Below are 1,153,433 nucleotides of genomic sequence, written 5' to 3'. Positions count from 1 at the left end.
CCGCTGCAGTCCGTGTGGTGACGGTTCTCCCACAGTGCTGTTAGGAAGGGAGTTCCAGGATTTTGACCCAGCGACAATGAAGGAACGGCGATATATTTCCAAGTCGGGCTGGTGTGTGACTTGGAGGGGAACATGCAGGTGGTGTTGTTCCCATGCGCCTGCTGCCCTTGTCCTTCTAGGTGGTAGAGGTCGCGGGTTTGGGAGGTGCTGTCGAAGAAGCCTTGGCGAGTTGCTGCAGTGCATCCTGTGGATGGTGCACACTGCAGCCACAGTGCGCCGGTGGTGAAGGGAGTGAATGTTTAGGGTGGTGGATGGGGTGCCAATCAAGCGGGCTGCTTTATCTTGGATGGTGTCGAGCTTCTTGAGTGTTGTTGGAGCTGCACTCATCCAGGCAAGTGGAGAGTATTCCATCACACTCCTGACTTGTGCCTTGTAGATGGTGGAAAGGCTTTGGGGAGTCAGGAGGTGAGTCACTCGCCGCAGAATACCCAGCCTCTGACCTGCTCTCGTAGCCACAGTATTTATATGGCTGGTCCAGTTAAGTTTCTGGTCAATGGTGACCCCCAGGATGTTGATGGTGGGGGATTCGGCGATGGTAATGCCGTTGAATGTCAAGGGGAGGTGGTTAGACTCTCTCTTGTTGGAGATGGTCATTGCCTGGCACTTATCTGGCGCGAATGTTACTTGCCACTTATCAGCCCAAGCCTGGATGTTGTCCAGGTCTTGCTGCATGCAGGCTCGGACTGCTTCATTATCTGAGGGGTTGCGAATGGAACTGAACACTGTGCAGTCATCAGCGAACATCCCCATTTCTGACCTTATGATGGAGGGAAGGTCATTGATGAAGCAGCTGAAGATGGTTGGGCCTAGGACACTGCCCTGAGGAACTCCTGCAGCAATGCCCTGGGGCTGAGATGATTGGCCTCCAACAACCACTACCATCTTCCTTTGTGCTAGGTATGACTCCAGCCACTGGAGAGTTTTCCCCCTGATTCAATTTTACTAGGGCTCCTTGGTGCCACACTCGGTCAAATGCTGCCTTGATGTCAAGGGCAGTCACTCTCACCTCACCTCTGGAATTCAGCTCTTTTGTCCATGTTTGGACCAAGGCTGTAATGAGGTCTGGAGCCGAGTGGTCCTGGCGGAACCCAAACTGAGCATCGGTGAGCAGGTTATTGGTGAGTAAGTGCCGCTTGATAGCACTGTCGACGACACCTTCCATCACTTTGCTGATGATTGAGAGTAGGCTGATGGGGCGGTAATTGGCCGGATTGGATTTGTCCTGCTTTTTGTGGACAGGACATAACTGGGCAATTTTCCACATTGTCGGGTGGATGCCAAATTTGTAGCTGTACTGGAACAGCTTGGCTGGAGGCGCAGCTAGTTCTGGAGCACAAGTCTTCAGCACTACAGCTGGGATGTTGTCGGGGCCCATAGCCTTTGCTGTATCCAGTGCACTCAGCCGTTTCTTGATATCACGTGGAGTGAATCGAATTGGCCGAAGACTGGCTTCCGTGATGGTGGGGATATCGGGAGGAGGCTGAGATGGATTATCCACTCGGCACTTCTGGCTGAAGATGGTTGCAAACGCTTCAGCCTTGTCTTTTGCACTCACGTGCTGGACTCCGCCATCATTGAGGATGGGGATGTTTGCAGAGCCTCCTCCTCCCGTTAGTTGTTTAATTGTCCACCACCATTCACGACTGGATGTGGCAGGACTGCAGAGCTTTGATCTGATCCGTTGGTTGTGGAATCGCTTACCTCTGTCTACAGCATGTTGCTTCTGCTGTTTAGCATGCATGTAGTCCTGAGTTGTAGCTTCAGCAGGTTGACATCTCATTTTTAGGTATGCCTGGTGCTGCTCTTGGCATGCTCTTCTACACTCCTCATTGAACCAGGGTTGATCCCCTGGCTTGTTGGTAATGGTAGAGTGAGGAATATGCCGGGCCATGAGGTTACAGATTGTGCTGGAATACAATTCTGCTGCTGCTGATGGCCCACAGCGCCTCATGGATGCCCAGTTTTGAGCTGCTAGATCTGTTCTGAATCTATCCCATTTAGCACAGTGGTAGTGCCACACAACACGTTGGATGGTGTCCTCAGTGCCAAGACGGGATTTCATCTCCACGAGGACTGTGCGGTGGTCACTCCTACCAATACTGTCATGGACAGATGCATTTGCGACAGGTAGATTGGTGAGGACGAGGTCAAGTAAGTTTTTCCCTCGTGTTGGTTCGCTCACCACCTGCCGCAGGCCCAGTCTGGCAGCTATGTCCTTCAGGACTCGGCCAGCTCGGTCAGTAGTGGTGCTACCGAGCCACTCTTGGTGATGGACATTGAAGTCCCCCACCCAGAGTACATTTTGTGCCCTTGCTACCCTCAGTGCTTCCTCCAAGTGGTGTTCAACATGGAGGAGGACTGATTCATCAGCTGAGGGAGGACGGTAGGTGGTAATCAGCAGGAGGTTTCCTTGCCCATGTTTGACCTGATGCCATGAGATTTCATGGGGTCCAGAGTCAATGTTGAGGACTCCCAGGGCCACTCCCTCCTGACTGTATATCACTGTACCGCCACCTCTGGTGGGTCTGTCCTGCCGGTGGGACAGGACATACCCAGGGATGGTGATGGAAGAGTCTGGGACGTTGGCTGAAAGATATGATTCTGTGAGTATGGCTATGTCAGGCTGTTGCTTGACTAGTCTGTGGGACAGCTCTCCCAATTTTGGCACAAGTCCCCAGATGTTAGTAAGGAGGACCTTGCAGGGTCGACTGGGCTTGGTGTTTTGCCGTTGTCGTGTCCGGTGCCTAGTGGTCCGATGCCGGGTGGTCCGTCCGGTTTTATTCTTATTATGACTTTTCGTAGCGAGATTTTACAACTGAGTGGCTTGCTAGGCCATTTCAGAGGGCAATTAAGAATCAACCACATTGCTGTGGGTCTGGAGTCACATATAGGCCAGACCGGGTAAGGGCGGCAGGCTTCCTTCCCTAAAGGACATTAGTGAACCAGATGGGTTTTTACGACAATACTGATACTAGTATTTTAATTCCAGATTTTTATTTAATTAATTGAATTTTTAATTAATTAATTGAATTTAAATTCGCCAGCTGCCGTGGCGGGATTTGAACTCATGACTCTGGATTTTAGTCCAGGCCTCTGGATTACTAGCCCAGTAACATAACCACTATGCTACCGTACCCACGGTCCCCTTCCCTCCCCCCCGCGATCGGCGCTCCCCTTCCCTCCCCCCCCCGCGATCGGCGCTCCCCTTCCCTCCCCCCCCGCGATCGGCGCTCCCCTTCCCTCCCCCCCCGCGATCGGCGCTCCCCTTCCCTCCCCCCCCGCGATCGGCGCTCCCCTTCCCTCCCCCACCGCGATCGGCGCTCCCCTTCCCTCCCCCCCCGCGCTCCCCTTCCCTCCCCCCCGCGATCGGCGCTCCCCTTCCCTCCCCCCCCGCGATCGGCGCTCCCCTTCCCTCCCCCCCGCGATCGGCGCTCCCCTTCCCTCCCCCCCGCGATCGGCGCTCCCCTTCCCTCCCCCCACCCCTCCCCCCGCGATCGGCGCTCCCCTTCCCTCCCCCCACGCGATCGGCGCTCCGCTTCCCTCCCCCCACCCCCCCCCGCGATCGGCGCTCCCCTTCCCTCCCCCCCGCGATCGGCGCTTCCCTTCCCTCCCCCCCGCGATCGGCGCTTCCCTTCCCTCCCCCCCGCGATCGGCGCTTCCCTTCCCTCCCCCCCACGATCGGCGCTCCCCTTCCCTCCCCCCACCCCTCCCCCCGCGATCGGCGCTCCCCTTCCCTCCCCCCACGCGATCGGCGCTCCGCTTCCCTCCCCCCACCCCCCCCCCGCGATCGGCGCTCCCCTTACCTCCCCCCACCCCCCCCCCGCGATCGGCGCTCCCCTTCCCTCCCCCCACGCGATCGGCGCTCCGCTTCCCTCCCCCCACCCCCCCCCCCCCGCGATCGGCGCTCCCCTTCCCTCCCCCCACCCCCCCCCCGCGATCGGCGCTCCCCTTCCCTCCCTCCACCCCCCCCCCCCCGCGATCTGCGCTCCCCTTCCCACCCCCCCACCGTGATCGGCGCTCCCCTTCCCCCCCCTCCTCCCCGCGATCGGCGCTCCCCTTCCCCTTCACCCCCCCCCCCCCCCCCACCGCGATCGGCGCTCACCTTCCCCTTCCCCCCCCCCCCCCCCCCCCCGCGATCGGCGCTCCCCCTCCCCTTCCCCGCCCCCCCACCGCGATCGGCGCTCTCCCCTTCCCCCCCCCCCCCCCGCGATCGGCGCTCTTACCCCCCCTCCCCCCACGATCGGCTCTCCCCTCCCCCCCCCCCCCCGACTCCCCACGATCGCCCCACCCCCGCGCGATCGGCTCTCCTCTCCCCCGATCCAATCTCTTCCTCTTCCCCTCCCCCGTGATCTGCTCTCTTACCCTCAATTCCCGTGACCAGATCTCTCCCCTCCCTCCAGTCCCTGGCTGTGGTCCCTACAGCAGACTTTCTCACCCAGCAGTGACGTGACCAGCCTCTCAATCTGGACAGCTGCTCCTCCCTGCCCCCCCCCCACCATAAATATTGACTGAAGTGCCAAACTAGATCATGGCGGAGAATCTCCATAGGGTCTCCTGATCTCTCGCTGTAGCATCAGTGGAAGATCAGTGAACTCCCAGAGAAGCAGCGCAATTGACTGTTTACACTATTTCTGCGGGTTCTGCCCAAGTTATAGCAGGAGATTGGGAGACCTCTGTATAATTCCTAGCTTATGTGTTTAAAACTTGGAATGGGGCTTGAACCCACAGCCTTCTGACTCAGAGGTGAGAGTGTTAGCAGCAGAGCCAGCTAATTCTAGAAGACTAATATTACCAATGTGTGCTTCTGGAAAATAGTGAGGAACATTCTCGTAATTTCTTGATATGGGCTTCTGGTGGGCGAGGTTTGTTTTTGGTTTTGTATAGTTGTGTAAATGGCTCTCAGGAGCTATCAATAACCGATAAATCCATTGGCATTATGCAAACTGCGTTTGTAAATAGTCATAGTTTCAATGCCTGGACATGCCTAATGGTTGAATGTGGTTGAGTTTTGTCCATACTTAGTCATGGCTCTGAATAGAGCATCTACTCATAGTGATGGAGAAACTGGAGCAAATTTAGCCAGAGGAGTGGGAGGGAAAGGATGGAAACATCCTACTGTCAACTGGTTGAGGAATTACATTAGCAGCAGTCTTGCTAAAATTTATTGTCTGAACAGCACCACCTCAACCCTCCCCTTCCAGCTTAAGAAATTACTGTAAGAGGGAATAATGTGGAATTTGAAATAAATGAACTTAATTTTTTTCACTTTAAATTGAAGATGATGTGTGGCTAGAAGATAAATGAATAGGTGAAACCTGTGTAGTGATCTTCAGCAGTTGTGGAAACAGAATGTCTTAGCAGCTGGGTGTCAGATAAGAGAAATAACTGTTGGCATTCTGTGCCTTGAGCTCATCCACAGCGGCAGTTTTAAACATCAATCGCAGCTGTGTTTAAGGGCAACTGTTCATTCTGCATCTTCAGATTCAACTATTCCTTTTTTCTTGTTTTATTTTGAAGTGCCGTTATATAGATCACCTCGTGTAAAATAAGGAACGTCAATTCCCTCAGTCTACCCTTCCTCCGACAACCTACAACCTTTTAAAAACCAAGTATCGTATCAACCAAGTACTGTGTCGTCTCCTGTGCTATATTTTTCAAACTTGCTGGTGCCCTTGGCTCAGTGATAGCACACTGAGTCTCTTGGGCGGATTTTAACAGGAGGTGGGATCGGTGCGTGGCAGCGCACCGGGAAGTCAGAAATGAAACGTAGTCCGGCTGATTTTAACTGCCAGGCCTCATTATAATAAGATTGGTGGGCTGGTCGGCCAATGGCGTCAGCAACAGGCCACACGCTTACCTAGACCGTGCAATTTCCGGCGGAAGCCTGAGCCACTATTTAAAGGGTGAATGGACCTCTTCTAGTTTCAGTTTGCTTTATTACTGTGCTGCAGTTAAGAGATGGCTAGAAGGAGGGGTAAGGTTGACCCCAGGTTTTTAGAGCCTTCCTAGAGGTGTTGCTGGCAGCAGTCTGGGTCAGGAGTGAAGTGCTTTTCCCACAAAATGGCCAGGGGATTCCCAACAGCTTGGCCAAAAAAGCCTGGTTGGAAGTGGCAGAGGAAGTTGGTAGCAGGAGCATCACCCCGAGGACTTGGATCCAGTGTTGCGAGAGATTCAATAACATCACTAGATCAGGAAAGGTGATTACATCTCCTCCTTTCCCCATCTCTTGCATTGCACCTGCTCACAGTCCTTCTCCTCCCTCCTCCATTATGCAAACCAATCTCTACCCTAGCATTTCTTTCACCACTGTACACAAGAGCACACTGTACCACCTCTCATGCTCACTCCTAACAGACACTCACTTGCTGCTAGTTTCCTTCACTGATTCCACTAAATGCATGCTCTTCTCACCTTCTCTAATGACTCCTTCCTCAACACCCACTCAAGAAAAACCATTCTCCTAACATCTTGCTTCTTTTCCCTCTCAGTTTATGCTACATGCACAAGGACCACTCATCTCCATTTGCCTTCTCAGGAGCTACTCTTAATTCTCTGCTCCCCTTCTGCAGGAGAAGAGGGCTCACAACACAAGGGAGAGAACTAAGACCGGCAGACATACCCCTAACCCAGGTGGAGCAGGAAGCAGTGGAAATAAGTGGGGCTTCGAGAGTTTTGAGCATTAGAGATGGTGAGGTTTGCGTCTCTGCCATCAAATTATCAATTGTACCCCTTCATGTACCACAGCAATTGTGCCTTCAGCTAACTTGAAGACTTCAACCAGCATAATGAAGCCTTTCATGTGCAAATGTCCAGCCTCTCATTGCCATTCTAATTCTTAACACTTTTCTCCATGTTCTTCTCAGCAACAAGAAGCCCCCGAGAAACCTCCTGAAGACACCTCAGAGGAGGGCATCCCTCTTGAGAACCCACCGTCACATGCTCCATCCCTCCCAAGCACTAGTGCAGATTGGCACCCTGGGTGGGATAGATAGTGAGTTAGAGGGACCTGCAAATGGTGAAATACAAAGCACAAGTGAGCAGGAGTAGATACTGGTGGCAGTGACAGCCCAGGAGATGGCTCACCGGAGGGCGACGTCTTCCCCTAGCTCTGCTGAACTGGACAGAGATCCGGATTTCCAGTGTCCGGCCATGAAAAAAAAATACTCGAGGCACACGAGCAATTATATGAGGTATTGGAAAGCCTGCTAAAGACTTTGACTGCCATGTCTGTAGGTATGGAGGAGTCCATTTCCAGCACTTGTGGAATTCTCTCGTATGGCATTTCCAATCTGAATTCTTCCTTGCAGCATGTGACTACTTCCACGGACACTGCAGTCAGGCCGTCACAGCAGTTTTGATGGAAGCTCAGACGGCTGCCATTCGGGCACTGGTCACCAACGTCTGCCCCACCTTAGAAGCATGTTGAAAGGAGTTTTCAAGGTATTACTCATCTGCTGCAATTTGCACTTCCTCAGATCAATTAAAGTGTTGAGCCGCATCCCCCTAGGATTGATAGTGGCGCTATGGGACAGGCAAGTGCTGCAGAATGGAAGCACGTCAGCTCCCTTGCCACCCCCTCAACCAGTACCTCCCATAGTGCCTGAAAGCCGATTGGGCCAGACAGCCCCTGCAGCAACTGAGGAGATGCAGTCTGCAGTCGTGGCACCCAGAGGTCAGTTTTAAGACAATTGTTCAATGTGACCTTGGGGAGGAGAGGGTAATGAGTTAATATAGGATATGCTATTCTGGGGATACTAAGCAAATACTTTGCATCAGTATTTACCAAAGAGAAGGATATTGAGGTGGAGGTAAATCCTGAATTGATTAAAAGCGAGTTGAGAGATAATTTAATAAATAAAAGGAAGGTATTAGAGAAGTTTGTTGAACTAAATGAGGGCAGAGTGGCAGGATCTGATAGGATATATTTGAGGATCCTGAAAAAAATGGAGGAAGAAATAGTGCAAGCTCTGGAAATTGTTTTTCAGGGTTCTATTGAGAGTGGTTGTGTGCTGGAGGACTGGAGAGTAGCCAATGTAAAACCCATTTTCAAAAAAGGAAAAATTATAGAATCCTTAATTAAAGATGAAATTACTAAATATTGAGGTGAAGAAAAAATAATTTGAAGCAGCCAAAACTGATTTTAGAAAAGAATATTGTGCTTGACGAACTTGATAAGTAATCTTTGAGGAGGCAACAGATATGGTGGATGGAGGATATGGATATTTAGAAAGTCTTTGACAAGGTAGCACACAGAAGACTATTGTTGAAGATTCAGAGTTATGAAATTAGGGGAAGGGTAACAAATTGGATTAAAAACAGGTTAGAAAGGAGGAAATAGAGAGTGTGAGGTGATTTGATAGAGGTGATTAAAATTATGAAGGGATGGGATAGAGTAAGTAGAAACTGTTTCCAGCCACCCTGAAACCTGCTGGAATTTATGACCTGGTATTTTTGAGGCGGAAATTGGCAGACCTTGGATCTGTCCCAAATTGCTGTACCAGCAAAGGTGGAAATCCTGCCGTACATCCTCCCTGAATACAGGAATTTCAGGACCTTTTTTTCAGTTGTCTTTGCTTTTCTCCCCGTACCTTTTAAAGTTTCTGACTATATGCTATATGTTGAGGTAGGGTTCCACAGGAACTCCACACCCTCATCGAAGTGGCCATTATTTATGTGTGAGCTTACACAGTGAGATTCTTTTTTTTTATTCGTTCATGGGATGTGGGTGCCACTGACAAGGCCAGCATTTATTGCCCATCCCTAATTGCCCTTGAGAAGGTGGTGATGAGTCATCTTCTTGAACCGTTGCAGTCTGTTTGGTGAAGGTTGTCCCACAGTGCTGTTAGGTAGGGAGTTCCAGGATTTTGACCCAGCGATGAAGGAACGGCAATATATTTCCAAGTCGGGATGGTGTGTGACTTGGAGGGGAACGTGCAGGTGGTGTTCATGAGCCTGCTACCTTGTCCTTCTAAGTGGTAGAGGTCGCGGGTTTGGGAGGTGCTGTCAAAGAATGTGTCCATGGGAGCATGACAACCAAGCCCAATTCTGTTGTCACCTGATGTCCACACACAGTAGGAGTCACTGAATTGTAATCAGAAGGAAAAAGAAAGATGTGCTCCTATAAACTGTACCATATCCTCAAAGCATTTCACATACAATGAATTACTGTGACGAGTAACATGCTATGTAGCCAAGCTGTGCTTGGCAAATCTCATAAACAACACCCTAGCTGATTCTTCCCCTCCCTGGTCAAACAGGGCAGCAGTAGGCCTACTGTAATTGGCACTATGACCAATAATAGTAGGTGTACTGCTGCCGCAGCTGAAACCAGCTAGCTTAACACAGACTGGAGATCAAACTGCAACCTTCTTAATCTTTGTGGTTCAGTGTCCTTTGTGTACAATAAACATTATTGCCATTTCACCAGCAGAAATTGTCATGTAAAAGGAACCATTTATAAACAGCAATTTACTGAAAATATTATTAAAAATGCTAAATATCACCATAAGATTTTCCTTGTCACTCATCCAATAAACATTTTCTTTAAAAAAAAATCTCATCGTGGTTTTCAACCAAGGGAGTTACAGCAGGAGTCCAGCCAAAGAGCTGAGGGGTTTTGGTCCACAGAACTTCAGTGAGTGACTGAAAATGTTAAAATTATTGAAAATAATTCCAACCGTCAGCAAATAAGTTAAATACATCAGTTAAGTTTTGGAGTTAAGAGAGCATTTACAAACTGCTCAAGCTTTCCCCTTATGACATGTATGGGCACCTTACCTGCCGCATTACTCAATAACTGGTATCTGTTATTTTCTCACAGTGTGGAACAATTTTTTATCTTGACATTGTTAGGTCTAGTTCACACAGCTCCAAAGCTGAAAGTTGTGCCTTATCCTGCACTGCTGAACACTTGAACAAGGAGTCCAAATAGTTGAAAATAGGTTTCCCTTTCTGACATTCTGGGATTCCCAAACACGGTGCACCAATAGCATAAAAGAGCTTTGCATTCTTGTTCAACAACAGCTGTGAGTCTGCAATGACTAATTGTGCACACAAAAGTCATCCATTAGACAGGCAGCCATTGATGCATGTCATTTCATTTTCTTTGGCAAATTAATTGTGAAACAAATGTCTATTATTAGAATATTATCCTATGGTTCAGCTGTCGTCATTCTCATGTATGCATGACACAAAGGTGGGTGGAATAGCCTACGGGATTACTAGATTACATTTGCATTGTAACCCTGTTAACCCAAAAATGTATTAAATGTGTCTGTTATAATGGTAATTATAATGATATAAATGCAAAATCTTGTTTGTTAGAAGCACATTTTATCATGTAGTTAAACTGAGGCATATGCATAAACTAGTTTGCAATGAAATAATATTGTGTTTGTGAGGTACCCCTACATCTGTTGAATGTAAATTAAAAACACATTTAATTTTTGCCAAGTTATATGTCCCTTAAAATTCTTAATCTGTTGGTTTTAAACATTGTTAGACCTGTGGTCATTTTGTAATTTTGAAAAATGTTACATTATTCTTTAAGCTTTGTATGCTATTAAGTGACCATCCAGCTTCTGCGGTCATTCAGAGTCAGCTATCAAGGACAGATGTGATAGACTGATTTATTTGGCTCTTTACCACATGCCATTGCTGTGTAAACAGGCAGGGTGATAAATTTTGCTTCATGTTCTTTTTATCCAAGAGGATTTACTGAAAGCTGCCTTTTGGTTAAAAAATTAATTTCTTTAATAGATAAAAACACTGCCTGATGTGATACTGAGCCAAACAAGCCAAGCATGTCTTAGTTTTGATTAGGTTCCAGGTCTGTGCTGAGCTAGGTGATCTCAGTTGGAGGACAGCTGAGGCATCAGAATTGGCCTCAGTTCCCTAGTCTATGAATAGTCTCTTTTCCTAATCGGCAGCCTGGTAACTTTGCTGGAAAGCACAAGTTCAAACATTGAATGAAGACAGGATCAAGCTCGGCTCCGATGGCTCCTACCCCATGTTCTAAAAGCTACCAACACTCTCTGTCAAGGTTCACGAAGAATGGCCTCTTGGGCAAGTTTATGACGTCTGTTTGTGGAGAGTTACTGACGTTTGTAGATTTATACCCCCACAACAGTGGAGAAGATTGAAAAATAAACAAATTGCATTTACAGTTGGCTGCCTTTACAAATCTCTCCGATTTACCACAGCCTTTCAATCATACACTTTTTACTTATAGCCTCCTTCCCACTAATCAACAGAAGGCCCCCACTTTATAACTTGGCTTTTAAGCAGCTTCCAAAGAGAGTCTGTTTCTATCTTGATAGGAAATACTAACAATTTACATATATGTAGCAATTCCCATGTAAAAGAAAACATCTCTTGAGTGCTTAGCAAAGCAGAACATGCTGGATATCGAGCAGAAGAAGGAGAAAAAGTGTTGGTGGGGGGTTGGTGACAAACGGCCTGGTCAAAAAGAGGGGTTTTTAGAAGTCTCTTGAAGGAATGTAGGTAGGGAATTTTGAAGTGGCTTTAGGAGAGAATTCCAGAGGGCAAGGACATAGTAATTGTAAGAACAGCATTCATTAGTAAAGTGGAGGAAGCAAGAAATAAACGGTAATCCGGAGGCAGAGGTTGGGAGGATGTATGCCTGAGACATATGGCTAAAAAAGGATCATTCCAAAAATTGGAGTAAGGTTCGGGAGGGATTTGAAAATGAGGAAGAGGATCTTAATGTTCGGGGAACAGGGACCCAGTGGAGTTTAGCAGAATACTGCATGTTTGGGATCTTGTGTAGGAGAACATGAGCCACAGAGTTCTGAATAACTGAAAAAGCTTCTTTGAGTACATATTTTTTAGATTCTGTCATATGGTATACATAAATTCCCCAAATTCCTATAAATCTTTCAGTGACCCAAATGAGTTGGGTTTATTCATATTACTGCTGCCGTATAATCAGTTCAGGCTAAGTGCTGGTAACATTCAGCAGGGAATGGAAATTGCTTCACGAGTGCCAATTGCCAAAAATAGGTTTATAAATATGAAAATGGTATAATGGCCCAACAGGCCCTTTTTTTGTGATTGATCTGAATCTCAGGTACCTGCCTTCTCACCATATTCCTTAATATCTCCTGTCTCCAAAAAACAATAGATTGATATAACAATTGGATTATTTTGTCCTAATATTTTCATTAGGACTTTAGAAAGATAGTAGCACTGTATCACGTGTTGCGAGTGGCATCAGTGCTCATCTTGTGGCAGATTGATGTGCAGAAGCCCATCTTAGCATATATATTCTTGTTGGAAACCATCATGGCTATGAGCTTTTCCATTTAGAGCTGATGGCTTACTGGACCTCTTCCAGGAAGATTGCGAAGCCCAGTTTCAGCTTGTCACCCTCTACTGTTAGTTATAGACAATTAAGATATTCCATTATAAGGGACACTTGATTTGGATTGGTATAAGATAAAGTAGAATGTAGAAATGTGTGATTGAAAGAGTCTATGGTCAGAATACTCTTGACCCCTCCACTGCCTCTGATGTCCAGTATTGGATGAGCAGAAATTTCCTCCAATTAAATATTGGGAAGACTGAAGTTATTGTTTTCGGTCCCCACTACAAACTCCGTTCCCTAGCCACCGACTCCATCCCTCTCACGAGCCACTGTCTGGGGCTGAACCAGACTGTTAGCAACCTTGGCGTTCTATTTGACCCTGAGCTGAGCTTCCGACCCCATATCGTCTCCATCACCAAGACCGCCTACTTTCACCTCCGTAACATCGCCCATCCCCGCCCCTGCCTCAGCTCTTCTGCTGCTGAAACTCACATTCGTGCCTTTGTTACCTCTAAACTCGACTATTCCACTGTTCTTCTGGCTCGCCTCCCACTTCGCATCCTCCATAAACTTGAGCTCATCCAAAACCTTGCTGCCCGTATCCTAACTTGCACCAAGTCCCGTTCACCCATCAGCCCTATGCTTACTGACCTACATTGGCTCCTGGTCCAGCAACGCCTCGATTTTAAAATTCTCATCCTTGTTTTCAAATCCCTCCATGGCCTCTCGCCTCCCTATTTCTGTAACCTCCAACAATCCTACAACCCGCCAAAACCTCTGCGCTCCTCCAATTCTGGCCTCTTGCGCATCCCTGACTTTCTTCACTCCACCATTGGCGGCTGTGCCTTCAGCTGCCTAGAACCTAAGCTCTGGAATTACCTCCCTAAATCTCTCCACCTCTCTACCTCTCTCCTCCTTTAAGACGCTCCTTAAAACCTACCTCTCACCTGTCCTGATTTCTCCTTATGAGGGTCTGTGTCAAATTTTGTTTGATAATCGCTCCAGTGAAGCACCTTGGGATGTTTTTCTATGTTAAAGGTGCTATATAAATGCAAGTTGTTGTTGGTGCAACCATGGGATAGTATCTACTGACTTGTTGCTTGCATAAATTATAGTTTGTCCCTTTGCTTATAGATTTGCGTATTTGCTGGTCCGAAATTCCTCACTATGGGCCATTAGGATGAAATGAGCTCCCTTTTAGATTGATATGTGTATTACACCTTTGTCGACTTAATTTTAGAGTCATAGGCTCTGATTTCTCCCCTTGAGAATGCTTCAGCACTCTCCCACAGCAGGATTGAGGAAGCCTCAAGAGTGCAGGTATGGAGTGAGGAGTAAATTTGAATCACCCAAGTGACAGAGATTGAGCTGTCAACTCATCCGCCTTTAAGGGAAGGCCAGGAGGAGAAGGGGGAGCCAAGTGGATCATCAGATACTGTGATTCAACCTATTCAGGAGCATCAAATTACTGGAACAAAGTGCTAATTGTATGATTTATATCAATTAGTGTTAATTGCATTCAGGTAGTGGGTATCAATTGGGGACTCTCGTGTCCTTATTGGCGAGCTTAGCAAGGGTGTGGTGTGTGTGTAGGGGGAATCTCTGTGAATAAAGGCTTGGAAACAACAAAAGACCAGGCTCTAGGATTCTATCCTTCACCACATGGCGATCCAATTTTAACACAAAGGTTTGTTACCACAATTCATTCTTTTCAGCAGCATCAAACTACAGTGATAAAATTCAATGAAGTGAAGAAGTTATCGATTCTCTTGTTGAAGGTATGGGGACTGAAGCAGAAGGTGAAGTCTGTCAACCTTAGGTTACAGTGCCTCTAGATACCTACTAGGCCTGGTTCATTGTTTTGTTGGGAGGGTGTTTTGAGCATTCCCCATGGGGAAGTGTGGGGCTTGGGGATATCTGGCCTTGCTGAAAATATATCCACCTGCGATAAGTTCTCTCAATCATGTTGTGAAACATGAATGAGATGAACTCTTTAAACACATTGGTTATGAAGTTAAGGGAATCTGCATTTTGGGACTCTGTGTTGAATTGCGCGGTGTGAGTATGTAGGACTACTGATCACTTGCTATAATACAGCAGACTTGGAGAAGATCCTTGTATATGAGAATGGCTGTTCTGCATTTAGAAGGGATGGAAAGCAGAGATGAAGAGATCTATCCAGTCCTTGTACATATTTGTGTTCAAATGCGCTTGGGTTGGTTTCCTGAGGGGGACGATGTCTTCCTGCTTTGGTCAAAGAAAGGTGAGCACTTTCTTCCACTTACTGGATCAGTTAATTGCCTTATCACTATGAGAGATAATCTCAATCTGGGCAATGGACAGTCTTGAACGAGATAAATAATAAAACAGTCTTTACATAGAATGTACAGCACAGAAACAGGCCATTTGGCCCAACAGGTCCATGCCGGTGTTTATGCTTCACAAGAGCCCCTCCCTCCCTCCCTACTTCTTCTAACCCTATCAGCATATCCAATGTTAAAACACTGAGAATCTTGCACTTTTAACTAATGAAATAAATTTGTGACTGAATACAGGAATGATGGACTGCACATGCGCTGTACTGGGAAATAAAAAACTTGACCTGCGGTTTCATCTACCCGTCCTCAATTGTGCAGTCCAAGTGGCTGTACATTATTATTTGATAATATGTGAATTAATTAAAAGAATCCATCTGATTGGCAAGGAGTGGATGTATTTAGTTCCACATTCTTGCAAGCTTTGAAGATCATAAGTAGTACCATATGTTTTTTTTAGAAAGACCTGGGCATTGCTATGTTTTTAGATCAAATTTGAAAGAAATTGCCTATTTACTAATGGCCATAAGGAATGTTCCAGCTTATTTCAAGGAGTAGGGAACTTATCAACTTAATAATCAGCTCTACATCCCCTATTCTAGCATAAAGCACATCAGGGCATTAATTATAGCCATAGGAGTAGTACCATATGGAGCTCCAAATTTAATTTAAAGAGATGCTTAAGGCCCTAACTGAAGTCACATGGCCATAGAACATAAAGAATATCTAATACCCAGTTCTCAGGCTCAAACAAAATACCAACATTCAAGCATCTAGCCATTCCAGTTGGTTAAGAAGACACTCTTTTAATTTTCTGCAGTGTGAGCAGGGAGATTAAATTTGGAGTTATTCATGGATAAGTCAGAAAATGCTAAGGCACCCAATTCATAGATTTACATTCTCCCTGAAGGTATTTGGCTGAGGTGATCTCACCAAGACCTCCCAATAGATGGGACGTTCAGAGGTGTGCAGAGTAAAGGGGCCCTGCACGACAGAAACATGCATTATGGTAACAAGCCTGAGAGGGATAGTTAACATGGCAGATAATATTTCCGGGCTGTTCACAGGTGAACAACTGTTTCATGATTATCAAATTTAATGAGTTTTAGCGCAGCAGCCTGATAGGAACAATACAAAAGTAAAAGTAAGCTTAGTTTGGAGTGGTTCCCAGCAAAAGGGAATCAATGTTTCAAGAGCAAGATTTTAAACCCACAGGAAAGCACACTGAGGTAATTTACTATGTGCACAGGATAACCTTGCCGTATCATTCTAGTTCCCCGCCTTCTCTGCAGCTTCCTGAGGTTTTGCACTTGCTTGCAGGAAAATGTACTTTACGTCATTGTCAGCCTTTCAGGTACCACTTATGAGCAGATTCAAGGAAGTAACAAATGTTAATTGTTTTTGCGTGAGCCAATGTCACAAGCAAGTCACTTTGTAGAAGAGTTAAAATCTAAAAATAGCGTTCAGAGGAATAATTGTGAGAAATTTTCAGCGAATTACCTCCTGGCTTGCAGGAAAGGGAAAGAAAATTCCAGACTGTTTCCTCGAACAACAAAATTTCAAACAATCCCTACTGGAAATTGCATGCAGACAAAAAGCTCTACAGGGAGAATTATGAAAAAAAATCCATTAAAATTTCAGGATATTGCTCATTAAATAAGAAATGACAGTCAAATATTCCTTAGGATCATCAAATACGATATTGTAAGAGAAAGAAATAAAACATGGAAAAATATTCTAGATCAGAATGTGATTTTCTTGAGATTTTTTTTGTGTACAAACTCCCAAAGAATTTTCAAAGGGGTGAAACTTTAAAGCATAGTGGAAGCTGGTGTTTACTGCACTCTCCCACCTTTCGTTTCATGTGAACACATTTGTTATGCCCTAGAAATTGTTCCTTATTTTTCTCTACCCCTCTCACTTGCCCACAATTTTCTCTCTCCATGCATTCACATTTCTCTCATGACATGGTAGACAATCACATGTTTATTCCATTTAAATTCCTTGTAGAAACATAGCTTCAATCTGTAATTCCCATCTGCAGTGTCACAGTCTCTGTGTTTTTTCCCATCTGTGCCTAGTCCTAGTCTTCGACTCTTATCTGTGGTCTTTACTAGACTGAGTTAACTTTGCTAGTTCTCGAGATGCCATTAGCAGTTTTCTTCAGTCCTCAACTCTTTATTCCCAATTTGGCCCCACTTGTTTAAGACTCTGCTTGAACCGGTTTAGATTCTTGCTTAGAGATCCATTAGTCCATCACTAGTCCATCACTAATGTACATAACATACTTTGTTCTAATTTAATTATTTATATTTAACATGATATTATTGTACAAGCACTTAAAGTGTCCACGAGATTCCTCTGTCTGCTATTTTAATGGAGCCATAAACTCTCCTTTAAAGTGACAGATAAAGGAATTTTATACAAATATGTTGATCATTCATTTGCTAACTTTTTAAAGCATAATTCTAAGGCTTATACTTGGAGGGCAGTCATTGCATTTTTTTAAACTTGAAATGACCTTTGATTGCCATTTCAGTGTATTCTGTGTCTTTGGTTTTTCTGTTACAAAATTTTCCATTGTTAGGTACATACAAACTCTATGGGCTCGATTTTCGCACCCCTGAGCGGGTGCGTTCGTGGCGGAGGGGCTGCGAAAATCGGGGAATCCTGGGGCGGGTCCGGAGCCCGGCTCCAACCCGCCCACTTCTGGGTTCCCCAGTGACACGCTGACATGCGCGCGCAGCCCCCGCATGTGGGACTCCCGCCGGCAATTAAAGCCGACGGGGTGCCACTTAAGGTAATCATTTACAGACCTGATTAACATGCCAGTTTAGGAGGAGTGGGATTTTCCAAACAACTGGGACTGTTTCCCGTACTGGGGAAACACTCCCAGTTGAAATGGACGTGTTGCAGCCATCAGCCTGTGGCAGCTGCAAAGATCCATTTGACAGGTGTGGGGGGGAGACCCTCAGTCATTGCAGGAGGCCACTCTGTCACTTCGGACAAAGTTTGGCCTCCACCACCCTCCTCCTAACCATAAAATTCACCAACTTGCACACTTACCCCGGTGTCCAGACACATTTACCTACCTTGCGGACCCCCTCGAGTGTACATCTTCCGGATGGGGGCCGCCGTAGCTGCAGTCATGACCTCCTCGGAGGACGAACAGCATCACCGGCCACGCCGTCCACCTCTGACACATGGAGCCCCACACCACAGTGCTATGACACATCCACCTGCACAGAGGAGGGAGGGCAACGGCAGAGAGAGACGCGTCGCAGAAGGCACTACCCTTGCCACAGGGTCTCCAGACCGAGGCTCAGCTTCCTGGACCTCTCTGAGCAGCAGTGCACACGGAGGCTCAGAGTCTCTCGACATGTAGTCGTGGACATCTGCAGCCTCCTTCATGCCGAGCTGCTCCCGGCTGGCCTGAGCACCATCTTCTTACATGTCGCTGTCAAAGTCACCACTGCCCTCAACAACTTCTCCTCCGCATCCTTCCAGGGTGCCACCGGGGACATCGCCAACGTCTCTGTCGTCTGCACAAAACATCCCTGCATATACACCAACACCCACTCTGCAGTGACACAATGGGTGGTATCAGTTATACAGCACGGTTAGAGGCCCTTCGGCCCATCGTGTCCGCGCCGGCCATCAGCCCTGTCTACTCTAATCCCATATTCCAGCATTTGGTCCGTAGCCTTGTATGCTATGGCATTTCAAGTGCTCATCCAAATGCTTCTTGAATGTTGTGAGGGTTCCTGCCTCCACAACCCTTTCAGGCAGTGAGTTCCAGACTCCAACCACCCTCTGGGTGAAAAAGTTCTTTCTCAAATCCCCTCTAAACCTCCCGCCTTTTACCTTGAATCTATGTCCCCTTGTTATAGAACCCTCAACGAAGGGAAAAAGCTCCTTAGTATCCATCCTATCTGTGCCCCTCATAATTTTGTACACCTCAATCATGTCCCCCCTCAGCCTCCTCTGCTCCAAGGAAAACAAACCCAATCTTCCCAGTCTCTCTTCATAGCTGTGGGTCTTCATTGTGATCCTCAGGAAAGGGCATTATTGCACAAACCAGACAAGATTCGCAAAGACGTGGCAGTAGTGGTGACAATATAATATGTTATGTGAGTTGATCAGAAATCAAATATAAGTAAAAACCATGACAAATCCTCAAACACCCTTGTGCATCCCCTTCATGCTCACGACACATTTGCCTTACGCTTCCTACTGCACATATGTGATGCATGCCCTGTGGCTGCAGCACAGGTAGTGGCAGGTTGAGTGAGGCTGACCGTGAAAGAGATGCATGAGAGGGTGAGTATGAGATAGAGCCATGAGATTGTATGATGATTGGGTTGAGTGGTAGTGGCAGGATGAGTACTGGCGAGGTGAGTAAGTGCAGGTAAGGTGAGGATGAGGTTTGAGTGGGTGTGAGGGGTGATGTGACAGAGTAGTGTTGGCAGTGCAGAAGGAGATGTGGGGTGGGGGCGGTGATGTGGCAGACGGAGAGTAGGGGAATGAGTAACTGTACTCACTTCGGCTGACCGACTTAGGTCATTGCAGCGCCTCCTGCACTGTATGCAGGTGGGCGATATGTTGGTGGTGCAGGTGACCTCCTCTGCCACCTCGAGCCAGGCCTTCTTGGTGGCAGAGGCAGGCCGCTTCCTCCTGCCCGCCGGGGGGAAGATCTCTGTCCTCCCCCTCCTCCTCACTCCATCCAATAATACCTGGAGTGAGGCATTATTAAACCGAGGAGCAGCCTTTCCCCTGGGCTGCTCCATGCTGTAGTTTTTCCTATTTTCTGCAGAATCAGTCAGTGGAGGACTGCCCCTTTAAATTGGGCTCCTCCAGCTGACAGCCTATGCTGCGCATGCGCAGTCCGCACGCAATCGCAGCCTAATTGCAGCCACTTACCTGTGCTTCCGGGTTTCATGCTGGAAAGCTGCGCAGCGGGCGGAGCACCCCGATTTCACTGGGCGCGTTACCCACACGCCAAGTCGACCCCCGCTGCGAACCCGCCGCCCTCCTAATATCGGGCCATATGTGAATGAGAAATCTGTTTAAACAGGTTTCAGTTTTGGTACTGTGGCACTCTAATACATCATCAGGTTATACTGCAGACCTTTTTTAGCAGATCTGACTTTCTCAGAACTCTGTTGAGGAGCCGCTCAATTTGTTATTTATTTCATTAAGAAACCTGGATGAAGAGCCGGCGCAAGCCACTACCAAGGTTAAAAGGGAGAAGGTAAATCAAGAAGTAGTGATTAGGTGATGCCTAGCTTGAGTTTTAAAGATTTTTTAAAAAAAATTAAAACATAAACATTTGAAGATTTTCAAATTGATCTTAGTACAGATATAAACTTTGGAGTTTTTGTCAGTAATATCTAAAAAGAAGTTATTTTGAATGTTGTAACTTTTCAGCTAGCAATGTCGTCTTAAAGAAAAAAAACTGCTCAAACTCATTCCATTTAGGACACTTGCAACCAGCAGAGAGGAAATATTTTCATCCTATCAGTTTGTGCTGTATCTGAACACAGGAACCCAAAGTTGAAAAGGTAATCTGTTACCCACTACACCACACTGCGGATGTTGCTTTTTTTCCCCCACTCAATTTATTATTTTTTTCTTTATGTGGCTTGTATATCGCATGGTTTTACCGGAGCCAAACGTTTCATCACCAGTTTCCAACATTTAGTAAATCTGTATTGCAGTTCTTATAATGATTGTGGAATTGGTGATGTGACCAGAACTGCTGCATTTTGCAAGTTATAAATTGGACGGGGTGTGGAGGGGGTGCAGGATTGGGGCAAGGCAGGAGATTGGATAATGGCTTGAATTCTGATGTTTTCTTAGCTTCTGAAGAAAGTTCATTGGAAACCTGAAATACTAATGCCTCCATATCATAAAGACACAGAAATAAATTGGAGAAAAATCACAGGAGCTGGGATTACCCATGTTTGTGGAATTCTGGTGTATGTTTGGGGTTCTGTCTGCCAAAAGGAAGCACCCTGACCCAGGTCGATTTTTCAAGGTCATTTGCATTTTTTAGGTGGGCAGCCCGCCTGGAGGGAAGGGCAGAGATTGACTGTTGCAGGACTCGGTGTTAGCCTATGAACATTTAATTTTTATTTTAACAAAGTGATGTAGTCTGTGCAATCGATCACCTCACCATTATTCGTAATGAGAGTTGTGTTGTGCTGCACATGTGGTCGTGCCTACCTTGTTCACAAGTGTCCAGACCTAACAGGTATGGATCAGGGTCTGTAAGGTATTACCGGAGTCTTCATGGAGTCTTCTTTTCCGATGGGAAAATTCCAAACAACTTTCTTTGAAAGTAACCTGAAGAGAGCCCTATTATCACCGCGACACCCTGGTCCACTCTTCCATCACCCCCAACACCTGCTCCCCATTCCCACGGCATCTTCCTGTGCAAGCGCTGCCTTTTTACCTTCTCCCTTTCCACCATCCAGGGCCGCAAACACTCCTTCCAGGTGAAACATTGATTTACTTGTACTTCTTTCAATTTGATATACTGTATTCGCTGCTCACAATGCGGTCTTCTCTACATTGGGAAGACCAAACGCAGATTGGGTGATCGCTTTGCTGAACACCTCCGCTCAGTCCGCAAGCATGACCCTGAGCTTCCGGTCGCTTGCCATTTTAATTCTCCATCCCACTCCCACTCTGAGCTTTCTATCCTTGGTCTCCTACACCGTTGCAGTTAAGCTCGAGGAACAGCATCTCATCTTTCGATGAGGCATTTTACAACCTTCTGGACTAAACAGTGATTTGAATAACTTCAGATCATAACCACTGCTCTCATTTTTTCGGACAGCAAGTGCTGGTATTGGTTCTGCTATTGCCATTTACAGCTCCTCTAGACCCATCTTTTGTTTCTTTGTGTCCCATTACCACCCCTTTTCCCTTTTGTCATTTAATCACTCCTGCCCCTCCACCCTATCACAGACCTTCCCTTTTGTTCTTTCCTCCCCTCCCCCCCCTTCCCCTTGCTCTATACTTGTTTAAAAACTGTTAAATCTCTAACCTCTTTCACTTCCGATGAGAGGTCTCTCCACAGATGCTGCCTGACCTGCTGAATACTTCTAACATTTTTATGTTTTTATTTCAGATTTTTAGCATCCGCAGTATTTTACTTTTGATCAATTGTATAGGCTTTCTAGCCCATTGAAATGTAAATGCCTCCTCCTTTCTGTAGCAACGCAAGACGTCTGAAACAAACTGGCATGTCTTGCACCTAACATTGCTACGGTGCAAATGATGGGAAGTACGTACATACGAACAATTAAGAGCAGGAGTAGGCCATTCGGCCCCTCGAGCCTAATCTGCCATTTGACAAGATAATGGCTGATCTGTTGTGACCTCAACACTACTTTCACGTCTACCTACTATAACCTTTGACTCCCTTGTTAATCAGGAATCTATCTAACTCAGCCTTAAAAATATTCAATGACCCTGCCTCCATCGCTGTCTGGGGAAGGGAGTTCCACAGACTCATGACCCTCTGAGAGAAAAAATTTCTCCTCATCTCTGTCTTAAATGGGAGACCCCTTATTTTTAAACAGTGGCCCCTAGCTCTAGTCTGTCTCACAAGGGGAAACATCCTCTCAGCATCTACCCCTTCAAGTCCCCTCAGGATCTTATATCACCTCTCATTCTTCTAAACTCCAATGTATACAGGCCCAACTTGTCCAACCTTTCCTCATAAGATAACCCCCTCATCCCAGGAATCAGTCGAGTGAACCTTCTCTGAACCGCCTCTAAAGCAATTATGTCCTTTCTTAAATAAGGAGACCAAAACTGCACACAGTATTCTAGATGTGGTCTCACCAATGCCCTGTACAACTATAGCAAAACATCTCTACTTTTATGTTCCATTTCCCTTGCAATAAATGACAACATTCCATTTGCCTTCCTAATCACTTGCTGTACCTGCATACTAACTTTTTGTAATTTGTGTACTAGGACACCCAGATCTCTCTGTACCTCAGAGTTCTGCAATCTCTCTCCATTTAAATAATATACTGCTTTTCTATTCCTCCTGCCAAAGTGGACAAATTCACATTTTCCCACATTATACTCCATCTGCCAAATTTTTGCCCACTCACTTAACCATTCTGTATCCCTTTGCAGACTCCTTATGTCCTCTTCACAACTTACTTTCCTACCTACCTTTGTGTCATCAGCAAATTTAGCAACCATACATTCAGTCCTATCATCCACGTCATTGATATAGATTGTAAATAGTTGAGGCCCGAGCACTGATCCCTGTGGCACTCCACTTGTTACATCTTGCCAACCTGAAAATGGCCCATTTATGCCCACTCTCTGTTTCCTGTTAGCTAACCAATCCTTTATCCATGCTAATATGTTACCCCCCTACACCATGAGCTCTTATTTTGTGTAGTAGCCTTTGATGTGGCACCTTGTCAAAAGCCTTCTGGAAATCCAAGTACACCACATACACAGGATCCTCTTTATCCACGTTGCTTGTTACTTCCTCAAAGAACTCTAATAAATTAGTCAAACACGATTTCCCTTTCACAAAGCCGTGTTGACTCTGCCTGATTGCATTAAAATTTTCTAATTGCCCTGCTATAAACTCCTTAATAAAAGATTCTAGAATTTTCCCTATGACTGATGTTAAGCTAACCGGCCTGTAGTTTCCTGCTTTCTATCTTCCTCCTTTCTTGAATAGAGGAGTTACATTCACTATTTTCCAATCCGATGGGACCCTTCCAGAATCTAGGGAATTTTGGAAAATTAATACCAATGCTTCTACCATCTCTGCAGCCACTTCTTTTAAGACCCTAGGATGAAGTCCGTCAGAACCTGGGCACTTATCAGCTTTTAGTTTGAATATTTTTTTCAGAACTCTTTCCCTGGTGATTGTAAATGTTTTAAGTTCCTCCCTCCCTTTCACCTCTTGATTCACAATTATTTCTAGTATGTTATTTGTATCCTCTACAATGAAGACAGACACAAAATATCTATTCAATTCATCCGCCATTTCCTTATTCTCCATTATTATTTCCCCATACTCATCAACGCTCACTTTACTTGCTCTTTTCCTTGCTCTTACTATCTGTTTTTATATTTCTAGCTAGCTTTCTCTCGCACTCTAATTTCTCCATCCTTATTATTCTTTTAGTCATTCTTTGCTGTTTTTTACATTCTGTCCAATCTTCTGACCTGCCACTAATCTTCGCAGAATTGTATGTTTTTTCTTCCAATCTGATACTATCTTTAACTTCGTTAGTTAGCCATGGATGGTACTACCTTCCCCTAGAGTCTTTCTCACTGGAATGTATCTTTGCTGAGTGATATGAAATATCTCATGAAAGAGTTCTGAATACTAGTGGGGGAGAGGGTTTACCTGGGGAGTGCAGCCAGAGCCAAGACCAGAGCACCACGGGTGGCTCAGCTGTACAGGGTGGGAGGAGACAGGTCGGGAGAGCAATACTGGTAGGAGATTTCATAGTTAGGGGAGCAGACGGGTGTTTCTGCGGCCGCAGGTGTGATTCCAGGATGGTATGTTGCTTCCCTGGTGCCAGGGCCATGGATGTCACCGAGCGGCTGCAGAACATTCTGGGGGGGGGAGGGTGAACAGCCAGAGGTCGTGGTCCATATCGGGACCAACGACATAGGTAGAAAGAGGGATGAGGTCCTGCAGGCAGAGTTTAAGGAGTTAGGAAAAAGATTAAAAAGCAGGACCTCAAAGGTAGTAATCTCCGGATTGCTCCCAGTGCCATGCGTTAGTGAGAATAGAAATAGGAGGATGCAGCAGATGAACGCGTGGCTGCAAAGGTGGTGCAAGGGGGAGAGCTTTAGATTCCTGGGGCATTGGGACCGGGTCTGGGGGAGGTGGGATCTGTACAAGCCGGACGGGCTGCAACTCAACAGGGCCGGGATCAATATCCTTGCCGGGAGGTTTGCTAGTGCTGTCGGGGAGGGTTTAAACTAGCTTGGCAGGGGGATGGGAACCTGAGTGTGGATTCAGATGGGGTAAAGTCAGAATTGGAAATGGAAGGCAGAAAATTAGTGAATGAGTCTGGAAGGCAGAGGGATCGAAGGTTAGAAAATAAACAGAGGAGTTTGGCAGTCCTTAAATGTATTTACCTCAATGCAAGTAGCATAGGAAATAAGGCGGATGAGCTGAGGGCACAGATAGACACGTGGCAATATGATATCTTAACTATTAGAGAAACATGGCTTAAAGAGAGGCAGGACTGGCAGCTCAACTTCCCTGGTTACAGGGTTTTCAGACGCGATAGAGAGGGGGATAAAAAAGGAGGGGGATGGCAATTTTGGTTCAGGAAACAATTACACTTGTGAGGAGGGATGATATTTTAGAAGGAGCATCAAATGAGGCCTTATGGGTTGAGCTAAAGAACAAAAAAGGGGCAGTCACACTACTGGGAGTGTACTATAGCCCCCCAAACAGTCAGAGGGAGATAGAGGAGCAAATATGTAGGCAAATTTCTGAGAAGTGTAAAAACAATAGGGCAGTAATAGTAGGGGATTTCAACTACCCTAATATTAACTGGGATACAAACAGTGTGAATGGTATAGAGGGCTCAGAATTCTTAAATTGCATACAGGGGAATTGTTTTAGCCAGTATATAGCAAGCCCAATGAGGGGGGGGGGCAGTTCTGGATTTAGTTCTAGGAAATGAAGAGGGGCAGGTGGAAGAAGTAGCAGTGGGAGAGCATTTTGGTGGTAGTGATCATAATACAGTTTTAGCATAGTTATGGAAAAGGACAAATACAGAGCAGGAGTTAAAGTTTTCAATTGGGGAAAGGCCAATTTTACTAAACTGAGAAATGATTTAGCAGAAGTAAACTGGAAACAGCTACTTGAAGGTAAATCAGTGTCAGAGCAGTGGGAGACATTCAAAGGGGTGATTCAAGGGGTTCAGGGTAAACATGTCCCCACAAAGAAAAAGGGAGTGGTTGCCAAATCTAGAGCCCCCGGATGTCAAAAAGCATTCAGGGTAAGATATGGCAGAAAAAGAAAGCCTATAATAGACACTGGGAACTCAATACTAGGGAAAGCTTAGAGGAGTATACAAAGTGCAGGGGTGAAGTTAAAAAGGAAATTAGGAAAGCAAAGAGAGGGCATGAAAAAATATTTGCAGGTAAAATCAAAGAAAACCCTAAGATGTTTTATAAATACATTAAGAGCAAGAGGATAACTAAGGAAAGAGCCTATTAGAGACCTAAAAGGTAAACTATGGGCTCGATTTTCGGACGTCCGAGCCGGCGGGTGCATGGCGGAGGGGCTCCGAAAATCGGGGATTCCTGGGGCGGGTCCAGATCCCGGCTCCAACCCGCCCACTTCCGGGTTCCCCAGTGACGCGCTTAGATGCACGCGCAGCCCCCGCATCCGGAACTCCCGCCGGCAATTAAAGCTGGTGGGATCCCACTTAAACCAATTAAGTAGATACTTCAGGTCGTTTACAGACCTGATTGACATGATATTTTAGGAGGGGTGGGATTTTCAACTCAACTGAGACTGTTTCCCGTACTGAGGAAAACACTCCCAGTTGAAACGGACGTGTTGCAGCCACAAGCCTGTCCATTTGACAGGTGGGGGGGGAGACCCTCAGTCATTGCAAGAGGCCACTCTGTCACTTTGGACAAAGTTTGGCCCACACCACCCTCCTCCTAACACTAAAATTCACCAACTTGGAACCTCAACCCCGGTGTGCAGACACATTTACCTACATTGCGGGCCCCCTCAAACGTACATCTTCCGGATGGGGGCCGCCGTAGCTGCAGTCATGACCTCCCCGGAGGACAAATAGCATCGCCAGCCACGCCGTCCACCTCTGACACATGGAGCTCCACAACACGGTGCTGTGACACATCCACCTACACAGCGGGAGGGAGGGCAACGGCAGAGAGAGATGTGTCGCAGAAGGCATTACCCTCACCACAGGGTCTACAGACCGAGGCTCAGCTTCCTGGACCTCTCTGAGGAGCAGTGCATACCAGTGGTCCAGTGAAACTTAACTGGACCAGCCATATAAATACAGTGGCCACAAGAGCAGGCCAGAGGCTGGGTATTCTGCGGCGAGTGACTCACCTCCTGACTCCCCAAAGCCTTTCCACCATCTACAAGGCACAAGTCAGGAGTGTGATGGAATACTCTCCACTTGCCTGGATGAGTGCAGCTCCAACAATACTCAAGAAGCTCGACACCATCCAGGACAAAGCAGCCCGCTTGATTGGCACCCCATCCACCACCCTAAACATTCACTCCCTTCATCACCGGTGCACAGTGGCTGCAGTGTGTACCATCCACAGGATGCACTGCAGCAACTCGCCAAGGCTTCTTCGACAGCACCTCCCAAACCTGTGACCTCTACCACCTAGAAGGACAAGAGCAGCAGGCACATGGGAACAACACCACCTGCACGTTCCCCTCCAAGTCACACACCATCCCGAATTGGAAATATATCGCTGTTCCTTCATTGTCGCTGGGTCAAAATCCTGGAACTCCCTTCCTAACTGCACTGTGGGAGAACCTTCACCTCACGGACTGCAGCGGTTCAAGGTGGCGGCTCCCCACCACCTTCTCAACGGCAATTCGGGATGGGTAATAAATGCCGGTCTCGCCAGCGACACCCACATCCCATGAATGAATAAAAAAAATACGGAGGCGCAGTCAGTCGCCAGGTAGTCGCGGACATCTGCAGCCTCCTTAATGACGAGCTGCACCCGGATGGACCGAGCACCATCTTCTTACCTGTCGCTGTCACCACTGCCCTCAACTTCTTCGCCTCCGGATCCTTCCAGGGTGCTACCGGGGACATCACTGGGTCTCTCAGTCGTCTGCACACAAGTGCATAAGGCAGGTCACCGACTGCTTGTTCTGCAGGGCCTCGCACTATATCAACTTCCCCTTGGATGACCTCAGCCAGATGGAGAGGGCAGTGGGATTCCACGCTGTGGCTGGCTTCCCACGGGTGCAGGGTGTAATCGTTTGCACCCATGTAGCAATATGAGCACCTCCACACGAGCCAGGACTGTTCATCAACAGGAAGGGCTATCACTCCATCAACACTCAGCTCATCTGCGACCACCGCAAGAGATTCCTTCACGTGTGCGCCAGATACCCTGGCAGCTGCCATGATTCCTTCATCCTCAGGGAGTCCAACGTCCCGCCCCTCTTCCACTCACCCAACATCCGCAAGGGTTGGCTCCTCGGAGACAAGGGAATACCCCCTGCACACGTGGCTTATGACACCTCTGAGGAACCCCACCATCGAGCCACAGCGTCGATATAACAACAGCCACATTGCTACCATCGCTGCTGACCTCCTCTGCCACCTCGAACCAGACCTTCTTGGTGGCAGAGGCAGGCCACTTCCTCTCGTCCGCTGGGAAAAACGTTTCCCTTCTCCTCCTCACCCCATCGAGCAGCACCTGGAGTGAGGAGTCAGAGAACGTTGGAGCAGCCTTGCCTCTGGCCTGCTCCATGATCCAAAATTGGTTGTTTGCTGCAGGAGGAGCATTGGAGGACTGCCCCTTTAAATAGGGCTCCTCCTGCTGACAGCCTGTGATGCGGCTGCGCAGTGCGCTTGCTGCGCAGGTCTAGAACGGGAAACCCGGAAGCCAAGGTAAGTGCCTTCAATTAGTCTGCGATCGCATGCGGAGCACCCCGAATTCTCTGGGTGCGTTAATGAATATTTTGCATCTGTCTTCACAAAGGAGAGGGATGATGCAGGGAATAAAATTAAGGAGGAGGATTGTGAAATATTGGATGGGATAAACATAGTGAGAGGAAGTATTAAGGGGATTAGCATCTTTGAAAGTGGATAAATCACCAGGGCCGGATGAAATGTATCACAGGCTGTTAAAAGAAGCCAGGGAGAAAATAGCGGAGGCTTTAACAATCATTTTCCAAACTTCACTGGATACAGGTGTAGTGCCGGAGGATTGGAGGACACATAACGTTGTACCATTGTTTAAAAAGGAAGCGAAGGTTAGACTGAGTAATTACAGGCCAGTCAGCTTAACCTCGGTAGTGGGAAAATTATTGGAATCAATTCTGAGGGACAGGATAAACTGTCACTTAGAAAGGCATGGACTAATCAAGGACAGTCAGCACAAATTTGTTAAGGGGAGGTTGTGTCTGACCAACTTGATTGAATTTTTCGAGGTGGTGACAAGGAGGATCAATGAGGGTAGGGCAATTGATGTCGTCTACATGGATTTTAGCACGGCATTTGACAAAGTCCCACATGACAGATTGGTCAAAAAAGTAAAGGCCCATGGGATCCAAGGGAATGCGGCAAATTGGATCCAAAATTGGCTCAGTGGCAGGAAGCAAAGGGTAATGGTCGATGGGTTTTTTGCAACTGGAAGGCTGTTTCCAGTGAGGTGCCGCAGGGATCAGTACCAGGTCCTTTGCTTTTTGTGGTATACATTAATGATTTGGACTTAATCATGCCCCCTACGTTTAAGAAATTTGCGGATGACAGAAAGATAGGCCGTGTGGTTGATAGTGAGGAGGAAAGCTGTAGACTGCAGGAAGATATCAATGGACTGGTCAGATGGGCAGAAAAGTGGCAAATGGAGTTCAATCCAGAGAAGTGTGAGGTAATGCATTTGGGGAGAGCAAAGAAGGCAAGGGAATACACAATAAATGGAAGGATACTGAGAGTTGTAGAGGAAGTGAGCGATCTTGGAGTGTATGTCCACAGATCCCTGAAGGTAGCAGAACAGGTAGAAAAGGTGGTCAAGAAGGCATATGGAATGCTTTCCTTTATTAGCCGAGGCATATAATATAAAAGCAGGGATGTTATGCTGGAACTGTATAAAACACTAGTTAGGCCACAGCTTGAGTACTGCGTACAGTCCTGGTCACCACATTACAGGAAGGATGTAATTGCACTAGAGAGGGTACAGAGGAGATTTACAAGAATGTTGCCAGGACTGGAGAATTTTAGCTATGATGACAGATTGGATAGGCTGGGGTTGTTTTCCTTGGAACAGAGGAGGCTGAGAGGTGATTTGATTGAGGTGTACAAAATTATGAGGGGCCTAGATAGAGTGGTTGGAAGGACTTATTTCCCTTAGCGGAGGGGTCACTAACCAGGGGACATAGATTTAAAGTGATTGGTAGAAGGATTAGAGCGGAAATGAGGAAAATATTTTTCACACAGAGGGTGGGTGGGGGTCTGGAACTCACTGCCTGAGAGGGTGGTAGAGGCAAAAACCGTCAACTCATTTAAAAAATACCTGGATGTACTCCTGAAGAGCCGTGATCTGCAGGGCTACGGACCAAGTGCGGGAAAGTGGGATTAGATTGCGTGGCTCGTTTCTCAGCCAGCGCGGACATGATGGGCGGAATGGCCTCCTTCTGTTCCGTAAATTTTGTATGATTCTATGATTCTAAATGTCTGCCACTGCATCTCTTCTGACCTATCCCTTAACCTAATTTCCCTGTTCACTTTAGCCAGCTCTGTCTTCACGCCCTCATAATTGCCCTTAATTACGTTTAAAACACTAGACTTAGACTTACTCTTCTCTCCCTCAACTGAATGTGAAATTCAATCATATTGTGATCACTGCTACCTAGGGGCTCCTTTACAATGAGGTCATTAATTAATCCTGTCTCATAACACATCACCAGATCTAGAATAGCCTGCTCTCTGGTTGGTTCTAGAACATGCTGCTCTAAGAAACTGTCCCGAAAGCACTCTATGAACTCATCTTCCAGGCTACCTTTGCCAATCAGATTCTTCCAGTCGATATGTAGATTAAAATCACCCATGATTATCGCTGTTCCTTTCTCACAAGCCCTCATTATTTCTTCCTATATATCTTTTCCTACAATGTGGTTACTGTTTGGGGGCCTGTAAACTACTCCCACGAGTGACTTCTTGCCGTTACTATTTCTGATCTCTACCCAAACTGATTCTACATCTTGGTCTTCAGAACTAAGGTCATTTCTTTCTATTATACTCATGTCATCCTTAATTAACAGAGCTACTCCTCCACCTTTTCCTAGCTTCCTATCCTTCCGAAATGTCAAGTACCTTTGAATATTCAGGCTCTAGCTTTTGTCATCTTGCAGCCATGTCTCTGTAATGGCTATCAGATCGTACAAATTTGTTTCTGTTTGTGCTGTCAGTTCATCCATTTTGTTACGAATGCTACGCACATTCAGATACAAAGCCTTTAGTGCTGTCTTTTTACTATTTTTGCAACCTCTAGCCTTATCTGCAGGCACACTCTTAAGTTTGCATGCTCTGTTCCTTCCTGCCACTCTCTGATTATCATTCCCCTTATTGCTACCTTGCTGTCTTGCCTTGTCTTCTTTCTTTAATTTATCACATTTTCCCTTACTTGATCCCTCGCCCCCACTATTTAGTTTAAGCCCTCTCTACCTCCCTAGTTATACGATTCACCAGAACACCGGCCCCAGCACAGTTCAGATGAAGCCCTTCGTAACGGTACAGCTCCCACTTTCCCCAGTACTGGTGTCAGTGCCCCGTGAATCAAAACCTATTTCTCCCACACTAATCTTTAAGCCACGACTTTAACTCTCTAATGTTATTTACCCTATGCCAATTTGCTCGTGGCTCAGGTAATAATCCAGAGATTATTACCTTTTGAGTTGAATTTAGCCTCTAGCTGCTCATACTCCCTAAGCAGCACCTCTTCCCTCGTCCTAAGTCATTGGTACCTACATGGACCACAACAACTGTATCCTCCCTCTTCCACTGCAAGTTCTTCTCCAGCCAGAGCAGATGTCCCGAGCCCTGGCGCCGGGCAGGCAACACAGCCTTCTGGATTCTTGCTCTTGGCTGCAGAGAACTGTGTCTATCCCCCTGACTATACTGTCCCCTATTCCCACTACATTCCTACTAACTCCCCCTGTTTGAATGGCTTCCTGTACCATGGTTCCACTGTCAGTTTGCTCATCCACCCTGCAGATCAATACAGGCTACAAACAGCTCGAACCTGTTGGAGAATTGCAAAGGCTGAGGCTCCTCCACTTCTACCTTCTCGATCCCCTTACCTGTCTCGTTTGCAGTCACACCCTCCTGTCCCTGACCACTGACCAATTCTGACCTATCCTAAGGGATGTGACCGTCTCCTGGAACCGAATGTCCAGGTATTTTCCCCCCTCCCTGATTTGTCGCAGTGTCTGCAATGACTCTGAGCCGAAGCTCCTCAAGCCGCAGACACTTACTGCCCTGGATCACACTGGCATCCAGGTGCTCCCACATTCTGGAGTTGCTACACATCACCTGCCCTGCCATCTTTATTATGTGTTAATTAATTTATTATTATTATTAATTAAATTTATAATTTATTAACCCTACTACTCCCAATAGCTTTACAACTGCTGGTAAACCTTCGACTACTACTAAATCCTTACAATTACTAAGTTACACTTGTTTTGAAAGTTAAACGAGTCAATTACTCACCAACCAATCACTTACGTGTTTCCCTCTGACGTCACACTTGGATTTTTCTCAGAACGTGGTGGGTGGGTGGGTTCTGACTGGCAGCGACTGAACTCCCGCTTTCTCCATACTGTTTATATCCCTGCTCTGGTCTCACTTTTTCCCGCTGCTCGCTGACTGAACTCCCGCTTTCTCCGTACTGTTTATATCCCTGCTCTGGTCTCACTTTTTCCCGCTGCTCGCTGACTGAACTCCCGCTTTCTCCATACTGTTTATATCCCTGCTCTGGTCTCACTTTTTCCTGCCGCTCGCTGACTGAACTCCCGCTTTCTCCATATTGTTTATATCCCTGCTCTGGTCTCACTTTTTCCCGCTGCTCGCTGACTGAACTCCCGCTTTCTCCGTACTGTTTATATCCCTGCTCTGGTCTCACTTTTTCCCGCTGCTCGCTGACTGAACTCCCGCTTTCTCCATACTGTTTATATCCCTGCTCTGGTCTCACTTTTTCCTGCCGCTCGCTGACTGAACTCCCGCTTTCTCCGTACTGTTTATATCCCTGCTCTGGCCTCGCTTTTTCCCGCCGCTCGCTGACTGAACTCCCGCTTTCTCCGTACTGTTTATATCCCTGATCTGGTCTCGCTTTTTCCCGCCGCTTGCCAACTGAACTCTCGCTTTCCCTGCGCTGTTTACATCCCCACTCTGATCTCGCTCTTTCCTGCCGCTCGCCAACTGAACTCTTGCTTTCTCTGCGCTGTTTATATGCCAACTCTGGTCTTGCTCTGTTGTAAAAACAGAAAGATTGGTTGTAAAAGCAGAAAGACAGATTGTTATCTGAATGGTGATAGATTGGGAAAAGGGGAGGTGCAACGAGACCTGGGTGTCCTTGTACACCAGTCGCTGAAAGCGAGCATTCAGGTGAGGAAGGCGAATGGTATGTTGGCCTTCATTGCAAGAGGATTTGAGTACAGTAATAGGGATGTCTTACTTCAGTTGTACAGGGCCTTGGTGAGACCACATCTGGAGTATTGAGTGCAGTTTTGGTCTCCTTATTTGAGGAAGGATGTCCTTGCCATGGAGGGAGTGCAACGAAGGTTTACCAGACTGATTCCTGGGATGGCAGGACTGGTGTATGAGGAGAGATTGGGTCGACTAGGCCTGTATTCACTAGAGTTTAGAAGAATGAGAGGTGATCTCATTGGAACATATAAAATTCTAACAGGACTATACAGACTAGATGCAGGGAGGATGTTCCCAATGGATGGGGAATCCATAACCAGGGGTCACAGTATCAGGATACGGGGTATGCCATTTAGAACTGAGATGAGGAGAAATTTCTTCACTCAGAGGATGGTGAACCTGTGGAATTCTCTACCACAGAAGGCGGTGGAGGCCAGGTCATTAAATATATTCAAGAAGGAGATAGATATATTTCTTAATGCTAAAGGGATCAAGGGATATGGGGAAAAAGCGGGAACAGGGTACTGAGTTAGACGATCAGCCATGATCATTTTGAATGGCAGAGCAGGCCCGAAAGGCCGAATTGCCTACTCTTGCTCCTATTTTCTATGATTCTATGATAATATAACGTTCTTACAAAATACTAACAAATTTCTCCCCCACTCTCACTTTCATCAATGACATGTGCAGGCACCTCAATGCCCCATACCGTGCACACAATTTACACTAAACCTAACATACAATGACGAAGAAGTATTTTGATGGGTTTTAGCTAAGAATTAAAAATATCAAGAAAGAGCAGAGATGCTATTTTACTTTAATCAATTATTTTGAACTCATGAATTTAGATACATTCACCTGCGCCGTTATTGTTCAGTCTAAGTGAAAAAACTGGCGTAAATCCAGGAAAGTTGCGATCACCATTGACTTAACATAACCAATTTTGCACGGTTTCGGCCAAGATATTGAGGGAGCGGCGCAGAAGTACCGGGGATTTATGGCACGACAGAAATAATTACGTAACTCACATGCCATAAATTCCTAGGACATTTACAGTGTAAAATGAACCCAATGCGGCACATGCACCATTACAATGGTGCAAGTCTTTAGGAAATTCTGGGCACTTATTAAAAAAAAATGCTGACAAAAAAGGAAAATTACTGAACCAAACTACGGTGAGCAGCTAGTCTGGCAGTAAATCACTTAAGGGCATGGTTTTAGCTGGGAGCTGGGAACCCTGCCCATCATCAGATACTTGCGTGGGGAACCTGGAAGCCAAATGAGTGGATCGCAATCTGCGATCGCAACTCAATTGAAAGTAAGTACTTGTGTTTCCAGGTTTCCCACGTGCTAGGCAGCCAGATTGACAGGCCGGCTGCCTGTCGGGAGGGAAAGGAGCTGCAAATCGGAGAGGAGGGAGAGAGAGAGATCGTGGGCTATGGAAGAAATCAGAGGGGTGGGGGGAGGGGGGAAACGAGGACGACATCGAGTGGGCCTTGGATAAGATCGGGGGTGGGGGGGGGGCGGTGGTGTTCAGCATCGGGGGGGGTCCAGCATCCGGGGGGAGGGAGGGGTTGAATCAGCCGATCGTGGGGGTCATGTCACACCAGGTGAGCTTGTTGGGCCTGAAAGAAGCACTCCTGCTCCTCTGGGCCCACAAGCAGTGCAATAAAGGTACTCACCTCATGGATCTGGACCTTCCCGCCTGCTTTTACCTGATGTGAATCGGAAGTGATGGGAAACCCAAACTGGTAAGGCTAAATTTGTTTTACTTTTGTAATACACAAAAAATTAAGTATCTAAACTATCGCAATGAGGTACATGGCCCCTTTAAGTATTGGCTCGCCAGCTTTAAGTGGGGACAGGACTTCCGGATATCTAATGCACGCGCACACCCAAACACGCCTGGGTCAAACCTGGAAGTTGGCACGTTGGAACTGGGATGTGGTCCCACTCCAAAAATCCACTATTTTTACTGGCCACCAGCCCCCTTCCCACCCATTCTTGGGGGTTAAAATTACCCACTAAAAGTCCACTGAGTAGAGAATCCACTTGTCAGGAAGGAACCACCCCTTCCAAAGGAGAGAGAAAATTAGATATTGACTATAAAATGTAATGAGAGAAAACAAAGAAAACAAAATATAAAAATAAAAAGGAGATACAAATAATGGATTAGAGAGAATATTCATAATGTTTCATTGTTGTTTAATTGCTTCTTGGCAATCCGTGATAGGCAGTGAGTAGGTTCGCAGATTTTATCTCAGAAATGTTGCATTGTTCCGCTGCTTCGCCCTTGGGCAAAGCAGTTGGTTTTGTACTTTGTGACTTGGGAGAACATATGCATGTGTTTGAAATTTAAAAAAAATATGGGGAGGAGAGAACGAGGCATTATATCAAAAGCTATGCACACTTATTTGGTAAAAGTAAATTATATAATTAGGCTTGCAAACAATTTGTAGAGGCTTCTATTGTGGGTAGCATGACTGCTTACTTATGTAATAAACATTATAGTGGAAAAAGATGACCTTTGTACATAGTTATCTGGCACTCCAGCTGCCTGAGATTGAGTTGGTTCATTTTTCTTTTTACCAAAAAAAAATAAGTGGAAGTGGTTTTTGTTGATTCGTATGCTTCTAAAACATATATATGTATTTAGTATACTGCTGTGTCATGTTACAAGCCTGTCATAATGTTTCAGTTGTCTTGTGGCTGATACTCAGTTCCAGCATCATGTGAACTCTTGGCCTGATCAGATGTCCACAAGTGAACATTATCAGCAAGAGTCACTGGACAGTAATCAGAAGTAAGGGCTCTGGTTGATTTATTTCCTGTTTCTCAGCCCAGACAGCAACAAAGTATGAAGCCTGGGACATTCCAAGTCTTCAAGGCTTAGTATTCCACCACACAATCCATTACCCCACTAATCCTGTTTAAAGAGAAGAATGATAGCAGCGTGTGAAGCTGTGTGACAGAGGGAAATGAACAGAAAGGGGAAATGGGAAAAATTCTAACCACTTTAAAGGGGAACCACAGAATGGCTACAGGAGTCAAGACAGGGAGATAGTTGGATCGTGCTGTCCTATCTTTTCCAACAGGTGGGTTTGCTGGGGAGGTCTTGTTCCTCATGTTGTTGGGAGCAGTTGGCAGTGTGATTCGTGGGGGCAGATGGCATTGTGCTCACTTTTTCGCTCTTGCACCAGACTCTTCCTTGCTTTGTAAAGTAAAACGAACTTCCATTTATATGTTGTCTTTCACTTCCTCAGGACATCCCAAATCATTTCACGGTGAATTAATTACTTTTGAAGTATAGTCAAGTTGTTTTATGGGCACACATGGCAACCAATTTCTATTTGTGCACATCAGGATTGTACAAACAGCAATGAGATAAATCCCTTTTGGTGGTGTTCAGAGAGTCGAATGTTCTCCCGGATACCAGAAGAACTTCCCGTTCTTCTTCAGAAAAGTGCCATTGAATCTTTTATATCCACCTGAACAAGCAGGAGGGTCCTCAGCTTAACAACTGAAAGACCTGCACCAGAGTGCCAGACTATGCTATGTGTTTAAGTCCTGGAGTTGGGCTCGAATTCACAACTTTTGGAATCAGAAGGAAGAGTGCTACCACTGACATTTAATGTGGATATGTCAGGATATATTATAGATAGAAAGAACTTGCATTTATATAGCGCCTTTCACAACCTCAGGACGTCCTGAAGGGCTTTACAGCCAATGCAGTACTTTTGAAGTGCAGTCACTGTTGCAATGTAAGGAAACTCGGCAGCAGGTTTGCACACAACAAGGTCCCACAAACAGCGATGACATAAATGATCAGATGATCTGTTTTAATGGTATTGGTTGAGGGATAAATGTTGGCCAGGACCCCTGGGGAACTCATCTGCTCTTCTTTGAATAGTATCATGGGATCTTTTACATCCAACTGAGGGGGCAGACTTTAATATCTCACCATGATGTCAGATCTACCTTCATCCTGAAATGTGTAAAGCTCTTGTACTGATATACACAACTAAGCTACCAGACTAACTGTACCAAGTGTGTCTTTCTTTAAATGTTATGGTAAGAAATTTTACAATTGCACCAATAAGTAAACCTGTGTACATTTTTTTCAATAATAAGAGAGAAATGCACCACCTTTCCCCACTCTACCTTGCTACCAAAAAGAAAAATTAGCAGACATAAAGTATACTGCAGCAGAGGAACTTTTGGAAACCTATGGTTTTGCATTTAAAGAAAAGGCACTGCTTTGCCCATAGTAAAGAGCTGGAACTGTGATGTTTATATTGTCTAGACTCAGCAGACGGATGGTTAACAGATTGGCATTTACAATGGACATGCAGATTTGGAAAAACACTTAACAGCGAACCCACGTTATCAGTACACACTGAAGAGCAATAGTCTTTTATATAAACAAATAGGGGTAAATTTTGGCAGTTGAAAAAGCTGGAAAAATCAGCCAGCCTTCCTGTTTCTGATTGCTACTAGTGATCCCCAGCTGGAAACTGCATGTGTGTTGAGATTTGCCAAGGACAGGGTCAGGCTCGGTTGCGCTAATTCCGATGGTTGAATGGCCTGTGAACACTCACAGACTAGGCTCGCACATGATGAGTGGTCAATCAGGCGTAGTACCGGATGGCTGCTAGCACCAGTGGAGACCCACCCCAGCAAGAATCAGTGCCTTCAGGAAAGGTGGAGAGGAGAAACTGAAAAAAACTGTAACAGTGAAATAGATTGCACTTAAATAATTTAACAGTTCACCCAAAAAAATTAATCTGATTTAGTTGTGCTGGCGGATTAGATTGGCAGCCTTACAGTCATCAACAAATTCTCCCACTGTTTTGATGTTTGTGTGTGTGCGTGTGTGTAATACAGCATATTCTTCCCTCCGCAGCATAAATAAATCATCTGTGTGCTGCATGAACTACATGTTTTTATGCTTGAGGAGGTTATAAGAGCACTGAAGAGGAGTAGCTGTTTTGAAAAAAGCAGAATGTTTAAACTGCTGATGTGGCAGATTTTTGTTCTGAAGTCAAGTTGTATGCAGTGTTTTAGTTTAGTTTTGTAGTCGGGAATATTCTCCAGTCGTTTACATGACATTCCAGGAGTGCCCGGTCATTGCAGATGTGAGCAGATGTTGCCGAACTACTCACATCTGTGAATCAGCTTCCAACGAGTTGAGCTCATGGAAGTACTGCTTGCCCGGAGACAGTGATTGTGATTTTTTTTAACCAGTTCAAATTTGGAGCGTTTCAGTGCTCGAAAAAGGGAATTTAAAGCAGAATACTGTTGTTAAGTTTTCACTGTAAGACAGAGTGTTGTCCACTTATGTTGGATGAAAAAGATCACTCCTTTTTGGGATGTACATTTATTTGCCTATGAGAGTGCAGCTGACATCAAGCCAAAGAAGAAAAAAATGAAGCGCTGATGGAATCTGTGGGCTGGTTCTCATCTATGGAAGGAAGGTTTTCAGCCAGTGTGGAAATGGAACAATGTGGGAGGCATGGCTCCATAAAACCTTAAGTATGGTTGAGAAAAAAAGTATTATAGCAACTGTTGTTTATATGTTTGACTTAATGTGTTCAATTTGCTCGTCGTTCTAATTCCAGCAGATTTGGAATCATGTATATAATTTTTTTTAAGTTGCAACGTAGTTTGGGCTGTGGCACTTTCACTAACCATGATGAAGTACACAGGCAAAGTCTTTTAGCCAGGATCGTAAATGTTAGACAGTGTTAAAATGTACTTATAACTGTCTTCATACTTGCACCTATCATTACAGCACTAACAGCATTTTGGCCTCAGCACAAGTAGGAAGCTGCTTTGACTGCTCATTCGCTGTGTAGCAGGCGAAAGGCAGAGTTTCACGTGTACACATTCATCCATATCCACAGAGCACTGCTTGCTGACTTTCCTGTTGATAGAAATCAAAATGCTAGCAGAGATTTTGTGAGTGGGAGTGGAAATACTCCTTTTTGAAACAGGAAAGCTAAGTTAAAACATGGGCTTTGCACTAACTGCACACTACTACAAGGCAAAATGAAGTGAAACCACCACTTGCCGGTGATCTGGGGTGTGCCGATATCAGTCTGCACCGGCAGCTTTATACTTTGTCGGTGGCATGCTGAAAAACACCAGTGACAAAAGCGCAGTGTAAAGGCTGTGCAGTGTAACCTTTTTATCGGCCGACATGGAGAGGATTGTCCCAGTAGGTAATGGGAACTGGCCGCCAATCAAGAATCCCCAAATGTTTGTCTTATACATATGGTATGGCAGTGCCCGAGGCGCAGGAATGAAGACAAGCACCATGTAAATAACAAAAGAAACATTACCTAGTTCTACTCGCCCGGTTGAAATACAAATAACAAAAGAACTGTGCAAGGATTTGTCCTGCGAAAATTCTGGTGGATAATCGGGATGCTAGATAAAAGGATTGCTGAAAATGGATGCTCCACTGTATTACTAAATGTGTGTGAGAGTAGTTTCACTGGTATTTCTTGTTCAGAATTTCAATTTTCCCTAGATATTGATTTAATTATGATAATACTAACGCTATTGAAAAAAAAGATCAGAAACAGTATACATTAAGACATGAATAATTAAGAAATTATAATTGTCTTAACTGATCTCTTGTGATGCTAATGCCTTCTGTTATTCACCTAGTATTCGTATAAATATCAAGTAATGTTCCACAGAGATGATTTTAATGGGACATACTTTCTAAAAGAAAAGTTCAATTTAAGGAAAGGTGCTAACATAAAAGTATCTACATTCCAAGTTTTTGTTTATATTTATATCTAATTTTGCTGATCTTCCTTGATTTTTAAAAATTAATTCTCTGGATGTGGTGTAGCTGGCAAGGCAGGCATTTATTGTCCATCCAGAGTTGCCTAGAGAAGGTGGTGGTGGGCCTTCTTCTTTAACCGCTGCAGTCCACATGGTGAAGGTGCTCCCACAATGCTGTTAGGCAGGGAGTTATTCTTTGTAGCAGTTTGATACAACTGAGTGGATCGCTAGGCCACTGCAGAGGGCAGTTCAGAATCAACTACGTTGATGTGGGACTGGAGTTAGGACGGCAGATTTCTTTCCCTAAAGAGCATTAGTGAACAGTTGGGTTTTTACAACAAGCTGACAGCTTCATGGTCGCTTACTGATACCAGTTTTTTAGTTCCAGATTTTTAAAAAACTGAATTCGAATTCTCAAACTGCCATGGTGGGATTTGAGATCTCGTTCTCTGGACTATAAGTCCAAGCTGCTAGATTACTAGTCAAGTAACATAAACACTAACCTTTAACTTTGTTAAGCCAGCCAAACTCGAATCAAAGAATGGTTACAGCACAGAAGGAGAAATTTCGGCCCGTCAAGTCCGTACTTTTTTTTTTATTCGTTCATGGGATGTGGGCATCACTGGCGAGGCCGGCATTTATTGCCCATCCCTAATTGCCCTTGAGAAAGTGGTGGTGAGCCGCCTTCTTGAACCACTGCAGTCCATGTGGTGAAGGTTCTCCCACAGTGCTGTTAGGAAGGGAGTTCCAGGATTTTGACCCAGCGACGATGAAGGAACGGCGATATATTTCCAAGTCGGGATGGTGTGTGACTTGCAGGGGAACGTGCAGGTGGTGTTGTTCCCATGTACCTGCTGCTCTTGTCCTTCTAGGTGGTAGAGGTCGCGGGTTTGGGAGGTGCTGTCGAAGAAGCCTTGGCGAGTTGCTGCAGTGCATCCTGTGGATGGTACATACTGCAGCCACAGTGTGCCGGTGGTGAAGGGAGTGAATGTTTAGGGTGGTGGATGGGGTGCCAATCAAGCGGGCTGCTTTGTCCTGGATGGTGTGGAGCTTCTTGAGTGTTGTTGGAGCTGCACTCATCCAGGCAAGTGGAGAGTATTCCATCACACTCCTGACTTGTGCCTTGTAGATGGTGGAAAGGCTTTGGGGAGTCAGGAGGTGAGTCACTCGCCGCAGAATACCCATCCCCTGACCTGCTCTGGTAGTCAGTATTTATGTGGCTGGTCCAGTTAAGTTTCTGGTCAATGGTGACCCCCAGGATGTTGATGGTGGGGGATTCGGCGATGGTAATGCCATTGAATGTCATGGGGAGGTGGTTAGACTCTCTCTTGTTGGAGATGGTCATTGTCTGGCACATATCTGGTGCGAATGTTACTTGCCACTTATCAGCCCAAGCCTGGATGTTGTTCAGGTCTTGCTGCATGCGGGCTCGGACTGCTTCATTATCTGAGGGGTTGCGAATGGAACTGAACACTGTGCAATCATCAGCGAACATCCCCATTTCTGACCTTATAATGGAGGGAATGTCATAGGAACAGGAGTAGACCATTCAGCCCCTCGTGCCTGCTCCGCCATTTGATAAGATCATGGCTGATCTGTGATCTAGCTCCATATACCTGCCTTTGGCCCATATCCCTTAATACCTTTTGTTGCCAAAAAGCTATCCATCTCACATTTAAATTTTAGCAATTGAGCTAGTATCAATTGCCATTTGCGGAAGAGAGTTCCAAACTTCTACCACCCTTTGTGTGTAGAAATGTTTTCTAATCTCACTCCTGAAAGGTCTGGCTCTAAATTTTAGACTGTGCCCCCTACTCCGAGAATCCCCAACCAGCGGAAATAGTTTCTCTCTATCCACCCTATCCGTTCCCCTTAATATCTTATAAACTTCGATCAGATCACCCCGTAACCTTCTAAACTCTAGAGAATACAACCCCAATTTGTGTAATCTCTCCTCGTAACTTAACCCTTGAAGTCCGGGTATCATTCTAGTAAACCTACGCTGCACTCCCTCCAAGGCCAATATGTCCTTCCAAAGGTGTGGTGCCCAGAACTGCTCACAGTACTCCAGGTGCGGTCTAACCAGGGTTTTGTATAGCTGCAGCATAACGTCTGCCCCCTTGCACACTCGTCCTCTAGACATAAAGGCCAGCATTCCATTAGCCTTATTGATTATTTTCTGCACCTGTTCATGACACTCCAATGATCTATGTACCTGAACCCCTAGGTGCCTTTGGACATCCACTGTTTTTAACTTTTTACCATTTAGAAAGTACCCTGTTCTATCCTTTTTTGATCCAAAGTGGATGACCTCACATTTGTCGACATTGAATTCCATCTGCCACAGTTTTGCCCATTCACCTAATCTATCAATATCGCTTTGTAATTTTATATTTTCATCTACACTGCTTACAATGCCACCAATCTTTGTGACATCGGCAAACTTAGATATGAGACTTTCTATGCCTTCATCTAAGTCGTTAATAAATATTGTGAATAATTGAGGCCCCAAGGCAGATCCCTGCGGGACTCCACTAGTCACATCCTGCCAATGTGAGTACCTTCCCATTATCCCTACTCTCTGTCGCCTTTCGCTCAGCCAACTTCCTAACCAAGTCCGTACTTTTCCCTCGATCCATGGGCTTCTAACTTAGCTAACAGTCTCTTATGTGTGATTTTATCAAATGCCTTCTGGAAGTCCATATAAATAACATCCATTCTGTAGGGGGTGGTGGTGTGTGTCAGCTTCACCTCTGACTTCTGAGCGGTTTGAATCGCTCCCGCTCCCACTCCCTGGGTTCTAGACCTTGGACTTATTTGGGGGCTGTGACAAAGTGCAGCAGACAACTGGTTTTGGTGTAAGAAAAAGTGGGTTTATTGAAGTCACAAATGAACTTATAACATTAGGATTACACTGAGGTTATACAGACCTACAAAAGTACACTTTGTTAAGAACGGGGAACACACGGCACAACGAGGGAAATTCACGCTACTAATCCCCTTACCCTTGTCCCACCCCCAAAACCTAACTAAATTGAACTAGGAGAGGTCAGGGATCATGCTCACCAACCAGGGTTCCTTGACAGTTCGAAATCCAGCCAGGTCAGCTGGTTGCAGTTTTGGGGTACGCTCTTTGTGTCCTTTGGGGCCTGCCGTCCCCACGTGGTCCTGGTCTGTGGAATCTCATTAAATGGCGGAGCAGGCTCGAAGGGCCAAATGGCCTACTCCTAATCCTATCTCTTATGGTCTATATTCAGCGTGGTTCTCACTTGCATTATCAACCTGACATCTGTCATACGCCCCTTTTTTTTGCTTCATCTTACTCTCTATCTCTTTCATCGTCCAGGGAGCTTTGGTTTTATTTGCCCTACCTTACCTAGACTGTACCTGAACCATCACTTCTTTAAAAGCTGCCCATTGTTCAATTATAGTTGTGCCTGCCAGTCTTTGATTCCAATTTACCTGGGCCAGATCCGTTCTCATCCCATTGAAATTGGCCCTCCTCCAATTGAGTATTTTTACTTTAGATTGCTTTTTGTCATTTTCCATTTCTAAACCTTATGATATGATCGCTGTTCCCTAAATGTTCCCCCACTGACACTTACTCCACTTGACCCCCCTCATTCCCCAGAACCAGATCCAGTAATGTCTCTTCCTCATTGGGCCAGAAACGTACTGGTCAAGAGAGTTCTCCTGCACACACTTCAAAAATTCCTCCCCCTCTTTGCCCTTTACAATATTACTATCCCAGTCTATATTGGGATAAAGTCCCCCATTATCACCACTCTATGGCTCTTGCCCTTCCTTGCAATTTCCCTGCAAATGTGTTCCTCTATATCCTTCCCACTAGTTGGTGGCCTATAGAGTACCCCCAGTAGTGTAATGGTACCTCTATTGTTTCTTAACTCTAACCAACTAAATTCTGTCCTTGACCCCTCCAGGACATCCTCTCTCTCCAGCACTGCAATATTCTCCTTAATCAATACTGCCACCACCACCCCACCCCCCCAACTCCTTTCTTTCCTTCCCTATCTTTCCTGAACATTTTGTATCCAGGAATATTTACTACCCAATCCAGCCCTTTTTTGAGCCAGGCCTCTGTTATCGCCATAACATCATATTCCCATGTGGATAATTGCGCCTGCAGCTCACCAACCTTGTTTACCAGGCTTCGTGTGTTTACACACATGCACTGTAAACCTATCTTAGACCTTCTTGTATTCTCTCTTGGTCTGATCCCACCTAATACCGTACTATTTCTTACTCTAGTGCTATCTGTCTCTCTCAATCCTTTGTGCACCTTGTTTCTCCTTTCCAATGTTACATCCTGGTGCCCATCTCTCTGCCAAATCAGTTTAAACCCTCCCCCACAGCACTTGTGGGGGAGGACGTTGGTCCCAGCTCCGTTGAGGTGTAACCCATCCGGCCTGTACAGGTCCCACCTCTTTTAGGGATCTTTCCTAGATCCCAAAAATCTGTCTGCAGGACCTCATCCCTTTTTCTGCCTATGTCATTGGTACCGATATGGACCACGACCTCTGACTGTTCACTCTCCCTCCTCTGAACATGCTGCAGCCGCTCAGTGACATCTTTGACCCTGGCACCAGTGAGGCAACATACCATCTTGGAATCATGTCTGCGGCCATAGAAATGCTTGTCTGTTCCCCTAACTATTGAATCCCCTATCAGTATTGCTCTCCTGACCTTTCTCCTCCCCCACTGTATAGCTGAGCCACCCATGGTGATGTGGACTTGGCTCTGGCTGCACTCCCCAGAGGCACCCTCTCCCTCACCGGTATTCAGAACTCAATACTGGTTAGAGAACGAGATGCCTTCAGGGGTCTCCTGCACTACTTGCCTGGGCTTCCTTGTCTGTCTGGTGGTCACCCAGCCCCTCTCTGCCTGCACTCTCTTAAGCTGCCGAAACTAAGGCTGGGTTTAATTCTTCAAATTAGTTCATTTTTGTTCCATGATTTTGACGCAACGATGATTAAGGAACAGCGATTTATGTCAAAATCAGGATGTTGTGTGACTTGGAGGGGTTCTTGGAGGTGATGGTGTTCCCATTCACCTGCTGCCCTTGTCCTTCTACGTGGTGGAGGTCGCGGGCTTGGGAGGTGCTGTTGAAGAAGCCTTGGCGAGTTGCTGCAGTACATCCAGTGGATAGGATAGTCCACACTGCAGCCACGGTATGCCAGTGGAGATGGGCAATAAATGAATTTTAAGAAAAACTTTAGTTCTCCATTCTTAGTCATGGAACAAATATAGATTTCAAGCTGGATAAGGCTGGAACGTGAAAATCGTAAATAATAAAAAGCTGGAGAAGTTATGCAGTGCAGGGAGACTGAAGAAAGGGAAAGAGAAGAGAAAAATCTGTGGTAGTTTTAAAGTCAATGCAAAGAAGGTGGAAATATAAGATTTTTGAATGGCATGAATGATATAGATAGAAGATGTCATACCAGCCATGGGTGTGTTACACTGCAGCTCTGGCCATTCGAGAAACAAACATTAGTTGTGTCCCATCACTTCCAATATCCCAGCTTGTTTATTTTTGTTTTTTCACATTGTATTTGAACATTTGTCACCTGTTTCAGTCCTCCCTTACCTCACTAGCTAGCTCCTCATCCATACTAAAAAGAGCACCATTCTGATGAAAAAGTATTTGGCAAATCTTTATTCATTTGTTTACAAACGTATGACATGATGTAAATCAGGTCCAGATAGCGATAAATATACTGTACAGTTCTTCTGGTTCTGTTTGCTGAGTAAAGAATAAACTTAGGAGGTCAGTTATACTGTTAGTTCTTGTGTCACTCTTTTCCTGGGGACAAAGGAGCTCACCAAGTTCAGAATAAAGGTTAATTTTTTAGTATAGGCAGCCAACAATTCTGCATCTCTACTAAAAGCTTTGAAAATTAAGTTGTTGAAGTTCTCAAGTTTTCCAGTGGAGCCAATTGTGAATTTCTAAAAACTTGGCTTCATACCAGATGGCCAATATCCTGCATAAGGTATGGTCAAAGGAGTGTGAGACTGTGTTGGAGATAGTCTCCTCTCCTCTCACATCTCTTGCCTTTAGTACGGTCCATAACCTGCTCACTGGCCTTCCCAAATCACACTATCAGTTTTGCATCGATGCACATCAGAATCACTTGTTGTCAACAGAATTAGCCCACCTGTAAGAGAATTCAGGAGAAAATAAATCCTGTTTATAAACAACTTTGAAATAGCATCCACTGCTGGTGTAGATAATGCACAGGGCTAGATATACTTCTACAGCATAAAGATTGGGCCTGTAGTTTCAGTGCTGTGGGCTCCACCACTTGAAAGCATATTTTAAAGTTTAATATTCTCATTGACAGTTTGCTGCTGAAAGTTCACAGATTGTTATGACTACAAGTTATAAATATTCTAAGGTGTAAGCATTAGGCATATGGGAGTTAGAATGTGATATCCTGTCTGTATGAAGGCATGACTCAACATTACTTGATGAAGCAACGGAGAGTGTTGATGAGGGTAGTGCGGTTGATGTGTATATGGACTTTCAAAAGGCATTTGATAAAGTACCACATAATAGACTTGTTAGCAAAATTAAAGCCTAATGGGATTTAAGGGACAGAGGTGGCGTGGATACAAAATTGGCTATGGGACAGAAAGCAGAGAATAGTGGTGAATGGCTGTTTTTCAGAGTGGAGGGTCGTGTACACTGCTCTTTTTGATATATATTAATGACCTGAACTTGGGTATAGAGGGTATAATTTCAAAATTTTTCTGATGACATGAAAATTGGAAATGTAGTAAACATGTGGAGGATAGTAACAGACTTTGGGAGGACATAGATAGATTGGTGAAATGGACAGACATACAGCAGATGAAATTTATCGCAGAGAAGTGTGAAGTGATGCATTTTGGCAGGAAGAATGAGGAGAGGCAATATGAACTAAATGGTACAATTTTAAAGGGGGTGCATTACCAGAGAGATCCGAGGGTGCACGTACACAAATCTTTGAAGGTGGCAGGACAAGTTGAGAAAGCTGCTAAAAAAGCATATGGAATCCTGGGCTTTATTAATAAAGGCACAGAGGCAAGGAAGTTATGTTGAACCTTTAAAAAACACTGGTTCGACCCACAACTGGAGCAGTGTGTCCAATTCTGGGCAGCGCACTTTAGAAAGGAAAGGCCTTGGAGAGGATGCAGAAGAGATTTACGAGAATGATTCCACGGATAAGGGACTTCAGTTACGTGGATAGATTGGAGAAGCTGGGGTTGTTCTCCTTAGAGCAGAGAAGGTTAAGAGGAGATTTGATAGAAGTGTTCAAAATCATGAAGGGATTAGATAAAGTAAATAAAGAGAAAATGTTCCCATTGGCAGAAGGGTCGAGAACCAGAGGACACAGATTTAAGGTGATTGGCAAAAGAACCAAAGGTGTCATGAGGAAAAACTTTTTTACGCAGCGAGTAGTTATGATCTGGAATGCGCTGCCTGAAAGGATGGTGGAAGCAGATTCAATCATGGCTTTCAAAAAGGAATTGGATAAATACTTGAAGTGAAAAAAATTTGCAGGGTTATGTGGAAAGAGCAGGGGAATGGGACTAACTGGATTGCTCTTACAAAGAGCCGACACGGGCTTGGTGGGCCGAATGGCCTACTTCTGTGCTGTAACCATTCTATGATTCTAAGTAATTATGAATAGTTTGTGACAGAGAATTCCACATACTAACCAGAATATTTTTTTTTCACTTGCAACTTATTTCCTTTTATGATTTTCTTAAATGTGTGTGTTCTTGTAACCGCTTTGAAGATCTTTCTGATCACTCCTCAACCTTCTTAGCTCCAGTGAAAAATGTCCTGGGGGGCAATTAAAAACCTACCAGCCTGGCGGTAACCAGACGTGGGCAGTTAAAGTTGCCCAGACTTACTTGCCGGAAAGCTGCCAGCATCCCGCAGTCCACGATTTTAACCTGAGCAGGCAACAAGGACGCCCACCCAAAGCTGGCAGGATGCTTCTTTATATATGTATGTCGGAACCCGATAATGTCAAGTCTTTCTCATGTCTTTCTTCATAGTTGTAGCTCCTCATCCTTGATAACTTCCTGGTGAACCTATGCTGCACCTTTTAGCATTGCTTTTTAAATCCTATAAGAGGTGTCCAAAACTGTACACAATATTCCAACTGCAGCCTGAATAACTGCAGCCTAACTGAAGTCTTTCACAAGATCAGTGTTATCTTATTGTTTTTGTATTCTACGGGGTCGATTTTAACTTAGGCAAAAACCAGGCGGGAAGGCAGTTAAAAGGGAGCAGGCCGCTTACACATTCCTTTCCTACCCCGATCTGGTCGACTGCAGTTTTAAATTGCAGGCGGCAAGGGTACCTTCCCCAAGCCGGCGGGGTTCTCTTTAAATATGCAGAACGGGCTCCAGTGGTCATCAGTCAAGGGTTACTGTTGAATCTGCTTCCACCACCCTTTCAGACAGTGCATTCCAGATCATAATAACTCGCTGCGTAAAAATATTATCCCACCCTTATCTTTTGGCACTCCAACCATCTCTCTATTCATGTGTCCACACTCTGCTTAATTCCATGTGCCATTATCTTTGCCATGTCTCTTATGTGGTACCATTTTTGAAAATCTATAAATCACTTCCATTGCATTTCCTTTATTTAGTCTCTCCGTTATATTTTTTACATAGAATTTACAGTCTCACCTCAGCCTTCGCTTTCCTAGAGAAAGAGCCCCAGCCTCATTCAAAGAATTCTATATGGTTAGTCAAACATGACCATGCAGTAAGTTAAATTATTTTCTTTTTTGATAAACCATCTGAAATTCTTCATTCCCCCACCCCCCCCCCCCCCACCCCCATTTCCAGAGACCCCAATTGATTGACAAGCAGGCGACCAATGTTACTTTTTAACTACTGAGTAGCCAACAGTGAGAATAAACAGTTGGACTGCACTCTGTGCTCCACACAATGACACGGCTGAGATGGGGAAGGCTCTGTGTCGAGAGCTCCAATGGGCTGTTCCAACGTCCCTTCCCAGTGATGAATTTGATTTAACTCCTTTAGTGGCAGCAGGATCTTTTGTGTCCACTGTCAGTTCAAATAAAGTCAGGGCAGTGAATTGTGTTCAAGGCTGTATTAATCAATACTCAAATTTGCACTCCCTGGTAGAGTAATCAATATATGCGTACTCATCTGTGTGATGTTTTACATCAAAAGGGCATGTGGTAAAGATGTGATTCAGTAAAGGAGTTAACAGCATAATTGTCTGAAAGAGGCATTGCATTCCTCAATTTCTACCCTGCAACAGAGAAACTGATGGTTTTAAGAACAAATCTGAATCAATTCGTATCCACTATGATTGGCAGTAATCAAGATGACACTATTTTTCATAATGTCATGGCAATCGGCGGTGACGTAGGTGGGAGGACTTCAGGGTATTCAAACACCTCCCAAAATTTTTATGATTTTTTTCTATCAGACCACTCCTTTTGAAAGAACGTGCTTTGGATCACTTGATAGAACACCGAAACAATGGACGTTCTTCTAGAGGTAGTCAGTTCCGTAATCCAAACAGTGAAAACCATTTAGTTGGGTTTGCACTTCTAAATGTTTACTGCGATATTGCAATGAATATTAGCAACGTTATCAATAGACTAGCAACACATAATTGGTGTTTGGACTCCATTACATTAAATAATATTTTGGGATACGGTATATGAGTAATTTGAGAAATAACGTGATAAGTGTAGCATGCTTGGGAGGAAAAAGGTGACTTTGGACCTATGGTTCCCAAAGCTCTCCACCACTGGGATTTTCCTTGTGTAATTTCTGGGTCTGTTGTAGACTAATTGATAGATATCGATTGCTATGATTAATCAACAACTCCATTATCACTGGAAAGCAGCAGGGAAGTGAAGACACAACAAAAGGCATCTCTGAGCTCTCCACCCAGATCTTTGAAAAATTAGCAGAGGGAGGTGGGAAGCTCAGACTATTATGTATATTGGCCTGGATAGGGCAGGCTGGGTTCAGTTTTCTGCACTGTCTTCAAGATGGAGAGAAAGGTACTATATTCATAACCCATCTGTCTATCAACAGAATCAGTCTAAATATAAAACAGGGACTTTAACTCCTCCAATGAGAGTTCGAGTCAGTCATCACTAGGCAGTAGCTTTCCTCCATATCCCTCCACTTGATGCTGCACTTCAGTTCCTGCTGTAATCAGTGTTCATAACTGCCACAGGAGTGTCTAGGCAGACCCTCTAGATAAATGGAGTGTGACACATCTTCCTATGTGCAATAACAAGGAACACCACCCATCAAGCACTTGTTTCCTCCTAATTGCATACTATGACCATCAGGTGGAAGGATACAGGAACAGAATATACTCATGTTAACTGTTCACTTTTGGCTGCTAATGTCTATAAGGTAGTGCAAAGAGATCAGCGTCAACTGTCCAGTAAACATTCCATCACCCAGCGTATGAGAAAGAGCTGAGGTATTCACCAGTCCTGATCTTCACCATCTCCTGTTGATGTTGTGCCTTCAATTCTTTCCCTATTTTGAACACAACGTGCTATCAGTACATGTTTATTTGAAAAAGATTGAACTGGCAACAGCTGATTAACTACCCACACTTCTCCGTCGCAAATTTATCCTAGGAAAATTATTCTACCATGTCGAATCATCTCTTTTGTATGGCTGTTTTAGGTCTTTCTGTACTTTCGGAAAAATATGTCCAATAGCTAGGGGGCAGACAAGTGTAAAGGAAACTCATATTTTGTCTCAGCCACACTTGCTTGATGCATGACTAGGCCATATAGTTGGGACCTTAACTATTCGATATGAAACAAAACAGTGACTAACTTTACCCTTCCTTAATCTTTCACTGTACTTTACACCTAGTAAATCTCACCATCAGCCCTGGACCAATCCTAAAGAATAAATTCTTTTTGAGGTGAATACAGACGACAGTGTATATATAATATGTTCTGCACAGAAAGAAAGTGGCAGTGTAAAAAAAATTACTAAAACAAAATTAGCAATGCAAATCTGGAAGTCAGAAACACACAAAGGGAATGAAATTCTTCATTTAATGAAACAGGAGAATGCCTGTTCTTCTTTGTTATTAACAACATACTAACAAAATTATGGGAATGCTTTAAAATGTGCACTTTTTGTGTCCTAGAGAAAAACAAGCATTCTCCCATTTTTCAATCAAAAAGGAATTCTCCCCCCCACCCCCCAAGTGCACTATTAGTGCATAGGTCTTAATGCGGGGATCTGTGAGTTCATCAGATTATTGTTTCCCTCTCATCAGACTTCTACATTTTTCTTTGTTTGTTGAGTTATCTAGCTTCCACTTTATTTGCATTTAAGAGGAAGCTAGATAAACACACAAGGGAGAAGGGAATACAAGGATATGCTGATAGGGTTCGTTGAAGAAGGGTGGGAGGAGGCTCACGTGGAGCATAAACACCAGCATGGACCTGTTGGGCCGAATGGCCTGTTTCTGTGCTGTACATTCTTTGTAATTCTTTGCAGTTGAGTTACTAGCACATTATTTCTCTTACTTTATGCCAGTAAAAAAAAGTCTCTCAAAATGATATCACTTTTCAATGGGTAGCTGAGTGTGTCCTTCGGAAGTTAAAATATGGGTTGGGAATGTATCAATATTTGCAGGGGTTCGCCACAAGAGTGCCAATTTTTGCATTGGGATCCCTCATAATCCATACCTCAATCACTTTGAGGCTCAATTTCTCCAATGCTGTCCTTGCCGATCTCTACTCTCCATAAACTATAACTCACTCCGAACACCGCAGCCCATATCCACACAAATGCACCAAATCCCACTATCCTAACACCCTTGTCCTTGTCCACTGATTTCTCCATGCTCCAATGAATTCGTTTTAAAATTATTTCCCTCACTTTCAAATCGCTCTATCACCTTGTCCCATCATCTGTCTCTTCCAGCCATCTCCGCCTTACCACCGAACCATTCACAAAAGCCTCCTAAAAATCTTTCCCTTTAACCGTGCTTCCCCACCCAACCGTGTTTCCCCCTTCCCTTTTACTTGCTTTCCATCGTTGTCCCCGTTGTGAGATGTCACTCTGTCTGTGAGGAGCACTATGGAAATATTAGTTGTTGGTATTACAAACCACTGTATTAGTAGAGTGCAGTAACAGGAACGCCCTCTGGTGTTCTGCACGAGAGCAGACAGATGCTCTTGCAATATGCACAGCAACTGATGGCACTGGTATCAAATGTCCAACTCAGTCTTGATTATTAAGTGCACCAGTATAAATTTAATATTACCAACAAAATTAACAACAGATAAAAAACACAAATAAAAAGCACAAAATTGAAAATCCAAAACAGAAACAATGTTATTTATTTAATAGAATCATAGAAGGAGGCCGTTCATCCCATTGTACTTGTGCTGGTTCTCTGAAAGAGCTTTGCACTCAGTCTCATTCCCCTACCCATTTAATTTTTTTTCAAATCTTTATCCGCTTTTTAAAAGCTATTATGGATTCTGCTTTCACCGTTGTTTCTGGTAGGACATCCAATGCCCTAGCATCCTTCTGTGTAAGAAAATTTCCCTTAGTTCTTTTGCTGATGAACTTAAATTGATACTCTCTAGATACCGCTTCACTGACCTGTGGAAATAGCTTTTTCCTGATTTACCTTATCAAAATCCCTCATAATTTTGAACATTTCTGTCAGGCCTCCTATTATCCTTCTTTGTTCTAATGAGAAGAGCCCCAGTTTCTCTAAAGTCTCCTCATAACTAAAGCCTCTCATAACTGATATAATCTTAAATTCTCACAATGGTCTTGACATCCTTCCTAAAGTAAAGTACCCAAGACGGGACACAATATTCTAACTCTGGCCTAACCAATAATTTGTAGAGCTTTTAACATTATGGGGGTGATTTTAGGAGGCGGGGGGGGGGGCTCCGAAAATTGCGCAAATCCTGTTCGGATTCGGAAGCCGGCTCCAACCCGCCGACTTCCGAGTTTCCCAGGGACCCATGTGTGTGTCGGGGCGACCTGAAAACGGAAGTCCTGCTGGCAGTTAAAGCCGACGGGATGACAGTTAAAGAGCCAAATGTACCTCATTGAGGTACTTAAGGCACTTTACCTGTGACAGATGAAGGGATTAGAAAGATTTTTAACTTACTTGGGCGGTTTGCCCACCGCTTCTGATTCACTCCTGGTGAACCAGGCGTGAAGGGCCGGATCAGGGAAAAAGAAACAAAATAAATTAAATAAAAAAACTATGCAAGGAAGTGAAAATACTAAATGTACCAACCTTTGAAACCTGCTCCGATATCTCCGGCTCTGATGTCTCTCTCTTCACCTTCCTGATGTCCCCCTCTTCACCTGCCCGATCTTCCCCCGATGTCCTCCTGATCTTCCCTGATGTCCCCTTGATCTTCCCCTCTCCCCCGCACCCCCCCAGGTCTTCCAGTCCAGCGTGGATCTTCCATTCTCCCCCCACACCGGTCTTCCGTTTCAGCGCCAGATGACGTCTGGCTCTCTCTCTTTCTCATCCCCCCACCTTGCGTTGCAGCTCCTAATGGCAGCCAGCCTGTCAATCAGGCTAGCTGCTGGGCGCGAAACCTGGATAGGACATTAACCACTATCAATCGACGTGTGATCATGTCAGAAACGGTAAGTTTGGTTCATGCGGGTTTGCCACGCACCCAATTGACCCCCCGCTGCCAGCCCGCCTCCCCACTAGTATCATGGCCTATACCTTTGCTTTAATACATATAAAACCGATCACTTTTTTTTTGCAGGTTTATCAATTTGTTCCCCACTTTTAAAGATTTATATATCTGAGCTCCTCAGTGTTTCTGCTTCTCTACTCATTTTAAAGATTTGCTTTATAGTGTATATGGCTTCTTCTTTTCTCCCAAAAGGTATCAACTCTCATTTCTCTGCATTACATTTTATCTGACGTCTACCTGCCCAATCTATTAACCTGTCTATGTGCTCCTGAATTGTTTACAGGTCTTTTTTTTTATACATTCACTGGATGTGGACATTGTTGGCAAGGCCAGCATTTATTGCCCATCCCTAATTGCCCTTGAGAAGGTGGTGATGAGCCGTCTTCTTGAACTGCTGCAGTACGTGTGGTGAAAGTTCTCTCACAGTGCTGTTAGGTAGGGTGTTCCAGGATTTTGACCCAGCGACGATGAAGGAATGGCGATATATTTCCAAGTCGGGATGGTGTGTGACTTGGAGGGGAACGTGCAGGTGGTGTTGTTCCCATGTGCCGCTGCCCCTGTCCTTCTAGGTGGTAGAGGTTGCAGGTTTGGGAGGTGCTGTTGAAGAAGTCCTGGCGAGTTGCTGCATTGCATCCTGTAGACGGTACACACTGTGGCCACGATGCACCGGTGGTGAAGGGAGTGAATGTTTAGGGTGGTGGATGGGGTGCCAATCAAGTGGGCTGCTTTGTCCTGGATGGTGTCAAGCTTCTTGAGTGTTGTTGGAGTTGCACTCATCCAGGCAAGTGGAGAGTATTCCATCAGACTCCTGACTTTTGCCTTGTTGATGGTGGGCAGGCTTTGGGGAGTCAGGAGGTGAGTCACTCGCTGCAGAATACCTAGCCTCTGACCTGCTCTTGTAGCCACAGTATTTATATGGCTGGTCCAGTTAAGTTTCTGGTCATGGTGACCCCCAGGGTGTTGATGGTGGGTGATTTGGTAATGGTAATGCCGTTGAATGTCAAGGGGAGGTGGTTGGACTCTCTCTTGTTGGAGATGGTCATTGCCTGGCACTTGTCTGGCGCGAATGTTACTTGCCACTTATGAGCCCAAGCCTGGATGTTGTCCATCAATGACCTTCCCTCCATCATCAGCGAACATCCCCATTTTTGACCTTATGATGCAGGGAAGGTCATTGATGAAGCAGCTGAAAATGGTTGGGCCTAGGACTCTGCCCTGAGGAACTCCTGCAGCAATTTCCTGGGGCTGAGATAATTGGCCTCCAACAACCACTACCATCTTCCTTTATGATAGGTATGACTCCAGCCACTGGAGAGTTTTTCTCCTGAATCCCATTGATTTCAATTTTACTAGGGCTCCTTGGTGCCACACTCGGTCAAATGCTGCCTTGATGTCAAGGGCAGTCACTCTCACCTCACCTCTGGAATTCAGCTCTTTTGTCCATGTTTGGACCAAGGCTGTAATGAGGTCTGGAGCAGAGTGGTCCTGGCAGAACCCAAACTGAACATTGGTGAGCAGGTTATTGGTGAGTAAGTGCCGCTTGATAGCACTGTCGATAACACCTCCCATCACTTTGGTGATGATTCAGTGTAGACTGATGGGGCGATAATTGGCCGGATTGGATTTGTCCTGCATTTTGTTGGACAGGACATATCTGGGCAATTTTCCACATTGTTGGGTAGATGCCAGTGTTGTAGCTGTACTGGAACAGGTTGGCTAGAGTTGCAGCTAGTTCTGGAGCACAAGTCTTCAACACTACAGCCGGGATGTTGTTGGGCGCATAGTCTTTGCTGTATCCAGTGCACTCAGCCGTTTCTTGATATCACGTGGAGTGAATCGAATTGGCTGAAGACTGGCTTCTGTGATGGTGGGGATATTGGGAGGAGGCCGAGATGAATCATCCACTTGGCACTTCCGGCTGAAGATGGTTGCAAAAGCTTCAGCCTCGTCTTTTGCACTCACCTGCTGGGCTCTGCCATCATTGAGGATGGGGATGTTCATGGAATCTCCTCCTCCCGTTAGTTGTTTAATTGTTCACCACCATTCACGACTGGATATGGCAGGACTGCAGAGCTTTGATCTGATCTGTTGGTTGTGGAATCGCTTAGCTCTCTCTCGTTAGTAATGTTCCCTATTTTTGTGTAATTTGCAAATATTGATATTACTTTCCCCATAACCAAGTCCAGATCATTTATATGTATTGAGAAGAGCAGTGGTTCTAACACTGACCCCTGGGGGGGCACCACTGTATACATCCCTCCAATCCATTAAATATCTATTAATCATTACTATTTTCTGTCCTTTATCCAACTTCTTATCCATGCTGCCATACTCAGTTTATTACCTTGTGCCTTAATTTGATCAACAAGCTCCTTACGCATCACTTTATCATCCATATACACAACATCCTCTGCACTTCCTTTATCAATGCACTCAGTTTATTTCCTCCAAGCACTCTATTAAATTTGTCAGACATGACTTGGCATTTACAGATTCATGCTGGCTGTCTATAATGAACCCATGTCTTTTTAGGTGAGTATTAATTTATTATATTAGAGCCTTGAGAAGCTTACCCACGACTTATGTTAGGTTGACTAGTTTATCCAGCAGCACCATATTGGAAACAGATCAGTAAACCAGAAAAAAATTATATTGGAGAGAAAATGTACACCGATAGCCTATAGGTTTGTGGAACAATTATGAAATTGAATTTCTTTAAATGTTGTCAAAATTAATATTTTTTTAGTCGTGCGCCATCTGAAAATTAATTTTATACAGATTGTGTGAGAATACAGACTATTGAATATTATTTTTATTGTTATTATTATTAAGAACCCTAGGTTGACGGCCAAAGTGCAGTACACCACCAAGATTGAAAAGAGTAGGAGAGAAAAAAAGATGAAATAACTGAGGAAACAGTGATTAAGTGACGGCTTTTAAAAGCCTGAAGATAGGTGGAAAGCAAGACTGAAGGTGAGAAGGAGTTCCGCAGTTGTGACATTCTGGAAAAGAATGAGCCAGAGCATGAGACAAACATTTATTGTTTCAGATGAGACGTTAAACTGAGGCCCCCTCTGCCCTTCCAGATGGACAGAAAAGACCCGATGGCACTATTCATAGAAGAGCAGGGGAGTTGTCCCCAGTGTTCTGGCCAATATTTATTCCTCAACCAACATCACTAAAACAGATGATCTGGTCATTTACTTCATTGCTGTTTGTTGCACCTTGCTGTACGCAAATTGGCTGCCATGTTTCCTACATTACAACAGTGACTACACTTCAAAAGTATTTAATTGGCTGTTAAGCTCTTTGGGATGTCCTGAGGTCGTGAAAGGCGCTATATAAATGCAACTCTTTCTTTCATAGGTCTCTTATTTGTGCATTTTATTCAGGCATACGGACTGGGACTACATTTATCTTGACTTCAGAAGTGTCTCAGCAAATGCTTTAAAATAGATGGCAGCAGAATCTGTAAATAGCTTTTCAAAGGAAAGTGGGTGAATATTTGAAATAAAGTTTTAAATGGGACAGGAGACTGGGTCAAAGTATATGGCTTTCAGAGAGCTGCAACATGCATTATGGGCTGAAAAATTCTATGATTCCATAGTTTTTATATATCATTTGTCACAGTGCTATTCTGAATTTCGATCTCCATGACTCATTGATACTGTAACTATAAACTTTTAAAATTGGCAATTAAGACAGCAAGCAGGAAATGTGGGTCTGTGGCCATGAGTGAGCAGTAAGGCCGAATGCTGCCATTGATAATATTTATTTTGTCATTATTAAGAGTGCTAAGTAGTCAGGCAGCTGGAGATAAAACAAGCAACAAAAAAATTGATATTAAAATAAAAACCACAAAATGCTCAAAATGTATAGCAGGCCAGTCAGCTTCTGAAAGAGAAAGGTGAAAGTTGGATCCCCCCCCAAAGCATTAACCTTTCTTTTTCTTTCATGCTGACTACCATTCTTGCATTATTTCTTTTCATTTCTACAATTATTTATCAAATCATTTAGGAGATCTTCCACAGTTTTGCTTATAAGTAACCCAGGAGGCTGGACGAGAAGATTCTCATGCTTACCACAGTCCCACTGTAGCCCAAGAGTTAAAATGGTTCACTCTTCGCTTTAGTACATTGATACATCACATGGCTGACACGCCTTACTGATGCTGAAAAAATAGGCCTCACAGATGTAATGTTTGTAATTTGTTTCACTTACCTGTTTAAGATGCAAGTGCTTCGTTTATTTGTTTATTCCCTCATGGCTCCCCAACCCTTTCAACTTTTTGTTTGTTATTTATATGATTATACAAGATTTTTCCCCTTCCCTCTTGCTTCCCACATTGGATTTGTAGTTCATGCTGAAGCAGACATTGGTGTAGAGTTGCCTGGAGAGGTTTATCCTGTGGTCGAGTCTCCAATGTCTAGCATGGTCCAGCCCTAGTTGACCGACTGACCCTGAATCATATAACTTATAGCACAGAAGGAGGCCATTCAGCCCATCGAGTCTGTGCCGGCTGTCTGAAAGAGCTATCCATTTAGTCCCATTCCACTGCCTTATCATAAGAATGTACAGACTGGAAAATACCATTTTGGTCCTTCTAGCTGGCCTCAGAGTTCAAAAATACAATACACAGTTCACTACCAGTTATGCTAAGCCTTTATAAAATACTGGTTAGGTCCCAGCTGGAGTATTGTGGCCAATTCTGGGCACCACACTTTAGGAAGGATGCCAAGGTCTTGGAAAGGGTGCAGAGGAGATTTATTGGAATGGTACCAGAGATGAGGGACTTCAGTTATGTGGTAAGACTAGAGAAGCTGGGTTTGTTCTTCTTAAAGTAGAGAGGGTTAAGGGGAGATTTGGTAGAGGTGTTCAAAATCATGAAGAATAAATAAGGAGAAACTGTTTCCAGTAGCCGAAGGGTCGGTAACCAGAGGCACAGATTTAAGATAATTGATAAAAGAACAGAAGTGACATGAGGAAAAATATTTTTATGCAGCGAGTTGTTATGATGTGGAATGCCGTGCCTGAAAGGGTGGTGAAAGCAGATTCAATAGTAACTTTCGAAAGGGAATTAGGTAAATACTTGAAGGAGAAAAATTTGCATGGCTATGGGGAAAGAGCAGGGGAGTGGAACTAATTAGATACCTCTTTCAAGGAGCCAGCACAGGCATGATGGGCCAAATGGTCGTCTTCTATGCCGTATCATTCTATGATTCTATGATACCAATAGCCCTCAGTTGATTCTCTTGTCAAACTGCCTCCTAAAATGACTGACGTTATCAGCCTCGATCACTTTCCTGGGCAGTCCAAAATATGCCTATAAGAAGAAAATGATGTGCATCAAGGGATACAGTGCAATGGATAAATCGGGAGATTAAAACTAAACTGAAACATAAACCGTATGATTAAAAGCGTTAACTATACGAAAGAAAATAACAAGGAATATAGAAAGTGTAGTTGTAGAAAAGTTAAAGGGGAAGAAGGAAAAATGGGTTGTCAGATAATACAAAAGGAAATAATAAGGACTATGTCATGTCTCGGGATTTCCGACTATTTGGCCACAATAGGATTTTGGTGCAATTTATATTAAAATTATATTAAGTTAAAATCTTATAAGAAGTTAAATCCGCTACACGCAGCTTCTGGGAAATATGGATTTGATCTAGACGAACCAGCTACAGAAGTGGTATGAGCCACATACCACTTCAATTTGAGACGCTGGAAACACATTTTGGCATTTCAGTGAACATTCACACATGTTGGGCTCAGTTTTCAAATTAAAAAACAGGTGGGTTGGAGGCAACAGGGCAATGAAAATTGCCACCATTTCAGACCTGCCTCCAAACCGCCCATTTCCGGTTTTCACTGGGATGGGACAAGGGGCAGGTGACCAACCTGTTCCCAGTAGGCTTCAGGCCTCCATTTTTCATCAATTCCCGATTTCAACCACGGGAGGCCGGGATTCCCAGGCCTTCTGTTTTATGCCTCGTTAAAGGAGGCGAGACGGCCCGAGACTAACAGGTAGGTGCCTAAAAAGGCACAGCTTGTGGGCCCGGAGGAGCAGGAGTGCTTCCCCCAGGCCAAACAAGGCTACCTACACTGACCCCCCAACGATCACGGTCCCTAACCCCCAATCGTGGACCACCACCCTCCCATCCGATCGTGGACCCAACCCCGATCCTCCCCCTCCGACCCCCGACCTCGATCCTCCCCCCACTCCGATTCCGATCCTCCCCCCCCAACTCCGATCCTCCCCCCCAACTCCGATCCTCCCCCCCAACTCCGATCCTCCCCCCCAACTCCGATCCTCCCCCCCAATTCCGATCCTCCCCCCCAACCCCGATCCTCCCCCCACTCCGATCCTCCCATCCCCGACCCCAATCCTGTCCTCACTCTGATTGTCCGACCCTGATCCTCCCCCCAACTACGATCCTCTCATCCCCGACCCCAATCCGCCCCCCACTCCGATCTTCTGACCCCGATCCTCCCCCCCACTCCGATCCTCCCATCCCCGACCCCGATCCTCCCCCCACTCTGATCCTCTGACCCCCGACCCACCCCCTCAATGATCAATGACCCCCGATCCCAATAACCCCGTGACTGACCCCCGATCCCATCCCCCATGACTCGCGACCCCCGTGCCAACCTATGCTCACCCATTCCCCATATCCCCGTGCCCACCTATGCACCCCTGTGCTCACCCGTGCCCCCCCCCCCATCCTTACAAACAAAGACTTACCTGCAAACTTACCTGAAGATGTCCTCTCCCTGGCTGGTCTCTTGTCCAACTGAGATCAACGTGTCAATCAGCCGGTCAGTCGGACCCGAAACCGACAAAGAAAAAGAGGTCCTTACGTCAAAATCGTACAGTCGTCCGGGAAACCGTACTAATGGGTTTCCCGACCTCAATTTAATCCCCCCACCCCCTTCCCAGCTCCGTTTTAAAATCACCCCCATTGTGTTAGGTTGGCCTATTTGAAAACAGAGGGATTGTTGCAGGAAACCCTTGCCATGAGGGTGGTAAATGGATTAATGTGGCTCTTAATCTCTGAGAAACTGGGAGAGACTCAGAGATCAAGCCCTTGGCATCTTGCCCATCTAGATGCCGAGCACTTGACTTCCTACTCATCTAGGAAAGAAAGAATTTGCATTTATATAGCACCTTTCACGACCTCAGGACGTCCCAAAGCGCTTTACAGCCAATGAAGTATTTTTGAAGTGTAATCACTGTTGTAATGAAGGAAACACGGCAGCCAATTTGTGCACAGCAAGATCCCACAAACAGCAATGAGATAATGACAAGATGATCTGTTTTAGTGAAGTTGGTTGAGGGATAAATATTGGCCAGGACACCGACGAGAACTCCCCTGCTCTTCTTCGAAATAGTGCCGTGTGATGTTTTACGTCCACCTGAGAGAGCAGACAGGACCTCAGTTTAAAGTCTCATCCGAAAGGTGGCACCTCCGACAGTGCGGCAGCCCCACAGGAAACAAAAAGACAAAGAAACACGTGGGCCAGGGATTTCCTTGGAGCTGCTCCCACTGCACCACTGGAACTTTGCTGTGACTACGCATGTAAATGGGGTTTCTGCCACACTTCTGTTGAAGTTATGGCGGCGGAGTGGGAGTAGCTCCAAGGAAATTCCTGGCCGTGGTCTTGTCAGTATGGGAGAACTGGTAAGGAATCCATACCTAGAGAGAGAAAGGTCTCTTATTTAAGTTCAGAGCCAACCAGTTTCAGAAAATTCTCTGGTTAGAAGAGTGCAGTTAGCTGTTAACAGGGACAGTGGAATATTTGTTATTTTTGTTTTATAAGGAGTGTATGGAATTAAGTCAAAGTAATGTGAGATTTACTAGAAATGTTATTCTGTTCATCCACTTATTTATAAAAAATTAAGGTGGCCATTTCCAGCGGTATTTAAGACATTACTCAAAGCAAAGTTTTAGAAGACAGTTTGCTTGTATTACATTGCATTTTTTTTTGCTATTTAGGCTATTTCAAAGTGCCTGTCGTGGCTGGACAACATTCTGAACCTTTAAGGGGCTTCTGGCTATGTACTTTTCTCTTTGCGGGGGTCCTGGCAATTCTACTGACTAGAGAATGAGGAGGAGGAGGAGCAGTGACAGGGAGAAGCAGCAAACAGCTGCAGCTGCAGGAAGAGCGGATAGAAGGTGGCTGTTTACAGGAATCCTTACCCTCCCAAGAGAGTGTATGGGCCAAGGACAACATACCTGCACTTCTCTGAACCTATGGAGGCTGTGTATCCCTAGGGAGGCTATTACAGGAGTTGTGATACCTCCTGTAACAAGACCTATAACCAACTAGAATAGAATTGACTGCAGCAGTCAAGGTCACTGCAGCCCTCAACTTTTTTGCCTCAGGCTTCCACAAGGGATATTAACATCAGTCAGTCTGCATTTCATGCTTGCATTAAGCAGATGACTGATACCATGTCTGCTAGAGCAAACGCTTTCATCACTTTCCGCATGGACATTCGGAAGCAGTAGAATAGGGTTCTGGTATTCCCTCGTATTGCAAGCCCGGGGCCTTATTGACTGCTCCCCATGTCGCCCTGCAGGTACCCTAAGACAACCCCACTGCATTCATGAATTGCAAGGGCTTCCACTCCGTTAATGTGCAACTGGTGTATGATCACCAGCAGCATATCATGCAAGTCTGTGCCCTCTTTCTTGCTGCCATGACCCTTTTATATTGTGGCAATCCTCCACTCCCCCTCTTTGCCACTGTACAGTGAGAGGCTGGCTATTTGGGGACAAAGTAGCTCCTGCATACTTGGGCTGTGACTTCTCTCAGGAAGCCATGCTCGTTGGTCCAACCGCACAACAATCAGATCCATGGCTCGACTAGAATCCTTATCAAGCACTTGTGCTCGGAATCACTAAGTGCAGATCCTTCTAACTTCGTATCTATACCATTAAAGATGCTTATTTCTGTGCTGGGCCTTGGAAGGTAAGAGCAAGTGATGGTGCAACTTTGATAAGGTTCTCCCTATCAATCTGCGGCTGCAGAACCTGAGTTGTCTGAAGGCTGTGGAAATGGTAGTGGGATAAGGGTTAACGTGTAATGGCATGGGTAAGCAGTGGCAGATGAGTGGCATCACAATGCAGGACCAGGTTGTAATGTTGAATGTGGGTACTTGTAGTCTCTCTTCGGTTGTGAGCTAGCTTCTCCTGGAAGAAGAGTGGTAGAGGGTTAGCGTTTGCTCCGTTGAAGGGTTTTGAAGATGTGTGATGCAGTATAGCATAGTGTGCATGGTGAGGAAGAAACAGCAAGTGTGGCCAAGAGGGAGAAGTACTTGTGAGAGCAGTAGCAGGTGCTCCTTCAACCTTCGGCATCTCAAGATGACTTTTCCGTTTATATAACAAGATCACACGTCAATAGTACAATCTCAACCAGGATAAAGCTCTCCCTAGTGAAGCATGGCTTCATATACTTGTGTAACGGCAGGTCTGTGGAACTCATTTGAGGTTCAAGCAGACTGTCTTTTTGCAATTCCTCCTCATCCTCAAGCTCTCTGAGAGTAAGAAGAATGGCCATTTTTACATGTTTACAGTGCTTAAAACAAATTACAAGCTCTCTCAAATGTTACAATATGAAAAATCAACCAAATGCAAAAAATGTGGAAACTAAGTCAAAAACAAAAGAATCAACTAGTGCACCAAATCGCCGAAGCCCCCACCATCAACATCCTGGGGGTCACCATTGACCAGAAACTTAACTGGACCAGCCATATAAATAGTGTGGCTACAAGAGCAGGTCAGAGGCTGGATATTCTGCAGCGAGTGACTCACCTCCTGACTCCCCAGAGCCTCTCCACCATCTACAAGGCACAGGTCAGGAGTGTGATGGAATACTCTCCACTTGCCTGGATGAGTGCAGCTCCAACAACACTCAAGAAGCTCAACACCATCCAGGACAAAGCAGCCCATTTGATTGGCACCCCATCCACCACCCTAAACATTCACTTGCTTCACCACCGACGCACCGTGGCTGCAGTGTGTACCATCCACAGGATGCACTGCAGCAACTCGCCAAGGCTTCTTCGACAGCACCTCCCAAACCCACGACCTCTACCATCTAGAAGGACAAGGGCAGCAGGCAAATGGGAACAACACCACCTGCACGTTGCCCTCCAAGTCACACACCATCCCAACTTGGAAATATATCGCCGTTCCTTCATCGTCGCTGGGTCAAAATCCTGGAACTCCCTGCCTAACAGCACCATGAAAGAACCTTCACCTCACGGACTGCAGCGGTTCAAGAAGGCGGCTCACCACCACCTTCTCAACATCAATTAGGGATGGGCAATAAATGCTGGATTTGCCAGCGAAGCCCACATCCCATGAACGAATAAAACAAAACAAAATGCAAATAGGGCCAAAAAAGCAAAATGCAATTATCCACAAAACAAAACTAAACCAGCACAGTTCAACTTTGAAAAAAACCTCTAAGGACAGGTTGGGCCTTTGACTGACTGCGTTTTGGGGCCTAGAGTTCTGCCTGCACAATTCCAGAGCAAACCTCAAGAAATCACAGGCTGGGTAAAATTAACAGGTGAATTGAAATAATTTTTTTAGTGCTTAAATTAACCTTCGATGCACTGTCTGCAAAAGCAGTGCAGCCAGCCATAAGAAACAATCCGCACGATCCCAGTAGGCACAGGTCTGCTGCCAGCAACTTCTGCACATCTGCGCAGGTCACCAACATCCATTGCTGTTGCATCCAATGCAAAATTACCCCAAATATTCACTGAACTGGTTAACAATATGCTGATAAAACTGGAAATAACACACATCAGCAAATATTCTACAGTTTAGTACAACTTAGATCAGCTGTTCTCACTTGGCTTGTCAAGATATTTTATTCTTGTAAGAATCGCTCTCTCCAAAGTGCATGATTCAGCTTGTTCATTCAGCAACATGTCATATTTCTTTTTGTTTTAAATGCACATGCAGCCAAATGTGATTGCTAACTTCTGATAAGTTGTACCACCTGTGCTTTTTAGTGCAAACGTAGTATTAAACTTTGAAAACTGGCAGCATTTCTGCAAGAAAATCAAAACGATCGAGGAAATAATAGGCACCTGGGAGAAATTACATGGCGTTACTCAGATTGAGGATTCAGATAGCTTAAACATAGGATAATTGGCACCTGGAAGTGATTATAATGCACGAAGATCCGATGATGTCAGAAACTGGAGAACAAAGTTGTAACCTTCAACTGAACTCCTTCAACAGATCAAGAGATGTTATACTCATGGTGTATAAGGCATTGGTCAGACCCTTCCTGAGTACTGTTTACAGTTCTGGTCACCTAAATAAATGAAGAATATTATTGGATATCGACCAACCAGATATCTTAAAACTATGATTATCTCCAACTACATTACCTGCACTTCTGATTATCCACAAGTATTTTTCAGTCAGACTTATTTTTGCATAAATCAACTAAAATGCAATTAAGTAACAAGCACCTTCATGTTGTCTCAAAGGAAGGATGTAAAAGCAATGGGAAAGATGCATTGTAGGTTTACGAGGATGTTACCAGGAATGAGGATTTCCAGTTATGAAGAGAGACTAGAGAAGTCAGGCTTGAAGAAAAGAATATTAAAGGGTGTGGGGAGCAAGCAGGACAGTGACATTAGACAATTGGCTAATGTGGAGAAAACATGTCTGAGCGCCCTGTTTCTGTGCTGTGACATTCTTTGATTCTATTAAAGTTATCTCTATTCCTGCATGGCCACAGAGCTAACTGGTTGCATGTGGAAAGCTCATGTGGAACCTTCATTGTGCACATACAGTAATTTCACGAGGTTATAGCAGTTAGATAGTAAGGAATGACCTTCCTCATCTGTAATTACAGTATCTTGTGATTATATAAAATATGCTCAGTTTATGCATTGAAAGGTTTAGTCACATCCTTTGTGAGCACTAAACATAAGAGGTAATACTCATTAATAATTTGCGTAGTATGGTTTCAACCGGGTTCTGTTCATCTTTGTCACAAGTGACAAAAGACCCTGGTCCTGATATTTATGGGGAGGCAGGGAGGGAATGCGGGGCGGTGCCAGTGGCCGGGAATCCCGGAAATACCGCAAAGGCAGAGGTGCTGCCGAATTTAACGGCAAGACTTCATTAGAATTTTTTTTACTCCATTTCCCGCCTGGCGGGCCGTCTGCCGGGTGGGAAAGCCTGCTGTAGAACGCAGCAGCCGGGGACTGCTGGGGACGGGAGGAAGAGATCGTGGCAAAAGCTTGTTTGAGGGGCCGGAGGAAGCACCCCTGCTCCTCCTGGCCCACAAGCAGTGCTGTAAAAGCGCTTACCTGCTGGATCTGGCAGCTCCTGCCTCCCTTTCCCGAGCCCTGGGAAACCTGGCCCGCAGCTATTAAATTCAAATGGCTGCCAAAACCTGAGGAACACAGCCTCTTTTAAATATTAAAATCACTGACCAGCCTCTCCAGAGCGGGTTACTCAGACGTCCCCAAACCTGCCGCGGTAAAACCGAAAGTAAGCGCATTTGCGGCGGGTTATGGTCAGGTTTCACATTTTTAACAATTTAACCTCCCCACCCCGATCCTCTCCCGCCCATCATGGGGAGATTAAAATTCCCTCTGTGATTCTGATGGTTATTGTTAAGTGTCTTAAATTCACGCATTTTGGAAGATTTCTAATCAACAACATTTCAAATTGGAAGCAAAATACCACGGATGCTGGAAATCTAAAATAAAAACAGAAAATGCTGGAAATACTCAGCAAGTCAGGCAGCATTTGGGAGAAAGAAACAGAGTTAACGTTTCAAATTGAAATGCTTGTAATTTTTAGTACACAATCAAACTCGCTTAAATTCAAAAACTGATATTAACAAATCATTTGCAAGTCCAATTTAGGAGCTCTTGCAATGGATCATTACTATATATATATATCTCATATATTACAAGTACACCATGTGGTGTGGTACTGTGCCATATATTACAAATGCACCATGTGATGTGGTGCTGTGCTTTACATTACAAGATATGGGAACGGTGCCAGAGGACTGGAGAAGTGCAAATGTTACACACCTGTTCAAAAAAGGGGAGAGGGATAAATCTGGCAATTACAGGCCAGTCAGCCAACGTTGGTGGTGGGGAAACTTTGAGGCAATAATCCGGGACAAAATTAATTGGCACTTGGGAAAGTACGGGCTAATAAATGAAAGTCAGCACAGATTTTCTGAAGGAAAATCATGTTTGATTAACTTGATTGAGTTCTTTGATGAAGTAATGAAGAGGGTTGATGAGGGTAGTGTGGTTGATGTATATATGGACTTTCAAAAGTAACACATAATAGACTTGTTAGCAAAATTAAAGTCCATGGAGTTAAAGGGACAGTGGCAGCGTGGATACAAAATTGGCTAGGGGACAGAAAGCAGAGAGTAGTGGTGAACGGTTGTTTTTCAGACTGGAGGGAAGTATACAGTGGTGTTCCCAGAGGTCAGTATTAGGACCACTGCTCTTTTTGATATATATTAATGACCTCGACTTGGGTATAGAGGGTATAATTTCAAAGTTTGCAGATGACACAAAACTTGGAAATGTAGTAAACAATGTGAAGGATAGTAACAGACTTCAGGAGGACATAGACTGGTGAAATGGGCAGACACATGGCAGATTAAATTTAACGCAGAGAAGTGTGAAGTGATGCATTTTGGTAGGAAGAATGAGGAGAGGCAATATAAACTAAATGGTACAATGTTAAAAGGGATGCAGAAACAAAGGGACCTGAGGGTGCACATACACAAATCTTTGAAGGTGGCACGACAAACTGAGAAGGCTGTTAAAAAAAGCATATGGGATCCTGGGCTTTGTAAGAGAGGCATCGAGTACAAATGCAAGGAAGTTATGCTAAACCTTTATAAAACACTGGGTAGGCCTCAGCTGAAGTATTGTGTTCAATTCTGGGCACCACACTTTAGGAAAGATGTGAAGGCCTTAGAGAGGGTGCAGAAGAGATTTACAAGAATGGTACCAGGGATGAGGGACTTCAGTTATGTGGAGAGACTGGAGAAGCCGGAACAGAGAAGGAGAACAGAAGATTTGATAGGGGTGTTCACGATCATGAACAGTTTTGATAGAGTAAATAAGGAGAAACTGTTTCCAATGGCAGAAGGGTCAGTAACCAGAGAACACAGATTTAAAGTGATCGACAAAAGAGCCAGAGATGACATGAGGAAACATTTTTTTACGCAGCAAGTTGTGATAATCTGGAATGCACTGCCTGAAAGGGCAGTGGAAGCAGATTCAATTGTAACTTTCAAAAGGGAATTAGGTAAACACTTGAAGGAAAAGAATGACACGGCTATTGGGGAAAGAGCAGGGGAACAGGACTAATTGGATAGCTCAAAGGGTCGGTGCAGGCACGATGGGCCGAATGGCCTCCTCCTGTGCTGTACTTGCTCGGATACTGTGATAAGTGCACTATGTGGTGTGGTATTGTGCTTTACATTACAAGTGCATCATGTGGTGTGGTACTGTGGCATACAAAAATAAACACAAAACATTCTTTTTTATATTAATTCTCAGGATGTGGGCGTCGTTGCAAATCCATGATAAGGCCAATTGTACATGGGTTCTCAAGGGAACCGGCTTAATGACTCAAATTTTTTTTTTCTTGTTTCTTTCTGTCTCAAACTAGATAGAGCTTAGACTGCTGATTGGAAGAAAGGCATTTCACATATTAATATAGTTCAGTGCATTTTATGTATTTTAGCTCTCATCAATTGCTATCACTAGAAGTTGGGAGCCACAGTTGACTTGAAACTAAATCTTTGAATAATACCGCAAAGAAGCACATAATCCACAGATTGGATATCACAAATTTTGGCTTCATTTTTAGCAAATCTCTCCCACTTTCCCAAACTCAGCCCGATGATGGTTTGTGCAACACATTATTGCTGCTTGCTATCACAAATACTAGAATTTAGTTGATTCCTTGTGTTACTAGCATGCTTTTGAATTTGTGACCTAAGGGTATGGGTATCATATAATCATTCCTAGGACAAATAAAGAATCATAAATGAACCGTTGTCCACAGAACATACTTTTTGTATTAAAAGAGGGGGGGATTTACTTACTGAGAGGCCAGCCAGAAGTCACCATTATACCCTGCCATTTACTTCCCAGAGCTATAGTTTGATCAGAGAAATGGCAATGAAAGTTCAAGAAACCTAATTTGGACCATTTCCTGATGAAGTTTCAGTGCTAGACAACTGTGGGTGCAGCAAGGTTTAATGAACTCTCAGTTCTAAGCATGAGGTTTTCCCACTTTCTATGTAAGACATCTAAGCCCCAAAATTCCTCTTGTATTTTGGCATAAAGATTGTGCAATCTGGGCAGGGGGAGTGCAGTCTGGATGGAATCTGGCTCTGTTCTGTATCCACCACTTTCTGGCCTGTTGCAGAATTCCGATAGAACGTGTCTGCTGCTTCTTCTGCCCGCCTCCTCCATCCTGACATACTATAAGAGGTGGAACCATAGGGATGATGTTCCCTACTGTAAATCCCATCCATTCCGCCTATTACATCGAGTTACATGGCATCTATAGCACAGAAACAGTGCATTCGGCCCAACTGGTCTACACCGGCGTGAAAGCTCCACATGAGCCTCCTCCCACCCCTCTTCATCTAACCCTATCAGCATACCCTTCTGTTCCTCTCTCCCTTGTGTGCTTATCTAGCTTCCTTTTAAATGCATCTATACAATTTGCCTCAACTACTCCTTGTGGTAGCGCTTTCCATATTCTTACCACTCATTGGGTAAAGAAGCTTCTTCTAAATTCCCTATTGGATTTATTAGTGACTATCTTATATTTATGACAGTTTTGGACTCCCCGACAAGTGGAAACATTTTCTCTACGTCTACCCTGTCAAACCCTTTCATTATCTTAAAGACCTCTATCGGGTCACCCTTCAGCCTTCTCTTTTCTAGAGAAAAGTGCCCCAGCCTGTTCAGCCTTTCCTGATAAGTATATCCTCTCAGTTCTATCATCCTTGTGAATCTTTTTTGCACCTTCTCCAGTGCCTCTATATCTTTTTTATAATAGGGAGACCAGAACTGTGCACAGTACTCCAAGTGTGGTCTAACCAAGGTTCTATACAAGTTTAACATCTCTGCTTTTCAATGCTATCCCTCGAGGAATAAATCCCATTGCTTGGTTTGCCCTTTTTATGGCCTATCACTACTTTTAGTGATTTGTGTATTTGTACCCCTGCGTCCCTTTGCTCCACTATCCCATTTAGACTTTTATTATCCAAGCAGTATGTGGCCGCCTTATTCTTCCTACTGAAATGCACCACCTCACACTTATCTATTTTGAAATTAATTTGCCAATTACACCGCCCGTTCTGCAAGTTTATTAATGTCCTCTTGCATTTTGACACATTCTTCTTTTGTATTAACTACACCCCCCAATTTGGTGTCATCCGCACATTTTGAAATTGTACTCCGAATACTGAGTCCAAATCGTTAATGTAAATTGTGAGCAACAGCGGTCGCAGCACCGGTCCCTGTGGAACACCACTTCCCACCTATTGCCATGATGTGGAGATGCTGGTGATGGACTGGGGCGGACAAATGTAAGGAATCTTACAACACCAGGTTATAGTCCAACAATTTTATTTTAAAATCACAAGCTTTTGGAGATTATCTCCTTCGTCAGGTGAGTGAGTGAGTGAAAGGTTCTCAAATCGCATTTCTTATATTAGGCTGGGACACGCTCACACCAATCAAAGGTGTCGTTGGTGTTCAGACAGGTTAGCCACGGAAAACAGTTCTGAATACACAATGGGTCAGATTACAAAGCCAGAGAGAGAAAAAGAGACCCGAAAGGCAGAGAGAGAGAGAATGTCCAGTTGTATTAAAAACAGATAACTTTTTTGTTTCCCTGCTGGTGGGGTTACGTGTAGCGTGACATGAACCCAAGATCCCGGTTGAGGCCGTCCTCATGGGTGCGGAACTTGGCTATCAATTTCTGCGCGACGATTTTGCGTTGTCATGTGTCTCGAAGGCCGCCTTGGGGAACGCTTACCCGAAGATCAGTGGCTGAATATCCTTGACTGCTAAAGTGTTCCCCGTCTGGGAGGGAACCCTCCTGTCTGGCGATACCGCAAGCCCACGGACAACCTCACGATGCTCCACTTTTCCAGCTTCCACCCTAACCACGTCAAAGAGGCCATCCCCTATGGACAGGCCCTACGAATACACAGGATCTGCTCAGACGAGGAGGAATGCGATGGACACCTACAGATGCTGAAAGACGCCCTCGTAAGAACGGGATATGACGCTCGACTTGTCGATCGACAGTTCTGACGGGCCACAGCGAAGAATCGCATAGACCTCCTCAGAAGACAAACACGGGACGCAACCAACAGAGTACCCTTCGTCGTCCAGTACTTCCCCGGAGCGGAGAAACTACGCCATGTTCTCCGCAGCCTTCAACATGTCATCGATGACGACGAACACCTCACTAAGGCCATCCCCACGCCTCCACTACTCGCCTTCAAACAGCCACCCAACCTCAAACAGACCATTCGTTCACAGCAAATTACCCAGCTTTCAGGAGAACAGCGTCCACGCCACCACACAACCCTGCCACGGCAACCCCTGCAAGACATGCCAGATCATCGACACAGATACCACCATCACACGAGAGGACACCACCCACCAGATACATGGTTCATACTCCTGTGACTCAGCCAACGTTGTCTACCTCATACGTTGCAGAAAGGATGCCCCGGAGCATGGTACATTGGCGAGACCATGCAGACACTGCGACAATGGATGAACGGACACCGCACCACAATCGCCAGACAGGAGGGTTCCCTCCCAGTCGGGGAACACTTCAGCAGTCAAGGACATTCAGCCACCGATCTTCGGGTAAGCGTTCTCCAAGGCGGCCTTCGAGTCACACGACAACGCAAAATCGTCGAGCAGAAATTGACAGCCAAGTTCCGCACCCATGAGGACGGCCTCAACCGGGATCTTGGGTTCATGTCACGCTACACGTAACCCCACCAGCAGGGAAAGAAAAAGTTATCTGTTTTTAATACAACTGGACATTCTCTCTCTCTCTCTCTCTCTCTGCCTTTCGGGTCTCTTTTTCTCTCTCTGGCTTTGTAATCTGACCCATTGTGTATTCAGAACTGTTTTCTGTGACTAACCTGTTTGAACACCAACGACACCTTTGATTGGTGTGACCGTGTCCCAGCCTAATATGAGATATGCGATTTGAGAACCTTTCACTCACTCACTCACCTGACGAAGGAGATAATCTCCGAAAGCTTGTGATTTTAAAATAAAATTGTTGGACTATAACCTGGTGTTGTAAGATTCCTTACATTTGTCCACCTATTGCCAGTCTGAGTAGCTATCCTTAACTCCTACTCCCTCTTTTGTAGCCGGCATTCTGCGACTTGTCCCCTGACTCCACATGCTCTGACCTTAGCCCTGAGTCTACAGTGTGGTACCATATCGAAGGCCTTTTGAAAATCCAAATATATTACATCTATTGCATTACCCTTGTCTACCCTTTCTGTAACTTCTTGTACGATCAACATACAGTGCACCTGCATGATGAACATATATTTGCTATATAGCAGTGTAGGTGGGGCCAAAGATACTGTTTCCCAATGACAGTTGATCTCAGATAGATTGATTGCTGTTAGGAAAGTGGCAACTAAAGGAAGGAGCATGTCTGCTCCAGAAATTTGCTCTTCTACCAGTTCAACCAAATCTATCCTCTCCCCACACCCGAAAGAGCAGCAAGGCACCTCCCAAAATTCCAGACCCCCCCCCCTCCCCATTTCTGCTGGCGCACTGGCCCACCAGGAATTTCTAGGCTGTAATTTATTTGCTTGTGATTCCAGATGTAAGTTTTGCCAGATTTGCAAAACAATAGAATTTCAATACTATAAAGAGGTATTGTGTTAATCTTGAGGTGTCTAGAGAAAATGAAACCACTCTTGTTGGCTAAATATACAAGAGAAACCACAAGCTAAGTTGATGATTGCCATAGGATCTATTTAGTGCTGATAAACTCCATAGTTATTGTTGTAGTAGGACAGGACTCCAACCACGTTCAGTGAGAGTGCAATAAAAAATACATTATTTGTTGCAGCTGTCCCAACTAGCTACTCAGGTAGACTTTTCATTGTCCCGTTTGTGCCAGCAGGGGTTATAAAAAACTGTCCGAACAGTGTCTGTGAAAACAGTCCTGGATGAACATTTAAAAAGTTATATGTATGGTTACCACATATAACAGGATGGCAGATTTCTCATGACCTATAATTTTCCAAAAGTAGAATCTAGGCTTTTTAAAAAAGGTGTGTGTTGAGATTGCAGATGTGAGCCAAGGCAGATGTATGGGATGCTACACTTGGCTTCAGCATCTGTTTCCAAGCTTGAAAGGGGGAAAAAAATCAGCCAGGGTCCATGTTCTGGATCATTATCCAGTAACCCCTGCTGGAAAGTTCTATACATCAGCATCCTGTGAGGACAAAATTGGTGCATGGAAGTTGTACTTATCTCCTTGTTCTGCTGGCTCCACCCTTATAGTCACATAGCCTACTAAAATTTGTTGGTTATATTTACACATGAAGAATGACAACTTAGGCAAGTTATTAATAAGTTGCTAGTGTCCTTGGAACCATACCAAGCATGCCTCAGTGCCTTCAAGGGAGAAGAGAAGAAAAAGCAATTTAAAGAATATTGTCAAAAGACATGGTGAAGTTGATCTGTCAAAAAGAATGGGCTTGTTGGGCCTGTTGTCCCCCAGGCCCAACAAGCCTACCTGCAGCGCCTCCCCACCCTCCCAACAACGATCGCAGATCCTCGATCCTCCCTCCAATGATCGTGGACCCCTAATTTCCCCCCCCCCAACGATTGCAGACCCATGCGATGACTCCCGATCTCGAACCCCCGCCCGTGACTGACCCCCAATCTCTGCCCCCGAAACGATCGCGAACCCCCTGATCCTCCCTCCAATGATCGTAGACCCCCTCCCCTGAGCCCCTCCCCCCAACAATCGCGGACCCCCGCGATGACACCCCCCCCCCCACCGGTGACTGACTCCTCCGTCCCAACCCATGACCATGTGCCAACCCATGCCTCCATGCCAACCCATGCCCTTATGCCCCCTGTGCCCACCCATGTTTCCCCCCCCCCCCCCCCATCCATACAAACAAAGACTTACCTGAAGACGTCCTCTCCCTGGCTGGTCTCCCATCCAACTGAGACCAGCCTGTCAATCAGGCCGGTCAGTCGGATGACAAACCGACAAAAAAAATAAAAGACGTCCTTACATCAAAATCGTAAAGAAGTCCAAGAAACCCGTACTTCCGGATTTCCCGTCCGTAATTTGACCCCCGCCCCCTTCCCGGCTCAGGGTCAAAATTATGCCCCAGGGTCAAAAGCAATAAAGTCACAAGTGTGGAATAAATTACAATATCTTCTATATGTTAAAATTCTTGAGACTTTCCGTTGCGCCTATTTGCTGTGTATTGATTTTGGCATACTTGATGATAGTTGATAACAACTGTTTTGTAATACCTAAAATATCAATAACGCCTGAAGTAATGTTTGCTTCGATTACTTTTAATAGGCAATGTGCTAACATCTGTTATTCAGTACTCCCACCACTGGTGTTGCAGCAGTGTGAGTCACCCAAATCATCCCGTCATTGTCTTTTTTCACTCCATTTTCTCCTTCTCTACCGGTAGGTTTTGTTTTAAATTTCATATTTATTTTTATTTATTTTTGACTTTTATGTAACCAGGCCATGCTCAGCAGCCCATTGGTATTGCTTCCTGCATCCTGCTGGTCTCTGCAGCCTCTTCCCCACCTTCGTTGCCATCGCTCTTGGTCCTAGCACACTTCCATTTGACACTCTATGGCCTCTCCCAGCCTTCCCCTGGCGCCTCTGGCCCTGTTCTGCTGCCCTTTCTTCGGCCAAACCAGCCATTTAATATTTTTTTCTCAGGCAGTGACCTCTCCTACCCTTCCCCACCGCTCCTGACCTTCCGCTCTACTCCTGGCCTTCCTCAGTTCAGCTAGCTTTTCTCTGCCATTCTCATCACAGATGCCACCACAGGAAATCCAGGCCTACCCACTTCATCTCTGTTTTCAAATCTCTCCATGGCCTCACCCCTCCCTATCTCTGCAACCTCCTCCAGCCCGACAATCCTCCAAGATCTTTGCGCTTCTCCAATTCTGGCCTTTTATGCAGCCCCGATTTTAATTACTCCACCATTGGCACCCGTGCCTTCAGCTGCCTAGGCCCCAAGCTCTGGAATTCCCTTCCTAAACCTCTCCGCCTCTCTACCTCTCTCTCCTCCTTTAAGACACTCCTTAAAACCAACTTATTTGACCAAGCTTTTGGTCACCTCTCCTAATATCTCCTTATATGGCTCGGAATCAGATTTTGTTTGATAACACTCCTGTGAAGCGCCTTGGGACGTTTGACTACGTTAAAGGCGCTGTATAAATGCAATTTGTTGTTGTAATATTCCTAAAATACTTGGGAAATACTTTAAAAAGGCTCCATGGTTCTCCTATGAGCTGAATTCTGTTTTGTGTTGGAAGAGCATTCTTCTTGAGTTCAGTATGTTAAGTGATAGATTAAACCACTGGATCATGTTCCTTTTACTTTAAGTTAAAAATTCAATTCAATTCACATTCATCAATTGTAGCACATATAAATATCAGTAGGAGAAAACCAATGACACAGATATAAATTAACCATTGTTCTTTTAGGTGAAGTTAAAAATGCCATCAAATTTATATGTATGAATTGAAGCACACACAGACACATCACTACAAAAAAGCCAATTGCACAGACATAGACATACAGCTCAAAAACACAGCCACAAACACATTTCTATCATAACAAACATCACCAAACAGAGACCCATCACAAACACAAACATCCTGTCAACAGGAGACTCAGGGTTAGATTTTGACTTTGTGCGATAGTATAAAACGGGTGATAGCAAGTCGGCAGTCCGTTATACATCTCTCCCGTTTTTTATTTCCATTGAAGTCAAATACATTTTATTTATGTTAATGACATCCTTAACTTTTTAGTTAGCTGTATTCCCTCCTAATGTAACCAACTAAGAAGTTAAGTATATCAGTGATTGCTGGTGAGAGTGAGTTCAAAATGGTACTTGGATACGCACTTTAAGTGCCATAACCTACAAAGCTACGGACCAAATGTTGGAAAGTGGGATTAGGCTGAGTAGCTCTATTTTGACTGGCACAGACACGATGGGCCGAATGGCCTCCTTCTGTGCCATAAATTTTCTATGTTTCTAAAATTGATTTGTAGTGAAATTATACGGTGTGATATAGTGGTAATGAAAATGTAATGTTTTTGTGCTAAATTCTTTTGTCCACTACTTAGTTGAAGGCATTTACCTGTTTCCTTATAAAATAAAATATGAAAAACGTGAATTATTAAAATAGCAAGCAGAGCAATTTCATATGAACTCTTTGTACATATGAGACTTTTCACAATTTTTTCCCGAATGCTTATCACAACCTGAAATATGCGCAGATCCATTAAAAAGCAAGGAAGACTTGCATTTATCTAGTGTCTTTGACCTCCCAAAGAGTTTAATAGCCAATGAAGTACTTTTAAAGTGTAGTCACTGTTGTTATGTAGGCAAATGCAGCAGCCAGTTGATGCACAGCAAGATCCCACAACCAAGAACTAAATGACTAATTATTTTGTTCTTGGTGGTGTTGCTCGAGGGATAAACGTTGGGCAGCTTACCAGGAGAACACCCTTCTCTTGGAATAATTCCATAGGATCTTACGCATTTTAATGTCTCATCTGAAAGACAGCACTGCCAGCAATGAACCACTCTATCAGCACTGCACTGAATTATCCGTCTAGATTATGTGCTCAAGTCAGTAGTGCACTTGATTCCACAACTATATGACCTAGAGACGATAGTGCTACCGTTGACCCAAGCTAACACTTCCAATATCATTTAAGCAGAGCAATTAACATTAGGGAATGTTAAGATTGAGATTTATGATCAAAAATAGTGAGATAGGCTACAAATTAATTCCAACAAATGGCACTGTAGAGTTGTATTTTATTTTTTAGGAGTGAGTTACATTAAAATAAGCTACATTTTAAACCAAAGTGACTGCGACTGACTCCAAATGAATGAGAGGTGATCGGCCTGATTTTATTGGCTTGGGAGAACAGGACCCAGTGGTAATTATTGTTAATTTTACAAAAGTACAAAGAGTACTATGAAGCAATAGGTTAATGCTTAATGCACACAACGTGTGTTTCATGGTATGCTTTTGGTATGGGGGCAAGCAAAAAGAGCTCTTGTGAAAATGCAACAGCTGTTGAGTCTTTAACTCCAAAAATATTAATGGTGGATAGCTATTTCCAGTTTTGGATTGTCATGAAATCTGTGTCTAGTACGCTATTTTCTGAAACTGGTCTACCACAGTGATGGCTTACTGCTCCGATGGTTGATTTCTGTAAGTCTTCAGAAGAAAAACTGGGAATTGTCACTCGCTCCCAATGTTGGACACTGAAAAGAGTTGATCCTAGCACCAATTCTGCTATTCAACACATAACTATCTTAGATTTGCTACAATCTAATTTTAGACAGTCTTTTACTGCCTGCGCTCACACCCACTACAATTTTAGAGGGGACTTTGTCATAGGTTGCCCGTAACAGGCAGGAACCTTTACATGCAGAGAATGTTCTTGGAGTATCCAGTGACACCTCAGTGTTAATTAACACGAATACCAAAGTTGGCCTTTGAGTGGATGCAGTTTGATGGGTGGAAGGACTAGGAGATATGCTCAACATGACTGCAGCTCATCTGATAGGGTAGATAGAGAGAAACTATTTCCGCTGGTTGGGGAGTCTAGGACTAGGGGACATAGCATAAAAATTAGAGCTAGGACTTTCAGAAGTGAAGTTAGGAAACACTTCTACATGCGAAATGTGGTAGAAGTTTGGAACTCTCTTCCGCAAATGGCAGTTGATGCTAGCTCAGTTGTTATTTTTTAAATCTGAGATTGATAAATTTTTGTTGATCAAAGATATTAAGCGATATGTGGCTAAGGCAGGTATATGGAGTTAGGTTACAGATCAGCCGTGATCTCAATGAATGGCGGAATAGGCTTGAGGGGCTAATTGGCCTATTCCTGTCCTATGTTCCTATGTGAAACTCACATCCATGCCTTTGTTACCTCTAGTCTTAACTATTTCATTGCTACCCTGGCTGGCCTCCCATCTTTCACCCTCCATAAACTTGAGCTCATCCAAAACTCGCACCAAGTCCTGTTCTCTCATCACCCCTGTGCTCGCTGACCTACATTGGCTCTTGGTTCAGTAACGCCTCGATTTTAAAATTCTCATCCTTGTTTGCAAATCCCTTCATGGCCTCGCCCCGTCCTATCTCTGTAACCTCTTCCAGCCCTAACCCTCCGAGATCTCTGCGCTGCTCCAATTCCGGCCCCTTGTGCATCCCTGATTTTAATCGCTCCACCATTGGCAGCCTTGCCTTCAGCTGCCTAGGCCCTAAGCTCTGGAATTCCCTCCCTAAACCTCTCCGCCTCTCTACCTCTCTCTCCTCCTTTACAACGCTCCTTAAAACCTACCTCTTTGACCAAGCTTTTGGTCACCTGTCCTAATATCTCCTTAAATAAAAACAGAAAATGTTGGAACTACTCAGCAAGTCAGGCAGCATCTGTGGAGAAAGAAACAGAGTTAATGTTTCAGGTCGAAGACCTTTCGTCAGAACTGGTTGTCCAGTTGATGTTTGAGGGATAAATGTCGTGGAATCTTTTACATCCACCTGAGACAGTAGACTGGGCCTTGATTTATCATATTATCCGTAAGACCGCACCTCCAACAGTGCAGCACTCCCTCAGCGCTGCACTGTAGTGTCAGCCTAGATTATGCGCTCAAGTCTCTGGAGTGGGGCTTGACCCCACAACCTTCTGATTAGAGGTGAGAGTGCTACCACTAAGCCACGGCTGAAACCTAAAGACTTCAGTGGAATTGTGTGGGTGTATTTGATGGCTGATTTGTTACCACCCATTTAGTACCCCCACCGGAGTTGAATTTTACCCCCATTGTGCTAACAGATTATATAAGTAGAGACACTTCTCTGATCAAATCAGCTAAATGATTTGCAAAAAAAACCTTGCATTTGCTTGCTGTTATAATTTATTGTGGCTGGACGTATTAAATCTTTCCATTGCGAACAAACAAGAGTTGACATGGCCTGGTCAATTCAAGGGCTCTTAGATGTGTGGGCACTGCACCACACATTGCACATTCTTCAATCTTTTCCATGTGGTTTCAGTCTAAGTTAAATTGATATTCTAGTCTCAGTAATGTTGATGACTGGTCTTAGGTTAGCATTAATGATGTAGAACAAATTAAATAGCATTCAAACAAACAACAATGGGCCTTTATCTTTGATAGCATAATGTACAGTTTGTTTTCACTGAGAAACCTAGGTCAAGGGCTGTTGCCCACAGTTCATGACTTAACAAGGCTATATTAGTAGCACAAAGGTAAACCTACAAAACATAAAACGAGCAACGTCAAGCCTCCTAATTGAGAATCTCATAAAGAGCACAACCATTGCTCTGGCACTCACTTAGAATCATAGAAAGGTTACAGCATTGAAGGAGGCCATTCGGCCCATCGAGTCTGTGCCGGTTCTATGCAAGAGCAGTCCAGCTAGTCCCACTCCCCCACCCTATCCCCGTAGCCCTGCACATTTTTTACTTTCAAGTTCTTATCCAATTCCCTTTTGAATATTAAATCTGCCTCCACCACCCCCTCAAGCAGTGCATTCGAGATCCTAACCACTCGCTGCGTAAAAAGTTTTTCTCATGTCACCTTTGGTTCTTTTACCAATCACCTTAAATCTACGTCCTCTGGTTCTTGACTCTTCCACCAGTGGGAACAGTTTCTCTTTATCTACTCTGTCTAGACCCTTCATGGTTTTGAATATCTCTATCAAATCTCCTCGCAACGGTCTCTGTTCCAAGGAGAACAATCCCAGCTTCTCCAGTCTATCCACGTAACTAAAGTCCCTCATCCCTGGAATCATTCTAGTAAATCTCTTCTGTACCCTCTCTAAGGCCTTCATATCTTTCCTAAAGTACGGTGCCCAGAACTGAACACAATGCTCCAGTTGTGGCCGAACCAGCGTTTTATAAAGGTTCATCATGACTTCCTTACTTTTGTACTCAATGCCTCTATTTTTAAAGCCCAGGATCCCGTATGCTTTTTTAACCGCTTTCTCAACCTGCCCTGCCACTTTCAATGATTTGTGCACATATGCCCCCATATCTCTCTTACTGGACCCCTTTTAGAATTGTGCCCTCTAGTTTATATTGCCACTCCTTGTTCTTCCTACGGAAATGTATCACTTCGCATTTTTCTGCGTTAAATTTCACCTGTCACATGTCTGCCCATGCTACCAGCCTGTCTATATCCTCTAGAAGTCTATCACTATCCTCCTCACTGTTCACTACCCTTCCAAGTTTCGTGTCATCTACAAATTTTGAAATTGTGCCCTGTACACCCAAGTCCAAGTCATTAATATATATCAAGAAAAGTAGTGGTCCCAGCACCGATCCCTAGGGAACACCACTGTACACCTCCCTCCAGTCCAAAAAACAACTGTTCACCACTACTCTCTGTTTCCTCTCACTTAGCCAATTCTGTGTCCATTTTGCGACTGCCCCCTTTATCCCATGGGCCGCAATCTTGATGACAAGCCTATCATGCGGTACTTTATCAAACGTCTTTTAAAAGTCCATATACACCACATCAACTGCATTGCCCTCATCTACCCTCTCTGTTACCTCATCAAAAAACTCTATCAGGTTAGTTAAACACGATTTGCCTTTAACAAATCCGTGCTGGCTTTCTCTAATCAATCCACACTTGTCCAAGTGACTGTTAATTCTGTCCCGGATTATCGTTTCTAAAAGTTTCCCCACCACCGAGGTTAAACTGACTGGGCTATAGTTGCTGAGTTTATCCGTACACCCTTTTTTGAACAATGGTGTAACATTTGCAATTCTCCAGTCCTCTGGCACCACCCCCCGTATCTTGATCTTCCTTTTCATACCAATCTTCTAGATACTTTTTGATATCAGCAGTCTGTCCATTATTTTCCTCAGGGTATATAAGTGTAAATTTTTCCAGTTGTGTACTATGGTCTAGGAGTATTGCCCACCTGGAGTGCATATTGGGAAATTGCATACAGAGCCCATGATTTCCTGGGGTCCTTGCTAGGAGTGTACATTCCTGTAAAGGCACACACACCCACTTTTGTCCCCCATTTTCTCCCCTCACAGGTTTCCTATAGCAGCCTCCACCCCAGGTGTCGAGTTGATGATTTAGAGAATTGTTCAGTGTTGATTGCAAATGATTAAGCTATTGGAGTAAAATTATAAAACTTATGCAGTTTTAAAAAAATGAAAACTTTCCATAAAAAAACAAACCATGGAAGACTTTGTATTAACATGTAATTTTGAAATATCTCATTAGTTCATTTGTCTGAGCGACTTACAGAATTTGCAAATGTCTGGGAAAAAAACTAGGCACTCCGTTTAAATAGGCTCAGGCAGGATTAGTGGAATCGTCTGACGCTAAATTTATGGCTGTGTGGATTGTAATTTAACAGGTGATCACGTGCTCTGCACTGTGGAAAGTTGCTGAACAGCTTGCATTTCAGTTCTCCTTGTTTTTAACTCCATCCTGGTGGGCCATAATTAATTCAGACCATAATATAAAATTAAACATTTTCCAAGGGGGGATACACCTTCTTTTATGAATACACATGTTGGTACACACTGGCATGAAACCAATTGGAAAGAGTATGTACAATTTTAAGTTTGATGCTGATGACTCATGAGTGCTACTAGAACTTACCTGGTTTTTATTGAATAAAAAACCTTTTTCTCCCCTCCTTTCAAGGAAGAATTGGAGCCAATTTTTGTTTTGCTACTGACCTATTTTGGGGGAGCAAGACTAAAATCATAAAAGAAAACTTGACGCCAACTTCCCACCTTGTTTGCACCTATTGCAATTTTAGAGGGGGCTTCGAAATAGGCCACCCACAACAGGCAGGAACCTCATCAACATATCTTAATAGGGTCCTATGACATATTTAGGACCTCGATGTAATTTTTGTCTGTACGTAGAATGGAAAGGGTAAGTTTTGTTGAATGATTTTTGTCGGGCCAAAAGAAGCATTGAAAATTGTCCTGTCCACTGCATGTCCCTCCGTGGCCCTCCCCCAGTATCGCCTGCCCCCACCCAAGGTATCCCTGTGGCCTCAGTCCTGCGGAAGAGCCGCCAAATTTCCTGCCCCACTGTCCCCCGTCCCCGATAAGTGAGCTATCTGTTAGTGCCTATTTAGAGCTGGCATCCTGTTGATTTTATTCTAATGAGGCCCAAATCAGTTGGGCCTCCTGCCAGCAACATTGGGCGGGTGGTGAGATTGCCCCGTCCACTGAGTGCCCAACATCATTCCGAATCGAAAATCGCACCCATTGACCCTTGCAAGATACAACAACAACTTGCATTTATATAGTGCCTTTAATGTAGTAAACACCCAGGCCGCTTCACAGGAGCGTTATCAAACAAAGTTTGACACCGAGCCACATAAGGAGATATTAGGATACTCGACCAAAAGTTAGGTCACATAGGTTGGTTTTAAGGAGTGTCTTAAAAGAAGGAGAGAGAGGTTTAGGGAGGGAATTCCAGAGCTTAGAGCCTAGGCAGCTGAAGGCACAGCCGCCAAGGGTGGAGTGATGAAAATCGGGGATGCGCAAGGGGCCAGAATTGGAGGAGCGCAGAGATCTCAGAGGGTTGTAGGGCTGGAGCAGGTTACAGAGGTAGGGAGGGGTGAGGCCATGGAGGAATTTGAAAACAAGGATGAGAATTTTAAAATTGAGGCGTTGCCAGACCGGGAGCCAATGTAAGTCAGCGAGCACAGGGGTGATGAGTGAACGGGACTTGGTGAGAGTTAGGACACGGGCAATTTAGGATGATCTCAAGTTTGCAGAGGGTGCAAGGTGGGAGGCCAGCCAAGTGGGCATTGGAATAGTCAATATTCTAATGTATTTACAATATGAATATACAGTTCCTCAGGCACCAGTCAGCCTCCGGTACCTCACCCATTATTCAATTGTGGGCCTTGATAGTGAGTGTTGACAGGCTATTCCACTACAGATGGCATCAAAGTCCACCCGATCTTGTCCTCACCCAATGCATTCTTGCGCACTTTCATCAGGGGGTGATCAGGAGCACCAACCTGGGTGATTTTTCGCTTCCCTAACCCTGAATGCGGAGGCTAATTGTAGCACTCCTGCTGTCTCTGCAGCTGAGACTAACTAAGTCAGCACATTTCACTCTGCACCACAGAATGCAGATAGGCTGAGTTCTGTCCAATTTTTTTTCAGGCCCCTAGTTAAAAGACATGAAAAAACTCTCAAAATTCTACTCTGATTGGTCACTAAAGGACTAGCGATGGTGATCCTCATTCCCTGGCATGCATATAGTGAAGGGTTCCCCTGCCAGTTGGCATGTCAGCATGTTTCTTCTACAACAACAGCTTATGTTTCTATACTGCTCATATTATATTCCAAACAGACATCTGAATGCTGTTCAGGGCAACGGCTATTGATTGGGCACTAAGCGGTGGACTGGAGGGGGGAGCAATAGATCTGGAATGACAAAAGCTTGGTTGAAGAAGAGGGTGATAAAGCTTTTGAAGGCAGGGAGGGAAATGGTAAGGTGGAGACGCGAAGGAAGGGAGATCTAGAGGGAACAGGGACAATGTCGCTGAAGGAGTGAGTACTGATGATGAAAAAGGAGGGGAAAAGGAGAAATAAGGTGGTGCTGAAGGACCAGAGAATGTGTGCAGGAAGATAGGGCTGGAGAAGATCATTAAAGTTGTTGAGTGATGAGGGCTGGAAACGATTTAGAGGTGAGCACAAGATTCTTAATCAATCCTCTTGCATGTCAGAAGCCAGTCGAGCGTGGGGAGGACAGGGGTGTGGTGATGTGACCTGTATTTAGAGGCAAATACACACACACACGCACACACACACAAAACCTTAATGACTTTGTTAATGAGCTTCTGTTACAGTTGACTCAATAAAACTCAACAAAGGAAATGCATTTCATGTAATTCAGTATCTTGTAGAGCTGAGTACGGTGTCAATGTAAGGAAACAGCTTATCCAAATTTGGACAGTTTCATTAATATTTGCATTTATATGGTACCATGGGATGTTTTACTACGTTTAAGACGCTTTATAAATGCAAGTTGTTGTAAATTGGATAAACAGTTTTTCATGATTGAGTCTCAAATAAGATCATGTCTGTCAATATTATTAAAAGTTTTTTGTCTATAAGAACAAATAAGTGTGGAGTTCCAACTAGCTTTCTGTTTGATTGGTGTTAACCTTGTTATATTATTGATCATATGCTTAGCAGTAACTAATCTGATTACAAGAACAAAAATCAGCCATTACACTGACAGCCGCTGACACTGCCGCCCGATTAAAGGTGTAAAGGTAAAATATTTTACTTGGACATCAGATCCTTACTAACATATACAGCTACTGAGAGCAGGGCATATGTTTCTGTTGAGGCAGGTGGTGGTTTCTATAATTTATTCCATGTTGGTAGATCAGCTATTTCCGCTGGCTAGCTTTCCAGAGCTGGTTACTGAATGTGACTGAGTCTTTTCATTGTTACTTGCACCTGTGTTCCAAATCAGTTTATCGCTTGACTGATAAATTAGTTGCATTGTTGATAAATTAGCTGTACTTAAAGTAGATAAGTCACCTGGGTCTGGATGGGATGCACCCTAGGATGCTGAGGGAAGTAATGGGGGAAATTGCAGAGGTACTGGCCACAATCTTCCAGACATCCTTAGATACGGGGGTGGTGCCAGAGGACTGGAGAATTGTAAATGTTACACCCTTGTTCAAAAAAGGGTGTAAGGATAACCCCAGCAACTATAGGCCAGTCAGTTTAACGTTGGTGGTGGGGAAACTTTTGGAAACGATAATCCGGGATAGAATTAACAATCACTTGGACGAGTGTGGATTGATTAGGGAAAGCCAGCACGGATTTGTCAAAGGCAAATCGTGTTTAACCAATTTGATAGAGTTTTTTGATGAGGTAACAAAGAGGGTAGATGAGGGTAATGCAGTTGATGTGGTGTATATGGATTTTCAAAAAGCGTTTGATAAAGTGCCACATGGTAGGCTTGCTATTAAGATTGAGGCCCATGGAATAAAGGGGACAGTAGCAACATGGATACAGAATTGGCTAAAAGACAGGAAACAGAGAATAGTGGTGAGCAGTTGTTTTTCGGACTGGAGGGAGGTGTGCAGTGGTGTTCCCCAGGGGTCAGTGCTGGTACCACTGCTTTTCTTGATATATATATCAATGACTTGGACTTGGGAGTACAGGGCACAATTTCAGATTTCAAAATTTGTGGATGACACAAAACTTGGAAGGGTAGTGAACAGTGAGGAGGATAGCGATAGGATATAGACACTCTGGTGGCATGGGCAGACACGTGGCAGATGAAGTTTAACGTGGAAAAATGCGAAGTGATGCATTTCGGTAGGAAAAATGAGGAGAGGCAATATAAACTAGAGGGAACAATTCTGAAAGGGGTGGAGGAACAGAGGAATCTGGGGGTGTACGTGCATAAATTGTTGAAGGTGGCAGGGCAGGTTGAGAAAGCAGTCAAAAAAGCATGCGGGGTCCTGGGCTTCATAAATAGAGACACAGAGTACAAAAGCAAGGAAGTCATGATGAACCTTTATAAAACACTGGTTCGGCCACAACTGGAATATTGTGTCCAGTTCTGGGCACCGCACTTTAGGAAGGATGTGAAGACTTTAGAGAGCGTGCAGAGGAGATTTACTAGAATAATTCCAGGGATGAGGGACTTAAATTACGTGGATAGACTGGAGAGGCTGGGATTGTTCTCCTTGGAACAGAGAAAGTTGAGAGGAGATTTGATAGAGGTGTTCAAAATCATGAAGGGTCTAGACAGAGTGGATAGAGAGAAACTGTTCCCATTGGCGGAAGGGTCAAGAACCAGAGGGCATAGATTTAAGGTGATTGGCAAAAGGACCAAAGGTGATATGAGGAAAAACTTTTTTACACAGCGAGTGGCTAGGATCTAGAATGCACTGCCCAAGGGAGTGGTGGATTCAATCATGGCCTTCAAAAGGGAACTGGATAAGTACTTGAAACAAAAAAATGTGCAGGGCAGTGGGACTAGCTGGATTGTCATGCATAGAGCTGGTGCGGGCTCAATGGGCCGAATGGCCTTCTTCCATGCTGTAACCTTCTATGATTCTATGACCGTCCATGATTTAAAATCAGATTGGAAGAAGTGGATTAGAAACTGACTTTTCACCTCTGTGACTTGGTTTCAATTCTAGCCCAGACTGATGTGATGAAAGTCTCTTTATCTCTCTGTTGGGTGTAAGATTTTGGACAATTTCAATTCATTTCTTAACATGTCTTCATCTAAGACTTCCCAAATTGTGCATTCATTGGCAGTAAAGTCTCAATCTCACTCCTAGACCACAGGAATGTTGCTGTGAGAATAGGAGAATGTAACATTGTTGCAATGGGAGGTGCTATCCTGATGTTGGAGTTGAGGACATTGTTATGGCAGACGCAAGTAGTTTTACTCTATCACTAACCCGACCCAGGGAGTGCTTCCTCTGGGGACACTTGAGTGCCCAAAATGGGAAGTGTTTAATTCCCCGTCACTAACATTCTTCACCTTGATGAGCACAAAATTTGCACTAGAGAAGAAAAATTATAGATTAATTTTAATCTTTTTGGAACAGAAATTTGAATTAAAATGAATCTTTGTTTCTGCATGCTTTGATTCTTTGTCCACTCACATGCAGCAGTCCTGGTTTGGTTCTTGAGCACTTTGCACTGTAACTCAACACCCAGCTCATCCAAGGCTGTTTATTTTATAAATATTTCTCCGGGAATAAAATCCTGAGAACAAATGGGTTCAGATCAACATCTGAGAGCACCATCTGGTCCTATTGATAAATTACAACAAAATGTAAACAATTTATTTTGTCCATCCAGTTTTTCCCACTTGCCTCTCCTGAAGGTGCTGAATCATGGTGTGGTAGGGTGCAATGGGTGTTGGCAGTTTCTCAATCAAGTGGCCGCTCTTCATGTTTGTGTGTAGCCAGTGAGCGTTAGCAGGCTACACAATCTGGGGAGCATCACAGACTACCCTCACCTGACATTCACATGGTGGGGGGACGGTCACTGGATAGCTATCAGGGGTAAGTTTTTCCCCTCTTCAGCCCAGTGCTGAGGCTAATTGTAGCATCCTATCACGACCATTCTTCAGGACTTTTCAAACACATTTTGCAGAGTCCAGCTAAACATGGTACTGTGGTGCTGTTTCCTACTTTGTACATTTTGTTTTTCTTTTACAGATCCTGAGTAAGATATTCGCTACTGCAAATGCCTATTCTGTCAGTGGTAGTACTTCCACATTTCAGAGACCGAGCACGTGTGTGAACAAAAGTTAGCATGTTTTTTCCTTAAATTTTTTTCATGCAATTTTTTTTCCTCCTGAATATGTTTACTTATTGATGAAATATGGTTCCACATTTGCCAGCAATTTCTGGTGCTTACCCCAAGTAACCATTCTTCATGTGTTAGCCTAGACAGTGAAAGTTGTTAGGTTATTCAACAGTGGAGGGCATCAAAGACAAGCCCAGTCCCGTTCATGTCTGATGCCCACAGACGTCCACTTTTCAGCACAGATCACTGCACAGCAATTAGGCATGGAAACTCTGGTTGATTTTTTCCCCTCTCTAGCCAGGGAAAGAGATCGATTTAAAAGAACTGTATTAACTCCTTCATTACATTCAGACCCCCCGCCCCAACCTGGGTAAATCACCATAATCAGAATGGTGGACACTTGTATTTCACAGGGAGCGATTTCTTCTGTGTGCTGTGCATAGCAAAATTGTAAATGAGCTCTTTCTAAACATGCTTATAGGGCCCGATATTAGGAGGGCGGCGGGTTCGCAGCGGGGGTTGACTTGGCGCGTGGATAACGCGCCCAGTTAAATCGGGGTGCTCCGCACGCAATTGCAGCCTAATTGCAGCCACTTACCTGTGCTTCTGGGTTTCGCACAGGAAAGCTGCGCAGCGGGCGGACTGCTGGAGGAGCCCTATTTAAAGGTGCATTCCTCCACTGACTGATGCTGCAGAAAATAGGAAAAATTACTGCATGGAGCAACCCAGGGGGAAGGCTGCTCCCAGGTTTAATGATGCCTCACTCCAGGTATTATTGGATGGAGTGAGGAGGAGGAGGGGAAGGACAGGGATCTTCCCCCCGGCGGGTGGGAGGAAGCGGCCTGCTTCTGCCACCAAGAAGGCCTGGCTCGAGGTGGCAGAGGAGGTCACCTGCACCACCAACATATCGCGCACCTGCATACAGTGCAGGAGGCGCTTCAATGACCTAAGTAGGTCAGCCGAAGTGAGTACAGTTACTCATTCCCCTACTCTCCGTCTGCCACATCACCGCCCCACCCCACATCTCCTTCTGCACTGCTAATACTACTCTATCACATCATTCCTCACACCCACTCAAACCTCATCCTCATCTTACCTGCACTTACTCACCTCGCCAGTACTCATCCCGCCACTACCACTCAACCCAATCCTCATACAATCTCATGGCTCTATCTCATACTCATCCTCTCATGCATCTCTTTCACGGTCAGCCTCACTCAACCTGCCACCACCTGTGCTGCAGCCACAGGGCATGCATCACATATGTGCAGTAGGAAGCGTAAGGCAAACATGTCGTGAGCATGAAGGGGATGCACAAGGGTGTTTGAGGGTTTGTCATGGTTTTTACTTATATTTAATTTCTGATCAACTCGCATAACATATTATATTGTCACCACTACTGCCACGTCTTTGCGAATCTTGTCTGGTTTGTGCAATAATGCCCTTTACTGAGGATCACTATGAAGACCCACAACTGATGCCACCCATTGTGTCACTGCAGAGTGGGTGTAGGTATATTTGCAGGGCTCTTTTGTGCAGACAACTGAGAGACGTTGGCGATGTCCCCGGTGGCACCCTGGAAGGATGCGGAGGAGAAGTTGTTGAGGGCAGTGGTGACTTTGACAGCGACAGATAAGAAGATGGTGCTTGGGTCAGCCGGGAGCAGCTCGGCGTGAAGGAGGCTGCAGTTGTCCATGACTACATGTCGAGTGACTCTGAGCCTCCGTGTGCACTGCTGCTCAGAGAGGTCCAGGAAGCTGAGCCTCGGTCTGTAGACCCTGTGGCGAGGGTAGGGCCTTCTGCGACGCATCTCTCTGCGGTTGCCCGCCCTCCTGCTGTGCAGGTGGATGTGTCACAGCACTGTGTTGTGGGGCTCCATGTGTCAGAGGTGGATGGCTTGGCCGGCGAGACTGGTGATGCTGTTCGTCCTCCGAGGAGGTCATGACTGCAGCTACGGCGGCCCCCATCCGGAGGATGTACATTTGAGAGGGTCTGCAAGGTAGGTAAATGTGTCTGGACACCGGGGTAAGTGTGCAAGTTGGTGAATTTTATTGTTAGGAGGAGGGTGGTGGAGGCCGAACTTTGTCCAAAGTGACAGTGGCCTCCTGCAATGACTGAGGGTCCTCCCCCCCGCACCCCCCCCACACCTGTCAAATGGACCTTTGCAGCTGCCACAGGCTGATAGCTGCAACATGTCCATTTCAACTGGGAGTGTTTCCCCCAGTACGGGAAACAGTCCCGGTTGTTTGCAAAATCCCACCCCTCCTAAAATATCATGTTAATCAGGTCTGTAAACGACCTGAAGTGCCTAAATAATTACCTTAAGTGGCATCCCGCTGGCTTTAATTGCCAGCGGGAGTCCCACATGTGGGGGCTGCGCGCGCATGTCAGCGCGTCTGTGGGAAACCCGGAAGTGGGCGGGTTTGAGCCGGGCTCCAGACCCGCCCCGTTAATCCCCGATTTTCGCAGCCCCCCCGCCATGAACGCACCCGCTCGGGGGTGCAAAAATCAAGCCCATAATGTTGCTACACTTAGCAAATGAAGAAAATCTTCCCCCCTATCTGCCTGCACAACCAAAACCACCCCAGCGTGAGTGAGACAACCCCAAACGATCTCAGGTCTAAGATAAGTTTGTGCAGGTTCATTGGTCCCAGATCCTTTTCAACAAATACTCTTTATAAATTGAACTTGATAAAATTTGAAAAATTACAATCCCTGTCTCTCCTCCCAACTCATGTCGAACTACAAGTCCCATGGAAGCCAGCAACTCTCTAATGTTTCGCCCAAATGTCTATTTGTGTGATTCTACCAACATGCACACATACATACACGATAGAATCTGGAGTCAAAGGATAGAGATCAGAAGCGGAAATACTCATTCTCCGCCCCCCCCCCCCCCCCTCCCTAGCCCAAGAATACTGAGGCCAGTTGTAGCACTCCCTCCAACTATCCAGTGACCCCCATGTGAATGTCAGGTGAGGGCAGGCCATGATGCTTCCCAGATTGACACTCACTGGCTAGGCACAAACATGAAGAGCGGCCAGTTGAGTGAGGTACCGGAGCACCGCCATCACCCATTGCACCCTACCACACCCTGCTTCAACACCTGCAGGAGAGACAAGTGGAAAATAATGGATGGAAAAAATAAATGGTTTACATTTTGTAATTTATCAATAGAAGCAGCCTGGGATAATGTGTGTTTACAAAGATGGTGCTTTCAGATGTTCATCCAACTCAGCAGAGCCAGGGATTGAGCCTGGGCACTCTCTAATCTATAAGAGTCAATATTACATCATGCTTTGGATTAAACCACTGAGCTATCGGAAGGGTATGCATACATATTACGCAGCATTTTCTTGTTACATTTCTAGTGCAGTTTGTTAGAAATTAGATGGGAAACCTGCCCTGCTTTACCTGTTTCTGTTTTTTTTCCTAAATTATATAATTTTTAAAAATTCATTCTCGTGATTGAGGACATCACTGGCAAGGCCAACATTCATTGCCTAATCCTAGGTGCCCTGGGAAGGGCAGTTAAGAGTGAACCATGTTAGTGTGGAACTGGAGTCACATAGAAGCCAGGCTGGGTAAGGACAGCAGGTTTCTTTCCATAAAGGACATTAGTGAACCAGTTGGGTTTTTACTACAATCCGACAGCTTCATGGTCACTTCTGCCAATGTCAGCTTTTTATTTCCAGATGTTTTAAACTGAATTCAAATTCTCAAACTGACATTGTGGGATTTGAATTTATATTCTCTGGATTATTAGTCCAGGCCTGTGGATTACTACTCTAGTAACATAACCACTTCACTACTTTGCATTAAATAGAAATCGATTGCAATTTGTACAAAGGTAATAATAGTTCTGCCAATGTAACTAACTCATTATTCTTTCAATGTTTTTTGTGAATCAATCTTTTAGTCCCTCTGTAAATTAATATAAATCTTGGTGATATTATGATTACGTCATCACCAACATTATGAAGTCATTTCCCCACCCCCTCCTCCCACCACTGGCTCAGAGCTAGTAGCTAAGCCATTCAAACCAGGGAAGATCCCATGTTTAATTCACGATCAGCGCTGAGCTGGCTGTTACAAATGTCCTTAGTGTCCCTGGGTTGGGTAGGAAAATATTGGTTAGCCAGGGTTCTCACTCCTGACCATTATCCAGTACCTCCTCCACATTGGATAATCAATTGTAAACAATTTTACAACACCAAGTTATAGTCCAGCAATTTTATTTTAAATTCACAAGCTTTCGGAGGCTTCCTCCTTCGTCAGGTGAATGATGATGTGAAAAGATTTTCACATCGTTCACCTGACGAAGGAGGAAGCCTCCGAAAGCTTGTGAATTTAAAATAAAATTGCTGGACTATAACTTGGTGTTGTAAAATTGTTTACAATTGTCAACCCCAGTCCATCACCGGCATCTCCACGTCTTGGATAATCAAGTGAGGACAGGGTGGGGTCCGCTGTGATGGCTCCATGCCCAAATTCCTGCTAACCTCACTGTCAGTGCTCATACACGTATTTAATACCAATTGGGCGAGGTACTGAAGAGTGACTGGCACCCGTAGAACTGCACCCCAACAACAATTTGCATTTCTTTAGTGCTTGTCACATGCTAGTTGTCTTAAAGCACTTTACATTAAGGAGGGAAAAGCAGAGGACACCAGGAAAAAGGGGGAAAATGGAGAGGTTTGGGGGAGGGAAAGGCATGTAAAAAAGAAGGGTTTTGAGGAGGTTTTTTGTCAACAGAGAAGTTGAAGGAAAATCAGAGGGAACTGGGCAAGGAGTTCCAGATGGCAAGAGCATATTGTTTGACTGGGCAGACATAAATGGTAGATCAAAAGGAGCAGGAGTGAGAATTTCAGCGTCAAGAGGTACAGAGGGTGCATGCAAGGATGAATGGCAGAAGGAGATCATGAGAATCTCTGCAAAGAGAGATGGGGAGGAGCAAAAGTTGGTGGAGAAAAACTAGCGGAAAAAAAATTGTAAAGTTATTTACGGTGTAACTGACAGCTGAGAAATACTGGAGTGCAGACAAATACAATCAGGTATCCCTGCAGCACAAGGCTTGCACTCAGCCTATCGAGTGACTTTGCAAAAGCTCCTTTGTGTGCTCGATTGCTAGGATTGCCACCTTCTTCCGAGACCGGGGCATGATTTTAGCTTGGCGGCGGGAAGTTAGCGGGCAGGTGGATCTGCACGTGGGGAACCCGGAGGCAAAGTGAACGTGTTTAAATCTGCGATCCTATCACGTTTGCAGTAAATTACCTTTGCTTCCATGTTTCACGATTCCAAGCTGCGCAGCGGGCCTACTATGCACCGAATGACGCGATTTAAAGCCCACTATTTAAAGGGCCAGTCCAAGAATGGCTTTTGAAGGAGAAATGGAGTCAAGGAAAGCAAAGGCGGCTCCTAGATTTAATGATGCCTCACTGGATGTACTGCTGGCGGCAGTGAGAGCCAGGTTGGAGATAATGTTTCAATGGATGGCAGGAGGAAACCTGGCTCTGTAACCAAAAATGCTTGGCTGGAGGTGGCAGAAGCAGGAGCACGGTGCCCATGTCTTGGGTTCAGTGCAGGAAGCGTTTTAATGACCGAACCGGGTCAGAAAAAGTGAGTACAGTTGCTGATTCACCCACATCCTGCGTTGTTCAACAACCGCCCCCCTCCCCCCGTCACTCTGTGTTGGCTCGCCTCCCCATCACATAACTCCTCACATCCACTTAAGTGTCAGCAGCAGCAACCATCTTTCACTTTCTATGCATTTCCTCAACTGCCCATTTATTCACCACCACTGCCACTCACCCCAATACTGATGCAATATGATGTATCTGGGTGATAGTCACCCTCTGATGTATCTCTTTCATGGTCAGCCCTCACCCAAAGGAATGCATCCATTGGGTGAATACGTCACCTTCAGTCACTCACAAGTCTGCTCTTCCTACCCTTGCAGGTAGTCATGATGTGGAGATGCCGGTGATGGACTGGGGTTGACAATTGTAAACAATTTTACAACACCAAGTTATAGTCCAGCAATTTTATTTTAAATTCACAAGCTTTCGGAGGCTACCTCCTTCGTCAGGTGAACGATGTGAAAATGTGAAAATTCACATCGTTCACCTGACGAAGGAGGTAGCCTCCGAAAGCTTGTGAATTTAAAATAAAATTGCTGGACTATAACTTGGTGTTGTAAAATTGTTTACCCTTGCAGGAAAAGAGAGCGTAAAATGCAAGGGAGAGGAGCAGAACTGGAGGTGGCCCACCACATATAGTTGACTTGACACATTTGGAGGAGCAGGCCATGGAAATAAGTCAGACCGTCGCATGCCTATCAATCAGAGATGGAGAGACTGGCAACCCGCAGATGGCTGGTAACTGAACTTTAACATCTTTCACATACATGATGAATTTATTTCATCAATGATGTAACTGTGCCAGACCTTAGTATGGTCATCAGAAAGATTGGCACTTTTACGATGAATCATTAATATCGCTTTCTGTTGCCTTCCAGAGCCTTCACACCTTCACGAGGAATCAGCAGAAATGGAAGAAAGCGATTCCTCCGAGGATCTCATTCCTTCTGAGGGTGCACCATCACAGGACATACAGCCAGGCACCAGTGCTGATACTCGCATTTCGGTGGGTCCTGTTAGACAGTTAGTTGGCTTGTCACCTGGTGATTCACCACTCACAAGTGAGCACGAGTAGACACTGGTGGTAGGGGCAGCTGTGGAGAGTCTGCCTCGGGGGGGCGGGCACACTCCTCTCCAAGCTCTGCTCAGCTGGCCATAGATACTGAACACCGGGGGCCATCGTTAAGAAGGAGAATGATAGCCGTGCAGCTACACCTTTGCGAGATAATGGAAAAAGTACCACATTCCCCAAAATAGCGGAGAGGATGGAGGAGTCTAAGCCCATCGCTAGTGGCTTGACGACACAGGCAAGTGCGAGAATGTCTGCGATGGAGAGAATAGTCGACTCCGTTGAGCTTCAAGCATGGCTCTCAAATGAGTCCATGCAGGCCATGACAATGGCCGTGCAGACTCTGGATGCCAACATGTCTGCTGCCTTAAACAGGCAGACAGATACGTTAGCTGTGGCCTTACAACACGACACATCTGCTCACCAACCTGCTGGCCAGCGTGGTGGGAGTGATGTTACACTGGCCCAGGAGAGAGATGATAGAGAAAAGGGGACATGGAAGTGGGGACTCCACTCAAAGCGCTCCTGCGTCTCACCTGATGCCCCCCCCCCCCCCCAACCAGTACCTGCAATGCTGCCTCCTCTCCCATTGGCCGAGTCTGACCCTACACAGGTGCAGGTGGAGCAGTCTTTGGCGGTGCCCTCACGGGCTTCAAAACCCAGAGGTCGTAGGTCGAGAGCATCTCAGCAGTCAGGGCAGGAATCTGAACAACCTGTCACTATCTTTGCCGAAGTCACAGGGGATGCACCACATAGAAGCAGTAGAAAGAGAAAGACTAAGCAATTGTATGCACAAGGGTGTTTGATGAGCTGTCATGTTGTTTATATATTTTTTTGTTATTACACATTAAATTTAATAATTATCACCACCACTGCCACATCCTGGCCATTATTGAGTCCCTTTTGTGAATTCGCCTTTTCATGTGCTTCATCATGAATGCCAAGACATGCTATTACCCATTGGGCGCGTGTGCAGTGGGTGTATGTATGGTTGAAGGACTGTTTTGTTCAAAGGGAGGAGGGGGCGGGATTGGTGGGGGGTGTTGGTGGTGGTGGTTGTTCCAGGCGGCCTAAGTATTTCAAAGTCTTCAATTTGCAGATCTCATTCTTTTTTATCATTCGTTCATGGGATGTGGGCGTCGCTGGCGAGGCCAGCCTTTATTGCCCATCCCTAATTGCCCTTGAGAAGGTGTTGGGAGCTGCCTTCTTGAAACGCTGCAGTCCGTGTGGTGAAGGTTCTCCCACAGTGCTGTTAGGAAAGGAGTTCCAGGATTTTGACCCAGCGACGATGAAGGAACGGCGATATATTTCCAAGTCAGGATGGTGTGTGACTTGGAGGGGAACGTGCTGGTGGTGTTGTTCCCATGTGCCTGCTGCTCTTGTCCTTCTAGGTGGTGGAGGTCATGGGTTTGGGAGGTGCTGTCGAAGAAGCCTTGGCGAGTAGCTGCAGTGCATCCTGTGGATGGTACACACTGCAGCCACAGTCCACCGGTGGTGAAGGGAGTGAATGTTTAGGGTGGTGGATGGGGTGCCAGTCAAGCGGGCTGCTTTGTCCTGGATGTTGTTGAGCTTCTTGAGTATTGTTGGAGCTGCACTCATCCAGGCAAGTGAAGAGTATTCCATTACACTCCTGACGTGCGCCTTGTAGATGATGGTAAGGATTTGGGGAGTCAGGAGGTGAGTCACTCGCCGCAGAATACCCAGCCTCTGACCTGCCCTTATAGCCACGGTATTTATATGGCTGGTCCAGTTAAGTTTCTGGTCAATGGTAACCCCCCCGGATGTTGATGGTGGGGGATTCGGCAATGATAATGCCGTTGAATGTCATGGGGAGGTGGTTAGACTCTCTCTTGTTGGAGATGGTCATTACCTGGCACTTGTCTGGCGCGAATGTTACTTGCCATTTATCAGCCCAAGCCTGGATGTTGTCCAGGTCTTGCTGCATGCAGGCTCGGACTGCTTCATTATCTGAAGGGTTGCGAATGGAACTGAACACTGTGCAGTCATCAGCGAACATCCCCATTTCTGACCTTATGATGGAGGGAAGGTCATTGATGAAGCAGCTGAAGATGGTTGGGCCTATGACACTGCCTTGAGGAACTCCTGCAGCAATGTCCTGGGGCTGAGATGATTGGCCTCCAACAACCACTACCATCTTCCATTGTGCTGGGTATGAATCCAGCCACTGGAGGACAGTCCTTATGAGAACCTGTAGAGATGAGGGCATCCCTGGCATCATGGGCAGCAATGTGCACGGCTGCTCTGGCAATGGGTTCCCCATCTTCATTTTCCTGTTCCTCAGATGTACTGTGGAATAGATCGATTGTGCTCCCATCCTGACCTTGTCAGTTTGTGGTGCTCCAAAATGTAGGTAAATTTGTCTGAACACAAGAATTCTCAGTCTCAACAAATAAATCTCAGTCTAAACACAAAGAGCTCCCAGCCAAACGTTTGTCTGAGAGAACTGAGTGCCCTCTATGTAAAAAAGTTTTTCCCGCTTTCTGAGATAAATCTCTTACATTTAATCTTATATCTACAACCCCCCGTTCTAGACCTTTCAACCAATGGAAAAAGCCTGATTCTATCTACTCTGTCCTATCCCTTCATAATTTTAAACGTCTCTATGAAATCACCCCGTAACTTCCTTTGTTTTAATGAAAACAGTCCCAATTTTTCAGATCTTTCTTTGTATTTGTATTTCCTCATACCAGACAGCATTGTAGTGAATTTGTGCTGTCTTGCCTCAAAACTGTGTGCAGTACTCCAACTATGGTCTTACTAAGGTTTTATATCGATTCACCATTACTTTTATGTTCTATACTTCTTGCCATAAAATGCAGTATTTCATTTGCCCCCAAATCCCTCTGCTTCTGCATTATTCAACTTTCCACTTTCATAATATAATTATTTAATTTTAAATGTACCACCTCATACCTACTGACAATAAATTCCATCTGCCAGTTCGTGAATGTCCGATACCCTGGCAATTGCCATGATTCACTCGTTTTGTGTCAATCCGTAGTGTCACCATTGTTCCAAGGCCAAGAAGCTTCCAGCACAAAGGCTATCCACTAAGACTATGGCTGCTTACCCCATCAAGGCATTCCAAAACAAGGCCGGAAGAGTGATATAACGAGGCACAAACTGCCACCAGGGTCTTGGTGAAGCAAACCATTGATATCCTGAAGCAAGGGTTCAAATGGATGCCTCTATCGATCAAGGGAGTGCTACCAGAAACAGGCATCTCACACGAGGCAGCCTGGGGTTGAGTATTTGGTGCAAGATTGTCACCAGAAAGCCTCATCAGCTTAGAGGAATGTTGGTTGTTTAAATCTTGTTTGGTTCAGTCATATTTCTAACAAAACTTTCAGGATTGAATTGCCCCTTTGATCTTGTCACCTAATATTTTAATTTAACCACAAGTATAGCAGTATTTTTTTTTAAGAGGACTACCAGCTGGGACTGGTGAACTGGGCTGTTCGGGTTTTCAGTTTCACATAAACCACTTAAAATTGTCCTCCAACTTTTAATTTGTTGGCAAGAAAATAAATGGATTCTTGTAAGAAATATAAAGAATAAAAACCAGGCCATTGGCATCCTGGGCAAAAGATTCTCTCTGTAAACTATTTGTAACAAAATCATAAACATGTTCTTTGCACTTGCCTTTATGATTTGTCAATAGATAGCAGAGGAAGTCTTCACACTTGGTTCCAGCAAGTCGAATGCTGGGGAGGGGAGGAGAGATGATTGATGATGTTTTTGGAGTGATATCAGAGGTTCCCTTACTCTGCGGTTTCAGTTTCTCTATTTCCAGCCAATTATTCTTTGCACCACATCAAGATTACTTTAGGACTAGAAAAGCCCACTTGCCAACTAACCAGGCACAAATTTACTTTTCAGCTCTGACAACTTATATATAAAGAAAAAGAGTTTGCAAGCTTACAAGCAGCACCGATGTATTTCGCCATCCATCTCCAGTCCTTCATTTGTTTCTTTCTGCTTCTGATTGTTTGTAGCCTATAACAACTCTTATCCAAAAGCAAAATACTGCAGATACTGGAAATCTGAAATAAAAACAGAAAGTGCTGGAAATATTCGGCAGGTCAGACAGCACCTGTAGAGAGAGAAACAGTTAACGTTTCAGATTGATGACCTTTCTTCAGAACTGGAAGATGTCAGAGAACTCTTCTCCCACTGACGTAGAATTTTTGAGCACAAAAACAGGCCATTTGGCCCAACAGGTCTATGCCAGTGTTTATGCTCTACACGAGCCTTCTCCCACCTTATTTCATCTCATCTTATCAACATATCCTTCAATTCCTTTCCCCTACATGCATTTACCTAGTTTCCCCTTAAATGCGTCTATGCTATTCACCTTAACTCCTCCATGTGGTAGCGAATACTACATTCTCACCACTGAGTAAAGAAATATCTTCTGAATTCCTTATTGGATTTATTAGTGACTATCTTATATTTATAGCCCCAACTTTTGGACTCCCCCACAAGTGTAAACATCTTCTCTACATCTACCCTATCGAACCCTTCATAATTTTAAAGACCTCTATCAGGTCACCTCTCAGTTTTCTCTTTAAGAAGCAGCAACTATCCTAGAAATTACTGTTAGGAATTCATCTGCTTATCTCACTAACAGGTTCATTAGATATTCCTTTGCCTGCTACTTTAAAATAAATGGATAATCACTTGCATCAAGATAGTGTACAGGGGGTTGTCAGCAGAATGGGGTAAGTGTTCATTCATTAATATTGCCAACAGTAATTTTCAGGCTATAGTTTTCTGAACTAAAAATACAACAAAGCTGTTCCAAAACAAATTTAATCATCTAGCACTTGGTCACTTCCAAAATAAATCTAATAACACCATGTGATTGTACTGTTTTCAATGAAAATAACCCTACTTCCCTTGTGCTCACTGGGTTGAAATTGGGAATCATTGCACTTCCTACTCTCATTCATTCTTTTTTAGGAACTTAAAATTCTTTACCTCCCTCAGTCTTCTCCTCCCCCTCCAATCTTTTAAAAGTTAAACTTGACGTCCTCTAATCACTACTTTTTCATTTATCTAATTTTCAGCCTTGGTGTACAGAGCGCCTTGGCCCTTCACCTAGGTTTCTCAATCAAACAAAGGCAGATGAAAGGATTTGACTCTTAAAAGGCCAGTCTACTCCAAATGGTTCAGACACATTTCAGTCATACTTAGTCATTTATAGTATCAAACTACTTGCAAGTTGACAATGTTCCATTGAAATTCCTAACTTGGCCAAAAGTTATTAAAAATGTAAAACTTAAAAAGGATCAAATCCTGCCTTTGTGATAAATGAGGCTCTGTTTTCTCCAGCTGCACAAACCAGCTTCATACCTTTAATGCAATTAGGTCCTGAGCTGAGGTTTAGGGCTATTGTGGCAAAGGATCAAAAGTCCTTGAATAAAGGCAGTAGTAATAAAGTTTGACAGAATCTTTCTTCACATCAGAATACTATGAATTAGAAACATGTTGTGGTGCTTAAAGGTTACCCGTCGAGGATGCAACGATTAAGGAAAAATAAAGAACACATTTGGTTCTGCTGTCATCCGTACAGGAGTCAACATATCTTACGAAGTTAAATGTTGGGATCAATTTGTCCCAAATCACTGTGGTTAAGCAACATCCATGAGTTAGTGTTAATGAAGCTGAACAAATTAATTGCTAAATTCTACAAAAATCATCCAAAGAGAATAGAGAAGCTGGAATTGTTCTCCTTAGAGCAGAGAAAATTAAGGGGAGATTTAATAAAGGTGTTCAAAATTATGAGAAATTTTGATAGAGTAAATAACAGTAAGGATATTGTATTTGATTATATCATGCATGTTGTAGTTGGTGTCATGTGTGCTACCTGATGTTGTATTTGATTATATTATGTGTCATGTGTGCTACCACATTAGGAACATACAAGCAGGAGTGGCCATTCAGCCCCTCAAGCCTGTTCCACCATTCAATTTGATTATGACTGATCTTTGATGAAATAAAGAGAGAGTTGATGAAGGTAGTGTGGGGAAAGACCGGGGGAATGGGACTAACTGGATTGCTCTTACAAAGAGCAGGCATGGGCTCGAAGGGCCATTCCCTCCTGTGCTGTAACCATTCTATGATTCCAAGATTGAGACCATCCGTTCAGCTGCCTCTGCCTTCTCCAAGCCCACCAAGCCAAACTTCCCCTGAGGTTCCCCCTGCCCGGAACTTGCATCTTTCCCTAGTTTCTCTCCTATCTCACCTCATGCCCTCTCTGAGCTCATCTTGTCCATGTGACCCAAGGGCATGTAGATGATAAGTAGGAGGGGGCCAAGGATAGATCTTTGGGGGACTCCAGAGGTAAGAATGTGGGAGCGGGAAGAAAAGCCATTGTAAGAGATCCCTTTTCTAATTAGGCCCTACACTGCTCAGAGGATGCTACATTGCAGTGGTATTATAAGAAATACTAGTGATAATTGATTTTAAATCTGAGGGCTTATTTGTTAGCTGTATTTAAGCTGAAATCATACCTCAACAACGATTTGCATTTATATAGTGCCTTTAACATAGTTAAACATCCCCAGGTGTTTCACAGGAGCGTTAGCAAACAAAATTTGACACCGAGCCATAAGAAGATATTTGGACAGGTATCCAAAAGCTTGGTCAAAGACGTAGGTTTTAAGAAGCATCTTAAAAGGAGGAGAGAGAGGTGGAGAGGTTTAGGGAGGGAATTGCAGAGCTTAGGGCCTAGACAGCTGAAGGCACGGCCGCCGATGTAAATTGATGATGCACAAGAACCCAGAATTGGAGGAGCACAGAGATCTCGGAGGGTTGCAAGGCTGGAGGAGGTTACAGAGATAGAGAGGGGCGAGGCCGTGGAGGGGTTTGAAAACAACCCTCAGGTTGCAATTAAAAAATGCACGTGATGGCGTGACCATAGTGAGCACGCATCACTAATGTACATTATCATGTTGCTTGGTTTTACCACCGTGCTTATATCCACTTAGAATCATTAAATCATACAGCACTGAAGGATGCCATTCGGCCCATCGTGCTTGTGCCAGCCTTTTGAAAGAGCTATCCACTTAGGCTCACTCCCCTGCTTTTTCCCCATAGCCCTGCAAATTTCTCCTTTTCAAGTATATATCCAATTCACTTTTGAAAATTACTATTGAATCTGCTTCCACCACATTTCCAGATCGTAACATCTCGCTGCATAAAAAAAATTCTCCTAATTTCCGCCGTGAATTTTTTCCCAATTACCTTAAATTTGTGTCTGGTTACTGACCCTCCTGCCAGTGGAAACAGTTTTTCTCTATCTACTCTATCAAAACTCTATATCATTTTGAACACCTCCATTAAATCTTCCCTTAACCTTCTCTGCTCTAAGGAGAACAATCCCAGCTTCTTTAGTCTCTCCACATAACTGCAGTCCCTCATCCCTGGTACCTTTCCACTAAATCTTCTCTGCACCCTCTCCAAGGCCATGACATCCTTCCAAAGGTTTGGTGCCCAGAATTGGACACAATACTCCAGCTGAGGCCTAACCAGTGATTTATAAAGCATAACTTCCTTGCTTTTGTACTCTATGCCCCATTTATAAAGCCAAGGATCCCGTGTGGTTTTTAACAGCTATATCAACTTGTCTTGCCACCATCAAAGATTTGTGTATGTGAACCCCCAGGTTTCTCTGTTCCTGCACCCCCTTTAAAATTGTACCATTTGGTTTATATTGCCTCTCCTCATTCTTCCTCCCAAATGCATCACTTCACATTTCTCAGCATTAAATTTCATCTGCCATGTGTCTGTCCATTTCAGCAGTCAGTCTATTCTGATTTCTGTAACTATCCTCCTCGCTGTTTACTACATTTCCAAGCTTTATGTCATCTGCAAACTTTGGAATTATGCCCCCTGTACCCAAGTCCAGGTCATTAATATATATCAAAAAGAGCAGTGGTCCTAATACCAACCACTGCACACTTCTCTCCAGTCTGAAAACCAACCATTCACCACTACTCTTAGCTTTCTGTCTCTTAGCCAGTTTCTTGTCTATGCTGCCACTGCCTCTTTAATCTCATGGGCTTCAATATTGCTAACAAGTCTGATATGTGGCACTTTATCAAACACCTTCTGAAATTCCATATACACATCAAATGCACTACTTTCATCAACCCTCTTCATTATTTCATTGAAGAACTCAATCAAGTTTGTCATTCACAATTTGCTTTTAACAAATCCATGTTGGCTCTCATTTGTTAACCCTTGTTCTTCCAAGTGACAATTAATTTTGTCCCGGATTATGATCTCTAGAATTTTCCCCACCTCCGACATTAGGCTGACTGTCCTGTAGTTACCTGTTTGTCTCTCTCCCCTTTTTTGAACAGAGGTGTAACATTTGCAACCCTAGTCCTCTGGCACCACTCCCATATCCAAGCAGGATTGGAAGATTGTAGCCAAAGCATCTGCTATTTTCACCCTTACTTCCCTCAGCAACTTAGGATTCATCCCATCTGGACTAGGTGACTTTTCTACTTTGAGCGCTGCCAATCTTTAAAGTACCTCCTCTTTATTTCTATCCCATCTAATTTCTCTACCCCATCTCCTTTACTGTGACATTGGCAGCATCCTCTTCTTTAGTTACTCATTTAGTACTTCAACCATGCCCTCTCCGTCCACAAGAAGATTTCCTTTTTGGTCCCCAATTCCCACCCTTCCTTTGAATATCCTTTTACTCTTTGTATGTTTATAAAATACTTTAGTGTTGCCTTTTGTTACCCGCTAATCTTTTCTCATACATTCTCTTTGCCCCTCTTATTTCCTTTTTTAGTTCATCCTCTACACTTTCTGTACTCTGCTTGATTCTCTACTGTATTATGAACCTGACATTTATCATAAGCCTCCTTTTTCTGTTTCATTTTAATCCCAATTTTTTTAGTCATCCAGGGAACTCTAGCTTTGGATGCCCTTCCATTTCTCATCATAGGAATGTGTCCAGTCTGTATCCGCACTATCTCCTCCTTTAAAGGTCTCCCATTGCTCATTTACTGTTTTACCTGATAATCTTTGTCTCCATTCCACCTGGGCCAGACCTCTTTTCAAATCACTGAAATTAACCTTCTTCCAGTTTGATAACTTTCCTGTAAAGTGCCTTAGGACGTTTAAGTATGTTAAAGTATTGTTGTCCTTGTCCATAATTACTCTAAACCTAATGATATTGTGATCACTGTTTTCCAAATTGTCTCCCACTTGCCCCACTTCATTTGCCAGAACTAGAGTCAGCACTGCTTCCTTCATCGGACTGGAAACACACTGATCAAGAAAGTTCTCCTGTACACATTTCAGGAATTGCTCACCCTCCTTGCCTTTTACACTTTTCCCCCCAATCTATATTAGGATAATTGAAGTCCCCCATTATAACTACTCTGTTGTTTTTACATCTTTCTGAAATTTGCTTGCAGATTTGCTCCTCCATCTGCTTCTCACTATTTGGTGGACCATAACATACAGCCAATAGCATAGCAGCTCCTGCTCTGCTCCTTAACTCTAACCAAAGAGATTCTGTCTTTGTACCCTCAGGCACATAATCTCTTTCCAGGGCTTAAACCTTCTGTGCACTCTTATAATGGATATCAGCCAGTGCCTGTATAATATCATTGGCAACTCCGCACATCTGTTAAATGCCATTTGAGTTTGATGATTCTAGACTGAAGTTTCTGCTCTGCGCCGGTCCCAGAAAAGTATTTCTTTCACCAAGAATTCTTTGGTTCTCAGTTTTTCCAGTTTCTTGACGTATTTGTTTTGGGCACTTGGATTTGATGGCGATTGGGTTGGATGTAGCATGTCTTTTTTGTTTCCTGTCTAACTATGTATAGATTGTGTTTGGAATATTTTGTGCAATTCTGTGTGCACTACCTTCAAAAAGATATCAATGCTTTGGAGGGAATTCAGAGAAGCGCAACACGAACAAGGCCTCTAGCTCACAGATACAGCAGGAAATGTATTTTAATTAGAAAAAGTAAGATATATAGTGGACATGATTCAGGTCTTTAAAATACTGAGCGTCTGGGTAATGTAGATGCAAGCAGATTATTTATTATTTTGACTAAAATTACAATTATTTCCCCCATAGTGTGTCATCAAAAGCACTTAGTGTAGCATTGATTAACTCCTTTAAAAAGAGCTGGACAAATATCTAATTAGGAACAGGACTTAAGTTAATTGGTAAGAATAGGCTTGTGGTTTCAGTTCCACTGCAGGTTGGAAAAATTAATCTATGCAATGCAATTAGTCAGGAGTGAATGTTGTTAGATCGAGAAACTGCAGTTTTGCTTGGAGATGGGAGAGAATGAGAATTTTCAACGTTTTATCTTTTTGAGGTTTCACCTGTGTTTATTTGCTTCAATTAATAGATTAAATAAATTGGGGAGAGTCCCATGATAGTGCAAGTTGTACATCGTCTGTTGGTAGGGGCGGGCTTGAAGATCTTTTCTTATTCCGTACTTTGTTAATGTTTTTATCAACTTTTTATCAGCAGTGGTGTACCCTATTGTTAGTCAGGTTAGCTGATTATTTCCGCCTTGATGCATCTCACATCTGCATAATCCTTTTCAGCAAAGAGGATGGACCAGACAGAGAAATAAGACTTCTTTACAATCTTATGGCCAATTTAGCACCCTGTTTGTTATGCTTTTACAGAGACAGTCCCATTTTCCACCTTGCTGTCCCAAAACCCCTTTGCAGCACAATGGGGGTGGGGGGGGAAATTGGATAGGGCCTATTATTGGGCATAGGTAGCGCCTTCCGCTATTACCCCATGCCCAATGGCCCCTGCGCAGGCAGGATGAGACTTTTGTGAGGCCGGAGGACTTACCATGAAGCAGTTTTCCGAATGAGCGTTGACACAAGGATTCAATGCAATTCGCACTTTCCACCAGCAGGGGGATCCCCAATCTCTTAAAGGCAGGCTGTCTCTTAAAAATCTCTTAAAGGTAGCTGGTACCTGTTATTTGCTGAAAATAACAGTTTGCTGTCTACACGGATCAGACATCGCACATGCAAAACACAGATTCAACTCCCATCCCTATGTTTGCAAACTGATGAGTTATGTTAAAACATTGAATAAAGGTTGCGCACTACTAAATCCCACATCCTCCAATCTGCATGCCAGATCTCACCAATCTGCTGATCTGAGTTTGTACCTGGCCTGCAAGAGTGCATGCACCAAGGTTCTCTGCTGATGCACTAGAAGCCTTGGTGCAAGAGGTGGACAGAAGGAGGGTCATCCTATATCCGCAGGGGGGCAAGAGGCCCTCCAAACATATACCCAAAAGTCAGTGAGAGGCAGTGGGGGACAAAGTCAATGCCAGACACTCAGCATCATAAACATGGATGCAGTGCAGGAAGAAGTTCAGTGCTTTGACATGAGTGGTCAGGTGAGTGAGGTCAACTGTCAAGTGGCGTCTCCTACGAACTACACCACTAATCGCATCCACTGCTCCATGCACTGCATCCCCCATCCCCCACATACCAACAAACTGTTTACATAAGTACTCAACTCTTCCAATCAGATGTTTCCTCTCACCGTTACACATTACCACAGTTGCAAGCTGCCCACCCACACTGGCAGCTATTCAACCATGATAGGCACATCACCCAGACACATGTCCCGCTTTCTTGCAGGAGAAGGTGGCGCATATCAGGAGGCAGCAAGTGGCAGTGGCATTTAACCCCTCAAACCTGTTCTGCCATTCAGTGAGATCATGGTGGACATGTGGCCTCACTCCATATACCTGCTTTAGCCCCATATCCCTTAATACCATTGGTTCACAGAAATCTATCAATCTCAGATTTAAAATTCACAATTGAGCTCGCATCAACTGCCATTTTCAGAAGAGCGTTCCAAACTTCCCTACCCTTTGCGTGTAGAAGCATTTCCTAACTTCACTCCTGCACGTCCTGGCTCTAAATGTTAGCTATGTCCCCTAGTCCTAGTATTCAAGTATAGGAGACCTCCAAAAACAGTTACAAATATCTCGGCAGCCAGAAGCAATAATCCAGCCACTAACCTGTAAATCCTGCATGGTCCCTTTAAATAGCGCTAGTGGGGGTCCTCCAGACACTCTAAGACACATTCAGATAGTCGTGGTTAAGACTGTGCGTTGAGTTGAGCGTTAAGTCCCAAAATGGTGTCTATCACTTTAAATCAGCGTTGCACACTGATTGCATCCGTTGTCTCCTTACTTTACATGCTTCCGGCGTTCAGTATTTGCGCATGCGCTAACTCCTATACCAAGATGGTGTCCAGCGCACATCATGCTGGAAATGTGCATGTGCAGCCAAGACACCATCTTGGATGTTGGAGAGGCCATGTGGCGCCGAAACAACAGCCCGGTTTAGCGCCCAGTGAGTCCTAATTTTCTCTTGAACCCATCACAGAAAACAACTTGAACATTTTCTGCTCAGATATTTGCTAAATTAATGTTATTCAACATCTGGCTGGATGAGGGCTAGATCATCTTTGTAGGAATCTGGTGAACGTATTGTTCATTCTTTCCCAGAACATCAAAACTATGCCTCCTTTCCTCCCTTGTTTTTTTCATTTCTCCTACATATAACCGACTGGCTTTTAAAATGAATTGTGGCATCCACCTAAGTTACTACTTCTTAATTTACCACAATTACTGTGCTGCTCTTTTGTACCTTGGTATCCTGCACTATGGCCCATCACTGATATTCCAATTTTTAAAAATTCTGCTGTTGACATCTAATTGCATTTGAATTGTTCTTGTAGTTGTGCAACATTGGAGCCTTAAGTGATTCTCATGCAATTCACACTGATTCCCTAGAGCTCAGGCACCAGCTACATCACAAGCTGTAAATAAAGTATACACCGGGAAAAAACCCAAAAATTACAGCACTGCACCAAGTAGAGAATGGGACCCCTTCTCTTAAAATGCATATACTTCCATTGACTGCAGGACAACACTTTTTTTCTTATGTTGATAATCAGTTTGGCGCAACTTAAGGTCAAAAATTTAGTGGCGCCAGTTGATGTAACTTTCATGTAAATCAACTAAAGATTTTTTTTTAAAAGCCTTGGAACTTTGATAAGGTTGAAATAGAGTAAAATAAATTGCTTTTGTGACCTAACCAAATAATTTCAGTACATTTGTTAACAGCAGATAACTTCACTTTGAAATGAAATGTCGCACAGCTCAGTGGCAGTTGCTTAAATGATAGCCCTGATTTTAACCTCTCCTGCGCCCGAAGAGAATGGGGATGGAGCACTTAAAAGTCAGGGTCCGATGACATCATTTAGACCCCGATGCGATGTTAACTCCGGGCTGCGTTAGTTGCACACAATGCCACTCGTGCCAGGGAAAGCTAGCAGCAGATGGATCCAGGGCCAGAAGAGGCCGAGTGAGGTACATTTTTCTACAGTTTTAATGATATCCTCACGGGCCAGGGGGAGTAGAAGTGCTGGCCAACATTCCTCCCTCAACCAAGCAGCCCAAAATAGATTATCTGTTCACTCTTTAATGGGACTTTGCTGTGCACTGATTTACTGCTGTGTTTGTCTGCATAAGATCAGCAACTGCACTATAGGATCATACAGCACAGAAGGAAGCCATTCAACCCATCGTGCCTGTGCCGGCTCTTTGAAAGAGCTATCCAATTAGTCCCACTCCCCCTGCTTTTTCCCCATAGTCCTGTAAATTTTTCCCCTTCAATTATTTATCCAATTCCCTTTTGAAAGTTACTATTGAATCTGCTTCCACCACCCTCTCAGGCAGTGCAATCCAGCTCATTACAACTTGTTGCTTAAAAAAAAATTCCTCTTCATCTCGCCTCTGCTTCTTTTGCCAATTACCTTAAATCTGTGTCCTCTGGTTACCGACCTCCTATCAATGAAAATAGTTTCTCCTTATTTACTCTATCAAATCCCTTTACAAGCAACGTATTACCTTTGAAACACTTTGGGATATCTGAGGACATGCTAAGGCACTATATAAATGCAAGTTCTTTTTTTCTTACTTATAACTTGCAAGTTACCTCCCAAGCACATGAACACTTCCTCTGCAGGAAGCCATCTCACACCAGTCTGAGTTTGCAGGCTGGTAGGGTGAGGACGTAGTATGAACTCCAGTCTAGTGTAGGTCCTGCATTTAAAAAGAGTTATATTTGCACCGTAATAAACTATTTGTGTCGATCAATTTTGTTCACTCTCTACATTATTTTGAAACTTCAATTATCTTTAACCTTTCCTCACAACCTAAATTCCTGGTACCAGGTTTCATTTTACTGGAGTTGTTCACCTTCTGCCCCATTTCAAAGGACCAATACAGTAATAATTTACATGACTAAGATTGTTACAGTGACCAATAATCCCAGAGAAAGGGAAGAGCTAAATCAGATTATGTCAACCTGATGGTGATTGGAGTGACAAATTTTATTCACACTGAAAAAAGCACGATTTTGAAAAATGAACTGAAGATCCTTAGTTTTATATTTAACTTAGCAAAAATAAAAGTAACAAGAAAGTTCTTATTGCGTTTGACTCCAAGTCAGATATGTGGATTGGGTTCAGACCATGTACCTTAATATTGGAGTGAGATGACTGGCTGAATGGCTTTTTCTTCTTCCTATTTTTTAAAGTGTGCATGTCTTTTTATGCTGTGTAAAGCACAGAGACTTAGAGCTGGCAAGTCTGGTAGCTTTGAAATTCCAGATCTGGAACAGATCATTTGGCAAAAATTCCAAAGTGCGTTAGTGTGTGGAATTCTTTAGAACGTTGTGTTTTGCATGTTAGAGCAAGGTTATTACTTTGGGCCACCTTCATCTGTGCTTCAGACTGTAAGGAGATTGTCAACAAGCCACAAATTGCTCAAGCAGTTCAAGCAGCTCAATAAGAATTTTATCAAGCTTTCATTGCTCAGCATTTTGAGCAGTTTCTATTTTCCGATGCCTCCCAAATGCACTATTTCCTGGGGTCTGGTTTCACAAATGCTAGAGCACTCTGGGACCTCACATTCTTCATGTGTGAGCTTAGACAAGTATTGGCAGCCTCTTTCAAAATGGAAGCATCATAGCAAAGCAATTTCCTACCCTCACAGATGGGTATTTTCCAGCAAATATCACTAGATAACAGGCACGAGCAGGAACTTTGGCTTATGTCTTCGCTGAAGGCAGTTGAAACCAATTGTAGCATTCCTACTGCTGTCCCACCTGGGCTAAACTAATTTGGCAAAAATCAGAACCTGAGTCCTTCCTGATCTGTATAGCTCAGTCCCACACTAGCCAGTAACACAGTAGAGTAACAGAAAGAATCATTGACTAACACAAAAACACATAGAAACCAGAGAGTAGCATAAAAAAATGAATGTAACATAAAACTTGAAATAGGGTAACATAAGGAAATTGGCCTAGAAATTCAGCCACACAGCGCCTATTTTCTGGGCGCTAACCAGCCTACTAAGCTCCCAATATTGCGGGCAGGAAGCATGCGTACATTTGTGGCTAGATGTGCGCCACCCGTCATATTGGACCAGGTAGATGTGCTGATGGCAGGAGCGTACGTTGGGAACATAAAAAATAGGAGCAGGAGTAGGCCATACGGCCCCTCGAGCCTGCTCCACCATTCATAAGATTATGGCTGATCTTCTACCTCAACTCCACTTTCCCGCCCTAATGTCGTATCCCTTGATTCCCTTAGAATCATAGAAAGGTTAGAGCGTGGAAGGAGGCCATTCGGCTCATCAAGTCCGTGCCTGCTCTATGCAAGAGCAATTCAGTCAGTCCCATTCCCCCGCCATAGCCCTGCAAATTTTTTACTTTCAAGTACTTATCCAGTTCCCTTTTGAAGGCCAGGATTGAATCTGCCTCCAGGCAGTGCATTCCAGATCCTAACCACTCGCTGTGTAAAAAAGTTTTCCCTCATGTCACCTTTGATTCTTTTGTCAATCACCCTAAATCTATGTCCTCTGGTTCTTGACCCTTCTGCCAGTGGGAACAGTTTCTCTTTATCTACTCTGTCTAGACCCTTCATGATTTTGAATACCTCTATCAAATCTCTTCACAACCGTCTCTGTTCCAAGGAGAACAATCCCAGCTTCTCCAGTCTATCCACATAACTAAAGCCCCTCGTCCCTGGAATCATCCTAGTAAATCTCTTCTGCGCCCTCTCTAAGACCTTCGCATCTTTCCTAAAGTGCAGTGCCCAGAACTGGACACAATACTCCAGTTGTGGATGAACCAGTGTTTTATAAAGTTTCATCATGACTTCCATACTTTTGTACTTTATGCCTCTATTTATAAAGCCCAGGATCCCTTATGCTTTTTTAACTGCTTTCTCAGCTTACCCTGCCACCTTCAACGATTTGTGCACATATACCCCCAGATCTCTCAGTTCCTGTACCACCTTTAGAGTTATGCCCTCTAGTTTATATTGTCTCGCCTCATTCTTCCTACCGAAATGTATCACTTCGCATTTTTCTGCGTTAAATTTCACCTGTCACGTGTCTGCCCATGCCACACCAGCCTGTCTATATCCTCTTGAAGTCTATCACTATCCTCCTCATTGTTTACTACCCTTCCAAGTTTTGTGTCATCTTCAAATTTTGAAATTGTGCCCTGTACACCCAAGTCCAAGTCATTATTTTATATCAAGAAAAGAAGTGGTCCCAGCACCGACCCCTTGGGAACACCACGGTACACCTCCCTCCAGTCCGATAAACAACCATTCACCACTACTCTCTGTTTCCTGTCACATAGCCAATTCTGTATCCATGTTGCTACTATCCCCTTTATTCCATGGGCCGCAATCTTGATGATAAGCCTACCATGCGGCACTTTATCAAACACCTTTTGAAAGTCCATATACACCACATCAACTGCATTGCCCTCATCTACCTTCTCTGTTACCTCATCAAAAAACTCTATCAGGTTAGTTAAACATGATTTGCCTTTAACAAATCCGTGCTGGCTTTCCCTAATCAATCCACACTCGTCCAAGTGACTATTAATTCTGTCCCGGATTATTGTTTCTAAAAGTTTCCCCACCTCTGAGGTTAAACTGACTGGCCTATAGTTGCTGAGTTTATCCTTACACCCTTTTTTGAACAAGGGTGTAACATTTCCAATTCTCCAATCCTCTGACACCACTCCCATACCTTAGAATGTTTGGAAGATTATGGCCAGTACCTCCGCAATTTCCATCCTTACTTCCCTGAGCAACCTAAGATGCATCCCATCTGGACAGGGTGACTTATCTACTTTAAGTACAGCTAGCCTTTCTAGTACCTCTTGTTTATCAATTTTTAGCCTATCCAGTATCTCAACTATATCTTCCTTTACTGAGACTCTGGCAGCATCTTCTCGTTGGTAAAGACAGATGCAAAAATCTATCTCAATCTTGAATATACTCAACGACTAAGCATCCACAGTCCTCTGAGGTAGAGAATTCTAAAGATTCACAACCCTTTGAGTGAAGAAATTTTCTCTTATCTCGGTCCTAAATGGCCGACCTCTTATCTTGAGACTGTGACCCCTAATTTAAACATTTGAAGCCCAGAATAATTTATTCAAATTAGGCTCCTTCTGGACTTGTTTTCGATTTTCGAATGTCCCAGTGCTTCACTCGCCACATGCTGAACTCACACAGCACAACGTGGCCCTAACCGGCAGGAAGACTCCCTCACCAGCGCTATTTAAAGGGATAATGCAGTACTCACGGGTTAGTTGCTGGTTTCTCATTTCAGGCTGCTAGATGACTTCTGGCTGATTTTACTGTGTTTTATCACTCTGGAAAATTCACTTTGTCTACATTAAGAAAGATTTTGCACTGTTGTTTTTGCCTCATAAATAGTCGGGCTACAGACATGGGTGATCTCATATGGCTGCCTTCGATGAGGGGGAGCAATAAGAATGACACCACAGTGCAAGACCAGCTGCCAGAAGAGGGAGCAGGAGGAGAGCATTACGCAGGGGCCATATCCGCAAAGGGTATTCAGGGAGCACTTCTCCTACATTAACTTTACTCAGGAACAATGTCTCATGCACCTTCATTTCACCAAGGAGACCGTCTCCGAGCTATATCACCAGTTGCAACCACAACTCGAGCTTTGAACCAAGGCATGGACAGCACTGCCTGTGGCTGTCACTACTATCGTGGCCCTCAACTTGTATGCCATGGGTTCCTTTCAGGCTCTACCAGGTAACAACAGCCACATCTCAAGGTTCACAGTACACAGATTTATCAGGGAGGCACACCTACATCTCCTTCTCTCAGGACAGAACGAAGCAGGATGAGAGAGCACTAGGTTTTGCCCGTATGGCAGGCTTCCCAGGGTGCAAGGTGCCATAGACTGCACACACATTGCCTTCCATGCTCCCTATTACCAGCCTAGCATCTTTATCAATTAAAAGGGTTCCACTTTCTCAACACACAACTGGTTTGCGACCACAGGCAGTGCATCGTGCATGTCTGTGCCCGTTATCCTGGCAGCAGTCACGACTCATTCATTCGACGCCAGTCCTCTGTGCTGCCTTTATTCCAACCAGACTGCCAAATTACAGGCTGGCTATTGGGCAACAAGCTCGTGACTCCTGTCAGGAACCCACGCACAACTGCACAACAGCGAGAGCCATGTTGCCACAAGGAACATAATCGAGCGTATAATCGACGTGCTCAAGCAACACTTCCTCTGCCTGGACTGTTCCGGAGGAACTTTACAATACACCCCTGAGCTGGTATCCAGATTTGTTGTCGTCTGCTGCATACGGCATTACTTTGCCATCATGAGGGATCAAATAGTAGAGGAAGAGGAGGAGAGGCAGCGACTACCATTGCCCCTACCTACCAGAGCTCTTATCGAGGAGCGCTTCACTTAGATCAGCCCTCCCATTCCCAGTACACCAACGGTGCCACAATCCTTACCACTTTTCTTACAACCACCATCTGATTGCCTTCCTTTACTCCAGACTTATGGGTCTGACCCTTACTTCACTACAAAGATAAACAACACCAAATCCAGAACAAAAAACAAACAAATATTCTGACAGCATGTCAGCATTCACAAAAAAAATCACAACTCACCCTTGTGCAAGCCCTTAGTGCCTATCTTGTGTGCTCGTTTTCCTATCCTTGTGCTTCTACAAAGTAGTTCCCCAATGGCTACAGCTTGAGAGGTGGAAGGCTGCTGAGCTTCCATTGAGGACACTTCAGATGGTCTTGGAGGATGACTTCGAGCTGCTCTGGACCTAGAGGGCCCAGTTGCAGACTGCAGCACCTCCATGTGGGCTGCAGCAGTCTTGGCCGGCTGGCTGTGTGGCACTACTAAGTGGCTGGCGGGTTGCAGGCATGCAGAGTTTCTGAGAGAGGACAGCAGGTGCCTCTTCCATGGAGCCACAGCCACTCTCTTGGGACAGTGCCTCAGCAATCCTACAGCTCTGCAGAGTGCACGGGTAATTTGATGCTCTGCAAGTGGCCACCACAGCCAATATGGCAGCCATTTGAATTTCCATGCCAGCAGTGTGAGCTGCCAAAGTAGCCCTATGAGTTTCCATGACAGGAGTCTGTGCTGCCATATTACCCAGCTGAGCTTCCAAGGCAGCAGTTTGTACTGCCTTGGAAGCCAGCAGCGCTATCACAACAGGCTCCATCATGGTGGGTTCCACTGTGGTGTGGATGGATCTGACCATGTTGGACAGAATGGTCTCTACACTCTGCACAAAGCTTTGAGACATGTTTGAGTTGGACTCCTCCATGTTCCACAGCATTGTGCGCAAGCTCTCTGACAGGCTGCCCCATGCACCTAACATTTCCTCGTAGATACCCATCAGCCTTCTCCGGTAGCTTGGGCCCTCGATGTCAGCATCTAAGTCCTCTGTAGAAAAACTAGAATGCGACCTCGCCCTCCGGCAAGCTGGCATCTGTGGTGTCATATCCCCCTGCCCTAGCTTCTGCGCCCTTGTGCCCAGTGAGTCACCACATGTAGATACCTCCTCTAATCTAACCTCTAAAGTCCGCATGGTGCCATTGTCTGAGCTGGTGCTTGCGAGAGTCAGATCGAGTGACGGTGCATCTTCCTGGAGGCTGGGCTCCTCTTCCTCCACTGGTTGAGGGGCATCCACATTCTTAGCAGCTGAAGTGAAAAAGAGGGACAAGAGTTAGCTTGTGGTGTGAAGGGAGAACAGAGAGAAAGAAGTGGGTGTTCAAAGCATTTGCAGCTTTTCATGTAGAGTGTGGGGTTAGAGAGAAGTCCGAAGGAACAAAGAGGATTAGATATGAAGAAACGCTGGACGACATCTCCTCCAGCATTGCCAGTCACGACTCTGCCCCTGTCCACGATACCAACACATTTTCTTTGAGGGGGGAGAGAGTGTGCAGGCCGGCTCTTCTCTGTTGCCAGCCTGCTGTCCGGTGTTGTGTGCAACCTTCTCCTGCAAGAAAGAAGGGACAGTGTTAGGAGGATGTTTTGTGAGGTGTTTGTGGCTGTCATGGGAATAGCTGATTATGTCAGTTGAGGGTAAGTGAGAATCGTAATAGTGGCGAGTGTGATATGAGGAGGAGGAGGTGTAGTGAAGTGTGGTACAGTGATTGTAGGGGAGAGAGTGGGGGAGGGGAGTCTTGTGAGTGTTGTTATTAATGAAGCTGTAAGCGCTATACCTGTGAGCAGAGAGTATGAGAGCAGTCTTCCTACCTTAACAACTCTGGTTAGATGATTAAATTTCTTACGGCATTGCAGCCATTGTCCTTGATGCAATGCTCCTGGCATTGACACTCTTAGTGATTTCTTCCCATTGTCAGCAAAGTAGATGCCAGGAGGCTTCCTGCCCCTTGGGGGAAGAGGATGTTCCTCCTCCTCTCCACTGCCTGCAAAAGGGCCTCCAAGGCAGCATTGGAGAATCTTGATGTCCGCAGCCAGAATGCATCTTCCCTTTAAGTGATGTGACAGACACCCGCTATCCACTCCCCTCCCGATAGGCGTGCAGCTAATGAGGCTGCCTCAGTCAATACTAACAGACACCTGCAGTACACGCCGTGCCCCCTGCATGCCCGTTTCTGGGCACGATCAAATATCTAGGCCACATTAAGTGGGGAAAGGAAAAAAGGGGTGTAAATTCATCTTGGGCAGTAGAGCTAAACGGACGATGGCGAATTGGCAGCCTGTTTTACACTTCGTCCAATATTCGTTTCCATTGAAGTCAGGGAAAGAGGAAATCGGTGGGGAGTGCAAATCGGGTTGCCTATTCGCTATCACCCACTTTGCGCTACCCACCCAAGATGGATTTATACCCCAAGGAAACCAAAATGTACCTTTTGGGACAATATTGAAAAGAAAGCAAATGAGCATATTGAATTAAACCTAAATGGGATAAGTATAAGTAGAGGAGCAAGGAACAAAATAAGCAGGCATTTAGAATAGGAATAAGCAAACTTATTGGGGTTGAATTCATATGAGGTTCTCCAGATCATTTGCTCTTACTTCAGCAGAAGAGTCACGGTAACCCCGGATATATGATGTAAACAGCGTTTGCGCCATTTCTGTGGGTTACATAGGAACAGGAGTAGGCCATTCAGCCCCTCGAGCCTGTTCCGCCATTCATTTAGATTATTGTTGATCTGTATCCTAATTCCATCCATCCGCCTTGGCTCCATATCCCTTAATACCCTTGGCTAGCAAAAATCTATCAATCTCAGATTTAAAATTATTAATTGAGCTAGCATCTACTGCTTTGTGTGGGAGAGAGTTCCACACTTCTACCATCCTTTGCGTGAAGAAGTGTTTTCTAACTTCTCTCCTGAATGGCCTGGCTCTGATTTAAGGTTATGTCCCCTTGTCCTAGACTCCCACACCAGCAGAAAAAGTTTCTCTCTATCCACCCTATCAATTCCTTTCAAAATCCTAAAAACATCAATCAGATCACCCCTTAACCTTTTATATTCCAGGGAGTAGAAGTCTAGTTTATGTAATCTATCCTCATAATCTAACCCTTGGAGCCCTGGTAACATTCTGGTGAATCTGCGCTGCACTCCTTCAATGGACAGTATATCCTTTCTAATGTCCGGTGCCCAGAACTGTACACAGTACTCCAGATGTGGTCTAACCAGGGCTCCCATTAGCCTTTTTGATTATTTTTTTGTACCCGACCATTACATTTTAGTGATCTGTGTACATGGACCCCTAAATCTCTTTGGACCTCCACTGTTTTGAGCTTTTCACCATTTAAAAAATACTCGGATCGATCCTTTTTTGGTCCAAAATGGATGACCTCACACTCTGCTTTGAAATCCATCTGCCGCAGTTTTGCCCACTCACTTAATCAATCAATGTCAGCTTGTAATTTTATGCTCCCGTCTGCACTATTTACTATGTCACCAATCTTTGTGTCATCAGCAAACTTGGATGTATGGTCCTCTATTGTGTTATCTAAATTATTGATAAATATAGTGAATAGTTGAGGCCCCAGCACAGATCCTTGTGGCACCATTAGTCACTTAATTCCAATTCGAATACAAATCCATTATCCCTACTCTCCATCTTCTACCACCTAACCAGGTCAATAATTTGCCTTCAATTCCATGACCTTTAATTTTAGCTCACAGTTCCCACAGATCTTCCACAGAAGTTATGGCAGATGATCAAGAGAACTCCTAGCATAAATTAATGGTGATTAAGTTTTAGGATAATACTTAAACAGAAGCTAGATAAAAGGAAACAAAGTGAGAGGAAAAAGTAATAATTCTAGAGTAAGAAAGATAATGGAAAAGATAACATATGGACAATGCTTTGGTTGAGAGAGTCGCATGACAGAAATGATCATGGCTTGATTCCAAAGTATTAATATCCTCTATCATGTTGCCAAAACCACTACATTCACAAAATTGAAAATGTCAATTTTGATTGTCAGGATTGCAAGAGAGGTTACTTGTGAAAGACCTCAGAAAATATCCCTAAATTATTAAACTAGGCACTGAGCCCCATTACTAAAAGTATGAAATGGAGCCCATAAAATTATAACTTAATGGGACTCCTGGTCAAAACCCAGAGGCTTCTCATGAAGTTTAATAAGCTGCTTCAACTTTAACAAGGCTATTATCATGACTATTGAGAACATCTGAGGTTGACAAAAAAGATTGTGCTTTAGAGGCAATCAGGCAGATCCCTTTGGCGGCATTAATTCCATTTGGAGCCAAATGATATACTGTTTGATCCAAGGTTTTATTTTGTGGTAAGTCTGCTCCAATCACCATGACATTCAAGCTGGAATCTTGTTGGATGTCTCAGTAGTACATGTGTTTGAGCATGTCTACAATCATATATCATAGTAGGTACAGCACAGGAGGAGGCCATTCAGCCTATCATGCCTGTGCTGGCTCTTTGAAAGAGCTATCCAATTAGTCCCATTCCCCATCTCTTTCCCCATAGCCTGTAAATTTTTTCCCTTCAAATATTTATCCAATTCCCTTTTGAAAGTTACTATTGAATCTGCTTCCACCACCCTTTCAGACAGTGCATTTTAGATCATTACAACTCGCTGCGTAAAAGACCTTGACATCTTTCCTAATGTGTGGTGCCCAGAATTGATCACCATACACCAGCTGCAGCCTAACCAGTGTTTTATAAAGGTTTAGCATAACTTCCTTGCTTTTGTACTCTGTGCCTCTATTAATAAAGCCCAGGATCCCATATGCTTTTTACAAAGAATGAGCAACATAGAAACAGGCCATTTGGTCCAACCTCCTCCCACCCTTCTTCATCTAACCCTTTCAGTATATCTTCTCCCTCGTGTTTATTTAGCTTCCCCTTAAATGCATCTATGCTAGTCACCTCAACTACTCCTTGTGGCAGCGAGTTCCACATTCTTACTTCTCTCTGGATGAAAAAGTTTCTCCTGAATTTTGTTAGTGACTATCTTATATTTATGGCCCCTAGTTCTGGTCTTCCCTACAAGCGGAAACATTTTCTCTTCGTCAACCCTATCAAATCCTTCCATAATCTTAAAAAGACCTCTATCAGGTCACCACTCAGTCTTTTCTAAAGAAAACAGCCCCAGCCCATTCAGTCTTGCCTGATAGATATAACCTCTTATTTCTGGTATTATCCTAGTAAATCTTTTTTCTACCTTCTCCAGTGCCTCTATATCCTTTTTATAATATGGAGACCAGAACTGTTCACAGTACTCCCAAGTGTGGTCTAACCAAGGTTCTATACGAGTTTAGCATAACTTCTCTGCTTTTCAATTCTATCCCTCTGGAAATGAACCCCAGTGCTTGGTTTGTTTCTTTTATGGTCTTATTAACCTGTGTTGCTACTTTTAGTGATTTCTGTATCTACCCCTAAATCCCTCTGCTCCTCTACCTCGTTTAGACTCTTATTATCTAAGGAGTACGTGGCCCCCTTATTATTCCTACCAAAATGTACCACCTCACACTTATCTATATTGAAATTCATTTGCCAATTACACGTCCATTCTGCAAGTTTATTAATGTCTTCCTGACTGTTTTTTAACAGTCTTCTCAACTTGTCCTGCCACCTTCAAAGATTTGTGTACATACACCAGCAGGTCTTTCTGTTCCTGCAGTCCCTTTAAATTTGTAGCATTTACTTTATATTGCCTCTCCTCATTCTTCTTACCAAAATGTATCATTTCACACTTCTCTGCATTAAATTTCATCTGCCCTGTGCCTGCTCATTTCACCAGTCTGTATATGTCCTCCTGAAGTCTGTTACTATCCTCCACATTGTTTATTACATTTCCAAGTTTCACGTCATCTGCAAACTTTGAAATTATACCCTCTATACCCAAGTCCAGGTCATTACTATATATCTAAAAGAGCAGTGGTCCTAATACTGACCCCCTGGGGAACACCACTGTATACTTCCCTCCAGTCTGAAAAACAATCGTTCACCACTACTCTCTGCTTTCTGTCCCTTAGCCATTATGTATCCACGCTGCCACTATCCCTTTAACCCCATGGGCTTTAATTTTGCTAATGAGTCTATTAAGTGCTACTTTATCATATGCCTTTTGAAAGTCCATATACACAACATCAACTACACTACCCTCATCAGCCCTCTCTGTTGTTTCATCAAAGAACTCAATTAAGTTAGTCAAACATGATTTTCCTTTAACAAATCCGTGCTTACTTTCATTTATTAGCCCATACTTTTCCATGTGCCAATTAATTTTGTCCCAAATTATTGTCTTTAAAAGTTTCCCCACCACCAATGTTAGGCTGACTGGCCTGTAATTGCCTGGTTTATCACTCCCCTTTTTTGAACAGGGCGTAATATTTGCAATCCTCCAATCCTCTGGCATCGTCCCCATATCTAAGGAGGATTGGAAGATTGTGACCAGAGCCTCCACAGTTTCCACCCATATTTCCCTCAGTAACTAGGATGTATGCCATCTGGAGCAGTTGACTTTTCTACTTTGAGTACTGCCAATTTTTTAAGTACCTCCTCTTTATCTATTTTTGTCCGATCCAATATCGCTACTACCTCCTCCTTTACTGCTACAATGGCAGCATCCTCTTCTCTGGTGAAAACCAAAGCAAAGTTTTCATTTAGTTCCTCAACCAGGCCCCCTGCCTCCACAAGAAGATCTAATTTTTTGTCCCAATAGAATGTAATTTTCAAGAGAAGGTTAGAGGAAGTCATGCATCATGTAAGGCCAGAACCAGCTTGAAATCTATAGATTGTAGAGGGCTCACATCACACCTAAAAAGTTTTCAAAGGATGGAAAGGGAGGATAGGGGATTGAGCATCATAGAGCTATAAAGGTTAACTTTACAAGATACTGCTCCCAGCACTGAGTCTCACCAGCACCGAGTGTGCTTATCAGAAACTTGGGTATGCACTCCCACAATTTTCAGTCAAAATCATAAACACTTTCTGCCTGGCGAGGCTCTGCAGCGTGACAGGAAGAGACTGTCTTCATGTGCTAAGTGATGTCCTAGATACAAAATCTTTTTTGGAAACAGGTCTATTCATAGCTAAAGCTCTAATATTATGGAATCATGTAGTAGAAAAGATGTTAAACCTGAGCTTTATTTCAAGTAAGTAAATGATTCATAATCACAGAATGTTACAGCACAGAAGGAGGCCATTCGGCCCATCGTGCGTGTTCCACCTTTTTAAAAGAACTATCCAATTAGTCACACGCCTCAGCTCTTTCCCTATTGCCCTGCAAATATTTCCTTTTCAAGTATATATCCAATTCCCCTTTGAAAGTTACTATTGAATCTGCTTCCACCACCCTTTCAGGTAGTGCAGTGTGCCCTTTGGTTACTGACCCTCTTGCCAGTGGAAACAGCTTCTCCCTATCTACACTTTCAAAACCCATAAACAGAAACAAAAGAAAACCATTTATACTCATACTGATAATTTCCTCTGTGTGTTGCAATCAAGATCCACTGCATCATCTCTACTCTAACTCATTATTCCTCAGCACTTAAACTCACATCTGTGGAACTCCTAACCTCCTTCAGTGTAGAGCCTGGCAAGGAGTGCATATGATTTTCCACCCATTATGGACTGAAAACTGTGGGAGCACATGACCCAATTCCCTTCCTCCGACAACCTACAGGCTTTTATACCCAACCTTGCTATCCTGTAACCACTACTTTTTGATTTTGTCTCATCTTCTCTCCTTCTTATTTTTAACCTTAGTGGTGTCCTGCACAATGGGCCTTGCTCTTTCACTTGATATTCCCAATATTAACAAATTTGCTGAAAACATGGTAGACAACTTACATTAAAAACCACTATTCAGATTTAAAAACCTGGCTCACCACCACCTTCTCAAGGGCATTTAGGGATGGGCAATAAATGCCGGCCTTGCCAGCTACACCCATCTCCCATGAACGAATAAAAAAAAAATGGGGGAGTCCACTACCTGCATCTGCAGCACCTCTGTACATTTGCAGCTGTGGCAACTCCAGAATCATCTCCAGAAGGGGTCTACATGACTGAGGCCCTAAAGGCAAAACTGCATTTTCGCCATGAAATGCTCAGATTGCTGCCATAGAGATCTAGGTTGCAAATTGGAGAGAGCTGTCTCTTCCAGCCTCTGAACGAGGGCTTGGATACAGACAGATATCTCATGAAGCTTTACTGATCTCATTGGTATCATTAGTTCTGCTTTCACATAGATCAGTGACTATGCTGGGCCATTGCACTGTGCCAGAGGAATGTTAGGGTTGTGTCCTCTGGGCAGCCCCTCAGATGCCTGCACAAATGGCAGAAAGGAGGAAGTTGCCCATGCAGCAGTACAAGAGGTGAAACTTGTAGCAGGTCCATCTATGGGTGTAGCTGCCATGAGACAGGGGCTACTGTCCCAAGAGGCTCATACTAAAACGCAGCAGCCAGCCATCTTACACCATCCTGCCACTCAGAAGAAGCATTAAATTAGGGTAGAGAGTTCATACTTCAGACGCTAGCATCAAGAGAAAGCGTGGTGGTAAAAAGCACTCGCCGCATACACACTATTGTTTTTTGTTAAAATTATGGTTTAATTAAAGCTGTTGTGCATGCAGACGCTGTTGTTGGCAAAATTACATTAGGTGGTGTGAACGGGAGCTGTGTGAGTTGACACATGTAGAGAAGAATCTTTGTGGAGGGAAGGGGACGGGCATGGAGTGGCCAGATGTGGAATTCAAGAGAAGGCCCCTTCTATGAGAGTACCTTGAATGTTTCTTGCAGCTGGCAAACAGTTCTGCTTCATATCTTCCACATGCTGCTCCTCTGGCTGATTCCCCCATGCTGCCCTTGGGAGTCTTTCTCCTCTGACACCTCTCTAATGAGGCATCTTTGTAGTACAAAATTGTGACGCATGCAGCACTCAATCATGCTCCTATAGTTCTGAGCCAGACTGTACTACAGAGAAACCCTGGACCGATCAACGTTCCAATTGTATGTTCTTTGATGACTTCTGGGATTGAATGGACCTCATTACAACAGCTGGCATCCTGGGAAAGAAAACGATTATCTCTCGCTGGACTCGAGTTCCATAGGCATTGCAGCCCTCCAGTTCTTTTCCTAAGAGACCATTTGTCATCTGTGAGCTTAGGAAATGAGTATCTGCATGTTAATTGACTGTAAAGAACATTACACTCAAGTTCAATCCTGTTCTCACCCAATATCCACACATGCAATGATGAATTAGGAGCAAGAACTCTTGCCAGTTTTTCCATTCCCTAGCCCATGACCGTTAAGTCTAATTGCATGGCTCCAACTGCTACCCTGGCTAAGTTCCCCTAACTCAGCTTAGGTCAGTATGGCTTCATACTACAAAAGGTAGAGCTTTTAGCCACAAAGCCAACAGCGATGTCCCTACACAGTCTTACATTTAAAAGGAAATGTATCTGAGTATATGAGTGATTGAAAATCTGCCAGAAGTTTCAAAAATGTATATAGTTTCTAATTGTTATTTTGGGGTTTAATTTCACCGATTAATTGTTTGCATTAATTCCTGTTGTTGCTATTTTAAAGCGGTCTTTAACCCATTTCACACAAAAAGATTTAACAACTGCACCAAAATAATGCAAACAAGAATTTAACATGAGTGAGTTAACCAGAGTGCTTAAAATAGTGCTGAGTATTTAGAATTATGTATTTGAAACAATTCCTGTTAACAACCCTGGTATAATAACACAGATGCCTTTTCACCAGAATGATGGTGCCTCTTTAATAAAACTGCATTTTTTTTCTTTAACGGTTGTTTTTGCCTGAGTAGTTTTGTGCTAAACCACTGACCATGAGATAGTAAAACAAGAATTCCTATCAAAAAAATTGAAGGACAGTAATGAATTTTATAGTTGTTCAAGAGGTTGTAACTGTTGTTAAGCAGCTGGACTGAAAAATGTGAGCTGCAGACCTGTCCTTCAATCAAGCCGCGTTTTCCTCGATTAGAACTGCCTGTGTATTCAACCATCTGTGTCTGTTATTGTTTAATTATTGGTGATAGGGAGCACAGCCTAAGTTCAGTATTATTAAAGTTTTTTGCCTTGGAGTTTGCACTTTCAGTAACTTGCTCACTGTGACCAGTGGGCGAAGAAAATAACACATGCTATCTCTGCTTTTTTTAAAAAGAAATTGCAGTGGTGGTCTTTTAAACTGGAGTTGGTGGAAGAAAAAGTTAGTGTAGATGCCATTGCACACACCGGTGAGTTAAAGTGATCCCTGTCTAGACATGATGAAGCACAAAGGTGGAGCCTGTTGAAGTTGCTTAAAGCCTGTCACTGTGGGCTGAAGCAGGTTATTTTCTTAGACAGAGCTCCTCAGAGAGTTAAAACTCCTTTCTTAAAATCAACTTTAACAAGTAACCTTTGCACTTCTCTTAAAAAAAGGGAAGAAACATGTTTACGTAAGTACTCAATTGTATTTTAAGTTAATTGCACTTGTTTTACCATTGTATAATTTTTTTGTAAAGTGAACCAGATAGAATGAATGGACAATTGAGCAAGAGTTTCAGTCTGTGAGTGGAAGCAGTTACTTTGTGATTGATTTCTGTTTTCAAGAGTTTGAATAATACATTTGAGCAAAGGTTGTGGATTCAAGCCCCACTATGGATTTGAGCACATAACCTAGACTAATACTTTTGTGCATAACTGACGGAGTGTTGTCTTTTGGATGAGTTATTAAACCAAGACCCGTATTCCTGTTCAGGTGAATATAAAAGATCCAATGGCACTATTTGAAGAGGAGCAGGGAGCTTTTTCCCAGCGTCCTGGCCAACATTCCCACCTCAAGCAACAGAAACATATTTGGCCAGAATTTACTGTAGCCGGCGAACGAACGACGCCTGCTGTTCGTTAGACTTGCCCTTGCCCGTTTAATTTCCATGAGCTTTTGCACTGCAAGTTGCTCGGATTGGGAGATGGAAACAGTGCGGCGCCCTGTACAGGGCATCTGGGAGCTGTGCGAACAGGGCAAGCAACTGTGTATCTCCTTAACCGATCAGATTGAAGGATTGAGGATTGCCCAGCACAGAGTCTGAACCAGGATGTGTAAGTTAGAATAGTGAATTCAATGTCAAATCAGGTACAGAAAGTGAAATAAAGAGAGGAAAAGAAATATTGGATTAAGGGAGAGAAAAAAGAGTCAGAAAGAAAAAGTAAACAAAAAATTAAAACTTTTTAAAAAATCTCCAACAACATTTAAAAGCTGAAGGAATGAGACTCCACACTTGCAAAAGTTAATTTCCAGTGCCAGAGAGGTTGTTTGGCAGTAATTAACACTTATCATGTTGTTAAAAAAGGGTACTTAGACCAAAATGGACAAGCCCTAACTTTCTGTGGCGAGTTTAGTTCATATCTATCATGCAAGTACAGGAACTTCATGCCATTCAATGCATTTCAATGGTGAGGCAGACAACGAGATGCCATTTTCACGAAGCTAACAGTGGAGCAGCGCAACTCGGACAGCAACTTCCGGATTTTCGCCTATAATCACACATCTGCCCTCACCTGAAGTTGCTGTACGATTTGTGCATAAATAACGGTGAGTGCCATTAGCCTCACTGTTATTTTGACAGTAAATTCTGGCCCATTACATGGCCATTCATCTCATTTGCTGTTCACAGGACATCGCTGTATGCAAATTCGCTGCCTTGTTTGCCTGTGTGATAAAACGCTATATAAATCCAAGTTCTTTCTTACCTAGCAATGTAATAATTCAGTACAGCAAGACATTTTAAGTCAATAATTTGCTGTCATCCCAACGGTCAGGTCTGCAAGATATCTTCAACAAACCCATTGTAAAGTCTCCAAGGGATCACACATGGAACAAATAGAACGTCATCACAGCTAACGGTGGTGCATTTGGGTCTTTTTTTTCTCCTGAACAAAAAGACTACAATAACCCACAAGACAATGAGTTACGGTCCTTTAAGGGGTCCGATTGAGTTTTAGTGTCACTGCAAAGTGTTTCGCAGCAAGGTAAAGGTAACAGTAGAAATCCACAGTCAGGTTCTGACCTGACTCGAGAGGCGAGTGGTGCAAAACCCAAAAGGAGGCATTTTCACATTTAAAATTTAACAAATGGGAGTTTAACTCTGTACATATGTATAAGCATGCATACATGGACCTCTTTCCTGGCCAGTCAAATTCGAATTGGAATTAGGCAGGAGCCAGGCGATAGAAACCTGGCTGAACCCTATACAGCAGTTACCAGTCTCATCAGCTGTTTGAAAGCTGATGTGAGCATAACACACTGACTACATTAATGCTGTTTGATGAAACTATTATCATTTCATAGTAAATTATTTTACAGCTGCATGGCAGCTCCAAGAATCAGGTGAGACCAAATATCTTTATGCATTGGTGTCAGTTGTGGTGTTACTGATTTTTATATCAAATGTACAAATATCTCTTTTTTGTATAACTTTTTTTATTTATATTATTTTTTTGTAAATGGATAGACAGCTTTGTGTTATGGGCAGCACTTTCTATAATAATTGCCAGAAATGTACATAATTGAACATTTTGATAGCTACCGAACCATGTAACGGGTGATTTTAGGATTTAACATATCTCCAAAAAATTGATTGTGGAGTGAGGATAAGATCATTTTAGACAGTGTGAGCCCATCTCTTTGAGGTGCTGTTGTACTCATTGCGGGAAATCCAATATCTGGACCAGATGTTTTGATGCCCCATACCAGCCCAGACCTATATTTCTCTCGTAAACAATTTTACAACACCAAGTTATAGTCCAGCAATTTTATTTTAAATTCACAAGCTTTCGGAGGCTACCTCCTTCCTCAGGTGAACGATGTGGAAGGAGGTAGCCTGAGGAAGGAGGTAGCCTCCGAAAGCTTGTGAATTTAAAATAAAATTGCTGGACTATAACTTGGTGTTGTAAAATTGTTTACAATTGTCAACCCCAGTCCATCACCGGCATCTCCACATCATATATTTCTCTCAATAGCACACTTCATCAAACTGTACAACCACATGCAATTTTACATATTGTAAGGCTCTCAATCAGAGAGTAGTGAAGACAGGAGGCCGTTGGCACCTAAATGCAGATTAATGCCTATCGTAGAAATCTCCTAAAAAGGATCATATTTCCAATGCCATATATGGTAATTAACAAGTTTTAATAGTTGAGTTCTGCAGTTCTGTAAAACATGGCTCAAAATGCAATATTTGGCTATTTGCCATATTCATCATAAACAGCATTTTTTTTTATTCGTTCATGGGATGTGGGCGTCGCTGGCGAGGCCAGCATTTATTGCCCATCCCTAATTGCCCTTGAGAAGGTGGTGGTGAGCCGCCTTCTTGAACCGCTGCAGTCCGTGTGGTGACGGTTCTCCCACAGTGCTGTTAGGAAGGGAGTTCCAGGATTTTGACCCAGCGACAATGAAGGAACGGCGATATATTTCCAAGTCGGAATGGTGTGTGACTTGGAGGGGAACGTGCAGGTGGTGTTGTTCCCATGCGCCTGCTGCCCTTGTCCTTCTAGGTGGTAGAGGTCGCGGGTTTGGGAGGTGCTGTCGAAGAAGCCTTGGCGAGTTGCTGCAGTGCATCCTGTGGATGGTGCACACTGCAGCCACAGTGCGCCGGTGGTGAAGGGAGTGAATGTTTAGGGTGGTGGATGGGGTGCCAATCAAGCGGGCTGCTTTATCTTGGATGGTGTCGAGCTTCTTGAGTGTTGTTGGAGCTGCACTCATCCAGGCAAGTGGAGAGTATTCCATCACACTCCTGACTTGTGCCTTGTAGATGGTGGAAAGGCTTTGGGGAGTCAGGAGGTGAGTCACTCGCCGCAGAATACCCAGCCTCTGACCTGCTCTAGTAGCCACAGTATTTATGTGGCTGGTCCAGTTAAGTTTCTGGTCAATGGTGATATTGTGTAATCTGGCCAAAAAGTACTTGCTTAGCAAAAATACGCAGTAGCAGAACTCATTTATCAGAAATTAATCTATGCATGGAAAATTTCTTTTCCTGCTTGTCACTGCATTGCGGTAATATCGTTGTATCAGCTGCTCAGACATCTCTGAGTGGCTGTTCTTTCTCCCTAAATGTAAATGGTCTTTTTTTTAATACAGTGAGTGTTGGTCAGGCTCCTTTGATGGCTTAGTGAATAAATGGTGGTTTGGTACTAAAGCAGGGTTTGTGCTCGGGCTCTATTGAAGAAAGTCCAGTTGGCCCCAGTGCCTTCAGGCTAAAGGGAACCATTTGGCTAGAGTTCCAGCTCCTGATCACTACTTAGAAACATATGAACAGGAATAGGCCATTTAGCCCCTCGAGCCTGTTCTGCCATTCAATAAGATCATGGCTGATCTGTGACCTAATTCCATATACCTGCCTTAGCCCCATATCCCTTAATACCTTTGGTTAACAAAAATCTATCAATCTCAGATTTAAAATTGACAATTGAGCTAGCATCAACTGCCGTTTGTGGAAGAGAGTTCCAAACTTCTACCACCCTTTGCGTGTAGAAGTATTTCCTAACTTCATCCCTGAAAGTCCTGGCTCTAATTTTTAGGCTATGTCCCCTAGTCCTAGACTCCCCAACCAACAGAAATAGTTTCTCTCTATCTACCCTATCAGTTCCCCTTACTATCTTGAAAACTTCAAGCAAATCACCTCTTAATCTTCTAAATTCCAGGGAATATAACTCTAGTTTGTGTAATTTCTCCTCGTAATTTAACCCTTAGAGTCCAGGTATCATTCTAGTAAATCTGTGCTGCACTCCCTCCAAGGCCAAGATATCCTTCCTAAGGTGCAGTGCCTAGAACTGAACACAGTACCCTAGGTGTGGTCTAACCAGGGCTTTGTATAGCTGTAATATAACTTCATCCCCCTTGTATTTGTGACGCCTCTTGAAAGTGCGTGTGTGTATGGATGTCAAGTGAGGATATGATTTGTCTTGGCTGGATTGGCCCCTGCAGCTTTGCAACATTCACTGGAGAGGCTCACGGTGAAGGATGGCAAGTTGGCCAAGGTACATTAGAGCTTTCAGTGCCATTGGAACTTTAGCCGAGCATGATTCACTGCCTTGAGGAAGGGAGAAATAGAATCATAGAAAGGTTACAGCACAGAAGGAGGCCATTCGGCCCATCGAGTCTGCGCTGGCTCTATGCAAGAGCAATCCAGCTAGTCGCACTCCCCTGCCCTATCCCCGTCGCCCTGAAAACTTTTTACTTTCAAGTATATATCCAGTTCCCTTTTGAAGGCCAGGATTGAATCTGCCTCCACCACCCCCTCAGGCAGTGCATTCCAGATCCTAACCAATCACTGTGTAAAAAAGTTTTTCCTCATGTCACCTTTGGTTCTTTCGTCAATCACCTTAAATCTATACCCTCTGGTTCTTGACCCTTCCGCCAATGGGAACAGTTTCTCTCTATCTATTCTGTCTAGACCCGTCATGATTTTGAATACCTCTATCAAATCTCCTCACAACCTTCTCTGTTCCAAGGAGAACAACCCCAGCTTCTCCAGACTATTCACGTAACTAAAGTCCCTCATCCCTGGAATCATTCTAGTAACTAGGAGCAGAAAAACATAGAGTCATAGAGTCATAGAGTTATACAGCACGGATAGAGGCCCTTCGGCCCATCGTGTCCGCGCCGGCCATCAGCCCTGTCTACTCTAATCCCATATTCCAGCATTTGGTCCGTAGCCTTGTATGCTATGGCATTTCAAGTGCTCATCCAAATGCTTCTTGAATGTTGTGAGGGTTCCTGCCTCCACAACCCTTTCAGGCAGTGAGTTCCAGACTCCAACCACCCTCTGGGTGAAAAAGTTCTTTCTCAAATCCCCTCTAAACCTCCCGCCTTTTACCTTGAATCTATGTCCCCTTGTTATAGTACCCTCAACGAAGGGAAAAAGCTCCTTAGTATCCATCCTATCTGTGCCCCTCATAATTTTGTACACCTCAATCATGTCCCCCCTCAGCCTCCTCTGCTCCAAGGAAAACAAACCCAATCTTCCCAGTCTCTCTTCATAGCTGAAGCGCTCCAGCCCTGGTAACATCCTGGTGAATCTCCTCTGCACCCTCTCCAAAGCGATCACATCCTTCCTGTAGTGTGGCGACCAGAACTGCACACAGTACTCCAGCTGTGGCCCAACCAGTGTTTTATACAGCTCCATCATAACCTCCTTGCTCTTATATTCTATGCCTCGGCTAATAAAGGCAAGTATCCCATATGCCTTCTTTACCACCTTATCTACCTGTTCCGCCGCCTTCAGGGATCTGTGAACTTGCACACCAAGATCCCTCTGACCCTCTGTCTTGCCTAGGGTCCTCCCATTCATTGTGTATTCCCTTGCCTTGTTAGTCCCTCCAAAGTGCAGCACCTCGCACTTTTCCGGGTTAAATTCCATTTGCCACTGTTCCGCCCATCTGACCAACCCATCTATATCGTCCTGCAGACTGAGGCTATCCTCCTCGCTATTTACCACCCTACCAATTTTTGTATCATCAGCGAACTTACTGATCATACCTTTTACATTCATATCCAAGTCATTAATGTAGACCACAAACAGCAAGGGACCCAGCACCGATCCCTGTGGTACCCCACTGGCCACAGGCTTCCAGTCACAAAAACAACCTTCGACCATCACCCTCTGCCTTCTGCCACTAAGCCAGTTTTATATCCAAAGTGCCAAGGCACCCTGGATTCCATGGGCTCGTACCTTCTTGACCAGTCTCCTGTGGGGGACTTTATCGAAGGCCTTACTGAAATCCATGTATACCACATCCACTGCGTTACCCTCATCCACACGCCTAGTCACCCCCTCAAAAAATTCAATCAAATTAGTCAGACATGATCTTCCCTTGACAAAGCCATGTTGACTATCCCTGATTAATCCTTGCTTCTCCAAGTGGAGACTAATTTTGTCCTTCAGAATTTTTTCCAATAATTTTCCTACCACTGATGTTAGGCTCACTGGCCTGTAGTTCCCCGGTTTTTCCCTACTCCCCTTCTTGAATAATGGTATTACATTAGCGGTTCTCCAGTCCTCTGGCACATCCCCTGTGGCCAGAGAGGTTCTGAATATATGTGTCAGAGCCCCCGCAATCTCCTCCTTTGCCTCACACAGTAGCCTGGGATACATTTCGTCCGGGCCTGGGGATTTATCCATTTTTAGGCCTGCTAAAACCGCCAATACCTCCTCCCGCTCGATGTTAATATGTTCGAGTATATCACAGTCCCCCTGCCGTATTTCTATGTCTACATCGTCCTTCTCCATAGTGAAAACAGATGCAAAAAATTCATTTAGAACCCCTCCTACATCTGCCGGCTCCACACACAGATTGCCATTTTTGTCCCTAATGGGCCCTATTTTTTCCCTAGTTATCCTCTTACCCTTAATATACTTATAAAACATCTTAGGATTTTCCTTTATTTTGCTCGCCAGTGTTATTTCATGGCCCCTCCTTGATCTCCTAATTTCTTTTTTAAGTATCCCCCTGCACTTTTTGTACTCCTCTAGGGCTTCCTCCGTCTTTAGCCTTTTGTATCTGCCAAAAGCCCTCCTTTTTTTCCTAATCCATTCTCATATATCCCCTGACATCCAAGGTTCCCTGGAGTTCTTGGAACCACCCTTGACCTTTACGGGAACATGTTGCCATTGTATGGTCTCAATCTCCCTTCTGAAAGACTCCCATTGCTCCGATGCGGATTTTCCTACAAGCAGCTGATCCCAGTCCATTTTGGCCAGATCCTGCCTTATCCTATTAAAATTGGCCTTCCCCCAATTTAGAACCTTTATTTCCGGCCCCTCCCTGTCCTTTTCCATGACCACCTTAAATCTCACCAAATTATGGTCACTGTCACCAAAGTGCTCACCTACTAGCACTTCTTCCACTTGGCCGGCCACATTCCCTAGAATTAGGTCCAGTACCGCCCCCTCTCTTGTAGGACTTTCTACATGCTGGCTCAAAAAGCTCTCCTGGATGCACGTTAAGAATTTTGTACCCTCTAAGCCTTTTACACTCTGAGTATCCCAGTTAATATTGGGGAAGTTGAAATCCCCCACTATTATTACCCTATTATTTGCACAATTTTCTGAGATTTGCCTACATATCTGTTCCTCTATCTCCCCCTGACTGTTTGGGGGCCTATAGTACACTCCCATCAAAGTGCTTGCCCCCTTTTTGTTTTTAAGCTCCACCCATATGGCCTCATTAGAGGAACCTGCTAATATATCATCCCTCCTTATGGCAGTAATTGATTCTTTAATTAATATTGCGACCCCCCCTCCTCTTATACCTCCCCCTCTGTCTCGCCTGAAGATTCTGTACCCCGGAATATTGAGCTGCCAGTCTTGCCCCTCCCTCAACCATGTCTCTGTGACAGCAACAATATCATACTCCCATGTGTTTATCAACACCTTCAGTTCATCCACCTTATTCGCAAGACTCCTTGCATTAAAATAGATGCCATCCAGCCTTGCCCTCACATATTTGCCCTGTCTTCCAAGCTGACTTGTTTTTTTCTCTATATTTGGCTGCACATCACCCCCTATTGTAGCTCCACTCTGTATCCCATCCCCCTGCCAAGTTAGTTTAAACCCCCCCCAACATAGTTGAAAGTAGTTAAAAATATCGCCAAGAAATGAGCACAGGCAAATAATTTTAAATTATTTGCCTGTGCCTGTGCTCAAATAATTTTAAATTATTTAATTATCATTTTCCTTGCCTATCCATTTAAGTGCCTTGAAGGTTAACAAGGGCAAAGCTGTTTAATTTAAACCACCACACCTTTATTAAGATGTATATAAAATACCAGAGATGTTGGCTAGACTTATGTGTGCTGTAGATAACTATAACTTCCCAGTTCTGTGCAGATTACAATTATCAGTAAGGTTTCTGAAAATTCATATGGAAGATCTAAATCATTTTAACAACCCTATTTTGTAAAACACTATTCTGTTGAAATTATAGCTTACTGAATAACTGAGGAAGATTAATATCCCACAAATAGGCTAATTCTTTGAGCCACACAGCTGTTTCACAGCATATTCAGTTTGCATTATGTAAACTAAAAATTACTATTTTTTTTACCCTCTCTCCAATTTTCTTCCTTTCTTGAAGGCACTGACCCTGACTGGTCAATTCCATGGATGCTCGATACCCTCTGGTATCTCACCCAAGTGCCTTTTCCTCAGGTAATCCTAGGCAATGGATGTTGGCAGCTCTTTGACTGGCTGAGTCAGTTCCTGTCTTTTCATGACATCGAATATAAGAACATAAGAAATAGGAGCAGGAGTAGGCCAATCGGCCCCTCGAGCCTGCTCCGCCATTCAATAAGATCATGGCTGATCTGATCCTAACCTCAAATCTAAAGAACACAAGAAGTAGGAGCAGGACCCGGCTACTCAGCCCCTGGGCCCGCTCCGCCACCCACAGGGCCTTGACCGATCCGAACTCAGCTTCATGTCGAATTTCCTGCCCGCTTCCCATAACCCCTAATTCCCTTTACTTCTAGGAAACTATCGATTTCTGTTTTAAATTTATTTAATGATGTAGCTTTCACAGCTTCCTGGGGCAGCAAATTCCACAGACCGACTACCCTCTGAGTGAAGAAGTTTCTCCTCATCTCAGTTTTGAAAGAGCAGCCCCTTATTCTAAGATTATGCCCCCTGGTTCTAGTTTCACCCATCCTTGGGAACATCCTTACTGCATCCACCCGATCAAGCCCCTTCACAATCTTACATGTTTCAATAAGATCGCATCTCATTCTTCTGAACTCCAATGAGTAGAGTTGCATGTGTACTTTGCAGCAGAAGTCAATGGATAGAAGTAGGGCCCCTACCTAATTTTTCCCCTCACCAGATCTATGTGTCAGTTGTACATAGATCTGGTAGATATGAATCTGAAAGGGCAAAAGAGTAACTAGGGAGAGAGTAGGGCCTCTTAAGGATCAACAAGGTCATCTATATGCGGAACCACAAGAGATGGGTGAGATCCTAAATGAATATTTCACATCGGTATTTACGGTTGAGAAAGGCATGGATGTTAGGGAACTTGGGGAAATAAATAGTGATGTCTTGAGGAGTGTACATATTACAGAGAGGGAGATGCTGGAAGTCTTAACGCGCATCAAGGTAGATAAATCTCCGGGACCTGATGAAATGTATCCCAGGACGTTATGGGAGGTTAGGGAGGAAATTGCGGGTCCCCTAGCAGAGATATTTGAATCATCGACAGCTACAGGTGAGGTGCCTGAAGATTGGAGGGTAGCAAATGTTGTGTCTTTGTTTAAGAAGGGCGGCAGGGAAAAGCCTGGGAACTACAGACCGGTGAGCCTGACATCTGTAGTTGGTAAGTTGTTAGAGGGTATTCTGAGAGACAGGATCTACAGGCATTTGGAGAGGCATGGACTGATTAGGAACAGTCAGCATGGTTTTGTGAGAGGAATATCATGTCTCACGAATTTGATTGAGTTTTTTGAAGGGGTAACCAAGAAGATAGATGAGGGCTGTGCAGTAGACATGGTCTACATGGACTTTAGCAAAGCCTTTGACAAGGTACCGCATGGTTGGTTGTTACATAAGGTTAAATCTCACGGGATCCAAGGTGAGGTAGCCAATTGGATACAAAATTGGATTGACGGCAGAAGACAGAGGGTGGTTGTAGAGGGTTGTTTTTCAAACTGGAGGCCTGTGACCAGCGGTGTGCCTCAGGGATCGGTGCTGGGTCCGCTGTTATTTGTTATATATATTAATGATTTGGATGAGAATTTAGGAGGCATGGTTAGTAAGTTTGCAGATGACACCAAGATTGGTGGCATTGTGGACAATGAAGAAGGTTATCTAGGATTGCAACGGGATCTTGATAAATTGGGCCAGTGGGCCGATGAATGGCAGATGGAGTTTAATTTAGATAAATATGAGGTGATGCATTTTGGTAGATCGAATCGGGCCAGGACCTACTCCGTTAATGGTAGGGCGTTGGGGAGAGTTATAGAACAAAGAGATCTAGGAGTACAGGTTCATAGCTCCTTGAAAGTGGAGTCACAGGTGGATAGGGTGGTGAAGAAGGCATTCAGCATGCTTGGTTTCATTGGTCAGAACATTGAATACAGGAGTTGGGATGTCTTGTTGAAGTTGTACAAGACATTAGTAAGGCCACACTTGGAATACTGTGTACAGTTCTGGTCACCCTATTATAGAAAGGATATTATTAAACTAGAAAGAGTGCAGAAAAGATTTACTAGGATACTACCGGGACTTGATGGTTTGACTTATAGGGAGAGGTTGGATAGACTGAGACTTTTTTCCCTGGAGAGTAGGAGGTTAAGGGGTGATCTTATAGAAGTCTATAAAATAATGAAGGGCATAGATAAGGTAAATAGTCAAAATCTTTTCCCAAAGGTAGGGGAGTCTATAATGAGGGGGCATAGATTTAAGGTGAGAGGGGAGAGATACAAAAGGGTCCAGAGGGGTAATTTTTTCACTCAAAGGGTGGTGAGTGTCTGGAACGAGCTGCCAGAGGCAGTAGTAGAGGCGGGTACAATTTTGTCTTTTAAAAAGCATTTGGACAGTTACATGGGTAAGATGGGTATAGAGGGATATGGGCCAAGTGCAGGCAATTGGGACTAGCTTAGTGGTATAAACTGGGCGACATGGACATGTTGGGCCGAAGGGCCTGTTTCCATGTTGTAAACTTCTATGATTCTATGAACCAAAACTAACACTAAACTATTGTGTTGCTGCAAAAAAATGACACAGAAAGCACTTATGCCGACAAAAACAAGACAACTCTTTAGAAAATCTGGCCGTGTGTGTTATCAGTTTTTTGCTATGCAACAGATCGTCTCCATGCAAAAAGCATGATTCGGTAAGAAGCCTAATGCAGAGAAAGGTTTTGAAGTAGTTTCACTATCTACGTAGCTGTACAGGATAGAGTAGGAGTTAGGTAGGAGTACAGGAGGTTAGAACTCAGGAGAGGCAGCTTGATCAAAAGACAGGACTGCTGTCAGGAATTTCCTCGGGAGTTCTCCCGATCAGCCACCGTAACTTTTGCGGAAGATCACAGAAACCCTGGATACCGCGTAAACGGGATTTCCACTGAAGTTACGGCAGCTAATCGGGAAGATCCACGAGGAAATTCCCAGCACACGTTGAATGTGTTAATCAGCTGAATATAACTTGCTATACAGTCACGATTTTGATTGAACAATTACATTTAAATAGCACCTCTAACATAGAAAAATGTCCCAAGGTGCTTGACAGAGGAACATCAAGCCAAACTGGAGATATTCGAAGAGATGACTCACTCAGAGGGTTGTGAATCTTTGGAATTCCCTGCACCAGAGGGCTGTGATGCTGAGTCATTGAGTATATTCAAGGCTGAGATAGATAGATTTTTGGACTCTAGGGGAATCAAGGGATATGGGGATCGGGCAAGAAAGCGGAGTTGAGGTTGAAGATCAGCCATGATCTGATTGAATGGTGGAGCAGGCTTGAGGGACCTTATGACGTACTTCTGATCTTATTTCTTATGTTCTTATGACCTAAAGCTGGGTTAAAGAGGTGGGTTTAAAGGAGGGGATTAAAGGGTGGTGGAGAGGTGGAGGCGTTTCGGGAGGGAATTCCAGAGCGTGAGACTTAAGAACGTATAACTGGCGGCAGATGTGATACTGCCCATTTTGCGTCCACGCCCAAGTCGAATTTTACCCCCAATGAGTTTGGAAAGTATCTTGACAAAGTTCCTGGAAAACGTAAGCCTGCAATAAAAGAAACTACTCATAATTTGGCACAAATTCAGTCTCACACAGAAAGGCAACAGCAAAAGCTTGCGTGCAAAATGGGTAGATTGCACACTGGTACAGCATGGGAGAATCTTTTGAGATTTGGGGTTTTGCACATTATTGTAATACAGGCATATTTTTGAGGTACTTCACCTCAGAATGCTTGATGCTCTCTCTCTTTGAGTGCAGAAAGTGGAAAAATACTTCATACCCTAACACTAACATCCTTCAGCTTAACAAGCACAAATTCACCCTCAACACAGTACCAGATGTTACATTTAAGGCACTTTTTTTGCTGAATAGTCCAAAAAGGCAAAACCTTCCTGTCCTTATATTGCTTTTAAATATACATTATTCGCATTTTACGTACAAAACCACATGATACCTGTGTTTGCATGTACAAAGAAAAGAGTTAAATAAATTATTCCTGTGGAGCTGCCCTGCCAACAGCCAGCAACATTGAGGGAAAGTCCACTCAGGCATACACACAGATTTGTACACTGAGCTTGGATTATTACAAAGATTAAAAACAGATGAGGGAGGCCATTCTTCAGGGTTTCTGCAGTTCTTCTTCCAAAGTTACGGTGAACGAGCTGGAGAACCCCTGTGGAAATTCACCCCATCGTATTTTTATGGTTTCCCTGCCTGCATTGTGCACACGACTGACACGATTTTGTGTTGGCTTAGTTTTAAGGGTCAGTTAGGCTCAGTGATAGCATTCTTTCCTATGAATCAGAAGGTTGTGCGTTGAAGCCCTACTCCAGGACTTGAGCACATAATCTAGGCTTATGTTTGAGTGCGATATTGAGGGAGTGCTACATTTTCTTTCAGATGAGGCACCATCTCCTAGTTTAGGTGGACATAAAAGATCCCTTAGCAATAGTGGAAGAAGAGCAGGGAGTTCTGGTGTCCTGGCTAACATTCCTCCCTTTACCAACATCACCATAAACAGGCTAGCTGCTCATTTATCTCATTTGCTGTTTGTGGACCTTGCTGCGGGCAAATTGTCAGCCACATTTTCCTACATAAAAATAATGTCCACTTTGAAAGTAATTAATTTGCTGTGAAGTGCTTTCGGGCATCATAAGGATGTGAAAGATGTTATATTCTTACTTTTTATCATAATGTTTAGTCTATGTCGTTTTACCACATCCTTGCACTTTGGGCTTTAAATTTACAAGTCCCGTGTGTTCAATCGTCTCTTGTGTCCGGTATAAAATGTTTTTGTAGCGTGTAGTTATGGTCAATATATTAAGTCTGTTTTATTTTTGTTCTGTTGCAGATATTAGATGAGGAGCCCTTATGACAAATATGAGCTGGGCCTTTTTAACTCGTCTTCTTGAAGAAATTCACAATCATTCCACCTTTGTTGGCAAAGTATGGCTGACGGTGCTGATTATATTCCGCATCGTGCTGACTGCGGTCGGAGGGGAGTCCATATATTCTGATGAGCAGAGCAAATTTGTCTGTAACACCAAACAGCCTGGGTGCGAGAATGTCTGCTATGATGCATTTGCACCTCTCTCCCACGTGAGGTTCTGGGTTTTTCAGATCATCATGATATCAACCCCATCTGTGATGTACCTTGGCTATGCCATCCATAGGATTGCCAGAACCACTGAAGAAGAAAAGAAGCACAAGTTCTTCAAGAAGAAGAAACCACCAACCATACGATGGCAAGTCCACCGTAATTCAGAACAAACAGAGGACGAAGATGAGGAAGAACCAATGATCTACGAAGAAACGGCAAGTGAGAAAAAAGAGGCCGATGACCATCAAAAGCATGATGGGCGACGACGCATCTTGCAAGAAGGACTGATGAAAATGTACGTTTTCCAATTGATTTTCAGGGCTCTGTTTGAGGTAGGTTTCCTTCTGGGACAATATTTTCTGTATGGATTTAAAGTTTACCCATCCTATGTCTGTACTAGAAACCCCTGTCCTCACACCGTGGACTGCTTTGTCTCAAGACCTACAGAGAAGACAGTCTTCCTCATTGTAATGTACGTAGTCAGCTGCCTTTGCCTGGTTCTTAATATCTGTGAGATGTTTCATTTGGGTTTTGGAACCATCAGAGATATTATCCGTAGCAAACGGCATAACCAGAGCAACATTCGACCGTTCCCATACCATTATCCACGGAACATTCCGGCATCACCACCAGGATACAATCTGGTGATCAAATCGGACAAGTCCACCAAGGTCCCTAATGGCCTTGTGGCTCATGAGCAAAACTTAGCTAATGTAGCCCAAGAGCAACAGTCCACTAGTCCAGATGACAACATCCCACCTGACTTGGCCAGGCTCCACAAGCACTTGAAAGTTGCCCAGGAACAGTTGGACATTGCCTTTCAGGGTTATAACAGCCAAGAGAATGCACAGAAATCCAGGACCAGCAGCCCAGCATCGGGAGGTACTGTAGCGGAGCAAAACCGTGTCAACACTGCTCATGAGAAACAGGGAGCTAAGCCCAAACCTGGTTCAGACAAAGGCAGCTCCAGTAGCAAATCTGGAGATGGAAAAACATCTGTTTGGATTTAACTTGTGTTTATATTCAATTAAGTTTACAATGGTCCTTAAAAAAAAAGGTGATAGCAGCTTTCTGCACATTTTACTACAATCTGTTTTCTTTTAGATAACCAGTGTGATAACAATTTGGCTCTTTGAGTTATAAGAGTAGATTTTGCAAAACAAGGCTCCCAGCGTGAAACCTCGTTCGATGGTGGTACAAATCAGAGAATTTGACACGGAGGACAGTGTGCCCGATTCGCAGATTTCCAATTTCCTAGCCGTCGAAATCAATGACTGGAAAATTGAGAGTCCCATGAATCAGGCACACTGCTCTCTGTACCAGTTCTCTGATCTGTAGTCCCATTGAACGAGATGCTTTGCCGGTCTCATAGTGCCATCCCTCGCAACTCTTCCTAAACCAATAGGAGTCTGTTTGTACTCAGCATCAAAATGTAACATCTATAGTTTACTGAACTAAGGACACAAGTTTTTGTAGTGACACAGGTTACAGCTGTCTTCATTTAGATAGTTGCTATGTTGGGTGGGTTTACCTGACTCGCCATACGCCTACTTCACAGGAAACAGGCCATTGACTCCATTATGGCTGCGAATGATTAAGTTGGGACAGTCATTTTACTTCCGAGTTCTATTTTATTTTTTAGTAGCTATTTCACGTTATGGTAATGGGTGGGTTCAAAACGTCAGGACTTTAACTGGCAAACTGTAAAAGTGGAATATAAATACTGATATTCTTTACAAAAAACATGCTTCCTGTTCAGCCACATTGTTCTGTTTTCCCCTTGCTACAGAGAATCTCTCCTCAATCTCATATTCTGTGGCCCTCTTTCAAATCCAAAATCTCAGACATATTCACGCTTGTGACTCAATTTCCGTTGGATTTGTATACTATTTACCATTGTCTAAATTACCTCATTTTTAATGTGAGGAGTTTTGTAGGTTTAATAATTTCTTTTTAAAATAAGAAACATTTCAATGCAGCTTAACTAATTTTACAAAAGCTATACATTCTCATTTTAAAAGGGCAGATGATCTGTGGGAAAGAGGGAAAGTTGGCATGTTGTCCAAGGAATGTCAGGAAACGTGTGTGTGTAGAGACGTTTGTAGACTGGATCTTTTCACCTTTCTGATTAAGGAGGACAAGTCTGAAGAAAATTACATCAAAAGGTATTGGGGAGGGGTGGGAGGAAGTGTTGTCATTGTTTTAAAAAGGCGGATTCTAGTTGAAAATCCAAGGAAGATTGCCATTGCCTTAAAATGCTGTTCCAGAATTTTGGTTCTGCATCATGTTTTTTCATAAAACAGTGTTGGTAAACATTGACCCTAATTCCAGTGCATCGAACAATGACTGATTTGTAAGGCTGCATTTGAAAATTAAAGCTTATGTTACACTGCACTTTAACTTCAAATGACAGTACAAACTATGTACAGAACAAGTGTCACTGCTTTCCCTGCCAACCCCTCCAACAAAGAGAAAAAAATGTGAATCATTTAGAAATTAACCTGGAAGATTCGCAGCTCTGTCTTGCAGAAATCTTTAATTATAAACAGAAAATGATTGAAATGCACAGCGGGTCAATCACAGAATTTTATAGCACGGAAAGAGGCCAATTGGCTCAATGCACTTGTACTGGCTCTATAAAAGAGCTATCCACAATTCTACCCCCAATACCTGATGTTTGAAGTATGATCCTTCATCAGAACTTCTATCGTTTGCATTCTTTTTCTCTGAAGAAATCTTTATGACTTGTAATAGCAGAGAGGGGTCCTAATGGGATCCAGTACTTCACAGCAGTGTGTCATTTAGGGAGACCTCGGCGAGATTGTGAAAGTAAATTAGAAATGAAATTGTATATAAACATGGCAAAAATTGCTGTACATTTAATTCATGGCAATATACTTACTAATAGTAAGTTTAAGGTTCAGAAATCTGGTAAATTACCACGGGGTTTGGGCACAAGACTGAAGTAGTCGGCTTTTGAAAGTTGCTGGCAGAATTGATCAGGATAATTTACACCTCTCTCATAACTGAACCCCATGAGGTCTCCCGCACTCTGTTACCAAATAAGGCAGGGTCATGTGTGTTTCATTCCAGTTCATGCAAATTTTATTTTTTAAGGGCTTAGTTTATTTCACGTGTCATCTTAAATGATATAAACCACATAAGCAGGCTGTGCCGAAGTGATTTTGCCAGTATGTCATCAGCATTTTAAAACTGAACTCAATCCCCTTCAAGCTCTATTCTGAGGGACTTGGCAGTAGAAACCATTGTCAGTGTCAGAATGAACAAGCTCAATCATGTATAATCCACACAGTGGCATTTTATTAGCAATGAACCATAATGGACACACAGTTTCACTGTAAACAAAATGTATTTGTTTACCAGATTATAATTTTCCTCCCCTGTTCTCCTTAGACCGCTCACCAGCTATGGCAGAGAGGACGGTGCATTGTCATGTGACTTGCTCCTAAACCTCGCACACTCCTCTGAGCTGATTAGTAAATTTACAGGAATAGCCTGAGGGTAGCTCTATCTCACGGGGAAGTACCTGACTTCTACTCCTCCATTCCGTGGAAGCATCTAGCCTTCACTTGACATCTCGGCTGAGATCAGAAACTCAGTAGACTGCAGGATTGAACTTGCAGCCACCATTGTATTATTGGGCAGCTGAATGCAACTACTTTGCCTGCAAAAAAAAAGGTTAATCAAACATTGGCATTTTCAAGCTTTCCATTTAAAAAAAATGATTTTGGTGCATTTGTAAAAAATACAAATCGATTGTTTTTGCAGAAAAAAATCCATTTGCTGCCCCAGTCTGTTCTCAGTTTACCACAGTGCAACACACAATGTACATTATTGCTTTTCAATCCCAATTCAAAGATTTTTACATTCCAGTTATTAATCAGTAAATGCTGCATTGTTTCTTCACTCCACTTGATTGCCTGTAGCTGATATCACAACAGCATCATGACGTCAAAGTATTCCCAATCAGACAGTCATGCTTGCGAAACTTAGCTAACATGTCCTTTTAGATGCGGATTGACCTGCTGTGCTTTTCCAACACTTTCTTTTTTATTTCCAATTTCCAGCGTTGTTTATTTTTAAATCTATGCCAACATTTATTGATTAAAAGTGAAGTGCAGCCCTTTAAATGTCAGCTTAGGATACTGAAACAGTGTCTAGGCTGGATGGAAATACATGCTCAGAACAACTAGGTTATGGCCCCTGAACAGTGGTCATCACATCACAAATGTGTATCGGCAATAAATCGCCCAGTTGATGTTATCATGCACTGTGAACTTTATTTTCCAATGCAGTGAAAATCAGGATCAATCTGTTTGCTTGATTGGCACTTGTGATATATAGCTAGTATCACTGCTTTTTTTTTGCACTCAAATTCTTTCTACTAAGTGCCTTAGCTGATGAAAATAGAACCAAGTTCCTTAGATGTAAATTTATATGATGAAAAATGACAGTACATAGCAGTAACTGCATTCTTAGATCTAGAGTAATTGCATTTATACTATGAAAAGAATTGTTTGTAGGTCTGATGAGATTTTTAAAAGGAATCTGAACTCAATGACTTAGTTAACTATTTCTAGTTCAATTTTTTTTCCCCGTCTGCGGTTACCCTTTCTAATATTACAGACAGAAAATGCTAGAAATGCACAGCAGGTTGATCAGGATCTGGAAGAGAGAGGTTAATGTTTCAGGTAAGACCTTTCATCAACCTGCACTGTGTTTACAGCATTTCATGTTTCAGATTTCCAACATTTGTTTCTTTTTTTTTAAAATGTTACCTATGCGATGTATTTGTACAGTATCTGCACAGGTTGAATTCTAGGTTACCTGAAAGTATAAACGAGCAACCCACAATCTATGCTAGCTCAAACCAAGCTGAGCCAGTCTGAGGTAAGATGGTCTATGGATACCTGTAGGAGATATAAACCCAGAAACTATTCTTTGTAATATTAGCACACGAACACTTCACACATTTGTATGACATTCCTCTGTCTGCTCTTTTTAATGGGTTACTGCCTCTGATTAGACGGCAGATAGAGGAATCGCATTAAACATCCATACGCTGACATCGCAAATAATAATTTCTAGGCTACAGAGGATAGGATCTATATCCCTTGAGTGTTCAAAATTGATAACTGAATGAATAGTGTCACGAGTTATAAATTTTGTAAAGACAAAGCTCCTTGTCCTCTACTCTCCTGTTCACAGTGGCTGAGGTTTTCCACTTCTGAACTCGCTAGATCGTGAACATTAATGGTCGGAAAAATGACAGGGTGGTGAGTTGTCCAGCGGCAAAACTCAGCCACCATGTCCTGGAGAATTAAAATTAAAATTGGGGGACCAGAAGGAGCCAAAGTGAAACCTCAGTCTGCGCTGAGCTAGTGAGATGGTGACAGAGGTACAATAATTGGCCTCAGTGTCCCAGGGCTAGGGAAGGAGAAAAATCAAGTCGGATTCTCTTAGCTGATCACTATTGATCCCGACTGCAAGGCACGTGTTCAGTGGGTGAGGACAGGATTGGGCTCAACTCCAATGCCCTCCATGAATGAATAATTCACTGACACTCACTGCCCAAGTATATGCATCAGTAATGACTACATGAGTGAGGTATTGGAGGACAGTTAGCACCCATGGAACCATATTTGAGCACGATTAGAAGAGATGGGGAGAAAATTGAGGGGGGGAGGATTTAAAATGGTGAAGATTAATGTAACTGATTTGAAATGGGAACTAAACCGATGTGTGGATTGCAGAGAGGTTACAGCTACATCACTGTAAAAATCTCTTTTTTTCTCACAATGTTGTCTTTCCCCACTGGAAAAAATTCCAAGAAATATGGAAAATATTTAATGCATTGACATCATCACGTGGTTTAAGTCAATTTCCCAGTTTCATGAAACATTTTCAAACAGTAAAGGAATGAAAGTTTCTTGAGAAACCCATTTTTAACAACCCACTTATTTACATAAGGAGTTGGCATGGTTATATTTTTGTTCCTTCAAAAATAAAAGTAAATATTAACATATTATGACCATCCTATTGTCCGTTCATTGGAAGAAGGATTAATGTGGACAAATTTGCTACTAAAACAGAATGATTCATTGTTACTTTGGACTGATAATAGTTAAGCAGTTGGCCTATTCACGCAGACATTTATGTCAGTGACACAGTGTTAACCAGATTGTATTGGTAATTAAATAGTGGCTGGTACAAAATAATAGAGCACGGAATCAAACTACAGCAGAAAGCCCTTTATGCAGTAGCAGTTGGGATTGAAAAGAGGTGTTTGGCACTTAAGAGCTAATATAATTAATAGGAGGAGTTATGTGTAATAACATACTATTTATTTAAGATTGTTGCGCTTTTGATAAACTGAGATTGGGAACAGCCGTCGAGACTTTTGCTGTTTTTCCAACATTCAGGTTGTGATCTCAAGACACTCAGCTCAGCTGTTGTCGCAATGAACGGGGCAGTCAGATAGCACAGACATTAAGCTTAGGCTGGAGTTCAGCCGCGCTATCTTGAATGAGCGCAGGCACGGAGGCCATCATTGATTGGTATCAGTACCAATTTGGTTGGCAGGCACCGTGGAGACGAACAAAAGTGCCTGCCATAGCAAACGTTGGAACAATCGATGTGCTGATAAGGAGGACTACGTAACTAAGCCTGGGGCTGTCTCACAAAGAATGGGACTGATGTCAACCGTATATATTTATTTTAAAGTTAGGCATTTCAATGTATTCCACAATACTTTAATTCCATATTACACTATTGCTGTCAGCAGCATTGCCATTTTAAATAACACACAATAAATTGTCAACTTTTGACAAAGAAAATGTAGTGTAAATGCAAAGTCAGTTTAAAAAAAATAAAGATCAAATGATGTGCAACCTCAGGGAAATGAGACAAGTAATCAGTGTAACATGGTCAATGGATTTGTGGTGCGCTATTGACCCTATGCTATTAAGTAAGCTATTAGCACTGCCACAGACAAAAGAAAAGGTATTGCACTGATGTTACTGGTAAATGTTCATTAACAATAGAGCTTCTGGTTGAACTTTACCTCTCTGGAGGCGGCTGTGTGAACTACACAGAGGTCAGGTATTATCAAGAAACCTTTGAAAGACCGCACTGATTCAGGTAGGTAAAACATTGAGGATATGGACTTACACTGAATCACCAGAGGCATGGTACAAAATTTCACCAATGTCTGGTTCAAACGATCGAGCCATCATCCAGTTTGGCAGCTGATCAGTGTTCAGCGTTTCATGTTTATATTACTGTACATCTTATTTTTGAACAATTTATGAGGGATCCCTACAGTTCTAAGTGTCCATTGATTAGCTTTATCTTTCAGCCTGCAAGAGACAACCTCCTTGTATCGCGTAACCTTGAAATTAGTGTGTGCATTATCGTACTATTAGCACTTAACACATTCTTCTCAAATGTCTGTGTCCATTATTTTAAAATAACAGGTTGATGACTTCATTAAAATAGCAGACAGAGGAATTTGATATGAACATGTTAAGCACCTGTACAATAATAACATACACAGTTGGGGTAATTTTCACCTTCACTGCTTGGGTGATAGAATGGTAGGGAGTTAATTGGCCTTGGGCAGTCGGGCAAAATTGGTGATAGCGAATCGGACGCCCGTTTTACACTTGCCCCCCCATTTTATTTTCCGAGTCAATGGAAAAGAAAACCAGGCAGGGTATAAATCAGGCAGGGTATAAATCGGGCAGGGTGTAAATCAGGCAGGGTGTAAAACAGGCGGGGTGTAAATCAAGCAGGGTGTAAATCAGGCAGAGTGTAAATCAGGCAGGGTGTAAAACGGGCAGGGTGTAAATCAGGCAGGGTGTAAAACGGGCAGGGTGTAAATCAGGCAGGGTGTAAAACGGGCAGGGTGTAAATCAGGCAGGGTGTAAAACGGGCGGCCGAATTCGCAATTCCCCAATTTTGTGCCACCCCCCATGACCAGTTTCACCCCCGTGGAGCGGATCGCCCATCCATTATAGAACCTGCCCAATTTTCATAACTATTGAAATCAGTGGAATAACAGGCGGGCGATCCGCTCCGACACTTCACCACCCCAGCAGTTACCCCCAGTAATTCCTAGGCCTATATCTTTAACATCTCTACAAACTCCATGCGCTATTGAGAATTTGGGTTTGAAATGTAATGAATTTTATTGGGTTTTTTTTGGTGTGGCATCTTATTTACTATTGTATGAATGTTGCTAGTGCATCTCAATAAGGCCATTGAAGTATCCAAAAATTGCCATAAATATGTAGGGCCTGGAATTCTGCGAGGTTCTCCCGATCTATTGCCATAACTTTGGCAGAAGATGGATGGAACACCCGGAGAAGTGGCTGTTTTTAGTCATTCATGCCATTTCTCCGGGGGTTCTGCAGATCTTCTGCCATTATGGCAGTAGATTGGGAGAACCCCTGTGAAAATTCCAGGCTTAGTCTGTAAGGCTAAATTTATTTTATTATGTATTCGGTGACTGGAAAAAAAACTTTGCCCTGAAATTCCACTTCTGCTGGGATCATGCCCAACAGACCTCCAGCGCTGAACCTACAGAGGAAGTGGGATCAGTAGGAGGTCCCTGTAAGTTAAGTATCCATAGTGGGTGTCCACGCCGCTAAAGGTGCACCTCGGGCGCTAGCCACCCCACACAGGCCAGAAAGGCTAGTGCCTGCTGCTGTCCGTAGAGCGGAGGGGTTGCTAGGTCACTACCCCTTCCCCCCTCCTTCTTTGTAAGGGGAACAAGAATAGCAATGTTATAATTAAAAATATTACCTTTCTTCAGGGGTCCAGGCTTGGACCCCCAAGGTGAGCTCCACTCCGACCGACCCTGAGGCCAGTACACCTCTTCCTTTTCGTTGTACCAGCCTCCTAACTTGCATCAGGCCTCTGACGGGCTGATGGCATGTGAATTCCTAGTGTGGGGAGCCCCCCCTTCTCAGCTCCACTCTTCATCATCGGCCCCCTTTGGGACAGGCGGATGCTGCACTCCAAAACAAGAGCACAGGAAATTCCTATGCAAGTTTGGGTCCCGGCGTATCCAGGTACGGGCCAACTCTGCGGCCCTTTGGTGGACTCCCACTGAACTTAAAGCGGGAGTCTGCCAAAACGGTCAAGCAATTTCAACCCCCTTGTGTCCAACTTTGCAATAGGTTCACACTTTGTTTAATTGTAAGTGCCAGGAGAAGTGGAATTGGTTTTAAATAAAGTACATCTCAGACAAACTGAAAGACTAAGTTAGCACCACTAAACAATAAATCAAAATCATTGGCTTGTACAGGAGTAACTCAATGCATTGTAATCTTAGTACTGGGATTCAGCCACTATAGTAATGGAGTTAACAAGAAGTGCAGATACCCTTAACATGAACTCTGTTATGTAGGTGGGAAAAGAGGTCAAGTTGAAGCTACTGACATAAAATCCAGTGCTTCAGAAACCTTTTATGCAATTTAATATTTTTTTAAATGCAAAATTTATTTGAATAGCACCTGTATTTTGTTCTGTTTTATACATAAGTTTAGGGTAAAATTATTGTGATTGACTGATCAGCCTCATGGCAACTACTCAAGGGTACAATAAACTCTAAAAGCTAGGATTGCGCCATGTCTAATACCTTCCAGAAACTATCAAGTACTTTGAACTCTGCAGTTTACACAATGCAGCCTTTTGCAAACTGCTGTGTTAAAATACGATTCGCTGCGTTTTGATTGGTTGCTGGGAGCTAATTCACAAGATAACGAACTTGCTGCTCACTTGCAGGTGATGGGCCACAACTGTGCAAAAAGGGTGGACCTTCACAGCTACAGCCGAGAACGCACGAGGGGCAGGTGTTAACTAATGGAAAAAGTTTATTTCTTCCCTTAATTTTGTGTAAGATAGGTCATTAAATGTAAATACTACATTCTATGCCATAACTGTAACATATTTCAGGATAAAGTAGGTGCCTTTCTGTCGCCCTCTGGCTAAGTAGTATACGTGCTAAGTTTTTTTTTAAAAACTATCTGCATTCCTCCAACCTGGAAGATACTTGAATTCATCAAGAAGAAAATAACATGCGTCTTTTAGCCTCTGATTTTCTTCAGAGACGTTTTAATAAAGTAATCCCCTGCGTACTATACCATTTAAAAAAATGTCTTCTGTTACAAATGCTGACTTAAACTGTTGCTGAAAGGAGGATAAAATACAACAAGCAATAACATGCACAAAATGCTCTTTTACTGTGTCCTGATGCAAATTTTGAAATTTATTTTCTCTGTTAAACTTTCATGTGGTCATCAAAGGTAACAAACACTGAAGCCTCTAAAATAAATGAATGAACAGAGCCAGTGTTAGGAAAAGTACTGTCAGTCAAGTCTTCGTCGAAGCAAAAAACACCGCCTAACTTTTTTATGTTTTTGAAACATTTGTGTTTCTGCTGAAAGAAAATAATATCAGTTTCAATAGAGTTCTCATTTTTCTGCCTGTCATTGTATGTTTTGAATACCTTTTAATAAACTCACTATAAAACCACTTTTGTATTATGGGATATATTTTGGGGGGGAGTTGATAGGGTAATAGTTTTTGCCTTATCTGTCACCATGTACATATTAACATGTTTCATGTAAATATTAATTTCATAGATCTAAAAGTGAAGACCTGCTCAGTGTTAGTGTATAGATTTTATATTCATCCCAATGGAGAAAAGCAGAAAATCATTTACACATGCTTTCTATTACATCAGTGCTATCTATCACAACCAAATTGGTTAACTCCCGAAAACAGGCGCTGGGATCGCGGTGCACGATTAACCCGCAACCGGCCGCTGAGATGCAGGCAGCACGTAACTGCTGCCTGGTGATTTCAGTGATTGCTGCGTGCAGCCAGCCCGACCTGCGGTGTAGAGTGCATGCCCACCAGCAAGGGGCCCAAATAGCGGGAGTGGCTAGCACCACTTAAAGGCAGCCTGCACCTTTTAAAGAGGAGGTGCACTGTGGCTGCAGGAAGTGGTGGAAGTCAATGGTGAAGGGAATCTGTGCTGAAAAATAGTGAAGCATGGAGATGATGGGAACTCTGGAATTTTTATTGAGCAACAACTTGGCTGCTCAAAGTTTGCAGGACTCTTTCGGTATAAGGTCTGAACAGTGATCAGAAATCGCACATGTATAACACAGATGCAGGTCCCGTCTTTATGTTTAAAAACTGTTGTTTATTTTAAAACATTGAATAAAGGTTGCTCACAACTACATCCCACAACCTCCAGTCTGCACACCAGACACCGCCAATCTGCCGATCTGAGTTTGTACTGGGCCTGCGAGAGAGCGTGCACCAAGGTTCTCTGATGATGCAGTAGAGGCCTTGGTTCAAGAGGTGGACAGAAGGAGGGGCATCCTATATCTGCAGGAGAGCAAGAGGCCCTCCAGACATATGCTTCCGAGGCAGTAGGGGATGAGGTAAATGCCAGGCGCATAGCACCACGAACATGGATGCAGTGCAGGAAGAAGTTCATTACTTTGAAATGAGTGGTCAAGGTGAGTGAGGTCAACTGTCAAGTGGCGTCTCCTACTGACTGTACCACTAGCTGCATCCACTGCTCCACGCACTACACCTCCCCCCACCAATCACCCACCTACAATAAGCTCTTTCAATCAGTACTCAACTCTTTCAATCAGATGTTTCATCTCAACCCTCACACATTACCACTGTTACAAGCTGCAAACTCACAGGTCACACACACTGGCAGCTATTCAACCATGACAACCACATCACCCAAACATCTTGTAGGACACTCACTGGCACACTTCCTGCTTTCTTGCAAGAGAAGGTGGCGCATAGCAGGAGGCAACAAGTGGTAGTGGCTCCATGGAACGTGAACCTGCTGTCGTCTCTCAGGATGACAGCATTCCTGTCTCACCTCTGCCACTCCGCCAGTACTCCCCTTGCTGTTGCCTGTCAGCTAGCCAGCTCACAACCTGTACAATGTTGAAACTTTTATTATAAGAAGATAGGAACAGGAGTAGGCCATTTAGCCCCTCGAGCCTGTTCCGCCATTCAATGAGATCATGGCTGATCTGTGACCTAAGTTCACATACCCACCTTAGCCCCATATCACTTAATATCTTTGGTTACCAAAAATCTATCAATCTTAGACTTAAAGTTAACAATTGAGCTCGCATCAACTGTCATTTGCAGAAGAGAGTTCCAAACTTCTACCATCCTTTGCGTGTAGAGTGTTTCCTAACTTCACTCCTGAAAGTCCTGGCTCTAATTTTTACGTTATGTCCCCTAGTCCTAGTATTCAAGTATAGGAGTCTGTCAAAAACAGGTACAAATGCATCAGCAGCCAGAAGCAATAATCCTGCATGATCCCTCTAAATAGTGCTGATAAGGGGTCTTCCATGCCGTTTAAGACCTGTTCAGCTATGCGAGGTTAAGACCGTGTGTTGGCTGGAATGTGGCGTTCCAATATAGCAGCAGCCCCTTTAAATCAGCGTTGCACACTGATTTAGGTCATAATCTCCTTACATTACATGCTGCCGGCGTTCATTAGGTGCACGTGCGCTAACGCCTTGACCAATATGGCGTCCTGCTCACGTCACGCTGGAAGTGTCCGCGCACATCTCAGAAGCCATTTTTGAGGCTTAGGAGTCCGCGTAGCGCCTACACAACGGGCACGATGCGACCCAATTTAGCCCCCCATATGTTTGTTTCCACAGAATAACAGATAATCATTAGAAGCAGTGATTGACTCCTTTAAAAAGATTTAGAAACATAGGAATTGCTGGACGAGAAAAGTCCAAGGTCCATCTTTTCTCGCCTTCTACCAACCTGGTATTTGCACAATACAAAGAGAATGAAGTTGTTGACTAATCATAGAAATCAATCCCTATCAGTTAGTCTGCAACATTGAATGAATCAATACGAACTGTTTCTATCACAGAGAGCCTGTTCCATAGATTGACCACTCACTAAAATAATGCTTCCGCAGATTAATTTTGAATTTACCTCCCTTCAAGCGCAGGCCCTGTCCTCTGTTTCTACTGTTCTGGACAAGGTGAAATAGCTTGTCATGGTCTACATTATCTATTCCCTATAGAATCCTAAAAACTGTAATCATATCACCTCTCAACCTTCTCTTTTCCAGTGAGAACATGCCCAATTTACATAACCGTTCCTCATAATCCAGTGCCCCCCCCAGCCGTCCCTTCAATCATTCTGGTTGCTCTCTTCTGTATCCTTTCAAAAGCTGCGATATCCTTTTGTACTGCGGCGACCAGAACATTCTAAGTGTGGTTGCACCAATGATTTATAAAGTGGCAGGACTATCTCACTATTTCGGCTCAATATTGACCTTTTAATAAATCAACATCAGATTTGCCTTAGTCACTGCCACCGAACATTGTCACGATAGCTTCAATTTATTGTCAAACAGGACCCCCAGATCTCTTTAGTTTTCCATACATATTGGCCCCGATATTTGCGGGGAGGGAGCGGGGGCACGTGTCAGTGGCCAGGAAACCCTGAAATACCGGAAGACAGAGGTCCTGCTGAATTTAACGGCAGGACCTTATTAGAATTTTTAAATTCTGTTTCCTGCCCAGCACCTGGCCAGTTTGAAGGTTGTCGGGCTTGAAAGCCTGCTGCAGAAGGCAGCAGCCATAGACCCGCTGGGGATGGTCTCCAGCAATCATGAAGATGGGGGGTTGGCAGGGAGTGGGGCTCAGAGCTTGGCAGCGAGGGGGGAGGGAGAGATCGCGTGAGGGAGAGATAGAGATCCCGAGGGGGTCAGCAGATCCCAGGAGTCGTCCGGTCGCAGTGGGGGAAGAGATCGCGGCATAAGATGTGCTTGAGGGGCCAGGGGAAAGCACTCCAGCTCCTCGTGGCCCACGAGCAGTGTTAGAAAAGCCCTGGGAAACCCAGCCCGCTGTCGTTAAATTCAAATGGCTGCCAAAATCTGAGGCACGCAGCCCCATTAACATATTACTGAGGTCAAAGCCAAGAAACAGAAAAATAACAAGAAACTGAGGTGTTAATTGACAATTTTGATGAAGTCTCTAACAAGACTCAAGTTAAAAAGTTACTCGGCCGTCCTCCAACCAAACACGGTAAAACCGGAAGTAGGCATGTTCGTGGTGGGGTGCGGGGTGGGGGTAAAATTCCCCCCATTATTTTCTTTCCATTTAAATAATAGTCCTTTTCTGGATTTTTTTTATCTCCATGTGAAGCACTTTGCATTTCTCTACATTGAATTTCATCTGCTACCTGTCTGCCCAATTCCCAAGTATATTCAAATCTCCTCCAGCTTATCCTGTTCATCTTTGGAGTCTGCCACCTTCATTAGCTTTGTATCATCTGCAAATTTAGCCATTGTGTTTGTGACTCCTAGCTCCAGATCATTTATGAAGATATTAAACAAAAGAGGTCCCAAAACAGACTCCTGTGGGATCCCACTGGTAAAATTCTTCCAGGCGGATGACAATCCCTGTATCGGTCAACCAATTACGTATCCATTGTAAAATATTTCTACTGATTCCCGCTTTCTTTACGTATAGGGAATTCAGGAGAAATTTCTTTACCCAAAGAGTGGTAAGAATGTGGAACTCACTACCACGAGGAGTAGTTGAGGCAAATAGCATAGATGCATTTAGGGGAAGCTAGATAAACACATGAGGGAAAAAGGAATAGGAGGATGTGCTGATAGGAGTAGATGAAGTAGGGAGGGAGGAAGCTCGTGTGGAGCATAAATGCCAGCATAGACCAGTTGGACCGAATGGCCTGATTCTATGCTGTAGACTCGATGTAACTCAATGTAACAATGTAATTTGCTGCAGGCAGGCATCTAACGACATCTGCCCTTAGTTAGACTTGCCCTTGCACGTTTAGGATTTAAATATTTTGCGTAGCAAGTTGCTGAAAGTCGCAGCGAGGAAAACGGCATTCTGGGACCTGAGTGAACAGGGCAACCAACTGTGTATCTCCTTAACCAATCAGATTGAAGGGTTGTGAAATTAACAGCGCAAGGACTGAGAAGAAAGTGTAAATTAGAGCGAGTGAATTCAACGTTAAATCAGGTGCAGAAAGAGAAATGAAGATTGGGAAAGAAAAATTCGATTAAGAGAGAGAAAAAGAGACAGAAAAGTAAAACATTTTTTTTTGAAATTTTACATTTTGGCAGTAATCATGTTGTTAAAAGGGTACTTCGACTGGAACGGACAAGACTTAACTTCCTGTGGCGACTTTAATTCGTATCTACCGCGCAAATACAGCAACTTCACGCCGTTCCATGCATTTGAATGGTGAGGCAGACAGCGAGATGCCGTTTACGCAAAGCTAACAATGGAAAGCGCATCTTGGACAGCAACTTTTTGATATTCGTGTTTAGCCACGCAACTGCCCCTTGCCTGAAGCTGCTGCACCATTTGAGCATAAATAACACCGAGCACATTAACCTCACCGTTATTTTGACAGCAAAATCTGGGCCATTATGTTTCTAGTCCAACAGGGAAAGAAGCATTGCTTCTTGATTTAGTTCTGGGAAATGAAGTAGGATAAATAACTGATTTCACAGAAGAATAATTGGGAAACAGTGATTACAACATAGTTAGGTCCAATGTAGAGATAGAAAAGGATAATGAATCAAAAATAAATATGCTGGACTGAAAAAAGGGCAAAGTTCATACGAGATAAGAAAGGACGTGACCAGAAAAGTTAGCAAACAGGTCAACCAACCAGCAGTGGGAAACATTGAGAGATTAGAAGGGCTAAAAGGGAATATAAAAATAGCTAGCGTATAATATAAAAGGAAATAATAATCACTTTTATAAGCATATTAAAAGTAAAAGAATAGTTAAAGAGAGGGTAGGACCACTCAGGGATATGAGGGAGTCTAAAAATGGAGGAGGATGATGTGGTGGAGATATGAAATAAATATTTTGCATCAGTTTTTATAAATGGTGGCGGAATTGAGAATGTAGGTATATTAAAGGAGAATATTGAACAATTATTAGGGCTAGCTCTAAAAAAGGAACTGATTCTAAAAAAAAAAGTCAAGATGAATACCAGGCCCTGACAGCATTCACCTAAGAAGCTGGAGGGGAGATAGCAGAGGTTCTGATCATAATATTTCAATCTTTCATAAATATGCAAATTGTGCAACAGGACTAGAGAATGACCAATTATTCATTCTTGGGATGTGGGCGTCGCTGGCAAGGCCAGCTTTTATTGCCCATCCCTAATTGCCATTGAGAAGGTGGTGGTGATCCGCCTTCTTGAACCGCTGCCGCCATGTGGTGAAGGTGCTCCCACAGTGCTGTTAGGAAGGGAGTTCCAGGATTTTGAAGGAACAGCGATATATTTCCAAGTCAGGATGGTGTGTGACTTGGAGGGGAACTTGGAGGTGATGTTGTTCCCATGCATCTACTGCCCTTGACTTTCTAGGTGGTAGAGGTCGCAGGTTTGAGAGATGGTGTCAAAGAAGCCTTGGTGACTTGCTGCAGTGCATCCTGTAGATGATCCACACTGCAGCCACGGTGCACATGGTGAAGGGAGTGAATGTTTATGGTGGTGGATGCGGTGCCAATCAAGCGGGCTGCTTTGTCCTGGATGGTGTCAAGCTTCTTGTGTGTTGTTGCAGCTGCATTCTTCCTGGCAAGTGGAGAGTATTCCATCACACTCCTGACTCGTGCCTTGTAGGTGGTAGAGAGGCTTTGGGGAATCAGGAGGTGAGCCTCTTGCCACAGAATACCCAGCCTCTGACCAGCTCTAGGAGCCACAGCATTTATGTGGCTGGTCCAGTTGAGTTTCTGGTCAATAGCGACCCCCAGGATGTTGATGGTGGGGGATTCGGCGATGATAATGCCATTGAATGCCAAGGGGAGATAGTTAGATTCTCTCTTGTTGGAGATGGTCATTGTCTGGCACTTGTGTGGCACGAATATTACTTGCCATTTATCAGCCCAAGCCTGGATGTTGTCCAGGTTGTGCTGTGTGCGGACACAGACTACTTCATTATCTGAAGAATTGCAAATGGAGCTGAAAACTGTGCAATCATCAGCGAACAGCCCTACCTCTGACCTTATGATGGAGGGAAGGTCATTGATGAAGCAGCTGAAGATGGTTAGGCTAAGTATTCCCTCTTTAAAAAGGGAGAGAAGGATAAAGCAGGCAACTAGAGACCAGTTAGACCAACATCAGTTGTTGGAAAACTGATAGGATCTATAATTCCAAATAAAATTAGTGAATATTTCGGAATGAATTGAGTTAATCATGGATAGCCAGCATGGATTTGCTAAAGGCAAGTTATGTTTGATAAATTTAACAGGAGTTTTTTGAAGAAGTGCCCAATTGGGTAGACAAAGGGAATGCAATAGATGTAGTCTTCCTTTGGCCCTTGCTGCCTGCCTGCTTGCCCAGATATGCTGCTCCCTCTAGTGATGCCATTACCCATTTACAACACCAAGTTATAGTCCAACAAATTTATTTTAAATTGCACAAGCTTTCGGAGGCTTCCTCTTTCCTCAGGTGAACGGTGTGGAAATGAAATTTTCGAATCCTTCGCATTTGAAAATCACAGAACAATGCCTGGTGATTACTGCCCGTTGCCAAGGCAATCACAGTGAGCAGACAGAAAGGTGTCACCTAAAAGGCCACCGAATATACAAACCCCCAAAAAAAAGAGAGAGAAGGAAGACAGTCAATGACCCGTTATATTAAAAACAGATAACATTTGTTCGCTGGTGGGGTTACGTGTAGTGTGACATGAACCCAAGATCCCGGTTGAGGCCGTCCTCATGGGTGCGGAACTTGGCTATCAATTTCTGCTCGACGATTTTGCGTTGTCGTGTGTCTCGAAGGCCGCCTTGGAGTATGCTTACCCGAAGGTCGGTGGCTGAATGTCCATGACTGCTGAAGTGTTCCCCGACAGGGAGAGAACCCTCCTGTTTGGCGATTGTTGCGCGGTGTCCGTTCATCCGTTGTCGCAGCATCTGCATGGTCTCGCCAATGTACCATGCTCTGGGGCATCCTTTCCTGCAACGTATGAGGTAGACAACGTTGGCCGAGTCACAGGAGTATGAACCGTGCACCTGGTGGGTGGTGTCCTCTCGTGTGATGGTGGTATCTGTGTCGATGATCTGGCATGTCTTGCAGAGGTTACCGTGGCAGGGTTGTGTGGTGTCGTGGACGCTGTTCTCCTGAAAGCTGGGTAATTTGCTGCGAACGATGGTTTGTTGGCTGCGAATACACAGGGTCTGCTCAGACAAGGAGGAACGCGATGGACACCTACAGACGCCCTAGTAAGAACGGGATATGATGCTCGACTCATCGATCGACAGTTCCGACGGGCCACAGCGAAAAATCACGTAGACCTCCTCAGAAGACTAACACGGGACGCAACCAACAGAGTACCCTTCGTCGTCCAGTACTTCCCCGGAGCGGGGAAACTACGCCATGTTCTCCGCAGCCTTCAACATGTCATCAATGATGACGACGAACACCTCGCTATGGCCATCCTCACACCTCCACTACTCGCCTTTAACAGCCACCCAACCTCAAACAAACCATCGTCCACGACACCACACAACCCTGCCACGGACACCGCGCAACAATCGCCAAACAGGAGGGTTCTCTCCCTGTCGGGGAACACTTCAGCAGTCATGGACATTCAGCCACCGACCTTCAGGTAAGCATACTCCAAGGCGGCCTTCGAGACACACGACAACGCAAAATCGTCGAGCAGAAATTGATAGCCAAGTTCCGCACCCATGAGGACGGCCTCAACCGGGATCTTGGGTTCATGTCACACTACACGTAACCCCACCAGCGAACAAATGTTATCTGTTTTTAATATAACGGGTCATTGACTGTCTTCCTTCTCTCTCTCTCTTTTTTTTGGGGGGTTTGTATATTCGGTGGCCTTTTAGGTGACACCTTTCTATCTGCTCACTGTGATTGCCTTGGCAATGGGCAGTAATCACCAGGCATTGTTCTATGATTTTCAAATTCGAAGGATTCGAAAATTTCATTTCCACACCGTTCACCTGAGGAAGGAGGAAGCCTCCGAAAGCTTGTGCAATTTAAAATAAATTTGTTGGACTATAACTTGGTGTTGTACCCATTTAGGCAACATAGATTATATCCTAATTCTGCACCAGGTCTTTGCCTCTCTTCTAGCTATTTCCACCCTCTCTGCCTGATCTGGCAATCAATGAAAGTATTTTGGAGCCTAACTCCTGCCCCTTCACTAGTTTTAGTTCAGTTCCCAGGAAGGGCAGACAATGATTGGACTACTTAAGTAGAGATCAGTGGGGGAGGGGTAGCACTGCAGAACTGGAAATGCAATAAACAGGCCTTAACAAGCTTGATAACGGCAAAAGAATTCCACAAAAGATCTTAGCTCCCCTTTGCTGCCGACATGGACCCCACCTTCTGCAGCGGTGGTTGCTGTTGCTAGCTCAATTTTCACTGGTCTCTGCTGGGTTTCCTGCCCACAGTTGTGGACATGAGCCTGAAATCGCAGCGGAGACGTTTGTGGCAATCTTAACCCCTAAGAATGGGTAGGTTGGGGGCGGGTGGGAAGTTAAAATAATAGAATTTTCCAGCGGGACCGCAACCTGGCTCCACTTCTGGGTGTAACGGAGGCACGTTCGGCTGCATGTGAGTAACCTACATGCCGGAGCCGGGTCCATAATTAGTGCAGGTGGCCAGGTACTTATCGGAGCAATTTACCTGATTATGAGACATTAATTAGGTGATTTTAAATTGAATTTATCGGACCTTCGAATTTAACACCTCCAGCACGGGTTTCCCAGGGCTCGTGAAACTCGCCAGTGAAACGGAGGCAAGATTGAGCCACAGTTCATGAAGGTCTTTAAAGTCCTGATTGCCCGATATGAATAAAAGCTCAGTGCCTAAAGCTGGTGCCTCAGTCCCCTCTGGTAAATGTTTAGTAGAGAGTTCTTGTGTTCATACAGCTTTTTTCAGAAGTTGGGAGCTTTCAAAAGGACAAGATCAGGATGGGCTGGGGGGGGGGGGGGGGTGCGCTACGGACGTATTTGGTAGGAGGAAGACAATGATCATCCGTGGCAGCGACATCGTGCCCTGGTGGGATCTGCAGGTGCACAATACAGAGGTGCACAACTCAGACCTGGAGAACAGCAGAGAGGAGAGCAACAGAGAGGGGCTGAGGTCAAAGGAGGCAATACCCATATTAGAGGATCTACAGAGAGAGGCTGACCTTCCTGCTCCTATCTGAAGAACAGTGCCTACACAGGCTCAGATTGAGCCGGCAGGCAGTTGCAGACATCTGGAGCCTCCTTCAAGAAGAGCTGCTCCTTCCCAGTCCTGGTGGCCACACATTGCCTGTCGCTGTAAAAGTCACCGCTGCCCTCTATTTCTTTGCCTCTGGTTCCTTCCAGGGCGTCACCAGAGACATCTCGAGGGTCTCTCAGTCGGCTGCACATAAACGCATAAGGCATGTAATGGATGGGTTGTTTGCCAGGGTGTCCACTTATGTGAACTTCCCCCACGACGACCATAGCCAGACTGAGCAGGCAGTCAGTTTCGTCTCTCTGATTGGCTTCCCACAGGTGCAGGGTGCAATCGAATGCACACACGTGGCATTCCGAGGATCACCACACATGAGCCAGGAGTTTTCATCAGCCGAAAGGGATTTCACTCCATCGAAGCAGAGCAGGTGTGCAACCACAAGAAGAGATTATTCAGGTGCGTGCCAGGTATTCCCTAGCAGCAGTCATGATGCTTTTATACTGCGGCAGTCCAACATTCCAGACCTCTTCCCACCGGGAGACAGACATAAGGGCTGGCTTGTTGGAGACAAGGGACTCCACCTTCAAACTTGGCTCATGACACCTGAGAGGAACCCCACCAATGAGGTGCAAGAGCGCTACAACGAGAGCCACATGACCACCAGGTGCGTCATCGAGCAAACCATCGGCTTGTTGAAGATGCGCTTCAGGTGCCTAGATAGGTCTGGAGGTGCCCTTCAGTACTCGCCAGTGAGGGTGTTGAGAATCATTGTGCTGTGCTGCGTGCTGCTCAATATTGAGCAGCAGAGAGGATTAGAGACGGAGGATGATGAAGGCGCTCATCAATCATCCTCTGATGGCGACAACATTGAAAAAGTGGAGGAGGATGAGGAGGATGACAACGAGCGATATGAAGATCGGGCACCCATCGCCAGACCAGCTGCGTACATTGCTACCCGGGCGATGCCCTCATATCTCAAATGTTCACTAAGTCAGAGTGGAAAAAGAAACATTGAAATACTCCAGCCCGCTCCCACCACCCCCGGCCCAACCCTTTGTTCGAAACAGTCCTTAAACCACGCACACACCCATTGCACATCCGCCCAATGGGTCCCGTCAGGTATTGACATTCATCACAAAGCAAATGAAAGGGTGAATTGGCACTCGGGACGCAATAATAGACAAGACGGGGAGGTGGTGCTGATCAATAAATTTTATGTGCCGAAATAAAAAAAGGAAACTTCACAACATAACATTTCTTCAAACACCCGTGTGCGTACCCTTGGTGAATTACAATTGCTTGAACTTACTATTCCTACCGATTCTATTTGGTGCATCCCCTCAGCAGAGGTAGAGGCAGGCTGCTCAGATCCCTGCCCCGACAGCTGAGATGCTTTTGGCCTACGACCTCTGGGATTTGGAGCCCGTGAAGGCCCCGTCAAAGACTGCTCCGCCTGCACCTGTGCAGGGGCAGGCTCGCCCATCGGGAGAGGAGGCAGCATGTCGGGTACTGGTTATGGGGGGAACAGTTGAGACGTGGGAGGGCTTTGAGTGGAGTCCCCACTTCCATGTCCCCTTTCGCCGTCATCCCTCTCCTGGGCCAGCGCCACATCACTCCCACCGCTCTGCTGGAGAGCAGCTGGTGCATATCAGTGACGTATTGTATGCCCACTGATAAGGCTGGTTAGGTCGTTAAAGCACTTCCTGCACTGAATCCAAGAACGGGCCACAATGCTCCTGCTGCTCACCTCCTCAGCCACCTCCAGCCACACCTTCTTAGTAACAGAAGCAGGTTTCTTCCTCCCATTGCTGAGATAAATTATGTCGCTCCTGCTCCTCACTGCACCCAGCAACACTTCACGGGAAGCATTGGTGAATCTGGATGCTGGCCTCGCTCTTTGTGAATCCATGGTTAAATTCCTCCTGACTCCACCAAATTTGATTGTTGCATTGGCCCTTTAAACAGTGGATTTCAGATCGCGTCATGTGGGTGCGCATTATGCCCGCTGCACAGCTCGGAGACACGAAACCCGGGAAAAAAAATGTAAACGTTCAACGAAGTTGAGATCGCAGAGTCTGACCTACTAACTTCACTTCCAGGTTTCGTCTCCATAAATCTTCCGCCCCACCCCATTCCAGCTCTCTTCCCGGCTCCAAGTAAATATCAGGGCCCTTATCCGTAGATGGCAAATTGCATCTGAACCAAAGTCAGCAACATTTATGAGCCCCATATTGTTCTGTTACAGTAAACAATACGCCCTTTATTAATATAGTAATTCATCTTAGTTATATGTTCCAGCTGACAAACAAAATGCTGGTAATTATAATGTGTGCCATGATTTGTGCTGTGTTCAGATATACATTTAGATTACAAAACAGTCAAGCAAGTGTTCTGTTAAATACCTCCAAACCAATAATAATAAGTACATGGACTAATAGGTGGGTGCGAGGTTGCTGCACACCTCCCGAGTTGGAAAAGTGAAATTATGTACATGCAACTGTATAAACAACAAACTGAAGAGGAGATTAATCAGAAAAAAAGTTACTGAAATAAAGGTCCCCTCAGCAGAGCGGTCTATAATTTAATTATAACTGCAAAATACTGCGGATGCTGGAAATCTCCCTTCCCCCATCCAATAGGATAGATTTTCCAATAAAGAGGGAAGATTTCCTCCGCGAGCTTTGTGCAATGGAAGCGGAAGCCCATTTATACGGAAAGAGTTTACTTTCTTGTTACACACTTAGGGAACGGCATGAGACGGAGAGCATTAATTATACAAAGCTTTGCTCAGGTGTCAGTCAACCATGATTTGCCTCTGTTTAAATGTCTTAGGAGAGAATCATGTTAAATTGCCGCTGGACTCACATAGTACTTTCCACCCTCCTGCAAAACCTTGAGAGGATTCCCAGAAGCGTAGAAAATATTAAAAATCCAATGCAGTCGAATGGCAACACATCAACAAACTGAATTTGATTAGCAAGTGTGGTGTAATGTGAACTTCATTAATCTGCAGCTTGGGTACTGCAGTGCAGTGATAATAGCAACCCAGAGGCTGTGATTTCAAATCCCATAAAATTGTGAAAATGTATTCAATAAATACTTGAAGGGAAAAAAATTACAGGGCTATGGGGAAAGAGCTGGGGAATGGGACTAATTGGCAGTTTATACAATTGCATGTACTTAATTCTGCTTTTCCAACTCAGGAGATGTGTAGCTAGCTCTTTCAAAGAGCCGACACAGGCACGATGAGGCGAACGGCCTCCTCCTGTGCTGTACCTACTGTGATACTATGATACTATGAATAACACTGGCAAGTTGTGGCCCAGTTAGGAAAATGAGATGAAATGCGCTCAAGTGTTGCAAAAAACCCAACTGGTGCTTAAATCTCCCCTTGGCCTCACCCCTGCCTATCTCTGTTACCTTCTACAACCCTCGGAGAACTCTGCGTTCCTCCAACTCTGGCCTCTTGTACATCCCTTACTTCTTTTGCCCCACCATTGGCGGCCATGCCTTCAGTCGCCTTGATCCTAAGCTCTGGAATTCCCTTCCCAAACCTCTTGGCCTCTCCTCCTGATAGGGTTCGATGAAGTAGGGAGAGAGGAAGCTTGTGTGGAGCATAAACCTGTTGGGTGGAATGGCCTGTTTCTGTGCTGCACATTCTATGTAATTCTATGTAATCCTTTAAGACACTCCTTAAAGCCTACCTCTTTAACTAAGTTTATGGACACCTCTCCTATTGTCTCCTTTTTTTGCTCCGTGTCAATTTTTGTCTGATTACGCGCCTATGAAGAGCCCTGGGATGTTTTACCACATTAAAGACGCTATATAAATGCAAGTATTTGTTGGTTCACTAAGGGAAGGGAACTTACTACCTTAAAATGTCTCTAGTCCCACTCTATGTGGTTGACTCTTAAATGCCCTCTGAAACAACTCAGTTATTTAACAATTGCTAACAAAGCCCCCACTTTGGCATGGCAGCTAGGAATGGGCCATGAATATGGCCATGCTAGTGTTACCAACATCTTGAGAACAAATTTTAAAAAGTGAAGGAGGATGTAGATAATATCTGCTTTTAGCTTCACTGATACAATCCCCACTTTACTACAACATAGAGCGGTATACTTCCCCTATGGCTCAGTTGGTAGAGGCACTGTCCAGTGTGGAGCTGAGTCAGACAGACCAGGAAGATAAAAGCAGTTTGATCCTTGCCTGTGCTGAGTTAGTCCATCTCAGCCTTGACGATGGTAGCGGAGTTGCAGTTGATCTTGGTTCCCAGAGTTGGGAGAGGGGAAAATCAACCAACGTTCCCTCTCCTGATTTGTTCTCCCAGGCGCCCCTGCTGCAAGAAATGTACGTGTGTGATATCGGCTGTGGATTGGGCTTGTCTGTGGCAGCTCTCAACAGTCCAACATCCCGCGATTGATGACTATCTGGGCTCACACATGAAGAATAGCCACTCATTTACAATAGCTGGAGCTTCTGGAACCAAACCTCAGCAGGAGTCAACACCTTCACTATCTGTGCTATAGTTCAGGATCTCCAACCTTTTGGAGCAGTGAAACGGATCTGAGTGTTGCAACTAGTATGTGGGCCACCTATGACCCAATTTTCGGTCAGGAAGAATTGAGATTAAACACGAAAACTTTGTGTTTCTTGGAGTTGTTAGATCACGCCATTTCATCTCATACACTTCTGCCTCTCTCTCTTCCTGCACTTCCCTCTCTTTCTTCCCTCACTTCTCTCTCTCTCTTACTCTTGCTATCCTCCTTCATCTATACCTCTTTACTCCATTTCTGCTTTTCTCCGTCTATTATTACTTCTTTTCTCTGCCACTTTATTATTCTTCTGTTTTTAACTCTCTCTCTCTCTGCCTTGTCTCTGCAGTCACAGTTAGGTTAAAGAAAGAACTTGCATTTATATGGCGCCTTTCATGGCCTCAGGATGTCCCAAGGTGCTTTACAGCCAATGAAGTACTTTTGAAGTAAAAACAGAAAATGCAGGAAATACTCAGCAAGTGAGGCAGCATTCGTGGAGAAAGAAAAAGAATCAACGTTTCAGGTCGAAGACCTTTCGTCAGAACTGGAAGAAGTTAAAGAGTTAACAGTTTTTAATCAAGTAAACAGAAAGCAATGAAGGTAAACAAGATAAAAGAGACAAACGGAAATCCAGTCGGAGAGAAAAGCAGAACTCCTTCAAGGTTGACATTCCTGGAAGAGAAGTGGCAGAGCAGAACTTTCAGATTTCCAGCATCCGCAGTATTTTGCTTTTGATTAAATACTTTTGAAGTGTAGTTGCTGTTGTAATGTAGGGTTGGAAGTAGCAGCACTGGTGACCACTGCGTCCATGTTTTGGTGGAAAGGGGAGCTGCCTGATGGTGGGAGTGTGATCTGTTGAGCTGCTAATATATTGAGAAATTTTATTGAAACAAGTAGCCAGCACTGCCAGTCTCATGAAACATATCTGCTCCCCGTAACAGATAAGCTCCCTGGCAAACCCATCTCAATATAGAGTCTCTCCCCTCAAAATAAACTCAATCCCCTCAACAAAATAGCGTTCTGCCCCAAATAAGTCACCCTCATCTCAACCTTAAACTTGGGAGGTTTTATTTTGAAATAAGATTTCTGGGGGCAGTTCTATGGGGGTGTGGGGGAGGGAGTGGATTTATTTCAGGGCACCAGCTCTCCTGGTGGGACCGCAGTGGAACTATTTTGAAGAAGAGCATGGAAGTTCTCCCCAATTTTCTGGCCAATATTTATTCCCCAGCCAACATCACTAAAAACAGATTATCTGGTCATTATCTCATTGCTGCTTGTGGGACCTGGTTGTGAGCAAATTGGCTGCCATGTTTCCTACATTACAACACTTGACTACACTTCAGAAGTACTTAATTGGTTGTAAAGTGCTTTGGGACGTCCTGAGGTCGTGAAAAACGCTAAATAAATATGTCTTTCTTTTATTGATCATCTTGTGATGTGAACAACACTCAGATGAAAACTGATATCTATAACCGGGATCTTGGGTTCATGTCACGCTACACGTTACCCCACCAGCGAACAAATGTTATCTGTTTTTAATATAATGGGTCATTTGCTGGCTCTCTCTGCCTTCCGGATGTTTCTGCCTCTCTCTGTGTTTTTTTTCTCTGTTTTTTTTCCCTGTTTGTTTTTTTGTTGAATGTGTATTCGGGGGTTCTGCAGGTGACACCTCTCTGTCTGAACACGGTGATTGCCTTGGCAACGGGCAGTTGCAGGGGCAGTCTGTAAACACCATGTATTGTTCAATATGTATAAATGCGTAGGCTTCAAGGAGCTCTTGAAACATTTGCCTGAGGAAGGAGAAAATCTCCGAAAGCTTGTGAATTTAAAATAAAATTGCTGGACTATAACTTGGTGTTGTAAAATTGTTTACAATTGATATCTATAAGGACATGTCTGCCCTCTTATGGCAACTCAAAATATAACAACACCAGACAAGCCACGTGCTGCCTTCATAAACAGAGGTGGGATACTTGCCGAATACAGGTTAACCGTTATGTGGGGAGCAAGAGATTATATGTGAGTAAAGAGGCAGATATTTGTAAATCACAGATTATCACAAACCATGATGTCACCACCAGATTGATTGAAACACACTGTCTGCTGATCAGACAAAACATTTTTTTCTTTGAAATAAATGCTGATCCCACTTGAGATGCTTAATATATGTTCAGAATTGTGCTCAGAGCTTGAACTTCCAAATGAAAAATTGCAACTGCTCCCGTTCAGTAAAAGATACTGGGGCTGATTTTTCTCTGTTCAATGCCCTGTGAGTTACTGCTTTAAAAATTCATTTTCTGGATATGGGCATCGCTAGCAAAGCCGGAATTTATTGCCCATCCCTAGTTACCCTGAGAAGGTGGTGGGTGGCCACATTCTTGAAACTGCTGCATTTTGTAGCAATTTGCTACAACTGATTGATTTGCAAGGCAACTTTAGAGGGCAGTTAAGAGGCAACCCTGTCGGCGTGGTCACATACAGACCGAGTTTCCTTCCCTAAAGGACATTAGTGAACCTGTAGGTTTTTAACGACAGTCTGACAGCTTCATGGTGACTTTCACTGATACCGGCTTATTATATGTATTATATTTATTTCCAGATTTTTTAAAAATTGAATTCAAATGCTCAAATTGCCACAGTGGGATGTGACCTCACAAACTCTGAATTATTAGTTTATGCCTCTGGATTTCTAGTCCAGTAACATAATCACTACACTGCTGAAATCTGGAGTCTTTTTCCACCCCCCCACAAAAGGGTGCGGGCTCTGGGACGATCGGAGCTTTCAAGACTGAGATCACTAGGGATGAGTAGCTGAGGTGATTTCCCCTTGCCTCCCTCACGGTTTTTATCTTCAGAGTACCTTCCCCTAGATGGGTTATAACTAAGGCTAAAAAGCCCCACCCTACCCTTTACGATGGGGGTTGGGAGGGATAGGTGTGGCTGCTCAAGGTAATCCAGTATTCACAGCCGGCGTTCCGTATCCGCTTGCATAGAAAGTGAAGGATGGGTGCTGGTGAAACTTAAGTGGGCGTGAGGAGTGATGTGATGGTGTACGCTTGGTAAGACAGAGTGAGAGGGGGGATGTTGTACACCACAGGATGTAGATGAATCAGCAACTGTTCTCACTTTTCCTGACCTGGTTAGGTCATTAAAGCACTTCCTGCACTGCATCCAAGAACAGGCCACAATGCTCCTGCTGCTCACCTCCTCAGCCACCTCCAGTCACATCTTCTTGGTAACAGAAGCAGGTTTCTTCCTCCTGTCCCTCCTGTTCCTCACTGCACCCAGCAGTAGTTCAAGGGAAGCATCGATGAGTCTGGGTGCTGGCCTCGCTCTTTGTGAATCCATGGTTAAATTCCTCCTGACTCCTCCAAATTTGCTTGTTGCATTGGCCCTTTTAATAGTGGATTTCAGATCGCGTCATGTGGGCGCGCATTACGCCCACTGTGCAGCTCGGAGACACGAAACCCGGGAAAAAAATGTAATCGTTCAACGAAGTTGAGATCACAGAGTCTGACCCGCTAACTTCACTAATGGGTTTCGTTGTTATAAATTGGATAGCCGGGTGAAGGATAGAATACTGGAGCCTAGTCTTCTCTTGCTTCCAAACCTTTATTCACAGAACTCCACATTTCACCCAACACCACACCCTAGATCAGCTCTCTTATAAATGGATACAAGAGAGTTCCCAACTGATACGCACCACCTGAATACAATTAACACTAATTGATATAAATCACAATTAATATTCGTGTCTGTAAATCTTCCCCCCACCACCCGCCCCGGCTCTCTTCCCGACTCCGAGTAAATATCGGAGCCCTGATCCGTAGACGGCAAATTGCATGTCAACCAAAGTCAGCAACGTTTATGAGCCCCATCTTGTTCAGTTATAGTAAACAATACGCCCTTTATTAATATAGTAATTCATCTTAGTTATATGTTCCAGCTGACAAACAAAATGTTGGTAATTATAACGTGTGCCATGATTTGTGCTGTGTTCAGATATAACATTTAGATTACAAAACAGTCAAGCAAGTGTTCTGTTAAATACCTCCAACCCAATAATAATAAGTACATGGACTAATAGGTGGGTGCGAGGTAGCTGCACACCTCCCGAGTTGGAAAAGTGAAATTAAATACATCTGTATAAACAACAAACTGAAGAGGAGATTAATCAGCAAAAAAGTTACTGAAATAAAGGTCCCCTCAGCAGAGCGGTCTATAATTTAATTATAACTGCAAAATACTGCGGATGCTGGAAATCTCCCTTCCCCCATCCAATAGGATAGATTTTCCAATAAAGGGGGAAGATTTCCTCCGTGAGCTTTGTGCAATGGAAGCGGAAGCCCATTTATACGAAAAGAGTTTACTTTCTTATTACACACTGTGCACAGACGAAATCTCCTCCGTTGTATTTTAACAAAAAATTATCAAAGATTTTACTCAGAATGGTGTGTGGATGTGATTTTTTTTTAATGCACATCTGTTTTTAAAATAAGAAAATGAGTTTTTGCGGAAGTCATCTACAGAGTCCTTAGGGAACAACATGAGTGGGACAGCATTAATTATACAAAGCTTTGCTCGGATGTCAGTCAACCATGATTTGCCTCTGTATAAATGTCTTAGGAGAATCATGTTAAATTGCCGTTGGATTCACTTAGTACCTTCCTCCCTCCTGCAAAATCTTGAGAGGATTCCCAGAGGTGTAGAATATATTAAAAATCCAATGCAATCCAATCCAATGCTCATGGGGTTGGGGGTAATATATCAGCATGGATGGAGGGTTGGTTAATGGACAGAAAACAGAGAGTAGGGACAAATGGGTCATTTTCAGGTTGGCAGGCTGTAACTAGTGGGGTGCCGCAAAGATCGGTGCTTGGGCCTCAGCTATTTACAATCTATATTAATGACTTAGATGAAGGGACCGAGTGTAATGTATCCAAGTTTGCTGACGATACAAAGTTAGGTGGGAAAGTAAGCTGTGGAGGAGGACACAAAGAGTCTGCAAAGGGATATAGCCAGGTCAAGTGAGTGGGTAAGAAGGTGGCAGATGAAGTATAATGTAGGGAAATGTGAGGTTATTCACTTTGGTAGGAAGAATAGAAAAGCAGAATATTTTTCAAATGGTGAGAAATAATTAAATGTTGGTGTTCAGAGAAATCTGGGTGTCCTTGTACAAGAAACACAGGAAGTTAGCATGCAGCTACAGCAGGCAATTAGGAAGGCAAATGGAATGTTGGCCTTTATTGCAAGGGGGTTGGAGTACAGGAGAAAGGAAGTCTTACTACAATTGTACAGGGCTTTGGTGAGACCTCACCTGGTCCACAGTACTGTGCACAGTTTTGGTTTCCTTATCTAGGTAGGATATGCCTTAGAGGCGGTCCAACAACTAGATTGATTCCTGGGATGAGAGGGTTGTCCTATGAGGAGGGATTGAGTAAAATGGGCCTATATTCTCTGGAGTTTTGAAGAATAAGGGGCGAAATCATAGAAACATATAAGATTCTGAGGGGGCTTGACAGGGTAGATGCTGGAGAGTCAGAACTAGGGAGCATAGTCGCAGGATAAGGGGTCAGCCATTTAGGACTGAGATGAGGAAGAATTTTTTCATTCAGATGGTTGTGAATCTTTGGAATTCTCTACCCCAAAGGGCTATGAATGTTGAGTCATTGAGTATATTCAAGGCTGAGATAGGCAGATTTCTGGACTCTATGGGAATCAAAGGATATGGGGATTGGGCGGGAAAATGGAGTTGAGGTCAAAGATCAGCTCTTATTTAATGGCAGAGCAGGCTCGAGGGGCCATGTGGCCTCTTCCTACTCCTATTTCTTATGTTCAGAATGGCAACACACAAACGAACTGAATTTGATTAGCAAGTGCGGTGCAATGTGAACTTCATTAATCTGCAGCTTGGGCACTGTAGTGTAGCGATTATGGCAAACCAAATCTGTGCGTTCAAATCCCATAAAGTTGTGAAAATGAATTCAATAAATACTTCAAGGGAAAAATTTATAGGGTTATGGGGAAAGAGCAGGGGAATGGGGCTAATCTGTAGTTTATTCAGTTGCATGTACTTAATTTCACTTTATTATGGCTACTAATGGTCTCCTCCTGTGCTGTACCTCCTATATTACTATGATTAACTCTGGCAAGTTGTGGCCCAGTGGGAAAATGAGATGAAATGCACTAGAGTGTTGCAAAAGACCCAACTGGTGTTTAAATCTCCCCGTGGCCTTGTCCCTGCCTATCTCTGTAACCTTCTACAACCCTCCGAGAACCCTGCGTTCCTCCAACTGAGGCCTCACTTCTTTTGCCCCACCATTGGCGGCTGTGCCTTCAGCTGCCTTGGTCCTAAGCTCAGGAATTCCCTTCCCAAACCTCTTCGCCACTCCTCCTGATAGGGTTAGATGAAGTAAGGAGAGAGGAGGTACGTGTGGAGCATAAACACTGGCACGGACCTGTTGGGTGGAATGGCCTGACCTGTGCTGTACATTCTATGTAATTTTTTAAGACATTCCTGAAAACTTAACTCTTTAACCAAACATTTGGTCACCTCTCCTAGCGTCTCGTTCTTTGGCTCGGTGTCAATTTTTGTCTGATTACGCTCCTACGAAGAGCCTTGGGATGTTTTACGACATTAAAGGCGCTATATAAAGCAGGACAAATCCAATCCGGCCAATTACCGCCCCATTAGTCTACTCTCAATCATTAGCAAAGTGATGGAAGGTGTCGTCGACAGTGCTATCAAGTGGCACTTACTCACCAATAACCTGCTCACTGATGCTCAGTTTGGGTTCCGCCAGGACCACTCGGCTCCAGACCTCATTACAGCCTTGGTCCAAACATGGACAAAAGAGCTGAATTCCAGAGTTGAGGTGAGAGTGACTGCCCTTGACATCAAGCCAGCATTTGACTGAGTGTGGCATCAAGGAGCCCTCGTAAAATTGAAGTCAATGGGAATCAGGGGGAAAACTCTCCAGTGGCTGGAGTCATACCGAGCACAAAGGAAGATGGTAGTGGTTGTTGGAGGCCAATCTCAGCCCCAGGACATTGCTACAGGAGTTCCTTAGGGCAGTGTCCCAAGCCCAACTATCTTCAGCTGTTTCATCAATGACCTTCCCTCCATCATAAGGTCAGAAATGGGGATGTTCGCTGATGATTGAACAGTGTTCAGTTCCATTCGCAACCCCTCAGTTAATGAAGCAGTCCGTGCCCGCATGCAGCAAGACCTGGACAACATCTAGGCTTGGGCTGATAAGCGGCAAGTAACATTCGCGCCAGACAAGTGCCAGGCAATGACCACCTCCAACGAGAGACTAACCACCTCTCCTTGACATTCAATGGCATTACCATCGCTGAATCCCTCACTATCAACATCCTGGGGGTCACCATTGGCCAGAAATTTAACTGGACCAGCCACATAAATACTGTAGCTATGAGAGCAGGTCAGAGGCTGGGTATTCTGCGGCGAGTGACTCACCTCCTGATTCCCCAAAGCCTTCCCACCATCTACAAGGCACAAGTCAGGAGTGTGATAGAATACTCTCCACTTGCCTGGATGAGTGCAGCTCCAACAACACTCAAGAAGCTCGACACCATCCAGGACAAAGCAGCCCGCTTGATTGGCACCCCATCCACCACGCTAAACACTCACTCCCTTCACCACCGGCGCACAGTGGCTGCAGTGTGCACCATCCACAGGATGCACTGCAGCGCCCCTGCTGCAAGAAATGCACATGTGTGATATCGGCTGTGGATTGGGCTTGTCTGTGGCAACTCTCAACAGTCCAACATCCCGCTATTGATGACTATCTGGGCTCACACATGAAGAATAGCCACTCATTTACAATAGCTGGAGCTTCTGGAACCAAACCTCAGCAGGAGTCAACACCTTCACTATCTGTGCTATAGTTCAGGATCTCCAACCTTTTGGAGCTGTAAAACGGATCTGAGTGTCGCTACTAGTGTGTGGGCCACCTATGACCCAATTTTCAGTCAGGAAAAATTGTGATTAAACATGAAAACTTTGTGTTTCTTGGAGTTGTTAGATCATGCCATTTCATCTCATACACTTCTGCCTCTCTCTCTCTTACTGCACTTCCCTCTCTTCCCTCACTTCTCTATCCCACTTTTGCTATCCTCTTTCACCTCCACCTCTTTACTACATATCTGCTTCTCCCCATCCATTATTACTTCTTTTCTCTGCCTCTTTATTACTCTTCTGTTTTTAACTCTCTCTCTCTCTCTCTCACTTTCTCTCTGTGTCTCTGCAGTCACAGTTAGGTTAAACAAAGAACTTACATTTATGACCTCAGGATGTCCCAAATTGCTTTACAGCCAATGAAGTACTTCTGAATAAAAACAGAAAATGCAGGAAATATTCAGCAAGTCAGGCAGCATTCGTGGAGAAAGAAATAGAGTTAATGTTTCAGGTCGATGACGTTTTGTCAGAACTGGAAGATAAAGATTTAACAGTTTTTAAGCAAGTAAGCAGAAAGCAATGAAGGTGAACAAGATAAAAGAGACAAACAGAAATCCCGTCAGAGAGAAGGGAAGAACTTCTTGCCTGAGAAACGGTGCAACGAAGGTTCACGAGATTGATTCCTGGGATGAGAGGATTGTCCTATGAGGAGAGATTGAGTAGAATGGGCCTATACTTTCTGGAATGAGAGGTGATCTCATTGAAGCATATAAGATTCTGAGGGGGCTTGACAGGCTAGATGCTGAGAGGTTGCTCCCCCTGGCTGGAGAGTCTAGAACTAGAGGGCATAGTTGCAGGATAAGGGGTTGGCCATTTATGACTGAGATGAGGAGAAATTTCTTCACTCAGGGGGTTGTGAATCTTTGAAATTCTCTAACCCAGAGGGCAGTGGATGCTCAGTCGTTGAATATATTCAATTGTAAACAATTTTACAACACCAAGTTATAGTCCAGCAATTTTATTTTAAATTCACAAGCTTTCGGAGATTTTCTCCTTCCTCAGGCAAATGTTTCAAGATCTGAAACATTTTCCTGAGGAAGGAGAAAATCTCCGAAAGCTTGTGAATTTAAAATAAAATTGCTGGACTATAACTTGGTGTTGTAAAATTGTTTACAATTGTCAACCCCAGTCCATCACCGGCATCTCCACATCATGAATATATTCAAGAGTGAGATCACTAGATTTTTGGATTCTAAGGAAATCAAGAGATATGGGGATTGGGCGGAAAGTGGAGTTGAGGTCTAAGATCAACCATGATGTTATTGAATGGCGGAGCAGGCTCGAGGGGCCGAATGGCCAACTCCTGCTCCTATTTCTTAGAACTTTTTCAAGGTGACCATTCCTGGAAGCAAAGTGGCAGAGCAGAACTTTCAGATTTCCAGCACCCGCAGTGTTTTGCTTTTGATTTGGTGTTTAATTCACGGCCACTTCTCTTCCAGGGATGCCCCACCTAGGAGAAGTTCTGTTCTTCTCTCCGGCGGGATTTCCGTTTGTCTCTTTTATCTTGTTCACCTTCATTGCTTTCTGGTGCCATGGACGGACATGTGGCAGATGAAGTTTAATGCGAGGAAAAATGCGAGGTGATGCATTTCGGTAGGAAAAATTAGGAGAGGTGAGAAAACTAGAGGGCACAATTCTGAAAGGGGTAGAGGAACAGAGGGATCTAGGGATATATGCACACAAATTGTTGAAGGTGGCAGGGCAGGTTAAGAAAACGGTTAAAAAAGCATATGAGACCTGAGCTTTATAGATAGAGGCATAGAGTACAAAAGTATGGCAGTAATGATGAACCTTTATAAAACACTGGTTCAGCCACAACTGGAGTATTGTGTCCAATTCTGGGCACCGCACTTTAGGAAGGATGTGAAGGCCTTAGAGAGGGTGCAGAGGAGATTTACTAGAATGATTCCAGAGATGAGGGACTTTAGTTACGTGGATAGACTGGAGAGGCTGGGATTGTTCTCCTTGGAACAGAGACGGTTGCGAGGAGATTTGATAGAGGTATTCAAAATCATGAAGGGTCTAGACAGAATAGATAGAGAGAAACTGTTCCCATTGGCGGAAGGGTCAAGGAACTGAGGGCATAGATTTAAGGTGATTGGCAAAAGAACCAAAGGTGATATGAGGAAAAACTTTTTTACACAGCGAGTGGTTAGGATCTGGAATGCACTGCCTGAGGGGGTGATGGAGGCAGATTCAATCATGGCCTTCAAAAGGGAACTGGATCAGTACTTGAAGCGAAAAAATGTGCAGGCGTGCGGGGATTGGGCGGGGCAGTGGGACTAGCTGGATTGCTCGTGCATAGAGGCGGCGCAGACTCGATGGACTGAATGGCCTCCTTCCATGCTGTAACCCTCTATGATTCTGTTTACTTGCTTAAAAACTGTTAAATCTTTAATTTCTTCCAGTTCTGACGAAAGGTCATCGACCTGAAACGTTAATTCTGTTTCTTTTTCCACAGGTGTTGCCTGACTTTGAGTATTTCCAGCATTTTCTGATTTTATTTCAGATTTCCAGCATCCGCAGTATTTTGCTTTTGATTAAATACTTTTGAAGTGTAGTTGCTGTTGTAATGTAGGGTTGGAAGTAGCAGCACTGGTGACCACTGCGTCCATGTTTTGGTGGGAAGTGTGATCTGTTGGGCTGCTAATATATTGAGAAATTTTATTGAAACAAGTAGCCAGCACTGCCAGTCTCATGAAACATATCTGCTCCCCGTAACAGATAAGCTCCCTGGCAAACCCATCTCAGTATAGAGTCTCTCCCCTCAAAATAAACTCAATCCCCTCAACAAAATAAGTCACCCTCACCTCAACCTTAATCTTGGGAGGTTTCATTTTGAAATAAGATTGCTAGGGGCAGTTCTATGGGGGTGTGGGGGAGGGGGGAGCGGATTTATTTCAGGGCTCCAGCTCTCTTGGTGGGACCGCAGTGGAACTATTTCGAAGAAGAGCATGGATGTTCTCCCCAATTTTCTGGCCAATATTTATTCCCCAGCCAACATCACTAAAAACAGATTATCTGGTCATTATCTCATTGCTGTTTGTGGGACCTTGTTGTGCGCAAATTGGCTGCCACGTTTCCTACATTACAACACTGACTACACTTCAAAAGCACTTCATTGGTTGTAAAGTGCTTTGGGACGTCCTGAGGTTGTGAAAAGCGCTAAATAATTTTGTCTTTCTTTTTTTGATGTTCTTGTAATGTGAACCTCACTCGGATAAAAACTGCTATCTATAAGGACATGTCTGCCCTCTTATGGCAACACAAAATATAACAACACCAGACAGGCCATGTGCTGCCTTCGTAAACAGAGGTGGGATACTTGCCGAATATGGATACAACAAAGACTATGGGCCCCGACAACATCCCGGCTGTAGTGCTGAAGACTTGTGCTCCAGAACTAGCTGCGCCTTAGCCAAGCTGTTCCAGTACAGCTACAACACTGGCATCGACCAATGTGGAAAATTGCCCAGGTATGCCCTGTCCACAAAAAGCAGGACAAATCCAATCCAGCTAATTACCGCCCCATCAGTCTACTCTCAATCATCAGCAAAGTGATGGAAGGTGTCGTCAACAGTGCTATCAAGTGACGCTTACTCACCAATAACCTGCTCACCGATGCTCAGTTTGGGTTCCGCCAGGACCACTCAGCTCCAGACCTCATTACAGCCTTGGTCCAAACATGGACAAAAGAACTGAATTCCAGAGGTGAGGTGAGAGTGACTGCCCTTGACATCAAATCATCATTTGACCGAGTGTGGCACCAAGGAGCCCTCGTAAAATTGAAGTCAATGGGAATCAGGGGGAAACTCTCCAGTCATACCTAGTACAAAGGAAGATGGTAGTGGTTGTTGGAGGCCAATCATCTCAGCCCCAGGGCATTGCTGCAGGAGTTCCTCAGGGCAGTGTCCTAGGCCCAACCATCTTCAGCTGTTTCATCAATGATCTTCCCTCCATCATAAGGTCAGAAATGGGGATGTTCGCTGATGATTGCATAGTGTTCAGTTCCATTCGCATCCTCTCAGATAATGAAGCAGTCCGTGCCCGCATGCAGCAAGCCGTGGACAACATCGAGGCTTGGGCTGATAAGTGGCAAGAAATATTCGTGCCAGGCAAGTGCCAGGCAATGACCGTCTCCAACAAGAGAGAATCCAACCACCTCCCCTTGACATTCAACGGCATTATCTTCACCAAATCCCCCACCATCAACATCCTGGGGGTCACCATTGACCAGAAACTTAACTGGACCAGCCACATAAATACTGTGGCTACAAGAGCAGGTTGGAGGCTGGGTATTCTGCGGTGAGTGACTCACCTCCTGACTCCCCAAAGTCTTTCCACCATCTACAAGGCACAAGTCAGGAGTGTGATAGAATACTCTCCACTTGTCTGGTTGAGTGCAGCTCCAACAACACTCAAGAAGCTCGACACCATCCAGGACAAAGCAGCCCGCTTGATTGGCACTCCATCCACCACCCTAAACATTCACTCCCTTCACCACCGGCGCACAGTGGCTGCAGTGTGTACCATCCACAGGATGCAGTGCAGCAACTCGCCAAGGCTTCTTCGACCTCCCAAACCCGCGACCTCTACCACCTAGAAGGACAAGGGCAGCAGGCACATTGGAACAACACCACCTGCACGTTCCCCTCCAAGTCACACACTATCCTGGTTTGTTTGTAAATATATCTCTGTTCCTTCGTTGTCAAAATCCTGGAACTCCCTTCCTAACAGCACTGTGGGAGAACCTTCACCACACGGACTGCAGCGGTTCAAAAAGGCGGCTCACCACCACCTTCTCAAGGGCAATTAGGGATGGGCAATAAATGCTGGCCTTGCCAGCAACGCCCACATCCCATGAATGAATAAAAAAAAATACAGATTAACCGTTATGTGAGGAGCAAGAGACTATATGTGAGTAAAGAGGCAGATATTTGTAAATCACAGATCATCACAAGCCATGATGTTACCACCAGATTGATTGAAATATACTGTATGATGATCAGAAGGCAAACTTTTTTATCTTTGAAATAAATGCTGATCCCATTTGAGGTGCTTGATGTATGTTCAGAACTGTGTTCAGAACTTGAACTTCCAAATGAAAAATTACAACTGCCCCCGTTCAGTAAAAGATACTGGGGCTGATTTTTCTCTGTTCAATGCCCTGTGAGTTACTGCTTTAAAAATTCATTCTCAGGATATGGGCATCGCTAGCAAGGCCGTAATTTATTGCCCATCCCTAGTTACCCCTGGGAAGGTGGTGGGCGGCCACATTCTTGAACTGCTGCATTTTGTAGCAATTTGCTACAACTGATTGATTTGCAAGGCAACTTTAGAGGGCAGTTAAGAGGCAACCCTGTCGGCGTGGTCACATACAGACCGAGTTTCCTTCCCTAAAGGACATTAGTGAACCAGTTGATTTTTACGACAGTCCGACAGCTTCGTGGTGACTTTTACTGATACCGGCTTATTATATTCATCATTTTTATTTCCAAATTGTTTTTAAACTGAATTCAAATTCTCAAACTGCCACAGTGGGATGTGACCTCACAAACTCTGAATTATTAGTTATTGCCTCTGGATTTCTAGTCCAGTAACATAATCACTACACTGCTGAAATCTGGAGTCTTTTTCCACCCCCGCCCCCCCCCCCCCCCCCCCAACAAAAGGGTGCGGACTCTGGGACAATCGGAGCTTTCAAGACTGAGATCACTAGGGATGAGTAGCTGAGGTAGTTTCCCGTTGCCTTCCTCAAGGTTTTTATCTTCAGAGCACTTTCCCCTAGATGGGTTATAACTAAGGCTAAAAAGCCCCACCCTATTCTTTACGGTGGGGAGAGGGATGGGGATGGGGGTGGTTACTCAAGTCTATCCCAAGTCAGTTCAGTATTCAGAGCTGGCCTTCCGGTCTCTGTTGCCAGGGTTGTCTGGATTGGGGCCCAAACCCAACACTTCTGACTCGGAGGCAGAAACGTCCACTTTGGTGGAGCTGGCCGGCCCCAGAGTTTATGAACAGACTGCACCCCTCAATTTATTGTCTCATAAAATTTCTGTCCAACTCCCTCTCAAAACTACTTATATTATCAGCTTTGATGGCTCCTCAGGAAATCCATTACAAACATCCACCACCCTCGGTGTGAAATAGTTATATCTGATCTGTATTCATCTCTAGAGCACACAGAGTAGAATCCAATATGACACACAGTATGGGGGCAATTTTAACTCCGAAGAAAGGATAGGTTTGAAACAGGTGGGAAGTAAAATATAACATTTTTTGGAAGCGGGACCGCAACCCGGCTCCAACGCGCCCACTTGTAGGTTTAACTCAGGCGCGTGTGGATTTGTGCATCCGAAACCCGGAAGTCCTGTCCCCACTTAATGCCGGCGGGCCAATTGTTAAAAGGGCACTGTAGCTCATTGAAATAGTTGAGGTAGTTAATTTTTTGTGGATTCTAAAGCTGAAATGAATTTAACCTTACCTGACCAGGTTTCTCAATTTGCCAAGGCTTCTTCGACAGCACCTCCCAAACCTGTGACCTCTACCACCTAGAAGGACAAGAGCAGCAGGCACATGGGAACAACACCACCTGCAACATCCTCGTAAATCTTCTCTGCACCCTCTCTAATGCAATTACAACCTTCCTGTAATGTGGCGACCAGAACTGTGGCAGTACTCAAGCTGTGGCCGAACTACTGTTTTATACAGTTCCAGCATAACATCCCTGCTTTTATATTCTATGCCTCGGCTAATAAAGGAAAGTATTCCTTATGCCTTCTTAACCACCTTATCTGCCTGTCCTGCTACCTTCAGGGATCTGTGGACATGCACTCCAAGGTCCCTCACTTCCTCTACACCTCTCAGTATCCTCCCATTTATTGTGTACTCCCTTGTCTTGTTTGCTCTCCCCAAATGCATTACCTCACACGTCTCCGGATTGAACTCCATTTACCACTTTTCCGCCCATCTGAACAGTCCATTGATATCTTCCTGCAGTCTACAGCTTTCCTCCTCACTATCAACCACACGGCCTATCTTTGTGTCATCCGCAATTTTCTTACTCATGCCCCCTACGTTTAAGTCCAAATCATTAATATATACCACAAAAAGCAAAGGACCTGGTACCGAGCCCTGCGGACAAGAGCAGCAGGTAGATGGGAACAACACCACCTGCATGTTCCTCTCGAAGTCACACACCATCCCAACTTGGAAATATATCGCCGTTCCTTCATCGTCGCTGGGTCAAAATCCTGGAACTCCCTTCCTAACAGCACTGTGGGAGAACCTTCACCACACGGACTGCAGCGGTTCAAGAAGGCTGCTCACCACCACCTTCTAGGAACATAGGAACATAGGAACAGGAGTAGGACATTCAGCCCCTCGTGCCTGCTCCGCCATTTGATAAGATCATGGCTGATCTGTGATCTAACTCCATATACCTGCCTTTGGCCCATATCCCTTAATACCTTTGGTTGCCAAAAAGCTATCTATCTCACATTTAAATTTAGCAATTGAGCTAGTATCAATTGCCATTTGCGGAAGAGAGTTCCAAACTTCTACCACCCTTTGTGTGTAGAAATGTTTTCTAATCTCGCTCCTGAAAGGTCTGGCTCTAATTTTTAGACTGTGCCCCCTACTCCTAAAATCCCCAACCAGCGGAAATAGTTTCTCTCTATCCACCCTATCCGTTCCCCTTAATATCTGAAAAACTTCGATCAGATCACCCCTTAACCTTCAAAACTCTAGAGAATACATCCCCAATTTGTGTAATCTCTCCTCGTAACTTAATCCTTGAAGTCCGGGTATCATTCTAGTAAACCTACGCTGCACTCCCTCCAAGGCCAATATGTCCTTCCGAAGGTGCGGTGCCCAGAACTGCTCACAGTACTCCAGGTGCGGTCGAACCAGGGTTTTGTATAGCTGCAGCATAACTTCTGCCCCCTTGTACTCCAGTCCTCTAGATATAAAGGCCAACATTCCATTAGCCTTATTGATTATTTTCTGCACCTGTTCATGACACCTCAATGATCTATGTACCTGAACCCCTTGGTGCCTTTGGACATCCACTGTTATTAACTTTTTACCATTTAGAAAGTACCCTGTTCTATCCTTTTTGATCCAAAGTGGATGACCTCACATTTGTCTACATTGAATTCCATTTGCCACAATTTTGCCCATTCACCTAATCTATCAATATCCCTTTGTAATTTTATGTTTTCATCTACACTGCTTACAATGCCACCAATCTTTGTGTCATCGGCAAACTTAGATATGAGACTTTCTATGCCTTCATCTAAGTTGTTAATAAATATTGTGAATAATTGAGGCCCCAAGACAGATCCCTGTGGGACTCCACTAGTCACATTCTGCCAATGTAAATTTGATAAGGTCCCACATATCCCTACTCTATGTCGCCTTTCGCTCAGCTAATTTCCTAACCAAGTACTTTCCCCTCGATTCCATGGGCTTCTATCTTAGCTAACAGTCTCTTATGTGGGACCTTATCAAATGCCTTCCGGAAGTCCATATAAATAACATTCATTGACATTCCCCTGTTCACTACTTTAGTCATAGAGTCATAGAGTTATACAGCACGGATAGAGGCCCTTCGGCCCATTGTGTCCGCGCCGGCCATCAAGCCCTGTCTAATCTAATCCCATATTCCAGCATTTGGTCCGTAGCCTTGTATGCTATGGCATTTCAAGTGCTCATCCAAATGCTTCTTGAATGTTGTGAGGGTTCCTGCCTCCACAACCCTTTCAGGCAGTGAGTTCCAGACTCCAACCACCCTCTGGGTGAAAAAGTTCTTTCTCAAATCCCCTCTAAACCTCCCGCCTTTTACCTTGAATCTATGTCCCCTTGTTATAGAACCCTCAACGAAGGGAAAAAGCTCCTTAGTATCCATCCTATCTGTGCCCCTCATAATTTTGTACACCTCAATCATGTCCCCTCTCAGCCTCCTCTGCTCCAAGCAAAAGAAACCCAATCTTCCCAGTCTCTCATCATAGCTGAAGCGCTCCAGCCCTGGTAACATCCTGGTGAATCTCCTCTGCACCCTCTCCAAAGCGATCACATCCTTCCTGTAGTGTGGCGACCAGAACTGCACACAGTACTCCAGCTGTGGCCTAACCAGTGTTTTATACAGCTCCATCATAACCTCCTTGCTCTTATATTCTATGCCTCGGCTAATAAAGGCAAGTATCCCATATGCCTTCTTTACCACCTTATCTACCTGTTCCGCCGCCTTCAGGGATCTGTGAACTTGCACACCAAGATCCCTCTGACCCTCTGTCTTGCCTAGGGTCCTCCCATTCATTGTGTATTCCACCTCTTCAAAAAATTCAATCAGGTTTGTCAGGCACGACCTACGTTTCACAAATCCATGCTGGCTCTCCCTGATTAACTGAAAATTCTCGAGGTGTTCAGTCACCCTATCCTTAATTATAGACTCCAGCAATTTCCCCACAACAGATGTTAGGCTAACTGGTCTATAATTCCCGGGTTTCCCTCTCTCTCCTTTCTTAAAAAGCGGAGTGACATGTGCAATTTTCCAATCTAGAGGGACAGTTCCTGAATCTAGAGAACTTTGAAAGATTATAGTTAGGGCATCTGCAATCTGCTCACCTACTTCCTTTAAAACCCTGAAGGGCAATTGGGGATGGGTAATAAATGCTGGCCTTGCCAGCGAAGCCCACATCCCATGAACGAACAAAAAAAAAACACTGACCTCCATGACCAGTGGACCTTATGATACACACTGACCTCTGTGACACACAGTTGGACCCTATGATACACACTGACCCTCCTGCAGGTGGCGGTGTCTCGGGAGTTCGCACTGCGCCGCTGGGTGTTAAAATGGCGGCGAGTTGATCCGAAAGCCGGTGTCGAGTTGCTGTCCGCACCATGTTACTGCCCCACTTTCAGACCGGCTGTTGCCGGGCATTGGGTGTTTTACTGCGGATACAAACCGCCTGTCGACGGGTCCCTGCGGCGGAGAAATGGCAACGCCGCGTCTGCACTGAGGCCGGTTCGTCAACCGGCCGCTACCGCTGTTACGGCCTGACTCACCGGCAGCTGCTGCGGCTGCAGGGCAGGGACGCGGGCGCCTTTCTTCAGGGGCTGGTCACTAACGACGTGGAGGCTCTGGTGAGCGGGCCCCGGGACGCGCTTTACTGTCACTTGCTGAACTTGCAAGGGAGGACCATGTTCGATGTCATCCTCTATAGGTAGGTAGGTGGGGGGGAGTAACCGTCCGGCCTTGGGTTCGGCTGTCATAGAATCCTCGCACAGAAGGAGGCTGTTCGGCCCGTCGAGTCCGTGCCGGCTCTTTGAAAGAGCTGTCCAATTAGAATCATAGAATGGCTACAGCAAAGAGGAGGTCATTTGGCCCGTCGAGCCCATGCTGGCTCTCTGCAAGAGCAATCCAGCTCATCCCATTCCCGAGCCCTTTCCTTGTGGCCCTGCAAATGTTTATCCTTCATGTACTTATCCAATTCCCTTTTGAAAGCCATCGCTGAATCCACCTTCACCACCCCTTCAGGGAGTGCATTCCAGACCATAACTACTCGCTGTGCAAAAAAAGTTTTTCCTCATATTGCCTTTGGTTCTCCTGCCAATTACATTAAATCTATGACCTCTGGTTCTTGACCCTTTTGCCAGTGGGAACAGTTTCTCTCTGTCCACACTGTCTCGACCCCTCATGATTTTGAACACCTCCATCAAATCTCCTCTCAACCCATCTCTGCTCTAAGAACAACCCCAGCTTCTCCAGTCTGTCCACATAACCGAAGTCCCTTGCCCCTGGAACCATTCTAGTAAATCTTTTCTGCACCCTGTCTAAGGCCTTCACATCCTACCTAAAGTGCGATGCTCAGAATTGGAAACAATACTCCAGTTATGGCTGAAACAGTGTTTTATAAAGGTTCAACATAGCTTCCCTGCTTTTGTACTCTGTGCCTCTATTTATAAAGCCCAGGATCCCGTATGCTTTGTTAACTGCTTTCTCAACATGTCTTGCCACCATCAGTGATTTGTGCATATATATCCCCAGATCTCTCTGTTCTGCACCCCCTTTAGATTTGTACCCTTTAGTTTATATTGCCTCTCCTTGTTCTTCCTCTATCAAGAAAAGCAGCAGTCCTACTACCGACCCGTGGGGTAACCACTGTACACCTCCCTCCAGTCCGAGAAACAACTGTTCATCACTACTCTCTGTTTCCTGTCACTTAGCCAATTTTGAATCCATGCTGCCACTGCCCCTTTTATTCCATGGGCTTCAACTTTGATGACAAGCCTATTATGCGGACCTTTATCAAACGCCTTTTGGAAGTCCATATACACCCCGTCAACCGCATTGCCCTTATCGACCCTCTCTGTTACCTCATCAAAAAACTCAATCAAGTTAGTTGCTTGTTAACAATGTTAACTGTTAGATGCATAAAACGTTGTCTGATCAGTGAGTTTTCCTAATGTTTCATGACTTTGAGCTTTTTCAAGAATAGTACCCACATATTATTTGATACATAGAAACACAGAAAATAGGAGCAGGAGTAGGCCATTTGGCCCTTCGAGCCTACTCCGCCATTCAATATGATCGTGACTGATCCTCTATCTCAATACCATATTCCCGCTCTCTCCCCATACCCCTTGATGCCTTTTGTGTCTAGAAATCTATCTAGCTCCTTCTTAAATATATTCAGTGACTTGGCCTCCACAGCCTTCTGTGGTAGAGAATTCCACAAGTTCACCACCCTCTGAGTGAAGAAATTTCTCCTCATCTCAGTCCTAAATATCCTACCCCATATCTTGAGACTGTGACCCCTCGTTCTGGACCCCCCAGCCAGGGGAAACATCCTCCCTGTATCATAGAATCATAGAATCATAGAAGTTACAACATGGAAACAGGCCCTTCGGCCCAACATGTCCATGTCGCCCAGTTTATACCACTAAGCTAGTCCCAATTGCCTGCACTTGGCCCATATCCCTCGATACCCATCTTCCCCATGTAACTGTCCAAATGCTTTTTAAAAGACAAAATTGTACCCGCCTCTACTACTGCCTCTGGCAGCTCGTTCCAGACACTCGCCACCCTTTGAGTGAAAAAATTGCCCCTCTGGATCCTTTTGTATCTCTCCCCTCTCACCTTAAATCTGTGCCCCCTCGTTATAGACTCCCCTACCTTTGGGAAAAGATTTTGACTATCGACCTTATCTATGCCCCTCATTATTTTATAGACTTCTATAAGATCACCCCTGTCAGAATTTTATATGTTTCAATGAGATCCCCTCTCATTCTTCTAAACTCGAGTGAATACAGGCTGAGTCCACCCAATCTTTCCTCATACAACAGTCCTGCCATCCCAGGAATCAGTCTGGTGAACCTTCGCTGCACTCCCTCGATGGCAAGTTAATTTCTTAGATAAGGAGACCAAAACTGCACACAATAATCCAGGTGTGGTTTCGGCCCCGTATAACTGCAGTAAGACATCCTTGCTCCTATACTCAAATCCTCTTGCAGTGAAGGCCAACATACCACTTGCCTTCCGAACTGCTTGCTGCACCTGCGTGTTTGCTTTCATTGACTGGTGTACAAGGACACCCAGGTCCCTTTGTACATCAACATTTCCCAATCTATCACCATTTTAATAATACTCTGCCTTTCTGTTTTTCCTTCCCAAAAGGGTTTAACTTCACAATTATCCACATTATACTGCATCTGCCATGTATTTGCCCACTTACTCAACTTGTCTAAATCGCCTTGACGCCTCTTTGCATCCTCCTCACGTCTCACGATCCCACCTAGTTTTGTGTCGTCAGAAAACTTGGAAATATTACATTTGGTTCCCTCATTCAAATCATTGATAGATATTGCGAATAGCTGGGGCCCAAGCACTGATCCCTGCGGTTCACCACTAGTCACCCCGAGAAAGACCCATTTATTCCTACTCTCTGTTTCCTGTCTGTTAACCAATTTTCAATCCCATGTGCTTTAATTTTGCACACTAACCTCTTAAGTGGGACTTTAATAAAGGCCTTCTGAAAATCCAAATAAACCACATCCACTGGTTCTCCCTTATCTATTCTACCAGTTACATCCTCAAAAATACTCCAGTAGGTTTGTCAAACATGATTTCCTTTTCATAAATCCATGTTGACTTTGTCTAATCCCGCTGATATTTTCTAAGTGTCCTGTTATCACATCCTTTATAATAGACTGTAGCATTTTCCCTACTACTGATGTTAGGCTAACCGGACTGTAGTTCCCTGTTTTCTCTCCCTCCTTTTTTAAATAGTGGGGTTGCATTTGTCACCCTCCAATCTGTGGGAACTGTTCCATAATCTATAGAATTTTGGAAGATGCCAACTAATGCATCCACTATTTGCATGGCTACCTCTTTTAGTATTCTGGAATGCAAATTATCAGGCCCTGGGGATTTATTGGCTTTCAGTCCCATTAATTTCTCCAGCGCTATTTTCTTACTAATACTAATTTCCTATAATTCCTCCTTCTCGCTAGTCCCTTGGTTCCCTCGCATTTCTGGGAAGTTATTTGTAGCCTCTTCCGTGAAGACAGAACCAAAGTATTTGTTTAATTGCCCTGCCATTTCCTTGTTCCCCATTATAAATTATCCCGTTTCTGACTGTAAGGGACCTACATTTGTCTTCACTAATCTTTTTCTTTTTACATACTTGTAGAAACTTTTACAGTCCACTTTTATGTTCCTTGCAAGTTTACTCTCATTCTCTATTTTTCCCCTCTTAATCAATCTCTTGGTCCTTTTTTGCTGAATTCTAAACTGCTCCCAATCCTCAGGCTTGCTACTTTTTCTGGCAACTTTATATGACTCCTCTTTGGATCTAATACTATCCTTAATTTCTTTTGTTAGCCATGGTTGGGCCGCTTTTCCTTTTGTGTTTTTGCGCCAGATAGGAATGTATAATTGTTGCAATTCATGCATTCGTTCCTTAAATGTTAGCCATTGCCTATCCACCATCATGCCTTTTAATGAAGCTTCCCAATCTATCATAGCCAACTCACTCCTCATACCTTCGTAATTTCCTTTGTTTAGATTTTGGACCCTAGTTTCGGATTGGACTATTTCACTTTCCATCTTAATGAAGAATTCTATCATGATATGGTTACTCTTCCCTAAAGGACCCCGCAAATAAGATTATTAATTCCCCTTTCTCATTGCACAATACCCAATCTAGGATAGCCTGTTCCCTGGTTGGCTTGTCAACGTACTGGTCTAAAAAACCATCTCGTACACACTCCAGGAATTCGTCCTCCACAGTGTTATTGCTAATTTGGTTTGGCCAGTCTATATGTAGATTAAAGCCACCCATGATTACTGTAGTACCCTTGTTACATGCATTTCTAATTTCCTGTTTGATGCTGTCCCCTATATTACCACTACTGTTTGGAGGCCTATAGACAACTCCCACCAGTGTTTTCTGCCCTTTGGTGCTTCTTAACACCACCCAGACTGATCCTACATCTTTATTTTCTGAGCCAATATCCTTTCTCACTATTGCTCTGATTTCATCCTTTACTCACAACGCCACCCCACCTCCTTTTTCCTTTTTGCCTATCCTTCCTAAATATCGAATACCCTTGGATATTCAGCTCCCAGCCTTGGTCACCCTGCAGCCATGTCTCCGTAATCGCAATTATATCGTATCCGTTTATATGTATTTGCGCTGTTAATTTGTCTACCTTATTACGAATGCTTCGTGCATTCACATATAGTGCCTTTAGATCTGTCTTTTTAACATTTTTAGACATCTTAACATTTTTTTGTACAATGGCCCTATTTGTCTTATTACCATTTTTTTCTTACCCGGACCCTATTCGTTCGTGCACTCTTTTGTTTGTACTCTCGCGTCCCTTCCTGACACAATCTGGTTATCCTTACCCCAGTCACTTTCCTGCACTGCTTCCTTGTCTTTTCTCTTTAGCGTTCTAGATTTCTCTCCACCGGTACCCTCCCCCCACCCCCCCCCCCCCCCCCCCCCCACCTTATTTAGTATAAAGCCCTATCTACCTCCCTAGTTATTCAATTCGCTAGAACTCTGGTCCCAGCATGGTTCTGGTGTAGTCTGTCCCAACGAAACAGCTCTCTTTCCCCAGTACTGGTGCCAGTGCCCCATGAATCGAAACCCACTACTCCCACACCAATCTTTGAGCCACGCATTCATCTCTCTGATCTTATTTTACCCTATGCCAATCCAGAGATTATTACCTTTGTGGTTCTGCTTTTTAATTTAGTCCCTAGCTGCTCAAACTCTCTCAGCAGAACCTTTTTCTTAGTCCTACCTATATACTTAAGGAAATTTTTGATCAAGCCTGTAATTTGAGAGATTGTATACAGGAACCTACATTCTACCACTCACTGACACAGCAGGTTAGTAATGCAGACCACGAGTGAACCTCTGCTTTAGAAGGCAAGCATGGTTGGCCATTAGCCTTGGTTTGTTTAGCGCGAACTTTTGTGACTTTCGGTTTACAGATGTAATAACACGATCATAAAAGTTATTAGTCCAAATTAGATTAACGTTGTTTTGTACAGGGAATTGCATCTTCTGCATCAGAATACGTGCATAAATTTAAAATGTCCTGGAAATTATTATGCATGTTAACAATGAGTCTGGGATCCACTAAGCACCCTGTGCTACACATTATTTTGCTTTCTACAAGAGTTAAGAGCAGTTGTAAATTCATTTTAAAATTTAGTACTTAATGTCTTATGAAGTTTGGAACGCTAACAGTGAATTATTTTAGTGCATCTGTGTTGCTGGAGGTCGCCATTGCAAAATGGCTCTATCGGTTCTTACAAAATGGAATGTTCTGTTCCTTTAAATGCCAGGTTGCACAAAAGCCAAGATGAAGAGCCAACCATTCTGTTAGAATGTGATGCCACATTGCTTGATGATATTCAGAAGCACTTAAAAGTTTATAAGATTAGAAGGAAAGTGGACATATCCCCTTGTCCAGATCTTTGCCTGTGGACAATTCTCCCATTTGAACAGTCAACGGAAACTAGCAGTGCTTTAGAAGCAAACGCAAAGAAGGTAGTGGTGTGCACACGTGACCCTAGAACTGATGCCATGGGATGGCGGTTGGTGTTGGACAAGTTTGACAATCCATTAGACGTTGTCCCAGAAAGTCATCTAGGAGATATCCAGGACTACCATAGACATCGGTATAAGATAGGTAAGGAATGATCATACCTTGCAAACTGAAACATTGTAATCCAATGAAACCTGGTCTGACCCTCTTCAGGGGTCTTGTCTTTTAAAGGGGATACCGTGAAAAAATGTTTTGCAAACTTTTCTGTTTATTTGAAGAGGGAGAGAAGCTGTTGTTATTTTCACCATAGTGAGGAACACAAGCGAAGCAATGTGCTCCTTGACGCAACTTTCTAATGTGCTGTGTATTTGCTAATAAGCAAAATAACATTTTCCATACACTACTTTTTTATGAAGAGGGTTACCTTTTAAGTAGTCATATTCTCTTAGAATGAACAACTGAGAGGGTAGTAGCATCATAGATGGGATGATTATCTGGACTAATGGTTGTAATCAGTTATATTGGTTTTAAATGAATATTTTGTCTCCGTATTCACAAAGGAAAGGGATGATCCGGGCGTAGTAATTAAAGAGGAGAGGTGTGAAATATTGGATAAGGTGAACATAATGAGAGAGGAAGTACTAGAGGGACTGGAATCCTTGAAAGTTGATGGTCACCAGGGCCGGATGGATTGTTTCCTTGGCTATTGAAGGAAGCCAGGGAGGAAATAGCGGATGCTCTGAGGATCATTTTCCAATCCTCACTGGATACAGTGGAGGTACCGGAGGACTGGAAGGCTGCAAACATAGTACCATGGTTTAAAAAGGGTACCAGGGAAAGGCCGAACAATTATAGGCCGGTCAGTCTTACCTCGGTGGTGGGCAAACTGTTAGTTTATCCTATCTCTCAGTATTGATTCTGTCACTTGGAAAGGCATAGTTTAATCAGGGATAGTCAGCATGGATTTGTTCAGGGAAGATCATGCCTTACAAACCTGATTGAATTTTTTGAGTAAGTGACAAGGAGGATTGATGAGGGTAGTGCAGTGGATGTTGTCTACATGGATTTTAGTAAGGCATTTGACAAGGTCTCACATGGCAGACAAGTCAGAAAGATAAAAGCCCCATGGGATACAGGGAAATGTGGCGAATTGGATCCAAAATTGGCTCAGTAACAGGAAACAAAGGGTAAAAGTCGATGGATGTCTTTGCAATGGAAATCCGTTTCCAGTGGTGTGCCACAGGGCTCAGTGTTGGGTCCCTTGCTGTTTGTGGTATATATTAATGATTTGGACTTGAATGTAGAGGGCATGATTGGCAAGTTTGCAGACGACACAAAAATTGGCTGTGTAGCTGATAGTGAAGAGGATAGCTGTAGACTCCAAGAAGATATCAATGGGTTGGTGGAGTGGACAGGAAAGTGGCAAATGGAGTTCAACCCAGAGAAGTGTGAGGTAATGCACTTAGGGAGGGCAAACACTAAAAGGGAATATGCAGTGAACGGGAATATATTGAGGGGTAGAGGAAGTGAGAGACCTTGGAGTGCATGTGCACAGGTCCCTGAAGGTGGCAGTACAGGTATATAAGGTTGTGAAGAAGGCATACGGAATGCTCTCCGTTATTAGCCGAGGTATAGAATACAAAAGCAGGGATGTAATGATGGAACTGTATAAAACGCTGGTAAGGCCACAGCTGGAGTATTGTGCGCAGTTCTGTTCACCACATTACAAGAAGGACGTAATTGCTCGAGAGAATGCAGAGAAGATTTACAAGAATGTTGCCAGGGCTTGAAAATTGCAGCTACGAGGAGAGATTGGATAGGCTGGGGTTGTTTTCCTTGGAGCAGAGGAGGCTGAGGGGTGACTTGATTGAGGTGTACAAAATGCTATGGGGTCCAGATAGAGTAGACAGGAAGTACCTGTTTCCCCTCAAGGAGAGTTCAAGAACTAGAGGACATAGATTTAAGCTGATTGGCGGAAGGATTAGAGGGGACATGAGGAAAAACTTTTTTACCCAGAGGGTGGTGGGTGTATGGAATTCGCTGCCCGAATTGGTGGTAGAGGCAGGGACCCTCAACTCTTTTTAAAAAGTACCTGGACCTGCACCTAAAGTGCTGTAAGCTGCAGGGCTACGGACTGGGTGCTGGAAGGTGGGATTAAAATGGGCACCTGGTTGTTCTTCGAGCTGGCGCGGACACGATGGGCCGAATGGCCCTCTTCTGTGCTGTATCTTTTCTATGGTTCTGTGGTTCTATATTGTCAAAGCCCCAAATTTTCTTATTTTCTCCAGTGCTGAAAATTTAATCTTGTCTGAAATTTTTGTGCACTTTTTTGTCACACATCTCTATGTATAATCCAGCAGTATTCTGCTTCTAAATCTGGCTCCGAGAGACTGGCTAACCCAACACGTAATGGAGTGCATTAGAGTAGAGAGAAAGACTTCAAACTTCTCCTGCTGTGGTACTGAGTTATACAGATCATGAAGGGCTTCCTCTGGCCCAAATGTGACATCCAAGACCAAGTTAAGAGGTGGATTTACAACAAAAAGGGAAAACGGCTTTGTGGAGAGAAGGCTCTGCTATACACTGGCCTATCACTGAATGCCCTGGGGAGGGGGCAGCTTATCCTCATGCCTCTTTACCAAAGCCCCTTACACGAGGACCTGGATTAAGCAGTTGTTGATGAGCCATCCTGGTACATGGCAGTGGACATCTTCAACGTAGGGTATGGCACAATGGCGTAGGTCCTTCTGCTTCGCTGAGGGCAGATATTCATCTTAAACTGATAAGGAAATTCTGAGACTTGGGGCTACAGCTGCTGGAAGACCTACTGTGAAGCCTGGATATGAGAGCACGTGTTCTTATATTCAGGGCTCAAAGCCTACTGATTTTGATAGGCATGCAGCTGCTGTTGAAGCTCTACACATCCAATTGGTTCAATGTGATAAGATATGTTGCTATGCTGTGTTCAGGTGGCAATGCACTCATGTTTTATAGTGAGTTGTGCTGCTCATCAGTGCCGCTTGTGAGGAGCTTCTGGGACCTGTTCTCCACCTAGCGAGAGCTGAAGCCCACACTGATCAGTTGTCTAATGACCAGCTAGTGATTATCCTCCTTTGGGGGAGTAAGCAGGGTCTCTGGGGTCAGGGATGCTCCAAGATGACATGCCTGGTGATAATGTTTGGAGCCAAGTCTGTTCTCGGGCAGACTTGGTAATCAATACCAGAACCAGTCAGTTCTGCAGTACTTCAGGGCACCCTTGGTGATTGTCTAGCCAGCCTTGCTCACTAATGAAAGTTGGAGGAATAGAGCTGTCACTGGGGGCAGGGATTCTTCCCGCTCAGCTTCAGATAATTCTGCAAGCCGGTGCCCTAATGGTTACGATAGACATAGAAAATAGGAGCAAGAGTAGGCCCTTCGGGGCTGCTCCGCCATTCAAAATGATCATGGCTGATCGTCTAACTCAGTACAATGTTCCTGCTTTTCCCCATATCCCTTAATCCCTTCAGCATTAAGAAATATATCTATCTCCTAGCCAGCAAGCAGTGAGAAGCTGCGGCGTTTTAGCTAGTTATACTCCAGCAGTAATCCTGCACATGCTTGGGTTTCCTTGGTTATTCCAATTTGTGCCTAATGTCTCTGGAAGGGTCAGTAGGCAGTGTCTTTATGGGGATGAGAGTATGTACTCTGTATCGGGCAAACAAATTTGTAGGTTTCTTGTCTTGTTTTGTACACATAAACATGGTAATGGATTCCATGCATATCAGATACCGGCTGATTAAAAAGAAAATCTGGTTGCATCATCAGAGTGACCGCGTCAAAGTCCGGACATTTTTTTTAACCTTAAGAGGTCCAAGTGCTTCAAAGAGCTGGGCACACTGTTAACAAGTCATCTCGCCAAAGAGGTCCAAGGGTTGAGTGTTATTTTGAAATGTTTCTTCAGTGAGAACATTGAGTAGCTGAGTGCTAACGCACTGAAGATTATTGAGAAGAAATGTCAGTTATTAGAATGTATAAGAACAAATGGGTTAAACTGTACGGATCAGTAGGATAGATGGTGATATTGCTAAGCTGCCTTTGTCTTAATTTATTTAAGGAATTCCTGAAGGTGTGAAAGACCTTCCATCTGGAGTAGCAATACCTCTGGAATCAAACCTAGCTTATATGAATGGGATCAGCTTCACCAAGGGTTGTTACATTGGGCAAGAGTTGACTGCTCGAACTCACTACACAGGCGTAATAAGGAAAAGGCTGATGCCAATCCAACTGGACAACCCTTTGCCGCCTGGCAGTATTCCCGAAAAGGTGCAGATTGTAACTGAATCTGGGAAATCGGCTGGAAGGGTCAAGAACTACGAGGGTGACGTTGGTTTAGCCTTGATTCGACTGGCCTTCGTACATGAACCTCTTTGTGTGCGCACAGCAGGCGATGTTTGCGTGCAGTTGAGGGCAACCGTTCCAGATTGGTGGCCAAATGATAAGAATAAATAAATGAATATATGTTTTGTAACGAGCACCTATTTTTTTTGTGGAAAATATATTTTCCTAAATAGAGAAATAGATTTACGAAAGTGTTTTGTGTGCGGTTTTTTTTAAACCCAGTATTGCAATTTCATCATTTGACTTTATCCTCAGGTGAGATTTTCCATCTGTATCACATTGCAGTTAGTTGCATTTGCTAACGTGGTTAGGATGAGTGTTTAATAAGATTGTGATTTGGTTGTCTACAGGAGTCCTATTCATTCCCCTCTCAGAATTAGTTTTAACCTTGTGAGGAAACTGTTTCTTCAGTGAGAACTTGAAGCAACTAAGTGCTGACCCATTGAAGTACATTAAGAAGAAATGTCAATGTTATTGGAATGTATGATTGAATAGGTTAAACTGGGCATGTAACTAGGATGTTACTAAGCTGTCACTTTTGAGATGCATGCATTAATTTATTTATCGCTTTTTTTTGTTTCTCATTATTTTGTCCTCTTACCCTCCCCTCCCTCCCCCCCCCCCCCCCCACCCAAAACCACACAGCCCAATTAAGAGTTTTTGTGGGTATGTATGTGCCCATTGGACAACCTGTCTACAATTTGGCACTAAATTAACAATCTCTCTCCAGCCATGGGATGACGTCGGAACTGAAAAAATATTACACGTGCAATTGACGGGTTTGGGTTTGGATCTGAGTTTGGATCTGAGTGTACTATTGGAATAAAGTGAAGGGAAATTGATTGTGCACCTAACTCTGCTGAACCTGAAAGTTCTTGGTGTTAGTACTGGTTGTCTAAAATACAAAGTGGTCTATAAGCACAAAAAAATAATTGGAAAACGTAAAGGTTTTTTTAAAAGTATTGCTGGCTCAGGCAATAGCTCAATAGATGTCTGGTGTCCAAAGTTGCTGGATTACTTTTCCCAGTCATGAAAAGTAATAGGCTTTAGGCCTGTTTGGATTCCAGAAAAAAAAAATTACCTGAATTGCATTACAACTACTATCCAGCCCTTCCAAGTTTTCTCCCCTTGTCCCTCTAAAGGTTCCAGATTGCATCATGTCCCAGAGGCAGTAGTAGAGGCGGGTACAATTTTGTCTTTTAAAAAGCATTTAGACAGTTACATGGGTAAGATGGGTATCGAGGGATATGGGCCAAGTGCAGGCAATTGGGACTAGCTTAGTGGTATAAACTGGGCGACATGGACATGTTGGGCCGAAGGGCCTGTTTCCATGTTGTAACTTCTATGATTCTATAACAGTGCCATGGGTACTAACGGCTCTATGCTACAGCTCCAAGAAGGGACGTATTGCTTTTTATACTGAGAAAAGGAATCCTAGGAATTGCTGGAGGAAAAAGACAGCCCCATCTAGTTCACCTTTTACCATCCTGGTGGTCGCATGATACAATGATAATGGAGTTGTTGACGAATCATAGCAATCAGTCTCTATCAATTAGTCTACAACAGACTCAGGGAAAACCCCAGAGCTTTGGGAACCATAAAATCCAAAGTCACCTGTTCCTCCCAGGCGTGCTGCACTTATCACATGTCCTGTCTCAAATTACTCTTATACTGTATCCTAAAATGTTATTTCTGAAAAAAATCCATTTAACTTGACTGAATCAATATTAACTGCTTCCACCGTCTCTCTAGGGAGCATGTTCCATAGATGAAATTGTTTCAGCAGATTAGTTTTGAATTTACCTCCCCTTCAAGCACAGGCCATGTCCACTGTTCTGGACAAGGTGAAATAGCTTGTCATGGTCTACAGTAACTAGTCCTTTTAGAATCCTAAAAACAGCAAATCATATCACCTCTCAACCTACTCTTTTTTTCTAGTGAGAACATGCCAAATTTACACAATCGTTCCTCATAAACCAATCCCTCTATTATTAAGAAATGAATTTCTGTGGAGGTTCTCCTGCTCGATCGCTGTAATTTCAGTAAAAGAACAAAAACCCCAGAAAATTGGGTTAAACACTAGCACAGCAGACGAATGGGAGAACATCCATGGACATTCACCATCCCCTTAAATTCTTTCTTGATCTTAACTCTATATGTTTTAACATATAGAGTTAAAACCAGGTTCAGTTTAAGACATGATGCAATCTGACTGACATACATCAGACAAAGTGTCAGTTGATATCATTTAGGCAGGCCTTGAAGTGCAATTTGTAAACGTACATTTATATTGCACTGTTGATGCACAAAGTGCTTCAGAGAAGCATAATTGGATAAATATTGACACTGAGCAAAAGGAGATATTAGGAAGAGTGACTAATAGCTTGATCGAAGAGTTGGGTTATAAGGGGGGTTTTAAAGGATGGAGAGGCTGAGAAGTTTAGGGATACAATTCCAGAATGTAGGACCTAGACAGGTTAAAGCACAGCCGTCAATGATGGGGCGAATGAGTGAGGGATGCAGCAAAGGCCAAAGATCTCAGAGGGTTGTAGAGTTGGAGAAGGTTACAGAGATAGGGAGGGGCGAAGCCATAAAGGGATTTAATTTTAAAGGATGAGAATTTTAAATTTGAGGCTTTGGGGGACCAGTAGGTCAGCAAGCACACTTTCCTACTTTCTTTAACCTTATTGTCCTGCACTATGGGTTGTGGAGCAACTGGGGAGGACTGGTGATAAAGGAAACACCCAAAAGGGTTGGAAGGTTTTCAATGAAAAATTTCAAAAAAAAACATTTAAGCATTTGTTTCAGCAACTTTGATTAATAATGGCTGGGTTAGAAGAAAAACACAGAGTATGACAAATAATTTTAAAGAAATTATAGGGTAAATTTTATGGTCCTAGTTCCCGGCCTGTAGAGCTGGTGTGTTGCACGCTTTTTGCTTGCCTGAAATAAGAATGGCTGATCCCACCAAATCTTTCAGGGTTAGACCCAATTAAATATTCCTTGTGTAGGGTATTTGTTTTTACTCTCTTAACTCTTTAGGGTAATCAGTGGTGAGATCAAGCAAGACTTTAAACTTTTCTAACTAATTTTATTAACATTAAAACAGTACAGGTTTGCAGATAGAGATTCATACAACCTTTAAATCAGTTATACAATTCGAAACTTAAAATGACCAATTCTTTTGCTTCGTGAACAATGAAAGGTTAATTCTCCGCCGACATTCTGCTTGGTAAGAGGTGAATAATCCACTGACTTGTTGCGTCGCGTTCTTATGGTCTAACTCATGCGCTGAGCACTGGTCGGTCGTGGACTGTCTCTTATACCATTCTTGCTGGCGATCATAACCTCTCAGTAATTTTCCATTGTCTCTTTCCCATGGTTACACAGACTGGTGCTACCAAACGGCACCTGGTGTTTATGATGTTTTCCCACAGTCTCTCAAGGCCTTCTTATCTGTAGCCTTCCGACAGTCTGCATAACACTTTTCGAGTTTAGTCAAGCTTCCCAGCATGCCCTCTTGAATAGTCAGTTTAACAGTTCTTTTAACCAAACTCCGCCCCTTTAACAGGTAATAGGTAAAGTCCCAAAATCCTACAATTGCAAGCTATCAGCTTAGATTGAATCTCCTGCTGGGTGCTCAACAAAGGGGACGAGGAATATCCGGTATAGCTGCAGCTACCATTTAACGGATAGGTGATTTTCTTTTCTACGACAAGATGATCAGGCACATAAAATTGTTGTAAACAATGGCGCAGAGCTCACTAAGAACTTGTTACAGCTATGGAGCTCTTCCTTCATGAAGTGGGCCAAAGGAGGATTGCCCTGATTGATCCTGAAGGCCCACAAGAGAATGTCCAGACTACGTGGCAAAGGAGAAAGCAAAAGGGGTGAACGTTCAGAGGACCTGGGAGCAGATGGGGGCGATGTTTGCTACCACCAAAATCTGTCAAGGTAAGACTACCCAGCATTTCCCTATATAAAGTAGTTGGGTAAGGTATATATGCCACAAAGAGTTTAATCTCGACCTGTCACACCTTGATTAAGGCCATGGACAAACCTTACAGTTCTTTCAGCGGTTCATATTCATGGCCTTACTGTAGCAGGGCAAACTTTCTAGATGCAAATTAGAATTGGAACTATTGTCATCAGCAAAGGTGTGCCCAGAAAGCAAGCTTCCAGTAAAACCCATTAGCATGATGTGTATACATTTACTCATGCAAAGTGGGCATTTGGATGTCTCTGTAAGTGCACTTTAAACTTCTAGTATCTCAAGAATCTCTTTTTCATGAATGCCATGGTATTGTGTGTAGGAGCCTGGAGGGCCACATGGCTGCCATCAATAATACAACAACTTGCATTTCTATAGCGCCTTTAACGTAGTAAAACGTCTCGAGGCACTTCACAGGAGCAATTATCAAACAAAATTTGTCACTGAGCACATAAGGAGTTATTAGGACAGGTGACCAAAAGCTTGGTCAAAGAGGTAGGTTTCAAGGAGTGTTCTAAAGGAGGAGGCGAAAGAGGTACAGAGGTTTAGGGAGGGAATTCCAGAGCTTAGAGCCTAGGCAGCTGAAGGCACGGCCACCAATGGTGGTGCGATTAAAATCGGGGATGCGCAAGAGGCAAGAATTGGAGGAGTGCAGAGATCTCAGAGGGTTCTAGGGCTGGAGGAGGTTACAGAGATAGGGAGGGGCGAGGCCATGGAGGGATTTGAAAAACAAGGATGAGAATTTTAAAATTGAGGTGTTCTCTGACCAGTAGCCAATGTCGGTCAGCAAGAGCAGGGCTTGGACTTAGTAGAATTCTGTGAAGCATATGATTGTGCTGGCTTTTTCTCCTGGGAAGATGTTTGTCCTCGTGAGCAGCACATGAGTGAGCTGCTTGATGCACCTGTGCGCTGCAAATTGATTGATGTTCCATCTGTTCCCTAAGGTAGCTTTATATGAACCAGAGGCCTAAAAGTTCAGTACCATGGTCACCATCACAGCAACTGGCCTTGTTCTTGTTGAAGTTGTCTGATGGTCAGATTCCAGTGGATCGCATTGCGATAAGTGGGGAATATGTAACAATTCAAATCACAAATCACTTGCATTTATGCAGCACTTTGAGACATCTCTGTATGTGCACTGCAAACTTCTAGTATCTCAAAGAACCTCTTTTTCATGAATGCCGTGGTATTGTGTGTAGGAGCCTGGAGGGCCACATGGCTGCCATCAATAATACAACAACTTGCATTTATATAGCGCCTTTAACGTAGTAAAACGTCTCAAGGCGCTTCACAGGAGCATTATCAAACAAAATTTGTAACTGAGCACATAAGATATTAGGACAGGTGACCGAAAGCTTGGTCAAAGAGGTAGGTTTCAAGGAGTGTCCTAAAGGAAGAGAGAGAGGTGCAGAAGTTTAGGGAGGGAATTCCAGAGCTTAGGGCCTAGGCAGCTGAAGGCACGGCCACCAATGATGGTGCGATTAAAATCGGTGATGCGCAAGAGGCAAGAATTGGACATGCTAGGATGTCTCAAAGTGCTCTTCAGCCAATTAAGTACTTTTTGAAGTGTAGTCACTGTTGTAATGTAAGAAATGGGGCAGCCAATTTGCACTCAGCAAGCTCCCACAAATAGTAATATGATAATGACCAGATAATCTGTTTTTAGTGGTGTTAGTTGAGGGATAAATGTTGGCCAGGTCACCGGGGAAATAGCGCCATGGGATCTTTTATGTCCAGCTGAGTGGGCAGTTCAACGACTCAAACAAAAGACGGCATCTCAAAGTGCAGCACTCCCTCGGTACTGTGCTGGAGTGCCAACCTGGATTATGTGCTTAAGTCTCTTGAGTGGGACTTGAAAGCACAACCTCATGACTCAGAGGCAAGACTGCTACCCACTGAGCCACGGCTGACACCGAAGAGAGATTATATATATTTTTAGTATCTATTAGATGTGTATGCTCACAGATGGGCAATATAAATCCCCACATTTAAGAGTTACTGTCTGGATGCTAATTAAGGTGTAGTATTAGAATTGGAAAAGTGTTACATATTTTGTTATTTTCATAGCCAAGGAGGGACTGAGATAAATGTTCTGTAAAAATAGTGCATGCTGCATAACTATCTTTTGCTATTGCTTATCTGTTACTTCTAATAAACGTACATTCTGGTTTACACCATGGTCTGAGTATTTAGTCTTCTGCTTAGTGGCTTGGCATAGTTGGTAACAGTCTCACACTCGTGAGTCAAACAGTCATGGGTTCAAGTACCAGTACGGATTTGAGCACATAATCTAGGCTGACACTTCAATGCAGTCTTGATTGAATGCTACATTGTCAGATTAGACTTTAAACCAAAGCCCTGTCTACCTGCTCAGGTGGATGTATTTGAAGAGCAGGAAGATGTCCTGGCCAACATTCTTCCCTTAATTGACATTACCAAAACATATTACCTGATCATTCATTCATTTGCTGGGACCTTGCTGTGTGCAAATTGGACATGAAAGATGCTATATAAATGCAAGTCCTTTCTTTCAGTCATATCTCCTGTGTCCTGAACCACTACATTCAAGAGAAGCCATGAATATTGCAGGAGGAAGACCAACTGGCTTTTGTGAATTCATGAAAAAAAATAGCAAAATTGACACAGATCTACCCTAAAGGACATCACCACATTAGCCAGTCATTCTGTTAAAAGATTTTAAATGACAAATCATGTTATCAACAAGCCAGTTGGAATGGAGACAGTACAATACAGAACAAATGATTCTTCTAGTTGTTCAGACCCTGGCGTACAACAAACTTCTGACATTGATTTAGTGAAAAAGCTGGAACCGTTTGAATAAAGTTCCCAGATCGTCATGCCTCTGTGCTCTACACCACATTAAGTATATTAGCACATAATACTAAGTGGGTTGCTATGTAAATATTTCTGGTTGATTTAAAAAAAAAGTATTTAATTTAATGCAGGAGTGTCCAAGCGTTTTTCCATTGTGAATTACTCAGGTGCATACTATGGAGTCTTGCAGGCTGCATATAAACTTTAAATCAATGTTCCCATTAACTTGCATGTATCTCAAGCTGTGGATAACAACAGATCTTGACAGTTTGATTGAGGAATTATCCACTAGTGAGGCAGCAGGGCTAACAGCCCTTTCCAAATGACAGGCCCATGAAATTCAAATAGAACAGGCCAGTGACAAAGAAATATAAATACAAACAAAATGGAACTGCCTGGGCTTTAGGAGACAAATTGTCAGGGCTTGTGGACCTCATTTAGCCCACAGGCTGTAGTTTGGATACTTCTGTTTTAAAATATGTGATGATAAAGTGGAATGTTGGTGAGTTGCAGGCGCAAATAGCCACATGGCAATATGATGTAGTGGCGATAACGGTGACCTGACTCAAAAAAAGGCAGAATTGGGTACTACATATTCCTGGATTCAGGAAAGTTAGGGAAGGAAAAAAAGTAGCGAGAGGTGGCAGTATTGATTAAGGAGAATATTGCAGTGCTGGAGAGAGAGAGAATGTCCTGGAGGGGTCAAGGACACAATCTATTTGGTTAGAGTTAAGAAACTATAGAGGTGCCATTACACTACTGGGTGTATTCTATAGGCCACCAACTAGTGGGAAGAATATAGAGGAGCAAATTTGCAGGGAAATTAGAGAGGTGCAAGAACTATAGAGTAGTGATAATGGGGGACTTCAACTATTCTCATATAGATTGGGATACTAATAGTGTAAATGGCAAAGAGGGGGAGGAATTTCTGAAGTGTGTTCAGGAGAACTTTCTTGAACAGTATGTTTCCGGCCCAACGAGAAAGGAGGTATTGCTGGATCTAGTTCTGGAGAATGAGGTGGGTCAAGTGGAGCAAGTGTCAGTGGGGGAACATTTAGCGAACAGTGATCATGCTATCATAAGGTTTAGATTAGTTATGGAAAAGGAGAAGGAGCAATCTAGAGTAAAAATACTTAATTGGAGGAGGGCCAATTTCAGTGGGTTGAGAGCGGATCTGGCCCGGGTAAATTGGAACCAAAAATTGGCAGGCAAAACTGTAATCGAACAATGGGTAGCCTTTAAAGAGGAGATAGTTTGGGTGCAGAGTAGGTACATTCCCACGAGGGGGAAAGGTAGGGCAACCAAAGCCAGAGCTCCCTGGATGACAAAAGAGAGAGAGAGAGAGTAAGATGAAGTAGAAAAAGGGGGCGTACAATAGATATCGGGTTGATGATATAAGTGAGAACCAGGCTGAATATAGAAAGTACAGAGGAGAAGTGAAAAAGGAAATAAGAGGGGCAAAGAGGGAGTATGAGAATAGACTAGTGGCTAACATAAAAAGGAATCCAAAAGTCTTCTGTAAAATAGTAAACGGATAGTAAGAGGAGGGGTGGAGCCAATTAGAGACCAAAAAGGAGATCTACGCATGGAGGCAGAGGGCATAGCTGAGGTACTAAATGAGTACTATGCATCTGGCTTTGCCAAGGAAGAAGATGCTGCCAAAGTCACAGTAAAAGGGGATGTGGTTGATACTGGATGGGGTAAAAATTGATAGAGGAGGTACTAGAAATGCTTGTTATGCTTAAAGTAGATAAGTCACCCGGTCCAGATGGAATGAATCCTAGGTTGCTGAGGGAAGTAAGGGTGGAAATTGCAGAGGTGCTGGCCATAATCTTCCAATCCTCCTTAGATGCGGGGGTGGTGCCAGAGGACTGGAGAATTGCAAATTACAGCCTTGTTCAAAAAAGGGTGTAAGGATAAACCCGGCAATTACATGCCAATCAGTTTAACCTCGGTGGTGGGGAAGCTTTTAGAAACGATAATCCGGGACAAAGTTAATAGTCACTTGGACAAGTGTGGATTAATAAAGGAAAGCCAGCATGGATTTGTTAAAGGAAAATCGTGTTTAACTAACTTGATTAAGTTTTTTGATGAGGTATCAGAGAGGGTTGATGTTGTGTATATGGACTTTCATAAAGTGCCACATAATAGGCTTGTCTGCAAAATTGAAGCCCATGGAATAAAAGGGGTAGTGGCAGCACGGATACAAAATTGGTTAAGTGACAGGAAACAGCAAGTAGTGGTGCATGGTTTTTTTTCGGACTGGAGGGAGGTATATAGTGGTGTTCCCCAGGGGCTGGTACTAAGACTGCTGCTATTTTTGACATTTTAATGACTTGGGTGCCCAGGGCACAATTTCAAAATTTGCAGATGACACAAAACTTGGGAGTGTAGTAAACAGTGAGGAGGATAGTAATTGACTGCAGGAGGACATAGACAGGCTGGTGGAGTGGGCGGACACATGGCAGATGAAATTTAATTCAGAGAAGTGCAAATGATACATTTTGGCAGAAAGAACGAAAGAGGCCTTTATTTGCGGTTGTTTTTCAGTTATATGGTGTTTTTTGAGTTGTGTTTTTTCAGTACATTGTGAAGTTTTACTTGGAGCTGGTGTAATTGGCCACTGCCTTTGTCCCTTTCGACACGGCGTGCTTGGCCAACTCCCCAGGCAGCAGCAGGCGCACGGCGATCTGGATCTCCCGGGAGATGATGGTGTGGCGCTGGTTGTAATGCGCCAAGCGGGAAGCCTCACCTACAATACGCTCGAAAACATCGTTCACAAAGTTCATGATGCTCGTGGCCACTGCTCCCATTTTTTCAGACAGCAGGTGCTGGTAATGGTTGTGTTGCTCCTCTAGACCCATCTTTTGTTTCTTTACATGTGTCAGCTGTGGCTCAGTGGGCAGCACTCTCGCCTCTGAGTCAGAAGGTTGTGGGTTCAAGTCCCACACAGTGACTTGAGCACAAAATCCAGGCTGATACTCTAGTGCAGTACTGAGGGAGTGATGAACTGTTCGAGGTCCCTTCTTTTGGATGAGACATTAAAACTGAGACCCCATCTGCTTTCTTAGGTGGACGTAAAAGATCCCATGGCACTATTTCGAAGAAGAGCTGGAGAACTCTCCCTGGTGTCCTGGCCAACCTTTATCCCTCAACCAACACCACAAAAAAACAGATTATCTGGTCATTATCAGATTGCTGTTTGTGGGAGCTTGCTGTGCGCAAATTGGTTGCTGCATTTCCTCATTAGAACAGTGACTACACTGCAAAAAAAGAACTTCATTAGTTGTGAAGCGCTTTGGAATGTCCTGAGGTTGTGAAAGGTGCTATATAAATGCAAGTCTTTCTTTATTTGTCCCATTACCACCCTCCTTACCTGGCACCATCATCCCCTTTGTCATTTAATCACTCCTGCCCTCCCCCCTATCACTGACCTCCCCCTTTCATCCCCTCCCCTTTCTCCCCCTTTCCCCCACTCTGTACTTGCTTAAAAACTATTAAATCTTTAACTTCTTCCAGTTTTGACGAAAGGTCAGGCTTGATGCTGAGAGGTTGTTTCCCCTGGCTAGAGCGTCTAGAATTAGGGGGCACAATCGCAGGATAAAGGGTTGGCCATTCAAGACTGAGATGAGGAGGAATTTCTTCACTCAGAGGGTTGTGAATCTATGGAATTCTCTACCCCATCGGGCTATGGATGCTGAGTCATTGAATATATTCGAGGCTGAGATAGACAGATTTCTGGACTCTAGGGGAACCAAGGATATGGGGATCGGGCAGGAAAGTGGAGTTGAGGTCGAAGATCAGCCATGATCTGATTGAATGGCGGAGCAGGCTCGAGGGACCGTATGGCTCCTATTTCTTATGACCTGAAACGTTAACTCTGTTTGTTTCTTTCTCCACAGGTACTGCCTGACTTGTTGAGTATTTCCAGCAATCTTTTGTAAGTAACTCAACTCAATCCAAACACTGTACGAACTATCCTCCCTTCCATTCTAGGGGGGCGGTAGGGGAAAGCCATTGGCCAATTCGATTGTCAATCATCCAGCCCCGCCCACCACCTGCTCTCTGTCACGTGCGGAAACTGGCATTCTAATTAGTAAAGCAGGGGGCGGGGCGGCATGTGTGTGGGGTGAGGGGGAAGGTTTGTGGGCGGGCGCGCGAGCGGGACTCGCTTGGCGGCAAAAATATTTGCACAGAGAGAGACAGACGTGCGCGCACTCGCTACACAGCCGTTGGCGGCGCGGCGCGGCATATTTCTAAAGCGGCGCCCAGTGAGCGCGGGAAGGCGCGTGGTGTTGTCCGTTGGTGACAGTTGAGCGAGCGAGCACAGAACAGACCAGACATGGAATGAGGGAGAGGGAGAGATGGTGGCAAGCACAGGTCGTCTGGACAGTGGCGAAACAAAACAGTTTAGGCCACCGTTGATGGTGAGTGACTTTTTTTTGGGTGGGGAAATATATATATATTTTTTTTAAAGAAAAGGTGTTCTGTTGCTCCGTTTCACAGCACTCTGTGATGTTAGCAGCATTGAATGGTATGGGACACGCATAAACAATGTTGATCATTTGAAGTGATTCAAATAATATTCCTTGTCCAAGCAACTTTTAATTAATTTAAAAGGGGTGAAGAGTTAAATTATGAGGACAGGTTCCAAAGACTCGGCTTGTATTCCCTCGAGTATAAAAGATTAAAGGGTGTTTAAGATGATTAAAGGATTTGATAGGGTAGAGAGAAAGAGAAATTATTTCCTCTGGTGGGAGAGTCCAGAACCTTAAAATTAGATATAATTTCAGGGTAGATATAAGGAAGCACTTTTTCACACAAAAGGGTAGTGCAAATCTGGAACTCTTTCACCACCTCAGGATTTCCTAAACTGCTTTACAGCCGGTGAAGTACTTTTGAAATGTAGGGAAACACAGTAATCAATTTACACACAATGAGATCTCACAAACAGCAATGAGATAATACAGTACTAAATCAGTCTTACTGGTTTCTTAGGGGATAAATATTGGCCAGGACACTGGGAGAATTCACCACCTTTTTTTCAAATAATGATATGGGATCTTTTATGTCTACCTGAGAGAGAAGATGTGGGCCTCTGTTTAAATGTCTCTAAAAGACAGCACCTCTGACAGTACAGCACTGCACTGCACTGAAGTGTCAGTCTAGCTTATGTGCTCAAGTCATTGGCCTTCTGACTTGGGTGAGTGCTACCACTCAGCAAACATCTTTGACCTAGCAACTGAAGCTGTATTGTAAAGTATCAATTGTTGTCTACTTGCTCCTCCAGTAGCCTTTCCATCTGATCCTTTGCTGTCTCTTGTAACTTCTAGAAATATATATTTCCACTGTTTTTCTTTCTGATGGTACAGTTCTTAGATCTTCTAAAGATCAGCCTTTTTGGCTCACGTTTCTTCTTCCAACTCTAATCTTAATGATCTTGGTAAAGAACCTCACTCCACTCTTTTTCATTCTGTTTGACCATTACAACCGACAGAGGGCTGGCACTCCTCCACTCTTCCCATTAATTTAACCTGACATTCATCTTCCCCATGTCTTTTTAACCATTTTCCCCCTTTCAGCCCTTTCAGTGCAAGCTGGCATTCTCCTTTTCCCTTTCTTGGAAGCATCCAACAACACATTCATATGTCACTTCATTGGAAGCATGCCAATCACAGTGTCAAACTTTCACCATGCAGCATAGGATAGTATATGCAGTGACAGTGACAGCTATAGACTGCAGCTTGGCTGTATTTCCTTGCAGGTATGCTGCAATGCTGGCCTGTGTGGATGGTACTGTGGAGTGGCACAGAGGGCAACTATTCTTGTAGTAATCTGATGAAAGGCTGTGGATGCTAGGATAATTGGAGCTGTTCATGGTCCAATTGAATGATGGAGCAGGCTTAAAATGCTGAATGGCCTGCTAATGTTCCTATGCAGCTCTGTCATTTATCTATATTCCCATGACTGCACCTTAGTTTCCCTTTCCTTTTGGTTTCATCTGTCTGTTCTCAGTCCCCTGCCTCCTAAGACTTGGCAAAAATTGATAATGGGTTGACCCGCCTCTTAAGTGCAAAAACAATAGTGCAGTAATAGTAGGGGATTTCAACTACCCTAATATTAACTGAGATACAATCAGTGTAAAAGGTATAGAGGGCGCAGAATTCTTAAATTGCATTCAGGAGAATTTTTTTTAGCCAGTACGTTGCAAGCCCAACAAGAGGGGGGGGTGGGAGTGTAGTTCTGGATTTAGTTTCAGGGGATGAAGCCGGGCGGGTGGAAGGAGTATCTGTGGGAGATGCAAAGTATTCAATAAGAACCATACCAACATGTTGACATGGTTGTTTAAAAAGGGAGATGAGGATAGACCTAGTAATTACAGGCCAGTCGGTCCAACCTCGGTGGTGGGCAAATTATTGGAATCAATTCTGAGGGACAGTATAAACCGTCATTTAGAAAGGCATGGATTAATCAAGGACAGTCAACATGGATTTATCAAGGGACGTTCGTGTCTGACTAATTTGATTGAATTTTTTGAGGAGGTAACATGGAGGGTCGATGAGGGTAGTGCGTTTGATGTAGTCCACGTGGATTTCAGCAAGGCTTTTGACAAGGTCCCACGTTGGCAGACTGGTCAAAAAAGTAAAAGCCCATGGGATCCAAGGGAAAATGGCAAGTTGGATCCAAAATTGGCTCAATGGCAGGAAGCAAAGGGTAATGGTCGATGGTTGTTTTTGTGACCGGAAGGCTGTTTCCAGTGGGGTTCCACAGGGGTCAGTACGATTTAGACTTAAATGTAGACGGCATGATACAAAAATTGGCTGTATGGTTATAGTGAGGAGGAAAGCTGTAGACTGCCAGAAGATATCAATGGACTGATCAGGTGGGCAGAAAAGTGGCAAATGGATTTCAATCTGGAGAAGTGTGAGGTAATGCATTTGGGGAGGTCAAACAAAGCAAGTGAATACACAATAAATGGGAGGATACTGAGAGGTGTAGAGGAAGTGAGGGACCTTGGAGTGAATGTCCATAGATCCCTGAAGGTAGCAGGACAGATAGATAAGGTGGTTAAGAAGGCATATGGGATACTTTCCTTTCTATGCCTCGGCTAATGATATAAGAGTGGGGAGGTTATGTTAAAACTGTATAAAACATTGGTTAGGCCACTGCTTGAGTACTGCGTACAGTTCTGGTCACCACATTACAGGAAAGATGTGATTGCACTAGGGATGGTACATAGGAGATTTACGAGGATGTTGCCAGGACTGGAGAATTTTAGCTATGAGGGAAGATTGGATAGGCTGAGGTTGTTTACTTTGCAACAGAGGAGGCTGAGGGGTGATTTAATTAAGGTGTATAAAATTATGAGGGGCCTAGATAGAGTGGACTGGAAGGACCTATTTCCCATAGCAGAGAGGTCAATAACCAGGGGCATAGATTTTAAGTAATTGGTAGAAGGATTAGAGGGGAGCTGAGGAAAAACTTTTTCATCCAGAGGGTGGTAGGGGTCTGGAACTCACTGCCTTGAAAGGGTGGTAGAGGCAGAAACCCTCATCACGTTTAAAAAGTACTTTGATATGCAAGTGCCATGACCTACAATGCTACGGACCAAGTGCTGGAAAGTGGGATTAGGCTGGTTACCTCTTTTTCGACTGGCACAGACACGATGGTCTGAATGGCCTCATTCTGTGCTGTAAATTCTCTGTTTCCGTGGGCTTTCAGAATTTTTATCCCCCTAGTGTAACTCTTATCTTTATTTGTCTCCACACTTTAAATTTGATTTGTATGCAATTTTCCTCTCCTACCACTAGTCTGGTTTTAGATCTATTCAAATCTGCGCCAGAAATTATGCTAGGAAAATTGGGTGTAAACAGCATGCTTCTCTTTGATTCTATCTATAACCTGTCAATAGCCATTTTGATGGTAATTATGCCACGAAAATCCAGGTTTCGGGCTCTTGTTTGTTTGCTGGAGGTGTTTACATTAAACAGACATTGAAACATCCAACATTGCGTTATTTAATCTGGCATGTCTGGGTTTTGTTTCTTTTTTGGGTTTCTAGGTGACTTCCAGAAAATATAATAAGCTGTCATTGAGGGAAAGCATAATTAAGAGATAATTAATCTCTTTAGGTTGTTTGGTAACACCAGCAATGGATTCTATACTAGGTGGCAGAATAGAAATAAATAACATGGGCAGAAACATACAAAAGGCTCAGGCATGCAAGGGGTTAAAGCACAAACAGGAATTTTATATTGTGTAAACTGTGCCCCAGATTAGCTATGTTTGTATAATGTATCCTTTGGCACAGACCCATGCAGTACATTTCTTGCATCAAAACAACAGCAACTTGGATTTCAATTGTGCCTTTAACTTTTTTTTAAAAAGTCAGATGCTGTTTTACAAATGGGTGTAATGAAAACTGACACTGAGCCAGAAGGAAGAGGTTAGGAGAGGTGACCAAAGGCTAGACCGAGGAGGTAGGTTTTTAGGAAGTTTATAGAAGTGGAAATGTTTTGGGAGGGAGTTTCAAACAGCCGGATCAAGGTGGGCAAAGACGGCCACCAATGTTAGTTTGAAGTGAATGGAGAGTGGGTTGCACAAAAGGCTGCAGTCAGAAGAATGGAGCTTTTAGCAGGAAACACAGGGCTGGAGAAGTTTGCAGAGATAGGGTAGGGCAAGGCAATGGAGCGATTTATAGACTTGAACAAGGATCTTGAATTTAGGGCAGGATTGGGTACTAAATATTCCTGGATACACAAGGTGTTCAGGAAAGATAGGGATGGAAAGAAAGGAGGAGGGGTTGGGGGGTGGCAGCATTGATTAAGGAGAACATTGCAGTGCTAGAGAGAGAGGATGTCCTGGAGGGGTCAAGGACAGAATCTATTTGGTTAGAGTTAAGAAACAATAGAGGTGCCATTACGACTGGGTGTAATCTATAGGCGACCAACTAGTGGGAAGGATATAGAGGAACAAATTTGCAGGGAAATTACAGAGAGGTGCAAAAGCTATAGAATCTTAGAAAGAATCATAGAAAATTTATGGCACAGAAGGAGGCCATTCGGCCCATTGCATCCGCACTGGCTGGGAAACGAGCCACCCAGCCTAATCCCACTTTCCCGCATTTGGTCCGTAGCCCTGCAGGTCATGGCTCTTCAGGTGCACATCCAGGTATTTTTTTAAGGTTTCTGTCTCTACCACCCTCTCAGACAGTGAGTTCCAGATCGCCGCCGCCACCACCCTCTGGGTGAAAAAATCTTTCCTCATTTCCGCTCTAATCCTTCTACCAATCACTTTAAATCTATGCCCCCTGGTTATTGACCCCTCTGCTAAGGGAAATAGGTCCTTCTAACCACTCTATCTAGGCCCCTCATAATTTTGTCCACCTCAATCAAACCACCCCTCAACCTCTTCTGTTCCAAGGAAAACAACCTCAGCCTATCCAATCTGTCATCATAGCTAAAATTCTCCAGTCCTGGCAACATCCTCATAAATCTCTTCTGCGCACTCTCTAATGCAATTACATCCTTCCTGTAATGTGGCGACCAGAACTGTGCGCAGTACTCAAGCTGTGGCCTAACTAGTGTTTTATACAGTTGCAGCATAACATCCCTGCTTTTATATTCTATGCCTCGGCTAATAAAGGAAAGCATTCCATATGCCTTCTTAACCACCTTATCTATCTGTCCTGCAACCTTCAGGGATCTGTGCACATGCACTCCAAGGTCCCTGACTTCCTCTACACCTCTCAGTATCCTCCCATTTATTGTGTATTCCCTTGCCTTGTTTGCTCTCCCCAAATGCATTACCTCACACTTCTCCGGATTGAACTCCGTTTGCCACTTTTCTGCCCATCTGACCAGTCCATTGGTATCTTTCTTTCTGCAGTCTACAGCTTTCTCCTCACTATCAACCACTCGGCCTATCTGTCATCCACAAATTTCTTAATCATGCGCCCTATATCTTTGGGTTTTCTTTGATTTTACCTGCTAATATTTTTTCATGCCCTCTCTTTGCTTTCCTAATTTCCTTTTTAACTTCACCCCTGCACTTTGCATACTCCTCTAAGCTTTCCCTAGAATTGAGTTCCCGGTATTTATCTTAGGCTTTCTTTTTCTACCTCATCTTACCCTGAATGCTTCTTGACATCCACGGGGCTCTAGATTTGGCAGCCCTTCCCCTTTTCTTTGTGGGAACATGTTTACCCTGAACCCCTTGAATCACCCCTTTGAATGTCTCCCACTGCTCTGACACTGATTTACCTTCAAGTAGCTGTTTCCAATTTACTTTTGCTAAATCACTTCTCAGTTTAGCAAAATTGGCCTTTCCCCAATTGAAAACTTTAACTCCTGCTCTGTTTTTGTCCTTTTCCATAACTATGCTAAAACTAACTGTATTATGATCACTACCACCAAAATGCTCTCCCACTGCTACTTCTTCCACCTGCCCCTCTTCATTTCCTAGAACTAAATCCAGAACTGCCCCCCTCTTGTTGGGCTTGCTATATACTGGCTAAAAAAGTTCTCCTATATGCAATTTAAGAATTGTGCACCCTCTATACCGTTCACACTGTTTGTATCCCAGTTAACATTAGGGTAGTTGAAATCCCCTACTATTACTGCCCTATTGTTTTTGAACGTCTCAGAAATTTGCCGACATAATTGCTCCTCTATCTCCCTCTGACTGTTTGGGGGTCTATAGTACACTCCCAGTAGTGTGACTGTCCCTTTTTTGTTCTTTAGTTCAACCCATAATGCCTCATTTGATGCTCCTTCTAAAATACCATCCCTGCTCACAACTGTAATTGTTTATATAGAGTAGTGATAATGGGGGACTTCAACTATCCTAATATTGACTGGGATAATAATATCAGGGGTAAAGAGGGAGAGGAATTTTTGAAATGTGTTCGGGATAACTTGACCAGTACATTTCTGGCTCAACGAGGAAGGAGGCATTGCTGGTCTTGGTTCTAGGGAATGAAGCGGGCCAAGTGGAGCAAGTGTCAGTGGGGGAACATTTAGGGAACAGCGATCATAGTATCATAAGGTTTAGTTTAACTATGGAAAAGGACAAGGAGCAATCTAGAGTAAAAATACTCAATTGGAGGAGGGCCAGTTTCAGTGGGATGAGAACGGATCTGGCCCGGGTAAATTGGACAATGGGTGGCCTTTAAAGAGGAGATGGTTCAGGTACAATCTAGGTACATTCCCATAAGGGGGAAAGGTAGGGTAACTAAAGCCACAGCTCCCTGGATGACAAAAGAGGTAGAGTAAGATGAAACAGAAAAAAGTTATCAGGTTTATAACACAAGCGAGAATATGGCCAAATATAGAAAGTTCAGAGGGGAAGTGTGAAAGGAAAAGAGAGGGGCAAAGAGAGAGTATGAGAATAGACTGGTGGCCAACATAAAAGGGAATCAAAAAATCTTCAGTAGGCATGTAAACAGTAAAAGGGTAGTAAGAGGAGGGGTGGGGCCTATTGAGAACCATAAAGGAGATCTACTCATAAAGGCAGAGGGCATGGCCGAGGTACTAAATGAGTACTTTGCATCTGTCTTTACCAAGGAAGATGATGTTGCCAGAGTCTCAGTAAAGGAAGATGCAGTTGAGATACTGGATGGGCTAAAAATTGATAAAGAGTACTAGAAAGACTAGCCGTACTTAAAGTAGATAAGTCACCTGGTCCAGATGGGATTCATCCTCAGTTGCTGAGGGAAGTAAGGGTGGAAATTGCGGAGATACTGGCCATAATCTTCCAAACATCCTTAGATATGGGGGGGTGGTGCCAGAGGACTGGAGAATTGCATATGTTACATCTTTGTTCCAAAAAAGGTGCAAGGATAAACCCAGCAAATATAGGCCAGTCAGTTTAACCTCGGTGGTGGGGTAACTTTTAGAAACGATAATCTGGGACAGAATTAATAGCCCCTTGGACGAGTGTGGATGGATTAGGGAAAGCCAGCACGGATTTGTTAAAGGCAAATCGTGTTTGACTAACCTGATAGTTTTTTGATGAGGTAACAGAAAGGGTAAATGAGAGCAATGCAGTTGATGTGTATATGGACTTTCAAAAGGCGTTTGATAAAGTAGGCTTGCCATCAAGATGGCGGCCCATGGAATAAAGGGGGCAGTAGCAACATGGATACAAAATTGGCTATGTGACAGGAAACAGAGTGTAGTGGTGAACGGTTGTTTTTCAGACTGGAGGGAGGTGTACAGTGGTGTTCTCCAGGGGTTGGTGCTAGGACCACTGCTTTTCTTGATATAAAATAATGACTTGGACTTGGGTGTACAGGGCACAATTTCAAAATTTGCAGATGACACGAAACTTGGAAGGGTAGTGAACAGTGAGGAGGATAGTGATAGACTTCAAGAGGATATAGACAGGCTGGTGGCATGGGCAGACACGTGGCAGATGAAATTTAACGCAGAAAAATGCGAAGTGATGCATTTTGGTAGGTAGAACGAAGGGAGGCAATATAAACTAGAGGGCACAATTCTAAAAGGGGTACAGGAACAGAGATCGGTGGGTAAATGTACACAAATTGTTGAAGGTGGCAGGGCAGGTTGAGAAAGCGGTTAAAAAGGCCTATGGGATCCTGGGCTTTATAAATAGAGGCATAGAGTACAGAAACAAGGAAGTCATGATGAGCCTTTTATAAAACACTGGTTCGGCCACAACTGGAGTACTGTCCAGTTCTGGGCACCGCACTTTAGCAAAGATGTCAAGGCCTTCGGGTGCAGAAGAGATTTACTAGAATGATTCCAGGGATGAGGGACTTTAGTTACGTGGATAGACTGGAAAGGCTGGCGTTGTTCTTCTTGGAACAGAGACGGTTGCAAGGAGATTTGATAGAGGTATTCAAAATCATGAAGGGTCTAGAGAGAATAGATGGAGAGAAACTGTTCCCATTAGAAACATAGAAAATAGGAGCAAGAGTAGGCCCTTCGGGCCTGCTCCGCCATTCAAAATGATCATGACTGGTCGTCTAACTCAGTACCCTGTTCCCACTTTTTCCCCATATCCCTTGATCCCTTTAGCATTAAGAAATATATCCCTCTCCTTGAATACATCTAATGACTTGGCCTCCACTGCCTTCTGTGGTAGAGAATTCCACAGGTTCACCACCCTCTTGAGTGAAGAAATTTCTCCTCATCTCGGTTCTAAAAGGCACACCCTGTATCCTGAGACTGTGACCCCTGGTTCTGGACTCCCCAGCCATCGGGAATGCAACTAGTCTGTCTAGCCCTGTTAGAATTTTATATGTTTCGATGAGATCGCTTCTCATTCTTCTAAACTCTAGTGAATATAGGCCTAGTCGACCCAATCTCTCCTCATACGTCAGTCCTGCCATCCCAGGAATCAGCCAGGTAAATCTTCATTGCACTCCTTCCATGGCAAGGGCATCCTTCCTCAGATAAGGAGACCAAAACTGCACACAATACTCCAGATGTGGTCTCACCAAGGCCCTGTATAACTGCAGTAAGACATCCCTGTTCCTGTACTCAAATCCTCTTGCAATGAGAGCCAACATACCATTCGCCTTCCTAACTGCTTGCTGCACCTGAATGCTCGCTTTCAGCGACTGGTGTACAAGGACACCTTGGTCTCGTTGCACCTCCCCTTTTCCCAATCTCTATCACCATTCAGATAACCTGCCTTTCTGTCTTTACAACCAAAGTGAATAACCTTACATTTATCAATGTCATACTGCATCTGCCATGTTCTTGCCCACTCACTCAACTTGTCTAAATCACATTGGAGCCTCTTTGCATCCTCCTCACAGCTCACATTCCACCCCAGCTTTGTGTTATCTGCAAACTTGGAAATGTTACATTTAGTTCCCTCGTCCAGATCATTGATATATATTGTGAATACCTGGGGCCCAAGCACTGATCCTTGCGGTACCCCACTAGTCACTGCCTACCACCCGGACAAAGACCCGTTTATTCCTACTCTCTCTTTCCTGTCTGTCAACCAATTCTCAATCCCATGCCAGTATATTCCCCCCAATCCCATGTGCTTTAATTTTGCACACTAACCTCTTGTGTGGGACCTTATCAAAAGTCTTCTGAAAATCCAAATACACCCACATCCACTGGTTCTCCCCTATCTATTCTATTCGTTACATCCTCAAAAAAACTCCAGTAGATTTGTTAAGCATAATTTCCCTTTCATAAACCCATGCTGACTTTGTCCAATCCTGTTAATGCTTTCCAAGCGTTCTGTTATCACATCTTTTATAATAGACTCTAGCATTTACCCCACTACTGATGTTAGGCTAACTGGTCTGTAATTCCCTGTTTTTTTTCTCCCTCCTTTTTTAAATAGTAGGGTTACATTTGCTGCCCTCCAATCTGTAGGAACTGTTCCAGAATCTATAAAATTTTGGAAGATGATCACCAATGCATCCACCATTTCCAGGGCCATTTCCTTTAGTACTCTGGGATGTAGATTATCAGGCCCTGGGGATTTGTCAGCCTTTAGCCCCATTAATTTCCCTAGCATTATTTTTTTTACTAATACTGGTTCCCTTCAGTTCCTCCCTCTCACTAGACCCTTGGTTCCCTAACATTCCTGGGAGGTTATTTGTCCTCCTTTGTGAAGACAGAACCAAAGTATGTGTTTAATTGTTCTGCCATTTCTTTGTTCCCCATTTCTGACTGTAAGGGACCTACATTTGTCTTCACTAATCTTTTTCTCTTGACTTATTTATAGAAGCTTTTACAGTCAGTTTTTATGTTCCCTGCTAGTTTACTCTCATACTCTATTTTTCCCTTCTTAATCAATCTCTTTGTCCTTCTTTCCTGAATTCTGAACTGTTCCCAGTCCTCAGGCATGCTGCTTTTTCTGGCAATTTTGTATGTCTCGTCTTTGGATCTAATACTATCCCTAATTTCTTTTGTAAGCCATGGTTGAGCCACCTTTCCTGTTTTATTTTTGCGCCAGACAGGAATGAATAATTGTTGTAATTCCTGCACACATTCTTTCAATATTAGCCACCGCCTATCCACTGTCATCATTTTACACAGCCAGAGGCAGTAGTAGAGGCGGGTACAATTTTGTCTTTTAAAAAGCATTTGGACAGTTACATGGGTAAGATGGGAATCGAGGGATATGGGCCAAGTGCAGGCAATTGGGACTAGCTTAGTGGTATAAACTGGGCGACATGGACATGTTGGGCCGAAGGGCCTGTTTCCATGTTGTAAACTTCTATGATTCTGTCCCTTTTAGTAAAGTTCCCCAATCATAGCCAACTCACACCTCATACTTTCGTAATTTCCTTTATTTAGATTCAGGACCCTAGTTTTGGATTCAACTATTTCACTCTCCATCTTAATGAGGAATTCTATTCTTCCCTAAGGGACCCTGCACAACAAGATTGTTAATTAGTCCTTTCTCATTGCACAATACCCAGTCTAGGGTCGCCTGTTCTCTAGTTGATTCCTCAACGTATTGATCTAGAAAACCATCACATACTCACTCCAGGAATTCCTCCCCCACAGGATTATTGCTGATTTGGTTCAACCAATCCATATGTAGATTAAAGTCACCCATGATTATAGTTGTACCCTTCTTGCGTGCGTCTCTAATTTCCTGTTTAATGTGCTCCCATTGGCAGAAGGGTCAAGAACCAGAGGGCATAGATTTAAAGTGATTGACAAAAGGTGACATGAGGAAAAACTTTTTTACACAGCAAGTGGTTAGGATCTGGAATGCATTGCCTGAGGGGGTGGTCGAGGCAGATTCAATCATGGCCTTCAAAAGGGAACTGGATAAGTACTTGAAAGTAAAAAAAATTTGCAGGGCTACGGGGATAGGGCGGGGGAAAGCGACTCCCATGCTGGATTGCTCTTGCGTAGACCCTGCGCGGACGCGGTAGACCGAATGGTCTCCTTCCCTGCTGTAACCTTTCTATGATTCTAATGTTTAGGAGTACAGGAAGTCAATGTAGGTCAGTGAGGACAGGAGTGATGGGTGAGGTAGATAGTGTGGAATAGAATACATGTTGCAGAATTCTTGATGAATGGGAGTTGATGGAGGGTGGAAGAGGGATGCCAGAAAAGAAAACATAAGAGAAGTCAAGTCTGGGGCTGACAAAGGTAAGTAAAATGGATTCTGCAGCACGGGTGGGGGGTGGGTGGGGTGGGGGGGTGCTGAGATAGGAATAGAGGCAGGAAATATTAGCGGTGGAAGTCAGCAGTCTTGGTAATACGATGTGGGGTTTAAAGCATAGCTTGGGATTGAACAAAACGTCAAGGTTGTGAATGGTTTAATTTAATCTTAGAGTGGACAATGAAGGGGATGGAGTCAGTTGCAAGGGAATGGTGGGACTGAAGACTATGGGTTCGGTTTTTCCGATTTCTGAGTTGGAGGAAGTTGTGATGGCAAACCAAATGAGCTTATTGTTGGGGCAGTATGTATGTGCCAATTTATGCCCGTGGTTTTAAATACTGCAAAGTACAATAGTCCATTCATAATTCCTCATGTTCACTATTGTATAAAATGCTCATCTCCTGAAGAAGATGATACTGTTTCTTTACATATTTTCCATGAGTTTGTGAGATGTACCTGTAGCTGCACCACATTTCTAGCATTATTTCTAACAGTAAGTCTAAAAAATACAGTGATGCCTAATTGGGCTGTTGCTGTACACACATCAGGTGCAATTGTTGCCAAGACATCAACGACACTGACCATGACACAGGATCCTTTTATGTCATTGATGCCGGGGATCACTAGCATTGAAAGAACATTGGTATGAATTTATGTATATCAAGGGTGGATTATCTTCAAAGAGGTATCTGGCATTCCAGTTACTGTATTCTATTTCTCACGCTCTACCTCACCCATCACTCCTGTCCTCACTGACCTACATTGACTCCCTGTACTCCTAAACATTAGAATCATAGAAAGGTTACAGCAGGGAAGGAGACCATTCGGTCCACCACGTCCGCGCAGGGTCTATGCAAGAGCAATCCAACGTGGGAGTCACTTTCCCCCGCCCTAACTTGATCTCTTCAAAGAGGTAACTGGCATTCCAGTAACACTGGTCTCCTTAGGGAGGGAGGCCCAAGTTCACAGGTCCTAGCAATATTGCTGAAGCAAGCCCAGTTTCAGTCAGTACTGTGTACGCTCTGGCTCAGACAAGTGACCGAGTTCGACTTGCACGAGCATGGTTTTCCATCTGGACCGTTTTCATTGGGAACACTTCCCTGAGCTATCCAGTCTATAGGGAGGAGGATTTGAGGAAGCAGAGTCAATTAAGCACCTTTCCCTGGACTATATGTGGAGAATCGCAGGGCACACAGCATGACCAACTCCCTGAAATAACTGTCAGTGACAATTGGGAATCAATATGAGCCATGCTCCCATTCAAAACAAGGAAGACTAGATCCCCACAGGTACGAATTGGGAACGGGAGTGCTGCAGGGTAGTGATGAATTGCCTGAGAGAATATTGTGAGACCAGAGCTCCAAATAGAGACATTTAATATGAAAGGCACCTAAAAGCCTTGGTGTGACTCATGCCGGAATGACAACCTACATGAAGATCTCCTAAATCGCATAGGTGATTTTCGTCAGATAATTGCATCTCAATGGTCATGAGGATTAGTAGAGTAAAATTACTGTAAAATATACTGTTTTATTAAGTACTGTTCATCTACCCTTTCTAATGCCAATAAAGTTTATAGCTTAAGCCAAAGACTGGTATTTATTCTTCCACCTATTCAAAGAAAAGAAGGTAATGTTGCACCTAATGTATATTGGTACGCAACAGTGCCTTACAGTAATATGGATTCTCTTTTCGCCCCCACAATCTTATTACATTTACGTTCTGGTTTGCAGGGATGTGAGGTCCGCTTGCTGGAGTGGTCAGTAACGCGAAGGAAAATATCGAGGTTAAAAACCCAAAAATGTAAATGCTGACATATGCAAAGTATCAGCATCTGATTGTAAAAATAAACTGAGCCTATTGGGTCTCACTGAGATTCACTGGAACCCTTGTATAATGTAGCGGTCACATTTGACGTTAGCTCTGCAATTCTGCCACATCCAATCGTGAATGGTGGTGGACAATTAAACAACTAACTGGAGGAGGAGGCTCTGTAAACCTCCCCATCCTCAATGATGGTGGAGTCCAGCACGTGAGTGCAAAAGACAAGGCTGAAGTGTTTGTAACCATCTTCTGCCAGAAGTGCCGAGTGAATGATCCATCTCTGCCTCCTCCCGATAACCCCACCATCACAGAAGCCAGTCTTCAGTCAATTCGATTCACTCCACGTGATATCAAGAAACAGCTGAGTACACTAGATACAGCAAAGGCTATGGGCCCGGACAACATCCCGGCTGTAGTGCTGAAGACTTGTGCTCCAGAACTAGCTGCGCCTTAGCCAAGCTGTTCCAATACAGCTACAACACTGGCATCTACCCGACAATGTGGAAAATTGCCCAGGTATGTCCTGTCCACAAAAAGCAGGACAAATCCAATCCGGCCAATTACCGCCCCATCAGTCTACTCTCAATCATCAGCAAAGTGATGGAAGGTGTCGTCGACAGTGCTATCAAGCGGCACTTACTCACCAATAACTTGCTCACCGATGCTCAGTTTGGGTTCCGCCAGGACTACTTGGCTCCAGACCTCATTACAGCCTTGGTCCAAACATAGACAAAAGAGCTGAATTCCAGAGGTGAGGTGAGAGTGACTGCCCTTGACATCAAGGCAGCATTTGACCGAGTGTGGCACCAAGGAGCCCTCGTAAAATTGAAGTCAATGGGAATTGGGGAAAACTCTCTAGAGGCTGGAGTCATACCTAGCACAAAGGAAGATGGTAGTGGTTGTTGGAGGCCAATCATCTCAGCCCCAAGACATTGCTGCAGGAGTTCCTCAGGGCAGTGTCCTCGGCCCAACCATCTTCAGCTGCTTCATCAATGTCCTTCCCTCCATCATAAGGTCAGAAATGGGGATGTTCGCTGATGACTGCACAGTGTTCAGTTCCATTCGCAACCCCTCAAATAATGAAGCAGTCTGAGCCTGCATGCAGCAAGACCTGGACAACATCCAGCCTTGGACTGATAAGTGGCAAGTAACATTTGCGCCAGGCAATGACCATCTCCAACAAGAGAGAGTCTAACCACCTTCCCATGACATTCAACTGCATTACCATCGCCGAATCCCCCACCATCAACATCCTGGGGGTCACCATTGACCAGAAACTTAACTGAACCAGCCATGTAAATACTGTGGCTACAAGAGCAGGTCAAAGGCTGGGTATTCTGTGGCGAGTGACTCACCTCCTGATTCCCCAAAGCCTTTCCACCATCTACAAGGTACAAGTCAGGAGTGTGATGGGATACTCTCCACTTGCCTGGATGAGTGCAGCTCCAACAACACTCAAGAAGCTCGACACCATCCAGGACAAAGCAGCCCACTTGATTGGCACCCCATCCACCACCCTAAACAGTCATTCCCTTCACCGCCGGCGCACTGTGGCTGCAGTGCGTACCATCCACAGGATGCACTGCAGCAACTCGTCAAGGCTTCTTCGACAGCACCTCCTAAACCCGCGACCTCTACCACCTAGAAGGACAAGAGCAGCAGGCACGTGGGAACAACACCACCTGCGCGTTCCTCCTCCAAGTTACACACCAGCCCGACTTGGAAATATATCGCTGTTCCTTCATCGTCGCTCGGTCAAAATCCTGGAACTCCCTTCCTAACAGCACTGTGGGAGAACCTTCACCACATGGACTGCAGCGGTTCACGAAGGCGGCTCACCACCACCTTCTCGAGGGCAATTAAGGAAGGGCAATAAACGCTGGCCTCTCCAGCGACACCCACATCCCATGAATGAATTAAAAAAAAGAATTTAAAAAAACTTCAGGTCTTCTCTCAGTATGGGAAATCGATCACGGTTAACTGGCCAATTCAGCCAGAGGTATTTCATAGCACTATCTGGAGTCTACAGTGACTCCTCATTTTCAAGAAAATCCACACCCAGCAGCTTTCACTGAATTATTCCATGGATTAAAAAAAAATCTGCAAGTCAGTGGCAGTTAATAGTTAACAACTGTAAGTAGGTTCCTGACTAGGTATTAATTACTGTGGCTGGAAGTTGACTAACCAGTTGTAACTAGGGTGTGTCAGAAAGGTATATAGTACAAAGAATCAAAAGCAAAATACTGCAGATGCTGGAAATCTGAAATAAAAACAGAAATTGCTGGAAATACTCAGCAAGTCAGGCAGCACCTGTGGAAAAAGAAACAGAGTTAATGGGCGTCATTTTAGCACCCGCTATTGGGTGCGTTCCTGGCGGGGAGGCTCCGAAAATCAGAGAATCCCGGCGCGGTACCGGAGCCCGCCCCGAACCCGCGCGCTTCCGGGTTCCCCGCTGACGCGCCGGCGTGCGCGCGCAGCCCCCGCTGGTGGGAATCCCGCAGGCAATTAAAGCCAGCGGGGTTCCACTTGAAGGTATTTATTTAGGTATTTGAGGTCATTAACTGACCTGATTAAAGGATTATGTGGGATTTTGGAGCAAACTGGGACTGTTTCCCACACTGGGGGAAACACTCCCAGGTCAAATGGACGTGTTGCAGCTGTCAGCCTGTGGCAGCTGCAAAGGTCCGTTTGACAGGTGGGGGTGGGGGAGACCCTCACCCATTGCAGGAGGCCACTCTGTCACTTGGGACAAAGTTTGGCCTCCACCACCCTCCTCCTGACAGTCAAAGTCACCAACCTGCACACTTACCCCGGGGTCCAGAGACATGTACCTACCTTGCGGACCCCTCAGATGTACATCTTGCGGATGGGGGCCGCCATAGCTGCAGTCATGACCTCCTCGGAGGGCGAACAGCCTCGCCATCCACGCCGTCCACCTCTGACACGTGGAGCTCCACAACAGAGCGCTGTGACACATCCATCTGTACAGCAGGAGAGAGGGCTACCGCAGAGAGAGATGCGTCGCAGAGGGTACTACCCTTGCCACAGGGTCCATAGACCGAGGCTCAGCTTCCTGGACCTCTCTGAGCAGCAGTGCACACGGAGGCTCAGAGTCACTCGACATGTAGTCGTGGACATCTGCAGCCTCTTTCATGCCGAGCTGCTCCTGGCTGGCCTGAGCACCATCTTCTTACCTGTCGCTGTCAAAGTCACCACTGCCCTCAACAACTTCTCCGCATCCTTCCAGGGTGCAACCGGGGACATCGCCGATGTCTCTCAGTCGTCTGCGCAAAAGAGCCCTGCAAATACACCTACACCCACTTTGCAGTGACACAATGGGTGGCATCAGTTGTGGGTCCTCATTGTGATCCTCAGGAAAGGGCATTATTGCACAAACCAGACAGGATTCGCGAAGACATGGCAGTAGTGGTGCTAATATAATATGTAATGTGAGTTGGTCAGAAATTCAATATAAGCAAAAACCATGACAAACCCTCAGACACCCTTGTGCATCCCCTTCATGCTCACGACACGTTTGCCTTACGCTGCCTACTGCACATATGTGATGCATGCCCTGTGGCTGCAGCACAGGTAGAGGCAGGTTGAGTGAGGCTGGCCGTGAAAGAGATGCACGAGAGGGTTAGTATGAGAGAGAGCCATGAGATTGTATGAGGATTGGGTTGAGTGGTAGTGGCGGGATGAGTACTGGCGAGGTGAGTAGGTGCAGGTAAGATGAGGATGAGATTTGAGTGGGTATGAGGGATGATGTGACAGAGTTGTGTTGGCAGTGCTGAAGGAGATGTGGGGTGGGGGCAGTGATGTGGTAGACGGAGTGTAGGGGAAAGACTACGTCTACTCACTTTGGCTGACCTACTGAGGTCATTGGAGCGGCTCCTGCACTGTATGCAGGTGGGCGATATGTTGGTTGCGCTGGTGACCTCCTCAGCCACCTCAAGCCAGGCCTTCCTGGTGGCAGAGGCGGGCCGCTTCCTCCCGCACGCCGGGAGGAAGATCTCTGTCTCCCCCTCCTCCTCACCCCATGTATTGATACCTGGAGTGATGCATCATTAAAGTGAGAGCAGCCTTCCCCCTGGGCTGCTCCATGCTGTAATTTTTCTTATTTGTTGCAGCATCTGTCAGTGGAGGACTGCCCCTTTAAATAGAGCACCTCCAGCTGACAGATCTTACTGCGCATGCGCAGCCCGCCCGACGCGCAGATCAGCAGTGGGGAACCCAGAGGAGCAGGTAAGTGGATCCAATTAGTGGATTGGATCCTACAATCGCGCGGGAAACTGACTAATTTCACCGGGCGCGTTACCCACGCGCCCGATAGCCCCCCCGCCGAGAACCCGCAGCCCTGCTAACATCGGGCCCAATATTTCAGGTTGATGACCGTTGATCAGAACTGGGTTCTGTTCCCAGTTGTATTTCCAGCAATTTCTATTTTCATATAGTGCAAGGATCTTTGCAAAAGCAGAGCTTGAGCACTGAGGTTAGTAAAGGCAGAAAGTGAACCGCTTGGAGTGAATTGCTAACAGAGTGAGGACATTCAACCGGGAATTTGGTGAGTGTGGAAATTAGGTGCAGAGGGGAAGGAGGTGTTAAGCAATTTAAATGAAGGGACTATAAACTAATCTATCAACTTTTAAATCTTAAATAAAAAAAACATAAAATTCAAGAAAGTGTAAATAATTACTTGAAATCAAACTTAATCCATTTACTAAATATAATCTAGATTTCAAGTGATTCTATTAGTCCTAGAAGTAAACTACTGATTACATAAATAAAAACTAGAAATGGTAGTTCAGGCTCTGTGTTGGGACTGTAATATATGGGAGTTTGTGGACAGCGAGACTGTTCCGGATTGCCACATCTGCAGTAAATGTCTCTAGCTTGAGACACTCCGGCTCAGTCTTTGAGCTGGAGTGCAAGTTAGAGACATTCCAACACACAAGGGAGGGGGAGGTAGAGAAGGAGGTCCCGCAGTCGCTGGTCCTATCTGACAGGTCCGAGGTCCTTGATACCTGTGAGAATAAGGTTGAGGGCTGCAGGGAGGAAGCGCAGAATGCTAACCATGGCACCGTGGAGCATAAGGCAGTCCAAGGTGGGGAGGATCAGAATAAAGTTCGGATTCTATAATCGGGGATAGATAGTGTTCTCTGCAGCCACGACTGAGAGCCCAGAAGGGTATGTTGCCTACCTGATGCAAGGGTAAAGGACATCTCGGAGCAACTGGAGAGGAACTTGGATAGGGAGGGGAAGGATCCACTTGTTGTGGTCCATGTCGGCACCAATGCATAAGGAGGAGGTCCTGCCAAGGGAATTTTAGAAGCTAGGAACTAAATTTAAAAAGCAGGACCACACGGGTGATAATCTCAGGTTTACTACCCGGGCCATGTGCTAATTGGCGTATGGATTGGCAGATCAGAAAGGTGAATGTGTGGATGAAAGAGTGGTGTGGAAAGGAGGGGTTCCATTTCATGGGACACTAGCACCAGTACATGGACAGGAAGGAGCTGTACCACTGGTATGGGCTCCACCTGAACTGGAATGGGATCAGAGTCCTAGTGGAAAGGACATATAGGGTGGTGCAGAAGGCTTTAAACTAGCAAGATGGGGGGAGGGAACTGGTAGCAATAGCAAAAGCTTAAAGATAAAAGAAACAGGAGTTGAGTGTAAAGGTCAGACCAGAGTAAGGAATAAAGATAACATAAATGGTCAAGGAATAAATATAGTTACAAAACAGAAGTATAAAAGGACTGTTACAAATAAAGTAAAAGGAACAACTAGCAAAGGTGAATTAAACTGCCTGTACAGCAATGCACACAGCGTGCAAAATAAAACTGGGGAACTGGAGGCAATAATCCGTAATAAGGAAACAGATGTAGTAGGAATAACTGAAACATGACTACATAAAGAACAGGACTGGCTACTAAATATTGTAGGCTATAACATAATCAGAAAGGATAGGGAAGAAGGGGGGATGGAGTAGCTGTACTAATTAGAGATAACATAATAGCAGTTTAAATAAAAAAGGGACATAACTAAGAAGGATAGAAACAGAATCCATGTGGATTGAAATAAAAGATAAGGGATCAATCAGGCTAATAGGGGAATACTACAGACCACCTAATAGTGGAAGGGAGATAGAGGAAGAAATTTATTGAACGGAGTAAAGGACATAGAATAATGATCATGGGAGATTTTAACTATCCCCAAATAAACTGGCAAGAAGAGGTAGGTAAAGGGGTACAGAGAATGGAGTTTTCACAATATGTGCAGGACTCATTTCTTACTCAGTGTGTATAAAGTCCAACAAGAGAGGAAGCAATGCTGGATCTAATAATGGGAAATGAACCAGAATAGAAGTAACTGTAGAGGACCATCTAGGCAAAAGAGATCACGACATAATAAGGTTTAAGTTAAAGATAATTTGGAAAAAAGTTGGTTTTCAGGGGATGAGAATGGAACTGGGGAAAATAAACAAGAAAAATTTACTGAAAGACAAAGGAATAGAACAGCAATGGGAAACATTTAAAACGGTGATCAATAGAGCCCAGGAGAAATATATCCCACTAAAAAGCAAGAACAAACCAGCTAGTAATGATAAGCATAGAATCATAGAAAGGTTACAGCACGGAAGGAGGCCATTCGGCCCATCGAGTCCGCGCCGGCTCTGTACAAGAGCAATCCAGCTAGTCCCACTCCCCTGCCCTATCCCTGTAGCCCTGCAAATTTTTTACTTTCAGGTACTTATCCAGTAACCATTTGAAGGCCATGATTGAATCTGCCTCCACCACCCCCTCGGGGAGGGCGTTCCAGATCCTAACCACTTGCTGTGTAAAAGTTTTTCCTCAAGTCACCTTTGCTTCTTTTGCCAATCACCTTAAATCTATGCCCTCTGATTCTTGACCCTTCCGCCAATGGGAACAGTTTCTCTCTATCTACTCTGTCTAGTCCCTTCATGATTTTGAATACCTCTATCAAATCTCCTCGCAACTGTCTCTGTTCCGAGGAGAACAACCCCAGCTTCTCCAGTCTATCCATGTAACTAAAGCCCCTCATCCCTGGAATCATTCCAGTAAATCTCTTCTCACCCACTCTAAGGCCTTCACAACTTTCCTAAAGTGCGGTGCCCAGACTGGACACAATACTCCAGTTGTGGCCGAACCAGTGTTTTATAAAGGTTCATCATGACTTCCATACTTTTGTACTTTATGCCTCTATTCATAAAGCCGAGGATTCCGTATGCTTTTTTAGCCGCTTTCTCAATCTGCCCTGCCACCTTCAATGATTTGTGCGCATATACCCCTAGATTCTCTGTTCCTGTACCCCTTTTATAGTGGCGCCCTCTTGTTTATATTGCCTCTCCTTCCTACCGAAATGTATCACTTCGCATTTTTCTGCTTTAAATTTCATCTGCCATGTGTCCATCCATGCCACCAGCCTGTCAATATCCTCTTGAAGTCTATCACTGTCCTCCTCACTGTTTACTACCCTTCCAAGTTTTGTATCATCTGCAAATTTTGAAATTGTGCCCTGTACAGCCAAGTCCAAGTCATTAATATATATCAAGAAAAGCAGTGGTCCCAGCACCGACCCCTGGGGAACATGGGTGGAGGTGGAAGATGTTAGAATGGCTCTTAATGAATACTTTGCGTATGTCTTCACAAAAGAGAGGGACGATGCTGATATTGTAGTTAAGGAGGAGAATTGTGAAATATTATATGGGATAAACTTAGTGCAAGAGGAAGTATTAAGAGGATTAGCATCTTTGAAAGTAGATAAATCACCAGGACCAGATGAAATGTATCCCAGGCTGTTAAAAGAAGCAAGGGTGGAAACAGCGGAGTCTCTGACCATCATTTTCCAATCCTCACTGGATACAGGCGTGGTGCCGGAGGATTGGAGGACTGCTAACGTTGTGCCATTGTTTAAAAAGGGAGCAAGGGATAGACCGAATAATTACAGGCCAGTCAGTCTAACCTCGGTGGTGGGCAAATTATTCGAATCAATTCTGAGGGACAGGATAAACAGTCACTTTAGAAAGGCACAGAGTCATCAAGGCAGCATTTGACCGAGTGTGGCACCAAGGAGCCCTAGTAAAATTGAAGTCAATGGGAATCGGGGAAAACTCTTCAGTGGCTGGAGTCATACCGAGCACAAAGGAAGATGGTACTGGTTGTTGAAGGCCAATCATCTCAGCCCCAGGACATTGCTGCAAGCATTCCTCAGGGCAGTGTCCTAGGCCCAACCATCTTCAGTTACTTCATCAATGACCTTCCCTCCATCATAAGGTCAGAAGTGAGGATGTTCGCTGATGATTGCACAATGTTCAGTTCCATTCGCAACCCCTCAGTTAATGAAGCAGTCTGTGCCCGCATGCAGCAAGACCTGGACAACATCCAGGCTTGGGCTGATAAGTGGCAAGTAACATTCGCGCCAGACAAGTGCCAGGCAATGACTGTGTCCAACAAGAGAGTGTCTAACCACCTCCCCTTCACATTCAACAGCATTACCATTGCTGAATCCCCCACCATCAACATCCTGGGGTCACCATTGACCAGAAACTTAACTGGACCGGCCATATAAATACTGTGGCTACAAGAGCAGGTCAGAGGCTGGGTATTCTGTGGCGAGTGACTCACCTCCTGATTCCCCAAAGCCTTTCCACCATCTACAAGGCACAAGTCAGGAGTGTGATGGAATACTCTCCACTTGCCTGGATGAGTGCAGCTCCAACAACACTCAAGAAGCTCGACACCATCCAGGACAAAGCAGCCCGCTTGATTGGCACCCCTTCCACCACCCTAAACATTCACTCCCTTCACCACCAGCGTACTGTGGCTGCAGTGTGTACCATCCACAGGATGCACTGCAGCAACTCGCCAAGGCTTCTTCGACAGCACCTCCCAAACCCGCGACCTCTACCACCTGGAAGAACAAGAGCAGCAGGCACATGGGAACAACACCACCTGCACGTTCCCCTCCAAGTCATACACCATCCAGACTTGGAAATATATCGCCGTTCCTTCATCGTCGCTGGGTCAAAATCCTGGAACTCCCTTCCTAACAGCACTGTGGGAGAACCTTCACCACGCAGACTGCAGTGGTTCACGAAGGCGGCTCACCACCACCTTCTCAAGGGCAATTAAGGAAGGGCAATAAATGCTGGCCTTGCCAGCGACGCCCACATCCCATGAACGAATTTTAAAAAAAAGTAATCAAGGTCAGTCAGCATGGATTTGTTAAGGCAAGGTAGTGTCTGATTAACTTGATTCAATTTTTTGAGGAAGTAACAAGGAGGGTCGATGAGGGTAGTGCATTTGATGTAGTGTACATGGATTTTAGCAAGGCTTTTGACAAGGTCCCACATGGCAGACTGGTCAATAAAGTACAAGCCCATGGAATCCAAGGGAGAGTTGCAAGTTGGATCCAAAACTGGCTCAGTGGCAGGAAGCAAAGGGTAATGGTTGATGAGTTTTTGTGACTGGAAGGCTGTTTCCAGTGGGGTTCTGCAGGGCTCAGTACTAGGTTCCTTGCTTTCTGTGATATATATTAATGATTTGGACTTAGATGTAGGGGGCATGATTCGGAAGTTTGCAGATGACACAAAAATTGGCCATGTGGTTGATAGTGAGGCGGAAAGCTGTAGTCTGCAGGAAGATATCAATGGACTAGCCAGGTGAGCAGAAAGGTGGCAAATGGAATTCAATCCCGAGTAGTGTGAGATTTAATGCATTTGGGGAGGGCAAACAAGGCAAGGGAGTACACAAAATAATTGGAAGGATAGACACAGTTCTCTGCAGCCAAGAACGATAGTCCAGAAGGCTGTGTTGCTTGCCCAATGCCAGGGTTTGGCACATCTGCTCTGGGCTGGAGAGGAACTTGCAGTGGGAGGGGGAGGATCCAGTTGTCGTGGTCCATGTAGGTACCAACAACATAGGTAGGAAGAGAGAAGAGGTTCTGCTTAAGGTGTATGAGCAGCTAGGGGCTAAATTAAAAAGCAGAACTTCAAATGTAATAATCTCTGGATTATTACCTGAGCCACGAGCAAATTGGCATAGGGTAAATAAGATTAGAGAGTTAAATTCGGGGCTCAAAGATTGATGTGGGAGAAATGGGTTTTGATTCATGGGGCACTTGCACCAATACTGGGGAAAGTGGGAGCTGTACCATTAGGACGGCCTTCATCTGAACCGTGCTGGGGCCACTGTTCTGGTGAATCGTATAATTAGGGCGTTAGAGAGGGCTTTAAACTAAATAGTGGGGCCGAAGGATCAAGTAAGGGAAGATGTGATAAATTAAAGAAAGAAATCAAGGTAGCAATAAGGGGAATGATAATCAGAGAGTGGCAGGAAGGGACAGAGCATGTAAACTTAAGAGTGCGCCAGCAGATAAGGTTAGAGGTTGCAAAAATAGTAAAAAGACAGCATTAAAGGCTTTGTATCTCAATGTGCATAGCATTCGTAACAAAATGGATGAATTGACAGCTCAAACAGAAATAAATATATATGATCTGATAGCCATTACAGAGACATGGCTGCCAGATGACTAAGTCTGGAACCTGAATATTCAAGGGTACTTGACATTTTGGAAGGATAGGAAGCTAGGAAAAGGTAGAAGCGTAGCTCTGTCAATTATGGACCTCTGTTAATTAAGGATGACATGAGTATAATAGAGAGAAATGACCTTAGTTCTAAAAATCAAGATGTAGAATCAGTTTGCGTAGAGATAAGAAATAGTAAAGGCAAGAAGTCACTTATGGGAGTAGTTTATAGGCCCCCTAACAGTAACCACACTGTAGGACAGGGTATACAGGAAGAAATAATGAGGGCTTGTGAGAAAGGAACAGCGATAGCGTGTGATTTTAATCTATATACAGATTGGAAGAATCAGATTGGTAAAGGTAGCCTGGAAGATGAGTTCATAGAGTGCTTTCGGGATAGTTTCTTAGAGCAGCACGTTCGAGAGCCAACCAGAGAGCAGGCTATTATAGATCCAGTAACTAAATCATGATTAATTAATGACCTCATTGTAAAGGAGCCTCTAGGTAGCAGTGATCACAATATGATTGAATTTCACATTCAGTTTGAGGGAGAGAAGAGTAAATCTAAGACTAGTGTTTTAAACTTAAACAAGGGTAATTATGAGGGCATGAAGACAGAGCTGGCTAAAGCGAACTGGGAAATTAGGTTAAGGGATAGGTCATTAGAGATGCAGTGGCAGACATTTAATGAGATATTTCATAACACTCAGCAAAGATACATTCCAGTGAGAAAGAAAGACACTAGGGGAAGGTTGTACCATCCGTGGCTAACTAAGGAAGTTAAAGATAGTATCAAATGGAAAGAAAAAGCATACAGTTCCGCGAAGATTAGTGGCAGGTCAGAAGATTGGACAGAATATAAAAAACAGCAAAGAATGACTAAAAGAATATTAAGGAGGGAGAAATTAGAGTGTGAGAGAAAGCTAGCTAGAAATATAAAAACAGATAGTAAGAGTTTCTACAGGTATTTAAAAAGGAAAAGTGTAAGTAAAGTGAGCGTTGGTCCTCTAGAGAGTGAGTCTGGGGAATTAATAATGGAGAACAAGGAAATGGCAGATGAATTGAACAGATATTTTGCGTCTGTTTTCACTGTAGAGGATACAAATAACATGCCAGAAATAATTGTGAATCAAGAGGTGAAAAGGAGCGAGGAACTTCAAACATTTACAATCACTGGGGAAAGGGTTCTGAAAAAATTATTAGAACTAAAAGTTGACAAGTCCCTAGGTCCTGACGGACTTCATCCTAAGGTCTTAAAAGAAGTGGCTGCAGAGATAGTAGATTCATTGGTATTAATTTTCCAAAATTCCCTAGATTCTGAAGGATCCCATCAGATTGGGAAATAGCGAATGTAGCTCCTCTATTCAAGAAAGGAGGGAGACAGAAAGCAGGAAACTACAGGCCAGTTAGCTTAACATCTGTCATAGGGAAAATGCTAGAATCTATAATTAAGGAGGTTGTAGCAGGGCACTCTCAATGCAATCAGGCAGAGTTAACTTGGCTTTGTGAAAGGGAAATCGTGTTTGACTAATTTATTAGAGTTCTTTGAGGAAGTAACAAGCAACGTGGATAAAGGGGATCCTGTGGCCTACTCCTGCTCCTACCTCTTATGGTCTTATGTGGTGTACTTGGATTTCCAGAAAGCATTTGGCAAAGTGCCACATCAAAGGCTACTACACAAAATAAGAGCTCATGGTTTAGGGGCAACATATTGGCATGGATAGAGGATTGGTTAGCTAACAGGTAACAGAGAGTATGCATAAATGGGTCATTTTTAGTTTGGCAAGATGTAACGAGTGGAGTGCCACAGGGATCAGTGCTTGGGCCTCAACTATTTACAATCTATATCAATGACTTGGATGACGGGACTGAATGTATGGTTGCTAAATTTGCAGAAGACACAAAGGCAGGTAGGAAAGTAAGTCGTGATGAGGACATAAGGAGTCTGCAAAGGGATATAGATAGGTTAAATGAGTGGGCAAAAATTTGGCAGATGGAGTATAATGTGGGAAAATGTGAACTTGTCCACTTTGGCAGGAGGAATAGAAAAGCAGAATGTTATTTAAATGGAGAGAGATTGCAGAACTCAGGTACAGAAGGATCTGGGTGTCCTAGTACATGAATCATAAAAAGTTAGTGTGCAGGTACAGCAAGTGATTCAGAAGGCAAATGGAATGTTGTCATTTATTGCAAGGGGAATGGAATATAAAAATAGAGATGTTTTGCTGCAGTTATACAGGGCATTGGTGAGACCACACCTAGTTTTGGTCTCCTTATTTAAGAAAGGATATAGTTGCTTTAGAGGTGGTTCAGAGAAGGTTGCTCGACTGGTTCCTGGGATGAGGGAGTTATCTTATGAGGAAAGGTTGGACAAGTTGGGCCTGTATACATTGGAGTTTAGAAGAATGAGAGGTGACCTTATTGAAACATATAAGATCCTGAGGGGACTAGAAGGGGTAGATGTTGAGAGGATGTTTCCCCTTGTAGGACAGATTAGAATTAGGGGACACAGTTTAAAAATAAGGGGTCTCCTATTTAAAATGGAGATGAGAAATTTTTTCTCTTATAGGGTCGCGAGTCTGTGGAACTCCCTTCCCCAGAGATCGGTGGAGGCAGGGTCATTGAATATTTTTAAGGCTGACTTAGATAGATTCCTGATTAACAAGGGAGTCAAAGTTATTGGAGGTAGACGGGAAAGTAGGGTTGAGGTCACAATCAGATCAGCCATGATCTTATCAAATGGCAGAGCAGGCTCAAGGGGCCAAATGGCCGACTCCTGCTCTTAATTCGTATGTTTGTATGACCTATTTCCCTTAGCAGAGGTCAATAACCAGGGAGCATAGTATTAAATTGATTGGTAGAAGGATTATAGGGGAGCTGAGGAAATATTTTTCCACCCAGAGGGTGGTCGGGATCTGGAACCCACTGCCTGAAAGGGTGGTAGAGGCAGAAACCCTCAACCCATTTTTAAAAGTACTTGGATGTGCACCTGAAGTGCCGTGACCTACAAGGCTAGTGACCAAGTGCTGGAAAGTGGGATTAGGCTGGGTGGCTCATTTTCGGCTGATGAGGACACGATGTGCCGAATGGCCTCCTTCTGTGCCGTAAATTTGCTATGATTCTATGCTATGATTCTAACACCACTGTACACATCCCTCCAGTCCAAAAAACAACCATTCACTCCTACTCTCTGTTTCCTGTCACGTAGCCAATTCTGTATCCATGTTGCTACTGCCCCCTTTATTCCATGGGCCACAATTTATAAGAACATAAGAAATAGGAGCAGGAGTAGGCCAATCGGCCCCTCGGGCCTGCTCCGCCATTCAATAAGATCATGGCTGATCTGATCCTAACCTCAAATCTAAATTCATGTCCAATTTCCCCTAATTCCCTTTACTTCCAGGAAACTGTCGATTTCCGTTTTAAATTTATTTAATGATGTAGCTTCCACAGCTTCCTGGGGCAGCAAATTCCACAGACCTACCACCCTCTGAGTGAAGAAGTTTCTCCTCATCTCAGTTTTGAAAGAGCAGCCCCTTATTCTAAGATTATGCCCCCTAGTTCTAGTTTCACCCATCCTTGGGAACATCCTTACCGCATCCACCCGATCAAGCCCCTTCACAATCTTATATGTTTCAATAAGATTGCCTCTCATTCTTCTGAACTCCAATGAGTAGAGTCCCAATCTACTCAACCTCTCCTCATATGTCCGCCCCCTCATCCCCGGGATTAACCGAGTGAACCTTCTTTGTACTGCCTCGAGAGCAAGTATGTCTTTTCTTAAGTATGGAGACCAAAACTGTATGCAGTATTCCAGGTGCGGTCTCACCAATACCTTATATAACTGCAGCAACACCTCCCTGTTTTTATATTCTATCCCCCTAGCAATAAAAGCCAACATTCCGTTGGCCTTCTTGATCACCTGCTGCACCTGCATACTAACTTTTTGATCTTCTTGCACTAGGACCCCCAGATCCCTTTGTACTGCAGTACTTTCCAGTTTCTCGCCTTTAAGATAATAACTTGCTCTCCGATTTTTCCTGCCAAAGTGCATAACCTCACATTTTCCAATATTGTATTGCATCTGCCAAATCTCCGCCCACTCACCCAGCCTGTCTATATCCCCCTGTAGGTTTTTTATGCCCTCCTCACGCTCCACTTTCCCTCCCATCTTTGTATCATCTGCAAACTTTGATATGTTACACTTGGTCCCCTCCTCCAAATCGTTAATATAGATTGTAAAGAGTTGGGGACCCAGCACCGACCCCTGCGGAACACCACTGGCTACTGGTTGCCAGTCCGAGAATGAACCATTTATCCCAACTCTCTGCTTCCTGTTAGATAACCAATCCTCCACCCATGCCAGAATATTACCCCCAATCCAGTGATTCTTTATCTTGAGCAATAATCTTTTATGTGGCACCTTGTCGAATGCCTTCTGGAAGTCTAAATACACTATGTCCACTGGTTTCCCTTTATCCACCCTGCACGTTATGTCCTCAAAGAACTCAAGCAAATTTGTCAGACATGACTTCCCCTTCGTAAAGCCATGCTGACTTTGTCCTATTAAATTATGTTTATCCAAATGTTCTGCTACTGTCTCCTTGATAATAGATTCCAAAATTTTACCCACCACAGATGTTAGGCTAACTGATCTATAATTTCCAGCCTTCTGCCTACTACCCTTTTTAAATAAGGGTGTTACATTAGCAATTTTCCAATCTGCCGGGACCTTTGCCGAGTCCAGAGAATTTTGGAAAATTATTACCAAAGCATCCACAATCCCTACTGCCACTTCCCTCAAGACCCTCGGATGTAAGCCATCAGGTCCAGGGGATTTATCCGCCTTGAGTCCCATTATTCTACTGAGTACCAATTCCTTAGTGATTTTAATCGTATTTAGCTCCTCCCCCCCCCCCTCGAGCCCCCTGTTTGTCCAGTGTTGGGATATTCTTAGTGTCCTCTACCGTAAAGACTGAAACAAAATATTTGTTCAGCATTTTTGCCATTTCCATGTTTCCCACCATTAATTTCCCGGTCTCATCCTCTAAGGGACCTACGTTTGCCTTAGCCACCCTTTTTCTTTTTATATAACTATAGAAACTCTTGCTATCTGTTTTTATATTTTTTGCTAATTTATTTTCATAATCTATCTTCCCTTTCTTAATCAATCCTTTCGTTACTTTTTGCTGTCTTTTGAAGACTTCCCAATCTTCTATCCTCCCACTAAGTTTGGCTACCTTATATGTCCTTGTTTTTAGTCGGATACTATCCTTAATTTCTTTACTTAGCCACGGATGGCTGTCATTTCTTTTACACCCTTTTTTTTCCAGTGGAATATATATTTTTTGAAAGTTGTAAAATAACTCCTTGAATGAACACCACTGCTCATGTACCGTCTTACCCGTTAATCTATTTTCCCAGTCCACTTTAATCAATTCCGCTCTCATAACATCATAGTCTCCTTTATTCAAGCTCAGTACGCTTGTTTAAGAACCAACCTTCTCACCCTCTAATTGGATATGGAATGTAACCATGTTATGGTCACTCATTCCAAGGGGATCCTTAACTAGGACATTATTAATTAATCCTGGCTCATTACACAGGACCAGGTCCAAGGTTGCTTTCCCCCTTGTAGGATCAGTTACATACTGCTCAAGAAATCCATCCCGAATACACCAAATAAACTCTTCCTCAAGGCTGCCCTGCCCAATTTGATTTGTCCAGTTATTATGATAGTTAAAATCCCCCATAATTATAGCTGTTCCCTTATTACATGCCCTGACTATTTCCTGATTAATACTTCTTCCAGCAGAGTTGCAACTATTAGGAGGCCTATATACTACGCCCACTAGTGTTTTTTTCCCCTTATTATTCCTTATCTCTACCCAAACTGTTTCATTATCCTGATCCTTTGTCCCAATATCATTTATCTGTATTACAGTGATTCCTTCCTTTACTAACATAGCCACCCTTCCTTCCTGCCTGTCCTTCCTGATTGTTAAATACCCTGGCATATTTAATTCCCAGTCGTTGTCACCCTGCAGCCATGTTTCTGTAATGGCCACAAGATCATACCCATACGTAGTTATTTGTGCCGTTAACTCGTCCATTTTGTTACGAATGCTACGTGCATTCAGATAAAGAACTTTCAAATTTGTTTTGTGACACTTAGTTCCTGCTTTTTCCTTTTTTAACACTTTACCTTTTACACCATACCTTCTGTCCCTTCCTGACAGGCTTTCCTCTGTCTCCCTGCTCAGGTTCCCAACCCCCTGCCACAGCTTTGATGCTGGGTTAATCGCCTTACGCCTTCTAGTTTTTATTTTTTCTGTCGTGCCTAAAGTACACTTTCTTTCCGCTGCTCTACGCTTTTCCCTTTCACTTGTTCTTGAACAACAGTTTGTACTATTTGTATTGTAGATTTCCCCTGGGTCTTCCCCTCTCTTGCTGCTCTCAATTTTATTCCCTTCTGACTCCCCGCTCAGGTTCCCATCCCCCTGCCACTAGCAAACACCCCCGCGAGGATATTGGTCCCGGTCCTGCTCGGGTGTAACCCGTCACGCTTATACAGGTCCCACCTTCCCCAGAACCGGTCCCAATGTCCCAGGGATCTAAATCCCTCCCTCCTACACCATCCCGGCAGCCACGCATTCATCCTGTCTATTCTCCTGTTCCTATACTCACTAGCACGTGGCACCGGTAGTAATCCTGAGATCACTACCTTTGAAGTCCTGCTTTTTAATTTATCTCCTAACTCCTTAAATTCACCTTGCAGGACTTCATCCCTTTTTTTACCTATGTCGTTGGTACCAATATGGACCACGACTACTGGCTGTACACCCTCCCCCTCCAGAATGCCCTGCAGCCGCCCCGTGACATCCTTGACCCTAGCACCAGGGAGGCAACATACCATCCTGGAGTCACGTTTGCGGCCGCAGAAACGCCTGTCTGTTCCCCTTACAATTGAATCCCCTATCACTATAGCCCTGCCACTCTTCTTCCTCCCCTCCTGTGCAGCAGAGCCACCCGTGGTGCCCCGAACCTGGCTCTTGCTGCATTCCCCTCATAAGCCATCTCCCCCAACAGTATCTAAAGCAGAATATCTGTTTGAGAGGGAGATGGCCCCAGGGGACTCCTGCTCTACCTGCCTAGTCCTTTTACTCTGCCTGGTGGTCACCCATTTCCTTTCTGCCTGCGTACTCTTTACCTGCGACATGACCACCTCACTGAACGTGCTATCCATGATAGTCTCAGCATCGCGGATGCTCTACAGTGAGTCCACCCGCAGCTCCAGCTCCGAAAGACGGTTAGCTAGTAGCTGCAGCTGGACACACTTCCTGCACACATGGTTGCCAGGGACACTGGTAGTGTCCATGACTTCCCACATAGTGCAGGAGGAGCATATCACGGGTGCGAGGTCTGCTGCCATGACTTGCCCTTAGAGTCTCCGACTCTCCTCCCGCTCTCGGTGTCTCCTTTTATACTGTGCTCACCTCTCGGACTCTCCTGACTCACCTGTGACGTCGCACAGTAGTTGTCTCTTGTTGCAGGTCTGCTGCTGCTTTTTATTCCCCAATCTCAGACTTCTACTCTCAGGTCCACTGCCACTCTGGGAAAAAGTTAGGAAAAGCAAGGCAAAGCAGCACCTCCTTCCCCCACTTCACCGAACTCCCACACTCACCAAACTCAGTTCACACTGTGTATCCGCACACCTTATCATGCGTCACTTTATCAAATGCTTTTTGAAAATCCAAATACACCACATCAACTGCATTGCCCTCATCTACCTCTCTGCTACCTCATCAAAAACTTTCGGATTACTTAAACACGAGTTGCTTTTAACAAATCTGTGCTGGCTTTCACGAATCAAGCCACACTTGTCCAAGTGACTGTTAATTCTGGCCTGGGTTATCGTTTCTGAAAGTTTCCCCACCACTGAGGTTAAACTAACTGGCCTATAGTTGCTGCGTTTTTCCTTGCACCCTTTTTTGAACGAGGTTGTAATATTTGAAATTCTCCAGTCCTCTGGCACCACCCCTGTATCTACGAATGTTTGGAAGATTATGGCCAGTACCTCCGCAATTTCCATCCTTTTTATTCATTCATGGGATGTGGGCGTCGCTGGCAACGCCAGCATTTATTGCCCATCCCTAATTGCCCTTGAGAAGGTGGTGGTGAGCCGCCTTCTTGAACCGCTGCAGTCTGTGTGGTGACAGTTCTCCCACAGTGCTGTTAGGTAGGGAGTTCCAGGGTTTTGACCCAGCGACGATGAAGGAACGGCGATATATTTCCAAGTAGGGATGGTGTGTGACTTGGAGGGGAATGTGCAGGTGGTGTTGTTCCCATGTGCCTGCTGCCCTTGTCCTTTTAGGTGGTAGAGGTCGCGGGTTTGGGAGGTGTTGCCGAAGAAGCCTTGGCAAGTTGCTGCAGTGCAATCTGTGGATGGTGCACACTGCAGCCACTGTGTGCCGGTGGGCTAGTATCAATTGCCGTTTGCGGAAGAGAGTTCCAAACTTCTACCACCTTTTGTGTGTAAAATGTTTTCTAATCTTGCTGCTGAAAGGTCTGGCTCTAATTTTTAGACTGTGCCCCCTACTCCTCGAATCCCCAACCAGCAGAAATAGTTTCTCTCTATCCACCCTATCCGTTCCCCTTAATATCTTATAAACTTCGATCAGATCACCCCATCACCTTCTAAACTCTAGAGAATGCAACCCCAATTTGTGTAATCTCTCCTCGTAACTTAACCCTTGAAGTCTGGGTATCATTCTAGTAAACGTATGCTGCACTCCCTCCAAGGCCAATATGTCCTTCCAAAGGTGCGGTGCCAGAACTGCTCACAGTACTCCAGGTGCGGTCTAACCAGGGTTTTGTATAGCTGCAGCATAACATCTGCCCCCTTGTCCTCGAGTCCTCTGGACATAAAGGCCAGCATTCCATTAGCCTTATTGATTATTTTCTGCACCTGTTCATGACACTTCAATGATCCATGTACCTTTACCCCTAAGTCCCTTTGGACATCCACTGTTTTTAACTTTTTACCATTTAGAAAATACACTGTTCTATCCTTTTTGATCCAAAGTGGATGACCTCACATTTGTCTACATTGAATTCCATTTGCCACAGTTTTGCCCATTCACCAAATCTATCAATATCCCTTTGTAATTTTATGTTTTCATCTACACTGCTTACAATGCCACGAATCTTTATGTCATCGGCAAACTTAGATATTAGACTTTCTATGCCTTCATCTAAGTCGTTAATAAATATTGTGAATAATTGAGGCGCCAAGACAGATCCCTGCGGGACTCCACTAGTCACATTCTGCCAATGTGAGTACCCACCCATTATCCCTACTCTCTGTCACCTTTCGCTCAGCCAACTTCCTAACCAAGTCCGTACTTCTCCCTCGATTCCATGGGCTTCTATCTTAGCTAACAGTCTCTTATGTGGTACCTTATTAAATGGCTTCTGGAAGTCCATATAAATAACATTCATTGACATTCCCCTGTCCACTACTTTAGTCACCTCTTCAAAAAATTCAATCAGGTTTGTCAGGCACGACCTACCTTTCAAAAATCCATGCTGGCTTTCTCTGATTAACTTAAAATTCTCGAGGTGTTCAGTCACCCTATCCTTAATTATAGACTCCAGCAATTTCCCCATAACGGATGTTAGGCTAACTGGTCTATAATTCCCCATTTTCCCTCTCTCTCCTTTCTTAAAAAGCGGAGTGACATGTGCAATTTTCCAATCCAGAGGGACAGTTCCTGAATCTAGAGAACTTTGAAAGATTATAGTTAGGGCATCTGCAATGTGCTCACCTATTTCCTTTAAAACCCTGGGATGGAAACCATCTGGTCCTGGGGATTTGTCACTCTTTCGTGCTATTATTTTCTTCATTACTGCTGCTTTACTTATGTTAGTTTTATCGAGTCTCTGTTCCCGATTCAATATTAGTTTTCTTGGGATTTCCGGCGTGCTATCCTCTTTTTCTACTGTAAATACTGACGCAAAGTAATTATTCAACATGTCCGCCATTTCCCCATTGTCAATGACAATATCCCCACTTTCAGTGTTTAAGGGGCCAACACTGCTCCTGACCACCCTCTTTTTCCTAATATAACTATAAAAGTTCTTTGTATTGGTTTTGATATCCCTTGCAAGTTTCTTTTCATACTCTCTTTTTGTAGCTCTTACTATCTGTTTTGTGACCCTTTGTTGATCTTTGTATCTTTCCCATTTGCCAGGATCTGTGCCTTTTTTTGCCTTTTTGTATGCCCTTTCCTTATGTCCTATACTGTCCTTTACCTCTTTAGTTGTCCGTGGCTGTTTTTTTTGGCAAGTAGAGTTCTTGCCCCTCCGGGGTATAAACCGATTCTGTATCATGTTAAATGTTTCTTTAAACATTTCCCACTGATCATCAGTCGTTTTGGGTGACCGCCAGGTAGAGTAAAAAGACCAGGCAGGTAGAGCAGGAGTCCCCTGGGGCCATCTCCCTCTCAAACAGATATTCTGCTTTGGATACTGTTGGGGGAGATGGCTTATCAGGGGAAAGCAGCAAGACCCAAGTTCGTGGCACCACGGGTGGCTCTGCTGCACAGGAGGGGAGGAAGAAGAGTGGCAGGGCTATAGTGATAGGGGATTCAATTGTAAGGGGAACAGATAGGCGTTTCTGCGGCTGTAATCGTGACTCCAGGATGGTATGTTGCCTCCCTGGTGCTAGGGTCAAGGATGTCACGGGGCGGCTGCAGGGCATTCTGGAGGGGGAGGGTGAACAGCCAGTAGTCGTGGTCCATATCGGTACCAACAACATAGGTAAAAAAAGGGATGAGGTCCTGCAAGGTGAATTCAAGGAGTTAGGAGATAAATTAAAAAGCAGGACCTCAAAGGTAGTGATCTCAGGATTACTACCAGTGCCACATGCTAGTGAGTATAGGGACAGGAGAATAGACAGGATGAATGCGTGGCTGCCGGGATGGTGTAGGAGGGAGGGATTTAGATTCCTGCAACATTGGGACCGGTTCTGGGGAAGGTGGAACCTGTACAACCGAGACGGGTTACACATGAGCAGGACCGGGACCAATGTCCTCGCGGGGGTGTTTGCTAGTGCTGTTGGGGAAGGTTTAAACTAGAGTGGCAGGGGGATGGGAACCTTAGTGGGGAGTCAGAAGGGAATAACGTTAAGAGCAGCAAGAGAGGGGAAAACCCAGGGGTCATTTAACATTCAAATAGTACAAACAGTTGTTCAAGAACAAGTGAAAGGGAAAAGCGTAAAGCAGCGGAAAGAAAGTGTACTTTGGACACTACAGATAAAGTGAAAACTAGAAGGCGTAAGGCGATTATCACAGCATCAAAGCTGAAGGTCAGGCTAGGGTGTGTGGCCCAACTAAAAGTTCTATATACAAATGCACGGAGTATCAGGAATAAATTAAATGAACTACGGGTTCAAATTCAAATTGGAGGGTATGACATGATAGCTATTACTGAGACATGGCTGCAGGATGGTCAGGATTGGGAACTAAATATACCGGGTTATAAGGTCTACAGGAGAGATAAGGAAAATGGAAGAGGGGGAGGAGTAGCCTTAATGATAAGAGATGAAATCAATTCAATGATAAAGGAGGATATAACGAGAGGTAAGCAGGCAACAGAGACCTTATGGGTTGAATTGAGAAATAGGAAAGGATCTAAGACTATAGTGGGAGTTGTGTATAGGACCCCTGGCAGCAGCTCTGAAGTGCTAGATTGTATAAATGCTGAGATTAGACTAGTGTGTAAGAAAGGCATAGTGGTCTTAATGGGGGATTTTAACCTTCACATAGATTGGGGAAAGCAGACTAGCAACTGTCAGAAAGGTAGTGAATTTCTTGAGTGTGTCCGGGATAGTTTTCTACAGTAATATGTCTTAGAGGCAACAAGGGGGCAAGCCATACAAGATTTATTAATGAGTAATGAACCAGATTTAGTTAACAGCTTAACTGTGCGTGAACATCTATCCAATAGCGATCATAACATGATCGAGTTCAATGTAGTGTTTGAAAAGGAAAAAAGTGAGTCAGCTGCTAAGATTCTAGACTTGGGTAAGGCCGACTTCAATGGGATGAGACAGAGACTGTCCACAGTAAACTGGGCAAATCTGTTAATGGGTAAAACGACTGATGATCAGTGGGAAATGTTTAAAGAAACATTTAACGAGATACAGAACTGGTTTATACCCCTGAGGGGCAAGAACCCTACTTGCCAAAAAAAACAGCCATGGACAACTAAAGAGGTAAGGGACAGAATAAGACATAAGGAAAGGGCATACAAAAAGGCAAAAAATAGCACAGATCCAGGCGAATGGGAAAGATACAAAGATCAACAAAGGGTCACAAAACAGATAGTAAGAGCTACAAAAAGAGAGTATGAAAAGAAACTTGCAAGGGATATCAAAACCAATACGAAGAACTTTTATAGTTATATTAGGAAAAAGAGGGTGGTCAGGAGCAGTGTTGGCCCCTTAAACACTGAAAGTGGGGATATTGTCATTGACAATGGGGAAATGGCGGACATGTTGAATAATTACTTTGCGTCAGTATTTACAGTAGAAAAAGAGGATAGCACGCCGGAAATCCCAAGAAAACTAATATTGAATCGGGGACAGGGACTCGATAAAACTAACATAAGTAAAGCAACAGTAATGAAGAAAATAATAGCACTAAAGAGTGACAAATCCCCAGGACCAGATGGTTTCCATCCCAGGGTTTTAAAGGAAGTAGGTGAGCACATTGCAGATGCCCTAACTATAATCTTTCAAAGTTCTCTAGATTCAGGAACTGTCCCTCTAGATTGGAAAATTGTACATGTCACTCTGCTTTTTAAGAAAGGAGAGAGAGGGAAACCGAGGAATTATAGACCAGTTAGCCTAACATCTGTTGTGGGGAAATTGCTGGAGTCTATAATTAAGGATAGGGTGACTGAACACCTCGAATTTTCAGTTAATCAGGGAGAGCCAGCATGGATTTGTGAAAGGTAGGTCGTGCCTGACAAACCTGATTGAATTTTTTGAAGAGGTGACTAAAGTAGTGGACAGGGGAATGTCAATGGATGTTATTTATATGGACTTCCAGAAGCCATTTGATAAGGTCCCACATAAGAGACTGTTAGCTAAGATAGAAGCCCATGGAATCGAGGGAAAAGTACGGACTTGGTTAGGAAGTTGGCTGAGCGAAAGGAGACAGAGAGTAGGGATAATGGGTAAGTATTCACATTGGCAGAATGTGACTAGTGGAGTCCCGCAGGGATCTGTCTTGGGGCCTCAATTATTCACAATATTTATTAATGACTTAGATGAAGGCATAGAAAGTCTCATATCTAAGTTTGCCGATGACACAAAGATTGGTGGCATTGTAAGCAGTGTGGATGAAAACATAAAATTACAAAGGGATATTGATAGATTTGGTGAATGGGCAAAACTGTGGCAAATGGAATTCAATGTAGACAAATGTGAGGTCATCCACTTTGGATCAAAAAAGGATTGAACAGGGTACTTTCTAAATGGTAAAAAGTTAAAAACTGTGGCTGTCCAAAGGGACTTAGGGGTTCAGGTACATAGATCATTGAAGTGTCATGAACAGGTGCAGAAAATAATCAATAAGGCTAATGGAATGCTGGCCTTTATGTCTAGAGGACTAGAGTACAAGGTGGCAGTAGTTATGCTGCTGCTATACAAAACCCTGGTTAGACCGCACCTGGAGTACTATGAGCAGTTCTGGGTACCGCACCTTCGGAAGGATATATTGGCCTTGGAGGGAGTGCAGCGTAGGTTTACTAGAATGATACCCAGACTTCAAGGGTTAAGTTACGAGGAGAGATTACACAAATTGGGGTTGTATTATCTGGAGTTTTGAAGGTTAAGGGGTGATCTGATCGAAGTTTATAAGCTATTAAGGGGAACGGATAGGGTGGATAGAGAGAAACTATTTTCACTGGTTGGGGATTCTAGGGGTAGGGGGCACAGTCTAAAAATTAGAGCCAGACCTTTCAGGAGCGAGATTAGAAAACATTTCTACACACAAAGGATGGTAGAAGTTTGGAACTCTCTTCTGCAAACGGCAATTGATACTAGCTCAATTGCTAAATTTAAATCTGAGATAGATAGCTTTTTGCCAACCAAAGGTATTAAGGGATATGGGCCAAAGGCAGGTATATGGAGCTCGATGACAGATCAGCCATGATCTTATCAAATGGTGGAGCAGGCACGAGGGGCTGAATGGCCTACTCCTGTTCCTATGTTCCTATGTTTTACCCATTAACAGATTTGCCCAGTTTACTGCGGACAGTCTCTGTCTCATCCCATTGAAGTCGGCCTTACCCAAGTCTAGAATCTTAGCAGCTGACTCACTTTTTTCCCTTTCAAACACTACATTGAACTCGATCATGTTATGATCGCTATTGGATAGATGTTCACGTACAGTTAAGCCGTTAACTAAATCTGGTTCGTTACTCATTATATACTGTGGGTGAATATTTAAACTAATATAATGGTGGGAGGAGCGAATGGAAAGAAGGTAAGGAAGCGGGGAGAGCAAGGCAAAAGGGGGATGACATGAAGATAAGAGGGAAAAATAGGAAAATGATAAAGAACACAAGGAGGTGGGTGGGAAAAAAAGAGTACGGTTGCCAAACAGAGGCAGGTTTCAGTAAATCCACAAAGTATACCGAATAAAATTTGTGAGCTAGAGGTACAAATTGCCATGAGAGACATGGCTTCGGCTCAGCTCAGGCAGCACTGAGACCTAAACATTCCGAGTTACAAAGTATTCGAGGAAATAGTACCAAAAAGAGGGTGGCAGAGATTCCATTATATCATTAGAACATAAGGATGACATAGGGGATGTGCAAAAGCTGAATCTAGTTAGTTACATTGAAGGAATAACAAGAGAATATTCAATGTATTGGGTGTTTATTATAAACAATTTTACAAAACCAAGTTATAGTCCAACAATTTTATTTTAAAATTCACAAGCTTTCGGAGGCTTCCTCCTTCCTCAGGTGAATGTCAAGAAATCCTCGAACCTCTCGCATTTATAAATCACAGAACAATACCTGGTGATTACAGACAGTCTTTTCAACTGCCCGTTGCCAAGGCAACAAAAGTGTTCAGACAGATAGGTGTTACCTACAGGGCCACCGAAAGGATGCCCCAAAGCATGGTACATTGGCGAGACCATGCAGACGCTGCGACAACGGATGAACGGACACCGCACAACAACCGCCAAACAGGAGGGTTCCCTCCCAGTCGGGGAACACTTCAGCAGTCAAGGACATTCAGCCACCGACCTTCGGTAACCGTACTCCAAGGCGGCCTTCGAGACACACGACAACGCAAAATCGTCGAGCAGAAATTGATAGCCAAGTTCCGCACCCATGAGGACGGCCTCAACCGGGATCTTGGGTTCATGTCACACTACACGTAACCCCACCAGCGAACAAATGTTAACTGTTTTTAATATAACGGGTCAATTGCTGTCTTTTCCTTCCGGATGTTTCTATGTTTCTGCCTCTCTCTCTGTTTTTTTTTTGTTCTGGCCGTTTGTATATTCGGTGGCCCTGTAGGTAACACCTATCTGTCTGAACACTTTGGTTGCCTTGGCAACGGGCAGTTGAAAGGACTATCTGTAATCACCAGGTATTGTTCTGTGATTTATAAATGCGAGAGGTTCGAGGATTTCTTGACATTCACCTGAGGAAGGAGGAAGCCTCCGAAAGCTTGTGAATTTTAAAATAAAATTGTTGGACTATAACTTGGTGTTGTAAAATTGTTTACAATTGTCAACCCCAGTCCATCACCGGCATCTCCACATCGTGTTTATTATAGGCAACTGAACAGTATGTGGAAACCGGAAACGATATGTGGACAAATTAGAGCAAAATGCAGAAATAACAGGACTATAAAGGGAGTGAATTTAATTATCTGAAGATAAACTACAGTAAAAACATTGAAAGTGACAATGAAGTGAAGGGTTTTCTAGATCAGTATGTTTTTAGTCCAACAAGGGAGGAGGCTGTGTTGGATCTAGTTCTAGCAGATTAAGTGGGACAAGGAATTCCTTTTCTAAGCCGCTTTGCTTCTGTCTCCTTTTTAAATCCTTCTCAAAACCTGTTTCTTTGATCAAGTTTTGGTTACCCCATCTAATTTCTCATTTCCTTTTTTGACTTGATGTTTGTTTCCTATTCACCTTTCTGTGAAGTGCCGTCGGACATTTTTTTCACGTTAAAGCTACTATATAAAAATTGTTTGTTGCATCAGCTGTTTTTATAGAATCATAGAAGTTACAACATGGAAACAGGCCCTTCGGCCCAACATGTCCATGTCGCCCAGTTTATACCACTAAGCTAGTCCCAATTGCCTGCACTTGGCCCATATCCCTCGATACCCATCTTCCCCATGTAACTGTCCAAATGCTTTTTAAAAGACAAAATTGTACCCGCCTCTACTACTGCCTCTGGCAGCTCGTTCCAGACACTCACCACCCTTTGAGTGAAAAAATTGCCCCTCTGGATCCTTTTGTATCTCTCCCCTCTCACCTTAAATCTGTGCCCCCTCGTTATAGACTCCCCTACCTTTGGGAAAAGATTTTGACTATCGACCTTATCTATGCCCCTCATTATTTTATAGACTTCTATAAGATCACCCCTTAACCTCCTACTCTCCAGGGAATAAAGTCCCAGTCTGTCTAACCTCTCCCTGTAAGTCAAACCATCAAGTCCCGGTAGCATCCTAGTAAATCTTTTCTGCACTCTTTCTAGTTTAATAATATCCTTTCTATAATAGGGTGACCAGAACTGTACACAGTACTCCAAGTGTGGCCTCACCAATGCCCTGTACAACTTCAACAAGACATCCCAACTCCTGCATTCAATGTTCTGACCAATGAAACCAAGCATGCTGAATGCCTTCTTCACCACCCTATCCACCTGTGACTCCACTTTCAAGGAGCTATGAATCTGTACTCCTAGATCTCTTTGTTCTATAACTCTCCCCAACGCCCTTCCATTAACGGAGTAGGTCCTGGCCCGATTCGATCTACCAAAATGCATCACCTCACATTTATCTAAATTAAACTCCATCTGCCATTCATCGGCCCACTGGCCCAATTTATCAAGATCCCGTTGCAATCCTAGATAACCTTCTTCACTGTCCACAATGCCACCAATCTTGGTGTCATCTGCAAACTTACTAACCATGCCTCCTAAATTCTCATCCAAATCATTAATATAAATAACAAATAACAGCGGACCCAGCACCGATCCCTGAGGCACACCGCTGGACACAGGCATCCAGTTTGAAAAACAACCCTCGACAACCACCCTCTGTCTTCTGTCGTCAAGCCAATTTTGTATCCAATTGGCGACCTCACCTTGGATCCCATGAGATTTAACCTTATGTAACAACCTACCATGCGGTACCTTGTCAAATGCTTTGCTGAAGTCCATGTAGACCACGTCTACTGCACAGCCCTCATCTATCTTCTTGGTTACCCCTTCAAAAAACTCAATCAAATTCGTGAGACATGATTTTCCTCTCACAAAACCATGCTGACTGTTCCTAATTAGTCCCTGCCTCTCCAAATGCCTGTAGATTCTGTCCCTCAGAATACCCTCTAACAACTTACCCACTACAGATGTCAGGCTCACTGGTCTGTAGTTCCCAGGCTTTTCCCTGCCGCCCTTCTTAAACAAAGGCACAACATTTGCTACCCTCCAATCTTCAGGCACCTCACCTGTAGCGGTGGATGATTCAAATATCTCTGCTAGGGGACCCGCAATTTCCTCCCTAACCTCCCATAACGTCCTGGGATACATTTCATCAGGTCCCGGAGATTTATCTACCTTGATGTGCGTTAAGACTTCCAGCACCTCCCTCTCTGTAATATGTACACTCCTCAAGACATCACTATTTATTTCCCCAAGTTCCCTAACATCCATGCCTTTCTCAACCGTAAATACCGATGTGAAATATTCATTCAGGATCTCACCCATCTCTTGTGGTTCCGCACATAGATGACCTTGTTGATCCTTAAGAGGCCCTACTCTCTCCCTTGTTACCCTTTTGCCCTTTATGTATTTGTAGAAGCTCTTTGGATTCACCTTTGCCTGATCTGCCAAAGCAATCTCATATCCCCTTTTTGCCCTCCTGATTTCTCTCTTAACTCTACTCCGGCAATCTCTATACTCTTCAAGGGATCCACTTGATCCCAGCTGCCTATGCATGTCATATGCCTCCTTCTTATTTTTGACTAGTGCCTCAATCTCCCGAGTCATCCAAGGTTCCCTACTTCTACCAGCCTTGCCCTTCACTTTATAAGGAATGTGCTTACACTGAACCCTGGTTAACACACTTTTGAAAGCCTCCCACTTACCAGACGTCCCTTTGCCTGCCAACAGACTCTCCCAATCAACTTCTGAAAGTTCCTGTCTAATACCATCAAAATTGGCCTTTCCCCAATTTAGAATTTTAACTTTTGGGCCAGACCTATCCTTCTCCATAGCTATCTTAAAACTAATGGAATTATGATCACTGGTCCCAAAGTGATCCCTCACTAACACTTCTGTCACCTGCCCTTCCTTATTTCCCAAGAGGAGGTCAAGTTTTGCCCCCTCTCTAGTCGGGCCATCCACATACTGAATGAGAAATTCCTCCTGAATACACTCAACAAATTTCTCTCCATCCAAGCCCCTAATGCTATGGCTGTCCCAGTCAATGTTGGGAAAGTTAAAGTCCCCTACTATTACCACCCTATTTTTCTTGCAGCTGTCTGTAATCTCCTTACATATTTGCTCCTCAATTTCCCGTTGACTATTTGGGGGTCTGTAGTACAATCCTATCAAAGTGATCTCTCCCTTCTTATTTTTCAGTTCTACCCATATGGACTCAGTGGGCGAACCCTCGGATATATCCCCTCTCACTACTGCCGTGATGTTCTCCCTAATCAAGAACGCAACTCCCCCTCCTCTCTTACCTCCTGCTCTATCTTTCCTATAGCATCTGTACCCTGGAACATTGAGCTGCCAGTCCTGCCCCTCCCTTAGCCATGTTTCAGTAATAGCTATAACATCCCAGTCCCATGTACCCATCCATGCCCTGAGTTCATCTGCCTTGCCCATCAGACTTCTTGCATTGAAATAAATGCAGTTTAATCTAGTCTTCCCTTGGTCTTTGCCCTGCTTTCTCAGACCATCTGTCCGGTCATGTTCTGTACACTCTCCCTTACTGCCTTTTGTTTCTGTCACCACTTTATTTCCCACTGACTTCCTGCATCGGTTCCCATCCCCCTGCCACATTAGTTTAAACCCTCCCCAACAGCACTGGCAAACACTCCCCCTAGGACATTGGTTCCAGTCCTGCCCAGATGCAGACCGTCCAATTTGTACTGGTCCCACCTCCCCCAGAACCGGTTCCAATGGCCCAGGAATTTGAATCCCTCCCTCTTGCACCATCTCTCAAGCCACGTATTCATCTTAGCTATCCTGTCATTCCTACTCTGACTAGCCCGTGGCACTGGTAGCAATCCTGAGATTACTACCTTTGAGGTCCTACTCTTTAGTTTAACTCCTAACTCCCTAAATTCAGCTTGTAGGACCTCATCCTGTTTTTTACCTATATCGTTGGTGCCTATATGCACCACGACAACTGGCTGTTCACCCTCCCCCTCCAGAATGTCCTGCAGCCGCTCCGAGACATCCTTGACCCTTGCACCAGGGAGGCAACATACCATCCTGGAGTCTCGGTTGCGTCCGCAGAAACGCCTGTCTATTCCCCTTACAATCGAGTCCCCTATCACTATAGCTCTGCCACTCTTTTTCCTGCCCTCCTGTGCAGCAGAGCCAGCCACGGTGCCATGAACCTGGCCACTGCCACCTTCCCCTGGTGAGCCATCTCCGCCAACAGTATCCAAAACGGTATACCTGTTTTGGAGGGAGATGACCGCAGGGGACCCCTGCACTGCCTTCCTACTCTTCCTCTGTCTGTTGGTCACCCATTCACTATCTCCCTCAGTAATTTTTATCTGCGGTGTGACCAACTCACTGAACGTGCTATCCACGACTTTCTCAGCATCGCGGATGCTCCAAAGTGAGTCCATCCGCAGCTCCAGAGCCGTCAAGCGGTCAAACAATAGCTGCAGCTGGACACACTTCCCGCAGGTGAAGGAATCAGGGATACAGGAAGGAGCCCTGAATTCCCACATCCCACAAGAGGAACATGACACGGCCCTGGGATCTCCTGCCATGACTTAACCCTTAAATTAGCTTAAGAACAACTCCAAAGTCAAGAGGAAAAAAAAGGAAAGAAAAACTACTTACCACTAACTTTAAGGAGTTTACTCCTTTAAATTGTTCTCAATTTAGAGAATGTTAACTACACGAGGGACCTTGATTGACTAAAAAATAAACGCTACTTCCTATAAGACCTGCAGACCTTCCCTTTCCTTTTACTTCAGTTACTGTCGATAAGTAGAAATACTCACCTGAACCTACTCACCAATCAGGTGCCTCCCCTGTGTCGCGTCCCGATCTGATTCCTGACGTCACTTCGAACTCGGTCGCAGCTCCGCTCGGCTCCTCTCAGCGCTCTGAAATCCCGCCTTTTCTCGGACGCTCCCTCCGCTCGGCTCGGCTCCTCTCAGCTGTTCTCAGCGCTCTGAAATCCCGCCTTTTCTCGGACGCTCCCTCCGCTCGGCTCGGCTCCTCTCAGCTGTTCTCAGCGCTCTGAAATCCCGCCTTTTATCGGACGCTCCCTCCGCTCGGCTCCTCTCAGCGCTCTGAAATCCCGCCTTTTATCGGACGCTCCCTCCGCTCGGCTCGGCTCCTCTCAGCTGTTCTCAGCGCTCTGAAATCCCGCCTTTTATCGGACGCTCCCTCCGCTCGGCTCGGCTCCTCTCAGCTGTTCTCAGCGCTCTGAAATCCCGCCTTTTATCGGACGCTCCCTCCGCTCGGCTCGGCTCCTCTCAGCTGTACTCAGCGCTCTGAAATCCCGCCTTTTATCGGACGCTCCCTCCGCTCGGCTCGGCTCCTCTCAGCTGTTCTCAGCGCTCTGAAATCCCGCCTTTTATCGGACGCTCCCTCCGCTCTGCTCGGCTCCTCTCAGCTGTTCTCAGCGCTCTGAAATCCCGCCTTTTATCGGACGCTCCCTCCGCTCGGCTCGGCTCCTCTCAGCTGTTCTCAGCGCTCTGAAATCCCGCCTTTTATCGGACGCTCCCTCCGCTCCGCTCGGCTCCTCTCAGCTGTTCTCAGCGCTCTGAAATCCCGCCTTTTATCGGACGCTCCCTCCGCTCGGCTCGGCTCCTCTCAGCTGTTCTCAGCGCTCTGAAATCCCGCCTTTTCTCGGACGCTCCCTCCGCTCGGCTCGGCTCCTCTCAGCTTGGCTATCTGACACAGTGGTCCTTTAGATGTGACTAACTTCCCAATTCTGTTTGGGTTTAGAAATTGTCCCATTGTTTTACCTGCTACCACAAGTTCAGAACTAGAACGTATTTTTCATTATATAGAATCTTGGAACCTGAAGTTATTAAGTGTCTCACACAGTGTGATTCAGGAAGTCTTGGGTGACGATCCAAGGCAAAATGGTGATTGAAGCAGCAGATTGTCAAATACATGGTTGAGGCCATCTTATGGTGTTGCCATCTTGAAAAGCAGCCCTGGAGGCATTGTTTAAGGCATTTGTTTAAGGCATTACACCTGTCCCATAGCTGGGTATCTCTCAATTTACAGCATATACAGGGCTACTACAAGGAGCAATGCACACTTAAAACATTTACTAATATTGCTTCTAAGATTTAGCTGCAACACCTAACAATGCTTGTGGCAGATTAGTTCTGAGAACTGTGGTTATGGTTCATCTAAAATCTGGACTACTTTTGGTTTCCTCCTATAGAGGATGGTAGATGTGGAATGAAGAAAGATAGGTCTAGTTCATTCTTTGAATTATATGCACCCACCATTATCACACCCGTTCATCCTTGCAGGTTGGGCAGGAGTATAATTTTGAGGGATGAGTTAGTATTGGTGTTTTGTTAGTTTGTTTATGCTTCATGTGAAAATCAACTGGCGCTTTATATGTTATGAGAGTAGGAGACCATGAGCATAATCACCTATCTGCAGCAGCATTTTATGTGCACACTCATCACAATGTTTCTCCAGAACTAATATTCTGGGCAATACTTCTAAAATGTGTGGAGGATGCATCTTGTTCGAAGAATGAAGAAGACATTACCAGGTGGTTAAGCTAGCTTTTCAGTTTTTAAAAGACATTGTTTCTTTGTTTCTCAGGTCTAAGCAGCTCTTTTGGCTGCACTTAGTTAACATTGTTAACCTCTCTATTTCCAATATCTCAAATTGAATTTGCATGTTGATTGCTAAACATGCCTACAAGAAGCGTGGTTTCCTCTTCCACGACAGCTGTTTCTTTGCCTCTTTCTGTAAAGCTGTAGTCTGTCTAAGACATGGAAATTTGCTTCGTATCTCTTTTTATACCATTTTAAAAAACAAACATTCATTGTCTAATTCTTGCTTTGGTTAATCTTGTTGAGTGTTTTGTTACCCTTAGGTCATCGAATATACAATGATAGAGGCCTCATGTCCTAGTTAATATCCTGGTCATTATCCTGCTATATTGTCTTCGCAGCAACTTTTGCTTCCTATGTTTGCTGTTCCTGAACTATAGCTTTTCGTCCAAAAGATAAGATCTACCAGTATACAGGTCAAACCAATTTTGATTTCTACATTAGCTGTTCTGTCTTTTAAAAAAACAATGTAAAACCATCTATATTGTTACACCTTAGGTGCCTTCTTGGGGGGAAAAAAATGCCCAAAGAATGCTTCCTTGTTCCTATAATATGCCATAAAACTCAAGTGGTGTTTTGCAACCCATAATAAATGTGATGACCGGTGTTTGCAACAAGTAATTACATTCCATGTGAGGCTGTGTGCATTTAAGAATGTAAGTGAAAGAACACTTCCAGGTGAAGGCTGGGGATGTCAAAGGCACAATGTACTCTCATGGGCATTGATGGTAAGCTATTAACACAGTTTAACGGGGATGGCATGCAAGTGTCAGATATGCTTAAAGGTATTGTGGCTTTTGTACCTTAACTAACCTGGTAAGGTCATTAAACTTCTAGCATTGCCTGACTAAGCAGCGGGTGGTAGAACTATTACCCTTAGGTCATCGAATAGAATAGTTCTAGAATTTAAGTTGCACAGAAATCTACACTTAGCTGTTGGGTTTCTATTTGCACAATATGGAGTTATCACACTCTCCTTATAGAGTCACATCCCACTTACCTAAGTCCATAGCACTTAGACTAAAGGTTGGCAGGGTCGAGGCTTAGGGACCCCAATTCTATGCAAGGGCACTGTTGGAGTTTAACTAGTTAAATCTGCGCAGCCCATCACTGATAAATGTCTTGCTACTGATCCATGGAATTTTGGCTTGCAGGATTATCTGGAGCAGGGTGGGACGAATCCTAGCTCCCAGTGACATTATTGAGGGAGGCTGGCTGATTAGTTATCAACTGTGTCCTAGTGTACGGTGAGCCTGTCTGGCTCGCCCCTCTCAATTTCCGTAACCTCCTCCAGCCCTACAACCCTCCGAGATCCCTGCGCTCCTCTAATTCTTGCCTCTTGCGCATCTCCGATTATAATCGCTCTATCATTGGTGGCCATGCCTTCAGCTGCCTAGGCCCTAAGCTCTGGAATTCCCTCCCTAAACCCCTCCACCTCTCTCTTCTCCTTTTAAGACACTCATTAAAACCTCCCTCATTGACCAAGCTTTTGGTCACCTGTCCTAATATCTCGTTATGTAGCTCGGTGTCAAATTTTGTTTGAAAATTGCTCCTGTGAAGTGCCTTGGAATGTTTTACTATGTTAAAGGCACTATGTTATGAATGCAAGTTGTTGTTGATTACCACATCTGCTACAGAATGTTGACTTGGTTCTAAAATTCTATTGCCAGGCTCCTTGTCTTAAAGACACTGTGACCTCAGAGACCTCACCTACTTCCCTGGCCTAGTTGGTTATTAGACAACTGACAAGTGTAGGTTTGAGTTCTCGCTAGGTGGATAACAGATACTAGGAAGTCCTCACGTGGCATGGTGATCAGCAGTCACCATAAATGTGAAAGTGTATTTTTTATTCGTTCATGGGATGTGGGCGCGCTGGCAAGGCCAGCATTTATTGCCCATCCCTAGTTGCCCTTGAGAAGGTGGGGATGAGCCGCCTTCTTGAACCGCTGCAGTCCGTGTGGTGAAGGTTCTCCCACAGTGCTGTTAGGTAGGGAGTTCCAGAATTTTGACCCAGCGACGATGAAGGAATGGCGCTATATTTCCAAGTCCGGATGGTGTATGACTTGGAGGGGAACGTGCAGGTGGTGTTGTTCTCATGTGCCTGCTGCCCGTTTCCTTTTAGGCGGTAGAGGTCGCGGGTTTGGGAGGTCTTGTCGAAGAAGCCTTGGCGCAGGTAGTTCTGGAGCACAAGTCTTCAGCACTACAGCCGGGATGTTGTCGGGGCCCATAGCTTTTGTTGTATCCAATGCACTCAACTGTGGGTATTGCTCACAGGATGAACACACACCAGATCCCATTAAATGATGGTTACATCAGTTGGAGTTATGGATCCTCAGCAGTAGCTGCTTGACTGGAATCCAATCATGGTGGGCAACAAGCCCCGGATAAACGAGCACATGTGCTCATACACGGACTTAAGTCAGAATTTCCTCATTACCTGTAGCATAGTAGAAGAACTATACAGTTGCGTTGTGCCAGATACCATGTTGTTCTAGACATCCAAGTCCAATGGCATGTGGCAGGTTTGCTCATCACTAGCTGTTTAGTCCAGGCCCTTACCTGAGGGGTTTTGGCTAAGAGGTGTGCCCACAATAAGAAAGAGAGACTTGCATTTATATAGCGCCTTTCACAACCTCAGGACGCCCAAAGCACTTTACAGCCAATGAAGTACTTCCAAAGTGTAGTCACTGTTGTAATGTAGGAAATGCGGAAGCCAATTTTGTGTACAGCAAGGCCCCACAAACAGAAATGAGGTAATGACCAGACCATCTGTGTGTAATGTCAGTTGAGGATAAATATTGACCAGGACACTGGGAAAAACTTCCTTGTGCTTCTTCAAATTAGTGCCATGGGATCTTTTACGTCCATCTGAGCAGGCAGTTTAATGCCCTTAGGGCAATGTGACCGTACTAGCATTGCATACAAGGACAATTTAAACAAAAAAAAACTTTTTACAGCTTATAATTAATTATTTCATTTTAAAAAATATTTTGAGATTTTGGCGCGGCACTGTTATGGTTCCCTTCTGTTTGGAACAACTATTGAAACGATTTGGTCCTGGGTAATCATGTGACCAGTACTGCCACATGATTACACAGACCAATCAAAAAATGAAGAGGGACCATATGGCAACAAAATGGAGATATTTCTGTATTTTGTTCCGTAGTGTTCTAAGGTGGCTAGAGGTAGAATGATAAGCGGTCTCTCCTTCCTAGATTTCAAAATGGAGACTGAAGTCCAGTTGTCTGAGATGCTGGCCAGTTAGCTTCGGATACAGGGTTTTGTGGTAGGTGCTAATGAAACTAAGCATGGTCAAACGATTAACAGAAGTGAAACCTGAATGAGACGTGCATACTTGGACATTATTGTGTCCCCGATTTTAATCGCTCCACCATTGGCGGCCATGCCTTCAGCTGCCTAGGCCCTAAGCTCTGGAATTTCCACCCTAAACCTCTCCGCTTTTCTATCTCTCTCTCTCCTTCTTTAAGACGCTCCTTTAAAACCTACCTCTTTGACCTGTCCTAAAATGTCCTTATGTGGCTCGATGTCAAATTTTGTTTGATAATGCCCCTGTGAAGCGCCTTGGGATGTTTTACTATGTTAAAGGTGCTATATAAATGCATGATGTTGTTGTTATATAATATGTAATACCATTGTATTGTTAATCAACCATGTTTAACAGGTGTGGCTTCAGAGGCTTTTATACTGTTTAAGTCACCTAAACTATGTTCTGACTGGAGATCTGAATTCCTTGGGTTGATTGAGTATTTCATCAGCCAAGTAAATTGCATCATGAAGGTCTACGGAAGACTGCTCCATTCAAAGTCTTACTGATTTGATCAAGTTTATTTTAAAAAGGTATTATAACTGTTTGCAGATTAATTTTATTTTTTTCTACATACTTACTCCGTACTTTGCTTCTGTGTAGTCTACGTGTAAATCAGTCTCTTGAATGATACTTAAACCGAAATCCTACTTAGGAACATAGGAACAGGAGTAGGCCATTCAGCCCCTCGAGCCCGCTCTGCCATTTGATAAGATCATGGCTGATCTGTGATCTAACTCCATTTACCTGCCTTTGGCCCATATCCCTTAATACCTTTGGTTGCCAAAAAGCTATCCATCTCAGATTCAAAATTAGCAATTGAGCTAGCATCAATTGCCGTTTGCGGAAGAGAGTTCCAAACTTCTACCACCCTTTGTGTGTAGAAGCGTTTTCTAATCTCACTCCTGAAAGGTCTGGCTCTAATTTTTAGACTGTACCCCTTAGTCCTAGAATCCCCAACCAGCGGAAATAGTTTCTCTCTATCCACCCTATCCGTTCCCCTTAATATCTTATAAACTTCGATCAGATTACCCCTTAACCTTCTAAACTCTAGAGAATACAACCCCAATTTGTGTAATCTCTCCTCGTAACTTAATCCTTGAAGTCCGGGTATCATTCTAGTAAACCTACGCTGCACTCCCTCCAAGGCCAATATGTCCTTCCGAAGGTGCGGTGCCCAGAACTGCTGACAGTACTCCAGGTGCGGTCTAACCAGGGTTTTGTATAGCTGCAGCATAACTTCTGCCCCCTTGTACTCCAGTCCTTGAGATATAAAGGCCAGCATTCCATTAGCCTTATTGATTATTTTTTGCACCTGTTCATGATACTTCAATGATCTATGTACCTGAACCCCTAAGTCCCTTTGGACATCCACTGTTTTTAACTTTTTACCATTTAGAAAGTACCCTGTTCTATCCTTTTTTGGTCCAAAGTGGATGACCTCACATTTGTCGACATTGAATTCCATTTGCCACAGTTTTGCCCATTCACCTAATCTATCAATATCCCTTTGTGATTTTGTTTTCATCTACACTACTTACAATGCCACCAATCTTTGTGTTATCGGCAAACTTAGATATGAGACTTTCTATGCCTTCATCTAGGTCGTTAATAAATATTGTGAATAATTAAGGCCCCAAGACAGATCCCTGCGGGACTCCACTAGACACATCCTGCCAATGTGAGTACCTACCCATTATCCCTACTCTCTGTTGCCTTTCGCTCAGCCAACTTCCTAACCAAGCCCGTACTTTTCCCTCGATTCCACGGGCTTCTATCTTAGCTAACAGTCTCTTATGTGGGATTTTATCAAATGCCTTCTGGAAGTCCATATAAATAACATCCATTGACATTCCCCTGTCCACTACTTTAGTCACCTCTTCACTTGCATGTGCAAGTGATGTAAAAGGTCATGGCACTATTTGAAGAAGAGCAGGGACCTCTTCTCATGTCCTGACTAACATTCTTCCCTCCAGCAACATCACCAAAAACAGATCAAGTAGTCATTCATCTCATTTGTTGTTTTTGAGACCTTGCTATTGTAAATTGGCTACTGCACTTCAAAAGTAATTTCTTTGTTGAAAAGTGCTTTGGGATATCCTGAGGACAAATAAGGCTCTAGATAAATGCAAGTTTTTTTTCTTAAAGAAATTTGAGTTAGTTTTGTTCTGTATGCAGTGATTGGATGGTGTGGCACTTTCCACCTTTCAAAGTAAATAAGAGCACATTGGTGGGCATCCAATATGATTCCTATTGGTTAATACCATGAGTGGGGGTAATTGTTAATCATATGGCATGCTACACTACTCCTGGTAGGTAAAAGGGCATGGGTTTTAAATTCATAGGAGATTTGGCCTGTTATGGGATATGCCTTTTGCTATCAACATAAAACTTTTTAAACAGTTAAGACAAATTGAGTAGAAGCCTGGCCCTGGACTTGAATGGATAGAAGTGAGCCAATAAATAAACTGTTAATTTCTCTCAAAATCATAATTGCTATATACTGGACAGCATTTTTTAAAAAAGGACCTAGGTTAGATTCAGCATTTACATTCTTATACTTTTCCCACAAAACTTTATCAGTCATGTATTTTCTACAGCGCTTCCCAGTTTGACAATAAAGAATTCATACATGTTTAAAAACCATTTGTTCCACTTTGGTGCAATAATTTTTTTAAAGCAATTTAAAATAGAATCCTTGTGTGCCTGAGAGAAAACAACTAAACATGTCACACAATACATACAGTACATAACATTTTAAGCTGATAAGTGTTGGAAGTCAGGATAAAATTTAGATTTTGCAAATGTCAGTTTTTATATTAAAAATTATGAAATGCATCTTTAAATCAGTATTGTGTTTTTAAAATTTTGTTTTTGGGATTTGGACGATACTAGCGAGACAGTATTTATTGCCCGTCCCTGGTTGCTGAGGGCGTAAAGAGTCAACCACATAGCGTGGGACTGGAATCTTGTGTAGGCCAGACAAGCTAGAGGTGGCAGGTGCCATTCCCTGAAGGGCATTAATGAACCAGTTGGGTTTTTACTACGATCAGACAATAACAACTTGCATTTATATAGCGCCTTTTAAGTAGTATAAACATCTCAAAGCGCTTGAACGGAACGTTATCAGACAAAATTTGATACCGAGCCACATTATGAGATATTAGGACGGATGACCAAAAGCTTGGTCAAAGAGGTAGATTTTAAGGAGTGACTTAAAGGAGGAGAGAGAGGTAGATTGGTGGAGAGGTTTAGGGAGGGAATTCCAGAGCTTAGTGCCTAGACAGCTGAAGACATGGCGGCCAATTGTGGAATGTTGAAAATCGGAGATGCACGAGGCCAGATTTGGAGGAGTGCAGAGATCTCTGAGGGTCGTAGGGCTGGAGGTTACAGAGATAGGATGGGGCAAGGCCATAGAGAGATTTGAACACAAGGATGACAATTTTAAAATTGTGGTGTTGCTGGACTGGGAGCCATTGAAGCTTAACGAGTACAGGGGTGATGGGTGTAGGTTAGGCTTTCATGGTCATTATTTGGTGCTAGCCCATAAAGTACCAGATTTATTGAATTTATTTTCACATCTTGCCATGGATTTGAGTTCACAGCCAATCCAATATCATAACCACTAGGATACCATGCAGAAATATATTGGTATATTTTTTACAGTGTTACTTTTACTTTCCACAATAAAAGCACAAATACAGAATATTAAAATAGATATTTACACATTAAATTAACTGCACTGATAAGAGTATGTGATCTCTCGATCTCCATTTACCAAGTGCTATATACTGGGCAGCAACTTTTGCGCTGATTGCTGCGTGCGAATTTAATGTAAAGAGTTTAATGTACTGCTTCATTCATAACTCCGTCCTCCGGTGCCTCCAGCACGTAGCTTGTTCCGTTCTAGTAGCGCTTCACCTGCTCTTACTATTCTATATAATGATTTGTAAAGCAATTCAGAGATTGGTACTTTTATATTGTTGGAATCCTCGCTTGACAGTACAGCTCGGTTGCTCCTTTTTCCGCTCTCGCGCATACTCGGGATTCTTTGAACATCTTCATTAATGGGAGGGAAGTCAAAATTTCTGAATACCCTCCAAAAATTATAACACCGAATTGCACCAAAGTTACAGTTCAGATAAGCTGTATCAACTGTAGCGCGAATAATAGGGACTGCAGCATACAATTAGGAACTACATTTAAGCTTTTCGGGGATTTAGATATTAATGCCGATTATATCAGTACAGATCCTTCAAATAAAGTTCAAGACTCACGCAATTCACTAGTGCGCCGCATCATCTATGATTAGAGACTGCGGATAGAATACAGAGGCTGTTTGGTAGGGTTCCGCATATATATTTATATTACAATTTTTTTTAATTGGCGAGGTTATTAGATACAATGGACCAATTCAGATCTCATTCGTTCTACTACTTCTTGAGGAGTTAGATGTCTTAATATCGAAACATGAAAATAGTAAATTGACAAATTAGTAAGATTGGGCGATCAGTGCGAAAACAGAGACTTGAAATATCTGAAATTTAAATCAGAATAGGCTGGAAACATTGAGCAGGTCAGTTTGGATCTGTGAAAGGTCATCGAACTGAAACGTTAAAACCTACCTTCCTTTCTCTACAGACGCCACCTGACCCGCTGAGTGCAGTATTTTCTGTTTTAATTTCAGATTTCCAGCGTCTGCAATATTTTGCTGCTTGAAATTTTTGTTTTGGCAGGGCGTGCTTGAGCTGTAATGGTGTAGTATTGTTTGCCTGTACTTCGCTCAGTGTTTTGATGCAATACGGGCGATCTGCACTCCTGGATATGTTTCTTAGAAAACTTAAACGCACTGGTTGGTGAACAAAGACGTCATTGTACAGGAAAGAAAATGTGAAGAATTGATCCATTTCCTGTTATTTGCACGGTTGAAAGTGCGTTTCCTGTTAGCAACCCAGAAGGTGTAGAACTAATGGCGACGCGACCCTTTTCCTTGACAGGGTACGCAAATGGATTTCGCGATTGTGGAAAAAATGTGACGACCTATATACGACTGATCGCAACTCGTGAGTATAAATTATTTCGAGAGATAGTGTTTAGGTTTTCTCTTGCTCCTCAGCCAACAAGAGATTGGCCTGCATAGTAACGATTACGTAAACGTCGACTGATTAAGAAACACCGCCACAAATATAAGGTCCGATCTTTACAGAGTTCGTGGGCGCTATTAACAGTTTGGGTATAGGACTATTTTTTTTGAATGCATATGCATATTTGTGCAACACTTTTATGGACTCGGTTTGCAAGATATTTGCCAGCAAGTGGCGAATGACAAAACGACAAAAAAAATCTTTCGCATTCGAGTTGGCCTAACTACTTGCATATGCTGAGAAACTTGCTGCAAATAAAAAGCTGTCTTCATAACCCATTTTGTAAATAATGAATAACTGCAGATTTAAATTTAATAACATATATACGCACAGAAGTATTCGTATTGAATATATATGGCGAACAAGTGGGGGAAAAAAAGTTGTGCACCTGTTAACATGTTCAACTTGGAGGGAGGGGAACAGATTGGCGGAATACAGCTTGTACTAAAGTATTTTGTCACGGTTAATAGAGTGGGCCCAATGCGACCAGAACAAATACAAGTGCTTTCCTTAAAGAGGGTGCCGATAATAGCGGATGAGCTGCTGGTTCAAACTAAAAGAGGGTGCAGGTAATGTGTTTGTCTCTGTTCCTTTGTAACTTCCTCCTCCCTTCCATATAATTTACTGTACCTCTTTGTCATCTGCAAACTTGAAATATACAACTCTCTATTCCTTCATCAGTCATTAATATATATGGTGAAAAGCTGGGGCTCCAGTGCAGTTCTCTGGGCAACACCGCTTGTCACATCCCACCAATCAGAGAATGAACCCTTTATCCCTACTCTGACTCCTACCTCCCAACCAATTACTGACCTATGTCTCAAGACTACCCCCAATTCTGTGTACTTTCATTTCTTTTTTTTTATTCGTTCACGGGATGTGGCCGTCGCTGGCAAGGCCGGCATTTATTGCCCATCCCTAAGAGGGCAATTAAGAATCAACCACATTGCTGTGGGTCTGGAGTCACATATAGGCCAGACCGGGTAAGGACGGCAGGTTTCCTTCCCTAAAGGACATTAGTGAACCAGATGGGTTTTTACGACAATCCGGTAGTTTCATGGCTATCATTACTGATACTAGTATTTTAATTCCAGATTTTTATTTAATTAATTGAATTTTAAATTCGCCAGCCGCCGTGGCGGGATTTGAACTCGTGACTCTGGATTTTTTTTTTAGTCCAGGCCTCTGGATTACTAGCCCAGTAACATAACCACTACGTTACCGTACCCTGCTGATAGTCTTGTGTGGAACCTTATCAGATGCCTTCTGGAAGTCCACATGGACAACATCCATAGAGACACTATGCTAGTGACCTCTTCAAAAAATTCAACGAGATTAGCTGCATATGACCTAAACTTCACATCCATGCTGACTCTCTTTGATCTGCGGGTATTGTCCATATGCTCAGTCACTCTGTCTTTGATAGTTCCCAGTAACCTCCCCACAATGTTAAACTGATGGGTCTGTAGTCACCTGGTTTTCCCCTCCCTCCCATTCTTAAATAATGGAGTGCCACTTGCAATTTTCCAACCAGTGGCACAATTCTTGAATCTAGAGAGAAACATAGAAAATAGAAGCAGGAGTAGGCCATTTGGCCCTTCAAGTCTGCTCCGCCATTCAATATGATCATGGCTGATCCTCTATCTCAATACCATATTCCCGCTCTCTACCCATACCCCTTGATGTCTTTTGTGTCTACAAATCTATCTAGCTCCTTAAATATATTCAGTGACTTGGCCTCCACAGCCTTCTGTGGTAGAGAATTCCACAGGTTCACCACCCTCTGAGTGAAGAAATTTCTCCTCATCTCAGTCCTAAATGTCCTCCCTCGTATCCTGAGACTGTGACCCCTCGTTCTGGACCCCCCAGCCAGGGGAAACATCCTCCCTGCATCCAGTCTGTCTAGCCCTGTCAGAATTTTATATGTTTCAATGAGATCCCCTCTCATTCTTCTAAACTCGAGTGAATACAGGCCGAGTCGATCCAATCTCTCCTCATATGACAGTCCTGCCATCCCAGGAATCAGTCTGGTGAACCTTCGCTGCACTCCCTCTATGGCAAGTATATCCTTTCTTAGATAAGGAGACCAAAACTGCACACAATACTCCAGGTGTGGCCTCACCAGGGCCCTGGTATAACTGCAGTAAGATATTCTTGCTTCTGTACTCAAATCCTCTTTCAATGAAGGCCAACATACCATTTGCCTTCCAAACTGCTTGCTGCACCTGCGTGTTTGCTTTCAGTGACTGGTGTACAAGGACACCCAGGTCCCTTTGTACATCAACATTTCCCAAACTATCACCATTTAAATAATACTCTGCCTTTCTGTTTTTCCTTCCGAAGTGGATAACTTCACATTTATCCACATTATACTGCTTTTGCCATGTATTTGCCCACTCACTCAACTTGTCTAAATCGCCTTGAAGCCTCTTTGCATCCTTCTCACAACTCATGATCCCACCTAGTTTTGTCAGCAAACTTGAAATATTACATTTGGTTCCCTCATCCATATCATTGATATATATTGTGACTAGCTGGGGCCCAAGCACTGATCCCTGCAGTACCCCACTAGTCACTGCCTGCCACCCTGAAAAAGACCCATTTATTCCTACTCTCTGTTTCCTGTCTGTTAACCAATTTTCCATCCATGCCAGTATATTACCCCCAATCCCATGTGCTTTAATTTTGCACACTAACCTCTTATGTGGGACTTTATCAAAAGCCTTCTGAAAATCCAAATAAACCACATCCACTGGTTTGCCCTTATCTATTCTACCAGTTACATCCTCAAAAAAACTCTGGTATGTTTGTCAAACATGATTTCCCTTTCATAAATCCATGTTGACTTTGTCTAATCCCGTTATCACATCTAGACTCTAGCATTTTCCCTACTACTGATGTTAGGCTAACTAGTCTGTAATTCCCTGTTTGCTCTTTCCCTCCTTTTTTAAATAGTGGGGTTACATTTGCCACCCTCCAATCTGCAGGAACTGTTCCATAATCTATTGAATTTTGGAAGATGGCAACTAATGCATCCACTATTTCCATGGCTACCTCTTTTTGTACTCTGGGATGCAGATTATCAGGCCCTGGGGATTTATCGGCTTTCAGTCCCATTAATTTCTCCAGCATTTTTTTCTACTAATACTAATTTCCTATAATTCCTCCTTCTCACTAGTCCCTTGGTTCCCTCGCATTTCTGGGAAGTTATTCGTGTCCTCTTCCGTGAAGACAGAGCCAAAGTATTTGTCTAATTGCTCTGCCATTTCCTTGTTCCCTATTATAAATTCTCCCGTTTCTGACTGTAAGGGAACTACATTTGTCTTCACTAATCTCTTACTTTTTACATACTTGTAGAAGCTTTTACAGTCCACTTTTATGTTCCTTGCAAGTTTACTCTCATACTCTATTTTTCCCCTCTTAATCAATCTCTTGGTCCTTTTTTGCTGAATTCTAAACTGCTCCCAATCCTCAAGTTTGCTACTTTTTCTGCAACTTTATATGACTCCTCTTTGGATCTAATACTATCCTTAATTTCTTTTGTTAGCCATGGTTGTGCCACTTTTTCTTTTGTGTTTTTGCGCCATTTAGGAATGTATAATTGTTGCAATTCATGCATTCGTTCCTTAAATGTTAGCCATTGCCTATCCACCGTCATGCTTCCCAATCTATCATAGCCAACTCACTCCTCATACCTTCGTGGTTTCCTTTGTTTAGATTTAGGACCCTAGTTTTGGATTGGACTACTTCACTTTCCATCTTAAATGAAGAATTCTATCATGTTATGATCACTCTTCCCTAAAGGACCCCGCACAACAAGATTATTAATTAACCCCTTCTGATTGCACAATAGCCAATCTGTGATAGCCTGTTTCCTGGTTGGCTCCTCAACGTACTGGTCTAAAAAAACCATCTCGTACACACTCCAGAAATTCATCCCCCACACTATTATTGCTAATTTGGTTTGGCCAGTCTATATGTAGATTAAAGTCACCCATGATTACTGTAGTACCCTTGTTACATGCATCTCTAACTTCCCGTTTGATGCTGTCCCCCACATTACCACGACTGTTTGGAGGCCTATAGACAACTCCCACCAGTGTTTTCTGCCCCCTGGTGCTTCTTAACTCCACCCAGATTGATTCTACATCTTTATTTTCTGAGCCAGTATCCTTTCTCACTATTGCATGGAAAATTATGACTAACTCATCTGCAATTTCCTCATCTATTTTGTTTAATACCCTGAGGTAGAAACCATGAATATTTGTCTATCTTAAATACCATTATTTTCTCCATTACCATTTTTTTAAGTCTTCTACTTACTTTTAGCTTCCCATTTTCCCACATATTTAAATTTATTTTTTTCTACATTCCCATAGAGGGGGTTAAATCTGAAGGAGTACTGTCTTATGCAGATTATATATCGATTACAAAACTAGGTGTTTAGGTGTCATTTATGAACTGTCCAGTGTTTGTTCTCATTGGATTGTATTATCTCTAACTGATTGATATCGACATATCTAATGAAAGCGATATATATAGTTTATTGAAACTTTTCTATTGTAATTAATACCATTAATAAAATATTTACTAACATGTTCTTTACTGGATTATAATTACTATAAGTATATTTACGATAGAATTCTGACATAGGCTCGAGTTGTCATAAGGATTTTGTTAAAGCATAATGGTGGACGTTACTTCATAGCAGTGAACCATTCACTGTGTATGAATTCACATGATAGATGGGCTGAGCACAGCCATTTGCCTAATCCATCCAGAAAGAAACTAAAGTACCTTCATCATAACATCAACTGTTTCTTAAATGAATCTAGGGTTTTTGCCTTCACTACCCTACCTTGAAGTCCATTCCATTTGTCGATCACTCTTTTTGTGAAGTTTTTGTTTATATTAGTCTTAAATTTCCATTTCACTAGTTTTCTGCCATTTGTCCCACTGTCCAGGTTTAATTACAGATCGACCCTTTCTGTATTATATTATATCTTATCTTATAGAGGAGCTATTATGCTACCGGGTATAAACTGTAGGCCACCAAATAGCAGGAATGAGATAGAGGAGAACATTTGCAGGCAAATTACAGAAACATGCAAGAACTGGATGACAAGGAGCATACAGAGTATGATAAGGCAAAAAAAGGGAAGCTTATGTCAAACACCAAGAGCTCAATACTGCAGAAAGCCTAGAGGAGTATAGAAAGTGCAGGGGTGAAATTAAAAAGGAAATTAGGAAAGCAAAGAGAGGGCATGAAAAAATACTGGCAAGTAAAATTAAGGAAAACCCAAAAATGTTTTACAAATACATTAAGAGCAAGAGGATAACTAAGGAAAGAGTAGGGCCTATTAGAGACAAAAAAGGTAACTTAAATGTGGAAGTGGACGATGTGGGTATGGTTCTTAATGAATACTTTGCGTCTGTCTTCAAAAAAGAGGTTGGACGATGCAGAGATTGTAGTTAAGGAGGAGTGTGAAATATTGGGTGGGATATGCATAGTGAGAGAGGAAGTATTAAGGAGTTTAGCATATTTGAAAGTAGATAAATCACCAGGCCCTGCTGAAATGTATCCCAGGCCAATCCGTGCCTTTCTAAATGACGATTTATACTGTCCCTCAGAATTGATTCCAATAATTTGCCCACCACCAATGTTAGACTGACTGGTTTATAATTACTAGGTTTATCCTTTTCTCCCTTTTCAAACAATGGTACAACGTTAGCAGTCCTCCTGTCCTCCAACACCATGCCTGTAGCCAGGGAGGATTGGAAAATGATAATCAGAGCCTCCACTATTTGCTCCCTTGCTTCTCTTAACAGCCTGGGCTACATTTCACCTGGACCTGGCGATTTATCTACTTTCAAATATGCTAAGCCCCTTAATACTTCCTCTCTCACTATGCATATCCCAGCCAATATTTCACACTCCTCCTTAACTACAATCTCTGCATCGTCCCCCTCTTTTTTGAAGACAGACGCAAAGTATTCATTAAGAACCATACCCACATCGTCCACTTCCACATATAAGTTACCTTTCTTGTCTCTAATAGGCCCTACTCTTTCCTTAGTTATCCTCTTGCTCTTAATGTATTTGTAAAACATTTTAGGGTTTTCCTTAATTTTACTTGCCAGTATTTTTTCATGCCTTCTCTTTGCTTTCCTAATTTCCTTTTTAATTTCACCCCTGCACTTTCTATACTCCTCTAGGCTTTCTGCAGTATTGAGCTCTTGGTGTTTGACATAAGCTTCCCTTTTTTTGCCTTATCATACTCTGTATGCTCCTTGTCATCCAGTTCTTGCATCTTTCTGTAATTTGCCTGCAAATGTTCTCCTCTATCTCATTCCTGCTATTTGGTGGCCTATAGTATATACCCGGTAGCATAATAGCTCCTCTATAAGATAAGATATAATATAATACAGAAAGGGTCGATCTGTAATTAAACCTGGACAGTGGGACAAATGGCAGAAATCTAGTGAAATGGAAATTTAAGACTAATATAAACAAAAACTTCACAAAAAGAGTGATCGACAAATGGAATGGACTCCAAGGTATGGTAGTGAAGGCAAAAACCCTAGATTCATTTAAGAAACAGTTGATGTTGTGATGAAGGTACTTTAGTTTCTTTCTGGATGGATTAGGCAAATGGCTGTGCTCATCCCATCTATCATGTGAATTCATACACACTGCTATGAAGTAACGTCCACCATTATGCTTTAACAAAATCCTCATGACAACACGAGCCTATGTCAGAATTCTATCAGTAAATATACTTACAGTAATTATAATCCAGTAAAGAACGTGTTAGTAAATATTTTATTAATGGTATTAATTACAATAGAAAAGTTTCAATAAACTATATATATCGCTTTCATTAGATATGTCGATATCAATCAGTTAGAGATAACACAATCCAATGAGAACAAACACTGGACAGTTCATAAATGACACCTAAACACCTAGTTTTGTAATCGATATATAATCTGCATAAGACAGTACTCCTTCAGATTTAACCCCCTCTATGGGAATGTAGAAAAAAATAAATTTAAATATGTGGGAAAATGGGAAGCTAAAAGTAAGTAGAAGACTTAAAAAAATGGTAATGGAGAAAATAATGGTAGGAAAAACAGTGAGCAATGGGAGGCCTTCAAGGAGGAGTTTGTTTGGGTACAGAGTAGACACATCCCGACGAGGGGGAAAGGAAGGGCATCCAAAGTCACAGCTCCATGAATGACTAAAGATATTGACATTAAAATGAAACTGAAAAAGGAGACATGATGAATGTAAGATTCATAATACAGTAGAGAACCAGGCTGAATACAGAAAGTGCAGAGGAGATCTAAAAAAGGGAATAAGAGGGGCAAAGAGAGAGAATGAAAATAGATTAGCGGCTAACATAAAAGTGAACCAAAAAACCTTTTTAAAAACATATAAATAGTAAAAGGGTAGTCAAAGGAAGCGTGGGACCAATTAGGGACAAAAAAGGAGAGCTGCTTGTGGAGGCAGAGGGCAAGGCTGAGTTCTTAAATGAATACTTTGCATCTGTCTTCACTAGAGAAGTGGATGCTGCTATTGTAGAAGTAAAGGAGGAGGTAGTAGCGATATTGGATAGGATAAAAATAGATAAAGAGGAGGTACTTAAAATATTGATAGTACTCAAAGTAGAAAAGTCACCTGCTCCAGATGGGATGCATCCTAGTAAGGGTCGAATTGCGGAGGCTCTGGCCACCATCTTCCAATCCCCCTTAGATATGGGGATGGTGCCGGAGGACTGGAGGATTGCAAATGTTACACCCCTGTTCAGAAAAGGGGAGAGGGCTGAACCTGGCAATAACAGGCCAGTCACCTTAACGTCGGTGGTGGAGTGTTGTGGGAAAATCACCACTCGGAGTCAGACTTAAAGACTCAACATGCAGTTTATTGGACAAAGCTTTGGGAGAAGCGCTTGACACTCCGCAGTGTACGCAGTCACATTGTCAACTTTAAAATGGCCGTCGCGCTTCTTTTATACTTTACAAGTACAGACATTCAGCAGCTATTACATTATTAGCCTTTGGTTAGTAACACGTTAGCCAGTTAGGCCCCGACAGCAACAATTGACCTCCAATCACATTAAAACAACTGTTATCAACTTAAGACAGTCTGGTCTTTGTCCTGTATCAGTTTGTTATGTTAAGTCAGCGTTTTTAATGCCTTTTCACAGAGTCCATTTTGTTTAGCAGAGTCCATTTTGTTTAGCAATACACGAATTTTGTTAATCATCATGTGTTATGTTTAAGCTTTTAATTATGGTTAGTCTGGTCCGTGCAAGGCGCATTTTAGCGTGGTCTCGGGGCAGTGACCGCAGCCACGCACACACTAGTCACCTAAGGTCATCTTTGCCTTTAACCCAACAGCTTAAATTTTACCTCAACAGTCCCCCCTTTTGGTCATGATTATGGCTTAATAATCATTTAGACCAATAATAATAGAGTCCATGCAACATTGGTCCGGCACTTAATACACAGCCTTTTCGGGTATTTATCTTCCGTGATGTTCCGTGCGTATGCCTGACCTGTAACTCACAGGTTACAGATAGTCCTCTCCCTCGTTGCCGCCGTCTTGGCGTCTTCGGGTGTCCCCATTAGATGTTCTTTGTCAGTGACCACGCTGGCCCCCGGCATAATCCGAGCCATCATGACTATACAGCAGACATTAAAACATCCGATAACCAAGCAACAAGCAATTATTATTATGACGAGAATAATTAGTCCGTGCATTAAATAAGACCCCCAGGATCCCCCCAATAACCATTCGAGCCAGCTATTCCCCTTCTTGGGGCCTTGTCTAAATCCATCGAGCTGTTCTCTTATGTCGTCAATGGCTTGGATGATGTTGTAGGATTCATCTGTAACATGTGTTATACATACGTCTCCTATTATGGTGCATACTCCTCCCTGCTGGGCTAATATATAATCTACGGCATAGCGGGTTTGCTGCGAGTATAAACTTAATTCAGCCAGTTCTCGATTAATGGCACTCAGTCCCTTTGCTGTGCTGTTTCCCAAAATGGTTAGTCCACAGATCAAATAGTTTCTATTCTTTGCGCTAATTACTCCTGTTGATCCCCCCCCTCCCCCAGAGACAGGGCTCCAAGAAACCCGTAGCCGAGCGAAGGTCCCAGTGTGACCAGGTCCCTCCAGTTGGCACAGAACTCCTGGCTGATGGCCCGTGTTACTATCTTTCTGAGGGCATGGAACCGTGAGTGGTCCTATTGGCCCTACTGCAAAGAGGATCGGGAGGGTTGGCGTTGCCGTCGTGAAGGTGCCGTCAAGGAGGAACACAAATCCCTTCTTGGCTCAGTAACATTTATCATCCTGGTTATTGGCCTGTACGAACTGTATATACCGCCAATTGCTCGGTTCACTTGACTTTCCACCCGATCCTACCAATTGGTAAGTATCAAACGGGTATGTCCGTGTGGCTGAGCTGACATGAGTCCCATTACACTGACCACAAATGAATTGCCTCCCCACGGTCACGTTCCGGCATCTTTGCTCGTTACAGGTGCAAACAAACTGGCCCCCGTCTACTTGACAGTGCTGACGGGCACACTGCGTCTGCACACAGGAAGCATTCTCGGGGACCAAGGCATATGCACACCCCCATCCTTGTCCCGAGAAGCAAAGCGGGTAGCTTGTGTCGTCTGAGCATACCCTCCCTTTCACTCCCTGGACCCCCCTGCACACAGGATCTGTGGAGTTTATTAGTTCCACGCATCTCCCCTGTATACTCCTCCTATATTGGCCTGTACGTCCCTCACAGGGTGCGTCTGAAGTACCTACTGTATATAAGTCATGGGGGGTCCACCCAGGGGTGGCCACGAACAGGGCCTCTACGGATCGGGCTAACGGGTAACACACGGTTCGATTTCCGTGTAGATGTACATGGGTCTTGAAAAATAAGTTATCTTTCAATCCCGTTAATTTTACAACCGCGACCACATAGAGTGACACAATTATATACATATGGTTAGACATGTTTGTTATGTTCTGCTTATTACTCTATATTAACAACGTCCCAAAGGCTATACCGCCAACCCGAACGCTTTAGTTAGTCTTGCTTGTAGTTATCACCTGTTGTAAAATAAAAGTACATTTGTTCAATGTTTATTCATTGGTTTCTTTGTATAATTTCAATTGCGTCCAATGTTTCCATACACCCTTCTCTCTTATGTCCAGACAGGCACAGGTGTCTCCACTGATTATGACCTCATATGGGCCATTCCATTTTGGTGCAAACCCCGGTTTTTCAGGTAATGTTTTTACCATGACGCGACGTCCCGCCGTTGAGACGTTAGGGAGCGTTTCAAGCTCTCTCTGTGCGTCTCTTTCTTCCTGATTGTCTCTTACTAATTTACGCATCCCTTTTAGCTGGGCGCTTAGTTCCAAAACATACCGTTTAATTTTGTCTTTTAGTGGGCCTACATCGGCCCCACCTGTTATGATGTTTTCTGGTAATTGCATCGCCCTTCCTGTCATTAGCTCATAAGGGGTCAATCCGGTTGTCCGGTTTGTCGTGGCTCTTAACTTCATTAATATAATAGGTAATACTTCTGTCCACGTTTTCCCTGACGTTTGCATGGCCTTGGCCAGGGTATTCTTAAGGGTTCGGTTCATGCGTTCTACCATTCCAGAACTCTGCGGATGGTAAGGGATGTGGAATTTTTGTTTTATTCCCATCAGCTGGCACACTGTTTTTACCACCTTTCCGGTGAAGTGTGTCCCTTGATCCGAATCAATTTGTATGGGTATTCCCCATCTAGGGATTACCTCTTCCGCCAATATTCTAGCCACTGTGGTAGCAGTACAATTTCTGGTAGGGAATGCTTCTACCCACCTGGTAAACTGGTCCATGATAACCAAACAATAGGTTTTACCGTGGGATTGTGGTAGTGGCCCTGTGAAATCTATTTGTAGATGTTCCCAGGGTCCCTTTGGTCGGGGCTGGTGTCCCATCTTAATTTTTATGGGTCGACCAGGGTTGTGTTGCGCGCATGTCACACAGTGGTGACAATGTCGGGCTATGTCCCTCCCCATTCCTTTCCACCACCATTCCTTTCCTATACTAGTTGCCATGGCCTCTCTTTCCGCATGTTAGAGTCCATGGTGTAGTTCCAAGAGGGTGTTTTGTATGCATTCCGGCGCCATTACCTTGTCATTACGTCTCCAAAGGTTATCAGTCCCTCTGCTTGCTCCCTGTGCTTCCCACCTACCCTTTTCCTCTTCCGAGGTATCCTCATGTAGGTCCCGAATATTTATTTCGTCTTCTGTCTGGCCCGTTACTGCTATTGGCAGCTCGCCAACTGCCTCCTGCTCTAACGCTAGCTGCGCTGCTCTGTCTGCAGTTTGATTCCCTTTGTATTTTAACCAGTCGGGGCTCCCCCTTCCTGGTTCTTTCTGATGTGCTTTGACTTTTATTACTGCTGCTTCTCGGGGTTTTTCGCTGGCTTTTAGCAATGCCTCGATTCTTTGTTGGTGTTTAATAGGGGTTCCCCCCGTTGTTAAAAACCCCCTCCTACCCCATGCTGTCATATAATCATGTACTACTCCGAACGCGTACCTACTATCGGTATATATATTTACCGCCTTTCCTTCAGACAATTCCAGTGCCTCTGTGAGTGCCACTAGTTCCGCCACCTGTGAGGACAAGCCCCCGTCAATTCTTCCCGCCCTTACCGTTTCCAATCTATCATTTACTACCGCCCACCCTGTCCGGGGTGATCCTTCCATGTATTTACGTGAGCCATCTACAAAAAGGGTCTCTTCAGCCGTTGCTAAAGGTACATCCTTTATCTTACCCTCTTCTGTATTCATATCTACATCTCCACAGTTATGTGGTTCGCCTGTTTCCAAAATTCCTTCTGCTGGGTTATCTCCTGTATCTCTTACTATTATAACTGATTTACTGGGAGGTAGGAGGACGGCTTCCCATTTGGCCCTTCTCATGTTCGAGACGGACCTTAATTTCCCTGTATTTAGCATTTCCACCAAGGTATGTTTGGTGTGGAGGATTATATTTCCTGTCATTACTATCGGTTCGCTAACCTTTACTGCCCATGCGGCGCAATCTAAGGCAGCTATACACCTTGGCAGTCCGGTTACTACCGGCCCTTCTGCTGTCGAATAGTAACCTATGGGTCTCCGTTTATCGCCATGATCTTGCGTTACTACTGCAGAGTAGAACCCCCCTTCATTGTTACAGTGTATATGGAAATCTTTATTGGAATCTGGTAGCCCCAGTCCGGGGGCTGTTACCAGTTCTGCTTTTAACTTATTATAGGCCTCGTCTTGTTCAGGTCCCCATTCTATGGAGTTTAGAGCTGGCTTTCCCCCTTTAACTAGCCTCTGTATAGGCTCTGCCAATTTTGCGAATTCTGGGATAAAGCTTCGGCTATAATTAAACAGTCCCAGTACCTTCCTGACTCCTCTTACGGTGACTGGCTGCAGCATTTGTTGCACTGCCTTCTTTCGATCTGTGGGCATTTCTTTAAGCCCTTGTGAGATTAAGTGTCCTAGGTACAGGACTTGTGCTTTCCCGATTTCTGCCTTTTTGGGGCTCACCTTTAACCCTGCGGCTTTCAGTTCATTCAACACTGGATATAGTGCTCCCTGATGTCCCGGTTTGGATTCTGAGGCTATTAATATATCACCCTCGTATTGTAGAATCGTGCTACCCTTTTCTAGTTCTACCCTTTTCAGAATGTCACTCATTACTCGATGGAAGATAGCGGGGCTATTGTGGAATCCCTGCGGTAGGCGGGTCCAAGTATATTGTTTGTCTCCCACTGTAAATGCGAATTTTTCCTGGAACAAGGGTAGGGACCAGAATCCATTGGCTATATCTAATACGGTAAAGATTTTATGCTTCGGCGACAATCCATTCAGGATTGTCGAGGGGCTTGCTACAATGGGGTGCAATTTGGGCGTGACTTTATTGAGGGCAGTGTAGTCTATTGTGAGCCTATAACTTCCGTCGGGTTTGCTCACTGGCCAGGTAGGGCAGTTAGTGGTACTCGTAGTTTCCCTCAGGATTCCTTTCTCCACTAACCCTTTAACTATTTCTACTACCGTTGCCTTTGCTTCCGGTTTTATCGGGTACTGTCGGTGGGGCTTATGTTCCGGTCCGGGCACCTTTATCGGGTCAGTTTTGGTTGGCCGGTGCCTAATTTTGTTTCGGCCCATATTCCGGGGACGGAGGCACAGATGGCCCCAAACCCTTCTGTTTCTAGTCGCCAATGGTCTCGAGGTGACTCGTGAGTCTTCCCATTCCGGTTTTCTGGCCGTCCCGTTTTGGCCAGATTAGCTCTCCCTTCCCGCAGTCGATCAAAATTTCGTACTCTTTCATTAAATCATTCCCCATTATCGTACCTTCGTTATTTTTACATACATAGAATCTCATAGGTATATACAAATTATTTATTTCTACTAACGTTGTCTCGCTCAGGTAGGCGGATGTTTTGTTCCCTCCTATCCCTGTTAGATAAATCATCCTACTTGTAGTGGGTAAGGGAAGGTCGGTGACAGATATGGATGCTCCTCTGTCCACCAGCATCTCACATTGCCTGCCCCCTACCAGTGCAGACACATAGATCCTTCCCTCCTTCTTACCCTTATTAATGGGGGCTGCCGGCCGTCAGTCTTGCTGACCTTGGAGGTTCCTTGGTCCCTCCGGTTCTGTTGTGGACACGGGTCGGGGCGGGGGTCTCCCATGTTTGTCCCAACATATTGCTTCCGTGTGTCCATCTTTGTTACAATAAATACAATGTCTCCTGTTTCCAAATCTATTTCCCTTCTTCGGGACCCGGCATTCCCTTACAACGTGCTCTGGTTGGCCACAATTGTAACAGATCGGGTTGGGCCTGGTTCCGCTCCTGCTACTGTAGGCGGCTACTCTCTCCTGCTTTATCTTTGTCTGAGATTTCTCCTCTCTCCCTCCTTGTACGCCGCTAGCCCATTCTACCAGTTCGTCATAATCCTGGGACAGGATCACTCCCATTTTTAAGATGGTTTGGTGGGCGCTAGAGAGCCCATCCTTGAAAGCCTGGATGAAGGCTCGATCCCCACGGCCTAGGTTTTCTTGCCCTGAACATTCCTTGTATATTTGGAACAAGCGTTCCCCATATTCAGAGGCCCCTTCCCCCCTCTGTTGTTTGGTCGTTGTGATTTTACTCCAATTGGTAGGAGCATTCCCCAAAACCCTCTGTACTTCTGTTTTAAACAAGACGAAGGGTGCCTGTTGGGCGTCCAATTCTGCCGTTAGAGCTACCGCATGCGTCCAGTGCCCCCCATTATAGTCTACTGCGGCGAGGGCGGCGGTCCCTCCGGCCACCTGCCTCCATTTGTCCGCTGGACATGCGGCCCTGACTAAATTGGTGTATATCCCTTAAGTGCAGTTGGTGTCCTACCCAGGCCGTATCTAGTTCTGCCCAAAATTTTGTATTCGTGCTTCTGGGTTGTAGTTTACCCAGGGAGGCCATTATCTGTTGCCTCTCGCCCGGGGTGACTGGTTTGTAATGTGCTGTTGGCCGCGCGTTCGTTCCCCCTCGTGTTGTTGGCGCCAAGTTATGTTCTGGCGTTATCTCTTCTTCTGGAGGGGCTGTCGCTTCCTCGTAAGGGGGCAAAGGGACATTTTCCCCTTCCCATTGAGTCCCTTCTAATAATTGATTCCTTTTTTCTAATTCCCTTACCCTAGATTCTAATGCCCTAATTTTATCCTTGTCTTCGCTCCACTTTCTAGTGGAAGCGCCTACTTGTCCTATTAGTCCAGCTAATTGGTGGACTAGTAATACCCCTGCCTTTTTTGTTCTGTCTTTCTTTTCCCCATCCACCCACTTTCTCTGTTGTTCTAAGGTCTGAGAAACGATGATGCTGCCAGTATAGAGAGTGGTACATATACAGAGAGGCCAGACACCCCTACAAACACACCAAACGTCCCTGGACGGAAGAGCTGGGGAAAGGGAAAGTGGAAATCCAAGAAATGCAAATATTCCTTTAAATGTGTCAATAGTCTTAAGGTTTGTGTCTGGAAGAATACACCAGTGGCTGACGTAACTAGAAGCATACAGCACAGAAGGAGGCCATTCGGTCCATCGTACCTTTGACTGCTCTTGGAGAGAGCTATCCCCAGCTCTTTCCCTATACCCCTGCAAATTTTTCCATTTCAAGTATAGATCCAATTACCTTTTGGAAGTTACTATTGAATCTGCTTCCACCACCTTTTCAGGCAGTGCATTCCAGATCATAACTCGTTGCTTAAAAAAATTCTCATCTCCCCTCTGTTTCTTTTGCCAATTAGCTTAAATCCGTGTCCCCTGGTTAGTGACCCTCCTGCCAGTGGAAACAGTTTCTCCTTATTTACTCTATCAAAACCGTTCATGATTTTGAACCCCTCTTGAATCTTGCTTTAATCTTCTCTACTCTAAGGAGAAAATTCCCAGCTTCTCCAATCTCTCCAAATAACTGAAGTCCTTCATCCCTAGCACCATTCTAGTAAATCTCTTCTGCACCCTCTCTAAGGCCTTGACATATTTCCTAGAGTGTGATGCCCAGAATTAAACACACTGTTCCAGCTGAGGCCTAACCAGTGTTCTATAAAAGTTTAGCAAAACTTCCTTGTTTTTGTACTCTTATGTCCATAATAATAAAGCCCGGGACCCCATATGCCTTTTTAATAGTCTTCTCAACTTGTCCTGCCACCTTCAAAGATTAATGTATGTCAACCCCCAGGTGTCTCTGTTCCTGCAGTAGATGTAGAGATATTTCCACCTGTGGGAGAGTCGAAAAGCAGGGGCCATAAATACAAGATACTCACTAATAAATCCAATAAGGCATTCAGGGGTGGAAGCTGCAACATTTTCTAGCAGGCATTGGGGGAAATTGGAAGATAGAGAGTTCCACCTGGATGGCCATATGGACCACCTGTACTAGCTACAGGGACATTAATGATGCCATCTACCTGGCCTCTTGGGAGCAGTGTTTGATATTCTGGTGTTTTGTGATGCTCTAAACTAACTTTTGTACGAGAAAACCTACCGCATGGTAGGTTGGTACATAAGGTTAAATCTCACGGGATCCAAGGTGAGGTAGCCAATTGGATACAAAATTGGATTGACGACAGAAGACAGAGGGTGGTTGTAGAGGGTTGTTTTTCAAACTGGAGGCCTGTGACCAGCGGTGTGCCTCAGGGATTGGTGCTGGGTCCGCTGCTATTTGTTATTTATATTAATGATTTGGATGAGAATTTAGGAGGCATGGTTAGTAAGTTTGCAGATGACACCAAGATTGGTGGCATTGTGGACAGTGAAGAAGGTTATCTAGGATTGCAACGGGATCTTGATAAATTGGGCCAGTGGGCCGATGAATGGCAGATGGAGTTTAATTTAGATAAATGTGAGGTGATGCATTTTGGTAGATCGAATCGGACCAGGACCTACTCCGTTAATGGTAGGGCGTTGGGGAGAGTTACAGAACAAAGAGATCTGGGAGTACAGGTTCATAGCTCCTTGAAAGTGGAGTCACAGGTGGATAGGTTGGTGAAGAAGGCATTCAGCATGCTTGGTTTCATTGGTCAGAACATTGAATACAGGAGTTGGGATATCTTGTTGAAGCTGTACAAGACATTAGTAAGGCCACACTTGGAATACTGTGTACAGTTCTGGTCACCCTATTATAGAAAGGTTATTATTAAACTAGAAAGAGTGCAGAAAAGATTTACTAGGATGCTGCCGGGACTTGATGGTTTGACTTATAGGGAGAGGTTGGATAGACTGAGACTTTTTTCCCTGGAGAGTAGGAGGTTAAGGGGTGATCTTATAGAAGTCTATAAAATAATGAGGGGCATAGATAAGGTAGATAGTCAAAATCTTTTCCCAAAGGTAGGGGAGTCTATAACGAGGGGGCATAGATTTAAGGTGAGAGGGGAGAGATACAAAAGGGTCCAGAGGGGCAATTTTTTCACTCAAAGGGTGGTGAGTGTCTGGAACGAGCTGCCAGAGGCAGTAGTAGAGGCGGGTACAATTTTGTCTTTTAAAAAGCATTTGGACAGTTACATGGGTAAGATGGGTATAGAGGGATATGGGCCAAGTGCAGGCAATTGGGACTAGCTTAGTGGTATAAACTGGGCGACATGGACATGTTGGGCCGAAGGCCTTGTTTCCATGTTGTAAACTTCTATGATTCTATGATTCTGAACATCCCAGCCATCCTTTTGCATCTGCTTAATCAACGAGTGTCTGTCTGTCATATATTTATCAATAAGGGAACCCGCAGGTCCCCACTTAGTTTCCCCACTTGTCATCTTTACTTGCTCCCGGCCACTCACCGGATAACTCAACTTAACTCCCGGCCACTCACCGGATAACTCAACTTAACTCCCGGCCACTCACCGGATAACTCAACTTAACTCCCGGCCACTCACCGGATAACTCAACTTAACTCCCGGCCACTCACCGGATAACTCAACTTAACTCCCGGCCACTCACCGGATAACTCAACTTAACTCCCGGCCACTCACCGGATAACTCAACTTAACTCCCGGCCACTCACCGGATAACTCAACTTAACTCCCGGCCACTCACCGGATAACTCAACTTAACTCCCGGCCACTCACCGGATAACTCAACTTAACTCCTGGCCACTCACCGGATAACTCAACTTAACTCCCGGCCACTCACCGGATAACTCAACTTAACTCCCGGCCACTCACCGGATAACTCAACTTAACTTAACTTACTCCTGGCCACGACTACCGACTCAGCAACGTGTTTTCCCCACCGCATCAACTTATACTCTACTTATACTCACGGCCACGATTACCGTTTTGGTAACGTGTTTCCTCCACCGGAGTCCGGCTCTTGGTCGGGGTGATCAGCTCCTTAACGCATTCTTACCGCACCGCTTAAAACTTCGGACATTAAAACTTCAGACAGTACACATCGTGAATTCTTATGCTCTAATTATCTCTGCGTTTGTTCGCCACTACAGAGTTTGATGCCGGATGGTCCTGACTACTTGTGCTTCACGATCCTAAGTGCCCTTGTGCCTCTACGCCCACTTCATGGTCCTGACCTTCGCGTGGGGGATCTCCCCTCTTAACAACCGGTCTAAGGCTGCGCGTTTGAGACAGGCACTTCCTTGTCCTTAGTCGATCAGCACAAGCAATCAGTTCCTGTTTCTGTCCCATAGCTTCCCCTAACTTTCCCCTGTTTTTAACTGCATTGTTGGTTCAGTCTGACTTCCACAGTTCAATAATCTCTACTCCAGCTCGCCGATCGAGGCCAACCGATCAACTCACCAGCAGTGAGATCCTGCCGACTACGCCAATTTGTTGTGGGAAAATCACCGCTCGGAGTCAGACTTAAAGATTCAACATGCAGTTTATTGGACAAAGCTTTGGGAGAAGCGCTTGACACTCCGCAGTGTACGCAGTCACCTTCTCAACTTTAAAATGGTCGTCACGCTTCTTTTATACTTTACAAGTACAGACATTCAGCAGCTATTACATTATTAGCCTTTGGTTAGTAACACGTTAGCCAATTAGGCCCCGACAGCAACAATTGACCTCCAATCACATTAAAACAACTGTTATCAACTTAAGACAGTCTGGTCTTTGTCTGTCCTGTATCAGTTCGTTGTGTTAAGTCAGCATTTTTAATGTCTTTTCAGAGTCCATTTTGTTTAGCAGTGTCCATTTTGTTTAGCAATACACTAATTTTGTTAATCATCATGTGTTATGTTTAAGCTTTTAATTATGGTTAGTCTGGTCCGCGCAAGGCGCATTTCAGCGTGGTCTCGGGGCAGTGACCGCAGTCACGGACACACTAGTCACCTAAGGTCATCTTTGCCTTTAACCCAACAGCTTAAATTTTACCTCAACAGGAGAAACTTTGAGACAATAATCCGGGACAAAATAAATTGTCACTTGGAAAAGTATGGGCAACTAAATGAAAGTTTAGTATGGATTTGTTAAAGGAAAATAGTGTTTGACTATCTTGATTGAGTTCTTTGATGAAGTAATGGAGAAGGTTGATGAGGATAGTGCAGTTGATGTGTATATGGACTTTCAAAAGGCATAAGAAATAGGAGCAGGAGTAGGCCACATGGCCCCTCGAACCTGCTCCACCGTTCAATCAGATCATGGCTGATCTTTGACCTCAACTCTGCTTTCCTGCCCCATCCCCATGTAACTTAATTCCCCTAGAGTCCAGAAATCTGTCTATCTCAGCCTTGAATATATTCAATGACTCAGCATCCACAGCCCTCTGGGGTAGAGAATTCCAAAGATTCACAACCATCTGAGTGAAAAAATTCTTCCTCATCTCAGTCTTAAATGGCCGACCCCATATCCTGCGACTATGCTCCCTAGTTCTAGACTCTCCAGCCTTGGGAAACAGCCTCTCAGCACCTACCCTGTCAAGCCCCCCCAGCACAAAGCAGCCCGCTTGGCACCCCATCCACCACCCTAAACATTCACTGCCTCCACCACCGGCGCACATTGGCTGCAGTGTGTACCATCCACAGGATGCACTGCAGCAACTCGCCAAGGCTTCTTCAACAGCACCTCCCAAACCCACGACCTCTACCACCTAGAAGGACAAGGGCAGCAGGCACATGGGAACAACACCACCTGCACGTTCCCCTCCAAATCTCATACCATCCCGACTTGGAAATATATTGCCGTTCCTTCATCGTCGCTGGGTCAAAATCCTGGAACTCCCTACCTAACAGTACTGTGGGAGAACCTTCACCACATGGACTGCAGCGGTTCAAAAAGGCGGCTCACCACCACCTTCTCAAGGGCAATTAGGGATGGGCAATAAATGCTGACCTTGCCAGCGACACCCACATCCCATGAACGAATAAAAAAAAAATGAGATCCCCTCTCATTCTTCTAAACTCCAGAGAGTATATACAACTTGTCTTCATAGGTCAACCCTCGCATCCCAGGAATTAATCTAGTGAACCTTTGCTGCACTGCCTCGAAGGTAAGTAAATCCTTCCTTAGATAAGGAGTCCAAAACTGTACACAGTACTCCAGGTGAGGTCTCACCAAAGCCCTGTACAATTGTAGTAAGACTTCCTTAGTTTTGTACTCCAACCCCCTTGCAATAAAGGCCAACATTCCATTTGCTTTCCTAATTGCTTGCTGTACCTGGATGCTAACTTTTTGTATTTCTTGTACAAGGACACCCAAGTCTCTCTGCGCACCAACATTTAATAGTTTCTCACCATTTAAAAAATATTATGTTTTTCTATTCTTCCCACCAAAGTGAATAACCTCTCATTATACTCCATCTGCCACCTTCTTGTCCACTCACTTAACCTATCTATAACTCTGTGCAGACTCTTTGTGTTCTCCTCACAGCTTACTTTTCTACCTAGCTTTGTATCATCAGCAAATTTGGATTCAATGCACTCGATCCTTTCATTTAAGCCATTAATGTAGATTGTAAGTAGTTGAGGCCCAAGCACCGATCCTTGCGGCACCCCACTAGTTGCAGCCTGCCAGCCTGAAAATGACCCATTTATCCCTACTCTTTGTTAACCAATCCTCTATCCATGCTAATATGTTACCCCCTCATGAGCCCTTATCTTGTGTAACAACCTTTTATGTGGCACCTTACTGAATGCCTTTTGAAAATCCAAATTTTCAGTATCCACTGGTTCCCCTTTATCTACCCTGCTAGTTACATCCTCAAAAAACTCTTAATAGATTTGTCAAACAAGATTTCCCTTTCATAAAACCATGTTATCTCTGCCTAATCATATTATGATTTTCTAAGTGCCCTGATACCACTTCCTTAACAATGGATTCCAGCATTTTCCCGAGGAGTGATGTCAGGCTAACTGGCCTGTAGTTAGTTCCCTGTTTTCTCTCTCCCTCCTTGAATAGCGGGGCCATATTTGCTACCTTCCTATCCGCTGGGACTGTTCTAGAATCTAGGGAATTTTGGGAGATCATAACCAATGCATCCACAATGTCTGCAGCCACCTCTTTTAGAACCCTCGGATGTAGGCCATCAGGCCCAGGGAATTTATCAGCTTTTAGTCCCATTAGTTTCTCAAGTACTTTTTCTCTACTGATATTATTTACTTTAAGTTCCTCACTCTCATTAGACGCTTGGTTCCCCACTATTTCTAGTATGTTTTTTGAGCCTTCTACTGTGAAATCAGATACAAAATATTTGTTTAATGCATCTGTCATTTCCTGATTTCCCCATTATAATTTCTCCTGTCTCAGCCTCTAAAAGACCAACGTTTACTTATGCTACTCTCTTCCTTTTTACCTTTTTTTTTTATTCGTTCACGGGATGTGGGCGTCGCTGGCAAGGCCGGCATTTATTGCCCATCCCTAATTGCCCTCGAGAAGGTGGTGGTGAGCCGCCTTCTTGAACCGCTGCAGTCCGTGTGGTGAAGGTTCTCCCACAGTGCTGTTAGGAAGGGAGTTCCAGGATTTTGACCCAGCGACAATGAAGGAACGGCGATATATTTCCAAGTCGGGATGGTGTGTGACTTGGAGGGGAACGTGCAGGTGGTGTTGTTCCCATGTGCCTGCTGCCCTTCTTCTTGGTGGTAGAGGTCGCGAGTTTGGGAGGTGCTGTCGAAGAAGCCTTGGCGAGTTGCTGCAGTGCATCCTGTGGATGGTGCACACTGCAGCCACAGTGCGCCGGTGGTGAAGGGAGTGAATGTTTAGGGTGGTGGATGGGGTGCCAATCAAGCGGGCTGCTTTATCTTGGATGGTGTCGAGCTTCTTGAGTGTTGTTGGAGCTGCACTCATCCAGGCAAGTGCAGAGTATTCCATCACACTCCTGACTTGTGCCTTGTAGATGATGGAAAGGCTTTGGGGAGTCAGGAGGTGAGTCACTCGCCGCAGAATACCCAGCCTCTGACCTGCTCTCGTAGCCACGGTATTTATATGGCTGGTCCAGTTAAGTTTCTGGTCAATGGTGACCCCCAGGATGTTGATGGTGGGGGATTCGGCGATGGTAATGCCGTTGAATGTCAAGGGCAGAAGCTCTTAGAAGCTTGTGGAAGCTCTTACAATCTGTTTTTATATTTCTTGCTCGTTTATTCTATTTTCTCTCATCAATATTTTGGTCATCCTTTGCTGGTTTTTAAAACTCTCCCAATCCTCAGGCTTACTACTCTTCTTGGCAACATTATAGGCCTCTTCTTTTAATCTAATACTATCCTTAACTTCTTTAGTTAGCCATGGGTGGATCACTTTTCCCGTGGAGTTTATATTTCTCAATGGAATGTATTTTTGTTGAGAATATTGAAATATTTCTTTAAATGTTTACCATTGCTTTTCAACCGTCATACCTTTTAATTTGGTTTCCGAATCTACCTTAGCCAACTCGTCCCTCATACCTATGTAATTGGCTTTATTTAAGTTTCTGACTTAAGTATGTCACTCTCAAACTCAATGTGAAATTCTATCATATTTTGATCACACTTCCCCAGAGGATCTCTTACTGTGAGATTACTAATTAACCCTGCCTCATTACATAATACAAGATCTAAAATAGCCCGTTCCCTGGTTGGTTCCATGACGTATTGCTCTAAGAAACCGTCTTAAATGCATTCCATGAACTCGTCCTCGCATTTGATAAAGTACCACATAATAGGCTTGTAATAAAATTAAAGCCCATGGGATTAAAGGGACAGTGGCAGTGGGGATACAAACTTGGCTAGGGTATAGAAAGCAGAGAGAAGTGGTTAACGGTTGTTTTTCAGACTGGAGGGAAGTATGCAGTGGTGTTCCCTAGGGGTCAGTATTAGGACCAGTGCTCTTTTTGATATATTAATGACCTGGACTTGGGTATAGGGGGTCTAATTTCAAAGTTTGCAGATGACACGAAACTCGAAAATGTAGTAAACAATGTGGAGGATTGTAACAGACTTCAGGGGCTCTATTTTAGCACCCGCTATCGGGTGCGTTTCCCGCGGGGGGCTCCGAAAATCGGAGAATCCCGGCGCGGTACCGGAGCCCGCCCCGAACCCGCGCACATCCGGGTTCCCCGCTGACGCGCCGGCGTGCGCGCACAGCCCCCCCCACCGAGAACCCGCAGCCCTGCTAACATCGGGCCCCAGGAGGTCATAGACAGACTGGTGAAATGTGCAGACACATGGCGGATGAAATTTAATGCAGAGAAGTGTGAAGTGATGCATTTGGGTAGGAAGAATGAGGAGAGGCAGTATAAACTAATTTTAATGGGAATGCAGGAACAGAGAGACCTGGGGTGCACATGCACAAATCTTTGAAGGTGGCAGGACAAGTTGGGAAGCCCAGGATCCCATATACTTTTTTAACAGCCTTATCAACTTGTCCTGTCACCTTCAAAGATTTGTGTACATACACTCCCAGGTCTCTCTGTTCCTACACTCGCTTTAAAATTGTATTGGCAGGCAGTATTTTCTCCTCCTTAATGCCTGTTGGCTGCTAGGTTGTTATTTCACAAGTAATTTTCCAGTTTATCCTTCTCAATATTTGGAAAATAATAGAATTATATGAACTAATTGGTCTGTCTTTGCCTTTGTCTGGCACTTTTGAGAATAACCATTAGCTTTGCTTGTTTCCAATGTAGCAAGATGATCTCAATGTTTATTGACTTCTTGGTAATGACTATTATCGGCTCAAAAATCTCAGCCTTTGTGATTCTTAGTCCCCTGAGATAAGTAGCTTCCATTCCAGGAGATTTATTTGTTTTGAGCCCATTAGGACTTCCATGATATTTATGACAGTCGTTAATTCTACTTGGATTATCGCTAATTATGAAGGGATATGTTTACCCTGGTGACTATTTGGAGGAAAAATAATTTAGTAAATTAATTGTCTTATGCTCATCCTCAGCTTTACTGAAGTATTGTACTGAAATAATTTCTTGATGTTACTCCTGGATCTCCTATGGTGTTGCTGATTCTAAATCAGAGGATTTTCTGTTTTTTGATGACGGGAGAATTATATCGTGTGGTGCATAATGCTTTACAAAAGTAGAGGAGTGTTAATATCTTGATAACCCGTTTCTATCTAGGAGGAAAAACTGCTGCTATGGTGAATCTGTGTTTAAGGTGGTTTATCCTTTTAAAGTCCAAAGTCAAACTCACCAGAGATTTGACCTTGTCCTTGTTCAACTACTTCCTTTGGGGAAGTAATATAAATAGTAATGTAATGTAAATAGGCACATCTTGAGATCAATTAGAGGCTGATTGCTGTTGCTCCTGAAAGTTTGTCTTAAGAATGTTTTTTTTAAAGGTGCTATTTGTTCATCGGTAGGTTCCTGACTCATTCAGTTGTGATTTTTTTGCCGTTTTTTGAATTTGAGACAATTGGGTGCAAGTATGGGCAGGGGATTGGTTTTGATGTTGTGAAATAGTGAGCACAACTGCATAGTTAAATCTTTTGTTTTGGAATTCTCACCATAAAGAAGAGAACACAGTTAATGAATTGGTCTTGGTACTGGACCAGCAATTTATATTGTGAATTCAAAGCCCACTCTGACAGATTGTGAAATTCACATCAATAATTCTAGTAATTTGTGGGCTAGCCTCAGAAAAACCCAACCAGTTCATTAATGTTCTTCAGGGAAACTTCCATCCCTATCCAGATGCACCTGGACTGTTTGGGACAAGCTTGATGGATCAGCTGGTCTTTTCCTGTCCAGTATTACAACCACTAGTCTACCATACCTGTGCTACACTGACTTCTTGAATGAGGCAAGTTGGCTGCCATGATCAACAGTGAGTGTCAACTATTCAACTACAGAGGCATCGCGACTGAGCCCAATCCTGTTCTCACTCCATGCTCTTATATGCACACTTCAGTATTGTTCACTGGACAGCAATCAAGGGTGGGAAGCCTGGGCATTAAGAAACTCCTACCATTGCACTGACTGAGTTAGCTAACTCAGCACTGTCCATGGATTGAAACTGGGATATTTCTACCCTGCATTGTTCAGCTATTCTCTGGATAAACTCACCAAGTAATTTGGAATTGGTATTGCCTTTTCAAATGGTTGGAGCAGATGTTAGATGTTTGCTGGTTGGTACAAGCATAGCAACAGTCCTCTGTGTTGACATTCAACAGGTAACCCAGGACATCAAACTACATCATTGTCACACTATAGATGTAGTTTACCACCTATAGTGTAACAAGACACTTAAACTGCTTATTGCCTACTCAAAGTAAATGAAGAAAATACAATGTAAAAGACTGTAAGCAAGATAAAGATAGGTTACAAATTGACAAACTGCGACTGTAAAGGAGCACATTAGTTTCATTTTGATCATTATTAGTTGTGTTCAGCTCTTGTTTTAGTTGAACAATCTAGTTTGTGACTGTTTCTGAGCCTTTATAACTTATTTTGCATATTTACATGTTGGAATTACTTTATTCAGTGACTTGAACAATATTTTAAAATTTGAATGCTCCACACCTGACTTCCTCTAAAATAGTTATGCATTTATTGAAATTAATGAAAGCAAGATGTTAAAAGGGGAGAGTTGCTGTCTCTGAACTTTTTATAGTTTTAGTTTATAATATAGTAAAATAAATAGGAATAACTGCAAATGATGGAAATCTGAAATAAAAACAAAATTACTGAAATACACAGAGCATCAATCAGTATCTGTAAAGAGGAAAGACAGGTTATTATCACAAGATAGTTAAGAATAAGGAAGGCCATTCAGCCCATCTTACTACATCCACCCACAAAGATCCTAAAGTCGCCCCATTTCAGCATCCATTTATTTCTTAAAAGATTCCAGTGTTTTTGCTTTCGGCTCTTGCTGGATATCTATTACACACGTTGATCATGTAAAGCAGAATTTTCTGACGAGTCCCAAAGTTATCTTACTAGTTGTCAGATGAGATGTTAAACTGAGGCCCTGTCTGCTCTCTAGATAGACGTAAAAGATCCCATGGCACTATTCGAAGAAGAGCAGGGAAGTTCTTCTGGTGTCCTGGCAATATTTATACCTCAATGAACTTCACTAAAACAGTTTAATTGGTTATTTATTGCTGTTTCTGGGGCCTTGCTGTGTGCAAATTGGCTGCCATATTTCCCTACATTATAACAGTGACTACACTTCAAAAATACTTCATTGGCTTTAAATTGCTTTGGGACATCCTGAGGTTGTGAAAGGTGCTATATAAATATGAGTTCTTTCCTTTTTACTAGTTTGTATCTATATCTCAGTATCCCCCTCACAAATTAACAAAGCAATTTTCTTGGTTTACCTTTTCCATTTCCTTAACTATCTTATAAAACTCTATAAGATCACCTCTCAGATGCCTCCTTATCAGACTGAAATGCCGAAGGTAGTCCGGTCTTTCCTCATAACTCAGACCTTTAACATTAGGGCTCAGCCTTGGAGCTCTTCTGTGCACTACTTTCAGCTTGAATGTCTCCTTTCTGTCTGTGACCAGAACTGGACGCAGCACACGAGGAGCAGTCTGACCAAAGCCACATACAGTTTGGTCACAACGTCTGCTGACTTGTATTCTTGTGCTTTGGCTACGTAGTTTAACATTGTATGAAGGTTCGGATGAAGATTACACACCTGAATTGTCGTAACCTGTCTTTTCTTTGCGCGGTCGCTGAGTAACTTGTTTTTCAGCATTTTTTTATTTTCATTTAAGATATATTTTCTTTTTCTGAAGAAGCTGTTAAATATTTTAGGATACTGGTGAAAACTTTTTTAAACCTGATTAGATTACACTTTAAAAAAAAAATGTGCCAGTAATTCTCCTAAACTAGTGTAAATAACTAATATTTTTCACATTGTTCTAACACTGCACCATAGAGTGGTGGGATTCAGGTTTGTGCCTGCAGGGCCATGGTATTGTGGGAAGTTGCTGTCTTTCCTACAGAGGGACAAAAATAAGAATGGTCCTGTGGTTCCAATATAGCACTTTCATTTTTGCTCTATATTGGGATAACACTGCCTCCAAATAGGATTCTCTTGCTTTTCTCACTGGAGAGAAAGAAGAAAAAAATACCGTGCTGGTTCTGGCATTTTCTACTAATGGTCAAGCCATGTACAGATGCAGAGGGACATAGAGAGCAATATGTCTGAAGAAATCTGTAGGGACGGGGAGGCAGTCTGTTAGAGGCTTTTATATTACGTCCTGGAAAAACTCTAATTAAATGTTTTCTTTTAAAGAGATGTTATTAAGTTTTTCTACCTTTTATTATTCTGATTGACAAGCCAGTCAAGTATGCCATGCAGTCGATGCCAGCACTGAACAAAGAAGCACATTTAGCTTGCTTTCAGTGGATAAGAACGTGCCAAAGTTGTAAAATCTGTTATGTTGAAATGTGCAGCTGCAGTTGTAGTTGCTTTCTGTCACTAGTGGGACACCATCATTCATAGTTCTTAGAGTCTCTAACGGAAGAAACCCGATAATGCAATATTACGGAACTAGACTGAGGCTTTTAAACAGCTGACGTGAGGTTTTGAAGTTTGTTATTAGAAGTATAACCATGAACAATTTCCTGGTATAATGTCTTTCAGTATTCACATCATTGACCTGGATTATTTTTGTAAGGTCTCTCCTGTATTCAGGGAAATCTTAAGCAATATTCTCTCTCCAAAGTTATCCCAAGTATAATCAATGAAATCATCATATATGAGATGGAAATTCTACATAGTTTCCATGGGCTCAAAACATGTAAATCCCTAGGGATAGATAGTATTTATCTCAGATGAGTGAGAGAGACTAGGGAGGAGATTTGTTGGGCAGAGACCATCATTATGGGGGAGTCAGTGGATGTTGGGGAGGTACCAGCAGATTGGACACAGGCAAATGTGGTGGCCATATTCAAACAGGGTGACAAAACAGACACAAGCAACTACGGATCCATTAGTTTTACTTCCATTCTATGTAAAATAATGGAATGGAGTATCAAGAGTAAGCCTGAGTATCCTATGTGCAACATACCCTAGTTAATTGCAGTCAGCATGGATTCAAAAGGAGAAGAAACACAAAGCGTGGGAGAAGCGGCTGAGCAGAGCACTGTAAAACAAACGCAGGGACAAACCTGGGAAAAAAATCTGAACCTGAAAAAGTGATGTCAGAGCAGAGGAATTACAGCTAAGTGTTTAATTTATTATATAATTGAGCTAAGTGTTTAATTAATCAATCAGATCAAAGGGGATAAAATTATATTGAACTAAATAGAGGATACTAACATTAAAGGGATCTGAATTTCATTAAATTAAAATCTGGTATACATAAATAATAAACAGGAATTGAGGAGATAGTATGGTACAGCACAGAAGGAGGCCATTTGGCTCATTGTGCCTGTGCCGGCTCTTTGAAAGAGCTTTCCAATTAGCCCAACTCCCCTGCTCTTTCCCCATAGCTCTGTAAATTTTTTCCCTTCAAGTATTTATCTAATTCCCTTTTGAAAGTTACTATTGAATCTGTTTTCACCACCCTTTCAGGCGGTGCATTCCAGATCATAACAACTCACTACGTTAAAAAAAATGCTTCCTCATGTCGCCTCTGGTTCTTTCGCCAATCACCTTAAATCTGTGTCCCCTGGTTACCAACCCTTCTGCTATTAGAGTAAACAAGGAAAAAACGTTTCTATCAAAAACATTCATGATTTTGAACACCTCTATCAAATCTCCCCTTAACCTTCTCTGTTCTAAGGAGAACAACCCTGGCTTCTCCAGTCTCTCCACATAACTGAAGTCCCTCATCCCTGGTATCATTCTAATAAATCCCTTCTGCACCCTCTCTAAGGCCTTGACATCCTTCCTAAAGTATGGTGCACAGAATTGAACACAATACTCCAGCTGAGGCCTGACCAGTGTTTTATAAAAGTTTAGCATAACTTCCTTGATTTTGTACTCTATGCCTCTATTAATAACGCCAAGGATGCCATATGCTTTTTTAACAGCCTTCTCAATGTGTCCCACCACCGTCAAAGATTTGTGTACATACACCCCCAGGTGTCTCTGTCCCTGCACTCCCTTTAAAATTGTACCATGTAGCTTATATTGCCTCTCCTTCTTCTTCCTACCAAAATATACCACTTCACACTTCTCTGTATCAAATTTCATTTGCCATGTGACTGTCTATTTCATCGTCTGTCTTATGTCCTCCTGAAATCTGTTACTATCCTCCAAGTTGTTTACTACCTTTCCGAGTTTGGTGTCATCTGCAAACTTTGAAATTATACCCTCTATCCCAAGTCCAGGTCATTAATATATATATCATAAAGAGCAGTGGTCCTAATATCAACCCCTGGGGAACACCACCGTATACTTCCCTCCAGTCTAGAAAAACAACCATTCACCACTACTCTCTGCTGTCTGTCCCTTAATTTTGTATCCACGTTGCCACAGACACTTTAATCCCACAGGCTTTAATTTTGCTAACAAGTCTGTTATGTACTTTATCAAATGCCTTTTGAAAGTCCATAAACACATCAACCGCATGACCCTCATCAGCCCTCTCTGTTACTTCATTAAAGAACTCAATCAAGTAAGCGAAACATGATTTTCTTTGAACAAATTCATGCTGACTTTCATTTATTAACCTATACTTTTCCGAGTGCCAATTAATTTTGTCCGGGATTATTGTCTCAAAGTTTCCCCACCACCGACATTAGGCTGACTTGCTTGTAATTGCTGGGTTTATCCGAGATAATAAAATAAGAAGTTAATAAACAAAAAACAAGGCTAATTAGTGACAAATTAATCTGTAATCAAGCTAAATCCATCTACTAAATATAATCCAGATCTGAAGTAATTGTATTATATCTAGAATTAAGTTATTACTAATAAATAAAAACTAGAAATGGCAGTGCAGGCTATGTGTCAGGACTGTGATATGTGGGAGTTTATGGACAGCGAGACTGTCCCGGGTGCCACATTTGCAGGAAATGTCTCTACCTTGATACACTCCAGCTCAGAGATCTTGAACTGAAGTGTGAGTTAGAGACACTATGACACATAAGGGAGGGAGAGGAATTTTTGGATAATTTTCTCCAGAGTAGTCACACCTCAGGAAAGCACAGGTACAGGAAGGGGGGGATTGTGAGTGTTAGTCAGCAGGGTAAGGGGAACCAGGGGACAATAGAGGAGGTGGCCCCGCCGACACAGGGCCTATCCAACAGGTACAACGTACTTGTTATCTGTGAGGATAAGGACGCAGGCTGCTGTGTGGACAGTCAGAATGCTAACCCTGACGCCTTGGAGCTGGAGGCAGTCTGAGTGTGGGGGTGGGGGAGTTGGGTGAGGAAGTTGGGTGGGGAAGAGCAGAATAGAAAGGTTATAGTCATAGTGGATTTGATAATTAGGGGATAGATATCGCCCTCTTCAGTCGCGACTGAGTCCAGAAGGATGCATTGCCTGCCTGGTACAAAGGTAAAGGATGTTTCAGAGCAACTGGAGAAGAACTTGGAAAGGGAGGGGGAAGATCCAGTTGTCATGGTCCATGTTGGGACCACTAACATAGGGAAGAGGTCCTGCTAAGGCAATATCAGAAGTTAGGAACTAAATTTTTTAAAAAACTGAACCTCACGGGTGGTAATCTTAAGATTACTACCCGAGCCACGTGCTAGTTGGCATAGGGATAGGCAGGATTTCATGGGACACTGGCACCAGAACTGGGACAGAATGAAGCTGTATCGCTGGAGCGGGCGCCACCTGAACTGGAATGGGACCAGAGTCCTAGCGGAAAGGATAAATAGAACTGTCGATAGGACTTTGAACTGGTAAGATGGAAGGAGGGATCTGTTGAAAATAACATAAGTCTGAAGATAAAAGAAATAGGAGATACGAGTAGTAAAGGTCCGACCAAGGTAAGGAACAAGGGTAACATAAACGGTCAGGGAACAAATACAGTTATAGAACACACGTACAAAATGAAGTGAGGGAACAATTATTAAAAACAAATTAAATTGCCTGTGCAGCAATGTGCACAGCATCTAAAACAAAGCAGGGGAACTGGAGGCAATAATTTGAAGTGAGGAGCTACATGTAGTAGGGATAACTGAAACATGGCTACATAAAGAACAGGAGTGTGAGGAGGACACAAAGAGTCTGCATAGGGATATAGACAGGTTAAGTGTGTAGGCAAGAAGGTGGCAGATGGAGTATAATGTGGAGAAATGTGAGGTTATTCATTTTGGTAGGAAGAATAGAAAAACAGAATATTTTTTATATGGTGAGAAACTATTAAATGTTGGTGTTCAGAGAGACTTGGGTGTCCTTGTACAAGAAACACAAAAAAGTTAGCATGCAGGTACAGCAAGCAATTAAGAAAGCAAATGGCATGTTGGCCTTTATTGCAAGAGGGTTGGAGTACAAGAGTAAAGAAGTCTTACTACAATTGTACAGGGCGTTGGTGAGACTTCACCTGGAGTACTGTGTACAGTTTTGGTCTCCTTATCTGAGGAAAGATATACTTGCCTTAGAGGTGGTGCAACGAAGGTTCACTAGATTAATTCCTGGGATGAGAGGGTTGTCCTATGAGGAGAGGTTGAGTAAATGGGCCTACACTCTCTGAAATTTAGAAGAATGAGAGGTGATCTCATTAAAACATAAGATTCTTAGGGGGCTTGACAGGTTAGATGCTGAGAGGCTGTTTCCCATGGCTGGCGAGTCTAGAACTAGGGGACATAGTCGCAGGATAAGGGGTAGGCCATCTAAGACTGAGATGAGGAGGAATTTCTTTGCTCAGAGGGTTGTGAATCTTTGTAATTTTCTACCCCAGAGGGCTGTGGATGCTGAGTCATTGAATATATTCAAGGCTGAGATAGATAGATTTTTGGACTCTAGGGGAATCAACGGATATGGGGATCAGGCAGGAAAGTGGAGTTGAGTTCGAAGATCAGCCATGATCTTATTGAATGACGGAGCAGGCTCGAGGAGCCATATGGCCTATTCCTGCTCCTATTTCTTAGGTTCTTATGTAGGATTGGCAGTTAAATATTGCAGGATATAACGTATTTAGAAAGGATAGAGGAGGAAAAGGGGGAGGGATGAGGTAGCTGTACTGATTAGAGAGAACATAATGGCAATAGAAAAAAGGGACATAAGTAATATTAAGATAGAAACAGATTCCATATGGATTGAGACAGGATAAGAAGGGAACAATCACATTAATAGCCACATTTTACAGACCACCTAATAGTGGAAGGGAAGTGAAGGAAGAAATATGTAGGCAAATCTATGAAATAAATAAAAAAAACATTGAATAATCATGAGAGATTTCAGCTACCCCCAAATAAACTGGCAAGAAGAGGTTGGGAAAGGAGTTTTTACAGTGTGTACATGACTCCTTTCTTACCCAGTATGTGAGAAGCCCAACAAGAGAGGAGTCACTGCTGGATCTAGTAATGGGAAATGAACCGGAGCAGATAAAAGAAGTAATTGTGGGGCAACATCTAGGCACTAGTGATAATAACATAGTACGGTTTAAAATAATGATTGAGAAAGACATAAGTAAGACTAAGACCAAAGTAATCAATTGGAAAAAAGCTAATTTTGAGGGAGTGAGAATGGAACTAGGGAAGGTAAACTGGAAAAAAAATTGACAGAGATAGAACAGCAGAGGGAAATATTTAAAATGGTGATCAATAAAGTTCAGGAGAAATATATTCCTCTTTTCAAAAAAAAAACAAGGACAAACCAGCCAATAATGAAATACCATGGATGAATAAAGAGATAAGGGTAAAATTGAAACTAAAGAAAAAGGCATACCCTTAAGTACATAGACAACAAAGGAGAGGATGACAAAAGGGAATACGAAGAGGATAGGAAAGAAGTAAAAAAAAATTAGGAAAGCAAAGAGGAACTACGAAATTAAATTATCAAGCAATATAAAAAGAAATGGTAAAGTATTCCACAGAAGCATAAATAACAAAAGAAAGATAGGGATAGGGCCACAAAGGGATGCACAAGATGAACTGTCAGGCAATGATAGCGAAATGGCAGAAATATTGAATAGCTACTTTGCCTCTATTTACCAAGGAGACTTAATAAGGTGGGTATGATATCAGAAGATGAGATCAAAAAAGGTATAATGACATATAGGACAGGAAGGAAGGAGATAATTGAAAAACTAATCAAACTTAGAAAGGATAAAACTCCTGGCCCGGATGGATTGCATCCGCGCATATTAAAAGAAGAGCTGAGATAGCAGAGGTACTATTTTATATAAGATTAATTAGAAAAGGGAATAGTACCAGAGGACTGGCAGACAGTTAATGTTATTCCTATATTTAAAAAGGGAGATAGAACCAGGGAACTATAGACATAAGCTGAATGTCGGTGGTAGGAAAGATAATGGAATCTTTACACAAAGATGTAATAGAAAAACATCTAGAAAACAAAAATATAATAAGCATAGAAACATAGAAAATAGGAGCAAGAGTAGGCCATTCGGCCCTGCTCCGCCATTCAAAATTATCATGGCTGATCGTCTAACTCAGTACCCTGTTCCCGCTTTTTCCCCATATCCCTTGATCCCTTTAGCATTAAGAAATATATCTATCTCCTTCTTGACTACATCTAATGACTTGGCCTCCACTGCCTTCTGGGGTCGAGAATTCCACAGGTTCACCACCCTCTGAGTGAAGAAATTTCTCCTCATCTCGGTTCTAAATGGCATACCCCGTATCCTGAGACTGTGACCCCTGGTTCTGGACTCCCCAGCCATCGGGAACATCCTCCCTGCACCTAGTCTGTCTAGTCCTGTTAGAATTTTATATGTTTTGATGAGATCACCTCTCATTCTTCTAAACTCTAGTGAATATAGGCCTAGTCGACCCAATCTCTCCTCATACGTCAGTCCTGCCATCCCAGGAATCAGTCTGGTAAACCTTTGTTGCACTCCCTCCATGGCAAGGACATCCTCCGATAAGGAGACCAAAACTGCACACAATACTCCAGATGTGGCCTCATCAAGGCCCTGTACAACTGCAGTAAGACATCCCTGTTCCTGTACTCAAATCCTCTTGCAATGAAGGCCAACATATCATTCGCCTTCCGAACTGCTTGCTGCACCTGAATGCTGGTGTACAAGGACACCCAGGTCTCGTTGCACCTCTCCTTTTCCCAATCTGTTACCATTCAGATAATAATCTGTCTTTCTGTTTTTACAACCAAAGTGGATAACCTCACATTTATCCACATTATACTGCATCTGCCATGTTCTTGCCCACTCACCCAACTTGTCTAAATCACATTGGAGCCTCTTTGCATCCTCCTCACAGCTCACATTCCACCCCAGCTTTGTGTCGTCTGCAAACTTGGAAATGTTACATTCCATTCCCTCATCCAAATCATTGAGATATATTGTGAATAGCTGGGGCCCAAGCACTGATCCCTGCGGTACCGCACTAGTCACTGCCTGCCACCTGGAAAAAGACCCGTTTATTCCTACTCTCTGTTTCTTGTCTGTCAACCAATTCTCAATCCATGCCAGTATATTCCCCCCAATCCCCATGTGCTTTAATTTTGCACACTAACCTCTTGTGTGGGACCTTATCAAAAGCCTTCTGAAAATCCAAATACACCACATCCACTGGTTCTCCCCTATCTATTCTACTAGTTACCTCCTCAAAAAACTCCAGTAGATTTGTTAAGCATGATTTCCCTTTCATAAACCCATGCTGACTTTGTCCAATCCCGTTAATGCCTTCCAAGTGTTCTGTTATCACATCCTTTATAATAGACTAGCATTTTCCCTACTACTGATGTTAGGCTAACTGGTCTGTAATTCCGTGTTTTTTCTCTCCCTCCTTTTTTAAAAAGCCACCAATGCATCCACTATTTCCAGGGCCACTTCCTTTAGTACTCTGGGATGTAGATTATCAGACCCTGGGGATTTGTCAGCCTTTAGCCCCATTAACTCCCCGAGCACTTTTTTTACTAATACTGATTTCCTTCAGTTCCTCCCTCTCACTAGACCCTTGGTTCCCTAACATTTCCAGGAGCTTATTTGTGTCCTCCTTTGTGAAGACAGAACCAAAGTATGTGTTTAATTGTTCTGCCATTCCTTTGTTCCCCATTTCTGACTGTAAGGGACCTACATTTGTCTTCACTAATCTTTTTCTCTTGACATATTTATAGAAGCTTTTACAGTCAGTTTTTATGTTCCCTGCTAGTTTACTCTCATAATCTATTTTTCCCCTCTTAATCAATCTCTATGTTCTCCTGTGCTGAATTCTAAACTGCTCCCAATCCTCAGGCTTGCCGCTTTTTCTGGCAATTTTATATGTCTCCTCTTTGGATCGAATACAATCCCTAATTTCTTTTGTAAGCCACGGTTGAGCCACCTTTCCTGTTTTATTTTTGCGCCAGAGAGGAATGAATAATTGTTGTAATTCCTGCACATGTTCTTTAAATATTAGCCATTGCCTAGCCGCCATCATCCCTTTTAGTAAAGTTCCCCAATCTATCCTAGCCAACTCACACCTCATACTTTCGTAATTTCCTTTATTTAGATTCAGGATCCTAGTTTCAGATTCGACTACTTCATTCTCCATCTTAATGAGGAATTCTTTCATGTTATGGTCGCTCTTCCCTAAGGGACCCCGCACAACAAGATTGTTAATCCTTTCTCATTGCACAATATCCAGTCTTGGATCGCCTGTTTGCTAGTTGGTTCCTCAACGTATTGGTCTAGAAAACCATCACGTACACTCTCCAGGAATTCCTCCCCCACAGTATTATTGCTAATTTGGTTTGACCAACCTATATGTAAATTAAAGTCTCCCATGATTATAGTTGTACCCTTCTTGCATGCGTCTCTAATTTCCCGTTTAATGCCCTCCCCTACATCTCTGCTACTGTTTGGGGGCCTATAGACAACCCCCACCAACGTTTTCTGCCCCTTGGTGTTTCTTAGCTCTACCCATACAGATCTCACATAGTGATTTTCCGAACCAATATCCTTCCTCACTATTGCATTGATTTCCTCCTTTACTAGCAACGCTACCCCACCTCCTTTCCCTTTTTGCCTGTGCATCCTAAATATTAAATACCCCTGGATGTTCAGTTCCCATCCTCCGCAGCCATGTCTCCGTTATCGCAACTATATCATACCCGTTAATATCTATCTGCGCTGTTAATTCATCTACCTTATTGCAAATGCTACGTGCTAAGACACAATGCCTTTAGACTTGTCTTTTTAAGATTGCTAGTCATCTTAGTAGCATTTTGCACTATGGCCCTATTTGTTTCTCGCCCTTGTTTTCTCTGCCTTCCACTATTGCTTCTTCCCTTTCTGTCTTTTGTTTCTACCCTTGTTTCCGCCTCCTCTGTCTCCCTGCTCAGGTTCCTATCCCCCTGCCATTCTAGTTTAAACCTTCCCCAACAGCACTAGCAAACACTCCCGCGGGGACATTGGTCCCGCTCCTGCTCGGGTGTAACCCGTCCCGCTTGTACAGGTCCCACCTTCCCCAGAACCGGTCCCAATGTCCCAGGAATCTAAATCCCTCCCTCCTACACCATCCGTGCAGCCACGCATTCATCTGGTCTATTCTCCTGTTCCTATATTCACTAGCATGTGGCACTGGTAGTAATCCTGAGATCACTACCTTTGAGGTCCTGCTTTTTAATTTATCTTCTAACTCCTTAAATTCACCTTGCAGGACCTCATTCCTTTTTTTACCTATGTCGTCGGTACCGATATGGACCACGACTACTGGCTGTTCACCCTCCCCCTCCAGAATGCCCTGCAGCCGCTCCGTGACATCCTTGACCCGAGCACCAGGGAGGCAACATACCATCCTGGAGTCACGTTTGCGGCCGCAGAAACGCCTATCTGTTCCCCTTACAATTGAATCCCCTATCAATATAGCCCTGCCACTCTTATTTCTCCACTCTTGTTTAGCAGAGCCACCCGTGGTTAACAATAGTCAGCACGGATTTCAAAAGGGAAAGTCATGCTTGATCAACCTTATTGAATTCTTTGAAAAAGTAACAGTGGACATGGGTAATGCAGTAGATGGAATATATTTTTATTTTCAAAAGGCCTTTGATAAGGAACCACAATGTAAACTCATGACTAAGTTCAGACATTTGGAATCAGGGGACAGGGTAGCAGAATGGATAGCAAGCGGGCTACAAAACAGAAAACGGAGTAGGGGTTAATGGTAGCTCCTGAGACTGGCAAAAGGTGGGAAGTGATGTTTCACAGGGATCGGTGCTGAGACCACTGTTGTTCACAATTTACGTAAACGATTTGGACTCGGGAATCAGAAGTACAATTTCAAAATTTACGGACGACATGAAATTTGGGGGTGCAGTTAATACAAAAGAAGAATGCATCAAAATGCAAGAAGACATTAATTAACTTGCAGAATGGGCGTGTGATTGGCATATGAATTTCAATATAGCTAAGGGCGAGGTGGTGCATTTTGGTAGGAAGAATAAGGAGGCCACATATTGCTTGGACAATAAAAGTCTAAAGGAGCAAAGGGATCTTGGGGTACAAATACACAAATCACTAAAAATAGCGACACAGGTTAATAAGGCCATAAAAAAGCCAAACCAAGCACTGGGGTTGATTTCTCGAGGGATAGAATTGAAAAGCAGAGAAGTTATGTTAAACTTGTATAGAACCTTGGTTAGACTACACTTGGAATACTGTGCACAGTTCTACAGTTCTGGCCTCTATATTGTAAAATGATATAGGGGCTTTGGGGAAGGTGCAGAAAAGATTCACAAAGATGATTCCAGAACTAAGAGGATGTACTTATTAGGAAAGACTAAACAGGCTGGGGGTCTTTTCTCTGGAAAAGAGAAGACTGAGGGGTGAGCTGATAGACATCTTTAAGATAATGAAAGGGTTTGATGGGTAGCCGTAAAGAAAATGTTTCCCCTTGTTGGGGAGTCCCAAACTAGAGGTCATCAATATAAGATAGTCACTAATAAATTCAATATGGAATTCAGGAGAAATGTCTCTACCTAAAGAATGGTAAGAATGTGGAACGCGCTACCACAAGGAGTGGTTGAGGCAAATAGCATAGATGCATTTAACAACAACAACAACAATTTACATTTATATAGCACCTTTAACGTAGTAAAGTGTCCCAAGGCTCTTCACAGGGGCGATTATCAAACAAAATTTGACACCGAGCCATCTAAGGAGATATTAGGACAGGTGACCAAAAGCTTGGTCTTGGTTTTAAGGAGTGCCTTAAAGGAGGAGGAGAGGTTTAGAGAGGGAATTCCAGAGCTTATGGCCCAGGCAGCTGAAGACACGGCTGCCAATAGTGGAGCGATTAAAATCGGGGATGCGCAAGAGGCGAGAATTGGAGGAGCGCAGAGATCGCGGAGGGTTATAGCGCTGGAGGAGGTTACAGAGATAGGGAAGGGCAAGGAAATGGAGGGATTTGAAAACAAGGATGAGAATTTTAAAATATAGACGTTTCCGGATCGGGAGCCAGTGTAAGTCATCGAGCACTGGGTTGATGGGTGAACAGGACTTGGTGCAAATTAGATACGGGCAGCAGAGTTTTGGATGTGCTCAAGTTTATGGAGGGTGGAAGACGGGAGGCCGGCCAGGAGAGCATTGGAATAGTCAAGTCTAGAGGTAACAAAGGCATGGAAGAGGATTTCAGCAGCAAATGAGCTGAGGCAGGGGTGGAGATGGGTGATGTTACAGAGGTGGAAGTAGGCGGTCTTGGTGATGGAGCGGATATGTGGTTGGGTGCTCATCTTGGGGTCAAATAGAACACCAAGGTTACGAACGGTCTGGGGAAGCTGGATGAGCACACGAAGGAGAAAGGAATAGAAGGGTGTGCTTATGGGGTTAGATGAAGTACGGAGGGAGGAGGCTCGTGTGGAGTATAAGAGCCGGCATAGACCAGTTGGGCCGAATGGCCTGTTTCTCTGCTGTAGACTCGATGTAAGATCCTGCCTTCCAATCTGCTTGACTTATTTGAGGAAGTAACAACCCAGCTAGACTGTGATAAGCTGTATGACGTGGTGTACTTCAGCTTTCAAGAGGCTTTTGATAAAATTCTACACAAGACTATTAATTAAACTCAAAGCTGTGGGGATTTAAGGTAAACCCTGGGAATAGATAACAAACTGGCTGAAGGGTTGGAAACCGTGAATAGTCATTGGAGGAGTTATGTCAGAATGGCGGAAAGTACTAAGCGGGTTGCCTCAGGGCTCAGTGCTTGGACCAGTACTGTTTCTAAGTTACATAGATGTCCTGGATTCAGAAACTTGATGCAAAGTGGTCAAATATGCAGATGATGCCAAACTAGGAGGGGTAGCGGAATTGGAGAAGCACTTCAGAAATTACAAAAAGAGTTGGACAAAATATGTAAGGGGGCAGAACAATGACAGATTAAATTAAATGCAGACAAGTGCAAAGTGCTGCACATTGGAAGGAAAAATAGACAACACACATACTCCATGATTGATGTTGCTATAGCTAAGGATGAAGTTGAAAGAGACTTAGGAGTCTTAGTAGACTCAACACGAAAGACTGAACCAATGCAGAATAACAATCAACAAAGGTAGTAGGATGTTGAACGACATAGCCAGAACAGTAGAATATAAGTCAGTGAAGATAATCAAACTGTACACTGCTCTAATCGGACCGCACCTTGAATACTGCATGCAGTTCTAATTGCCAAGAAACAAAAGGCGCATTCAGTTGATGGAGGCAGCGCAGAGAAAAGCCACTAGGCTGATTTCCAGTGAGTTTTGAGGAAAGACTGGATAGACTTGGGCTTTTCAGCTTGCAAAGGAGCTGTCAGAAAGGTGATCTTAGAGAGGTTATATTAGGTAGTTAAGGATATGAAAAACGTTAATCTAGAATATTACCTTAAATTAAACTAAAATGCTACATTTGCCTATGTAACAACATACACTGCATTTCAAGCTAATTAATTGAATGTGAAGCTTTTGGAGATGTTTGATAATAGGATGCCATATAAATGCAAAAAAAAATCTTTAAAAGTTATCAGTTTTAGTAGAAAAATGACTAGTAATTAGAACTTAAGATACTAAAATTGATGGTACTTAACATTAATATCTAGCCATCAATGTACTTTCATTAGCTTGTTTGGTGAAGTTTAATGTGGTATCCAAAACTCACCAGAACATTTTAACATTGTTTAAAAATTGCTGTACAGTAATAAGTAAGCCAACAGGTGGCTGAAAGTCAATTCTACGAAGTTTTATTTTCTCTATTTAAAAATCCCAGGGATATTTGAAAAATCTGCCTAATCTGAAGATTTTCTGCAAGTAAGAGTTTAACTGAGCCGTTGTATTAAATGTCTGTAAAATTAGACCTGAATTTATAAGAGCATTGAAGGATTAAAGATTGTTCATCTGTAACAGTCATCTGAACTTCTGAAGTAAAAAGTTAGTGTTACATCTTTAGGACATCTCTTACAATTAATGAGTACTTCTGTGTTTTCAAAAACAAATCCAATTTGTTTTATATTTTTAGCCTGAGCCCATTTCAAAGTCTGTTATTCCTTATGTCTACTGCAATGATACTGATGTGGAAAAGGGATCTGAATTCCTCAGCAAGAAGTTGGTCAGCTCAGCTTCCCCCTTCAGTTATTATAAATCACAGGTAAGGTAAAACACTATTTAGCACCATAATTTGAAAAGTCATTTTGAAGTTTACATTGGCTGTTTTGGGGTGTATCTTGGTATGTTGGATGACAAGAGAATGACTAATATAATTACTGATTTTGGCCTTTCAAGCCTCGTTGAAGCAAAAAAAAAATTATTGTAACTTAGTTGTGTAGTAGATATATGGAAAATTGTTTATACAAATCAAATACTCACTTTTGCTAACTGATTTTTGCCTCTTTTTTTTCTTCTCTAATAATTAATAACAAAAACTTAGATTGGCGTAGCGCTCATTAGATTCTGAGATGTCTCGGCACACTTTGCGAGATGGCGGATGGTGAGTGCTGATTACCACCTACCGCTCTCCCTCAGCTGAACACCATTTGGAGGAAACTCTGAGGGTAGCTAGGGCATAGATGCTTATGCATGCATCTTGGCTGCCAGTTAAACTGACGTGGGCAGAATTCTACAGAATGTCAAGCTTGGCTGGAATCAATGTAATGTCCCCAAAATATTCTTATAAACGTACAAAAAGATGAGAAAAGACCATCAGAACAAGGTGGTGAGTATGTGGACAGCCTTACTAGAGAGACAATGGAACCAAAGTATGTTATGAATTTCAAGAGGATGGTGGATACATTTTTGGCAGAGCTAGTGAAATAGGAGAAATAAAGTGGGTATATTGTCTGTGACCTTTGGGACCAGCCCAATGGATAGTAACATATTTTGCAGTCATGTGAAGTTCTATATTTCTAAGGACATTGAGCTGTATTGGAAGTGTGGGGGCAGGTGTAAAGTATATCTAATGATCTATCATGTTACCATGGTTTCCTGGAACTTTCTTAATTGCCTTAAGGAGCTGCGGAGGAATTTCCTCAGTTTTTCCTGCAATTTGCCTTTTTTTTGCCTCCCCAAGGAGTTAACATTATTAATAATTGGGATGGGTAAGGCATGTGGTTGCAATATTCAAGATGTGGAGATGCCGATGATAGACTGGGGTGGACAAATGTAAGGAATCTTACAACACCAGGTTATAGTCCAACAAATTTATTTTAAAATCACAAGCTTTCGGAGATTATCCCCTTCGTCAGATGAATGAGTGAATATGGAAAGTGTGAATATTGATTATTCTTGCATTTCTTTTTCATATGTTTATAAGAATATTTTGGGAATGTTGGTTCCAGCCAGGCTTAGTATTATGTAGAGTCCTGTCCATGTCAGTTTAACTGGCTGCCAGAAGGCATGCAAGAGCAGACGAATAGAAGAAAATCCCTATAATGTTTTAGGCACCTGAGTTCAGAAACAGATTGGTAAATCAAATCTGCCTCTTGCCACTCTGAAGTTTTGCTTTGCCATCCCAACTATAAACTTTGCTTAAAAAACAATTTATTCCTTTGTAGTCTGTTTCAGAATGGTTCTGCATTTAAATTGTTAACAATTCTGATATAGTGCTGAACATCATATCAGATTTATCTTGTCTTGGATACAATCGCTAGATGACAAATTGCTGCACTCTTTAGTATTTGTACCAGTGTAAGCATAAGGTTCACAGTTTTATGTACGATGCAAACAATTGATGATGTGGCAGCAACTTTAGAAATAGTTCATTTGCATCATAAGAAAATTCCTGTGTAACTTGGTGGCCTGCAATGCATTGGTTTAATGTCGCAACATAATGCCATGCCATAGTACGATGAGAATTTGCGCTTTTGATTTTTTTTCCCTTTTTCAATTAAATTTAGTTTGTCTGAGTAGGAAAATTGGAGGTTGAATCAATTCATAACATTCTAGTGCACCTCCCAGCAGGTTGATGCAACTGGCAGAGCCTGATCTGGGAATAAAGTATTTTAGACTGGAAAATTGTGTATAAGATTACAAAAAAGGGAGAGGGGAGCTGTAGTGCCCTAACATTTTTTTACCTTTTGAGGTTGCATGATTGTGCATGTCAGACCCATAGCACTTTTTAAGTTTGGAAATGTAATTCCTGGCCCAAGCACACTAAGATGAGGATGATTAACTTGCAAATCCCAATGTTATGTTGCCCATTGTTGATGTAGGAAATATAGAGGAATTCACCTCCGTGTATCTAGCGTTTAATAAATGAAGTATCTTGTGTTAAGCCATCCTACATTAACAAATCCAAATAGTATTAATTAAGAAAATATTCTGCCAACAACCTAAGTATAGCATTGGTTAAAAACAATTTAATTCTTGGCTAAACAATTTAATTCTTGGCTTAACAATATGAAGAAACAAATGGAAACAGAAAGTTGTATTTCTAATCACTACTTTATTTTCCTAATGCGAAAATATCAAAGTAATCATCACAACAGTTACAATAACTTGGGTTCAGAATCACAGTAACAGAGGACTGGCAGTTTTCAAGTTAATATGAGGTAACAAAGTTCACATTACAACTTCACAGCTTTAGGTGGGTTAAATACAATATTTCTCACAATGACAGTCTCCAAAATTACACTGCGCGTAATCTTTTGTAGTTGTACAGTAGTATTAAGCAACCATAAGTTTTCTATTTAAAACTATGGTTTTAATAAAAAGGCTTATGACTTTGGTTTGGGAATGATTGGATTGTCGGTTAAGAACTGAATTACTTCCGGCAGTAATCTGGTTTTGTCTATCTTTGAGATGGACTGGTTTCATCAACGTTGTACCTTCTGTGAGTCTTTTGCGATCATCTGTTGTTGTGGTTTGCCAGGTATCTTCTCTGTTCAGATTATCTTGCACTTACAAAGTTACACCACATTTGTTAGACATCAAGAACTTATGTTAGTGGATTATCTGGTCAGAACATGGAGACCGTTCTCTAAATAGAACTGGAAAGTTTGTTAAAGTGCAGAAAACGAAGAGCAGTGGTTACTGAATAAGACCATAAGAAATAGGAGCAGGAGTAGGCCATGTGGCCCTTTGAGCCTGCTCCGCCATTTAATGAGATCATGGTTGATCTGATTTTTACCTCAACTCCACTTTCCCGCCTTTTCCCCATATTCTTTGACTCCCTTGCTGATCAAAAATTAGTCTAACTCAGCCTTGAATGTATTCAATGACTCAGCCTCCACAGCTTTTTGGGATAAAGAATTCCAAAGATTCACGACCCTCTGGGAGAAAAAATCGGCAGTAATCTGGTTTTGTCTATCTTTGAGATGGACTGGTTTCATCAACGTTGTACCTTCTGTGAGTCTTTTGCGATCATCTGTTGTTGTGGTTTGCCAGGTATCTTCTCTGTTCAGATTATCTTGCACTTACAAAGTTACACCACATTTGTTAGACATCAAGAACTTATGTTAGTGGATTATCTGGTCAGAACATGGAGACCGTTCTCTAAATAGAACTGGAAAGTTTGTTAAAGTGCAGAAAACGAAGAGCAGTGGTTACTGAATAAGACCATAAGAAATAGGAGCAGGAGTAGGCCATGTGGCCCTTTGAGCCTGCTCCGCCATTTAATGAGATCATGGTTGATCTGATTTTTACCTCAACTCCACTTTCCCGCCTTTTCCCCATATTCTTTGACTCCCTTGCTGATCAAAAATTAGTCTAACTCAGCCTTGAATGTATTCAATGACTCAGCCTCCACAGCTTTTTGGGATAAAGAATTCCAAAGATTCACGACCCTCTGGGAGAAAAAATTCCTCCTCATTTCCATCTTAAATGGCCGACCCCCTTATTCTGAGACTATGCCCCCAAGTTTTATATTCCCCCATGAGGGGTAACATCCTCTCAGCATCTACCCTATCGAGTCCCCTCAGAATCTTATATGTTTCAATAAGATCTCCTCTCATTCTTCTAAACTCCAATGAGTATAGCCCTAACCTGTTCAATCCTTCCTCATAAGACATTCCTTCCATACCCGGAATCAACCTAGTGAACCTTCCCCGAATGGCCTCCAATGCAAGTATACCCTTCCTTAAATAAGGGCACCAGAACTGTGCACAATACTCCAGGTGTGGTCTCACCAGCACCCTGTACAGTTGTAGCATGACTTCCCTGCTTTTATACACCATCCCCCCCCAGAAATAAAGGCCAATATTCCATTTGCCTTCCGGATTACTTACACCTGTATATTGACCTTTTGTGTTTCATGTATGAGGACACCCAGATCCATCTACCGCAGCATTTTGTAGCATTTCTCTGTTCAAATAATATTTACCTGCTTTCTGTCTCACTCCCTTCTTGGAGCTGTTCTCGCTCTGCTGCTGTAACTTTTTTGGAAGTGCAGCGGAAATCCCGATAACACAAGTATGTTTACACTGTATTTTACAATAATTTGTAAATAGCAAACAAAATGAGTTTTAACTGTACCCTGTTGCGTTGGATTTGCTCGAATTTCCCTATGTTATAGAGGTGAACTGTTTGAAGATTGTGCTGTTATCTGTGCTTGTTCCATTTTCAGATGAGTGTATGTATATGTGTGCAATTTACACGAAGATATATTTGATGTTGATTACATATATTAAGATAGAATATGCAGTGATTTGGTATTGTTTTTGGAGAACAGTCAGGAGAGCAATAGGGCTGGGGATTCAATCGTTAGGGGAACAGAAAGACGTTTTTGTGGCCGCAGACCTGATTCCAGGATGGTATGTTGCCTCCCTGGTGCCAGAGTCAATGATGTCACTGAGCGGCTACAAAACATTTGGAAGGGGGAGGGTGAACAACCAGAGGTCGTGGTCAATATCGGTACCAATGACGTGGGTAGAAAGAGGGATGAGGCCTTCAGGCAGATTTTATGGAGCTAGGAAAGAAATTAAAAAGCAGGACCTCAAAGGTAGTAATCTCAAGATTATTCCTGGCGCCACGCACTAGTGAGTATAGAAACAGGAGGATAGAACAGATTAATGCATGGCTGGAGAATGGTGTATGAGGGAGGGCTTTAGATTTCTGTGCATTGGAACCAGTTCTGGGGGAGATGTGACCTGTACAGGCTAGACGGGTTGCACCTCAATGGGGTTGGGACCAACGACCTCATGGGGAGGTTCGCTAGTGCTGTGGGAGAGGGTTTAATTTGCAGGGAAATTTGGCAGGGGAGTGGGCACCAGGATGTAGCATTGGAAAGGAGAAACAAGGCGCACAAAGGATTGGGAGAGACAGATAACACTAGAGTAAGAAATAATACACTATTGGATGGGAACAGACTAAGAGAGAATACAAGAAGGTCTAACATAGGTTTACGTTGCATGCATGTTAACGCACACAGCGTAGTAAACAAGGTTGGTGAGCTGCAGGCACTATTAGCCACATGGGAATATGATGTTATGGCGATAACTGAGACCTGGCTCAAAAAAGGGCAGGATTGGGTACTAAATATTCCTGGATACAAGGTGTTCAGGAAAGATAGGGAAGGAAAGAAAGGAGGGTGGTGGGGGTGGCAGTATTGATTAAGGAGAATATTGCAGTGCTGGAGAGAGAGGATGTCCTGGAGGGGTCAAGACAGAATTTACTTGGCTAGAGTTAAGAAACAATAGAGGTACCATTACACTACTGGGTGTGTTCTATAGGCGACCAACTAGTGGGAAGGATATAGAGGAACAAATTTGCAGGGAAATCAGAAAGGTGCAAGTGCCATAGAGTAGTGATAATGGGGGACTTCAACTATCCTAATATAGATTGGGATAGTAATAGTGTAAAGGGCAAAGATGGGGAGGAATTTCTCAAGTGTGTTCAGGATAACTTTCTTGACCAATACGTTTCCGGCCCAACAAGGAAGGAGGCATTGCTGGATCTGGTTCTGGGGAATGAGATGGGTCAAGTAGAGCAAGTGTCAGTGAGGGAGCATTTAGGGAACAGCAATCGTACTATCATAAGGCTTAGTTTAGCTATGGAAAAAGACAAGGAGCAATCTAGAGTAAAAATACTCAATCGGAGGAGGGTCAGTTTCAGTGGGATGAGAATGGATCTGGCCCGGGTAAATTGGAATCAAAGATTGGCAGGCAAAACTGTAATTGAACAATGGGCGGCCTTTAAAGAGGAGATGGTTCAGGTACAGTCCAAGTACATTCCCACGAGGGGGAAAGGTAGGGCAACTAAAGCCAGAGCTCCCTGGATGACGAAAGAGTAAGATGAAACAGAAAAAAGGGGTGCATGACAGATATCAGGTTGATAATACAAGTGAGAATCAGGCCGAATATAGAAAGTTCAGAGGGGAAGTGTTGAAGGAAATAAGTGGAGCAAGGAGAGACTATGAGAATAGACTAGCGGCTAACATAAAAGGGAATCCAAAAGACTTCTGTAGGCATATAAGCAGTAAACGGGTAGTAAGAGGAGGAGTGGGACCGATTAGGGACCAAAAAGGAGATCTACGTGTGGAAGCAGAGAGCATGGCTGAGATACTAAATGAGTACTTTGCATCTGTCATTACCAAGGAGGAAGATGCTGCCAAAGTCACAGTAACAGAAGAGGTAGTTGAGATACTGGATGGACATAAAATTGAAAAAGAGGAGGTACTAGAAAGGCTAACTGTACTTTAAGAAAGATAGGTCACCCGATCTGAATGGGATTCATCCTGGGTTGCTGACGGAAGTAAGGGTGGAAATTGTGGAGGTAGTAGCCATATTCTTCCAAACATCCTTTGATACGGGGGTGGTGCCAGAGGACTGGAGAACTGCAAATATTACACCGTTGTTCAAAAAAGGGTGTAAGGATAAACCCAGCATCCACAGGCCAGTCAGTTTAACCTCAGTAGTGGAGAAACTTTTAGAAACAATAATCGGGGGCAAAATTAACAGTCACTTGGACAAGTGTGGAAGCCAAGGTTTCTTAGACAGCATCTCACAAACCCGCGACCTCTACCACCTAGAAGGACAAGGACAGCAGGCACATGGGAAAAATACCACCTGCATGTTCCCCTCCAAGTCACACACCATCCCGACTTGGAAATATATCGCCGTTCCTTCTTCGTCGCTGGGTCAAAATCCTGGAACTCCCTATCTAAATGCACTGTGGGAGTACCTTCACCATTGGACTGCAGCGGTTCAAGAAGGTGATGCACCACCGCCTTCTCAAGGGCAGTTAGGGATAGGCAATAAATGCTGGCCTTGCCAGCGATGCCCACATTTCATGAACGAATAAAAAAAAAATAAGGAAAGCCAGCATGGATTTGTTACAGGTTCAATTACCCTGGTTCAATGAGGACTGTAGAAGAGCATGCCAGGAGCAGCACCAGGCGTACCTAAAAATGAGGTGCCAACCTGGTGAAGCTACAACTCAGGACTACATGCATGCTAAACATCTGAAGGAACATACTATAGACAGAGCTAAGCGATTCCACAACCAACGGATTAGATCAAAGCTCTGCAGTCCAGCCAATTCGATTCACTCCACGTGATATCAAGAAACAGCTGAGTGCACTGGATACAGCAAAGGCTATGGGCCCTGACAACATCCCGGCTGTAGTGTTGAAGACTTGTCCTCCAGAACTAGCCGCGCCTCTAGCCAAACTCTTCCATTACAGCGACAACACTGGCATCTACCTGACAATGTGGAAAATTGCCAGATATGTCCTGTCCACAAAAAGCAGGACAAATCCAATCCGGCCAATTACCGCCCCATCATCTACTCTCAATCATCAGCAAAGTGATGGAAGGTGTCGTCGACAGTGCTATCAAGCGGCACTTACTCACCAATAACCTGCTCACCGATGCTCAGTTTGGGTTCCGCCAGGACCACTCGGCTCCAGACCTGATTACAGCCTTGGTCCAAACATGGACAAAAGAGCTGAATTCCAGAGGTGAGGTGAGAGTGACTGTCCTTGACATCAAGGCAGCATTTGACCGAGTGGCACCAAGGAACCCTAGTAAAATTGAAGTCAATGGGAATCTGGGAAAACTCTCCATTGGCTGGAGTCATACCTAGCATAAAGATATATGGTAGTGGTTGTTGGAGGCCAACATCTCAGCCCCAGGGCATTGCTGCAGGAGTTCCTCAGGGCAGTGTCCTTGGCCCCACTATCTTCAGCTGCTTCATCAATGACCTTCCCTCCATCATAAGGTCAGAAATGGGGATGTTCACTGATGATTGCACTGTGTTCAGTTCCATTCGCAACCCCTCAGATAATGAAGCAGTCCGTGCCCGCATGCAGCAAGACTTGGACAACATCCAGGCTTGGGCTGATAAGTGGCAACTAACATTCCTGCCAGGCAATGACCATCTCTAACAAGAGAGAGTCTAACCACCTCCGCTTGACATTCAACGGCATTACCATTGCCGAATCCCCCACCATCAACATCCAGGGGGTCACCATTGACTAGAAACTTAACTGGACCAGCCATATAAATACTGTGGCTACAAGGGAAGGTCTGAGGCTGGGTACTCTGCGACGAGTTACTCACCTCCTGACTCCCCAAAGCCTTTCCACCATCTACAAGGCACAAGTCAGGAGTGTGATGAAATACTCTCCACTTGCTTGGATGAGTGGAGCTCCAACAACACTCAAGAAGCTCGACACCATCCAGGACAAAGCAGCCCGCTTGATTGGCACCCCATCCACCACCCTAAACATTCACTCCCTTCACCACCGGTGCACAGTGGCTGCAGTGCGTACCATCCACAGGATGCACTGCAGCAATTCGCCAAGGCTTCTTCGACAGCACCTCCCAAACTCGCGACCTCTACCACCTAGAAGGACAAGAGCAGCAGGTACATGGTAACAACACCACCTTGCACATTCCCCTCCAAGTCACACACCATCCCGACTTGGAAATGTATCGCCATTCCTTCATCGTCGCTGGGTCAAAATCCTGGAACTCCCTTCCTAACAGCACTGTGGAAGAACCTTCACCACACGGACTGCAGTGGTTCAAGAAGGTGGCTCACCACCAGCTTCTCAAGGGCAATTCGGGATGGGCAATAAATGCTGTCCTAGCCAGCAACGCCCACATCCCATGAATGAATAAAAAGAAAAAGGTAAATCGTGTCTAACTAACTTGATTGAGTTTTTTGATGAGGTAACAGAGTGGGTCGATAAAGGCAATGCGGTTGATGTGGTGTAAATGGACTTCCAAAAGGCATTTGATAAAGTGCCACATAATATGTTTGTCATTAAAATTGAAGCCCTTTGAATTAAAGGGGCAGTGGCAGCGTGGATATGAAATTGGCTAAGTGACAGGAAACAGAGAGTAGCGGTGAATGGTTGTTTTTCAGACTGGAGGGAGGTATACTGTGGTGTTCCCCAGGGATCGGTACTAGGACCACTGCTTTTTTTTTTATATATATTAATAACTTGGACTTGGGTGCACAGGGCACAATTTCAAAGTTTGCAGATGACCCAAAACTTGGAAGTGTAGTGAACAGTGAGGAGGATGGTGATAGATTTCAAGAGGGCATAGACTGGCTGATGGAATGGCCGGATACCTGGCAGATAAAATTTAACACAGAAAAGTGCGAAGTGATACATTTTGGTAGAAAGAACGAGGAGAGGCGATACAATTCTAAAAGGGGTTCAGGAACAGAGAGATCTGGCGCTATATGTGCACAAATCGTTGAAGGTGGCAGGGCAGGTTGAGAAAGCGTTTAAAAAAGCATAGGGGATCCTGGGCTTTATAAGTGGAGACATAGAGTACAAAAGGAAGGAAGTCGTGATGAACCTTTATAAAACATTGGTTTGGCCACAACTGGAATATTGTGTCCAAGTTCCTTGCATTTTAGGAAGGACGTGAAGTCCTTAGAGAGGGTTCAGAAAAGATTTACTAGAATGATTCCAGGGATGAGGGACTTTCGTTTTATGGGTAGACTGGAGAAGCTGGGTTGATCTCCTTGGAACAGAGACGGTTGAGAGGAGATAGAGAGAAACTGTTCCCATTGGCAGAAGGATCAAGAACTAGAGGACATTGGTTTAAGGTGATTGGCAAAAGAACCAAAGGTGACATGAGGAAAAACTTTTTTACACAGCGAGTGGTTATGATCTAGAATGCACTGCCTGAGGGGATGGCGGAGGCAGATTCAATCATGGCTTTCAAAAGGGAATTGGATAAGTACTTGAAGGGAAAAAAATTGCAGGGCTATGGGGAAAGGGCGGGGTAGTGGGACCAGCTGGATTGCTCGTGCAGAGAGCCGGCAAGGACTTGATGGGCTGAATGGTTTCCTTCCGTGTTGCAACCATTCTATGATTCTTTGATTTCGTGTATGTTGTGACAGGTGAAAAAATGAACAGTTTCTGTAATAACAGTTCTGATTATCCAACAGGTAAATTGGTAAGGAGATAACATGGAACAGCAGCTTTTCTCAACTTCTCTGTTGAGTGGCCTCAGCAGTTCTACACCTTCCGTGGATCCGGCGATTTTGTACAGTCATTGGTCTGTGTTTGCTGACGATGGCGTACCTCCAGTTGCTTTTCATGATGGCCCTAAACAAAGGTAAAGCCATTTTACTGAAGTTTTAAGGAACTGTTGAGTACTTAAGACAGTTTCGATAGTATTGTGGTGGTAAGTTCATTCTAGCTGGGATCAATGCACTTCTGATGTACAGTATCTTAATTTACTATCTTTGAGTTTAGGTGGAATGTGTCATTGTATTATTCAGATAATACAATGTGATGGGGACTAGATATTGTAATATGCTACACTGCTGTAGTAGGGTAACCCTTCTGAGTTGGGGTCTCAGGCATATTGTTGCATGGAATAGAGAGGGTTTAACTGTACATTTAACTGTGATATACCAGACCTGGGAATGCTAGATGTGGACAACATCCTTAATATTGATGAGCACAAATGAGGAAATCAGGTGGGAACTGGAAGGTGCAATGAGTTAGACACTGGCCTTGTACTTTTGAAACCTGAGTTTAAATCCAGCCTACCAAAAACAGATAGCTGGTAGTTCATCTCATTGCTGTTGGTATGATTTTACTATATGTAAAATGGCTTCCACATTGCTTGCATAACAGGCACTGCACTTCAAAGTAGCTATTTATTCGCGAAGTGCTTTGAGAAATTTTGAGTTGTGGTAATGTACTTTTTAAATGCAAGTCCTTTTTTATCATGTTGTTTTTCAATAAAGAGAAAATCACTGTTAAAAATCCTTGTATTATACTTTTGCTTTTTGCACACTCCGATAATACACTGAAAATGGATACTGGTGACATATTGCACGTAACTTTTCTCAAATGCCTAAATAATTTTTCCTCTGCTTTCCAGTGAACTTTTGACTTTTTTTTCCTGATTTTTATCTGTTCTTGAAAATCCCAAAATAAACCCCAAAAGATAGCCAGTACTAGAGGATAATCATGAACTTGTATACTTGCTGGTTTGGCCCTACAAGGAGTACAATGTACAGATATGATACTACAGTTGGGACATCCTTGATGTGATGTGGGTACATAGGAAGCCAACTGGACTGATACTGGGATTGGACACCTGAGTTACAAGGAGAAACCATAGAAGCTGGGATTCTTTATGCCTGAAGTTTAGGAGACATTATTGAAGTTTTCAAATTCAGAGTTATAGCTAAACTGAACCCATCCAAATCATTTGACATAATGACAAACTCTAATCATGAGCAGATACTTGATCTTAGAAGATGAACAGTTTAGATTTAACTACTTCACAAACAGGGTGGTGAAGGCACGAAACAACCTGCCCAGGGAGACAGTGGAGATGTGTAATGTCGACAAATTCAAGAGGTAGCTAGATTTTTTTTTGGTAAATGAAAATATTCAGTCCTTGTGTTTTTTTTAAAAAATGGCAATACTATCAAACTATTAAAGAGATGGACAGTAGCGGTCTTTTCTGATCCTGTACATTTCTCTGTTGCAACAATTTCTGGATATTCACAATATTTGTTAAATTCACAATATTTATTAATGACTTAGATGAAGGCATAGAAAGTCTCATATCTAAGTTTGCTGAAGACACAAAGATTGGTGGCATTGTAAGCAGTGTAGATGAAAACATAAAATTACAAAGGGATATTGATAGATTAGGTGAATGGGCAAAACTGTGGCAAATGGAATTCAATGTAGACAAATGTGAGGTCATCCACTTTGGATCAAAAAAGGATAGAACAGGGTACTTTCTAAATGGTAAAAAGTTAAAAACAGTGGATGTCCAAAGGGACTTAGGGGTTCAGGTACATCGATCATTGAAGTGTCGTGAACAGGTGCAGAAAATCATCAATAAGGCTAATGGAATGCTGGCCTTTATGTCCAGAGGACTAGAGTACAAGGGGGCAGAAGTTATGCTGCAGCTATACAAAACCCTGGTTAGACCGCACCTGGAGTACTGTGAGCAGTTCTGGGCACCGCACCTTTGGAAGGACATATTGGCCTTGGAGGGAGTGCAGCGTAGGTTTACTAGAACGATACCCGGACTTCAAGGATTAAGTTACGAGGAGAGATTACACAAATTGGGGTTGTATTCTCTCGAGTTTAGAAGGTTAAGGGGTGATCTGATCGAAGTTTATAAGATATTAAGGGTAACAGATAGGGTAGATAGAGAGAAACTATTTGCACTGGTTGGGGATTCTAGTAGTAGGGGGCACAGTCTAAAAATTAGAGCCAGACCTTTCAGGAGTGAGATTAGAAAATACTTCTACACACAAGGTGGTAGAAGTTTCTCTTCCACAAACAGCAATTGATGCTAGCTCAATTGCTAATTTTAAATCTGAGATAGATAGCTTTTTGCCAACCAAAGGTATTAAGGGATAAGGACAAAGGCAGGTATATGGAGTTAGATCACAGATCAGCCATGCTCTTATCAAATGGCCTACTCCTGTTCCTATGTTCCTACGATTTTTTTCAAAAATGAAAACTGATAATGTGAAGTCCTAATATCCCAGTAGAGTTTGTTTTCAATGATATATAAAATAAATGTTCTTATTTCAGAGCCCAGATTAATTTATCAGATTCTGGAAATACACCTGATTTATTTGGACTGGTCTCCAGCATACTGGACGAGCCTGATAAACCAGAATCCTTTTCTGATTGGTAAGTCAGGTTTTACTGATTTATAGGTGCACTTTAAATTTAGGCTGGTTCTGATACATTTCACTGCTGTTTCATTTTAGGTTTTGAAGTTGTTATAAATTTGAAAATGGCAGTTGACATTTAGTATTTGTAGGCTGGAGTTATACTGCACATTGTGATGGCCTCCTAGAGGGGGTGTTATGGGTGCAGCTTTAGTGTATTCAATAGGCTCCTAAGTTATCCTGATACTTTTTTGTTGACATTCACCAAAACTTCCTTGCATCAATGTGAAAGTGGTAGCATATCTGCATCCTCAATGACCTGTTCCTAAAACTGTTCTGCAGTGGTGGTACAGGCTATGTTGCTGCAGAACCTGCCCTATTGATATAATGGAGTGGTTTTCATAACGGCTGAAATCACTTAAAAATATCTTTCATCCATGCAAGGTACTATTGCACTATTTATGTGCTTATTGGAATTTATACAGTCCTTTTCTTTCAGCAGCTGCTATCATGAGAAATTAAGAGAACTGTTTATTCTTTATGTATGTGCTTCCTCAGCAATAGCTTAACTTTGTTATATTGCTGAAAGACAGAAGTAAAATGAAGGAAGTACTATCTGACACAATCTGTCTGCACTATATGCTCCAACTAAGAAAACTGACAATGTATTGTAAAATTCATGCTGATGCATCATAAAGTTAGTGTCTTTCAGTTGTAATTGTTTTGTTTTCCTGCAGGAGTACATCCTCTAGGTTGTTTCAGTCGATTTGGTCGTCTGCAAATGGGGATGGTGCTGGAACAGCTTTGAAAAATAACATGGAAAACAGTAGAATTTCAAATAGTATGGGCATTTCTGAATACTATGAAGAAAACTCTCAGACATTAGCTGAAAAAGGAAAATTTGATGAACTTTATCAGGGGTTTCAAGGTTTTAATCTTTCAGAACCATGGATGTCCATGATTAATAAGGATACCAATCAGTGTGATTCTCGACCCAGTGATGTCTCATCTGCTGTGAGAAACAATACTATGCCTCATAAAGAAGGATTCTCCTTACAGACCAAGGAATTTGATCGCTGCTTACGAAATTATGAGGAAGCAGAGAGGGGAGTTTCTGATTTTACTACACATAGCTTCCATAATAATTACAGTAGTAATAACACAAACACACACAAAGAGCACTACAAAACTGACCGATTCAGAGAGAATAAATTTGCAACATTTGGGATTAAAGATCGCAGCCGGAATTCTGAAAATAGTTACAGCTCACATGTTGGTGAAATGTGGGGCAAGGTGTTGCAGGAAAAACAACCAATTCAAAAAGGATATGAAGACTTCAGTGCCAGTTCTCTTAAAAATAGCTCTTCTGTTTCACAAATGGACTTCCATGGGCAGCAGTTTTCTAAGGAGAATGGCTTTGTTGCTGACATGATCCGAAAACCTGCTTCAGAATTTCCAAAACAGGAAAACCGTACTCGTATTTTACGAGGCAATTTTGAGAATCAGTGTGAAAAGCTGTATCAGAATTGTTTAGATGGTCTTCCTAGGTCATCTGAGTATGTTCATTTGACAAAGATTATGCCACAGTGTAGCGAATATAGTCCTCATTCTTCCCAAAGCAGCCTGTTGTGGTCTGATAGCAACACGTTGAGCCCCACCGGTGAGCCTAATCTAGTGTTTAGAAAAGATGGGAACATAATTTCAACAAGCACACAGACGTCAACTATTTCCGCTGTAAGTACCGGGTCTCCAACACAGTTGCCAATTTCTAGTGTCCTTCAACCTACCTATTATCCTCCAGCAGCTCCATTGGAATCCTTAAGGCAAGATGGGTGTCTAAAGTTTCCTAGCAATACCATTAATGATTGGGGTTCATCCAGTGCTGGTGTTCAGATACAAGAACAAAACAAGACTAGTACACCATTGCAAATTGAATCTTCTGCCGCCAGAGATGATCAATATCGAAAGCAGTCTACTGGCTTTGGTACCAACTGGACACCACATCACAATCTTGGTAATGATGAGCCAGCCAAATATTTCAGATATCCTAACAAACACGGACACAATGGTGGTAACAACAGGGATGATAAAAGAGGACGAAAAAATGGGTATCCACATCCTTTGCAGTCTGGACCCTTTGGTCAAAATCACCAACAATATAATAGTTACCGTAGAAAACAAGAACAGGATGGTAGCAATTTGTCTGATTTCATTAATCATTCTTTTGTACCCCCGTTCCCATTCATGATGCCCGATTTTAAGCAAAGTCAAAACTTTTCCCAATTTGGCCCACATGGATTTTCTTCAGCCAGTTTTCCTTTTCCTCCTTCAGCATTTCCATTCCCTGAACTAATTGACTTTTTTCATTATGACGACTTTAATCAGCTGCATCCTTTTATGAATGAGCTTTTTGGTGGTGATATGACCGCACCCTGCTTTGGATTTCCACCACCTTTTTCCAAATACAGACCTATGAAGAATCGTAGTGGCCCAGCAAATGAACTTCATGTTCGACTGGAGGAGTGTTATGAGCAGTGGCGAGCTTTGGAAAAAGAGAGGAAAAAGGTAAAGACTTGCAGGAATTAATGTCCACTTATGTTTGTGTTGTTTAAGTTTATTTCTTGGTTTTGCACATTCCAGAATGAACCACTAAATGATATCCAGAAAAGACTCTGCAAGGTAGTCAAACAGAGGATGCTGGAAAGGGGATGTAAAGGTAGAGTGTAAGACAATTTAAATAAAAGAATATTTATTTTATTTTACCAAGCTACATACAGCAGTTTAAAATAAAATACCATTTAACTGCAATAGTTTGATTTTGCGAGACTTACAAAGATTACTTTAGTATCACTGTTTGTAATTTAGCTGAATAACTGGCAAATATTATTAATAAGAGTATTGCATTAACAAAATATTTTAAAAGTGCATCGCCTTTGAGAACATTATGAAATGGTTCCAGAGCTGCTTAAAACATTTTGAGTGTCGAGATTAGGCACACAGAGTTAGTTCTCACCATAATACTGAGCTAATGAAAGTCATAGTAACATTAACAGGCACTAATTTCTTTTCATTACAGTGAAAGTTAACTTGAGATACTTCAAGAACTTTTATTCATACCCTCTAGTAGGTTTAAACTCCTTCACTGTCCTGTTAGATTTATTAAATATACTATAGTGATGTGTTAAGGCTCCTCTTATGTCCAAATATTTTAAGTCCTTTTTAATTGCTGTATGACTATTTATAATAAATTTGGTAAGTTTTGTTGAATTGTATTTAATTAATGTGTTAATCTACAGAATGCCACGTAAGTGAAATATTTTATTTTACAGGCACTGGATGGCATTGAATTGACTTTCACCATTGTCAGCACATTAATCTACCAATATAATTGCTCCCTTTAATCATGTTTTCAGCACGGAAATTCTAGACTATGCTTAATATTGTGAAGGAGTGAACAAATGGTATTCAGTGAACTTTGTTGACCACGTGGCATTTCTTATTGTGGTGGAAAATTGCTTCTACAGTCCTCATACTGTCCTTTAGGATAGCTGTTAAAAGGAGTTAAGTTTAGCATGAGAAATCCTGGGGGTGCTGGCTAGGCAAGGCACTGAGTTAGAACATTGCTCTTTTCCTTCTGGGATTTAGATCTGAATCCAGCCCAGAGAGAATCAAAATCCCAGTCTTCTGGCCTTTAACTAAAATGAATCTGTACTGTTCATAATATCATAGGAATTACAGCACAGAAGGAAGCTAGTTGACCCATCGCCTGTGCAATCCCAACATTGGAACAATCTATACTAATCCTATTTCTGCTTTTTCCCAGTTCCCATTAATATTTTTCTTGCAATGATGATCGAATTCCCTCTTTAATGCTTGATTGATATGGCTTCAATAGTCACTTGTCGTAATGTTTTACTTAGCCTAATAACACTTTGCATGAATTTCTTTTTCTAACCTTCCCTTTCTGTTTCTAGTATTAATGATAAATTTATATCCTATGTTACTGATTTATTTACAATAGCAACTTCCATTTTATATAGTGCCTTTAACGTTAAAAAAACATGGAATAAGCATTTGGAAAACACATGCCAAGCCAGAAACGAAGACATTAGGAACAGTGACCAAAAGCATGGTTGAAGTGATGGAGAGGGTTACGTAGGGAATTCTAGAGAGTAGGCTGCAGGGTTGAAAGCCTTGCCATCGTTGAGGTGAAAGGGGGGATGCATAGGAGGTGAGAATGATAGAGACGGAGTGATTGAGAGAAATATAGTGCTAGAGATTAGATGTCAGACAAACATTTGAGAAAGGTGGTGCAGAACTGGTGTCTGAGGGTGATGTCTTCGATGGGCAGCGAGAAGAGGAGAGCAAAGATAGATGGAGATTACAGTGTGGGGGAGGGAAGATAAACTATTGCTATATTCAAAAAGGTGGTAATAGAACTATGCGAGGGTGTTCCCTGGAACTGGACAACAGAGAAAAGCCATTGGAGGAGGATGGCGTGGTCAACTGTGTCAAATGCTGTGGAGAGGTTGAGAAGGATACTGCATCTTTTATCACAGTCAAAGGGAATATTGTTTACGGCTTCGGAAAAGACTGTTTTTGGTACAGTGAGATTGGCAGAATCCAGACAGGAAAAATTTGAGTAAGAAGTTATGGGAGAGTTGGGCACAGAGTTTTGAAGCAATGCGATGTTTAGGGATCTTGAGATAGTAGAGAAATTAGAGATGGAGTGGCAGTTGGTGAGATCAGAAGGGTCAAGGTTGGGTTTTGAGCGGGGATGCTAATGGCCATTTTGAAAGGAAGAGAGAATGTTCCTTGGGCAATGAAATAGTACTCCAACTGTGGCCCAGCCAATGTTCTGTGTAGATTCACTGTTGCCTCCTTGTATTTATAATTAGTGCCCCTGTATTTAAGACTCAGGATGCCGTTTACCTTTACTACCTGAAACCTTTTTAGAGATCTGTATCTGGAGTTCCAGATCTTTCTGTTCCTCTGTATATTGAGAATTTTGTCTTATTAGGTTATGTTTCCATTCTCTTTTCCCCAAAATGTACTAACTGAATTTCCCACATATCTGCAGTTCACTGCAGTGTTCCTCATAGTTTGCCAATTCTCTAATTCGGTATCATTAGCAAATTTTGATATTCCTCTGTTCTCATGTCAAGATCATTAATGTTCACAGATGATGTGAACCTATTCATCAAAACTTCTCCACAAAATTATAATGGGCACACCAGGAAGACAAATTTAAAACATTGATCTCATTCTTCACTTTTATTTTATTTTTTTTATTACAGACTGAAGCTGAGCTTGCAAGAAATTTTCCTGGAAAGCGAGTGTCCAGTTCAAACAATACTCCTATTCCTCGCCTGCCTTCCAATCCCTCAAGAGTAGATCGTTTAATTGTTGATCAGTTACGTGAACAAGCTAGGGTAGGTTTGGTATTAGGAGTGTTTGTTTTGTGTTTATTTTCTTTCCCACAATTTGTTTTAATTGTTTTGCCCATTCTCTTAGGTCTTAATTAATAAAACAGTGGAATATTAACATACAAATTTAAATTTCTTTGTCTTAAAAAAAACTGTTTATTTTAAACCACTCAGTTAAAATAGGCACAAAGGGATATCAGACATGTGCTAAGTATTTGTTAACTAATATTGCATAATTTGAAGTGCTTAAATTCTACCCAATCACACACTATTATGCAGTAGAAAGGATAGGGAAGCAACCTGATTATAGGCCACTATTATTGCTTCTTAGAACTGGGTATGAAAGAGCAACCCGAGCTGATACACTCTCAAGTATTTTTTTCATTCATTTTTCCTTTCCTTTCTATGGCCATAAAATTACAGAATTATGGGCACAAATCTATAAATTGTTCCAGTAGTACAACAACTTGTAAATACTAAGTACCCTTTTTAATATTGAATTTACTTTTGGAGTTAGTTTCTCTCTTTTCCCTTATCTCCCTGGGCCATGCAGGAGAGAAGCCAGGGAATCTGCTCTGAGGTTTCTGCCAAAACAACTGAGATAGATACTAGGAGGTGTGACAGGTTGTCTTTGTGATGGCTTTCCTGTTGTTTTTTTCCCCCAACATGCTGCGCTGCCTTCGTTTTTGTAATTTTGAAAATATGCACCTCTGTTACTCTGTCACTTATAAATGGTTATCTAAGAATCCCACATTGAACTGTATAATAGTATAGCAGTGTGTCTGTAGAACCTTTCCATTAGTGTTTTTTTTCAGGAGATTAATATCTCCAATCTTGCTGTTTAGTTTGACTGGAAAATTATACTAAGATACTCAAGAGTACTGCAAACATTATCTTTATCACTAGCAAATAGTGACAAACGTGAATAATTCACATCAGGAGTTGAGGCAAACTCATCTAATTCTGATGCAATTTTTAAATTTAACTCCACATCAGATACTTAGTGTTTTGTTAAGAAACGCAACATTTTATTTATCAAAATATATGTAAATGTTTTTACGCTACATGTTGATTTTATTGCAATTTACACTCGATTGTTTATGCCTTTACTGAGCTACCAACAGAGCTTCCTCGCTCCTATATGCTAACATCCATTGCGTTGCATTTGAAGAAAAGCTACAAATGTCAACTCTTCTGAATAATGTTTATTATAATTTATTGTGTCATTGGATTTATATACTTCACTCCCCTCCCCTACAAAAATGATTAAGTAAAATTATTATTGGGAGTTTTAGATTTTTCATCTCGACATGGAGTTTCACTTCTTAAGCTTTATGCTGAGAATGAAGTATCTGCAAAAACATGTAGGTCTCGCATCCTACATGTTTTTGGATGAACTTTATTCTCCGTCACATGTGTCGTGCCATAGCCTTCAACTACAAGCACTTAAGTCTCATCATAAGTAAAAAGGGAAGGATAAATATGTTGTATTTCTAATTCTTTTAAAGGGAGCTATCAGTACTTAAGATTACCTCTGAGTCACTGATTTTATGATTTAGAACCATTGGTTAGAGGGAGGTTGGGAGAAGACAATTTTGTAGAGCTGTTCCGTCCTATGACATTATAGAATCATAGAATGATACAGCACAGAAGGAGGCCATTTGCCCATTGTACTTGTGCTGGTTCTTTGAAAGAGCTATCTGATTAGTCCCACACCCCTACTCTTTCCCCAAAGCCTTGCAAATTTTCCCTCTTCAAGTATTTAACCAGTTCCCTTTTGAAAGTTTATTATTGAATCAGCTTCTACCACCCTTTCATGCAGTGCATTCCAGATCATAACAATTCACTGCGAAAAATTCTTTTTCATCATGTCGCCACTGGTTCTTTTGCTAGTTACCTTAAATCTGTGTCCTCTAGTTAACGACCCTTCTACCACTGGAAACAGTTTCTTCTTATTTACTCACTCAAAATCCTTCATGATTTTGAACACCTCTATCAAATCTCCCCATAACCTTCTCTGCTATAAGGAGAACAACCCGGGTTTCTCTAGTCTCTGCACATAGTATCATAGTAGGAATTTCAAACTTCAAACGCCGTATCTTGAAAGTCAACAATTTAACCCTAGAAGATGTTGGGATTTACAAATGTGTTTGTGTTTGTGATAAAATGTCATTTCAGCTCTATGTTAAGGGTGTGTATGATGCTAAGCATTTCAGTAATTGTGCATGTTCATCTGAAAGTTGTAGTTTCAGTTCCAGTTTTTTTTTTTATTCGTTCATGGGATGTGGGCGTCGCTGGTGAGGCCGGCATTTATTGCCCATCCCTAATTGCCCTTGAGAAGGTGGTGGTGAGCTGCCTTCTTGAACCGCTGCAGTCCGTGTGGTGAAGGTTCCCCCACAGTGCTGTTCGGGAGGGAGGTCCAGGATTTTGACCCAGCGACGATGAAGGAACGGCGATATATTTCCAAGTCGGGATGGCGTGTGATTTGTTGTTCCCATGTGCCTGCTGCTCTTGTCCTTCTAGGTGGTAGAGGTTGTGGGTTTGAGAGGTGCTGTCGAAGAAGCCTTGGTGAGTTGCTGCAGTGCATCCTGTGGATGGTACACACTGCAGCCACGATGCACCGGTGGTGAAGGGAGTGAATGCTTAGGGTGCTGGAAGGGGTGCCAATCAAGTGGGCTGCTTTGTCCTGGATGGTGTCGAGCTTCTTGAGTGTTGTTGGAGCTGCACTCATCCAGGCAAGTGGAGAGTATTCCATCACACGCCTGACTTGTGCCTTGTAGATGGTGGAAAGGCTTTGGGGAGTCAGGAGGTGAGTCATTCACCGCAGAATACCCAGCCTCTGACCTGCTCTTGTAGCCACAGTATTTATATGGCTGGTCCAGTTAAGTTTCTGGTCAATGGTGACCCCCAGGATGTTGATAGTGGGGGATTTGGCAATGGTAATGCCGTTGAATGTCATGGGGAGGTGGTTAGACTCTCTCTTGTTGGAGATGGTCATTGCCTGGCACTTGTCTGGCACGAATGTTACTTGCCACTTAAGAGCCCAAGCCTGGATGTTGTCCAGGTCTTGCTGCATGCGGGCTCGGACTGCTTCATTATTTGAGGGGTTGTGAATGGAACTGAGCACTGTGCAATCATCAGAGAACATCCCCATTTCTGACCTTATGATGGAGGGAAGGTCATTGATGAAGCAGCTGCAGATGGTTGGGCCAAGGACACTGCCCTGAGGAACTCCTGTGGCAATGTCCTGGGGCTGAGATGTTGGCCTCCAACAACCACTACCATATATCTTTATGCTAGGTAGGAATTCAGCTCTTTTGTCCATGTTTGGACCAAGGCTATATTGAGGTCTGGAGCTGAGTGATCCTGGCGGAACCCAAACTGAGCATCGGTGAGCAGGTTATTAGTGAGTAAGTGCCACTTGATAGCACTGTCGACGACACCTTCTATCACTTTGCTGATGATTGAGAGTAGACTGATGGGGCAGTAATTGGCCAGATTGGATTTGTCCTGCTTTTTGTGGACAGGACATACCTGGGCAATTTTCCACATTGTCGGGTAGATGCCAGTGTTGTAGCTGTACTGGAACAACTTGGCTAGAGGCGCAGCTAGTTCTGGAGCACAAGTCTTCAGTATTACAGCCGGGATGTTGTCCGGGCCCATAGCCTTTGCTGTATCCAGTGCACTCAGCCCTTTCTTGATATCACGTGGAGTGAATCGAATTGGCTGAAGACTGGCTTCTGTGATGGTGGGGCTATCGGGAGGAGGCAGAGATGGATCATCCATTCGGCACTTCTGGCTGAAGATGGTTGCAAACGCTTCAGCCTTGTCTTTTGCACTCACGTGCTGGACTCCGCCATCATTGAGGATGGGGATGTTTGCAGAGCCTCCTCCTCCCGTTAGTTATTTAATTGTCCACCACCATTCACGACCGGATGTGGCAGGACTGCAGAGCTTTGATCTGATCCGTTGGTTGTGGAATTGCTTAGCTCTGTCTATAGCATGTTGCTTCTGCTGTTTAGCATGCATGTAGTCCTGAGTTGTAGCTTCACCAGGTTGGCACCTCATTTTTAGGTACGCCTGGTGCTGCTTCTAGCATGCTCTTTTACACTCCTCATTGAACCAGGGTTGATCCCGTGGCTTCTTGGTAATGGTAGAGTGAGGAATATGCCGGGCCATGAGGTTACAGATTGTGCTGGAATACAATTCTGCTGCTGCTGATGGCCCACAGCGCCTCATGGATGCCCAGTTTTGAGCTGCTGGATCTATTCTGAATCTATCCCATTTAGCATGGTGGTCGTGCCACACAACACGTTGGCTGGTGTCCTCAATGCGAAGACGAGACTTCGTCTCCACGAGGACTGTGCGGTGGTCACTCCTACCAATACTGTCATGGACAGATGCATTTGCGACAGGTAGATTGGTGAGGACGAGGTCAAGTAAGTTTTCCCCTTGTGTTGGTTCGCTCACCACCTGCCGCAGGCCCAGTCTGGCAGCTATGTCCTTCAGGACTCGGCCAGCTCGGTCAGAAGTGGTGCTACCGAGCCACTGTTGGTGATGGACATTGAAGCCCCCCACCCAGAGTACATTCTGTGCCCTTGCTACCCTCAGTGCTTCCTCCAAGTTGTGCTCAACATGGAGGAGGACTATTCATCAGCTGAGGGAGGACGGTAGGTGGTAATCAGCAGGAGGTTTCCTTGCCCATGTTTGACCTGATACCATGAGATATCATGGGGTCCAGAGTCAATGTTGAGGACTCCCAGGGCCACTCCCTCCTGACTGTATACCACTGTACCGCCACCTCTGGTGAGTCTGTCCTGCCGGTGGGACAGGACATACTCAGGGATGGTGATGGAAGAGTCTGGGATGTTGGCTGAAAGGTATGATTCTGTGAGTATGGCTATGTCAGGCTGTTGCTTGACTAGTCTGTGGGACAGCTCTCCCAATTTTGGCACAAGTCCCCAGATGTTAGTGAGAGAACTTTGCAGGGTCGACTGGGCTTGGTTTGCCTTTGTCGTGTCCGGTGCCTCGTGGTCTGATGCCGGGTGGTCCATCCGGTTTTATTTTATTGTGACTTTTTTTAGCGAGATTTTACAACTGAGTGGCTTGCTAGGCCATTTCAGAGGGCAGTTAAGAGTCAACCACATTGCTGTAGGTCTGGAGTTACATATAGGCCAGACCGGGTAAGGACGGCAGGTTTCCTTCCCTAAAGGACATTAGTGAACCAGATGGGTTTTTACGACAATCCGGTAGTTTCACGGGCACCATTACTGATACTAGTATTTTAATTCCAGATTTTATTTAATTAATTGAATTTAAATTCCCCAGCTGCCGTGGTGGGATTTGAACTCATGACTCCGGATTATTAGTCCAGGCCTCTGGATTACTAGTCCAGTAACATAACCACTATGCTACTAAGGCTTAGGTAGTTAAAATATTGAGCAATGTAAAATTTAATTATGTTCACTTAAAAGTATCAACATTAGTGTAAGGGTGCAGGAGGAGGCCATTCGGCCCACTGTGCCGGCTCTTTGAAAGAGCTCTCCAATAGTCCCATTCCCCTGCTGTTTCCCCATAGCCCTGTAAATTTTTTCCCTTCAAATATTTATCCAATTCAAATAACTGAAGTCTTTCATCCCTGATACCATTCTAGTAAATCTTCTCTGCACCCTCTCTAAGGCCTTGATATCATTCCTAAAGTGTGGTGCCCAGAATTAGACACAATATTCCAGCTGGGGCTTAAGCAATGTTTTATAAAGGTTTAGCATAACTTCCTTGCTTTTGTACTCCATGCCTCTATTTATAAAGCCCACGATCCCATATGCCTTTTTAGCAGCCTTCTCAACTTGTCCTGTCACCTTCAAAGACTTGTGCACGTACATCCCCAGGTCTCTTTTGTACCATTTAGTATGCATGAGATAAACTGTGACTGCCAAAAATGTGAAATAAAAACAGAGAATGCTGTAAATATATAGCATGTCCATCTGCGTTTGAAAAGAGACTTTACTTTAAGTGAGACCCGTTGTCAGAATTGCCATCCTTATCAGTCTGACAAAGAGCCCTACCTGGAACATTAACTCGTCTTTCCTCTTTTTAGATCCTCAAGCACCTGCAGTATATTTCTGCCATTATTATGAATAGCGCAGTGAATTGTGGGGGGAGTGGGCAGAAGTCCTTCATAATAAGATCAAAAGATTCATGACAAGATAGGTTTCATGTTTTGGGATTTTTTTTGACCATGTATCCACAAGGAGGATTTGAAAAAGAGTTACTTTTAAATGTTGGGTTTTTAAATCAAAGTGGTTGAAATGCTAATGAGCAAAGTTTTCATGTAGGTTCCTCATAATGTGAAGTTTGTTAGCATGTCCTAGCAATCGATAAACACCTCACATCCATTGTGTTGGGGGTGACTCTGGTGGGCGACTGGCGGAGTGCGCTGGTCGATAGTCCAATAGTGCCATCAGGAGGACGGTCTGTGTTGAAGGCCCCTCATTACCAAGTGGACTGCAGGCACCAAACAGTTTTTGCCCTGTGATTTTCGGGGTGCTACAGCTCTGTTTCCGCCCAGTGGAGCCAGTGAAAACTTTGCTGTTCTGTTTAAATCAAGACAACCTACTGATGTGAGGAAGGGTTGCCTATTGATTATTTTGTATTACAACGCAAAGACAAGCCACACTGAGCTAAGTGAATCTGATCATAATTGTTACTCTATATTTTCTGTGAAGTAAAGCTTGAGAAATGGGTACAATAACCTAATGATTATGGTATTGGACTAGCAACCCAGCAGTCGTGAGTTCAAAACCCACCATGGCAAATTGTGAAATTTTACTAAATCTGGTAATCTGTGGGCTGGCACCAGAAAGTAACAATGATTGTCATGAAAACCCAACTGGTTCACTAATGTCATTCAGGGATGGGAACTTGCCACCCCTACCTGGTCTGGCCTGAACATGACTCCAGTCTCACAATATGTGGTTAACTTTTAATGCCACTTTGAAGTGGTCCCACAACACTTTCTAAGGGTAACTAGGGATTGTCAATAAATAGAGCTTTGCCAGTAATATCCATTTCCTTAGAACACATAAATAAAAAAAATGATTGTACCTGGCCTTGACTCACTAAGTGTTTTCTTGGTCCATTTTTAAAGACACCAAAGAAGCATACGTGCAAAAGACATGAATATCCAGTTTAGGTCACAAGGGGGTAATATTGTTGCACCTCTGGGTTACACTTGTATAGTTAGATATTGGGCAACATGGACACAGCCCTAAGATACTCAGAACGCTTATGGGAATGACTAACAGAACTGTGACTGAGAATGTCTAAGGCAAGACCCAATAATTTATATTAGGTTAGATGAAGAAGGCCTTTCTGCCAATTTGGTCTCAATCTTCCAACGAGTTAACCAAATTCTCCTCCTTCACCTGTTCATTTCTCCCCACTCTGTAATCTTTTCCATGTATTACTTGACCGCGATTTGGATGAAATTCCACAGAAGTCTGCTGAATTGGTCTTTGAGACTGGTAAGCAGAGATCAGTGGCAAAGATTATTTTTTTCCAAGTGTTACTTTTTGAGTAATTGGAGACCAAAGAGGAACTGCATGGGGAAGTACCTATCGTTACGGTACTTAGCATAGAGTTACATTCTCCTCTAAGAAAATTTAACATGTTCACTGAGAATTGTCTGGAAGTCTTTCAAGGTGATATTTGAATTGCATGGCAGGTCTTGACTTTGCTTGGCAAAATGGAACGACTCCGAAGTTCTCCTGTTCATGCTAATATATCTACAACTCTCGATTGCCATTTGGAAGCTGTCCATATCACGCAAGCACGTCGTAAAGATGAAATAATTAATGCTGCAAATCGTCAGAGACAAGGAGCACCTCGCTACAATGATGATAAGGGTAAGCAGTTCTTCACAATAAATTAACTTCTGACGTATGTGGTGATGACTAGAACTGAGACAAGAGAATTGAATGTTCCATTGTTAAAATATTTCTTATTTGTTCAATTTCCCATACATTTAGGACATCACTGTCATTCTTAGATGATTTTGCCACATGGGATCCTAACCCTTTAAGAAGCATTGGCCCTGATAGTCCTTCCCTCACGACATTTGGGGATATCAGAGGCCAAGGTATTCTAATAGTTGGCTCATAAAACACTATAGAATCATAGAAAGGTTACAGCATGGAAGGAGGCCATTCCCATTCGGCCCATCAGGTCCATACTGGCTCTATGCAAGAGCAATCCAGCTAGTCCCACTCCCTCGCCCTATCCCTGGAGCCTGGCAAATTTTTTCCTTTCAAGTACTTATCCAATTCCCTTTTGAAAGCCACGATTGAATCTGCCTCAACCAGCCCCTCTGGCATTGCATTCCAGATCCTAACCACTTGCTGTGTAAAAAAATTGTAAACAATTTTACAACACCAAGTTATAGTCCAGCAATTTTATTTTAAATTCACAAGCTTTCGGAGGCTTCCTCCTTCGTCAGGTGAACGATGTTCACCTGACGAAGGAGGAAGCCTCCGAAAGCTTGTGAATTTAAAATAAAATTGCTGGACTATAACTTGGTGTTGTAAAATTGTTTACAATTGTCAACCCCAGTCCATCACCGGCATCTCCACATCATGTGTAAAAAAAGTTTTTCCTCATGTCACCTTTTGATTCTTTTGCCAATCAACTTAAATCTATATCCTCTGGTTCTTGACCCTTCCACCAATGGGAACAGTTTCTCTCTACCTATTCTGTCTAGACCCTTCATGATATTAAATACCTCTATCAGATCTCCTCTCAATCTTCTCTGTTCCGAGGAGAACAACCCCAGCTTCTCCAGTCTATCCACGTAACTAAAGTCCCTCATCCCAGGAATCATTCCAGTAAATCTTTTCTGCACCCTCTCTAAGGCCTTCACATCTTTCCTAAAGCGCGGTACCCAGAATTGGACACAATACTCCAGTTGTGGTCGAACCATTGTTTTATAAAGGTTCATCATTGGTCAGAACATTGAATGCAGGAGTTGGGATGTCTTGTTGAAGTTGTACAGGGCATTGGTGAGGCCACACTTGGAGTACTGTGTACAGTTCTGGTCACCCTATTATAGAAAGGATATTATTAAACTAGAAAGAGTGCAGAAAAGATTTACTAGGATGCTACCGGGACTTGATGGTTTGACTTACAGGGAGAGGTTAGACATACTGGGACTTTTTTCCCTGGAGAGCAGGAGGTTAAGGGGTGATCTTATCGAAGTCTATAAAATAATGAGGGGCATAGATAAGGTCGATAGTCAAAATCTTTTCCCAAAGGTAGGGGAGTCTATAACGAGGGGGCATAGATTTAAGGTGAGAGGGGAGAGATACAAAAGGGTCCAGAGGGGCAATTTTTTCACTCAAAGGGTGGTGAGTGTCTGGAACGAGCTGCCAGAGGCAGTAGTAGAGGCGGGTACAATTTTGTCTTTTAAAAAGCATTTGGACAGTTACATGGGTAAGATGGGTATAGAGGGATATGGGCCAAGTGCAGGCAATTGGGACTAGCTTAGTGGTATAAACTGGGCGACATGGACATGTTGGGCCGAAGGGCCTGTTTCCATGTTGTAACTTCTATGCTTGCTTTTGTATTCTAAGTCTCTACTTATAAAGCCCAGGGTCCCCGCTGCTTTTTTAACCGCTTTCCCAACCTCCCCTGCCACCTTCAACGATTTTTGCATATATATCTCCAGATCTCTCTGTTCCTGTACCCCTTTTAGAATTGTGCCCTCTAGTTTTTCTTGCCTCTTCTCGTTCTTTCTACCAAAATGTATTACTTCGCATTTTTCTGCATTAAATTTCATCTGCCACGTGTCTGCCCATTTCACCAGACTGTCTATGTCCTCTTGAAGGCTGTCAATATCCTCCTCACTATTCACTACCCTTTCAAGTTTGTGTCATCTGCAAATTTTGAAATTGTGCCCTGTACATCCAAGTCCAAGTCATTAATATATATCAAGAAAAGCAGTGGTCCTAGTACCGACCCCTGGGGAACACAAGTGTACACCTCCCTACAGTCTGAAAAACAACCGTTCACCACTACTGTCTGCTTCCTGTTACTTAGCCACTTTTGTATCCATGCTGCTACTGCCCCCTTTATTCCACGGGCTTCAATCTTGATGACAAGCCTATTATGCGGCACTTTATCAAACGTCTTTTGAAAGTCCATATACACCACACCAACCGCGTTGCTCTCATCAACTCTATCAAGTTAGCTAAATATGATTTGCCTTTAACAAATCCATGCTGGCTTTCCCTAATCAATCCACACTTGCCAAAATGACTACTAATTCTGTCCCAGATTATCATTTCTAAAAGTTTCCCCACCGTCGGGGTTAAGCTGACTGACTCGCCTATAATTGATGGGTTTATCCTGACACCCTTTTTTGAACAAGGGTGTAACATTTGCAATTCTCCAGTCCTCTGGCACCACCCCCATATCTAAGGATGTTTGGAAGATTATGGCCAGTACCTCTGTAATTTCCACCCTTACTTCCCTCAGCAACCTGGGATGCATCCCATCCGGACCGGGTGACTTATCTACTTGAAGTACAGCTAGTCTTTCTAGTATCTCATCTTCATCAATTTTTAGCCCATCCAGTATTTCAACTACATCTTCCTTTACTGAGACTCTGGCAACATCTTCTTCCTTGGTAAAGACAGATGCAAAGTACTCATTTAGTACCTTGGCCATCCCTTCTGCCTCCATGAGTGGATCTCCTTTTTGGTCCCTGATCGGTCCCGCCCGTCCTCTTACTACCCGTTTACTGTTTACATGCTTATAGGAGACTTTTGGATTCCCTTTTATGTTTGCCACCAGTTTATTCTCACACTTTCTCTTTGCCTGTCTTATTTCCTTTTTCACTTCTCCTCTGAACTTTCTATATTCAGCCTGGTTCTCACTTCTGTTATCAACCTGACATCTGTCATACACCCCTTTTTTTTTCTGCTTCATCTTACTCTCTATCTCTTTTATCATCCAGGGAGCTCTGGCTTTAGTAGCCCAACCTTTCTTCCGCGTGGGAATGTACCTCGACTGTACCTGAACCATTGTTCAATTACAGTTTTGCCTGCCATCTGTAATTTCAATTTATCCGGGCCAGATCTGTTCTCATCCCATTGAAATTGGCCTTCCTCCAGTTGAGTATTTTTACTTTAGAGTGGTCCATGTCCTTTTCCATAGCTGTTCTAAACCTTATGATACTATGATTGCTGTTCCCTAAATGTTCCCCCACTGACACTTGTTCCACTTGGCCTGCCTCATTCCCTAGAACCAAGTCCAGCAATGCCTCCTTCCTCGTTGGGCCAGAAACGTACTGGTCAGTAAATTTTTCCTGAACGCACTTCAAAAATTCCTCCTCTTTGCCCCTTATTATTACTATCCCAGCCTATATTATGTTGTCTTTGGTTCTTTCTCTGCTCTAAGGAGAACAACTCCAGCTTCTCCAGTCCATCCATGTAACTGAAGTACCTTATCCCTGGAACCATTCTAGTAACATTTTTTTCTGCACCGTCTCTAAGGCCTACACATCCTTCCTGATGTGTGGTGCCCAGAACTGGACACAATACTCCCAATTGTGGCGAACCAGTGTTTTATAAAGGTTCAACATAACATCCTTGCTTTTGTACTCTATGGGCTCGATATTGCCAGGGCTGCGGGTTCGCGGCGGGGGGGGCTATTGGGCGCGTGGGTAACGCGCCCGGCGAAATCAGTCTGCCCCGCACGCGATCGCAGCCTAATTGAATTCACTTACCTGTTCTTCCGGGTTCCCCACTGCTGAGCTGCGCGTCGGGCGGGCTGCGCGTGCGCAGTAAGGTCTGTCAGCTGGAGGAGCTCTATTTAAAAGGGGCAGACCTCCACTGACTGATGCTGCAACAAATAGGAAAAAATACAGCATGGAGCAGCCCAGGGGGAAGGCTGCTCCCACTTTAATGATGCCTCACTCCAGGTATCATTAGATGGAGTGAGGAGGAGGGGGAGTACAGAGATCTTCCCCCCGGCGGGCGGGAGGAAGCGGCCTGCCTCTGCCACCAGGAAGGCCTGGCTCGAGGTGGCAGAGGAGGTTACCTGCACCACCAACATATCGCCCACCTGCATACAGTGCAGGAGGCGCTGCAATGACCTAAGTAGGTCAGCCAAAGTGAGTACACTTACTCATTCCCCTACACTCCGTCTGCCACATCACCGCCCCCACCCCACATCTCCTTCTGCACTGCCAACACTACTCTATCACATCACCCCTCACACCCACTGAACCCTCATCCTCATCTTACCTGCACTTACTCACCTCGCCAGTACTCATCCCGCCACTACCACTCTACCCAATCCTCATACAATCTCATGGCTCTATTTCATACTCACCCTCTCATGCATCTCTTTCACGGTCAGCCTCACTCAACCTGCCACTACCTGTGCTGCAGCTACAGGGCATGCATCACATATGTGCAGTAGGAAGGGTAAGGCAAACGTGTTGTGAGCATGAAGGGGATGCACAAGGGTGTTTGAGGGTTTGTCATGGTTTTTACTTCTATTTAATTTCTGACACTCACATCACATATTATATTGGCACCACTACTACCACGTCTTTGCGAATCTTGTCTGGTTTGTGCAATAATGCCCTTTCCTGAGGATCACAATGAAGACCCATACCTGATGCCACCCATTGTGTCACTGCAAAGTGGGTGTAGGTGTATTTGCAGGGCTCTTTTGTGCAGACGACTGAGAGACGTTGGCGATGTCCCGGGTGGCACCCTGGAAGGATGCGGAGGAGAAGGTGTTGAGGGCAGTGGTGACTTTGACAGTGACAGATAAGAAGATGGTGCTCAGGCCAGCTGGGAGCAGCTCGGCATGAAGGAGGCTGCAGATGTCCACGACTACATGTCGAGTGACTCTGAGCCTCCGTGTGCACTGCTGCTCAGAGAGGTCCAGGAAGCTGAGCCTCGGTCTGTGGACCCTGTGGCGAGGGTAGTGCCCCCTGCGACGCATCTCTCTCTGCGGTTGCCCTCCCTTCTGCTGTGCAGGTGGATGTGTCACAGCACTGTGTTGTGGAGCTCCACGTGTCAGAGGTGGACGGCTTGGCTGGCGAGGCTGTTGATGCTGTTCGCCCTCCGAGGAGGTCATGACTGCAGCTACGGCGGCCCCCATCTGGAAGATGTACATCTGAGGGGGTCCGCAAGGTAGGTAAATGTCTCTGGACCCCGGGGTAAGTGTGCAAGTTGGTGAATTTTCTTGTCAGGAGGAGGATGGTGGAGGCCAAACTTTGTCCCAAGTGACAGAGTGGCCTCCTGCAATGAGTGAGGGTCTCCCTGCCCCCCCCCCCACCTGTCAAATGGACCTTTGCAGCCGCCACAGGCTGATAGCTGCAACACGTCCATTTCAACTGGGAGTGTTTCCCCCAGTACGGGGAACAGTCCCAGTTGTATGTAAAATCCCACCCCTCCTGACATATTCCCTTAATCAGGTCTGTTAATGACCTGAAATGACAAGATAAATACTCTCAAGTGGCACCTTGCTGGCTTTAATTGCCTGCGGGAGTCCCACATGCGGGGGCTGCGCGCGCACGTCGGCGCGTCTGTGGGGAATCCGGAAGTGGGCGGGTTGGAGCCGGGCTCCCGACCCGCTCCGGGATTCCCCGATTTTCGGAGCCCCCCCGCCAAGAACGCACCCGATAGGGGGTGCTAAAATGGAGCTCTGTGCCTCTATTTATAAAGCCTAGGATGCTATATGCTTTTTTTTTTAAACTGCTTTCTCAACCTGTCCTGCCAGCTTCAAAGGTTTGCCCACATATACTCCCAGGTCTCTCTGTTCCTGTACCCCCTTTAGAATTGTACCCTTTAGCTTATATTGCCTCTTCTTTGGTTTTTCCTACCAAAATGTATCACGCACTTCATTACGTTAAATATCATCTAACATGTCCGCCCATTCCACCAGCCTGTCTATGCCCTCTTGAAGTCTATTGCTAACATTCTCACTGTTCACTACACTTCCAAGTTTTGTGTCATCTGCAGATTTTGAAATTGTGCCCTGTACACCTAAGTCCAACTCATTAATATATATAAAGAACAGCAGTGGTCCTAGTACTGACCACTGGGGAACACCACTGTATACCTTCCTCCAGTCTGAAAAACAGCTGTTCACCACTACTGTCTGTTCCCTGTCATTTAGCCAATTTTGTATCCATGCTGCCACTGTTCCTTTTATTCCATGGGCTTCAACTTTTTTGACAAGCCTATTATGTGGCACTTTATCAGACACCTTTTGAAAGTCTATATACACATCAACCCCATTGCCCTCATCAAAAAACTCAATCAAGGTAGTTAGACACGATTTGCCTTTAACAAATCCGTGCTGACTTTCCTTAATTAATCCACACTTGTCCAAGCGACTATTAACTTTGTACGGATTATCGTTTCTAAAAGCTTCCCCACCACTGAGGTTAAACTGACTGGCCTGTAGTTGCTGTGTTTATCCTTATGCCCTTTTTTGAACAAGCGTGTAACATTTGCAATTCTCCAGTCCTCTGGCATCACCCCCGTATCTAAGGATGATTGGAAGATTTTGGCCAGTACCTCTGCAATTTCCACCCTTACTTCCCTTAGCAACCTAGGATGCATCCCATCCAGATTTGGTGACTTATCTACTTTAAGTGCATCCAGCCTTTCCAGTACCTCTTCTTTATCAATTCTTAGCCCATCCAGTATCTCAACTACCTCTTTTACTGCGACTTTGGAAAGAATAATAGCTGTCAACTTTCTAGTCTATAATAAAAACACAATATAAAATAAAATGTATTTACTGTTCCTTGTACACAGGTGTCTGTTGAACAGTTTGTAAATCTTGGAGCAAGAAGTTTTCTACATGTGGCAGTGCACTAAATGTGTGTTGACATTTGAATGTATTGATTGATCCTTAAAGAAATGTCTTGCTCTCCGTCATTTGGCCATTGCTACATATACAATCTTGTCCAAAGTTAACTTTGATCCTCTCGCTATCTGTGACTGTATGCTCATTGCCTGTTTCTCTGTTTCTGCAGATGTTTTGGCCCTAGCAGCTGCCATAAAGGAACTAACTATTTCAACACGCAAGGCTCGCACTGCCCTCTGGTGTGCACTGCAGATGACCTTGCCAAAAAGTTCTCTGGGGACTCTACTCAAGCAAGTTGAAATTGAAAAAGCACTAAAGGAGTTGTGCCAAGGGGGTGCTATCAAAAATGAAGACAAAGGGTTCATTGAAGAGAAAATGCTAGCGAAGCCTGAATCTGACCATGCTGGATGTGCAGCAATAAAGAGAGAAAGTGATTGTAGGAGAGAAGTGTTCTGAAAAGATGACCGCTTAAAATGCAACTCTTGTACTGTTTTGTGAGTTGTGCTATGGAATATTTCGAACTGTGGGTGAAGTGTTTAAAGCAGTATTGCAGTATCTGTTTGCATTGTGTGAAAATCTGGGATTAATGATAAGCCACACATGTTTAAAAAAAGTTTCCCTAAATTTGAAATTAGCCTGGTAATCTGAATGGTAAGGGCAAGTCGTATTTCTGAGAAGAGATAGGAGGAGTGATATGGAAAGTAGTTACCTAGTTATCAGTTTCTGAGAACACCTGAAAAGTGAAATTTGATCTCAGTACAGTGTGAAAATGTCATTTTTTGATAACCACTTCTGTAAAATCCTGGTGCTACATCAGTTTTTGCTGCAATGAGCAATTTCTGCTGCATCAGGATATTGGCAAACTTATTTCTACTTGAAGCAGAGACTTTGGTATATGTTAGATGTCACCAGATAGTAACCATGCTGTTCAGGAGATTATACCAAATCTTGTGTTGAAGAGGAGAGAAACCAAATAATTGCTGTTTTTTCCTTACTGCTGAAACAAGAATTTGAATTTTAGTGAGAGAGAAGATAAATATTGAGCTGCTGTGACAATGCTAAGGGAATACAGTACTGTTTGCAGTTTTACCTAGCGTCTGTTTTGGCCTGATTTTGTTACATTTAAGACCAGTAAAGAATTCCTGTCATTAACCTTTTTTCTTTTCTAAACTGCAGTATAATTTCTACTACAAGAGTTGAATTTATTCAAAAACCCAATCAGTGAAGAATGCTCTTTTATGCTTTGCAATTATGCAGAATATTCTTAATTACTACTTTAGATTATGAAAAAGTATTGGGAACTGAAAAAAAATTCAGTCCTGATGAGGTTTAATAACTGTCAATTAAACCTATCTAACTGAGGCTTAAAACACAAAAAGACCGATTTGTATCATTGAGCTTTGTAAAAATAGTAATGTGCTAAAATCCACTGGAAATGCACCTTTTATATATTCAATGGGCTATTTATTTTCCCATTCTAACTGAAATTCTGTGCATTGTAATAGAATTTGTTACAGCCTTCTCATTTTTACTTGTTATGTACTCTGGCCAAATCCTAAATTTAGATTGGGCCCTGGAACACTCGAGCAGTACAGCCCACTTTCCATGGTATTGTGTTATTGATCTTTGGAAAGGAGGTTTGTGTCAGTTTAGAAAAATTACAAAATTGGAATCCCTATATTTTTTAAAAAACTGTTTAGATAATTGAGTACTTTCAACTAAAATTTTATCTTTAACTCTACTTTGTAGTCACCTGAATAGATCAGATTGTAATGATAAATGAAATCCTCAGAACCAAAAACAGGGCTATTTGGAAAAAGAGGTCTTACCTATCCAACCAGTTAACAAGATTTTCATACTCACTGGTTGGTTATGGTGTTGCAGAGTATAACAAGATATTATTTAACAATTCTGTTTGAAATTGTTTGCTAAAGGATACACTGTTACGTGCCTATGCATTTAAGAACAATTTAATTAATTATGTCAACTACTTAAAATTAGTCATCCAGTTTTTAACTTGATGAGTGAGTTACTTGGTCATAGGGTTCTTTCACAGATGAGCAAACTGAAAGAACTGTACATGCATCCATATGTTTGGGCTTAACACCTCAGACAGTTAAAAGTGCATCAGTAACTTCTATTAGCCTTTGAGCTCACTTCACAAACAGGTACATTCTTGTGTTTGGACTTGGAAAAAGGTAGGGATATCGTAAGGAACGATATTTTCACGTAATATGTCTGATTGTGGTTAACAGCACATGAAACCGGTGCAGCATTTACAGCTTTCTCATGATAAAATTCTGCTAGAATCCATATAGTCTCAAAAAGAAAATATAGTTTTCATTTTTAAACTTTTTCTCTTTTTTTAATCCTTACCCTTCTTCTCGAGGTGATGATTCATCATAACTCATGGTACCATGGGCATTGGTGGTCCATAGTACCTCGTCCATGTGTGAGCACCAACAGTGAGTGCTGGCTACTTCACTGACTGTAGGACCATTACAGTCAAGTCTGATCCTATACTTAACCAGCATTTACACATGCACCTCCAGTAGCAGTCAACTGTGGCCTATATATTTATTTTTATTGTTCCTCACTATATTGGAGGTACTTGGGTTGATTTTCAACTTGCCACCCGGGTGTAAAACTGTCCCATTATAGAAACTACCCAATTTTAATTTTCATTGAAATCAGCACCAGTTTTACGCCATGGCAAGTTGAAAATCGACCTGACTGAAGCCAATTGTAATGTAACCACCAAGCATCAAGCCTGAAATGTTTCTAATCCATTTGGCTCATGACTACACAATGAGGTGCATTTGCCGACTAATAAAACATTTTAAGTACATTGTAGTATTTAACTGCACTGTCAAAAAATGTGATTGAGCCAGTACTTTAGTTGTTGGGGGTGGGGGAGGAAGGAAGGAAGAGGAGGAGGAGGAGAAGAACTCGCTTTCTTTTCTTTCTACGAAGAAAGTTTTCAGCTTCAATTTAAACTAATATTTTCCATGTCTGAGTGTTTTTCATTACATTTGAATTTGATTTCTACTATTTGGGGGTGAAGGGGGAGAAAGTAATTTGACTGTCATTGACTTTCCTAATTTCACAAGTACCACTAATGTGCCAAATGGATTCAGAAGAGAGAATTTAAAAATTCACTGTACAAATGAAATTTTCAGCAAAAAAAAAGTTTATCGAGATCATGAACATGAATCTTCACTAGGGAAAATAACAGCACATTAACCACAAGTAAAAGTGGTTCAAGAAGGCGGCTCATCACCACCTTCTCAAGGGCAATTAGGGATGGGCAATAAACGCTGGCCTCGCCAGCAACGCCCACATCCCATGAACAAATTTTTTTTTAAAATTCAGTACCACCTTAACTGACAATCTTTCCCTCATTGACCATATATTTTCACATGTTGCAGCATTTCTGCCGGCTTCTGTAGAGTGCAGTTCTCAGCAATGGAGTATGTAGACCAGTTTTTCCAATTACTTTTTTTAAAAAAAAGTAAACTGGCTGGCGTACTGTCCCACTGAGAAAAGGGCTCCATGAATGTGTAAGATCTGAATCTGCATTGTGTTAAACCACCGTGTTAGGGGGGAAAAAGAACAACAATCTTTCTAACTGTACCGCCTGTCTTTTTCTGCAACATCCTTCCCCCTACCCATATCCCTACATCGGTGAGAACGGGCACTGAATTGAAATCCTAGCAGTTACACCCATCTCCTTTTCATCAATGGGAAAACCTTTTTCAATATGTCTTAAAGATTTTACCGGAGAATTCCTTGAAAATTGCTGTTGAAAATCAAACAAAAGAAAATTGCTAATTAAGTAAACTGACATTTTTGCTATCGTATTGTAATGTATACTGTAAATCAGCAGAAATGGTCATTTCAAACTTTACTGATGTGATAAAATTGATTTTAAAAACATAATTACAAGGCATAGAAACTATTGTTAAATATACTTTTTGTTAAAGGATCTTCTTCTTTGTGCATGTGGGGAGAGGATTTTCTATTTGGTCTTTTAGCAAAATTGTAAGGGTGTTCTTTATAAATTTGTTTAATGCTGTTACAAATAGAGTACAGAGGAAATCTCCCCTCCTCCACCAATCTTTTTTTTTAAAAAAAGCTTTTTTTCTAGTGTCCTGATATATAATTGTAATTAGTAGAATTTAGAAACAGAAACAATTTAATGATTGCCTTGTTTGCAAGTTTTGCTAGATAGGGCCAGAAAAAAAAAATCACAGCTAAACCAGTCCATACCAAAAAGTGTAAGGCATTTGATTCAAACTTTAAGCCACACTTTGTAGTATCATGCAAATTAGGCCAATATTAAATGAATCTCTTGAATAGGATGTTGGTCAGAAGTGACCAATGGCACGTTTTTATTGCACTGTACTATCGACCCGAATCATTTGAACGGCCCTAATTTGGAACCCATGCTCCCAATCTAAACAGCTGATTTTTTTTCCTGAATTGATGTATATCTCTACTCAAAACATAATTTTTATCATGCTTTGTAATACCTAGGTTGCTGAGGCTGTTGAATTAGAAAATTGGGTGACAACTTTCATTATCTATATTTTAAAGTCTCTTTAAATGGGACCATAATACGGATCTAGGAACAAAAGTTTTACTTGCTCATTTGAAAAATTTATCCACCATAATCCTTTAGATGGGTACTGTTGGATGCTCAATTAGAAAGTTGCCTTGGTCAGATGAGAGATTTGTGATAATTATAAACTGTGCTCTATCGAGGAGGAATAATCCAACCTGCTTAGCCTGAAATTTCCCATAGTGCAATGTTTGTAAAGTAGTCATCATCACTGCATTTCAGAACTAAAAGACTCAGTGAGTATGAGTGCTACATAACTTGGAGTAATTTCATTTTAAGTCTGTAATTTGTATAAAAAATAACCATTTTAAGAAAGAAAAAGAATTGTTACTCAGGATTAGTTCTTAGATTTACTAACCCTCTGTGGTGGGAAAATAAAAGTAGTACCTATATTTGATCTAGCATGCACTTAATGAAGACAAAATTGATTTTTTTTTTGTAATATCAGTTTATGGGATTATAATTTTTAAAGCATTCCATATATTTATTTTAATATTGATTCAATCTTAATTTAAATTCAGATTTAGTATCTAATGTACTGTATTAATGGGATTATGCTTGCCAAACCTTCCTAATAATCAAATTAACTGTTTACTCAGGAAATATATATTTAATATTTAGTTTTTTGGGTTGTATGTGCAAAGTATTTTTCACAGATCTAACTATGTACAGTACTAGGTTACCAAAGCTATTTTTGTTTAACTGATTTATTTCTAGAATTCTGGAAACCATTTTGTGACTGTAGAGACAGTTATAGAGCTAGTCATATGCTAGTCTTCATTCTTGGGCTTAGACAATCAGAAGTCTTGCGTCTTATAGCTTTGTGAATGTAGAGAAGGGTTAAGATATTTATAGGACTATTAACATAGGTCAAAAATTCTGTTTTTTTTCCATATTACACTACTTACACTGTTGTCAATTTAATGCTTTTAACAAAATTTACCACGTGATCTTGTTGGAATCTTGTTTTGAAAAATGGTATTATAAACCAGGTAGTATTCATAGTTGTTTGTATTTAGAAAGATTGGCTCAGGGAGGAATCTCTTTGGGAATATGCTAACTATGAGAAATTATATTTGAAGGCAACATAGTAGCGCCTATGAAAATTATATTAGTTCTGCATAAGCATAAAATTATTGAAAAGGCAGCATTGACAGTCTTTGGGTTTAATTGTGTTGAGGTCTACAGTTACAAACAACCAACAACCATTTGAAATGTGCAAGAAACATTAGTCTGAATTGCTTCCCAAATGCTTTTCACTTCACATATTTTTAAAAGGTTCGTGTATGGAATGATAGAGTTAGATGAAGTAGGAGTGAGGAGGCTCGTGCGTGGCATAAACACCGGCATGGACATGTTGGACTGAATGGCCTGTTTCTGTGCTGGTCATTCTGTGTAATTCTTTCTAGAACTTTAAACTTCATTTCACAGGCAGCAAGCATATGCAAATTGTTGAGTTTTGATTTAAATATGTTTACACTAATTACATGTAGGTGTAGCCTAATTAAACCAACCAGAAGGAATGATTTCTAAACAGTACTGCATTTCATACAGGTTTATATAAAAGTGTAAAACATAGTTTTCACTAATCTTTCACAACACAGTGCAGTGTAGAAACTGTTTAGATATGTTTAGAGTGTGACAGTTCATAAAGACCACATTAATCTTAACTATTTGTAGACAATTTTATATCAACACATTAATTAATGAATAGTAAACATATAAGTTAGGATTTGCCTACAAAACAGTAGTGACTGCACCCCAAAAGTAGTTCATTGAATGTAAAGAGTTTTGGGATGACCTGAGATTGTGAAAGGTTCTATATCAATACAAGTTTGTTCTTGTACGACCCAGGGATGTGTAACACTCCACCGTAAGGAGAAGTTGAGGTGCATTGCCATTAATTTTATTTTTGAAAAATGAAAACAGAGGTTAATACTTTTTTACCTTGAAAAATTGAGGTAAAGGGTGAATGCTCTGTAGCTTCCCTTCTACAAAATGTACTTAATCCAGGTAATTTGTTCATCTGTATCATTGAGAACAACTTTATCTTCTAACTAAAAGGTGATGCGAAGTGGGTTTGAGCATTTAGGCTTTAGTTAAGCTTACACAACTTAATATTTGTTAATGTAGTCAACCTTAGTCTAACAGTGCTGCTGTAGAGCATGTGCTTTCGTTCAGCATGTTGAAAAGAATTACTGTTGTAATTCAGTTTCTGAAATGTGATATTTTTCCATTAATTTATTTTGATAATATAAATAAAATCTAACCCATGATTTGAGTGAAAAAACAGTATTAATTGCCAAAGTTGTGAAGCTTCAAAGGCATTTAGCAGCTCTTTTTTTAAGGTTGCCAGTAGATGCTAATAAAATTCACAGCTGTCAGCATTTGGCTTACACTATATAAATATGGTATGAGACCAGAACCATCCATATTCTAGGATTTTTTTAAACTGCCTTCCATAATGTCCCCAAAACACACATACTATATTCAGCCTGCAAAATACTGATAAATTACTTTCGTAACTCACCTTGATCCTCCGCACCCCCCCCCCCACCACCTAAATAACAAACAAAATCCAAACTATGAAATGTCCAACTTACATTCTGTGTGGATTTTTCATTTTGTTAATAAAACAAAATACTGTTACAAAACTTTAAATAAGTAAATGCTACATTTTTTACAACTGTTTCGCAGCTGATAGCTTGAACTCAAAGTCTCGTATAAATTGTGTTGGGAAGCATTCCATGTTAGGGACTTTATTAAGTATTGAAGGAATAGCATGTGCATTTATTTGATGTACAGAGAACACCGCTTTTATCCCCCCTGGGTCAGTAATTAGTAAGAATTGGGCTAATAATTTTTTTAAGTTTCCAGAATTGCAGGATTTTTTTCCTTTTTATGACATTCATGGTATCCAATTATAGCAATTCAACAATGAAAATAACCAAATAATATCTCTAAAATTATATGCAGTTTGAGATACCTCAAGAGTAAAAATTCTACTTGTTCTCTTGCCAGCCCATTCACTTTGATTGACAGAAATTCATGGGCTGACAAGCGCAAAAGTAGAAACTTTACCTCCTAATCTTTGGGAAAGTTTTTAGTCACAATAATATAGAGTAAAGATTACATACGTCCATAGTGTAGTTATATTTATCAGTTTATTCACAAAAAAATCAGTACTGTAAAGAACTTTTTCCATTCTGAGTTGCCTAATTTATTTTTCTTAATTCACCCAATTTTACTTGTGACCAAGACTAATTTGGGATTATTCAGGGAGAGAAACAGTTTCCTGTTTAAAAAGTGGATTTTAGAAATCACAAATTGAATTCGTTGAAACATTCCAGGAATATATTCATCACTTGCAAAAGAATGAATACATTTCACCTTTCTGGTTAGTATGGTCCACACATGTAACTTTACAACCGTTCTGAATTTATAAAGGAAACAGTTTGCAATCAAAATCCACAGAGATCAGTGCTGCCTTTTGTAATATAGATTGCAACATGCCTTTGTATAATAGGTTTACAGTTCTCATTTTTGGTATAAATTTTATGGAAATAGTTTGCTACAGATTTTAATAAAGCATTAAAACCGTACACAAATATTCAAATGTACGGCAATGTGACCTACATAACAAAGGGAATAAAAGATGATTTGCTCGTGCATTTTTGAAAATCTTAGATTTTGTTTACACAAATTTATTTTTGTAGCCATACTGGATTGTGCTCTAGTAATGAATGTATTGGGCATTGTAGATCATTTTTGGGTTATATATGTCTGTTAATTTGTATTTGTGGTGTGTATAATCTTTCTAAATCATTTTGATGTGTATTTTAAATATGGTAATGTGCCTTTTACTGATTATATTTTCTTTCAAACTGTAAAAAGCTGTATGCATGTTGCATTCAGCAGCTTTATAGTTACTCTTGTTATTACTAATAGTTAAAATATTGTTAGTTTCTGCTAGCAGTTCACAGAAAATCACAGTTATATAATGTATGACAATGCATAGCCAACAGTGTAGCATGTTAATTTTCCGAAATGTGTTTGTATTAGTCTGGTTCAGTAAAAGGCATGAGGCACTGTTGCCTAATGGTACTGTTGTGAAATCAATCAACATTCACTGATTGGTATATAATGGCATGGAATGTAATTTATGCAATAATATACAAATGAAGAGTATGTTATCCATAATATCAGTATGTTCTATCTTGGATCAGTGTGAAATTTGCTAACAACTTAATAGTTTTTAGGTGCTAGAATGTCATGAAGCGCTTATATACTTTTGCCTTTCTTAGTTCTGACTGTGAATTTGTTCATTTAGTAATGGGTTAGCCTTTAACACTTGTCTGCCCCCAGTTGAAAACTTAAAGCATTTGTGGTACTTCAACATTTCCAAGTTTTTTTTAATGTAATCTGTTTAATCATGTCTTTTGCCTTGATCACCAACATTCAATATACAAGAAATTTAGTTTGCCTGAGGAAAGATGTTGATATGTTTGCCCCACAAATAAGAGCATACAATTTAAAAATAGAGGGGAACTTAATTATCATAATTTGTTAGCTTTGCATCAACAAAGGGGAACAATTTTCAAAAGCAAAATAGTTTGAGCTTTGAATAGTTAATCTTTTTCACTGCACTTTCCTTGGGTGATGTGGTCTTTAGCCAATGCAACTAATTTTTTTTTAAAAACGTATTTTTATTTAAATTGTGTGTTTTAGCCAGAGACAAACTGGAAATGAGCATGTTTCTAAATCACTGTGGATTTCTGGAATACCGTTATGGTTTGTGTATAATAGTAATTCCGTTTTATTAAGGGAGCAGGGTACAGAGACTTTTTAAGACCAATGTGCAATTGCAGACTTCTCCTGTGAGAGTGAAGTGTTAGAAAAGCAGGTCATGATATTATCTGCTTTTATGGGATAACAGTGTTCACTAGAAGGTGCTGTCATCATATACTGCACATAATGGGAAGAAAATAACCTATATTGCTACTGTATAAATGTTAGGCAAAAGTTTAATATTTAAGCCCCTGTTGGTAGAATCATGTGGTTGGGTTGATGTGCTCTGGATCTGAGATATTTCACAGATGTACAAGTTGTTGTGGTCTGATCTTAAGTTCAGTCATTACTTATCTCAGATGAAAGGACAAAGATTAAAAATCTTGATCACAAACTTTCAGAGGAGAAGTCAGCAGTACACATTGTGTAGACCAGTCATAAAGTTCTGTTAATGAATGCCGTTTAATTATAATTGTACTGTCTTTGTGAATCACTTAAAACAATGTTCTTTTGTTACAAATGTTGCTGAATTCAGTCTCGCTAACGGTCAAATTATTGTTTATTGCAGTCAGCCGTGGCTTTCAAGTGCTGAATTATTTTAAAGTTACAGTTTATATTTAACCGAGACGTGTAGCAGCTTTGGAGCTCTGTTTAAAAACAAGTTTGAAAATTAGCACATTTACTGCAAAGAAATAAAAGTTTAAATTAGTTTGATGTTAACCTTTTTGATTGATTGATTTATGTTTTTATTCTTGGGTATGAAACTGGTGTTTCCTGCAAACACCAAGCAGAAACCTATGTGCTTTAACAAAATGTAACATTTTAAAAAATTGGATGTTTTCACCTCAGGACCTGTGTTCACTTCGTTCTCATAATATATTTTGACTTGTAAGATTTACAGTCTGTTCATCAGTGGTTTTTACCAGGGGATTGTAAGCGTTGCTTAGGTTTCCAGTTCCTTTTTATAAAACAAAGATGGACTAATTGAAGGCAAATTCATATATATGTATTCACTCCTGTCAATTAAAAAGTCAGTTTTCACTGACTGTTGGTTCGGAAAGAATCAAACTAAACGCTCTTGAGAGTGGAGGGAGCACTATACTAAGTTGACCGAAAAGGTTGTAGCAAAGGACCCATCTGCATGGAGTTGGCAAACTGGTGGAGTGTACTGAACTGATAGAAAATCTTAATGAACCAGTTTGATAGGAGGAAGTGAACTCCGTCTCTTATTGATGATGGGACAGTTGGTGTGAATGATATTCTGACTTAAAGCTGATATTGGGGGAGGTCTGCAATGGCTTTTGTGAACAGTGACTTGCCTTGGAGTTGCCCTTCTGAGGCTGAATAGGATTCTGTTTGAGATTATGCATAACCTCAATATTAGAGAGTGCACTTGTGGTTTATATCCACAAGAAAGGAGACCTGAGTGAGTCTGAGAACTACCAAGGAATTTTGGAATATCAGGATCTTCAGGTGGTTCTTTAGGTTGTTGCTGCATCTATAAAGTGTGTTCTGGACACCTACAGAATATTGAGAATGGAACAGACTAGATTTTGCTGTTAGCTGAAGGACAGATTGTAGCTTTTTTGAGATCACAGTGATTTAAGGCTCAGAAAACCCACTGACATTGCTTTCATTAATTTTTGAAAGGCTTTCGACCTAGTGCCTTACGCAACCCTCATGAACCTGGAAACTATGGGAGTTGATTTTATCTGATTGTGTACTCTAGCTCCAAGATTGTATAGTAGATACTGACTGAATCTATCCCTCGTGAAAGAGGTAAGGTTTTCCACTGTCACTGATCGTATTCAATGTTTTCATCGATATGTTGGATGAAATTTGTAAAAAATAGACTTGGAATATCCATTCAAGGCACTTCTGATGGTAGTTTGGTACTCCTTTTCATAAATGGTGTTGCCGTTGGCAAACTCACCTGGGGATTTAGTGTGCTCTACCTACCATTTTATATGCATAGTTGCATTTTAGGGAAAGCTAGATAAACATGAGGGAGAAGGGAATAGAGAAGGGTATGTTGAGAGTTAGGTGAAGAATGATAGGAGGAGGCTCACATGGAACATAAACACCGGTATGGACCTGTTGTGCCAAATGGCCTGTTTCTATGCTGTAAATTCTTTATAATCTTGAATAATGGGGTGGGTGTCCCTATGGGGGAAAAGAGTGTGCACTCCATATCAGGCAAAAAGAAATGTTACCAGTGTAAATTTTTCAGTAGCTTGGTTTGGAGACTCTTGGGTGACACCAGTTGACCAAAAGCAGAAGTCAGTCATTGTAAAAGCTAGTGTTTGCCTTTGACCACTGCACTTAAAATTCCTACTTGGGATATAATTATATAAAAATTTAGTTTTATTTAAATGTTTTCCCTCTCTTTTTGAGAGTGGGCTGAGAAAAGTGACTATAGTAAGAGGATTCCCCTTTTAGTATGTAATCCCATACTTTTGTGCTGACAGAAATTACTGAGGTGTGTTTAACCAATTTTAAATAAGGCAGCTTAATGGACCAGAGCTGTTAATTTTTTTTTCCAAATGAAAATTCTGTACTGGGAATGAGGAACTGTGATGCTACTGACATAAGGTGGCCTCGAATGCTTATGGCACATGAGGCACAGAGCTGACTGAAGAGAAAAGCTGGCATTAGCAGCTATTAGGGGAAAAAAGGAAAATATCCACATCTGCCAGAAGGGACAAAGACAATTAGAGGAAAGAAAGGAAAGGAGAAATGGATAATATAGAGAAGCAGAAAGGGAAATGAAAATAAAGAATTGGAAATAGCAGTGGAGAGATGGATGGATGGACTAAGATAATGTCCCAGTCACTAGGATGATCTTCCATGTCACAGAGAACAGGTGATGGAAGCCATTCAGTCTATCTAGCCCATCCTTCCTATTTCCTCCTAACAGATTTGACTGTCTGCAAAGATTCTTTTATCTTCATTACCCTACTCCGAAGGCCATTCCAGGTATTGATCGGATTTAGGGTGCAAAAGTACAACCCGACACTAGTGCTGAACTTGTTGTTTACCATTTTATACCTTTGTCCCCCAGTTATGGCTTAGCTTGAAATAATTCTCAAGATTAACCTTTTCTGTTTCCTTTTAGTTTGTTTCATATAGCTCTATAGGGTGCCTTTTTATTTGCCTTTTAAAAACTTGAAAAATCCAAGTCTTTCTAATCTTCCCTCTAACTCACTCAGATCCTAAGATCCACCTCAATGTCCTTCTGTGCACTGTTTCCAGGGCTTGAATGTTTTCTTCGTGTCTCGGTGATTAGAACCACAAGCAGTATTCAAGGTGTACCTTGACTGGAGCACAATACAGCTTTTATGAGTTAATTCTTTCTTTGACCCATGATCCTGAGCAGAGAATCAGGGTTACAATGTTGTAGCCCTATCTTTGACCTGCATTCCCTTTGTGTATGGCTTCCCCACTGGGAACATGGAACTAATTCAATGCCTGTGCATTCTAATAGAAACCGTTTAAGCCATATGCACTAATTTTAGTAGAAAACTCCTCGCACACAATACAAGTAAATGTACTTTACGTGTATATTTCCTTAATCATACCTACCGCCATTTAGTGTGAAAATTTGCAGTTTCCAGCTCTTTTGAAAGAGCTATCCAATTAATCCCATTCCCTTGCCCTTTCCCCATAGCCCTGCAATTTTTTCCCCTTCAAGTATTTAACCAATTCCCTTTTGAAAGTTATTATTGAATTTGCTTGCACCACCCTTTCAGGCAGCGCATTCCTGATCGTGACAACTCGCTGCGTTTTAAAAAAAAATTCTTCTCATCTCCCCTCTGGTTCTTTTGCCAATTACCTTAAATCTGTGTCCTCTGGTTATCGACCCTTCTGCCACTAGAAACAGTTTCTCCTTATTTACTCTTATCAAAACCCTTCAATGTTTTGAACACCTCTATCAAATCTCCCCTTAACCTTCTCTGCTCTAAGGAGAACAATCCCAGAAAAGATTTACTAGGATGCTACCGGGACTTGATGGTTTGACTTATAGGGAGAGGTTAGATAGACTGGGACTTTTTTCCCTGGAGAGTAGGAGGTTAAGGGGTGATCTTATAGAAGTCTATAAAATAATGAGGGGCATAGATAAGGTCGATAGTCAAAATCTTTTCCCAAAGGTAGGGGAGTCTATAACGAGGGGGCATAGATTTAAGGTGAGAGGGGAGAGATACAAAAGGGTCCAGAGGGGCAATTTTTTCACTCAAAGTGTGGTGAGTGTCTGGAACGAGCTGCCAGAGGCAGTAGTAGAGGCGGGTACAATTTTGTCTTTTAAAAAGCATTTGGACAGTTACATGGGTAAGATGGGTATAGAGGGATATGGGCCAAGTGCAGGCAATTGGGACTGGCTTAGTGGTATAAACTGCGCGACATGGACATGTTGGGCCAAAGGGCCTGTTTCCATGTTGTAAACTATGATTCTATTCTTGAGTCTCTCCACGTAACTCAAGTCTTTCATCCCTGGTACCATTCTAGTAAATCTCCTCTGCACCCTCTCCAAAGGCCATGACATGCTTCCTAAAGTGTGGAGCCCAGAATTGGACACAATACTCCAGCTGGGGCCTAACCAGTGATTTATAAAGGTTTAGCATGTCTTCCTTGCTTTTGTACTCTCTGCCTCTATTAATAAAGCCAAGGATCCCATTTGCTTTTATAATAGCCTTCTCAACTTGTCCTGCCACCTTCAAAGATTTGTGCACGTACATCCCCAGGTCTCTCTGTTCCTGTACCCCCTTTAAAATTGTACCATTTAGTTTATATTGCCTCTCCTCATTCTTCCTACCAAAATGCACCACTTCACACTACTCTGCATTAAATTGCATCTGCCATGTGTCTGCCCATTTCACCAGTCTGTCTGTCCTGAAGTCTGTTACTATCTTCCTCACTACTACATTTTGACTTTCGTGTAATCTACAAACTTTGAAATTATGCCCTATATACCCAAGTCCAGGTCATTAATATATATCAAGTGTAGTGGTCCTAATACCAACCCCTGGGGGACACCACTGTATACTTACCTCCAATCAGAAAAATGGGTGTAACTAGTGGGGTGCCGCAAGGAACGGTGCTTGGACCTCAGCTATTTACAATCTATATTAATAACTTAGATGAAGGGACCGACTATAATGTATCCAAGTTTGCTGACAATACAGTAAGCTGTGAGGAGTTCAGAGTCTGCAAAGGGATATAGGTAGGCTAAGTGAGTGAGCGAGAAGGTGGCAGATGGAGTATAATGTGAGGTTATTCACTTTGGAAGGAAGAATAGAAAAACAATCATAGAAAATTTACGGCACAGAAGGAGGCTATTTGGCCCATCGTGTCCGCGCTGACCGAAAATGAGCTACCTAGCCTAATCCCGCTTTCCAGCACTTGGTCAGTAGCCTTGTAGGTTACGGCACTTCAAGGTACTTTTTCAAAGAGTTTCTGCCTCCACCACCCTTTCACACGATGAGTTCCAGACCCCCGCCACCCTTTGGGTGAAAACATTTTTCCTCAGCTCCCCCTAATCCTTCTACCAATCACTTTAAATCTATGCCCCCTGGTTATTGACCTCTCTACTAAGGGAAATAGGTCCTTCCTATCCACTCTATCGGGGCCCCTCATAATTTTGTACACCTCAATTAAATCACCCCTCAGCTTCCTCTGTTCCAAAGAAAACAACCTCAGTCTATCCAATCTTTCCTCTTAGCTAAAATTCTCCAGTCCTGGCAACATCCTCTTAAATCCCCTCTGTACCCTCTCTAGTGCAATTACATCCTTCCTGTAATGTGACCAGAACTGTATACAATATTCAAGCTGTTGCCTAACCAGTGTTTTATACAATTCCAGCATAACCTCCCTACTCTTATATTCTGTGCCTCGGCTAATAAAGGAAAATATTCCATATGCCTTCTTAACTACCTTATCTACCTGTCCTGCTACCTTCAGGGATCTGTGGACATGCACTTCAAGGTCCCTCACTTCTTCTACACCTTTCAATATCCTCCCATTTATTGTGTTCTCCCTCCCCAAATGCATTACCTCACACTTCTCCAGATTGAATTCCATTTGCCACTTTTCTGCCCACCTGACCAGTCCATTGATATCTTCCTGCAGTCTACAGCGTTCCTCCTCACTATCAACCACACGGCCAATTCTTTTATCAGCTGCAAACTTCTTAAACATGCCCCCTACATTTAAGTCCAAATCATTAATATATATCGCAAAAAGCAAGAGACCTAGTACTGAGCCCTAAGGAACCCCATTGGAAACAGCCTTCCAGTCACAAAAACACCCGTTGACCATTACCCTTTGCTTCCTGCCACTGAGCCAATTTTGGATCCAACTTGCCACTCTCCCTTGGATCCCATGGGCTTGTACTTTTTTGACTAGTCTGCCATGTGGGACCTTGTCAAAAGCCTTGCTAAAATCTATGTAGACGACATCAAACGCACTAACGCACTACCCTCATCGACCCTCCTTGCTACCGCCTCAAAAAATTCAATCAAGTTAGTCAGACACGACCCTCCCTTAACAAATCTATGCTGACTGTCCTTGATTACTCTGTGCCTTTCTAAGTGACTGTTTATCCTGTCCCTCAGAATTGATTCCAATAATTTGCCCACCACCGAGGTTAGACTGACTGGCCTGTAATTACTCGGTCTACCCCTCGCTCCCTTTTTAAGCAATGGCACAACATTAGCAGTCCTCCAATTATCTGGCACCACACCTGTATCTAGTGAGGATTGTAAAATGATGGTCAGAGCCTCCGCTATTTCCTCCCTGGCTTCTTTCAACAGCCTGGGATACATTTCATCCGGCCCTGGTGATTTATCTACTTTCAAAGATGCTAATCCCCTTAATACTTCCTCTCTTTTGTCCCATTCAATATTTCACACTCCTCCTTAACTACAATGTCTGCATCGTCCCTCTCTTTTGTGAAGACAGACGCAAGGTGTTCATTAAGAACCATACCAACAATCTTCCGCCTCCATACATAGGTTACCTTTTTGATCTCTAATAAGCCCTACTCTTTCCTTAGCTATCCTCCTGCTCTTAATGTATTCATAAAACATCTTTGGGTTTTCCTTAATTTTACTTGCCAATATTTTTTCATGCCCTCTCTTTGCTTTCCTAATTTCCTTTTTAATTTCACCCCTGCACTTTTTATACTTCTAGGCTTTCTATAGTATTTAGTTCTCTGTGTCTGACATAAGCTTTCCTTTTCTGCCTTATCTTACCCTGTATGCGCCTCTAGATTTGGCAGCCCCACCCTTTTTCTTTGTGGGAACATGTTTACCCTGAACCCCTTGAATCTTCCCCTTGAATGCCTCCCACTGCTGTGACATTGATTTATCTTCAAGTAGCTGTTTCCAGTCCACTTTTGCTAAAGGAAACTGCGAAGGTATGAGGAGTGAGTTGGCTATGATAGATTGGGAAGCTTCATTAAAAGGCATGATGGTGGATAGGCAATGGCTAACATTTAAGGAACGAATGCATGAATTGTAACAATTATACATTCCTTTCTGGCACAAAAGGAAATGCGGTCCAACCATGGCTAACAAAAGAAATTAAGGATAGTATTAGATCCAAAGAGGAGTCATATAAAGTTGTCAAAAAAAAGCAGCAAGCCTGAGGATTGGGAGCAGTTTAGAATTCAGCAAAAGAGGACCAAGAGATTGATTAAGAGGGGGAAAATAGAGTATGAGAGTAAACTTGCAAGGAACATAAAAGTGGACTGTAAAAGCTTCTACAAGTATGTAAAAAGAAAAAGATTAGTGAAGACAAATGTAGGTCCCTTACAGTCAGAAACGGGAGAATTTATAATGGGGAACAGGGAAATGGCAGAGCAGTTAAACAAATACTTTGGTTCTGCCTTCACGGAAGAGGACACAAATAACTTCCCAGAAATGCTAGGGAACCAAGGGTCCAGTGAGAAGGAAGAATTAAAGGAAATTAGTATTAGTTTAAAAAAAAGTGCTGGAGAAATTAATGGGACTGAAAGCCAATAAATCCCCAGGACCTGATAATCTGCATCCCAGAGTACTAAAAGAGGTAGCCATGCAAATAGTGGATGCATTAGTTGTCATCTTCCAAAATTCTATAGATTATGGAATAGTTCCTGCAGATTGGAGGGTGGCAAATATAAACCCACTATTTAAAAAAGTAGGGAGAGAGAAAGAAGGGAAAATGCTAGAGTCCATTCTAAAGGATGTGATAACAGGACACTTAGAAAATATCAATGGGATTAGACAAAGTCAACATGGATTTATGAAAGGGAAATCATGTTTGACAAACCTACTGCAGTTTTTTGAGGATGTAACTGGTAGAATAGACAAGGGAGAACCAGTGGATGTGGTGTATTTGGATTTTCATAAGGCCTTTGATAAAGTCCCACATAAGAGGTTAGTATGCAAAATTAAAGAACATGGGATTGGTGGTAATATACTGGCATGGATTGAAAATTGGTTAACAGACAGGAAACAGAGAGTAGGAATAAATGGGTCTTTTTCGGGGTGGCAGGCAGTGACTAGTGGGGTACCGCAGGGATCAGTGCTCGGGCCCCAGCTATTCACAATATATATCAATGATTTGGATGAGGGAACCAAATGTAATATTTCCAAGTTTGCCGACGACACAAAACTAGGTGGGATTGTGAGTTGTGTGGAGGATGCAAAGATGTTTCAAGGCGATTTAGACAAGTTGAGTGAGTGGGCAAATACATGGCAGATGCAGTATAATGTGGATAATTGTGAAGTTATCCACTTTGGAAGGAAAAACAAAGGCAGAGTATTATTAAAATGGTGATAGATTGGGGAATGTTGATGTACAAAGGGACCTGGGTGTCCTTGTACACCAGTCACTGAAAGCAAACATGTCGGTGCAGCAAGCAGTTAGGAAGGCAAATGGTATGTTGGCCTTTATTGCAAGAGGGTTTGAGTATAGGAGTAAGGATGTCTTACTGCAGTTATACAGGGCCTTGGTGAGACCACACCTGGAGTATTGTGTGCAGTTTTGGTCTCCTTACCTAAGAAAGGATATACTTGCCATAGAGGGAGTGCAGTGAATGTTCACCAGACTGATTCCTGGGATGGCAGGACTGTCATATGAGGAGAGATTGGGTCGACTAGGCCTGTATTCACTCGAGTTTAGAAGAATGAGAGGGGATCTCATTGAAACATATAAAATTCTGACAGGGCTAGACAGACTGGATGCAGAGAGGATGTTTCCCCTGGCTGGGGGGGTCCAGAATGAGGGGTCACAATCTCAGGTTATGGGGTAGGACGTTTATGACTGAGATGAGAAATTTCTTCACTCAGAAGCTGGTGACCCTGTGGAATTCTCTACCACAGAAGGCTGTGGAGGCCAAGTCACTGAATATATTTAAGATGAAGCTAGATAGATTGCTAGACACAAAAGGCATCAAGGGGTATGGGAAGAGAGCGGGAATTTGGTATTGAGATAGAGGATCAGCCATGATCATATTGAATGGCAGAGCAGGCTCGAAGGGTCGAATGGTACACTCCTGCTTCTATTTTCTATGTTTCTAAATCACTTCTTAGCTTTGTAAAATTGGCCTTTCCCCAATTGAGAAGTTTAACTCCTGTTCTATCTTTGTCCTTTTCCATAACTATGCTAAAACTAACTGAATTATGATCACGACCACCAAAATGCTCTCCCGCTGATACTCCTTCCACCTGCTCAGCCTCATTTCCTAAAACTAAATCCAGAACTGCCCCCTCTCTTGTTGGGCTTGCAATGTACTGGCTAAAAAAAATTCTCCTGAATGCAATTTAAGAATTTTGTGGGCTCTATACGCTTCACACTGTTTGTGTCCCGGTTAATATTAGGGTAATTGAAATCCCCTACTATTACTGCCCTACTGTTTTGGCACTTCTCAGAAATTTGCCTACATATTTGCTCTTCTATCTCCCTCTGACTGATTGGGGTCTATAGTACAGTGTGACGGCCCCTTATTTGTTCCTTACCTCAACCAATATGGCCTCATTTGATGATCCTTTTAACATATCATCCCTCTTCACAGCTGTAATTGTTTCTTTAACCAAAATTGCCACCCCCCCCTCTTTTTATCTCCTTCTCTATCTCGTCTGAAAACCCTGTAACCAGGAATGCTGAGCTGCCATTCCTCCCCCTCTTTAAGCCATGTTTCTGTAATAAATAAAAATAGAATATTTTATAAATGGTGAGAAACTATTAAATGTTGGTATTCAGAGGGATTTGGGTGTCCTTGTACACAGAAAGTTACCATGCAGGTACAGAAAGCAATTAGGAAAGCAAATGGTACGTTGGTCTTTATTGCTAGGAGGTTGGAGTACAAGAGTAAGGAAGTCTTGCTGCAATTGTAGAGGGCTTTGGTGAGACCTCATCTGGAGTACTGTGTGCAGTTTTGGTCTTCTTAACTAAGAAAGGATATACTTGCCTTAGAGGTGGTGCAACAAAGGTTCACTAGATTGATTCCTGGGATGAGAGGGTTGTCCTGAGGAGAAATTGAGTAGAATGAACCTATAGTCACTGGAGTTTAGAAGAATGAGAGGTGATCTCGTTGAAACATATAAGATTCTGAGAGGGTTTGATAGGTTAGATGCTGAGATGCTGTTTCCCCTGGCTGGAGAGTCTAGAACTATGGGGCATAGTCTCAGGATAAGGGGTCGGCCATTCAAGACTGAAATGAGGAGGAATTTCTTCACGCAGAGGGTTGTGAATCTTTGGAATTCTCTACCCCAGAGGGCTGTGAATGCTCAGACATTGAGTATATTAAAGACTGAGATCGATAGATTTTGGACTCTAAGGGAATCAAGGGACATGGGGATCGGGCGGGAAAGTGCAGTTGACGTAGAAGATCAGCCATGACCTTACTGAATGGCGGAGCAGGCTCGAGGGGCTGTATGGCCTACTCCTGCTCCTATTTCTTAGGTTTTTATGTTCAACCATTCACCACTACTCTCTGCTTTGTGTCTCTTAGCCAATTTCATATCCACGCTGCTACCGTCCCTTTAATCTCATGAGCTTCAATTTTGCTAACAAGTCTATTATGTGGTACTTCATCAAACGCCTTTTGAAAGTCCATATACCCATCAACCGCTCTACCTTCATCAACCCTCTCTGTTACTTCATCAAAGAACTCAATCAAGTTGGTCTAACACGATTTGCCTTTAACGAATCTGTGCTGGCTGTCATTTATTAACCCATAGTTTCCCAAGTGACAATTTTGTCTTGGACTATTGTCTCTTAAAATTTCCCCACCACAGACGTTAGTCTGACTGGCCTGTAGTTGTCTAGTTTATCCCTCTCCCCTTTTATGAACAGGGTGTAACATTTGCAATTCTCCAGTCCCCTGGCACCGCTCCCAGATCTAAGGAGGATTGGAAGATTGTGGCCAGAGCCTCTGCAATTTCCACCCTTACATCCCTCAGCAACCTAGGATGCATCCCATCCAGACCGGATGACTTTTCCACTTTGAGCGCTGCCAATTTTTTAAGTACCTTCTCCTCATCTATTTTTATCCTATCCAATTTCTCGACTACCTCCTCCTTTACTGTGACATTGGTAGCATCATCTTTAGTGAAGATAGTTGCAAAGTATTCATAAGAACCTAAGAAATAGGAGCAGGAGTAGGTTATACGTTCCCTTGAGCCTGCTCTGCCATTCAATAAGATCACAGCTGACCTTCTACCTCAACTCCACTTTCCCGCCCAATCACCATATCCCTTGATCCCCTTAGTATCCAAAAATCTATCTATCTCAGTCTTGAATATACTCAACGACTGAGCATCTGCAGCCCTGTGGGGTAGAGAATTCCAAAGATTCACAACCATCTGAGTGAAGAAATTCCTCCTCATCTCAGTCTTAAATAGCCAAACCTTTATCCTGAGACTATGCTCCCTAGTTCTAGACTCTCCAGCCAGTGGAAACAGCCTCTCAGCATCTACCCTGTCAAGCCCCCTCAGAATTTTGTAAGTTTCAATGAGATCACCTCTCATTCTTCTAAACTCCAGTGACTATAGGCCCATTCTACTCAATCTCTCCTCAGGACAATCCTCTCATCCCAGGAATCAATCCAATGAACCTTCATTGCACCGCTTCTAAGGCAAGTATATCCTTCCTTAGATAAGGAGACCAAAACTGTACACAGTGATGTCTCACCAAAGCCCTGTACAATGCTAGTAAGACATCCTTACTCTTGTACTCCAACCCCCTTGCAATAAAAGCCAACATGCCATTTGCCTTCCTAATTGTTTGCTGTACCTGCATGCTAACTTTTTGTGTTTCTTGTACGAGGACACCCAAATCTCTCTGGATACCAACATTTAATAGTTTCTCACTATTTAAAAAATATTCTGTTTTCCTATTCTTCCTACCAAAGTGAATAACCTCACATTTCCCCACATTATACTCCCTCTGCCACCTCCTTGCCCAATCACTTAACCTGTCTATATCCCTTGCAGACTCGTTGCGTTCTCCTCACAGCTTACTTTCCCACCTGGCTTTGTATCATCAGCAAACTTGGATACATTACACTCGGTCCTTTCATCTGGAATCATGGAAGGTTACAGAACGGAATAAGGCCATTCGGCCCATCGTGTCAATGCCATCTCTATGCACCAAGCAACCAGCTAGTCCCACTGCTCTACCCTATCCCCGTAGCCCTGCACATTTTTTTGTTTCAAGTACTTACCCAGTTCCCTTTTGAAGGCCATGATTGAATCTGCCTCCACCACCCCCTCAGGCAGTGCATTCCAGATCCTAACCACTTGCTGTGTAAAAAAGTTTTTCCTCTTTTCACCTTTGGTTCTTTTGCCAATCACCTTAAATCTATGTCCTCTGGTTCTTGACCCTTCCACCAATGGGAACAGTTTCTCTCTATCTACTCTGTCTAGACCCTTTGTGATTTTGAATACCTCTATCAAATATCCTCTCAACCTTCTCTGTTCCAAGGAGAACAATCCCAGCCTCTCCAGTCTATCCACGTAATTTAAGTCCCTCATCCCTGGAATCATTCTAGTAAATCTCCTCTGCACCCTAAGGCCTTCATATCCTTCCTAAAGGGCGGTGCCCAGAACTGGTTACAATTCTCCAGTTGTGGCTGAACCAGCGTTTTATAAAGGTTCATCATGACTTCCTTGCTTTTGTACTCTATGCCTCTATTTATAAAGCCCAGTACCCCGTATGCTTTTTTAACTGCTTTCTCAACCTGCCCTGCCAACTTCAATGATTTATGCACATACACCCCCAGATCCCTGTTTCTCCACCCCTTTTAGAATTGTGCCCTCTAGTTTATATTGCCTCTCCTCATTCTTCCTACCGAAATGCACCACTTTGCATTTTTCCGCGTTAAACTTCATCTGCTACGTGTCTGCCCATGCCACCAGACTATCTATATCCTCTTGAAGTCTATCGCTATCCTCCTCACTGTTCACTACGCTTTCAAGTTTTGTGTAATCTGCAAATCTCCCAAGTCCAAGTCATTAATATATATCAAGAAAAGCAGTGGACCCAGCAGCGACCCCTGGGGAACACCACTGCACACCTCCCTCCAGTCCGAAAAACAACCACTACTCTGTTTCCTGTCATTTAGCCAGTTCTGTATCCATGTTGCTATTGCTGCCTTTATTCCATGGGCCGCAATCCTAATAGCAAGCCTACCATGTGGCACTTTATCAAACGCTTTTTGAAAATCCATATACACCACATCAACTGCATTACCCTCATCTACCCTCTCTGTTACCTCATCAAAAAACTCTATCAAGTTGGTTAAACACGATTTGCCATTAACAAATCTGTGCTGGCTTTCCCTAATCAATCCACATTCCTCCAAGTGACTGTTAATTCTGTCCCGGATTATCGTTTCCAAAAGTTTCTCCACCACCGAGGTTAAACTGACTGGCCTATAGTTGCTGGGTTTATCTTTACACCCTTTTTTGAACAAGGGTGTAACATTTGCAATTCCCCAGTCCTCAGGCAGCACCCCCGTATCTAAGGACGTCTGGAAGATTATGACCAGTACCTCCGCAATTTCCCCCCTTCTCTTAGCATTCTCGGGTGCATCCCATCTGGGCAAGGTGACTTATCCAGTTTAAGTACAGCTAGCGTTTCTAGTACCTCTTCTTTCTCAATTTTTAGCCCATCCAGTATCTTAACTAGATCTTCCTTTACCGAGACTCTGGCAGCATCTTTTTCCTTGGTAAAGACAGATGCAAAGTACTGATTTAATACTTCAGCCATGCCCACTGCCTCCATGAGTAGCTCTCCTTTATGGTCCCTAATCAGACCAACCCCTCATCTTACTACCCGTTTACTAGTAACGTGTCTGTAGAAGACTTTTGGATTCCCTTTTATATTGGTTGCTAATCTATTCTCATACTCTCTCTTTGCCCCTCTTATTTCCTTTTTCACTTCCCCTCTGAACTTTCTATATTCTGTCTGGTTCTCAATTGTCATTAATATAGATTGTAAATAGCTGAGGCCCAAGCACCGATCCTTGTGGCACTCCTAGTTTTGGCCTGCCAACCTGAACATGACCTGTTCATCCCTACTCTCCGCTTTCTGTCTGTTAACCAATCCTCTATCCCCAACCCCATGAGCTCTTATCTTGTGTAACAACCTTTTATGTAGCACCTTATCGAATGCCTTTTGAATATCCAAATATTCTACATCCACTGTTTTCCCTTTTATATCCCTTTGCAGCCTCCTTAAAGCTTACTTTCCCACTTAGCTTTGTATCGTTAGCGAACTTGGATACATTACGCTCGGTCCCCTCATCCAAGTCATTGATATATATTGTAAACAGCTGAGGCCCAAGCACTGATTCTTGAGGTATCCACTAGCTACAACCTGCCAACCCGAAAATGACCCGTTCATTCCTACTCTCTATCCATTTAGTACCTCTGCCTGCACAAAATCGTCTCCTTTTTGGTCCCTAATCGGCCCCACCTTTCCTTTGACTACCCTTTTATATGTTTATAAAAGACTTTTGGGTTCCCTTTTATGTTACCCATTAATCTATTTTCCTACACTCTCTTTATCCCTCTTCTTTCCTTTTTCAGTTCTCCTCTCAGTTGGTAACACTCTCGCCTCTGAGCCAGCAGGATGTGGGTTCAACTCCCACTCCAGAATCATGAGCATATAATTGAGGCTGACACACCAGTGCAGTACTGAGGGAGTGCTGCACTGTCAGAGGTGCTGTCTTTCAGATGAGACGTTAAACCGAGGACCCGTCTGCCCTCTTACGTGCACATAAAAGATGCTATTCGAAGACGAGCATGGGAGTTCTCCCCGGTGTCCTGGCCAATATTTATCCTTCAACCAACATAATTAAACAGATTATCTGCTCATTACCACATTGCTGTTTGTGGGCCCTTGCTGTGCGCAAATTGGCTGCTGCATTTCCTACATTAAAACAGTGACTACACTTCAAAAGTACTTCATTGGTTGTAAAGCGCTTTGGGATGTCCTGAGGTCGTGAAAGGTGCTATATCAATGCAAGTCTTATCTTTTCTTTCTGTACTTTTTGTATTCAGCTTGGTTCTCTACTGTATTCTGGGCCTGACATTTATCATAAGCCTCCTTTTTCAATCTCTGTATATTTAGTCATCCAGGTTGCTCTAGCTTTGGATGCCCTTCCTTTCCCTCTCCAAACCCATCCTCGTATGCCTTTCATTTCCTCCATCTGATGACTCCTATTTCTGAACTACTCTTTATTCTAATGCATTTTGTTTGTCTCTCCTAGTTCTCTGTGCACCTTATTTCACCCCTCTCATGCTTCATCCTGGTGCCCCTCCCCCTGCTAAATTAGTTTAAACCCTGCCCCACAGCACTGGTGAACCTCCCTGCAAGGACATGTGAGCAGCCCAAGAGAGGAATCACTGCTGGATCTAGTAATGGGAATGAACCAGAACAGATAAGAGAAGTAAACGTAGGGAAACATCTAGGCAATAGCAATCATAACATAATAAGGTTTAAAATAATGATTGAGAAAGACCAAAGTAATAGACTGGAAGAAAAGCTAATTTTGAGGGGATGAGAATGGAACTAGGGAAGGTAAACTGGAAAAAAATGTTGACAAAGAAATAGAACAGCAGTGGGTAATGTTTAAAAGGGTGATCAATAGAGTTCAGGAGAAATGTATTCCTCTAAAAAGCAAGAACAAATTAGCCAATAATGAAACACCATGGATGAATAAAGAGATAAGGGTAAAATTGAAACTAAAGAAAAAGGCATACATAGATAATAAGGGAGTGGATGACAAAAGGAAATGCGAAGAGGTTAGGAAAGAAGTAAAACAAAACAATTAGAAAAGCAAAGAGGAACTACGAGATTAAATAACAAAAGAAAAATCAGAATAGGGATAGGGCCACTAAGTGATGCACAAGATAAACTCACAGGTAACGACAGTGAAATGGCAGAAATATTGAATAGTTACTTTGCCTCTGTATTTACCAAGAAGACTAACAAGGTGGGCAGGACATCAGAAGAAGAGGTCGAATCGAAAAAGATATAAAAACATTTAAGATAGAAAAGGGGGAGATAATTGATAAACTAATCAAACTTAGGGTTGGATAAGACCGTGGTCTGGGTGGATTGCATCTGCGAATATTAAATGAAGTTAGGGAGGAGATAGCAGAGGCACTATTACATATATAAAAATTACCTAGAAAAGGGAATAATCCAGAGGACTGGCGGACAGATAATGTTATTCCTATATTTAAAAAGGAAGATAGAACAAGTCCAGGGACCTTTGGACCAGTTAGCTTAATGTTGGTGGTAGGAAAGATAATGGAAACTTTACTAAAAGATGTAATAGAAAGGCATCTAGAGGATGAAAATATTATAAAGAACAGTCAGCATGGATTTCAAAAGGGAAGGTCATGCTTGACCAACTTTTGTGAATTCTTTGAAGAAGCAACAGAAAGAGTAGACAAGGGTAATGTTGTAGATGTAATATATTCGGATTTTCAAAAGGCATTCGATAAGATACCGCATTGTAGATTAATGGCTAAGGTCAGAGCATGTGGAGTCAGGAGACAGGTAGCAGAATGGATAGAAAATTGGGTACAAAACAGAAAACAGAGAGTAAGGGTGAAGGGTAGGCACTCAAAAAGGTGGGAAGTGGTGCTCCACAGGGATCGGTGCTGGGACTACTGTTGTTCACAATTTACATTAATGCTTTGGATTTGGGAATTGAAAGTACAGTTTCAAAATTTGTGGACGACACCAAATTGGGAGGCGTAGTTAATACCAAGTAAAAATGTGACAAAATACAGGAAGTCATTAATAATTTGGATTCGAGAATCGGAAGTACAATTTCAAAATTTCCAGACACCAAATTGGGCAATACAAAGGAAGACTGCATCAAAATGTAAGGGGACATTAATAAACTTGCAGAATGGGCATTTAATTGGCAAATGAATTTCAATATAGATAAGTGTGAGGTGGTGCATTTTGGTAGGAAGAATAAGGAGGCCACATAATGCTTGGTTAATGAGCCTAAACGAGATAGATGAGCAAAGGGATCTCGGTAAAGATCACACAAATCACAAAAAGTAGCGATGCAGGTTAATAAGGCTATAAAAACAAATCAAGCACGAGGGTTCATTTCAAGAGAGATGGAATTGCAAAGCAAAGAAGTTATTTTAAACTTGGATAGAACCTTGGTTAGACCACACTTGGCATATTGTGCATAGTTCTGGTCTCCATATTATAGAAAAGATGTAGAGGCATTGGAGAGGGTGCAAGAAAGAGTCACAAGGATGATACCAAAACTGAGAGGATTTAAGAACTTAAGAAATAGGAGCAGGCCATACAGCCCCTCAAGCCTGCTCCGCCATTCAATAAGATCATGGCTGATCTTCTACCTCAACTCCACTTTGCTACCCTATCCCCATATCCCTTGATCCCCTTAGTGTCAAAAAATCTATTGATCTCTGACTTGAATATACTCAACGACTCAGCATCCACAGCCTCTGGGGGAGAGAATTCAAAAGATTCACAATCCGCTGAGTGAAAATTTTTTCCTCATCTCAGTCCTAAATGGCCGACCCCTTATTTTGAGACTATGACCTGCTCCAGTTCTAGACGCTCCAGCCAGGGGAAACAGCCTCTCAGAATCTACCCTTTCAAGACCTTTAAGATTTTATATGAGATCACCTCTTCAGCCAGAAGTGCTGAGCAGATGATCCATCTCGGCCTCCTCCCGATATCCCATCACAGAAGCCAGTCTTCAGCCAATTCGATTCACTGCACGTGATATCAAGAAACGGCTGAGTGCACTGGATACAGCAAAGGCTATGGGCCCTGACAACATCCCGGCTGTAGTGTTGAAGACTTGTGCTCCAGAACTAGCTGCGCTTCTAGCCAAGCTATTCCAGTACTGCTACAACACTGGCATCTACCCAACAATGTGGAAAATTGCCCAGGAATGCCCTGTCCACAAAAAGCAGGACAAATACAATTCGGCCAATTACCGCCCCATCAGTCTGCTCTCAATCATCAGTAAGGTGATGGAAGGTGTCGTCGATAGTGCTATCAAGCGGCACTTACTCACCAATAACCTGCTCACTGATGCTCAGTTTAGGTTCCGCCAGAACCACTCGGCTCCAGACCTCATTACAGCCTTGGTCCAAACATGGACAAAAGAGCTGAATTCCAGAGGTGAGGTGAGAGTGACTGCTCTCAACATCAAGGCAGCATTTGGCCGGTTGTAGCACCAAGGAGCCCTACTAAAATTGAAGTCAATGGGAATTAGGGGAAAACTCTCCAGTGGCTGGAGTCACACCGAGCACAAAGATGGTAGTGGTTGTTGGAGGCCAATCATTTCAGTCCCAGGACATTACTACAGGAGTTCCTCAGGGCAGTGTCCTAGGCCGAACCATCTTCAGCTGCTTCATCAATGACCTTCCCTCTGTCGTAAAGTCAGAAATGGGGATGTTCGCTGATGATTGCCACAGTATCCAGTTCCATTTGCAACCCCTCAGATAATGAAGAAGTCTGTGCCCGCATGCAGCAAGACCTGGACAACATCCAGCCTTGGACTGATAAGTGCCAAATAACATTTGCGCCAGACAAGTGCCAGGCAATGACCATCTCCAACAATGTGGAGATGCCGGTGATGAACTGGGGTGGACAAATGTAAGGAGTCTTACAACACCAGGTAAGAGTCCAACAGCTTTATTTGGAATCACAAGCTTTCTGAGCTTTCCTCCTTCATCAGGTGAGAAGGAGGAAAGCTCACCTGACAAAGGTGGAAAGCTCCGAAAGCTTGTGATTCTAAATAAAGCTGTTGGACTATAACCTGGTGTTGTAAGACTCCTTAACCATCTCCAACAAGAGAGAGTCTAACCACCTCCCCTTGATATTCAACAGCATTACCATCACTGAATCCCCAACCATCAATGTCCTGGGGGTCAGCATTGACCAGAAACTTAACTGGACCAGCCACATAAATATTGTGGCTACAAGAGCAGGTCAGAGGCTGGGTATTCTAAGGCGAGTGACTCACCTCCTGACTTCCCAAAGCCTTTCCACCATCTACAAGGCACAAGTCATAGAATCATAGAAGTTTACAACATGGAAACAGGCCCTTCGGCCCAACATGTCCATGTCGCCCAGTTTATACCACTAAGCTAGTCCCAATTGCCTGTACTTGGCCCATATCCCTCTATACCCATCTTACCCATGTAACTGTCCAAATGCTTTTTAAAAGACAAAATTGTACCCGCCTCTACGACTGCCTCTGGCAGCTCGTTCCAGACACTCACCACCCTTTGAGTGAAAAAATTGCCCCTCTGGATGCTTTTGTATCTCTCCCCTCTCACCTTAAATCGATGTCCCCTCGTCATAGACTCCCCTACCTTTGGGAAAAGATTTTGACTATCTACCTTATCTATGCCCCTCGTTATTTTATAGACTTCTATAAGATCACCCCTTAACCTCCTACTCTCCAGGGAAAAAAGTCCCAGTCTATCTAACCTCTCCCTATAAGTCAAACCATCAAGTCCCGGTAGCATCCGATTAATCTTTTCTGCACTCTTTCTAGTTGCATAATATCCTTTCTATAATAGGGTGACCAGAACTGTAAACAGTATTCCAAGTGTGGCCTTACTAATGTCTTGTACAACTTCAACAAGACAGCCCAACTCCTGTATTCAATGTTCTGACCAATGAAACCAAGCATGCCGAATGCCTTCTTCACCACCCTATCCACCTGTGACTCCACTTTCAAGGAGCTATGAACCTGTACTCCCAGATCTCTTTGTTCTATAACTCTCCCCAACGCCCTACCATTAACGGAGTAGGTCCTGGTCCGATTCGATCTACCCAAATGCATCACCTCACATTTATCTAAATTAAACTCCATCTGCCATTCATCGGCCCACTGGCCCAATTTATCAAGATCCCGTTGCAATCCTAGATAACCTTCTTCACTGTCCACAATGCCACCAATCTTGGTGTCATCTGCAAACTTACTAACCATGCCTCCTAAATTCTCAACCAAATCATTAATATAAATAACAAATAACAGCGGACCCAGCACCGATCCCTGAGGCACACCGCTGGTCACAGGCCTCCAGTCTGAAAAACAACCCTCTACAACCACCCTCTGTCTTCTGTCGTCAATCCAATTTTGTATCCAATTGGCTACCTCACCTTGGATCCCATGAGATTTAACCTTATGTAACAACCTACCATGCGGTACCTTGTCAAAGGCTTTGCTAAAGTCCATGTAGACCACGTCTACTGCACAGCCCTCATCTATCTTCTTGACCCCATTTACCCCTTCAAAAAACTCAATCAAATTCGTGAGACATGATTTTCCTCTCACAAAACCATGCTGACTGTTCCTAATCAGTCCCTGCCTCTCCAAATGCCTGTAGATCCTGTCTCTCAGAATACCCTCTAACAACTTACCCACTACAGAGGTCAGGCTCACCGGTCTGTAGTTCCCAGGCTTTTCCCTGCTGCCCTTCTTAAACAAAGGCACAACATTTGCTACCCTCCAATCTTCAGGCACCTCACCTGTAGCTGTCGATGATTCAAATATCTCTGCTAGGGGACCCGCAATTTCCTCCCTAACCTCCCATAACGTCCTGGGATACATTTCATCAGGTCCCGGAGATTTATCTACCTTGATGCGCGTTAAGACTTCCAGCACCTCCCTCTCTGTAATATGTACACTCCTCAAGACATCACTATTTATTTCCCCAAGTTTCCTAACATCCATGCCTTTCTCAACCGTAAATACCGATGTGAAATATTCATTCAGGATCTCACCCATCTCTAGTGGTTCCGCACATAGATGACCTTGTTGATCCTTAAGAGGCCCTACTCTCTCCCTAGTTACTCTTTTGCCCTTTATGTACTTGTAGAAGCTCTTTGGATTCTCCTTTGCCTTATCTGCCAAAGCAATCTCATGTCCCCTTTTTGCCCTCCTGATTTCTCTCTTAACTCTACTCCGGCAATCTCTATACTCTTCAAGGGATCCACTTGATCCCAGCTGCCTATGCATGTCATATGCCTCCTTCTTCTTTTTGACGAGGGCCTCAATCTCCTGAGTCATCCAAGGTTCCCTACTTCTACCAGCCTTGCCCTTCACTTTATAAGGAATGTGCTTACCCTGAACCCTGGTTAACACACTTTTGAAAGCCTCCCACTTACCAGACGTCCCTTTGCCTGCCAACAGACTCTCCCAATCAACTTCTGAAAGTTCCTGTCTAATACCATCAAAATTGGCCTTTCCCCAATTTAGAATTTTAACTTTTGGGCCAGATCTATTATTCTCCATAGCTATTTTAAAACTAATGGAATTATGATCACTGGTCCCAAAGTGATCCCTCACTAACACTTCTGTCACCTGCCCTTCCTTATTTCCCAAGAGGAGGTCAAGTTTTGCCCCCTCTCTCGTCGGGCCATCCACATACTGAATGAGAAATTCCTCCTGAATACACTCAACAAATTTCTCTCCATCCAAGCCCCTAATGCTATGGCTGTCCCAGTCAATGTTGGGAAAGTTAAAGTCCCCCACTATTACCACCCTATTTTTCTTGCAGCTGTCTGTAATCTCTTTACATATTTGCTCCTCAATTTCCCGTTGACTATTTGGGGGTCTGTAGTACAATCCTATCAAAGTGATCTCTCCCTTCTTATTTTTCAGTTCTACCCATATAGACTCAGTGGGCAAACCCTCGGATATATCCCCTCTCACTACTGCCGTGATGTTCTCCCTAATCAAGAACGCAACTCCCCCTCCTCTCTTACCTCCTGCTCTATCTTTCCTATAGCATCTGTACCCTGGAACATTGAGCTGCCAGTCCTGCCCCTCCCTTAGCCATGTTTCAGTAATAGCTATAACATCCCAGTCCCATGTACCCATCCATGCCCTGAGTTCATCTGCCTTGCCCATCAGACTTCTTGCATTGAAATAAATACAGTTTAATCTAGACTTCCCTTGGTCTTTGCCCTGCTTTCTCAGACCATCTGTCCGGTCATGTTCTGTACACTCTCCCTTATTGCCTTTTGTTTCTGTCACCACTTTACTTCCCACTGACTTCCTGCATCGGTTCCCATCCCCCTGCCACATTAGTTTAAACCCTCCCCAACAGCACGAGCAAACACTCCCCCTAGGACATTGGTTCCAGTCCTGCCCAGATGCAGACCGTCCAATTTGTACTGGTCCCACCTCCCCCAGAACCGGTTCCAATGGCCCAGGAATTTGAATCCCTCCCTCTTGCACCATCTCTCAAGCCACGTATTCATCCTAGCTATCCTGTCATTCCTACTCTGACTAGCCCGTGGCACTGGTAGCAATCCTGAGATTACTACCTTTGAGGTCCTACTTTTTAGTTTAACTCCTAACTCCCTAAATTCAGCTTGTAGGACCTCATCCCGTTTTTTACCTATATCGTTGGTACCTATATGCACCACGACAACTGGCTGTTCACCCTCCCCCTCCAGAATGTCCTGCAGCCGCTCCGAGACATCCCTGACCCTTGCGCCAGGGAGGCAACATACCATCCTGGAGTCTCGGTTGTGTCCGCAGAAACGCCTGTCTATTCCCCTTACAATCGAGTCCCCTATCACTATAGCTCTGCCACTCATTTTCCTGCCCTCCTGTGCAGCAGAGCCAGCCACGGTGCCATGAACCTGGCCGCTGTCACCTTCCCCTGGTGAGCCATCTCCCCCAACAGTATCCAAAACGGTATACCTGTTTTGGAGGGAGATGACCGCAGGGGACCCCTGCACTGCCTTCCTACTCTTCCTCTGTCTGTTGATCACCCATTCACTATCTCCCTCAGTAATTTTTATCTGTGGTGTGACCAACTCACTGAACGTGCTATCCACGACTTCCTCAGCATCGTGGAAGTGTGATGGAATACTCTCCACTTGCCTGGAAGATTGCAGCTCCAACAACACTCAAGAAACTCGACACCATCCAGGATAAAGCAGCCCACTTCATTGGCACCCCATCCACCACACTAAACATTCACTCCCTTCACCACTGGTGCATCGTGGCTGCAGTGTGTACCATCTACAGGATGCACTGCAGCAACTCGCCAAGGCTTCTTCGACAGCACCTCCCAAACCTGTGACCTCTTCCACCTACAAGGACAAGGGCAGCAGGCACACGGGAACAACACCACCTGCACATTCCCGAAATATATCGCCGTTCCTTCATCGTCAAAATCCTGGAACTCCCTACCTAACAGCACTGTGGGAGAACCTTCACCACACGGACTACAGCGGTTCAAGAAGGCGGCTCACCACCACCTTCTCAAGGGCAATTAGGGATGGGCAATAAATGCTAGCCTTGCCAAATCCCATGAACGAATAAAAAAAATTCTTCTAAACTCCAGAGAAGATAGGCACATTCCACACAATCTCCACTCATCGGATAACCCTCTCATAAGAACATAAGTAGCAGGAGTAGGCCATCCGGCCCCTCGAGCCTGCTCCGCCATTCAACAAGATCATGGCTGATTTTCTACCTCAATGCCATTTTCCTGCACCATCCCCATATCTCTTGATGCATTTAATATCTAGAAATTTATCGATCTCTGTTTTGAATGTACTGAATGACTAAGCCTCCACAGCCCTCTAGGGTAGAGAATTCCAAAGATTCACCACCCTCTGAGTGAAGAAATTTCTCCTCATCTCAGTCCTAAATGGCCTACCCCTTATTCTGAGACTGTGACCCGTGGTTCTAGACTCCCCAGCCAGGGGAAACATCCTCATTGCATCTATCCTGGTGAGCCCTGTAAGAATTTTGTATGTTTCAATGAGATCACATCTCATTCTTCTAAACTCTGGAGAATACAGGCCTAGTCTACTCAATCTTTCCTCATACGACAATCCCGCCATCCCAGGAATCATTCTGGTGAACCTTCGTTGCACTCCCTCTATGGCAAGTATATCCTTTCTTTGGTATGGAGACCAAAATTGTACACAATATTCCAGGTGCGGTCTCACCAAGGCCCTACGTAATAGCAGTAAGACTCCTTTACTCCTATACTCAAATCCTCCGGTAATAAAGGCCAACATACCATTTGCCTTCCTAATTGCTTGCTGCCCCTGCATGTACAAGGACACCCAGGTCCCTTTGAACATCAACATTTCCTAATCTCTCACCATTTAAAAAATACTCTACATTTCTGTTTTTCCTACCAAAGTGGATAACTGCACATTTTACCACATTATATTCTATTTGCCATGTTCTTGCCCACTGAGCCTGTCTATATCCCCTTGAAGCCTCTTTGTATCCTCCTCACAACTCACATTCCCACCTAGTTTTGTGTCATCAGCAAACTTGGAAATATTACATTTGGTTCCCTCATCCAAATCATTGATACTAATTGTGAATAGCTGGGGCCCAAGCACCGATCCCTGCGGTACCCCACTGGTCATAGACTGCCAACCTGAAAAAGACACGTTTATTCCTGCTCTCTGTTTTCTGTCTGTTAACCAATTCTCAATCCATGCCAGTATATTACCCCCAATTCCATGTGCTGTAACTTTGTTCATCAACCTCCTGTGTGGGACCTTATCGAAAGCCTTCGGAAAATCCAAATACACCAAATCCACTGGTTCCCCCTTATTTATTCTACTAGTTACATCCTCAAAGAACTCCAATAGGTTTGTCAAACATGATTTCCCTTTCATAAATCCATGTTGACTCTGCCAAATCCTATTATTATTTTCTAAGTGTCCTGTTATCACATCCTTTATAATAGATTCTAGCATTTTCCCTACTACTGATGTCAGGCTAACAGGTCTGTAGTTCCCTGTTTTCTCTCTCCCTCCATTCTTAAATAGTGGGGTTACATTTGCCATCCTCCAATCTGCAGGAACCATTCCAGAATCTATAGAATTTTGGAAGATGACAACCAATGCATCCACTGTCTCCATAGCCACCTCTTTCAAAACCCTGGGATGTAGATCATCAGGTCCTTAGGATTTATCGACTTTCAGTCCCATTCATTTCTCTAGTACTATTTTTTTTACGAATACTAATTTCTTTCACTCGTCCCAGGAATCAATCCAGTGAACCTTCTTTGCACCACCTCTAAGGCAAGTGTATCCTTCCTTGGATAACGACACCAAAACTGTACACAGTACTCCAGGTGTGGTCTCACCAGAGCCCTATATAATTGCAGCAAGACCTCCTTACTCTTAGCCTTTATTGCAAGGGGGTTGGGGTATAACATACCATAGAAACATAGAAAATAGGAGCAGTGGGCCATTCGGCCCTTCGAGCCTGCTCCGCCATTTAATATGATCATGGCTGATCCTCTATCTCAATACCATATTCCCGCTCTCTACCCATACCCCTTGATGTCTTTTGTGTCTACAAATCTATCTAGCTCCTTCTTAAATATATTCAGTGACTTGGCCTCCACAGCCTTCTGTGGTAGAGAATTCCACAGGTTCACCACCCTCTGAGTGAAGAAATTTCTCCTCATCTCAGTCCTAAATGTCCTCCCTCGTATCCTGAGACTGTGACCCCTCGTTCTGGACCCCCCAGCCAGGGGAAACATCCTCCCTGCATCCAGTCTGTCTAGTCAGAATTTTATATGTTTCAATGAGATCCCCTCTCATTCCAGGTGTAGTCTCACCAAGGCCCTGTTTAACTGCCGTAAGACATCCTTGCTCCTGTACTTAAATCCTCTTGCAATGAAGGCCAACATACCATTTGCCTTCCAAACTGCTTGCTGCACCTGTATGCTTACTTTCAGTGTCTGGTGTACAAGGACACCCAGGTCCCTTTGTACATCAACATTTCCCAATCTATCATGATTTAAATAATACTCTGCCTTTCTGTTTTTCCTTCCGAAGTCGATAACTTCACATTTATCCACGTTATACTGCATCTGCCATGTATTTGCCCACTCACTCAACTTGTCTAAATCGCCTTGAAGCATCTTTGCATCCTCCTCACAACTCACGATCCCACCTAGTTTTGTGTCATCAGCAAACTTGGAAATATTACGTTTGGTTCCCTCATCCAAATCATTGATATATATTGTGAATAGCTGGGGCCCAAGTACTGATCCCTGTGGCACCCCACTAATCACTGCCTGCCACCCCAAAAAAGACCCATTTATTCCTACTCCCTGTTTCCGGTCTGTTGACCAATTTTCAATCCATGCCAGTATATTACCCCCAATCCCATGTGCTTTAATTTTGCACACTAACCTCTTTTGTGGGAATTTATCAAAGGCCTTCTGAAAATCCAAATAAACCACATCCACTGGTTCTCCCTTATCTATTCTACCAGTTACATCCTTATTCTACCAGTTACATACCATTGGCCTTCCTTATTGCTTGCTGTACCTGCATGTTTACATTCTATGATTCGTGTACAAGGACACCCAAATCCCTCTGACTACCAACATTTATTAGTCTCTCACCTTTTAAAAAATATTCTGCTTTTCTACTCTTCCGACCAAAGTGGATAATTTGATATTTCCCCACATTATACTGCATCTGCCACCTTCTTGCCTGCTCACTTAACCTGTCCATATCCCTTTGCAACCACCTCAAAGCTTACTTTCCCACCTAGCTTTGTATCGTCAGCAAACTTGGTCCCTTCATCTAAGTCATTGATATATATTGTAAATAGCTGAGGCCCAAGCACTGATCCTTGCGGCACCGACTTCGTTACAACCTGCCAACCCGAAAATTACCCATTTATTCCTACTTTCTGTTTTCTGTCCATTAACCAATCCTCAATCCAAGATAATATATTACTCCAATCCCATGAGCCCTAATCCTGTGTATCAACCTCTTGTGTAGAAACTTATCAGGAAAGGCTGAACAGGCAGGGACTCTTTTCTATAGAAAAAAGACTGAGGGGTGACCTGATAGAGATTTTTAAGATAAAGATAGGGTTTCCACTTGTGGGGGAGTCCAAAACTGGAGATCATAAATATAAAATAATCACTAATAAATCCAGTTGGGAATTCAGGAGAAACTTCTTTACCCAAAGAGTGAAAAGAATGTGGTATGCACTACCACTAGGTGTAGTCGAAGCAAATAGCATAGATGCATTTACAGGGAAGCTAGATAAGCACATGAGGGAGAAAGGCTTAGAGGGGGATACTGATATGGTTAGTTGAAAGTAGGGAGGGAGGAGGCTCGTGTGGAGCATAAAGGCCAGCACATAACAGTTGGGCCGAATGGCCTGTTTCTGTGCTGTAGTTTCAATGTAATTCGATGTAACATTGGTCCCAGCCCTGTTGTGGTGCAACCTGTCCACCTTGTACAGGTCCCTCTTGCCCCAGAATTGGTCCCAATGCCCCAGGAATCTGACGCCCTTCCTCCTGCACCATTTCTCCAGCCACGCATTAATCGGCCTTATCTTACTGCTCCTTTACTCACTAGCATGTGGCACTGGGAGTAATCCAGAGTTACCACCTTTGAGATCCTGCTCTTTAGCTTCCTTCCTAGCTCCTGATATTCTGCCTGGAGGACCTCAACCCTTTTCCTTCCTAAGTCTTTAGTTCCAACATGGACCATGACTTCTGGCTGTTCCCCTTCCTCCCGCGGAATGTTCTGCACCCATTCCACGATATCCTTTATCCTGGCACCAGGGAGACAACACACCATGCGAGACTCACATCGGTGGTTGCAGAAATGCCTATCGAATCTCCTATGACCACTGCATTTCTACGCTTTGCTGTACCCCCCTGTGCAATGCTTTGCCCGACAGTGCCGCGGATTTGCTCTGGACTGCACTGTCGTCACCTTCACTGGTATTCAGCACTGAAAACCGGTTTGTGAGCCCCACACTCACGGAGGATTCCTATACTGTCTGCCTCTTCTTCCTACTTATTATCCTCCTGAGCTCTCTGTGGCTGCGGGGTGACCACCTCCTGGAACATGTGATCCAGGAAATTCTCAGCCTCCTGTATGCCCTGCAGTGACACCAGATGGTCCTCAAGCTCAGAAACTCTGAGCTTGAGCTCAAGCAGCCAGAGGCACTTTCTGCACACATGGTTATCCAGGATGCATCGACCCCTATGGCACAAGAATTGCAGGCAACGGGTCTCAGCTGTCCCATCATTTACTTAAAAGTCTATCTACTGATGTTTTACATATATATATATGCTTTAGTTTAGTATCCCCTTAACTCCGATTTATTTTTTCTGTATACCAGGTGACTTAATGCATTTCGGATCCCTTTAATGTTGGTATCCTCTTGGTTAATTTTATCCCCTTAGATTTAATTAATCACTCTGATTATTCATTTATATATTTACTGTTGTCTCCTGCTTTAAATTACTTAGGACCTCCTCCCCCCTCTGCACCTAATTCCCACTCTCACCAAATTCCCGTTTTTAAAGTTTTCACTCTGTTTTACAATTCACTCCATTTTTAGCAGTTCACTCTCTGTGCTTCGGGCTCCCTGTTACATGTTAATATTTCATTCTTTCCTTAAGCAGCTTCTCTAGGGATTGATTCCTGCCTTCAAAACACACTCTCAGGTTGACCACTGCCACCCTTCTTTATAGAAAGCTACATTATGGAAACCCAATGAACCTGATGTTATGTACATCTCTAGCTCAAGGGATCCTTTCCATCCATAAGCCTTGTAAATCAGTTTTTCAAGAATTTTGCCATGCTGCTTTATTCTGCCATCCTGAATGAACAGGTAACCTACCTGAGGTGTGTAATATCAGCATAGAAATTTGATGGTGTCACACCCGTTTTTCAAAATGGGTGCTGGAAGCATCCAAAATGGTGGGCAGGTCGCTTGCACTCATTACGCGCTGTCAGCCATATTGGTGAAGGCAGAAAGACATCTGGGGCCTGCGCCTGCAACAGGCGTTGGTCCCATCGTATATGCTAAGTCTGTTTGAAGCTCGCTACGTAAAGTTGGACTATCCTGAACACAGCCAGTGCTGGGCCGGCTGCTTTCAGGGAAAATGGCTACATGCAGCCTCACCAGTGGTGCTTTATTAGGAATCTAAAAAAATACTTACCTGAATATGGAATCGGGAGGAGTAGGACTGCTCGACTCAACTCCATTGCTGTGCTGAAGACTATTGCTGGCCTCTGTTTCGCCTCTTCTACCCTCCCAATCTCCCCCTCTCCTGGTCGCTCGCCTCTCTCCCAATCACTTACCCCATCTCCCAGGACCTACCTGAGGGCCGTCGTCGGAGAGCAGCAGGCCAAAATTAAAATATTACATTAAATTTAACTCACTCGAGGTCAAATCAACACACAGCTTCTGGGAAATGCAGATTAGTACCATTCTTCTTGATTGTTTGAGACATTGGAGGGCTCCTAGAATCTAATTCCTGTTGAGCTCAAATGGTGAGGGCTTTCCGACATCTCGTGTGAATATTTACTCAGATGCTTTTAACAAACCTTCATTGTCTCAAACAATCAGGAAGAATGTTTCTAATCTGCATGTCCCAGAAGCTAAGTGCTGATGTGGCCTTTTGTGGGTTGAATTTAATGTAATATTGTAATTTTACCATAAAATATATCAACACCTTCCACATCCACATAGTTAAATCCCAAAATGTGACACTCTCAAAGATGGAGTCAAGTAGAACATATGTTGTTTATAATGAAATATTTACACTGGTATTATTTAACAATGGTGGCAAGAATGAGAGCTAAATTGGCTCACCAATAAGACAGATAGGAATGAGTGATCACTTTTGTAAGCTGAATGCTAAAACCACCCAAGATAATTATGAGAGGTTTTGATAGAGTAAATAGGGAGAAACTATTTCCACTGGCAGGAAGGTCAATAACCACGGAACATAAATTCAAGGTAATTGGCAAAAGAACCAGAGGGGAGATGAGGAGAATTTTTTTTTTAAACACAGCAAGTTGTTATGATCTGGAATGCTCTGCCTGAAAGGGAGGTGGAAGCAGATTCAATAATAACTTTCAAAAGGGAATTGTATATTTGAAAAGGAAAAATTTGCAGGGCTATGGGGAAACAGGAGGGTAGTGGGACTAATTGGATAGCTCTTTCAAAGAGCTGGCACAAGCACGATGGGCCGAATGGCTTCCTGTGCTGTATGATTCCATGAAACCATACTATGTAATTGTTTAAGTTGGAATTCCAAACATTGAAACAGACAATAACAAAAAGTAGTCCTAAGTATCTGGCAGCCTCAAAGTTCATAGTATTTATTAACAATCTTTATAAAACACTGGTTTGGCCACAGCTGGAGTGTTGTGTCCAGTTCTGGGCGCTGCACTTTAGGAAAGATGTGAAGGCCTTAGAGGGTGTGCAGAAGAGATTTACGAGAATGATTCCAGGGATGTAGAAGGGTGTACATCTACTGGGTGTATTCTATAGGCTACCAACTAGTGGGAAGGATATAGAGGAGCAAATTTGCAGGGAAATTACAGAGAGGTGCAAAAGCCATAGAGTAGTGATAACGAGGGATTTCAACTATCCTAATATAGACTGGGATAACAATAACATAAGGGGCAAAGAAGGAGAGGAATTTTTGAAATGTGTTCAGGATAACTTTCTCGACCAGTACGTTTCCGGCCCAACGAAGAAGGACGCATTGCTGGACTTGGTTCGAGGGAATGAGATGGGCCAAGTGGAGCAAGTGTCAGTGGGAGAGCTTTTAGGGAGCAGCAATCATAGTATCATAAGGTTTAGAATAGCTATGGAAAAGGACTCTGACCACTCAAAAGTAAAAATACTCAATTGGAGGAGGGCCAATTTCAGTGGGCTGAGAACAGATCTGGCCTGGGTAAATTGGCATCATAGATTGGCAGGCAAAACTGTAATTGAACAGTGGGCACCTTTAAAGAGGAGATGATTCGTGTACAGACAAAGTACATTCCAACGAGGGAGAAAGGTAGGGCAACTAAAGCCAGAGCTCCCTGGATGACAACGGAGATAGAGAATAAGATGAAGTGAAAAAAAGCGGCATATGACAGGTGTCAGGTTGATAACACAAGTGAGAACCGGGCAGAATATAAAAAGTTCAGAGGGGAAGTGAAAAAGGAAATAAGAGGGGCAAAGAGAGAGTATGAGAATAGACTAGTGACTAACATAAAAGGGAACCCAAAAGTCTTCTATAGACATGTTAACAGTAAATGGGTAGTAAAAGGAGGGGTGAGGCCGATTAGGGGCCATAAAGAAGGGTGGGGAAGTGGGACTAGCTGGATTGCTCATGCATAGAGCTGGTGCGGACTCGATGGGCCGAATGGCCTCCTTCCGTGCTCTAACCTTCTATGATTCTATGACGGACAGGAAACAGAGAGTAGTGGTGAACTATTGTTTTTCGGACTGGAGGGAGGTGTACAGTGGTGTTCCCTCGGGGTCAGTGCTGGGACCACTGCTTTTCTTGATATATATTAATGACTCGGACTTGGGTGTACAGGGCAACAATTTCAAAAATTGCAGATGACACAAAACTTGGAAGGGTAGTGAACAGTGAGGAGGATAGCGATAGACTTCAAGAGGATATAGACAGGCTGATGGCATGGGCAGACACGTGGCAGATGAAATTTAACGCAGAAAAATGTGAAGTGATACATTTCCGTAGGAAGAACGAGGAGAGGCAATATAAACTAGAGGGCACAACTCTAAAAGGGGTACAGGAACAGAGAGATCTGGGGGTTTATGTGCACAAATGATTGAAGGTGGCAGGGCAGGTTGAGAAAGTGGTTAAAAAAGCATATGGGATCCTGGACTTTATAAATAGAGGCAGAGAGTACAAAAGTATGGAAGTCATGATGGATCTTTAGAAAACATTGGTTTGGCCACAACTAGAGTATTGTGTCTAGTTCTGGGCACCACACTTTAGGAAGATGTGAAGCCTTAGAGAGGGTGCAGGAGAGATTTACTAGAATGATTCCAGGGATGAGGGACTTTAGTTATGTGGATAGACTGGAGAAGCTGGGGTTGTTCTCCTTGGAACGGAGACGATTGCGAGGAGATTTGATAGAGATATGCAAAATCATGAAGGGTCTAGACAGAGTAGATAGAGAGAAACTGTTCCCATTGGCGGAAGGGTGAAGAACTGGAGGACACAGATTTAAGGTGATTGACAAAAGAACCAAAGGTGACATGAGGAAAAACTTTTTTACACAGCAAGTGGTTAGGATCTGGATTGCACTGCCTGAGAGGCTGGTGGAGGCAGATTCAATCATGGCCTTCAAAAGGGAACTGGATAACTACTTGAAAGTAAAAAATTTGCAGGGGAGTGGGACTAGCGGGATTGCTCTTGCATCGAGCCAGCATGGACTCAATGGGCCGAATGGCCTCCACCTCTGTGCTGTAACCTTTCAATGATTTTATGATCTATTGCCTTAATCAGAAGTAGTAAATGTGGGAACAGTATCTGATGCAAAGCTGCCTATGGATTTTGTGTTCAGAGCAAAAGTCTTGAAGCCGAATTGTATCACTGACCAGTAGATCAATTCCATAAGGACTTGACCTATTCCTTTCACAATGTGCTAAAGCAAGTAAAAACAATGGACAGACAAAATAATTTGTTTATCTTGGTTTGAGAGAAGATACTTTGTTGGTAGGAAAATTGTTTCTGGTAAGAAACAAGAGAACCTGGATAAATGAAGTGCAACCATCCAAGTTGTGGTTGTTCAAACTACTGCTAGAATACTATTGCACTTCTGCCATCACCCCTTCCTCTCCCTCCCAGAACCACAATAGGGTCCCCTTTTCCTCACCTTCCAACCCACAAGCCTCCACATTCAACAGATCATCCTCCACCATTTCCACCACCTCCAGCGCGATGCTACCAGCAAACATATCTTCCCCTGCCTTTTCAGCATTCCGAAGGGACTGTTCCCTCCACGACACCGTGGTCCACTCTTCCATCATCCCCAACACCTGCTCCCCTTCTCGCGGCACTTTCCTGTGCAAGCGCTAGGGAAGAACACCTGGTGTTTCACCTCCTCCCTTGCCATCATCTAGGGCCCCAAACACTCCTTCCAGGTGAAACAGCGATTTACTTGTACTTCTTTCAATATAGTACGCTGTATTTGCTGCTCACAATGCGGTCTCCTCTACATTGGGGAGACTAAAAGCAGATTGGGTGATCACTTTGCTGAACACTTGCATTCAGGCTGCAAGCGTCTCTCTGAGCTTCTGGTCGTTTGCCATTTTAATTCTCCATTCCACTCCCACTCTGACCTCTGTCCTCAGACTTCCACACTGTTCCAATGAAGCTCAACAGAAGGTCGAGGAACAGCGCCTCATCCTACGATTAGGCACTTTACAACCTTCCAGACTCAACACTGATTGCTTCCTGTTAGATAACCAGAGAGTTGGGATAAATGGTACATTCTCGGACTGGCAACCTGTAGCCAGTGGTGTTCCGCAGGGGTCAGTGCTGGGTCCCCAACTCTTTACAATCTATATTAACGATTTGGAGGAGGGGACCGAGTGTAACATATCAAAGTTTGCAGATGATACAAAGATGGGAGGGAAAGTAGAGAGTGAGGAGGACATAAAAAACCTACAAGGGGATATAGACAGGCTGGGTGAGTGGGCGGAGATTTGGCAGATGCAATACAATATTGGAAAATGTGAGGTTATGCACTTTGGCAGGAAAAATCAGACAGCAAGTTATTATCTTAATGGCGAGAAACTGGAAAGTACTGCAATACAAAGGGATCTGGGGGTCCTAGTGCAAGAAAATCAAAAGGTTAGTTTGCAGGTGCAGCAGGTGATCAAGAAGGCCAACGGAATGTTGGCTTTTATTGCGAGGGGGATAGAATATAAAAACAGGGAGGTATTGCTGCAGTTATATAAGGTATTGGTGAGACTGCACCTGGAATACTGCATACAGTTTTGGTGTCCATACTTAAGAAAAGACATACTTGCTCTCGAGGCAGTACAAAGAAGGTTCACTCGGTTAATCCCGGGGATGAGGGGGTGGACATATGAGGAGAGGTTGAGTAGATTGGGACTCTACTCATTGGAGTTCAGAAGAATGAGAGGCGATCTTATTGAAACATAAGATTGTGAAGGGGCTTGATCGGGTGGATGCGGTAAGGATGTTCCCAAGGATGGGTGAAACTAGAACTAGGGGGCATAATCTTAGAATAAGGGGCTGCTCTTTCAAAACTGAGATGAGGAGAAACTTCTTCACTCAGAGGGTAGTAGGTCTGTGGAATTTGCTGCCCCAGGAAGCTGTGGAAGCTACATCATTAAATAAATTTAAAACAGAAATCGACAGTTTCCTAGAAGTAAAGGGAATTAGGGGTTACGGGGAGTGGGCAGGAAATTGGACATGAATTTAGATTTGAGGTTAGGATCAGATCAGCCATGATCTTATTGAATGGCGGAGCAGGCTCGAGGGGCCGATTGGCCTACTCCTGCTCCTATTTCTTATGTTCTTATTTCAATAACTTCAGATCATAACCACTGCTCCCATTTTTTCAGACAGCAGGTGATGGTAATGGTTCTCCTGTTGCCATTTATAGCTCCTCTAGACTCATCTTGTGTTTCTTTACTTGTCCCAATACCACCCCCTTTTGCCTTGCACCATCATCCCATTTTTTCACGTAATCACTCCTGCCCTCCGCCCTATCACAGACGTTCTTTCCTCCCCTCCCCCTCCTTTCCCTCGCTCTGTACTTGCTTAAAAACTGTTAAATCTCTAACTTATTTCAGTTCTGTCGAAAGGTCAATGATGCTGCCCGGTATTTTCTGTTTTTATACTAATTAATATATACACCTGTGCATCTTCCAGCAAGTGGCTCATGTGCTCTTCATCCAGAGAACAGCATATTGTTCAGGGAGGCATCTTTGTAAGGCGAAGTTGTGCTTCACACAGTGCACCATGATCTTTGAGACCGTGGCCAGATTATATTGCAGAGCACTCCAAGACTGATCCAGGCACCGTAAGTGTCCCGTCAAAATTGCTAGTGTGTTCTATGATTACTTTTTTTTGTTCTCGGGATGTTGGTGACATTGCCCTGAGAAGTGGGAGTGGGCCTTCTCCTTGAATCGTTGCAGTCGTTGTGGTGATTCGGGTTGCAAATTCTACAAATCAGGGATTTTTATTCATTCACATTTCAGGTAGGGTCCTACACTAATTTAAAAGACAAATGCCCTCTAATGAATACCAATATAATACCCAATTGTAGAAGTCAAAATAATGCTATGATCATCCAGCCTATATTTCTGTCTGTTTCCTCCTAATTCACAGATAACATTCCTTGACTTGATGAATTGGGCCACAAGGGGTAGAAGGCTAGTGAGCACTTTGTCTGATTTGAGAATAATGAGAGCGAGCAGGATAACTCCACACTTCACTTGAGTTGCAGCAAAAACGCTATCACTCAAACCAGTACCTGCAGTATAACTTCACAATTATATATATTAACAATACTTCTCCATATTCCTGTGTTTCAAGCATTTGCAATGTAACCCAGCAGTGATTGTCTAACAGTAAAATCTTGTTGGTCTGAATTGAGTAATCACTGGCCAGTCCAATTTTGATATTGGAAACTAAAAACAAAAGTAGATGTCAAAACACTAAAGTATCACAGAAGTAATACATTGTGTTAGGCATGTAATAGTTTATAAATATTTTTATTCATCTTGTTTTGGAACTTCAACGGATCCCAGGAATCCAAATTACTGTACCTTTAATATTGTGAAACAAAATCATCTTTCCATTGCAACTTTTCTAACACGCTGCAAATGTTTATTGAAAATGCATTAGATCATGGAATATAATACCCCAATATCCTACATCAAAACAGAATATTAAAGATGGATTCTGGCGAAAGCCAAATTGGTATAAAATTTCAGACAGTTTATTACAAAGCTGCAAACGTTTGTTGTTGTCAATCTCACCATGAGTCCCCATGGGATTACATTGTAGAGCAAACCATTCTCGAATCGAGGGGACGATAAGAAGCGCAATACTGGGAAGTCTCTCAAAAGGACTAGGAGTTTCTTTGTAAATTAGCAAACAGATACCAGAAATTCTATAAGGCCCCCAACTCGTGCAAATAGTGTAGAACGCTGTCCACAAAAGTAGGGTAAACGAAGTCCAAAATGCTTCCCCCAAAGTTAGTGGTATTTTCGACAGGGTGCTTTCGAGATGCTGTCCCTTTCATCGCGGTCTGTAACGCTATCTCTTGCGCAAATGTCACCAATCTATTTTAGATTTTCGGCTGAGTAAAGCAAAGTACGTCAACGATTTAGCATTCAGGACAGACCGGGGTATAAGGCAAAATCGAAAACTACTGCAGGGAACTGGGGGATACAGTCCCAGCCACTGACTTTCACAAACTTTCATCCGATCTTTTAAATTCGTTTTTGGAGTAAGTATCTGGATGCGTGATTTAGAGCTCCTTGGAATCCACACTCTTACATACCCCGATGCGTGGCTTTTATATTTGAAATCGCATTTTATGTTCTTCGTGAGTTCCACTCTTTTGAAAACAGGTAAGTTTTCTTTTTCACAGAACTACAGATCTTTTAACAATTCAGTAATAAATGCGTGCTATATTGGAGCAGAAAAAAATATATAAGCTAGTTTAAAAAACTCAAATTAAGACGTAATATCTCCAGTTTTACTGCAGATTGCAATTATAAAAACAAACTCTAAACTTGTTACCAACACTTTTTAATCAACATAGATAGTTGTGCATGTTGTTGCTAATAGTATTATGTATGTACTGTCAAGGAGAGGTTCTACAAATGGACATGTATGAGAGATAAGCGGGGACAGCTGATTCTATTTTGGGATATTGCTGTAACCCGGGCGGGCGGGATGTGATGATTGACGACTTTTCTACGACCTCAAACGAAATAGCATTCTGAATTATACTAGAAAGAACGGTTCTCATGACCTTCAAAGTATAAGACTTTTTCCGTTTCTTCTCCATTCAAGATCAAGGATGGATTTCGGCGGAGCCCCGAGGTTTTTAACTCGACCAAAGGCGTTTGCAGTCTCCGCCGGCAAGGATGCGACGCTCACTTGTCAGATTATCGGCAATCCAATACCGTTGGTGGTGTGGGAAAGGGACAATGTGCCGATTAAATCGGGAGGAAGATTCAAAACGGTGGAGGACGACGATCTGTACAAGTTGACCATTTACGACCTGTCCATGGGAGACAGCGGCCAGTACATCTGCAGGGCCAACAACACCATCGGGGAAGCGTACGCAGCGGTCACCCTCAAGGTTGGCATCGACCAGGAGACCACCAGCGTCGAGACCCCACCATACTTCCTGCTCAAGCCATCCTCCCTCAGGGTTTGCCTGGGCGACGACGCCGGCTTCTCCTGCAAAGTGCAAGGAAACCCGACGCCGTCCGTCCGCTGGGAGAAAGACGGCAAGAACATGGGCGGCGGCGGCGGCGACGACTGTGTGAGCGACAACAACCGGTACTCGGTGGAGTCGGCAGGCGACACCAGCGCCCTCAAGATCTACTGCGTCAGGTTTTCCGACGGCGGCACTTTCCTGTGCAGGGCCCGCAACCAGTTGGGCGAGAGCCAGGCGGTGGCCGCCCTCGTCGTCCTCTCCCCAGGCGACGTCGGTTCGGGATTTACCAGCCAGGCTTCGTCTTACTCGACGAAGGTGGAGTCCGCCTTCGCCAAGTCGTCCCTGCTGTCCCACTTGCAGCAAAGACGCGAGCAGATTCGAGGTTCGGACATGCCTACCTTGGGCGCGCCCGACGCCTCCATCCTCGCTCCCACGGCCGGCAGCGCGAGCCTCGGCTGGCACTTCTCGCGAGATTACGAAAAGGCGGGACGCTACGGCCTGGCGAGGTCGCCGTACGCGCCGATCTCCGGCTCCGGCGCATGCGCGGGCGCGGGCGCGCCGGCCGCTTGGGCCCGCACGTGCACCGTGACGGAAGGCAAGCACGCGAAGCTGAGCTGCCAGGTGACGGGCAAACCCAAGCCTGAAATCCTGTGGAAAAAAGACGGCCAGGTCATCTGCCCGGGCCGCAGGCACGTCCTCTTCGACGACGACGAGGACAACTTCGTGCTGAGGATCCTCTACTGCAAGCAGAGCGACAACGGGCGCTACACCTGCACCGCTTCCAATTTGGCCGGGCAGACTTACAGCTCGGTGCTGGTCATCGTCAAAGGTAAATAAACATTTCATTATAAATTCTACTTTCTGATGACGATGATTGTTCATGCTTTTAATTCAGGGCGTGATACAAACCAGAACTAAAACAAGTCAACAGTAAGGTGCCACCTGTTTCTCAGGTTATGAAAGGTGTTTGATAGGGTAGACGTAGAGAAGATGTTGTGGGGGAGACCAAAACTAGGGGCCATAAACATAAGATAGTCACTAACAAATCCAATAGGGAATTCAGGAGAATAGTTTTTACCCAGAGAGTGGTGAGGTATAAACACTATAAATACCGACATGAACCAATTCAGCCGAATGGCCTGTTTCTGTGCTGTACGCTCTATGTAATTCCATGTAAAACTTGGCTTGAACATATGGATATACCAAAAAGAAGAATGGGAGAGGACCATTTGGCCTATCAAACTCGACCCATCCAGACATAGTGCACGAAGCTGCTTCATCAAGTTCTCTACCTCCCAGTGACCTGGTAGAGGCAAAAAAAAGGGGGAAATTGTGGCCAATTTAGGGGAGCAACCTGAGAAAATCCCTCTCTGACTATCTAAAGCAATCAAGTAAATCTCCAGGAGATTGCAGCAACTCATGAATTAAAATTAATTGAAAACTGGAAAAACTTCAATAACATTGCCTCCACATTATGAAACGCAGAAGTGAGTTGAAAAATGGGATTTATATTTTCAAAATCAACTTATGGCTTACATCTTAGAAATTTTGGATACTCTAATCAAAACCTGGCAGTCCATTCCAATTAGATGCATGACAACCCTATGCATATCTGGCATCCCATCTGTGAGATTTACCCCTGCTCCTTCATCCCCCATTCCCACTAAACTCCTGACCACCCAACTTCACTTACTGGCCCCCATGCCATTTAACTCTAAAATGGATCCCTCTCATGATGTACTGTTGCTCTCCCTTTCAAAACCTTTGTCATTGCTCTAGTTTCACAAAAAAAATCCACCTTTGACCCCACTGACATTGGAAACTAATAACCCATGTCCAACCTCCCTTTCCATTTGAAGTCCTTGAATGTGTTGCCTCTCAGATCCGTGCCCATTTCTGATGTAACTCCCTGTTTGAATCTGTTCCAAAACATACCTAATCAAAGCCATAAACAACCTTCAGAAGTGTGACTAACCTCTGTAGCCTTTGACATGGTTGACCACATCATAGTCCTCCAGTGCCTCTCATGCTTTGTCCAGCTCAGTAGGACTGCTCTTGCTATGTTCCACTCTTATTTACTCAATTGTAGCCAGACACTCTCTAGCAATGGCTTCTCTTCTCACCCTTACACTGCTGTAACAGGAGTCTCCACAGGGATCCATCCTTGGCCTTCTCTTCCTCATCTGCATTCTGTCCTTTGGTGACATCATCTGCACACACGTGCAGATGACACCCAGCTCTACCTCCTTACCGCTTCTCTCATCCCAGCCGCTGTTTCTGTGCTTGTCTGACATCCAGTCTTTGATGAGTTGCAATTTCCTCCAGCTAAATATTAGAAAGACCAAAGTCTGAGCCTTTGGCCCATACCACAAACACGAAACTTTTGCCACTGACTCCATCTCACTCTCTAACCAATGTTTAAGATTCAACCAAATTGTTTGCAACCTTGGTTACCTGTTGGACCTAAACTGAGTTCCAACCCCATATGCTTTCCATCACAAATGCTGTCTACTTGTATCTACATAACAGTGCCCGCCTCCGCCCATACATCCGATCATTTCCTGCTGAAACCCTGAACTATGCTTCTTTCACCTCTGGACTTTATTACTCCGATGTTCTCCTGGCTAGTCTCCCATCCTTCACCCTCTATAAACTTCAGCTCATCCAAAACTCTGCTGCTCGTATCTTACTCTGCACCAAGTCCCACTTTCCTATCATCCCTGTCCTTGCTGACCAACGTTGGCTGTCGGTGCCCCAATGCCTCATGTTTAAATTCCTTTGTGGTCTCGACCCTCCCTAGCTCTGTGACTTCCTGCAACACTACAAACCCAACAACTCTTGTTGTTATTGCCTAATAGATCAACATTGTACAAGTCTGCTGATCTAAGACTATTGTGGGCTGTGTTGACTCCTGACTCCTAATATTGCAGGAAAATTTCCTAATTCGACTGCTCCATGGTTTTGTCTGGAGCAATGCATTTGGGAGGTTTGCACAAAACACTGGAGTCGGAAACCAGTCCAGGTGATCAGGGTACTTCCAGATGCTTGTAAAGTGTATAGAATGTCTAACTTTAGCATCACAAAATGGCGGTATAGATTTTTCAATACAATTCTGCCTAAAGCCAGTATTCTCCTTCCATGTAACCGAATAAGCGAAAAAGGGTTTTAAAAAAAGGAAATAATTAAAAAGTGCTGTGCTTTGATTCCCTTTGTTCCCTGACCACAAAATGAGAATTGTATCCTGAACTAATATGCGAGAGGAAGTGTCCTCCCACAAAGGAAGATTTCCAATGCTTAGCCCTGTACTCCAAATGTCCTCCTTATCCTTCCCAAAAAACATTATATGGAGAAAAAAAAAGTGTTTTAGGAGTAATTTATAAAACAAGATGCACTTTTGATCCAGAAGGATTTGGATGTCATAAACCCACGAAATGAAGCAGGATTATTTTCATGACCACAAACTGCCCATTTTTAAAAAATGACAGTGTTTATTTAAAACCATTATTTACAAAATAGTCAGTGAAGAATTTAATTTGTAATGCCAGCATTGAATAATTACAGGGATATAATTAGTGCTTTAATAGAAAGTAATTACTGTAATGCTTGTATGTATCAGATTTTAAGATTAGTAAGTTTGTAATTTTTTGCTGAAAACGCTCATGGGAATATAAGGGTAAATTTTCTGCATTTGCACTGCTGATGCAGAGTATTACATGCTAGAAGCACATTTTGCAATATTGGGCACAGAGGATAATGAACCCATTGCTCAGCCATCCCGATTTTTCCATCCATTCATTTAAAATGGACAGAAAATTGGGTAGATTGCAGAGTGCGTGCCTAATATTCTGGTATGCGATGATCCGTAGCAGGAGCTCAAAAATGGAACATTACTCCTCTAATTGCTTTGAAGCAGTAAATCTTCAGGTCTTCAAGAAAGGAGAATTTAGTAATACAATAGGGCCATTTATTCTCATTTATTGAAATGAATCAGTTCAGTTCACTACCTGCCTACTGTTAGAGACTATTTCCCCCCAAGTATTAATATCTGCATCAAAAGCAAAATATCGTGGCTGCTGGAAATCTGAAATAAAAACCGAAAATGCTGGAAATACTCAGCAGGTCAGGCAGCATCTGTGGAGAAAGAAACAGAGTTAACATTTCAGGTCGATGATCTTTTGTCAGAACTGGAAGAAGTAAAGGATCATAGAATGGTTACAGCGCGGAAGGAGGCCATTCGCCCATTGAGTCTGGTCGGCTCTCTGCAAGAGCAAGATTTAACAGTTTTTAAGCAAGTATCGAGCCAGGGAAAGAAGGGGAGGGGAGGAAAGAACAAAAGGGAAGGTCTGTGTTTAGGGTGGAGGGCAGGAGTGATTAAATGATAAAAGGGATGATGGTGCAAGGCAAAGGGGATGGTAGTGGGACAAGTAAAGAAACAAAAAATAGGTCCAGAGGAGCTATAAATGGCAACAGCAGAGCCATTACCATTACCTGCTGTCTGAAAAAATGGGAGCAGTGGTTATGACCTGAAGTTATTGAAATCAGTGTTGAATCCGGATGGTTGTAAAATGTCTAATCGAGAGATGAGGTGCTGTTCTTTGAGCTTCCGTTGAACTTCATTGGAACAGTGTAGGAGGCCAAGCACAAGGTCAGTGTGGGAGTGGGATGGAGAATTAAAATGGCAAATGACCGAAAGCTCAGGGTCACACTTGTGGACTGAACGGAGGTGTTCAGCAAAGCAATCACCCAATCTGTGTTTGGTCTCCCCAGTGTAGAGGAGACTGCATCGTGAGCAGTGAATACAGTGTACTAAATTGAAAGAAGTACAAGTAAATCGCTGTTTCACTTGGAAGGAGTGTTTGGGACCCTGAATGGTGGGAAGGGAGGAGGTGAAAGAGCAGGTGTTGCATTTCCAGCGCTTGAATGGGAAGGTACCGTGGGAAGGAGAGCGGGTGTTAGGTATGATGGAAGAGTGGACCAGGGTGTCGTGGAGGGGAAAGATGTGTTTGGTGGTGGCATGGTGCTGGAGGTGGCGGAAATGGTGGAGGATGACCCGTTGAATGTGGAGACTGGTAGAGTGGAAAGTGAGGACAAGGCGGACAAGGAATATTATTAATATCTGTATGAAGTTTTCTCATTTTAATTGTATTTGTATTTTAGTCTGTGATAACACTTTGCTTCTGTGAATGTCTGAGATGTTTGGCATGCTTTTGGAGTCTGTGTCACAATAATATTTGGTATCAGTAGTCATAATGGATTTTTAAAATTGTTTCCAATAGAAATGTGTTATACATTGAATCCCAGATCGATTAAAAAAAAACTAAATGTGATAATGCATTTTTTTTTATTTGTTCATGGGATGTGGGCGTCGCTGGCAAGGTCAGCATTTATTGCCCATCCCTAATTGCCCTTGAGAAGGTGATGGTGCGTCGCCTTCTTGAACTGCTGCAGTCCGTGTGGTGAAGGCTCTCCCCCAGTGCTGTTAGGTAGGGAGTTCCAGGATTTTGACACTTCTTGTCTATAGAGTTATTCTCTTCCTAATTGGAGTAAGTGAAAGTATTTCCAATGATTTGCTACGCACAGCAGGTGCACAATATTAGAACTACCATGCACAGTGAAATTATTTTTACTGTATGACTTCTAATTTGAGCAATAGGAAAAATAGAACTGGTTTGTTTCATATTAGTGCTTCAAATGTTTAGCTGTTTGAATTATTAATAATTATTTTCCATTGGATGAATGGGTATAGGAGTTTATGGCTACGGTATTAGACATGGGGCCAGGAGTTTATATGATGAGCTTGGCAAATATATCTTAAATAACAAATTTCACAAAATACCTATATTTTTGTCTACAGAGTTGGTGATTACATTTTAAGAATTGGTGGTAGATTAATGGTTGAACATTTTGGCTGAGTTTGTAAACAGAAGGCTACTTATTAAAACTTTTTTACTTGTCATTGAAAAGTACTTATAATGATTGGGTCATGAATCTATTTTGTTTTATTTAAAAACACAGGTTTGATTTCCTCTGGTAGTGCCTTAATTACACAAAATAAAGGGGTTAACTCATCTACAACAGTCGTGCTAGGAATAATGGCTATATCAGCTAGCCCATTATTTGGTAGAACCCATGGGTGTGATTTTCATCTCGCTATCTTTACACCTAAAAATAGGGCAATAGTGGGACCAAAATTTTGTGGGCCAAAGAACTTATCGCTGGTTGTCCGCCAGTTCCGATTTTCAGGTTGAGCCAAGAGCCTGCAGAGCCCCAGTATGAGTAACCATGAGAGATGCGATTACTGGTGCCACAGAACTCTGTAGGGAGAGCCCAGCTACAGCATCCAATGAGGTGACCGTGGTTGACTGCACTCTCCAATATGTAGTGGAGGCTCCCTGGCAGACAGTCCAGTGCATTGAGTAATTGCTGATGTATTGAGGGCATTGTAGATTTGTAAAGCTTAGCTCCTAAAGTCTGCATCTTCGTTCTCTTCAGCAGAGCTAAGACGAGAGCTGGCCCTCTGGTGTGCTGTTTTCTGGGCCAGCCTTTCCATCTGCACCAGTTTCTGTTCACTTGTGCTCAGTAAATCATCAAGTGCTCTCCTATAAACTCACGATACTTTGTGGGATGCTGATTTCTGTACTGGTGCTTGGAAGGGCAAGATCAAATGACGATGCATGTTTGGGAGGGTTCTCCCCCTTGGTCTGTGCGTCTGCAAGGTCGCGATGTGTGATTGCTCTAGATAAAGGGGAGAAGGACTAGAATTAGTCTATCGTGGCAAGGGTAAGCAATAGTAGATGAGTGGCATTGCAATGCACCAACAGATTGTCATGCTGTGCATGTGAGAAAGAGAAAAGGAATGGTAGATGCCCAAACACTCTGCTGTGCATGGTGTCCAACCTCGCTATCTGCAATGCTATGTATTCTGTCTCTGCCAATGATGTTAACGGCAACCTCTTCTATTGGTGTCAGGATCTGTATAGAGGCAGGACCTCCTCCTATTCTTGAAGTCTCCTTTCTGTTGTATGCCAGCTTCTGCAAGAAAGTGGAAGTGGGTTAGTGTGTGCTTTGTTGAAGTGTTTTGAGGAAGTATTAGGCTGCTTAGCATAGTCTGTGTCATGAGGGGAAGAAGCAGCAAGTGTGGTCAAGAGGGAGAAGTTGTAAGGGCAGTAGCAGCTTTTGAGGGTATGAGTACAAGCAAAAGGAGATACATTGAAGTGTCCCATTGTGATTGGAAGAGAGACATGAGAAGCAGAGGAGGGTATAAATTTGTCTTGGGTAGCAGTGCAAAATGATCAATAGCGAATCTGCAGCCCGTTTTGCATTGACTCCAATGGAAAAGGAAATCGGAAGGCGTGTAAATGAAAAAGAAAATCGTGTGGAGTGCAAAACACCGATTCGGTCCAAAACCAATATATACCCCGTGAAGTTTGAACCGATCTGTTTGCAGACTATAATAACTATGAAATGAAATGTAAACCCATTTATAAAGAATATATGTACAATTTCGCTAAATGTAGTGCACAGAGAAATCCCTCATCCTGGTTAAGAATACCTTTTAGATTTTACCGGTGCGTCTTAGGCAAATTTCCCCGCTTGTGATTTTACAATAAGTAATCGCTGATACATTTGCTGATCTGATTGTCAATATTTGACATCAGAATATTGTTTTTGACTATTCAGCATTATATCCTCCATTATTTCATTATTCTGAGAATAGGGACACTAAGGGCCTTTTAATGTGGACTTATACCACATAGATGCATGTAATGACCAATAAAGATTCACACACGCTTCTTACTCTATACACATTTACCTCCATTGACAAAGAGTGCATTATGTGTGACAGCGTCTTGATGTCTAGTGAAAGCATTTTCTATTTTTAACTCACGAGCTGAAGTTATTTCTGAGACCAGCTAACAAGTTGATTGACATTCCAGTAATTTGAGGTCTGGCAATTATTGTCCTCCATGTGTTTTTGAATCATGGGGGTTAATTTTCACCTTTTTACTGCTTGGGCAGTAAACCGGCATTGTGGATAGCCCGCCCATTATGTAACCTACCTGATTCTCATTTTCATTGAGTGCATAAAATGGGAGATACATCTTTCAATGAGATGTTAATTTGAGGCCCCATCAGCCTTATCAGGTGGAGATAAAAGATCCTATGACACTATTCAAAGAACAGAAGGGCATTCTCCCAGTGTTGTAGCCAACCGTCCTTCTTCAATTGACACCATCAAAAGTAGGTTAGCTGGTCATACATTAATAGATGTTTGTTGGAACTTGCTGCGTATATGTTAGCTGCTGAGCATTCACTGGGCCTGCTCCGTTCAGTTTTTTAAGCCAAACTTCCCCTAAGGTTCCCCCCTACTCCAGCCCTGAACTCGCATCTTTCCCTAGCTTCTCTCCTATCTCCCCTCATGCCCTCTCCGAGCTCATCTTGACCATGAGAGCCACCTCCTGCTCCTTCAACCGTATTCCCATCAAACTGCTGACCACCCAACTTCCCTTCCTGGCCCCCATATTAGCTGATATTGTTAATGGTTCCCTCTCCTCAGGTGCTGTCCCCCTCCCCTTCAAATCTGCCGCCATCACCCCCTCCTCAAAAAAGAAACAACCTTGATCCCTCTGTCCTTTCAAACTACCGCCCCATCTCCAAACTCCCTTTTCTCTCCCAAATCCATGAACGTGTTGTCGCCTCCCAAATCCGAGCCCAATCTTTCCAGTAAATCCATGTTTGAATCCCTCCAATCAGGTTTCCGCCCCGCCATAGTACTGAAACAGCCCTTATCAAAGTCACAAATGACATCCTATGTGGCTGTGACCTTGGTAAACTATCCTTCTTAACCAGTCTGCAGCCTTTGACATGGTTGACCACACCATCCTCCTCGAACGCCTCTCCTCCGTCGTCCAGCTGGGTGGGACTGCCCTCGTCTGGTTCCATTCTTATCTAGCCATTCGTAGCCAGAGAATCACTTCCGACGGCTTCTCTCCAGCTCCCGCACCGTTACCTCTGGAGTTCTCCAAGGATCTATCCTTGGCCCCCTCCTATTTCTCATTTACTTGCTGCCCCTTGGCGACATCATCCGAAAACACAAGGTTCCTCATGTACGTTGACGACACCCAGCTCTACCTCACCACCACCTCTCTCGACCCCTCCACTGTCTCTCATTTGTCACACTGCTTGTCTGACCTGGTTAAGCAAAAATTTCCTCCAACTAAATATTGGGAAGACTGAGGCCATTGTCTTTGATCCCCGCCGCAAACTCCGTTCCATAGCCACTGACTCCATCCCTCTCCCTGGCCACTGTCTGAGGCTGAACCAGACTGTTTGCAACCTTAGCATCCTATTTGACCCTGAGATGAGCTTCCGACCACATATCCGCTCAATCACCAAGACCGCCTATTTCCACCTCTGTAACATCACCCGTCTCTGCCCTGCCTCAGCTCATCTGCTGCTGAAACCCTCATCCATGCCTTTGTTACCTCTAGACTGGACTATTCCAACGCTCTCCTGGCTGGCTTCCCATCTTCCACCCTCTATAAACTTGAACTCATCTAAAACTCTGCTGCCCGTATCCTAACTCACACCAAGTCCCATTCTCCCATCATCCTGAAGGCGCTGACCCACATTGGCTCCCGGTCTGGGACGCCTTGATATTAAAATTCTCATCCTTGTTTTCAAATTTCTCGCTCCTCCCTATCTCTGTGACCTCCTCCAGCCCTACAACCCTCCGCGATCTCTGCGCTCCTCCAATTCTTGCCTCTTGAACATCCTCGATTTTAATTGGCGGCTGTGTCTTCAGCTGCCTAGGCCCTAAGCTTTGGAATTCCCTCCCTAAACCTCTCTGCTTCTCTACCTCTCTCTCCTCCTCTAAATCATGAGGAGGAGAGAGACGCTCCTTAAAATCTACCTCACCTGTCCTAATATCATTTTATGCAGCTCGGTGCCAAATTTTGTTTGATAACACTCCTGTGAAGCGCCTTGGGATGTTTTACTACATTAAAGACTCTATATAAATGTAAGTTGTTGTTGTTGTTAGGTGCTTCAGCAGCCTAAGCAGTTGTCCGCTGGAGGCCTCCACCAAAAAGTTAGGTTTTCTCTTCCTTGTGACCGGAGGGGATCAGATGTCCTTGTCCTGGGTCCACAACACTACTGTGGATCGCTGCCGGTTCGCACTACCACGCCTCCCGTTCTCCTATCCCCTGCCATGATTTATCTGAGGGCCTCTGCCACTGAGGCAGCAAGCCCAAATTGGTCAATCTCAAACCAGCGAGCTGCCTGATTGTCGTCCACAGCTCACCGGAAATATACTGATGACTCCCGAGGCCCGATTAGAGCCGAGCTTTGGGCCTCTGACTTTTGGCGCATACTCCGAGAGCGTTGCTTATTTCGCCAAAATCAAATTCTACCCCTGATTTCCCTCCCTCCCAGCCGGAACAGGGAGGTAAGGCTGAACGCAGTGAGATAGGTTAAAATTCCCTCCAAATGTATCTAAGCCAGGATTGTGAGGGTACTCTGGAAGAGGTTACTCTGGGAGAGTAACAATCAGACATTTATAGCAGTGATGCAATATTTAGTATGGATTTCAACCAACTACTGCACAACAACTTTAGATCTGCATGTTATAATGTACCTTTTTTTCCTTTATGGATGTCCTGAATGAATCATGTACTGTTATGGTTGTCCAGGATGTCTTGAAGTGGGGAATTGTATCTGAATTCAAATAGTCAGGCTTCCTTCAAGGAAAAAAGATGAATATAGCAGGCTGCAGCTGTTAGGTTTAAGAGACTGACAGCTATCAGCAATGGCATTTTAGTGGAATCCAGCCTGTGAGGAAGCTGTTCCAGTCACTAAAGAAAATTTTAACCTCAGCACCTGTGCTGATCTGTCTGGCCCAAGAGGATACTTTTGTTCAAGACATGGAAAGAACCACTAAAGGGATAGATGTAGTACTTTAACAAATATAGGCTGAGAGTGAGAAAGACAGACTTTAATTAAGGTAGATGGAAAATATTGTGTCACCAGAAAAGAACCCTTTGCTGTTGTTTAGTTTTTCTGTCACTTTTGTTTAAACCACCATGGCCACAATGATTGACGAGTTTAAAAAATCTGTTTCTGAAATTTGAGGAAAAAAAAGCTTTGACATCCAGCAACAGTTGAAGTCAGATTGAGTACTTGTTTGCTGTCACGGGTACCTAGCAGTCTTTCCATAAGACCATAAGAGATAGGAGCAGGAGTAGGCCATTCGGCCCCTCGAGCCTGCTCCGCTATTTAATGAGATCATGGCTGATCTGATTTTTACCTCAACTCCACTTTCCCGCCCTTTCCCCATATCCTTTGACTCCCTTGCTGATCAAAAATTTGTCTAACTCAGCCTTGAATGTATTCAATGACTCAGCCTCCACAGCTTTTTCGGGTAAAGAATTCCAAAGATTCATGACCCTCTAGGAGAAGAAATTCCTCCTCATTTCCGTCTTAAACGGGCGACCCCTTATTCTATGACTACGCCCCCTCTCCTTTGCTGTATCTCATTCAAGAGCAGGAGCATGAAGGCCAGTTCATTGAAATTGTGTGCTCTTCTTTTCAGCCTCCTTCCAATGCCCTGCTTCCTTTTCTTGGGTGCCTGTGCCAGGCTCTCTACTTGAAGACATGCTATACAAGTGGTACACATTACACATGAACCATCCATCATAGTTAACTGACAGTCAGCTCACTGCACCAAACACTCTGCTACTTACCTACTGCTCCTCAATCTGCTGCTGCAATCTTCAGCTATTCTTGACTTTTTAAAGTCTGCAGTCTTAATTGTCATTCCCCATCCTGAGCACTATTCCTGTGTAAAACAGGAGTTCCTCTACTGAACCGCCAGTGGATATTTAAATGACCACTGACTGCAATATATGGTGGAGTCAGTGTTGGACAGCAGTATTGAGCGCAAGTCCTGGCTCAGGGGTTCAACACAGGTGTAAATGGCCTTGTTTAAATTGTGGGGCTATAATGTTTTCCTCAGTTAGTCCTGTGGGATCTTGTATGTCCATTTGAATAAGCAGGTGCAACCTCAGTTTAATGTTCATCTGAAAGACAGTATCTCTCTGCACTACAATACAGTGCACCCAGTGAGCCAAGCTGATACGTTGCATTGTTATAAGGTGTATTTGTCTCCTCTTACCTTGGATAACCTGGGGAGCTATTGAACTTTTTCTAGCACTGAGTTTTTTTTTAATTCGTTCATGGGATGTGGATGTTGCTGGCAAGGCCAGCATTTATTGCCCATCCCTGATTGCCCTTGAGAAGGTGGTGGTGAGCTGCCGCCTTAACCGCTGCAGTCCGTGTGGTGAAGGTTCTCCCACAGTGCTGTTAGGAAGGGAGTTCCAGGATTTTGACCCAGCGATGATGAAGGAACGGTGATATATTTCCAAGTCGGGATGGTGTGTGACTTGGAGGGGAACGTGCAGGTGGTGTTGTTCTCATGTGCCTGCTGCCCTTGTCCTTTTAGGTGGTAGAGGTCGCGGGTTTGGGAGGTGCTGTCGAAGAAGCCTTGGCGAGTTGCTGCAGTGCATCCTGTGGATGGTACACACTGCAGCCACTGTGCACTGGCGGTGAAGGGAGTGAATGTTTAGGGTGGTGGATGGGGTGCCAATCAAGCGGGCTGCATTGTCCTGGGTGGTGTTGAGCTTCTTGAGTGTTGTTGGAGCTGCACTCATCCAAGCAAGTGGAGAGTATTCCATCACACTCTTGACTTGTGCCTTGTAGGTGGTGGAAAGGCTTTGAGGAGTCAGGAGGTGAGTCACTCGCCGCAGAATACCCAGCCTCTGACGTGCTCTTGTAGCCACAGTATTTATGCAGGAGTTGATGTTGGTAGCACTGACTGGCAAGTGACGTTTTTCCACTGTGCCTGGACCATTCCTTTGTTTGGCCTCCTTTCCTTGGCATGAAATAACTACTCCCTCCTTTCCATTATTTGGGTCAAAAATCTTCCACAGAGTAGTTAAAAACTTGAAGCTCTGTGACCAGCTGCAGCGCCCTCTCAGTCTTCTTTTGGTCTCATTATTCCAAGTCACTGCTCCTGAGGAGACGCAAAGGTGGAGAGGGAGTTGGCAGCAGAAGGGTTTAAGGAGGAAATTGCGGAGCGTGGGGCCTTAGCAGCTAAAGGCATGGCCGCCAATGATGGGCGAAGAGAGGAAGGATGCACAGAGGCCAGTCAGAGGAATGGAGAGTTTATGGGGGAGTGGGGTTGCAGGGCTGCAGGACTGGAGAGGTTATAGAGATAATGAGGGATGAGGCCATGAAGGGATTTAAACACGAGGATGAGAATTTTAAATTTGAGGCGTTGGGGGTCCGGGTGCCAATATAGGTAAGCAGGGAGAGGGGACTTGGTGCGGGATAGGAGGGTGGAGGATAATTGATGTTATGGAGGTAGACGTAGGTGGTCTTTGTGATGGAGATGATATGGGCTCGGAAGCCCAGCTCAGGTTCGATTAGCATGCTGAGATTGCGAACAGTCTCATTCAGCCTGAGAACGTGGTCGGGAAGGGAACTCCAGCATGGGCATTACAGGGCAAAAAACCTAGTGGAAACAGGTTCTGCCTTAGAATTCACACAGAAAATTGCCAGTTTGCTGTTTTTAAGCCCTAAACTCACCAAAGTAAATTCTGGCCATGATATCTAATGTAGAATGGTCTTGTGTGGTGCAGTTATTCTTCACTGTTTCTGCCTTTAATTTTGATATGGCCCTAACTAAATTCACAAATGACATTATCTGTGACTGTGACCTTGGTGCATTATCCCTCCTCGTCCTCCTCCTCAACTTCTTTGCAGCCTTTGATATAGTCGACCACACCATTGTCCTCCAAAGCCTTTCCTCCAGTGTCCTGCTCAGTGGGACTGCACTCACTTGGTTTCACTCTTACCTCCCTGATTATGGCCAGAGCATTTCCAGCAATGGCTTCTCCTCTCCCCTTTGAAACAATAGCTCTGAAGCCCCCCAAGGATCTATCCTTGGTCCTCTCCTCTTCCTCATCTACATTCTGCTCTTTGGTGACATCATTCGCAGACGTGGATTTAGCTTCCACATGTACGCTGACGACACCCAGCTCTACATCTCCACCCTCTGTTGTCAAATTGTTTGTGGATGAGCCGCAGTTAAACATTGGTAAGACTGAAGCCATTATCTTTGTCTGCAGCCACAAACTCCATACTCATGTCACCTATTTCAATCAAGAAAAGAGAAGGCTGAGGGGTGACCTAATAGGGGTCTTTAAAATTATGAAGGGGTTTGATAAGGTAGACATAGAGAAGATGTTTCCACTCGTGGGGGAGACCAAAACTATTAGGGATGGGCAATAAATGCTGGCCTCGCCAGCGATGCCCACATCCCATGAACGAATAAAAAAAAAACTAGGGGCCATAAATATACGATAGTCACCAATAAATCCAATAGGGAATTCAGGAGAAACCAAAGAGTGGTAAGAATGTGGAACTCACTACCACAAGGAGTAGTTGAAGCAAAAAGCATAGATGCATTTAAGGGGAAGCTACATAAGCACATGTGGGAGGAAGAATTAGAAGGATATGCTGATAGCGTTAGATGAAGAGGGGTGAGAGGAGGCTCATGGAGCATAAACGCCAGCATAGACCAGTTGGGTCAAATGGCCTGTTTCTGTGCTGTAGGCTCTATGTAACCCTCTGTAATCCCCTCCCCGGCCACTGTCTCACGCTGAACCAGACTGTTCTCAACTTAGACACACTATTCGACCCCGATCAGAGCTTCTGAACCCATATTCTAATGTCACAGACACCATCTAATTCCACCTCTAACATCATCCGTCTGCGCCCTTGCAGTAGCCCATCTGTGCTGAAACCCTCATCTGTGTTTTTGTCACCTGTAGCCGTGACCATTCCAATGCTATTCTGGCTACCCTCCCATCCTCCACTCTGCTTAAACTTCAGCTCATTCAAAACTCTGCTGCCCGTGTCCTTTCCAGTCGCATTCCCCCATCACTTCTTTCATTGCTGACCTTTATTGATTCCCAACCCCAACCCCAACCCCCCACCCCATGCCGTGCTTCAAGTTTAAAATCCTCATCCTCTTATTTAAATCCCTTCTTATGTTTCCCTATTTCTGCATCCTCCTCCAACCCTACAACTCCCGCCCTAACCCTCCGTTTCTTAGATCCTGGCATCTTGTGCATTGCCGTTCCCATTGCCGTTCCCTTTGCCCCTCCAGAGCGCACACTCTGCAATTCCCTCCCTAAACGCCTTCATCACTCCACCGTCCTCTCCTGTAAGAGCCTCCTTGAAACCCATCTCTTTGACCAAGCTTTTGGTCACTCCTCCTAAAGTCTCCTTCTTTACCTTGGCATCCATTTCTTTCCTTATGCCGGCGTGAAGCATTTTGGGAATTTTTTTTATTTTAAAAATGCTACATAAATGTAAGTTGTTGTTCGATTTAGTTGTTTTATTCATCCAGTAAAGATGATGTAGTTGCAGTTGGCAAGCGTTGTTTGATCCAGTCTGATGAAGGGTACTCACCCAAAACATCGTAACCTGTCTTTAGTCTTTACAGATACTGACTGACCTGTGTGTTTCCAGCATTTTCTCTTTTCTTTGTTTAATCCAAGTTTTTATAAACTATAATAGCACTTTAGTAACTAAAAAGAAAAGCATAATGAATAATAACAACTATGATAAAATACTCAAGTTTATGACAATCTTCTATTTCAGAACCGAGAATACCCTTTAAGACCAAACTGAAGGATATTGAAGTTGTGGAGAAGGAAACAGCAACCCTCCAGTGTGAAGTTCCTATTCCTGCCGTACAGGCCAGTTGGTTCTTGGAGGAAACCGAGATAGCTGAGAGCACTAAATATAAAATAGAAGAGGAAGGCACCTTTAGAAAACTTACTATCAAAAATGTTACTACTGATGACGATGCTGTCTATGTCTGTGAAATGAAAGAAGGCAGCAGAACAGTTGGAGAGTTGACAGTAAAAGGTAGGATTCATATGGTACCTTAATTGCATTGACGTGTTTGAATGCTAAATACTGTAAATCTCTCAGTTTAAATTACTGGCCAAATGTTTTCAACTTTTGAAGTAATTAATACATTAATTTAGTCATGGTGTTCAAAGAATCATATTCCTAAATCTGTTAGAGGATTGGTGTTCTTACTTATGAATTACTCCTCAAAATAATAGGGTTCATAGCATTACAGGTAGACAGTCACAGATTTAGTAAGCATATGATAACTATTATTGACAATAATTAAACATACACTAAACAGCAGGATTAATGGCAAAACATTACGAGTTTGCTGGAGAATGCAATCAATATTGATAACTTTAGTTATACAACTCCCTGACTTTGGTATAGTTTTCACCCTGGTTGTTCTGTCAATCAAATCATTAGGCTCTAGACAGTTGCAGAAATTCATGAATTAACAAAGGACTTCTAACAAACTGTGAGGGTGTAACTTTCTTATTACCTAGGCGTATCCCTTTGACAGAGGCTATTTGTGTTAATTGGAACAATCACTTCTTAACTTGATAGTTAAAACATATGGCTTTGCCATTGACTAGGTAGCAGAATGATGTTGTTTATGTCTCCTGCTTGCTTATATCTAACCAGCATAAAGATGTCATAAGCAAAATACTGCAAATGCTGGAAATCTGAAATAAAAACAGAAAATGCTGGAAATACTCAACAAGTCAGGCAGCATCTGTGGAGAAAGAAACCGAGTTAACATTTCAGTTTGAAGCGTTAACTCTTTCATTCTCTACAGATGCTGCCTGAGTTGCTGACTATTTCCAGCCTTCTCTGTTTTTATTGTACATAAAGATGTCATACCTCTCCTGCTTCCCTGTGAAGTTGAAAAAATGAATAGCCTACAAGATGCTGTGCTGTCTACACACCCACTTAGGCCTCTAACCTATCAAAGTCTTTATAAGTTAGCTACAGGATCTGTTTATATCAAAGGGATAATTAGACTGCTGGTGAGATCAGCTTCAATTGAAAAGTTACTGGACACAGTTAATATAAAGAAATCAATATAAACAGAAATCAATAGCAGTACCATCTGATTAACCTTTTCCTTACAAATTGATAGCTTTAGTTTTATTGCCAAATATATGTAGTCCTTTTTGTAGAAACAGAAGGTTGCAGCACAGAAGGAGGTCATTTGGCTCATTGCATCTGTGCTGACCTTTTTCTAGAGCAATTCAAAACTAGTTCCGCTGGCCTGCTATCTCCCTATAGCCCAATATTAACTTCTTTAGTTTAACTTTATTGGTTGCGCTTATGACTCTGAATCAGATGGATGTTGGTTCAAAGCCTGCTCCAGGACTGGAGTACATAGGCTAGGCTACGAATTCAAAGCAGAACTGCATTGTTGCAGAACTCTGTTCTTTGGATGAGAGATTAAGCCGAGGCCCCATCTCTTGTTTCAGTGGTTCACTTGAATGTTAAAGATCTCATGGCACTATTCAAAGAAAAGTAACATTTTACCTTTAACCAACACCACCAATAAAAGAGATTATAAAAATAGATCATCTCATTGCTGTTTGTGGAATTTCCCACACAAAATGGCTGCTGTGTTTGTCTAAATGATAACAGTTATTGCCCTTCCAACTAATTCATTGTGAAATGCTTTGAGGCTTATTGAGAGATGTGATAAGGAGTTATAATAATGCAAATCTTTCTTTATTACTTTTGTTGCTCGTCATATAAGCCCCAATATTCTTCTTCTTGTCTGCGCCTAAAGGCTAGTCCACCTGGATGTAAAGAAGGATGCTGGATGAGTATCATACTCACCCCTCCAGGTAATTTCCCCCCCCCCACCCCCCACCCTGGCATGGCCCAAATGGGGCCTAAGTCCCACCCCAGTGCTATTTTCCACTCTCACCCAGTATACCTGAGGCACTTTTTACACAGCTTTGATGGTTCTGCCTATGTAACTTGGCTGACCCCGCAAATTACAGTGGGATCAGTGTCACTAACTTAAGGTGGGTGGAAGTCCTGTTCTGCTTCAGTTTCGACGACCCAAAGGTGCCGTCTGAATTTCAGGCCCACGTGACATTGTCCATTTTCTTTTTCAGCAGTGATGATCAAGTTCATAGAATCATAGAAAGTTACGGCACAGAAGGAGGCCATTCAGCCCATTGTGTCCGTGCCGGCCGAAAAAGAGCTTAATCCCACTTTCCAGCACTTGGTCCGTAGCCCTGTAGGTTACGGCACTTCAAGTGCACATCCAAGTACTTTTTAACTGAGTTGAGGTTTTCTGCCTCTACCACCCTTTCAGGCAGAGTTCCAGACGCCCACCACCCTCTGGGTGAAAAAAATTTTCTCCTCAGCTCCCGTCTAATCCTTCTACCAATTACTTTAAATCTATGCCCCCTCGTCACTGACCCCTCTGCTAAAGGAAATAGGTCCTCCCTATCCACTCTATCTAGTACCATCATAATTTTATATACCTCAATTAAATCTCCCTTGAGCCTCCATTGTTCCAAAGATAACAACCCCAGCCTATCCAATCTTTTCTCATAGCTAAAATTCCCCAGCCCTGGCAACATCCTCATAAATTTCCTCTGTACCCTCTCTAGTGCAGTCACATTTAAAAAAAAAATTTTTATTCGTTCACGGGATGTGGGCGTCGCTGGCAAGGCCGGCATTTATTGCCCATCCCTAATTGCCCTTGAGAAGGTGGTGGTGAGCCGCCTTCTTGAACCGCTGCAGTCCGTGTGGTGACGGTTCTCCCACAGTGCTGTTAGGAAGGGAGTTCCAGGATTTTGACCCAGCGACAATGAAGGAACGGCGATATATTTCCAAGTCGGGATGGTGTGTGACTTGGAGGGGAATGTGCAGGTGGTGTTGTTCCCATGCGCCTGCTGCTCTTGTCCTTCTAGGTGGTAGAGGTCGCGGGTTTGGGAGGTGCTGTCGAAGAAGCCTTGGCGAGTTACATCTTTCCTGTAATGTGGTGACCAGAACTGTACGCAGTAGCTGTGACCTAACCAGTGTTTTATACAGTCCTAGCATAACCTCCCTGCTCTTATATTCTATGCCTAGGCTAATAAAGGAAAGCATCCCGAATGCCTTTTTAACCAGCTTATCTGCTTGTCCTGCTACCTTCAGGGATCTATGGACATTCACTCCAAGATCCTTTTGTTCCTCTACACCTCTCAGTATCCTCCCATTTATTGTGTACTCCCTTGCCTTGTTTGCCCTCCCCAAATGCATTAACTCACACTTCTCTGGATTGAATTCCATTTTCCACTTTTCTGTCCACCTGACCAGTCCATTGATATCTTCCTGCAGTCTACAGCTTTCCTCCTCACTATCAACCATACGGCCAATTTTTGTATAATCTGCAAACTTCTTGATCAAGCTCCCCACATTCAAGTCCAAGTTGTTCTAGTTAAGGACATTATATAATTTCCTGTGGCTGATGGGAAGTTCTGACATCAATTACTATCTTCTATATAACAGCCAGGAAATTCCTCGGACGTGCTCCCATTCCTCCACTTTGCTGGAAGTCAGGCAGAAACCCATTTACGCATGTAAATTCAGCGTCTGCAGCACTTCAGGCGAAATTACGGCGGCAGAGTGGGAGCAGCTCCAAGGAATTTACCAGCTGTAGTATGTTAATTATATAGCAAGGGGAATATAACCATATTAGAAAAGATTTTAAAAAAATCATAGTCCATTCTTTAGTATAAAGAATGTAAAACAGCAAGTTTTATTTTACTGTCCTGCGGAAAGAAAGAACTTGTGATTATACTGAAGTCATAGAATAATAACTTCATCTTAAATTTTTAAGAAATCTGAGTGACCTTCTTATAGACTACATCTGTTTTGGTCAGATGCATGGAGAAGTTGCAGCATATGTATAGGTATAAGTAAACCATTTTTCCTTTTCTGGTTCATTTTTCCTTGCAGGTAACATTGTTAAGAAACTTCCAAGGAAAACTGCAGTACCAGAAAATGACACTGCCATTTTCTGTGTGGAATTGGACAGTGGCTGTAAGAATATCAGGTGGACAAAGGATGGAGAAGAGCTAAAACCAAATGATAGAACAACCATCGCTGTTTCTGGCAAGCGGCACACTCTTACTATTCGTGAATGCAAATCGGAAGATATTGGAGAAATAGCACTTTTGGCAGATGAATCTAGAACATCAACTCAATTCACATTAACTTGTGAGTTTTAATACAGGCAGTTATTTTTATTTTCTTGTTCTGTCACAAGTGTTTTGTCTCTATGCGACGGCTTCGGGCTACAGAATTGGGGTGGTACAGGTCTTGAACTTCTCAGTGACACCAGAACAGTGTGTTCAAATTCAGGTGTTAATCACGCGAGGGATAATGTCATTTTAGGTTCACTGGGATACGGTGGATAGAAAGGGCAGGGTGAAAAGACACCTTGGTTCCAGAAAGAAATGTTCATTACTGTCCAATCTGAAAGAAAGGCATTTGAATTGGAACTCAGTCTCCCATATCATAGAATCATAGAATGATACAGCACAGAGGAGGCCATTTGGCCCATTGTGTCTGCGCCGGTTCTTTGAAAGAGCTATCTGATTAGATCCACCGCCTCTGCTCTTTCCCCATAGCCCTGTAAAATTTTCCCCTTCGAGTATTTATTCAGTTCCCTTTTGAAAGTTATTATTGAATCTGCTTCCACCACCCATTCAGGCAGTGCATTCCAGATCATCATAACGTGCTGGATTAAAAACATTCTACTCATCTCGCCTCTGGTTCTTTTGCCACTTATCTTAAATCTGTGTCCTTTGGTTACTGACCCTCCTACCAGTGAAAACAGATTCTCTGTATTTACTCTTATCAAAACCCTTCATGATTTTGAAAACCTCTATTAAATCTCCCCTTATCCTTCTCTGCTCTATGGAGAACAATCCCAGATTCTCTATCTCTCCACATAACTGAAGTCACTCATCCCTGGTACCATTCAGATAATTAGGTGTCAGTTTGGCTTCCTTAAGACATCAGCATAATTCTCTCCTCCCAATTTTGCTGCATTTTTCCTTTCTAATGGCAACATGCCACACACCATTCCCTCATTAAGGTGTTGGCAGATGATCAACCCCAGGCCTTTTCTAATACAGGTCTGTAACTTTCCAGTTAGAAGTGAAAACTGAGCTAATTCAGGTATGTTTTCCTACCTTATGGGAGCATTGTAATGTGGAACTCATGCAGCATCTTGGATGTCAACCCATGGTTTACCACCAAGGGGTAGAAAGATTTTGTTTATTCAATGTAATATACTTAAGTGGTTATTTGTGTACCTTTCTATGTGATATTTGGAAGATATCTTGATTTATAAACAATAACTGACTTATTATGAACAGCTATCAATTTCAGACAGCTTCACTTGGTTCTGCAATGTTTCAGTAAGTAGCCAAGATATACAGACCAGTAACATTTCAGATTTGATCCCTAGCACTACAACTGGCGATCCTAAGCTTAAGGAGGGAAAATTGGCTAGGGTTCCTAGTCCTGTTTGTGGATGTCAATGACTACTGTTAGAAGTGAGTTTGTGTGGGCATTGGGCAATGACAAGATTAGGATTGGCTGTGCTGTTCCCTCATGCCTGAAAAGGCAATTGCCACTCAATGTCATGGCGCATGCATAAATAATGAACACTTGAGTAAAGTACTAGAAGGCGTCAGTTGCATGGAAAACTGTATCCCAGTAAGTAGTCAATGGCCTAGAAATTCGGCCATGCAGCGCTTATTTTTCGGATGCTAAATGGCCTCCTAAACCTCCAACATGGCGGGCAGGAACGATTTTAAAATCAAATTGTGGTGCGGGGGGATGTTGTAAAGTGCAGTTAAAGAACCAAATGTACCTCATTGAGGTACTTAGGGTACTTTATTTCTGACGTAGTAGATAGTTAAAACAATTTTAAACTAACCTGGGCGGCTTTCCCACAGCTTCCAAAGCATGCCTGGTAAAATCAGGCGTGAAGGGCCGGATCAGGCAAAAATAAACTAAATAAATTAAATTAAAAAACCATTGCACAAAGTTTAAAAAAAACAAAATAAACCTACCTTTCCACCCTGCTCTGATGTCCGATGTCTCCCTTTCCGATGTCCCTCTCAGCCCCCATTGTCTTCCTCTCTGATGTCCCTCTCCGATCTTCCCCTCTCTCCCCCGACGTTCTTCCCCTCTCCCCACTTCCCTGCTCTCTGTTCGAGCACCGGTTGACGTCTTGTTCTCTGTCTTCCTCTCCCGATGTTCCCACCCCACCCACCCCGTGTTGCAGCTCCTGTCGGCAGCCAGCCTGTCTATCAGGCTGGCTGCCGGGTGCAAAACCCAGAAACAACTTTAATCACCATCATTTACATCGCAATCGCATTTGAAAAGGTAATTTTTTTTAAAAATCCGGGTTTGCCACGTACACCCACACCTACATCCACCCCCCAGCTGCCAACCCGCCACCATTTCAAAATTGAGCCCATTGTCATTATGAGACAGAAGTAAACTACCCACCAAATCAGTATAGGCAAAAAAAAATCGCGCCCAGGGCCCGCACCTGAAACAGGTGCTCGGCCCTACGCATGTGCAAAGGAGCCTAATGTCTGTTTAAAGCCCCCTCTGAAATAATGTTTTGCACTGAGGCAGCCAGCACCAGATGCATTGAGGAAAACCAGGTCTACATGCGGCCGCAACCAACAAGGTAAGATTTTAAAATATACTTGCCTTAATATGGAGCCAGGAGGAGCACATATTCAAAGCGTGCAGGCCGCCTCTCCCTGACCCTGCCCTCTGCCCTCCTCGATTGCTGCCAACAGCTATCCCTCCAGACCAGACCGCTTTCCCTTCCCAATTATTTTCCGTTCCCGGTTGCCTGCACTTCCTGATCGCCACCTCCCCCCCATTGACTTTAAACATTGACTTGATGACCCCTTCTGGCGTTGCAGTGGCCTGATCTTCTATTCCTCTTTGTCGGCGAGCTGCCTGGGGACATCTATCAGCTACAGCTCACCGGCTGGATGATAATGTGGCCCGAGGCCCAATATCGTGTGTGCCCCGGGCCAAACCATTCAGGCGCGGGGATTGATCCCTGCGCCCTCCACTCCTTATGTCTAGACCAATGTGTTCAAGAGAATAGGGGAGTGGAGAAGTTAGATAACAACAGCAAAAAATAAACATTTTTTTTTAAAGAGTACGCTACTAATTCGTTCTTACATCTTTGGTGGTAGCATTTCCCAGAGAGATTGCTGACGTACAAAATTCATTTTGCAAAATTTACAGTTTGCTTTAATATCAACGAATCTAGAAAGAAGAAATGATACTAATCATCGGATTCAATTGATTACACTTGTTGAAATCTCTTTGAATTAGTTGAAAGAATAATGTGCTTTTTTAATTAATTCTTGGGCTGTGGGAGTCACTGGCAAGGCCGGCATTAATTGACCACCTCTTGTTGCCCTGAGAATGTGGTGGTGGACCTTCATAACTGAGTGGCTTGCTAGACCATTTCGGAGGACTGTAAAGAGTTAATCAAGTTAGTGTGGGACTGGTGTCTCATTTAGGCCAGACCAGCAAGTTTCTTCCCCTAAACCTTCACGGTCAGTTTTATTGAAATCTGCGTTATATTTTCAAATTTTAAAAAACTGATTGCAAATTCTCAAACTGCCATGGAGGGATCTAAACTCACATTCCCTGAATTATTAGTCCAGGCCTCTGGATTTCCAGCCCAGTAAAATAACCACTACACTCCGTACCCCCGGTTCTCCTCTCTCATAAATCTCCCTATGTCACACTGGCTGAGAAATTCCTGTTAGTTACTGTTCCACTCTTTTTATACTCTGCAGTCCTTGCTTTACTCTCCTTCGTAAATACAGAAGGAAAATACTTGTAAAACATCTATGCATTCTTTTATTTTATACTATTCTTCATTGTCTCTTATGGTTCAACTCCTCTTTGATTATTCTGTTGTTTCATAGACTCATAGAAATTTACGACACAGAAGGGGGCCATTCGGCCCATCGTGTCTGTGCCGGACAAGAAAGAGTTATCCAGCCTAATTCCACTTTCCAGCTCTTGGTCCGTAGCCATGGAGGTTGCAGCACTTCAAGTGCACATCCAAGCACCTTTTAAATGCGATGAGGGTTTCTGCCTCTACCAACCTTCCAGGCAGTGAGTTCCAGCCCCCTACCACCCTCTGGGTGAAAAAAAATTTCCTCAGCTCCCCTCTAATTCTTCTACCAATTACTTTAAATCTTTGCCCCCTGATTATTGACTGCTCTGCTAAGGGAAATAGAAGCTTCCTATCCACTCTATCTAGGCCCCTCATAATTTTATACACCTTAATTAAATCTCCCCTCAGCCTCCTCTGTTCCAAAGAAAACAACCACAGCCAATCCAATCTTTCCTCATAGCTAAAATTCTCCAGTCCTGGCAACATCCTCATAAATCTCCTCTGCACCCTCTCCAGTGCAATCACATCTTTCCTGTAATGTGGTGACTGGAACTGTACGCAGTACTCAAGCTGTGGCCTAACTAGTATTTTATACAGTTCTAGCATAACCTCCCTGCTCTTATATTCTATGCCTCGGCTAATAAAGGAAAGTATTCCTTATGCCTTCTTAACCACCTTATCTACCTGTCCTGCTACCTTCAGGGATCTTTGGATATGCACTCCAAGGTCCCTCTGTTCCTCCCATTTATTGTGTATTCCCTTGCTTTGTTTGCCCTCCCCAAATGCATTACCTCACACTTCTCCGGATTGAATTCCATTTGCCACTTTTCTGCACACCTGACCAGTCCATTGATATCTTCCTGCAGTCTACAGCATTCCTCCTCACTATCAACCACACAGCCAATTTTTGTATCATCTGCAAACTTCTTGATCATGCCCCCTACATTGAAGTCTAAATCATTGATATATACCACAAAAAGCAAGGGATCTAGTACTGAGCCCTGTGACCCACTGGAAACAGCCTTCCAGTCACAAAAACACCCATCGACCATTACCCTTTGCTTCCTGCCACTGAGCCAATTTTGGGTCCAACTTGCCACTTTCCGTTGAATTCCATGGGCTTTTACTTTTCCGAGCAGTCTGCCATGTGGGACCTTGTCAAAAGCCTTTCTAAGATCCAGGTAGAGTACATCAAATACGCTACCCTCATCGACCCTCCTTGTTGCCAACTCAAAAAATTCAATCAAGCTAGTCCGACACGACCGTCCCTTAACAAATCCATGCTGACTGTCCTTGATTAATCCGTGCCTTTCTAAATTACTATTAATACTGTCCCTCAGAATTGTTTCCAATAATTTGCCTACCACCGAGGTTAGACTGACTTGCCTGTAATTACTTGGTCTATCCCTTTCTCCCTTTTTAAACAATAGTGCAACGTTAGCAGTCCTCCAGTCCTCCGGCATCACACCTGTAGTCAGAGAGGATTGGAAAATGATGGTCAGAGCCTCCATTATTTCCTCCCTTGCTTCTCTTAACAGCCTGGGATACATTTCATCTGGGCCTGGCGATTTATCTACTTTCAAAGATGCTAATCCCCTTAATATTTTCTACCTCACTATGTTTATCCCATCCAACATTTCATACTCCTCCTCCTTAACTACAATGTCTGCATCGTCCCCCTCTTGTGAAGACAGACGCAAAGTATTCACTAAGCACCATACCCCCACATCTTCTGCCTCCAGGCATAGGTTACCTTTTTGGTCTCTAATAGGCCCCAATCTTTCCTTAGTTATCCTTTTGCTCTTAATGTATTTATAAAACATCTTTGGGTTTTCCTTGATTTTACTTGCCAATATTCTTTCCTGCCCTCTCTTTGCTTTCTTAATATCCTTTTTAATTTCACCCCTGCATTTTCTACACTCCTGTAGACTTTCTGTAGTATTGAGCTCTGGGTATATGATTTAAGCTTCCCTTTTTTGCCATATGTGCCTTGACATCCAGGGGGCTCTAGGTTTGGGAGTACCACCCTTTTTCTTTGTGGGAACATATTTGCTCTGAACACTCACTATCTCCTCCTTGAATGTCTCCTACTGTTCCAACACTGATTTACTTTCAAGTAGCTGTTTCTAGTTTACTTTTGCTAAATCACTTCTCAGCTTAGTAAAATTGGCCTTTTCCCCAATTGAAAACTTTTACTCCTGTTCAATCTTTGTCCTTCCGATATGCTTATAAAAGCCTTTGCTATTACTCTTTATATTCACCGCCAGTCTTTTTTCATACCCTCTCTTAACCCTCATAATTTCCACTTTTGCTTTATTTTGTATGATCTTAACATTACCAGTGGGTTTCTTCTGCATTACTAGCCTAAACCTTATTGTATGTTCTCTCCTTATTCATCCATGGAATTATAACTTTTGATGCAACTCCTTTATTCTTAGTCAGAACATTTTTAGTCTGTACCCTATCCATTTTGTGCTTAAATATTTCACATTCCTACTCTGTTGAACTCTTCCTAATCTGCTAATTTTTGCTCTCAAATTATCTGAGCAAACTTCTGTTTCATCTCTTGGAAATGTTCTCTTTTCTGGTTCAATATCTTTGTTTTTGATTCTGTTTTTTCTGTATCTGAATTATGCTGTGAACATTGGATCTTTAAATATTCTCCTACCTTCAAGAACTGTAGCTTATTGGCTGCTCCTGATTGCATGGCTGAGACACAGCTGAATTGGCTTAAAGTGTACAATTTATACCAATGAAGTCAATGGGAATCAGGGGGAAAACTCTCCAGTGGCTGGAGTCATACCTAGCACAAAGGAAGATGGTAGTGGATGTTGAAGGGCAATCATCTCAGCCCCAGGGCATTGCTGCAGGAGTTCCTCAGGGCAGTGTCTTGGCCCAACCATCTTCAGCTGCTTCATCAATGACCTTCCCACCATCATAAGGTCAGAAATGGGGATGTTTGCTGATGATTGCACAATGTTCAGTTCCATTCGCAACCCCTCAAATAATGAAGCAGTCCGAGCCCGCATGCAGCAAGACCTGGACAGATAAGTGGCAAGTAACATTCGTGCCAGACAAGTGCCAGGCAATGACCATTTCAACAAGAGTGAGAGTCGAACCACCTCCCCATGACATTCAACGCCATTACCATCGCCGAATCCCCCACCATCAAAATCCTGGGGGTCACCATTGACCAGAAACTTAACTGGACCAGCCACATAAATACTGTGGCTACAAGAGCAGGTCAGAGGCTGGGTATTCTGCGGCGAGTGACTCACCTCCAGACTCCCCGAAGCCTTTCCACCATCTACAAGGCACAAGTCTGGAGTGTGATGGAATACTCTCCACTTGCCTGGATGAGTGCAGCTCCAACAACACTCAAGAAGCTCAACACCATCCAGGACAAAGCAGCCCGCTTGATTGGCACCCCATCCACCACCCTAAACATTCACTCCCTTCACCACCGGCGCACAGTGGCTGCAGTGTGTACCATCCACAGGATGCACTGCAGCAACTCGCCAAGGCTTCTTCGACAGCACCTCCCAAACCCGCGACCTCTACCACCTAGAAGGACAAGAGCAGCAGGTACATGGGAACAACACCACCTGCACGTTCCCCTCCAAGTCACACACCATCCCGACTTGGAAATATATCGCCGTTCCTTTATCGTTGCTGGGTCAAAATCCTGGAATTCCCTTCCTAACAGCACTGTGGGAGAACCTTCACCACATGGACAGCAGTGGTTCAAGAAGGCGGCTCACCACCACCACCTTCTCAAGGGCAATTAGGGATGGGCAATAAATGCCGGCCTCGCCAGCGACGCCCACATCCCATGAACGAATAATAAAAAAAAATCAAGTGGATATTTAAAAGAGAGAGAGAGAGAGAGACAAAAATGCAGGGGTAAATGAAAGTGTGTGAGAAGCATATGGAGTGTTAGACATAGAATCATAGAAGGTTACAGGACGGAAAGAGGCCATTTAGCCCATCGAGTCTGTGCCGGCTCTATGCATGAGCAATCCAGCTGGTCCCACTGCCCTGCCCTATCCCTGTCGCCCTTCACATTTTTTTGTTTCAAGTACTTATCCAGTTCCCATACAGAGAAGAAGAAAAGGATAAAAGGACATAAAGAAAATGAAAGCGTGGGAGGCATACAAAGAAAGGGACATACAGAAGGGAGTCATAGGTGGAGACATTTACATGGAAGGAAAATTATTCAAAATAATAAGTTATAAACAAATTGAGAACCATAGAAATTTACAGCATAGAAAGGTTGTCTGTGCTGACTATTTGCTAGATCAATCGAAAGGTAATCCCACTGTTCTGCTCTTTCCCTCTAGTCCTATATTTTCCTGTGTTCAAAATGTTTATCCAATTTTTCCTTAAAAGATGTGATGAGTATGAGTAATTTGAGACATGACCTGTGGTAAGTGTAGCATGCTTGAAGGAACAGCTGACATTCCCAAAGCTCTCCATCACTGGGGTTTTCCTTGCTTCATGACTGGTCTGTTGTAGTCTAATTAATAGAGATTGATTGTTATGATTAGTCAACAACTCCATTATTGTTGTATCACGTGATTACCAGGATGGTCCTTTTTCGTCTAGCAATTCTGTTCCTATCTCTGCCTCAACTACTCCCTCTGACAAAATGTTTCATGTTCTAAGAACTCTGCAAAAAGAAATTTCTCCTAATCTTTCTCCTCATTCTCTTTGTGACAGTTTTAAATTGAAGCCCTCTTGTCACTGACTCCCCAAACAGAGGAATTATCTTTCCATATTCACCCTATCTAAAAACTTCTATTAAATCACATGAGCCTTCTCTGCTACAGAGGAAATAGTTCCAGTAACTCAACTCTCTCCATAGAACTATAGTTTCTCATCCTTGGTATCCTCCTGGTGAATCTACGATGTATGGTTTTTATGGCTTCAATGACCTTTCAAAAGTGGACCCCTGGGGTAGACCACTTCTGACCCTTTTCGAATGCTAGCAACGTTCAAATCCATTGTTTTGTTTCCTTCAGCCATCCTTCCATGTATTCGCTTACATTTCCTCTGATACCATATGCTTAAAATTTTTTAACAAGCCTCCTGTGAGATGCCTTATCAAATATCTTCTGAAAATCCACTGCATTTATTCCATTCCTTTTATCTGTACAATCAGTCACTTTTTTTTACAAAACTCTGCTAAATGTGTTTGTGAAGTATACAAGGAGAGAAATTAAATGAGTGAGATAGGAAAAGTGGCAGATAGACAGAAAGACAGAGATAGACTGAAATCATTATGAAGTGGAGACACTTGCATGAAGAGAGAGACCATTTAAAATAAACTGGCGGTGAGTAAGAGAATGGGAGATAAACTGGTTAATCTTCCACGTTGTTCTATGAAATGTGACTTGGGAAAAGTCATGAACTAAAATTGAGTATCTCCTTAAAACAGAGCTAGTGATATGTGAGAACCTCAGAACTATTAGGAGGTGTAAGCAGATAAATATTATTTTTGAACATTTCTACATTGTTGAAAAATCACTGTTGTCTCGTTTGTTTCATAAATTATGCACTGATTACAAGAATTGCGTTGGTGGTGTAAATGTAAAGAGTATTTTAGTAGCAATAGTGTTGGACTGTCATCAGACTCTTAGGCAGCAAAATTAGTTGTTAAGTGAGTACAGCCCAGTACATCTGGAAGCAAAATCTGAAATCTTATCACAATATCATTACACTTGTTAAACTGCTAATGAGCATGTTACTATTTACAGACAGTCTTTTTGCTGGTGATAGGACTCAGTGTAATCAAGACACTTGACTTTGTCAACAACTATGAAAAAGGAGCTACCAAAGGACACGACCAGAGAACTTCACTGATTAAAACACCATATGCATTGCTTGGATTTATTCTCTCTGGAATTTGGTTCACACATATTTAGTAGTTTTCTGAGAGATGTTATACATATCATCAGCTGAGAACAAGTGATTGATGTGCACATATACCCAGCAAGAGAATTAAATAGATCATTGTGAATGGTGTGCACATAGTCATGAAGCAAAGAGTTGTAGAAAATTATTTTTTCCTCAGTTTAGTTTATTAAGGAAATTGGAAAGATTTTACACTCAATGTTTCTGAAATTGGTGGTTATAGAATGATCTTTAGCGTACTTTTACAAGCCATTTTATCATTTGGATTTAACTGGTGGAAGACTTATTAGTAATGTAGTAGCAGGCAATTGATGTGAAAAATTTAAATGACAAATTGTGTTCCTATAAGCAGGTAAGAATTGCCTGCTTATAGGAACACAATTTCACATCGTTCACCTGACGAAGGGGGAAGCCTCCGAAAGCTTGTGAATTTAAAATAAAATTGCTGGACTATAACTTGGTGTTGTAAAATTGTTTACAATTGTCAACCCCAGTCCATCACCGGCATCTCCACATCAAACCTAGTTCCAGTTAATTGAATACAAGGGTTGTTTTTATTTTTCTGGGTTCACAAAATTGACTTTATGAAAGTAAATGGTTAAAAAAAAATGTTAGCTGTAGCATGATCATTTACTGCTGTTTGTTATCAAAAAACTTTAGGGGTGCAACTTGGTGGCCGTTGATAGCGCTGTGAGGTCCAAGCCATTTTGAGGCTCAGGCCTCAGTTATATGCAACTGTGAGCTGTGGGTGCCAAATGGTTACCTTGCTGCAAGTCGCCTGTTGTGGGAGGCCCTGAGCTGGCAGCGGGCTGAAGTTATTTAGTGGGCTTCTGGCCCCAAGAAAATAAAAGTTTAAAAAGAACCTTCAGACTTTTTCTGAGTGGCCTCCATCAGTCCCTTTAAGGACTGCTGGCTAGGTTGCTCAATGTCAGTATAAATGGGCAGAATCTTTGCAGCACATGCTCCACTTATTTGTGTATCAAAATTGCAAATGGGCGGATATTTTTATTATGCTTATTACAAATAGCCTTAAATGGGATTACTCCGGACGTCCATCTCAGGACCCACCCAAGAGGCACTTGGAGCGCCAGCATAAATGGGACAGTAAGTGACGCAACCCATGTCACCACTGCCCTTTTTAATTCTAGGTGGGGGCCTTTAGAATTGGCTCTTACGAATTATGCTTTGCTCTGGATGCTAATGGTAATAGAAAAATAGTTCGACTGTGAGAATTGCAGGAGTGACCATTAGCAATCCAACACACCGAATGACCATGCTGTTCTATAAATTGAGATTTTTAAAAAAGAATTTCTATATAAAGATAAATTCAAACCACTTGTCATGTTGGAATGTCCATTATTAGTGTGCATATTTATATAGAAAACCATAATAAACTACTTCAAAAAAACAATCTGTAACTTTCCAAGGTAGGAATTTATTGCAATTGTTTTGATTTGAGGACTTCTAGAAATTAAAACATTTCAACAGTGACGGCCTATATTCAAACTTTATCTGAACTCCTGGGTTTCTGGAGTCCTGACAGATGATATCCTTTATACTTTTCTCTAGCTCCTCGGAAAGTTCCGCCACATCCCCCAGTCAACCCTGTGGTCAAAGAGAAAACCGAAACATCCGTCACATTGGCTTGGTCTCTGCCTCAAGATGTGCCACCAGCCCCTGTGACAGGGTACTTGGTAGAGAAAAAGAAAATAGGAAGCAATACTTGGACAAGGTGCCACACTACAGAAAAGGTAGTGGCACAAGAATTCACAGTGAGTGGCTTGCCAGAAGGAGCTAATTATCAGTTCAGAATTAGTTCTGTAAACAACTTTACCCAGAGCACGTACTTAGAAGTCCCAGGAACATTTCGAATTGGTGAGTAAAACTGTTTTTTGACAAAAGTTTTGAAATATCTCTCTCTCTTTCTGTGTCCATCTTTTATTTGTCTTCTCAGTTGCTTAGCGGTCATTTATTTCTGCTCTTATCTCTGTCCTTCAATTCATTCATTACCTGTGGTTAAACAAATAGCCAAAAATGGACTTCAGTTTTCTCCTACCGGTTGGCATATTTTACACTAGATAATTGTTAAATTTTCCCTTTGCCTGTGAAAAATCTACAGTTCTCAGAAGTTAAAATGATCCTGGGCCTCACGTGGCCGTGGTCAGGACAGTTTGCTGCCGGCTTCGGCCCCACCCATCTTGATTTCCGCCCTGAGTTAAAGTCAGGACGCAATGCTTCCATCACAGAATCCAACTGTGTTTTGAACAATTCTAATGTTTTAGCCTCTTCTACTCTATATGGAAAACCATTCTGAAAGTTATCATATTGTGAGTAAAGAAGTTCTTCCTAATAACTGTTCTAATCCTTCATTTCATTAATTTCCATGATTTTCCTTTGTTCCTACTTTTCTGCTTTACTTTGAAGCAATAGTCTGAGCTACCTTTATCTATATTATTTCAATATACCAAGTTCCTTTTTAGATTGTAAAACTAAAGTTTCTTTAATAGTTCCTCAAAGTTTATCTCTCTTTCATGTGGGATCAGTATAGATGCTCTATCTTTCTCATGCATGTTTATAATTTTTATGGTGTAGTCTGAGAAATACATTGTACAGCCTTATTTTGTTTAAACTTGTGTATTGCTCTTGCTACCTTTCCTAGCATGCCATTAGATTTTTAAATTGCTTTGTCATATTGTTTATACACAAAGCTCTCAGTCCAGTTTTCTGAGTCTTCCTGTTAATTCCATTCCACTTAGCCTATGTTTATAGCCACAAATTTCAATGTGTACAATACCATATGTATTTAGTTTACCATTTGTCTGTCCAATATATGACGAATTTAAATTCTTTTGGAAACTTAGTTTCACCTTTATTATTGTTCCCATTTTAGTGTTGGCAAATCTAGCAAGCTTATCATGAGTTTTGGAATCCAAACTAATTTTTGCAGTTTGGAAATAACAGGGATGGAGCACCTACCACTGTGGGCCTCTACTTAACACCTCCCCTTACTCTGACATTGTGGGGTCAATTTTAGATGGCCGAGTGGGTGCGTTCGTAGCAGGGGGGGGGGGTTTCCTAAAATTGGGGAATCCCGGAGCGGGTCCGGAGCCTGGCTCCAACCCGCCCACTTCTGGGTTCCCCAATGACGCGAATCGGTGTGCGCGCAGCCCCTGCATGCGGGACTCCCACTAGCAATTAAAGCCGGAGGGCTGACAGTTTAGATAGATAGGGAGGTATTTGAGGTCGTTGACAGACCTCATTGGGAAGAGATTTTAGCAGGGATGTGATTTTGGACTCTCCTCAGCATGTTTCCCATGCTGTGGGAAAAACTCCCTATTGTTGCAGACGTGTTTCAGACAGCAGCCATTGGGAGATGCAGAGGATTCCTTGACAGTTGGGGGGAATACCTCATTCATTGCAGCAGGGCACTCTGTCAGCTCAGACAAAGTTTTGTCTGCCACACCGTTGTCTCCACACTCAAAATTATTACATCATACCCTAAACTCTGCTGTCCCAACATATTTAACTACTTTGCGGAGTAGTTTCATCACTCCATTGGAGGACGAGCAACATCACCAGGTACGCCATCCACCTACGCCATGTGGAGCTACACGACACAGTGCTGCGCAACAGGCACCTGCACAAAGTAGTTGTGCAACTACACATAGGGTGTTCATGGAGAACCTCATGAAAGGGCTTTATTCCACAAGCCAGTCAAGAATGGCCAAGATGTGGCTGTAGTGGTGACAATATAATATGTAATGTGAGCTGATCAGAAATCAAATACAAGTAAAAACCATGACAAACCTTCAAACACTCTTGTGCATCCCCTTCATGCTCACGACACGTTTGCCTTATGCTTCCTACTACTTCCTACTACGCATGCCCTGTGGCTGCAGCACAGGGTAGTGGTAGGTTGGGTGAGGCCGACTGTGAAAGAGATGCATGAGAGGGTGAGTATGAGACAGAGCCATGAGATTGTATGAGGATTGGGTTGAGTGGTAGTGGTGGGATGAGTACTGGGGAGGTGAGTAAGTGCAGGTAAGATGAGGATGAGGGTTCAGTGGGTGTGAGGAGTGATGTGATTGAGTAGTGTTGGCAGTGCAGAAGGAGATGTGGGGTGGGGGCGGTGATGTGGCAGACGGAGTGTAGGGGAATGAGTAAGAGTACTCACTTCGGCTGACCTGGTTAGGTCATTGAAGCGCCTCCTGCACTATATGCAGGTGCATGACATGTTGGTGCTGGTGACCTCATCTGTCACCTTGAGACAGGCCTTCGTGGTGGCAGAGGCAGGCCACTTCCTCCTGTCCACTGGGTGGAAAATCTCCCTCCTCCTTCTCCTCACCCCATCCAGTAAGACCTGGAGTGAGGCATCATTAAACCTGGGAGCAGCCTTCCCCCTGGGATGCTCCATGCTGTAATTTTGCCTATTTTCTGCAGCATCAGTCAATGGAGGACTGCCCCTTTAAATAGGGTTCCTTCAGCTGACAGTCTATGATGCAGCTTTCCAGCGCGAAACCTGGAAGCCAAGGTAAGTGGCTTCAATTTACTTACGATCGTGTAGGGAACCCACCGATTTTTACTGGGTGCGTTACCCACGTGCCCAGTCGACCCCTTGCTGCCAACCCGCCTCCCTCCTAATATCTGGCCCAGTGTCTCATGAAAGGGTGGTGGAGGCAGATTCAATCGTGGCTTTCAAAAGGGAATTGGATAAGCACTTGAAAGAAAAAAATTTGCAGGGCTATGGGGAAGTGGGACTAGCTGGACTGCTCTTGCAAAGAGCTGGCATGGATCCGATGGCCGAATGGCCTCCTTCTGTGCTGTAACCATTCTATGAGATTACTTGATTTCCTGTATTTTAACTAGTCACATATTCTACCCTGGATTCTCTGTTGCATTTCATTTAGAAGTCTTTCTGATTGCCCACCGGCCTCCCTGCCTTGACTTTCACAAATTAGAGCTCATTCAGAACTCTGCCAACCGAGTCCTCGCCTGCACAAATACTCCTTTTGACTCTTATCCTGTTCCAGCTCCATTGGCTTCCTCTACCCCAGCAAATGGATTTCAAAATATTTATCCTCATTTTTAAATCTCTCCATGCCCTCGATCTCACCCTATTTTGGGATATCTTCTCCTGCCATTTGTCCTGGCTAACACCTTCGTTCCTCTGATTTCAGATTGCTCCTTGTGCTCCTTACTCCATCATCAGAGCCCAGTCTTCCAGCCGTCATTGCCCTACTCTATGGCATTCTCTTCCAGAACAACTTTGCCTTCCTGCCCTCTCTTCAACAGCCTCCTGAGAGCTATTTGTCTCCTCCCAAATTCCTTTAATTATGTACAGCATCACCTCGCTGCCTCTTAAACTGGCTCTGAGATAGTTTTCAGTGTGAGGAACAAGTTGTTGTCTGTTGTTGCGCATCTCCAGAACACTATAATAAATCATCTGTCATTGCGTTGAAAATTTTTAAAGCTTCTGACTTAGACTTCTAAATAAGTTACTATCATATGGTCTCGCACCAAAGCTATGTTTGTGATTAACTGATTGCCCCCTAATCATTCTATGTATGTTGTAGTTGGTGACTCACTCTTTGATTTTTCTCCATTAACTCAGATATTAAAGAGGACTCTGCCCTCTCTCCCAGTCTATTCCTTCATCATGAGCTCTATCCATTCACCATTGAGCTCTATCGATTCTTTGTTGTTGATTGTATTATTCATTCATCAATTTTCTTCAGATCGGTGCTTTTAATCTCCACTCCGTGGAAAATTGACTCAGACACTGGAATCAGGAAAATTTCCGAGTCATGATACAGTATAGGATTTGGAAATGTATCATATAGGTTATCTATAACATCAATAGTTTATTATTCTTTGGTCCTTCAGCTAGGGTTCTCAATAAAACAAACTAAACCTGTTTGAAAGTCATAGCTAACAGTGAATTGCTTGTTATATTCTGATAGAACCTAGAGCTTCCATTGAAAAACCGTTGCAAGATGTTGAAACTTCAGCAGGTGAAGATGCTGCTTTCATTATTGAACTATCTACAATTGCTCCTGGGCTGTGGTTCATGAATGGAAAAGCTGTACAAAACAGTGAGAATTACATAATACAGAGAACTAAAAATACACACACATTAATCATTAAACAAGTGAGGTCATTGGACAATGAAGCTGAAGTGAAATTTGTGGCTTGCACTGCTGAAAGCACTGCTAAATTAAGAGTGAAAGGTGAGCATTGTTTTAAATGGTTGCGGTTGATTTTTGGGTTGCTTATTAAATTCCGCTATTGTTTGCTCAAGAAATATAATGTTCCCATAGACAATTTCCATCCTAATATAAAGGTGTAGAGTTTTTTTGTGCTGACATATACAGATCCTGACCGTATCATTGTATAAGCCTGTGCTCTACCGCTATTATACATGGAGGCTACTTGGGAGCTATATAAATGCTCTAGTGTTATGGAGTGATAACAGTAAGATATGGTGTTACATTAGTACGTTGTAGAAGTGCACAATTGGCAAACCAGTATCCATATGAAGAGTTGTATCAATAGGATGCTGTTGATATTACTGCTTAACTAAACAAGCAAGTGGATGCTTGTGCAGTTTGAAATAGGTTTCTCTGCCTCCCTCAGACAACTGAACAAACATTAGTGAAGGTAGCACTCCACAAAAAGTGAGGGTGCGATTGCTACATTTTTGGACTTTTGCCTCAGATATTTTCCTGATGTTCAGTGCCAAGGACCACTCTCAGAAGTGAACCTTAGTCCCTGTGAACCGAACTGTGCTTTTACCTGCCCATTTTTCTAGCTAATTGTAGTGAGCCCAGTGGTTGAACAAAAACTTTTGTCATGTACTTGGCTTACATCACGTTTTTAAAAATTAATTCTCAGGATGTGGGCGTCAATGGCAAGACCGGCATTTATTGCCAATCCTTTGTGGCCCTGAGAAGTTGGTGGTTGGCCTTCTTCTTGAACGACTAATCCTTTGTCCTCACATGATTTTCTTGACTTAAGAACTCTGTGGAATAAACCATAGAACTATGGAACCATAAAAGTTTACAGTACAAAAGGCTGTTTGGCCCATGTGTCTGTGCCAGCTCTTTGCTAGAGCAATCCAAAACTGATTCCACTGCCCTGCTCTCGCTTTGTCCTCATAGCCTTCTAACTTTCTCTGTGTTAAATATTTATCCAATTTTCCCTTAAAGGAAGTAATGGTCTCTGCCTCAACTGCCTGTGGCAAAGCACTCCATGGTCCAGCAAGCCCCTTTGTAAAGAAATATCTCCAAATCTTTCTCCCCTCTTTCTTATTGATAATTTTAAATTGATGACCTCTTATCATTGACCCCCCAACCAGAGGAAATAGACTTTCACTGTTCTCTCTTTTAAAACTCTAAATAATTTTAGAAACCTCAATTAAATTTATTCTTAGTCTTCTCTGCTCCAGTGGAAATAGTCCCAGTATCTGAAGTCCCTCCTCACAACTACAGTTCCCATCCCTGGCATTATCCTGGTGAAACTACATTGAATGTTGTTTATGGCTGTAATCTTTCTATAATGGAGTGCCCAAAACTGCACACTTAATTGTGACCTAACCACTGTTTTGTATATATTTGTAATTACTTTTTTTTACTCTTGTACTCTAATCCCCTATTTGTAATTCCTAAAATTCTATTGGCTTTTTTCTTTTGGCTTGATTTACCCAATTAGCTTTGAACTGGGAATTAAATTAATTCTTAGACTTCTTTAAAGACTTGAGTTAACTCTGTTTGTAGTTGCTTATAGAACAGCATTGGCAGTGTGGAAAGAGGTTGTCTTTTCGCATTGTCAGTCAGGGAGTGGAATGGGTCATGAAGAAGTCTAAAAGAGAACAGAAAATAACTTTTTAAAAATATAAAAAGAAAAGGACTAAAGCCTGTGCTTTTTTAACAGCGTTGCTAGTGGCGCCAGTGAATTTCAGAAACAAGTCAGCGGAAAAGGAGATTGTTTCTGTTTCACAACAAGGTACAGCTCAGTTTCTGGCTGAGATTTCCGATAGAGCTGCAAAAGTAACCTGGACTAAAGATGGCAAGGAGATCAAGTCTGGCAAAAAGTATGAATTTCAAACTTTGGATCAACGCCGTATCTTGAAGGTCAACAGTGTAACCCTAGAAGATGCTGGGATTTACGAATGCGTTTGTGTTGGTGATAAAATGTCATTTCAGCTCTATGTTAAGGGTGTGTATGATGCAACGCATTTATCAGTAAATGTACACGTTCATCTAAAAGTTGCAGTTTCAGTTCCAGTTAAACTAAGGTGTGGGTAGTTAAAATATTGAGCAATGTAAAATTAATTATGTTCACTTAAAAGCTATCAACATTAGTGTAAGGGTAAGTCTACCTAAACTGTTAAAATTCCAGCAAGCCAAAAAGGCCCTTACCATAGAATCATAGAATGATACAACACAGAAGGAGGCCATTTGGCCCATCGTGCCTGTGCTAGCTCTTTGAAAGATCTATCCAATTAGTCCCACTCTCTTGTTCTTTCCCCATAGCCCTGCAAATTTTTCCCCTTCAAGTATTTATCCAATTCCCTTTTGAAAATTATTATTGAATCTGCTTCCACCACTCTTTCAGGCAGTGCATTCCAGATCATAACTCGCTGCATAAAAATGTTTTTCCTTACCTAAAATCTGTGCCTTCTGGTTACCAACCCTACTGCCACTGGAAACAATTTCTCCTTATTTACTCTATCAAAACGTATCATGATTTTGAACACCTCTATCAAATCTCCCCTTATCCTTCTCTGCTCTAAGGAGAACAACCCCAGTTTCTCTAGACTCTCCACGTAACTGAAGTCTTTTATCACTGGTACCATTTTAGTAAATCTGTTCTGCACTCTCTCTAAGGCCGTGACAGCCTTCCTAAAGTGTGATGCACAGAATTGGGCAAAATAGTCCAGCTGGGGCCTAACCAGTGATTTATACAGGTTTAGCATAATTTCCTTGCTTTTGTGCTCCATGCCTCTGTTTTTAAAGCCAAGGAACCAGTATGCCTTTTTAACAGCCTTCTCAACTTGTCCTGCCACCTTCAAAGACTTGTGTACGTACACTCCCAGGCCTCTCTGTTCCTGCACCCCCTTTAAATTATACCATTTAGTTTATATTGCCTCTTCCTCATTCTTCTTACCAAAATGAATCACTTCACAATTCTCTGTGTTAAATTTCATCTGCCTTTTGTCTGCCCATTTCACCAGTCTGTCTTATGTCCTCCTGAAGTCTGTTACTGTCCTCCTTACTGTTTACTACATTTCCGAGTTTTTTTTTCACCTGCAAACTTTGAAATTATGCCCTTTATATCCAAGGCCAGGTCATTAATATATATCAAAAAGAGCAGTGGTCCCAACACCGACCATTGCACACTTCCCTCCAGCCTGAAATCCCCTGGGCTTCAATTTTGCTAACATGTGTATATGTGTACTTTATCAAACGCCTTTTGAAAGTCCATACACACAACATCAACCCCACTACCCTCATCAACCCTCTCTGTTACTTCATCAACGAATTTAAGAAAGGAGAGAGAGGGAAACTGAGGAATTACAGACCAGTTAGCCTAACATCTGTTGTGGGGAAAATGCTGGAGTCTATAATTAAGGATAGGGTCACTGAACACCTCGAGAATTTTCAGTTAATCAGAGAGAGCCAGCATGGACTTGTGAAAGGTAGGTCGTGCCTGACAAACCTGATTGAATTTTTTGAAGAGGTGACTAAAGTAGTGGACAAGGGAATGTCAATGGATGTTATTTATATGGACTTCCAGAAGGCATTTGATAAGGTCCCACATAAGAGACTGTTAGCTAAGATAGAAGCCCATGGAATCGAGGGAAAAGTACGGACTTGGTTAGGAAGTTGGCTGAGCGAAAGGCGACAGAGAGTGGGGATAATGGGTAGGTACTCACATTGGCAGGATGTGACTAGTGAAGTCCCGCAGGGATCTGTCTTGGGGCCTCAATTATTCACAATATTTATTAACGACTTAGATGAAGGCATAGAAAGTCTCATATCTAAGTTTGCCGATGACACAAAGATTGGTGGCATTGTAAGCAGTGTAGATGAAAACATAAAATTACAAAACGATATTGATAGATTAGGTGAATGGGCAAAACTGTGGCAAATGGAATTCAATGCAGACAAATGTGAGGTCATCCACTTTGGATTAAAAAAGGATAGAACGAGGTACTTTCTAAATGGTAAAAAGTTAAAAACAGTGGATGTCCAAAGGGACTTAGGGGTTCAGGTACATGGATCATTGAAGTGTCATGAACAGATGCAGAAAATAATCAAGAAGGTGAATGGAATGCTGGCCTTTATATCTAGAGGACAAGAGTACAAAGGGGGCAGAAGTTATGCTGCAGCTATACAAAACCCTGGTTCGACCGCACCTGGAGTACTGTGAGCAGTTCTGGGCACCGCACCTTCGGAAGGACATATTGGCCTTGGAGGGAGTGCAGCGTTGGTTTACTAGAATGATACCCGGACTTCAAGGGTTAAGTTACGAGGAGAGATTACACAAATTGGGGTTGTATTCTCTAGAGTTTAGAAGGTTAAGGGGTGATCTGATCGAAGTTTATAAGATATTAAGGGGAACAGATAGGGTGGATAGAGAGAAACTATTTCCACTGGTTGGGGATTTTAGGGGTAGGGGGCACAGTCTAAAAATTAGAGCCAGACCTTTCAGGAGCGAGATTAGAAAACATTTCTACACACAAAGGGTTGTAGAAGTTTGGAACTCTCTTCCGCAAACGGCAATTGATACTAGCTCAATTGCTAAATTTAAATCTGAGATGGATAGCTTTTTGGCAACCAAAGGTATTAAGGGATATGGGCCAAAGGCCACAGATCAGCCATGATCTTATCAAATGGCAGAGCAGGCACGAGGGGTTGAATGGCCTACTCCTGTTCCTATGTTCCTATGTAACTCAATCAAGATAGTCAAACATGATTTGCCTTTAACAAATCCGTGCTGGCTCTCATTTATTAACTCAGATTTTTCCAAGTTCCAATTTATTTTGTCCCGGATTATTGTGTCTAAGAGTTTCTCCACCACCGACATTAGGCTGACTGGCCTATAGTTGCTGGGTTTATCCCTCTCCCCTTTTCTGAACGGAGGTTTAACATTTGCAATCCTCTAGTCCTCTAGCACCACTCCCATATCCAAGGAGGATTGGAAGATTGTGGCCAGAGCCTCCGCAATTTCCACCCGTACTTCTCTCAGCAACCTAGCATGCATCCCATCTGGACTGGGTGACTTTTCTACTTTGAGTGTTGCCACCCTCCTCTTTATCTATTCTTATCCTATCCAATTTCTCTACTACCCCCTTTACTGTGACATTAGCAGCATCCTCTTCTTAAGTGAAGACAGATACAAAGTACACATTTAGTATCTCGGCTGTGCCCTCTGCCTTCACAAGAAGATCTTTTTGGTCCCTAAACGTCCCCACCCTTCCTTTGACTACCCGTTTCCCTTTGATGTCATCCGCTAATCTATTCTCATGCACTCTCTTCGCTCCTCTTATTTCCTTTTTGGAGTTCTCCCCTGTACCTTTTGCATTCATCTTGGTACTCTACTGAATTGTGAACCTGACATTTATCATAAGCTTCCTTTTTCTGTTACATTTTAATCTCTATATCTTTAATCATCCAGGGAGCTCTAGCTTTGGCTACCCTTCCATTCCCCCTCGTGCGAGCTGTAAAAAATCAGCAAAATGTTAGGAGTGGCATTTAGGATTAGGAAATTAAACAGATTATTAACTCATTTAAACATAAAGAGCTGTGTTTATTTTTAAGTGACTTGCATTAAATTGGATTATATTTTTAAACCAAAGTGAGTGATTGTCAGTGTCAATGAGTGACACTGAGCAGGCTTGCACTTACCGTTATAAATAGTCATCTTAATTTATTTAACTGAATTAAGCTATGGGGCTCGATTTTGTAATGGTGCCGGATTGGCAGCAGTGGGGGTTGAAGGTGCGCGTGGCAAACCCGCATGAACAAAACTTACCGTTTCCGACGCCATCGCATGTTGATTGCTGATGATTAACGTCCTCTCTGGGTTTCGTGCCCCGAACTACAACGCGAGGGCGGGGGCCAGAAAGAGAGAGAGCGAGACAACGTCTGGCGCTGGATTGGAAGACTGGGGGGGTGTGGAGAGTGGAAGATCTGGTGCTAGACTGGAAGACTGGGGGAGTGTGGAGAGTGGAAGATCCGGTGCTAGACTGGAAGACTGGGGTGGGTGTGGAGAGTGGAAGATCTGGTGCTAGACTGGAAGACTGGGGGAGTGTGGAGAGTAGAAGATCCGGTGCTAGACTGGAAGACTGGGGGTCTGTGGAGAGTGGAAGATCCGGTGCTAGACTGGAAGACTGGGGGAGTGTGGAGAGTGGAAGATCCGGTGCTAGACTGGAAGACTGGGGCGGGTGTGGAGAGTGGAAGATCTGGTGCTAGACTGGAAGACTGGGGGGGGTGTGGAGAGTGGAAGATCTGGTGCTAGACTGGAAGACTGGGGGGGGTGTGGAGAGTGGAAGATCCGGTGCTAGACTGGAAGACCGGCGGATTGGTTGGGGGGTGGTGAAGAAGGGGACATCCGGGGGGTGGTGAAGAGGGGGACATCGAAGAGGGAGACATCGGAGCAGGGTGCAAAGGTAGGTTCATTTTGTGTTTTCACTTCCGTCTATGGTTTTTTATTTAATTTATTTAGTTTCTTGTTCCCTGATCCGGAGTGAATCAGAAGCGGTGGGCAAGCCGCCCAGGTAAGCTAAAAATCGTTCTAATCACTTACTCTGTCACAGGTAAAGTGCCTTAAGTACCTCAATGAGGTACATTTGGCTCTCTAACTGTCATCCCGCCGGCTTTAATTGCTGGCGGGACTTCCGTTTTCGGGTCGCCCGCGCGCACACAGGTGGGTCCCTGGGAAACTTGGAAGTCGGCGGGTTGGAGCCGGCTTCCGAACCCAAACGGGATTTCCGCGATTTTCGGAGCCCCAACGCACCCACAATTGCCCCCTAAAATCACCCCCATGGTGCCTGAAACTGGATTGGCTAGACTGTCTAATACTTGGACGCAAATATACCTAGAATTTCTTAGAGCCACATCAAAGATTTTATTGTTTTTTTTTTGTATTGGCACCCAATGTAGAAATAAAGTTTCTTTCCCCGCCCCCCCCCCCCCCCCTGCCTTTTTTCCTTTTTTTATCCTCTCCTCTCCCTTAAAGAAATGATCCTTGCTAGGCTAGGCTATGGTTTCACAAGCACCTTCAACCTTCCAATACCTTGCTCAAGTTGCCATTTTTTGTGTGACATGGTGCGTGTCAGTGGGCTACTCAAATGTGGGAAACGCCAAGGTCAAGACCAGTTCTATTCCTATTCGACATATCCATACACAACATCCAACAATAGTCACTGGATAGCAATCAGGAGGAAGGACCCTGGCTAATTGTTTTACCCTCCTTAATCCAGAGGCATCCTTTCCACTGTTTTGGCTAAGATTACCTTATTTACCATAAATCAAACCTGCAAGCTTCTAGTTTTATAGCTTAATACCACACCATTTACCTAGTGAGCCATTGAGGGAGTTCACCATTTTCTTTTTCAATACATTTCCAATGGTGTGCCACAGGGCTCAGTGTTGGGTCCCTTGCTGATTGTGGTATACATTAATGACTTGGACTTGAATGTAGGGGGCGTGATTGGCAAATTTTCAGACGACACAAAAATTGGCCGTATAGTTGATAGTGAAGAGGATAGCTTTAGACTCCAAGAAGATATCAATGGGTTGGTGGAGTGGGCGGAAAAGTGGCAAATGGAGTTCAGCCCGGAGAAGTGTGAGATAATGCACTTAGGGAGGGCAAACAGTAAAAGGGAATATGCAGTAAACGGGAATATATTGAGAGGGGTAGAGGAAGTGAGAGACCTTGGAGTGCATGTGCACAGGTCCCTGAAGGTGGCAGTACAGGTAGATAAGGTTGTGAAGAAGGCATACGGAATGCTCTCCATTATTAGCCGAGATATAGAATACAAAAACAGGGATGTAACGATAGAACTGTATAAAACGCTGGTAAGGCCACAGCTGGAGTATTGTGCGCAGTTCTGTTCACTACGTTACAGGAAGGACGTAATTGCTGTGGAGAGAGTGCAGAGAAGATTTACAAGAATTTTTTTTTATATTCGTTCATGGGATGTGGGCATCGCTGGCGAGGCCGGCATTTATTGCCCATCCCTAATTGCCCTTGAGAAGGTCGTTGTGAGCCGCCTTCTTGAACCATTGCAATCCGTGTGGTGAAGGTTCTCCCACAGTGCTGTTTAGGAAGGGAGTTCCAGGATTTTGACCCAGCGACGATGAAGGAACGGCGATATATTTCCAAGTCGGACTGGTGTGTGACTTGGAGGGGAACGTGCAGGTGGTGTTGTTCCCATGTGCCTGCTGCTCTAGGTGCTGGAGGTCGCGGGTTTGGGAGGTGCTGTCGAAGAAGTCTTGGCGAGTTGCTGCAGTGCATCCTGTGGATGGTACACACTGCAGCCACTGTGCCGGTGGTGAAGGGAGTGAATGTTAAGGGTGGTGGATGGGTTGCCAATCAAGCGGGCTGCTTTGTCCTGGATGGTGTCAAGCTTCTTGAGTGTAGTTGGAGCTGTACTCATCCAGACAAGTGGAGAGTATTCCATCACACTCCTGACTTGTGCCTTGTAGATGGTGGAAAGGCTTTGGGGAGTCAGGAGGTGAGTCACTCGCCGCAGAATACCCAGCCTCTGACCTGCTCTTGTAGCCACAATATTTATATGGCTGGTCCAGTTAAGTTTCTGGTCAATGGTGACGCCCAGGATGTTGATGGTGGGGGATTCAGCGATGGTAATGCCGTTGGTAATGTTTGTAAACAATTTTACAACACCAAGTTATAGTCCAACGATTTTATTTGAAATTTACAAGCTTTCGGAGGCTTCCTCCTTCCTCAGGTAAATTTCAAATAAAATCGTTGGACTATAACTTGGTGTTGTAAAATTGTTTACAATTGTCAACCCCAGTCCATCACCGGCATCTCCACATCGTTGGCAATGTTGCCAGGGCTTGAAAATTGTAGCTACGAGGAGAGATTGGATAGGCTGGGGTTGTTTTCTTTGGAGCAGAGGAGGCTGAGGGGAGACTTGATTGAGGTGTACAAAATTATGAGGGGCCCAGATAGAGTAGACAGGAAGTACCTGTTTCCCCTAGCGGAGAGTTCAAGAACTAGAGGACATAGATTTAAGCTGATTGGCGGAAGGATTAGAGGGGACATGAGGAAAAACTTTTTTACCCAACTACGAGCAGGGGTAGCAAATGACCTTTGGTAATAAAGTTGAAGGCATTAGACTTTAAACCAGTAAACCAGAATTTCCGTGGGGGAGGGGGAAGGGGAAAGTGGGGTGGGGGAAGAGTATGCTGTAATTTCAGCGGAAGACAAGTGGAAACCCTGAAGAAACGACATAAACATCAATTCCGTGATCTGCTACCTTAGTGACGTGGGTGAGGGTGGTGGATGTATGGAATTCGCTGCCCAAATTGGTGGTAGAGGCTGGGACCCTCAACTCTTTTTAAAAAGTACCTGGACCTGCACCTAAAGTGCTGTAAGCTGCAGGGCTACGGGCTGGGTGCTGGAAGGTGGGATTAGAATGGGCAGCTGGTTGTTCTTCGAGCCGGTGCAGACACGATGGGCCGAATGGCCCCCTTCTGTGCTGTATCTTTTCTATGGTTCTATACCAAACAATGTTTAAACCTTGTCACTGGAAGTACCTTCTCTAGGGGATATATATATTCTTCCAAGAATGTCTTGATCTGGCATTAGTTCTTTGATTGCATGTTGAAAACAAAATAAAAATACATATTTTAAAATACATTTATTTGCTAAATGTTCTTTTTTATTTCCCCACATTAGAGACTTCTCGATTTTTAAACAAGGAGAAAGTAGAAAGCGTTGTCACCACTGTGTTTGGAGAGCAGACAGAGTTCCTTGTTGAGACTGTTGATATCTATGCCAAAGTACAGTGGTACAAGGATGGTAAAGAAATCAAGCAGTCAAAAAAGTTTACAATGGAGAGCAAGGGAAAGCAACACAAGCTTCGTATTTCAACTGTAAAGAAAGAAGATGAAGGCACTTATACATGCAAGTGTGGAGAAGACATTATGAGCTTTGATTTGAAAATCAGAGGTAAATGTAACTTGTATGTCAGTACCAGTGTGCATCCATTCAAAATATATTCCAATCTGATAGCACACTTTTTAAACAGTTCCAACAGCAAATGATTCCCTTATTTAGCTAGTTCAGAGATTCATAACCATAAATTTTAGATTCCTTAATTTTTATTCTTGCCAAAATTATGTTGCTTATTTTTTATCTGAGCTGTTCATGGAGTGATCTCCTGAACAATGCAGGTAACGTGAAGATTTAGCCCTTGTCTTCATGAGTATATCAGCTACGAGCAGGGGTAGCAAATGACCTTTGGTAATAAAGTTGAAGGCATTAGACTTTAAACCAGTAAACCAGAATTTCCGTGGGGGAGGGAGAAGGGGAAAGTGGGGTGGGGGAAGAGTATGCTGTAATTTCGGCGGAAGACAAGTGGAAACCCTGGAGAAACGACATAAACATCAATTCCGTGATCTGCTACCTTAGTGACAGCAAACGATTGGGAGAACCCCCATGGAAATTAGTAATGTAGAAGGCAGCCATCATGTAAAGAATTATTAACTGCATAGGGTAGCTGCCCTGATGGCTCTGTAGGTAAATGCACTACCTGGTATGATACTATGATATATAAAGCTGGAAGGACTTATGCTTGACCCAGGGGTCCTGAGCGAATGGATGTCATCCAGTTCATGAATTAGCTGCTATAGAATGCTTCTGGGCAAGTAAGGGAAAAATCAGCTAGGGTTCTCAGTCCTATTTGCTGTTCAAAGACTCTTGCTGGAAAGTATATGTGCATGGATATTAGATAAAGGCAGGTTTGAAGTCAGCTATGATGTCTTCCACAGTCAGATAGATTGTCAACACTCATTGTCTGGGCTCAACAGGTTCAGAGTGGCCAATTTGCTGAAGTATCAGGGGCAGTTGGTACGTAGAACCACGCCTCAAAACAAGTCAATACGTTTTGGAGCAGGGAATATAGTAAGGAGTAATGTTACGTTAATTATCAAGTATTCTTTTGATTCAATATAGGATAACAAAAAAATCTTTGTTTCTCATTACTCTTAAAATTAATTTTAAGGTATTTTTAATTTATTGAAAATATTCCTGTTTACTTTTGCAAACTATATGCTGTTTTGAGCTTTTAGTTTTTTTATTTTTGGAAATGTGGGTCTCTATATAGCATGACATATAACCTTTGACACAATGCCTAAAACCAAGAGATAGGTTTCTATCCATTTGTTAGGTGTCACAATTCTGTCACATTGTAGGTCAAACATTTTGACATAAAGTAACAGGTGTCCCTTCACATGCAGTGCTCTATGATCTTTAGCAGACTGTGAGACATTGAAGAAATTACAAAATGCACTGGAGAATTATTGAGTGATGCAGAATTTTCCTCTGGATGGAACTGATTGTCCTAATCAACTACATGGTTATCACCAAATGAGGACATTTGGTACAAATGCATTAAGCAGAAGAATCCAGGTTAATCATGTTTATTTGAATTGATAGGCTGTAGATTGACAACTAATGGAGCGAGTCTGATTTTATTTTTTTGTTCCAGTCCATGAGCCTCTTGGCAACCTTGACCTGATAATCTGAGTGTAGCCACTTGAATTTAGCTTTAGATATAATTACAGAACCCAGTGTGTTTTATCACCTCTTTCCTCTTGCCTTGTAATCTCATGGCAATATCTGCACAGGCGTTAATGGAAATGTGGTGCTATTTTAAGTGTTGTCTGTCATGGCAGTGGAATCCTAGATGTTAGTGCAGATTAGTTTTGTAACTGCTGTTTCAAATATAAAGTTTGTTCCTGCACCGCTTTTAGTAGAGACACGTAGTACAGATATCTAGTATTGTATTACTTTTGCCAGTGTTTGTGTCAGGAACTTAATTTCACTTGAGCCACAACACAGGTTTGGGGGTGCTACAATGTAGGAATGTCAGAGCTAATGCCGGCACAGTCCAACATTAATGCTGGCATCTCAAAGCTAAAATCAGCACATTTCCAACACCAAATCTGGGATCTCAAAGTTAATACACACTCCCAAGAGCAATGCTGAGTTGTCAAAGCTAATACCAGCATACTCCAACACTAATGGATCTTTTTCCATCCTAGATTATATTAACTCCAGTACATCAAAGATGAAGTTGATGTTAACTTGCATATGAGTTTGTCTGCAGTAAAATAATACATTAGCACCTTTTGCGATTTCCAGTCAGTTTGACTTAATGTGCTAATTGTAATGAAAATATATTTCTTTGCAGATGCAGCTGCCAAATTCATAAACAAGCCAAAAACTCCTCCAGAAGTGATAGCAGTAGCCTCAGAAAGTCTGGAACTGCCTTGTGAGGTGTCACCAGCTAATGCTGTGGTCACATGGAGAAAGGATCAAAAAGAGGTTAAGCAGGACCAGAGGATAACCATCATCTCTCAGGGAACACAACGCAAACTTGTCATCAAAAAAGTGCAGCAGAGCGACCAAGGAACCTACACCTGCATGTCGAATGATGACAGCCTAACATTCCAAGTTAAGATCAAAGGTAAAAATAACCTTGATTGTTGCTTTAGTGATAGTGGGGTTCTAAAAATAGGTAAGAAAACTGATCACAATTCAAAGCTGTTAAGTTTGAATCTCAGAAATACCTGCCACTTGAATCCATCACTTTCGATTGTGAGGAGAAAAAGGTTACATTTCACATTTTGCCCTCCCCTATTCTTTCTTATCTCTTACAATCTTCAGGCTTTTAAAACCCAACTTTGTGTTGCCTAATCACTACTTCCTGATTTGCCTCACTTGCTCTTTTACTCTTTTCAACCTTGGTGGTGCTATGTCCGATAGACCTTAATCTTGGTTTCCTCTCTCAAAAATACAAACGTGCCACATGGCAAACAGCCACACAGTTAATACCAATCTCTCTATATACATTTGTATAAGGCACTGAGTTTGTAGATTACAGTTAGATATTGCAGAATTTAAACAACTGTATATCATTTATAGTTGGCTACAAAGGCTAAATTTGCCCAGATATATTGCAGCATAAAATCCTTACGGTATCCGTTTTCTTTTTTCTTATTCACGTAACTGTGAAATGCGATCATGGTGATGTTAAAAAGGGATGGAGTCTCACTAGAGCATGGGCACGATACACCAATTCTTCAACTTTTAGAGTCATAGAGTTATACAGCACGGATAGAGGCCCTTCGGCCCATCGTGTCCGCGCCGGCCATCAAGCCCTGTCTACTCTAATCCCATATTCCAGCATTTGGTCCGTAGCCTTGTATGCTATGGCATTTCAAGTGCTCACCCAAATGCTTCTTGAATGTTGTGAGGGTTCCTGCCTCCACAACCCTTTCAGGCAGTGAGTTCCAGACTCCAACCACCCTCTGGGTGAAAAAGTTCTTTCTCAAATCCCCTCTAAACCTCCCGCCTTTTACCTTGAATCTATGTCCCCTTGTTATAGAACCCTCAACGAAGGGAAAAAGCTCCTTAGTATCCATCCTATCTGTGCCCCTCATAATTTTGTACACCTCAATCATGTCCCCCCTCAGCCTCCTCTGCTCCAAGGAAAACAAACCCAATCTTCCCAGTCTCTCTTCATAGCTGAAGCGCTCCAGCCCTGGTAACATCCTGGTGAATCTCCTCTGCACCCTCTCCAAAGCGATCACATCCTTCCTGTGGGGTGGCGACCAGAACTGCACACAGTGCTCCAGCTGTGGCCTAACCAGTGTTTTATACAGCTCCATCATAACCTCCTTGCTCTTATATTCTATGCCTCGGCTAATAAAGGCAAGTATCCCATATGCCTTCTTTACCACCTTATCTACCTGTTCCGCCGCCTTCAGGGATCTGTGAACTTGCACACCAAGATCCCTCTGACCCTCTGTCTTGCCTAGGGTCCTCCCATTCATTGTGTATTCCCTTGCCTTGTTAGTCCCTCCAAAGTGCATCACCTCGCACTTTTCCGGGTTAAATTCCATTTGCCACTGTTCCGCCCATCTGACCAACCCATCTATATCGTCCTGCAGACTGAGGCTATCCTCCTCGCTATTTACCACCCTACCAATTTTAGTATCATCAGCGAACTTGCTGATCATACCTTTTACATTCATATCCAAGTCGTTAATGCAGACCACAAACAGCAAGGGACCCAGCACCGATCCCTGTGGTACCCCACTGGCCACAGGCTTCCAGTCACAAAAACAACCTTCGACCATCACCCTCTGCCTTCTGCCACTAAGCCAGTTTTGTATCCAAAGTGCCAAGGCACCCTGGATTCCATGGGCTCGTACCTTCTTGACCAGTCTCCTGTGGGGGACTTTATCGAAGGCCTTACTGAAATCCATGTATACCACATCCACTGCGTTACCCTCATCCACACGCCTAGTCACCCCCTCAAAAAATTCAATCAAATTAGTCAGACATGATCTTCCCTTGACAAAGCCATGTTGACTATTCCTGATTAATCCTTGCTTCTCCAAGTGGAGACTAATTTTGTCCTTCAGAATTTTTTCCAATAATTTTCCTACCACTGATGTTAGGCTCACTGGCCTGTAGTTCCCCGGTTTTTCCCTACTCCCCTTCTTGAATAATGGTACTACATTAGCGGTTCTCCAGTCCTCTGGCACATCCCCTGTGGCCAGAGAGGTTCTGAATATATGTGTCAGAGCCCCCGCAATCTCCTCCTTTGCCTCACACAGTAGCCTGGGATACATTTCGTCCGGGCCTGGGGATTTATCCATTTTTAGGCCTGCTAAAACCGCCAATACCTCCTCCCGCTCGATGTTAATATGTTCGAGTATATCACAGTCCCCCTGCCGTATTTCTATGTCTACATCGTCCTTCTCCATAGTGAAAACAGATGCAAAAAATTCATTTAGAACCCCTCCTACATCTGCCGGCTTCACACACAGATTGCCATTTTTGTCCCTAATGGGCCCTATTTTTTCCCTAGTTATCCTCTTACCCTTAATATACTTATCAAACATCTTAGGATTTTCCTTTATTTTGCTCGCCAGTGTTATTTCATGGCCCCTCCTTGATCTCCTAATTTCTTTTTTAAGTATCCCCCTGCACTTTTTGTACTCCTCTAGGGCTTCCTCCGTCTTTAGCCTTTTGTATCTGCCAAAAGCCCTCCTTTTTTTCCTAATCCATTCTCGTATATCCCCTGACATCCAAGGTTCCCTGGAGTTCTTGGAACCACCCTTGACCTTTACGGGAACATGTTGCCATTGTATGGTCTCAATCTCCCTTCTGAAAGACTCCCATTGCTCCGATGCGGATTTTCCTACAAGCAGCTGATCCCAGTCCATTTTGGCCAGATCCTGCCTTATCCTATTAAAATCGGCCTTCCCCCAATTTAGAACCTTTATTTCCGGCCCCTCCCTGTCCTTTTCCATGACCACCTTAAATCTCACCGAATTATGGTCACTGTCACCAAAGTGCTCACCTACTAGCACTTCTTCCACTTGGCCAGCCACATTCCCTCGAATTAGGTCCAGTACCGCCCCCTCTCTTGTAGGACTTTCTACATGCTGGCTCAAAAAGCTCTCCTGGATGCACGTTAAGAATTTTGTACCCTCTAAGCCTTTTACACTCTGAGTATCTCCTGTTCCTGTTGGAGAAGGACGATGTAGACATAGAAATACGGCAGGGGGACTGTGATATACTCGAACATATTAACATCTAGCGGGAGGAGGTATTTTGTTCCTGTTGAAGAGTTTCCTCCTCGCAAAGTTTACCCTTGATAGTAAATCAAAGTTAAGAGATCTCTGGAGGAAGGTTATTGCAAGAATATTTTGTTGAATGTCAGTTCAGAGGAATGGAAATTTTTCTATTTTTGGCATCTGTTGCCAGCATTAGGGCCCGCAGGTCAGGTGTAGCACAGGTTAAATGCAGGTCAAGTACCCTCTACACGTCCCCATCAATATTCCTTAACTCCAACATCAAAAGAACACACTTGCCTACACCGCTCATCCTTGCAGTTCTCTGAGCATAGTAGTATCACTTAGTACAGAGTTATGGGAAGCTTTGCGGGGTGCAGTTCCTTATAATAAGAACTAAGTTCATACTGGCAAAGCACATTTCATATAGGATGTTTGCAGTCTTAGAAAGAGAATTCTTTAATCCCATCAATCATTTCTTGGTTTTGAGCCCAAACTTTAGAGATAAAAGGATAGATTTCTAACAGAATGCAACTGAGAGTCTCTGGTCCAGGGGTGTCAAACAATTGGGAGGGGTGGGGGGGTTGGGGGTCAGGAGATTGAGGCTTGGGAGGGGCGCGGGTGGGGGGAACGGGACCGGGGAATGTAGTGGGGTTGTGTGGGCATGGTGCCCAACATTTCCTGCAGAGCTGGGAGCAACAGCAACATGATGAGTGGGAGCGACGCCGAAAGAGGAGCAGCCAGTAAAGGGGTGTGAAACCTGGGGAATTTACTATGGGTCAATAGTGAAAAATTGTTTCCACTGGTGTGCGAATGGTGAACAAAGGGACAGAGACCGAGGATTCTCACTGCGCTCGAGGAATTGCACGCCTTGATTTTACATCACAAACTCCAACCGCCACCGTTCACGTCGGGCTGGAAAAGGAGGGGAGCAGTACGTGGCACAGCCACAAGCTGCAGGCCCGCTCCCTTGGCTCCTCTCTCAGGGCAACAAACAACCCCGGGCTTGACGTCCCCGTCTCAACTGTCGGCTCCTTGCTCGGGATCTTGCAGAATTTGTAGCTGGGGCCCGAGGCTCATCCGAAATTTTAATAATAGAGGCGAGCTACTGGCACCTGTGGTGCTGGGCGGTAGCAAATGCAGGAACAGGGGAGTTCTACCGGTGTTCTGGCCAATATTTATCCCTCAACCAACATCACTAAAACAGATTATCTGGTCATTATCTCATTGCTGTTTGTGGGCCCTTGCTGTGTGCAAATAGACTGCCACGTTTCCTACATTACAACAGTGACTGCACGTTAAAGATTATTTCATTGGCTGTAAACCCCTTTGGGATGTCCTGAGGTCGTGAAAGGCGCTATATAAATGCTAGCTCTTTCTTTCTAATGTATTACTCGTAGTTCTCACACACTGCTGACGTATCAAACACAAGACTTTTAATTATGTAGATGGATATGAAATAATGGGAATACTTAAAAATGAAAATAGGAAAAGCTTGACTAATAGATTTGTTTACTTGACTGATTTGTTCCTGTTGTTAGAGGATGGGTGTTCTTACAAGTTAATAAGTTACTTCTCAAAATAATAGGGTTCAAAGCATTTATTGTTGATTTTCACAGGAATTAAGCATATAGTAAATATTGACAACTATTAAACATACACTTAGCACACTTAGAGCGATACCATGCGAGTTCACTGGGAAATTCAGAAGACGTTACAGTTCCGATCTCGTTGTATTTAGTTGGCCAAACCTTAAACGAATTCCAAAGTATCTGTTTAACACCCACTTTTTAAACCTTTTTGCCACCCTGCTACGTGAGAATTCACATGTTTCTTTATTAACTCATTCAACTAGCTGCTTTCCCTTATTAATAATTGTCGTTTTAACAAGACTAACTCCCCAAACTTTGTTAGAGCTTCACCTTGACTGAACTGTCAATCAAATCATTCAACTGGGGACAGTTGGAGAGATTAATGAACAAAGGCCCCCTACAGGCGATGTTATCACTTGACGACATTCCTAGGGCAGATGTGTCCTTGGAGGAGTTAATATCCCTAGCTATTGAAATGATAACTTCTCAAATTGATGGTCATAAGATGTCCTGAGAGAACTTTTAACTGTCATAAAGATGTCACCTATCTCATGTTTCCCTGCCCAACTGAGAGATCTATGGGGCTAGAAGCAGCCATCCTGTAACAAAGTAAGACTGTATGCATCTGCTGAATCTCTCATCAGCTAAATGCTGCCTCTCCCTGTTCTGTGTAATTTTTAATTCCCACCGACTAACTGAACATTGCTAATCGAAACTCTGACTAACCCGTACACTGTGATTATGTCATTCTATCCTAATTATCTTTCAGTTCTGTTCTCACTATTCCTGGCTGCATCTTCATAATTTCCTGGCACTATCCTCCTCAATCACAAAGCTCTATTGGCACATAAGAATGTGTGAACTTTGCTGCTACTGTTGTGACAACAGTTGGTGTTGTTACTGTTGCTAGAATATTATTTGGCAGAAATTTTAAAGGAGGCAAATAGTGTGGGGGCATTGTGAGAAAACATTCAATATAATGTATTTCTGATCTATAATATATTCCCAATAGTCTTATTCCTAAACTCTAGCCAAATAGATTCAGTTTTGGTATCATCTCAGTGTCCTGGTGCTGTAACGGAATCCTTGATTAACACAGCTCTTTTTTTCCTTCTTTTAAATTTGTTCTTGGGATGTGGGTGATGCTGACAAGGCTGCATTTATTGCTCATCCCTTGTTGCCCTATGAAGGTAGTGGTGGGCCGCCTTCTTGAATTGCTGCAGTCCTAGTTGTGATGTTGCTGATAGTGTTTCTCCTATAATACAGGATAAAATTAGGGAGAGGCGGCCTGGACTTGTAAAAGATGAATCATTATTTGACAAATTAAGTAGATTTCTTTAAGGAAATAATGGAATATGTTAATAAAGGAAATACAGTAAATATTGTGTATATGGATTTTCAAAAGGGTATAGGTAGGGTACAGTAGCGTAGTGGTTAAGTTACTGAATGAGTAATCCAGAGGCCTGGTCTAATAATCCAGTGTTCAAATCCCATCAAAGCAGTTTGAGAAATTCAGTTTTTAAAAAAATCTGGAAATTAAAAAAAAAAGCTGGTGTCAGTAAAAATGACCATGAGGCTGTCGGGTTGTTGTAAAAACCCAACTGGTTCACTAATGTACTTTAGGGAATTAAACCTGTAGTCCTTATCCAGTCTGGCCTATATGTCATTCCAGTCCCACACTAACGTGGTTGACTCTTAACTGTCCTCTGAAGTGACCTAGCATGTGATTCAGTTGTATTTCTTTCTAGGGATGGACAATAAATATTGGCCTTGCTAGCGACGCACACATCCCGATAATGAAAAAAAAGGCGTTTGATAAGGTGCTGCGTAGGTGGCTTGTTGATAAAATGAAGGCATGTGGTATTCAAGGAAATATGGCATGGATAGGAAGTTGGCTAAAGTAATGGCAATGTATGTTTTTTGGACTGGAGATGTAAGCAGTGGTGTCCCTCTAGAGGCCAGCGTTGGGATCATTGCTTTTCTCTGTATATAAATGATCTAGGTATACGAGGCACAATATCAAAATTTGCAGATGGAACAAAAGTAGAGAACGTGAAGAGGACTATAGGTCACTTAAGATAGGTTAGTAGATTGGAAGATAGATGTTAGATTTTAAAAAATTGATGCAGAGAACTGTGAGGTGATGCATTTTGGGAGATGAATAAGGAGAGGAGATATACGTTAAAGGATATCGAGGAGCAGAGAGAGACAGGGATTCAGATGCACTAATCATTAAAAGTGGGAGGACAAGTTGATAAAGTTTTTTAAAAAAGGAATATGACATCCTAAGTTCTATAAATATGAGCATAAGGTACAAAATGAAAGAGGTAATATTAAACGAACATTAGAAGTAACGGAGAGGGTTGATGAGGGTAGTGTGGTTGATGTGTATATGGACTATCAAAAGGTGTTTGATAAAGAACCACATAATAGACTTGTTAGCAAAATTAAAGGGACAGTGGCAGCGTGGATACAAAATTAGCTAAGGGACAGAATTCAAGAGAGTAGTGGTGAATGGTTGTTTTTCAAACTGGAGGGAAGTATACATTGGTGTTCCCCAGGGGTCGGTATTAGGACCACTGCTCTTTTTGATATATATTAATGACCTGGACTTAGATATACAGAGTATAATTTCAAAGTTTGCAGATAACACAAAACTCGGTAATGTGGTAAACAATGTGGAGGATAGTAATAGATTTCAGGAGGACATAGACAGACTGGTGAAATGGGCAGACACATGACAGATGAAATTTAATGCAGAGAAGTGTGAAGTGATATATTTTGATAGAAAGAATGAGGAGAGGCAATATAAAGTAAATGGTACAATTTTAAAGTGGGTGCAAGAACAGAGAGACCTGGGGGTGTACGTACACCAGTCTTTGAAGGTGGCAGGACAAGTTAAGAAGGCTGTTAAAAAGGCATACGGGATCCTTAGCTTATAAATAGAGACATAGAGTACAAAAGCAAGGAAGTTAAACTAAACCTTTATAAAACACTCGTTAGGCCTAGGAAGTATTGTGTCCGATTCTGGGGACCACACTTTAGGAAGGATATCAAGGTCTTAGAGAGGGTGTAGAAGAGATTTATTGGAATGGTGCCAGGGATGAGGGACTTCAGCTATGTGGGAGACTGGAGAAGCTAGGGTTGTGGGGTTGTTCTTATTAGAGCAGAGAAGGATAAGAGGCGTTCAAAATCATGAACGGTTTTGATAGAGCAAATAAGGAGAAACTATTTCCAGTGGCATAAGGGTTGATAACCAGAGGACACAGATTTAAGGTGATTGGTAAAAGAATCAGAGGCGACATGAGGGAAAAAAATTTAGGCACCAAGTTGTTGTGATCTGGAATGCACTTCCTGAAAGGGTGATGGTTGCAGATTCATTAGTAACTTCCAAAAGGGATTTGGATTTATACTTGAAGGGAAAAAAGTTACGGGGCTATAGGGAAAGAGCAGGGGAGTGGGACTAATTGGATAGCTCTACCAAAGAGCCGGCACAGGCACGATGGGCCTAATGGCCTCCTGTGTTGTATCATTCTATCATTCTATGATTCTATGATAAACCTGTACAAATCATTGGTTAAGCTGTAGTTAGAATATTGTGTCCAGTTTTGGGTGCCTACTTTAGGAAGGATGTCAAGGGCATGGAAAGGGTGCAGAAGAGATTCATCAAGATGATAACTAGGATGAAAGACGTTAGTTATGAAGAAAGACTAGAGAAACTGGGGCTCTTTTCATTAGACCAGATGAGGTTAAGACAATATCTAATACATGTATCATAGTAGATACAGCACAGGAGGGGGCCATTCGGCCCATCGTGCCTGTGCCAGCTCTTTGAACGAGCTATCCAATGAGTCCCATTCCCCTGCTCTTTCCCCATCGCCCTATAAATTTTTCCCCTTCCAGAATTTATCCAATTCCCTTTTGAAAGTTACTATTGAATCTGCTTCCGCCGCCCTTTCAGGCAATGCATTCCAGATCGTTAGAACTCGCTGCATAAAAAATGTTTCCTCATGTCGCCTCTAACTCTTCTGCTGATCACCTTAAATCTGTGTCCTCTGGTTACCAACGCTTCTGCCACTGGAAACAGTTTCTCCTTATTTGCTCTGTCAAAACCATTCATGATTTTGAACACTTCTATCAAATTTCCCCTTATCCTTCTCTGTTCTAAGGAGATCAACTCCAGATTCTCCAGTCTCTCCACATAACTGAAGTCCCTCATCCCTGGCACCATTCTAGTAAATCTCTTCTGTACCCTCTTAGGCCTTGACATCCATCCTAAGGTTTGGCGCCCAGAATTGAACACTGTACTCCAGCTGAGGCCGAACCAGTTTTTTTATAAAGCATAACTTCCTTGCTTTTGTACTCTATGCCTCTATTAATAAAGCCCAGGACCCCATGTGCTTTTTAACAGCCTTCTCAACTTGCCCTGCCACCTTCAAAGATTTGAGTGTGTGAACCCCCAGGCCTCTCTGTTCCTGCACCCCCTTTAAAATCGTGCCATTTAGTTTATATTGCCTCTCTTCATTCTTCCTACCAAAATGCATCACTTCACACTTCTCTGCATTAAATTTCATCTGCCATGTGTCTGCCCATTTCACTAGTCTGTTTATGTCTTCCTGAAATCTGTTAACATCCTCCACATTGTTTACTACATTTCTGAGTTTGGTGTCATCTGCAAACTTTGAAATTATAACCTCTATCCCAAGTCCAGGTCATTAATATATATCAAAAAGAGCAGTGGTCCTAATACTGGCCCCTGGGAAACACCAATGTACATGTGTTGAAAGTTGTGAATAATTTTGACTAGGTAAATAGGAAAAATCAATTTCTATTGGGATTGGGTACCTGGATTGGGTACTAAATATTCCTGGATACAAGGTGTTCAGGAAAGATAGGAAAGGAAAGATAGGACGAGGGGGAGTGGCAGTATTGATTAAGGAGAATATTGCAGTACCGGAGAGAGAGAGGATGTCCTGGAGGGGTCAAGGACAGAATCTATTTGGTTAGAGTTAAGAAATAAAAGAGGTGCCATTACACTACTAGGTGTATTCTATAGGCCGCCAACTAAAGGGAAGGATATAGAGGAGCAAATTTGCAGGGAAATTACAGAGAGGTGCAAAGCTAAAGAGTAGTGATAACTGGGGACTTCAACAATCCTAATATAGACTGGGAGAACAATAATAATATAAGGGGCAAAGAGGGGGAGGAATTTTTGAAATGTGTTCAGGATAACTTTCTTAACCAGTACTTTTCTGGCCCAACGAGGAAGGAGGCTTTGCTGGACTTGGCTCTAGGGAATGAGGCGGGCCAAGTGGAGCAAGTGTCACTGGGGGAGCATTTAGGAAGCAGCAATCATAGTATCATAAGATTTAGAATAGCTATGGAAAGGGACACTGACCGCTCTAAAGTAAAAATACTCAATTAGAGGAGGGCCAATTTCAATGGAATGAGAACAGATCTGGCCCGGGTAAATTGGAATCAAAGACTGGCAGGCAAAACTATAATTGAACAGTGGGCGGCCTTTAAAGAGGAGATGGTTCGGGTACAGTCTAGGCACATTCCCACGAGGCAGAAAGGTAGGGCAACTAAAGCCAGAGCTCCCTGGATGAAAAAAGAGATAGTGAGTAAGATGAAACAGAAAAAAGGGGCGTATAACAGATGTCAGGTTGATAACACAAGTGAGAACCAGGCAGAGTATAGAAAGTTCAGAGGGGAAGTGAAAAAGGAAATAAGAGGGGCAAAAAGAGAGTATGAGAATAGACTGGCAGCCAATATAAAAGAATCCAAAAGTCTTCTACAGGCATGTAAACAGTAAATGGATAGTAAGAGGAGGGGTGGGCCGATTAGGGACCATAAAGGAGATCTACTTATGGAGGCAGAGGGCATGGCCGAGGTACTAAATGAGTACTTTGCATCAGTCTTTACCAAGGAAGAAGATACTTCCAGAGTAAAGGAAGATATAGTTGAGATACTGAATGGGCTAAAAATTGATAAAGAAGAGGCATTTGAAAGGCTAGTTGTACTTAAAGTAGATAAGTCACCCCGTCCGGATGTGATGCATCCTAGGTTGCTGAGGGAAGTAAGGGTGGAAATTGCGGAGGTACTGGCCATAATCTTCCAAACACCTTTAGATATGGGGGTGGTGTCAGAGGATTGGAGAATTGCAAATGTTACACCCTTGTTCATAAAAGGGTGTAAGGATAAACCCAGTAACTATAGGCCAGCCAGTTTAACCTCGGTGGGGAAACTTTTAGAAATGATAATCCGGGACAGAATTAACAGTCACTTGGACGAGTGTGGATCGATTAGGGAAAGCCAGCACGGATTTGTTAAAGGCAAATCGTGTTTAACTAACCTGATAGAGAGTTTTGATGAGGTAACAAAGAGGGTAGATGAGGGCATTGTAGTTGATGTGGTGTACATGGACTTTCAAAAGGCGTTTGATAAAGTGCCGCACGGTAGGTTTATCATCAAGATTGCGGCCCATGGAATAAAGCGGACAGTAGCATCATGGATACAGAATTGGCTAAGTGACAGGAAACAGAGAGTAGTGGTGAACGGTTGTGAATGGAGGGAGGTGTACAGTGGTGTTCCCCAGGGGTCGGTGCTGGGACCACTGCTTTTCTTGATATATATTAATGACTTGGACGTGGGTGTACAGGACACAATTTCAAAATTTACAGATGACACAAAACTTGGAAGGGTAATGATAGACTTCAAGAGTACATAGACAGGCTGGTGGCATGGGCGGACACGTGGCAGATGAAATTTAAAGCAGAAAAATGCGAAATGATACATTTCGGTAGGAAGAGCGAGAAGAGGCGATATAAACTAGAGGGCACAACTCTAAAGAGTACAGGAACAGAGAGATCTGGGGGTATATGTGCACAAATTGTTGAAAGTGGCAGGGCAGGTTGAGAAAATGGTTAAAAATGCATACAGGTTCCTGGGCTTTATAAATAGAGGCATAGCCTACAAAAGTAAGGAAGTCATAATGAACCTTTATAGAACATTGGTTCGACCACAATTGGAGTAATGTGTCCAGTTCTGGGCACCGCATTTTCGGAAAGATGTGAAGGCCATAGAGAGGGTGTAGAAGAGATTTACTAGGATGATTCCAGGGATGAGGGACTTTAGTTACGTGGATAGACTGGAGAAGCTGGGGTTGTTCTCCTTGAAACAAAGAAGGTTGTGAGGAGATTTGATAGAGGTATTCAAAATCATGAAGGGTCTAGCCAGAGTAGATAGAGAGAAACTGTTCCCATTGGCGGAAGGGTCAAGACCCAGAGGACATAGATTTAAGGTGATTGGCAAAAGAACCAAAGGTGAGAAGAGGAAAACTTCTTTTACACAGCGAGTGGTTAGGATCTGGAATGCACTGCCCGAGGAGATGGTGGAGGCAGATTCAATCATGGCCTTCAAAAGGGAACTGGATAAGTATTTGAAAAGAAAAATGTGCAGGGCTACGGGGATAGGGCAGGGGAATAGGACTAGCTGGATTGCTCTTGCATAGAGCCGGCGTGGACTCGATGGGCCGAATGGCCTCCTTCCTTGCTGCAACCTTTCTATGATTCTATTGTTTTATCGGTCGGCAACAGTGTGCATAAATTTAAGATCATTACCAAAGGTACAAAGCGAGAGGTTAGCAGAATTTTTTATGTAGAGTGTTGTTATGACTTGGAATGTCCTATCAGAAACAGTGGTGGAATACAAATTGATAATAGCTTTTAAAAGCGAATTGGATATATATTTGAAAAAAAGTGTGACAGGCTGAATGGCCTCCTGCTGTGCTGTAAAATTATGAACATACGGATGGACGTACGAAAACGACAAACAGGATAAAAACAGCTGGTCCATTGAGCCTGACCCTTAGCCACGTTGCAACTGAGCATCATGATTTCCAGTGCCTTACCAGCCGTCACGTCATCTCCTGGGAGGGGCAAAAAAAACAGATTAAAAGAAAACCCTACGCCAACTCGGGAACAAAATTTGGAAAATTCTATTTGATACCTTGGACCAGACCAAAAGCCTTTCTGGAGCTACCTGACTGTGGAAAGCTCTCTACCAACTAAATATGCAATACTACCCAGCCTATAGTACTTTTCTGGGGTTTGATGGCTTCATTCATCTTTCAGGTAAATATGTTTAAGTGAGTAGAGTTGCTCTGGGGTGCAGGCTGTCCTTTAGGACAGAATGGCTCTGGTGGAAAGGATACTATCTTTACTGTAAAAAGTTCTGTCTTCAAAACAAATAGGGCTCAATTTTGAAATGGTGGCAGGTTGGCAGCGGGAGGGTGAAGGTGCGCGTGGCAAACCCGAATAAACAAAACTTACTGTTTCCGATGCGATTGCATCGTAATTGATGGTGATTAACCTGCTGTCTGGTTTTCGGACCCGGCAGCCAGCCTGATTGACAGGTTGGCTGCCATCAGGAGCTGCAACGCGAGGTGGGATGGGGGGAGGTGAAGAGAAAGAGAGCGAGCGAGACATCATCTGGTGCTGGAACAGAAGATCAGTGGGGGGTGGGGTGGGGGGTGGGGGGAAGAGAGTGGAAGATTGGGGGGGGAGAGGGGAACATCGAGGAGGGGGTGAAGAGAGGGAGATCAGAGAGGGAGAAATCGGACATTGGAGCAGGGTGGAAAGGTAGGTTGATTTTGTGTTTTAACTTCGTGCAATGGTTTTTTATTTAATTTATTTTGTTTCTTTTTGCCTGATCCGGCCCTTCACACCTGGTTTCACCAGGCGTGAATCAGAAGCCATGGGAAAGCCGCCCAGGTAAGTTAAAAATCATTCTAACTACCTAATATGTCACAAGTAAAATGCCTTAAGTACCTCAATGAGGTGCATTTGGCTCTTTATCATCCCGCTGGCTTTAATTGCCAGCGGGACTTCCGGAATCGAGATCCCTGCGAGGAACTCAGAAGTCGGCGGGTTGGAGCCGGCTTCCAAACCTGAACGGGATTTCCCCGATTTTTGGAGCCCCCCCTCGCTTAATGCACCCTCAATTTCCTGGGAAAATCGAGCCCATGGTGTGGGGAACAATTTTTAATTTTTATGGATAGACCTCTGTGTGCCTTTATGTATACATGGGAAATTGAAAATTTGAAGTATTAGTCAAAGATTTTGTGGTATCGGCATATAAATTTCCAGTTTATTCATTAGGACAAGGATTAAAAAAGACACATTAACTGGTAACGTGGCACAGCTATTTTTCTAGTTAATCCAGTTGTGATTATTTGTGCATTAGAACATTTCCTAAAGGTTATGGTATTATCCAACAGTTATATTATAACATTTCTATTTCTTTTTACTTTTGCAGAACCAGTTGCAACTATCTTGAAGAAGTCAACAACACAGACAGAGTACACAGCAAGTGTGGGGGAGAAGATAGTCGTTGTTTGTGACGTGTCTAAGTCTACTGTAGAAGGGAAATGGTATAGAAAAGGACAAGAAGTAAAGCTGAGCAAAGCAGTAAGTGTTGAATCAGAAGGCACAGCACGAAGACTGATCCTTCACAATGCCAGATCTGGAGATTCTGGGGCATATGTATTTAAAACCGAAGAGGAAGAGATCACCACCAATGTTACTGTCAAAGGTAAGACAAGTAAAATAAAATGACATCGTGGAATTATAGATGATGCATTCGAAATACAATTTTCAGTCACTTCCTTTTATCTGTGAAGACCCAACTTCAACTTCAGCCCAGGGTGTGAAGTGTATGTTCTAGTTATTGGCTTATCACATCATGCCTTAATTGTAATTTTTCTATTAAACTGCTTGGCAATTGCTAGGGGCTACAAAGGCAGCAGCGTCTCTTTTTCACTGTTAATGGTCACTGTAACAAGACCTGCAGGAATGGCCCTGCTGCTTCACTCAGGATCATCTTACCCTTAGGGCTTTTCTGTTATGATTAATTATCCACTCATATTAAATGAAGTTAGGGAAGAGATAGCAGAGGCACTATTACATATATATAAAAATGCATTAGAAAAGGGAATAGTGCCAGAGAACTGGTGGACAGCTAACGTTGTTTCTATATTTAAGAAGGGAGATAGGAAAAGTCCAGGGAACTATAGACCAGTTAGCTTAATGTCGGTGGTAGGAAAGATAATGGAATCTTTACTCAAAAATGTAATAGAAAAACATCTAGAAACCGAAAATATAATAAACAATAGTCAGCACGGACTTCAAAAGGGAAAGTCATGCTTGACCAACCTTATTGAATTCTCTGAAGAAGTAACAAAGAGTGGACAAGGGTAATGTAGTAGATGTAATATATTTGGATTTTCAAAAAGCCTTCGATAAGATACCACATAGTAAACTCATGACTAAGGTCAGAGCATATAGAGACGGGGGACAGGTAGCAGAATGGATAGCAAACTGGCTACAAAACAGAAAACAGAGGATAGGGGTTAAGGGTAGCTACTCAGACTGGCAAAAGGTGGGAAATGGTGTTCCACGGGGATCGGTGCTGGGACCACTGTTGTTCACAATTTACATTCATGATTTGGACTCGGGAATTGGAAATACAATTTCAAAATTTGCGGACAGCACCAAATTGGGAGGTGTAGTTAATAAAAAGGAAGAATGGGACAAAATACAGGAAGACATTAATAAACTTGCAGAATAGGTATGTAAATGGCAAATGAATTTCAATATAGATAAGTGTGAGGTGGTGCATTTTGGTAGGAAGAATAAGAAGGCCACATACTGCTTGGATAATAAGTCTAAATGGGGTAGAGGAGCAGAGGGATCTAGGGGTACAGCTACACAAATCACTAAAAGTAGTGATGCAGGTTAATAAAGCCGTATAAAAAGCTAACCAAGCACAGGGGTTCATTGCTAGAGGGATAGAATTAAAGAGCAGAGAAGTTATGTTAAACTTGTATAGAACTTTGGTCAGACCACACTTGGAGTACTGCACAGTTCTGGTCTCCATATTATAAAAAGGATATATAGGCATTGGAGAAGGTGCAAAACAGATTCACAAGGATGATACCAGAACTGAGAGGATGTACTTATCAGGAAAGGCTGAACAGACTGGCGCTCTTCTCTCTAGAAAAGAGAAGGCTGAGGGGTGACCCTTAAGATAATGAAAGGGCTTGATAGGATAGACGTAGAGAAAATGTTTCCACTTGTGGGGTGTCCAAAACTTGAGGTCATAAATATATCTAGCCACTAATAAATCCAATAGGGAATTCAGGAGAAGCTTGTTTACCCAAAGAGTGGTAAGGATGTGGAATGCACTACCAAAAGGTGTAGTTGAAGCAAATAGCATCGATGCATTTAAGGGGATGCTAGATAAGCACAGAGGGAGAAAGGACTAGGAGGATATGCTGATAGGATTAGATGAAGAGGGGTGAGAGGAGGCTCATGTGCCGGCACAGACAAATTGGGCCGAATGGCCTGTTTCTCTGCTGCAGACTCAATGTAATTCTATGTAATGAGTGTAAAGGGACCAGGTATTTCAATTATTTACTTTTGCTGGCAAGACATCATGGTGTACTTTGATTTTTTTGAAGTGGTTTAATTTCCAATGTGGCCTGTTACCTTCAGACACAATTTTTTAATTTGTTCTTGGGATGTGGGCATTGCTGACAAGGCCACATTTACTGCCCATCCCTAGTTGCCTCGAGAAGGTGGTAGTGGGCCTTCTTGAACTGTTGCAGTCCTTATGATGGTGCTCCCACAATAGTTTAAGGTAGGGAATTCCAGGAATTTGACCCAGCAACCATGAGGGAATGGAGGTATATATCCAATTCATGGTGGTGTAAACTTGGAGGGGAACATGGAGGTGATGTTCCAGTGTCCTTCTTGGTGGTAGAGATCACAGGGCTGGAGATTCTGTTGAAGTAAGCTTGGTGATTTGCTGCAGTGCATCCAATAGAGAGTACATATTGCAGCAACAATGCACTAGTGGTGGAGGTGATGATATTAAGTCCAGTGGCAGGGTCGCCAGTCAAGTGGACAATTCTATTCTGGAAGGTGTCAAACTTTTGAGTGTTGCAGCTGCACCCATGCAGATAAGTGGTGAATACTCCTAATTTGAGACTTCTACATGGTGGGGAGGGAGGCTTTGAGGGGTCAGGAAGTGAACCACTTGTCAGAGTACCCAGCCTCAGCTCTGCTGTTGTAGCCATGTTGTTGATGCGGCTGGTTCATTTAAGCTTCTGGTCAGTGGTGACCCTCGATGTTGATTGTGGGGTACTTGACGAGGGCGGTGCTGTTGAAAGTCATGGTGTTTGGACCTTTTTTCTTGTTGGTAACAAGCATTGTCTGACACTTAAGTGGCATGCATTTTACTTGCTATTTGTCAATCCAAGCATAGATGTTGTCCAGGTTCAGCTGTAGTTTGGCATGGGTTGCTTGATTGAGATATTGATGCCGTGGAGCTGGAAGAATCATTTTGGATGCTATGAATATTGGAGTTCCACATCTGTTCCAGTCCTTTGCCAAGAGAAAATGTTTTAAATATTCATTTTTATGTTTGCTAATATATCCTTACCTAAAAAAGGATATACTTGCCATAGAGGGAGTGCAGTGAAGGTTTACCAGACTGATTCCTGGGATGGTGGGATTGTCATATGAGGAGAGATTGAATAGACTAGGCCTGTACTCTCTAGAGTTTACAAGAATGAGAGGTGATCTCATTGAAACGTACAAAATTCTTACAGGGCTCGACAGGGTAGATGCAGGGAGGATGTTTCCCCTGGCTGGGGAGTCTAGAACTCGGGGTCACAGTCTCAAAATAAGGGGTAGGTCATTTAGGACTGAGATGAGGAGAAATTTCTTCACTCAGAAGGTGGTGAATCTTTGGAATTCTCTACCCCAGAGGGCTGTGGAGGCTCAGTCATTGAGTACATTCAAAACAGAAATTGATAGATTTCGAGGTATTAAAGGCATCAAGGGATATGGGGATAGTGCAGGAAAATGGCGTTGAGGTAGAAGATCAGCCATGATCTTGTTGAATGGCGGAGCAGGCTCGAGGAGCTGGATAGCTTACTCCTGCTCCTATTTCTTATGATCTTATGATCATAGAATCTTACAGCATACAAGGAGGCCATTCAGCCCATTGTGCATGTGCCAGCTCTTTGAAAGACTATCCAATTATTACCATTCCTCAGCTCTTTCCCCACAGCCCTGTAAATTTTTCCTTTTCAAGTATATATCAAATTCCCTTTTGAAACTTACTATTGAATCTGCTTCCACCACCCTTTCAAGCAGTGCATTCCAGATCATCACAACTCGCTGCATAAAAACATTTCTCCTCATCTTCCCTCTTTTTTTGCCAGTTATCTTAAATATTGTCAGTTTCTTTTCTTAACTATCGTGTCCAGCAATTACAATTTTCAGAGTTTAATATGTAAACATATACGTTGTGCATATATGAGTATATTATACAGTTCAAAGGTCAAGAGTGTAATTATCACATAATGATCCATAGCTGAGTACAGTTTGTTTATACCAGTGTCTCATTCAGAACAGCTGAGCCATTAAATTCTTTGAGCTTTTCACAATAAAAATCTCCATACTTTTTTCATCTAGTTGACCAATGCAGGATGTCTGCAAAAGAAAAGTTCTTTATTGCCAATAACATGTATATGTGTTGAATTGAGTAATTATGGTTCATTGCTTATATGAGAAGTAATGGTCTTTCACAGTGTACTGAGAACAGTACAAAGTGAGTTCCAATAGAATATGCATCGATACACATCTTCAATCCCTACCGTCTGTAGCTTCCCCCTTTTTTTACAACTGCCTGAATTCATGATGTTTCTAAACACAGCTCAATCCCAAAATTCTTTCTGTGAAGAAAAAATGATCGGATATCCCCACAATGTGATAACCCACATTGCTGCACCTAATTGTCTCTTAAGGGGAAGCTTGATAAGTACATGAGGGGGAAAGGAATAGAAGGATATGTTAATGGTGTTAGATGAAGTGTGGAGCATAAACACCGGCATAGACCTGCTGGGTCGAATGGCCTGTTTCTGTGCTGTACATTCTATGCAACTGATTCCAGGGTTTTTGACTACATTACTCTATCTTTGTGTGGAAAACTTCCTGCTATCTGTCCTAAATATACCTTTTATTAGTTTAAACCAATTGCCCTATTATTAACAATTTAAATTAAAATGGTATTCTGGATTTACTTTTTCCGTTCCCTTAACCGTCTTCTCGAATGTCTCCTTTCTAGGCTAAAAATGCTCAAGTCCCCAAACCTTTTCTTATAACTTGGTCCCCTGATACTAGGGATCAGCCCTATTTCCAGCGCTTGAATGTCTCCCATGTTTCTCAGTGACCAAAACTGGCCACATTATTCAAGGTGTAGACTGACCAGAGCACTGTACACTTTGATCACAAGTTCCCCTGCCTTATATTTTACTTTTCTGACAATGTAGTTTAATTAGCTCTTGGCTTTATTGATTGATGTCCAGCATTGGGAAGCCTCTTTCAACTTCATCCTTAGATATTTTTGCACCATTCACAAAATAAGCATGTGCAGTATTTTACACTTGTCTGCATTAAATTTCATCGGCCATTTTTTTGCCATCTACACATATTTTGTCTAAGTCTCTTAATTTCTGAGCTGCCCCCTTTGATTTTACTGCCAATCCTAGTTTGGTGTCATCTGCAATTCTGACCAGTTTCTGAATCCAGGTTGATGTAGATTAGAAATATAGTGGTCTGTACATTGATCCCTCTCAGTACACTTAGTACTCCCACCCCACTCTGAAATAACTCCTTTTAACAAGTACCTGTTGTTTTCTACCCTTCTTCCAATGTCTTATCCATTTCCAAGTTTTATACTGAATCTCCAAAACTTTGAGCTTAACTAATAGCCTTTCAGTGGAATGTTATTAAATGCCTTTTGGAAGTCAAAGTACATAATACCTTTGAGCTTACCACAGTCCACTTGGATTGTACCTTCCTCAAAGCCATTTTCTAAAGCCATGTTGACTGCTATTTTCCAGGTTGTGGTTGTATAGATAATCATCAAATTTACTCCTGATCGATTGCATTACTTTACACCGAATTTAAGTAATTGATCTGTAATGCACGTTTTTCTTCCCAATATCTAGTTAAATAATTGCATGACCCAGGGATTGTAACAGTCAACCCTTAGATGATACATTGGCTACTGAAGTATGACACTTGCCACCTCGGAATTCTCTCTTTACGGAAAGTGGATTTAATAAGCACTAAACCAAGATAAATTAAAGGGTTTGGAACAAAGCTGGTTAATTTCCATAAAATATGAATGACTAGAACAATTTTCGCAGTGTGAACAATGTATTTCCCTGCATTCGTCACTTTAATAAAAACAGATTTCAGACTTTAAAATGCAGATGTTCTTTTTCTGCTACCTGTTAAAATCATAACAATCATGGCCGGGAATTTCCTTTGACCTGCTCCTGTTCTGCCACTGCAATTTCACCAGAGGTGCGGCGGAAACCCTGCTTACGTGTGTTAGTGGGATTTCTGCAGCATTTCCGGCAAAATTATGGCAGTGGGGTAGGAGAAGCTTTGAGGAAATTCCTGGCCTAGGTAACTGAGGGGGAGAGTGAACGAGAGACTTGTATTTATATAGCACATGTAAATAGTAAATGGGTAGTAAGAGGAAGGGTGCGGCCGATTAGAGACCAAAAAGGAAATATACGCATGGAGGCAGTGGGCACGGTAGAGGTACTAAATGAGTACTTTGCATCTGTCTTTACCAAGGAAGAAGATATGGCCAAAGCCACAGTAAAAGAGGAGGTAGTTGAGATACTGTAGGTGATTTTAAACCCCAAGAACAGGTGGGTTGGGGGTGGGTGGGAGTTGAAAATATTTTTTTTGGGTAGCAACCGCAAAATGTTTGGACTTTGCGTTCCTAGTGGGAAGCCTGTACTACGCGCCGATGTTAAAGCCGGAAATAAAGCCAGGTTGTGGTCGCGACCCAAAAAACAACTATTTTCAACTCCCACCCGTTCTTGGGGTTTAAAATCACCCCCCAGTATGGGATAAAAATTGATAAAGAGGAGTTAGTAGAAAAGGCTGGCTGTACTTAAAATAGGTAAATCACCAGGTCCAGATGGGATGCGTCCTAGGTTGCTGAGGGAAGTAAGCGTGAAAATTGCGGAAGTACTGGCCACAATCTTCCAATTTTCCTTAGATACGGGGGCATTGCCGGAGGACTGGAGAATTGCAAATGTTACACCCTTGTTCAAAAAAGGGTGTAAGGATAAACCCAACAATTACAGGCCAGTCAGTTTAACCTCGGTGGTGGTGAAGCTTTTAGAAACAATAATCGGGACAAAATTAATGGTCACCCTGCAGCCATGGGCTCGAATTTAGCAGGCCTGCGGGTTCCCAGCGGGTGGTCCTCCGGGAGCGTGGTCAACACGCTCGGCGAAATTAGTGGGTTGCCCGCGCGATCGTAGCAGGCAACACACTAATAGGAATCAATTACCTGCTCCTCCGGGGTCCACGCTGCTGGTCTGCGCGTCGGGCGGGCTGCGCATGCGCAGTACGATCTGTCAGCTGGAGGCTCTCTAGTTAAAGGGGCAGTCCTCCACTGACAGATGCTGCAACCAATGGAACAAATTGCAGCATGGAGCAGCCCAGGGGGAAGGCTGCTCCCAGTTTAATGATGCCTCACCCCAGGTATCATCAGATGGGGTGAGGAGGAGGGGGAGGACACAGATCTTCCCCCCGGCGGGCGGGAGGAAGCGGCCTGCCTCTGCCACCAAGAAGGCCTGGCTCGAGGTGGCAGAGGGGGTCACCTGCGCCACCAACATATGGCCCACCTGCATACAGTGCAGGAGGCGCTGCAATGACCGCAGTAGGTCAGCCACAGTGAGAACACGAAGTCTTTCCCCTACACTCCGTCTGCCACAACACTGCCCCCACCCCACATCTCCTTCGGCACCGCCAACACTACTCTGTCACATCACCCTTCATACCCACTCAAACCCCATCCTCATCTTACCTCCACCTACTCACCTCGCCAGTACTCATCCTGCCACTAACACGCAACCCAATCCTCATACAATCTCATTGCTCCATCTCATACTCACCCTCTCGTGCATCTCCCTCACGGCCAGCCTCACTCAACCTGCCACCACCTGTGCTGCAGCCACAGGGCATGCATCACATATGTGCAGTAGGCAGCGTAAGGCAAACGTGTCGTGAGCATGAAGGGGGTGCACAAGGGTGTCTGAGGGTTTGTCCTGGGTGTTACCTATATTGAATTTCAGAGCAACAAACAGCACACATTATATTGACACCACCACTGCCATGTCTCCGCGAATCCTGTCCGTTGTGTCCAATAATGCCCGCTCCTGGGTATCACTATGAGGACCCACCACTGATGCCACCCATCGTGTTACTGCAGAGTAGGTGCAGGTGTATTTGCAGGGCTCTTCCGTGCAGACGACTGAGAGACATCGGCGGTGTAGCCGGCTGCACCCTGGAAGGATGCGGAGGAGAAGTTGTGGAGGGCAGTGGTGACTTTGACAGCGACAGGTAAGCAGATGGTGCTGGGGCCAGCCAGGAGCAGCTCGGCATGAAAGAGCCTGCAGATGTCCACGACTACATGTCGAGCGAATCTGCGCCTCCCTGTGCACTGCTGCTCGGAGAGGTCTGGGGAGCTGCGCCTCGGTCTGTGGACCCTGTGGCGAGGGTAGTGCCCTCTGCGATGCGTCTCTCTCTGCGGTAGCCCTCCCTCCTGCTGTGCAGGTGGGCGTGCAACAACACCGTGTTGGGGGGCTCCACGTCTCTGCGGCGGACGGCGTGGACTGCGAGGCTGCTGGGGCTGGTCATGCTGTTCGTCCTCCGAGGGTGTCCACGCACCACCCAACTGGCAGGTGTTGGTCTGAGGGGTTGTGCAGGGTAGGTGGGTGGTTCCTCGGACTGGGGCTGCGGTTTCATGTTGGTCTATCCTCTGGCTTGGCGGGGGGTGGTGGAGGGCAGGGGTTGCCCTATGTGACGCGGTGGCCTCCTGCGTGGGTGAGGGCTCTCCCCCGTGGAGTGCACCTTGGCACCTGCCACAGGCTGCTGGCTGCAACACGCCTGGTTGGAGAGAGACTGTTTCCCCCAGTGTGTCAAACTCACTGCCTTGAACCTAAAATCCCACACTTCCTCTTTTGACAGCTGCTTCAGCTCATTAACTGACCTCAACAAGCAAGGTAAGTACACTCAAGTGGAACCCCGCTGGCTTTAATTGCCTGCAGGATTCCCACCAGCGGGGCTTGCGCGCGCAGCCCCGCACGTCAGCGCGGTACCCGGAAGTGGCCGGGATTTCGGCGCGATCCGGTCACGTGACCGGATATCGGGATTTTCGGGGCCCCCCCGCTGGAAACCCGCAGGTAACCCGACTCGAAAATCGAGCCCCATGTCTCTGTAATCGCAATTATATCGTATCCGTTTACATCTATTTGCGCTATTAATTCGTCTACCTTATTACGAATGCTTCGTGCATTCAGATACAGTGCCTTTAGATTTGCCTTTTTAACATTTTTAGACATCTTATCATTTTTTTGTACTATGGCCCTACTTGTCTTATTACCATTTTTTCTTACCCGGACCCTATTTGTTCGTGCACTCTTTTGTTTGTATGTCCTGTCCCTTCCTGACACAATCTGGTTATCCCTACTCCAAACACTTTCCAGCACTGCTTTCTTGTCTTTTCTCTAGCATTTTAGATTTCTCTCCACCGGGACCCTTTCCCTCCCCGCCCCCCCCCCCGATTTAGTTTAAAGCCCTATCTACCTCCCCAGTTATTCGATTCGCTAGAACTCTGGTCCCAGCATGGTTCAGGTGGAGTCTGTCCCAACGGAACAGCTCTCTCTTTCCCCAGTACTGGTGCCAGTGCCCCACGAATCGAAACCCACTTCTCCCACACCAATCTTTGAGCCACGCATTCATCTCCCTGATTCTATTGACCCAATGTCAATTTGCTCGTGGCTTAGGTAATAATCCAGAGATTATTACCTTTGTGGTTTTGCTTTTTAATTTAGTCCCTAGCTGCTCAAACTCTCTCAGCAGAACCTTTTTCTTACCTACGTGGACCACGACAACTCGATTCTCCCCCTCCCACTGCAAGTTCTTCTCCAGCCCGGAGGAGATGTCCTTAATCCTGGCACTGGGTAGGCAACATAGCCTTCGGGACTCATGCTTCTGGCTGCAGAGAACAGTGTCTATCACCCTAACTAAACTGTCGCCAGCTACAACCACATTCTCTTTTACTCCCCCCACTTGAACGGCTTCCTTATAAATAGAGGCCTAAGTACAAAAGCGAGGATGTTATGTTGAACCTTTATAAAACACTGGTTCGGCCACAATTGGAGTATTGTGTCCAGTTCTGGGCACCGCACTTTAGGAAAGATGTGAAGGCCTTAGAGAGGGTGCAGAAGAGGATTACTAGAATGTTTCTAGGGATGAGGGACCTCAGTTGCGTGGATAGACTGGAAAAGCTGGGATTGTTCTCCTTCGAGCAGAGAAGGTTGAGAGAGGTGTTCAAAATCATGAGAGGTTTAGACAAAGTAAATAAAGAAAAACAGTTCCCACTGGCAGAAGGGTCGCGAACCAGAGGACACGAGTTTAAGGTGATTGGCAAAAGAACCAAAGGCGACATGAGGAAAAACTTTTTTACGCAGTGAGTGGTTAGGATCTGGAATGCACTGCCTGAGGGGGTGATGGAAGCAGATTCAATTGGAAAAAAAAGGAATTAGATGGGCACCTGAAGGAGAAAAATTTGCAGGGCTATGGGGAAAGAGCAGGGGAGTGGGACTAGCTGGATTGGTTTTGCAGAGAGCTGGCACAGGCTCGATGGGCTGAATGGCCTCCTGTGCCGTTACCATTCTATGATTTCACGACCTCAGGATGTCCCAAAGCACTTTACAGACAATGATATACTTTGTGAAGTGTAGTCACTGTTGTAATGTAGAAAGAGAGATGGAGACAGAGGCCTCGATATTAACCCCCCCCCCCCACACACGACTGGCGAGAGGAGATTGGGGGGGGTGGGGGGTAAACTCTTTAAAAAAAAATAGGGAACGCTTATGCACCTTTGCCGCTTCCATGGCAGCGGGTTTCAAGCCATGCGAGTGTCCCATCTTGGAGAGGTGGGACTCTTCATTAACATATTTAAATCAGGCTCCCATAGTGCAATTGGGAGCCTGATTTAAATTTAACTGCTACTGGCTGGGTTTCTCATGGCTCGGGAAACCTGACAGTGAAATGGAGACGAGAGCTGCTGGCTCCCGAAGGTAAGTGCTGTTTTATAGCACTCCTTGTGGGTCAGGAGGAGGAGGAGTGCTCCCCCCGGCCACTCAAGCAAACCTTCGGCCTTCCTTCTCCTTCTAGCCCTTATGATCGGACAACCCTTCCCCAGCCCCCGATCTCTAGTCTGCCCCGCGATCGCGATTGCTGGGGACCGTTCCCAAGGGTCCCCGGCTGCGGTCTCCTGCCGCCGGTTTTCCCAGCAGCTGGTCTCTCTGTCAATTTGGATGGCTACCGGGCAGTTGAGTCTGATGGTCACAAAGGCATGGATGAAGGTTTCAGCAGCAGATGTGCTGAGGCAAGCAATATTACAGAAGTGGAAGTAGGTGGTCTTTGTGATGGAGAGCACATAGGTCGAATAGGGTGCTGAGACTGCGAACAGTCTGGCTTAGCCTGAGACTGGCTGGATTGGGGGATGGAATTTCTGACGAGGGCACAGAGTTTGTGGCAGTGGCCGAACATTCATTCATCTTAGTGTTTAACGGGAGGAAGTTGTGGCTCATTCAAGACTAGATATCAGACAAACAGTCTGATAACACAGGCAATGGAGGCATTGAGATCAGGAATACACTGCCTGAAGGGGTGGCGGAGGCAGATTCAATCGTGGCTTTCAAAAGGGAATTGGATAAGTACTTGAAGGGAAAAAATTTGCACGTGCAGTGGGGCTAGGACGGGGGAGTGGGACTAACTGGATTGTTCTTGCAGAGAGCCGGCACAGACTCGATGGGCCAAATGGCCTCCTTCTGTGCTGTAACAATTCTATAATTCTAGGTCGTAGAGAGGTAGAGCTGGGTGTCATCAACATATATGTAGATAGCTAGCCCCATGTCTGTGGATGATGTTACTAAGGGGCAGCATGTAGATGAGGAAGAGAATGGAACCAAGGACGGATCCTTGAAGGACTTGGGAGGTAATGGTGCAGGAGTGGGAAGGGAAGCCATTGCTGGAAACGCTGTGGCTTCAATTGTTTAGTTAAGAATGGGACCAAGTGAGAGCAATCCCACTGAACTGGAAAATGGAGAGAAGACGTTGGAGGAGCAGTGTTGAAGGCTGCAGAGTGGTAGAGGAGGATAATACAGCATGGTTACAACAGAAGGCTGTCATTTGTGACCTTGGTAGGGCAATTTCATTGCTGTGACAGGGATGGAAACCTGATTGGAGAGATTCAAATATGCAGTTGCAGAAAAGATGGGCAAGGATTTGGGAGGTGACAACTCATTCAAGAACATTGGAGAGGAAAGAAATATTGGAGCTGCAATGGTAGTTTGCAAGGACAGAGGGGTTGAGGCTGGGATTTTTGAGGAGGAGGTGATGACGGTGGTTTTGAAAGTGAGACGGACAGAACGTGAGAGGGAACCATTTACAACCTCAGCTAGCATAGGGGCCAGGAAGGGACATTGGGTGGTCAGCAGTTTAGTGAGAATGGTGCCGGAGCAGGAGATGAATCTCAAGGGCGAAATGAGCTTGGCAAGGGCATGAAAGGAGATAGGAGAGAAAGTGGAGAAAGGTGTGTTCTGGACTAGGGTGGGGGAAGCTTGGGGAAGATTTGGTTTGATGGGCAAGGGGAAAGGAGGGAAACAGTAGAGGCAGCTAAATGGATGGTCTCAATCTTAGTGACAAAGAGGTCCTTGAGCTCCTTGTAATTAGGTGAGGTGAGGGGAAAGGGGTAGGGGAGAGGGATTTAGGAGACGATTGGTAGTGGAGAACAAAAAGGGCATTATATTTTCTGGCCAGGATGATCATAGAATAGTGTGTGCTTTTGGCAGAGGAGAGTGTGCGCCATAGCACTTGATGCGGCCCAGCTAGATGTAGGGATGGATGGCTAAACCAGTTGTGCGCCAGTTTCCGCCCCTGCCACAGTACTGAAACGGCCCTTATCAAAGTCACAAATGACATCCTATGTGACTGTGATGATGGTGAACTATCCCTCCTCATCCTTCTCGACCTATCTGCAGCCTTTGACACGGTTGACTACACCATTCTCCTCCTTCGCCTTTCCTCTATCGTCCAGCTGGGTGGGACTGCGCTCGCCTGGTTCTGTTCTTATCTATCCATTCGTAGGATCACCTGCAATGGCTTCTCTTCCTGCTCCTGCACCATTACCTCTGGAGTCCCCCAAGGATCTATCCTTGGCCCCCTCCTATTTCTCATCTACATGCTGCCTCTCGGTGACATAATCCTAAAACACGATGTCAGATTCCACATGTACGCTGACGACACCCAGCTCTACCTCACAGCTGCCTCCCTCAACCCCTCCACTGTCTCTGATTTGTCACATTGCTTGTCTGACGATGAGCAAAAATTTCGTCCCACTAAATATTGGGAAGAGCGAAGCCATTGTCTTTGGTCTCCACTGCAAACTCCGTTCCATAGCCACCGACTCCATCCCTCTCCCCGGCCACTGTTTGAGGCTGAACCAAACCGTTGGCAACCATGGCGTCTGATTTGACCCTGAGATGAGCTTCCGACCACATATCTGCTCCATCACCAAGACCGCCTACTTCCACCTCCGTAACATCACCCTTCTCCGTTCCTGCCTCATTTCATCTGCTGCTGAAACCTTCATCCATACCTTTGTTACCATTCCAATGGTCTTCCAGCTGGCCTCCCATCTACCACCCTCCTTAACCTTGAGCTCATCCAAAACCGTGCTGCCCATATCCTAACTTGCACCAAGTCCCGCGCTCCCATCACCCCTGTGTTCGCTGACCTACGTTGGCTCCCGTTGCGGGAATGCTTTGATTTTAAAATTCGCATCCTTGTTTTCAAATACCTGCATGGCCTCGCCCCTCCCTATCTGTGCTACAACCCTCTGAGATCTCTGCGCTCCTCCAATTCTTGCCTCTTGTGCATCCCCGATTTTAAATGCGCCACCATTGGCAGCCATGCCTTCAGCTGCCTAGGCCCTAAGCTCGGGAATTCCCTTCCTAAACCTCCGCCTCTCTACCTCTCTCTCCTTTTAAATGAGTTGAGGGTTTCTGTCTCTACCACCCTTTCACGCAGTGAGTTCCAGACCCCCACCACCTGGATGGAAAAATTTCTCCTCAGCTGCCCTCTAGTCCTTCTACCAATTACTTTAAATCTGCCCCCTGGCCATTGACCCCTCTGCTAAGGGAAATAGGTCCTCCCTATCCACTCTATCTAGTCACGTCATAATTTTATATATCTCAATTAAATCTCCCCTCAGCCTCCATTGTTCCAAAGAAAACAATCCTAGGCTATCCAATCTTTTCTCATAGCTAAAATTCTCCAGTCCTGGCAACATCCTCGTAAATCTCCTCTGTACCCTCTCTTGTGCAATCAAATACTTCCTGTACGCAGTACTCAAGCTGTGGCCTAACCAATGTTTTAAACAGTTCTAGCATAACCTCCCTGCTCTTATATTCTATGCCTTGGCTAATAAAGAAAAGTATCCTGTATGCCTTTTTAGCCACCTTATCTACCTTCAAGGATCTTTGGACATAAGAACATAAGAACATAAGAAATTGGAGCAGGAGTAGGCCAATCGGCCCCTCGAGCCTGCTCCGCCATTCAATAAGATCATGGCTGATCTGATCCCAACCACAAATCTAAAGAACACAAGAAGTCGGAGCAGGACCCGGCCACATAGCCCCTGGGCCCTCTCCGCCACCCACAGGGCATTGACCGATCCGAACTCAGCTTCATGTCCAATTTCCTGCCCGCTCCCCATAACCCCTAATTCCCTTTACTTCTAGGAAACTGTCTATTTCTGTTTTAAATTTATCTAATGATGTAGCTTCCACAGCTTCCTGGGGCAGCAAATTCCACAGACCTACCACCCTCTGAGTGAAGAAGTTTCTCCTCATCTCAGTTTTGAAAGAGCAGCCCCTTATTCTAAGATTATGCCCCCTAGTTCTAGTTTCACCCATCTTTGGGAACATCCTTACTGCATCCACCCGATCAAGACCCTTCACAATCTTATATGTTTCAATAAGATCGCCTCTCATTCTTCTGAACTCCAATGAGTAGAGTCCCAATCTACTCAACCTCTCCTCATATGTCCGCCCCCTCATCCCCGGGATTAACCGAGTGAACCTTCTTTGTACTGCCTCGAGAGCAAGTATGTCTTTTCTTAAGTATGGAGACCAAAACTGTATGCAGTATTCCAGGTGCGGTCTCACCAATACCTTATATAACTGCAGCAATACCTCCTTGTTTTTATATTCTATCCCCCTAGCAATAAAAGCCAACATTCCGTTGGCTTTCTTGATCACCTGCTGCACCTGCATACCAACTTTTTGATTTTCTTGCACTAGGACCCCCAGATCCCTTTGTACTGCAGTACTTTCCAGTCTCTCGCCATTAAGAAAATAACTTGCTCTCTGATTTTTCCTGCCAAAGTGCATAACCTCACATTTTCCAATATTATATTGCATCTGCCAAATCTCCGCCCACTCACCCAGCCTGTCTATATCCCCTTGCAGGTTTTTTATGTCCTCCTCACTCTCTACTTTCCCTCCCATCTTTGTATCATCTGCAAATTTTGATATGTTGCACTCGGTCCCCTCCTCCAAATCGTTAATATAGATTGTAAAGAGTTGGGGACCCAGCACCGACCCCTGTGGAACACCACTGGTTACTGGTTGCCAGTCCGAAAATGAACCATTTATCCCAACTCTCTGCTTCCTGTTCGATAACCAATCCTCCACCCATGCCAGAATATTACCCCCAATCCCGTGATTTTTTATCTTAAGTAATAATCTTTTATGTGGCACCTTGTCGAATGCCTTCTGGAAGTCTAAATACACTATGTCCACTGGTTCCCCTTTATCCACCCTATACGTTATATCCTCGAAGAACTCAAGCAAATTTGTCAGACATGACTTCCCCTTCATAAAGCCATGCTGACTTTGTCCTATTAAATTATGCTTATCTAAATGTTCCGTTACTGTCTCCTTAATAATAGACTCCAAAATTTTACCCGCCACAGATGTTAAGCTAACTGGCCTATAATTTCCAGCCTTCTGCCTACTACCCTTTTTAAATAACGGTGTTACATTAGCAGTTTTCCAATCTGCCGGGACCTCTCCTGAGTCCAGGGAATTTTGGAAAACTATCACCAAAGCATCCACAATCCCTACTGCCACTTCCCTCAAGACCCTAGGATGGAAGCCATCAGGTCCAGGGGATTTATCCGCCTTGAGTCCCATTATTTTACTGAGTACCATCTCCTGAGTGATTTTAATCGTATTTAGCTCCTCCCCCCCGAGAGTCCCCTGTTTGTCCAGTGTTGGGATATTCTTAGTGTCCTCTACTGTAAAGACTGAAACAAAATATTTGTTCAGCATTTTTGCCATCTCCATGTTTCCCACCATTAATTTCCCGGTCTCATCCTCTAAGGGACCTATGTTTGCCTTAGCCACCCTTTTTCTTTTTATATAACTATAGAAACTCCAAGGTCCGTTTGTTGCTCTACACCTCTCCGTATCCTCCCATTTATTATGTACTCGCTTGCCTTGTTTGCCCTCCCCAAATGCATTACCACACACTTCTCCAGATTGAATTCCATTTGCCACATTTCTGCCCTCCTGACCAGTCCATTGATATCTTCCTGCAGTCTACAGCTTTCCTCTTCACTATCAACCACACGGCCAATTTTTGTATCATCTGCAAACTGCTTGATCAAGTCCCTCACATTCAAGTCCAAATCATTAATATGTACCACAAAAAGCAAGGGACTTAGTTGTTCTGACAATGTGGTGGTCGTGGGCGACTTCTTGAACCACTGATTGTTTATTGGTGCAATGGGTATTTTGTCATTCTACTCTTTATTATGTTCTTAAACTCTATGCTCAGCAGCTCAGTTGACATCAGCTATGGTCGTTATCAGTGAGCAGTGCTGATGGGCAACTTTTTTGATTTATGATCGTGAATAGGAGATGGCTGAAACTAGAAAATTCAGCATTCAGCAGCCCCTGTCTGGTGCTGAATTTTCCAACATTGGATACTTTCTGAATGACATTCAGAACTGAAAATGGTATCAGTCATTGCCAGACCCCTGTGGAGCCCATAGTTGACATCAGTTGAATACCTTTGTAGCAGGTTTTGAGTCCAAATGGCATGTCTCCAGGAGGCTGTAGGAAGAACCTTAAAATCAATTTCTCCAAAAGGACACTGTCTTTCTGCTGTTTCTCCCCTCTCTATCCCTCTGCTCTGACCAAACTTATTTTGTCCAGTTGAGACCCAACTCCCGACCACTCAACTCCCTCCTTGGTGCCATGCTAGCTGACATGATCAGTGGTTCTCTTCCACAGGCACTCTTCCCTTCCAAACTGCCGTCGTCAGCTCCTCCTCAAAAGCCTCTCCCTTGACCCATCCATATTCTCCAACTAATACCTCATCCCCAACCACCCTTTCCTCTTTAGTGTCTTTGATTGCATCATTGCCTCCAATCTCTGTGCCCATCACACCGAAAGCTCCCTGCTCACATCTCGGCTAATCTGGCGTCCAATCTTCTCACGACATCAAAATGACCGTACTCGCAGTCATGAATGACATTCTTTGTGGCTGTGGCTGTGGTGCAATGTCCTTCATCACCCACCTCAACTTTTCTGCAGTGTTCGATTTGGTAACCACACTATCCTTCTCCAGTGCCTCTTCCCTGGTGTCCAGTTCTTTGGCACTGCCCTTACTTAGTTCAGTTACTGCCTATCCAAATGGACCCGTGCATCCGGAGCAATGGCTTCTCTTCCCCATTAGCATCAACTCCAGTGACCGTCAAGGATCTGTCCTTGCTCCCCCCTCCCCTTTCTTATCACCTACTACCCACTGATAAGATTGCCTGCAGGCACAGGGTATGCTTTCACATTACACTCAGTCAAGCCCCACGAGAGGAATTTGGGAGCCAGGTATATCACCTTCGTTAATGCTGAACTCCATTTGGCGAGCTTTATTACCAAGTACTTCAATTTCAAAGTCTGCTATAAATTATAATCAAATGGAATTTAGGAAATGAGTATTTTAATTTTTATCATTTAATAAATTAATATTATAAGAATTTTTAAAGTTTATTTAACAGAAAACAACACATTGATTCAAGGGATGCCTAGATATGTTGTTAGAAGAGAGAGAGTGCTAAGGGTTTGATGAGAAGGTGGCTAGATGAGGATAACAGCATCAAAAAAGGATGGGCTTATTGGGTCTAATAGTCTTTTCCTATTAATAAAAATGCTTGATCGATCTTACTAGTCAAAACTCTTTCATTTGCAGAGCCGGAACCAGTATTTGCCAATAAAGAATCAGTTCAGAAGGAGGTAAAGGTTCGAGCATCAGAGAATGCTGTTCTCAGCTGTGAAGTGTCACAACTCAAAACTGAGGTCAAATGGTCCAAAAGTGGAAAAATTCTCAGTCCCAGTCAGAAAGTTAAACTTGAATCTGATGGTAGAATTCGAAAACTTAACATTCAGAATGCAGAATCAAAGGACGAAGGCAATTATATCTGTGAAGCAGCTGGAGAGAAATTGATTTTCCATATTCAGGTCATAGGTTAGTAATCATTGTTGATGGTTTATTGTCTGGTTTTCATTTTATGTTTGCTGAAGATATTTTCAGAGTTTAATCGTCTCTCGTATAGTAGTTTTCTAATGTATGTCAGGAATTCCTCGGAACTGCTCCCGTTCTATTGCTGTGACTTCGCTGGTTACGATCTCGAACTCTCTCCCTAGTTCCCTTTGTCTTTCCATTCTCGCCTTGCTTCGAAAACAACAACTTGCGTTTATACAGTGCCTTTAATGCAAAGAAATGTCCCAAATGGTTACATAGAGGTGCAGTAAGATACAAACTCCAAGCCAAACAGAAGGAGATAATGAAGAGTGACCAAAGACTTGGGCAAAGAGTTGGGTTTCAAAGAATGTCTTCAAGGAAGCAAGAGAGGTGGAGGAGTTTGAAGAGGTAATCCTGGAGAGTGGGACCAAGGTAATTGAAGGCATGGCTGCCAATTGTGGGTTGGAGGGAGGGAGGGAGGGATGCATAAGAGGCTGGAGTCAGAGGAACAGAGTTTGGGAAGGGTTGTAGGGCTGGAGGAGGTTACAGAGTAGGGAGGGAAAGGTCATGGAGCGATTTAAACACAAGGACAAAAGTTTTAAATTTGAGGCATTGGTGGATTAGGGGGCAATTTGAGCAGCAGAGTTATGGACGAGCTGTAGTTTGTGGAGGAAAGAGGTTGGGAGACTGGTAAGGAGAACATTGGAGTAATCAGGTTTGTATTTTATGGCATGAATGAGGGTTTCCGCAGCAGATGGAATGAGCTGGAGTGGGAGTAGAAGATATGAAGGTGGTAGCAGTCTTTCTGATGGAGAAGGTACAGGGATAGAAATTCATCTTGGGGTCAAATGAGTTTCCAAGTAGTGTCGTTAAGGCAGGTGGGTTGATAGATTCGGTGGTGAGGGAGAGGAATCTGTGGTGGGGGCCCAAGACAATGGCTTCAGTCTTCCCAATATTTTGCTCGAGGAAGTTATGGCTCATCCAAAACCTCCTCAATTCCTTTCTCCGGATCTGTTTCCCCATTACCCCTTCCTTGGTGTTCAGTGTGTTTCTTCGTCCTTGTAAAGAGCTTTACGACATCCTTCTTTATCTGAAGAGCATGGTGGTGGTTTGGTTCTTCTAAAAAGAGTTAAGATGAATTCTGAGCCAATTCAGAGATTGGAAATTTACAGAATTTATTTTACAAAATTCGGACTGAAGTTTTAAAAAATTAAATGCATTATTAAATTGGTGTCCGTCGTCAAACCTTTGCTAACTTAGAGTTCAAATCACTGGTTAGATTTATCTCCAACGTACCAATTGAACTTTTCTTGATTGCCGAACTAGAAACAGGATTTGCCAATAAAGATTCAGTTCAGAAGGAGGTGAAGGTTCGACAATCAGAGAATGCTACCGTCAGCTGTGAAGTGTCACATTCTAAAACTGAGGTTAAATGGTTCAAAGATGGAAAACTGCTCAGTCGGAGTAAAAACATTAAACTTGAATCTGATGGTAAAAATCGAAAGCTTATCATTCAGAATGTGGAGTCAAAAGATGGAGGTGAATACATATGTGAAGCAGCTGGAGAGAAACTGACCTTCAACATTGAGGTTACAGGTTAGTAACAGTCTGAGATTTTCCCCAGCATTTGTTCCCCTTTTAATAATTCCATTATTCATCAGTAACATTTTAATGGATTTTGTCCACATGAAGAACCAATCTTTTTGTTTCCTTTTTTCCCTATTTTTCACTCTTATTCTATTTTGAAGACTGAGATCAATAGATTTTTGTTAGATAAGGGTATCAAGGGATATGGAATAAAGGCAGACAAACATAGAAACATAGAAAATAGGAGCAGGAGTAGGCCATTCGGCCCTTTGAGCCTGCTCCGCCATTCAATATGATCATGGCTGATCCTCTATCTCAATACTATATTCCTGCTGTATAGAGTTGAGGTATAGATCAGCCATGATCTAATTGAATGGAGGTACAGGCTCGAGAGGCCGAATGGTTTACTCCTGTTCCTATGAAGATACTGGTCATTTTTCATCTCTGAGCCTAGTTAATGAATATCAGCAACGTACTTAACTTAGAACATCAAAGCCAAATTGGGTCTTGTACTTACATAACATTAGTATACGTGGATTTCCAGCAGCGATCACTGGTAGCATCAGGAAACGTTAATGATTTACTATTTCTCCCTTCCAGTGCGGAGGCACTGGCCTCGATATTTACGGGGAGATGGGGAGGGTGTGGAGGTGGCCTTGTTATCATTTTTTTGATCTGTTTCCCGTCCGCCCGTCGGCCAAATTCACAGTCTGGCCGGCAGCTGGGAGGGAAAGCCAGCGGCAGGAGGCTGCAGTCTGTGACCCTTGGGGATGGTTCCCGGCAATTGGGAGAGGGGGAAGGTCGGTCATTGCGGCTTGGGGAGGGGGGAGTGAGATAGAGAACGGCCATCGCAGCTAGTGTTGGGGGGTGTGTGGGGGAGGGGGAGTTCTTCCATCGTGGCAGAGAGGAGAGAGAGGTCGCAATTGGCAGGGGGGAGGCTGATGGGATGGGGAAGCACTCCTGCTCCTCCTAGCCTGCAAGGAGTGCTGTGAAAGGCACTTACCTTGTGGAGCCAGCAGCTCCCACCTTCCTTTCACTGCCGGGTTTCCCGACTCCTGGGAAACCTGTGCAGCAGTGAATTTTAAATCTGGCTCCCAATTGCCTGATTTTAAAAATATTAATTAAATGTCCCTCCTCTCTACAGCAGGACACTCGGACACCACGATATCCGCTGCTGTAAAAAATGTGGTGGGGACGTGTTGGGGAGGTGTTCCTCATGTTTAAGTCTTTAACCCCCGCCCCATCAGGGAGAGGTGGGGTCTTAATATCAGTCCAATTATAGTGTACCAACTATTGCCTTAGCTGAGATCAGATAACACAGTACAGACTAGGGATGGAACCTGGTGCCATCCAGATCAGTATGGCTCAGTATCACATCAGAGGTGGATTAACTCATTAAGTCAATGGGGAATTTGACAGATCTTTTCATATGTTCAATCCTCTGGTGAAAAGAAATTTATTTTATTAGGCTGTGACTGTTTTATTTGGTGACTTGTTAGTTACGTCTAATTACTAAACAAAATATTCTAAATAAACTATTAGTCAAAAAAATCCTTTAGTGTCCTAAGCATATTCTCATGTGCTTTTCAAACAAGTCCTCAAGATTCTGAGAAATGTTATAGATTAAATAATTCCAGAGGAAAAATCAGAAATACTCTAGGTTTTTGCTTTCACTTTGAAAGCTTCAAGCCTTATCTAAATATTCAGGAATAATTAACTGAAAGATATTTGTGTCAAGTATTTCACTGTATTAGGCATAAGGGAGTTGAATTAATGTGTTTAAGATATCGTGGGGTGATACTCCTGTTACTGCACTTTGTAGTGTCTCACTTGTACATTGCAGTAAGATTTGTTCCTTGTTCTTCTGAAACCCTTATGCATACTGTTGCTACTTCCAGACTTGCCTACTTCAATATTCTCCCTGCTGACTTCCCATCCTCCATCCTACATAAACTTTTTTTTATTCGTTCGTGGGATGTGGGTGTCGCTGGTGAGGCCAGCATTTATTGCCCATCCCTAATTGCCCTTGAGAAGGTGGTGGTGAGCCGCCTTCTTGAACCGCTGCAGTCCATGCGGTGAAGGTTCTCCCACAGTGCTGTTAGGAAGGGAGTTCCAGGATTTTGACCCAGCAACGATGAAGGAACGGCGATATATTTCCAAGTCGGGATGGTGTGTAACTTGGAGGCGAACGTGCAGGTGGTGGTGTTCCCATGTGCCTGCTGCTCTTGTCCTTCTGGGTGGTAGAGGTCGTGGGTTTGGGAGGTGCAGTCGAAGAAGCCTTTGCGAGTTGCTGCAGTGCATCCTGTGGATGGTACACACTGCAGCCACAGTGTGCCGGTGGTGAAGGGAGTGAATGTTTAGGGTGGTGGATGGGGTGCCAATCAAGCAGGCTGCTTTGTCCTGGATGGTGTCGAGCTTCTTGAGTGTTGTTGGAGCTGCACTCATCCAGGCAAGTGGAGAGTATTCCATCACACGCCTGACTTGTGCCTTGTAGATGGTGGAAAGGCTTTGGGGAGTCAGGAGGTGAGTCACTTGCCACAGAATATCCAGCCTCTGACCTGCTCTTGTCGCCACAGTATTTATGTGGCTGGTCCAGCTAAGTTTTTGGTCAATGGTGACCCCCAGGATGTTGATGGTGGGGATTCGGCGATGGTAATGCCGTTGAGTGTCATGGGGAGGTGATTAGACTCTGTCTTGTTGGAGATGGTCATTGCCTGGCACTTGTCTGGCACAAATGTTACTTGCCACTTATGAGCCCAAGCCTGGATGTTGTCCAGATCTTGCTGCATGCGGGCACGGACTGCTTCATTATCTGAGGGGTTGCGAATGGAACTAAACACTGTGCAATCATCAGCGAACATCCCCATTTCTGACCTTATGATGGAGGGAAGGACATTGATGAAGCAGCTGAAGATGGTTGGGCCGAGGACATTGCCCTGAGGAACTCCTGCAGCAATGTCCTGGGGCTGAGATGATTGGCCTCCAACAACCACTACCATCTTCCTTTGTGCTACGTATGACGCCAGCCACTGGAGAGTTTTCCCCGATTCCCATTGACTTCAATTTTACAAGGGTTCCTTGGTGCCACACTCGGTCAAATGCTGCCTTGATGTCAAGGGCAGTCACTCTCACCTCACCTCTGGAATTCAGCTCTTTTGTCCATGTTTGGACCAAGGCTGTAATGAGGTCTGGAGTCGAGTGGTCCTGGTGGAACCCAAACTGAGCATCGGTGAGCAGGTTATTGGTCAGTAAGTGCCTCTTGATAGCACTGCCGACAATACCTTCCATCACTTTGCTGATGATTGAGAGTAGGCTGATGGGGCGGTAATTGGCCGGATTGGATTTGTCCTGCTTTTTGTGGACAGGACATACCTGGGAAATTTTCTACATTGGTAGATACCAGTGTCGTAGCTGTACTGGAAGAGTTTGGCTAGAGGCGCGGCTAGTTCTGGAGCACAAGTCTTCAGCTCTACAGCCGGGATGTTGTTGGGGCCCGTAGCCTTTGCTGTATCCAGTGCACTCAGCCGTTTTTTGATATCACGTGGAGTGAATCGAATTGGCTGAAGACTGGCTTCTGTGATGTTGGGGATATCGGGAGGAGGTCGAGAAGGATCATCCACTCACCACTTCTGGCTGAAGATGGTTGCAAAAGCTTCAGCCTTGTCTTTTGCACTCACGTGCTGGACTCCGCCATCATTGAGGATGGGGATGTTTACAGAGCCTCCTCCTCCCATTAGTTGTTTAATTGTCCACCTCCATTCACGACTGGATGTGGCAGGACTGCAGAGCTTTGATCTGATCCGCTGATTGTGGAATCGCTTAGCTCTGTCTATAGCATGTTGCTTCTGCTGTTTAGCATGCATGTAGTCCTGAGTTGTAGCTTCAGCAGGTTGACATCTCATTTTTAGGTACGCCTGGTGCTGCTCCTGGCATGCTCTTCTACACTCCTCATTGAACCAGGGTTGATCCCCTGGCTTGATGGTAATGGTAGAGTGAGGAATATGCCGGGCCTTGAGGTTACAGATTGTGCTGGAATACAATTCTGCTGCTGCTGATGGCCCACAACGCCTCATGAATGCCCAGTTTTGAGCTGCTAGATCTGTTCTGAATCTATCCCATTTAGCACGGTGATAGTGCCACACAACACGTTGGATGGTGTCCTTGGTGCGAAGACGGGACTTCATCTCCATGAGGACTGTGCGGTGGTCACTCCTACCAATACTGTCATGGACAGATACATTTGCGACAGGTAGATTGGTGAGGACAAGGTCAAGTAAGTTTTTCCCTCATGTTGGTTCGCTCACCACCTGCCGCAGGCCCAGTCTGGCAGCTATGTCCTTCAGGACCCGGCCAGCTCGGTCAGTGGAGGTGCTACCGAGCCACTCTTGGTGATGGACATTGAAGTCCCCCACCCAGAGTACATTCTGTGCCCCTGCTACCCTCAGTGCTTCCTCCAAGTGGTGTTCAACATGGAGGAGGACTGATTCATCAGCTGAGGGAGGATGGTAGGTGGTAATCAGCAGGAGGTTTCCTTGCCCATGTTTGACCTGATGCCATGAGATTTCATGGGGTCAGGAGTCAATGTTGAGGACTCCCAGGGCCACTCCCTCCTGACTGTATGTCACTGTACCGCCACCTCTGGTGAGTCTGTCCTGCCGGTGGGACAGGACATACCCACTTGTGTGTCAACTTCCAACTTTGCTGACTTATACTGGTTCCCTGACCCCCCAGTGCATTACATTCAGTCCTTGTCCTTGTCTATAAATCCCTCTCTCTCTTGCCTCGTAATTGACAACAAACCCTTCAGTCGCTTCAGTACTAACCTCTGAAACTCCATCCCAACATCTTTCTGCCTCTTTACCTCTCTGTGCACCTTTAAAGATCTCCTCAAAACCTATCTTTTTTTACGAAGCTTTTAGTTGTCCCTCCTACTTTCTCCCTTTCAGGCTGGTGCTCATTTTTCTCGTGCCTAGTTGTGAAACACCTTTGGAAATTTCTTTGTTGAAGATCATGGCCTAGAAATTCAGGAGCGGAATTTCTAGGCCATGATCTTTAACATGAAGAAATTTCCCAAGGTGCTTCACCACTAGGCATCGGGAGCAGTGGCGATGGAAGAGGGCGGGGTCAGTATCAGCGATTGGGTCCTGTACAGAGTGGTCGGGAGGAGCACTGCTGCTCCTCCCATATCCACATGCAGGTGAGTTAGTTACCTCCTTGGCTGGCAGGCGTTCAGTAGGGCAGGTTTCCCTGAATGCAGCCTGTGATGGCGCTGGCTGCCATAGGACAAACCAATGTTGGAGCGGGGACATCGTGCAGACGTTAGGCCCTTTATTTGCATATGCAAAGGGGCAAATGTCTGCTTCAGGTGTGGGTAATGGACCCTTCTTGTTCTTCTTTACCCAATATGGCGGTTGGTGCACTTCCAGCTGAAAGTTTGGGCCCATATGTAAATGCAAGTTGTGCGACAGTGAAAAGATAACAATATTTTTTCATTTATTTGTAAACTCTTCAGATTTTCTTTAACAAGGTTTTTTTTATGAAAAGAATTTGGCAATTTTTTTTGTTTTAAGAACACGTTGGAGGAGAAGTGTCAAACTTGGCTCAGTAGTGTCGCACTCCCCTGAGTCAGGCAGTCATAGGTTCACGCCGCACTCCAGAGAGTTGAGGACATAATCTAGGATGACACTTCAGTGCAGTACTGAAGGAGTGCTGCACATTTGGAAGTGCCATCTTTTGGATGAGATATTAAAATGAGGCCCCGTCCGCCCTCTCAGATGGATGTAAAAGATCCCATGGTGCTATTCAAAGAGAAGCAGGGGAGTTCTCCTGGTATTTTGGTCAACAATATTTATATTTCACCCAGCATCACTAAAAGAGATTAGCTGTTCATTTATCTCACTGCTGTTTATGGAACCTTGCGTGTGCAAATTGGCTGTGCATTTTCTTAAATTGCAAGTGGCTATACTTCAGAATTATTTCATTGGTTGTGAAGAGCATTGCCAAATAGTCGGCAGTGTTGAAGTCAAATACCAGGGGACAAAATTTAAACAGTAGGGGCTCATATTCTGTTGCACCACTGTGGCGATGTGGGATTTCTGCTGCCGATCCGTACCAAATTACGGGATCGTTTGCTATATCCCATTGCAATTCCAGATCCACTTTAGGCCCACAATGGAACCTTAGCAGACAAAGGTCCTGCTGGGCCTGTCTGGGCAATTCAGGTGAAATTTCTGGGGTAACATGGAAATGCCCGAAGAAATGCCCCAAAGTACTGGTTCAGTGTAACGGGAACGGGCAGGAGGAAAGCCCTTCCCTGGAGGACAATTGGTTGGACTTCCTAAGAGATGTGGAAACCTGGAAGATCATTCGATTCACACGGGAAGTTTGGAGTAAAAAGACAAGCCTGCCATAACTTTTCAAACAATAGATATTAGATGAGTGGAATAAATTACCAGCGAAGGTTACCGAACAAAACAGTACAAATTGATTCAAGAGACACCTAAATATGTTGTTAGAAGAGAGAAAGGGTTAAGGGTTTGATGAGAAGGTGGCTAGGTGGGGATAACATGATCAAAAAGGGATGGGCTTGCTGGGCCTAATGGCATTTTCCTATTCTTAAAAATGTTTGATCTTACTTACTAGTCAAAACTCTTTCATTTGCAGAGCCGGAACCAGTATTTGCCAATAAAGAATCAGTTCAGAAGGAGGTAAAGGTTCGAGCATCAGAGAATGCTGTTCTCAGCTGTGAAGTGTCACAACTCAAAACTGAGGTCAAATGGTCCAAAAGTGGAAAAATTCTCAGTCCCAGTCAGAAAGTTAAACTTGAATCTGATGGTAGAATTCGAAAACTTAACATTCAGAATGCAGAATCAAAGGACGAAGGCAATTATATCTGTGAAGCAGCTGGAGAGAAATTGATTTTCCATATTCAGGTCACAGGTTAGTAATCATTGTTGATGGTTTATTGTCTGGTTTTCATTTTATGTTTGCTGAAGATATTTTCAGAGTTCAATTATCTCTCACATAGCGGTTTTCTAACATATTTCGGGAATTCCTCGGAGTTGCTTCCGTTCCACTGCCATAATTTTGCTGGAAGTATGACGGAAACCCCGTTTAAGTGCGTAAATGGTATCCGCCACATTTCCGGCAAAGTTATGACGGAGTGGGAGCATCTCCGAGACAATTCACGGCTATAGCTTTCCTTTATTTCCAAGATATATATGAGCTTAATGCAGCGCATAAATTGTTGCCAACATGAAAATAGAAATTCTGTAAAAAATCTGATTATAATAACTAGGCTAATGCTGTACTCATGGAGCAACAACGGTAGCTAAAGGGAATCTGTTACATCGGAGACCAACCTATCCATGGGAGGATTGTAAGGTGATATTTGGAAATTGAGTCTGCTTTCTCTACTCATTTTCAATTGGTCTAATGCTCACTGGCATCAACCCATTTCAATCATTTAGCACTGTCCCTACCTCGTTCAAAATGAGCATCATCACCACCTCCTTCTCAGAAAGAGCACCTTCAACTCACCCATTCTCTCCAGTTCGCACCCTGCATCGAACCTGTGCTTTACAACTAGTCTCCCACCACTCTGTTCAAAACCTTCCAATTTGGCTGCCCAGGTTTTGTCTCGCTTTCTGTCTTCATCTTTATTAAGCTCTTCACTGCCTTTGATGCATAAATGATGGTGAGAAAGGGGCCAAAGATGGTTCCCTGGTTTACTCCAGAGGTGACTGTGTAGGTAATTGAACCAGGAGAGAACAGGGCCACAGAGATGGACAGGTAGGAATGGTACAAGAGGGATGGAGCAGGTGGGTCAGAAGCAATCATTCAGAATGCAACAGCTCACATTCTCTCATATAAAAGTCTATACATCATCATTCTCGTCCTTTCCAAGGCTCTCTGTTACCCACTGAATAGTAGTAAATAGTAGTAAAACGTCCCAAGGCGCTTCACAGGAGTGATTATTAAACAATATTTGACACCAAGCCACATAAGGAGATATTATGACAGGTGAGCAAAAGCTTGGTCAAAGAGGTAGGTTTTAAGGAGCGTCTTAAAGGAGGAGAGAGAGCAGGAGAGGTATAAGGAGGGAATTCCACAGCTTAGGGCCCAGACAGCTGAAGGCACGGCCACCAATGATGGAGCAATTATACTCGGAGATGCGCGAGAGGCAAGAATTGGAGGATCGCAGAGCTCTCAGAGGGTAGTGGGGCTGGAGGAGGTAACAGAGATGGGGAGGGGCGAGGCCACTGAGGGATTTGAAAACAAGGATGTTGCTGGACCGGGAGCCAGTGTAGGTCAGCGTGCACAGGGGTAATGGGTGAACGGGACTTGATGCGAGTCAGGATACGGGCAGCAAAGTTTTGGATGAGCTCAAGTTTACGGAGGGTGGAAGATGGGAGGCCGGCCAGGAGAGCATTGGAATAGTCAAGTCTAGAGGTAACAAAGGTACAGGTGAGGGTTTCATCAGCAGGTGAGCTGCAGCAGGGGCGGAGATGGGCGATGTTATGGAGGTGGAAGTAGGCGGTCTTGGTGATGGAGCGGATATGTGGTCGGAAGCTCATCTCCGGGTCAAATAGGATGACAAGGTTCCAAACCGAAGACAATGGCTTCGGTCTTTCCAATATTTAGTTGGAGGAAATGTTTGTTAATCCAGTACTGGATGTGGGACAAGCAGTGTGACAAATCAGAGACAGTGGACGGGTCGAGGTAGGTAGTGGTGAGGTAGATCTGGGTGCCGTCAACGTACATGTGGAACCTGATGTTGTGTTTTCGTATGATGTTGCTGAGGGGCAGCATGTAGATGAGAAATAGGAGGGGGCCAAGGAAAGATGCTTGGGGGACTCCAGAGGTAACGGTGTGGGAGCGGGAAGAGATGCCATTGCAAGTGATTCTCTGGCTACAACTGAATATATCAGAATGGAACTAGGTGAGCGCCACCCAGCCGGATGACGGAGGAGAGGCATTGGAGGAGGATGATGTGGTCAACTGTGCCAAAGGCTGCAGACAGGTCAAGAAGGATGAGGAGGGATAGTTTACCACGGTCACAGTCACATAGGATGTCATTTGTGACTTTGATAAGGGTTGTTCCACTACTGTGGAAGGAGCAGAAATCTTTTTTTTATTCGTTCATGGGATGTGGGCGTCGCTGGCAAGGCCAGCATTTATTGCTTATCCCTAATTGCCCTTGAGAAGGTGGTGGTGAGCCGCCTTCTTGAACCGCTGCAGTCTGTGTGGTGAATGTTCTCCCACAGTGCTTTAGGTAGGGAGTTCCAGGATTTTGACCCAGTGATGATGAAGGAACGGCAATATATTTCCAAGTCGGGATGGTGTGTGACTTGGAGGGGAACGTGCAGGTGGTGGCGTTCCATATGCCTGCTGCCCATGTCCTTCGAGGTGGTAAAGGTTGTGGGTTTGGGAGGTGCTGTCGAAGAAGCCTTGGCGAGTTGCTGCAGTGCATCCTGTGGATGGTACACACTGCAGCCACAGTGTGCCGGTGGTGAAGGGAGTGAATGTTTAGGGTGGTGGATGGGATGCCAATCAAGCGGGCTGCTTTGTACTGCATGGTGTCGAGCTTCTTGAGTGTTGTTGGAGCTGCACTCATCCAGGCAAGTGGAGAGTATTCCATCATACTCCTGACTTGTACCTTGTAGATGGTGGAAAGGCTTTGAGGAGTCAGGAGGTGAGTCACTCGCCGCAGAATACCCAGCCTCTGACCTGCTCTTGTCGCCACAGTATTTATGTGGCTGGTCCAGCTAAGTTTCTGGTCAATGGTGACCCCTAGGATGTTGATGGTGGGGGATTCGATGATGGTAATGCCGTTGAATGTCAAGGGGAGGTGGTTAGACTCTCTCTTGTTGGAGATGGTCATTGACTGGCACTAGTCTGGCACGAATGTTACTTGCCACTTATGAGCCCAAGCCTGGATGTTGTCCAGGTCTTGCTGCATGCGGGCACGGGCTGCTTCATTATCTGAGGGGTTGCGAATGAACACTGTGAAATCATCAGCGAACATCCCCATTTCCGAACAGATGATGGAGGGAAGGTTATTGATGAAGCAGCTGAAGATGGTTGGGCCGAGGATACTGCCCTGAGGAACTCCTGCAGCAGTGTCCTGGGGCTGAGATGATTGGCCTCCAACAACCACTACCATCTTCCTTTGTGCTCGGTTTGACTCCAGCCACTGGAGAGTTTTCCCCCTGATTCCCATTGACTTCAATTTTACTAGGGCTCCTTGGTGCCACACTCGGTCAAATGCTTCCTTGATGTCCAGGGCAGTCTCTCTCACCTCACCTCTGGAATTCAGCTCTTTTGCCCATGTTTGGACCAAGGCTGTAATGAGGTCTGGAGTTGAGTGGTCTTGGCAGAACCCAAACTGAGCATCGGTGAGCAAGTTATTGGTGAGTAAGTGCCGCTTGCAAGCACTGTCGACGACACCTTCCATCACTTTGCTGATGATTGAGAGTAGACTGATGGGGCGGTAATTGGCCGGATTGGATTTGTCCTGCCTTTTGTGGACAGGACATACCTGGGCAATTTTCCACATTGTCAGATAGATGCCAGTGTTGTAGCTGTACTGGAACAGTTTGGCTAGAGGCGTGGCTAATTCTGGAGTACAAGTCTTCAGCTCTACAGCTGGGATGTTGTCGGGGCCCATAGCCTTTGTTGTATCCAGTGCACCCAGCCGTTTCTTGATATCATGTGCAATGAATCGAATTGGCTGAAGACTGGCTTCTGTGATCGGGATATCGGGAGGAGGCTGAGATGGATCATCTACTCGGCACTTCTGGCTGAAGATGGTTGCAAATGCTTCAGCCTTGTCTTCTGCACTCACGTGCTGGACTCCGCCATCATTGAGGATTGGGAGTTTACAGAGCCTCCTCCTGTTAGTTCTTTAATTGCCCACCACCATTCACGACTGGATGTGGCAGGACTGCAGAGCTTTGATCTGATCCGTTGGTTGTGGAATCGCTTAGCTCTGCCTATCGCATGTTGCTTCTGCTGTTCAGCATGCTTCACCAGGTTGGCACCTCATTTTTAGGTACGCCTGGTGCTGCTCCTGGCATGTTCTTCTACACTCCTCTTTGAACCAGGGTTGATCCCCTGGCTTGTTGGTCCAGCATATTCCTCACTCTGCCATTACCATGAGGTTACAGATTGTGCTGGAATACAATTCTGCTGCTGATGATGGCCCACAATGCCTCATGGTTGCCCAGTTTTGAGCTGCTAGATCTGTTCTGACTCTATCCCATTTAGCACGGTGATAGTGCCACACAACACGTTGGATGGTGTCCTCAGTGTGAAGACGGTACTTCGTCTCCACAAGGACTGTGCGGTGGTCCGCAGTCAATGTTGAGGACGCCCAGTGCCACTCCCTCCTTACTGTATATCACTGTACCACCACCTCTGGTGGGCCTGTCCTGCCGCTGGGACAGGACATACCCAGGGATGGTGATGGAAGAGTCTGGGACGTTGGCTGAAAGGTATGATTCTGTGAGTATCGCTATTTCAGGCTGTTGCTTGACTAGTCTGTGGGACAGCTTTCCCAATTTTGGCACAAGTCCTCAGATGTTCGTGAGGAGGACTTTGCAGGGTCTACTGGGCTTGGTTTGCCTTTGTCGTGTCCGGTGCCTCATGGTCCAATGCCGAATGTTCCGTCTGGTTTTATTCCTATTATGACGAGATTGTCCAACTAAGTGGCTTGCTAGGCCATTTCAGAGGGCAATTAAGAATCAACCACATTGCTGTGGCTCACATATAGGCCAGACCAGGTAAGGACAGCAGGTTTCCTTCTCTAAAGGGCATTAGTGAACCAGATGAGTTTTTACGACAATCCGGTAGTTTTATGGCCACCTTTATTGATACTAGTTTTTTATTCCAGATTTTTATTTATTTAATTGAATTTAAATTCCCCAGCTGCCGTGGCGGGATTTGAATTTATGATTCTGGATTATTAGTCTCGGCCTCTGGATTACTTGTCCAGTAACATAGCCACTACGCTACCGTACCTGGTAATCTGATTGGAAGGTTTCAAACATGGAGTTGTGGGAAAGATGAGCACGGATTTGGGAGGCTACATGTTCAAGGACTTTGGAATGGAAAGGGAGGCTGGAGATGGGGTGATTGTTTGCCAGGATAGTGGGGTCAAAGGTGGGTTGATCAAGGCTAAAAGCTTGGGTAAAGAGATGGGTTTTATAGAAAGTCTTAAAGGAAGCAAGGGAGGTGGAAAGGTGGAGGAGTTTGGAGAGGAAATTCTGGAGAGTGCATCGAGGTGACTGAAGGCATGGCCACCAGTTGTGGGTTGAAGGGAGGGTGGGGTGCACGAGAGGCTGGAGTCAGAGGAACAGAGTTTGGGAAGGGCTGGAGGAGGTTACTGAAGTAGAGGGTGAGGCCATGGAGGGATTTAAACACAAGGACAAGAGTTTTAAATTTGAGCTAATGGTGGACTGGGGGCTAGTGTAGGCCTTCGAGGACAGGGGTGATGGATGAGCAGGATTTGGGGTGCGTTAGGAGATGAGCAGCAGAGTTATGGATGAGCTGCAGTTTGTGGAGGAAAGAGGATGGGAGGCTGGTAAGGAGAGCATTGGAATAATCAGGTTTGTATTTTATGAAGGCATGAATGTGGGTTTCAGCAGCAGATGGAATGAGGTAGAAATGGAGGTGGGAGATGTTATGAAAGTGGTAGCAGTATTTCTGATGGAGAAAGTATGGGGATGGAAAATCATCTTGGGGTCAAATAGTTTTTCTGAGTTTGCAAATAGTCTCGTTAAGACTGAAACAGTGGCGGATCAGTTTATGGAATCTGTGGCGAGGGCCTAAGACAATGGCTTGTCTTCCCAATATTTAGCTAGGGGAAGTTATGACTCATCTAAAACCTCCTCAAAATCTTTCTCTTTGGACATGTTTTCCCTTTTCCCCCTTCTTTCTTAGTGTTCAGTGTGTTTCTTGCCCCTTGTAAAGAGCTTGTCGACATCCTTCTGTACCTGAAGAGCATGGTGGTGGTTTGGGACTCCTAATAAGCGTTGAGATGAATTCGTGGCCAATTTGGAGATTCGAAATGTACAAACTTTATTCTACAAAATTTACAATTAATTTGTTGTATATTAAATGCATTATTAAATTGGTGTCCCTCATCAAACCTTCGCTAACTTTGAGTTCAAATCACTGGTTAGATTCATCTCTGCCATTTTCCTCTTCAATCAATTGAACTTTTCTTGATTGCAGAACTGGAAACAGGATTTGCCAATAAAGATTCAGTTCAGAAGGAGGTGAAGGTTCGACAATCAGAGAATGCTACTGTCAGCTGCGAAGTGTCACAGTCCAAAACTGAGGTCAAATGGTTCAGAGATGGAAAACTGCTCAGTCGGAGTAAAAAAATTAAACTTGAATCTGATGGTAAAACTCGAAAGCTTATCATTCAAAATGTGGAGTCAAAAGATGGAGGAGAATACGTATGTGAAGCAGCTGGAGAGAAACTGACCTTCAACATTGAGGTTACAGGTTAGTAATTGACTGAGAAGATGCCCAGCATTTGTTCCCTCTTTAATAATTCCACTGTTCGTCTGCAACATTTTAATGGATTTTGTCCACATGAAGAACCAATCTTTTTCTTTTTCCCCCCTCATTTTCACCCCTCTTATTTGATTTTTCAGACTATCAGTCGATTTTTGTTGGTAAGGGTATCAAGGGATAGGGAATAAAGATGGAGTTGATGTTCAGATCTGTCATGATCTAATTGAATGGAGGAACAGGCTTCAGGGGCTGAATAAGAACATAAGAAATAGGAGCAGGAGTAGGCCATCCGGCTCCTTGAGCCTGCTCCGCCATTCAACAAGATCATGGCTGATCTTCTACCTCAACACCATTTTCCTGCACCATCCCCCATATCCCTTGATGCCATTAATATCTATAAATCTATCAATTTCTGTTTTGAATGTACTCAATGACCAAGTCTCCACAGCCCTCTGAGGTAGGGAATTCCAAAGATTTATAACCCTCCTGAGTGAAGAAATTTCTCCTCATCTCAGTCCTAAGTGGCCTACCTCTTACTCTGAGACTGTGACCCTTGGTTCTAGACACCCCAGCCAGGGGAAACATCCTCCTTGCATCTACCCTGTCAAGCCCTGTAAGAATTTTCTATGTTTCAATGAGATCCCCTCTCATTGTTCTAAAGTCGAGTGAATACAGGCCTAGTCTACTCAATTTCTCCTCATACGACAATCCCGCCATCCCAGGAATCAGTCTGGTGAACCTTCGTTGCACTCCCTCTATGGCAAGTATATCCTTTCTTAGGTAAGGAGACCAAAATTGTACACAATACTCCAGGTGTGGTCTCACCAAGGTCCTATGTAATTGCAGTAAGACATCTTTACTCCTGTGTTCAAATCCTCTTGTAATAAAGGCCAACAAACCATTTGCCTTCCTAATTGCTTGCTGCACCTCCATGTTAGCTTTCAGTGACTCATGTACAAGGACACCTAGGTCCCTTTGAACATCAACATTTCCCAATCTCTCACCATTTAAAAAATACTCTGCATTTCTGTTTTTCCTACCAAAGTCGATAACTTCACATTTTTCCACATTATATTCCATCTGCCATGTTCTTGCCCACTCACTTAGCCTGTCTATATCCCCTTGAAGCCTCTTTGCATCCTCCTCACAACTCACATTCTCACCTAGTTTTGTGTCATCAGCAAACTTGGAAATATTACATTTGGACCCCTCCTCCAAATCATTAATATATATTGTGAATAGCTGGGGCCCAAGCACTGATCCCTGCGGTGCCCCACTGGTCACAGACTGCCAACCTGAAAAAGACCCGTTTATTCCTACTCTTTATTTTTTGTCTGTTAACCAGTTCTCAATCCATGCCAGTATATTACCCCCAATTCCATGTGCTCTAACTTTGTTCACCAACCTCTTGTATGGGACCTTATTGAAAGCCTTCTGAAAATCCAAATACACCACATCCACTGGTTCCCCCTTATCTATTCTACTAGTTACATCCTTAAAGAACTCCAATAGGTTTGTCAAACATGATATTCCTTTCATAAATCCATGTTGACTCTGCCAAATCCTATTATTTTCTAAATGTCCTGTTATCACATCCTTTATAATAGACTCTAGCATTTTCCCTACTACTGATGTCAGGCTAACATGTCTGTTTTCTCTCTCCCTCCTTTCTTAAATAGTGGGGTTATATTTGCTACCCTCCAATCTGCAGGAACCGTTCCAGAATCTATAGAATTTTGGAAGATGACAACCAATGCATCCACTATCTCTATAGCCACCTCTTTCAAAATCCTGGGATGTAGATCATCAGGTCCTTAGGATTTTTTGACTTTCAGTCCCATTAATTTCTCTAGTACTATTTTTTTTTTACTAAAACTGATTTCTTTCAGTTCTTCGTTCTCGCCAAACCCTTGGTTCTCTAGTATTTCTGGAAGGTTTTTTGTTTCTTCTTCTGTGAAGACAGATACAAAGTATTTGTTTAATTTCTCTGCCATTTCCTTATTCCCTATTATAAATTCTCCCGTCTCTGTCTGTAAGGGTCCCACATTCGCCTTTGCCAATCTTTTCCTTTTTACATACCTATAGAAGCTTTTACAGTCCTTTTTTTCTCGCTAGTTTACTCTCATATTCTATTTTCCCTTTCTTTATCAATTTCTTGGTCCTCCTTTGCTGAATTCTAAAATGCTCCCTATCCTCAGGCTTACTGCTTTTTCTGGCAACTTTATCTGCCTCTTTGATTTAATACTATCTTTAATTTCTCTTGTTAGCCACAGTTAGACCACTTTTCCTGTTGGGTTTTTGTGCCTTAAAGGAATATATATTTTTTGCACTATTGCAATCCTTTTCCTATGTTCCTATGAAGATGCTGGTCATTCTTCATCTGTGAGCCTAGTTAATGAATATCAGCAACTTATTTAACTTAGAGCATCAAAGCCAAACCAGATCTTGTGCTTACACAACTTTAGCACAGGTACACTTCTAGCAAGGGTCACTGGTAGCATTGGGAAAATTGATGATTTACCGTTTCCCTTTCCAGTCTAGAGGCACTGAGGCCAATGGTGGTGTACCAACTGTTGCCTTAGCTGAGATCAGATCACTCAGTACAGACCTCTATGGCTCAGTATCACATCAGAAGTGCATTAATTCCTTAAGTCATTGGGGAATTTGACAGATCTTTTCATATGTTCAATGCTCTGGTGAAAAGTAGTTTATTTTATCAGGCTGTGAATGTTTGTTTTATTTGGTGACTTGTATAATAATATAAAGTTAGTTACTTCTAATTACTAACCAAAGTATTTTAATGAAAACATTAGATGAATAAAATCCTATAGGGTTCTATTTTCGTATACTTCTTGAACAAGTCCTCAAGACCCTTTTGAGAAATGTTATAGATTAAATAATTCCAGAGGAAAAATCGGAAATACTCTAGGTTTTTGTTTTCACTTTGACAGTTTCATGCTTTATCTGAATATTTAGGAATAATTAATGAAAACATTTTATCTGTCAAGTGTTTCACTGCATTATGTATAAGGGAGTTGAATTAACATAAGCGTTTTAAGATATCTTGGGGTGAAATTCTTGTCATTGCTAATTTTAGAAAAAAAGTAGACGCAAGTGTTAATGTGGTGGAATACACAGTGGAACAATACTTTATAATCATGTCTACATTTTTGCTAACTTTAGCCAAGACAAGAATTTCACCCCCAAGGTTGTGTTCACAATGCATCTCCTCCCAGCAAGTTTTTCTGCTATGTTATGTATGCTCATCACTGATTCTTAAATAATTTTTAAAAATCAAGTGCGATGGATTAGTAAAAGTTAAATCATATTTTTGATTGTGAGGCTCGTTAGATCACATCCATTATTATTGCATTTTATAGTGGCTCAATTGTACATTGCAGTAAGACTTGTCCCTCCTTTTGTATTGCTAAACTGAGGTTCATCTTGCAAAAGTCTACCCATAATTTCAATTAGTTGTTTTGTTAAAAAAAACTTTTTACCTTTACCTAAAATAACCTTTCCAAAATGCTGATTCCTAGCTTCAAGATACATACAACATAGTATTATAAAAGTTCTTCAGTAAAAGTCAATGTACTGCTGTACCAATATGCTGTCACAAAGTGAGATAGCCCAATATTCCAAACATGGCAAGTTCCTAATCTCATGTCCGACCATCTATGAGTACATATCTAAGGAAGGTGAGGTGTTTCCTCACAAAGCTGGAAGGAAAGAATGGAGGTCAGTGAACTTGGATACTCTCAGATAAGTCCAAGCCACAGATCACAGAGTGAAATACTTGGGATCAGGTGAAATGTCAGGTGTTTCATCCATTGAATGTGGGATAAAATAAGTGGAACATTATACATAAAGAAGTACACTTTAAAGCTTAGCCATGATATTAACATGAATATAGCTTAATCATTTTGATATCACACAAATTGTTGAATTACATTTTTACTTCCTATTCATCTGCCACAGACTCCACAGTCTCTCCATCTATTCTGTATTAGTAGAACAAAAGAAAGTAAAGGTGCATCAATCAGAGAAAGTCTGTGAATTGTCCCAATCCAAAAATAACGTCCTAAGGTGCAAAGATGACAAACTCCTTAGTCTGAGCAAGAAAATTAAAATTGCTTCAGATGGCATTAAGAGTTTGGAATTTAAGGATAGAGTGTTATATCTGTGAAGTAGATGGGGTGTAATTGTCTTTTCAAATTTAGGATTCGTGTTAGCAACTGTTTTGGTCTGCAGTGAATCAGATTTGGTTATACAGGAAAGAGTAATGATAGTTAATATCTATAAAATTCCTCAAGATTATAGACATTTACTATATATTGGGAGTGAATCTCATTTTGGTATTGCTTAACACTCCAAGCAGTGGAAGAGAGCAAGAGTATCTAATTATAGTGTTAAAAATCACAATGCTTGTAATGTGAGTTGAGGTAAATGACCTGTCTCATTGCTAAATCCACAGTAATCCATTTATAGACCTCCTACAGCCACTTATTTGAATAAGAAGGGAGGCAAAAACAAAAGCCATGATTTACTAATCAGCATTATTTTAACACGTGGAAATCCATTCAAAATAAATGGTTGCCATTCACTTTGAAATAACACCGATCATAAAATGTAGACTCAGATGTCATTGGAACTGTGACTACTCTGGAAATTAGGGTCCCAGTTACATAGGTGGTTGGGAGTGAAATAAGTCCCATGCTCCATGTGTATTGTGGTACATTTAGTGTAAGTGGGGCTGGAATGATTTAAATATATCAAAGAAAAATATACTGTTAAGAATAATCACCAAGATCCCTTTGAATAAAGTCAGTTAAGAGCCCACAAGAGTCTTCCAGGCTGCCTTCATGGCCTGGAACACTTAAAAGTGGACATTTCAGAAATCGGCCTTCCTGCAAAGGGGCTGATATCAATATTTTTCCAATTTTTTTCAGCCAGAGCTGCTGGCACTGCAGAACAGCGGCTGGCTATCACTGTACTTCCCTTGCTCCCACCATCTAGTGGATGTCTGAAAAAAATACATATTCCCTGACCTCGGGAAAGCTGATGGGGTCAGGCTTGAAGGTCCCCATCCTCCTCTTCTCTCCTCCTCATCCATTTCCCTCCCACGCTTCCCTCCTTCCCACCCCCTCCCCTTCCTTCCTCCTTCGCTCTTCCTCCCCCCTTCCCACTTGTCTCTTTCTCCTTCCTTGTACCCCCCACCATGGCCCAATTATCCCCCTGCTCTCTGACCTTGCTTGACCTGAATACTGCACTTCGTCTTAAGTCCCTGTGTGCAGTCCTAAAAACGCACCAAGAATTTCTTCTGGGGTTCTCCCAATCGGTGGCTGTAATTTTGGAGAAAACCCTGTTTAAGTGTGTAGCTGAGGCTTCTGCTAATCTTCCGTTGAAGTTGCGACAGCCGATTGGGGAAACACTGGAAGAAATTCCCAACACCTGTTAAAAATATATTTTCTGAATTTTTCACCTGAAATTGAGTTTCATAGAATCATAGAATCATAGAAGTTACAACATGGAAACAGGCCCTTCGGCCCAACATGTCCATGTCGCCCAATTTATACCACTAAGCTAGTCCCAATTGCCTGCACTTGGCCCATATCCCTCTATACCCATCTTACCCATGTAACTGTCCAAATGCTTTTTAAAAGACAAAATTGTACCCGCCTCTACTACTGCCTCTGGCAGCTCGTTCCAGACACTCATCACCCTTTGAGTGAAAAAACTGCCCCCTCTGGACCCTTTTGTATCTCTCCCCTCTCACCTTAAATCTATGTCCCCTCGTTATAGACTCCCCTACCTTTGGGAAAAGATTTTGACTATCTACCTTATCTATGCCCCTCATTATTTTATAGACTTCTATAAGATCACCCCTTAACCTCCTACTCTCCAGGGAAAAAAGTCCTAGCCTATCTAACCTCTCCCTATAAGTCAAACCATCAAGTCCCGGTAGCATCCTAGTAAATCTTTTCTGCACTCTTTCTAGTTTAATAATATCCTTTCTATAATAGGGTGACCAGAACTGTACACAGTATTCCAAGTGTGGCCTTACTAATGTCTTGTACAACTTCAACAAGACATCCCAACTCCTGTATTCAATGTTCTGACCAATGAAACCAAGCATGCCGAATGCCTTCTTCACCACCCTATCCACCTGTGACTCCACTTTCAAGGAGCTATGAACCTGTACTCCTAGGTCTCTTTGCTCTATAACTCTCCCCAACGCCCTACCATTAACGGAGTAGGTCCTGGCCCGATTCGATCTACCAAAATGCATCACCTCACATTTATCTAAATTAAACTCCATCTGCCATTCATCGGCCCACTGGCCCAATTTATCAAGATCCCGTTGCAATCCTAGATAACCTTCTTCACTGTCCACAATGCCACCAATCTTGCTGTCATCTGCAAACTTACTAACCATGCCTCCTAAATTCTCATCCAAATCATTAATATAAATAACAAATAACAGCGGACCCAGCACCGATCCCTGAGGCACACCGCTGGTCACAGGCCTCCAGTTTGAACCACCCTCTGTCTTCTGTCGTCAATCCAATTTTGTATCCAATTGGCTACCTCACCTTGGATCCTGTGAGATATAACCTTATGTAACAACCTACCATGCGGTACCTTGTCAAAGGCTTTGCTGAAGTCCATGTAGACCATGTAGAGTTTCTTGTTTTTATTTTCTGACTGAGCTATTCATTGTAATATTGTAAGTGGTAATAATACCCTTGGAAAGAAAACAAAAGTCAGTACTTATATAAGTGAATAATCTTTGGAAGAGAATGGAAAAAACAGAAAGCAATTTGTTTTGTGAAAATGTTGATTGGTTTTAAGACTGTTGTAGGAAAAACATAAATTGGTGCTTACTGTACTTATATTTTTCTCACAGAATTACCAGTCTTGTTCACAAAGAAGCTGGAAAATGTAAATGCACTGACCGATGATACAGTTGTGCTTACGTGTGAATTAAATCAAGCAAAGGGTGACGTCTTGTGGCGACGAAATGGAACAGAAATCAAACCAAGCCGCAGGCTAAAAATACGGGCAGACGGTCAGAAGCGAACTTTGACTATTTCTGAAGTAACTATTGAGGATGAGGGGGAGTATCTGTGTGAATCAAAGGATGACGTTACCACTGCTAAATTGACCACCAAGGGTAATAGTTTGTTCAATTTTCAATCTACTTTATTAACCACATTTTGTCAAAGTTGAACATTTTACTAACAAAAGAGTGAGCTGCATTAGCCCTCCTCCTGAACTTAAGCAGTTACGGCTACGATTTCGTAGGTAATCAATCGATGTCAATATTCATAACAATCTTGCCATATTCATAGTAATCTTATGACTGAAAATATGCATTTTCCATATGAAACAAAGTTTAATTTTTTTGTGCTTTTTAGAAAGAATTTTTCCTTTTTTAAAAAAAGAGAAAGCAGATTCACTTTATGATGCTTAAGAAAGCATCTGCAAAATACTGTAGATGCTGGAAATCTGAAATAAAAACAGAAAATGCTGGAAACACTCAGCAGGTCAGGCAACACCTGTGGAGAGAGAAACAGAGTTAATGCTGAGTGTTTCCAGCATTTTCTATTTTTACCTGCAAAATATAGCTTTTTAAAAGAAATCCCCACAGAGAATACAAATTGGAATGAACAGTAGGTTCAGATCCATCGCATCCCGTGAAGTATGTTTCACTCTTTGTACTGAGTTCTCGGTAGCCAAGAAACAAAACTATTATTGCTAATGTAGTTAAATCACTTTTTTAAGATGAAGACTGTTATATAAATGAAAGATGCTACTAGCAATAGTGTAAGATAGTAACATTTAAAGGGGAATGAAATTCAAGGGGAAGTACTTTCTGTTGAGTTTACTCCCCCTGACCCCATTCCCCCCCCCCCCCCCCCAGTTCTTTTGGAAAAATACAGCTAGAAAAATATGTCTTGCCATTTGTAAAATGTCAATTTTCTGGTGTCACAGAAACATGTCAGCTTGGGTCTTCTCACTAGCGCTGCTCTGATGGTATCACTGATGGGAAGGAACTGCCTTTCTCCTCTAAGAACTATATTCCTTTCAGTGGGGTTGGAAGTTCAGATCAAATTGCAGATATTAGGAAACTCTCTCTTGCCTGAATATTTTTATTATTACATATTTTGTTTAGTGTGCGATTGGAGGAGTATTTTGATCAGAAAGTACCTCCTTTAGATAATGCTTTTGTCAGTATAGGTGCTCAATTGACAGCATAAGTATTTCTTTGGGCAATAACAAAAAAAAAATCAAGACATCAGTGACCCAGAGATCCTGGGCTAGATTTTCCTCTGTGACAGCTATGCTGCTGTAAGTGTGGCAGGGGGTTTTCTGCCTGCTCACCAGATGCTCTACTGACGCTGGCAAACTTTCCAGCGTTAGCCTCATTTAAATATTTTTGCGAGCTCCGAGGGGGAATTTGTGCCAGCGCGGGGCACCTACCTGGTGCAGGAAAATCCCCACTTGCCGTAAGGCTCTGGCACCTGCAGCAGCTTAAAGGGGACTGAACTCCAGACCAGGGGAAAGCATCTGGCCATTTATAGAACCGAAGCAAAACACCGGGGATGGGATACCAATTGATTGCAGTCCCTCTGGTGACCTTTTTAATTTTTGAAAGGTTTCTACTGGCCCTAGCAATGTCGATGTCTGTTGTATACAAGATTTCCTTTGGTCCAGTGTTTCTGTGGCAATAATGATGAAAAATTTGATATATAATGTCACTTCATCATTGTCTACTTATTTGGTCATGTCTGGCTGATGTGGCAACAGAAGAGACAGAACAAGCGGAGCCATGGTGGGTTGGTTCCCCAACCAATTATCCTGTCCCCACCCGCCTAAATAATGCTGGAAAACCAGCATAGCGTCAGAGGATAATGCTCCCTCCTTTCTGTAGATAAATGAACCTGGATCCAAACTGGCTTCAACAACAACAACTTGCATTTATATAGCACCTTTAATGTAGTAAAACCTCCCAAGGCGCTTCACAGGAGCGATTAACAAACAAAATTTGACACCGAGCCACATTAGGAGCTATTAGGACAGGTGACCAAAAGCTTGGTCAAAGAGGTAAGTTTTAAGGAGTGTCTTAAAGGAAGAGAGAGAGGTAGTGAGGCGGGGAGGTAATTCCATAGCTTAGGGCCTAGGCAGCTGAAGGCATGGCTGCCAGTGGTAGAGCGATTAAGATTGGGGATGCGCAAGAGGCAAGAATTGGAGGAGCACAGAGATCACGGAGGGTTGTAGGGCTGGAGGAGGTTACAGAGATAGGGAGGGGCGAGGTCATGGAGGGATTTGAAAACAAGGATGAGAATTTTAAAATCGAGGTGTTCTTGATCGGGAGCCAATGTAGGTCAGCGAGCACAGGTGAACGGGACTTGGTGTGAGTTAGGATACGGGCAGCAGCGTCTTGGATGAACTCTAGTTTATGGAGGGTGGAAGATTGGAGGCCGGCCAGCAGAGCATTGGAATAGTCAAGTCTAGAGGTAACTAAGGCATGGTTGAGGGTTTCAATAGCAGGGGCGGAGACGGGCGATGTTATGGAAGTGGAAGTAGGTGGTCTTGGTGATAGAGCGGATATGTGGTTGGAAGCTCATTTCAGGGTTAAATAGGACGGCAAGGTTGCAAATGGTCTGGTTCAGCCTCAGGCTGTGGTCAGCTAGAGGGATGGAGCTAGTGGCTACGGAATGGAGTTGGCAGGGGCGGAAACCTGATTGGAGGGATTCAAACATGGAGTTACGGGAAAGATGAAGATGGATTTGGGAGGCGACAGCATGTTCAAGGGCTTTGGAGAGGAAAGGGAGGTTGAAGATGGGACAGTAGTTTGCAAGGACAGAGGGGTCAAGGGTGGGTTTTTTGAGGAGGGGGGTGTTGTCGGCAGATTTGAAGGGGAGGTGGACAGTGCCTGAGGCGAGGGAACTGTTTACAATATTAACTAACATGGGGGCCAGGAAGGGAAGTTGGGTGGGTCGGCAGTTTGGTGGGAATAGGGTTGAGGGAGTAGGAGGAGGGTCTCATGGTCAAGATGAGTTCGAAGAGGGCATGAGGGGAGATAGACGAGAAAGTAGAGACAGATGCAAGTTCAGGGCTAGGGCAGGGGGGAACCTTAGGGGAAGTTTGGCTTGGTGAGCTAGGGGAAGGGAGGGAAGCGGCAGAGGCATCTGAATGGGCGGTCTCAATCTTAGTGACTGAGGAGTCCCTGAGTTCCTCGGAGATGAGGGTGGAGGAGGCAGGGGAGAGGGGGTTAAGAAGACGGTTTGTGGTGGAGAAGAGAAGCTGGGGGTTATCTTTGCATTCCAGGATGATCCCGGAATAGTGAACCGTTTTGGCAGAGGAGAGCAGGATTCGATAATGCTTTATGTGGTCCAGCCAGATCTAGCGATGAATGGCTAAACCAGTTGGCCACCATAAATGTTCAAGTGTGCGTCCCTTGATCTTGAGGGAGCGGAGATGAGGGCCGTACCAGTGGGAACGACCAGTGTGAGAGAGAGTAATGATTTTAATGGGGACAAGGGCATCAAAGGTGGAGGTGAGGGTGTGATTGAGCAGATTGGTAGCTGCAGAAATGGAGGGCCAAATGTTAGACAGTTGGGAATTTGAAAGTGCAGTTGTAAGTGACTTGGGGAAGAGTTTTTTCTGGGGCGAATACAGGAAGAAGTGGGGTTGGGAGGGGGATGGGGTACCTGTGAAGGTTAAATTGTTCAGTTTCAGTATTTTTGGTTGGGATAAAATAAATTCTAACTGAAACATGCCAACCTAAAGTGGATTGGGATAAAATTATAATGTGGGTACCAATTCGGTTCATGAATTTTTAATACCTGCAATCAGTTGATACTTATTCCACTGTTCAATATAAGATTGAATGGTTTAGCCTGGTTTGTTTCAGTTTTCTGCATTCTGTCAAAAAAATCGCTGTAAGCAATAGTATCAGATTCTGTGACTAGTTCAGCTCAGGTCATGTGTTGGTGTTTTTATCCCTCATCTTGTCATTTGCTCCTTTCACAATCTTACTGTAGTACCATCCTGATAAATTGATAGTATTGATAAAATATCTACATTCACTGGCACTTAAAATGTTCCCAGCACTTTATTAAAGCAGACTTATTCATTGATTTTTGTGCTGTTGATGTGTGTTGTGAGTGTGTAACACTAGCTGAAAAGAGAAGACTGATCAATCCTCAATGTCCAAACTTTTGTTTCATTCTGAGCAGTTCGAAAGGTTATTAAGTTTGGCAGTGAGCTTCACAGTGTAGTGGCTGTGGAAGGAGAGGGCGCCATCTTTAAATGCAGTGTCTCTCATGAGGATGCTGCAATTACTTGGTATAAGAATGGAGTCAAAATTGAACCAAGTGAGAAGTATGTCATATCATGCGAAGGACCCAACCACAGCCTGACCATTACAAACCTGATACTAAAGGATGCATGTGAAATTTCTGCACAAGTTGAAAATGTAAAAACAACAGCTAATCTTCAGGTTCAAGGTGAGAAATCAAACTTACTTTGTTAGCAGGTATCCTCAGAATGATGTACACTGTCGAGTGAAACAATAATGTATTCTCAAAAGATCAATCCCCTAAAAAAATTGGTTGAATTTTTGTGAAGGCGTATTCAGGTGTTAGGTATTTTGTTTTCAGTCATTTTATAGCTATTTTAAAGAAAAGATAATGGCTGCTACTGTACAGACACTGGAAACCTAAGTTGGATTTGGAAGTAAAGAGATTTGATCCCCAAAATTCTAACTCTGTTCTGGCGGACTCTCACCGCAGTTTTCACTGGGAGTCTGCTGGAATGGCCAGAAACTCAGCCAGGACCCAGATGTGTTGGGTCCCAATTTTGTAAAAGATTCTGCGATGTGCAAGCAGGGATGTACCCTCCACCTGCCCCTACAAGACCATTGATATCCGGGGGAGGGGGCAAGGAGTCTGGAAGCACGTAGTTCCTGTGCCCTGACCCTTAGTAGAAGGGTCACGGCGTAGTGACGGTCACACCAGCTCCACTTCCTTGACTCCCAGTGGAAGCGGGGCCCAGGTCGGTGTCAAAGCTTGGACTCCCAAAGAGGAGGACATAATTTAATAAAAAGTAAGTTTTTAAAAGCAACTCCCTGTAGTCTGTGCAAAGGGAACTGTGGGAGGCAGGATGTATTTGTTTGAGAGGGAGTTAGGAGGCAACTACACCACCCCCCGCCCCCCACAGTCATTTACACTGCTATATGTATATATGCAGCTTCCACTGGGGAATGTGCCAACGGCCTGCTTCTCCTGGTCTCACCTCTTGGTTCTGCGAACTTTGCCGGGATTGGCAGCTGCGGTGGACGCATCCCGACAATTACATCAGGAAGTGGTCCCTGGTGGATTTTCAGGGTCTTGATCTTCATGTTTGATCTTCAATCAACTTGTGATTATCATGTGCCATCTGTCATTATGTTGGGGGTAATTTGACTTCAACGGAAAGGAAAATTGATTTGGGTGTATAACGGGCAGCTGATCCGCTTAACCTGTTTTGTCAGAAGTCTGTCTTTTGGATAAGACATTAAACCAAGGCCATGTCCACTTATTCCCATGGTGCAGGTGGACATAAAAGAGCAGGGAGTTCTCCTAGTGTCCTGGCCAACATTTCTCCCTCAACCAACACCAACAAAAACAAATGAATTGTGGAATCTTGTGTACAAATTGGCTGCTATGTTGTCTATGTAACAACAATGGCTGCAGTGATAAATGCAAATTCTTCTTTCCTTCCTTTCTTTATCCTTTCAGCCTTGTAGTATGAGTCTTGATCCTTCACCTTGGTTTCTGAATCAAATAAAAATATCTCCAAAAATGTTTTTACACAGTTATGGTTAGAAAATCAGCACATTTTCCCTTCAGTAGTAAAGTCAAGGTGAACTTTCAAAATAGTTAATAAGGCCAGCAAGAAGATGGAGATTGAAGGAGACAGTTAAGCATAAAATCAATGATAGTTTTTCAGGCACTACTCTGACTACTAAAGCCCCAATATGGCATGCAGGAGGCATACGCACATTTCCGGCCGGAAGTGTGCCGCCTGCCATATTGGGTAAGGATAAACCGGAGGCGTCTTTTATCCACACCTCAATTAGGTGTTAGACCCTTTGCATATGCAAATAAGGGACCTAATGCCTGTTTGAGCCCACTTCTCTAAGATCAGTATGCCCTAAAACCGCCAGCGCCATTGCTGGCTACATTCAGGGAAATCAAGCCTAGAGATTGCCTGCCTGCCAACCAATAAAGTAAGTAACTTACCTGAATGTGGAACTGGGAGGAGGACTAATTAAAGAAAGTTTTCATTAAAGAAACTGATTGCCACTTCACCGCCCCCCCCCAACCCCTCACCATTGCTGCCATTCTTGGCCCTGACCCCCGATCTCGACCCCCCCCCCCCAATCTCCCAGCCCCGAGCCCTGATCTTACTCTTAGCAGCGGCCAGACTTTCCATTAGTCTTCGCCGGCAGCCTCTGAGGCCGCACCAGCTTCATCACACTGAGGTCTGAGGCCCACTGTCTGGGGGAGCCTCGGGCCTCACCATTCAGGTGCAGGGAATGAACCCTGTTCCCCCGCGTGTCCCAAAATTTCTCGGCTGGTATAACTTGAATAAGAAGCAGTTAATTAAAAATTAATTGTTTTTAAAAAAAAAATTTTGGTAGTAATGTTAATTTCGATTGAAATTTTGTTACAGATGCTCCAGCCTTGTTTAAAAAGAAATTGGAGAACGTGACTGTTGAAGAAAAAGAGACAGCCATTTTGGAAGTAGAACTCTCAAAACCTTGTGGTGAAGTTAAATGGATGAAAAATAATGTCGTCATTCAGCCGGCTGGAAATATAGACATTAAAGTAGATGGAAACCAGCAGATCCTTTCCATTAAAAATGTGAGCTTTGCTGACCGTGGAAATTACTCCTGTGAAACACTTCATGAAAAGACCAAAGCAAAGTTAAATGTTGAAAGTAAGTGTAACACTTTGCACAAACTGTGATATGTGTTTCACATTCTAGAGTCAGTCAACTGGATTTTCCTTCAGGGATCCTCTCACTTTTGGACAACCCTGGAGTGTTTATGGGAGGAAAATGGGCAGGGAGGCCTACCGTTGAATCCTCACCCCAAAAGTATGCCTTAGAGATAATTGTACCTCTCTGCTGGAGGTTGACTTTTCCAGCTGCCATGTCCTTGTCCCATCACATAAAAATAATGGCGGGGAGAAGGCCTGTGGTTGGCTGCAGGGCACCAATTCCTTCTACTGCCAATACTGAGGGAAACAACGCCTCATTAGAAGAGGTGTTGAGATCTGATTGGAGGTACTACAGACCAGAAGACCGCAAGATATATAGATAGTATAAGATTTTAAGTCTTAAATTACAATTTAAGTTGTAAATAGTCTATCTGAGATTTTTTTTAAAGTATATTAATATATTTTAAAGTATATTTAAGTTTTTTTTTTAAGATTCCTTCATTTTTTTTTAAGCTTTCAATATATTTAAGTATTTCATAGAATCGTACAATCACACAGCACAGAAGGAGGCTATTCGGCCCGCAGTGCCTGTGCCAGATCTTTGAAAGAGCCGTCCAATTTAATCCCACACCCCAGCTTTTTCCCCATAACCCTGCAAATTATTCCTCTTTAAATGCATGTCCAATTGCCTTTTGAATGTTCCTGTGGAATGTGCTTCCACTACCCTTTCAGGTAGGGCATTCCAGATCTTAACAATCCTCTGTTTGAAAAAATTTCTCTTCATTTCCCCTCCAGTTCTTTTTGCCAATTAGTTTAAAGCTGTGACCTCCGGTTACCAACCCACTTGCCAGAGGAAACCATTTCTCCCTACTTGCTCTATCAAAACCCCATATAATTTTGAATACCTCTATAAGGCGCCCCTTAATCTACTCTGCTGTAAAGGGACCAATCCCAGCTTAACATAAGAACATAAGAAATTGGAGCAGGAGTAGGCCAATCGGCCCCTCGAGCCTGCTCCGCCATTCAATAAGATCATGGCTGATCTGATCCCAACCACAAATCTAAAGAACACAAGAAGTCGGAGCAGGACCCGGCCACATAGCCCCTGGGCCCTCTCCGCCACCCACAGGGCATTGACCGATCCGAACTCAGCTTCATGTCCAATTTCCTGCCCGCTCCCCATAACCCCTAATTCCCTTTACTTCTAGGAAACTGTCTATTTCTGTTTTAAATTTATCTAATGATGTAGCTTCCACAGCTTCCTGGGGCAGCAAATTCCACAGACCTACCACCCTCTGAGATGAGGAGAAACTTCTTCACTCAGTTTTGAAAGAGCAGCCCCTTATTCTAAGATTATGCCCCCTAGTTCTAGTTTCACCCATCTTTGGGAACATCCTTACTGCATCCACCCGATCAAGACCCTTCACAATCTTATATGTTTCAATAAGATCGCCTCTCATTCTTCTGAACTCCAATGAGTAGAGTCCCAATCTACTCAACCTCTCCTCATATGTCCGCCCCCTCATCCCCGGGATTAACCGAGTGAACCTTCTTTGTACTGCCTCGAGAGCAAGTATGTCTTTTCTTAAGTATGGAGACCAAAACTGTATGCAGTATTCCAGGTGCGGTCTCACCAATACCTTATATAACTGCAGCAATACCTCCTTGTTTTTATATTCTATCCCCCTAGCAATAAAAGCCAACATTCCGTTGGCTTTCTTGATCACCTGCTGCACCTGCATACCAACTTTTTGATTTTCTTGCACTAGGACCCCCAGATCCCTTTGTACTGCAGTACTTTCCAGTCTCTCGCCATTAAGAAAATAACTTGCTCTCTGATTTTTCCTGCCAAAGTGCATAACCTCACATTTTCCAATATTATATTGCATCTGCCAAATCTCCGCCCACTCACCCAGCCTGTCTATATCCCCTTGCAGGTTTTTTATGTCCTCCTCACTCTCTACTTTCCCTCCCATCTTTGTATCATCTGCAAATTTTGATATGTTGCACTCGGTCCCCTCCTCCAAATCGTTAATATAGATTGTAAAGAGTTGGGGACCCAGCACCGACCCCTGCGGAACACCACTGGTTACTGGTTGCCAGTCCGAAAATGAACCATTTATCCCAACTCTCTGCTTCCTGTTCGATAACCAATCCTCCACCCATGCCAGAATATTACCCCCAATCCCGTGATTTTTTATCTTAAGTAATAATCTTTTATGTGGCACCTTGTCGAATGCCTTCTGGAAGTCTAAATACACTATGTCCACTGGTTCCCCTTTATCCACCCTATACGTTATATCCTCAAAGAACTCAAGCAAATTTGTCAGACATGACTTCCCCTTCATAAAGCCATGCTGACTTTGTCCTATTAAATTATGCTTATCTAAATGTTCCGTTACTGTCTCCTTAATAATAGACTCCAAAATTTTACCCGCCACAGATGTTAAGCTAACTGGCCTATAATTTCCAGCCTTCTGCCTACTACCCTTTTTAAATAACGGTGTTACATTAGCAGTTTTCCAATCTGCCGGGACCTCTCCTGAGTCCAGGGAATTTTGGAAAACTATCACCAAAGCATCCACAATCCCTACTGCCACTTCCCTCAAGACCCTAGGATGGAAGCCATCAGGTCCAGGGGATTTATCCGCCTTGAGTCCCATTATTTTACTGAGTACCATCTCCTGAGTGATTTTAATCGTATTTAGCTCCTCCCCCCCGAGAGTCCCCTGTTTGTCCAGTGTTGGGATATTCTTAGTGTCCTCTACTGTAAAGACTGAAACAAAATATTTGTTCAGCATTTTTGCCATCTCCATGTTTCCCACCATTAATTTCCCGGTCTCATCCTCTAAGGGACCTATGTTTGCCTTAGCCACCCTTTTTCTTTTTATATAACTATAGAAACTCTTGCTATCTGTTTTTATATTTTTTGCTAATTTCTTTTCATAATCTAACTTCCCTTTCTTAATCAATCCTTTAGTTACTTTTTGCTGTCTTTTGAAGAATTCCCAATCTTCTATCCTCCCACTAAGTTTGGCTACCTTATATGTCCTTGTTTTTAGTCGGATACTATCCTTGATTTCTTTACTTAGCCACGGATGGCTGTCATTTCTTTTACACCCTTTTTTCCTCAGTGGAATATATTTATTTTGAAAGTTGTAAAATAACTCCCTAAATGAACACCACTGCTCATGTACCGTCTTACCCCTTAATCTATTTTCCCAGTCCACTTTAATCAATTCCGCTCTCATACCATCATAGTCTCCTTTATTCAAGCTCAGTACGCTTGTTTGAGAATCAACCTTCTCACCCTCTAATTGGATATGGAATTCAACCATGTTGTGGTCGCTCGTTCCAAGGGGATCCTTAACTAGGACATTATTAATTAATCCTGACTCATTACACAGGACCAGGTCCAAGGTTGCCTGCCCCCTTGTAGGATCAGTTACATACTGCTCAAGAAATCCATCCCTGAGCTTCTCCAATCTCTCCACATAACTGAAGTCCCTCATCCCTGGTATCATCCTGGTACATCTCCTCTGTACCCTCTCCAAAACCTTGACATCCTTCCTAAAGTGTGGTGCCCAGAACTGTACACAATGCTCCAGCTGAGGCCTAACCAGTGATTTGTAAAGGTTTAGCAAGACTTCCATGTTTTTGTATTCAATGCCCCTATTTACAAAGCCAAATATCGCATAAGCTTAGATTATACTGCCTCTCCATGTTGTTCCTCCCAAAGTGCATCACCTCATACTTATCCGCATCTGCCATGTGTCTGCCCATGTCACCAGTCTGTCCATGTCCTCCTGAAGTCGTCTGCTATCCTCCTCACTATTTACAACGTTGTCAAGTTTTGTATTATCCGCAAACTTCGAAATTGTACTCCCTATACCCAAGTCCAGGTCATTTATATACAAGAAGAAAAGCAATGGTCCTAATACCGATCCCTGGGGGACCCCACTGCATACTTCTCTCCAGTCAGAAAAACATCTGTTCACCACTACTCTCTGCCTCCTATCCCTTAACCAATTATGTACCCAAGTTACCACTGTCCCTTTAATCCCACGTGCTTCTATTTTCTGAATAAGTCTGTTATGTGATACTTTATCAAATGCCTTTTGAAAGTCCATACATACAACAACTACTGCACTACCTTCATCAACCCTCTCTGATGCTTCATCAAAGAACTCAATCGGGTTAGTCAGACACGATTTGCCTTTAACACATCCGTGCTGGCTGTCCCTTTATTAACCCTTGCTTCTCCAAGTGTAAATTAACTTTGTCCTTGACAATGGTCTCTCGTAGTTTTCCGACCACTGACATTAGACTGATTGGCCTGTGGTTACTGAATTTATCCCTTTTTTTTTGAATAGGGGTGTAACATTTACAATCCTCCAGTCTTCTGGCACCACTCCCATATCCAAGGAGGATTGAAAGATTGTGGTCAGAGTTTTTGCTATCTCTACCCTTGCTTCCCTCAGCAACCTAGGATGCATCCCATCTGAACTGGGTGACTTGTTAACTTTGAGTTGTGCCAACCTATTTAGCATCTCCTTTCTATTTATTTATTTTTATCCTAATCCGATATCTCTACTCCCTTCTCCCCTACTGCGACATAACTTCATCCTCCTCTTCTGTGAAGACAGATGTAAAGTTCTCATTCAGTACCTCAGTCATGCCCTCTGCCTCCACAAGAAGATTTCCTTCTTTGTCCCTAATTGGCTCCGCCATTCCTTTAATAATCCCTTTACTTTTTATAAAAGATTTTTGGGTTTCCTTTTATGTTACCCGCTCATCTTTTCTCATATTCTCTCTTTGCCCTTCTTATATCCATTTTCAATTTCCCCCTGCACTCTCCGTATTTTGCCTGGTTTTCTACTGTATTCTGTACCTGACATATGCCATAAACTTTTTTCTGTTTTATTTTAACATTTCCTTTGTCATCCAGGGAGCTCTATCTTTGGATGCCCCATCTTTCCTCCTTATGGGAATATGCTTGGTTTGTACCTGAACTATCTTCGCCTTGAAGGCCTGCCGTTCTAAAGTTGTTTTTTTAACGTTTTACCATGCAGACTGGGCTTTGTTTCCTTCAGTTTCCTTTACCATCTCCAACTTCCCCTTTCAATCCATTGTTCCTTCTTTGGATCATCTTTGGGAACCAGTGGGGTCTCCCTTAGGCCTTCCCATTTTTCTTCTCTGCTCTGAAGAGGAGGAAAAGCAGGATTAGGATGACCACTGCAGAAATTCCAGACTGAATAGGTACTGAATAGGCAGCCTCCGCTGCCTGTTGGTATTGATGGCTTCCTTTCTGTGAATCCAGGCTACTTCACCATGAACTCTTGGCGGTACTTGAGAAGGCTGTGCTCCCGTCCAAAGCAATAATTGAGTTGTGCCAACTGCCAGAAAGCTGCGGGCACAGCTTCTAAGGGACACTTTCAGCTGGCTAGATACAGCTGCTGGATCAGTCCTGCATCACGAACTTCCTTTGGCAACAAAAACTACTCAGGTGCGTATCAACATGTAGCGCTCCTCCACAACTACCATTTGGAGATCACTCTGCTACTGTTTCGCACAGGAATTCCTCCACCTTGCCCCAAGCCTGGAGCTGGAGCTGCGGGTGGATTCACTGTGGAGCATCCGCGATGCAGAGAAACTCGTGGATAGCACGTTTAGCGAGTTGGTCACACCGCAGGTAAAGGGTGTACAGGCAGGAAGTGAATGGGTGACCACCAAGCAGAGTAAGAGGTGCAGGCAGGTAGTGCAGGGGTCCCCTGTGGCCATCCCCCTCTCAAACAGGTATACCGTTTTGGATGCTGTTGGGGGAGATGGCTCACCAGGGGAAGGTGACAGCGGCCAGATTCATGGCACCGTGGCTGGCTCTGCTGCACAGGAGGGCAGGAAAAAGAGTGGCAGAGCTATAGTGATAGGGGACTCGATTGTAAGGGGAACAGACAGGCGTTTCTGCCATCGCAACCGAGACTCCAGGATGGTATGTTGCCTCCCTGGTGTAAGGGTCGGGGATGTCTCGGAGCGGCTGCAGGACATTCTGGAGGGGGAGGGTGAACAGCCAGTTGTCGTGGTGCATATAGGTACCAACAATATAGGTAAAAAACAGGATGAGGTCCTACAAGCTGAATTTAGGGAGTTAGGAGTTAAACTAAAAAGTAGGACCTCAAAGGTAGTAATCTCAGGATTGCTACCAGTGCCACGGGCTAGTCAGAGTAGGAATGACAGGATAGCTAGGATGAATACGTGGCTTGAGAGATGGTGCAAGAGGGAGGGATTCAAATTCCTGGGCCATTGGAACCGGTTCTGGGGGAGGTGGGACCAGTACAAATTGGACGGTCTGCATCTGGGCAGGACTGGAACCAATGTCCTAGGGAGAGTATTTGCTAGTGCTGTTGGGGAGGGTTTAAACTAATGTGGCAGGGGGATGGGAACTGATGCAGGAAGTCAGTGGGAAGTGAAGTGGTGACAGAAACAAAAGGCAGTAAGGGAGAGTGTACAAAACATGACCGGACAGATGGTCTGAGAAAGCAGGGCAAAGACCAAGGGAAGTCTAGATTAAACTGCATTTATTTCAATGCAAGAAGTCTGATGGGCAAGGCAGATGAACTCAGGGCATGGATGGGTACATGGGACTGGGATGTTATAGCTATTACTGAAACATGGCTAAGGGAGGGGTAGGACTGGCAGCTCAATGTTCCAGGGTACAGATGCTATAGGAAAGATAGAGCAGGAGGTAAGAGAGGAGGGGGAGTTGCATTCTTGATTAGGGAGAACATCACGGCAGTAGTGAGAGGGGATATATCCGAGGGTTCGCCCACTGAGTCTATATGGGTAGAACTGAAAAATAAGAAGGGAGAGATCACTTTGATAGGATTGTACTACAGACCCCCAAATAGTCAACGGGAAATTGAGGAGCAAATATGTAAGGAGATTACAGACAGCTGCAAGAAAAATAGGGTGGTAATAGTGGGGGACTTTAACTTTCCCAACATTGACTGGGACAATCATAGCATTAGGGGCTTGGATGGAGAGAAATTTGTTGAGTGTATTCAGGAGGAATTTCTCATTCAGTATGTGGATGGCCCGACGAGAGAGGGGGCAAAACTTGACGACCTCTTGGGAAATAAGGAAGGGCAGGTGACAGAAGTGTTAGTGAGGGATCACTTTGGGACCAGTGATCATAATTCCATTAGTTTTAAGATAGCTATGGAGAATGATAGATCTGGCCCAAAAGTTAAAATTCTAAATTGGGGAAAGGCCAATTTTGATGGTATTAGACAGGAACATTCAGAAGTTGATTGGGAGAATCTGTTGGCAGGCAAAGGGACGTCTGGTAAGTGGGAGGCTTTCAAAAGTGTGTTAACCAGGGTTCAGGGTAAGCCCATTCCTTATAAAGTGAAGGGCAAGGCTGGTAGAAGTAGGGAACCTTGGATGACTCGGGAGATTGAGGCCCTCGTCAAAAAGAAGAAGGAGGCATATGACATGCATAGGCAGCTGGGATCAAGTGGATCCCTTGAAGAGTATAGAGATTGCCGGAGTAGAGTTAAGAGAGAAATCAGGAGGGCAAAAAGGGGACATGAGATTGCTTTGGCAGATAAGGCAAAGGAGAATCCAAAGAGCTTCTACAAGTACATAAAGGGCAAAAGAGTAACTAGGGAGAGAGTAGGGCCTCTTAAGGATCAACAAGGTCACCTATGTGCGGAACCACAAGAGATGGGTGAGATCCTGAATGAATATTTCACATCGGTATTTACGGTTGAGAAAGGCATGGATGTTAGGGAACTTGGGGAAATAAATAGTGATATCTTGAGGAGTGTACATATTACAGAGAGGGAGGTGCTGGAAGTCTTAACGCGCATCAAGGTAGATAAATCTCCGGGACCTGATAAAATGTATCCCAGGACGTTATGGGAGGTTAGGGAGGAAATTGCGGGTCCCCTAGCAGAGATATTTGAATCATCGACAGCTACAGGTGAGGTGCCTGAAGATTGGAGGGTAGCAAATGTTGTGCCTTTGTTTAAGAAGGGCGGCAGGGAAAAGCCTGGGAACTACAGACCGGTGAGCCTGACATCTGTAGTGGGTAAGTTGTTAGAGGGTATTCTGAGAGACAGGATCTACGGGCATTTGGAGAGGCAGGGACTGATTAGGAACAGTCAGCATGGTTTTGTGAGAGGAAAATCATGTCTCACGAATTTGATTGAGTTTTTTGAAGGGGTAACCAAGAAGATAGATGAGGGCTGTGCAGTAGACGTGGTCTACATGGACTTTAGCAAAGCCTTTGACAAGGTACCGCATGGTAGGTTGTTACATAAGGTTAAATCTCACAGGATCCAAGGTGAGGTAGCCAATTGGATACAAAATTGGCTTGACGACAGAAGACAGAGGGTGGTTCAAACTGGAGGCCTGTGACCAGCGGTGTGCCTCAGGGATCGGTGCTGGGTCCGCTGTTATTTGTTATTTATATTAATGATTTGGATGAGAATTTAGGAGGCATGGTTAGTAAGTTTGCAGATGACACCAAGATTGGTGGCATTGTGGACAGTGAAGAAGGTTATCTAGGATTGCAACGGGATCTTGATAAATTGGGCCAGTGGGCCGATGAATGGCAGATGGAGTTTAATTTAGATAAATGTGAGGTGATGCATTTTGGTAGATCAAATCGGACCAGGACCTACTCCGTTAATGGTAGGGCATTGGGGAGAGTTATAGAACAACGAGATCTCGGAGTACAGGTTCATAGCTCCTTGAAAGTGGAGTCACAGGTGGATAGGGTGGTGAAGAAGGCATTCGGCATGCTTGGTTTCATTGGTCAGAACATTGAATACAGGAGTTGGGCTGTCTTGTTGAAGTTGTACAAGACATTAGTTAGGCCACACTTGGAATACTGTGTACAGTTCTGGTCACCCTATTATAGAAAGGATATTATTAAACTAGAAAGAGTGCAGAAAAGATTTACTAGGATGCTACCGGGACTTGATGGTTTGACTTATAGGGAGAGGTTGGATAGACTGAGACTTTTTTCCCTGGAGAGTAGGAGGTTTCGGGGTGATCTTATCGAAGTCTATAAAATAATGAGGGGCATAGATAAGGTAGATAGTCAAAATCTTTTCCCAAAGGTCGGGGAGTCTATAACGAGGGGACATAGATTTAAGGTGAGAGGGGAGAGATACAAAAGGGTCCAGAGGGGCAATTTTTTCACTCAAAGGGTGGTGAGTGTCTGGAACGAGCTGCCAGAGGCAGTAGTAGAGGCGGGTACAATTTTGTCTTTTAAAAAGCATTTGGACAGTTACATGGGTAAGATGGGTATAGAGGGATATGGGCCAAGTGCAGGCAATTGGGACTAGCTTAGTGGTATAAACTGGGCGACATGGACATGTTGGGCCGAAGGGCCTGTTTCCATGTTGTAAACTTCTATGATTCTATGATTCTAAGTCATTCTGTACAAATCCCATCAGTGGCAACAACATCTCAAATGGAAACAAGTTTGACAACTGTTTTTAAGACCACTGTGCATCTCCTTAGAATCATCGATTCATCGAAATGTTACAGCATGGAAGGGGGCCATTTGGCCCATCGAGTCTGCGCCGGCTCTATGCAAGAGCAATCCAGCTAGTCCCACTTCCTGGCCCTATCCTCATAGCCCTGCAACTTTTTTACTTTCAAGTACTTATCCAGTTCCCTTTTGAAGGCCATGATTGAATCTGCCTCCGCCACCCCCTCAGGCAGTGGATTCCAGATCCTAACCACTCGCTGTGTAAAAAAGTTTTTCCTCATGTCACCTTTGGTTCTTTTGCCAATCACCGTAATTCTGTGTCCTCTGGTTCTTGACCCTTCCGCCAATGGGAACAGTTTGGGGGAAAAATTGGATAGGGGCCGTTTTTGGGCGTAGGTAGCGTGATGTGCTATTACCCCGCGTCCAATGGCCCCTGCGCAGGCAGGACGCAAGTTTTGACCCACCCGAGAACTTACCTGTAATCCTTTCCAGGCCTTGCACGTGGAATCAATGCAATTTGCACTTTCCACCACCAGAGGGAGCGCAATCTCTTAAAGACAGCATGTTTCTTCGAAATCTCTTAAAGGTAGCTGGTACCTGTTATTTGCTGAAAATAACAATCTACTGTCTGAACGGTGATCAGACATTGCACACGTAAAACACAGATGTAATTCCCATCCCTATGTTTACACACTGCTGAGTTTTGTTAAAACATTGAATAAAGGTTGCGCACTACTAAATCCCACATCCTCCAATCTACACGCCAGACCTCACCAATCTACTGATCTGAGTTGGTACCAGGCCTGCGAGAGTGCATGCACCAAGGTTCTCTGCCAACGCACTAGAGGCCTTGGTGCAAGAGGTGGACAGAAGGAGGGACATCCTATATCTGCAGGGGTGGGTGGGCAAGAGGCCCTCCAGACATATACTCAAAGGGCACTGGGAGGCAGCAGGGGATGAAGTCAATGTCAGGCGCACAGCATCATGAACATGGATGCAGTGCAGGAAGAAGTTCGATGCTTTGACATGAGTGGTCAAGGTGAGTGAGGTCAATTGTCAAGTGGCGTCTCCTACCAACTGCACCATGCACTACACTCCCCATCCCCCACATACCAACAAACTCTTTCCGTCAATACTCAATTCTGCCAATCAAATGCTTCCTCTCACCCTTGCACATTACCACTGTTTCAAGCTGCCCACCCGCAACTCACAGGCTGCACACATTGGCAGCTATTCAACCATGACAGGCACATCACCTAGACATATGTCCCGCTTTCTTGCAGGAGAAGGTGGCGCATATCAAGAGGCAGCAAGTGGCAGTGGCATTTAGCCTCTCGAGCCTGTTCTGCCATTCAGTGAGATCATGGTGGACCTGTGACCTAACTCCATATACCCGCCTTAGCCCCATATCCCTTAATACCCTTAGTTCACAGAAATCTATCTATTTTTTTCTTCGTTCATGGGATGTGGGCGTCGCTAGCAAGGCCAGCATTTATTGCCCATCCCTAATTGCCCTTGAGAAGGTGGTGGTGAGCCACCTGCTTGAACCGCTGCAGTCCGTGTGGTGAAGGTTCTCCCACAGTGCTGTTTGGAAGGGAGTTCCAGGATTTTGACCCAGCGACGATGAAGGAACGGTGATGTATTTCCAAATCGGGATGGTGTGTGACTTGGAGGGGAACGTGCAGGTGGTGTTGTTCCCATGTGCCTGCTGCCCTTGTCCTTCTAGGTGGTAGAGGTCGCGGGTTTGGGAGGTGTTGTCGAAGAAGCCTCAGCTTTAACTTTCACAAGTGAGCAAGCATCAACTGCCGTCTGCAGAAGAGCGTTCCAAACGTCTCCCACCTTTTGCGTGTAGAAGCATTTCCTAACTTCATCCCTGCACGTGACATCCTGGCTCTAAATGTTAGGCTATGTCCCCGTGTCCTCGTATTGAAGTCTGGGAGACCTCCAAAAACAGTTACAAATATCTCGGCAGCCAGAAGCAATAATCCAACAACTAACGTGTAAATCCTGCATTACCCCTTTAAATAATGCTGGTGGGGGGTCCAGGCACTCTAAGACACGTTCAGATGGTCGGGGTTAAGACTGTGTATTGAGTTAAATGTTAATTGCCAAAATTGTGTCTATCACTTTAAATCAGTGTTGCACACTGAAGTCATTTTCGCCCTACTTTACACGATCCCAGTGTTCTTTATCTGCACCTGCGCTAACTCCTATACCAAGATGGCGTCTGGCGCACGCCACGCTGGAAACGTGCATGCGTGCACATCCAAGACGCCATCTTGGATGTCGGAGAGGCTGCGTAGCACTGAAACAACGGCTGCTACACGGCCCAATTTAGTGCCCAATCTCTCTATCTACTCTGTCTAGACCCTTCGTGATTTTGAATACCTCTATCAAATCTCCTCTCAACCTTGTCTGTTCCAAGGAGAACAACCCCAGCTTCTTCAGTCTATCCATGTCACTAAAGTCCCTCATCCCTGGAATGATTCTAGTAAATCTCGTCTGCACCCTCTCCAAGGCCTTCACATCTTTCCTAAAGTGCGGTGCCCAGAACTGGACACATTACTCCAATTGTGGCCGAACCAATGTTTTATAAAGGTTCGTTATGACGTCCTTACTTTTGTACTCTATGCCTCTGTTTATTAAAGCCCAAGATCCTGTATGCTTTCTTAACCGCTTTCTCAACCTGCCCTGCCACCTTCAACGATTTGTGCACATATACCCCCAGATCTCTCTGTTCCTGTACCCCTTTTAGAATTGTGCCCTCTAGCTTATATTGCTTCTCCTCGTTCTTCCTACCGAAATGTCTCGGTGCCCATTCTTGTGTGTCCTTTCAATCCTAGCCTCCTACTTGTTCTATATGTGGCAGGAGGTCCTGAGATGGCTTGCTGATAATTTGACCCTGGATTTAGGTGATTTGTCCTTGTCTTTGGTTGTGGGTAGTTTCTCTTTTAAGAAGAAAGCAGAGAATGAAGGCACTCTACATGCCATCATTTGAAACGCAACCCAGGTTTCAAAAGGCATCCCTTAACGGGGTGGGAACAGGTGCTGGCAATGTCAGTCCTCCACTGCTTCTGTGTGAGTAAAGGAACACTTGTGGCAGAAGGAAGGGGTGCGAAGATTACTGTGATAACTCCTTCCTGTAGGTGTTAAGTTGCAGATAGTTCAGCACAGTGAGGGCAAGGTGGCTGCAGCTGGGAAACATGCTTATTGTGGTGCACTGTTGCAAGGCATGACTGCCTTCTGTTACCTTAATGCCTTATAGAAGTTAGTGAATTTTATCCAGTATGGAATAACTGTGCGGGGTTTCTGATGATGGCACTCACTGTCAAGACTATCTCCTTCTACTAGGCCTGGATCTCAATCCATGAAAGTTCCTGGTGCAAATCATCAGAAGTATGAGGACACACAAGAGTAGGCACCAAGGGGAGAAACAGCGGTCTTTAGTCTGCCTGTTCTCGATGTCACAAAATGTAATTCTTCTTTCTGGCTTATAAACAGGAACACCTCAACTGAAGAGCCTTTAAATTTATGGGCTTAGTGCCCTGAAAAAGCACCAGCCTCAGACATTCCAGTTTTGTTATTCAAAACATGAAGATCTATTACTATCTACAACTTGAATGTATGAAAATTAACATTGATTTAAACTTTGAGACCTGCCACGATCCATAATATGCATGCAAGTTTACCTCGAAGATTAAAAGCTTGGGCACTCCTGATATACACTGTGATCAGGGTGAACATGCCAATACAGTTGATAGATAAACCGAATTAAAAGTATGCAAATAAAAATAAAACGAGCATATTCTGGAAGACTGGTCTCATAAATCCCATTTTGCCTGAGGTTTCAGTGATATCCTGAACATCAGATACAGTCTCACGAAGGTATCAAACTAATGATAGCCATGAATTTGAGGTCCAAAATATCTAATTTCAACATCCAGAAATTAAGCCTTCTGCCCTTATCAACTCCTAATTTTTACCACTTTTGTCACCTCTTGCTTATAATGTTTTGAAGATCACCAATTTACTACTAAGCATGTTAACAATTCTTTGTTTAAATAGTGAGAAAGATCAAACTGATCAAAGGATTGGAGGAGGTGAAGGTGCACGAGAAAGAAACTCACACTTTTGAAGTTGAGCTGTCCCACGAAGATGTGGAAGTAACCTGGTTGAAGGATAATATCAGACTGAAAGCAGGAGCCAACTGCAGGATTACCAGACTGGGCAAAAAGCATGCCCTGACGTTGTCCACTTTGAAGACTGAGGATTCAGGGCTGATTAGTTTCAAAGCTGAAGACATACATACATCTGGAAGACTCATTGTAACAGGTAAACCTTGTATTAAAGGGCAAGGAAAGTTTTGGGGGTTTACTATTTGATCAAAATACACTGCTTTTTATAGAAGAAAATGATAGTCTCATTAAATTTCATAGATTTTTAAAAATTGTTAATTTTAGTACTGGCAGGGAGGCCCTCAGGTAGGGTCTCCTCCTTACTAGGATGCCAATATACGCAGCCTGTAGTGTGGTTTTTCAGCCAGTTGCAGAATGGTTCTTGGGCTGTTTTGAAGTTGCATCCCTGTATGTAGTGGAGCTGCTACAGAACGCATGGGATGTTTCCCGTAATTGACAACACAGGAGTAGCCTAGCAGGAGAGAAACCATCCTTGAGAGTATCCTTTCTAACGATAAAAGTGATGTTTTAAAAACAAAGAAATTTAAAGTAAGCTTATCATTTTGTTCCAGAAAAAGAGCCAGCAGTTTGAGTAAAAAGGAATTCCCTTACACTTTTCTTCCCCATTAATGCCCAGCTTAATTAATTAGATTAGCTCCTTGGTATCTGCTGGTATTATGTTCTTGCACTCTCAGTTACTGTTCAGTGTAAGCTGTAAGGAGACCTAAAGAAGATATAAAAATAAAATTTACAACACCTCCAAACATTCATTTGCATTTTTAAAAAAGACAATTGATAGTTGTTCAATTCACATTGTAAATAGTATAAATTCGAAGATGTAGATAACAAAAATAATATTCCCATTTTGGCTACCACTAACAATCAGCTTGTTTAAATGGTATTGCTAGTTATTGATGTATTTTAAAATTAGATATTTCAGAATTATCCAACCTAGAATTTAAACTTTAAAATTCCTATTTTCAGATGCATAAATCCATTTATTTTCAATGGGTTAATCCATTTGCTAAAAAAGTGGACAAATTTCAGATATGTGCTGTAAAGATTTGTAGATTATTATTTCAAGGCCAATGGGATAAATCATTAAACAGCATCATGAACACACAAATAATATTTCCCTCCTTCCCAGATGTTTGTTGCTATATCACTGAAGTCTTGCTGCGGTAAATAATTGAGCAATGCTCCCTGTATATTTTTTTAAAAATAATACCTTGATCCTTTGATGGCTGTAGCTAATTAATCAACAATAACTTTGTCACGATTGAGTGAACCATGTTTAAATTCATCAAATTGTGAAGCAAGGAGTGATTCCTAGTAAAAATGTAGCTTTCTGTAAAACTACAGCTGCAGACTAAAACAGTAAGCATTACGGACTGGCAGATAGCTGGTATCTTGACATGTTGGTAAATTTTGGATGCGGTGCCATCTCCTGGTAGACCAGAAACCTATTGCCAAATAGGCATTTAATTAATACTGGAGACAGTGCTACTATGGTTGGAACAGACTGCTGTCACTGAAAATTTGCCAATTAATTTACAGAAAAATCGTCTTCTGTGCAACTCCCTCCATCACACATAGATCTATTATTAAATTAAATTATTGTGGAAGATTTCCAAACTCGATGGGCTGAATGGCCTCCTTCCATGCTGTAACCTTTCTATAAAGGATGTTCAAATCAAAGTACTAAACCACGAGCTTCAAGGACAGATTTTGTGAGATGTTACACTAGTAGCGAAGAGTCTGGCTGGTGACAGGCACAGGTGTAAAATTTAGCATTTTGTGATGTGCAATTTTGAGGGCAAAAATAAGGCTGCATAAGCCTCATTTAAGTTCTTTAATTATTCAAATGATGTCTCACACTAAATTTCATGACTCTGGGAGGGATTCCGTGCCCATTGTGCACCTCGCCCACATGACTGCTCAACAGACCTGACCTGCTTCTTGAAAATAATTGACCTAGAAGTGCAGCAGAACTGAACTGTTGCCCACTTCTTTGTTAGCAGCGGACACCATGGGCATGATTTTGACCCCGAGCCAGGAAGGGGGCGGGGGGAGTCAAATTATGGACGGGAAACCTGGAAGTACGAGTTTCCTGGACGTCCTTACAATTTTGATGTTTTTTTTGTTGGTTTACCGTCTGACTGGCCTGCCTGATTGATAGCCTGGCCTCAGTTGGAAGGGAGAGCAGCCAGGAAGAGGACGTGTTCAGGTAAGTCAGGTAAGGATGGGGGTAATGGGTGGAGATGGGTTGGCATGGGGCACCGGTGGGCATGGGGGTCATGGAGGGGGGGCTTTCAGTCATGCGGGTAGGGATTAGGGGTCAGTCACTTTGGGGGGGGGGGGGGGGTGTCGGGATCGGGGGTCCGTGATCATTTGGAGGGAGAATCGGGAGTCACGCGGGGTTCCGCGATCATTGGGGGGGCTGATCAGGGGTCTGCGATCGTTGGGTGGAGGTTGGTCGGAGATCTTTGGGTGTTCGCTGCAGGTAGGCATGTTAAGCCCGGGGGAAGCACTCCTGCAGCTCTATGGTGTGAAAGAAAAGGCCCGGGAATCCCGGCCCCCAGGGGTTGAAATTGGAAACTCTGGAAAAATGGAGGCCCCCATCTCCTTGAAAGGTTGTAATCACCAACCCGCCACCTGGGAGCAGGTTGGTCGCCCGCCCCTCGTCCTGCCCCGGTGAAAACAGGAAGTGAGGGATTGGGGGCTGGTCCGAAATGGTTGCGATTTTGAATGCCAACCCAGCAGTTTTTCCCTTTTAAAATTGTGCCCCATGTGTCAGTAGTAGCGCCACAGAGGTGCCCATCCAGCGGAATAGGTGGACATGCCCCATCCATTTTGACGTTAGTTTTGGGGCACAAGTAGAAGAGGTATCCACCCTCCTCTGTTGGAATTTGCTAGTGTAACTTTCAAGGGTTCACATCTGGAGTAGACAGGTTCTGCTTTCCCTTCTGGTCCCTCTGTTGACCTTATGGCCAAATTCTGCCATATGAAAGAATGGAGTTTATGAGCTATTGTTTCAGTTGTTGTTGAAGTATACATTTTGACTGGAACTTTTTCTGTGTTTTTGCACTGAACCTCTTGCATTCTTTTATTTCCATCTATCTTTCTATTGTGGCCTTGAGTTTGTGAAACCAGACTCAACTGAAGTGTTCCCAATTGCTACTGCAGTTCCAAGTGGCATGGGGGAGAAAGGGGAAATAAGAATGACAATGTGACATAGAAAGAAAGAAAGACAGACTTGCATTTATGTAGCGCTTTTCATGACCTTGGGATGTCCCAAAGCGCTTTACAGCCAATGAAGTACTTTGAAGTGTAGTCACTGATGTAGGAAATGGGGCAGCCAATTTGTGCACAGCACAGTCCCACAAACAGCAATGTGATAATGACCAGATAATCTGCTATTTAGGTGTTGGTTGAGGGATAAATATTGGCCAGGACACCGGGGAGAACTCCACTGCTCTTCTTCAAAATAATGCCATGGGATCTTTTACGTCCACCTGAGAGGGCAGACGGGACCTCAGTTTAACATCTCATCCGAAAGACAGCACCTCCGACAGTGCGGCATTCCCTCAGTACTGCACTAAAGTGTCGGCCTTGATTTTGTGCTCAAGTCTCTGGAGTGGGACTTGAACCCCACAACCTCCTGACTCAGAGGTGTAAGTGCTACCCACTGAGCCACGGCTGACACCGTGGAAGTGATGTGCTAACTTGCCTAACAGGACAGACCCTGATTCCGCTGTGAAGTTTGCTCTTGCGTTCTTTTTAATCAGCGCCAGATGGAGAGCCTGGGAGCAATTTGACAAGTCCTCAACTGGCATCTGCTCTCCCACTTTAGCATCTCCTACACTTTCAGCGTTGTTGTGTTCCTGTGATTTTAGCCTCCCCTAATGTCTGTGCTCAATCACGGATGGATCTCCATCAGCAGTCTGCTCTTGCTCATGCAAATTAGCTGACCCTGCAAAATGCAGTGGGCGGAATTGCCCGCTCTCACTGAATTTTTGCCAGTACATCAGCCTAGCAAGGTGTGGGCCAGTGTCTCTAAGATTATCACTCTTTTCTGCATGCTGATCAATTCTAAATCTAAAGAGCTTGAGCATGCAGCAGGACAAGGTGGGTGGGGGCTGGTGGGGGGACATGGAGCTGCAGGCCCACAGAAAGAGGAGTGTGACATGGAGGGACTTGATGTTCAAGCAGGGAGATTTGAGTGGAACTCTGTGATTGATAACTGCTTCCAGTAATGGACACCTCCCTCTGATCAACTTTGACCTCTTAGATCCCACACTTTACAGCCCCCAAGAACAACACGTTCACTCTACTCAAGCTGAATTACTATTTCCCAGCTCTCTCCCATGCCCTCTCCAAAAATTCTACACATACAAAGATATAAAAAGATCAATATTTGTTTAGTGCTGTTAATAGTGATGAAGTGATGTAAGCTGCCATGCTTTCCCATGATTCTCCTACAAGGACTGTGTCTTAATTCTTAGCCTAATGCTGTGTCTAAGTGCTCCCTGTGAAGGAAGCACAATTCTGGTGGCAGGTAGAGGTTGGTGGTGTGATAGTTGTGGGCCTTGAGCCTCTGCTTGCAGAGTCAAGCGATGTCCCTGCAATAACGGCATGCACATTTAATGACATAGTGCCCGCTAAACATCCAAATGCTGGTTTAAAATTTAACCAATGGAAATGTTGTCTCTCTGCTAACATTAAAAAGGTTAAAAAATGAAGTTTTACAAGTACTTAGAAGTTCAACTTTTTAAACTTTGCCTTCCACCAGTTGCAGTTATTCTGTTATTCTCATTCTTTTTAACAGAGCCTCCGGTGACTTTTACCAAAGCTTTAGAAGATATCAAAGCTCCAGAGAAAGATAAAGTTGTTTTTGAATGTGAACTCTCAAGAGCCAATGCAGAAGTTAAATGGTTTAAGGTATGATTACACCAAAAAATTTCCTTCCACTATCAGAGAAAGTTGGGTAAATAGAAAAAGAAGGAATGAGTGATAGCTAAAACCTAAGTGTTACGAAGGAAAATAGACTGACTTAAAGGCATCAATGGCAGCCCAATGGCACAGCTGATTGGTGTGTCAATTATGCAATATTAGGGCATTGCTCTTCCCCAGTGATTCCCAAAAAAGACTTTGAAATTATTTTCTGTGCATATTGATATATGAATGTTTAACAAAATTTCTTTGTCAACTATTTTAATGGAGGAATTTACATATCTATTTCTTACGCAATTTTAAGGGTACAATGAAGTTCTGACCGTAGCCAGGTTGTCTTAGGAATATACGGATTGGAAATAAGATACTTTCCAACGTGAAGGAAATCTGATGGACAGATCAGCCCAGTTTTTACTTTGGCACCTCATAGTAGTTTCCAAGCCGGAGTTAATGGAGGACTGAGGGGAGAAGATAGGGGCTGGCAAGGAGAGCATTGGAATAGTCTAGTCTAGAGGTGACAAACTAAAGGATGAGGTTTTCAGCAGTAGATGTGCTGAGGCGGGGCAGAGTTGAACAGTGTTGCCCAAGTGGAAGCGGGCAGTCCTTGCAATGGAGAGGATATGGGCTGGATGTTCAGTTTGGGGCCGAATAGGATGCTGAGGTTGTAAGCAGTCTGAAATAAAAATGGAAACTCTCTGCAGATCAGACAGCATCTCTGGAGAGAGGAAAATAGGTTAACATTTCAGGGAGATGACCTTTTGCCAGAACTGCAGAGACTCACACATGAACTTGTGGGAAAGATGGTCATGTATTTGGGAAGCAGCAACATGTTTAACAACTTTGAAGAGGGAAGCAAGGATGGAGATGGAGGTATTGATTTGCAAGAACACAGGTGTCGAGAATATTTTTTTTGTAGTAGTAATAGTAGCAGTAGTTCTATCCCATGTGCCCACTCTGTTTCCATGCCCTTTAATTGCCCTTTCCTTCAATCACTATCTAACCTATTCTTAAATGCTGACATGGTCTCTGCTTCAATCACTAACTCTGGTAGCATATTTCTAAGCCTCAGAGACCTCTGTGTAAAGAACATTTCTCCTGCTTTCTGTCCTAAATCTCCTGCATTTAATTTTATATCCATGTCCCCTTATTTCAGACCCCTCAATGGTCTACTTCTATTTACTCGGTCTCATCCATTCATAATTTTAAACACCTCTATCAAATCACCCCTTGGTCTCCTCTGTTTCAATGAAAACAGTCCCAATTTTCCAAGTCAGTCTTCATATTTTGTATTTCCTCATACCCGGCAGCATGCTAGTGAATCTTCCTGTGATGCAGATCTGCTTCCTAAACAACCCCATGTGTTCCTGGGTGGCTAAATACATCCTGTCACGATATGGTGCCTTTTTAAATTCAGTTTGTTTGAGGGATGGAATTTTCATCTACCTGCCTGTCCCTGAGCCCTCAGGCATGATTTGCAAGCTGCACCTCCTCCATCCCTCCTCGTTTTCTACTATCCAGGCCTCCCTAGACTGTGAAACCTCTAGAATCATGTGGCGTGCCCCTTGTTGCTGCTATGCTTGCCTCTGTGGTGCTAGGAACGCATCCAAAAAGCCATCCGCAATTGCCTCAGCCCTCTGAGTTCCTTCATGTGGGGGAAGTGCTTTACTTCATGCTACTTGGTCAGCAACTTCAGTGCCTGTGCTGGGCTAATAAGGCCAGTTCTATGCTGCATCACCCTCATCTCTTCTTTTCCAAGCTGCTTTCTCTATTTCTACCTCATTCCCTATTAAAGTAATGAGTGCCATGAATGAGTAAAGTCCCCTACATAATTGTCCCATTTGGAGTGACCAGATAACAATTTAAAACTATCAATGTCATCCCCCTCTTCAAAATTTGGAATATGAATTGATTTAATAAAATGATGGAACTTGAGTGCCATGACTGGGGACTCACTGCTGGTGAACATTTCTTTGCCAGCTCAAGAGCACAGTGATGCTTTTTCTCCTTCTCACTGGCCTTCATGCTGGCCCCGAATTCGCGATATTCCCGCTGTTCTCGTAATCTTCATTGCTCTTGTTCTTGCTCTTTTTTGCTGTTTCCATTGCTCTTCTTCCTTTCCATATTGTACTCATTGTTTTTATTGTTCTATAGAGCAGGGGAATAGGACTAATTGGATAGCTCATTCAAAGAAATGGCAGAGGCATAGTGGGCTGAATGGCCTCCTTCTGTGCTGTAAGATTTTATGATTCTAGTTGATGCTTTTTCTCTCTCTCTGTCTCGCTCTCTCTCTCAACTAAAACTATTATTTATTTATCTGAAATTCTTTTCCTCACTTTTTCTTTGATAACTGTGCCATTTCAATTTCTGCCTCTCTTAGTCGTTTCTGTTAGATATTACTGAGTCTGTTCTGTTCACTTTTAAATTTGAAATATTTTAAATAACCACAGTCACCAGTGTAACTGCCAGCAGTTACTAGGAAATTGGGTCTTCTGTAGACAATCTATTAGGTTTGGTGGTTTCAGTAGCTCCTGCAAATGGTCTGAGCATCTTTCTTTTATTAGAGTTAACTTGGACTGCCCGATATATACTTGTATGATCCAGGGGTGTAACAGTGAAACCCCTTATGACCTAAACTGGATATCCCACAGGGTTCTCTTCTGTTTACATAAAAATATGTAATTCTTCTCCCATAGCTGTGAAGCCTCTCCGACACCTCTCTCACAGTCCTGGTCTGGATACAAGAAGCTTCTTGCCTGTTAGTTACAACTGTCCTTATTTTCACAGGCTGCGAAGGTTGCCAGGATTCAGTGCAATCAGGAAGGCAATGTGAAAATCATGTTCTATCAACGCGTACCCCTTCTGCACCATTTGGCAGGTTTAGAACAGCGTCTCAGTCACATGGGACCGATAAACGTATCCCAGCATTCATTGCTTGCTTTGCCTGTCTTTAGATTGCTGAAAAAAGTGGAAACTCCTACAGGTCTGAGCTTCACTAGTGACTGCAACAAAATTACCAGCGGCAAAAACAGCAGAAACTATTGCCAAAACCAACTCAACATTAACCCAACCCGCCTGGCGGGAAACGGACAAAATTGGATCAGTCACCCGTGTTGCAGCTTGCCCCATTTTACCTTCCATTGAAGTCACACTGTTGGTGGGAACGGGGCAGTACATCAAAGCCCACTATTTTCGGCTCGATCGCCCTGTTTACAGCAGGCGGGAGGCCTCAAAATCTTTTTCTTTACATAGCCTAACTTTTTTTTTATTCGTTCATGGGATGTGGGCGTCTCTGGCGAGGCCGGCATTTATTGCCCATCCCTAATTGCCCTTGAGAAGGTGGTGGTGAGCCGCCTTCTTGAACCGCTGCAGTCCGTGTGGTGAAGGTTCTCCCACAGTGCTGTTAGGAAGGGAGTTCCAGGATTTTGACCCAGTGACGACGAAGGAACGGCGATATATTTCCAAGTCGGGATGGTGTGTGACTTGGAGGGGAACGTGCAGGTGGTGTTGTTCCCATGTGCCTGCTGCTCTTGTCCTTCTAGGTGGTAGAGGTCGCAGGTTTGGGAGGTGCTGTCGAAGAAGCCTTGGCGAGTTGCTGCAGTGCATCCTGTGGATAGTGCACACTGCAGCCACTGTACGCCGGTGGTGACTGGAGTGAATATTTAGGGTGGTGGATGGGGTGCCAATCAAGCGGGCTGTTTTGTCCTGAATGGTGTCGAGCTTCTTGACTGTTGTTGGAGCTGCACTCATCCAGGCAAGTGGAGAGTATTCCATCACACTCCTGACTTGTGCCTTGTAGATGGTGGAAAGGCTTTGGGGAGTCAGGAGGTGAGTCACTCGCCGCAGAATACCCAGCCTCTGACCTGCTTTTGTAGCCACAGTATTTATATGGCTGGTCCAGTTAAGTTTCTGGTCAATGGTGACCCCCAGGATGTTGATGGTGAGGGATTCGGCGATGGTAATGCCGTTGAATGTCAAGGGGAGGTGGTTAGACTCTGTCTTGTTGGAGATGGTCATTGCCTGGCACTTGTCTGGCACGAATGTTACTTGCCACTTATGAGCCCAACCTGGATGTTGTCCAGGTCTTGCTGCATGCGGGCTCGGACTGCTTCATTATTTGAGGGGTTGCGAATGGAACTGAACACTGTGCAATCATCAGCAAACATCCCCATTTCTGACCTTATGATAGAAGGAAGGTCATTGATGAAGCAGCTGAAGATGGTTGGGCCTAGGCCACTGCCATGAGGAACTCCTGCAGCAATGCCCTGGGGCTGAGATGATTGGCTTCCAACACCCACTACCAATCTTCCTTTGTGCTAGATTATGACTCCAGCCACTGGAGAGTTTTCCCCCTGATTCCCATTGACTTCAGTTTTACGAGGGCTCCTTGGTGCCACACTCGGTCAACAGCTGCTTTGATGTCAAAGGTAGTCACTCTCACCTCACCTCTGGAATTCTGCTCTTTTGTCCATGTTTGGACCAAGGCTGTAATGAGGTCTGGTGCCGAGTGGTCCTGGCGGAACCCAAACTGAGCATCGGTGAGCAGGTTATTGGTGAGTAAGTGCCGCTTGATAGCACTGTCGACGACACCTTCCATCACTTTGCTGATGATTGAGAGTAGACTGATGGGGCGGTAATTGGCCGGATTGGATTTGTCCTGCTTTTTGTGGACAGGACATACCTGGGCACTTTTCCACATTGTCGGGTAGATGCCAGTGTTGTAGCTGTACTGGAACAGCTTGGCTGGAGGCGCAGCTAGTTCTGGAGCACAAGTCTTCAGCACTATAGCCGGGATGTTGTCGGGGCCCATAGCCTTTGCTGTATCGTGTGCACTCAGCCGTTTCTTGATATCACTGATCTGTATTTACAGCATTGTGTGTTTTATTTCAGATTTCCAACATTTTCAGGTTTTTTCTTTTTTTTTTCTATTTTTTTCAAAAAGAAATTGAAGCTGTCCAAGTGTGGCAGGTAACTTGTGGAGTCTAGAATCCTTGGAATTTATCTTCTAGTTGGGAATGAAGTTCTTAGCCTTCTCCATCTCACTATGCATCTTAATGGCTAATTTTTAATGGTTTCCGGCTGTAATTCATAACTCACCATTACGATTTAATTTTATGCAGGGTGATGTGGAGATTAAACCCGGAAAAGGATATAGCATTATATCTAAAGGAAGGAGAAGGAGCCTTATCATTCAAAGGTGTGGCAATGAAGAACAAGGTCAATACACTTGTGATGCAGTGGATAGCAAGTCCTCAGCCATGCTTACTGTCCATGGTATGTTGTTAGTGATTATCGGACCACGATTTATATTTTTTGTTAACAATGAGTCAATGGATGTTTATTAGTTATGCCGAGTCCACCATTGATTTATCCGTCATGTGAGCTAAGAAATGGTTAATGTTACTAGAAAGGAGGGATTACAGTTATAAATACATCCTTGAGAAGTTAAGGTTTTTTTCACTGGAGCTGAGCAGGTTAAGTGGTGACCTGACAGAGGTCTTCAGGATTATGTAGGGTTATGATAAGTTATAGTCCAGCAATTTTATTTTAAATTCACAAGCTTTCGGAGGCTTCCTCCTTCGTCAGGTGAACGATGTTCACCTCGTTTCGATGTTTCACATCGTTCACCTGACGAAGGAGGAAGCCTCCGAAAGCTTGTGAATTTAAAATAAAATTGCTGGACTATAACTTGGTGTTGTAAAATTGTTTACAATTGTCAACCCCAGTCCATCACCGGCATCTCCACATTATGATAAGGTAAATAGTGAGAGACCGTTCAGCAAGGTGATAATAATGAGGCAAAAATTTAAGGGAGTCACTAAAAGGGAAGATTAGAAAAAAAAATCTTTACTTGGAGGATTGATGGAATATGGAATTTTCTGTCAGACACCATTATTAAAGCAGATCCCATAATTCTTTTATAAAGAATTTAGATATTTGTTTGAAAAAGGGAACTATTAAATGGTATGGGGAGTGAGTAAAGAAGTAGGATTCGACTAGGTTGCTGATATGGAGAAAAATGCTGTCGCAGATGTGGTGGGTCAAATGGCCTGTTTCTGTGCTGTAAAATTCTATGATTCTATAATTACATTTTTACTATATAATCTCTCAACTGAATGGCCCATTTATATGTTAGTATGCTGTGATGCACGCTAGTTGTGAATTTACACTAATTCCATAGATGACACTTCCTGATATTAACTGTAATTAAATGGGATGGGGTGTCAGATGTGTGATATTTCCATGTAAAGAGTGAAAGATTGTTGGAGGATAAACAAACCCAGACACAATCTTGTATTTCTTATCTGCTGAATGAAGAACACATTTGACAGATTCAAAGCAACAGGTTGCTTACAGGCACTATCGGGGCCCTGAGAGCAGCCGGAGAAGGAGGACAGCTGAGAAAAAAGGGCAAAAGCAATTTAGAGTAAGCCAGGGAGGGAGGAAAAACTAAGGAAGCTAGCTTGAGTAGCCTGGAAAGATTAGAAGACCCTAACAGCTGAACTGGTCATGATGTCATTAGTCAGACAGCATGGTCCATGCACTCAAGACCTGCAGTAACAAAATTAGGTTAACCTGGTCCTATAACTAAGGGACTAGAAGGCACTGAATTATATTAACTAGTGAAGTATAAGAATGTATGATGTTCTGCAGAAGTAACTTGCACTGTAATAGGTGGAGAGCTGTACCCTCTCTTGCAGTAAAACAATCCAGCCCCGCTTGCACAATATTTGAGTTAGCCTGTTCATAAAGCTATTGCCCTTCATCACTGCATGGTTCTTGACTAGTTAAGTATTTAAAAGTAATAATAGCTGATGAGACAGGTAAGTGCATCACCATCACAACCTGCTGTTACAGAGTGCCTTCTGCTCCCTGTTAAATCAAGGTGCAAAAAAACAAAAAAAAAAGGAAGGAACTTGCACCGTTCGTGACTCCAGGATGTTTCAGAGTGCTTCACAGTTAATAATTTCTTCTGAGGTGTAATCACTGTTGTTCTGTAGGCAAATGCATACGTTCAGCAGAAATAACTCTTTAAAACAGATGTAGTTTTGACATTTTGATTTCTTTTGTGTTGTTTGTTAGCTCGTGACATCAAAGTAATCAGACCCTTGGAAGACATTGAAGTGATTGAACAGGAGAGTGCTGCCTTCTTATGTGAAATCTCACATGATGAAGTTGATTTTCAGTGGTTTAAGAATGACGCAAAAATCAGGGCTAGTGAAAACGTAAAAATTCGTCAGGAAGGTAGAGTCTTTTTTGTTGCATTTTGATTTGATTTGATAAATTATTTTGATTGTGAATTTTGTTAGAATCGGGATATGCTATTCAAATAAATGCTTCCAATACTATATATTGTTTCTGGTTTAGAACATATGGATGAGAAAAAAGTTGTTAAAAAATGTAAGTCAATCTGACGTATAGATCCGAGGCCTAGAAAAGTATGATTTTTATTTCCGAAGCAGAAGGAAATATAACTTTTAAGGTCCTGGAGGCCAGAAAAACAATTACATAAACTGTTGCAGTACTCTTCTTCTGCTACTAGATACTTGTAATGGTGGGAGCCAAGTACTGCAATAATGTGGTACTGAGAATTGTATGATCAAAGGAAACGGGGAACTACTTTTAAAGGGTAAAGTACCTCCCCCCCCCCCCCCTCCCTTGGCCATCCTGATGAGCTTGTTTAAACTTACTTATAAGGACTATTACCTGATGAATGGTGGTGGACAATTAAACAACTAACGGGAGGAGGAGGCTCTGCGAATATCCCTGTCCTCAAGGATGGCGGAGCCCAGCACATGAGTGCAAAAGACAAGGCTGAAGCATTTGCAACCATCTTCAGCCAGAAGTGCCGAGTGGATAATCCATCTCGGCCTCCTCCTGAAATCCCCACCATAACAGAAGCCAATCTTCAGCCAATTCGATTCACTACACGTGATATCAAAAAACAGCTGAGTGCACTGGATACAGCAAAAGTTATGGGCCCCGACAACATCCCAGCTATAGTGCTGAAGATTTGTGCTCCAGAACTAGCTGCGCCTCTAGCCAAGCTGTTTCAGTACAGCTACAACACTGGCATCTACCCGACAAAGTGGAAAATTGCCCAGTTATGTCCACAAAAAGCAGGACAAATCCAACCCGGCAATTACCGCCCCATCAGTCGACACTCAATCATCAGCAAAGTGATGGAAGGTGTCGTCGACAGTGCTATCAAGTGGCACTATCAAGCAGCATTTGACCAAGTGTGGCATCAAGGAGCCCTAGTAAAATTGAAGTCAATTGGAATCGGGGAAAACTCTCCAGTGGCTGGAGTCATACTTAGCACAAAGGAAGATGTTAGTGGTTGTTGGAGGCCAATTATCTCAGCCCCAGGTCATCACTGCAGGAGCGTCCTAGGCCCAACTATCTTCAGCTGCTTCATCAATAACCTTCCCTCCATCATAAGGTCAGAAATGGGGATGATCGCTGATGATTGCACAGTGTTCAGTTCCATTCGCAACCCCTCAGATAATGAAGCAGTCCGAGCCCATATGCAGCAAGACCTGGACAACATCCAGGCTTAGGCTGATAAGTGGCAAGTAACATTCGCGCCTAACAAGTGCCAGGCAATGACCATCTCCAACAAGAGAGAGTCTAACCACCTCCCCTTGACATTCAACGCCAGCCGAATCCCTCACCATCAACATCCTGGGGGTCACCATTGGCCAGAAACTTAACTGGACAAGCCACATAAATACTGTGGCTACAAGAGCAGGTCAGAGGCTGGGTATTCTGTGGCGAGTGACTCACCTCCTGACTCCCCAAAGTCTTTCCACCATTTACAAGGCACAAGTCAGGAGTGTGATGGAATACTCTCTACTTGCCTGGATGAGTGCAGCTCCAACAACACTCAAGGAAGCTTGACGCCATCCAGGACAAAACAGCCCACTTGATTGGCACCCCTCCACCACCTTAAACATTCACTCACTTCACCACCAGCGCATCGTGGCTGCAGTGTGTACCATCCACAGGATGCACTGCAGCAACTTGCCAAGGCTTCTTCGATAGCACCTCCCAAACCCGCGACGGCTACCACCTAGAAGGACAAGAGCAGAAGGCGCATGGGAACACCACCACCTGCACGTCCCCCTCATTGTCATATGCTATATATCGCCGTTCCTTCATTGGCACTGGGTCAAAATCCTGGAACTCCCTTCCTAACAGCACTGTGGGAGTACCTTCACCATACAGACTGTAGCAGTTCAAGAAGGTGGCTCACCACCACCTTTTTGAGGGTAATTAGGGATGGGCAATAAATGCTGGCCTTGCCAGTGATACCTACATCCCATGAATGAATTTTTAAAAATTACCTGATAGGAAATATTTATAATTGAAGGTTATTTTTATTGCCTTGTGGAGATCTGGGAGTGTTTCCAGACTTTGGCTGCAATTAATGTCATTTTTGTGACACTGTGAAGCAAGGAGGTCATCTCATGGCTTGGGTTTGACACCACGTTGAATGTAACTCCAGTGCAATGTCAGACCAGGTTTAAAAAGTGCTCAGGTGGTTCATTGGATTGCCTGGCACTTTATAAACTTCAATTAAGTTTTATTTTAATATTTTGAGTCGGCGGATGTTCCTGTCCATGCTTTCAAAACATTAAAATGTTACTGACCAGGAGTGAACAATGTGCAGAGCTCTTTCCTGGCTGTTGAGACTAAGATTTCCAGCCTGTAATATAACTTGGGTCATGGCAGCTACGACCTGCACTGTGCAGCTACTGATCTGAGTCTATGACTGTGACATCAGTTACTAAGCCAGGCAGTGTGACAGAGTTGAACAAACAGTAGAAGTACAGTTTTTAACTCCAAATGTCTCATTCCAAATTAATATCTGTCGTTTCAACTGCACTGTTCATTTGAAATCCAGCATTGTTGAATTTTTACAAATGCGCTGCAGGTGTTGATAAACTTAGCATTGCACACTACAGCTTCCAGTCCTACAAGTGGGGTTGTTTGTTTACTGTGAGGATCTTGCAATTTGCTGTAAGTTCCCATATTATGCTATCAGACTAATAGGGTGTATATGGAGAAGATGTAAATACTGATTTTTATTTACATAATTTAACAAGTGCAGATGGAAGTGAATAATGTGGTGCATTATTTGTTAAATTGTTTCACTTGTATGTTATCTGTTATCTACTGCACGTCATCTCTATATGCTGTCCTTTGTATCCTTGAATGTGACTGATCCATTTCCTTGGATGTTGACTCGATGCAGTCACTGACGTGACGTAAACCAACTCATCCTCCAATATGTTTTAGTTGGGAGCAATAGCAAGTAGTAGATTATCCCACAGCAAGTGTATGCTCCCTGTTGGTGGAACATAGAACTGAAGGTAGCAGATAAAAGTTATAGCATAAAAAAATTAGTGCAAAATCCAATTCAACAGTGTACACTTTACATATTTTCATGTTGCTGAAAAAGAGCATAACTAATGTTTTACACACAGGAAGGACCTATATTCTTCTCTTTAAATCAGTTAAAACTGAAGATGCTGCAGAGATCAAGTTTGTTGCTGAAAGCGCTACTTCCAGAGCTTTCCTTCGAATTAAAGGTGAAACTTTTAGGAAACACTTTATAGATTTGGAGAATGGAGGCTGCAAACATTGTAGTTCTATCATGCATGGGATTCTCACTAGGAGAATGGGATTATGGAATTAACCATAAAAAGAAACGCAAAGGTAATAAAAAGTAATCAGTGTTCTAGAGCATCTTTTACATTGTTTAACCCAAGGAACCATAAATTTGTTGGCTTATTTGAAGATCTCTTTGATGTACATAGAACTGCTATAACAAATGTATGACTAATATTGGGGAAAAAAAAGTCAGTTAATGATTATTCTAACTGTGATTTTTATATTTTACTTGGGACGGTATCGAAACACAAGGGAGGTGAAATTCGACTTCATAGGTAGCGCAAAATGGGCAATAGCAAATCGTAAGTCACTGGAAAAGAAAATCATGTGGACTGTAAAACCGGCTGCTGATTCTCTGTTGCCGGCTTTGCACTACCAGTGAAGTCAAATTTCACTTCAAGTAATCCATTTTATTGAAGAAGCCTTTCAGACTTTCTCTTATGTTTAAATGGGCACTGTCTTCAATGAAAAGAGCATGATAAACATTGTTCTTATTTGCCAAACATTATGACGTGATGAAGCAGTTCTCATCAAAATATTACTGTGTTGTATCACTGTAATAAAAATGACGGATAGTTGTTTCATCCAGTTGTTCTCCTTCTCCTTCATAGTGACTGTGCCTCTTTATTACTGAGATTAACAATATCTGGCTATGACCATTAACATACTAATGCTCAGCGCTACTGTTCCATAGTTTTAATGTGGCTATCAAACCATTGTTCTCATATCTGTTTCAGAATTGCCAGTTAAAATTGTGAAACCCTTAAGAGAGAAGATTGGCATGGAGAAACATCGGGTCATTTTTGAATGCAAGGTTTCCAGGCCAAATGCTGTTGTCAAGTGGTATTTCAAAGGCAAAGAGATTCTTCCGAGTAAAAATTATGAGATTGTGAGTGAAGATGTGTACAGGAAGCTTGTAATTAATCATGTCGCTTTTGAAGATGAAGGCAGCTACACATGTGATGCCATAGACGACAAAAGCACAGCAATGTTATATGTAGAAGGTAATGACAATCTTTGAAATAAAAATTTAAAAATGTAAATTTTGAAATGTTTCATCAACACTAAGTGGAGTTTAAAAACAAATTTTAAATAATACAGTTTTTAAGATTTTCTTCAAGTAGTTAGCAACATACTAATATATTGGAACTTGGCCTTTTAACCCCCTTACTACAAGTAGCTATGATGCGGAGATGCCGGTGATGGACTGGGGTGGACAAATGTAAGGAATCTTACAACACCAGGTTATAGTCCAACAAATTTATTTTAAAATCACAAGCTTTCGGAGATTATCTCCTTCGTCAGATGAATGAGTGAAAAGGTTCTCAAATCGCATGTCTTATACTATGTTGGGACAGCATCACACCAATCAAAAGGTGTCGTTGTTATTCAAACAGGCCAGTCACTGAGAACAGCACGTCCCAGTACACTGGATATACATTGTGTCGATTACACAGGCAGGCAGAAAGAAACTCAAAATGGCAGAGAGAGAGAGAGAGAGAGAATTTTAAAAAACATATAATTTTTTTCCCAATTATATGTTTTTAATTTGATAGAGACACTGCATTAAAAATGTTCTTCCCCCTCGTGGAAAGATGTGTGACTTTTGCTCAGTGCCTTCCCACAGTGACGTGGGTTATATCAGATGCTTAGGCGAGCTGGGGATGAAGTCTGTATCCCTCTGCCTCACTGTGTTGTGTGTAGGTTTTAGGTTAGAAAATACTGCAGCAGCACTGGCATCCTGACTGCGGTATTTGCAAGAAGATAAATAAACCTATTAGATAGAGGTGACAAGTGATTCATCTAAAAATGTGGGAGGTATTAGGCACTTTCCCAATTTATAATCTAGACTAAATTACAATCAATTTAATACTAAAAATAAAATGTCATAGTGTTATATATAACACTGAACTTGTGATTGGTGTCAAGGAGCATATGAAGTGTTTCAGGTATAATCCTTTATGAGAACTTATTACAGATCAATGGCTTATAAGAAGGAACAGAGTAAGAGAAGGGGGATGGGGCGGTTGGGAAGAAACGACATAGAATAGAATAGAATCATAGAAAGGTTACAGCATGGAAGGAGGCCATTTGGCCCATCGAGTCCATGCCAGCTCTATGCAAAGCAATCCAGCTAGTCCCACTCCCCCGCCCTTTCCCCATAGCCTTGCAATTTTATTTCTTTCAAGTACTTATCCAGTTCCCTTTTGAATGCCATGATTGAATCTGCCTCCACCACCTCCTCGGGCAGTGCATTCCTGATCCTAACCACTCGCTGTGTAAAAATGTTTTTCCTCATGTCGCCTTTGGTTCTTTTGCCAATCACCTTAAATCTATGCCCTCTGGTCCTTGACCCTTCCGCCAACGGAAACAGTTTCTCTCTACCTACACTGACTAGACCCTTCATGGTTTTGAATACCTCTGTCAAATCTTCTCGCAACCGTCTCTGCTCCAAGATAAACAACCTCAGCTTCTCCAGTCTATCCACATAACTAAAGTATGTGAATATACAAGAAAGAAAAACCTGTAAAATGATTAGTGGAGAACAGGAGGTGGCTAAATGAAAGAAGTGATATTAGCATAAGACAAGAGAAGGTATTATGAGAAAAATTAGAGAAATAAAAGACATATATGAGATCGAGAGAATATGTGAATAGTTAAAGCAGGCTAGTTCAGTGGAGAATGAAGCATGATAAACTGGCAAAGCAGAGCAGGCTTTGGTGGCCCAGGAATCTGATGGAAGAAGACTGAGCACATCTAGTGCATAAATTAGAATTTTCTCTGCTGCTGTTCACTAATTTCTACCGAATGCGTGCACTCCAAAGCTGAATGAATGATCTTTTTGAATGTAAACCAGTTATGTGGCATACTAGCTGCTTGAGAAACACTAAAACCATTTAGTCCGTTTTCACCTATATAAAGCTACTTGGGTTGTTTTATTGTGTTAAAGCCAAAATATTGAGCAAGTTGTTGTAAAAAAAAATTACCCTGATCATGTCATGATTGACTAATTTTTTTTTGTTGCCAAAATCTTTTTCTCAATAATTGTACCTTCCAGTTCCTGCGATTTTGTTACAGTCTTGTTAATTTCAACAAATGCAACCATTTATCCCATCTGTCAGGAATAATTTTGTCTCCCTTGTGACATATTGAGGAATGTATTAGGTTGCAGTTATAATTTAATATTCAAAAGGAATTGATTAACTTTATCAATTTTTAAAAAATATATTTTATTTTTACAGAGCAATCGATTTCCATCATTAAACAGATATGTGATGTGGAAGTGACAGAGCCAAATGAAGCCAGTCTTGAGTGTGAGCTTTCAATTGCTGATGTAAAGCCTCCAAAATGGATACTAAATGGTGAAGTTCTTCATGCTTGTGAAGATGTGGAAATTGAGCATTGTGGCACTATTCATCGTCTCACTCTGAAAAAAACAAATTGTAAGATGACCGGTCTGCTGCAGTTTATTGCAGGGAAATCAAAATCTGAGGCGAGGCTGACCATTAAAGGTATGCAGACTCTTCTTCCTCATCCTCACAATTTTCTCCTTCCCTTTCTTCTAGACAATGACTCATGTTGTCATATGGTTCCACAGACACCTACAGCATTTAGTACCTCCCCGCCATAACCATTTTTCCCATGACCCTCACCAGTAAGTATTGGCAGGCTATTCACCATGCAGGACGTTACTCCTAAAACAAAAGCCCCAATATTTCTACATCCTACCCACTTAGGTGCTGGAGAGGTGGAACACACCCAAATTGTGTTCTACCTGTCCAGGCTTCAGAGAACCTGAATTTGGTGGGCCTCGTCATTAGCATAGCCCAGTTGCAACCCCAATGCAGACTGCCCTCACAGGGCTCTGGTCAGGAAATGAGGGCAGAAACAGAACAGGAGGCTGCAAGAGAAAAGGAATGCTTACCTTTGCAGCCTTCCTTGCCTTGCTGCTTAGTCTCCTCAACCCTCAGATTTGAGGAGGTCCCAGATCTAATGCCCATTGCCAGCTTCTTTGGATGCCCTGAAAATGGATGGCCATCGGACAAAAGCACAGGAAAGTGAGGTAGAAGAGATTTGAATGTTCCTTTGTAACTCATTGCCATGGCTGTCCTGGCTCTGTGCTTGTTCTTGATGCAGACCCAAAACTGCTTGTCTGGGGAAGCCCTGGAAATCCTGTGGCAACGTAAAGGGGGCGGAGCCCCATTGCAACAAGATGAGTGTTCTCCAGACGCCAGGAAGAGCAACATTGGGGCCAAGCTGCTTTTTAACAAACAGTGTGTTCACTGTCATTTTTTAAAAATAAGTTACTGGCAAAATAAATATCAGAACCTCAAAGTGAGCTGTAATGTACTTATCCCTTTTTCTATTCTCTTAGCTGCAGATCAGTTGCAGGGGAATTCCAAATTTAAAAAAGTAAATAATAGTAATAACACAAAGATCGCAAGCACTGAGCTAGGTTGCAGTTAGAATATTGTGTGCAGCATTGGGGACATTATTATAGGAAGAATATAAAAACAAAGTGAAAGGTGCAGCACTAGGATGTTGCGAGGGATGAGCATCCTATTTGACCCTGAGCTGAGCTTCTGACGCCAAATCCTCTTATTGAATTCTTTGAAGAAGTAACAGAAAGAGTAGACAAGGGTAATGTAGTAGATGTAATATATATGGACTTTCAAAAGGCCTTCGATGTACCACGTTGTAGACTCATGACTATGGTTTGAGTATGTAGAGTCAGGGGACAAGTCGCAGAATGGATAGCAAGCTGGCTACAAAACAGAAAACAGAGGGTAGTGGTTAAAGGTATCTACTCAGACTGGCGCAAGGTGGGAAGTGGTGTTCCACAGGGATTGGTGCAGGGACCACTGTTGTTTGCAGTTTACATTACCGAATTGGACTCTGGAATCGGAAGTACAATTTCAAAATTTGCGGACCGCACCAAATTGGGGGGTATAGTTAATACCAAGGAGAACTGTGTCAAAATACAGGAAGACATTAATGAACATGCAGAATGGGCGTGTAATTGGTAAATTAATTTTGATATAGATAAGTGTGAGGTGGTGCATTTTGGTAGGAAGAATAAGGAGGCCACATACTGCATGGATAATAAGACACATAAATCACTGAAAGTAGCGACGCAGGTTAATAAGACCATAAAAAAGACAAACCAAGCACTGGGGTTCATTTCTAGAGGAATAGAATTGAAAAACAGAGAAGTTATGTTCAACTTGTATAGAGCCGTGGTTGGACCATGCCTCCATATTATAAAAAGGATGTAGAGAAATTGGAGCAGGTGCAAAATAGATTTACAAGGATGATACCAGAATTGAGAGGATATACTTATCAGGAAAGGCTGAGGGGTGACCTGATAGAGGTCTTTTAAGATAATGAAAGGGTTTGTTAGGGTAGATGCAGAGAAAGTGTTTCCACTTGTGGGGAGTCCCAAACTAGAGGTCGTAAATATAAGATAGTCACTAATAAATCAAATAGGGAATTCAGGAGAAACTTCTTTACCCAAAGAGTGGTGAGAATGTGGAACACGCTACCACAAGGAGATGTTGAGGCAAATAGCATAGTTGCGTTTAAAGGGAAGCTAATAAGCATACGAGGGAGAAAGGAATAGAAGGATATGCTGATAGGGTTAGATAAAGTAGGGAGGAAGGAGGCTCGTGTGGAGCATAAACGCTGGCATAGACCAGTTGGGCCGAATAGCCTGACACGATGCAGACATGATGTAACTCGATCATGTACTTCCACCTCCGTAATATCGCTCATCTCCACCCCTGCTTCAGCCCATCTGCTGCTGAAACCCTCATCCATGCCTTTGTTACCTCCAGACCCGACCATTCCAATGCTCTCCTGGCCGGCTTCTCGCTTTCCACACTCCGTAAACTTGCGCTCATCCAAAACTCTGCTGCACATATCCTAACCCTCACCAAGTCCTGTTCACCCATCACCCCTCTGCTCTCCTGGTCCGGCAACATCTCGATTTTAAAATTCTCATCCTTGTTTTCAAATCACTCCATGGCCTCGCCCCTCCCTATCTCTGTGACCTCCTCCGGCCCTACAACCCTCTGAGAGCTCTGCGCTCCTCCAGTTCTGGCCTCTTGCACATCCCCGATTTCCTTCGCCCCATCATTACCGGCCGTACCTTTAGCTGTCCAGAATTCCCTTCCGAAACCTCTCCACTCCACGTCCCTCTCCTCTAAGACACTCCTTAAAACCTACCTCTAACCAAGCTTTAGGTCACCTGCCCTAATATCTCCATACGTGGTTCAGTGTCAATTTTTGTCTGAGAACGCTCATGCGAAGCGCCTTGTGATATTTTATTACTTTAATAAATTACGTTAATTATTACGTTTACAGTATATAAATACAAGTTGTTGTTGTTCGGTAGCCTTAATTATAAATCCACACGTGATTATTTTTCAGAGCCTCCATCAAAGGTAGTCAAAGAACTTCTGAACATGACAGTGGAAGAGAAGAACTTTGCTACTTTGAGCTGTGAGTTTACACCTACTCCCAAGGTGGTCAGATGGTACAAAGACCAGAGCTTAATTGAATCTTCTGACCGATATAAATTCAAACAAAATAAAAATGTGATAGAACTCACCATTTCAAATCTCACACCCGAAGACTCTGGTGAATATAGCTGCAAATCAAGTAATGCACAGACCACAGCCACACTCACAGTTGAAGGTAAGAATTGACGCCTTGCAAAAAAAATGACTTTGTGTTAAGTTATAAGAGCAGGATGGGTAATTAATATTAACACCAGTGGTAGCGATACGAGTGAATGATTTTGTCAACTGAAGCCCAAAATGTATTTTTAAATACAGTACTCGGTTTTTAGATCACTAGGATAAATACGTATAAGCGATGCCATTCAGCCCACCCTTCCAAAGAAATCTAAGGTCCTCCAATGCAGCATTTAATTGCCTCTTGAATTATTCCAGAACTTTTGCCTCCTCTGCTCACACAAGTATTAATCACTTTGCCTTTTGCTAGTTTATGCCTGTCACCATTTTGTGCTTTAACTTGGAATAATGATCCAAATCAACATTTTCTATTCACTGTAGTATCTTATATAGCTTATCTGGGGCCCTCTCTCTCATCTCCTTTCAAAGATGAAGAGTTATAAACCAAGAAATATGGCATGTGTCGTGTGCATGCCCATTCCACACTGGGCACACGACACATACCATGTTGATTAGGACATGAAATGGGCGTTAGGCATATTGCACATCCAAATCGGGGGCCAAACACCTATTTCAGGCCCCTTTCCGACATGCATGAGACAAAACAAATCAGCCATGAGTATATATGCCTGTGTTGCATATATTTCATATTATACTCAAAAGCGAAGTTTATTGGAAGTGGGATTTTTGTGTCTTGTGATTTGATAGTGGGATTTACTTTACTTCATATTAGGGGGAATAGAATACATTAGGATAAATGTTCAAACATTGCTTCTACTGTGGAGTTTCACTTGACTGGAGCACGGATCACAGAATCATGCCTGTAGCTCAGTGCATACAATTCACGATGTGGAGATGCAGGTGATGGACTGGGGTGGACAAATGTAAGGAATCTTATAACACCAGGTTAAAGTTCAACAGTTTTATTTGAAAATCACAAGCTTTCGGAGGTTTTCTCCTTCGTCAGGTGAGTGTGGGATTCCATGAAGGTTACCACATATATAGTCAGAGAACAATGTCTGGTGATTACAGATAATCTTTCCAACTGCCCGTTGTCAAGGCAATCAAAGTGTTCAGACAGAGAGACATTACATACAGGACTACTGAATATACAAACGATCATGACCCAAAGACAGAGAGAGAGAGAGAGAAACATCCAAAAGGAAGAGAAAGAGAGAGAATGACCAGTTGTATTAAAAACAGATAACTCTTTTTTCGCTGGTGGGGTTACGTGTAGCGTGACATGAACCCAAGATCCCAGTTGAGGCCGTCCTCATGGGTGCGGAACTTGGCTATCAATTTCTGCTCGACGATTTTGCATTGTCGTGTGTCATGAAGGCCGCCTTGGAGAGCGCTTACCCGAAGATCGGTGGCTGAATGTCCTTGACTGCTGAAGTGTTCCCCGACTGGGAGGGAACCCTACTGTCTGGCGATTGTTGCGCGGTGTCCGTTCATCCGTTGTCGCAGTGTCTGCATGGTCTCGCCAATGTACCATGCTCTGGGGCATCCTTTCCTGCAACGTATGAGGTAGACAATGTTGGCCGAATCACAGGATTATGAACCATGTACCTGGTGGGTGGTGTCCTCTCGTGTGATTCATAGAATCATAGAAGTTTACAACACGGAAACAGGCCCTTCGGCCCAACATGTCCATGTCGCCCAGTTTATACCACTAAGCTAGTCCCAATTGCCTGCACTTGGCCCATATCCCTCTATACCCATCTTACCCATGTAACTGTCCAAATGCTTTTTAAAAGACAAAATTGTACCCACCTCCACTACTGCCTCTGGCAGCTCGTTCCAGACACTCACCACCCTTTGAGTGAAAAAATTGCCCCACTGGACCCTTTTGTATCTCTCCCCTCACCTTAAATCTATGCCCCCTCGTTATAGACTCCCCTACCTTTGGGAAAAGATTTCGACTATCTACCTTATCTATGCCCCTCATTATTTTATAGACTTCTATAAGATCACCCCTAAACCTCCTACCCTCCAGGGAAAAAAGTCTCAGTCTATCCAACCTCTCCCTATAAGTCAAACCATCAAGTCCTGGTTGTGGTATCTGTGTCGATGATCTGGCATGTCTTGCAGAGGTTGCTGTGGCAGGGTTGTGAGGTGTCGTGGACGCTGTTCTCCTGAAAGCTGGGTAATTTGCTGCGAACGATGGTCTGTTTGAGGTTGGGTGGCTGTTTGAAGGTGAGTAGTGGAGGCGTGGGGTTGGCCTTAGCGAGGTGTTCGTCGTCTTCGATGACATGTTGAAGGCTGCAGAGAACATGGCGTAGTTTCTCTGCTCTGGGGAAGTACTGGACGATGAAGGGTACTCTGTTGGTTGCGTCCCGTGTTAGTCTTCTGAGGAGGTCGATGCGATTTTTCGCTGTGGCCCGTCGGAACTGTCGATCGACGAGTCGAGCGTCATAACCCGTTCTTACAAGGGCGTCTTTCAGCATCTGCAGGTATCCATCGCGTTCCGCCTCGTCTGAGCAGATCCTGTGTATTCGCAGGGCCTGTCCATAGGGGATGGGCTCTTTGACGTGGTTAGGGTGGAAGCTGGAAAAGTGGAGCATCGTGAGGTTGTCCGTGGGCTTGCGGTAGAGTGAGGTGCTGAGGTGCCCGTCTTTGATGGAGATTCGTGTGACCAAGAAAGAAACCAATTCTGAGGAGTAGTCCATGGTGAGTTTGATGGTGGGATGGAACTTGTTGGTGTTATCGTGTAGTCTCTTCAGTGATTCTTCACCGTGGGTCCATAGGAAGAAAATGTCATCGATGTATCTGGTGTATAGCATTGGTTGGAGGTCCTGTGCAGTGAAGAAGTCGTGCTCGAACTTGTGCATGAAAATGTTGGCGTATTGGGGTGCGAATTTGGTCCCCATGGCTGTTCCGTGTGTTTGGGTAAAGAACTGGTTATCGAAGGTGAAGACATTGTGATCCAGGATGAAGTGGATGAGTTGTAGGATGGCGTCTGGAGATTGGCTGTTGTTGGTGTTGAGTACTGATGCTGTTGCAGCGATGCCGTCATCGTGGGGGATACTGGTGTAGAGTGCCGAGACGTCCATCGTCATGAGAAGTGTTCCTGGTTCAACTGGTCCGTGGGTGCTGAGTTTTTGTAGGAAGTCTGTAGTGTCGCAACAGAAGCTGGGGGTTCCCTGTACGATGGGTTTCAGGATGCCCTCGTACAGGAACCCCCAGCTTCTGTTGCGACACTACAGACTTCCTACAAAAACTCAGCACCCACAGACCAGTTGAACCAGGAACACTTGTCACCACGATGGACGTCTCGGCACTCTACACCAGTATCCCCCACGCTGACGGCATCGCTGCAACAGCATCAGTACTCAACACCAACAACAGCCAATCTCCAGACGCCATCCTACAACTCATCCGCTTCATCCTGGATCACAATGTCTTCACCTTCGATAACCAGTTCTTTACCCAAACACACGGAACAGCCATGGGGACCAAATTCGCACCCCAATACGCCAACATTTTCATGCACAAGTTCGAGCACGACTTCTTCACTGCACAGGACCTCCAACCAACGCTATACACCAGATACATCGACGACATTTTCTTCCTATGGACCCATGGCGAAGAATCACTGAAGAGACTACACGATAACATCAACAAGTTCCCTCCCACCATCAAACTCACCATGGACTACTCCTCAGAATTGGTTTCTTTCTTGGTCACACGAATCTCCATCAAAGACGGGCACCTCAGCACCTCACTCTACCGCAAGCCCACGGACAACCTCACGATGCTCCACTTTTCCAGCTTCCACCCCAACCACGTCAAAGAGGCCATCCCCTATGGACAGGCCCTGCGAATACACAGGATCTGCTCAGACGAGGAGGAACGCGATGGATACCTACAGACGCTGAAAGACGCCCTCGTAAGAACAGGATATGACGCTCGACTCGTCGATCGACAGTTCCGACGGGCCACAGCGAAAAATCGCATCGACCTCCTCAGACGACTAACAGGGGACGCAACCAACAGAGTACCCTTCGTCGTCCAGTACTTCCCCGGAGCGGAGAAACTACGCCATGTTCTCCGCAGCCTTCAACATGTCATCGATGACGACAAACACCTCGCTAAGGCCATCCCCACACCTCCACTACTTGCCTTCAAACGGCCACCCAACCTCAAACAGACCATCGTTCGCAGCAAATTACCCAGCTTTCAGGAGAACAGCGTCCACGACACCACACAACCCTGCCACAGCAACCTCTGCAAGACATGCCAGATCATCGACACAGATACCACCATCACACGAGAGGACACCACCCACCAGGTACTTGGTTCATACTCCTGTGATTCGGCCAACGTTGTCTACCTCATGCGTTGCAGGAAAGGATTCCCCGGAGCATGGTACATTGGCGAGACCATGCAGACACTGCGACAACGGATGAACGGACACCGTGCAACAATCGCCAGACAGTAGGGTTCCCTCCCAGTCGGGGAACACTTCAGCAGTCAAGGACATTCAGCCACCGATCTTCGGGTAAGCGTTCTCCAAGGCGGCCTTCGAGACACACGACAACGAAAAATCGTCGAGCAGAAATTGATAGCCAAGTTCCGCACCCAGGAGGACGGCCTCAACCGGGATCTTGGGTTCATGTCACGCTACACATAACCCCACCAGCGAAAAAAGAGTTATCTGTTTTTAATACAACTGGTCATTCTCTTGTTCTCTTCCTTTTGGATGTTTCTCTCTCTCTCTCTCTCTCTCTCTCTCTCTCTCTCTCTCTCTCTCTGTCTTTGGGTCCTGATCGTTTGTATATTCAGTAGTCCTGTATGTCTCTCTGTCTGAACACTTTGATTGCCTTGACAACGGGCAGTTGGAAAGATTATCTGTAATCACCAGGCATTGTTCTCTGACTATAAATGCGGTAACCTTCATGGAATCCCACACTCACCTGACGAAGGACAAAGCCTCCGAAAGCTTGTGATTTTCAAATAAAACTGTTGGACTATAACCTGGTGTTGTAAGATTCCTTACATACAATTCACGGCATTCCCAATTTTCCCATGATTTGATTTTAGGGTCGTTAATTCTAGAGTGCTGTGAATCGGGATTGCTGCGAACCAGGCAAAGATTGTCCAAATCATTTTCCTGTTGAGCGAGACCTGTGCCTGGAATGGAATCACTGACAATTTACTTAATTGTATGTAAATTATGTATATATTCAAGGTAGAAACATTAAGTAACTATGTTTGTGTTTGTATTTGCAGCTCTAAAAATGGAAATAAGAAAACATTTGGAGGATATAGATACTGAGGAGGACAGCAATCTGGTATTTTCATGTGAGTTGTCCCATGATGTTGAAGATGTTCAGTGGTATCTAAATGATACTCCCTTATACTCAAGTAACTTCAATGAGATAAAGAAAAAAGGAAAGAGTCACACATTAATTCTGAAAGGTGTCACACCTGATGACACAGGAATAGTTATGCTGAAAGTGAGAGATGTGACGGAAACAGCACAGCTGAATGTTCGAGGTAAGCACCCTGTTATTGTTTGTTCGGAATGAAAGAATACTTGCGTGACCCATTAAAGGCTGAACTTGATTAGATTTTTGGGAACTAGCATTGACTCATATGTATACTTTCAGATTTACTGTATGCAGATGTGCTAGGGATTTTTGTCAAAAGTGCTTTTATTGTGCGGAACAATGTTGTTTCACCTCTAGAATCACCATTCAAATCCAATCAAGACTGATGAGATAAAAATTTCTCTTTGCTGGCAAGCGTAAGAGTCCTAGGTGAAATTATTGTGGATAATCTGAATCAAGTTATTGGCAGACTTGAGTTCACTGCACAAACCTGCCCATATTTCATTCCTATTTTGTAATTTTATTCAAATGAAAAATAAAACTACAGTGAAGTAGTGGGTGATACTCATCTGAACTCAACGTCAAAGGATGCTATTGAAGTAGAATAAAGGGTGATTCGCTTTAGATCCAACATATAATGCTAAGAATACTTGATGGTGTGTCTGGCTAACAAAAGTGGAGAAGAGGTCCTAGTATTTCTTAAACAGCATTAGCTTCTTATACTTGTGAGGCTTTGCGACATTTTACTACGTTAAAGGTTGTTGTTGTCATCAAAAAATTCATATGTGGAAAATCTTAAAAAGAAAGAACTTGCGTTTATAAAGTGCCTTTCATTACCTCTGATGTCCCAAAGCACTTTTACAGCCAATTAAGTACTTTTGAAGTATAGGGCCCGATTTTAGCACCCGCTACCGGGTGCGTTCTCGGCGGGGGGGCCCCGAAAATCCCAAAATCCCGGAGCGGGACCGGATCGCGCCTCGATCCCGCCCACTTCCGGGTTCCGCGCTGACGTGCGGGGGTGCGTGCGCAGCCCGCGCTGGTGGGAATCCCGCAGGCAATTAAAGCCAGCGGGATGCCACTTGAGTGTATTTACTTTGTTTGTTCAGGTCATTAACTGACCTGATTAAGGGACTGTGTGTGATTTTGGATAAACATGGGACTGTTTCACACACTGGGGGAAACAGTCCCAGTTGAAATGGACGTGTTGCAGCCGTCAGCCTGTGGCAGCTGCAAAGGTCCATTTGACAGGTGGTGGGGGGGTGGGGGACCCTCAGCCATTGCAGGAGGCCGCTCTGTCACTTGAGACAAAGTTTGGCCTCCACCACCCTCCTCCTGATGGTCGAAGTCACCAACCTGCACACTTACCCCGGGGTCCGGAGACATGTACCTACCTTGCGGACCCCCTCAGATGTACATCTTGCGGATGGGGGCCGCCGTAGCTGCAGTCATGACCTCCTCGGAGGGCGAACGGCATCACCAGCCTCACCAGCCTCGCCATCCACGCCGTCCACCTCTGACATGTGGAGCTCCACAACAGAGTGCTGTGACACATCCACCTGTACAGCAGGAGGGAGGGCTACCGCAGAGAGAGATGCGTCGCAGAGGACACTACCCTCGCCACACGTTCCACAGACCGAGGCTCAGCCTCCTGGACCTCACTGAGCAGCAGTGCACACGGAGGCTCAGAGTCACTCGACATGTAGCCGTGGACATCTGCAGCCTCTTTCATGCCGAGCTGCTCCTGGCTGGCCCGTGCACCATCTTCCTACCTGTCGCTGTCAAAGTCACCACTGCCCTCCCGAACTTCTGCTCCACAGCCTTCCAGGCTGCAACCGGGGACATCCCCGATGTCTCTCAGTTGTCTGCGCAGAAGAGCCCTGCAAATACACCTACACCCACTCTGCAGTGACACACTGGGTGGCATCAGTGGTGGGTCCTCATAGGGATACCCATGAGCGGGCATTATTACACAAACCGGACAGGATTCGCGAAGACATGGCAGTAGTGGTGCCAATATAATGTGTGATGTGAGTTGTTCTTTAATTCAATAGAAGTAAGAACCATGACAATCCCACAAACACCCTTGTGCATCCCCTTCATGCTCACGACATGTTTGCCTTACGCTGCCTACTGCACATATGTGATACATGCCCTGTGGCTGCAGCACAGGTGGTGGCAGGTTGAGTGAGGCTGGCCGTGAGAGAGATGCACGAGAGGGTGAGTATGGGATAGAGCCATGAGATTGTATGAGGATTGGGTTGCGTGGTAGTGGCGGGGTGAGTACTCGCGAGGTGAGTAGGTGCAGGTAAGTTGAGGATGAGGTTTGAGTGGGTATGAGGGGTCATGTGACAGAGTAGTGTTGGCAGTGCCGAAGGAGATGTGGGGTGGGGGCAGTGTTGTGGCAGGCGGAGTGTAGGGGAAAGACTACGTGTTCTCACTGTGGCTGACCTACTGAGGTCATTGGAGCGCCTCCTGCACTGTATGCAGGTGGGCGATATGTTGGTGGCGCAGGTGACCCCCTCTGCCACCTCGAGCCAGGCCTTCTTGGTGGCAGAGGTGGGCCGCTTCCTCCCGCCCGCCGGGGGGAAGATCTCTGTCCTCCCCCTCCTCCTCACCCCATCTAATGATACCTGGGGTGAGGCATCATTAAACTGGGAGCAGCCTTCCCCCTGGGCTGCTCCATGCTGTAATTTTTGCTGTTTGTGGCAGCATCTGTCAGTGGAGGACTGCCCCTTTAAATAGAGCGCCTCCAGCTGACAGATCTTACTGCGCATGCGCAGCCCGCCCGACGCGCAGATCAGCATCGGGGAACCCGGAGGAGCAGGTAAGTGGCTCCAATTAGTTTGTTGCCTGTTACGATCGCGCGGGCAACCCACTAATTTCACTGGGCGCGTTGAAAACGCGCCCGCTGGCCTCCCCGCCGAGAACCCGCACCCCTGGTAAAATCGGGCCCATAGTCACTGTTGTAGTGTAAGGAAATGTGGCATCCAATTTGTGCACTGCAAAGCCCCACAAACAGCAATGAGATAAATGACCAGTTAATCTGATTTTTAATGATGTTGATTAAGAAATAAATGTTGGACAGGACATCCAGTGAACTCCCCAGCTCTTCTTTAAATAGTGCCATGGGATCTTTTTCATCCAGCTGAGAGGGCAGATGGGATCTCGGTTTAACATCACTTACTTTTGAAATGCAGTAACTATTATAAAAGTAAACGTGACAGCTGCTTCATGTCTGCAGCATCTCCCAAACAGCAATGAAGTGAATAACTAATTGATCTTTTTCATGGTGATATTGGTTAAGGGAGGAATGTTGTGCAGGATACAGAGATCTCCATGCTCTTCTTTGAATAGTGCAGTGGGTTCTTTAGCATCTTTAACACCCATACAAGTAAACCGGTCGACCTTGGTTTACTAAAGGACGATGCAGCATTCTCTCAGCACTAACAGCAGAGTCAGTTGTGCTAGAACAATCCACCTAAAGGTGGAATTTTAGCTACTGAGGAAATTTTGAAAATAAGACTGACTGTATTTGTCTTCTATCTGTCATATTGCAGAAAAACCAGTGGTCTTCATGAAATCATTGGATGACATTGTTGGGGAAGAGAGAGGAATGGTCACACTGGAGTGTGAAGTATCTAAGCTCAAAGTCAATCCCACCTGGAAAAAAGATGATGTGGTTCTTGGTTCAAGTGACAAATATGAACTGCTGCATGCTGGAAAAACACTTTGTCTTATAGTACATGACCTGAATAAAAATGACGCTGGAGTGTATACTTGTGACATAGGCAGTGACAAAGCAAGTGCTAAGGTCACCATCCAAGGTATGCAACATTATTGGATGTCCATTGTAGACTGATTTTTTTTTAAAAAGAGGAAGAGATTTGTGGACCATTCAGAGAGGTTTGAAGAAGTTATAAGTAGTATTGGGAGACTTTAAGGGGCTGATTTTCCTGAGGTCAGCATCCAGGCAACACCTATTCCCCACGTACTAAGGTCACAAAAAAGAGATGAAGGCCCATGACGCTGAGTCTTTGCCCTCTTTATCTTGCCCTGCATTTTATGGCTGATTTATGGCTTGAGTCTGCAATTGGATAGCCCAGATTCTCGCATGTAAATGAGGAACAGTTGCGGGTTCCCTGTTCTGCTTAATTGCTTCTGGTTTCATATGAAGGGCGCCCATTTTCAAGGGCGCTTAAAGGAGTTGGTGGTGCACCTGAGATTCCCTTGGAAGCAAAATACTGCGGATGCTGGAAATCTGAAATAAAAACAGAAAATGCTGGAAATGCTCAGCAAGTTAGGCAGCATCTGTGGGGAAAGAATCAGTGTTAAAGTTTCAGGTCGAAGTTCTGACGAAAGGTCTTCGACCTGAAACGTTCATTCTGTTGCTGAGTATTTCCAGCATTTTCTGTTCTTATTTGAGATTCCCTTGGTTTGGAAAGCCTGAGATGGCCAGGCAGCAAGGGAATAACACCACCTGCACGTTCCCCTCCAAGTCACACACCATCCCGACTTGGAAATATATCGCCGTTCCTTCGTCGTCGCTGGGTCAAAATCCTGGAACTCCCTTCCTAACAGCAATGTGGGAGAACCTTCACCACACGGACTGCAGCGGTTCAAGAAGGCGGCTCACCACCACCTTCTCAAGGGCAATTAGGGATGGGCAATAAATGCTGGCCTCACCAGCGACGCCCACATCCCATGAACGAATAAAAAGAAAGAGAGGCTGTAAAGGTAATGGCATCTTTCTCTTGCAGCCTTCTAACAGTTTCTTGGGCCTGAAGGCCTTTTGGCCACTCTTGTTCAACAGGAACCAGACGACCCTGAAGCCAGCAGTCATTCCCGCATCTACAAGTGCTTCCGTTTTCAGCCTTGCTGGTGGGGGAGGAGAGAGTGACAGGCCATGTTAATGACCCGCCCATACAAATTCAGATCCTCTGAAAGATGGACAGGTGCTTGGAACAGGGGATCCAAGAAAGTCAGCTATCTTAAGTATTCAAAATTAGCCTTGTGTAACATTAACATTGTTGGTCAAGGTGGAGAAGGCCTATTTTCTTCCTTTCCCAATATGGCGGGCAGTGCACTTCTGGCCGGAAATGTGTGTGTGCTTTCTGCCTGTCATGTTGGGAGCTTAGTAGGCCAGTTAGCACCCGAACAATGGGCGCTGTGCAACCAAATCGATAGGCCCATGAGCTACCAGAGTTCCACCCGAAAGTTCATTTTAATTTAACTTGATGTAAAGCTCATCAAACCCAAGCCTATAACTAGGCCAGGAAAATGGAAGTAAATCTGACTCAAACAAACTATGTGGCCAAAAAAAATTCCAAAACACATACTTTTTTTTGTGTATGTTTGGCAGGAAAGGCAAACACATTCTTATTGATTTGCTATACTCAAATTACCATGGCACAGTAATTAATACAACCATCACAGAAATGGCTGTTCATTTGAAAACTGCCCACCATCTTTATTCTTTTTCCCTATTTCATCCCATAAGAACACCTCACACATATTCAATTATTTTTCTTCTGCTATTTCATGCCTAATAAACTATGGGAGTGAAGTAAGCTCTTTTGCATTGTCATGTGCCTCCAATTGTAGTAATGGCCCCATCGTGCACCTTTTAGAGTCCTGCGATGCCAGCTGTCAGGTATACTAAGAAACATTTTGGCTACCAACAATCCCAAACATCACGCTGCTGCCATATCTCTGTTTGAGAACATCTTTCAAGCAATCCCATCTGTATGTGCAATGCACAAGACTTGGGTAAGAGTGTTCCCCCAATGCATTCAAGTAGGATCACTGTAACTGGTTCAAAGAATTGTTGATGCCCAATGTCCAGCAGAGCCAACAATCAAGTATGTCTGTGAGCCTCTTACTTTAAATATCTACTTTGTTGCAGATCTGAATATTGGAATCACAAAGCGGCTAAAGAGCACAGAGATTAAAGAAGGAGAAAATGGATCTTTTGAATGTATACTTTCTCATGAAAGCATCGATGAGTATTACTGGACCGTAAATGGGCAGTTAGTGGAAGGCAACGAACGATTTGAGGCATTTAATATTGGCCGAAAATATATGCTGAATATCAAAGGGACAGCTCAATCAGATGCAGGAGAAGTTGTTTTCCATGTGCGAAATCTCAGCTCAAAGGCCTCATTGATTGTGAAAGGTATGATTTGTTTACATCATCATTTGCATGAATATTCAGAGACACTTTATACACATTTATCAATATGAAGGGGTTCAGCATTTTACTGTTTGCCTAAGCAGATGTCAATAATTTCCCTGAATAAACTCAATAAACGATTGCTAACACTTATAGAAGCACTTATCTATACCAGCTGTATCAATACAAGAGCATTATCACTGCTCAAGTGGGCACCAAACTACAATATAATGTGTCCTAGTCCTAGACCGCTGAAGAGCTTTTGCACGTTAGAAAACTGTTTTCACAGTTGCTCACGTAATATCAACTGGGAATAGTTTTCATTTAGCGATCAGTTGGAGAGAGAAATTAATTGTTGATCTCTAAATAAAGTAAACAAGACTAGTTCCATTCATACTGTTCTTATGGAGCAGAAGTGTTGCAAGGGGTTTACTTTACCCCAAATAAAAACAGAAAATGCTGGAGTTTCTTTCCCCAGATGCTGCCTGACTTGCTGAGCTTCTCCAGCATTTTCTGTTTTTATTTCAGATTTCCAACATCCGCAGTATTTTGCTTTTTACTTTACCCCATGTCATCTCAGCACGTCAGCTCCTTTAAAAAAAAAGAGAAAGACTTGTACTTTCACGACCTCACAACCTCAGGACATCCCAAAGCTCTTTACAGCCAATTAAGTACTTCTGAAGTGTAGTTACTGTTGTAATGTAGGAAATGCGGAAGCCAATTTACGCACAACAAGTCCACAAACCGCAATAAGGTACTGACCAGATAGTCTGTTTTAGTGATGCTGGTTGAGGGATAAATATTGGTCAGGACACCGGATAAACTCCCCTGATCATCTTCAGAATAGTGCCATGAGATCATTTATTTCCACCAGAGAGAGCAGACGGGGCCTCGGTTAAACGTTTCATCCGAAAGATGAGAATGAAGGATCAGTGGTCTACTATGGGCCATTTAAACCAGGATTACTTTAAGTGTTCCTGATCTCTCTACTGTTAAAATTATTATGCATTCCCTTTCTAGTCTCCTTAAACCATACAAGACCGGGTTGGGGGGAGGGGGGGGACTTTTTCCTGAGTGGAATCAAGAGCCAGCTACTAAGAGGTGTGGAAAAGAACCCAGTGCCAACTCTGCATTTAATTTCCACTCCCCCATTCTACCTTTAAGAGGAATAAACTGACTTCCTGAGCCGGTGTTGTTCATACAAAGCATCATTACATTTAATAAAAGCCCTATACTGTAAGGAATGAAAGTGTAAGAATATTAATAATTTTTGTATTTCAGAAAAACCTGCAGAAATCACAAAGCAACTTGAAAACTTGGTGGCAATAGCAAGTGAAGAGATTGTACTGAGCTGTGAAACATCCAAGCCTGATTCTTCAGTGAAGTGGTTTAAGGATGACAAAAGAATTAGAAAGAGTCATAAATATGAAATATCTCAGCAAGGAACTGTAAACAAATTGATCATTCATCAAGCCACTACGAAAGACTCTGGAGAGTATTCATGTGGAACTGAGACTTCCAAAACCAAAGCTACTGTCACTGTAAATGGTAAAAACATACACTTTAGTATCTCTTTCTCCCCATCACCATTACCAATAGCTGAAACGAAAGCTGCCTGTTAATTACACCAAATGATCTGCTTTGGCCAAGGGACCTGCTGATCACAGTCTTCGTACACACAACTCAAACTTTAGTGAGACAAATGTAAACCACTGAAGTTCCCCGATACCCAGCTCAACCACAATACAGTATACTACAATAACTATTTACTTAAAGTGCATACAAAAATTTGAAATCAGTTAGCATCAGAATGCCCTACAGGATTAAAATTTAAAATAAAATTATTTTGGAAAAAAAACTGGATATTTGTTAGGCACCCTTACGTATTGACACTGATGAAATGTATTTCAGTAGGAAACCTAAAATCATTCACATTCATGTGTAAATTACAAAATTTACTATTTGTTGCATTCTTTCATTGTATATAAGATTAATAACTGTATGCTGAAATTACACAATGTAAGCTTAATTATGAACCAGTTATTTAGAAATAACACATTGCTGTGGGTAAGTAGAATATTCACTGACAGTTCCTACTGAGCGTGCCCCTGGTATCTGAAATTATTTTAAAGACTAAGATGATCACATTTTATTTTGCTTCTTCGGGGTAATACCTTGAAATTTTCTTGCATTATTACCATCACTGAATAAAAGTTCTGTTCGAACCACAGTATTTGGATTTTTTTTTTAAATTGCTTCACTAAATTTAAAATTTCACACAATTCTTAAAACTGAAAATAATGTAAAATAACTTTGTGGAAACAGCTGTGCAACCAAGGTAATAAACTGTTGCATTAATCATTAAAAACTTGACTAACAAGTCTCTGAATGGCATGATTGGCAAGTGCACTACACAGTGTATGGGAAATATCTATTAAATCTCTGTTAAGATAATTTCTCAATGTTTAAAGTTTCTTGTTTCCATTAGCAACATCTGCATTTACTTTACGTTAAATTAGTTGAACTATTGCCTGTGCGCGCTTAGGATGTCGCAAGTAATTATTCAACATCTGAATCACCATCAACTGCTGATGTACTGTTTAATGATTAATGTACTATATTTAAATCTAGAGTTAAAAGGTTGGGTTATAGCTAACTCAAAAATTAATAGTGTATTAATTTAAGTAGAACGCTTGAGCTTCAAAGTATTATAATTGTGTTTTTGAACTGTACTTTGTGGTATAAATTTATGCCTGTTTTTGATATCTGGAAGGTATGCATAGATAATAAGTGGTTCATGTTTAAATCACCCTTCTTATAAATTGAAGTCATGTGGTGATATAGCAGCCCAGCATTAACTGTACTCATAGAACCATAGAAAATTTATGGCGCAGAAGGAGGCCATTCGGTCCATTGTGTCTCCCCCGGCCGAAAATGAGCCACCCAGCTTAATCCCACTTTCCAGCACTTGGTCCGTAGCCTTGTAGGTTACAGCACTTCAGGTGCATATCCAGGTACTTTTTAAATGAGTTGAGGGTTTCTGCCTCTACCACCCTTTCAGGCAGTAAGTTCCAGTACCCTACCACCCTCTGGGTGAAAAGATTTTCCTCAGCTCCCCTCTAATCCTTCTACCAGTCACTTTAAATCTATGCCCCCTGGTTATTGACCTCTCTGCTAAGGGAAATAGGTTCTTCCTATCTACTCTATCTAGGCCCCTCATAATTTTGTACAGCTCAATTAAATCACCCCTCAGCCTCCTCTGTCCGGCAATGAATGCTGGCCTCGCCAGCGACGCCCACATCCCATGAATGAATAAAAAAAAACAATCCCAGCCTATCCAATCTTTCCTCATAGCTAAAATTCTCCAGTCCTGGCAACATCCTCGTAAATTTCCTCTGTTACCCTCTCTAGTGCAATTACGTCCTTCCTGTAATGTGACCAGAACGGTATGCAGTACTCAAGCTGTGGCCTAACCAGTGTTTTATACAGTTCCAGCATACCCTCCCTGCTCTTATATTCTATGCCTCAATAAAGGAAAGCAAAAGCACCATATAATGTACTGGGATGGTCATTTGCATCTCTAAATTTCTAGGTAGAGAAGGCAGAATTTGAACTGGATCATTGAGTTAAGGTTTAAAACAGCTACTATCCGAGAGAGAAAATTGGAAGAAAAATAAACTCCCATTGCTCTCGCCCATTTTCTATTGACTGGTTATAGAGCAGCTTTGGCTGAGGACTGGGCTAGTACATGGAGAACCTAAAGTAGGCAGAAGAAAAACAAAAACATCCTGGAGTTTAAAGAAAGGTTTAGGATACTTTTAAACATTATTGAAGAGTCAGGAACCTACACTGTGGGGAGTGCGTCTCAAAAAATCACAGGCTGTGCTCCTGCAGTTTCCTGAAATGCGCTCCCTGTCATCGCTGCTCCCTGCTGGGAGTGCTGTATCACTGAATCACCGTTTATATATACCAGTTAAGACTACAGCATATGGTTATTTGAGTTTGCAACATAAAGTTAATTTATTTTTAAATATTGTCTGCATTTTTTTACATTTTTTCCAGAAGTAGTAAACCGATTTACTAAGGAATTACAGGACATGAAAACTGAAGAGAAAGGAACTGCAGTTTTTGAATGTGAGACGGAACAGCCAGCAGGCAAGGCTGTCTGGAGAAAAGGGATGGCAGGAATCAAGTCAAGCAAGAAATATGAAATGAACCAGGGTGGCACTTTACTGAGCCTTACAATTAATAATCTCGAGAAGAGCGATAGTGACCACTACACGTGTGACATTGGTAATGCACAATCAAGAGCTCGCCTGACAGTCACAGGTCTGGATCATTTCTATCGTAAATTGTTTTATTATGTTTACAGTTACTACTTATAGTGCAACCTTGTTAACTCTGATTTTACGATTTTTTTTGTTGTAATAACAGCCGTTTGTCTTGGTTCAGCAAAAGCACCATATAATGAACACAGGAGCTCAAATCTTTATAAAAGAATTTTTACCATGAGGAACTGCTTTAGTGGCCCCTATACATTATTCAGTTTTAACTATTATTTTGAAATTCTCTATAACATAAACATGTAAGAGAGGGAAAGATGTATTTCTATTAATTGATGTTTAAAGATATGCATTGATCACCTTCCAATTTTGGTGGTTAGTAGCTGATATTTGCTATTGGTCTATGTGCATGATCTGAATTTCTTTTGACCGGTATAGTTAAATTTATAACCTAGACTAACTTTGGTGCAGGGGAAATTAATTATCCATGTTTTTGGGATCGAATTCTGTTCAGCTGACTCTAGAAAAGAAGAACATTGTTTTTGCCTTGCTATGTAAGTGACACAAAGATTTCTCAACGCAGATGAAGCCATTATATTGTGTGTTTATAAACAGAAGGAAGATCGTTCCTAAAAAGTTTACAGGAGCAAAGTATTAAACTTGATAAATTCTGAAACTAATGGATCCATTATGCAAATTCAGTCATCTAAAGTTTTGATTATATGCCTTTAGTTTTATTGTCTAATATATATATTGCTTCTCTTTCCCTGAATGAATTGATTCACTTATACGGCCACGAGACTAGTCTTCACTATAGTGCTTAAAGTTATGGTTATATTCAGTGGAACATTTTTATATCTAGAGGAGAGAACAGTAAAGAGGTACAGTATAAAATGAGGAGTGTGAACTCTTCAACACTAGGTATGACAAGGAAATATCAGATTATAAAATTTTAAAGATTTGACATTAGGTCATGAATTTACCTTAAACTAAATAACGTTTACATAATTCTTAATACATGTCATATTAACATTTAATGACAATTCCTGAGTAAATGGGCCAAAAAAAAATCCACTTTTGGGTTCAGCAAGTAATCTAATTCTTTACTTTCTCTCTCCTCTATGACAATTTGTTTACTTGTATCTAACTTTAATTCTCATCTCTTTTGGTCTAATCAAGCCGTACTTGTCTTTGTGAAATGGCTGTGTGTGGTTTAAGATAACAAAGGACATAGTACTAATTTAGGAACTTTGGACTAATTTTTCTCTCTCTGCTTCCCTGCTTTTTGTCGGGAACGGGATGGTGGCGAGTCCAAAATCACAAGAGGAAAACTTACCACCTTCTTGGAACTCACTCCCATTTTGGCCTGGGCTTTGGAATAGACGACCGAGGCTCCCGCTACAAATAGGCGGAAGCCTCATTACTATATGCAAATCAGGATCTTATGACCTACATTAGACCCCAATACAATTTTGATGGGTAAACACACGGCGCCCTTGCTGCACAAGCCTCACCCACTATGTCGTAGCCAAACACAACCAAACCATCGTCCTAGCTGAAGGCCACTGAAAAAATGGCTATTACATATCTTTTGGAGCATATTTTGGGGCCAGGCTGAGCATAATTAGTCTTCCTGTGCCATCAAAAGAATTCTCCTGCTTGCTTACTCACTTTCTGCCGCCACCTCCTGTCAGGTCGACCTGGCTTTCTCTTTTAAGTTGGCTCCATGGATGAGCCACTGGATTTCCAGCGAGCTGCCTATGAGCTCTGGAAATGGCAGCTGGCCTGTCAAATTTAAATGAGGCTTGATCATCAAAATATTTCGGGATCCCACCGATGACATTGGATGGGGCCTCCCAATCACTCTGCCCACCACCCAACCAATGTACACTATGCATCAAATTGCCTCCTCTTTCAGAATTTTGGCTGCTTAACGTGTCTTTCACTGATGCAAATTTTATTCATACAATAAGCGTGAGAGAGGCGCAAGGGATAATTTTAACTCCCCGGCGTGAATGGGGTGGGAGTGGAGAGAATATCACATTGGGACACGTACCGCTTCATCCCTCTTGATTCCCATCTGCCGCCAGCTTAACTGGGCAGTTTTTTTTTAGGCGTCCAAGACGCCCGTCGGAAGCTGGCTTGAGCCTCATGAGTACGTGCAAATTAGGGTCCTATGATATTATTAGAACCCTGATGTGATTTTAACACGCAAAAACAGAAGTCCTGAACCAGCTGAGTGAAACCTAGCAGGATTGGTTTCCAAATGGTCATTGTTAAAAGGACACTGACCTGCAAGCACTCAGATCATAGGTATCTGTTTGCTATTGTGCTTTTGGGATTTCCACAGGAGAGTATGCCTTGATTTTTTTTCTACATTTGTTCTGCTTACACACTCTCAATAAATACATAGATTATGATAGGTGTCATTCTTGCTACTTTGATTTGGTTGCATGAAGAGGAGGAAGAGCAGCAGGCTGCCCAGTGACGAGGAGCAGCAATTAGGCATCTTAGGAAACAAGAGGTGAGGAGTGCTGCTTGAATAATGCCTTACCATAGGGTGTACAGGCCCAGTGAGTTTCATGGATCTGTTTGAGGAGCAGTGCATGAGGAGGCTCCTCTTCTCCAGACAGGCTGTCGCAACCTTCTGCAACGAGACCTACTGACTGTTGGTCCAGTTCGCCACTTTGCCTGTGGCAGTGAAAGTCACTACTGCCCTTAACCTATTTGCCTCAGGCTGTTTCCAGGGTACTACAGGGAATATTTAACACGTCTCTCAGTCTGCTGTTCATAGATGCTTCAAACAAGTAACCAATGCCATCATAACAACGTCCATGTAAACTTCCCAATGAATGCCAGCAGTCAGTATGAAAAGGCTCTGGGATTTTCTGTAGTGGCTGGCTTCTGTTGTGTGCAGAGGTTCATAGCCTGCACACGTGTAGCCATCAAGACACCACAAAACCAGCCAGGAGCATTTGTTAACAGGAAAGAATTACATTCCATCATTGTGTTGCTGGTTAGTGATCACCACCGCAGATTTCTTCATCCTGTGCCAATCAACCATCCCCCCACTATTCCACCCATTAAGCAACATGAGTATGGCTGCTAGCGAACAAGGCTAACCCTTCCTTACATGGCTTATGTTAGCTTCCGTAACCCCAGTGTGCCCGCATTGATGAGATACAACCAGAGCCATGGTACCAAAAGGTTGATCATCAAGCTCTTGAAGCAACGGTTTAGATGCCTGGATAGTCTAGGGGCTCACTTCAGTACAACCGACAGTCTCACTCATTGTGGTAGTAATCGAGATCTCAGTAATTGTTTTATATCTAGAATTAAATTACTACTAATCAATCAATAAATAAATAAAATGAAAAACTAGAAATGGCGGTACAGGCTATATGTAAGGATTGTAATATGTGGGAGTTTGTGGACAGTGAGACTGTCCCAGATTGCTACATCTGCAGGAAATGTCTCTGCCTTGAAACACTCCAGCTCAGAGTGCTTGAGCTGGAGTGCGAGTTAGAGACACACCTGACACATAAGGAAGGGGGAGGAATTTTTGGATAGTTTTCTCCAGAGTATAGTCACACCTTAGAGGAAAGCTCAGGTAGGAAGGGAAGGTCATGCCTTACAAATCTGATTGAATTCTTTGAGGAAGTGATGAGGAGGATTGATGAGGGTAGTGCAGTGGATGTTGTCTACATGGATTTTAGTAAGGCATTTGACAAGGTCCCATATGGCAGACTGGTCAGAAAGGTAAAAGCCCATGGGATACAGGGAAATGTGGCGAGTTGGATCCAAAATTGGCTCAGTAACAGGAAACAAAGGGTAAAAGCCGATGGATGTCTTTGTGAATGGAAATCAGTTTCCAGTGGTGTGCCACAGGGCTCAGTGTTGGGTCCCTTGCTGTTTGTGGTATATATTAATGATTTGGACTTGAATGTAGGGGGCATGATTGGCAAATTTGCAGACGACACAAAAATTGGCTGTGTAGTTGATAGTGAAGATAGCTGTAGACTCCAAGAAGATGTCAATGGGTTTGTGGAGTGGGCGGAAAAGTGGCAAATAGAGTTCAACCCAGAGAAGTGTGAGGTAATGCACCTAGGGAGGGCAAACAGTAAAAGGGAATACACAGTAAACGGGAATATATTGAGAGGGGTAGAGGAAGTGAGAGACCTTGGAGTGCATGTGCATAGGTCCCTGAAGGTGGCAGTACATAGATAAGGTTGTGAAGAAGGAATAAGGAATGCTCTCTGTTATTAGCTGAGGTATAGAATACAAAAGCAAGGATGTAATGATGGAACTGTATAAAATGCTGGTAAGGCCACAGCTGGAGTATTGTGCGCAGTTCTGTTCACCATGTTACAGGAAGGATGCAATTGCTCTGGATAGAGTGCAGAGAAGATGTACAAGAATGTTGTCAGGGCTTGAAAATTGCAGCTACGAGGAGAGATTGGATAGGCTGCGATTGTTTTCCATGGAGCAGAGGAAGCTGAGGGGAGACTTGATTGAGGTGTACAAAATTATGAGGGGCCTAGATAGAGTAGACAGGAAGTATCTGTTTCCCCTAGCGGAGAGTTCATGAGGAAAAACTTGTTAACCCAGAGGGTGGTGGGTGTATGGAATTCGCTGGCCGAATTGGTGGTAGAGGAAGGGACCCTCAACTCTTTTAAAAAGTACCTGGACCTGCAGCTAAAGTGCTGTAAGCTGCAGAGCTACGGACCAGGTGCTGGAAGGTGGGATTAGAATGGGCACCAGGTTGATCTTCGAGATGGCGGGGACACGATGGGCCAAATGGCCCCCTTCTGTGCTGTATCTTTTCTATGGTTCTAGGTACAGGAAGGGGAGAGTGTGACTTAGTCAGCAGGGTAAGGGGAACCAAGGGGAGGTAGAGAAGAAGGTCCTGCAGACACTAGTCCTGTCCAACAGGTACAATGTACTTGCTATCTGTGAGGATAAGAATGCAGGCTGTGAGGTGTTCCACAGGGATTGGTGCTGGGACCACTGTTGTTCACAATTTACATTAATGCTTTGAACTCGGGAATCGAAAGTACAATTTCAAAATTTGTGGACGACACCAAATGTGAGGTGTAATTAATACAAAGAATGAATGTGACAAAATACAGGACGGCATTAATGAACTTGCAGAATGGCAAATGAATTTCAGTATAGATAAGTGAGGTGGTGCATTTTGGTAGGAAGATTAAGGAGGCTACATACTGCTTGGATAATAAGAGTATAAATGGGGTAGAGGAGCAAAGGGACCGAGGGGTACAGATACACAAATCACTGAAAGTAGTGACACAGGTTATTAAGGCCATAAAAAAGCAAACCAAGCACTGGGGTTCATTGCTAGAGGGATAGAATTAAAAACCAGAGACATTATGTTAAACTTGTATAGAAGCTTGGTTTGACCACACTTGGAGTACTGCACACAGTTCTGGTCTCCATATTGTAAAAAGGATATTGAGACATTGAAGAAGGTGCAAAAAAGATTCACAAAGATGATACCAGAACTATGGGGATATCCTTATCAGGAAAGACTGAACAGGCTGGGGCTCTTTTCTCTAGAAAAGAGAAGGCTGACCTGATAGAGGTCTTTAAGATAATGAAAGAATTTGATAGGGTAGATGTAAAGAAAATGTTTCCACTTGTGGGGGGTGTCTGAAACTACAGATCATAACTATAAGATAGTCTCCAATAAATCCAATAGGGAATTCAGGAGAAACCTCTTTACCCAAAGAGTGGTAAGGAATAGTTGAGGCAAATAGCATTGATGCATTTAAAGGGAAGTTAGATAAGCACACAAGGGAGAAAGAAATAGAAACGTACGCTGATAGGGTTAGATGAAGGAGGGGGGACGTTCGTGTGGAGCATAAATGCCGGCATAGACCAGTGGGGTCGAATGGCCTATTTCTGTGCTGTAGACTTGATGTAGCACGTGGAGGAGCAACATCTAAAGAGGAAAACTTGGGCGAAAGCGAGGAAGGAACAGGAGGGCCACAACAACATCTTGCAGCCAGAGATTCCAGGGAGGAGTTGATTGTGCAGCGTTTCGGTTAGAACAAAAGAAATAGGAGCAGGAGTAGGCCAATCGGCCCCTCGAGCCTGCTCCGCCATTCAATAAGATCATGGCTGATCTGATCCTAACCACAAATCTAAATTCATGTCCAATTTCCTGCGCGCTCCCCGTAACCCCTAATTCCCTTTACTTCTAGGAAACTGTCTATTTCTGTTTTAAATTTATTTAATGATGTAGCTTCCACAGCTTCCTGGGGCAGCAAATTCCACAGACCTACCACCCTCTGAGTGAAGAAGTTTCTCCTCATCTCAGTTTTGAAAGAGCAGCCCCTTATTCTAAGATTATGCCCCCTAGTTCTAGTTTCACCCATCCTTGGGAACATCCTTACCGCATCCACCCGATCAAGCCCCTTCACAATCTTATGTGTTTCAATAAGACCACCTCTCATTCTTCTGAACTCCAATGAGTAGAGTCCCAATCTACTCAACCTCTCCTCATATGTCCACCCCGTCATCCCCGGGATTAACCGAGTGAACCTTCTTTGTACTGCCTCGAGAGCAAGTATGTCTTTTCTTAAGTATGGACACCAAAACTGTATGCAGTATTCCAGGTGCGGTCTCACCAATACCTTATATAACTGCAGCAATACCTCTCTGTTTTTATATTCTATCCCCCTAGCAATAAAAGCCAACATTCCGTTGGCCTTCTTGATCACCTGCTGCACCTGCATACTAACTTTTTGATTTTCTTGCACTAGGACCCCCAGATCCCTTTGTACTGCAGTACTTTCCAGTTTCTCGCCATTAAGATAATAACTTGCTCTCTGATTTTTCCTGCCAAAGTGCATAACCTCACATTTTCCAATATTGTATTGCATCTGCCAAATCTCCGCCCACTCACCCAGCGTGTCTATATCCCCTTGTAGGTTTTTTATGTCCTCCTCACTCTCTACTTTCCCTCCCATCTTTGTATCATCTGCAAACTTTGATATGTTACACTTGGTCCCCTCCTCCAAATCGTTAATATAGATTGTAAAGAGTTGGGGACCCAGCACCGACCCCTGCGGAACACCACTGGTTACTGGTTGCCAGTCCGAGAATGTACCATTTATCCCAACTCTCTGCTTCCTGTTAGATAACCAATCCTCCACCCATGCCAGAATATGGTGGTAATAGTAGGGGACTTTAACTTTCCCAACATTGACTGGGACAGCCATAGCATTAGGGGCTTGGATGGAGAGAAATTTGTTGAGTGTATTCAGGAGGAATTTCTCATTCAGTATGTGGATGGCCCGACTAGAGAGGGGGCAAAACTTGACCTCCTCTTGGGAAATAAGGAAGGGCAGGTGACAGAAGTGTTAGTGAGGGATCACTTTGGGACCAGTGATCATAATTCCATTAGTTTTAAGATAGCTATGGAGAATGATAGGTCTGGCCCAAAAGTTAAAATTCTAAATTGGGGAAAGGCCAATTTTGATGGTATTAGACAGGAACTTTCAGAAGTTGATTGGGAGAGTCTGTTGGCAGGCAAAGGGACGTCTGGTAAGTGGGAGGCTTTCAAAAGTGTGTTAACCAGGGTTCAGGGTAAGCCCATTCCTTATAAAGTGAAGGGCAAGGCTGGTAGAAGTAGGGAACCTTGGATGACTCGGGAGATTGAGGCCCTCGTCAAAAAGAAGAAGGAGGCATATGACATGCATAGGCAGCTGGGATCAAGTGGATCCCTTGAAGAGTATAGAGATTGCCGGAGTAGAGTTAAGAGAGAAATCAGGAGGGCAAAAAGGGGACATGAGATTGCTTTGGCAGATAAGGCAAAGGAGAATCCAAAGAGCTTCTACAAATACATAAAGGGCAAAAGAGTAACTAGGGAGAGAGTAGGGCCTCTTAAGGATCAACAAGGTCATCTATGTGCGGAACCACAAGAGATGGGTGAGATCCTGAATGAATATTTCACATCGGTATTTACGGTTGAGAAAGGCATGGATGTTAGGGAACTTGGGGAAATAAATAGTGATGTCTTGAGGAGTGTACATATTACAGAGAGGGAGGTGCTGGAAGTCTTAACGCGCATCAAGGTAGATAAATCTCCGGGACCTGATGAAATGTATCCCAGGACGTTATGGGAGGTTAGGGAGGAAATTGCGGGTCCCCTAGCAGAGATATTTGAATCATCGACAGCTACAGGTGAGGTGCCTGAAGATTGGAGGGTAGCAAATGTTGTGCCTTTGTTTAAGAAGGGCGGCAGGGAAAAGCCTGGGAACTACAGACCGGTGAGACTGACATCTGTAGTGGGTAAGTTGTTAGAGGGTATTCTGAGGGACAGGATCGACAGGCATTTGGAGAGGCAGGGACTGATTAGGAACAGTCAGCATGGTTTTGTGAGTGGAAAATCATGTCTCACGAATTTGATTGAGTTTTTTGAAGGGGTAACCAAGAAGATAGATGAGGGCTGTGCAGTAGACGTGGTCTACATGGACTTCAGCAAAGCCTTTGACAAGGTACCGCATGGTAGGTTGTTACATAAGGTTAAATCTCACGGGATCCAAGGTGAGGTAGCCAATTGGATACAAAATTGGCTTGACGACAGAAGACACAGGGTGGTTGTCGAGGGTTGTTTTTCAAACTGGAGGCCTGTGACCAGCGGTGTGCCTCAGGGATCGGTGCTGGGTCCGCTGTTATTTGTTATTTATATTAATGATTTGGATGAGAATTTAGGAGGCATGGTTAGTAAGTTTGCAGATGACACCAAGATTGGTGGCATTGTGGACAGTGAAGAAGGTTATCTAGGATTGCAACGGGATCTTGATAAATTGGGCCAGTGGGCCGATGAATGGCAGATGGAGTTTAATTTAGATAAATGTGAGGTGATGCATTTTGGTAGATCGAATCGGGCCAGGACCTACTCCGTTAATGGTAGGGCGTTGGGGAGAGTTATAGAACAAAGAGATCTAGGAGTACAGGTTCATAGCTCCTTGAAAGTGGAGTCACAGGTGGATAGGGTGGTGAAGAAGGCATTCGGCATGCTTGGTTTCATTGGTCAGAACATTGAATGCAGGAGTTGGGATGTCTTGTTGAAGTTGTACAGGGCATTGATGAGGCCACACTTGGAATACTGTGTACAGTTCTGGTCACCCTATTATAGAAAGGATATTATTAAACTAGAAAGAGTGCAGAAAAGATTTACTAGGATGCTACCGGGACTTGATGGTTTGACTTATAGGGAGAGGTTAGATAGACTGGGACTTTTTTCCCTGAAGAGTAGGAGGTTAAGGGGTGATCTTATAGAAGTCTATAAAATAATGAGGGGCATAGATAAGATAGATGGTCAAAATCTTTTCCCAAAGGTAGGGGAGTCTATAACGAGGGGGCATAGATTTAAGGTGAGAGGGGAGAGATACAAAAGGGTCCAGAGGGGCAATTTTTTCACTCAAAGGGTGGTGAGTGTCTGGAACGAGCTGCCAGAGGCAGTAGTAGAGGCGGGTACAATTTTGTCTTTTAAAAAGCATTTGGACAGTTACGTGGGTAAGATGGGTATAGAGGGATATGGGCCAAGTGCAGGCAATTGGGACTAGCTTAGTGGTATAAACTGGGCGACATGGACATGTTGGGCCGAAGGGCCTGTTTCCATGTTGTAACTTCTATGATTCTATGATTACCCCCAATCCAGTGATTCTTTATCTTGAGCAATAATTTTTTATGTGGCACCTTGTCGAATGCCTTCTGGAAGTCTAAATACACTACGTCCACTGGTTCCCCTTTATCCACTCTGTACGTTATATCCTCAAAGAACTCAAGCAAATTTGTCCGACATGACTTCCCCTTCCTAAAGCCATGCTGATTTTGTCCTATTCAATTATGTTTATCCAAATGTTCCGCTACTGTCTCCTTAATAATAGACTCCAAAATTTTACCCACCACAGATGTTAGGCTAACTGATCTATAATTTCCAGCCTTCTGCCTACTACCCTTTTTAAATATGTGTGTTACATTAGCAGTTTTCCAATCTGCCGGGACCTTTGCCGAGTCCAGAGAATTTTGGAAAATTATTACCAAAGCATCCACAATCCCTACTGCCACTTCCCTCAAGACCCTAGGATGGAAGCCATCAGGTCCAGGGGATTTATCCACCTTGAGTCCCATTAATTTACTGAGTACCAATTCCTTAGTTGACCTGCTAATTCCCTGCACCCTGTGGCATTCGTTCCCTTTCCCTTGCCCTCTGCAACAGTTCCGGCACACTCTCTGTCTATGATATCCATAGCAGCCTTTTCAGCTGTTGAGAGCATGTGAAAGGATGGTGTCCCTCCTCCTCCTCTGCGGGTCCCCTCCCTGACATTGTGCACTAGTTTGTCTTGCAAGATGAAAGGGAGTCTGTTAGTGGGTGGCATGTTGAAGAGTTCTGAGCATCTGCGCCTGAGGGTAGAATAGTTTGTCTGGTACTATGAAGAAGCATCCGGTATGTGTATGAGCAGTGACGGTGGCAGAGCTTGGAAATAGCAGGAGGAGGAGGGCTGTTGGAATGATTGGATGAGAGGAAACTGAAGCAGGGAAGTCAAGATTTTCATTGGTGCTGTTACAGTAAAGTGGTGCAGGGCTGTGCTGATAATGACAACAGTAGTGTGAATGGGAGGCTAACCGTAGCGACCCGGATCAAGTCGTTGAACTTCTTTCTGCACTGCATCAAGGTCCGAGGGGCTAAACTGCGGGTATTGACGTGCTCATCCGCCTCGAACCATTTTTTCCTGGCACTATGGCAGAGCACCCTTCTCTCGTTTGCTGGATATAAGACATTCCTCCTCCTTACTTCCTCCACTAAAGCTGCCAGGGCATTGTCTGATAATGTGGGCGCTCTCCCAATGGACAGTTTCTGCTTTCCAGTACACAGAAACTGGCTTCAGCTCAGCTCCACAATGATCACTGCACCTCACCTTTTTAAGAGGTGTAGGCCACCAGGAACTGATGGTGTGCTGGCCCAAAATCCCTCCCCCCGCCCCCAAAAGGGGCGAGCTGTCCAACATCCAGCTTGCCGAAGAAAAGGGTTTGTACCTCGCACGCAAGTCATTGGGCGAGCGATGCGAGCCTGTTTTGGCCGCCAGTTGATTAGTCCCCCAATAATGCCCCATAGGTTTATGTAATGAGGTACTATCTCTTCCAAATAACAAACGGCATGCACATATAAAATTGCAGCTAACTCCATTTGTGATGATTGTGTTGTGCTGTGTCCTCGTGTTGGTTGAAAACTGTCTTGAGACTCATTTTACTAATAGTGTCAAAGAGAGAAGACCTTTATCTCATCAATCTGGGCTAGGCCTTAAAAAGAAAAAGAGTTTTAACTTGCTCCTCCACCTTGTGTCCCTGCAAAGGAACAAAGTATGCAATTCATATGTACTAATTACAGGTCAGAAAGTTCGCATGGTTGAAGACCTTGAAGATGTTGAAGTCCTTGAAGGCGAATCAGCAACATTTAAGTGCAAGATATCACCAGCAGATTATAACAACGTTCAGTGGTTCCTTGATAAAACACCTCTCCACACCAATGATGTGAATGAAATTAAATCATTAGAGGATGGCTATCACACTTTAACAGTTAAAAAACTTTCAGTGAAAGATTCTGGTAATATAACATTTGAAGCTGGAGATAAGAAAACCTCTGCTGCCCTGACAGTGAAAGGTAAAGTTTTATTTGAAAATATATTAATATAACACCAGTGAAAGTTACCTGTAGATATGAGAAATCCTGTCTTAAAGCATATTCATCATATTCAGCAGTCTGAACCAAGGTCCAAATTCTTTCTTACAGTGACAGAGAAAGTGATTGCAATTACAGCAGTGGAGGTTTTCCCGGAGAAATTTGCCAGTAGCTGCTTCTCCCATAGAACGTAAGATTAAGGTTAAGATAAGATAAGATTAAGGCACTGGTACGGCCACACCTGGACTACTGTGTACAGTTCAGCTCGACAGTGATATCCAAGCATTGGAGGCAGAAAAGGGCAACTTGACTGACAACTATCTTAAAGCGTCTGAGCTTGAAGAGAAGTTAAACAATCAGGGATTGTTAAGGGAATAGATAAATTGAACCCTGATAATATATTCAAGATTGCCATTAACTCTAGAACCAAGGAACATAGATTCAGGCTCAGAAGAGGGAATGTCCACCAGCAGTTTAGATTTAACTACTTGACGCAGAGGGTGGTGAACATGGGGAATGGGCTGCCCAGTGAAGCAGTGGAGGTAGATTAGTGTGGTAAAATTTAATGTATAATTGGATAGACATTTAAGGAAGTGGGTAATTAAGGTATTAGTTTTAGGGGCTAGCCAGATGGACTGCAGAGTCTTTTTCCATTGTGTCCTTCCTGTGGCCCCGATATTTACAGGGAGGAAGTGGGTGAGTGGGGGGGGATACCCGGAAATCCTGAGGATGCGGAGGTCCTGCCGAATTTAAAGGCAGGAACTCATCATTTTTTTCTTCTGTTTCGCATATGGCTGCCTGGCAGGAAAGATCGAGGCTTCGTGGGTGGTGATGGGGGGGTGGGGTGGGGGTCAGAGGCCGGTGATGGGAGGGAGGGACGGAAAGATTGAGTGGAGGGGAGGGGTGGACGATGGTGGGACAGGATGCCGGAGAAGTGGGGTGGGGGGGGCGGTGGGGTTTGGTGGATCATGGCAGCGAGGAGAGGCCATAATCAGCAGTAGGGAAGCCGAAGGTTTTGTTTGAGGGGCCGGGGATTGCACTCCTGCTTCTCCTGGCCCACAAGGAGTGCTCTAAAAAGCACTTGAATTCTGCGGCAGGCTGCTCCTGTCTCCATTTCGCTGCCTGGTTTCCCGAGCCCTGGGAAACCTGGCCTGCACCAACTGCATTGTGGGAACCTGATTTAAATATTATAATCAAGTGTTCCACCTCTCCAAGACAGGATACTTGTATGGCACTCTAACCTCCGTCATAAAAATGGCGGCAGGTGCGTACACCGCGGTTTGGGAATGCGTTCCCCAATTTAAAAATGTTATCCCCCAACCCCCTCCCATCCGTTGTGCCGGGGGGAGGGGTGGTTAATATCGACCCCCATGTTTCTAAGATCATAAGAATTTTTAGGAAAATGAAATGATTGAACTCAACAAGCCCATTCCTTTTTGCTAGATCAACCCCATTTCCTCACAATATCCCTCAATCTTTCTCTCTAAAATATATATCTAATTGTTTCTTGAACCCATTTATACTGTATTTCATTGGCCTTCCTTGGTAACCTGCTCAACAAGTCTATTGCCCACTGGATGAAAATGTTTCATCTGATTACTCTTAATATCCTATTTTTAATGTGTGTTGTCTGGTACTTAATCCCTTCACTGTAATGAACAATTTGCTGTCATCAACTTTGTTCCCTTCAAAGGCTTGAAAACTTCAAATGGGTCATCTCAAAGTTTTTCTTTGGCAAAGTAAACAACCCCAACTTCCTTAAAATTTCCTCATAACTTAAATTCCTAATACCAAAAATCATCTGTAAACTTTCTATGGTCTATCCTTCCTTTCACTACATGGTGGGGGGGGACGACTGATTAGTACCTTACATAACAATACTAAAATCACTTTTGATCTGCAACCTACACAAACGGTAATGCAACCATTTTTAACTATAGCCAAGTTAGGCTAAATTCATACTTACACAGGGACATACATACTTTAGCTCCTACTTTATTTATGGGTCTCTTTTTTTCGTCAGCCAGCTCTAGGACTGTTCAATTTAACACATATTTCTCTTTTGGTTCTTTTGTTCCATGATAATTATTTTATACTTATCCACATTGAACTCCATCTGCCACCTATTGGTCAAGCTACCTAAAAAAAACTAGATCCTAAATTCCTTAGCGCCTCAAACCAGGCCCAATTTCGGCGGTGCGCAGCGGTGATGTGCTGGAACAGAGAGGGCCGAGAGGTAAATACACCCTTGAGCCTCATCAGAATAAATCAGGCAAGCTGTGGGCGCCAATTCGATGCTCTGACTGAGATTGCTTGTTGGGACTGTACCAATTTCACCCCATGCCGGGGCCCAGTAGTAAGTCCTGGGGTTGGGGGGGGGGTGGGTGCAAGATCAGGCGAGAGTGGCCTGCAGTTGTTTTATGGAGCAAGAGGAGGAGCACTCCTCCTTCTGACTCCACAAAATACTGAAAATTTCAACGTTTTTGAGTGTTTTTTGGGCATCCTCCAGGACCGCTGGTTAGGACTGCTCAAGTGCTGGAAATACCAGTTGTACATTGCAAGCTCCGACTTGGGCAAACAAATTTTTGAGTTTGAAAATGAGTGCAGCAGCCTCATTTCAATATTGAAATGAGGCCTGCACTCATTTCAAGCAGCTGACTGGGCCACCTATAAAAAGGCTCAGACCAATTTATTAGTGTCCCGAGCTCCTGTGCAGATCGGTTATCGTTGTACCCGTTTTAGGCCCATAAAATAGGCGGAATGATAAATTTAAACCCCCGAGGAACTAAGTGCTAGAGTTTAATATCGGGCAGTTGACTGGTGGATTGTGTTGTGTGGCTGCCCCATAGTGCCAACTGGATGTCTGATTAATTTTGAAGGCCGGCCCTCGTTATCGTACCCGCGGCGGGCTGCGGGCGGTAAATGAGCTCCCTGGGGCAGTCTGCTGGTTCCAGGCCAGCACAAAATTGTGTGGCCTGGAGATTGGCCCGACCAAAAAAAAAAGGCAGGTTGTGGGTGAGGGGACGCAATGCGGCATCAACCTAGGTTGTTTTTGTGCAGCCTGAAGGAACACTGCTGCTCTAAATGGCTTCATCCAGCTCTGTTAAAATGGCAGTCGGAGCCCAATGTATACCATAAGATCCTATTTGCATATTAAAAGGGGCTATCGTCTGAAACAAGTGAGCACTCAGTTGCTTAATGGTAGGCCCCCTTGATGGTGGTGCCCGGAGCGCTTGTGTAAACGGGGGCGGTAAGCTATTTTTGAGATGCTGCGGTCCCTGTTTATGCTGGGTGGCTCAAGTTAAAATGTAACTCCAGATTTCGCCCATTCATAATCAGTGGGTAGAAAATATAGTCCCTAAATCCTGAACCTGGTTGCATTGTTTCACACAATTTGCTTATGTCTACTATTTTGTCATTTGCAAATTTGTACGTTTTACTTGCAATATACTCATCCAATTCATCAATATATATAGTGTTAAAAATAGCACGGTTCCAAGAATGACACTTGGGCTATCCTTTTTCCAACCTAAAAAGCTTCAGTTTGAGACTACTCTGTTCCTTGTTTTTAAGCTAGTTAGGGTAGATGCTGAGAGGATGTTACCCCTCATGGGGGAATCTAAAACTAGGGGGCATAGTCTCAGAATAAGGGGTCGCCCGTTTAAGATGGAAATGAGGAGAAATTTCTTCTCCCAGAGTGTCGTGAATCTTTGGAATTCTTTACCCCAAAAAGCGGTGGAGGCTGAGTCATTTGAATACATTCAAGGCTGAGTTAGACAAATTTTTGATCAGCAAGGGAGTCAAAGGATATGGGGAAAGGGCGGGAAAGTGGAGTTGAGGTAAAAATCAGATCAGCCATGATCTCATTAAATGGCGGAGCAGGCTTGAGAGGCTGAATGGCCTCCTCCTGCTCCTAACTCTTATGCTCTTATTATGGTCGTATTTATCCAGTGCCATACTTTATCTCCTATTCTGTTTACTTCTTTCTGCAGAATATCTCTGGAGGGAATAACCTTAAGTCTTCCTGTTAGAGCTAACGAATAAACTTCCATAATTTCTAGGTTGTTTATAATTTCAATGTCATCTGTCAATGCTTTCAGGCAAAAGCTTCATTTGCAATATAAAGCGGTGCCTTTACTACGTTCTTGTGTACATCATATATATGAACTTAGGACAAACCAAATCTTTAAAACGCAACGGCTATTTCCCCATCCTTGATTGTAGAAATATTTAGCCTATTAAAGTTGATACAGTCAAGTACGATTATTTCTTCTGTTTATCCAATGCATTCTTCAGAAGGACGAAATATTGTTTACCTTATTGAATGGCTGACTCATGCTTCATGGGTAAACTAAAAATAGTACCTAATCCCAACTGGTTGCAGGAAAGCTGTTGGAGACATTATAAAGTTAACCTATGTTCATATTGTTTTAGAAAAAACACCTATCATAACAAAAGAGTTGGCAGCTTCAGCTGCTGTCACTGAAGGAGAGGATATCATCTTATTCTGTGAAATGTCCAAACCGGACTGCCCAGTTAAATGGTTTAAGGATGAAAAGCTTTTGAAAAATACATCCAAGCACAAAATCAGTCGTTCTGGGAATGAAGCCAGGCTGATTGTTTGTAAAAGTGTTGAGGAGGATGCTGGAACATATGAATGCCACACTGTGGCATCATGTACTAAAATCATTGTAAAAGTGAATGGTAAGGAAAAATAGTTTGCTCATAAGCTGTGTTTACCCTACCAATATTAATGATCACAGTAACTGTATAATTTACTAATAACCCAAAGTTAGACTATATTAACATTATGTTTTTTATTAATTTGCAATATATGTTATGAATCCAACTCTAGCCCTTTGATTATTTTCATTGGTCATTACAGATTTTGATCCTGAAAATCCTCGGAACTATTGCGCCAGTTTGAGTGTGGTGGAGCAGGAATCCTGACTCTGCCGGAGTATCTGGGGATAACTTAGTTGATTATTTTGGCTGCGCTTGTGCCTGTATGGATGCAGCTTTGGCGACTGCTGGGGAGAGGGTACAAGGTGCGCTGCTGGCTAGCCACTTGAGTGGCCAGCCAGCACTATCAGCTCAACAGTTTTTTTCTAAAGTTGCCAAAAAGCTCCGTTTATTAGGAGCCAAATATCCCTGAGCACCGTGGCATTTTTCAAGGGTGTCCAGATCCAGGTGAGCCCCAGTTCAGTCCTTAAAATGACCTGGACACTTATCACTGGGGACAGAAAGGGGGCAGGGGTTGTGGGAATTCTGGGAGGAGGAGCCAACCTGCCTTCTTGTAACGTCAGGAGTAATGTTTAGGGTGCACATGATTTTGCTACTGTAACAGGTCACGGGCCCACTGTTTTTACATAGAAGTGGCTATCTCAAAGCAGATTTTGTAAATTTTTTTCTAAACAGGCAAAAAAATTTTTTTTTAAATTACATAAGTACTATGTTATCGTCACTGTACGTGGGTATTTTTTCCTGTTCTCTTTTTTAACAATCTACTTTGGTTAGCAGGCCATAAAAATGGTTATAAAAAGGTTTGTCATCTGCAAGATCAGCCCTGCCCCATTATTTAGCTCACAAAAGGAACTCTTATGTCAAGATGACCTGGAAAGATCACACATTTCCCTCTAATGGCATGAGCCATCTTATTGAGCCAGAGTATTCAACTTTTTGGCCTGTCAAAGAACAAATAAAAGTCAGCAGAAGATGGACTGAGTACGGCTACAAGCAAAGAGGCGGTGGGGTCAAAAATGCAATGCTGTTTTTCATTGCGTGCCCACTCCCTGTATTACTCGACACAGAAATCTGAGCCCTTCAATGCATCCAATTTGTTCAGCACAGCCCATTGCAGCTGATCAGCATGAAGGTCGTTGGGAGACTGTACACGAGGTTCATTAGGGCCATAAAATATTTAAATTATGGAACTTTCCCATAATGTAACCAGAGTGCCTGAGCAACTCTTCAGTCATACAAAGCCTGTTTGGAACATAAGAACATAAGAAATAGGAGCAGGAGTAGGCCACATGGCCCATCGATCCTGCTCCACCATTCACTAAGACCATGGCTGATCTTTGACCTCAACTCCGCTTTTCTGCCCGATCCCCACATCCCTTGAACAGGTGCTGAAGGGATGCCCTATTAAAAAACCATTTTAAAAAATTCTCTGCCTGCCAATTCTGTTCACTATCCTACTTCTCCCGCTCAGAAAACCTGCTGGTGCATTGTGGGCAGCCAGCAGCCCTTCATTGGCTGCTGTCACTGAGAATTTTGCTCCCCGTACCCATGGCACGTTCAGGGTGCAACGAACAATGTGTGGTGAGTGCCAGAACGCTATTTAAATTAGCTGATATGCTGTGGATGTGGTCAGCTCGATTGTGTGCACGCAGGACAAGATTATTGTCTCCCATAAGTCACTGCTCGAACCAAAATGCTACTTGGTCACTGTATTGCTCTGCATTATATTGCTTTTACCATAGATTTTGTTTTATTGGGAAGCCAATGATTTAATGTTGTCTAGTCTACTGACTAAACATGTCCTACTTATTAACTTTGAATCCAAACTTTATTAGCATAATTCAAATTTTACTTGACCATCCTTCATCTATCAGTTTTTATATCAATGATGTAGACAATTTTAGAAATGTTGTACATCTCATTTGTTGTAATTAAGTCACTTTTTTTTACTAAACAGCATAAGAAATTACTGGCTAGTGAATTAAAAACTTAGTTTTAAAGTAAATGTAATCAGAATAGACCTTGAATTGATTTTATTATATTACAGCCAAATTCTTAAATGTATTGATTTAAAAAGCAACACATCTTATGAGCTAATGTTATTAATTTTACCATTTATCAGGTAAGTGTTGCTGAATTTACTTAAAACTAGTTCATTGGTTAAGTGGATAGAATAGCTTTACACATACCTACATAAATAAAAAGTCCAGCAGAATTAGACATGACAAGCTGTCTGCTGTGTATGTGATGAGCTTGAACATTCAACAATCCAGCTCATCATATCAACAACAGCTGACTTTTCACAAAAGCAGAAGCCAGCTTCTCTCACCAGATGGATCATGGTGTAAAGAAATTCTCAGTTCTTTTCACTGCATGTGACCATTATGTATGTATTATGAGCTATGTAGCTTGAAATAAATCACCAGTCCAACAGCTCGACTGCTATTTTTTATGGTAATAGGGGTACGGTAACATAGTGGTTATGTTACTGGACCAGTAATCCAGAGGCTTGGACTATCAATCCGGAGACATGAGTTCAGATCCTGCCACGTCTGTTGGGGAATTTAAATTCAGTTAATTAAAAATATTTTTAAAAATCTGGAATACAAAGTTAGTAAAAAACCCATCTGGTTCACTAATGTCATTTAGTCCTTACTGGTACGTTCCTACGCTGTGGGTCTGGAAACACAGACTCAGCAATGTGTTCGATTCTTAACTGCTCTCTGAAATGGCCTAGCAAGCTACTCAGTTGTACAATCCCACTTCAAAAAGACATAATAAGAATAAAACCGGACGGATCACCCGGCATTGGATCACTAGTCACCGGACACGACAAAGGCAAACCAAGCCCAGTCGACCCTCCAAAGTCCTCCTCACTAATATCTGTGCCAAAATTGGGAGAGTTGTCCCACAGACTAGTCGAGTAACAGCCTGACATGGGGAGACTCTCAGAATCATACCTTTCAGCCAACGTCCCAGACTCTTCCATCACGATCCCTGGGTAGGACACACCCACCAGAGGTGGCGGTACAGTGATATATAGTCAGGAGGGAGTGGCCCTGGGAGTCCTCAACAATGACTCCGGCCCCCATGAAGTCTTATGACATGGCAAGGAAACCTCCTGCTGATTACCATTTACCGCCCTCCCTCAGCTGATGAACCAGTACTGCTCCATGTTGAGCACCACTTAGAGGAAGCACTGAGGGTAGCAAAGGCACTTAATGTACTCTAGGTGGGGAACTTCAATGTCCATCACCAAGAGTGGCCCGGTAGCACCATTACTGACTGAGCTGGCCGAGTCCTGAAGGACATAGCTGCCAGACTGGGCCAGTGGTGAGAGATCCAACTCGATGGAAAAACCTACTTGACCTCGACCTCACCAATCTACCCGTCGCAGATGCATCTGTCCATGACAGCATTGGTAGGAGTGACTACTGCACTGTCTTTGTAGAGACAAAGTCCTGTCTTCACACTGAGGACACAGTCCATCGTGTTGTGCGGCACTATCACCGTGCTAAATGGGATAGATTCAGAACAGATCTAGCAGCTTAAAACTGGGCATCCATGACGCTGTGGGACATCAGCAGCAGAATTGCATTCCACCACAATCTGTAACCTCATGGCCATATCCCTCACTCCACCATTACTATCAAGCCAGGGGATCAACTCTGGTTCTATGAGGAGTGTAGAAGAGCATGCCAGGAGCAGCACCAGGCATACCTAACCTGGTGAAGCTACAACACAGGACTACATGCATGCTAACAGCGCAAGCAGCATGCTATAGACAGAGCTGAGTGATCCCATAACCAACGGATCAGATCAAAGCTCTGCAGTCCTGCCATATCCAGTCGTGAATGATGGTGGGCAGTTAAACAATGAACGGGAGGAGGAGGCTTTGTAAACACCCCCGTCCTCAATGATGGAAGAGCTCAGCACATGGGTGCAAAAGGCAAGGCTGAACTGTTGGCACTTCTGGCTGAAGATTGTTGCAGAGTGGGTGATCCATCTCAGCCTCCTCCCAAGATCCCCACCATCACAGAAGCCGGTCTTCAGCCAATTTGATTCACTCCACGTGATATCAAGAAACGGCTGAGTGCAGTAGACACAACAAAGGCTATGGGCCCCAACAATATCCTGGCTGTAGTGTTGAAGACTTGGGCTCCAGAACTAGTCGCACCTCTAGCCAAACTGTTCCAGTATAGCTACAACACTGGCATCTACCTGACAAAGTGGAAAATTGCCCAGGTATGCCCTGTGCACAAAAAGCAGGACAAATCCAATCCGGCCAATTACCACCCTATCAGTCTACTCTCAATCATCAGCAGAGTGATGTAAGCTGTCGTCGACAGTGCTATCAAGTGGCACTTACTCACCAATAACCTGCTTACCGAGGCTCAGTTTGGGTTCTGCCAGGACCACTCAGCTCCAGACCTCATTGCAGCCTTGGTCCAAACAGGGACAAAAGAGCTGAATTCCAGAGGTGAGGTGAGAGTGATTGCCCTTGACATCAAGGCAGCATTTGACCGAGTGTGGCATCGAGGAGTCCTAGTAAAATTGAAGTCAATGGGAATCAGGGAGAAAACTCTCCAGTGGCTGGAGTCATACCTAGCACGAAGGAAGATGGCAGTGGTGTTGGAGGCCAATCATCTCAGCCCCAGGACATTGCTTCAGGAGTTCCTCAGGGCAGTATCCTAGGCCCAACCCTCTTCGGCTGCTTCATCAATGACCTTCCCTCCATCATAAGGTCAGAAGTGGGGATGTTCGCTGGTGATTGCACAGTGTTCAGTTCCATTCGCAACCCCTCAGGTAATGAAGCAGTCCATGCCCGCATGCAGCAAGACCTGGACAATATCCAGGCTTGGGCTGATAAGTGCAAGTAACATTTGCGCCAGACAAGTGCCAGGCAATAATCATCTCCAACAAGAGAGAGTATAACCACCTCCCCATGACATTTAACGGTATCACCATCGCCGAATCCCCCACCATCAACATCCTGGGGGACACCATTGACTAGAAATTTAACTGGTCCTGTCAGGGGTGTGATGGAATACTCTCCACTTGCTTGGATGAGTGCAGCTCCAATAACACTCAAGAAGCTTGACACCATCCAAGACAAAGGCAGCCCGCTTGATTGGCACCCCATTCACCACCCAAAACATTCACTCCCTTCACCACCGGCGCACAGTGGCTGCAGTGTGTACCATCTACAAGATGCACTGCAGCAATTCGCCAAAGCTTCTACGACAGCACCTCCCAAACCCGCGACCTCTACTACCTAGAAGGACAGGGGCAGCAGGCACATGGGAACAACACCACCTGCACGTTCCCCTCCAAGTCACACACCATCCCGACTTGGAAATATATCGCCGTTCCTTCATCGTTGCTGGGTCAAAAATCCTGGAACTCCCTTCCTAACAGCACTGTGGGAGAACCTTCACCACATGGGTTGCAGCAGTTCAAGAAGGTGGCTCACCACCACCTTCTCAAGGGCAATTAGGGATGGGCAAAAAATGCTGGCCTTGCCAGCCACGCCCACATCCCATGAACGAATTAAAAAAGAAAGAGGAGGATGGAATGGCTGAATGGGTGATTGATTATCCCTTTGGGTACCATCAGTGTGACATCTTGAAAACTCAATCATCAGATTTTTCACCTGGCTGAATTTATTTTAATCTTGAGTATGAACATTAGTGGAGGCAGGGATTTCAACTTTGGTTTTATAGTTAACCCCAATAATTTCTTCCTGTTTGGAGCCAATGGGGCAGATTTTCCTGTTCCTGCGCCTGGGCATTTTGGATGCATTAATTTAATTGGACGGAAAATCAGGCAGCTCTCTTATGGGCGTGTGGCCCTTCCTGCTCAAATTTCTTCTACTTGCTGTGCCTAGGCAATACAATATGCCGTAAACAGTAAAATCTGTCCACTGACATGAATAGACTAATACCTATACAGTAAACAGTGATTTACTTAAAGCATTCAGAGGGATTAAGCAAAGAATTTAACCATATGTAAATCATGTGTAGTTAAAGATGAAAGTTAGCCAGATTTGTTCCAAATAACACAGGGAGCTGAATGGTTTGTTCTAGTTATTATATAGCGTAGTATGGTTAAACAAAATTGTGTTGCCCAAGGATATGGATCTTGTTTAATCATCACTCTAATATTAAATGATTCACGTTAATGCATCCCTCAGCCTTGCCTGTGCTTTTCAAACAAGAGCTTCAGAATGAAGAAGCTGAAGAGAATGGTACTGCCACACTGTGCTGTGAAATTACCAAACCTGGTGCTCCAGTAGAATGGAAAAAGGGATCTGTGGTAATTCACCCAAGTGAGAAGCATGAAATGAAGCAGAAAGGTGCCATCACTGAATTGGTAATCCACAATCTGAAAATAGAAGATACTGGAACATATACCTGTGATTCTGGAGATCAACAAAGCAGTGCTTGCCTAAAAGTGAAGGGTAGGACTACAATCATTATTCACCATTATTCAATCTCTGTTGATTTTCATCACATTGACTCTTTCATCCTCTCCCCTAATATTTTTAATGCTTAGTGGCCCCTTCTTCTCGGCTATCAAATCCTCACGCTGCTCTAGAATCATCTTGGAGGTCAAGGACAAATCTTCTCTCTTGCAGGCCTCCTGCTTTGGTATTCCACTTTGCCATTTTCGCCCTCACCACTGATGCGAGAAGCTCCAAAATTGAGACTATCTGTTCAGCTGCTTCATCCTCCTTATTCCACTACTTTCCCTGCTTCTATCCCCAACTGACCCATTCCGCCCTACCCCAACACCACAATATTTTGTACATTCTCCCTGTCACCTTTTCAGCGCTTATCAGACATGTTCTCCATGAGCCCCACCACCTGCTCTATTGACTCACTCATGACTCAGCTGCTAATTACTGAACTGTCTCTTTTTGGCTCGATGCTTGCTGACATCATTGACAGCTCTTTCTCCTCTGACATTGTCCCTCTGCCCTTCAAAATTGCTGTCATCGTCCTTTCCTTAAAAGGCCACCCTGCATCCTTTCGCCTTTCCAACTTTTTCAACCTCTCATTCCTCTCTAAGGTTCTCAAATGCATCCAGGTTCACTCCTACCTCTCCCATCCCTCCTGCCTCTTAAAGCAGATTCATTTGTGTTATTGTAGCTGGTAACTGTTGTGTTTGTTTGTACCAATTTCAGTGTGCCTTTGCTGTGCTTCCAAAACTGAATTTGTTTAGACATTCTCTTTTTTATTTTAATTTAATTCTCAAAAATGTACATCAAAATATATATTTTATGAAAATATTGTACAAGTTAGTTGCAAAGTGATTGCAGGAGTCTTGGCAAGACCGCTTGTGTTGGGTGCAGCGTGTGCCGGGGTTGGGGGAACTTGTTTGATCTTGGTTTTGGGGACTAATTGGTTCTGGTGGGGGTTGGGGTGGAACCTCTGCCTACTAGTAGTTTTGTAGATTAGGATTCTTGCCCTTGTGGCTAATGGGTGGGATCCCAAGCTTCTCTCAGGTTTTCTGTCTTGTCTTTGGTCATTGTCATGAGCATCATGCACAGGGTGGAGCTGCAGGAGACCATTGGGGAGTAGAGGAAGAACCCCAGGAGAACTTGCTCATGCTGAAGTCTGCAGAGTATTGCAGGGTTGGCCAATTGACTAGTTTCACAAGGCTATGCCCTGTGCCCCAAGGACTTAAAAAAGGTTCAGTGTCATATTGGATATGGTAATGAGGGGCCTAACATCTATTTCAGATCCCCTCTGAGAAAGGGTGTGGATGTGGCCTAGGAAGGTAATTTCGCATTTTGTTTTTCATGAAAATTCATGCAGAGCCAGGAGGAACAAGAGTGCTTCTCCCAACTCCAAAGCACTCCTGATGGTTGCTGCCATTTGCGATCGGCCCCCCTCCTGTCGTCTCCCCACCATTTACCCGATGGCCACTGCTGGCGATGCAAGTGGTCCAAAATTCTTGTGCTGCAGTGCCCATGGAGGTGCGATAAGCGCCGGCAGCTCAATTACTGAAGTGAGGCAGGAGGCTGAAATTTCGAGCTGGCCTCCAGTCTCCCCGTTGGGGTGTGCACCACTGGCGCAGCGCAATTCTGAGTCCACAAATGGGCCCAGATGAATTTCTACCCCCAAGTCTCTCCCCTTTTATATTGGATGCTGAAGGTACTCGAGACCTATTTGTGGCCTCTTGCCTGCTTAGAGGAACTTGGAGATGCTATTGTCCAGGCCACAGAATTGTCGGGATGGTACATTGAGAGTCAGCATCTGAAGTAGATAGAAAGGGCAGAGAAAATTTTCATCTTAATTGTTTATACCGTATCAGGAATGATAAGGCAGATTATCCCATTTATTTAGGCTGCCCTATATGCGGGGGAAGTTCCTTTTGTCATAGAGTCATAGAGTTATACAGCACGGATAGAGGCCCTTCAGCCCATCGTGTCCGCGCCGGCCATCAGCCCTGTCTACTCTAATCCCATATTCCAGCATTTGGTCCGTAGCCTTGTATGCTATGGCATTTCAAGTGCTCATCCAAATGCTTCTTGAATGTTGTGAGGGTTCCTGCCTCCACAACCCTTTCAGGCAGTGAGTTCCAGACTCCAACCACCCTCTGGGTGAAAAAGTTCTTTCTCAAATCCCCTCTAAACCTCCCGCCTTTTACCTTGAATCTATGTCCCCTTGTTATAGAACCCTCAACGAAGGGAAAAAGCTCCTTAGTATCCATCCTATCTGTGCCCCTCATAATTTTGTACACCTCAATCATGTCCCCCCTCAGCCTCCTCTGCTCCAAGGAAAACAAACCCAATCTTCCCAGTCTCTCTTCATAGCTGAAGCGCTCCAGCCCTGGTAACATCCTGGTGAATCTCCTCTGCACCCTCTCCAAAGCGATCACATCCTTCCTGTAGTGTGGCGACCAGAACTGCACACAGTACTCCAGCTGTGGCCTAACCAGTGTTTTATACAGCTCCATCATAACCTCCTTGCTCTTATATTCTATGCCTCGGCTAATAAAGGCAAGTATCCCATATGCCTTCTTTACCACCTTATCTACCTGTTCCGCCACCTTCAGGGATCTGTGAACTTGCACACCAAGATCCCTCTGACCCTCTGTCTTGCCTAGGGTCCTCCCATTCATTGTGTATTCCCTTGCCTTGTTAGTCCCTCCAAAGTGCATCACCTCGCACTTTTCCGGGTTAAATTCCATTTGCCACTGTTCCGCCCATCTGACCAACCCATCTATATCGTCCTGCAGACTGAGGCTATCCTCCTCGCTATTTACCACCCTACCAATTTTTGTATCATCAGCGAACTTACTGATCATACCTTTTACATTCATATCCAAGTCATTAATGTAGACCACAAACAGCAAGGGACCCAGCACCGATCCCTGTGGTACCCCACTGGCCACAGGCTTCCAGTCACAAAAACAACCTTCGACCATCACCCTCTGCCTTCTGCCACTAAGCCAGTTTTGTATCCAAAGTGCCAAGGCACCCTGGATTCCATGGGCTCGTACCTTCTTGACCAGTCTCCTGTGGGGGACTTTATCGAAGGCCTTACTGAAATCCATGTATACCACATCCACTGCGTTACCCTCATCCACACGCCTAGTCACCCCCTCAAAAAATTCAATCAAATTAGTCAGACATGATCTTCCCTTGACAAAGCCATGTTGACTATCCCTGATTAATCCTTGCTTCTCCAAGTGGAGACTAATTTTGTCCTTCAGAATTTTTTCCAATAATTTTCCTACCACTGATGTTAGGCTCACTGGCCTGTAGTTCCCCGGTTTTTCCCTCCTCCCCTTCTTGAATAATGGTATTACATTAGCGGTTCTCCAGTCCTCTGGCACATCCCCTGTGGCCAGAGAGGTTCTGAATATATGTGTCAGAGCCCCCGCAATCTCCTCCTTTGCCTCACACAGTAGCCTGGGATACATTTCGTCCGGGCCTGGGGATTTATCCATTTTTAGGCCTGCTAAAACCGCCAATACCTCCTCCCGCTCGATGTTAATATGTTCGAGTATATCACAGTCCCCCTGCCGTATTTCTATGTCTACATCGTCCTTCTCCATAGTGAAAACAGATGCAAAAAATTCATTTAGAACCCCTCCTACATCTGCCGGCTCCACACACAGATTGCCATTTTTGTCCCTAATGGGCCCTATTTTTTCCCTAGTTATCCTCTTACCCTTAATATACTTATAAAACATCTTAGGATTTTCCTTTATTTTGCTCGCCAGTGTTATTTCATGGCCCCTCCTTGATCTCCTAATTTCTTTTTTTAAGTATCCCTTTTGTGTTGGGTGGTAAGTTTCAGTGTGGCATGTTCACCAAAGTATCTAAAGCTGGATCATGACCTTGCAAAGGGGTAGGATTCCCATTTTTGTGTGTGGACATCCTGTGTGAGAAGATGTATCTGTCTGCTATATGTGACTGTCTTCCCAAGGAACTGTCATTGTATGCTGCCTGTATAGGAGCTTTGGCCATCCCTCTCTATTTGCAGGTTCTGAAGAATGAGAAGGAACAAAGAAATAGTACATGAACAGCTTTCAAAGTGCTGTGTATTTTCTTGACTAAACTTAAACGGCAATACTATTAAGATCCTTTGTAAGACCACATTATAAAATTAAGCAATAGACCAGCAAATGTCTTCCTCACCAGGTTCGACGCACTGGTGAGACAGCATTGATTCCTTCCACCACCGCCATCCAGGCTGCATTGGTGCTGCTTTTCATTCTCAATTCCAAAAAGGTTAATTGTTTTTTGCAGGACTTTCAGAAGCACCTCCAAAGCTGTCTCACTACATGAAGCTGCATGTGCGCTTGTTGGAGAGCTCCTTTGGGCTCCACGAGGAAAGTCTGGGCCTCTACTGCCCCGGGCTCACCCCTACCCCCAGTCACGAGCCCCTCTCGAGATTCCTCCTTCTGGACTAACCTTGCTGCCGGCAGCACCCTCCTTCACCAGCCATCTGCCATTTTCCACCAGAAATGTCCAAGCAGCTGACAGGCCGCATTCGAATGAGGCTTCCAGTTAAAATCTGTCGGGCCTCCGACTCACTTTTCCACACAGGAGGCCAATTGTAGCAACCTCTACTACCTCCTTGGCTGATCAGGACCGTGATTGAAACTTGTTCCTTCTTGTTCCGATGACTGAATTATTCATTGGAGAAACTAGAAATTAAGATTGTAGGAACAGCAGGTCTTTGTCTACTGGAGGGACTACACAGTTCATTTGAACACAGATTTGGAGGTCCCTGATGGCCTTTTGGGTAACAGTGTCCTGGTTCAATTCATGGTCTGTGATGAACGAGCTGATCTCAGCCTGGGCAGCAGTTTCGGTAGTAAAGCTTGCTTTAGTGGAGCAGAAAATCAGCTAGGATTCGCACTCCTGATCACTATTCAGTGACTTGCTGAAAAGTGTATGCACGTGATTGCTGGAGGAGGACAAGCTTGGGCTTGTTTGTGATGTGCTCCATTATTGAATAGTTTGCCGACACTCCACATCAGGACTCATTTATTAAAAAAAAAGAAGCACTTTTGAACTTTGGTACCAGCCACATATACCACAGTAGATCTTTCCGATCCCGTACATATCTATGGCTATATAAGAATGGACACTTAGCTCCAACGATGAGTCAGTGAATTTACCCAATGAATGGCTGAGCTGTACAGATCAGGAAGGATGTCGGTTCTATCCCTGGACCCAGCTTGTGCTGAATTGATTGATCTCAGATAGGGTGGCAGTAAAGGCACAGCAATCAGCTTTAGATCCTGGGTCAGGGAGGGCAAGATTGAGTAGGATTCGCTGATATGTGTGCAGCGGACTTTCCTGAAATGTGAACTCTGCTGGAAGTGTTTGTGTGTTACCTTTGGGTGAGAAGAGGACCAGGCTTGGCTTTAATTATCCATGCGGTCAAATGGCCTGCTCATACATAAATAAATCCCCCTTAGTCAAGATACTAGAATGGCTGCAGTACCTGTGGAGCCATACCCAGCAAGAAGTCAATTCCTTCAAGAGAGGAGGGGAGAAAATTGGCAAGAAAAGTCATTTTGTTTTTAACAAAAAAAAGGAGAATGACCATTTGGGTGAGGTGGAGGGTGACTTTAACTTTGATTTGTATTCCACCAAGAGTCAGTACCATGGATTTTTCAATCAAGTTCACCTGGCTTACAGATGTAAATCAGGCAAACCCAGTCAGAAAAGTGGGCGGAGATCCATTATACTGTTCTTGGTGCATAAAGCATTGGGGGCCGGAAGTGCCCCTCTGAAATAGGAAGAAGCCGCTTTTAAAATTAAAATGTAGGCGAGTACATCCTGCAGCCATATCTCGATGATTAAGCGTGCAGGACATCCATTCTTAACTACAACTGCTCATAATTTCATCCATGTGAAATGGATGTCCAGGGTTGCTGAGTAATGGTAAGTGTGCAGCAGTAAATCGAAAGTATAAGGCAAAAATAAGGTATGTGTATTTCCGTCATTGATCTTTCTGGAGGAAGAAGCAGAGGGCAAAGGGAGGGATGCTAGGCAGATCAGACAGTACCATTTGCTATTTCCTGCAAACTTTGAGAGGATTAATGCATGTGGAGGCTCTTATTCCCAGAGGAAGCTGGGATAACAGACTGGATGACATACATAGGATACTTGAATGTCTGACTAACTATAATGCTGGATGCTTCCTCAGCAGCACTCCAACCACAGTATTTCATACTTTCAGTGGTACTGCATGAGAAAAGACATGTGGGGGTGATAAACAGCCAGAATAACATGATTAGCTGTACCCACCAAGAAAGATGCCTCCAAACATATGTGCAGGTATTGTCCGCCCACCTGGCAACCACCATGGGGAACTTCCTTCATAGGGTCTGGATATAATCAGAGAGCCAGATGCAGAATTGTGCCATCTGCTGCTAGGACAGCCGCAGCTGCCATGCACCATAGGGCTGGTACAACTCATGGTATTAGTGGTAAACTGCCTCCACCTCCTTGGCGGCATGCTGCAATATTGACCTCCGGGGAGTGGCAAACAGGACCACCCTTTTCACAACCACCGTATCCAGAACCACTTCCACTTTCGCACCCCTCAAACAAGGTGTCGAGTGCTGGGCTGCACCGTCACTTGCCTGCAGCCTCATGATTGCACTTCGGGTTTCCTTTCACTTCATTTTTACTTGTCACTTCTTTGCCCTCTCCCCCTTCAGCCATGGGTTGAAAAGCCTTTTGAGTTGTCCGAAGGTTATAAGGATTTTTGGTCTCTATTTCCTTTAGTTATCTGTACTTTTACTAGCATGCACTTTTCTGTTCCCACCACTGGTGCACTCCTTCAAAATACCCAAATCTATGGGGTAGATGTTCAACTTGTCGGCCGGACGTAAAACTGACGTTGCGGACATAATAGAAACTGCTCAATTTTCATTTCCATTGTAAATTGTAACGGGGTGGCCAAATCGCAACACCAGCTTTACGCCCAGACAGCAAGTTGAAAATCTACCCCTACATGTGAAGCTATTTATAATTATGATAATAAGCTTACCGTGGAAAATTAGGTACAAACAGCATTCTTTACTTCAGGTCAGCAATCACACCTGTTTCAAACCATTAAGGTGTAAATTGAATTTAGGCAAGTTGTTTAGGAGAAGAGTAGAGAAAATGAAGGGAAAAATAATCTCAAGTTTGGATGAAACATTCTCATTTAAGAATTGATCCGTAGGTTTGAAGAAAGTTGGAAGGACACAAAAATATACAATTCCTTTAAAAAAAATTTGATCTCTTAATCCTTGACCATGTTTGAGGAATTAATTATGACCATGCATGTATTTTTCTTTCAAGAGACCTTTAATAATATTCATTTGTTGTAGGATTAACCACACAATAATAGAGGAAATCCTGATATTGTTGCGGACTCTAGTCGTTCACATGTTCTGATGAAGGGTGACACACCTGTCATGACCTCTTTACTAATGCTGCTTTACAAACAATTGTATGTTGTTATTCCTAGTTGATTCACAGTTGTGCTTAATGTAACAGCATGTTTGAATTTTTTTCAGGGGAAGTAGGGAAAGGAATTTAATGTGGTTAAAACATGGGATCAACATGTGGGGTTGTGAGAAGTCTGATAAAACAATCAAAATGGACTCTGGATGGAACATGGCCTGATGGGCTGAATGGCCTTTTCTTGCCTTGGATTTTCTTTTGTCCTTGTAACAGCTGTGATATCCTCAAACTAAAATGTATTTCATCATCCTTGGTTTTGTTCATCCGCTGCTATGTGCTGTAAGGGGGAGAGCAGAGTGGAGTGAGAAACACTGCCTCATTTTCCATATATAAGTAAAAAGATGAGACATTGCAAGTTGTGATAATATTCAGTTTTAATGTTGCCCAAATAGCCTTGCCTACGATCTTCAAACAAGAACTTAAGGATGAAGAAGCTCAAGAGAACGATACTGCCATGCTGCGTTGTGAAATTAGCAGACCAGATGCAGCGGTGCAATGGAAAAAAGGATCCACTTTACTTCATCCCAGTGCCAAATATGAAATAAAGCAAAAAGGTTCGGTTGTTGAGCTGGCTATTCACAACCTTAAACCAGAAGATTGTGGAAAATACACTTGCGACACTGGAGATCAACAGACCAGTGCTTCCTTGAAAATTAATGGTAGGAACAAAATGTATAAAAGAACGATAACCATTTTTTAACATTTCATTTTGATTCTTACTCATCTCAGACTAACATGGCTAGTTTATACAGTGGTTCCTCTCTATAATGCTGTCATCTGGTGCTGTGGAAAATATGTGACTGAGCAAGAGACGCATTGCAGATATGTGGTTTTACACAGTTACTGTGTTAATGATAGAACTTTAAACAAATAGTGTTGCAGTGAAGGCTATTCTATAGCAACGGTAGTTTTTTTGCTCCTTTGACAAATTTTCTCTATTTCCTCCTCTCTTGAAACCATCGACCTTTGCTGAGGGAAGGTTCCACAGATACTCTCAGGTACTTTGCCCAAGAGGCCATTTTTTGGGGCAGGTGGGTGTCTGATAACATGTCTGGTGTCTGGGAATCCATTACCATATTTGATGGTCCTCAGATTAAGCTGCTGAGAAATTCTCACAGGTAGAGCTTCTGTTTGGCCAAAATGGATGCACACTCTTTCCCCACAGGGACACATCCCACTTACCTAAGTCCAAACAGTTTAGATGCACATTAAGAAGAATCAAGGCTTAGGGACCCCAAAGGAGCACAGCAGTACTGCTGGAGTTTAATGAAGTAAAACCACGCAGTTCACAAGCAAAGAGTACTGGTAAAGTTCCTTTTTTTATTATTCGTTCACGGGATGTGGGCGTCGCTGGCGAGGCCAGCATTTATTGCCCATCCCTAATTGCCCTCGAGAAGGTGGTGGTAAGCCGCCTTCTTGAACCGCTGCAGTCCATGTGGTGACGGTTCTCCCACAGTGCTGTTAGGAAGGGAGTTCCAGGATTTTGACCCAGCGACAATGAAGGAACGGCGATATATTTCCAAGTCGGGATGGTGTGTGACTTGGAGGGGAACGTGCAGGTGGTGGTGTTCCCATGCGCCTGCTGCTCTTGTCCTTCTAGGTGGTAGAGGTCGCGGGTTTGGGAGGTGCTGTCGAAGAAGCCTTGGCGAGTTGCTGCAGTTCAGTTAAGACCTCTGTTCCTGTTAGGTCATTGAGTTGCAGGGTTATCATGGAACTGAGTGGCAAGAATTTCAGCCTCAGTAACAGGTCCATCTCTCCAGGACCCAATCATGAGCCAGGCTGACTGGCCAATCATCAATGGTGTCCTGGAGCACTCCAAATCTGCTTGGGTGGATATCGGATTACCTAGTCTCTCATTATGTTTCATTGGCAGACATGTCAACATGGAACCAACTTGACCCCATAGAAATCCTGCTTACCTTTCCTTTACCATAAAGAACATAAACCACTGACAAGTGTGGATGTGAGCCCTTGCTAGGCAGACATTAGGGGGTTGAATTTTTGCGGGGGTTCTCCTGCTTGTCGGCCATAATTTTGGCAGAACGTTTTTCTGGTATTTCCACAGCTCTTCCACCAAAGTGGGATGAGTGGGAGAACACCCGTGGAAATTCACCCTCTAGATACCGAGGACCTCCTCAAAAGCAGCGTGGTGAATAGCGCAACTCTCTATAAAATGAGTGAGTGCATCCTCCTGGACACACATCATATGCTATTGAATGGTAGTTCCACCAGGCGGAGGTACAGATGTTCAACAGAAACACACCTCTCTGCAACCCAATTTTGATAGCACCGAATCTCGGATAAATGCAGGCGCAAATAGCCACATGGGAATACGATGTTGTGGCGATAACGGAGACCTGGCTCAAAAAATGGCAGGATTGGGTACTAAATATTCCTGGATACAAGGTGTTCAGGAAAGATAGGGAAGGAAAGAAGGGGGGAGGGTGGCAGTATTGATATATTACAATATTCAAGAGAGAGGATGTCCTGGAGGGGTCAAGGACAGAATCTGTTTGGTTAGAGTTAAGAAATATGAGGTGCCGTTATATTACTGTGTGTATTCTATAGGCCACCAACTATTGGGAAAGGATATAGAGGAGCAAATTTGCAGGGAAATTACAGAGAGGTGCAAAGCTATATAGTGATAACGGGGACTTCAACTATCCTAATATAGACTGGGATAACAATAATATAAGGGGCAAAGAGGGGGAGGAATTTTTGAAATGTGTTCAGGATAACTTTCTTGACCAGTACGTTTCCAGCCCAATGAGGAAGGAGGCTTTGCTGGATTTGGTTCTCGGGAATGAGGCCGACCAAGTGGAGCAAATGTCAGTGGGGGAGCATTTAGGGAGCAGCAATCATAGTATCATAAGGTTTAGAATAGCTATGGAAAAGGTCTTGAACCACTCTAAAGTAAAAATACTCATTTGGAGGAGGGCCAATTTCAATGGGATGAGAACAGATCTGGCCCGGGTAAATTGGAATCAAAGGTTGGCAGGCAAAACTGTAATTGAACAGTGGGCGACCTTTAAAGAGGAGATGGTTCGGGTACAGTCTAGGCACATTCTCATGAGGCAGAAAAGTAAGGCAACTGAAGCCAGAGCTCCCTGGATGACAAAAGAGATAGTAAGTAAGATGAAACGGAAAAAAGGGGTGTATGACAGATGTCAGGTTGATAGCACAAATGAGAACCAGGCATAAAATAGAAAGTTCAGAGGGGAAGTGAAAAAGGAAATAAGAGGGGCAAAGAGAGAGTATGAGAATAGACTGGCAGCCAACATGAAAGGGAATCTAAAAGTCTTCTACAGGCATGTAAACAGTAAACGGGTAGTAAGGAGGGGTGGGGCCAATTAGGGACCATAAAGGAGATCTGCTCATGGAGGTAGAGGGGATGGCCGAGGTACTAAATGAGTACTTTGCACCTGTCTTTACCAAGGAAGAGTCTCAGTAAAGGAAGATATAGTTGAGATACTGAATGGGCTAAAAATTGGTAAAGAAGAGGTACTTGAAAGGCCAGCTGTACTTAAAGTAGATAAATCAGCTGGTCCGGATGGGATACATCCTAGGTTGCTGAAGGAAGTAAGGGTGGAAATTGCAGAGGTACTGGCCATAATCTTCCAAACATCCTTTGATATGGGGGTGGTGCCAGAGGACTGGAGAATTGCAAATGTTACACCCTTGTTCAAAAACGGATAAACCCAGCAACTATAGACCATTCAGTTTAACCTCATTGATGGGGAAACTTGTAGAAATGATAATCCGGGACAGAATTAACAGTCACTTGGACAAGGGTGGATTGATTAGGGAAAGCCAGCATGGGTTTGTTAAAGGCAAATCGTATTTAACCATCCTGATTCAGTTTTTTGACGAGGTAACAGAGAAGGTAGGTGAGGGCAATGCTGTTGATGTGGTGTATATGGACTTTCAAAATATGGATAAAGTGCCGCACGGGAGGCTTATCATGAAAATTGCGGCCCATGGAATAAAAGGGGCAGTAGCAACATGGATACAGAATTGGCTAAGGGACAGGAAACAGAGAGTAGTGGTGAAGGATTGTTTTTCGGACTGGAGGGAGGTGTACAGTAGTGTTCCCTTGGGGTCGGTGCTGGGACCACTGCTTTTCTTGATATATATTAATGACTTGGACGTGTGTGTACAGAGCACAATTTCAAAATTTGCAGATGACACTAAACTTGGAAGGGTAGTAAATAGAGAGGAGGATAGTGATAGACTTCAAGAGGATATAGACAGGCTGGTGGCATGGGCAGACACGTGGCGGATGAAATTTAACGCAGAAAAATGAGGAGTGGTACACTTCGGTAGGAAGAACGAGGAGAGGCAATATAAACTAGGCGGCACAGCTCTAAAAGGGGTAAAGGAACAGAGAGATCTGGGGGTATATGTGCACAAATCGTTGAAGGTGGCAGGGCAGGTTGAGAAAGTGGTTAAAAAAGCATACGAGATCCTGGGCTTTATAAGTAGAGGCAGAGAGTACAAAAGTATGGAAGTCATGATGAACCTTTATGAAACACTGGTTCGACCACAACTGGAGTATTGTGTCCAGTTCTGGGCACCGCACTTTAGGAAAGATGTGAAGGCCTTAGTGAGGATGCAGAAGAGATTTACTAGAATAATTCCAGGGATGAGGGACTTTAGTTACGTGGATAGACTGGAAAAGCTGGGGTTATTCTCCTTGGAACAGAGATGGTTGCAAGGAGATTTGATAGAGATATTCAAAATCATGAAGGGCCTAGACAGAGTGGATAGAGAGAAACTGTTCCCATTGGTGGAAGGGTCAAGAACCAGAGGGCATAGATTTAAGGTGATTGGCAAAAGAACCAAAGGTGACATGAGGAAAAACTTTTTTACACAGCGAGCGGTTAGGATCTGGAATGCACTGCTTGAGGGGGTGATGGAGGCAGATTCAATCATGGCCTTCAAAAGGGAACTGGATAAGTACTTGAAAGTGAAAAATGTGCAGGGCTACGGGGATAGGGCGGGGGAGTGGGACTAGCTGGATGGCTCTTGCATAGAGCCGGCACGGACTTGATGGGCCGAATAGCCTCCTTCCGTGCTGTAACCTTTCTATGATTCTAATGAGTGCATGTTCTCGTATCTAGTCTCCAGGCAATGCCTTCAAGCATTGTCATCTTAAGCCTTAATGTTTTCACTTCAGCTATGCAATGGACATATGCATTCAACCTATGCAGGGCAGCTTGTGATGTACCAGCCATCTTGATGTTCTTGATATCCAAGTCTAATGCTTTGTACCAGGCGTACTCATTACCAACTGTGGGACTGAAGTCACATCTCGGCCAAAAAGCATGCGTGGCAGGTTACCCTTCTCTGAAGGACATTAGCAAACCAGTTGAGTTTTTATGACAATTACACAGCTGTCATGGTCATTTGGTTTTCCTAATGCCAGCCTACAAAATTTTCAACTTGGCATCGCGGGATATGAACTCACAACCTCGGGGTTCCTAATCCAGTACCATAACAAATACACTATTTCATCTATCAAATCCATTCCCTTTACAAACCCTGTAAAATTTGCCATGTCATGGATTCCATACAATTTATTTAACATTCTTTGAGAAGGTTCTGTAAAGTTTGTCAAAGTCCAGAATATCTACTTAATCATATAGCTTATTAGTCAGTCATGGTATATTTCCATCTTCCCCACAGTACAGATGCCACGATGTTTCATGGAGGATTTGATTATCTTTGTCCATACTTATCCTTAAAACCTTCAATCCCATTTCTAAACAAGTAATTAACCAGTTCCTTTTAAAATATTTAGTCAACATAGTTTGGTCAAAACCAAATGACCATGAACGCTGGTTTGCTAATGTCCTTCAGAGAAGGGTAACCTGCCACGCATGCTTGTTAACTGCTGGGAGTCTGTTTCACATATCTACAAAAATGTGGGGAAACACTCTTCTGGTTTCTAGTCTCATTTGAGGTTTTTTAATTTTGTGCTTACCTACTCTGGTACTGCACCCACCAACCAGATATAATAACCTGCTCACATTACATCACGATGCATTTCAATATTTTTAAAGACAACTCAGGACGCTAAGCCTAGAATCGTACGAACATAGGAAAAGACAGACCGAGAAAGACCAGCAGGTCCAAGTCTGTCCCATTCAGCTATGTTGCAACTAAGCACCTCAACCTCCAATAATCCCTACCCACCAGCAGCCATATAATCTCCTGGGAGATGCAAGAAAAAAGATATAAGAAAGCACTTTTCAATGCATCAGTGTGATGTAGAGTTGCTGAAAAATGCTGGCAGTGTTCTCAACTTGTTTTCACTTAACTATCTTTACTTATAACAGCTTCACATGGACTATATAATTTCAGTGAATGGTCCTGTCAATTAGAAACCATACAAGAGTGTGGGGTATCAAAATGTTTTATAGAGAGGAATATGTGATAGTGAGTGTATTTTATATGAATCCTGAGTTAATAGAGATATGTGAGCTAAATGTGTCAATGTAGTAGTGAGCTGTATGTTACAGATAAGATATTCTGTAATGAGGAAATTCTGAACGATGTGTCACATCAGAGGTTGAGATGCATTGAAAGTGAGGAGAATGTAACAAAGAATGCATTTCACATGGGCAGTAATCAACAATATGAGTTGCATCAAATGTTATAGTGTGCCAGGGAGTGCAATAATGAGGGGTATGTTAAAAAGAAATACCTGCATTTTCCTCAGAGTGGGCAATCGAAGTTACTGCCAGCAAGAAATTTGCCTGGATACTGCAGTTATTTTTTTCCACTGGAGGCAGCAAGTACCAGAGTAGATGTTTAAATGAGCTGGATGTAGTTCTGCTGCTGTTTAGGGTTGTTAGGGTTGCTGGGTGAGCAGCTGAGTAAACATATCGGTACAAGAGAAATTTCTATATTGTGCACTCCTTTCTGAATTCCCTTTGAACATGTGGCTGGAACCATATCTCACTGAAGGCAGTAGTCTAGCTGTTGTAATTCCCTGTGTAGTCTTGGTCTTCTCTGCTCGCATTTTAATAACAACTTGCATTTATATCGCACCTTTAATGTAGTAAAATGTCCCAAGGCGCTTCACAGCAGCGATTATTGAACAAAATTTGATACCGAGCCACATGAGATATTAGGACAGATGATCAAAAGCTTGGTCAAAGGTTTTAAGGAGCGTCTTAAAGGAGGAGAGAGGGGTAGAGAGGCGGAGAGGTTTAAGGAGGGAATTCCAGAGCTTAGGGCCTAGGCAGCTGAAGACACAGCCACCAAGGGTGGAAAGATTAAAATCGGGGATGCACAGGAGAAACATAGAAAATTTACGGCACAGAAGGAAGCCATTCGGCCCATCGTGTCTGTGCTGATCGAAATAGAGCTACCCAGCCTAATCCCATTCTCCAGCACATGGTCCATAGCCTTGTAGGTTACGGCACTTCAAGTACATATCCAAGTATTTTTTAAATGTGATAAGGGCTTCTGCCTCTACCACCCTTTCAGGCAGGGAGTTCCAGACTCCTATCACCCACTGGGTGAACAAAGTTTTCCTCAGCTCCCCTCTAATCCTTCTACCAATTACTTTACTTCTATGCCCCCTGGTTATTGACCTCTCTGCTAAGGGAAATAGGTCCTTCCTGTCCACTCTATCTAGGCCCCTCATAATTTTATACATCTCAATTAAATCACCCCTTAGCCTCCTCTGTTCCAAAGAAAACAACCCCAGTCTATCCAATCTTTCCTCATAGCTTAAATTCTCCAGTCATTGCAATATCCTCGTAAATCTCCTCTGTACCCTCTCTAGTGCAATCACATCTTTTCTGTAATGTGGTGACCAGAACTGTATGCAGTACTCAAGCTGTGGCCTAACTAGTGTTTTATACAGGTCTAGCATAACCTCCCTGCTGTAATATTCTATGCCTTGGCTAATAATGGAAAGAATCCTGTATGCCTTCTTAACCACCTTATCTATCTATCCTGCTACCTTCAGAGATCTGTGGACATGCACTCCAAGGTCCCTCTCTTCCTCTACACCTCTCAGTATCCTCCCATTTATTGTGTATTTCCTTGCCTTGTTTGCCCTCCCCAAATGCATTACCTCACACTTCTCCAGATTGAATTCCATTTGCCACTTTTCTGCCCATGTGACGAGTCCATTGATATCTTCCTGCAGTCTACAGCTTTCCTCCTCACTATCAACCACACGGCCAATTTTTGTATCAGCTGCAAACTTCTTAATCATGTCCCCTACATTTAAGTCTAAATCATTAATATATACCATAAAAAGCAAAGGACCTAGTACTGAGCCCTGCAGAACCCCACTGGAAACAGCCTTCCAGTCACAAAATCACTCATTGACCATTACCCTTTGCTTCCTGCCACTGAGCCAGTTTTGGATCCAATTTGCCACTTTCCCTTGGATCCCATGGGCTTTTACTTTTTTGACCAGTCTGCCATGTGGGACCTTGTCAAAAGCCTTGCTAAAATCCATGGTAGACTACATCAAACCCACTACCCTCATCGACCCTCCTTGTTATCTCCTCAAAAGATTGAATCAAGTTAGTCAGACATGACCTTCCCTTGACAAATCCATGTTGACTGTCCTTGATTAATCCGTGCCTTTCTAAATGATGGATTATATTGTCCCTCAGAATTGATATCAATAATTTGCCCACCACTGAAGTTAGACTGACTGGCCTATAATTAGTAGGTCTATCCTTTTCTCCCTTTTTAAACAACGGTACAACGTTAGCAGTTCTCCAATCTTACAGCACCACTCCTGTATCCAGGGAGGATTGGAAAATGATGGTCAGAGCCTCTGCTATTTCCTCCCTTGCTTCTTTTAACAGTCTGGGATACATTTCATCCGGGCCTGGCGATTTATTTACTTTCAACGATGCTAAACCCCTTAATACTTCCTCTATCACTATGTTTATCCCACCCCTCCTCCTTAACTACATTGTCTGCATCATCCCCCTCTTTTGTGAAGACAGACACAAAGTATTCATTAAGAACCATACCCACATCTTCCGCCTCCACACGTAGGTTACCTTTTTGGTCTCTAATAGACCCTACCCTTTCCTTAGTTATCCTCTTGCTCTTTATGTATTTATAAAACATTATTGGGTTTTCCTTAATTTTACTTGCCAGTATTTTTTCATGCCCTCTCTTTGCTTTCCTAATTTCCTTTTTAATTTCACCCCTGCATTTTCTATACTCCTCTAGGCTTTCTGCAGTATTGTGCTCTCGGTGTCTGTCATAAGCTGCCCTTTTTTGCCTTATCTTACCCTGTATGCTTCTTGTCATCCAGGGGGCTCTAGATTTGGCAGTCCCACCCTTTTTCTTTGTGGGAACATGTTTACTCGGAACCTGTTGAATCTCCCCCTTGAATGTCTCCCACTGTTCTGACCTTCAAGTAGCTGTTTCCCAGTCCACTTTTGCTAAATCACTTCTCAGCTTAGTAAAATTAGCCTTTCCCCAATTGAGGACATTTACTCCTGTTCTATCTTTGACCTTTTCCATAACTATGCTAAATCTAACTGAATTATGACCACCAAAATGCTCTCCCACTGATACTCCTTCCACCTGCCCGGCTTCATTCACTACAACTAAATTCAGAACTGCCCCCTCACTTGTTGGGCTTGCTACACACTGGCTTAAAAAGTTCTCCTGAATGCAGTTTAAGAATTCTGCGCTCTCTATACCTTTTACACTGATTTTATCCCAGTTAATATTAGGGTAGTTGAAATCCCCTTTTGTTTTTGTACTTCTCAGAAATTTGCCTACATATACTCTTCAATCTCCCTCTGACTGTTTGGGGGTCTATAATATACTCCCAGCAGTATGACTGCCCCTTATTTTGTTCTTTCGCTCAACTCATATGGCCTCATTTGATGATCCTTCTAACATATCATCCCTCCTCACAATCGCAATTGTTTCTTTAACCAATATTGCCACTCCCCCCTCTTTTATCCAAGGAGGCAAGAATTGGAGGAGCGCAGAGATCTCGGAGGGTTATAGGGCTACAGGAGGTTACAGAGATAGGGAGGGGCGAGGCCATGGAGGGATTTGAAAACAAGGATGACAAGGAGCCGATGTAGGTCAGCGAGCACAGGGGTGATGAGAAAACGGGACTCGGTGTGAGTTGGGATATGGGCAGCAAAGTTTTGGATGATCTCAAAATATTGGCAGGTGAAAAAAGAAATCTCAGATTTTATTGCTAAGAGAACATGCAGGCCAGGGTGTTTACTGGGATCTTTGTTGTTGAAACAGTTTGATATGTATGAGATAACAGTATATTGGAGAGTGTTATAATGAGGGGCTACTGTATATTTTCTGCTCATCTTATCCATGTTAAACTCATCATTTTTTATTTACATTATTGTATTGTTCCCAATTAACAGTTCTGTGTCTTTATTTGGCTATAAAATAAATCATTTATGTTTCTTTCCCTTAATTGCTGACTTCAGTCTACTTGTCTTGCCTTTTTTTGTGTACTTGATAATATTTGTACCAGTGCTATCATCTAACACCTTACCCATTTTCATGCCTTTTGTGATTTGAAATATCTACCATTCTTATGTGTATGTGAAAGCATATCAATCGGTGAATTTAAAGCCTTTCTTCAAGAATGAGTTGCACGACAAGTATCCTTTTCAAAAACTGAAACAGTTGTGAGATATGGTTTCCTTTAAGACCCAACAGAAACATAAAAAGATTTAAAAAATAAAGACCATAGTGAGCTTTATTCAAAAAATGATTTTTAAAAATCAGTGCTAATTTGAATAGAAAAGAACAATAACTACATTTAATATTCCATTTTCCACTTTTATAATATTTTTGTTTAAACAGTGCATGCTGTTGACACAATTGGGAGTGAGGCATTACTGAGCTCAACAGTATGAAACAGTTGCGTAAAGAGCAGGCTTGAGGGGCCGTATGGCCTACTCCTGCTCCTATTTCTTATGTTCTTGTAATAGCTATAGTTTAATGTTTGTGACATTGTGCAAGTAGTTATTGCATTCCTGTGATATTCCTCACTTTAACGGAGGTACTAACCGATCTAAAATAAATGGGTCAAAATCCCTTAAAATAGCGGATAGAAGAGTGTTATAAAAAATGATAGTTTGTATGGCAATATCACAAACAGTAATTTCTAGGCTGAACAATTACCCAGCAGTGCTTTAATGATTGTTATTTTAATTGTACATGCTAATTTGTGTGTCTCACACTTTTGAACTTAGTAACACTACTTAGCCAATTTCCCCATCAAAGAAAGAACTTGCATTTATATATTGCCTTTCATGTCCTTAAGATGTCCCCAAGTGCTTCACAGCTAATGAATTATTTTAAGTTCTAGTCACTGATTTTAAGTAGGTAAAGATGGCAGCTAGTTTGCACAAGCAAGATCCCAAAACCGCAAGGAGATACACAAACAGTTAATCTACTTTGGTGGTGTTGATTGAGGGAAACTCCCCTGCTTTTCTTCAAATAGTGCTATGGGATCCCATACAATTACCTGAATAGGCAAATGGAACCTCAGTTTAACATCTTACCAGAAAGGCAGCACCTCCGACTATACAGCACTTCCTCAGTGCTGCACTGAAATGTCAGTCTAGATTATGTGCTGAAGCCTCAGAGTGGAGCTTGAACCCACAACTTTCTGACTCAAAGGCCAGACTATTACCACTGAATCAAGCTAACATTTCAATATCATCAGCACTCATTATTTAAATATATTAAACAAATTAACAGAAATTGACGGAAAAAACAAATGGGTGTTAAAGGAAATTTCCTCTGGGTATTGTGTGCGGTGAAGTTGGAAATGCACTTTTGATACTGGTAACCCCTTTTTACCTCTGCAAACCATGGTTTTCAAGCATCACGGCAATGATCAGAGGCATCTTATTACCTTTCAATAGCGATCTACTCTCAGTTAGGCTAGGTAAATATTGTATCCAAATGTAAAGACTTTTTCTGTTAGATCAGTGTCTGCCGGTGATCATAGAATCATAGAAGGTTACAGCAAGGAAGGAGGCCATTCGGCCCATCGAGTCTGTGCCGGCCCTTTTGCATGAGCAATCCAGCTAGTCCCACTGCCCTGCGCTATCCCAGTAGCCCTGCACGTTTTTTTGTTTCAAATAACTTAATTAGTTTCCATTGGCATCAAAACAAAATGGTAAAAGTTTGTGCAGTGGTTTTTTATTAAGTTAGTTAGTCCCATTTTATGTGCTATTCTGCATAATCTTGAGTTTTTTTCATTCGTTCATGGGATCTGGGCTGTTTGACACTGGTTTAAAATTTTGTTCTGTGAGATTCATGTTGCAGCAATTTTAGTTTTTCATGTCCCATTTGAGTTTGGATCATTAGGGAATCACCAGTTAGTATCCCAGGGATATGATTCCATCAGGTAACCGCCAATTCTGTGCTTTTCCGGTCGGCAGATCCACTCCGTAGAAGACTGTTGATGTCAGGGCAGCCCTTGGGCTGAGCTAGAGGAAGGGACTCCATGTGCTCCGGATTCTCACTTCTTTGACTAAGTCTGGACCCAGCATGAGTCAAATGAGACATACCGATCTGTAGATGGGGGCCAATAGGTAAATATTGTATCTGAGGGAAATAAGGGGAGTGGACTGAACCCCCTGCAAAAAGGATAATTTTTTTAAACCAAAAATCTGTTAAGGGGGCGAAAGGGAAGATTGCTTAGGTCTTGTAGGAGAGAGGGCCTGGTCACCCCACACCCCCCAATGGTGGGCAGGCAGGGTTTTTTCTGGCTAAATGAACAGGCAGGTGCCAAAGATGTGCCAGTAGTGGCATGGTTTCTCAATGGCTGCAAGCCCATTAGGTGCCATCTTGCTGACCCCAGGCACTCTGGTAGGGTATGTGCTGGAGGGCACCTTTGGGCATAATTCCAATGTAACCGCTGTACTCGCAGCTCACAGATTTTCTGGGCGTATGTTTCTTGCAGACTGATTTAGGCAGTCTTGGCATTTATTTGTTTCCTATGTTGCACAGACACAAAGCAATAATTCACTGAGTAGTGCATAACCAAGTGAATTGTTGCGTATATCACAGTGTTACAGGGAAGAAGCACGGGGAAGGTTAAAGGTTATTCCAATTGTTCCAGAATTGTTTCCTGGTCAGCTCTCAGACTCCAATTAATGATATTTACAAGGCTGCTATATATAGCATTGCACACATTTACTATTGCTACTATCAGGGATACACTGCAGCACATAATAACTTTGACAGAATGGTCCTGACAGCTGGTGTTTCCAGCGGCTTCCATCCCTACAGTTGTACTTCTTCGATATGTTCCTATTGCATGTGGGGATGTCTGGTGAAGCCTTTACTTATCCTTACGCCATAATCCTACTTATCCATTCCAAGTAACCTAACCCTAACCGTCTCACCAAAACCTGTTCACTGATGCTCAGTTTGAGTCCCACAAGAACCACTCAGCTCCAGACCTTGTCTGAGCCATGATCCAGATATGGATGCAAGGGCCAAATGCCAGAGGAGAGGATGGAGAAGTGAGAGTAGCTACCCTCGACGTGAAAGGCTACATTTGACTAAGTATGGCACCAAAGACATCTAGCAAAACTGTGGTCAGTGAGAATCAAGGGTAAAACACTGCAGTAGCTGGTGTCATACATGACACAAAGGAAGATGGTTGTGGTTGTTGGGGGCCAGTCATCTGAGCCTCAGGACATTGCTGCTTTATTTCTTCAGGGAAGTGTACTTGACCCAGCAATCTTCAGCTGCTTCACCCTTCCATTATCTGGTCAGGAGCGGGGCTGGTAACTTTTTTTATTCGTTCATGGAATGTGGGCGTCGCTGGCGAGGCCAGCATTTATTGCCCATCCCTAATTGCCCTTGATAAGGTGGTGGTGAGCCGCCTTCTTGAACCGCTGCAGTCCGTGTGATGGTTCTACAGTGTGTAGCTCCATTCGCAACTCCTCCAATAATGAAGTAACCCATGCCAGCCTAAACCATAACTTGGACAGCGTCCAGGCTTTGGCTGACAAGTGGCAGGTAATATCACACCACAAAAATGCCAAGTAACGACAATCTCCAACAAGAAAAGGAACAACCATTTACCCCCTGACCTTTAAGTGGTACCAGCATTAAATGAGCCACCCACCATCTATATATCTATCAGCATTGATTAGAAGCTTAACTGGACTAGCCATATGAACATTGTGACTTCAAAAGCAGAGCAGATACTAGTGGCAGGATTTTAAATGGATAAAACGGGTGGGTTGGGGTGGGCATTGAAAATTGCAAAAATTTCAGACCCGCCTCCAACCCACCCATTTCCGGTTTTCACCGGGGCGGGATGAGGGCCAGGCAACTAACCCGCTCTCAGGAGGTGGGTTGGTCGCTAAGACCTTTCAAGGAGGCTGCAGGCCTCCATTTTGAAAGGTTTTGCGATTTCAACCTGTGGGGGCCGGGATTCCCAGGCTTTCTCCTTCACGCCGTATGAGAGGAGGCGATAGGGCCTGAAACTGCAGGTAAGTGCCTTTTATAGCACTGCTTGTGGAGCAGGAGTGCTTCCCCCCCCCCCCAGGCCCAACAAGCCTATCTGCAGCGACCCCCTGCCCCTCCACAACAATTGCAATGACCCCTGATCCCAACCTCCCCGCGCTGACTGACCCCTGATGACTTAACTGCCCCCCCCAAGACTGCCGCTATGCCCCCATGCCCCCCCCCCCAAGCCTGCCGCTATGCCCCCATGCACCCCCCGCCCCCCACCAATCCTCAATCGATACAATCTAAGACTTACCTGTTCACTTACCTCTTCCTTGCTCTTCTCCCATCCGACTGCAACCAGCCTGCCAACCAGGCTGGCCTGTCGGACGGGAAACCGACAGATAAAAAATAAAAGATGTCCTTACAAGGGTGTGGATCTACTTGCCAGATGAGGCACTGTAGCATAGTGGTTATGTTACTGGACACAGATCCTTTCAGAAATGAGCATGGTAGAAATTGCACTTTGTGCCTAATTGTTTCCATAACTATCATTTAATAATTTGAAGAAGTAGTTATAAACCTAATTTCAAAAGTGATTTCATACAAGCAAGCAATGAGATTCCTTTCTCAGTTGGAGATACTGGAATGGTTCGCATGCTATTTCCAAAAAAATTCAAATAAAGACTTTTAAGCTATCTGCTTCTGATTTACAGCCATATAAAACTACTGAACTTACTGCTTTGTTGTGTTCTGCAGAGATATTTTTTCTTAATCCCACAGGTAACTTAATGTCAGGAAACAATTATATAAACATAACAAGGATAAAAGGAAAGAAAGAAGGGAAATAAAAGTTTTTTGTAAGTGAAGATTTTGTGCTTGCACGGATAGTCAGCAAACAGCGTTAAAATTGTTTTCCTTTTGTTCTCCTTATCGAGACATTATACAATCACAATTATAAACTCACATCTAAATACTCTGGGAAAGAATGTATAGATATTGGGTAGACTAATTCAAAATAAGTTTTACTTTTCATTATGAATACTTCAGGTCATGTTTTTCTATTTTTTTAAAACTTGCAGAAGAATTTCAACCAAGTATATAAGGAAGAAGTACAATAATTGTATAATGGTTTAAGATTTTGTTTCGTTTGTATTGTAAATGCACTATAATCTTGCCCTGCCAGCCCTTCCGGTACTTTTCAAACGAGAGCTTCAGAACGAGGAAGCTGAAGAAGACAGCACCACCACTCTACACTGTGAGCTTACTAAGCCTGATGCTCCCGTAGAGTGGAGAAAGGGAACTGTGGTGCTTCATCCCAGTGACAAGTATAAAATAAAGCAAAAGGGTCCTGTTGTTGAACTGTTAATCTGCAATCTGAAACTAGAAGATACAGGAGAATATACCTGTGATTCAGGAGATCAACAGACCACAGGTTCCCTTAAAGTGAAAGGTATGGAAAAACAATTTTTTGTAATGCTAACATTAGAACATAAGAAATAGGAGCAGGAGTAGGCCAATCCGCCCCTCGAGCCTGCTCCGCCATTCAATAAGATCATGGCTGATCTGATCCTAACCTCAAATCTAAATTCATGTCCAATTTCCTGCCCGCTCCCCGTAACCCCTAATTCCCTTTACTTCTAGGAAACTGTCTATTTCTGTTTTAAATTTATTTAATGATGTAGCTTCCACAGCTTCCTGGGGCAGCAAATTCCACAGACCTACCACCCTCTGAGTGAAGAAGTTTCTCCTCATCTCAGTTTTGAAAGAGCAGCCCCTTATTCTAAGATTATGCCCCTAGTTCTAGTTTCACCCATCCTTGGGAACATCCTTACCGCATCCACCCGATCAAGCCCCTTCACAATCTTATATGTTTCAATAAGATCGCCTCTCATTCTTCTGAACTCCAATGAGTAGAGTCCCAATCTACTCAACCTCTCCTCATATGTCCACCCCCTCATCCCCGGGATTAACCGAGTGAACCTTCTTTGTACTGCCTCGAGAGCAAGTATGTCTTTTCTTAAGTATGGACACCAAAACTGTATGCAGTATTAATTTATTCAGACTACACGAATATAGCTCTATACCATTTGTCTACCTACCTTCAATTTTAAAGAACAGTTGTATGAACTTATGCAAATCGGGGACCTAATGGCTGTTTCAGGCTCCTTTTGTAAAACGTGTTTATGACTGATCACAGCATGCACTGTACATGCTCCGGTCAATTTTCTCAGGCGCACAGCAGCCAAACCAGCGATCCTTAAAGGGACTACTGGAGGCTGCCACCCAAAGGGTGTGTTTAAAGTTTTTTTATTTACCTTAATGTGAAGCTAGGAGGAGTAGGAATGTTCTTCCCGGATCCACATTAAAACCGTGGGCCGCTGCCGGCCAATGCTGACTCCCCTTACGATGGCCTCCTCCCAGACTCACCTGAGAACCTCCTAACTCGCTCCAAGTCCCGTTTTACCCATCACCCTTGTGCTTGCTGACGTATATTGGCTCCCGGTCCGTCAGTGTCTACATTTTAAAATTCTCATCTTTGTGTCCAAATCCCTCCCTGGCCTCGCCCCTCCCTATCTCTGTAACCTCCACCAGCCCTACAACCCGCTAAGATCTCTGTGCTCCTCCAATTCTTACCTCTTGCGCATCCCTGATTTCCATTGCTCCACCATTGGTGGCCATGCCTTCATCTGCCTGGGCCCTAAGCTTTGGAACTCCTTCCCTAAACCTCTCCGCCTCTCTACCTCTCTCTCCTCCTTTAAGTCGCTCCTTAAAACCTACCTCTTTGACCAAGTTTTTCAACACCTGCCCTAATGCCTCTTTACGTGGCTCGGTGTCAAATTTTGTCTGATAATGCTCCTGTGAAGCACCTTGAGATGTTTTACTCCGGTGGTTGGAGTCTGGAACTCACTGCCTGAGAGGGTTGTGGAGGCAGGAACCCTCACAACATTCAAGAAGCATTTGGATGAGCACTTGAAATGCCATAGCATACAAGGCTACGGACCAAATGCTGGAATATGGGATTAGATTAGACTGGGCTTGATGGCCGGCGCGGACACGATGGGCCGAAGGGCCTCTATCCGTGCTGTATAACTCTATGACTCTAAATGCAAGTTGTTGTTGTTGACATAGATCTTGTGACGGTTTAAGAATAATTCCAGTGTCTTAAAAATAAATATACTAGGATTTCTGTGTCTTGGTGTGTTACTGAATATTTTACCTAGATAGTAAGGCTAGTGAAGACACTGAGATTAAGGAGTTGGGACTTCCAACTTTCAAACTGGAATTGGATATTACTTGAAAAGGAAAAATTTGAAGGGCTATGGGGAAAGAGTGGGGAGTGGACCTAATTGGATAGCTCTTTCAAAGAGCCAGAACGGGCACAATGGGCCGAATGGCCTCCTTCTGTGCTGTAAGATTCTACGATTCAATGGAAAGAGTAGTTCTGTCTTGCTGTGAAGCATTGAGGTTTTTCTGGAAGAATGAGCTAATATAGGCTGAATGATATTACTCATCATAATTATCTTGTGGATTACTGCCATAAAAAAGTCATCATGTAACATTTGTTATTTTTACAACATTTCCATCTGTTATGCTGCTATTGCCAGACTCTTTAGCTGAAGAGAATTGAGATGTGACCTCGGAGCTAAGCTAATAGGCTGCATGAAAAGGGAAACCAACAGGTTGACAATGATACCATAAGTTCTTAAGGAAATAATGTCCATCTGATTTCTCCAGTTGGATGACCAGGCTAATCCAATGTAGAGAATTGCTTTATTAGAAGAAAGAGTAAGAATTCTCTATTGCTTCATCACTTGTTGCTCAAATATGGACGGCAACATGTTTATGACCAAATATGTGCAAGGAAATCTTATATTAATGATGTACATCTATTTATAATAATTGTGTACGAAAATATCTAAGTTGTTATTCATGTAAACAGTTATTTCATGTTGTCTTGTGAGCATACTCATTTGCTAATTGGTAAAATGTAGCTATGAAGAAAGTCTTTTTGAGGCATTTATTCAAGAAGATACTTAAATATACTGTTCTAGCGCTTCCAGTGCTTTTCAAGAAGAAGCTTCAGAATAAAGAATATAAAGAAGGGAGTGTTGCCACATTGCGGTGCGAGCTGACAAAACCTGATGTTCCTGTAAAATGGAGAAAGGGATCTGTGGAACTTGATCCCACCGACAAATGTGAAATGAAGCAAAAGGGTTCTAGCGTTGAGCTGATTATTCATGACTTAAAACTTGAAGATGCTGGAGAATATACCTGTGACTCTGGGGATGAACAGACAACTGCCTCTTTAAAAATAAATGGTACGGCAGCATCATTTATCATTATTATTAAATCTTTGTCGGTTTTATTGTACCACTTGGTCAAAAGCAAGATAAAACCTTCCTGTGTATATATAATTGGGGAATAGACCGATTCTCATTGAGATTTGGTTGGATCTGAGTAGTCATTTTCTGTAAGGATAAATGAAGCCACTGTGATGAGTGATTAGTATGCCTGTGTGAGTGTTCCAACAACACACATTAGAAGGACTGAAACAGTTTTAAAAGGGAACGCAATTAGCTTTAATGCGCTGTTACTGGAGAAGGCAAACGCAAAAAGTAAAAATGTGAAGGACTGTTATAGCAAGTTAAAGAGAAATTGCAAAATCATTTGTATATATTCAGTTCTGTACCTTATTTTTAGCCTGGTGATATATAAAATTGTTACATACAATCTTTTTATGCGTGCACTGAGATGGTTTCAGAAAGTTAAAATTAATATCTTTTTTTAAAAAAAAGTCAAGCTTGCCATTGCTCCAAAGTGCTGCTCGATCGAATACAGTTTCCTTATTTACCAAGCTGACAATTTTATTTGTGCCACTGGGGGAGTTGCTGGAACATGTGAATGGGATTTGGCCATTCAGCCCCTCAAGCCCGTTCTGCCATTCAGTTAGATCGTGGCTGATCTGTACCTCAAATCCATTTACTCACTTTTGATCCATATCCCTTGATACCCTTATCTAATAAAAATCTGTCAATCTCAGTTTTGAAAATTTCAATTGTCCCAACATTCACAACCTTTTTGGGGGAGGGAATTACAGATTACTACTGACCTGAGCAGAATCAGATGCTTGTCTATATGTTTTGAAGAGAAAACAGAGAATTTGTCCTGACCACTAGTCTCCCCCGGTAGTTGGCTAAACATCAACACTGCCGTAGACGCAGGTGTAGATTAGTTCTCAGACATGGAACAGTATATAACAGCGAGATAGTTGACAAAATAAAGGAATGAGAAAAATATTAAAAATATAAAGCAATTACATTTATGAAGCAAGAACGATTTTAAAATAATTATTACAATACCATGATCCTGTTCGATAGAACATTCTATTTGGATTGTGGCAAATTTGTCAGGTGGAAGGGACCCGTGTTACCCGTTGATGGTCAGCTGTTGTGTAGTTCAGGCCTTGCATTGGGAATAATTTGTGCTGACGCTTCACCCACTGGTACTTTAATCTCCACTTCAATCTATTGGTGTGTGTTATTTGGCAATTTTATTGTATCTTCAAATGCCGTTAGATCAGGGATTACATGAGTTTGCCTTGAGTCCATAGTTATGCTATTTCTGCTTTCTATCTACTTCTGATTGGAATAGTTTTATGAAAGTCACCTGGAAACTATATCCTTTCATGAAGTTGTTCCTACATGGCAGTTGAATGCGTGAGTTATTATCAGACCGTTTCTAACCTTTCGATTCTTTCACTCAAGAAAATCACATTAGCCCTCACCTTTTAGCATGCTCTTAAATTTTTCTTTTTAAAATGTTTACACACTTCCCTTTTACTGTTGTTTCTGGTTGGGCATTCCGTGCCCTACCAATCCACTGAATTAAAAACAAATCTGCTAACATCTCACTTTATTCTTTTGGTGATGATCTTAAATTCAAGTCCTCAATTTACTGATCAATGGAGATAATGTTTTCATTTGACATCTATGCTCAATTCACTAACCTATATAAGCCCTCCTGTAGTCACTTACAGTCATCTTGACAGTTAACAACACTCCCTATATTTGTATCTTCAAATTTTGATTTTGTACCTACTATACCCAAATCCAGATCATTTGTGTATATTGAGAAGAGCAACAATCTGAATTCTGACCCTGGGGGACACCACTGTTTATATTCCTCTAGTGCAAAAAAACATCTGTTAACCATTACACTCTGTTTTCTGTTCTTTAACTAACTTCCTGTCCATGCTACCACACTCTCTTTAATACCGTGTGCTTCCTATGCAGCACATTCATAAAAGAAATGCAGTGGATGGTACGTTTATCAATACAATAATGTCAGGCTGTTCTGATTAAAATGGGATCGTTCAGAGGTTTGGGTATTGGAAAACTGTGTGAAGTAATGTCTGTGTCATCTATGATCTTGCGTCTGCTTCTCCTTCTTGAACTAAGTAGTGGAATTGTTGTCTCTCTTAGCTCTGCCCGTGCACTTCAAAAAGGAACTTAAAAATGCGGAAGCTCAGGAGGGAGATACTGCCACACTTTGCTGTGAGCTTACTAAGTCAGATGCCCTAGTGGAGTGGAGAAAGGGATCTGTTCTACTTCACCCAAGTGACAAACATGAAATGAAGCAAAAAGGTTCCACTGTTGAATTGCTTATTCATAATCTAAAGCTAGACGACTCTGGAGAATATACCTGTGATTCTGGCGATAAAAAGACGAAGGGCTCCTTAAAAGTGAAGGGTAGGACAATCAATTTTACTCGTAGTAGTTGAATCTTATGTTTTTTTTTGTAATATATAAGCATTCTCATGGAGCATCAAGACTAACTATATATAATTTAATTGCCTACCTGAAACAAAACAAAATAACATTCACATGTTTTTGCCAGGACAAAATTTTAATCAGAACACATTATGTTGATTTTACATAAAATTGTTGGTCTATATGGAATTAGAACTATCACTTTTGAATGTAATATTTCTCTTACTTTTTATTCTTGTCCTTTTTAGTTTTTCTTTTTACAGTATCTTATTTTCTTACCGTTCCTTTCTCTCCCATCCTTCTGTCATTTACTTTTACTTGTATTAATCATTCTTCCCCCCCCCCCCAACCTTATTTTATATAGGGCTCTTTCATTCTTCTTAGTTCTTATGACATTGCACCTCTTGTAATCTTTTATATCTTCCTCTCTTTCTTTCTGCCTTCTTTATGGTTCTCTCCCTGGCGAAATGAATGATTTAAAATGCTAAACGGAATTCCATTGCTGTTACTTTCCTCTTATACTACCTTATATCTTACATAAAGTTTAATAATGGAAGTCAATCTTCACTTGATCAATGAACTGTTAGGCAGAGGTGAATTTCATACAAAATTATTTTAGGTCATATATTCGTGGCCATTTTGATCTGATTTAGAGATTGGCCTTGAAACAATTATTACTTGTAGAAAAAAGACAATTCAGTTTCTGAAATTAAGGATTAATTTGGTACGCACAATTTTATTTTAAACTTTATTTTTGACTATTTTGTTATAAAAAGTGCAGCGAATAGATGAAAACTACTGTGCAATAACTGTATGTAAAATGACAGATATAATCAAGCTGACTTAGAAACCGCCTGTAGATGCTATATTGATTAGCGATAACAATCGCAAACATTAACCAAAATTGTTTTGGGTTGGAGGGCATTAACCTTCTGAGTGGACAGTAACCACTGTTATACCTATAAGCACGACAATCAAATATAGATAATATGGAGAACTGACCGTTATTTTGCGGTTGTGTTTTGGAAGCCAAATTACTAAGAAATCACATCAAGAATAGAGGCCATAGAAGAAATGAATTTCTCCCGTGTAAAGACAGTTTTGTAAATTTGTGATACTTATTACAATAATTGCATGAATTAGCACTAAAATATATGTATTTTTCTTAGTTGAACTGAATGGAATTATTTTTGGCTATTGAGATTCTTAAAGAAATGCAAGGTTTGGTATTGGCCTGAATTTTTATCTTGTATTAAATGAATAAAATCACTGTGATCCTTAGCCCTGCCTGTACTTTTCAAACACGAGCTTCAGAGTAAGGAAGCTGAAGAAGGCAGCACCGTCTCACTGTGTTGTGAGGTTACTAAACATGATGCTCCAGTTCAGTGGAAAAAGGGATCTTCGATACTTCAGTCAAGTAACAAGTATGAGATGAAGCAAAAAGGTTCAAGTATTGAGTTACTTATTCACAGCCTAAAAGTAGAAGATGCTGGAGAATATACCTGTGATTCAGGAGATCAACAGACCACAGCCTCCGTAAAAGTAAAGGGTAGGACAATGATCATTACATGATATAATTAAATCTTAATAGATTTTTATTCTGTAAGGTTTCTTGTGAGCTCACCATCTTATCCTGCTCATTGAGGGACGATCATGGCCTGGAAATTTGAATGTTCCCATTTTTGGGCCCGCGGGATGACGCAGGGTACAATCCCTGCGCCAGAATAGTGAGGCCCGACACACCCCCAATATTGAGCCTCGGTCCTCGTTTCCATGAAGCAGGCGAGCTGCGGAGAATATGAGGTAGCTTGCTTGGTGAAGCCTGTCGTTGCCAGATCCGCCAAAAAATGGCCCAAACGCCGGTACAGATTGGTCGTGGCCTCTACTACTAAGTTGGTGATCGTTGTGCATGTTTTACACCTGTAAAACGAGTGCAACAATGTTGAATTTAGGCCCCAAGGTCCATTGTTACGGGGGTGCCAAGGTTAAAAAGAATGACTTGATCTTCTCTTCTAATCAAGAGGTAGTGGTTAGGTGACAGCAAGCTTGTAAATTGGAAGAGAGGAAAGGCTGTCGGAGGTAAGGAATTTTACAGTTTGGAGAAAAAATGAAATATAATGGCAATTTCTAAAGGGCATGTGCTGCTGAACAGAAACAAAGATTTGTATTGTGTCTTAACAAATCACTTACAATGAATGACTTTGAAATGAACGTTCTTATGTAGGCAAGCAGTATCATGATGCCATGATAATCTAATTGTGCAACTTGATATGTAAGGTGTTTGGAATTAAGAATTTGTCTGACTATATGACGCAGCTATTTTCAATGTTGAAATGTGTTCCATGGAGGAAACTGAGGCCTGGTAGTGGTAGATGTGGTGGACAACTGTTTTAGCCGTCCATCACCAGATATGCTCAAATCTGCGCCCATTGGACTTGAGGGAGCAAAGATGGGGGGCATACCAGGGGGAACAACATACCCAGGGGAGTGACTGAGATGGGGGAGAGTGAAGGTCTTTGCTGGAGGCAAGGGCATCAAAGAGGAGAAAGGGAGACATAGAATCAGAAGAGGATATAAAGAAAAAGAAACAACACGAAGACAGTGCGACACCGTGGGAGATCCTGTAGTTGAAATTTGGAGAATTCATATAATGCACATCTCCAATGTGCATTATATCCTGGTGCTCAAGTGCAAAGCGTAGGAAAGACCCCATTTATCTGACCACTAGTTTCCGGCTTTTATACTAATAGGAAGCAAACAAAAAAAAATTAATATTTCAGCAAAAACAAAACACTGCAGATGCTGGAAATCTGTAATAAAAACAGAAAATGCTGGAAATACTCGGCAAGTCAGGCAGCATCTGTGGAGAAAGAAACATAGTTAATGGGCTCGATATTACCAGGGCGGCGGGGGGTACGCGCCCGGTGAAATCAGTCTGCCCTGCGCGCAATCGCAGGCTAATTGGATCCACTTACCTGGTCTTCCGGGTTCCCCGCTGCTGAGCTGCGCGTCGGGCGGACTGCGGATGCGCAGTAAGGTCTGTCAGCTGGAGGAGCTCTATTTAAAGGAGCAGTCCTCCACTAACTGATGCTGCAAGAAATAGGAAAAATTACAGCATGGAGCAGCCCAGGGGGAAGGCTGCTCCCAGGTTTAATGATGCCTCACTCCAGGTATCGTTGGATGGGGTGAGGAGGAGGGGGAGGACAGAGATCTTCCCCCCCGGCGGGCGGGAGGAAGCGGCCTGCCTCTGCCACCAAGAGGGCCTGGCTCAAGGTGGCAGAGGAGGTCACCTGCACCACCAACATATCACCCACCTGCATACAGTGCAGGAGGCGCTGCAATGACCTAAGTAGGTCAGCCAAAGTGAGTACACTTACTCATTCCCCTACACTCCGTCTGCCACATCACCGCCCCCACCCCACATCTCCTTCTGCACTGCCAACACTACTCTATCACATCACCCTCACACCCACTCAAACCTCATCCTCATCTTACCTGCACTTACCCACCTCGCCAGTACTCATCCCGCTGTAGGGGGTGGTGCTGTGTGTCAGCTTCACCTCTGACTTCTGAGCGGTCCGAATCGCTCCCACTCCCTGGGTTCTAGACGTTGGACTTATTTGGGGGTTGTGACAAATTCAGCAGACAACTGGTTTGGTGCAAGAAACTTTGACCTTTATTCAAGAGAGGAAATACAACACAACAATCTTAACACTCTAATAAAATGGGGAACACTTCGGTACACACGCGGGAAATCACAGTAGAAAGATACCTCACCCCTCCCAATCCCACTGTACTAGTTAAGTTGGACTCTAAAGGGCCAGAGATAATGCTCACCAAACAAAACCTTGACAGTAATTCACCCAGAGGTAAGTCAGAAATAGATTGTAGAGTGGAAACTTTGCGGATCTTCGGTTTTCTCCCGAGTTGGTTTTCTTTGGTCGTGGTGGCTCAATATTACCCGGTTGGTTGGTGGCAATATTCGGTTGGTTGTTTCGTAAGGCCCTTGTTGCCGCGAGGTGTCTGACGGTCACTGGGGCTGTTGCTCTGGTTTCTTCTTGTGTGTCAGCCTGCTTCTAGAGCTGCTGACCTTCCCTGTCGAACTGCTCTCCTTGTTGTTCGCTGGAAGCTGCTTTCCTTCCAGAGACAGGCAGAACCAACACAAGCAGCCAGCAAGAACCAGAGAGAGAGCGAGCGTGAGAGAGGGGTTTCGAGTTTCCACTTGTGTATCCCCTCCCTTACAATGGTCTTCCTCACTTAAAAAAACACTTCATGTCTGTTTAAACAGTTCTTACAAAGTCCTTAAGAATCTTTGATGGCTTTTTGATGGTCCCTCATCATGTTGCAATTGCTTCTCCCGATGGGTCATTGTTTATTCCGATTTTTAGAGCTTGTCACACAAGGCTTCCTTTTGTATCCAATGTCCTAGGTGTTGATGTTTTGCTTTAAAACAAAGACATGGCCCCACCATGTCTGGAGCAGTTGCCTCTTTCAATGGCTGACTGCCTTTCGAACTCGTGCTGAGTGTCGACCACCTGCTGTCGGTTTTGCATTAAAATAGAGACATGTCTGAAGCAGTAAATTCTCCCACATTCCGCGTGTGGGTTGTGGATTCGCCTGGTGACCTCTCACCTATCCTTCCATCTTAGGATCTCAGTCAATGGCCAAAGTTTTCCATACTCAGGGAAAAGGTGAACTTCTTTAGGGTTTTTCTCCGAGTTTTGGGGGATCTGTGAATTTTGAGAATCTTACACCTGTCAAATGGACCTTTGCAGCTGCCACAGGCTGATGGCTGCAACACGTCCATTTGAAGTGGGAGTGTTTCCCCCAGTACGGGAAACAGTCCCACTTGTTTGTAAAATCCCACCCCTCCTGAAATATCTCCTTAATCAGGTCTGTTAATGACCTGAAATACCTAAAAAAAAAATACTTTAAGGGGCACCCCGCCGGCTTTAATTGCCTGCGGGAGTCCCACATGCGGGGGCTGCGCGCACATGTCAGCGTGTCTGTGGGAAACCCGGAAGTGGGCGGGTCGGAGCCCTCCCCCACCAGGAACGCACCCGATAGCGGGTACTAATGTCAAGCCCAATGTTTCAGGTCGATGACCTTTTGTCAGACAAGTTCTGATGAAAGTTCATCGACCTGAAATGTTAACTCTTTCTTTCTCCACAGATGCTGCCTGACTTGCTGAGTATTTCTAGCATTTTCTGACTAATATTTCAGTGCAGTTTAATAGGGTTATTTTACAAAGTACATACATTTATATTCCAAATTATGATAGAATAAATAGAAATCATTAAAATATGAAACTTACTTGAAAATCTACCATTTTACCATCAAAACAAACCTAGCTTTCCAATGGATATTTGATAAAGATTATTTGTGTAATTAATTTAGGATTAACAGTAGAGTTTTGCCATATTTAATATTTAACACAGAAATAGGGAGTGGATTTGGAGTGGGTAGAATACTTTCTGTTCCTGGATCCAAAGTTTGAATCTGGTTTTCAGGCTTTAAAATTTCTGGGGTCGATTTTAACTTGGGGGGTGGTCAGTGTTGGGGGTGGAATGAGGCGGGTGACGGACCCAAACACGACATCGGTAAGAGGCCCGGCTCCACCTGGCCCCACAAGGATACCTTGGGCCACCTCTGCCCTGGGTTTCCCACGCCCTCCGCCAACTATGGTCATTCGTGACCGCCCTCTTCCTGAGTTAACTTGACGGGGATTTTTGTTGGGGCACCCCGGAGGTGACCTGATTCTCTCTGCCCCCACTCTTCCCCCCCTGCCCCCGATGATTTCCCACTCCCACCCGCTGGCCTCCATGTCAGTAAAATCTTCCGGGCCTCACGCTCCAGGGGCCCGGATGGTTCGTTGTCCGCTTTGTCCCCGCACCCCCCATTCCCGCCGCTTGGTAAAATCGACTCCTTAAAACCTGAAGGACGATATGTACTATCTGTGGCACTATGAGGGTTTTTTAGGAAAAGACTATCAAGAAATAAACAAAGTACCATGGATTAGAATGAATTATTTTCTCTGGAAAGTAAATAGAATTATGTTCTGGATATTCAGAACTTCACGATTTCAGTTTCTAGACTAAACCATGAATTGAATCACTGTCTTCCTTTAGTCCTACCTATACATTTCAAATGTAAAGAATCTTACAACACCAGGTTATAGTCCAACAATTTTATTTGAAAATCACAAGCTTTCGGAGGCTTTCTCCTTCGTCAGGTGAATGTGGAAATCCTTGAACGTTTCGCATTTATATTCAGAGAACAATACCTGGTGATTACAGATAATCTTTCCAACTGCCCGTTGTCAAGGCAATCAAAGTGTTCAGACAGAGAGGTGTTACCTACAAGGTAACATAATATATGAATATAAATGCGAAACGTTCAAGGATTTCCACATTCACCTGACGAAGGAGAAAGCCTCCGAAAGCTTGTGATTTTCAAATAAAATTGTTGGACTATAACCTGGTGTTGTAAGATTCTTTACATTTGTCAACCCCAGTCCATCACCGGCATCTCCACATCGTGTATACATTTCAAACAAGAGCTTCAGAATGAGGAAGCTGAAGAGGCTAGTACTGCCACTTTGCACTGTGAGATTACTAAAGCTGATGCCCGAGTGGAATGGAGGATGGGATCTTTGGTGCTACAGCCAAGTGACAAGCATGAAATGAAGCAAAAAGGTTCCAGCATTCAATTGCTTATTCACAACCTAAAACCAGAAGATGCTGGAGTCTATACCTGTGATTCTGGGGACCAGCAAACCACTGCCTCCTTAAAAGTGAAGGGTAGGACAACCATCACTATTCATTGTAATGAAATCTTTGAATAATCATTATCTAGGGTTATTGTGGTGCTTGCTGTATTTTTCCACTCATCCTATAAAGATTTCCAGTTTCTGTAAACACAGTTGTACAAATTGGTTCTTTAGTACTGAATGCTAATTGATTATTATTTTTATGTTTTTACATGAGACAGTGGGGGTGAAATTGCACCTTGTTTTGTCTGTTACTTTGGTACGAAACAGCGGCAAAAAGGTCCAATATCGCAGGGCTATGTCCTGCACCCCAAGGGTGCCCTCAGTACGCCCAACGCCGTATTGGCTCGGGTGATATTCAGGTGTCCCTGGCGGTTGCTTTAAACAGGCGTTAAGCCGCTTGCATATGCTAATAAGGGGACTAACGCCTGCTTAAGGACCCTTCTTCGAAATTGGTTAGAAACTGAACGGAGAATGCGCCAAATCCGTCTGCAGCAAACTGCTGAGCTGTTCTTGGACGCACGATTGGTGTCTGCGGCTCGAGGGATTTATTCAGATGAGGGCTGAGGCCCACTTTGGACAAGCCTCGGGTTTTTGGCATCCAGCTCGCACTGTGAACACGCCGTCTATCTTGCGCCCGAAAAGGGGCAATTTCTCCTCCTATTTCCTCCTAGCAAGCAGCTCTGTAAGTCTAACATAATGTAACAAACTGGGGTAAGGACTTGAAAACAGTTGGGATTCATTTGAACTAGAGTTGACGGGCAGAGAGACCAAAAAGGGACTTTTATTCCACCCTGCCCGGCAGGAACGGGTCAGGTGCTCAGTAACAATAGCTTTGCAAAGACTTATTTGCCTCTTCACTGCTCTATTCCCGCCTGCCGCCGTCTTTATTTAGGCGGCTGAGGTGCCTGCCTTGTTCAGATGGGAGCCTCATTAATATATGTGACATCCCGATGGCATTTTAACAACTTAGAGTGTGGAGCGAGCCACAGGAGCTCAATTAAGTAAAACCTGGTGGGGAGGAAGAGGAGGCCCATTAAGGTAAGTCAAAAACTTTCCTTAGTGGGGCCAGGAGGAGCAGGAGGGCCTTGAATGCCCACCACCACTACGACTTAACCTTGGTGCTGGCGGGCAGCCGCTGGGCCCCACAATTTTGACCTGCCCAGAGCTGGTCAGTTACCTTTTTCCGCGCATTTCAGGCTGGCAGTTCTAAATGAGGCCTGGTCATTAAAATCGGCTGAAGCCTCCCACAAAGATTCTCGGATGGGAAGGCCGTTGGCTCCCCCTGGCCTCCTGTCCAGGAGTCGAAATCCACCCTAAAAATCAGTAAATGTAGATTAAAAACCATCAGTCATAAGGGAGACGAGAGACTAGAGGATAGATTTTAACTCTTGGGCAGCGGTCAGAGGACTGGGTCAATCCAGGTGGCAGGAGGCACGGTCCATTATTATTGAATATACCTATCAGGAAGGGCTGAACAGGCTCTCTAGAAGAGAGAAGGCTGAGGGGTGACCTAAATATCGTCTTTAAAATTATGAAGGGAATTGATAAGGTGGACGTAGAGAAGATGTTTCCAATTGTGGGGAAGACCAAACTAGGGGCCATAAATATAAGACAGTCACTAATAAATCCAATAGGGATTATGGAGAAACTTCTTCACTGAAAGAGTGGTTAGAATGTGAAACAGTCCACCACAAGGAGTTGAGGCGAAAAGCATAGATAAATTTAAGGTGAAGCTAGATAAGCACATCAGGGAGAAATGAATAGAAGGATATGCTGTTAAGGTGAGATGAAAAGGGGTGGAAGGAGGCTCGTGTGGAGCATAAATGCTGGCATAGACCAGTTGGGCCGAATGGCTTGTTTCTGTGCTGTAGACTCTCTGGGGTTCATTTTAACTGCCCGACAACGGGTGGGAGAGGGGTGGGGGTAAATCGGTAAATATGTGAAACCCAACCCCAACCCGCTGCGAACACACCTACTTCCGGTTTAACCGCATCCGAGCAGCCCACTCTGGAGAGGCTGATCCGTGATTATAATATTTAATTGAGGCGCCGCTCCTCAGATTTTGGGAGCCATTTGAATGTAACGGCTGTGGGCCAGGTTTCCCGGGGCTCTGGAAACCTGGCTCCTAAAGGGAGGCGGGAGATGCCAGATCCAGCACGTAAGTGCTTTTCCAGCACTCCTTGTGGGCCAGGAGGAGCAGGAGTGCTTCCCTCCGGCTCCCCAAGCAAATCAATGAATTATCAGCACCTCGATATGCCAGGTGATTCGTTCACTCCCAAGCTTCAGGTGTTTGCTAATAAAGGGTGGGATATACTCTTGCCCCATTACCGAGCCATCTCCTAGTCTGTGCTCTTGAAGTCTTTTCTCCTGTCCCTGGCAAGGAATGGTTTTGTTTGCAGAAGCCTTCGTGGTTAAATGATCATTTGTCATTTCTTTCCTTGCATTCAATCTGACTACCGGACTACATTTTGAGGACACATATTTAAGGCAATTCTTACAGAATTTCTCTTACAGTGACTCATCAGGGAATGCTGGTTGTTGATCACTATAGCATACCTTCTTACATGCATTACCACCCAAAGCATGACATAGTAATTAGGGGAAGCATCTAACATCAGAGTTAATCAGACATATCTTAATGGTCTCATTGTGTCTGCAGCCCAGTTTCCTTTGGAAAATTAGCCATTGAGTGCATTCAAAGTTTACAAAAGTGAGCTAAATTCACCTCTGCCTGCAATTACGGGTATGTAGGTAGATGGGAATGGGACACCTTTCATGCAGTCTGACCTGCATATCTTGCTATGAAAATATATTTACTCAATAACAACTTGCATTTATATAGCGCCTTTAACGTAGTAAAATGTCCCAAGGTGCTTCACAGGAGCGATTATCAAACAAAAGTTGACACCGAACCACATAAGGCAACATTAGGACAGGTGACCAAAAGCTTGGTCAAAGAGGTAGGTTTTAAGGAGCATTTTAAATGAGGAGAGAGAGGCAGAGAGGTTTAGGGACGGAATTCCTGAGCTTAGGGCCTAGGCAGCTGAAGGTACGGCCGCCAACGGTGGAGCAATTAAAATCGAGGATGCGCCAGAGGCAAGAAGATGTCGGAGCGTTGTAGGGCTAGAGGAGGTTACAGAGTTAGGGAGCGATGAGGCCATGGAAGGATTTGAAAACAAGGATGAGAATTTTAAAATCGAGGCGTTCCCGGACCAGGAGCCAATGGAGGTCAGCGAGCACAGGATGATGGGAGAACGGGACTTGGTGTGAGTTCGGATACGGGCAGCAGAGTTTTGGATGAGCTCAAGTTTATGGAGGATGAGAGGCCAGCCAGGAGAGCATTGGAATAGTCGAGTCTAGAGGTAACAAAGGCATGGATGAGGGTTTCAGCAGCAGATAAGCTGAGGCAGGGCGGAGATGGGCAATGTTACGGAGGTGGAAGTAGGCAGTCTTGGTAATGGAGCTGATATATGGTCGGAAGCTCATCTTAGGGTCAAATAGGATGCCAAGGTTGCAAACAGTCTGGTTCAGTCTCAGAGGGATGAAGAGGGAGAGGGATGGAATCAGTCGCTAGGGAATGGAATTTGCGGCAGAGACCAAAGATTATGGTTTCGGGCTTCCCAGTATTTAGTTGGAGGAAATTTTTGCTCATCCAGTACTGGATGTCGGACCAGCAATGTGACAAATGAGAGACAGTAGAGCGGTCGAGAGAGTGGTAGTGAAGTGGAGCTTGGTGTCGTCAGCGTACATGTGGAATCTGACATGTTTTCGGATGATGTCGCCAAGGGGCAACATGTAGCTGAGAAATAGGAGGGGGCCGAGGATAGATCCTTGTGGACTCTCGAGGTAACTGTGCGGGAGCGGGAAAAGAAGCAGATATTTTACTTTCAAGTACTTGACCAGTTCCCTTTTGAAAGCCATGATCTGCCTCCGCCACCTCCTCGGGCATTGCATTCCAGATCCTAACCACTCGCTGTGTAAAAAAGATTTTCCTCTTGTCACCTTTGGTTCTTTTGCCAATTACCTTAAATCAATGTCCTCTGGTACTTGACCCTTCCGCCAATGGAAACAGGTTCTCTCTATCCATTCTTCTAGACCTTTCATGATTTTGAATACCTCTATCAAATCTCCTCGCAACTGTCTCTGTTCCATGGAGAACAACCCCAGCTTCTCCAGGTGATCCACGTAACTAAAGCCCCTCATCCCTGGAATCATTCTAGTAAATCTCTTCTGCACCCTCTCTTAAGGCCTTCACATCTTTCCTAAAGTGCGGTGCCCAACCAGTGTTTTATAAAGGTTCATCATGACTTCCATACTTGTCTACTCTGTGCCTCTATTTATAAAGCCCAGGAGCCCTTGTGCTTTTTTAACCGCTTTCTCAACCTGCCCTGCCACCTTCAACAGTTTGTGCACATATACCCCCAGATCTCTTTGTTCCTGCACCCCTTTTAGAGATATGCCCTCCAGTTTATATTGCCGCTCCTCGTTCTTCCTTGACAAAAGAGATAGTGAGTAAGATGAAATGGAAAAAAGGGGTGTATGAAAGATGTCGGGTTGATGACACAAGTGAGACCCAGGCAGAATATGGAAAGTTCAGAGAGGAAGTGAAAAAGGAAATAAGAGGGGCAAAGAGAGAGTATGAGAATAGAATGGCGGCCAACACAAAAGGTATCACTGTATCGTCCAAGTCATTAATATATATCAAGAAAAGTAGTGGTCCCAGCATTGACCCCTGGGAAACACCACTGTACACCTCCCTCCAGTCTGAAAAACAACCGTTCACCACTACTCCCTGTTCCTGTCCCTTCGCCAATTCTTTGTCCACATTGCTACTGCCCCCTTTATTCCATGGGCCATAATCTTGATGATAAGCCTACCGTGCGGCACTTTATCAAACGCCTTTTCAAAGTCTACACACACGACATCAACTGCATTGCCCTCATCTACCCTCTCTGTTACCTCATCAAAAAACTCTATCAAGTTAGTTAAACACGATTTGCCTTTAACAAATCCATCCTGGCTTTCCCTAATCAATCCGTACTCGTCCAAGTGACTCTTAATTCTGTCCCGGATTATCGTTTCTAAAAGCTTCCCCATCACTGAGGTTAAAGTGACTGGCCTATAGTTGCTGGGTTTATACTTACACCCTTTTTTGAACAAGGGTGTAACGTTTGCAATTCTCCAGTCCTCTGGCACCACCCCCATATCTAAGGATATTTGGAAGATAGTACCTCCGCGATTTCCACCCTTACTTTCCTTAGCAATCTAGGATGCATCCCATCCTGACTGGGTGACTTATCTACTTTAAATACAGCTAGCCTTTCAAGTACCTCCTCTTTATCAATTTTTAGCTGATCCAGTATCTCAACTGTGTCTTCCTTTACCGAGACTCTGGCAGCATCTTCTTTGGTAAAGACAGATGCAGAGTATTCATTTAGTACCTCAGACATGCCCTCTGCCTCCATGAGTAGATCTCCTTTATGGTCCCTAATCGGCCCCACCCCTCCTCTTACTCCCCTTTTACTGTTTACATGCCTGTCGAAGACTTTTAGATTCCCTTTCATGTTGGCTGCCAGTCTATTCTCATACTCTCTCTTTGCCCCTCTTATTTCCTTTTTCACTTCCCCTCTGTACTTTCTATATTCTGCCTGGTTCTCACTTGTGCTATCAACCTGACATCTGTCATACCTTTTTTCCATTTCATCTTACCCACTATCTCTTTTGTCAATCAGGGAGCTCTGGCTTTAGTTGCCCTACCTTTCTGTCTTGTGCGAATGTGCCTAGACTGTACCCGAACCATCTCCTCTTTAAAGGTCGCCCACTGTTCAATTACAGTTTTGCCAGCCAGTCTTTGATTCCAATTTACCCGGGCCAGATCTGTTCTCATCGCATTGAAATTGGCCCTCCTCCAATTGAGTATTTTTACTTTAGAGTGGACAATGTCCTTTTCCATAGCTATTCTAAACCTCATGATACTATGAGCGCTGCTTCCTAAATGCTCCCCCACTGACACTTGCTCCACTTGGCCAGCCTCATTTCCTAGAACCAAATCCAGCAAAGCTTCCTTCCTCGTTGGGCTGGAAACGCACTGGTTAAGAAAGTTATCCTGAACACATTTCAAAAACTCCTCCCCCCTCTTTGCCCCTTATTATTATTGTTATCCCAGTCTATATTAGGAAAGTTGAAGTCCCCAGTTATCACTACTCTATAGATTTTGCACCTTTCTGTGGTTTCCCTGCAAATTCGCTCCTCTGTATTCTCTTTTCCTGGCTCACAATATTGAATACTCTATTATATTCAGTAGAATTGTTTTGAATTTTATCAGGATATTAAGAGACACACACTAACTGTTGGTTTCAATGTTAATTAAACTAAATCATTTTAAAATTACTGTCTCTCTCAGCCTTGCGTGTACTTTTCAAAAAAGAGCTTCACAATCAGGAAGTTCAAGAGGATGGTACTGCCAGTCTGCGCTGCGAGGTCACCAAACCCGATGCCCCAGTCAAATGGAGAAAGGGATCTGAGCTGCTTCACCCAAGTGACAAGCATGAAATGAAGCAAAAAGGTCCCTGTGTTCAGTTGCTTATTCACAGCCTAAAATTAGAAGATGCTGGAGAATATACCTGTGATTCCGGAGATCAACAGACCACTGCCTCCTTAAAAGTGATGGGTAGGACAACACTCTAGTCATTGTAATTCAAACTGAATGAATTATCATCATTTGAGGTTTTTCATGTTGCTGACTACTTTCGCCAACCTTTTGTTTGCAAGACCACATCATTTACTTTTATTATCCATAATCAATGGCTTTTGTGAATTGTCCTGGGAGATGGTTCAACTTTGGCCTGGTGCAAAACGGATGGTAGTGAATCGGCCGCTCGTTATGCACCCTACCTAATTTTACATTCCATTGACTTCAATGGAAAGGAAAGGAAAGTCAATGGAATTGAAGTCAAGGGAAAGTAAAGATGGGTGGGTTGTAAAATGATCCAATCTGATCCGGCAAGTTTCCCGCCAAGTGGGTTAGGTTAAAATTGCTCCGGCGGGAGTGGTGTGGGCAGAGGGTTACGGTGGCGGAGGTGTTTCCAATGCGTTCCCACCCCCACCATCTTACCTCAGATCCAGCATGGGACCAACATTACTTGGAAAATCCATGACCCTCTTTTAACTTGATATCGCAGGAGGCCTGCGTGACACCAAGCCCCCCCAGCGAAAACAGGTGGGAGATAGCTGAGTGGCCAGAACAAGCCAAGGTAAGTTTTATTTTTTAAACTTTTTTTGAGGATTACTTGTGGGCCAGAAGGAGCAGGAATCCTTGGGCCTCTCCAGCCCCGGCCTTCCCTCTCCCTCCCACCACCGCCAGCTCTTTGGACATCCCCCCTCCAGCACTAACCTTATGCAGGGCACAGTTCCCTTGGGTCCCGGTGGCACCGGCCTTCTGCCTGATTTCCCGCTCAAGCCTGCTGGCTGTTATGGCGTTGAATGGGAGACAGTGCAGAGAAATAAAAAATTTAAATGAGGCCTGGAAGTTAAAATGATTCGGGCCTCATGCTGAAGAGTTCGTGGAGGACTTCCGCCAGCCCTGCCAAGCCTGTCCTGAATGCCGAGATAGAATCGACCCTCTGGTGTTATTATGGACTCTGGTTGTCGTTATAAAATAAAATTATATGGTATATAATTCTAATGTCGTATTTGGATTGTCCTATTTAAAATTTGAGATTCTGGCCCCAAATTTGCGGGGAGTAAGTGGTCAGCGGCCGGAAAACCCAGAAATACCGGGAAGGCCGAGGTCCTGCTGAATTTAATTCTCAGAGATCACAACAGAGTACCCATGCTGATTAAGGCACATCAGGAATTAAATACTCCCTCAGCCCTGGCTCTGCTTTTCAAACAACAGCTTCAAAATAGAGATGCTAGCACCATTACTCTGCCCTGTGAGGTTACCAAACCGAATGCAGTTTGTCAGGTAACAGGAAGTAGTAATCCAAAACAGCAGTTCTAGGGACATCAGCGACTTTGAGAGTAATGTTCAGGCTGTTGATGAATGCAAGCAGAACCACGAAATTAAATATCTTCCTCAAACATTTTTAATTAGCTTGATTGAAGTTGTGTAGGTGTTCCGAAATCAGATTTGAATCTTAACTAAAGTACATCATCGTGAGACTAAATTACTGTCTCTCTTAGCCCTTCCTGTGCTTTTCAAACAAGAACTTCAGAACAAAGAAGCTGAAGAGGATAGTACTGCCATTCTGCACTGTGAGATCACTAAACCAGATGCCCCAGTGGAATGGAGGATGGGATCTGTGGTACTTCACCCAAGTGAGAAGCATGAAATGAAGCAAAAGGGTTCCAGTGTTGAGTTGCTTATTCACAGTCTAAAAGTGGAAGATGCTGGAGAATATACCTGCGATTCAGGGGATCAGCAGACAATGGCCTTGCTAAAAGTGAAGGGTAGGACAACAATCATTACTCTTAATGATTAATTGATTATCCATCTTCTCATAAGATTTCATCCATTACTTTATCCAAAGTTGTTGGCGCTGTGGATTCAAATTATGTATAACTTTTTGTTTCATGCCAAAATACTTCCACATATAATGAAAGTCAGCACTTTTTGGGAGATGGAAATTGCAACGTAGTTTTATAGTTAGTGTTCTAGATATTCTTTACACATTGGTGTGACATTACTTTGAAATATATTAGTATATAAATTAGAAAAAATATTCTGTGATGCCTTGAACTTTTTGTGAAGTTATGCAGAGAAGTCTGGAACTAAACAGAAATGGAGTATCTACTTGTGGTGCACTAGATAAGGACCAAATTAAGAATGGGTAGGAGACCATTTGTCAACTTCGATATATTTAGAATTATTTCGTTCACCTGAGGAAGGAGGAAGCCTCCGAAAGCTTGTGAATTTAAAATAAAATTGCTGGACTATAACTTGGTGTTGTAAAATTGTTTACAATTGTCAACCCCAGTCCATCACCAGCATCTCCACAACTTAGATATAGTTATGTTGTATGATCCTGTGACATACATAAACTGTTGCAGCAAAATTTGTCATTCTTCAGTTCAGGTAGACAGAAATTATCAACACACAGGAAAGTAGCAATTGATCAGTTAACAACAAGGAGTAATCCAGTCCAGCAATTCCAGGGAAAACAACAACCAAGAGAGCAAGTTCAGGCTTCTGAGGAATACTAGCAGAACCATGAAATTGAATAGCTTCCTCAAACGTTGTTATTTTTTAGTGAGCTTGATTGAAATTGTATAGATGTTCAGAAATCAGATTTGAATCTTAACTAAAGTCGATCATCATGAACTAAATTACTGTCTCTCTTAGCCCTTCCTGTGCTTTTCAAACAAGAGCTTCAGAACAAGGAAGCTGAAGAGGATAGTACTGCCATCCTGCACTGTGAGATCACAAAACCAGATGCCCCAGTGGAATGGAGGATGGGATCTGTGGTACTTCACCCAAGTGAGAAGCATGAAATGAAGCAAAAGGGTTCCTGTGTTGAGTTGCTTATTCACAGTCTAAAAGTGGAAGATGCTGGAGAATATACCTGCGATTCAGGGGATCAGCAGACAATGGCCTTGCTAAAAGTGAAGGGTAGGGCAACAATCATTACTCTTAATGATTAATTGATTGTCCATCGTCTCATAAGATTTCATCCATACTTTATCCATAATTATTGGCGCTATGCATTCCTTGTTCAAATTATATATTTTTTTTGTTTCTCGCCAAAGTACTTCCACATATTATTATGAAAGTCAGCACTTTTTGGGAGGTGGAAATTGCAACATAGTTTTATAATCGGTGTTCTAGATTTTTTTACACATTAGTGTGACATGAGTTTGAAATATACCAGTATATAAATTGGCAAATAATATTCTGCATTGCATTGAACTTTTTGTGAAGTTATGCAGAGAAGTATGGAATTGCATAGAAATGGAGTATCTGCTTGTGATGCAATCGATAAAGATCAAATTAAGAATTGGAGGCGGTACAACGATGGTTCAGATGCTGAGAGATTGTTTCCCCTGGCTAGAGAGACTGGAACTAGGGGGCATAGTCGCAGCATAAGGGGTCTGCCATTCAAGACTGAAATGAGGAGGAATTTCTTCACGCAAAGAGTTGTGAATCTTTGGAATTCACTACTCCAGAGGGGTGTGGATGCTGAGTCATTGAATATATTCAAGGCTGAGATGGATAGATTTTCAGACTCTAGGGGAATCAAGGGATATGGAGGTAGGGCAGGAAAGTGGAGTTGAGGTCCAAGATCAGCCATGACCTTATTGAATGGCAGAGCACGCTCGAAGGGCCGTATGGCTAATCCTGCTCCCATTTATTATGTTTTTATTTAGGAGACCAGATGTTGTCCTAGACATAGTTATGTTGTATGATCTTGTGACGTACATGAACTGTTGTAGCAAAATTTGACAATCTTCATTTCAGGGAGACATAAATTATCAACCACAAGAAAGTAGCATTTGATCAGTTAACAACAGGGAGTAATCCAATCCAGCAATTCCAGGGACAACAAGCACCAAGAGAGCAAGTTCAGGCTTCTGAGGAATACTAGCAGAACCATGAAATTGAATAGCTTCCTTAAATATTATTATTTTTTAGTGAGCTTGATTGAAATTGTGTAGGTGTTTAGAAATCAGATTTGAATCTTACCTAAAGTCAATCATCATGAACTAAATTACTGTCTCTCTTAGCCCTTCCTGTGCTTTTCAAACAAGAGCTTCAGAACAAGGAAGCTGAAGAGGATAGTACTGCCATTCTGCACTGTGAGATCACTAAACCAGATGCCCCAGTGGAATGGAGGATGGGATCTGTGGTACTTCACCCAAGTGAGAAGCATGAAATGAAGCAAAAGGGTTCCAGTGTTGAGTTGCTTATTCACAGTCTAAAAGTGGAAGATGCTGGAGAATATACCTGTGATTCAGGGGATCAGCAGACAATGGCCTTGCTGAAAGTGAAGGGTAGGCGAACAGTCATCACTCATAATGATTAATTGATTATCCTTCTTCACATACTTTATTCATAGTTGTTGGCGATACTGATTCCTTGTTCAGATTCATAGCATCAAAGATACAGCACAGGAGGAGGCCATTTGGCCCATCGTGCCTTTGCTGGCTCTTTGAAAGAGCTATCTAATTAGTCCCATTCCCCTGCTCTTTCCCCATAGCCCTGTAAATTTTTTCCCATCAAGTATTTATCTTTTGAAAGTTACTATTGAATCTGCTTCCGCCTACCTTCCGCCATGCAACTGGCTGCGTTAAAAAAAATGTTTCCTCACGTCGCCTCTGGCTCTTTTGCCGATCAACTTAAATTTGTGTACTCTGGTTACCGACCCTTCTGCCACTGGAAACAATTTCTCCCTATTTTCTCTTTGAAAAACGTTCATGATTTTGAACACCTCTATCAAATCTCCCCTTAACCTTCCCTGTTCTAAGGTGAATAATCTCAGTTTCTCTAATCTTTCCACATAACTGAAGTCCCCCATCCCAGGTACCATTCTAGTAAATCTCTTCTGCTCCCTCTACATGGCCCTCTCTTTCCTAAATTGTGGTGCCCAGAATTGGATACAATACTCCAGCTGATGCCTAACCAATGTTTTATAAAGGTTTAGCATAACTTCCTTGCTTTTGTACTCTATGACTGTAGTAATAAAGCCCAGGGTCCCATCTGCTATTTAACAGCCTTCTCAACTTGTCCTGCCACCTTCAAAGATTTATGTATGTGCACCCCCAGGGGGTTCCTGTACCCCCTTTAAAATTGTACCATTTAGTTTATATTGCTTCTCCTCATTCTTCCTACCAAAATGTATCATTTCACACTTATCTGCGTTAAATTTCATCTGCCATGTGTCTGTCCATTTCACCAGTCTATCTATGTCCCCCGAGGTCTGTTACTGTCCTCCACATTGATTACTACATTTCCGAGTTTCGTGTCATCTGCAAACTTATACCCAAGTCCAGGTTGTTAAGATTTATATCTTAATGTTTCACGTCATAATACCTCCATATAATTGTGAAAGTCATCACTTTTTGGGAGGTGGAAATTGCAACATAGTCAATGTTCTAGGTTTTTATATCGATTAGTGCAACATTAGTTTAAAATACATTGTATAAAATTTGGAAAAAATTATTCAGCACTGCATTGAACTTTTTGTGAAGGTTTGCAGAGAAATCTGGAAGTACATTGAAATGGAGGCACTGATAGTTATGGGGAGGGAGCGGGGATTGTTTTTGTTGGGGGGTTGGGGGGGAGACCTGGAAATGCCAGGAATGCGGAGGACCTGCCGAATTTAGCGGCAGCACCTCATTATCATTTTTTTACACCGTTTGCCGCCTGGCAGCCAGCCAGATTGACAGGCTGGTGGGTTGCCGGATGGGAAAGCCAGAGGTAGAAGACCGCAGTCACGGACCATTGGGGACAGTCCCCAGGAGATATCGGGAAGGGGTACCGGGAAACATCATTTGGGTTGGAGGGTATGGTGGGGTGGCAGTGGTTGGACTGGAAATTAGGAGAGACAGGGGACGGGGGGAGATTGCGGGTTAGGGGGGGGTTTCGCCCGATCGCGGCAGAAGATTTGCTTTAGAGCCGTGGGGTGCACTGCTGCTCCTCCTGGCCCACAAGCAGTGCTCTAAAATGCACTGACCTGGATCCGGCTGCACCTGCCTCCATTTATCTGGGTTACATCCGAGCCCCGGGAAACAGGCCTGCTGCTGTTAAATTTAAATTACTGCCAAAATATCAGTAGCGGAGCCTCGTTGACCTATTGTAATTATGGACCCGCCTCTCCGGAGCTGGTTACTGTGACGCCCCGAAACGCACCGCGGTTAAAACAAAAGGATGCGCATTTGCAACGGGGTGGGTCAGGTTGGGGGTCAGGTTTCGTAAATTTGCCGACTTTAGCCTCCCCCCAACCGTCTCCCGCCCATCGATTAAAATCCTCCCCCCCGGGAGTGTCCGCTTGTGATACACTCGATAGGGACTAAATTAAGAATGGGTAAGAGACCAGTTGTCGTCTTAGACATAATAATGGTGTGTGATCTTGTGACGACCATAAATAGTTGCAGTTGTGATGTTCTTCAGTTCAGGCTGGCCGATACTAACAACACATAGGAAAGTAGCAATTTGTCAGTTAACCGCAAGGAATAATCCAGTCTAGCAATTCTAAGGTCAACAACAATCGTAAGAGCAAGTTCAGGATGCTGAGGAATGCTAACAGAACCATGAAATTCATAGAATCATAGAAAGGTTACAGCAATGAAGGAGGCCACGCCGGCTCTATGCAAGGGCAATCCAGCTAGTCCCACTCCCTGCCCGAAGTCCATCGCCCTGCAAATTTTTTCATTTCAAGTTCCCATTTGAAGGCCATGATTGAATCTGCCTCCACACCCCTCCCCCCCGCCCCCAGGGCAATGCATTCCACATTCGCTGTGTAAAAAAAAGTTTTTCCTTATGTCACCTTTGGTTCTTTTGCCAATTATGGTAAATCTATGTCCTCTGGTTCTTGACCCTTCTGCCAGTGATGACAGTTTCTCTCTATCCACTCTGTCAAGATCCTTCATGATTATGAATACCTCCATCAAATCTCCTCACAACTTTCTCTGTTCCAAGGAGAACATCCCCAGTTTCTCCAGTCTATCCATGTAACTAAAGTCCCTCATCGCTGGAATCATTCCAGTAATCTCTCCTGTACTCTCTCTAAGGCCTTCACATCTTTGCTAAAGTGCGGTGCCTAGAACTGGACACAATACTCCAGTTGTGGCCGAACCAGTGTTTTATAAAGGTTCACCATGACTTCCTTACTTTTGTACTCTATGCCTCTATTTAAAAAGCCTAGGAGTCTGTGTGCTTTTTTAACCGCTTTCTCAACCTGCCCTGCCACCTTCAATGATTTGTGCACGCATATCCCCCGATCTCTCTGTTCCTTTACCCCTTCAGTTGTGCCCTTCAGTTTATGTTGCCTCTCTTCATTTATTCTACCGAAATGCAATCCCTCACATTTTTCTGCGTTAAATTTCATCCGCCACGTGTCCGCCCATGCCACCACATCCTCTTGAAGTCTATCGCTATCCTCCTCACTGTTCACTACCCTTCCAAGTTTTGTGTCATCTTCAGATTTTGAAAGTGTGCCCTGTACACCCAAGTCCAAGTCATTAATATATATCAAGAAAAGCAATGGTCCCAGCATCGACCCCTGGGGAACACCACCTCCCTCCAGTCTGAAAAACAACCGTTCACCACTACTCTCTGTTTCCTTTCACTTCGCGTTTCTAAAAGTTTCCCCACCACCGAGGTTAAACTGACTGGCCTATAGTTGCTGGGTTTATCCTTGCATCCTTTTTTGAACAAGAGTTTAACATCTGCAATTCTCCAGTCTTCTGACACCATCCCCGTTTCTAAGGATGTTTGGAAGATTATGGCCAGTACCTCCGCAATTTCCACCCTTCCTTTCCTTAGCAGCCTGGGATGCATCCCATCTGGTCCGGGTGACTTATCTGCTTTAAGTACAGCTTGCCTTACTAGTACCTCTTCTTTATCAATTGAACTAAATTACTGTCACTCTTAGCCCTTCCTGTGCTTTTCAAACAAGAGCTTCAGAACAAGGAAGCTGAAGAGGATAGTACTGCCATTCTGCACTGTGAGATCACTAAACCAGATGCCCCAGTGGAATGGAGGATGGGATCTGTGGTACTTCACCCAAGTGAGAAGCATGAAATGAAGCAAAAGGGTTCCAGTGTTGAGTTGCTTATTCACAGTCTAAAAGTGGAAGATACTGGAGAATATATCTGCGATTCAGGGGATCAGCAGACAATGGCCGTGCTAAAAGTGAAGGGTAGGACAACAGTCATTGCTCTTAATGATTAATTTATTGTCCATCTTCTCATATGATTTTATCAATCACTTTATCCCTAATTGTTGTCGCTATGGATTTCTTATTCAAATTGTATATTATTTTTTGTTTCTCGCCAAAATACTTCCACATATTATGAAAGTCAGCACTTCTTGGGAGGTGGAAATTGCATCCTAGTTTTATAATTAGTGTTCGAGATATTTTTTACACATTAGTGTGTCATTAGTTTGAAATATATTAGTATATAAATCAGAAAAAAATATTCTGAGATGCCTTGAACTTTTTATGAAGTTATGCAGAGAAGTCTGGAATTAAACAGAAATGGAGTATCTACTTGTGGTGCACTCGATAAGGACCAAATTAAGAATGGGTAGGAGACCATTTGTCAGCTTAGATACAGTTATGTTGTATGATCTTGTGACGTACATAAACTGTTGTAGCAAAATTTGACAATCTTCAGTTCAGGTAGACAGAAATTATCAACACAAGAAAGTAGCAATTGATCAGTTAACAACAAGGAGTAATCCAATCCAGCAATTCCAGGGAAAACAACAACCAAGAGAGCAAGTTCAGGCTTCTGAGGAATACTAGCAGAGCCATAAAATTGAATAGCTTCCTCAAACATTGTTATTGTTTAGTGTGCTTGATTGAAATTGTGTAGTTGTTCAGAAATCAGATTTGAATCTTAACTAAAGTTCATCATCATGAACTAAATTACTGTCTCTCTTAGCCCTTCCTGTGCTTTTCAAACAAGAGCTTCAGAACAAGGAAGCTGAAGAGGCTGGTACTGCCATTCTGCACTGTGAGATCACTAAACCAGATGCCCCAGTGGAATGGAGGATGGGATCTGTGGTACTTCACCCAAGTGAGAAGCATGAAATGAAACAAAAGGGTTCCAGTGTTGAGTTGCTTATTCACAGTCTAAAAGTGGAAGATGCTGGAGAATATACCTGCGATTCAGGGGATCAGCAGACAATGGCCTTGCTAAAAGTGAAGGGTAGGACAACAATCATTACTCTTAATGATTAATTGATTGTCCATCGTCTCATAAGATTTCATCCATACTTTATCCATAATTGTTGGCGCTATGTATTCCTTGTTGAAATTATATATTTTTTTTGTTTCTCGCCAAAATACTTCCACATATTATTATGAAAGTCAGCACTTTTTGGGAGGTGGAAATTGCAACCTAGTTTTAGAATAAGTGTTCTAGATTTTTTTACACGTTAGTGTGACATTAGTTTGAAATATACCAGTATATAAATTGGCAAAAAATATTCTGCATTGCATTGAACTTTTTGTGAAGTTATGCAGAGAAGTATGGAATTGCATAGAAATGGAGTATCTGCTTGTGATGCAATAGATAAAGATCAAATTAAGAATTGGAGGCGGTACAACGATGGTTCAGATGCTGAGAGATTGTTTCCCCTGGCTAGAGAGACTAGAACTAGGGGGCATAGTCGCAGCATAAGGGGTCTGCCATTCAAGACTGAAATGAGGAGGAATTTCTTCATGCTGAGAGTTGTGAATCTTTGGAATTCTCTACTCCAGAGGGTTGTGGATGCTGAATCATTGAATATATTCAAGGCTGAGACGGATAGATTTTCAGACTCTAGGGGAATCAAGGGATATGGAGGTAGGGCAGGAAAGTGGAGTTGAGGTCCGAGATCAGCCATGACCTTATTGAATGGCAGAGCACGCTCGAAGGGCCGCATGGCCAATCCTGCTCCCATTTATTATGTTTTTATTTAGGAGACCAGATGTTGTCCTAGACATAGTTATGTTGTATGATCTTGTGACGTACATGAACTGTTCTAGCAAAATTTAACATTCTTCAGTTCAGGGAGACATAAATTATCAACGCACAGGAAAGTAGCAATTGATCAGTTAACAACAAGGAGTAATCCAATCCAGCAATTCCAGGGACAACAACCACCAAGAGAGCAAGTTCAGGCTTCTGTGGAATACTAGCAGAACAATGAAATTGAATAGCTTCCTTAAATATTGTTATTTTTTAGTGAGCTTGATTGAAATTGTGTATGTGTTTAGAAATCAGATTTGAATCTTAACTAAAATCGATCATCATGAACTAAATTACTGTCTCTCTTAGCCCTCCCTGTGCTTTTCAAACAAGAGCTTCAGAACAAGGAAGCTGAAGAGGATAGTACTGCCATCCTGCACTGTGAGATCACTAAACCAGATGCCCCAGTGGAATGGAGGATGGGATCTGTGGTACTTCACCCAAGTGAGAAGCATGAAATGAAGCAAAAGGGTTCCTGTGTTGAGTTGCTTATTCACAACCTAAAAGGCGAAGATGCTGGAGAATATACCTGTGATTCAGGGGATCAGCAGACAATGGCCTTGCTGAAAGTGAAGGGTAGGCCAACAGTCATCACTCATAATGATTAATTGATTATCCTTCTTCACATACTTTATTCATAGTTGTTGGCGATACCGATTCCTTGTTCCGATTCATAGCATCAAAGATACAGCACAGGAGGAGGCCATTTGGCCCATCGTGCCTTTGCCGGCTCTTTGAAAGAGCTATCTAATTAGTCCCATTCCCTTGCCCTTTCCCCATAGCCCTGTAAATTTTTTCCCATCAAGTATTTATCTTTTGAAAGTTACTATTGAATCTGCTTCCGCCTACCTTCCGCCATGCATTCCGGATCATTACAACTGGCTGCGTTGAAAAAAATGTTTCCTCACGTCGCCTCTGGCTCTTTTGCCGATCAACTTAAATCTGTGTACTCTGGTTACCGACCCTTCTGCCACTGGAAACAATTTCTCCCTATTTTCTCTTTGAAAAACGTTCATGATTTTGAACACCTCTATCAAATCTCCACTGTTCTAAGGTGAATAATCTCAGTTTCTCTAATCTTTCCACATAACTGAAGTCCCCCATCCCAGGTACCATTCTAGTAAATCTCTTCTGCTCCCTCTACATGGCCCTCTCTTTCCTAAATTGTGGTGCCCAGAATTGGATACAATACTCCAGCTGATGCCTAACCAATGTTTTATAAAGGTTTAGCATAACTTCGTTGCTTTTGTACTCTATGACTGTAGTAATAAAGCCCAGGGTCCCATCTGCTATTTAACAGCCTTCTCAACTTGTCCTGCCACCTTCAAAGATTTGTGTATGTGCACCCCCAGGGGGTTCCTGTACCCCCTTTAAATTTGTACCATTTAGTTTATATTGCTTCTCCTCATTCTACCTACCAAAATGTATCATTTCACACTTATCTGGGTTAAATTTCATCTGCCATGTGTCTGTCCATTTCACCAGTCTATCTATGTCCCCCGAGGGCTGTTACTGTCCTCCACATTGATTACTGCATTTCTGAGTTTCGTGTCATCTGCAAACTTATACCCAAGTCCGGGTTGTTAAGATTTATATCTTAATGTTTCACGTCATAATACCTCCATATAATTGTGAAAGTCATCACTTTTTGGGAGGTGGAAATTGCAACATAGTCAATGTTCTAGGTTTTTATATCGATTAGTGCAACATTAGTTTAAAATACATTATATACAATTTGGGAAAAATTATTCAGCACTGCATTGAACTTTTTGTGAAGGTTTGCAGAGAAATCTGGAAGTAGATAGAAATGGAGGCACCGATATTTACGGGGAGGGAGCGGGGATTGTTTTTGTGGGGGTTGCGGGGGAGACCTGGAAATGCCAGGAATGCGGAGGACCTGCCGAATTTAGCGGCAGCACCTCATTATCATTTTTTTACACCGTTTGCCGCCTGGCAGCCAGCCAGATTGACAGGCTGGTGGGTTGCCGGGTGGGAAAGCCAGAGGTAGAAGGCCGCAGCCAGAGACCATTGGGGACAGTCCCCGGGGGATATCGGGAAGGGGTACCGGGAAACATCTTTGTGGTGGGGTAGCAGTGGTTGTATTGGCAATCGGGAGGGAGAGGGGCCTGGGGGAGATTGCGGGTTTTGGGGGGGTGGGTTTCGCCCGATCGCGGCAGAAGATTTGCTTTAGAGCCGTGGGGTGCACTGCTGCTCCTGGCCCACAAGCAGTGCTCTAAAATGCACTGACCTGGATCCAGCTGCACCTGCCTCCATTTATCTGGGTTACATCAGAGCCCTGGGAAACAGGCCTGCTGCTGTTAAATTTAAATTGCTGCCAAAATATCAGGAGCGGAGCATCGTTGACCTATTGTAATTACGGACCCGCCTCTCCAGAGCTGGTTACTCTGACGCCCCGAAACCCACCGCGGTTAAAACAAAAGGATGCGCATTCGCAATGGGTTGGGGTCATGTTTCGTAAATTTGCCGATTTTAGACTCTCCCGCAACTGTCTCCCGCCCATCGATTAAAATCCCGCCCCCCCCCCCCCCCCCCCCCCCGCCCCACCAACCCCCGGAGTGTCCACTTGTGATACACTCGTTAGGGACTAAATTAAGAATGGGTAAGAGACCAGTTGTCGTCTTAGACATAATAATGGTGTGTGATCTTGTGACGACCATAAACAGTTGCAATTTTGACATTCGTCAGTTCAGGCTGGCCGATATTATCAACACATAAGAAAGTAGCAATTTGTCAGTTAACCACAAGGAATAATCCAATCCAGCAATTCTAAGGTCAACAACGATCGTAAGAGCAAGTTCAGGATGCTGAGGAATGCTAACAGAACCATGAAATTCATAGAATCATAGAAAGGTTACAGCAATGAAGGAGGCCACGCCGGCTCTATGCAAGGGCAATCCAGCTAGTCCCACTCCCCCGCCCTATCTCCATAGCCCTGCAAATGTTTTCGTTTCAAGTACTTGTCCATTCCCATTTGAAGGCCATGATTGAATCTGCCTCCACACCCCTCCCCCCCAGCCCCCCCCCCCCCCCCAGGGCAGTGCATTCCACATTCTAACCACTTGCTGTGTAAAAAAAAGTTTTTCCTCATGTCACCTTTGGTTCTTTTGCCAATTATGGTAAATCTATGTCCTCTGGTTCCTGACCCTTCTGCCAGTGGTGACAGTTTCTCTCTATCCACTCTGTCAAGATCCTTCATGATTTTGAATACCTTTATCAAATCTCCTCGCAACTTTCTCTGTTCCAAGGAGAACAACCCCAGTTTCTCCAGTCTACCCATGTAACTAAAGTCCCTCATCCCTGGAATCATTCTAGTAAATCTCTCCTGTACTCTCTCTAAGGCCTTCACATCTTTCCTACAGTGCGGTGCCCAGAACTGGACACAATACTCCAGTTGTGGCCGAACCAGTGTTTTATAAAGGTTCACTATGACGTCCTTACTTTTGTACTCTATGCCTCTATTTAAAAAGCCTAGGAGTCTGTGTGCTTTTTTAAGCGCTTTCTCAACCTGCCCTGCCACCTTCAACGATTTGCGCACGCATATCCCCCGATCTCTCTGTTCCTTTACCCCTTCAGTTGTGGCCTTCAGTTTATATTGCCGCTCTTCATTTATTCTACCGAAATGCAATCCCTCACATTTTTCTGCGTTAAATTTCATCTGCCACGTGTCCGCCCATGCCACCACATCCTCTTGAAGTCTATCACTATCCTGCTCACTGTTCACTACCCTTCCAAGTTTTGTGTCATCTTCAGATTTTGAAAGTGTGCCCTGTACACCCAAGTCCAAGTCATTAATATATATCAAGAAAAGCAATGGTCCCAGCATCGACCCCTGGGGAACACCACCTCCCTCCAGTCTGAAAAACAACCGTTCACCACTACTCTCTGTTTCCTTTCACTTAGCGTTTCTCAAAGTTTCCCCACCACCGAGGTTAAACTGACTGGCCTATAGTTGCTGGGTTTATCCTTGCATCCTTTTTTGAACAAGAGTTTAACATCTGCAATTCTCCAGTCTTCCTTTCCTCAGCAGCCTGGGATGCATCCCATCTGGTCCGGGTGACTTATCTGCTTTAAGTACAGCTTGCCTTACTAGTACCTCTTCTTTATCAATTGAACTAAATTACTGTCTCTCTTAGCCCTTCCTGTGCTTTTCAAACAAGAGCTTCAGAACAAGGAAGCTGAAGAGGATAGTACTGCCATTCTGCACTGTGAGATCACTAAACCAGATGCCCCAGTGGAATGGAGGATGGGATCTGTGGTACTTCACCCAAGTGAGAAGCATGAAATGAAGCAAAAAGGTTCCTGTGTTGAGTTGCTTATTCACAGTCTAAAAGTGGAAGATGCTGGAGAATATACCTGTGATTCAGGGGATCAGCAGACAATGGCCTTGCTAAAAGTGAAGGGTAGGGCAACAATCATTACTCTTGATGATTAATTTATTGTCCATCTTCTCATATGATTTTATCAATCACTTTATCCCTAATTGTTGTCGCTATGGATTTCTTATTCAAATTGTATATTATTTTTTGTTTCTCGCCAAAATACTTCCACATATTATGAAAGTCAGCACTTTTTTGGAGGTGGTAATTGCAACATACTTTTATAATTAGTGTTCGAGATTTTTTTACACATTAGTGTGTCACTAGTTTGAAATATATTAGTATATAAATCAGAAAAAAATATTCTGCGATGCCTTGAACTTTTTATGAAGTTATGCAGTGAAGTCTGGAATTAAACAGAAATGGAGTATCTACTTGTGGTGCACTAGATAAGGACCAAATTAAGAATGAGTAGGAGACCAGTTGTCAGCTTAGATACAGTTATGTTGTATGATCTTGTGATGTACATAAACTGTTGTAGCAAAATTTGACATTCTTCAGTTCAGGTAGACAGAAATTATCAACACACAAGAAAGTAGCAATTGATCAGTTAACAACAAGGAGTTATCCAATCCAGCAATTCCAGGGAAAACAACAACCAAGAGAGCAAGTTCAGGCTTCTGAGGAATACTAGCAGAGCCATAAAATTGAATAGCTTCCTCAAACATTGTTATTTTTTAGTGAGCTTGATTGAAATTGTGTAGTTGTTCAGAAATCAGATTTGAATCTTAACTAAAGTCGATCATCATGAACTAAATTACTGTCTCTCTTAGCCCTTCCTGTGCTTTTCAAACAAGAGCTTCAGAACAAGGAAGCTGAAGAGGCTGGTACTGCCATTCTGCACTGTGAGATCACTAAACCAGATGCCCCAGTAGAATGGAGGATGGGATCTGTGGTACTTCACCCAAGTGAGAAGCATGAAATGAAGCAAAAGGGTTCCAGTGTTGAGTTGCTTATTCACAACCTAAAAGTGGAAGATGCTGGAGAATATACCTGCGATTCAGGGGATCAGCAGACAATGGCCTTGCTAAAAGTGAAGGGTAGGACAACAATCATTACTCTTGATGATTAATTTATTGTCCATCGTCTCAAAGATTTTATCGACCACTTTATCCATAATTCGGGATGGGCAATAAATGCTGGCCTTGCCAGCGACGCCCACATCCCATGAACGAATTTTTAAAAATTGTTGACGATATGGTTTTCTTGTTGAAATTACATCTTAATTTTGCCAAAGTTCTCCACATATTATGAAAGAAAGCAATTTTTGGAGGTGGAAATTGCAACATAGTTTTCTAGTCAGTGTTTTAAATTTTTATTTTACTTAGTGTGACATTAGTTTTAAATACATTTGTATATAAATTCCTGCCCATTGTTGGAGGTGGGGGGGTTAAAATCCTCCTAGAATGTCTGCTCGCCATGCACTCGATAGCAACTAAATTAAGAATGGGTAGGAGACCAATTGTCATCTTAGACTTGGTTATAGTGTATGAGCTTGTGACGACCATAAACTGATGTTGCAAATTTTGACATTCTTCATTTCGGGCTGGCAGCTATTATCAACACACAAGAAAATAGCAATTTGTCAGTTAACAGCAAGGAATAATCCAATCCTGCAGTTCTTAGGTAACAACCATAAGAGCAAGTTCAGGCTGCTGAGGAATGCTAATAGAATCATGAAATTGAATAGCTTCCTCAAACATTATTACTTTCAGCGAGCTTGTTTCAAATTTTGTTCAGAAATCAGATTTGAATCTTAACTAAAGTCCATCATCATGAACTAAATTACTGTCTCTCTTAGCCCTTCCTGTGCTTTTCAAACAAGAGCTTCAGAACAAGGAGGCTGAAGAGGATAGTACTGCCATTCTGCACTGTGAGATCACTAAACCAGATGCCCCAGTGGAATGGAGGATGGGATCTGTGGTACTTCACCCAAGTGAGAAGCATGAAATGAAACAAAAGGGTTCCAGTGTTGAGTTGCTTATTCACAGTCTAAAAGTGGAAGATGCTGGAGAATATACCTGCGATTCAGGGGATCAGCAGACAATGGCCTTGCTAAAAGTGAAGGGTAGGACAACAATCATCACTCTTAATGATTAGTTGAATGTCCATCTTCTCATAAGATTTTGTCAACCACTTTATCCATAGTTGTTGGCGATATAGATTCCTTGTTCAGATTCATAGCATCAAAGGTACAGCACAGGTGGAGGCCATTTGGCCCATCGTGCCTTTGCCGGTTTTTTGAAAGAGCTATCTAATTAGTCCCATTCCTGTGCTCTTTCCCCACAGCCTTGTAAATTTTTTCCCATCAAGTATTCATCCAATTCCCTTTTGAAAGTTACTATTGAATCTGATCCATAAGAGCAAGTTCAGGATGCTCAGGAATGCTAACAGAACCATGAAATTCATAGAATCATAGAAAGGTTACAGCAATGAAGGAGGCTAGTCGGCCCATCGAGTCCGCGCCGGCTCTATGCAAGGGCAATCCAGCTAGTCCCACTCCCCGCCCTATCTCCATCGCCCTGCAAATGTTTTCGTTTCAAGTACTTGTCCAGTTCCCATTTGAAGGCCATGATTGAATCTGCCTCCACACCCCTCCCCCCGCCTCCCGGGCAGTGCATTCCACATTCTAACCACTCGCAGTGTAAAAAAAGTTTTTCCTCATGTCACCTTTGGTTCTTTTGCCAATTATCGTAAATCAATGTCCTCTGGTTCTTGACCCTTCCGCCAGTGGTGACAGTTTCTCTCTATCCACTCTGTCAAGACTCTCCATGATTTTGAATACCTCTATCAAATCTCCTCTCAACTTTCTCTGTTCCAAGGAGAACAACCCCAGTTTCTCCAGTCTATCGATGCAACTGAAGTCCCTCATCCCTGGAATCATTCTAGTAAATCTCTCCTGAACTCTCTCTAAGGCCTTCACATCTTTCCTACAGTGCGGTGCCCAGAACTGGACACAATACTCCAGTTGTGGCCGAACCAGTGTTTTATAAAGGTTCACCATGACTTCCTTACTTTTGTACTCTATGCCTCTATTTATAAAGTCCAGGAGCCTGTGTGCTTTTTTAACAGCTTTCTCAACCTGCCCTGCCACCTTCAACGATTTGTGCACACGTATCCCCCGATCTCTCTGTTCCTTTACCCCTTCAGTTTATATTGCCGCTCTTCATTTATTCTACCGAAATGCATCACCTCACATTTTTCTGCGTTAAATTTCATCTGCCACGTGTCCGCCCATGCCACCACTGTGTCTATATCCTCTTCAAGTCTATCACTATCCTCCTCACTGTTCACTACCCTTCCAAGTTTTGTGTCATCTTCAGATTTTGAAAGTGTGCCCTGTACACCCAAGTCCAAGTCATTAATATATATCAAGAAAAGCAATGGTCCCAGCATCGACCCCTGGGGAACACCACCTCCCTCCAGTCTGAAAAACAACCGTTCACCACTACTCTCTGTTTCCTTTCACTTCGCGTTTCTAAAAGTTTCCCCACCACCGAGGTTAAACTGACTGGCCTATAGTTGCTGGGTTTATCCTTGCATCCTTTTTTGAACAAGAGTTTAACATCTGCAATTCTCCAGTCTTCTGACACCATCCCCATTTCTAAGGATGTTTGGAAGATTATGGCCAGTACCTCCGCAATTTCCACCCTTCCTTTCCTCAGCAGCCTGGGATGCATCCCATCTGTTCCGGGTGACTTATCTGCTTTAAGTACAGCTTGCCTTACTAGTACCTCTTCTTTATCAATTGAACTAAATTACTGTCACTCTTAGCCCTTCCTGTGCTTTTCAATTGTAAACAATTTTACAACACCAAGTTATAGTCCAGCAATTTTATTTTAAATTCACAAGCTTTCGGAGGCTACCTCCTTCCTCAGGTGAACGATGTTTTCCACATCGTTCACCTGAGGAAGGAGGTAGCCTCCGAAAGCTTGTGAATTTAAAATAAAATTGCTGGACTATAACTTGGTGTTGTAAAATTGTTTACAATTGTCAACCCCAGTCCATCACCGGCATCTCCACATCATGTGCTTTTCAAACAAGAGCTTCAGAACAAGGAAGCTGAAGAGGATAGTACTGCCATTCTGCACTGTGAGATCACTAAACCAGATGCCCCAGTGGAATGGAGGATGGGATCTGTGGTACTTCACCCAAGTGAGAAGCATGAAATGAAGCAAAAGGGTTCCTGTGTTGAGTTGCTTATTCACAACCTAAAAGGCGAAGATGCTGGAGAATATACCTGTGATTCAGGGGATCAGCAGACAATGGCCTTGCTGAAAGTGAAGGGTAGGCGAACAGTCATCACTCATAATGATTAATTGATTATCCTTCTTCACATACTTTATTCATAGTTGTTGGCGATACTGATTCCTTCTTCCGATTGATAGCATCAAAGATACAGGAGGAGGCCATTTGGCCCATCGTGCCTTTGCCGGCTCTTTGAAAGAGCTATCTAATTAGTCCCATTCCCCTGCTCTTTCCCCACAGCCCTGTAAATTTTTTTCCCATCAAGTATTTATCTTTTGAAAGTTACGATTGAATCTACTTTCACCAACCTTTCAGGCGATGCATTCCGAATCATTACAACTTGCTGCGTTGAAAGAAATGTTTCCTCATGTCACCTCTGGCTCTTTTGCCTATCAGCTTAAATCTGTGGTCTCTGGTTACCGACCCTTCTGCCACTGGAAACAATTTCTCCCTATTTACTCTGTGAAAAACGTTCAAATCTCCCCTTAACCTTCCCTGTTCTAAGGTGAATAATCTCTGTTTCTCCAATCTTTCCACAGAACTGACGTCCCTCATCCCTGGTACCATTCTAGTAAATCTCTTCTGCACCCTCTCCATGGCCCTCTCTTTCCTAAATTGTGGTGCTCAGAATTGGATACAATACTCCAGCTGATGCCTAACCAATGTTTTATAAAGGTTTAGCATAACTTCCTTGCTTTTGTACTCTACGCCTCTATTAATAAAGCCCAGGGTCCCATATGCTATTTAACGGCCTTCTCAACTCGTCCTGCCACCTTCAAAGATTTGTGTATGTTCACCCCCAGAGGGTTCCTGTACCCCCTTTAAAGTTGTACCATTTAGTTTATATTGCTTCTCCTCACTCTTCCTACCAAAATGTATCATTTCACACTTGTCTGCGTTAAATTTCATCTGCCATGTGTCTGTCCATTTCACCAGTCTATCTATGTCCCCCGAGGCCTCCACATTGGTTACTACATTTCCGAGTTTCGTGTCATCTGCATACTTTGCGATTATACTCTCTGTACCCAAGTCCAGGTCATTAAGATTTATATCTTAATTTTGTTTCACGCCAAAATACCTCCATATTTTTTTTTTTTTTTTATTCGTTCACGGGATGTGGGCGTCGCTGGCAAGGCCGGAATTTATTGCCCATCCCTAATTGCCCTCGAGAAGGTGGTGGTGAGCCGCCTTCTTGAACCGCTGCAGTCCGTGTGGTGACGGTTCTCCCACAGTGCTGTTAGGAAGGGAGTTCCAGGATTTTGACCCAGCGACAATGAAGGAACGGCGATATATTTCCAAGTCGGGATGGTGTGTGACTTGGAGGGGAATGTGCAGGTGGTGTTGTTCCCATGCGCCTGCTGCTCTTGTCCTTCTAGGTGGTAGAGGTCGCGGGTTTGGGAGGTGCTGTCGAAGAAGCCTTGGCGAGTTGCTGCAGTGCATCCTGTGGATGGTGCACACTGCAGCCACAGTGCGCCGGTGGTGAAGGGAGTGAATGTTTAGGGTGGTGGATGGGGTGCCAATCAAGCGGGCTGCTTTATCTTGGATGGTGTCGAGCTTCTTGAGTGTTGTTGGAGCTGCACTCATCCAGGCAAGTGGAGAGTATTCCATCACACTCCTGACTTGTGCCTTGTAGATGGTGGAAAGGCTTTGGGGAGTCAGGAGGTGAGTCACTCGCCGCAGAATACCCAGCCTCTGACCTGCTCTCGTAGCCACAGTATTTATATGGCTGGTCCAGTTAAGTTTCTGGTCAATGGTGACCCCCAGGATGTTGATGGTGGGGGATTCGGCGATGGTAATGTCGTTGAATGTCAAGGGGAGGTGGTTAGACTCTCTCTTGTTGGAGATGGTCATTGCCTGGCACTTATCTGGCGCGAATGTTACTTGCCACTTAAGAGTCCAAGCCTGGATGTTGTCCAGGTCTTGCTGCATGCAGGCTCGGACTGCTTCATTATCTGAGGGGTTGCGAATGGAACTGAACACTGTGCAGTCATCAGCGAACATCCCCATTTCTGACCTTATGATGGAGGGAAGGTCATTGATGAAGCAGCTGAAGATGGTTGGGCCGAGGACACTGCCCTGAGGAACTCCTGCAGCAGTGTCCTGGGGCTGAGATGATTGGCCTCCAACAACCACTACCATCTTCCTTTGTGCTAGGTATGAGTCCAGCCACTGGAGAGTTTTCCCCCTGATTCCCATTGACATCAATTTTTCTAGTGCTCCTTGGTGCCACACTCGGTCAAATGCTGCCTTGATGTCAAGGGCAGTCACTCTCACCTCACCTCTGGAATTCAGCTCTTTTGTCCATGTTTGGACCAAGGCTGTAATGAGGTCTGGAGCCGAGTGGTCCTGGCGGAACCCAAACTGAGCATCGGTGAGCAGGTTATTGGTGAGTAAGTGCCGCTTGATAGCGCTGTCGACGACACCTTCCATCACTTTGCTGATGATTGAGAGTAGACTGATGGGGCGGTAATTGGCCGGATTGGATTTGTCCTGCTTTTTGTGGACAGGACATACCTGGGCAATTTTCCACATTGTCGGGTAGATGCCAGTGTTGTAGCTGTACTGGAACAGTTTGGCTAGAGGCGTGTCTAGTTCTGGAGCACAAGTCTTCAGCACTGCAGCTGGGATGTTGTCGGGGCCCATAGCCTTTGCTGTATCCAGTGCACTCAGCCGTTTCTTGATATCACGTGGAGTGAATCGAATTGGCCGAAGACTGGCTTCTGTGATGCTGGGGATATCGGGAGGAGGCTGAGATGGATCATCCACTCGGCACTTCTGGCTGAAGATGGTTGCAAACGCTTCAGCCTTGTCTTTTGCACTCACGTGCTGGACTCCGCCATCATTGAGAATGGGGATGTTTGCAGAGCCTCCTCCTCCCGTTAGTTGTTTAATTGTCCACCACCATTCACGACTGGATGTGGTAGGACTGCAGAGCTTTGATCTGATCCGTTGGTTGTGGAATCGCTTAGCTCTGTCTATAGCATGTTGCTTCCGCTGTTTAGCATGCATGTAGTCCTGAGTTGTAGCTTCACCAGGTTGGCACCTCATTTTTAGGTACGCCTGGTGCTGCTCCTGGCATGCTCTTCTACACTCCTCATTGAACCATGGTTGATCCCCTGGCTTGTTGGTAATGGTAGAGTGAGGAATATGCCGGGCCATGAGGTTACAGATTGTGCTGGAATACAATTCTGCTGCTGATGGCCCACAGCGCCTCATGGATGCCCAGTTTTGAGCTGCTAGATCTGTTCTGAATCTATCCCATTTAGCACGGTGGTAGTGCCACACAACACGTTGGATGGTGTCCTCAGTGCGAAGACGGGACTTCATCTCCACGAGGACTGTGCGGTGGTCACTCCTACCAATACTGTCATGGACAGATGCATTTGCGACAGGTAGATTGGTGAGGACGAGGTCAAGTGAGTTTTTCCCTCGTGTTGGTTCGCTCACCACCTGCCGCAGGCCCAGTCTAGCAGCTATGTCCTTCAGGACTCGGCCAGCTCGGTCAGTAGTGGTGCTACCGAGCCACTCTTGGTGATGGACATTGAAGTCCCCCACCCAGAGTACATTTTGTGCCCTTGCTACCCTCAGTGCTTCCTCCAAGTGGTGCTCAACATGGAGGAGGACTGATTCATCAGCTGAGGGAGGACGGTAGGTGGTAATCAGCAGGAGGTTGCCTTGCCCATGTTTGACCTGATGCCATGAGATTTCATGGGGTCCAGAGTCAATGTTGAGGACTCCCAGGGCCACTCCCTCCTGACTGTATATCACTGTACCGCCACCTCTGGTGGGTCTGTCCTGCCGGTTGGACAGGACATACCCAGGGATGGTGATGGAAGAGTCTGGGACGTTGGCTGACAGATATGATTCTGTGAGTATGGCTATGTCAGGCTGTTGCTTGACTAGTCTGTGGGACAGCTCTCCCAATTTTGGCACAAGTCCCCAGATGTTAGTAAGGAGGACCTTGCAGGGTCGACTGGGCTTGGTGTTTTGCCGTTGTCGTGTCCGGTGGTCCGTCCGGTTTTATTCTTATTATGACTTTTCGTGGCGAGATTTTACAACTGAGTGGCTTGCTAGGCCATTTCAGAGGGCAATTAAGAATCAACCACATTGCTGTGGGTCTGGAGTCACATATAGGCCAGACCAGGTAAGGGCGGCAGCCTTCCTTCCCTAAAGGACATTAGTGAACCAGATGGGTTTTTACGATAATCCGGTAGTTTCATGGCCATCATTACTGATACTAGTATTTTAATTCCAGATTTTTATTTAATTAATTGAATTTTTAATTAATTAATTGAATTTAAATTCGCCAGCTGCCGTGGCGGGATTTGAACTCATGACTCTGGATTTTTAGTCCAGGCCTCTGGATTATTAGCCCAGTAACATAACCACTATGCTACCGTACCCTATATTATGAAAGTCAGTACTTCTTGGGAGATGGAAATTGCATCATAGTCAATGTTCTCGGTTTTTAAATCGATTGGTGCATCATTAGTTTAAAATACATTGGTATACAGTTTGGAAAAAATTATTCAGCACTGCATGGAATTTTTTGTGAAGCTTTGCAAAGAAACCTGGAAGTACATAAAAATGGAGGCACTGATGTTTACGAGGAGGCGGGGAAGGAGCGGGGATCGTATTTGTGGGGGGATAACCTGGCAATGCCAGGAATGCGGAGGACCTGCCGAATTTGATGGCAGCATCTCATTATCATTTTTTTACTCCGTTTCCCGCCCAGCAACCAGCCAGATTGGCAGGCTGGTGAGTTGCCGGGCGGTAAAGCCAGAGGTAGAAGGCCGCAGCCGGGGGCCATTGGAGACAGCCCCTGGGAGATATCCGGAAGGGTTACCTAGAAATATCGTGGGCTGGTTGGGGGGTGGGGTGTGTTGTGGTTGCAGTGTTCGGACTGGCAATCGGGAGGCGGGGGACTGGGAGAGATCGCGGGTTGGAAGGCGGGGTGTTGCCCAATCGCGGCAGAACATTTGCTTCAGAGGAGTGGCCCACAAGCAGTGCTCTAAAATGCACTGACCTGGATCCGGCTGTACCCGCCACCCTTTATCTGCCGGATTTCCCGAATCCTGGGAATCCGGCCTGCAGCTGTTAAATTTAAATCGCTACCAAAATATCAGGAATGGAGCCTAATTTACATATTAGAATCATAGAAGTTTACAACATGGAAACAGGCCCTTCGGCCCAACATGTCCATGTCGCCCAGTTTATACCACTAAGCTAGTCCCAATTGCCTGCACTTGGCCCATATCCCTCTATACCCATCTTACCCATGTAACTGTCCAAATGCTTTTTAAAAGACAAAATTGTACCCGCCTCTACTACTGCCTCTGGCAGCTCGTTCCAGACACTCACCACCCTTTGAGTGAAAAAATTGCCCCTCTGGACCCTTTTGTATCTCTCCCCTCTCACCTTAAATCTATGCCCCCTCGTTATAGACTCCCCTACCTTTGGGAAAAGATTTTGACTATCTACCTTATCTATGCCCCTCATTATTTTATAGACTTCTATAAGATCACCCCTAAACCTCCTACTCTCCAGGGAAAAAAGTCTCAGTCTATCCAACATATTATAATTATGGACCCGCCTCTCCAGCGCGGGTTACTCTGATGTTCTGAGACACGTCACAGTTAAAACAGAAAGAGGCGCATTTGCGGTGTGTTGGGGTCGGGTTTCGTAAATTTGCCGATTTTAGTGTCCCCCCAACACCCCCCACCCTCTCCCGCCCGTCGTAGGGGGGTTAAAATCCCCCCTGGAGTGTCTGCTTGTGATGCATTCGATAGGGACTAAATTAAGAATGGGTAGGAGACCAGTTGTTTTCTTAGTCATAGTTATTGTGTATGATCTTGTAACGACCATAAACTGTTGCAAATTTTGATATTCTTCAGTTCAGGCTGGCCGATATTATGAACACATAAGAAAGTAGCAATTTGTCTGTTAACAACAAGGAATAATCCAATCCAGCAGTTCTAAGGTCAACAACACCCATAAGAGCAAGTTCAGGCTGCTGAGGAATGCTAACAGAACCATGAAATTGAATAGCTTCCTCAAACATTGTTATTTTCAGTGAGCTTGTTTCAAATTTTGTTCAGAAATCAGATTTGAATCTTAACTAAAGTCCATCATCATGAACTCAATTACTGTCTCTCTTAGCCCTCCCTGTGCTTTTCAAACAAGAGCTTCAGAACGAGGAAGCTGAAGAGGATAGTACTGCCATTCTGCACTGTGAGATCACTAAACCAGATGCCCCACTGGAATGGAGGATGGGATCTGTGGTACTTCACCCAAGTGAGAAGCATGAAATGAAGCAAAAGGGTTCCTGTGTTGAGTTGCTTATTCACAGCTTAAAAGCCGAAGATGCTGGAGAATATACCTGCGATTCAGGGGATCAGCAGACAATGGCCTTGCTAAAAGTGAAGGGTAGGACAGCAATCATTACTCTTAATGATTAATTTATTGTTCATCGTCTTATAGGGAGAGGTTGGATAGACTGAGACTTTTTTCCCTGGAGAGTAGGAGGTTTTAGGGGTGATCTTATAGAAGTCTATAAAATAATGAGGGGCATAGATAAGGTAGATAGTCAAAATCTTTTCCCAAAGGTAGGGGAGTCTATAATGAGGGGACATAGATTTAAGGTGAGAGGGGAGAGATACAAAAGGGTCCAGAGGGGCAATTTTTTCACTCAAAGGGTGGTGAGTGTCTGGAACGAGCTGCCAGAGGCAGTAGTAGAGGCGGGTACAATTTTGTCTTTTAAAAAGCATTTGGACAGTTACATGGGTAAGATGGGTATAGAGGGATATGGGCCAAGTGCAGGCAATTGGGACTAGCTTAGTGGTATAAACTGGGCAACATGGACATGTTGGGCCGATGGGCCTGTTTCCATGTTGTAAACTTCTATGATTCTATTTTATCTACCACTTTACCCATAATTGTTGGCGATATGGATTCCTTATTCAAATTATATCTTAATTTTGCCAAAATACCTCCACATATTATGAAAGAAATCATTTTTGGGAGGTGGAAACTGCAAGATAAGTTTTATAGTCAGTGTTCTAAGTTTTTATTTCGATTAGTGCATCATTAGTTTTAAATTCATTTGTATATAAATTGAAAAGAATTATTCAGCACTGCTTTGAACTTTTTGTGAAACTTTGTAGAGAAGTCTGGAATTACATAGAAATGGAGGCCCCGATGTTTACAGGGAGGGAGGGGGTCTGCGTGTTTCTGGACGGGCAACCCGGAAATCCTGAGAATGCGGAGGTCCTGACGAATTTAACGGCAGCACCTCATTATCATATTTTTACTCTGTTCCCCGCCCGGCAACCGGCCAGGTTGGCGGGTTGCAGGGCGGGAAAGCCAGCAGTAGAAGGCCGCAGTGGGGGCACCATTGGGACAGTCTCCAGGAGATATCAGGAAGGGGACTGGGTACAACGCGGGTTAGTGTGGGGAGGTGCGTGGGGCGTTGGTCGGACCAGCAATCGGGAGGGAGGGGGGACTGGGACATATCGCGGGTTGTGGGTGTTGGCCGATCACAGTAAAAGATTTGCTTGAGACCCAGAGGTGCGCTCCTGCTCCTCCTGGCCCACAGGCAGTGCTCCAAAATGCACTTAGGTACTGAATCCGGCTGCTCACGGGTCTGCTGGGTTTCCCAAGCCCTTGGAAACCGGCTTGCAGCCGTTAAATTTAAATATCTGCCAAAATATCAGGAACGGAGCCTTATTTACTTATTATAATTATGGACCCACCTCTTCAGGACAGGTTACTCTGACGCCCCTAAACGCACAACGGTTAAAGCGGAAGGAGGCATGTTCGCGGCGGGTTGGGGTCGGGTTTTGCAAATTTGCCCATTTTGAACCCCCCCCCCCCCCCGACTTTCTCCCGCCCATTGTGGGGAGGCGGGTAGAATTCCCCCGGAATGTCTGCTTGCGATGCACTCGATAGAGACTAAATTAAGAATGGGTAGGAGACCAGTTGTCTTCTTAGATTTAGTTATGGTGTATGAGCTTGTGATGACCATAAACTGATGTTGCAAATTTCAATTCAGGCTGGCAGCTATTATCAACACACAAGAAAGTAGCAATTTGTCTGTTAACAGCAAGGAATAATCCAATCCAGCAGTTCTAAGGTCAACAACAACCATAAGAGCAAGTTCAAGCAGCTGAGGAATGCTAACAGAACCATGAAATTGAATAGCTTCCTCAAACATTGTTATTTTTAGTGAGCTGGTTTCAAATTTTGTTCAGAAATCAGATTTGAATCTTAACTGAAGTACATCTTCATGACCTAAATTACTGTCTCTCTTAGCCCTTCCTGTGCTTTTCAAACAAGAGCTTCAGAACAAGGAAGCTGAAGAGGATAGTACTGCCATTCTGCACTGTGAGATCACTAAACCAGATGCCCCAGTGGAATGGAGGATGGGATCTGTGGTACTTCACCCAAGTGAGAAGCATGAAATGAAGCAAAAGGGTTCCTGTGTTGAGTTGTTTATTCACAGTTTAAAAGTGGAAGATACTGGAGAATATATCTGCGATTCAGGGGATCAAGAGACAGCTGCATCTTTAAAAGTGAAGGGTAGGACAACAATCATTACTCACCGTAATTAAATAATGACAACATAGGAACAAGTATTTTTGGCATTGCAGGGTAGTCCAGGGTGGCGAACTGTCATCTCTCAAGCCGCGTGCAGCTGGGGTGGTTCTGAAGTAGAACCTTTTGCTTAGCCTCAGCTGCCCACTCTCATCCCCACTAAAAAGCAAACGGGAAGCTTCACAAGCACAAGCCTTCAGCACAGTAGAATATGTGAATCTGTAGCAGAAAACAAGGCCGACAGAGTGGATGAATCACTACAATTTTTGCACAAGATCACCCAGGATAACATAGACGTCATATACGGGTATGGTCTTGTAGTGGTTATGTTACTGTACTAATAATCCCAGAGGCCTGGACTAATAATCCAGAGAATGTGAGTTGAAATCCCACTATACAAGTTTGAGAATTTTTTAAATCTGGAAATAAAAAGCTGTTATCAGTAAAAGTGATCATGAAGCTGTCGGATTGTTGTAAAAATCCTAATGTCCTTTAGGGGAGGAAACCCGCCATCCTGATCTGGTCTGTCCTATATGTGACTCCAGTCCCACAACAACGTGGTTGACTCTTAAACCTCCCCCCTCTTCCCTGAAGTCACTTAGCAATCACTCATTTGTATTAAACCTTCAAGAAAAAGGCCCACCACCACTTTCTCGGGCAGTAGGGGATGGGCAATAAATGCTGGCCTTGCCAGCAACGCCCACATCCTGAGAATGAATTTTTAACAAGATATTGTGTTGTTTTTTAAAATGAAATACTGAAGCATTATGCTGCCCAGCATATCTTGAGGATCACATGCAAGCTGATATACAAAGTGCAGAAAATGAAGTGGGAAATTATAATACTGAGGAAGAAATGAAAACATCTGCTCAATAAGGGATAGGCTGATCAGAAAGGTTAATGCGTAGCTGAAAGAGTTGTGTGGGAAGGACAGGTTCCATTTCATGGGACACTGGCACCAGTACTGGGACAGGAAGGATACATGGGGCGGTGCATAAGGCTTTAAACTAGCAAGATAGGGGGATGGAACTGGTAGCAATAACAAACCAACAAACCTTAAAGATAAAAGAAACAGGAGATGAGTGTAAAGGTCAGACCAGAGTAAGGAATAAAGACAACATAAATGGTCAAGGAACAAATACAGTTGTAAAGCAAGTATAAAAGGGACTGTTAAAAATAAAGTAGGAGGAACAACTATTAAAGATTAATTAAACTTCCTGTACTGCAGTGTACACATCGTCCAAAATAAAATGGAGGAACTGAAGGCAATAATCCGTAGTGAGGAACCAGATGTAGTAGGAATAACTGAAACATGACTACATAAAGAATAGGACTGGCAATAATCAGAAAGGATAGGGAAGGAAGAAGGGGGGGTGGAGTAGCTGTACTAATTAGAGATAACATAATGGCAGTAGAGAAAAGGGACATCATTAACAGAAGGATAGAAACAGAATCCATATGGATTGAAATAAAAGATAACAAGGGATCGATCATGCTAATAGGGGTATACTACAGACCACCTAATAGTGGAAAGGAGGTGGAAGAAGAAATATGTAAGCAGATATGTGAAATGAGTAAAGGACATAGAATAATAATCGTGGGAGATTTTAACAACCCCCAAATAAACTGACAAGAAGAGGTAGGTAAAGGGGTACAGGGAATGGAGTTTTTACAATGTGTGCAGGACTCCTTTCTTACCCCAGTATGTGAGAAGCCCAACAAGAGAGGAAGCACTGCTGGATCTAGTAAGGGGAAATGAACCAGAACAGATAAGAGAAGTAACTGTAGGGGAATATCTAGGCAATAGCGATCACAACTTAATAAGGTTTAAGATAAAGATTGAGAAGGACATAAGTAAGACAAAGACTAAAGTAATAAATTGGAAAAAAGCTGATTTTCAGGGGATGAAAATGGAACTAGGGAAAATAAACTAGAACAATTTACTGATAAACAAAGGAATAGATCAGCAGTGGGAAACATTTAAAACTGTGATCAATAGAGTCCAGGAGAAATATATCCTATTAAAAAGCAAGAACAAACTAGCTAGTAATGATGCACCATGGAAGAATAAAGAAATAAGGGCAAAATTGAAACTAAAGAAAAAGGCATCCACTAAGTACATAGACAACAAAGGAGAGGATGTCAAAAGGGAATACGAAAAGGTTAGGAAAGAAAAACAAATAGGATGGCAAAGAGAAAGTACAACATTAAATTATCAAGGAATATAAAATAAAATAGTATTCTATAGATACAAATAACAAAAGAAAAATCAGGATAGGGATAGGGCCACTAAGGGGTGCACGCAATAATCTCACAGGTAATGACAGTGAAATGGCAGAAATATTAAATAATTACTTTGCCTCAGTGTTTATCAGGGAGACTAACATGGTGCGCATGACATTGGGAGATAATTGATAGACTAATCAAACTTAGAGAGGATAATACCCCTGGGCTGGATGTTTTGCATCCATGCATATTAACATAAGTTAGGGAAAAGATAGCAGAGGCACTATTACATACATATATATAAAAATTCATTAGGAAAGGGAATAATGCCAGAGGACTGTCGGACAACTAATGTGATTCCTATATTTAAAAAGGGAAATAGAACCAGTCCAGGGAACTATAGATCAATTAGCTTAACATCAGTGGTAAGAAAGATAATGGAATCCTTACTCAAAGATGTAATCGAAAAACATCTAGAAACCGAAAATATAATATAGTCAGTATGGATTTCAAAAGGGAAGGTCATGCTTGACCAACCTTTGAAGAAGTAACAGAAAGGGTAGACGAGGGTAATGGCAGTAGATGTAATATATTTGGATTTTCAAAAGGCCTTTGATAAGGTACCGTATAGTAGACTCATGACTAAGGTAGAGCATGTGGAATCAGGGGTCAAGGATCAGAATGGATAGCAAGCTGGCTACAAAACAGAAAACAGAGTAGGGGTTAAAGGTAATTACTCTGACTGGCAAAAGGTGGGAAGTGGTGTTCCACAAGGATTGGTGCTGGGACCACTGTTGTGCACCATTTACATAAATGATTTGGACTCGGGAATCGGAAGTACAGTTTCACAATTTGTAGGAGCAAGAGGAGCAGAGGGATCTGGGGGTACAGATACTCAAATCACTAAAATTAGTGATGCAGGTTAATAAGGCCATTAAATAAAGCAAACTAAGCACTGGGGTTCATTTCCAGAGGGATAGAATTGAAAAGCAAAGAAGTTATGTTAAATTTGTATAGAACCTTGGTTAGACCACACTCGGAGTACTGTGAACAGTTCTGGTCTCCATATTATAAAAAGGATATAGAGGCACTGGAGAAGGTGGAAAAAAGATTTACTAGGATGGTACCAGAACTGAGAGGTTATACCTATCAAGAAAGATTGAGCAGGCTGGTGCATCTTTGTAAATCCCAGTGAGAACATAAGAAATAGGAGCAGGAGTAAGCCATACGGCCCCTCGAGCCTGCTCCCCCATTCTGATCTGCGACCTCAACTCCACTTTCCCGCCCAATCCCCGTATCCCTTGATTCCCCCACAGTCCAAAAATCTATCCATCTCAGCCTTGAATATATTCAATGACTCAGCATCCACAGCCCTCTGAATATACTCATTAGAAACTGAGAGAGATAGAATGCTAGGCAAGAAGAAAGAAATGACTGCTGGGGGCATTGCAGCCAAGTTTGATCCTATCCACCTGCCCACACTTTCTAACATAGGTCACAGATTAACAGTCAGGAATGGGAACACACTGACCAAGATTACCTGTACTAAACCAGGAAGTGCTGAGGTCACTTGTGGCAATCTACTACTGTCCCAGTTGAAATTTAGTAACTCCACACAGATTAGGGATTGACCCTGATGCCTTTGTGGTCTGGCATAGCTGTTCAATGACTTAGCTTTCTAAGACAGTAGTGGAAATAAATGCATTATTTTCAGTGGAACAGAATGGAATTATGTTTGGGCATCCTTGGGTTCATTGGAATCATTGTTTGCTTTGGTTGTTGATTGAACTATATCATTATGAATTGAATTACCTTCTCTCTCAGTCCTGCCTGTGCTTTTCAAAGAAGAGCTTCAGAATGAGGAAGCTGAAGAGGATAGTACTGCTACTCTTCACTGTCTGATTAGCAAACCTGATGCTCCAGTGAAATGGAGGAAAGGATCTCTGCTGCTTCACCCAAGTGAAAAGCATGAAATGAAGCAAAAAGGTCTCTGTGTTGAGCTGCTTATTCACAGCCTAAAAGTAGAAGATGCTGGAGAATATACTTGCGATTCAGGGGATCAGCAGACCACAGCCGCCTTAAAAGTGAAGGGTAGGACAACAATCATTGCTTATAATTAAATAATTATTTCTTTTTGTCATGCAATGTTCCACATGAGCTGATCATCTCCAAAATTCTCCTGAAAAAATCTGATCTACCATTTGTTTGAGCTTTCGTTCCTGCTGGTGCAGATTTCTTGTTCAAGTTGAAGCTCAGTTCTTGTTCTCTTGCAGTAAACACATGCATGTTATAAAAATATATATATTTTTGCTGTAAATTAGAACCCAGTTACATTTCTTATAGTCAGTACTCTGGATTTCATTCACATTCACAACTTGAGATTTGCCATGTTTGAGATGAGCATTGTTGTTCTATGTCATGTTTCTTTATCCTTTCTAACCAGATTTTATTCATCATTCAGACCAGTCTACTTTGTTGATGATTGCATTTTACAATCTCCTTCGAATTTCACACTCTTAAAGCATATTCTTAGTGCAGTCAACTTCTATTTTTATCAGTGCGACATCAGTACATCTTGATCCCCTTTTCAGCCTTCATTAAAGCTAAAAATTATTTTTTTTAGTTCTTTAAAGGCACTTTTTCATGTCTCTTGCAAGTGTAATCAGTTATTTGCTCTTACTTTTACTAGATCTACCCTTAACCCTTTCTTGCCGATTGACATTCTTCGCCTCACTTTCTGTTGATCTCAAATGATGTTCCCACATCTGCTCCAGTTTTAAACGTTCCTCCATAAAGCTCAGATTTCCCTTTCATACCAAATATTTATTTTCCCCTTAACAGTCTTAACTGTATAAATGTCAAATTGTGACCAAGACTTGGATACTCCCATTTTTAGAGAGGCTGTTCTAATATTTCTCTTGCAATCCTGCACAGGAGACAAGAAAAAGTTTTTTGTTCAAAGACAACAACTAGCCTTTCGTTCCATCGCAACCTTTCTTCTCTCTTTTATTGATATACTGTTCCTCTGAATGTTCCTCTAAACTTTCCTCTCTTGTTCCTCCTACATGCAAATGTGCCATCCTACACACTGTTGCTCCCCACTGCACCCACGCTGTGTTGAAATCAAGACTCATCGCAGTCTCCAACTCTTGTTTTCCAGGACTTCATAACTGTGGAAAGTCATACCTCCCTCATTCTATTCTCCCATCTATTTCATAAGATCTTTAAACCCAAGATTGCCATCACCTAAACACTATTTCCTGATTTATCTGGACTTTTACTATTCTCACCCATAATCTTTGGCACTAAGGGCCTTGACCCTTCAGTATGGTTTCTCAGTTCAAATACAAGAACTTGTGTCTGTTAATGAGTTATGAGGCAGCAATTGAATTGAATATATATGAAAACATCTGACTGCTATGGAGTGAGCAGTGAGCATAATGGAAGGTGCATAACATTGATGAAAGGGAAATAAAAATGATGGTGGCATTATCTGGCTGGTACTATACTATCAAAAATATTTTAGGTCACTGATAATGGAGCATTGAATAATATACCAACTACTACAACACATTACTTTCAGTGCACCCGAATGAGCTTATATTTGGGTATGCAGATTCACGGGAGTCCCTTGTTAATCTCGTGTCTTAACTAACCCACACTAGCATGAATTAAGTTATGTTTCTTTTAACTTTGAATAAGTTTGGACAGAATTTATCTAGGCAGTCATTAATTTAAATTTTGACAAAACTAAATCATCATGAACAAAATTGCTGTCTCCCTTAGCTCTTCCTGTACTTTTCAAACAAGAGCTTCAGAATAAAGAAGCTGAGGAGGATGGTACTGCGATACTATGCTGTGAGGTTACTAAACCTAATGCCTCAGTGGAATGGAGGAAGGGATCTGTGGTACTTCATCCAAATGAGAAGCATGAAATGAAACAAAAGGGTTCTTGCGTTGAGTTGCTTGTTCATAGCCTAAAACTAGAAGATGCTGGAGAATATACCTGTGATTCTGGGGATCAACTGACCACAGCCTCCTTAAAAGTAAATGGTAGGATAACAATCATTATTTATTATAATTAAATCAATGTTCATTTTCATTGGAAAAAGATTCTCAAGTTGCTGATGATTTTCTCCAAATTTCTAATATCAATTTGTGAGAAATTAGTTGAATATCCTAATATGAGGTAGCAATCCATAGTGGTTTGAGGACATCAGAAACATATGAACATATTAAAAAAAACAGGGTGGAAAAAGACTATCAAACTTTCTCCATCCATCAACCTACCTGTCTCCAGGGGAGGCAAAAAAAATGGTGGCCAATTGAAAAAAAAACTTTGGGAAATTCCTTTCCGACTCCCTAACATGGGAGTGGTTAGAGATAGGAGACAAGGAGGTGGTGGAGACATCGGCATGGATGGTCTTGACTTTTGCTTTAAAGAAATCCATGAGCTCCTCTCGATTTGCTTTTGAAGTGAGAGTAGGGGTTGGGGCAAAGGGGCTTATGGAGGAGAGGAGCCGAGCATTATGTTTGTTTTAATTGTTTCTCAGGATGTGGGCATCACTGGTAGCGGCTGACATTTATTACCCTTGCCTATTTGTCCTGAGAAGTTGGTGGTGGGACTTTGTCTTTACCTTGCAGGATAATCCTGAGAAGTAGGTGGTTTTGATTGTGGAAAACGGGGCACTGTAATACTTGACATAATCAAGCCTGATCCGGCGATTGGTAATTAGGCATCTAAATGTCCACGTTTGTGGCTCTCAGGGTTGAGGAAGCGGAGGTGGAGGCTGTACCAGGAGGTTCTAGCAATTGCAACTTTGACCCTCTTTACTCATTTGGGGTGATTCATAAATACTGAAGTGGTAGCTGTGGATTGATTGGAGGAAGTAATGTCTACCCACGATATCACTATCAGGAGGTCTGTAGACAACTCCTACAGACCTTTGCTGTTCCTTAAGTGTGCTCACTGCCTGATCACCCTTACTGAAATCCCATCTTTCTTCTGCTGTAATTGTGTCTTTTATCAATATTGCTACTCCCCTCCTTTCCCAATTTCCTTGTCTTTACTAAAGATCCTATAGCCTAGAATATTTAGCTCCCCATCATGCCCAGCTTGTAGCCAGTTCTCTGTAATAGCTAATGCTAATCCCTTTAAGCTGAATTTGTGCTTCTGACTCGCTGTTTTATTTCTTATGCTTCGTACATTTGTGTACAGAATTCTTATCTGGGTAACTGTCCCCATATGTCCTGCTGGTCGTCTTCTCACATTTTTTGACTTACTGTATGGATTTTCTCCTTCCCATCCCCTAACTAGTTTAAATGTTTCCCCACTGCCCTATTTACCCTTTCCGCAAGGACATGGGTACGTCTCCGGTTTAGGTGAAGGCCCTCCCATTTGTACAGCTTTCCCTGGCCCCAGAAGTAGCCACAGTGTCCCAATAATCTGAAACCCTTTTATACAATCCTTCCAGCCACGATTTAACAATCCTTATCTTTCTCTCCCTGTCTGGTTCATCACGAGACACTAGTAGTAATCCAGAGATTACTAGCCTGGAAGATCTCCATTATCTAGAATTTAACGTCTTTAAATCCCTTTGCAGAACCTTAAACCCACTCCCATCTATGTCATTAATTCCTACATGAACCGTGATCTAGCTGCTCGCCCTCCCATTGCAGAACATTTCGTATTCACTCTCTGATGTCCCAAACCCCCTGGCACCTGGGAAGCAACATACCATTCGGGACCCTGCATCATGTCTACAAAAAAATCTATCTAATCCTCTGACTATAGATTCCTCCACAATCACCACTCTCCTTTTCTTACTTATGGGGCAAACAGTACAGGTAGTAACATAAGAACATAAGAAACAGGAGCAGGAGGAGGCCAAACGGCCCCTCGAGCCTGCTCCGTCATTCGCTAAGATCGTGGCTGATCTTCGACCTCAACACCACTTTCCCGCCTGATCCCCATATCCCTTGATTCCCATAGTGTCCAAATATCCATCGATCTCAGTCTTGAATATACTCAACGAATGAGCATCCACAGCCCCCTTGGGTAGAGAATGCCAAAGATTCACACCTCTCTGAGTGAAGAAATTTCTCCTTATCTCGGTCCTAAATGGTCGACCCCTTATCTTGAGACTATGACCTCTAGTTCTAGATTCTCCAGCCAGGGGAAATAGCCTCCCAACATCTACCCACTCAAGCCCTCTAAGAATTTTGTAAGTTTCAATGAGATCACCTCTCATTCTTCTAAACTCCAGAGAATATAGGCCCATTCTATTCAATCTCTCCTCATAGCACAACCCCCTCATCCCAGGAATCGATCTAGTGAACCTATGTTGCACCCCCTCTAAGGCATGTATATCCCTCCTTAGGTAAGGAGACCAAAACTGTACACAGTACTCCAGGTACGGTCTCACCAGAGGCCTATATAATTGCAGCAAGACCTCCTTACTCTTATACTCCAACCCCCTTGCAATAAAGGCTACCATACCATTTGCCTTCCTCATTGCTTGTTGTACCTGCATGTTGACTTTCTGCAGTTCATGCACAAGGACACTCAAATCCCTCTGACTACCAATATTTCTTAGTCTCTCATCTTTTAAAAAATATTCTGCTTTTCTATTCTTCCTACCAAAGTCGATAATTTCACATTTACTCACGTTACTCCATCTGCCACCTTCTTGCCTACTCACTTAACTTGTCTATTTCCCTTTGCAGCTTCTTTGCGTCCTTCTCACAGCTTTCTTTCCCACGTAGCTTTGGATCGTCAGCAAACTTGGATACATTACACTTGGTCCCCTCATCTAAGTCATTCATATAGATTGTAAACAGCTGAGGACCAAGCACTAATCCTTGCGGCACCCCACTAGTTACAACCTGCCAACCCGAAAATGACTTGTTTATTCCTATTTGGTTTTCTGTCCATTAAGTAATCCTCAAACCACTCACTCCTCAATGCCTGTCGTTGCTCATGGATCCCCTCCTCTTGTGTGTCACTCTTTTTGTCTACATCACTGGTACTTTAGCAGGTATACCTATTAGACAAATCTAGCCTCACAGATCATCTGTTGCTTCCTATCCGGGGCAACAGATGTTTACAGATGATTACTCAATCTCCCATACCAGTTTCTCTACTCCTAGCAACCTGTGGGGTGGAACATCTATCTAAATAACTTTCTCTCTTCCAAATATTGTGGGGTGTGTCCAGATTTCTCTCAAGCTGTGCAACTTTCTGCTGGAGGAGTGCAACCTTCGTACATTTCATACATATGTGTTCACCCTGCATGGTATGTGAGTCCAGGCAGGCCCACATCATGCATGCTGTACACATCACTCCAGACTCCGATCCTGACACTATTTATATATTTAACCCAAAAGATGTTCTTTTTCAGTTATTGTTCATTATTTCTATTTACTCACTTTAATTGATTATTTTTACTTAATATATCTTGAAAATCACTTTCTGTCCTACCCCTGAAGCTATTATGTAGTAAAAACTGCAAATAAGAGTTCAGAAAAATAATTACTTAAATAAATACTTAGCTCTTTCTGGCTGCCACTGCTCCTCGCTTGTAGGTTATTGTTTTTTTGGATGGGGAGAAGGTCGGGGGGGGGGGGTTGGGGGTGGATGTAAATGAGAAATATAATCTAGTATTGGATTGTTGGGGCTTTTACTATGAAAATGGTTTTCAGTGGGTGAAATGAGAATTGTGTGTGGAAGCTGAGAAATAAGATTTGGATGTTGACTAATCAATATCATTATAAATCAAATTTAATGTGTTCCTTAGCGCTGCCTGTGCTTTTCAAACAAGAACTTCAGAACGAGGAAGCTGAAGAGGGTGGCACCGCCACTCTGCACTGTGAGGTTAATAAACCTGATGCCCCGGTAAAATGGAGGAAGGGATCTCTGGTACTTCACCCAAATGACAAGTATGAAATGAAACAAGAAGGTTCCAGTGTTGATTTGCTCATTCACAGCCTAAAACCTGAAGATGGTGGAGACTATACCTGTTATTCTGGGGATCAACACACTACAGCCTCTTTAAGAGTGAAGGGTAGGACAACAGAGCATTACTCATTTTTCATTGTAATTAAATCCTATCACATTTCTATCCTCAAACATGTTCATCTTTGCCAGCTTCCTCTTAATAACAGCATGTCACTCACTCAGTAATGTATTAATTGATGCTGCATTGCTGAATTAAATGCTCATCTTCACCACAGTTTACACATAGCTCGCTGTGAAAATAAAGCACTTTTTCATCAGGCACTCAATGTAAGTTTTACGATTAAATAATAATTTTTTCAATCTAGGATTAACACTAGTATTTCATGCTACAATTTCAGGGTCTAAATTACAGTATATGAACACTAGTATTTGTAAATTGATTATACTATTTATGATCTTCATGTCATATGAAGATTCTGCAACCTTAGTTGATAAAACATTTGGAGGCAATTTTTAAGTAGTGTCCAAAACTGGCATGAAGTCAGTGGAGTGGCCTTTGCATCCGGCCGCTGGTGCTGACCTGAGGCAATTTGTAGCCTGAGCTTCATAGACATGCCACCGGCGAGCTGCAGGTGCCCCACCATCTCCCGCGCAAAGCTGGCCATGTGGCGGAGCCTGGTATTGGCCGAAAGCAGGCTGGAGTTTTTTTTGGAGAGCCCAGGGGAAGTAATCCTGTTCCTCCTGGGCCCACAAAACAATGAATTAAAAGCTTCACCTGCTGCTTTTTGAGCAGCCGTCAGTGGTCCGCTAGTTAGGCAGCTCAGCACCTGGTACAGATGGGCAGAGCGTGCACGTCGCATGCTCCACCCATTTATACAACAGAAAAGAAGAGAATGAAAAATGAAGAGAAAGGGAGAGATAAAGAGAGAGACAAGCAGAAGAGGAAAGAATGAGAGAAGCTGAAGCAGATAAGAGAGCTATCCTCTGACTTACAAGAACTGCAACAACATCTTACATTTATATAGCGCTTTTAATGTAGAAAAATGTCCAATAGGTGTGAACATTATATTATTAAAAATCTTACTTATGGTGTGTAATTCTTATTCACAACCCATATTTCCTGCTTTCATGCTTTTTGTCAACATTTCCCAGTCAATTTAGCTCGGTCAGCAGGCACACTGTAGTTATAGGCTTTGCGCACTAGATGGCTATGTGTAGCTTGTTTCCAACCACGTGGCCATCGAGTATATTTTTTTTTAAAACTTACATTCATCAACTAACAAAGAGTGATATCAAAGGGCAATTTACTAGTATTGTACGACATAATCTTGGTGTCATGTTTGGTGTCCTTTGAGATTCTATTATCTTGATTGATTAAATATTAGTTGTCTGAATGTAAGGACATACACATCTATTGATGAATTAGAAGGCAGTAACTAACCGCATCAAATATGAAGACACCATACCACTATGTGGTGAGCAGGATAAGCGTAATTGAAACTACACATGACTGGTATAGTATTATCAAGTGTTTTGGGTAGCTGATATGGAGCACTGAATGATTCATCAACTGTCAGAATATATTTTTTCAGAGGAAATAAATTAAATTCTATGTGAATATCCAGAATTGCAGTGATCATAATTTGACTAGACTGTATTATCAGGAATTAATTTACTATCTTCCTTTAGCGATGCCTGTGCTTTTCAAACAAGAACTTCAGAACAAGGAAGCTGAAGAGGATAGTACTGTTACTCTACATTGTGAGGTTACTAAACTTAATGCCTCAGTGGAATGGAGGAAGGGATCAGTATTACTTCACCCAAGTGACAAGTACAAACTGAAGCAAGAAGGTTCAAGTATTAAGTTGCTCATTCACAACCTGAAGGTAGAAGATGCTGGAGACTATACCTGTGATTCTGGAGATCAGCAGACCACTGCATCATTAAAAGTAAAGGGTACGGTTAGAAAAATTAAATCATTGTTGATTTACATCAAAAATGTGACTCTTGGAGCTCCATTTCCTCTTCAAAATACAGCATCTACGATTTCCTTTATTCTTTGTATATGTAGTGATATTAATATGAAAAATGTATCTGTATTGTTAAAAATGTTGTGTCTGTGAGCATGTGTGTCTGTGTGATATTGTTGCAGAGTCCCCTTCAACTAATCAAATTGTAAAACCAGAGACCATTGTCCCTTCAATCAATCACTTGTTTATGACCTGCTGGACACAACATGGCAGCAAATCAGCTGTTTTTGCCAGCAGGTTTTCCAGAGTGGAAGGATAGCATGCACTGAGGCTTCCCATTTTTACATCGTTCACCCTTATTTCAAAACAAAGCATACCCCAATTCAGCATGAATAATGCTACAGAGGATCCACTAGTTAAGAATTGCAAAAGTGATGCAATGTTTCTTCAAACTTTTTGTGCAACTTTTCAGAAAAATACAAAATTACATAGAAATAACATACCTGTGCCTATGTTGTGCGATACTGTATAGGGACTAAATTGAAAATGCTTAAAAGACCATGGGGTAAATTTTTGCCTTCACCACCAGGGCGGTAAGCTGGCAGAGCAAATTGCCTGCCTGTTGTAGAATCCACTTGATTTTTATTCCATTGATTTTAGTGAAGGCGAAAACATACCTCCATGAATTTCATAACTTTCTGGCTAAAATAGCAAGAAGAGCTTTTGTTTGCAAAAAAACCTTTGACTGGAATATTGCCTTTCTAAAGCAAAATTATGATCTGTGATAAAGATTAGTTATCAACACATAAGGATATCACTGAACGAGTGCAAAACATTCAGCGAGGAGAAGGGAAATGGCCAGAAGTCATGGTCAATGTTGGAATCATTGACGTAGGTAGGAAAAGGGTTGAGGGCCTACTGGCAGAGCTTCAGGAGCTAGGAAAAAGATTAAAGAACAGGACCTCAAAGGTAGTAATCTCTGGATTACTCCCAGTGCCACACGTTAGTGAGTACAGAAACAGGAAAATGGTGCAGGAGGAAGGGCTTCAGATTCCTGTGGCATTCGGAGGGACCTGTATAAGTCGGACAGGTTGCAGCTGAACAGGGCTGGGACCAATGCCCTCGCAGGGAGGTTAACTAGTGCTGTGGGGGAGGGCTTAAACTAATTTGGCAGGGGGAGAGAGGAGAGACAAGGTGCATATGAGGGACAAATAGCAACAGAACAAAGAATAGTGTAGAAACAGCAGGAATTTGATGGAGGAAGAAAGCAAAGTCAATTAGCATGGTGTTGGAATGCATGTGTGTTAATGCGAGGAGTGTTACAAATAAGGTTGACAAGCTACAGGTGCAAATTGCCACATGAGGTTAGGATAAAGTGGCTATAACAGAGACCTGGCTTAAACATCGGCAGGAATGGGAACTAAACATTCCTGGCTACAATGTATTCAGGAGGGATAGGGAAGGAAAAAAGACAGGGGATTGGGGGGCAGTATTAATCTAGGATAATATTACAATTCTACAGAGAGACGATATACTGAGGGTTCAAAGGTTGAATCTGTTTGGTTAGAGTTAAGGAACAAAAAATGAGCTGTTAACTGTTGCATTGCTGGGTGTTTACTATAGACCCTCGAATAGTGAGAAGGAGATGGAGGAGTAAATTTCAGAGAAATGTAAAAATAATAGAACAGCAATAGTAGGGAACTTCAATTACCCTAACATAGACTGGAGGAAGAAAAAGAGTAAAGGGCAAGGAGGATGAAGAATTCCTAAAATGTGAACAAGAGAACTTTCTTAATCAGTATGTTTCTTCCCCAATGAGGAAGGAAGCAGTTCTGGGAAATGAAGTAGGGCAAGTGGAGTGTGTTTCAGTGGGAGAACATCTGGGTAATAGTGATCATAATATAATTAGGTTTAAAGTGGATACGGAAAGGAACAAAGAAAAATCAATGGTGAAAATACCCAACTGGAAGAGAGCAGATGTCAATGATTTGAGAAGGGATCTAGCACAGGTGGACTGGAAACAAAGATTGGCCAGGAAAACAGTAGATGAGCAATGGCAGGCCTTCAAGGCAGAGATAGTTCAGGTACAAACCAAGCATATTCCCATAACGAGGAAAAATGGGGCATCCAAAGCTAGAACTCCTTGGATGACAAAGGAAATAGAGGTTAAAATAAAACAGAAAAAGTAGCTTCATGACAAATGTCAGGTACAGATTACAGGGAAAAAAAAAGTCCGAATACAGAGAGTGCAGGGGGAAATTGAAAAAGGGTATAAGGAGGGCAAAGAGAGTTTGAGAAAAGATTACCGGGTAACATAAAAGGGAATCCAAAAGACTTTTATAAACATAAAAAGTAAAATGATGGTTAAAGGATTGATGGCATCGATTAGGGGCAAAAAGGAAAATCTTGTGGAGGCAGAGGGCATGACTGAGGTACTGAATGAGGACTTTGTATCTGTCTTCACAAAAGAAGAGGATGAAGTGAATGTCGCAGTAGAGGAGGGAATAGAGATATTGGATAGGATGAAAATAGAAGAAAGGAGGTGATAAATACATTGGCATCACTCAAAGTTAACAAGTCACCTAGTCCAGATGGGATGCATCCTAGGTTGCTGAGGGAAGCTAGGATGGAGATAGCAGAAGCTCTGACCACAATCTTACAATCCTCCTTGGATATGGGAGCGGCGTCAGAGGGCTACACCCCTATTCAAAAAAGGGGAGAGGGATCAACCTGGTAACTACAGGCCAACCCAGTCTAATGTCAGTGGTGGGAAAACTACTACTTTACAGCAAATGAGTTACTTTTGAAGTTTAGTCACTGTTGTTTTGTTGGCAAATGTGGCAGGTAATTTGCACACATGAAGATCCCACAAATAACGCTGAGATAAATGACCAGTTAATCTGTTTTGGAAGTGTTAGTTGAAAGATGAATAGTGGCCAGGCCACCAGAAAAATTCCTTACTCTTCTTCAGATAGTGCCATGGGATCTTTTAGATCGACGCAAACAGGTAGACAGGTCTGAGTTTAACCTCTCATCCGAAAGGTCCCTCAGGATTGCAGTAAAGTGTCAACCTAGGTTATATGCCTAACCCCTGGTGTGCGTCTTGAACATACAACCTTCTGACTCAGAGGCAAGAGTGCTACCATTAAACCTAACTGACATTATGTAATGATGCAGCATATGCTTTTCTCACTTATCTCTGTGCCGTGGGTGTGACTATGATAGAATTGGCATCACACTAGTAATAAGAATGATAGCACTGCCGAAGCTCAACCTTGCATGATTGGTGGATAAGATTAGAAGTTGGCTTGATCAGACTTGTATGAGGTCATTCAGAAATCAGTATTCCTTTTGAGTAAACTATGTGTTCACAAATTGAATTATTGTTTCCCTTAGCTCTGCCTGCGCTTTTCAAACAAGAGCTTCAAAATACAGAAGCTGAAGAGAATGGTTCTGCCATTCTGCGCTGTGAGGTTACTAAACCTGATGTCCCAGTGGAATGGAGGAAGGGATCTGTGCTACTTCACCCAAGTGACAAGTATGACATGATGCAAAAGGGTTCCTGCATTGAATTGCTTATTCGCAAATTAAAACCTGAAGATGGAGGGGAGTATACCTGTGATTCTGGAGATCAGCAGACCACTGCCTCTTTGAAAGTGAAGGGTAGGGCAACAATCATAACTGATCATAATTGAACCCTTGTGAATTTTTATCATATAAGATGTCTTGTGGCTCTCACTTTGCCACCCTGATATTCACTATTTTGTTAACCATATAGACAGATAGCAGCTGGCTATGTAAGGGGTTTCTTTTTTTTACTGTTTCTCGGGCTTATAATAGGTCAGCCAGTTATGTTTTCCTGAGCTGCCCTGCCCGCAGTGCGGTTGCGAATCGCTTACCCCTTCCTGATTCTGAGCTGAGGACTTATCGAGTGGTACAAAGACAGACAAACAGACCAGTGGATTGGTACAAGGAAAACCAATGTTTATTAATAAGAAAACTAAAACTACAAGGTAAACAGTATAATACAGAAGATAAAGAAATCGCTATGGATGTAATACAGTCTTACACTTATCGGGTTGAAAGAAACGGACACATCGAGGGAAAATTCTAAAATCACAAGTTTAGCAATAACCCTTAACCCCCAACCTTACACTTATGCTAGGTTGTCTTGTGGCGGCCAGAAAATTAATGCTCACCGGTGAAAACAGATGAAAAGGCCTGGCCCCTGTGCCTGCTGTTGCCGTCGACATGTGGTTGCGAGGTTTACTGAATGGCCTTCCTTCTTAGGTGCTAGCAGACAGACAGGACAGGGCCAAGAGGCGAAGAGAGAGAGCTACTCGCCAGAAATATACTGGGCAGCTTCAGTTATACCCTCTTGGTAACAGGTTTTTTCATACCTTATCAGCTTGCTTCATTGTTTGATTTAAGCACGAAACGTAAGACAAAGGACCCCATCTCTGGCCCATTTACATTAATGGCCATTTCCTGTATCGATCTGTTTGCTAACTGCTTTACCATTGTTCCGAATGTACCTTGATGGTTCACCTTTTGTCCTGCGATCACTTCCTGCTCGAATTTTGATGTGTTGGCCGGCCATGTTGATAGCTTGCCTCAGGGCTAGAATGCAGCTGCATTGTTTAAAGAAACCTGTCTGAGACACGAAGCCTGCCAAGTTGTTAAGAATGCAATTTCAAATCTGCCGGTCCTCGGCCATGTGTCTGACTGCAGCCATTTTGAGAGACCTTGGATTTTTTAAAACAGTCACACCAGGGTTTCTTTAATAACTCCAATAAATCTTCGGGGTGGGGGGAACATGTGAAATTTTGCGAATCCCTTCAGCTAGAAGGGAGGGAGAGAGAAAACAAGGAACGACAGGCCAGTTAGCCTGACATTGGTCGTCGGGAAAATGCTCGACTCCATTATTAAGGAAGTGGTAACAGGGCACTTAGAAAATTATAATATGATTAGGCAGAGTCAACATGGTTTTATGAAAGGGAAATCGTGTTTGACAAACTTATTAGAGTTTTTTGAGGATGTAACTAGCAGGGTAAATACGAACATACAAATTAATAGCAGGAGTAAGCCATTCAGTCCCTAGAGCCTGCTCTGCCATTTGATAAGATCATAGCTGATCTCATTGTGACCTCAACCCTACTTTCCCATCTACCTACTATAACCTTTGACTGCCTTGTTAATCAGAAATCTATCTAACTCAGACTTAAAAATATTCAACTACCCTGCCTCCACTGCTCTCTGGGGAAGGGAGTTCCACAGACCCTCGACCTTCTGAGAGAAAAAAATTCTCCTCATCTCTGTCTTAAATGGGAGACCCCTTATTTTTAAACTGTGTCCCCTAGTTCTAGTCCCTCCCACAATGGGAAACATCCTCTCAGCATCTACCCCTTCTAGTCCCCTCAGGATTTTATATGTTTCAATAAGATCACCTCTCATGTAAACTCCAAAGTATACAGGCCCAACTTGTCCAACCTTTCCTCATAAGATAACGCCCTCATCCCAGGAATCAGTCGAGTGAATCTTCTCTAAACCGCCTCTAAAGCAATTATGTCCTTTCTTAAATAAGGAGAGCAAAACTGCATACAGTATTCTAGATGTGGTCTCACCAATGCCTTGTACAACTGTAGCAAAACATCTCTACTTTTATATTCCATTCCTCTTGCAATAAATGACAACATTCCATTTGCCTTCCTAATCACTTGCTGTACCTGCATGCTAACTTTTTGTGATTCATGTACTAGGACACCCAGATCCCTCTGCACTCAGAGTTCTGCAATCTCTCTCCATTTAAATAACATACTGCTTTACTATTCCTCCTGCCAAAGTGGACAAGTTCACATTTTCCCACATTATACTCCATCGGCCAAATTTTTGCCCACTCACTTAACCTATCTATATCACTTTGCAGGCACCTTATGCCGTCTTCACAACTTACTTTCCTACCTACCTTTGTGTCATCAGCAAATTTAGCAACCATTGGTCCCTTCATCCAAGTCATTGATATAGATTGTAAATAGTTGAGGCCCTAGCACTGATTCCTGTGGCACTCCACTCGTTACATCTTGCCAACCTGAAAATGATCTATTTATGCCTACTCTCTGTTTCCTGTTAGCTAACCAATCTTTTATCCATGCTGATATGTTACCCCCTACACCATGAGCCCTTATTTTGTGTAGTAGCCTTTGATGTGGCACCTTGTCAAAAGCCTTCTGGAAATCCAAGTACACCACATCCACAGGATCCCCTTTATCCACATTGCTTGTTATTTCCTCAAAGAACTCTAATAAATTAGTCAAACACGATTTCCCTTTCACAAAGCCGTGTTGACTCTGCCTGATTGCATTGAGATTTTCTAAGTGCCCTGCTATAACCTACTTAAGAGATTCTAGCATTTTCCCAATGACAGATGTTAAGCTAACTGGCCTGTAATTTCCTGCTTTCTGTCTTCCCTCATTTCTTGAATAGAGATGTTACATTTGCTATTTTCCAATCCGATGGGACCCTTCTGGAATCGAGGGAATTCCAAAATTCATTCTTTGCTGTTTTTTATATTCTGTCCAATCTTCTGACCTGCCACTAATCTTCACGGAATTACATGCTTTTTCTTTCACTTTGATACCTCCACCACCCCCTTGGCCAGTGCATTCCAGATCCTAACCACTTGCTGTGTAAAAAAGTTTTTCCTCATGTCACCTTTGGTTCTTTTGCCAATCACCTTAAATCTATGTCCTCTGATCCTTGACCCTTTTGCCAATGGGAGCAGTTTCTCTCTACCTACTCTGTCTAGACCCTCCATGATTTTGAATACCTCTATCAAATCTTCTCGCAACTGTCTCTGTTCCAAGGAGAACAGCCCCAGCCTTTCCTGCCTATCCACGTAACTAAAGTCCCTCATTCCTGGGATCATTCTAGTAAATCTCTTCTGTACCCTTTCCAAGGCCTTCACATCTTTCCTGAAGGGCGATGCCCAGAACTGGACACAGTACTCCAATTGTGGCCGAACCAGTGTTTTATAAAGGTTCATCATGACGTCCGTACTTTTGTACTCTATGCCTCTATTTATAAAGCCCAGGATCCCGTATTTTTGTTTAACTGCTTTCTCAACCCGCCCTGCCACCTTCAACGATTTGTGCACATCTACCTCCAGATCGCTCTGTTCCTGTACCCCTTTTAGAGTTGTACCCTCTAGTTTACATAGAAACATAGAAAATAGGAGAAGGAGTAGGCCATTCAGCCCTTCGAGCTTGCTCCACCATTCAGTATGATCATGGTTGATCCTCTATCGCAATACCATGTTCCCGCTCTCTCCCCATACCCTTTGATGCGTTCTGTGTCTACAAATCTATCTATCTCCTTCATAAATATGTTCAGTGACTCTTCCTCCACAGCCCTCTGTGGTAGAGAATTCCATAGGTTCACCACTCTCTGAGTGAAGAAATTTCTCCTCATCTTAGTCCTAAATGTCCTACCCCATATCCTGAGACTGTGACCCCTCGTTCGAGACCACCCCAGCCAGGGGAAACATCCTCCCTGTATCCAGTCTGTCCAGCCCTGTTAGAATTTTATATGTTTCAATGAGATCCCCTCTCACTGTTCTAAACTCGAGTGAATACAGGCCTAGTCGACCCAATGTCTCTTCATACGACAGTCCTGCCATCCCACGAATCAGTCTGGTGAACCTTCGCTGCACTCCCTCAATAGCAAGTATATCCTTTCTTAGGTAAGGAGACCAAAACTGCACACAATACTCCAGGTGTGGTCTCACCAAGGCCCTGTATAACTGCAATAAGACATCCTTGCTCCTGTACTCAAATCCTCTTGCAATGAAGGCCAACATACCATTTGCCTTCCTAACTGCTTGCTGCACCTGCATGTTTGCTTTCATTGACTCGTGTACAAGGACACCCAGGTCCCTTTGTACATCAACATTTCCCAATCTATCACCATTAAAATAATATCCTGCCTTTCTGTTTTTCCTTCCGAAGTGGATAACTTCACATTTATCCACGTTATACTGCATCTGCCGTGTATTTGCCCACTCACTCAACTTGTCTAAATCACCTCTAAGCCTCTTTGCATCCTCCTCACAACTAACGATCCCACCTAGTTTTGTGTTATCAGCAAACTTGGAAATATTACATTTGGTTCCCTCATCCAAATCATTGATATATATTGTGAATAGCTGGGGCCCAAGCACTGATCCCTGTGGTACCCCACTAGTCACTGCCTGCCACCCCGAAAAAGACCCATTTATTCCTACTCTCTGTTTCCTGTCTGTTAAACAATTTTTAATCCATGCCAGTATATTACCCCCAATCCCATGTGCTTTAATTTTGCACACTAACCTCTTATGTAGGACTTTATCAAAGGCCTTCTGAAAATCCAAATAAACCACATCCACTGGTTCTCCCTTATCTATTCTACCAGTTACATCCTCAGAAAACTCCAGTAGGTTTGTCAAACATGATTTCCCTTTCATAAATCCATGTTGACTTTGTCTAATCCCGCTGATATTTTCCAAGTGTCCTGTTATCACATCCTTTATAATAGACTCTAACAATCAATCTCTTGGACCTTTTTTGCTGAATTCTAAACTGCTCCCAATCCTCAGGCTTGCTACTTTTTCTGGCAGCTTTATATGACTCCTCTTTGGATCTAATACTATCCTTAATTTCTTTCGTTAGCCATGGTTGGGCCACTTTTCCTTTTGTGTTTTTGCATTTATATTGACTCCCCTCGTCCTTCCTACTGAAATGTATCATTTCGCATTTTTTTCCATTAAATTTCATCTGCCACTTGTCTGCCCATGCCACCAGCCTGTCTATATCCTCTTGTAGTCTATCACTATCCTCCTCACTGTTTACTACCTTTCGAAATTTTGTGTCATCTGCTAATATTGAAATTGTGCCCAGTGCAGCCAGTCCAAGTCATTAATATATATCAAGAAAAGCAGTGGTCCCAGCACTGACCCCTGGGGAACACCACTGTATACCTCCCTCCAGTCCGAAAAACAACCGTTCACCACTACTCTCTGTTTCGTGTCCCTTAGCGAATTCTGTATCCATGTTGCTACTGCCCCTTTTATTCCATGGGCCGCAATCTTAATGATAAGTCTACCGTGCGGCACTTTATCAAACGCCTTTTGAAATTCCACATACACCACATCAACTACGTTACCCTCATCTATCCTCTCTGTTACCTCATCAAAAAGCTCTATCAGGTTAGTTAAACACGATTGGCCTTTAACAAATCTGTGCAGGCTTTCCCTAATCAATCCACCCTCATCCAAGTGACTGTTTATTCTGTCCCGGGTTATCGTTCCTAAAAGTTTCCCCACCACTTAGGTTAAACTGACTAGCCTATAATTGTTGTATGCAAGTTGATGTATATTCTCGAGTAGTGGCTGGACTAGACATAATTGATTTATATATAAGAAAATCTGGGTAGTCAGCAATTCATTTGATATGTTTTGAGGATGCCAGAAGCCACAAGACAAACTTCGACAGGGTAGATGCAAGGAGGATGTTTCCCCTGACTGGGGAGTCCAGAACCAAGGGTCACATCTCAGAATATGGGATTGGCCATTTAGGACTGAGATGAGGAGAAATTTCTTCACTCAGAGGGTGGTGAATCTTTGGAATTCTCTCCCCCAGAGGGCTGTGGAGGCTCAGTCATTGAGTACATTCAAAACAGAGATCGATAGATTTCTAGATATTAATGGCATCAAGGGATATGGGGATAGTGCAGGAAAATGGTGTTGAGGTAGAAGATCAGCCATGATCTTGTTGAATGGCGGAGCAGGCTCGAGGGGCTGGCTGCTCCTAGTCCTTATATTCTTGTGGTACTGCCTATGTTCATAAATCATAAGATTGAATTGTTACTTTGATTACACTATCAGCTATTTGTTCCCATATTTATAGGAACACAGGAACAGGAGCAGGCCATTCAGCCCCTCGAGCCCGTTCCGCCATTTCATTAGATAATGGCTGATCTGTATCCTAACTCCATTTACGCACCTTGACCCCATATCCCTTAATACCCTTGCCTAGCAAAAATCTATCGATCTTAGATTTAAAGTTATTAATTGATCTAGCATGTACTGCTTTTTGTGAATCTTTGGAATTCTCTCCCCCAGAGGGCTGTGGAGGCTCAGTCATGAAGAAGTGTTTCCTAACTTCTCTCCTGAATGGCCTGGCTCTGATTTTAAGGTTATGTCCCTTTGTCCTCAACAACCCCACCAGCGGAAAAAGTTTCTCTCTATCTACCCTATCAATTCCTTTCAAAATCATAAACACCTCAATCAAATCGCCCCTTAGCCTTCCATATTCCAGAGAATACAAGCCTAGTTTATGTAATCTCTCCTCATAATTTAACCCTTGGAGCCCTGGTAACATTCTGGTGAATCTGCGCTGCACTGCACTCCTTCCAAGGCCAATATATCCTTTCTAAGGTGCGGTGCCCAGAACTGCACACAATATTCTTAATGTGGTCTAAGCAGGGCTTTGTATAGTTGTGGCAAGACTTCCACGCATTTATATTCTAGCCTTTAGATATAAAGGCTAACATTCCATTAGCCTTTTTGATTTTTTTTATATCTGACCACTACATTTTAGTGATCTGTGTACATGGACCCCTAAATCTCTTTGGATCTCCACTGTTCCTAGCTTTTCACCATTTAAAAAAGTACTCAGATCTATCCTTTTTTGATCCAACATGGATGATCTCTCACTTACCTGCATTGAAATCCATCTGCCACAGTTTTACCCACTCACTTAATCGAATATAGTTGAATAAGAAACTAATTACCTTTACAAGACAGTCCTTTATATCTTAATTGTTGTATGTAGCTATTAATTTTCTCCAGTCTAGGTTGATATTAATATTAGTGATCTACAAAATATTATGTTCAGTGGAAATGAATGGAATTGCATTTTGTTATTCAGCGGCTCCAGAGCTCTTTATCAAGTTTGGATCTTGACTGAACAACATCATCAGCTGATTTAATTCCTATCTCCCTTAGCCCTGCCTGTGCTTTTCAAACAAGAACTTGAGAACACTGAAGCTGAAGAGGATGATATGGCCACTCTGTGCTGTGAGGTTACTAAACCTGATGCCCCAGTGGAATGGAGGAAGGGCATTGTGGTACTTCAGTCAAGTGATAAGTATGAAATGAAGCATGAAGGTTCCCGCATTCAGTTGTTTATTCACAACCTAAAACCGGAAGATCAAGGAGAATATACCTGTGATTCCGGGGACCAGCAGACTATTGCTTTTCTAAAAGTGAATGGTAGGAACCACTTTCTTGCATTGTTTTATTTAAATCTAGGAGAAAATGTATGTCATAGTTCTTTGTCTTGAATAATTTAATTTTGTGTGGACTAGTTTGAGATATGTTACTTGTGAGTCTTATTTCATTTCGTAGTCAGTCATGTCACACTCTGTACAGCTTTTCATCTGTTGTCTTTATGTAATCTGTTACTTATGATGATTCAGCAAAACAAATCACATTGCTGGTGAGTTTACTGTTGTTTGCAAGATTGGCAATAATCTGACACCTGGAAATAACTGTGGTACATGATTCAATGCTATTGTCTGTTGTGGATGGAGGTTATCAGCTTCTGATAGGTTAGTTAACCTGTTGGGGAAACACCAAATAATCCCATTAACTGGGGAAAGGATCCAATTAAAGCAGATTATACTGGAATTTCAAAGTACCTAAAGGGCCTGAAAATCTGTTGCCAATAACTACAGTTCAGAACTGGTGCTGATGGGATGACGTCATTGTCAAATGCAGCAACTGCGAACCAACCAAGCATTTTGCACTGCCAGTGAATGCCATTATCCTTTTGGACAAGGAATGGTACAAATGGGAAGTGATGCTAATGCAAAGACAGTATCCCAGGTAGAAGCTCTACCGGTACAAAGTCTTACCTTGGACTAACATAGGATCAGTATTAGAGGATCCACTAAAGCAATTGTTGAACTTTGTCAAACGCCAGCAGAAGAATTATGAATTTCCTCCATGACTAGAAATGCTCTGCCCGTGGTTGTAAAGGCCGCACCTGCCCTGGATGTTTTTGCAACAAATTCATTCCAATCACATAGGGGGGATATCTGGAGTATTAACTAGTGAATTTTGTCTGGCTGAATTCAAAACAGGAGAGGTGCACTCTTCCAGAGGAGTTGCAAGCTCATCCATTTCCACAGAGGTATGAATCAACAATTACAACGGCAGCAACAGTTTAATGCCATCGGTAGTTTTTACATTTGTTTTGGATGTTATTGAGTCCACTCACTTGGAGATAAGGATATCCACAGTCAATCCAATGGCCTACATCAACTACTAAGAAGACTTCCATTCAGTCAATGTCCAGGTGGTCTGCGATACACAATGGAGGAATTTATATGTTCCTGGAATCATCATGATGTTTTGGTTCTCACCCAGTCGTTTGGCTGTAACATTTCACTGATAATCAGCTGCAAGTTCCTCTGTCATTGAGTAAGCAAAAGGTAACAGCACAGTATGACTCCCTGAACAATCACTGCAATTTTGGTGCTGAAAGTATATGTCTCTAAGTCAAGGGGACATGCCTGGATTTCCCTAGAAAATTCCTCCCTTTACCCCCTTGAAAGGCCTCACCAACCACTGACGAGCTGCAGCAGAGTGCCCATTTGGTGCACAAGGCTCACCAGCTGCTTTCAAATGAGGCCCTAACCTGAAAACGGTTGCGGCTTCTTGATGCCGGCTTCAGGCAGGCTGGATGCCTGGTACATTCTGCCTGTTTTGAGCAGTAGTTGAAAATCCACCCCCATACGGTGATAACGCTCAGATTCATTTCTTCACTGCCTCTTTTAATTTCAAAGCAATTGCCCACCTTTTCCATTGCCTGTCCAGCACTAAATCTTGTTGAAGCAAAATGTGTCCAGCTTGATGTTGGGAAAAACCGAAGCCATACTTTTGACTACTGTAAAGTTCTATGTGCTCTGCCTCTAACTCTGTCATCCTCCCTCACTGTCACCACAGTAAGCCCAGTGTCACAAAACCTTTCCATATCTACTGCATCACCAAGACTGTCTTCTTACACCTTCATGACATTGTCTGTTTCTGTCCTTACTTCTCTCCTACTCATGCCTTTATTACTTCAAGGCTTTTTAAATGCTTTCCTGCCTGGCCTCCCTGCTTCCATTCTTTGCAACCTGCAACTCACTCAGAATGCTACTGCTGGGCATCTTATTCTCCCAAAGCATTTCCACTACCCCAGTTCTCACCGGTTTTGATTGAGTCAATTTCAGGATCCTTATCCTCACCTTTAAATGCTTCTACAACCTTTCCCCAGTTGTCTCAGTGACTTCCTTTAACTTCATGTCCATGTTCACACCCTTTGCTCTCCTGACACTGGGCTACTACATGTTCCTCATTCTCTTTGCTCCACCATTACTTGCTGCCTTTTTAGACATCTTGCCCCTGCCCTTTGAACCTCTGAATCCAGATCCCTTTGTGTTTCCTCCTTGCTTTCAGCGGTCTTCTAAAGACTTTCCTTTTCAACTCTTTCTTGGTTCTGCCCCTTAAATCCATTGTACACAATCGTTTCCTTTCCATTTAGTGTCTATTCTTCATTTACCTCATCTGTAAAGTGCTTTGGAACATTTTTATGATGCTAAGAGAGCTATGTAAGTGCAAATTATTATAATATTCATGGTTATCTGTATCTTTGTGCTTGGCTACTATCCTTGTGTGGAGGATAAATGCCAACACAAACTGTTGGCATGAATGGCCTGTTGCCATGTTGCAATTTCTTTGTATTTCTATGTCCTTTGAGTGGGAGGTAAATAAATTTCTATGGGCTAAGTTGGCTCCAAGGTGACAGGCCTGGTGATGGGAGATTGGAACCAATTTGATCCTCTTTGGCAGACTTGATAATTCAATATCTGAACCGTGCAGGTCTGCAATGCTCCAGAGCGCTGGTGCTAATTGATCAGCAGCTTGGTATATTGAGGGGACCTGAAGCAATAGACCTGTTACTGAAGGTTAGGATTGTTTTCACTCAGCTCGAGATAACCCTGCAAGTTAATACTGTAAGAGGCAAGAGGATCCTAGCGAGATAGCAACAGCCATTTCTCTGAGCTGGTAAGCTGCACAGTTTTAGATAGTTAAACTCCAGCCATGCTCTTACATTGGAGGTCGCTAAGCCTTGGCTTTTAGTAATCTGAGCCCAGGTTCTCCAACCTTGAAGTAAAGTGACGTGTGCCCCTATGTAGAGAGAATGTGCACTCCATATCAGGCACGTGGAAAGTCTATTAAAGCAATGCTGTAACTGATGAAGTCATCACGCGGCATGGGGTGATGCATGTATGGTGTGATGCCATCCATATCATCTGTTAATCCAGTATAATCATAACTTTTTTGTTAAATATCCAGATTATACGAGGCGAGCAACTGTTAAATAGCAACGGTACCTTAACATTCAACTATCATGTTGAAACTTGTGGATAGACATTCTACTGATTGTACACTGTAATTTCCGTGGAAGATACGTGGATACCTCAGAGAAATGACATTTATACCATTTCTCCGGGGTTTCCGTGGAACTTCCGCAAAAATTAGATTGGATGAGCGGGAGAACCCCCATGGAAATTCAACCCCTAGCTATTTTACACACACAATATTTGATGTAATGTAATTGCTGGTACACAAGTATACTAAACTATTGGTGCATAGTATGATGCTCAAGGATTATTTTCTTCTTCTTCTCTCCTTTTTCCACCAATTTTTCATCCTTTCTCTGTTGCATTCTAAATGCGTTGACTCTTTGGAGCTGTAGTTATAGTGTCTTTCCCAAGTAGTCATTTGTGATATCAACAGTTAGGCCCTGAAATTCCTGGGGTCTACTTGTGGCAGGTTTGGTAGAGTGGAGCCCCCATTCGTTCTAACCTCAAGCTGGAGATCCTGTCCCGAATACTGGGAATGGGTTAATTTGCATAACTAGCATGGGCACTTGAGTGGTGCTCACCCCGATAATGTTTACCAGGAGGCGGAGCTGCCCAAGGCAAGAAGATCCTCCCATAACTCCCCCCACCAGATTTAAAGGGCTAAAAATGGGACAGAATCCTGGCAGAACCGGGGTCTGCTCCAAATTCCAGTCCCCTGGCAGAAATCAGGCTTTCCACCTTCTACAGTCCCAGAATTTTGGGGCTTTAATATCGGGCTTTATTTCACCCAGTATCCACATACACGACCCAAATGCACGCGCACTGCCTCTGGGGGCACGACTGGCGACCCCAGCATTCCGGTCATGTCCTGATGATGCAAGGGGACCAATTTCACGTGATCTTCTTTCTCATCAGTTTGGGTGTGGCAGTTCGTGTTTCCCATTGGGTTCATGCCTGAAGTCTGGCGCAAGCCACTTTCTAGGCCAAGGTCTCTAAAACAGAATATTTGTGGCACTCAGAATTTCCATGGGCTCAGAGTTTCGGGTCAGGAGATCAGAATTTACTTTTAAGAAGACTGGTTAAAATAAACTTATGAAGTTCATTTAAAATAGATGCTGGGAGGGAGAAGAATAAAGGTAAGTGAAATATCTTAAATTTGTAAAATGAATACGATATTAATACTGTATACCAATCAGAAAAAGAACAAAAAAAAATAAATTTTAAAAAGACAGGAAGGCAAAGAGAGTACAAGTTTTTAAAAAAAGGCAATAAGGTGAGTCCAGGTAAATGTTTTAATTTTATTTGTTATGTAAAATTTTGTTCTAAGTATTTAAATTTATTAGTTTAGGGTTAATATTTCAATAATAAAAATATTCCTGATCCTTCGATAGCTTATTACTGTAATGTTAGTGGTGGTCATTGTGTCAGTGTTGCAATGTGTAAGCTGCAGGAATTTTAAAGCAGGGAGAGGAGCTAGCTAAATTTACTGGCATTCTAAGCATCAGTTTTTAGCTCTGGACCTGTAAACGGCATATATCTTCTATTCAATTTACATTCATATTTTGTTACTGTATTTTTCTACTGATCTAGATTATTCCTTGCTAAAGGAAAGATTTATCTGTATCCCTTATCTACTTTCCATCTCTGTGGGTCAATCTGCGTACAATCCTATTGCATGTGGAACATGGGCTACGTGGAAGTTTTAAATGTAAACTCCCAACCTCCCGAACTCGCGACCTCTACCACCTAGGGCAGCAGGCACATGGGAACAACACCACCTGCACGTTTCCCTCCAAGTCTCACATCATCCCGACTTGGAAATATATCGTCGTTCCTTCATCGTCGCTGGGTCAAAATCCTGGAACTCCCTACCTAACAGCTCTGTGGGAGAACCTTCACCACACGGACTGCAGTGGTTCAAGAAGGCGGCTCACCACCACCTTCTCAAGGGCAATTAGGGATGGGCAATAAATGCTGGCCTTGCCAGCGACGCCCACATCCCATGAACGAATTTAAAAAAAAACCTTCTGTTTCAAATGTGTTGAAATGCTGGTTACTGCATGAATCCCAATCTTTAATTATAAAGTTCTGAGGCCAGCATATGAGCATTCTCCTGCCTGATTACTTTTGTTTTGGGCTGCTCCTTATTCTGTCCAGAAAGTACCACACGTGTTTCTAACTGGAAATAACCATTAACTAGGTTATTTTCATGCAAGTCAGCAGAATATTTTTCTTTTTTGTTGGCCAAGAATGATACTTTAAAGCAGTCGTGGAGACAACAACCATGGAATTATTCTATAGGCAGTTGAATGCTGTGATGGTGGAACCATAGGTTGCTATTGAAGGATGAACCAACTGGGCTGAATGGCTTCCCATATCTCTAATTATCTTTGTGATTTTTATGATACTGTATTTTCTGATATATATTTCTGATTCCTGTTTTTTTTTCTGTCCTAATGTGGCTATGCATTTGTCGTCTTAAATCATCCAGTTTTACCAGTGCTCTTCAAACAAGAGCTTCAGAGTAAAGAAGCTGAAGCAAATGGTACTGTCACACTTGGCTGCGAGCTTACTAAGACTGATGTTCCAGTGGAATGGAGACAGGGATCTGCAGTCCTTAATCCTGGAGACAAGTATGAAATGGTGCAGAAAGGTTCTACGGTTGAGTTATTAATCCACAGTCTGAAGGTTGAAGACTCCGGAGATTACACTTGTTTTTATGGTGATCAGCAGACCTCTGCCTTTCTGAGAGTTAATGGTAGGCAGGATGTACTTCACAGGTTTAGCTTCAACCATCAGCATATTATCATTGCCTTATCTTTTGATCTGTGACTCATCATTCATTAATATCTTCCTTCTTGGCTACATGACTTTTTTTAAATTTTCTTTTACTTCCTGCTTGTGTATTGGAGAACAGTTTTTCAACTGTTTTGGAATGAATTCTGTTTGGTTCATATATCTTCTATCCAAAGCCACAAATGTCTTTTAAAAATATATATGTATATATTTTTTAATTCTTAATTTGTTGAGTTTTCATATTTGTGAGTCCTTTTATGTATCTTTTCACCAGAAAGACAACAGCTTAAATGGAGATGTGGAATTCATTCTTGCTTGTTTTGCTTTCCATTCAGTTTCTCTCTCTCCTGCTTCAATTAGTTGCAAACTACTCATATTCATTCTTGAGGCGTGTGTATTTTAGTGTTCATGTGCCTTGATTTGTGGATTTTCTTGTATGGCTGCAATAGAATGGAACAGATACTGGGACTTCCACACAGGTGTGATGAGAAGTTAGTGTTTAATTATTTAGGATGATTATAGAGATTGAAAACTTGTGCCTTAAAGAGAGAGGGGTTGACCCCCATAAACGGGCGGGGGATCACGGTTTGCGATTAACCCGCGCCCGGTCATGAGTTGCAGGCAGCACGTGACAGTCGGCGTTCGTTAAGTGCGTGAGCACAAACACCCTTGCCAATATGGCGTCCTGCGCACGTCACACTGGAAGTGTGCGTACGCATCACGGACGCCCCTTTGGGTCCTTAGGCTTCCGCATAGCACCTACACAACGGGTGCTACGTGGCCCAATTTAGCCCCCAGAGTTTCACCACTAGAACCTGTTTTAAAGTAAAACAACTAGAAACATTTATGATTAATTTTTAATTTTATCTTATAAAGTAATTATAAATGCTTGTGGGTGCACATTGATGCAAAAGTAGCAGTATAGCTCAGGAGTAAGACTTGCGATCTGACTCGAGTGCACTGAAACTGGGTTTTGTAAGACCACCTCCAAAGGGTAGTTTCATATCAGTTTGATTTTGCATTAGCTGTAAAGTAACTTCTGGCCAGTATTATATAAGTGCCCAAGCAGTTCTGCACTCTTACGGAGTGCAGGATGAAGAATTGGAGCTACAATGTTGCTCCCTGTGACTAAGACTCCTTGCTGGGAGTGCAGGATCACAAAGTTATCATTGGGAATGCGGGATTCACTCTTGAGTTCATTCTTCTAGTGGAACAGAAGGGTATTCCAAAAGAATAATAATATAACCAGAATGTATTTTGTGTCCAATGAAAAAAAATTGTAAATAAGGGAACTGTGAAGAGGAGATTAATCAATTGTCTGAAAAATTCGTAAATTAATATTCCTCAGCTTTACCAGTGCTTTTCAAACAAGAGCTTCAGAATGCAGAAGCAGAAGAGGGGGGCATCGCCAAACTGTGCTGCGAGCTTACAAAACCTGATACTACAGTGGAATGGCGAAAGGGATCAGTGATACTTCTGCCATGTGGAAAATATGAAATGAAGCAACAGGGTCCCATCGTGGAATTGTTCGTCTGTGATGTGGAACCAGAAGATGCTGGTGAATACACTTGTGATTCTGGGGATAAACAAACCACTGCTTGTCTAAAAGTGAAAGGTAAAATGGAAAGTTTTCATATTGGAATTCATCGCCTTCCATGTTTTGATTCTGCTTTAGGAACCTATCATCATCATTAATTGCATAAATCATTTTTGTACCTCACATCTCCCATTTTCTTCTATTTCTACATCAATGGACTTTATCTCCTTCCTGATGAATTATATTTTCAGATTTTTTTTTAACTATTATGTTGATTGGAAATGACTATGTTTTTGTTTGGGGGTGGGAAAATGGGAATGGTCGTGGGCATTGGACCATAGCCAAGTGCGCCATTGGAGTTTGGTTGGTGATGTGACCTGGTTTGACCAAGATAAATACATGGAACGAGGCGCAGAGGCAGAGCAATGGAGAAATGATAACTGGAAGCATATGTAAGGGAAATAAATTGTGATATGATTGGGATTATGGAAACATGACTCAACCCACAAGATGGGAATGATTTTAATATGCAGAGATAAAGTTTGTTGATAGAACTGAAAGGGAGGTGATAGAAGTTTATATGTTCAAGATTACTTGAAAGCTAACAAAGTTGATGTGATATCGCAAGAAGGCAAATCACAAAAGAGCCTGTCTGAAGTTACAACCAGTTGGGGTTAGGGTTAACAACAGGAGTCCGTTACAGTCCCAGACCAGAAACAAGAAGATGACAGCTTTATTATGTACAACCAGCGGCACAAAGTTTACTTTTAATATTTTAGCAGTTTGTCAAAACAGCAGTTCCTTAAAGAAAATGATTCAGCTGTGAATAACCTGAAGAACCTGTAAGAAGTTGTTGGCCATATTATTTTCTGTAATAGTTCAAAAAATGGATGTGTTAGTCAATTTCTTTAGAATTGATATTCTGATACTGCCTATGAATTTGTCTTTCTAAATTATGCAGCCTTACCTGTGTTGTTCAAACAAGAGCTGCGAAATGAGGAAGCTGAAGAGGGTAATGTGGTCACACTGCACTGTGAACTTACTAAGCCTGGTGCTCCAGTAGAATGGAGAAAGGGATCTGTAATACTTCGTCCCAGTGAGAAGTATGAAATAAAACAAGCTGGTGCCATTGTTGAGTTATCAATCCACAATTCGAATGTGGAAGATACTGGTGAATACACCTGTGATTCTGGGGACCAACGGACTGATGCCTACTTGAAAGTTAATGGTAGGAGCAAAGTTATTATTCAGTAGAAATTTGATATAAATTGTGATCCTTGCTAATTGAAAACTAATATGCCTCAACATTCGTCTACTGTTGCTCTTGTCTTCACTCTTCAACGACTGGATTCTTTTCATCTCATGTTTTTCGTGCTTAAATGATTTTAGTTCATCTGTTTCTGCTAATTTCATGTGATTGTATTGAGGCATGGCCATTAGAAATAGAAAATAAAGCTGTTATTTGAGTGTGATCCAGTGCTGCTATACTGTTGTAAAGAAAATTACTTGTATTCTTCAGTCTTACCCATATATTTAAATGTTGCTTCACTTTATAACATTTTATATATCATGCTGCCCTAGACTGTCTTCCTTCTGTCATTATAGTTTATGTTTTCTATATAATCCAATAACAAACAACTCCTACATGCCACTTGCAGTAGTTAGATTTCATCTTTGCACTGTTGCAGTTTCATGAAATTTGCATCAGCCATGAATATGTTAGCACATTTGTATAAAATTGCTCTATACTATTTTAATGCGTTTTAACTCATTTTTAAAGTAAATCAGTTAAAGAATGTATTAAAATAGTACATAGAGGAATTTAACATAAATTTTGGTGCCTGTATAGGACTGGCATTGCTGAGACGTTAGTTCGCTAAGGTGAATCTTGGAAATGAAATATAAAATCTCCTGGCATCTTTCTTGAATTATGAGAACTAGATATCATTATACTAGAAGGACTGAAGAATGTGACTGTATTTGAAGATGCTTTTTAAGTGTAAAGTTTCACATGCAATGGAAACTAGAATATGCTACTCTTCAGAACAGCTCACTTAATCAAATTTCAGTTAAACGAGGAAGATTCATTTGCTATTCAGGAAAGTGGCACAGGAAGACTCTGGTACAGTGACCTTCAGATTTGGACCATATGTTTCATCGGAAGAACTGACTAAAGCGTGACGTACTTACTAAACCATTTGAAGACACAGAAGGGTGGATATTGATTATGGCACGTTTTTGGTAACAGCGTGCGCCCCAACCGGCTGGCCCGAGGCCGGCCCGAAATTGTTCCTCAGGCCTCGTTGACATCTTTCACTTGAACTGCCAGTGCCTGACTCCACAAGCAGCTCGCCCATTTCAAGAGGACATGGGATGGAGCAACTGGCCGGTGTTGGGGGGGGAGGGGGGGTGGAGGCGATCGCGAGGACTGTGGAGCCAGGGCAGCATTCCTGCACCATCTGATTCCAGAGGAACACTTTAAAAACCATTTTAAATCTTATCTTTTGTTGGCGGCCGCTGCTTAGGTCACATCGGCCACTTAAGACTCCTGAGGGGAACAGGCCCAGCGCCTGCTCTGCTCATCGGGAACAAATTTCCCAGAGGGGTCCTTAAAGAGGCGTTAGACCCCTCATTAACATATGCAAGGTGCCGAATGGCCGTTTTAGTAGTCATCCAGGATGCCTAAAAAATGGGCCCGATGAATTTAGCGTGGCCTGAACGCACGTGCAGATTGAGCACAGGCCATCCCACTGCCAAATTTTCATTCTTTGTGACTGGCTTGAGTAATGCACACACTTGTCTGCAGTTGTGTCATTATTATTTGAAAGTGAGAACAACTTTTTCTTCTGTCCTATTGACATTCCTTGTAAATTAAGGGTTGAAATTTCCAAAAATCCGATAAAATTAATTTATTTGGCTATATTTCAGCTGCACCAGTAATCTTGAAAAAAGAACTGCAGAGCATAGAAGTGGAGGAGTACGCCTCAGCAACCCTACATTGTGAACTGTCAAAACCTAATGTGCCAGTTACGTGGAGCAAAGGATCACTGTTGATCTCTCCGAATGAGAAGTACGAAATGAAACAGGAAGGTCCCGTACAAATATTGCAGATTCATGACTTGGAATCAGTAGACACAGGAGAGTATACCTGTTCTTTTGGGGATCATCAAACTACAGCTTCCGTAACTGTGAAAGGTAGGTTAATAAGAGTAATAAAGTAAACAATTGGGCGCATGTATGTATACCTCATTCAACAAAAGTCTCTTAAAATTCATTGTTTATAGGTTCACTAATTTCAATAAATCAGTAAGTAGTGAACAAAAGAGATCATTGTTCGTGAAGTAAATTGCAGTAAGAAAACAGGCACTAAAGGAGACCACTTACACGCTACAGTTGTTACTAAAGCATATTCTGAACAAGGTTTCAGTGAAGACACCGAAAATTCTGGAAGGGTCTTTTTTTTCGTTCATGGGATGTGGGCGTCACTGACAAGACCAGCATTTATTTGCTGCAGATGGGTTAAGTAACTCTCGCACAGTAATCTTTCTTGGTTTGTTGTACAAAAAGCCCATTAAGGTTGACCTGGTTGAGGTGAACGTGTCAATATTTTGATGTCTGGTACTTAATTAGATAGAATAACAACCCGTGGAGCTGGTTTTCGGGCAGTAAGGGGCTAGATTTTCTGGTGTGGATCCCACTTCTAAAATGGATAGTGAGAACTAGGAGGAAACAATAAAGTAAGCAAAGTATTTTTAATTTTTAAAAAAAGAGAAAGAGGGTATAGAATAGTTACAACAGGTTATATTATTTAGAGTGCTGTTATAATATAGGTCCCAGTCTTAGACCACAGATCTGACTTACATTGCCAGCAACAGCTTGCATTCTGTCAACAGAGAGGGCTTTGTTTGTAGATATTTATATGCATGTGCAGAGTTTCGATCACTGGACAATCAATGTCTTAATGTTGAAATTATTTCAAAGTAATTTGATAAAAGTGGCCAGGAGATCCAAATGTTGTTTCACTCAAGTATGAAGCTTATGCAGTGCGAGACTGCCAAGCAGTGTCTCGTACCTTCTGCCATTGCTATCCTCAGGAGTTAGAGCACTGCTGCTTTTGTGTCAGCGTCTTCCAAAATTGTTTGGCTGTGACATGAAAGGATAGAGCAATGACACTGTTCGAAATTATGTTAAAATAATATAAATAAGAGAAAAGGTGAATGGGAAAGAATATTGGGAGAAATGAAGAGACAAGTGAGAAGTAAAATGTTTTTTTTTAATTATATTTTGTTGATCCTGTTATTAATTATTAATTGGGACTGCTGTACACCAACCTGCTATCCAAATTTATGATATCACTGGAGCAAGAACTTCATAGTAACATAGTAGGTACAGCACAGGAGGAGGCCATTCGGATCATCGAGCCTGTGCCGACTTTTTGAAGGAGTTATCCAATTAGTTTCTTTCCCCATAGCCCTGTGAATTTTTTCCCTTCAAGTATTTATCCGATTCCCTTTTGAAAGTTACTATTGAATCTGCTTCCACCACCCTTTCAGACAGTGCATTCCCGATCATTACAGCTGTGTTTAAAAAAAAAAATCTGTTTCCTCATGTTGCCTCTGGCTCTTTTGCCTATCACCTTAAATCTGTGTCCTCTGGTTACTGATCCTTCTGCCACTGGAGACAGTTTCTCCTTATTTACTCTATCAAAACCATTCATGATTTTGAACACGTCTATCAAATCTCCCCTTACCTTTTCTGTTCTAAGGAGAACAACCCCAGCATCTCCAATCTCTCCATGTATCTGAAGTCCTCATCCCAGTACCATTCTAGTAAATCTCTTCTGCACCATCTCAAAGGCCTTGACATCCTTCCTAAAATGTGGTGTCCAGTATTGAACACAATATTCCAGCTAAGGCCTAACCAGTGTTTTAGAAAGGTTTAGCAAAACCTCCTTGCTTTTGTACTCTTTGCCTCTATTAATAAAGCCCAGGACCCCATATAGTCTTTTAACAACCGTCTCAGCTTGTCCTTCCACCTTCAAAGATTTGTGCATATGCACCCTCAGGTCTCTTTGTTCCTGCACTTCTTTAAAATTGCATCATTTAGTTTATATTTGCCATGTGTCTGCCCATTTTACCAATCTTACTATGTCCTGAAGTCTGTTACTATTTGCTTGAGTTCTTTGAGGACATGACGTACAGGGTGGATAAAGGGGAACCAATGGACGTGGTGTATTTAGACTTCCAGAAGGCATTCGACAAGGTGCCACATAAAAGATTATTGCTCAAGATGAAGAATCACTGGATTGGGGGTAATATTCTGGCATGGGTGGAGGATTGGTTATCTAACAGGAAGCAGAGAGTTGGGATAAATGGTTCATTCTCGGACTGGCAACCAGTAGCCAGTGGTGTTCCGCAGGGGTCGGTGCTGGGTCCCCAACTCTTTACAATCTATATTAACGATTTGGAGGAGGGGACCGAGTGTAACATATCAAAGTTTGCAGATGATACAAAGATGGGAGGGAAAGTAGAGAGTGAGGAGGACATAAAAAACCTACAAGGGGATATGGACAGGCTGGGTGAGTGGGCGGAGATTTGACAGATGCAATGCAATATTGGAAAATGTGAGGTTATGCACTTTGGCAGGAAAAATCAGAGAGCAAGTTATTATCTTAATGGCGAGAAACTGGAAAGTACTGCAGTACAAAGGGATCTGGGGGTCCTAGTGCAAGAAAATCAAAAAGTTAGTATGCAGGTGCAGCAGGTGATCAAGAAGGCCAACGGAATGTTGGCTTTTATTGCTAGGGGGATAGAATATAAAAACAGGGAGGTATTGCTGCAGTTATATAAGGTATTGGTGAGACCGCACCTAGAATACTGCATACAGTTTTGGTCTCCATACTTAAGAAAAGACATACTTGCTCTCGAGGCAGTACAAAGAAGGTTCACTCGGTTAATCCCAGGGATGAGGGGGCGGACATATGAGGAGAGGTTGAGTAGATTGGGACTCTCTACTCATTGGAGTTCAGAAGAATGAGAGGCGATCTTATTGAAACATATAAGATTGTAAAGGGGCTTGATCGGGTGGATGCGGTGAGGATGTTCCCAAGGATGGGTGAAACTAGAACTAGGAGGCATAATCTTAGAATAAGGGGCTGCTCCTTCAAAACTGAGATGAGGGGAAACTTCTTCACTCAGAGGGTGGTAGGTCTGTGGAATTTGCTGCCCCAGGAAGCTGTGGAAGCTACATCATTAAATAAGTTTAAAACAGAAATAGACAGTTTCCTAGAAGTAAAGGGAATTAGGGGTTACGGGAAGCGGGCAGGAAATTGGACATGAATTTAGATTTGAGGTTAGGATCAGATCAGCCATGATCTTATTAAATGGCGGAGCAGGCTCGAAGGGCCGATTGGCCTACTCCTGCTCCTATTTCTTATGTTCTTATGTACTATCCTCCACATTGTTTACTACATTTCTGAGTTTTGTGTCATCTGCAAACTTTGAAATTATACCCTCTACACTCAAGTCCAGGACATTAATATATATCAAAAAGAGCAGTGGTCCTAATACTGACCTCAGGAAACACCACTGTATACTTCTCTCCAGTCTGAAAAACAACCATTCACCACTACTCTCTGCTTTCTGTCCCTTACCAATTTTGTATCAATGTTGCCACTGTCCCTTTAATCCCACAGGCTTTAATTTTGCCAACAAGTCTATTATGTGGTACTTTATCAAATGCCTTTTCAAAGTCCATATGCACAACATCAACCGCGTTACCCTCATCAAAGAACTCAATTAAGTTAGTCAAACACAATTTTCCTTTAACAGATCCATACTGACTTTCATCTATTAGCCCATGCTTTTCCAAGTGCCAATTAATTTTTTCCCGGATTATTGTCTCTAAAAGTTTCCCCACCACCGACATTAGGCTGACTGGCCTGTAATAGTCGAGTTTACCCCATCCTCTTTTTTGAACAGGGGTACAATATTTGCAATCTTCCGGTCCTCCAGCACCATCACCAAGACTGTGGCCAGAGCCTCTGCAATTTTCACCCGTACTTCCTTCAGTAACCTAGGATGCATCTTTTCTGGACCAGGTGACTTATCTACTTTTGAGTACTGCCAATCTTTTAAGTACCTCCTTTATTTTTATCCTATCCAATATCGCTACTTTACCACTACAATAGCAGCATCCTCTTCTCTAGTGAAGACGGATGCGAAGTATTCATTTATTGCCTTAGCTATGCTGTTTGCCGCCACAAGAAGATTTTTTTGTCCCTAATCGGTCCCACGCTTCCTTTGACTACCCTTTTACTATTTATATGTTTTTGAAAGACTTTTGGGTTCCTTTTTATGTTAGCTGCTAATCTATTCTCATACTCTCTCTCTGCCCCTCATTCCCTTTTTTAGATCTCCTCTGTACTTTCTGTATTCAGCCTGGTTCTCTACTGTATTACAAACCTTACATTTGTCATAAGCCTCCTTTTTCTGTTTCATTTTAATCTCTGTATCTTTAGTCATCCAGGCAACTCTAGCTATGGATGCCCTTCCTTTCCCCCCTGCAGGGATGTGTCTACTCTGTACACAAACCAACTCCTCCATGAAGGCCTCCCATTGTTCATTTACTGTTTTGCCGACCAATTTTTGATTCCAATCCATCTTTTTAACTCACTGAAATTAGCCCCCCTCTATTTAAGTATTTCACATTTGATTGTTTATTCTAAACCTAATGATATTTTGATCGCTGTTCCCCAAATGCTCCCTCACTGAAAGATGCTCCACCTACCCCACTTCAAGAAACTTGTGACGCCGTTGAAAGGGAATTCAGCACAGATATCTTCTCACAGGTTGCTCTGCATAAAGCAAAATAAGATGGGAACAAAGGAAGACTAGTCAATGTGCACAGAACTGTGCAATATTTAAAATGATATAGCCATCGAGATATGTGCAATTCCATTTACTGCTGCCTGTGTAGGCACTCCTGTGTGTCCAGTGTTTTAAAGTACTCTACTTTCTGTGCTTTGACAAATAAACATTTCTTTCTGTTTTAGTATTGTCACAATATTTATATATTTTTTCACGCTGCAGTCTTGCCTGCACTTTTCAAACGATGGCTTCAGAATGAGGAAGCAGAAGAAGGCCACACTGCCACGCTACACTGTGAACTAACTAAATCTGATGCCTCATTGGAATGGAGAAAGGAATCTGTGGTACTTCAACCAAATGATAAGTACGAAATGAAGCAAAAAGGCCCCACTGCTGAGTTGTTAATTCACAATCTGAAGCCAGAAGATGCTGGAGAATATACCTGCGATTCTGGGGATCAAGAGACCACTGCCTCCTTAACTGTCACAGGTAAACAAAAAACTGTAGCTTCCTTAATTGCCATACATCAGAAACAGATCACTGCTTCCTTAACTGTCACGCAGAATGGACAGACCGTTGTTTCTTTAGCTGTTCTAGGTAAGAAACATGAAGTAAATATGATTACACTTTCTAAGCTAAGGATCAACCAAAAGGACACAATGCATTGGGAATTTCCTTTCCTGTTCTCCCACTCAGTCGCCGTAACTTCGGAGGAAGATCGGCGGAAACCCCGGCTAAACATGGAAACTGGCTTCCACCGAAGTTACGATGGCCAATTGGGGGAACCCTCGAAGAAATTCCCTTTGATGATCTTGGCCACTTTTTGCTGGTGATCTTGGAGTGTGTAAATAGACCATAGGGCTGAAACTCTGGAGGTGGGGAGGGACCATCCTGGTGTAAGTGCTATGAAACGCCTGCCCAGGACCTCGCTGCTGACTCTGCCAAATTTGGCAGGTTATGGGGAAGGTCTCTAAATTTAAGTGCCATTAATGGGTGCCCACATCATTAGGGGCACATTTGTGGCACCCAAATGCCCCGACGTGTTGCAAATTATGAGGCAGCTTGCTAGTTCGGAGAGGGGTTCTGCTCCACGGAAAGAACTTTGAAGTGCCCCCCAGAGGCCCTCTTTGTAAAAAAAAATGGCATTTTTCTTTGGGGACCAGGCCACGATCCTAGCCTGGAACTTCACATATGTCATTTGGCAGCCTGGTATCATCTGGGTTCTATCCCAAGTTCCAGGCTCTCTCCGCCCTCCCTAAACCCTTGAATTTTGGGGCCTAAGTGTTTATAATAGAGAATACTTTTCATTTTCTGGCATTTGGCATGCTTTATTTCTCTAAATGTTTTTTCAGAGCCAGATGTAACAATTGTTGATGGTTTGAAAAACGTGGAAGTAGTCGAAGGTGGGGATGCTTTGTTTGAATGCAAAGTATCCCATGAGAACGCACGAGGTGTTCAGTGGGTTCTGGGAGGAATTGAACTGCAGAATAATGAAATGAATGAAATTTCAGTGAAGAATAGCAATATTCATACCATGGCATTGAGGAAAGTCACACAGGGTGACACAGGTACTGTGATCGTGAAGGTTGGAAAGTACACGTCTTCAGCACAGCTCAACGTCAAAGGTAATAGTTAATCTTTAATGGGAAATGACTAGACTTCAAAGAAAATAAAAGATGTATTTCGCAGATTTTTTTTAGACTTTCGAAAAACTTTTAAAATTGAATATTTCGCAAATCATACAGGTGGCATTTTATTATTTTATTCTTTAAATCAATGGAGATCATTTTAGGGTTCTTTCACCCCTAGCACCCTATTAGTGTACGTTGATTATATTTTTTGGTCGTCATTTTTTTTTTGCTGCCTATTTGCCATTGCAAGATAATCAATCACACTTTTGGACCAAGTGCAAATGCCAGGTGTTATTGTGAACTTTTAATGCAGACTAAAGTTTAATTTATGCTATAGCACAGTCAATTACAATGGAAAGTTTAGAAAGGGTCTTGCTGATTTCTTGTAGTTATTTTATTTTTCAGCTACTCCATCAACTTTCACTCACCTGCTTGAAAATATGGTAGTGGACGAGGTTGAAACAGCAACTTTGCTCTGTGAACTCTCACAATCCAATGTTCCAGTTATATGGAAGAAAGGATTAACAACAATATCTCAAAGTGAGAAGCATGAAATTAAACAGGAAGGTTGTGTACAAATGTTATGCATACATGATCTAAAATCCGAGGACTCGGGTGAATACACCTGTGTTTCTGGGGATCAGCAAACCACAGCTTCCTTAACTGTAAATGGTGAGTTAAAATTAGTAATATTTTTTATCTTAATTCTTATCACGTTTCCACTAATATGATAACCTATGTTTTCTCTTTCAGCTGCTGACTGATATTCTGTTCATATTGATTTGGTTAGAATTAAGGAACAATAGAGGAGCAATTAGGCTTACTGGGTGTATATTATAGACCGCCAAATAGTGGGAATTAGATAGAGGAGCAAATTTGCAGGCAAATTACAAGAAGATGTAATAACTATAAAATAATTATGGAAAAGGACAAGGAACAATCAAATGTGAAAATACTTAACTGTGGAGGGCTAATTTCAGTGAGTTAAAACAGGATCTTGCCCAGGTGGATTGGAATCAAAAATTGGCAGGCAAAACAGTAATTGAACAATGGGAGGCTTTCAAGGAGGAGATGGTTTGGGTACAGAGTAGACACATTCCCATGTGGGGGAAAGGAAGAGCATCCAAAGCTTAGAGCTCCCTGGATGACTAAAGGTATAGAGATTAAAATGAAACAGAAGAAGAAGGCTTATGACAAATGTAAGAGTATAGAGATTGCCGGAGTAGAGTTAAGAGAGAAATCAGGAGGGCAAAAAGGGGATATGAGATTGCTTTGGCAGATCAGGCAAAGGTGAATCCAAAGAGCTTCTACAAATACATAAAGGGCAAAAGGGTAACTAGGGAGAGAGTAGGGCCTCTTAAGGATCAACAAGGTCATCTATGTGCGGAACCACAAGAGATGGGTGAGATCCTGAATGAATATTTCACATCGGTATTTACGGTTGAGAAAGGCATGGATGTTAGGGAACTTGGGGAAATAAATAGTGATGTCTTGAGGAGTGTACATATTACAGAGAGGGAGGTGCTGGAAGTCTTAACGCGCATCAAGGTAGATAAATCTCCGGGACCTGATGAAATGTATCCCAGGACGTTATGGGAGGTTAGGGAGGAAATTGCGGGTCCCCTAGCAGAGATATTTGAATCATCCACCGCTACAGGTGAGGTGCCTGAAGATTGGAGGGTAGCAAATGTTGTGCCTTTGTTTAAGAAGGGCGGCAGGGAAAAGCCTGGGAACTACAGACCAGTGAGCCTGACATCTGTAGTGGGTAAGTCGTTAGAGGGTATTCTGAGGGACAGAATCTACAGGCATTTGGAGAGGCAGGGACTAATTAGGAACAGTCAGCATGGTTTTGTGAGAGGAAAATCATGTCTCACGAATTTGATTGAGTTTTTTGAAGGGGTAACCAAGAAGATAGATGAGGGCTGTGCAGTAGACGTGGTCTACATGGACTTCAGCAAAGCATTTGACAAGGTACCGCATGGTAGGTTGTTACATAAGGTTAAATCTCATGGGATCCAAGGTGAGGTAGCCAATTGGATACAAAATTGGCTTGACGACAGAAGACAGAGGGTGGTTGTCGAGGGTTGTTTTTCAAACTGGATGCCTGTGTCCAGCGGTGTGCCTCAGGGATCGGTGCTGGGTCCGCTGTTATTTGTTATTTATATTAATGATTTGGATGAGAATTTAGGAGGCATGGTTAGTAAGTTTGCAGATGACACCAAGATTGGTGGCATTGTGGACAGTGAAGAAGGTTATCTAGGATTGCAACGGGATCTTGATAAATTGGGCCAGTGGGCCGATGAATGGCAGATGGAGTTTAATTTAGATAAATGTGAGGTGATGCATTTTGGTAGATCGAATCGGGCCAGGACCTACTCCGTTAATGGTAGGGCGTTGGGGAGAGTTATAGAACAAAGAGATCTAGGAGTACAGATTCATAGCTCCTTGAAAGTGGAGTCACAGGTGGATAGGGTGGTGAAGAAGGCATTCAGCATGCTTGGTTTCATTGGTCAGAACATTGAATGCAGGAGTTGGGATGTCTTGTTGAAGTTGTACAGGGCATTGGTGAGGCCACACTTGGAGTACTGTGTACAGTTCTGGTCACCCTATTATAGAAAGGATATTATTAAACTAGAAAGAGTGCAGAAAAGATTTACTAGGATGCTACCGGGACTTGATGGTTTGACTTACAGGGAGAGGTTAGACAGACTGGGACTTTATTCCCTGGAGAGTAGGAGGTTAAGGGGTGATCGTATAGAAGTCTATAAAATAATGAGGGGCATAGATAAGGTCGATAGTCAAAATCTTTTCCCAAAGGTAGGGGAGTCTATAACGAGGGGGCACAGATTTAAGGTGAGAGGGGAGAGATACAAAAGGATCCAGAGGGGCAATTTTTTCACTCAAAGGGTGGTGAGTGTCTGGAACGAGCTGCCAGAGGCAGTAGTAGAGGCGGGTACAATTTTGTCTTTTAAAAAGCATTTGGACAGTTACATGGGGAAGATGGGTATCGAGGGATATGGGCCAAGTGCAGGCAGTTGGGACTAGCTTAGTGGTATAAACTGGGCGACATGGACATGTTGGGCCGAAGGGCCTGTTTCCATGTTGTAACTTCTATGATTCTATGATTCTATAATACAGTAGAGAACCAGGCTGAATACAGAAAGTACAGAGGAACTTTTTTTGAAGACGTGACTAAAGTAGTGGACAGGGGACTGTCAATGGATGTTATTTATATGGACTTCCAGAAGGCATTTGAAAAGGTCCCACATAAGAGACTGTTAGCTAAGATAGAAGCCCATGGAATCGAGGGAAAAGTACGGATTTGGTTAGGAACTTGGCTGAGCGAAAGGCGACAGAGAGTAGGGATAATGGTAGGTACTCACATTGGCAGGATGTGACTAGTGGAGTCCTGCAGGGATCTGTCTTGGGGCCTCAATTATTCACAATATTTATTAACGACTTAGATGAAGGCATAGAAAGTCTCATATCTAAGTTTGCCGATGACACAAAGATTGGTGGCATTGTAAGCAGTGTCGATAAAAACATAAAATTACAAAACGATATTGATAGATTTGGTGAATCGGCAAAACTGTGGCAAATGGAATTCAATGTAGACAAATGTGAGGTCATTCACTTTGGACCAAAAAAGGATAGAACAGGGTACTTTCTAAATGGTAAAAAGTTAAAAACAGTGGATGTCCAAAGGGACTTAGGGGTTTCAGGTACATAGATCATTGAAGTGTCATGAACAGGTGCAGAAAATAATAAGGCTAATGGAATGCTGGCCTTTATATCTAGAGGACTGGAGTACAAGGGGGCAGAAGTTATGCTGCATCTATACAAACCCTGGTTAGACCGCACCTGGAGTACTGTGAGCAGTTCTGGGCACCGCACTTTTGGAAGGACATATTGGCCTTGGAGGGAGTGCAGCATAGGTTTACTAAAATGATACCCAGACTTCAAGGGTTAAGTTACGAGGAGAGATTACACAAATTGGGGTTGTATTCTTTGGAGTTTCGAAGGTTAAGGGGTGATCTGATCGAAGTTTATAAGATATTAAGGGGAACAGATAGGGTGGATAGAGAGAAACTATTTCCGCTGGTTGGGGATTCTAGGAGCAGGGGGCACAGTCTAAAAATTAGAGCCAGACCTTTCAGGAGTGAGATTAGAAAAGATTTCTATACACGAAGGGTGGTAGAAGTTTGGAACTCTCTTCCGCAAACGGCAATTGATACCAGCTCAATTGCTAAATTTAAATGTGAGATAGATAGCTTTTTGGCAACCAAAGGTATTAAGGGATATGGGCCAAAGGCAGGTATATGGAGTTAGATCACGGATCAGCCATGATCTTATCAAATGTCGGAGCAGGAACGAGGGGCTGAATGGCCTACTTCATAGAATCATAGAAGTTACAACATGGAAACAGGCCCTTCGGCCCAACATGTCCATGTCGCCCAGTTTATACCACTAAGCTAGTCCCAATTGCCTGCACTTGGCCCATATCCCTCTATACCCATCTTACCCATGTAACTGTCCAAATGCTTTTTAAAAGACAAAATTGTACCTGCCTCTGGCAGCTCGTTCCAGACACTCACCACCCTTTGAGTGAAAAAATTGCCCCTCTGGACCCTTTTGTATCTCTCCCCTCTCACCTTAAATCTATGTCCCCTCGTTATAGACTCCCCTACCTTTGGGAAAAGATTTTGACTATCTACCTTATCTATGCCCCTCATTATTTTATACACTTCTATAAGATCACCCCTTAACCTCCTACTCTCCAGGGAAAAAAGTCCTAGTCTATCTAACCTCTCCCTATAAGTCAAACCATCAAGTCCCGGTAGCATCCTAGTAAATCTTTTCTGCACTCTTTCTAGTTTAATAATATCCTTTCTATAATTGGGTGACCAGAACTGTACACAGTATTCCAAGTGTGGCCTTACTAATGTCCTGTACAACTTCAACAAGACATCCCAACTCCTGTATTCAATGTTCTTCTGTTCCTATGAGATCTAAAAAAAGGAATAAGAGGGGCAAAGAGAGAGTATGAGAATATATTAGTGGCTAACATGAAACGGAACCCAAAGTCTTTCATAAACATAAAATTAGTAAAAGGTTGTCGAAGGAAGGCTCAAAAAAGGAGATCTTGTGGAGGCAGGGGGCATGGCTGAGATACTAAATGAATACTTCGCATCTGTCTTCACTAGAGAAGAGGATGCTGCCATTGTAGCAGTAGAGGAGGTAATAGCGATATTGGACAGGATAAAAATAGATAAAGATGAGGTATTTAAAAGATTGGCAGTACTTAAAGTAGAAAAGCCACTGGGGCCTGATGGGATGCATCCTAGGTTACTGAGGGAAGTAAGGGTGGAAATTGCGGAGGTTCTGGCCATAATCTTCCAATCCTCCTTAGATATGGGCACTGTGCCAGAGGACTGGAGGATTGCAAATGTTACACTCTCCCTTTTTGAACAGGGGTATGATAAACCCAGCAAATACAGGCCAGTCAGCATAACGTTGGTGGTGGAGAAACTTTTAGAGACAATAATCCGGGACAAAGTTAATTGGCACTTGGAAAAGTATGGACTAATAAATGAAGGTCAGCATGGATTTGTTTAAAGGAAAATTGTGTTTGACTAACTTAATTGAGTTCTTTGATGAAGTAATGGAGAGGGTTGATGAGTGTAGTGCGGTTGATGTTGTGTATCTGGACTGTCAAAAGGCATTTGATGAAGTACCACATAACAGACTTGTTAGCAAAATTAAAGCCCATGGAGTCAAAGGGACATTGACATTGTGAATACAAAATTGGCTAATGGACAGAAAGCAGAGAGTATTGGTGAATGGTTGTTTTTCAGACTGGAGACAAGTATGCAGTGGTGTTCTCCAAGAGTCAGTATTAGGACCACTGCTCTTTTTGATATATATTAATGACCTGGACTTGGGTATAGAGGATATAATTTCAAAGTTTTCAGATGACACAAAACTCAGAAATGTAGTAAACAATGAGGAGGATGGTAACAGACTTCAGGAGGACATAGACAGACTGGTGAAATGGGCAGACACATGGCAGATGAAATTTAACACAGAAAAGTATGAAGTGATTCATTTTGGTAGGAAGAAAGAGGAGAGGCAATGTTAATTAGGACAATTAATGGCACAATTTTAAAGGGAGTGCAGGAACCGAGAGACCTGGGGATGTATGTACACAAATCTTTGAAGGTGGCAGGACAAGTTGAGAAGGCTGTTAAAAAAGCATATGGGATCCTGGGCTTTATTAATAGAGGCATAGAATAGAAAAGCAAGGAAGTTGTGCTAAACCTTTATAAAACACTGGTTAGGCCTCAGCTGGAGTATTGTGTTCAATTCTGGGCACCACACTTTAGGAAGGATGTCAAGGCCCTAGAGGGTGCAGAAGAGATTTACTAGAATGGTGCCAGGGATGAGGGACTTCAGTTATGTGGAGATACTGGAGAAACTGGGGTTGTTCTCCTTAGAACAAAGAAGGTTAAGAAGAAATTTGATAGAGGTGTTCAAAATCATGAACGGTTTTGACAGAGTGAATAAGGAGAAACTGTTTCCAGTGGCAGAAGGGTGGGTAACCAGAGGACACAGATTTAAGGTGATCGGCAAAAGAGTCTGAGGTGACATGAGGTAAGATTTTTTTTACGCGGAGCATTGTAATGATCTAAAATGCACTGCCTGAAAGGGTGATGGAAGCAGATTCAATAGTAACTTTCAAAAGGGAATTGGATAAGTATTGGAAGGGAAAAAATTTACAGAGCTATGGGGAAAGAGCGGGGGAATGGGACTAATTAGCTCTTTAAAGAGCCAGCACAGGCACAATAGGCTGAATGGTCTCCTCCTGTACTGTACCATACTGTGTTACTATGATATTTCCAAGTTTGAGCATTCACAGATTTGTTTTTTAATTGATACATTTTATTGTGGTAATCCTTTGGTTGTTGCTGCAGGCATGTTATTCAACTCCAGTATTCTTATTGGCCACTAATTATTATACCATGAATAAATTATTTAACAGACAAATTAATATGGACATTTTATAAACCTGTTTTTGGGGTCTGAGCCTGCATAAGCAGATTCCTTATCATTTCTAAGATGGTTTTCACAGATAGTTGATAGCTAATGAGAAACTATAATTTTGTGTCTTTTATATAGTATCGGGAGTAAAAATTATTGAATGCCTAAAGAATGTGACAGTTTTTGCCAATGAAAACGCCGTGTTTGAGTGCGAGGTTCATCCTGAAAATTTTGGCGATGTGCAGTGGTGGCTGGGAGACATTCCTTTACAGCGCAATGAAATGAATGAAATGACTGTTGAACATGGAAGGATTCACACTCTGAAATTAAAGAATGTCACTCAGGAAGACTGTGGCACTGTAACCATTAAAGTTGGAAAACACACTTCCTCTGCAAAGCTTCTAGTAAAAGGTAAAAAAAAATGAAAGTCTTTGTGTTTTGATTCTTCTGTACAGGAACTGTGTTGGAGTAGTATTGTGCTGAAATATCTAACGTGTAATTGTTATTCCAGTTAGGCAGAATGAAACATTCACAAGATAGCTTTGGACAAAGAAAGTCCTTGAGGCCTTTCATCCTTCTGGAATATAAATCATACCAACTTCCCATTACAGCTTCTAGCTGTTTCTTGAATGAAACCAGTATCCTGGCTTTGACCACCTTTTTGCCAACCTGTTCCTGTTCTTGATAAACATCTATGAAGAAATAGGTGCATAACTGGGTTTTTGCCACACTTCCAGCAACGTTATGGCAGAAAGTTTGAGGAAATTCAGGCCCTTTGCTTTTGACATTTTTTAAATGCAGACATGCTATTTTCTAACCCAGTTTATTTTTTGCTCTATACTGCATTTGTTTGGTTTTATGTTCTATAGAATGAAAGAGTGACAAGCTACAAAGAATAGTAACAGTGAGCATGATTTTAACTAGGAGCGGGTTCTCGGGGAGTGGGGGGTGGTCAGTATTCGGGTGAGAAACCCGGAGGAAAAGATCGTGCTGTTTCCCGCGCGATCGCAACTCAATTGGAGCCGCTTAACTCAGCTTCTGGGTTTCGTGTCCTCAAGCCGCACAGTTGGCGGACTGCGCACCTGCATGATGCGTTTAAAGCCCGCTATTTAATGAGCCACCCCAGCAATGCATTTTGAAGGAGAAAGGAGGAAAAAATGAATGCGGAACGTTGTAGAGCGAAGCCAGCACCGAGATTCTCCGCCACCGCCCTGGAGACATTGCTGGGCGCAGTAAGAAGCAGGAGGGAGGTGCTGTACTCAGCTGACCGCAGCAAGAAACCTGGTCGTGTCACCAAGAAGGCATGGCTGGAGGTGGCGGACGAATGAGCAGCAGAATCACGGTGCCCCAGTCGTGGCTTCAATGCAGAACGAGATTTAATGACCTAATCAGGTCAGGAAAAGTGACTACAGTTACTGATTGACCTGCATTCCGTGGTGAACATTGCCCCCCCTCACACTGCCCTGCGAAGCCTACTCCATCACATCACTCCTCACACCACTTAAGGCTCGAATTGTAAACAATTTTACAACACCAAGTTATAGTCCAACGATTTTATTTTTAATCCCACAAGCTTTCGGGGGCTTTCCCCTTCCTCAGGCGCCTGAGGAAGGGGAAAGCCCCCGAAAGCTTGTGGGATTAAAAATAGAATCGTTGGACTATAACTTGGTGTTGTAAAATTGTTTACAATTGTTAACCCCAGTCCATCACCGGCATCTCCACATCACACTTAAGGCTCAGTTTCGACTCGCCTTCACTGTCTTTACACTTCTCTGCTCCCTCCCTCCCCCCCCCCCCCCCCCCCCCAGAATTTGTGCACCCACCTCTCCCACTCACCCCAATCCTGATGCAGTGTGAGCAATCTGTCTGATAGTTACCCTCTGATGTATCTGCTTCATTGTCATCCTGACCCAAAGCAGTGCATCCGTCGGGTGACCACATCACCCTCACTCACTCACACGTCTGTACTTTCTTCCCTTGTAGAAGAGAGCGCAAAATGCAAGGGAGAGGGCAAGAACTGAAGTGGGGGGCATCCACAAATCATGGCCTTCACAGAGGCGGAGGAGGTGGCCTTGGATATAAGCCAGATGGTGGAGTGCCTGGCCACCGGGGGGTGCCGAGACTGACTCCCCTCCCAAACAACTGGTGTCTGAACTTTAACATCCTTCACACACAACATAGATTGATATTACCAGTGATTGATCTGTTGTACACCTCAGTATAATCATTGCAGAAGTAATGCAACGGGCAGCGTGTGGCCACCAGGCCGAGTCAGGAGCAGGTCCGCGTGAAGGAGCCTGCAGATGTCTGCGACCCACCTGGCGACTCAATCTGAGCCTTTATAGGCACGGCTCCTCAGAGAGGTCCAGGAAACTCCGCCTCTGCCTCACGAGGGTAGTGCCTCCTTTGACATCAGTTCCTCCATTGTTCCCCTCTCTGCTCGTCTGCAGGTCCCTGTGGCGAACCTCTGTCTGGTGGAGCTGCAACTCCCAGAACTTCATGTCGGCCTGGCGTAGATAGTGATGTGCCTCCTCCTCAGATGTAGTGCTGAATACATCCATTCCGCCCCCCCCCCCCAATCCTGATGGTGTCGGTTTGACGAGGCCCAAAATGCAGGCAAATATGTCTGAACAGAAGAATTCTGAGTGAGAACAAAGAAATCTGAGTCTAAACACTAAGAACTCCCAGCCATAGGTTTGTCTGAGGGAACTGTTTGCCCTGCTGCAAAAACTGACCTTTTATTCCCATTTGTCAATCACCGTCCAAATGGCTGCTGGCTGCAACTCGCCTCCGTCTCCGTGGCGTATTTCAGAGGCCACGGGAGACACGTTCAGGCAGAGTTAAAATTGTTTGTCTACCTCAATCCCCACAAATTTAAGTGATTTATATAATCCAACGGTCTTAACCCCCCCCCCCCCCCCCACCCTTAAATGTCATCCCGACGGTTTTAATTGCCGGCAGGTCTTCCAGATTTTCGAAGCACGAACGCACCCCTAAACTCATTTTTTGGCACATTGGAGCCGGAACTTGTTCCCACTCCCAACTTTTAAAATTTTTATTGCCCCCCCCCACCCCCAACCTACCCGTTTTTAGGGGTTAAAATCATGCCCAGTGAGTTAATTTTAATATATTGTGTACTGTTCATGTTTTTGCGTGTTTTGCAGCTATTTTTGCGTTGAGGATGTGATCTAGTGCTGAGTACTCGTCGAGTTGAAGGAGCCGTGGATAGTTGTGGGATCAGTGTTTCTGAGCCAGTGCCTACTTCATGGGGGTGATCTTAAACCCCAAGAACGGGTGGGTTGGGGCGGATGGGAGTTGAAAAAAGTTGGTTTTTGGGTCGCGACCGCAACCCAACTTTATTTCCAGGTTTAACGTCGGCTTGGAAAAGTACAGGCTCCCCACTGGGAATGCACAGTCCAAACATTTTGCGGCTGCGACCCAAAAAAACAACTATTTTCATCTCCCACCCGCCCGTTCTTGGGGTTTTAAATCACCCCCCATGTGTGCAGAGTTTGGTAATGGCACTGAACTGCTGCTGATATGAGTGCGTACTGACTGCACATACTACCCCATGCATGGCAGTTGTGGTGGGCATCAGGCTACCTCCTCAACTCTGTGAGAGCACAGATTAGTGTGCATTGAGGATCTTTTGGAATCCCTCCTCTGTCATGGTTGCCTATAATCATTTTCCAAGTGAGTTGAAGCTATCCATGACTGCACTATATACAAAAGATGGTAGAATTTGCCAATCGTGACTATTTTATTCAATCACTTTAGGTGCCCCGCCTACTTTCACACAAGAGCTTCAAAATGTAGAAGCAGTGGAAAATAACACAGCAACCTTGCATTGTGAACTGTCACAGCCCAATGTTCCAGTCACATGGAAGGTGGGCTCACTGGCAATTTCTCCAAGTGGGAAATATGAAATCAAACAAGAAGGTTATGTACACATGTTACTGATTCATAACTTGAACCTAGAGGACTCCGAAGAATATACATGTGATTCAGGAATCAGACAGAGCACTGCCATACTGCAGGTGAAAGGTAACCGATTACCTTTGGAAAAATAATTGGTTTGCTATCTTAAAGGACATTGTAATTCAAGTGCAGTGTCTCCTTTCAAATATCTTAAAACTGGCATCATTGGTAGATCCAAGTTAAAGTGGAGTAGCATGAGTAAGCAATAACTTTGGGAATTCAGGTTTAAACCTAACCCTTGGGAAAGAGGTAAAGATCCCTACTATATGTAGATTAGATTGTAAAATCTAATGTTGTGGATTGTGTCTCTGATTTAAATTTATAAAAATATTGCTGGCTTACATGCTACTTTTAATTTATATCCCCCTTTGTTTGCAGTTGGACCATCATTTGAATTAGTATTTTTTTTGCTTGATTAGCTTTGCATTTTTCTAAAGTTCCGTTATTCTTTTTGTACTGTAGCTGCTCATGTGTACTTTATCAAGAAACTGCAAAGCCAGGAGGCTGAAGAAGGTAGTGTATTAACGCTGCACTGTGAACTCACTAAGGCTGATGCACCAGTCACGTGGAAAAGAGGATCGCAAGTACTTAGTCACGATGACAAGCATGAACTGATACAAAATGGCCCTGTGGTTGAATTATTGATCCATAATCTGAAGCCAGAGGATGCTGGAGAATACACTTGTGATTGTGGTGATGACCAGACGACAGCTAACTTGACTGTCAAAGGTATATGTACATTGTTTAACAGTTATGATGCCTATGTCATTAACGGATTTGGCTGGCATAATTCCACATATTTATATTTTTAAAATTTTATTCTTCCTGTTCTCTCATTTTAGTTCTTCCTTTAGCAGGTAAGTACGGGTTTCTACACTATTTGTAGGAAAATATTGATTGGCTCACTTGATATTTAACTTTAGATCAGAAGGGTGTGGAGTTAAATCCTTTCTTGAGCTTCTGTTTATAGCTGGCCTCTAGTGCACCCTCCCTTCACCTCACCATTGGCGACCATGCCTTTAGCCGCCTGGACCTCGTCCTCTGGGATTCCATCCCTGATTCTTCCAGCTACCAACCTCCCCACCTCCTTTAACCCACCACTTTGATCAAGCTTTTGTCCACCTCTTTTAATATCTCCTCCTTTGGCTCGGTGACCATTTTTTGTCTGTTATGCCTTTCTGAAGCACCTTGGGATGTTTTCTGAATTAAAGGCACTATATAAATGCAAGTTGTTGTTGTTTTAGCTATTTGTAATGTAAGGAAACATGACAGCTAATTTGTGACAGCAAAGTTCCACAAACAACAATGAGATAAATGTACAGATAATCTATTTTAGTGATGTTGGTTGAGGGATAAATGTTCGTCAGGACACTGGGAGAGCTTCATCTGGTTTTCTTTGAATAGTGCAGTCCCATACAAAAATTAATTTTTGCAAAAGTTGCAGGAGATTTTAGAAGATACCAACAGCTGTCCTGTTTCTTCAATAGTACTTGGAGGAACTGAAGAAGGAGACTTCCATGCTTTATAATTTATATGTTTGTCTTAACTCAAAGGTACTCTCATCTCAACATTGTTTTACAGAACACATAAAAATTATTCGTGGTCTTGAAGACACTAGTGTACTTGCACAAAACAGTGCAAGATTTGTTTGTGAGGTTTCTCATGAAGATGCTAAAAATGCTCAGTGGTGGTTGGATGGAACACTACTTCAAAGTAATGAACTCAATGAAGTTAAAGCTACTGATAAGATACACACCTTGACGCTGAAAAACCTCGCACCAGAAGATTCAAGAACAGTTGTCTTCAAAATCGGCTCTGAAAGTTCAGCAGCTAAGTTGGTAGTGCAAGAAAAACCTAAAGGTATCTTCCTGGCATTTTTGTACCTCAGAAGAGGTGTCATTCCATGGAGTGTTCCCAACAAACATTTCAGTACACGTATAACATCACTTAGGTTGTTTTATCTGGATTTCCAACAATTTTGCACAAATACCTCTATCAAATCTCCTCGCAACCGTCTCTGTTCCAAGGAGAACAACCCCAGCTTCTCCAGTCTATCCCCGTAACTAAAGTCCCACATCCCTGGAACGATTATAGTAAATCTCTTCTGCACCCTCTCTAAGGCCTTCACATCTTTCCTAAAGTGCGATGCCCAGAACTGGACACAATACTCCAGTTGTGGACGAACCAGTGTTTTATAAAGTTTCATCATGACTTCCATACGTTTGTATTCTATGCCTCTATTTATAAAGCCCAGGACCCCGTATGCTTTTTTAACTGCTTTCTCAACCTGCCCTGCCACCTTCAATGATTTGTGCACATATACCCCCAGATCTCTCTGTTCCTGTACCCCTTTTAGAGTTGTGCCCTCTGGTTTATATTGCCTCTCCTCGTTCTTCCTACTGAAATGTATCACTTTGCATTTTCCTGCATTAAATTTCATCTGCCACGTGTCCGCCCATGCCACCACCAGCCTGTCTATATCCTCTTGAAGTCTATCACTATCCTCCTTTTTGTTTACTACCCTTCCAAGTTTTGTGTCATCTACAAATTTTGAAATTGTGCCCTGTACTGATATCCAGCTCTGATGGTCATTTGAATATTTTCTAAATTGCCGTATAGAACTAGGTACCTTATAACTTTAATCAGGGCTAGGATGGTCTCCTGGACTAGCTTTGATGACCTAAGGGGGTCAGAGAGGAATTTTCCAGATTTGTTTTTCCCTAATTGGCCTGGGTTTTTATCTGGAGTTTCGCCCCTCCCAGGAGATTACTTGGCTCCAGGTGGGGTGGGGAGCGTATGTGTTGTGATGCATAAGGCATCACAGCTGTATGGGACAGGCTGGAATGAGCTGTAGGTCTTTTCCAGTCTCATTTTTTGTATGTTCATATATGTATAACTCACTGTAGCCCTTATTATTTGCATTTCTAGTTCTTTTCAAACAAAATCTCCAGGATATGCAAGCACAGGAAGAAGGTACAGCTATTCTTCATTGTGAACTTTCTGAATATGAAGTGCCTGTAACATGGAAGAAAGGCTCAGAAACAATCAAATCTAGCGGCAAATATGAAGTGAGGCAAAAGGGTCCAGTGGCTGAGTTGGTAATTTCTGACTTAACACTAGAAGATGCTGGAGAATATACCTGTGATTCTGGAGATCAGCAGACCACTGCTTCGCTAAAAGTGGAGGGTAGGAAGAGGACAAACTTATTGAATTAAGTATCTTCATGGCCATCTAAGAATAACAAAATCATTCCATCTTTCTTACCTATCTTCTGTTGATTAACTTCTTTATCTTGCCTTTGTTCCCATCTTCATGCAGTTGTCAGTTTTCTTTTTTTGGGCTTGATCTGCTGTTTTTTCATTATTTGTAGAGGTAGTCTTTCATATACCTGGTAGCTGATACCAGTTGTAGTTTGTCAGTACCTGGTGTCACACTTTAAACTTTAAGATACCATGGCTGAGATTTACTAACATTTTCAGCATTTTACAATCACTTTTACATTTTTTTAACTACCCACTCTGAAGGCATAAATTCTTTGGTTTGATAACTTTAGCTCTTGCGGTCTTATGTTAAGGAATGCACTTTAAAAGGAGGTCTCTTCTTTGTCAGGTGTGAGTACCCATGGTTTTGATCTTTTCACTTCTATCTGCCCATTAAAATGGCTTGATTTCCTTCTGTTCAAACCAGGCTGTTTGCTAGGTTAAAGCCTTATAATGTTTTCGGTACATTGACTGGATTCTCCTCTGAAATGGGGCAGGATAGTGGTGGAGAATGAGGCAAAATGGGGCCGTGATGCCGACCGCCTCCTCACCGCCTCCTCAATTTCCTTTCCCCTACCCCTTCCGTGATCACAGCTGGCCATCCCTTTCCCACCCAGCCCATTCTCCTTCCGTCCATTCCAGCTACCGTTGTTTCCCGAACTGCCTGTGGAAAGTGGTGGTAGGCCTAAGGTATTGGCAGTAGTAACCCAAAATCAGCGAATGAAGGGAGAGGGCTTCCTCACCCTCCATAAAGGCCCTCACTTACTTACCTGTGTAGGTCTTGATCTCTGCCTAGGTGGCCAACAAGGCTTAGAGTTCCCTTAATCTTCGAGGCTCTTCAGCCCCTTTAAGTGCACAGGCGTCCTGTTCTGGTGCTGCAGCAGTGCTTCCATTACATTGCCACCAGGGTTTGCGGCAGGCACTGGCCCCCCTCCTGGTGGAAGTCCTGTCTTCCCGGTACTCTGCCCCAAAGAGGAGAATCCAGCCCTAAACCTCTAGTAAAGAGAACAACAACTTGCTTTTTGATAGTACTTCTCACAAAGAAAATGTTGCAAAGTGCTTAAAAGGCAGAAAGCTGGAAACTGAGCAAGAAAATTAGGAAAACTTAGAGAGGGGAGAGATCAAAGTACAATCACAGAGAAGGTTTTATGCAGCGTTTGAAGGTAGAGAGGGGGATAGCACGATAAAGTGGTTTGGTGAGAGATTTATAGAGGGCAGGAACATAGTGATTGAAGTATCATTTTCCCAATGGTGGAATGGGGGATTTGGGGAATGAACAGTAATTAGGTGTCAGAGGAACGGAGAATGCAGGCAGGGACCTATGGTAGAAAGGTATTTCAACTAGGTTGGAGAGATTTGAAGATGAGGGCAAGGATCTTGAAGTCAATTTGCTGGGGTACGGGTAAGTCATAGGGAGAAGGTTTCAGGAGGTGTTGTAGGAGGGCGGAAGTCTGGGGCAGGAGAGCCCCATTTGCCTTGTGGGGCCCGCAGGAGTTCTCCTGCTCCTCCTGGCCTCACAATGGAAAGTTTCAATTTACCTTGGAGGGCCTCGTCATCCTTCACGACAGCTGTTGACCTGCCTTCGCCTGGCAGGAAAGCCACAACAGCTTCCCCACTCAGGTCCGAGTTAAAATGCAACCGGGGTCCCATTGATGTAATAGGACTCCGATGTGCATTAGTTTATGAAGCTCCCACTTGCCTCCAGCGGGTGCCTCAGTCATCTAACTGCAGTGAGCAGTTGAAATGGTGACCTGTGAGATTCCAGCACGATCGGGACAGTAAAACATAATACTCTATTTTAAAGGCCTCCTTGCCCCCTTCCTGCTAGGTGGGGTGGGTTACAATCGACTCCAGTGTTTCAGCAGCATTGGGAAAGAATAAGAACATAAATGGGCACTGTTTCAGAGGTAGGTGATGCAATCTTGGCAACAGACCACACGTGGGACAAAAGGCTCAGCTTAGAATTGAACAGTCCCGTAGTTGCGCATCACTTGATTTGGCCTGAGGCCAGCCAGAAAGATACTTGGAATGTGGGTGGAGGCATCTATGTCCTGGCAGGTGCCAAAAAGGATAGCTTTAAATTTGTCAACGTTGAGCTGAAGGAATTTTGACTTGTGCGGGACTTGATGTCACACTGGCAGTCAGAAAATATAGCAACAGCTTTGGGAGAAGTGGAAAGTTAGGGTTAGGTGTTATCGGGGAAACTGATCTGGTGCAGGGGATGTGTGAAAAAAGTAATGAAAATAATAGCTGAATGGTTGAAGCTGGCCAGATCTGAATTAACTATAACAAGAGCACTTATAAGTCATTAAGGTTATTAAGTTGATTTAAAAAATACTTAACTTTTTTATATTTATGTGAACCTCAGCTTTACCTGCCTGTTTCAAACAAGAGCTTCAGAACGAGGAGGCTGAAGAAGGTCACACAGTCACACTACGTTGTGAACTTTCTAAACCCGATGCTCCTGTGGAATGGAGAAAGAGACTTGCAGTGCTTCAACCAAGCGACAAGTATGAAATGAAGCAAAATGGTGCCGTTGTTGAGTTGTTAATCCACAATGTGAAACCAGGAGATGCCGGCAAATATACTTGTTATTCTGGGAGTTTACAGACAGCAGCTTCCTTAACTGTTAGAGGTGATAATTCAGCAATTTTTAAAAAAAATTACTGCAAGGGTCTTTTTCCATGGGAAAGCATTTTAGATGATAAATTTGAGCAGCGTAACAGTTGTTTACTAATCAGCAGCTTAAATCCTTGATGTCCTACTGAAACTACTGCTTCAACAGCCAAAAAGATGCCCATGGAAAAGATCTTCTTTATTCAATTAAAGGCCACTGAAGGAATATTAAATGAATACCGAAAAGTTTGTTGCGAATGTAACAGGATTGTATGTCTCAGCGCTGCTCAGCTACTTAAAGTGTTAGTGAGTAAGGATGAGCGTAGGCAATACCATTACATTTGAATTTAACTTCTGGGCATGCTTGTTTATACCCAGCACAAATTGTTTCGTACAAATATTCTTTATTGATTAATAGACCGAATTGGGGAAGAAAGGTGTGCTAAATGGAATAGCTAATAGGATTTGATCCGTATATTCGACTGATTACATTATGATAATATATTAGTGGTGATGGTTAAAAGCAAATTCCACTCTACATATTTAATAAAACAGCTTTGATAATTAATGGAGGAACAGTTGATTTTGTATGCTGGGCACATAAGATGATTATACAGCCAGCCTATTCAGAAAATTTGTGAAACCAGTTCACAGCCATAACTTTCAACAGCTTTATCAAATCTAAATTTAGCAGTTTTTTGTAAATGGCTTAAAGAGGAGCAGGAATATCAGCTCAACGTTCCTAGTTACAGGGTTTTCAGACAAGATGGAGAAGGGGATTAAAAAAGGAGGGGGGTGGCAATTTTTGTTAAAGAAACAATTATAGCTGTGAGGAGGGATGATATGTTAGAAGGATCATCAAGTGAGGCCATATGGGTTGAGCTAAGGAACAAAAATGGGGCAGTCACACGACTGGGAGTGTACTATAGATCCCCAAACAGTCAGAGGGAGATAGAAGAGCAAATATGTAGGCAAATTTCTGAGAAGTGCAAAAACAGTAGGGTAGTAATAGTAGGGGATTCCAGCCACTCTAATATTAACTGGGATGCAAAAAGTGTGAAGGGTATAGAGAGCGCAAAATTCTTAAATTGCATTCAGGAGAACGTTTTTAGCCAGTACGTAGCAAGCCCAACAAGAGAGGGAGGAGTTCTGGATTTAGTTTTAGGAAATGAGGCTGGCAGGTGGGATGAAGTATTAGTGGGAGAGCATTTTGGTGGTAGTGATCATAATTCAGTTAGTTTTAGCATAGTTATGGAAAAGGACAAAGATAGAACAGGAGTTAAAGTTCTCAATTGGGGAAAGGCCAATTTTACTAAGCTAAGAAGGGATTTAGCAAAAGTAGACTGGAAACAACTGCTTGAATCATAGAATCATAAAAGGTTACAACACGGAAGGAGGCCATTCGTCCCATCGAGTCCATGCCAGCTCTATGCAAGAGCAATCCAGCTAGTCCCACTACCCCATCCTTTCCCTGTAGCCCTGATAAATCAATGTCAGAGCATTGGGAGGCATTCAAGGGGAAGATTCAAGGAGTGCTGAGTAAACATGGTCCCACAAAGAAAAAGAGTGGGGCTGCCAAATCTAGAGCCCCCTGGATGTCAAGCAGCATACAGGGTAAGATAAGGCAGAAAAGGAAAGCCTATGTCAGATACCGAGAACTAAATACTACAGAAAGTCTAGAGGAGTATAAAAAGTGCAGGGGTGAAATTAAAAAGGAAATTAGGAAAGCAAAGATAGGGAATGAAAAAATATTGGAAAGTAAAATCAAGGAAAACTCAAAAGATGTTTTATAAATACATAAAGAGCAAGAGGATAACTAAGGAAAGAGTAGGGCCTGTTAGAGATCAAAAAGGTAACCTATGCGTGGAGGCGGAAGATGTTGGTATGGTTCTTAATGAATATTTTGTGTGTGTCTTCACAAAAGAAAGGTACGATGCAGACATTGTAGTTAAGGAGGAGGAGTTTGAAATATTGGATGGGATAAAGTTAGTGAGAGAGGAAATATTAAGAGGATTAGCATCTTAGAAATAGATAAATCACCAGGGCCAGATGAAATGTATCCCAGGCTGTTTTTTTAAAAAAAGCAAGGGAGGAAATAGCAGAGGCTTCAAAAATCATTTTCCAATCCTCACTGGATACAGGTGTAATGCAGGAGGATTGGAGGACTGCTAACTTTGTACCATTGTTTAAAAAGGGAGCGAGGGATAGACCGTGTAAATTACAGGCCAGTCAGGTGATGGGCAAATTATTGGAATCAATTCTGAGGGACAGGATAAACCGTCACTTAGAAAGGCAGGAATAATCAAGGTCAGTCAGCATGGATTTGTTACGGGAAGGTCATATTTGACTAACTTGATTGAATTTTTTGATGAGGTGACAAGGAGGGTTGATGAGGGTAGTGCATTTGAGGTAGTCTACATGAATTTTAGCAAGGCTTTTGACAAGGTCCCACATGCCGACTGGTCAAAAAAGTACAAGCCCATGGGATGCAAGGAAGAATGGCAAGTTGGCTGCAAGGGAGAATGGCAAGTTGGATCCAAAATTGGCTCAATAGCAGGAAGCAAAGGGTAATGGTCAACGGGTGACTGGAAGGCGGTTTCCAGTGGGGTTCTGCATGGCTCAGTTCTAGGTCCCTTGCTTTTTGCGATATATATTAATGATTTGGACTTAAATGTAGGGGGCATGATTAAGTAGTTTGTAGATGATACAAAAATTGGCCATGTGGTTGATAGTGAGGGGGAAAGCTGTAGACTGCAGGAAGATATCAGTGGACTGGTGAGGTGGACAGAAAAGTGGCAAATGGAATTCAAACCGGAGAAGTGTGAGGTAATGCATTTGTGGCGGGCAAACAGGGCAAGGGAGAACACAATAAATGGGAGGATACTGAAAGGTGTAGAGGAAGTGAGGGACCTTGGAGTGCATGTCCACAGATCCCTGAAGATAGGAAGATAGGTAGATAAGATGGTTAAGAAGCCATATGGAATACTTTCCTTTATTAGCCAAGGCATAGAATATAAGAGCAGGGAGGTTTTGTGTACAGTTCTGGTCACCACACCAGAGGAAAGATGTGATTACACTAGAGAGGGTACAGAGGAGATTTACGAGGATGTTGCCAGGACTGGAGAATTTTAGCTATGAGGAAAGATAGGATAGGCTGGGGTTGTTCTCTTTGGAACAGAGGAGGCTATGGGGTGATTTAAGTGAGGTATATAAAATTATGAGGGGCCTAGATAGAGTGGATGGGAAGGATCTATTTCCCTTAGCAGAGGGGTCAATAACCAGGGGGCATAGATTTAAAGTGATTGTTAGAAGGGAGCTGAGGAAAAATGTTCACCCAGAGGGTGGTGGGGGTCTGGAACTCACTGCCTGAAAGGTTGGTTGAGGCAGAAACCCTCAACTCATTTAAAAAGTACCTGGATGTGCACCTGAAGTGCCGTAACCTACAAGCCTACAGACCAAGTGCTGGAAAGTGGGATTAGGCTGGGTGGCTCAATTTCGGCCAGCGTGGACACAATGGGCCGAATGGTCTCCTTCTGTGCCCTAAATTTTCTATGATTTGTCTTCTGGAAATATTACCAGAGGCTTATAGCAATTTATATCGATCCATGGATCATATTAAATCTTACATTTTATTCATCGGATTTTATGTAACATTTCTCCCCTTTATCATCTTGTGAAACTACTGAGTGATTTATATACATATTTTAACTCTTTATTAGGGGCAGTTGAAAGGAAAATTGTTCAGATAAAACTTTAATTTTAAGACTTTTTTGTTTCATTCTACAGAATGTGAAATAAAAATAGTTTCTGGTTTAAAGAACACTGATGTCTTTGCTGGTGAGTCAGCCACGTTTGGTTGTGAGCTCTCACACAAGGACGTGGAGAATGTGCAGTGGTGGTTGGATGGTACACCTCTTCAGAACAATGATCTGAACGAGATATCCGTTCAAGATGGAAATATTCACACGTTGACGTTACAGAGCCTGGGAACTGATGACTCGGGAACAGTGACATTTAAGGCTGGGACGCTTATTTCTTCAGCAAAGTTATTAGTTAAAGGTATTTCTTGAGATGAGAGCTGTTTTAACCATTTTTCTGTAAGTGCTGTTGGTACTCACTGAGCTTCTTTGCAACTTTGGATTGTGAGAGGTGGAATGGACCTTGATTTGGAATTAAAAAGCTGATGGGCTGGTGAATCATACTGATGTGTGACTGCAGAGTGGTAGCCTACATATTAGTGCCTAATGATTCCTCATGTGTTGATCTGAGCCAAGAAAGCTCAGGTTTTTACAGCTTGTAGATTGTTGGAGGAAGAAAAATGTCAGAGCAATGAGATGCTCCAAAGCTTTGATGTCTTGGGAAAGAATGAGTGAACAGAAATTGCTAAAAGCAAAGAAAAATGTTCCAGCAGTTCAACTGTTGGATGACATTGATGCATCCAAGGAAATTGGGAACACTGCACATACAAGTAAAAACTTTAATGAAGTCATTAAAGGAAACAAAAGACAATTCAGTGAATAAATGTAATATTATTGTGAAATATGTATTTTTAGAGTTTTTAATTTTATTTAATCTCTTGAGGTTGATATTAACTCCAGGCAGGTTTAGACCAGTTGTCAGGATACGGACGGTTTTCCGGCAGGTAAGTAACCCGCCAACCCGTCCAGTTTCTACTCTACCGAGCAGGTTTAAAATTGCCCCCCTTATATAGACATTTGAAATTTCAGCCACTGAGAAAAAAAATTGCTGATAATGTTTCAGAAAGCATTTTGAGCGATTTGTAGAAAAAAGATTATACATTGCTATCTAGTGACAAAAGTCTGTAATTACAACATAGTCACTTGAGCCAGTTGGGCGTTTCCATTTTAAATGTGGGCATAGGAATTTATAATGGAAAAAGATTGTATAAATTGTGCCAACAGAAACTAAGGTTTTATAGAAACAAAGTATGTTCAGAAGTTTTTTTTTTAATAAGATTGCTAAACAGCATGTAAATAAACCTTTTGTATTATTTTAAGTGGAGGGGGAATTGAAAAAATTATAAATCTAATTTAGTGTTAGATACATTTCGAGTAGTTTTACGATGCAGGAGGACAAGTTATTACCTGTTACATTAGTGAGCACAGATAATGATAAATTGGGAAGTGATGTCTTGCTGTGGTGATTCAAAAATAATCCTCTAATATGTTAAGACGTTAAAGATGTCATAAAATAAACAAAATGGATTTTGTTGCATTGTACACTGTTTAAACTGCAACTTAACAAGTCACTGTAAAAGAATGTTATACATCTGGTGCAGATCATAGATCTTTAATTTGTTTTTTTTTAAATACATCTGCATACTTGCATCAAATTAACCAGCTCAGCTTGCTTGGTCTTAGCCATTATTCAGGCTTAAATGTCAAGTCATTTCACTTTCCTTGCTTGCGCTAGATTCAGCAGTATTGAAATGAATATTGTTAGGTGCCCCTATTGATGATAGTGCCACTATGTTCAAAGTGCTCTTTTATTTTGCAATATCTAATTAGACATGGTTGCAGAGGTGAGATGTAACTATAGGGTTGAATTTCTGCAGAGGCCCATCTGGAGTATTGCGTTCAGTTTTGGGTACCAAGCCTCAGGAAAGATATATTCGTCCTGGAAGAGGTTTAGTGCAGATTCACCAGAATGATACCAGGGCTTAAAAGGATTAAATTATGAAGATAACTTGTCTTGTATTTCCTTGAGTTTAGACAGTCGAGGGGTGATCGAATCGAGGTGTTTACAATGATAAATGGATTTGATAAGCTAGACACAGAGAAACTATTTCCTCCATTGGGGGAATCCAGTGCAAGGGGACATAATTTTAAAATTAGAACTAGGCCATTCAGGAGTGAAATCAGGAAGCGCTTTTTCCACACAAAGGGTAGTGGAAATTTGGAACTCCCAAAAGGCTGTGGATGCTGAATCAATTGAAATTTTCAAGACTGAGATGGATAAATATTTGTTAGGCAAGGGTATCAAGAAATATGGATCAAAGGCGGGTAAATGGAGTTGAAGTGCAGATCAGCCATGATCTAATTGAATGGCGGAGCAGGCTCGAGGGCCTTCTATTTCTATGTTCCTATGTACTTATGTTCAGCTCTTTTAATGTTGTAAAAATTACATCATGAACATTAACTAAAGGACACTTATCTTAAAAAGGAGTTAAATGAATCCTTGGTATAAATGAAAGGTACGGGCTGAGGGTTTGCACCACGTTCCTGACGCATTCCCACCCACCACCACTTTAACTTAACTGAAATCAGGCATGGGAAGGCCGCCCGCCCCAGAGGAGCGGGGACCTAATTTAAATAGCTAAGTTGCGCTCCAGTGATGTCTTCGGGACGCACATGCCATTTTAACTGCGAGCAGACTAAGGGCCGCACAGTCTCGGACCTTCCAGCGAAAACTGGTGGCCCGGCGGGCTGCATCATGACCACAGGAGGACCAGGTAAGTTTATTTTTTGCATTAACGGTTAGCCCACTGAAAAATTTAGTCCATAGCTGAAAAGCAGTGCAGTATTAAGTGTGTATTGTACTGTTAAAGATGCTGTCATTCAGATCAGATATTAAACCAAAGCTTCATCTGCTTAGTCAGGTGAACATGAAAGAGCCTATGCAATATTCAGAGTAGAGTTCTCCCAGCAACATTGCCAACATTCCTCTCATGCCACCATCGAAAAAATAGACTAACTCGTCAATCATCTCATTTGCTGTCTGTGGTATCTTACTGTGTGCAGATTGGTTGCCACATTTTCCTACATGAATTGCTTTTCAAGTTTAGTTAATCAGATCTGATGTGTTTTGGGAAGTACTGAGGACACAATGATGTGCTATGTAAATTTTTGTTTGTTAGTTCTTTCATTCTTTCTTTTCCACAGGCTTCCAAGGAAGATTTGCCCATGGAAATTTCTTTCTACAATACATTCTTTTCCCTCATGGCATAAACCTGCTATTGTCACTTCTTTCTTAATTGCTGCATCCTTGCTAACATTTTGCAGTATATAGAACATTTGTTTCCATAAATCTCTAACTTTCCTTCACATCCATTAAATGACCAACGTAGCTACTTTTATAGTAATGTTCATGCCCTAACTTTGTGACCTTTTTAAATTGTATAACTTCTTTTGGATCTTCTGCCAGATCTTGAAAATGGCTGACACTACATTAGCTATATTCGTGACTTCCAGTCACACTTATTGCCTCCTTTGCATTGTTGGAGGCTGCCCTCTTCATCAGAAGTCTAGTCACATCAGTCCATTATGGTGGTTACCAGTGTGTTCAGGACCTGGTCTGATAAATTAGCTTTTTTATTTTGCTGTTGACCAATTTGACAACAGTTGTGCTCTCCAGAGTTGGATGAGTAAACATTTGACTTGTACAGCTCAAGTGGCTAATTAGCTGCTTTAAAGTTGATCACAGTGGAATTGAGTGGGTACAAATGTTAACTTCACAATTATTGAAGAAAGTAGGTTTTAATCTGTCTAAATTCGGCTTTACTCAAAGGTTTACAGAGCAGAATTAATCTGGAAGTCAAATGGGTTTTACATACTTTAATGACTTCATTAAAATAAAAGCCAGAGGAATTTCATATGGACATGTTAATATCTTTGTATGCTAAAATTACAAAGTGCTATTTTCCCCAATAAGTGTGTTCTGTACAATAGAGGATTCATAAAAGTGCAAAGAAGTTAAAAATTAGGAAGTTTGGAGCAAAAAGAAAAGTCAGGAGAAACCCTTTTAACAAAGAGTAATAAGATTTGAGAAATAAGTTACCAAAGAATGCCATTAAAGCAGGGGGTAGAAATTGCTTCATGAGACAATTAGACATATTTCTAGAAAGAGAAGGATTGAGGGATATGACACGACACTGTTGAGATCAGTCAAAAAGGAGGGGTATGGCTTGTTGGATGTCATGGTCTTTTCCTATTCCTAACAATTCTTGTGTTCTCGTGAAGTAGGTAATTCTGATGGACTAAGCAATTGTTTAATCTGAGAGGCTGATTTTAAATTGTTAAATGAGAGGTGATCTAATTGAAACATATAAGATTATGAGGGAGCTTGACAAGGTAGATGTTGAGAGGTTGACTCCCATGGCTGGAGAGTCTAGAACTAGGGGGCATAGTCGCAGGATAAGGGGTCGGCCATTTAAGACTGAGTTGAGGAGGAATTTCTCCCTCAGAGGGTTGTGAATCTTTGTAATTTTCTACCCCAGAGGGCTGTGGATGCTGAGTCGTTGAATATATTCAAGGCTGAGATAGACAGATTTCTGGACTCTAGGGGAATCAAGGGAAATGGGGATCGTGCAGGAAAGTGGAGTTGAGATCAAAGATCAGCCATGATCTGATTGAATGGCGGAGCAGGCTCGAGGGGCCATGTGGCCTACTCCTGCTCCTATTTCTTATGTTCTTATGTTCCAGCTTTAAATAATATTGAAAGTCTCATCAGATGAATTCTGCTGGTTTTCAATTAAGATTCCAGGTAGCCTTTTGTTACTATATATAAGACATAACATACAGTACAACAGATATATTCTCTGAAGGTTTGGGATTAAAGCTGTCTCATCAATGTTAATTGTGACCTTATTGGTTAACTTTAAAAAAAATATTAAATGCTACAAATGACACTTTCCACTCCAGCACTGTGATGTGAATCCTCATCATTTGACCAGGAAATAATCAAAAACATTAATATCGGTTGTGACACCTATTTGATCCCATGTTACAATCTGCTAAAATAAGGATCAATGAGCTTTCAAATATTGGGCTTTCTTTCAGTGCTACTAATAAATCACCTGTGGCATATTGATTGACAGATCCAACGGTTGAGGTAGTGAGCGAAATGGAAGATATTACTATAGAGGAACATGGCACAGCAGAGTTTATCTGTCAGTACTCCAGACCAGTCAAGGCTCTGTGGAGAAGAAATGACAAAGAGGTTCAGCCCGATGGTCATCATGTGATTATTGACCAGGACTGGAATGTAGCAAAACTGAAAATCTGTGATGTCACCCCTGAGGACAGTGGGACGTATACTTGTGAAGCATCTGGAACAAAGGTTGCTGCAGTGCTCCGTGTTCCAGGTGAGCCCTGGAGAAATATAATGCTGCCCCAAAACATAGTGCATATTGTGCTAAATCTTAAAATGGCAATTTAACATTACAAGAAGATGAAAAAAATACAGAAGGATATGTTCATAAATGGTGTATTTACAATAACAGGCTTTTAAAACCTAGGCTTGGAATCATTAAACCACCATTTATTAATTAATCTCATCCTCTCACTAACTATTTTCAACCATTGTGGTGATTTGCATCCTTGGTTCTAACCCCTCACCTAGGTTTCTTAATATATTAAAATACTGATGATCACAATCTAGTCAAGGCGCACTTTTATTATTTGTTCCCTTTCCAAAGCTTTCTGCTGCATCTGCTAAAAACCACTCTTGACACTGGGCTATGCAAATTTATCTGTCAATTATCAGATAATCAACCTTTATATTTTTAGTTTCAACCATCGAAGAAATTTCAAAATGACTTTCCTAAATTGTATTCACATAGCAATCAAAAATGCAAGGTAAATAATGCAGCCGTGAGTCAGGTTAGCCCTGACACAATTTACAAGGCAAGTGACAGATGAATTCCTGAAGCAGATATATTCTGAAGGAGAGATCAGAAGTGGGTGTTGACTTCCATTAGTTATACGTACCTACTACAGGTGGTTTTAGCATTGGCTCAGAGCAGATTGTTGCCTAGCTGTAAGAATTGGATACACAACAGAGTGTTTCAATAGAGGGAAAAAAATGTTTGAAAAAATGATTAGCAATTACAAGCTCTGAGTTAAAAGAAACTTTTCAGGGCCTTTCTGCAATTAAAAAAATCAAATCCCAAAGAACCTTTTGCAATCCCAAAAGTCTTGTTCACAGCTAAACTCCGACAGATAGTAGATCAGCCCGGTCAGTTTTGTGACAAAATTAGTCACATATAGATTCCTATCTTTGTGAATTTCTTTCTGTGCCACTCACTTTGTTCATATTTTCATTAATGGGATGAAGTTCTTCATGCCAGTAACCTTAGAGAAAGTTGCCCAAAGCCTCAGTGTACTAGCTGCAAGGTCTCTGATTCAGAATGGAACCATACCTCCAGTTCTCATATAGATCACATCAGGTAGTATGGGAATAAAGACAGAAAATGCTTGTAACACATACTATCTTTGACAGCTTCTGAAAATAAGGATTATCGTTACAAGTCTACATCCTTCATTTCCATAGGTCTCCTCATGACTGCATCTTTCCTGATTATGGTAACAAAAGATTGAGGCAATACATGCTCATTGTCAACATCTAACCCTAAAATACTGAGACTCAACGAGCACTTTCAATTGCAGACTCAGACTGTTTGTACTTTAGGTTCCATCTAGGAATGGAAACCCACCACGTAGAAGATGAACCCTAAGAGTTCCGACTGAGAATCCCAAATGCTTTGATACATTCAACTGCCGATTTTACCAATAAGTCAGATAGAGTCTACAGCACAGAAACAGGCCATTCGGCCCAACTGGTCTATGCTGGCGTTTATGCTCCACAAGAGCCTCTTCCCACCCCTCTCCGTCTAACCCTATCAGCATATCCTTCTATTCCTTTCTCCCTCATGTGCTTATCCAGCTTCCCTTTAAATGCATCAAATTAGGTTAATTAGTCCAATTAGGTTAGGGTGGCCTGCCTGGAGCTGCATGGCGTGTTGAATAGGATCCGTTTACCAAAGCGCCGTGCAGCTCCAGGTAGCTATGACAGATGGGGGCCTTTTCCAAAGTCCCCCTATTTGAAAACCAAATGCAGGATGCTATACTGCGGCAGGAAACAATTGCCTGTTCTCTTGCCTCAGTGAGGTCTGTGACATTTGGTATATTGTTTCAGAAACTGACATGGCTATGTTTAGCATTTCTCCCATGGAAAATCCAGTCACAGCTATTACAAATAACTTTTGCCTGGAAAGGATTATTTTTGGAGGACAGGTTTATGAGCTTTGAATATTTTAAGGTCAGCAGAACAATATGACAGGCTGCCTATGTAAAGTAGGATCTCTTCTAAGTGCCTTCCTTGCTCAACCAGTAGGCTCAGGCAAATCCCAGATCACCTGCAATATTTTTGTGGGACCATCCATTTCCTCAGGCATCATACACTGGAACATCCTCTCATTTGGACCTCCCATGGTGGTCATAGGTAGACAATGTACAAGAGGAGATTATTTTGCAACAATCACGCCCATAGTTGATGATGTGAACTTGACATGATGGAAGACCACTCCACAATGGAACTGGTGCATTAATAAGTTGGAATTAGGGCAGTAAAGTTTGCTCTAGAACACTTCCTGACCATAATACAGGATAAGCAAGTATATATATGGTCGGATAATACCAGAGCAATCCACTACATCAAGAATGGAGAACTCACACTCATACTTCTTGTTGCACTTTCTTTGTTTTACTCCTTCTTGTTGCACTTTCTTTGTTGATTTAAGACCTATTTGGGTTGATGTTGTGGTTATTTCAGTCTTTCACCACTTGCATTTGGATTGTGAGGGAGCACCTTTTGGTGTCCTAATTTAAAACAAGCTATTTGGAAATTGTGCCTAGTTAGATCTCCACTGGTTCCCAGCAGGAAATTTAGTTCTATATGTCCATTGTTTGAACATCTTCAAATGAATGAGTTTGAGATTCTTGCGTAGAGACCTGCACTTTTGTTAGCATTAGTTGTTTTTTAATTCATTCTTGGGATGTGGGTGTCGCAGTAAGTGGGGCAGAGATCTATTGAGGACTCCTCCCGGTCCCCCACCAACATTTGCATGAGGGGGGTCGGGAAGGAGCGGCCAACAACAGTCCTGGCGGAGGCAGAAGGAGGCAGTTGGGGTGTTGAGGCATAAGAAGCCTCTCTGCCCATCATTTTTTTGCCACAATCCCACCTACAATTGGGTGGGCTGGCCGAGGAGAATTTTCCCCTCTCCTAACTTACAGCACCAGATGTCCTGCAGTGTCATGACAGCATTTTCTTGTGCATGCTCACCATATGAATATTCATAACCAATCAAGCTGCCGATGGTTGTCGGGTATATTTTGGATGCACACTATTCTAAGGCCCTATAAGCTGGTAATCTATCATTGCTTGGCTTTCTTGCAGAGCAAGGAAAGGAAAACATGAAAATGTTTTAATTTCAATTAACTTATAAATTGCTTGTTTGAGTTAATGTGTGTTTACCGATAGGAGCTCATTAGCATGCATTGTTGCAGTAAATTTTAATAAAAATATAACGAATACTTTTATATAACTGTACTGAAGCCCTGTTCTCTGAATTGAATTTTGAACACAATTTCAATGTAAAAGAATACTGCAGGGTGAAGTGCTATATTAGTTTTATTCTTGAGTATTGCTGGGAAGAAGATTTCTTCCCTCCACCGTTATAATCTTTTTTTCTTTAGCATCAAATGTGGTTGAGTTGCCCTCCATGTTTCTGAAGATCAGGTGCTGAAAAAAGATTTTTCTAACTTAGTGCGCCTTCCTGTTACAGATAGCTTTAAGTTCTGGGAGCCGAGGCTTGGTGAAGGGAACTGGATAAATACTTGAAACGAGAAAGTGTGTAGGGCTACGGGAATAGGGCGAGGCAGTGGGTCTAGCTGGATTGCTCATGCATAGAGCCGGTGCGGACTCGATGGGCCAAATTGCCTCCTTCCGTGCTGTAACCTTCTATGATTCTAAGCATGTTTTAGTGCCCTCAGTCTCAGACCATCACAGAGTGACTTTTGAAAAAAAAATTTAAACTTTCAAATTATTGTGTTTTTAAAATAGAAAGATGGAAGCGGGCTATGTTTCAAATATTACTCAAGTATAGATCTGTTGTATGGCCTTAGCCTGCAGAATTCCTTTAAACCTCACGTTCTTTATGTCCATAACTTATTCTCTGTAACTGATTATTTTGATCCAGGTAGTGAAAGCTTTTTAATCTGTTATTCTCAATTGGTTAATACAGCCTGATTTCCTACCACCTGCTGCTATACTGCAAATGTTCACATATGTATATATTTGCCAACATAACAGTTTAGATGATGTCCTGCTGATTTTCAAGAAACTCTTCCTGCTTTCTACTGCAATGGTTTTCTGACAGCAGCCAATGTTGGGGATTTGAGTACAAGAGTGGTTGTGTTACTGGGTGACTCATTGAATTAATTGCACCCTAATTTAGTGGATACATCAGGAAGTCGTAAGCAGTTACTTCAGAATAGGAATCAGAAGAAAGCACACCTGTTGGCTTTTTTCCCCAGACATACTGATTTTTCCTTGCTGTACTTCATTATTTTTGGCAAAGATATTTGAACTGAACATTTGGAACAGTTATTCCGTTAAATTGTTTGAGGATCTAAAATTTGCATTTATGAATTTATAACGATCCAGATCTTTGCATACCCATGCAGTGTCCATTAATCTGCATAACATCTGTATTTTTTTTCCTTTTTTGCTGCTTTTATAATTTAGCAAGTGTCTGATAATTAGCAAGGTAATACTCATTCCCAGATTTACAATTAATGCACTCTGATCCAATGCAAAGTAAGAGTGTCTCTTGTTTAAAAAAAATTGAAAACTGCAGTCTTCCTATTGGGTTTGAGTCACAGCACAAAGGTGCCCCTATTGCAACACAAATTGGAAATCTCAGTCACAGAAATCACAAGGTGGCATTTATGAGAAGTAGAAAATGTCATACTTGTGTAGTAAGAACATTTCTCTGAGGCTGAGGCACATTGTTGGGCAGAGTAGAAGTAGTTTTATTCTGCATCTAATCATGCTATACCTAACCTGGGAGTGCTTCATTGTGGCACTGGGTGTCTAAAATGGGATGTGTTTTATTTCTAAGCATGCATATCCCTTATTTTGAGGAGCACAAGCTTGACCTAAAAAGTATAGTATTAAAATATGCACCGATCATAATTGTTAAAAGGGCCAGGCCTTTGCCGTGTTAACATGTTACTTCAAAATATTGGCGTGAGTCACTGTGGTATCTGTATTTTCTTTCATCAGCGAAGCTACCTGATATTGTTGAAGGGCTGGAGAATGTAGATACGTCGGAAGGTGGTGAAGCTATGTTTGAATGCCGCTTGTCCCGACCAGAATTACATGATTACAAGTGGCTGATGGATGACATTGCCATTACACAGTCTGAAAACGTAGAAGCGGCAGTCCTCGAAGCTGGAGGTCGACATCTGTTGCTCTTAAAGAATCTAATTCCCTCGGACAGCTGTCGAGTGAGCTTTGTAGCTAGAAATGCCATGTCATCAGCGTATCTAACTGTTAAAGGTAAAAAGAATTAGTGACATCCACGTTGTAAAATTTTTTGTTGCAAAGCAAGAGGAAACTACTCTTTTCCAATTAATATTCAATTATTACAGCATACAGAGGGGGTTAAAATTTGGTTCCTTCTAAATGCAGCTATCAAGGCATTGAACTGGGGAATTTTTATTAACCCCAAGAATCCCTTTTTTATGATTGGTTAAACTAAAATAGCTTATTAATTATACTTCAGTTCATATACTAATTTAACATTTGTCACAATGATAGTAAAGGACACTACTTTATTTGGTGTGTGTATATATTTATATATTTCTTCTGTGTAGGATGGCATGTTAACATTTTGAAGCCTATGAGCGATACTGAAGTGGTCCAAGGCAATCATGCTGAATTTGAATGTGTATTGAGTGAAGTGGTCCCTATTACTGAAGTAAGCTGGTATCTGAATGAAACTGATATCCAACCAGATGAACATTGGGAAACAAAGGCAGAGAAAAACATTTACAAACTCATATTGAAAAATGCCCAATTTAATCATTCTGGAGAAATAACTTTTGCTTCAAGGGATGCCATTACGTCAGCAAAATTATCTGTTATTGGTAAGATATTAGAGTTTGACATCAGTGAAATCATGCAAGATTGATTTATTGCACTCTTTATAAGTTTTTAAAAGATTGCGTGAACAGCCTGATAATGGAGAGTTGGAGATCCTTATGTTACAATCCAGAGGTGGCTGGTTTGCGTTTTTGGACTGCTTGACACTCTAATCTATCAGCCTCAGATCATGAGTTGTTCAGTGGAGCGTCCTATGATACTATACTTTTGTATCATCAAATGAAAGTGGAATTGAATCTATTCTCTTGCACACTCTCTACTGATCACACTTAAAAGTGCACTTAAAGGGAAAAGACTCTGACCTGATCTTTCCTTGTTGCATAGAGTCAAGTGTCTGAGAAAAAATGAAAAATCAAAACCTAAATTTGAGTAAAAGTGATACTGATTTTAAAAAGTTGAATAGTATTAAAATAATGGCAATGTATTACAGTTCCACCTTTAATTGTATAAAAAAATATAAGGAGTTGCCAAAATTAGATCATTAAACTCAGGTTTAATAAGCCTGTGTGATGATCATTGACCCTGATATAATATCAACAGTGTAATGGAATCGTGGAGAGGAGGAATATTACTGTTTGTTAATGATAGAGTACCCTCCCTCTACTTACGTAACTCAATCGAACAAGGAAAGGAAAGAATTGAAATCACACTGCCCAGTGTTAGTAACAAATGCATGAACCCCCAGTTCCTATTAAATTCTTTTGTCCACTGTTTCATTGAAAGTGTTAACCCATTTATTTTGTTAAAATTCCAGACACAGGAGTTTCATAACTAGCACCGCACACCGTGATTTCAGCTCTGAAGTTAAACTTTAGGTTTGAGCAGCATACAGTGGAAAGATAGATCAGTGATTTTTGTTTTAACGTTAAGATAAGTCAGTTGAAAACAACCTATTGAGGTAACTATAAAAATGCAACTCTTTGTATGAGGTGTAGGTTACATTTTTAAGTAAGACATACTTTTTTGCAGAGGATTTACTAATTCTGGTTTATTTGCAATTCATAAGTCTTGAAATCATATCTGTATTTATGTTAAAATATTTTGATATAGTTATATGCATGATAAAATAATTATAAATATTATAAATTATTATAAAATAATATTTTTCTATGTCTTTGTCTAGCGATCTGTAAATTAACAAATAATGTAGGTGGATTTACAATTACTGGATAAGAACATAAGAAATAGGAGCAGGAGTAGGCCCCTCGAGCCTGGTCCGCCATTCAATAAGATCATGGCTGATCTTCTAACTCAAGTCCACTTTCCCGCCCCATCCCCATATCCCTTGATTACCTTAGTGTCCAAAAATCTGTCGATCTCAGTCTTGCATATACTCAATGACTGAGCATCCACAGCCCTCTGGGGTAGAGAATTCCAAAGATTCACAGCATGCTGAAGAAATTTTTCATCATCTTGGTCCTAAATGGTCGACCCCTTTTCTTGAGACTATGCCCCGTAGTTCTAGACTCTCCAGCCAGGGGAAACAGCCTCTCAGCATCTACCCTGTCAAGCCCTCTAAGAATTTTATATGTTTCATTGAGATCACCTCTCATTCTTCTAAACTCCAGAGAATATAGGCCCATTCTACTCAATCTCTCCTCATAGGACAACCCTCTCATCTCAGGAATCAACCTAGTGAACCTTCATTGCATCCCCTCTAAGGCGAGTATATCCTTCCTTAGGTAAGGAGACCGAAACTGTACACAGTACTCCAGGTGTGGTCTCACCAGAGCCCTATATAATTGCAGCAAGACTTTCATACTCTTATACTCCAACCCCCTTGCAGTATAGGCTAACATACCATTTGCCTTCCTAATTGCTTGCTGTACTTACATGTTAACTTTCTGTGATTCGTGTACAAGGACACCCAAATCTCTCTGACTACCAACATTTCTTAGTCTCTCACCTTTTAAAAAATATTCTGCTTTTCTATTCTTCCTACCAAAGTGGATAATTTCATATTTCCCCACATTGTACTCCATCTGCCACCTTCTCGCCCACTCACTTAACCTGTCCATATCCCTTTGCAACTTCTTTGCGTCCTCCTCACAGCTTACTTTCCCACCTATCTTTGTACCATCAGCAAACTTGGATACATTACACTCGGTCCCCTCATCTAAGTAGTCGATATATATTGTAAACAGCTGAGTGCCAAGCATTGAGTGACACCCCACTAGTTACAACCTGCCAACCCGAAAATGATCCGTTTATTCCTACTCTCTCTTTTCTGTCCGTTAACCAATCCTCAATTCATGGTAATATATTACCCCCAATCCCATGAGCCCTAATCTTGTGTAACAACCTCTTGTGTGGCACCTTATCGAATGCCTTTTGAAAATCCAAATATACTGCATCCACTGGTTCCCCCTTATCTACCCTGCTATTTACACTCTCAAAAAACTCTTAACAGATTTGTCAAACACGATTTCCCTTTCATAAAACCGTGTTGATTCTGCCTAATCATATTATGGTTTTCTAAGTGCCCTGTTACTACGTCCTTAATAATAGATTCTAGCATTTTCCCTACTACTGATGTCACGCTAATTGGCCTATAGTGCTCTGTTTTCTCTCTCTCCTTTCTTGAATAGCGGGATTACAATTGGTACCTTCCAATCCACTGGGACCGTTCTAGAATCTAGGCAATTCTGGAAGATCAAAATCCACCAACTCTGTAGCCTCCTTTTAAAACCGTAGGATGTAGGGCCATCAGGTCCAGGGGATTTGTGGGCTTTTAGTCCCATTAATTTCTCCAGTATTTTTCTTTACTCATCTTAATTACTTTAAGTTCCTCACTCTCATTAGATCCTTGGTTCCCCTCTATTTCCAGTATGTGTTTTGTATCTTCTACTGTGAAGACAGATACAAAATATTTGTTTAACATCTCTGCCATTTCCTTATTCCCCATTATGACTTCTTCTGGGACAAACTGGATTGCTCTTACAAAGCAGGCTCGATGGGCCTAATGGCCTCCTCCTGTGCTGTAACCATTCTATGATCCTGTCTCTGTCACTAAGGGACCCACATTTATATTCGCTAATCTCTTCCTTTTTAAATACTGCAATTTATGCTAAATGTAATTTATCCATATAGGTGGTGGGATATATTTATAATTCAATTTACAAAAATTAATGGTATGTTTGTATTTTATTTGTGCGATCATCATGTCAGGCACTTAAGATAATAACGATTCTAACTCTGCACCTCTAGGCCTTCCTGACCCCCCTGAAGATCCAGAGGTTGTTAGAAAGAACCACCAGTCTGTCACCCTGTCTTGGTTCACGCCTCTGAGCGATGGTGGTAGTGTTATACTAGGCTACCATATTGAGATGAAACCTGCTGACAGCGACCACTGGTTGCCATGTAACACAAAAGTGATTGAAGAGACGGAGTTCACTATTGATAATCTCATACCGGGCCCTGGTTACAGATTCCGTGTTTCAGCTCTGAACCAGGCTGGTGCCGGTGAACCTGTTCATTTACCGCAGACGGTTCTGCTGGGTGAGAATTGTGAATGCAGACCCACTTTAAGCACTGCACGCAGTTGCATGTATTTCATGCTTTTACAACTAAACAGGGCTGCAACAGGACCGTGGTTGTTTTGCAAATCAAAATTAGGCAATTCACTCGCTTAAATGAGAAGTTTAATATTTTCAAGTGCATGTTAGCTTCCCTTGTCACACTTTCTTTCCCATTGCACTATTATACAAGGCATGTGTACCCCTGGCACTTCAAAATCCAAGCACTTGAGTCTTAAAAGTTGTTATTAATGATTAGTAGGTTTAGGTTTGTAAAGAAAATTATGGGATATTACATTTGTAAATGTTTCTACTTTTTTCAACAAACTGGAAGTATTTCTGCCAAACCATCACTATATTCTAAGAATTTTTGTTCTACAAATATTTTAATCTGAAGCAGGTAACAGTGTGAGCGAGCGCACTCACACACATCTTACAATGGCTTGTTGAGTTGAAAAACCTGCTTAGTTTTACCTCTACCATTTCATCTCTTAAAAATATCTTGAGTTATACTTTCTGCTTCTTGCTAAAATAGGAGAAAAACATAAATAAATTTTCCAATTTTGCTAGATTTTGCTACATTTTATAGTTTGGCTGCTTTATTTTAAACTGCAGTATCCCTATTCCTAGCCCTGTTTATGGCATTTTATACTTTATAAAGAATTAGCCTAATGACTCATCCCTGAATATATGGCATATTTTCCATTAATCATTCAGGATCTTTCATTGTTGTTACTTTTACGATATCATTGTCTTTTGATTTTTAAATGCCATAATTTTTATAGAGATTGTGAAAAACGCTCATCTTTTCATTACTTTTTCACACCAATATTTTCTCTACCCCCATCTTGAAGAATGTTGACTTGTTTCACGGATACTGAGCTCATATTAGCCATTTATGCATCAGCCTGGGTAATAAGAGCTAGTAGGCTACTCGATTTCAGAGGGCACCAAAACTGAGCCCAATCCTGTGCAGACATGCATATTTCAAGCATGAGTTGCTGGCTAGCAATCATAAATGGAACCCTTAGCTACTTCTCTCCTCCCTAACCTAGTGAGCTAAAGCTAATTGTAGTACCCTTTCACTGCCTCCTGGCTGATATCAGCTAACTTAGTACAGGAGCTTCCTGTCTCTACAACTCATATACTCCAAAAAGCTGCCGAGCTGTCAGAGGAGCAAAAGTTACTCATCTTTAATAGCGGTCATTTTGTTTATAAAGTTGTTAGGGCTGCTTTTAACTACTGGCGGAGAACAGACAGTTGGTGGGTGGAACGTTCTTGCTGGCGGGAGGCCTGAGCCCACTAGAGGTCCAGGCCTCATTTCCATTTCACCAGCGAGCTAAATAGGCACCCCGCTGCAGCTCGCCAGTTATGGGAGGGCAGTAAATCAACCAACCCCCATGCTGAGCTGGCCGACAATTGGAGCCTGTTGGGTGGGAGGTAATCCTGGACGGGCGAGCAGTGGCCTGGATTTTGTTGTGGGCCCACCAAAAGAAAAATTCGATATATCCGGGGCCATTTTGTGACCAGCCACCAGTGGTCCCTTTAAGGACAGCTAGTTAGGCCACTCACTGCCCTGGTACAAATGGGTGGAGCTTTTGCAGCGTATGCTTTGCCCATTTGTACCTCAAAATTGCAATCGGGGTCCTATGTGTGCCATGCGATTTGCATAATTTAATGAAGCTCCCGCCTGATTTAGGTGGGCACCTGGGACACCCTTGTAAAGACCTTGGGCATGATTGGAGCGGGAATGAGGCGGTAAGTGCGGCACTCTAATTAAAATCTGTCTGTAAAAGCCTTTTTGAGTTGTGCAATCTATAATGTTTTGAGAAGCTAAGAGGGATGATTGATTTCAGAATCATACAGAATTCTTTGTTAACAAATTTCCCTTACTAAGAATGTAAAAAGAAGACAACATTTTCTAGAAGTTTCAGTAGGGACATTAATCTGAAAATGGGATGTTGCATCTTATTAAGGCTGTTCAGCTTTGCTTTTCACGTGCAAGGAATGAGACGTTCAAATGTTTTCCCAAAAAAAGTAAAGGTTACAATAAATTGTCATTAATTTTAATGCCATTTTGCTTAAATACTGAGGACATCACATGGGGCATTGGCTAGGAGTAGTGGCTAAATATGTGCAGCATGTGAAAGTTGCATTAGCATGCACAGTTGAATGTGACCATGTCATCAGCATTCATTATTTGAGTAGAATTATAGAATAATACAGCACAGAAGGATGCCATTCACCCCATTGCCCCTGTGCTGGCTCTTTGAAAGAGCTATCCAATTAGTCCCACTCCCCTGCTCTTTCACCATAGCCCTGTAAATTTAACCTGTAAGCCCTGTAATATGCCAATCAAAAAAAAATCAAACAGAAATAGAAATTAAATATGGTGATAATAATTCTGTGTAACCTTTTGATTTTTTATAGTGACCTTATGATGAAACTTTCTTTCAAATGTTAACTGTCATTTTGGGAAAATAAAAACATTTACAATGTAACCTGACACTTAATAGAATGTTTCTGTATTTCCTCTGATCTATAGAGTACAGATATAATTGCATATTTGCAATCCATTTACAATGGTATTTTTCTACTTGGGCGACCATGGTAATTCAGAGAAGATTTTTCTATTGGAGTAAATGGAAATAGTATCTTTGCAAAATTTTTCAATTTTCACTTCTTTCCTGAACACAGTGGTGTTCATTTTGACTTTGGATGATAGTGTAAAACGGGCGATATCGATTCAGCCACCTGTTATGCATCTCTTCCAATTTTCACTTCCATTGTGGAAATGGAGATTGGGAGAGATGTATAACGGGAGGCTGAATCGATATCAACCGTTTTACACTATCACTCAAAGTCAAAATTAACCTCAGTGACTCTGAGGCACAGTTCCACTAGTGCTCGTGCCTCATCTAAATGAGCCTCCTTCCTGTGTGAGCCCAGGCTGTGAGTGTTAGTGTGTTACACACATGTACCTAGGATTTCCACAGGGGTCCTGATCTTCATCAGAAAGTTGGTGGCATCCCTGGAGAAGTGGCATGAATTGCTAAAAGCTACCACTTATGCCGTTTCTGCAGGGTTTTCACCAAAGACAGGAGATGTACTTTCCAGCAGGTGTGGTAAATAAAGTTGATGAGCTGCAGGCACAAGTAGCTATGTGGGGCTATGATATAGTGGCAATAACAGAAACCTGGCTCAAAGAAGGGGAGGATTGGGAACTTAATATTTCTGGCTACAAGGTATTCAGGAAAGATAGTGAAGGAAAAAAAGGAGGGGTTGGGGGGGTGGGTGTTAGTATTGATCATAGAGACTATTACAGCACTGGAAAGGGATAATGTAGTTGAGGGGTCAAAGACAGAATCTATTTGGTTAGAATTAAGTAACAGTACAGGAGCTATTATGCTTCTGGGTGTATACTATAGACCACCAAATAGTGGGATGGAAATAGAGGAGCAGATTTGCAGAAAGATGCAAGAACACTAGAGTAGTGCTAATGGGGGACTTCAGTTGAGACTGGGATAGTAACAGTGTAAAGAGCAATTAGGGGGAAGAATTCCTGAAAAGTGTACAAGAGAACTTTCTTGATCAATATGTTTCCAATTGTAAACAATTTTACAACACCAAGTTATAGTCCAGCAATTTTATTTTAAATTCACAAGCTTTCGGAGGCTTCCTCCTTCCTCAGGTGAACGTTGTTGGAAATGAAATCCTCAAAATGAAATCGCATTTATAAATCACAGAACAATGCTTGGTGATTACAGACAGTTTTTTCAACTGCCCGTTGCCAAGGCAATCAGTGTGCAGACAGACAGGTGTTACCTACAAGGCCTCCGAATATACAAATCACCAAAAAAAAAACAGAGATAGAGAGGTAGAAACATAGAAAAGACAGCAACTGACCCGTTATATTAAAAACAGATAACATTTGTTCGCTGGTGGGGTAACGTGTAGCGTGACATGAACCCAAGATCCCGGTTGAGGCTGTCCTCATGGGTGCGGAACTTGGCTATCAATTTCTGCTCGACGAGTTCCGCACCCATGAGTTCTTTGATGAAGTAACGGAGAGGGTTGATGAGGGTAGTGTGGTTGATGTTGTGTATATGGACTTTCAAAAGGCGTTTGATAAAGTACCACATAATAGACTTGTTAGCAACATTGAAGTCCATGGGATTAAAGGGACAGTGGCAGTGTGGTACAAAATTGGCTAAGGGACAGAAAGCAGAGAATAGTGGTGAATGGTTGTTTTTCAAACTGGAGGAAAGTATACAGTGGTGTTCCCCGGGGGTCGGTATTAGAAACACTGCTCCTTTTGATATATATTAATGACCTGGACTTGGGTATACAGGGCATAATTTCAAAGTTTGTAGATGACACAAAACTCAGAAATAATGTAAACAATGGAGGAGGATAGGAAAAGACTTCAGGAGGTCATAGACAGATTGGTGAAATGGGCAGGCATATGGCAGATGAAATTTAATGCAGAGAAGTGTGAAGTAATACATTTTGGTAGAAAGAATGAGGAGAGGCTATATAAGCTAAATGGTACAATTTTAAAGGGGGCGCAGGAACAGAAAGACTTGGGGGCGTATATGCACAAATCTTTGAAGGTGGCAGGACAAGTTGAGAAGGCTGTTCAAAAAAGCATATGGGATCCTGGGCTTTGTTAATAGAGGCATAGAGTACAAAAGCAAGGAAATTATGCTAAACCTTTATAAAACACTGGTTAGGTCCCAGCTGCAGTATTGTGTCCAATTCTGGCACCACACTTTAGATAGGATGTCGAGGGTGCAGAAGAGATTTACTAGTATGGTACAGGGATGAAGGACTTCAGTTACATGGAGAGACTGGAGAAGCTGGGCTTGTTCTCCTTAGAGCGGAGAAGGTTAAGAGGAGATTTAAAATCATGAAGGGTTTTGATCGAGAAAATAAGGAGAAGCTGTTTCTAGTGGCAGAAGGGTCGGTAACCAGAGGACACAGATTTAAGGTAATTGGCAAAAGAACTAGAGGTGACATAAGGGGAAAATATTTTATGCAGTGAGTTGTAATGATCTGGAAAGCACTGTCTGAAAGGGTGGTTGACGCAGATTCACTAGCAACTTTCAAAAGGGAATTGGATAAATACTTGAAGGGGACAAATTTGCAAGGCTATGGAGAAAGAGCAGGGATGTGGGACTAATTGGATAACTCTTACAAAGAGCCAGCACAGGCACGATGTGCTGAATGGCCTTCTTTGCTGTATCATCCTATGATTCTATGTGTCACTAGATAGTAATCATGAGCAGAAATCCTGACTTTTTTTCCCTACCTCGCTAAGAGCAAGGAGGCTAATTATAGAACCCCAAATGCTTCCTCAGTTGAGATCAGCTAACTCATCGTGGAATAGCAATTATACTTGAAACCTTCTGTTCGAGGTGGCTCTAATACCACAGTATGTGGTACATTGATCCACTTAAGTCATCGGGAGAGTTTCTGATAATTCTGCTTAAATCAGTTAAAGTGTACTTCCTTTGCTTAGATCAGTTACAGTGTACTTCCTTCCTATGGAGCATATAAATAATGTTCCACATCTGCTTAAGTGGAAATGTAAAACTGGTTGTAATATAAAAGGCTAGTTTCTTTAGAAAAGTACCCGGGTAAATGTGGCCAGGTGGATGAGCAATTTGGTCCGAGACCTTCACCAGTGTGTCTGAATTGGCCAATAGTAGCTGTGAGAAAGTAGTCTGAGGAGAACTCTACCTCTGATTTTCCCCCCTTCCATTGGCTGAGATCAGGGTGATACCAGAGATGAGGGACTTCAGTTATCTGGAGAGATTGGAGAAGCTGGGATTGTTCTCCTTAGAGCAGAGAAGGTTATGGGGAGACCTAATAGAGGTATTCAAAATAATGAGGGGTTTTGATAGAGCAAATAGGGAGAAACTGTTTCCACTGGCAAGTGGGTCGGTAACCAGAGGTCATAGATTTAAAATGGCAAAAGAACTAGAGTGGAAATGAGGAGAAATTTTCACGTAAATCTGTAACTACAGATTGCTAAGATCCATAGGAACTTTCAAAAAGCAATTGGACATCTACTTGAAGAGGACTAATTTGCAGGGTTATGGGGAAAAAGCTGGGGGATGGGATTAAATTGGACAGCTTTTTTGAAGAGCTGGCAGGGACACAATGGACTGAATGGCCTCCTTCTGTGCTGTAAGATTCTATGATTCTATCAGGAACTTGGCATTGCCAGGATTTATATTATTAAAACATTTGAAGTCAAAAATATGTTAAAGTTAAAAATTCTGGAGTATTTCTTTAAATTTCTACCTTAAATTTTCTTTAAAATTTGTAACTGTGTAGTAAATAAAACTATAAATTTAAAGGAAAATAGACATTTTTGTTTGACATAACAGATGAAGCTACATAAAAAATGAATTGGGTTGGAGGTTTCTAGATTTTTTTAAAATGCCCTTTCATATTTCCCTAAGAAAGCTGACTCTGCATCGCTGTAAAGCAATCAAGATGAAGCAAAGCCTTCATACCAGAGAAATTTGCTTAGGTCAAGGTTGTGCTTCAGTGGCCTGGCTCTGATTTTAAAGTTACGTCTCCTTGTCCTAGACAACCCCACCACTGGAATAAGTTTCTCTCTATCTACCCTATCAATTCCTTTCAAAATCATAAAAACCTCAATCAAATGACCCCTTACCCTTCTATATTTCAGGGAATACAAGCCCAGTTTGATCCCTCTTCATAATCTAACCCTTAGAGCCCTAGTAACATTCTGGTGAATCTGCGCTGCACTCCTTCCAAGGCCAATATATCCTTTCTAAGGTGCGGTGTCCAGAACTGTGCACAGTACTCCTGATGTGGTCTAACCAGGACTTTGAATCGCTGTAGCAAAACTTCCTCCCCTTTATATTGTAGTCCTCTAGTTATAAAGTCTAACATTCCTTTAGCCTTTTTGATTATTTTTTGTACCTGACTACTACATTTTAGTGATCTGTGTACACGGACCCCTAAATCTCTTTGTACCACCACTGTTCCTAGCTTTTCACCATTTAAAAAATATTCGGATCCTTTTTTGGTCCAAAATGGATGACCTCACACTTACCTATGTTGAAAACCATCTGTCACCGTTGTGCCCATATCCATTCCTTTTTAAAAGCTATTACGGATTCTGCTTCCACCACTGTTCCTGGTAGGACATTCCATGGTCCTAATAACCCTCTGCATAAAATAATTATGATCATTCTTGTGGTGACGATCTTAAATTTATGCCCTCTAGTTACTGACTCACTGACCAGTGGAAGTAGGACTTCCCAAATTTACCATATCAAAGTCTCTCAATTTTGAACACCTCTATCTTAAACTTCTTTGCTCTTAGGAAAAGAGCGCCAGTTTCTTTAGTTTCTCATCATAACTAAAGCTTCTGATCCGTGGTGTTATCTTCGTGAGTCTCTTCTGCATCCTCTCCATGGCCTTGACATCCTTCCTAAAGTAGGGCGCCCAAAACTGAACACAATATCCTAACTGCAGCTTAACACTAATATATGACTACAATAGCACGCACAAATCTTCAAAAGCATAGAAGCTGCTTTCTTCAAATTCTCGTAGATTTTCCTGCGTATTAGAGTCTAGTAAATATACCTCTTGTTAATGCCGTGTTCAGTATTCTGACCCAAACTACACTATCATAGTGGCACTTAATTATGAGTCTATCTTTTATTCGGATTGCATATTTACATGGTACAAGAGATTATTTACATATTGTATACTATGTTCTTCTGTAATTCTTTACTTTAATCTATTTTGCAGAGGTTCCGGTGACTGTCACCATTCCTCTGTCTAACGTTACCGTAACTAAAGGGGAATCTGGCAAACTGGATTGTGAATTTTCTACTGAATGCGTTAATGCAATATGGCTAAAGAATGATCAGCACATTGAGACAAGCAACAAGTATGAGATCATTTCTGACAGCAAGAAACACTCTCTGATTATTCACAATTGCAGTTCTGAGGATGAAGGGAGAATCACCTGTATGGTGTCCTCGGACATAAAAACATCTGCTGAAGTCAGTTTGGATGGTAAATCACAATTTTGCTCTGTTCAACTTTTTTGCCACATACTAACATTTTTCATTAATTTGCACAATAAAGCAATTCAGAATCTTACCTGGGAGGGAAACTTTTATGAACGTAAACCTTCATATATTTTGGTATGGTAGTGCAGTGTTTATAGTGCTGGACTTACCAACTCTTGAAGTTGAGAGGTCAAATGTCACCATGGCAAAGTTGTGAAATTTAATTCAATAAATCTGATCATTTGCACCAGAAAAAAAAATGACAATCAAAGCAGCTGGATTGTTGTAAAACCCCAACTGGTTCACTAATGTCCTTCAGGTAAGAGAACTGACCAACCTTACGTGGTGGGCCTACATGTGACTGTAGTGTGACCTAGCACAGACATCTCTCAGTTGATGAATACAAAATTCGCCAAAAGCAAATCAAACAAAAAAAAAATGAGCGCCTTCTACATAAACCAGTTAGCTCCCTGAAAAAATTCAGTGTTGCCCTTATCTTCAGAAAATGTTAGAGGTAATTTATGTCAATCTTTTAAAAGAAAACAAGAACCTTTATAGAAGGCTATTGTTTTGGTATCTTCATACTCATCCCTTGAAGAAGTAATGGAGGGACTCACGACCTGGCAGGTCGCGACATGAACGCTCCTTCCATGGCCGTAACTATCTTTATATCAGCCAATAGGGTGGTTAAGCCTATAAGGGAGGAGGGTTTTATGGGCTCCCACAAGCCAAATGATAAAGGAGAACCACCCACACCACCAGATGCATATATCCCACTGAATGCCAACCCAAAATTCAGAGCTGGAGCTCTGGTCTCTATTCATTGGGTCTGGATTAAGGTTTGAACCCTGCACCTTCTGACTGAGGTGGGAATGATACTACTAAGCCAAAAGTTTGCTCTGTTGCAAAAAGTGTTGGCCAGGGGCTGCAGAAAGTAACCTGAGACATCAGCTGCTGACACACAGGCAAGAACAACTTTTGAACTGAAGTAACCTGAGTTCAGTCGCTGGCCTGAGCTGGCTGGAACCGGTTTGAATTAGCTAAGTTTTGTGAACGACAAAGGAGATGTGATAAGACGCAAGTCCTTATTTAGAAAAGGAGTAATGAGGTAATGCTACCTAAGTCCTTGGGACAGAGCCAATGAGGAGAAGACATAGGCTAAGGCGAGCAAGCCTAAACCAAAGGGAGAGAGACAGCACAGCTTGAAGAGATAAGATTCGGAATAAGAATGAAGAATCTGGGGCGTGGAGCCAGAGCAAAGACTCCGGAGACCAACCATCGTGGAAGTGGAAGAACCTACGTCAGGGATGTAGAGACAACGTATATTCTGTGACCACTCAGGGAGTGTCAGAGAAACCTCGAAAGAGAGAGATCGAAGGCTCCGGAGACCAATCATCGCAGAAGCGGAAGAACGTACGTCAGGGACGTAGAGACGACGTTGAAAGAGAGAGAGAACAGAATGCCTGGCCAGCGTCAGCTCTCCTTTTTGGGTATTATCCTTTATATTCTGTGACCACTCGGAGTGTCAGAAAAACCTAGTGGGTGTGCGTTTAGATCCTAGTTTGGGTATAGAACTGTATAACCTGGTGCAAACTGCATGTCTATATCTAACCAGACATATAAGCTATATGTATATGATCTAACGGCATGAATAAAGCGAATTGAGAGTTAAGAGAGAATTGACTCTTCTCCTCTTTGTACTAAGCCAATAACCGTAACCGGTGACCACCGGTCAACAAAAGTTAGAACATACAGAAGTGGTATTCACTACCTAATGGTGCAGCGAATATTTTTTTAGTTCGTACTCAGGATGAGCAACATTGAAAAGGCCACATCCCGAGAAGGTGGTGGTGGGCTGCCATCTTGCTTAGCAATTGTTTTACAAGTGAGTGGCTTGCTAGCACTTTGATGGCATTAAGAGTCTGTCACATAGCCAAAGGTGGTAGACTCACTTTCCATAAGGACATTAGTGAACCAGCTCAGTTTTTCTAACAGTCCAGCAATATTTACGTTTTTCTCCTTGTAGCCAACCGACAAACTCAACTATAATAGGATTTGAACTCATAACCTCTGGGATGCTAGTCTTGTACCATAACCATTGTTGTATCATACCCATCTGTCATCATCTTAAGTCCCAGCTATACCATTTGGGTGCTCATAGCAAAGTTACTATAGTTCTGAAAATTCTACTTTTTTATTATTTATGGTGAATTTAATTTTACCGTAAGTTGTTGGGATGCTATTGTAAAGCACTGTTGCAGTTGCTGTTATTTCAATGTGGCTGTACAATTAATGAGTGCTTGTTTTAAATAATTGGATGTCTTACTATCTGCAGTTGCAATACAACCTATTCCAGCCCAAGATTGGGAAATTGTACAGGAGCCAGATAACGTTGAACTAATAGATGGGGAAGAGGTCCCTCCCAAACCAAGCTTGCCACCTGAGGCAGCACAAGAAGGTGACTTGCATCTTCTGTGGGAAGCCTTGGCCAAGAAGCGAAGAATGAGTCGAGAGCCAACACTTGATTCCATCAGTGAAGTACCAGAAGAAGATGACAAAGCTCAAAAACGACGGCTACAGAGAGCTTTGGAGATGGAAGATTTATCTACAGATGAAATGTCTAGAGCAATGGATTCTTGTACAAGTTCTGATGATGAGTCAAGATCTGGTACTCCGTCCCTTGTTCAATATCTGAAAAAGGCAGGACAGTCGACCATAACCGTAGCTGGAAAAGCGCAAACTATTTCCACAAGCAAGTTCTGGAAACACTGGGAGACTTCAACCACTGAACCTGAGCAACAGCAAGATACACCTACTACAGAAGACGACCCATCTCTCGTTGATGCTGCTACAAAAATCCAGGCTGCATTTAAGGGTTATATAACCAGGAAGGAACTTAAACAACAAGTCACACCTATATTTGGCGAAGTTTTTAAATCTCAGACAAGTAAACCAGGCCAGACTGTCCATCTTGAATGTGTGGTCCTGAGTAAATCTGAAATCAAGGTTCGGTGGCTCAAAGATGGAGAAGAAATTGTTGATGGAAGGCATTACCACATTGATAATTACAGTGATGGAACTTGCTCCGTAATTATTACAGGCGTGGAAGAAAAAGACACTGGAACATATACTTGTGAGGCTTCTAACAAACATGGCACAACTTCCCACAGTGGAAAGGTTACTGTTGCTAGTGGTGCAGAGGAAACAGTGAAGAAGCCTTATCAAGACATTGGTATAAAGTACAGCACTGACAGTGAACCAGAAAGTTCTTCAGGAAGTGAAGTTGACGATGCTTTCCGCAGAGCAGGCAAACGACTTCACAGACTTTTGCGTTCAAAATTGGCTTTTGAGATTTCTGATGTGGAAGAAGAATTTTTTGTCAGTGCTGATGAAGGAGATGAAGAGATCTTGGACAAGCAGACTTACCATGAGGATGAAAATTACATTTATATTAAGTTTGATACTTTGGCTGAGGCTGAAATGGCAGCAGCCAGATTTAAGGAAATATTTATTGTTCAGGGAATTCCTGTTCACATTGATATCTGCGAGGCAGGTAGCAGAAGCGAGATTCGGATTAAGAAAGTTTCCCGGCCCCCTGTTGCATCTGAAGAAGACCGTACCCCTACACAAGAGGGACTACATGCTGTTACATCTGGTAAGTTTGCCACTTTTTTTTGTTCTTTGCTTAAATCATACAGACTTTGTTTTCGGGTTCTTTTTATATTCAGCAGACACAACAGCTAATTCAGCATTTTTTAAATGAAATTGTCTTAGATTATGATGCCCTTGGAAATAATAGATACAGAAAATATTGTACTTTTTTATTCTCTGCCTATATAGCTTAATTATATATTTATTGATGACAATAGCATAATCCTTGCTATCAGCATATTCATAACTATGATATGCAAGTAATATACAGTTAATACATTTATTAGACTAACATATTAAGAGTGAGTAAAAATAGGTGCGCATGAGAGCTATTCTTCAATTAACACAGTTAACAAGGTTAGCATTTGACAGAAGTATCTTTAATGTACAAAAAAAGGTCTGCTGGAGGGAATAGAGCAATAAAAGTAGGAACAAATAAAACTATACAAAGTCTAAAAGGGAAAGGAGTGAAAAACTGGGGGAGAAATCGGTAACTATTGTGTCCAATTTCTGGGCGACAAATAAGAGTCGGTGAGACCGATCCCCCACATCTGATCTCCCTGGAATTGCGCGGTTGCCAATTTCCGAATTCCGAAAAACAAATTAAAACTTACCTTGCGGACTCCTCTCCTGCTGGACCACCAGCTGAAACTGGATGGAGTCATACCCTACCATTTTTGGGGCATTACCCCGCCCCGTTTCCGACTGGTGGATGGTTTAAAAATCTTCCTCGAGATGTCCTACCAGAAATAGTGGTGAAAGGAGGATCCACAATAGCCTTTAAAAGGGAAGTTGGTAAATCTTTTGGTAAAAGAAAAATTTTAAAAGGTCTGGAAAAAGAGCAGGGGAATGGGTTTAAGTGAATACCTCTTTCAGAGAGCAGGCTTAGGCACAGTGGGCCGAGGCCGCCTCCTGTGCTGGAAAATTCTGTGATTACAAACCTTTTCTCTCACTTGCACTTCTCAAAAGATACTAAAAGCATACTTCATACCTCTGGAATTCAGCTAACGAGTCCATGTTTGGACCAAGGCTGTAATGATACACAGCCTTTATCATAGCATTGCCTCAAGTGTAAACTATTTTGACATTTAGAAAATGTTACTCTGTGTAAGTCATATCACAATAACCATTATAAGCTTACATAGAATGTCCAGCACAGAAACCGGTCATTCGGCCCAACAGGTCTGCTAAATTGAAGTATGCTTTTAGTATCTTTCCAGCAGAGAACATTTTCTAACATTAATGCATTATTTCTTTTGATGTCTCCTTTTGTCACGTAAAGCACCCCATTTTGTATCTGAGCTCCAGAACCAGGAAGTTCAAGAAGGCTACCCTGTCAGTTTTGATTGTATGGTAGCTGGATATCCACCACCAGCAGTTCGATGGTTTAAGGATGGAAAGCTGATTGAGGAGAATGACCACTACATGATCAACGAAGATCAAGATGGGTGCCACCAACTTATTTTAACATCTGTGATACTGAGTGATATGGGAGTGTACAGATGTGTGGCAGAAAACTACATTGGTGTTGCTTCAACAAAGGCTGAGCTAAGAGTAGATGGTAAGTGTGATGGAACTCCAACAGAAAAAATAAATTTGGCAAAAATTATGTAAGCCAGATACATACTTGTATCATTCTATTCAAAAACTTGCCAAAATATAAATTTTTTAAACTTGCCAACATTTTAATTTTGTAGAAATTATTTGTCTTAATTATTTAGAATGATCCAAACTGTATAACTAAGACATGACTCATATTAGCATGAAAATTAATATAACTTGTGCAGTATTCTTGAAACCATTTCAATTATGCTGTACAAGTTCTGGGGATTTTTTCTTTATTCGTTCATGGGATGTGGGCGTCGCTGGCGAGGCCGGCATTTGTTGCCCATCCCTAATTGCCCTTGAGAAGGTGGTGGTGAGCCGCCTTCTTAAACCGCTGTAGTCCGTGTGGTGAAGGTTCTCCCACAGTGCTGTTAGGCTCATTTCTCTAGAAAAGGGAAGACTGAGGGGTGACCTGATAGAGGTCTTTAAGGTTATGAAAGGGTTTGATGGGGTAGAAGATGTTTCCAATTGCGGAGAAGACCAGAACTAGAAGCCATAAATATAAGATAGTCACTAATAAATCAAATAGGGAATTCAGGAGAAACTTCTTTACCCAGAGAGTGGTTAGAATGTGGAACTCACTACCACAAGGAGTAGTTGAGGCAAATAGCATAGATGCATTTAAGGGGAAGTTAGATAAACACGAGGCAGAAAGGAATGGAAGGATGTGCTGATAGGGTTAGATGAAGTAGGGAGGGAGGAAGGAGGCTCATATTGAGCATAAACACCGACATGGACCTGTTGGGCCAAATGACCTGTTTCCCTGCTGTACATTCTATCTAATTCTATGTAAGTTTATAATGGTTATTGTGATATGACTTTCACAGAGTAACATTTTTTAAATGTCAAAATAGTTTACACTTAACAAGGCAATACTATCATAAAGGCTGTGTATCATTACAGCCTTGGTCCAAACATGAACATATTAGCTGTATTCTAGAGATGAGACGAGACTGACTGCCTTTGACATCAAGGCAACAATTGACCGAGTGTGGCACCTAGGAGCCCTAGCAAAATTGAAGTCAATGGGGATCAGGGGGAATCTCGTGGCTGGAGTCATACCTGGCACAAAGGAAGATGGTTGCATTCAACGCCAATCATCTCAGCCCCAGGATATCACTGCAGGAGCTCCTCAGGGCAGTGTCCTAGTCCTAGGCTGCTTCATCAATTACCTTCCCTCCGTATAAGGTCAGAAGTGAGGCTGTTTGTTGATGATTGCACAGTGTTCAGCTCCATTTGCAGTTCCTCAGATAATGAAGCAGTCCAGGCCTGTATGCAGCAAGACCTGGACAACATCCAGGTTTGGGCTGATAAATAGCAAGTAACATTCACATCACTCAAGTGCTAGGCAATGACCATCTCCAACAACAGAGAGCCTAATCCCCTCCCCTTGACATTCAATGGCATTATCATTGCCAAATGCCCCACCATCAACATCCAGGGTCACCATTGACCAGAAACTAAACGAATGAGACACATAAATGCTTTGGCTACTAGAGCAAGCCTTTCAACCATATACAAGGCACAAGTCAGGAGTGTGACGGAATACTCTCCACTTGCCTGGATGAGTGGAGCTCCAACAACACTCAAGAAACTCGACACCATCCAGGACAAAGCAGCCCGCTTGATTGGCACCCCATCCACCACCCTAAACGTTCACTCCCTCCACCACTTGCGACCCGTGGCTGCAGTGTGTACCATCCACAGGATGCACTGCAGCAACTTGACACGGCTTCTTCAACAGCACCTCCTAAACCCACAACCTCTACCACTTAAAAGGACAAGAGCAGCAGGCACATGGGAACAACACCACCTGCACGTTCCCCCTCCAAGTCACACACCATCCCGACTTGGAAATATATCGCCGTTCCTTCATCGTCGCTGGGTCAAAATCCTGGAACTCCCTGCCTAACAGCACTGTGGGAGAACTTTCACCACACGGACTGCTGCGTTTCAAGAAGGCGGCTCACCACCACCTTCTGAAGGGCAATTAGGGATGGGCAATAAATGCTGGCCTTTCCAACGATGCCCACAGACCATGAACAAATTTTTAAAATGTCCGAGTCTGGCAATTTTTTGTTATTTGTCTGGTGATCCAAATTCCTCTGGTTTCCAGATAATGTTGGGAATGGAGTGTTTTGCATACTTTACTGCAATTACAATTGCCAAGTCTGATCCATGCCGCATCCAGCCACAGCTGGCCTTTCAGGGATGCCTTTCAGCTTATTTCTTAAGTAACCTTTTCATTGACTTTCCAGGTCCAAACATCTTGCTGCTTTTTTAAGGTGCGCTGTGATTTTTTTTTAAAGAAGCTTTTTAAAGATTTTTTTCCCCTCTTGCATGGTTTCAAAGATGGATTAGTTATTTTTGCTTTATGTGGTCCTGTCACATAACTTTGTTATATAACATTATTGTCACAGCCACCTTAGGACTGTTGTGACCATGCGCCAGATGGAGAAAATATCCAAATTTCTGACTGCAGATGAGGGACCGCCCATAGCATGCTCCTTGGCTAATTTACCTGGGCATATCCAGAATCCTTGCACCAAGTCTGCTCAAACTCCTTTCACTTTCTCAGGTTTTTAAAAAAAAACAGCAGTATTACAATCAAAGATAAGGATTTGTTTTTAGCTTATCCAAGGTACTTCTTATTTTGGTCAGACAACATAACCCTCTATTCAACCTCGACAAGCCTAGGTGTGCCTACCTTTGACCATTACTTGGAACCAGCTGTGAGAAAGTATTTTGTTCTAAGACTACTGTTTGAGGTGTCCAAAGTTTTTAGCATTAACACTTTCTGTTTTCCTAGGGTTCAGCGGGATTGTCACAAACCCCATTTTCGAGCCTCTTCCTTACATTGTTGTCCATCTGATGTCTCCTTCCTACCGATGAACATGTTTCTGTTTCCTAACACTTAATACATCTATGGACAGCTGACTCATGCCGGTGGCATAAATGTTTAGTGCAGAAACACAGCTACAAATGCTACACAGCAGTAATGTTTTCTGAAATAAATAGTGAAAACTTTAAATGGCCAATGTTTTTTTTTGGATAAACCAACTTGAAATAAATAATAGCTAGTCTTTTGTTCACCAGTTGTTTTTTTTTAAAATCTTGTTTACAGTTATCAGCTCCGACTATGATACAGCAGAAGCCACTGAGACATCTTCCTATGTCAGTGCCCAAGCTTCTCTCACACGGTTAGTATTGAAGCACACTGCATAGCTAATTAGTACACCGCATAGTATAGCTGTTAAGTCTTGACGCATAAAGACTGTCATCACAGATGGTTTTAATAAAAGTTGTGAACTTCAGTAGTTTTCAAAATCATTTGTCAAGTATTCTGAAGCATCTGAAGAAAACCTATTGTGCAAAGTTGCAGTTTTTTTCACCACCAGATGGTGCCATATCTTCTCTTTCGTTCTGTGATATAGTCAAATACAGTAACATTTCAGTTTTCTTGAACAGGGATTGTATTAATTTATAAAAACATTTTTTTTTATAACAGGGAGCAGAATTTGGAAGGTGTAGAGTCGCAGGCTGAAGAAGAGCAGCTGCCTCAGATCGTAGAGGAGCTTCATGATGCCTTTGTTACTGTCGGGGCTCCGATAGTAAAGCTACAAATTGAAGTTAAAGGTATGAATAGTTGTCAATGCATTTTCTGAGATTTTCAGTATATAACTTTACAAATTTCAATAAGTATTCTCTCAGCATATGATCAACTTGTGGGATCAATAAGTATTCTCTCAGCATATGATCAACTTGTGGGATCAACAAAGGCAGAAAATGTCACCTCCTTTAACATGTATCTCTGTTATTTTCTTTTCTGTCTTTCTCTCAGTCACTCTTTCCCTGTGACTCCGTTACTCTTCCTATTTTTGTACTATTCTTCGATATTCTTTATTTTCTGTTATTCCAGCAATCTCTCACATCTGCTGTCTTTTTCAGCATGCTCTGTCCACTGGTACCTGAAAATTGCATAATGGTCCTACAATGGGCGTAGGACCCCAGTTTAAATATTTAAATAAGAAATCTGCCTATTTTGGATGGGAGTGCTGGCTGCCACTTTCAAGGCCCACTTGAAATTTCATCCCACTAAATTCATGTCGAAATTTGGGTCAATAGCGAAACAAAGATCGCCCCCATATCTCTCACCCAGATCTGCAGTACCACAGGGCATTGTTGATGATTGACCAAACCTACTTGCTCATAAATAGAACATGGAGTGGTAGTCTTGCTACTGAGGCTGGATTTCTTTCCACTCGCCTCCAGATTACGGGTGAGGTGCCTGAGGATTGGAGGGTAGCAAATGTTGTGCCTTTGTTTAAGAAGGGCGGCAGGGAAAAGCCTGGGAACTACAGACCGGTGAGCCTGACATCTGTAGTGGGTAAGTTGTTAGAGGGTATTCTGAGAGACAGGATCTACGGGCATTTGGAGAGGCAGGGACTGATTAGGAACAGTCAGCATGGTTTTGTGAGAGGAAAATCATGTCTCACAAATTTGATTGAGTTTTTTGAAGGGGTAACCAAGAAGATAGATGAGGGCTGTGCAGTAGACGTGGTCTACATGGACTTTAGCAAAGCCTTTGACAAGGTACCGCATGGTAGGTTGTTACATAAGGTTAAATCTCACAGGATCCAAGGTGAGGTAGCCAATTGGATACAAAATTGGATTGACGACAGAAGACAGAGGGTGGTTGTAGAGGGTTGTTTTTCAGACTGGAGGCCTGTGACCAGCGGTGTGCCTCAGGGATCGGTGCTGGGTCCGCTGTTATTTGTTATTTATATTAATGATTTGGATGAGAATTTAGGAGGCATGGTTAGTAAGTTTGCAGATGACACCAAGATTGGTGGCATTGTGGACAGTGAAGAAGGTTATCTAGGATTGCAACGGGATCTTGATAAATTGGGCCAGTGGGCCGATGAATGGCAGATGGAGTTTAATTTAGATAAATGTGAGGTGATGCATTTTGGTAGATCGAATCGGGCCAGGACCTACTCCGTTAATGGTAGGGCGTTGGGGAGAGTTATAGAACAAAGAGATCTAGGAGTACAGGTTCATAGCTCCTTGAAAGTGGAGTCACAGGTGGATAGGGTGGTGAAGAAGGCATTCGGCATGCTTGGTTTCATTGGTCAGAACATTGAATACAGGAGTTGGGATGTCTTGTTGAAGTTGTACAAGACATTAGTAAGGCCACACTTGGAATACTGTGTACAGTTCTGGTCACCCTATTATAGAAAGGATATTATTAAACTAGAAAGAGTGCAGAAAAGATTTACTATGATGCTACCGGGACTTGATGATTTGACTTATAGGGAGAGGTTGGATAGACTGAGACTTTTTTCCCTGGAGAGTAGGAGGTTTAGGGCTGATCTTATAGAAGTCTATAAAATAATGAGGGGCATAGATAAGGTAGATAGTCAAAATCTTTTCCCAAAGGTAGGGGAGTCTATAACGAGGGGACATAGATTTAAGGTGAGAGGGGAGAGATACAAAAGGGTCCAGAGGGGCAATTTTTTCACTCAAAGGGTGGTGAGTGTCTGGAACGAGCTGCCAGAGGCAGTAGTAGAGGCAGGTACAATTTTGTCTTTTAAAAAGCATTTGGACAGTAACATGGGTAAGATGGGTATAGAGGGATATGGGCCAAGTGCAGGCAATTGGGACTAGCTTAGTGGTATAAACTGGGCGACATGGACATATTGGGCCGAAGGGCCTGATTCCATGTTGTAAACTTCTATGATTCTATGATTCTAACCCTGTTAGCAATTCCCCTAATAGGTAGAGTAGGGCTGGCTAGACAAGTAATGGGAAGCTTGTGAGTGCCCTCTATTGGCAGGGTACATGTTTTTATCTGGTTAGAGTCCAGCAGTGCTCCTATGCACACCTTGGTGTTCGTAAACCTTGGCTCAGCTAACCTGTGCCAAAGTTTTCGGGACATACAGCGAACAAAAACCTATCTATGTGGATTTCTCAGTAACTTAGTTTGAAAATTTTTAAGTATGGTGATAAGTTTTGGCACACGTCAGACATCTGGCTGATCGATAAAATGTCTCTCAGAAGCATGTCTAAACAATTCATGCATAGTGAATTGTATTTTTAGTGTAGTGACTGTTACGTAGGCATTTTGCACACGGCAAGATCCAATAAGCATCAGTGAGATGAATGAGCACTCAGGTAGAAATTGGAATATGTTGTGCCTGTTTATTGGGTGTAAAGTGGGCGAGAAGCATACCAATTTAATAGTAGGATGGCTTGCGTCCAATCTGTGCAGGTGTTGGTCCCACTGCTAAATTTGTGGAGCCCATTTTTTAGGTGTCTCAGGCAGCGATCTCTACCCCCTTACCTTACAAAGAATGTACAGCACAGAAACAGGCCATTCGGCCCATCAGGTCCATGCCGGTGCTTATGCTCCTTCCACCCTTTGTCATCTAACCCGATCAACATATCCTTCTATTCCCTTCTCCCTCATGTGTTTATCTAGCTTCCCTTTAAATGCATCTATGCTAGTCACCTCAGCTACTCCTTGTAAATGGTGAGTTCCACATTCTTTCCACTCTCTGGGTGAAGAACTTTCTTCCCTATTGGATTTGTTAGTAACTTTCTTATATTTATGGCCCCTAGTCCTGGTCTCCCCAGCAAATGGAAACATCTTCTCTAAGTCTACCCTATCAAACCCTTTCATAATCTGAAAGGCCACTGTCAGATCACCCTTCAGTCTTCTCTTTTCTATATAAAGGAGCCCCAGCCTAATCAATCTTTCCTGATCGGTATAACCCCTCATTTCTGGTATCATCCTTGTAAATCTTTTTTGCACTTTCTCCAGTGCCTCTATATCCTTTTTATAGTGTGGAGACCAGAACTGTTCGCATTACTCCAAGAGTGGTCTGACCAAGGTTCTGTACCTTCTCTGCTTTTCAATTCTATCCCTCCAGAAATGAACCCCAATGCTTGGTTTGGTATTTCTATGGTCTTATTAACCTGCGTCATTACTTTTAGTGATTTGTGCATCTATATCCCGTCTAGACTCTTATTTTCGAAGGAGCATGTAACCTCCTTATTATTCCTACCAAATTGTACCACCTCACTTATCTATATTGAAATTAATTTGCCAATTACACGCCCATTCTACAAATTTATTAATGTCTTCCTGTATTTTGTCGCAGTCCTCCTCAGTATTAACAATACACCCTAATTTGGTGTCGTCCACAAATTTTGAAATTGTACCCCCGATTCCCGAATCCAAATTGCTTATGTATATGGTGAACAACAGTGGTCCCAGGACAGATCCTTGTGGAACACCACTTCCTACCTTTTGCCAATCTGAGTAACTACCTTTAACCCTTACTGTTTTTTCTGTTTTCTAGCCAGCTTGCTATCCATTCTGCTACTTGCCTCCTGACTCCACATGCTCCGACCTTAGTCATGAATCTACTATGCGGTACCTTATCGAAGGCCTTTTTAAAAATCCAAATATATTACATCCACTGCATTACCCTTATCTACACTTTCTGTTACTTCAAAGAATTCAATAAGGTTGGAAAAGCATGACCTTCCCTTTTGAAATCCGTGCTGACTATTCTTTTTTGGATTTTCAGTTTCTAGATGTTTCTCTATTGCATCTTTGAGTAAGGATTCCATTATCTTTCCTACCACCAACCTTAAGCTAATTGGTCCATAGTTCCCTGGGCTGGTTCTATCTCCCTTTTTAAATATGGGAATAACATGAGCTGTCTGTTAGTCCTCTGGCACTATTCCCTTTTCTAATGAATTTTTATATATATGTAATAGTGCCTCTGCTATCTCTTCCCTAACTTCTTTTAATATACGTGGATGCAAACCATCCGGACCAGGGGTTTTATCCTCCTCTAAGTTTGATTAGTTTATCAGTTATCTCCCCCCTTCCTATCTTAAATGTCTTTACGTCTTTTTTGATCTCTTCTTCCAATGTCATACCCCCCATATTTGTCTCCCTGGTAAATTCTGAAGCAAAGTAATTATTTAATATTTCTGCCCTACCCCTCAGTCTGTTTTGGCTGGCATTGATTAAGGGAGGAACATTGGCCAGGACACTGAGAATTTTCTGCTCTTCTTCAAGAGTTCAGTGGAATCATGTCCACCTGAACCACTGGAACAGGCTGACAGGGTCTCAGTTTAATGTCTCATTAGAAGTAGGACATCTCCAACAATGCAGCACTTCCTCATCACTGGAGTCACAGCCTGGAATTTGTGCTGGAGTGTCGCCCGAAGCAACAACCTTCCATCTCAGAGATGAGAGTCTACCAAATGAGACAAGTTCTTATATGAGCAGGAAGTACAGTGGTACATGTCTTAGTAAGGTTGTAGGAGGGAGATAAAGTGGTTTGCTTAGATCCAAAAGTGGACCAGAAAACTGCACAGCTTGAATAGCCTGATTGGTCCTTTGTTTGCTCCTATTTTCTTCTTTTTAAATGATTTTAAATAAGTTGTTTCATTCCTCTTCACTCTTTTTAGGTTACCCAATTCCTCGTGTTTATTGGTTTAAAAATGGTAAACCTCTGCGTGCCACAGATGAAATTCTGATGACTGACCAGAAAGGAGCTCATTCACTGGAAATTCTCAATGTTACCAAAGAAACTGGTGGTGAATATGCAGCGTACGTCAGCAATTCATCAGGCTCTGCCTACACGTCTGCTGTCATATATGTTCAAAGTAAGCAGAATAATTTTGATTCCAATTTTTCTCCACTGGTGATATATATGGGTGCACAGTTTTGTAGGTGCTTCTGCTTGCCACCAGCTTTCACTGGCTTCTCCTGCACTGGGCGCCACTGCCGCTAACAGCGGTTAAAACCTTGTCGGGTTCTGAATGACACCATCGATATTTAAATATTAATGAGGCCCCTGCCTGCAGCGGGCAGCCCTGACGTTGCTAAAAACCCGGGAGATAAAGTGACGGCAGACATAAATGCATCAGGAATACATGCGGATAGTGCCCGACTACCATTTTATTACCCCCCCCCCACAACCAGCTCCGTTCCTACTCAGCGGGCCGCATTCAAAAATCGGGCCTTCATTGTTGAAATCCTCTGAACCTGATCAGTCAGATAAAAGATTACGTGATTAGTTTACTGGAAAGCTGTCTGAAGACAAATCTACCAGACAGCATTTCTGCTTGCAGGACTGTTATCAACAGTTTAATTATATCCTCTTCAATTCTATTTCAGGCCCAGGGGAAGATATTGGGAAGCGAGTGTCTGAAGAAAAATTAACAGGTAAAGTTAAGACTGCCTTACAAGACATTACGACAACAATTTTCATTTATATAGCACCTTTAAAGTATAAAAATGTCTCAAGGTGCTTATCTTCAAAGTGGTAGACACATATTTTAAAACCAGTAGTTCGAAGACACAATAATTGAAAGCTTATTTTTAAAAAAAATTCATTCATGGGATGTGGGCATCGTTGGCAAAGCCAACATTTATTTCCCATCCCTAATTGCCCTTGAGAAGGTGGTGGTGAGCCGCTGCCTTGCACCGCTGCAGTCCATGTGGTGAAGGTTCTTCCGCTGTGCTGTGAGGTAGGGAGTTCCAGGATTTTAACCCAGCGACGATGAAGGAACGGCGATATATTTCCAAGTCGGGATGATGTGTGACTTGGAGGGGAACGTGCAGGTGGTGTTGTTCCCATCGCAACCTGCTCTTGTCCTTCTAGGTGATAGAGGTCGCGGGTTTAGGAGGTGCTATCGAAGAAGCCTTGGCAAGTTGCTGCAGTGCATTCTGTGGATGGTACACACTGCAGCCTCGATGCGCCGGTGGTGGAGGGAGTGAATGTTTAAGGTGGTGGATGGGCTGCCAATCTAGCGGGCTGCTTTGTCCTGGATGGTGTCGAACTTCTTGAGTGTTGTTGGAACTGCACTCATCCAGGCAAATGAAGAGTATTCCATCACACTCCTGACTTGTGCCTTGTAGATGGTGGAAAGGCTTTGGGAAGTCAGGAGGTGAGTCACTCGCCGCAGAATACCCAGCCACTGACCTGCTCTTATAGCCACAGTGTTTATGTGGCTGGTCCAGTTTAGTTTCTGGTCAATGGTCACCCCCAGGATGTTGATGGTGGGGGATTCGGCGATGTTAATGCCGTTGAATGTCAAGGGGAGGTGGTAAAACTCTCTCTTGTTGAAGATGGTCATTGCCTAGCACTTGTGCAGCGCGAATGTTACTTGCCACTTATCATCACAAGCCTGGATATTGTCCAGGTCTTGCTACATGCGGGCACGGACTGCTTCGTTATCTGAGAGGTTGCGAATGGAACTGAACACTGTGCAATCATCAGCGAACATCCCCACTTCTGACCTTATGTTGAAGGGAAGGTCATTGATGAAGCAGCTGAAGATGGTTGGGCCCAGGACACTGCCCTGAGAAACTCCTGCAGCAATGTCCTGGGGCAGAGATGATTGGCCTTCAACAACCACTACCATCTTCCTTTGTGCTAGGTATGACTCCAGCCACTGGAGAGTTTTCCTCCTGATTCCCATTGACTTCAATTTTACTAGGGCTCCTTGGTGCCACACGCGGTCAAATGCTACCTTGATGCCAAGGGCAGTCACTCTCACCTCACCTCTGGAATTCAGCTCTTTTGTCCATGTTTGGACCAAGGCTGTAATGAGGTCTGGAGCCAAGTGATCCTGGCAGAACCCAAACTGAGCATTGGTGAGCAGGTTATTGGTGAGTAAGTGCCACTTGATAGCACTGTCGATGACACCTTCCATCACTTTGCTGATGATTGAGAATAGACTGATGGGGTGGTAATTGGCCAGATTGGATTTGTCCTGCTTTTTGTGGACAGGACATACCTGGGCAATTTTCCACTTTGTCAGGTAGATGCCAGTGCTGTAGCTGTACTGGAACAGCTTAGCTGGGGGCGCGGCTTGGCCTGGAGCACAAGTCTTCAGCCCTGTAGCCGGGATGTTGTCGGGGCCCATAGCCTTTGCTGTATTCAGTGCAGTCAGCCAATTCTTGACATCACGTGGAGTGATTTGAATTGGCTGAAGACTGGCTTCTGTGATGGTGGGGATATCGGGAGGAGGCCGAGATGAATCATCCACTCGGCACTTCTGGCTGAAGCTAGTTGCAAACGCTTCAGCCTTGTCTTTTGCACTCACGTGCTGGACTCTGTCATCATTGAGGATGGGGATGTTCACGGAGCCTCCTCCTCCCGTTAGTTGTTTAATTGTCCACCACCATTCACGACTGGATGTGGCAGGACTGCAGAGCTTAGATCTGATCAGTTGATTGTGGGACCGCTTTGCTCTGTCTATAGCATGCTGCTTCCGCTGGTAAGCATGTATGTAGTCCTGTGTTATAACTTCACCAGATTGGCACCTCATTTTTAGGAATGCCTGATGCTGCTCCTAGCATGCTCTTCTACACTCCTCATTGAACCAGGGTTGACCCCCTGGTTTGTTGGTAATGGTAGAGTGAGGGATATGCCAGGCATATCTGCTGCTGCTGATGGCCCACAGCACCTCATGGATGCCCAGTTTTGAGCTGCTAGATCTGTTCTGAATCTATCCCATTTAGCACGGTGGTTGTGCCACACAACTCATTCAGTGTGAAGACGGGACTTTGTCTCCACAAGAACTGTGCAGTGGTCACTCCTACCAATACTGTCATGGACAGATGCATCTGCGACAGGTAGATTGGTGAGGATAAGGTCAAGAAGGTTTTTCCCTCGAGTTGGTTCTCTCACCACCTGCCGCAGGCCCAGTCTGGCAGCTATGTCCTTCAGGACTCGGCCAGCTCGGTCAGTAGTGGTGCTACCGAGCCACTCTTGGTGATGGACATTGAAGTCCCCCACCAGAGTACATTCTGTGCCCTTGCTACCCTCAGTACTTCCTCCAAGTGGTGCTCAACATGGAGGAGGACTGATTCATCAGCTGAGGGAGGGCGGTAGATGGTAATCAGCAGGAGGTTTTCTTGCCTATGATTGACCTGATGCTTTGAGATTTCATGGGGTCCGGAGTCAATGTTGAGGACTCCCAGGGCCACTCCCTCTTGACTGTATATCACTGTACCACCACCTCTGGTGAGTCTGTCCTGCCGGTGGGACAGGACATACCCAGGGATGGTGATGGAAGAGTCTGGGACGTTGGCTGAAATGTATGATTCTGTGAGTATGGCTATGTCAGGCTGTTGCTTGACTAGTATGTGGGATAGCTCTACCAATTTTGGCACAAGTCCCCAGATGTTATTCAGAATTATGTAACATGAGTGAAAAGTTTTAAAACAATAGCATGTAATGAAGTATGCAGCTACATATATACAGAAATAATAAGGTAAAGGAACTGGTGAGGGCTTCCTCACAAGTATATCTTTTCCTTTCAGGTGGTGATAGACCTGCTATACATTTCCTATTTTTATTTTAAATTTAACGTATCCTCATTTACAAGTAGAATGATTTCTATCCCTACAGAGCTCTGCATATGTAGAATAGACCCCCCCAGCTAAAGTAATTAATGCTATGTTAAGGAGTACCTCTGAAAAAGATCTTCATGAATACCTACTTGAAAAAAGCACTGAGGGTTTTAAGCATAGGTAAGATATAGATAATTGAAAGTGAGGTCCCTGGAACTACGAAATGTCATGTCATGGAAGAGCACTGGTCAGGAATAAAAATGGGGTAAATCCGCACTCAAGGAATGTGGAATTACAGAATGATCCTGTAGAGTAGGATGTAAGACTAAATTGACATTCTGGAGTCTTTCTTGATTTATCTTTGAAGAGCAGGGAGAAATTGCTCTTGGGAGGTTAAATGGGATGGGTAAAGTTTATGGTAAAACAGATTATATATGGTGAATGGTCAGTAAAATGAATGCCTGATAGGCCAAATGTTTTTTTTCAAATTCCACACTTTTATGCTCGTAATAACAGAAGTTGCAGTGAATGTATTGCCTTGTTGGTTAGAGAAAGAGTTGGTACAGAATGTCACATACAGTAGCACTGCATTTGGTGAAACATTGGCCCAGTCATACCATAGTCAAGGAATTCATTTGAGTTAGAAACATTCTGGGAGCATTTAAAATAAGCACACATGTCATTTCTTTAATTGCCTGATTTAATTGTGATTTATTTTTAATAGAAAACAATTGCCTTGAAATTACTAGACGAACATTTAATGCATTTGTGTGACATCCCTCTTGTACACTATTTTAATGCAGGTGTAACCTGCTTATTTTAAATAAGAGAAATGCCTCAGCTGAAACAGTGAGATGAATACATTTACCCACGAATATTGCCAACAATAATTTCCAGGCTGTTATTTTTAGCTTAAGTATATTTTATAAGTCTGCAATCTAAAAGAAAAATAAAATAGTGTATATCAAATCTTATGGGCATTCATATTTGATCACGAGCAGCTTGGCTCAATGGAGCGGTGTAGAGAGGTACTCATTGTAAATAGCTTACAATGGCCCAGAGTTTCCTTAGCCGGTCAACGAACGGTGCCTGCCTTTAATTAGACTTGCCCTTGCCTGTTTAATTTCCATGAGATTTTGCACTGCAAGTTGCTGGAAGTGCAAGATGGAAATGGCACGGCGTCCTCTACAGGGCATCTGGTATCTGTGTTGAACTGGGCAAGCAACTGTATATCTCCTTAACCAATCAGATTGAAGGATTGTTAAATGAACAGCGCAGAGTCTGAACCAGGAAGTGTAAGTTGGAATAGTGAATTCAATGTCAGATCAGGTTGGGAAAGAAAGATGGGATCAAGAGAGAGAGACAAGAAGAAAAAGTTTTTAAAAAAAATTAAATTTACATTTTTAAAAAATCTCCAACAACAATTAAAACCTGAAGGAATGAGACTCCACACTTGTAATAGTTAATTTTCAGTGCCAGGGAGGTTCATTGGCAGTAATTAACACTTATCACGCCGTTAAAATGTATACTTAGACTGAAAGGGACAAGCCCTAACTTTATGCGGCGAGTTTAGTTTGTATCTACCATGCAAGTACAGGAACATAACACCATTCTATACATTTGAATGGTGAGTCGGACAGCAAGATGCCATTTTCACTAAACTAATGGCAGAGCAGCACATCTCGGACAGCAACTTTCGGATTTCCACATTTAACCACGCATCTGCCCTCGCCTGAAGTTGCTGTGCGATTTGCGAATAAATAACGGTGAGCGCCATTAACCTCACCATTATTTTGACAGCAAATTCTGTGCCTTTAGATATGAAATGATGGCTTTGTGGCTTCAGTACTCTGATATAGCTTACCCCCAGCACTGGACACCTGCTGGTGCCTTTGTAAGGAGCGAAGATTAGAATTAATATCAACCTTTAAACGTGGATTGCTCCTAGTTGATGACAGCTACACCTTCCAGGCATAATGGCCCTAAATTTCCACAGGGTTTCTACTGCTCTCCTACTGTAACTGCGACAAAAGACCAGCAGAACTCCCACAGGATTTCAGAGCCAGTGTGATCTCTGACAGGCAATCAAAAGCTGGGGTTGTTCTCCTTGGAACGGAGAAGGTTGCAAGGAGATTTGATAGAGGTATTCAAAATCATGAAGGGTCGAGACAGAGTAGATAGAGAGAAACTGATCCCATTGGCGGAAGGGTCAAGAACGAGAGGGCATAGATTTAAGGTGATTGGCAAAAGAACCAAAGGTGACATGAGGAAAAACTTTTTTACACAGCGAGCGGTTAGGATCTGAATTGCTCTTGCTTAGAGCCGGCGCGGACTCGATGGGCTGAATGGCCCCTTCCTTCCTGTAACCTTTCTATGATTCTATAATTCTATAAATTGTATAAAGGCTTACAAAGTATGTATCTGTATTTAAAATCTTATGAATTTAATTCTTGTAAAAGTTTAGAATTTATCATAATTTATTGAGACAATGCAAGTCAGCCAAGAAGTAAAAAGAGCCATGTAAAAGGAATACCATACAAAAGCAAATTTAGCACAGTTCTTTACAGCAGTTGGCTTCAGGTGTCTCAAACTAAAGAAATAAAAAATCAGGCAGGATTACTGCTTTGCATTGTTATCCAGTGACTCTTGCTGGAATGTGCTTAGGTGTGTAGACATTTGAGGACAGGATCGGTCTGAGCTGTTATATCCTCCACAATAGCATAACCTGCTGACACTCACTGTGTAGGTTCGCACATGAAAAATGACTGTCAGGAGGTACATAAGAACATAAGAAATAGGAGCAGGAGTAGCCCAATCGGCCCCTCGAGCCTGCTCCGCCATTCAATAAGATCATGGCTGATCTGATCCTAACCTCAAATCTAAATTCATGTCCAATTTCCTGCCCGCTCCCCGTAACCCCTAATTCCCTTTACTTCTAGGAAACTGTCGATTTCTGTTTTAAATTTATTTAATGATGTAGCTTCCACAGCTTCCTGGGGCAGCAAATTCCACAGACCTACTACCCTCTGAGTGAAGAAGTTTCTCCTCATCTCAGTTTTGAAAGAGCAGCCCCTTATTCTAAGATTATGCCCCCTAGTTCTAGTTTCACCCATCCTTGGGAACATCCTTACCGCATCCACCCGATCAAGCCCCTTCACAATCTTATATGTTTCAATAAGATCGCCTCTCATTCTTCTGAACTCCAATGTGTAGAGTCCCAATCTACTCAACCTCTCCTCATACGTCCGCCCCCTCATCCCCGGGATTAACCGAGTGAACCTTCTTTGTACTGCCTCGAGAGCAAGTATGTCTTTTCTTAAGTATGGAGACCAAAACTGTATGCAGTATTCCAGGTGCGGTCTCACCAATACCTTATATAACTGCAGCAATACCTCCCTGTTTTTATATTCTATCCCCCTAGCAATAAAAGCCAACATTCCGTTTGCCTTCTTGATCACCTGCTGCACCTGCATACTAACTTTTTGATTTTCTTGCACTAGGAGCCCCAGATCCCTTTGTACTGCAGTACTTTCCAGTTTCTTGCCATTAAGATAATAACTTGCTCTCTGATTTTTCCTGCCAAAGTGCATAACCTCACATTTTCCAATATTATATTGCATCTGCCAAATCTCCGCCCACTCACCCAGCCTGTCTATATCCCCTTGTAGGTTTTTTCTGTCCTCCTCAATCTCTACTTTCCCTCCCATCTTTGTATCATCTGCAAACTTTGATATGTTACACTCGGTCCCCTCCTCCAAATCGTTAATATAGATTGTAAAGAGTTGGGGACCCAGCACCGACCCCTGCGGAACACCACTGGCTACTGGTTGCCAGTCCGAGAATGAACCATTTATCCCAAATCTCTGCTTCCTGTTAGATAACCAATCCTCCACCCATGCCAGAATATTACCCCCAATCCAGTGATTCTTTATCTTGAGCAATAATCTTTTATGTGGCACCTTGTCGAATGCCTTCTGGAAGTCTAAATACACTACGTCCACTGGTTCCCCTTTATCCACCCTGCACGTTATGTCCTCAAAGAACTCAAGCAAATTTGTCAGACATGACTTCCCCTTCGTAAAGCCATGCTGACTTTGTCCTATTAAATTATGTTTAATCAAATGTTCCACTACTGTCTCCTTAATAATAGACTCCAAAATTTTACCCACCACAGGTACTGGATGGCTGCATTAGGGTTCCAGCACCCCTGGAAATGTGACACAAGAAAGGTCACTACCTTCAGTAATGGAAGTGAAAAATAAACTTCAATTATTTATAAATGTAAAATCAAATTTTAAAAGATAATTTTATGTAAACTGAGCCATTTATGTAATTCAATTGGGTTTTAATGGGAAGTGGTATTTTGTTGATAAAACAAAGCATGAGTGATGAAGTCATTACTTTTTACTCTGCTAACTGTTTTGTTTTTCATTTTAACATCAAACTGCTAGTCAAGTCATTTTCCTCTGATCTGAACTCTCTGCACTCTTTAGGCCGCTCGGATTGCCATGATTTCTCTTTTAAGATTGTGGGTAGATGCTGGCATTGTTCACTGTTCCAATTTAAAGCCACTTTTTAAAAACTGCATTTTCATTTCTGATTGTTCCTCTTTACTTCTAGGGAAGCCGGAGAAGCTGGTTCCGCCAAGGTTTCTGGAACGGTTCACAAGCAGGAGTGTAAAGAAAGGAGCGAGCATTACCTTAACTGTCAGGGTGGAAGGTAAGATGGGCCTCCACCAGCAACTGTAAAATCTCATCTCTAACGTAAGGGTATGTCTGTGATGTGTTTTTAAAAATCCACATAATGGCAGGAGCATTGCTATAACACGTATTGTCAATGATTCACATCCAGAAGCTTGTAATTGCAAATGTGCTGCCATAACGAGGCGCAAGCAGAGTCTGGGCTCTTTTTCACAGCAGAGAGGGAGGTTCTCCAGTCACCCGAGATCACCCTCATGCACCTCCTAATGATTGGTTAACGAACAGCACCATGAAGGCCTGAGAGTAATTTTACACAGGCTCTGCTGTTGACAGAGTATATTGAAAATCTTCAGTAGTACTTTGAATACTCAGTTTGTCAATAACACAATTTTGCAGGATCGCCGATACCTGATATAACGTGGCTTAAAGAGGAATCAGTGGAAGATGTCATCTGGATTAAACAAGATACACCAGGTTATAAATTGGCCAGCTCAAACATGCAGCACAGTCTGATCCTGCTGGATGTTGGGAAGGAGTACACTGGAGCCTACACCTGTATTGCTACAAACAAGGCTGGCCAGTCCATCTGCTCTGCCCAATTGGAAGTTGTAGATGGTAAGCAAATGTTGCTGATAGATTTCTCATAAACGGTGGTGATAGCATTTTAAATTGGAATATATGACTTAAGCAGAAGTTACAGTATATTTTTCCAATTAATATTTATTGTGTTCTAATTCTAATTCATCTCTGACAGATCTGATGAGACATTTTATAAATGCAAGTCTTTCAGATTATCCTGGCCAGCAAGTTACCAGTTGCATATATGACCTGTCGAATCAAACTGCTTTTGATGAATTTATTGCAGTACAATTTGCACAATTTAATATGTGACAAGAAAAAGTTGATGATTTTATATAAGGGTTCTTTTTACATTTGTAGAATTACCAGATTATTTATATTTAAAACAGAAGTTTTTATTGCATCAATTTCTAAACTACAGAGAAAAATTAGTAGAAAAATTAATTTCAGTGAACTACATGCATTACCAATTTACAATGTTTGTGTGCCTTTCTGTTTTCATGCAAGAAGTTGAAGTTTCAACAGAAGAAACCGCAGCTGTGAAAGAAGCTATTATGCAAACATTCTTACACGGGTAAATTCATCAAATTCGATATTTATCTGGAAAATACTGTGGCGGCCACTTTAACTGTTTAAATTGAAATGATAGCTCTTTTGATAGTTTGGTATGGTACTGAGCTGTACAGATTAGGTAGGTCCCAGCTTAGATCCCCATTCTTTGCTGAGTTAACTAATCTCAGCAAGGGCAGCAGTAAAGGTGCTACAATAGATCTTGACGCCCTTACTACACGAGGAAAAGTCAGCCAAGGTTTCCACTGCTGATTGCTATCCATTGAACTCTGCTGAAAACTGCACATGCAGATGGTTGATGAGACAAAGAGCTGGCTAGGCTCTGAAACTCTCCATGATTGAATGTACTTTTGACATTCACTCTGAAGACATACAGATGAAGAATGGCCATTTGGGCAAGATACTGGAGGGCAAGACGTATCAGTAGAATTATACATCATCACTAGTCAGCAGCTTCAGGAAAGGAGGGGGAACAGTTTGAGGGGGAGAAAGCACAAATGATACTCGTGCATGAAGCTTACTTTGCTCAAATCAAATCTTTTACTTTGAATTTGCTTTCCTCCTGCTTTACTCCCCCTCCTCTGATCTCTTACCTTTGCATGTCTACCTTCACTTGAATAAATAGGACTGGCATACAGGCAACCCCAAAAAATGAACTTTTCTGGTTGGCCAAATGGGACATGGTTTGAGTTGCACGGATGTCTGCATTTTCTTCTTCCAAAGTGCTTGGAGTGCTCCTCTTGAGAAGATTGACTGAAAATTGGCACGGTTATATAATCCAATTTCTAGATTACTCATTAATAATCACATAAATGTTTCATTCACTTAAATTTTCAAAAAATGACTCTCTCTCCTTCCCTGTGCACCAGGGATGCTCCCAGGACTCCACTAATGGTATTCTGTAACTGACTTCTGGGGTTGCATAAGATTAGCGCGCATTATTTGCAAAAGGAAGGGCCAAGGATTATAGCGCGGGACACCATCAAGACTAAAAGAAGTAAAGGAGAAGATCGGCTAATTCAGAAAGAAGAGATTAGTTGAAGTCTGAAAATTGTAGGAGAAATTTGGTAATAAGTTCCAGAGTTCTGGGGGGAAAAAATGAGTTAGTGTAGGACACAGTGCAGTGCATTTTGACATCAGAATAGTTGGGGTATACGGAAGAGGAAGAGCAATTTGTCCCCTGATTTTGTGTGTGTCTTTCAGGGAGACATATTATACACACTATGTAGCCAGGGCGCCACAGAAAGGTGGGGCCCAAAATTGACCTGCGAAAATTGACTCTGATCATTTTCAAATAATGGGGATGGGTTTTGAATTGAGATTGCACCCGCCCAATAGAAGTGGTAGGAGGCTCAAATTATCTTCATGGTCAGGCTCCATTTGAATTCTGTTGACTAGTTGATCACGCTTTTGGAGCACCTTGCTGATTGGAGGAGGCAGGAAATCCAACTGCTCCATTCACGGAGCCCAACCAATCAAAGTAGGTTGGGGTGGCGGGGGGGAGGCGACCCGGAGGAGGGTCGAGTTTTGTGGGGCTAGGAGGAGCTTTAATGCTCCTTCTAGCCCCGTAAATTCATTTAAAAATCTTTTTTATAACTCTTCATTTTTGAATGGCTTGGAATGGTCCCTTTAAGGAGCACGCACATCACATGCTACGCCCAATGGTACTTCAAAATTGTATCGGACTCTTATTAATGTCATGGGACCTCAATTTGCATGAGATAATGAGGCATCCATCTGTTTCAGCGGGCACCTGTGTTGCCCACTTCACGGCCCCCACTAAAATGGCGGTGACCTGGATGTCAACAGGATCGGGGCAGTAAGAGCTGTGCAACCATTTTCAGCAAGCTCGCGTCCTGTCCCTGTCCAAATGAGGGGGGATGAAACTCATCCCCAAAGCTTCTTGCTCTGACACATTCAGAGGTTTGTTGATGCACACAAAAGGACTTTTATTCGTAAACTGGCTCAACACAATTGCATTCCAACACCAAGAATTCTGGGTAAATCAGTATCAGCGGCTACTTGAGTGTATGGTAGCATAGTGCTTATGTTAGTGGACTCGTAATCCAGAGGCCTAGAATAATAATTCAGACGATGAGTTCAAATACCACCATGGCAGTTTGAAAATTTGAATTCAGTTTTTAAAAAATCTGAAAATAAAAAGCTGGCATCTGCAAAAGTGACCATGAAGCTGTTGGATTGTAGTTAAAACCCAACTAGTTCACCATTGTCCTTTAGGGAAGGAAACCTGCTGTCCTTATCTGGTCTGGGCCTATATGTGACTGCAGTCCCACACCAATGTGGTTGACACTGATCTGCGCTCTGAAGTGGCCTAGCGAACCACTCAGTTGCACTAAACTGCTGCAAGAAGAGCATTATAGAATCATAGCATTGTGGCAGCATCTTCACCACATGGACTGCAGTGGCTGTAGAAGGGGACAATAAATGTTGGCCTTGCCAGCGACGCCCACATCCTGGGCTCGAATTTAGCAGGCCTGCGGGTTCCCAGCGGGTGGTCCTCCGGGAGCGTCAAAAACGCGGACGGCGAAATTAGTGGGTTGCCCACGCGATCGTAGCAGGCAACACACTAATAGGAATCAATTACCTGCTCCTCCGGGGTCCACGGCGCTGGCCTGCGCGTCGGTCGGGCTGCGCATGCGCAGTACGATCTGTCAGCTGGAGGCTCTCTAGTTAAAGGGGCAGTCCTCCACTGACAGATGCTGCAACCAATGGGACAAATTGCAGCATGGAGCAGCCCAGGGGGAAGGCTGCTCCCAGTTTAATGATGCCTCACCCCAGCTATCATCAGATGGGGTGAGGAGGAGGGGGAGGACACAGATCTTCCCCCCAGCGGGCGGGAGGAAGCGGCCTGCCTCTGCCACCAAGAAGGCCTGGCTCGAGGTGGCAGAGGGGGTCACCTGCGCCACCAACATATGGCCCACCTGCATACAGTGCAGGAGGCGCTGCAATGACCGCAGTAGGTCCGCCACAGTGAGAACACGAAGTCTTTCCCCTACACTCCATCTGCCACAACACTGTCCCCACCCCAAATCTCCTTCGGCACCGCCAACACTATTCTGTCACATCACCCTTCATACCCACTCACACCCCGTCCTCATCTTACCTCCACCTACTCACCTCGCCAGTACTCATCCTGCCACTAACACGCCACCCAATCCTCATACAATCTCATGGCTCCATCCCATACTCACCCTCTCGTGCATCTCCCTCACGGCCAGCCTCACTCAACCTGCCACCACCTGTGCTGCAGCCACAGGGCATGCATCACATATGTGCAGTAGGCAGCGTAAGGCAAACGTCTCGTCAGCATGAAGGGGGTGCACAAGGGTGTCTGAGGGTTTGTCATGGGTGTTACCCATATTGAATTTCAGAGCAACAAACAGCACACATTATATTGACACCACCACTGCCATGTCTCCGCGAATCCTGTCCGTTGTGTCCAATAATGCCCGCTCCTGGGTATCACTATGAGGACCCACCACTGATGCCACCCATCGTGTTACTGCAGAGTAGGTGCAGGTGTATTTGCAGGGCTCGTCCGCGCAGACGACTGAGAGACATCGGCGGTGTAGCCGGCTGCACCCTGGAAGGATGCGGAGGAGAAGGTGTGGAGGGCAGTGGTGACTTTGCCAGCGACAGGTAAGCAGTTGGTGCTGGGGCCAGCCAGGAGCAGCTCGGCATGAAAGAGGCTGCAGATCTCCACGACTACATGTCGAGCGAATCTGCGCCTCCCTGTGCACTGCTGCTCGGAGAGGTCCGGGGAGCTGCGCCTCGGTCTGTGGACCCTGTGGCGAGGGCAGTGCCCTCTGCGACGCGTCTCTCTCTGCGGTAGCCCTCCCTCCTGCTGTGCAGGTGGGCGTGCAACAACACCGTGTTGGGGGGATCCACGTCTCTGCGGCGGACGGCGTGGACTGCGAGGCTGCTGGTGCTGGTCATGCTCTTCGTCCTCCGAGGGTGTCCACACACCACCCAACTGGCAGGTGTTGGTCTGAGGGGTTGTGCAGGGTAGGTGTGTGGTTCCTCGGACTGGGGCTGCGGTCTCGTGTCGGTCTGTCCTCTGGCTTGGCGGGGGGTGGTGGAGGGCAGGGGTTGCCCTATGTGACGCGGTGGCCTCCTGCGTGGGTGAGGGCTCTCCCCCGTGGAGCGCACCTTGGCACCTGCCACAGGCTGCTGGCTGCAACACGCCTGGTTGGATGGAGACTGTTTCCCCCAGTGTGGGAAACTCACTGCCTTGAACCTAAAATCCCACACTTCCTCTTTTGACAGCTGCTTCAGCTCATTAACTGACCACAACGAGCAAGTTAAGTACTCTCAAGTGGAACCCCGCTGGCTTTAATTGCCTGCGGGATTCCCACCAGCGGGGCTTGCGCGCGCAGCCCCGCACGTCAGCGCGGTACCCGGAAGTGGCCGGGATTTCGTCGCGATCCGGTCACGTGACCGGAGATCGGGATTTTCGGGGCCCCCCCGCTGGAAACCCGCAGGTAACCCGACCCTAAAATCGAGCCCCCTGAGACTGAAGTTATAAAAATAAACTATGGTTAGATATCCAAAAATATAAGTTGCTAAATTAGTATTTAAAAAAATCCCTGGCTGTAGGTAGTCTCAAAACAGTGTTCTTAATCCTCATATTAATTTGATTTCTCTTTTTTTTCTTCAACTGTGTGACAATGTGTTATGCCTCTGTTTGATACAGGCCACAAGAACCTGATCATAAAGTACCAGAGAAAAGTGAGTATCTTTGTACAATTTAATGAAAATAGTTAAGCTTAGTGAAACGTTAAAGCTTACTCTTATGGAATTTTTTAGTGTAAAAATCTATGTGTATCCAATCATGCAAAAACAGTGCTGAACCTGTGGATATTCTCTTGATCACTCAGTGTCCATTTGGTTTCTGATCTACTCAGATATTTCTCTTGAGTACATTTTTAATTAAAAACTAAATTACTGATGAAACATAAAAGATTTATACTTAATCCTATTCTCTAAATGCAATTTGTATTGTTTTTAGATTTTTTTTTAAGATTTTGCAACACAAATGCTTCTCTAGTCCTCAGAATATTTTCCTTTATTGTATTACAGGTCAGAGAGAGATTCTAGTAGAAGAAGTCAGCAAAAAAGTTTCTGTCACCACAGCCTCACCACATTTTTCACTGGCAGATATTGGAACAGAAGAATTCCTACAGAAATTAACATCACAGATCACACAAATGGTCTCTGCAAAGATCACCCAAGGTGAGCCTTGGGCAATAAAGATTAGTCTAATCATTTTGAGAAAGCTAATTCAGAATCTAATCTCCACTAACAATCCATTCAGTGTCCATAATAGACAAGCACTCAAATTAAATTCTGTTTCACATTCTGCAGAATTTGGGTGATCCCATGATGGAATCTCATGCAACTTTGGACAGTACCACTATAAATTTATGGTTTAAATCTCCTCTCAAACAGAATTACATTGCTGTTAGGTACGTGGTCCTAACCGCTCCTCCTGTCTGACTCTGCCTCTCTCCATTCACCCAGTCTTCTCTCGGGCTCTCTATTCATCTGTCCCTATCTTATATATCCTTCTCTCTTTCTATCTCAGCCCAGACATGGAGCTCAAAATCTACCATGGTGGGAGAATATAGACTTGCACTCATGATTGTTTGTACAGTGGGTTATCACTGTCAACTTTGTCTTCAGAGCAGGTGCTGAGCAGAGGGTAAGCGCTTCCATACAAGAAGGAAAAATCGCAAAAGCCAATCATTGTACGCCACCCTCGTGCACTGGCTGTAGAGCTGCACCGCCAGAGGTCTGAGAGCTAGGAATGGCATGCGGCACGAAAGAAAGGTTTTAGAAAAAAAACATGCACTGGGAATTTCCTCGGGGATTCTCCCGATTGGCCACTGTAATATCGGTAGAAATCCCGGACAGATGTGTAAATGGGGTTTCCACCAAAGTTATGGCAGCTGATTGAGAGAATCCCTGAAGAAATTCCTGGCCATATTATTTTTGCAGTGAAAGAAACAGATTTTAAGCTTTTTCCTGAGAAACCTAGGTGAAGTGCAACAGCCCATATTGCATGACACCATCAAGGTTGAAGACAAGATAAATTGAGAATCAGTGGTTGGTGAAGTTGAGGTTAATCGAAAGCCTGTATTGCCTTCCAGCTTCACTTCGTGTTCCTGGAGCAGACAGTGACGAGGAATTAAAGACTCCATCACCATCTCCACATCATGGTAGATCCAGGCCTTCTTCTATCGTCAATGAATCCTCCTCTGAGTCTGAAGATGCAGAAACCAGAGGCGAGGTAGAGTGTGTACTTCAAATTTCCTTTAAGATCACGAGAAGATTCTTTCTGCAGCGAGTTGTTATGATCTGGAATGCACTGCCTGAAAGGGTGGTGGAAGCAGATTCCAGAGTAACTTTCAAAAGGGAATTGGATAAGTACTTGAAATAGAAAAATTTGCAGGGCTATGGGGAAAGAGCAGGGCAGTGGGACTAATTGGATAGCTCTTTCAAAGAGCCAGCAAAGGCGCGAAAGGCTGAATGGCCTCTTCTGTGCTCTATGATTCTATAAAAGAGATGAAGGAGGCCATTTGGCATATCTTAACTTATCTATCTGGAAAAAATTATAGTTTACCATCATGTCACTTAACTAGATCTGGAATTAATTTTTTTTATTCGTTCATGGGATATGGGTGTCGCTGGCGAGGCCGGCATTTATTGCCCATCCCTAATTGCCCTTGAGAAGGTGGTGGTGAGCCGCCTTCTTGAACCGCTGCAGTCCGTGTGGTGAAGGTTCTCCCACAGTGCTGTTAGGAAGGGAGTTCCAGGATTTTGACCCAGCGACGATGAAGGAACGGCGTTATATTTCCAAGTCGGGATGGTGTGTGACTTGGAGGGGAACGTGCAAGTGGTGTTGTTCCCATGTACCTGCTGCTCTTGTCCTTCTAGATGGTAGAGGTCTAGGTGATAGAACTCGCCAAGGCTGTCGAAGAAGCCTTGGCGAGATGCTGCAGTGCATCCTGTGGATGGTACACACTGCAGCCACTGTGCGCTGGTGATGAAGGGAGTGAATGTTTAGGGTGGTGGATGGGGTGCCAATTAAGCGGGCTACTTTGTCCTGGATGGTGTCGAGCTTCTTGAGTGTTGTTGGAACTGCACTCGTCCAGCCAAGTGGAGAGTATTCCATCACACTCCTGACTTGTGCCTTGTAGATGGTGGAAAGGCTTTGGGGAGTCAGGAGGTGAGTCACTCGCCACAGAACACCCAGCCTCTGACCAGGTTTTATTCTGAACATTGACCACTGCATAAAATGTTCACCCTGACGTCAGTCCTAAATTGAATCAAATGGCACAGTAAAAAATTTTCATACTGTAGGATGTGAAGTTTCAACCTTCTCTCCATTCACAGTGAATTATTAGCATCATCGTATTGCCGTGCTTCCCCACAGAAACAGCAGATTTACTAAACAGCGGTCGCCTTAGGCTGTTCGCTTACAAGGTAGCTGGATATAGAGGAGCATTTTGGAAGGCTGCCTTGTCCTTTCAACCAAGGAAGGCATGTGGCATGGAAAGATTAGAGGACAGGAAAAGATAATTCTGCCAATGGTTCAGTTTTTAAAAAAATCAGTTCTCTGGATGTGGACGTCACTGGCAAGACTGACATTTATTGCCCATCCCTAGTTGCCCTTGAGAAGGTGGGCCTTTTTGTTGAACAGTGTAGTGAAGGTACTCCCACAGTGCTGTTAGGTAGGGAGTTCCGAGATTTTGACCCAGCAACGATGTGAATCGTGATTGTATGTCCCAAGTCAGGATGATGTGCAAGTCGGAGGGGAACTTGGAGGTGACGGTGTTCCTGTGCACCTGCCGCCCTAGCCCTTCTAGGTGGTGGCAGCTGTGGGTTTGGGCGGTGCTGCCGAATAAACCTTGGCGAGTTGCTGCAGTGCATCCTGTGGATAGTACACACGGTGGAGGCAGAGGATATTTAAGCCAGTGGAATGGGGTGTAGAGCAAACGGACTGCTTCGAAAATTGTACTATCTAATGTGAAACTGAACTAAACAGACCAGAATAGTCCCCAGGTTTAATCTGTTGTTTCCACTCAGTTAGTTGATTTTAGCCAGATTTCAACTAGGGAGGAAGGAAAAATAAATTGCTATCGAGGGGCTCATGCCGGTGAGGACAGGATGGGACGTGTCTGTGATGCCTCCCAAAGCCAGATAGCTTGTTGTTTAGACTAGGCTCCCACTGAAAAATTAGTTCTTGGTCGAGGGACAGAAGAACGTCTTGCACCTGTGTTACTGTACCCAGTATGCGGCAGTACAGAGAGGAAAAAGCTGTAAGGAAAGAAAGTAGATTGTCTTATTTGGATAGCAGTAAAAAAAAATATTAATTCCACCCATTTCTCATGGCAGATTTTTGACATTTTCATGGCAACAGCAGACTACAACCCGCTGCCAACTGAGAAAGAGTCCATTCACCTTAAAGAGCGGCAATATGTGGAGGTTCTCGACTCTGCACATCCACTGAAATGGCTAGTTAGGACCAAGCCTACTAAATCCACACCTGCCAGGCAGGGTTGGGTATCTCCTGCCTATCTGGACAAAAGATTAAAGGTAAATTTAACAACGCCAGTTAAGCATCAGTCAAGTACACATACTCAAGGAAACATTAAGAAGTAAATTTCTTTTCTACAGAAAGACATAAATCTAGAATCTAGATATTGCTGCTGACAAATCTGCACTGGTGGCCTTGCAATGTCAGGAGTGCAGAGTAGCACTTGCTTAACACCTGTTTCCCAACTCTAGCAAAACTTGTAATTAGAATTTTTACTTTGAGTGCTGGTCCACACAGAGGCCCCAATTTTAACTGCCCCAGCCTGGCGGAAACCAGGCGGGGTGCAGTTAAAATGAGGCCAGTCAGTTACCCCCTCTGATCCCGCTGTGTCCCGATCTTAACCTGCTCTTTTGAGCAGGCGAGCGGGGCATCCGCAGGAAGGAAGCAGGATCCTTCTTTATAGATGCAGATCGGAGCCTCCCCCTCAAGTCAGATCTGTTGGATCGTCGGCCAGCAGAGGCCCAGCAGGTAAGTGTGAAAATGTTATTTTTGGTTCCCTTGTGAGCCATGAGGAGCAGGAGTTCTCCTCCAGGCCTCACTAGGAAGCCTTGGGTCTCCCTGACCCCTGCCCCCCCTTCACCACCACCACCACCACTCAACCTCACTGTTGGGGACCCGTTCCCATGGGTCGTTGGTAGTGGCTTCCTGCAGCCAAATGTAGTGGGTTTGGGCAGAAGCCGGAGAAATTTTATTCAAATGAGACCTGGACTATCTTATCCCAGGACTCCCCGGGTGTGCCACCCACTTCGGAGCTCGTGAGCAATATACCCACCCCCCCCCCACCACCCTTTTAAAATCAGGGCCATGGAATTTGCTACTAATTAATTATATTTATCAACTGACCTAAAATAATGACACCACAATTGCTAATACTCTTGTGTGATCAAAGACATAGAGCATGTTGAGTCTGTGTACCAACAGCCACTGCCAGCACAAATATTGACAATAAATGAAGAATAAAACTCCACTATAAAGTGCAATCAATATGTATTAATATTAACAATAGATATCAAGAAGTAAATTTAAATTTTTGATGTAGAACAGGTTTTAGATAACAATTATATTGCTAGTTTTACTCTTGCAGTTTACAATATCACTTGAATCCTTCTGTTAGATCATTGCCTTAGAATCATACGAACATACGAATTAAGAGCAGGAGTAGGCCATTCGGCCCCTCGAGCCTGCTCTGCCATTTGATAAGATCATGGCTGATCAGATTGTGACCTACTTTCCCATCTACCTACTATGATCTTTGACTCCCTTGTTAATCAGGAATCTATCTAACTCAGCCTTAAAAATATTCAATGACCCTGCCTCCACCGCTCTCTGGGGAAGGGAGTTCCACAGACTCACTCACTCACTCCACTCTTCAATTTAATTATATATAAATTGCTTTGTAATTGCTATAATAGGAACCTTTTGCATAACATTTGTGAGGAACATGGAGATACAATTGGGGAAAGCTACTCTCATAAAGGAAAGAGAATTATATAATTAACAGGACACACTTAAATAAGTAAAAACTGAACCAGATAACTTTAATTGAATATTTGGTGGTGGTGAACTGTTTACTTATGCTTTACTTGGAAGTTTGCTGAATTTTCAGCCTCTCTCACACTGCAGTCATTTTGACCAAGTATGAAACAGAAACTAAATACTGGTTTCATATAAGCATCTTCTGGTGACTGAGTGAATTAAACAGGGTTTATTTCTCTTGTGTGATAGTTCACTGCCGAGGTTGCACTGGAAAGCCCTGAATTCCCTGGGGAGATTGAATCAGAAGATGAGTACAGGAGAAAGTTATAGTGAGTAGATTCAAGAGTCCCATTTCTACTGTATTGTCAGCTATTAAAATTGTAATTATTCTGTTCTAAAAATAAGAAACTCAGATACTCAATACATTTTGATTTCTTCTTTCAAAATGGTTTTCAGGTTAACTATTTGATTCACGTGCTAAAGTTGGCTTGTGGCATAATGGCCTTCTCTTAATTACATGTCATTTAATTGGAAAATGTCCTTAATTGCACATAACTATAGAATCAATAATTTCTAATAATGGAATGTGTTTAAAATGTATTTTTCAGATTAGAATTTTTTATCTAACAATGTATTCTGATTTGTGTGATTACAGCCTCCTTGTGCAGGATCTGATTGCAACTGAAAAAGAGTTTGCGAGAGATTTACAGTTCTTTGTTGACCATTATGTCAAACATACCGAAACAAATCCCGAAGTACCACCCTCAGTAGTAAATGGCAAACAAACAATTTTCCGAAACATTAATGAAATTACTGATTTCCACATCAGGTATGTAATATAGAAGTATGCATATTGATAACTGAATTCAGATCCTTATTAATTTAAATTATGAAATCACTTTGCAAATAATGGACTGTATAAAAAGTTGATCTCAAGAAGACGGACATTATTAACAAAGAGTTCTGAAAAGTTGTGACTTGCGCCCCTGTTCACTAGGGTTAACTTAGAATGAAATAAAAGAGGCATACCTGTTGGCAGCATCAGCTGAGAAAACAGAAGTGACTGGGAAGCCAGGTGTCACCTCCTACATGTCACGTCCATGATGCTCTGAGGGGAAAAGCTAGTGCCTGGCTTGTACTGCTGTCCTGAGAAACAGCAGCCTCTTGCAAGTCGAATGCGACCATCACCATTGCACTGGAACTGTGTGTCCACTGATCAGCGACCTGGCTGGTCTAATGCCAGCTATCAGATCCTGAAAACCCTGTAGATTCCAGGATCACAGCTATCAATCACCATACTTCATCAGAGTCTGACCTCGTAGCCTCCATGGAAGTACGATGTTCCTTCAGTGTCCTTTTCAATCAAGTACCCCAGTAGCTCTGGGTCCCAAAACTCCAGAGCCTGTGGCCGCCTATACCTCTGCCTCTGCTGGGACGTTGGTACCTCCTCATTCAATCACCACTCCTCTTGCTTCCTCATGCACAGTCCACAGTCCATTCACAGAATAGATTGGCAGATGCACTTTGGAGCCTAGAGAATTTTGTTAACTTCCTCGGCTGCTCACCCCTTCAGCCTGCTGCAGGCGTCTGCCCCCTGAAGCATCAGCAATTGTCCGTCTTCTCCAAAGGCGACGTCCCAACCCTAAGTGTGAATCCTGCCACAAGTTTGCAGTGAAAAGTTACGCAAGGCTGACCCTGAGAACTTCAGGGACTTGAGGGAAGGGTTGAGAAACTAAATCAAACATTAAGAGTGAAACATTTTTTTCTGTTTCAGCACCTTCCTGAATGACCTTATGAAATGTCAGACAGATGACGACATTGCATTATGTTTCATCAAGAACAGTGACGGATTTGATAAGTACATGCAGTACCTGGTTGGAAGGGTACAGGCTGAATCTCATATCACTAACCCAGTTGTCCAGGACTTTTATAATGTAAGTAATATATTAAGGAACTGTGAGTAAAACTCTCATTAGCATTTAATATTGCCAAACTATTTAGATTAACATCAAATTAGTTGTTTTATGAAACCTACATAAAACAACAGTAAAATTGTTTGTAAAATTGAGAATAAATAAGGAGATACATCCATATTTATTCATCCAAAGGGTGAACCCAATTGAATAATGGTATTGCTTCTGCTTATTAGATAAATATTGTAACCAATGACTCTCCAAGATAATTCTAATTATAGAATAGTTTGCAGCTTTTTTAAAAAAATTATGTTTTTTCATTTTTTGTTGTATTTTAAAATTAGAGCTATATTTTTTTTAAAGAGGACTGTAGAAGGCAAAAGAACAAAACCAATACTATAGTGATCCAATAGCCTATTGATTGTGTACATATGTATACTAAATCATGGTGGCATGGATATATACAATGTTGTCCAAAGTGTCTATAGCAAGAACTAAACTATAAAGCAAGTTAACAAAGTAGAGGGTTTGAACGCATTTCTATCTTGACACTCTTGTCGGCATCAAGCACTCCCAAGTCAGGTATAACAATACCAGCAGCAAAGTAAAGCACTCTCTCCTCTACCCCAACAATGTGTTTCAACATAAGAACACACAAAATTGAGGGGCAGGAAAAGACCAGCTGGTCCATCAAGCCTGCCCCACACCATGATGGCAGGCTTAACTGGTCTGTAGTTCCCTGTTTTCTCTCTCCCTCCGTTCTTGAATAGCAGGGTTACATTTGCTACCTTCCAATCCTCTGGGACCATTCTAGAATCTAGGGAATTCTGGAAGATCACAACCAATGCATCCACTATCTCTGTAACCACCTCTTTTAGAACCCTAGGATGTAGGCCATCAGGTCCAGAGGATTTATCAGCTTTTAGTCCCATTAGTTTCTCCAGTACTTTTTCTCTACTGATATTAATTACTTTAAGTTCCTCACTCTCATTAGACCCTAGGTTCCCCACTATTTTTGGTATGCTTTTTGTGTTTTCTACTGTGAAGACAGGTATAAAATATTTGTTTAACGTCTCTGCCTTTTTCCTAATTCCCCATTATAATTTCTCCTGTTTCAGCCTCTGAGGGACCAACGTTTACTTTTGCTACTCTCTTCCTTTTTACATACTTGTAGAAGCTCTTACAATCCATTTTTATATTTCTTGCTAGTTTACTTTCATATTCTATTTTCCTCCCTTTTTATCAATTTTTTTGTTGTCCTTTGCTGGGTTCTAAAATTCTCCCAATCCTCAGGCTTACTACTCTTCTAGGCAACATCATAGGCCTCTTCTTTTAATCTAATACTATCCGTAACTTCTTTCGTTAGCCATGGATGAATCACTTTTCCCATGGAGTTTTTATTTCTCAATGGAATGTATATTTGTTGAGAATGTTGAAATGTTTCTTTAAATGTTTGCCATTGCTTATCTACCGTCATACCCTTTAATCTAATTTCTCAGTATACCTTTGCCAACTCGCTCCTCATACCTTTGTAATTGGCTTTATTTAAGTTTAAGACTCTAGTTTTGATCTTAAGTATATCACTCTCAAACTCAATGTGAAATTCTATCGTATTATGATCACTCTTCCCCAGGGGATCCTTTACTATGAGATTACTAATTAACCCTGTTTCATTACACAGCACAAGATCTAAAATAGCCTGTTCCCTGGTTGGTTCCATGACGTATTGTTCTCGGAAACTGTCTCGAATGCATTCCATGAACTCATCCTCCAGACTATCTTTGCTAATTTGATTTGTCCAGTCTATATGAAGATTAAAGTCCCCCACGATTATTTTGTTACCTTTGTTACAAGCTTGCATTATTTCTTGATTAATACTCTGTCCAACAGTATAGCTACAATTAGGGGACCTATAAAGTACTCCCACCAGTATTTTCTGCCCCTTGTTATTTCTTATTTCCACCCATACTGATTCTACGTCCAGATCTTCTGAGCCAAGATCCTTTCTCACCACTGTCTTTATGTCGTCCTTTATTATCAGGGCTACACCCCCTCCTTTTCCACTCTGCCTGTCTTTTCGGAACGTCAAGAACCCTGGAATATTTAGTTCCCAACCTTGGTCACTTTGCAACCATGGGCTCGATTTTGGCGTCGGGTTTCCAGCGGGGGGGCCCGGAAAATCCCGATATCCGGTCACGTGACCGGATCGCGACGAAATCCCGGCCACTTCTGGGTACCGCGCTGACATGCGGGGCTGCGCGCGCAAGCCCCGCTGGTGGGAATCCCGCAGGCAATTAAAGCCAACGGGGTTCCACTTGAGTGTACTTACCTTGCTTGTTGAGGTCAGTTAATGAGCTGAATCAGCTGTCAAAAGAGGAAGTGTGGGATTTTAGGTTCAAGGCAGTGAGCTTCACACACTGGGGGAAACAGTCTCTCTCTAACCAGGCGTGTTGCAGCCAGCAGCCTGTGGCAGGTGCCAAGGTGCACTCCACGGGGGACAGCCCTCACCCACGCAGGAGGCCACCGCGTCACATAGGGCAACCCCTGCCCCCCACCACCCCCCGCCAAGCCAGAGGACAGACCGACACGAAACCGCAGCCCCAGTCCGAGGAACCACCCACCTACCCTGCACAACCCCTCAGACCAACACCTGCCAGATGGGTGGTGTGTGGACACCCTCGGAGGACGAAGAGCATGACCAGCCCCAGCAGCCTCGCAGTCCACGCCGTCCGCCGCAGAGACGTGGATCCCCCCAACACGGTGTTGTTGCACGCCCACCTGCACAGCAGGAGGGAGGGCTACCGCAGAGAGAGACGCATCGCAGAGGGCACTACCCTCGCCACAGGGTCCACAGACCGAGGCGCAGCTCCCCGGACCTCTCCGAGCAGCAGTGCACAGGGAAGCGCACATTCGCTCGACATGTAGTCGTGGAGATCTGCAGGCTCTTTCATGCCGAGCTGCTCCTGGCTGGCCCCAGCACCAACTGCTTACCTGTCGCTGTCAAAGTCACCACTGCCCTCCACACCTTCTCCTCCGCATCCTTCCAGGGTGCAGCCGGCTACACCGCCGATGTCTCTCAGTCGTCTGCGCGGACGAGCCCTGCAAATACACCTGCACCTACTCTGCAGTAACACGATGGGTGGCATCAGTGGTGGGTCCTCATAGTGATACCCAGGAGCGGGCATTATTGGACACAACGGACAGGATTCGCGGAGACATGGCAGTGGTGGTGTCAATATAATGTGTGCTGTTTGTGGCTCTGAAATTCAATATGGGTAACACCCATGACAAACCCTCAGACACCCTTGTGCACCCCCTTCATGCTCACGACACGTTTGCCTTACGCTACCTACTGCACATATGTGATGCATGCCCTGTGGCTGCAGCACAGGTGGTGGCAGGTTGAGTGAGGCTGGCCATGAGGGAGATGCACGAGAGGGTGAGTATGGGATGGAGCAATGAGATTGTATGAGGATTGGGTTGCGTGTTAGTGGCAGGATGAGTACTGGCGAGGTGAGTAGGTGGAGGTAAGATGAGGATGGGGTTTGAGTGGGTATGAAGGGTGATATTACAGAATAGTGTTGGCGGTGCCGAAGGAGATGTGGGGTGGGGGCAGTGTTGTGGCAGACGGAGTGTAGGGGAAAGACTTTGTGTTCTCACTGCGGCTGACCTACTGCGGTCATTGCAGCGCCTCCTGCACTGTATGCAGGTGGGCCATATGTTGGTGGCGCAGGTGACCCCCTCTGCCACCTCGAGCCAGGCCTTCTTGGTGGCAGAGGCAGGCCGCTTCCTCCCGCCCTCCGGGTGGAAGATCTGTGTCCTCCCCCTCCTCCTCACCCCATCTGATGATACCTGGGGTGAGGCATCATTAAACTGGGAGCAGCCTTCCCCCTGGGCTGCTCCATGCTGCAATTTGTTCCATTGGTTGCAGCATCTGTCAGTGGAGGACTGCCCCTTTAACTAGAGAGCCTCCAGCTGACAGATCGTACTGCGCATGCGCAGCCCGACCGACGCGCAGGCCAGCGCCGTGGACCCCGGAGGAGCAGGTAATTGATTCCTATTAGTGGGTTGCCTGCTACGATCGTGCGGGCAACCCACTAATTTCGCCGAGCGTGTTGACCACGCTCCCGGAGGACCACCCGCTGGGAACCCGCAGGCCTGCTAAATTCGAGCCCCATGTCTCTGTAATGCTATTAGATCAAACCCATTTATCTCTATTTGTGCAACTAATTCGTCTATCTTATTAGGAATGCTCTGTGCATTCAGGTAAAGAGCCTTTAATTTTAACTTTTTACCATTTTCCCTGCTTTGACCTTATTTACTGATTCACTATTACCTCTCTGTCCCTTCCTGCCACAGTCTGCTTATCTTTACCTAAATCACTACACTGCTCTGTTGCCTTGACTTTTTCGTCAGATTTCTAAATTTCCCCTCACCTGACCCCTTCCCTCTCCTTTTTAGTTTAATCTCTATCTAAAGTCCTAGTTATTCGATTCGCCAGGACCCTGGTCCCAGTCCGGTTTAAGTGGAGCCTGTCCCAAAGGAACAGTTCCTTTTTCTAGTAATGATGACAGTGCCCCGTAGAATTGAAATCCCTGTCTCCCACACCACTCTTTGAGCTCTTTGAGGATTGTAAAAGGTAGATATTCCTTTTGAATGGTGCCTGTTCCTTTTGAACTGATTAGATTGTTATGCATTGTAATGAAAGCATTGCTGTTAAGGACTCTTTTTAGGAATGCACTATAAATGAGCTCCAAACCTGACACAACCTAGGCTGGCCAAGTTTGTGTTAAATCCCAATTAATTGAATTTGACCGTAGTTTGAGCGTTCTGCGTTCACACTGTAATCAACATTAAGCAAGATACTTTTTTTTATAAAGTCCTCCACTGATAATCTGGCTTTGTTGGGAAAGGATTGTATGGTCTGCTGGGGTGCATTGGTCCATTGGTAATCTAATTGGGATGAGACACTGAACTTTGTGATGGTTATCCAGCTGATCATTGTTAGTCGAAGGAAGATGATTATATTGTCATTTATTGCACGCTTCAAAGCTGAATTTTGTTTTCTAACTGAATGACTAATACTTTTGTTCCCAGAAATACACAGACGAAATGTCAGCAACACAGGACCCCTCAGAGTCTGCAGTGTTACCTATACATGCTTACTTAGAGAAACCTCCCAATAGACTCTTGAAATATCAAAGCGTTCTCAAGGTGAGTCATGATTTTAGCCTGGTTGGGGGCGTGGGGGGGGGCTTTAAAAATTGCAACAATTTCAAACCCGCCCATTTCTGATTTTCACGGAGACGGGACAAGGGGCGAGCAACCAACCCACTCTCAGGAGGCGGGTTGGTCGCTAAAACCTTTCAAGGAGGCTGCGGACCTCCATTTTGTGAAGTTTTGTGATTTTAGTCTGTGGGGGCCGGGATTCCCGGGCCTTCTCCTTCACGCCGCATGTAGGGAGGCGAGAAGGTCCGAAAGTGCAGGTAAGTGCCTTTATAGCACAGCTTGTGGGCCTGGAGGAGCGGGAGTGCTCCCCCCCAGGCCCAACAAGCCTACCTGCAGTGACCCCCCCACTGTCCCCACCAACGATTTGCCAATGCCCCACCACCAATGATCGCGCCCACCCCCCAGCAATCGCGATTCCCACGATGACAGCCGATCTTGACGCCCCCCCCCCACGGCGACTGATCCCCGATCCTCCTCCTCCTCCTCCTCCCCCTCCCCCCCCCCCCAATCAATGACTAACTTTCTTTCTCCCCCCCATCGATGACTAACTTTCTTTCTCCACCCCCCCCCCATCGATGACTAACTTTCATTCTCCCCCCCACCACTTCCCGATGATGGACCCGCCCCCCCCGATGACTAACTCCCGCCAATCCTCCCCTCCCCCCCCATCCATCCAATCTAAGACTTACGTGAGCACTTACCTTTTCCTTGCTCAATCATGCCAGCCTGTTGGGCGGGAAAACTTCAAAAAGAAAATAAAAGACGCCCTTGCGTCAGGGGAAACCTGTACTTCTGGGTTTCCCGTCTGCAATTTGACCCTGCCACCTTCCCGGCTCTGGGCTAAAATTATGCCCATGGTTTTGAGTGGCTTGTCTGGAATTCCAATTAATATCAAAAATTGCCAATAGTCTCGCTGGTCATCTTACCCAATCACCCAAACGAATGCTTAATAATTATAGTTGAACTTTTTTTTAATTCATTGGATTTGGTTAGCAAAGTAGATGTTGAAATCAGAGAGCTATTACGTATTAAACTCTTTGAGATCTGTATTTGTTTCTGAAATGATTTCAGGGTTTTTGCTTCCAATGTACAATACTTTACACTTGTCTGCATTAAATTTTATTTGCCAGCGTTCATCCTACTCGCGTGTTTTAATTAGCTCATTCTGTAATTTCTGGTCTTTTTCCTTGGATCCCACTGCCTTTCGAAGTTTGGTATTTGACTAATTTGCATTGGGTTTCTAAATCCAAGTCATTGATGTAAATTAGAAACAGCAGTCATTTCTGGAGTCAATTGTTGGAGACCAAAGAAGGAGCATCCCAGTTCGAGCAGTGATTTATAAATTATTGCACTTGGATGTGCTAGAATACCTTGCTTACGCTACATATTTTCAATTGGACTTGAATCCATAACAGATTCACAAGGGCTGTATCTTACTGCAATTTTGTCAGTAATCAAGGCTACACATTGGTGATCATTTTGATATTAATGCCAACTATTTTTTTTATGCGTTAGTGTATCCCGAAAAGTAGTAGCCTATGTGAATGAGTGGAACCTGAAGCTACCATGCAAATTTGAAATGCTATTTGGCAGGCAGTTTACTGATGATGCCCCATTTCACCTGTAACCATTGTAATTATCTGGCAAATATCTAAATGTGGATCACTGATTCAGTCTTCTAAAGCGACAGTAGCCAGCTTGCAAGCTATGTTTTTTTTGGTTCTGTTTGATATCTATAAGACTGTGAAAGAAACTATAATTTACGTGTCCTTTTCAGGAGCTAATTCGGAACAAAGCAAGAAACAACAAAAACTGTGCTCTATTAGAGGAGGCGTATGCTGTAGTATCTGCCCTTCCCAGGCGTGCAGACAACAGCCTACATGTTTCAATGATTGAGAACTATCCAGGCACTTTGGAATCTCTTGGTGACCCCATCAGACAGGTATTTTCCCAAGTATCTTTCCTTTGCTTAACTAAATAAAATGATCTACTTATCTCATACAGCGTCAAAATTCATACACTGATGGCAACCTTTGGGGCTATAAATCTTTCATTCTTTGGATGTGGGTGACATGATAGTATTTATTGCCCATCCCTAGTTGCCCTTAGGAACAGACTCAAGGGGATGAATGGCCTACTGCTGTTCCTAAGCCCCGAGGGCACGAAGAGTCAATCTATGTAGTGTGGGACTGGAGTCATAGGTAGATTAGATTAGGTAGAGATGGTAGGTCCCTCCCTGAAGGATATTAATGACCCAGTTGGGTTTTCACAACAATCCAGCAGAGTTCATTATCGTTTTTCTGATGCCAGCCCACAAATTACTAAATATTTTGAATTCAATTTCCCAGCTTGGCATCGTGGGATTTGAATTCACAACCTCTGGGTTGTTAGTCCACAAACCATTGGAATACCTTAGCCAGGGCTATATGTTTGGATAATTAAGATTGGTTGTGCATTTTCAATTACTTTAAAACAGTTACATTCTTGTATTTATGTTGAAAATAGTTTGATATTCTTGATAAACTATAATTTTGCATGTAACTGAATTGAATATAAATTTAGGGTAGTCAGAAACTCATAAGGGGTGATTTTAATCCTGCCCATTCGGTGGCAGCCAAATGGGCAGTTAAAAACAGGTCACCCTTGGGACACAGCCGCCGATGCCCCACACCGATCCTGTAGGCTATGATTTTAACCTGCACATCTGGGCAGGTGAAAGAGACACCTGCCGGAAATTTCTATAATTTGCGGGTCAGGCTTCAACAATGTCATCGGAGCCCAACTGCTATTTTAACTGTCTGCCTGAGTAGGGAAATGGTTCTGGCTTTTCTACCAGGTCCACCTAGCGGGAAGAGGAGTCAGGGCCAAAAGAGGCCCAAAGAGATAGAGGTTATTCTGATGAGGCCCGGAAGTTAAAATCTCACGGTCAGGAAGGTTAGCTGCCTGCCTCGGCTACCGCCCACTGGATTCCCACCCTGAGTTAAAATTGGGGTTTGTCCAAATATTATCAGAGTGCATTTCCAAAGGCAAATACAATTTTGAGATACCTAGAATCCAAGAAAGTGATCTAACATTCTTACAATGCATCAGTAAGACCACACTTGGGATATTTGGGTAAATTCATCGATCCTCTGCTCCCAGAGATGAACATTAATAAATTTATATATTGGACATGGCTGGTAATAAGTTTACATATTGAACACATCATTCCCCAATAAGAGGGGAGACAGGTGACCTGCTGTAAGACAGTGCTTCTCTAAGCAGTTAATGAAAAGTATTTAAAAGAGGACTAGTGTGACGCACCCTTTAGTTTCTTCTTCTCTCAGAAATCGCTTAGCATCTGTCACCTCTGTCTAATGACTTTGCCAAAGTTAGGTACTCACCACATGGGAAATCGTCACATGGTACTTTTCTTTTAACTTGTTCTTGGGATGTGGATGACACTGGCAAGGCTACATTTATTGCCCATCTCTAGTTGCCCTGAGAAGGAGGTGATTGGTCTTCTCCTTGAACCACTGCATCCTTGTGGCGATGGTGCTCCTACAATTATGTTAGTTACAGAATTTTAAGGTTTTTGACCCAGTAACGATGAAGGGAAAGGCAATATACGTCCAAGTCAGGATGGTGTGTGACTTGGAGGTGATGGTGTTCTCATAACATTGCTGCTCTTTTTTGGTGCTAGAGGTCACCACTGCATTTGTGATTTTTTTGGTGGTAGGGGGAGGGGAATATTATCTAATTCTGTCTGACATATACTTGAAGAGCTAGTGTACATATAATATTATAGTGCTCATATGAACATTTCTCTAACTTCATTATTCCCACAAAGAAAACAAGATAGTCTGAAATATACTAAATAACTTTGCACTTTTCTCTAGGGACATTTCATTGTGTGGGAGGGAGCTCCTGGTGCAAGGCTGTCGTGGAAGGGTCACAAACGCATTGGTTTTCTCTTCAAAAACCATTTCCTGATCTGCAAGCCAAAAAGAGACAGCAGGACAGACACACAGTGTTACATCTTTAAAAATCTGATGAAGGTTGGTATTGCATATTTAGTATCGAACACTGCATTGTATTGGCCTCTTCCAAATGCCAAACAGTAAGATCCATATATTTTTCGTCCCAGGAAAGTGCAGATTCTTGCTGGGTACAATTGTGGCAGCAACCCTCCAGTACCTCACCTATGTGACTGTTTCGCTATGCATGCGCCTAGACAGTGAGTTTTAGCAGATTCACACATGTTGTAGGTGGTATTACATCCAAATCAGATCCTTTCCTCATTTGATGTCCACACAAGAATACTTTCCAGCAGGGGTCACTGGATAATGATCAGGAGCAGGCGCCATGACAGAATTCCTCCCACTGAGGCAAATTGTAATTTGTCACATCAGTGTGACAAATCTCGCCGAACCCAACGAACAGGCAGTCACCCCCGTTGGCCCGGTATAGCGAGTAACATTGGTCAGAGAGAGATCAGGATCTCTAGGGTTTTGTACTCACTCTTCTCTTTAGGGTACGAGAGGTAAAAATCAACTGAGGCTGAGATACTTTTCTAAATAATTGGTTTTATTGACATTAAGATATAATAGTTTTACAGATAAGGATGCTTACAACATTATACGGGAGTACAACTCAATACTCAGAATGATCAATTCTTCTGCTTCAAGAGACTGAGGATTAATTCTTCTTTGACATCTTCTTTGAACTGCTTCTTATGTCTCCTCTTTTCCTGCCCTCGGTTTCCTTCTGAACTTGAAGCAAAACCACAAATAGCCAGACCACTTTTGTCTGCCTATCCTAGAATTTCTTGTCCTGTTTCAGCTCCCTGAGCCAAACGTCGCATCCCCAAAAAGGGTCTTTATCCTCCTTTGAGTTCCCAAATTGTTCCTCCCACTTTGGAGGTTTGGCACAAAGGTACTCCTATATGGCGGACTCCATGCTCGTTTATAAGCTCCCCGAGCTTTTGTCCTGTTTCTGGCTCCCTGAGCGTTATAAGATCCCCGAGCTTATGTCCTGTTCTCGGTTTCCAAAACCACTAAAAGCTTCCCAAGTTTTATTTAACCTCCTACTTTAGTTGCACTATGACGCAATATGGAACCTATTCTGAAATCCTGAAAGATGCATGATGTGTTGCATTGCCTCCCCAGCAAAATCCCAAATCTCTTCACTCTTCTACAGTACCTAGTTTCTCACCATTTAGAAATACTCCGATTTATTTTTCTTAGGTCCAAAGTGGATGACCTCACACGCCCACATTAAACTCCATCTACCATAGTTTTGTCCACTCAAAACTATCTGTGTCCCTTTGCAACTTTCTACTCTCATCTGCACTATTTACTATCCCTCCTAATTTAATGTCATATGCAAGGTACTGCATGCCAAATTTTAGGCCTTTACCAATACGGCGGGCGGGGCATTTTCAGCTTGTAATGAGGGTGCACTTCCTGCCTGCCATATTAGGGGCTTACGAAGCCATTTAGCACCCAAAAACCGGACGCTGCGTGGCCGAATTTCTAGGCCCACATGTCCAACTGGAACTACTGTTTGATGGGGTAGGGCATGTGTCCGTGCTGTGGTTAGAGAATTCTGGTAATTTTTTAAAGAAGCTGTAGAGTCCCTTGACAAGACTGCACAATTTGTTTGGGATTCTGTATGATTTTATTAAGTTCATAGAATCACAGAGATTGCGACACAGCTCATTGCACCCGTGGTGGTGGTAATTCTTCAACTGGAGAAGTGTAGTTGGTCCACAAGGTTGTTATATTCCTAAAAAGAAATAGAAAATGCTGGAAATGCACAGCAACTCAGTCAACCCCTTTGGAGGAACAAACAAGTTAACATTCTTGGTGTGAACCTTTAGTCCACAGATGCTGACCGATCTGCTGCATGTTTCCAGCATTTTCTGTTTTTGTTTCCAACATCTGCAGTCTTTTGATTTATACTTGTATTGTTGTATTCCTATATTGGGCTATGTGGTTCATTAAAGTATCTGCAGGGTTTTCTTCTGGGCAAAATGTTTACTACTCTTGTCCTAGAAACTGTAAGACATTTTGATGGGGGTGCACAGTTGGTCCACTTGTTCATCAGTCTTGAAGGTGAAACATCTGAACTGAGATTCTTTTTTTTTTAATCATTGTACAGAATTTACGCATTACTTTTCTTCCCGTAGCTCACTAACATCGATGTGAATGACTTTGTGGAGGGCGATGAACGATCCTTTGAAATCTGGCATGAACGGGAAGACTCTGTGCGTAAATACACTCTCCAGGCACGAACTGTGAATATAAAGACTTCATGGGTAAAAGACATTAGTGGCATACAGCAGCGGTTCAGCTTACCCGCCTGGAGTAAGTATCTGCCAAAATTCAAGTAATAAATAATGTGCTTCAAAATTTGCTATTGCTTTCTCAATGATTTGGCAACAAGGATTACACACCAGAACTAAAATTTTTAGTTCCAATAAAATAAAGCCACCTCACATGTCTTGAGTACATACTCTTTGTAACTGTTAGAATTTTCAATTTATGTTATATACTTAATGTAGACAAACAAACTTTACTCTTCACCACTCAATGCCAATAACAGCACTGTCCTATAATATGCCCCACCCTGGCACATATTTTTTGGAGTTCATCAGTGCCAGCCCTGAAGCATGGAATATGTTCAACCACATAAAGCACTCATTAGTCTTCACACGCAGGTTAGGGTTGCCAACACTTGTTGGACGTATTCCTGGAAGTTTCATCACATGACTTCTGCCTCCAACTGCCCTTCCTACTCAAACAGCCTTTTTTCCCATCTCAGATATTTTTATTACTAATAAATGGAAGGGTTCAAAGGAAATGAAATAAACACTTTTTTTTAATGCCCCTATCATTTTTTCTCCTGGGTTGTTCACAGCCGGGTCCAGGAGATTATTGTTTAATTCCTGGAGACTCCAGGACAATCCTGGAGGGTTGGTGAACCTAAAGGAGATACAAATTATTCTTTTTCTACACTGCAATGTACCTTAACCCCCAATCTCAGATGAACCCCTCAACTGCAACAGTGTGAATTTTTTTTGATTTTCCTCACCAGCCACCCTTATGACCTCGCAAAGTGAGATTGCCAACATGTTAATTGTGGGTAATTTTATGCTGTGGCCTATATCTATAAAAGAACTGTTAGGACCTTTCTAGCCAGTAAAAAGTGTAGATCTTTGTCCCATCAATCTGAACTGGATTCAGACACAGGCCACAGAAGTGAACGATCATGTTCTAACCCACTGAACCATCCGATGCCTGTGTTGCATCCTTTTAATATACATAAGTTGGACTGACTCACACTTAAATATATACTGGCTTTTCTTTATTCTACTTCAAAATTTTGGCACGAAACTGTAGCAAGACCCATGATTATGAATAATTCAATAAAACATTCTGTTGGCAAAAGAAAGTGGAAAATGACACGTTAATGAGTCGCCTTGGAAAAACAGTACCAATTTGTTGAAAATGTAGATTTTTTTTAAAACCTGACAATCTTGGATGTATCGTAGAACCATTATTTTCTTTTTATATTCAGTTTTATATTCTGTTACCTTGTATCCAAGTGGATAAGGAGTGAGAATTTTCAATAAGAAAATGTGACTGTTAAAGGAGACTGTACAAACCAAGTGAATATGTGTGTTTTTTAGATCCCCCAGAATTTGTGGAAAAACTGGCAGATTGTACTGCCAAAATGGGAGAAACGGTGAAACTGGCATGCCTGGTTATCGGAAATCCCAAACCAGTTGTCACATGGTTTAAAGGTAATTTTTTTTTGCTGTTTAAAAATTGTCAACATAACTTACATTCAGTCAAACCAAAAAAAATTATCTGGCAATCAACGTCTGTCAGTGCTTGCTATCTGCTTCAATCACTCCATAGAATCATAGAATCATAGAAGTTACAACATGGAAACAGGCCCTTCGGCCCAACATGTCCATGTCGCCCAGTTTATACCACTAAGCTAGTCCCAATTGCCTGCACTTGGCCCATATCCCTCTATACCCATCTTACCCATGTAACTGTCCAAATGCTTTTTAAAAGACAAAATTGTACCCGCCTCTACTACTGCCTCTGGCAGCTCGTTCCAGACACTCACCACCCTTTGAGTGAAAAAATTGCCCCTCTGGACCCTTTTGTATCTCTCCCCTCTCACCTTAAATCTATGCCCCCTCGTTATAGACTCCCCTACCTTTGGGAAAAGATTTTGACTATCGACCTTATCTATGCCCCTCATTATTTTATAGACTTCTATAAGATCACCCCTTAACCTCCTACTCTCCAGGGAAAAAAGTCCCAGTCTGTCTAACCTCTCCATGTGGCAGCGTGTTCCATACGCTCACCACTCTCTGTTTAAAGAAATTCTTTATTTGGTGTACTAATGGCTATCTTACATTTATGCCCCCTTGTTCTGGATTCACTCAAGTGGGAAAAGTTTTTCTATGTCCACCCTATTTAACCCCTTCATAATTTTAAGACCTATATCAGGTCTCCTCTTAGTCTTTTCCAGAGAAAGGAGCCCCAGACTGCTCAATGTTCCCTGAAAGTTGCAGCCTCTCAATTCTGATAACATCCTTGTAAATTTTTCTGCACTTTCTCCAGTGCTTCAGTACTTTTTTTGTAGTATTTAACAAAGCCAGATATCTAAATCAATGTGATTTGCTTATGCCTGTTAGATAACGGATACCTAGCTCACATCTAGTCTTGACCTCACACAAAAATTGTTCTTAATTCCTCTGAGCATTTTCGAAATACTCATATTCATGCTGTGACACTAGATGGCAGACCTGTGGAAGTTGACCCACATCACATTATTATAGAGGATGAAGACGGCTCCTGCACGCTGATCTTGGATACCCTCAACGCTGCTGACTCAGGACAGTATATGTGTTATGCAGCCAGTACTGCAGGAAACGCCAGTACGCTTGGAAAGATTCTTATACAAGGTAGGAACAGATCCCGATCGCCTCCCCCTAAATATCTAAAACTTAAGTAAATTAGCGGACTCTTTTGCATTGACCATGTACAGTCTGCCTTTATTTTTTCTATTTATATTATTTAAACTTTATTTTTTTTCTAACCTAATCCAAATTTTCTGTTAAATTTTTTTGGTTTTTTGTCGAAATACTTATTTTTCTGATTCTCTTGAATCCCACCATCAATTTAGGAGGTGGGCCCCATGTCAATCAAAACCAGTCTCTGATTAACTCTCAGTTTTTCAGTCAGCCAAGTCTCAGGAATAAAAAGATTGAAATTGTCCTGCTGCAGATATGACCAAGCCAATTATATCACTCGACAACTTGGCCTACACATTGGTTTGACGCCGTGCCCATTTTACAGGTGTAAAACAGGCGCCTAAGCATTCAATATGGCGTGCGTGCACACATCCCGCACAAAAAGTGTGCAACCCACCATATTGGTGAAGGCAGATAAAGAGGTGTCCAGGGCCCAACGCATAATTAAATAAGGGGCCTCACACCCGTTTCAGGTCCCTTTCCCGAAATTGGTTTGCCCTGAACGCAACTGACGCCAAGGCGACTGTGTTCAGAAAAAACAGGTCCACGTGCAGCCCAACCAGCAGTCCTTAAAGGGACCGCCACCAAAAAGATAAGTTTAAAAAATATATATATACTTGCCTAAATATGGAGCCGGGAGGGGCAGGAGCGCTCGTCCCGGCTCCATGGTAGTGCCGAAGACCGTTGTCGACAGCCTGAAATTCAAATCTGATTCACCGACAAACTGCCTGGGGACGCCCAGCAGCCGACCTCGGAGCTCACCGGTCTCGTGTAGATGAGGCCTGAGGCACACCCAATCCGGTGCAGGGATCGTTCCCTGCGCCCAGTTGCGAACCAATTTCTAGCCCAGGTAGTATACTACTAATAACTCTTCGGGGCTTTAAGGGTTTGGTTGCTAACAATAACTAAACACAAGGGTTGTGGTAACATACTATTTTTTTTAAAATAATGAATGTTGAAATAATGAACTTCAGTGCCCAATTATGATCACTTGTCTACAAAATTGGATAATATTCCAAAACTTGATAAATTTTTATCAATACTCAATTTGTAGGAAACTTTATCTTATTGGCAATTAAACTTTTTGCATTAACTTCCAGTGCCTCCAAAGTTTGTAAGCCGACTTAGAAACATCCCATTTATAGAGAACGAAGATACACAGTTTGTATGCGCTATTGAAGCTGCACCAGTACCACAGATAAGGTAAAGTTTATTCATTTAACAACCATTAGCTCTTGCATTGGTTGATTTAAGAAAGCATCTTCTGATGCGTAAAAATTATCCAATGCTATAATGAATATCTAAGGGTAAATTGGGAATGCTGCAAATTGCGCACAGTAACCTCTGCACCCGATTCTCCGATCCGCACTTTCTTCAAGCAAGGCTCTGTGCCAGGAGAGTAGCCTCACAGGATTTACCCTATGCATTGTAAAAGCTAAGTCCAACCCTCTGGGATTGCCTCCCCAAACCCCATCCTCTGCTTCAAGACCCTCGTTAAATTGCACCACTTTGACCACGCTTTTGGTCACCCCTCCTAATGTCCTTCTATGGCTTGGCGTTTAATTTCCTCATGCTTCTGTGATGTGCCCTGAGATGTTTATCTACATTCAATGTGCTTTATGTCCTTTTGGAGACGAAGTCCCGTCTTCACCCTGAGGACACCATCCAACATGTTATGTGGCACTATCACCATGCTAAATGGGATAGATTCAGAACAGATCTAGCAGCTAGCAGCTCAAAACCGGGCATCAATGAGATGCTGTGGGCCATCAGCAGCAGCAGCAGAATTGTATTCTAGCACAATCTGTAACCTCATGGCCCGGCATATTCCTCACTACCATTGCCAACAAGCCAGGGGATCGACCCTTTTCAATGAGGAGTGTAGAAGAGCATGCCAGGAGCAGCACCAGGCATACCTAAAAATGAGGTGCTAACCTGGTGAAGCTACAACACAGGACTATGTGCATGCTAAACAGCGGAAGCAACATGCTATAGACAGAGCTAAGCGATTCCACAACCAACGGATCGGATCAAAGCTCTGCAGTCCTGCCACATCCAGTCGTGAATAAACAACTAACAGGAGGAGGAGGCTCTGTGAGCATCCCCATCCTCAATGATGGCGGAGTCCAGCACGTGAGTGCAAAAGACAAGGCTGAAGCTTTTGCAACCATCTTCAGCCAGAAGTGCCGAGTGGATGATCCAACTCGGCCTCCTCCCGATATCCCCACCAACACAGAAGCCAGTCTTCAGCCAATTCGATTCACTCCACGTGATACCAAGAAATGGCTGAGTGCACAGGATGCAACAAAGGCTATGGGCCCCGACAACATCCTGGCTGTAGTGCTGAAGACTTGTGCTCCAGAACTAGACACGCCTCTAGCCAAACTGTTCCAGTACAGCTACAACACTGGCATCTACCCGACAATGTGGAAAATTGTCCAGGTATGTCCTGTCCACAAAAAGCAGGACAAATCCAATCCGACCAATTACCACCCCATCAGTCTATTCTCAATCATCAGCAAAGTGATGGAAAGTGTCGTCAATAGTGCTATCAAGTGGCACTTAGTCACCAATAACCTACTCACCGACACTCAGTTTGGGTTCTGCCAGGACCACTCGGCTCCAGACCTCAATACAGCCTTGGTCCAAACATGGACATAAGAACTGAATTCCAGAGGTGAGATGAGAGTGACTGCTCTTGACATCAAGGCAACATTTGACTGAGTGTGGCACCAAGGAACCCTCGTAAAATTGAAGTCAATGGGAATCAGAAGGATAACACTCCAGTGGCTGGAGTCATACCTAATACAAAGGAAGATGGTAGTGGTTGTTGGAGGCCAATCATCTCAGCCCCAGGATTTTGCTGCAGGAGTTCCTCAGGGAGTGTCCTTGGCCCAACCATCTTCAGCTGCTTCATCAATGACCTTCCCTTCATCATAAGGTCAGAAATGGGGATGTTCACTGATGATTGCACAGTGTTCAGTTCCATTTGCAACCCCTCAGATAATGAAGCAGTCCGAGCCTGCATGCAGCAAGACCTGGACAACATCCAGGCTCGAGCTGATATGTGGCAAGTAACATTCACGCCAGACAAGTGCCAGGCAATGACCATCTCCAACAAGAGAGAGTCTAACCACCTCCCCTTGACATTCAACGGCATTACCATCGCCGAATCCCCGACCATCAATATCCTACGGGTCGCCATTGACCAGAAACTTAACTGGACCAGCCACATAAATACTGTGGCTGGAAGAGCAGGTCAGAGGCTGGGTATTCTACGGCGAGTGAATCACCTCCTGACTCCCCAAAGCCTTTCCACCATCTACAAGGCACAAGTCAGGAGTGTGATGGAATACTCTCCACTTGCCTGGATGAGTGCACCTCCAACAACACTCAAGAAGCTCGACACCATTCAGGACAAAGGAGCCCGCTTGATTGGGACCCCATCCACCACTCTAAACATTCACTCCCTTCACCACGAGTGCACTGTGGCTGCAGTGTGTACCATCCACAGGATGCACTGCAGCAACTCGCCAAGGCTTCTTCGACAGCACCTCCCAAACCCGCAACCTCTACTACCTAGAAGGACAAGGGCAGCAGGCACGTGGGAACAACACCGCATAAACGTTCCCCTCCAAGTCACACACCATCCCGACTTGGAAATATATCACCGTTCCTTCATCGTCGCTGGGCTAAAATCCTGGAACTTCTTGCCTAACAGCACTGTGGGAGAACCTTCACCACACGGACTGCAACGGTTCAAGAAGGCAGCTCACCACCACCTTCTCAAGGGCAATTAGGGATGGACAATAACTGCTGGCCTTGCCAATGACGCCCACATCCCATGAACGAATAAAAAAAAAATACAAATTTTAGGCACAAAATTAAAAAGACATTAGATCTGAGGAAAAGATACAGTGAAGATTCACGAGAATTATGTCAGGAATTCATGTTATAATTATAAATAAAATCTCAACAAATTGGGGCTTTTCCCACTGAAATGGAATAGGTGGATTTAATAGAGCTTTTCAAAATCATTAAACAATTTGAGACTGTATATAGTGAATGATTATTTTCACTAGTTGGTGATTTGGTAACAATTGGGCATAAATTCATCAGAAGAATAAAAGCGGAAGTGGAATTATTTTTTTTAAAGAGAGTTTTCAGAACAGACACCTAGAAATTAATTGACGCCATGCCCGTTTTATAGGCGCTCCACAGTAATCCCGACATCCGTTGACAGCTCCTGCTAGGTCCCTTCCCGAACGCCTCCTTCCCCCCCGCCCCCCCCACCCCGCCATCACCTCTCCCCCCAAGTAACAAATCAACACCTGGAAGTAGATTTAAGTCATCGTTACAAGGTTGGGATGTGAGGTCTGCTGATGTTGATGAATGGTTCGGACTTTATTCTAACGTTCATCAAATCTGCTTGATTAAATTACGTCCTTTTAAGTCACTGCCAACCATCTATTGTCCTTTGTGCATGTAGTGAAAACAAACAAATAAATATATATATAAATCAACTGAATGAACAGTTATTCGTTTCTGACAAGTGAACACCGTAGCCTAGATTTCTGGTGGCACCATTTTAAACGGGTCATGGCCCTGTCCCAATCCATGGGTATGGAGTCATTTAAATACGGAGCGAGCCTGTGCCCGAAGTGACACAATAGAGCCACCCACCCTCAAGAAGTCAGAGTAATTTCAGGGCAACACCCTGCTGCTCCCAGAAGGGCAGCCAAAGGCCTGGATCAGGCCGAAGATCAAGGCCTGAAATGGTTTTGTCTCTGACAGATTAGAAGGCCCAGTCTGGAATAGTAATCGACCCCTCTGGATTGACTACTGTTTGATTCCTCGGTGGTGGGGCCCAGAATGGAACGCACACCTGCTCTCGGCAGTCAAGGAACTGCTAGACCTACCAGAGCCGTATCTGACGGGATTCCCAGGATAGCCCTGGAATGTCCCGAGACTGCTCCCGTAACCTAAGAGGGGGCCGGCAGAAGAAGCAACTTCCCATTTAACTTGAAATTTTGTGGAACTTTCTGAATGTAGCAAAAACCAGAAGGATCCATGTTCCCCCAATTTCTGAACTGCCTGCTGGATTTATGGCCTCCTGGAGCTTACAATTTCTGGGTTTAGGCTTTTCTTCACTGAACTGTCTAGCAGATTGGATTTTGAAATATTCCACTGAAAACTGATGTTTTTGAAGCTTTCTTAAAAATCGGTTACACTAATTGTTGTTTAATTCTGTTCTTATTGAAGATGGAGTAAAGATGGTTCACCATTAACAAATAAAACAAAGTACCAGCCTTTCTATGACCCGCAGTTTGGAGTCGCAATGCTAGTCATCAAAAACACAGAAAAGGATAACCTTGGATACTATGAATGTGAAGTGAGTATATGACGTTAAGAAAGCTATTTGCTCAAATTATTTTCATCAATAAAGTTTAAACACAACTCAATAAAACAACTGTCCATAGATAAGTCACCCGGTCCGGATGGGGTGGATCCTAGGTTGCTGAGGGAAGTAAGGGTGGAAATTGCGGAGGTTCTGACCATAATCTTCCAAACATCCTTAGATACGGGGGTGGTGCCGGAGGACTGGAGAATTGCAAATGTTACACCCTTGTTCAAAAAAGGATGTAAGGATAAAAATTATAGGCCAGTCAGTTTAACCTCGGTGGTGGGGATTCTTAGAAACGATAATACGGGACAGAATTAACAGTCACTTGGACAAGTGTGGATTGATTCGGGAAAGTCAGCACGGATTTGTTAAAGGCAACTCGTGTTTAATTAACCTGATAGAGTTTTTTGATGAGGTAACGGAGAGGGTAGATGAGGGCAATGCAGTTGATGTGGTGTATATGGACTTTCAAAAAGCGCTTGATAAAGTGCCGCATGGTAGGCTTGTCATCAAGATTGCAGCCCATGGAATAAAGGGTGCAGTAGCGACATGGATACAGAATTGGCTATGTGACAGAAAACAGAGACTAGTGGTGAACGGTTGTTTTTCGGACTGGAGGGAGGTGTACACTAGTGTTCCTCAGGGGTCGGTGCTGGGACCACTGCTTTTCTTGATATATATTAATGACTTGGACTTGGGTGTACAGGGCACAACTTCAAAATTTACAGATGACACGAAACTTGGAAGAGTAGTGAACAGTGAGGAGGATAGTGACAGACTTAAAGAGGATATAGACAGGCTGGTGGCATGGGCGGACACGTGGCAGATAAAATTTAAAGCAGAAAAATGCGAAGTGATACATTTCGGTAGGAAGAACGAGGAGAGACAATATAAACTAGAGGGCACAACTCTAAAAGGGGTTCAGGAACAGAGATCTGGGGGATATATGTGCACAAATCGTTGAAGGTGGCAGGGCAGGTTGAGAAAGCGATTAAAAAAGCTTATGGGATCCTGGGCTTTATAAATAGAGGCGTAAAGTACAAAAGTAAGGAAGTCATGATGAACCTTTATACAACACTGGTTCGGCCATAACGGGAGTAGAATCATAGAATCTTAGAAAGGTTACAGCACAGAAGAAGGCCATTTGATTTGAACATTGAGTATTGTGTCCCGTTCTGGGCACCACACTTTAAGAAAGATGTAAAGGCCTTAGAGAGGGTGCAGAAGAGAATTACTAGAATGATTCCAGGGATAAGGGACTTTAGTTACGTGGATAGACTGGAGAAGCTGGGGTTGTTCTCCTTGGAACAGAGAAGGTTGCAAGGAGATTTGATAGAGGTATTTAAAATCATGAAGGGTCTAGCCTGAGTAGATAGAGAGAAACTGTTCCCATTGGTGGAAGGGTCAAGAACCAGAGGGCATAGATTTAAGGTGATTGGCAAAAGAACCACAAGTGACATGAGGAAATACTTTTTTACACAGCAAGTGGTTAGGATCTGGTATGCATTGCCTGAGGGGGTGGTGGAAGCAGATACAATCATGGCCTTGAAAAGGGAACTGGATAAGTACTTGAAAGTAAAAAAATTTGCAGGGCTACGGGGATAGGGCAAGGGAGTAGGATTAACTGGATTGCTCTTGCATACAGCTGGCGTGGACTAGATGGGCTGAATGGCCTCCTTCTGTGGTGTAACCTTTCTATGATTCTATGATTTAGTTAGCTAATTTTCTTTTGGGGATGGGGAGGCTTGACTTCACATGTCAAGTATGATCATAGATTTAAATGTTGCAACAGTTTTACACACTTTTCCCAATCTGGTTTAACATTCCACATCAATGAATGGAATGGCGGACTAATGGCAGTCAACAGCGTTCCTGATCCCTCTGAGATAGAACTTTCTGATGCCATGTTAGAAGGAATTTTACAACATCTTACTCGAAGGTGCTTCAGACCAGTGAGGTTAGAGTGGTTAACCCCCGAATCCGGGTGTGAGCATCGTAGTGCGCGATTGTCCCATGCCCGGTGGTTCCGATGTAGGCAGCACGAGACATTTGTGCTGCCTGCTTACTTACCTGATGGTACCACAGCAATCAGGCCGAGCCACAATGTTTTCACCAGCTTCACATTTCTCACCTGCAAGGGGGGCCCAAATATCGCGTGATTTGCTCGCATCTCTTAAAGGCAGCCTGCACCTCTTATTTGCAAAAAAATAAGATGCGGGTCCACGCTGAGTCCAAATGGAGATCAGACATCGCACACATAAAATACAGGTGCAGGTCCCATCCCTATATTTACAAACTGTTGAGTTATGTTAAAACATTGAATAAAGGTTGCGCACTACTAAATCCCACATCCTCCAACTGCACGCAAGACTCACCAATCTGCCGATCTGAGTTTGTGCCAGACCTATGAGAGAGTGTGCACCAAGGTTCTCTGCTGATGCACTAGAGGCCTTGGTGCAAGAGGTGGACCGAAAGAGGGGCATCCTAAATCCACAGGGTGGGGCAAGAGGCCCTCCAGACATATGCTCAACAGGCAGTAGGGGACGAAGTCAATGCCAGACGCATAGCACCATGATTATGGAAGAAGTTTAATGCTTTAACACAAGTGGATTGTGCAATAATTCAATAGAATACACTTCTCCTTTAAAGATGCACTAGTGTAGGAAAGGAGGAGCAAACAGACTACCTCCAGAGAGCAAACCTCCTGTGCTTCAGAGGCAATGCTCCTCTTTTACTTTATGTTTAATCTGAATTGTTATATTTTTATTCTCCCAGATTTCGAACAAGCTGGGTACAGCCAGAGATGTTGCAGAGTTGTACCTTCAGACCCCTGTCCTGATTCCAGAAAGGAGAGGAGACCAGGTTGTCATGATTGAAGGTAAGTTCTATAGTTACTTTTGTTACTACAGGCATAGTTCTGGGAGCTGAAGAATTAGAGCAGATCTTGGTCTAGAAACTATTGCAATTGTCAGGAAATGAGGTCAAGTTAGTTATGGTCAGAAGGTTGAGTTTATAGACTTTCCTGATAACAGCCAAAAATTATACGGATGAAATTAATCAGTTAGACTATATCTCTCTATGTAGATAATTAAAAAAAATTAAAATCTGCACTGTCCTTCTGCAAACCTTACTTACTTCAAGGAGATTTGAACTGACAGATTACTGGCGAAGGGAACAAGTGAGACTTGCGACAGAGCAGGATTGTGGGGCACGTCTGGAAGAAGATGGGCAGGCCAGGGCTGGCAAATAACATATAGCAGGCCCCGGCCCAACAGAGGCAGGACTTCAGACCACAGAAAAGAAATGGTTTATGACTAATAGGAGGGCAAAGGTGAATTAGGAGCAAAGTTGAAAAGGGATTGGGGTGAGGGATGGGTTGCATTTAAGGGGAAGCTAGATAAACACATGAGGGAGAAAGGAATAGAAGATTATGCTGATAGGATCAGATGAAGAGGTTGGGAGGAGGTTTGTGAGGAGCATAAACACTGGCATAGACCAGTTGGGCTGAAAGGCCTGTTTCTGTGCTGTAAATTCTATTTAATTCTAAAAGAAAGGGTGATGGTGGGTTCTTAGAGAAGGGTGAGGGAAGTGGGGAAAGGGCATTGGGGGTGATCAAGGGACATAGTATGAGGTATGAAGGGAAGAGGCAGAAGTGGGAGAATATGAATTTGGGAGTGAACAAGGGGCAGAGTATTGAGGGGTGTGTACTGGGGGATCATAAATTGGGGGGGTATCACGTGGAAGGCATCAGGCTACTACATAAGCAGATGGGGAGATGAAATACGAGGATGGGGAGTGATAGCGAGGGGAGAGGAACATACAGACATGAGGCATAGGTGCAAAGCAGAAGCGATAGAATGGATGTTAGGGCCAAGGGCTTTGCCGAAGTGCACCAGGTAGTGGGAGCAATAGGACTGAGGCTGTGTTGGCATCAAAGGGGATGAAACGGGGTTTGCAGCAAATGTCACACAAGGAGAATGCAGTGCTTCCCCCTTTGCATTCCTTTCCAAACCTACTGAGTCACCACCAATCAGCCCAAAGCTAATCTACATCTCACCCACCACCTGAAACCTTCCTACAACCCTCGCCAAATCCCTTCACCAGCCACCCCCTTACCTCTCACGTATCAGCATCTGCACTTCCCACCAACAAAGTGAGAGGACGATATAAGGCAGAATAACAAAAGTCACAGAGGGGAGCACTAATTTTTTTTTTTAAAACTCAATTTATTATTTGTATTTATTAACCACTGGACCTTCTGTGACTTTGTTCACTGTGATTCAGAGGGTTTATAACAACAGCGGTTATTCTGGGACACTGAATTATCAGCATTGGGAGTGGCCCTACGATCTGGTAGTACTTGGGGATCCCAGCATCTAACAGTGATTTAAGATGGGCTTCCAGGAACACTGGGTAGGCCTGGAGTCACTGAGAGAGATATGGAACCTAAGGACACTGGGGAGAGTTCTCAATGCCTGGAAACATTGGGGGCAGTTATGCGATTTGGGAGCATACGGAGTCAGTTCGGGGTTTGCGAGCAATGAGCTAGCATCTAGATGTGGGTGGGGGAGGAAGCCTGAGGAAAGAGATCCTGAGGCTCCGCAGGACTCGGGAGGGGGTTTTCGAGCATTGCAGGTTAGTGCAATCTGGTATTGGGGGAAACATCCATATAGGGAAGGGAGGCCCAGGAGAATAAGAACCGCTTGTCATTGGCCACTTTTGAACCATTAGGCTCCTACTCCCACCTATTGAGGCAAACTTCCCCTTCACCCCATCTCGCTTTGTCCCTTCCCCTCCCCCTTCTCCTTTCTCATCCTCCTCTTCCTTCCACACTCCTCATCTCCCTCTCTCCCCTCCCCACCTTCTCCTTTACATCTCCCTCTCTCCCCTTCCTCCCACTACCTTTCCCCTCCTTTCATCACCCTCCCCTCCTTTCATCACATTCCCCTCCCCCTCCCTCCCCTCTCCCCTACACTTCTCTCCTCTTTCTCTTCCCCCTACCATCCTGCCCCCTCCCCTCCCACCCTCTCTCCTCTACGTTATCTCTTGTCCCCTATCTCCCCCCTCTTCTCGCCCTCTTCCTTCTCTACCCCTCAGCTTCTCCCTCTGTTCCCTGCTTCTCTTTCTCCCCATCCCCTTCTCAACAACAGTAATTTACATCTATATTTTTTTTAATTCATTCTCGGGATATGGACATCGCTAGCAAAGCCGGCATTTATTGCCCATCCCAAGTTGCCCTTGAGAAGGTGATAGTGAGGCTTCTTCTTGAGCTGCTGCAATCTGTGTGGTAAAGGTGCTCCCACAATACTGTTAGATAGGAAGTTCCAGGATTTTGACCCAGCCACGATGAGGGAACAACGATATATGTCCAAGTCAGGATGGTGTGTGACTTGGAGTGGAACTTGGATGTGATAGAAGGACAAGGGCATGGGAACACTAAGTGGTGGAGGTCGCAGGTTTGGGAGGTGCTGTTGAAAAAGTCTTGGCGAGTTGCTGCAGTGCAACTAGTAGATAGTACACGGATGATGGAGGGAATAGATGCTTAAGCTGGTGGATGGAGTGCCGATCAAGCGGACTGCTTTTCCTGTGCAGCGTTGAGCTTCTTGAGTGTTGCAGCTGCACCCATTAAGGCAAGTAGGGAGTACTCAATCATATTCCTGTCTTATGCCTTGTAGATGGTGTAAGAACTTTGGGGAGTCAGGGTGTGAGCCACTTACCATAGAATACCCAGCCTCTGACCTGCCCTAGTAGCCATGGCATTTATTTAACTGGTCCAATTGAGTTACTGGTCAATGGTGACCTCCAGGATGTTTATGTTGGGGGATTTGGTGATGTTAATGCCATTGAATGTCATGGGGAGAAGGTTAGGTTCTCTTTTCTTGGAGATGGTCATTGCCTGGCATTTGTGGGGTTTTTTTATTCGTTCATGGGATGTGGGCGTCGCTGGCGAGGCCGGCATTTATTGCCCATCCCTAATTGCCCGAGAAGGTGGTGGTGAGCCGCCTTCTTGAACCGCTGCAGTCCGTGTGGTGACGGTTCTCCCACAGTGCTGTTAGGAAGGGAGTTCCAGGATTTTGACCCAGCGACGATGAAGGTACGGCAATATATTTCCAAGTCGGGATGGTGTGTGACTTGGAAGGGAACGTGCAGGTGGTGTTGTTTCCATGTGCTTGCTGCTCTTGTCCTTCTAGGTGATAGAGGTCGCGGGTTTGGGAGGTGCTGTCGAAGAAGCCTTGGCGAATTGCTGCAGTGCATCCTGTGGATGGTACACACTGCAGCCACTGTGCGCCGGTGGTGAAGGGAGTGAATGTTTAGGGAGTGGATGGGGTGCCAATCAAGCGGGCTGCTTTATCTTGGATGGTGTCAAGCTTCTTGAGTGTTGTTGGAGCTGCACTCATCCAAGCAAGTGGAGAGTATTCCATCACACTCCTGACTTGTGCCTTATGGATGGTAGAAAGGCTTTGGGGAGTCAGGAGGTGAGTCACTCGCCGCAGAATACCCAGCCTCTGACCTGCTCTTGTAGCCACAGTATTTATATGGCTGGTCCAGTTAAGTTTCTGGTCAATGGTGACCCCCAGGATGTTGATGGTGGGGGATTCGGCGATGGTAATGCCGTTGAATGTCAAGGGGAGGTGGTTAGACTCTCTCTTGTTGGAGATGGTCATTGCCTGGCACTTATGAGCCCAAGCCTGGATGTTGTCCAGGTCTTGCTGCATGCGGGCTCGGACTGCTTCATTATTTGAGGGGTTGCGAATGGAACTGAACACTGTGCAATCATCAGTGAACATCCCCATTTCTGACCTTATGATGGAGGGAAGGTCATTGATGAAGCAGCTGAAGATGGTTGGGCCTAGGATGTTACTTGCCACTTATCAGCCCAAGCCTGGATGTTGTTGAGGTCTTATTGCATGTGGGCATGGACTGCTTTATTGTCTGTGGAATTGCAAATGCAGTGTACATAATGCCTTTAACATAGAAAAGCGCCTCAAGGCGCTTCGCAGACACGCAATGTGACAAAAATTGACACCAAGCCAAAAAACAATTAGGAGCAGTGACTAAATGCTTAGTCGGAGGCAGGTTTTAAGGAGGCTGATAAACCTCTCCGTTTCTCTCTCCTCCTTTATCATAGAATCATAGAAAGTTGAGGCACAGAAGGAGACCATTCGGTTCATTGTGTCCGTGCCGGCTGAAAAAGAGCTATCCAGCCTAATCCCACTTTCCAGCACTTGGTCCGTAGCCCTGTAGGTTACGGCACTTTGAGTGCACATCCAAGTACTTTTTAAATGAGTTGAGGAAATGAGTTCTGCCTCTACCACCCTTTCAGGCAGTGAGTTCCAGACCCCCACCACCCTCTGGGTGAAAAAAATTCTCCTCAGCTCCCGTCTAATCCTTCTACCAATTACTTTAAATCTAAGCTCCCTGGTCACTGACCCCTCTGCTAAGGGAAATAGGTCCTCCCTATCCAATCTATCCAGTCTCGTCATAATTTTATACACCTCAATTAAATCTCCTCTCAGCCTCCTTTGTTCCAAAGAAAACAATCCCAGTCTTTCCAATCTTTTCTCATAGCTAAAATTCTCCAGCTCTGGCAACATCCTCGTAAATCTCCTCTGTACCCTCTCTAGTGCAATCTCATCTTTCCTGTAAAGTGGTGACCAGCACTCGAGCTGTGGCCTAACCAATGTTTTATACAGTTCTAGCATAACGTCCCTGCTATTATATTCTATGCCTCGGCTAATAAAGGAAAGTTTCCCGTATGCCTTTTGAACCACCTTATCTACCTGTCCTGCTACCTTTAGGGATCTGTGGACATGCATTCCAAGGTTCCTTTGTTCCTCTACACCTCTCAGTATCCTCCCATTTATTGTGTACTTCCTTGCCTTGTTTGCCCTTCCCAAATGCATTACCTCACACTTCTCTGGATTGAATTCCATTTGCCACTTTTCTGCCCACCTGACCAGTCCATTGATATCTTCCTGCAGTCCACAGCTTTCCTCCTCACTATCAACCACATGGCTAATTTTTGTATCATCTACAAACTTCTTGATCAAGTCCCCCATATTCAAGTCCAAATCATTAATATATACCACAAAAAGCAAGGGACCTAGTACTGAACCTTGCGGGACCCCACTGGAAACAGCCTTCCAGTTGCAAAAACACCCTTCAACCATTACCCTTTGCTTCCTGCCATTGAGCCAATTTTGGATCCAACTTGCCACTTCCCCTTGGATCCCATGGGCTTTTACTTTTTTGACCAGTCTGCCTTGTGGGACCTTGTCAAAAGCCTTGCTAAAATCCATGTAGACTACATCAAACGCATTACCCTCATCGACCCTCCTTGTTACCTGCTCAAAAATTTCAATCAAGTTAGTCAGACACGACCTTCCCTTAACAAATGGATGCTGACTGTCCTTGATTAACCCATGCCTTTCTAAATGACGATTTATGCTGTCCCTCAGAATCGATTCCAATAATTTGCCCACCACCGAGGTTAGACTGACTGGCCTATAATTACTCTGTTCATCTCTTTCTCCCTTTTTAAACAATGGTACAACGTTAGCAGTCCTCCAATCCTCCAGCACCACGGGTGTTGCCAGGGAGGATCAGAAAATGATGGGCAGAGCCTCCATTTAGGGAGGGAATTCGAGCTTATGACCTAGATGGTTGAAGGTATGTCCGACAACGGTAAGGCAAAGGCCACCCACCCCCCAAGAATTTTTATTTTAATGTTTCTGTTTTTTTTAAAAAAAGCAGGGACAGCCTTAAAAAAACGCCCTACAAGATGTATATAAAAAAAATCAATGGCAAAATTACTTAGAGAGCGAGCTGAAACCCATCTACTGGCAGAGGAAAGGAAGCAGCCAGACATTGTATAATATTCTTCCTTGCAACAACAAACAATTGGACTCAATGTAACTTTGCAGACTGAGGGAAGCACTGCCACGCACTGAGGTACAAATCAATCACAGACCCTCCCCCAGTTCTGACGAAAGGTCTTCGACCTGAAACGTTAACTCTGTTTCTTTCTCCACAGATGCTGCCTGACTTACTGAGCTTCACCAGCATTTTCTGTTTCTATTTCAGATTCCCAGCATCCGCAGTATTTTGCTTTTGACAGACCCTTCCCCACTCGCACACGCAAAAATCCCTGTCTGGAAACCCCGCATTGACTGCAAAAGTTCCCTCCGAACCCTTCACCCCCTTCTGAGGCAAATGTTGACCCCATCTGCCATTCCCCTCCCATTCCCTTTCACCTCCTCCCCTTTTCCTCTCTCCTCCTTTCTACTTCCATTCTCCTCTCTTCACCTGTTCCACACCTCTTAGCTCCCTTGCGTTCCCCAGTCCTCCCCTCCCCAACTAATAATTTATATCAGTACCAAAAATTGCTGGCTGATGATTTCAGATTATTATCAGAGAATATATCACCCATTCATCTGACTTACATATACCAAAACAAGAAATATTTAAAAAAACTAAGTAAAATAAACATTTGAAAATTCTGAGACCTGAGCACCTGAACTTGAGTAATGTAGTTCTTGGACTTATGTTTACTCAATTTGTTAAATCAATGAGACTTGTCAGAATGTTTTTTTTAATCATGCATCTAACTTGGCATCAAAGCATTTCAGCTTATTTTATGCAGTCTACCATATTTTGTTACTGTATGTTGCTTTTTTTCTTGTGCTATATTCCACGGTTTGGAAAGCTTATAGGAATGTTTTGTTGGTTAGTGTAGTCATTCTGTAGTTGTGTTTGAAAGTTGTAATCATTGAAACATACTAAAGAACTTAAGACAGAAAAGTTAGTCCTGGACTGATGAGCATAGAGGAAATAAGATTTCAGCTCCCAGTAGTGTGGTTGAATTGATGCAATTGTTTGGTCAACTGTGCAATGTTCTTATTTATAGTGAAGATGATTATGCTAGATGTAACATGTAAAACTGTCTGCTTTATGTCTGCCCATATCTTTTGGTTGGTGTCCTTGCACAAAATAAGGATACATTACCAGCAACATCATCATTGCAACATAAGCATTTCTTCCTGCAGGTGCATTATAGTTTCCTCTGACTTTCATGGGGAAATGATGCTGAAAGTTTTTTGGTCACGATCATCCATTCATACTGTTTTGAAGCTTGTGCTTCTTGTGTATGGCTTTATATTGTGCCCTGATCTTCAACAAAGCATTCATTGAGCTTTGATGTTATTCACAAGTCATTTAATCACTTTGCCACCAGTTTACAGGAGTCTCAAGGAGATCAATTTATTCATGTACTCCCACATTTGTGTAATATTTGGTTTCTGGGAACAGACTTTGTGCTATATAATAAAAGTAAGATAAAGTGAAGATGTCCATTAAAAATAAGCTAGACTAATGCACCGAATTTGTGTTGTATTATGTCACAAGTTATTGCTTCATTACCTAAGTCCAAGAATCCTGGTGTTTTAAATGAAACTATATATCTAATAAGTCTCCCGCAACAACTGGAAACAAATGTTTGAACTTTTTTTTAAACTGTTTCTTTTGTGTCTAAGATGTGATATTCTAAAACCAATACTATAGCCTGGAAATTATGCTGTGCGATATTATTTTATGACAGTTTTGTGCATTTGTATCAAATTCCACTGTTTAAAAAAATAAATTTTAAACTTTTTTAAATAAATGGTTAATATCTCCATTAGAATAGTGTAGAGAGGAATTTTATTAGAGGTGTTACGGTACATACAATATTGCAGAATTTAATTTCCCAGGATTAAAGTGTTAGACACAGGCTGTATTTAAAGGAAATGAAAACAGAAAATGCTGAAAATACACTGCAGGTCAGTCAGTATCTGTAAGGAGAAAACACAGGAAATAACATTTTGGGTCATGAAGGGAAAACACCAAAAATATTAAACTGTGATTTCTCTTTACAGATGTTGACTGACCTATTGTGTATATCCAGCATTTTCTGTTTTTACATCAGATTTCCAGCATTTGCAGGTTTCCTTTTTATCTGTACTGAAAGGAGCTGTGTCACCTCCCGGAATGGGTAGGGACTGACTTAACGTAATAGTGATAATAGCATGGAACAGGTGAAACTGCTTTCATTGTGACTCCAGTCTGACATCCACTGCGATTTTATTTTTAGTTTTAATATTGTAATCTTCATTAAAAGTTGTTCTTTTGAAAATCACACTATTAAATCCTGCTGTCTAGGGAGAAAAAAATGTTAGGTTTCAGTGAAGACACATTTTCTGCTGCATTTTACATGTATCAAAGCTGCTAAATGCTTATATCTGAGCTGCTTTGTTGACAATGTGATGAGAGATGCCATAGAGAAAACTTGTGTGTCAGATAGAAAAATCATTCCTCATTAATTGAGATGGAGGTGGCGGGGAGGGGGGGTGAGTGTGGTGATTTCCAACTTTTTGTTAGGACATATTGTTGCACCACTGAGAAGAGAGCTCTACACTCTGCGTAATGTGAACCAGGAGTGCTTCATACAGTTACCGAATGTAAAGAAGGAAAAAAGTTTTTCATTTCCTCAGTTTTCATCACTCATCTTGTTCAGCATGAAATGAACAGAAAATATGAAGAAAAAAGAAGCACCTAGCAACACAGCCACTGTAAGATACCACTTACCAAGTAACAAATGACAGCCACAGCTTTATCTTACTAAAACAACTAAAAAGAAGTCCAATGTATCATATTTCTGATAAGAATTATTATTTATTTAAAGTCATTTTTTTAATTTAAGGATTCCTTTTGATGGTGTTCTTTTTTCTTTCGCTTATTTAGAATTTATTTAATTTAGAAAACTGTAATTTTATATTTTATTTGTGTTGGGTAAACGACAAATCCATTAATCGAGTCCAGTTTAAACTGGAATATATGGCACCATTGTCCCACTTTGTTCAGAGTATGTGAGCTATGCATTAATAAATGTCATTCTTAGTGTCTATAATGGAAGCCATGTCGGTACCATGTAAGACACTATGCAAACAAAAATTGGCACCTTTTTTGACATGATCATTTTATTGGTCAATTTTAAACCTAAGCATAAAACCAAAATATATCAAAGCTTTGTCTGATATTCCTTAGTCCTGCTAAGTGTCTTTATTATTTAATAGCACGCAGCCTAGCAGTGCAATTTTTTCTGACATGGTTTTGTGTTTGGTTTGTGTCTTGCATCTGTAGGGCTGCTTTCTATTTATTTCTGTCATGTTAACCATTTCAGTTGCATTTGAGCCCTATGGCATTCCAGAAATAACTGCAGTCCTAGCTTTAATGGATGGCAGCATTGCTTGTAATGAACATGCCAGTTGTTTTTCACCATGATCCAATAGGCTACAATGGCACTAAAAAAAAACACTCAGGACTATGTTTTGAGCCGGATAAGTGATAAAAGAACAAATTTCAGAAATGGGGACAGATAGTTTTGCTTCTGTGAGTTCTGGCTTTAAACGTTGCTGGGTGTCCTGAGGCCAGAACTGATGCCTCACTTGTAACGCAGTGTTGTCTCAGATTGACTGAAGAGTCTTCAACAACAAAACAAAAATTCATTTGATGTAAATTTTACACATCATTAGATGAACATCAAGCAGGAAACCAAATTGAAAGAAAAAAAAACTTGAATTTATACAGCACCTTTCACATGCTCAGTATATCCCAAGCACTTCAAAGCCAATGAATTACTTTTAAAGTATAGTCATAGTCGCTTTGTAGACAAACACGGCAGACTATTTGAGCACAGAGAGGTCCCACAAACAGTGAGATAAATAACCAGTTAATCTGTTTTGGTAGTGATGGTTGAGGGATCTATGTTGGCCAGGATATCAAGATAATTCCCCTGCTCTTCAACGACTAGTGCCTTGAGATCTTTTACAGCCACTAGATGGGGCCTTGGTTAAATGTTTATTTTGAAGTGCAGCACTCCCTCAATACTGTACTGAAATGCCAGCCCTAGAATATGTGCTCAAATCCTTGAGAGGGCTTGAATCTGCGACCTGACTCAGAAGCAGTTGTACTAGCAACTAAGCCAAGAAGAAGGGTAGAAGAGACTGAAGCAAAACTTGAAATAGCTGCTTATTTTAACTTTCTCAATTCCTGCAAGCTAGTCAATGAAGTCAAGTCATTAACTTCAACTATGTTTTGACATTTCTAGCCAAGAATTGGGAAGGGGGATGAACCAAGGTGGAGGGGAGGGGTTCAGTAAGTGAAAGAACATAATCCGGTTAACATGTGTTTTGGACAAATACTTGTCACCTTTTTTCAAGTGGTAGTGCATCGTTTAAATTGTACAGTAACAGTTATCAACCAAATAATCTGAAAAAATTACAGTAGAAATTCTGATTGGGGAAAGTCACGTATAAATGTTTAACATGGTCATCATACATTCTTCTGTGCACTATTTTAACATAGGCTTTAACCCGTTTAAAATCAATAGGCTTACATTTGCGTAAAACTACAACACACAGAAATGTGGTATGGGCACTTTGTGTTCCCACCTGAACCTCTGGATCAGAATTTCAACCTTCACATGTCCAAATGCATTGATTTATTAGTCCTGCAACATTTGTCACATTTCATGCTGATCGTACATTTAAATTGCTTGGGAGCAATGCTTCATTTAATTTACATTTAATTTAATTAAACTGTTAAGCACCTTCCATCATTGGGATTGCCTTGTACTGCTAAGCAACAATCCCTAATGTCTGATGCTGCAAACTGTACTCTGAAAATCTACTAGTTCCTTTATGGTTCTTCTTTCCGGAGCTTATCCACTCCTTGGCGGTTACTGGGCACCCCGCAGTAACTTACCCAAATGGCTGTTCCTCACTTGTGAGCCTTGACACTAAGGGCTCGATTTTAGGAGCGTGTTTCCGGCGGGTTCCCAGCGGGGTGGCCCCGAAAATCCCGATCTCCGGTCACGTGACCGGATCGCGACGAAATCCCGGCCACTTCCGGGTACCGCGCTGACGTGCGGGGCTGCGCGCGCAAGCCCCGCTGGTGGGAATCCCGCAGGCAATTAAAGCCAGCGGGGTTCCACTTGAGAGTACTTAACTTGCTCGTTGTGGTCAGTTAATGAGCTGAAGCAGCTGTCAAAAGACGAAGTGTGGGATTTTAGGTTCAAGGCAGTGAGTTTCCCACACTGGGGGAAACAGTCTCCCTCCAACCAGGCGTGTTGCAGCCAGCAGCCTGTGGCAGGTGCCAAGGTGCGCTCCACGGGGGAGAGCCCTCACCCACGCAGGAGGCCACCGCGTCACATAGGGCAACCCCTGCCCTCCACCACCCCCCGCCAAGCCAGAGGACAGACCGACACGAAACCGCAGCCCCAGTCCGAGGAACCACACACCTACCCTGCACAACCCCTCAGACCAACACCTGCCAGTTGGGTGGTGTGTGGACACCCTCGGAGGACGAAGAGCATGACCAGCACCAGCAGCCTCGCAGTCCACGCCGTCCGCCTCAGAGACGTGGATCCCCCCAACACGGTGTTGTTGCACGCCCACCTGCACAGCAGGAGGGAGGGCTACCGCAGAGAGAGACGCGTCGCAGAGGGCACTACCCTCGCCACAGGGTCCACAGACCGAGGCGCAGCTCCCGGACCTCTCCGAGCAGCAGTGCACAGGGAGGCGCAGATTCGCTCGACATGTAGTCGTGGAGATCTGCAGCCTCTTTCGTGCCGAGCTGCTCCTGGCTGGCCCCAGCACCAACTGCTTACCTGTCGCTGGCAAAGTCACCACTGCCCACCACACCTTCTCCTCTGCATCCTTCCAGGGTGCAGCCGGCTACACCGCCGATGTCTCTCAGTCGTCTGCGCGGACGAGCCCTGCAAATACACCTGCACCTACTCTGCAGTAACACGATGGGTGGCATCAGTGGTGGGTCCTCATAGTGATACCCAGGAGCGGGCATTATTGGACACAACGGACAGGATTCGCGGAGACATGGCAGTGGTGGTGTCAATATAATGTGTGCTGTTTGTTGCTCTGAAATTCAATATGGGTAACACCCATGACAAACCCTCAAACACCCTTGTGCACCCCCTTCATGCTTACGAGACGTTTGCCTTACGCTGCCTACTGCACATATGTGATGCATGCCCTGTGGCTGCAGCACAGGTGGTGGCAGGTTGAGTGAGGCTGGCCGTGAGGGAGATGCACGAGAGGGTGAGTATGGGATGGAGCCATGAGATTGTATGAGGATTGGGTTGCGTGTTAGTGGCAGGATGAGTACTGGCGAGGTGAGTAGGTGGAGGTAAGATGAGGATGGGGTGTGAGTGGGTATGAAGGGTGATGTGACAGAATAGTGTTGGCGGTGCCGAAGGAGATTTGGGGTGGGGGCAGTGTTGTGGCAGACGGAGTGTAGGGGAAAGACTTCGTGTTCTCACTGTGGCGGACCTACTGCGGTCATTGCAGCGCCTCCTGCACTGTATGCAGGTGGGCCATATGTTGGTGGCGCAGGTGACCCCCTCTGCCACCTCGAGCCGGGCCTTCTTGGTGGCAGAGGCAGGCCGCTTCCTCCCGCCCGCCGGGGGGAAGATCTGTGTCCTCCCCCTCCTCCTCACCCCATCTGATGATACCTGGGGTGAGGCATCATTAAACTGGGAGCAGCCTTCCCCCTGGGCTGCTCCATGCTGCAATTTGTCCCATTGGTTGCAGCATCTGTCAGTGGAGGACTGCCCCTTTAACTAGAGAGCCTCCAGCTGACAGATCGTACTGCGCATGCGCAGCCCGACCGACGCGCAGGCCAGCGCCGTGGACCCCAGAGGAGCAGGTAATTGATTCCTATTAGGGTGTTGCCTGCTACGATCGCGTGGGCAACCCACTAATTTCGCCGTCCGCGTTTTCGATGCTCCCGGAGGACCACCCGCTGGGAACCCACAGGCCTGCTAAATTCGAGCCCTAAGTGTGAGCAAGCTATTCAGATGTGTGGTGAGGGTTTTCATTGCAGCCGAGCTGGATCCTGTCCTCACTCAATGTCAACATATTTGGGTTCACTGAATAGTGATCAGGAGTGGTAAACATGACCAATTTTCCCTTTCCGAACCCAGAGATGCAAAGACCAATTGCAGTGCACTTACCACTACCCCAGGTGAGATCATAAACCAGGATCGAAGTTAGACCTTCCTACTCCTCTGTGGCTCAGCTACTCTTAAGACTACCCTAAAAAGGTGGTGTACAAATAAGAGTCTCTCTTCAATAAGGCATATGCCATTTCAGCATGTGGTTATAAGTCCTATATGGTGAAAGACAAGACTCCAACCATATCTTTAAATGATATACTTCAGAGGAGGGCAGCAGCTAATGAAACTAAGATACAGCAACACGGTTTTAGGTTTTTTTCGACTGCTAGAAAATATCATAGAGTATATAGATAAAGGCACGACTATGCCAAATCTCTGCTGTTTTTTGGGAGGTTGAAGAACAGGAAAACCTGTCTGGAACTTCAAGGTCCAAGCGTTTCAATGCTGACACCCTCTACAACCACTACCAAACCATTTGAGACTGACTGATATGTCATAGGAAGCATGGAGAAACGGTGTTTTGAAATGTATGCATGCTCGTGCTTTATTGTGTGATAGGTGAGGAAGCGATAGAATCCATAATAAGTTTATGTATGGTGACAAATGCTGCATACAGTCAACTGAGTATGATGAGAATAAATGGAAACTAAAGGTATTAATGCACAAGCTTGAAAAATATTTCCCACCTCAGAAGATAATTGCATACAAAAAAATTTGAGCGTGAATTTTAACTCACCGGCAGAAGGAGGGGGGAACGGGGAGCCATTGAACATCCTGCCCGGGAGTTTCCATGGGAAGCCTGGCTGTTAGTCCTTATTAACATCCCGCTGGCCAGACCCCCTGCCAATTCTCGGGTAAGTTGTGGGTGGGAAGCAGAGGGTTCCCAGAGCAGCCGAGACTCTGGGCAATTTTCCCATCGGGAACCGGTGAAACCGTCACTTTCACTGGTTAGAGCGACCATGGCAGGCATTTGATATTGAAGGACTGAAACTTGCTGTGTATGATGTCCTGATTTAGGGAGAGAACAAACAGAAAAATGACCAATGACTGGAAAATGTCTAACAAGTAAGAGAACACAATGTGAAGCTGAATGTGAATAAGTGTAAGTTCAAAATACAGGAAATCAGTTGTGTAGGGCACACACTCAGCAGAGAGCCTTATGGATGATGGAAAAAGGTGAAAGCAATTTTAAACACTTGGGGAAAAAGAACTATCAATAAAGAGATCACTTTAATGTCTTGGCATGGTGATCTATTTTAGACATATTCCTGCCTAATTTGTTAGATGTCAGAAAACTACTAAGAAAGCTGTGTAAACAAAACAGCATGACATCTTCAGAGCTGAAATATTACAATGTGATCAAGCTATTAAGGATTAAGGTTTACACTTCTAGTTCAAGAATAGGTGCAGTATTGCTACAGGAGGGCCAAACGTTATGTGATTTATGAGTATTTACAACAGCTCAGTACAGGTGTGTCCAAATAGATACTTTCAGCTGTTATACTGTTCCACCAATACATGTTTGCAAGAAATGTTGTGGAGGAGAGTGAACATAAACATCTTGAAAAATTTATGAAAAAGTTACTTAATTAAATCTGACCAGGACTACAGAGCAGGTAACTTAAGTTGCTACAGTACAGTTTTACAGGAAATTACAAAAGCAGTATGTAGACGATGGGCTTCATTTTAGCACCCGCTATCGGGTGCGTTCTTGGCGGGGGGGGGCTCCGAAAATCGGGGAATCCCGGAGCGGGTCGGGAGCCCGGCTCCAACCCGCCCACTTCCAGGTTCCCCACAGACGCGCCGGCGTGCACGCGCAGCCCCCGCATGTGGGAATCCCGCAGGCAATTAAAGCCAGCGGGATGCCACTTAACAATATTTATCTAGGTATTTCAGGTCATTAACAGACCTGATTAAGGGATTATGTGAGGAGGGATGGGTTTTACAAACAACTGGGACTGTTTCCCATGCTCCCAGTTGAAATGGACGTGTTGCAGCTGTCAGCCAGTGGCAGCTGCAAAGGTCCATTTGACAGATGGCGGGGGTGGGGGGGGGAGACCCTTACTCATTGCAGGAGGCCACTCTGTCACTTGGGACAAAGTTTGGCCTCCACCACCCTCCTCCTGACAAGAAAATTCACCAACTTGCACACTTACCCCGGGGTCCAGAGACATGTACGTACCTTGCGGACCCCCTCAGATGTACATCTTCCAGATGGGGGCCGCCGTAGCTGCAGTCATGACCTCCTCGGAGGGCGAACAGCATCACCAGCCCCGCCGGCCACGCTGTCCACCTCTAGCACGTGGCGCTCCACAACAGAGTGCTGTGACACATCCACCTGCACAGCAGGAGGGAGGGCAACCACAGAGAGAGATGCGTCGCAGAGGGCACTACCCTCGCCACAGGGTCCACAGACCGAGGCTCAGCTTCCTGGACCTCTCTGAGCAGCAGCGCACACGGAGGCTCAGAGTCACTCGACATGTAGTCGTGGACATCTGCAGCCTCCTTCATGCCGAGCTGCTCCCGGTTGGCCCGAGCACCATCTTCTTACCTGTCGCTGTCAAAGTCACCACTGCCCTCAACAACTTCTCCTCCGCATCCTTCCAGGGTGCCACCGGGGACATCGCCGACATCTCCACAAAAGAGCCCTGCAAATACACCTACACCCACTCTGCAGTGACACAATGGGTGTCATCAGTTGTGGGTCTTCATTGTGATCCTCAGGAAAGGGCATTATTGCACAAACCAGACAAGATTCGCAAAGACGTGGCAGTAGTGGTAACAATATAATATGTAATGTGAGTTGGTCAGAAATTCAATGTAAGTAAAAACCATGACAAACCCTCAAACACCGTTGTGCATCCCCTTCATGCTCACGACACGTTTACCTTACGCTTCCGACTGCACATATGTGATGCATGCCCTGTGGCTGCAGCACAGGTAGTGGCAGGTTGAGTGAGGCTGACTGTGAAAGAGATGCATGAGAGGGTGAGTATGAGATAGAGCCATGAGATTGTATGAGGATTGGGTTGAGTGGTAGTGGCAGGATGAGTACTGGCGAGGTGAGTAAATGCAGGTAAGATGAGGATGAGCTTTGAGGGGGATGAGGAGTGATGTGACAGAGTAGTATTGGCAGTGCAGAAGGAGATGTGGGGTGGGGGCGGTGATGTAGCAGATGGAGTGTAGGGGAATGAGTAAGTGTACTCACTTTGGCTGACCTACTTAGGTCATTGGAGCGCCTCCTGCACTGTATGCATGTGGGCGATATGTTGGTGGTGCAGGTGACCTCCTCTGCCACCTCGAGCCAGGCCTTCCTGGTGGCAGAGGCAGGCCGCTTCCTCCCGCCCGCCGGGGGGAAGATCTCTATCCTCCCCCTCCTCCTCACCCCATCTAATGGTACCTGGAGTGAGGCATCATTAAACTGGGAGCAGCCTTCCCCCTGGGCTGCTCCATGCTGTAATTTTTTCTATTTGTTGCAGCATTTGTCAGTGGAGGACTGCCCCTTTAAATAGAGCTCCTCCAGCTGACAGACCTTACTGCGCATGCGCAGTCCGCCCACGCACAGATCAGCAGTGGGGAACCCGGAATACCAGGTAAGTGGATCCAATTAGGCTGCGATCGCGCGGGGGGCAGACTAATTTCACCGGGCGCGTTACCCACGCGCCCAATAGCCCCCCCGCCGCGAACCCACAGCCCTGGTAACATCAAGCCCAGTGGACCGAATGGCCTCCTTCTGTGTCGTAGCTTTCTATGATTCTATACCAAAATCATATATTATAAAAGCAGGTGATCAACAGTTGAGAAGGAACAGAAGAGACCTAATCAAAACGCTGACAAGTTACAGCCAGCAAAAGGGCTGAAAGAAGAAACTAAAACAGTGCAACGACAAACTAAGTGTGAAAATAGTAAGAGTGAACTGGAATGGAGATACCAAACCAGAATCCAAAAGCCATCTGATAGACTAGACCTATAGCCTGACTATACAATAATAGAATCTTATAATTTTCACCGCCTGGGCTGTAATATGACAGAGCAGATCACCTGCCCATTATAGAACCCACCCATTGATTTCAATGGGATGAAAATTGGACGAGTTCTATAATGGATGGGCAATCTGCTCTGCCACATTACCGCCGAGGTGATGAAATTGAAGATGACTCCCAGTGGGGTATACTTTGGCTTTTGGACAACTGACCGGCGGAGCACGCTGGTCGGCCGTCCATTCTGGCGGCGAAGAGGCCCTCGTTATTTTGAGGCCCCAGCCTCATTTAAATCTGGCAGATGAGCTGTGGCTCGCCGGTTTGAGAGCTCAAACGGGTACCGGGCAGCCCCCAGCATGGTAGGTTGCAGGCGGGAGTCGCAAGTGCGGAAGGTGGGGAGTCCCAGGGAGCACTCCCGCTCTGCCGGGGCCCACAAGAAATGATTCAACAGTTACCTTTAGCGGTCCTCTTCGAATCTATCGCCTATGGACCCAGTTTTGGCGTAAAATGACAATAGGGTTCCTATTTAAGTCACAGGATTTCAATATAAGGGGTCTGAAACAGGATACCTGGCTATAGGCCACTTTCAAAATGGAGCCAGCAGCATTATAGGTGTTAACAGGGCTGTACGGCTACTGACCCTATTTTGAGGCTGTAATCGCAAGGCGAAGGCAGTCAAAATCGACCCCAACATGTCTAAAGTTTATAGAGCAATCCAGTGGTTCTAGATTGATATAAAATACCGTGAATGAAATTTGCAGGGCTTTGCATCAAGTGGGCAGATTATAAGACAATCACACATGTACTAGGTGTGATTCCCATTCATTGACTTTGTGCTCCACATTTTCCCTGCCAGTTGTGCTGGGTTTCAAAAAATCTCACCTCGTGATCTGAGAAGGGAGATGAAATTTTGGACTAAAGCTCCAGATATGCTGCAGGCTGCCTCATTGTTAAAGAAGACTACCAGCCATTACAAGCACCAGCAGCCCAGAACAAAATCGAGGCTACTAGCTCCTAAAGAGGCCAGCAAAAAAAATGGGGGTGAATTTCTTGCTCATCTGTTGTAACTTTGGTGGAAGAGCCACGGCAACCCTGGAGAAAGTTGTTTTTCTGAGGTTTGCACAGCTTTTCCACTTAGGGTACAATTGATGAGTGGAAGAACCCCTACAGAAATTCACCCCCAATATCTTTATCACACCGTTTGGATTGGATTTAAACTGAAGTACCAACTGACCCCTTATTTGCGCACACTGCACGCAAATGGCAACATTTCAGCAAAGTAGCATTTAAGTAGTACCTTATCCTTTTGACACCGATTATTTTGTGGATCAGTTGTCGAACTGGTAAATTTCATCAGTTTCTACTTGATTGCCGTTTTAGTGGAATGTTACCATTTGTTTAGTATGCCAAAATTCAACTAGATCCAGATCACTGAGTGAATGCCAGGCAAAAGTCAATTTGTAGAATCCCAGCACTTGATTCTTGTGGGAATAAGTGACAAGGTAGCAGTACAGTTTTACCACAGCAGTGACTGCAAGATTGGGTTCCATCATTTCAGCTTGTCCATTTCTGACTCCACGCTTTTCATCCTGTTTCTTGTAGTCACTGAACAAGAGACTAAAGTTCCCAAGAAAACCATCATCATGTAAGTGCTTAGTTTCTTCATTACTGCTTGCGTAAGCTATCATGCTTGTCCATCTCACCGCGTGCTTGATTACATCGTGTCATACATACAGATAATCAGTGTTTCCCTGTGCACGTCAGCGCTTGTCGTAATCACAGTTTGGTTGGCTTAAGAACTTGGTTTCCATAAGTTTCAGAAAGGCAATATCTGAACTACAGGGTATTTTTTTAACCATAAAATGACTTTTTGATAAGATGAATTTGTTTCACAAGGTCCAATTACATTTGGCTTTAAGCACTTGGCACATGCTTTTAAAATGCAGCTTCTGTTACAGTCAAGCTCACATTCAGGGCAAATGCTCAGAGCTGAATGCTTACGTGGGCCAGTACTTTACTATTTTGATGTGCATTTTGAATGTAATTACTGATGACCACTAAATTTTATAGTTGGAGTGTAAAACTGATATTCTTAGTACAAATCAATTCAGTTTGCAGTACATTTCATATAAGTCTGCTGCACAAATTGGAAATATATATTGAATTAAAAATTTAACTGCCATAGATATTGTCTCCTGAAATTTAAGTGAAGTGTTAGAACTGATGTATTATCACCCGAATAAACAGTTGGTCAATTAATTGATTATAATACACTGACTGCATAATTTCTCAGGAATCAATTATTGACTATTGTTTAGAAAATTTATAATGATTACACGCCAATCTTTAATTCTTCAGTACGGATAATAACATGGTTCAACAATATGGGTCACACTTACCACCAGAATCCAGCATAACAGCAACTATAGGCAAATAAAGACTCAAAACTGAATAAAACAGTATCTGCAATTTAATATATTATTTAAAATGGCTTCAAGTCCATAATCATATCTCAGGGTTTATATGATGGTAATAAACCCATTTACAACACCATCTGATAGAAGGGAGATAGAAGATCAAATATGTAGGCAAATTTCTGAGAAGTGCAAAAACAATAGGGCAGTAATAGTAGGGGATTTCAACTACCCTGATATTAACTGAGATACAATCAGTGCAAAAGATATAGGGGGTGCAGACTATCTTCACAAAAGAGGGGGAAGATGCAGAGATTGTAGTTGAGGAGGAGTGTGAAATATTGGATGGGATAAACATAGTGAGAGAGGAAGTATTAAGGGGTTTAGCATCTTTGAAAGTAGATAAATCGCCAGGCCCGGATGAAATGTATCCCAGGCTGTTAAGAGAAGCAAGGGAGGAAATAGCAGAGGCTCTGACCATCATTTTCTGATCCTCCCTGGCTACAGGCATGGTGCCAGAGGATTGGAGGACTACTAACGTTGTGCCGTTGTATAAAAAGGGAAAAAAAGATAGACCGAGTAATTATAGGCCAGTCAGTCTAACCTCGGTGGTGGGCAAATTATTGGAATCGATTCTGAGGGACAGCATAAATCATCATTTAGAAAGGCATGGGTTAATCAAGGACAGTCAGCATGGATTTGTTATGAGACGGTCGTGTCTGACTAACTTGATTGAATTTTTTGAGCAGGTAACAAGGAGGGCCGATGAGGGTAAAGTTTGACGTAGTCTACATGAATTTTAGCAAGGCTTTTGACCAGGTCCCACAAGGCAGACTGGTCAAAAAAGTAAAAGCCCATGGAGTTCAAGGGAAAGTGGCTAGTTGGATCCAAAATTGGCTCAGTGGTAGGAAGCAAAGGGTAATGGTTGAGGGGTGTTTTTGCGACTGGAAGGCTGTTTCCATTGGGGTCCCACAAGGCTCAGTACTGGGTCCCTTGCTTTTTGTGGTATATATTAATTATATGGACTTGTATGTGGGGAGCTTGATCAAGAAGTTTGCGGATGATACAAAAATTGGCCGTGTGGTTGATAGTGAGGAGGAAAGCTGTAGACTACAGGAAGATATCAATGGACTGGTCAAGTGGGCAGAAAAGTGGCAAATGGAATTCAATCCAGAGAATGTGAGGTAATGCATTTGGGGAGGGCAAACAAGACAAGGGAGTACACAATAAATGGGAGGATACTGAGAGGTGTAGAGGAATAGAGGGACCTTGGAGTGCATGTCCACCAATCCCTGAAGGTAGCAGGAGAGGTAGATAAGGTGGTTAAAAAGGCATACGGGATACTTTATTAGCCGAGGCAGAGCATATAAGAGCATGGAGGTTATGCTGGAACTGTATAAAACATTGGTTAGGCCAAAGCTTGAGTACTGTGCACAGTTCTGGTCACCACATTACAGGAAAGATGAGATTGCACTAGAGAGGGTACAGAGGAGATTTACAAGGATGTTGCCAGGGCTGGAGAATTTTAGCTACGAGAAAAGATTGGAATAGGCTGGGGTTGTTTTCTTTGGAACAAAGGAGGCAGAGGGGAGATAAAATTATGTCAGGACTAGATAGAGCGGATAGGGAGGACCTATTTCCCTTAGCAGAGGGGTCAGTGACGAGGGGGCATAGATTTAAAGTAATTGGTAGAAGGATTAGATGAGAGCTGAGGAGAATTTTTTTCACCCAGAGGGTGGTGGGGGTCTGGAACTCACTGCCTGAAAGGGTGATAGAGGCGGAAACCCTCAACTCATTTAAAAAGTACTTGGATATGCACTTGAAGCGCCGTAACCTACATGGTTACGAACCAAATGCTGGTGAGTGAGATTAAGCTGGATAGCTCTTTTTTGGCCAGCATGGACACGATGGGCCGAATGGCCTCCTCCTGTGCCATAACTTTCTATGATTCTATGAACCCCCTTCCATGTGATTACAAGCTGTATTCTATTATAATAATTAAATGACTTTTCATTCAACTAAGCATGTTCAGTTGGCACAATGCATCACAGGTACAAATTGATGTAGGGTTTTGAAGCCTTTGGGATCTGTACAATGGAAATGAGAGAATCCCATTGTATTTTTTTAACATTCTTTCTATAATTTGATCCCAGTCTTTTGAGCCTATTTCTAGTGTTAATTGCATTTAATGAAGTATATTGAAGTTGCTTCTTTCACCATTTGCACAGTTATGTCAGAAATACAGCATATGTGGTAGAGGTTGATGTTCCAACCATGCATGAGTTAAGTTAGTTAGTGCTCAGTTTGAAGATGTTGAGAAAGGATCTGTGTTTTTATATTTTTTTATGTCTGCTGCCAGTTGACTAAAGAAGGTATACTAGGCTATAAACACTCACTGGAAAACCGTACAGACCTTCTTTTATATAGTAGTTGGTGTATTCTATTTTAAGAAATGAAGCATGGTGTTAAACCAACAATTTTAAATTACAGCCAGAAGTGTAATTTAACTGAATGAATAACAGTTACCACTGGCCTTCTGCTTGCCCGGTTGAAACATGCATGTCAGCACTTTGTACCTGAAATGAATAAGACATGGAATTAATCAAGAAGCACCCATTTATTTTATTAGTATGTATTTTTAACATTACTCGAGTGCATTGGCATGATCTTAAAATGTATTGCATCTGACTGATACTTAAGATGCCTCGCTCACCAACTAATCAAAAGCTGCCTGCATCAGAGCTGATAATGCATTTCGTACAGTGTGGACAATGGGATCCTTCTGATGGTTAAATTGTTAAAACATTTTTTCATGATTAGTGAGGAGACTATAACAACAGTAGTCAAGAGCCCAAAGGTTAAGCGACGCACATCTTCAAGTATCTCCCCTGCAAGATCACCAAGACCACAGGAAATAGTATCAGAAATGTCCTTCTCAGCTAGACCCAAGAAGCCTACTCCTAAGCCTCAGGCTGAACCCAGAGAAACCCCCATGAAAAAGCCATCCATTCCTGCAGTTATGATAACTGAACCGGAAGAAGAACAAGGCGCAGCTGCAAGACATATTTTTATAGAAACTAAAGTACAAGAACAAAAACCAAGATGGATAGAAGTTGAAGAGGTGATTGAATTCAAAGTTAAGAAAAGCACAAAACCTGAAAGGAAAAGATCACCTTCCCCTTCTACTCGCACCTTAACTGAGCAAAGACAGGTCAGTCACAGATCTTCAAGTCCAAGGCCCAAGCGACCTTTTAGGGTTGACCCTAACATAAACAACTCAAACAATAATCTGGTGGAACAAATGCAATCCTCTCTTTCAGAAGAAAATCTAACCAATGTAGATATTCAATCTCTTGTATGTGAACCTGAGACTACTACAGACTTTGAACCTGACTGTATATTAGAGCACTTTACTGATGCTTCTTATGAGGCATCTGCTCATGCAGTGAACGAATATGATATTCAGCCAATTGTAACTGAAGATGAATGCAAATCTAATATCCAACTGCTGGAAGTGGAAACTCCACTTGTGAAACTAGGTGAAACTGTTATGTTAAGTTTTGAAACACCTGGACCTATGGATGATGAACAGCTATCCCTCAAAAATCTATCTGATATTAAAGCAGCATCTCCTTTGGCGGTTGTGGATCTCCCATTGGATATTTCTGTTGATGAAATGGAGGAATTCAAGCCAGAGTATGAAGAAGAAATAGCCCCAGAAGATGAACATGTCATTGTTGATGAACCCCCTGAGTCCAGCAGTGATGACCTAATAAACAGAGACACCAAAATTTTGACTCATAACGGCAAGTTATTAACTTTGGAAGACCTTGAAGACTACATTCCTGCTCATGGAGAAACCTACAAATGTGAGGATACAGTTGACCAAGATTTTCCATCAGCTGCTAGTTCCAATGAACCTTGTGAAATTTCTGTTCTACAAGCAGAAATAAATGAACCTACAATTGGCAAACCAGTTTTACTTAATGTTGGGAGACCGGTTGACCGGATGAAGCCAAGTTATTTGCATCAGTTTGGAGATCAACGACCTGGAGGCATGTTCATGTCAACATCTCGGGTAACCGAAATGCATTCAATGGGGCCGACAAATTTGTCAGTACATGTCAGTGGATCATGTACTGAATCAGTCATCCATTCATCAACAGCAGCGGAGAAGAAACCACCATTTGAATTAAAAACATCTTTTTGTACTGAAGTGCAATGTTCTGTGGACAGTGGACAACCAAGCTTTAAAACTGAAGTTTCTACAAGAACTCTTAACTATGGGACTGTTGGAGAAACTGTCACATTACATATCAGTAAGAAAGACCCACCAGAGGAGCCCAACAGAAGCAAGCATGATAAACTTAAAAAATAATCTTATGATGAGGGAACATCTAGCCTATTTTATGATGAAATATAGCAATGGCGAAAATGTAATTAAAGTATTTCTAGTCTTAAGGGAGAACATTTAGAAAAAGAGCTTCCAATAAAGTTAATGCACACCATTCCACTTAATGTAAAAACTTCAATAAACTATTGGGCTTCAAAATTATTAAAGGCATAAACATGTTATTACCAATTTACAGCAGATCATGTCCTCGTGATAGGTATTGGTTTTCATTGGAATATAATTAAAAATCATTCAAATGTTCTCTCTTTAGTTGGGTCATGTGATCACTGCGTAACGACCAGTCAGTCTGACAGTACACTTAGTTTCAATAAACGTGTTATCATCACTGTGGCTTCTTGGTGTCATGCCAGCATGATCAAATATGCTGGAGTACACAGAAAGAGATGTTAACACTGTTATGCACTATTATAATGTGTTAAAATGCCTAACTTAAAGGAATATGAATTACTTTGTGGGTTTTCAAAAGAAAACTTAATGAACTGTTCTGGATGTCAGATCAATCATTGGAGCTTTTTATTGTGAAAACTTAGGTCTGATTTTTCTGATTTGGCAACAGACAACCTTTCGTTGTCCTTTGTGGATTAAATGGTAAATCCAACTGAGAAAAAGCCTTTAGCATGTAGAACTCCATTTTGTATTTTTACAATAATTTCATCATGGTTCTACTAATGTTACTGAGAAATCCTCTTATGGATTGCCTAACAGAAGGATGTTAGGAGGTTGCATCATTAAATCTTTTTAAGACTAAGGTTGCTCAAGCTATGAGCCAGACATGCACTTTTTTTCTGAAATTGTTTGTCAGTGACCCTCCAGATAATATATTTGTTGTTCCCTGACTTTTCAGAAAGCTAAAATAAGGAGGGGGAGGAAGATCATCAAAGCATAGAGATATTAGATAGTGATAATTAACGTGGTGTGGCATGCTTTAGTTTAACATAGAATATGTCAATTACCGTCCTTATATTTGTCTTTGGGCCATTGGACTTGAGTCTTTGGCATGATCAAAATAGCAGGCTGTTTTACAAAGTAAATGGCATCACAGACTTTAGAAAACGTGTTCCCGAGAGGAAGTCTTCTGAGCATTACGATTTTATCTATTTTAGAGAATTGGGATGTGTGTTGCAATCTTGAATGTTTATGCATTAAGGAGCCATCTGTCTGTTTAGATGTCAACATGTAACATCCATAATGCTATCTGAATGATTTATAACATTGTACTTTTTTTTTAGAAATGTGCACATATTCAGTAGAAGAAAACTAGTTTAACTCTACTGATATTAAACTTTTTGTTGTATCTGTTTTCTATATTTGGTGGTAAAGCTTGAAGAAAGTAGATTAAAAATAGAACGTGATTATATACAACAATAAGTTACTGTTTTGGAGGGGTGCTGCAAGCCTACATTTGAAGTATTAATTTGCTGACCATCTTTTTAAAGCATACACTTGCAATCATCAGCTTCTGCAGAAAAAAGTTATCTTTGTCATGTTTAGAAAGTGAATTATCAAATGCTCCCATATTTAAATTCATTTTAATTATTTGGATAATTGGATATTTTAACTATTCTAAACAAAGACTAAAGTGAGTTTTTGATAAAGGTTACTGGTTTATTTAAAATACTATGTTTAAAGTTTATTTAGCTACTCCTAGTATTGTTCTGTTTGAAGTAAGAAATAATAATTCAACAAAGTCCTATGACTTCTACAGTCAGGTGGATAATTAATTTTTTTAAATCCTAAATTGGGAGGTTTAAGTTGAGTTTATTATTCCTTCCAGCAATGCAAGTTAAGGGCGAGATGTATAGGACTTTTCGATGTGTGTGTTCTCCATGCTGTAAACTGTTAAAAAGCTGTGTGATGGTGTGTAATAGTACAGTTACATGTTTTTTGGGCCATAAAAAGACCTGTAATTTTAATGCCACATCAATGTTAACTTTAAAAATATCAACTTACAAGTGGTGAACTGCAGATTGCTGTATGAAAATTTATTGCACGCCTACATTTGCAAATCTTGAATCCCTATAACAAACAAAAAAATAAAAAGGAGGCTAGTTCAAAGAAACAAGATTACAGCTATGACTCAGTGCTGCATCTTGAAAAGGAAAAGGAAACTTGTGCAATACGCATTAACCTTGACAAACTAGTACCTTCAAATACATATTGAGTACTGTATCTTGTACAGTCTGTGTTCAGAAACAGCACAAAATGTTTGGTGCATTCTTGTATGTTTTGTAAGGGGGGGTAATATTTTTTTAGATATATATAGTATATAAAAAAATCAAAGTGTGCCTCCTGATTTCTGTGTGGTATTTTTGAACCCCTTAATAAAATCTAGTTTCTGCAGTAAATTTGTTATCTCAGTTAACTTAATTTTAAATTTATAAAATATACATTTAGTATCAATCGGAGATGACTTGGAAAGAATATTCAACAAAGGCAAACCAGAGCTGCATGTGTGGGTTAAAAGTTTAATTTGAAATGAAACTGAAAGAAAAATGTGTTCAGATTATCTGAGTCTCACCTGAACCAGGAGTCTCACCTGGTTGAAACATTTTAGAGGTATATGTATTATTTTTCATTAACATTGTAGAAGCTACGTTGCAAGGAATTTAGGGACGATCCTGTGCTATCAGTGGGGAGCCATGCTCAATGAGAGTGTGGGTTGGAGAATTGGGACTGCAGATTGTAGCTCCAGCTCCAAATGATAAGAACATTAGAAATAGGAGCAGGAGTAGGCCACATGGCCCCTCGAGCCTGCTCTGCAATTCAGTCAGATCATGGCTGATCTTTGACCTCAACTCCATTTTCCTGCCCGATCCCCATATCCCTTGATTCCCCTGGAGTCCAGAAATCCATCTATCTCAGCCTTGATTCTAACAGGACTAGACAGACTAGATGCAGGGAGGATGTTCCCGATGGCTGGGGAGTCCAGAACCAGGGGTCACAGTCTCAGGATATGGGGTATGCCATTTAGAACCGAGATGAGGAGAAATTTCTTCACTCAGAGGGTGGTGAACCTGTGGAATTCTCTACCACAGAAGGCAGTGGAGGCCAAGTCATTAGATGTATTCAAGAAGGAGATAGATATATTTCTTAATGCTAAAGGGATCAAGGGATATGGGGAAAAAGCGGAAACAGGGTACTGAGTTAGATGATCAGCCATGATCATTTTGAATGGCGGAGCAGGCCCGAAGGGCCGAATGGCCTACTCTTGTTCCTATTTTCTATGTTTCTATTGAATATATTCAATAACTCACCCTAGATAGAGAATTCCAAAGATTCACAACCCTCTGAGTGAAGAAATTCCTCCTCATCTCAGTCTTAAATGGCCAACCCCTTAACGTGAGACAATGTCCCCTAGTTCTAGTCTCCCCAGCCGTGGGAATCAACCTCTCAGCATCTACCCTGTCAAGCCCCCTCATAATCTTATATGTTTCAATGAGATCACCTCGCATTCTTCTCAACTCCAGAGAGTATAGGCCCATTCTACTCAATCTCTCCTCATAGGACAACTCCCTCATGCCAGGAATTAATCTAGTGAACCTTCGCTGCACCGCCTCTAAGGCAAGTATATCCTTCCTTAGATATGATGTGGAGATGCCGGTGATGGACTGGGGTGGACAAATGTAAGGAATCTTACAACACCAGGTTATAGTCCAACAAATTTATTTTAAAATCACAAGCTTTCGGAGATTATCTCCTTCGTCAGATAAGGAGATAAGAAATGATGCTCCCTCCAAGTGCCGTTTCCCAGCTGGGAGTGCAGGATAGCGGAATCACCTCTTGTGAGTTTTAATTTTGAATGCATCTCAAAGAAAAAAAAAAGTATGGTACAACATGACATAACAAAGCAAAGCATATGTATTAATATATTCTGTGTATTGGATTCTGAATGAAAATAACAAGATTTTAAACGTCAAGGCTGAACCCCTGGTTTGTTTGAAACGATCTTGTCAAAAGTGTGTTACTGTCTTGTCATGTTAGATAACTCATTTGATTCTAATAAATATTTCACACCGTCATTGAATTCAAAAGCCAAGAAGTGACAAGGAAGGCGATTTTCAATAGCTGGCTGCCCGGGTCTTGCATAAAAAATGGGTAGTTGAAAATCAGGAGAGCGCCTCAACTGCCCCATTATCACCAGTTGTAGGACTCCATTTCCAATTTTCCAGTATCTGGTGTTGAGCAGCCTTACCAGCAGTCTTTGAAGGGATCACTGGAGACCATTCAAAAAAAAACAGCCAAAGAAATTTTTATTTTTGTGGGACTGGAGGAGCACTCCCAAAAAAAACCCAACTCCGCCCACAGTAAAACTCCATCCCGCTGCTGGTTCCTCGGTGTGGAAGCCAGCCAGTATCCTGTCCTCCCACAACCATGTGGCCGCAGCTCGTTGACAGCATTTAAATGAGCACCAAAACCGAGAACAGCTTGGGCCTCCCGACGCTGGCTTCGAGCCAGCTGTGCAGCCGCTCCATCGATTTTGCACCTGTTTCGGGCAGCAGTCTAAAATCACCCCCAATTAATCTGTACAAGACATCAGTTAGACCTCAGATGTCGATTAATGTGTGCACTTTGGGAAATCCACTGTAGAAAACGATACTGCCGTGGCAAATTGGAGCATAGATTCACTATGATAGTACCAGGGCTGAGAAGATAAGCTTATGATGGGCAATCTGAGATACCCGTGCTGTATTCATTGAAGCAGAGAGGTTAAGGGGTGATCGAATAGAAGCGCTCAAAGTTTGGAGAGGGTTAAAAAAAATGAAAGATTTTTTCCTGCTCGCAACGAGCAAGCATCAATTTAAAATTAGTGCTAGAAGTGAGGTTAGAAGAATTTTTTTTTATACAAAGTGTTATTAGTTTATGCAATTAATTACCACAAGTTGCTATTGAAGCCAATTGCACCAGAACAGTTAAGAGTGAGTTAGCTAAACACTTAGAAAAGAAAAATATTAAAGAATACAGAGAACATGTAGGAAAATGGAATTGGACTAGAAATCTCTAGTGTGGAGTTTGCACTGGCACAAGTCAAAATGGCCCCCTACTATGTATTTATGGGTGTTAATTTATAGGTTTTTAACCATTTATCTGACATTTTGTCACCCTTACGTTTCATTATTTTTTTGTTTCCTGAATTCCTTTACGTTGCTCAATAATATCAACCCTCAAAACTTTACAACCCTCAAAACATTACAACCCCACCACCCCACTCCACCCAAAAGTTAAGCATTTGTGGGCCTGATTTCCTTTAGTTGCTATATGTAGAAACATCATTAACAAACGTGGAACTGTCTGGTATTTCTAGTGAAATCAAAAGGCATTCAAAAACACCCTGTTTACAATTACCCTTGAAATAGTGACCAGAGGAAATCTTCCCACATTTGTTTACGATGTTGCCATGTGCAGCAACCAGAGGAAATGATCCCTACTGGTGGTAAAATATAATTCAACTACTTAGAATTAGAAATGTCTTAAAACCTCACTTGTACTTTAATACTAGATCTGCCCAGGTTCAATCCATCACAGGAGATATGGGAAATCACAGGAATTAGCACCAATTGATGGGAAAGAGACACTTGGGTGACTTTGACACCAGCCTATTTCCGCAGCTCACTTCTGGATTTAAAAATGAACAGTTTTGTTAACGTGTGTCCCTGATTCTGTCATATGATTGTATTATAAACAGAAACGCAAAATGAATGAACCAAACACATTATCATAGAAAATAGGAGCAAGAGTAGGCAATTCGGCCCTTCCTCAAAAAACTCCAATAGACTTGTTTAGCATGATTTCCCTTTCATAAACCCATGCTGACTTTGTCCTATCCCGTTAATGCCTTCCAAGTGTTCTGTTATCACATCCTTTATAATAGACTCTAGTATTTTCCCCACTACTGATGTTAGGCTAACTGGTCTGTAATTCCCTGTTTTTTCTCTCCCACCTTTTTTAAATAGTGGGGTTACATTTGCCACCCTCCAATCTGTAGACCAGAGTCTATAGAATTTTGGAAGGTGACCACCAATGCATCCACTATTTCCAGGGCCACTTCCTTTAGTACTCTGGGATGTAGAATATCAGGCCCTGTGGATTTGTCAGCCTTTAGCCCCATTAATTTCCCTAGCATTATTTTTTTTACTAACACTGATTTCCTTCAGTTCCTCCCTCTCACTAGACCCTTGGTTCCTTAACATTTCCGGGAGGTTATTTGTGTCCTCCTTTGTGAAGACAGAAGCAAAGTATGTGTTTAATTGTTCTGCCATTTCTTTGTTCCCCATTATAATTTCCCCCATTTCTGACTGTAAGGGACCTACATTTGTCTTCACTAATCTTTTTCTCTTGACATTTTTAGAAGCTTTTATGGTCAGTTTTTATGTTCCCTGCTAGTTTACTCTCATACTTTATTTTTCCCCTCTTAATCAATCTCTTTGTTTTCTCTTTGTTGCCAACTAAGAACTCAGATTCTCCTCAGAGGTCTAATTTCCACTTGGGGTGAGCAGTAGTGCATGTGCTAAATTTGCGTTAAGGAGGAATAAGTTAGTTGAAGTACCATGTGTTAGCATTAGCGAACACACCAGAAATTACTCTGAGTAAAATAATATGACCTGAAATAATGCACATATACGATAAAATAGTACCCGTTTATTAATGTAACCCATAATAATGTACATACATGATAAAATAGTGTTACAACAATGCATATGTCTGGTAAAATAGTGTAACCCATAATAATGCACATACACGTTTCAATACTGTGACCCAAAATAACACACACAGATGTTAAAATAGTGCACCAACAATAATGCGTGTCATGATAAAACAGTGTAACCCACAATAATGAATATATACAGTTAAACATTGTAACCCATAATTATATATATACTTAGTGAAATAGTATAACCCACGGTAACACATACTTGGAAAAATAGTGCACCAACAATAATGCACATACCTAGTAAAATAGAGCAACCCACAGTAATACGTGGTAAGATAGTGTAAGCCAGGTTGATAGCACTGTCGCCTCTGGGTCAGAAGACTGTGGCTTCAAGTCCCACTTCAGAGACTTAAGCACAAAATCTAGATTGACACTCCAGAGCAGTACCGCCGGAGGTGCCATCTTTCGGCTGAGACGTTAAACCGAGATCCTATCTGCCCTCTCAGGTGGATGTAAAAGATCCCATGGCACTATTTCGAAGAAGAGCAGTAGAGTTCTCACCGGTATCCCAGCCAATATTTATCCCTCAACCAGTATCATTAAAAAACAGACTATCTGGTAATTGCTGTTTGTGAGAGCTTCCTGTGCACAAACTGGCTACTGCATTTCCTACATTACAACAGTGACTACACTTCAAAAAGTACTTCATTGGCTGAAAAGCGCTTTGGGACGTCCTGAGGTTGTGAAAGTCTTTTTCTTTCAACAATAATACACATACCTACTAAAATAGTGCAACCCTCAAAAATTCATATACCTTGGCAAGTAAGCTGCAGTGCATCCTCTAGACATTACATACTGCAGCCACAGTGTGGCGGTGGTGTAGGGGGTGGATATTGAGCTCAGTGGGAGGCTGGAGGGTCAAGCAGATTGCTCTGTTCTGGATAGTGTTGTGTTTCTTGAATAATGTTGCAGCTGTACTCATCCAGGCGAGTGCTGCATATTCAATCACAGTCCTGACTCGAGCTTTGTATATTATACAGAGGCTTTGAGGGGTCACTAGCAGTAGTGCACGTGCTAAATTTGCGTTAAGGAGGAATAAGTTAGTTGAAGTACCATGGGCTCGATTTTAGGGTCGGGTTACCTGCGGGTTTCCAGCGGGGGGGCCCCGAAAATCCCGATCTCCGATCACGTGACCGGATTCGGACGAAATCCCGGCCACTTCCGGGTAGCGCGTTGACGTGCGGGGCTGCGCGCGACAGCCCCGCTGGTGGGAATCCCGCAGGCAATTAAAGCCAGCGGGGTTCCACTTGAGAGCACTTAACTTGCTCGTTGTGGTCAGTTAATGAGCTGAAGCAGCTGTCAAAAGAGGAAGTGTGGGATTTTAGGTTCAAAGCAGTCAGTTTCCCACACTGGGCGAAACAGGACCCTTCAAACCAGGCGTGTTGCAGCCAGCAGCCTGTGGCAGGTGCCAAGGTGCGCTCCGCGGGGGAGAGCCCTCACCCACGCAGGAGGCCACCGCGTCACATAGGGCAACCCCTGCCCTCCACCAACCCCCGCCAAGCCAGAGGACAGACCGACACGAAACCGCAGCCCCAGTCCGAGGACCCACCCACCTACCCTGCACAACCCCTCACACCAACACCTGCCAGATGGGTGGTGCGTTGACATCGTTGGAGGACGAACAGGATGACCAGCCCCAGCAGCCTCGCAGTCCACGCCGTCCGCCTCGGAGAGGTGGGGCCCCCCAACACGGTGCTGCGGCACACCCACCTGCACAGCAGGAGGGAGGGCAACCGCAGAGAGAGATGCGTCGCAGGAGGCACTACCCTCCGCACAGGGTGTACAGAGCGAGGCTCAGCTTCATGGACCTCTCCGAGGAGCAGTGCATACGGAGGCTCAGAGTCAATCGCCAGGTAGTCGCCGACATCTGCAGCCTCCTTAACGACGAGCTGCTCCCTGATGGACCAAGCAGCATCTTCTTACCTGTCGCCGTCAAAGTCACCACTGCCCTCAACTTCTTCGCATCCGGTTCCTTCCAGGGTGCCACCGGGGACATCACCGGGGTCTGTCAGTCCTCTGCACACAAGTGCATAAGGCAGGTCACCGATGGGTTGTTCCGCAGGGCCTCCCACTACATCAACTTCGCCATGGACGAGCGCAGCCAGATGGAGAGGGCGGTTGGATTCCATGCCATGGCCGGCTTCCCACGGGTGCAGGGTGTAATCGACTGCACCCACATCGCAATACGGGCACCTCCGCATGAGCCAGGGCTGTTCATCAACAGGAAGGGGTATCACTCCATGAACGCCCAGCTCATCTGTGACCACCGCCAGAGATTCCTACACGTGTGCGCCAGATACCCCGGCAGCTGCCACGATGCCTTCGTCCTCAGGGAGTCCGCCGTCCCGCCCATCCTGCAGGCACCCAACGCCGGCAACGGCTGGCTCCTCGGCGACAAGGGGTATCCCCTCCACACGTGGCTCATGACACCTCTGAGGAACCCCATCACCGAGCCGGAGCGTCGGTACAATGACAGCCACACTGCTACCAGGTCTACAATTGAGCAGACCATAGGGCTTCTCAAGATGCGCTTCAGGTGCCTTGATCGTTCTGGGGGAGCGCTCCAATACACACCATTCAGAGTGGGACGAATCATAGTTGTCTGCTGTGCCCTGCACAACATGGCCCAACAGAGAGGGGTGCCGCTGGAGGAGGCCCCATCCACACCCGCCACCCACATTGAGGAAGGCAAGGGCGAGGAGGAGGAGGAGGAGGAGGCGGAGGAGGAGGACACGCCAGAGGATGTTGGACGACCCATGCGCCGAGCCGCGACTCACCGGGATGGTCGCCGGGCCAGGGACGCACTCATACGTCAACGGTTCTCCTAGAGTCACACACTGCGAGGCGCTCGCATCTCCTCACCTGCACAGGCGAGCGGCCATACCAGCCCCCTCCACTGAAGAGTGCTGCCAGTAATCCTGCACCCACAGCAGTGTGCCCAATGGGTGGCAGCAGGTGTTCGCCGTCATGATGGCCTCCACGGAACGCAACTATTGCACAAGCCGCGGAAGAATGGACGAGAGGTGGCAGGAGTGGTGAGAATAGACTATTTAATATCTGGAATGTGACATCATTTAAGAAACAAAGTACAAAATAATAAACACCCTGGTGTATTCCCTTTGTGATTATAAGGCCTTTGCAATTCTTCTCCGGGAACCCCTACGTGGTGCTACCCCTGTGGCTCCAGCAGAGGTAGTGGCAGGTTGCTCGTCTTCTTGCCTTGACCGGGTAGATGCTTTTGGCGGACGGCCCCTGGGTTTCGGTGCCCGTGAGGGCACCTCCACAGACTGCTCCTCCTGCACCGGGGCAGGGTCAGACTCGGCCACCTGGAGAGGAGGCACCATTGCGGGTGCTGGTTGAGAGGTGGGCGACGGGTGGGACGTGGGGACGCCTTGAGAGGCGTCCCCGCTTCCATGTCCCCGGTCACCATCATCCCTCTCTTGGCCTCGGCCCACATCACCCCTTCCACCCTGCTGGACGGCAGTTTGGATGGCATGTGTGAGGCCTTGCAAGGCCACCCCTAGTGTATCCCTCAGCCTGTTGGTGGCATCGGAATGTTGCTCACCCTGAATCCGTACAGACGTTGTGAGGGCCTGCAAGGACTCGAAGTGGAGCTGTGCGTGACGCTCGAGGGAGGCCAGCCTGTCCTCCACCGCAGACAGTCCCGCACCTACCCGCGACACTGTGTCGCCGGTACCCTCCTGTGCCTGCGCCACCAATGCCCACATGCAGGAGGTGGACTCCTCCTTCGCCTGCGCTATTGTGGACAATGCGCGCGGCACCTCTGCCAGCACCTCAGCAATTAGCTGGTGGCCCTCGATGACTCTCCTTTTCTCTGGTATCCCCCTGGGTTCAGCATCTGGGTCCGGCTGAGCAGAGCCTGGAGATGAGTGCTCCCTCCGTCGCAGACCCTCCGCGGCTGCCCCTGCCACCAGGGTCTGCTCATGCTCACTCGTGCGCAGTGACTCACCAAGTGCTACCCCAACTAGTTGGCGAGGGGGACCCACCGAGGTGCGTGTCTCTGCGCTGGTGGATGGTTGGCTCTGATGTGACGATGCACCCTCAGAGACCGCCATGTCCTCTGAGGAATCGCCCTCCACGCTCGCTTGACCCAAAGACGGACCTGCAAGAGAACAGAGGGCACTTTGAGGCATGTGGACCAACTTGACAGTGCGCCTGATGGCACGTGATGAGACGGTAACTCGCGATCATGGGTGTTGAGTGTCAGCTTTCCCTTACCGGCCGTTTCGGCAGCGACACACTCGCCATCGGCCACCGACAGGCAATGTCGCGTGCGGGCGAGGTCGAGCGCCTCCACCTCTGCGTCGGTGAGCTCCACCACTTGCGGCGGGCCACCTCCGGTACGTGCCCTTTCGCGGTTGTTCTTGCTCCTCTTCTCCTGTGAAGGCAAAACACAGATGTGTGAGTGGGTGCGTCTTGCATCGTGAGACGCATCGAGCATCGGTGTGGTTGGGTTGAGCGTGGCGCGGAACGGATGGGAGGAAGCGTGGGTCACGTGCCCATCCCATTGCATGGGGATTGGGGTGTGTGGTAGTGTTCGGGTGGGGTCAGGGACGGTGGGTACTTGCGTGCACGGCGAGGATGGTGAATGAGTGGCTGTGAGGATTGCTGATGGAGCGCAGTGGTGGCCGTGCAGGAGGGGGTTGTGATCTGCTTGGCGTGATGGTGGGGACGGGATGTGGGAGGGTGCGTTGGTGTACTCACCTTGCCAGACCTAGTCAGGTCATTGAAGCGCTTGCGGCACTGCTCCCAAGTCCTTGGGGTGTTGCCCCTGCTGCTCACCTCCGCCGCCACCTCTGCCCATGCCTTCCTGGTTGCGGCGGCAGGGAACTTGCGCCCATCCTCTGGGAAGAGTGTTTCCCTCCTCCTCCTCACGCCCTCCAGCATCAGCTGCAGTGCCAGATCTGAAAAACGGGGCGCAGCCTTTCCCCTTTGTTGAGCCATTCTCCCAGACCTCTTGCTTGCAGCAGGAGGGGCTTTGGGAGACTGCCCCTTTAACTGGAGCTCCTACATCGCGTCGACGGTACTGCGCATGCGCAGCCGGCCGGCACGCAGCTGGGGAGCGCAGAACCCGGAAGCAGGGCTTAATGGGTCCAATTATCCCGCGATCGCGTGGGGGACGCACACAATTACCCGTCCGCGTTTTCCACGCTCCCAGAGGACCACCCGCTGGGAACCCACAGGCCTGCTAAATTCGAGCCCCATGTGTTAGCATTAGCAAACACACCAGAAATTACTCTGAGTAAAATAATATGACCTGAAATAAATGCACATACATGATAAAATAGTGTTACAACAATGCATATGTCTGGTAAAATAGTGCAACCCATAATAATGTACATACACGTTTCAATACTGTGACCCAAAATAACATTGATATAGCTGTTCCAGTTCAGCCTCTGGTCAATGACGTGTTGAAGGCTACGGGGAGGTGGATGGAACTTATTGCAGTTGGTCATTGCCTGGCACTTAATGTAGCGCAAATGTTTCCTGCCACCTGTCGGCCCAAGCCTAGATGTCCAGATCCTTCTGTAGGCTGGCATGGGCTTCTCTATTATCGGAGGAGTATTGAATGGAACTGAGTCATCAGCAAACAGCCCCACTTCTGACCTTATGACAGAGGGAAGGTCATTGATCAAGCAGCTGAAGATGACTGGGCCAAGGAAGCTGCCCTGAGGAAGTATACCTCTGCAGAGCCATGCAGCAGTGTAATACAGAACCATTTTTCAGATGATCACTCAATAAGATCGCATTGATCATATTTTACCTTACCACAGCATCCTCCTCTTTGCCGATGGGAAGGGGTACACAGATGTAACCACAGACATTATGCAAATAAATGCTCGCTTTTACAGAACCTTTCAACACACACATTTTAATGGGTTCCACAGCTATTCAAGAGGGAGAACAAATTGCACAGCAGGATGCTCCTCAAATCCTGGCTGCTAACACTTTTGTGCAAACCCCGTATCCTTCATTGCATTTTCACAATGATCTTGCATTATTATGCCTTAGCACGCCTTAGCACATGTGCCTGTGTATATTTGAAGGCACTGGTCGAATTTGAGGAGTGTCAAAAGGTGCCTTAAATAAGTTTTGTGCAAATTTTGATATTACATAGAATTTACAGCACAGAAACAGGCCATTCGGCCCAACTGGTCTATTCCGGTGTTTATGCTCCATACTAGCTCCTCCCACCCTACTTCATCTCACCCTCTCTGCATATCCTTCGATTCCTTTCTCCCTCATGCACTTATCTAGCTTCCTTTTAAAGGCATCTATGCTATTCGCCTCAACTACTCCATGTTCCACATTCTAACCACTCTGGGTAAAGAAGTTTCTCCTGAATTCTTTATTTGCTTTATTAGTGACTATCTTAAGATGATGGAGTTATGAGCCAAAGTAAATAATATACAAAATCGGTATAATATATAACACTTTTTATTACTACGAGGCCACAGCTTCCATTTGATTTAACAAGCAGTAGCTGAAACAGAATTAAAGGAGTAAAGATTTAATTACAAGGATGAAGTGCTTACCCTTAGATTTTGATGTTATGTAAATTAGAATCATAGGGGCCAATTTTCAGATGGCGGAGTGGGTGTGTTGGGGGCGGGGGAGGGGGTGCTCCTAAAATCATAGAAATCCGGATTCGGTTCGGAGCCCAACTCCAACCCGTTGACTTCTGGATTTCCCAGTGACGTGTTTGGGTGCGCGCGCACCTCCCGAATACGGGACGGCGGGATGATAATTTCCATACTTTGACAGATAGTTAAAGTACTTGAGATACCTGATTGAGTAGACATTTTGGCAGGGGTGCAATTTTGAAGGATCCTCAGCGTGTTTCCCGTGTTGTGGGAAACATTCCCTGTTGCAACAGACGTGTTTCAGCCAGTGGGAGATGCAAATGCTTATTTGACAGGTGGGGAGAAAACGTCATTTATTTCAGCAGGGCACTCTGTCACTTCAGACAAAGTTTTGGCTGCAAGACCTTTGTGTCTCCACTCAAAATTCTTACTTTCCACCCAAAACTCTGCTTTGCAAACATATTTACTTACTTTGCGGACCCCCTCAAACTCACACCGTCAGGATGGGGGGGGCGCCATGGCTGCATTCATCACTTCATCCGAGGACGAGCAACATCACCAGCCTCGCCAGGCACGGCGTCCACTTCCGCCATGTGGAGCTCCACAACACAGTGCTGCGCCATAGGCACCTGCTCAAGAGCACAGAGGGCAGCAACAGAGATAGCGACGTCAGGAGGCACTACCCTCGCAACAGGATCTACAGACCAAGGCTCAGCTTCCTGGATCTCTCTGAGGAGCAGTGCATATGGAGGCTCAGAGTCAGTTGCCAGGTAGTCAGAGACATCTGCAGCCTCCTTCATACTGAGCTGCTCATGGCTAGGCCAAGCAGCATATCCTTACCTGTTGCTGTCAAAGTCACCACTGCCCTCAACTTCTTCGCCTCCAGCTCATTCCAGGGTGCCACCGGGGACATCGCCGGGGTCTCTCAGTCGTCTGCACTCAAGTTCATAAGGCAGATCACTGATGGCTTGTTTCGGAGGGCCTTGCATTATGTCAACTTCCCCATGGACGACCTCAGCCAGACGGAGAGGGCAGTGGGATTCCACGCTGTCGCTGGCTTCCCACGGGTGCAGGGTTTAATCGATTGCACCCATATAGCAATACGAACACCTCCACACGAGCCAGGACTGTTCATCAACAGGAAGGGCTCTCACTCCATCAACACTCAGCTCGTTTGTGACCACTGCAAGAGATTCCTTCACATGTGCGTCAGATACCCTGGCAGCTGCCACGATTCCTTCATCCTCCGGGAGTCCAACACCTCTCTTCCATGCACTGAACACCCGCAAGGGCTGGCTCCTCAGGGACAAGGGATACCCCCTGCAAATGTGGCTCATCTCACCTCTGAGGAACCCCACCACCGAGCAACAGCGTCGATATAACGACAGCCACATCGCTACCAGGTCTACTTGCCTGGATGAGTGCAGCTCCAACAACACTCAAGAAGCTTGATTGGCACCCCATCCACCACCCTAAACATTCACTCCCTTCACCACCGGCGCACCGTGTGTACCATCTACAGGATGCACTGCAGCAACTCGCCAAGGTTTCTTCGACAGCACCTCCCAAACCCGCGACCTCTACCACCTAGAAGGACAAGGGCAGCAGACACATGGGAACAACACCACCTTCACCTTCCCCTCCAAGTCACACACTATCCCAGCTTGGAAATATATCGCCGTTCCTTCGTCGTCGCTGGGTCAAAATCCTGGAACTCCCTACTTAACAGCACTGTGGGAGAACCTTCACCACGTGGACTGCAGTGGTTCAAGAAGGTGGCTCACCACCACCGTCTCAAGTGCAATTAGGGATGGGCAATAAATTATGGCCTTGCCAGCGGCGCCCACATCCCATGAACAAATAAAAAAAAATCTGCCATCCACAATGAGAAGGAGGAGGCGGAACAGGAGCAACCCATGGGCAGAACAGCAGCTCACCTGGCTGCTCTTGAGGCCAGGGAGTCACTGATATGTGAACAGTTCTCCTAACATCAGACAGTGTGAAGAGTCCAGTCTTCACCACCTGGATAGAGCAGCAGCCACACCAGCCCCCCACCCCCCCTGCACAGAACAGTCCTGCAACTACACATACGTCCATTGCAGAGTGACCCAATGGGTGGCATCAAGTGTGGGCGTTCATGGTGAACCTCATGAAAGGGCCTTATTACAGAAGCCAGTCAAGCATGGCCAAGATGTGGCAGTAGTTGTGACAATAATAATATTTAATGTGTGTTTAACAAAAAGAAAATATAAATAAAAAACATGACCAACCATCAAACACCCATGTGCATCCCCTTTGTGCTTACAAAACCTTCGCCTTTCGCTTCTGACTACTTCTACATGATGCATCCCCTGTGGCTGCAGCAGAGCTAGTGGCAGGTTGCTCTTGTTCATGCCCTTCCCAATTAGATGCTTTGGGCCTCTGGGTTTCGGTGCCCGTGAGGGCTCCTCCAAAGACTGCTCCACCGGCATCTGTGCAGGGGTAGACTCGGCCACCTGGAGAGGAGACAGCATTGCGGGTACTGGTTGAGGGGGAGCAAAGGGTGAGACGTGGGGGCGCTTTGAGTGGCGTCCCCACTTACATGTCCCCTTTCAACATCATCCCTCCCTGGGCCAGGCCCACACCACTCCGACAGCAAAGGCTATGGGCCCCGACAACATCCCAGCTGTAGTGCAGAAGACTTGTGCTCCAGAACGAGCTGCGCCTCTAGCCAAGCTGTTCCAGTACAGCTACAACACTGGCATCTACCCGACAATGTGGAAAATTGCCCAGGTATGTCCTGTCCACAAAAAGCAGGACAAATCCAATCCGGCCAATTACCGCCCCATCAGTCTACTCTCAATCATCAGCAAAGTGATGGAAGGTGTCATCGACAGTGCTATCAAGCGGCACTTACTCACCAATAACCTGCTCACCGATGCTCAGTTTGGGTTCCGCCAGGACCACTCGGCTCCAGACCTCATTACAGCCCTGGTCCAAACATGGACAAAAGAGCTGAATTCCAGAGGTGAGGTGAGAGTGACTGCCCTTGACATCAAGGCAGCATTTGACCGAGTGTGGCACCAAGGAGCCCTAGTAAAATTGAAGTCAATGGGAATCAGGGGGAAAACTCTCCAGTGGCTGCAGTCATACCTAGCACAAAGGAAGATGGTAGTGGTTGTTGGAGGCCAATCATCTCAGCCCCAGGACATTGCTGCAGGAGTTCCTCAGGGCAGTGTCCTAGGACCAACCGTCTTCAGCTGCTTCATCAATGACCTTCCCTCCATCATAAGGTCAGAAATGGGGATGTTCGCTGATGACTGCACAGTGTTCAGTTCCATTCACAACCCCTCAAATAATGAAGCAGTCCGAGCCCGCATGCAGCAAGACCTGGACAACATCCAGGCTTGGGCTCATAAGTGGCAAGTAACATTCGCGCCAGATAAGTGCCAGGCAATGACCATCTCCAACAAGAGAGAGTCTAGCCACCTCCCCCTGACATTCAACGGCATTACCATCACCGAATCCCCCAACATCAACATCCTGGGGGTCACCATTGACCAGAAACTTAACTGGACCAGCCATATAAATACTGTGGCTACGAGAGCAGGTCAGAGGCTGGGTATTCTGCGGCGAGTGACTCACCTCCTGACTCCCCAAAGCCTTTCCACCATCTACAAGGCACAAGTCAGGAGTGTGATGGAGTACTCTCCACTTGCTTGGATGAGTGCAGCTCCAACAACACTCAAGAAGCTCGACACCATCCAAGATAAAGCAGCCCGCTTGATTGGCACCCCATCCACTACACTAAACATTCACTCCCTTCACCACCGGCGCACTGTGGCTGCAGTGTGTACCATCCACAGGATGCACTGCAGCAACTCGCCAAGGCTTCTTCGACAGCACCTCCCAAACCCGCGACCTCTACCATCTAGAAGGACAAGAGCAGCAGGCACATGGGAACAACACCACCTGCACGTTCCCCTCCAAGTCACACACCATCCCGACTTGGAAATATATCGCCGTACCTTCATTGTCGCTGGGTCAAAATCCTGGAACTCCCTTCCTAACAGCACTGTGGGAGAACCGTCACCACACGGACTGCAGCGGTTCAAGAAGGCGGCTCACCACTACCTTCTCGAGGGCAATTAGGGATGGGCAATAAATGCTGGCCTCGCCAGCGACGCCCACATCCCGTGAACGAATAAAAAAAAACTCTCCTAGACAACAGTTTGGAGGACGTGTGAAGCCTTGTAAGGCCAGTGCTAGTGTATCCTGTGTTGTTCACCCTGTGTTCGAAGGGCCGTTGTCAGGGCCTAAATGGACTTATTTGTGAGCCGTGCTTGAAGCTCCATGGAGACTAACCTTCCCTCCATCGCAGACGTTCCCGCACTTACCCGCGACACTATTTCAGCGATGCCATCACATCCCTCTGACAATATCTCAGAGATTCCCTCCCTTACCTGTGCCATCATTCCACTCATGCAGGAGTTGGACTCCTCCATCCTCTGCACTATTGTGGAGAGTGCAAGTGGCACCTGTTCCAGTACCTCGCAAATGTGCTGCTGCCCCTCGATCATTCTCCTTTTAAAGGTTGGCCCCAGGGTTCAGCATCTGTGTCCAGCTGAGCAGAGCCTGGAGAGGAGTGCTCCCACAGACGTGGATTCTCCACAGCTGCCCCTGCCACCAGTGTCCGCTCGTGCTCACTTGTGGTAACTCACCATGTGCAACCCCAACTAACTGCGGACTGGGACCCACCGAGGTGTGTGTATCTACGCTGGTGGATGGCTTGCTCAGATGTGACGGCGCACCCTCAGAGGCTGGCAGGTCCTCTGAGGAATCGCTCTCCGCCATCACAGCAGTCGCTGAAGGCCCTGTAAGAGAACAGAAGGCAATATTAAGCATGATCACAGATGTTGAGGTGCTGAAAATGGCAAGGCATGTTAACATCAATTCATAGTGTGTGTGATGAACGTTAAAGTTATGTCACCAGACGTTTGTCGGGTGCCAGTCTCGGCATCCCCGACGGACAGGCACTCGAGGGTGTGGCTCAACTCCACCACCTCCTGCTCCGCGTCTGTGAGGACGACTATCTGTTGCGGACCCCCTCCGGTCCTCGCCTCTGCCGTGCATTCTGGACTCTCTTCTATAAGGGGAGAAAGTACAGACATGTGAGTGAGGGATGGTGACGTGGACAACCGATGAATCCATTGGTTTGGGTGCAGCTGACCGTGAAAGAAATGCATCAGAGGGTGAGTATGAGACAGAGTCATGACGTTGTATGAGGATTGGGTTAAGTGGTAGTGGTGGGGTGAGTAATGGGGAGGTGAGGAAGTGCAGGTAAGTTGAGGATAAGCTTTGAGTGGGTATGAGGAGTGATGTGATAGAGTAGTGTTGGCAGTGCAGAATGAGTTGGATGGGGGCAGTGATGTGGAAGACGAAATGTAGGAGAATGAGTGAGTGTACTCAGTTTGGCTGACCTAGTTAGGTCATTGAAGCGCCTCCTGCACTGGATCCAGGTGCGGGAGATGTTGCTGCTGCTGGTGACCTCCTCTGCCACCTCAAGCCAGGCCTTCTTGGTGGCAGAGGCAGGCCACTTCCTCCCATCCGCCGGGTAAAATATATCCCTTCTTGTCCCCACCCCATCCAGTAGCACCTGGAGTGAGGCATCACTAAATCTAGGAGCAGCCTTTCGCCTGGGCTGCTCCATTGTGCTATTTGGGTGTTTACTCCAGGAGCAACCATTGGAGGACTGCCCCTTTAAAAAGAGCTCCTCCAGCTGACAACCTGTGATGCGGGTGCACAGTCCACCCGCTGCGCAGCTTTCGGACGCCAAACCCGGAAGCCACGTTAAGTGGCTCCAATTTACCCGCGTTTGAGTGGGGAACAGACAGATTTTATTGGGCGGGTTACCCATGCGCCCAATCGCCCTCCCACCGCTGCCATCCCGCCTCCCTGGTAATATCGGGGCCATAGAATTTTACAGCACCGGAGAAGACCATTCGGCCCATCATACCTGCCCCCGGCAGTCTGAAAGAGCTATCCATTTAGTCCCATTTCACTGCCATTTCCCTGTGCCCTTTTAAATTTTTCTTTGACAAATATTTATCCATTTCCCTGAAAGCTATTATGAATCTGCTTCCACCACAGTCTATGACCGAGCCTTCTGTGTCTTAATAACCCTCTGTGTAAAAAAAACAATACTCCTAACCTCTTCCTTCTTTTGGTGATGTTCTTAAATTTATGCCCTGTAGTTAACGACTAATTGCCTAGTGGAAATAGATTTTCACTACTTACCGTCTAGTAAATATTTACGTTAACGGGGCTGCTACGTGGAACTATGTTTCTCATTTATTTTGCAACATTTAACATAACCAAGAGGTGAGAATGACGTTCAATGGATTTATAACCAAGTAACATCAGAGATGTTGAGCAGATGCACTGCAAAAAGATTTGCTCACCCTACAACATCCCAGCATGTCTGTTGTGACAAAATGGATGAATGGAAGAATCCCGAGATACAATCTATAAAACTGTATTTTTAAAAAAGGATACAGCTACTGATAGGTTCTTGCCTGTTTATACTACTTACCCCTGTGTGATTTTACTCCATTAATATGTGCCTGTAGTTCTAAGTACTTAAGCATTTACTGTTGAGGCAAGTGCAGCAGATCCATTTCAGAAAAGCTCTACAATATGCCATAACCTTTCACACATTCTTTACAGCTCCCACACTTTTATAGCGAATCCATGCACAATACTCCCTTTACATGTTTTTATACTGAATGGAAGAAAAGGCTTGATTCTGTTTTCAGAAAATAAAAGAGGTATGAGAAGCAGCTCTGACCATTGGCACACAACATGCTGTACACAAAAAGGGTGCATCTTTTGAAAGCTTTGAACCTTGCTACAGTGGAAAGACAAAGAAAAAAGCCTCAGTAGAAAAATCTTTGTTTGCTAGGTTCTTGCTCATGAGTGGAATTCATTGTGTTCTCCTTTCCAGAAAGAATTGCCGACACCGCACTGGGAAACATTGAAGTGAGAACAAGAACAACGACTGAAGTACAGATGTCAAGTTTAGAATATGGCCTCCAAAGAAGCACGGCTGATACAAAGTGAGTACTGACCCCGCAGATTACCCCATGTCCTTAAAGACCTTTACATTAAAGTAAAGGATATCACAATAGGCACTGAAAACTCTTCAAAAAGTCCTCATGGTTTGTAGGCCGAGGTGTTGCTACAGGTGGCAAGTGTTCTCCTGGATTTTTGATGGGTTTTTACTCTGTCGCTAGGTGAAATGATTTTACCACTGCTGATAATCAATCACTGCCAAAGGCAGCTTAGGCTAATTGCAGCACAGTGATAGAGCATTAACAGTAATATCACATCAGCAGTGAGTAGAATTTTTCTAAATGGTGCACCATGTCCAATTGTATATTGATATTGCATTCAGAAGAAGAAGAAAATGTCTCAGTTGCAACCAAACCCTTCCTTATCTACTTGAGTTGATTTTCTGCCCTCCCCTTACTTCCAGTGGTAGCTGTGTTTCTGGTGTAAATACTACCAGATGATTGGGCTCACATTTTAAATCTGGCATTCACTACCAATAGTGTAACAGACACCAACTAGGCTATTCATCAAACTCAATCCGAGGAACAACCAAGCCCCTTCATAGTTGGAAAACTTTCCAGTATGTTTAGTGCCCACTGATTAAAATGACTACTTACGAGGGTGATTGGTCCATTTGGCAGGTGAGAAAATTGATGGGTGGGTGCTAGAGATTCTCAGAGGTTTTTCTGTTTTGTAAAGGGAATCCAATAGGCAGGAGAACAGTAGGAAGTTAGATACAGAGGCTGAGGAGAGTCAGAGACTGAACAAATAGTAGATTGCAGATCAACAGAGAAACCAGAGACAGAAAACATTACATAACAGGCATAAAGAGCAATGGAAACAGACAATTAAAGAAGGAGGACCCCGAGTGAGCAGGGGTTGAAAAGAAAGTCAAACAGATACCTTTTGTGAGGGGTGTAATTGCAATGCCTTAGACTGTTTAAACCTATGAGTTGCTATATAAAAATGCTCAGTGCCTCTGATTACCCTCCCAGCAGGCACACATTACAAGAAGAAGGTTGGCCAGAATTCACGTGCACAAGTGTACATCAAAAGTCAAAGAGAAAAACTGTAACATTCGCAGATGACAAAGGCGGAATATCTCCCTCAGCTGCGGAATATAATCAGCGCTCGGCCAAAAGAAAAGATGATGAAGAGAAAGAAGAGCCTTGCCCTTCAAAAAAGGAAGAAGAGACAACATTACCTTCTGAACTGGTAGAAGCTATTCGAGTCTCACCTGGACATGAAGGCAGTGAAATGGAGATCACTTTAAATAAATTGGCAGATTCTCCACTGATTTATATGGCTCTACCACAAGACAGTAGGGTGGTGGCAAAGGAGGTTGGTATTCCAGAACAGTTTTCAAGGCAGGTGAAGCGGCATGAAATTGATAATCCTTTTAAACCAGATGCATCGGACTCTCAAACCAGCAGTGCTGATGGCCAAGCCAGGCCTCTAAAAGGTTAGTCACTCTTCAGATTGGTGCAGTTGACTGCCATTTGTCAGCATTACCTTTAAGCAGAGGATTTATTTTTTTATGGAGATCATGTTCAGGGCATCTTCTCAGACCTAAGTGTGCAGAAGCAGAATCCCACTAACTTAAAGAGGCATAATTTACATCTCAACATGTTTGACAAACCCTTCCTTTTATTTGAGGAAGGAGAAAAGCTACAAGAATCCACGCCTTTATTATCAAACAGCAATAACATAATGATGCCTTTCGGTGTGATTTATGCCTTTCCAATATGTGCTTTCAAGCAAGTAAAAAGGTTTGCCAAATACTTTTTTTTTCTTGAATGCAGTGACTCTGGCCATCATTCAACTTTGAATTATGATCCTACTTTAATTACAAAATATTCATCAGCATTTTCATTGGATACTGTTAATTAAGGATTTGCATGAAAAAAAATTTCCAAATTTGTTTCTCAGATTTTCTGAGCTGAATCATCCCACATGAAATCATGTGCTCATCCATTTTGCAAGATTTAACATAACCAGGAGGGTAGAATGACGTGCAATGGATTTATAATCAAGCGGTAAACACTGCAGTGTCAGCAACACCAGAGGTGTTGAGTAGGTGTGCTACAAAAAGATTTGCCCACCGTACAACATCCCAGCACATCTGTTGTCACAAAATGGACGAATAGAAGAATCTAGCGATACAATCTATAAAATGATATTTTTTTAAAAAGGACACAACTAGTGGTAAGTACTTACCTCTACGTGATTCTACTCCATTAATACATCTCTGCAGTTCTAAGTACTTAAGCATTCACTGCAGAGGCAAGTGCAGTGGATCCAGATCAAAAATGCTCTATAATATGCTACAACTTCTGACACATTCTTTACAGCTCCCATACTTTTATAGAGAATCCATGCACAACACTCCCTTTACATGTTTTTATACTGGAGAGAAGAAAGGCTTGATTCTGTTTCAGAAAATAAAAGAGGCATAGATGTTCACAGTGGTTCTTATACTATCGAATGTTGTATTGGGGACAGCAAGCTAGAGATTAACAGTGGTGATGGATGAATATCCTGGGCTTTTTCTTCATTGCTTTTGGGGCTCAAAGATCTTTGTCCCTCAAAATGAAGTAATTGTAAACAATTTTACAACACCAAGTTATAGTCCAACAATTTTATTTTTAATTCCACAAGCTTTCGGAGGCTTCCTCCTTCCTCAGGTGGTGTGGAAATGACATTTTCGAATCCTTCGTATTTTAAAATCACAGAACAATGCCTGGTGATTACTGCCCGTTGCCAAGGCAATCACAGTGAGCAGACAAAGGTGTCACCTAAAAAGGCCACCGAATATACAAACCTCCCAAAAAAAAAGAGAGAGAGAAGGAAGACAGTCAATGACCCGTTATATTAAAAACAGATAACATTTGTTCGCTGGTGGGGTTACGTGTAGTGTGACATGAACCCAAGATCCCGGTTGAGGCCGTCCTCATGGGTGCGGAACTTGGCTATCAATTTCTGCTCGACGATTTTGCGTTGTCGTGTGTCTCGAAGGCCGCCTTGGAGTATGCTTACCCGAAGGTCGGTGGCTGAATGTCCATGACTGCTGAAGTGTTCCCCAACTGGGAGAGAACCCTCCTGTTTGGCGATTGTTGCGCGGTGTCCGTTCATCCGTTGTCGCAGCGTCTGCATGGTCTCGCCAATGTACCATGCTCTGGGACATCCTTTCCTGCAACGTATGAGGTAGACAACGTTGGCCGAGTCACAGGAGTATGAACCGTGCACCATGAGGACGGCCTCAACCGGGATCTTGGGTTCATGTCACACTACACGTAACCCCACCAGCGAACAAATGTTATCTGTTTTTAATATAACGGGTCATTGACTGTCTTCCTTCTCTCTCTCTTTTTTTGGGGGGGTTGTATTTTCGGTGGCCTTTTTAGGTGACACCTTTCTGTCTGCTCACTGTGATTGCCTTGGCAACGGGCAGTAATCACCAGGCATTGTTCTGTGATTTTAAAATGCGAAGGATTCGAAAATGTCATTTCCACACCACCTGAGGAAGGAGGAAGCCTCCGAAAGCTTGTGGAATTAAAAATAAAATTGTTGGACTATAACTTGGTGTTGTAAAATTGTTTACAATTGTCAACCCCAGTCCATCACCGGCATCTCCACAAAATGAAGTAAGTGGGACAGAGTTCATGATGGAGCAGGTTATACATGGTCTGTTAAAGGAGCAGACTTGATGATGAGCCGATCTGCTTTTTTCTTGTTTCCGTGCTTTCTTACGAATACAATTTTACTCATTCACAGATTTGGAGAATGAGAACATTCAAAGTGTTACTGTGAAGAAGCTGCGTGAAATACAGTTTAGCCCAACCACATTCAGAAGAAGAACTATTTCAGCTAATATAAATGTAACTGAGCAAAATATTTTCTCACGGTAAGCCCCTTTGCAGTTATATTCTGATATGGTTACATTACGAACTACTTTTAAAGAAAATATATGTATCTGCTCATATACAAAATGTGAAGCTGTATTGTCCTTGCATAAACAGAAAGATAAATAAACCATAATTACAGCCATACAGCAACATTAATATTGGCAAAGAATTCATGACTAGTCAGTTTGAAAACACACTAATAAGAGACACTCGAGATACCATAATAATCAAGCACAGAAATTTTCAGTGTTTTTTGTAAGATGGTCGTGGTAACCTGTACTTCAGATTTGGTAGCTCACTAAAGTAGTCATATGAACATACGAATTAAGAGCAGGAGTAGGCCATTCGGTCCCTCGAGCCTGCTCTGCCATTTGATAAGATCATGGCTGATCTGATTGTGACCTCAACCCTACTTTCCCGTCTCACTACTGTAACTTCTGACTGCCTTGTTAATCAGGAATCTATTTAACTCAGCCTTAAAAATACTCAATGACCCTGCCTCCACTGCTCTCTGAGGAAAGGAATTCCACAGACTCACGACCCTCTGAGAGAAAAAAATTCTCCTCATCTCTGTCTTAAATGGGAGACCCCTTATTTTTAAACTGTGTCCCCTAGTTCTAGTCTCCCCCACAAGGGGAAACATCCTCTCAGCATCTACCCCTTTTAGTCCCCTCAGGATCTTATACATTTCAATAAAATCACCTCTCATTCTTCTAAACTCCAATGTATACAGGCCCAACTTGTCCAACCTTTCCTCATAAGATAATCCCCTCATCCCAGGAAACAGTCGAGCGAACCTTCTCTGAACCATCTCTAAAGCAATTATGTCCTTTCTTAAATAAGGAGACCAAAACTGCACACAGTATTCTAGATGTGGTCTCACCAGTGCCCTGTTCAACTGTAGCAAAACATCTCTACTTTTATATTCCATTCCCCTTGCAATAAATGACAACATTCCATTTGTCTTCCTAATCACTTGCTGTACCTGCATGCTAACTTTTTGTGATTCATGTACTAGGACACCCAGGTCCCTCTGTACCTCTGATTTCTGCAATCTCTCTCCATTTAGATAATATACTGCTTTTCTATTCCTCTTGCCAAAGTGGACAAGTTCACATTTTCCCACATTATACCCGATCTGCCAAATTTTTCCCCACTCACTTAACCTATCTATATCCCTTTGCAGACTCCTTCACAGCTTACTTTCCTACCTACCTTTGTGTCATCAGCAAATTTGGCAACCATTGGTCCCTTCATCCAAGTCATCGATATAGATTGTAAATAGTTGAGGCCCGAGCACTGATCCCTGTGGCACTCCACTCGTTACATCTTGCCAACCTGAAAATGACCCATTTATGCTTACTCTCTGTTTCCTGTCAGCTAACCAATCCTTTATCCGTGCTAATATGTTACCCCCTACACCATGAGCTCTTATTTTGTGTAGTAGCCTTTGATGTGGCACCTTGTCAAATGCTTTCTAGAAATCCACATATCCACAGGATCCCCTTTATCCACGTTGCTTGTTACTTCCTCAAAGAACTCTAATAAATTAGTCAAACACGATTTTCCTTTCACAAAGCCGTGTTGACTCTGCCTGATTGCATTGAGATTTTCTAAGTGCCCTGCTATAACCTACTTAATAACAGATTCTCGCATTTTCCCTATGACAGATGTTAAGCTAACTGGCCTGTAGTTTCCTGCTTTCTGTCTCCCTCCTTTCTTGAATAGAGGAGTTACATTTGCTATTTTCCAATCTGATGGGACCCTTCCAGAATCTAGGGAATTTTGGAAAATTAATACCAATGCATTTACTATCTCTGCAGCCACTTCTTTTAAGACCCGAGGATGAAGTCCGTCAGGACCTAGGGACTTGTCAGCTTTTAGTTCTAATAATATTTTTAGAACCTTTCCCCCGGTGATTGTAAATGTTTTAAGTTCCTCCCTCCCTTTCACCTCTTGATTCACTATTATTTCTGGCATGTTATTTGTATCCTCTACAGTGAAGATGGACGCAAAATATCTGTTCAATTCATCCGCCATTTCCTTATTCTCCATTATTAATTCCCCAGACTCTCTCTCTAGAGGACCAACGCTCACTTTACTTACTCTTTTCCTTTTTAAATACCTGTAGAAACTCTTACTATCTGTTTTTATATTTCTAGCTAGCTTTCTCTCGTACTCTAATTTCTCCCTCCGTATTATTCTTTTAGTCATTCTTTGCTGTTTTTTATATTCTGTTCAATCTTCTGACCTGCCACGAATCTTCGCGGACTTGTATGCTTTTTCTTTCAACTTGATACTATCTTTAACTTCCATAGTTAGCCACGGATGGTACTACCTTCCCCTAGAGTCTGTCTTTCTCACTGGAATGTATCTTTGCTGAGTGTTATGAAATATCTCATTAAATGTCTGCCACTACATCTCTACTGACCTATCCCTTAATCTAATTTCCCAGTTTACTTTAGCCAGCTCTGTCTTCATGACCTCAATTGCCCTTATTTAAGTTTAAAACACTAGTCTTAGATTTACTCTTCTCTCCCTCAAACTGAATGCGAAATTCAATCATATTGTGATCACGGCTACCTAGAGGCTCCTTTACAATGAGGTCATTAATTAATCCTGTCTCATTACACATTACAAGATCTATAATAGCCTGCTCTCTGGTTGGCTCTAGAACATGCTGCTCTAAGAAACTGTCCCAAAAGCACTCTATGAACTCATCTTCCAGGCTACCTTTGCCAATCAGATTCTTCCAATCTATTGTAGATTAAAATCATCCATGATTATCGCTGTTCCTTTCTCACAAGCCCCCATTATTTCTTCCTGTATATCCTGTCCTATAGTGTGGTTACTGTTAGGGGGCCTATAAACTACTCCCAGAAGTGACTTCTTGCCTTTACTATTTCTTACCTCGACCCAAACTGATTCTACATCTTGGTCTAGAACTAAGGTCATTTCTTTCTATTATACTCATGTCATCCTTAATTAACAGAGCTACCCTCCACCTTTTCCAGGCTTCCTGTCCTTCCGAAATGTCAAGTACCCTTGAATGTTCAGGTTCCAGCCTTTGTCATCTTGCAGCCATGTCTCTGTAATGGCTATCAGATCGTACATATTTATTTCCATTTGAGCTGTCAATTCATCCATTTTGTTACGAATGCGATGCACATTCAGATACAAAGCCTTTAGTGCTGTCTTTTTGCTATTTTTGCAACCTCTGGCCTTATCTGCTGGCGCACTCTTAAGTTTGCATGCTCTGTCCCTTCCTGCCACTCTCTGATTATCATTCCCCTTATTGCTACCTTGCTGTCTTGCCTTGTCTTCTTTCTTCAATATATCACATCTTCCCTCACTTGATCCATCGCCCCCACAATTTAATGCTCTCTCTACCGCCCTAGTAGTACGATTCAGTTCAAATTCCATAATCAAACAGAATAGTGTGAATTTAGCCTATCTAAAGTTCTATACATCAAAAGCCAGTAAATACAGGGAGCGAATCTTTAAGCTCAACCCGCACCCCTCATAGATTCGTCCTGGTGACCATATGTAACACCTTCCAGTGACCATTTCAAGCCTCTCTCATCACTTAAAAGAAAGAAAGAACTTGCATTTATGTAGCGCCTTTCATGACCTCAGGACATCCCAAAACGCTTTACAGGACAATGAAGTGTAGTCACTGTTGTAATGTAAAGTAGCATGGTTGGAAACCACGGTAGCAAGACTTACTCAGGAAGGTACTTAAACCAACAACAACAATTTACATTTATATAGCACATTTAACGTAGAAAAATGTGTCAAGATGCTTGTGACTTGTGAGTGGGAGAATTTAAAAAGTAAAAAAAAAAGTATAAAAATAAATGTAGAATTTATTTATCATTTTTGTGCTGTTGCTACATAAAAATATCATGACTGTATTTTTCATTGACACTTCCTTTTCTAATTTTGATACGGATTTTAAGTGAGGGAGTTGGTAACAGGGAAGAAGAAATGCACATGTTGCGTGACATCAAGAGGCACAAACTGTACGTGGAGCTTCCTGAGAGCTACCGCATTCATTTGGCTGCACAAGAGGATGCAGGTGATACGAATAAAGCATGGCATTGTATCATTAAAATACTGGGCAGTCTTCAGTACTGACCAAGAGTAGTAATGCTTGCTGTAACCTATTTTATTACATATTGATGTGCTGTGATAAAGAATGCAATGGATTACTGTATAATATGATCAGCTGAAGTTTAAGGCAGGTTTGGGGAGCCTCTTTGGAGAGAGAAAGAGTTACGGTTTTGTAGAATTACATAGAATATACAGCACAGAAACAGGCCATTCGGCCCAACTGGTCCATGCCGGTGTTTATGCTCCACGCGAGCTTCCTCCCTCCCCTCTTCATCTAACCCTATCAGCACAACCTATTCCTTTCTCCTTCGTGTTTATCCAGCTTCCCCTTAAATGCACTTGAAAGGTCATCGACTTGAAACGTTAACTCTGTTTCTCTCGCCGCAACTGCCTGACCTGCTGAGTGTTTTCCAGCGTTTTCTGTTTGTATTTCAGATTCCCAGCATTCACATTATTTTGCTTTTATTTTTGGGTTGCCTCTTACTGGCTGCCCAGTTTTTGTACATTTTAAGTAATTTTGCCTCCTTGAATTTCATTAAAAGTTTGGATACTGACCCTTTTTCCAGCTTGAAACGGTATAACCAATCCACAGGACCATACTTCCAGCAAGTACGGTCTAAAAAAGGCCCCAACGAACTTAGCAGTCAGACTGGGAGATTGGGAGCAGGACTGCACAGATTGGGAGCAGGCTTTCCCACTGCTAAATTGGTGTGCTTTGCGCCCTTTTTATGCCTGAGAAACACGCACAACGAGTACCAATTTCTACCCCATCCAGTCTGCTTGGCAGGAAGTGGCTGTCAAAAGTAAATGCAGTTTCCAACTTAGAGAGGATGCGAATTCAGATGAGAAAAAGGTTTAATCACGCAATGAATTCTGCCAAGATAAGGGTACCCAGAATTCCACTGTATAAGTAGTGGGGCAAATTAGGCACGCCAATAGAAGTTTCCTCTCGCTCTGTTACATCTTGACTGTGGCTACATGCTTAACCCTCACAAAACAGCTCTTTCCGTGCTCCATGCATGTTTTTTTTTATTCGTTCATGGGATGTGGGTGTCGCTGGCAAGGCCGGCATTTATTGCCCATCCCTAATTGCCCTCGAGAAGGTGAGCCGCCGCCTTGAACCGCTGCAGTCCGTGTGGTGAAGGTTCTCCCACAGTGCTGTTAGGAAGGGAGTTCCAGGATTTTGACTCAGCGACGATGAAGGAACGGCGATATATTTCCAAGTCGGGATGGTGTGTGACTTGGAGGGGAACGTGCAGGTGGTGTTGTTCCCATGTGCCTGCAGCCCTTGTCCTTCTAGGTGGTAGAGGTCACGGTTTTGGGAGGTGCTGTTGAAGAAGCCTTGGCGAGTTGCTGCGGTGCATCCTGTGGATGGTACACACTGCAGCCACAGTGCGCTGGTGGTGAAGGGAGTGAATGTTTAGAGTGGTGGATGGGGTGCCAATCAAGCGGGCTGCTTTGTCCTGGATGGTGTTGAGCTTCTTGAGTGTTGTTGGAGCTGCACTCATCCAGGCAAGTGGAGAGTATTCCATCACACTCCTGACTTGTGCCTTGTAGATGGTGGAAAGGCTTTGGGGAGTCAGGAGGTGAGTCACTTGCCGCAGAATACCCAACCTCTGACCTGCTCTTGTAGCCACAGTATTTGTATGGCTGGTCCAGTTAAGTTTCTGGTCAATGGTGACCCCCCAGGATGTTGATGGTGGGGGTTTCGGCGATGGTAATGCTGTTGATTGTCAAGGGGAGGTGGTTAGACTCTCTCTTGTTGGAGATGGTCATTGCCTGGCACTTGTCTGGTGCGAATGTTACTTGCCACTTATGAGCCTAAGCCTGGATGTTGTCCAGGTCTTACTCATGCAGGCACGGATTGCTTCATTATCTGAGGGGTTGCGAATGCAACGGAACACTGTGAATCAGCGAACATCCCCATTTCTGACCTTATGATGGAGGAAAGGTCATTGATGAAGCAGCTGAAGATGGTTGGGCCTAGGACACTGCCCTGGGGAACTCCTGCGTTAAAGTCCTGGGCTGAGATGATTGGCCTCCAACAACCACTACCATCTTCCTTTGTGCTAGGTATGACTCCAGCCACTGGAAGTTTTCCCCCTGATTCCCATTGACTTCAATTTTACTAGGGCTCCTTGGTGCCACACTCGGTCAAATACTGCCTTGATGTTAAGGGCAGTCACTCTCACCCTGTTACTCTACTGCAGCAGGGCACACCTCATTATTGCCACTTCCAATTGGAACTGTGATCATATTGGAAAGGTGAGCCCACAAAGCTAGCTTACAACACAACCTAGTCGCTTGATACATCTTCGTTGACTTTCACGCAAGCACAATGAACACTTGCCCGTCATTCTATGCGCTTTTCGAAGTTCCAACATCTCAACAATATTTCTCTCGTTTCAGGACAAAGTAGTGCATAGTTGGAGGGAGCAAACCCAAACAAGAGGAGGGTCTCCTAATTTTAAACCCCTTAGTCAATTTGACTTGGGCTGACCCCCACCCCTCCCCCGAGGCCTGAAAACAGAGGGAATGGGTTACAATGAATCTGACGGCTTTCTCAAAGCTAGTGCCTCCCTTAGCTCCCCCCAGCTGTACCAGGCATTGAGTGACTTAACCAGCTGTCCTAAAAGGGACCGCTGGAGGCCGCTTCATTTTTAAAAAAAAGGCCCAGGAAATTTTGAGTTTTTATTTTTGTGGGGCCCAGGAGAAACAGAGGTGCTCTTCCTGGGCATACAAAAAAAAACCCAGGCCCGCTGCCAACCTGTTGCAGCCGGAATCCCCTGCCCCCATCCCGAACCGACCTGCCCGCTGACTCAGCATAGGAGCCAACCGATTTCCCACCCTCCCCGACCGGTGAGCTGCAGCGGGGGCGTCCCTTTGGAGCCCGCAACTCACCGTTGGGACTCAAATGAGGGCCGGAGCTAAATTTGGCTCGGGCCTGAGGCCAGTACGGACCAGTGCGAGGAGCAGTCGTTCCTTCGACTTTGTGCCCGTTTCTCAGACACCACTCTTAACATTGCTTGCTCTTCTGTTTCTATAGGTATCGCTGAAGGGCAAGTTGCAGAACCTAGTGATGCCCAGAAAGCCAGCACCTCACAGCAGCTTCTGTCACTCAAACCACCAGTTGGAAGCACCAGCACAGGTACGTCTGGTTTCTCGCCACTGCACGTGGGTTTCAGGTGGGGGTGGGGAGTGTATATATTGTGATGCCCAAGGCATTGCAGCTGTGAATGGACCAGAGGGTCTTTTCCTGTCCGTCATTGTTCGTGCTTCCACACCAAGGGATTTAGATAGTCAGTGTCCATCTTGCCTACCCTTCCAAATCTTCCGTCAGGTTCTTTACTGTGATTCTAGAATTAATTGCCCCAATATTTACGGGTAGGCGGGGAGGGAGCGGCAGGACCTCATTAAAATGTTTTTACTCCGTTTCCCACCCGGCCAGATTGAGAGGCTGCCCGGCTGCCGGGCGGGAAAGCCTGTTGTAGAAGGCAGCAGCCGGGGACAGTCCCCGGCAATCGAGAGGGTGGGGGGGGCGGCTCGGAGCGTGGCAGTGAGGAGAGAGTGGGAGATCTTGGGTGGGGGGGGGAGGAGTGAGATCGCGAGGAGGGAGAGATCATGGGGTGGAGGAGTCAGCAGATTATAGGGGGGGGGCAGAGATCGCTGCAGAAGGTTTGCTTGAGGGGCCGGGGGGAAGCACTCCTGCTCCTCCTGGCCCACAAGCAGTGCTAGAGAAGCTCTTACCTGCTGGACCTGGCAGCTCCCGCCTCCCTTCAGCTGCCAGGTTTCCTGAGCCCTGGAAAACCCGGCCCGCAGCCATTAAATTCAAATGGCTGCCAAAATCTGAGGAACGCAGCCTCATTTACGTATTAAAATTACTGACCCACCTCTCCAGAGTGTGTTACTCAAACGTCCTCAAACCCACTGCGGTAAAACCAGAAGTAGGAGTGTTGGGGTCTTTAACAACCCCCGACCTTCTCCCGCCCGTCATGGGGGGTTAAAATTCCCCCAATATTTCCACAACCCATTTACTAACAATAATGTATCCAGTCCTTTTTTAAAAATCTACCATGATTTTCTGCTCCACCACCTCTGCTGGTAATCCATGCTACAATTTTATCACTCCCTTACTAAAAAAAAATGTTGCCGAAATTTATTTAGTTTCCTTTGAAACCCTTAACTATAAACTGTCACTTGGTCCTCAAATCCTCCATCCAACGGAAGAAATTTCCAGGATCTAAATTTCTTATGTCAGTGAAAACCTCGATCAAATCTCTCCTCTTGCCTAGAGAGCAAAGTCCCGGGATTTAAAAAAATTATCTTCAGAACTCAGCCATCTAAGTTGAGAAATCAGCCTCATCGCCCATCTTTGGACTTCCTCCAGTAATTCTGCATCTCAGGTGAAGATCTCTTTTTTTGACGCTCTTGCTGTCTGGCACATTGTCACTATCTTGTCCTGGTCTTGGATGCAAGAGGGTCTCCTCCACCATCTGCCCCATAGTTTTGTAGCATATAACAAACTACAGTGATCTTGGAGCCCGGCAAAGCCGTATTGTAAGATGCCCCCGAATAGTTCCAGGGATGAGGGGCTTCAGTTATGTGGATAGACTGTAGAGGCTGGGATTGTTCTCCTTAGAGCAGAGAAGGTTAAGAGGAGATTTGATAGAAGTGTTCAAAATCATGAAGGGTTTAGATAAAGTAAATAAAGAGAAACTGTTCTCATTGGTGGAAGGATCGAGAACCAGAGGACACAGATTTAAGGTGATTGGCAAAAGAACCACAGGCGACATGAGGAAAAACTTTTTTAACGCAGTGATTGGTAATGATCTTTTTTTTTTATTCGTTCATGGGATGTGGGTGTCACTGGCGAGGCCAGCATTTATTGCCCATCCCTAACTGCCCTTCAGAAGGTTGTGGTGAGCCGCCTTCTTGAACCGCTGCAGTCCGTGTGGCGACGGTTCTCCCATAGTGCTGTTAGGAAGGGAGTTCCAGGATTTTGACCCAGCGACGATGAAGGAACGGCGATATATTTCCAAGTCGGGATGGTGTGTGACTTGGAGGGGAATGTGCAGGTGGTGTTGTTCCCATGTGCCTGCTGCTCTTGTCCTTCTAGGTGGTAGAGGTTGCGGGTTTGGGAGGTGCTGTCGAAGAAGCCTTGGCGAGTTTTTGCAGTGCATCCTGTGGATGGTACACACTGCAGCCACTGTGCGCGGGTGGTGGATGGGGTGCCAATCAAGCGGGCTGCTTTGTCCCGGATGGCGTTGAGCTTCTTGAGTGTTGTTGGAGCTGCACTCATCCAGGCAAGTGGAGAGTATTCCATCACACTCCTGACTTGTGCCTTGTAGATGGTGGAAAGGCTTTGAGGAGTCAGGAGGTGAGTCACTCGCCGCTGAATACCCAGCCCCTGACCTGCTCTTGTAACCACAGTATTTATATGGCTGGTCCAGTTCAGTTTCTGGTCAATGGTGACCCCCAGGATGTTGATGGTGGGGGATTCGGTGATGGTAATGCCGTTGACTGTCAAGGGGAGGTGGTTAGACACTCTCTTGTTGGAGGTGGTCATTGCCTGGCACTTGTCTGGCACAATTGTTACTTGCCACTTATGAGCCCAAGCCTGGATGTTGTCCAGGTCTTGCTGCATGCGGGCTCGGACTGCTTCGTTATTTGAGGGGTTGTGAATGGAACTGAACACTGTGCAATCATCAGCGAACATCCCCATTTCTGACCTTATGATGGAGGGAAGGTCATTGATGAAGCAGCTGAAGATGGTTGGGCCTAGGACACTGCCCTGAGGAACTCCTGCAGCAATGCCCTGGGGCTGTGATGATTGGCCTCCAACAACCACTACCATCTTCCTTTGTGCTAGGTATGACTCCAGCCACTGGAGAGTTTTCCCCCTGATTCCCATTGACTTCAATTTTACTGGGGCTCCTTGGTGCCACATTCGGTCAAATGCTGCCTTGATGTCAAGGGCAGTCACTCTCACCTCACCTCTGGAATTCAGCTCTTTTGTCCATGTTTGGACCAAGGCTGTGATGAGGTCTGGAGCTGAGTGGTCCTGGCGGAACCCAAACTGAGCATCGGTGAGCAGGTTATTGGTGAGTAAGTGCCGCTTGATTGCACTTTCGACGATACCTTCCATCACTTTGCTGATGATCGAGAGTAGACTGATGGGGCGGTAATTGGCCGGATTGGATTTGTCCTGCTTTTTGTGGACAGGACATACCTGGGCAATTTTCCACATTGTCGGGTAGATGCCAGTGTTGTAGCTGTACAGGAACAGCTTGGCTAGAGGCACAGCTAGTTCTGGAGCACAAGTCTTCAGCACTACAGCTGGGATGTTGTCGGAGCCCATAACCTTTGCTGTATCCAGTGCACTCAGCCGTTTCTTGATATCACGTGGAGTGAATCGAATTGGCTGAAGACTGGCTTCTGTGATGGTGGGGATATTGGGAGGAGGCCGAGATGGATCATCCACTCGGCACTTCTGGCTGAAGATGGTTGCAAACGCTTCAGCCTTGTCTTTTGCACTCACGTGCTGGACTCCGCCATCATTGAGGATGGGGATGTTTGCAGAGCCTCCTCCTCCCGTTAATTGTTTAATTGTCCACCACCATTCACGACTGGATGTGGCAGGACTGCAGAGCTTTGATCTGATCCGTTGGTTGTCGAATCGCTTAGCTCTGTCTACAGCATGTTGCTTCCGCTGTTTAGCATGCATGTGGTCCTGAGTTGTAGCTTCACCAGGTTGGCACCTCATTTTTAGGTACGCCTGGTGCTGCTCCTGGCATGCTCTTCTACACTCCTCATTAAACCAGGGTTGATCCCCTGGCTTGTTGGTAATGGTAGAGTGAGGAATATGCTGGGCCATGAGGTTACAGATTGTGCTGGAATACAATTCTGCTGCTGCTGATGGCCCACAGCGCCTCATGGATGCCCAGTTTTGAGCTGCTAGATCTGTTCTGAATCTATCCCATTTAGCACGGTGGTAGTGCCACACAACACGTTGGATGGTGTCCTCAGTGCGAAGACGGGACTTTGTCTCCACGAGGACTGTGCGGTGGTCACTCCTACCGATACTGTCATGGATAGATGAATTTGCGACAGGTAGATTGGTGAGGACGAGGTCAAGTAGGTTTTTCCCTCGTGTTGGTTCGCTCACCACCTGCCGCAGGCCCAGTCTGGCAGCTATGTCCTTCAGGACTCGGCCAGCTCTGGAATGTGCTGCCTGAAAAGGTGGTGGAAGCAGATTCAATCATGGCTTTCAAAAAGGAATTGGATAAATACTTGAAGGGAAAAAATTTGCAGGGCTACGAGCAAAGAGCAGGGGAATGGGACTAACTGGATTGCTCTTACAAAGAGCTGACACGAGCTCGATGGACTGAATGGCCTCCTTCTGTGCTGTAACCATTCTATGATTCTATGTACGGATATTCGAAGTGCTGCTTCAAGATACATAGTATGTGTTTCATAATTATCCTGGTGGTTGCATGGACCCCCTTGTATTTTCAGTCAGCTACTATCTTTGATGTCAAGAACTAAAGCCATAGAGAGCATCCTAGGTCTCTCAGGAGACATTGTTGCAGTCTTCTTTCTCCGTCAAATAACCGTGCCATAACTGATGCCTGCTTTCTGAGCATTACCCTGACAGTTTCCAGGGTCAGTTTGTCTAAATCCACTTGGATTTCCTGTTTTTTTTTAATCTACTAATGGCCACCCCACCTATCAGCATAAATACAATAATTACACTCCTACCATATTCAATGTTAAGATTTTAGGGGTTAGGGTTGATTTCACTCAAGAGTCTACAGGATGGGGTTAACATATTAGCATGGATAGAGGATTGGTTAACGTACAGAAATCAGAGAGTAGGGATAAACGGGTCATTTTCGGGTTAGCAAGGTCCCGCAAGGATCGGTGCTTGGGCCTCAGCTATTTACAATCTATATTAATGACTTGGATGAAGGGACCGAGTGTAGTTATCCAAGTTTGTTGACAATACAAAGCAGTGAGGAGGACACAAAGAGTCTGCAAAGGGATATAGACGGGTTAAGTGAGTGGGCAAGAAGGTGGCAGATGGAGTATAATGTGGGGAAATGTGAGGTTATTCACTTTGGAAGGAAGAACAGAAAAATAGAATAATTTTTATCTGGTGAGAAACTATTAAATGTTGGTGTCCAGAGAGACTTGGGTGTGCTGGTACAAGAAACACAAAACGTTAGCATGCAGGTACAGCAAGCAATTAGGAAAGCAAATGGCATGTTGGCCACTATTGCAAAGGGGTTGTAGTTGTAGTACAAGAGTAAGGAAGTCTTACTACAATTGTACAAGGCTTTGGTGAGACCTCACCTGTAGTACTGCGTACAGTTTTGGTCTCCTTCTCTAAGGAAGGGTATACTTGCCTTAGCAATGGTGTAATAGAGGTTCACTAGGTTGATTCCTGGGATGAGAGGGTTACCCTATGAGGAGAGGTTGAGTAGAATGGGCCTATACTCTCTGGAGTTTGGAAGAATGAGAGGTGATCTCATTGAAACATGTAAGATTCTGAGGGGGCTTGACAGAGTAGATGCTGAGAGGTTGTTTCCCCTGGCTGGAGAGTCTAGAACTAAAGGGCATAGTCGCAGGATATGGGGTCAGCCATTTAAGACTGAGATTAGGAGGAATTTCTTCACTCAGATGGTTGTGAATCTTTGGAATTTTCTACCCCAGAGAGCTGAGTCGTTGAGTATATTTAAAACTGAGACAGATAGATTTTTGGACTCTAGGGGAGTCAAGGGATATGAGGATCAGGCAGGAAAGTGGAGTTGAGGTTGAAGATCAGCCATGATCTGATTGAATGGCGGAGCAGGCTGGAGGGGCCGTATGGCCTACTCCTGCTCCTATTTCTTATGTTCTTATGACAAGTATGGCAAATGGGAAAATGTCACACTGGTGCAGCAGGGAACACTTTCCTGGCCTTTGGGTTGGGACACATTTGGGGCAGTCTAGAGAGAACTTTATCTTGCTCCGAATTAAGGGAAATCTAGATAAACACATGAGGAGGAAAGGAATAGAAGGTTATGATAGGGTTAGATGAAGAGGGGCAGGAGGAGGCTTGTGTGGAGCATAAACACCAGCATGGAACATTAGGGCCGAATGGCCCGTTCCTGTGCTGTGAATTCTATGGAATTCAATTAATCCATCTCATATCTGAACTGAGAGTGCTTGAAAGTGACACTGGGAAATATCCCATTCCCAAATGCTAACATCCCTCACCTTGATATCCATAAAATGAGAAAGGTTAGTTGCAGTGACATATATCAAACTATTTTACTGCAGGGTCTCAACCTAGTGAGGAATCGGGATCTGCAGAGAAGAGGCGCACTGTGCACGCTGTGGAAAAGAGCAGTGTGTCCCTCAGCTGCATGTTGGAAAATGTAGCATCGTTTGCACACTGGACAAGGTAATTGTCTCTTATTATTTATGTAATGTGCCGGTGACATGGTTTTACAACATAATAGTGTAGATGAGCCCACTGCTGCCAGTTTCTGTCCATTGCCATTGATCTCAGTGGATGGAAGATTGAAGACAGCGGGCCTGCGATTTTCCAATGCTTGCTCACGGTGTGCAAGGTACCTCATCGTGTGTGAGGAAGAGGAAAACCTACCCTAATAAATGTATCTGGTAAATACACTTCATTAGCCTTAAAAAAAAAGTTGCAACAAATAAAATGCCAGAAGGCAACAGGGTCATTCTTTCAATAAGCAGATCGTGATCCGATGATGTCATCGGGGCCCGTCTGCAATTTTAACCTGAGGCCTGGGCGGGGGAAGGGGTTGTTCCTCCCCATCGGGGCCAGAAGAGGCCCAGGAAGGTAAGGTAAGGTATTTCATTTTTCTTTGCTTCTGGGCCAGGAGGAGCAAGAGTTCTCATCTGCCCCGGGCTTCCCTCCCCCTCCCTCAATCATGAGGCCCTCCCGACGCCCTCTCTTCCGCCGTCTCTCCCCCCCCCCCCCACCACCACTTATCCGAGTGCCAGGGATCATTTCTCTGGGTCCCCGGCAGCAGCCTCCATCCGCCCGAAATCCTGCTGGTCTTTCTTGCCAGGTTCGAGCTAGAGGCTGATGACACCTATGCCTGGGGGTTAAGATTTCCTGGACCTCACGCTGTGGGGAGGGCCAGGCGGTTTGTTGTCTGTCTCAGTCCAGGCCATACAACTCCAGTCAGGGTTAAAATCAGGGCTTAAGTGTTGATAGACTATTTGTGGAGGTGTGACAGCCAAATACGTTTGCATTATCCATCATCCACGCTTGCACATTTCTGGCAAAATGACTGAATAAAGATCAGGATGCTGAAGCCAATTGTGATGACCCTCTCACTGCCCTGGCTGAGGTATGCTACATTGCACAGGATCAAACATGGGCTGTTCCTGAACTGCATGGCTCCATATCACATCACATGATGTATTTACCCAATGAAGCTTGAAAGGAGCCCTCAGATCATTCCTACTTACTACCTGGTGATTTGAAGAAACAGCATGCATTCACTGATAAAGCAAGTACGACAGCTTAAAACTAATATGGAATGTATCTAGATAAAGTAAATTAAGGCATTTTATACTGAGTCTTATGGGACTGTTTTTGTTGGACCATAAGAATAACTAGTTGCCCATGTATAATTTCCTACATTACAACAATGACTACATTTCGAAAGTACTTCATTAGCTGTAAAGCACTTTGGGACGTTCTGATGTCATGAAAGGCGCTGTATAAATGTAAGTCTGTTTTTCTTTCTTGCTTCTGTTCATGTCCATTAACAGGAATGGATCACGATTAGAAGATGGTGAAAAGTTTATTGGGAAAATGGTTGAAGGAAACCAGTGTGTTCTTGAGGTTCACTGTGTGAAGAAAGAAGATGCTGGAGAATATGTGTGTGTTGCAGAAACTGAGCAGGGCTGTGAAAGATGTTCCGTTAATCTACAACTAGCAGGTAATCATAGTCAAAGCAAATTCCTGTAACCTGCCATATTTAAGGATTACGAACATACGAACAATGATGGACAGGAAAAGATCCTCTGGTCCATCCAGCCTTTCCCACACCATCGTGATACCTTGAGTATTGCAATGTATACACTCTCCACCCCACGCCATGTGATCTCCTGGGAGAGGCAAAAAAACAGATTAAAAACCCAGGTCAATTTGGGGGGGAGAAAATCTGGGAAATTCCTCTCCGACCCCTTTGGCGATCAAAACTAGTCCAGGAGATCACTCTGGCCCTGGTAATTCTATGCATTACATAACCGACCTTTTGTAAGAAGTGATCTCCGCCCCAGCCAGGAACAGGTCCAGCTCTCGCTCGACTGAATTCAGCGAATCGGCGTCCACCACACGAGCCGGCAGCCTGTTCCACTATTCTGTGGGAAAAGAACCACCTCCTGACATCTAACCTAGATCTGGCCTCATACAACTTAAAATTGTGACCCCTGGTCCTCCCTAAGGTATTTAATTGAAACAAACTGACGACTGGAACACAATCTATTCCTTTCATCATCTTATAATCCTCAATAAGTCTATGCTTCTCTAAAGTGCAGTGTCCCAGCTCTTTTAGCCTACCTTGATGACTAAGATCCTTTAAGCTGGTAATTAATCTAGTGGCCCTCCTCCGCATCCTTTCCAAAGCCCCAATATCACCCACCATATGAGGAGACCAAAACTGTACGCAGTATTCCAAATGAGGCCTGACCACGGTCTTGTACAAGGGCAAAATAGTATGCTTTGTCTTAGTCAATTGTTCTATAAATGCACCTCAACACCCTATTTGCTCTAGCTATCGCTTCAGGGCATTGTTCATGAACCTTTAGAGATCTATGCACTAGAATGCCAGATCTCTCCCTTTCTCCACCTGGTTTAATGCTTTTCCCTGAAGGGTGTATGTATATTGAGAATTTGTCCTGCCCACATGCATAACACTGTACTTCTCCAAATTGAACATCATTTGCCAGTCACGAGCCCACTCCCTCAACACATCAAGATCCGCTTGAGGCAATCGACCATCGTCTACAATCCTCGCACAGATCTTGGTATAATCTTCAAATTTGCAGATCGTACCCCCAAAACCTACATCTAGATCATTAATAAAAATAGTAAAGAGCAATGGACCCAACACCGATCCCTGCGGGACACCACTGGTGACCGGTCTCCAAACAGATCCATATCCATCTATAACTACTTTCTGTCTATGGCCTTCCGGCCGGTTCTCAATCCAGCTCAATATATTACCACCAATACCGGAGGCTTCAATCTAATAGAGAAGCCTCTTGTGCAGTACCTTGTCAAACGCTTTTTGGAAGTCTGAGCAGACAATGTCTACTGGGCTTCCCTCATCCATCACCTTGGCCTCTTCTTCAAAAAATATAATCAAGTTTGCTAGACATGACTTTTTTTTTAACCCATGTTGGGTGTCCCTAAAATGCCCCAGTCGATCCAAGTAATCATATATTGCATCCCTAATGATACTCTCAAGCAATAACTGTTAAATATGGTCGTGCAGAATCAATGATGAAGAAGGTGGAGGGGGAGAGAAAAACTATTGAGGCAAAGTAGAATAAAAACTAAGAAAATGACAAAATAAAAGATTGGAGAAAAGGGAGTCAAGGGTTAAAGAAATAAAACTCTCACTCTTCTATGCATAGCACACCCCAAGATAGTGGCCTAGAAATTCGTTTGCGCCAACCTGCTGGTGCGAACTGGGTTCAGGGATCAATCCCTGTACGGGTAGGCTTGAGGCACGCCCGATATTGGTCCTCAGGCCTCATTTAAATGAGACCAGCGATCTGCGGACACCTGCTGGACGTCCCCAGGCAGCTCGCCGGTGAAGAGGCCTCAAATTTTGGGCCGCTGCGTCACCGGCACGGCAGTTCATTGGAACGGATTGCGCCAACACTTAACAGAAGAAGAAAAATATTGGGAGAGCATTTAATGTCAAGAGTGCTCCTCATTGCCTGTTCAGAAAATACGTACATTTGGAACATTACATTTTTTTGTGTAAATAAAACCCGCCACATTGGGTCTCCTGTCCTCCATGCTGCTCTGGTAATGTTGCTGGTGGTGAGGTGTAGTCTGTGCAGCTCCATTAATTGCAGCAGGGACCATGACTTTGGACTGGCCTGGGAGCCAATTTGTAGCCAGTTGACCTGGGAGAACACTGGATGTGGAATTCAGAAATCTCAAGCCATACGTTCATCAATTTATCTCCAGAATAAGAAGAATACTTTAAACAAAAAGTACCCTCCTGGACTTACCCTCAATCAATCTCAAAACACATTAACTTATTGTAGTATTTGAAAAATACAACTCTGTTTACAGTGGGAGCATTCTTGCTTTTGATACTGAAAGATTTGCGTACACCTAATTTCAGAGCCTCCCTACATCCACGTCAGTATAGAAGATGTTGAGAAGGAATGCGGGAGGAATGCAAGGTTTGATGCAGTTATAGAGGGAACTCCTCAGCCAGAAATTGCTTGGTACAAGGTAACTGCCATGCTAACTTTTTTTTTACATTAAGACTTTGTCCTCCTTGTTTTCTTCCTGGCTGTGGTCCACAGCATTGTAAATCTTTATCCTGTCTCCAGTGTGAATTATATTCTTGCCAACATCACTTAAGTTAGACAAGAACTTGGGAAAATCAGGGACTAGGAAAAGCCATTCTGCTTAAGGAAGCCTGCCCCTATAGAATTTTTACTCTCTCAGCCAAGTCCCTGGGTCTTTACTACCCAGATTTTTCCAGGCATTTATTATTCTTTGCATGAAGAAATTACGTTTGATATATGTTCTGAATTTACTTTTCACTAGTTATCCTTACGCCCCTCTGACCCTGGAGAGTCTAGAACTAGGGGGCATAGTCTCAGGACACGGGGTCGGCTTTAAGACTGAGATGAGGAGGAATTTCTTCACTCAGAGGGTTGTGAATTTTTGGAATTCTCTACCCCAGAGAGCTGTGGATGCTGAGTCGTTGAATATCTTCAAGACTGAGATAGACAGATTTTTGGACTGTAGGGGAATCAAGGGATATGGGGATTGGGCGGGAAAGTGGAGTTGAGGTCGAAGATCAGCCACGATCTTATTGAATGGCGGAGCAGGCTCGAGGGGCCGTATGGCCCACTCCTGATCCTATTTCCTATGTTTCCCATGACCCTAGTGTCATATGATATTTGAAAATAATATATTTAATTTCCGTATGTATGCCATTTAATATTTCACAGATTTGAATGAGTCTCTCCCCGGCTCCAACCGTTTTTCTCTCTAGGCTGTAGAGATTAAACTTTTTTTAACTTGTCACCCCCTTACACTTTGAATAATTCTTGTTGTTCTCCTCTACACCTTCTCCAATGATTGCGCATCCCTTTTGTCACAGAGGTGTGCACAGTTCTCCAAGGGTAGTCTGACCAATGCATTGTATGGCCTCAGCACAACCTCAGTTAGCTTGATCTGACTGCGTATCCCAGATCGCAAGGGGACAGCAAGTAGCTTCCTAAAAAAAAAAGCACATGAATGGCCACCCGTTTTTGGAGACAAATGCTCCTACTGCTGAACTACAATCTGATGCTATCCTAGAGATTCCTGTGGAACTCTCTAACCCAGTGTCTGAAGAGTTTAATAAAATAAAGTAAAATATGCGGAAAGGGTTGCAGGTAGAACTTGCCAGTTTCTACTGTTTTTATTCAGAATATGTTGTTACCATATTTGTAATTTTAGCTCTGTTTTGTGTTTTTTTTTCCAGGATGGTAATTTGTTATCGGAGAGTGACCGCATTACATTTCTGCATGTTGGTGCTCAGTGCTCACTGGTTCTGCTTAACATCACACAGCTTGATGCGGGTGTCTACATATGTATTGCTAGAAATATTGCTGGAGACGTACAGTGCAATGCTGCTCTTACAGTAACTGAAGGTGGGAGTTTTTATTTGGTTGTGTGAGTATTAGATCTGTTATTACATTACATAGAACTTACAGCACAGAAACAGGCCAGTCGGCCCAACAGGTCTGTGCTGGTGTTTATGCTCCGCTCGAGCCTCTTCCCACCCTCCTTCATCTCATCCTATCAACAGATCATTCTATTCCTTTCTTCCTCATGTGTTTATCTACCTTCCCCTTAAATGCATCTATGCTATTCGTCTCAACCACTCCATGTGGTAGCGGGTCTACAACAGACCCAGGCAGTGAACTTTGTGAACCTGCATCCTGTATTTTATATATTAGCCTTTTACTGATGTTTATCTTTATTACTCTTGAGATAGCTGTACCTCATGGATCATGTATACAGTGTGACAGACCATGGCTGTGGATTACCTGGCACACACAAAGACAATGGATCACTTTCTTTTGTAGTCATGAAGTTAGAAACCGAGAGAGATCAGAAACTTACTGAGCAGAAGGAGGGACATACTGAGTGGCACACAGGGCAAGCAAACTGAGTGCAGAAACAGTATGGGCTTGAAGGAAGTAGGAGGAGGCATTAGAGTCATGAATGGCATCAGAAGCATGGATAGAATAAGCAGAGGCAAATGAGAAAAGGGAGATCGAGACCAGAAACATTGGGAGCAGGAGGACCAGATGCATGGAAAAGAAAATAATAATGAGTCAGTACCTCTGTCTGTTGTTTACCCAATGACTTAAATCCCAAGGTTTTGAGTGCTGCATCCTGTTGTGCTCCCACCTGGGCACATACACTGCAGCCTTCAGATGACACCATAGCTGAAAGTAGTAATTGGGAAAATGAAGACTAGAAGGATCACATAAAAAAGAAGCTTAAAGGTGACCTGTAATTGAAGTTTTCATGATTATGAAGAAGCTTGAAAGAGCTGGTCAAGCCAACTTACTCACAGTTCAAATACCAGAGTGAATACATTTAAAAATTTGGAAGTTAGGAGGTAGATGAAAAGTCAGGTGCAAGTTTTTTGCACAAAGGGTCATAAGGAACCAGAGAAGACCCTTCTAGACCCTTCATGATTTTGAATACCTCTATCAAATCTCCTCTCAACCTTCTCTGTTCCAAGGAGAACAACCCCAGCTTCTCCAATCTATCCCCGTAACTAAAGTCCCTCACCCCTGGAATCATTCTAGTAAATCTCTTCTGCACCCTCTCTAAGGCCTTCACATCTTTCCTAAAGTGTGGTGCCCAGAACAGGACACAATACTCCAGCTGTGACCGAACCAGTGTTTTATAAAGGTTCATCATGACTTCCTCGCTTTTGTACTCTATGCCTCTGCTTATAAATTGTAAACAATTTTACAACACCAAGTTATAGTCCAGCAATTTTATTTTAAATTCACAAGCTTTCGGAGGCTTCCTCCTTCGTCAGGTGAACGATGTGAAAATGAAATCCTCGAAATGAAATCGCATTTATAATTCACAGAACAATGCTTGGTGAGTACAGACAGTTTTTTCAACTGCTCGTTGCCAAGGCAATCAGTGTGCAGACAGACAGGTGTTACCTGCCAGGTCTCACAGAATATACAAATCACCAAAAAAAAACAACAAACAAAAAAAAACAGAGATATAAGCCCAGGATCCCGTATGCTTTTTTAACCACTTTCTCAACCTACCCTACCACCTTCAACGATTTGTATACATATACCCCCAGATCTCTCTGTTCCTATACTCCTTTTAGAATTGTGCCCTTTAGTTTATATTGGTTCTCCTCATTATTCCTATTGAAATGTATCACCTCGCATTTTTCTGCATTAAATTTCATCTGCCATGTGTCCGCCCATGCCACCAGCCTGTCTGTATCCCCTTGAAGTCTATCACTATCCTCCTCACTGTTCACTACACTTCCAAGTTTTGTGTCATCTGCAAATTTTGAAATTGTGCCCTGTACACCCAAGTCCAAGTCATTAATATGTATCAAGAAAAGCAGTGGTCCAAGTTCCGACCCCTGGGGAACACCACTGTACACCTCCCTCTAGTCCAAAAACAACCGTTCACCACTACTCTCTGTTTCCTGTTACTAAGCCAATTCTGTATCCATGCTGCTACTGCCCCTTTTATTCCATGGGCTTCAATCTTGATGACAAGCCTATTATGTGGCACTTTATCAAATGCCTTTTGAAAGTCCATGTACACCATATCAACTGCATTGCCCTCATCTACCCTTCTGTTACTTCATCAAAAAGCTCTATCAAGTTGGTTAAGCACGAATTGCCTTTAACAAATCCGTGCTGGCTTTCCCTAATCAATCCACACTTGTCGAAGTGACTGCTAATTCCGTCCCGGATTATCGTTTCTAAAAGTTTCCCCACCACCGAGGTTAAATTCACTGGCCTATAATTGCTGGGTTTATCCTTACATCCTTTTTTAAACAAGGGTGTAACATTTGCAATTCTCCAGTCCTCTGGCACCACCCCCGTATCTAAGGATGTTTGGAAGATTATGGCCAGTACCTCCGCAATTTCCACCCCTACTTCCCTCAGCAACCTAGGATGCATCCCATCCGGACCGGTGACTTATCTACTTTAAGTACAGCTTGCCATTCTAGTACCTTCTCTTTATCAATTTTTATCCCATCCAGTATCTCAACTACATCTTCCTTTACTGAGACTCCGGCAGCATCTTCTTCCTTGGTAAAGACAGATGCAAAGTACTCATTTAGTACCTTGGCCATCCCCTCTGCATTGCATGAGTAGATCTCCTTTTTTTGTCCCTAATTGGCCCCACCCCTCCTCTTAATACCCGTTTACTGTTTACATGCTTATAGAAGACTTTTGGATTCCCTTTTATGTTGGCCGCCAGTCTATTCTCATACTCTCTCTTTGCCCCTCTTATTTCCTTTTTCACTTCCCCTCTGAACAATTTATATTCAGCCTGGTTCTCACTTGTGTTATCAAACTGACATCTGTCATATGCACCATTTTTCTGCTTAATCTCACTCCCTATCTCTTTTGTCATCCAGGGAGCTCTGGCTTTAGTGGCCCAACCTTTCTCCCTCATGGGAATGTACCTGGACTGTACCCGAACCATCTCTTCTTTAAAGGCCTCCCATTGTTCAGTTACAGTTCTGCCTGCCATTCTTTGATTCCAATTTACCCAGGCCAGATCTGTTCTCTTCCCACTGAAATTGGCCCTCCTCCAATTGAGTATTTTTACTTTAGAGTGGACAATGTCCTTTTCCATAGCTATTCTAAACCTCATGATACTATGATCGCTGTTCCCTAAATGTTCCCCCACTGACACTTGCTCCACTTGGCCCACCTCATTCCCCAGAACCAATTCCAGCAATGCCTCCTTCGTCATTCAGGAGGAAGTTAGATGTGTTTCTTTAGATAGAAGACATTAATGGATATGGTTCAATGGGGTTGAGATCAATCAGAAAGGAATGGACTGGTTGGCCGAATAATCACTTCCTATTCCTAATGTTTTTATGTTCTTATTAGCTCAGGACTTGTAATCACACATTATAGACGGGTTAGGTGAGTGGGCAAGAAGGTGGCAGATGGAGTGAAATGTGAGGTTATTCACTTTGATAGGAAGAATAGAAAAACAGAATATTTTTTAAATGGTGAGAAACTATTAAAGGTTGGTGTTGTGAGAGATTTGGGTCTCCTCGTACACGAAACACAGAAAGATAGCATGCAGCTACAGCAAGCAATTGGGAAGGCAAATGGTATGTTGGCCTTTATTGCAAAGGGGTTGGAGTACAAGAGTAAGGAAGTCTTGCTACAATTGTTTAGAGCTTTGGTGAGGCCACACCTGGAGCACTGTGAACAGTTTTGGTCTCCTTATCTAAGGAAGGATATACTTGCCCTGGAGGCGGTGCAACGAAGGTTCACTAGATTAATTCCTGGGATGAGAGGATTGTCCTATGAGGAGAGATTGAGTCGAATGGACCTATACTCTGTGGAGTTTAGAAGAATGAGAGGTGATCTCATTGAAACATATAAGATTCTGAGAGGGCTTGACAGGGTAGATGCTGGAGAATCTAGAACTGGGCGGGCAAAGCCTCAGGATATGAGGTTGGCCATTTAAGACTGAGATGAGAAGGAATTTCTTCACTCAGACGGTTGTGAATCTTTAGAATTCTGTACTCCAGAGGGCTGTGGATGCTCAGTCATTAAGTATATTCAAGGCAGAGATCGATAGGTTTTTGGACTCTAAGGGAATCAAGGGATATGGGGGAATCAGGAGGGAAAGTGGAGTTGAGGTCGAAGATCGGCTGTGATCTTATTGAATGGCGGAGCAGGCTCAAGGGGCCGTATGGCCTACTCCTGCTCCTATTTCTTATGTTCTTTTGCAAACATATTGAACAGTTACTTAAGGATTATGTGCCTCGAAACATTAATGCGGAGCCTCATCTTTCACCACGATGAAGTTTAGTCCTAGAGTTCCTCCTGATTTTCTCAAAAAATTCTATTTTCATTCATTGGTACTTATAAACTGCTAACTATATCCTAAATAATTGCAATTGGTTTTACCCTTGATATTACAGAAACATAGAAAATAGGAGCAGGAGTAGGCCATTTGGCTCTTCGAGCCTGCTCCGCCATTCAATGTGATCATGGCTGATCCTCTATCTCAATACCATATTCCCGCTCTCTCCCCTTACCCCTTGACGCCTTTTGTGTCTAGAAATCTATCTAGCTCCTTCTTAAATATATTCAGTGACTTGGCCTCCACAGCCTTCTGTGGTACAGAATTCCACAGGTTCACCACCCTCTGAGTGAAGAAATTTCTCCTCATCTCAGTCCTAAATGTCCTACCCCGTATCCTGAGACTGTGACCCCTCATTCTGGACCCCCCAGCCAGGAGAAACATCCTCCCTGCTTCCAGTCAGTCTAGCCCTGTATATTATGCTGTAAAAATTACAGCGACACAGTTCTAGAAGGAAACAAGTGGAGAATATAAACAAGTACCTCAACTTCCATCTGCCTCCATCTCCTCCTCCAATTTACCTGTACCACCAAATAAAATCCTAAATGCTAAAGTTCTTTCTGTTGCCTCAGTGGTATGCACTAAGCAGCCCAACCTACAATAATAGCCTGACCAATCCAAATCTCAATAACTATCTACATCAAAACTCCTCAACTTAAGAGGGAAGAAAGTCCTAGAGTAGTTTTTATTCAAACTGTTCCCCTATTTTATAAATATATTGAAAAATGTTTGTAAAAATATTTATTGACATTTTAAAAGTGACAATTGTTCACCTCTGCAGAAAATCTTCCAGAATTCCTCTTTCCTGCTGTGCTGCAGAGCATCACTGTGGAGCAGCATCGTAGGGAAGAGGAGTTCCACTGGAAGCAACGGGGGCTACAACTTTGGTTGGCCTGAGAGCCAATCAGGAAGCGCCAATCCTGGGAAAGCTCACTACCAACCAAGTACTCTGCGTCCCTGGTAAATATAATGCAGTGTAACATAGGGAGTAATTTAAATAAAAAGTACTGCCTCTGGACTTTTTTTTCTTTTTTAAGTTGCAGACGTCTTTTAACTGAAGTCTTCGTTTCAGTTTAGGAAGCATAAGTAGACGTCATGGGCTGGATTTTCATCTTTACTGCCTGAGCGTTAAGCATTGCCTGGGTGGAATGCAGAGAAGAAACTTGAGCCCTCCTGATTTTCCTTCCCTTAATTTAAATGGAAGAAAATCAGGCAGATTCTGTTGGAGACATGAAATCATCACTGGCAGATTTTCCTCTCAGCGCTCCACCCAAGCGATGCTTAATTACCAGGCAGTAAAGATGAAAATCTACAACCACATCATTTAACTGATAAATGATTGCTGAAATGCTTTGGTTTACCTAGTACCGTAATTACATTGACAAAATGTCTCAAATTGCATCACACAGTGAATTACTCCTGACTGTTATGTAAGCAAATGAGGCAGCCATTCTGTGCCAGCAATGTCCCATAAAAAGCAGGTGAGATGAGTGACCACTTAATTTGTCTTCCTCTGGTGATAATGATAAGGGAGTTGTTGGTCAGGACATTGGGAGAACTCCCTGCCCTTCTTTGAATATTGCCTTGGGATCTTTAATGTCCACCTAGACAGGAAAACAGCACTTCTGTTTACCAAAGGACAATATAATTTAAATTATAATTAAGAAACACCATTTCTTATGTTGTACTTTTGCTTGCTTCTAATCTCATAAAACATCAATAATGCTTTTTTTTTGTATCTGTGCATGTCCACAGACAATTGTCGTGGTTTAAAAATAAAAACGAAAGTTGCGATATTAAATCTTAATATAATTACTATTGTTTTCTTGGGGGATGCCGGGATAATTCAGAAACAAAAGTCAAGGAAGAATGCTCCATGGAGCTATCAAAGAGAAGGAAACTGCGTTCCTATTATGATGTTAAAGAGGAAATTGGAAGGTAAATATGTCTGCTAAAGGATTTTTAAGCTTTTCTAATAAGGCATTATTCCTGTTATTATAATGAGTAAATTACTCTAGAGATACTCAGCTACTGAGAAAATAACTAATAAAAAACACCATGCCTAATAGTGGAGTATTGCTGGCATGTTGAAGGAATGAGTCCCAGAGTCCCTCGTCACACAAAACTATCTGTTACAGTTTGACTAGTTGTTGGTTTTTGCACTAGACCCTCGTCCTCAACAAAAATAGCTGAACAGCTAAATAAATAGCTTAAATATCCTGCAAGAATCACTTCTATCTCAATCACAGGCTCTTCAAACCAAAAAATGAAATTTATGTCAGTGAAAAATTAGTGAGAAGTGGCTAATAATACAGTGCTAACAAACAATTAGAGAGACTTGATCATGATTGCACTCTCTCCCTTTTGGTTTTACTCTTGCTACATATTGATTGCAATCAACAGGATCTTAATTAGCCAAGCTTCAATCAAGGGTCTTCTCGAGGTAGGAATTAATGTAACTTTAATGACTTTTCACTAAACCACAAAAGAAGTCAAATGAAATAAACAGTTATTATAAAGTCTACCTTCCAGAATTGTACAACTGCAATTGTGAAGAAGGTTATGAACCTGAATCTTTAAAAAGGCAATTTTAACCTAACCCACCCGCCGGGAAACTGACGAGATCGGGTGTAATGCTGGTTTTACACTTCGCCCAGTTTTACTCTCTGTTGAAGTCAATGGAGAGTAATATTAGGCGGGGAGTAAAACCGGCTTTCCACCCGATCCCGTGAGTTTCCCACCCAGTGAGTTACGTTAAAATTACCCCCTTTACACTTTTCTTTTCTCTTTACCAATAAACATTATCAGTTTAATACATGACTAAACTGCCATGTATTTATACATTTGCCATTATTTCAGATTTTCAACATCTGCAAGTTTTTTTTTCTTTTTATATGCACTTGTTCACAAAAGAAAAAGGAGAGATAAGAGTAGCTGCCTTCGACATCAAAGCAGCATTTAACTGAGTATGACACCAAGGAGCAGAGCAAAACTGAGGTCAATAGGGATCAAAGGGGCTGGAGTCATGCCTGACACAAATGCAGATGGTCGTGGTTGGCGGGGGCCAATCATCGCAGCTCCAAAACATTGCTGCAGGAGTTCCTCAGTGAAGTATCCATGGCCCAATCATCTTCAGCTGCTTTGTCAGTGAACTTCCCCCCCATTGTAAAATCAGGAATGGGGCTGTTTTCTGGCTATTCCATAGCATTCAGCTCCATTCACAGCTCCTCTAATAACGAAGCAGCCGAATGCTAGCCTACAGCAAGACCATGATAACATCCAGGCTTGGGCTGACAGGTGGCAGATAACATTTGCACCACCTAAGCACCAGTCAATGACCACCTTGAACAAGGGAAAGTCCAGCTATCTCCCCCAACCTTCTATGGCACCACTCTTGCCAAGTCACCTACCATCAACATTTTGGGGGTCACTGTTGACCAGAAGCTTAATTGAAACAGCCACGTCAATCCCATGCTATAAGAACATAAGAAATAGGAGCAGGAGTAGGCCAATCGGCCCCTCGAGCCTGCTCCGCCATTCAATAAGATCATGGCTGATCTGATCCTAACCTCAAATCTAAATTCATGTCCAATTTCCTGCCCGCTCCCCATAACCCCTAATTCTCTTTACTTCTAGGAAACTGTCTATTTCTGTTTTAAATTTATTTAATGATGTAGCTTCCACAGCTTCCTGGGGCAGCAAATTCCACAGACCTACTACCCTCTGAGTGAAGAAGTTTCTCCTCATCTCAGTTTTGAAAGAGCAGCCCCTTATTCTAAGATTATGCCCCCTACTTCTAGTTTCACCCATCCTTGGGAACATCCTTACCGCATCCACCCGATCAAGCCCCTTCACAATCTTATATGTTTCAATAAGATCGCCTCTCATTCTTCTGAACTCCAATGAGTAGAGTCCCAATCTACTCAACCTCTCCTCATATGTCCGCCCCCTCATCCCCGGGATTAGCCGAGTGAACCTTCTTTGTACTGCCTCGAGAGCAAGAATGTCCTTTCTTAAGTATGGAGACCAAAACTGTATGCAGTATTCCAGGTGCGGTCTCACCAATACCTTATATAACTGCAGCAATATCTCCCTGTTTTTATATTCTATCCCCCTCGCAATAAAAGCCAACATTGGCCTACTCCTGCTCCAATTTCTTATTCCGTTTGCCTTCTTGATCACCTGCTGCACCTGGATACTAACTTTTTGATTTTCTTGCACGAGGACCCCCAGATCCCTTTGTACTGCAGTACTTTCCAGTTTCTCGCCATTAAGATAATAACTTGCTCTCTGATTTTTCCTGCCAAAGTGCATAACCTCACATTTTCCAATATTGCATTGCATCTGTCAAATCTCCGCCCACTCACCCAGCCTGTCCATATCCCCTTGTAGGTTTTTTATGTCCTCCTCACTCTCTACTTTCCCTCCCATCTTTGTATCATCTGCAAACTTTGATATGTTACACTCGGTCCCCTCCTCCAAATCGTTAATATAGATTGTAAAGAGTTGGGGACCCAGCACCGACCCCTGCGGAACACCACTGGCTACTGGTTGCCAGTCCGAGAATGAACCATTTATCCCAACTCTCTGCTTCCTGTTAGATAACCAATCCTCCACCCATGCCAGAATATTACCCCCAATCCAGTGATTCTTTATCTTGAGCAATAATCTTTTATGTGGCACCTTGTCGAATGCCTTCTGGAAGTCTAAATACACGACGTCCACTGGTTCCCCTTTATCCACCCTGTACGTTATGTCCTCAAAGAACTCAAGCAAATTTGTCAGACATGACTTCCCCTTCATAAAGACTTCCTCTTCATGCTGCAAGAGTAGGGTGGAGGCTGGGTACTCTGTGACAAGTGGCTCACTTATTGACCCCTCAAAGCCTCTTTAACATCTACAAGGTTCAAGTCAGGAGTATAATGGAATACTCACCACTCCCCTGGATGTGTGCAGTTGCAACATAACCGAAGAAGCTCGACACTATCCACGACAAAGCAGTTTGCTTGATCAGCCCCCGTGCCACTGGACTCAATATCTATCAACTCCACCATTGGTACACTGTACAATCCACAGGATGCACTGAGGCAACTCCTCAAAGTTACTTCAAAAGCATCTCCCTGTGACCTCTACCGCTGAGAAGGGTGACAGCAGCAGTCTCGTAGGAACACCATTACCTGCAAGCTCCCCTCTGAGTCACACACCATCCTGAGATGGGCTCATAATACCGTTCCTTCATCGTCACTGGATTAGAATTCTGGAATTCCCTCAGTAACATCACATTGACAGCACCATCACCACAAGGACTATAGAAGTTCTCAAGTAGAAGGCCCACCACAGCTTTCTGAATATATTTAAGAAGATAGATTTCTAGACACAAAAGGCATCAAGGGGTATGGGGAGAGAGCGGGAATATGGTATTGAGATAGAGGATCTGCCATGATCATATCGAATGGCCTACTCCTGCTCCTATTTTCTATGTTTCGCAGGGCAACAAGGGATGGGCAATAAATGCGGCCTTGCCAGCATCGCTCACATCCTGAAAATAACATTTTTTTAAAAATGTATAACCTTTAGAATTACAGTTGCACAATGCTGGAAGATATTGGAGCAGAAATTGATATACATTGAGCCCATTTTTCAGGCATGGAAGGAGCGCAAAGCATACCAATTTAGCTTGCTCCCAATCTGCACAGGTGTTGGTCCCACTTCTAAATTCGTGGGGCCCATTTTTTAGGCATCCCGGGCAGACACCTAAAACAGGCGTTACCTTAATGAGGGGCAGAACGTCTGTTTTTAGGACGCCTTCCCGAAATTGGGCCACCCTGAACGCAGCCAGCCTGAAATCGGTGCCTGCTTTCCCGGCCAGCTGCCTGGGAGCATGCAACAGCCGTTCGCAACTCGCCGGTTTAATTTAAATGAGGCCCACGGCCCCGTTTCGATCAGGTCCACCTGTTTCGGCGCAGGGATTGTTCCCTGCTCCCAGTTCACACTAGCAGGCCGGCATGATCCAATGTCTGCCCCAACATCTTTAATAACTGTTTAGTTTATTTTACTCCCTTGTGTATTAACAAAAAAATCATCAAAGTGACCTTAATTCCTTTTTCAAAAAGATCCATGATTGAGGAATAGTTAATTAAGATCCTTCTGCTTGCAACCAGTATTTAGCAAGAGTAATAACAAAGGGAAAGAGCTCTAAATACGATCAGGTCTCTCTAATTGAATGTTATTCCTGTATTATTATCCACCTCTCACTAATTTCATTCTGACAAAGTCCATACATGTGAGTTTGAAGAGTCTATGATTGAACTAGAAATGATTCTTGCAGGGTAAGTAAGTTATGTATTTAACTGTTCAGCTATTATAGCTGAGGGTGAGGATCTATTACAAAAACCTCAACTAGCCCAACTGTGGCAGGTAGAGTTAAAACTATGTATGTATATAATGAAACAGAAGACACCAGCACATTATCTGTTGATTTTTTTTTCCCACTCCCACTCTGACCTCTCTGTCCTCGGCCTCCTAAGTTGTTCCAATGCAGCTCAACACAAGCTCGAGGGACAGCATCTCATCTTTCGATTAGGCACTTTACAGCCTTCCGGCCTCAACACTGAGTTCAACAACTTTAGATCATAACCACCGTTCCCATTTTCTCAAACAGCAGGTGCTGGTAATGGTTCTGCTGTAACTATTTACACCTCCTCTAGACCCATCTTTTGTCTCTTTGCTTATCATTACCACCCCTTTTTGCCTTGCACCATCATCCCTTGTATCACTTAATCATTCCTATCACCGACCTTTCCTTTTTGTTCCCCTCCCCTCCCCGCCTTTTCCCTGGCTCTGCTTTAAAACTGTTAAATCTCTAACTTCTTCTCGTTCTGATGAAAGGTCATCGACCTGAAACGTTAACTCTGTTTCTCTCTCCACAGATGCTGCCTTACTTGCTGAGTGTTTCCAGCATTTTCTGTTTTTATTTCAGATTTCCAGCATCCACAGTATTTTGCTTTGGTTTTACTAGCATTTGCCTATTCTTTTGGTGTTACACATCTACACCTAGAACTTCTGCAGGGATTCTCACGATCTCCCACCGTAACTTTGGTGGAAGGTCGGCGGGAACCCCAGAGAAATGACCTAAATGGTCATCTAATTTCTCCCTGCACAGTCTTCTTCGAATCAGACTGTAAGGAAAACTAATATTATTGTTATTGCGAGTACTTTGATTGTATTCATTATGGTCAAAATGTCACTGAGAAAATGTTGGAATAAGAATGTATACTGTAAAATGGGTTATTTTCTGCGTCTGCCCATGTGTTGCGGAAATGAAACCAACACAGATCTTTGTCATCTCAATCATCCTGCAAGCATGTGCATGTTAGCTATAAAAATTAATATTTGTTCCCAATCACTGTCCTGTAAAAATTCTGTCCTGGATAAAGTTCCCAACTTACAGTATAATATGTGGAAAATGCTGTATTTTATTTGTGTTTCTCACTCGATAAAGACTATGATGAAATTATTTTTTAGCTTTTCTTGTAAATTACTTGAAGCACGTTGATTACTGTGCATACGTGACTGAAAAAAGAAAATCAATGTATCGTGTCTCCCTTTTGTTTAAAGAGGTTCGTATGGTTTTGTGAAGAGAGTAGTGAATAAACAGAGTGGGACTTCCTGCGCAGCTAAGTTTATTCCACTCAGAAGAAGTACCAGGTTGCAGGCTTATGAAGAACTCGCCATTTTATCCAGAGTCAACCATTCAAAGATTGCCTGCTTAATCGATATGTTTGAAACTAAGAGAGCACTTGTGTTGGTGTTGGAAATGTATCCTTTCCATGGGTTTTTATCTGTTTACTTGTTTCTCACTCTTCCTGTTAAGGTTTTGGATCTATGATATCATTTTAATCTGTTTCAATCTGTCTGCACATCTATCAATGAAGAAATATCACCCAGATGGCTCTGAGGTAAATGTGTTTCTTTGTGTGATGCAGTGCAGTTAGGTCCCTGCTTCGTGCTGAGCTAGATGACTTCAGCAAGGATAACACTAGGGACACCACCATTGGTCTCAGCACCTTCAGCCTAGGAGATGGAAAAAAAAAGCCATAGTTCTTACTGCTGATTGCTGTCCAGTAATTTTTTTATTATTCGTTCATGGGATGTGGGCGTCGCTGGCAAGGCCTGCATTTATTGCCCATCCCTAATTGCCCTTGAGAAGGTGGTGGTGAGCCGCCTTCTTGAACCGCTGCAGTCCGTGTGGTGAAGGTTCTCCCGCAGTGCTGTTAGGTAGGGAGTTCCAGGATTTTAACCCAGCGACGATGAAGGAACGGCAATGTATTTCCAAGTTGGGTTGGTGTGTGACTGGGAGGGGAACGTGAAGGTGGTGTTGTTCCCATGTGCCTGCTGCCCTTGTCCTTCTAGGTGGTAGAGGTCGCGGGTTTGGGAGGTGCTGTCGAAGAAGCCTTGGCGAGTTGCTTCAATGCATCCTGTGGATAGTACGCACTGAAGCCAAATTGTCTGTAGTTTACTGTTTCATAATAGCAGTTCCTAATTTCCAATGATTTCCACTAACAATGTCTGCTAATCTGTACCTCAACTCCATTTGCCCGCCTTGCTTCCATATCCCTTAATACCCTTACCTAACAAAAAAACTATCAATTTCAGTTTTGAAACTCTCAATTGACCCCCAGCCTCAACAGTTTTCGGGGGAGAGAGTTCCAGATTTCCACTACCCTTTATGTGATGAAGCACTTCCTGACATCACCCCTGAATGGCCTAGCCCTAATTTTAAGGTTATGCCCCCTTGTTCTGGACTCCCATTATCATTCTGGTGAATCTGCGCTCCACCCCCGCCAAGGCCGATATATCCTCCCAGAACTGAACGCAGTACTCCAGGTGTGACCCAACCAGAGCTTTATACACCCATAGCATAACTTCCACCCCTTTGTATTCCAGCCCCCTTGAGATAAAGGCAAACATTCCATTAGCCTTTTAAATTACTTTTCGTACCTGTCCACCAGCTTTTAGTGATTTCGGTACTTGGACCCCTAAATCTCTCTGCTCCTCCACAGTTCCTAGCTTCTCACCATTTATAAAATACTCTGATCTGTTTTTCTTAGGTCCAAAGTGGATGCCCTTACAATGAACTCCATCTGCCACAGTTTTGCCCATTCCTATTTTATACAGCAGAAAAAGCACCAGAAAAATATACTCTTTTGATACACATCTTTCAGAGCCAACAATCTCGCCATTACAACAGCACGCAGCGGGTTATATCTGTGCCATGACTCAGATATTACTCTGCCTTTGCAGAAATAAGTGCTTGTATAATTACATTTTAAAAAACTTTAAACTTGCCAAATTGATGACATTTCTCACTTTTCTCATTTTACAAATAGTGTCCCCATTGGTTGAAATTTATGTTTACTTAGATGTGGTTAGGGTTCCCTTTACTCACAAATGATTATGGTGCACTTGTCTTGCTCAGTAGCAAAGGTTGCAGTGGAGGGAGGTGTTTCATCAGTTCTTTCATTTCTGTATTGTTAAAAAAGTAAAAGTTGGAGGAAAGTCAGTTGAAAACCAGAAATCTTAAGTATCAGCCTCATGCTCTATAGCCTAGCAGAGCAAGTATTCAAACAAGGATGGGGCAGAATGGAGTTTGAACACTGAGTCAAGTACTCAACTTTTCTTCCGCTGATCTTTCGTACCAGAATTAAAAATTTAAGATTATAATACATCAATGATCAAGTAATGCATTGTAGTATGCCATAGCATACAAGGCTACGGACCAAATGCTGGAATATGGGATTAGATTAGACTGGGCTTGATGGCCGGCGCGGACACGATGGGCCGAAGGGCCTCTATGCGTGCTGTATAACTCTGACTCTATGACTTTTTCACTGTCAATGATTAAGCACCAACTTTGACATTTTTTGGGTGGGGGTTGGGTTGATTATTGAGTTTCTTCAGTTTAAGGTGGAGCACTAATTTTTTTTATTGATGAGCTGCTGCAGGTTCCTATTGATAGTAAATCCATATTTACCTGTCTTGTGATTTTCCATTGCTTGTCACAACCGCCGGATTTAGAATAAATTCACACAGAATAACAGCTTTGCGCAGTCACACAAGGCTTCTTCTCCCAGTGGTGCTCATTCTCAGTGTCATCATCTAGAAGTCTGTTCTCTGTCCACTGTACCAAGAAATTTAAATGCAAAGTTAACCATCTTGTGTTAAACCAGTGCTGTTGTAGAGTGCATTAGGCAATCTGACTTCCTAGACAGTAACACAGTACAATCTCTCCCAAGTCTTTCTGTGCTCTCAGCAGCCACAATGGTCCAGTTTCATGAAGCATTTGCTCTTGCCGTATTTAACTCTGGCTGCAACCATGGTTTCAGCCGTGGCTCGGTGGGTAGCACTCTCACTTCCGAGTCAGAAGGTTGTGGGTTCAAGAGCCACCCCAGAGACTTAAGTACAAAATCTAGGCTGACACTCCAGTGCAGTACTGAGGGAGTGTCGGAGATGCCGCATTCCAGACGCGACCTTAAACTGAGGCCCCGTCTGCCCACTCAGGTGGACATAAAAGATCCCATGGCGCTATTTTGAAGAAGAACAGGGGAGTTATCTCCGGTGTCCTGGGCCGATATTTAACCCTCAACCAACATCATAAAAAATACAGATTATCTGGTCATTTAATACATTACTGTTTGTGGGACCTTGCTAGGCGCCAATTCGGCTGCCGAATTTCCTACAAGAGTGGCTGCATTATATAAAAAAGAAAGAGTACTTCATTGTAAAATACTTTGGGATGTCCTGAGGTCATGAAAGGCACTATATAAATGCCAGTCTTTCTTTACCTTGTCTTTTATATATTAAAGAAAATATGGTCCAGCCGTAGGGAGACTATTGTTTTTATGTTATGAACTGACTGAAGGTCAGTGGGGTTGAGTTGCAAAGAGTGAAAAAGGATCTTTCTTGATGGCCCTCCACTAGAATGCTATTTGATCTCATGGCTGCATTCCTATCCCACTGAGAGCAAAACCTAGAATCATAGAAAATTTACAGCACAGAAGGGGGCCATTCGGTCCATCATGTCCATGCCGACCGAAAATGAGCCACCCAGCCTAATCCCACTTTCCAGCACTTGGCCCGTAGCCTTGTAGGTCACGGTACTTCAGGTGCATATCCAGGTACTTTTTTAATGAGTTGAGGGTTTCTGCCTCTACCACCCTTTCAGGCGGTGAGTTCAAGACCTCTACCACCCTCTGGGTGAAAAAGATTTTCCTCAGCTCCCCTGTAATCCTTCCACCAATCACTTTAAATCTATGCCCACTGGCTGTTGACCTCTCTGCTAAGGGAAATAGGTCCTTCCTATCTACTCTATCTAGGCCCATCATAATTTTGTACACCTCAATTAAACCACCCCTCAGCCTCCTCTGTTCCAAGGAGAACAACCCCAGACTATCCAATCTGTCCTCATAGCTAAAATTCTCCAGTCCTGGCAACATCTTCATAAATCTCCTATGTACCCTCTCCAGTGCAATTACATCCTTCCTGTAATGTGGAGACCAGAACTGTACACAGTACTCAAGCTGTGGCCTAACCAGTGTTTTATACAGTTCCAGTATAACCTCCCTGCTCTTATATTCTATACCTCAGCTAATAAAGGAAAGTATTCCATATGCCTTCTTAACCACCTTATCCACCTGTCCTGCTACCTTCAGGGATCTGTGGATATGCATTCCAAGATCCCTTAACTCCTCTACACCTTTCAGTATCCTCCCATTTATTGTGCACTCCCTTGCCTTGTTTGCTCTCCTCAAATGCATTACCTCACACTTCTCCGGATTGAACTCCATTTGCCACTTTCCTGCCCATCTGACCAGTCCATTGATATCTTCCTGCAATGTACAGCTTTCCTCCTCACTATCAACCCCATGGCCAATTTTTGTATCATCTGCAAACTTCTTAATCATGCCCCCTACATTTAAGTCCAAATCATTAATATATATATCACAAAAAGCAAGGCACCTAGTACTGAGCCCTGCGGAACCCCACTGGGAACAGCCTTCCAGTCACAAAAACACCTGTCGACCATTACCCTTTCCTTTCTGCCACTGAGCCAATTTTGGATCCAACTTGCCATTCTCCCTTGTACTTTTTTGACCAGTCCGCCATGTGGGACCTTGTCAAAAGCCTTGCTAAAATCCATGTACACTACATCAAATGCACTACCCTCATTGACCCTCCTTGTTACCACCTCAAAAAATTCAATCAAGTTAGTCAGACACGACCTTCCCTTAACAAATCTATGCTGACTGCCCTTGATTACTCCATGCCTTTCTAAGTGATAGTTTATCCTGTCCCTCAGAATTGATTCGAATAATTTGCCCACCACCTAGGTTAGACTGACTGGCTTGTAATTACTCGGTCTATCTCTCGCTCCCTTTTTAGACAATGGTACAACATTAGTAGTCCTCCAATCCTCCGGCACCACGCCTGTATCCAGTGAGGATTGGAAAATGATGGTCAGAGCCTCCGCTATTTCCTCCCTTGCTTCTTTTAACAGCCTGGGATACATTTCATCTGGCCCTGGTGATTTATCTACTTTCAAAGAGGCTAATCCCCTTAATACTTCCTTTCTCGCTAAGTTTATCCCATCCAATATTTCACACTCCTCCTTCTCCTCCTTAACTACAATGTCTGCATCGTCCCTCTCTTTTGTGAAGACAGACACAAAATATTAATTGAGAACCATACCAACATCTTCCGCTTCCACACATAGTTTACCTTTTTGGTCTCGAATAGGCCCTACTCTTTCCTCAGTTATCTTCTTGCTCTTAATGTATTTATAAAACATCGTTGGGTTTTCCTTGATTTTACTTGCCAATATTTTTTCATGCCCTCTCTTTGCTTTCCTAATTTCCTTTTTAATTTCACCCCTGCACTTTTTATACTCCTCTAGGCTTTTTGTGGTATTGAGTTCTTGGTGTCTGACATAGACTTTCCTTTTCTGCCTTATCTTACCCTGTATGCTCCTTGACATCCAGGGGGCTCTAGATTTGGCAGTCCCATCCTTTTTCTTTGTAGGAACATGTTTACTCTGCATCCCTTGAATCTTCCCCTTGAATGCCTCCCACTGCTCTGACATTGATTTACCTTCAAGTAGCTGTTTCCAATCCACTTTTGCTAAATCACTTCTCAGCTTACTAAAATTAGCCTCTCCACAATTGAGAACTGTAACTCCTGTTCTATCTTTGTCCTTTTCCATAACTATGCTAAAACTAACTCAATTATGATCACTACCACCAAAATGCTCTCCCACTGATACTCCTTCCACCTGCCCAGCCTCATTTCCTAAAACTAAATCCAGAACTGCCCCCTCTCTTGTTAGGCTTGCTGCATACTGACTAAAAAAGTTCTCCTGAATGTAGTTTGAGAATTTTGCGCCCTCTATACCTTCACACTGTTTATGTCCCAGTTAACATTAGGGTAGTTGAAATCCTCTACTATTACTGCCCTACTGTTTTTGCACTTCAGAAATTTGCCTACATATTTGCTCTTCTATCTCCTTCTGACTGTTTAGGGGTCTATAGTACACTCCTAGCAGTGTGACTGCCCCTTTTTTTGTTCCTTAGTTCAACCCATTTGATGATCCTTCTAACGTATCATCCCTCTTCACAGCTGTAATTGTTTCCTTAACCAACATTGCCACCGCCCCCCCCTCCTTTTTTATCCCCTTCTCTATCTCGTCTGGAAACCCTGTAACTGACAATCCGGATTCTTTCCCCTCAGTCTGGTTCAGTAAAAACTGAAGTCGAATACATTTTAAAGTTCATCACAACTTTAATAGCAGGTCTTAGTCTGTAGCTTCAATTCAGATTCCTGAGAGAATCCGAACGATTCTAACAGAATAAGGAGACAAAGACAAAGACAAAAACTCATACCTTTATACAGATCGATAGGGGTTGGAACATCATTAACACAAGAGTCAACACCAATCATAAGCCGGGCACAGGTTGCCATGCGAGGTTACATTATTGCCGGCCAATCATAGATCGTCCATGTGCTGACCATGTTGCTGTTAGACATCAAAGGGGATACTTCCTCACCTTCCAACTTGGAATGTTCTTCCCGTTCCTTCTGTTCCTTATCTCCCAACCTGGAATGTCTTTCAACTTTGGCTAAGCTCGTTACCTATATTGATCTGCCATAAACATGGAGACATTCAGACCAGTCCTTGAATCACATCAAAGACTCTACATTGATGAGACAATGCAAACCTGCTGACTACGCAAACATATGGCCCAGCAGGAGGCCAGGCCACCTGTACCAATCTCAGTTACTGACTAATTAACCCTTTCTAACCATTTTGCATTCTGCTTCTTTGCCACGTAGGCATCTTAATATTTTACTGAAAACTGACCACGTAGGGATTCTCATAACCAGGAACCTCAGCTGTGTCTAAAGAGAAAAGAACCATTTAAGAAATAAAATTAAAGGAAAGTCCAACCTCCAGCTGGCCTCACCTCATAGGAACAGGAGCAGGCCATTTAGCCCCTCAAGCCTGTTAGATCATGGCTGATCTGTATCTCAACTCCATTTACCCTCCTTAGTTCCATATCCCTTAATACCCTTACCTAACAAAAATCAGCAATTTAAAATGGTGGAAGATCAGGTTGCGGGTTAGTAGTTTCATCGCTTTTCCCTGATGTATTTTGCTTCAAAGACAAGTATGACATTATTTTCCATGGCAATATCTCTTACTAGCAGGTTAAAAATTATTCAGAAATCAGGTGGTAACATCATCCCCTTGACAGTACTGTCCAAAGCAAAATCTAAGCCAACTGTCAGTAACTGAGGCAAGCACGTTAGCTGAATGTGTCACCTGCTCTTTATGTTATTCATGCTTGTTATCCTGAGCTACATTAACAGGTGCTCTAACGAGGAACTGTTGGACCATTTGTTCAAAAAGAACTTTGTTGCAGAAGCTGAGGTAAGATTTATTTTCACCATTAAATGCAATTGTCAACCTATGTATGCTTTGCCAAGTTATTAACAGGACGGCAAAGGAGAGCCTAGACCTAGTATTGCAGTGGAAGTAAAAATAGAAAATGCTGGACATAGCAGATTCACCTGTATCTGTAAAGAGAAAAGATGAATCATTATTTCAGATATGGACCCTTTATCAGAACTATATTCTTGGCAGTTTGTGTAGCAGGCAATGAGAATAACAGACTCCACCTTGAACACGTCCAAACTGCCTGCATTGACCCATTAATTTGATCATAGACTCCCCTCCCGGAATGGAGTCTGACAGGGGTGCAAATCGGAGAATCGAGTGCAGAGATAAGCATGCCTCATTGGCTGTCATCCCAATTTTCTGATCACCAGCAAGTCAAGAGCACCGTGAATCGAGCACAACGACCTCCGCACTTGATTGTCCACTCCACATTCTGCGTCAAGAGCAGAGTCTGCAGAAGTTTACTCCCAAATTCCTTCTGGAAGAAGTTGCGGTATTAGCTTTTAATCTTTTTTTTAGATCAGTTGAAGCTATTTATTGGTGAATTTTTGTGCTCCTTAAGGTTGGAGATGACAGTGCTATGGATGGAATATTTACTTTATACATAAATTATCTGGACTTAGGAATTGAGTGACTAACTGGTGCATTATCCCTCCTTGACCTTTCTGCAGTATTTGACATGATTGATCATGTCATTCTCTTCCAATGCTTCTCCTCCATTATTCAGTTCCATGGGACTGCTTTTGCATGGTTCCATTGCTCCGTATCCAAACATAGCCAGTGTGTCTCCAGCAATGGCTTCTCTTCTCTCCCCCACATTGTCACACCTGAAGATTCCCCCAATATTTATCCATGGTTATAAACAACATACGCAACTTGTGTTTATTTACTGCCTTTAATATGGAAACCCAATACATTAAATTTAAAATCCTCCTCACCATCTTAAAAATCCCTCTGTGGCCTCTTCCCACCCTACCGCCACAATCTCCTTCAACCAAACACTCTGTTCCTCTGACTTTGGCCTTCTTTACATCTCCCTCCCTTCAGCTGTCTCAGTCTAAAACCTCTCCAACTTTAAAGCTTCCGACAGGCCTTCTCTTTGAGTCACCCCCCTAACCTTTGCCTTCCTGGCCTGGTATATGTTTCCTTATCCTTATGTCCTGAAACATTTCTGTACATTTGATGTGCTCTATAAATGCAAGTTGTTGTAGTTTAGGGGTAATCTGATAGAAGTCAACATCCTGGAGGTCACCATTGACCAGAAACTTAACTGGACTAGGCACATAAATACTGTGGCGACAAGAGCAGGTCAGAGGCTGGGTATTCTGCGGTGAGTGATTCACCTCCTGACTCCCCAAAGCCTTTCCACTATCTACAAGGCACAAGTCATAGAGTCATAGAGTTATACAGCACGGATAGAGGCCCTTCGGCCCATCGTGTCCGCGCCGGCCATCAGCCCTGTCTACTCTAATCCCATATTCCAGCATTTGGTCCGTAGCCTTGTATGCTATGGCATTTCAAGTGCTCATCCAAATGCTTCTTGAATGTTGTGAGGGTTCCTGCCTCCACAACCCTTTCAGGCAGTGAGTTCCAGACTCCAACCACCCTCTGGGTGAAAAAGTTCTTTCTCAAATCCCCTCTAAACCTCCCGCCTTTTACCTTGAATCTATGTCCCCTTGTTATAGTACCCTCAACGAAGGGAAAAAGCTCCTTAGTATCCATCCTATCTGTGCCCCTCATAATTTTGTACACCTCAATCATGTCCCCCCTCAGCCTCCTCTGCTCCAAGGAAAACAAACCCAATCTTCCCAGTCTCTCTTCATAGCTGAAGCGCTCCAGCCCTGGTAACATCCTGGTGAATCTCCTCTGCACCCTCTCCAAAGCGATCACATCCTTCCTGTAGTGTGGCGACCAGAACTGCACACAGTACTCCAGCTGTGGCCTAACCAGTGTTTTATACAGCTCCATCATAACCTCCTTGCTCTTATATTCTATGCCTCGGCTAATAAAGGCAAGTATCCCATATGCCTTCTTTACCACCTTATCTACCTGTTCCGCCGCCTTCAGGGATCTGTGAACTTGCACACCAAGATCCCTCTGACCCTCTGTCTTGCCTAGGGTCCTCCCATTCATTGTGTATTCCCTTGCCTTATTAGTCCCTCCAAAGTGCATCACCTCGCACTTTTCCGGGTTAAATTCCATTTGCCACTGTTCCGCCCATCTGACCAACCCATCTATATCGTCCTGCAGACTGAGGCTATCCTCCTCGCTATTTACCACCCTACCAATTTTTGTATCATCAGCGAACTTACTGATCATACCTTTTACATTCATATCCAAGTCATTAATGTAGACCACAAACAGCAAGGGACCCAGCACCGATCCCTGTGGTACCCCACTGGCCACAGGAGTGTGATGGAATACTGTCCACTTGCCTGGATGAGTGCAGCTCCAACGATACTCAAGAAGCTCGATACCGTCCAGGAAAAAGCAGCCCGCTTGATTGGCACCCCATCCACCACCCTAAACATTCACTCCCTTCACCACTGGCGCACCGTGGCTGCAGTGTGTACCATCCACAGGATGCACTACAGCAACTCGCCACGGCTTCTTCGACAGCACCTCCCAAACCCACGACCTCTACCATCTAGAAGGACAAGAGCAGCAGGCACATGGGAACAACACCACCTGCACGTTCCCCTCCCAGTCACACATCCCGACTTGGAAATATATCGTAAACAATTTTACAACACCAAGTTATAGTCCAGCAATTTTATTTTAAATTCACAAGCTTTCGGAGGCTTCCTCCTTCCTCAGGTAAATGTTCAGGAGCTCCTCGAAGCCTACGCATTTATACATATAGAACAATACATGGTGTTTACAGAATGCCCCTGCAACTGCCCGTTGCCAAGGCAATCACCGTGTTCAGACAGAGAGGTGTCACCTGCAGAACCCCCGAATACACATTCAACAAAAAAACAAACAGGAAAAAAAACACAGAGAGAGGCAGAAACATCCGGAAGGCAGAGAAAGCCAGCAAATGACCCATTATATTAAAAACAGATAACATTTGTTCGCTGGTGGGGTAACGTGTAGCGTGACATGAACCCAAGATCCCGGTTGAGGCCGTCCTCATGGGTGCGGAACTTGGCTATCATTTTCTGCTCGACGATTTTGCGTTGTCGTGTGTCTCGAAGGCCGCCTTGGAGTACGCTTACCCGAAGGTCGGTGGATGAATGTCCATGACTGCTGAAGTGTTCCCCGACTGGGAGGGAACCCTCCTGTTTGGCGATTGTTGCGCGGTGTCCGTTCATCCGTTGTCGCAGCGTCTGCATGGTCTCGCCAATGTACCATGCTCTGGGGCATCCTTTCCTGCAACGTATGAGGTAGACAACGTTGGCCGAGTCACATGAGTATGAACCATGCACCTGGTGGGTGGTGTCCTCTCGTGTGATGGTGGTATCTGTGTCGATGATCTGGCATGTCTTGCAGAGGTTACCGTGGCAGGGTTGTGTGGTGTCGTGGACGCTGTTCTCTTGAAAGCTAGGTAATTTGCTGCGAACGATGGTCTATTTGAGGTTGGGTGGCTGTTTAAAGGCGAGTAGTGGAGGTGTGGGGATGGCCATAGCGAGGTGTTTGTCCTCATTGATGACATGTTGAAGGCTGCGGAGAACATGGCGTAGTTTCTCCGCTCCGGGGAAGTACTGGACGACAAAGGGTACTCTGTTGGTTGTGTCCCGTGTTATTCTCCTGAGGAGGTCTATGCGATTTTTTGCTGTGGCCCGTCGGAACTGTCGATCGATGAGTCGAGCGTCATATCCCGTTCTTACTAGGGCGTCTTTCAGCGTCTGTAGGTGTCCATCGCGTTCCTCCTCGTCTGAGCAGACCCTGCGGAGAACATGGCGGAGAAACTACGCCATGTTCTCTGCAGCCTTCAACATGTCATCAATGAGGACAAACACCTCGCTATGGCCATCCCCACACCTCCACTACTCGCCTTTAAACAGCCACCCAACCTCAAACAGACCATCGTTCGCAGCAAATTACCTAGCTTTCAAGAGAACAGCGTCCACGACACCACACAACCCTGCCACGGTAACTTCTGCAAGAAATGCCAGATCATCGACACAGATACCACCATCACACGAGAGGACACCACCCACCAGGTGCATGGTTCATACTCATGTGACTCGGCCAACGTTGTCTACCTCATACGTTGCAGGAAAGGATGCCCCAGAGCATGGTACATTGGCGAGACCATGCAGACGCTGCGACAACAGATGAACGGACACCGCGCAACAATCGCCAAACAGGAGGGTTCCCTCCCAGTCGGGGAACACTTCAGCAGTCATGGACATTCATCCACCGACCTTCGGGTAAGCGTACTCCAAGGCGGCCTTCGAGACACACGACAACGCAAAATCGTCGAGCAGAAATTGATAGCCAAGTTCCGCACCCATGAGGACGGCCTCAACCGGGATCTTGGGTTCATGTCACGCTACACGTTACCCCACCAGCGAACAAATGTTATCTGTTTTTAATATAATGGGTCATTTGCTGGCTTTCTCTGCCTTCCGGATGTTTCTGCCTCTCTCTGTTTTTTTTCCTGTTTGTTTTTTTGTTGAATGTGTATTCGGGGGTTCTGCAGGTGACACCTCTCTGTCTGAACACGGTGATTGCCTTGGCAACGGGCAGTTGCAGGGGCATTCTGTAAACACCATGTATTGTTCTATATGTATAAATGCGTAGGCTTCGAGGAGCTCCTGAACATTTACCTGAGGAAGGAGGAAGCCTCCGAAAGCTTGTGAATTTAAAATAAAATTGCTGGACTATAACTTGGTGTTGTAAAATTGTTTACAATTGTCAACCCCAGTCCATCACCGGCATCTCCACATCATGGAAATATATCGCCATTCCTTCATCGCGCTGGGTCAAAATCCTGGAACTCCCTTCCGAACAGCACTGTGGGAGGACCTTCACCTCACGGACTGCAGCGGTTCAAGAAGGCGGCTCACCACCACCTTCTCAAGGGCAATTAGGGATCCGCAGTAAATGCAGGCCTTGCCAGCGATGCCCACATTCCATGAACAAATTTTTAAAAGTCTTCAAGATCATGAAGGGTTAGGAAAAGGAAAATAGTGATATATCATTTCCATGAGCTGACGAAGTGAAAGCAAGAGGACACAAATTTAAGATAACCATGAAAAGAATTAATGGGGATGTGAGAAAAAAATGTCCTTATACATGGGGGTTCGAATGCAGAATTGTCTGCCACAAACCGTTGTTGAATCAGAGTCCATAAGCTCTTTTAAAGAGGACTTAGATAGTTGTTTGAAAAAGAGGAATATTAAAGTATATGGGGAGCAAACAGAAGAGGGAAAATTTGGCAAGGTGGCTTATTATTCAATTTTGTAGATCCGGTGTTAGCATGAAGTTATAGGACAAGACAGATGTAAACTAAAGAGCCCTCTATTTTGCCCATTGACGTCCCTTAAAATTTGAAGAACATTCTACACTGCACCAGTGTAATCTTTCCCACACCAACTATCTTCTTGGTGCTATAGTCGTACATCTAGTAGCAACTGGGCTAAGTTATCTGGCAGAGAGAGGAGGACATTCTAATCCCATACTATGGACTGTCGTCTTTTCTGGTCCTGCACTTTCCTGTGTTCCTTGTTCATCTCGATTTAAACCAGGTCCCAAAGTTGAAAGGACTGTGTGTTTAAGCCACTGCAGTATCCAATCCATGGAGACTTGAGAATCTTTTCTTCTAGCCAGGATGGATCTGCACAGCTCTGCCAGTTCTCAATGTACGTGGCTTTCTTTAGGACATCCAAGAACCAGGAGGATCAGCCACTTCAGCGTAAGGACACATGGCTGCCTGCTTGAAGAATGCAACTGAAATTCATCCAAGGAGTTCAAAGTGCAGGATGTCACTATATGATGTCCTCCAGACATACCACTTCAAAGTCTCTTTCTCATCTTTGGAGATTGCATGAGCTCATATAATTGGAGACTATGAAAGTGCCCAAGTCAACCAGCAATTTAAGACATTTTAATTAGGAGTTTGCTATGCCCCTGATCTGTGTTCACTGATGGACTCTGTAGAGTTTTATGTAATTTCCTTCTCTGTGTGTGTGTGTGTGTGTGTTTTAAATTTTAATGGCTGCCTTTTTAATAAGCCTGTGAGAGTCAACTGGAGTCATGTCCCATTGATTATAAATCACCACACATCAGGTTATACAAGGAACTAGATCATCTTTAGTCCATCACTCAATTAACAGTGATTGATTAAAATTTGAATGTATGGTTAATCTTTCATATTTTATTATTTTGTCTAGGTTAGGTACTATATCCAGCAGATTTTGGAAGGGGTCCAGTATCTCCATGACAACAACATACTTCATCTTGACATAAAAGTACGACTTATTCCTTTCAAACAAACTAAAGCATTGACTACACTCTCACTTCACTGTGTTTCATGATGTGTTTACTTAACTGCAAGTTTTTATTTGTGTGTGTAATCCACTACTTATCGAGGCAAAGTAACAGCACTCCTGAGAAGTGGAAATGCTTCCCCTTTGTACTCAGTAATCATATACGCACGTTCAAAATGCAACAGGTGCTTTCCAATCTTCTCTTATAAGAGTCTGTCAGTGTTACCTCAGCTCCAACTTCAAAGTTAACCTGTATGAATTTACCATTCCGCAATAAACCTGTATGTATTAAAATTCTTTGAATTTAGTGCATTCTGGCATATTTGATAGTTAATATCCATTGCAGGGTGATGCCTAATTGGAACTGAGTTGCAACAGAAAGCTCCTGCCTTGACATCCAATAGCCTTCAAAAAGAGCCAACTAACCTAAATTTTATTTAACTTTACACACAATAGAGAAAATACCCTTTAATGGTTTCAGGTTAACACAGTAACTGTGTGTCAGCCATGGCTCAGTGGGTAGTACTCTCGCCTCGAGTCAGAAGGCCGTGGGTTCATTGTCCCACTCTAGGGACTTGGGCACATAATCTCAGCTGAGACTTCAGTACAGTACTGAGGGAGTGTTGCAGTGTCGGAGGTGGGGACGTTCGGATGAGACATTATACCGAGATCCCGTCTACCCTCTCAGGTGGATGTAAAATAACCCATAGCACTATTCAAAGAAGAACATGGGAGTTCGCCTGGTCTACTGGCCAACATTAATCCCTTGCCCAACACTACTAAAACAGTTTCATTGATCATTTATTTCATTGCTGTTTGTGGGATCTCTCCGTGTGCAAATTGGCTGCTGCATTTCTCTACACTACAACAGTGACTACACTTCAAAAAGTACTTCATTAGCCGTGAAGCACTTTGGAACGTCCCGAGGAAGTGAAGGGCACTATATAAATGCAAGTTCTTTTCTCCTTTTTCGAGTAACGTTAATAGCCTTCTAGTCAAAATGAATAGGATTTCAGTGTCACTATATTGTAATTTACATTGAGTAGTTAATTGTCTATTACCTCCTGCAATAATTATCTCGTTTTCAATTCCTTCAAGGTGAACATCATCTTGTATCAGTGAAATGGCCATTAATGTCAGCCATGGCAGTTGCTGTAATCAAAAGAATGGACCCTTATCAGGAGGCAGACTTGCACCCAAATCCACGCACTCCTGTCATTATTCCAGTTTAAAATCAGTATTTTTTTTCTCTTTCTAATATCATCATTCCTTCACACAAAAGGTTTGCTTTCAAATACACAATTAAGCTGGTTGTTTTGCCAGACTGGCACTAGAGTAGCTGCGGTAGGTGAGCGAATACCTCATATCAGCAGTAATTGTTTCCTGGTTCAGTTTCAGTGGAGCTGTCCAGCAGTACGAATGGAAAAAGGAGACACCAGAGGCCATTTTAAGCATACGCCCAAAATGGGCAGGAAGTCGGCGGTGCATCCACCGCGCCTGCCCGCCCGGAGCCAAAAATCCGGCGGCTCCATTAGCGAGCCAAGTCAGCAGTAAAAGGTGGGGGGAGGTGCACCATCGGCTGGCAGCAGCGGCAGCTTTCCTGCTCCTCCTGTCCCCTGCAACAGTTCCCCTCCAGAAAATGTTCCAGGCCGTTTTTGAAACAGCCTCCAACAATCCCTTTAAGGACCGCTGGTTAGGCTGCTCACCACCTGGTACATGGAGTCCTAGGCCTAAGACCCCGATTTGCATTTGGACGCAGACTCCCATCTGTTTTGGTCAAGCACCCACTTACATGCCTGCCTGAAAATCGCATCGGTGGGCCTTGTGTGTCTACAGGAAGGACGCAGTTACCCTGCCATTTTCAACTGCTGGACGTCACTTCAAGGGGGCTGGCCAGCAGTTGAAACTCACATACTACAACAACAACTTGCATTTATATAGCGCCTTTAACGTAGTAAAACGCTATCAAACAAAATTTGACACCGAGCCACATAAGGAGATGTTAGGACAGGTGACCAAAAGCTTGGTCAAAGAGGTAGGTTTTAAGGAGCATCTTAAAGGAGGAGAGAGAGAGGTAGAGATGCGGAGAGGTTTAGGGAGGGAATTCCAGAGCTTAGGGCCTAGGCAGCTGAAGGCACGGCCGCCAGCGGTTGAGCGATTAAAATCGGGGATGCGCAAGAGGCAAGTATTGGACAAGCGCAGAGATTTCAGAGGGTTGTAGGGCTGGAGGAGGTTACAGAGATAGGGAGGGGCGAGGCCATGGAGGGATTTGAAAACAAGGATGAGAATTTTAAAACTGAGGCAATCCCGGACCGAGAGCCAATGTAGGTCAGCGAGCACAGGGGTGATGGGTGAACGGGACTTGGTGCGAGTTAGGATACGGGCGGCAGAGTTTTGGATGAGCTCAAGTTTATGGAGGGTGGGAGGCCGGCCAGGAGAGCATTGGAATACCCCCAAGTTCTGATGCTGAGCCCAGATTACAGCTCCAGAGCTCAGTGTAAATCTAACACATTTTTGTCTTGCTTGCAGTTAAAGATTAGCATACAGTATTACTTACATATGAGATATCAATTTTTTTTCACTTTGTTTTCCTGCCTTTTTACATCATTGTGAAAACTGTCATTCAGGCCAATTTAATTAGTCTTTTGGTGACAATGTCGTAACGAATTTATGGTTTGCAAGCTAAAAATTTTAATGCGCTGACAGGGAGTAGCCAGGCGTATAAAATCAAAAACCAGGTGGGTTTGGCAGTTTACAAATTAAATGTGGCCTTTGAAGTTTTATAAGGTCCATTTTTACATGCCTGGGTGTCTCTTTTTAGGTCCACAACATCGTTATCTAACATTCTTTCCCAGGACCTCAAAACTGTAGAAACCCTTACCTCCTTCAGTTTTCCATTCCTCCTGCAACTGACAGCCTTTTAAAACACAAGTTTGGTGTCTTCTAACCAGTACTTCTCGATTCATCTTCAGTCTTAGTATTCCCAATCATGTTGGGGTCCAGCTCTGTGAGCTTTGGCCGCATGTTTCCCTATAAAAAGACTGCAGAGGAGCATACAGTGCAGTTTATTGCTGACAGGCTTGTAATGTAATTTTTTCCTTTTTTTAATCAGCCAGCTAACATTCTAATGGCGCATCCAGAAAGAGACGATGTTAAAATCTGTGATTTTGGATTTGCGCAAGAAGTCTCACCAGTCCAGCCGCAGTTTAGCAAGTACGGCTGCCCGGAGTTTGTGGCTCCTGAGATTGTCTCCCAAGATCCGGTTTCAACAGCCACTGACATATGGTAAGGTACTGGAGTATTGGAGGATCAAGAGATAAATATAGAGGCTCACAGTTTGGATTGTGTCATTTTCTTAGGTTCCAAGAGTTGTTTTTACTTAAAGGACAAGTCTTTTTTTATAATTGTGTATAAAACTTGGCACCCCATCCACCACCCTAAACATTCACTCCCTTCACCACCGGCGTACAGTGGCTGCAGTGTGTACCATCCACAGGATGCACTGCAGCACCTCCCAAACCCGCGACCTCCACCACCTAGAAGGACAAGGGCAGCAGGCACATGGGAACAACACCACCTGCACGTTCCCCTCCAAGTCACACACCATCCCGACTTGGAAGTATATCGCCGTTCCTTCATCGTCGCTGGGTCAAAATCCTGGAACTCCCTACCTAACAGCACTGTGGGAGAACCTTCACCTCACGGACTGCAGCGGTTCAAGAAGGCAGCTCACCACCACCTTCTCAAGGGCAATTGGGGATGGACAATTAATGCTGGCCTCGCCAGCGACGCCCACATCCCATGAATGAATAATAAAAATAATAACAGTAGCACAAGTGGGAACTGAGCTATTCATAACAGGAAAGGTCTAAGTTCAGTCATTGACCAGGGCTATTCTCAACCAGGGCAATAGTAGGGGGTGCTACAATTGATCTCAGCACCCTTGGTATGTGTAAGGAAAAAAAATCACCCAGTGACCTCCCTCCTAGAAAGTGTGAGCATTGTATGAGGCTAAACGGTGACCCCAACCCTATAGTAAAAAAACTGTTGACACTCTGTCTGAGCTCACACTTGTAAAATGGCCACTAGTTTGGGATAATCAGAATACCTGTGGAACCATGTCCATGCATTCATCAATTCCTTCAAGAGAGGTGGGGCAATTAACTGGAAAAAGCAGTAGTTATTAATAGGATGAAAAACCCCGAGCTGGCTGCAGTGAGCATTTGTTTCCATCTGAAGGCAAAGGGTTTAGAAACTACACTTAGCTCATTTGTGTTGTAACCTTTTTATTCAGAACTATGTTTTTTTATGGTTAAAGAAGTATTACTAATTCTCTTCTCACCTTTATCCCTTTTTTTCTTACATAGGGCTATTGGTGTCATCACATTTCTGTGGTAAGTAAGATGAGTTCTGCACAATTTTTATTCATATTTCATTTTCAAATTGATTATTTTTTGGTCATTTTAGGGGAGAATTTCTGCTTCAGTGCTCCCAGCACTTGGATCACATATTGGGAAATCTGTCACATCCAGCCCTTGATTTTCTGTCCATTCATTTTAATGGTAGGGAAACCATGGGCTGGGGGACTAAGTGTGCTGGAAGAGCAACGAAGCAGAAGGTCTCTCCTTTTATTTTGTTCAGCAATGTGAATAATGCCTGTGCTGTGGAATGGAGTTCACATTTGGCACTCGCTGTCAGCATCAAGTACTTGTAGGTCAGTTACAGCATAGACCAAAGATTGCTTTCTGCCCCTAAGTAATGTGCCTGAACACCAACCTCAGCCCCTGCGTGAATTTTCTATTTCCCACACTTGCCATCTTTGTGGCCTTTCTGAGCAAGATTGTTAATCTAGTGCAATTTGTGCCAAACCATGTGGAATTGTACCCAATGGGAAATGTGCTGAGGGTCCCCAAGCTAATAGGAACGCTACTATTTTCAGTCACAGTCGAAGAACAAGTTGGAAATGAGAATACTCAACACAGGTCTCCATTGAAACCTCCCTCTTCGAGGTCAACCCGGCACGTAGAGGATATTTGCATTCTACCGGGCAGGTTCTATAACGGGCAGGCGATCCACTCCACCAGATCACCGCCAATGTCGTGAATACGAAAACTTACCCCATTATTTTTAATGTATTGTCTTTTTAGAGATCTGATCTGCTGATGTGAGCAGAGTGGCCCATCAGCAAGCAGCTCTGCTGAAAGGAAATCCCATAGATCGGCATCCAGGCCATTTATGGATTCCAATCAGGAACCCGTTTGGACACCTAAATTGGTTATTTCACTGCTGCCTGTGTACTTTGTACAACTGAAAGTAACGCTCAGAGGTAAAATTTCAACGAGGGTTCTCCCAATCTCCCGCTAAAACTGTGAGAGAAGATTGTCGGAAACGTTGGAGAAATGGTGCAAACAGCTGTTTCTTTGGGATTTCTGCCGAAGTTATACAAGAGATCGGGAGAACCCCCAAAGAAATTCTACCCCACGTCACCTGCCATGCAGTTCATGCTTCTGTTACTACACTGAGACACTTGAGAATACCCAGGAAGTAACTCAGTGCACCTTTATATGAAGGCTGTATGAAGATCAAAGGATCCTTAAGCCTCATCACTGTGGGCACCACCTACGTTAAGGATGTTACTTATGTAAAGGATAATTCAGCAACATTTTATGATTCAAATTGTGTTTCTTTTTACACCTGAACACACTAATGTGTGTAGAATAAATTAGACACTGCTGGGGTGTGCTTCTGAGTTAATTTAACTCATTAGGAAGTTCTTATTATTCATTTGCACCTGCAGCAATTGTAAACCATGAGTATGGAAAATATATCTATATTAATGTCTAATTTAGGGAATGTAAATTAGGAAAAATTGTATAATTCCACACAAATCTCAAATTTTAACTTTAGGCCATTTAGCGTTATAGATTTCCAGAAAGTTACTTTGTGTTTGTACAATTAAGACGAGTCGGGTACTACATGGGTTTGTTCAGACGGTGTTAATTACTTTAACTGCATTTCAGGAGTTCACTATCGTGCTGTCTAATATACATATTTGTGATTCATTGAAGTTTGACAGGTAATTCTCCATTTGCTGGTGAAAACGACAGAGTTATACTGACGAACGTGAAAGAAGGATCCTTCTCATGGAATGAGCGTGATTTGGACTGTATAAGCGAAGCTGCTCGAAATTTCATTAAGAGAATAATTAGAATAATTCCACAGTGAGTTCAAATTGGCATGCATTTAATCAAAGCTGCAAAACTGGCAAGGATTGTTGCTATGGTGTGGAAGTATTATTTCACTGTAGTGTTCCTATTTAAATGTGACTTTTTAAAAAATGTGCACACTGTAAATACTAGTGAATAAAGAAATTTAGTTGCTCTTATTAACTTTTTACATTTTAGTTAGAAAGGGAAACAAAACCAATTTATTTTCTCTCCAATTACTGTGATTTTCTTCCTCCATTTCTCTGGTTACAGCATTCTGTGCTAACCTATTAAGGTCACTTGGGTTAAGATGCTTGAGTAAATATTTGCACGGCTTTGCGTCACTGGCAGAGTCTTAATGGCGAGAAACTGGAAAGTACTGCAGTACAAAGGGATCTGGGGGCCCCAGTGCAAGAATATCAAAAATTTAGTATGCAGGTGCAGCAGGTGATCAAGAAGGCCAACGGAATGTTGGCTTTTATTGCTAGGGGGATAGAATATAAAAACAGGGGAGGTATTGCTGCAGTTATATAAGGTATTGGTGAGACCCCACCTGGAATACTGCATACAGTTTTGGTCTCCATACTTAAGAAAAGACATACTTGCTCTCGAGGCAGTACAAAGAAGGTTCACTCGGTTAATCCCGGGGATGAGGGGGCGGACATATGGGGAGAGGTTGAGTAGATTGGGACTCTACTCATTGGAGTTCAGAAGAATGAGAGGCGATCTTATTGAAACATATAAGATTGTGAAGGGGCTTGATCGGGTGGATGCGGTAAGGATGTTCCCAAGGATGGGTGAAACTCGAACGAGGGGGCATAATCTTTCAAAACTGAGATGAGAAGAAACTTCTTCACTCAGAGGGTAGTAGGTCTGTGGAATTTGCTGCCCCAGGAAGCTGTGGAAGCTACATCATTAAATAAATTTAAAACAGAAATAGACAGTTTCCTAGAAGTAAAGGGAATTAGGGGTTATGGGGAGCGGGCAGGAAATTGGACATAAATTTAGAGTTGAGGTTAGGATCAGATCAGCCATGATCTTATTGAATGGCGGAGCAGGCTCGAGGGGCCGATTGGCCTACTCCTGCTCCTATTTCTTATGTTCTTATGTCTCATACTCTTCAGGCGTAGGTCCAAAAGTCATTGACAGGACCTCACGTGCCCAATTCTTAGCACAACCAATTTTGCAAACTGGCATCTTGGTGCCTTTAATGAGGCCAAGTTACGTGTCCTCGTTTTAGAATGTAAATCATGTATAAGACTGTAAAGCCCAGAATTGTATGACTTCAAGGCTATATCCATGGCAGAAGCCTCACCCATATTTTTATTAAGCATGGATATTAAGGATTACAGAACCACGGCAGGTAGATGGAGTTAAGATATAGATCAGCCATGATCTAACTGAATGGCGGATCAGGCTCGAGGGGCTGAATGACCTCCTCCTGTTCCTAACTGGGTGCAGCTGGGTGTTTGGGAGCTTGGCTGCTCGAGAAGGCCTGCTAAAAGGGAGAAGGTGGGGAAGGGTTTTCGACTTCCAACCAAAACGAACACGCAGTCGGTGGAACGGCCGCGACACCCACCTGAAGCCAGGGTCGGGTATGCCTGGAGCATTGTCAGCGGCTCTGCTACAGCTCGAGGGCGAGGAATCGGCCAGCTCCTCCATTAAGCCATCCGGCAGGTCGGGCACTTCTGCTTCTCCTGGTCTCAAAAAAAAATTAAAGGAGAAAGGGGCTGACACAAAATTCGGCATGCCTGCTCCCTGAGCTACAGTGACAGGTATGGCCATAGACTGGGCCAGCTCAACCCCTGTTTCTTTGTCAGGGTGACAAAGATCAGGGCTGATATCTTTTTCCATGACAATTAACATGAATATTTGACAGTAGAGGGAACTATGAGTTTACAGTAATGCCATTCTTGCTTAAGTAATGAAACTGAGCTGTCAGTGACGGCTGGTGAAAAAACAGACAAACTTTGCTAACAAACGGGCTTGTTGGTCTAGGGGTGTGATTCTCGCTTTGGATTTGATGATTAAAATATGCGCAAGGTCCTGGGTTCAAATCCCAGACGAGCCTTCATTTATTGAGTAGAATGTTTCCCCTGGCTGGAGAGTCTAGAACAAGGGGGCATGGTCTCAGGATAAGGGTTCGGACATTTAAGACTGAGATGATGAATTTTTTCACTCGGAGGGTTGTGAATCTTTGGAATTCTCTACCCCAAAGGGCTGTGGATGCTCGGTCGTTGAGTATATTCAAGACTGAGATCGATAGATTTTTGGACACTAAGGGAATCAATGGATATGGGGATCGGGCAGGAAAGTGGATTGAGGTCGAAGATCAGCCATGATCTTATTGAATGGCGGTGTAAGCTCGAGGGGCCGTATGGCCTACTGCTGCTCCTATTTCTTATGTTCTTAAACTAGAAATCCTAAATAGCCTTGTTTTCCGTTAGCGATTGGCAAGAAAAATATGCACAGGAGCTCAGGTGGCTTAAGTGTGTGAACACAGAGTGCTTTGATCCAAATATTAGGTCAGTTGGGAAAATAATCACACTAATTAAAAGGTGAGAAATGTAAAATGTGCAGTAAAAAACCCACTGAGATTTAATTTCCTTTTAAATTTGTTTTTGAGGCTTTAATTGGTCTCCATAGACAAGTCCTCTTCTCAATTAAATTAAAAGTTAAACCTACAGGTGTCCTGTAAGAACCCTAGGTTTGATTTGGATCCACCATTGGCGGGCTGTGCCATTGGCTGTCTAGGCCCTAAGCTCTGGAATTCTCTCCCTAAGCCTCTCCGCTTCTCTACCCTCCTTTAAGATACTCCATAAAACCTGCCAATTGACCAAGTATCTGTCCTAATATCTCCTTATGTGGCTTGGTGTCAAATTTTGTTTGATAACGCTCCTGTGAAGCATATTGGGATGTTAAAGTCGCTATATAAATGCAAGTTGTTGTTGTTTTTACAGGCTGGGATGAAAAACACAACTGGGAATCTACAAATATAAGCTGGCAGTCCACCACATGTCAGTCAGCCTCTGCTGCACATTTCCAGCATTTTCTAATTTTATCTCAAAAGATACAGTGCGTATTTGTTAGCTATAATTCGCATTATTGTCAACAATTTCATTATACTAAGAAGTTCACAAGAATTTGCATTGATATAGCACCCTTAACATCGAAAAATATCCCAAAGCACTTCACAGAGGCGTAATCAAAATGATGGAGATATTAGATGGGGTGATCAAAAGCTTGGTCAAAGAGATGGGTTTTAAGGAGGACCTCAAAAGAGGAGAGAGAGAGGCAGAGGGTTTAGGGAGGGAATTCACCAGTGTGGGGCCTAGACAGCTGAAAGTGGAGCCACCAATGGTGGAGCGAAGGGAGAGGGGGGTGCAAGTGGCCAGGCTTCTTCGACAGCACTTCCCAAACCCACGACCTCTTCCACCTGGAAGGACAAGGCACATGGGAACAACACCACCTGCACGTTCCCCTCCAAGTCACACACCATCCCGACTTGAAAATATATCGCCGTTCCTTCATCGCCGCTGGGTCAAAATCCTGGAACTCCCTTCCTAACAGTACTGTGGGAGAACCGTCACCACACGGACTGCAGCGGTTCAAGAAGGCGGCTCACCACCACCTTCTCAAGGGCAATTAGGGATGGGCAATAAATGCTGGCCTCACCAGCGACGCCCACATCCCATGAACGAATAAAAAAAGTCAGAGGAAGGGAGAGTTTGGGGGGTAGTTGTTGGGCTGGAGCAAGTTACAGAGATAGGGATGGGTGGCAGCATGAAGGGATTTAAACAGAGGGATGAGAATTTTAAATTTGAGGCATTGGAGCACCGGGACCCAATGTAGGTCAGTGATGACAGGAGTGATGGGTGAGCAGCACTTGGTGCAAGATAAGGTACAGATAGCAAAGTTGTCGATGAGCTAAAATTTACAAAGGATGAAGGATGGGTGGCTGGCCAAAAGAGCATTAGAATAGTCAAGTCTAGAGGTGGCAGAGGCATGGGTTAATCTCAGAGGCCCTGCTTTTAAAAGAAGGATGATTTCTGACCATTAAAAGATTCCTGGAATCATTGGAAAATGATGCATTTAGCACAATAATGCTCACTTACAATCTGAAAAGCTGGAACATTATTTTGCATAATAATTTTGTTTAAAATAGAAATCTGATTGAATTGTTACTTTATAAATCAAATTCACCAATCTCACACTCAAAGGGAGCACATGCCAAAGATAGGGCTGCAAGAGTAGTGCTGATTCTCCGACCCGTGCTCCCTTCGAGTACGGTTTCCATCTGAGAATACAGAAAGCACTGAAGCATCCTTATATTACTTAACAACAAGAACAATTTGCATTTATATGGCGCCTTTAATATCGTAAAACGTCCCACGGTGCTTCACAGGAGTGTTATCAGACAAAAGAGAACACCTAGCCACATAAAAAGATATTGGGAGAGGTGGCCAAAAGCTTAGTCAAAGTTAAGGAGCAACTTAAAGGAGAAGAAAGAAGCGGAGAGCTTTAGGGAGGGAATTCCAGAGCTTAGGACCTCGGCAGCTAAAGGCACGGCCACCAATGGTGGAGCGAACATCAAACATGCTTCTGAAAACTGAACAATAGAGATATTTGGCAGTGCAGCAAGTTAGAGGATCAGTACACGGCACCGGAGAGATGGGTTGCAGGATTGATTCCTTGTGGTGCCATTGAAATTCCAATCTTAGCTGTATCGCTGCAGTTGTTTAGCAGAAGCCAGGTGATTCCCAGCGGTGATTGAGAAAAAATCAGGAAAGTGGACTCCAGGTTCCTCACGCTTCCTATTAGCAAGCGTAATGGAAGTCTGGGAGTGCATTGCTCCCCTTGCTCCCATCCTCTGTCCTGCCTCCTCACTGCCATTAGCGCACTGCACGAGAGATCATGAAAGAAAATTAGAAAACTAAATTAAAAAACTGTAGAAGAAAAATAAAAATATGATACAATTCCATTGACTCAGAGGGAATCATTATTATACAAAACTAGTATATTTCATATTTCTAACATTGTGTTGTGCTTGCAGTTATCTAGTTATTGATGCACAGTTATTTCGTTATAGTAATTTGTATGAGTTAATTTGATTTCCATCCTTTAGGAATAGGCCAACAGCATCTGAATGTTTGAAAGAACAGTGGTTTCAGGTATGTCATTTATATAGAATTACATAGAATGTACAGCACAGAAATAGGCCATTCGGCCCAACAGGTCCATGTCGGAGTTTATGCTCTACACGGGCCTCCTCCCTCCCTACTTCATTTGCTTTCACAATATAAATAAAAATGACCAAATGCCAGTTGTGTCTTCCTGCCTTTCTGCTTGCTTGATAAAGCAGCCGTCCATCTTAAACAGGAATATGAAATAAAAATTATAAACAATAACCATCAATACATTGTTGCATTTATGCATTTTTCTTCTATTATTGCTGAAGTATTGGAGGAGCAATTACTGAACCCAACAGTGACTTATTCTGATGATAACAGCATAGCATATAGTCTAAAGATTTTAAGAACAGAGGAATGTTCCAACACAGACATTCAGAAATTGGTAAAGGCCTGTCACTTTTCTAAGCCGTTGCTGGTTGGAGGAATTGTAAACAAGTCTGGTGGGGTAAGGCTCTTACAAAAAATGGAATAAAAACTCAAAATTGTTGATGCTTTGATGGGAAAAACTTTTACATTAAGTGCTTGTAAAACTCCACATAAATAGAATCAAAAAAGCACAGAAACAGACCATTCGGCCCATCAAGTCGGTGCTGATGCTTTTTTCCATATGTGCCACCTAGCTTAATTCCACTCTCCTATTTGCTCCACATATCCTTTAATAATCTTTTTCAAGCAACGGTCTAATTCTCCTTTTGGAAGTACTTATGGGCCCTGCTTGAACAGCAGTTTGTGACAGAGCATTCTATGTTCAAACCTCCCGCTCTGTAAAGATTTTTTTCTAACATCGCCTATAATTCCCTCTGCGATAATCTTAAATTTGTGTCCTCGCATTACCATTGCACTGACCAATGGAAACAATCTATCACTAGTTACCCTCTCATATCACTTATTATTCTTTAAGATTATTCAGAATTATGAGGGGTTTTAATGGAGTAAATAGGGAGAAACTGTTTCCACTGGTAGTAGGGTCGGTAACCAGAGGACACAGATTTAAGGTAATTGGCAAAAGAACCAGAGGGAAGATGAGACTTTTTTTTTACGCAGCGAGTTGTTATGACCTGGAATACACTGCCTGAAACCAGATTCATTAGTAACTTTCAAAAGGGAATTGGATAAATACCATGATTTTCACCCCGAAGAATGGGGGGGTTGAGGGAGGGGGGGGTGGGTGCAGTAAAAATTTTAAAAGTTGGGAGCGGGAACGAGTCCCAGCTCCAATGTGCTGAAAAATTAGATTCACCCAGACGCATCTGGGTGCGTGCGCGCTTCAGAAACCCGGAGTTTGGCTGGGAGTTCTTAGTGTTTAGACTCAGATTTCTTTGTTCACACTCAGAATTCTTCTGTTCAGACATATTTGCCTGTATTTTGGGCCCAGTCAAACCGAAACCATCAGGATGGTGGGGGGGGGGGGGGGGGGGCGGGCGGAATGGATGTATTCAGCACTACATCTGAGGAGGAGGCACATCACCATCCGCGCCAGACACGGCATGCAGTTCTGGGAGTTGCAGCTCCACAAGACAGAGGTGCGCCACAGGGACCTGCAGAAGAGCAGAGAGGGGAACAACGGAGGGGCCGAGGTTGCAAGAGGCACTACTCACGTGAGAGGGTCGACAGGCAGAGGCTGAGCTTCCTGGACCTCTCTGAGGAGCAGTGCCTATGAAGGCTCAGATTGAGTCGCCAGGTGGGTCACAGACATCTGCAGGCTCCTTCATGCAGAGCTGCTCCTGACTGGACCTGTTGGCCATGCATTGCCCGTCGCAGTTAAAGTCACCCTCAAGTTCTTCGCCTCCAGATCCTTCCGGGGCGCCACCGGTGACATCACCAGGATCATTCAGTCGTCTGCACGTAAGTGCATATGACAGGTCACTTGACGGCTTGTTTGCCAGGGCATCCCACTACGTCAACTTCCCCATCGACGACACCATCCAGACCGAGAGGGCAGTGGGTTTCCACTCTCTGGCTGGCTTCCCATGGGTACAGGGCGCAATTGATTGCATACACGTAGCAATCCGAGCACCTCCACATGAGCCCGGAATGTTCTTCAACAGAAAAGGATATCACTATCAAAGCGCACCTGGTTTGCGACCACCGGAAGAGGTTTCTGCAGGTCTGTGCCAAATTCCTGGGCAGCTGCAGTGATTCCTTAATTCTGTGTGAATCCAACATCCTGGGCCTCTTCCACGCACAAAACACGCTTGAGGGATGGCCCACAGAAGTGTTACGACGACAGTCACAGCACCACCAGGTCTGTCGTAGAGCAAGCCATAGGACTGCTGAAGATGCGCTTCCGGTGCCTTGACTGATCTGGGGCAGCCCTTCAGTACTCACCGATGAGGGTGTGTAGCATAATTCTCATGAGCTGCATCCTGCACAACATCTCTCAACAGAGAGGGTTACCAGTGGATGAGGTCCCATGCGCTCCACAAGCAGACGCACCTACCATCAACATTGAAGAAGAAGACAAGGAAGAGGACAATGATGGGTGAACCATCGGCGAAGCAGCATCTCCCTTGGCTGCTCGTCATGCCAGGGAATCATTCATATTTGATAGATTCTCACAGGGAGATCTGCAAAGTGACTACAGCCAAGTACTCAGACCACTTGTAATGACCACCACAACCACAACCCCACGCCCCCTCCCCCCTCAGCAGGTCGCACAGAACAGTCATCCAACGACACATAGACCTATTGCAAATGCACCAAATGAGTGGCATCAAGTCTCGCTGTTCATGAGCACCGACATGAAAGGGCGCTTTCACAAAAGGGACTCAAGAATGGGCAAGACATGGCAGTGGTGATGAGAATCATAACATTTAATGTGATGTTAACATAAACCAAATAGAAATGAAAAACATGACAGTCTGTCGGATACCCTTGTGCATACCCATCGTGATTACAAAACCTTTGACTTCCTCTTCCTACAGCTTCTTCGTGGTGCATCCCCTGTGGCTGCAGCAGAGGTAGTGGCAAGTTGCTCAGATTCATGCCCGGGCTGGTTAGATGCTTTCAGCCTACGACCTCTGGGTTTGGAGCCAGTGAGGGCCCCTCCAAAGACCGGTCCACCTGCATCTGTGCCACCTGGAAAGGAAGCAGCGTCGTGGATACTGGTTGAGTGGGGGGGCAACGGGTGAGACGTGGGAGCACTTTGGCGTCCCCACTTCCACGTCCCCTTTTGCCATCATCCCTCTCCCGGGCCAGGGCCACATCACTCCTACCGCCCTGCTGGACAACAGATTGGAGGACATGTGTGATGTCTTGTAAGGCCATAGCTAATGTATCTGTCTAAGGCAGCAGAATGTAGATCGCCCTGAGTCTGCACGGCCGTTGCCAGGGCCTGAATGAACTCATTTATGAGCCATGCTTGAAGCTCAATGGAGGCTGCCATTCTCTCCATCACAGACATTGCTGCCCTTACCTGCTCTGCCAATGCACTAGCGATGGAGTTGGACTCCTCCATCCTCTCCTCTGTTGTGGTGAGTGTGCATGGCACGTTTTCCACTCCCTCGCAAAGTTGCTCCTGTACCACTTTCAGTCTCCTTCTCAAGGATGACCCCCGGCGTTCAGCATCTGTGCCAAGCTTGGAGAGGTGTGCACCCACCGACGCGGACTCTCCACCGCTGCTCCTGCCACCAGTGTCTGCTCGTGATCACTTGTGTGTGGTGACTCACCAGGTGACAATCCAACGAGTTAATAGGGCCCTCTAAAAGGACCCACCAAGGTGTGAGTATCTGCGCTGGTGGATGGCTCGCTAAGATGCACCCTCAGAGACAGGGAGCTCCTCTGAGGAATCGCCCTCGACCACGTCTTGGGTTCATGACGCCCCTGGAAGAGAACATATTGATATGGATTTTCAAAAGGCATTCAATAAGGTGCCACATCAAAGGTTGTTACACAAGATAAGGGCTCATGGGGTTGGGGGTAACATATTTGCATGGATAGAGGATTGATTAACAGACGGAAAACAGAGAGAAGGGATAAACTGGTCAATTTCAGTCTGGCAGGCTGTATCTCCACCGCTGCCCCTGCCACCAGTGTCTGCTCATGATCACTTGTGTGTGGTGACTCACCAGGTGACAATCCAACGAGTTAATAGGGCCCTCTAAAAGGACCCACCGAGGTGTGAGTATCTGCGCTGGTGGATGGCTCGCTAAGATGTGACGGTGCACCCTGATGTGAGGTGCTGCAAGGATCGGTGCTTGGGCCTCAGCTATTTACAATCTACATTAATGACTTAGATGAAGGGACCGAGTGTAATGTATCCAAGTTTGCTGACAATACAAAGCTAGGTGGGAAAGTAAGCTGTAAGGAGGACACAAAGAGTCTGCAATAGAATATAGACAGTTTAAGTGAGTGGGCAAGAAGGTGGCAGATGGAGTGTAATGTGAGGAAATGTGAGGTTATTCATTTTGGTAGGAAGAATAGAAAAACAATATTTTTTAAATGGTGAGAAACTATTAAATGTTGGTGTTCAGAGAGACTTGGGTGTCCTCGTACAAGAAACACAAAAAGTTAGCGTGCAGGTGCAGCAGGTAATTAGGAAAGCAAATGGAATGTTGACCTTTATTGCAAGAGGGTTGATAGAATCATAGAAAATTTACGGCACAGAAGGAGGCCATTCGGCCCATCGTGTCTGCAGCAGCCGAAAATGAGCCACCCAGCCTAATCCCACTTACCAGTATTTGATCCGTAGCCTTGTTGGTCACGGCACTTCCGGTGCACATTCAGGTACTTTTTAAATGAGTTGATAGTTCCTGCCTCTACCACCCTTTCGAGTAGTGAGTTCCAGGCCCCTATCACCCTCTGGGTGAAAAAAACTTTCCTCAGCTCCCCTCTAATCCTTCTACCAATCACTTTAATTCTATTGGTTATTGACTTCTCTGCTAAGGGAAATAGGTCCTTCCTATCCACTCTATCTAGTCCAGTCATAATTCTGTACACCTCAATTAAATCACCCCTCAGCCTCCTCTGTTCCAAAGAGAACAACCCCAGCCTATCCAATCTTCCCTCATATCTAAAATTCTCCAGTCCTGGCAACATCCTCGTAAATCTCCTCTGTACCTTCTCTAGTGCAATTACATCCTTCCTGTAATGTGGTGACCAGAACTGTACGCAGTACTCAAGCTGTGGCCTAACCAGTGTTTTAAACAGTTCTAGCATAACCTCCCTGCTCTTATATTCTATGCCTTGGCTAATAAAGGCAAGTATTCCATATGCCTCCTTAACCACTTTATCTACCTATCCTGCTACCTTCAGGGATCTGTGGACATACACTCCAAGGTCCCTCACTTCCTTGACACCTTTCAGTATCCTCCCATTTATTGTGTATTCACTTGCCTTGTTTGCCCTCCCCAAATGCATTACCTCACACTTATCCGGATTGAATTCCATTTGCTACCTTACTGCCCACTTGACCAGTCTGTTGATATCTTCCTGCAGTCTTCAGCTTTCCTCCTCACTATCAACTACCCAGCCAATTTTTGTATCATCTGCAAACTTCTTAATCATGCCCCCTACATTTAAGTCCAAATCATTAATATATATCACAAAAAGCAAGGGATCTAGTATTGAGCCGTGCGGGACCCCACTGGAAACAGCCTTCCAGTCACAAAAACACTCGTCGACCATTACCCTTTGCTTCCTGTCACTGAGCCAATTTTGGATCCAACGTGCCGCTTTCCCTTGGAACCCATGGGCTTGTACTTTTTTGACCAGTCTGCCATGTGGGACCTTGTCAAAAGCCTTGCTAAAATCCATGTAGACTACATCAAATGCACTACCCTCATCGACCCTCCTTGTTACCTCATCAAAGTTGGAGTAAAAAAGTAAGGAAGTCTTACTACAATTGTACAGGGCTTTGGTGAGACCTCACCTGGAGTACAGTTTTGGACTCCTTATCTAAGGAAAGATATACTTGCCTTAGAGGTGGTGCAGCGAAGGTACACTAGATTAATTCCTGGGATGAGAGGGTTGTCCTCTGAGGTGAGCTTGAGTAGAATGGGCCTATACTCTCTGGAGTTTAGAAGAATGAGAGGTGATCAAATTGAAACATATAATATTATGCAGGGGCTTGACAGGCTAAATGCTGAGAGGTTATTTCCCATGGCTGGAGAGTCTGATACTAGGGGACATAGTCGCAGGATAACGGGTCGGGCATTTAAAACTGAGATGAGGAGGAATTTCTTCACTCAGGTCGAAGATCAGCCATGATCTGATTGAATGGCGGAGCAGGCTCGAGGGGCCATGTGGCCTACTCTTGCTCCTATTTCTTATGTTCTTATACAGCAATATTAATAATCATCGCAGAAGCAATGTTGTGATGAGCATACTGAGATGTACAACACGTCAATGATTGATCACGTCAATCCATGTTGTGTGTGAGGAATGTTAAAGCTCTGTTACCAGACGTTTGTGGAGTGCCAGTCTCAGCATCCCCAGCAGCCAGGCACTCCACCATCTGGCTTATGTCCAACACCTTCTCCTCCGCCTCTGTGAGGGCCACGATTTGTGGAGGCCCCCCTTCAATTCTCGCCCTCTCCCTTGCATTTTGCGCTCTCTTCTACAAGGGGAGAAAGTACAAACATGTGAGTGAGTGAGGGTGACGTGGTCACCCGACGGATGCACTGCTTTGGGTCAGGATGACAATGAAACAGATGCATCAGAGGGTGACTGTCAGACAGATTGATCACATTGGGGATTGGGATGAGTGGAAGAGATGGGTGCACAAATGGGGGGTGAAGAAGTGCACAGAAAGTGAAGGTAAGTCAAGACTGAGCCTTAAGTGGGCGTGAGGAGTGATGTGATGGAGTAGGCTTCGCAGAGCAGTGTGAGGTGGGGGCACTGTTCACCACGGAATGCAGGTCAATCAGTAACTGTACTCACTTTTCCTGACCTGGTTAGGTCATTAAATCTCTTTCTGCATTGAAACCACGATCGGGGTACCGTGATTCTGCTGCTGACCTGTTCTGCCACCTCCAGCCACGCCTTCTTTGTGACAGATCTGGGTTTCTTGCTCCTGTCGGCTGGACAAAGCACCTCCCTCCTGCTTCTCACTGCGCCCAGCAATGTTTCCAGGGTGGCGTTGGAAAACCTGGGAGCTGGCTTTGCTCTGGAATGTTGCATGGAGATTTTAGCCTCCTTTCTCCTTCAAACTGCATTGTTGGAGTGGCCCTTTAAATAGTGGGCTTTAAATGTGTCATGTGGGTGCACAATCCACCCGCTGCGCAGTTTGAGGACGCAAAACCCAGAAGTTCAGTTAAGTGGCTTCAATTTAGTGGCGTCGCTTGGGAAACCGGACGATTTTTTTCTCTGGCTTTCCCACCCGATTATTGACCCCCACCCCCCATCCTGGTTAAAATAATGCCCTTGAAGTGGAAAAATTTGCAGGGCTATGGGAAAAAGCAGGGGATTGGGACTAGTTGGATAGCTCTTTCAAAGAGCCAGCACAGGCACAATGGGCCGAATGGCCTCCTTCTGTGCTCTATGATTCTAAGACCTTTATCACGACCCCCTTCAATAATCTCGGCTCCATTGCAGTTCCAGGGTGTGTAAAGTGTTGAAGCTGAGCCAAAGTTAAAATTGTAAACAATTTTACAACACCAAGTTATAGTCCAGCAATTTTATTTTAAATTCACAAGCTTTCGGAGACTTCCTCCTTCCTCAGGTAAATGTTCAGGAGCTCCTTGAAGCCTACGCATTTATACATATAGAACAATACATGGTGTTTACAGAATGCCCCTGCAACTGCCCGTTGCCAAGGCAATCACCGTGTTCAGACAGAGAGGTGTCACCTGCAGAACCCCCGAATACACATTCAACAAAAAAACAAACAGGAAAAAAAACAGAGAGAGGCAGAAACATCCGGAAGGCAGAGAAAGCCAGCAAATGACCCATTATATTAAAAACAGATAACATTTGTTCGCTGGTGGGGTAACGTGTAGCGTGACATGAACCCAAGATCCCGGTTGAGGCCGTCCTCATGGGTGCGGAACTTGGCTATCAATTTCTGCTCGACGATTTTGCGTTGTCGTGTGTCTCGAAGGCCGCCTTGGAGTACGCTTACCCGAAGGTCGGTGGATGAATGTCCATGACTGCTGAAGTGTTCCCCGACTGGGAGGGAACCCTCCTGTTTGGCGATTGTTGCGCGGTGTCCGTTCATCCGTTGTCGCAGCGTCTGCATGGTCTCGCCAATGTACCATGCTCTGGGGCATCCTTTCCTGCAACGTATGAGGTAGACAACGTTGGCCGAGTCACAGGAGTATGAACCATGCACCTGGTGGGTGGTGTCCTCTCGTGTGATGGTGGTATCTGTGTCGATGATCTGGCATGTCTTGCAGAGGTTACCGTGGCAGGGTTGTGTGGTGTCGTGGACGCTGTTCTCTTGAAAGCTAGGTAATTTGCTGCGAACGATGGTCTGTTTGAGGTTGGGTGGCTGTTTAAAGGCGAGTAGTGGAGGTGTGGGGATGGCCATAGCGAGGTGTTTGTCCTCATTGATGACATGTTGAAGGCTGCGGAGAACATGGCGTAGTTTCTCCGCTCCGGGGAAGTACTGGACGACAAAGGGTACTCTGTTGGTTGCGTCCCGTGTTAGTCTCCTGAGGAGGTCGATGCGATTTTTTGCTGTGGCCCGTCGGAACTGTCGATCGATGAGTCGAGCGTCATATCCCGTTCTTACTAGGGCGTCTTTCAGCGTCTGTAGGTGTCCATCGCGTTCCTCCTCGTCTGAGCAGACCCTGTGTATTCGCAGGGCCTGTCCATAGGGGATGGCCTCTTTGACGTGGTTAGGGTGGAAGCTGGAAAAGTGGAGCATCGTGAGGTTGTCCGTGGGCTTGCGGTAGAGTGAGGTGCTGAGGTGCCCGTCTTTGATGGAGATTCGTGTGTCCAAGAAAGAAACTGATTCCGAGGAGTAGTCCATGGTGAGCTTGATGGTGGGATGGAACTTGTTGATGTTATCATGTAGTCTCTTTAGTGATTCCTTGCCGTGGGTCCATAGAAAGAAAATGTCGTCGATGTATCTGGTGTATAGTGTTGGTTGGAGGTCTTGTGCAGTGAAGAAGTCCTGCTCGAACTTGTGCATGAAAATGTTGGCGTATTGGGGTGCGAATTTGGTCCCCATGGCTGTTCAGGGTCTGCTCAGACGAGGAGGAGCGCGATGGACACCTACAGACGCTGAAAGACGCCCTAGTAAGAACGGGATAAGACGCTCGACTCATCGATCGACAGTTCCGACGGGCCACAGCAAAAAATCGCATAGACCTCCTCAGGAGACTAACACGGGACGCAACCAACAGAGTACCCTTTATCGTCCAGTACTTCCCCGGAGCGGAGAAACTACGCCATGTTCTCCGCAGCCTTCAACATGTCATCAATGAGGACAAACACCTCGCTATGGCCATCCCCACACCTCCACTACTCGCCTTTAAACAGCCACCCAACCTCAAACAGACCATCGTTCGCAGCAAATTACCTAGCTTTCAAGAGAACAGCGTCCACGACACCACACAACCCTGCCACGGTAACCTCTGCAAGACATGCCAGATCATCGACACAGATACCACCATCACACGAGAGGACACCACCCACCAGGTGCATGGTTCATACTCCTGTGACTCGGCCAACGTTGTCTACCTCATACGTTGCAGGAAAGGATGCCCCAGAGCATGGTACATTGGCGAGACCATGCAGACGCTGCGACAACAGATGAACGGACACCGCGCAACAATCGCCAAACAGGAGGGTTCCCTCCCAGTCGGGGAACACTTCAGCAGTCATGGACATTCATCCACCGACCTTCGGGTAAGCGTACTCCAAGGCGGCCTTCGAGACACACGACAACGCAAAATCGTCGAGCAGAAATTGATAGCCAAGTTCCGCACCCATGAGGACGGCCTCAACCGGGATCTTGGGTTCATGTCACGCTACACGTTACCCCACCAGCGAACAAATGTTATCTGTTTTTAATATAATGGGTCATTTGCTGGCTTTCTCTGCCTTCCGGATGTTTCTGCCTCTCTCTGTTTTTTTTCCTGTTTGTTTTTTTGTTGAATGTGTATTCGGGGGTTCTGCAGGTGACACCTCTCTGTCTGAACACGGTGATTGCCTTGGCAACGGGCAGTTGCAGGGGCATTCTGTAAACACCATGTATTGTTCTATATGTATAAATGCGTAGGCTTCAAGGAGCTCCTGAACATTTACCTGAGGAAGGAGGAAGTCTCCGAAAGCTTGTGAATTTAAAATAAAATTGCTGGACTATAACTTGGTGTTGTAAAATTGTTTACAATTGTCAACCCCAGTCCATCACCGGCATCTCCACATCAAAGTTAAAATCAGCTTTGTGCACAAACATGCAAAGAGGAAAAACTGGCAGGGCAGGGCAGGGCAGGACTTTAGACCAAATAAAAGGAGGTGGCATTTCACACACCCTTGCCTAAAGGGTAATAGAGTGTTAAATAAATAAACAGGGAAGGCATTGAAGCAGACACTGTAAATGACCTCAAGAGACAATCGAATGTGTTTCTATAGAGAGAAGTGATTGATGGTTATTTGGGAGAAGGAAGCTCCTGTGGTTGATTTATGAAAAAAGGATAGGCTTATTAAACCAAATGGCCTATACCAGTTTCTAAAAAGTTTTAAGTTCTTACAATTCTCACAACATAAAGAAACTATTTATGTTATATACATACAAGTGTCATCGTTGGGGGCAAAAAAACTTAAATAACTCAAACCTTTTTTTCCAGGAAAAACTAAAACTCCAGGAGTCTTGTACAATTAAAACAAAAAGATTGAAATTCTTTATATCAAGAAACAAGTGGCAGGTAAGAAGACAATAAATGTTGTGTTACAGTGAACCTTCAGAAGAGCCATAGAATCATAGAAAATTTACAGCACAGAAGGAGGCCATTCAGCCCATCGTGTCCGCGCCGGCCGAAAATGAGCCACCCAGCCTAATCCTACTTTCCAGCACTTGGTCAGTAGCCTTGTAGGTTACGACACTTCAGGTGCACATCCAGGTACTTTTTAAATGTGATGAGGGTTTCTGCCTCTACCACCCTTTCAGGTAGTGAGTTCCAGATCCCCACCACCCTCTGGGTGAAAAAAAATTTCCTCAGCTCCCCTCTAATCCTTTTACCAATTACTTTAAATCTATGCCCCTGGTTATTGACCTCTCTGCTAAGGAAAATAGATCTTTCCCATCCGCTCTATCTAGGCCCGTCATAATTTTGTACACCTCAATTAAATCGCCCCTCAGCCTCCTCTGTTCCAAAGAGAACAGCCCCAGCCTATTCAATTTTTCCTCATAACTAAAATTCTCCAGTCCTGGCAACATCCTCGTAAATCTCCTCTGTACCCTCTATAGTACCCTCTCAATCACATCTTTCCTGTAATGTGGTGACCAGAACTGTACACAGTACTCAAGCTGTGGCCTAACCAGTATTTTATACAGTTCTAGCATAACCTCCCTGCTCTTATATTCTGTGCCTCGGCTAATAAAGGAAAGTATCCCATATGCCATCTTAACCACCTTATCTACCTGTCCTGCTACCTTCAGGGATCTGTGGACATGCACTCCAAGGTCCCTCACTTCCTCTACGCCTCTCAGTATCCTCCCATTTATTGTGTATTCCTTTGCTATGTTTGCCCTCCCCAAATGTATTACGTCTCTGGAAAAAATTCCATTTGCCACTTTTCTGTCTACCAGTCCACCATTGATATCTTCCTGCAGTCCACAGCTTTCCTCCTCACTACACGACCAATTACTGTACCATCTGCAAACTTCCTAATCATGCCCCCTACATCTAAGTCTAAATCATTAATATATATCACAAAAAGCAAGGGTCCTAGTACTGAGTCCTGCGGAACCCCACTGGAAACAGCCTTCCAGTCACAAAAACAGCCGTCGACCATTACCCTTTGCTTCCTGCCACTGAGCCAATTTTGGATCCAGCTTGCCACTTTCCTTTGGATCCCATGGGCTTTTACTTTCCTAACCAGCCTGCCATGTGGGACCTTGTCAAAAGCCTTGCTAAAATCCATGTAGACTACATCAAATGCACTACCCTCATTGACCCTCCTTGTTACCTCCTCAAAAAATTCAGTCAAGTTCGTAAGACACGGCCTTCCCTTAACAAATCCATGTTGACTGTCCTTGATTAATCTGTATCTTTCTAAATGATGATTAATACTGTGTCTCAGAATTGTTTCCAATAATTTGCCCACCACCAAGGTTAGGCCATCTGGCCTGTAATTACTCGGTCTAGCCCTTTCTCCCTTTTTAAACAACGGTACAACATTAGCAGTCCTCCAGTCCTCCAACACTTGCCTGTAGCCAGAGAGGATTGGAAAGTGATGGTCAGAGCCACTGCTATTTCCTCTCTTGCTTCTCTTAACAGGCTGGGATACATTTCATCCAGGCCTGGGGATTTATCTATTTTCAAAGATGCTAATCCCGTTAATACTTCCTCCCTCACTATGTTTATCCCATCCAATATTTCACATTCCTCCTCCTTAACTACAATGTCTGCATCGTCCCTTTCTTTTGCAAAGACAGATGCAAAGAATTCATTAGATCAGCCATGATTTAATTGAAGACTCGAGTGGCTGAATGGACTACTTCTGTTCCTGTGTTTTAGAGGTTTAGGGAGGGAATTTCAGAGCTTAGGGTCTAGATTGCTGAAGGCACGGCCACCAATGGTGGGGCAAAGAAAGTGGGGGATGCACAAGAGGCCAGAGTTGGAGGAACGCAGAGATCTCGGAGGGTTGTAGGGCTGGAGGAGGTTACAGAGATAGGGAGGGGGAGGCCATGGAGGGATTTGAACACAAGGATGAGAATTTTAAAATCGAGGCGTTCATGGACCTGGAGCCAATGTAGGTCAGTAAGCACAGAAGTAGTGGGTGAACGGGACATGGTGTGAGTTAGGATACAGACAGCAGTTTTAGATGAGCTTAAGTTTATAGAGGGTGGAAGTTGGGAGGCCAGCCAGGAGAACATTGGAATAGTTGAGTCTGGAGGTAACAAAAGCATGGATGAGAGCTTCAGGAGGAGATGGTCTGAGGCAAGGGCGGATATGGGCGATGTTACAAAGGTGGAAGTAGCTTGCTGTAGCTTTCAGGCTTTCTAAAGAATTCCTTTATCAAGTTACCTTTTTCTTGGACTCATGAATGTTTTGAGAATGCAAAGGTGAATTGAGGAAAAGCTGCTAAATCATTAACTATGCACTAATGCCTCAAAATTAGAGTAATCCTGTTATTTTAAAAAAGCTAGAGCATTTTACCCCTTAATTTCAAACACATGGCATGTTTAAGAATCTGATGTGAAACAGATTTTTTTTTAGATTGTTATTCTTAATTAAAAAAAAGTAGAGTTGTTGTTTTTAAAACAATTAAGTATTTTCATCAGTCTTTTAAATTTGTCATCTGTGTATTATTTTCAGCGCTCCCTTATGTGCTACAAATCAATACTTGTAATGAGGTCGATTCCTCAACTTTTGGAAGGGACTTCTGAAGGCCAGTATCTTGGTATGTCTCGGCATTTGTTTAAGGAAAGCAGTTCGTCAACAACCAGTGCCTCTTCTTCTGATTTGGAAGACTGCACCCACCAGACAGAACCATGTTCAACCCATACTCCAGATGTCAATCAGACTGCATTTGATCAACATTTTGCAAGTGAACATTGTGAAAACCAACGATCTTCTTCTTTTTCAACAGACAATTTAGATCCAAATACCAATGAGCACAAGAGACATAGGCCAGTGTTAACTAGAAGTGTTGCTGTTGAAAAACAAGCAGATGTAAAACATGAAACAGGTGCAGAATATGGTGAAAATGTGAAAGCACAGAATAAATATTCTGAAACGTGTGAAGAACTGAATTTAAGTACTAACAAAATGGAACATCCCATTCCCAAAGCAGTGACTATAGAGACATCAGACTGCTCAAGGGTGGAGGAAGCAGCAGCTCACAACTTAGTACAAGGCATCTCAGCTGATAGCGCTCTCACACTTCAAGTATCAGGAGAAGACAACTTAATGGATACAGGCTGCAAACCATCATCCAGACTTTTACCAAGGCACAGTCTTATAAAAAGCACTTTCTACTGCAATATGCTGGAGAGTAGGGATCTTTCTACTGAGGATGCTCAATACGCAAGGAGTCTTGAAAGAATGAGGAAACGCTTTGTACAGGCAGGTTACACAAAGGGAAAGGTAAGCGGCCTACGTCAGCCACTCTTGGAGTGCTTTCAGATGGATGTACAGGACAGAACATCTGGTTATGAAAGATTTGAAGAAACCTCAAGGCGCGTCTCAGGAAGGCTGGCAAAGTCAGCCTCTTACGATAATGGCGATAGTGTGGCTTATGCTCCCAAGCAAAATTCAAGGAGGAGCAAGTCATTGGATGAATGTGAAACAGAGTTCTTAGTTCAGACTACAGCAAAAGAATCTGCAAGTGAAATATTGGAGCCATTTCCTCAGCAGTCAGATCCAAACTCCAACACAATGACTGTTGTTAGTGATTCCAAAATACTCCAACCTGTTTCCTTAGGTGCACAAGAGTCAGGTACACAAAAGTCAGCAATGTTCAAATGCATACTAAGTGACAAGGTGTGCCTATCTGAAGAGGTCACATTGTTAACAGACTTAAAATGCATTTTAGAATGCCCCACGAAAAATATTCCCTCTGAGATAGACCAGTCTGTGCAAACTGATACACCTTCTCCACCTTCTCCACCTGCATTGGAAAAAGAACAGAACAAAGAGTTCAGCATGGAAAAGAAAACCTGTCTTACTGACATCAAAGACAATCATTGTCAACATTCAGAGATGGACTCTAGTGCAGCACCAGTTGCTTCCCTCCACAGTCCATCAGATCTGCAAAACAAGGACCGTGAATTTTCACAGTCATTTGAAGATACAAAGAGCTCATCTCTTTATGAACCGCCCGAGTCAGAGGCCGTAACAACAAAAAGGCAGTATTACGACGAGCCTACCCGTTCGCATTTAGATATTTCAGGGATCAGGTCTTTTGACTTGCAAGGTTCTTTGGATTCTGAGTTACAGAGTGAAATCTCCTCTGTTGCTGCCTCAGTTCTCACATGTGAACCTCAGGAGCAGAGTTCAAGTGAAAACGTCAGCTCTTTATACTTTGATGCAGTAGAACCAGACACAGATTACTTTGACCTGTCAGAGCCATACAGCTGTGAACTGCAGTATGGACATTGCCCCACATTTCTGTTTCAAGAGTTTGAAGAAAAAAGAGCCTCACAAACCAAACCTTTGCCTGTGCCATGCACATCTGAAGAACTGTTTCCTTCAAGGGAAACAGAGACAAAAAAGGACAGCGCTTTACAAGGAAAGTTAGATCAGACATCAACCACCTCCTATGAAATATTGTGCGATGAGACTGAACCAGTGAATAAGTACTCCTGGAATCTGCCTGCAGATGAATGGGAATCAGATCTATTGGAATTGCTCGATGACACTGAACAGGATGAGACCACATCTGATATCGAGGGAGGATTACAAGGAGAATCAAAAAAGAAAAAAAAATCTAAAAAAACTTCACTGGAAAACAAAATACATCAAAGCTTTGAAAGTTTAAGAAAAGCATTCAAAGGCCCAAAGGATGCAAAAACTCCAACTTCTTCAAGTGAAACGAGTCTGACTGCCAGTGAAACCCACACAGGCCCAGTGTCAAAGTCTACATCAAAAACATTTGGCAGATCAGGTCTTTTAAGATTATTGAGCAGATCTAGCTCACTAAATTGGGATAAAGGTTTGTATCAGCGAGCGCACGATGAAGATGGAGGAGGAAGTCGATATTCTTTATCTGTGTTACAGGATTTTAACTCAGGCAAACAGTTGCAAGACTCGAGGGGAAAAAGAAAAAGTCAGACATTGCCCGCTCGCTTTTCATTGCGACTGAACACCAAAGATTCAGCAGAAAAACCTAAACTGAGAAAGGAAAATGAAGGGGAGCTGAGTGAGCCCCAGGGAAGTGCAAACCCACCTTACGCGGAATTGCAGGGGAGCCAGTACATGGAAGTTATGAAAGTGCCATTAATACCTCCTTTAACACCACATGAAGATGGTAAGTACAAAACATCTTCCAAGAAATCTAAAAATTGCTTGCTTTGGAATTGTTCATTGTTTTGTGATTATATTCACTGCAGCGAGGGCTAATGTGGAATTTGTCAGAATGTGTTCCATATTTAGTGAGGTGCCAATTAAATAAAATCAAAGTCCTGCAAGCTTGACACAAGCGTGATGATTTATCATTGCTTCTCCAGTGACGGTTTTACATCTTATACTGAACTAGAATTTAGGATACATATTTTAAGCACACACCTACATATTATTGACAAAAATAAAGTATTGAATATGTAAAAACAATAGAACCCTGAAATACTCTGCAAACAGGAAAACCTTTTTTTAAAAAAAATTAACAATCCCGCCTTTGTGGCCCATCTTGCACAGTACCCTGGAGCGGAGGTTACTTCAAGCCACTTGATGCTCTTTCAGCAGCAGTTATGTTTATTGGAAAGCAAGCTCTCCTAGTCCAAGATGAGACATTCTACCATAATCTATTGCAACCAGCTGTCTGGATAGGATTAACATAACTGTTTAGAATCATGGCTGTCAGGCTTGAACTGTTAGCCAATCCTGAGACTGAATCCTGCACCCATTTGGTTTACAAAACAAGCAGTAGCATATTTTCTTTCTTCATAGGAACAGGAGTAGGCCATTCAGCCCCTCGAGCCTGTTCCACCATTCAATTCGTTCATGGCTGATCTGTAGCTTAACTCCATCTACCCGCCTTGGTTCCGTATCCCTTAATACCCTTGCCTAACAAAAATCTATCAATCTCAATTTGAAATTTTCAATTGATCCCCCCAGCCTCAACAGCTTTTTGGGGGGAGAGGTCCAGATTTCCACTACCCTTTGTGTGTAAAAGTGCTTCCTGACATCACCCTTGGATGGCCTAGCTCTAACTTTAAGGTTATGCCCCCTTGTTCTGGACACCCCCCACCATCTCAGGGCCATTCTTGAGTTGTCAGCTTCTTGGAGGCTGTGACAGCTTTTTTTTTTAGGCTGTTGGTTATCTTTTACTAGATGACAATGCTGGAAGCAGACATGGATCAGTAATGTGGTACTATATAGTAGTACAGCACAGCAGAAGTCCATTTGGCCCATCATGCCTGTGCCGGCTCTTTGAAAGAGCTATCCAAATAGTCCCATTCCCCTGCTCTTTCCCCATAGCCCTGTAATTTTTTTCCCTTCAAGTATTTATCTAATTCCCTTTTGAAAGTTACTGTTGAATCTGCATCCACCGCCCTTTCAAGCAGTGTTTTCCCGATCATTACAACTCGCTGCATAAAAAAAAAGTTTCCTCATGTTGCCTCTGGCTCTTTTGCCAATCACCTTAGCTCTTACAGCAGTCATAATGGTTAAAGCCATCGATAGGTCAACAGTTTAGTGTGAGGTATGCTTGACACTCGAATCTGCAAGCCTTGGTTCTGCTGATTTTAACATTGACTGTCCATTCCTTCATCTCTAATATCTGACCAAAGAACTGCACAAGCAGGGATGACGGAGCATTCCATGGAAGAGACTATCCATGTCTTCCCATCTGATTATAGACATTCATTGGCAGTGAGCACGAAGTGTTCCATGATTTAGACCACTGTGTTTTCCGATCTGATTGTGGAATTCGGTGGGCTAGACTGAAGAAAGATTCAAGGCTTCTAGGCTTTATTGAATTGTAGCTATAACTACAGAATCATACAGCACAGAAGGAGGTCATTTGGCCTATCGTGCCTGTTCCAGCTATTTGAAAGAGCTATCCAATTAGTCCCACTCCTCTGCTTTTTCCCCAAAGTCCTGCAGATTTTTACTTTTCGAATATTTATCCAATTCCCTTTTGAAAATTACTACTGAATCTGCTTCCACCACCCTTTTAGGCAGTGCATTCCAGATCATCATAACTCGCTGTGTAATAAACAATTCTCCTTATCTCTCCTGTGGTTCTTTTGCCAATTACCTTAAATCTGTGTCCTCTGGTTACCAACCCTCCTGCCAATGGAAATGGTTTCTCCTTATTTACTCTATTAAAACCCTTCATAATTTTGAACACCTCTATTAAATCTCCCCTTAACCTTCTCTACTCTAAGGAGAACAATCCCAGCATTTTTAATCTCGCCACATAACTGAAATCACTCATCCCTGGTACCATTCTAGTAAATCTCCTCTGCACCCTCTCCAAGGCCTTGACATCCTTCCTAAAGTGTGGTGCTCAGAATTGGACACAATACTCCAGTTGAGGCCTAATTATAATAAAAGACATGATGGTAATAGAAATAATTTCCTCGATACAAAGCTACAAATGAATTTCCCTCATGAAAGAATATTGAAATAATATTAACCATATTATAATTTTGTTGCAGACATAGGAAAACAGCAAATGGGCGTGCATTCAACGGACACTAGAGACAATCCCAGTGGTTCCCTGAAGAAAAAATCTAAACTGTTTTCATTCAGGCTTCCCAGTTCAAAAGCAAAGGAGAAAGGTATTATGCTGATGAATGTAAACCTGTTATAATAGCTCATATTTTACACTGAATAACTTGCATAAGTATTTGCATAAATACCTGATGATGGAATATCCTGTTAAATGAATAGACTTTCAACTGCTAATTTAAAATTAGCTGTAAGTTGCTTTTCTCAAAGAATGAGAATAATGCATTATAATTCTTCCTTCACTTTTGAGGCAGACCTTCATAACTCACTGTCATTGCAGCCAATTCATGTATTTTTCACATGAGGGAAAAGTTATGTATTGTTTTTATAAGAACATAAGAAATAGGAGCAGGAGTAGGCCAATCGGCCCCTCGAGCCTGCTCCGCCATTCAATAAGATCATGGCTGATCTGATCCTAACCTCAAATCTAAATTCATGTCCAATTTCCTGCCCGCTCCCCGTAACCCCTAATTCCCTTTACTTCTAGGAAGCTGTCGATTTCTGTTTTAAATTTATTTAATGATGTAGCTTCCACAGCTTCCTGGGGCAGCAAATTCCACAGACCTACTACCCTCTGAGTGAAGAAGTTTTTCCTCATCTCAGTTTTGAAAGAGCAGCCCCTTATTCTAAGATTATGCCCCCTAGTTCTAGTTTCACCCATCCTTGGGAACATCCTTACCGCATCCACCCGATCAAGCCCCTTCACAATCTTATATGTTTCAATAAGATCGCCTCTCATTCTTCTGAACTCCAATGAGTAGAGTCCCAATCTACTCAACCTCTCCTCATATGTCCACCCCCTCATCCCCGGGATTAACCGAGTAAACCTTCTTTGTACTGCCTCGAGAGCAAGTATGTCTTTTCTTAAGTATGGACACCAAAACTGTATGCAGTATTCCAGGTGCGGTCTCACCAATACCTTATATAACTGCAGCAATACCTCCCTGTTTTTATATTCTATCCCCCTAGCAATAAAAGCCAACATTCCGTTGGCCTTCTTGATCACCTGCTGCACCTGCATACTAACTTTTTGATCTTCTTGCACTAGGACCCCCAGATCCCTTTGTACTGCAGTACTTTCCAGTTTCTCGCCATTAAGATAATAACTTGCTCTCTGATTTTTCCTGCCAAAGTGCATAACCTCCTATTTTCCAATATTGTATTGCATCTGCCAAATCTCCGCCCACTCACCCAGCCTGTCTGTATCCCCTTGTAGGTTTTTTATGTTCTCCTCACTCTCTACTTTCCCTCCCATCTTTGTATCATCTGCAAACTTTGATACGTTACACTCGGTCCCCTCCTCCAAATCGCTCATACCGCTCAATACCGTCTCTTTCTCTTTGGGTAAATGAGTTGTGGCTGACTCCACCATCTACTCCTAAGGCACCTTTTGCTTTATTGCAGTGCAGTCAGTCGCAGTCTTCTGGCTCTTCTGCTGTCAGTCGCATTTGGAAATATAAACAGTCCAACTTTTCTTGTTCTTGCAGCAGCAGAGACCCATTTTTTCTTGTTAGATATTCTGAACTTTTCGCTGCACTTGTGGCTGCAGGACAATGCCGAGTGTGAAAACAAAAGGGGGCGAGTGGGAGCAGGGCGGGGATACAGCGCTAATCGCCTGAAACCAGAACAGCAATGTTAGAAGTGCCTCTAATTTCACAACTTTTAAACTTTGCCCTCAGTATTTGCATTCTTTACTGTAATGAACAATTTGCGCAAATCAACTTTGTCAATTCCTTTCCTACTCTTGGAACATTAGAAACTTGTTTCCTTTATTTTTCAGCACCATCTTTTCTCGAAGACCTCCAAAACCAGTCAGTTGTTTTGAGTCAGTCTGTGACCCTGTCCTGCAGACTTTCGGGCTACCCAAACCCTGACATACTGTGGTTCAAAGGTTAGTTCTATTTTATTCTGCACCTCACTACACATTTGATTCCTGTTAAAAGGCACCAAAACTTTAAAAAAGCAATCACTTGGATACCGATTGCTCAGCTAATTAATGCAGTGTGTACAGCTTAGGAAGGTACTTTTATTCTCGACTCACTTAGCTAATCTTAACCAGTGGTAGCTAAATGGGGCTATAACTGACCTTAGCTTCCCCCAGTTTGGGGATGAGAGAACTGTCCCAGGTTCCTATTCCTGATTGCAATCCAACTACTTGTCGGAGGAGGGCAAAATCAGGCTTGGCTGTGATGGGTTCCCACGGTCGAATGGCCTGCTGACATTCACGATCTAGGCTCACACATCAAGAATGGTCACTTTGCTGGATTATGGTTCCACAGCTGCTGGTTGCCCTCCAGTACTTTGTCCAAGAGGCTTTATCTTCAGAAGAGAGGGGGTGAAAATTGGTTAAAAAAGGAAGGAAAAAAAATTTGTTGAACAGTTTTTTTTTTGAAACATCTTGTTATCTCTTAATTTTCTTTCTCCTCTGCCCTCCTCCATATTACGTCTCAGTATCCACTTTAATATTCAGAAGGCATGATGATGTTATTGGCTCGGCAGGATGTATCTAACATTACAAATGCTGTCCATGTTGGTCCAACGTCAAGCAGTCATTGGGAATTGTGAATGATTCATGACATTTTGAGCCACTTTTTACTCTTTCCTCTCATCAATCCAGCTGTTACTTGAGCAAATTGCCTCTTAGAAACCTGACAGCAAAAGAGAATCAAAAATATGGTTTGAACTCTGGTCCAAAGCTCCATTCTCCTGCCTTTCAGTCCTGCTTTGATTTCCTCCACAATATTTTGTTTCTTTCATGATTTTCGGTGCTTTTTCTGTGATCTATGAGAGTTTTGTCTTTTTTAAAATTATTCTCTGGAATTCCTCTTGGTCCGTGCAGCGTTTGTGCAGATTTGAAAGGGTTAAATTTCCACGAGGGTTCTCCTGATCATCCACCGTAACTCCACGCGTTAACACTGTTTCCCCGGGGTTTCTGCGGATCTTCCGCCAAGCTATGACAGACCATTGAGAGAGCCCACCCCCGCCCCGGCAGAAATTCAACCCCTGATTTCGTACTCAGATCAATCTGCAAATCTCTGCTGTTTTGACCTTGTTGCAGTTGAGACTCAATAGCACCTTGCAGTGTGACATGAAGAGTTTATCAACACACTAATGAATGCTAATGTCAGTTATTTTTCACAAACTGCTCTATATCTAACAGAAGAGTTATGGGCAATGTTAATACAGCTACCATTGGGAGTGTTGTTGACTAATCGATAGAGATTGGTTGCCATGATTAGTCAACAACTCCATTACCATTGTATCATGTGACTAGCAGGATGGTAGAATACAAACTAGATGAACAATTCCTATATTCACTGCTGCATCTTTATATTGCTGAACATAATTTCCTTTCGTCTGTGGATCTAGTTTTTAATCTAGCCTAGAGTGATGGAAGCCTCCTCTCTCTGCCAGTAAGAGTCCAATATGAAATGAATTTGAATAGTCTCAACCTACTTCTATGGGCACATTTGGTTTTTTTTTAACAGACTTACAATTATATAGTAAGTTTTAATTGCCTTCCAGTTCCGTTCGCCCTCTGTTTTAATCTAGTACATTCTTGCGTGTCTCACATTGGTTAAGTCCTACACAGTACAGCCCTTCCAGTTGAAAGTCAGCAGCATAATATGAAATATTGCTCACTACAGCAGTACACATAAAGGAAAAAAATCACATCTTATGTCTGTCGATCTAACACTGTCATTTTTTTTTAATGATTTATCGTTCCCTGTAGATGACCAGCCACTGTGCTGCAATGATCGAATACTGTCATCAACCACAAACAAAAGATGCCAGCTTTTAACTATCTTAAACGTGGCTCGGGAGGATCTTGGTAGTTATAAATGTGTGGCTGAAAACCGCTTAGGCAAAGCTTCAACTTGCTGCTTACTGAATCTTGCAGGTAACTAGTCTTCTGTATATTTGTCTCTGACTGATTTTGTCTAACTCTGGAGAACATTCACAAGCCACTCAGAATCCCATGAATAGTTCACCCAATGACTTAATGCGTAAGTGCACTGAATGTGCGGTACAGACCACTAGGCCACTGTGTCCCAGTGAATCAATCTCAAGGTCACAGTCCATGTCTTCACCCTGCCACTTTTGGGCAATCTTCTGCAGATATACATCCAATCCTATAGCTGCTGTTCCTCTGTCTCTGGATCACTGTTTTTGCCACATTCCCTTCACTCCAACATCGAAGACTGATCCTTCAGACTACAACTTCCAGAACTCTCTTCCAAAACCATTTGGCTTTGACTCCTTTCTGCTGAGTGTTTTGAGACATTTGTCTATGTAAGGAATGCCATCTAAATGTAAGTTGTTGTAAATGTAAGTGCCTTGGGATGTTTTACTGCGTTAAAGGTGCTATATAAATTGTTGTTGTTGTAAATCACTTGTAATTCACTACGGTTGGTGGTCAGAATGTGTCCACTTTTTTGATGTAAGGTGCAATAGAAGGGTGAGCTATCAGAACTCTTTTTTTTCCTCTGGCCAAACTGCCTTCACTTTCTTTCTATTATAGCTGCACCTTGTCGCCCCGATTCACCTGAAATAGCGCAGGTCTATGAAGATGGAGCTTTAGTGATATGGAAGCCTCTTGTAACCAACACACCAATAATGCATGTTGTTGAGTGTCAGAGAAAAGGTGAGTAGAGATGTTACTTTGCTTGGTACAGTGGAAAAAGTTAAACATCTGGCTGATTGGTACAAGGTGGCAATTCACTCACATCTGGCATGATGTGACTTACATACCATAAAATTTAGTTTAAACTGTTTAGTGGGAATAAACTGCAATTTTCCAGTGTTCTTGTCTTGACATTAAGTTTTCTTTCGAATGTGAATGCATCGCAATGTTAATGAAGACTGACTTGCTGGATTCTTATCTATCCAGTCGTAGCCAGAGAATCACCTTCAATGGCTTCTCTTCCGACTCCCACACCATTACCTCTGGAGTTCCCCAAGGATCTACCCTTGGCCCCTTCCTATTTCTCATCTACATGCTGTCCCTCGGCGACATCATCCAAAAATACAAAGTCAGGTTCCACATGTACGCTGACGACAGCCAGCTCTACCTCACCACCACCTCCTTCAACCCCCTCCTCTGTCTCTGATTTGTCACACTGCTTGTCCGACATCCAGTAAAAATTTCCTCCAACTAAATATTGGGAAGACCGACCCCATTGTCTTCGGTTCCTGCCACAAACTCTGTTCCCTAGGCAACGACTCCATCCCTCTCCCTGGCCACTGTCTGAGGCTGAACCAGACTGTTAACAATCTTGACAACCCATTTGACCCTGAGATGAGCTTCTGACCACATATCTGCTCCATCACCAAGACTGCCTACTTCCACCTCCGTAACATCGCCCGTCTCTGCCCCTGCCTCAGCTCATCTGCTGCTAAAACCCTCATCCATGCCTTTGTTACCTCTAGACTTGACTATTCCAATGCTCTCCTGGCTGGCTTCCCATCTTCCACCCTCCGTAAACTTGAGCTCATCCAAAACTCTGCTGCCCATATCCTGACTCGCACCCATCACCCCTGTGCTCGCTGACCTACATTGGCTCCCGGACTGGGAACACCTCGATTTTAAAATTATCATCCTTGTTTTCAAATCCCTCCATGGTCGCGCCCCTCCCTATCTCTGTAACCTTCTCTAACCCTACAACCCTCCAAGATCTCTGCGCTCCTCCAATTCTTACCTCTTGCGCATCCCCAATTTTAATCGCTCCATCATTGGCAGCTGTGCCTTCAGCTGCCTAGGCCCTAAGCTCGGGAATTCCCTTCCTAAACCTCTCCGGCTCTCTACCTCTCTCCTCCTTTAAGATGCTCCTTAAAACCTACCTCTTTGATCAAGCTTTTGATCACCTGTCCTAATATCTCCTTATCTCGGTGTCAAAATTTGTTTGATAATGCTCCTGTGAACATAAGAATATAAGAAATAGGAGTAGGAGTAGGAGTAGGCCATACAGCCCCTCGAGCTTTCTACGCCATTCAATCAGATCATGGCTGATCTTCGACCTCAACTCCACTTTCCGGCCCAATCCCCATATCCCTTGATTCCCCTAAAGTCCAAAAACCTATCCATCCTGACGATCCAGATTCTTTCCCCTCAGTCTGGTTCAGTAAAAACTGAAGTCGAGTACATTTTAAAGTTCAACACAACTTTAATAGCAGGGTTCTTAGTCTGCAGCATTGATTTGGACTCCTGATAGAGTCCCTCTATGCTGGCAGAGCAAGAACAAAAACATACAGAAATCCACACGTTTTTATACAATCAATAGGGGTTGGAACATACTTAACGAGGGTCAACACCAATCATAAGCCGGGCATAGGTTGCCATGCGAGGTTACATTATTTCCGGCCAATCATAAATCGTCCATGTGCTGATCATGCTGCTGTTAGACATCAAAGGGGATACTTCCTCACCTTCCAACTTGGAATGTTCTTCCCTGTTCCTTCTGTTCCTTATCTCCCAACCTGGAATGTCTTTCAACTTTGGCTAAGCTCGTTACCTATATTGATCTGCCATAAACATGGAGACATTCAGACCAGTCCTTGAATCACATCAAAGACTCTACATTGATAAGACCATGCAAACCTGCTGACTACGCAAACATATGGCCCAGCAGGAGGGCCAGGCCACCTGTATCAATCTCAGTTACTAACTAATTAACCCTTTCTAACCATTTTGCATTCAGCTTCTTTGCCACGTAGACATTTTAATATTTTACTGAAAACTGACCACGTAGGGATTCTCAATCCCAGCCTTGAACATACTCAATGACTCAACATCCACAGCCCTCTGGGGTAGAGAATTCCAAAGATTCCCAACCCTCTGTGAAGAAATTCCTCTTCATCTCAATCTTAAATGGCCGACCCCTTATCCTGCAACTATGTCCTCCAGTTCTAGACTCTCCAGCCAGGGGAAACAACCTCTCAGCATCTACCCTGTCAAGCCCCCTCAGAATCTTGTATGTTTCAATGAGATCACCTCTCATTCGTCTAAACTCCAGAGAGTATAGGCCCATTCTACTCAACCTCTCCTCATAGGACAATCTTCTCATCCCAGAAATTAATCTAGTGAACCTCTGTTGTACCGTCTCTAAGGCAAGTATATCCTTCCTTAGATAAGGCGGCCAAAACTGTATGCAGTACTCCAGGTGAGGTCTCACCAAAGCCCTGCACAATTGTAGTAAGACGTCCTTACTCCAACCCCTTTGCAATAAAGGCCAACGTGCCATTTGCCTTCCTAATTGCTTGCTGTATCTGCATACTAACTTTTTGTGTTTCTTGTACCAGGACACCCAAGTCTCTCTGGACACCAACATTTAATAGTTTCTCACCATTTAAAAAATATTCTGTTTTTCTATTCTTCCTACCAAAGTGAATAACCTCACATTTCCTCACATAATACTCCATCTGCCACCTTCTTGCCCACTCACTTAACCCTTTGCAGCTTCTTTGTGTTCTCCTCACTGCATACTTTCCCACCTATCTTTGTATCATCAGCAAACTTGGATACATTACACTCGGTCCCTTCATCCAAGTCATTAATGTAGATTGTGAATAGCTGAGTCCCGAGCACCGATCCTTGCGGTACCCCACTACTTACAGCCTGCCAACCTGGGAATGACCCGTTTATCCCTACTCTCTGTTTTCTGTCCGTTAACCAATCCTCTATCCATGCTAATATTTCTTTAAATATTTGCCATGAAGTGCCCTGGGACATTTACAACGTTAAAGGCGCTATATAAATGCCAGTTGTTGTTGTGTTATATTGTATATAAGAGCATAAGTGATTTAATTTCCTCTGGTATCACACTTCCTGATATGTTCATTTAATATTCCTTTCTGCACTTTTTTAATGTGCAAAAATAATTTTATCCTGATGCACTAATTGGTGCATGACCAGAGGAAAATATAATGCAAAATCTTGAGAATTTTTAGAAGCAGGAAAAGGCCATTATGTCCAGTAGGCCATCTGTTTTTGTTAGATCAATCCCATTTACCCACCATCATGCTATATTCCTTAATCTCCCATCTCCAGCAGCACATCTATTTTTCTTGAACTGCATTAAAGTATGTCGTAATATATTAATTCTTTGTTCTATAAATGTTATGTTTTTTTCAGGTGAAGACTGGAAAACTGTGGCATCTGACCTTTCTGAATCCTGCTTTTATGCCAGCAACCTGCGTAAGGGAGAATCCTATTCATATAGAGTCGCGTATGTCAGCAAAGCTGGGAAAGGACCATTTAGTCAACCATCTGCAGAAGTCATCATTGGGAAGACAGGTAAAGCTCATAACACTTTCTAGTCTGTTATACCCTGTTATAGAGGGAAGTGGTGCTATCAGTTTTTGACTTTGTCTAAAGCATATTATAATGAAAGTAACTCACCTTTCGTGAGAGTAATGTGCTATTTTGCTTTAAACTTTTATTTGAAATTCAGGTTTATTTTAGAATAGTGTGACTCGTAGTTTTGGTCCATCACGCTTGCCTCCAAACTCACCCAGGGTTGGGTGACAGAAATGATAGTGAACATATCACATTTGTCCCTGTGCAGAGAAATTGGACAGTGTTTGGTAATAAATTGCAGCTTCCTATACAGTTGAATCCTCAAATGTGTATAAAAATAGCTTGCTTAAAGACGCCACCTGGTGTAACACTAATCTGTACAGATCAGAGACCCTACATTTGATCCCTGCTTTGTGTTGTTAGCTGATCTTAGCTGGGCGGCAACTGGGCAGTTACCAGATTGCATCAGGCACCTGCGCGATGGTACACCAACAAATTAATGGCCTAAAGCTTTCCGCCTCCTCCCCAGTACCAACACAGCTGAGTTCTTCCTTTCTTTCTTTTACTTCTCGGGGCCTTCAGGAGGCCCAGAACGGAACCCACATCTGTTCTCATCATCTTAGGTTCTGCAGTTTACCGCCCCTCCCCCAAACTGGAATTTCTACCCTCCTGTCTCTACAGATTCAAATCAGGTAAATTTATGACTGATATCTGGAAGTTCTTCTTCACAGAAAGATTAGAATGGATTTCTGGGTAAGGTAGCTGAGGCTAAAATACATAAATCATTTAAGAAGCAGCTAGATGCCTCGATGGGAAGACTGTAAAGTTTTTTTCTGAATGGATGAACTAGAATTGGCCAATTAACCTTCCTTATTCATATCAGCCTTGTGATTGTGTAACTTCGTCCCAATTCTCCGTAGAGGGACAAAATGTGATAGAGAAGGTTGAAAAAATTGTAAGGTAAGTCAGTTCAGGCCATTTTTATGCTTCTGAACAACTACTGACACTGCCATAAACCTAGGAGCAAGTCGCTTGGCTGATTTGTTGTCAGCCAGGGTGTCATCATATGCACAGGGGTGTAAAAAGAGATGGGGACAAATAAGGCTTTTCAATCAAAAAGAGACTAAATCGAATTTGCCTAAGGATTACAGGTAAAGAAGCAATATCAATTATAGATTTTCTAAAAAGTTTCTGTTGGACAAGTTTCAGCTTGTAATTTACCCTCCTATTCAGAAACTTGTGACAGTTTTATTTGTTTATATTCTGAAATGTTCCTTCATTCCATCTTTTATTTTTCTAATTTTCTATTCTGTATTCTTTCCGTTAGAAGTGCAGTCGCACAGCGTACATGGTGAGAAAGTAGCATCAGTGCATCAGACACACACATTTTTAACAGAGATAAACAGGTACGTGAGTTATCCCTAAAATATACCGGGGATTACACACATAAACTGGATTGTGCTATTTACAGGATAACACATAGGCTGGAGTATGTTAATTCAGAACATAGTACGTAGTGAGTTATATAGACGATAATCTGGAGTGTACACACAGAGGATAATACATAGGCTGGAATGTGTTACATATTGGATGGAGCATGCATCTAGAGGATAACAGACTGTGGTGTGTTATATTTTGGACAACACTTTGAAAGAAGTAGAGGATAAGATAAAGGCTGGAGTGCAATATGTATACAGGATGGCACATAGGTTAGCCTGCGTTATGTGTTGAACAGCAGACAAACTGGAGTATAACACACAGGCTGACGTGTGTGATAATGTACAGGTTAGAATGTATTATATATTCAACAACACTTCATTGAAATGAAGTTAAACTGAAGTTTGTCACATAATAGTCTGCATGCTATCTTGGAACAACTTTAAATGAAAATCATATCTTAAAATATTAAATTAAATTGCAATAGGGCCGATATTTAACCCTCAACCAACATCACTAAAAACAGATTATCTTGTCATTGTCACATTGCTGTTTTCGGATCATTGCTGTGTGCAAATTGGCTGCCGCGTTTCCTACATTACAACAGTGACTACACTTCAGAAATGCTTCATTGGCTGTAAAGCCCTTTGGGACGTCCTGAGGTCGTGAAAAAGCTCTATATAAATGAAAGTCTTTCTTTTAGGGTTGCGGAGGTGAGCCAATACAGGTAACCACTTTGTTCTGTTGATTCAAACTTTAATTATGATCAGTAATGTCAAAAGAAGCCATTCCACGGATTAACGATTGTTGTTCCTCAGTAATCAGCTGACGAAAGAACCAAAGTATAGAGGGAGACTAAAACCAGGAAATGGGGAAACATTTGCTTTAAAAATAATAGCTCATACAAAGAGGATGTTACTTGCTAAATGTCTGTCAGTTTACTAATTCATCCTCCATTCAATAACAGCTTGCAATTATATAGCATCCCACACATAGAAAACAACTCAGAGTGTTACAAGAGGCAGAGGAGAACACCAAGCACGAGGCATGAAAAATTAAAGGGTGGGGGTGCAGCGAATGCACAGTCAAAGACATTGCAATTTCCTCAGAGCTCCACTGGCTTAACTTCACCAGAAGCTCAGCAGATATTCCGATTACGTGTGTAAGAGGGGGTTGCTGCTGCACTTCAGGCGGTGAAGTAGGAGAAGCTCCGAGGAAATTCCCGGCCATAGATTTTTAAGAGCTTTTGATGGAAGGCAAGGTGATTTTAGGGAAGAATGGAGGCATGGTGACATTCTTGCTGATTAATATCTTTCAGTATCCCTAGATTTAGTTTCCTTTAAATTAACTGGATTATTTTAAACTTTAATTCTATGCATTTGATTTTTCATTTTAAAAGAGGACGCTTCAGCATCATAAAGAAGTGTACAGAAAACTCTTCCGGAAAATCACTTGCAGCTAAAATCACTCCCTTCAAGAAACAGAATAAGCCATTTGTCCTGAAGGAGTATGAAACCCTGAAGAAGCTCCATCACAGCAACATTGTACTGCTGCATGGTGCCTATATCACACCTGAATACTTAGTTCTGATCCAGGAACTCTGCGAAGGGAAAGAGCTCTTTCGCAACTTGGCAGAAAGGTAAAGATGGAACTGTTCTGTGTGAGCCTTGTTTTCCACCGTCACAATTTAGAGAGTTTTATCGTGCTTCTGGCTATGCTGGCCCAAATTTCCTCTGTTTTCTCTGTGTAAAAGCGCTGTGATCTGGGTAGGCTGGGATGGAAATTGGGGCAGGCACCCGGTTACGAGGAGTCCCTGTCTCCCTTTCTGCTAGTCAAACTTTCCTGTGAATTTGGAGTTGGGCACCATGATATGACCACTCGCAAATGGGTGAGCATATTACAATGCCGTGCAAATGAAGGAAATTTGTCACATGATGTATTTTCCTCCATTTGTGCCCTAGCAATGCTGGGTGCAAGCGGTGCCTGTTAATCCCTCGCATTCGGGGTTGCTAAGTGTTATTGTGGGGATTTAAAATTTAAACAGCGAGCAGACCGATCGATTGCAGTACAACTTTAAAAATAAGAGGGGTATTTTGAAAGATTTTTGAAAACCTCCAGGTGATTGCTCGGTCTTCAGATGAAGCTGCTGTCACCTTCCAAACACCCCTGTCTCACTTTTTTTAATTCATTTATGGGATGTGGGTACGGTGACAAGGTCCAACATTTATTGCCCATCCCTAATTGTCCTTGAGAAGGTGGTGGTGAGCCGCCTTCTTGAACCGCTGCAGTCTGTGTGGTGAAGGTTCTCCCACAGTGCTGTTAGGAAGGGAGTTCCAGGATTTTGACCCAGCGACGATGAAGGAACGGCGATATATTTCCAAGTCGGGTTGGTGTGTGATTTGGAGGGGAACGTGCAGGTGGCGGTGTTCCCATGTGCCTGCTGCCCTTGTCCTTCTAGGTGGTAGAGGTCGTGGATTTGGGAGGTGCTGTCGAAGAAGCCTTGGTGAGTTGCTGCAGTGCATCCTGTAGATGGTACACACTGCAGCCACAGTGCACCGGTGGTGGAGGGAGTGAATGTTTAAGATGGGAGCCTCCAGCTGCACTGCAAATAGTGGGAGCGACTCTGCTATAATATAAATGCAGGGGGCAGTGGAATGGAACGAGAAGGAATTCGGAGCCGCTATCTCCAAACTGGAAGCTGACAGTGATTGCCTGATGTTGGAAAGTGATCTATTTTCCCGCACAAACATCCTCCACCTTAATCAGCACAAAGTTTATTTTAAGAAAAAGCTAATTACAGTTTTCCTGTATCTCTCCTCGTAGTGTGGCAAGATACAACCTGAACTAAATTTGTTATTTTCAGTGTACTTTTACTTATTTCTCCACCTGTGCGGAAACTTCTAAACACCATAGGGGAGAATTTCCACTGGGTTCTCCTGATCTCCCGCCGTTACTTTGACAGAGACCCTGGAGAAATGGTATATCACACCTGAATATTTAGTTCTGATCCAGGAACTCTGCGAAGGGAACGAGCAGCAGGCACATGGGAACACCGCCACCTGCACGTTCCCCTCCAAATCACACACCAACCCGACTTGGAAATATATCGCCGTTCCTTCATCGTCGCTGGGTCAAAATCCTGGAACTCCCTTCTTAACAGCACTGTGGGAGAACCTTCACCACACGGACTGCAGCGGTTCAAGATGGCGGCTCACCACCACCTTCTCAAGGGCAACTAGGGATGGGCAATAAATGCTGGACCTTGTCACCGACGCCCACATCCCATGAATTAATTTTAAAAAGTGAGACAGGGGTGTTTGGAAGGTAACTGACTGCTTTTAGGTTACACCACCACAGAGAATCTTTACCAAAGATTAAGGCAGCGTTTTCTTTCCTTGTAGATCCTCTTACTCTGAGCATGATGTGGGGGAGTTGCTGCAACAGGTGCTTAGTGCTGTTGAATACCTCCATCTCAATCATACTCTCCACCTTGATCTGAAATCAGAGAACATGATCATTGTGGAGCACAACGTATTAAAGCTGCTGGATTTTGGCAACGCTGAGATTCTCATGCCTGGCCGTCCTGTGCTGGTGGAAAAGTGCAGAGACTTTGTGGAAAATATGGGTGAGCTTTGCATTTATATTGCACCTTGCACAACCTCAGGACGTCCCAAAGCGCTTTACAGCCAATGAAGTGCTTTTGTAAAGTAGGAAACGTGGCAGCCAATATGCACACACCAAGATTCAACTAACAGCAATGTGATAATGACCAGATAATCAGCTTTTTAGTGATGTTGGTTGAGGGATAAACATTGGTTAGGACACCGGGGATAACTCCTCTGCTCCTCTTCGAAATACACCCATGAGATCTATTATGTCCACCTGAGAGGGCAGACTCGTTTTAACATTTTATCCGAAAGACGGCACCTCCGACAGCGCAGCACTCCCTCAGTACTGCACTGTAGTGTCAGCCTAGATTTTGTGCTTAAGTCTCTGGAGTGGGACTTGAACCCACAACCTTCTGACTTACAGGCGAGAGTGCTACCACTGAGCCACGGTTAACACCTGTTGAGTAGCAAACTTCCCCAGCAGAACTGAGAAGATTTCATTTCCAGATATGCACAACAGCCACCTTCATCCAACAATGTTTAGTTTACAAAGGCTCTGGGAAGCTACTGGTCATACATAGAACTAAGCTGGAAAAGCCTCTGTTGATGCAATGTTATGTCACTGTATTCTTACTTCAGCCACAATGTACATTTAGGCCAAACTCTCTTCCCTCTGCTCTCCCGCTTCCCCCCCCAAAAAGCGATCTACAGATTTCATCATATATTTTTACATGATACATTTTATTTTAAAAGGGGAAACTCCACGGCCTACCAATCTAGGATCAAATGCCTAATGAAGCAATATTCATAGTAATTTGAGTAAAATACACTATTTACAAATCCACTTATATCAGATAGTATCAGCATCAGTAATTTTGGGTACACATTTGGGTATAATCTAATATTACTAGTATTTCATAGGAACAGGAGTACGACGTTCAGCCTTTCAAGCCTGTTCCACCATTCTATTGGATCATAGGTGATCTACATCTTAATTCCATTTACCCATCTTTGTTCCGTATCCCTTGATACCTTTACCCAACAAAAATCCATCGATCCCAGGGAAAAGTGATCCACCCGTGGCTAACTAAAGAAGTTAAGGATAGTATTAGATTAAAAGAAGAGGCCTATAATATTGCCAAGAAGAGTAGTAAGCCTGAGGATTAGGAGAGTTTTAGAAACCAGCAAAGGACGACCAAAAAATTGATAAAAAGGGAGAAAATAGAATACGAAAGTAAACCGGCAAGAAATGTAATAATGGATTGTAAGAGTTTCTACAAGTGTGTAAAAAGGAAGAGAGTAGCAAAAGTAAATGTTGGTCCCCTAGAGGCTGAGACAGGAGAAATAATAATGGGGAATCAGGAAATGGCAGATGCATTAAACAAATATTTTGTATCTGACTTCATGGTAGAGGACACAAAAAGCATACCAGAAATAATGAGGAACCGAAGGGCTAATGAGAGTGAGGAACTTAAAGTAATTATCAGTAGAGAAAAAGTACTTGAGAAACTAATGGGACTAAAAGCCGATAAATCCCCTGGACCTGATGGCCTACATCCAAGGGTTCTAAAAGAGGTGGCTACAGAGATAGTAGATGCATTGGTTATGATCTTCCAAAATTCCCTAGATTCTCGAACGGTCCCAGTGGATTGGAAGGTAGCAAATGTAACCCCGCTATTTAAGAAAGTAGGGAGAGAGAAAACAGGGAACTACAGGCCAGTTAGCCTGACATCAGTCATCAGAAAATGCTGGAATCCATTATTAGGGAAGTGGTAACAGGGCACTTAGAACATAATAATATGATTAGGCAGAGTCAACATGGTTTTATGAAAGGAAACCGCGTTTGACAAATTTATTGGAGTTTTTTGAGGATGTAACTAGCAGGGTAGATAAAGGGGAACCAGTGGATGAAGTATATTTGGATTTTCAAAAGGCATTCAATAAGGTGCCACATAAAAGGTTGTTATGCAACATAAGGGCTCATGGGATTGGTGGTAACATATTAGCATGGTTAGAGGATTGGTTAACAGACAGAAAAGAGAGAGTAGGGATAAATGGGTCATTTTCGGGTTGGCAGGCTGTAACTAGTGGGGTACCGCAGGGATCGGTGCTTGGACCTCAGCTATTAGCAATCTATATTAATGACTTGGATGAAGGGACCGAGTGTAATGTATCCAAGTTTGCTGACGATACAAAGCTAGGTGGGAAGGTAAGTTGTGAGGAGGACACAAAGAGTCTGCAAAGGGATATAGACAGGTTAAGTGAGTGGGCAAGAAGGTGGCAGATGGAGTATTATGTGGGGAAAGGTGAGGTTATTAACTTTGGTAGGAAGAATAGAAAAGCAGAATATTTTTTAAATGGTGAGAATCTATTAAATGTTGGTGTCCAGAGAGACTTGGATGTCCTGGTACAAGAAACACAAAACGTTAGCATGCAGATACAGCAAGCAACTAGGAAAGCAAATGGCATGTTGGCCTTTATTGCTACGGGGTTGTAGTACTAAAGTAAGGAAGTCTTACTACAGTTGTACAGGGCGTTGGTGAGACCTCACCTGGAGTATTGCATACAGTTTTGGTCTCCTTATCTAAGGGAGGATGTACTGGCCTTGGAAGTAGTGCACTGAAGGTTCACTAGATTAATTCCTGGGATGAGAGGGTTGTCCTACGAGGAGAGGTTGAATCGAATGGACCTGTACTCTCTGGAGTTTAGAAGAATGAGAGGTGATCTCATTGAATCATATAAGATTTTGAGGGGGCTTGACAGAGTAGATGCTGAGAGATTGTTTCCTATGGCTGGAGAGTCTAGAACTAGGGGGCATAGTCGCAGGATAAGGCGTCGGCCATTTAAGACTGAGATGAAGAGGAATTTCTTCACTCAGGGTTGTGAATCTTTGGAATTCTCTATCCCAGAGGGCTGTGGATGCTGAGTTGTTGAGTATATTCAAGGCTGAGATAGATAGATTTTTGAACTCTAGGGGAATCAAGGGATATGGGGATCGGCAGGAAAGTGGAGTAGAGGTTGAAGATCGGCCATGATCTGATTGAATGGCGGAGCAAGCTCGAGGGGCCGTACAGCCTACTCCTCCTCCTATTTCTTATGAAAATTTCAATTGGCCCAGCATCCCCACAGCCATTTGGGGGAGAGAGTTCCAGATTTACACTACCTTTTGTGTGAAGAAGTACTTCCTGATTTCACTCCTGAATGGCCTAGCTCTAATTTTAAGATTTTCCCCCCTTGTTCTGGATTCCCCCACTAGAGGAACAAGTTTCTCTTTATGCACCCTATTGAATTCCTTTATCATTTTAAACACCAATTAGATTACCATCTAAATCTAAATTCAAGAAAATACAAGTCAAGTTGATGCAACTTGTCCTCATAATTTAACCCTTTAAGCCCCAGTATAAATGTAATAAGTACATACATTTTATTTATATAAAAAGATACATAGATTAGTTGATTTCTTGTGGTTCTTACGGTAAGTCAGAGGATACAGTTTTATAAGGAAGAGGAGCATTATGCCATGTAACTCGAAGTGTATTATTCCGCTGCTAGCTGGAACTGTGTATCACGTGGCCTGTCTATTTAAGGCAACAAGGTCTAATTGCTGTAAATGTTCACATGCTGAGGTCAATTCAAGGCTAATTATTTCTCTGTAGATTGTCACTGTTTGTAAATGTCTGGCTCCTGTACAAGGTCAAAGACACCATCAGGAAATGCCCGGCTATGCTTATAAGATTATTTTGCATCTGTAGTAACATCTGAGGTGTGTCAGGTCCGTGCTAGATATCCTGTATCCCACCGCAGCCTCCCAACCTCAGCCTTGCACTCCCCAGTGTCTCAGGCCCACCCTATTTCTGTTTCAAGACCAGCAGAAGGTTCTTTCAGCCTCTGTCAATGACACAGTGACTCGCTTCTCCAGAACAGCATCAAAAGTTTTAAGTGCCTGCACAAGCACACTTCATCATTACAGCTACCAAATCAATTGATTTCCTGAGCTTTAATCATATGCTTCTAAATACAGAATTTCAGGCGAAAGGGTAGAGAAATAGATTTAAATTGCTCCTTCTTGCACCCCTCCAATGCATTTTGTCATCTTCAGATTGCATAACATTCGGAGGAGACATACTTGAATGAAATTTCAATTTTACAAATTTCCCCAGGTTTTTGCTAAAATACTGGCTAAAGACGCAGTTACTGCTAATTTATCGCATGAGGCAGCATAGTGAGATGTATACAGTTTTGTTTCTCTTTTTAATCAAATCATGATGTGAGTAGGAATTAATGACAATGAATGAATTATTTACTGTCAATTTGAATAATTATACAATTGACAGATTATTAAATATATTTTTCATATATATATATTATATATATTTATAAAAGCATCTCACAGTACTACAGTTTACAAAATTAACATTTCTTTCTTCAGCTCCAGAAATCCTTGAAGGGAAGGCAGTTGCTCCAGAGACGGACATCTGGGCTGTTGGTGTGCTGACCTTTACAATGTGAGTTCCTTTTACTTACATCTCTGACTGTACTTATTCCTACAGGGCTTATTTATCTGCACAATCTGTCCCCCTTCACCCTTTTGCCATCCTCAGTCTGTCATCTTCAAAAGAGGAATTTCAACATAAAATGTTTTATTTATTTTCAAGGACCCAAGTTCAATTACTAGAGAATGGTAGTGTGGAGGTTATGGTCCTGGACCAGCAACCCAAAGGTACTCAGTTCAGATCCCATCATTCTAAGTTGTGAAATTGAATTCAATAAAGCTGGTCATCGGTGGGCTGACTGTGAAAGTTGCTGTATTGTTGTAACAACCCAACTAGTTCACTAATGTTCAGGGAAGGGAAGCTGTTGCTCCAGCCCCCAGCTCTTAATACAAGTCAGAGCACCATCAAGAAAAAGTCCCACCACCAACTTCTCAGGGCTACCAATGTGGCCTTGCTATCATCGCCCACATCCTGAAAACAAATAATTTTTTTTTTAAATCAATGATCTGTGTCGAGTTTGCCCATCACAGCTCGTACGACATTGAGGCATCACTGTTGACCTTGGCATCCCTGGACAAGGGAGTGTGAAAAAAAAAATCAGCCAGAGTTCTTAGTCCTCATGACTGCACCAACTCCTGCTGGAAGTGTATGTGTACGGACACAAGATGTGGACAGAACTGACTCAGCTGTCACAACGCACGTGGACTAATTATGATTTTCCAGAATCTCACATGGAGAATAGTAACTTAGGAGAGGTACTGGACAGCTCCCACCATCTATGGGACAATCCCAATCAGTAAAAGGGGGGTAATTCAAGAGAAAAAAATTAAATTATGTCAGCATTGCACCTGGAAAATCCTACCTGCTAGTTGCCAGGGGCGCTTTACTTTACAGCTTTGTTAAAACTGATAAAGAAACCAACTCGCCACTTTGCACATATGTGTTTAAGTTTCCGACGCTCAACTTCATTGACTTTCTGTGCTTTTTTGCTGCATCTTTTCGTTGCTGATCCACTACAGAGGTTCCCTTTAATACTCTGTCTTCATCTGTATCAAAAGTGTGTTTTTATAGACTAGAATTAGTCTTCTCCAGTAAAGTTCAGATAATCATTTTCAGCGAGTGGAAGAGTTATTTAGAAGAGTTCAAAATAAATTTTGCTGATTAAAATCCGTTACTAGTCCCATCCTAAGTGCGAACCAGAAGGTGAGAATTCCTCTGGCCATTATGTGTAACGACAGCATAAATTTGCTTGTGCTGACTTCCTCTGTTCAGAACTTCGCATGAAATCGTACAGTTCTTTTAGAAGTATTGAGCAGATCAAACCTTCATAAACACATTTACAATATCACTACAAGTAGCAACCAGGGGAATTCTTTCAGAACTTGCCAGCGTTGCTTTGCCAGCAACGCCCAGATCCCATGAACGAATAATAAAAAAAGAATAACTTCCTACAGCATATGGGGAAACTCCATATTTCCCAAGATGCCAGTGAGTTTCAGACCTCAAGGGGAGGCACAGAGCAAAAAGCAGGTGGATTCCCCAATAAGGAATGTGGGACTAAAGGGCTAGTCATCTCAGGCAGTGGATGAAGACTACCTAACAGCTGTTCACAGAGCAGCACCTTGGGCAGCAGAATATTTGCTTGTCCTCTTGAGCAATGCATTGGGGAGGAGAAAAACAACGGGCCAGATTTTGCCGTAGCAGGGCATCTTAGGGCGGCTGCCGTTAATTAGACTTGCCCCTGCATCCTTCAGCTCAAAAATATTTTGCCCACTATATTGCTGAAAGAATGAGCTGATAATGGAGCAGCGAGGGAAACAGGGCATCTGGGACCTGAGTGAACAGGGCAACCAACAGAGTATCTCCTTAATCAATGAGATTTAAGGATTGGGAAATAAAGAGCGGAAGGACTGAGAGGAAGGGTGAATTAAAGGGAGTGAATTCAATGTCAAATCAGGTACAGAAACAGAAATAATGAGAGGGAAAGAAAAATTGGATTAAGAGAGAGTGAAAAAAGTGACACAACGGAAAAGTAAGATTTTTTTTTAATTTGACATTTTTAAAATCTCCTAAAACAATTCACAACCCAAAGGAATGAGGCTCCACACTTGTAACAGTTCATTTTCAGTGCCAGAGAGGTTGATTGGCAGTAATTAACACTTATCACGTCGTTAAAAGGTACTTACGCTTGTAATTACTAACTCTGAATATCAGCGGCGGGTTTAGTTCATATTGACCGCGCAAACACAGCAACTTCACGACATTCAATGTGTGTCAATGGTGAGGCAGGCAGCGAGATGCCATTTTCACAAAGCTAACGGTGGAACGGTGCAACCCGGACAGCAACTTTCGGACATTCGCATTTAACCCCGCATCTGCCCCTCGTCTGAAGTTGCTGTACCATATGCGCACAAATAACGGTGAGCGCCATGAGCCTCACTGTTATTTTGACAGCAAAATCTGGCCCAATGACAGAAAAAGGGAAACTCAAATTGAATTTACAGAAAGAAGAATCCTAACCGGAGACACTGTATTTCCATTATCTTGTAGGTTGAGTGGAGATTGTCCTTTTATGTCTGATAAAGATTGCGACAAAGAAAAGAATATAAGAAAAGGGAAAATCAAGTTAGGGAGATGCTACGCTGGCCTTTCACAAGGAGCAGTTTCATTTCTGAAGAATACGTTGTGCCATAATCCAGGGTGAGTGTTCCACTTCTCTTGATCTTGAGTCAATTCATAGCTGTGCAGCACCCATGTGGTTTTTATTTTACATATTTCAAACCTGCCTGACTCCACGGTTTGCTAAATTTGTATCTGCAGTTCTTTTTAAACTAAGATTGTTGTTGGGGGAAAACTGCAACTTATTTAAGAAGAAACAGTGAAACCTGTCTCAAAAGTTATCTTTTTAATGAAAAGGACTCAAATGCAGTAACTTTTATTCGATGAAATCGCAATCTCTCTTAAAAAATCAGTGGGGATATTAGAATTGTTGGTTCTAAAAATCAGAATGCTACGAACAAAGATCATCTCTCAGAATTAAAATTAGCCACTGATGGCTCAAAGATGATTCTCCGTTTCTGAGTTACAAAAACCGTTAAGATCTTTTGTTCAACCTAAGCTAATCTCAGCAGGGGCAGTGATAGAGGCACTGCAGTTTACCATAGTGTCCCTGACAACTACTTCCTCTGCTGGAAGTGCACATTTACGGAGACTGGTTGAAGACATTACCAGGTTCACCTGTGACGTCCTCCACAGTCGGGTAGTCTACCAGTAGTCCCGCACATGAATAATAGCCTCTCGGATAAGACGTTGGAAGATGGCCAGTGCCCTTGAAGCAATACCTGGAGTTAACACCTTCAGGAGAGCGTGAAAATTGCAGGAGTAAATTGGGAGAAAAGGAATCAAACACTTTTTGGACAATGAAGCCAAATGCATATTGGGGTGGCGGAGTTACTCTAACATTGATTGTCCCTCGTGCCATGATGCATAATTACATATATATTTTACATTGTAGGGGAAGGCCATGCGCCTCTGAATGCCGTTCGTTACCGTGGTTACAAGAGGAATCAAAAATGAAGCTAAGATGCTCAACCGTTTCCTTTCAAACAACAAAACTCAGGAATTACCTAAAACAACGTGAAAAACGGAGAATGCTTCTGAGTACAAAGCATGAGGTGCTGATAATCCAGTGACGAGGCAAAAATGAAGAAAAACAAGTAAAATATCTTAATAACGTCCCGGAATTTATTTCACCTTTTTTTCTTTTTAACTTCGAGTTGAATTTAGAGGAGCTGTGTCATCAAGGAATATTGGTTTGCAAGTCAGAAATTTGTATTTACACAAACTTAAGTCAACACACAATTAGACGATCATATCAGCAGTGTTACTGCTTAGAGAGCACACGGTCCAATAATTTGAGTGGTAAAAAAAATGAAATGTGCCCCAATTTATTCCAAAAATTGGACACTAACACCAACTATAGTGTTTGCACAAAAATTGTTATAAAGCGGTGAGCGGCGGGAGAGAGTGAGACCAGAGCGGGGATAAAAACAGCGCGGAGAGAGCGAGAGTCCAGTCGGTGAGCGGCGGGAGAGAGCGAGACCAGAGCGGGGATAAAAACAGCGCGGAGAGAGCGAGAGTCCAGTCGGTGAGCGGCGGGAGAGAGCGAGACCAGAGCGGGGATAAAAACAGCGCGGAGAGAGCGAGAGTCCAGTCGGTGAGCGGCGGGAGAGAGCGAGACCAGAGCGGGGATATAAAACAGCGCGGAGAGAGCGAGAGTCCAGTCGGTGAGCGGCGGGAAAGAGCGAGACCAGAGCGGGGATAAAAACAGCGCGGAGAGAGTGGGAGTTCAGTCGGTGAGTGGCGGGAGAGAGCGAGAGTCCAGTCGGTGAGCGGCGGGAGAGAGCGAGACCAGAGCGGGGATATAAATAGCGCGGAGAGAGCGAGAGTTCAGTCGGTGAGCGGCGGGAGAGAGCGAGACCAGAGCGGGGATAAAAACAGCGCGGAGAGAGCGAGAGTTCAGTCGGTGAGCGGCGGGAAAGAGCGAGACCAGAGCGGGGATAAAAACAGCGCGGAGAGAGCGAGAGTCCAGTCGGTGAGCGGCGGGAGAGAGCGAGAGTCCAGTCGGTGAGCGGCGGGAAAGAGCGAGACCAGAGCGGGGATAAAAACAGCGCGGAGAGAGCGAGAGTCCAGTCGGTGAGCGGCGGGAGAGAGCGAGACCAAAGCGGGGATATTAACAGCGCGGAGAGAGCGAGAGTTCAGTCGGTGAGCGGCGGGAGAGAGCGAGACCAGAGCGGGGATAAAAACAGCGCGGAGAGAGCGAGAGTCCAGTCGGTGAGCGGCGGGAGAGAGCGAGACCAGAGCGGGGATATAAAACAGCGCGGAGAGAGCGAGAGTCCAGTCGGTGAGCGGCGGGAGAGAGCGAGACCAGAGCGGGGATAAAAACAGCGCGGAGATAGCGAGAGTTCAGTCGGTGAGCGGCGGGAGAGAGCGAGAGTCCAGTCGGTGAGCGGCGGGAGAGAGCGAGACCAGAGCGGGGATAAAAACAGCGCGGAGAGAGCGGGAGTTCAGTCGGTGAGCAGCGGGAGAGAGCGAGACCAGAGCGGGGATATTAACAGCGCGGAGAGAGCGAGAGTTCAGTCGGTGAGCGGCGGGAGAGAGCGAGACCAGAGCGGGGATATAAACAGCGCGGAGAGAGCCGGAGTTCAGTTGGTGAGCGGCGGGAAAGAGCGAGACCAGAGCGGGGATATAAACAGCGCGGAGAGAGCCGGAGTTCAGTTGGTGAGCGGCGGGAAAGAGCGAGACCAGAGCGGGGATATAAACAGCGCGGAGAGAGCCGGAGTTCAGTCGGTGAGCGGCGGGAGAGAGCGAGACCAGAGCTTACTCTGATAGCGAGACTCTGAGACCAGCGGCAGAGTTCGAGGTGACGTCACCAGTCAGAAAGTGACGCGGCACAGGGGAGGCAGCTGATTGGTGAGTAGGTTCAGGTGAGTATTTCTACCATTTTACTGTAAGTAAAGTAATAAGAAAGGGAAGATCTGCAGGTTTTATAGCAGAAAGTGTTTTTTTTTAGTGAACCTAGGTCCCTAGTATAGTTAACATTTTCTAATTTCAACGTAATTTAAAAGGGGTAACTCAGCTAAGGCAAGTCATGGCAGCAGACCTCGCACCCGTGATATGCTCCTCCTGCAAGATGTGGGAAGTCATGGACACGACCAGTGTCCCTGCCGACCATGTGTGCGGGAAGTGTGTCCACCTGCAGCTACTGACCGATCGTATCTCGGAGCTGGAGCTGCGGGTGGACTCACTGTGGAGCATCCGCGATGCAGAGAAACTCGTGGATAGCACGTTTAGCGAGTTGGTCACACCGCAGGTAAAGGGTATACAGGCAGGCAGTGAATGGGTGACCACCAGGAAGAGTAAGAGGTGCAGGCAGGTAGTGCAGGGGTCCCCTGTGGCCATCCCCCTCTCAAACAGATATGCCACTTTGGATGCTGTTGGGGGGGATGACTTATCAGGGGAAGGCAGCAGCAGCCAACTTCCTGGCACCACAGGTAGCTCTGCTGCACAGGCTGGGAGGAAAAAGAGTGAAAGAGCTATAGTGATAGGGGACTCAATTGTAAGGGGAATAGACAGGCGTTTCTGCGGCCGCAACCGAGACTCCAGGATGGTGTGTTGCCTCCCTGGTGCAAGGATCAAGGACGTCTCGGAGCGGCTACAGAACATTTTGGAGGGGGAGGGCGAACAGCCAGCTGTCGTGGTGCACATAGGCACCAACGATATAGGTAAAAAAGGGGATGAGGTCCTAAAAGCAGAATATAGGGAGTTAGGAGGTAAATTAAAAAATAGGACCTCAAAGGTAGTAATCTCAGGATTGCTGCCAGTGCCACGTGCTAGTCAGAGTAGAAATAGGAGGATATTTCAAATGAATACGTGGCTAGAGGAATGGTGCAAGGGGGAGGGATTCAAATTCCTGGGACACTGGAAACGGTTCTGGGGGAGGTGGGACCAGTACAAACCGGACGGTCTGCACCTGGGCAGGGCCGGGACCGCTGTCCTAGGAGGAGTGTTTGCTAGTGCTGTTGGGGAGGGTTTAAACTAAAGTGGCAGGGGGTTGGGAACCTGAGCAGGGAGAGAGAGGAAAGCGTAACAGGAAGGGACAGAAGGTATGGAGTAATAGGTAAAGTGTTAAAAAAGGAAAAAGCAGGAACTAAGCGTCACAAAACAGATTTGAAAGTTCTTTATCTGAATGCACGTAGCATTCGTAACAAAATGGACGAGTTAACGGCACAAATAACTACGTATGGGTACGATCTTGTGGCCATTACAGAAACATGGCTGCAGGGTGACAATGACTGGGAATTAAATATGCCAGGGTATTTAACAATCAGGAAGGACAGGCAGGAAGGAAGGGGAGGTGGGGTGGCTATGTTAATAAAGGAAGGAATCACTGTAATACAGAGAAATGATATTGGGACAAAGCATCAAGATAATGAAACAGTTTGGGTGGAGATAAGGAATAATAAGGGAAAAAAAACATTAGTGGGCGTAGTATATAGGCCTCCTAATAGTTGCAACTCTGCTGGAAGAAGTATTAATCAGGAAATAGTTGGGGCATGTAATAAGGGAACAGCTATAATTATGGGGGATTTTAATTATCATATTAACTGGACAAATCAAATTGGGCAGAGCAGCCTTGAGGACGAGTTCATTGAGTGCATCAGGGATGGATTTCTTGAGCAGTATGTAACTGATCCTACTAGGGGGCAGGCAACCTTGGACCTTATGTTTCTTATGTTCTTATAATGTTTGCATTTGCTTATGTTATTGTAACCTCTCTCTCCCCGCCTCGCCTTCCCTTACAGAATATATATGAATGCTGACTCCTTTGCCGGGAGGCAGCACGTAAACAAACAAAGGGAAGGAAAGGGATGGAATCCTGGGGGATAGTAGAGGTGATCGTGCGGATGTGGAACGTCATTGCTGGAAATGTTTGTTATGTTGAGATATAGAAACTAGGTGCAGGAGTAGGCCATTCGGCCCTTCGAGCCTGCTGCAGCATTCAAAATGATCATGGCTGATCCTCTATCTCAATACCACGTTCCCGCTCTCTCCCCATACCCCTTGATGCCTTGTGTGTCTAGAAATCCATCTACCTCCTTCTTAAATATATTCAGTGACTTGGCCTCCACAGCCTTCTGTGGTAGAGAATTCCACAGGTTCACCACCCTCTGAGTGAAGAAATTTCTCCTCATCTCAGTCCTAAATGTCCTACCCCATATCCTGAGACTGTGACCCCTCATTCTGAACCCCTCCAGCTAGGGGAAACATTCTCCCTGCATCCAGTCTGTCTCGCCCTGTCAGAATTTTAGATGTTTCAATGAGATCCCCTCTCATTCTTCTAAACTCTAGTGAATACAGACCTAGTCGACCCAATCTCTCCTCATATGGCAGTCCAGCCATCCCAGGAATCAGTCTGGTGAACCTTCGCTGCACTCCCTCTATGGCAAGTATATCCTTTCTTAGGTAAGGAGATCAAAACTGCACACAATACTCCAGGTGTGGTCTCGCCAAGGCCCTGTATAACTGCAGTAAGACATCCTTGCTCCTGTACTCAAATCCTCTTGCAGTGAAGGCCAACATACCATTTGCCTTCCTAACTGCTTGCTGCACCTGCATGTTTGCTTTCAGTGACTGGTGTACAAGGACACCCATGTTCCTCTGTACATGAACATTTTCCAATCTATCACCATTTAAATAATACTCTGCCTTTCTGGTTTTTCCTTCTGAAGTGGATAACTTCACATTTATCCACGTTATACTGCATCTGCCATGTATTTGCCCACTTACTCAACTTGTCTAAATCGCCTTGAAGCCTCTTTGCATCCTCCTCACAACTCACGATCCCACCTAGTTTTGTGTCGTCAGCAAACTTGGAAATATTACATTTGGTTCCCTCATCCATATCATTGATATATATTGTGAATAGCTGGGGCCCAAGCACTGATCCCTGTGGTACCCCACTCGTCACTGCCTGCCACCCCGAAAAAGACCCATTTATTCTTACTCCCTGTTTCCTGTCTGTTAACCAATTTTCAATCCACGCCAGCATATTACCACCAATCCCACATGCTTTAATTTTGCACACTAACCTCTTATGTCGGACTTTATCAAAGGCCTTCTGAAAATCCAAATAAACCACATCCCAATTTACTCCTGCAATTTTCACGCTCTCCTGAAGGTGTTAACTCCAGGTATTGCTTCAAGGGCACTGGCCATTTTCCAACGTCTTATCCGAGAGGCTATTATTCATGTGCGGGACTGCTGGCAGACTACCTGACTGTGGAGGACGTCACAGGTGAACCTGGTAATGTCTTCAACCAGTCTCCGTAAATGTGCACTTCCAGCAGAGGAAGTAGTTGTCAGGGACACTATGGTAAACTGCAGTGCCTCTATCACTGCCCCTGCTGAGATTAGCTTAGGTTGAACAAATGATCTTAACGGTTTGTGTAACTCAGAAACGGAGAATCATCTTGAGCCATCAGTGGCTAATCCCGTTGATATTTTCTAAGTGTCCTGTTATCACATCCTTTATAATAGACTCTAGCATTTTCCCGACTACTAATGTTAGGCTAACCAGTCTGTAGTTCCCTGTTTTCTCTCCCTCCTTTTTTAAATAGTGAGGTTACATTTGCCACCCTCCAATCTGCAGGAACTGTTCCATAATCTATAGAATTTTGGAAGATAACAACTAATCATAGAATCATAGAAAATTTACGGCACAGAAGGAGGCCATTCGGCCCATCGTGTCCGCGCCACCCAGCCTAATCCCACTTTCCCGCATTTGGTCCGTAGCCCTGCAGGTCACAGCACTTCGGGTGCACATCCAGGTATTTTTTAAATGAGTTGAAGGTTTCTGCCTTTACCACCCTCTCAGGCAGTGAGTTCCAGACCCCCACCACCCTCTGAGTGAAAAAATGTTTCCTCATTTCCACCCTAATCCTTCTACCAATCACTTTAAATCTATGCCCCCTGGTTATTGACCCCTTCGCTAAGGGAAATAGGTCCTTCCTATCCACTCTATCTAGGCCCCTCATAATTTTGTATCCCTCAATCAAATCACCCCTCAGCCTCCTCTGTTGCAAGGAAAACAACCCCAGCCTATCCAATCTGTCATCATAGCTAAAATTCTCCAGTCCTAATGCATCCACTATTTCCATGGTTCCTCTTTTAGTACTCTGGGATGCAGATTATCAGGCCCAGGGGATTTATTGGCTTTCAGTCCCATTAATTTCTCCAGCACTATTTTCTTACTAATACTAATTTCCTTTTATTCCTCCTTCTCACTAGTCCCTTGGTTCCCTAGCATTTCTGGGAAGTTATTTATGTACTCTTCTGTGAAGAGAGAACCAAAGTATTTGTTTAATTGCTCTGCCATTTCCTTGTTCCCCATTATAAATTCTCCTGTTTCTGATTGTAAGGGACCTACATTTGTCTTCACTAATCTTTATCTTTTTATATACTTGTAGAAGCTTTTACAGTCCACTTTTATGTTCCTTGCAAGTTTACTCTCATACTCTATTTAGATGTAAGGAGTCGTACAACACCAGGTTATAGTCCAACAGCTTTATTTGAAATCACAAGCTTTCGGAGCTTTGCTCCTTCATCAGGTGATTTATTCTATTTAAAAACATAGAAAATAGGAGCAGGAGTAGGCCATTCGGCCCTTCGAGCCGGCTCCGCCATTCAATATGATCATGGCTGATCCTCTATCTCAATACCATATTCCTGCTCTCTCCCCATACCCTTGATGCCTTTTGTGTCTAGAAATCTATCTAGCTCCTTCTTAAATATATTCAGTGACTTGGCCTCCACAGCCTTCTGTGGTAGAATTCCACAGGTTCACCAGCTTCTGAGTGAAGAAATTTCTCCACATCTCAGTCCTAAATGTCTTACCCTGTATCCTGAGACTGTGACCCCTCGTTCCAGACCCCCAGCCAGGGGAAACATCCTCCCTGCATCCAGTCTGTCCAGCCCTGTCAGAATTTTATATGTTTCAATGAGTTCCCCTCTCATTCTTCTAAACTCGAGTGAATACAGGCTGAGTCGACCCAATCTCTCCTCATACAACAATCCTGCCATCCCAGGGATCAATCTGGTGAACCTTCACTGCACCCTCTATGGCAAGTATATCCTTTCTTAGGTAATACTAACATTTCCAACATACCATTTTTCCCCTCTTAATCAATCTCGGTCCTTTTTTGCTGAATTCTAAACTGCTCCCAATCCTCAGGCTTGCTACTTTTTCTGGCAACTTTATATGACTCCTCTTTGGTTCTAATACTGTCCTTAATTTCTTTTGTTAGCCATGGTTGGGCCGCTTTTCCTTTTGTGCTTTTGCGCCAGAAAGGAATGTATAATTGTTACAATTCATGCATTCGTTCCTTAAATGTTAGCCATTGCCTATCCACCTTCATGCCTTTTAATGAAGCTTCCCAATCTATCATAGCCAACTCACTCCTCATACCTTCGTAGTTTCCTTTGTTTAGATTTAGGACCCTAGTTTCCGATTGGACGACTTCACTTTCCATCTTAAATGAAGAATTCTATCATGTTATGATCACTCTTCCCTAAAGGACCCCGCACAACAAGATTATTCATTAACCCCTTCTCATTACACAATACCCAATCTAAGATAGCCTGTTCCCTGGTTGGCTCTTCGACGTACTGGTCTAAAAAACCATCTCGTACACACTCCAGGAATTCTTCCTCCACAGTATTATTGCTAATTTGGTTTGGCCAGTCTATAAGTAGATTAAAGTCACCCATGATTACTGTAGTACCCTTGTTACATGCATCTCTAATTTCCTGTTTGATCCCATCCCCTACATTACCACTACTGTTTGGAGGCCGATTGACAACTCCCACCAGTGTTCTCTGCCCCTTGGTGCTTCTTAACTCCACCCAGACTGATCCTACATCTTGATTTTCTGAGCCAATATCCTTTCTCACTATTGCTCTGATTTCATCCTTTACTAACAACGCCACCCCACCTCCTTTTCCTTTTTGTCTGTCCTCCCTAAATATCAAATACCCTTGGATATTCAGCTCCCAGCCTTGGTCACCCTGCAGCCATATCTATGTAATTGCAATTATATCATATCCGTTTAAATCTATTTGCGCTGTTAATTCATCTACCTTATTACAAATGCTTTGTGCATTCAGATACAGTGCCTTTAGATTTTTTTTAAACAAACATTTTTTTGTACTATGGCCCTATTTGTCTTATTACCATTTTTTCTCACCCGGATCCTATTCGTTCGTACGCTCTGTCCCTTCCTGACATAATCTGGTTATCCTTATCCCAATTACTTTCCTGCACTGCTTCCTTGTCTTTTCTCTTTTTAGTGTTCTAGATTTCTCTCCACCAGGACCCTCCCCCAATTTAGTTTAAAGCCCTATCTACCTCCCTAGTTATTCGATTCGCTAGAACTCTGGTCCCAGCATGGTTCAGGTGTAGTCTGTCCCAACGGAACAGCTCTCTCTTTCCCCAGTACTGGTGCCAGTGCCCCACGAATCAAAACCCACTTCTCCCACACCAATCTTTGAGCCACGCATTCATCTCCCTGATTCTATTGACCCTGTGCCAATTTGCTCGTGGCTTAGGTAATAATCCAGAGATGATTACCTTTGTGGTTCTGCTTTTTAATTTAGTCCCTAGCTGCTCAAACTCCCTCAGCAGAACCTTTTTCTTAGGTACCAACGACATAGGTAGGACTACGAGGACCACGACAAATGAATCCTCCCCCTCCCACTCCAAGTTCCTCTCCAGCCCGGAGGAGATGTCCTTAACCCTGGCACCGGATAGGCAACACAACCTTCGGGACTCATGCTCCTGGCTGCAGGGAACAGTGTCTATCCCCCTAACTATACTGTTGCCTACTACAACCACCTTCCTTTTTACTCCCCCCACTTGAGCGACTTCCTGTACCACGGTGCCGTGGGCTTGTCCTCCCCGCAGTCCCCACACTTGTCCACAAGGGTTGCAAGAACCTCGAATCTATTGGACAAGCGCAGGGACTACGGCTTCTGCAATACTACTTCCTGGATCCCCATACCTGCCTCACTCGCAGTCACACCCTCCCTTCCCTGACCATGTGTCAATTCTAAAGTATTTAATCTAAGGGGTGTGGCTGCCTCCTGGAGCAAAAGGTCCAGGTAGCTTTCTCCATCCCTGATGTCTCGCAATGTCCACAGCTCGGACTCCAGCACCTCAACTCGAAGCCATAGTTCCTCGAGCCGTAGACACTTACTACAGATGTTGTCGCCCTGGACAAAAATGTCCACAAGCTCCCACATATTGCAGCAGCAACACATCCCCTGTTTCTCCCATTATTTTATTTAATTAATTAATTTGGTGTTAATCAAATTATTTACCTCGTTTAATTAGATTAAATTAAGTTTAGTTTTTAAAATTTAGTTATATGCTACATGTTAACTTCAGTCACTACTAATCACTTACCTGCCTCACCTGTGACATTACACTGCAGTTTTCTCTTGTTGCAGGTCTGCTGCTTTTATCCCCATTCTCGGTCTTCTGCTGCTCAGGCCCGCCGCTGCTCTGCGGAAAAAGTTAGAAAAAGCAAGGCAAAGCAGCACCTCCTTCCCCACTTCACTGAACTCCCACACTTACCAAACTCTCAAGTTGCTCACTCTGTGCCCGCTGCACTCAGTGCCAGTTGCACTCACAGGCCCCTGTATTTCTACTGTTTGTGACTCAAATGAGTCAGCCCTGCTCTGCTACTGTTTCAGGAACCAGTTTAAACTAACTAACCAATTAACTAATTACAGCAACTCTCCAATAGGAGAACTTGCTTGTTTGTCTCTGCTTAAGCCTGACAGAAACTTAAAAACTTAAAGTTTAAAATTGAACTTAAACAGTTGATCTTACTTAAAAGCTAATAGCAATTAATACTAAATTTTAAAAGACATTACCCGTACAAAAGAGATTAACCCTTAAAATTCCCACACTTACCAAACTCTCAAGAGACAGGTGGATGTATAGCCTTGAAAGCGCAGTAACTCGGAGGTGGACCACAGAACCACCTTCTTGAGGGCAACTAGGGATGGGCGATAAATTCCAGCCTCACCAGCGATGCTCATTTCCCGAGAATGAATACATTTTTAAAAAAACTAAATAATTACACTCATTGCATAACAGTTTTCATCGTCCAAAGATGTACCAGTTGTGTTTAGAAGCACTGGGCGTACCACTGTGTTTTTGCAGTGTCTGTAGATTCTCTTCTTTGTCAGCTTGCTACTTTCAACCCTGCTCTGTGGAGATGTACAAAGGGCTACCCTCCATACATTTGACACACAGGCCAGCAGCAACTGTAGATGGAACTGTCAAATTGCTTCCATTGTGGGCAGATGAATATGGCCCTGGTTATCAGTTCCCCAGTACTTCTAATGCATTTGACTAGAGGTAACCTTAATAGATTTATTTTCATCTCAATATACACTAGTGATTACAATGGCCTTTTGTAGGACTAAAACAGTATTTTAAAAGCTGCAACTACAGATTGCATTGCTTGCACTGGTATGTCTGGACAATCAAAAGCTACGTTTAAGTGTACAGAAACATTTCCACTCTATGTAACTAATTGAAAAACTCTTTGAGGCCTGCAGTAGGATTTCTGCATTTGTAGTGCAATCTCACAATTTTAGTATGGCGAGAGGCTACCGTAATTGTGCTTTTTTTTTGATTCTATGTATTCCTCTTTTTTGCTTGTTTTACAGAGATCGGCTTTTCAAGGTCCAGGATCTAACTCCTGAACTTTCTGGAAATAAAATTTGCAAGCGGAGATGCTTTTGTGGATATCTGTACTACCACGATCCAGACATCTTTGTATAGAACGGCATCCAAAGGAGCAGTCAATTTATGAGCGTCTCAAACTAAATAAGAATATTTTTAATACAAGCCGTTAACCTGCATGCAATCTCAATATTATAAGTGTGAAAGTGTTTTATTCTTTTATTAAAGTTTTGCTGTTCAAAAAGGAATCAGTTTAATATCACCATCAATTTAAAATCACTTGTGAAAGCTGCATGTGGGTTATTACAAGAGATATTTGTGTGATCAGCAAAAGAACCAGAGGAAACATTTTTTTACACTGAGTTACGACGCTCTGGAATGCACTGCCTGAAAGGGTGGTGGAAACAGATTCAATAGTAACTTTCAAAGAGGAATTGGATATATACTTGAAGGGGAAAAAATTTACAGGGTTATGAGGAGAGAGTAGAGGAGAAAAATGAATTGGGTAGCTCTTTTAAGAGCCAGCACAAGCATGATGGGCCAAATGGCGGCCTCCTGTGCTGTAATACTATGATCTTATCAATTTCAGTTTATTGGTTTGATGCGAGCCAGCAGTTTTTCTCTATCATATAATAGGAGTGGGGTTAGGGTTCGGGTCTGGGGAAAACCCATCAGTGGCTGCCTCCTTGATCAGCAACCGGCTGAAGGATTCAATCAGAGTTGACTTCACTGTGAGCAATCTGACCTTTGCCTGACAAGGGTCAGGAATGGGAGGCCGGGCAAACACTGGCCTCATAAATGTTTGGGTAGGTATAGCACTGATCAATCCAGTGAGTGGATTAAAAACAGAAAATGCTGGTAACACTCAAACTCAGGCAGCATTAGTGGAGAAAGGAAAAAAAAGTTAACGTTTCAGGTCTTATGAATAAGATACTGCTTGACCTGCTGAGTGTTTCCAGCCGCTGTAGTACTTTTCTTTTAGCTCCAGTGGTTTGGTGCATTAGGAAATTGGTGGACGAGCCCATGTACTTTGCAACCATGGTGGTAGATCTCGGCAATCTCATGTCCAGGGAGCCTGTAAATTCCTTGCCGCCACTGATCCCATCACAGGAACTGCCAAGTAGGCACAGTGTCTGCCTGCATATGTTTTGGGGATTCACTCAGGATATAGATGAAGAAAAACACAGTGGCACAGAGGTGCAATTCTTATTTTTTGGAGTGGAATTTTTTGCATGTCAAACATGTGTTCTCCAGGAATCAAACAAGCGAGAGACAGATGCTGTAGTATGTGAAGAATGTGGAAAAAAGAATGAAATGTAATTTGTGGCGAACTGAGGTGATTGTATCAATGAAAGTCAGGTGTGATCTTCAGATGGACTAAAACGAAAATACCACCATCCACTCAGGCAGAAATTGCTAGCAGTGTTATTAGACTTACATAGCTGTGTCCTTGGCACATTTAGCAGCCATCACACTTTGCCTTTGCAACCATGATCCAAAACTGTACCCAAATTTAAGCATATTGTTTGTATTTTCAAACAATGGAAAAGATAGCATTGAAATGGCAAGGCTGGTGGCCCATCTGTGAGGACTTATCCCCAAATATCTTGGAGGAAGGGAAAACACACAAAAAAGTACTACAGAGCTCAAAAGGAGGTATAGCATAGAATCATAGAATCATAGAAGTTACAACATGGAAACAGGCCCTTCGGCCCAACATGTCCATGTCGCCCAGTTTATACCACTAAGCTAGTCCCAATTGCCTGCACTTGGCCCATATCCCTCGATACCCATCTTCCCCATGTAACTGTCCAAATGCTTTTTAAAAGACAAAATTGTACCCGCCTCTACTACTGCCTCTGGCAGCTCGTTCCAGACACTCACCACCCTTTGAGTGAAAAAATTGCCCCTCTGGATCCTTTTGTATCTCTCCCCTCTCACCTTAAATCTGTGCCCCCTCGTTATAGACTCCCCTACCTTTGGGAAAAGATTTTGACTATCGACCTTATCTATGCCCCTCATTATTTTATAGACTTCTATAAGATCACCCCTTAACCTCCTACTCTCCAGGGAATAAAGTCCCAGTCTGTCTAACCTCTCCCTGTAAGTCAAACCATCAAGTCCCGGTAGCATCCTAGTAAATCTTTTCTGCACTCTTTCTAGTTTAATAATATCCTTTCTATAATAGGGTGACCAGAACTGTACACAGTACTCCAAGTGTGGCCTCACCAATGCCCTGTACAACTTCAACAAGACATCCCAACTCCTGCATTCAGTGTTCTGACCAATGAAACCAAGCATGCTGAATGCCTTCTTCACCACCCTATCCACCTGTGACTCCACTTTCAAGGAGCTATGAATCTGTACTCCTAGATCTCTTTGTTCGATAACTCTCCCCAACGCCCTACCATTAACGGAGTAGGTCCTGGCCCGATTTGATCTACCAAAATGCATCACCTCACATTTATCTAAATTAAACTCCATCTGCCATTCATCGGCCCACTGGCCCAATTTATCAAGATCCCGTTGCAATCCTAGATAACCTTCTTCACTGTCCACAATGCCACCAATCTTGGTGTCATCTGCAAACTTACTAACCATGCCTCCTAAATTCTCATCCAAATCATTAATATAAATAACAAATAACAGCGGACCCAGCACCGATCCCTGAGGCACACCGCTGGACACAGGCATCCAGTTTGAAAAACAACCCTCGACAACCACCCTCTGTCTTCTGTCGTCAAGCCAATTTTGTATCCAATTGGCTACCTCACCTTGGATCCCATGAGATTTAACCTTATGTAACAACCTACCATGCGGTACCTTGTCAAATGCTTTGCTGAAGTCCATGTAGACCACGTCTACTGCACAGCCCTCATCTATCTTCTTGGTTACCCCTTCAAAAAACTCAATCAAATTCGTGAGACATGATTTTCCTCTCACAAAACCATGCTGACTGTTCCTAATTAGTCCCTGCCTCTCCAAATGCCTGTAGATCCTGTCCCTCAGAATACCCTCAAACAACTTACCCACTACAGATGTCAGGCTCACCGGTCTGTAGTTCCCAGGCTTTTCCCTGCCGCCCTTCTTAAACAAAGGCACAACATTTGCTACCCTCCAATCTTCAGGCACCTCACCTGTAGCGGTGGATGATTCAAATATCTCTGCTAGGGGACCCGCAATTTCCTCCCTAACCTCCCATAACGTCCTGGGATACATTTCATCAGGTCCCGGAGATTTATCTACCTTGATGCGCGTTAAGACTTCCAGCACCTCCCTCTCTGTAATATGTACACTCCTCAAGACATCACTATTTATTTCCCCAAGTTCCCTAACATCCATGCCTTTCTCAACCGTAAATACCGATGTGAAATATTCATTCAGGATCTCACCCATCTCTTGTGGTTCCGCACATAGACGACCTTGTTGATCCTTAAGAGGCCCTACTCTCTCCCTAGTTACCCTTTTGCCCTTTATGTATTTGTAGAAGCTCTTTGGATTCACCTTTGCCTGATCTGCCAAAGCAATCTCATGTCCCCTTTTTGCCCTCCTGATTTCTCTCTTAACTCTACTCCGGCAATCTCTGTACTCTTCAAGGGATCCACTTGATCCCAGCTGCCTATGCATGTCATATGCCTCCTTCTTATTTTTGACTAGTGCCTCAATCTCCCGAGTCATCCAAGGTTCCCTACTTCTACCAGCCTTGCCCTTCACTTTATAAGGAATGTGCTTACCCTGAACCCTGGTTAACACACTTTTGAAAGCCTCCCACTTACCAGACGTCCCTTTGCCTGCCAACAGACTCTCCCAATCAACTTCTGAAAGTTCCTGTCTAATACCATCAAAATTGGCCTTTCCCCAATTTAGAATTTTAACTTTTGGGCCAGACCTATCCTTCTCCATAGCTATCTTAAAACTAATGGAATTATGATCACTGGTCCCAAAGTGATCCCTCACTAACACTTCTGTCACCTGCCCTTCCTTATTTCCCAAGAGGAGGTCAAGTTTTGCCCCCTCTCTAGTCGGGCCATCCACATACTGAATGAGAAATTCCTCCTGAATACACTCAACAAATTTCTCTCCATCCAAGCCCCTAATGCTATGGCTGTCCCAGTCAATGTTGGGAAAGTTAAAGTCCCCTACTATTACCACCCTATTTTTCTTGCAGCTGTCTGTAATCTCCTTACATATTTGCTCCTCAATTTCCCGTTGACTATTTGGGGGTCTGTAGTACAATCCTATCAAAGTGATCTCTCCCTTCTTATTTTTCAGTTCTACCCATATGGACTCAGTGGGCGAACCCTCGGATATATCCCCTCTCACTACTGCCGTGATGTTCTCCCTAATCAAGAACGCAACTCCCCCTCCTCTCTTACCTCCTGCTCTATCTTTCCTATAGCATCTGTACCCTGGAACATTGAGCTGCCAGTCCTGCCCCTCCCTTAGCCATGTTTCAGTAATAGCTATAACATCCCAGTCCCATGTACCCATCCATGCCCTGAGTTCATCTGCCTTGCCCATCAGACTTCTTGCATTGAAATAAATGCAGTTTAATCTAGACTTCCCTTGGTCTTTGCCCTGCTTTCTCAGACCATCTGTCCGGTCATGTTCTGTACACTCTCCCTTACTGGCTTTTGTTTCTGTCACCACTTTATTTCCCACTGACTTCCTGCATCGGTTCCCATCCCCCTGCCACATTAGTTTAAACCCTCCCCAACAGCACTGGCAAACACTCCCCCTAGGACATTGGTTCCAGTCCTGCCCAGATGCAGACCGTCCAATTTGTACTGGTCCCATCTCCCCCAGAACCGGTTCCAATGGCCCAGGAATTTGAATCCCTCTCTCTTGCACCATCTCTCAAGCCACGTATTCATCTTAGCTATCCTGTCATTCCTACTCTGACTAACCCGTGGCACTGGTAGCAATCCTGAGATTACTACCTTTGAGGTCCTACTCTTTAGTTTAACTCCTAACTCCCTAAATTCAGCTTGTAGGACCTCATCCTGTTTTTTACCTATATCGTTGGTGCCTATATGCACCACGACAACTGGCTGTTCACCCTCCCCCTCCAGAATGTCCTGCAGCCGCTCCGAGACATCCTTGACCCTTGCACCAGGGAGGCAACATACCATCCTGGAGTCTCGGTTGCGTCCGCAGAAACGCCTGTCTATTCCCCTTACAATCGAGTCCCCTATCACTATAGCTCTGCCACTCTTTTTCCTGCCCTCCTGTGCAGCAGAGCCAGCCACGGTGCCATGAACCTGGCCACTGCCACCTTCCCCTGGTGAGCCATCTCCGCCAACAGTATCCAAAACGGTATACCTGTTTTGGAGGGAGATGACCACAGGGGACCCCTGCACTGCCTTCCTACTCTTCCTCTGTCTGTTGGTCACCCATTCACTATCTCCCTCAGTAATTTTTATCTGCGGTGTGACCAACTCACTGAACGTGCTATCCACGACTTTCTCAGCATCGCGGATGCTCCAAAGTGAGTCCATCCGCAGCTCCAGAGCCGTCAAGCGGTCAAACAATAGCTGCAGCTGGACACACTTCCCGCAGGTGAAGGAATCAGGGATACAGGAAGGAGCCCTGAATTCCCACATCCCACAAGAGGAACATGACACGGCGCTGGGATCTCCTGCCATGACTTAACCCTTAAATTAGCTTAAGAACAACTACAATGTCAAGAGAAAAAAAAAGGAAAGAAAAACTACTTACCACTCCCTTTAAGGAGTTTACTCCTTCAAATTGTTCTCAATTTAGAGAATGTTAACTACACTGGGGACCTTGATTCACTAAAAAATAAACGCTACTTCCTATAAGACCTGCAGACCTTTCCTTTCCTTTTACTTCAGTTACTGTAGATAAGGAGAAATACTCACCTGAACCTACTCACCAATCAGGTACCTCCCCTGTGTCGCGTCCCGATCTGATTCCTGACGTCACTTCGAACTCGGTCGCAGCTCCGCTCCGCTCCTCTCAGCGCTCTGAAATCCCGCCTTTTATCGGACGCTCCCTCCGCTCGGCTCGGCTCCAAGACATCTGCCTCTATATCCAGCAAAGGAACTATAACCCTCATTTCACACCCTGAACCTACAATAAAATTCCCCAACACGAAATGACCAATTGCCCTCCACTCCCCAATGATTGTGATCCATGAACAGACAGACGTCCCAATAGCCAGTAGTACCATGGAGTACCTGAACTGCTGTTAAGGAAATTGTCAGCACTTAAAAAATACTTCAAACAAACCCAAATCTTGATCACTAATGAGCTGCTGCCAATTGGCCATATGATCCATTAGAAAACCTGCCTCGCAGGGATGACAGATGAGAATCAGCACGCACTTTTGTTTTCCAAAACAGATTTTTTGAGGGGGGGCGGGGGGATTCTGTCCATTTCAGCCCCTGGGATGGATCACTATGTTTGCCTTCCCTGCCCAGTGTATTTCAGTCAATGATAGGCAGTTCTGACCTTGTCAAAAGATTTTTTTCTTTAGGATTTAAACTCCTTTTCTGGTGTATTGTGCACAGCTGGTGAACACCAACAAAAGCTTACTCGATGTCCATCTGGAGAATTTTAATGCATGGGTTCTGGGACCTGTATCTTTGCCCTCTCCATGGGAGATCTTACAGTGCTGACACAAAACCTCCCTTGTTCATCATGTCTGCCCAAAAGTACTCTTCTTTTCTTGATGGGGAAGAACAAGCTTAAGGAACAACATCTTATCTGTCTACTAGGCACATTGCAGTCCTCTGGCCTTACTGACATTAATAACTTCAGATCTTAATTGTAGCTCCCATTTCTCTCTAGTAATAAATGCTGATGGTGTGGAATAGATGTGCTGATGTTTCATGGGATGGGAGGAGTGGGTTTGGTGCTTGGGGTGGGGACCTTAGTCAGAACACTGTGCTGGCGAGGTGGTCTGCACCCTTGGTGACGACATGCATTTTCTCTTTTACCAGGCTCTTGGAGCCTGCTCCAGTTTTTCATGCTTCCCTTTCTACCTGTCTATTCCCTACCCTCCACCTATTCACAGTCTCTCTGTCTTGTATATATTGTTTATTTCCTCTCATTATGCCTCCTGTTATCTCACGCTAGTATCATTCCTGCCCTTTAGTTGAAGAACAGGAAATGGCTAAACAGGTTATGGGTCATTCTATTCTTTTTTTTGGAGTGTGTGCGAGCGTTTCACTCTTCCTCCATTTTTAAATGCTGTTCATCGGCAATATCCTCCATTTCTATTGAAGGGTCCATACCTGAAACATTGACTCGTCCGTTCTCGCCACAGATGCTGCCTGACCAGCCAAAAGCTTCCAGTATTTTCTGTTTTTGTTTTCATAACTGTAGTCACTGTCCTTTCAGTCTCACTCATGGAATAAATACAACATTGCAGCTTTTCTCATTGGTTTTATTTATCCCCAAAACAAAGACAATGTATACACAGGTAAATATACAAGACATCTCAGTTTGTTTGGGAGGGGGAAATTAAAAATTCAGGCATACTTCCTCGATAGATTAATTCTTCTCCTCCTACTTCAACATAGCAACTCTGCACATTCACTAAGGAGACGAGAACACAATCACATATATAGAAATTTGCTATTTTCTTTTCAAAAAAGAAAGAGGAATTCTGGGCTAGTATTAATCAGCTCTCTCAGAAATTATCTCGGTACAAAGGCCTTGAGCCAAGTCTACTTCCTCTTTCCATTGGCCCAATCATGATTACTTTTTCTCTGTTAAAAACGTCACAAGATACAACAGTAATAGTAGTTTGTGTGTTTGGAGTGCCTCATTACTGTTGATACTAGTCAGTATATACTTTTTTAAAAAAAAACACACGCTATAAAATTGCACAAGTAATTTCCACTAAGCATTACAGAAACAAGAGGCAATTCCTCATTATACCGAGCAGCATGTTCTTTTTCTTCATCAACAAGCATTCCCTAATCTTCAAAAAACATCCCTCATACAGCTAAAATATGGAATGCCAGTTCAACAATATAAACAGACCAACACAAAAATAAAGTTACTTTTTTAAAAAAAGGATAGTAAGATATCAAATAAATGCATGGATGTTTTGTTTAGAAATTTTCATTCTTCCTACTTCATATAAGTTGCTGGAATGGAAGGTTAGGATTTCTGGGTAAATGGAGTTCAGAACTAGTTCAATTCTGCGTGCCTTTCACCTTTTGGATTTCCTACAACAAAATACACCAAAAGACATTAGGGAAGGAGTTTTTCTTTACAAACTATGCATAACTCTTAGCATACAAGCTACTTTTATTGATCTGAGCTGCTCTCGCAGCAATTCTCCTAATCTTTGAGTCCTTTCTTAGTCTAGACCAACGGGGCTCTACATTCTCAGTTTTGCACCATTCTCCCAAATTACTGGACTTAATTCAAATTATTTCAGATCGACCAAATCGCCCCCTCTCCAGTGCGTTGGAATTCTCCATCGCCCCCTCTCCACTGCGTTGGAATTCTCCATCGCCCCCTCTCCACTGCGTTGGAATTCTCCATCGCCCCCTCTCCACTGCGTTGGAATTCTCCATCGCCCCCTCTCCACTGCGTTGGAATTCTCCATCGCCCCCTCTCCACTGCGTTGGAATTCTCCATCGCCCCCTCTCCACTGCGTTGGAATTCTCCATCGCCCCCTCTCCAGCGGGTTGGAATTCTCCATCGCCCCCTCTCCAGCGGGTTGGAATTCTCCATCGCCCTCTCTCCACTGCGTTGGAATTCTCCATCGCCCCCTCTCCACTGCGTTGGAATTCTCCATCGCCCCCTCTCCACTGCGTTGGAATTCTCCATCGCCCCCTCTCCACTGCGTTGGAATTCTCCATCGCCCCCTCTCCACTGCGTTGGAATTCTCCATCGCCCCCTCTCCACTGCGTTGGAATTCTCCATCGCCCCCTCTCCACTGCGTTGGAATTCTCCATCGCCCCCTCTCCACTGCGTTGGAATTCTCCATCGCCCCCTCTCCACTGCGTTGGAATTCTCCATCGCCCCCTCTCCACTGCGTTGGAATTCTCCATCGCCCCCTCTCCACTGCGTTGGAATTCTCCATCACCCCCTCTCCAGCGGGTTGGAATTCTCCATCGCCCTCTCTCCACTGCGTTGGAATTCTCCATCGCCCCCTCTCCAGCGGGTTGGAATTCTCCATCGCCCCCTCTCCACTGCGTTGGAATTCTCCATCGCCCCCTCTCCACTGCGTTGGAATTCTCCATCGCCCCCTCTCCAGCGGGTTGGAATTCTCCATCGCCCTCTCTCCACTGCGTTGGAATTCTCCATCGCCCCCTCTCCAGCGGGTTGGAATTCTCCATCGCCCTCTCTCCACTGCGTTGGAATTCTCCATCGCCCCCTCTCCACTGCGTTGGAATTCTCCATCGCCCCCTCTCCACTGCGTTGGAATTCTCCATCGCCCCCTCTCCACTGCGTTGGAATTCTCCATCGCCCCCTCTCCACTGCGTTGGAATTCTCCATCGCCCTCTCTCCACTGCGTTGGAATTCTCCATCGCCCCCTCTCCACTGCGTTGGAATTCTCCATCGCCCCCTCTCCACTGCGTTGGAATTCTCCATCTCCTTCACTCCCTTAATACCACAATTTGTCTGCTACTCTCTCTCATTTTCCCTCCTTCCCTGACTGGCTACACCTAGAAGGACAAGAGCAGCAACACCATGGAAGCACCATCACTTCCAAGTCACACGCCTCACTGCAGGATCCCAAAAACAGCAACAAGGTGAAGCTAATATACTTTTTGGTAGTATTTTTGGAGGCAGGCTTGCCAGGACATTGGGAGAACCGGATCCTCTTCAAATAGTGCCAATGGATTTTTAACATCCCACCTGAACCACAGGTACACGCAAGCAGGGCCTCATTTTATTATCTCATCTTATTTAATTTCCAACAATGCGGCAGTCCCTCAGCACTGCAAAGTGTCAGCTTGGGCTTAATTTGGGTTTGAACTCAGAACCTTCTGATCCAAAGGCAAGAATGAGCCAAACTGGTCAACCAAATCTGATCAAACTGTCATCTTTCACAGTTTTGGCGCTATACCCAAATGTTTCACTTATTTCAAAGATTACCATCAAGCAGTGATCATCCAGTTAATTTTACAAGTAGTTTACGGGAAACTCTTTTGATCCTACTGATGTTAAATGGTGAAAAGTAGCCACACATTTTAATAATTGTAAAAGGTTCAATACACAATCAGGTAAGTGTTCTCACTAAAAATCAAATGCGCAGATTTATCTGCAATTAGCTCACCACAGTAAGAATCGATCTCAGTCGTAAATAGGCATCATCTAAAATATCGTTGATTATTACTTCATCAAACATACCAGGCTCTTTACCTGCAAAACAGAAATATGCACAAAGATCCATCACAAGAGACTGTTCATTGTATTTACAATTCTGGACTTGCTTTAATTCCAGATTTACTCCCCCTCCAAAAAAATAAATTCTACCATGGTTAGAGGAATACCCCAGTGTTGTACTCACCTGTCCTTTCCCCTGTCTACTTTTCAATGCCATTCAAACATAGGCGTTTGGAAATTTGTGTACCAGCTCCCAACATTCACATTGTTAAAGACCAGCTCCCAACATTTTAAATAGAAACTTTTATTGATACAAGAAGTGCATATCAATATCAGCAAATATTTGCTTAAGTACTTACTGAATTCCATGTCCAATTTTGCTGCTATCAGCCTGTTGGCTAAACTTTCCTTAGATTCAGTTTTTCTCTCTCTCAGTCGTTCTTCCTGAAAATGGGTTTTATAGAACAAAGTTTTGAAAAAATTTCCAACAGTTACATAAATGTTGCAAATTATTTCCCATCAATTTCCTAGGAAGAGTAATGTCGAGGCTACTGGAACTTTACCTGCTGAATTTAATTTGGCAAACAAAAATATACTTTTCATAGCTGTACCTATGACATAACTTTCTTTGAAAGCTAGAGAGCCAACACTGCCCATGATGGTTCAGTGGAGCTCGCCCAGTTGGGCAGCAAGTCATCAATGTGCTAAAATCCCACAGGGGCAAACAGACATTTCAAACCATTTTAATCCTAATGGAGTGTGAATTATTGCCAGTGGACTTCAAGAAACCTCCTGAAGGAATCTAGTGTAGAAAAGTCATGCGGCCTTCCCTCCTCACAAGTCGCCCGACACTGCAATGTTTTATTTTACTTTCAACTTTTTTTTTTATTCGTTCATGGGATGTGGGCATTGCTGGCGAGGCCAGCATTTATTGCCCATTCCTAATTGCCCTTGAGAAGGTGGTGGTGAGCCGCCTTCTTGAACCGCTGCAGTCCGTGTGGTGAAGGTTCTCCCAGTGCTGTTAGGAAGGGAGTTCCAGGATTTTGACCCAGCGACGATGAAGGAACGGCGGTATATTCCCAATTCGGGATGGTGTGTGACTTGGAGGGGAACGTGCAGGTGGTGTTGTTCCCATGTGCCTGCTGCCCTTGTCCTTCTAGGTGGTAGAGGTCGCGGGTTTGGGAGGTGCTGTTGAAGAAGCCTTGGCGAGTTGCTGCAGTGCATCCTGTGGATGGTACACACTGCAGCCACAGTGCGCCAATGGTGACTGGAGTGAATGTTTAGGGTGGTTGATGGGGTGCCAATCAAGTGGGTTGTTTTGTCCTGGATGGTATCGAGCTTCTTGAGTGTTGTTGGAGCTGCACTCATCCAGGCAAGTGGAGAGTATTCCATCACACTCCTGACTTGTGCCTTGTAGATGGTGGAAAGGCTTTGGGGAGTCAGGAGGTGAGTCACTCGCCACAGAATACCCAGCCTCTGACCTGTTCTTGTAGCCTGCATATCAAGGAAGTCATAGAATCTTACAGCACAGAAGGCGGCCATTTGGCCCATCCAATTACTCCCACATCCCCCCGCTTTTTCCCCATAGCCCTGCAATTTTTTTCTTTTTCAAGTATTTATCCAATGCCCTTTTGAAAGTTAATATTGAATTTTCTTCCACCACCCTTTCAGGCAGTGCATTCCAGATCATAACAACATGTTCAGCATATTTCTTATACTCATTCAAGTTGCTCTGAATTCAGCACTGAGTAACATTAAAAATACTTTACACATCAGCATATGGTCATTTAAAAGTCCTGCCTGCAGGGAGAATACTATCAAGTTGTATTATAAAAAGTTTAATGTGAGTCAGCACTGAAGTCAGATATAGCTGGGGCATGGTATTGCTAATTCCTGGGGCACCCAGTGCCATGTTAGAACACTGAGGCACCGTCGGAATAAACATCCAAAAAGGTAGTGACTCAGAAGATTAAAAATTTTTTAAAAAATCAATGCAAATTTGAATTTTTTCATCCTCCTAACTAGTCGACAGCCTTGGATATGATTTTTGTGATCCTTCCCGAGGAGTGTTCCTTTAAGTAAGAGGCACTTCAACCACTCCACTCTTCTGATCTAATAATGGGTATTTATGAAAAGGGCACCCCCATCCCAAGGGCAATGCTGTTAGGTGTCAGTACTAACCAGTGCTGTACTTACTAGAATTTCAAATGATGGTGGCTGAATCGAAAGGTAGATTGGATTCAGATCTGTTTTCTTGATATTCCTCACACCCTGCATGTCTATGTCAAGAATACAGATTTGGTTCTTGGCCTGTACTGCCTGCACTGCTGCTTTACTGAAAATAAAACAAGTCATTTTAATATCAGGCCACCTGATGACATTATTCCCAGAGAAGCTCCCGATGTAGATTTACCAGTTACAACATGAACATCATAAAAAAAAAGGAAGAACTGATGCTTTAGGTGGCACCTTTCATCCGTGTGACCTAATGAAGGGTCCCATCCAAAACATTAACTTTTCTCTTTCAGATGCTGACTGTCCTGCTGAATATTTCTGTCCTTCATAGTTTTTCTTTTGATCAGATGAACTTTGTTTGGTTCGGTATTCTTTTCAATGTTTCCTAAAAACATATTGTTCACGATGCATCAGAGGATACGTTTTCTCTCTTACCTGGCTCTGTATTGCAACTTCTCTTTCTTTTCCGGTTCTCTCTCCTCCGCTCTTATCTTACTGCTTTCTGTGACTTTTCAGCCATTTCTCTCTCATGTCCTTTTGTTTGAGGGGGGGGGGGGGGGGGGTATGTATGGTGGGAGGAAGGCAGCATGTTGAGATAGTGGATGCAGGGTGCCAGCTGGGGGAGGCATCAGGCTGATAGGTTATGGATGACAGATGGGTGGAGAGATCCAGGCCGCAGGCTGCAATATCCGTGGCGAACACAGGTCAAGTTGGGTTTTAATGGAAGTATTTTGATCAGACCTGCGCAAGGATAGGGCTGCTGATTATTCAGCACAGACTATGTAACAGCTGCTGGATGCTGCTAATTGAATTACTCCCTTGAAAGGTGACTGAACTCTAAAGGGAATTCGGTGGAATGTGAATTAGTGCAGCTTTGTGGCATCTATTTTGAGAACCCTAGGATTTGATCATTCTTTGCCCAATGGATATTTCATCTGTGATGAACACCACTAGTACAAATTATCCACATAATTGGACAGTTACCAAAATACAGGTGAAACAAATGTGATAAATAAAAAGGAACACAAATGATCTGGTAGTGTAACACAGCTGAATGGATTGTTAAAAAGCTGAGAGAGAAAGAAGGAAGGGGGAGAGAGAGTGCAAGAGGAAAGGGGAGAAAGCGAGTAAGTGTGAGGTCAAGAGATTTAGAAAGAGCGAGCGAATGCGAGATTAAGATCAATCTGTTAGATGGTGAAGCTTCAAAGTTTCAAAATGGCAGCTGTTGGGTGGCTGAAGATCAGAGCGTAAAAGCAACAAGTAATGTCGCACTTAATATACAGGACCGCTAAACAAGCTCAGACATTAATTCCAATTAGGCAGGTTCCCAGTCACAACGACCACTGAAAAACATGATGTCCCACCTCGAGAGAGAAGAGTCACATCCTGTAAATCACACCTCCTGATGGCTGACGTGAGGCAATCCTTTAAGGGAATATTTAATGTAAAAAGTGACTAAAATGAAAATGTTAATATGTGGGGTTGGACAACAGTAGATTGAAAAAAGGTTACTTCACCACTAGACTATAAAATCAAAGAAAATTTTAAGAAGGGGCCATATTAAGGGCTGGTGTGGGTTGCTCCAGGCGTCCCAGTTAACACAGTAAGTTGCCTCCAAAATCAGCACATACCTGGTTCCGTACAGGTTCCCTGAGAATTCTGCATTTTCTATAAATTCCCCAGCTTCAATGCTATGCAGCATTTCATCTCTTGATACAAAATGGTAATCTGGGTACAAAACATAGACAAAACTCTCAAACCATTACTGCAAAACCCACAGACAAGAACACGTTGTATATTTACAGAGTACCAATGCAGACAGGCCTATCCCCCTTAGACAGGAGCCCACTTTGAGAAACTATCTAAGAAAAATACCTGCATTATATTGTACCTTTATCGCATCTAAAAGCACCCCGCACAATCAGCGCAGTAGATGCGTGTTGCGGCGCATCGCCGCGGTGTAGGCGGTGTCGCCGCATAGGCAAATGAGGCAGCCATTCCATGCCAGCAGCATCCCGCAAACAGCTTTGGGGGCTAATTTGGTGCTTTTTTCGGGAGCCCTGAAACCACAAACGTTCGAATAATTCTGGTCAAATTATTTGTTTCCACTGAATAAAGAGCATAAGGACTGAACTATTAGAGTCAGTGAAACCTGTGGAGAGTTTCAGTAAGCCTGAGAGTGTTTAACTTTGCCTAAATGGGTTTTCAAAAGGCATTTATCATACATAATAAATAAAGACAACCAGCAGAGCTTAAATGGTTCAGACTGTAGCGAGCACCTCTATCGAAACAAGAGTACAGGGGGAAAATGTAGAGAAATGTACATTAGATAAGTGAAATAATCTTGGACACCACTCTCTTGGCACTCGTGGGTCCTGATTTAATTGTCAAGGAGTACAGAGATAAGAAGGAACATTAGCTAAAAACTTCAAATGCTATATATTTAAAATGCCATGCACAGAAGAGATTTATATGTTGAACGAAATAGGTTCTAACCTTTGCCATTTTCTTCGCCTGGTCTTGGATTTCTTGTTGTATCTGTAAAATAAGTCTCACCTTTAGGTAAGTGCATCATCACCAGAGCGCACCACCACCCTTCAAAGTCCAAGAGACCTAGTGTACGTTTTCATGAATTGGTCATAACCTCGAATAAAAAAATTGTAAACACACAGCGAGTTGTTCTTTTAATCTATTCAAACTGGGATTTGGGAGCAGCTCACATTTACACATCGTTTTGACCATTTTTCCACAAAAAGATTTTGGAATGATTACATAAGAAATAGGAGCAGGAGTAGGCCATACGGCCCCTTGAGCCTGCTCCGCCATTCAATAAGATCACGACTGATCTTCAACTCCACTTTCCTTAAATGTTGCATTTTAAAAGCATAGTTAGTGTATTACCGCAAGTTAAAAAAAAGGGTCCGAAACTGTTGGTAGTTGGAATGTTAATGAGTTAGCCTTAATGTTGTTTCATCATAGACTGTAAATAATAAGCAATTCAGTGACTTGATAAACACCTCACACCCACTGTGTTGGAAGGCTTTAGGTTTCTTTCTGACTGAGCAGTCAGGAATAAGTCGGAATATCAGACACCTAAAAAGCAGCTTAGCTTTCCCAACGGCTAAGTCAGAAAGGCAAATGCAGGAGTTATTCTGTTTTTAAGTCAACCAAGACAACCCACTGTAATGGGGTAGCCTAGAGTTTACATTATTTTCATGTTATTCAACGGAGACAAGTTGTATTGATTGAACTGTGAATCTGACCATAACTATGTAGAATAATGAACCAAGCCTCGCCTTGTCTAGTGTTAACTCAATCCCCTTTTGGAGAAATTGAAGAAATACACATGCAACAGACATGGATATCCAGTTCAAATCATAAGGGGGTTCTACTATTACACCCCCAGATCCTGCTATTGTACAATTAGATGTAGGGCAGTAGGTGCCAAATCCCATACAAGTCTCTCAGACTGCTTACGTGAACAACTGATGCCACTGAACGAAGAAGGGATCTATCGCAGACCCATATGCGTAACACAACACGTTGAGTAAGCAACTCATTCCAACTTAACGCATTTGGATGGAATTACTTAAAACTTTTCTGGATTTGCTTTTAATCAGTTTAGTTACAATTCTCCAATTTGATTTCTACTTGAGTAATCTAACTGTGGTGATTAAAATAATGATTAACAGGGTAGTTAGGAAATGAATCTTCTCTCCAATAGGGGAATTCAGAACAAGGGGATTCATTATAATCTTAAAATTGGAACTAAACTGGTTAAATGCAAATCCATAAAAATTCCTTCATACAAATACATAGTGCCCAGAAGGCTACTGATGGAGAAGCATGGGTTAATAAGGGATAGCCAGCACGGATTTGTTAAAAGCAAATCGTATCTGACTAACCTGATTGAGTTCTTTGATGAAGTATCAGGAAGGGTTGATGAAGGTAGTGCAGTAGTTGTTGAAAAAATGGACTTTCAAAAGGCATTTGATAAAGTATCACGTAACAGACTTATTCAGAAAATAGAAGAACATGGGATTAAAGGGACGGTGGTAACTTGGGTACATAATTGGCTACGGGATAGGAGGCAGAGAGTAGTGGTGAACGGGTGTTTTTCTGACTGGAGAGAAGTATATAGTGGGGTCCCCCAGGAAGCGGCATTAGGACCATTGCTTTTGTTATATATAAATGACCTGGACTTGGGTATAGGGAGTACAATTTTGAAGTTTGCGCATGATTCAAAACTTGACAACGTAGTAAATAGTGAGGAGGATAGTAATAGACTTCAAGAGGACATAGACAGACTGGTGAAATGGGCAGACACATGGCAGGATGCAATTTTATGCGGATATGTGTCAAGTGTTGCACTTTGGGAGGAACAACATGGAGAGGTGGTATAATTTAAATGATACTATTTTGAGGGGGGTGCAAGAGCAGAGGGACCTGGGGGCGCATATTCACAAATCTCTGAAGGTGGCGGGGCAAGTTGATAAGGTGGTTAAGAAAGCGTATGGGAAACTTGGCTTTGTAAATAGGGGCATTGAATACAAAAACAAGGAAGGCACGCTAAACCTTTACAAATCACTGGTTAGGCCTCAGCTGGAGCATTGTGTACAATTCTGGGCATCACACTTTAGGAAGGATGTCAAGGCCTTGGAGAGGGTACAGAGGGGGTTTACCAGGATGATACCAGGGATGAGAGCCTTCAGTTATGAGGAGAAATTGCAGAAGCTGAGACTGGTCTCCTTACAGCAGAGAAGGTTAAGCGGAGACCTAATAGAGAAACTGTTTCTTCTGGCAAGTGGGTCAGTAACCAGAAGTCATAGATTTAAAATAATTGACAAATGAACTAGAGGGAAAATTAGGAGAAATTTTTTCACACAGAGGACTGTTAAGATCTGGAACACACCACTGAAAGAGCAGTGGAAGCAGATTCAATAGGAACTTTCAAAAGGCAACTGGACAAGTACTTGAAGTGCACTAATTTGCAGGGTTACGGGTAAAAATCTGGGGCGTGGAAATAAATTGGACAGCTCTTTCAAAGAGCCGGCATAGGCACGATGGGCCGAATGGCCTCCTTCTGTGCTGTAAAATTCTATGATGTAGGATCAACTGAGGTGTTTAAAAAGAGTGATAGCTATTTGGGAAGCAAAAAGAACAAACCAACTTTCACGGATATTGAAGGATATGAAAAAAAGTTGTGTAACTAGGACTAAGACAGAGTTGGCTGAACGGGATGAATGGACAACTCCTGTTTCTACAATCCACTTTTTCGTTTGTGTTTTTTTTTGTTAATCCAGTGCAAAAAAACATTAAAGGTACTGCAGATCTATGATTGGTCCCTATATTTCATTTCTTAAATTCTATGCCATCTCAAATCCAAAAAAAAAGTTCCTAGAAGGAAATACAAGTTATTGTTCAATGAGATTGTCCTTTTCAAAACTTAAAATGAGATTCCCCGGGTCTCCTGTGATGTATTCTGGTAGTACCATGAAGCAACTAGCAAACTCCAGCAGGTTCTGAAGAGTTCTCCCCCATGTTACATGAAGAACTTGGGTCTGTCTAGACTCTACACCAAATTGGAGTGCCCACTATGGACTAGTTCATTTCTTTGCATACGATATCCAGCAGCACAATCCACAGATCATGCTCACTTTTGAAATATGAAAAACTTGCCAAATAGCAGTTGGACGAAGTCCATTTGGCTTTCCTGCTTTGAGAGACAGGCACTCGCTTTTCAAAGTCGCGGCTAGAAAGAGAAACATTAAAAGAGCTACTGACGTGAGACGCTGAATCCAAAAACTTGCTTGTACTCCTTGAGAAGCAGCTTCAGCAGGGTGCTCTTTCCGGCACCAGAGGGTCCACTAATTACCACTGGTCTGGGTCCTGCCATTGCTGGAAAAATAAAACACAGAAATTACTCACAATTCAACAGTTGGTTGGAATCCACCATAAGTCCTGTTATACCAAATATTTTATACAAAGATATATAATGGTTCAAGGAAATCTTTCCCCGTGTAGCCAAGTGGAACTAGTTTCTGTATTAGCAGACAAGAGTTAACCTTTCAACATCTGATCTGCAGCAGTTGAAACATACACTGAGGCACAGGATGGTTCCAACCAAAACCCTCATTCAACAAGTAAATATTCATACTCTAAGCAGCCATGAGGGTCAAGGTTGTGATTCTTGCGTTATTCTTATTAGACGTCTCTGAGATTCAATAGTTGATGAAAATCTTTACTTCAGGTTATGAGGTTTCTTTTACACAAAGAAGGAGGGCTAATGATTCTCCTCATTGTGATTTGTAGAAGTTTGGCGGAGCTGAAATTGACTGTTTGCAAATTGATAGCAACAGTCACTGCACTTCAAAGTAATTAATTGTGTGTTTTGGGTACATTTTTGAGAGACACTCTACCCATAGGGGAATTGGGTTCCAGGGTTGTCTAGAGCTGCATGGGAAGTGTCTCAGCCCCCACATAACAGAACTATCATAGAGTCATAGAGTCATAGAGTTATACAGCACGGATAGAGGCCCTTCGGCCCATCGTGTCCGCGCCGGCCATCAGCCCTGTCTACTCTAATCCCATATTCCAGCATTTGGTCCGTAGCCTTGTATGCTATGGCATTTCAAGTGCTCATCCAAATGCTTCTTGAATGTTGTGAGGGTTCCTGCCTCCACAACCCTTTCAGGCAGTGAGTTCCAGACTCCAACCACCCTCTGGGTGAAAAAGTTCTTTCTCAAATCCCCTCTAAACCTCCCGCCTTTTACCTTGAATCTATGTCCCCTTGTTATAGAACCCTCAACGAAGGGAAAAAGCTCCTTAGTATCCATCCTATCTGTGCCCCTCATAATTTTGTACACCTCAATCATGTCCCCCCTCAGCCTCCTCTGCTCCAAGGAAAACAAACCCAATCTTCCCAGTCTCTCTTCATAGCTGAAGCGCTCCAGCCCTGGTAACATCCTGGTGAATCTCCTCTGCACCCTCTCCAAAGCGATCACATCCTTCCTGTAGTGTGGCGACCAGAACTGCACACAGTACTCCAGCTGTGGCCTAACCAGTGTTTTATACAGCTCCATCATAACCTCCTTGCTCTTATATTCTATGCCTCGGCTAATAAAGGCAAGTATCCCATATGCCTTCTTTACCACCTTATCTACCTGTTCCGCCGCCTTCAGGGATCTGTGAACTTGCACACCAAGATCCCTCTGACCCTCTGTCTTGCCTAGGGTCCTCCCATTCATTGTGTATTCCCTTGCCTTGTTAGTCCCTCCAAAGTGCATCACCTCGCACTTTTCCGGGTTAAATTCCATTTGCCACTGTTCCGCCCATCTGACCAACCCATCTATATCGTCCTGCAGACTGAGGCTATCCTCCTCGCTATTTACCACCCTACCAATTTTTGTATCATCAGCGAACTTACTGATCATACCTTTTACATTCATATCCAAGTCATTAATGTAGACCACAAACAGCAAGGGACCCAGCACCGATCCCTGTGGTACCCCACTGGCCACAGGCTTCCAGTCACAAAAACAACCTTCGACCATCACCCTCTGCCTTCTGCCACTAAGCCAGTTTTGTATCCAAAGTGCCAAGGCACCCTGGATTCCATGGGCTCGTACCTTCTTGACCAGTCTCCTGTGGGGGACTTTTTCGAAGGCCTTACTGAAATCCATGTATACCACATCCACTGCGTTACCCTCATCCACACGCCTAGTCACCCCCTCAAAAAATTCAATCAAATTAGTCAGACATGATCTTCCCTTGACAAAGCCATGTTGACTATCCCTGATTAATCCTTGCTTCTCCAAGTGGAGACTAATTTTGTCCTTCAGAATTTTTTCCAATAATTTTCCTACCACTGATGTTAGGCTCACTGGCCTGTAGTTCCCCGGTTTTTCCCTACTCCCCTTCTTGAATAATGGTATTACATTAGCGGTTCTCCAGTCCTCTGGCACATCCCCTGTGGCCAGAGAGGTTCTGAATATATGTGTCAGAGCCCCCGCAATCTCCTCCTTTGCCTCACACAGTAGCCTGGGATACATTTCGTCCGGGCCTGGGGATTTATCCATTTTTAGGCCTGCTAAAACCGCCAATACCTCCTCCCGCTCGATGTTAATATGTTCGAGTATATCACAGTCCCCCTGCCGTATTTCTATGTCTACATCGTCCTTCTCCATAGTGAAAACAGATGCAAAAAATTCATTTAGAACCCCTCCTACATCTGCCGGCTCCACACACACATTGCCATTTTTGTCCCTAATGGGCCCTATTTTTTCCCTAGTCATCCTCGTACCCTTAATATACTTATAAAACATCTTAGGATTTTCCTTTATTTTGCTCGCCAGTGTTATTTCATGGCCCCTCCTTGATCTCCTAATTTCTTTTTTAAGTATCCCCCTGCACTTTTTGTACTCCTCTAGGGCTTCCTCCGTCTTCAGCCTTTTGTATCTGCCAAAAGCCCTCCTTTTTTTCCTAATCCATTCTCGTATATCCCCTGACATCCAAGGTTCCCTGGAGTTCTTGGAACCACCCTTGACCTTTACTGGAACCACCCTTGACCTATCATGCTAGGTTCCATCAGCTGGCCCTGGTGTACTAAGGATCTGCATGGTTCAGGATCCAATTGCCACATCTACCACAGAGGATTGATTTGGTTCTGAGCTTCTACAGCCAGCCGTATTCTCTTGGAAGCATCTTTACCTCCACAAACAAACCCTGCATATCTTCCCCCCCCCCCCCACCCCCAAAAGAAGAATATTCACAAGTTGGTCATTAGACAGATGACAAGCTTGGGTTTGAGCTCTCACTAGGTAGACAACAGGAACCAGAAGCACCTCACGAGAGGAATGGTGAGTAGCACAACTCAACACAAGATGTGTGACTGCATTGCCATCATCCTCCTGACCACAGCACACTATATCCCATTGAGTGGTGGTTGCACTAGTTGGAGGAGAGCAGGTTCAAAAGCAGTTGCTTGCATCTTTGGAATTCAGTCATGGTAAGAAAGAAGAAACTTGCATTTATACATTGGCTTTCACGACCTCAGGACATCCCAAGGTGCTTTACAGCCAATGAAGTACTCTTGAATTGTAGTCACTGTTGTAATGCAGGGAAATGCGGCAGCCAATTTGGGCACAGCAAGGTCCCACAAACAGCAATGAAGTAAATGACCAAATCATCTGTTTTAGTGATGTCGGTTGCTAGATAAATATTGGCCGGGGCACTGGGGAGAACTCCCCTACTATTCTTCGAAATAGCGACATGGGATCTTTTGCACCACCCGAGGGGGCAGATGGGGCCTCAGTTTAATGTCTCATCCGAAAGACGGCACCTCTGACAGTGCAGCTCTACCTCAGTACTGCACTGGAGTCAGCCTAGATTATGTGCTCAAGTCTCTGGGGTGGGACTTGAACACACGACTTTCTGACTCAGAGGCGAGAGTGTTACCTGAGCCAAGGCTGACACCAGATGATCGGCAAGTATCCTCCCTTAGTGCGATGGAAGGATCTACACAGGGCAGTTTGTGCCATGCCAGCCACTGTGATGTTCTACACATCCAAGTGCAATAATGCATACCAGGCTTACTCACCAAATGCTCGTTGCAGGTCTTTATGCAAGGAGCATTAATAAAAAGGCACACCCATCCTAAGAGTGACCTTCTCCAGGGTACTCACTGAAAGGTCAGTCACAAGTGCATAAATCCACCTCACAGCTTGGTCCTAGACCTCGGACGTACAGCAGAGGAACCTTTCTGTAGCAAGCCTAGGAGTTCTGAACCATGAAGAAGAATATTTGGACATGTCTTGTACGTTACAAGCTTATCCTACATTAAAACCCCGTCTCCAGGTTGAAGCTGGCATCACCAGGACCAAATTATATGAATCATGAATGGGATAGGTGCCTCTCGTATTTTCCGATGAATGCCTTTGATGACCCTTCTGTACAATAGTGTACAAGGGCGCACCCATCACTTAGCCCATTGTTCAAGATGGCCAGACTGGATCTGGATCCCTAAGTGAGCTTGCAATAAAGAGGGCTGTAATATCTTTGGAAATGCTTGAAAGAGATATTCAGAAATCGCTAAAAACCTATAACTCATCCAAAATTCCAGTGCCTACAACCTAGCCAGCAGTGTTTACATTATTAAATCCAATTCAATTAACCGTAGCACCATAAACACTAGAACCTGGCTCATAGACAGCGGCTCTTGCAGAATTCAAGTTAATACAAGGACAATATAAAAACTGCTCGAGATGGTATTGTCAATAGACGTATTTAGTGCATTCACTCTAGGATTAACAAAAAATTGCACAAGCCAATGCACTTGTTTTCTAGTCACCTCAAACTACTCCCACCAGTGACAGACCTGTGATCAGCAGTCCTTCACTAAGTGTTACACAGCTCAAACGATCTCTACACACAACTCAAGTTTACAAGGGCAAACCTATAACTGCACTGCTGGGGGTTAAAATAACTATGTGTTGGATGTGTGAAGATTTCAAGTGCCCACCTTTAGATTTACTGAACTCCAGCACCGTGTTATCAAAATCATAGAATCTTACAACCCAGGAGGCCATTCAGCCCACCGTGCTTGTGCCGGTTCTTTAAAAGAGCTATTCAATTACTTCCACTCTCCCCCCTTCCCCATAGCCCTGCAAATTTTTCCTTTTCAAGTATTTACATAATTCCCTTTTGAAAGTTACTACTGAATCTGCTTCCATCACCCTTTCAGGCAGTGCATTCCAGATTATTGCAACTCGCTGCATAAAAAAAAATTCTATGATTCATCTCCCCTCTGGACCTTTTGTCAATTACCTTAAATCTGTGTCCTCTGTTTACCGACACTCTATCAAAACCCCTCAATTTTCAACAGCTCTATTAAATCTCCCCTTAACCATCTTTGCTCTAAATAGGACAATCCCAGCTTCTCTGATCTCTCCACATAACTTATAATTACGCTTATATTTTCCCTCCATAAACCAGAGATGCTGAAGCCAATTGTAATGTCTCTACTGCCGTTCCAGATCAGCCAACTCAGCAGAGACTGGGAATCGAACCTGGGACCCACATAGTCTGTATGCCTTGGTATTGCAGTGAACAGTACCTTTAACGTCTCAGAAGTTCTTCTGCCCTCCATCGCACGCACTCCCACCGCCCGCCGTCACACGCATTCCCAGCAACACAAATTTTTCCCTTCAAGTAAAATAAGTACTACCGTAATCGTCTGAGCACAATTCATAAGGCTAGTTATCCCACAAATAAATCAGGAGTGACATTGTTCCTTATACATTACTCGTTCAGAATGCTTCAGATTATAATCCTTATTACTGATGTCTCATGTTATTTCTGATTTTTAAATATTCAAAAATTTTGATAGTGACATATCAAAGCTCTTAGATTAGCTTTATTTATATTTTCCTAAGTTATATAAAGATAAAGTCCTAACGATCCACCTCATCCACCTAATCCCTCACGTTAACAATTCTAGAATTTATTCATGTAAGTGATGTCAAAGGCTATAAAGGATCGCACAAAATTAGAGTCACATTACAGACAGTAGCAACGAAGCCATCATGTGAAGCTAATAAATGTCTTTACTCCCAACCCTTTGCTAATTTAGACTTGATTAGGGTACTTATAGCTGACGTTAAGAGTAAGTGGATTACAGCAGCACATAAAGCTCATTGACCACTGGGCACAAGGCATTGAGATATTATTAGTAATGGAGTGAGACACCACATCCACACAAGAATTTTGGACCCAGCTACTGACTCTTTTTGATTGTTCTCAACCTCATGTGGACATCTTTCCTAACCGTTTTTTTATTGTCATTCTCTTCATTCTTTTCCTCACTTATCCAAGGTCATTCGTTGCTAGTTTGCTTTTCCTTCCACATTTCTTCCTTTTTATGCTGATTTTAACTTTACACTTCCTTTTCTCAAATTAAAAACAAGAGCTCTCCACTTGTTCCATTTTGCTGCTCTGCAGTTGGTCACTGTTAAATTGCTGGAACTGTCTAAAGCTGTGGATACATTGCAAGAAGCTTTTAGGACCAGTATTTTTTTTATTCATTCATGGGATGTGGGCATCATTGGCAAGGCCAGCATTTATTGCCCATCTATAATCTGCATACAGATCAGTATCTGCATATAGTGCAGTACAAGCCAGCAGCACTGAGTTATAATATTGCTTCCACGTTGCTCTATTGTCAGCAAAACTCTTACCTCTAGACGCGACTATTCCAATGCTCTCCTTGCCGCCCACCCACCTACCACCCTCCGTAAACTTGAGCTCATCCAAAACGCGCCCATATCCTAATTCACAACAAGTCCCACTCACCCGTGCTTTCTGACCTACATTGGCTCCTGGTCCGACAATGCCTCGAATTTAAAATTCGCATCCTTGTGTTCAAATTCCTCTGTATTTCTGTAACTGCCTCCAGCCCTACAACCCTCCAAGGTCTCTGTGCTGCTCCAATTCTGGCCTTTTGCGCATCCCCGATTTTCTTCACTCCAACATTGCCGGCCGTGCCTTCAACTGCTCAGGCCCCAAGCTCTGGAATTCCCTCCCTAAACCTCTCCACCTCTCTCTCCTCCTTTAAGTCGCTCCTTAAAACCTACCTCTTTGACCAAGCTTTTGGTCACCTGTACTAACATCTCTATGTGGCTCAGTGTCAAATTTTACATAGAATTACATAGAATGTACAGCACAGAAACAGGCCATTGGGTCCAACAGGTCCATGCCAATGTTTATGCTCCACACGAGCCTCCTCCCTCCCTGCGTCATCTAACCCTACCAGCACATCTTTCTATTCCTTTCTCCCTCATGTGTTTATCTAGCTTCCCCTTAAATGCATCTATGCTAGTCGCCTCAACTACTCCTTGTGCTAGCGGGTTCCCCATTCTAACCACTCTCTGGGTAAAGAAGTTACTCCTGAATTCCCTATTGAATTTATTAGTGACTATCTTATATTTATTGCCCCTAGTTCTGGTCTCCCCCACGAGTGGAAACATCTTCTCCACGTCTACCCTATCAAACCCTTTCATAATAATCTTAAAGATCTCTATCAGGTCATCCCTCAGTCTTTTTTCTAGAGTAAAGACCCCCAGCATGCTGAATCTTTCCTGATGGGTATAACCTCTCAGTTCTGGTATCATCCTAATAAATCTTTTTTTACACCTTCTCCAGTGCCCCTATATCCTTTTTACAATATGGAGACCAGAACTGTTCACCGTACTTCCAAGTGTGGTCTAACGAAGGTTCTACACAAGTTTAACATAACTTCCCTGCTTTTCAATTCTATCCCTCCAGAAATGAACCCCCGTGCTTGGTTTGCTTTTTTATGGCCTTTTTAACCTGCGTCACTACCTGCTCCTTCTCCACCTCCAGCTCAACCTCTTCCTGCTCAACCTCTTCCTCCTGCTCAACCTACTCCTCCTGCTCAACCTACTCCTCCTGCTCAACCTACTCCTCCTGCTCCTTCTCCACCCCCAGCTCAACCTCTTCCTGCTCAACCTACTCCTCCTGCTCAACCTACTCCTCCTGCTTGTCAACCTCCTCCTCCTGCTCCTTCTCCACCTCCAGGTCAATTACACGCCCATTCTGCAAGTTCATTAATTTCTTCCTGTATTTTGTTGCAGTCCCCCTCAGTATTAACTATATCCCCCAATTTGGCGTCGTCTGCAAATTTTGAAATTGTACTTCCAATTCCAGAGTTCAAATCATTTGTGTAAATGATGAACAACAGTGGTCCCAGCACCGATCCTTGTGGAACACCACTTCCCACTTTTTGCCAATCTGGGTAACTACCTTTAACCCCTACTCTGTTTTCTAGCCAGCTTGCTATCCATTCTGCTACCTGTCCCCTGATTCCACCTGCTCTGACCTTAGTCATCAGTCTACTACACGGTACCGCATCGAAGGTCTTTTGAAAATCCAAATATATTACATCTACTACATTATCCTTGTCTGCCCTTTCTGTTATTGAATTCTTTGAAGAAGTAAGGTTGGCCAAGCATGACCTTCCCTTTTGAAATCCATGCTGACTATTCTTTAGTATATTTTCGGTTTCTAGATGTTATAGAATCATAATATGGTTACAGCACAGAAGGAGGCCATTCGGCTCATCGAGCCCATGCTGGCTCTTTGTAAGAACAATCCAGTTAGTCCCATTCCCCATGGCCCTGCAATTTTTTTCCCTTTGAGTATTTATCCAATTCCTTTGTGAAAGCCATGATTGAATCTGCTTCCACCACCCTTTCAGGCAGCACATTCCAGATCATAACCATTCGCTGCGTTAAAAAGTTTTTCCTCATGTCGCCTTTGGATCTTTTGCCATTCACCTTAAATCTGTGTCCTCTGGGTCTCGTCCCTTCCGCCAATGGGAACAGTTTCTCTTTATTTAATTTATCTAAACCCTTCATGATTTTGAACACTTCTATCAAATCTCCTCTTAACCTTCTATGCTTTAATGTTTTTCTATTATATCTTTGAGTAAGGATTCCATTATCTTTCCAACCACCGAAGTTAAGCTAATTGGTCTATAATTCCCTGGACTGGTTCTATCTCCCCTTTCAAATATAGGAATCACATTAGCTGTCCGCTGCGCTCCTGTGAAGCGCCTTGGGATGCTTTGTTGTTGTTGTAAACTTAAAGTCATACTCTGTGTACGTATACGTAACATATGTTAGTAAAGAGCCAACTGTACCATTAGCGCTTCACTAAACATTAAAAGCCAAGGTTTATTCCATTCTAGTTACAGCTGATGCAAAGTCAAAGTGGTGTGACAAGCTACCTCCTGAAGGTGGCCTTGCGCCCAAAGTCCAATCCGGAGTTTACCTGCACTTATACTGTCCATTTTGCATTGCTGTAAAGCCAAAATTGCTGTAAAGCCAAAATCATTCTACAGCAACAAAAAATATGAAGTAGAACCAATCCATAAATTATTGGATAATGACGGGTTTGTAAATTAGCTGTCCAAAAATAGAAGCCAACAAGTAATTTAAAGATACTGTGCTGACTAAATAGCTCAAACAAAAAAAATTGATCGCTCATTCAGTTTATCCCAAAATTACCCAAAAAATGTAATTGGTATTTAAGCACAAACGACAGTTTAATACCCCACTGGCAAAGACACTAACAGCTATCTTGAAACTGGGTCATCTCTGTGTGACCAATTTGTTTTTAAATTTAATTTGCAGTAGATAAGGCCACGTAATAGCACTGAGTAATCCTTTAAGGTACTGCTGCAGAACACACAGTACTGCGGTCCTTACAAAATAGAACGTGTACACTCTAATTAACAGAATAAAGACAAAGGGGATCATTCACAGGGGAATCCCCATCAGAAAAGGCAAATTCCTGTCCAAGTTACATGAATTTTAACCTCTGCAAAACGGCAAGCCGCTGGGCTAGCTAGTAATCACTACGGACTGCACAAGTAAAGAATCCGCTCCCATTGGTTGTGTGTAATGGGCTTTGGCATCAATTCTTGTACTCTGTTCACTGACACAGTCTGCTTACCGTTCATCTAGTCGTTTAGTCCCTGCTGGCTCACTCCGATAACAGGCTCCTGCTTTCAGTTCGAGCACAAGCTATCTGAAGGAGCAGCTCAGAGTACCGTGGTAGTTTAGAACTTCACCAGCCTTAATTAATTACACATTCACTTGTTCACGTGGACAAGTCTAAATCTTCCAGAAGGGCAATCGGCTAATCTGCTGTTAATAAGAGGTAAACGCACTTTAAAACGAGACAAGTCACATTCTTCGTTAGTCTATTTATATTTAGTGCACCTCCAGGAAGTTTGTGTTAAATGACAAGTTTTGCCTTTTTAGTTTATTTTTCCCCCCAACAATTATCAACCATTGGATTACAATATGATGAAAGGTGCATTTAAACTATTCTATTCTTACTCCTTTTCCTTTACTGAGTATGCAATCTGCTACTGAACCCTATATTTGACAGTTTGGACATCTGACGGTACACAAAAAAAAAGTCTATCATTTCAATGTACTCCTTGCAAATAAATTTTGTTCCCAAAAAACCCACAAAACTTCTGCTTTGCATTAAGAACCCTCTGATCTGCACTCCACATGAAAGAGAGACTGCTTAATGAATGACTAGCACAGAACGGTTTAAAATTAGAAAGCAGTTGTTTTCCTCTTTTAAAATCTACAAAAAATACAATTTTTTTCCAAAAAGATAAAGACCCAAAAAGAACACGGTTATACGACCACAGGGAGATATCACAGTATCGCCAGTGCTCAAAATAAAACCCAGCCAAATCAACAGGATACAAAGTGAATATCAAGTGTTGATGTTTGAAAGCAATCCTTTTTCTGCCAGGTGTAGCTTTACCAATTATAACTGCCTGCTGCACAAGTAGACCTGCTGGTCTACTGCAGTAAACAAAACAGGTGTAGTTGTGCGCGATTCCTGTTGCGGATTTTATAAATTGTTACTTCCAGAATCCCTCTGCTCTTCTGCAGCACCAAGCCTACTTCTATTCAGAGTGTGACTACCGCTGTTATTTTTTTTAAAAACCAGAATGCATCCCCTCACACTTACTGACATCAAATTCCATCTGCCACTGTTTAGCCCATTCCCCCATCTTACCAATATCTCTTTGCAGTTTCCTTTGGTCTTCTAAAGAATTAACTATAATTCCTATTTTGGTCTTATCTGCAAATTTTGACACCAACTCCTCGAGGCCTGTATCCACATCACTGATACATGCAGAAGTGACACCAAAACTGAACCGAGGGACTCCACTACCAAACACTGCAAAACTACCCTTAACTCCTACTCTGTTTTCTAACCAATTTTTAATCCAGTTTGTTATCCTCCCCTAATTCCATATCCTTTAACCTTCTCTTGTAATCTCCCATGTGGTACCTCGTCAATGGCTTTTCTAAAGTCCATGTACACTACACCCACTGCATTTCCTCCATCTACTATGTTTGTTACCTACTCAAAGAATCCTATGAGGTTTGTCAAGCACGACTGGCCCTTTTGAAATCCGTGCTCTAAGCAAGTGATTCCATTCACCTTTGGACTGTTTTAATCTGATTTAAAAATCAATTAATATTCCATTGATCAAACATTTCGGAAATCAAATATTTGGATACAACAACAACAGCAACTTACATTTATATAGTGCCTTTAGCATAGTAAAACGTCCCAAGCCACTTCACAGATAATCAAACAAAATATCACACCATGACACATAAGGAGATATTAGGACAGATGACCAAAAACTTGGTCAAAGAGGCAGGTTTCAAGAAGCATCTTAAAGGAGGAGAGGTAGAGATGCAGAGAGGTTTACGAAGGGATTTCCAGAACTTAGGGCCTAGGCAGCTGAAGGCACTGCCGCCAATGGTGGAGCAATTAAAATCAGGGGTGCACAAGAGGCCAGAATCGGAGGAGCGCAGAGATCTCGGAGGGGTGTAGGCCTCGAGGTTACAGAGATAGGGAGGGGTGAGACCATGGATGGATTTGAAAGCAATGATGAGAATTTTAAAATCAAGGCATTGCCAAACCGGGAGCCAACGTAGGTCAGTGAGCACAGGGGTGATGGGTGAACAGGATTTGGTGCGAGTTAGGATATGGGCAGCAGAGATTTGGATGAGCTCAAGTTTATGGCGAGTGGAAGATGGGAGGCCAGCCAGGAGAGCATTAGAATAGTCAAGTCTAGAGGCAACAAAGGCATAGATGAGGGTTTCAGCAGCAGATGAGGTGAGGCAGAGGCAGAGACGGGCGATGTTACGGAGGTGGAAGTAGGCGGTCTTGGTGATGGAGTGGATATGGGGTCAGAAGCTTATCTCAGGTTCAAATAGGTCGCCACGGTTGCAAACGGTCTGGTTCAATCTCAGTCAGTGGCAAGGGAGAGGGATGGAGTCGGTGGCTAGGGAACGGAGTTTGTAGAGGGGACCGAAGACAATGGCTTTGGTCTTCCTAATATTTAGTTGGAGGAAATTTCTGCTTATCCAGTACTGGATGTAGGACAAGCAGCGTGACAAATCAGAGGAGGTGGAGGGGTCGAGAGAGGTGGTGGTGAAGTACTGCTCGGTGTGGTCAGCCCATATGTGGAACCTGACATTGTGTTTTCGGATGATGTCACCAAGGGGCAGCATGTAGTTGAGAAATGGTTTGGGGGGGGGGGGGGGCTGCAAGGATAGATCTTGGGGGGCTCCAGGGGTAATAGGAATGGAACTCGGCAAGGGCAGTCCCACTAAGCTGGACGACAGAGGAGAGGCATTGGAGGAGGATGGTGCGGTCAACCGCGTCAAAGGCTTCAGACAGGTTGAGAAGGATGAGGAGGGATAGTTTATCACAGTCACAGACACATAGGGTGTCATTTGTGCAATAGATCATTAAAATAAACCACTGATTAAAATGTCGATTAATACATAACATCTAAGCAAAATCATATTGAATGAATTCCAAATCATGTAGGTTACTGTTTTTACCCAACACGGGTCAACTGTGCTCACAACAGGTTAAAATTAAAAATGCACAAATAATCAGATCAACGTCACTAGTCAAGAGCAGGATCTAACACACAGAAGGGACTGTACAGTGCTCTTTCCACACCCATACAACAAGTTCACTCAATTACTTCAGCTTTCTTGGCAACATTTTTCATTTGTCGGTATTAGATTTTTTTTTAAAAAGGTTTTTTTTTTAATATCTTGAAGCACTTTTTGCATCTTCCTGGGGAATGACATTTTCATATTCTGATAAGGATGACACTACTACCTCAAGGTGAACATTAACCCTATAAGAAACTGTGACGCTAGTGAGAATCAATGCAGTAACAGCAGTACTTAAAGTTACATTTGTAAGGAATCTTACAACACCAGGTTATAGTCCAACTGTTTTATTTGAAAATCACAAGCTTTCGGAGGCTTTCTCCTTCGTCAGGTGAGCAAGTGTGGGATTCCATGGAAGGTTACCGCATTTATAGTCAGAGAACAATACCTGGTGATTACAGATAATCTTTCCAACTGCCCGTTGTCAAGGCAATCAAAGTGTTCAGACACAGTGATGTTACCTACAGGACCACCGAATACACAAACGGCCAGAACAAAAGACAGACAGAGAGAGAGAGAGAAACATCCGAAAGGAAGAGAAAGACAGTGAATGACCCGTTGTGTTAAAAACAGATAACTTTTTTTCGCTGGTGGGGTTACGTGTAGCGTGACATGAACCCAAGATCCCTGTTGAGGCCGTCCTCATGGGTGCGGAACTTGGCTATCAATTTCTGTTCGACAATTTTGCGTTGTCGTGTGTCTCGAAGGCCGCCTTGGAGAATGCTTACCCGAAGATCGGTGGCTGAATGTCCTTGATTGCTGAAGTGTTCCCCGACTGGGAGGGAACCCTCCTGTCTGGCGATTGTTGCGCAGTGTCCGTTCATCCGTTGTCGCAGTGTCTGCATGGTCTCGCCAATGTACCATGCTTCGGGGCATCCTTTCCTGCAACGTATGAGGTAGACAACGTTGGCCGAGTCACAGGAGTCACAGACAGGAGGGTTCCCTCCCAGTCGGGGAACACTTCAGCAGTCAAGGACATTCAGCCACCGAATCATCAGCGAATATCCCCATTTCTGACTTTATGATGGAGGGAAGGTCACTGATGAAACAGCTGAAGATGGTTGGGCCGAGGACACTGCCGAGGAACTCCTGCAGCAATGTCCTGGGGCTGAGATGATTGGCCTCCAACAACCACTACCATCTTCCTTTGTGCTAGGTATGACTCCAGCCACTGGAGTTTTCCCCGATTCCCACTGACTTCAATTTTACTAGGGCTCCTTGGTGCCACGCTCAGTCAAATGCTGCCTTGATTTTAAGGGCAGTCACTCTCACCTCACCTCTGGAATTCAGCTCTTTTGTCCACGTTAGGACCAAGGCTGTAATAAGGTCTGGAGCCGAGTGGTCCTGGTGGAACCCAAACTGAGCATCGGTGAGCAGGTTATTGGTGAGTAAGTGTCACTTGATAGCACTGTCGACAACACTTTCCATCACTTTGCTGATGATTGAGAGTAGACTGATGGGGCTGTAATTGACCAAATTGGATTTGTCCAACTTTTTGTGGACAGGCCATGCCTGGGCAATTTTCCACATTGTCGGGTAGATGCCAGTGTTGTAGCTGTACTGGAACAGTTTGGCTAGAGGCGCGGCTAGTTCTGGAGCACAAGTCTTCAGCACTACAGCCGAGATATTTTCGGGGCCCATAGCCTTTGTTGCATCCAGTGCACTTAGCCGTTTCTTGATATCACGTGAAGTGAATCAAATTGGCTGAAGACTGGCTTCTGTGATGGTGGGGATATCGGGAGGAAGCCGATCTACTCGGCCCTTCTGGCTGAAGATGGTTGCAAACGCTTCAGCCTTGTCTTTTGCACTCACGTGCTGGATTCTGCCATCATTGAGGATGGGTATGTTTAAAGAGCCTCCTCCTCCTGCTAGTTGTTTAATTGTCCACCACCATTCACAGCTTTGATGTAATTAGTGACAGATTTTTTATTAGGTATGTGTATCAAGGGGTATTGAAAAAAAAAAGGCAGGTAAATGGAATTGAGGTCGAGATCTGCCATGATCTAACTGAATGGAGGAACAGGCTTGAGGCTGACCTACTCCTCTTCCTATGTATCCCAGGCTAATTGAAAACCAGTAATGAGGAATACAAAGAGAATCTTCCTTATCTGCAAATGTGGCAAAGCAACATGCTGCAGCACAATGGAGGTCTTGAAGACCCCCCACAAAAGACAGATACTAATCGAAGAAGGTTATCTGCTTGTGTTTCAATCATTATATGCAACCATCTGTATATAGAGGATAATGCAAGAAAAAAAAAATGAAAAAGAAAATCATTCTTTATTTCAAAGAAATATAAGACACATAATGGAAACTTCAACTTTGGCACGGTCACTGCCATCAAAATACATGGAATTTACTGAACTGGTGCGAGTTAGGATACAGGCAGCAGAGGTCCCCTTTGCCTGCACCCCTTTATGCCACTTAATATCCAATGGGAAAAAAAGCATTGCACTTTACACAATATCTAAACTGATGTGCTTTGACTGATTAACTTTATCCTCCTGTTGCAGGTACATTATGGAACAGATTTTCCAACTTGGCCTTTTTTCGAGACTTCATTTGGTCTTCACTCTCAATGAGCAATGCCATGGGAGATAAACTAGTTATCTTTAAATCCACTATTCAAGGAAATCCTGACCATGTCGCAATAAAGTAATGAGCTTTTCAAAAGCAAAATCTAACATTTCCAGTCACATACTGATTTGATAGTAACGCTCGGAAAGTTTACGTAAATAAATAGAGCAATTAGTGAACTGTGACTAGGCAGCTGCACATGACAAAGTGGCAATCTGAACACTTCACTTGCATTAGCAACATCTATTTAAAGCAACAGACTGTCAAAATCAGACTGCTTAACTCTAGTGCAATTTCAAAGTCAAATGTCCAGGATTTAAGTACTAATATTGTATTTTCCACAGTGAGCTACATAGACTTCTGAACCAGCGAAATTCAGTAGGTTCAATCGCACTGACTAAACGTTATACAGATTGGATTTTCCATTATTTATGGAGCAATGTTTCAAAAGAGAAGCAAATAATGTTACTTTTAAAATATAAAGAAAGAAAATACATTTATGAGCCTAGGAGCAATCTTGTAAAAGGCCTACTCTACCGGTTACTATGCTGATGGCAGGCAATGAGATTCTCGCAGCGTGTGTTTACTATCCACTACGAAATACAGTAAGCTGGTCCTATAAATTTTATGTATTACCCATCCCTAGTTATCCCGAGGGCATTAAGAATCACATGTAGATCAGGTAGGAGAGGAGAAGGACATCAGTGAACCAGTTGAGTTTTTAACGACATTCCACTAGGCTAACAAACATGTATATGCTGGCTGCAATCATGCACTTTACTGCAGTCTGACTGCACGGAGGCAGTGGAGGGGTGGAGAAGAAGGGTGCACTGTACCGACTGATATGCGGAAGCTGCCCTCTGTGGATTATGTCACCAGAGGGCAGCACGTAGATGAGGAAGGTGGAGGAAGCCGAGGATGGATCTTTGCAGGACGGGAAGTGAAGCCATTGCTGGAGATGCGCTGGCTACGTTCGGACAAGTAGGAGTGGAATCATTCAAGGGCAGTCCCAAAAGAGCTGCATTCTGTAGTTGTGACAAAATGGAACACCCAAAGCATTAATTAGCCTTTGCCAAATGCTGACCAACCTACTGTGTATTTCCAGTATTACCTATTTTTGGTTTCATGTTCCAGTATGTGCAATTTTTTTCTACTATCTTTTTCCACCACTTAGCTAGTTGTTTAGGAAGGCAAGTGTCGGGCTGACATATAACTTAATTTGAAGTACTTCGTTTATAGGATCATACATTCACAGAAGGCGGCCGTTCGGCCCATCATGCCTGTGCCGGCTCTTTGAAAAAGCTATCCAATTAGTCCCACTCCCCTGCTCTTTCCCCGTAGCCCTGCAAATTTTTCCTTTTCAAGTACACGTCCAATTCTCTTTAGACATTTACTACTGAATCTGCTTCCAGGCAGTACATTCCAGATCATAACAACTCGCTGTGTTTAAAAAAAAAAATTCTCATCATCTACCCCTTAGGTTCATTTCCCAATTATCTTTTTTTTTGAAAAAAAATGCACCAAGTTTATGCAGAGTAAGGTGAACTTGGATAAAAGGAAATGAATGAATGGAGAGATGCACTATTAGGTACCTAATTAAAATAGGGTGCAGGGCCACCATTGACAAAAAAAAAATTGGTGCCTGCGCGCCCGTAAAACTGAATCAGAAGAATGGAACGCCACCAGCTGCTGGATGATTGACGCGACAACCAACCAATAGGGCCGCGCCCGCCCGCCCCGCCCAATGCCCTCACCGTAGGGGCGGGACGCCAGGGCCCGGAGATGGCGGAATGAGCTCGCGCACACAAATTAGTTTACTAAAAATGTCTTTATTCTTTCATTTCACCTCAAAAAAAATGGAATACATATTTTTTTTAAAAAAACAAACGCGCAGTAAAGTATCACAGACAACTTCAGCTGCTCACCTTGCCGCGTGATAGATCTTAATAGGTGCCGTACAAACATGAGCGATGAATGCTTGACATGGCGGGCCGCCCTTCAACGTTTCCAGCTCGCGCCTCACCGACTGATTACCATAAAGCGGAAGCCATCGGCTAAGACGTCATCGCGATGCGTCAATTCCGGTCCTGGCAAGACAAGCACAGCTTGCTTGATGATAGATGTGATGTGGTGATGGACTGGGGTTGACAATTGTAAACAATTTTACAACACCAAGTTACAGTCCAACAATTTTTATTTGAAATCTACAAGCTTTCGGAGGCTTCCTCCTTCCTCAGGTAAATGTTCAGGAGCTCCCTGAATCAGCCACCGACCTTCGGGTAAGCGCTCTCCAAGGCGGCCTTCGAGACACACGACAACGCAGAATCGTCGAGCAGAAGTTGATAGCCAAGTTCCGCACCCATGAGGACGGCCTCAACCGGGATCTTGGGTTCATGTCACGCTACACGTTACCCCACCAGCGAACAAATGTTATCTGTTTTTAATATAATGGGTCATTTGCTGGCTTTCTCTGCCTTCCGGATGTTTCTGCCTCTCTGTTTTTTTTCCTGTTTGTTTTTTTGTTGAATGTGTATTCGGGGGTTCTGCAGGTGACACCTCTCTGTCTGAACACGGTGATTGCCTTGGCAACGGGCAGTTGCAGGGGCAGTCTGTAAACACCATGTATTGTTCTATATGTATAAATGCGTAGGCTTCGAGGAGCTCCTGAACATTTACCTGAGGAAGGAGGAAGCCTCCGAAAGCTTGTAGATTTCAAATAAAAATTGTTGGACTATAACTTGGTGTTGTAAAATTGTTTACAATTGATAATAGATGTGTTGCAGTAGCATCTAGTCATAGATATAGAGGAGAGGGTGGTTACTGTGTACATTAGATCAGCTATTTTACAATACTTTAACATTATCCTTTATAAAACACTGGTTAGTCCTCAGCTGGAGTATTGTGTTCAATTCTGGGCCCCCACTTTAGGAAGGATGTCAAGGCCTTAGAGAGGGTGTACAGAAAAAATGTACTAGAATGGTACCGGGGATGAGGGACTTCAGTTATGTGAAGAGATTAGAGAAGCTGGGGTTGTTCTGTTTAGAACAGAGGAGGTTAAGGGGAGATTTGATGGAGGTGTTCAAAATCATAAACGGTTTTGACACAGTGAATAAGGAGAAACTGTTTCCAGTGGCAGAAGGTTCGGTAACCAGAGGACACAGATTTAAGGTGATTGGCAAAAGAGCCAGAGGCAACATGAGGTAACATTTTTTTTTTAGGTAGCGATTTGTTATGATCTGGAATGCACTACATGTAATAGCAGATTCAATAGTAACTTTCAAAAGGGAATTAGATAAATACTTGAAGGGAAAAAAATTACAGGGCTAAGGGGAAAGACCAGGGAGAGTGGGAGTAAATGGATAGCTCTTTCCAAGAACCAGCACAGGAACAATGAGCTGAATGGCCTCCTCCTGCCATGATACTATAATCTGATGTGAAATCTCTTAGAATCATAGAATGATACGATGTGGAGATGCCGGTGATGGACTGGGGTGGACAAATGTAAAGAGTCGCACAACACCAGGTTATAGTCCAACAGCTTTATTTGAAATCATAAGCTTTCGGAGCCTTGCTCCTTTGTCAGGTGAAGTGATGAGATGCATATAGGCACAGCATATATAGTCAGAGAACAATGCCTGGTGATTACAGATAATCTTTCCAACTGCCCTTTATCACACCTCGGCAGAGAGATAATCACAGCAATCAAAGGAGTGAATGGTGTTCAAACAGGTTAGTCAGGGAAACATTACATCCAAGAATACTGAGGTGGGGTCAAATGTAGCAGATGCTGGGGTTTGTATTAAAAACAGATAACTTTTTTTTGCTGTAAAGAAAGGTCGCTCGCACTCTGTGCTGCTACCGTCCGCCATTTTGTCCGACATTATTCTTGGATGTAATATTTCCCTGACATTTTTAATTTGTAGTTTTTGTACCAAAATTGAATGGCTTGCACAATTTAAACTTTGTGATAGAAATCCGGGGGATCATTGCTGAAATCAATTGCAATACCAGCTGGCTGTTGATGGCATTTTTGCCCTCCTGAGTTCAATTTTCAAATAAAGAGGTACAATTTTTCATGGGATTTCAGAAAAGAGGAGCCAGAATGAAACGGAATACATTGCGCCAGAAATTCTGGGGTCTTTCCTCTGCTTGTGGAAGTATGCCAGAGTGGGACTCTTTGTTGCATGCAGCCAGGGATGCAGACACTATCCCAAATCGCATGTGTAACACGAGGTCGTCTTTTTGTGCCTCTATGGTTGTAATAGATTTGAATTGCAAGAAAGGAAGAACTTGCATTTTTATAGCGTCTTTCGCGACCTCAAGACATCCCAAAGTGCTTTACAGCTAATGAAGTACTTTGAATTGTGGTCATTGTTGTAATGTTGTAAAACTTTGGATGCAAAATTGGCCACACCCACCATTTTTTTATTTTCTACCATATAGGAGAATATAACTCTCTATTCATACAAAGAGGAAAATATCTCCTTATAGAATGCACGTGTATTTTGAAAACCGCATGGAGTATTTCGTGCTCAGAGAACAATAATATATATTGTACATGCACAGTGCCTGAGATCAGCATTCAATCAAAAGGCCATATCTTGCTGGGATCAGCTCGTGTTTGCACATGATCTCAAGAGGAAGTGATTAGAGTAGATTAAAAACCATAAAAACTTCTTTTCATTTTTGGAACCTCGTTGTATCTAAGCCTGGACTGTAGCAATAAAAGTTTTCTCTGTCCCTGCTGGCTGTGAGGGTTCAAGGTGAAATGAGACTGGGGGAACCTCAACTCAGTTCCTGTTAGGTTCCAACACAAAATTGCCCAGATATATGGTAATCTCATTCAGAGAAACGACATGAATGACAAGTGTGAGAAATAGAAATATCACACTAAGGCTTTGGGATCAATGAAAATTATCGGACTAGATTACAGAGCTTTAGTCAGCATCTTACCCGTGCTGTACCTGACCTCTCCCGACCCCTCCACTGCCTCTGATTTGTCACGCTGCTTGTCCGACTTCCAGAATTGGATGAGCAGAAATTTCCTCCAATTAAATATTGGGAAGACCGAAGCCATTGTCTCCGGTCCCCACCGCAAACTCCATTCCCTAGCCACCGACTCCATCCCGCACCCTGGCCACTGTCTGAGGCTGTTCGCAACCTTGGCGTCCTATTTGACCCAGAGCTGAGCTTTCGACTCCCATATCCTCTCCATTACCAAGACCGTCTACTTCCACCTCCGTAATATCCCCCGTCTCTGCCCTGTCTCAGCTCATCTGCTGCTGAAACCCTCATCCATGCCTTTGTTATCTCTAGGCTCGACTAGTCCAATGCCCTCCTGGCCGACCTTCCAACTTGCACCATCCGTAAACTTGAGCTCATCCAAAACTCTGCTGCCTGTATCCTAATTCACACCAAGTCCCATTCACTCATCACCCCAGCGCTCGCTGATCTACATTGGCTCTCTCCGAGATCTCTGCGCTCCTCCAATTCTTGCCTCTTGCGCATCCCCGATTTTCATCGCTCCACCATTGGCGGCCGTGCCGTCAGCCGCCTGGGCCCTAAGCTCTGGAATTCCCTCCCTAAACCTTTCCACCTCTCTATCTCTCTCCCCTCCTTTAAGACTCTCCTTAAGACCCATCTCTTTGACCAAGCTTTTGGTCACCTGTTCTAGTATGTGGCTCGGGGTCAAATTTTGTCTGATAACACTCGTGTGAAGTGCCTTCAGACGTTTTACTATGTTAAAGGTGCTATATAAATGCAAGTTGTGGTTGGTGTTGATACTGACAATAGATGTTGAAATAGGAGCATATTCCATCGCCTAGCACTGACATCTATCACTTTGATAAGCAAATTCATGTAAAATTAATTTTAAAAATTAGGACACTTCTCCGCCACTCCGTGTTAATTTTCTTTATGCCTGTCCTGGATGCAGTAACGCGTACAAAGAATAGTTTAGCGCTCTTTCTAGTATCTTGCCAAATGGCCACTCTTAATTTTGGCAGGCTCATTGACTGTTTGAGGCATCACAGGCTGAGACCAATCCTCACCCAATGTACACAGACAATTTCCTGCTGCAGGCACTGACCCCTTGCTGGGGTACAGAAGCATGGGAGCCGGGAATGTCCATGCACCTCTCTCAAGTGGCACTCTTCACCGATGGAGCCTTGACAGTGAGTGTCAGCAGGCTATTTGACTGCACAAGGCATCACTGCCAAAACCCATATTGTCCTAACCTGATGTCCAAAATTGTGCGGTTATTGAATGGTGGTCATTATGCGATTTTCCCTTCCCTATTGCAGTGGAACTGAGAGCAACTGAAGCACCTCTATCACTGTCTAGGCTGACATCTGCTAACTCATCAAGGTCTTCCCAGCTGGCACTCACATGTCCAATTTCCGTCACTGGTAACGATTGGGAATTGGAATCCTGGCTGAATTTTGATCCCCCTCCTTAGCCGAGAGATGCTGAGACCCAATTGTAGCCATCCCGACTATCACCTTGGCTGAGATCAGCTAGCTGTGGCTCATCTAGGACACATTTAACAGAGTCGGTTCTACCTCCTTCCAGACTGCTGTGCCAAACGTCATAGTGAGTTTGTCAGTACAGTCGGTGTACTGCACCCAGCGTACGGACACGGCTTTGAGCTGTAGGTGAGTGGGAGGCATTTTCTCTAAATTACCTGTTAAGAGACACTGGGTTGCCCCAGTGTCATCAACCCGAAATAAAAGAAATCTAACAAAAGTGCCCCCCCCCCTTTTTTAGAGGGGCACAAACAATGAACACCCAAATCATACCAGAGAAAGGAAACTTATCAAATGAAATGAGAATATTATTGTCACTATCCACGACACAATCCAATCTCTGCGGTGCCCACCGGTCGTGGACGGCCTCAAGCATACCGGCGGATACCGTGCACTCCTTCTCCAGGGCCACCCGGGCACAGACAAAGCCAGGGAAGAGAGGCAGGCAGCCAGGGGGGTGGGAGATACAAGTGTTATCTGTGAGGCACTTCAAAAATGCAAACCTGCTGAGGAACAAGAAATTCGTTTTAATTCTATTTCTAAGTTCTTTTTAAATCAATTATATTTTTTTAAATTGTAGGTTGTTGGATCTCACGTATTGGTAACTCTGTACAGCTAACAATCGCGGTACATTGAAAACCACAGAAATTGTTTTCATCTCTAGGACCTGTGTTGGGATCTAGGCTGTACTGTTGGGGTATTAAATTTGGCATTTTAAAACACGTTGATTGTATTTTACCCAAATCTTTTTTTTTCCCTTTTTGCAGGTATTTCTTCAATAATTTGCAATCTAGACTGAAGGTCAAAGTGTGAGAAAATGGCAACCATCGTAAAATAAGTAACATGTGCGGTACAGATGGACTTTTCTATTGTTACGTCCAGCTAGGAGCTTGAACCATTTTCTTGACAGTGTCCTTAACCTGTTGTTTCATTCATTTGGGCCTTGAAATTAATAATGGCGTATGAAGGCTCATTCTCTTCTACTTTAGCGGAGGCATTAAATCGCTTAAAACAAATGAGACAACATCTCCACGATAATTGCTGAGAGAAGAAAGTCAGCTGAAAGCGTTAAGCATTTATGATGCCACAGTGTAATTTCAAGACCATTATTTTGCCCTGCCATGTGTAATTTTATGGGTAGGTTTTTTGGTACTGTTGGGTAGCCTTAACTTGGCAGCTTTCTTTAGGTCTGCCATCTTCTTTCACATTTTCTTCTAAGCTAGGCAGGTATTTTGGTAGGAAGAATGAGGAGAGGCAATATAAACTAAAAGGTACAATTTTAAAGGGGGTGCAGGAACAGAGAGACCTGAGGGTTTACGTACACAAATCTTTGAAGGTGGCAGGACAAGTTGATAAGGCGGTTAAAAAAGCATATGGTGTCCTGGGCTTTATAAATAGAGGTAAGGAGTACAAAAGCAAGGAAGTCATGCTAAACCTTTATAAATCACTGGTTAGGCCTCAGCTGGAGTTTCGTGTCCAATTCTGGGCACCACACTTTTGGAAGGATGTCAAGGCCTTGAAGAGGGTGCAGAAGAGATTTACTAGAATGGTACCAGGGATGAGGGACTTCAGTTATGTGGAGAGATTAGAAAAGCTGGGATTGTTCTCTTTTGAGCAGAGAAGGTTAAGGGGAGATTTGAAAGGCATTCAAAATTTTGAGGGGTTTCGACAGGGCACACAGGGAGAAACCATTTCCACTGGTATGAGTTTCGGTAACCAGAAGGCACAGATTTAAGGTAATTGGCAAAATTACCAGAGGGGAGATGAGAAATTATTTTGTTATGATCTGGAATTCTCTGCTTGAAAGGGTGGAAGAAGCAGATTCAATAGTAAATTTCAAAAGGATATATACTTGAAAAGGAAAAACTTGCAGGGCTATGAGGAAAGAACGAGGGGAGTGGGACCAATTGGATATATGTATCAATGACTTGGATGAAGGAACAGAATGTCTTGTGGCCAGATTTGCTGATGATACAAAGATAGGTGGAAAAGCAAGTTGAGGACACAAAGGGCTCGATATTAGCAGGGCGACGGGTTCTCAGCGGGGGGTCGACTGGGCGCATGAGTAACGTGCCCGGTGAAATTAGTGTGCTGCGCACGCAATCGCAGGCTAATTGGAGCCACTTACCTTTGCTTCTGAGTTTCCCGCTGGTAAGCTGCGCGGTGGGCGGACTGCGCACGTGCAGCAAGGTCTGTCAGCTGGAGGAGCCCTATTTAAAGGGGCAGTCCTCCACTGACTGATGCTGCAGAAAATAGGAATAATTACAGCATGGAGCAGCCCAGGGGGAAGGCTGCTCCCAGGTTTAATGATGCCTCACTCCAGGTCTTATTGGATGGGGTGAGGAGGAGGGGGAGGACAGAGATCTTCCCCCCTGCGGGCGGGGCGGGAGGAAGCGGCCTGCCTCTGCCACCAAGAAGGCCTGGCTCGAGGTGGCAGAGGAGGTCACCAGCATCACCAACATATCGCGCACTTGCATACAGTGCAGGAGGCGCTTCAATCACCTAAGTAGGTCAGCCACAGTGAGTACACTTACTCATTCCCCTCCCCTCCGTCTGCCACATCATTGCCCCCACCCCACATCTCCTTCTGCACTGCCAACACTACTCTATCGCATCACCCCTCACACCCACTCAAAGGTCATCCTTATCTTACCTGCACTTACTCACCTCGCCAGTACTCATCCCGCCACTACCACTCAACCCAATCCTCATACAATCTCATGGCTCTATCTCATACTCACCCTCTTATGCATCTCTTTCACGGTCAGGCTCTCTCAACCTGCCACTACCTGTGCTGCAGCCACAGGGCATGCATCACATATGTGCAGTGTGAAGCGTAAGGCAAACGTGTCGTGAGCATGAAGGGGATGCACAAGGGTGTTTGAGGGTTCGTCATGGTGTTTACCTATATTTAATTTCTGATCAACTCACATTACATATTATATTGTCACCACTACTGCCACGTCTTTGCGAATCTTGTCTGGTTTGTGCAATAATGCCCTTTCCTGAGGATCACTATGGAGACCCACAACTGATGCCACCCATTGTGTCACTGCAGAGTGGGTGTAGGTGTATTTGCAGGGCTCTTTTGTGCAGACGACTGAGAGACATTGGCGATGTCTCCGGTGGCACCCTGGAAGGATGCGGAGGAGAAGTTGTTGAGGGCAGTGGTGACTTTGACAGCGACGGGTAAGAAGATGGTGCTCGGGCCAACCGGGAGCAGCTCGGCATGAAGGAGGCTGCAGATGTCCACGACTACATGTCGAGTGACTCTGAGCCTCCGTGTGCACTGCTGCTCAGAGAGGTCCAGGAAGCTGAGCCTCGGTCTGTGGACCCTGTGGCGAGGGTAGTGCCTTCTGCGCCGCATCTCTCTCTGCGGTTTCCCTCCCTCCTGCTGTGCAGTGGATGTGTCATAGCACTGTATTGTGGGGCTCCATGTGTCAGAGGTGGACGGCATGGCTGGCAAGACTGGTGATGCTGTTCGTCCTCCGAGGAGGTCATGACTGCAGCTACGGCGGCCCCCATCCACCAGATGTACATTTGAGGGGGTCCGCAAGGTAGGTAAATGTGTCTGGACACCGGGGTAAGTGTGCAAGTTTGTGCATTTTATTGTTAGGCAGAGGGTGGTGGAGGCCAAACTTTGTCCAAAGTGACAGAGTGGCCTCCTGCAATGAGTGAGGGTCTCCCCCCACACCTGTCAAATGGACCTTTGCAGCTGCCACAGGCTGATGGCTGCAACACGTCCATTTGAACTGGGAGTGTTTCCCCCAGTACGGGAAACAGTCTCAGTTAATTTCAAAATCCCATCCCTCCTACAATATCAGGTCAATCAGGTCTGTAAACGACCTGAAGTAGCTGTTTAAGTACTTTAAGTGGCACCCCGCCGGCTTTAATTGCTGGCAGAAGTCCCACATGCGGGGGCTGCGCGCGCATGTCAGCGCGTCACGGGAAGTGGACGGGTTGGAGCCGGGTTCCAGACCCGCCCCAGGAATCCCTGATTTTCGCAGCCCCCCCGCCACGAACGCACCTGATCGCAAGTGCGAAAATCGAGCCCAAAGTGTCTGCAAAGGGATATTGACAGGTTAAACGAATGGGCAAAAATTTGGCAGATGGAATATTATGTGGGAAAATGTGAAGTCATCCATTTTGGGAGGAAAAATAAAAAAGCAAAATATTATTTGAATGGAGAAATACTACAAAATGCTGCGGTACAGAGGGATCTGGGTGTCCTCGTACATGAAACACAAAAAGCCAACATACAGGTGCAGCAGGTAATCCGGAAGGCAAACGGAATATTGGCCTTTATTTCTAGGGGTTGGAGTATAAAAGCAGGGAAGTCATGCTACAACTGTACAGGGTGCTGGTGAGATCACACCTGGAGTACTGCGTACAGTTCTGGTGCCCTTGTTTAAGGAAGGACATACTTGCATTGGAGGCAGTTCAGAGAAGGTTCACCAGGTTGATTCTGGGTATGGAAGGGTTGTCTTATGAGGAAAGATTGAACAGGTTGGGTCTATACTCATTGGAGTTTAGAAGAATGAGAGGAGATCTTATTGAAATATACAAGATTCTGAGGGGACTCAATAGGATGGATGCTGAGAGGATGTTACCCCTCATGGGGGAATCTAAAACTAGTGGGCATAGTCTCAGAATAAGGGGTTGCCCATTTAAGACGGAAATGAGAAGGAATTTCTTCTCCCAGAGGGTCGTGAATCTTTGGAATTCTTTATCCCAAAAAGCTGTGGAGGCTGAGTCATTGAATACATTCAAGGCTGAGTTAGACAAATTTTTGATCAGCAAGGGAGTCAAAGGATATGGGGAAAGGGCGGGAAAGTGGAGTTGAGGTAAAAATCAGATCAGCCATGATCTCATTAAATGGCTCGAAGTGCCGAATGGCCTACTCCTGCTCCTATCTCTTATGGTCTTATGGTTAGCTCTTTCAAAGACCCAGCACAGGCACGGTGGGTGAAATACCTCCTTCTGTGCTGTATGATTCTATGATTCTATTGCAGATAGCATTGATTCTGACTGCCACTCTCTCCCGGCCATTTTCCACTGCTCTCCTCTGGAGAGTGCCAATGGACTGCCAACCACAACAGTCCTCCTTCCATCCACCCCATGCAGCAGCACCTCCACCGCTGCCTCTGTAAGTCTGAATGTTCTTGGGCTGGGGTGCTCTGCAACTTCTCCAAAAACACATCTTGCTGTAACGGAAAGTTTCATCAAAACTGCCTGTGCTTCACTTCAAAAGGCTGTTGAAGCCCTTTAAGTAGCAGCGCTCGAAATCCTACCTCTGTGTGAGGACTCTCAGAGGCAACTACAGCGTGGCTGCACCCATCCAGGGAGTGTCCAGTACCTCACACCAGGTTTACTTATCGCCAACTGCTTATCCAAGTCCTCACTTGGGTGGCATTGGTAAGGAGATGTCCCTGCTGTCACTCTGACTTCCTTCCAGGTACTCTGTGACAGTGCAGCATATTCCAGGACCCTCCCTCTCTACAATTGTTTCCCTGTTTGCCAGTAATCAATCTCACAACTTGATCCTGGGTCTCATCGGAAACAGCCCTTCTACCGCATGCTTACTGAATAATGAAGAGAAAGGAGCCAGCACCCGTTGAGCAATACCCCCGCCTGAGTAAGTGCTTTCGGGAAAGCAGAAAAGTAGAATACTTGTGAAAAGCTTCATTTGTATAGGAGCCTGCAACTGGGATTATCCCTCCCTGCTAATCATTGGTGAAGATTGGAAACATTTCAAATCCTTGCTCCTCCCACAGCAATATGTCTGATGCTGGCAGTTGTATCCAATTGCTAATATGTCTAACCCCACACCAGTAGCAGGCTGAAAATATCTTTACCACTGTTGGGAGCGATGACTGCCCAAAACTTCAGTGGAAAATCTAAGCTATAGTGTTTATGGCTCCTGGATTTTGTTTTTAGAAGGTGTGAAATCCCGCTGTTTTCTTCTCAGTCCTTCTTACCTCCCTGGGCCTCGTACAACCTGAGCCATTATTGCTCTTCAGGCAGTGGCTTGCCGATGACTCTCACTCTGGTTCTTCCCACCCCTCCGTTAGCAGATGACTGACTCGTACTCATTGCCTCCCTCCCCACAGCTGTCTGGCTGAGTTCTTCAGCTCAGTGGTATGTGGGACTCCACCTCTACTGTGTCAATACACGTTGACGCAAAGTATGTGCTGCTGCTGAAACTTCAGCGAACTGGCCACTTTGTTTGCCAGTGTGAAGCTAGTAACACTATTAGTGTTGGAAAAGGACATGGAGCAATCTAGAGTAAAAATACATAATTGGAGGAGGGCCAATTTCAATGGGTTGAGAACGGATCTGGCCCGGGTAAATTGTAATCAAAGATTGGCAGGCAAAATTGTAATGGAACAATGGGCGGCCTTTAAAAAGGAGATGGTTCGCGTACAGTCTAGGTACGTTCCCACGAGGAGGAAAGGTAGGGCAACTAAAGCCTGAGCTCCCTGGATGACGAAAGAGAGAGAGAGTAAGATGAAGCAGAATGTATGTCAGGCTGATAATACAAGTAAGAACCAGGCTTAATATAGAAAGTAGAGAGGAGAAGTGAAAAAGGAAATAAGAGGGGCTAAGAGAAAGTACGAGAATAGACTGGCAGTTAATATAAAAGGAATCCAAAAGTTTTCCACAGTCATATAAATAGGGTAGTTAGAGGAGGAGTGGGGCCGATTAGCAACCAAAAAGGAGATCTACGCATGGAGGCAGAGGGCATGGCTGAGGTTCTAAATGAATACTTTGCATCTGTCTTTACTAAGGAAGAAGATGCTGCCAAAGTCACAGTAAAAGAGGAGGTAGTTGAGAAACTGGATGGACTAAAAATTGATAAAGAGGTGGTACTAGAAAGGCTGGCTGTACTTAAAGTAGATAAATCACCCGGTCCGGATGGGATGCAGCCTAGGTTGCTGAGGGAAGCAAGGGTGGAAATTGCGGAGGTGCTGGCCATAATCTTCCAATCATCCTTAGATATGGTGGGTAGTGCCAGAGGACTGGAGAATTGCAAATGTTACACACTTGTTCAAAAAAGGGTGTAAGGATAAACCTGGCAACTACAGGCCAGTCAGTTTAACCTCAGTGGTGGGAAAGCTTTTAGAAACGAATATCCGGGACAAAATTAATAGTCACTTGGACAAGTATGGATTAATATAGGAAAGCCAGCACGGATTTATTAAAGGCAATTCATGTTTAACTAACTTGATAGTTTTTGGTGAGGTAACAGAGAGGGTTAGAGGATGAGACTGGGAAATTAATGGTGGGAAACATGGAGAAGGCAAAAATGCTGAACAAATATTTTGTTTCAGTCTTTACGGTAGAGGACACTAAGAATATCCCAACACTGGACAAACAGGGGGCTCAAGGGGGGGAGGAGCTAAATACGATTAAAATCACTAAGGAATTGGTACTCAGTAAATTAATGGGACTCAAGGCGGATAAATCCCCTGGACCTGATGGCTTACATCCTAGGGTCTTGAGGGAAGTGGCAGTAGGGATTGTGGATGCTTTGGTAATAATTTTCCAAAATTCTGTGGACTCGGCAAAGGTCCCGGCAGATTGGAAAACTGCCAATGTAACACCCTTATTTAAAAAGGGTAGTAGGCAGAAGGCTGGAAATTATAGACCAGTTAGCTTAACATCTGTGGTGGGTAAAATTTTGGAGTATTATTAAGGAGACAGTAGCAGAACATTTGGATAAACATAATTTAATAGGACAAAGTCAGCATGGCTTTACAAAGGGGAAGTCATGTCTGACAAATTTGCTTGAGTTCTTTGAGGATATAACGTACAGGGTGGATAAAGGGGAACCAGTGGACATAGTGTACTTGGACTTCCAGAAGGCATTCGACAAGGTGCCACATAAAAGATTATTGCTCAAGATAAAGAATCACTGGATTGGGAGTAATATTCTGGCATGGGTGGAGGATTGGTTATCTAACAGGAAACAGAGAGTTGGGATAAATGGTTCATTCTCGGACTGGCAACCAGTAGCCAGTGGTGTTCCGCAGGGGTCGGTGCTGGGTCCCCAACTCTTTACAATCTATATTAACGATTTGGAGGAGGGGACCGAGTGTAACATATCAAAGTTTGCAGATGATACAAAGATGGGAGGGAAAGTAGAGAGTGAGGAGGACATAAAAAACCTACAAGGGGATATAGACAGGCTGGGTGAGTGGGCGGAGATTTGGCAGATGCAATACAATATTGGAAAATGTGAGGTTATGCACTTTGGCAGGAAAAATCGGAGAGCAAGTTATTATCTTAAAGGCGAGAAACTGGAAAGTACTGCAGTACAAAGGGATCTGGGGGTCCTCGTGCAAGAAAATCAAAAAGTTAGTATGCAGGTGCAGCAGGTGATCAAGAAGGCCAACGGAATGTTGGCTTTTATTGCGAGGGGGATAGAATATAAAAACAGGGAGGTATTGCTGCAGTTATATAAGGTATTGGTGAGACCGCACCTGGAATACTGCATACAGTTTTGGTGTCCATACTAAAGAAAAGACATACTTGCTCTCGAGGCAGTACAAAGAAGGTTCACTCGGTTAATCCCGGGGATGAGGGGGTGGACATATGAGGAGAGGTTGAGTAGATTGGGACTCTACTCATTGGAGTTCAGAAGAATGAGAGGCGATCTTATTGAAACATATAAGATTGTGAAGGGGCTTGATCGGGTGGATGCGGTAAGGATGTTCCCAAGAATGGGTGAAACTAGAACTAGGGGGCATAATCTTAGAATAAGGGGCTGCTCTTTCAAAACTGAGATGAGGAGAAACTTCTTCACTCAGAGGGTAGTAGGTCTGTGGAATTTGCTGCCCCAGGAAACTGTGGAAGCTACATCATTAAATAAATTTAAAACAGAAATAGACAGTTTCCTAGAAATAAAGGGGATTAGGGGTTACGGGGAGCGGGCAGGAAATTGGACATGAATTTAGATTTGAGATTAGGATCAGATCAGCCATGATCTTATTGAATGGCGGAGCAGGCTCGAGGGGCCGATTGGCCTACTCCTGCTCCTATTTCTTATGTTCTTAATGAGGGCAATGTGGTTGATGGTGCATATGGACTTTCAAAAGGCCTTTGATAAAGTGCCACATAATAGGCTTGTCAGCCCATGGAATAAAAGGGGCAGTGGCAGCATGGATACGAAATTGGCTAAGTGACAGGAAACAGAGAGTAGTGGTGAACAGTTGTTTTTCGGAGTGGAGGAAGGCATACAGTGTTGTTCCCCAGGGGTCCGTACTAGGACCACTGCTTTTTTTGATATATATTAATGACTTGGACTTGGGTGTACAGGGCACAATTTCAAAATTTGTAGATGACACAAAACTTGGGAGTATAGTAAACAGTGAGAAGGATAGTGATAGACTTCAAGAGGACATAGATAGGGTGGTGAAATGGGCAGACATATGGCAGATGAAATTTAATGCAGAGAAGTGCGAAGTGACACATTTTGGTAGGAAGAACGAGGAGAGGTAATATAAACTAAATGGTACAATTCTAAAGAGGGTGCAGGAACAGAGAGACCTGGGGGTATATGTGCACAGATATCGTGTGAGTTGCTCGCACCTCTTAAAGGCAGCCTGCACTTCTTATTTGCAATAAAATAAAATACAGGTCCGCAAGGAGTCTGAGCGGAGATCAGGCATCGCACACGTAAAACTCAAATGCAGGTCCCGTCCCCATGTTTACAGACTGTTATGTTAAAACATTGAATTAAAGTTGCGCACTACTAAATCCTACATCCTCCAATCTGCACGCCAGACCTCACCAATCTGCCGATCTGAGTTTGTACCTGCGAGAGACCATGGTTCTCTGCTGATGCACTAGAGGCCTTGGTGGAAGAGGTGGACAGAAGGAGGGGCATCCTATATCCACGGGGTGGGGGGGGGGGGTCAAAAGGCCCTTCAAACATATGCTCAAGAGGCAGTGGGCGGCAGTAGGGGATGAAGTCAATGCCAGGCACATACCACCACAAACATGGATGCAGTGCAGGAAGAAGTTCAAGGTGAGTGAGGTCAACTGTCAAGTGGCATCTCCCACCAACTGCACCACTAGCCGCATCCACTGCTCCACGCACTACACCCTCCCATCACCCACAGACCAACAAACTTTTTCAATCAGTACTCAACTCTTCCAATCAGATGCTTCCTCTCACCTTCACATATTACCACTGTTGCAAGCCACACACCCACAACTCACACGTCGCACACACTGGCAGACATCACCCAAACATCCTACAGGACACTCACTGACACACGTTCCGCTTTCTTGCTTTAAATTTCTGGATCTGTGCGTGTGAGGTCCCACAGCCAGCCATGTGCAGGCAGGCAGGTCAGCATGAATATTCAATTTAGGCAGAAGCCGGGAGTTCTGGCAGTAATGGCTGTCTGCTACAAGCGGGTGGGATGTCCTGCAATATACCATTCTCGCCAAAACTGGTATTTTTCCTAAATTGTTGGCATATCTCATTTTTATTGAAAATCCTGGTTTAAGTAGATATTTTTTTGGATAGGTTTAATATCGCAATAATGAAGCTACTCTTGGCTATTGCGTAACTTTCATATGTCGGGTGTACGTTTTAGCGTTCTGGCTGTACAATTTCACTCATTGTCAGCTTGGCTCAATTGGTAGCACCCCTGCCTCCCACTCAGAAGGTTGCGGACTTCTACATCCAATCTATCTAATTTAATGCCCACATGAAAGGGAAAACATCCAAAGACAAGCGAGAAGAAAAGCATGTAAAAGTTTGCCTCAATAAATGTAAGAAGGTGCATTCGGTTTAGTATAAAGGTAAATTAACAAGTACAAGCTTTTTTATTAATGATAATAAACCCAATCGTGAGTTTTATTCTCAGTGGATATCTGCGCACGCACAGTTTTCTTTGACTTTCTGAAATTACAATCGATGTAAAATGTCTTAAAATTCTTAGGGCTTAAGAGAAGCTCTAGCCTTTTCGAAAACCTCCTTCCGAATCTTTGGATAACTGGGGTGATCCTTCAGCACCTGGAAAATGGGAAGATGAAACAATCAAGAATAAGGGCCCATAGATATAACATTAAATGTAAGAGATTTAGAACTGAGGCCAGGAGAAACTTTACACAGAGTTGTGAGGCGGTGGAATTCACTTAGTGGATTAGTGGTTGAGGCAGAAACTATATCAATATTCAAGATTAGATTGGATGAGGAAAAGGGGTTGAAGGGATATGGGAACAGGGTGGGTAAAGGTGATTAGAATTATTTTCTCAGGTAGAGGGTAAACGCCGACACGGAGCGGTTGGGCCGATTGGCCTGTTACTGTGTTGTAACTTTTATGTATTTCTATGTGGAGATGAAAACTTAGCTTCTGTATGATGTTGGGGGTGAAATTCACACCCTGCACTTTCCCTTCCATTAAAGTCGATGGAAAGCAAATTCAGGCAGGGTAAATAACGGGCATCCAATCTGCTACTGGCCATTTTGTGCCCTTGCCGAAGTTGAATTTCACCTCCAGTGTGTTTAATTGAATTTTCAATAGCTCACTGAACTCTGGGAGGGTTCCCATAGCCTGGAAGGAGGCTAATGTAGTCCCCATCTTTAAAAAAGGAGACAGGACGGACCTGGGTAACTATAGCCCCATTAGTTTGACCGGTAATAGGAAAGATGCTTGAGGGAATCATTAGGGATGCAATATATGATTACTTAGATAGAGAGGGACATAGAATCATAGAATTATAGAAAATTTACAGCACAGAAGGAGGCCATTTGGCCCATCGTGTCTGCGCCGGCCGAAAATGAGCCACCCAGCCTAATCCTACTTTCCAGCACTTGGTCCGTAGCCCTGTAGGTAGTGGCACTTCAGGTGCACATCCAGGTACTTTTTAAATGAGTTGAGGGTTTCTGCCTCTATCTCCCTTTCAGGCAGTGAGTTCCAGATCCCCACCACTCTCTGGGTGAAAAAGTTTTTCCTCAGCTCCCCTGTAATCCTTCTACCAATCACTTTAAATCTATGCCCCGTGGTTATTGACCTCTCTGCTAAGAGAAATAGGTCCTTCCTATCCACTCTATCTAGGCCCCTCATAATTTTGTACACCTCAATTAAATCACCCCTCAACCTCCTCTGTTCCAAAAAGAACAACCCCAACCCCATCTAATCTTTCCTCATAGCTAAAATTCTCCAGTCCTGGCAACATCCTCGTAAATCTTCTTTGTACCCTCTCTAGTGCAATTACATCCTTTCTGTAATGTGGTGACCAGAACTGTACAGTGTTCAAGCTGTGGCCTAGCCAGTATTTTATACAGTTCCAGCATAACCTCCCTGCTCTTATATTCTATGCCTCGGCTAATAAAGGAAAGTATTCCATATGCCTTTTTAACCACCTTATCCACCTGTCCTGCTACCTTCAGGGATCTGTGGACATGCACTCCAAGGTCCCTCACTTCCTCTACACCTTTCAATATCCTCTCATTTATTGTGTACTCCCTTGCCTTGTTTGCCCTCCCCAAATGCATTACCTCACACTTCTCCGGATTGAATTCCATTTGCCACTTTTCTGCCCACCTGACCAGTCCATTGATATCTTCCTGCAGTCTACAGCGTTCCTCCTCACTATCAACCACACGGCCAATTTTTGTATCATCTGCAAACTTCTTAATCATGCCCCCTATATTTAAGTCCAAATCATTAATATATATCACAAAAAGCAAGGGACCTAGTACTGAGCCCTGCGGAACCCCACTGGAAACAGCCTTCCAGTCACAAAAGCACCCATCGACCATTACCCTTTGCTTCCTGCCACTGAGCCAATTTTGAATCCAACTTGCCATTCTCCCTTGGATCCCATGGACTTGTACTTTTTTGACCAGTCTGCCATGTGGGACCTTGTCAAAAGCCTTGCTAAAATCCATGTAGACTACATCAAATGCATTACCCTCATTGACCCTCCTTGTTACCTCCTCAAAAAATTCAATCAAGTTAGTCAGACATGACCTTCCCTTAACAAATTCATGCTGACTGTCCTTGATTACTCTGTGCCTTTCTAAGTGACAGTTTATCCTGTCCCTCAGAATTGATTCCAATAATTTGCCCACCACCGAGGTTAGACTGACTGGCCTGTAATTACTCAGTCTATCCCTTGCTCCCTTTTTAAACAACGGTACAATGTTAGCAGACCTCCAATCCTCCGGCACCATGCCTGTATCCAGTGAGGATTGGAAAATGATGGTCAGAGCCTCCGCTATTTCCTACCTTACTTCTTTTAACAGCCTGGGATACATTTCATCCGACCCTGGTGATTTATCTACTTTTAAAGAGGCTAATCCCCTTAATATTTCCTCTCTCACTAAGTTTATCCCATCCAATATTTCACACCCCTCCTCCTTAACTACAATGTCTACATCATCCCTCTCTTTTGTGAAGACAGATTCAATGTATTCATTAAGAACCATACCCACATCTTTCGCCTCCACACATAGGTTACCATTTTGGTCTCCAATAGGCCCTACTCTTTCCTTAGTTATCCTCTTGCAATTAATGTATTTATAAAACATCTTTGGGTTTTCCATAATTTTACTTGCCAATATTTTATCATGCCTTCTCTTTGCTTTCCTAATTTCCTTTTTAATTTCACCCCTGCACTTTTTATACTCCTCTAGGCTTTCTGTAGTATTGAGTTCTCGGTGTCTGACATAAGCTTTCCTTTTCCGCCTTATCTTACCCTGTGCGCACCTTGACATATTAGGGAAACCCAAAATGGCTTCAAAAAAAGGTCATGTCTTACAAATTTGATTATATTTTTTGAAGACGTCACGAAGATGGTGGATGAGGGAAACCCAGTAGACAATGTCTACATAGACTTCCATAAAACGTTTGACAAGGTACCGCACAAGAGGCTTCGCTACAAAATCGAAGCCTTTGGTATTAGTGGTAATATATTGAGCTGGATTGAGAACTGGCTAGAAGGCCATAGGCAGAAAGTAGTTGTAGATGGACATGTATCTGTTTGGAGATCGGTCACCAGTGGTGTCCCGCAGGGATCGGTGTTGGGTCCGTTGCTGTTTACTATTTTTATTAATGATCTAGATGTAGGTGTAGGGGGCACGATCTGCAAATTTGCAGATGATACTAAGATTTGTGCAAGTGTCAGGACTGTAGATGATGCTCAACTACATCCGGCGTAAAGAAGCATAGACTTAGGGGTGATCTGATCGAGATTTATAAGATGATGAAGAGAATAGATTGTGTTCGAGTTGAAAGTTTGTTCCAATTAAATAGATTAGGGAGAACCAGGGGTCACAATTTTAAGTTGTATAAGGCCAGATCTAGGTTAGATGTCAGGAGGTGGTTCTTTTCCCAGAGAACAGTGGATCCCTGGAATATGCATGGATGTTGATACGTTGAATTCCTTCAAGTGAGAGCTGGACCTGTTTCTAGCAGGGGCGGAGATCACCTTGTACAAAAAGTAGGTAATGTAATACATAGAATTATCGGGGCCAGAGTGATCTCCTGGACTAGTTTTGATCGCCTAGGCGGGGGTCGGAGAGGAATTTCCCAGATTTTTTTTTCTCCAAATTGGCCTGGGTTTTTATCTGGGTTTTTTTGCCTCTCCCAGGAGTTCATATAGTTTTGAATGGGGTGGAGAGTGTGTTATGATACACAAGGTATCACAATTGTTTGGGACAGGCTGAATGGACCAGAGGGTCTTTTCCTGTCCGTCATTGTTCGTATGAATGTTTTAGGAAGCTGACTGTATTTTTGATTTGTATTATTGTTAATGACCGGCTTCTGAGAAAATCAGCCTATGTAGAAGTCTCCAAAAGCCATCTCATATGTTAACTGCATAGCATGAATCATTTGTGCACAGGAAAGGAAACATACAAAATTTCCTGGAACAGATGATTTCGGCACCTAACATGTTAAAAAGTGAAGGTTGCACGCAATCTATTCTGGGTTCTGGAAATTGGCTAGAAGAAGGTTTACATCACCATCCTCATGTTTCAGTTTCAGTCAACATCGAATTTTACAGCACAGAATGAGGCCGTTGTAAAAATCATGAGCAGCATATGCCTTAGTTTCAAATATGTGCTCCCTTTGGGTGGGGTTCCCTGTTGGTATCATGAAGTCATAAAATTATCCCTTATTAACATCTGCTTTAGGAGTTACAAGAAAAAGTATTTGGATTTTATTTTGTGTAAGCAATGCGTATTACATCAAAGGCTGTAGTATATCAAAGACTTTTAGAAAAAGGCTCTTCTGTGCTACCAAGGTAATAAAATCCAACTACAGCTTTTTAGAAAATAAATACATTTTTGTTTAAAACCTCTTCATATAATACAAACCTTGTGGCAAATGTCGATTGCATGCATGTACATTTTTGCTTTCAGGTAGTTGAAAGCGAGTTTGTAACCTACACAGAAAAAAGAGAAAGATAGAGAGACTATTAGAATTATCAGAGATCTTCATTTATCCTCTATTCAAATTTAGAATTATAGAATGATACGGCACAGAAGGAGGCCATTCGGTCCATCATGCCTGTACCGGCTCTTTGAAAGAGCTATCCTATTAGTCCGACTCCCCTGCTCTTTCCCCATAGCCCTGCAAATAAAAATCCAATTAAGTGAGAGGACTGAGTGATGCAGCAGATTGGTACACCTTCCACCCCAGACTCATTTCATCAACGTTTCTTTTCATGGTTGGCTGTAAAGGTCCTGGTTAAACCCAGTACTGACACTCTGCTCATCTACAGTGCTAATTTGGCTGTAATTAGGCACCATGGGCACTCGCCACCAGAGACCAATAGGATGGTGTGGTGTGAAAAAAGGAAAATGTCACGTTGGCTACAGTGTAGGGTGATTTTTCTGAGGTTGGCACCTGTCGGAGCTGGGCAGAGGGGAGTTTTTAATTTTGCAGCCGGCAGTGCTGTACCTGGGAGTGTCCGATGCTGATACCTGGCACCAAAATGGAAAAAAAGGCCCTCCCTCCCCACAAACAACCAACATCACATTCAAAAAACTCACCAAAAAAAAGTAATAAAACAGAGGTTAAGACAAAATGACGAACTGAAATTGACATATTTCTGTCAATGCATCATTTGCATGCCTGACTCTTACCCCTCACTTCACTGATTAGTAATTTAAGTTCAAACAATGAACCCAAATAGTTTAACTACAGAAGTTCAAAAGTAACCATATAAGTTAAAAACTAAGCAACTGGTTAAATTATTGTAATAAAGTGTGCCATGCTACTTTACCCATGTGATGGTGCTAAATGATGACTGGGATTCTAAACACAAAGTGATCCAAATCTTTTCCTTATCATGGCTATGGTGACCTACTAGTTACGGTACTGGACTAGCAAGCCAGAGGGCTTGAGTTCAAATCCCACTAGGGCACATTGTGAAACTGAATTCAATAAATCTGGTTATTTGTGGGCTAACACCAGAAAACTGACCAGGAAGGTTGTCATAAAAACCCAACTGGTTCACTCATGTCCCTCCTTCAGGGAAGGGAACTAGCTGCCCTTACCTGGTCTGGCCTACATGTAACACTAGTTCCACTCTATGGCAAATAGGGATGGATAATAAATGCCGCCACATCCAAAAAGAAATATTAAAAAATGTTTGTGTGACTTATCCATTTTAAGTTTAACATCTCATCCAAAAAAATGCATCTGCAGTGCACAAGCGATGGAACTGAAGAGGCCCGCCAAAGGTAAGTGTCAAATTATTTTTGAGGGCCTTTGTAGGGGGTGGTGGTGTGTGTCAGCTTCGCCTCTGACTTCTGAGCAGTTCGAATCGCTCCCACTCCCTGGACTTGGACTTATTTGGGGGTTGTGACAAAGTGTAGCAGACAACTGGTTTTGGTGCAAGAAACTTTGATCTTTATTCAAGAGAGAAAATACAACACAACAATCTTAACACACTGATAAAATGGGGAACACTTCGGTACACACGAGGGAAATTACAGTACAAAGATATCTCACCCCTCGCAATCCCACTGTACTAGTTAAGTTAGACTCTAAAGGGCCAGAGATAATGCTCATCAAACGAATCCTTGACAGTAATTCACCCTGAGGTAAGTCAGAAATAGATTGTAGAGTGGAAACTTTGCGGATCTTCGGTTTTCTCCCGAGTTGGTTTTCTTTGGTCGTGGTGGCCCAATATTATCCGGTTGGTTGGTGGCAATATTCGGTTGGTTGTTTCGTAAGGCCCTTGTTGCCGCGAGGTGTCTGATGGTCACTGGGGCTGTTGCTCTGGTTTCTTCTTGTGTGTCGGCCTGCTTCTAGAGCTGCTGACCTTCCCTGTCGAACTGCTTTCCTGTTGCCCCCTCGCCTTGGTGTTCGCTGGAAGTTGCTCTTCCTTCCAGAGACAGGCAGAACAAGACAAGCAGTACACAAACGCCAGCAAGAACCAGAGAGAGAGAGCGAGAGAGAGAGGTTTTGAGTTTCCACTTCTATATCCCCCTCTTACAATGGTCTTCGTCACTTAAAAAAAGGCTTCATGTCTGTTTAAACAGTTCTTACAAAGTCCTTAAGAATCTTTCATGGCTTTTTGATGGTCCCTCATCATGTTGCAATTGCTTCTCGCGATGGGTCATTGTTAATTCCGATTTTTAGAGCTTGTCACACAAGGCTTCCTTTTGTATCCAACGTCCTAGGTGCTGATCGGTTTTGCTTTAAAACAAAGACATGGCCCCACCATGTCTGGAGCAGTTGCCTCTTTCAATGGCAGTGAGTGTTGACCACCTGCTGTAGGTTTTGCATTAAAACAGAGACATGTCTGAAGCAGTAATTCTCCCACATTCCACTGTGTGGGTTGTGGATTCATCTAGTGACCTCTCACCTATCCTTCCATCTTAGGATTTTAGTCAAGGGCCAAAGTTTTTCCACACTCAGGGAAAAGGTGAATTTCTTTAGGGTTTTTCTCCGAGTTTTGGGGGATCTGTGAATTTTGAGAATCTTACACCTTGGAGAAGCAGGTGCTCCTTCCGAGGCCAACAAAAATAATCTGGGCCGCTGCCGCCCGGCGAACAACCTCCTCCCACCCTTCAACTTACTTGGCTGGCGTCTGCCACCGGTGAGCTGCACCGGGACGCCTGCCAAATTTAAATGGGGCAGGGCCTCCTTTGCCACCAGAACGGCTGGCCGACTGACCAGCGCGCTTCCACAGGTCGGTCGCCCAAAAGTTGAAATAGACCCGAAGTGATTCAAGCTGAATGACCACCACCACTTTCTCAGGACAAGTAGGGATGGGAAATAAAATTGTGGCTTTCCCACAATTAGTCTCGGCAGAGCTGGTAGGTAGCAAATGAGTGGCTGCAGTTTGCAGTTATCGCCACGGCACCAGAAACAGAGTTTAAGGAAAAAGAATGCATCAGGGGAATAGTATAAAAGAAAGAACTTGCATTTAGATAGTGCCTTTCACAATCTCAGGATGTCCCAAAGAGCTTTACAGCCAATGAAGCACTTGTGAAATGTAGTCACTGTTGTAATGTAGGACAATGTGGCAGCCAATTTGCACACAGCAAGGTCCCATAAACAGCAATGAAATAATGACCAGATAATCTGTTGTTTTTAATTATGTTGATTCAGGGAATAAATATTGGCCAGGACACCAGGGGGAATTCCCCTGCTCTCTTCGAAGTAGTGCCATGGGACCTTTTACATCCCCCGAGCGGGCCTTGGTTTAACGTTTCATCGGAAAGCCACCATCCCTGACAGTGCAGCACTCCCTCAGTACTGCACTGGACTGTCAGCCTACATTATGGAGGGGCTGAATGTGACAGACAGACTCAAATTGAGGCCTGCTCTCCTCAGTTTTGATGTGCTTGCTTTTCCCAGCAGCTTAGTGTGGGGAGCGCCTTTAAGTTCTCTGTTGGTAAAATGGTCCCAATCACTCTTTAATTCTGCTTTAGAACGAGTAATTTTTCTTATTGCATCTTGCTGTAAATAATGTGCCACTGATTTTCCACAGTAATCATACCCAATAGCCTCTTCAATCTATATTACTGGCGATCTTTTCCATCATTAAGATCATTATGAAAAATAATGGATGGCAGTGGATGAGTAAAATGCTGTCAATGTTCTGTCAGAACACAGACAATGTCCATATGCCATTTGAATCAAAATTAATGTGTCACTTTGTATCTGTTGTATTTTTCCAAATATTCCCATTTTGGATCAATCTGGATTCTGAATTGGACGTTATCTTTTCCTATTTCGGGTGGCAACAGTGATAAGTGTTGTGACATTCCTGCACCTGTCCCTAGAACTGTTTGTAATGCCAACAAATCTGAGTCCAAAAGTCAAATTCAGGGATCTGGAAAAACTGGAGTTCCAATCTGACAATATCAAATTCCCTGGTTTAAATTTCCTGACATGTACCTAGTTCTGTTTTCCCATGATATTATCATTGACGCTGTCCATGCTACTAATTTAAAATTGCCAGTTAACAGCAAGAGATGTATCAGCTCACCAATGGCAGGGCTTGCCTCATTGCTGCACTTCCAGGCCAACTTGTAGTTTGTAACTGCATCCATGTAGGACTGCTCCTTCTCCATGATAAACCCCATGTATTCGTATGCCTTACAACAAGACTGGACAAATAAAAAAGGAACTGAGATTTGTTTACAATGAGATTTAAAGAAGTAAAGAAAGAACTTGCATTATGCAGCGCCTTTCACGACCTCAGGACGTCCCAAAGCGCTTCACAGCTAACAAAGTACTTTTGAAGTGTAGTCACTGTTGTAATGAAGGGAAGTACAGCTGCTATTTTTGTGCACGACAAATTTAAGATAAAATAAACCAATATAAACCAGAGTGATTTCCTGGTCTAGTTTCGATCGCCTAAGGGGGGGGTCGGAGAGGAATTTTCCAGATTTCTTCCCCCTAATTGGCCGATTGAAAGAAGAGATATTTTAATGTTCCTTTTATCTGTGTTATTGCCTCTCCCAGGAGATCACATGGCTTTCAGGTGGGGTGGGGTGGGTGGGGTGGGGAGTGTATATATTGTGATGCACAAGGCATTGCAGTTGTGTGGGACAGGCTGGATGGACCAAAGGGTCTTTCCCAGTCTGTCATTGTTCGTATGTTTGTAAACAAGAATAAGCAAGGTACTTTGAAAATATGCGTTAGACCAACTTTAAATCCAGCCAATTCATGGTAAGACCAAATTCAAATTTTTTAAAGAAAACCATATTTATATTAGGAGCTTTCTGTTGCTAATTGATTCACAACCATGTTTCTTGATTACATTATGTACTGTTAACATAACATGGAATCACTAATGAAGTCCCATATTGTTGGATGAATAGGTATACTTCATTTTGTTCGGTGTATTAGGTGACGTACAGGGTGCAGTGGAAGGAAATGAATAAGGACAGATATGATGTGGAAGGTAGTTATGGGATGCCAGAAACCCCCACCCACCTCTGGATCGCTCTAACCATCTTGCTTCAGCAAGTAAAAGTTTGAAAACTTTTGTTTATATAGAACGGAACTTTGGGTAATGACACCATCTGTAAGATAGTTCTGGAAGCAAGAGAAGACGTGAGTATTTTTGGACTCATACAGGATGGTATTTCTGCAAGTTGCAAATGCAGCGTCTTTTTGTGTCCCTGCTATAAACGTGGATAGCTGGCTTAACTACAAGCAACTTTTGTGGTACTGCTCTAGTCGTGATCTTGTAGGATTAACAGCAGGACCACATCTCTTTGATATTGTAAAGGATAGACTCTAGTAAGCTAGCGCCAACGAGTTCACCAATTTCCTTTGGGCTGTGCTAAGTTCAGGAGCAACAGACATGATTGCGGATAGGTACGAAGGTCACTAATTTCAATCAAATGCAGCAACCCCAGTTCACAGGGACCCCTTCAAACTGATGGGCTAAAGGGAGAACCAGCTCCTTAGATATAACTTTTGAGAATCTTAGCACCAATACCATCATGGCCATTACGTTTACTGGATTGAACGTTTGAAGGGTTCACCCTACTAGCTCTTAATGTTCAATTGTGTAGAGCCTTGGCCAGACCCCATCTGGAGCACTGTGTTCTGTTTTCGGCATTGCACCCCAGGAAGGATATATTGGATGCAGTGCAGATTCATCAGAATAATACCTGGGCTTAGAGGGTTAAATCACGAGGATAAGTTGCATAAACATGGCTTGCATTTCCTTGAGTATAGAAAGATGATTTGATCGCGGTTAAAAGGAATGTTAAAAGGATTCGATTGGGTAGATAGAGTGAAACTATTTCCTCTGATGGGAGAATCAAGAATGAGGGGACATAATCTTAAAATTAGCTAGGCCATTTAGGAGGGAAATTAGGAAACACTTTTTCACACAAAGGGTAGTAGCAATCTGGAATTCTCACCTCCAAAATGCTGGGACAATTGGAGCTTTCAAGACTGAGATCGATAGACTTCTGTTAGGTCAGGGTATCAAGGGACATGGAGCTTAAGGCAGGTAAATGGAGTTAAGGTACAGATCAGCCATGATCTAATTGAATGGCGGAGCTTGCTCGAGAGGCTGAATGGCCTAATCCTGTTCCTATGTTCCTATCTCCAAGCCTGTTATCAATATTTATTTCACAAAGATGCACATACCTTTCACAACTGTACAGATAAACTAGGTGTTTTCAGATTGTTCCTTAATGAGGACGGTATTGGGCACACTTTTATTAATTTTACCAGCACCAGCTCACCTGATTGTACTGCAAGCAGCGTTTCAACAATTCCGTTGCAAGGTCATATTTTCCTGCTTTAATGTAAATATCAGCCAGCAGAAGCCAGCTCTTCTCGAACTCCTCAGCATCCTTCAAATTCCAATTTATTCTTGTTATTCTTTTCAGCTGGTTCCTTGCCCGAGGAATCAGCTTCAGGACCATGCAGGCTTGAGCTACAGCCAGGAGTGAAGGCACGTGGTCTTTCTAAAAAAATGTTTAAAAATTCGGAAGAAGCAATGCCATAAAATATTAGCAAGGATGATAGATAATATTTCACATCATTATTGAGTTATAATCAACAGAAAGAAACAAATCTTTGATCTATGTTCTGATTGTTGAGATGTGCTATTAAGCAAAAAAAAAGTGCCATTGAGCACAAACACAATGATTTCAAGTATTACCTGCCAAGTTACTCCGATGGAGCAATTAGTAAAGGCATATAAACCAGAAGGTCCCCAGTTGCAAAGACTAGGCTTGTATTCCCTTGAGTATAGAAGATTAAGGGGTGAACTAATTGAGGTGTTTAAGATGATTAAAGGATTTGATAGTGTAGAAAGAGAGAAACTATTTCCTCTGGTGGGAGAGTCCAGAACAAGGGGGCATAACTTTAAAATTATAGTGAGGCCGTTCAGGGGTGATGTCAGGAGGCAGGGGTGATGTCAGGAGGCACTTCTTCACACAAAGGGTAGTGGAAATCTGGAATTTTGTCGCCGAAAAACCTGTTGAGGCTGGGGGGATCAATTGAAAATTTCAAAGCTGAGATTGATAGATTTTTGTTCGGCAAGGGTATTAAGAATTATGGAACCAAGACAGGTGGATGGAGTTAAGATACAGATCAGCTATGATCTCACTGAATGGAGGAACAGGCTCGAGGGACTGAATGGCCTCCTCCTGTTCCTATGTTCCTAGGTCCCAAGTTCAATTTCTGGTCTGTGTCGAATTAGCTCATCTCAGTCTGGTTCGCACTATAATTGGCCTCAGGGCCCCTGAGCTAAAGAAAAGGAAATCAGCCAAGATGGTGACTGCTACTGATTGCTATCCAGTGACCCCTGCTGGAATATGTGTGAGTGTGCGCGTGTGTTTTGGCTGTGTGTTTGAGATTGTGTTTTTGTTTGTTTGTGTGTGTGTTTTGTGTGTATGAGAGAGTGGGTGTGTGTTTTTGTGTGTGTGTGAGATTGTGTTTTTGTTTGTTTGTGTGTGTGAGATTGTTTGTTTGTGTGTTTTGTGTGTGTACGTGTGTGTGTGTGTTGAGTGATTATTCTCATGATCTGATATTCTGCGACACCCATGGAACTGTACCCCAGCGCCAATTAATGCATGCAAGAGATGAGGAGGAGAGAAAAGTGGCAAAACAAATCATTAGAATATGAGGAACAAAAGTCTCCAGTTGCTAGTACTGTATCTCATTAAAGTGCATTAACATTTACACAGTGGTTTTTAACGCAAGATGCTGTTTAATAAATGAATACTAAATGGTTGACTTTCAAACTAAAATTGGTGGGGGATCTAATAAAGCGTACTAACTACTTTCTATTGCTTGTCACCGAGCTGTGAACTGAGTTGGCCTCCATGGCCTTCCATGTTATCGCTACTGCAATGCACACCTTAGCTGCGGCCATTTCTGTGAATACGTCAAGGGCCTTTTCCACGTTGGATCGATCATTAGTGGCCATCAGGCAGATGTTCTGCAGCAATATCCGTTGCTCCTGTTCTTGCTGTGTTTGAGGATGATACTCTTTCAGCAGCTTCTCTGCTGTCCTTATTGCAAGCTGGTCTGTCTCCTTCTTTTCAGTCAACTCTCCACTGTTCCATTTTTTAAAAAATTATTAAGAGGAAAAAAAAGACACATTTAACAATTTTCAGAAACTTCAGCCTAGATATTACTGATGGTGATATTAGGGAATGAATGCTTAGTGCGTTTGTATGACATTCCCTATTTTAGCAGAGGCGTTGACTCATAGGAACAAAGGAGCACGAGTAGGCCATTCAGTCCCTCGAGCCTGTTCCACTGATCTCATTGCAACTCATTTAAAATGAACAGGTGAATGCCTGTTTAAAACAGCTGACAGGCGAATATTATAGGATCACTTTAATTCCTAGGCTACAGTAATCTATAACTTATATAAGTTATATATATAACTTGTATAACATATATATGTGTATATAAGTTCCATATGATGTGAGATTCCTCTTCAAATCACTATCCAAAGACCCCGTATGGGAAGTGTGCAAACGTGAACACCAGACGAGGACAGGGCCAAACTTAGCTGTAACTCTCTCCACAGTCTGATAAGTTGTTGACACAAGGCTTACACGTATATAACGGTCCTTTGGGTGATGTACTTTGGATGCCTGTGGTTGTAGCCCAGTGAGGGAGCCAATGGGGGTAGATTTTGACTTTCTGCGATAGTGTAAAACAGGTGATAACGAGTAAAACGGATTTTTATTTCCGTTAACTTTAATGGAAATAAAAACCGGGAGAGATGTAAAACGGGCTGCAGATTTGCTATCACCCATGTTACTCTATCGCACAAAGTCAAGATCTACCCCAATGTCTTTGGGAGAGGACGAAATTGAAAAAGAAACATATCCTGTACCGTTATTGTGATTTTGATTCAGGGAGAACAGGAATTCCTGTGCAAAATCAAAGGACTGCTTGGGCTGGGGAGGGGGCCCAGTGCCCAAAATGATGATGGTAGTTATGTCAATAACTTTAGTAACTAATAATTTACTCAACAATAATGGCTTGGCCAGGTTCTTTACAATTTATTTTCCTGACTACACCACTTATCCCGCATCTCTTATAGTGACTGATGATGGGTACTGTTCCCCTTGCTAGCCTGAGTTAATTGACCCACTGTCGTCTTGACTGAGATCAACCAACTCAGCATGAACTGGAGAATGATCTATACTGCCTTGGTTGAAATCAGCTATCCCAGCGTGGGGCAGAGATCGAATCTGGTACGTTCCTGGTCCGCAGGACTCAGCATCACACCACGCAATGCGTGAGCTATCAAGGGAGCTAGGAAGTGCTGATCAAGCAGACTGCTTTGTCCTGGATGGTACAAAACCAGAAAATGCTGGAAAAGCTTAGCAAGTGAGGCAGCACCTGTAGAGAAAGAAACAGAGTTAACGTTTCAGGTCGAAGACCTTTCGTCAGAACTGGAAGATGTTAAAGAGTTAAAGTTTTTAAGCAAGTACAGAGCCTGGGAAAGGGCGGGGGGAGGGAGGGGAGGAAAGAACAAAAGGGAAGGTCTGTGATAGCGTAGAGGGCAAGAGTGATTAAATGACAAAATGGATGATGTTGCAAGGCACGGAGGATGGCAATGGGACAAGTTAAGAAACAAAAGATAGATCTAGAAGAGTTGTAAATGGCAACAGTAGAACCATTACCAGCACCCGCTGTCCGAAAAAATGGGAGCAGTGGTTATGATCTGAAATCAACGTTGAGTCCGGAAGGTTGTAAAGTGCCTAAACGAAAGATGAGGTGCTGTCCCTCGAGTTACGTTGAGCTGCATTGGAACAGTGTAAGAGGCTGAGGACAGGGAGGTCAGAGCGGGAGTGGGACGGGGAATTAAAATGGCAAGCGACCAGCAGGTCAGGGTCACACTTGCGGACTGAGCGGAGGTGTTCAGCAAAACGATCACCCAATCTGTGTTTGGTCTCCCCAATGTGAGCAGCGAATACAGTGTATTAAATTGAAAGAAATACAAGTAACTTGCTGTTTCACCTGGAAGGAGTGTTTGGGGCCCTGGATGCTGGGAAGGGAGGAGGTGAAAGGGCAGGTGTTGCATCTCCTGCGCTCACATGGGGAGGAGGATGGGTGTTGGGGGCAATGGAAGAGTGGACCAGAGTGTCGCGGAGGGAGCGGTCCCTTCGGATTGCTGAAAGAGGAGGGGAGGGGAAGATGTGTTTGGAGGTAGGATCGTGTTGGAGGTGGCGGAAATGGCGGAGGATGATACTTTGAATGTGGAGGCCGGTGGGGTGGAAGATGAGGACAAGGTGGACCCGATCATGGTTCTGGGAGGGAGGGGAAGGGGTGAGGGCAGAAGTGCGGGAAATAGGACGGGCACAGTTGAGGGCCTTGTCAACTACAGTGGAGGGAAATCCTCAGTTGAGGAAAAAGGAAGACATATCGGAAGCACTGGTGTGGAAAGTGGCATCATCAGAACAGATGCGACGGAGACGGAGAGTCCTTACAGGAAGTGGGGTGGGAGGAAGTGTAATCAAGGTATGTGTGGGAGTTGGTGGGCTTATAATAGATATTGGTTGACTGCCTATCCCCAGAAATGGCGATGAAGAAGTCAAGGAAGGGAAGGGAAGAGTCGGAGATGGACCATGTGAAGGCGAGGGAAGGGTGGAAATTGGAAGCAAAGTTGATGAAATTTTCCAGTTCAGGGCGAGAGCAAGAAATGGCACTGAGACAGTCATCAATGTACTGGAAAAAGAGGTGAGGGAGGGTTCCCATAGTGACACCTTTTATTTGGAGGAAGTGACTGGAGTCAAAGGAGAAGTTGTTCAACATAAGAACAATTTCAGCCAGGCGGAGGAGGATGGGGACTGGTTAGGCCTCCATTCAAGGAAGAAGGCCGTCCTGGTGGGGGATGGGGGTGTAGAGGGACTGGACGTTCATGGTGAAAAGGAGACGGTCAGGGCCAGGGAACTGGAAACTGTTAAAATGGTGGAGGGTGTTGGAAGAGTCACGGATGTAGGTCGGAAGAGACTGGACAAGGGAAGAAAAAAGAGTCGAGGTAGGAGGAAATAAGTTCTGTGGGGCAAGAACAAGCTGAAACAATGGGTCTCCCAGGGCTGTCCTGTTTGTGGATTTTGGGAAGGAGGTAGAAGCGGGGTTGGGGACTATGAGGTTGGAGGCCGTGGGGGGAAGATCTCCAGAGGAGATGAGGTCAGTGACAGTCTGGGAAACTATGGCTTGATGTTTGGTGGTGGGGTCATGACCCCATCCCTACCTCCAATCTCACCCTTTTGTCGCGTTTTCACTATTCCCTCTGACCTTCCCCTCTTTGACCCCGAACGATCAGTTCTCAGCAAAGACCTTAACTTCATCCCCTTACGCTCTCACCTCAATGAATTTCGAGCTCGACAAGATACTGAGCTCTTCCTCCATCGCCTTCACCTCCGCGCCCACTTCTTTGGCCAGGAGTCATCCCCACCCACCCCCCGCCCAGCAGACTCTTTCTCCCATCTTTAGAATTCTCGTTCCACCTGGACTCTTACCCTCTCTCCCTCTCTTGATCTTTTCATTGCGAACTGTCAGTGTGACATCAGCCATCTCAAATTCTCTACTGCCCTCACTCACTCTAACCTTCCTCCCTCTGAACTTGCAGCATTCCATTCTCTCAGGTCCAACCCTGACATTGCCATCACCCCTCCCCTCCCTCCCAGAACCAAGATGGGGTCCCCCTTGTCCTCACCTTCCATGCCAATAGCCTCCACATTCAATGTTTCATCCTCCGCCATTTCCGCCAGCTCCAGCCTAATCTCACCACCAAACACATCACCTCCTCCTCTCCCCTTTCAGCATTCTGAAGGGACCGCTCCCTCCGCAACACGCTGGCCCACTCTTCCATCATCCCCAACACCCACCCTCCTCCCCACGGCACCTTCCCAGGAGATGCAATACCTGCCCTTTCACCTCCTCCCTTCTCACCGTCCAGGACCCCAAACACTCCTTCCAGGTGAAACAGTGGTTTACTTGTACTTCTTTCAATTTAGTACACTGTATTTGCTGCTCACAATGCAGTCTCCTCCCAAACCCGTGACCTCTACCACCTAGAAGGACAAGAACAGCAGGCACATGGGAACAACACCACCTGCACGTTCCCCTCCAAGTCACACACCATCCCGACTTGGAAATATATTGCCGTTCCTTCATCGTCGCTGGGTCAAAATCCTGGAACTCCCTTCCTAACAGCACTGTGGGAGAACCGTCACCACACGGACTGCAGCGGTTCAAGAAGGCGGCTCACCACCACCTTCTCAAGGGCAATTAGGAATGGGCAATAAATGCCGGCCTCGCCAGCGACGCCCACACCCCATGAACGAATAAAAAAAAAACATTGGGGAGACCAAACGCAGATTGGGTGATCGCTTCGTTGAACACCTCCACTCTGTCCGCAAGCGTGACCCCGACCTGCCAGTCGCTTGCCATTTTAATTGCCCGTCCCAATCCCAATCTGACCTCTCTGTCCTTGACCTCTTACACCACTGTTCCAATGAAGCTCAACAGAAACTCAAAGAATAGCATCTCATCTTTTGTTTAGACACTTTACAACATTGATTTCAATAACTTCAGGTCATAACCACTGCTTCCATTTTTTTCATTTTTTAAAATTTTTTTTTGGACTGCAGTTGCTGGTTATGGTTCTCCTGTTTGCCATTTACAGCTCCTCTAGACCGATCTTTTGTTTCTTAACTTGTCCCATTACCACCCTCCTTGCCTTGCACCATCATCCGTTTTGTCATTTAATCACTCGTGCCCTCTAGTTATCACAGACATTCCCTTTTGTTCTTTCCTGCCCTCCCCTCCCGCAGCCCCCTCCCCCGCCCTTTCCCAGGCTCTGTACTTGCTTAAAAACTTTAACTCTTTAACATCTTCCAGTTCTGATGAAAGGTCTTCGACCTGAAACGTTAGCTTTCTTTCTTTCTCCACAGATGCTGCCTCACTTGCTGAGGTTTTCCAGCATTTTCTGTTTTTATTTCAGATTTCCATCATCTGCAGTATTTTGCTTTTGATTGTTCTGGATGGTGTCGAGCTTCTTGAGTGTTGTTGCAACTGCACCCATCCAGGCAAGTGGAGAGTATTCCATCACACTCCTGACTTGTGCCTTGTAGGTGGATAAGAAGCAAAACTGCACCAAAATGAACCAAAATGCACAGCAACTTGGCCAGCACCTGAAAGGGAAAAAATAGGCCAATGATTCACTCGGGACTCTCTGTCAATAGATTCTACTCAAAACCTTAACTTCTTTTTCATATACTGATCAGTCTGAATGATTTATCATTGTTGTGGTGATCATATTTATTATCATAGTCGGACATCTCATCGGAGACAACGTGGTTATAGAATCATAGAAAGGTTACAGCACGGAAGGAGGCCATTCGGTCCATCGATCCGCGCCAGCTCTATGCAAGAGCAATCCAGCTAGTACCACTCCCCAGCACAAACCCCGTGGCCCTGCAATTTTTTCCTTTCCAGTTTCCTTTTGAAGGCCATGATTGAATCTGCCTCCACCGCCCCCTCAGGCAGTACATTCCAGATCCTAACCACACGCTGTGTAAAAAAGTTTTTCCTCATGTCACCTTTGGTTCTTTTGCCAATCACCTTAAATCTATGTCCTCTGGTTCTTGACCCTTCCACTGATGGGAACAGTTTCTCTCTATCTACTCTATCTAGACCCTTCATGATTTTGAATACCTCTATCAAATCTCCTCGCAACCGTATCTGTTCCAAGGAGGACAACCCCAGCTTCTCCAGTCTAACCACGTAACTAAAGTCCCTCATCCCTGGAATCATTCTAGTAAATCTCTCCTGCACCCTTTCTAAGGCCTTCTCCTCTTTCTTAAAGTTCGGTGCCCAGAACTGGACACAATACTCCAGTTGTGGCCGATCCAGTGTTTTATAAAGTTTCATCATGACTTCCATACTTTTGCACTCTATGCATCTATTTATAAAGCCCAGGATCCCATATGCTTTTTTAATCACTTTCTCAACCTGCCCTGTCACCTTCAACAATTTGTGCACATATACCCCATATCTCTCTGTTCCTGTACCCCTTTAAGAGTTGTGCCCTTTAGTTTATATTGCCTCTCTTTGTTCTTCCTACCGAAATGTATCACTTCGTATTTTTCTGCGTTAAATTTCATCTGCCACGTGTCCGCCCATGCCACCAGCCTGTCTATATCCTCTTGAAGTCTATCACTATCCTCCTCACTATTTACTACCCTTCCAAGTTTTGTGTCATCTTCAAATTTTGAAATTGTGCCCTGTACACCCAAGTCCAAGTCATTAATATATATCAAGAAAAGCAGTGGTCCCAGCACCGACCGCAGGGAACGCCACTGTACATCTCCCTCCAGTCCGAAAAACAAACTTTCACCACTAATCTGTTTCCTGTCACTTAGCCAATTCTGTATCCATGTTGCTACTGTCCTCTTTATTCCATGGGCCGCAATCTTGATAATAAGCCTACCATGCGGCACTTTATCAAACGCCTTTTGAAAGTCCATATACACCACATCAACTGCATTGCTCTCATCTACCCTCTCTGTTACCTCATCAAAAAATTCTATCAGGTTATGTCAAACGTTTAGGCAGAAAATGAAATGTAATAAGGTGTCTTCACTGAACCTGAAGTCTTCATCCAGGGTTTCAAACACATTGCCTCCTACGATCTCACTGTCTGGGTTAAGGCATATCTGGATCATGTTGTAAATTGCACTTTGACCCCATTCACTGTCCTTTCGTGCTTTGTTAAAATGCTTCAGGGCTCCGTTTGGCTGCCCTGTATACCTGTCAACAGAAATATAATATCATTTGGAAGTTGCTGTCTGCAGTGTAATGCTGATTTGTGTGACCATTTCAGAAACAGTGGCAAAGTTCTCAAGGCGTTCTAAAGTTAAACATTTTTTCCCCTCTAATTTTGTCTCCTTCTCCCTTGTAGGCACTGACTCACACGAGGAACTGCTTGCACAGGCACCATCCACCCTCTGGTATTTTGTCCAAATGATTGATCTTTGTGTGTGTGTGAAGAATACTCACTGAGATAGTAAATTGGCAGTCCATTCAGCAATGGGGTGAATCATAGCCAAGCCCCATCGTGTCCTCATCTAACATTCTCGGGATGTGGGTGTCACTGACAAGGCCAGCGTGTATTGCTCATCTCTAGTTGCCCTGTAGCAGTTTGATACAACTGAGTGGCTTGCTAGGCCACTCCAGAGGGCAGTTAAGCGTCAACCACATTGGTGTGGGACTGGAATCACGTATAGGCCAGATCAGATAAGGAGGGCAAGTTTCCTTCCAAACACACTGACTTTTCAGATGAAGTCACTGGATAGTGATCAGGATTAGGAGCCCTGGGGCAGCAAAGTTAATTGTACTGCCCCTGCCTCTTTCAAGGTCTGTTGAATGGCTGAATGACTCTTGCAGATAGCGAAGGTGCTTGCAATACTGCATGCTCTCTTCAGGCTCCACTGCAATGTCTTCCATTTGTTATTCAAAGTGGTCTTGCTCTGGGGCATCATGCAAATGCTTTTTCAAGGAGTAGTTTGTGTAGACTGCAGCAGACTACAGTAATCCTTCAAACATATGCGGTGCTGTATGGAAGAATAGCCCTCCCGACCGCTGAAGGATTCGGAAATGCTGCTCAGTAATGGATCTGTGGAAGGCAAGTACTTTGTTGCACCTTTATTGCAATGCTGCCACTGCAAGCTGCACGGGGGTCATAAGCCACTGCTGCAGTGGGTAACCATGCTCACCCAGGAACCAAGCCTTGCTGGGTATCAGCAAACAATGGAGATATGTGGACTGGCATAACAGAAGGGCATCGTGACTCCTGTCAGGGAAGCAGGCTTTCATTTGTAATATTCCGTGCTGGTGGTCACATACATATGGCGTTGATTGAGTGGAATCCCTTGTGGATTGTGGATGGGGCACTGCTGTAGACAGGAGCAAGTAAACCTGTATGCGTACCACCAATCAGACCCTGGACCTTGTGGAAACCTGCCGTCAGAAAATAAAACCTACTGGTCTTTCTCGTTGGTCTCTCGTTCACCGGGAAAGTTTTGCTTAGTCAATCAGTGCATCAGTCGCCTCCTTCGATGGTCCTCTTGGAAAAAGCCTGAGGCAAAAAGCTCAAGGTAGCTGTCACCTTGGTTGCCACTGGTAGCACCATGTCTGTTCTTCCGTTCAGCTGCAAGTCCCCCTGTAGCATGTGACACAATTCAGTGATAACCTCCCCAATGAATCTGAGCCTGCAAAGGCATTGTTCTTCAATCCGGTCCAGATAATTCTGTCGGGTATCATAGATTTGGTTGGCTGGGAACATGTGGGTAGGAGCCCTCCTCCTGCGATGTTTCCTGGCATCCTGGAGTTTCTGCTCATCCTTCTCCTTTTCCTCCAAGTAATACAAAAAAAATACAGTGGGATCCCAATGGAGATACCCATTGTGTAAGGGGGATGGTGGCAGATTGCAAATATCCCCCCAAAGCAATCCTAGAAATTCTTGTTCCAACACAATGAAGGGCAAATTCAGGTCAAAAGTTGGATTGAAAGCTGGCTTTCTAGGCACTTTAAAAGAACAGAAAAAGAATGTTGCTCGATGCTCCTTTAAAGTGTTTGCAGTTTTCAGTGCAGCCAAACAATTCTTACTGCCCTTTTTATCTGGGTGACTGTTAAATTTGCCCTGGCCAGAAAATGATACAGAAGGCATTTTGATGTCACTTGCACGTGATCTGAACGCTGCTGCCTGACTCTAACTCCATACTCTCTCCTGACCCATGACCAAGGTGGAAATGTACGTCAGGCGCTATTGGGACAGAGACTCAGAGTAATGGGTCTCTGCCCATTTTTCCAACATCCCAGATAAAAGCATTAATGGGCCATTCTGATCAGGAATGTCTGTCCCTTAAAGATTTAATCTATATTTCCCCACAATTTGCATTTATCTCAAATTGCAGATTCGAACACATCTGATTTTGGATTCATTCACCAATGAGGCAATGGGACTAAGAACAACCTTTTCCAAACCTGTAGGCCCACAAAATCCAAACAGTATAAACCAGTGAACAAGAAACAGTGCAAATAGGATTGAAATGGCTAGGCTTTGTCAGACAGATTGCGGGGGCTTCGGGGCTTGAATGTGGCCCATGGGCAAGATTTTCAATACCTTATTCTAGGTTGTTTTTGGAGCAAACATGCATTACATCACATTTCATTGAGTCTTCATTTACCAGAGGTAGAGGCCTTTGCAGTAGTTGAACCCTGGTTCCACAACTGTCCTTGACGATTTCTTCTCGGGTAGCTCCAAAAGCTCTGGAGCTTTATTAAGTTTGCCTGTTTTTCTGAACAACTTAATTAACTTGCTCAAGACCAAGAAGTTGTCTGCCAAAAAGCGGGGTGGGGTGGGGGGGTGGAGTGGTGGAGAAAAGAAACACGTTAACATAGCGTTCATAGTGAAATAAAAATGTTCTAGCAAATCAATGATTCAGTGAACAGGGTGGACTGCACTTACAGAGCATCCACCTTGGGAACGAACCAAGTACAACATAATATCAACTATTTAATAATAACCTTCAAAAGGGAATTGGATAAATACTTGAAAAGGAAAAAAATTTACAAGGCTATGGGGAAGCAGCAGGGGAGCGGGACTAATTGGATAGCTCTTTCAAAGAGCACGATGGGTCGAGTGGCCTTTTTCTGTGCTGTATGATTCTATGATAAATGGTAGAGCTCAGCAATATACAGATCTCAGGCCAAGATATGTAAGTTTATTTAACTGGCCTGCATCACAGAATCAGAGGAAATTGACCACAGAAGGAGTCCATACAGCCCAATGTGCCTATGCTAATGCTAGCTCTACATTAGAGGTATGCACTCTAATCCTATTTCCCCACACCCTGTAATAGTTTACTGCTTCATGTTAATCTATTTTTTTCTGAAAGGGCATGATTAGCATGGTTTCTACCATCACTTGCGGTAATCCATTCCATAGACTAATAAACCTTTGCCTGAAGAAAATGCTTCTTGACCCCCCCCCCCCCCTACTTTATGTTCTGGTACTAATCCTTAATTTATACCACCACCCCCAATGTTACTGATTTCAAGACCAATGGAACAACACATGGGAACAACACCACCTGCACATTCCCCTCCAAGTCACACACCATCCCGACTTGGAAATATATCGCTGTTCCTTCATTGTCGCTGGGTCAAAATCCTGGAACTCCCTTCCTAACAGCACTGTGGGAGAACCGTCACCACACGGACTGCAGCGGTTCAAGAAGGCGGCTCACCACCACCTTCTCGAGGGCAATTAGGAATGGGCAATAAATGCTGGCCTCGCCAGCGACGCCCACACCCGTGAACGAATAAAAAAAAACACAAATCACAAGTTAATTACAGATCAGAAAGGCCATTTGTCCTATCATAATCCATCCATCCGGAATGACCATACATTCTACCCCTCCGGAATGTAATCGTTTCTTAAAAGAGTCCAGAGCTTTTGCCTGTACTACTCTGCCCAGAGTCCATTCCAAGCGTTAGCCACTCTTTGTGTGAATAAGAACTTCCTGATAGCAGTCCTAAAATGACCTGTGTTCCCTTAACGTAGTATTCCAGATTAATGTTTTCATACCATTTACTATTTTTTGTCAGAAAAATTCAGACATATGACATAAGAAGAAATATTGCAGCAGGGATAGAAAGTTGAGGCCGATATTAACCCTACATGTCTGGCGGGATGGTGTGGGTGGGGGGGGGGGGGGGGGGGGCGGGGGGCAGGGGGGGAGGTTAAACTGGTAGTAGGGCGCTACCCGCTGTGATCTTGATGCGTTCGCGAAGCCGCCATTTTAACTCCTGTGTTTTCAGTAGCCTCGAGGCCGCCCACCGCAGGCAGGCAGGGGGCCTCATTAATATTGAAATGTCAGGATTCGATGTCGTCATTCGGACCTGAGGATTGCGGTTGCGATACCCATTGCCGGAGGCGGGTTTCTGGCCAGAAGAGGCCCAGGTGTGTTCGTATTTGATACTATTTTAAAGGTTTCCTTCTGGGCCAGGAGGAACATTGAGCCTCCCCTGCCCCGACCACAAAGCCCTACCCCACCTCCCCTCATTGACTTACTGGACTGTTGGTGACCGTTCCTTCGGGTTCCCGGAGGCGACCACCTGCTGCCTGAAATCCTGCCTGCTGGCCTCTACATCATTCCCGCCAACTTCAGGCGGGAGTCAGCGTTGCCACAGTCAAATGAGGCCCAGGCATTAATTGGCTTGGGCCTTCCACTGGTGCCGTCATGGGCGCTTCTCTCCAGGCCCAGCCCCCGCATCCCATACTCCCGCCCCATGTTAAAATCAGGGCTTTGGTTAACAGACAGAAAACAAAGATTTGGGGTAAATGACTGTTGCTCAGAATAGAGAAGGGTCAGTGCTAGGTCCACTTTTGTTCTTGGTGTATATATAGGTGCTTTGGATTTGGGTACAAGGGACACAATCCCAAAATATGCTGGTCACACAAAAGTACGAGATTTGTCAAACAGCGAAGAGGACTGTAAAAGACTTGATGGCATAGACAGGTTAACAGAATGGGCAGACAGGTGGCAGATGCAGTTTAATGTGAATAAGTGTGAGGTAACACATTTTGGGAAAAAAAACACAAGCAATGGGAGTAATGGAAAGATACTGAAGGGTGTGAATGAACAGAGGAACATCGGGATTCAAATACATAATTGTTTGAAAGTGCGAGCGCAGGTCGATTAAGCCCTAACCAAGGCCAATAGAATTTTGGGCTTCATAATTAGAGGCACAAAATGCAGAAGTAAACAATGGTTAAGAGTATCGTGTGAAGTTTTGTACGTTCCATTATTGAAAGGACTAAAGCCATAGGGAGCGTACAACGTGTTTCCACCAGGATGATGCCAGCGATGGGTAACGATAAAGGGACCAATAAAGGATGAAGGGACCGAATGTATGGTTGCTAAATTTGCTGATGATACAAAGGTAGGTAGGAAAGTAAGTTGTGAAGAGGACATAAGGAGTCTGCAAAGGGATATGGATAGGTTAAATGACTGGGCAAATATTTGGCAGATGGAGTATAATGTGGAAAAATGTGAACTTGTCCACTTTGGCAGGAGGAATAGAAAAGCAGAATGTTATTTAAATGGAGAGAGATTGCAGAACTCTGAGGTATGAGGCGAATCTTGAGATGTTGGGACCATTTCACTGTAGCAGAGAAGGCTGAGGAGATTTAATTGACATTTGTAAAATGATAAAGTGTTTTGATAGGGTGAATAGGGAAAGAGTATTTCCTGTATTTGGGAATCGGTGATGAGAAGTCATCTATTGTCACTGAGAGAGTGAGGAGGTAGTTTAAGAGATATTTATTTAGACAGGTGGTTGCTGAAGCATGGAATATTCGCCGTATGTTGAGGCAGAGACTGTTGTATCTTCTACAAGAAAATTGAATTTATATTTGAAGCAGAGGAAGATACAGAACCATGGGAAGCAAGCAGGGCAATGGGAATTGCTCTAGCAAAGAGCTGGCACAGACATGATGAGCCGAATGACCATCTTCGGTGCTGCAAACTTCAGTTCTATCTTTCAGAAACAATTCACATACAATGAATTGTATGTGAATACAGCCTTCACTGTAGATGATACAAATAACATGCCAGAAATAATTGTGAATCAAGAGGTGAAAGGGAGGGAGGAACTTAAACATTTACAATCACCAGGGAAAGGGTTTTGAAAAAAAATATTAGAACTAAAAGCTGACAAGTCCCCAGGTCCTGACAGACTTCATCCTAGCGTCTTAAAAGAAGTGGCTGCAGAGATAGTAGATGCATTGGTGTTAATTTTCCAAAATTCCCTAGATTCTGGAAGGGTCCCATCAAATTGGAAAATAGCGCATGTAACTCCTCTATTCAAGAAAGGAGGGAGACAGAAAGCAGGAAACTACAGGCCAGTTAGCTTAACATCTGTCATAGGGAAAATGCTAGAATCTATTATTAAGGAGGTTATAGCAGGGCACTTAGAAAATCTCAATGCAATCAGGCAGAATCAACATGGCTTTGGAAAAGGGAAATTGTGTTTGACTAATTTATTAGTTCTTTGAGGAAGTAACAAGCAACATGGATAAAGGGGATCCTGTGGATGTGGTGTACATGGATTTCCAGAAGGCTTTTGACAAGGTGCCACATCAAAGGCTACTACACAAAATAAGAGTTCATGATGCAGGGGGTAACATATTAGCATTGATAAAGGATTGGTTAGCTAACAGGAATCAGAGAGTAGGCATAAATGGGTCATTTTCAGGTTGGCAAGATGTAACAAGTTGAGTGCCACAGGGATCAGTGCTTGAGCCTCAACTATTTACAATCTATATCAAGACTTGGATGAAGGGACTGAATGTATGGTTGCTAAATTTGCTGATGATACAAAGGTAGGTAGGAAAGTAAGTTGTGAAGAGGACATAAGGAGTCTGCAAAGGGATATGGATAGGTTAAATGACTGGGCAAAAATTTGGCAGATGGAGTATAATGTGGAAAAATGTGAACTTGTCCACTTTGGCAGGAGGAATAGAAAAGCAGAATGTTATTTAAATGGAGAGAGATTGCAGAACTCTGAGGTACAGAGGGATCTGGTACATGAATCACAAAAAGTTAGTATGCAGGTACAGCAAGTGATTCAGAAGGCAAATGGAATGTTGTCATTTATTGCAAGGGGAATGGAATATAAAAATAGAGATGTTTTGCTACAGTTGTACAGGGCATTGGTGAGACCACATCTAGAATACTGTGTGCAGTTTTGGTCTCTTTATTTAAGAAAAGACATAATTGCTTTGGAGGCGGTTCAGAGAAGGTTCACTCGACTGATTCCTGGGGATGAGGGGGTTATCTTGTGAGGAAAGGTTGGACAAGTTGGGCCTGTGTACACTCGAGTTTAGAAGAATGAGGGATGATCTTATTGAAAGATCCTGAGGGGATTAGAAGGGGTAAATGCTGAGAGGATGTTTCCCCCGGCTGGAGAGACTAGAACTAGGGGCCACAGTTTAAAAATAAAGGGTCTCCCATTTAAGACGGAAATTAGGAGAAATTTTTTCTCTCAGAGAGTCGTGAGTCTGTGGAACTCCCTTCCCCAGGGAGCGGTGGAGGCAGGGTCATTGGAAGGCTGAGTTAGATAGATTCCTGATTAACAAGGGAGTCAAAGGTTATAGTAGGTAGGATTGAGGTCGCTATCAGATCAACCATGATCTTATCAAATGGCAGAGCAGGTTCGGAGGGCCGAATGGCTTACTCCTGCTCTTAATTCGTATGTTCCTACATTCAAATTACTTTGAAGAGTAGTCACCGTTGTTTTGCAGGCAGCCTTTGTGCATGGCAAGACCCCATAAACTGCAATAAGATTAATTTTTATTTGTTGGTCAGAACACCAGGAGAATACTTTGCTCTTCTTCAAACAGTACCATGGGATCTTTAATATGCATCTGAACCACTGAAATAGTCAGATAGGCCTCAGTTTAATATCTTATCCAAAGGACAACACCTCCAACAAATGCTCTCTCAGTACAGCGCTGGCATGTCAGCCTCGATCATGTACCTAAGTACGAGAGTGAAGCTTGGACCCTATGGGCTCGATGTTACCAAGGCTGCGGGTTCGCGGCGGGGGGCTATCGGGCGCGTGGGTAACGCGCCCGGCGAAATCAGTCTGCCCCCCGCGCGATCGCAGCCTAATTGGATCCACTTACCTGGTATTCCGGGTTCCCCACTGCTGATCTGCGCGTGGCCAGACTGCGCATGCGCAGTGAGCTCTATTTAAAGGGGCAGTCCTCCACTGACAGATGCTGCAACAAATAGCAAAAATTACAGCATGGAGCAGCCCAGGGGGAAGGCTGCTCACAGTTTAATGATGCCTCATTCCAGGTATCATTAGATGGGGTGAGGAGGAGGGGGAGGACAGAGATCTTCCCCCCGGCGGGCGGGAGGAAGCGGCCTGCCTCTGCCATCAGGAAGGCCTGGCTCGAGGTGGCAGAGGAGGTCATCTGCACCACCAACATATCGCCCACCTGCATACAGTGCAGGAGGCGCTGCAATGACCTAAGTAGGTCAGCCAAAGTGAGTACACTTACTCATTCCCCTACACTCCGTCTGCCACATCACCGCCCCCACCCCACATCTCCTTCTGCACTGCCAACACTACTCTGTCACATCACCCCTCATACCCACTCAAAGCTCATCCTCATCTTACCGGCACTTACTCACCTTGCCAGTACTCATCCCGCCACTACCACTCAACCCAATCCCCATACAATCTCATGGCTCTATCTCATACTCACCCTCTCATGCATCTCTTTCACAGTCAGCCTCACTCAACCTGCCACTACCTGTGCTGCAGCCACAGGGCATGCATCACATATGTGCAGTAGGAAGCGTAAGGCAAACGTGTCGTGAGCATGAAGGGGATGCACAAGGGTGTTTGAGGGTTTGTCATGGTTTTTACTTATATTTAATTTCTGACCAACTCACATTACATATTATATTGGCACCACTACTGCCACGTCTTTGCGAATCTTGTCTGGTTTGTGCAATATTGACCTTTGCTGAGGATCACAATGAAGACCCACAACTGATGACACCCATTGTGTCACTGCAGAGTGGGTGTAGGTGTATTTGCAGGGCTCTTTTGTGCAGACGACTGAGAGACATTGGCGATGTCCCCGGTGGCACCCTGGAAGGATGCGGAGGAGAAGTTGTTGAGGGCAGTGGTGACTTTGACAGCGACAGGTAAGAAGATGGTGCTCGGGCCAACCGGGAGCAGCTCGGCATGAAGGAGGCTGCAGATGTCCACGACTACATGTCGAGTGACTCTGAGCCTCCGTGTGCACTGCTGCTCAGAGAGGTCCAGGAAGCTGAGCCTCAGTCTGTGGACCCTGTGGTGAGGGTAGTGCCCTCTGTGACGCATCTCTCTCTGCGGTTTCCCTCCCTCCTGCTGTGCAGGTGTATGTGTCACAGCACTCTGTTGTGGAGCTCCACGAGCCAGAGGTGGATGGCGTGGCCGGCGAGGCTGGTGATGCTGGTAGGTACATGTCTCTGGACCCCGGGGTAAGTGTGCAAGTTGGTGAATTTTCTTGTCAGGAGGAGGGTGGTGGAGGCCAAACTTTGTCCCAAGTGACAGAGTGGCCTCCTGCAACGAATGAGGGTCTCCCCCCCCACACCTGTCAAATGGACCTTTGCAGCTGCCACAGGCTGACAACTGCATAACGTCCATTTCAACTGTGAGTGTTTACCCCAGTATGGGAAACAGTCCCAGTTGTCTCTAAAATCCCACCCCTCCTCACATATTCCCTTAATCAGGTCTGTTAATGACCTGAAATACCTAAGTAAATACTGTCAAGTGGCACCCCGCTGGCTTTAATTGCCTGCGGGAGTCCCACATGCGGGGGCTGCGCGTGCACATCGGCGCGTCTGTGGGGCACCCGGAAGTGGGCGGGTCGGAGCCGGGCTCCTGACCCGCTCCGGGATTCCCCGATTTTCGGAGCCCCCCCGCCAGGAACGCACCCGATAGCAGGTGCTAAAATGAAGCCCATTATCTTCAGGCTCAGAGGGGGGATGTTACCAACTGAGCCAAGCTGAACATATAGTTCCCATTCCACCAAATTAAATAGGCAACATTTAATAAATGGATGTATTTTATTTTCTCCTGAACCACCACAAATCATTGCACAATGGGACTTTTCTAAGAGACGAATGCACTTGACATTGCATTGCCTTATACTCTGCCTCACAATAGACTTCAACAATTAAAATCGCAGATAGGCGCAGAGGTAGGTGTATTCCTAAGGTTAATGCTGCTTTCAGTCCAGTGTAGTAGTAATCGGCAAAGATTTTCATAAATAAGATTTAAAGTGATATTATCTTCACGTTGAATATTGTAACTGTTAACAGAGATTTCCAGCCAAAACTGATCACAACTGACCTTACAATTCACATACAATTCTAATTATCACTGATCAATCAGGTTATGGTAAAACTGTGATTGGAAAATCTGGATTTATACATAGAGTCGACAGATACCTGATGATCCCTGCAGCAGCTGTCGGTAATAGAATATAGCTTGTTCATATTCTTGTTTTCTAAACATAAGGTCTGCCATCATCTATAAACAGAAAAAGAATGACTCCAGATGTCAATATCTTCCCCACACCTCTCCCATGCCAATATCTTCCAAAATCTTCTTCCACCAGCATCTACCCCTCACCAATACCACCTCTTTAGTATCTTTCTCTCAGCAATATCTCACCAACCAAAATCTACCATCTCCTTCCACTATGTTCCTCCCCCAATCATATATCTTCCCACCAAATCAAAAGCAAAATGCTGGAAATCTGAAATAAACAGAAAATGCTGGGAAAGCTCGGTGGAGAAAGAAACAGAGTTAACGTTTCAGGTCAAAGACCTGTCGTCAGTTCTGACTGGCTGTCATCAGGAGCTGTGGGGGCGGGGGGGGGGGGGCGGGGGGTGGCGAGAAAGAGAGAGTGAGACGTCATCCGGCGCTGGAACTGAAGAATGGGGGGGAGAAAGGAAGATCGGGTGGGGGGGGGCGAAGGGATCATCGGGTGGACATCGGGGGGTGAAGAGGGGGACATCTGGGGGGGTTGAAGAGGGGGACATAGGGGGGGTGAAGAGGGGGACATCGGAGAAGGAGACATCAGCCATCGGAGCAGGGTGGAAAGGTAGGTTGATTTTGTGTTTTAATTTCCATCAGTGGTTTTTGATGTACTTTACTTTGTTTCTTTTTCCCTGATCCGGCCCTTAAGGCGTGAATCAGAAACAGTGGGCAAGCCACCCAGGCAGGTTAAAAATCGTTACAATCACTTAATCTGTCACAGGTAAAGTGCCTTAAGTACCTCAATGAGGTACATTTGGCTCTTTAACTGTTATCCCGCCGGCTTTAACTGCCAGCAGGACTTCTGGTTTCAGGTCGCCCGGGCGCACACAGGTGCGTCCTTGGGAAACTCGGAAGTCGACGGTTTGGAGTCGGCTTCCGAACCCGAACGGGATTTTTGCGATTTTTGGAGCCCCCCCCCCCCGCTCCCAACGCACCCGCAACTTCCCCCTAAAATTGAGCCCACCATGTCTGGTTTGGAAGTGGGTGACAAATCAATCAACCTACTCAATAATGTCAAAACAAATTCCAGCAGTGTTAAGCAATGAGAGATGACACATCTAAATTTGTTCAGTTTTTAATTTATTTTCTAATTTCCTCTCCGTCTCTACTGAAGGCACGGCCCATTGCTGGGGTACGATTCCATGAGAATTAACTGCTATCCAGTTTCTTGTCCAAGTGACCCTGTGAGTCTGGACAAAGATGGTAGCAGCATATTCAAGTTTAGGAGTTGGGGAGGGGAAATCACAGTCAAGCCTGATCCATTCCTAAGCCAACTTGCATTTATATTGCACCTTCATGATCTCAGGAGGCCCCAAAGCGCTTTACAGCCAATGAAGTACTTTTAAAGTGTAGTCACCGTTGTAATGCCATGCTGCCGGGGCAGAATCTAGGTACTTGACCACATGGAGAGATGTATAATCAGTGGGCCAGTCACCTGAGCGATTCTGTGGACCTCTCAAGTGGCTGTTTATACAGCTCCATTAGCAAAACCATACAGTAGGTTCCCCAGCCCCTCCTTTCAGTTGGGAAATGGATGCCTGGTTTGGGGAGAATGGGAAAATATGGCAATGGATGGTGGGGGATGGGGGGGGCAGGGAGGAAGGAGGAATCTAAATGACCAAAAATCAAATAAAGGAAGAAATTAAAACAGTGTTGGTAAAAGACGAGCCGAAAGATGTGTAAATAAACATACCATGTTAACATCATCGTTGCTCTCTACATTCTTCAGTAGCTCGATACACTGATGTTCACACGCATCACTGTCTCCTTTGGCCAGGTACAATTGGGCAAGTTCTATCATCAGCTGAGGGAATGAACAATGTTATGGAAAGGACTGTTGTAAAGTACTGAGGGAAAATTGGTTTCAAAGGATCAAAGAGATCGACATCGTTGCATAGAATTGCATAGAATTTACAGCACAGAAACAGGCCATTCGGCCCAACTGATCTGTGCCGGTGTTTATGCTCCACATGAGTCTCCTCCCACCTTACTTCATCTAACCCTATCAGCAGATCCTTCTATTCCTTTCTCCCTCGTGTATTTATCTAGCTTCCCCTTAAATGTATCTATGCTATTCGCTTCAACTACCCCATGTTGCATTGCGTCTGAAAACGTTATTAATTTTGTTGCCCCCAAATTCATTAACATCAACCTGTAGATGTCCTGTGGCACTGCTCACGGGTACACAGGGGCCTGGAGTGGGGTGTTTTTGGTGTTTATTTCCAGATTTTTTTTAACTGGATCCTATTTCTCAAACTGCCATGATGGGATTTGAACTCACGGATTATTAGTCCAGTAACATAAACACTACACTACTGTATCCTGATAATCTCTTTTCTATGTTCTGAGACATTTCTATTTCGAATTCTTTTATTTTCTTCCATTTTAAATACTTACCCTTTCTCCTTTTAAATGATGTTACTACCTCAATAGCCACTTGCGGAAGAAAGAATTCCATATTCCAATAACCGTGTGTGTGTGAAAGAAAATTTCTAACTTTCTCCTTCATCCTTCTCATGATAATCTTGAGTCCATGCCCCCTTGTTACCCATTCGTCAACCAGTCAAAACAATCCTTCACTATTTGCTCTCTCAAAACCTTTCATAATCTTGAAAACCTACTTTAGATTCCCCTTAAATCTTTTCTGTTCCAGTGAAAAAGACCTAATTTTTCATGCTTTTTTTCAGTTTAACTATAATCTCTCATTTCTGCTTTCATTCTAATGAATCTTTGCAATACGAGGGGAACTTACATTTTTGTCAGGGCCAGAGGGGTATGTTTAGGAGGTGCTCTGATGCTGACCTCGGAAGCTGTAGCTAGACTCAGTGAAGGGGGTGATGCTGAGGCCTCTCGTCTGGCAGAAATGGGGCAGTAATGTCCCGGAAAATGGCCGATGACTTAACCCCCCCATAGGGTTGCTAACTTTGGTTGGGCATATTCCTGGAGATTATATCACACGATCTCCTGCCTACAACCGCCCCGCCACCACATTCCCGCTGTTGGTCGTCCGACATGTCTATCCTCACGGTGCACCGCCTTCCCATGGCCAATCGGAAAGCGAGCAGACTCTTCATTCCCCAATTGGATGATTCTTGACTGTCAGTCAAACAGCCTTTGTTCCCCATGTCCGATATTTTTATAACTAATAAACAAAAATGTTCAAAGAAAATGTTTTGAAAAATACAATTTTTTAACGCCCCTGTGATTTTTCACTCCCAGGTGTTGCTCGCAGCAGTGTCCTGGAGATTAATCTTTAATTCCTGGAGACTCCAGGGCAATCCTGGAGGGTTGGCAATCCTAACCGCCTCATTCCCACCAACGACGTAGCCATCCCTATCTTTCCCAGGGTGTACCACCAGCCAGGTGGAGAGCTCAACTGAGTCAGTCAGGAGGCCCTTTTAATATGCAAATCAGGGTGCTTTGACGTTCATCGGACCCTGATTGTCATTTTAGGAGAGTATTGGCCGAAGAGTGTGAAGAGGAGCGCGATAGGTAAGTTACGAACATACGAACAATGACGGTCAGGAAAAGACCCTCTGGTCCATCCAGCCAGTCCCACAGAATTGAGATATCTTGTGTATCACAATATATACACTCTCTACCCCATCCAAAATCATGGGAGAAGCGAAAAACCAGATAAAAACCCAGGCCATTTTGTGTTTTAATTTATTGTTATAGGGCTGGGATGGAGGCTCCCTCCCTGGACCTACCTTCTTCAAGCCTGCAGGCCACTTCGGCCACCCAGGGGTAGGCCCTTTTAAAAACGGCGGTGGCCGGAGCGTTGGCGTAAGTGTGGTGGTAAGTCTACCCACCCCAATTTAAGGCCGACACTGCCTTGTTAATGCCGAGTTGGCCAAGTTAAAATCGGCCCTAACAAGCCCCTCAGTTGTATCAAACCTTCCAGGGCAAATAGGGATGTGCAATAAATGCCAGCCTTGCCAGCGACGCCCACATCCCCAGAATTAATTTTTAAAAAAGGACGGAAGATTGGCCGGACATGAGGGGGATGCTGACCTTCATGCCCGATGTTCAAATATGTATTCCCGGCGTGTAATGCTTGCTCTGGGAACGTAAAAGCATCGTTATAAGCCCAAATAGAAATTGAGTGCCAGATAGCCAGAGCTGCATAAAGCCTGTGAGACACCAGCAATAAATGCTTCCTTGAGAATAGACAGCCTGGCTGCATCTGATATCTTTAAGCAGAAAAATAATCAAAAAACCCATCACAAGTATATGTTTATCTTTGTGATTTGAGGTGTGTCTATAATTGGAAATTTGCATAGAATATTTTTCTTACTCACTTTCGGGTCATTTTCTGCAAAGCCCAGCCCCTCATTATAATATCGGATGGCCTTGTTGTAGTCTCGCTGATCCACTGATAGGTGGGCTATCTGGGCACAGATGGAGGCCGCCAGATGCTTTTGGGCTGGAATGATGTCTGACTGCTCCATCAGCAGGCGTTTCAGCAGCCGCTCTTGTAACTCGTACGCCTTAAAAAACATTCAAATGAGGCAATAACAGTGTAAAACAAATCCAATACCTGCCACATAGTTGTAACCTCACTACAGCTGTTTACTTCTGTACATCTCAATAGTTCAATGACGTGTCCCTTTATGTATTGTGTGAGAAATGTAAATTTTACCCAGAGCAAATACAGATTTTCTTAAACTCAATAAACATTTCAAAAATAGGTTATTATTTTCCATCTTTAGTTATAAGGTTCATCCAAAATGGCCAAAAAATGATGGAATATTTTAGAATAAGTTGAAGCATTTAAACTTTACATTAAGTGCATTTCTGCAATTATATAGTGAATTTTACTTTACAACTCTCCCATTAAGGTAAAAAGAAAAATAATAACCAATTACTCAGTGTGTTAGCACACTGACCGTTCACGTTTTGGATCTGAGCTTGGGTCTGGTCTGCAGCGATAGGAAGAAAATCTCTATCTTGCTGGCAAGTAAGAGTCTAGAAGCGAAAGGACAGTGCATTAACCAACTTCACTGTCCGGTCTCACTCTCAGGTGACCCAATATTTATCTATTGTGATCTGTGTTTGACATACAACACAGCCTTGTGTCAGTGGGTAGCACTCTCACCTGAGTCAGAAGGTTGTGGGTTTAAGTCCCACTCCAGAGACTTGAGCACATAATCTAGGCTGACACTCCAGTGCAGTACGGAGGGAGTGCTGTACTGTCGGAGGTGCCGTCTTTGAGATAAGACATTAAACCAAGGCCCCGTCTGCCCTCTCAGGTGAATGCAAAAGGTCCCATAGCACTATTTCAGAGTAACCTGGCCAATATTTATCCCTCAACCAACATCACTAAAAAACAGATGATCTGGTCATTATCTCATTGCTGTTTGTGGGAGCTTGCTGTGTGCAAATTGGCTGCTGTGTTTCCTACATTACAATAGTGAGTACACTTCAAAAGTATTTGATTGGCTGTAAAGCGCTTTGGGACGTCTTGAGATCGTGAAAGGCGCTATGCAAATCCAAGTCTTTCTTTCTTTACAATGAATACCAAGAATAAATAACGATGACCCATTGGCATCACAGTGCTTCAACTACATTAATAGCAGGACTGTACTGAGCGTGCAGGACAGAATGGCAAATGGTGCATACGTTTCATTAAGTATCAGTGTGCCCTCACCTTGCTTAGAGCAACCAGTGCTTCCTCTGTTTCATCAGTCTTGCTGCAGATCTTGGCCAAAAGCATCAGGTACTTGACATCATTCATCACGGCAGCTAAATCATTTACTGCAATATAATGATATATAGTAACAATATTTGCCAGAAAATAGGTAACAATTATCCTGGTTGCCTTATTATTACTAGATGGGCGATGTAATCTTTCAAGACTGCTAGATTACGTAAGTCTGATAGATGATACTTATCTTACCTCTCGCCTAAAGTCTCTCTGTCATTCTTGTGTTCCTCTATTTTATCAATATTGTTGTGGTCTTTGTTCCTCTACTTCTTCTTCTTCCTTCTAAATGCAAATGCAGAGTCCTGCACGTTCTTCTGCCTCTCTGTTGTGTTGAAATCACAACTGTTGCACAATCTCTTGTTCATTCTCACCCAGGATCCTCAGAATTACTCGTCTCCTTAGCTCCCTAATTCTGTTCCTACAACCTACAGGCTTTTAAAACCTAAGCTTCCCATCACCTAACCACTACTTCCCGATTTATCTTATCTTCCCTCCTCTTTACAACCTTCGATGGTGTCCTACACTAAGGACTTTTAATTTCACCTAAGTTTATCAGTAGGACAAGGTAAAATCCCTATGCCACACACGTACAGACAATGCTATGAAAGATTTTTTTGTTGTGCTTCTGGGAGGGGGAAGTTTCAGTGAATAAAACAGACTAGAAATATGACAAATTTCTTGCTAATGCTGGATCCCACACAAAAGGATAATCATTCCCTTTCAGATACTGACTGACCTAGAATCATAGACTCTTACAGCACAGGGGGCCATTCAGCCCATTGTGCCTGTGCTGACTCTTTGAAAGAGCTATCCAATTAGTCCCATTCCCCTGCTCTTTCCCCACGGCCCTGCAATTTTTTCCCCTTCAAGTACTTATTCAATTCCCTTTTGAAAGTTACAATTGAATCTGCTTCCACCGCCCTTTCAGGCAGTGCAATCCCGATCCTAGAAGTAAAGGAAATTAGGGGTTACGGGGAGCGGGCAGGAAATTGGACATGAATTTAGATTTGAGGTTAGGATCAGATCAGCCATGATCTTATTGAATGGCGGAGCAGGCTCGAGGGGCCGATTGGCCTACTCCTGCTCCTATTTCTTATGTTCTTATAATAACTCGTTGCTTCAAAAAATTTCTCATCTCACCTACTGTCAATTTCCAGTATTTTCTTGTTATTTCAGATTTCCAGAATTTGCAGGTTTCTTCTTATTTCTACCTTTCTATAAATATAATTGCCCACATTTTATTCTCATAATTGCAATCTCACAGGTGATGGAAAATAGCGCATAAGTAGGGTAGGTTGTATAGAAATGGAGAATGAGTTCAGATAACTGATGATGGGTGAAAAGGGAATTGCTCGGTTATTAATTGTTTATTGTGCGAAGAGTGGCAGAATCGATTCTTTCCTGCTTTAGGAAATATGAGTTCGGAAAACTGCATTGGGAAATCATCTGATCAAGGATCATAATAATTGTCAGTTACTAAACGTTATGATTTCTTTATCAGATTACCTTGTCTGCAGTCTTCTTGCTAAAGCCAGTTTTCTGAAAGTAGATAGTCATCACTTCAGAATGCTCTGGATAAATACACTATACTGTGAGAGATTTATGAGCTCTAGGCAATGACGATTTATCTTTCTTCCTGTAATGCAAGCACTGTAAACATAGGAACATTGGGATAAGAGTAGGCCATTCAGCCCTTCGAGCCTGTTCCACCATTCAATTAGATCATGGCCGATCTCCATCTATCCGCCTTGGAACACCTCAATTAAATCACCCCTTAATCTTCTACACTCAAGGGAATACAAGCCTCGTCTATGAACCTGCTCTCATAACTTAACTCTTCTAGCACCGGTATCATTCTAAATTTATATTTGAAACAATCTTTCCAGCTTTGACAATTAAAAACAGAAAATGCTGGAAATACACCGCAGGTCCGTTAGAAAAGAATGGTTATTGTTTCTGGTACAGATCCTTTACCCAGTTTTGATGAAGGGTCTCTACCCGAAATGCTAGCTTACCTTTTCTCTTTTGGGTACCATCTAGGCCCTCTGTGAACTTATAACATTTTCTGTTTTTAATTTCAGATTTTCAGCTTTCGCAGCTTTTTTTCTGTTTGTCTCCCCAGCTTGAGTAGTGATTCTTGTTTCAATATCCGCATGTTTCAAAATTGCTGCCTCACTACAAGAAGTCCCCCAAGGGAAAGACACATCTGTAACATAGAACTTTAAGAAGAGTGACTTTATTGTAAATTGCTGATAAAGGACCAGAGTAACTGTAGCCTCAAAATTCCAGTGCCTCTGTTTACTGTACTGCATAGAGGAAGAAATTTGTTTTTCTACTAAACATAACACACTGGGGAAGTTTAATGCAGGAATTTTTTAGTACTTAGTCACATACTGATACCTGCGACTAATTGAAAAGAATTAGGAACTTGGTTTCGGACACCACCAAGGCTGAAAAGGAGAGAACACAAGCTAAATAGTGATTAGGGGCTCGAATTTAGCAGGCCTGCGGGTTCCCAGCGGGTGGTCCTCCGGGAGCGTCGAAAACGCGAACGGCGAAATTAGTGGGTTGCCCACGCGATCGTAGCAGGCAATCCACTAATAGGATCCAATTACCTGCTCCTCCGGGGTCCACGGCGCTGGCCTGCGCGTCGGGCGGGCTGCGCATGCGCAGCACGATCTGTCAGCTGGAGGCTCTCTAGTTAAAGGGGCAGTCCTCCACTGACAGATGCTGCAACCAATGGGACAAATTGCAGCATGGAGCAGCCCAGGGGGAAGGCTGCTCCCAGTTTAATGATGCCTCACCCCAGGTATCATCAGATGGGGTGAGGAGGAGGGGGAGGACACAGATCTTCCCCCCGGCGGGCGGGAGGAAGCGGCCTGCCTCTGCCACCAAGAAGGCCTGGCTCGAGGTGGCAGAGGGGGTCACCTGCGCCACCAACATATCGCCCACCTGCATACAGTGCAGGAGGCGCTGCAATGACCGCAGTAGGTCAGCCACAGTGAGAACTCGAAGTCTTTCCCCTACACTCCGTCTGCCACAACACTGCCCCCACCCCAAATCTCCTTCGGCACCGCCAACACTATTCTGTCACATCACCCTTCATGCCCACTCACACCCCATCCTCATCTTACCTCCACCTACTCACCTCGCCAGTACTCATCCTGCCACTAACACGCGACCCAATCCTCATACAATCTCATGGCTCCATCCCATACTCACCCTCTCGTGCATCTCCCTCACGGCCAGCCTCACTCAACCTGCCACCACCTGTGCTGCAGCCACAGGGCATGCATCACATATGTGCAGTAGGCAGGGTAAGGCAAACGTCTCGTCAGCATGAAGGGGGTGCACAAGGGTGTCTGAGGGTTTGTCATGGGTGTTACCCATATTGAATTTCAGAGCCACAAACAGCACACATTATATTGACACCACCACTGCCATGTCTCCGCGAATCCTGTCCATTGTGTCCAATAATGCCCGCTCCTGGGTATCACTATGAGGATCCACCACTGATGCCACCCATCGTGTTACTGCAGAGTAGGTGCAGGTGTGTTTGCAGGGCTCGTCCGCGCAGACAACTGAGAGACATCGGCGGTGTTGCCGGCTGCACCCTGGAAGGATGCGGAGGAGAAGGTGTGGAGGACAGTGGTGACTTTGCCAGCGACAGGTAAGCAGTTGGTGCTGGGGCCAGCCAGGAGCAGCTCGGCATGAAAGAGGCTGCAGATCTCCACGACTACATGTCGAGCGAATCTGCGCCTCCCTGTGCACTGCTGCTCGGAGAGGTCCGGGGAGCTGCGCCTCGGTCTGTGGACCCTGTGGCGAGGGTAGTGCCCTCTGCGACGCGTCTCTCTCTGCGGTAGCCCTCCCTCCTGCTGTGCAGGTGGGCGTGCAACCACACCGTGTTGGGGGGATCCACGTCTCTGCGGCGGACGGCGTGGACTGCGAGGCTGCTGGTGGTGGTCATGCTCTTCGTCCTCCGAGGGTGTCCACACACCACCCAACTGGCAGGTGTTGATCTGAGGGGTTGTGCAGGGTAGGTGTGTGGGTCCTCGGACTGGGGCTGCGGTTTCGTGTCGGTCTGTCCTCTGGCTTGGCCGGGGGGTGGTGGGGGGCAGGGGTTGCCCTATGTGACGCGGTGGCCTCCTGCGTGGGTGAGGGCGCTCCCCCGTGGAGCGCACCTTGGCACCTGCCACAGGCTGCTGGCTGCAACACGCCTGGTTTGAAGGGTCCTGTTTCCCCCAGTGTGGGAAACTGACTGCTTTGAACGTAAAATCCCACACTTCCTCTTTTGACAGCTGCTTCAGCTCATTAACTGACCACAACGAGCAAGTTAAGTGCTCTCAAGTGGAACCCCGCTGGCTTTAATTGCCTGCGGGATCCCCACCAGCGGGGCTTGCGCGCACAGCCCCACACGTCAGCGCGGTACCCGGAAGTGGCCGGGATTTCGTCCGAATCCGGTCACGTGATCGGAGATCGGGATTTTCGGGGCCCCCCCGCTGGAAACCCGCAGGTAACCCGACCCTAAAATCGAGCCCTAGGTGTCTCCAAGTTTGGGTTTTGAAAGCCTTCAATAGGAAGAAGAGAAGATTGAGGGAGGTAAAGAGTTTTCTAGTTTGGAAGTTCTGGAAAGAATGAGTTAGGGTAAACGAGCCTTGGTTCACCATCACATTTCTGCAGCTACCAATCTGATCAATCACGCCCTCACCTCCACCTTTGATGCCCTTGTCCCCATTAAAACCTTTACTCTTGCTGGTCGTTCCCCCTGGCACGGCCCTCATCTCCGCTCTCCTAAGTCTAAGAGACCCGGACCTGAACGTTTATGGCGGACAACTGGATTGGCCATTCATCATCAGATCTGGCTGGACCACTTAAAGCACTATTGGGTCCTGCTCTCCTCTGCCAAAACTGCTCACTAATCCAGGATCATCCTGGAATGCAAAGATAACCCCTGGCTTCCCTTCACTATAACCGTCTTCTTAAACCCATCTCCCCTGCCTCCTCCACCCTCACCAACAACTAGTGCGAGGAGCTCATGGACTCCTTTGTCACTAAGATTGAAACCACCCATTCAGCTGCCTCTGCCGCTTCCCTCCCTTCCCCTAGCCCACCAAGCCAAACTTCCCCTAAGGTTCCCCCCAGCCCTAGCCCTGAACTCGCATCTTTCTCTAGTTTCTCTCCTATCTCCCCTCATGCCCTCTCCGAGCTCATCTTGACCATGAGACCTACCTCCTGCTCCCTTGACCCTATTCCCACTAAACTGCTGACCACCCAACTTCCCTTCCTGGCCCCCATGTTAGCTGATATTGTTAACGGTTCCCTCTCCTCAGGTGATGTCCTCCGCCAAATCTACCGTCACCAACCCCCTCCTCAAAAAACGCACCCATGACCCTGCTGTCCTTACAAATTACTGCCCCATCTCCAACCTCCCTTTCCTCTCCAAAGTCCTTGAACGTGTTGTCGCCTCCCAAATCTGTGCCCCTCTTTCCTGCAACTCCATGTTTGAATCCCTCCAATCAGGTTTCCGCCCCGCCACAGTTCCGAAACGACCCTTATCAAAGTCACAAATGACATACTATGCGACTGTGACCGTGGTAAACTATCCCTCCTCATTCTTCTCAACCAGTCTGCAGCCTTTGACACGGTTGACCACACCATTCTCCTCCTTCGCCTCTCCTCCGTCATCCAGCTGCGCTCGCCTGGTTCCATTCTTATCAATCCAGTCATGGCCAGAGAATCACCTGCAATGGCTTCTCTTCCCGCTCCAGCACTGTTCACTCTGGAGCCCCCCAAGGATCTATCCTTGGCCCCCTATTTCTCATCTATATGCTGCCCCTCGGCGACATGATCTGAAAACACGTCAGGTTCCACATGTACGCTGACGACGCCCAGCTCTACCTCACGACCACCTCCCTCGACCCCTCCACTGTCTCTGATTTGTCACACTGCTTGTCCGAAAATGAGCAAAAATTTCCTCCAACAAAATATTGGGAAGACCGAAGCCACAAACTCCATTCCCCTAGACACCAACTCCATCCCTCTCCCAGGCCACTGTCTGAGGCTGAACCAGACCGTTCGTAACCTTCTCATCCTATTTGACCCTGAGATGAGCTTCTGACCGTATATCCACTCCCCAAGACCTCCTACTTCCACCTCTGTAACATCGCCCGTCTCAGTCCCTGCCTCAGCTCACCTGGTGCTGAAACCATCATCCATTCCTTTGTTAACTCTAGACTTGACTATTCCAATGCTCTCCTGGTCAGCCTCCCATCTTCCACCCTCCATAAACTTGAGCTCATTCAAAACTCTTCTTGCCCGTACCCTAACTCGCACCAAGTCCTGTTCACCCATCATCCCTGTGCTCGCTGGCCTACATTAGCTCCCGGTCCGGGAATGCCTCGATTTTAAAATTCTCATCCTTGTTTCCAAATGCTTCCATGGCCTCGCCCCTCCCTATCTCTATAACCTCCTCCAGCCCTTCAACCCTCCGAGATCTCTGCACTCCTTCAATTCTTGCCTCTTGCACATCCCCGATTTTAATCACTCCACCATTGGCGGCCGTGCCTTCAGCTGCCTAGGCTCTAAGCTCTGGAATTCCCTCCCTAAACCCCTCCGCCTCTCTACCTCTCTCTCCTCCTTTAAGATGTTCCTTAAAACCTACCTCTTTGACCAAGCTTTTGGTCACCTGTCCTAATATCTCCTTATGTGGCTCAGTGTCGAATTGTGTTTGATAATCACTCCTGTGAAGTGCTTTGGGGCGTTTTACTACATTAAAGGCGCTGTATAAATTCAAGTTGTTGTTGTTGTTGATTTCAACATGGGGAGATTTCCTTTGTGCGCTATGTGTGACAGAATTGTAAAACTATACAAAAACAAGGTTTACAAATATAGGAAATCTGTCCCCATAGTTTGCATGAAGAGAGGTGAAAGAGTATGTATTACAGGATATATGGAGCTTAGGAGGAACAAGAGAGGAAAGTTCAGAGGAGCACTGACTATAGTAGTGGAGTAGTTGGAAAAACTTCACAGAGCTTTTATCTTCTTGGAGCTTTTACTTGCATTTGATCACTTCCCTCAAGAGATTTAATGAGTTGGATAGAGTCTTCAGTGAGGCAGATTGTACAAGGACCGGAAGGAATGGACTTGAAGAGATAAGTGGCCTTTTCTTTGTTAAATGTTCATAAGAAAGAAGTAATTACATGACATGGGACAATTGCACCTTAGGACTATAACTAACTAAAGACTATCTGTTTTATCCATAGAATTTCCAGAACCTTCTTTAACCTACAACATTCTAGCGTGTTCTAAAACTAAGGCATATTATATGGAAAATAGGAGCAGGAGTAGGCCATTCGGCCCTTCGAGCCTGCGCCGCCATTCAATATGATCACGACTGATCCTCTATCTCAATACCATATTCCTGCTCTCTCCCCTTACCTCTTGATGCCTTTTGTGTCTAGAAATCTATCTATCTCCTTCTTAAATATATTCAGTGACTTGGCCTCCACAGCCTTCTGTGGTAGAGAATTCCACAGGTTCACCACCCTCTGAGTGAAGAAATTTCTCCTCATCTCAATCCTAAATGTCCTACCCCATATCCTGAGAATGTGATCCCTCGTTCTAGACCCTCCCAGCCAGGGGAAACATCCTCCCTGCATCCAGTCTGTCTAGCTGTCATAATTTTATACGTTTCAATGAGATCCCCTCTCATTCTTCTAAACTCGAGTGAATACAGGCCTAGTCGACCTGATCTCTCCTCATATGACAGTCCTGCCATCCCATGAATCAGTCTGGTGAACCTTCGCTGCACTCCCTCTATGGCAAGTATATCCGTTCTTAGGTAACAATATTACTAATATTATTACTAATATTACTAATATTATTCATATTACTAAACATGCGTTGATGCAGCGGCAATGTTAGAAGTGGGCATACCATACATGGCATTTTTTTCAGGAGGGTGTTTGGATTATACTCCCCATCCCCTCTGGAGAAATGATTTTTGACATTTTCCAGTCAGCCTTCTCTGATTAGTAGCACTCCTGCAATAAAACTAGAAAATGCTGGAGAAGCTCAGCAAGTTAGGCAGCATCCGTGGAGAAAGAAACAGGGTCAACGTTTCAGGTCGAGGACCTTTCATCAGCACAGTCTGTTTCAGTTCTGACAAACGGTCTGTTTCAGTTCTGAAAAAAGGTCCAGCATTTTGTGTTTTTATTTCAGATTTCCAGCATCCACAGTATTTTGCTTTTGAAGTAGCACTCCTGCCTCTGAGACAGAGGTCATGGGCTCCAGACCCTCTGGAGACTTGAGCATATAAACTAGGCTGGCACTCCAGTGCAGTACTGAGGGAGTACTACATTGTTGGAAGTGCTGTCTTTCGGATGAGATGTTTAACCGAGATCCCGTCTGCTCTCTCAGGTAAATGTAAAAGATACCATTACACTATTCGTAGAAGAGCAGGAGAGTTATTCTGGTGTCCTGGCTAATAGTTATGTCTCAAACAACATCACTTTAAAAACATTTATCTCATTGCTATTTGTGTGCCCAAATTGCTTACTACATTACAACAGTGACTACACTTCAGAAGTGCTTAATTGGCTGTTAAGTGCTTTGAGATGTTCTGAGGTTGTATAAATATAAATTCTTTCTTTCTTTTGGAGTGGACTTTTATAAACATATTTTATATATATATATATATATTTTCTGCAGACTACTTCATATGAGAATATACCCCAAGGAGCTGGCTAAAAACTTTAGTGGTGAGTCATGTACGCCATGGTAATCTAATAACAAAATAAATATTTGTTTTGTGCCAGCTAGTCTTTAGTTATAGTTTTTGAGCCTAGAAATGACTGTTAGTGATATTAGCACATTCGTATCATATTCCTTTGTGTGCTATTTTAACACAGGCATTAATCCACCTATTTTAAATGGGTTAAAACCTCTGTTAAAATAGCGCACAGAGGAATGTCATGTGACCGCGTTAAGTGTTTATCTGCTAACATCACCATCAGTAATTTCTGGGCTTTGGTTTCAAAAAGAAGCGTTGATAATGTAATAGTACAGAATTTTAAAAATAAATAGTTCTTCGTGACAGTGACTGCCACTGGAGCCTTACAATTGTCATCAGAAGATGGCGGCCCACATTGCCTTGATCTTGTGTCACTTGACATCTCGCGCTCTTGAAGCCAGGACCGCAGCCTCCGAAAATTAAAAAAAACTTGGTTTACCCTCCTCTACACCCCTGCAAACAGCTCTTATTGAGTCACCACTAGGGAATTCAGGAGAAACTTCTTCACCCAGAGAGTGGTTAGAATGTGGAACTCGCTACCACAAGGAGTAGTTGAGGTGAATAGCATAGATACACTTAAGGGGAAGTACATGAGGGAGAAAGGAATAAAAGGTTATGCTGATAGGGTTAGATGAAAAGGGGTGGGAGGAGGCTCTTGTGGAGCATAAATGCCGGCATGGACCAGTTGGGCCGAATGGCCTGTGTATGTGGAGTACATTCTATGTAATTTATCCCAACTACAGTAAACAGCAGTTTGCTGTGTACTGTTTCTCTACCAGGAGGCGTAATACAAACCAACATACTGAAATCATGTTCCAGAGCCTTTCTGAGGACTTTCTTTGCTCTTTCAAATAGCCTCAGTCTCAGAAGGAGTTCAGCCAAATCGTGACACAAGAAGTTCTGTCCGCCAATTTTTAGCGCTGCTTCATAGTAATGAATAGCCTGAAGATGAAAAAAAATACAAATCGTTCTGGCAAAGCTCCTACTTGATGAAACTGGCATATAAAAAAATGCGAGATTTTAAGATGCATTAAGAAAGGCTCTCTCAATAGCTTTGTGGGGAAATATATTGCACACTTTGGTTCTGAGTCATACAGATTAGGAACATGTGAAATTTGATCCCTGGTCTGTGCTGAACGACCTGATCCCAGCTGGGGCAGATTGTACATGGTGCAAGGAAAGAGTGGACTTGATGGACCAAATGACCTTTACTTGTTCCATATTTTCTTAAGTGTACAGATATCTTCCTTCAGGAATATGTAGATGAACACTTTTCTCTTTTAACCCACACTTAATTAAATCCCTGTGGATCACTGCACAATCCACTGTCAACATCCAGTAAGTGTGGAAGGCGGGAGGTGGTTAAGAACAGCATCGAATTCTGCTGTGATGCTCTTTCCCACCTGCCCCATGCTTGAATGACACCTTCAGGTGAGCAGTGGAGAAAATAGAGGGAAGAAGGAAAGAAATTCCAAGGACCTTGATCTTTTTGTACATTGGTTAAGATTTCAGTATTTCTCATACCTGGGTAGTTTGCTTGTACTCTAAAAGTTTTTCAAAATGTAACATCTTCAGGATTTCAAAGTAATAGTCTTATTTTTGCAAGAGAACTGAAAGTTGTACCCAATGACCATAAGTAATGCAATGAGGACATAGTGCTCACTGTGCAGGGCCAGTGATTTAAAACTACTGCTAGGTAATCTTCAGTAAACAATATGAGCAATGACTACCATTAAACGAGGTATAGGGACGTAAAGCCAATTATAAAGAACAATCCTGTCAAGAGGTGCGTTCCCCATACCTTGGTGTAGTGGTGAGTTTTAACTAACGCTTGGCCAATCTTCCTCACCAAGTGTGCATCGTGAGGGTTTTTCTTCAAGACCTGTTCATATACCTCTATGGCTTTTTCTGGCTAAAATAAATTGCAAACAGTCAATCTGATTAAAAAACAGCAACAAGATCAACAAGAAGCACTTACATAGCGCCTTTAACATAGAAAAACACCCCAAAGCATTTCATAGAGGCATAAGGATGCCAAGCCAAAAAAAGAGAGATTAGGAAGGGTAACCAAAGGCTTGGTGAAAGAGGTGGGTTTTAAGGAGGATCTCAAAGTCGGAGAGGGAGGTAGAGAGGTGAGCGGTTTAAGGAGGGAATTCCAGAGTGTGGGACCTAGCCGTTTGAAGGCACAGCTACCAATGGTAAGGTGAAGGAAGAGAGGGATGCACAAGGGCCTGTAGTGAGAGGAATGGAGAGGTCGGGGGCGGGGGTTGTAGGACTGTAGGAGGTTACAGAGATAGGAAGCAGAAAGGCCATGGAGGGATTTAAACACAAGGATGCGGATTTTAAATGATAGGTGTTTGGGGGACTGAGAGCCAATGAATGTCGAAAAAGCAGTCTGTCAGTGCAGAGGCAGTAGAGAGGTCAACGGATCAGGTGGAGAGGTAGAGTTGGGTGTCATTGGCGACATGTGGAAGCTGACCCCATGGCTTCTCATGATGCTGCCAGGGTGAAGCTTGTAGATAAGGAGCCAAAAACGAATCCTTGAGGACTTGGGAGATAATGGCTTAAGGATGGGAAGAGAAGCCATTGTTAGAGATGCTGCAGCTACAGTTGAATAGGTAAGAGTGAACCAAGCAAGGGCTGAACAATGGAAGAGAGGCGATGGAGGAGGTTTGTGTTATTAATCAAGCAGAATGAAGATGGTCACAGTCACAATGATTTAAAAAAATAATTTAAATTGACAATAAAATACATAAGGAAAAATTCAGTGCATCCACTCTTCCAGCGGATAATTCGAGAGCAGACTGGAGAATTGGCACTATAGTGTTGCAGCCCCATTTCTGAACCATGCTACTTTCGAGCACAGCTGGGAGTGCAGGATCAATGAACTTAAGCAATACATTTTTAAGAAATACACTCATCGCCAACTTTCTTCTTCCTTTCCATTTCAAATAAATGTCGACTGACTGACATTCCTACATAATCACTTTCAGAATCCTTTCCTTTTTTATATTCGATTACCTTTAACACGTGGCGGGGAGAATAAAGACCTCTGAAGATATTTCCGTGTCTTTCAAGGAACATTCTATATTTTATGTTGAAATATCAGAACCAAGAAATTTCTCGGAGCTTGCTCCCGATCCGCGGGTATTACTTTGCCGGAGGTGTGTCAGTGACTCTGGTCACGTGCGTATATGGGTGAGGGGTGGTGCTGGTTATTCTTAACCTAACCCGCCCGGAAGGAACCTGACGGCATCGGATCGTTTCCCACCAGGCGGCGTTAGATTAAAATGTCCCTCAGGGCTTCCACTGCTCTTCCGGCGGAGCAGGAGCAGCTCTGAGGAATTTCCCAACGTAAGAGACTGTACAGCCAGGCAAAAAAATACAAAATAGACTACAGGATATTGAAAATATGTGGACCCAGTCCTAATAAACAAAGGAAGCTTGGGATCAGCTGAGGAATGTGGAAACCCTCATTGACTACAAACTGCCTAAACCTCATGCACATCCAGTGCCTAACGGGCCCTCTGACCCACCCTTTCCTTTTCTATCTTAGCTTGCTGTGAAAGAAGGAACTCAACTCTGTCAAGTTGTAGTGCTGACCAGATCTATGCAATTGTGGAAGATTTCCAATTTATGTATCTGCAATTACCGCGTAACCTGGAACATTAAATGACCAAGAATGTGTGTGAAGTTTGCACAATTCAATAAGAAGGTGGAGGGAATTGAGTGGTGCAATGTGTTAGACGCTACCCTTTCACCTCTGGGGGGACCTGGGTTCAAATCCAGCCCAGAGTGATGGACGGAAGTCTCCTCTGTCTGTTGACTGTTAAGTGGCCAGCGCGGAATGACTTCAGGCAGTCTCAACCCAGTTCTTAATAGGCATAGCACTAATTGGCAACCATAGTCACTGGGTAACTTAGGCGGGAAATGGAAAAACATGTGACATTTGGAATGTCACACTTATGAGGTTGGGGTCGAGCCACATTGTTAGGGCAGTATAGAGGGAGTTTTACTCTGCATCTGGCTGTGCTTGATACCGACACGGTAGGGGCAGTTTTAACCAAACCCACCCGTAGGGAAACTGATGGGATCGAGTGCAACCTGATTTTACTCTCCGTTGAAGTCAATGGTGAGTAATATTGGGCAGGGTGTAAAACCAGTGTTCCACCCATTCCCTGGGTTTCCCACCCGCGTGAATGTCTGAAATGCAAAGACTTCTATTCCTCAGCACTAAAATGAGCATAAACTTTTCTTTTTAAATGCGGCGGAGGAAATTCTGGATATAACTAAATAAAATCTTTAGGTACACATGTTACATTCTTTCTGACTAACCTCCTGGATAGTTATATATGCATCGCCAAGAAGAAGGTTTATCTGTGGACTCGGGAACTGTTCGCACAAGTCTCTGTAAAAAGTAAAAAATAACAACAGTGCTATAGAAGTCGTGATTTGAAGTAATCAACATTCAAATGCAAAACTTTGATCTCAAAGTATTATGTACGTCGAGGGCATCCTGAAACCCATCGTACAGGGAACCCCCAGCTTCTGTCACGACACTACAGACTTCCTACAAAAACTCAGCACCCAGGACCAGTTGAACCAGGAACACTTCTCACCACGATGGACGTCTCGGCACTCTACACCAGTATCCCCCACGATGATGGCATCGCTGTAACAGCATCAGTACTCAACACCAACAACAGCCAATCCCTAGACGCCATCCTACAACTCATCCGCTTCATCCTGGATCACAATGTCTTCACCTTCGACAACCAGTTCTTTACCCAAACACACGGAACAGCGATGGGGACCAAATTCGCACCCCAATACGCCAACATTTTCATGCACAAGTTCGAGCAGGACTTCTTCACTGCACAGGACCTCCAACCAACGCTATACACCAGATACATCGACGACATTTTCTTCCTATGGACCATGGCGAAGAATCACTGAAGAGACTACACGATAACATCAACAAGTTCCATCCCACCATCAAGCTCACCATGGACTACTCCTCAGAATCGGTTTCTTTCTTGGACACACGAATCTCCATCAAAGACGGGCATCTCAGCACCTCACTCTACCGCAAGCCCACGGACAACCTCACGATGCTCCACTTTTCCAGCTCCCACCCTAACCACGTCAAAGAGGCCATCCTCTATGGACAGGCCCTGCGAATACACAGGATCTGCTCAGACGAGGAGGAACGCGATGGACACCGACAGACGCTGAAAGACGCCCTCGTATGAACGGGATATGACGCTCGACTCGTCGATCGACAGTTCCGACGGGCCACAGCGAAAAATCGCATAGACCTCCTCAGAAGACTAACACGGGACGCAACCAACAGAGTACCCTTTGTCGTCCAGTACTTCCCCGGAGCGGAGAAACTACGCCATGTTCTCCACAGCCTTCAACATGTCATCGATGACGACGAACACCTCGCTAAGGCCATCCCCACACCTCCACTACTCGCCTTCAAACAGCCACCCAACCTCAAACAGACCATCGTTCGCAGGGTGAGAAGGAGGAGGGAAGTGTTTTACCCCGCGGATGGTAGGAAGTGCCCTGCCTCTGCCACCAAGAAGGCCTGGCTCGAGGTGGCAGAGGAGGTCACGAGCAGCAGCAACATCTCCCGCACCTGGGTCCAGAGCAGGAAGTGCTTCAATGACCTAACTAGGTCAGCAAAAGTGAGTACACTTATTGATTCTCCTGCATTCCGTGTTCCACATCACCCCCACCCCACCCCCTAACTCATTCTGCACTGCCAAGACTACTCCATCACATCACTCCTCACACCCACTTAAGGCTCACCCTCAACTTATTGCACTTCCTGAGCACTTCCTCACCTCCCCATCAGTCACCCCACCACTACCACTCACCCAAATCCTCATCCAATGTGATGGCTCTGTCTCATACTCACCCTCTGATGCATCTCTTTCATGGTCAGCCTCACCCAAAGCAATGCATTCATCGGCTGGCTACTTCACCATCACTCACTCACACATCTGTACTTTCTCACCTTCTAGAAGAGAGCGCAAAATGCACGCGAGAGGTTGAGGACTGGAGGGGGCCACAGCAAACAGTGGTCCTCACAGACGCGGAGCAGGAAGCACTGGAGATCAGCCACACTCTAGAATACCTGTCCATTGGGGCCGCTGAGACTGGCACCCCACAAACGTCTGGTGACACAACTTTAATATTCATCACACACAACATGAATTGATCTTAACAATGCTTGCCATGTTGAACACCTCAGAATGCTCATCGCAACATGACACATTTGTGATGATGCTTAATATTGCCTTCTGTTCTCTTACAGGCCCTTCAACGACCACAGTGACGGCAGAGGGCAATTCCTCAGAGGAGCTCCTGGCATCTGAGGGTGCACCGTCACATCATAGCGAGCCATCCACCAGCGCAGATACTCACACCTCGATGGGTCCTAGTAGTCAGTTGGGTTGGCACCTGGTGAGTCACCACACACAAGTGAGCAGGGGCAGACACCGGACACACGAGCAGGGGCAGCTGCGGAGAGTCCACGTCAGTGGGCGCACTCCTCACCAGGCTCTGCTCAGCTGGACACAGGTGCTGAACCCTGGGGGCCATCCTTTAAAAGGAGAATGATCGAGGGACAGAAGGATATTTGTGAGGTACTGGAACAGGTGCCACACACACTCTCCAATAGTCCAGAGGATAGAGGAGTCCAACTCCTGCAGTGGTGGAATGGCGGCACAAGTAAGAACATAAGAACACAAGAAATAGGAGCAGGAGTAGGCCAATCGGCCCCTCGAGCCTGCTCTGCCACTCAACAAGATCATGGCTGATCTGATCCCAACCTCAAATCTAAATTCATGTCCAATTTCCTGCCCGCTCCCCGTAACCCTTAATTCCCTTTACTTCTAGGAAACTGTCTATTTCTGTTTTAAACTTATTTAATGATGTAGCTTCCACAGCTTCCTGGGGCAGCAAATTCCACAGACCTACTACCCTCTGAGTGAAGAAGTTTCTCCTCATCTCAGTTTTGAAAGAGCAGCCCCTTATTCTAAGATTATGCCCCCTCGTTCTAGTTTCACCCATCCTTGGGAACATCCTTACCGCATCCACCCGATCAAGCCCCTTCACAATCTTATATGTTTCAATAAGACCGCCAGTGCGGGAATGTCTGCAATGGAGAGAATGGCAGCCTCCATTGAGCTTCAAGTACGGCTCACAAATGATTTCATTCAGGCCCTGACAACGGTTGTTCAAAGTCAGGGTGAACAACATTCTGCCATCTTAAACAGGCTGACAGATACTTTAGAAGTGGCCTTACAAGGCATCATACATGTCTTCCAAACTGTTCTCCAGCAGGGTGGTAGGAGCGATGTGGGCCTGGCCCAGAAGAGGGATGATGGCGCTCTACTTCTCACCCGTTGCCCCCCTCTCAACCAGTACCCACAATGCTGCCTCCCTTTCCAGGTGGCCGAGTCTGCCCCTGCACAGGTGCAGGTGGAGCAGTCTTTGGCGGGACCCTCACGGGCTCCAAACCCCAGAGGGCCTAGGCCAAAAGTATCTAAGTAGTCAGGGCATGAACAAGAGCAACCTGCCACTACCTAGCACGAAAGAGTGACAAATCCCCAGGACCAGATGGTTTCCATCCCAGGGTTTTAAAGGAAGTAGGTGAGCACATTGCAGATGCCCTAACTATAATCTTTCAAAGTTCTCTAGATTCAGGAACTGTCCCTCTAGATTAGAAAATTGCACATGTCACTCTGCTTTTTAAGAAAGGAGAGAGAGGGAAACCGGGCAATTATAGACCAGTTAGCCTAACATCTGTTGTGGGGAAAATGCTGGAGTCTATAATTAAGGATAGGGTGACTGAACACCTCGAGAATTTTCAGTTAATCAGAGAGAGCCAGCATGGATTTGTGAAAGGTAGGTCGTGCCTGACAAACCTGATTGAATTTTTTGAAGAGGTGACTAAAGTAGTGGACAGGGGAATGTCAATGGATGTTATTTATATGGACTTCCAGAAGGCATTTGATAAGGTCCCACATAAGAGACTGTTAACTAAGATAGATGCCCATGGAAGTGAGGGAAATGTACGGACTTGGTTAGAAAGTTGGCTGAGCGAAAGGCGACAGAGAGTAGGGATAATGGGTAGGTACTCATACTGGCAGGATGTGACTAGTGGAGTCCCGCAGGGATCTGTCTTAGGGCCTCAGTTATTCACAATATTTATTAACGACTTAGATGAAGGCATAGAAAGTCTCATATCTAAGTTTGCCGATGACACAAAGATTGGTGGCATTGTAAGCAGTGTAGATGAAAACATAAAATTACAAAGCGATATTGATAGATTAGGTGAATGGGCAAAACTGTGGCAAATGGAATTCAAAGTAGACAAATGTGAGGTCATCCACTTTGGATCAAAAAAGGATAGAACAGGGTACTTTCTAAATGGTAAAAAGTTAAAAACAGTGGATGTCCAAAGGCTTAGGGGTTCAGGTACATAGATCATTGAAGTGTCATGAACAGATGCAGAAAATAATCAATAAGGCTAATGGAATGCTGGCCTTTATATCTAGAGGACTGGAGTACAAGGGGGAAGAAGTTATGCTGCAGCTATACAAAACCCTGGTTAGACCGCACCTGGAGTACTGTGAGCAGTTCTGGGCACCGCACCTTCAGAAGGACATATTGGCCTTGGGGGAAGTGCAGCGTAGGTTTATTAGAATGATACCCGGACTTCAAGGGTGAAGTTACGAGGAGAGATTACACAAATTGGGGTTGTATTCTCTAGAGTTTCGAAGGTTAAGGGGTGATCTGATCAAAGTTTATAAGATATTAAGGGGAACAGATAGGGTGGATAGAGAGAAACTATTTCTGCTGGTTGGGGATTCTAGAAGTAGGGAGCACAGTCTAAAAATTAAAGCTAGACCTTTCAGGAGCGAGATTAGAAAACATTTCTACACACAAAGGGTGGCAGAAGTTTGGAACTCTCTTCTGCAAACGGCAATTGATATTTGCTCAATTGCTAAATTTAAATCTGAGATAGATAGCTTTTTAGCAACCAAAGGTATTAAGGGATATGGGCCAAAGGCAGGTATATGGAGTTAGATCACAGATCAGCCATGATCCTATCAAATGGCGGAGCAGGCACGAGGGGCTGAATGGCCTACTCATGTTCCTATGTTCCTACCTCTGCTGCAGCAACAGGGGATGCACCACGTAGAAGCGGTAGGAAGAGGAAGGCTAAGGATTTGTGAACATGAAGGGTATGCACAAGGGTGTCTGACAGACTGTCATGTTTTCCATTTATATTTGTTTTTTGTTACATTAACATTAAATGTTATCATTCTCACTACTACTGCCCCTTCTTGCCCATTCTTAACTGGCTTTTGTGATAGGGCCCTTTCATGAGCTTCACCATGAATGGCGACACTTGATGCCACCCATTGGGTATATGTATAGTTGCAGGACTGTTTTGTGCGGGGGGGAGGGGTACTGGTGCTGGGGCTGCTCTTTCCAGATGGTCTGAGGACTGGACTCTTCATACTTTCTGATGTCAGGAGAACTGTTCACATATCAGTAACTCCCTGGCCTCACGAGCAGCCAGGTGAGCCGCTGCTCTGCACATGGGCTCCTCCTCCTCCTCTGCCTCCTCCTCCTCCTTAATGTGGATAGGGCCTCCTCAAGCAGCACCCCTCTCTGAAGTGCCATGTTGTGCAGGACATAACACACTACTATAATGCGTCCCATTCTGTCTGGTGCATATTGAAGCGCTCGCCCAAAACGATCAAGGCACCTAAATCACATCTTGAGCAGCCCTATAGCGTGCTCAATTGTAGGCTTGGTGGCGATGTGGCTGTCATTATATCGACGCTGTTGCTCGGTGATGGGATTCCTCAGAGGTGTCCAAGAACTACATGTGCAGGGGGTATCCCTTATCCCCGATGAGCCAGCCCTTAAAGAGTGTTCGGTGCGTGGAAGAGCCCTGGGATGTTGGACTCCCTCAGAATGAAGAAATCGTGGCAGCTGCAAGGGAATCTGGCGCACACATGAAGGAATCTTTTGCGGTGGTCACAAACGAGCTGAGTGTTGATGGAGTGATACACCTTTCTGTTGATGAACAGTCCTGGCTCGTGTGGAGGGTCTCTGATTGCTATATGGGTGCAATCAATTGCACCCTGCACCCGTGGGAAGCCAGCCACAGAGTGGAATCCCACTGCCCTCTCCGTCTGGCTGAGGTCGTCTATGGGGAAGTTGACATATTGAGAGGCCCTGCGGAACAAGACATCGGTGCCTTATGCACTTGCGTGCAGACGACTGAGAGACCCCGGCGATGTCCTCGGTGGCACCCTGGAATGATCTGGAGGTGAAGAGGTTGAAGGCAGTGGTGACTTTGTCAGCAACGGGTGCCACTCGACCCAGCCAGGAGGCTGCAGATGTCCGCGACCACCTGGAGACTCACTCTCAGCCTCCGTATGCACTGCTCCTCAGAGAGGTCCAGGAAGCTGAGCCTTGGTCTGTAGACTTTCTGGCGAAGGTGGTGCCTCCTGCAACGTCGCTCTCTCTGTTGTTGCACTCTGTGCTCTTGTGCAGGTGCCTGTGGCGCAGCACTGTGTTGTGGAGATCCAAGTGGCAGAAGTGCACGCTGTGCCTGGCGAGGCTGGTGATGTTGCTCGTCCTCAGATGTCGTGGTGAATGCAGCCATGGCGCCACCCCCCCATCCTGATGGTGTCAGTTTGAGTGGGTCTGAAAAGTTGGTAAATATGTGTCAACAGAAACTAAGAATTTTCAGTGTAAACACAAAGATCTCCCAGCCAAAAGTTTGTCTGAAAGAACAGAGTGCCCTGCTGCAATAACTCACCTTTTATCCCCATCTGTCAAACAAGCATTTCAATGTCCAACTGGCTGCTGGCTGAAACACGTCTCCTAAAACATGGAGTGTTTTCCCACAACACGGGATTTCCTCATTCATGAGGTGCACGCACGCACAGACGCATCTGTGGGGAACATGGAAGTCGGTGGGTTGGAGCCGGCTTCCTCACCCACTCGGGATTTCCCCAATTTTCGGAGCCCCCCCCACCCCAACGCACCCGCACTTCAGCTTGAAAATCGAGCCCGTGGAGCCAAGGTGGGTAAATTAAGTTAGGATGCAGATCAACCATGATCTAATTGAATGGCAGAACAGGCTCGAGGGGCTGAATGGCCTACTCCTGTTCCTATGTTCCTATGTAACCAGAGGACGCAGATTTAAGATAATTGGCAAAAGAACCAGAGGGGAGATGAGGAAAATATTTTTTTACAAAGCGAGTTGTTATGATCTGGAATGCACTGCCTGAAAGGGTGGTGGAAGCAGATTCAATAGTAACTTTCAAAAGGGAATTGGATATATACTTGAAAAGGAAAAATTTGCAGGGCTTTGGGGAAAGACCGGGGGTATAGGACTAATTGCAGAGCTCTTTCAAAGAGCCGGCACAGGCACGATGGGCCAAATGGCCTCTTCTGTGCTGTACAATTCTATGATACTGGGTGTAGCTGCCTCAGTACACGATTTTCTTTGTTAATAGTCCCACAAGCGCTTCAGTGCTAGTGATCAGGACGAATTTTGGGGCAATGTAAAATTTGGGCTTAGTGTCTAAGGACTAGTGAGGGAGGCGGGTAAATCAGTCAGGCACCCCGCTGCTGATCGCTATTCAGTGGTCTCTGCTACAAACACATGTGCTGTTCTCCATAGTTCAATAGGAGCCAACATTCACTGTCCAAGCTTGCAAAGGCAGAGGTGTCCTTTAATATTCCCAGCCTATTTATGACATGTGGTAAGTGTAACATGCTTGGGAGGGACCAGGTGACTTTGGACCTAGGGCTCCCAAAGCTCTCCGCCACTGGGGTTTTCCTCGCATCATGTCTGGGTCTGTCATAGACTAATTAATGGAGATTGATTGCTTCAATTACTCAACAACTCCATTATCGTTGTATCATGCGATTGTAGAAGATGAACTAGATGAACCTCGGCCTTTCTTCGTCTAGTAATTCCTATATTCCTGTTTATTTAACCATCTGTTTTGCAAGTTTCAAAAAAAGTAAACTGGACGACGGAAATCAGCTTGACCTTAATGGTCCCATACATTCCCACGATCCCAACAATGAGATTGGTTCTGTGTGCCATGCTATTAGAGAAAACTGAGGCTGTTGCAGGTGGATTGAACACAGGCATCTCTCTCCACCCTCCAAAACCCCTCAGATAATGAAGCAGTCCGTGCCCGCATGCAGCAAGACCTGGACAATATCCAGGCTTGGGCTGATAAGTGGCAAGTAACATTTGCGCCAGACAAGTACCAGGCAATGACCATCTCCAACAAGAGAGAGTCTAACCACCTCCCCTTGACATTCAATGGCATTACCATCACCGAATCCCCCACCATCAACATCCTGGGGGTCACCATTGACCAGAAACTTAACTGGACCAGCCATATAAATACTGTGGCTACAAGAGCAGGTCACAGGCTGGGTATTCTGCGGTGAGTGACTCAACTCCTGACTCCCTAAAGCCTTTCCACCATCTACAAGGCACAAGTCAGGAGTGTGATGGAATACTCTCCACTTGCCTGGATGAGTGCAGCTCCAACAACACTCAAGAAGCTCAACACCATCCAGGACAAAGCAGCCCGCTTGATTGGAACCCCATCCACCACCCGAAACATTCACTCCCTTCACCACCGGCACACAGTGGCTGCAGTGTGTACCATCCACAGGATGCACTGAAGCAACTCGCCAAGGCTTCTTCGACAGCGCCACCCAAACTACCACCTAGAAGGACAAGAGCAGCAGGCACATGGGAACAACACTGCACATTCCCCTCCAAGTCACACACCATCCTTGGAAATATATCGCCATTCCTTCATCGTCGCTGGGTTAAAATCCTGGAACTCCCTTCCTAACAGCACTGTGAGAGAGCCTTCACCACACGGACTGCAGCGGTTCAAGAAGGCGGCTCACCACCATCTTCTCAAGGGCAATTAGGGATGGGCAATAAATGCTGGCCTCGCCAGCGACGCCCACATCCCATGAACGAATAAAAAAAAACAGCTGGGTGAGCGAAACGAGGAAAGATGTATCATTTTTGAGTTCTGATTAAGGGTCTGGTCCCACCTGTCTTTTCTCTTTTCCCCTGCCGACCGACTTGCTTTGCATGTGTAGCACTTTCTGTTTCATTTCAAATCTCCAGCATTTGCGTGTTTACCTCCTATCCCTGTAATCGTGTTTTTGCATACCTGTAGCATCTGATATAAAGCTTTTTGTCTTTTTGTTTGTGCAGATAGATCTGTGCCAGTTTCTCTTTGGCTTCGATGTAGTACGGCTGCTTGGGGAGGACGCTCCTGAGCATGCTGAACGCCGTTTCCATGTCGTCCCTACTGAGAGCCAAATCGACATTGGTGATGGTGATACGAGTTTCTTCCGGAGTCCCGGCAAATTCATGGATGGCGTCTTGCATCACTTTGGTAGCTTCATGCTGAAAGAAGAAAATCAGCAGTCAATTTGTACTGTTTACAGGGTGCCTTTGCAACAACTCACCAAGCTTACTTTGGCAGCACCTCTCAGCCCTGCGACCTTTACCATTGAGAAAGGACGAGAGTAGCAATGTCACGGGGAACCTCATCGCCTGCAAGTTCCCGCCCAGGTCACACCCATAGGAATATGTGAACAGGAGTAGGCCATTCAGTCCCACAAGCCTGTTGCGTCTTTCAATTAGATCATGGCTGATCTGTATCTTAACTCCATTTACCTGCCTTGATTCTGTAACCCTTAATACCCTTACTTAACAAAAACCTATCAGTCTCAGTTTTGAAATTTTCAATTGATCCCCAGCCTCAATAGTTTTTTGGGGGAGAGAGTTCCAGATTTCCACTACCCTTTGTGTGAAGAAGTGCTTCCAGACATCAGCCCTGAACGTTCTGGCTCTAATTTTAAGGTTGTTCTGGACTACCCCCACCAGAGGAAATGGTTTCTCTCTATCTACCCTATCAAATCGTTAATCATCTTAAACACCTCAATTAGATCACCCCATAATCTTCTATACTCAAGGGAATACAAGCCTAGTGTATGCAACCTGTCCTCATAATTTAACCCGTTCACCCCAATCTGATGTGGACATATATCGCTGTTCCTTCATCGACGCCAGGCGAAAGCCTGGACTTTCCTACCAAACACCACCATGGGAGCACCATCGGCATAAATGCAGCAGCGGTTCAAGCAGAAGGCCCACCCCCACCTTCTTCTCAGGGCAGCTAAGAATGGGCAATAAATGCCCCTTACCCACATCCCAAAAACAAATTTTAAAAAAGGAATGCAAATCGATAAAATCGAGTTATGTTCTTAACATCGCAGGAAATGGAAGCCTTTATCGAAAACTTTTAAAAGTAAATATAGCCCAATGCAGCAAATTGGCAATCCAGTATTCTGAACAGATGAGTAATTTGTCCCCCACTGACCAGCATAGGCATGAAAAGTATTTTAAGTCCTATGATTTCCCACCAGTCTACATGTTCCAGAGCTGAAATCAGTGATAGAACATGCTGACTGGCTTGAGGTATTAGGACCTGAACTGCACAACTTGGAGTTTTTCCAAGTCCAGATCACTACTCTGAGCAAATCACTAATTTGCATGGTGCTCGGCCCCATGGATTTATGACACTGGACTGAATGCTTCCCCTCGTTCCCCATGTCACCGGTTCCCAACCCTAGTTAGAGAAGGTACAAAGTGCAGTGGAGACAGGGAGGGGAGATGGAAAACTGAAGTGAAAGTTAACGCAGGCTGTTCATGTGCATGTCCCAGCATCCTCTCAGTAGGTCCCTAAAAAGGAAGAAAAGCAACTTGGCTAGGCAACAGATGTGAAAAACTAAAGATAACTCTTTAATGTGGGATAATGGGCTGAATGTGCCAGGTGAAAGCTCATACTATGAGCTGATGCATGAGTTCTCTTCAGATAAATTTTCAAAAGGCATTTTTTCACTAATATCCCATCTTTGTACAGTCTAGTTATATTAACGCCAATGAACTCTCATCCGCGTTTTTGACACAGTGAAGTTCAATTTCCCTAATGGTCTTGTTGGCCTTTTTCCCTCATTAGAATCATAGAATTATACAGCACAGAAGGAGGCCATTCGGCCCATTGTGCCTGTGCCAGCTCTTTGAAAGAGCTATCCTAGTAGCCCCACTCCCCTGCTCATTCCCTGTAGCCCTGCAATTTTTCCCCTTTCAAGTATTTATCCAATTACCCTTTGAAAGTTACTATTGAATCTGTTTTCACCACCTTTTCAGGCAGTGCAATCCAGATTATTACAACTCGCTGCGTAAAAAGAAAAAGTTCTCCTAGTCTTCCCCTCTGGTTCTTTTGCCAGTCTCTGACAGGCCTGATTAGCCGAATGAGTGGTATAGAAATGTAAACTGTAGAACTTGTCTATATTGGAAAAAAATCAGTAAAAAAACTGGTTGACATTTTTTTTAAATGTCACATATTGACCTCCACAGAGAACGACCAGGTCAGGTTTTCTCCTCCCCTTTTGGTCACACTATGGTGACACTGATCTCGGGAGTGCTCCCGCGTGGCTCCACTGAAAGCAATGGGAATTGCACCTTCAGAACCTGCGCTGGAGTCGATTCAGAGTCACCAAGCTACGTAGATTTACATAGAATTTTACAGCACACAAACAGGCTATTCGGCCCAACTGGTCCATGCCGGTGTTTGTCCTCCACAAGAGCCTCCTCCCACCCATGGAGAAAGCGTGCTGCTGGCTGCCCATGCAGAGTGATTGCGTTTGAACGGTGCCAGAGTTCGGGAGTACCTGCTCGCCGTTTGAGTGCTGAGCGTCCGCCAGCTCCAGGTACACGGAGACACGATCGCTCGCACTGATGTTGGCGGATGTCCCTTTTCCCTTTCCAGTAGAGCCTCTCCTCACCCCCGGCAGACTGATTGCTGTTTTTAACGTTGTTATGGCTTCTGTGAGGTTGCCCATCTTCTTCAGGGCTCTGGCTTTAATCAGGTGGTAGATAGGATGATTTCTGACCTGCAGGTGAGCAAAAAGCAACTTGTACCTCTATCATCTTCAATATTGGCTGCACTTCAACTAGAAACATTAAAAAATCAATAGGCTCAGGAGAAGAAGGCCTTTTGGCTTTATCCCTGTAGAATACTACCCTTACCATTTTTCCATTGTGACTTTGCTGTCCATCGGACCGGACCTTGGTGTGATAAAAATGAACCATTTTTGTCTATGCTGTATTATCTTATTGGCTTCTTTTGTTCTTATTACAGTACATACGGGGTTAAAAACCAGCTTCATTGAAAGAATATAACCCAGGCATTTGATAAGCAACAGTTGGTTGCGCTCTCGCCTCTGAGTCAGAAGGTTAAGTCCTATTCCAGAGACTTGAGCACAAAATCTAGGCTGACACTCCAATGCAGTACTGAGGGAAGTGTTGCACTGTCAGAGGTGCCGTCTTTCGGATGAGACGTTAAACCGAGGGCCCATCTGCTCTCTCAGGTGGACGTAAACGATCCCATGGCGCTATTGCGAAGAAGAGCAGGGAGTTATCCCCAGTATTCTGGCCAATATTTATCCCTCAGTCAACATCACTAAAAAAACTGATTATCTGGTCATTATTTCATTGATGTTTGTGGGACCTTGCTGTGCACAAACTGGAGCCACATTTTCTACATTACAACAGTGACTACATTTCAAAAGTACTTTGTTGTTGTAAAGCACTTTGGGGCGGCCTGAGGTCATGAAAGGCGCGATATAAATGCAAGTTCTTTCTTTGCTTTTTTTTCTTTCTCAATTACTGTAGCAAACAATGAATTCAGTCATTGTTGGATGTGGTTATAGCACGACTAAATAGTTCTCACCTGGAAGTTGTAGCTGAGGCCCATTTCCAGAGAGTGGGAACATTCTTTGAAATTGCACTGGGACAGGTATATCTGAGCCATGAGTAGGTGGCCATCAGCGAAACTGCGGTCCAGCTGGAGACATTGCTGCAGCGTGGCCTGAGCTGCGCTCAAATTACCTATGCAGGATGAAGAATAGATAATGTGAAATCCTCTTACTACTGCCATTGTTTTCTCATTCCCAAAGCACAAGCTGTAAATTTGCACAATGCCGAGGTGCAATTCCAGTAGTAATTTTATGGTTGACATAATGAAATGGAGAAGGAGGTTAAACAGGGATTGCGTGGAGTGGGCTGACATGCTGACCTTTCACCTACGGGAGCTTGGTTTCAACTCTGAAGTCTCCTCTAATGGTCCTATGTGAAATGAGTTTGGGCAGTCTCAATGCAGTTCTTAGTAGGCACAAAACTGAACCTAATGTGGCACTATTTAGGAACACAGGAACAGGAGTGGACCATTCAGCCCCTTGATCCCGCTCCACCATTCAGTTAGATCATGGCTGATCTGTACCTTAACTCCATTTATCCTTGATACCCTTACCTACCAAAAATCTATCGATCTCAGTCTTGAAGGCTCCAATTGACCTAGCACCCACAGTCATTTCGGGGAGAGAATTCCAGATTTCTATACCGCCCTTTGTGTGAAAAGGTGCTTCATCATTTCCCTCCTAAATGGACTGGCTCTAATTTTAAGATTATGTCACCTCTTGAATTCCTTCATCAGAGGAAATAGTTTCTCTGTATCTACCCTATTGAATCCTTTTAACACTTTGAACACCTCGATCAGATCACCTCTCAATCTTCTGTACTCAAGGCTATCTTCTATACTATTTGGCATTCTCACTCAGAGAGGTCACAGGAGGGTTCACTCGGGAAAAATGCTCTAATCCTGTCCTTGACAATCATGATGCTGCGTGTGTTTCCATGACCTTTCAGTGGTATGGGAGTGACTGCATAGAAGAGATGTAGCTTTTAAAGGTGAGTCTTTTACATTGTCTTGTCTGAAAGAACCTTGCATGAGGCTTAAGTATGTCAGGTCACTTTCACTCAGTGCACATGTCTTGGGTCTCAGTTCAAAATCTCTGTTGTCTTGCAATTATGTTGTGTGAATAATAGTGCACAAGCACTATAACACTTTGGTATTCATTTTCTTTGTCCACTATTTTAAAGGAGGCATTAACCTATTTAAAATGCTTTTGTTAAAATAGTGGATGAAGGACTTCCATTTGAATGGCCATGCTAATATTCACACAGAATAATTTAAGGCCTGTGTCACGAACTTTGCTAAACACATTGGGCCATATCTTGCTGCAAAGGCGCATCTCGTGGCATGCCCCGTTAGTTAAACTTTTTCCTGCACCCTTTAGCTCGAATATAATTTGCGCTGTAACTTTCAGGAAGTGTGAGATTCACAGCTCATGCCGTATCTTTTCTTCTCCTGAACTCGCTGGCCAATTTGCGCATTGATAACGGCATCCATCATGAAGTTGCCATTATTTTTCCAGGAAGATTTGGCCCAGTGTTGCTGAAAATCCATATGGGGAGGGTGCTTCCTGGTGTAAGTGCCAAGGTGTGTCCACCCATGGTCTCTGCCATTAACCCCACTGAAGTTTGTGGGAACCTGCCACCCTTACCCGGTTTGGCCTATGGGTGACTCTAGTTCACACTACGCAGTTTTCTCTTAACGCCATCAGGGCAAGTAGGGAGGGGCAATAAATGTGTTTTTGCCAGTATAACCCATGGCCTGAAAACAAATGAATAAAAATGAACTATCTATCCATAGCCGTTACCAAAATCGTCTTACCTGACATGTATCTAATTTTGGCCATAATGTATAGTACTTCCTTAATCCCAGGGGCTGCCTTAACAACAGGCTCTAGTATCATGGCAGATTGCTTCAGCAGAGGTGAAAGAGGCTGGCCTTGCGAAAGAGACTGAAGGGAGCAATCATAACACAATTTAAACTAGGGGTAAAGATAGGCAGTGGTTGAAACAGTTGCAATCCAGATTCTGCCAGTCAAAACACAGATCTTAAGTGAGAAGACACAGGACTACTGGATACTGCAACACTTGGGGGCCAATGATATGGCTCCAACTGTAATTAGAATAAGCATTATGGCCAAAATGAGCCTAGTGCACTGTCGGTGTGTAGGCTCCCAGCACATTATGGGCCGGCTGGCACCAATGGGGTGCATTAGACACATCAGGCACATTGTGCGCTTCAGTGCAACGGTTGCTAGCCATCACATTGTTGACCCCTCGATTTCTACCACTAGATCCTACCAGCAAATTATAATATTATAAAGTATGAAACAAAGGATATTTAGACTGTTAAGCCCATTCTTTTTACAGACCGTACATAACCTGCTCTACCGTGGACTCTATTCATTTACCTGCTTAAATACCCACTCCCTCCAGCGTTCCATGGCTGCAGTGTGTACCATCTACAGGATGCACTGCAGCAAGTCACCAAGGCTTCTTCGGCAGCACCTCCCAAACCCAAGAACTCCATCACCTAGAAGAACACGGGCAGCAGGCGCATGGGAACACCGTCACCTCCAAGTTTCCCTCCAAGTCACACATCATCACGACTTAGAAATATATCACTGTTCCTTCATTGCTGGGTCAAAATCCTGGAACTCCCTACCTATCAGCACTGTGGGAGTCCCTTCACCACACGGACTGCAGCGGTTCAAGAAGAAGGCTCACCACCAACTTCTCAAGGTAAACTAAAGTGGGCAATAAAATGCCAGCCTTGCCAGTGATGCCCACATCCCGAGAATTAATTTTTATAAACCTGCAGAGGAAAGACTGCAAAGCTTCTTCATCCCCCGCTTCAAAGCTCAATTGATGAAACTCCAGAATATCTATGTATTGGTAATTATTAGATTATTCATCCTTGACTGGTTGGCTTCCCTGGCATGTTTCTATGGTCTGAGCAGCCAGCAACCATCATGTACCATGGAGCATTTGATCATTTTATTTGTATTTATAGGCCTAAAATTCCATTCCTAAATTGACATTCAAGCAGTTCTTTTACTGAGACTCTAATCTGCATGTCAATTGTACTGTGGGGGAAAAAAAATGTGGATTCAAGCCCCACTCCAGGACTAGAGTACATTAGCAAGGCTGACACCTCGGGGGCTGTGATGAAGGAGGGCGGCATTGTTGGAGGTGCTGTCCTTTGAATGAGATGTTAAGCCAAGACATCATCCACCTGCTTAAGTGGACGTAAAAGATCTCTTGGCATCATTTGAAAAAGAGCTGGTAGTTCTACTGGCATCCTAGCCAACATTCCTCCCTCAACCAATACCACCAAAATCACATTAACTGATCATTATTTGCTGTTTGTGGTACCTTGCTGTGTGCAAACTGACTGCTGTGTTTACCTACACGACAGCAGTGGCTGTACATCAAAAGTAATCCACTGGTTGTAAAATGCTTTGGAATTTAGTGATAAGGCACTATATGCATTTTTTCCTGTGCTCAGAGTCATGTAAGACCTATTTACATCCACATCCATTCCTCTGAGCATTTAAAACCGTAAACCCCTTTCCCACTCAATTTTCATTGCTCCAATGACCTTCTCCTCATAACTTAAGAGCCCCAAATCTAAGAATCACCCTTGTCACTTTACCTTCAATGCATCAAAGTCCTTTTGAAGTTAGGTTACCCAGGAATGCACATAATGGGGGATATTTCTCACTTTTAGAAACTAAAGTGTCAATCTCACCATTTAAAAAATGTACTTAGCAGGAGAGAAGAGAAATGCCAAGTTACTTGAGATTTTAAAAGTGTCCCTGAGCTGAGCGTTGCTCAGCTGATTAATGTACAGGTGAACACAGCATGGTGAATTGTTTACAAGCAAAAGCAGGTTTTCATTTGGGATGGAAAACAGGAAGTAACACAGGAACGACAAAAAAAAGCGGTGGTTTTAAGGTTTATTCCTGACTTTATGCCAGTTTTAAACCCCATCTCTGCTGCTGTTGCCAACAGACAGCAGGGGTATACATTACCCTATGGACACACCGGCATGGACCAGTTGGGCCGAATGGCATTTTTCTGTGCCGTGCATTCTGTGTAATTCTATGTAATTGCAAATGTGCCCTCACCAAAGATCTATATAACATTAGAATAACCTGTTCCATGGTCATACTTTGGTGACACATAAGGAGTAAACCTGTTCTTAACACCCAGAGATTCCACTTAAATGAAAGTTAAAATGTTCTATTTTTGCAGTCACAGGAAAGCACCATTTTACTCTGCATGCTTTCCGTGAGATTGGATACATCACAACTAAAACTTAGCTGAATGCACTTGCAATGAACCTGCTAACCAGCCACCTAATGGCCTAGAAATTACTTTAAAACAGCTTTGATTCAGGAGCTTAGATCTCAAGTGCAGGCAGTGGAGACCGTCTCCTCTCATGTGTTGCTGAGAATGGATAAGTTCCAGGAGTCTCCTTAGAGCAGAGAAGGTTAAGAGGAGATTTGATAGAAGTGTTCAAAATCATGAAGGGTTTAGATAAAGTAAATAAAGAGAAGCTGTTCCCATTGGCGGAAGGGTCAAGAACCAGAGGACACAGATTTAAGGTGATTGGCAAAATGAACCAAAGGCAACGTGAGAGAAAACTTTTTTTACGCAGCGAGTAGTTATGATCTGGAATGCGCCGCCTGAAAGAGTGGTGGAAGCAGATTCAATTGTGGCTTTCAAGAAGGAATTTGATAAATACTTGCAGGGAAAAAATTTGCAAGGCTATGGGGAAAGAGCGGGGGAATGGGACTAACTGGATTGCTCTTACAAAGAGCCGGCATGGGTCTGATGGGCCGAATGGCCTCCTTCTGAGCTGTAATCATTCTATGCGTCTGCAAACCACGTCTGCAATACCATGCATTTGTTGTAGAGTGACATGAAGAACGCCCTGTTGAGTGTAGCAGTCTAGGAGATTCCTGCAGCATGAAAACGTCAGGAGGAGGTCCTAAGGGCAATTGTCTTGTCAAATGAAATAATATTATGGTCTCCGCCTCAATAGTCACGTGTATTCCATACTCTAGAAGCATTCCGTGTGAAAACATTCTTCTAACTTCACTATTTCCCCTCTCAAAACCTTTCATAATTTTGAAAACCTCTGATACATCCCCCTAACTGTCTCTGTTCCTGTGAAAAAAAGCCTTTCTTCATAACTGCAGCCTCTTGTTCCTATTATAATTTGAGTGAATCTTCGCTATGCTTTTTCCATGACTTAAAACTCCTTCCTATAAAGGGGTGCTCAGGACTACATCCAATACTCCAATTGTGGCCTAACCAATGTCTTGTACAAATTCATCTTTCTTGCTTTTTTGATTAATGCCCATGTGAATCAAACCCAGGAACCCATTATAGCCTTTTCTACCTACACTGCCTCACTTAAAGATCTATCTGAAGCCCGAGAATTCTTTGCCCCTCCGCTTCATTAAGAATCTTCCTAACAGTGTTCTTTTTTTTCATGCAAATGTACCACTTCACACATTTCTCTGATTGAATTGCATCTGCCAACTATCTGCTCACTCAGGTAACCTGTCCATGTCCTCCTGCAATCTTCCCACACAGTTTGCTATTGCTCCTAATTTAGTATCACCAGCAAACTTTGATACCTTTCCTTTTGTGCCTATACATAGATAATTTATGTAAAATGATTTGAGAGGAGACATTTGAGAGATCAAATCGGTGGGATAGAGTCTATTATGCAATGGATTGTACATGGTCTATGGAGAGAAACAGGCTTGAAGTGCCGAATTATCTTTTCTCATTCCATGTACTTTCTTCCTCTTTACATAGAATTACATAGAATTTACAGCACAGAAACAGGCCATTCGGCCCAAACGGTCCATGCCGGTATTTACGCTCCACACAAGTCTCCTCCCACCTCTCTTCAGCTACCCCTATCAGATAACTTTCTCTCATGTGCTTATCTAGCTTCCCCTCAAATGCATCTATGCTATTTGCCTCAACTACTCCTTGTGGTAGCGAGTTCCACATTCTAACCACTCTCTGGGTAAAGAAGTTTCTCCTGAATTCCGTATTGGATTTATTGGTGACTATCTGATATTTATGGCCCCTAGTTTTGGTCTCCCCCACAAGTGGAAACATCTTCTCTACATCTACCATATCAAAAGCTTTCATAATCTTAAAGACCTCGATCAGGTCACCCTCAGCCTTCTCTTTTCTAGAGAAAAGAGCCCCAGCCTGCTTAATCTTTCCTGATAGGTTTGGTATCATCCTAGTAAAATGGTATTGCTGTTGTAATCTTATGCAAATTATAGAGTTGCATTAACGTTGCAGAAAAATAAAAGATACCATTGCCTGCTAACCGTGAATTATTAACAATTTCTAACGATTATCTGACACTCACCTGATCTGGACAGAGAGACAAAAGTTTCTTTACAATGTCAAGCAGGAATTCAGGGTTGAGCTTCTCAAAGTACTCCACACTAAGAGGCAGGTCCTTTAACGAAGTGAAGTGAATGTCTACAGCCTGGTTCAGGAACTTGATGATCACTTTTGGCTCTTTACCTTTATCTGCAGCTAACACTGATTGAAGATAAGCCAGTTCCTTTAAGAGAATACAGTCTTTATTTCAGCTGAAGTGAGCCTAAACATTGCTAAACAATAAGCAATTTTCACAGGCCATTCTGACACGCAGTGTAAGTCCACCAGGGGAGTGCAGAGGAAGGCCCGGGAATTAGACTGGGACCCAAATACGCTGGGTCCCAGCTTTGTTAATGAGTTGCCAGAGGGGCCTGTTTGGGGGCAGAACTTCTGACCTCCGCAAACACGGCCTCTTAGGTCACTCTGGATTATGCCAGATTGAATGAGGCATAGCCGCTTGGACACCCTCAAGGGAAAACAGCCAACTGAGGAGAACGCTCGGCCCGTTGAAAAATTGTGTTGGGCCGGAGGTGCCAACTGAAGAGTGAGCATTTGCCTAGTGCTGCATTTCCTGCACCTTGCTCTGGAGGGTGCCGGAGATGTGTTCATAGTGGTGCTCGCTGGCCATATTCAAATTAAGGGACCTCCCCATGACCCCGAATCCTGTAGTGAGGTCAGGAGCAGAGATTCCCGGCAGTGCACCACAACATTTGTGTCAGGGGAGAAGGCCTGTGGATTTTTGGACCCTAAATGTTATCATATTGTCATATGTTTGAACCCTAGATATGTTCATATCTACAAAATAAATCTGTGGGCATTTTAGGATTATCCATGTATCATAAACTTCTTATCTAAAAAAAATTATGTTCTTTTAAGGCTCTTTTCTGTTTTTCATTAATTCTTTGACAAATGTATATTAAAAATTTTCCAACACAAAGTGTGTGAAGATTTCCGCTGAAGGAGGACGGAATAGTGCAGCATGTTGGTACAGTATTTCTTTTATCCTCAGTTTGAATCCAACTCGAACTGGTTGGATGAAGGTTTTCGCTGGCAGTAAGGGTCCTATGTGGAATGAGATTTTTTTTTAAACTTTGTTCCTGGGAAATGGGCGATGATGGCAGGGCAGCATTTATTGCTGATCCTTAGGTGACCTGAGAGCATTAAAAGTCAACCGAGTAGTGTAGGACTGGGGTCACATGTAGGCCAGACCAGGTACGGGTGGCAGGTTCCCTCCCCCACAGGGCATTGGTGAAAACTTGGGTTTTTACAACAGTCCAATTCTGTCTGGTGCCAACATACAAGTACAAGATTTGCCAAGATGGAATTCGAACTCATGACCTCTGGGTTGCTACTACATGCTAACTACCCTATTGAGTAGTCTTAAAACCATTTCCCAGTTGGCTTCCACCATCAGGACAACACTGACATGAATTAAAAGAGTCGGACCACAACGACGGCTGAGTGAGAAATGAAAATGTCCCACTGGTGTTGAAGACAGCACTCTTCGGAGGCTGCTAATTGTTATGGAAGAGTGGAGGAGGGGGAAGAGTGGTGGAAGTTGAATGACAAGAGTTTTATTGGTCTTTATTCGTTCATGGGATGTGGGCGTCGCTGGCAAGGCCAGCATTTATTGCCCATACCTAATTGCCCTTGAGAAGGTGGTGATGTGCCGCCTTCTTGAACCGCTGCAGTCCGTGTGGTGAAGGTTCTCCCACAGTGCTGTTAAGTAGGGAGTTCCAGGATTTTGACCCAGCAACGATGAAGGAACGGTGATATATTTCCAAGTCGGGATGGTGTGTGACTTGGAGGGGAACGTGCAGGTGGTGTTGTTCCCAGGTGCCTGCTGTCTTGTCCTTTAGGTGGTAGAGGTCATGGGTTTGGAAGGTGCTGTCGAAGAAGCCTTGGTGAGTTGCTGCAGTGCATCCTGTGGATGGTACACACTGCAGCCACGGTGCGCCAGTGGTGAAAGGAGTGAATGTTTAGGGTGGTGGATGGGGTGCCAATCAAATGGGCTGTTTTGTCCTAGATGGTGTCGATCTTCTTGAGTGTTGTTGGAGCTGCACTCATCCAGGCAAGTGGAGAGTATTCCATCACACTCCTGACTTGTGCCTTGTAGATGGTAGGAAGGCTTTGGGGAGTCAGGAGGTGAGTCACTCGCCGCAGAATACCGAGCCTCTGACCTGCTCTTGTAGCCACAGTATTTATATGGCTGGTCCAGTTAAGTTTCTGGTCAATGGTGACCCCCAGGATGTTGATGGTGCGGGATTTCGGTGATGGTAATGCCGTTGAATGTCAAGGGGAGATGGTTAGACTCTCTCTTGTTGGAGATGGTCATTGCCTGGCACTTGTCTGGCGCGAATGTAACTTGCCACTTATCAGCCCAAGCCTGGATGTTGTCCAGGTCTTGCTGCATGCGGGCATGGACTGCTTCATTATCTGAGGGGTTGCAAATGGAACTGAACACTGTGCAATCATCAGCGAATATCCCCATTTCTGACCTTATGATGGAGGGAAGGTCATTGATGAAGCAGTTGAAAATGGTTGAGCCTAGGACACCGCCCTGAGGAACTCCTGCAGTAATGTCCTGGGACTGAGATGATTGGCCTCCAACAACCACTACCATTTTCCCTTGTGCTAAGTCCCCCACCCAGAGTACATTCTGTGCCCTTGCTACCCTCAGTGCTTCCTCCAAGTGGTGCTCAACATGGAGGAGGACTGATTCATCAGCTGAGGGAGGACGGTAGGTGGTAATCAGCAGGAGGTTTCCTTGCCCATATTTGACCTGATGCCATGAGATTTCATGGGGTCCAGAGTCAATGTTGAGGATTCCCAGGGCCACTCCCTCCTGACTGTATATCACTGTACTGCCACCTCTGGTCGGTCTGTCCTGCCGGTGGGACAGGACATACCCAGGGATGGTAATGGAAGAGTCTGGGACGTTGGCCGAAAGGTATAATTCTGTGAGTACGGCTATGTCAGGCTGTTGCTTGACTAGTCTGTGGGACAGCTCTCCCAATTTTGGCACAAGTCCCCAGATGTTTGTGAGGAGGACTTTGCAGGGTCTACTGGACTTGGTTTGCCTTTGTCGTGTCCGATGCCGGGTGGTCCGTCCGGTTTTATTCTTATTATGGCTTTTTGTAGCGAGATTGTACAACTGAGGTGGCTTGCTAGGCCATTTCAGAGGGCAATTAAGAATCACCCACATTGCTGTGGGATTGAAGTCACATATAGGCCAGACCAGGTAAGGACGGCAGGTTTCCTTCCCTAAAGGTCATTAGTGAACCAGATGGGTTTGTGCAACAAAATCCAGTAGTTTCATGGCCTCATTACTGATACTAGTTTTTCTTTTATTCCAGATTTTATTTAATTAATTGAGTTTAAATTCCCCAGCTGCTGTGGCGGGATTTAAACTCATAACTCCGGATTATTAGTCCAGGCCTCTAGATTCCTAGACCAGTAACATAACCACTATGCTACCGTACCCATATGGTGGATGGGTGTGTTGTATTTGACTTGGGAGTGCTTGACACTGAAGTGGGATGACTGAAATGGTAATGTATTCTATTCCCCAGTGCTAACATCCCTCACCTTCATAAAGACAAGTCTCACAATTTTAAAAAAATGTAATTACACGGGCTATCATTTTTGGAAGGAAGCCCGAAGATAAAGTTATCATAGGACCTTATCAAGGAGTATTCCTATAATAGGGCAAAAACTATTCCTTACCCCAGATGTTCCAATGAATTCTTGCACTTCTTTTAGGAACTCCAGCTGTTGTTCTGCATCTTCTAACTGCCCTAGCAAGATCTCGGCTCGAATTCTTCCTAAACACAATAGACTGTTTCCATATTACCCAGTTATACCATCTTTGCTAAAGCTTAGGACTTTCTTGGTGTGGGGTATCGAACACGTGAAGAAATAGTCTTCTGCCTTTGTAAAAAATGAAATTCTACCGATTCTGGGTTTTTTTACAGAAAATAACAGCAGATCCTAATCAGACTGAACTCAGTATCTTACCAAGGTGTCAAACATCAGCACCGCAGCTCCAAAAAACACCTTCTATTATCCAAGTTGCTCTAAGTCAACAGACTCACCTAATCTCTATTTTTGTCAAATAAAAATGTGTTGAAATCCAGACTTATTACAAGTTTCCTACACTAATATGTTTTTCTAAAACATAAAACTGCGAGACTTCGTACTCGGGCCTTCTCAGACTTCCTTTCCCCCCACAATATGCAGACTTTTAAAACCCAAACTTGATGCCACTAAATAACTACTTCTTGATTTATATTTTGTTCTTTTCCTGCCCCCTCCCTTATTCCCCCTGGCTCTGTATTTGTTTAAAACCTCTTCATCTCTAACAACTTCCAGTTCTGATGAAAGGTCATCGACCTGAAATGTTAACTCTGTTTCTCTCGCCACAGATATTGCCTGACCTGCTGTGTGTTTTCCAGCGTTTTCTGTTTTTATTTCACATTTCTAGCATCTGCAGTATTTTGCTTTTGTTGTCTTGATTTATCCCCACCTGCTATGTTCTTCAGCCTTGATGGAGTTCTGCGGTATGGACCTTGGTCATTCATCTGGGGTTTCCCAATTTTGAAAAAAACTTCTAGTCTATAAATTCCAGTCCTCCCTGTTGCATTATTTTATGTAAGTTGGCACAACTGCCTTCATTCACTTTTGTTATTGAGCTGCTGACAGCTTCAGCCTTAGTGACAATATCTGAGGGGTTGAAGTGGGGGAGGCAAGTACGCATGGTACTCGTTTATGGTATATCCTGCTTTATGTCAGTGGTTACTTTCCACCTTATCTTTAAGAATCATCGAATCATAGAATGATACAGGACAGAAGGAGGACATTTGGCCCATCGTGCCTTTGTCAGCTCTTTGAAAGAGCTTTCCAATTAGTCCCATTCCCCTGATCTTTCCCCAAAGCCCTGAAATTTTCTCCCCTTCAAGTATTTATTCAATTCCCTTTTGAAAGTTACTATTGAATCTTTTTCCACCACCCTTTCAGGCAGCGTATTCCAGATCGTATCACATCATTGCGTAAAAAAACTTCTTGTCTCATTGTTGGCTCTTTTGCCAATTATCTTAAATCTGTGTCCTTTGGCTACCATCCCCTTTGCCAGTGAAAACAGTTTCTCCCTATCTACACCATCAAAACTCTTCATGATTTTGAACACCTCTATAAAATCTCCCCTTAACCTGCTCTGTTCTAAGGAGATCAATCGCAGCTTCTCCAGTCTCCCCACGTAACTGAAGTCCCTCATCCCTGGTACCATTCTAGTAAATCTCTTCTGCGCCTTCTCCAAGGCCTTGACATCCTTCTTAAAATGTGGTGCCCAGAATTGAACACAATACTCCAGTTGAGGTCTAACCAGTGATTTATAAAGGTTTAGCTTAACTTCCTTGCTTTTATACTCTTATGCCTCTAATTATAAAGCCATGGATTCCATATGCTTTTTTAACATCCTTATCAACTTTTCGTGCCACCTTCAAAGATTTGTGTATGCGCACCCCGAGGTCTCTCTGTTCCTGCACCCCCTTTAAAATTGTACCATTTAGTTTATATTACCTCTCCTCATTCTTCCTTCCAAAATGCATCGTTTATGCTATATCCTGCTTTATGTCTGTGGTTACTTTCCTCAACATTTTTAAGAAAATTCACCTTTTTATGGTGCACTTTCAAGGTAGAAATTTGATTATTTGAAATCCAAAACTGTTGCTGGTTTTGGACCCCGCCAACTGATGTTACCATTGACAAAATAGTTAAAGGCACATTTCACATATTGTTGGTGCCCAAATTACCCCATCATTACTTAGAAAGAAATAACGAACGAGCATTTATGGGGACAGAAAGCAGAGAGTAATGGTGAACAGTTGTTTTTCAGACTGGAGGGAAGTATACAGTGGTGTTCCCCAGGGGTCAGTAATAGGACCACTGTTCTTTTTGATATATATTAATGACCTGGACTTGGGTACAGAGGGTATAATTTCAAAGTTTGCAGATGACACGAAATTCAGAAATCTAGTAAACAATGTGGAGGATGATAACAGACTCCAGGAGGACATAGACAGACTGGTGAAATAGGCAGGCACACAGCAGATGAAATTTAACGCAGAGAAGTGTGAAGTGATGCATTTTGGTAGGAAGAATGAGGCGAGGCAATATAAGCTAAATGGTACAATTTTAAAAGGGGTGTAGGAACAGAGAGAACTGGGGTGCACATACACAAATCTTTGCAAGTTGAGAAGGCTGTTAAAAAAACATGGGATCCTGGGCTTTATTAATAGAGGCAAAGAGTTATGCTAAACCTTTATAAAACACTGGTTAGGCCCTAGCTGGAGTATTGAGTTCAATTCTGGGCACCACACTTTAGGGGGGATATCAAGGCCTTAGAGAGGGTGCAGAAGAAATTTACTAGAATGGTACCAGGGATGAGGGACTTCAGTTATGTGGAGAGACTGGAGAAGCTGGGGTTGTTCTCCTTAGAACAGAGAAGGTTAAGGGGAGATTTGATAGAGGTGTTCAAAATCATGAATGGTTTTGATAGAATAAATAAGGAGAAACTGTTTCTAGTGGCTGAAGGGTTGGTAACCAGAGGACACAGATTTAAAGTGATCAGCAAAAGAGCCAGAGGTGACATGAGGAAACATTTTTTTAAGCAGCGAGTAGTTATGATCTGGAATGCACTGCCTGAAAGAGTGGTGGAAGCAGATTCAATAGTAACTTTCAAAAGGGAATTCGATAAATACTTGAAGTGAAAAAATTTACAGGGCTATTTGGAAAGAGCAGGGGAATGGGACTAATTGGATAGCTCTTTTAAAGAGCCGGTGCAGGCACGATAGGCGAATGGCCTCCTTCTGTGCTGTACCTACTATGATACTCTGATATAGCACCTTATCGCATTTCTCAGAAATGTCATAGAGTCATAGAGTCATAGAGTTATACAGCACGGATAGAGGCCCTTCGGCCCATCGTGTCCACGCCAGCCATCAAGCCCTGTCTAATCTAATCCCATATTCCAGCATTTGGTCCGTAGCCTTGTATGCTATGGCATTTCAAGTGCTCATCCAAATGCTTCTTGAATGTTGTGAGGGTTCCTGCCTCCACAACCCTTTCAGGCAGTGAGTTCCAGACTCCAACCACCCTCTGGGTGAAAAAGTTCTTTCTCAAATCCCCTCTAAACCTCCCGCCTTTTACCTTGAATCTATGCCCCCTTGTTATAGAACCCTCAACGAAGGGAAAAAGCTCCTTAGTATCCATCCTATCTGTGCGCCTCATAATTTTGTACACCTCAATCATGTCCCCCCTCAGCCTCCTCTGCTCCAAGGAAAACAAACCCAATCTTCCCAGTCTCTCTTCATAGCTGAAGCGCTCCAGCCCTGGTAACATCCTGGTGAATCTCCTCTGCACCCTCTCCAAAGCGATCACATCCTTCCTGTAGTGTGGCGACCAGAACTGCACACAGTACTCCAGCTGTGGCCTAACCAGTGTTTTATACAGCTCCATCATAACCTCCTTGCTCTTATATTCTATGCCTCGGCTAATAAAGGCAAGTATCCCATATGCCTTCTTTACCACCTTATCTACCTGTTCCGCCGCCTTCAGGGATCTGTGAACTTGCACACCAAGATCCCTCTGACCCTCTGTCTTGCCTAGGGTCCTCCCATTCATTGTGTATTCCCTTGCCTTGTTAGTCCCTCCAAAGTGCATCACCTCGCACTTTTCCGGGTTAAATTCCATTTGCCACTGTTCTGCCCATCTGACCATCCCATCTATATCGTCCTGCAGACTGAGGCTATCCTCCTCGCTATTTACCACCCTACCAATTTTTGTATCATCAGCGAACTGACTGATCAAATTAGTCAGACATGATCTTCCCTTGACAAAGCCATGTTGACTATCCCTGATTAATCCTTGCTTCTCCAAGTGGAGACTAATTTTGTCCTTCAGAATTTTTTCCAATAATTTTCCTACCACTGATGTTAGGCTCACTGGCCTATAGTTCCCCGGTTTTTCCCTACTCCCCTTCTTGAATAATGGTACTACATTAGCGGTTCTCCAGTCCTCTGGCACATCCCCTGTGGCCAGAGAGGTTCTGAATATATGTGTTGGAGCCCCCGCAATCTCCTCCTTTGCCTCACACAGTAGCCTGGGATACATTTCGTCTGGGCCTGGGGATTTATCCATTTTTAGGCCTGCTAAAACCGCCAATACCTCCTCCCGCTCGATGTTAATATGTTCGAGTATATCACAGTCCCCCTGCCGTATTTCTATGTCTACATGGTCCTTCTCCTAGTGAAAACAGATGCAAAAAATTCATTTAGAACCCCTCCTACATCTGCCGGCTCCACACACACATTGCCATTTTTGTCCCTAATGGGCCCTATTTTTTCCCTAGTTATCCTCTTACCCTTAATATACTTATAAAACATCTTAGGATTTTCCTTTATTTTGCTCGCCAGTGTTATTTCATGGCCCCTCCTTGATCTCCTAATTTCTTTTTTAAGTATCCCCCTGCACTTTTTGTACTCCTCTAGGGCTTCCTCCGTCTTTAGCCTTTTGTATCTGCCAAAAGCCCTCCTTTTTTTCCTAATCCATTCTCGTATATCCCCTGACATCCAAGGTTCCCTGGAGTTCTTGGAACCACCCTTGACCTTTACGGGAACATGTTGCCATTGTATGGTCTCAATCTCCCTTCTGAAAGACTCCCATTGCTCTGATGCGGATTTTCCTACAAGCAGCTGATCCCAGTCCATTTTGGCCAGATCCTGCCTTATCCTATTAAAATCGGCCTTCCCCCAATTTAGAACCTTTATTTCCGGCCCCTCCCTGTCCTTTTCCATGACCACCTTAAATCTCACCGAATTATGGTCACTGTCACCAAAGTGCTCACCTACTAGCACTTCTTCCACTTGGCCGGCCACATTCGCTAGAATTAGGTCCAGTACCGCCCCCTCTCTTGTAGGACTTTCTACATGCTGGCTCAAAAAGCTCTCCTGGATGCACGTTAAGAATTTTGTACCCTCTAAGCCTTTTACACTCTGAGTATCCCAGTTAATATTGGGGAAGTTGAAATCCCCCACTATTATTACCCTATTATTTGCACAATTTTCTGAGATTTGCCTACATATCTGTTCCTCTATCTCCCCCTGACTGTTTGGGGGCCTATAGTACACTCCCATCAAAGTGCTTGCCCCCTTTTTGTTTTTAAGCTCCACCCATATGGCCTCATTAGAGGAACCTGCTAATATATCATCCCTCCTTATGGCAGTAATTGATTCTTTAATTAATATTGCGACCCCCCCCCTCCTCTTATACCTCCCCCTCTGTCTCGCCTGAAGATTCTGTACCCCGGAATATTGAGCTGCCAGTCTTGCCCCTCCCTCAACCATGTCTCTGTGACAGCAACAATATCATACTCCCATGTGTTTATCAACACCTTCAGTTCATCCACCTTATTCGCAAGACTCCTTGCATTAAAATAGATGCCATCCAGCCTTGCCCTTACATATTTGCCCTGTCTTCCAAGCTGACTTGTTTTTTTCTCTATATTTGGCTGCACATCACCCCCTATTGTAGCTCCACTCTGTATCCCATCCCCCTGCCAAGTTAGTTTAAACCCCCCCCAACAGTGCTAGCAAACCTCCCCGCAAGGACATTTGTCCCGCTCTGGTTCAGGTGCAACCCGTCGGACTTGTACAAGTCCCACCTTCCCCAGAAGCAGGCCCAGTGATCCAGGAAACTGAAACCCTCCCTCCTGCACCAACTCTTTAGCCACACATTCATCTGTTCTATGCTCCTATTTCTATACTCACTAGCCCGTGGCACTGGGAGTAATCCAGAGATTACAACCTTTGAGGTCCTGCTCTTTAATCTTCTACCTAGCTCCCTAAATTCTTGATGCAGGACCTCATCTCCCTTCCTACCTATGTCGTTGGTCCCAATGTGGACCACGACCTCTGCCTGCTCACCCTCCCCCTTGAGAATGCCCTGTAGCCGCTCAGTGACATCTATGACCCTGGCACCAGGGAGGCAACAAACCATCCTGGAGTCACGTTTACGGCCACAGAAACGCCTGTCTGTTCCCCTTATGATGGAATCCCCTACCACTATAGCTCTTCCACTCTTTTTCCTCCCAGACTGTGCAGCAGAGCTACCCCTGGTGCCAGGAAGTTGGCTGCTGCTGCCTTCCCCTGATAAGTCATCCCCCTCAACAATATCCAAAGCGGTATATTTGTTTGAGAGGGGGACGGCCACAGGGGACTCCTGCACTGCCTACTCCTCTTTCTCTGCCTGGTGGTCACCCAATTACTTCCTGCCTGTACAACCTTTACCTGCGGTGTGACCATCTCACTAAACATGCTATCCACGACGTTCTCAGCATCGCGAATGCTCCATAATGAATCCATCCGCAGCTCCAGTGCCGCAATGCGGTTTGTCAGTAGCTGCAGCTGGATACATTTCCCGCACACGTGGTCGTCAGGGACACCGGAAGGGTCCCTGATTTCCCACATAGAGCAGGAAGAGCATAACACGGGGCTGGGCTGTCCTGACATGACTTACCCTTTAACTAATTAATTCAAACTAAATGAATCCCACCAATTTCACTTCAATCAAAATGTCCTAAAGCATTGCCCGTAGAATTAATTACATTGCACTGTTCTGTTTGTTATGTGGATAAATTTAGGGATCCTGTAACTATCTATTCACATGTCAAGAGGTGCACCAATCTCCCTTTGACAAAGAAATTAAAGTGAACTATTACAGTAAGGGACCCAAGTTCAAACCCCGTTTAAGTTCACTTATTCACATTTGGGCTTTTCGAAGAAGTGGTGCGACCCAGTTTGAGTTTCTCAGTGCCACCGAGTAGCCCAATTTCATCTCTGCTGCTGTTGGAAAGTGTTTCCCTATACAGAAAGAGGGAAAACTGGAGAGGGAGTTGTCCCCGAGTTTCTCTTGTGGATACCCCAGCTTTGAGTGATATGACGGAGGCCTGTGAAGCATTACAAAATATCACAAGCGATTTACATTAATTTAAAGCTTGTTTTCCTAAACAGTCTTTTCTCAATCTCCTCAATATACACTTTGGGCAACGGCAGCTAAAGGAACATTAGAAATTAGGTGACTACATACCATGAAGCCACTTAAAGGTAGAAATTTCAGTCACGTTGATTGAGGAATGCTTAACTCGCTGGTAGGAAATTGCTTTCTCCACTATCTTAGCAGAAGTGTTAAGTTGTTAAAATAAATGAGTTAATGCCTCAGTTAAAATAACAGAGGGATGAACTTGGTACGAGCAGTTCAGTGTTTTCCAAAGTAAAGCTACAATGGTAATTTCTACCTTATATGTTTGTCTCACTTGATAACAGATTAAATCTTCCAAATTTCCAGGCCCAAAAATTACGAGTTCTGGAACTTTCCAATCGGTTCATTCATCTACTCTGTCTTCAATATCTATACAACTGCATTGATTAATTCTGCAGATTGTGGAAAATTGTGATATTGAGCATCCATGGCTCAAGAAAGATTTGTGGAGAGGATGTGGAGGAATTTTTTTGTGCCCAAATTGGCTATTTTTGCAAATTACTTTCTTCGATCTAGCTTATAATTGGTTGAATTGAAATCCCTCTCCACTACTTTCAGACTCACGGTGCTGCAACCCAGGATTTTTGAGAAATCTTCCAACTTGCACACCTGTCAGTGCAGGTATGTTGGATTCATCCAGTTTCATTGCATCTGTGTACTGCTTCACCGCGTCCCGCAGTTTCTCTTGCAGAATTAGTTGGAAACCTAGTTCAGCGGCAATCTGTGCGTCTGCGGGGGCCATGTCGAGAGCATGCTCCACCAGATTGTACGTCTGCTCCAAAATGGTCTGGTTTCTGCCACACTATCAAAGGTATAAAACACACAAGTAGGTCAAATCTGCATCAGCAAACAAAACATACAAAAAACATTAAACCACTTAGATTCCAACTCGTATCGTGGCTGGTTTTGTAAAACTTTGGAGGTTTTTTTCAATCTGCTTGTTTCACTGCAGCTGAAATGCAAATTTTCAGAGATATTCTGCTCTCCCACCATTCAATTTATAGCATGTTATCAATTACAGTATTAAAGAAAAGAACTTGCATTTATATAGCGCCTTTCATGACCTCAGGACGTCCCAAAGTGCTTCACAGTCAAGGAAGTACTTTTGAAGTATAGTCACTGTTGTGTAATGTAGGATAGGAGGCTGCCAATTTTTTACGTCCATCTGAGAGGGCAGATGGGGCCTCAGTTTAATGTCTCATCGAAAAGGCTGCACCTCTGACAGTGCAGCACTCCCTCAGTATTGCACTGGAGTGTCAGCCTAGATTTTGCACTCTGGAGTGGAACTTGAGCCTGCAAACGTCTGACTCAGAGGCAAGAGTGCTACAAATGAGCCAAGACTGACACCTTGAAGTCAGAAGGTAATGGGTTGAATGAAGCTCTCCTCCAGAACTCAAGCGCATAGGATTGGATTTTCCAACGGGAGGTGCATGTCTGGTGGGGGTGGGACTGCTGCCTTGTGATCTTGTGACATCTGCTGACAGCACCATGGGGAAAACACCCAATGAATAAATGGAGCACATGTGCCACATAACAAATTGCAAGAAGGGGGTCTCTCCCCAGCTATTTGTTTTTGTCTGACTGAGATCATACAACCAACGCCGGGTAACACCAGGTAGTAAATCACCCTTTGGATAAACCTGTCATGACAATCCTGACTCAGACTTTAACCTACGTTTCCCACTTGACAATCTAGTGGCCTAGTATTGTAGTTACCAACCTGCCTAAGGTTCCTAGATTTTAAAGAATCTATGTTTCTTGCTTAAGAGAGATGGTGCAAGAGGGAGGGATTCAAATTCCTGGGCCATTGGAACCGGTTCTGGGGGAGGTGGGACCAGTACAAATTGGACGGTCTGCATCTGGGCAGGACTGGAACCAATGTCCTAGGGGGAGTGTTTGCTAGTGCTGTTGGGGAGGGTTTAAACTAATGTGGCAGGGGGATGGGAACCGATGCAGGAAGTCAGTGGGAAGTAAAGTGGTGACAGAAACAAAAGGCAGTAAGGGAGAGTGTACAAAACATGACCGGACAGATGGTCTGAGAAAGCAGGGCAAAGACCAAGGGAAGTCTAGATTAAACTGCATTTATTTCAATGCAAGAAGTCTGATGGGCAAGGCAGATGAACTCAGGGCATGAAGGGGTACATGGGACTGGGATGTTATAGCTATTACTGAAACATGGCTAAGGGAGGGGCAGGACTGGCAGCTCAATGTTCCAGGGTACAGATGCTATAGGAAAGATAGAGCAGGAGGTAAGAGAGGAGGGGGAGTTGCGTTCTTGATTAGGGAGAACATCATGGCAGTAGTGAGAGGGGAGATATCCGAGGGTTCGCCCACTGAGTCTATATGGGTAGAACTGAAAAATAAGAAGGGAGAGATCACTTTGATAGGATTGTACTACAGACCCCCAAATAGTCAACGGGAAATTGAGGAGCAAATATGTAAGGAGATTACCAAGAAAAATAGGGTGGTAATAGTAGGGGACTTTAACTTTCCCAACATTGACTGGGACAGCCATAGCATTAGGGGCTTGGATGGAGAGAAATTTGTTGAGTGTATTCAGGAGGAATTTCTCATTCAGTATGTGGATGGCCCGACTAGAGAGGGGGCAAAACTTGACCTTCTCTTGGGAAATAAGGAAGGGCAGGTGACAGAAGTGTTAGTGAGGGATCACTTTGGGACCAGTGATCATAATTCCATTAGTTTTAAGATAGCTATGGAGAATGATAGGTCTGGCCCAAAAGTTAAAATTCTAAATTGGGGAAAGGCCAATTTTGATGGTATTAGACAGGAACTTTCAGAAGTTGATTGGGAGAGTCTGTTGGCAGGCAAAGGGACGTCTGGTAAGTGGGAGGCTTTCAAAAGTGTGTTAACCAGGGTTCAGGGTAAGCACATTCCTTATAAAGTGAAGGGCAAGGCTGGTAGAAGTAGGGAACCTTGGATGACTCGGGAGATTGAGGCCCTAGTCAAAAAGAAGAAGGAGGCATATGACATGCATAGGCAGCTGGGATCAAGTGGATCCCTTGAAGAGTATAGAGATTGCCGGAGTGGAGTTAAGAGAGAAATCAGGAGGGCAAAAAGGGGACATGAGATTGCTTTGGCAGATAAGGCAAAGGAGAATCAGAAGAGCTTCTACAAATACATAAAGGGCAAAAGAGTAACTAGGGAGAGAGTAGGGCCTCTTAAGGATCAACAAGGTCATCTATGTGCGGAACCACAAGAGATGAGTGAGATCCTAAATGAATATTTCACATCGGTATTTACGGTTGAGAAAGGCATGGATGTTAGGGAACTTGGGGAAATAAATAGTGATGTCTTGAGGAGTGTACATATTACAGAGAGGGAGGTGCTGGAAGTCTTAACGCGCATCAAGGTAGATAAATCTCCGGGACCTGATGAAATGTATCCCAGGATGTTATGGGAGGTTAGGGAGGAAATTGCGGGTCCCCTAGCAGAGATATTTGAATCATCGACAGCTACAGGTGAGGTGCCTGAAGATTGGAGGTTAGCAAATGTTGTGCCTTTGTTTAAGAAGGGCGGCAGGGAAAAGCCTGGGAACTACAGACCGGTGAACCTGACATCTGTAGTGGGTAAGCTGTTAGAGGGTATTCTGAGAGACAGGATCTACAGGCATTTGGAGAGGCAGGGACTGATTAGGAACAGTCAGCATGGTTTTGTGAGTGGAAAATCATGTCTCACGAATTTGATTGAGTTTTTTGAAGGGGTAACCAAGAAGATAGATGAGGGCTGTGCAGTAGACGTGGTCTACATGGACTTTAGCAAAGCCTTTGACAAGGTACCGCATGGTAGGTTGTTACATAAGGTTAAATCTCACGGGATCCAAGGTGAGGTAGCCAATTGGATACAAAATTGGATTGACGACAGAAGACAGAGGGTGGTTGTAGAGGGTTGTTTTTCAGACTGGAGGCCTGTGACCAGCAGTGTGCCTCAGGGATCGGTGCTGGGTCCACTGTTATTTGTTATTTATATTAATGATTTGGATGAGAATTTAGGAGGCATGGTTAGTAAGTTTGCAGATGACACCAAGATTGGTGGCATTGTGGACAGTGAAGAAGGTTATCTAGGATTGCAACGGGATCTTGATAAATTGGGCCAGTGGGCCAATGAATGGCAGATGGAGTTTAATTTAGATAAATGTGAGGTGATGCATTTTGGTAGATCGAATCGGGCCAGGACCTACTCCGTTAATGGTAGGGCGTTGGGGAGAGTTATAGAACTAAAGAGATCTAGGAGTACAGGTTCATAGCTCCTTGAAAGTGGAGTCACAGGTGGATAGGGTGGTGAAGAAGGCATTCGGCATGCTTGGTTTCATTGGTCAGAACATTGAATACAGGAGTTGGGATGTCTTGTTGAAGTTGTACAAGACATTAGTAAGGCTACACTGTGTACAGTTCTGGTCATCCTATTATAGAAAGGATATTATTAAACTAGAAAGGGTGCAGAAAAGATTTACTAGGATGCTACCGGGACTTGATGGTTTGACTTATAGAGAGAGGTTGGATAGACTGAGACTTTTTTCCCTGGAGAGTAGGAGGTTTAGGGGTGATCTTATAGAAGTCTATAAAATAATGAGGGGCATAGATAAGGTAGATAGTCAAAATCTTTTCCCAAAGGTAGGGGAGTCTCTAACGAGGGGGCACAGATTTAAGGTGAGAGGGGAGAGATACAAAAGGGTCCAGAGGGGCAATTTTTTCACTCAAAGGGTGGTGAGTGTCTGGAACGAGCTGCTAGAGGCAGTAGTAGAGGCGGGTACAATTTTGTCTTTTAAAAAGCATTTGGACAATTACATGGGTAAGATGGGTATAGAGGGATATGGGCCAAGTGCAGGCAATTGGGACTAGCTTAGTGGTATAAACTGGGCGACATGGACATGTTGGGCCGAAGGGCCTGTTTCCATGTTGTAAACTTCTATGATTCTAAACTGCGCAAAATAGAATTCAAAAGTAAGAATTCTCACATCATGGAAATAAGAATTAATATTTACCCTCACTAAACGATGTTTTTCTCTCCATTGCTTTATATAGAACAGTTCATGCTGAAGCCAAATGGTCAAAAAGAGAAAATTTGTTTTGCTTACCATTCTGCTTAATACAACAGCTACACGTTGATGAAGCTTTGGATTTTGAGGCTCCCTTTTCTCCAAGGCACTAATGAGTTGTTTCACATAATTTTCAGCCTATATTGATACATAGATGATATAAATGTTGGTATTGAGAGCTAGATATGTCTCCAGCCACTTCCCTTTGACCCCCATTGATTTCAGTTTTCCTAGGGCTTCATTGTTCCATAATTGGTCAAATGCTACCTTGATACTTAGGGGAACAACTCTCACCTCTCTTCTGGCATTCAGCTCTTGTGTCCATGTCTGGATCAAGGCTGTAATGAGGTCTGGAGTCGAGTGATTTTGGCAGAACCCGAACTAAGCATTGGTGAGCAGGTTGTTGGTAAATAGGTGATGCTTGATGATACTATTGATAACTCCTTCCATCACTTTAATGATGATTGGTAGGAGGCTGATATGGCAGTAATTGGCTGGTTTATATTTATCCCGATTTTGTGGACAGGATATAGCTGGGCAACCTTTTACATTGTTGGGTAGATACCAGTGTCCTAGCTGTACTGGAACAGCTTGGTTAGGGGAGCAGTTAGCTCTGCTGCACAGGTTTTCAGCACTACAGCCGGGATGTTGTCGGGGCCCATAGTCTTTGCTGTGTCCAGTGCACTTAGATGTGTCTTAATGTTGAATGGAGTGAACCGAATTGGCTGGACATTGATATCTATGATGATGGGGACCTTGGGAGGAGGCTGAGCGGGATCATCCACTCTGCACTTTTGGCGGAAGACACTTGCAAACACCTGTGTGGTGCATGCTGCATAACTTTGCCATCCAAAGAGGCAGTGCAGGAGGAAGACAGCTACCTTCAGGCAGGAGCCAAGCAACATGAAGAGGAGTCAGGAAATATTTCCACTGATCCACCTTTGCAGGCAATACCCAGACTCTCATATGCGAGACCTTCACCTAAATACCCACCCACCCACGGCATTATCAGTCCTCTCCATATCTGCATCACGAAGTGGCCAAATACATCGTCTCCAACAATGGCCTCTGCACTAGCTCAATTATGAATTACCCATTATTTTCATCTACTAAAACCTTATATTACACCATCAGAGAAAAAAACTATCTAGACACAGTTGAAATGAATTATATTCAAGTTTAATTCCCTAAAAGTGAGTAGTGTTCAACAACAACAACTTGCATTTATATAGCACCTTTAACATAGTAAAACATCCCAAGGCACTTCACAGGAGCATATTCAGACAGAATTGCACACTGACCCACATAAGGAGATATTAGGCCAGGCGACCAAAAGCTTGGTCAAAGAGGTAGATTTTAAGGAGCATCTTAAAGGTGGAGAGGTGGAGAGGCTTAGAGAGGGAATTCCAGAGCTTAGGGCCTGGACAGCTGAATGGTGGGACGAAGGAAATCGTGGCTACTGTTTTTACCCTGATGCTTTCTTTTAGTGATGGTGTATGGCTTGTATGCTGTAAACTAGAACCTAAAATAGTGCTCCTTCTTGGTGCTTGCCTAGTGGCTGGATTAAGTGAGGAGGCTGCTCGCCGGGATCCCGCTGGAGCCTCTTGGGATTGACATGGCCATCTCGCTCCTTGGTCCCTCGTCACAAAAATGGACCGACAGCTGCTTGCGCTGCATCTGCTGCAGCAAGTAGGAGAACCTTCACCACACGGACTGCAGCGGTTCAAGAAGACGGCTCACCACCACCTTCTCAAGGGCAATTAGGGATGGGCAATAAATGCTGGCCTTGCCAGTAACGCCCACATCCCATGAACGAATAAAAAAAAGTAGCTGCTTCCCTGCTCACTCTCTGGCATAGCTACAGCCATTTGAATAAGGTTGACTGGAAGGGCCTGATGTCACATTACCCTGAGTGGCAGCAGCTTCACCTGTGCCTACTCTCACCATGGCCTTGGGCACTCCCTCAGCAAGTTCAATTATCTGCTGGGAGGCAGACATCTAGGCAGCAATGATGGCAGTAAAGCCCTGCGTAATGGATCTGTCCATCCAATCCCCCAGCTATAGATTGGATATATTCATTTATATATATATATATATATATACATACAGACAGTGATCTAGGCAGCAATGATGGCAGTAAAGCCCTGCGTAATGGATCTGTCCATCCAATCCCCCAGCTATAGATTGGATATATTCATTTATATATATATATATATATATATATACATACAGACAGTGAAGAGGACTATAAAAGACCTCAGGGTGACATAGACAGAGGAATGGGCAGAGGCAACGGAGGCAACTTAATGCAGAGAAGTGTGAGATGATGCATTTGGGAGAAAAAACAAGGAATGGTTGTATAAACTTAATGGAAAAATGCTGAAGGCGTGTCGATGAACGCAGAAACCTTGGGATGCAAATAAATATGCAAATATGAGTGTAGATAGATAAAGCCATAAAATGATTCTTGTGCAGACTAGAGTCAAAGGCCTCCATAACAGCAATGTGAACAGTCACGAGAGTTTAGCCCACCATGCGATGGACTTCTGTCACTTGCAGAGTGGTAGTTCAGATGTCAATGTGCAACTTCACAGATGCAACCAGCGGACTCCTCTGTACTTGCCGGTCCTTGCGGGATATTAGCACCTTCTCTACTGTTTGAAGAAAATATTGGTGCTCAGGTTGCATCTTTCTTTTAAAATCAGACCACGTGAAGTTAGCGTCCCAGGGCTCTGCAACCGAAGGAGGATGCAAGCTGACCCTCCGGCCTGCAGGTTCTTGCTCTCCCTCCACCTCCACCATCTGCTCCTGTTCACTCATGCTCTGTACATGACCCAGTGAACCACGCACAGACTGCCGACCGAAATCCCGCAAGGTGAATGTGCCCATGCTGGTGCTTGTTTTACGTGTGGAGTGGGTGATGCTTAGAGCTGCTGGCTTGAGATCTTCACTTCTTTGGGGACATCTATGGAAACAGAAGAGGCATATGGTATAATAGTGGCTGAGAAGCAGCCCACGAATGAGAGCTTAGGTAGCTAATATTATGCGTAAAGTGCTTTGTTACAATGCATGTGTGTGAATGAGTGGGTGAATGAGTGATATACAAGAAAAATATGGTACATGCATGACCTTCTTGGAGCTCTCTAGCCTCCCCATGGCCCACAAAATCTATATTCTCTGGTGCAGTCTAGTCCAATATGTTTTGCTTATACTGTGTGAGGGATCTGAATTGAAAGAGTCCTCTTTTGTCAAAGTAAATTAGTCACAACAGCAGTAAACTGCAATAAAAACAAACACCTAAAGCAGGTATTTTGCCACTGGCAAACATCACTGAAATGAAACGGTGCAGATTAACCCTTTTGAGTATTGAATGTCTTTTGGAACTTACACGTTCGTTTTGCATAAAGTGTTTTGTTACAATGCATGTGTGTGAATGAATGAGTTCTCTTTTGTTATGAGCAGATTTATCCTGCAAACAGAGAAGTAGTGAGATGTTGAAAGTTGGAAGGACGCATAGGTTATTGAGAAGCAAGTGGACACCCTGCGTCATATCTTAGTAGTGTGTTTTGGAGGGTGCCTTTCCAATGGGTCATGCAGCAAGTTTAAGTGAGAGTAGGAAAGTGTGCTCTGTTGCAATACAGGCATGCACGGAGGCTTAAGACGGTTTCCAGGGGCTTAGCATCTGTTAGGATGTAACATGATGAGAGGGAACAGTTATTGAGGATGCTTTGTCCCATTACTTGATAGAGTGCAATGCTGGCTGGCCATATCTTGGCAGACCTCCTGAGGGTACTTATTTTTTTCTGCATCTTCTGGATGGTGGACACTGCATTGACTCTGTGAGACATCTCTTGCAAAGCAGCCTGGTCATTTCTTAACACAGGATGGTTCCCTAAAGTACCAGAGGACAATTCACCTTTGCTGCACCTCCTGCAAGAGGGCCTCCAAAAAAAATCAGAAAATACAGGAGGTCTGCTCATTGCTCCGATCGTGTAAAGAGAAAGTACTTGCATTTATATAGCGCCTTTCACCACCTCAGGACGTCCTAAAGTGCTTTACAGCCAATGAAGTACTTTTGAAGTGTAGTCACTGTTGTAATGTAGGGAAATGCAGCAGCCAATTTGCACACAGCAAGATCCCACAAACAGCAACGTGATAATGACCAGATAATCTGTTTTTAGGTGTTGGTTGAGGAAACCAGGGAGAACTCCCGCTTTTGTTCCAAATAGTGCCATGGGATTTTTTAAATCCACCTGAGAAGGCCTCGGTTTAACATTTCATCTGAAAAATGATGCCTCCGCCAGTGCAGCACTCCCTCACTACTACACTGTAGTGTCAGCCTAGATTTTGTGCTTAAGTACCTGGAGTGGGGCTCGGACCCACAACCTTCTGACTCAGAGGCAAGAGTGCTACCAACTGAGCCAATTCTGACACTGTGTATGCATTCTTTCATACACAGCAACAATTTATATGGGCCATTTTGAATAGCAGCTGCAAACCATGTTCCCCACACCTCCACCCCCACCCCCACCCCCTCTCTTTGGCAAGCTCATAGGACCAGGCCCAAACGGGGCTGGGAACTACTCAAATATTTAAGGTGGCCGATTGTGGGAAAATCCAGGGTAGCCAGTGTCACTTGCTGCCCCCAGGCCCCACCGCTTAGTACTGACAATGGAAAATTCACCTATTGTGTCTCTCACTCCCTCTCCAGATGGAAAATTACACAATCAAACATTGACTTCTTCAATCTATTTGGAGGAGAGGTCCATTTTTCAACAGAATAGAATGGATGGATCGATAGAACAGGTCAATGCAATCTCACCTGTGGTCGGAATCTGGCAGTAAGTGAGGAAGAAACTTTATGGTCTACGTAAGGTTGCCAAGGTAAGTGTGTAAACATGTGGCACATTTTTAATAAGTTGTCTTGTGAAGCTTCTTTATTGCTCTTCACTGTAAACTTGGTACACATTCAGGCAACCTCATGCGGTAAATGGAGTTCAGATACACATCAGCCATGATCTAATTGAATGGCGGAACAGGCTCGAGGAGCTGAATGGCCTATTCCTATGCCTATGCCTATGTTTTTGTATTGCACTGTGTACTGTTTCCATTTCAAGGTGCTAATAATGTCACCCACTAATTGTGGCCAGTAACAAGTACTATGTCAGCACAAGGCTCTTGAACGCTGTGTGTTTCAGAACTCGCTGAACTGGCCAGTGTTCTTGGCACTTAGGTAGTACTCAACTTCTCTCACAACCCTCTTTGCAACGTATGTCCTATTTACTTCTGCATGCAGGAAAAGGCTACAAGGAATGGAAGCAGTGCCTGTAGATGGAATGTTAGTCACCATAGCTCCTTTTGAGGAGAGGGCCATCAAGGTTTATGGCATGGAGAATAGGGGGAGTGGGGAGGATGCAAAGGCCTCGTTCAGCCTTCGACTATTATCATAGTCTTTTCATTCTTTCATAATCCTTTAGTCGCTCACTCACTTATTGACTCCCCCGATCTGTCCAAACAGTGAAGTCTTTGTTTGACCCTGGTGGAAGCATAGGCCACATTGTACCTCTCCTCAACTCTTGTCATTGAGTGTTGCAGTGAGCGTCATGAGACTCAGCTGTATGTTTGGTCCACCGACAGCCAATCATGAATGGAGTTAAAATGGAGTGGGGGATATGTATGGCCATATAAGTGCAGTCAATTACACCATGCACTTATGGGAATGCTGCCACATGGTGGAAGGAGAGGGCTCTTTCATGTTGCTGGCTGCTTTCCATAGGAAAAATTATGAGATCGCCAGTCCTGGCAAACAATGCATTGGTAATGTAACATTGTCCTTATTTGTTCTCGGGGATGTGGGCTACACTAGCAAAGCAGCGTTCATTCCCCATCCCTAGGTGCCCTGAGACCATTAAGAGTCAAGCACTTGGTGTGGAGCTGGAGTCATAGGTAGGCCAGATCAGGTAGGGGTGGCAGGTTCACTTCCCTAAAGGATGTTTTTAAACCACATGGGTTTTTATGACAATCCGGCAGCTTTCAAGGTCATTTTCCGGTGCTGGCCCCACAAATTACCAGATTTTATTCGGATTCAGTTTTACAACTTGCCATGGTGGGATCATGACCTCTGGGTTGCTGGTCCAGTACCATAACCATTAGGCTATGCACCTGTAACAACTGATGCAATTATGCACTGAAGGTTGGGAGATATGACAGAGATCTGCCGACTTGTTCCCTCACCTTCCAGAACATGTAAATAAAGAGGCATGCCGAAATGTCCATAGATTCACAGTCGCAGGTTTTTAAAAATGCAGTGCTGTCAGGAAGGCTCCCAAACATTTCTCTAAACTTCCTTTATCCAACAAAATGTTGCAAAAACCCATCAGTTGCTAAGCGATAAAGCAATATACCTTTAACAAACTGAAGCGAACGGGCTTCCGCTGCAACATGCTTTATACGGGTATTCAGCCCATTAGGTAGGTGCTCCTCAGGCCCCTGGATCGCATTATGGGGAGGTTCTTAATTTAAAATATCTTTGGTCCTTCAGTAAGCCTGTGCATGGTCTGTGCCTAGGCTTCTAACTGCATGGGGTGCGAAATAGGCCTCAGGGGGCGCTGGCAGCCAAAAGCACTACCTCATGTTTTGGAACACCTGACATAACACTGCATCAATAAATCAGTGCAATTCACTATCTATTAGTGAGTACTATGTTCAGTTCTGGGCACCACACCTCAGGAAGGATATATTAGCCTTAAAGGCAATGCAGCGCAGATTCACCAGAATGATACCGGGGCTAAAAGGGCTAAATTATGAGGACGGACTGCATCGACACTTCCCTTGAGTATTGAAGATTAAGGAGTGATCTGATCGAGGGGTTTAAGATGATTGAGGACTTGATAGGGTTGATGGAGAGAAACTGTTTCCTCTGGTGGGAGAGTCCTGAACAAGCTGGCATAATATGAAAATTAGAGCTAGGCCGATCAGGGGTGATGTCAGGAAGCACTTCTTCACACAAAGGGTAGTGGAAATCTGGAACTCTCTCCCCCAGAAAACTGTTGAGGCTGGGGGTCAATTAAAAATTTCAAAACTGAGATTGATAGATTTTTGTAAGACAAGGGTATTAAGGGTTACGGAATTAAGGGTTACCAAGGAGGGTAGGAACAAAGGAACAGGAGTAGGCCATTTAGTCTTATAGGGAGAGGTTAGATAGACTGGGACTTTTTTCCCTGGAGAGTAGGAGGTTAAGGGGTGATCTTATAGAAGTCTATAAAATAATGAGGGGCATAGATAAGGTCGATAGTCAAAATCTTTTCCCAAAGGTAGGGGAGTCTATAACGAGGGGACATAGATTTAAGGTGAGAGGGGAGAGATACAAAAGGGTCCAGAGGGGCAATTTTTTCACTCATAGGGTGGTGAGTGTCTGGAACGAGCTGCCAGAGGCAGTAGTAGAGGCGGGTACAATTTTGTCTTTTAAAAAGCATTTGGACAATTACATGGGTAAGATGGGTATAGAAGGATATGGGCCAAGTGCAGGAAATTGGGACTAGCTTAGTGGTATAAACTGGGCGACATGAACATGTTGGGCCGAAGGGCCTGTTTCCATGTTGTAAACTTCTATGACTCTAGTCCCTGTTCCTCCATTCATGGCTGATTTGTGACCTAACTCCATATGTTCGCCGTAGCCCCATATCCCTTAATACCTTTGATTAACAAAAACCTATCAATCTCAGATTTAAAATTAATAATTGAGTTAGCGGAAGACAGTTCCAAACTTTGCATGTAGAAGTGTTTCCTAACTTCACTCCTGAAAGACCTGGCTCTGGATAGATGGAGTTAAGATAGAGATCAGTCATGATCTGGAACAGGCTCAAGGGGCTGAATGGCCTACTCATGTTCCTGTGTTAGCTAGGAATATAACTTCCTCTTTGGCTTCACGTCCTGCTGGTGCAATGACTTATTTAATGCGACGCATGTTTCCTCAGCAACCCACCTCAGTGTGTTCTCCTTCTTTACAAAGGGCATGGAGACATAAGATTAGCAGTGCATCCACATTGGCGCCATCCTTTAGCATAATTCTTGTTTAATGAGGAGAAAAAAGGGTTTAGTTAACTGTAGAATCAACTCCTTTATTTCATTCATGTACCTATCACATATAACACATGCATCCTCCATGTATAATATACAATTTTTTGCCATTTATAATATAAACATACTCAAAAAATTATACCTGCAAAAAGGTTATTCATTTGGACCTTATTATTCAAATGTTAACTAATTTGTTCATTTGATTCATGGCTTATTACATACTCACTGGTTTATTTATGACCTAGTCATGCTGTCACTTTTGCATTCCTACCCCTGTGGTGGTTTAAATTGGGAGTTAGCAGCAATCTTACTGTGGACTACAATAAAGGCAAGAGATGGGAGGCCCCTCTGGGGGATACTCACACTGCTTGGGTTTTACACCAAATGCAGCATAACCGCATCTTGGTGTTAAGCAGGCTTTCTTCTATCATTATTACCACCACAACAGTTTATACAGCCCCATAGATGTAGCAAAACATCCCATGGCACAAGAGAGGCTGAAAATTGGACACTGAGCAGGAATTGGGAGAAGAGTTAGACAGGGAGATTGAACAGGTAGGTTTTGAGGAGGTTTCAGAGGTAGGAGAGAGTGAGGCTATGTAGAAATCTTTAAATACACACAAGGATTTTGAAGTTAATGTGGTGGGGGATGGGAAGATCAAGTTGGGGCAGAGGATGATAAGCGAGATTTGGGGTAGCAACTCGGCAGTGGAGATGTGATGAGTTGGAGTTTCTGTAAGGTGGAACCTGGGAGGTTGGCAGAGAGAATTAGAGAATTCAAACATTGATGTAATGAAGAGGTAAATGGGGTTTTATTGACAATGGGTGTGAAGTAGGAACTGAAGTGACTGATATTACAGAGGTGGAAATAGACAGTCTTGGTGATGGATTTGAAGCTCAGCTCAGGGTCAAACAGAACACTGAGGGTTTGCATTGTTGGATTTAACCTAAGCGTGCAACTAGAGAAGGGGGATGAAATCAGAGGATACAGTGCTAATTTTCTGGCATGAATCAAACAGGATGATTTCAGCCCTGTCAATGTTCATAGTAGGTACAACACAGGAGGAGGCCATTCGGCCCTTGTGCCCGTGCCGGCTCTTTGAAAGAGCTATCCAATTAATCCCATTCCCCTGCTCTTTCCCCATAGCCTAGTAATTTTTTTCTCTCCAAGTATTTATCCAATTTCCTTTTGAAAGTTACTATTGAATCTGCTTCCATCACCCTTTCAGGCAGTGCATTCCAGATCATTACAACTCTCTGCGTAAAAAATGTTTCCTCACGTCGCCTCTGGCTCTTTTGCTGATCACCTTAAATCTGTGTCCTCTGTTTACTGACTCTTCTGCTACTGGAAACAGTTTCTTCTTATTTACTCTGTCAAAACCGTTCATGATTTTGAACACCTCTATCAAATCTCCCTTTAACCTTCTTTGTTCTAAGGAGAACAACCCCAACTTCTCCAGTCTCTCCACAGAACTGAAGTCCCTCATCCCTGGTACCATTCTAGTAAATCTCTTCTGCACCCTCTCTAAGGCCCAGAATTAAACACAATACTCCAGCTGCGGTCTAACCAGTGTTTTATAAAAATATAGCATAACTAATGTTTAGTTAGAATAAGTTCTGGGTTATCGATGACTTGCTCGTGGACAAACAGTCGGACAGCATGCAATAATCGTGGGGTTAATTGTTGTGGTGAAGATGTAAAGCTGGTCTTAACATCAAACATAGGGAAGCTGATACCGTGCTTTCAGTTGATGTCTCTGAGACACAGCGGAGGAGGGGTCCGAGGATCAGACCTTGGGGCAATACGGAGGTGACCACAGGTATGGAAGAAGGTATTGGAGAAAATGTACTGCCTACACTGGGACAGACAGAAATGAAACCATGAAAGGAAGTGGACCATAGAGGAGATGCGGTAGAGGAGCGGTCAACCATATCGAAGACTGAAGATTGATCAAAGGGCCAAAGAGGCGCCGTGATCACAGTCACACAGGATATTGTTGGTGACTTGGATCAGAAACTGGACTGAAAGGTTTTGATCAAGGAAAGTTGGGAAAGATGAAGTTGGGGGTAATAAAGCATTCGAGAACCTTAGAGATGAAGGGGAAGGGTGGAAATGGTGGTCATTGGAGTGGACTGAGAAGCCAAGGGTGAGATTTTTGATGAGTGGGATGATGACAACAGTTTTGAAAGTGAAGGGGAAAATACCTGAGGAGAGGAGAGGTTGACATTCCCTGGAGCATTGGGCCAAGAAAAAATAATTGAGTGGTGAGAAGTGGTTGGAAGAGGCTCGAGGGAACAAGCAGTGGATTTCATGGGGGTGGTGAGTCTAATAAGGGCTAGGGGACCTGTGGAGAAGCTAGAAAGTATTCTGGGGGCAGGTGAGGCCTAGGGGAAGCTTAAGTGTTGGGAGTTTCAAGCAACAAGTTTACCAAATTAGGATATCTTCAAGCAGGGACACAGAGAATAAAAATCATGTATCACAGTGCACAACCAATCAAGCATAATAGAAGCCTAATTTATTTTGTGCATTAATCTGTGCCATGCACTAATGATGTGCTGGTGGCACACAACATTGCGTCCTTTTGTATTATATCCTCCCCTACATTTACCTTTGTGCAGTTTCTAAAGTTTGATCCCAGTTGTTTTGGGCTAAAAACAGCTTCATCTTCAGAATGAGCGCTGGCAGGAATGTGGGAATGGTGACAATAATCTGGTTGACTGTTTCCAGGCCAGCCACATAATTCTGTTCCTTCTGAAGGCAGCAGACCTGTAGTTCAGAAATCAGGAGGGGGCGAAGCCAGAGTTTATTGCAACAAAGCACTGTAAGCAACCACTGTAAGTACTACCGTCATACAGGACCATGTGAAATTATGGCAGTTATTTTTCCATGTGATCAGTGCATAGCACATTGGTTGACATTCTGAAATTGGTCAGTTCTCAATCCCAGCCTGGCCATCAGGAGATGTGCTAAACAGAGGCTGGTTGTGTCCTCATAGGGAGGGAAGGAAAATTGAAGATTGAAGTGTGAGTAATGCAGTGACTCTCTAATAGAACAGGAGTAGGCCATTCAGCCCCTCGAGCCTGCTTCGCCATTCAATTAGCTGATCTGTATCTTAACTCCATCTACTCGCCTTGGTTCCACATCCCTTAATACCCTTACCTAACAAAAATCTATCAATCTCAGTGTTGACATTTTCAACTGACCCCCAGCCTCAACAGCTTTTTGGGGGAGAGAGTTCCAGATTTCCACTACCTTTTGTTTGAAGAAGTGCTTCCCAATATCATCCCTGAATGGTTTAGCTCTAATTTTAAGGTTAAGCCCCCTTGTTGTGGACTTCCCCCACCACAGGAAACAGTTTCTCTCTATCTACCCTATCAAATCCTTTAATCATCTTCAACGCCTCAATCAGATCACCCCTTAATCTTTTATACTCAAGGGAATACAAGCCTAGTCAATGCAACCTATCCTCATAATTTTGCCCTGGTATCATTCTGGTGAATCTCACCTCTGCAGACCTGGTTTGAATCTAGCCCTAGGGGGAATGAAACTCTCCTCTTTCTGTTTGTTGTAGGAGAACTATGTGAAATGGATGAGGGCATTCTCAGGCCAGCTGCTAATGGGGCACAGGCCCACTACCCTTAATTCAGTACCAAATTAGCAATCTTACGCGGAGAGGCCACAAGATGGCTGGTGTGGTTAAACTAAAAAATATCACACCGATGAGGTAGGGAGGGGATTTGCCCAAATCCCATTATCTGGCCATAATCTGGCCCAGGTTCCAATTTCAACCTGTTGATTATCCCACGATTGAAGAAGATTTGTTTTGGAGAACAGACCAGCAGAAACACACATTCTGCTTGTGGGAAGTCCAAAACACAATCAAAACAGCATTGCTGGATCTCCCAGTTAGAGCACAATGGCTCACACCTGCTGATTCCATTATTACTGCTCTTCCCTCTCCATACTGGACCTTCAATGCTGAGGATACCTGAAGCTGGTACTGACTGACGGTGGGGAAAGCACCACCATGGGAAGCAGGATGTGGGTATCAGCCCTGTGTGTTCCCGCTGAGAGAACTGCCACTGCCATCTGACTGTTTGCATTTCCCCACCAGCACACAAGCATAGCATTCAATTCACTCGTGAGCAGATCTGTGCTGAGTGCAGAAGGGAGGGCCACCGTCAGGGCTTGGGCACCTTAACCTTGGAAGCAATGCAAAAACAGCCCTGTGGCATTTTTTGACCATTTTTTTGCAGAAAGGATTTAGAAATTATGTGGTGTGTTTTAAATCAAAGTGGGTTCACACAGGTTAAAATTTCTTCTGAAGAGACAAAATGAAGTTTGATATTATATTGAGACAGGCTTTTGAAGATGTGTTCCGCAACCACTGGGGACAATAAATAATCCATTATCTTGTCGCAGACTCCCATCAGGCATTCATACCAGACATTAGGAAGGCGTCAGCCATGGCTCAGTGGTAGCACTCTCGCCTCTGAGTCAGAAAGCTGTGGGTACAAGTCCCACTCCAGCACCTTCAGCATATAATCTAGGCTGACACTCCAGTGTGGTACTGAGGGAGTGCTGCACTGTCGGAGGTGCCAACTTTTGGATAATTCATTAAACCGAGGCCCCATCTGCCCTGTTAGATGGATGTAATAGATCCCATGGCGCTATTTCGAAGAAGATATTTATTCCTCAACTGACATCATTAAAAAAAGCACTCTTGCATTTATATAGTGCCTTCCACGACCTCAGGATGTCCCAAAGTGCTTTATAGCCAATGAAGTACATTTGAATTGTAGTCACTGTTACAATGTTGGGAACGCAGCAGCCAATTTGCGCACAGCAAGCTCCCACAAACAGCAATGTCATAATGACCAGTTAATCTGTTTTAGTGATGCTGGTTGACAGATAAATATTGGCCAGGACACCAGGGAGAACGCCCCTGCTCTTCTCCAAATAATGCCATGGAATTTTTTACGTCCACCTGAGAGAGCAGACAGTACCTCAGTTTAACATCTGACGGTGCAGCTCTCCCTCAGTACTGCACTGGGAGTGCAGCTTGAACCCACAACCTTCTGACTGAGGGGACAGTGCTACCAATGAGACAAAGCTGATATCTTAACGTCAGAAGGTAATGGGTTGAAGCCCACCTTCAGAACTCGAGCACATAGGCCTGGTTTTTCCATCCGGAGATACATGACTGGTAGGGGTGGGACTGCTGCCTACTCCAGAGATGCCCCCCCCCCCCACCACTGACCTCAGCTGCATTTCCAGCCAAGGGGTTATTTGCATGCAGCAGGAGGGCTCCCTAGCCTCTGCTGGGTAGTGGGGTGGGGGGGTGGGGGGAAAGGGGCGGAAATTTGCTGCTGCAAGCCTGCCCCAGCACAGAAAAAGAAGCATTTAAATCCCGATTCTGATGGGGCCTTGTGCACGGTCGTACTTTGAGAGCTTGTTCCCATCCCCTTCCCCGCGTGTGCCCAACCCCCAGATCTACCAAAAAAAAATCAGCAGGGGCCAAGTGGAAACTCTAGCCTAAAAGCAAGGCTGGCACTGCGATGCAGTACTGAGAAAGCAATGCATTTTTGGAGGTGCCACCCGTCATCTCGAACATTAAACTGAGGCTCTGTCGGCCTGTTCCAGCATTTCAGGTGGACGGAAAATATTCCAGAACAAGTATTTGAAGAGCATGTAAACAGTAAACGGGTAGTAAGAGGAGGGGTGGGGCCGATTAGGGACCATAAAGGAGATCTACTCATGGAGGCAGAGGGCATGGCCGAGGTACTAAATGAGTACTTTGCATCTGTCTTTACCAAGGAAGGAGATGCTGCCACAGTCTTAGTCAAGGAAGATATAGTTGAGATATTGGATGGGCTAAAAATTGATAAAGAAGAGGTACTGGAAAGGCTAACTGTACTTAAAAGTAGATAAGTCACCCGGTCCGGATGGGATGCATCCTAGGTTGCTGAGGGAAATAAGGGTGGAAATTGCGGAGGTACTGGCCATAATCTCCCAAACATCCGTAGATATGTGGGTGATGCCAGAGGACTGGAGAATTGCAAATGTCACACCCTTGTTCAAAAAAGGGTGTAAGGATAAACCCAGCAACTACAGGCCAGTCAGTTTAACCTCACTGGTGGGGTAACTTTTAGAAACGATAATCCGGGACAGAATTAACAGTCACTTGGACGAGTGTGGATCGATTAGGGAAAGCCAGCATGGATTTGTTAAAGGCAAATCGTGTTTAACTAACCTGATAGAGTTTTTTGATGAAGTAACAGAGAGGGTAGATGAGGGCAATGCAGTTGACGCGGTGTTTTTTTATTCGTTCATGGGATGTGGGCGTCGCTGGCAAGGCCGGCATTTATTGCCCATCCCTAATTGCCCTTGAGAAGGTGGTGGTGAGCCGCCTTCTTGAACCGCTGCAGTCCGTGTGGTGAAGGTTCTCCCACAATGCTGTTAGGAAGGGAGTTCCAGGATTTTGACCCAGCGACGATGAAGGAACGGCGATATATTTCCAAGTCGGGATGGTGTGTGAATTGGAGGGGAACGTGCAGGTGGTGTTGTTCCCATATACCTGCTGCTCTTGTCCTTCTAGGTGGCAGAGGTAGCGGGTTTGGGAGGTGCTGTCGAAGAAGCCTTGGCGAGTTTGCTGCAGTGCATCCTGTGGATGGTACACACTGCAGCCACTGTCCGCCGGTGGTGAAGGGAGTGAATGTTTAGGGTAGTGGATGGGGTGCCAATCAAGTGGGCTGCTTTGTCCTGGATGGTGTCGAGCTTCTTGAGTGTTGTTGGAGCTGCACTCATCCAAGCAAGTGGAGAGTATTCCAAAACACTCCTGACTTGTGCCTTGTAAATGGTGGAAAGGCTTTGGGGAATCAGGAGGTGAGTAGCTCGCCACAGAATACCCAGCCTCTGACCTGCTATTGTAGCCACAGTATTTATATGGCTGGTCCAGTTAAGTTTCTGGTCAATGGTGACCCCCAGGATGTTGATGGTGGGGATTCGGCAATGGTAATGCCGTTGAATGTCAAGGGGAGATGGTTAGACTCTCTCTTGTTGGAGATGGTCATTGCCTGGCACTTGTCTGGCGCGAATGTTACTTGCCACTTATGAGCCCAAACCTGGATGTTGTCCAGGTCTTGCTGCATGCGGGCTCGGACTGCTTCGTTAATTCAGGGGTTACGAATGGAACTGAACACTGTGCAATCATCAGCGAACATCCCCATTTCTGACCTTACAATGGATGAAGGTCATTGATGAAGCAGCTGAAGATGGTTGGGCCTAGGACACTGCCCTGAGGAACTCCTGCAGCAATGCCCTGGGGCTGAGATGATTGGCCTCCAACAACCAGTACAATCTTCCTTTGTGCTAGGTATGACTCCAGCCATTGGAGAGTTTTCCCCCTGATTCCCATTGACTTCAATTTTACGAGGGCTCCTTGGTGCCACACTCGGTCAAATGCTGCCTTGATGTCAAGGTCGGTCATTCTCACCTCACCTCTGGAATTCAGTTCTTTTGTCCACGTTTGGACCAAGGCTGTAATGAGGTCTGGAGCTGAGTGGTCCTGGCGGAACCCAAATTGAGCATCGGTGAGCAGGTTACTGGAAAGTAAGTCCCGCTTGATAGCACTGTCGACGACACCTTCCATCACTTTGCTGATGATTGAGAGTGGACTGATGGGGTGGTAATTGGCCGGATTGGATTTGTCCTGCTTTTTGTGGACAGGACATACATGGGCAATTTTCCACATTGTCAGGTAGATGCCAGTGTTGAAGCTGTACTGGAACAGCTTGGCTAGAGGCGCGGCTAGTTCTGGAGCACAAGTCTTCAGCACTACAGCTGGGATGTTGTTGGGGCCCGTAGCCTTTGCTGTATCCAGTGCACTCAGCTGTTTCTTGATATCACGTGGAGTGAATCGAATTGGCTGAAGACTGGCTTCTGTGATGGTGGGGATATCGGGAGGAGGCTGAGATGGATCATCCACTCGAGCCTTGTCTTTTGCACTCACATGCTGGACTCCGCCATCATTGAGGATGGGGATGTTTGCAGAGCCTCCTCCTCCTGTTAGCTGTTTAATTGTCCACAACCATTCACGACTGGATGTGGCAGGACTGCAGAGCTTTGATCTGATCCGTTGGTTGTGGATTCGCTTAGCTCTGTCTATAGCGTGGTGCTTCCACTGTTTAGCATGCATGTAGTCCTGAGTTGTAGCTTCACCAGGTTGGCACCTCATTTTTAGGTACACCCGGTGCTGCTCCTGGCATGCTCTTCTACACTCCTCATTGAACCAGGGTTGATCCCCTGGCTTGTTGGTAATGGTAGAGTGAGGAATATGCCGGGCCATAAGGTTACAGATTGTGCTGGAATACAATTCTGCTGCTGCTGATGGCCCACAGCGCCTCATGGATGCCCAGTTTTGAGCTGCTAGATCTGTTCTGAATCTATCCCATTTAGCACGGTGGTAGTGCCACACAACACGTTGGATGGTGTCCTCAGTGCGAAGATGGGACTTCGTCTCCACAAGGACTGTGCAGTGGTCACTCCTACCAATACTGTCATGGACAGATGCATCTGCGACAGGTAGATTGGTGACGTCGAGGTCAAGTAAGTTTTTCCCTCGTGTTGGTTCGCTCACCACCTGCCGCAGGCCCAGTCTAGCAGCTATGTCCTTCAGGACTCGGCCAGCTCGGTCAGTAGTGGTGTTACCGAGCCACTCTTGGTGATGGACATTGAAGTCCCCCACCCAGAGTACATTCTGTGCCCTTGCTACCCTCAGTGCATCCTCCAAGTGGTGTTCAACATGGAGGAGGACTGATTCATCAGCTGAGGGAGGGCGGTAGGCGGTAATCAGCCGGAGGTTTCCTTGCCCATGTTTGACCTGATGCCATGAGATTTCATGGGGTCCAGAGTCAATGTTGAGGACTTCCAGGGCCACTCCCTCCTGACTGTATATCACTGTACCGCCACCTCTGGTGAGTCTGTCCTGCCGGTGGGACAGGACATACCCAGGGATGGTGATGGAAGAGTTCGGGACGTTGGCTGAAAGGTATGATTCTGTGAGTATGGCTATATCAGGCTGTTGCTTGACTATTTTGAAGTTGTGCCACACCACACCATCCAATGTGTGGTGTGGCACTACCACCGTGCTAAATGGGATAGATTCAGAACAGATCTCGCAGCTCAAAACTGGGCATCCATGAAGTGCTGTGGGCCATCAGCAGCAGCAGAATTGTATTCCAGCACAATCTGTGGGACAGCTCTCCCAATTTTGGCACAAGTCCCCAGCTATTAGTGAGGAGGACTTTGCAGGGTCGACTGGGCTTGGTTTTCCTTTGTTGTGTCCGGTGCCTAGTGGTCCGATGCCGGGTGGTCCGTCCGGTTTTATTCTTATTATGACTTTTTTTAGCGAGATTTTACAACTGAGTGGTGTATATGGACTTTCAAAAGGCGTTTGATAAAGTGCTGCACGGTAGGCTTATCATCAAGATTGCGGCCCAAGGAATAAAGGGGGCAGTGACAACACGGATACAGAATTGGCTAAGGGACAGGAAACAGAGAGTAGTAGTGAAAAGTTGTTTTTCGGACTGGAGGGAGGTGTACAGTGGTGTTCCCCAGGGGTCAGTGCTGGGACCACTGCTTTTCTTGATATATATTGACTTGGACTTGAGTGTACAGGGCACAACTTCAAAATTTGCAGATTACACAAAACTTGGAAGGGTAGTAAACAGTGAGGAGGACAATGATTTACTTCAAGAGGATATAGACAGGCTGGTGGCATGGGCCGACACGTGACAGATGAAATTTAACACAGAAAAATGCGAAGTGATACATTTCGGCAGGAAGAACGAGGAGAGGCAATACAAACTAGAAGGCACATCTCTAAAAGAGGTACAGGAACAAAGAGATATGGGGGTATATGTGCACAAATTGTTGAAGGTGGCAGGGCAGGTTGAGAAAGCGGTTAAAAAAGCATATGGGATCCTGGGCTTTATAAATAGAGGCATTGAGTACAAAGGTATGGAAGTCATGATGGGTTGTAGAAGTTTGAAACTCTCTTCCGCAAACGGCAATTGATACTAGCTCAATTGCTAAATTTAAATCTGAGATAGATAGCTTTTTGGCAACCAAAGGTATTAAGGGATATGGGCCAAAGGTGGGTATATGGAGTTAGATCACAGATCAGCCATGATCTTATCAAATGGCAGAGCAGGCACGAGGGGCTGAATGGCCTACTCCTGTTCCTATGTTCCTATGAAACTTTATAAAACACTGGTTCGGCCACATCTGGAGTATTGCGTCCAGTTCTGGGCACCGCACTTTAGGAAAGAAGTGAAGGCCTTAGAGAGGGTGCAGAAGAGATTTACTAGAATGATTCTAGGGATGAGGGACTTTAGTTACGCGGATAGACTGGAAAAGCTGGGGTTGTTCTCCTTGGACCAGAGAAGGTTGAGAGGAGATTTGATAGAGGTATTCAAAATCATGAGGGGTCTAGGCAGAGTAGATAGAGAGAAACTGTCCCCATTGGCGGAAGGGTCAAGAACCAGAGGACATCGATTTAAGGTGATTGGCAATAGAACCAAAGGTGACACGAGGAAAAACTTTTTTACACAGCGAGTGGTTAGGATCTGGAATGCACTGCCCGAGGGGGTGGTGGAGGCAGATTCAATCATGGCCTTCAACAGGGAACTGGATAAGTACTTGAAAGGAAACAATATGCAGGGCTACGGGGATAGAGCGGTGGAGTGGGACTAGCTGGATTGCTCTTTGCATAGAGCTGGCGTGGACTCGATGGGCTGAATGGCCTCCTTCCGTGCTGTAACCTTTCTACGATTCTATGCGTGAGGATTTCTCCTTGTCTCCTGGCTAACATCATTCCCTTAACTGACATGACCAAAACAAATTAACTGACCACACGTAACAACAGTGACTACACCTCAAAAAGTAATCAATTATATACACTTTGGGTTGTCCTGAGCGAACTGATAAGGTGCTATAGGATCGCAAATTCTTTCCTAATGTACCACTCCTAAAGCAACGTTTCCCTCCAACTATTGTTACACGGCACTTTACAACCTTCCGGACTCAACATTGATTTCAATAACTTCAGACCTTAACCACTGCTCCCATTTTAATTTTTTTTATTTATTGGACTGCAGTTGCTGGTTATGGTTCTGCTGTTGCCATTTACAGTTGCTCTAGACCGATCTTTTGTTTCTTAACTTGTCTCATTACCGCCCTCCTTGCCTTGCACCATCATCCCTTTTGTCATTTAATCATTCGTGCCCGCTATCCTATCACAGACATTCCCTTTTGTTCTTTCCTGCCCTCCCCTCCTCCCCCCCTCTTTCCCTGGCTCTGTACTTGCTTAAAAACTTTAACTCTTTAACATCTTCCAGTTCTGATGAAAGGTCTTCGACCTGAAATGTTAACTCTGTTTCTTTCACCACAGACGCTGCCTGACCTGCTGAGCTTCTCCAGCATTTTTTGTTTTTATTTCAGATTTCCAGCATCCACCTTCTCAAGGGCAATTAGGGATGGGCAATAAATGCTGGCCTTGCCAGCGACGCCCTCATCCCATAAACGAATAAAAAAAAACAATATTTAGCTTTTGATTATTGTTACACAGGAGTTGTTTACTAAATTGTAAGTCACAAAATCAGATGATAATAGCTCACCATTCCCATCAAACCGAATGTATCTTTTGAATCCTGCAGCCCTTCTTCTAGGTAACCGACGGCCTTCTTTAAATTACCATTCTTGTTACCTGTTAGTTCAATCCATCCTTCAAGTATTAATGCCTGGCAGCGTAAACAACATGGAAGCTGATTAGTTCCATTGATGGGACCGATGTCATGTTCCTCTCTGATTCAGCTCTATTCTAGGCAGGTCTGCATTCGTACTTAAAACTGCTTTTATATTGCTATAGTGCCATGCTGGTGCCGTTAGCTCCTAATCCATGTGTCTGCAGTACTGAGGGAGCACTGCACATGGATGAGAAGTTAAATCAATGCCCCATCTGCCCTCTGAGCCCTCTCAGGTGGACCTAAAAGATCCCACAGTACAATTTTGAAGTTCTCCCTGGTGTCCTGGCCAATATTTATCACACAACCAACATCACTAAAACAGATTATCTGCTCTTTATCTTATTGCTGTTTGTGGGACCTTGCTGTGTGCAAATTGGTTGCCACGTTTCCCACATTGCAACAGTGACTACACTTCATAAGTACTTCACTGGCTGTAAAGCGCGTTGGGATGTCCCGAGGCTGTGAAAGACGCTATAGAAATTAAAGTCTTCCTTTTTCTTTTCTTGTACAGCTGTCAGCAATGCAAAGAAAGCTTGCTGGGCTTTTCCCGGCCCCTGGCCTTATTGAATCCGGCAAGTTTTTCTTTGGTGGTGTTGTTGGCTGTGTGAGACCTGTGTATTGGAAGCTGACGGTTATAGAGCAATATAACATCAGCTTAACAATTGCAGAGCTTTGCTCAGATGCATCGTGATGCCCATGAAATTCTTTAATGTTAGCTCTGACGATGATCAGCGAGTTTATGCACTGAGTTGCTGAACCATACAGATCAAGGCCAGGACATAAGAAATAGGAGCAGGAGTAGGCCACACGGCCCCGGGAGCCTGCTCCGCCATTCAATAAAATCATGGCTGATTTTTGACCTCAACTCCACTTTCCTGCCCGATCCCCTTATCCCTTGATTTCCTTTTGAGTCTAAAAATCTATCCATCTGTCATGAATATTCAACGACTGAGCATCTACAGACCTGTGGGGTAGAGAATTCGAAAAATTCACAACCCTCCGAGTGAAGAAATTTCTCCTCATCTCAGTACTAAATGGCCGACCCCTTATCCTGAGAGGAAGACCCCTAGTTCTAGACTCTCCAGCCAGGGGAAACAGCCTCTCAGCATCTACCCTGTCAAGCCCTCTCATTCTTCTAAACTCCAGAGATTATAGGCCCATTCTACTCAATCTCTCCTCAAGGACAACCCTCTCAATCCAGGAATTAATCCAGTGAACCTTCATTGCCTCTAAGGCAAGTATATCCTTCCTTAGGTAAGGAGATCAAAACTGTACACAGTACTCTAGCTGTGGTCTCACCAAAGCCTTGTACAATTGCAGCAAGACTTCCTTACTCTTGCACTCCAATCCCCTTGCAATAAAGGCCAACATACCATTTGTCTTCCTAATTGCTTGCTGTACCTGCATGTTAACTTACTGTATCTTGTATACAAGAGGTGCCAACCTGGTGAAGCTACAACTCAGGACTACATGCATGCTAAACAGCGGAAGCAACATGTTATAGACAGAGCTAAGCAATTCCACAACCAACGGATCAGATCAAAGCTCTGCAGTCCTGCCACATCCAGTCGTGAATAGTGGTGGGCAATTAAACAACTGATGGGAGGAGGAGGCTCTGCAAAGATCCCCATCCTCAATAATGGCGGAGTCCAGCACATGAGTGCAAAAGACAAGGCTGAAGCATTTGCAACCATCTTCAGCCAGAAGTGCCGAGTGAATGATCCATCTCGGCCTCCTCCCGATATCCCCACCATCACAGAAGCCAGTCTTCAGCCAATTCGATTCACTCCACGTGGTATCAAGAAACGGCTGAGTGCAAAGGCTATGGGCCCCGACAACATCCCGGCTGTAGTGCTGAAGACTTGTGCTCCAGAACTAGCTGCGCCTCCAGCCAAGCTGTTCCAGTACAGCTACAACACTGGCATCTACCCCACAATATGGAAAATTGCTCAGGTATGTCCTGTCCACAAAAAGCAGGACAAATCCAATCCGGCCAATTACCGCCCCATCAGTCTACTCTCAATCATCAGCAAAGTGATGGAAGGTGTCGTCAACAGTGCTATCAAGTGGGACTTACTCACCAATAACCTGCTCACCGATGCTCAGTTTGGCTTCCGCCAGGACCACTCGGCTCCAGACCTCATTACAGCCTTGGTCCAAACATGAACAAAAGAGCTGAATTCCAGAGATGAGGTGAGAGTGACTGCCCTTGACATTAAGGCAGCATTCGACCGAGTGTGGCACCAAGGAGCCCTAGTAAAATTGAAGTCAATGGGAATCAGGGGGAAAACTCTCCAATGGCTGGAGCATACCGAGCACAAAGGAAGATGGTAGTGGTTGTTGGAGGCCAATCATCTCAGCCCAGGGCATTGCTGCAGGAGTTCCTCAGGGCAGTGTCCTAGGCCCAACCATCTTCAGCTGCTTCATCAATGACCTTCCCTCCATCATAAGGTCAGAAATGGGGATGTTCGCTGATGATTGCACAGTGTTCAGTTCCATTCGCAACCCCTCAAATAATGAAGCAGTCCGAGCCCGCATGCAGCAAGACGTGGACAACATCCAGGCTTGGGCTCATAAGTGGCAAGTAACATTCGTGCCAGATAAGTGCCAGGCAATGACCATCTCCAAAAAGAGAGAGTCCAACCACCTCCCCTTGACATTCAACGGCATTACCATCGCCGAATCCCCCACCATCAACATCCTGGGGGGTCACCATTGACCAGAAACTTAACTGGACCAGCCATATAAATACCGTGGCTACGAGAGCAGGTCAGAGGCTGGGTATTCTGCGGCGAATGACTCACCTTCTGACTCCCCAAAGCCTTTCCACCATCTACAAGGCACAAGTCAGGAGTGTGATGGAATACTCTCCACTTGCTTGGATAAGTGCAGCTCCAACAACACTCAAGAAGCTCGTCATCATCCAGGACAAAGCAGCCCGCTTGATTGGCACCCCATCCACCACCCTAAACATTCACTCCCTTCACCACCGGCGCACAGTGGCTGCAGTGTGTACCATCCACAGGATGCACTGCAGCAACTCGCCAAGGCTTCTTTGACAGCTCCTCCCAAACTCACGACCTCTACCACCTAGAATGACAAGAGCAGCAGGCACATGGGAACAACACCACCTGCACGTCACACACCATCCCAACTTGGAAATATATCGCCGTTCCTTCATCATCGCTGGGTCAAAATCCTGGAACTCCCTTCCTAACAGCATTGTGGGAGAACCGTCACCACACGGACTGCAACGGTTCAAGAAGGCGGCTCACCACCACCTTCTCAAGGACAATTAGGGATGGGCAATAAATGCCGGCCTCGCCAGCGACGCCCACATCCCATGAACGAATAAAAAAAGGACACCCAAATCCCTCTGAACATTAACATTTAATAGTTTCTCACTATTTAAAAAATATTCTGATTTTCTATTCTTCTTAACAAAGTGAATAACCTCACATTCCCTGACATTATACTCCATCTGCCACCTTCTTGCCCACTCACTTAACCTGTCTATTTCCCTTTGAAGACTCTTTGCGTCCTCCTCACAGCTTACTTTCCCACCTAGCTTTGTATTGTCAGAAAACTTGGATACATTACACCCAGTCCCTTCATCTAAGTCATTAGTGTAGATTGTAAATAGCTGAGGCCCAAGCACTGATCCTTGCGGCACCCCACTAGTTACAGCCTGCCAACCTGAGAATGACCTGTTCATTCCTACTCTCTGTTTTCTTTCCATTAACCAATCCTCTATCCATGCTAATATATTACCCCCAACCCTATGAGCCCTTATCTTGTGTAACAACCTTTTATGTGGCACCTTATCGAATGCCTTTTGAAAATCTAAATATACTACATCCATTGGCTCCCCTTTATCTACCCTGCTAGTTACATCCTCAAAAAACTCAAATAAATTTGTCAAACACGATTTCCCTTTCATGATTTCCATGTTGTCTCTGCCTAATCATATTATGATTTTCTAAGTGCCCTGTTACCACATCTTTAATAATGGATTTCAGCATTTTCCCAATGACTGATGTCAGGCTAACTGGCCTATAGTTTCCTGTTTTCTCTCTCCCTCCTTTCTTGAATAGCGGTGTTATATTTGCTACCTTGCATTAGGATCAGGTGTTCAGAGAGATTTGGGTGTCCTCGTACAAGGAAAACAAAAAGTTAGCATGCAGGTACAGCAAGCAATAAAGAAGGCAAATGGCATGTTGGCCTGAGAGGTTGTTTCTCATGGCTGGAGGGTCAAGAACTGGGGGCATAGTTGCAGGATAAGGGGTTGGCCATTTAAGACTGAGATGAGGAGGAATTTCTTCACACAGAGGGTTGTGAAACTTTGGAATTCTCTACCCCAGAGGGCTGTGGATGCTGAGTCGTTGAATATGTTCAAGGCTGAGACTGATAGATTTTTGGACTCTAGGGGAATCAAGGGATATGGGCATCAGGCAGGAAAGTGGAGTTGAGGTCGAAGATCAGCCATGATCTGACCGAATGGTCCGCGGAGTAGGCTCGAGGGGCTGTAAGCCTTCTCTGCTCCTATTTCTTAGCTTCTTATCACGGCCAGGACCAGGATCGATCCTTGGTCAATGCTGAGCTAGTTAATCTCAATCAAAATGGTGCTCCTATTGGTCTCAGCATCCTTGGGTTAGGGAGGGAGTAATTAAGAAAGGGTTCACATTGTTTACCGGTATCCTGTTGGAAATGTGTGCGTTGATGATAGGTAAGGGTAGGATTTGACTGAACTTTGATGCCTCCTGCAAGCAATTAGCCTGTTAGGACTTGCACATGACTAATGGCCACTTAACTCATGAGCAGCACTGCAAGGAGGAGAATATTTGGGAAGGGAGGGAAGAAGAAAAAATCAGCAGAGAAAAATAATATAAAGCAAGAGGCAACCAAAAAGTTGACAGATTTCTAACATTACAAGCTTAAAGCTCCTAGAATCATAGAATGATACAGCTCAGAAAGAGACCATTTGGCCCATCGTGCCTGTGCCAGCTCTTTGAAAGAGCTATCCAATTAGTCCCACTCCCCTGTCCTTTCCCCATAGCCCTGCAATTTTTTCCTCTTCACGTATTTATCTAATTCTCTTTTGAAAGTTACTATTGAATTTGCTTCCACTGCCCTTTCAGGCAGTGCATTCCAGATCATAACAACTCGTTGGTTCAACAAACCATCTGGGCACTTTTAAAACTTTAAAATTAAAGTTAGACTCAGCATCAGTCTGACCGAAACGCCGTAAAATCCGCTACATTAAACTTTAAACATTAAGGGTTTCCCACAGCAGAAGGCCCAGGTTTCAGTTCTCGTTCTACACTGAGTTAACTAATTATGCAACAAATCCCAATTCTCAAACATGTTTGGTTTGTGTGCATAAGCTTTGAGGTTTATTGTCATTTAGTTGTCTGTGTGATTCAAATCATGTACATTTTTATTGGTAGCTGAGGATTGATCCAAATGTGGCTTAAATGGTGCAATATACTGGATAACTATACTTATAGAAGGGAGCTTGCCTGGGTGCATGCACATTCATGAGAAATTTTATATCATAATATATGCTTTCAACAGACAAACTATAGAGCAAAATTATTTGTGATAAATTTTTTTTTAGCAATCTTGATATATAGAGGCTAACTGTAGTGCCCTGACAGCTCCCCTGATTATAGAAAGAGAAAGAACTTGCATTTATATAACGCCTTTCACGACCTCAGGGCATTTCAAAGCTCTTTACAGCGAATTAAGTATTTCTGAAGTGTACTGTCACTGTTGTAATGTGGGAAACGCAGCAGCCAATTTGCGCACAGCAAGGTCCCTCAAACAGCAATGATGCTTCAGTGCAATACTGAGGAAGTGCTGCATTGTCAGAGGTGCCTTCTCTCAGATGAGATATTAAACTGAAGTCCCACTTGGTTATCCCAGTGGTTCAGGCAGATGGACAAAAATATCCCAATGTCCTATTCAAAGAAGAGTGGGGAGGGTGTCCTTGTCAACACTTCCCTCAACCAACACACTAAAAATGAATTAACTGGTCGTTCATCTCATTGCTGTTTGTGGGACCTTTTGATGTGCATAAAATGGCCGCTTCATTTGCTGACATAACAACAATGACTGCAGTTCACAAGTAATGCATTGACTGTGAAGTGCTCTGGGATGTCTCGAGGATGTGACTAGGTACTACATAGATACAAGTTCTTCTTAGCACAGCATAAAATACATACCTCCTTTGATCCACCGGACATTTTCATCAGTCTGTCAGCGTACTCTCTAGCTTCGACATGACGATCCACAAACCACAAGAAGATACTAGCATAATACAGAGCTCTTTCTCCTGCAGTTTTATGACTTTCTTTGAGCCTTGTGTCAAGTTCCTGAATGGCATCCTGGTCTTAGAAAGGTAACACTCTCGTTAATCATTTTAGCATCAGGAAAGGACATTTTGCAACTTTAAAGTTTGTATGAATACTGCCTACATACAACAACAACTTGCATTTATATAGAGCTTTTAACGTAGTAAAACGCTTCACAGGAGCGATTAACAAACAAAATTTGATACCGAGCCACAGAAGGAGATATTAGGACAGGTGATCAAAAGCTTGGTCAGATAGATTATAAGAAGCGTCTTAACGGAGGAGAGGTAGAGAGGAGGAGAGGTTTAGGGAGGGAATTCCAGAGTTTAGGGCCTAGGCAGCTGAAGGCACAGCCGCCAATAGTGGAGTGATGAAAGTCGGGGATGTGCAAGAGGCCAGAATTGGAGGAGTGCAGAGATCTCGAAGGATTGTCGTGTTGGAGGAGGTTACAGCGATAGGGAGGGGCGAGGCCATGGAAGGATTTGAACGCAAGGTTGTGAATTTTAAAATCAAGGCTTTGCTGGACTGGGAGCCAATGTAGGTCAGTGAGTACACCGGTGATGGGTGAATCAGTTTAATAATATATAAGAAAGGATAATACCAGAACTGAGAGAATTTTCAGTTAATCAGAGAGAGCCAGCATGGATTTGTGAAAGGTAGGTCGTGCCTGACAAACCTGATTGAATTTTTTGAAGAGGTGACTAAAGTAGTGGACTGGGGAATGTCAATGGATGTTACTTATATGGACTTCCAGAAGGCATTTGATAAGGTCCCACATAAGAGACTGTTAGCTAAGATAGAAGCCCATGGAATCGAGGGAAAAGTACGGATTTGGTTAGGAAGTTGGCTGAGCAAAAGGCGACAGAGAGTAGGGATAATGGGTAGGTACTCACATTGGCAGGATGTGACTAGTGGAGTCCCGCAGGGATCTGTCTTGGGGCCTCAATTATTCACAATATTTATTAACTACTTAGATGAAGGCATAGAAAGTCTCATATCTAAGTTTGCCGATGACACAAAGATTGGTGGCATTGTAAGCAGTGTAGATGAAAACATAAAATTACAAAGCGATATTGATAGATTAGGTGAATGGGCAAAACTGTGGCAAATGGAATTCAATGTAGACAAATGTGAGGTCATCCACTTTGGATCAAAAAAGGATAGAACAGGGTACTTTCTAAATGGTAAAAAGTTAAAAACAGTGGATGTCCAAAGGGACTTAGGGGTTCGGGTACATAGATCATTGAAGTGTCATGAACAGGTGCAGAAAATAATCATGAAGGCTAATGGAATGTTGACCTTTATATCTAGAGGACTAGGGAAAAAAAGTTATCTGTTTTTAATACAACTGGACATTCTCTCTCTCTCTCTGCCTTTCGGGTCTCTTTCTCTCTCTGGCTTTGTAATCTGACCCATTGTGTATTCAGTATACTGGGATGTAATGTTTTCCGTGGCTAACCTGTCTGAACACCAACGACACCTTTGATTGGTGTGATCGTCTCCCAGCCTAATATATGCGATGCGATTTGAGAACCTTCCACTCACTCACCTGACAAAGGAGGTAAGCTCCGAAAGCTTGTGATTTTCAAATAAAACTGTTGGACTATAACCTGGTGTTGTAAGATTCCTTACTAGAGGACTAGAGTACAAGGGGGCAGAAGTTATGCTGCAGCTATACAAAACCCTGGTTAGACCGCACCTGGAGTACTGTGAGCTGTTCTGGGCACCGCACCTTCGGAAGGACATATTGGCCTTGGAGGGAGTGCAGCGTAGGTTTACTAGAATGATACCCAGACTTCAAGGGTTAAGTTACGAGGATAGATTACACAAATTGGGGTTTTATTCTCTGGAGTTTTGAAGGTTAAGGGGTGATCTGATCGAAGTTTATAAGATATTAAGGGGAACAGATAGGGTGGATAGAGAGAAACTATTTCCGCTGGTTGGGGATTCTAGGAGTAGGGGGCACAGTCTAAAAATTAGAGCCAGACCTTTCAGGAGTGAGATTAGAAAACATTTCTACACACAAAGGGTGGTAGAAGTTTGGAACTCTCTTCCGCAAACAGCAATTGATAATAGCTCAATTGCTAAATTTAAATCTGAGATAGCTTTTTGGCAACCAAAGGTATTAAGGGATATGGGCCAAAGGTGGGTATATGGAGTTAGATCACAGATCAGCCATGATCTTATCAAATGGTGGAGCAGGCACGAGGGGCTGAATGGCCTACTCCTGTTCCTGTGTTCCTATACACTTATCAGGAAAGACTAAACAGGCTGGGGCTCTTTTCTCTCGAAAAGAGAAGGCTGAGGGGTGACCTGATAGAGGTCTTTAAGATAATGAAAGGGTTTGATAGGGTAGACGTAGAGAAAATGTTTCTCCTTGTGGGGGAGACCAAAACTAGAGGTCATCAATATAAGATAGTCACTAATTAATCCAATAAGGAATTCAGGAGAAACTTCTTAACCCAAAGACTGGTTAGATTGTGGAACTCGCTATCACAAGGAGTAGTTGAGGCAAATAGCATAGATGCATTCAAGTGGAAGCTTGATAAGCACATGAAGGAGAATGGGATAGAAGAGTATGCTGATAGGGGTAGATGAAGTAGGGAGGGAGGAGGCTCGTGTGGAGCATAAACGCCAGCATAGACCAGTTGGATCGAATGGCCTGTTTCTGTGCTGTAGACTCAATGTAAAGTATGAAAGGATGAAAGACCCACTCAGCCCATCAAGCCTGTTCCTTCCGCAGACGATATACAATATACCCTATCTCCCAAGGGAAAGTTCTGTATAAAAGCTCAAAGGCAATCCACACAGGCTGCTGAATATTCATTGATCATCACATCACCACTATTGAACCTTGGCTGCTGCTGTCCATTGTAGAGTAGAATTTCACAATCTCGTGAGATAAAGACACGTGTAATATCTTGCACAATTACGCTGCCCTGCTACTGACCAAGTATCTGGCGGCGGAAGTGGGGGGATCAACACTAGTACAAAATTAAAGAGGCAACCACATTATTTAGGAAGGATTTCCCCAGCAAGGGAACAGGAAGCTGAGCCGATGAGAGAGGGAAGTGGGAGAATTTCCAATTTAGGGGAAAGGAGCTGGGCATGGGCACAGGATTTTAACTGAGCAGAGAAGACAAGTTCTCAGCTCAAAAGATTAAATTGGAGAGGGTGAGTGATTGCGATATAGATTACCTAACTTGTGCAAATGTCTCATGAACATTTTCTTTCATTAAAAAAATCATAGCTATTATTAATAACCATTAGTAACTATATATAATATATATACATATATAGCTTGAGACACTTCCATCATAGGAACATAAGTAGGCCATTTATCCAATCGATCCTGTTCTGCCATTCAATTAGATCATCGCTGATCTGTACCTCAATTCCATTTACCCGCCTTTGATCCATATCTCTTGAAATCTGATCAAAAGAATCTGTCTATTGCTGTCTTGAATATTTCAATTAACCCAACATCCACGGCCTACTGGGGGAGATAATTCCACAATTCCACTTCCCTTTGTGTGAAACAGTGATTTCACAACTGAATGGCCTAGCTTAAATTTTAAGATTGTGGCCCCTTGTTCTGGATTCCACCACCATAGGAAACAACTTCTCTGTATCTAACCTAATGAATTCTTTTATCATTTTAAACACCTCAATTAGATCATCCCTCAATCTTCCAAACTCGAGGGAATGCAAGCCAACCTGTCCTCATAATACAACCCATTATGTCCTGGTATAATTCCAGTGAATCAGCGCTGTACCCTCTCCAAGGCCAATGTACCCTTCCTGAGGTGTGGTGCTCAAAACTAAACATAGTACTCCAGAAGGGGTCTGACTAATGATAGAAGTTTACAACATGGAAACAGGCACTTCAGCCCAACATGTCCATGTCGCCCAGTTTATACCACTAAGCTAGTCCCAATTGCCTGCACTTGGCCCATATCCCTCTATACCCATCTTACCCATGTAACTGTCCAAATGCTTTTTAAAAGGCAAAATTGTACCCGCCTCTACTACTGTACACAGTACTCCAAGTGTGGCCTTACTAATGTCTTGTACAACTTCAACAAGACATCCCAACTCCTGTATTCAATGTTCTGACCAATGAAACCAAGCATGCTGAATGCCTTCTTCACCACCCTATCCACCTGTGACTCCACTTTCAAGGAGCTATGAACCTGTACTCCCAGATCTCTTTGTTCTATAACTCTCCCCAACGCCCTACCATTAACGGAGTAGGTCCTGGCCCGATTCGATCTACCAAAATGCATCACCTCTCATTTATCTAAATTAAACTCCATCTGCCATTCATCGGCCCACTGGCCCAATTTATCAAGATCCCGTTGCAATCCTAGATAACCTTCTTCACTGTCCACAATGCCGCCAATCTTGGTGTCATCTGCAAACTTACTAACCATGCCTCCTAAATTCTCATCCAAATCATTAATATAAATAACAAATAACAGCAGACCCAGCACCGATCCCTGAGGCACACTGCTGGTCACAGGCCTCCAGTTTGAAAAACAACCCTCGACAACCACCCTGTGTCTTCTGTCGTCAATCCAATTTTGTATCCAATTGGCTACCTCACCTTGGATCCCGTGAGATTTAACCTTATGTAACAACCTACCATGCGGTACCTTGTCAAAGGCTTTGCTAAAGTCCATGTAGACCATGTCTACTGCACAGCCCTCATCTATCTTCTTGGTTACCCCTTCAAAAAACTCAATCAAATTCGTGAGACATGATTTTCCACTCACAAAACCATGCTGACTGTTCCTAATCAGTCCCTGCCTCTCCAAATGCCTGTAGATACTGTCTCTCAGAATATCCTCTAACAACTTACCCACTACAGATGTCAGGTTCTGCTCACCCTATTATAGAAAGGATATTATTAAACTAGAAAGAGTGCAGAAAAGATGTACAGATGTCTGTAGTTTCCAGGCTTTTCCCTGCCGCCCTTCTTAAACAAAGGCACAACAGTTGCTACCCTCCAATCTTCAGGCACCTCACCTGTAGCTGTCGATGATTCAAATATCTCTGCTAGGGGACCCGCAATTTCCTCCCTAACCTCCCATAACGTCCTGGGATACATTTCATCAGGTCCCGGAGATTTATCTACCTTGATGCGCGTTAAGACTTCCAGCACCTCCCTCTCTGTAATATGTACACTCCTCAAGACATCACTATTTATTTCCCCAAGTTCCCTAACATCCATGCCTTTCTCAACCGTAAATACCGATGTGAAATATTCATTTAGGATCTCACCCATCTCTTGTGGTTCCGCACATAGATGACCTTGTTGATCCTTAAGAAGCCCTACTCTCTCCCTAGTTACTCTTTTGCCCTTTATGTATTTGTAGAAGCTCTTTCGATTCTCCTTTGCCTTATCTGCCAAAGCAATCTCATGTCCCCTTTTTGCCCTCCTGATTTCTCTCTTAACTCTACTCCGGCAATCTCTATACCCTTCAAGGGATCCACTTGATCCCAGCTGCCTATGCATGTCATATGCCTCCTTCTTTTTGACTAGGGCCTCAATCTCCTGAGTCATCCAAGGTTCCCTACTTCTACCAGCCTTGCCCTTCACTTTATAAGGAATGTGCTTACCCTGAACCCTGGTTAACACACTTTTGAAAGCCTCCCACTTACCAGACGTCCCTTTGCCTGCCAACAGACTCTCCCAATCAACTTCTGAAAGTTCCTGTCTAATACCATCAAAATTGGCCTTTCCCCAACTGATCTATACAACTGAAGCATAACTTCCTCCCCTTTACATTCCAACCTCCTTGAGATAAAGACCAACATTCCATTAGTCTTTTTGATTACTTTTTGTACCTGTGCAATAGCCTTTAGTGATTTGTGTAAACGGACACCCAAATCCCTTTTCTCCTTCACAGTTCCTAGTCTCTCACCATGAAGAAAATATTCCGATTTGCCTTTCTTGGATCCAAAGTGGATTATCTCACACTTCCCCACACTGAACTCATTCTGCCAGTTTTGTCCATTCATTAAATCTGTCTGTATCCTTTTCCAACTACCTGCTCCCATCTACACAACTTCCTAATTTAGTGTCATCTGCAAACTTGGATATACAACTCTTTATTCCATCATCCAAGTCGTTGATAAATATGGTGAAAAGCTGAGGCCCCAGTACAGATCCCTGGGGAACTCCACTTGTCACAACACAATCAAAGTACATTCATTTTAGCCCTACTCTGTTTCCTACCTCCCAACCAATTACAGACCCACGTCACAAGGTTGCCTCCAATTCCATGCGCTCTCATTTTTGCTAATGATCTCTTGTGCGGAACGTTATCAAATGCCTTCTGGAAGTCCATATAGACAACATCCATAGAGACTCCCCTATCCACCATGTTAGTGACCTCCTGAAAAAAATTCAACTAGATTAGTCAGACATGACCTACCCTTCACAAATCCATGCTGACTCTCTTTGATCAGCTCATACTTGTTCAAGTGTTCAGTCACTCTGTCCCTGATGATAGATTCCAGTAACCTCCCCACAACTGACATTAAACTGACAGGTCTGTAGCTTCCTGGTTTCTCCCTCTCTCCTGTCTTAAATAATGGAGTGACATTTGCAATTTTTCAATCCAAAGGCACAATTCCCAAATCTAGAGAGCTTTGCAAAATTCTGATTAACGCGTCTGCAATTTCCCCACCTGGTCTTTTAATACCCTAGGGTGGAAACCATCAGGTCCTGGAGATTTATCTATCTTAAGTCCCATTATTTTTCTCCATATCCATTTTCTTAAACTTATACTAAATCCAGTAAGTTCCTCCCCTTGACTTATTTTTTTAGGTTCCTTTGTAGTACTGGAATTTTGTCCTCGTCCACTGTTGTGATAATGGTCCTCTTCCTCTACTTCAGGTGTCACATTTTGTCACACATGCAAATTTCTGTGTCACGCTTAAAAAAAAGATGATAGCCATTTCCCTGTAGTTTCAAAGAAACTTTCCCAGAGAACAATTTCAAATTGACTTCAGAATGTACCTAGGAACATAGGAACAGGAAGAGGTCATTCAACCCCTCAGCCTGTTCTGCCATTCAATTTGATCATGGCTGATCTGTATCTAAACTCCATTTACCCACCTTGGTTCCCTTAATACCCTTGCCTAATAAAAATCTATCAATCTCAGTTCTGAAATTTTCAATTGACCTAGCCTAACTAAGACATAAAAGAAATTAATCAGGAAGTGAATATAATTACAGAAATAAGACCTGGTGGCCTCAAAAGGACAGTGCTGTTACACATGGCTGCACCTTCGCTGTGAATAATACATTGCGCAAAACATGGTATAATGCCTCTGTCCTTATGAAACAGTGTACACTCCAATTTACCGTGAACAACAGGAGATCCACAAATTGATACTAATAATATTACAAAAGGGTAATGGAATTGTAGCAAAAATTATCCAGAAAGCCATTGAAGCAAACAGGATTCAAGAAGCAACTATATATGTGTTTCTCCAGGAAGTTATATATAGCAGTGAATCCCATGAATATTTCAGCTCTCTGTGCCTGTTCATATTTATTGTGAATTCTATTAACAGTTCCAGGTGGGCAGAATTAAACGAGAGCATAATAAATCTTGAAGCACCTACCAACTATTGAGCTCTTTCTATGCGCATAAATGAGGGCGATAATCGAGCACAGTGAAACATTTGGCTTGCTCTTGATTGCCTCGAGGTCTCTGATGGCTTCTTGGGTATGACCTGTGAAAGTAGTGGCACACCTTTAAGAACAGGGATGAGAAAAGTGCATTCAGCCCATTGAAGCCTATCTCTCCAGTACATTAATTGTCCCATCAGTACGTCCACAGTTTCAGCTTGGCTTAGTTGGTTGACTCTTGCCTTTGAGTTACAGTACGCCCCAGTACAGGACTACAGTGCACAATTTAGGTTGACACTCCAATGCAACATTAAGCGGGGAGCTGTATTGTCAGAAGTGCTGTCCTTTGGATAAGGTGTTATACTAACACCACATCTGTCTATTTTGTTGATTATATTGGATGTTAAAGATCACGTGACACCACCTGAATAAGAGGAGGGAGTTGCTCTGGTGCTTTGCTCCAACATTCCCCCCTCAACCATTACCATCACAAAACATATTAGCAGGTCTTTCATCTCATTGCTGTTCGTTGTGTTTGTCTACAGAACAACAGTCACTACACTGCAAAATAATTTATTGCATGTGGAGTACTTTAAGACATTTCTGAGAGACATGTCTAGGAACTGTGGAGGAGCAAAAGGCTTTGGGTGTCCAGGTACACAAATCACTAAAAAGCTAATGCACAGGCACAAAAACTTTTCGAAAAAGCTAACAAAACGTTGGCCTTTATCTCGAAGGGGTGGAATAGATAGAATTTTACATCACAGAAACATGCCCTCCGGTCCAACTGGTCTGTGCCAGTGTTTCTGCTCCTCATTAGCCCCCTACCACCTTACTTCTTCTCACCCTATCAACATACCCTTCTATTCCTTTCACCCTCATGTACTTAAATGCATCTAAAATCACCCTTCCCTCCTCTGCTGAAGACATTGACTTCTTACTGGGTATAGTTCCACAGGTATCAGGTGCCGTTTGGTATTTTGCCCAGGTTATTCATGTCTTAGTCTTAACGGTGAGTGTCGGCGGGTTATTCGACTGCACGGTGCATCAGAGCTGAGTCAATCTTACTCTCACCCGCCATCCACATATTGCATTCCCAGTAGGGTGGGTTAGTGATCAGAAGTAGGAACCAATTTCTCCTTCTCTAACCCAGGGACAGTGCCCCCCATCACCATCCCAGCTGAAGTCAACTAGCTCAGCCCAGGCCAGGAATTCAACTTGGGCCCATACGAAGGGGAGGGAGTTATGCTTCAGTCGTACAAAGGCTTGGTCAGATCCTATCTGGTGTACTGCGTTCAGTTTTGAGCATCGCACCTCAGGAAGGATATATTGGCCGATGGACACGGACTCATGCCAGCCTTGGCTCATTGGTGGCACTCTCACCTCGGAGTCAGAAAATCATACTGTAATTACACTCTACCTCAGTGCTCATAGCTCACCCCCCTTACACCTTATGTCACTATTCCCTTGAGAGTCTTCCAATTCTATATTAAACAATAATATAAATAAATAAGTACAGGATACTTGTATAGATATAGGGGAAAGAAAGAACGCATTGATAATCGCACCTTATCATGTTGAAATGTCTCAAAGCGCTTCATTTAATGAATTACTTTTGAAATGCAGTGACTGTTATTATGGATATTATCCTAATAACTGGTAAGAACTAGCCCTACATCCGAGTTACCCATAGTGGGATTATCGACCGATGACTTTGTGCCACATTCACTAGTTCAGTTTTATTTTCATTAAGGGATTCTGTTTATTGGACTGTGTAAATGCAATCATTGTCTTTATTATATCCTTTCAATCAGTGTCTTTATTATATCCTTTCAATCAGTGTCTTTATTATATCCTTCTTATCTCAGCACATAATATGTTGTCATCATCTTTATGCCGCTAGGGAGTTGTAGGTGGAAGTTGCAGACAACCCCGTTGTTAATCCAGTCCTCCGTTTGTCAGCTAACTCAAGCCATACTATTTCATTTTGTGCCTTCTCCTGAGATATTCACCTTCCTCAATTCCCATTTTTCCTGAACATTATAGCTGCCCTTCTTCCTCTTCTGTCTTTGAAATTGAATTTATTCCCATTATCTGGGATGACCCACCTTTCTGTAATCCCTGTTGCACCAAAATTACCTACTGCTACACCTTCCTCTAACTAATTTAATGATCTTGCTCCAAGTGCTTGTAGCATTCTTTTAAAGGCACTTAATAGAAGTCCTTATTAATTTTCTTACATTAATCAGTCCCTCGTTATGTTAATTTACCTGATGTTATTCTCATTCTCCCCATTGCCCACCCTACAACCTGAGCTAATTCGTATTTAAAGACTTCGGGATAAAATTTCCGCGTAGTTCTCACGATCTCCCACCGTAACTTTGATAGAAATACTGCAGAAACAACGTAAGTGGCCATTTACGCTGCTTCTCTGGGGTTTCCGCTGATCGTCCAGCAACATTATGATGGGAGAAATCCACGGAAATTCCAGGTATAAGCCTTTCCCCACCACCCCACCCCAACATCTAGTTTACCTGAACCCCGATTCCTGCCCCGTCTGCTTTCTCAGGTGGACATAAAAGATCCCATGGCACTATTCGAAGAAGAGCAGGGGAGTTCTCCCCCACCAGACATGCACCTCCCGCTGGAAAAACCAGGCCTATGTGCTCGAGTTCTGGAGATCGGCTTCAACCCACTACCTTCTGACATTAATGTATCAGCCTTGTCGCATTGGTAGCACTCTTCTCTCAGTCAGAAGGTTGTGGGTTCAAGCCCCTCTCCAGCGACCTGAGCACATGATCTAGGCTGACACTCCAGTGCATTACTGAGGGGCAGCTGCGCTGTTGGAGGTGCCGTCATTCAGATGAGGCATTAAACTGAGGCCCCGTCGGCCCTCTCAGGACGTAAAAAATCCCATGGCACTATTTCGAAGAAGAGCACGGGATTTCCCCCCCTGGTCCTCACCAATATTTATCCCTCAACCAACATCACTAAAACAGTTTAATTGGTCTTTTCAGCATTGATGTTTGTTGGACCTTGCTGTGTGCAAATTGGCTGCTGCATTTGCCTACATTACAACAGTGGCTACACTGAAAAAGTAATTAATTGGCTTTACGGTGCTTTGGGAAGTCCTAAAAGATCATAAGAGATAGGAGTAGGAGTAGGCCATTCAGCCCCTCGAGCCTGCTCCGCCATTTAATGAGATCATGGCTGATCTGATTTTTATCTCAACTCCACTTTCCTGCCCTTTCCCCATATCCTTTGACTCCCTTGCTGATCAAAAATTTGTCTAACTCAGCCTTGAATGTATTCAATGACTCAGCCTCCACAGCTTTTTGGGGTAAAGAATTCCAAAGATTCATGACCCTCTGGGAGAAGAAATTCCTCCTCATTTCCGTCTTAAACAGGCGACACTTATTCTGAGATTATGCCCCCTAGTTTTAGATTCCCCCATGAGGGGTAACATCCTCTCAGCATCTACCCTATCGAGTCCCCTCAGAATCTTGTATGTTTCAATAGGATCTCCTCTCATTCTTCTAAACTCCAATGGGTATAGATCCAACCTGTTCAATCTTTCCTCATAAGACAACCCTTCCATACCTGGAATCAACCTAGTGAACCTTCTCTGAACTACCTCCAATGCAAATATGTCCGTCCTTAAATAAGGGCACCAGAACATACGCAGTACTCCAGGTGTGGTCTCACCAGCACCCTGTACAGTTGTAGCATGACTTCCCTGCTTTTATACTCCATCCCCCTAGAAATAAAGGCCAATATTCCATTTGCCTTCCGGATTACTTGCTGCACCTGTATGTTGACTTCTTGTGTTTCATGTACGAGGACACCCAGATCCCTCTGTACCGCAGCATTTTGTAGTATTTCTCCATTCAAATAATATTTTGCTTTTTTATTTTTCCTCCCAAAGTGGATGATTCACATTTTCCCACATTATATTCCATCTGCCAAAATTTTGCCCATTCGCTTAACCTGTTAATATCCCTTTCCAGACACTTTGTGTCCTCATCGCAACTTGCTTTTCCACCTATCTTTGTATCATCAGCAAATTTGGCCACAAGACATTCGCTTCCTTCATCCAAGTCATTGATATATATGGTAATAGTTGAGGCCCCAGCACTGATCCCTGCGGCAGCCCACTAGTTACAGATTGCCATTTTGAAAATGACCCTTTTATCCCGACTCTTTGTTTTCTGTTAGTTAGCCAATCCTCTATCCATGCCAGTATATTACCCCCAACATCATGAGCTCTTATCTTGTGCAGTAATCTTTTATGTGGCACCTTATCGAATGCCTTTTGGAAATCAAATATACTGCATCCATTGGTTCCCCTTTATCCACCCTGCCCTCCAATAAAGAACTCTAATAAATTTGTCAGACATGATTTCCCCTTCATGTTGACTCTCCTTGATTGTATTATGAGTCTCCAAATGTCCTGCTACTACTTCCTTAATAATGGATACTAGCATTTTCCCAATGTCAGAGGTTAGGCTAACTGGTCTATAGTTACCTGCTTTCTGTCTCACTCCCTTCTTGAATAGAGATGTTACTTTTGCGGTTTTCCAATCTGCTGGGACCTTTCCAGAATCTAGTGAATTCTGGAAGATTACAACCAATGCATCCACTATCTCTGTAGCCACTTCCTTTAAGACCGTCGGATGCAAGCCATCAGGTCCATTAGTTTACCTAGTACTATTTCTCTAGTGATTGTGATTGTTTTTAGTTCCTCCCTCCCCCTTGCCCTTGATTTTCTACTATTATTGGTATTAGCGTCTTCTACTGTGAAGACAGATACAAAATATCTGTTCAATTCCACTGCCATTTCCTTGTTTCCCATTATTATTTCCCCAGTCTCATCCTCTAAGCAACCAATGTTTACTTTAGCTGCCCACTTCCCTTTTATATACTTGTAGAAGCTTTTACTGTCAGTTTTTATATTTCTTGCTAGTTTACTCTCAATAATTTATTTTCTCCCTCTTTATTATTCTTTTAGTCATCCTTTGCTGGTTTTTAAGGTTTTCCCAATCTTCGGGCTTACCAGTAATCTTTGCCATGTTGTATGCTTTTTCTTTTAACTGAAGTTGTGAAAGGTGCTATATAAATACAAATTCTTTCATTCTTCATTAATTTAAGCACCTGGAAAATTGTGCATGGTTCACACCCAGGTGCACTCTTGACAGGCAAGGAAGCGTGAAATCATAAATAATTAGTCCTTGAAATTGGATAAGCAGAGATTGGGGAGTGGTATTGAAAAGAGGAAGGATAAAATAAATGAGAAAGTAAATCCAGGGAAAGAATCATTAATTAACACTTTAGGAGTCTTCTCAATCGGTGAATCTCAATGAAAAATGTGGATGGCCAATGGGTGAGGCATTTCTGTAGTAATATGTTGCACTATGGAACAAAATATCAAGTTCATGCCCAAGTTTTTTTTAATTCATTCATGGAATGGGAGCGTTGCTAGCAAGGTCAACATTTATTGCCCATCCTTAATTGCCCTTGAGAAGATGGTGGTGAGCCGTTGCCTTGATCCGATGCAGTCCAATGTGGTGAAGGTTCTCCCAAAATGCTGTTAGGTAGGGAGCTCCAGGATTTTGACCCAGCGACGATGAAGGAGCAGCGATATATTTCCAAGTCGGGCTGGTGGGTGACTTGGAGGGGAATGTGCAGGTGGTGTTGTTCCCATGCACCTGCTGCCCTTGTCCTTCTGGGTGACAGAGGTCGCGAGTTTGGGAGGTGCTGTCGAACAAGCCTTGGTGAGTTGCCACAGTGCATCTTGTAGATGGTACACACTGCAGCCATGGTACGCCGGTGGTGGAGGGAGTGAATGTTTAAGCTGGTGGATGGGGTGCCAATCAAGCGGGTTGCTTTGTCCTGGATGGTGTCGAGCTTCTTGATTGTTCTTGGAGCTGCATTCATCCAGGTGGAGGCAAGTGGAGAGCATTCCATCACACTCCTGACTTGTGCCTTGTAGATGGTGGAAAGGTTTTAGGGAGTCAGGAGCTGAGTCACTTGCCACAGAATACCCAGCCTCTGACCTGCTCTTGTAGCCACAGTATTTATGTGGCTGGTCCAGTTAAGTTTCTGGTCAATGGTGACCCCCAGGATGTTGATGGTGGGGGATTCGGCGATGTTAATGCCATTGTATGTCATGGGGAGGTGGTTAGACTCTCTCTCGTTGGAGATGGTCATTACCTGGCACTTGTCTGGTGCGAATATTACTTGCCACTTATCAGCCCAAGCCTGGATGTTGTCCACGTCTTGCTGCATGCGGGCATGGACTGCTTCATTATCTGAGGGGTTGCGAATGGAACCGAATACTGTGCAATCAGCAGCAAACATCCCCACTTCTGACCTTATGATGGAAGGAAGGTTACTGATGAGGCAGCTGAAGATGGTTGGGCCTAGGACACTGACCTGAGGAACTCCTGCAGCGATGTCCTAGGACTGAGATGCTTGGCCTCTATCAACCACTTCCATCTTCCTTTGTGCTAGATACGACTCCAGCCATTGGAGAGTTTTCCCCCTGATTCGCATTGACTTCAATTTTACTAGGGCTCCTTGATGCCACACATGGTCAAATGCTGCCTTGATGTCAAGAGTAGTCACTCTCACCTCACCTCTGGAATTCAGCTCTTATCTAGTATTTAGTATCTAACGTAGTGAGTTCCTGGACTCAGGCATGCCGCTGGAGGGATATGTTAAGTGGAAGTCAATACCAAAGTTTGAGAGGAATGTGCTTTATTTTCTTTATAGATGCTTAGTCACTGGGGAATGGAGCACTTTTCCAATTGACACTCAAGTGGGATAATTTTGCAAAGAAAAAACAAAGACTTGCACTTATATAGCACCTTACATGACCTCAGGAAGTGTTGTCACTGTTGTAATGAGCCATAGCTGATTTGGGCATGAAGTATCACCTGGGTGAAATGCATGGAGGAAGGTCGGACATGGAAAAAAAAAGCAAGGCTTGCATTTCTATAGCGCCTTTCATGATCTCAGGACGGCCCAAAGCGCTTCACAGCCAATGAAGTACTTCTGAAGCGTTGTCACTGTTGTAATGTAGGAAACGGGGCAGCCAATTTGCCCTCAAACCTTGTGATAATGACCAGGTCATCTAGTTTTTTTAAGTAATGTTGGTTGAGGGATAAATATTGGCCAGGATACTGGGGGGAACTCCCCTGCTCTTCTTCGAAATAGTGCCATGGGGTCTTTTACATCCACCTGAGAGTGCTGCACTGGAATGTCAGCTTGAATTTTGTGCACAAGTCTCTGGAGTGGGACTTGAACCCACGACCTTCTGACAGAGTGCTACCACTGAGCTACGGCTGATATTATGACTGACGGAGGATCACGTGCTCACAAAGATGTTCACCCGATTCTCCACATATTTAAATGAATGGACAGAATAATTGTGTAGGCTCTGTTATGGGCATATGATCTCCCCGGCACGGCTTGCCTCTATGTGTTCTGTCCGGGAGATGCTTTACACCCAAGTGCTACAGAGGAACAATCTTATCCCGAGGTCTGAAAGTCCATCCTGATTTCTTAGGAAGCTGTTTTTTTTTGTTTACCTTCCATTAAATTCGCGAAAGCTTTGAAGAAAAGCAGCAAAGGTTCGTTGCAGCACTTCTTCAGTTCTTCATTAGCAACGTTTAACACGTGGTTGAAGTATTTTTCTTGACAGTAGTAAGCTACCGATGCCTGAATTCAAAGCAAAGGAAAAATATACCAAAAGTTATGAATATACCGTATACAATAGCGCACAGAATGTTACACATAGTGTGGCTTAGCGTGTCATTTGGCCCATCGAGCCAGTGCTGGTATTCTCCGCACATGAGCCACCCAGTCTAATCACAGAATATTACACCACAGTAGGTCATCATTTGGTCCATTACACCTGTGCCAGCTCTCTGAAAGGCTAGTCCACTTAGTCCCAATCTCCAGTCCCACAGGGTGAGAACACATGGGGTGACACAAGAAATGCCAGGTGCTCCAACTATATAAGCGACTGTTGGCCCAGGGATGGGTTCAGAGACCTATCGGGAAGACCAGATCCAGTCATAGGATACCGGAGTGCAGGGCATGCAACGATGCCTCTCACAAACAAAGCGATAGCATTCCTTCGCCCACTTTTAGTAAGCAAACAACTCACCAAGGATTACTGGGTGCATCTGGTCTGTGACAACGAATACTTAATCAACAGTAGCATCCCCACTGTGGCCCTGGCAGAGTTCATCCCATTCAGCACAGATCAGGGATCAAGCGTGGGAAGCGTCTATCTTTTTAATGTATGGCTTACTAACATGCCACAGGGTGTATTTACCTACTGAGTCACTTGCATCCCCTAGCAATGTTATTTACAATTATTTGAATCGAGTCCAGTCTGCTGCTACTGACATTATAGTGTCAATTGTAGAGCTCTCGCCTTGGAGTCAGAAGGTTGTGGGTTCAAATCCCACTCCAGAGACTTGAGTGTAAAATCTACGCTGACACTCCCAGTGCAATCTGAGGGAGTGCTGTGCTGTTGGAGGTGCTCTCCATTGGATGGGATGTTAAACTGAGGCCCTATCTGCCCTCCCTGGTGGTTGTAAAAGATCCCGTGGTGCTATTTCAAAGAAGAGCTGGGGTTGTCTACCTGGTATCCTGGCCAACATTCATCCCTCAACCAACACCATTAAAACAGTTTAATTGGTCATTTATCTCGTTGCTGTTTGTGAAACCTAGTGTGCAAATTGGCTGCTGTTTTCCTACATTTCAAAAGTACTTGGAAGCGCTTTGAGACATCTTGAGGTTGTAAAAGGCACTTGATAAACGTAAGTTCTTTCTTTTTTTTTGTGCAGCAGGTATTATGGTAGATTTTGCCAGCGAAGATACTCCTTTCATTTAACAAGTAATGACAATGTCCTCAGTGAAGGAATACAAATCTGGCATTAGATTACTGACATTTACTTTTTAGTGGATTGTTCGTAAATAACATTTCATATATATTGTTTAAAAAAATGAAAAAGGGAAATTACATAAAATGTACAGCACAAAAACAGGTCATTCGGCCCATGAGGTTGATGCCACTGTTTATGCTCCACATGAGCCTCCTCTCTCCTTTCTTCATCTAACTCCATCAACATACGCTTCTATTCCTTTCTCCCTCATGTGTTTATCTAGCTTCCCTTTAAATGTTTCTATGCTAGTCGCCTCAACTGCTACTTGTGGTAGCAAGTTCCACATTCTAACCACTTTCTGGGTAAAGGAGTTTCTCCTGAATTCTCCATTGGATTTATTAGTGACTATCTTATATTTATAAGAACATAAGAAATAGGAGTAGGAGTAGGCCATATGGTTTCTCGAGCCTGCTCCGCCATTCAATAAGACATGGCTGACCTTCGACCTCAACTCCATTTTCCCTCCTGATCCCCATATCCATTAATTCCCTTAAGAGTCCAAAAATCTGTGGATCTCAGTCTTGAACATATTCAATGACTGAGCATCCACAGCCCTCTGGAGTAGAGAATTCCAAAGATTCACAACCCTTTGAGTAAAGAAATTTCTTCTCATCTCAGTCGTTAATGGCCCACCCCTTATCCTGAGACTATACCCCCTAGTTCTAGACTCTCCACCAGGGGAAACAGCCTCACAGCATCTGCCCTGTCAAACTCTCAGAATCTTATATGTTTCAATGAGATCACCTCTCATTATTCTAAACTCGAGAGTATAGGCCTATTCTACTCAATCTCATAGGACAACCCTCTCATCCCAGGAATTAATCTAGTGAATCTTCATTGCACCACCTCTAAGGCAAGCATATCCTTCCTTAGGTAAGGAGATCCAACTGTACGCAGTACTCCAAAGCCCTGTACAATTGTAGCAAGACTTCCTTGCTTTTCTACTCCAACCCCCTTGCAATAAAGGCCAACATACCATTTGCTTTCTTAATTGCTTGCTGTGTCTGCATGTTAACTTTCTGTGTTTTGTGTACAAGGACACCCAAATCCCACTGAACATCAACATTTAATAGTTTCTCACAATTTAAAAAATATTCTGATTTTCTATTCTTCGTACCAAAGTGAATAACCTCACATTTCCCGAAATTATACTCTGTCTGCCACCTTCTTGCCCACTCACTTAATCTGTCTATATCCTTTTGCAGACTCTGTGTCTTACTTTCCCACCTAGCTTTGTATCGTCAGCAAACTTGGATACATTACACTCGGTCCCTTCATCCAAGTCATTAATATAGATTGTAAATAGCTGAGGCCCAAGCACTGATCCTTGCGGCACCCCACTAGTTACAGCCTACCAACCTCAAAATGACCTGTTTATTCCTACTCCCTGTTTTCTGTCCATTAACCAATCCTCTATGCATGCTAATATATTACTCCCAACCCATTATCTTGTGTAACAACCTTTTGTATGGCACCTTATCAACTACCTTTTGAAAATCCAAATACACTACATCCACTGGTTCCCCTTTTTCTACCCTTCTATTTGCATCTTCAAAAAACTAATAGATTCATCAAACACAATTTCTCTTTCATAAAACCATGTTGGCTCTGCCTAATCATATTATGATTTTCTAATGGCCCCTGGTACTGGTCTCCCCCGCAAGTGGAAACATCTTCTCTACGTCTACCCTATCAAACCCTTTCATAATCTTAAAAGACCTTTATCAGGTCACCCCTCAGTCTTCTCTTTTTCTGGAGAAAAGAGCTTCAGCCTGCTATATCTTTCCTGATGGTATACCTCTCCGTTCTGGTATTATCCTAGTAAATCTTTTTTGCACCTTCTCTAGTGCCTCTATATCCTTTTTATAACACAGAGACCAGAACTGTTCACAGTACTCCAAGCGTGGTCTAATCAAGGTTGTATACAAGTTTAACATAACTTCTCTGCTTTTCAATTCTGTCCCTCTAGAAATAAACCCCAATGCTTTGTTTGCTTTTTATTAAAATGGCCCTATTAACCTATGTTGCTACTTTTAGTGATTTACGTATCTGTACCCCCAGATCCCTCTGCTCTTCTACCCCATTTAGACTCTTATTTTCCAAGGTGTATGTGGCCTCCTTATTCTTCCTACACAATTATCTATACTAAAATTCATCTGCCAATTACACACCTATTCTGCAAGTTTATTAATGTCTTCCTGTATTTTGTTGCAGTCCTCCTCAGTATTAACTATACCTCCCAATTTGGTGTCGTCCGCAAATTTTGAAATTGTACTTCCGATTCCCGAGTCCAAATCGTTTATGTAAATGGTCAACAGTGGTCCCAGCACCGATCCCTGTGGAACACCATTTCCTACCTTTTGCCTGTCTGAGTAACAACGTTTAACCCCTATTCTCTGTTTTGTAGCCAGCTTGCTATTCATTCTGCTACTTGTCCCCTGACTCCACATGGTCTGACCTTAGCCATGAGTCTATTGTGGCGCACTTATTCAAAGGCCTTTTGAAAATCCAAATATCTATTACATTACCTTTGTCTACCCTTTCTGTTATCTCTTCAAAAAATTCAATAAGGTTGGTCAAATATGACCTTCCCTTTTGAAATCTGTGCTGACTATCCTTTATCATCATAGAATGGTTACAGCACAGAAGTAGGCCATCCGGCCCTAATTATATTTTCGGTTTCTAGATTTTTTTTCTATTACACCTTTGAGTAAGGATTCTATTATCTTTTCTACCACCGACGTTAAGCTAATTGGTCTATAGTTCCCTGGTTTTGTTCTAGCTCCCTTTTTAAATAAAGGAATCAGAACATTTTTAAATAGAGGAATCAGAAGATTAGGCTTGTTTTGTGACATCACTACTGCAGGCTTATCAAAAAAATTATTAGAGAGGAACTCTAATATTCCCAAAGGAGGAAACTCTGAACAGGTACACAGTTAATATTCAGGAGCATTTTCTTTAAACAAATTGATTTAAATAAAGAGCTGCCATAGACACGGTGGGCCGAGTGGCCTCCTTTTGTGCTGTATGATTCTATGATTATGATTTAAACAAGTAAATTCTATGGGGTAGAACCCCTGCAGAAATTCTAGCCCCACAATTTTCCAGGACATGGGGAAAGGGCGGGAAAATTAGACTACAGCACGTAACTCCAGTTGAAGAGCCAAATGGCCTCTTTCTGTGCTATAATTTCTATGATTCTAAATCTACAACTTATAGCCAAGGATTCCAGTTTGAGGTTTTTTGGACGAATTGTGGAATACAATCTCCAAAATTCGGCAAAAACCTATGGAATTCCATGTAACGATATTTGAGTGGATTCAATCACCATGAATTGAGTGGCACTGATTATTGTAAAAGGATAGGCACATTTTTCAAAAACATCCTGAAAGCTGATGATAAAAGTTGAACTTGGCTCGTAAACCAGTGATCCTGGTTATAAGCACTGCCAGATGAAACAGACTCAAAATATTATTCATTTTTTTTTTTAAAAAAAAGCAAACTGTGATTAAAATAGCGCCCAACGTGTTTCAACATACCAAAGTGGCTGACTCACTGCCTGCCATGTTTTTTTTTCCCCCACAGGTGAGAGGATGGCTGCCTTTTCTAACGTTCTGTGGTTAGAACAAGAAAAGCAAAAAAAAGAAATAATAATAAACAATAATTATCGCTACAATCAGCGTTAAAACGAAAATGCTGCAGTAATGACGGAAATTAGAAAGCATGTTATAAAGCAACGCCCAGACCAACAAAAAAAAAATGCCTCTTGCCTGGTGGTCTGCTGGGACAACCGCCCGTTCTCGGTTGCTAATCAGCCGCTCGTTGCTACACAACAAAGGCCGGCGTGGGACGCGAGGCGACGTCGGCAGCAGGGGGCGCCAGAGAGCGTTAGACCACCCCCCGGGGGGGGGGGGGCGAGGAGGAGAAACTTTTTCGAAACTTTACCCATTCTTTCAAAGTGACGAGTGTTTACTTTAGAACCACGGTGTGAGTCAAGATTTTTTTTTTGTTGTTGTTGAAATTCAGGCGTGAAGTTACAAAGTTTCATTTACTTTCATTTTTTTTTTATATTCGTTCACGGGATGTGGGCGTCGCTGGCGAGGCCAGCATTTATTGCCCATCCCTAATTGCCCTTGAGAAGGTGGTGATGAGCCGCCTTCTTGAACCGCTGCAGTCCGTGTGGTGATGGTTCTCCCACAGTGCTGTTAGGAAGAGAGAGTGATTTGATACTGCATGATTTAAAATTTGCTTGATGATTTAAAATTCAAACGCGATGAGCAATTTTATTCAGACTTTAGTCACTTGTGTATAATTGAGACCTAAGGTTCTGATTTCTGACTACTCAATTTTGAAACTTCCAACTTCGATTTGACAGAACGAGTCAAAACAGAAATTTCTTCAGGCGGCTACAGGCATTTTTTTTGTCAAAACACATTACGTAGAATGTACAGCACAGAAACAGGTCATTCGGCCCAAAACGTCCCTGCAGGTGTTTATGCTCCACACGAGCCTCCTCCCACCCTACTTTATCTAACCCTATCAGCATATCCTTCTAGTCTTTTCTCCCTCATGTTTATCTAGTTTCTCCTTAAATGCATCTATGCTATCCACCTCAACTACTCCTTGTGTTAGCGAGTTCCACATTGTAACCACTCTCTGGGTAAAGAAGTTTCTCCTGAATTCCCTATAGGATTTATTAGTGACTATCTTATATTTATGGCCCCTAGTTCTGGTTTCTCCCACAATTGGAAACATCTTCTCTATGTCTACCCTATCAAACCCTTTCAGGTCATCCCTCAGTCTTCTCTTTTCTAGAGAAAAAAGCTCTGGCCTGCTCAATCTTTCCTGATAGGTATAACCTCTCCATTCTGGTATCATCCTAGTAAATCTTTTTTGCACCTTCTCCAGTGCCTCTATATTCTTTTTATAATATGGAGACCAGAACTGTTACTGAGAGGTGTAGAGAAACAGAGGGACCTTGGAGTGCATGTCCACAGATCCCTGAAGGTAGCAGGACAGGTAGATAAGATGGTTAAGAAGGCATACGGGATACTTTCCTTTATTAGCCGAGGCATAGAATATAAGAGCAGGAAGGTTATGCTAGAACTGTATAAAACACTAGTTGGGCCACAGCTATAGTACTGCTTACAGTTCTGGTCACCACATTACAGGAAAGATTGCACTAGAGAGGGTGCAGAGAAGATTTACAAGAATGTTGCCAGGACTGGAGAATTTTAGCTATGAGGAAAGACTGGATAGGCTGGGGTAAAAACATAAAATGCTGGAAGTACTCAGCAAGTTAGGCAGCATCCGTGGAGAATGAAACAGAGTTAACGTTTCAGGTAGATGAGTTCAACCTGAAACGTTAACACTGTTTCTTTCTCCACAGCTGCTGCCTGACTTGCTGAGTGTTTCCAGCATTTTCTGTTTTTACGTCCTTTAAAAAAAAATGTTCCCCATTCCCATCTTAGTAATATAGTGCTGGTAATGGTTCTGATGTTGCACTTACAGCTCCTCTAGGCTGATCTTTTGTTTCTTTACCTGTCCTATTACCACCCTCCTTGCCTTGCACCATCATCACTTTTGTCATTTAATCACTCTTGCCCTCTACCCTATTACAGACCTTCCCCTTTTGTTCTTTCTTCCCCTGTGGAGCATCCATGTTGCTGAGACTATCGTGGATAACACGTTCAGTGAGGTGGTCACATCGCAGGTAAAGATTACGCAGGCAGAAAGGAACTGGGTGACCGCCAGACAGAGTAAAAGGACTAGGCAGGTAGAGCAGGAGTCCCCTGGGGCCATCTCCCTCTCAAACAGATATACCGCTTTGGATACTGTTGGGGGAGATGGCTTATCAGGGGAGAGCAGCAAGAGCCAAATTTGTGGCACCATGGGTGGCTCTGCTGCACAGGAGGGGAGGAAGAAGAGTGGCAGGGCTATAGTGATAGGGAATTCAGTTGTAAGGGGAACAAATAGGTGTTTCTGTGGCCGCAAACGTGACTCCAGGATGGTATGTTGCTTTCCTGGTGCTAGGGTCAAGGATGTTGCGGAGCGGCTGCAGGACATTCTGGAGAGGGAGGGTGAACAGCCAGTAGTTGTGGTCCATATCGGTACCAACGACATAGGTTTAAAAAAAGGGATGAGGTCCTGCAAGGTGAATTTAAGGAGTTAGGAGTTAAGTTAAAAAGCAGGACTTCAAAGGTAGTGATCTCAGGATTACTACCAGTGCCACGTGCCAGTAAATATAGGAACAGGAGAATAGACCGGATGAATGCGTGGCTGCAGGGATGGTGTAGGAGGGAGGGATTTAGATTCCTGGGACATTGGGACTGGTTGTGGGGAAGGTGGAACCTGTACAAGCGAGACGGGTTACACCTGAGCAGGACCGGGACCAATGTCCTCGCGGGGGTGTTTGCTAGTGCTGTTGGGGAAGGTTTAAACTAGAGTGGCAGGGGGATGGGAACCTGAGCGGGGAGTCAGAAGGGAGTAAAGTTGAGAGCAGCAAGAGAGGGGAAGACCCAGGGGAAATTTACAATACAAATAGTACAAACAGTTGTTCAAGAACAAGTGAAAGGGAAAAGCATAGAGCAGCAGAAAGAAAGTGTACTTTAGACACTACAGATAAAGTAAAAACTAGAAGGTGTAAGGTGATTAATCCAGCATCAAAGCTGAAGGTCAGGCTAGGGTGTGTGGCCCAACTAAGAGTTCTATGTAAAAATGCACGGAGTATCAGGAATAAATTAAATGAACTGCAGGTTCAAATTCAAATTGGAGGGTATGACATGATAGCTATCACTGAGACATGGCTGCAGGATGGTCAGGATTGGGAACTAAATATACCGGGTTATAAGGTCTACAGGAGAGATAGGGAAAATGGAAGAGGGGGAGGAGTAACCTTATTGATTAGAGATGAAATCACTTCAATGATAAAGGGGGATATAATGAGAGGTAAGCAGCCAACAGAGACCTTATGGGTTGAATTGAGAAATAGGAAAGGATCTAAGACTATAGTGGGAGTTGTGTATAGGACCCCTGGCAGCAGCTCTGAAGTGCTAGATTGTATAAATGCAGAGATTAGACAAGCATGTAAGAAAGGCATAGTGGTCTTAATGGGGGACTTTAACCTTCACATAGATTTGGAAAAGCAGACTAGCAACTGTCAGAAAGGTAGGGAATTTCTTGAGTGTGTTCGGGATAGTTTTCTACAGCAGTATGTCCTAGAGGCAACAAGGGAGCAAGCCATACTAGATTTAGTAATGAGTAATGAACCAGATTTAGTTAATGGCTTAACTGTACGCAAACATCTATCCAATAACGATCATAACATGATCGAGTTCAATGTAGTGTTTGAAAGGGAAAAAAGTGAGTCAGCTGCTAAGGTTCTAGACTTGGGTAAAGCCGACTTTAATGGGATGAGACAGAGACTGTCCACAGTAAACTGGGCAAATCTGTTAATGGGTAAAACGACTGATGATCAGTGGGAAATGTTTAAAGAAACATTTAACGTGATATAGAACCGGTTTATACCCCTGAGGGGCAAGAACTCTACTTGCCAAAAAAAACCAGCCATGGACAACTAAAGAGGTAAGGGACAGTATAAGACATAAGGAAAGGGCATACAAAAAGGCAACAAATGGCTCAGATCCTGGCGAATGGGAAAGATACAAAGATCAACAAAGGGTCACAAAACAGATAGTAAGAGCTACAAAAAGAGAGTATGAAAAGAAACTTACAAGGGATATCAAAACCAATACGAAGAACTTTTATAGTTATATTAGGAAAAAGAGGGTGGTCAGGAGCAGTGTTGGCCCCTTAAAAACTGAAAATGGGGATATTGTCATTGACAATGGGGAAATGGTGGACATGTTGAACGATTACTTTGCATCAGTATTTACAGTAGAAAAAGAGGATAGCATGCCGGAAATCCCAAGAAAACTAATATTGAATCGGGGACAGGAACGCGATAAAATTAACATAAGTAAAGCAACAGTAATGAAGGAAATTAATAGCACTAAAGAGTGACAAATCCCCAGGACCAGATGGTTTCCATCCCAGGGTTTTAAAGGAAGTAAGTGAGCACATTGCAGATGCCCTAACTATAATCTTTCAAAGTTCTCTAGATTCAGGAACTGTCCCTCTGGATTGGAAAATTGCACATGTCACTCCGCTTTTTAAGAAAGGAGAGAGAGGGAAACCGGGGAATTATAGACCAGTTAGCCTAACATCTGTTGTGGGGAAAATGCTGGAGTCTATAATTAAGGATAGAGTGACTGAACACCTCGAGAATTTTCAGTTAATCAGGGAGAGCCAGGATGGATTTGTGAAAGGTAGGTCGTGCCTGACAAACCTGATTGAATTTTTTGAAGAGGTGACTAAAGTAGTGGACTGGGGAATGTCAATGGATGTTATTTATATGGACTTCCAGAAGGCATTTGATAAGGTCCCACATAAGAGACTTAGCTAAGATAGAAGCCCATGGAATCGAGGGAAAAGTACGGACTTGGTTAGGAAGTTGGCTGAGCAAAAGGCGACAGAGAGTAGGGATAATGGGTAGGTACTCACATTGGCAGGATGTGACTAGTGGAGTCCCGCAGGGATCTGTCTTGGGGCCTCAGTTATTCACAATATTTATTAACGACTTAGATGAAGGCATAGAAAGTCTCATATCTAAGTTTGTCGATGACACAAAGATTGGTGGCATTGTAAGCAGTGTTGATGAAAACATAAAATTACAAAGCGATATTGATAGATTAGGTGAATGGGCAAAACTGTGGCAAATGGAATTCAATGTAGACAAATGTGAGGTCATCCACTTTGGATCAAAAAAGGATAGAACAGGGTACTTTCTAAATGGTAAAAAGTTAAAAACAGTGGATGTCCAAAGGGACCTAGGGGTTCAGGTACATAGATCATTGAAGTGTCATGAATAGGTGCAGAAAATAATCAATAAGGCTAATGGAATGCTGGCCTTTATATCTAGAGGACTGGAGTACAAGGGGGCAGAGGTTATGCTGCAGCTATACAAAACCCTGGTTAGACCGCACCTGGAGTACTGTGAGCAGTTCTGGGCACCGCACCTTCGGAAGGACATATTGGCCTTGGAGGGAGTGCAGCGTAGGTTTACTAGAATAATACCCGGACTTCAAGGGTTAAGTTACGAGGAGAGATTACACAAATTGGGGTTGTATTCTCTGGAGTTTCAAAGGTTAAGGGGTGATCTGATCGAAGTTTATAAGATATTAAGGGGAATGGATAGGGTGGATAGTGACAAACTATTTCCGCTGGTTGGGGATTTTAGGAGTAGGGAGCACAGTCTAAAAATTAGAGCCAGACCTTTCAGGAGTGAGATTAGAAAACATTTCTACACACAAAGGGTGGTAGAAGTTTGGAAATCTCTTCCGCAAACGGCAATTGATACTAGCTCAATTGCTAAATTTAAATCTGAGATGGATAGCTTTTTGACAACCAAAGGTATTAAGGGATATGGGCCAAAGGCGGGTATATGGAGTTAGATCACAGATCAGCCATGATCTTATCAAATGGCGGAGCAGGCACGAGGGGCTGAATGGCCTACTCCTGTTCCTATGTTCCTCTCCCTCCCCACCTACCCCAGGCTCTTTAACACTTATATTTTTAACATCTTCCAGTACTGGCGCAAGGTCTTCAACCTGAAACGTTAACTCTGTTTGAAGGCGTTGGGGATTTGGTTCGGGAGACCCCAGGCCTGCACCAAGAGTTCAGAGGAGAGGATCGCCAAGGCCAAACAGAAGCTGGGTTTGTGGGTGGGGTGCTCCCTCTCCATAACCGGCAGGAACCTGGTGATAAGGTGCAAGGTACTCGCGGTGTTGCTCTCCGTGGCCAAGGTCTGGCCCATTCCCCGCCAATCCGCCATCACAGTCACCCGTCACAAGACGGCCAACGCCATTTGGCAGAATGTCTCATTGCTACAACTGACCAACAGGCACCAGGTTGTAGCCTGGATGGTGGTGAGAAGGGCCCTCCCAGTGTGGTCCTTCCAACACGCACGGAATCTCAGTGCCACCGCGAGCTGCCCTCGAGGCTGCGGCGGGGAGGAGTCCGTCATCCACCTCCTGATGGACTGCCCCTTCGCGAAGAAGGTGTGGAGAGAGAGAGTTCGGTAACACAGAACGCTGTGCTCTTCTGGCTGTTGCCCGGGACGCACACCGAGACAGATATCAAATGCTACTGGAAGACCATCAACTCGGTGAAGGAGGCCCTTTGGTCTACCCGAAACCTGCTGGTCTTCCAGCTGAAGGAGCTGTCCACGGCCGAATGTTGCCAACCGGCACGCTCCAAGGTCCAGGAGTACGTGCAGCGGGACGCACTGAAGCGAGGTGCGACCTATGCAAAGGCTCAAGGGGGAAGGCCACCGTGTAAGGCCACCCCACCTTGTATTGTACAGGATATATTAAGATATGTACTGTGTTTTAAATTATAATACTGGAATCGTACCGTGTTTTTGAATTGTATCGCCTAGGAATTGCGGTATCTTTAAATTTTATGGAATAAAGTATATTTTGAAATTCAAAAGATGTTTCTTTCTCCACAGATGCTGCCTCACTTGCTGAGCTTTTTTTTCCAGCAATTTTCTGGTTTTTATTTCAGATTCCCAGCATGGGCAGTATTTTGCTTTTTGATTTAGAGTCAGTTGTGTGGCGGTGGCTGGAGGGGGCGCTGGTGCGGGAGTTGAACGGGTCGGTCGGGTCGGGTCGGGTCGGTGCGCAGTGAAGCCCGGGGATCGGAGTCAAGTGAAGGCGAGGACAGGAGCCGGCGGCAGCAGCCGAGCGGAAGATGGGAGGCTCCCAGAGCGTCGAAATCCCCAGCGGGGGCAACGAGGGATACCACGTCCATGGGGTGGGTAGAGAGAGAGAGAGACGGGGGGCTGGGCCTGGCCGGGAAGGGAGAACAAGGAGCCTCCCTCCGGGCATGGAAGGGAAACTGCCGCCGTGGCAACTTGCAGAGGCCGGGTACTTCCCTTCGGCGGGGGCGGGATGTCCCGGTAATCTAATCCCCCTCCTCCCTGTTAGAGGCAATAAGGCAGAGAGAAGGCCGGCCGACCGACCGACCGTTTCCCCCTCCTCCCCCCCCCCCTTCTCGGGGTTACCGGTGTCTTGAGGCCGATAGCAACAGCCCTCACCTCCGGCCACAGGGCACAGGACTGGCGTCCTGCTCTGGGACTGGACAGTCCTGTCCCCAGATGGGTCTTGCTGCTGTCCCGAGTTATAAGACACCTGCTCACAGCAGCCTGTCATCATTTTTTTATTTTTTTAAAAAGTTTTCATATATATATATATATATAAACTTCCCCCCCCCCTCCCCCCTTTCTCCATTCATTAAAGGAAAGCTTCTTAAATAAAAGTTGTGATGTGGAGATGCCAGTGATGGACTGGGGTGGACAAATGTAAGGAATCTTACAACACCAGGTCATAGTCCCAACAGTTTTATTTGAAAATCACAAGCTTTCGGAGATTATCTCCTTCGTCAGGTGAGTGAGGAAGGAGATAATCTCCGAAAGCTTGTGATTTTCAAATAAAACTGTTGGGACTATAACCTGGTGTTGTAAGATTCCTTACATATATAAAAGTTGAAGGGACAAAACTTGTTGATTTATATGAAAAAAAACATTTTCAAAGAAGAGTTAATGATGCTTCATGTATTGAGCTAACTGTTTGTTTATATAGACGTATAATATTTTGTTGGTTATAGACCCCTATTTAGTTTTCAGGATATCATTTTTAAAAAGCGACTTTAAAACATGTGTTTTTGGATGGATTCGGGAGGCTTTACAATATTTGATAACTTTATTAAAGAGTTGAATTTTTAAAAAAACTCGTGCTGGAGACTGGAAGATTGCTGATGTGGCACCTTTGTTAAAGAAGGATAAACCAGGTAACTATAGAGCAGTTAGTCTAACTTCAGTTGTGAGTAAACGCTTAGAATCCATAATTCAAGATGAAATTACCAAGCATTTAGAAATGTATGGGTTAATCAAGGACAGTCAGCACAGATTTCTTCAAGGCAAGTCGACAAAATCGATGGATAGATGAATGGAAGTCAACAGTTTCAGAAGGCAACAGTATACACAACAGGAGGTGTCTCACAAGAAGCTTGTTAGGAAAATTCAGCTGTACAGTACATATGGAAATAAAACATTCTGGATAGAAAGTTGGTTGACATACAGGAAACAATGTTAGTAAATGGGTGTTGCTGGAAGTGGAGAGGGGTTGTAAGTGGTGTACCCCAGGGGTCAAAGAGTTGAAATGAGGCTTATGGTTCCTTCTGTGCTGTAAACTCCTACGGTTCAAAATCAAATTAAAAACAGAAAATGTTGGCAATGCATAGCAACATCTGAAAGAGAAAAAGACAGCTTAATGTTCAGGTGTACCCCTCATTCATCTTAGCCCAGCAGGAGGTAGCAAGAGACTCGCACACAGGAGGGTGATAGCCAGTTGAACTGGCAATTCAATTAGCCAATCCCCGACTTGGAGAGCTGCGGCAGGGTCAGGGATCAAGTTTTTGGCAGCTTGTTGAGTTCAAGCTCAGTCTGCAGAAGTTTGAATTGGAAACACACACAAAGGTTAAGGATGACTAGTTTCAGTAAATTTAGCCCTTTTAATTTTGTTTTTTTAAATCTTTTTTCGCCTCGCCCAGGAGATCACATGGTTTCGGGTGGGGGTAGGGAGTGTATATATTGTGATGCACAAGGTATCGCAATTATGTAGGATAGGCTGGATGGACCAGAGGATCTATTCCCATCTCTCATTGTTCTTATATTGTAAACAATTTTACAACACCAAGTTACAGTCCAACAAATTTATTTTAAATTCCACAAGCTTTCGGAGGCTTCCTCCTTCGTCAGGTGAACGGTATGGAAATTCCATACCGTTCACCTGACGAAGGAGGAAGCCTCCGAAAGCTTGTGGAATTTAAAATAAATTTGTTGGACTGTAACTTGGTGTTGTAAAATTGTTTACAATTGTTCTTATATTAACAGTGATAGAGGGCATGTTTTAATGCTATGAAGTACAAAATGGATTAGATCAATTTCCACTGAAAAATACTCTGATACGTATGGAATACACCAGTTGTTGGTTTACAATTGGCCTTATCTCACTAGAATGTATTTATCAGTGTACCTTCCAGAATGTAGGACGTGTGGGGGAACGTGTGAGATAATGGTATCCAGCACGCATAGGTGGTTTCATTGTTACGGTTCCCGGATCTTGCTATCATATGACTACATATGCGGCAGTAAATCTTGATCGGGGGGGGGGGAATGTGAGATCTGCTCATGGGAGTGACTGGTGGTGCTGAACCTGAGAGAATATCTAGTATAGGCCGTTCCTTCATCGCCGTTCATTCATGGTCGCTGAATCCTGGAACTCCCTCCCGAACAGCACTGAGGGAGAACCTTCACTACACGGACTGCAGCGGTTCAAGAAGGCGGATCACCACCACCTTCTCCAGGGCAACTAGGGATGGGTAATAAATCCCAGCCTTACTAGCCACACTCGTATCCCGACAATGAATTAAAAGAAAAGGCCTGAAATTTGTAACAAGTAACACAAACTCAAACAATCTGACCTATGTTACAGATGGTCTCAGGAATAAAATACTCAAGTCAAGTTTGATGAGGCATTTTATGTTTTTACCTTGTTTTAGATACAAGAAAACTCCCCAGCTCAAAATGCAGGCTTGGAGCCATTCTTTGATTTCATTCTCACCATGGGACATACCAGGCTGGTAAGTCTTGTTTATGTAAAAGGTATTCACAGACATACATTAATCAATTTTGGATTTACCAAAGCTTTTTAAACTCAAAATGCACAAAAATACAATTTAGGCCATGGTGTCACTAGACATATTGGATAAATCCCACTTTAGCTAATGTTACTTAGTATGATTCTTGTGACATGCGTTTAATTCATTACCTTATATTGTTCCTACCGCTACAATCGTTAGTGACCATCAACTATTATATACATCAAAATGCTCTTTCCAGGCGCAACCCCTATTTGGAGGGACAAAGTCTGTAATTCTATTGTTGGGTGTTTTTCCCAGTTCACATGGACATAGAATCATACAGCACAGATGGAGGCCATTCGGCCCATCGTGCCTATGCTGGTTCTTTGAAAGAGCTATCCAATTGGTCCCGCTCTTTCCCCAGAGCTCTGAAAACTTTTCCTTTTCCAGTATTTATCCAATTACCTTTTGAAAGTTACTATTGAATCTGCAATTGATACTAGCTCAATTGCTAAATTTAAATCTGAGATAGATAGCTTTTTGGCAACCAAAGGGATTAAGGGATATGGGCCAAAGGCAGGTATATGGAGTTAGATCACAGATCAGCCATGATCTTATCAAATGGTGGAGCAGGCACGAGGGGCTGAATGGCCTCCTCCTGTTCCTATGTTCCTACGATTGCTCCCACCACGATTTCAGGCAATGCATTCCAGATCATAACAACTCGCTGTGTAAAAATCTTTCTCCTAACCTCCCCTCTGGTTCTTTCTATCTTAAAATTCCTTGATGTCAAACAAATGTTAAATTCTACTAGGAGTCAAAACTCGTTTTCCCTGCTGATTATAAGTGAGATTACAACTGACATTATCGGATAAAATATGACCTACCTCCCACATCTGTATTAGACGACTTACAGCTTCATTGCTCAGTCCCATTATAAAGGCAGTTCTTTGCAACTGGATATAGCCTTGGTGACCAGAACTGGTGGCAGTACTTGCGGTGTGGTCTGATCGGAGCACTGTACAGTTTGATCATGACTTCCTCTGTTTTTGTGTTCTATTGTTTCAAAAGATTCTTTTCCTTCGTTAAGGCAACGGCTGAGGCGAAGGATAACGGGGAACTGAAGACCTTCTGTCTGTCCCCTTCGCAGACATTGGCAGACCTCCTTTGTAGCTTTAGCACTTTCAGATTATATTTCAGATTTCTGCCACTTGCAGTTTCTTTTTAAGGGCAGATGATCCTGATATGGGCCAGTTATAATTTGAGGCCACTCTTTTACTCTTTTTGGAGAAAAGAACCGTGAAGGTTCCCATCTGTTACTGGGAAAAAAAAACCTTCAGAGAAGCTGAACACAAACCGCTGTACTCATTGACCTGTCTGGCAGTGCCTCGATTTTAAAATTCTCATCCTCCGTGGCCTCGCCCCTCCCAATCTCTGTAACCTCCACCATTGGCGGCAGTGCCTTCAGCTGCCTAGGCCCTAAGCTCTGGAATTTCCTACCTAGACCTGTCTGTCTCCACCTCTCTCCTCCTTTAAGACGCTCCTTAAAACCTGCCTCTTTGACCAAGCTTTTACTCAATCTGTCCTAATATCTCCTTATGTGGCTCGGTGTCAAATTTTGTTTGAAAACGCTCCTGTGAAGCACCTTGGGACTTATTACTACGTTAATACTACTAATATAAATGCAAGTTGTTGTTTATGCTGAAAATTACCTACGTTACCAGTTCATTTATGTTGGTGCAAATTTGCAATTACTGAACTGAAATGTGGCTAAAATTCTTTTTCTTTTTAAACTTTCCAGAACAAGGACAATGACACTTTTAAGGACCTGCTGAAAGCCAATGCAGAGAAGCCGGTGAAGCTGGAGGTGTACAGCATGAAAGCCGCGAAGGTGCGGGAGGTGGAGGTTGTCCCCAGTAACATGTGGGGTGGACAGGGTCTGCTGGGAGCTAGTGTTCGCTTCTGCAGTTTTGAAGGTGCGCATGAACATATCTGGCATGTGCTGGTGAGTACACATGAAATTGAACACGGCCCTGATTATCAGTTTAAATGTAACTTAGGCAGTTAGTGCTCTTAGAGCAAACAGACTGTTAAATATAAACTGTACAGATTTTTAAAACCTCTCGCCTGTAACGAGGAATGATTATTTGAGCACTGACTCTTCCAATGCTCTCCTGGCTGGCCTCCCATCTTCCACCCTCCATAAACTTGAGCTCATCCAAGAATTCTGCTGCCCGTATCCTAACTCGCACCAAGTCCTGTTCATCCATCACCCCTATGCTCGCTGACCTACATTGGCTCCCAGTCCAGCAACGCCTCGAATTTAAAATTCTCATCCTTGTTTTCAAGTGCCTTCATGACCTCGTACCTCCCGATCTCTGTCACCTCCTGCCCTGCAATCTTCCGAGATCTCTGCGCTTCTCCAATTCTGGCCTCTTGTGCATCCCCCACTTCCTTTGCGCCACCATTGCTGCCTTCAACTGTCTAGGCCCTAAGCTCTGGAATTTCCTCCCTAAACCCCTCTGCCTCACTCTCCTCCTTTAAGACGCTCCTTAAAACCTACCTCTTTGACCAAGCTTTTGGTCACCTGTCCTAATATCTCTTTACGTGGCACGGTGTCAAATTTTGTCTGATAACGTGCCTGTGAAGCGCCTTGGAACGTTTTACTGTGTTAAAGGCGCTATATAAATGCATGTTGTTGCAGGAGCAGTTTGCGCTGTGTGAGCCTCTAAGAGCAGGCTGCGTGGTATCTTCCCAGTTCCAAGCGGAGGTGGAACATCACTTGTCCCAATTGGCATGTTCCCCACGTGTTCTTCAGCCACAGCTTTGTCGAGAGGAGGTTCGTCCTTTGTCCAGGGGTGGGGAAATGCACATTCGTGCAGCTGGTAATGAACGTCACTTCAATTCTAATCGGCAGCATGTTCTAAAGGTTACGTGCAACCTTTCCCTAGTTGCCAAACAGTGAAATGGGGCACAGCTAACCCGTAGCATCTTCCAGCAATGTCGACGAATGTAATAAACCAGCACTGGCAATGGATTGATCCCAAAGATGTTTCACTTTGTGACAGATTTATCCCCTGATACTATCAGCAATGTTACTAAACACCGGATTTACAAAAAGGAGCAATAGTTCATGAAAAATATGCCACTGAGCGTCATTGGTGTTGCTAGTGAGTGGATGGGTCATTGGTGGGTTATGAAACCTAGCTCACAATTTTTCTTTGTTTTACTGATTTCTGTTTGTATGCTCGTTCTGTGAAAATATAAATCGTTCCTCTCTTTTTGTTCAATGCTGCTTTGTGTTTCACCTTTGGTTAAATGATGCAGCAGCAGAAGTAGCACCTGTCCACAGACACAAGATCAATGGTTTGCACCCTCACTGTGTTTTCTTTTCCCATTCAACAGGACGTTGAACCAAATTCGCCGGCAGCCCTGGCAGGTCTCAGACCTCAAACCGATTACATTGTAGGCGCAGATCAAGTGATGCAAGAGGTAACAAACTCTCAAGGTACATTTATGCTGCAGTTACTAGACTGAGGCGGCTAGCTGTGGTTCAGGTTCCTACTTGCATAGCTTGGCTCCTGCCTGGTTGGAACTCTAACCACCCTGCCAGAGAGAGAGAGATATCTATGTGTGCCTGGATAGATGTGTATACAGAGCTCTCTCCCAACACAGCCAATTAAGTACTTTTTGAAGTGTACTTACTGTTGTAATGTAGGGAAATGGGGCAGTCAATTTGCACACAGCAAGGTCCCCCACACAGCAATGAGATAAATCACTGGACACTCTGTTCAGTGATGTTGGTTGAGAGATCATTATTGGACAGGATACTGGGAGAACACCACTGCTCTTCTTCGAATAGTGCCATGGGATATTTTACGTCCATTTGAAAGGGCTGACTGGGCCTCGGTTTAACATTTCATCCAAAAGATGGCACCTCCGACAGTGCAGCACTCCCTCAGTACTATGCTGAAGTGCCAGCCTAGATTATTTGCTCCCACCTCTGGAGTGGGGCTTGAATCCACGGCCTCCTGACTCAGAGGCGAGAGTGCTACCAACTGAGCCATGGCTGGCACCTAAATTAAAAATGGCCTGGGGTGGATGGTGGGTTTTCAATGGATCCCATGATCCCAGACTGGACACTGGTGAAATCCAGAGAATCTCGCTCCACTTCACCTCGGCGTCAAATTGGGCCCTGATTCTGAATGGCTTCACACCAGTGCTAACGTTGAAGTGTAAAATGCAGCCTAAGATACTGGTGTGATATATTAGGATGGATCTAATTGGGGAGCTCTGAACCCAGATTCTAGTGAACCTTAGTATATGGCACAAGATTGCCCACAATTTAGCAGAAGAGTGACAATAACATTCTGATGAGGACAGTTTTGCTGGAACGGTAGTGGGGCGGGGGGGGGGGGAATGGAATGTTCTTGGGTTAAGACACATTTGCCTTTGCTGATATCTATGGATAAACACTTAACTTGCTCATATGACATTCCTTTGTCCACTATTCTAGTGCTGAGGTTAACCTGTTCACACAGGAAAGCTGTGCAAATGTATTAAGTGTTCGTCTGCTTATATCGCCAACAGAAATTTCTAGGCTACCGTTGGCTTAGAGTAGAGAGAACATTAATCTAGGCAGCTGTGTTACATCTTGGGCCCTAGAGTTCTGCGGCTTCTCCAAGGCCATTTTCTGCAACAAGCCCAGTCAGATTCTGAGACATGAGAATCTGGATTCAGCAGCAGGTCTTTTGTTTAGATAATTTGTTTAATGGCAGTTTACTGTAGACAACTCAGAATGCATTGTTAAGCGGTTAAGTCTGTAGACAGCTAAACGTCTAGTTGTCTCGCCTGAAAACTTTTACCAGTATCTATTGACACCGCCGTGTCAGCCACTGAGTTGGAGGTGGAGCGGGGACTTTTAGCAAGCTGTCTATTTTACAGCAAACAAAGTCTATTTACTCAGAAAACAACCTATTTAAAGAGTCTCTACGAACTATAGCAAACAGAACTCACAACCAAAACTACAGCGACCTCTCCCGATAAATGCAGGGTGATTTCTCTGGCAAAATGCAGTGAGTGGAGGATAGTTACATAATACAAATTATGTGTGTAAAATCAATCCCAGTCATTTACAGCAGTGCCGTCTCCAGACCTGATTGACGGGGGAAATTACCCAGTCATCTCCATTCTGGCCGGGAATAGTGGTGTCACTAAATGCAGCCCCAAATTTTATTCCAGGAAGGAAAACAAGAATGGTGGATGGGGAGGGGAGTCCTGTGCTGGGTGCTAAATCCTGCAGCAATTTCTGCGTCGTAGAATTGCAGAGCATCAGAGGCCTTGGCCATACCTTCTCTGGGGGTGCTCAGTGTTAACTCAGAGTGTCAGAAACGTTGAATTATTCTGTTCTTCAGCACTCGACCGCTTCACACAGGCCAGTACATCTATCCAACTGAGCTACCAAAAGAGCTCATTTGTCTTATATAAATTGATGTGTGTAAAAATATTGTTGGTTAAATCGCACCTAAATCAGCCTGCGATTGAGGTTTTTTGTGTGAGGCAAAAAGTGGGAAACTTTTTTAAAAAAAAATCTGCACTTTTCCTTAACTAGTCTGAAGATTTTTTCAACCTGATTGATGCCTTCGAAGGAAAGCCCCTGAAGCTGCTGGTTTATAACAGTGAGACAGACACCTCCAGAGACGTCATGGTTACACCCAATGGGGCATGGGGAGGAGAAGGAAGGTATGTGCTGATTGACTATAATTTTCAAGCTGTTGCTTCATGTTAAGGCGCATTATCTGGGAAACCTTTGTGTACCAGGCATTTTCCTACCTCCATCGTTCACTGTCAGACATGGAGAAGAACTGTGACTATAACAAACCACTTTCCCGTTCCACTAAGCAAGGTTTTGAAGTAGGGAAGTTACTAGTCTCTGCTCTGTGCCTCTTCCCCATACTTATCGCACTGGCGGACTAAAAAGGCAAAACTAGCCTGCAGCACATTTGTGCGGCAAAGTTAGAACGACTGCCTGAACCCTTCCGATGTGTAAAAAAAAAAAACCCCTCCAGCAACCACATATCAGAGGCAGGCGGACTGTCAACAATCATGTTCATTTTGCTGCTTCATCCATCTTTTTTTCCCCTCTTGTTAGCGACGGTGTAAACCGTAATTTCAACAATGGGAAGCACAAGCACATGTTTCCTCAGATCCAAGAAGCCTCTCGCTAGCACAGCCTTCTACACCTAGAAGAACCCACCTCGTGATTCACTCTGATTTCTTAGCCAAACTATCAATCAAAAAATTCCACGATCCATTTAACTTAGTTAACTCTACAGATAGATTGAATTTTGAAACTCCTTGCACACCATCAGTTACACTAGCACACTTATAACACAGTCATGACCACCACCAATTCCTGTAACAAAAACATTTTAAGATTGGCAGTACAAATGGATGTTCATAAACAAACAGAAAATGCTGGAAACACTCAGCAGGTCAGGCAGCATCTGTGGAGAGAGGAGGGTAGGGTTAATGTTTCATGTCGATGACCTTTCAAAAGATGTTCATGTTCAACACGTTTCTTTGCGACCGATTTTGTCTTGATGGTGGGATGCTCTATTTAAAGGGGTATAATTTTCATGAATAAAGCGTTTGGCAGTACCCGAATGGTTCATTGAGAAATGCCCTGATGGTTTGACAGTGCACCTGTGAGAAGGTCACAGGTTTGATTCCCATGCTATGTTTGAGCTTACTGATTTCAGCCAGAGCAACAGTATGGGTGATACACAGTTGAAAGAACTTAAAAACACACGAACAATGACGGACAGGTAATGACCCTCTGGTCCATCCAGCCTGTCCCACACAGTTGTGATACAATACACTCTCCACCCCACCCAAAACCATGAGATCTCCTTGGAAAGTTGTGCATTTATATAGTGCCTTTCATGACCTCAGGACGTCCCAAAGCGCTTTGCAACCAATGAAATACGTTTGAAGTGTAGTCACTGTTGTAATGTAGGAAACGCGGCAGCCAATTGCACACAGCAAGGTCCCACAAACCGCAGTTAAATAAATGACCAGATCATCTGTGTTTATGTATAGGTTGAGGGATAAATGTTGTCCAGGACACCGGGAGAACTCCAGTGCTCGTCTTAGAATAAAGTACCCTGGGATATTTTAAATCAATCTGAGAGGGTAGAGGAGGACTTGGTTTAACGTCTCATCCGAAAGAAGGCACCTCTGACCGTGCAGCACTCCTTCAGCACTGCACTGAAGTGTCAGCCTGGATTCTGTGCTTAAGTCTCTGGAGTGGGGCTTGAACCCACAATCTTATGATTCAAAGGCGAGAGCGCTACCACTGAGCACTTAATTGGTGCTAAAAACACACCTGGGCTGGGGAAGAGAAAATCGTCCTGGGTCGCTGTTCCTGATCCCTGTCCAGTTAAATTGACTAGGGGACAGAAAGCAGAGAGTAGTGGTGAATGGTTGTTTCTCACACTGGAGGGAAGTATACAGTGGTGTTCCCCAGGGGTCAGTATCAGGACCACTGTTCTTTTTATATATATATATTAATGACCTGGACTTGGGTATAGAGGGTATAATTGTAAAGTTTGCAGATAACTCAAAACTCGGAAATGTAGTAAACAATGTGAAGGATAGTAACAGACTTCAGGAGGACATAGACAGACTGGTGAAATGGGCAGACACATGGCAGATGAAATTTAACACAGAGAATTGTGAAGTGATACATTTTGGTAGGAAGAATGAGGAGAGACAATATAAACAAAATGGTACAATTTTAAAGGGGATGCAGGAACAGAGAGACCTGGGGGTGCACATACACAAATCTTTGAAGGTAGCAGGACAAGTTGAGAAGGCTGTTCCACAAAAAAAAATGGGATCTTGGGCTTTATTAATAGAGGCATGGAGTACAAAAGCAAGAAAGTTATGCTAAACCTTATAAAACACTGATCAGCTGGAGTATTGTGTTCAATTCTGGGCATCACACTTTAGGAAGGATGTCAAGGCCTTAGAGAGGGTGCAGAAGAGATTTACTAGAATGGTACCAAGGATGAGGGACTTCAATTATGTGGAGAGATTGGAGAAGCTGGGGTTGTTCTCCTTAGAACAGGGTAGGTTAAGGGGAGATTTGATAGAGGTGTTCAAAACCATGAACGGTTTTGATAGAGTAAATAAGGAGAGATTGTTTCCATTGGCAGAAGGGTCAGTGTCCAGAGAACACAGATTTAAGGTGATCGGCAAAAGAGCCAGAGGCGACATGAGGAAACATTCTTTTACGTACCGAGTTGCAATGATCTGGAGTGCACTGCCTGGAAGGGTGGTGGAAGCAGATTCAATAACTTTCAAATGGGAATTGGATAAATACTTGAAGGGAAAAAAATTACAGGGCTATGGGGAAAGAGCAGGGGAATGGGACTAAATGGATAGCTCTTTCACAGGCACGATGGGCCGAATGGCCGCCTCCTGTGCTGTATCTACGATGATACTATGATACCCTTAATCCTGCTGGAAAATGCAAGAGTGTGGAGGCCAGGTGAACAGTATCAAGTCTTGGTTTGATGGGGTCCATGGTCAGAGAACCCTCTGACCGTCGCTGTCTGTGTAACCTCTTGTGGACAGTGGTCATTTGGGCAAGATACTGGAGGACTGCACAGGCAGAACCCTTGGAGTGGTACACCAGCAAGAGTTGATACCTTAAGGACAGCACAAGTTCCAGAAGGTTCTTTTTGATGAAAACTGCTCACATAACTTGTAGCTGATCAGACGTTCCATTGTCACTTATGTCAACAAGTGGTGTGCCTGTAACTGATCAGATTTGCCAAATGCTTTTCTCATTAAGATGACACCTCTTTAATATCGGAGTGAATATTGACACCACAGTGTCAGCCAGTGAGCTGGAGGCGGGGGCAGGAGTTGTGGTTTTAGTTTAGAGTCTCCGAACTCGTGACCAAATCAGAGTCTCCTGAGTACAGCTGGATTATTTCTCCTGCAAAATGCAGAGAGTGTGGACGATAGTTACTTATATACAAATTATGTGTGTAAAATTAATCCCAGTCACTTACAGCAGTGCAATCTCCAGGCGTGATTGATGGGGGGAATTACCCAAACATCTTTATTCTGGCTGGGACTTGTGGATGCTGAGAGGTTGTTTACCCTGGCTGGAGAGTCTAGAACTAGGGGACACAATTTCAAGATAAGGGGGTCGGCCATTTAGGACTGAGATGAGGAAACATTTCTTCACTCAAGAGGGTTGAGTGTCTTTGGAATTCTCTATCCCAGAGGGCTGTGGATGCTCAGTCATTGAGTATATTCAAGGCTGAGATCGATAGAATTTTGGAATCTAAGGAATCAAGGGATATGGGGATCAGGTGCGAAAGTGGAGTTGAGGTCGAAGATCAGCCATGATCTTATCGAACGGCGGAGCAGGCTCGAGGGGCCATATGGCCTGCTCCTATTTCTTATGTTCTTACTATATTCAGCCTCTTTAATATATGAATTGTGCTAATTTAAGAAAGATTCCACTATGTTCACTGTACACGTTTCTCGTTTTTCAGCTTGGGTTGTGGCATTGGCTATGGCTATTTGCACAGAATCCCCTCCCGTCCTGCATTGCCAGAGAAAAAGATCGAGATTCCAGCACCGTCGGTAGCAAGCACCCCATCCCAGAACCCAGAAAACGGTTACACAGAGGTGGGTAACACCACTGGTTCGAGAGGCACGCTGAACCCAGTCTTAAAAAAATACCCCACAAGTAACGTATTTATCTGTAAACCCAATTCTCATTCATTTACTATCAAAATATTTCTTCACGCTATTTCAGGTATTTCTTTACACCTTTGATGTGCTGTAGGGCGATTTGATTTTGCATCTGCTCATCCTCAGCTACAGACCAGTCAGTCGGACCAAGAGAAATTAAAGATAGTATTAAATCAAAGAAAGAGGCATATAAAGTTGCCAGAAAAAGCAGTAAGCCTGAGTATTGGGAACATTTTAGAATTCAGCAAAGGAGGACCAAGAAATTGATAAAGAAAGGGAAAATAGAATATGAGAGTAAACTAGCGAGAAACATAAGAACGGACTATAAAAGCTTCTAGTATGTAAAAAGGAAAAGACTGGCGAAGGCAAATGTGGGTCCCTTACAGACAGACAGGAGAATTTATAATGGGGAATAAAGAAATGGCAGAGAAATTAAACAAATACTTTGTATCAGTCTTCACGGAAGAAGACACAAAAACCTCCCAAAAATACTAGAGAACCAAGGGTCTGGCGAGAATGAGGAACTGAAAGAAATTAATATTAGTAAAAAAAAAATAGTACTAGAGAAATTAATGGGACTAAAAGTCGATAAATCCCAAGGACCTGATGATCTACATCCCAGGGTTTTGGAAGAGGTGGCTATAGAGATAGTGGATACATTGGTTGTCATCTTCCAAAATTCTATAGATTCTGGAACGGTTCCTGCAGATTGGAGGGTAGAAAATGTAACCCCACTATTTAAGAAAGAAGGGAGAGAGAAAACAGGGAACTTCAGACCTGTTAGCCTGACATCAGTAGTAGGGAAAATGCTAGAATCTATTATAAAGGATGTGATAACCAGAAACTTAGAAAATAATAATAGGATTTGGCAGGATCAACATGGATTTATGAAAGAGAAATCATATTTGACAAACCTATTGGAGTTCTTTGAGGATATAACTAGTAGAATAGATCAGGGGGAACCAGTGGATTTTCAGAAGGCTTTCGATAAGGTCTCACACAAGAGGTTGGTGAACAAAGTCAGAGCACATGGAATTGGGGGTAATATACTGGCATGGATTGAGAATTGGTTAACAAACAGAAAACAGAGAGTAGGAATAAACGGGTCTTTTTCAGGTTGGCAGACTGTGACTAGTGGGGTATCGCAGGGATCAGTGCTTGGGCCCCAGCTATTCACAATCTATATCAATGATTTGGATGAGGGGACCAAATGTAATATTTCCAAGTTTGCTGATAACACAAAACTAGGTGAGAATGTGAGTTGTGAGGAGGATGCAAAGAGCCTTCAGGGGGATATAGACAGGCTAAGAGAGTGGGCAAGAACATGGCAGATGGAATATAATGTAGAAAAATATGAAGTTATCCACTTTGGTAGGAAAAACAGAAATGCAGAGTATTTTTTAAATGGTGAGAGATTGGGAAATGTTGATGTTCAAAGGGACCTGGGTGTCCTTGTACATGAGTCACTGAAAGCTAACATGTAGATGCAGCAAGCAGTTAGGAATGCAAATGGTATGTTGGCCTTCATTACCAGAGGATTTGAGTACAGGAGTAAAGATGTCTTACTGCAATTATATAGGGCCTTGGTGAGACCACACCTGGAGTATTGTGTGCAGTTTTGGTCTCCTTACCCAAGAAAGGATTTACTTGCCATAGAGGGAGTGCAACAAAGGTTCACCAGACTGATTCCTGGGATGGCAGGATTGTTGTATGAGGAGAGATTGAGTAGACTAGGCCTGTATTCTCTAGAGTTTAGAAGAATGAGACGTGATCTCATTGAAACAGACAAAATTTTTACAGGGCTCGACAGGGTAGATGCAGGGAGGATGTTTCCCCTGGCTGGGGAGTCTAGAACCAGGGGTCACAGTCTTAGAATAAGGGGTAGGCCATGTAGGACTGAGATGAGGAGAAATTTCTTCACTCGAGGGTGGTGAATCTTTGGAATTCTCTACCCCAGAGGGCTGTGGAGGCTCAGTCATTCAGTACATTCAAAACAGAGATCGATAGATTTCTAGATATTAAAGGCATCAAGGGATATGGGGATTGTGCAGGAAAATGGCATTGAGGTAGAAGATTAGCCATGATCTTGTTGAATGGTGGAGCAGGCTCGAGGGGCCGGATGGCCTACTCCTGCTACTTATGTTTAATCTCAGTGGTGGGGAAGCTTTTAGAAACAATAATCCGGGACAAAATTAATAGTCACTTGGACAAGTGTGGATTAATAAGGGAAGCCAGCAAAGATTTGTTAAAGGCAATTCGTGTTTGACTAACTTGATTGAGTTTTTTGATGAGGTAACAGAGAGGGTCGTTAAGGGCAATGCGGTTGATGTGTATATGGACTTCCAAAAGGCATTTGATAAAGTGCCACGTAATAGACTTGTCAATAAAATTGAAGCCCACGGAATAAAAGGCCAGTGGCACTGTGGATATGAAATTGGCGAAGTATTGGGAAACAGAGGATAGTAGCGAATGGCTGTTTTTCAGACTGGAGGAAGGTTTGCAGCGGTGTTCCCCAGGGGTTGGTGCTGGGACCTCTGCTTTTCTTGATGTATATTAATGACTTGGACTTGGGTGTACACGGCACAATTTCAAAATTAGCAGATGACACAAAACTTGGAAGTGTAGTGAACAGTGAGGAGGATAGTGATAGACTTCAAGAGGATATAGACAGGCTGGTGGAATGGACGGACACATGGCAGATGAAATTTAACACTGAGAAGTGTGAGGTGATACATTTTGGTATGAAGAACGAGGAGAGGCAGTGTAAACTGAAGGGTACAACTCTAAAGGGGGTGCAGGAACAGAGAGACCTGGGGGTATATGTGCATAGGTAGGACAGGTTGAGAAAGCGGTTAAGAAAGCATACAGGATCCTGGGCTTTATAAATAGAGATATGTTGAACCTTTATAAAACATTGGTTCAGCCACAGTTGAAGTATTGCCTCCAATTCTGGGCACCGCACTTTAGGAAGGATGTGAAGGCCTTAGAGAGGGTGCAGAAAAGATTTACTAGAATGGTGCCATGGATGAGGGACCTCAGTTACGTGGATAGACTGGAAAAGCTGGGATTGTTCACCTTAGAAAAGAGAAGGTTGAGAGGAGATTTGATAGAGGTGAAGAGTTTAGACAGAGTAGATAGAGAGAAACTGTTCCCACTGGCAGAAGGTCGCAAACCAGAGGACACAGGTTTAAGGTGATTGGCAAAAGAACCAAAGGCGACATGAGAAAAAACTTTTTATGCAGCGAGTGGTTAGGATCTGGAATGCATTGGCTGAAAGGATGGTGGAAGCAGGGTCAATTGTGGCTTTCAAAAAGGAATTTCACTAGACTGATTCCTGGATGGCAGGACTGTCGTATGAGGAGAGATTGGGTCAACTAGGCCTGTATTCACTAGAGTTTAGAAGAATAAGAGGGGATCTCGTTGAAACATAAAATTCTGACAGGGTTAGACAGACTGGATGCAGGGAGGATGTTTCCCTAGACTCGGGGTCCAGAACAAGGGGTCGTAGTCTCAGGGTACGGGGTAAGACGTTTAGGACTGAGATGAGAAGAAATTTCTTCACTGAGGGTGGTGAACCTGTGGAATTCTCTACCACAGATGGCTGTGGAGGCCAAGTCACTGAATATATTTAAGAAGGAGATAGATAGATTTCTAGACACAGAAGGTATCAAGGGGTATGGGGAGAGAGTGGGACTATGATATTGAGATAGAGGATCAGCCATGATAATATTGAATGGCAGAGCAGGCTCGAAGGGCCGAATGGCCTACTCCTCCTAGTTTCTATGTTACTATGAATTGGATAGGTAGCTGAAGGAGAAAAATTTGCAGGGCTACGGGGAAAGAGCGGGGGGAGTAGGACTGGCGGGATTGCTCTTGCAGAGAGCCGGCGCAGGCTCAATGGGCCGAATGGCCTCCTTCTCTGCTGTAATCATTCTATGCTTCTATGATGGCAAACTTGAGAGTTGAACTGCACGTCGTTTCACTGCTGCTTTGCTTCCTGCGTTCACAATGGGTTTATAAATATTAAAACTTCACTGGAATTCATATTTCCCAATCAGAGACTTGTTCCATCGTTTTAAAAAAAAAATCTATGAACTTTGCATTTCCCCCCCCCCCCCCCCCAGCCATAACTTTGAGGGTGAAGAAGATTTGCTGTTAAGGCATCAAGGGGTGTGGGGAGAGAGTGAGAAAGTGAAAATGTGAAAAGCTTTTTAATTCCATGCAATACCTGTTTAGAAACAGCTGGGGGAGCCAAAAGCTTGACAATGACTTCAACTCTAAATGGTAACAGTGAGTAATACATGAGCCTAATGGAAATAACCTAACCAGATGCACAATTTTAAAAGCTTGTACACCCACCAGACACACACTGTGTAACTTTACCAGACACACAACTGTACAAAGCGTATAAACTTATCAGACACACATTGTAATAGAGACGCTGTATCAAACTTAGAAACTTACTACAGTCACATTGTATAAAGCTTATAATCTTACCTGATACACAGTCTGTATGCAGTTTGTAAACTTTAGGAAAATTGCTTTATATTTCACTTTTAGTTTTTGTCCATCCTCTCCCCTCTGCTCCTCTGTTGAAGGTGTTGACTTCTTGTTGGGCTATGGTTTCACAGGAGCTAGTTGCCCTCTGCTACCTTACCCCAAGTCACCATTACTCACGTGTGAGCTGGCAGGTTATTTGACCGTATGGAGGGCTGGGTGTCACCACCTCCCAACGCTCCCGACGACACATATTCCAGCAGGTGTCACCAGAGAGCACGGTGGAACAACGACAATGGCCTGATTACCCCTCCCCAGCCCAGTGGTACTCAGGCCAGTCGCAGCATCCACTCAGCCGAAATCAGTCATCATGCCTGAGGCCTTCTAGTCTTTGAAGCTCAATCATGTGTGACTTCACCAACTGAGTGATTGGGAATAAAAACTGAAAATGCTGGAAACACTCAGCGGGTCAGGCAGCATCCGTGGAGAGAGAAACAGACGTAGTGTTTCAGGTGGATGACTTTTCATCAGAACTGAGTCATTGGGAAGCTCAATATTTATGATTACTTTAAACTGGACATATTTTCTTTACTGGTCAATTTGGCTACAGGAACCAGATCAGTTAAAGAATTCATCTGGGTAAAATACATTCTTGCAACATTCCAACTTGTTTGTAAGTTAAAAAAATAATTGAAAAATACTAAGAAAACAATCAGGATTACTCTAGCAGCTTTGAAAAATGATCCATTTGAAGTGTCTGCAGTGTGACCACCGACTGTAGTGCTTGCTATTAAAGACAGGCCAAGGTCACCATACAACATATGTTTTGTGCTTATTCACCAGGCACCTTTAGTAGCTCCCAGCACGCCGACTGACAGCACGAGTGAGAGTCCAGGCTTGGAGCAGGGATTGGCTGACCTGACTATGGAAAGCTCACTTCTCCCTCCTCCTATACAACGTGTCATGGACCCAGGTACCTGGACATTTTTAATTCACTGTAGTTTGTTTCCCTTGGCCGTTTGAAACCAAAGACATGGTTCTCCGGTCAGCCATTAATGGTCTCTCAAATGACGCTTTGACGTGTAACAAAATGGGTTCGTACTAAACAAACAGCCAGTCATGTTGGAATTGAACGCTTCCACAAGGATCGCTGTTTGGGCAATTTTGAGGCCCTGCAGTATTGTCTGGAGCTGATGGTATAGTAAATGTGTTATTTCTTAGATTATTTTAATTTAATTTCCAGTGGCATAGCCAGGGTTCTTCAGTATGAGGGAGTTGGGTGGCATTAGTTTTTGGGACCAGTCAGATGGGCTGCAGAGTTTACTCTGGTCCTGCACTATCCTGTGTTCCTAATGCGTGTGCCACTTTTTATGAAATCAGCTGGGATTACTGGCTTCAAAATAATTGGTACAGCTCATTGGGAACATGGGATTCACATCTACGATTTCCCAAATGGAGCATTCCACGCAGTTGGGCGACTGATTGGGAGTGGGACCGAAGGAAATTTTCAAATGAAGAACCACCATTAAGATTGTGCTTCTTTATAAATTACTAAAATCAAACTCTCATTTAAAATAAAAATACACGCTGGCTACACACAAAAATGATCAGCAGTACATAATGTCCCAACTCCATTTTGAATACCTTTGTCAGGCTATCGTGAATACTGATGTTCCAAAGAAAATGAAGCAAACTTCTCTTTGAACTCTGTGGTGTTATTTTGCATTTTTTTTTTGAAGTGTCCTATTGAAGATGTACTACATTCGGTGTGAAACCAAAGTGGGATGAGACTATCTGAGTTGGCCCTGGTCCTGCATTGTTAGGCCAAATCCTAAACTCCTGCCAACTTAGCTGCAGTTATACTGCACAGTGTTCGTTACTAATCACTAAAACAGATTATCTGGTCATTATCACATTGCTGTTTGTGGGACCTTGCTGTGCGGCTGTCACGTTTCCTGCATTACAACAATGACTACACTTCGAAAAGTACTTCATTGCCTGTAAAATGCTTTGGGACGTCCTGAAGTCATCAAAGATGCTATATAAATGCAAGATTTTCTTTCTTTACAAAGTGGTTTTGCAACACGTGTAGTATAATGGCTTACATTCTCGGGTTATGAGTAAGAAGCGTGCATCTGTTGGGATACAGTGCGAACGCTGCATATTGGGAAAACTGTAAGGAGTCGCACAACACCAGGTTATAGTCCAACAGCTTTATTTGAAATCACAAGCTTTCGGAGCTTTGCTCCTTCGTCAGGTGAAGTGGCCCTGGTCCTGCATTGTTAGGCCAAATCATCACTTCACCTGACGAAGGAGCAAAGCTCCGAAAGCTTGTGATTTCAAATAAAGCTGTTGGACTATCACCTGGTGTTGTGCGACTCCTTACATTTGTCCACCCCAGTCCATCACCGGCATCTCCACATATTGGGAAAACAGCATCTCTGCTGCTGTGCAATTCTCATGATGAGACTCTACAAATCAGACACCTGGCTTATAACTAGAATGATTGTACACGCTAATGCCACATATTTCCGCACTTTTTTTGTACAGGTTTGTATCTTAAAAAAAATTGTAGAGGTGCTTGTGCACAGAATTTAAAAGGGTTTGAATTAAAATAAGGTTGTGTGGCTACAGTTATGTTGCACTGTATAGAGTGCCCAGCAGGTGCAGGTAAGGCTCATGATTTCATTTGTCTCAAACAGGTTTTCCACCTGGATCCGCCACCATTCCTGAAGCTCATGATTTGTCCAAGATATTGAATATGTCACTGTCCTCATCCTCCTCATCTACCTTTAATGCAACAGAAAGCAATACTGGAACAGATGGCTTCCTCACCAACGAAGAACTTGATCTCCACTCTGGTAAGCGCACCCAGCAGTCAACGTTTTGTTGCCTCTCCAATTTTCTCCCCTCCTGAAGGCACCGACTTGCTGGTCCAGCTGCCCTACTGTGTCTCATCCAAGCGGCTATTCTTCAAGTCCGGGCAGCGAGTATTGGCAGGCTATTTCACCACAGTGGCATCACAGCCAAACCCGATGCTGTCCTCACCACTTCCCAACAGTGATCATGAGAAAGTGATCAAGCCATTTTTAATATAAATGTGGGCATCATATATACATCAAAATTTTTTTTAAAGTAATCAAAATTCAGCTCCCAGTTTCACCTGTTTTGTAATTGTAATGACAGACTGAAATGTGCACAGAGTGTTTATAATATGTCTTCTTTTTGTTTCCCAAACTATATTTTAAATCTGGCAGACATGAGATGCCAATCGCTTTGCCTAGCAGAACAATTCAAATGCCATAAATGTACAGCTCCCTAGCTCTTCAATCTAGCTGTCTCTCAAATTGCATTATGTTACCAGCGGTTATGATTGAAAAGGCATTAGCTGCTCATTTGTTGCTTTTAAACAAATCTAATGCAGGGAAGATGAAGAATTCAATGCAGAACATTAGTCAGTAGTGAATTTATCTGACTGACTTACAATGTGTCTGTCTGTCTTTTGTTTTAAAATAGACCAGGCGAGTGCAGCTGTGCCTGAGGATCTACCTTCTGCCAGTGCTATGCCGCATGCAACTTCATCAACGGATCAGGATCACTCCTCGATCTCTGACCTGACTGCCCCATCGCTTCCCGCCTCTGCTGAAATGTCACCGGATACGCACGTGGATACTGACCACACGGAGTCTCCGGCAGGGGATCGCGAAGAGCACCCACCGCAAGACGAAAACGCAACCTCCCGTGATTCCTCGGCCATCGAAGATGAAGTAAAGGAATCATTAGGTTGAAGAGGCCACGTAGGCAGCAGCGAATGAGACTCACCTCATGGCCAAAAGTTTTACCTGAGTTTATTTTTTAAAAAGATATATCTGACTACATTGATAACTATCTTAGGAAATGCAAGCAGTTGTATGTTGAGGCTATTTTCTTTGCTCCTTGTCTGAAGGCAACATTACATTGACTGCTATATACCTTCTGTCACATTACAGTGTTAACTATTCCACTGTATGAGAAGCAATAAGGAGGTATTTCAGTAAGTGCTTTCTCATTCATATCAGCTGGTTGCTAAACCATAGTTCTGATGACAAGTCCACCTTTGTCTAAACATATAATTATTTTCATATTTTTCACTTTCAGGAATTGTTATAAGTACAGCCTGCCCTTCATGGGGAAGGGGTGGGTGGAGGGTTCAAATTGCTGGTTTTGGGAAAAATACAAGATTATAATTAGATTCCAATCAAAATATATTTTAAACAGCTTAATTTTCTCAGTACAACACTACTGTGCCAATACAAGATTAGTACTGTTAGATTCCTGGGGCAACTGACACAATCTCAAAGATTGAAGGACTTCAGGAGCTTTACAATCAAACTGCATGACTTCATCCGAACCTTTTGATTGTATTAAGTTACTCACTTTTATTCTCTCTCATTAAAAACTTAAGTGCGATTGCAGGCAGTTCAATATTATATTGCTCAGATCGAAATATTTGTTACTGTTTGATGCAAATGTTTCTCATGTCTAAAATCAGACTGGAGTCCCAGAGTGAGATGATCGAAAAGCAACTGTACATGCATGCAGGTAAACTAATCTTAAGTCTGCAGAGTGTAGGGTGCTAGCTTTCATCCAACAGTTCTAGGTTTCATTGATTTTTCTTTCATTCTTAATTAATGAAATCAAAATCTCGGGCCTGCAACTTTTTCCCCCTTCCCATAAATTAAAATGCAACTCTGCGTTGTTACAAGGAATTAGGAACCTTGAACCTAAGCCATTGGGAAAAGGAAAAGCTCAGCTGTGCTATGTAGAAAATTGACATCCATCAACCCTGGATTAATGAAGCTACATAACAGTTCCTCTCTTCCCAAATGCCTCCAAGCTAGTGAAACTGAAATAGCTTCCTGGGGAACTTTCTCTCTCTCTATCTTTCTCTCACTCACACGCATGCACATAAATAATCTGATTGTTGTGGAGTTGCTGGAAAGGGAACCTATACATTAATAACCTCCTCTTCTACTTCTGTGTTTTGCATCCTAGTTCTGCGTCACTCAGCTTTACATACAATTGTGCTATATCTTTGATTTTTTTTCTCTGATTCTAAAGTTATCAAACTATTAGTTAGTCACCACCCTTAAGGCTGCATAGAAACCGGCTTACAATTGATTTTGTGCAGACTTTCCAGATTGTCAGCTAAGAAAACTCAAATCTATGCAACAATAATTATCTATGCTTTCCTCATAACGCTTTCCTTCATTTTACTCCCCTCCTCTCCTGAAAACACTGACTCTTACTAGGATACGGTTCCACAGGGGACTGACCAGTCTTCACGTGAGTGTCAGCAGTTTATCTGATCTTGGAGGGAACAGTAGTCTAGTCCAATTCTGTTTTCACCTGTTGTTCTCACGCAGGTAATTTCCAGCACGAGCCGCCAGCTCATCATCATGAGTCGGAATTTCTTGTAAATATTCCATCAGGCCACTCGTTTTGCTGCGTTCTAGTCCATTTAAGCCAAAGACTAAAAGCCTACTGCCTCCTTTTAGTCTGCTCACATCAGCTAATGAGCCGATTGTGGGCAAGATTGATGAGTACCAATTGTTTAACTAGCATAAACCTATATAATATGTAGATGGCATTTATCTGTTTTTACAACAGAGTTAATTCTGTATAACATGCTTTAATGTGGCAGTTGCACTAGATGAAACACAGAGTTAAAACACTGCTTCCTAGAAGCATAGCATTGCACAAAGGCATCAGTATATACTGTAATTTGGTGGTTTCTGATGCTGCCCAGTACTTGTGCTAGTTAATAAAGGGTTCGGGGATTTTTTTTTAAAAAACGCTTTTCCTAGCGACGCACAAGGCAATGAATGAAAATGTAATAATGGAGGGGGGGAGGGTGATCCTACATGTGGGTTGTGGCTTTGGGATGCAGTAGTGGCCAGTGCTTTAACCAGGCTATGATGCTAGTAATTTTTTCTGTCAGTACAGTTTCTATGTGCTACTTCCTTTTAAGTAGTTTTTTTTTGCTTCCTAATCTCTAAATATCATGTCAATTGGACCTTATTTTGTCCATTTCACACTAAAGTTATGGACTGGTTAAGCAATAGCTTTTAAATAGGGTGGAGGGAAAATAAAATCAAATCATGTTTATATGTTACTGGGGGAAATAACTCTGAATAAACACAGTAAGTGCATCATGACAAGCTACACACCTACTCTTAGAATAGATGTCCACTCAACATGGGTCAAAGTGAAAACTCACTACAGAGCTTGAAAGATGTAAAACTTTGGAACTTTGTATCCTACAAAGGCGCCGAGACACTTGCACTTATTTTCTGAAATTTGTATTTAGTCCTTCGTATCAAGGCCATCCCGTGCAGCTTTAAAACCCATCACGTTCGTAACCTGGCTTGCATAGGTCTCTCTGTTACCTTTTGTTTAGTTGTGTCTCCTTCAAGAACACAATTAAAAGTGCTTGCTACCTTTCAGCATAGCCTTGGTGAAAGGCCACTGACATCATTAGCCAGTGTTCAAGGTGCACAATTATGCAACTTTTAAGTTAAAAGAAAAACTTGCCAATGCTGGAAATGTAAAAGGTGCTTGATCGGCACGGTTACACCCAAAGTGTGTTCACAATCACCCTCTTCCAGATGCTGAACAACCAAGTGTGCATTTCCTGCTTTTCGAACATTTTAAAGGTATTAACAGATTTTGGCTTTTATATCAAATAACAACAGGTATAATTTTTTTTCAAATCATGCATAAAATGCACTACATTTCCTAATGCTTGTTTTTGAATTGCATATTTTCTAATTAGTTGAATGGTTCTTAAAATGTGAATTTTAATTGTCACATTGCGTTAGCAGGTGAACTGTGCTGGCTTCCTAGATCCGCCTGTGACTTAAATTTGCTCGTTACAGCTGACTATTGACAGTTCTGTGCCTGTATCTACAATGCCTCACTGAGTTATAGCCCCCCACCTTTGCAGAGGATAAAGTGACAGATGGCTGTCTGGCCCTTCTAAATATGTGCCACTGACTGACTATCACCCAGCTGTGTAGAGCCCTGTTGATGGTGTCAAAAATTGCAGCACTAAGTTTATTATATTGCCGTAGAATTGAGGTCTAGACTAATTTCCACATCTTTAAAAAGAAAGTGTTTTTATATAGATAGGAGGTGCTTTTCATTTATAAACTGTACATAAATGTAATAGTTTTGATGTGGGGACAGGAGAAGCTTCTGAAAAGGTGAATGTTGACAAAGGGAATTATATTCTTTTGACAAAATAATATATGATTGTACGTTGGAAGATGTGCCAATGAATGGTGTATGTAATATTTCTGAAAACATTAAAAATTTTAATTTGGGTGCATCACTTTTAATCATTCTAGTCTGACTCCAGGTTCAATAAGATGGAGATTTTTCCTAGAGGACTGGTCTTTCAGTGAAGAAATGCGGGTTTGATGTGTTCAAGCAGCTGAATTAGCACTCTTGCTTGCACTGTTATTGGCGGTCACTCTGCATGTACCAGTTGCTTCTATTTCACATAATGTGATGAAACATACACTTTGTAAAGGCAGTGCTATTTGATTACTCATTGAGTCAAGTGGCCCTTGGTTACACAAAGGGACATCGTCTTTCAAACTGCCTAGGCTCCATTTCAACTGAGCATCTCCTGCTGAAAAACACAGCATTGTGGACAGTAGGTAAACACAGGGCAAGCTCTACAACAATGACAGCCGTGACTATAATAGTCTGACGGGATCCATTATCTAGGATCTTGTATAAAGAATGGATTCTTAAGTAGTTAAAGCAGAGAACTTAATGTCTTTTCATAGAATAGAATCGTTACAGCAGAGAAGGAGGCCATTTGGCCCATCGAACCTGTGCCGGCTCTTTGCAATTCCCCCGCAGCCCTGCAAATCTTTGCTTCAAATATTTATTCAATTCCGTTTTGAAAGCCATGATTGAATCTGCTTTCCACCACTCTTTCAGGCAGCGCATTCCAGATCATAACTACGCTGCGTAAAAAACTTTTTCCTCGTGTCACCTTTTGTTCTTTTGCCAATCACCTTAAATCTGTGTCCTCTGGTTCTTGACCCTTCCGCCAATGGGAACAGTTTCTCTTTAAGTTTATCCAAACCCGTCATGATTTTGAACACTTCTATCAAATCTCATCTCAACCTTCCCTGCTACAAGGAGAACAACCCCAGCTTCTCCAGTTTATCCACGTAACTGAAGTCCCTCATCTCTAGAACCATTCTAGTAAATCTTTTCTGCACCCTCTCCAAGGCTTTCACGTCCTTCCTAAAGTGCGGTGCCCAGAATTAGAAACAATACTCCAGTTGTGGCCGAACCAATGTTTTATAAATATAACTTCCTTGCTTTTATACTCGATGCCTCTATAAAGCCCAGGATCCTGAATGCCTTTTTAATCACTTTCTCAACCTGTTCTGCCACCTTCAAAGATTTGTGCACATATACCCCCAGGTCTCTGTTCCTGCATCCCCTTTAGAATTGTACCATTTCATTTATATTACCTCTCCTCGTTCTTCCAGCTAAAATGTATCACTTTGCACTTCACTGCATTAAATTTCATGTTACATGTGTTCACTCATTCCACCAGCCTGTCAATATCCTCCACTTTGTTTACTACATTTCCGAGTTTTGTGTCATCTGCAAACTTTGAAATTTTTTTATTCATTCATGGGATGTGGGCGTCGCTGGCATAGCCAGTATTTATTGCCCATCCCTAATTGCCCTTGGGGAGCTGGTAGTGAGCCGCCTTCTTGAACCGCTGCACTCTGTGTGGTGATGTTGGTAGGGAGTTCCAGGATTTTGACCAAGCGACGATGAAGGAACGGCGACATATTTCCAAGTCGGGATGATGTGTGAAATGGAGGGGAACGTGCAGGTGGTGGTGTTCCCATGTGCCTGCTGCCCTTGTCCTTCTAGGTGGTAGAGGTCGTGAGTTTGGGAGGTGCTGTCGAAGAAGCCTTGGCATGTTGCTGTAGTGCATCCTGTGGATGGTACACACTGCAGCCACAGTGCACCGGTGGTGAAGGGAGTGAATGTTTAGGGTGGTGGATGGGGTGCCAATCAAGCGGGCTGCTTTGTCCTGGAATGTGTCGAGCTTCTTGAGTATTGTTGGAGCTGCACTCATCCAAGCAAGTGGAGGGTATTCCATCACACTTCTGACTTGTGATTGTAGATGGCGAAAATGCTTTGGGGAGTCAGGAGGTGAGTCACTCGCCGCAGAATACCCAGCCTCTGACCTGCTCTTGTAGCCACAGTATTTACATGGCTGGTCCAGTTAAGTTTCTGGTCAATGGTGACCCCCAGGATGTTGATGGTGGGGGATTCGGCGATGGTAATGCCGTTGAATGTCAAGGGGAGGTGGTTAGACTCTCTCTTGTTGGAGATGGTCATTGCCTGGCACTTATCTGGCACGAATGTTACTTGCCACTTATCAGCCCAAGCCTGGATGTTGTCCAGGTCTTGCTGCATGCGGGTTCGGACTGCTTCATTATTTGAGGGATTGCGAATGGAACTGAACACAGTGCAATCATCAGCGAACATCCCCATTTCTGACCTCATGATGACTCAGTGCTGCCTGGATTATGGGCTCAAGTCTCTAGAGTGGGGCTTGAGCCCACGACCTTCAGACTCACAAGCAAGAGTGCTACCAACTGAGCCAAGGCTGCCACTTTCTTCCAGTCAGTTGGGTAACAGTGCATTGGAAGGACAAAAGGTGAATTGAATGTGTCTCTAAGTTGGGTTAATTTTCCCCCGGTACACTGTGTACAAAATTGTAAACCCCATTAAAAATAACAGGTTCATGATTTTGTTAAATGTAGCACAGAAGGCGGCTTCTCGCGTAGTCAGTACAGAGTACAAGGAGACTTACCCTGATAACCCAAGTGCTTGAAGGTTACACTGGGTGATAATAGGAACATAGGAAGAGGAGTAGGCCATTCATCCCCTCGTGCCTGCTCCGCCATTTGATAAGATCATGGCTGATCTGTGATCTAACTCCATATACCTGCCTTTGGCCCATATCCCTTAATACCTTTGGTTGCCAAAAAGCTATCCATCTCAGATTTAAATTTCGCAATTGAGCTAGTATCAATTGCCGTTTGCGGAAGAGAGTTCCAAACTTCTACCACCCTTTGTGTGTAGAAATGTTTTCTAATCTTGCTCCTGAAAGGTCTGGCTCTAATTTTTAGACTGTGCCCCCTACTCCTAAAATCCCCAACCAGCGGAAATAGCTTCTCTCTATCCACCCTATCTGTTCCCCTTAATCTCTTATAAACTTCGATCAGATCACCCCTTAACCTTCTAAACTCGAGAGAATACAACCCCAATTTGTGTAATCTCTCCTCGTAACTTAACCCTTGAAGTCCTGGTAGCATTCTAGTAAACCTACGCTGCACTCCCTCCAAGGCCAATATGTCCTTCCGAAGGTGCGGTGCCCAGAACTGCTCACAGTACTCCAGGTGCGGTCTAACCAGGGTTTTGTATAGCTGCAGCATAACTTCTGCCCCCTTGTACTCCAGTCCTCTAGATATAAAGGCCAACATTCCATTTGCCTTCTTGATTATTTTCTGCACCTGTTCATGACACTTCAATGATCTATGTACCTGAACCCCTAGGTCCCTTTGGACATCCACTGTTTTTAACGTTTTACCATTTAGAAAGGACCCTGTTCTATCCTTTTTTGATCCAAAGTGGATGACCTCACATTTGTCTATATTGAATTCCATTTGCCACAATTTTGCCCATTCACCTAATCTATCAATATCGCTTTGTAATTTTATGTTTTCATCTACACTGCCACCAATCTTTGTGTCATCGACAAACTTAGATATGAGACTTTCTATGCCTTCATCTAAGTCGTTAATAAATATTGTGAATAATTGAGGCCCCAAGACAGATCCCTGCGGGACTCCACTAGTCACATCCTGCCAATGTGAGTACCTTCCCATTATCCCTACTCTCTGTCGCCTTTCGCTCAGCCAATTTCCTAACCAAGTCCGTACTTTTCCCTCAATTCCATGGGCTTCTAAGGTGGAATTGCTCCAGGTGAGGCTCGAACTCACAACCTCGGTATTTCTTGAGCCTGTATACTGTTATATAAGTACCGCGCGCTAACCGATTGCGCCACTGGAAGTAGTCCATTCCCCAGCACTGACATCTTTCACCTCAACGAGCACATTTACAGTGTTTCTCTGTCCTTTACACTCTGAACAGAAGAAAAATTGTGACGTGTTGGTATCTGTGCTTTTGTGTATCTTTTTTATTGTTTAAATTAAAACAACACAACTTGCATTTATATAGCACCTTTAACATAGTAAAACATCCCAAGGCACTTCAGAGGAGTGTTATTCATCAAAATTTGACACCGAGCTACATGAGATATTAGGACAAGTGACCAAAAGCTTGGTCAAAGAAGTAGGTTTTAAGGAGCGTGTTAAAAGGAGGAGGGAGAGGTAGAGAGGTGGAGAGGTTTGGGATGGAATTCCAGAACTTAGGGCCTAGGCAGCCGAAGACACGGCCGCCAATCGTGGAGCAATGAAAATCGGGGGTGCGCAAGAGGCCAGAATTGGAGGAACGCAGCGTTCTCGGAGGGTTGTAGGGCTGGAGAAGGTTTCAGAGATAGGGAGGGGCGAGGCCATGGAGGGATTTGAAAACAAGGATGAAAATTTTAAAATCGAGGCATTACCGAACCAGGAGCCAATGTAGGTCAGCAAGAACAGGGGTGATGGGTGAACGGGACTTGGTGCGAGTCAGGATATGGGCAGCAGAGTTTTGGATGAGCTCAAGTTCATGGAGAATTTATATACAAAAAAAAACAAACATGTCACCAAGATGGAAGGAAATGTCAATGGGACAAAAAAAAAATCCAGAAAAATTTGGAAGACAGTTAACGCCAATCTGTTACACTAGCTGTGACATGATTAGAATCTCCTTGTGTTCTTTTTTTTCCAGCTACAAAATAACTAAAGCCAATTTTAAATTCACATTTACTCTGTCTATCCAAAGGTATAAAGATACATGATCTCTATTTGAAGCAGGATGAAAGCTTTGCTGTTTTGATGGTATTAAGATAAGTGTTCCAAATGATCCACAAATTTCAGCTTTCAGTGTCTTAGCAAAGAAATTCAGGAATCTTAAACACTCTCTTGTAAAAGTTATTCCATTAAAATGGTGCTTTTGAAGCCCAGCTATAGATGTTCCATACTCCTGCAGATAAGAAGGTCTTAATAAATGTTGCCTGTAAGTTTTAATGCATCTCTGGGCTGCCCAAATATATTGCACGATGCTCTTATGAAGCATCCAATCTGTCCCCTGCTAGTCTTGAAGGATCAGGTATATTGCTCAGTACACCAGGCTTACTTACCTTCCACTGAATTTGCTAAATGTCAGTTGAGCACACTAGGAGTTCAAAACACCACCTGCAGATACTACTGAGTCCTCCCAAGCACAGCACTATTGTCCATCCTGCAGTGTTCCATCCTGGCTAGTTTTGTCTACAATACAATACAATACAACAGTTACTGCACTTTTAAGTGATTAATTGTATTTGAAGTGCTCAGAAGGCACTTTCTAAATGCATGTCTTTCTTCCAAGTCTTCAAACCACCACCCCCACCCCCACCCCCGGTGTTCTGAACTCTCATTGTAATACCAAACCTGGCATTACAAAAAGATTCTGACTCTCATCTCACCTGCTGTGCAAACTTCCTTTAGATATGTTAAAGATTGTCAGATGTATTCTCCACATAAATTACTTCCGAATGCTATCTATAGCCTCGCGAATGTGTTGGATTAATTTAACCATTCTCTCACATCGAGGAGCATTCCCACCACCACCCCCACCCCCAAACTTACATCACAGCATAGAGGACATATGGAGGGTGGCTCATTCCAGCATAGAAGTTAGAATATATTCTGGAATCAGTTTATTATTTATGGGTATGAAGGATAGACTTCTGATGGCAATTGTACCCTGGAAAGATAATAAAAGGACATATGGAGGGTGGCTCATTCAGCCTGTCACTGTAACTCCATAGGTCTAATGGTCTAAAGCCCAAACTGTTTCATCCACATCTGTTCTTGTTCTCCTTAGAGCAGAGACAGTTAAGGAGGGACCTAATAGAGGTATTCAAAATGAGGAGGGGTTTTGGGAAAGTGAACGGGGAGAAACCGTTTCCCCTGACGAGTGGGTCAGTAACCAGAGGTCATAGATTTAAAATAATTGCCAAAAGAACTAGAGGGAAAATGAGGAGAAATTTTCACATAAAGGGTCGCTAGGATCTGGAATGTACTACCTGAAAGGGTAGTGGAAGCAGATTCCATAGGAACTTTCAAAAGGCAATTGGACATTTACTTGAAGAGGACTAATTTGTAGGGTTATGGGGAAAAAGCTGGGGTGTGGGACTAAATTGGAATAGCTCTTTCAAACAGCCGGCACAGGCGCGACGGGCTGTATGGCCTCCTTCTGTGCTGAAAGATTCTAAGATGTGGAAGGTAGTGCTATGTCCTTCATTTCTTTCAGGACTGCACAGCATTAAGGAGCTTCTGGACCAAATTACTGTAGGCTTTACAAGGAATCAATGGTGACCTGTATTGTATTCAGCAGTTCATCTCTTGAGAAAGAGCTTGCATTGATATAGAACCTTATCAAATCTCTCAGAAGTGTGTCAAATCACTTTACTTACAATTAATTAATCTGAAGTTCAATGAGAGTTATGGAAGCAAACACAGCTGCTATTTGGCAAAGCCTCAAACATTAATGAGGAAAGAACAAGGACTTCAGGAAAATCACACAGCACAGGATTTGCCTATCGTGCATGTGCCAGCTCTTTGAAAGAGCTCTCCAAATAGTCCCCTTTCCTGCTCTTTCCCCATAGCCCTGCAATTTTTTTCCTTTTCCAAGTATATATCCAATTCTTTTTTGAAAGTTACGATTGAATCTGCTGCCACCGCCCTTTCAGGCAGTGCATTCCAGATCATTATAAATATGGGGAAAGGGCGGGAAAGTGGAGTTGAGGTAAAAATCAGATCAGCCATGATCTCATTAAATGGCGGAGCAGGCTCGAGGGGCCGAATGGCCTACTCCTGCTCCTATCTCCTTATGGTCTTATTACAACTCACTGCATAAAAAAAATCTCATCTCCCCACTGGTTCTTTTGCCAATTATCTTAAATCTGTGTCCTCTGGTTACCGACCGTTATAGAATCATAGCATGGTTACAGCACAGAAGGAGGTCATACGGCCCATCGAGCTTGTGCCTGTTCTTTGTAAGAGCAATCCAGTTAGTCCCATTCCCCCATTTTTTCCTCGTAGCCCTGCAAATTTTTTCCTTTCAAGTATTTATCAAATTCCTTTTTGAAAGCCACGACTGAATCTGCTTCCACTGCGCATTCAGGCAGCACATTCCAGATCATAATCACTAGCTGAGTAAAAAAGTTTTTCCTCATGACGCCTTTGGTTCTTTTGCCAATCACTTTAAATCTGTGTCTTTTGGTTCTTGACCCTTCAGCCAATGGGAACGGTTTCTCTTTATTTACTTTATCTAAACCCTTCATGATTTTGAACACTTCTATCAAATCTTCTCTTAAGCCTCTCTGCTCTAAGGAGAACAATCCCAGCCTCTCCAGTCTATCCACGTAACTGAAGTCGCTCATCCCTGGAACCATTCTAGTAAATCTTTTCTGCACCCTCTCTAAGGCCTTCACATTCTTCCTAAAGTGCAGTGCCCAGAATTGGACACAATACTCCAGTTGTGGCCGAACCAATGTTTTATAAAGGTTCATCATAACCACCTTGCTTTTGTACTTCATGCCTTTATTTATAAAGCCCAGGATCCCGTTTGCTTTTTTAACCGCTATCTCAACCTGTCCTGCCACCTTCAAAGGTTTGTGCACATATACCCCCAGGTCTCTATGTTCTTGCACCCCCTTTAGAATTGTACCATTTAGTTTATATTGCCCTCATTCTTCCTGCCAAAATGTATCACTTTGCACTTCTCTGCGTTAAATTTCATCTGCCATGTGTCCGCCCGTTCCACCAGTCTTTCTATATCCTCTTGAAGTCTATTACTATCCTCCTCACTGTTCACTACACTTCCAAGCTTCGTGTCATCTGCAAATTTTGAAATTGTGCCCTGCACACCCAAATTATTAATATATATCAAAAAAAGCAGTGGTCCTAGAACCGACCCCTGGGGAACACCACCGTATACCTTCCTCCAGTCCGAGAAACAACCATTCACCACTACTCTCTGTTTCCTGTCACTTCGCTAATTTCGTATCCATGTTGCCACTGCCCCTTTTATTCCATGGGCTTCAATTTTGCTGACAAGCCTATTATGCGGCACTTTATCGAACGCCTTTTGAAAGTCCATGTACACATCAACCACATTGCCCTCATCAAACCTCTCTGTTACCTCATCAAGAAACTCAATCAAGTTAGTTAAACACGATTTGCCTTTAACAAAGGCTTTCCTTTATTAATCTACACTTGTCCAAGTGACTATTAATTTTGTCCCAGATTATCGTTTCTAAAAGCTTCCCCACCACTGAGGTTAAACTGTGATTCTAAACAGCCTTCTCAACTTGTCCTGCCACCTTCAAAGATTTGTGGATGTAAACCTCCAGGTCTCTCTGATCCTGCACCCCCTTTAAAATTGTGCTGTTTAGTTTATATTTCTTCTCCTCATTCTTCCTTCCAAAACGCATCACATCTTTGAATAATTGCATTAACATCTATTTGAACTACCAAAACAGGCAGGCAGGACCTTGTGTTAAAATCTCAATTGAATGATTACACCTCAAAAAATGCAGCACTCACTCAGTCCCTCACTGAACTTTCACCCTAGCTTACTTGCTCAGGGCCTTTACTGCGGCTTGGGCCCACAGTCTTCTAGTTCACAAAGCGTGCCACCAATTGAACCAAGCTAACTCTACAAGAGACCAGCTTGCACAAACTGGCCTTACCTTTGCTTGTGTATTCTGCTGGTTGCGCTGCTCCCAGTAATACAAATTGTGGCAAATGTCTGAGGACGGTTTCAGGTCTGTGGTGTATTACCAACGAGAGATGTACTGACTACCCAGTGATGAAAATTCTGTCTTTGTGTCAAATGTCTGAATCAGTGAATTTTGAGGCTTTGATCATTACCATGTCAGTGGTTGGGGAATGGGCTAAAGCCCACCCATTAATGTGTAAATAATCTATTATTATGTGTCTCTAAAATTTCTAGGTAGCTGTTGACCATATTTAAATGATGGTCTCCAGTTTCTTCTTCTCCCCTAACTGATTTCCCCCTTTTTAAAAACTAGCATTAGGCAAATTCCCCATATAACCTGTGGAGGCAACCTCTCGTAACCAACCTTCCCTACTTTCAAAGTTTTTCATCTCCATCCTGCTCGTCTCCTTAAATAATCCAAACCACAACAAAAACACTAACCAATCTCAGGATGATTTCTGAATGCCTATTCTCTCCAATCCTCATTTTGCCCTTTGTGACCGAGCTTCTTTCTGATTTTTTTTTCCTCAGTGCTTCTCTTAGCAGTGCATTCGCACTACGAGTTTAGCATTGGTGCTGAACAGTTTCAGCTTTGCATCAACGCTAAACTTTGTAGAGCATGAATCGGCTGTCCTGAACTGACTCAGGTGCAAATTGGACTAAGACTCCCTCCTCTGGGATCTCACTCCTCGTTGCTCCACTGTCAGGTCAGGTCAGGCCCCGACTCTGGTTTCAGGCTGCATTTACACTGTAACTCAGTGCTTCCCACCAATGCCAAGTTATAGTGTGACTGTGCCCTTATATTGCTACTTGAATTGGTTTTCTGTGCCATAATATAACCTCCATAACACCTTAAGCAATACTCTGCTATTCTTGTACATGCATTGTTCAATATAAGGCAGTCATAAAAATAAGATCACAAAATAATTATGGATGAGGAAGCCCAATCGACCCATTTTAACTCATCCACCTAAAAAAATCCCTACAGTATCAGCATCTTTCTCTTAAATAATTCTAAGATTTCATTGTCTACTACCCTCTATTCAAAGTTTCAGTCACCTTTTGTGCAAATAAGAATTTCCTATACAGTGCTCTGGTCAGAACGTACTGTTAAAAGAAAAAAGTTTCAGGGCTATAGGGAAAGACCAGGGGAGTGGGACTAATTGGATAGCTCTTTCAAACAACCTGTCTTGTAAGGGACCCTGCCAGAAACAGACATTGGAAGGATATGCTGATGGGGTTAGATGAAGTAGGGTGGGAGAAGGTTCGTGTGGACTACAAACTCCGGCACAGACCAGTTGGGCCGAACGGCCCATTTCTTTTTTTTTATTCGTTCATGGGATGTGGGCGTCGCTGGTGAGGCGAGCATTTATTGCCCATTCCTAATTGCCCTCGAGAAGGTGGTGGTGAGCCGCCTTCTTGAACCGCTACAGTCCGTGTGGTGAAGGTTCTCCCACAATGCTGTTCGGAAGGGAGTTCCAGGATTTTGACCCAGCGACGATGAAGGAACGGCGATATATTTCCAAGTCGGGATAGTGTGTGACTTGGAGGGGAATGTGCAGGTGGTGTTGTTCCCACGCGCCTGCCGCCCTTGTCCTTCTAGGTGGTAGAGGTCGCAGGTTTGGGAGGTGCTGTCGAAGAAGCCTTGGCTGTGGATGGTACACACTGCAGCCACAGTGCGCCGGTGGTGAAGGGAGTGAATGTTTAGGGTGGTGAATGGGGTGCCAATCAAGCGGGCTGCTTTGTCCTGGATGGTGTCGAGCTTCTTGAGTGTTGTTGGAGCTGCACTCATCCAGGCAAGTGGAGAGTATTCCATCACACTCCTGACTTGTGCCTTGTAAATGGTGGAAAGGATTTGGGGAGTCAGGAGGTGAGTCACTCGCCGCAGAATACCCAGCCTCTGACCTGCTCTTGTAGCCACAGTATTTATATGGCTGGTCCAGTTAAGTTTCTGGTCAATGGCGACCCCCAGGATGTTGATGATGGGGGATTCGGCGATGGTAATGCCGTTGAATGTCAAGGGGAGGTGGTTAGACTCTCTCTTGTTGGAGATGGTCATTGCCTGGCACTTGTCTGGCGTGAATATTACTTGCCACTTATCAGCCCAAGCCTGGATGTTGTCCAGGTCTTGCTGCATGCGGGCACGGACTGCTTCATTATCTGAGGGGTTGCGAATGGAACTGAACACAGTGCAATCATCAGCGAACATCCCCATTTCTGTGCTGTAAATCCTATGTAACTCTATGTAAAACCCAAGTGACAATTTTTTTGGGGGGGATGTGTCCTGTGGAAATTCAATTCTGAAATAAATAAATACATTTGAAGATACTAAAATTTGGTCCAAACCCTTCCCATTTATTAATCATAACATTTGTTGATTTGACAATTGTTAAAATATATTTTAAGAAAACATTTCCCCAGTTTTACTGTAAAATGCTCAAACTGTCCCAAAAAATAAATGTGATGTGGAGATGCCGGTGATGGACTGGGGTTGACAATTGTAAACAATTTTACAACACCAAGTTATAGT

At 43.7% G+C, this 1,153,433-nt stretch overlaps 7 protein-coding genes, 1 long non-coding RNA gene and 1 other non-coding gene across 13 annotated transcripts; 6 read left to right on the top strand and 3 right to left on the bottom strand.

The window, feature by feature from the left end:
* Positions 1-123,265: 123,265 nt before the first annotated feature.
* On the top strand, positions 123,266-147,834 carry gjc2 (gap junction protein gamma 2). The gene is made up of 2 exons (XM_067968082.1): positions 123,266-123,402; positions 137,026-147,834. The coding sequence occupies exon 2, from the start codon at positions 137,046-137,048 to the stop codon at positions 138,282-138,284; it is 1,239 nt and encodes a 412-aa protein (XP_067824183.1). The 5' UTR covers positions 123,266-123,402; positions 137,026-137,045; the 3' UTR covers positions 138,285-147,834.
* A 32,082-nt stretch (positions 147,835-179,916) lies between these two features.
* iba57 (iron-sulfur cluster assembly factor IBA57) lies at positions 179,917-190,718 on the top strand. The gene is made up of 3 exons (XM_067968070.1): positions 179,917-180,308; positions 185,948-186,294; positions 190,244-190,718. Exons 1-3 carry the CDS (start codon positions 179,986-179,988, stop codon positions 190,636-190,638), a joined length of 1,065 nt encoding a protein of 354 aa, XP_067824171.1. The 5' UTR covers positions 179,917-179,985; the 3' UTR covers positions 190,639-190,718.
* A 65,732-nt stretch (positions 190,719-256,450) lies between these two features.
* On the top strand, positions 256,451-331,695 carry LOC137334579 (meiosis-specific coiled-coil domain-containing protein MEIOC-like). Its single transcript, XM_067999362.1, has 8 exons — positions 256,451-256,561; positions 297,129-297,257; positions 307,454-307,623; positions 310,086-310,187; positions 310,906-312,733; positions 315,466-315,600; positions 323,318-323,498; positions 330,653-331,695. The coding sequence occupies exons 3-8, from the start codon at positions 307,475-307,477 to the stop codon at positions 330,937-330,939; spliced, it is 2,682 nt and encodes an 893-aa protein (XP_067855463.1). The 5' UTR covers positions 256,451-256,561; positions 297,129-297,257; positions 307,454-307,474; the 3' UTR covers positions 330,940-331,695.
* Positions 331,696-376,598: 44,903 nt separating this feature from the next.
* Positions 376,599-929,384, top strand: LOC137299362 (obscurin-like). The gene is made up of 126 exons (XM_067968057.1): positions 376,599-376,823; positions 377,272-378,473; positions 393,371-393,640; positions 397,577-397,837; positions 409,065-409,370; positions 413,456-413,722; positions 415,425-415,709; positions 423,429-423,701; positions 425,947-426,222; positions 440,254-440,529; positions 458,430-458,705; positions 460,029-460,298; positions 466,953-467,228; positions 473,526-473,801; positions 480,721-480,987; positions 485,060-485,329; positions 487,539-487,805; positions 501,375-501,641; positions 506,313-506,425; positions 511,555-511,708; positions 513,518-513,679; positions 516,925-517,029; positions 517,849-518,115; positions 520,354-520,623; positions 523,541-523,807; positions 529,039-529,305; positions 532,697-532,963; positions 535,042-535,311; positions 536,590-536,856; positions 539,371-539,637; positions 551,011-551,283; positions 570,427-570,693; positions 585,681-585,947; positions 588,550-588,816; positions 590,980-591,246; positions 592,550-592,816; positions 604,443-604,709; positions 606,224-606,490; positions 607,383-607,649; positions 608,762-609,028; positions 612,631-612,897; positions 613,646-613,912; positions 615,026-615,292; positions 618,871-619,137; positions 619,887-620,153; positions 620,915-621,181; positions 629,521-629,787; positions 631,672-631,938; positions 636,004-636,270; positions 637,966-638,232; positions 641,976-642,242; positions 643,826-644,092; positions 655,145-655,411; positions 662,699-662,965; positions 663,849-664,115; positions 665,816-666,082; positions 670,978-671,244; positions 672,108-672,380; positions 672,792-673,058; positions 679,563-679,835; positions 683,202-683,468; positions 683,865-684,131; positions 684,984-685,262; positions 686,331-686,588; positions 689,031-689,297; positions 693,065-693,337; positions 703,364-703,639; positions 703,957-704,229; positions 707,453-707,743; positions 715,558-715,827; positions 718,159-719,478; positions 720,757-721,035; positions 724,204-724,279; positions 724,588-724,715; positions 729,570-729,767; positions 730,282-730,329; positions 738,088-738,186; positions 738,564-738,782; positions 739,254-739,320; positions 744,031-744,065; positions 744,417-744,569; positions 745,487-745,626; positions 747,735-747,935; positions 749,662-749,741; positions 750,068-750,241; positions 751,187-751,346; positions 756,423-756,539; positions 758,332-758,496; positions 760,433-760,591; positions 762,724-762,901; positions 764,227-764,340; positions 765,355-765,522; positions 766,692-766,794; positions 770,854-770,983; positions 773,771-773,873; positions 818,112-818,223; positions 819,214-819,680; positions 821,993-822,122; positions 826,083-826,201; positions 829,283-829,384; positions 835,558-835,681; positions 837,037-837,206; positions 839,634-839,746; positions 840,996-841,164; positions 847,492-847,579; positions 853,259-853,459; positions 860,564-860,624; positions 866,993-867,070; positions 870,201-870,373; positions 871,456-871,482; positions 873,157-873,309; positions 878,420-878,465; positions 889,220-889,297; positions 891,914-894,566; positions 896,920-897,042; positions 898,773-898,883; positions 900,726-900,893; positions 901,515-901,637; positions 905,124-905,285; positions 906,616-906,694; positions 908,125-908,364; positions 910,127-910,350; positions 914,763-914,838; positions 917,377-917,526; positions 918,341-918,542; positions 929,125-929,384. Exons 2-125 carry the CDS (start codon positions 377,279-377,281, stop codon positions 918,516-918,518), a joined length of 30,315 nt encoding a protein of 10,104 aa, XP_067824158.1. The 5' UTR covers positions 376,599-376,823; positions 377,272-377,278; the 3' UTR covers positions 918,519-918,542; positions 929,125-929,384.
* A 7,153-nt stretch (positions 929,385-936,537) lies between these two features.
* On the bottom strand, positions 936,538-964,909 carry guk1a (guanylate kinase 1a). 5 transcript variants are annotated; one of them, XM_067968027.1, is made up of 9 exons: positions 964,794-964,890; positions 963,705-963,893; positions 947,477-947,590; positions 944,189-944,230; positions 943,324-943,420; positions 941,654-941,792; positions 939,817-939,901; positions 939,408-939,493; positions 936,538-937,341 (listed from the first exon to the last, which is right to left on the bottom strand). In XM_067968027.1, the coding sequence occupies exons 3-9, from the start codon at positions 947,586-947,588 to the stop codon at positions 937,309-937,311; spliced, it is 594 nt and encodes a 197-aa protein (XP_067824128.1). In that variant the 5' UTR covers positions 947,589-947,590; positions 963,705-963,893; positions 964,794-964,890; the 3' UTR covers positions 936,538-937,308. The 5 variants fall into 5 exon arrangements, with proteins under 5 accessions (XP_067824128.1, XP_067824101.1, XP_067824111.1 ...); XM_067968000.1 differs by lacking the exon at positions 963,705-963,893 and adding an exon at positions 961,020-961,173; XM_067968010.1 differs by lacking the exon at positions 963,705-963,893 and having other exon boundaries at positions 964,794-964,909.
* Positions 964,642-970,408, top strand: LOC137299356 (uncharacterized). The gene is made up of 2 exons (XR_010957887.1): positions 964,642-965,105; positions 970,160-970,408. It is a non-coding gene; the product is annotated as an uncharacterized lncRNA (long non-coding RNA).
* A 9,881-nt stretch (positions 970,409-980,289) lies between these two features.
* On the bottom strand, positions 980,290-1,110,450 carry LOC137299329 (tetratricopeptide repeat protein 21B-like). Its single transcript, XM_067967987.1, has 29 exons — positions 1,110,379-1,110,450; positions 1,105,472-1,105,601; positions 1,097,876-1,097,986; positions 1,090,109-1,090,275; positions 1,083,756-1,083,878; positions 1,074,686-1,074,843; positions 1,071,982-1,072,066; positions 1,064,037-1,064,135; positions 1,059,551-1,059,743; positions 1,051,574-1,051,671; positions 1,047,831-1,048,031; positions 1,043,244-1,043,373; positions 1,041,402-1,041,559; positions 1,040,341-1,040,562; positions 1,037,769-1,038,007; positions 1,028,839-1,028,911; positions 1,026,305-1,026,415; positions 1,025,307-1,025,445; positions 1,015,656-1,015,762; positions 1,014,307-1,014,495; positions 1,011,699-1,011,809; positions 1,009,912-1,009,993; positions 1,002,079-1,002,229; positions 999,479-999,640; positions 992,715-992,913; positions 991,090-991,314; positions 988,866-988,986; positions 984,733-984,800; positions 980,290-980,421 (listed from the first exon to the last, which is right to left on the bottom strand). Exons 1-29 carry the CDS (start codon positions 1,110,403-1,110,405, stop codon positions 980,344-980,346), a joined length of 3,957 nt encoding a protein of 1,318 aa, XP_067824088.1. The 5' UTR covers positions 1,110,406-1,110,450; the 3' UTR covers positions 980,290-980,343.
* Positions 1,110,451-1,117,541: 7,091 nt separating this feature from the next.
* LOC137299322 (Golgi reassembly-stacking protein 1-like) lies at positions 1,117,542-1,142,256 on the top strand. The gene is made up of 9 exons (XM_067967973.1): positions 1,117,542-1,117,714; positions 1,120,523-1,120,603; positions 1,122,405-1,122,608; positions 1,124,009-1,124,095; positions 1,126,215-1,126,345; positions 1,130,179-1,130,314; positions 1,135,721-1,135,850; positions 1,137,580-1,137,738; positions 1,138,394-1,142,256. The coding sequence occupies exons 1-9, from the start codon at positions 1,117,652-1,117,654 to the stop codon at positions 1,138,663-1,138,665; spliced, it is 1,263 nt and encodes a 420-aa protein (XP_067824074.1). The 5' UTR covers positions 1,117,542-1,117,651; the 3' UTR covers positions 1,138,666-1,142,256.
* Positions 1,142,257-1,145,948: 3,692 nt separating this feature from the next.
* trnai-uau (transfer RNA isoleucine (anticodon UAU)) lies at positions 1,145,949-1,146,045 on the bottom strand. Its single transcript has 2 exons — positions 1,146,007-1,146,045; positions 1,145,949-1,145,984 (listed from the first exon to the last, which is right to left on the bottom strand). It is a non-coding gene; the product is annotated as a tRNA-Ile (tRNA).
* Between the last annotated feature and the right edge of the window lie 7,388 nt (positions 1,146,046-1,153,433).

This window comes from Heptranchias perlo, chromosome 2, assembly GCF_035084215.1.
Source record: "Heptranchias perlo isolate sHepPer1 chromosome 2, sHepPer1.hap1, whole genome shotgun sequence".
Taxonomy (NCBI): Eukaryota; Metazoa; Chordata; class Chondrichthyes; order Hexanchiformes; family Hexanchidae; genus Heptranchias; species Heptranchias perlo.
Note: the sequence above shows the minus strand (reverse complement) of the source record. Positions and strands in the feature narration are given on the sequence as shown.

Excerpts from the sequence above, each read along its gene's own strand:
- gjc2 (XM_067968082.1), top strand. The coding sequence starts at position 137,046 with ATGACAAATATGAGCTGGGCCTTTTTAACTCGTCTTCTTGAAGAAATT.
- iba57 (XM_067968070.1), top strand. The coding sequence starts at position 179,986 with ATGTTACTGCCCCACTTTCAGACCGGCTGTTGCCGGGCATTGGGTGTT. Across the intron at positions 180,309-185,947 it reads TTCGATGTCATCCTCTATAG|GTTGCACAAAAGCCAAGATG; the intron begins GTAGGTAGGTGG and ends TTTAAATGCCAG. Across the intron at positions 186,295-190,243 it reads TAGACATCGGTATAAGATAG|GAATTCCTGAAGGTGTGAAA; the intron begins GTAAGGAATGAT and ends AATTTATTTAAG.
- LOC137334579 (XM_067999362.1), top strand. The coding sequence starts at position 307,475 with ATGGAACAGCAGCTTTTCTCAACTTCTCTGTTGAGTGGCCTCAGCAGT. Across the intron at positions 307,624-310,085 it reads CATGATGGCCCTAAACAAAG|AGCCCAGATTAATTTATCAG; the intron begins GTAAAGCCATTT and ends TTCTTATTTCAG. Across the intron at positions 310,188-310,905 it reads CCAGAATCCTTTTCTGATTG|GAGTACATCCTCTAGGTTGT; the intron begins GTAAGTCAGGTT and ends GTTTTCCTGCAG.
- LOC137299362 (XM_067968057.1), top strand. The coding sequence starts at position 377,279 with ATGGATTTCGGCGGAGCCCCGAGGTTTTTAACTCGACCAAAGGCGTTT. Across the intron at positions 415,710-423,428 it reads ATTTCAGCTCTATGTTAAGG|AGACTTCTCGATTTTTAAAC; the intron begins GTGTGTATGATG and ends TCCCCACATTAG. Across the intron at positions 724,280-724,587 it reads GCCCAAGCTTCTCTCACACG|GGAGCAGAATTTGGAAGGTG; the intron begins GTTAGTATTGAA and ends TTTTTATAACAG.
- guk1a (XM_067968000.1), bottom strand. The coding sequence starts at position 961,167 with ATGCCCCGAAGCATGGTACATTGGCGAGACCATGCAGACACTGCGACA. Across the intron at positions 944,231-947,476 it reads TTTTGGATTCAGCGTCTCAC|ATACAACAAGAAATCCAAGA; the intron begins GTCAGTAGCTCT and ends CTTATTTTACAG. Across the intron at positions 939,494-939,816 it reads AAAATTGGACATGGAATTCA|GTAAAGAGCCTGGTATGTTT; the intron begins GTAAGTACTTAA and ends TCTGTTTTGCAG.
- LOC137299329 (XM_067967987.1), bottom strand. The coding sequence starts at position 1,110,405 with ATGGCAGGCAGTGAGTCAGCCACTTTG. Across the intron at positions 1,074,844-1,083,755 it reads CATTCGGTTTGATGGGAATG|GTCTGCTGCCTTCAGAAGGA; the intron begins GTGAGCTATTAT and ends TCTGAACTACAG. Across the intron at positions 992,914-999,478 it reads ACCCTGGATGAAGACTTCAG|TGGAGAGTTGACTGAAAAGA; the intron begins GTTCAGTGAAGA and ends AAAATGGAACAG.
- LOC137299322 (XM_067967973.1), top strand. The coding sequence starts at position 1,117,652 with ATGGGAGGCTCCCAGAGCGTCGAAATCCCCAGCGGGGGCAACGAGGGA. Across the intron at positions 1,124,096-1,126,214 it reads CAGATCAAGTGATGCAAGAG|TCTGAAGATTTTTTCAACCT; the intron begins GTAACAAACTCT and ends TTCCTTAACTAG. Across the intron at positions 1,130,315-1,135,720 it reads CAGAAAACGGTTACACAGAG|GCACCTTTAGTAGCTCCCAG; the intron begins GTGGGTAACACC and ends CTTATTCACCAG.